Source organism: Spermophilus citellus (genome assembly GCF_964194105.1).
Source record: "Spermophilus citellus genome assembly, chromosome: 7".
NCBI classification, from domain to species: Eukaryota; Metazoa; Chordata; class Mammalia; order Rodentia; family Sciuridae; genus Spermophilus; species Spermophilus citellus.
The window spans coordinates 108,218,389-109,364,143 of NC_138188.1; the positions used below are offsets into that span (position 1 = coordinate 108,218,389).

The 1,145,755-nt window shown below is 42.3% G+C and overlaps 6 protein-coding genes and 2 pseudogenes across 20 annotated transcripts; 3 read left to right on the top strand and 5 right to left on the bottom strand.

The window, feature by feature from the left end:
- Positions 1–4,594: 4,594 nt before the first annotated feature.
- Positions 4,595–666,764, top strand: KALRN (kalirin RhoGEF kinase). 12 transcript variants are annotated; one of them, XM_081301753.1, is made up of 59 exons: positions 4,606–5,757; positions 195,531–195,605; positions 205,995–206,109; positions 230,917–231,109; positions 234,564–235,076; positions 258,092–258,214; positions 288,966–289,157; positions 292,958–293,089; positions 295,576–295,806; positions 311,473–311,595; positions 358,433–358,624; positions 365,500–365,708; positions 369,109–369,283; positions 379,196–379,391; positions 387,260–387,426; positions 394,640–394,759; positions 400,805–400,996; positions 404,422–404,571; positions 406,996–407,110; positions 410,485–410,600; positions 411,147–411,269; positions 418,623–418,805; positions 420,017–420,135; positions 425,444–425,510; positions 426,343–426,452; positions 439,119–439,188; positions 441,468–441,557; positions 446,265–446,357; positions 450,454–450,565; positions 452,296–452,486; positions 452,923–453,024; positions 454,314–454,456; positions 457,628–457,730; positions 524,096–524,342; positions 584,262–584,545; positions 585,465–585,569; positions 597,956–598,086; positions 601,709–601,775; positions 603,438–603,541; positions 603,726–603,795; positions 604,100–604,186; positions 604,974–605,066; positions 605,824–605,874; positions 606,697–606,774; positions 610,501–610,686; positions 611,049–611,220; positions 615,713–615,951; positions 617,944–618,200; positions 621,599–621,722; positions 622,876–622,935; positions 637,250–637,277; positions 638,062–638,233; positions 640,274–640,395; positions 641,188–641,319; positions 641,736–641,900; positions 643,780–643,858; positions 651,644–651,844; positions 658,928–659,066; positions 659,903–666,764. In XM_081301753.1, the coding sequence occupies exons 1-59, from the start codon at positions 5,685–5,687 to the stop codon at positions 660,446–660,448; spliced, it is 8,847 nt and encodes a 2,948-aa protein (XP_081157879.1). In that variant the 5' UTR covers positions 4,606–5,684; the 3' UTR covers positions 660,449–666,764. The 12 variants fall into 12 exon arrangements, with proteins under 12 accessions (XP_081157886.1, XP_081157887.1, XP_081157879.1 ...); XM_081301757.1 differs by lacking the exon at positions 622,876–622,935 and having other exon boundaries at positions 400,778–400,996; XM_081301759.1 differs by lacking the exons at positions 621,599–621,722; positions 622,876–622,935; positions 640,274–640,395; ... (4 more) ...; positions 658,928–659,066; positions 659,903–666,764 and having other exon boundaries at positions 4,611–5,757; positions 400,778–400,996; positions 638,062–638,171.
- Positions 654,803–655,474, bottom strand: LOC308653190 (ras-related protein Rab-1A-like; annotated as a pseudogene). Its single transcript has one exon. The product of its transcript is annotated as a ras-related protein Rab-1A-like (transcript).
- Positions 666,765–668,515: 1,751 nt separating the features above from the next.
- UMPS (uridine monophosphate synthetase) lies at positions 668,516–679,677 on the top strand. Its single transcript, XM_081301173.1, has 6 exons — positions 668,516–668,721; positions 671,288–671,441; positions 673,843–674,514; positions 675,880–676,055; positions 677,642–677,756; positions 679,304–679,677. The coding sequence occupies exons 1-6, from the start codon at positions 668,566–668,568 to the stop codon at positions 679,471–679,473; spliced, it is 1,443 nt and encodes a 480-aa protein (XP_081157299.1). The 5' UTR covers positions 668,516–668,565; the 3' UTR covers positions 679,474–679,677.
- Positions 679,678–701,909: 22,232 nt separating this feature from the next.
- Positions 701,910–816,531, bottom strand: ITGB5 (integrin subunit beta 5). 2 transcript variants are annotated; one of them, XM_081301261.1, is made up of 15 exons: positions 815,983–816,531; positions 803,229–803,314; positions 794,040–794,244; positions 784,903–785,152; positions 775,500–775,668; positions 754,833–754,994; positions 753,383–753,478; positions 751,469–751,558; positions 744,345–744,479; positions 734,405–734,834; positions 711,840–712,062; positions 707,703–707,803; positions 705,026–705,145; positions 703,341–703,478; positions 701,910–702,620 (listed from the first exon to the last, which is right to left on the bottom strand). In XM_081301261.1, the coding sequence occupies exons 1-15, from the start codon at positions 816,050–816,052 to the stop codon at positions 702,490–702,492; spliced, it is 2,406 nt and encodes an 801-aa protein (XP_081157387.1). In that variant the 5' UTR covers positions 816,053–816,531; the 3' UTR covers positions 701,910–702,489. The 2 variants fall into 2 exon arrangements, with proteins under 2 accessions (XP_081157387.1, XP_081157386.1); XM_081301260.1 differs by having other exon boundaries at positions 703,312–703,478; positions 815,983–816,530.
- A 16,477-nt stretch (positions 816,532–833,008) lies between these two features.
- MUC13 (mucin 13, cell surface associated) lies at positions 833,009–859,082 on the bottom strand (the record flags this gene model as incomplete). Its single annotated transcript, XM_081302257.1, has 11 exons — positions 833,009–833,210; positions 835,645–835,729; positions 837,621–837,658; positions 838,261–838,384; positions 838,710–838,829; positions 843,057–843,223; positions 846,001–846,056; positions 849,032–849,138; positions 850,341–850,463; positions 854,724–855,272; positions 859,031–859,082. The coding sequence occupies 11 exons, from the start codon at positions 859,080–859,082 to the stop codon at positions 833,009–833,011; spliced, it is 1,623 nt and encodes a 540-aa protein (XP_081158383.1).
- Positions 855,947–856,644, top strand: LOC308653779 (putative acidic leucine-rich nuclear phosphoprotein 32 family member C; annotated as a pseudogene). Its single transcript has one exon. The product of its transcript is annotated as a putative acidic leucine-rich nuclear phosphoprotein 32 family member C (transcript).
- Positions 859,083–889,870: 30,788 nt separating the features above from the next.
- HEG1 (heart development protein with EGF like domains 1) lies at positions 889,871–964,952 on the bottom strand. Its single transcript, XM_081302656.1, has 18 exons — positions 964,413–964,952; positions 942,645–942,926; positions 940,690–940,989; positions 934,155–934,493; positions 932,951–933,286; positions 931,255–931,509; positions 929,218–930,567; positions 926,657–926,773; positions 925,916–926,035; positions 922,154–922,257; positions 919,295–919,353; positions 918,882–919,042; positions 915,035–915,169; positions 909,452–909,494; positions 909,045–909,082; positions 900,440–900,527; positions 896,989–897,163; positions 889,871–894,970 (listed from the first exon to the last, which is right to left on the bottom strand). Exons 1-18 carry the CDS (start codon positions 964,735–964,737, stop codon positions 894,821–894,823), a joined length of 4,377 nt encoding a protein of 1,458 aa, XP_081158782.1. The 5' UTR covers positions 964,738–964,952; the 3' UTR covers positions 889,871–894,820.
- Positions 964,953–987,518: 22,566 nt separating this feature from the next.
- On the bottom strand, positions 987,519–1,131,087 carry SLC12A8 (solute carrier family 12 member 8). The gene is made up of 13 exons (XM_081302430.1): positions 1,131,002–1,131,087; positions 1,111,630–1,111,776; positions 1,106,361–1,106,552; positions 1,097,517–1,097,748; positions 1,042,954–1,043,067; positions 1,028,451–1,028,538; positions 1,026,778–1,026,865; positions 1,017,699–1,017,845; positions 1,010,208–1,010,853; positions 995,788–995,885; positions 995,174–995,291; positions 993,953–994,013; positions 987,519–987,924 (listed from the first exon to the last, which is right to left on the bottom strand). Exons 1-13 carry the CDS (start codon positions 1,131,050–1,131,052, stop codon positions 987,765–987,767), a joined length of 2,142 nt encoding a protein of 713 aa, XP_081158556.1. The 5' UTR covers positions 1,131,053–1,131,087; the 3' UTR covers positions 987,519–987,764.
- Positions 1,131,088–1,145,755: the final 14,668 nt, after the last annotated feature.

Here is a 1,145,755-nt window from a genome sequence, read left to right on the forward strand (position 1 = left end):
TAGATAGCCTTTATTAAATGCAAGTTTCTTCTATTCCTATTTTGCTATGTGTTTAGACCAGATATGGATGTTGGATTTTATCAAATGCTTTTCTTGCATCTATTTAGATGATCATATGTTTTTCCTTTTAAAATATGGTACATTTGTTTCCAAAGGCTGCTGCAACAAAGTACCAGAAAGTAGGTGGCTTAAAATTATAGAAATTTATTCTGCCCTAGTTCTGGAGGCTAGAAGTCTGAAAGGTGTCTGCAGGACCATGTGCTTTCTGAGACTCTGGGTAGAATCTTTCCTCATCTCTTCCTGGTTTCTTTCAGTCCTTAGCATTCTTTAGCTCACAGCTGTATCCTTCCCATCTCTGCCTCTACCATGATGGCTTTTTTCACTGTGTCTCTGTTTTCCATGAAACATTTTTCTTCTCTTAAGGACACTATTCATATTGGGTTAGGCTGTACTCTAATGACCTCATCCAAACTTGATTCTACCTGCAAAAGCCTTATTTACAATAAGGTGACATTCATGGTCATCAACAGTTAGATCTTTTTTGGGGGACCCAATGCGACCCATAATATATGGTAAGTTACGTTGATAGATTTTCAAAAATTTTAAATCAATCTTGTATCCTTAAATAAACCCCTCTGATAATGATGCAATATCCTTTTTAATGTGTTATTAGATTTGATTTGCTAAAATTTTATTAAGAATTTTATGTTATGTTCACAAGGAATAGCAATATGAAGTTTTGTTGTTGTTTTCTTCTTCAATAATATTTATTTCATTTTGACATCAGAAAAATGTTGGCCTTGTAGAAATAGTTGGGAAATATTCCCTCCTCTTCACTTTTCTGGAAGAGTTTTTGTGGAAACGGTATTATCCCTTCCTTAAATGTTTCATAGAATTTACCAGTAATGCCGTTTTTCTTTTCTTTTGGGGGGGTGGTTAAGTAAAAGCTTAATATCCTTAACAGATATATGGCTATTTATCTGTTTCTTTTTTCTTTATTAAATATATTTTTAGTTGTACATGGACATGATATCTTTATTTTTTATTTTTTAATGTGGTGCTGAGAATCGAACCCAGTGCCTCACACATGCTAGGCAAGTGCTCTACCACTGAGCCACAACCCAGCCCCTATCTGTTTCTTTTTTAGTAACTTTAGTAGTTTGTGTCTTTCAAGGAATTTTTCCATTTAATGTAAATGGTCAAATTTATTGGCATAATACTGTTCAAAATATTCCCTTATTATTTTTGTTTCTATTGACTCTGTGGTGATGTCACATCTCTCATTCCTGATGATAGCAATAGTTTTACTGGTAGTAATATTTTTCTTCTATATTTCCTAATCAGTCTGGCCAGAGGGTATTTTTTAAATTAATTAATTAATTTAAATTAGGTATACATGACAGTAAAATGCATTTTGATTCATTACACACAATTACAGCACAACTTTACATTTCTATGGTTGTTCATAATGTAGTGTCACACCATATATGTACCTAGGGTAATGATGTACATCTCATTCCACTTTCCTGCCCCCATGCACCCTCCCTATCTTCCTTCCCCTCTGCCCAAATTTCCTCCATTTTTCCCATGCCTCCCCACTCCCCATTATGGATCAGCATCCCCTTATCCGAGAGAATATTCGGCCTTTGGTTTTTTTGAGGATTGGCTTACTTCGCTTAGCATGATATTTTCCATCTGCATCCATTTATTTGCAAATGTCATAATTTTATTCTCTTTTAGTGCTGAGTAAATTCCTCATGTATATATACCACAGTTTCTTTATCCATTCATCTATTGAAGGGCATCTATGTTGATTCCACAATCTATTAGCTATTGTGAATTGAGCTGCTATAAACATTGATATGGCTATGTTACTATAGTATTATAATTTTAAGTCCTTTGGGTATACAACAAGGAGTAGGGTAACTGGGTCAAATGGTGGTTCCATTCTAAGTTTTCTAAGGAATCTCCATACTGCTTTCCAGATTGATTGCATCAATTCACAGTCCCACCAGCAATGTATGAGTGTGCCTTTTCCCCCACATTCTCGCCAACATTTATTGTTGTGGCCAGAGGTTTTTAATTCTACTGATCTTCTCAACCCACTTTTGTGTTTATTTTTCTCTTTTGTTTTCCATTTCATTGCTTTCTGCTGATATTTTTTATTTCTGTTCTTCTACTTTTGTTTTGTTGGCTCTCAAGGTAGAACAGAAGGTCGTTGCCTTGAGAACTTTCTTTTCAAAACAGGGATTTAGCACTATCAATTTTCTTCTATGTACTGTTTTAGCTGCATCCCACAGATTTTTTAATGATATTTTTTCATCTTTATTCACTTTAAACTTCCTTCAATTAAGAACTCAAAGAGTTCTTAATTGACCATGGACTATGTAGAAGTGTATTATTTAGTTCCCAAATGTTTGGGAAGTTTTCCAGATTTTTGTTTGTTTGTTATTGATTTCTACCAATAACTATTGAATAACATTAACAATTTCTATTGTTGCTAGAGAACATACTTTGTCTGATACTTTTTTTTATTTTTAAAAATATTTTTTAGTTGTAGATGAACACAATACCTTTATTTTATGTATTTATTTTTTTTATTTGGTGCTGAGAATTGAACCCAGTGCCTCACATGTATCAGGTAAAGAGTCTACCACTGAGTCTACCACAATCCCAGCTCTATATGATATTTTTGAAAACAGCTGAGGTGTAGTTTATATACCACTGAAGTATTTTAATCTTTCTAAATATACTGAGACTCGTTTTATGGCTTATTATATGATTTGCCTATGCACTTAAAAAAAATGTTTTGAGTGGAGTGTTCTATAAATGTCAGTTAGGGTAAATTAGTTGATAGCATTTTTCAAATCTTCCATATCCTTACTGATGATCTGTCTCCTTATGCTATCAATTACCAAGACAGATATTAAAATCTTTGACTATAATTATGAATTTGTCTATTTCTTCTTACGGCTCTATAAGTTTTGTTTCATCTATACTGAAGTCCTATTATTAGGTACAAAACTTTCAGAATTGTTATGTCCACTTGATGAATTGAAATGTCCCTCTTTATTGCTGCTAATATTCTTAAGCTGAAATCTTCTATCTGGTATTAATGTTACCATGAACATTTAACATTTTAATAGAAATTGCCAAATTTCTTCTTTAAGAAGTCTGTATCATATATATTATTCTCCCATTCTGGTCCACATCTTTTGAGATTTTGATAAGAACCCTACTCTAAACATGTAATATTTCCTGTGGGTTGAGATGAGTTAACACCTTGCAAGGCCTCTGTTTATCTCACAATGGCAAAAGTTAAGAGCAACTGGGTATGTGGACAGGCCAGGGGTTAGGCATGGGGTTAAAGGGGAAACAAGATTTAGAAAGGCAAATGAGCAGTGTTTCCATTGTCAGAGAAGGTAGAAGGCAGGGAGCATTTGGCTGCTGTAAGCCAGTTCAAGATATCAGGGTCAGATGAATTAGACTTCCTGGTAGTGAACTTGAGTCTGAGAGTCACTACTGGGGTCTGATAGATATAACCAAGGTTGCAGATAGGTCTGATAGATGTATCCAAGGTTAAAGACAAATACATTTTCCCCCCGAAATGAGTGGGGGAAAAAAAGATCATTTGTGATATTGAGTAAAGAAAATGATGAGTATGGGAAGCTGGAAAGTTTTCACTGAAAACTTGATTAATCTCAATTACTGCTAGGGTTACTTGGTGGATCTGGAAAGACTCTAGGTGCTTTTTCCCCAGTAGAGAGGTAGAACAAAATTAGGTTGCTAGAGCAAACATTCAGGAGATTCTGACTGATGGGTGGATGCTATCAACTTTAGACCAGCACTTGATTTTCCTTTTAGGTGTGTTTTAAACCATTAGATTGGGCCACCACCTCTCCATCTGCCTGGGTGAGGCAGCAGCAAATAGCCCTCAACACATCACATTAAGTTCTCAGGTCTAAAGACCCTCTGTTTTGTGGGCTTTACAGTCACTAGAACTATAAACAGACTACTGATTAATTATTGTTTAATTATTGCTTAAAAACCGATTGCCACAATACAATCACGGCATTAATTACCCCATACAGCATCTGCTTTCTTTTTTTGCAGTCATTCCTGTTCCTCCCCAGCCCCTCTCCCCACTTTAATTGAAATTCAGCTTGCTGTAACACCTCCTTTCTCAGGGCCAACTGCATCTCTTCATTCACACGCGGGAGAAGAACAAAACAGAGAAGGCCCCAGGGATTAGGGAGTTATGACAGCTGTCCAAGAGGAGCGCTGAGATACGGGCCAAGTACGGAGGCAGGACAGACAAATGAGAGATCCAAGAGAGTGACAGAGGACCAGAGAGATAGGCAGGGAGACATCACAAGAGGGGTAAACTGGACAAAGAGTCGCGGAGAGGGGCAGAACTGTTGAAAAGGGCGCTGAAGGGGGGCAGGAAAAGGAGAGAGAGAGAGAGAAAGGGAGAGAAGACGGGTGGGGGCGAGAGAGAGAGAGAGAGAGAGAGAGAGAGAGAGAGAGAGAGAGAGAGAGAGAGAGAAGGAAATAGGAGAGAGAAATAGGGAGAGAAATGGTGAGGACAATCCGAGAGACTCCGCAGGGCCCGGAGACAAGGGAGCTAGCTTATCAGGAAGAAGGGGGATGAAGTCCGGTCTCTAGGGACAGGTCAGTCCAGCTTGGGGACTGATCTGCAGATCTGAAAGAGGAGGGCGGGCAGCTTGGGGTTCCCTCACACACCTGGGAGTGGGGTGGGGCGCGGGAGGCGGCCTTGGTCCGGGGAGGAGCGCGGACAGTGCCCGCGGAGAGGCCAGGCGCGCAGCGCGGCCGCAGAGCCCACTGCGAGCCCGGTGAGCGCCCGGCGGCCCCGCCCCCTCCGTGGCCGCCTCCTCGGCCCGGGCTTTTCCTGCGGGGCTCAGGAAGCCGGCCTAGCGCGACCGCCAACAATAGCTCGGGGCTCGGGCTCGACTCCCGGAGGGCCGGCCGCGGGGAAGAGGGCGTCCGGCCGCCGGTCGCCAGCCGCCTACAGCGAGTCCCCGGACCCGGCGGGAGCTTCAGTGGAGCTCGGCGGTGCCCGGGTCATTGTTGGCCGGGACTGAGGGAGCGGGAGCCGGGGGAGGAGCTGGGAAGACGGCGGCGGCTGGAGCCAGAGGGGGAGCCAGAGAGCGAGCGAGAGAGCGGGGAGGGAGGCAGTGAGCGAGTGAGCGGGCGAGGGAGGGAGGGAGGAGGTAGGGAGACAGGGAGGGTGGGAGGGAGGAGGAAAAATAAAGAGGAGAGAGCCGAGCAGGGCTGAACAATAGAGACAGGCAGACGGGCGAGGAGGAGAGCCAGCTGCCGCTGCTGGGGGACCGCGGGCGCCCAGGCAGCCCGGACCCAGCCCCGGGCCCCGGCCCGGCCAGACAGCAGGCGGCCAGACAGCAGGCGGCCAGCGCCCCGGGGAAGGGGCACCATGGGGGAGCCGGCGGCAGGCGCCCCCAGCCCGCCGCGCGCCGCCGCCTGAGGGAGGCTCGGCGTCCCCTGCCCCAGCCCCGCCGCCCTAGCGCCCGCCCTCGAAGCCCCGCGACCGCCGGCTTTGCGGCCACGGCCGCTGCGCCCCGCGTCCTCCGCCCACCGGGCGCCGAGCCGCTCTTGGCCCCAGGTTTCGCCGGTCCCCGGTTGCCCGCTGACGCCCTCCTTCAGTCATGAACCCCCCGGAGGGGGCAGCGGAGGAAGGAGGAGCAGCCGACTCGGACGTGGACGCCTTTTTCCGGACAGGTAAGCCGGGGCAGGGCGCGGGGGCCGGGGGTGAGGGCTGTTGCCCTGGACGCGGCGTTTCGGACAAGTTTGGGGAAGGCAGGCTGTTGCTGGGGAGTGCATGTTGGGGAGCAGTCCCCCGCGGTCGTCGGGGCTGGAGTTGCGGAGATTCTTGTTGTTATGGCAGTGGTGGTTGCGTTTTGGGGAGGGCGTGGGGGCTGGGAGCTCGCGCCCCTCGGCGTTCACCCCAGTTGCGGGAGTCTGTGTTGGGGAGGCGGGAGGCGGTCCCCTCGGGCCGCCTTCTCCCGGAGCGCGGGGATGGGGCGATGTTGGATCACTTTGCAGCGCGCCGCTCCAGCTACCGGCGTCTCCGGCCCCTCCCTCGGCTCCCGCCTTCTCCGGTGCCTGTCAGCCCGGCTTCTGGCCGCCCTGGGCCGGCACCCCTCCTCCGGCCAGGGCCCTGGGCCCTGAGGTGCAAAGAGGGGCAGTGGGGATCTGGGGACGCGCAATCTGCAGACTGACAGGCAGGAGCCAGGCGGACCGGTGCGTGTGCGGAGCCAGTGTGTTGGACTTGAGAGGAAGACGGGGCAGGGAGGGCAGTGGGCACCTGGAATCTCCTCCTGGTCCCCCTCTTCTCCAGGTCTGGGAATGGATGAGCTTTTCATAAGAATCACTCGTTTCTGGAACTGTGAGTTAGCGTGCTTCTCATACACACCCACCAAATCTTTGCTTTCCTGTGATGTGTGGAACCCTGAGATACCTTTCCAGAATTTTGCTTCTCTGCCTCCTCCCATGCCTGAGGTCTATAGCTCCTTCTGTTCCTTGGCTTCACAGTCCCTTCCCTAGAACAGACTGACCACCCTCATCTCCCACCACCTGTGGCCGCTTTTCTCCAGTGGCCAAGGAGTTCCCCTCTCCCCTTTACCTGTGGCTTCCACTAGATTCTCCTGTGTAGTTCCCCATCTCCCCACATGTCTGGAACCATTTTGTCTGGAGTCTTTGACCCAAGGAGTCCAATAAGTTATGGGGGCCCCACACATCTGCCCTCCCTTTGGGAAAATTGGATTAGAGGACATGAACTGGTAGGGTCAGGGGTCAGTTTAGCTTTGGAGGCTGCACATCCATCTGTTTCCTAACACCATTGCCTTGCCCTGGAGGTCATCTCTAGGGAAGGGGGTGGGGTGCTTTGTTGGGGAGATTTGTGTTTTTGGAAGTTAACACTTAACTGACCCATATGTTCATCCTCTAGTTGGTCTGGAGAGGAAAGAACTGGAGGATAGGAGCTGAAACTAGGGCCTGGGAAACCAGAGGGAGCCACTGTCATCCTGTCCATCTCTCTGGGCTCATCCTGCCCTCCTTCCTTCCTCTCCCCCAGCCATGAGATTCCATGTTCTCTCCTCACCCCTTACACACACACACACACACACACACACACACACACACACAGCCCGCTACCCAAAATATGGGTTCAAAAGAGGTGTCTAGCCTGAGTTTTTAACCTGGAATCTGTGGAAAAGATTCTGGAGACTGACAACCAGAAATACCAGGAGGGCCTAGCTGATCCCCTTGGCCTCCCAGTTGGGGCAAAAGTCTGCATTTTCTTAGTTCTGGGAGGAATTTTTGAGATGTGAACCTTCATACCTTCTTTTTCTAGATTCTACTTTCATCTTTTGGGACCCACTCCGTCTTCCTCTTTCCTACCATCCCAGCACTAGGTCCTGTCCCTGTCCCCTGGAGCTTAATTTCTGGAGTCTTTGTTTATTTCTGACAAATGAATTCACACAATGTTAACATAATTAATGGCCTATAATGGTTTAATGTGTTATATTTCCCAAAGTCTTTCAAAATACAAAGTTTGACTTATGTTACTGGCTCAGATCACAGTAAATAGCAGACTGGGGTCAGTCTCCTGTGGGACTTCTACTAGAGATAACTTCCTATCTCCTTGGGCAGCCCTGTTGAGGGGCTGGAGTGTGGAGGGGATAGGTCTAAAGTGCTCTTAGAACAGAGGAATGTTAAATCCTCAATATATAAAGCTGGAAATGACTGATGACCAGTAACAAGTTGCAGAAGGAGGTAGGTCCAGGACTGCCACACACTCTGTGTGACCCTCTGTGCTCTGCTTTCTGATTCTCACTCCACTTCCAGTCTCTGGCTGAGGGTCTTGCTGGGAATTATTAGCCCTAGAAAAGCCATGTTTCTGAACTTTCTCCCTTCTGATTGCCCACCTCTGTGGAACATAGCACTATACCTGATAGTAGGTGGAATGGATTATAAACTTATTCAATTGAACAAATGAGAAACCATCAAACAAAATTTCAAAGTCTGTAACACAAGGGTTAACCCCCTTCTTTCTGGTGGAAAATTTTGCATACACAAGACTAGATTGGCAATTACTTTGTCAGAACCCTGGCACACTGTGGCTCTAATTAGGCATGTTTTAAACAATCCTATCATTTGTCATCCTCTTCTAATTATTTTGGTATTTTAATTTTCTTGACCAACTGATTAAGTTTGATATCTCAAATCTTATTTCTCTGTATGTGCAAAGACAGACAAATCCCCCACCCCTGGCTGCTATTGTTATAGATTGATAGCTTCAGGATCATCTTCCTGGAAATTCTTTGTTCTAAGCTTGAGAAGGTGGGTTATAACTTTTAAATTTAAATTTAATTTAAAATAGTTTATTGGTCATGATTATGGGGGGAGATATGAGAACTCAGAACTGGGAATAGAAACCAATCATCTAGGACTTTTTAAACTTGATTAGGAGCCTTCTGCTGCCCAATATGCTGTGGAATACAAAAGAAATATATCAAAGTGGTTTCTTCCCTAAAAGAGCTTTTAGATTACTGCTCAGAGATTAATTAATTGTTAAATGTTAGGGTGCTATAGGTTAAAAAGTTGATACAACTATAGAGGAGGTAGAATCTAGGGTGGCCTTTGAAGCGTGGGTGGGGAGTGTGCAAAGGCAAGGGTGTTGGAGTATTGAGGAACCTGGACTGATGGCTGACAGAGTGGAAGGTATAGATGTGGAATGGGAAACACTGTTGGATAAGTACCATATGGAATCTTGAAAGCCTAAGAGACATTCAGGGACAGTAGAGAGTCATTAGAGGACCTGGAGCAAAGATATATCATAGGGAGAGTGATGTTTGGAAAGGTTAATCTGGGGCAGTATTATTGATGAAGTAGAGAAGAAAAACAAAGATAGGGTCCAGGGAAATGCAAAATGATCCTGAGCTGAGAGGGAAGGGGCTTGGTCTGGGTTGGTGACTGAAAGGATGGGGAATCAGGGTTGACTCTGAAAGACATTTTTATAGGTGGAAATGTGGTGATTTATTGATAAACTAGTTATGCAGATAAGGAAGTAAAACCCACAAGGAAACTGAAGTAACTGGGTTGAGAGTCAGAGGATGGACAGGGTCTCAACTAACTGAGACCCAGTTGAGGACAGGAGCCAATTTTGCAGGGCAGATGATAATTTTTGCTTTGGACATGAAGAATTGGAGGCAGATATCCACGAGGCATTGTTTTGTCAGGAAATGGAAATGTGGGACTCAAGGCAGGAGCATGAGCAGGAGGCTAGGACTGGTGATGCTACTTTAGAAGGCCAAATGCAGCTGATGCTTCCTGAATGCATCAGCTCTCAGAGGGAGGGCATGGAAGAAGAAGGGAAAGGGCTAAAGTTAGATTTGGGGGAGAAGCTTTTATTTTGGAGGTGGCAGCAAAGGAGACTTGATCCTGGAGAACCCAGGGAGTCAGCATGGGCTCTGTTGTGATGACCAGGTGCACACAGGTTGAGCAAGAGGAGTGCTGGGGCATGATCAAAAGATGACCCTGCCAGCTCCCTATGGGGGGCACAGGGTTAAAAGAAGCACTTCCTTATAGAGTGGGTATTTAAGGTAGTGAACAAGAGTCTGTTACTTGTAGGTTTTATCAGTGAAGGGAGAAACAGAAGTGCGATAGCCAGAAAGGATATTAGTATCAAGGAAGTTTTTTTTTTAATTTATGTTTTTATTTATTTCTTTATTTTTTCAGGGTCAGAGCAGTTTTGGAAGTTCCAGGGAGAAAGCTTATAGAGGGGAAAATCTGAAGGTTCTAGAATGGTGGTTGAGTTGGACACCTGAGACCAGAGTAGGTTCCAAAGTAAGAGCTAGTGAGAACAAGAGAAACCTCTTTCTTTAAGATAAACAAAAGGTGGATGAATAAAGATTGATGTGAGAAGATCTACCTCTACCTTTCTATAGAGCTTTGGCCTTTGAATCCAGACATTTTCAACTGGAGTTTCTGCTGTTTCTTGGGCTTCTGCCAACTTTGAGCTTAGCTCTGCGTGTCTTTCCAACTCCTCAAATTATCTCTTCCTCTTGACTTCCTTGATTCTGTAAGTGGCATCTTCACTCTCCAAGTTATGATGTTTAAAACTTTAAAACTGTCTCTGAAGAATCTCTCTCCTCTAACAAACCCCTTGGATTATTTTACATAGTTAGCTCTTCCTCTCATCCACAGGACAACTGCCCCAGGGCAGATCTCATGGTGTCTCTAAGGCACACCTCCTTTCCTGGCCCTTCTTCTTATTCCTTGTCATTTGCTATTGTACCTTTAGGCAGATTACAGTTCCTAAAGCACTACTTTCATTATGTCACTACTTGGTTTATGAACCTACCATGACTCCCTAGTGCTTTTAGGTTCAAGTTCATACTTCACTGTTCAATCCTTCCCACTGTTCAAGGGCATCTTGACGAGTATCCTCCTTGGTTCATCCCCCTGTTACCACCATGTTCATAGCTTGAGCTCTACCTTGTTCTAGGAGCTTTCACAACCAGAGGGACCACTTCTCTAAAACACTTGCTGACTGTACTCATTTTCTCATTCTGTCAGTGATATTGTATTGTTCTTTAGTCCTTTCATATGTGTGGGGCTTATCTCCTCCACTGAAGTTAAAGGTCTTTAAAACATCATATGACTTATCAATCCTCCTTATAGAGATAAAGATGGCAAAATATAGCACTTATGAATCTAGATGAAAGTATATTTGTAGTCCTTAAACTTTTCCCTGAGGTAATAACCCCATCCCACCTCAACAGGGAAACTGAAACTATCATCATATCCAGGCCATAGAGAAGGGAGATTTTAGAATAACAACCTACATTTATACACATTTTTTTTTTGTGTGTGGGGTAAATATTATCACTCAAATCTGTGTATTGCCAGGCACCTAAAAAGGGCGGGGGCCCTTACCTCCTGAGGTCTCTTTTGCAGCAAGGAAAACATTTTGTTTTGACATTATGCCCAGTGCTCCAGAAGGTAGGCAAGAAGCTTAACTCAACACTTATTGTCCCTTCTTGGTTTTCTTTCACTGCCACCCATCATGAATTGGGCATTTGATCATGCCATTTTCCAGGAACTTCCGTGAAAGTATTGAGAGAACTCTGTGGTTCTGGAAGGGGATATTGTTAATATTTCCAATTTTATACTTATATAGGCTATTTCTTTTTTTTATTTTTTATTTTTTTATATAGGCTATTTCTACATTAATATATTTTAGAACATTTAGGGCCTGGGGCTGTGGCTCAGTGGTAGAGCGCTTGCCTCGCATGAGTGAGGCAGTGGGTTCGATCCTCTGCACCACATAAAAATAAATAAAATAAAGAACATAGCAGTGACATCCAGGACCACCTCTGTAAGATTTAGGAGGCTTTGGTTTATACTTGTACCATCAATGGTCAATAATTCTGTTGTTGGAACATTCTGTCTATTTGTATTTAATAATCCCTTAGGGATGAAAGAAGGTGTTAGGATGAACTGAATATAAAGAAAAAAAAATAGGTGGAAAGAAAGATAAAACTACCTGACTGTAAATACCCATATAACATTAGAATAGATGAGTCAGGTGTTAGTTGCCTATTGGAGAATAAACACTTCAAAGTTCCTTCTGGTTCTGGTACTTGACAATATACTTCTGGAGATAGGCAGTGGTTCTCAACCAGTGGCAATCCTGTCCCCACCCCACAGCACATTTGGCAATGTCTGGAGATATTTTTTGGTTGTCACAACTTGGAGGGGACAGTTTGCTGCAGGCATCTAATGGGTAGGGGTCAAGTGTGCTACTAAACATTTTATAATGTACAGGACAGGGAAGGATTCTCTTGTCAAAAAATGCCAATAGTGCTAAGGTTGAGAAACCCTGGCATAATTTTGGATCAGATAGGTGCAGTACTTACCAGCATAAGGTCTTGAGTAACTTACTCATCCTCAGTCTTCTGCAAAATGAAGCTTGTTTCAAAGGTTGAGAGGATTAAATAGAAAAAAGTGTGTGATGTGTCTAACAGTCTCTGATACACTGTAGGAGCAAAAGAAATCTTAGTTATATGTGTTGTTCCTGCTGTTTTAGTTATGCAGTGCACATGGTGGCACAGAGACTGGGGCATCTGCAGAGGGGTGTTGGGCAGGACTTTTGACGTGGGTAGGGGAGGTGCTACAGCAGCCTCATGATGGAGGCCAGGATCCACATGTGGACTCAGAAGGCTGGGATTTGGGCCTCAGCCCTCTTTCATTTATTTGATCATTTGTTCATCAGATTATTTATTGAGTGCCTACTACAGTCAGGTACTGTGCTGGGAATGTATAAAACTATTAAAGGAAAGAATATAGAATACAAATGAAAATGGATATAAATATACCCTGTCAGAGAGCACTTGAACTCAAGGAGTTGAAAGGGGAGAAAAAATCTGTAAAGGAGGCTGAAAAGATCAGGCAAGAACATAGGAGATGAAACTCTGTTCTGCTTATCTGAATGACTTGGGCAAGTGACTTTAAAATCTATATAAGATGAGGATAATAGTATCCCGCCTCCCTCCCCTTATAGAGGTATTGAGAGATTCAAATAAGATACCTTATGTGAAAGGTCTTTATAACTTGTACAATGCTATCCAAATATATGTAGATAGTTACTTCCCAAATGAGCATTCTATTACTCTAAGTACCTCTTCTGACAGGTAGTATCTTATTTAATCTGCCCTCCATAGGATCTTTCCACTGCAGAAAGAGAAGTTCTTCTCATTTTGGTTTCCCAAGGGGACTGAATAGGCCATCTTCTTAAAACAGGTTGGGGCATTTCTGTTTTCTCTTTCTCCACAGAAGAATAAAAATGCTAGTGCCCCTTCCCTGCAGCCCTAGGCCCAGGCCTTGGGCTACATGGCTCAATGCCATCTGGAAGAGCCTAGTAAGAATGGAGTTCCTGCTTCTTGCTTCCATTGAGCCTTAGGTGGGTACAAAGAATTAGTCCCTTCTTGCTCCTTCTCTGCCTGCCCGCAGTTCAGACTCCTCCTGCCACTTCTTTGTGTGTGAATGACTGGCAGCAAAATAACTAGGAAATGACTGACAGCCACAGAGCTGTTGGATCAATAGAGCTGCTTGAAATCGTGTCTGTTGGGGGAGTAAGGGAACAGAAAGAATCATCTGGGAGGACAGGAATTAATTTAGGGAGGTAAAGAAGAAACTGTTGGAGAATTAGCTTTGTCTCTTCCCCTACTACCCTGTGGCATTATTAGAACACTAGCTGGAGAACATATATACAGGGCTAAACGAGGAGAAGAGTGAAAAGTGCTGGATGAGCTGTGAACTTCAGGGAATGGCTATTTATCATTGAGCTGGGACTTGAAGGATGGATAGGCATTTGGATGGTAGGTCTTGGATGAACCTGGAGGGTGGATCTCAAAGTCAGCTGAGGGGTCTGCCTTGTGCTAAAGGAGGATGCTTCTTTCTTAATACCTGGGGTGGAGGCAAGGTGGACCTGAGTGAAAGTGTTTTCCCAGGTTGGAATGGTGTGTGAACATTTGTGGCTTTGTTGGGGGCAGCTGACCCAGACGATGCATGTGGAGGATCAATGGGAGCTGAGACTAAAAAGGGGATGACTGCTTGCTTCATATATCAAACATTTACTAGGCTCCTAGATCAAGAAGACTTTGAATGGAGGGCCAACGAGTTTGGTCTTTCTGCAGGTGTTTTGGGAGTCTATAAAGGTTTCTAAATGTGGCAGTGGCATGATCAGGAAGAATGTGGCAGCCCTGTGGAGGGTCCTTTGGAATGGGGGAGAGACCGCTGGCCAGGGACCGATTAGTAGACCACTGTGATAGGTTAGGAGGGTCTGAACTTCAAACACCATGGTAGCTATGGAGAGGCCAGGGTAGATATGAGGGACTTTGTGAAGGTTGAGTTTATAGGACCTGGCAACTTTGTTGTAGGGGTGTTGAGGAAGAGGTAGGAGTCCAATATTATTCCAAAGTTTAGAGCCTGAATTTGGGAGGATGGAGGTGTCCTTAGTCAAAATCAAGAGTTGGGATTAGGAAAAGCAGCTGTTGGGAGGCAGGAGGAGAGGGAGGATTTGTAGAATTTGCTTTGGGACATATTGCACTTCAGGTGTCAGTGACATAGCTAAGGGAGGTGTTGATTCAGTAGGCGGATAATGAAGGGAGTCTGGAACTTTGGAGGGAGACTAGAGCTGGAAATACAGATTTGGGAGATATCTTAAAGCAGTTGTGGCTGGTGCTATCAGAATAGATGAGATAATAAATGAAACGCTTATTCAGATTTAAGGGCAGAGGGCCAAGGCAGAACTGTAGATTTTTAAGTGAAGAACTGGAGAAGAACCGGGAGAGAGCAGTACTTGGAGAAAATCAGATGATCAACAGGGTCTGATGCTTCAGGGAGTTGAGGGAGATGTAACTGAGCAAACACCACTACTTCTAGAAACAGGGAGATCACTGGTAACCTTTGAAATTATAGTTTCAATCCTTTATGGGAGGTGGAATCCAAATTGCAGGGGGGAATGGAGAGTGAGTGGCTGGGGAGGAAGTGGTGGGAGTGCATATAGATGACTCTTTGGAAAGGTTTGGCTGTGAAGGGAAGGTTAAAAATAGTAAAGTAGTTGGAGATGGGGAACAAAATTGAAGGGAGTTTTTTTTTTTTTTTTTTTTTTTTTTAGGTAGGGAAGATATGTGAATACCTGAGGTGGGGAAGAAGGAGAAGGCAGGCACAAAAAGGAGAATTAGTGTTTAGGAAAGAGAGGAGCAATTGATTGAGGTGGATCTCAAGGTCAGCCAAGGGTTCATCTTTGGGCTGGCAGAGAATACTTCTTTCTTGGAAACTGGGAGAAAGGTGGACCTCAGTGAAGTAGTTAGCTGGCAAGGACCTTAGGGCATAATGTGCCTGACTGACAGCTCCAGCAGAGAGAGCCTCTTCGAGAGTCAGGGGTCAGTGCTTCCATGCTTGGAGGAAGGTAGTGCAAGCTGGAAATGGGTGGGCTACTTGGTGTGGACCTCTGGGCAGAGAAACTTGGAATCTAGGCAGGGGAATCCAAAGAAACCCTCTTAAGGTGGGACTGCTCTAGGCTGTAGTGTGTCTGCAGAATCACCTCCTACACAGGATGAGTCAGAAAGACAAGTGGGGGAGGTGGTAAGTGAGGAGAAGAGAGAGGAAAGCAGACTGGAGCAGGAAGGTCTGGGAAGCCTCCTTGGGAGGGTCATCCCTGGCCATTAAGGGATCTTCCAGGATGCTATCTGCTCTTGAATTCCAGAAATCAGAAGCTGAGTAGAGGTTATGGAAGAGCCTTTTGCCCATTCTTCTCTATGAGGAGGAACGCCTTACACACAAGGGAAGATGCCTGTTGTCCCTAAAGCACTTCTTCCATCCCTTGTCTCGGGGATAAACCCAAGAACTGTCATCAAGTGAAAAGCATCATTTCATCAAAGGCTCCTCAGGGGCCTCACACAGCCTTCCTGAGGGGTTGGGAGTAGGAATCTGGGGAGGACTGCTACCAAGGAGTGGACTGTGGGGCACTAGGCTTATCTTCCCTAGAGCAAAAGGAGGTGGGACTTTCCTTAGGTCCCAAATCATTGGATTTTAGAACAGAAACTTACCAGCTGTGTGACTTAGTGCAAGTTATAATCCCTCCAAGTTTAGTTTCTTATCTATAAAATGGGTAAAAAAATCCTTGCCTTTCAAGATTGCTTGATGCTTGTAAGCATACTTTGGTAGTTATATTCATATTATAAATAGTAATATATATGCATATATACATTACTAATAATTATGTTATGCATAATGACTACATTATGTATAATATAATTATTAGATTACTAATTTGATGAATCCATTTTTTTTTCAAATTATGACAATCAAGGTACTTCAGTAAGTCCTTCCTTTCCTCACTTCACAGTGTAGAAATAGGAGGGGGATGATTTTTAAACTTGGAGTTACAGTTGCTTTTAGGGCATGACAGGCAAGGACTAAGGATGTGGCTAAAATCTCCACCTTTTACACTCTTACCCTGTAGCTCAGGAACAATGGGCATCTTGCAGGGGTGGGGGTGCAGTATTGAGTTGGCAGCTGGACAGTGAGCCTAGAAGGGGGCCCAGGAAACTGACAGATGGTTAATTAGATATGACAAAAGGGGGCTGGGAGGAGGGGAGTGGGGTTCCCGAGGGATTCCTGTCTGTCTACTTACTGTCCCAGAAAGGAGGCTGTGGGGAAAGGGAGGAACAGCTCCATAAACAGTTGGGGGAAAAGATTGGCAGGAATGGATGTTGGGAGTGCGGCAGTGGAAGGAGCACTATTGGGAATAATGTCACAGCTTAAGTTAGGGGAAGGTGCAACATTTTCGGTCTTTTCTCTACACCCCAGTGCACTGGCACATAACAGGCTCAGATTCTTGGGTGGAAATAGATGTTTGACTGGATATTGGAATAGTATGATTTTCTAATTGTTCTTTTGGACCCCAATCATTGAGTTGTAATTGTGAAATATTATTCTTGATGGGAACTAGACAAAGAACTAATCAATTTTAGCCAAATACCAGATTGCAGTGAGTGGATTTCTTTATTCTTACACTCATTCATTCAACTGTAAAACACCAGCTGTGTACCTACTAAGTGCCAGCTGGGAATACGCAGAGAAGTCAGGAGGAACCTTCATACAAGAGGGGCAGCAGTCTCGTGGGGCTGCTTGGCATGTAAGCATGAGTGCAGTACAGTCTGATGAGTGCTGTAAAGAGAATTGTGCTCTGTATGGTGAGAGTGTAGAGGAAGGGAAAAAACCTCACCTGGATATGTGTGGGGAGAATTCTTTGAAGGCAGGATGTCTGAGCTGAAATGGATGAGAAAGTGGTACAAATAAAGACAGTATGGACTTCATTCAGGAAGTTTGGTAATAAAGTAAGTAGAAAAACAAAATGGTAATCAAAAGGACATTTTTTGGGGGGTACAGATATATTCTGTTTTTTTTTATTAATCATAAGTGTGTTCTGTTTGTAAAATTTCAGCAAGTTGTCAACTTGTATGTGCAATTTTATGTATGCATATTATATGTCAATAGAAAAATTTAAAAGGTTATCAGATCAGTTATGTTTATTACTTTTTTTCAGAGTGGGAAAATCTTTGAAAGAGTCATAGGAGGAGACAGTGGTAGAAACTGAAAGTGCCAGGAGGTGGTATGAATGTGGGTAAGGTATAAGGGTGAATATCAGCTTCCTCAACAGTCGGAAAGAGCAAAGAGCCTTTCTGTTGGGGTGGATGGTCATCTTTTCTTCTGTGAATATGGAAAAAGACCAGGTGATTTTCAGGTCAGATGCTAAAGCTCTAATTAAGCTGAACTCAGTCATTTTAGCGAGTGAGAGCCAAGGTCATCTGCAAGTCTGAGAGATGCTGAGAGCTGGCAAAGAGAGGAGCCAAACAGAACCATTTTCTGGTGAATGAGTGAAAATTGCATGAAAGGACAATTTGTCCAGTTGAGTTCTGAGTGGGCTAGTATGCCAGGTCCTATGTGGTGGCCTGCCCTGCAGGCTGTGGAGTGGGGATAAAAACAGTGGACTTCTGAGTTCTCGAGTGGTGACTTGGATGAGATGTCTGGGGTTGGGGATAGTTGTGTACACTAGCCTCTTCACAGATCCTACTGAACACCAGTAGCTCTGAGGCCTTTTTGGGGCCTTACCTTAGAAAATGTTCAAGTCTGTTTTTTTTCAGCTGTGCTTTATCTACCTTTTGCTTTGGACTTGTCTGTGTGCTTTTCAACACCCAGTTCAGTGCTTTGCGAGAATATTTGTTTAGTATTTGTTGGTCTGATTTTTAAAAAAGAGTTACTTATTGGTGTGTAGGCTATTTGGGAGTCTTATAATAACACAATATGCTAAGGAAATGAATCATTTTTGTGGACAGGCAATTCTACCTTGAAAAGACTTAAGAAATCAACAGTGATGTGAAATATAGCTATCTGTTCAGTCTGGAATAATCAGAAGGGACCCTATTATTACTTGCTTATAAGTATTTACATATTTCATAGGCACTGAAAGAATAAATAAAGGTACACTTTCTTTTTAGAAAAACTCAAATAGCAAAGTCCCAACATGCAAGTGGACCAACTAATCAATACTGAATGAGTGTCTGGGTATGCCTTGTATTATACCAGAAACTAAGAGAACTACTAAAAGTGAGTAGAACATGGTCCTTGTCTTAGAAGAGTTTATAGTCTTGGATTAGGGGGAAAAAAGCTAATTGGAGATCATTCAGAAAGGGAGTTTTGTTAATACATTGACTCATGTAATATGTATTTATTATCTATAAACTAAAAGTTTAATTTAAATAAGTAGTAAAGATTTCAATGAAAGAGATTCATTTTTAGGTACACCTGCATAGAATACTTAATTTTATATGTTGACTTATTTTTCAGTATGAAGCATTATTGTAATGCTGGCTCACTGTAGAGCATTTGGAAAATATGATGAAGTATGAATTATGATAGAAAAGCCATTGTAATCTCATCACCCAGAGAGAACCCCTGTTTGCTACCTTGAAATATTTCCATTTGGTTTTTATTTCCTATGTGTAGTCTCTCCTTTGATCCATTATTTTTAGTTATTGAATTAAGATAAAAAATAAATTGGGAGGGGACGACTTCTTTCATAAAGAAAGTCATTTTTTCCAATTAATTTAAATGTATAATACACTAGGTTACATATATCTCATTGAGCTAAGTAAGACATCCCTAAGCCAATTAACCTTTTTATAGAGATAGTTTAGGAAGACAAAAGATCTCTTGGTTGTTTGGCAGAGTAAAGGCACTGACACTTAATTGTCATAAAAAATATTTACATGAGCCCAAAGTACGGAGTATATGGCAAAGAATGAAAACTCTTTCTCTTTCTTCCTCTCTAATGTTTAGATAAATGCAACAGATACAGGTACCTGTTGCATATACAAGTCCATGATTATACAAATGCATGGCTTTCTTATTTTATTTAACAAAAAGAGGATTGTTCTATACCTCTTGCTCTGCAGCTTGCTTTTATCACTTTATAATTGTGGACATTTTTCCATGTCAGTACATGTAGCATTACCTCATTTGTTTCAAGAGTTGTGTTACATTCTGTTGTGGGGCTGTGCCACATTTTATTTAACTGTTCTCCTAAGGATAACCTAGATTTTCTGTGGACTGGTGTTTGTTCTGGAGCATTATTTGGTCCAGACCATGCTAAGAAGCGCCACGTAGTTTTTTGATCCTTTACAAAGAAGGACAACTGTGGGGGTCAGGATATTTCCATTGCTTTTATTCACAGGAAAGAGGGAGAACAGCTAGTCCCTGTTCTCTAAAGGATAACTTTCCGTGAAATATTTAAGAATGCTTTGTTAGTGACATTTAAATGAATGATAAGAAGCTTCTCTTTGCCTCTTTTACAGGGTGCCTGAAGTGAACTAGGAGCCAGATTTGCAGTCACAATTAGCTAAAAAAGCCACATTTGTTCTGTGGGCTCCAGTATAAGTTAATTCCAACATTGCAGTTATGTATAGAAGCACTTTAGGTTTGTGTGTGCACAAGCCATCGTCTGTGATTGCTTAGAAGAATCCAAGGATGTGATTCAGGAGACCTTGGTTTTCAAGTCTACCCACCACTAAATAGCTCTGTGACTTGACCAAGCCAGTTAATGTGTCGGGTTTTACAGATGGGGACTCCCTTTCCTCACCTGAAGAAAGAGGTCAGCATAGTTGCCCTGCCATCTCATAGGAATAGTGTGAGATAAAGTGAGGTGAAAGAAGGAAAATGTTGTGGAGAAAAATTGCTGACTAAATGAGAAGGGATGTTGTCAACTTCTCTTCCAGGGTCTCCTCTGGTTTTGAGTGTGGTTGAAAGCTGAGCTATGGGACTCAGATGGGAATGACAGCTCGCACTGTGCTTAAGGACTGTATGTTTTTTCATGTCTGGTAGGAAATTGGCAGCACTGGAGATGGAGTGAAAAGTTTCATGATATGTTCCATTTGCTTTTGTAAGAGTTGTGCATATAAGTGGAAAAGCAGCTCATCTAACTGCCCAGAATGGTCAAGGGTTTCTTTCTGCTAGGTGACAATATAGTTCAATTGCACATTTCATATTAACCAGATGTGCAAAGAAAACGTGGCTTTTAAATTTTTCTAAAGTGGAGCTAATTCATCTGTCTTTACCCAATTTTGTTAGCTTATGATATACTGTTTCTTTTCTTTTCTGGGTTATTCTCTTTGGGATGACTGTTTCTTTTAGGTAAATTACTCAAGTTGCTTAGATTTTTCTCTTGCTCCTTGCTTTTCCTATGGTTTGGGTGTGTAGAAGTGCTCATGTGCAGTTGTGTTGGTTGTGGTGGGGGCAGGAGAAGAAGGGTACCAGGAGCCAAGGTATGCTGGCTCCACTGCTTTGCTCTTTGCTTCAAGGGGCTGGTCTGGTCTGATCTCCATAGGGGTGTTTGTGAAGGTGTGGCAGAGGTGTTGTTTTTCAGAGTTGTGCTGATATCTAGCACTAAAATTCAAGTCGTTACTATTTGCCTATGGAGTCGAAGTCCCCTCACAGAGCAACCTCTTCTGCCCTGACTATAGGCCTTTCCTTGGTCACTGACAGAGTAATATCACCAGGGAGCAAAGAGGGACGTGCATGTGAAGTTTGTGGAGTGCTCCCTGTGAGAGGTCAGGAAGGCAGAACCCTTGCAACCAAATTACCTAGCTAGACACCTTGGCCAGTGCCCTGGTTTTATCTATTTGTGGGTTTCATCCCACACGGATTATGGTACTGGATGGGAAGAAGCCATTCTCCTAGAACATCCCTGCAATACTTCAGGGGTACCCTTAGGGTTCTCAGCTACTGTTACATCTATTGGGCTATTTCTAAAGTTGCCTGCCCCAAACCTTTGTTAGATCTTGAAGTGAGAGTGTAAACAGAAGGAGGCTGGGACCCTGCTGTCTGCTCTAGACTCAATTTTGCCCATGTTCCCCAGATGCTTGAGGGAGAGGGCTTTCCCCTCTTACCTTGTGGCAGGGATCTCCCCCATGTCAGAACCTCAGTAGTCTCCATCTCTGGTCTAAAATAAGCCAACTGGCCAGGTCCACCCAGCCTGAATTTTGATATGTTCACAGGAGCTTGAGAATTCAAGCTGTATACTAAAAAAATCCTATCTGAATATCAACAGTGGAACATTGACATTTTCTCTTTGCCTGCTGCTATAACTATCCTAAACTTTCCTGAGGCATATAGAGTAAGGGGGAGGTTAAATATATGTAAATTGGTGAAAAAGAGGAAAGTACATTATAGTTTTAAAAATATACCCTAGTTAAAACAATAATTTTGGGAAACAGGTTTAGAAATGATGCTTCTAAGACTGCCAGACTGCCTTCCTTGGGATTCTCACCGTTTACATGCATGTGTTTATGTGCATATAAAAATGCAAAGTCAAGGTGTTGTTTATTCTTTCAGCAAGCATTTAGGGAACACTTGGTACATAAAATGTGCTGTGGTGCAGAGGGGTGTATGGTACAGTCTCTGTACTCAGGGGCCTCCTGGTCTTAAGAGGAATGGAGTGCTGATGGATTCTACACTGAGCTGCACTGCAGAGACCTGCTTTCTGAGAAGCTGGCATTTTGGTCTGTTAACTATGACTAACATTGAAGGAAGGGGCCTTCACTGGGTCTGTTTTCCCCCTTACCTTGCTGGTATCTGCTTTCGGAGTCTTTTTCGCCTCCTCAAATGACTGGTTCCAGTCAGTTTTGCTGTTTTCAAATAAGGTTAACTCCTTTAACATCAGTGTAAATATGAACATATATTCTTTAGAAAGGATGTGGTAAATAACATCAATTTGATTAAGTAATGGATAGAAAAGGGAAGTCAGACTTAGGGCTGTTGCTCTGTTGCTTCTGTTGTAGAGCTATTTGTGCACTGTTGTTTTAACAAAAAATTTCTACTTTTTTCAACACAGGAAAGCTTCTGTGTTTATGTACTGTTCCAACTCTAGGGAACTGGGGTTCAAATCCCAGCTGTGAGTAGCGTTTCTAGTTTGGGAAGAATGGGAACTCTGTCCCCTGTGAAGATGGCAGAAACTGCAAGACTGGCAAACTAGGCCAGGCCACGCAAGTCTGGAGCAAAAATAAAGCCTCAGTGAGTGGTGGAGTCAGATGGTTGGGTTGAAGTGGAAGAGCAGCGGGCTGAGTGTCAGGAGAATGGCTCTGATATTGCTCAACTTGGGCAAGTCCCTCTTCCTCTGTGAGGCCAGGGTCAATGTTGAGCTAGATGGCTTGCGGTGCATCTCCCACCCACAGTGTTCCCAGCTAAATGGACAACATGGGGGAACAGGAAAGCCAAGCAGATAGGAACCAGGGGCAAGGTGGTCTCGGGAATTTCTGTCCTGATGCTCTGGAGACTTTTTACTCATTGGAGGCCTGTAGTTTCTGCATCTCAAGACTTTAGAAGTTCCCTGATACTGAAGTTCATAAATGACCCAGAATTTTTCCTTTGTGAAGAGAGGCACTGATCTCCCAGAGGGAATCATTCTGATGGTTGGCAAGTGGCCTCAAACTTTTGGCCCTTATAGTTTTTGGAAAGAAGGGCCACATTTATGGGATTTCTGGGACTGTATTAGAAAGCCTGTTCCTTTGGTTCCCACATCTGCAATTAGTGACACCCTGGTAATACTTTTTTCAGGGCCTGCCTCTCTGCCCACTCTTTCAAGGTATGAGGAGGACTAACTTACTGATCTTCCTTTTAGTCCCTGTCCTTGAAACTTTCTTCTTTTGAGTCAAGTAGAGAAGATGGTAAAAAGCAATCCCAAATCATCTTTTCCTAGGGCAGGGGCAAATCCAGCCCAACCCCATCCTCTGTAAAGGAGAGAAAGGGTAATCAAATTGCTGTCTTACTTTTACCTTTCTTCTACTTTTTCTCAACCTTCAGAAAACTCACATTTTGGTAGAGGGAGGCAAAAGAGATTTTTAAAGTACACTAAATCATTCCAGTTTACATGATAGGGCCACACTAATGGCTGACAGGGATATAATAGGGGAATGATGAAGATGATTTGGGTGGATGTGGTGGTGCTGTTAGAGCAGGGGGATACTTGAGTGGCATTTGGAAAATGGGCGCACTATCCAGAGTGACATGGTGAGAAGGGACTTTCCTAGTAGAGGGAGAATAATGGACAAAGAGAGAGAGAGAGTTGAGCAAAGATCCTGGAGGATTAGAGGATTGTAGAGTGAGAGGGACTGGAGATGCATGCATGATCTTGGGTTTTCATATTCCCAGGATTTGGATTTTATCTTGTGAAGAGTTAGGGGGTTAAAAAGTATTTTAGATATTAAAGGAGTAGAATAAAAATTGCAAGTTAGGCCAATTTAGGAGGTTTATAAGCTGAATCATGTTGAAAGGGGCAAAACTGGAGACAGGACTTCAAGTTAGGAAACTATTGAAACAGTTGAGGATACAAGAAATGTAATGGTAGGGGAGTCTACAGGACTTAATATTTAGTTGATGTGGGGGTTGAAGGAGAGATTGAAGTCTCAGATGACTGCCAATTTTTGGCTTAGGCTGTGGGAAAAGGGTGATGGGCTTTCACTAAGCCTGGCACCACAGGAATCACATAGGACACAGGAATATTTTTCAAGTCACTATAGCTTTCTATTGTAAAGGGATTTGACACTGCCCCTTTCTTCAAACTCTCTAAACATTTGGAATTTAAAACACAAAAACTCCCCACACATACAGAGTGACTGATGGTTGAGCAATTATATACTTAGACAACTTTTCCCATGAGAGTGGAAGTCCACATGCCTGTGTGCTTGCTTATATGTGCTGTGTGCATGCATGTGATGTTGTCATGCTTCGGGTGCAAATGTGTCTGCTCCGTTTATTGCACTGGGTTCTTGACACAGTATCATTTTTCAGCATTAAAATTCCCATCACCTCCCAGAAGCACTCCCTTTAGGATCCATTTCTGCTTGGCTCGGTGTACTCACACATTCCAGTGGGATTGATTTCTTGTGTCAAATTAATTTTTTCCCTTTCCAGGGAGTGTGTCTGCCATGTGCAAACTGGGGAAATCCCAAGGCCTTTTGCCAAATGCAAAGCTCAGATAGAGGGGTCATGTCAGGCTTGGGTCAAAAGTTGGCCTAGATAGCCCGTAGGGCCTGCATCTGGATACTTACGCTAACTTTCCCAGCATGCCTCATGACTGCTCCTAAGCAGCAGGAAAACTTGAGGCTAGGTCAAGATGGCTGTGTAGGAGAGGCGTGGATCTGGTCAGCATCAACTGCTGTAACACTTTTTCCTTTATGTCCATCTTCCTTTATTTAAAAGGCTATAGAAGTCTCGGGGAATAAATGGAGAATGTATTGAATGTCTATCTTTCCTAGATATTCAACTGCTGTGCAAACTTTACAGACCTCTGGGGTAGTTTTTCCTTTAGCCACAATCCTGAAGCTTCTGTGGAAGCTTTAATTTACCCTTAGAATGTATCTTTCATCCTTCCTCAGGAGATAGCACTAGACTCATGGTACCTAGGCAGCCAGCCTTACCACATTTGCCCAACTCCAAACAGCAGACCATGTACCTCAGACTGTCTTCCCCCAACTGGACTCACTGGTCAACTGCCCTGCAGATGATCTGCACTGTAGACCAGAAGTGTGGTCTAGATTAGACTGTGCACTGATGAACTAATTTGTATCTTGGCAGTAGAAGATTTGTGAGATATATGAAAACATCTTCCAGAGAATGGTTATGCATTCTTTTTCTATAATCTGGATTTCCAATTAGCATCTATTAACTTTAAGCTTAACTTTGTGGGTTGTATCAGTTGTTCCAACCAAACTTTCTCTAGGAGAATATCATCTGTAATCTAGCTGAATGTAACTCTTTAATTAGTACTGGAGGTTATGGCAAAAAGTTTATTCAGCTAACCATTAACCTTCAGGACCTTTGGAACTTAAGAAAGCTGGTGAATTCCTCATCCCAAATGGCAAAATGCCTTTTTTTTGCCTTAAGAATCTTATTTTTATTTTTTAATATATGATAGAACGTATTTTGACATATCATACATATATGGAGTATAACTTCTCATTAAACTTTCAAAGTGTGTGGTGTAACAGTTACATTTTTTTGGGAAAGGGTGTTTGGATTACGTTTGCCAAAAACTTTACACAGATTAATAGTCATAATGATTTTTAGCATTTCTCAATAGATTCTGATAATTCCCATAAAATCTGATTGTAGGGACTGGGGCTGTGGCTCAGTGGTAGAGTGCTTTCCTAGCATGTGTGAGGCTCTGGGTTCTATTCTCAGCACCACATATAAATAAATAAAATTAAGGTCCATTGATAACTAAAAAATATTTTTTAAAAGTCTGTTTTTCAGTCAGAATAACTGGGCGGCTAGCTGGGTGCAGGGTTCACAGAGGTTTGCTGCTAGCCAGAATATTTCCTCTTCCCAGCTTCTGATGTCACCAAACATGTCCCTCGAATCCCAAAAGAGGTCATCTAATTTCTTCTTTCTACCCTGGCCCAGTTTCTAAGCTCTTTTAACCATCTAATTCTATCTAGTTTTTTGAGGTATTTACTTGATTTGTTATGTATAGAGGTATTTCTCTGAGACATATTTTTAGACGTTCTTAATTACTCCACCTAGCATGTGTCTAGGCGTTGAATAAGCATGCTTGTGATTTTCTTTGTAGAGTTGTTGTTTCCCTGGGAGAAAGACCAAGGTAGCTCCCCAGATGAATTCTCTCTGACAGACCCATGGTGGAGCATGTGATCATGAGCTACTTTAGGTTTTCCTGATATCCCAGAGTCATAGAACTCTAGATTTGGCAGGATCTGACTGCACAAGTAGTACCATGGAATCTAGCCCTAAGTCTCTTTGCTAGAATAGAAAGGCAGTCTTTAAGATGTTGTCAAGCTTTCTGTTAGGTGTTTTTGTGTGTGTGTGGGGGGGGGGAGGACTTTTTCTGTTCTTTTGCATTTGTTTCTGTTCCCAGGTAAGTACCTTATTCATTCCTTCTAGGAGCTTCAATATGGAGGCTTTGTTCTCTGGGACTTTTCCATTTCTGGGCAATTGGATTCAATTTGATCTTCCCATATATCAGCTTGAATGGTGAGAGCCTTGTGAATTCCTGGGGAGCCTTTGTGCAGGTTAAGAACAAAGGAGACAATTTATCTCTTCAAGTATCAGGACTTTTAACCCTATGTTTTTCCTTCTCCCTTCAGGGTTGTTTTGACTTTTTGCCAGACCCTGCCTTGCAGGTCCTGTGTATGCTGTAGTTGGGATGCATTTTCCAGGCATTGCTCAGCTCTTGCAAGAAAATTTGGATGTGTTTATCTTTTTTGGGTGGAAAGGAGAATTCCAAGGAAAATGATTAGTGGAAGTCTGTCCCTCTTTGAATCCAAGTAGGGACCTTCTCAAGTCTTTGGCAGTGTACCCTATGATTTCAGTGTGGTTCAAAGGGGCATGCCCCCAGACCGGAGTGGGGATCCCTGGCTGGTGCTCTCAGCTGTGCACCGGCCCTTCTGTGATTTTGAGCAGGCCGTTATATCTCTCGGGCCTGAGATTTTTCATTATAGTACGAGATCCTGAAATGGATAATTGCTGAGGTTCTTTCAGTCTCTAAGTCATTTTGAAAGTCTATGGAACCTCCTCAAGAATGCACTTAGGGGAAAGCCCTCCTTTGCTTATCTCAATTCTGTGAAAATGCCAGTCTTAGAAAGATTGTCTTATGCCTGGGAATCTCTGTTCTCAGGTGTGACACACAAAATTCATAATCAACTGCCACCAACTGGTATCTGTCCCTAGCCATTAGAAACCTAGGAACAATCCCCAGTATTGCCAGTCTCTGGATGAGCTGTATAGAGTAAGTTCTGAGGTAGCTACACTATCCTTAGTTTATACTTTTACAGGACCCGCCAAATATTTATGGGCTTCCAAGGAAAATATAGTCAACAATTTTTGGGGTAGACACAATCTTTATATATAACAACTGCTCTTAAACAAGATTTGTTTCCTCTCCTGGTCTGTAAAGAGGATTTTTTGAAAGGAGAAAAGTTTTGTTTGAATTGTCTCAGAACCCCCAAGTTCTCTAAATTGGATGTTTGGCAAACTGTTTTCCCTAGAGTTATCCGTCTTGGCTGGCCCTGCCAGATCCTTTCCCTCCCTGTTAGAGGGAGTTTTAACTTCCATTGATTTATTTGGCTTGGTGAGGGGCTATTGGGAGCATGATCTGATCCTCAGACTACTGCTTTATCTGGATATTGTCTCCAGTATATATCCTGGTCTTTTTCTTCGAGTGGTCAACTCCCTACCCTCACACCATCTTCAGGTGTGAACACATTTTTCTGGAAGCTCTGTAGAGAGTGAGGAATTGGAATTAAGGAAACAGAAGCAAGATTAAAATGTCAAGAAGTTCTCAGAGTTTATAGAATGACTGAGTATCTGAACCAGAGGAGGAAGCTCAGGCCAGAGTATACCCCAAAGTCAGATTCAGGACAGCCAGGGTCAGGGATGGGGAAGGTAAAGACCAAGAAGACAAAATGGTGAAAGGTCAGTTGAGACAGGCAGTAAAACATACATTCAACAACCAGGGCATCTGCAGAGGTGAAGAAACAGAAGAGAGAGGAAACAGATGAGAGTCCCAGCCACAGCAGTCCTTTGTGACTGAGGAATCACCTTCTATCCCTGTCCTCTGTGTGTGCAGGTGCCAGCTCCCAAGCAGGAGGAGCCTGAGAAGGATCTGTGGAGTTGTGAGAGCACCTGGCTGGGCACAGTTCTTGATGCTGTCAGCTGCTGTCCTTGTGCTTCTCTCTGATCAAGTCATCTTGTGAGGCTCCATCAGTTCTAGAGCTCATGGGTCCTCTGTTCTCTCCCTTCAGTGAGCAAGTGTTTAAGTTTATTCCTTAAGTTTGGAGTTTCACTCTGAAGATTCAAACTATCTGGCTACATTAAGACTTTGGGTATCCAGGTTCCCCAAAGAACATTATCCTTTAGCCCAAGGGCTTTTATATGTGTAATTTCCCTCTTCAGTTCAAGATATACAGTTTATATGGGATCATCTTTCTCTTGGCTGATGCTACTTCTTTGAGTTTCTGAGTCCCTGGGCTGGATTAACTTATTTTGATGGGTGGACAGATGCTCTTTCTGGCCACAAAGAGGTTGTAAACCAAAGATGTCCATTTATCTTTTTGCTTTTATCCTTAACTAAGAGAGGCCCTTACTGTTTTCTGACCCAAACTCCCCCAGTTCCCTTTTTCTCCCCTTCACAAGCATAACAGTTTAGAAGTCACGTCTCTCCCTATGATGCCAAGAGAGCATCAGTCTTACCTGAAGCTTGGCTTAGCCCTGCAGCCTTCGTAGCTTTGTCCTGCGATTGGATTTTTCTGAGAATTTCTTATTAGCCTTGATTCAGCCGAATTAAATCTGTGAGCTTCCCTCTGGAATCTGTCTTGCATCCTTTACTCACAGACTTAACACCTCCTTCAACCTTTTTCAAATTGTACCATCCAACCTCCAGGCTGAAGATGAAAGCATCTAGATTTATTATTTATTTTTTCTTAAACATTCAAGTTAAAGTTTGCATTTTTAAGTGGCTTCTTTGAATATAATGTGAGGAACTTAACTCTGCAGTGATGGTTGTTTTGTATCTGGTTGGATCCAACTCTATTTCTACTGGATTTGTGCTTCCTTGAAATTCCCTCCATTGTCTTCTCTCAGAGGCTTTTATCATATAAAAGAAAGGGAGTGTGTAGTGCAGAGATTCCTTGGTTCTTGGTACCTTAACATCTTAGTTATTTTCTATGGCAGCTTTAGTTGAAAAAAAAAATGAGATTTGTTGATTACGTGGTTAGGTCTAAATAACTTTATGTACTCATAATGTAGTAGTCATTTGAAAATAATACACAAATAAATTGAAAAAAGTATTTTTTTTGTTTTTTGATAACTTATGTGTATTCATGGTGTACAACGTATGTTTTGAAATATATATACATGGGGGAATGGCTAAATTGAGCTAATGGACATATGCATTCACATATTTGTGGTGAGAACACTTAAAAGTTATCCTACTAGCAATTTTCAAGTGTACAAGACATTGTTATTAACTGTAGCCAACATGTTGTACAGTTTTTTTGAATTTATTCCTCCTGGCTAACTGAAAATTTGTATCCTTTGACCAACATCTCAATCTCATTTTTATTTCATTCTTAACTAGCCACAGTTTCTTACTAATGAGATGTATGTGCCTGTTGGGCACTGCACAACTTCTCAGATGTTGGGATCAGATTGGATATTTCTCCCTTCATTTCCTGTTCTACATTGATTTTTGTGCTGTGCTTGCTTTTTATTATAGCAACTTCCCCCAATCTAGTTTTGCAAAGATATGATGTCATTGAAAGGAATGAGGTACAATTTAATGTAGAAACTGAGGCCTATCTTGTGCTAGAAGCTCATGGGATGTCTGACATATGTCAAGTATCCATGTGTTTCCCTTAAAAATTTAAACATCCACTGTGACTGATCAAGCTAAGCTTGTGGTTGTGGAATCCCCTACTGTGGCTCATTGGCTGCACTTACATCTCTGGTAATATTTATAGCCATTTTATATTGAATGACCACCCTGTGTCAGGCATCATGTGAAGGGCTTTATCTACTTAGTTCTCACAATAACACCATTTTGTAGATAAAAAATAAAACAAGGGCTGGGGATGTGGCTCAAGCGGTAGCGTGCTTGCCTGGCATGTGTGCGGCCCGGGTTCGATCCTCAGCACCACATAATTCTCTCTCTCTCTCTCTCTCTCTCTCTCTCTCTCTCTCTCTCTCTCTCCTCTCTCACTCTCTCTTTAAAAAAAAATAAAACAAGACAAAAGAATGAAAACAACCCTGAGGTTAAATTAAATGAATTGCTCCAAACCCCATGGCGTGTAGGTCTGAGAGCCAGGTTTTGAAGGCTGGCAGTGTGGTGCAGAGCCACTTCTGAGTCAGGCTGCCATTCTCTTTCTGGGTGTCATCCAGCTTTTTTTTTTCATAAAATAGCACTAAGTGCCTCTTTATTTCCTAATTCCAAATAGAATCCTTTTTGTTTGGTTCTATAAGTATTTCCAGACAAGGACACTTATTTTGAATTTGAAATTTTACTTCAAAATAAAATAATTAATTTTCTGAATATGTTTTCAAGGACAGTATGTGGCTACATCTTTTTTAAAACTCAATTTCCATCATCCATCCATCCATCTCTCTCTCTCTCTCTCTCTCTCTCTCTCTCTCTCTCTCTCTCTTACTGAGGATTGAACTCAGGGACACTGGACCACAAAGTCACATCCCCAGCCCCCCCCCTTTTAAAAAAAATTTTATTTTGGAGATAGGGTCTCACTGAGTTTCTTTAGTGCCTTGCTTTTGCTGAGGCTGGCTGTGAACTCAGGATCCTCCTTCCTCAGCCTCTTGAGCCGCTGGGATCATAGGCATGAGCCAGCATGCTGGCTCCATCCCATTTTCAATATGGATGTGTTAGTATGAGTTAGGAACAGGCTTGAGGCTACCCGCTTATTCTGGGCGCTACCTCTGTTGTGATTAGTGAGCTGAGCCTAGAGGCCACCAGCCATGGAGTCTGCTCCAACACTGTGTGGCTGTGGACAGGAGGCACAGACCACTTTCTGCAGCACAGTACTCATTTTAGAGAAACAGGTCACTTGTATAGACCGTAGAAGAACAGTTACTTCACTTACTGGGACTTGGTACTCAAAGGGCAGACAGCAGCACCAGCATCACCTGGGAGCTTATTAGAAATGCAGAGTCTCAGTACCCGCCTTGCCTGAATCAAAGTTTGCATATTAAAAAGAGCCTCAGGCAATTCATTTGCACATAAAAAACTTTTAAGCCTCTTAGTGTCTGGTTGGCTGTGTTTACTTTCAGGGACAAAGGGCATTCTTGGCCCTTAGGTTAAATATTCTACCTTGTCTTGTGTGGTCTTCAGTAGGCAGCTAAACTCCTTTGGGTTTCAGTTTGTTTGTTTGTTTGTTTTCCTCCCTTCTGTCAAATGAAGAAGTTAGACCAGATAGTCTCTGTGGTCTCTCCCAGTTTTGTGGTTTTGGTGAAAATCTCTAAGCAATAGAGCTTTGTAACAGTTTATTACTTCTATTTATAGCCACCTTTGGGCATTTACACATTTTTAGCCTTGTGTGTTTTATCCTGTACCCAACTGCTAGAACCCAGTCTTACCCAGAAGGTGACTTGTGGGACTACCTCAAAATCACTTGGGAATGTTGTTAAAATGCAGATTCCTGGGGCCCAGCCCAGGCTTCCTGAATTAGACTCTCTGGGGGTAGGTCCTAGAAATCCACATCTTTAAACCTCTGCCTTGGAGTGTAGGAATTAACACTTTTCTGCTACTTTTTAAATGCAAAGATCTCTACTGCTTCTCTGGTTACTTTCTCTCCCCCCCCCCCCCCATCACATACTTTCTTGGTGCCTTAGCAAAATGGAGACACAATGGAAGCAAGGAATACATTGGGAAAGGAAGCCAATTTGGAAAATGGAACACTAAATTTGTGGTAACAGCCAGTGATTCAAATGTAGGTGTCTGGAAAACATTTGAGAATGTGGGACAGAAGCACACAGTAGAGAAAAGAGATGAGCTGTGTATTTGGGAGTGTCTGATTTAGAATTGGGACCAGTCACCTCATGGCATCCAGGCATGTGTAGAAAAAAGAATGAGTTACATTGAACTTAAGATGTTTCTGAATAAGGCAGCAGAGTCTCCCAGGACTGGGAGTGTGTGAGGAGTGTGGGGAGAGAGCAGAGAGGCCTTAAGCGTTCAACTTTGAAGACTGCTGAGAGTTGGAGGGTGGGAGGGAAAAGGAATGAGACATCCAGGAAAGCTTGGAAAGGTGAAGGGAGAGCCAGGACCTATCTTCTGGGAAGAGAAGAGCATGGAGGTGGCCAATAGTCAGTCTCTGGAAGGATTCAAGCACGAGGAATGAGGGCTAAGTGTTTTTAGTGGTGTCCTGTAGCCAGGTTCTATGTGACTTAAGAGGGCAATGGGAAAAGAGGGGGAGAATGGGGACCAGCCTGTGCCTGTGGTGAGAGTACTGTCAGGGGAACCACTGGGTCACTTTGAGAGGCCTGGCCTCTCATTGGGGAGTGGGTATTTGCCCTCTATTCCTCCACAGTGCTTACAAGGTAGTGCTGTGAAGTTACCAGCTTGGGAAGGAAGGGATGTGGGTGCCATGGGGGAAGATGATTGGTAAAGACACAAACATTCTTGGCCAGTTGGCAAACATTGGGAGCAGCAAGCTGGAGGCAAACAGATGTCAGTATTTAACAAGATGTTAGGACATTTTGGAAGCAAGAAAGCCCTCTCTCAGCCCACTTCCAGGAGGGATTGGTAATTTTCTTCTTCATTTGAACTTTGTCAGCTACTTAATGTAATTCAAACACACTGTAGCTATATTTGGCAGATGGTCAACTTCTCCAGGGAGCTTGGGCCATGGACACCATGAGGCCAATTCAACAAGCATTTCTCGAGGGTGTGCCATATGTGTGGCACTGCCTTTGGTTAGTGAAGATGGGAAGGGGCTGAGCCACTCCTTCAGTAGTCAGAATGTGAAGGGAGTGACGTACAAAACTCTAACAAGAGGCAGACTTATATTCTCTGTGTGCATTGTACAATTTTCTGGATGTGTGTTGTTTTCTGGTTAACTTGGTTATTAAATGAGCTACTCAAAGCAATTGGGTAACTTTCTTTTTCCAAAAAAAAAAAAAAAAGAAAAGAAAAAATATATACTGTACTGTGATTAGCAAGACAAAGAAGGTGATTTTGGAAGAAGTGCTAGAATTCAGTTGATTTTGAGTAACAGGCCCTGTGTTAAGGATTGAAGGTACAAAGATAAATAAGACATAGTTTTAGCCTCAGGGAGCTCAGAGTCTAGTGGGGAAGACAACCTTGGAAGCAGATAATTACAGCCCATGAGAATATATTCTGCAATTGGCCATCACTGAATGCTAAGGAAACATAAAAGTGGGGGCCTAAACACAGGAGGTGATTTTGATTAAGCTTTAAGAGTAAGGAGGAGTTTAAACTGCTGAGAGCCTTTTTTTTTTTTTTTTTTTTTTTAATTAGTAAATGAGATGGTGTGATTGCTCTCGGCAGCCCTCTAGAGGCAGGACATGTGGTTTTGGTGTTTAGGGGTATGTTAAGGACCTGCAACTCCCACATAGTAGGCAGGGCAGAGTTAGATGATGCTCCCTCCTCATTGCTTTTCTCTTTCATCAAAGAGATCTGAAACAGAAAGGAAGTCATCAGTAATGACAATGACTGGTCTCCTCTTCCCTCTCCACTTCACGCACTGCGCAGCCAGGAGCAGAGAGAATCTAAAGGTGTTTGAGAAGGTGCCCCATGATGACATCTGGCCAGTGTAGGAGCTGATTAGCTGGGCTATGAGGGAAAAACATGAAGGAAAAGAGTTCAAGGATTGTTATTTTCTTTTGGGTGCTAGAATCTCACAGGGGGCTCTCCTTGTCTGAAAATAACCCAGCTTTGCTTTTTCTTTTCCAACAGATATTACTTAAGCTATTTTTTTCAATGCAAAGACATGGAGCAAATTTTGACACTTTCTTCTCCTCTTGGTGAGCCTGCTCGCCCCAGGAAGCCCCCACACCTGTTCCTCTCTGTGGGAGATTCCCCACTTCCTGGAGTTGCTCCTCCTGGGTATGAGCAGTGCTGTGTCTTATGTATTTCACATGCAGCATGGTTGCAGTGGGGCCGGAGCTAAGTTGGAAAGGTGGGTCTTTTCCACTCAGGACAAACTGGTTTGCACTAGATATATAAAGAAGAAGTGGAGTGAGAGAGAAGATTCTTCATTTTCAAAGACTATTTAAGAAGAAAAAAGCACGGCAAGGAGAATGTCTCATAGTGATGATGGGGTTGGCTGCTGCTGTGGGTTTAGCAGTAGCATATAAATGAAAACAGGAACAATATAGAGGAGATCAGCCTGGCCTTGTGCCAGGAGGATATGCAAATTCATGAGGGTTCTATACTTGGGGGGAAGTTTGAGTAAAGGCTGGTTATGTTATTAAGGATTTATTGTTAATTTTATGAGGAGTGATAGTGATAATATGGCCAAAAGTATTGCCCTCATATGTAAGTGTTGCACATTGTAATCTTATAGGTGAAATGTCATTATATCTATAATTCACATCAAACTAATTCTGCAAAAATAATGAAGCAAATACAGCAATAAGATAGTAATTATTAAATCTGTTTTATGGGCCATGTGGGGACTACATTTTTTATTTACTATATGATTAAAACATTCCATAATAAAATATTTTTTTAAAAGTGTGCATGGAGCCACATTACCTGGGCCCAAATCCTGGCATGTAATTTTAACCTTTGTGTATCCTTTTGTATTATTTAAAATGGGTGGGATGATAAAAGGTCTTACTTCATAGGATTGTATGAATATTATATGACCCACAAGATGCTTAGATTGATGTCTGGTACATAAATGCTAAATAGCTATTTCATTATCATTGCTATTATTACTAAAAAAGAAACCATGTCCAGAAGTTGAAATGTCAAGCTTAGGCTGGGGCTGAGAGAGAACAGCACTTCTCTAGAAGCTGGACAGAGGCATCCGACTGGAGTTACCTTCCAATTTAGAGTGAGTTCAGGGAAACAGGGCTAGAGCTGAGCTTGATGGGGACCTAGGGTCCCAGGAAACTCCTGTCTTTGGGAGGGTGGCCTGTGTGTTTTCAGGGGAGGCTCATCTCCAAGAAGAGATTTTGAGTCACCAGCTTAGGTGGTAGAGCAGGATAGATGACAAGAAGGTTGTGTTGCTCATCTGCGCACAGAGCTGGAGTCTTGAAACCATTCAGAGCTTTTCTTTTGAATAGGAAATTTTGCAGTTAGGCACAGAGAAGGGTACAGAATAGAGAGACAACTCAGCTTCTGTCTGGAACTCCTGTAGCCCTGGAGAAAGTTCTAAGTGTGTCCAGTTGCATAGTAGAGATTTTAAGAGTGAATCAGTTGTTCACTGATGGGACGGGGAGAAAATGGACTCATTAGATGTATGGTAAAGGTCTCTGCAGAAAACAGATGGCCCTGCTATGTTGAGTACTCTGAGTAAGGGTTAGTAAAGGGGCTTCATAGAAAGGCGTGGGCAAGGCCTAGAAAAGTGAAAGTTAATTTCCCAGTAGGTAAAGGAGTGAGATTAAGGGAGTAGCTCCCAGAATTTGCAGAAAGAGTCTGTGTGGAACAGATACCTAAAGAGGAGTTGTAGCCATTAAACAGAGACATGAGGTGGGAGGGAAAGGGAGAGAAAAGGGAAATTACATGGAAATGGAAGGAGACCCTCATTGTTATACAGAATTACATATAAGAGGTTGTGAGGGGAATGGGAAAAAAACAAGGAGAGAAATGAATTACAGTAGATGGGGTAGAGAGAGAAGATGGGAGGGGAGGGGAGGGGGGATAGTAGAGGATAGGAAAGGTAGCAGAATACAACAGTTACTAATATGGCATTATGTAAAAATGTGGATGTGTAACTGATGTGATTCTGCAATCTGTATTTGGGGTAAAAATGGGAGTTCATAACCCACTTGAATCTAATGTATGAAATATGATATGTCAAGAGCTTTGTAATGTTTTGAACAACCAATAAAAAAAATATATAGTAAAAAAAAAAAAAAAAAGAGTTGTAGCTTTGGGTTGAGGGACACAGCCAGGCCATCAGGACCCATAAGGAGATTGTGGGGAGGTAAGGGACATCCCTGTCCCTGATTCACTCTTCTGGCTCCTTCTGATATCCTGCCAAAGTTTTCCAGTGAGTGAACCCAGCAGGGTCCTAGAAATAAAGGGAGCCTTGGTGTGGTCTCCACCAGCCAGCCTTCTGTCACAGGGCTGGCTGAAGAGGGTTGGAAGGGCAAATAGGAGATATCTGGTCTACCAGGAAAAAAGGAGGTCTTTCGGGGGAAAGGCGTTTTTTCCCTGATCTCCCTGTGTTCCTTCCCCAGCGTTGACAGAGGAGCCAGACCATCTCTGTCCTCCACATGAGCCTCAGTAGCTTTACACAAATACCACTTCCTAAGGATTCTGTATTAGCTGTGGTGTTCAGGCTAGAAGTAGACTTTAAATCCCCAACTGGGAGATCTGGAAGGAGCAAGAAGGGACATTAGAGATAATTTAGTCTATCTGACTCATTCCTTGAGATAAGAAAACCGAGTTCCCAAGAGGCCAAGTGATTAGTCCACTGCTTCTTAATGGCAGACACGGAAAGAGGACGCTCGTGTCCTGGCTCTGTGAAGTGATCTTTCCTTGAGGCCCTAATCCCACTCTGACCTCAGACATGAATTAGACCCTCCCCTTTCTCTCTGCATCCTTGACCTTGACTGTTCTTCCCTACCTCTTCCCATCTTGTCCTTGTTTTGATGGGAAATTATCTTGAAGCACTTGGGACATAACATTTTTACAAAAGGAAGAAAAAGATCTTGAGATATGGGAGAGTTAGAGAAGGTGAGAGTAGCTCTCTGTGAGGATGGTCTGAGGAAGGGACAGTGTGGCATTTCCCACCTGATGCATGAGGTCGTGATGTGACATGTGATGTCACCAGGCCTTGGCAGTGCCTGCATTGAGACTGGAGGCCAAGGGCATGAAGTCGGTTTTTGAACTCCTGCTTTGGTTTTGCAGGACATGGAAGAATGAGTAACAAGGACAAATGCGTGAAAAACTGTACCTAGTATTGACTGAATATCTTCCATATGTTTGATATAAGACTGAGCATTTTCTTTTTTGGGGGGGCAGTACCTAGGCTTGAATTCAGGAGCACTCAACCACTGAACCACATCCCCAGCCTTTTTTGTATTTTATTTAGAGACAGGGTCTCACTGAGTTGCTTAGCACCTTGCTTTTTTTTGCTGAGGCTGGCTTTGAGTTCACGATCCTCCTATCTCAGCCTCCTGAGCTGCTGGGATTACAGGTGTGCACCACCTGCCCAGCTTGAGCATTTTCATAAATATATTATTTAGTATTTAAAAATCAAATTTGTGGCCCCCATTTAAAAAATATCTTTATTTTTATTTATTTATTTTTATGTGGTGCTGGGGATCCAACCTAGGGCCTCCAGGCAAGCGCTCTACCGCTGAGCCACAACCCCAGCCCTGTGGCCCCCATTTTTAAGGTGGAGAAACAAAGTTAGAAACTAGGAAACTGCCCAAAGTCACACAGCTATTAAATGGCAGAGCTAGGATTTGAGCCACATAGAATATATGTCTATTTCCATAGCCCAAGTTCTTTCCACTGTACTACCTGGGGGAAATAAATTCATGGGAATCTAGTAATCATAGGAGGAAGATATACCATAATTAAAATGTCTGAGAGATTGGGGGTCTCCAGAACTGAGTCAGTGTGTGTGTGTCCATCTGTGTAGTCCACAGTCTGCTGACAGTGCTAGAGAGAAACACTGCTGATCTTTTCACTGGTAGCAGGGAATAGGGCTTGCCTGAGGAAAGCAGGCAGTTTGGATTGTTGGGTGTACAGGACGAAAATAGGAACTCAATCTAGAGGAAGACAAAATGAGAGAGTCCTTCATTGTGCAACAGGGAGCCATTGGGTGTTTTGAGTGGTGGAATGATATCGTAGGATTTCTTTAACAAAATTAATTTAGCAGTGTTTACAGTGGCTTGCAGAGTGAGTAGGGTACACCGCTGTATCGAGGTAGATACCATTTGTAGTTGAAACTCAAGAGGGTAGGGAGGTGAATTTTGCCTTGGGAATGGTTTGTGGGAAAGGTGACATTTGACTTAGGCCTAAAAGAATAAATTTCAGGAGCCAAGGTATCCCTGGAGGAGATACTGGAGAGCCTTTCTTGTCAGTCTACAATGCAAATGGGTTAGAATAGCAGACATGTATTTCATTACCACCATACTTTAAAAAGGAACACAGCAGCTTATTAAAAAAATATGCACTACAACAAGATAGACTAAGGAGGTGATAAAATAGGGAAAGAGGAAGAATTAAGGTAGGAGCTGAGATGAAGATTGGATTGAGGTTAGTGCCGTCAGAGGATTTGATCCCTATGTTCTGGGGACTTGCTCTCTAAGGCTTAGGGACAGAGACCACTATACAAAGTAGCATATATAGAGGAGGCAGTGGCAAGGCAGAGATCAGGCCCTTGGATAACAGCTGGACAAGCTTTTGTGAAGGGGTGAAGGCTGCTGTAGCAATGGCATAGTCAGAGCCTTAACTGTGCATGTGTTATGTGTGTGTATCAATAACATAATGACTTCTGAGAAAGTTAGAGTTTTTGAGGTCTCTGCTCTGAACACCAGCTTCTGTGGTCCTGGTAAGAGGCCCAGGAAGCATCCAGGTATGTGGTTCCCAGGTTGCTGGAGAACCTGCTAGAGCTCTCTCTTTCCTGGCTTGAGAACATGCCCTGCTCAGTCTAGATTCCAGGACGCTGCTCCTGCTGGAACCTGTGCTTGAATGATTTTCAGTCCCAGGCATAATTCATTCATATTCTATCCACTCTGTGAGGCTCCAGCATGTCCCATGGAAGAAGTCCTCCACAACCTCATCTGGTCCCACCTCTGAGCTCTTTGAACATGTTCCACAACTTGTCATCACAAACCTCCTTTCACTATTGCTGTTTCATGTGTTTCCTATGCAGTTAGATGGATGTTCAACTCTGAGAGGATGGTTGGGAATTTTTATCTGAGTCTTAATACCTATCCCAGTGTTTATGTCGTAGCAGTTAAAGAGATATAAGTTTGACCCTCCCTTTCTCTAGTACCTTGCCTCTTGTGTCCGTTTTAGTGGGTTTGTGTAGTGTAGGATAGTAAAGCACTCAATCAGTCAGGAGGTCTTGGTTTTGGATGAATCTACCATTGACTTGGATCTGTCTCTTCTCCTATCTTGATTTTCCCACCTAGAAAACAAGAGCTTGCACTGAGTTATTGCTGAGTTCTCTTTCACATATATAATTGTTAGCTTGAAATTGTCTTAGGGATATTTCCTGCCTTGTGTGGCCTTCTCCAGTTACCATTTTTTCCCCAATGTGCTGATGTCTGAAAATAGTTTCTATTCATATTCAAAACTCATGTTTAAGACTCAAGAAGACAGCATTTCCACATGAGAGGTGACTGGGAAGGGGAAGGAGGTAGCCTTGTGCCTGTTTGGACAGCATGGGGGGCATGATGTTTATGTCAGCTTGAGTATACTGGGGTGCTTGTTGATCTGACCAGCCAGGTGATACCTATGGGTGACTTCTCTATTTCTGTCACTCATTGTAGTTGCCAATTTTCTGGAAAGTCACCCAAAATAAAAGCAGCCATTGACTAAGCACTTTTTAAATGTCATCTCTAGCCAACAACTCTAAAAGTGGTGGTTACTCTCATTTATGGCTTAGAAAATCGACTCAGAGAAGGTAGGTGATTTTCCAGAAATTGTCAAAACCTAAGGCTGTCTGGCTCCAAAACTTGGGCTATTTTCATCAACATCACCTTGCAACTCAAACCTAGAAGAGAGCAGGATATATCCATGCCACAACCATGCAGGAAGGAAAAGGAGAATCTCCCAAACAAAAAGTGTCTCTTTAGCTAAAATTAACCCCAGGTACAAGTTCTTGAGCTGGAAGGATCCCAAAAAGTCCACTTTAACATATATTCCAAACTAAGGAATCTGAGACTTGAGGAATAAGAAATATTCCAGGCTCCAAGTTTATTTCTTCTAAGGACTAAATCTGAATGTTCTTCCATGGGCTAAGACATCAGGGAAGAGAAAGAGGATATTGGCTGGGATAAATGTCATAGAAGAGGAACTGTTCCTTTTTAAGTAGTGAATATCAATTTTCTAAATACAACCTGGAAGCATGTTCCTTCTGCAAGTCTTCCTAAAGACAGCAGCTCTGTGCACACTTCTTCCTGGACTTGTTCTATTCCGATCTGCTTCCTGAATCTGCTCTCTCTGCCTCTCTCTTTCTCTCTCCCTTTCTCCATCTAATACTTGCAAACTGGTCTCTTCCTGTTAATAATGTAAATGGCTGTGGCTTCATCTAGCAAATCAATCAATGCCATCGATGAGGTAGGTGCCCACTGCTAATGAATTCTCATTCTACTTACTAAAGAACCATGAAATAAAGTAGAAGATGAGGATTCTGGCCTGGGGGAATTTTGCTCACAGAAATTTCCTGGAGGTAACAATGAAGCCCCTTTTCTTGTCCCTGGACCTGGAAATAATAGAATTAAAAGTACTCCTGAGGGTTAAATTAGGTCTACCATACATCCCACATGGATGTGATCTGTAACTGTGGACCAGGAGATATTCTGCAAATACGTGGGAAGAGAAAAGAGTCCATTAATGTGACCTGGGAGTAATCTCAGGGAAGCTGTACTGAAATGTGGCTGTAATTTAGTAATGTGATACCTAATTAATTGTACTGAGTGCAGTCTAAGGAAAACCTGTGTGCAGAAGGTGCTGATCAGCTGAGGGCACTTCTGAAAGAAAAGATAAATAAGCAGAAACTGGTAGTGCCCATTCAGGCAGTGGTCACAGACCAGGGTCCTTTGGTTCTCTGGCAGGTCCCCTTTTTTGGGGGGTAGATACATCAATGGCCTGCTGCCACTGAGCCATGATTGTTGTGTGGACTTTCTTAGCCTTGATTACATGCTCACAAAAACAACTTTCTAATGATGGCTTGTCTTCCTCAGTACATCAGCCCACATTGTTCATGCTGACCTGAACACTCTAGGGCCTTGTGGCCGTCATATTTTGTTGTTTTTGTTTGGCATTCAATAAATGGAGCTTCCTGGCTTATACATTAGCCTTGTGAGCTTGGTTAATATGAGTCTTCATTCAGTGATGGGTCTTCTCTTAAGGTACTTACAGTCTAGTTCCAGAGAGTACACCCTTTATTTTGGCAAGTTAATCAAGGACAATGTCATTGGTAGAGACTCTTGAAAAAACAGTTAATGGCTCACTTCTGTATGAACTGCAGGCTAACTGCTTGTTTCCAGGCTAACTTTCCTCAAGAATGTGCATCAGTGAGGCTGACACATAGAAGGGACTTCACAATTTATAAAATGATACACAGACAAGTCCAAACAAATGCTGCACAAGGAGATAATAAAAGGATAGCTGAGAGCCAACAGGTTGTAGAACAGAGACAGCTAGCATAAGTTACCTTTTCTTTTCTTTTTTTTTTAAAGTTGACTTTTAAAATATGTATTTACATTGAGAAAACCAAGAAGAGATTAGATCTTCCATTTAGGAAGATGTAGTTAGTACTGGGTAATGTTTATTGAGTTCTTATTATGCACTAACTACTAGCCATGCTCTTTATAAGCATCTCCACAGTTGATCTCCAGAACTGCCCTTGGAAATAGATACACTTAATTATACCCCTTTGACAAATGAGAATACAGAGCTCTGAGTTCTGTCAGCTGATAGTTAGGAGAGCCAGTATTTGAGCCCATGTACCTAGGACATTATATTAGCATGTATTTGCGTTTGTAGGTGACACATAGAACTCTTTTGTATCTGCCTTCTCCAACAAAGCATTGACCTCAAGCCCAAAATGATGGAGTAAATTTCAAGGTCCTGTGATGCTATGGGATGACTGTGGAGAGAAAATGTGTTGCCCCTAGTTTTAAAGGAATGATAAGCAGAAAATGCTGGAAAAATGTTACATGGCCTCTTACCATGTGGCAGTTACCCATGTTAGAGACAGCAGAAGTAGAATAGGTAGATGGGATAGGCTATAGGGGAGTAGGGAAGGAGGCAAGGCAGGGAATGCCAAGCTTACTTATGTTTGTATTTTTATAGTCAACTCCTTGCTGTATGCCCCAAATAGAGATGCAATAACAAAAATTAACCTAAAGGAATGGGTAAATCCAATCATACTCTCTCGATTCTCTCTGGATTTATAAACCTAGAGTTCCATGAAATAAATGGGTATTGCAGGTGAAGGAAGAAGGGCTGCCTCATGGTGGGCCTGACTGGTCATGATTTAAACAAGGCTATGAACAATCTCCCTGATAGTCTAGTGAGAAGCATTTTCTGTGAGTGAAGTCTGGATCTGTTCCCATTTTTCAGGCTTATGTAGTTCTGGAGCCCTTAATACTAAGCTCCAGGGAATGGAGCCCAGCATTCATCTCATCTAAGAGCAGACAAAGAAACTATCATGAAGTGGATCCCATCAAACTGAAACTCTCATCGGCTCTCAGAACCTGAAAAGACCTTGCTATAATTTCTATAGATCAGTCTTTATTTTTCCTGCCCAGAGGAGTATAGATCCACAGAGTAGCTCATAGTTCACTCCCTCCTACAGACTGGAAGAATGTTACAAAAGACAGTTCTAGTGCTGATACCTCAATAATCCCACTTTTTTTCTCACTTCTTAATTTGGAAATGTGTCCATTTATTTATTTATTTTTATTTTACCTGGAGTTAAATAGTGTACAAATACTGCAGTTGGTTAATATAGCATTTAAGACTTTTAAAATGTATTCCTTCCCCTCCATTTTTTCTTTTTCTTCTTAAAAAGTCTCCTCTTTTTCCACCCTCACTGTTTATTCTTTCATTTTTTTTCTGGTCTCCAAGTCAGTTTCCTAAAAAAGTGTTTTTCTTATTTTACCATTATTCATTAATGTTTTTACAATAGTACCTTGCTAATAATTTCCTGGAAATTTATGTAAATTATAACCACAGATTCTATTTGACATTCATGTTGACTCTTTAAAAAATTCATGCTTTGCTTTTGTAAGACTCATATTGTCTCTTCTTCCAATTCATGCTTGCTTACATGCTTAGTAGACCTGTTCTTTATATCTATTCCACTTATTTTCCTGGTATGAAAATAAGAATTCTCCCTGATTCTTTCTTTATGAATGGAGCCTCTGTGGCACTCTGCCAGTGCTGGAGCACAAGTGACTTTGTAATCAGAGGTTACACATTTTGGGCAGCAGTTCTAGGATTTCACCCTTGAATTCCTTTAGCACTCCCAGGTGGATGCCATATGGTCCTGTTGATTTATTTACACCTCACTTGTTAGTCAGGTTCCCTTCACTGGCTGCAACCTCAGTGCTGACTTCTTTCCCGTTCATTGAGGAGGGCAAGTTGGGAAGGACCTTCATTCTCAAGGATATGTCTTATACCAGGAGCATCACCAACTGGTTCCATTAATTCCCCATCTCATCATTTCTCTTTGGTGGAACAAAATAACGTTCTGTGATTGACCTTGGCATTGGCATCCCTCAGTTATATTTTTGGCCTGATTAATTTCCTGGGCTGTTGTTCCATTTTAACATACCATTTCTTCTCCATGTTCTCTTTGAAATTTCTATCTAGTCACGCAGGGATGCTTTTCTCTTTCAGGGTCTGCTATTTTGGGCCTTGGCCTCACCCCTTCTATCCTGGAATTCTAATACTGTGTTTTAAAATAGCCTCCAGGTTTCTGTGGACTTTATAAACTTTTCAGTCTCCCCTTAACAATATCTCTCTTTCTCTCTGAAATTTGGCATTTGGGTTCAGGATATAGCTCTAGAGAGGACTTGCAGGCAGGAGCAGTATAAGCAGGGGTAGGAAGTGTTGTTTATTTTTACCAAGAGACCCTTTGGTGATTCAGAGGGAGAGATGAGTGTGCTGTCTGGGTCAGGGTGAGCTCTGTTCCTGAGCTCTGTTCCTCTGGCAGGATCTGTACCTAGCATTCCCAAGGCTGTCAGGCCTGTGAATGTGCTCCTCTCTCTGCAGTGTGGCCTATATGCAGGTTCCTCTTCTATCCCCCACCTCCCAGAGGATGAGGGAAGTGATTGACTTGAGTATCCTGGCTTGACATGCTTCCTGAGATGAGGCCAGAATCTCTGCAGGACAGATTGAGAAAGTGTAATGGCTGCAGTGGCACTTGGAGAATCTGATTTTTGACATGGGAGAATTTCCAAGGAGCCAATTAGGAGGATCAAGGGAAAGTAGAACCTCTTTGGAGATATTTAGAATATCTGTGTGAACAGGAAATGCAGACTAGGTAAAGCAAGGCAGTGGGAATTTGTGGGGATTCCTCCCGAAGCTTCTAGGTTAAATAAAGCTCCTGCTGGTCAGATCACTTTCTGCTCTAGCAGCAAGTGCCTGACCAGGGTTGTTAAGCTAATTGTTAAATTAGAGAGGCTGGGGATGTAAATTGCTTCATGATGGGGTTTCTCTGACTGTGTCCAAGGGTGATGTCATCTGGCCTTGCGCCTTCTTGGTGGGGTGGTGGGTAGCAGTGGGCAGGCCTGACATACGTGTTAATGAATTTTATCAGCTGCAGCAAGCCTCTCTTCCTCTGAGAAATCTGCATCTTCCCTTGTGGGGAATTCACTGCCACTCCTCTGTGCTTCTGTTTACTGTTCCTAATCCCTGAGACTTGCAATGATGGTATTTTAGATCATCTTTCCTAAGGTCTGTGAACTCCTGTATCTCCAGGGCAGACATTAGCACAATGATTGAAATATTCAGAGACAGATGAGTGGCTGTGTGTGTGTGTGTGTGTGTGTGTGTGTGTTTGTGGTGCTGGGGATTGAACCCAGGGCCTTGTGCATTCGAGGCAAGCACTCTACCAACTGAGCTATATCCCAGCCCCAAGTGGCAATTCTTAAGGAATAGTACCGGATGGTGGAAACTGACACACTCAAGGGTGGTGCCCCATCTGAGGTGGACAGCAGGTACTCAACTTCAGTTGATTGATGTCCTGTAGGAATGTGGTGGGCCCTGTGATATTTTTCTGTTCCCAGAGGGTCTTCAAATGTTTTTTCTTGTGAAATGGCCTTTTAGGTGTGGAAGCTTATTCAATTAAAAGTGGTCAAAGTCCACTTGCAGATGAATTTGGCCCATGTGCCTCCAGTTTGCAACTTCTGGCCCAAATTCCTTGTGTTACAGATGAGGAAACTGAGATCTAAAAGCATTCAGCCTTTGGTCCAAGGTTGTAGAGAGTCAGTGAAGGAGTCAGAATTCCCACCTTGGGCCTCTACCTCCTTGGCGCTGGCTTGGGACAGGCATTCTCTGTGCTAGGACAGGCCAGCCAGTGGAGAGTAGATCTGGATAGATGTAATTGTGTGATGATGGTCACATTTTTACACCTCTGCTTTTGTGTGTGGCTGGGGCTCAAATGCCTCCAATAGATGGGATACCTGATGGAGTTCCAGAGGCTTTTGTAGGGAGCAACAATGCTTAGGAGAACTAGGGGTTGGAGGAGTAGGTTTGGAGCTCCTGAGGACTTAAAGTTGCTACAATGGTCCTACACTTCAAAATCCCCATTCTTCCAGTCTTGGGATCATCCTTGACTGTCTGTACTCTTCCTCTGGAATTCCTCAGCTCTGAACCTTCTTCCAGTCCAGCTGCCACTCTCCCATTTTAAGAGTTTCATGATATGACATTGGGACAACTGCAGTGGACTTCAAGCCTAACTGTTCCTAGTCCCTTCTTCCCTTCACTGTCTTATTAATCTTCCCTTGGACCTTGGAAGCTTCCCACTCAAAGTGGCCCTACTGGACAAAGTAAAATTCCTTAACACGGCACCTAGGTCCTAAAGCACTGTAGCATTGCTTCTCTAGTCATCAGACTAGCCTGGCTGTGGATCCCAACTCTGCCACTTAGACACTATACACCTGGGGCATTTTTTTTGACATTTCTGAGCCTATTTACTTTTCTGTAATAGGAAAGTTTTACATATAATTGTTTCAAGAAATAAATGAGATCATGAATGTAAAGCACTAAGCCTGGCACATACCCACTACTCAATTAAGGGTATATAATTCAAGGACCTCTGAGCTCTGATCCCCTGTTATCTCCTACATAGGCTTAGCTCTAATTATTTGAACTATTTGGTAATCTGTGTCTTTACCCCCATTTTCCCATTCTTTAATATCCATTCATTTTGGTGTTACCGTGTGCACTTCATATCATAGATATTTGCATATTTGCTTTGACTTCCTTACTCAGTGTGCTCTTTGAAGGCAGAAACTGGATTTGATTCATCCTGTATCATACCAGGCATGAGAGACCCACATGAAATTTTGCAGAATTAACCTCAGTGGAATAGCTGCCTGGACTTGGGCTCCATTCTAATTTTAATTGATAATGTCTATATTTATAATAGTCTCATGGATATTTATTGGGTGTTACTATGTTTAGGGGAATCAATGGTAAAAATACCGGATACAGTTTAGGCCATCAAGGATCCTGCAGAATAATGGGGAAACAGGTTGTTAAATAGCCATTGAAATATGTGTGCTAAGGATGGTGACAGGGCAGGTATAAGGCTGTGACAGGGAGGTAGGTACAGGGTGCTACCAGGGCACATGGTAGAGGCATTGCAGTCCTAACATCCTGGGGGTTCCTGGAAGAAGAGGTATTTCACCTGGGATCAGAATGATGAATGGTACCTTGACTCAGGAACATAGTTACTGTGATGCATCTGCGTTACCTCTCAGCTTAAAGTCTTGTTTATTTGCATTCACTTGCAAGCTCTTATTGAAACACTTCCTGAGTACCAGGTTTTCTGAAGTGATCTGTCATCTGTTGAAGATTTCTAGGGACTGGGACAAGAGTTGTTGATTGTATTCAAATTTTAAGGAGCACCCAAGCCAACAGCTGTGGCTAGAGAAGGCAAATTTTTTCTTTTTTTTTTTTTAAATTTCTTTTGTAGTTGAAGATGGACAGAATGCCTTTATTTTATTTGTTTATTTTTATGTGGTGCTGAGGATCGAACCCAGTGCCTTACTCATGCTAGGCAAGCACTCTGCTGTTGAGCTACAGCCCCAGCCCAGCAGGTTTTTTCTTTAAGAGGCCAGTGGGAGAGTATTCTCGTCCACTTGGGAAAAGATAATCATGTACTTTCAAGCTGTCAGAGTGGGTCCTGTTCTCTGTGTGTTTGTTGCTTGCTTCTTCATTGGTTTCAGCTGTGTGGATGCAGGGCAGGAAAGCTGGGAGTGGGAAACAACTAGGGTGCTTCTCTGACCCTCCTGATGATGCTTCTCCCTGTGATGAGAAGAAAGATTGTAGTAGCAGATGTGACCTGCAGCTGCAGAAGAAGCAGAGGGGATTTTTGTATCAAGAGGAGATTCAGGGATCAAGAACTGTATGCAAGTCAAGAAACATGACACCAGAATGAGGAGGCTATGGAAGATAAGGGGTCTCTATAGACCCTGTACAAAAGGAATGTACAGAGGAAGGCTTGTGGGTTAGAAATCATTGTAATGGAATAGTGAGAAATATTTTGAGTTAAACTTACATGTTCCTTTGAAAGACTACTTTTGAACTTGTGTTCTATTTTTTTCTTTTCTTTTCTTTTTTTTTTTTAAACATTGGAAAACTGGGCTAATTTATTTTTGACCACACCTAGCGTTTAGGATCCAGAGTCCAAGGCATCTACTGCCATCTGGTGGCAAAGTATACTACCTTTGGGATTTAGAGTCCATGGGGGTATACATTGATTGAAAACTGATTTTGCAGCTGCATTATGGAATCATAAAATATTAGTTGTTAGAGATCTTAAAGATTCTATGGGTTTTCTTCAAATTAAATCAAGCACATATTTTTATATAGTTTCTCACTTGAATACCTCCAATGACAGAAAGCTCATGATCTTGCCCTTCAGTTGTCATTCATTCTTATTAATTGGAATGTTTTCTATTTTCATTTATTTTTTCATAGAAAAAATAATTTGTGTTTATTTTTCCTAGTGTTTATCTCTGGAAAATCCCATTATAAGTGTACTACCTCATCTACATAACAACCCTTCAAGTATTTGAAGGAACCTGTTTGTCTCCCTATAATCTTCTTGTCTTTAGGTTAAACCGTGGCAGTGCCTTCAGTCACTATTATGTCATGCTTTTCAGAATCCCCTCAGCTATTTATTTTATCTAGTCATGTTCTACTTTGTCAGTGTCCCTAATTTTGCTGCCAGGATTGGATCCAACACAGTGCTCCAGGCAGGATCAGTGTAATCGTCCCTGGAACTTGCAGGCTGTCCAAACACTGGACTGCTGCTGCACTCTGTGTAGCAATCTTTCCACCATGCTGACTCCTCTTAGCTTTGTGGTAACAGAAAGCTAAAGTATTTGTGCCCTCCCCTAAGTTTTTGAACTATTTTGTTTAAGCTAAAGCAAGACTTTACTAAAAGACAACAAAACAAAAACAAAACAAAAGGCACTCTCCAAAAAAACCCTTTAATTGCAGTTTAATACATTCTAAATCTCAGATGTATGTATGTTTGTTTGTTTCTTTTCTTTTTAATTTTTGTTCCAAGGTATTGAACCTAGGGGCACTTAACCACTTACTCACATCCCCAGCCCTTTATATATTTTATTTAGAGACAGGGTCTCACTGAGTTGCTTAGGGCCTTGCGAAGTTGCTGAGGTTGACTTTGAACTTACAAGCCTCCTGCCTCAGCCTCCCGAGCTGCTGGGATTATAGGTGTGTGCTATCATGCCCAGTTCAGCCAAGACTTTTTGAAACCTTTAACAATTTATTCTCTTTTGGAGGTAATTCCTGGTTTCAGTTATTTGGAATCTTTCCAGACCTTTTTATGTATTTGCACATATCTTTATTTGCAGAAGTTTGTAAATTTGTGTGTGTCTGAGGTTAACACATCATGCTTTATATATTTTACATAACTTTTTTGTAGCTTTTCTTCATGTGAAACCTGTCCTGGAAATCTTTTGCACTGTACATTCTCAGAATGAATATTCCAAAGTTTTCTTAGAAATTCTTCTAGCATTGATTGTTTTGTTTTTGTCATACCGGGGATTGAATCAACAGTTCTTTACCATTGAACTACATCCCAGCCCTTTTTATTTTTTCTTTTGACACTGGGTCTTACTAAGTTGCTGAGACTGGTCTCAAACTTACAATTTTCCTGCCTTAGCTCCTTAAGTTGCTGGGATTATGTGTGCCACCACATCTGGTCCTGTTTTTTTTTTTTTTTAAACAATTAAAAACAGTGCTGAATGAGCATTTGTGAACAAGCATGTCTCCTTGTGCCCTTGTACAAGTGTTTCTGTAGGGTAGATACAAAAGACAGGAATTACTAGATGAGGGATATATAGGTTTTTGTTTTAAAATGTAGATCTTGGGGGCTGGGGCTGGGGCTCAGTGATAGAGAGCTTGCCTTGCACTGATGAGGCACTGGGTTCAATCCTCAGAACCACATACAAATAAATAAAGATACCGTGTCCATCTACAACTAAAAAAAAATATTTAAAAAAATGTAGATCTTGGGCTGGGCCCAGTGGTGCATTGCCTGTAATGCCAGCAGCTTGGGAGGCTGAGGCAGGAGGATCATGAGTTCAAAGCCAGCCTCAGCAACTTAGCAAGGCCCTAAGCAACTCAGGGAGACTATCTCTGAATAAAATACAAAAAGGGTTGAGGGTGTGGGGATGTGGCTCAGTGGTTGAGTGCTCTTGAATACAATCCCTGGTACCAAAAAAAAAAAAATTAGGTTTTGGATATAAAGTTTGTCCTTATTAATTTGGAACTATTATTTGACTCTGCTGAGATACACCTACATCTTTATTTTGGTCATCTACATTAGTGTTAGGCCTGTTATATCATCTGCCCATATTATAAGCTTATCTTTGATCTCATTATTATTATTTTTTTAATTATTTTATTGTTGGTTGTTCAAAACATTACATAGTTCTTAATATACCATATTTCACAGATTGATTCAAGTGGGTTATGAACTCCCATTTTTACCCCGTATACAGATTGCTGTGTCACATCAGTTACATTTCCATTGATTTACAAATTGCCTTTCTGCTGTCTATCCCATTCTCCACTGTCCCCCCTCCCCTCCCCTCCCCTCCCCTCCCCTCCCCTCCCCTCCCCTTCTCTCTCTCCATCCCCTCTACTATAAATCGTTTCTTCCACTTATATAATTTTTCTCCTACTCCTCCTTTCCTCTTATATGTAGTTGTGTATAACCCTGATTGATCTCATTATTTAAAGAAATGATTTTTTAAAAGAATCCAGACGTAACAATTGAGGGAGAACCAAAGCTCCTGTGTTCTCCTCTAACAAGCCCTGAAGTTTATTCATGGCAGGTGACTGTGCTCTCATTCCTTTCATTTTTTACCCTCTTGTCTACAAGACTATGGTAGAGAACTTTCATCAAAGCTTAGCAGAAATTCAGACACATGTTCTGTGACATTTTCCTGTCCATTCTAGTGGGCTTGTCATGGAGGGAAATGAGGAGAGCACACATCACCCCAGGGCAAGTGTCATTTAAAATAGATTCCTGTAACACTTTAATGAGCAATGTGTTTGTGTACCTCTGTGCAAGAGTGCATTCAGTCTCAAAGATACCAGGGAGAAAATAAACTATTTATTCCCAGTTGCCCTTCTTACCTATGTGTTCCCAGTCCAGTTGGTCTCCAGGGAAACTGCATCTGACGGCTGAGACTTGGCTGCCTTAGTGACAAGCTCAAGGGTTATATTTCCAAGGTGAGCCTGGCTACTTTGTCCTGCGCTGACAATGGAGTACAGGGCTGTGTTCCACAGCATGCTTCCACAGGCCTGCGTCATGGATGTGTCTGTCCACACGCACCCATCCCCACGTGTTCTGTTAGGTACTCAAGGTAAAAGGATGTTCTCCCGGTCACAGGCCTTACTGATTTCCTCTACACTTTTTAAAAAGAATGAAAATGGCGCAGAGCCAGTTTCCAGCTTACTTTTATCTGTTATTGGAATTTGTTATGAGTCTTGCCATAGATGACCCTAGTGATAGTGGGACTTGAGTCCTAGAGTGGGAGGAAGAGGGTGGAGGCAGCATGACTCTCCCCAGATTTCCCTGCAGGACAGGTGTGCAGTCACAACACGGCAGCTGTGCTCTGGAGTGCCCTCACCCACTGGGGTTGGGGACACCATTGCCCTTCTGCACGTGGCCAGGCTTGGGTTTTTCATTGAGGAAAAGATCCTGTATTCCTTCACTGTTAGGGTAACCAGGATGGAAAACATAACCTCAAGTATCTATGATGTAATCTCCAAGGGAAAAGTTGCTTCAGCTTTTTTTACTCTAAGTAGAAATTCTGTTTTCTTTTTTTCTTTCAGTGAGCCTGGGCTATCAAAGGCTTCAGGCAAAGTTACAACCAAGTAGATCTTCTTCAAAATCCCACAGGCTGCTTTACTTAGGGATGGGGGAGTGGGGAGAGGGTGGTACCAGTTCTGCTTCAAAAGAGAAAAGTAGAAGAAACAACAGATATTCCTTTAACTCTTGGTGTTTCTTTTTTTCTTTTTCCTTATACTAATAAACAGCAAACTTAAAAAACGAAAAGTACTGCAGAAGGGGAGAAGTGACACAAAATGAGTTCACTGCTCCCCTTTTGCAATCTGCAATGTCACCTGACCCTGGGCAAGGCACTGAGAGGCACTTGGTGGATGGCAGCAGGAGTGAGGTGGGACATGGAGACACACAAAGGATGAAAGGATGATTTCTGTCCCTAGGAATTTAGAGTCTGGTGAAGACGCCTGAAGACAGCATGTGTGCAGTGAGCTGCCTAGTGCTTCTCTTGGGTGAGGTATACTTATACTTACTAAACTACCCTTATAAAGAAGAGTCTACCTTTTGTTTTTAATAGATGCAAAGAAGTCCCCAAGGGAGCCCAAGGGCTGGCTTCACATGCAGGGATGATAAACAGCATCGGAGCTTCTGCTGCTCGGTTCAGATTGAACAGATGCACCCTAGGCCAACCTGTGTGCTTCTCTGAGAGCTCTCTCTTCCTCCTGGTTGACCTCTTGCCTTGGGCAGCACTACCCATCTCCCCTTTTATCTTGAGTGACTATTAGAAGGCAGAAACTGTTCCAGAGGCTGTGAGCTCATGGAGAGCATTCTGGATGCCTGTTCCTGCATGTACTCTCAGAGTCTAGGGTGTAATGCAGAATAAGCATCTTGTAAATGCTTGTTGAATGAATGAAAGCTGCCCTTCACTTATTTTCCATTCATTCATTTGGTGCATATTTATTGAGTGATTCCTCTGTGCCAGGCATTATGGATGTAATAGTGATCAGGACCTGGTTGGGGAGACAGACAGAGAGAGAACTGGAATGAAACATGGTCCTGAGAAAGTATAGGTTTGGTGGGTGCATATGCAGGGCTACCTGGCCAGGGAAGGCTTCTTGAGACCTGGAGAGTTGGTACAGACATCTAGATGAAGGCAGTGTGGGGAACAGTGCTCCAAAGCCTCAGAAGAGCACATGCAGTGGTCCAAAGGAGGACATGGCTTAGTATAGAAAGTGAAGGCTGACCACATCTTCATACAATAACGATAACCATAAACATGTACATACTACCTGCTGTGAGCTAGGTATTATTCTAAGCCTTTTATATTTATTAACTTATTTAAGTACTATTATTATCCTTATCTTACAGAAAACAGAGGCACAAAGGCTAAGTAATTTGGCCAGTCATACATAGCTAGTAAGTGCTAGACTTGGCATGTGGAGGCAGTTGGCTTCAGAGTCTTGGTGGTGATAAAGGATTTAAGCATGCATGTGGGAACCCTGGCATGCTGTTGGATATGGCTAGTCCTGGTGGTAGCAGTCCATTTGGGGATTGTCTACTTAAGATTGCTAGAGCTTCTGATGAATCCGAATTATGGAGTCTGCCTTTGTCAGCAGACAATAAGACCTCTCCTTGCCTCCTTAGGGGATGGTTTTGTTTTATCCTATGAGAACAGACTGAGGGAGGAGTAACCCCCTCCTTCAGTTAAGAACAGACATGGAGCCAGGTGCCATGATGCATCCCTGTAATCCCAGCAGCTCGGGAGGCTGAGGCAGGAAGTTTGTAAGTTCAAAGCCAGCCTCAGCAATTTAGCGAGCCCCTGAGCAACTCAGTGAGACTCTGTCTCTAAATAAAATACAAAAAAAAGGGGGGGGGAGGGCTGGGGATGTGGCTCACTGGTTAAGTGATCCTGGGTTCAATCCCTGAACCGTGTGTGACCAAATCACATTCTCTACTATGGATTCTCATCCCTAAATGGGGAGGAGGAGGTGGAGAGTGGTTCAGAACTGCCACCCAGAAACTGGCCAGCCTCTCCCGGTGCTTGGCACTCTGTTGGGGGCTACAGGTTGTGAGAGAGGGGTGAGGAAGAAGAGTGGTTGATGGCCAGTGTGGGCCCTAGTGAATGGGCCTGAAATGAGGGAGAAGTATTAATTCTGCTTTCTCTTCACCTAGTTTGGAAATCGTAGTCCGACCTTCGGTCTTCAGGGGCCCTTACAGACCTGCTACAACCCCTTCCTGGGGAGGTCATGAGGTGGGTCTCTGCTTTCCAAATTCCCATCCTTCAGCAGTGCTCACCATGACCACTTCCTCGGGTTCCTGCGCCCAACACAGAAGAGCATCCCCAGCAGCCTCCTCACTGCCCCGCGCCGGGGAAGAGCACACGGGCTGCACATTGGTGTTCGGAAAAATTAATGCTTTCAAGATGAGCTCCACACTGCCTTAGCACGTCTGTCTCTTTCTCTCACCAGCTGAAAGAAAAGAAGCATTCTTAGACAATTACTCCCCAAGGGAGCCCAAGGACTGGCTTTGTTTATTGAGTGTTTTTAGTTACAACACGTGAAGTTCTGGGATTTTTTTTTGGTTTCAGATTTTTTTTCTTTCTGTTTTTGGTTATAGGGATAGGGAAGATGAGTGAATTCCTAATTAACAGGGCACTTGGAGATTTCAAGATTGTGAAAGGCATGTTCTTACGTGGGTACCGTTGTTGAGTCTTCAGGATGAGTAACTCAGTAAAATGTGGCAGATGGAACCCAGGCTCCGGGCTCACCTCAGGCCGGCATTGCACCCAGATGTTCATAGTCACTGTTTGCAGCTGTTTGGAACCATGACTCCACCTGTGCAGGACCCCTTCCCCTTCCTCAGGCTCCCCCCATCTTCACATTGTCCTCGGATAGGCTCACCACACAATGACACAGTTATGCTCAGCCTTCACCTTCCTTAACCTGGTGTCACCTCCCACCTCCTGCAGCGCCTCACACCTGAGCGTGACACTCTGAGTAGGGATGGCAGTAGTGACACTCTGAGTAGGGATGGCAGTTTTTAAAGTGAGTCAGAATACACTGCACAAAGGCAGGGCTGGCCGACTTGGAAGCGCCTGTGTTATGGCTCTTCCTGCTTTTACTTTGGCACATATCCCTAACAAATGGTTTCCCAGTCTAGCTTCAGAATTTTTAGCAGGAAGCTCTGGACAGCCACTGCCCCTTGGTTAAAACTCAAACTTGAGATGAAACAGTTGCTATCCTTGACAAAGTCCTGCGAGGTATCTACGTAGTCAATAAATGAATGGTCTGAGAAGCTTCGAGGCTCTCACTGAAGTCTCATTAAGTTCAGGGAAAGCCCACCTGGACTCTTGTGGCAAATCAGAGATGTGGGGCAAAGTGGAGGATGGGAAGCATTTCCCTGTGACAGGGATGGAGCTCCCTCTGAGGCCACTTGAACAGGTGGATGAGTCTGGGGTGGTGGCTCAGGCCTGTGGGCTTCCTGGAGACCATCTCACATTCCCGACCCAGGGAATTGGGAAGTGTAGAAGGAAACTGCTGTCCTGTCCCAGAGGGAGCAATCCAGTTTTCTGAAAAGATCTGAGATTTAGTCAGCCTGAATATTTAAAGGCTTTGAAAATTATCAAAGTAACAAAAGCTTATGGTTACAAATTACAACAACATGAAATTTTATAAAACACAATTCTCCAACGGCCTTCTTCCAGTCCTCGGGGATAACTACTATTAACAGCTTGATGCATAGCCTACCAGAACTCTTCCCAGGCACATGGAAGTACATACTCACTCTGTGTATATCCACAAAAAATTGGACAATTTCCAATTATTTTGAAAATTCTATTCTTCCACCCAACAATTGAGCCTGGACATCCTTTCTTATCCCTACATATCAAACTACTTGTCCTAGTTAGTGGTTTCCAAGTAGCATGTAGATAGTTAACAATTTATCTTACTAATTTCTCATTATTGGAAATTTAGGTTATGCTTTCCTTACACCCATCCATTTACCTGCCAATGTTTTTTGTTTGTTTTGCTGTCACAGAATACTCCACAGTGTGTGTAATCACAGATACTTCAGTAGGAGAGAGGCTAGAACTGCTGAACTGAAGACTATGAATTCTAGAAATGTTGATAGGTACCTCCAAATTGATTCCTAAAAATGATATATCAATTTATTTTCCTACCAAACTGTTCATTTGTTTTGAGAACTGGTCGCACTATGTTGCCCAGGCTGTCTTCGAACTCTTGGGCTCAAATGATCCTCCTTTCTCAGCCTGTCTGGTAATTAGGACTACAGGCACATGCCACCATGCCTAGTTTCTATTTGTTTTTGCCAATCTGATAGGTAGAATCTGGCAGCCTGCTACTGTTTTAATTTGCATTTCCCGGATCATTAGTAAAGGTCAGCCTCCTTTTACTTTTATTGATCCTTTGTATTTCCTTACCTGTGAATTGCGTGTTTATTTTCTTTGTTTATTTTTATGCAGGGTTAACTTTTTCTTAATGGATTGTAGTTCTTTGTAAATTAAGGGTATTAATTCTTTATATTATATATTATTGCAAATGTGGCAAATTTTTCTCCTAGATTGCCTTTTAACGTCATGTTTTTGAAATTTATTTATCCCTTTTTTTCTATGAGGACTGAAAATATTTGCAAATATAACACATCTGCAATGTTCAAAAATTAATACAACATAAAGATCTTTGTATGATCTTTAAGCCTGTCTTCCAAACCATCTTTTCCCATAGGTAATATTAGTAGTATGAATCCTTCCAGTGTTTCCTTTTTTTGCAAATATAAGCAAATCTGAAACTATACTTGTTTCACTTCTTATGAAAAGCAGGTCTAGCATCCCTAATACAAAAAGTTGAAACTCAAAGTCATGTACCAAAGGTTTTAGATTTTAGAGCATTTTGGATTTTGGGATTGGGGATGGTCAGCCAGTAAACTCTATGAAAATGTTCCAAAATCTTTTTTTAAATTCTAATTTGTTATATATGATAGCAGAATGCATTGCAATTCATATTATACATATAGAGCACAATTTTTCATCTCTCTGGTTGTACACAAAGTAGAGTCACACCATTCATGTTTTCATACATGTACTTAGGGTAATGATGTCCATCTCATTCCACTGTCTTCCTACTCCCATGTCCCTTCCCTCCCCCCGCTCCCCTTTGCTCTATCTAGAGTTCCTCTAATCCTCCCATGCTCCCCACCCCCAACCACAATATGAATCAGCATCCTTATATCAGAGAAAACATTTAGCATTTGTTTTTTTGGGATTGGCTAATTTCACTTAGCATTATATTCTCCAGTTCCATCCATTTACCTGCAAATGCTATGATTTTATTCTCTTTTAATGTGGAATAGTATTCCATTGTGTGTGTATATGTACCACAGAAAATGTTCCAAAAATCTTAAAAACTGAAATCTGAAAGACTTTTGGTTCCAACTATTTCAGGTAAGGAATACTCAACCTGTATACTGTTCTACATCTTTTATTTTTAACCCAACAATGCATCTTGAAGATCTTTTCATATCAATTCACAGAAGGCCTCACCTTCTCTTTTCGATGGTTGCATAGTATTTCATCATGTGGGAATAACACAGTTCACTGTGCTCCAAGACTTTGGTACTTTTGAATACTTTAAAAGAATATTGAAAACTGTATACCTTTATACATTAGGTTGACATTTAAATTTTTTTATGATGAGTTAAATGGTTGTAAATAATATATTTTCTAGCCTGTTGCATGTGGTATATAGACTTTAAATATATTTTCTTCATAATCTTGGAACTACAGATTTACATGAATTGAAAGACGCAAGTCTCATCAAAGCAAGCAGCCAAATCAGATGTATTCACTTCCTGTCAAAGAAAGTCTGACTTCTTTTTAAAATTCAAGTGAGCCTGTTAATTAGACACCCTCTGTGACAACCCTATCTTCAGAATTCTAATTCCAAGATTGGTAGACAGGTAGGTAAATAGACTAGCCATGCCTTTTGTCTTCTAGATGAAGTCAGGCACAATCCTTTTCAATACTTCTTGGTGATCTCATTCAGTCTTGGCTTTACCTGCTCTTCATGTACCACTCACTCCCTGTCCCACTTGTCTACTACACCATAAGAACCACCCCCAATCTTAGTGAGTTGGAGCAGCAATTTAGCATTTCTCATGGTTACGAGGATCGACGAGGCAGTTCTGGTGCCTGCGTGTTCACCAGGCAGCGGGATGGCTGGAGGCTCCAAAGTGGCTTCGTCCCCACACTGGCCGTTGGAGCCGAGTGGCTGCTGGGACTGGCTGGGAGTCTTGTTCAGCAAACAGCCACATGTTCCTTCTCTATGTACATTAGACCTCTCACAGAATGTCAGCAAGACCCCAAGAACTGTTTTATTAATTCTTGACTCCATTATTTTAAACTCCCTTCAAACATCTAGGCAGTACAGCCTAGAGATGAAAATTTAAGAAGTGTAAAATGATATACAGTGAAAAGCAATCCCCTCACTGCTATGGTCAAGCCCCCTAGTCTCCTTAGGTGATCTGTGTGTTCTTTTAGAGATTTTTAAACAATGCATACACAAGTCATTATTTCAAGCTCTCTGTCTGGTTGGGAAACCCTTTCTGCCCTAAGTCTATAAAATTCTTTCTTCTTGAAGTTTTGTAGTTTGTTTCTGATGGATATCTTTGATTAGGTGTTATTATATACGTGACAAGAGGCCAGGGTTGATGGACTTTGAGGGACACCAAATCATTGCTGTTTACTCCATCAGGAACTCTAGAGTTTCCTATCTCCTCAGTGCTGAGGGTTATCCACATGGCTCACAGGGACATAGTCAAAAGCATTTTCATAATGAATCTCTCCTGGAACTTTCCAATCCATCATAGGCAGGAGGAAGCCAGGCGAGTTGGGGCAGTCAAATATTTCTATTGTCTCTTGTGGAGAGTTGTAGAAATTAGAGGAAAAGTAAGATCTAAGGATCTACCCCCTTCTGAGGGGCAGAAAGAAAGGCCTGGGAGATATGGCATGGATTGCATGAGGGCCATTTGACCATCATCAGTAGCAAAGTGGACACTGTTTTTTTTTTTTTAATTGGTTTATCTGTCCAGATAAGTCCCATAAATTGGGAATTTCAGTCTGACCTGAGTTTGCTTACCACAGTAGGCGAACGCACTAGCCTTTATTAAAAACCCTCTATGTTTTAGGTATAGTGCTCTGAATTTCATGTATATTATTTTGTTGTTTCCTCACGAGGAGTATTCAGTTTTTGTAAGATTGGCCTTATCTTCATACAAAAGATGAAGAATCTAAGATTTAGGGAAGTGATTTGTGCCAAGTTATTTAGTTTGCTCAAAAAAGATTTGGAATTTGAACCTAGTTGGTCTGAGTCCAAAACCTGGGCCCTTTCTCAATACCTAGAAGGCTTGGAAATTAATAGCATAAGCATGATTATAAAAAGATTTATGGGATTTCTGTGAATCAATTATTGTTAGGAATCATAAGAAGAATTCATTTGCTGAGAAGTAATCATTCCAATCGATTCTTTTCTTTTTGAGAATAAGAACCAAGGAAAGAGAATTCAAATTGGCTACTGTGCAGCCAATCTCATCACCTAGGCTGCCGTGTGTATGTGGGGGGCATTCTTGAATCAGATATTCTAATTTAATAGTGGGTTGCCTTACAAAGATTACACATTTTTCAAAAAAGGAGAAAATCAAAGAAAATATAGAAAAAAGTTAGCTCTAAATATATGCTAAACAAAATTTAGCCTTTCTTTGATGATACAGCGGGTTCATTCTGATCCTGTTGAACTTCACCTTTGTTATTATCAACCCTCATCCTCACAGTGTGGTGACCCATTTTACTGGGCTGCAGTGCTGTGGGGGGCTGTTTGGCAAAGATTTTTTTTGGGGGGGACGGAGAAGGTCCTGGGATGAGAGAGCAAGAGGGAGAGAAGCTCCACAGGAAGGCTCCCCGTGGGCAGGGTGAGGCGTGAGGTTCTAGTTGTGGTGACTAGTAAGTTAAGATTTCCACAGGGTTGAGAGATGTGAGGAACATGTAAAAGAAACAAAACCTCTTGGTGATCATCTCTCTGACTTGAAGTGCCCTTAGGTCATGGAGTCACACTAACTCTGTGATGGTTGAAGAAGCTGCCTCAATGGGAGGAAATGGAGGAGCCATGGCTGGTTGGGAGGGAAGCCTAGGAGATGATGGTGAACTCGGGGTTACCGAGGCTTTGGGTAAGGTTGTGAAGTGGTCTCTCCAGCTGTTTCCTAGCTCTCCTTTTTCTTTGGAAGGGACTCTTTGTCCTTTAGGGTGCTTTGGGGAAGGTAGCCAACCAGGTGGTCATGTTCTGAGTAGGAAATGGGAGGTCAGGAGAGTGAGGTAGGGAGGGTGAAGGAAGCCTAGCTTCTGAGAATTGCCATCACCGGGATGGCCTGCTAGGGACATGCCTGTGAAGAACTGGGTTTGAAGAGAGAGAGTCATGGATTCTGCTCCTTGACCCTAAATATCTATTCCCACTACTGCCTCCCCAAGGCCTGGACTTCCATTTACCTTCAACTCATCTAGGGCTTTACCTTTTGCTAAAATGTAAATATTTCCCGAAGGCCTAGGTAGTAAGCCCTTAGAAGAGTGGAGGTGATCTTGCTGCTTTGCCTGGGGCTGAGTCTAGAGGGAACAGGGGCCCAGAATGGGTGAGCTTTATAAGGCGGAGAAGGAGGAGAAGGGTCTGGCTCTTGGGTGGGAGTGTTAGGGTGGGGGTCCTATGTGGTTGGAAATTCAGTGCAATTTGGGGGTTCTAGTGACTGCTGGAGGAACTAGTAATCCTCAGAGAGGGCTGAGGGGACCAGTAGTCCTGAGATTACTAGTTTTATATGTGGTTTAGATCTCAGTGAACTAGAAGGTCCTGTGAAGCCTCCCCCTGCCAAAGGAGAGTTAAGGATCTCAGCAGAGGTCCAAGGTGGGCAACACAAAAGCCACAGGAAAGCCTGAGAACACAGGCTAATTAGATTCTACCTTTCCCTCCTGCTGGCTGGCCTGATATTTGATGTGACATTTAGAGCCATTGTCCGGACGTGTGGTGGGACAGAGATAGAGTAGATGCTTTCTGGAGCCTTTGCACAGAGGAGGCTGGTTTCTGTCTCTTGCTGGGCAGTGTCTCAGGCCCACCTCTGCTTTCCACAAGAGCCCCATCTAATCCTTCACCCTCCCTACCTCACCCTCCTGACCTCCCGTTCCCTACTCAGAACATGACCACCTGGTAGTGCCCTTCCCTATTGGACTCCCGGTGTGTACGCAGGTGGGGTAGGCTCTAGAATTCAACCGAAATAGTTAAATGAAGTCAGTGCTGAGGGTAAGAGGAGAGCAGCGACAGAGGCAGGGAGATCACCATCTCAAAATCATCTGGGGAGCTTGTTAAAAATGCAGACCTTTGAGAGTGAGGCCTGGTTATCTGCATGGATAACCAACCCTCTAAGGTGATTGTGCTGCCCATTAAACTTTGAGAACCTTTGTGATAGAGAATGTGTGAGATTAGCTGGAAAAGGCCTCCCGGGAGAGGCGGACTTGAATTTCAGTGTCTAAGTGGTATTGTTTTAGGTACTGTCCTCAGGTGTGGACCTAAGGAGCTTATTCACCTGGGGACACTATGATGTCATAGGAGAGAATGGCAGGTGTCCATCCCATCCCCTGGGAGGTATCTCTGAGAACGTGTTGTCACTAGCTTCCCTTTGGCACTTGGTGCTAATCTCTGAGGGGACAGAAGTGCTGTGGGAGGTGGCTGAGGATGGTGTCTGCTGGAGGGTTTGGTTCATGTTGCAATTGAAGTGCAGCTTGCAGGGCAAAATGGCAGCCTGGGGGAGCCCATTTCCGCTGGTGGGGTGGGGGAAGAGCGCTATGTCTGTGGACAGTCTTCTCTCTGGTTTGCAGACACCTGAAACTGTGTGACCTCTAGTGTGGCCTTCACTTGTCAGATAGCTCCCTGTGTTCGTGGGGCTGGCCAGTCTCCTGAGGGAACGGTGGTCATTTTTGTCCTGGGAGAGGAGTGGGAAAGATTTGGGATGTGATGGATTCTCTCCTCCCTCAGTTCTGCCTTCTGCTCTGTGCACTTGTGCCGACTTTATCTGATCAGGAACACAGTGTTTTCCTGTTGGGGCGGGTGGAGAGAGGGAGAAAGAACGGTGCTAAGGGTAGGAGAAGGAGTGTGGAAGGGAGAGAAGCACGTCTCTGAGATGACACTGAGTATCCACCGAGGATCCAGATGGGCGCCTGCCCTCTGCAGTGGATGGGTGCTGCTGGCCTGCAGACATTGCCTGTCCCTGGAGAACATGTCTCTGCAGCTAGCTGGGTGGGCTGGAGGAACCATGCCAAATGGGAATGGCGGTGCTTGCTTTGACCATGGTGAAAAAAGGGGCCACTGTGGAAGCATTGTTTAAGACAAAGCGACAACAGAAATCTCCTAATAAGGCTCTGTCCTGGCCAATATCCTGTCCTTTCTAATTGCACTGCAGCTAAATGGCTACTCTGGCAGTCTCTCAGAACATTTTATTCAACTTCTGAGGGGCTGCATTGAAAGTAAGGCTTATGAGACTCTGTGGGAGTTGGGGAAATGAGCGGTGGTGGGCTGGGGAGCACCCAGGAGCCCAGCTGGATGGGTTGAAGCCAATCTTGAGTCAAGTTCTGGGCTGAATGGGTCCCCCCTGGACTGACCCAGTGGGCAGTGCTTATGTTCTTGGGTTCACTGTGTGCGGGGGAAGTGCTTGCACCCATATTGTTCTCTATCAGTCTTTATTCCCTTTCCCCCAGAAAATGTGGCTGTATGGAATGTTTTGCTCTTGACTGCTAGACGGAAGTGAACAGAGCCCGCTTCCTTCTCTAGGCCCAAACATGGAGTGTGGACTAGGAGCCTCAGCACCATTCAGATGCTCCGCACAGTGCCCCCCGGGGCACTGGCACTTCAGTCTCACAGTCAGGTGCTCTTCCCACAGCTGTCTAGGTCTCCTGACATGCTAGGAGCCTCTCATTTCAGATTTCTCTTGAGTTGTGTTTGGAAACATCTGTTTTGATGTTCTTATTTGGAGACATACTCTCTGGGCAGCCATGTGCTGGGGGCCAAAGGAAAAGATCAAAGTTTCTTGATTAGTAAGTGGCCACACTCAGACCCTCTACTCATCTGTGTGCCTGAGGCAGATCAGGATCTCCCTGGAGGGACCTCCAAAGGACTGCTGTTGGCAGACAGATCTGTCCCACTGTGAGGGCTTCCATCTCTCCATGAAAGATGGCCCAGGGCTGGGGATGTGGCTCAAGCGGTAGCGTGCTCGCCTCACATGCGTGCGGCCCGGGTTCGATCCTCAGCACCACATACCAACAAAAAGATGTTGTGTCCGCCGAGAACTAAAAAATAAATATTAAAAAAAAAAAAAAAAGAAAGATGGCCCAGCTTCCACAGGGAACTGAGCCCGGGGAACTTTCGTAGGGAGGGATAAAGACTGTACCTGGACACTATTTGACCTCATCCAAGTTGTTCAACCTCTCAGAACATGGGTTTTCTCTTCTGTAGACAGAGGAAAGTGATTCCCATCTAACAGAACTTGCAGAGCCATTAAGAGGCCCAAAGGAGATGATGGATGTGAAAGTACTCTGTGAACTAAAAAGTACTGGCCACACTGAGTGATGGATTCTTGTTATTCACAGAAGGGGAGACTGTGGGTCACTTCTTTCTGGAGAGAGGAGGGGGGCTTTGCATTCTTGTGTTAACTGCTCGCTGGAATCTTGTCCATTTAAGGTAATAGCAAAATAATACTAACAGAGTTGGAGAGGTAGCTTCTTGGGTGGTGGTGTCTCTGCTGTATCCCAAAACTGCCCTTTGTGAAGGAACCAGGAGGTGGCAATGGGGCTGAGTAGGGGCCAGTGGGTGGAGATTGTGGCTCTGCCCACTCTCTCCCTCTACCTCCTAACTCCTACTCGCAGACATGCCCTCTCTGCCTCACTTTGAGTTCTTTAGAAATCTGTAGCCTGCCTCATCTTGGAGTTCCCAGGAAGAGTGGATGCTGAGGGAGGCCTGCTCCTGCCAGCCATGATGGAGTCCAGGAGGCTGGAAGGCCAACCTCTGTGTTAGGATGTGAGAAGCCCTTGCTGGCATGGCTTAAGCTGAATGAAAGCTGCAATGATTGTGCACATGGATAGTTTTTAGGCTTGGAGAACAAGGTTGTCCCAGACCTGAGGCTCCCTCAGGTTTCATTTCTCTGAGCAGAACTTTTAGCTACCAGAGTCACAGCTTCACCATGTGTATGACCAGTCTGCTATAAGAGGGGTTCTGAGGAGGGCAAGGACAGGGCACTCGGCCATCCTTCTGCAGGCCTTGCCCAGTGCCCAGGGGCAGAGGCTCTCCCCAGTCCATACTTCTCCCCGCCGTTAAAACCAAACCGTATGGTTCCCAGACTCCCTTTCTTGTTCATTCATTCAGTAGCAACCACTTGAGCACTTGTGAAGTCCAGGTCACTATACTAAGAACTTTGGGGCACACAAAGATGAATAAAAGGCAGATGCTATCTTGATAGAATTTATGGTCAAGGAAGAAGAGACATGCCAAGGAGAAAGTGAAGTGAAATGATGAGGTGTGGAGGGGGGATCAGGGAAGGCTGCCGGTTCATGGCATCTGAGCTGGATATTGTAAAATTAGGAAGAGTTGGCCATTGTGAGAAGGAGGACTGGGGATGGAGTGCACTGACAGAAAGTGCAGGTACAGGCCCGGGAAGGGGAACCCAGGGTTAAGTGTGGGGAGCTGAAGTTCTGGCATGAGAGAAAGGGTGGGAAGGCCGGAGAACCTTCTTCTGCCACAGACTACCAGGTGCTCAGCCAGAAACGCTGTATTCCTCCTCAGAAGAGGAAGTTGGCGCTGGTAGTAAGTGGTAATCAGGATCAGAACCCATGGCTTTGGGGCCTCAGAGCCTAAGCTGTCTCTCCTCTCGTTGGATTCGTGAAGGGGTATAGGAAGAAAGGGTCTGCAGCCTTTTTCTGGGCATGGGGGACTCACAGTCTTGGGCAAGAAGTACCTCAGGAACCCAGAATGAGGCAGTTGGGCTCCCAGCCTGCGGACTGGCTCTGGAGTCTGGATGGCAAGTGTCTGGCTTCCCAAATTCTTGGTCCAGTTGGAAGAGTCAGTGGCCTCTGTGTGGGAGGCAGGGGAAGCCAGGATGGCGGGAGATACCAGAATGAAATTTAAGATTTGGCCTTGACTGTGGATTTTCATTCCCAAGACCACCTCAAACATCACTTCTTTGCAAAAGCCCTGCCTGACTCCCTCCCCCGCATCTCCGACCTCCCCTTGGGTCCATGCAGGCTCGGTCTGCACACGGCGTTGTTCTGCACTTGTTCCTTTGTTGCTGTGAAACAGGCTCCCGGCACAGTCAGCCTCTGTGTGGGAGGACTGGTGGCTGTCGTTGCAAGCAGGCAGTTGCTTAGAGCAGGCTGCGTGTGAGCCCAGCATCCAGCGATTCCGGCCTCCTCGAGTCGGTGGTGGTGGGATGAGGCTCTGCCCAGGGGACTGGCTGTGAAGGATGAGTTCAGGGTGGGATGACGGACCGCTTCTGGGACCAGTGGTATCTCTGGTATCTCCGCTTGCTCCGGCTGCTGGATCGAGGTATCCTGACTGTGTGTGCTCACGTGTGAGTGTGTGTGTGTGTGTGTGTGTGTGTGTGTGTGTGTGTGTGAGAGAGAGAGAGAGAGAGAGAGAGAGAGAGAGAGAGAGAGAGAGACTGAGACTAAGATATAGAGACACAGAGGAAGATTGCAGAGAAGGGGGTGGGAGCCGCTGCAAGTACCAAACCTGTGGAAAGTCAAGGAAGGCTGTGTTTGTGGGGACAGGTGTGACTCAGGGGGAAACTGGGGAGCACAGAGTCACTTGGGGAGCAGCTATATAATAGGATCACTTTTCCTGCTGGACTTCTCATTGGGTGCAGTACCTTAGTCAAAGACAAGTTAAACCCTGTCTCGTCAGGCCCTCCGTGGAGCCTCTGAGAAGCTGGGAAGGAAGAATGGCACCTGTGGCAGGAAGCTGGGAGCAAGCCAGTGTCCTCCTAAACCTCAGCTCTGCCACTGACCAGCTCTGTGACCTTGGGCTGATTTGTGTGACCTTTCTGAGTTTGTTTATCCATCTGTAAAATGGGCATGGCAGGATCTGCCTGCTGTGGTTGTTGTGGAGTTATTATTAGATTCATGCTTACAAAACGCATAGCATCATAGCTAGTATGCATAGTAGGTGCTCAGTAAATTCCATGTTCCTCAACAGCACGGAGCTATAGCGCCTGTCCCAAGGACAGCTGCCTGTGCTGGTTATCTGTAGAGAGACTGGTACAGAATTTGTGGTTAGTGAAAAGAAGAGAGTCAGCTTTATTCCTCAAGTTAATCTGACCTTAATGTATTTCACTGTTAATTATTAATGAGCTCAAAATCTGGCAATGTCACACAAATCCAGAATTCTATGGTAAGGAAAAGGCACTGTGAACTTTGTTTAGTAATTGATTTTAAAAAATGTTTAATGTTATTTTTAAGAGCTCTGGCTCCTTTAATAAGTTTTGGTAATAATGAGACTAAACCCCTGATGGAAAAGATGGCCTTGGGAAAGCCCCACTGCATACCCCAAGGAATGTTAATCTCCATCAAAGACAGTCTTAGGTGTGCCAGGAGGTCAATGCCAGGTGGAAGCAGAGAGCTTCCCAGAGAAGGAGAACCAGGCTCTTTATCGGGGAGAAATCAAAGATGGAGGAAACCAAACCAGCAAATGCAGAAAGCAGTCTTTCACTAGTATTGGGAAATAGACCCTAGAGAGCCCAGACCTGGGGTGAGGTGAGGATGTTAAGAAGAGAGCCACAAATTCATAGTGGTGGATATCATAGATCGAGGAAAGGGAAGAAGACTACCCCTTTATCTGTGTGACCTCTGGCAGGGAATTTAACCTCTCTGTGCCTCCTTTCCTTCGTTTGTAAGAACAAATGATGATGAGGACAGTAGTAGTACCAACCTAGAGGGGTTGCTGTAGGGGTCAAGTGAGAGGCTGTGAGTGAACCCTTGTCCCAGTGCCTGGCATGAGCAAAGTATCCTTTAAATGTTAGTGTCTATTATTATTATTTTTTTTAAATATTTTTTTTAGTTGTAGTTGGACACATATCTTTATTTATTTTTATGTGGTGCTGAGGATTGAATCCAGTGCCTCACAGGTGCACAGTGGGCGCTCTACCACTGAACCACAGCCCCAGCCCCGTTAGTGTCCATTATTAAGACTGTTAATTCTTACTCTCCTACAAACATCCTGGAAAAGAAAGGAACAGGTGGTTTGTGATAACCAGGAGCTGAGAAAGGTCCAACTAAGAATTGTTAGAGGCTTACAGACAATTTATATTGAAATGACCCAAACTAGAATATGATGCTAATTCTAAGAAGGAATGAGATGGTAATGTATAAGTTATAATCATAATTTATTTTCAATTTTTACAAAATGCTTGAATCTATGAATTGCAAACTTGGTTCAAGTTCTGGCTGGCTCTGTTACTCTCTAGGAGCCCTTGAGTAAGTGATCTACCCTTGATTCATTAGTCTAAAAAATGGGAATATTAATAATAGTTACATGATAGAATTGGGATGGGGGGAGTGTATCATGTTAGTCCATGTAAAAGTGTCCTGCCTAGTGCATTTATGGATTGGGAGATTAAACCATCTTCCTGCTTGCCAGAACTGTGTGTTTGGTCACCATGTGTGGCTATAATTTAATTTCAAGGTTTATGGTCTTTTATACAGTGTCTCTAGAGTTTTCCTTAATGTGAGGCTTTAGGCTAGCAGCTCCTGACTTCAGGGCCTCTGATTTCCAGTCTTGGGGGGTTGGGTGTTGATGTTCAGTTCTAGTTAATGGGTATTAAGGTATTGGACACATCCAAAGTGCCTACTCCCATTAAACTCAAACTGGATTTTTGGATATAGCAACGTTCGTAACTAAAGTGAGCTAACATTGAGAGTGGCATGCTTCACAGCCTGCGCCTGCTCGGGGGAAATGCTTGGTAAATACTTGTTGAACAAATGAACGCGTGAATGATGAGCCTGCCTTTTGGAGCAGTGAACAAATTTCTCTTGGATCTCTAGGGGAACAGAATTAGCTCCCTTCATCTGTTTTAGGATTTTACATCATGTTGCCCTCATCACTGTCGTGCTTACGTCATCTTGAAAGAAACAGACCTCAAGAAAGTGAGAAGGAAATAGAAGACAAGAAGAGGTGGGCAATGATGAGTTTAGCCCAGGAAATTGAAATAATCGACTGAGCTTTGTGCCAGCCTGAGTCATCCAGTTGGCTGCAAGGGGAGGATAAATGAATCTGAGACTTGACACACCTAGGAAAAGGGAGGAAACATTAGCGTACATCACGGAGCAGCAATAAACTTTACCAAAAAGTAACAGTGTGTGCCTGCTGATGGCAGACCCATCTTTCACTGCCCCATCATTGTTCAGTTAAGGGTAAGGATTTTAAAAAATAAAAGGTATTGTTCTCTAGGACTCTGCTAGGCTATAATGCAAGGATTTACATGATAATGAACTGCCAGCTTGCCCAAACATTGTATTTTGATGATTTATTCTCATTAATAACAGATGCTGTCTCTATCGTGTGTTTCACTGGGCGTTTGTCAACTCCACCGACTGTGGTCTCTGCTCACAGGCATTGACTAAGGAGATGCTTGCCATCATGGGGACTGTCCCTCAAAAGTAAAGAGCTCACACAGATAGGAAACAGAAGTAATGCTGCCTGTAGTTGTTGTTGAGCTTTGGTGTATCCATGGGGACCTGACAAGTAAGGTGGGGTTTGCATTCCTGTGTTTGTATAAAGTTTTTTTTTTGGTAGTGAAGGGAGAAGAGTGAAAGACTGATGCTCTTTATTCATAGAACCTCAGGCAGTGTTTCCCCGGAGCAGCAACACCCACCAGTGTAGCCCATGAGATGATTTGAGGTGATTTATAGATGTTGCTTGAGCTTCTCTTGCTGCTCATTGCCTGGTACAGTCTGGACAGTTTATTTTGCCCAGTGCCACCTTCTGCTGGGATGTCACCCTTGCCCTCACTCCATCCAGTGCAGGCTCTCTTGGGCTGGCCTGTTTCCTCAGCTCCTGCCGCTCAGACCTGTTCTTTCTGTCCCTGCTGTTCCTTTCAAGGCCTAGCCTCATGCTACCTGCTGCCTGCACCCCCATTCCCTGGGGTTCCTCTGTGATTCTCCAGGCTTCTACCCTTCACCGAGCCCACATCCTCTCCCCACCTTGCCCTCTGACTCTGAATGCCTTTTCCTTTCCAGAGCCACCATCTCTTCTTCTTTCATTGACAACTTTTTATGTCATTGTGCCATCACCCCCAGTCTCCATGAGTTTCTTTAAAAAAAAAAAAGTTAATTGAAAACAATACCAAAGAAATCAGAGTGCAAGAGGTATGTGGAAATGGTGCAAATGGTTATACAAGTACAAAAAATGACTGATGTTTGGAAAATCTAAATGATAAGTTGAATTTATAATGTAGGTTTTAGGCTGCTTATTTCTTCTTGATGCTTTGTCGGCATTCCAGTGGCTACCACAAAGTGCTTGGGACTCTGGACCAGAGAGCAATTGGTTCTCAACCCTGATGGACATTGGAATCATCTGGGAGCACATAGAAAGAACAACGTCCACATTCTCCTTTCCAGCCCTCTCCCTAGTCAGCTGAAAGAGAATTGCTGCAGAGAGGGCTGAACGCTGTTATCTTTGAAGAGCTCTGCAGGTGGTTCTGAGGTGGCCCAGGGCTGGGACTGCTCATTGCCATCCTTTAATATGATGCCAGAGAGTAAAGGCAGAAGACTCTGGGGCAAAATAACAAAACAATTGAGATAATCAGTCACTATGTGAGAAGAGTAAACACAGGAGTAAACACGGGAGTGCACTAAGGAACAACATGAAAAGAACATGGTCCTTTGGGTATAATTCATGCAACTTTCTTTAGAACAATAACCATTTTCTATCACTACTAACTAAGCCATGACTTTCCTTCATATTCTAGGGAAATGAATTTACCTGTGCCCCAGGAGGTTGTCTGGCCCCAACTTGTTTTGGGTTTGTAACTCTCAGTCCTGGCCACCTAGGATTTTGGACATAGGATGGTCATTTGTTATTATAGATGTCAAAACCCTTTCCTTACTTGCTTAGCATAGCTCATACTAGGTGATAGGTGGGCATTGCCCATGTTCTGCTAGAATCAGAGAAAGGAAAACCCCGTTCTATCTTCAGGAGACCTGGGAAGTAAGGAGAATACCTGCCTACAAGCCTGTGTGACATTGGGCCCTACAATGGCCGGGAATTTCCTTGGGTTTTCCACTAAGGTTCACCTCTCCCTTATTGACCATTCTCTGCTGTCTCAACCTTCGTATTTCCCAAACATTCAATGCAAGGACGGATTCTGCCCAGGTGCAGAGCAGGGTCAGAGGCAGCTGTACCACATGGCCTTGGTATCAGGGGTCCTGAACTTTGTGCTTGCCTCCTCCTTTGGTCTTATCCTTTCTGTGCTTGTGCCTCTTCCTGGCCCCTGATTCCTTTCACTGACAGGTGCCCTGTCTTTGGCTTGCTTGCTGCTCAGCTTTCTGTACAGCTCTGGCCCCTGACGAGGCCACCCATGGTATCTTTGCCTTGATCATCTGCTTGTGACTAGTCCTGAGCCTGCCATGGCTCTGGCTACTCACATCTGTATGGCTTGCTCTGTCCTTGTTAACTGTTGTTTATGTGCACCCAGAGTAATATGTAATATGTGGCTTCTTTGAGTTCATGGCCTGTTCCTTCTCCTGCAGTCAGTGGAAAAACTACACAGCATGCATATGCAAAGTAGATTGGGTGATTCTCTTGTGCTGGGATTTTTCTAATTAGAGGAGTTTAGGTATCACCTTCCTGCTTGAGCTGAATATTCACATAACACAGAAAGAAGTTACTTTAACTTAGCCTCTTAACTCACAAATACCTATTATGATTATTTAATTGGCTCTTGGCACAAGATCCCTTTCCTAAAGGGATCAGTCCTCTGTTTAACAAACAGTTTGAATATAGGACCACTTGAAATACCATCACAGAAAATTTCCCTGTTGTTCCACACCAGGGCCTCCCTAGCAATTTTCACATGTTCTTGTGCTTCTTCTTGACATGCTCAAAGCTTCCCCTTCTTACAGATAATCCATCTTCCTTTTCTTCCAAACTTCTGACCCCGCCATGTCCTCCCGTAAAAACCTCTTCTAGCTAATTACACCTGGTTCTGTTTGCAGATGTGAGCACTTAGGTGCAAGCCCGGTGTTTAGTGATTCCCTGTGTGCTTGTGTGGTGGGTAGTAATAAGGCGCACCTTGAGGCGTTGCCAGCACTGGAGGAGTTAATATGGTGCTCAGTATGTGTGCGCTTTTCCTCCTCAATTTCTGTAGCTATTAGGAAGCTTAGTTCCTTCTAGAGGGTCATTTCCCTTCATTGAGATTGGAGCTTCCCTGAGGGTGGCCCTCATTCTCATCATCTCTGTATTTTCACCTGGATATCCAGTTCAAGGTTGTATCCTAACAGGAATAACCGGCTAAGAGAATATCAGAACTCTCTAGGAAACAATTATTATCACATCATTCTTAAGTTATTAAAAAGAAAATGGTAATGTTTGATAATTCAAAATATCTTGCCCCCTTTGGTCCTCTGAGATAGGCCACCTTGGTACCCATTTCACAGATGGGAAACAGGCTTATAGAGGTTAAGTACTGTGCTAAAATCACACAGTTGCTGAAGGAAAAGCCAGGATTCAATACCCCAGACTTCCATCTAGGATGAATTGTCTCCTATACCTTCTGCATTACAGGTGGGAAGAGCCCCATCTATCTCTGTCTTCAGCTTGTGTGCTAAACTAGTCACGCAGCCAGCTCTGCTGCCAGTAGGTCGTAGAGTATATCACTGGGGTGCCTTGTCCGTGGTGTGAGATCACCAAACAAGATGTATCTAGGCCAAGTCCTGGGGGAAGGACACTGATAGCTGCTCTGTGAGGTCCTGGTGTGGGGTTTCCATCCAGTGGGTAGAGGTTACTGCAGTGTGAGAAGAGTAAAGTGGAGTTGTGTTTGCCTAGGTATGGCATGGCTTCCCAGGGCCTCTTCTTCTGTTAAGTCTTATCTAATGATTGTTGAAGGCCAAGAGCAGTGGGACAGCCGTGTCCCTAGATGGCCTTCTAGTCAGCTGAATTCCCAGGGTAAGTGATGTGTTTGTTTTCCACCTTGTGGATGGAGGTAGTTTGCCATCAAAGAAACTGTCAAAGCAAGAAATATTGTGTTGTCACTAGTAGTAGCAGGAGTGATGGATCTACTAAGAGCTCAGGCATTCCAGGGAGCATTTAGGGGTAGGAGGTAGGATTTCTGCACTCAGGGAGCTTACAATTCAACTCCTGAAAGGATCCTAAAGGATCAAGAGCTAGCAGGAACCTTTCTTGAGTCTTCTCTGGCCCCTCTATCTAATGATGACCTATAAGCAGAATCACTTTAGCTCTAACAGTTATGGCTCCATGTGGAAAATACATGCAATATATACAAAATGTCACAAGGAATTATTTCATGTTGAATTGATAAATGAGTGTCATAAATTCATAAGAGAGAGAGCTGAGTCTGAATTAAGGAAGAAACGCTCATTTAACACATATCTTCTGCAGACCTACTATGTGCTTTGTTCCATTTGGGGTTCTGGGAATACAGTATTGAAGAGGACAGTGCTCTTGTCTTAATGAAACTTTATAGTCTAGTGGGGGAAATGGATGATAACGCAATAAGTAGTACAATTCTGTTAAGGCTTATCTAATGATTGTTGAAGGCCAAGAGCAGTGGGATAGCTGTGTCCCTAGATGGCCTTCTAGTCAGCTGAATTTCCAGGGTAAGTGATGTGGTAGAATAAAAAGGAGAGAACTGAGTTAAGCCTTAGTGCTTAATTATGAGGCACAGAGCATGCTCAGGGAATGGCAACTGAACCGGACCACCTAGAGCATCTGAATGGGGAGAGTTGAGTTTGGAGAGAGAGAGGTTGGGACCATTTTTGGAAGAGTCTTGCTTGTGTCACATTACAAGGAAATGGTAGTAGTGCAGTAGCATTCCATTAAAAAAAATGTATTGGTTGAACAATGCTTAAGGTTTAGGCAGAAGACTAGGTGCTGGGAATGCAAAAAAGTATATTATGGGGTGCTCTTGTTTGAAGTAGAGACTCAGATGCATGAAAGAACTTTATAACAAATTTTGTAAGTGAATTAGTTAGGCCTGCATAAGAAGAGAGCATAACTCATTGCCTGAAGGAGCTGGAGAAGTATGTCTTTCCAGAATGTCTTGAAGTTCAGCACTGGCATGCAGGATGAATAATAGTTTGGTGAAGAAGGTGGGTGAGGCATTCTGGTCAGTAAAGCATGGGAAGAGGCTCAGAGAGGGTTGAAGAAGTGTGTAGCTGACAAAGAATGGGGGCAATTAAGTGTATGTGGAAGTTAAAGCACAAGAGAGGGAGAAATCTCAGGGAATTCCTGAGCACAAGAGTCTGGTGATGCCAGTAATGGTCTTGAAAGGTGAATCTGGAGGCACAAGAAGAACCACAGGAAAAGAAGACAGAAAATGAAGGGAGTATAGGCCTATGGAAGGGAAGGACAAGGAGGATGTGGGAGATAACATTGGAGAGAGTAACAGGAATTTCTTAGTCCCCATATTTAAGGATGATGAAGTCATCCATGCTTAGGTTTGGCTGGAGGGGTGGCAACGGTTATTCTAATGGAAGGTGTTGGCTAAGGGCTTTAGAACCTTGAGTTTTTAGATCACAAAAATGTTTGCGGAGAGTTGAGGTTGGAGAGAGAGGTTCCTTCATGTAGTTGCAGTATATCTTTGATTCTAGGGAGTGGTTAGGGTGGAAGATACATGATCTTGAGTCATCTGCCTAGTAGTGACAGTGATACTAGCTCAGGGAAAACAGTATAGAGAAAAATAAGAATAGTGTAGACTGTTTTGGGAAAGTGTTGACATAGGAACACAGGATCAGAGAGATGACGAGAGTATTTCTCAAGGGTCAGTAAAGAGCCAGGATCAAAAACTTAATGGGGATAGAGGACAATGGGCAGTTATGGATTCCCATGTGCAGGAGATGGGCCAGTGTTGAAGGGTTTTGTGACAGAAGGCATTGTGACTACTTACAGCATTGTTTCAGTGCCTCGATGAGGAGAAACCAGATTGCAGTGGTAGGAGGTGGTGAGGATGAGGCAGCAGCAAGCACATATTGTTTGCTTGAGAAATATGTCAGAAAATGTAAGGTAAAAATAGAATGGTGGTTGGTGGGACATGAGGGTCAGTGAGGGTTTTGTAAAGAAGGGAGGTCTGGATGCGTTTGAGGCTTGGGAGAGGGCCAGGGGCAGAAATTTGAAAATGATGAACAGAAATGGATTATTAATCTATTTAATAAATATTCATTGAGCACCAACAATAAATCTGGGCATTCCAGGCCCTATGCTGTTTGCTAGGGATACAGCATGAATAAGGCATGAAGTCTTCATGAAGTTTACAATCTAGAGAGGGAGGCAGACAATATACAAGTCAAGCAACAGTTGAATTTATAATTACAGCTTGTGGTAAGTGCTGTAAAGTGCAGCAGTGTCCTGGAGGAGGTAGGAATGGGTTGAATAAAGAGTGCAGATGGAAGTGGTAGACTGGAGGAGGGGGAACACTTCCTCTGTTGGGAGGAAAAAGAAGGAGTGCTTAGAAAATGATTTTCAAGTAGAAAACAGAAAAATGAGGAAATGCATCAGATGGCCTTGGTACTTTTTTTTTAAGAGAGAGAGAGAGAGAGAGAGAGAGAGAGAGAGAGAGAGAATTTTAATATTTATTTTTTAGTTTTCGGTGGATACAACATCTTTGTTTTTGTATATGGTGTTGAGGATCGAACCCAGGCCGCACGCATGCCAGGCGAGCGCGCTACCGCTTGAGCCACATCCCCAGCCCCATGCCTTGGTACTTTTAGCAAATAATCAGACAATGTCAAGATCTGAGACTGGAGAGGCAGGAGAGTTCAAGACACAGAGAAGGGACAAAGGGAGGATCACCTGGATAATTTTTTTTTTTTTTTTGCTTCTGAAGAACTAACCAAAGGTTTTGTACTTGCTAGCTCTACCACTGAGCTCCATCCCCAACCCTGGATCCTCTATCATGGAATACATCTCCAAGGGCTAGCTAGGATAGTACCATCAATATAACCAGGAGATGTGTCTCTTCTCTCTCCTCTTATACAAAGCCCTGTGCTGAGCCCTATGGGTGACCTTGAAGAGGAGGTGATCCCTGCACATGGAATGGGTAATGACTGACTAATCAAGTAATCAGCATGTACTCACTATTGGCTACACTGACCTTATAAGCATTTGGATCTTTAAGAATTTAGATCAAGCCAGGGAAAAGTATATATAGGATGAGATAAAATGCAGAGCAAATACTCTGGAGATTCAGAGGAAAGGTGTAATTAGAGAAAGCTAGGGATGATTAGGTAAAAAAGTGAAATTACTGGCTCATGATATGGTATTGACAAGGCAAATAAGAAGTGAAGAAGTTTGTATTTCTTATTCTCTTTACGTGCATAATTGTGTCCCCAGCAAAAAAAGAGATAGAGATGGAAAAGGCTTCTCATTTAAGAGATGAAGAAACTGAGTCCTGAAGAGGTGATTTCACTTGCCAAAGTCATATGGTTAGTTGTTGAATTAACTAGATGTTAGAACAAAATCTCTCAAAGCTGAGGCCTCATTTCATCATTTTTCTCTGTGGTTTCAACCCCACTTCTACCCATTTTAATATACCCAGTATCCTTGATGTAATCACTGAATGTGGAAGAAATGGCAGACTAGAGACTTCATGGGTTTGAAGGGTGTCTTGTTTAGATGCAACCTTTTAAGCCTCCAAGCAAAAACTCTAAGAAGCCCCAAAATAAGGATTGTATTTCTGTCTCCATCCTTCCTTATTACTGTGAAGCCAAGTGGAGTTGGAAGTGGCATCTCCTGGCTCTCCCCTGCTACTGCAGAATAATGCTTTGAGAGGCCCAGCCCAGGGCAAAGCAGAGGAGTGTCTTCCTTATAAACCCAGGTGGAAGATTTGGCATGGGGCTTTTAATCTACATTCATGCTAAATGAAATCTGTTAGATGGGATAATGAGCTCCATATTTTATAGACTATTTTAAGCCTATCTCAAAATAAAGTACAGGGCCAGGGGTGGAGAAAGGACGTAAGTCTTGGAGACAAAATGGCATGGCTTACTCACCAGTGTTTTCATTTTAATGATCCCAACCCCAGTACAAGTCCCTCAGTGACATTGTAATGGAAACCACATTTTTTTTTCTTCTGCTGGAAGTTTTAGGATGAACACAGCCAAATGCTTTGAGACATAATTAAGGTTACAAACTCTGTATTCCTGGTAATATACAGATCTTTCATCCAGGGGTGTCTCCAGCTAGAGATAGTGTGGCTGAAGCACAGCTGAAATCATACAGATAATTCTTTCTCCAGTCTCTTTTCTCCAGTCTGGCCCATCACAACTTCTTTTCTAGGTCTTTCCTCCCCTTCCTCTTCACTGCTGCCTCATCCACATAAATAAATAAGAATCCTGGTATTGACGCCTTCCCTGCCACAGGGAGAGAATCCCAGCTGGCTGCTGCTGTGACTGGAGGGGGCTGGACCAGGCTGGTGGAGGAGCACAGTATAGCAGGAAGGGCGGCCAAGGGAGTCAGCCAACGCATGTGGGATGCAGGAGGGGGCAGGCAAACCATGTCATCACTAGGTATAGAAGGAGGTGTGGAGGAGAATGTTCTGCACATGACAGTCTGGAAAAACCAGCTAATGGAAAGGTGTTGAGGACCTAAGAGAGTAAAGAGGCCCCTTCTCCTGAATTTGGACATGATGGGTTGAGAACTCTCTCAGGTTGGGTCTCCTGTGCCTTGGAAAACTTTCAGAATTGCAAAGATAGAAGTTAAGAAACCTGGCACGGTCAATCCACTTATATGGGCTTATTTTCCCTTTCTTAACCACATCATGAACACCTGGAATACATAAGCTAGTGAGAGGCCCTAGTACATGCAGGCACACTGTGTTTGGACAATTGCAGTTCATCTTATCCTGGTAGAAAAGCCTTTAGTTAGCACAAGGAATAAAGAAAGGGCTAGGATATTTCCCTCTGGCTACCTTGGTTCTATACTCTGCCTCTGGGGGTGGTGATTCTGGTATTGACCAGGATGAGACCCAGACTCTGCTTGACTCCATATAGATCACATCTCTGCTATGTTTCTCACTACCCACACACTCCACACTAATGGACAAATAATCATGTTAATAGTATCTTCTTCTGTATTACTTAGTACAATCTTTTTTTATAAAGATTTTTTTTAAAGATGGACACAATATCTTTTTTTTAATTTATATATAACAGCAGAATGCATTACAACTCTTATTACATATATAGAGCTCAATTTTTCATCTCTCTGGTTGTATACATAGTATACTTACACCAATTCAAAGATACAATATCTTTATTTTTTAATTTGTTTTTGATGTGGTGCTGAGGATCGAACCCAGTACCGCATAAGTGCAAGGCAATCGCTCTACTGCTGAGCTATAACCCCAGCCCTGACTTTGTACATTCTTATTAACCCAATTAGCAATGAAATACCACTCTGAGTCTCAGTTTCTTCATTCGGAGAATTAAGATTATATTCTAGGGGCTGGGGATGTGGCTCAAGCGGTAGCGCGCTCAACTGGCATGCGTGCGGCCCGGGTTCGATCCTCAGCACCACATACAAAGATGTTGTGTCCACCGAGAACTAAAAAATAAATATTAAAAATTCTCTCTCTCTCTCTCTCTCTCTCTCTCTCTCTCTCTCTCTCTCCTCTCTCGCTCTCTCTTAAAAAAAAAAAAAAGATTATATCTATCTGTGGTAGTCATTAGTGCCATTCAGAAAACTCTTCCAGCTCTCCACCTTCAGGGTAGTGTAACCTGGTAAGATTGCACTTCCATATACCTTTGGTTGTGTGACTTGCTTTGCCTAAAGAAATGTAAGCAGAAGTCAGGTGTTTTATTATCAAGTGGAAGCTTTAAAGCCAGGAGGTATTATTTTAATTAATTCTTCCACTGTGTTATCAAATGTAGAAGTTCTGATAAGATAAAGCCTTCATTAGCCTGGGACCCTAGATGGACAATGACATTCATTTCCTCTGTCGAGCCATGTAGAGCATGTAATATGAACACATAATAATCATCTTATCTATTAAGGTATTGAGATTTTGGAATGGTTTGTCTCTATAACTTACCCAGCCTGTCTTGAATGGTTTTTAAACTTTATAAAGCTTTGTGGGGAACGGAACAAAATTGGAATACAGAATTTTTACAGTTCATATCACATAGTAGGCACTCTATAAATGATAGCTATTTTATTCTATGAATATCATTTAGGATGCTGATGGCTGCAGATAACTGAACCCAAATTAAAATTTACTTAATAAATTTATTTCTCTTCTTCCTTTCCTTCTGCTTTTCCTTTCTTTTATTTTCTCTTAAGAATTTCAGAAGTTGGAAAGTTAAATTAGAATCTCAATTAGTTCATTAGATGTTACAGTTCATCAACTTTGGAAAATCTTTAGCCATTGTCTCTATTCTCTTTTCTCCCTTTGGTATGCCAGTCAATTAATTGTATGTTGAAATTTCTCACTGTGTCTTCTACATTTCTTGTGGTTATTTCTACATATTTAATAATTTTATCTATGATGCATTCTAGATAATTTCCTCTGATCTATCTTCCAGTTTGTTAATTCTCTATTTAGCTGAGTCTAAACTGCAATTAAGTAGATGAATTGTCTTCTTAATTTCAATTATTGTGTTTTTCAGTACTAGAATGACTTATAATTCCTTTCCAAATTACTTTTCTTAGAAAATTAAGTTTCATGAAAAACTCTCAAATTATCTGAAGTTTTTTGTGGTTCTCTCTTTATTTTTTTCCAGATTTATTGAAGTATAACTGACAAATAAAAATGGAATATATTTACCCTATACAGAATGTTTTAGCATATATATGTACATTGTCAAATAACTACCACAAATGTGAATCTGTTTCTGTAGTCTGCTGTTTCTGATGGTTCTTTCTCATGGTCTTCCCTCTACCCCTTGTGTGTTATATTTGATTGTGTCCTGGTCATTATTTTATTTATTTTTTGAGGTGGGGTTTTGCTGTGTTACACATACTGGATTTGAACTCCTAGGCTCAAATGATCTTCCTGCTTCAGCTTCACCTTGCCCAGTTCCTGGTTATTAGTTTTGAAAAAGATTTTATGGTAATAAAATCCCACATAATCCTCACTGTTTCTTGCAGATTGGCAAATGGTCTTACGGAAAGAAAAACTGTTTTGTGCTCTGGGCATACCACTTTGGATTCTCAACTTTCTTCAACATTTTAGCTTGGCAATTTTTGTTATTTTGTTAGCTCTCTAATGCTTTTAATAAGTTAGCTCCAGAATCCTAATTCCTTGAAGTCTAGAATAACAGCATTCTTCTGCAATGATTTTTATTTTCTTTTGACAGATCTTTGGGAATACTAGTTCCATCTAGTTCCACTTGGACCCAGTTGAATGCTTATGATTCTTGAACCCAGGTTATAGGCAACTGAGTTTCAAAATTTGCATGACAATTGTTTTATTTTTTTTGGCTACCTTTACCTTGAGGTTAAGGCTCTCCTCCCCTCCTGGGAGGAACAGGTTGGAATGGGTATTGTTTATGAGAGTCATTTTCTTGGATAAGGGCCTCTGATTTCTGCTCCCTTCATTCTTCTTTTTCTTCCTTCTTTCCTCCTCCTCCTATTCCTTTTCCTTCTCCCCCTTCTTTTCCTCTCACATACTGGGGATTGAACCCAGGGGTAGTCTACCACTGAGATATATCCTCAATCCTTTTTTTTTTTTTTTTTTAATAAGACAGGGTCTTTATAAATTGCTTAAGGCCTTGCTAAATTGCTGTGGTTGATCCTCCTGCCTCAATCTCTGGAATTACTGGGATTACATGTGTGTGGGCCACTGCACCTGGCTCCCTTCATTCTTTCTGATTGCCAAAAGCAGAGCTTAGTTTTGCTACTGTTTCTTGGTGATTGGCAAATTCTCACAAGGTAAAAGCTGCCCTGTGTTCTGGGCCTCTCTATATTCTCACTTCTCGTAAGTTTTAACCTAGTAGTTTTTAATTTTTATCTTATTTGTTCTTTAAAGCTTTTAAGAAGATTAAAAAAAAAACATTAAAAAACAAAGTTGTCCTCGGTGGGAAGGAAGATCCTGATCACCTTGCCTTCTATTATAAGGAATGCAGACTTCAGGACTACAGTTCATGCTCTCCTTCCTTCTACCATCCTTTTAGTCCAAGATGGCCACCATAACTCTGTGTTACAAACAGAAGTGACAACTGAAAGGGCCTGTTTCCTCAAGCCTGTGTTCACATAATTCTCTTCAAGAGCAAGTAAACCTTTCCCAGATGTCCTTCAGGAGATTTTTCTTTCATGGTTCAAAAGCCATAATTTTACCAGTAATTCCTAAGCAAGTTACTGGAAGGGGAAGTATTTTCCCAGATTAGTGTAATATAATCAGCATTTAACCCGTGAGGCTGGAAGTTAGTTCTCTTTGCTTCTCTTGAAGTGCATGGTTGCTTGATTTCTGAACAAAATGTAGGTTCTGTAAGCAGGGATGAAGGGGGAAAATGGCCACTGGGTAGGAACTAATTTTGTCTATCGTACCCTGTGCTCAGCTAGGGTTAAGGATTAGTAAGTGTAGTCATGGCTGTTGTCATGGTTGTAGTTGGGGACCTGGATACTCTGAATAATGCAAGAAAATATAGAGCCAAACCTAACAAAGGATTCAGAAATATAGGGAGTATGTTTCTTGAAAAAACACTTTGTTAAAAACTATGAAAATTTGGGATAGCCTGTAACAAATTCATTTAATCAAGAATATTAAAGAATAAAATTATACAGTAGAAAGAATGACTGTTGGAGATTTTTATTTATTAATGTTTTTTAGTTGTAGTTGGACACAATACCTTTATTTATTTATTTGTTTGTTTGTTTATTTATTTATTTATTTTTATGTGGTACTGAGGATCCAACCCAGGGCCTTGCACGAGCTAGGTGAATGTTCTACTGCTGAGCCACAACCCCAGCCTGACTATTGGAAATTTATTCACAAAACTTAATTACATTACAACTTACTTCTATAAATGCACAGTATATAAAAACAAAAGCATCTGGCCGAGCACAGTGGCTCATGCCTGTAATCCCAGTGGCTCGGGAGGCTGAGGCAGGAGTATCACGAGTTCAAAGTGAACCTCAGCAAAAGCGAGGTGCTATCTCTAAATAAAATACAAAATAGTGCTGGGTATGTGGCTCAGTGGTCAAGTGCCCCTGAGTTTATTTTCCAGCACTGCCTCACCCCGCCTGCTATCCGCAAATAAAAACCACAAAAAACCAAATGCATCTGATCCAGGCATATGACTATACTGGGAAAGCTGGGTCTTTCCAAGGGTTCCTAGCAGTTTTGGAAGGAAGATCATATTGAGGGTTAAGAATCCTCCTTGGAAACACGGACTTCACTTCCCCAGGAGAGCTGGAAAGCTGCCATTTCTTTAATATACCTACCCTTGCTACCTCAGAGCAGGGGGCATAGAAGGTGAGGCCTGAGGGTACCAAAGACAACCCTCCTAAGTGCTGGCTTACTTCCTTGCCTTCCAGAAATCAGATGGACTCCACATCCTCCCTTTGAGATAGAGCCTCAGCAAAATTTCTCCCCAGTCCCCAGCTGGCATCTCCATAGTATCAATGCGTGGAGAGGAGGTTTAATTCTGAACACTAACCTTTCACAGGTTTGAGATCCATTTCTCCTCCTTCTTGTTTCCATATATCCTTTTCCTGTGGACTTTATCTTAGAAGTTCCTCTTATTATTCTATCATTGCTATAGATTGCTAGCTCTTAGAAGTCTCTCAAAGAAAATGCCCAGAGTAGATGCCTCAAATAGGTCAATAATATGCATGAGTTGAAACTTGGTCATAGACACCTAAGTTCAGCTGGGTTTTGGAGAGGTGGGAACAAATTGGGTAAAAGTGAATTGAAAGTACCCCTATGTGTGGATTTTGTTCCTTTTTATCACCTCCATGCTAGTTCATCCTTCAATCTCACCAGTGAAAGCTATTCATTTTTTAAAAAATATTTATGTTTTAGTTGTAGTTGGACACAATACTTTTATTTTATTTATTTATATGTGGTGCTGAGGATTGAACCCAGTGCTTTGCACGTGCTAGGCAAGCACTCTGCCGCTGAGCCACAACCTCAGCGCCCCCCCATCAAAAGCTATTCATTTGAATAAGTAGTATCCTTTAAAAACCAAAGAAAAAATTAATAAAATTTGGAAGTGTCAATAAACCTAATGGATGGGTTTATTTCACACATTAACTTGCTTTTTAGGCAGTATGCTTAAGTGAGAGGAGGCTTTGAATCAAAATGGTCTGGGTGAGTTCACAGCTCTGTCACTCAGCCTCTCTAGACCCCAGATTCCTCTTGCTGAAAATATTGTATTTACCTCATAGCATTTGCATAAGGACTAGGTGATATGATGTGTGTTAAATTCTCAAAGTTAGCTACTCTTAACCTATGTTGCCTAAAGCCTAACTTTTGGATAAGAAGAGGGTGGTGGCATAGTCAAGAGGGGACCCGAGGTCTGGAAGCCTAGGAAGGCAGGTTGTGATGGGACAGGAGAGAGACAATGTGCACATGAGGCCTGGGCTATGAGAGAGGACTTTGGAGTTGGATTGGGGGGATAGAGTCAAAAACCAACTTCCATTTGCCTTGAAGTTTAGCCTCAAGCTCTGGGGAAAACTTCAGTCTCGGGCATCAGAGGTCAAGTGTAGCTTCAGTCTGTACGATGGCCACTGTGGGCCTTTAAACACGTCCTAGCCATTTCATCTGAGAGGCAAGCACCCACTGGTACCTGTTTGTCGATGAATTTGAATGGGAGGAAGGGGAACTGGGTTTTGGGGAGACCACATGCTCTCTTGCAATTCCCTGGGCTCCCATCTGTCACTGAGGAGAAGAGTACTGTGCCCAAGTTTAAGGAGCTTATTAAAATGGTGACTTTGTGTGACGTGTGGAGACAAATGATGCTGATTTTGTGAACAGAGTGGGGAAGATGGACTTAGCTTCCATCAGGGTTTGATCCTGTTGTAGAAGATTCCAGCAGCTCAGGATGTTTGGCACTTGGAGCGCTGGGGATTTGAGAACACTGGAGCCTGCATCCTGGATCAGATGCTGGGGTCCTTGCCAAGGACAGGCATCCTCCATCCACTGCAGGCAGCTAGAATAGAAGATAAAGGCAGGTGTGGCTGGCAGGGTGCTTCAAGAACAGAGAGGATCACCAGAGAGGTATGAGTGGCACTCCAGGACATAAAGGGGTGAGACTTTTCAGGGAGTGAGATAGCACACGTGAAAAAAAAATCCGATCAAAGCCACTGAAATTTGAATTTCTTCTTGACTCAGTTATGAGGACTTCTTGCTTATGAGTACTAGAAAACTTAAGTTACATAGGAAACTTCTTGGCCATGAGGTAGTATTCATTATTTGACAAAATCTATTGAATACCTATGCAGGCCCTGCTATGAACATGAACAAGACAGAGTCTGTCTTCATGGGGGTTACAGTGAAGGGAAAGGGCACTCAGTTAGAAAGTGCTGAGAGCAGAGAAGAGGAAGTTAAGTTTGGCTGTGGACTTGGCCTTAAAGGCCTTGAAGGATAGATAGAAGCTGTGCTTGAGGAGATCGAGGAAAGGGAGAGTTTGGAAAGAAGTCTTTATGTGGAGGACATGTCTGTTATGGAGTGTGTGTGTGTGTGTGTGTGTGAGAGAGAGAGAGAGAGAGAGAGAGGCGGGGGGCATTTGAAATAACGAGAGAGAAAGCTGGAAATATTGGTTGGGTAGGTTTTATGTACCATAATAAATGCTTAGAATTGTATTTAGCAGCCAATGGGCTGCCATTCGGAGATTTTGAGCAAGGGAAGTAAGTTGATCAATCCTTTCCTGCCTCTGACTGAGGTCACTTAGCAGCACGGGTATTAGGGCTATAGGCCATGATTGTTTCAACATGTTCTCTTCCTGTCCTTCTCACTGGAGCACTGGTAATTTTATTTTTACCCACATGTCTGTTTTGGGTGTGTGTCAGATTAGCAGCTCTGTGCCTCCAGTTGGAAGAGAGTGTCTGTTCAAAGTTCTGTATGGGTGGGGTCTTTCTGCCACTGTCTAAGCACTACTGCCCATCCTGGTATTGACCTTGGCTATAGAGGGAGCGTCCCTTGATTTAATTCTGTTTGCTTCCCTTACCTTTTTTAGCGCTGTCCTGGTTCTTCTGAATGACCAGGGTTCCTGCAGGGAGGTTGAGCAAGGGCAGCTTGTGGTTTGAGTGTTAGCTAGGGGTTGCAACTAATAAATAAATGGTCAGTTATCTTGGGAGTGTAGGTCTTACTTCAGCAAGACCTTTATTTTATCATAACTACCAGAAGTTTTATAAATTGAAATTGGTTTCCAGGAATAGACCTTGGTTCCAGGAACATTTCTCAGGATTGTCAACAAAGTTGGAGATGCCTCTTTCAAGATAAGATCTATTTGTCAGGATATGGTCTATAAAGAAGCAAATCCTGTGACTTAAAACTTCTGTATCCAAATGAAGGTTATGGTACAGACTGATCTTAAAATGACAGTGATGTTTTAGATGGTGTTGTTGACTTAGTTTGCCCAGATACTGTTTTCATGAAGCCAAAGCTGTGCCCCAGCTCTCCTCCTTATACTGGTCAGAAGATGTGGTCATGGTGAGAGACCACATCTTCTGCTGCAGCTGATAGTTTCTCAGTAGCATTTCCTTAGTCATACAAGAGCCTACAGATGTAGCATAGATAGTACAAAAATCTAGACCTCCTCTTGAAAAAGAACCTGGCCTGTCAAAAATGGTTGTGGATAATTTAGTTTATTAGCTCAAAGTTAAGGTGACTTATCCAAGTCATTCAGCTTACATAATGGTGTGTAAGACCAGGGTTCTAACCTAGCCATTCTTATTCTAAACCTCATATCATTTTACTCCACAGTCAGGGAACTGAGATGAGACCACCTGTACCCTAGATACCTGGAGGCAGCGCCAGAGGGACTGCTCAGTAACATCTTAGGGTTTCCTCTGGCCACCAAAGTATATTTGGCTATGACCTTAGGCCTTTTCTTGTTGGAAACAGAGTTACCTCTATTCCATTTTGAGTCCAAATTAACATCTGTTCATCGCCAAGTAGACCCCTGGAGACCTCTCTTACTCTATTTTCCGGCCCCCAATCCTCTGTTGAATTGGGTAAGGGACAGATGGAAGATCAAGTGGCAGATGGAAGATCAGATTTCAGACATTGCAGGCTTCCTTCGGATCTGCGCCAGCTCAGAGGGAGAGAAAGGGGAACTGGCTGGTGTGTGGACAAGTACATTCTGTTGACCTGCTGCCTTGTTCTGGGGGTCTTATACTAGAAATTTCTTCTATGGAGAAGAAAAACTGATAATTTTTCCTTGAGCATATGAGGGGGAAAGAATTAAAAAAAATATTTGAAATTTACATAACTAAAACATTTATCATTTGTCGTTTCTTGGGAGGGAAGAATGGGTGTGATTTGGAAGGTGCTTGGAAAGGGTTTCCGGCCCAGAACCATTCTGACTCTGTTGGTGCCTCAGCCTCTTGAACAGTTCATTCATTCCTCTTGATTAATATCACATAGGTGATTCTTTTATGAGTGCTAAAATAGTGCAGCCTTGTGTTAATTTAAGATTCTTCAGGAAGAAGTAGGGAACATTAAGCATGATGTGGGAGGAGTGGGAGGGAGTGGGGTAGGGGGTGTTTAGAGAGAATGGAGTGACTCAGACTTGGTGAGAGATATTCTGGGATGGCTTTCTGGAGGAGAGAAGTACTTAGCCTGATGTGGTAGCCAAGAGGGTTGTAGGTACTGTCTCTTCAGGAACTGTGGATTGAGGCATTCACCAAGTTACTGAACATTAGTCTTTAGTTTTCTCAGATAATGGAATTAGCTCTTAGTAATACAAGGTACAAAGCCATTATTAACTTATAAGCCTTTATAATTACTTTTCAGAAGCCCTTTTTACTTTAGGATAGTAAATCTTTCTCACAGTGCCAGGGATTTTAAAATTGTAGAAATGACATTTAATTATTGCAAAAGGTAAAATCCCTTCGGATTTCAAGCTTCTTGGGAAGCCACTCATTCTACCCACCCTACCTCCTCTCGGGGATCATCCAGGAAGCTTCCTTGAGGGCTAGCAACAGAGCAAAAGGCTTTCCTAAAGGCTGACTGCAGAATTTTCCAGGTCCTAGAAACATTCCGTCAGGGGAGGCAAGAGACACTTCCATCTATGCCAGGACCAGATTTTGGGAGGGCTGAATGGTGGAACTCTCAGTTGGGGACAGCACAGAGGGACCACAGATGGCAGATGGCTATGGCTGCCACTTGAAGGGGACTGATCTTGGGGCTGGTGGAATGAAGGGTGGCTTTTAGTATATTTTCTGTGAAGTAAACAAGGAATGCTTTTCTTAGGATCTAGAGAACCTTTAGCAACTGAGTGAGGATTGCACCATCTCTGTGGGAAAGAGAAATGTGAGCAGTTTACAAGTGCACCACACCTCCACAGAAACCCTCTACCCATGAGATGGGCCCTGGGTATTACTGGGACTCCTGTATATCTATGGCAGTATTGGCAAATGTTCACTTAGGCAAGATGTAAATGAGTCAGGGAGTGAGGTTTAAAATAAATAGTCATTGAGTTCTAATAAAAGTAAACAATTTTTTTTCTCATTTTTATAACTATGTCTTATTTGAATGTTTATTATCCGCCAGGTTTTTCCTAAACACTGGAAATATGTCTTCTTATTTAATTTTCACAGCAATGCTGGGAGGTAGTTATAATTCTTTATAAAGCATATCTATCATCTCATTTGATTTTTCCAACAATATAGATTTCCTCATTTTACAAGAGGGAAGTGGCTGATAAGTGACGGCCTTGAGACTCAATTTATAAACTAGTTGACATTGAAACTTGAGCTCAGAGCTCTTTATTCCCATTCCATTCTCCTTTTCACTGTGCTGTATTGAGTTCCCAGCTCTCTTCCTATCCCCCTCTTATTCTAGGGAGAGTTTCTCTGAGATTCTGTGTCTGGGTGTATTAGTCAGCTTTCTGTCACTTCAATGAAACACCTGAGGCAATATGTAAAAAAGAAAGGTTAAAGAGAAAAGTTTTATTTAGCTTACAGTTCTGGAGGTTCCAGTCCATTTTGGGGTGACCCCATTGCCTTGGGCATGCAGCAGTGTTTGGCAGAGCCGACTAATTGCATCACAAGTCAGGAAGCAATGAGAAAGGGAGAGGCTGGGCTCTCAAAATCTCCCCTTCAAGGGCAGCCTCTCAACAGGGACCTCCCACAAGGCCCTACCTCCTAAAGGTTCTATCACCTTTCAGCAATGCCACTCGGGGACTCTTTGTGCTAAAGAGGTATCTGAGCAGGTAAGATTTTTAAGAAATATTTATGGGGTTGAGAAATGCAGGGTGAGAGGCAACAGAGAGTGGAGACTGACTGACCCCAATGGCAAAGCACTGGGGGTGTGTTGAGGTGGTGCACAGATGTGGCCCCAGCTCCTCATTTAGAGAGAGCTGGAAGGAGAAACTCACACTTTGGAGAAGAATGAAGCCATTCCCAGTGTCTTTACATCTGTTGAGAGGACCCATGAAACAAGCAGTCACTGATGAATGGGCAGAAGTTTCCAGACCCAAGAAGATATTAAAATAAATATTTTATTGGAACAAATTATGCTGTGAATCATTAAGACAAACATAAATCTCATGAATAAGATTTCTCTTATTTCTCTGAATCTCGATGAAATATTTATTGAGGGAAATGAAGTGAGCTCACTGCTTTGCATGACTAAATGCCATTGCTGGCTTCCAAGAAAGACTTGTTTGGGATCTGTCCTGGATCACAAGGATGGGGAAGGAAGCAGCAATACTTCCAGGTTGACCCAACATGAGCTGGGATCAGAGCACTCAGATCTGGTAAGACTGAAGCAGAGTTTTGCATTGTGTCTGGGATAGAAAATGGGGTGTGTGTGTGTATTTTTTTTGTTGTTATTTAATGTTAAATTTGAAGGGCCTAGAGTACTTTCTGATTTGAGGAATGGGGAGGTTGGGCTTCAGGGTAAGTCTCCTGAATTTTCAAGTGGTAAACCCTGATGTATCCAAGAACTGTCTTGACTTGGGTTAATGCCTTTGTAGGTGAATACAAACACCCCAGTGCCACTCCTGAGATGCTGGTGGTGTGCCTTGCCAGTGCTAACAATGTGCTCATCAGTGGAATAGGTGGTAGGGCTCACAGATGCCCAAGGGCATTGGGAGAGCATCATCAGTCCGGATCTCACCTAGGGTTGTAAAGGATATAGTCTCATCTCCCCACAGAGAAGCTCCAGTTCACTGGCTTCCTTAGCTATGGTTCTGTTGTCAGAACAAAGCTGCCTGTTCCAGAAGATGTATTGCAAGTGGTTGAACCAAAAGACAGCATGTGTGAGTATGAGTGGCAGCAAGGCATCTGGGTGTGTGGCTTTCCTGGACTGGCTTTGGCTGTAGCTGTCTCCTTCATAGGATGGGTGACTCTGACTCCTGGGTTCAAGGTCTTGGGGCAGGCAGACCCTGTGTGGGTCACATGATGGATGTGTCCTTAGGTGGTCTTGTTGTCCAAAGTCAGGCTTGCTGCTCCAGTTTCATTCTGGCTTTCTTCTTGAGGGGCATAGGTGGCTTAATCAGCCCTCGGATTTGAAATATGACGGTGTTCCTTCCTCACACACATAGTGCTCTGGTAGGGATAAAGCCTAGTCACATGTTGGGGGATTGTCACTCAGGACTGAGTTGTTTTCCTTGGCCTTTAAACTTCCCATTTTCTAAATCTAGAGTGTGATTAACCATGTTAACATTTCTAGTAGTGTCACTGAGTCTGATCAAGTATGTACTGAGAATTAGCCACATGCCCAGTGCTGTGTTGTTCACTCTAGAAAATAAAGAAATCTAAACAGAGAAATCCTTGCCTTTGAAGAGACTGACAGTTCTTATGAAAAAATTAAATATGTATTTTTTTCTTTCCACATAGTTACTATTCATTTACTCAGTACCTTCTCTTAGCAGATTATAAATCAGAAATGCTTTACCCTTAAGCTGCTTTAAAAGTCATCTTCATAATAATTTTGAAAGGTGGAGAGAAACATGAATTCTGAAGAAAGACTATTGGTGAAAGACTGTATATGATGTGAGGGTATAAATACTACTTCTATTGGTAGATCAGAGGATGGAGCCACCAGATTGAGATTTTTTTAAAAAATATTTTTTAAATTGTTAATGGACCTTTAATTTTTATTTATTCATTTATAAACAGTGCTGAGAATTGAACCTAATGCCTCACACATGCTAGGCAAGCACTCTACCATTGAGCTACCACCCCAGCCCCAGATTGAGATTTTGACCATTATGTTGTTCAATCCTCAGAACCTAGCACAATGCCTGGTACACAGCAAATGCTCAGTGAATAAATGTTGAATGAATGAGTGAATGTATTTTTATAGGCTGAAGTGATCAGAAGAAATGAAACTCAAGTTAGATACTTAAAATATGATAGAATTTGAGTAACAGCTGGGAAAGCATACTGAGTTCTTCAGGGGAAATCAATGTGTCACCTCCACAGGACTCTGATGTTTATTTCTCTTTCATGTTTGTAAAATATTGCGCAAGTCAACCATGAGCATTCATCTATTTCTTACCTTCTTATCAGACCATTAGAGAAGGGCTGACTATAGGGCCGGTGGCAACTGGTTGTATGATGAAGTGCAAGAAATGGTGATTTATTTCTAGTTGAAGCATTTTTATAGTCCAGGGATGCCTTTGGAGCCCTTTTGAAAGAGGCTGTGGACTGGAATTCTCTGTAAAGCCATTAATTATTGAATATGCTTTGTTGTAAAACAAAGGAGCTGCTTATAGGTGTCAGCTGTTGAAGATGCAGAGCAGTTAGTATCAGTATAAGTGCTCTTAATCACAGGCAAGCCTGTTAGCAGACACTTAGGGAGAAAGACAGGACCCTGTCAGCACATTGTTGTAGGGAGGATGGGCAATTAGTGACTTCAGATGTCACAAAGCATCCTTCTCCCTTTGGTTCTTCTGGTGCTCCCTGTTGAGCAATCAGAGATTTTAGTTATGACTCTAAGAACAAGTCCCATTGAGAGAGAATTCTGAGTCCTTTGCTTCACAAACAGTAAGGTGAGTGGTGCCAGGAAGTTTGGCTATAACGATTGTTTGCAAGTTCTCAGGTGGTGGTGCTAAAGAGAAACAGGGAGTCCTATACAGTGGCACACACCTGTAATCCCAGCAGGTTAGGAGGCTGAGACAGGAGGATTGCTAGTTCAAAGCCAGCTTCAGCAAATTAGCAAGCAACTCACGCTCTGTTTCAAAGTAAAATATAAAAAGGGTGGGAATGTGACTTAGTGGTTAAGTGCCCTTGAGTTCAATATCTATCTATCTATCTATCTATCTATCTATCTATCTATCTATCTATCTATATCTCGTTTTAATGATGTGTGTGGGATCCTAACTTCGAGTATGTGGTAAAGCTTGCACTGTAGTTAAAAGGGGCATTCAGTGACATTTAAACCAAATATTGATGGGCTTCGGAGTAGGCACAATCCTAGTTCAGATACTGGATTGTAAAAAGAGACAAGGTCTCTACCAACAATAGCAAGAGGGTGCTTTATAGTTTCACAAATGCATTCACAGTTTTATTTCACTTGAAATCTGCAGTAGCCTTGTGAGATAGGTGGGACTCCTGCAGCCTACCTTGTACAACTCCAGACATGGGACAGGAGAGCAGATCAGGGCACCATTGCAGCAGAGTGGTGCCCGAGCTTCAATCAACACTGCAGGCTTCACTGGTTCATCCAGTCTCACTGCCCAGAAGGCAAGTTCCTCCATGACAGACGGGCATTTTTATAGATGAGGAAACTGAAGCTCAAATTCGTGAAGAGATTTGCCAAGGCTGTCCAGCTGGCAATGATCCTTGACTCAAGGACCTTAGATTGTGAGTCATCTGTTTCTGCCTTGTTATTTCATGTTGTCAGTTCTTAATCATAAAAGCAGACAGATATGCATGACATGACACAAAATGGCAATAACATGATGACAGAAATGTCTGAGGGAGGGGGAGACACAAGGTCAAATACAGTGTAGCGAGTAAACAGGAATTCAAGAAGCTAGTGACCCTGAACTTCATGAAAAGGGGAGGGAGCTGTGACATGGTGCTCAGAGGCTATGTGCAGCATTTCTGGAAGAGCTAGAAAACACTAGAGTTAGGCCCTCTCTTAATTATTCCTGGGCATGCAAGGGAGACCAGAGGGAGTCCAGAGGAAATACAAACACCTTGCTTTAACTTACAATGTAATCCTCCTTTCCTAGAAATGCTTTCAATACACCTTCCCATAGAAAGCAAATGACTTGGAGTAATTTCCTCCACTTCTAGCCCTTGATTCCCCTGAAATCAGGGGGAAAGCACAAGAGAAGAGAAGTCAAAATCCTGGATGACTCACAACTAGGCTGTCACCTTTTCTGGTTAATTAGGACTGGGGTGATCTGGTGCTTCCACTTTGAGCAGTCCTGGCCCTGTGAGATAGAGGTACCATCTTGGTTTGGGTCCTGACTCCCTAAGACAGGCATAAAGGAAAATGACATGGCAAAAATACCCCTCAAACTCACTAACATTCTCTTCTGACCCTAGGTTGCCCTTGACAGCATCTCTACTGTCTTCTTAATTTACCTTGATGTTCACTGCAGAGACATTGCATAAAAGAGGATCATGGCTTTAGGAATTCCTGGCTAAGACTTGTTAGACACTTCTATATTTTTGCCAGACCTCAAATTAATGATTCTGTTCTCTCTTAAAAAAATAAATTGTGAGTGAAAATTTTCTGAACTTGAAAAGACAGAAGTCAATCAGGAGGATTTTCCATCAAGGTTCTTTTATGTTTTCCTCAAAATTATATTAAGAAATAATGCAATATTACCCTCACCTATTTTCTCAGCCACTGTTAGTGAGGGGTATATCCAACCATTGAACTGTTGCAAAGTCTAAGCAAATATGTGAGACCCCTTCCTGCACCCTACCACTGCTTCATCTTAGGAGAGGCTGACAGTGGAGATTTGTCTCACCACATCCCTTGGCCATTTCTTTGCTTTGTGGTGATTTGCCACCTTTTTTTCAACCCAAGATGGTGGATAGGAATGATATCTAATTAGCCCTTCCTAATTTGGGACACAAAGCTAGATTCTCCTAAAAGAGGGAGCCCAAAGTTGCATGCTTGCAAGAATTTTCATGATATAACACAAGATATAAGGTATAAAGGCTACTCCCTTTCTATAACTTACGTAAATATTCTTGTGGAAATGGAATGGCTCAAGCCCTGCTGTACCATGTTCTCCAAGTGACAGTTTCATCAAGTCCATATGTTCATAGATGAAGGAATCATTGTCATGTGGCAAATGGCCAAGTAAGCCCCCAGCCCTCTTCTGCAGGATTGTCCAAGAGTGCTTGGCACATTCCAACCCTCAATTATTCCCATCGATTGTGAACAGATGGGCACAATACTCTTTAAGTCATAGTAAAGTGACTTGTATTTGGCCATTATCCAAGTAAAATGAAAGAAGGTGCTGTTCCCTTTCTGGCTCAACTACAATATAGGACTCATAATATAATGACCCCTGGTTAGGTAATGACAAGAGTCAAAGACTGCCGGGATGGGTTCTTTTATGGTGGCAGCTCAGAGACTACCATTTGCAACTTTCAAATTGGTTACAGATTTGTGGGCTAGACTAGCCTTGTTGTTGGCTTCTTTTAATTTCCAACTCTATGGCCTCTTCATATTACATCAACTTATTAAATGTTTGATAAAACATTTGAAATGTTTTTTTTTCCCCATTTCAGTTGAGCCTGGTTAGGATTATTTATCAATTTAGGAAGGCTTCAATTTAAGTAGATGGTTCTGAGAATAATATCTCTGGACCTTAAAGTTTCCCTGACATGGTACTAAGTGATTTTCTTATCCCCATCCCCTTAGTGAGTTTTTTGGGCCCTTCACTCCAATATGTATTCATGGTTCTAAATGTTACCGCCTTCTCAATGTGACCCCAAACTCTCCTCTTCTAGGCTATCTAGCTTAATTATCCAGCTTTGGTCACTGAGTTCTAGATTAGTTGAAACTTAGTTGTGGATGAGATCTTGGAGTCTATTTAATTTAACTTCCCACTTGAGGCATAATTTGCCTCTAGATGATATCTGAGTGATAGTAATTCATATTTTCGGTGATAGGTGCTTATAACCCCACGAGACAACTCATTTTATTGTTGGACAGATCTAATTATTAGTAAATTATTTTATGCAATTGAAATCTGTCTTTAATTTAGACGTGTTACTGTTAGTTCAACTCCCTAGAGTAATATAGAGCCATATAATTTCATTCCTGCTTGAAGTCTTTCAGATAATCGAGGGCAACAGTTATTATTATCCCTGTCTTTTGGGCAATGTGTTATACTTTTTGGTTGATCCTTATGTCTCCTTAATTTTTTTCTTCCTCTTTTGCTTCATTTACTTTATTACTCTCTTTCTACAGTTTAATAGGCTAACCCTCTGCCTTATTTTGTGTCCCTTAAGAAATTTATGTTTGGGCTGGGGATGTGGCTCAAGCGGTAGCGCGCTCGCCTGGCATGCGTGCGGCCCAGGTTCGATCCTCAGCACCACATACCAACAAAGATGTTGTGTCCGCCGAGAACTAAAAAATATATATTAAAAAAATTCTCTCTCTCTCTCTCTCTCTCTCTCTCTCACTCACTCTCTTTAAAAAAAGAGAAATTTATGTTTGATGTGTACATTGTTTTAAATTACTCAATTATTACTTGGTTCCCTCAGTTGATATTTATTAAGTGCTTTTGTGTGTGGCAGGTCTATGGTAGGTGCCAGGGAGACAGCAATGACCAAGATCAACATCCTGTCCTCAGGAAGCACTTCTTGTTGATGTGTCACGCTCTGACTTTTCTCAGAGTTATCTATTACACCTGTAGTCACACTAATCAGTGGAATCAGATCAGTTCACAAGCATAGAAAACCAGATGACTGGAATGTTAAGACATAGATGCTTTCAACTAATGTGTGCTTGTAACTAGTGGCTGTTTTTTTTTTGTCCCTCTCTCCATTTGTTATTTTAGGTATAATGAAAGATGTTTGTCCCTGAAAAAGATGGGTTTCCTATAAAGATCATTTAGATAAAAACTCTGAGGAAGACTCAGGTCTAAGGTGAAACTCCTGAACTGAGAAAGAAGTCTCAGCCCAATTCTATTGTACTAATAGGCAATTCAGTGGTGGCAGTTCCCCTTTTGCCCCATCTGGAGGGAAGTTATTCTCTCTGAGTTAATAATACAAGGACTCAAGAAAGCCACAATAAAAATGTAAACCAGGCCTCAAGAAGTAGGCGGTTCCTCAGGATGGGATAAGCCTACAGAGCCCTGAGAAAATTTGATTCAGGCTCCCTAAAAAAATCTGGAAAAGTGATCATGGTGGAGGGGAACATTGTAATCCAAGAAATTTCTTCATGTGGGCGGCTCTGGCATGGTACTGCAGTGTTTCCACGTGCCTCCTGCTTAGATGTTGCCTCTGCCCTCTTCAACTGGTCCTGGAGGATTCTGAGGTCTCGAGACAACTTATGGGTCTGAGTCTCATGTGCCTGTTCCCTGTCCCTTTCTCCTCTACTCCCCAGTGCCAGTTGTCCTGTTGACTTGGTTATATCCATGAACAGGGACAGAAACAGCTTTATAATCCAGAAAAACTATGGAGTTATTCTCAGTCATTTATATTTGACATTGAGAAAGCCAACCTACAAACTATGAGTTGTAAATTTGAGGACTATAGATGCTTATGAGCAGAACTGTGTGTAGCTCATTCACGTCAGGGTGCTTCTAAGAAAATCCCTAAAATTCATAGTTGTTGTACTCAGGCAGTTTTGTTTGAATGAGGGACTCACACCCTACCCAGGAGCACTAGCTGTCCATTTTAAATCCCCAACAGGCTTTCTCTTTTCTTGTGGCTGTTTCCTACCACTCTTAGTTTTCATTTTCAGGTTATGCAAATTCATTTTTGAACAAATAGATCCTCAAGAAGACAACTGCTGTCAAAAATCTTGTTGTTTCCTAACCAATAATATCCATTATTCTGAATTATTGATTATCCGTCATTTTGATGACCCACTGACTCTTTGCACTATTAGTGGCAGATGTCTGAAATGCCACCTGGATTTCAAAACCATTTCCCTCCAGCTTCTCTGTACCCTGTTAGAGTTCCAGCCTGACAGGCCTTGATGGGCAAAGCTGTGCATTGGTAATGTTCATTTCCCCCCCTAAGGCTTGTGAGGGCAGCTCATTCAGTGCTTCCAGAACCCAGGGTGTAGAACCTGAGCCAGTGAGGATTCTGGCACAAGGAGGAGAAATCCAGGGAGGGAGCCTCCAGCACTAGGAGGTGAGCGCTTAGGTGCCATCTGAAATTCTCATTCCTCCTCTCTCTTTCTCTGGCTTCTTGCCTGAGCTTCTTAAAGCTGAATGAAAATGCAGAGCCCAGGAGGAAATATATTCTCCTCTGGCCAGCCTGGGCAAAGGTCTTATTCCACACGAGGAAGGATTTGGGAAAGGAAGAGGAGGGGCGATAGAGTCAGGGGAGGTGACTTTGTGATGTCTAAGAAGGAAGGGGGACCTTGTAGCTCAGAGACTTGGGAACAAGCTTCATAGTGCTTGTATTTTTCCTGTTCCAGCCTGGCTGTTTTGGCAGGGACTTTTGCTCCTAATATTCTAAATTCTCCTGTGAGGGTTCTGTGGGTCAAAGGCCAGGCCTGGACTTGGCTTCTGAAGATACCGTTTCTCCCCTGGAAGTCCTCTTTGGAGAATTGTCCTGTTTCCTGCTGCTGGAGTGTCTAAACTCTTTTCTCAAAAACCAAATCCATTCTCCTCTCTGGCTTCTCTCTCACCTCTAAATTTGGCGTGGGAGTTTGGTTTCCACTGCACCTAGTAGATGATGGTATGACTGTTTCACAGACCACTACCTAAGAAGGGGGACTACTTCCAGGGGGACTAATTCCAGGGATGCCACCTACATTCTGCTGGCTAGTGGGATCTGCCTTCTGGGAACTGTTTTCAATCTGGTGGTGCAGGGTTGTTATTGTTGTTTTTGTTTTAATTTAAATTTTAAAAATTATCCTTAATGGTAACAAAACTTTCTTCTTTGAATGCTACTTTGATATTTGGAAATAGTCCACCTTCATTTGGGGAAGTCTGGGAGAAAGGGAACCAAATCTGGGCAAGCTGAATGATAGTGTTTTAGTAGAAAAACAAAACAACAAACAAATAAAAAGAAACAAAGTTTTGCCTATAAAGCAATGACATAGTTTGCTTTTTTTTTTTTTTTTTTAATGACAGTGAAGGCTGTTCTCAAGAGGAAACCAAACATGTTTTTAGTGTCTGCTGAGATATGCATAGAGCCCCAGCAGGCAACTACAAGGAAGCCTTCATTTCTGTCTTCAATTCAGCAGGCCACAGGGGCTGCCTCTCCTTCAGTGATACTGTGGGGGCTTCCCAAGGCCTTCTCTGTGATTGTTGACCTACTCCTATGCTTTACGGGGAGGGAGGAGGTAGATGAATTTGAGTTATTGCCAAGTCCCTTAATTTTCAGATATTTCGGGGAAAGGAGATTGAATAGTGAATAATTCTGCACCAGGGAGGGCTGCCCGAGGCTGGGAGATCTCACCCGGAGCCAGTGGACTTGCCTGGAACACAGGCAGAGTAGGAGACAGAGTAGGAGGGGCAGGGATAGGACAACATGTTCCTAGTGAAATTGCAGTGGTCTTTATCAAGTTGTTTTAAAGAGGTGCTCTTTGAAAGATTGAGGGTGTTTGAGGGCTGGAGCTTACACAGTGAGCTGTCCCTGAGGACAGTCTGGTTCCCAAGGTCCCAGCCTATTTTTCAGAACAGTGGCCCAGGACAGTAGGATTGTTAAGACAGCAGCTGAGAACTCTAGCCCCCAGCTGTGAACACCCAGGAGGTTTATTCTTGGTGGGAGAGGGGTCTTTGATGGACTGGATTAGTGGGCATTGTGAGTACATCAGCCTAGCTGCTCAGGTCAGAGTCAACAAGGGCAGAAGACTGGAAGGAAGGGAGCTGATGGAGACCAAGCTTCCGTTACACACCTGGCATTTCCATGCATCATCTTGTGAAATACTTGAGAGTCTTTTAAAAGGGATGTTAACACTTCCCATTTTTCAGATGAGAACAAGGAGGCAGAGCTGGTGAAGCACTGGCCTGAACTCCTCCCCATGGGAGAGGGACCTTCCTACCACGCTCAATCCTAAACATGGTGCCTTACAATGGTGTGCCCACTCCCAGAGGTTTGAATTAGTGGGATGGGCCTCACACTGGGATAATTTTCAAAGCTCCCCAGGTAATTTTAACATGCAGCCAAGGCAAACAACTTTTGTTGTGCTTAATAGCACAACAAAATAGATAGAAGCCAGGGTCCTGAGCTATCCTAGCTAAGTAGGGGAAAGGATCTGTGAGGTAGAGCAACTGTGAGAGTTTGGGCAGCTGGAAAGAATATGCTCAGGCAAGTGTTCTACCAACAAGAGTTATACTCAGCCTTAAACTGCTGTTTTAGATTGTGAGTTTTCTTCTTCTTCTTCTCTCTCTCTCTCTCTCTCTCTCTCTCTCTCTGTGTGTGTGTGTGTGTGTGTGTGTGTGTGTGTGTGTGTGTTCAGGTGCTAAATTGGTGGTCCTCAAACTTGAGCATGCATCAGAAACATTTGAAGTTTTGAGGGTTTCTGGCTTTACCCTCAAACTCTGATTTAGCAGATCTCTGGGGTGGGCATAAGAATTTTCACTTTTCATAAGTTCCCAGGTCTTCTGATGCTGCTGGTCTGGGGACCTCATTAAGATAACCTCTGATACCTTTAGAACAAGAATAGGCACTTAACAATTGCTGAGTTTCAACAAATTGCCAAGTTCATCTAGTGAGTGGAATCAGAATCTGAAATGTATCTAGCTTACTGGTAGCAAAGCTCCCTTCCCACCTTTGTCACAGATTAGTCCAGTTCAGGGAGCCTGGGAGGTGAAGTGGGTTATCTACCTAACTTCTGGGAGGAGCATAGAGTTTGTTGGTCTCTAGAGCCTCCTCATAAGGAGAGACAATACCTTTTCCTTCCAGCAAGCCTAGTGCATGTTACAGACCCAGAAATTCTGGGTAGACGTTCAAGGCAGCCAGGAGATTATAAAGTCCTACCCTAGGGCACAGACTAATGGTACAGGGTGTGACCCGGGGAAACATGGTCATGGATGTGCATATCCCAGAATGTGATACAAAGCTGGGGATCCAGCTTTTTGAAGTTACACCTTGTTTGTGCCCCACAGGAAATCCAGGAGAAGCTAGGGGTAGAAATGTAACTTAGTGACATCAGAGGTAGGAGCAAGGTCCTGAGCTATCCTAGCTAAGTAGGGGAAAGGGTCTGTGAGGTAGAGCAACTGTGAAAGTTTGGGCAGCTGGAAAGAATGCTCAGGGCAGGGCAGGAATGGTGTGCTTAGGGGAAGAGACAGAGGATGCTCTGCTGGCAAACACAGAGAGGATGTGGGGATATTGCCTCCCCCCCTAGAGGGATGTGCCTGAGCAACCAGATACTTGAGTCATTTTATTCATGGTTGAACAATGAATAATAATTAAAAAAAAACAACTAAAAGAGACATTTGTTTAAGTGTTCACTGTGTGCACAATACTGTTCTAGATGCTGTGGGGCTGCCAACAAATTGGTCAATGATAAAATGCAGAGTGAGGTAAGTGCTGAATGATATGTGCAGATAGCAGGTCTTCCAGAGTAGGACAAGAGTCCTTCTGGCTGTATGGTGGGGAAGGCTTCAGGAAGAGTGAGTCCACAGTCTACAGGAGGAGTATGAGATGTACAGGGAAGTGGGGTGGGCTCCCCACAAGGAAGAGCTCATGCTGGATATGATAGAGTATTTAGGGGAGGATGGTAAGGATGTGGAAGAGAAGGGGAAGTGAATATAAGATGCCCTGTCCTGGATTATTGTCCCATCCTAGTCCCAAGCTATGAGAGATGGGATGGCTGGGGACCGCCCTGAGGACACAGGCCTCCTGGCAATGGGGTTGCTGGTAATAACTTTATAAAAGAGTTTCTCCAAGGAGACCTCACAGGCAAATTACATGTTATTTTTACCCTTTCCAGAAATATTACAGGTTGGAAGAAGAGAAGGAAATCTTCTCCCTTTTACGGAAGACTAAGGTCTAGAGAAAGGAAGGGGCTGAAAATGATGATCTGGGGTTAGGTTGGATTCAGGGGGATGGCTGAGATGGCAGGGGTGAAGGGCATAGTCTTCCCTGAACAGCACAGAGAGTGGAGGCCTGATCCTCAGAGTCCTGTGTGCAGTTTGTCTTTTTGTGGGGCTGGGAGGAAGTATGGACAACCAGGGAGATCAAAACAGCCCTGGCCAGAGCCTAAGGCTCTTTCTGGACACTCCCACTGGCCCCAACAGGCTAGTATCTCAGTTTACAGGGCCTGTCCTGAGTGCCCTGTCCTGGCACTGTGGTTTCAGGCCACAATCAATGCCATTTCTGCCCTCTCACAGTCTTCCTGTGCTCCCACCCCCACCTCTAGGCTTGGTGGAAGCTAAACATTAATCAGAACTGCAAAATCCTCTCTCTCTGCTGGTTCACCTTGAAGACAGCAACTTTGCTGGTCTTTTCCACTCCCCCTGTCAAAACCATTCATGGCTCCTCAAGTGTGATGTCAGCCATATCTGACTTGAGGAGGGGAGGGTGTCTGAGCTTCCTGCTCTATCAGTGGAATCACCTATGAATATTTGTGCCAAGAAGAGCATTCTGTTGCCCTGGCAACTTTCTTGCATGGGTCCTGGTGCTCAGGATATCTGACATATCTCAGCATTTCACACTCAATGGACAGAGATAGAGAAGCAGATCAAAAGGTGAATCTCAATCAACAACTAGTATCAAGGCCAAAGATTAAAAGGATGAGTGGGGCCGGATATGAGATAGCTGCTGAGGTCTGAAAGGATTCCTTCAGGTTCTTTCCCTCTCCTGTTGCCTCTCCCTCCGACCTTCCTTTTGCATTCTCATCTCCCCCTTCTGTAAAGTTCCTGAGGCCTTTGACTCTTCTCTTGTGCCACTCAGCCACCAGCATGAACTGGCATATCTGTGTGGGCAGAATTTTTCTTCAGTGCTGATGGGAGGTGGTGGATCAAGGGAGGAAGAGTTGAGGTCTGAACCTGTGACTCCTAGTCTTGGCTTAGTTCCTCAGAGGGCATCCTGCTCACTGGGGAGAGCATGGCATTCACCTGCCTGGCACTTCTGTCAGGGAAAGGAAAGATGTCAACAAGAGGGAGCCCAGAGTTTGGGACTATGGTATTCTCTGATGTTGTTCATATATATGTCTGTCATGGACCCTCTAATGCAGATACAAGGTGACAAAAAGAGTCCCTTGCAAAGGCAGCTATAAGAGTGCAAGGAGGGGGAGTCTGGGGGATGCAGGAGGGCCTGTGGAAGGAGGTTGGGGCAGCTTTGTGGCCGAGAAGAGTGCTCCCTCTTCTCAGGTACCATCCATGATGCCCACTTCCTATCCCTTTTTCTTTGTGAGAACCATACTTCTTGGATATGAAAGAGCCGCTTAATGAGGAGGCAGAGGAACTCAGAGGTTGGCGATACTCCCTTTGAGTTGTTCTTTGGAGAAAACTTGCTGAGCGGGTGCGTGTGTCAGAGTCAGGGCTTATGCATGGAGTAAGTGAAGCTCCTTCAGAAACAGAACGAAGCACAGTGCCTTTTGTGGCTTCCTGTGGTGTGATCCTCTTGAGTCACACTGGGGCCAGCAATTGAATGCATTAGCTTTCTTTATTCCATCTGCAATTCATTATGCGTCTGCTCTTCTGAACCACGCCCCCTTGCTTGCTGAGGACCACAGGACAGTGGGCCCTTTCCCTTGTTAGGGACAAAAAGGAGAGAGGCAGAGCCTTAGAGCACAGTGAAGAGAAGGGCAAGAGGGGTCAGTGACATAGTAGGGAAGCCAGGGCACCTGGGGCTTCCCCCATATGGGGTTTTGAGGGAGTGAGGGCATTGGAGCCAAGGATGGGGGGTAAGGTCCAACACTGCAGTTTAGAGATTGAGAGATCATGGTCATCTTTGAAGGAAAATTTCCAGGAGACTGTGGAGGCAGGAGGAAAGTCTAGATAGTCAACCGGGTGGGTTTCTGCATCATCTGGAAGTACTTCCTGGTTTCTGACTCAGTCTCTCCTGGTGCATCTTGATCTCATTTATTTTGTCTCCAAGGGAGATAGGAACAGCTTTTCTGTGATACGTTGCAGTGCTCTCTGCAGATGTCCCCCTCTGCTCCAAGTTCCACATTGTTCCCCAAATGTCCCACATTTTCACACGGTCATTCCACATAGCAGGGTTATCTCTTCTGTGACCCCTTTTGTCTGGTGATCAGAGCTGATCCCTGGTGAAGCTGTGAAACTTGCTTTTCTAGGTTCCTTTGCCCCTCTGGTCTCTTAACTTCAGTAGCCTACCAAAACAGAGCCAGTGAAACTGGCCCCAAAATGCCCTCCACCTCTTTCTCTAGAGAATTAAAACACTTACTTTTGCATGCAGCTGATAAACTATTGTGTACTCTTGTACTCAGGATTGGTAACAGTTCCATAAGTAATTTCTCATAAAGTAATTTATAATTTAAAAGAAACATGTTAAACTAAAGAGGTAAATCTCTGATAGTATAATTATAGCTGCCACTAACAGACAAGGAGAGGTGATATTTGGGGGCCATGGGCAGCATTTACAGAAGCGTTCTTTTCTATTCTTGTCAGTCCTTAGATTGAAGAGTGAATTCAGTTAAAGATGCCCCAAACGCAGCTTCAGGGGAAACATGATCAACATTTAATAAATGGAAGGGGAAACGTCCTTATTTTTTGCACTACCCCAGAGAGTATAACTGGCCTTCTAAGCAGATGTTGATGGAGCAACTCTGTCAGTGAGAACTGAATAGTAATGGAAAATCCTTCTCTGGGTGGGGCAGGAGGTAAGTAACACTAACTGAGGCTGTCCCTTAGGCCTGCACTGACCAGATATTTAACCCTTATTTGTTATTGGGAAAGGTGGGTAGTTCGCTCATACTCACTCAGATTTCTGCCTAGGTCTTTCTGGCTCCAGAATCTTACCCCTGTCCTCTGTACCAAGATGCTGGTCAGGTCCCCTGTGATTTCTGTCCCTGGTGAAGGTGGATGACCTAGAGTGCAGAAGAACTGTTGTCTGGAGAGGGCAGGGGATGCAGATCTTCCAGGTTTAACTGTCTGAAAGCCCCACTCACTCTATTGATGGGAATAGTTCAGCGTTGTTTCTGGGATTCTGTTTCCATCTTCCTTGAGACTTCTTTCACAGGGACATATAGTTCCCAAGCTGTCCTACCTTCTCCAGGGGTTGGAAGAAAAGCAGAAGACAGGATGGTGACCCTGTCTTCCCTTCCTCCAGCTTTGGTTCTTGATCTTGAGCTTGTGATTCATGGTCATTTCATTAGAGGTCCTAGAGAACCTTAAAATAGAGCTAATATACCTCATGACTACCTTCTCCCCCATTTTCCCCCCTGGGCCTCTGCAGTTCTGAATGTGGCATCATCACCCTCTTGGTTTGAGGCTCGGGTTAATTTGGCCCTTCTCCAGCTCCCCAGGCACCTGGACTTGTCTGTTTTTGTCCTTATTGTACCCAGGAACCAGGCTGTCCTCACCATCCCTGGGGCATCCCCTAGTTCAGATTGTCCTTACCCTACACTTGCTTGTTGTTCCCTGAGTACTGCTGATTTCCTTTATTTCAACCCTTTTTAACCATCTCTCTCCTTGGCTCAACTCAGTCAGTGGATTTTCTTGACCTCTGGGTAAAGATCAGAGACCTCACCCATCAACCAGGGCTCTCTACTCCTGCCTAACCCAGCTTTCCTACACTGGTTCTCACCATCTCTTTGTTCTCCATAAGTTGTCTTACACAGGGCATATTTCTGCATTTTCTATTCTAGATGAGATTTTTCCTTCCCCAAGTGTCCTCACCTCTCTTTCTTCCTCCCTGCCTGTCCTCTACCCAAATCCTGTAAGCCCAGATCCAATTCCCTTCCTCTACAGAATCCCTTGTGGCCACTACATTCCAAAGCAACCATTTACCTATTTAAACTGTACCATGATTTATTTATTTTCATATATATTTTTTAGTTGTTGATAGACTTAATTTTAATAATTAATTTTCACATTTTATCTCCCTGGTTGCAAATTAGTTCAGGGCAAGGACTGTTTTGTTTACCTTTGTCTTTTCTGTAGTGTTCAGCACCATAAAGGGTGTGGGTTAGTGTTGGGGCCTGGTTCTCATTCCTTTTACTTATCACGTCCTCCTTTGGGTCACAGCCAGTCCTCACCCCAGGAACTTTCCCCTCTTTTGTTAGTCCTGGCTATCTAGCCCCCATCTGCTTACTCTAATCTCCTTATACTCCCTTTACCCTCCTAGTCTCTCCACCTCACAGAACCAGTGTAGGCCTGTGGAAAGTACAGTATCTGAGCCAGGTGGCATTGGGGTTTGAATTTTAGTCTTGCTATGTGACTTTGAGCAAGTTACTTAGCCTTCCTGAGGGTTGACTTTTTGAACTCTGAAAATTGAAAATTGGGAATCTATTTTTTATCACTAGGTAAAGATACAGCAAATATTAGTCTCATTACGTGTCCCACATCCTACCTTATTTTCAACCCTCCCTCTTTTTTTTTTAAAGAGAGAGTGAGAGAGGGGGTGAGAGAGAGAGAGAGAGAGAGAGAGAGAGAGAGAGAGAGAGAGAGAGAGAATGAGAATGAATGAATGAGAGAATTTTACTATTTATTTTTTAGTTTTCGGCAGACACAACATCTTTGTTTGTATGTGGTGCTGAGGATCGAACCCGGGCCGCACACATGCCAGGCGAGCGTGCTACCGCTTGAGCCACATCCCCAGCCTCTCAACCCTCCCTCTTCATGCATTTCTTCCACTTGATATTCAACTCTGTCCTCACTGAAAACTCACAGCAGGTGTAATGCCAAGGATATCACACGTGGGAACTGGAAGTTTTGCTTAGTGTAGTTCTCCCAATTTAGGCATCTGAGGTCCAAAAATGTGGAACAACTTGCTCTCGGCTTTCCAGAGAGGGCAGGTGCTTAGCCCTGTCTCACATGGAGACCTGGGTCTCAGGCAGGCATCTGTCAGTGCCCAGGCTTTCCCCTTCAGACCACCAACACATGCGCTCCTCCAAAGGGAAAGGGGACTGTCACCACTCCCTGGCATCCTGCATGATGCTGAATGAACATGGATGAGATGCTTAAGAGGTATTTGGTGGTCAGCTGTGTCTATGTGTGTGAGTCCTCCTCCCCTGGTGGACTGTTATGTCCAGTCTTTATGCTATTCTTTGTCCCTTTTTGGTATTCAGTACAGGTATGGTTATAATACCTGAAGGTTAATTTCAGACCCCAGAGCAAGGGTTTTTCAGCAGTTCCTGGGGCTGTTCCCACAATATTCTTGCTGCCTCTGGAGAGCATGATGCTGTGGAGCATCCATTTGTGAGGGCCCCGTGGGGTGAGGCCTGTGTGTGTAGCCTTGCTGCTGCTGTGCACCACTTTGCCTCCCACTCTGTCCTCCTCCGGGCTCCCCCATTTCCGTCTCCACCCCCGACCCACTCCCTGCACCATGCTGCTCTCCCTGCTCTGGCTAAGAATAAATCATCATGGTTGCATAGCAACGAATTTGGTTTCCTTTACTCCTCCTTCTTCTTGTCTTCCTCCCACAAAAATGCCTCAGCTCTAAATTTAAGGTAGTATGTCAGGAGGTTCCATTACCACACAGATGCTTCTGAACCCCACATTGTTCCCCCATAGCAGCTGGCTTTATAAGGACAAAAACAGAATCCTTTGTTTGCTTTTCTATCATCAGTGCCTAGTATAAGTCTCAGTACTAAACACATAGTAGGTATACAATGAAATGTCAATCAGATGATGAATGAATGAATGAGTCAATCATTTTCTTGGAATTCCTACAGTTGAGAGGTGCTTCTGGGAATGGGAAATGTTATTACAGACTCTGGGATGGTCTATAACTCATGTCTGTGGGCTGGTTGCCTCCCACCTCCCTTTCCCCAGCCACCTATGAAACTGATGTACCAAGAGTGAGAGAGAAATTTAAGAACACAGAAAAAGACAGACTGAATCTCAAAAAAGAGAAGCCCCAGGAGCCATTGGAATGCAGGAAATGCCCATGAGCCTTTGAAATACAAAACAAGCATTAGTGAGCAACCCAACCCATGTTCTTAGCCAGCACCCTTGACCCATGACCTTGCCTGCAAAAGGAACATGAAGGCAATGTGAAAGCCTGGAAAAACTGGCACGAAATTGTGTAACTGCCGATTCCACCTCTAGTTCAGCCTCTAGCTACTGTCCCTCAATTAACACTCCATGTGAAGGGGTTGTGGCCTCTTTCTCTGGAGATGGCCTGCATTCTCCCTTCAAAGTGTATTCCTTGCATTATTCCCAAAGTTTCTCATTCTTGAGATAGCCCACATTCTCCCTTGAGTCTATTTCTGCTTTCCTAAATAAACCTTGGTCTCTGTTAGGTGCATGCTATAATTATTTTCTGTCGTGAATGCCAAGGACACACCACTTGTCCTGAGTCGAGGTCCTTCTTGGACCTCTGGTGACAAAGGACACATCTTTTTTTATATCTCAAGGCCACATGGTTGTTGAGGGAACATGTTCTCTTCTTTCCGGGAAGCTGATGGTTCACGCAATCCACACAGTTTGTAGAGCTCCTTGGGAAGTTCCAATCTAACCTGGATTCACAATTGCTGCCTTGGAAAGATCATAGTCTAAAAGGATGGGCAGATTACTCCTTTGGTGGTAGGAGTATGAGGCTTATTTCCAGGGAAAGATGAACCTCTGAGCTTTGAAGTCAGAAGCCAGGTTTGAATCCCAGCTCTGCTGCCTATAAGCTATGTAACCCTGGATGGGTCCCTTAACTTAGCTCATGGGTTATAAGAATTTCAGGAGGAAAACTACAAGTAAAACCTTCCAGTCTGCCAGGAAATTAAGGTACCCAAATTATGTGTTTCCTTTTCCCCTTTAAGTGGGAAGATAGAAATATCCAGAAAATTCCTGTTAATGCTGGTGATGGGAGAGCATCAATATACAGGTAGACCAGGAAAACAAAATAAAGGTAAACCAAGAGAACTGTAGCAATTTTGATGTCTAAAACCTTCCAGTGAAGACTAAAAAAGCTCTAATGTACTTTTCAATAAGTAAGACCATGGCTTCCAATTTTTTTTGAAAGTAGGACATATATCCTAAAGAAATAAAAAAGCAATTTTCTATTATAGAACAGACTCATCTGAACAATTAGAAGCTATTAGATGGTCAGGAAGGAGAGACCTGAGAAGGGTCCGTTCTGGGAGTTCTTTCCCTGGACCTAATGTGTTTCCTTTTTTCTGGCTTATAAAAATAAGCATCGGAATTCACAACTGACTGTCCAGCTGCCTTGTGTTCATCTCCTTCCAAACATCCCAGCATAGCATCCCAAATGCACTCAGTATGTGCCTCAAGGAGTGGGAAGTCCAGGATGCTGAGGGAGAATGACAAGTTCAGCTGCTCCTAGGGGTCGTGGAAAAAGGCTGGAGAGGGGCAGGGCGCTGGGCAGCTAAAAATAGCAGCAGCCACCAAGGGAGCAGCCAAAGGTCAGAAGCCGTGGCAACCCCAAGCACATATTCCTGACAGCAAATAGGAGCTCAGCTAAGCCTTTCCAGCCCCTTGGGACCAAATAGTGGATACTGCCCAATCCTGTGTGTCACCTGTACCTGGCTGCACGGGGCAGCCGGCATCTCTCCTAGGCCTGAATGTCACCTTCTCCTCATGTCCACCCCTTCTTTGCCTTCTCTGTCCCTGTTTCCTTCAGCATTACCTACACAACATTCATTTACCAGACTTTTCACAAACCAGTATGTGGTGTGCTCAGGCCTCTGTCCTCTGGAAGTCTGCAGTTTGAGATAGCATCCTTGACTCATGGACTACCTGAAAACAACTGAAGAGCAACCATCAAATAAACACAAAATAGATGAGATAAAGTGTCTCCATCCTGTGTGAGTTGAGGCCTATGGGATTTGTGGGGCCCTCTGGTGTGTATTCAAGAAAGCCCAAGAATTTCTTGCCTGAGGAAGGTGAGGATGAGTTAAGTTAGTGCTTTCCTAGGGACCAGTGTTTTGGGAGAGAAGAAAACCCTCCTGTTATGGGCAAGAGGATGGAAGGGGGCTGCTTGCTGCTAGAGCTTAAGACAGGCTCTTGGGAGAGGATGCACAGCAGCTGGAGGTGAGAGGTCTGATTAGACAGGAGTGAAGACCATCTTGACATTTGCATAGGCTTCTTCCACCCATTTATCTACTCAATAGACATTTAAGGAACTCTGCTAAGTACCAGTATGGAGGAGAGGGTCTCTTAGATCAGTGGTTTCTCATCCTGGCTATACTTTGGAATTATCTATGAAACATGAAAAATATTGACACCTGAGCTTCACCCCAGACCGATTACATTAAAAAAAACTTCTGGATTTGAGGTACAGGCATGAGTATTTTTTTTAAAGTTCTCCAAGTAATTCTTTTGTTCATCCAGAGTAGACAACCACTTGTCTAAGTGATCCCTGCAACTCCTTTATTTGACAGTGCCACTTATTGCCTCATTCTGAACATAGCTGCCCTTACTTTCTGAGTGATGTGACCCAAGATGTGACTTATAGTCACTATGACGTAGCTGGCACTCTATGCCCACTTCACACAGGTGCTATTAAGCAGCTATCATGTGCCCAGCATTAGAAAGACAGAGATGAGACTAATAGTATCCTCAGGAAGTAAATTAATAAATAGAAGCACTCCATTTCCTTGAATGTGTATCTGGTGAGCCAGAAGCCAACTTTTCTGATGAATGGAACTTTCTGCAGTTTGTCCTTTATTTCCTATCAGTAGAAGGAAAACAATGACTATTATCTGGTATATTTCAGTTACATGGAGCAGTTAGTGAAAAAGACACAGAAGGAGAAGGGTCACAAACAAGGAGGGATGCTCAGGCAGATTTTTATAAATGCGAGATCAAGTTGTCTAAATCTTGAAAAGGTGAAAGTAAATAACATGCATGTTTAAATACTTAGATTATCAGCAAGGAATTAAGCCCCATGAAGCATCTGCTCCTGTGCTAGGCACAGTGAACATGATCCTGGAACTCAGCATGTAGTCTAGTGAAGAATTAAAATCAATAAGAAAAAAAAAGGCAACCTTAAGTACTTGGTTGTTAAGGTTTTACTGACTATCAGGTTGTTAGGAGCTTGGAGAAAGGAGGTACTGAGCATCGTTTTTACAGTGTGGTCCATTGTATGAATCTTCCAACTGTTTGTTGCCAGTCAGTAATGAGGAGGACAGAAATGGAAAGGATGCATTTAGAAATTTTACAACAATTTGCCAGAGTAATTTTAAGTCTGTTGCATCTAAAAATTTTAAAAATTAGAGTTTATATTTTATTTTAAAAATTGTACTTCTCTAGTAATGTATTTTTTTATTTTCCTGAAGTATTAGTCTATGAAAAATTTCAATTTAAAAAAAGCAGAAAAAAACTAGTTATTTGTTGCAGATTGTTTGAGAAGAATTGGACTAGAGTACCTAGAAATCAGAGATGTCCTGGCAGTCTGGAGAGAAGGTGGGAAAAGGAGAGACGATCTGTCTAATACTAGGCAGGGAGTAACAGTGTGTCCTGGAAACCTAGACCTTATTCATACACAAGGGTCGAAGGCCACAAACATTTTGGTGGATGCAGGAGCTCTCTCAGCATGCTTTATATAATTTTCTAATTTCATTCTTCTCTTACAGTATTGTAATAATAGTGCCTGTTGTCATCTGCATTTTGCAGGTGCTTAAAGAGGGCAAATTATATGCCCAGGCTATCACAGCTAGTGAGTAGTAGGCCTGCATTTTAGAAGCAGATGTGTTGGATTCTAGAGCTTGCTGGGGTTTTCTCTTCCTGCCATGCAGCCTCCCCAGGTAGTGGTGGGGTGGGGTGGGTAACAGGCAAAAGGCTCCACCTATCTGGACCTTCCAGAATTGGAATGAAGGATTCCTATTCATGGAGCTCCATGTTGTGCTTCCAGGAAGAAGTTTGCTCTGAGGTAGGGGCAGAGTTTGAGCTTTCAGTTTTCCCTTGCTTATTTCGAGCATTTGAACGGATAGACTCATCCTAGTTCAGGCCTTTCATTAGATGTTGAGCTGTCCTGTTAGAAATTCTCATCAGTAGCATCTCGTTCATCTATTTTATTTTATTTTTAATTTTGAAAGAATTACAGATTTGTAGAAAGTTCCAAAAAAAACTTGGTGGTGGTGTTGGTGGTGGTGGGTCCTGTATGCACTTCACCCAGCATCCCCTGCTGTCAACATCTAGCATAACTATAATATAGTGTCAATACTAAGAAATCGACACTGCAGATATAATGCAGACTCACCCATTTATTGTTGCTCCCATATTCTGGATATCACATTTTAAGAAGAGCATTAGTGACCTATGTGGAGGAGGAACAGGTGGTCAGGTTATATCTAGAAGTTCTAAGGGACTAGTGAGAGGGTCTTGTGTATAGACAGTCCTGTATTAGCACCTAAAGCAGCATGAGACACATAGTTGGTTATCAATAAGTGTTTGATTCAAAGCATAAAATATGTGTACAAACATAATGGCGGCCTTCCACGTTGCTGGGCATCAAGAGTGAAGACGGATGAGATTTATCTGTTTCCTAAAGCTCTAGGGCAGAGCTCAGGTTGGTGAATGGGGGAAGGACACAAGGGCAGCAGCCCAGCCAGGTGCATGGAAGAACCACTGAGTGTGTGTGTATGTGTGTGGGAGTTATCCCCTCTATCTGGAAGTGCATGGTCAGTAAATGGAAGTCTTTTCCAGTTTCTTATTTCTGAAATTCTAAGCACATGCAGCCATGGACAGAAATAGGACAAATGGGAAGATGGACCAGACTATGGTGTTTATAGAGTTCTAGGCAATAGCAGAACATTCTCATGGAAGAATACCTGTAGATCTCTGAGACTGCATTTACTTTTTAAAAAAGTGATAGAAACCAGATATAAAACCCCTTCTCTTAGCTTTTCTGTATAATCTGTGGAGTCTGTCCAGGGGAATACCTGGAGTTAACTGTAAAGTCAGACACTTGTCTTTTATTTCAGGCAGCTTTTGGCAACATTGGTCCTAGAGAACATTGTGGGTGTGGATTTTGACTATAGATGACACTTTTTGTTATATTAATCAATTATTTAAATTAAAGAGCTTATTGTAATTTCTATTTCAGGAAGTGAAACATGGATTGACTTAATCAGATTAATTCCAGTTGAAAAAGGAGGAAAAATAGGGAGAAGTTCTTAAATTAGGTCATCTGAGGTTATGGTGTATTCATATATGATTATCCTATACAGTATAAATTTAAATGATTTATGTTTCTCTTTCATTCTAGTTGGCAAGGAAGACACACACTGTTCATGTCATGTGTTTTAAAAAGCTCCCAAAAAGAATCCTCTCCCCTCCTTTTAATTTGGGGGATAGAGATAGGGCTAAAATTTAGTTCTTGCCTGCTATATGCCAGGAGCTTTATATATATTATTTTATTAATTTTCACATTGGTTCTGATGGGTAGGTATTATCATTGCTATTTTATGGCCAAGGAAATTGATGCTTGGAGCAGAGAAGTAACTTGTTCTGAGGCACATATCAAGGGAAACATAGAAAGGGTTCAGAGCCAGGTCTGCTGGATTGCAGTGCCTGTACTCATTGTGGCATTTAGTGTGGGCAACATGGTGAACCATCTCTAACAGAACCAAGCCTACTGTGTCCATGAGTGGCTTTCAGCACAGTATCTTCTGTGTCTCACGGTGTCCGTTTCCTGTCTGTAGGAAAGCCTGTTCTGATGGTTGGTGTTTCCACCTTGGCCACTGATGGCCTTTCTGTAGTCGTCAGGTTGGGGCATTCAAACCATTGCTACACTCAACAACTGATCATCCCCAATCCTGGCTCCTACAATACCCGCAACCCTCACCAAGTGCCTCCATGATGCATGATTCCAAAGGTGGACCACTGTCCTTGGACTATGGCACAGTTTCTAAGTGGTCTGCTGCCCAATGTCTAATAATAATAATAATAATAATAATAATAATAATAATAATAATGTCTATTTTTCTTTAAGTCTTAAGATTGTGTTCTCATTCTCAATCAGAGAAGCCAGGAGACCCTATGGCACAGAGGACAGAGTACTGGGCCCAATATATCTGTCCTTGTGTGACTTACTGGCTGTGTGGCTTTAAGGAGTCTTTTAATTGTCTGAGCCTCAGCTCTTTCATCACCAAAATAATAATAGTAACCTTCTCTATTACCCTTTTGGGCTTAGCATGAGACTCAGATGATATTAGTATCTAGGAAACTGTAAGCTATGAGGCATGGAAGAGAATGATCCCGCCCCTGGAAAAGCCTTCCGAGGGGCTGAAAGCCAGCACACACGTCAGGGTGGGGAAGCATCAGCTTTTTCTGGCCAGCCAGGTTCCTTTTCACTGGAAGCAGACGTGGTCTCGGTGTCCCCTCTTTCCTGAATAGCATGGCTGTGTTTCTTGGCTTGGATCGCTGAGATAATTGCTCCCAATTTTCCCTTTCCAGTGAGCACTCCGACATTGTGCCTCAACCACAGCCATTGGCTGAGGCCTTCCGCAGTTCCTGATTGGGGGACTGTGTTCTGCTCAGCCTAATTTCTTTGCTGGTTTTATAAATATTAAGGTTGTTAATCTTCATTACAGAGTGTTAGCCAAGAATAATGGTATTAAAAATTCATATGTTAACATGGGGAAAAAGAGTAAAAAACCAAGCAAAATTGAACAATTTTGATGTTCTAAAAGCTTCCAGTGAAAACTAAAAAGCCTCTAATGTGTGTGTTCATTAAAAAGACTATGGCTTCAAATTCTTTTCTGAAAGTGGGGTATATATTCTAAATGAATAAAAAGGTCAAAATTTTATTTTAGAGAAGAATATTCTGGGCAATTAGAAGCTATCAATTTTGATGTCATTTAAAAGGTTTGGATTTGCAAGGTGATTTTCCTTTTTTTATATTTTTTTTAGTTGTCAATGGACCTTTATTTATTTACTTATTTATATGCGGTGGTTTTCTTTTATTTTTCTTTATATATGATAGCGGAATGCATTACAATTCTTATTATACATATAGAGCACAATTTTTCATATCTCTGGCTGTATACACAGTATATTCACACCAATTCGTGAATTCATACCTGTACTTTGGATAATAATGATCATCACATTCCACCATCATTAATAACCCCATGCCCCCTCCCTTCCCTCTAACCCCTCTGCCCTATCTAGAGTTCCTCTATTCCTCCCACGCTCCTACTCCCTATCCCACTATGAATTAGCCTCTTATATCAAAGAAACATTTGGCACTTGTTTTTTTGGGATTGGCTGACTTCACTTAGCATTATCTTCTCTAACTCCTTCCATTTACCTGCAAATGCCATGATTTTATTCTCTTTTATTGCCGAGTAATATTCTATTGTGTATATATGCCACATTTTTTTAATCCATTCATCTATTTAAGGGCATTTAGGTTGGTTCCACAGTTTAGCTATTGTGAATTGTGCTGCTATAAACATTGATGTTAAATATATTTTTTTTAGTTGTCAATGGATCTTTATCTATCTGTCTATTTATTTATTTATATGTGATGCTGAGAATCAAACCCAGTGCCTCACGCGTGCTAGGCAAGTGCTCTACCAGCTCCGGTTTCCATTTTTTTTTTTTATGCCTTCACATAGACTTTGTTCTTTAAATTTGCTTTTGTGTGTATATTTTCTCATTACAAACTTTGTACTGAAGTGTATAACTTACATAAAGAAAGTATATAAATCCTAAGTGTACAGTTTGAGGAATTTTTACACACTAAACACACATGACAGCCAGTTCATAAATAAAGAAGGGAGACATTACCAGCACCCCAGGACATTGTTCCTTCCACTCACTTCTTTCTTAAGAAATGTAAGAATTCTGTAGTGACTTTGAACACCACAGGTGAGTTTGCCTGTTTTAAAACTTTATTCCGATGAAATGCTTGATTATATCCTGTTTTGTGTCTGTCTTCTTTTGTTCAACATTTTGTCTGTGAGATTAATCCATGTTATGTGTAGCAGTTGTGTGTAATTTTCATTGCTGTGTGATATTCTACTATATAAATATAACCCAACTTATTTATCCATTTTACTGTAAAGGTATCTTGTTGTGGGGCTCTTAGGAATAGAGTTGCTGTGGCCACTCTTGTATATGTTTAATAATGAACATATACTTAGTTTAATTGTATACTTAAGAGGAATTACAAATAAATGCTGCCAGTTACCAGTGGATACTGTCAAATATATTCCCAAGTGGTTGTAATGATTTACATCTTCACCAGCTGATAGGAGACTTCCTTTTGTTTCATGTCGTTGACAATACTTGGTATCATTTTTTTTCTTCATTTTAAATTTTGCTAGATGATAGCATCTGCTAGGTGACAATAGTGTCAAATTATGTTTGTTTGTTTTTTGCATTTCCCTGATAACTAATGAAGTTGATATGTTTATTGGTCGCTTGGATATTCTTTTTCATAATGTGAATCTGCACGTTTTTGTCTCCTTTTTGCTATTAAATTGTCTTGCTTTTCCTGGTTGAGTTGTAGGAATTCTTCACGAATTCTGGATGAGTCCTTTGTGGATTATATGGATTTTGAATATTGTTTCCCAGTCCTTTGCTTGCCTCTTTACACTCTTCTTGGCATATTTATATATTTGTGTAGAATAATGTTCTATTAATTTTTAATAATATCCTATTAATATTTTGTTTATTTATTCTTGGTACTGAGATTGAACTCAGTGTTGCTTAACCACTGAGCCACATTCCCTTTTTATTTTTTTATTTTGAGTTAGGGTCTCACTAAGTTGCTTACGGGCTCACTAAGTTGCTGAGGCTTGCCTTGAAATTGTGATCCTTCTACCTCAGCCTCCCAAGCTGCTAGGATTATAGGCATGCACCACCATGTCTGGCTATTAATTTTTTTAAATTAATTAACTAATTAATTTTACAGTAGAACGCATTTTGACATATAGTACACAAATGAAACACAACTTCTCATTCCTCTTGTTATACTAGTGTAATCATACATGTACATAGGGAAATAATATCTGTCTCTTTCTACTGTTGGATATTATTTTTAATGTTAATCAAATTTATCAATTTTTTCCTTTTATAGTTAGTGCTCTTTGTGTTCTGTTTAAGAAAACTTTGTTTACCCTGTAGTTTTTGTATTTGATAGCTTTATTGTTTACTTTTTACTTTAGATCAGTAATCCATTTTGAAGTGCTTTTTGTGTAAGGTGAGGGAGAAACTCTTTTTCTTCCTGTTTAGCCATCAGGTGACTGTATGTGTGGGTCTGTTTCCTGCATTAAAATTTGGAGATGCCACAGAGTAATTTCATATTACTTTGAGTTTGATTTACTAAATAAGTAGCTAGTCTCTTGAGATAGGCAGGGAGGACTAAGATAGGCCAGAGCAGGATCAGAGGTCCAGAAAGTTTCCAGATATGAAATCCATTGACCTATAGACTTCTCCAAGTAAAATGACTGTAATAGAATCATGATATGAACACATAGTTAATAAACCAGGCAGTTAATTGTCCTCTCTGTTAGAAGATGGATATATCATAAGAAGTGGAATTTAAAGGAATACAATACCTACTTTCAATTTAATACAACTTCTCACTAGAGCCAATTGAATATGGTTGTTACTTTGTCTAATGCAAACAGGCTTGGCTCATGCCCATTTCTTGGGGTTCATCACATCTGCCTGATAGGAGTACTTAGGAATTAGACACCCAGAGCATTTAATTTCTTGCTTATCATAACTACTCTGTGGAGGGATTTTTGTTGGTGTCCAGCTGCTTCTAGCAGCCTGAAATCTTTTAGGTTTTGGAGATTCTAAAGGAGGTAGGTCTAGGAGTGGCTAAGCTAGGGAGAGTTTCCTCAGATGAATGAGCACCCCTTTCCCAAGGGTCCCATCCAATTTAAACCATAGAAGACCTCAACTCTCTGGCAAAGCCCCGATCCATCAAGATAATATTCCTCTTCTCCATACTCAGGGTGGTAGATGGAGCATACTCCTCCCTCCTAGGAAACATGGATCTGGTCCAGGCACCATTTGGAGAGTTGCCCTCTACCATTGCTCCTCTCTCCTGGCCCTGACCTGAAAGTCTGAGCTGCCATCACTGGGAAACATCGTTCATCAAGCAAACCTCATTGGAGTAATAGCCTCTTTCTAAGTTTCCATTTGTTCAAAAAGTACACCTGAGTACCTTCTGTATACCAGTACTCAAGATCTTCCTCAAGGGAATTAGCTTACCTCTGACAGTGTCAAATGATAGTCTCTAGTTAAACTTGGGGACTGACAGAAACCTTACCAACGCTTGATCATCTGTCCTCAACTCTTGCCCATCCCTATTCTCTGTTATTTCAAGCATCTCGCCTGCCTTGTCTGTGCATCATGCCCCACTCCATATATCCATGTGACTTGAGATAGTCCATGTCCTGTTAACCACGGGGATGCCAACTCAGATGGCAGATTTTGCATATTAACCTACACAAACTGGGCACTGGTGGACACTCTGGTTACCCTACCTATGCTCTTCCACACCTTGAGATCTTCTCTGTTGCCTCAGGGTCTGCTGTCAAGCTTGGGACAGAGTGGTGCCCCTGTCAGTTCTGTCAGGAGGAAATCTTCCTCATATAATACCACCCACATATTGGGGTCCTGGGTTCTCCCTCCTGCTTAATGACAAAAACGTAACAGACACGAAGTTAGGGTTACCGTGTAATGTACTAACATTTGTCACATTTCATTTTAATCAGGAAAACGTCCTAGTCACTACAAGTCTTTGCCAGCCCAGAAGTTACATTACTTTGATCTTGTCCACTCATTTGTGTGGGAAGTTAAAGAACCTAAAATATTTCTGTTACTACTGCTACTGCTAAGTATATGTTGAACAGCTAGAGATTTTAGTTCAGGCTCTTTAGCTTCTATTCTTTTAAATACACATTTCTTTTTAAAAGACTACTATTTTGTTTGTTTTCATTTTTATTTAATTTTTAATTAATCGATGCACGTTTAAAAACCACTGTGTATAACAGATTCACAGACTTTCAGAGCACAGAGATATTAGATATCATTAGTCCAATCTTCTCATGACTAAATAATATTGTGAGATCTCTCTCCCTGGAGATATTTTTAAACATCTTTTACAATCACGGGAAGTCAGAGCTGGAAGAGAATGAAGGACTGTGCTGGGCCAGCAGTCTTTTTCTATGGACAGGAACCTGAGTCCCTGAGGAGAACTGTGACTGGGTCACACAGACGGTGCTGGGGTCAGGTCCTGGGTGTCCAGGCCCCCAGCCTGCCTAGACAAGGCTGCCTCTTACCTCCAGTTCTGCTTCATAGTTGTTACCTGGAGACAACCAGGAGTTTCTCATAGAATCTGTGAATGTGCTTGTCATGAAACATTAATGAGTGCCAGAATTTAGGGTAACATGGAAATAGTCAAAATGTCCTTTGGGCTAGAGCCATGAGTCCCAGTGGGAGTGGGCTGGGATAAGTAGTTATGTTAATAAAACCTTTCCACATTAGAAGTGTGAGTCAGATTCGATACATAAATACCATTAAGAAGTTACACACAGAGGGAGTTTAATTTTAGTCCAAATAGATCATCTGTTTGCACCCCCTTCTGAAATAGAGGCGGCAGAAGTTGTTATGTCTTTCAAATTACATTGATCACTACCGAGAGGAAAACATCCTGGAGGAGGTCATTTTCCTTGTGGACTGCTGTCCTGGATACTGTCTGTTTCTACAAAGCTTGAGTTTCCAGAGCAACCGGGAAAGAGTGGAGAGTGTGCCTTTCTCCTCTTTGCTTTAACCCATTCAGGAAATCTCACATCAGCTCTTCCCCCTGCACTGTGTAGCAGACCACGGGGGCTGTGGATCTGGGCTGGTGATGGTGCACAAAGTCCTTCTAAGGAGAAGGCGACATGGAAGTCAGTCATTCTTCAGTTTCTTGGGAGCTCCCTTTCTGCTCGGGCTCCCTTGTGGTAGGAGATGTACCTGGTGGAAACTGATCTGCCCCCTTTATGTGACCTCCACTCTTCTCATGGATGTTTGTGGAGAAGATGAGGGTATGTTATAGCCTCTCTTGGGCTTGTGTCTCATGACTGGAAGAAGCCAGATGGGAGCATTATAGGAGAGACAGCCCACCCCTCCCAGGAAGTGCCCCGTTTAACAGGGAGACAATAGCTAGTTGTCTGGTAGATGCTATATAAAGCAGAGCTGAGCAGAGGGTCTCTTCATTATCTCTGGGCTGCCAGCACCGGTCCTAAGCTACTATAGCTGTGGGAAGAAGCTGGATCTGAACCGAGAGGGTGATTCTGTTCTCCCTGGACAGGCCTTGTTCCCAGGAGGCATTTATGGGTTGATCTGCAAAGCACTCCTGAGCTCCTTTCTGGCTGTTGGGGGATTTTTATGCAAAGGGGATCTCCATTCCTGGAATTCTCTGAAAGCTCTGCCTGACACTCTGCAACTCATCATGTTAATGGGAAGGGAGGGCTTGGAGGCCAGCCAGTATGCCCCCACCCCAGCCATGTCAGGACAGCTGTATTGATTGCAGAGTCTGAGGAAGGTTATGGCAATGGATGGGGATTCACTTGGCTTTCACAAGGCCACAAGATAGTGGAGAAATAAAACTGGCCCTAGAGCCTGTCTTCTTAACTGGGCTCCCAGCCAAGGCTTCCCTGCCAACCCCCTTCCCCCCCTGCCTATCATGCACACACAACCAGATCTAGCTTCCCTGAACACCACTTAGTCTAACTTGCCAATTGCTTAGAAACCTTTAATGGGTTATCTTTGCCTGGACTGAAGGCCCTACAAGATCAGGTGTATATCTGCAAACAATTGCCTATACAACTTCAGCAAATTCCACTAGTCGGATGGGGCCTCCTCACAGAGCTCTGAATATCCCACACCTTTCCCCAGGTTTTCTCTTGTGTTGTTTCAACTTGTTTCCACTGGCTCAAATCTGGATGCTCCTTGAATACCTGGCTCATGCCACACTTCCCTGGCCACTGGCTTATGTAGCTCTTTTTTCTTCTGAGCTTCCTACCACTTTTAAACTCATTTAGCCACATTTTGCCTTCTCTGCTCCACTAGGTGTGCAATACCCCATTTCTCTGAAGCCCCTTGAGGGCAGGGACCTCTGTAACCTCCAGCCCAGTACTGAATGTGAGATGAGCATACACTACGGGGGGGAGGGGGAGAGATAGATTCTTGAAACAATGAAGTCTCTCTGGACAATGTAGCATTATTTCCCTCTTGACCTATGCTCAGGCACCCCTTTTAAAGTGAGATGCAGAGGTGTTTAATGGGGGGTGGAAGCAAAGCAGGTGTCTAGAAAGGTCTCCAGATGAATGTGTTCAAAAGCAGGATTGAAATGGATGAAGCAGGTGTTAGAGGCAAAACCACAAAAACCATGGAAAACAAGGAATTGAATTTGACATACCTTGGAGATGGAAGGTGAGTAAACTGGGCTTAATAAATGTTCCTTGAATGTTCATGTCTACCTGGGACCTCAGAATGGGACCTTGCTTGGGAATAGGGCCTTTGCAGATAATAGTTAATGAAATAAACCCATGCTAGATGAGTGTGGCCCCGAAATTCAGAGATTAGCATCTTTATAAGAGCAGAGAATGCACAGAGAAGAAGACAGAAGCATACCTGAGTGATGTAGCTTCAAGCCAAGGAAGGCCAAAGATTTCCAGGAAACACCAGAAGTCAGGAAAGGCAAAGAAAGAATCTTTCTTGTAGTCTTTAGAGAAGGCATGACCTTGTGGGCACCTTGATTTTGAACTTATATCCTGAATTGTGGAATAATAAATTTCTGTTGTTTTGAATCACACATTTTATGGTAACTTGTATGGCAGCCCTGGGAAACCAATGCAGTGGGGTTCACTGTATATATTAAAAATTCCAGGGAAACAAAATGCTTAGATGACTCTGTATCTCTGTTTTCAGTACTAGGACCAGCACTGAGTTTCTAATTGAAACTTTAGGCTTTCAGGGTAAGAAATTTAAACTTGTTATTCATGATGGAATTATGACAAGAACTACATAGGGGCAAATCCACTCTTGAAAGCACCCCGTCCCTTAGGTGGAGGTGATCTATCAAATACTTGGGGCATGACCTTAATGGAAAGCCATGGGCAGAGCCTTCACTACTATGTGCAGGAAGAAGAAATCACACTAGATGGGGTCTATTATGTGCTTACATTTTATGCAGAAGAAATCTGGTTAGAATAATCACCAGGTATAGAGGAAGTACATGCAGGAGGAGGGTAATGGGGTGTGCTATGGTGGTTTATGTGAAAAGGTGCATGGAATGTGGGTAGGGTGGAAGAGGGAGAGGAGAAGGGGAAATGGTAAATGTCCTAAGCTGGTTTTTGCAGTGAGAGCTATGTAAGAAAACTGCCTTCTTTTTCTGGGACACCAGAAAGCTCTGACTGTCTTTCAGCTAGAAGCCAAAAAGATCTGGGCATGGTGGTACATGCCTGTAATTTCATTTACTTGGAAGTCTGAGGTAGGAGGATCATAATTTGAGGCCAGCCTCAGCAATTTAGTAAGGCCCTAGACAACTTATTGAGACCCCCCACCTTAAAATAAAAAATACAGGCTTGGAATGTGATAAAGTACCCCTGAGTTCAATTCTTAGAACAACAACAATAACAACAACAAAAGCCCATAACATAGAGGGCAGAACAGGAAATAGCTTGTCCTTTATAGCCACTCTGAAAACTACTTTCTCTTCACAGTGTCAGAGGTGCCCAGGCATAGTGGATGCACAGTGGGAACCAAGCTGGTTCTGTCCACGGTCACCTGTTCTGTGCAAGTTCATCCTCTCTCTGGTTTTTGGTACTATTTCCCTTTTATGGAGGCTTTCAGGGTTGATGTGACTATTGTGAAAAACATTTTGTAAACCTCAAAATGCTATAAAATATTGTATGTTGTAGTTCTCTCCAGGACTGAACAGGAATCTAGATGGAGTTCTACCCTTGGGGCTTGGGGAGGCTCACACATTGTGAGACGTAATGCAGGTTTCAGGGTGGGAGGATAGAGGTATTCTGCAGATGGATGGGGGTGATGATTGCACAACAGAGTGAGTGCACTCAATGCCACCAACTTATATACTTAAAAGTAGCTAAAAAGGTAAGTTTTAATGTCTGTATCTTCCCACATTAAACAAACAAACAAACAAACAAACAAACAAACAACAAAACACTTCAAGCATTCTTCCCCCAGCTCCTGCAGAAAAGTAATACAAATACTGGATAAACTGTTATTCATGTAAATTTGACACTCCAGGTGTTACAGAACGGTTATTAACACTTTGTGGTGAATGCTCATGTTTGCAGTTATTGTGAGGAATCAGCCCTGTTTACTGGGACTCAACACAATACATTATTGTTATTGCTTTTGGATGTCTCTATAAATTCCCTCGAGAGGGGGTAAATTAGATCATAATAATTGAAATAGAAATGAACTGTAAACTATACTCAATAACATATGATCTGAAATGACTTTGCTAGTTCTACCTCTGTCCTCAAACTTATTCTCCATCCTCAGCACTACCCTTTCTTCTTTCTCTCTTCCCTTTCATTCTCAATTTGCTCTTTATCCCAGTAGGTTAGGGTAGAAATAGATTCTCATGGCACAGAGAAATATATGTCTCACATCATTATCCTAGGTACATGTATGATTGCATGAATGGTGCATCTCTACAACATGTAAAACCAGAGAATTGAAATGTGCTCCATTTATGTACAATGAATTGAAATATATTCTGCTGTCATGTACAACTAAGTAGAACAAATTAAAAAAAACAAAAATATAAAAAAAATAAAAGGAAATATACATCTCATGGTCCTTGTGCATGTCACCAAAAACATTCTGTGTCCACAGACCCTATCCTCTGGCCAAGATCTGCTCCCTAAAGTGAGAGCCATATGAAAACCTCCCAGATCATTTAATCCTCTGAGCCTGTGGGCATTCACATCAAAGGCTCATAGGATCACCTCCCAATTTTCTTCTTTCTCTAGCTTCAAGATGCTTTTGAAGATCAGAACCACAGGTATAAATTAACCAGGCACAGAAAGAGAAATCCTGCAGGATCCCATATGTGGAATCTGAAAAAATAGTCTCACAGATTTCATAGACTCCAAATAAAGTGTTTAAGGTTTGATGTTCAAAATTGGGACATGTATTGTGCCTCTTCCAAATCATCTGGAAATGATACAGTACACCTTTAATGTAGAATGGCCCATGGTGCCAGGTGATGTTGAGTCCCACCCAGAGCCAGGCACAGATCTTAAATGTGATGGCTGCTTGTGTTTCCATCAGGCTGCCAGGTTACTAAGAAGGGTTTGGGGGCAAGGAAAATTCAGCACCTTCTTTGTGGGCTGCTTCTTGTTGAATTTTGCTCCACAGGTTGGAGGACAAATTCCAGTCCTTTTAAGTAGACCTTAAAACTCTGGGTGGAGTGGGCACTCCTGGAGTCTGTGGAGATTATCAGACAAGAAGCTCATGGCCTTGAGTGGTCAGGAGAGTCAGGAGTAAGAGCCAGTGTGAAGGTGTGGGAGTCAGAAGGATCTTGGAACTCAGCTCCTTGTGGCCTTTCAACTTGAGATTCACAAAGAAAAAAAGCGATATCTCCTCACTGAAAGGTAAGAATTTAAATCTATCTGGACTCTGAATACTATATCTATTTTAGCTCCAATGCTACATTTACATCATATGTTTAAATTATATCTGAATTATCATGAATCCTTGCTCTGAGGCAAAGTTGAACACCAACTTTTAGTTCTGAGGTGAGGCCTTCAGAGTGGGAATAATGCTTAGTGCCCTCTGGATGGGGCTTATCATCAGATTTATCTACAATAGAAAAGACTGTCTAGAATGTAGAGGCACTAACTATAGTTTTTCCTTTTTCTCCTTAGCAAAATGGAACTTCCTTCATGCAAAGGGAAGCCCTCCTGACTAGGTTATTCGAGGGTGAAGAACAAACATGAGTTCCACATACCATCTAATGATACAGGCATATCTAAAGGAGACAAGACGACGGAATGCATCTTTCTGTGTGGGCAGTGCCTGCTGAGTGAAGGGAAGTTCTTGGCAAAGACGACACCAGTACCCGTGTGTAGCACTCTAAATACTCACTCCTTGAGACTGTTGTTTCTGAAGCTGCAGTATCCTCACAGGACCACAGAGGGAACAAATGCAAACTACCCACAGTTCACTTAGCTGTACTCACTACACTTTCTTCATTGATCACATGACACTGGAAGATGAAAATGATTAAGGAGGAAAAGAAAAAAAAGAGCATTCAATTCTGCAGCATGCTGATATGAGTGCCTAAAAATGTACCTTGGTCAGAAAGTTTCACTGAGCTGGGGCTCATACCCCAGGACTCGAAGATACTCTTGGCAAACCTCTTGTGAGGAGGTTTAACAGAAAATGGAAGCACCCATGAAGGGCAGGTAGTTGCCGCAGGACTTGCCAACAGATGGTTGGCCATTCATACAGTGTGAAGGAACCATGGCTTTTGTGATAATGATATTTGAGCCAGCTTTTGTTTTTTGTTTGTTTCCAGAAGTATTAAAAGTAGAATGGAACTACCATGTGTGGAGTATATAAAGTTTCACAGAGAGGAAGTGGGTAAAGTATTTGTTTTGAAAAATCACCTTGCAGTAATGTAAATACATCTCAAGAGAAAAATGTCCTCATCTAATGCTGCGTTAGGGCATGCATTTCTATAACCTAAATCTGTTGGTGACACAAAAATATATTTTTTGTTGAAATTCTCCTCTTTTATTTTTTGCAGTACTGAGGATTAAGCATGGTAGGCCAGTACTCTACCACTGAGCTATATCCCCAGTCCTTTCTAAATTTTCTTTTGAGGAAGGGGATCACTAAGTTGCCCACTGATCTCAAGTTTGTGATCCTCCCAAGTAGCTGGAATTACAGGTGTGAACCACCATGACCAGCTTTGGAGATTCTTTGTGGATATTTACAAGCTAGATACACTTCAGAAAAGAGCTATGAGAGCAAAATAGGTTCTAAAACACATAATAGTTTTTAGAATTGGATCTGCAATTCTAAAGAAGTAAGAAGAAACAATATAGAAGTAGAAAAAGAAATGAATAAATAATATAATAGAGTACTGAATTATACTTGGACCTTGACTCAGGAATTGAAAGAATAAATCTCATAGACATTGTAAGACTGTAGAAAAACTGGATAGGGTCAAGTAGTGTTGTTCTTTTGGGAAATTAAGACAAAACTAAAGTTATTCAAGAAAGAGGAATATCCGAGTATCTTAAAGGACTGCAAAATGTAGTTTCACAGCTTGGAAAGACAAGCCATGTCTGGGGACCCTTATCCCTATTCTAAACCATGGTTGAGTTCTGGGTGTACTCTGAGAAGAACCTGAAACACAATTTCTGGCTGGAAAATCCTGATGGTTGTCCTGATAAACTTGGTACCTCTAAAGTCAGAAGCAACCACCGCTGGCCTAGAGGGCCTTGAGCATATTGACCTCATATTTCTGATATACAGGCTTGTTCTGGGTCACCTTCTAAGCTCTCTTTTCCTCCCAAGCTTCCCTTTGTATAATCTTGCTTGTGGGTCATCTGATTTTTTGATGCCTGAGGATTTGCTTCTACCTTTCCATGACCAAGCATTGGCCAAATCACTGTTTCTGTTTACTCAGTTGCAGTTATCTACCCCCGCTGGGGACTGTCTTCAGCTTTTGTAGCTGACAGCCTGTTTAAATACAACCTATTCTGTGGTCATGCTGAGCCACAGGAAGCACTGTCTTTTGGATTTTGCAGAACTCACACACTTAAATGTACAGGGTCAGTTTTTATAGCTGTTGCTGCATCCACATTGGACAGTGACCTTGGCTGAGACATCTATTACCTCTGTTTCAGATAAATTTATCTGGTATTTAAAATCTCCATGTGCTTCCTCCAACTTGTCCAGAGCAAAGTAAAATCAAAGACTGCATCAAGTAATGGAGAAAAGCCACATTTTGGGCCTTTGCTGCTTTATGAATCTTGGATGGTTTCAAAGGTGGCAGTATAAATGCAGATGGCACTGCTCTGCATTTGCCTGGCATAGCTTTAAAATAAGCAGTGTGTTTCAAACCTTCATTGTTGGAATGGTATTTCCAAATACAGATCCCAAAAGTCCTCAGATGTTTGATTCTAGGATCAAGCTGGAGATTCTTCTGTGCAAATATCTCCTGTGGCATTGGAGTGGACCTTGGCTTCTGGGTTTTTTGCTTCCAACCCTTTCATTTCTGGATGCTGGTGTGAATCTACATCTTGAAATACATATCTTAATAAGAATTTCTGACCTGTAGAAAACTTGTCTTTTGTGGAACAAAAGAAATGTATGGAAATATCAAAGTATCAGAAGCAGCAGTCACTAGCGAGGTCATGAACGGAGGTCGGATAACCTGAAAAATAAAGTTCCATGTGCCAAAAGCTATACTGGATTTGTTTGGACTTTATCCTCCATTATTTTCCTCTTTTATATTGATCTTCTGAAATTAAGTGATCTTTCACTATCTGCATCATATTGTGAAAAATGCAAAGTCCAGAAATCGGACAGTGTTTCTTACTTGAGTAATAAACAGGAAGCAGCATGGTGTGAAGGAAGGAGCTTGGGTTCCTCCTCTGCCTTGGCTGCTGACCTAGTTTTTGTCATGGTATCTCTTTGCATTTCTCTCTTTATATCTGTAAAATGGGCTGGGGGACTTTCTGGGGCACCTTTCTGGCTCTAAAATTTAGCAACTCTGTATTGCTGATGGTTTCTTTTGTTTGGAGTTTCTAAATCTGTCACAACTGAGAGGCCAAAGTTTAGGAGGAATGGAAAGTTATAGCTCTATTTGTAATAATGTTTAAAACTTTTCAATGCAAATGCAGATAATTAATTTGTCATCATTTCCTGAACGTTTTATACTTTAAAATACTGTATTATAAAATGTAATCTCAAGAAAACCACATTTTTAAATTTTAAAATAAATGATTGCTCCTGCTTACTTGAAACCCTGCAGTGCCCCTGACCTTAAAGGGTGGTTGTCAACTCTGGTCATGCATTAGCATCACTTAGCTTTAATATACCAGTGCTTGTCCTCTCACCCTTAGAAGTTTTGATCTAACTGGCCTGGCATGGGTCCTGGGTACTAGTATTTTTTTAAGAACCAAAGTTGGGAATAAGTGATCTACAATATATGTTCAATTCCAAGGGCTGGTTTCTAAGGCCTGACTTTGTGTGACTCAGACCTACCCCCTCCAGACTGAGCTCATGTGATTTCCTCCCAAATGCCATTTCATACTTCCTCATCTTTGCATCTGCTGTTATGGCTTGGAATGCCATTGCTCCAAGAGGTCTTGTCTTTTCTGACCCCCTCTTCCTGTACTGCAGATTTCTTTATTAGTGTAGCTCCTATAATACTTCGTAATAGCCTGTTTTGCGCTCATTCTTCCTGTGCTGTAAATATTTTATCCATGATTGTAGCCATTTATATTCATAAACCTCTCACACATAACTTCTCCACACCCAAGCATCTTTCCTTTGCACCAAGAACAGCATTTGCACCTTTAACTGTGGCCTGTGTATACCTGCATGATCTGAACCTGCCCCTGGCTCAGGCCTTTCCTCTGCCACTTCCCACTTGTTCACCTCATTCCAGCCTCACCAGCCTCTGTCTCTAAAGCATGCCGTGCCTCTTCTCATCTCAGAGCCTTGGCACATCTGTCCTTCTGCCTCATTTGCTTCATTTACAATGTTAAGGCCCTGGTGCAAATGTCATCTTCCCACAGCAGCCTTTCCGAACCACCCTAAAGTAGCACATCTCCATGCCACCGCCATCCTTCACCCTGCTTTTATGTTCTTTATGGGACTTGGACTATCTGAAGGGATCTTGCTGTTTTGTGCACATGATTATCATAAGTCTCCCATTACTGGATTGTAGGTTTTATGAAGATAGGGACTTTGTCTGTCTAGTAGGGACTCAATAAATATTGAACGGATGAATGCTGTCTCCCCTGTAAGATAATGCTGTGCCCCGAGTAATGACTGGAAGAAGGTGCTCGATAAGAATTTGATGAATGAGTGGTTACCTATCACAGACTTGTCTCTTTAACAAATAGGATGACCAAAGAGCTCCAAATAACACTAATAAAAACTTGTGGTAAAAACTAATAAAAACATTTTCATTTTACTTATTAACCAGTTTTAAAAAGACAGAAAACAAATATATTTTTCTTTTTACAAGAAAAGTATGTCTCTTAATAATTTAAAAAATCTTCTCTTTTGGGACCCCACATTAATGGGGATTCCTTCTCTCCAGGGATCCATTTAGCAAATAGCAAAAGGAAAAAGATTCCTCTGGAAACCAATTTTGCATAGAGGCCTCAAGTTTAAACAGATAACACTGCTTTCAGCTAATATGAAAGAAAAACAAATGTTTATTTGAACATCTGAATTTGAAGGCTTTCTAAATAGGTGTCTGGACACATGAAGATGGAGGGTCTTCAAGGGCTTTAATGAACCTGGGCCCAGGGCTCCCTTAGCTCTGCCCTGCACTTTACCTCTGATCTGTGGCCCTTGTAAAATGGTTAAGGAGAAGACTAGTTAATGATGGTGGTGGTGATAATTCTAGTTTCTTCTTCCCAGTGTGACTTTTGCCCTGGGATAACTAGAGGTAAAGAACAACCGGGAAAGTTGTCAGAAACTTTGGGAATAAGAATGGAATGGCATTGGACTCTCTAGAGAGCTCTGTCAGGTGCTCACCTGAGGAGCAAGGTGTATGGCAAGCTTGTTTCTCATCTATGGAGGGAAGGGATTGAGCTAGATGCTCTTCAGTGACTTCTCTTTTTCCAACCCAATCAGTCTATAAGGGTTTGCAAGCATTTTGTCTCTAAAGTGGTCAAAATCCAAACTGTAGGCAAAAGTAATCCTGTTAGTGTTTTATAAGGCTTCTGGCATGTATACCAGTATACTCTGTAAAATTCCATGATTTTTTTGGTCTTCAGGACACCATGTAACAAACTGAGGTAGTAAACTACTCTTGCAGCAAAGTGTGGTTGATGCTGTGGAGCTTCATTGTCCCATGCAGTAACCACTAGCCACATGTGGCTATTAATGTTAAAATGAGCTAACATATAAATTTATCTGCTCAGTTGTGTTAGCTACGTTTCAAGTGATCAAAAGGCACACATCTGCTATCACACAGTTCCCAACAGGACAGAGAAAATATGTGCATTTCCAGCATTACAGAACATTCTATTGGATATTGCTTATTTAAAGGGCATCTTGGCCTTAAGTGAGAGAGATGTAGTTAGAGAGCTGCTATGGCTTCTTCCATCTTCAACAAAGCCTGAGTAATTCTGTGGCTTTGTATTGGGAAGATCACATTTCTGCTCTTTCTCTGCTAAAAGGTTTTTGGTCTCAGAGGTGCTGAGGCTGGTGGAGAGGGCAAAACTGTGGGAGTTTCTGTGCCTGAGGACATTGTCATTCACTCAAGAACTGCAGTGAGAATAAGAGATGATGGGATGACACTGGAAAGCCCTTAGTGATGTTGAAGGGTTACATGAGTATAAGGCATGGTGATTTTTAAGGGAGAAATCATTAGGCACAAAGGCAATGCTTGGCTCCTCCTTGACTTTCATTCCTTCAAGTCATTCAAACTGAAGTCGGATCTGAAGCAGGGCAGCTGATGCTCTGCTTTGTCCGTGCTCTGGGAACTAACCTGGGTTAAAAAGAATGTGGGAGAGGTTTAGGAAAGAGTAAGGAGCACTGGATTGTACTAGGAAGAGCTATGTTCACCTTGACCTTCAGAGAAAACACATGAGTATGGGTAATAGTGGTAAGACTCACAGGGAGGGCCTGGATGGATCAGAGGAACTTTGAAAACTAAAAGAAGCTCTCTAAGGAGAAACTCAGTGGCCTCACCAACTCCTGGGTAAAGACTGAGCTCAAAGGAAAGGAAAGGTGGCTCTGTCTACCCTCTCTGCATGTCTTCTGGCCAACTTTCCCTTGACTTCCTCTCATGCCCTTCATCTTGGTTTTTACTTGTCATGATAACCTAGTATATTAAATATTATAAAAAAGGCACAACCTTTGAAGAATGTGGTAACTATAGCTACATGCCTCTGGTTTGGATCAGATCTCAGTGAACCTTGATGAAAGAGAGCTCTAGAAATGATCTGGAAAGCATCTCTTCTGTCATCATTGTCACCCCTACCTTAAAACACATGACACTGTGCTGGGACTATAGGAAAAGTGGCAAAGGCACATACCACATCCTTGGATAGACACACACTCATGCATAGGAAAATATATTAGAATACATTCTAAGAAAGTGGAACACTAAATGTTCACTCTTGAGTGGAAAGGTATAGACTTGGAGACATGTGGACCTTGGTCTAAATCCTTTTTGTTGACTGTTTTCTTGGCCTTTGATAACCTCCATTTACCCCTATGTGACTTAGAAATAATAATAATGCCTTACCCTCAGGGATTTTCTAGGAATAAAATTGTAAACATGTATATGAAGGACCATGTGAAAGACTTTTACATATTGGCTCATTTAACAGATTTTTGTCTTCCTTTTATCAGGGGTTGGTGCTATGATATGGATGAAAGTAATGGAGCAGGTCTGGATAGTCCATGCTTAGACTCCGGGAACCATTGCATTTTACTAAGCATGCGGGCTCTATGGGATGTTGGAATGATAGGGAAGAAATGGGGTGGATTTGGCTTACTGGGTCAGGGATGTTTTCCATAAATGACCAGAGCCTATTTCTCTTCAATCCCGAGCTGAAATTTCGGCAGCTTTAGCTTCTCTCCAGCTGTGGGCTCTATGTGCATAGGGGTTCATACTTACGGGTAATCTACAATGAACAGTAAAGTGAAATCCCAGAGATTGACAGAGGGTCAGTGTAAGTACTCTTAGGAGGAGCGAAGGAGGATTCTGGGTCTCCTTGGCGCCTCATGTTCAGTGAAATATTTCAATCAATGGTATTGATTGATCTCTGATGGAGATTTAGTTCTGTTAGTTCAGTTTCCTGTTATACTTTCCAGAATACAAATGTATTTGTGTATGTGTGTGTGTGTGTGTGTGTGTGTGTGTGTGGAGAGAGAGAGAGAGAGAGAGAGAGAGAGAGAGAGAGAGAGAGACACCCCTGAAAGGAGTTTGATCAATGGTAGACAATAAAAGAGCAAATAGGGAAGTGACCGGAGACAATTCTCTGGGACTCTGAGTTGCCCAGATGTGGGAGTGGGAGGAAAGAAATTAGGATTAGAGAATCATATAAAAAGGTGTAGTGTTTACATACAATCCAGACCCATATTCCTGCTTATTTTATATCATCTCTGGATTATATTTAAAACTAATACAATGTAATTACTATGTAGATAGTTGTTATAATGTTTAGAGAATGATGACAAAAAAAAAATCTGTACATGTTCACTACAGATGCCGGGCTTTTGTTTTTGTTTTCTGAATATGTTCAATTTGTGCTTGGTTGAGTCTACTGCTGCAGACCCTGTGCATACAGTGAGCTGACTGTACTTGGGATGTATAATAAAAAACAAAAAGTGACACAGGGACCTAGTTCATCACTCTGGTCTCTAATCAACTGATTAGGCTTCAAGACTCTCCACAGAGCCTTAGCTCCTTCTTGGCATCTCACAAAACTTTCTCTGGTGGTTTCTTTTTGAGTGTCATGGAGCCACAGGGAAGGGTCTTCCACTTAGTTACTGCCAGAGACACAACTGGACCCCTTTTAGTTTTATAACAACTGCATAGTCGATACATGTAAATTTCCATTTTTTTTTTTTTTTTTTAGATTAGGAAACCAAGGCTCAGAGATGTGAAATGTCTTGCCCAGGGCCACACGACTGGTGAACACATAGCAGTGCTCCAATTAGGATCCCAGATCTGACTTTTTAGCACCAGATCATTTAGAGCCCATGTGTCAGGTTAGGAGTTTGGAATTCTTTTCAAAGGAACAGGGAGCTTTTGACTATGACCAACAAGCTTGATATATGAAAGAAGACATTTTCTTCTTGAGAACACACAGAGGATTTGTAGATCAATAAAAGCAGGCTCTAAACTGCTCCCATTTTTTTATGGGCCCTTGTGAAACACTTGGGTTTGGTTCTTCTTTATGCAGTCAAAACTGTTTCCTGTTTGGCTCCAGTCTTGAGGTTGGTTCTTTTTTTTGTGTGTTTTTTTTTTTTTTCCAGCCTGCAGAGTCTCAGGGCATGAGCAACAGCAGCTGCTTTGGTTGAGATATAATTTACAGTCTTCCTCAGTCCCCACATTCTTTATACTACCCTCAGAAATAATGGATTTGCCTATTGGGTTAATCTTCTGTAAGGTGAATTGGGAAACCACTTATTTCCACGTTGCCCCTTAATTCACATTTCTGCCCACCAGCCACATGCTGTGTGGTACCAGCCTCAATGGTATACCTCACATTTTGCCCTATGTTGCCACTGTTTGGGAACTTGGCTTATTGACAGCTATAATAGTGAGTTCATTGAGGACAAAGTCTTCAACTTACAGGTCTATGATTACTCTATGCCTGCCAGCCCAGTGGGGGGCTTATAGGATACACTGCATGAATATATTCAGAATGACAAGTGATTATCAGTAAGAACCTCCTAAAAGAAGTGCTTCCTAGGGGAGGATTAGGACCAAAAGAGAGTTCTCAGCTGGATAGGTGGGTGGGCATTGCTGAGAGGAGTAGGTGGGGAAGGATGGATAAGTCATCTCTTGCTGTGTAACAAAATCCCAAAGCTTGGTGACTTAAAACAGCTATTTATTTGCTTATAATTCTGAGTTGGCAATTTGGGTGGGGATCAGTTGGGTATGTCTTCTGCTGATCTCCCTGGGCCGGCTCATGCAGCTATGGACATTTGTCAGCTTGGCTGGGGCTGGATGCTCTAAGAAGGCTTTGCTTAAATGTCTAGTGGTTGGTATTGGCTGTAGCTGGGTGCCTCTCTCTGTTTGTTTCTTTGCGGGTCATCCTCTAGAAGACTGGACTGAGTTCCTTTACATGATGTCAGAAGGATTCCAAGAGGACAAGAGCAGAAGTGGCAAGACCTCTTAAGTTAAGCTTAGAGGTCACACTGTGTCTCTTGGGCTGTATTCCATTGGTCAGAGCAAGTCACAGGCCAGCCTAGACTAAGAGGGTAGAAAATAGACTCCCCATCTCAGTGGTCAGAGGTGAAGCCAATTGTGAAGGTGTGTGCACACCAAGACAGAAGGACTTGATGTGGCCATCTTTGTAAACCAGCACCCACATGAGGACTTCTGTTTCTGTTATCCTCCTGTAAGTGTCAACTACACGCTCCTTGAGAAATTCCTGCTTATGGAGATTAAATTAGGATTTGGAATCTTATTTTCTTTATACATAAAATCAGTATGCCTATTTTGCATGACTGATTTGGGGAGTCATCCTCAGCAATTTGTGTTAATAATAAATACCCTCCAAGGGTAGCATGAACTCAAAGCCCCTTATTTAGAGCTCTTGAAGCTTTTACCTTGGCAAGCTGGCCAAACAGATCATGAGTTTCCAATAGATCATGAGCTTTTGCAGATATTCCTGTCTTATTCTGTCAAGAATGGGGCAAGCAGGGGATGTTGGGATGGTCCTCCTTGCTTATCAGGGCTGTCTGCAGGGAGCAAGAGGAACAGTTAAGAAAAACAGCCGGATTAGAGCAGATTATGCTAAGTGAAGCCAGCCAATCCCTAAAAAACAAATGCCAAATGTCTTCTTTGATATAAGGAGAGTAACTAAGAACAGAGTAGGGAAGAAGAGCATGAGAAGAAGATTAACATTAAACAGGGATGAGAGGTGGGAGGGAAAGCGAGAGGGAAGGGAAATTGCATGGAAATGGAAGGAGACCCTCAGGGTTATACAAAATTACATACAAGAGGAAGTGAGGAGAAAGGGAAAAATAATACAAGGGGGAGAAATGAATTACAGTAGAGGGGGTAGAGAGAGAAGAGGGGAGGGGAGGGGAAGGGACGGGGGATAGTAGAGGATAGGAAAGGCAGCAGAATACAACAGACACTAGTATGGCAATATGTAAATCAATGGAAGTGTAACTGATGTGATTCTGCAATCTGTATATGGGGTAAAAATGGGAGTTCATAACCCACTTGAATCAAAATGTGAAATATGATATGTCAAGAACTATGTAATGTTTTGAACAACCAACAATAAAAAAAAAAAGTCTACTTGGAGCAGATGCTTGTGACCCCTGCCCTTTCAGTTGCACATATTGGTCCTACAGGCTGAGCCTGAGAGCATTACCCGGAGAGCTTGGGCATGGTGCTTCTTGAAACTATGTGTTGGAAACTATGTCAAGAGGGCAACAGCACAGGGCAGGTATGCTTCATTATGAGAAGGACAACGTTTGTAGAACCAGTTTAAGTGTAGCAATGGGGACAATGGCAAACATGCTATGGAGTCTCTTAGGTGAATGGTCACGCTTTCCATTTCTTTTTCTTTCTGGATCCTTTGGACAGTACATGAAGGGAGGGAAGCTTTAAAGGAGCTCCTGAACTTGGTGATAATGCGTGAGTACTGAAACCCTCAGCAACTAATTAAAATGAAAAGTTTTGCTGCCAGTTGTTCTAAGATTAAATGGGTCACATTTATGGCTGGATGCTTTTCTGTTTTTAATATTTGTAAAGTCTTCTAAAAAGTAAACCCATGCCTAGATTAATAAAAGAAAACTTTTATAATAAATTATTGAAAAAGCTTAAAAATTATAAATAATAGAGAAGATCTCATAGCCTAGAATTTCAAATTTTGTTTCTATACCTAGGGCAAAGAGAAGTGATAAAAGGGGAGGACACACACACAGATATGCTTATGAGTTACTTCACTGGTCAACTCCCAAAGGGGACCTTTATGAAATAGTGTACGGCATACCTCATACTTGATGGATGAGGAAGCTGCAGTATTTTTCATCAACACCTCTCTGTGATTGGTTGAAAGCTACTTCTGTGGAAGGTTACTCCCTGGTCCTTCTAGACTACTGTATGCATAGGTTAAGAACATGCCTGTGGAACTCGGGATGAAGCTCAGTGATATAACACTTGCCTAGCATGTCCAAGTCCCTAGGTTCAACCCCTAGCACTGCAAAACATGTCTATAACTACATAAAACCAGATATTGCAAGAACTTGCTGCAAGAATCATCAAGGTAAAATGAAAAGCTGAATACCTGCAGAGGAGATATAACTGGGGAACCAATAGCATCTGCTGAACATGAGATATATAGTTTCCCAGCCCAAGTTCTACTACACAGGTCTGAATGGGAGGTTGGACATTGGCTTATTTATAAATAAAGTGCTTCCATTTGTTTTTTTTTTTTTTTTAAAAAAAAAAACAGCCGGGAAGTCTATTCCAGATAACAAGAAATTCTGCTTGAGAGCTGGATGGAATAGCCAGAAATGACACACAGAGAGAAACTGGTCACTGTGATCAGGGTGGGATTTGGATGTAGAAGACCCAGGCTTTGAGCCTTCTACCTTGGAGGTCTTGGGCAAACCTTTTAACTTTTCTTTATTTATAGACTAAGGACAAGAATTTTGTTTTGTGAGTTTGTTGAGAAGAGGAGAAAATAATTTTGCCAGGAGCCTGGCAGAATTCCTGGAACATAGTAGATGCACAGTAAATGGTAACTTGTGGTTATTCTTAGCCCTCTTCATGCAACAAATCTGCTCCCTGTGTGCTGGGGGTATGCTATCTATAGGAAATGAGGGGGGTAAGACTATTTCATACTTCAAATGATCTACTCCCTGGGATAGGATAGCTATGTCTTCAAAAATTCATGTGTCATGTGAATTTTTTTATAAACTAAATCTTATTTAATCATTGACTGACCTGATTATTGATTTCAGTTAAAGTTCATTGGAAAGCAAATGTACTAGGAATGAGCAGAGCTGCCACGGTCAGCTTCCATTGTCATTCTAATCAGGAAAGTCGTCTTCAGATTAAGTAAATAACTTTAGGTCACCCACAACTAGTTAGGGACAGAGATGGGGAACCAGAATGTCTGATCCAGACTGGAAATCAAGGAAAAACATACAGCATGTAGACTAGAAGGACGCACATAACATTGCAGTCAATACACAGGTGATGGAGTGGGGTTGAGACATTAGGGCATATTATTTCCTATGTTTATTTTTCAAAATTTCTATGGTGAACATAGATAGCTTCTATAATGACTAAAATAAGCTTGATAAAGAAAAGGTGGATTTAAGAAGAAAGGTTGGGAGAACACAGCCTAAGCAATGACCTGGATCTAGATTATGGACCCGAGTGTCCTAGACTAGAAGGGAAGATAGTGGACAACAGACAGACCAGATTGGCTGTAAATGCAGACTCTCTCTTAGGCTTTGAGGATGGAGTTGCCTTGCAGAAGTGATGCTTAGGTTGATCTGAGGTTGTTTGGGGGGTGGGGGCTGGGTGTGGCTACACAGGGGATTGACAAACTGTGTTGATGTTTCCTCTACTTTCTTTGTCTTTTGCTTTGACCTCCTGGCCTAGTGTGGTGGGAGGAGGAATTAGGACGGAAGAGGCCAAGGTTTCCTGTCCTTTTGAATGGCCACGTGTCAGGGCCAACTAGAGAGACCAGTGCAAGGCCTCAAAAATTCCCAGCAGGGTAGGGATGAAGGTTCACTCCAGCAGGAAGAAAATACGTAAAGCTTCTTGTTACTGTGAAATGAAAAATGTTCCACTGTGTGTTATCACCAAGGAGTTCCTGAAATTCCTGTAGACTTCTGCAGCAGTAAAGTGGGAACTTTTCAAAGTACATTTGTCCATTTTATGCACAAAGCTTACTTGCTTGTTAGTCACTGTCAATCTCCCCTCAGGTCTGGCCCCTCCACCAGAAACTCCCAAGTCTGGCTCTCTTCTTGGAGCCAACTGGACCCCTCCTCCACCCCAGGATCAGGCCATTGGGCAAAGTGCCCAGAAGTCAGGAATTGCAGCTGTCTCCCTGGAGAAGGGTATAAGTGCAGGATTCCCCCTGGGCCCCCGTGCATGTGGCCTGGAGTGGAATCACTGCCAGGTCCCTTCACCCACAGAGCAGGCCTGACTGGGCCAGCCATGAGCAGAGCCTTTCCAGAAGACAGCCGTCTCACAGGAGGCTGAGAGTGGAGTGCCCTGGCGTGTGGGGGGTTTCCAGTTGGTATGCTCTGGGGACAGTTGCAGGTAGGAATGGAAGGTATTGCTGAGATCTGTTCCTTGAGCAGAGAGCTCAAATTCTTTGCCTTTGCTTCCCAATCACGTAAGGAAGAGATAGGGTAAGCCAAACCAGGACACACCCCTCCCCATGCCCTTGATCATGTGGAAATTCATGGTACCTCTTGTGAACGAAAGCCTGGAAGCTTCTTAGGCATTCTGTACCCTAAATCATCTTTGCTGGGTCCTGCCTGAGAAAGAGAGAGTCGTTAGAATTGTTGCTTGAGGAATAGATCAGCATCTTGCTGCCACCTTTCCTGCCTGTCCCTTACCAGGTGCATTAATAAGAAAGGTACAAACCCTATTATTCACACTGCAGGGTTAGTATGGAAAAGTGAATAATGGAACTTTGTACCAGCTTCCAAAGAGGGACAGGAATGATACATGGTTGGGAGGCAGAACTGGGCCTTTTCTCACAAGGGACCAGTATGTGTGGCCTTAGCCAAGGATAGATGGGTAGCTAGAGACTCACCCACAAGACTCTGGAGCCTGGAGGAATCTTGGCTTCCTCTGTCTTTCCTTCCTTTCTTAGTTTCAACTCTTATAGTCCCTGGCAGGGGAAGATGCTTGATTATGGCCCTGGTCCTATGCACTAGTCATCTTAAGAACTGAGAAAAAAAAGTAGTAGGATTTTAACTACAGAGAGGCTTCCTTTTATGCCTAGTGTGTCTGTTTGAGGGCTTTGTGTCATCCTTCCAAGAGAAGGGGGCACCTAGCAGGACTGATGGCCCATGGTCCTGGGCCACCTTGACTTCTAATATCATGAAAACTAATGAGGAGGGTGAGGCTATTTGTGGGCTGTGCAGCGCAGGCCCAGCCCAGCCTGCGTGTGTAGCCTGGGAGGCTTCAGCTCTGTGCTTCCCACATGCCCTGTGTTGTGCACGGAGGGGGATTTGGAAAAACAGCATACCAAGTTCTATGCCCATGAGGTGCTGGCAGAGCATGAGGAATGCAAGACACATGCACCTGGAGGTGCCAAGTGCCCAGTAGCGGAGAATGAGTACACCCTGTCCAGGTCTGCTCTCCAGGCCCACCACAGTGGGGCTGTCCTGCTCACAGCCTTTGGATCTCAGTCTCCATTCTCTGTCTGCTCTGTGACCCTATCTTGTTCAATAGGTCTAAAATTAAACTCAGCCTCTTCTCCCTAGGTTCACTGTCCCTCTTTCTCATGATGTGCAACCTCAGATTTCTTTTTTTTTTTAATTGGTTGTTCAAAACATTACATAGTTCTTGACATATCATATTTCACATTTTGATTCAAGTGGGTTATGAACTCCCATTTTTACCCCGTATACAGATTGCAGAATCACATCAGTTACACTTCCACTGATTTACATATTGACATACTCATGTCTGTTGTATTCTGCTGCCTTTCCTATCCTCTACTATCCCCCCTCCCCTCCCCTCCCCTCCCCTCTTCTCTCTCTACCCCCTCTACTGTAATTCATTTCTCCCCCTTGTATTATTTTTCCCTTTCTCCTCACTTCCTCTTGTATGTAATTTTGTATAACCCTGAGGGTCTCCTTCCATTTCCAAACAATTTCCCTTCTCTCTCCCTTTCCCTCCCACCTCTCATCCCTGTTTAATGTTAGTCATCTTCTCATGCTCTTCTTCCCTACTCTGTTCTTAGTTACTCGCCTTATATCAAAGAAGACATTTGGCATTTGTTTTTTAGGGATTGGCTGGCTTCACTTAGCATAATCTGCTCTAATGCCATCAATTTCCCTCCAAATTCTATAATTTTGTCATTTTTTAATGCGGAGTAATACTCCATTGTGTATAAATGCCACATTTTTTTATTCATTCGTCTATTGAAGGGCATCTAGATTGCTTCCACAGTCTTGCTATTGTGAATTGTGCTGCTATGAACATCGATGTAGCAGTGTCCCTGTAGCATGCTCTTTTTAGGTCTTTAGGGAATAGACCCAGAAGGGGAATAGCTGGGTCAAATGGTGGTTCCATTCTCAGCTTTCCAAGAAATCTTCATACTGCTTTCCAAATTGGCTGCACCAATTTGCAGTCCCACCAACAATGTACAAGTGTACCCTTTTCCCCACATCCTCGCCAGCACTTGTTGTTTGACTTCATAATGGCTGCCAATCTTACTGGAGTGAGATGGTATCTTAGGGTGGTTTTGATTTGCATTTCTCTGACTGCTAGAGATGGTGAGCATTTTTTCATGTACTTGTTGATTGATTGTATGTCCTCCTCTGAGAAGTGTCTGTTCAGGTCCTTGGCCCATTTGTTGATTGGGTTATTTGTTATCTTATTGTCTAATTTTTTGAGTTCTTTATATACTCTGGATATTAGGGCTCTATCTGAAGTGTGAGGAGTAAAGATTTGTTCCCATGATATAGGCTCCCTATTTACCTCTCTTATTGTTTCTTTTGCTGAGAAAAAACTTTTTAGTTTGAGCAAGTCCCATTTGTTGATTCTAGATATTAATTCTTGTGCTATGGGTGTCCTATTGAGGAATTTGGAGCCCGACCCCACAGTATGTAGGTCGTAGCCAACTTTTTCTTCTATCAGATGCCTTGTCTCTGATTTGATATCAAGCTCCTTGATCCATTTTGAGTTAACTTTTGTGCATGGCAAGAGAAAGGGATTCAGTTTCATTTTGTTGCATATGGATTTCCAGTTTTCCCAGCACCATTTGTTGAAGATGCTATCCTTCCTCCATTGCATGCTTTTAGCCCCTTTATCAAATATAAGAAAGTTGTAGTTTTGTGGGCAACCTCAGATTTCTTTGTGACTTTCCCTCTCTCATAGTTGCCTCATCTTAGTCTTTAGAGCCAATATCCCTTTATGCCTTTTTTCCTGTGTCCCTTCCTTCCACCCATCTCCATCTTCTTATCTCATGCATAGGCGCCCTCAAAATCCTCTTGACTAGCCTACCTGGTCCTATATTACTTCTTTATAGTTTTCCAGATCCATCTTCCTAAAACAGCAAATACCTTCAGCTGATCTCTAACCTCCTAGAGTGATGACTTAACCTGGGTCTTATCAGGGTCTCCAGGAGAAGACAGAGTGGAATGATTGAAGTCGCCAGGGAACTCATCCTGCAGAGTGCCTCCTCCCACCCCAGTAGTATTTCGTGATGTGATCATTTTCAAACTCGGTGACCTCCATGAGATTACCCACATTGTGATACATTTATGATAACTTGGAAAATCCTGGGTTCATTTCTCTCTGCCACCCAGCTGTGGCTGTGGCCCTTATCCTCACCCTCTGACTGTTATATTCTCAGGAATTTTGACTCTTTGGGATATTAACTGGAACCAGATACCCCCAAGAGGGTAAACCAGCTACTGGTACCAAAACTCAGGCATGTCCTGTCAAGCCAAAGGGAGCTGATCCAAACTGTAGAGAGAGGTGAGCATGAGAATCGAGGAGTCCTGGCCCCAGCCCAGGCTCAACCCTCCATGGCATCACCTTGTGCCAAGTCACTCTTCCAGCCCAGAGGCAAACCAAAGTTTGATTCTGTGATCTGTTTGTCTGGGTTGTTAAGTCCCCTATTTTCAAGAGAATTTGAGAAATTTCATATATCAGTTCTCTCCTTACCTCATGCCCAAAAGGCATCCTTGCGTCTTGGCTAAAAGGATTATGGAATGTAATCCGTGGGGATCATCTGATCCTACCACCTACCTGAAGGGTCTCCACATATTCATAAAGCAAAGGAGACAGGAGATTGATTTCCTGTCAGACTCCTGGGGCAGAGAGGCCCATTGGGTCCCCAGGGCTCAGAGCACTTAGTAAAGATCACCTGACTTCCCTGAGAAGAGGCAGAGGGCTTCCTGTCTTGTGAGAGGCAGATGGAAATGCCTGGGTGGACACCACTACTTGGGGCAGGTGTGCTAGTGGGCTTCCTTTGTTCTTTATCCCTTCCATTCCCTGGGACCTGGGAGTCTGCCCCCCCCCCGCCCCCCGCCAACGTGTAGGATGGAGACCTTTGTGCTTGTCCAGTCTAGGGAAAGGCCAGCCACTTCTCAAACACTCAGGGCAAGGCCATTGCTTGGTGATTATGGATTTGGGCAAAGACCCCTGTTGCCTCCTTGGGGCATTTTGAACATAAGCATATCCTTGATTATACCCATAGTCAGTAAAAACATCAGGGACAACGGCTAATCAGGAGCAATGTAGGGAGTTGAGGGTCCCCAATATGTCAGGAGCTTGGGAAGGGGTCCTGAGGCCACTGAGAAGAGGATGGTGAAGTGTTGGCTGAGGGAGGGTTTGAAGTATGTTGGAGGTAACTGTATTTTAGGGGTCAGTATCCTACAAGGTTCTAAATATCCTCTGAAGTTTTCTCAGTATCTTGGGGAGCAGCCCCCGGTAACTCCATGTATTGTGAAGTGATAGATGAGCTTTACCACAGCAAAGCAATCTAAGCCAGAGTTTCCTAATGTGGGGTCTGACCCCTTGCATCAGCACCATCTGGGGGGCTCTTTCAAAGGGCAAAGCTGGACTTACAGGTCCACACAGTGGCATCCAATGCTTATCTGATACGTGATGAGCATGTTTCCCAGCTCAAATGTGTTTTTCAGGTCCACAACATATTTCTTTATTAAAGGGGTGATGTTTGAACAACACTAAGCAAATGGTAAAAAGAAAATAATTTTTCCAGAGCAAACACTTTAAAGAAATGAATGCCCAAGACACATTGCTATATGTTCCTTGTTAAGCTATGGCTTCCTCTTCATTGTTTTCCCCTAACGACAATCACAGGTATAAACCGAGACCAGGACAATGCTGAGCCTGAGCCTGGGGAGGCTGCGGGGGTGGTGTGTGCCTGGTCACTCCTGGTTTCCTAGTTGTGGCACTCTTCTTCCAGGGCTATCCTGTGCCTCCCTTTTGGAAGGAGTGCCTTGGCTTTCTCTAACACTCTGAGCATTTCCAGACCAAGTGCCTCCAGCCCTCCAGCTCCTACCTTGAAGGCCACAGGGTTTTCCATGATGTGGGAAACAAAATCCCTCTGGGTCCCCAGAGTTTTTCCACCAGTTTACTCTCATGTTTTAGCATTTTCTTCCCTCAATTTCCATTAAGAAAAGAAAGGAGGGTATGAGTATACAGGGAACTGGCAAGAAGGTCCTTGCTGGCTCTTCAAAGAAACTCAAGTTGGAATTTTGGCTCCACTACTTACCATCTGTGTGACCTTCTGCAGGTCATAGGAAGGCCCTCAGAATCAGTCTCCTCCATAAGGGGTGATGACTTGTACAAGGACTCCCTGGAATAACTCTAGAAAACTCTAGCTCAGTGCCCAGTGCATAGTGGTTGCTCAGTAAATACCATGCCTACCCTCCCATGCTCTTGCTCTCTTCCCAGACAGCTTACTTTTTCTCCCTGGCACTCCTGTCTCTCACCTCACATCCTATAGTGAACAATACCATCCTCACTCTGTGTTTATGACTTCAACTCACCAGCATGTTATGTCTAAGCTCATTAATAAGTGAGGTGTCAGAGCTATGCTTGTGCTTTTCTAAAAATCTACATTTATGCATAATGGTTAAACATTCCCAGGCTAGACCAACAATAATTCACCACATATCATACATTTGCAATGAAGAAAAACAAAGAAGAGAACATTATTTTAATAGTAAGCATAGCAAAAACAAAGCAAAGAGGACTCCTATTTTATTTTTTTCTGGAAAGCTACTCATGATCAAAAGCAGATTAAATTATAAGATGTGGAGGTGGGCGGTGGAAGCATTAATAGAGTCTCTGATGTTGTTTTCTGGGTGCTTTAAGTGCTTTAGAGTTGCTGCTTTTGGTTCTTTATTAGCTCTAATTTACTTCAAAATGCATGGGGCTCCCTCTCTCCTGATGCAGGTGTAAATCCCTGGCACCAATCTCACAGTTATCAGCCATGATTAGGATTATTTTTGGCTCTAAAATGGAACAAAGAAGGGAGGAGAAAGTAGAAGAGAGGAAAATAAGATTTTTTTTTCCTGAGTTAGTTTGGAAAGAACTGGAAGTAAAGAAGAGAGGTAAACAGGCCAAGCGTGTATATGACATGCATATGACTGCTGTGGGAACGGTGGTTACAGGGGACAGTTGGAGGGGCAGGGAGCACAGCAGCTTCCCTCTGACAGGGAAGACAGAAGAAAGTACAAAAGAGAAACCAAAGCCAGTGGGAGAGGGAGTGCTCCTGAGCATTTTAGGGCAGGATACAGCAACCTTGTGGTAGGTCAGGATGAGGATCTTGCTCCAGTCTAAGTTTGGATATTTCCATATTGGCCTTTAGTATCCCTGGAGTGCCTTTATAGTGAGTGTCCTTTTTCAGTAGGCCAAAGCAATGTGATGAAAAGTATATGCAATATACAGTTATCCTAAGGGAATTAAATACAAATGTGAGATAAAAACTGATCCAGGTCAAAACAATAAGGCAGAAAATATTTGGGGACTGAGAGAGGACTTCTTGGGCAATGAATTAGTTATCTGTTGCTATAAAAAATAACTCCAAACTTTATGTCTTAAAGCAATAAACACTTATCTTGTAGTTTCTGTAGCTCAGGGGTTCAGATACATCTTCCTGGGTCCTCTGCTGTCAGGCTGCAATCAGGTATCATCCAGGGCCAGGGTCCCATGTGAAGACTTGATGGAAGTCAGATCCACTTTTAAATTTTAAATGTGGTGTTGGCAATCCACCAGGGGTTTTTGGACCAAGGGTCTGTCTTCCTTTCTATGAGGGCCTAACATGGCATCTTGTTCCATTAAAGTCATCTGGAGAGAAAGCTAGATGGAAGTCACAGGATTATGGAGTCTAATCACAGTAGTGGCACCTCATCACTTTTGCCATATTGTGTTGGTGAAGAAGTAAGTCACAAGGCCGGTGTATACTCAAGGAGGGATGACTGGGGTGGGGGCCATCTCAGTTTCCTTGCCACAGAGAGCATTAATATTGGACTCAGGTGTAGGGGGGAGCATGGGAGGAATAGATGGACTCTAGATAGGGCAAAGGGGAGGGAGGGGAAGGGAGGGGCAGGGGGGTAGGAAAGACGGTGGAATGAGATGGACATTATTACTCTAAGTACATGTATGAAGACACGAATGGTGTGAATATGCTTTGTGTACAACCAGAGACATGAAAAATTGTGCTCTATATGTGTAATACGAATTGAAATGCATTCTGCTGTCATATATAACAAATTAGAATAAATAAATAAATAAATAAATAAATAAATAAATAAATAAATAAGCCTGGACTCGGGGAGTGAGGGACCTAGTGGCCACTCTCTTGTGGCTTCACCTATGCCTCTTCAGCTGTCTCGCCATCGGCCTCCAGTCCTGAAAGATGTACTTTGCGCCTGGATTCCTTGTGCTGCTCATTGTTCTGACATAGCACCTCCGTAACTGATTTTTATACTGAATATGAAACATAAAAAGAAAAAGTAATGGGGAAGAGGAGCAAAAAGTTCAAAATAAGTATTTATATTTATACATAAAGGGTATTATGCACTTAATTGTATTCTCCCCAAATTCATATGTTGAAGTCCTCACACCTAGTACCTCAGAATGTGACTGTATTTAGAGATCAAACCTTTCAAGGGGTGATTAAGTAAAAATGAGGTCCTTAGAGTGGGCCATAATCTCATCTGACTGATGGCCTTATAAGGGGGTAGGACCAAAGAGATGCCATGGCTCATACTAGGCACAGAGGGAGAGCTATATCAGGAGGCAACAGGAGGGCAGATATCTGCAAGCCCAGGAGGGAGGCCTCAGGAAACCAACCTTATTTGCACCTTGATCTTGGACTTCTAGCCTTTAGAGCTATTAAAAAATAAACCTGGTCTGTGGTATTTTATTATAATAATCCAAGTAACTAGTACATGGAGTATCTTTGTTTTAAAATGTTTATTAGTTTTGGGGCTGGGGTTGTGGCTCAGTGAAAGAGCACTTGCTTAGCATGTATAAGGCACTGAGTTTGATTCTCAGCACTGCATATAAATAAAAAATTAAAGGTTTATTGACAATTAAAAAATATTTTTAAAAATGTTCATTAGTTTTTCATATGTTTAATATAATAAACACCTTTGTTCTAGGAACTGTGCTGGGGAGGGACTGACAGCTTAAAATATGGACCTGGATCTTACCATCTATAGGTCAAGAGGGACACAAATAAATTAGAATATAGTAGTAATAACACAATCACCCTAAGTATGTGCTGTGGGAAGAGAGGAAGGGCAATTATATATTGAGGAAATTGTGGAAATGACAGGCAAGCTGCTGCTTAGAGATGGGATGGGAGTTCTCAAGTGGAAAAGGAGGAGGAGGCTGGAAAAAGAGGCACGGAGGTTGGAAAGAGCAGTGTGAGCACTGGGACTCCAGAGACAGACGAATCTGGATTTTAATCCAGCTCCACAATTTAGCAGCTCTGTGACCTTGGGCGAATCAGCCTCTCTGTGCCTGAATGTCTTCATCTTTACAGTGAAGTTAATTACAGTACTGCCTCCTAAAGCTGTTGTAAGGATTGGATGGATTAATATGGGTGAAGAGCTTAGAAGAAAATAAGTACTATTTAATCTTTAGGTATTATAATTGCTTCTAAAATGCAAATCTTATAATGTCATTCCTGGGGGTTAAATTCCTCAGTGATTCTGTAATGATTCTGTGGGACAGATTCCAAACTCCTCAGCATAGGCTTGTTGGCTCTCCAAATTCTCCCTTTGTTCCAGCCCTGCAGAAAGACTGTATCCTCTCTTCTGCGCATTCATGAAGACACAGGTCAATTTTCTGCTCCACTCTGAAGCTTTTCCAGGGACCCTCCTACCATCACTTCTATAGCTATCTCATGTAGATATCAATCGCAGCATTTATGTTTATTTGTTTGCCCCCACAGAACAGAGACACAGCAAAGGCCAAACTATGTATTTCCCCCAAATTTTGTATCAGCATCTGATGCATATTAGCATCCAATAAGTGGTTGTTGAATGAAGAAATGAGCAAATAGTAATCTGTAGGTGGTAATAATAGTGTGCCTGAGACATGGACAGATATGGATGAGCCTGAAGGGAGGATTTTGAAGTGCAGGTCTATATGAATGTGCTAAAATGATGAGGAGGGGCTGAGTGTGGCTAGCATCCAATTTCATTTTCCTATTTATGGAATTTAAAAAAATGTTTCAAGAAGCTACCAAAATGTGACTTATGCTTAAGACCAACTTCATTTATGTGAACTTCATTTATTCTCTGACATCTCTGTATTTCTCTGAAAGTTCTAATTAAAGCTCCTTTATCGTGGGGCTTCTGTGCTGGACTCTAGTCACTGGGCTCCCTACAGACTGAGGGTATGCTCTCCTTAGCAGGACTGTCTGGTGCTGCCTCTTGGGTCCTATTCCTCTAGTCAGGGTCTCATCATGGGGTGCCTTTGACCCAGGCACAACTGGGGCATATCACTAGCACCCCTGTGCCTTATTTTAGGGAGCTGCAAGGTGGACCAGGGAGCAAGAGAAGAGGATCTGAGGAAGGCCAGGGCAACCCATTGGCCAAGTATTCATTCAGAGCACCTCTGTCACCCAGCACTCAAATAGTGGTAGTGCCCCTTCCCTTGTGCCTTTCTGGTCCCTTCACCTTTTCACTGTCGAAGCCACTGATGCACTTGTTGTGACCTGCTGTATAAGCAGGTTCAGTACAGTGGGCAGGTGCTGGGTGGTGCTGTTGCTGGGAGATGGAGGCAGACCTGTGGATCTGCCCTGAGCCATGGGAATTGTCTGTGAGGTGGGTTAGGAGTGGCAGAGGCAGAGTCTTACATCGTTAGAGTCACATTTAGGTAGTAATTTGAAATAAAGTCACCTGGCTTAAGGGCCAACTTATTTATTATGCCTCATCAGAGGAAAAAAAAAATGTGTTCAGTGGAGGATATTGATAAGAACCTGAGGGAAAGTTCCTAAAGAGGAGATGCAGGACTCCTTCAAGTATTAGCAATACTGTTGGAATAATGCTGCCTCTTATGGGGTTGTCCCGGAGGAGGACAGCACTCATAGGTATTTCATGGCACTCATCTCTTGAAAACAGTGGTTAGTACATGTTCTAGAGCCAGACTTCCTGGGTTGAGTTCTTGGTTCTTGTTATAGTATGAATGTGTCCTCTGAAAGCTGTGTCTTGGAAACTTAATCTCCAAATTTATATGGTATGTTGTATGGAGGTAGAACCATGGGAGGTAATTAGGGTTAGAAATGGTCATGGAGATGGGGCTCCCATGTTGGGAGGAAGGAAGGAAGACCTGAGCAAATGAGCTTGCTCTGCTGGCCGTGTAAGTCCCTTCTGTCATATTATGATGTAGCCCAAAGACCCGTACTAGATGCCAGCACCATGTTCTTGGACTTTCTAGCCTCCAGAACTATGAGTCAAATAAATCAGTTTTTTAAAACAAATTAGCCAGACTAGAAAATGGACTAGAACTGTTCTATTACTTCCCTTCTCTATTTCTCAGAGCTTCTGGTATTATATGGACGTGGGGTAAAAGCAATGGTAAATGTTGTAGGTTTGTAGTAAGAATTGAATGAATTACTATTTTAAAGATGATAGAAGCATGCTTAGCAAATGAATAACACACATTGTTTTAAAAGTCTTGTTAATGTGCATTTTGCCTTTTATGAGTTCAGGGGGAAAGACCTTGTTTTATACACCACTGAATCTGCGATGTCCATCCAGAACCTACTGCAAGTAGGTACCTAGATCTCTGCAAGAAGCATAGCAGCTAGAAGCTTAGCAGCTTCTGTGTTCATTAGGCTGTGGCTGAGGCTAATAAACTTATTCCTTTTTCCCTAAGAGTAAAATCTCTCTGAGTTCCCTTATAGAATCTCTCTGTCTAGCTCAATTCAACCCATATTTTGACCATGAAAGTAACACATTCCTCTGATGTAAGATATTTCCCTTGCCAGGCCTTACCAGTCCTTCAAGCGTGTTAGATTCCTCTTTAGTGGGTGTTTTGACAGCAGTGACTATACAGAGAGTAAGGGGACACTTACTCTCCCAGCAGGGGAGGGGCAGTACCATGGAATGATGCTGAGAGATGCTTTCAAGAAAGGGCTGGTGATTTATTTTAAGGATTGATCTTGATGACATGGCAGTATTGCCCAGATCTACCTTGGTGGAGTGGGAGCATCTTCCTGAAAAACAGCAATTAGGACCTACAGCATGTGTATTATGCTGTCTTTAAAGACAAACTCCCTGTTCCCAGTGGTGTGGACAGACTTGAGCTCCTCAACCCCGACCATGAGCAGACTCTCCTGGGGAAGAATTTTTGGAACTTCCAAAAATGAAACAAAGTACCAACAAGCAAGCAAGCAAACAAACAATAACAACAAACTCATGCCTGGGTCCCACTCCAGAGCAATTAATAAGACTCTCCAGGCTGTAGACTAAGTATCTTATTTTCACATGCAGTCAGGTTTGAGCTCACAAGGTTTAGAATAAATTTTAGTATAGCAGAAATCACCCCAGGGACTTTTTAAAAATGGAGATTGTGGGACCTCACCTCCAGAGATTCTGATTCAGTAGGTTGGGGGCAGAGGGTGGGAATTTGCATGTTTTAAAATTCTCCCCAGACAACTCAGATTCTGGATAGTGTTACTGGATTGGAGGATATGGACATCCCAGGCAGCAAGAAAATGATCATTAGGGGCTAAGGGTGGTGGAGGAGAAAAACTCTGCAGGGAAAAAGACATTTCTGAAAAGATTACCCTTCAGAGCAAAAGCTGCTGTAGTTAATATCATTATCCCCTCAGCATGGTTGGTTCTGACAGAAATTGGTGTCTAGCACTCAAGTTAGTCACTTAATTACATTTACCTTGGACTGTGCCAGCACAGGCAGTAGGTCTTGTAATCAAGAGAAGGAAGTACTTAGGACAGGCAGAATGAGAGAGGATGGAGCAGGCGCTTTGGAGGGGAGGAGTGTATTCTTTGTCGCCTGGTGTCAAGAACTGTGAAGTGTCAAGGTCTGAGATTTTACCCATGTGCAAACTAACAAGTTAGCCTGCCACAGTTTCATGGATGCTGTCAGAAGATATAAGACTCCTAGACCTGTGATAAAAGGCTTAACTACTCATGGTAAATGGCAGCATGGGTTTCAGCATATTGGTGTTCGTTTTTCTTACCCCCAAGTCCCACCAGGGCAATGCACAGGGGCCCTGGTGGAAGCTGTGCATACAGTGGCTTTTCATCAAAGCTGAGAACCCCAATCTTAGGAAACTCTAGTCTTTTAAAGAGACTGCAAAAACATCAGCCCAATCTTTGTCCCAGAGGGAGCATTACCTTTATTATACTTGTCAGAAAATAAATCTGCCCTCTGCCTCAGAGCGAAACAATATCTCTGTCTTCCAAGGCTGTTCACTACATGAATATCCTTTAAAAGATAATCTAGAACAAAAGGTGTCAGGGTCTTTGCTTATAAGTTGTGCAGAAATATAAGATACCATGGAGAATTGCTTCCCAACACCTACTTCTGAGGTCTTCTAGCAATGGAAGCTATTCTGGTCTTGTCATATATATATAATCACATGCTCCAGGTAATAACTGAACACACTGATTAACCTTGTTGTGGCATGGAGGGTGTTCTGAGACACTAATGAAGTTCACACAAAAGTGGAAGTTTTAAAATGTTATTGTGGTGATATCGTTGTGCCCTCCCAGTGTGCAATGAATTCTGGGGGTTTTAGAAAAGGGACATGGAGGCAGGAGGCTCCTTCCTGTCACCACCTAATTCTTATCACTTGTTATGGTTTGGATGTGATGTGTCCCCCTAAAGCTCATGTATGAGACAATGCAAGAAGGTGCAGAGGAGAAATGATTGGGTTATAAGAGCCTTAACCCAATCAGTGAATTAATCCTCTGACAGGATTAACTGAGTGCAACTGAAGGCTGGTAGGGTGTGGCTGGAGGATATGGGCATTGGGGGCCTGGCTTTGGGGTATGTGTTTTGTATCTAGTGAGTGGAGTCTCTCTCTCTGTGCTTCCTGATAAAGTGAGCTTATTCTTTCCTCCACACTCTTCTACCATGATGTTCTGCTTTACCTTAAGCTCTGAGGAATGGAACCAGCCTCCTATGGATTGAGACGTCTGAAATCATGAACCCTCAGATCAACTTTTCCTCCTTTACATTTGTTCTGTCAGGTCCTTTAGTCACAGCTCAAATAAAGCTCACTGATACAACAATGAAAATTCAGATAGCAAGATTGCGTTAAAAGCAACATGTAAGGAGGAATACATATTTTGCTGGTGGGGAGAAATCCCCACATATTTTAGTGACCAGAGGTGTCAATGGTTAGGGCAAGAATAGGAAAAACCCTTTGAGATATATAAAATAAATTTATAAATAGAGCTTTACAGTTTACCAGATACTTTCCCAGACTACTTTATTTTCTCTTTTTTAGTGCATAGGTACTGAGGAAATGTGGAACATGAGACTCATTAGCACCAGCTCACATCCCACTTACTCTAGGAAGCAACTTTTGAACAGGGTTGGAAGATGGCAAAGAACAGGGATGAAGATGAAAAGGGAAGGGAAGTGCAGAGGGCATGTGGATAGACAGCTGTGTGGAAGCCCAGAAGCTAAACCATGCAGGGACCTTCATGTAGTTGGCCTTCACTCTTCTCTGAACCATGGCAGGGCTTCTAACTTTCTCCCTCAAGGATCTGTGTGTCTGAGCACTGTCATTTCTCTTCAAGACCCTGTCTGCTCCCCTTCCCACTCTCACCAACCCTGCCATGCATCTGTGGGCAGGTTACTTGGAACACAGTCCAGCTTTAGGCTGAGTATTGACCAGATTAATTGAACACTGGCCAGGTGTTCCATTTATCTATTCCTGACCTTGAGACAGTGGTATAGCACACCATCATTTTAGTAGGCTCGTGATTTGGTGGGCCAAGAATTCAGGCAGAGTACAGGAGGGTTGGCTCATCTCTGCTCCATAATGCCTATGACCTCAGCTAGTTTGGCAGGGACCAGAGGGAGTAGGCTTCAACAGTTAAGGATGGCAGGGACACATGCACTGAACCATAGGTCTGGGGCTTCAGTTCTGTCTAAGGCTATAATAGAGACAGGAAAAAGAATCCCAAAGTGTTTTTCCTGTTCTTGCTCTAACCATTTGACCCCTCTGGTCACCAAAATATGTGGGGATTTCTCCCCATCAGCAACCAGTCAGTTCTGTTTTCCAGTGGATACCAACTGGACATTTTAAAATTCAACTCAATTCCAATGCTACCTGGAGATATGTTAGATACTGCAGGTTAAAGCCTCAGTCCCACAGGTGACCCCCCTCAAATACCAGTTGCAAACCCCAAATTATTTATAACCTATGTTTCTGACTGACTGGCTAAAATGTGGAGTTCCTATGATCTCCTCATTAGGCTCTATCAATTTGCTAGAGCAGCTCACAGAACTCAGAGAAGCACATGTACCCAGTTATTACAAAGGATTTTGCAAAGGACATATGTGAATAGCCAGATGGAAGAGACATAGAGAGTAAGGGATATGAAAAAGAGTGCAGGGCTTCTTGGGTTTTTATGTAGGTTCATTTTGTAGGCATGATTGATTAAATCATTGGCCATTGGTGATCAACTAAACTTTCCATCCCTCTTCCCACCCCAGAAAGTCCCAACCCACTAATTACGCCCTAGTCTTTCTGGTAATAAGGCCTTATTCTGAAGCTATCTTGTTAACCCCCTTCCCCAGCCACCCATCATCTCATTAGCATACAAAAGACACTATTATATTTTCAGGGATTCCATGAGTTTTAGGAGCTATATGTCAGAGAATGAGGACAAAAATAGTAAATATATATATTTCACAATATCACAAGCTGCATCCTTCCCTGGCACCCTCCCCATTGTATCTGCTGGGGCTGGAATGTTCAAGATGTGGTTTTCATGCCATGTCTGGTGCCTGGGCTGGAGCCCCCGGGCTGGCTGCCATTTTTCTGTATGTGGTCTCTCCACATGACTGGCTTGGGCTTCCTTGTAGCATGGTGATCTCAGTGCAGTCAGACTCCCCTACATGGTGGTTGAGTTTCCCCAATGTTAGTGGTTTAAGGGCCCTAGGTAAAGGCTGCAAGGCCTCAGAAGTCAAAGAATGTCCCTTCTGTTGCATTATATTGGTCAAGAAAATCATTAAGTTTAACCCAGATTCAAGGGAATAGGAATTAGACTTTGTTAATGGGAGAATTAGAGAACAATTCATGAACTGGTGTACTAAACCAGGCCTGAGCAGATGAAACTATGTGTTTAACAAGTGACCCTAAGGGACTCTTGTCATCCGGAAAGCTTGATAACTGCTTGCTGTTGCAGGCTGAATTGTGTCCCCCCCTTAAAATTCACACGTTGAAGCCCTAACCCCCATTACCTCAGGAGGTGATTATATTTGGAGACGGGGCTTTTTTTAGAGGTAATAAAGTTGAAATTAAGCAATTAGGGTAGGACCTAAAACAATATGACTGTTGTCTTTATAGGAAGAGAGAATTAGACACATAGACACTGCAACGAGCCAGGAGGAAAGATCATGCGAGGCACAACAGTAAGGTGGCCATCTCTAGGCCAAGGAGAAAACCTCAGAAGAAACCAAACTTTCTAGCATCTTCATCTCCAACTTCCAGATTCTAGAAAATATGAAGAAAAATATGGAACATTTCCTTTTTTTAACATTTATTTTTTAGTTGTAGCTCGACACAATACCTCCATTTTATTTTTATGTGGTGCCTAGGATCAAACCCAGGCCCTTGCATGTGCTATTCAAGTGCTCTACTACTGAGCCACAACCCCAGCCTCTGGGATATTTTTCATATGCTATATAGGAAGCTCCTATTGTATAAGTCCCCAGTCTGTGGCATTTTGTTTTGTCAGCCCTAGCAAACTAATACACAGTGTCAAAAATTGAACTGTTAAACTAGAAATTGTGTTTGCCTTAAATTGTATGTGTTTGAAGTATTCTCCGGAAACTTGCCAACATGTGTACTTTATTCTTTATCAACCTGACCTACAATCTATTTGATTATCCAACCTAATATTTACTCCTTCATACTGGCTATAGCTTGGTTTGCCTTCTGATCCATCCTCTCCTGCTGTCCAGTTTGGTGCTATTTTGTAGGGTGCCAGCCTCTGCAGACTTCATTTACCAGGCTTTAGGACCACTGGCTCCTGGCTGATGGCCATTAGAAAGCACTGGCAGGAGTTTGAAGGGTGGAAAGAAAGGAGAAGCTCCCCACCCTGTCTAATCCCCATATATTCTGGGTGAAGAAATGAGGCTTTGCTCTTCTGGTTCTAACTTCTATAGTATGGGCTTTGGCTTCTTGTAATCCCTGGGCCTCCAGCCTATCACCTGAGTAACCAGTTTCCTGTATTGAGTTTCCTATTTTTAATTCCTAGAGTAACTTCTGGTTGGATACCCTTGTTTAATATTTTCTCCTCATTTACATAACCACTTCACACCTTTCCATTCCTGAGCTCACTCCCACTAGCTCCTCTCTACAAATAGAATCCACTTTAACATTCATTCTGGAATTTCTTTAAAGTGTAATTTCTGGCATTTCCAAAAAGAAAGAAAACTAAATGAAAAAAATAAAAAGCAACAATCTTTTATAGTCCTATCTTCTAGTGATAACCTTTAACCTTGGGTATATTTCCTTTCAGTGTTTGTTTTTCTTTCTGTTTTCCAACTTCTCCAATATTTTTATGCCATTTTTATACAGTTGAGTTCACAAAATGTATCTATTTTTGCAACCTATCTCTTTTAGCTTGACATTTTATCATAAGCATCTTTCCCATTTCTTTAGAACTCTTTGTAAGCATCATTTTTAACTTGCAAAAGAGACCAAAAAGGTAGAATTAGGGAGGATTCTGATTTAGAAAATTCTGTACTCCAAAAAAGTGTGCCAACTAGGTTTTGCATCTGTGCCTTTCAAATTGGTTGCACAGCAGGCTTTCACTGAGGGCTTGCAGTAGCCTCGGCACAGAGGGAGAAGGGAGAGGATCTGAGAGCAGGTACTGACTAGAAAGCCAAGGGGACACACGTGAGGCAATTAGAGAGACACAGAAGATAAAAAGAAATCAATTGCTGGGTGGAGTACTCCAGATAATGAGCGTAATAAAAAAGCAGAGAGGGAGAGATCAATATGAGCTGGACTGGTCCTCCAGGCTCTTCCTGTGACATGATCAGAGTAAAGAGTGAACCATGGTCCTGGATGGGAGGGAAGAACTGCCAAGGGAAGGAGGGTGTAGGCTGTGGGCTCTGGATTCTGGCAGCCCTATTTGTCCTGGCTCTGACTTCTCTACTAGCTGTGTGATGACAGGCAAGTTATGTGCCTCCCTGGGCTTTCCTTTGCTCATGGTAATCATGGTACTATCTACTTTCTGGAAGAAAATATACTATTCAAAAAAGTTATAATCTTATTTCTTCCCACCAGGATTAAAACTTTCTCCCGGGGTAACCATGGAAGTGAATAATCTTCATGAAAGCACTTGCCATTTGTTGTTACTTGTAGTAAAATTCCATCTCCATGTATGGCTTGCTCTACAATAATGGGAAGTGAGTTGGATTTGCAGATGTATCTTCTGATGCATTTGAACCCAAAGGCACTGAGTCCCCTTTCAGTGTCATTTGTATGCCAGGTATTCCCAGCATTTTTTTTAGCCATGTGACTTCTCAGGTTTCAGTCTGGTCTTATTTCTGTTCTGGGAATAGAAGGGGTTGGGTGTGCTTACTGCAGCTCCATGGGAAAAAAGGTTTGTGTGTTGGAGAGATAATCGAGTATATTTGCTAAGACACATGTTTGAGCTGGTAGATTTGAATTTTAGGAAGAGAAGGTAGTGGTGGCAGGGAGGAGGGGTTGAGAGATTGAAAAGTATGAGAACATGTGTATGTAGTTGTTGAAAATATTGCAGACCAGTGCAGATGTTTGTGTCCCCAAATACTTTAGGAATCTGTTTGCAAAGTTGGTTTATTACTACAAGCAGAGACTCTAGGAGAAGAATTAGTAAGGAGGTAAAAACTTAGAAACCACATAAACACACACACAGGTGTGAAGTCACTTTTATTATAGCTTCACATTAATGAACTTCTCTCCTGGAGCTCTGCCAAGTGGGTGAGGGCTTGCCAGACCTCCCAGGGCCTCTTCCCTCCTCCCACAGATGAACTTACCTTTCTCAAGACATCCTATTGGATCTTCCCCTTGATAGGCAGCCTGTTCTAACCTGATAGGCTGCTCAACTTCCCCCTTGGAAGGATCAAAGGAGGAACACTTAGATATGGTTTGTCAGTGGTGGCAAGGGGTCCTGGGGAGCTGGTTCTGACTTTCTAAGAGATGTAATAAAGCATGTGGACATTTACAGCGCCTCCTCCTGAGGCTCCCCTCTTTGGCAGAATGGGAGAATTGAAGGAATCTTTCCCTTCTCCTCCCCATGGGCCAAATGGAGCCACTCATCCTGTCCAACCAGCCTTAAAGGGAAGTTCTTGAAATACAGAGCGTCACTGAATCACTACCCCCAGATGCATTATTCCTGGGCATAGAATTGACTTTTCAGAAGCCCAACTTTACCTCCACTGCACCTACCTTACGACTCCATTGTTCAGATAACAATGAAGAGCCCGGTTTAGCAGCTGAGTGTGGGGTGCTTTGTCCATGTTTCTACACAAAAGGATAACTGCTGAGGGCTGCAAAGACCTGCCTACCCCCCTAAATCTAATTTCAGACACACATCCAAGTCACCTGCACTCTAGCACACTCCTATGACTATTTTGGTTCTTGTCTAAACTGCTTTTTTGCCTCAGGAGCAGGAGGAGCTCCACAGAGCAGAGTGGGAGGAACCTTTTATCACCAGCTTTGTCCTCAGAGCTTGGGACTTTCCCCCCTACCTGTCCCCTCTGAATAATGGAAACATGTGGGAAGGGATTAGGATGTTTCCCATGGCTCTGCTAGTCTTTTTTATTTTATTTTATTTTATTTTATTTTTTTATTTACATATATCAGTGGAATGCATTACAATTCTTATTACACATATAGAGCACAATGTTTCGTATCTCTGGTTGTAGGCACAATATATTCACACCAATTTGTGTACTTTGGCTAATAATGATCATCACATTCCACCATCATTAATAATCCCATGCTCCCTCCCTTCCCCCTCCAACCCCTCTGCCCTATCTAGAGTTCGAGTTCATCTATTCCTCCCATGCTCCTGCTCCCTATCCCACTATGAATTATCCTCCTTATATTAAAGAAAACATTCAGCATTTGGTTTTTTGGGATTGGCTAATTTCACTTAGCATTATCTTCTCTAACTCCATCCATTTACCTGCAAATGCCATGATTTTATTCTCTTTTATTGCTGAGTAATATTCCATTGTGTATATATGCCACATTTTTTTATCCATTCATCTATTGAAGATCCAGGTTGGTTCCACAGTTTAGCTATTGTGAATTGTGCTGCTATAAACATTGAATGTGACTGTGTCCCTGTACTATGCTGTTTTTAAGTCCTTTGGGTATAGACCGAGAAGAGGGATAGCTGGGTCAAATGGTGGTTCCATTCCCAATTTTCCAAGAAATCTCCATACTGCTTTCCACATTGGCTGAACCAATTTTCAGTCCCACCAGCACTGTGTGAGTGTACCTTTTCCCCCATATCCTCACCAACACTTATTGTTGTTTGTCTTCATAATAGCTGCCATTCTGACTGGTGGCTCCCCTAGTCTTAACTGAAAACCCTGGAAATCACCCCTCAGTGATGTCTGCATGATGTACATGGCCTCCTCCTGGTTGGTCCCTGATTCACTCTCTTCCTGGCCCCCATGACGTTGTTTATCTCATTATGAGACAAACTGCAGGTAGAGTAGTTCTTAGGTAAAGGTTGTTTTAAAGACTGTTGGGAAATAGGGCTCCGAAAACAAGTGAAATGCTCTTTTCAAGAGGGGACTTGCTGCAGTTATTATTGATAATGCTGATAGTAATGGAGACTGCTGCTGCCATTTCCTGGATTGGGGAGCCTCAAATCTTGATTCAGGAATGGAAGAGAAGAGAGGAGGGCACAGTGGAGGTGGGGACAGCACTGATAGCTAGGAATTTTTTATAAGCTCACATCAAAGAAATTCCTCAGGAGCATATTCTCCTTAGGAAAAGAATTTTTTTTTTTTTTCCTGGCGTATTGAAGTTGGTCTTTCTTTTCTTCTTTTGTGAAGGCAGAAGTAGTTTCATATTCACCTTGGCTATTTATTTCTAAATCTTCATCTAGTTTTCTTCATAAATGGAATATATGCATAAATGAGGTATAAATATATTACATAAGCATATATACAACAAAAATAAAGCCTACTATACTTTGTTTCTTTTAAAGACCTAAACACTTTGTTTGTACACATCTTTCAGTACAATTACATTTCTAGAAATTATTTTCAATAATATTCTATTTTATGGATTCATCTCACAATGGCAACAATACTACTAGCTAATGTTTATGGAATGTTTTTTGCTGTACAGATACCTAGGAGCATACCAAGCCCTGTGCTAGCTGTCAATACTAGGAGGCAGGTGCTTGCATTGCACCCATTTCCAGGTGAGGGAATGGATGCTTAAAGAACTTCAGTAGTTTTCTATAGATCACACAATTCTTAAGGGATAGAACCAAGATTCAATCTAAGCATTCTGATTCCAGGCCCCACACCCCTAACAATGACATTGTTTGTGACGCACCCCCCATTTATTTAACTACACTCTCAGGATTAGACTTTACAATTACTTTTTGCACATATCCATGACTTCCTTAGCTAGATTTGCCTCACATTGTTCTGCTATCTTTGAAGAACATGGTATCCTGGAGACTTAGAACATGTTGAAAATTTTTGGTGTACTTGACATTAGAATATTTGGTTTCCTGAACATCCATGACATGGGGGAAGGTGCCTGCCTTCTCCAGGTCCTTTAATCAAAACCAGCCCTCTTACTCATCAAGCCCTTGCCTCTGGCCTCTGAAAGGAAACTCAGTGTGCTGGTTTATAAACAAACACCCAGAACCTGGTTTTCTTCCTCTCAGTTGATCCTAACCTGCTTTCATTCAATTTTGTTTCCTGGATTCCTGACTTTGTACTCACACCTTGACTTTGTCCCCAGCCAGACTTGACCCTCCCTGCTGTGGGACTTTTTCAATGCGGGCAGCATCTTTCCCATAGGTTCTCTCTTAGGTCACCTTCTGATCCAGACTAAGCATCTTCAGTTCATTCTAATGCCATTTCCAAGGACCCACTCCTTTCTCCAGTCCTTAAGCAGGAACCTGACAAGGAAGGATTTGTTCTTGGTCCCTACTCTAGCCCCTGAATGTCTGAATTTTTCAGAAACCTTCTTTACTATTTCCTTGCTATACAGTTTGTCTAGGAAAGTTCTTTCCATCTGCCAGAAACTCTCCTCATTATATCTTCAAGGACATTCCCCTCCGTGTTCTTTTACCCCCACTCCCTCTTGCTGTTCTCTCATGTTCTCACCAGATTGCCCCCTGTAGCTCTCTCCTGGTTCACACTTACTGAACAGGACATGGTTCCATGGATTCATTCTCTGCACCCAGGTTCAGCTCTGTAGGCACTGTATGATTTTTAAAAACGTTTCCTCATTTATACACACACAGAGGCCCAGACATATAACAATGAGGTGTTGCTTCTTCTTTTTTTAAGTTGGATTTCAGGCTCTCTGCCACCTGGAAGGGAAAGGGTAGGTTTTCAGTGGCAGAAGGAGCTTCCCTCCACCATGCAACCAGCGAAATGGTTTCATTAATGAGGTTCTTGGCATAAAAGTTAGTTGGCGGAGATCAAAATAAAACACACAGACTCAGTTACCTTATTTCTATTGCCAGGTCTGAGACGGCTCCCCTCTCTGGTTCCCTCCTCTAACTGCCCAGCAGGGCAGCAAGGATTACTCAGGGCTAGCAGGAGAGAGAGAGAGAACACGCCTGGGAGTAGCTTTTTATTGGGGAACAAGAGATTCAGGGGAGAATTCCATCCAATGAAGGTTGAGGGGGGACCGCATTCCAAGGTCAGGGTCAGTGATTGGGCCCCCGGGGTCAGTGGTCAGTCACACCCCCACACGGACAGGTTCTCTCATCAGGAAAGGGCCAGGAAAGTTCCAACACAGCCAGAACACCTCAGACCCTTAACGGGAGTTGCCCAATCACGTGTCAGAATGGCTTCCCACACTTCCCCTTGCTTACTCCTAAGGATGACCTGACCACAGGATGTCTTGAGAGTGTAGTGCTGGGGAGAGCAGGCAGAGACCGTAGATGAACCTGGGTTTGACTTTGCCCTCCAAAGAAACTCTCTATTTGTGTGGTTGTAGTCAAGTTCTTTAACTTCTTTATGTCTGATTTTCTTCATCTGAAATAGGGATAATATCCACTTAACAAGTTTATTGTGAAGATTAGATTTCCAGAGAGTGTATGTCAAGTTCTTTGGCTTTCCACAGCTTGCTTCACCGTAAGTGTTCAGTGTTTTTTCATTAAAGGGTTTGAGGTGGGAGAGATCAAGAGGCAATTTGTGTTCTCACTGTTCTAAATGCTTCCCTGGAATGAGGACAAGCTGAGAGTTGCCTGGCTGAGTTTCTGGGGGGTTCTGTCAGGGAGGGCAACAGCCCTGAAACAAAGTCATGATTTCCTCTGGACCAGTAGTTTCTATCCTGTCTCCTTGAGTGGGCTTTTGGGGAAGTCTATCCAGATACACAGAAATACTGTGGATGCATGTATATGTGCCACTTACTAGGCCAAAATCTGTGGTTTTCTTCAGAGTCTCAAAAGAGTCATTGACTCAAAAAAAAAAAAAAAAAAAAAGGAATTGCTTCTCTAGAGGCTTCTGTGGCTCTGCATCCTTTTTCTCCATCAACAGTGGCTATGATGGAGTGAGCAGGACTGAGGGATCCACAGTAGGGCCTCCAGAATGGGTCATGGGTCCTCACTAGATTCGTGAATTACTAGGAAGACAGACATCAAGATTGCATAGTGGGTCAGTGCTTTTAGAGAGTCAGGGGCAAGAAAGGGACAGGTGCCAGGGGTCAAGGTAGTGAAGGCATGGGGCAGAGCTAAGGAAGCTGAGGAAACACTGTAAAGGCCAAGGTCAGGGAGACTTTGAAGCTGAGACCAGACTGCCTGTGTGATCACTTCTGATTTCCTGAGTGGGGTGCTCAGGGTAGACCATTGACTCCTCTGTGCCTGCCTGTTCCGTGGACTCATTCTCAGCACCGAGATTCAGCTCTGTAGGCACTGTATGATTTTTGAAAACAATGCTGTATTTATACAAACCCTGAGAAACAGACATGTGACAGTGAGGTATTGCTTATTTCTTTAGCTAAGCTTTAGGCCTAAGGCTCCCAGGCTGGGCCATTTCCTATTTTCCTTATACTCTCCTTTCTTTGCACTAAGAATCCTGCCTGCCAGAATTCTTCTTGGCTGGGAGATCCAAAATCCAGGCTTCTGAAAACTGCATCTGATAAGGGCTCATTCATTCTAGACAGAGGCTTCCCTGTGGTCTCACATGGCAAAGGGGACAAGCAAGCTCTTTGGCATCTCTTTCTTAAGGGCACTAATCTCAGCCATGAGAGCTTCACCCTTATGACCCAGTTGCCTTCCAAAGACCCTGCCTTCAAATACTACCACATGAGAGGGTTAGAATTTCAGCATATGAATTTTTTTATTAATTCTTTTTAGATATACATGACAGTAGAATCAGCATATGAGTTTTGAGTGGACAAAAAAAAAATATATATATATATATATATATATATATAGTCTATAGCACCTGCCTTAGAGAATTGTGAAGAATACACGAGAGAATGAAGGAAAGTGACTCAGCATGTTAAATGGGAGGAGACATATCTGGAAGCCTCAGAAGCTTTTCTGCATTGGGATATGTTTTTTTCACTTCTCTTCACATTGAAAGAGCAGAAGATCAAGACCCACCCCACATTATCCCTCTTGGAAGGATGTAAAGATCTTTTTGGTTTTGGGTTTGTGGATATACTACAGATGGATATTGGAGGTTGATTGTACTTTTATCTATTCATTCCCTTAACATAGAGAGCAGAATACTTAAGCTTCTAGCTTCCTTTTCCCTTGGGAAAGACCACATGACATAATTCTGAGTATTGATATACAGGCAAAAGTAAGGAGAAGGTTTTTTCTTCCTGAATGAAGATAATGCCACCCAGAGAAAAGGCCGTGTGATCTTTACCATTCTTTCCTGGAATGGGACATGATACCAGGTGTTGCAGCCATCTTGTGACCATCTTTTTTTTTTTTTTTTTTTTTTTTAATTATTTTATTGTTGGTTGTTCAAAACATTACATAGTTCTTATTATACCATATTTCACAGATTGATTCAAGTGGGTTATGAACTCCCATTTTTACCCCGTATACAGATTGCTGTGTCACATCAGTTACATTTCCATTGATTTACAAATTGCTTTTCTAGTGACTGATGTATTCTGCTGTCTATCCCATTCTCCACTGTCCCCTCACCCCTCCCCTCCCCTCCCCTCCCCTACTCTCTCTCCATCCCCTCTACTATAAATCGTTTCTTCCACTTATATAATTTTTCTCCTACTCCTCCTTTCCTCTTATATGTAATTGTGTATAACCCTGAGGCTCACCTTCCAGTTCCATGCAATTTCCCTTAACTCTCACTTTCCCTCCCGCCTATCATCCCTGTTTAATGTTATTCTTCTTCTCCAGCTCTTCGTCTCTACCCTGTCCTTGGTTACTCCCCTTATATCAAAGAAGACATTTGACATTTGTTTTTTAAGGATTGGCTAGCTTCACTTAGCATAATCTGCTCTAATGCCATCCATTTCCCTCCAAATTCTATGATTTTGTCATTTCTTATTGCAGAGTAATACTCCATTGTGTATAAATGCCACATTTTTTTAATCCATTCATCTATTGAAGGGCTTCTAGGTTGGTTCCACAATCTTGCTATCGTGAATTGTGCTGCTATGAACATCGATGTAGCAGTGTCCCTGTAGCATGCTCTTGTTAGGTCTTTAGGGAATAGACCGAGGAGGGGAATAGCTGGGTCAAATGGTGGTTCCATTCCCAACTTTCCAAGAAATCTCCATACTGCTTTCCAAATTGGCTGCACCATTTTGCAGTCCCACCAACAATGAACAAGTGTACCCATTTCCCCGCATCCTCGCCAGCACTTGTTGTTGTTGGATTTCTTAATGGCTGCCAATCTTACTGGAGTGAGATGGTATCTTAGGGTGGTTTTGATTTGCATTTCTCTGACTGCTAGCGATGTTGAGCATTTTTTCATGTACTTGTTGATTGATTGTATGTCCTCCTCTGAGAAGTGTCTGTTCAGGTCCTTGGCCCATTTGTTGATTGGGTTATTTGTTATCTTGTTATCTAATTTTTTGAGTTCTTTGTATACTCTGGATATTAGGGCTCTATCTGAAGTGTGTGGGGTAAAGATTTGTTCCCAGGATGTAGGCTCCCTGTTTATCTCTCTTATTGTTTCTTTTGTTGAGAGAAAACTTCTTAGTTTGAGTAAGTCCCATTTGTTGATTCTGGTTGTTAACTCTTGCGCTATGGGTGTCCTATTAAGGAATTTAGGGCCTGACCCCACAGTATGTAGATCATAGCCGACTTTTTCTTCTATCAGACGCCGTGTCTCTGATTTAATATCGAGCTCCTTGATCCATTTTGAGTTAACTTTTGTGCATGGCGAGAGAAAGGGATTCAGTTTCATTTTGATGCAAATGGATTTCCAGTTTTCCCAGCACCATTTGTTGAAGATGCTATCCTTCCTCCATTGCATGCTTTTAGCCCCTTTATCAAATATAAGATAGTTGTAGTTTTGCGGATTGGTTACTGTGTCTTCTATTCTGTACCATTGGTCCACTCGCCTGTTTTGGTACCAGTACCATGCTGTTTTTGTTACTATTGCTCTGTAGTATAGTTTGAAGTCTGGTATCGCTATACCGCCTGATTCACACTTCCTGCTTAGCATTGTTTTTGCTATTCTGGGTCTTTTATTATTCCATATGAATTTCCTGATTGTTTTATCTATTTCTACCAGAAATGCTGTTGGGATTTTGATTGGGATAGCATTGAACTTATAGAGAACTTTTGGTAATATCGCCATTTTGATGATGTTAGTTCTGCCTATCCATGAGCAGGGTATATTTTTCCATCTTCTGAGGTCTTCTTCTATGTCTCTTTTTAGGGTTCTGTAGTTTTCATTGTATAGGTCTTTCACCTCTTTTGTTAGATTGATTCCCAGGTATTTTATTTTTTTGGGGGATATTGTGAATGGAGTAGTTGTCCTCATTTCTGTTTCAGAGGATTTGTCGCTGATATACAGGAATGCATTTGATTTATGCGTGTTGATTTTATATCCCGCCACTTTGCTGAATTCATTTATTAACTCTAATAGTTTCTTTGTAGACCCTTTTGGGTCTGTTAGGTATAGAATCATATCGTCTGCAAATAGTGATACTTTAAGTTCTTCTTTTCCTATTTTTATGCCTTTAATTTCTTTCGTCTGTCTAATTGCTCTGGCCAGTGTTTCGAGGACTATGTTGAACAGAAGTGGTGAGAGAGGGCATCCCTGTCTTGTACCAGATCTTAGAGGGAATGCCTTCAATTTTTCTCCATTCAGGATGATGCTGGCCTGTGGCTTATCATAGATTGCTTTAACAATGTTGAGGAATGATCCTGTTATCCCTAATTTTTCTAGAGTTTTGAACATAAAGGGATGCTGTACTTTGTCGAATGCCTTTTCTGCATCTATCGAGATGATCATATGGTTCTTATTTTTAAGTCTATTGATGTGATGAATAACATTTATTGATTTCCGTATATTGAACCAGCCTTGCATCCCAGGGATGAATCCTACTTGATCATGGTGTATAATTTTTTTGATATGTTTTTGAATCCGATTCGCCAGAATTTTATTGAGGATTTTTGCATCTAGGTTCATTAGAGATATTGGTCTGTAGTTTTCTTTCTTTGAAGTGTCTTTGTCTGGTTTAGGAATCAGGGTGATGTTGGCCTCGTAGAATGTATTTGGAAGTTCTCCCTCTTTTTCTATTTCCTGAAATAACTTGAAAAGTATTGGTGTTAGTTCCTCTTTAAAGGTTTTGTAAAATTCTGCTGTATACCCATCCGGTCCTGGGCTTTTCTTAGTTGGTAGTCTTTTGATGGTTTCTTCTATTTCCTCTATTGTTATTGGTCTGTTTAGGTTGTCTATATCTTCCTGACTCAATCTGGGCAGATCATATGACTTAAGAAATTTATCGATGCCTTCACTATCTTCTATTTTATTGGAGTATAAGGATTCAAAGTAATTTCTGATTATCTTCTGTATTTCTGAAGTGTCTGTTGTGATATTGCCTTTTTCATCCCGTATGCTAGTAATTTGGGTTCTCTCTCTTCTTCTCTTCGTTAGCATGGCTAAGGGTCTGTCAATTTTATTTATTTTTTCAAAGAACCAACTTTTGGTTTTGTCAATTTTTTCAATTGTTTCTTTTGTTTCAATTTCATTAATTTCAGCTCTGATTTTAATTATTTCTTGCCTTCTACTTCTTTTGCTGTTATTTTGCTCTTCTTTTTCTAGGATTTTGAGATGAAGTATGAGATCATTTATTTGTTGGTTTTTTCTTTTTTTAAGGAATGAACTCCAAGCAATGAATTTTCCTCTTAAAACTGCTTTCAATGTGTCCCATAGATTCCGATATGTTGTGTCAGTGTTTTCATTTATCTCTAAGAATTTTTTAATTTCCTCCTTGATGTCTTCTATGACCCATTGGTCATTCAGTAACCTATTGTTCATTCTCCACGTGGTGCATGATTTTTCCTTCCTTCTTTTATCGTTGATTTTCAGTTTCATTCCATTATGATCAGATAGGATGCATGGTATTATTTCTACTCCTTTATATTGTCTAAGAGTTGCCCTGTGACATAATATATGATCTATTTTTGTGAAGGATCCATGTGCTGCTGAGAAAAATGTGTAACTACTTGATGTTGGGTGGTATATTCTATATATGTCAATTAAGTCTAGGTTGTTAATTGTTTTGTTGAGATCTATAGTTTCCTTATTTAACTTTTGTTTGGAAGATCTGTCCAGTGGTGAGAGAGGTGTGTTGAAGTCTCCCATGATTATTGTATGGTGGTCTATTAGACTCTTGTACTTGAGAAGAGTTTGCTTGATGAACGTAGGTGCACCATTGTTTGGGGCATATATATTTATGATTGTTATATCTTGTTGGTGTATGGTTCCCTTGAGCAGTATGCAGTGTCCCTCTTTATCCTTTTTGATTAATTTTGGCTTGAAATCTATTTTGTTTGATATGAGTATGGACACTCCTGCTTGTTTCCGCAGTCCATATGAGTGGAATGATTTTTCCCAGCCTTTCACCTTCAGTCTATGTATATCTTTTCCTATCATATGCGTCTCCTGTAGGCAACATATTGTTGGATCTTGTTTTGTGATCCATTCGACTAGCCTGTGTCTCTTAATTGGTGAGTTTAAGCCATTAACATTTAGGGTTATTATTGAGATTAGGTTTTTTCCTCCAGTCATATTTGTTTATTTATGTTACTAAACCTGATTAGTTTTCCTCTTTGGTTACTTTCCCCCCTTTACTGTCCTACCTCCCACTGATGGTTTTCAATGTTATTTTCAGTTTCCTCTTCCTGTAATGTTTTGCCAAGGATTTTTTGAAGAGATGGTTTTCTAGCTGCGAATTCTTTTAACTTTTGTTTATCGTGAAAGGTTTTAATTTCATCTTCCATCCTGAAGCTTAATTTCGCCGGATACACGATTCTTGGTTGGAGCCCATTTTCTTTCAGTGTTTGAAATATGTTATTCCAGGATCTTCTAGCTTTCAGAGTCTGTGTTGAGAGATCAGCTGTTATCCTGATTGGTTTGCCCCTAAATGTAATCTGCTTTCTTTCTCTTGTAGCTTTTAAAATTCTCTCCTTATTCTGTATGTTGGGCATCTTCATTATAATGTGTCTAGGTGTGGATCTCTTATGATTTTGCACTTTTGGCGTCCTGTAGGCTTCTAGGATATGGGATTCTGTTTCATTCTTCAAGTCTGGGAAGTTTTCTCGTATTATTTCATTGAATAGATTGTTCATTCCTCTGGTTTGGAGCTCTGTGCCCTCCTGTATCCCAATGACTCTTAAGTTTGGCCTTTTAATGTTATCCCATATCTCTTGGATGTTCTGCTCATGGTTTCTTAGCAGTCTTGCTGAACTGTCTATGTTCTTCTCAAGTTGAAATACTTTGTCTTCATTGTCTGATGTTCTATCTTCTAAGTGATCTATTCTGCTGGTAGTATTGTCAATTGAGGTTTTAAGTTGGTTTATTGCTTCCTGCATTTCTAGGATTTCTATTTGTTTGTTCTTTATTACTTCTAACTCCCTGTGAAATTGATCTTTTACTTCCTGGATTTGTTTCTGTAGTTCCTTGTCAATGTGATCTTTCATTGTCTGATTTTGCTGTCTCATGTCTTCCTTGAGAGTCCAGATCATCTGAAGCATGTATATCCTGAACTCTTTATCTGACATTCCATCTGTTGCAGCTATTACCTCTTCTAGGGTTGAGTTGACCTGCATTGCTTGTGGTCCTTTCTTTCCTTGTCTTTTCATGTTGCTTGCGTTTCTTTCTGCTTCGTGAAACTGTTGTGTTTTTGAAATTTTTCCCCCTGTTTATTTTTGTTGCTCTTGTATATTTGGGATATCTCTCTTGTAGGGCGGGTAGTGGCTGTGAACCTCCTCTAATCAGGGTGATCTATATACTACGCTGGTTGGTCATAGGTCTGCCCGCCCTGTGGGCACGGGTGGCTGCTCTACTCTGCCCCCACTCCAATTGCGGTGACGTTCCTACCACGTCTTCGGATCGTTGGTCCTGATCCGGACGTGGGCAGCAGCTCTTCTCCACCCCTACTCCAATTGATGTGACGTGTCTACCACGCTGGTCGGCCTCCAAGCCTGATCCGCCGGTGGGTCTCAGATCTGCCCACCCTGCGGGCCTGGGCTGCAGTTCTGCTCAACCCCCACTCCCAGTGGGGGTACCTAACTGCCTCTCCAACGGGTCTCTGGGCTCCTTCCGGATGCTGGCGGCGGCTCTGTTCAACCCCCACTCCAACCAGTGTGACGTGACTGCCTCGATGCTACTCGTCCACTACACTGGCCGGCTGCCGAGCCTTTCCTGCCAGTGGGACGCAGGACTGCCTACCTTGCAGGGTCAGACGGAAGCTCTTCACGGCCTCTACTCCAAGTGGGTTGACTTGGCTACCCTGCCGTCGGGTCGCTGGTCCTGTTCCAGGCGTGGGCGGCTACTCTCCTTGGCCCCAGCTGCAGTTGGGGTGTCGCGATACCACACCGGCGGGACCCTTAGCCTGCTCTGGGCACAGGAGGCAGCTCCACTCTGCCCTCCAGGCCCCCGCAGCACCCAGCAGGACCCGGAACAAGAAGCAGTCCCTGTAGGATCCCCAACCGTGAGCCAGAGCCGCTTTGGGAGCCAGGAGCCGGTCTCTCAGATCCCCGCCACTTTCTGCTAGGAGCAGGCTCCTCAGGGCAACCGCCGCGGGTTCCCCAATCCCCGGCCAGTGCCGTCCCGGGAGCCCAAGCCTGGCTGCACCAGACTCTCCCTGCTAGGTGCCCAAGCCTGGCCGCACCAAACTCTCCCTGCTCGGTGTACGCTCCCCTGGGAGCAGAGTCTAAGACACACTTCCCGCGGGCTCTCCAGCTCCGGGTCAAAACTGTTCCAGGAGACAGAGTCCCGCTGCCCCTCGTCGCAAGTTTCACTTGTGGCTGGCCTCAGCTCGCGGTCCCCGCAGGCTCCGCGGCCCTGGGCTCAAGCAGCCACGAACCCAGCCTCTCCGATCCCTGCCACACTCTGCTCGGAGCAGGCTCCACAGAGGTACCCCAGCCTCAGGCCCAGGCGGCCCCCGCCCGGGCCTGGCAGCTCCAACCTCTCCCAGCTCAGTGTACGCTCAGACTGGGGCAGGGCCAAAGACACAGTCGCCGCGGGTTCCGTAGCCCCGGGCCAAGAAGGATCTCCCGCCCTGGGCCAAAGCAACCCGGGGAACTAGAATCTGGCTGCTCAAACCCCGGCGCCCGCCTTGCCAGGGGTGAGGCCTGAAGAGTATTCTCCTCAGAGTTTCCAATCCCGGGCCTGAGCGATCTGTCTGCGCGACTCAGGCAAATACCAGCCTGGAATCACCTGTTCTGTAGTTGAATGAGCTGAGATCGTAGAAAACAGGGATGATTGCGTCAGCTCTCCATGATGGCGGCTGCAGTTCTCCTGCGTGTTCCGACCGGTGTCGGGAAACGAACTGGACCGATTCTCTCCTGTATTTCAAAGCTGGAATTCAGCACTCAGCGCGGCTAGTGTGCCACTGGCAGGAGCCTGCAGAATCCGCTTCGCTGTAATCCCTCTCTGGTACCTCGCGGCTAATTAACTCGGGCGCGTCCCAGACTCCATCCACGGGGCGGTCCGCCGACCAAGTACTGCTTCGCTCCGTGAGGAGAAATCGCCCGCTACCAAGCCCCTGCAGCCGAATCCCGCGCGCTGGAATTTTGACCTCTAGATTCTGGAGCACTTCAATTTCACTGGGGATTCCCACCAAGGTAGCCTTCAGCCATTTCACCTCGTGTTTCTCCCACACAGTGGCGCAGCGTACTGGTGTGCTGGACTCCCTTGGCCGCCATCTTCCCCCTCCCTCTTGTGACCATCTTGATATAGGCCACATGCAAGGATGGTAGAATAAGATACCATTGAGGCCGCCCTGTAGTGTCAACTCCAGACTTTTTGTTGCTTATGACGAGTAAGCACCTTACTCCTCTAACCCGTTTTAGCAGACCTCTCTGGACTCTCAGCCAAATGTAATCCTAACTAATGCAGGATTCTGAAGTCTAGGAAGTCCCAGCTGAACTCAGGCTCAGAGGGTGCTGGAGACACTGTGGTATAGGCCATACCTTCCTAGTAGGAAGAACAATGGTTTTCCTTGATTCTATCTGGCTGAGCTCCTGGTCCCTCCAGTGTCTTGGCACTTCCTCTGGAGGCTTGAGCTCTGTGTGTGAGTGAGTGAGTGAGTGAGTGTGTGTGTGTGTATGTATGTGTATGTGTATGTATGTGTGTGTGTTTCTTTAATAGAGATCACTGTTTTTTCAGAACGTTTCCCTTCCTGAAGAATCCTTTGGAAAAACAGGGATTTAAAATGCTGTCCTCATCCAATCTAAAAGCATTTATACCTCTGGGTTACCCCAGTTCTGCTGGGGTTTGTACAGGTTAGTGGGTTTGCTCCCAAAGCTCCCGGTGGGAAGGGAGGTGCAATAGTCCTGGGAGCTCCCAATCTGCTGGAGGACACCAAACAAACAAATGGTAGATTTGGAGTGTTTGCTTTTTGACAGTGTTTAACTTCTAAGGATGTATAAATTAATTGGGTACAAATTAAATCGGCGAATGCAGCTAAGGGAGATGTTATAATGATGTGGCTCTCATCTTGGGGAAGAAGTGCCTTTTACCTGGGCCTGGTCCTTTTCTCTGGTTAGGCTGCCTGGTCCTTTTTTCTGGTTAGGCTTGGCCCTTGGAACTGTGATCAGAAGCTGCTGGAAATGAGGCCTATGCAGTTGGTGGCTAGGGCCAGCTGGTGCCTGGTGATGGGGCCAAGGGAGGCCAGGTGCTAGGGCGGAGTGGAAAGCGTTTCCTGTCACATCTCATCAGTCCCATCCCGGTCCCATCTCCTAGCTCCCTTCACTTGCAGGGAGAAACACAACAGCTTCAGGGCTAGCTCAGGTGGGAAGTCCCGTGTGTTAGACATGTTTTAGCTACACAAGTGATTTTGAAGTTTTTAATTAGAAGAAAGCCTCAGCATGAAGGTTGGAACTGCCCTCTCTGTGTGGACAAGTGGTGGCCGCTCCATTCTCATCCTTTAATGAGAGGATGGGTGGCCTAGTTTTCTCTGATCCCTCTGCTCTTCCTCCTCCTGGTCTCTTCTCACTCACATTTCCTACAGGCTACATTTTCACTTAGTCACCTTCCCATTCCCCCATTCACAAGCCTGCCTATGGCTCTTGTGAATTTATCTACCTCCCCTGGGGTTATTTCTCTCAACAGATACAACTAAGGCCTCTACTATACTTTTGCTTCATCACCTTTTCTTCAAGACATACCTATTTCTGTTTCTGGTAAAGAACATAGTGTTGTTCCCTTAATTCCCAGGAATCTTCCAACATCTCTGGAGCTCTATGTGGTCCTCTACGGCTGTCCTGCTGCTGTCTGGCTGGCCGCATCTCATTTCCAGCGTGTCGTGCCAGCTGGCAGGCTGGGCCAGCAGTCTTAGCTTTGCTTATTTCCTTTACTCCCTCACATGTCTTGGTGGTGGCTCAAGTTCCATTAATATTTTATTTGCTGCCCCCAGGAACCTTGGTTGCATTACTCTGGGGAAGTTTCCCATCCCCCTCTTCTTCACTGCAGAATCTGAGCCTGGAGAGATGTTTCATTTCCCAGAAACCTGGTGTCATTTGTCATCTGCCTCCAATTAGTTGAAGCTCAGTGCAGCAGTTTGGGGGTGCCAGCAACCTCCCTGACCAGGAAGGGAAAACTCCTGGGGACAGTGACAGGCTGGCTCATTATCCCTGAGCAGAGTGTCAGCCTTCTCATTAACCCATTCTCCTGGCTCTTCATTAGAGCTTTTGGCCAAGGCAGATTTTGTTTTATTGTGCCCATTTGGCAGGGCTAGAAATTAAGTCCAGGAAGCTCATTCAGGGTCATGTAAGGAGTTGAGGGCTAAACTGAGCTAAGGCTGGAAGCTTGCTTTCTGATCACTCATGCGATAATTAGCGTCTTTTGTCAGCTAGAGAGGACTGCTGGAGTCTGCTCCAGACTGCTGCTGGAGAAGGGAGTTTAAGGGACCCAGGAGCAGCTTCTATAGCTTCACATGCATTGGCTTGGATTGATGTTCCCAAAACAGAGTTAGAAAGTAAAAACAATAGTATTACTAACAGTGACCTCCCCTATGCTAGGAACTGTGATGGATGCTTTCCTTCTCCTAATAGCCTAGAAATTCAGGACTGAGTCTTTCTGTTTCATAGATGAGAAGTCTAAGGTGAAGAGAAGTTGAGTATCTTGCCCTGCAAACATAGTTAATAAGTGGCAATTAGTCATCATCTCTTATACTCAGGGTCCTGCTGCATCTAATTGAAACCTCTTCAAACTGAAATCCCCTGTAGATCCTGTGTCTTAAGAGTTTTTCTTTTCCCTGGCTATACTTGGGTCTGTTGGTCAAACCTACTTAGGTTTCTTCTTATGATCCTTTAATTGTCATAATTATTGTTTTGCTCTTATGCTTTTATGATTCTTTCAGTTTGGTTCTGGAAAATACACAATTTCTTAGATTTACTGAATCTAAATATAAATATAGACACAAGATTCTGTGTTTTAAAAAATCTTCACCTAATTTGATGATTGGGCAGAATTGGGAACAATAGCTCTGGGCCAGAGATTAAAATAATAATAATTTCTTTATTTTTCAGATGGGATTATTCTCCACATGTGGAATGTTTACTTAAAAAGAAAAAAGTAAATGCAGGCTGACTGCCTGTAACCACTCCATAAGCTTCTTTAACCATTTTGCCACATATCAGAGTGATGCATGCTCATCTAATTAAGATGTATTTTGATTCAAGAAGGTAAATCTTATGTGGTTGATCAAAGAAAAAATTCCAATCATTTATCTTTGACTTTGGAATGCACCATGTGATTTTTATCTCCTGCTTTGGATTATCTGCCACTGCATTAATGTGCTAACTGCAGTTAACATGTCCACTAAAAAAAAAAAGAAAAAAGAAATCCTGTTTTAGAATTTACCTCAGGTGACTTTGATGGTTCCCTCAATCCTTAGCTTAAACAAAGTCTCAAATAGCAGTTCTCCACTGCCCCATAATTTAACTGCCTCTCCACCTAAAACCAGTACTGTCCTTCCTAGTTATTTCTCATCAGCTTCTTGGGAGAATTCCATGAAGAATTATCAGAAGCTCAAGCCGTACTAGGGGAGACTACTAGGGGATACTTTTTTCTCATTCCTATGTGTCTTTGTTATGTTTACCTTTACTTTTGTAAGTTTTTATTCCCAAAATCTGCAATCCAGGGGCTTTTTCCTTCATATTCCTGCAATTTCATCAAAACTCTATTAGGACATAGTGTTGCCATACTAGTTTAGATTGGAAGGTGTAGTCAGTGATATGCTGATAATGTTCTCAAGAAGGGATAAAAGTCCTGATTGTCATGTTTGTAGCATTTGCTGATTTCCAATGGGTAAATATTCCTATAAACACAGATTTTAGGCTGGCAAAAAATACCTCAAAATGACAATTGTTCTCAGGAGCCAGAATAAGCAGCCTCCATCCAGCACACTACCAGGTTCAGTTAACTGTTTAAGGGAGCATTCCAAGCAGCTGTGGAGCTCCTGCTTAACAGTTATATGATCTTGGGCAAATCCTTTGACTTCTATGAGCTTCAGTTTCTACATTTGTGAAATGGAAATAATGATTTATCTTAAGAAAGAAAGTGAGAGATAATTGCTATTATACTGGCATAGGCTAAGCATGAAGCAATTGATTATTCCCCCTTCCATATGATGTAGACACAAAATAGAGGGCAGTGGAAGAGTTTGGACTTTTGGAACCATCTTTGGGAAACATCCAGTGATGGGTGGAGATGCAGCTGGAGCTAGGCTAGGCAAGCAATAAAGACTAGGATTAAGATTTGGGAGACAACAATAATAGTAATTTATGTTTGTGATTGCTCTCTGAAATTTACCTGTGCATGTCAAATGCATGGCAGTAGATTAACTCTTTGGGGGAGAAAAATGGAAAGCTTGGTTAACTACTAGTAGCTAGTATCTAAGCCTTTCCAAGTTTTCCCCTCTGCTGTTCTCATTGTCCTCTTTTTCTTTCAGTTCTTCAGTGTTTGCACCCAAATCATTGACAGACCCTTATTGCTTTTAATGAGATCATGTCTCTCTTTTATTGGATACATTAACGCTAGCATAAGATTTCAAAATGGAGATGAAAAGTAATTTCTTCAGAGTTGCCACCATTTTTCACACTGACATTTCACCAAAAATTATGTCAATATTGACAGCATTCTCTGCTTACTGATCAGCGTATTTTGACAGCTGTAATAATCTGCAAATATTAGAGATAACATAGTAGAATATTTCTTGCTCATGTCCTGGTTTCCATTCAGTGGCTGGGCTATTCCTAAGGGTCTTGGGGTTTTCGGCTGGAACCTTTGCTTCTAGTTATTAGAGGAAGAGAGAGAGAGAGAGAGAGAGAGAGAGAGAGAGAGAGAGAGAGAGAGGGGGAGAGGGAGGGAGGGAGGGAGGGAGGAAGGAAGGAAGGAAGGAAGAAAGAAAGAAAGAAAGAAAGAAAGAAAGAAAGAAAGAAAGAAAGAAAGAAAGAAAGAAAATATGAATGAGAATATGGAGTGATTTTAAGGGCCAGTCCTGGAAGTGGCATGTAACACTTTGTTCACATTTCATTGGTTAGAGCTGTCACATGGTTGCTCCTAACTGGAGGACAGGCTGAGAAATGGTAACAGAGTTGTATGCTTCAGAAGAGGGCATGGGCTTGTGAGCCTCTGGTCAGTCTCTCTGCATCAGCCTTACATGGACTGGTGGAAATAGCTGCCACCATGGATATAGGCCAGTCTAAGTCACCAGAGGAGATTTTTGTGCTTTTTCCTAGGGTTTTATGTTGAAAAGTACAATTTCATTCTCATGGTTAGACTGAGTTTCCTTCTAAGCCTTATTTATAGTTGTTGGGTTTACTGTGTTACATGAATTCCCAGAACTTTCCAGGACTGGAATGTTTTGCTTGGTGTACCAGCTGGTTTCAAATCAACACTTGAAATGGGTAAAGTATTTGCTGTTGTGTTTATAATTATTGATAGTCACTAGGATTGGAGTTACATAGAACTTTTCATTTTAATTTAAGTAATTGTTTGACTTTTTAAAGTCAATTTTAGTCACTTGGCTACATGAAGAAATCTGACTTCCTGTCCCACAACAAGATTGGCACTTGGGACTCTTGAAGAGATTGGCAGGATGTCTGCTGAGTTATTGGGCTGGAAAATACTAACAGAAGTGAAATTCATGGGACTCAGCAGAGCATCACAAAAGCAAGTTTCGTTCAGTCCAGCACCACCACCCAAAGTGAGAAGTTGTGGGGGTGGTGGTGTCACCAGAGTCCACAACTCAGGGTCATGTGAGTCTGTGGTTCTCCACTATTCAGGCATCACTCCATTCTGGAAGGCCCCTCCAGTGCAGGGGACACAGAGTCTAAGACATCTTTCCTTCTAATCCTTGCCAAGACAGGGTCATAGCAAGGGGTGTGCAAGGTCCTAAATAGTCAGGTGGGTTTCAGAGGGTGCTAACTGCAGGGCACAGAAGAAAACTGAGGCAGAAACCCAGTGATCTGGCTATCTGGGACTTCACAAAAACTCAGGACTGGGGCTTATCCCAGGCACAGCAGATGTTATATCTGAGACTGCACCAAACATAGCCAGGTCCCGGCCCTGGAAAGAGAAGCTCTAGATGTGCCTTGACTAGGGTGACTTGGCTACTTGATGAGACAGATCCATAGCTGAGAGGTTGTGTGTACAGGCTTTGGAATAGAATAGACCTGAATTTAAACCCTGACTTCATCCTTTCCTAGATCTGTGACTTTGGGTAAATTATTTGATTTCTCTAATCCTCAGTTTTTCATCTATTAAGTGTGGAAAATGGTATGTACCCCTGAGGGTAGGTGTGAGAATTAAACAACATAAGATACATAAAGCACTCTGGGAGCATGCACCTAGGCAGCAAGTTTTAATAAATGGTAGCAATCATCCACCACAAAGTCCCACAAAGGCAGGAAGAACAAAACCACAGCTAGGCAGGGCTTAGGAAGGCAGGAGCTGAAATCTAGGCTCTTGTGATGCTTGATTTACAAAGCTTGTGCTTCCTGAGGTCAGCTGTCCTCAGGGGAGCTGGTCCTTGGATGTGCCTGCTGACTTCCCCAGCTGAGCTTCCACAGACAGGTTGACTATGAGGCTGGGTACAGGCTTTCTCCACAGTTAGTGTCTTTAAGATGGAAAGTAGGGCTATTAAGTCAGCCTACATCCTGGCCATTCAGCTTCTTTGGCATTTTCCACTTCCTGGCTTGAGAGCCTGCCCTTTCTCTTGCAACATAATTATCACACATTGTCTTTTAACACGTATGTAAGTAGAAACACAAAGATTCCTAAAATGGTAGGAAGGGGCTTTTCCTGTACTGGCATTCAAACTAATGGCTGGAAGGTTGAACATAAATTGCCTTGACCTTGAGCTTCAAATGCTGTGAAGTCTGGAGGGCTGCCTATTCCTTGGAAAGAGGATGGCCTTCACTTTAAGACAAGCAGGATGAATTATGAAAAGAAAGGGATGTCTTCAAGAAACTCAATTTTACAGGCCTTATACAAAAAGTTAATGGAAGGGCAGAGAACTGGACCAAAGCCAAAAGGAGGCAAGCTTGTGAACAGTAATGAGAGTGGAGGGTTTTGGCTCTCTGCTGGGGGAGGATGGTGTATTATAAAGGGAGATGGAGAAGGCCAGGATGCAGGCCTGTTCTCCTGCTTCCATTGTCTCCAGTCACAAGAATGTACTTCAAATTGGAAAATGAAAATATAATATAAGATCCAGTGGCCAAGAAAGGTGAGGGGACAGTAAAAGCCCTAAATGACTATGAGTCATAGCCATGCTGGTCGTGGTGGCCTCCGCCTTTAATCCCACAGGCTGGGGAGGTTGAGGCAGGAGGATCTCGAGGTACCAAGCAACTCAGTGAGACTCTGTCTCTAAATGAAATACAAAATAGGGCTGGGAATGTGGTTCAGTGGTCAAGTGCCCCTGAGTTCAATCTCTGGTACCCTCCCCCCCAAAAAAAAGAGTCATAGCTATAATAACTCCCATGAAATGCCTACCCATTATGTGTCATGAAGTCGACATCTGTATTGTCTGTGAGGTTGGTGTTATTAGCTTCCTTTTACATGTGTGTTTACAAAACAGAAAGAGTAAGTGTACTAGCTTCTTCTTAGAGCTTTGGAAAATTAGAAGGTCATCTCTCCATCCATACTGCTCTGAGAGGACTCTGCAGCCCTGGCCTGAAGAGATTTGCTGTGTGGTCACTGAGAAACCATTAAGAATCATGGAGATGGGACTGGGGCTGGGTTCCGTGATAGAGCGCTTGCCTAGCATGCATGAGGGACTGGGTTTGATCTCCAGCACCACATAAAAAAAAAAAAAAAAACTAAACAAAATAAAGGTATTGTGTCTATCTAAAACTAAAACTAAAAAAAAAAAAAAAGAAGAAGAATCATAGATGGATGAAATTCTAGAACTTGGAAAGACAAGAATGGTGGATTTGGGAAACTGTAGTCTTGGAAACTTGATCTTATTAACTGGCAAAATTCTAGAATTCTAGAATCCTAGCTTTTGCATTAACTGGTTGTGTAACCTTGGGCAAATCACACAACCCCTCTGGGCTTCAATTTGTTTAATTTTGTTTTGTTTTGGCATAGGCGACTGAAGCGAGAGTTTATCACTGAGCTATATCCCCGGTCTTTTTTATTTTTTGAAACAGGATCTTGCTAAATTGCTGAGGCTGGTCTTGAACTTGTGATCCTCCTATAAAATATGTGCTTAAATCATATAATTTTAAAGTTTTTTTCTAATGTATTCATCCTAGTAAGTTCCTTTAACAAGTCCTGACAATTTGTATTTTAGTTCTATCTCCATCAGATAAATCATTTTCACCCTTTACCAAACGCCCCAGCCTTTCTTCAAAGGGCAGAGGCTTAAGAAGATGGAGTTTGGAGTAAAATAGTTGTAGGTTCAAATCTTACCTCTTATACATACAATCACATGACCTTAAACAAATTCTATAAACCTTTTGTACCTGTTTTCTTTTCTGTAAAAATGCTGATCTTTCACATACTTCCAATTATTTTGCAGCATTGTTTTAGGGTTACATAAACTAATATGTATAAGACACTTAGCTCAGTGCCTAGGATTTAGCAAGCACCCTTATTTTATTGATTCTAAGATGTTTTCCCCCCAATGCACACATTTTTCCATCTCTGAAATCAGGGTGCATCTTATAGTTTATGGTGTGTGGCAGTTTAATTGGCAGCAGTTTTTTTCTTTCTTAATGGCATGTAAACTAATGATGCATTTTACAACTCTTTGAATATGGTATTTCCCCAGCATGATTCTCACCCCTGAGGTTCTCACTTCTCCTCTGGGATGCCGCCTTCCCTAACTTCTTGCAGGCCATTATCTTTTCTACAGCAAAGCAGAATTAGGGGATGGAACAGCTGGGGAGGGGACAGTCTCAACCATCATTTTGTCTGGCTTGTTTATTTTACTGGTGTTGAAAATGCAGGCCAGAGAGTGAAAGAGAAATAAGAAAAAGCCCCAAAGGAAACTCAGGTCTTTGGATTCTGTGTCCAAAGCTCTTTTCTACATCAACAGCACTGTTAGCATGGAACAATCTTTTAGCTATGGCTCAGTTGTTCTGTAGATGCCTGGGCCCTAGTTGAAGGGTGGACACTTTCAAATCTACATCTGGATTTTGAGAGAAAGATTTAATCTTAGAGCACCAAAGCTGAAATGATAGATTGTTAACTATTCTTCCCATTTGCATGTAGAATCATAGAATTTTATAGTTGAGGGAAGATTTTTTTTCTTTGTACCAGGGATTGACCCTTTGGACACTTAACCACTGAGCCACATCCCCAGCCCTTTTTATATTTTATTTTGAGACAGGGTCTCACTAACTTCTTAGGGCCTCACCTCGCTAAGTTGCTAAGGCTGGTTTTGAACTTGTGATTCTCCTGCCTCAGCCTCCCAAGCTGCTGGGATTATAGGCATGTGCCACTGCAAACAGAAAGGGGGTGGGGGAGATTTTTTAATGTGGGAACTATAATGTTTTCCCTTTTATAATTATCTGAATTTGTAAGGCATGCTCTCTGGAGGCAGTATATTTCCTCCCAGTTCTTGTGCCTACAATTTCAGGAGCTGACAGCATGTGGATGATTGTGTCTTAAATTGTGAATGGTTTCTGCAATTTGGCTGCTCCCAGGTTTGTACAGCTGAGACCCGTGACAAATCAGTCACACAGTCCAGATGCCTCATTGATTCATTCATTCACTCCATCACTTGGCACTTACTGGACACCTGCCATCTACCAACCACAAGCACACACATAACCTCAGCTAATTCTCACAATAGCATTAGGAGGTTAGTTTACATGCATTTTACAGAAAGGAAAACTGATTAATAGTAATGCTAAGTTCCTTTTTATGAGTTGGACATTGATGAATGTTTCAGGTGAAGGATAGGGTAGTGCATTTCAAACCAAGAGAGAACTTTGTTGCAATAAGAAAAAAATGTTTAAAACAAGAGTTGCAATATGAATTATTCTATGCAATAAGATGTGAACAAATAAAAAATAGCATGACCTATAGAAAAGAAACAGAATGTTCAGTATGTACTTATTAGTGCTCAACATTAATTGTATCGGTACTCTTAACTGAGTCAATAGATTAAGGAAAAGTCCTTGTCTCATATATCATTAGAACTTCAGGTGTTGAAAATATCCAGTGGGTCTGCTCTTTTTCTGGCCTCTAAGTAGCTAATTTTTCTCCTTTTTAGTCTTGTTTTAATGAATGCTCCTTTATAATTAAAAATCTATCTTTATTGGAGGCTTTACAATACACACACACACACACACACACACACACACACACACACACACACTCTAAGCTAATTCCAGGTCATTTATATATTTTTCTTTTTATACAGGGTCTTGTAAATTGCTGAGTATTATCTTCAACTTGACCAGCCTCCTGAGTCACTGGGATCACAAACATACACCACTGTGCCTGGCTTATATTCAGAAATTTCTAAAACTCATTTTTTTTGCAAGGGGTGGGTACCAGGGACTGAACCTAGGGATGCTTAACCACTAAGCCACATCACCAACCCTTTTTTATATTTTATTTAGAGACAGGATCTCACTGAGTTGCTTAGATCCTTGCTAAGTTGCTGACTCTGGCTTTGAACTCACAATCCTCCTGCCTCAGCCACCCCAGCCACTGGGATTACAGGTGTGTGCCAATGCACCTGGCTTAAATTCAATTTTTTTATTGGAAGAAGTGTTCTTAATCAGGCTATTATGCAACCTTTTGAATGATCAAAACAAGTGCAAACCTGTTTGCAAAGGGTTTCTTCCTTGAGGGAAATGCTCACCAGTCTTTGAGGATGTCTTGCCTTTCTGCAATTTGAGCTGCAGACTTCAAAAGCCAATGTGCAGGTTGGCTCAGCTCAAGCATGGTAGCCTTATGTAAGACACTCAGCTTTTCATTGACCCTAGAGAGGGGCAGTATGAATAATCATATGTGCAAGTTTTCCATTTTTCTGTAGAAAACATTGAGTCTTTTAGCTTTGTGAAGAATTTTTTCCTGTGAGGGAACCTGAAGATTTCCCTTCTTGTCTAGGCTCCTCAGCCATCTAGCCCAGCCATTTCCCCAAGTAGCTGAGGCTCAAGGGTACTTGCATGAGCCTTGGCAGTCAGTGATCAACAGTTCTGATTCCCAATGGAAAGTTTGACCAGGTTTCAAAAATTAATGGTCAGACTTTTTGAAAAAAGATGTGAGGAGACAGAAAGTCACTTGTTTTCTTCCCTAGACCTGTGTGCATAAACCAAGGAAGGCCATGTCTTTGGCTCTCCTGGGAGGCAGATGTGTTTCGGACTCTGGGTCCTCACTGGCTGAGCCCTCATTGATTGTAACATGGGCTGTGCTTTCATTCATTCAGTTCTTGGTTGTGGGGAATGGAGTACATTCCAAGGGAAACCTTGACACTGACCCTGCCCTCAGGGAACTTAATCATCTGTAGTACATTTATCTATTTAACTCCATCCTGTCAATAGGACTTTCTACCATGATAGGCATGTTTCCTGTCTTAGCTGACCAATAATGATAACTATTAACCACATTTAGTGTAACTCATATGACTGAGGAAGGGAATTTTAAATTTAACTTGATTATTTAGAATTTCATTAGCCACACACAGCAAGTAGTGAAATAGATGGCAAAGCTGGAAGCTAGCATCAATCTATCCTGGCATCTTAATACACATGCATTGGTAGTGGGGTCCCTTCAAGCCATGTGGAGTGGAGCAGAGAATGCTTGACTGAGATGGGGGTGACAGACTCATCATGTGACTTTGAGTCTTTTACTGACTCTCAGTTTCCCTTTCTGTAAGTAAGAAACTAGAAACTTCATAAAGACTTCTACCTCCTGATACTTTAGATTTGAGTCTGCTTTGTTGCATCCCTGTTGGGGTCCCCATGGAATAGGGCATATTTCATCCGAGCCCAGTACACTGAGGGAAAAATGACTGTTGCCTATCTTCAATTCACTGAGCCTGCTGGCATGGGCTATTTGTAATACATTCAGAGTTCTTCTGGATGAAGGTAATGGGAGAGATGATAAGAAGAGGAGGTGTTTTTGTCTGGGAGGCTGGGAAGATGTGAAGGGTGGAGGCCCAGCTTCTTCCTGGATGGTGCTCCATCACTGGGTGTGGTTATTAGAGGTTTCAAGGATGCATTCAGTTTCAAGAGAGAAAGTGGCTGATGGAGATTGGACTCTACTGTGGCTGGCATTTTGTTTGGTTCTTCTGTGTGTTGTAGTGGGTATACTGAGTCAATTACATGCATAGGTATTCAGGAGGTAACTTTGGTTACTTTGACACAGACCTCTCCCCACTTTGGGAACCATGTTCCCTGGGTTCCCCAAATGAGAACAGGAACATAGTCACACAATCATCTGGCATTCTGCCCCATACATAACTGGCAGACTAGTGCCTGCTAAGAGTTTAGGGTTGTGGTCGGAATATTTATGTCCTATTACCTGAGACAGCAGGGATATGTAGGTAGGGGAAGGATGACCAGGACTTCTCTGGCTGAAATCATGGACACAGGGGTCTACCTTCCCTGAGGTGGTGTGAAGGGTGAGAGGGCTTTAGCTAGAGACTAAAAGCACAGGCATTCTTCAAGTTCAGCTGAGTATTCCACCCATAATTGCATTCACAAAAAGGCATAACTCATACCTTCCTTTTGTATAGGGCTTTGCAATTTGCAAACTGATTTCCCTAAGTTGATTTGAACCATAGCGAAGAAACTTTGAAATGTCCCTTTGAGGAAGTTTTAGGTGGAGAGGATGAGGAGGTTCCCCCAAGTTGCTAAGCTGATATGAATTGAACCCCAGTCTTCTGACTTCAAGTCTGGCATTCCTTCTGCCACCCCAAAAGACCCAGGAGCTCCATGAAGGTCATAGTCAAGAAGTGCTGGGAGAGGGCATGTCATCAAGAGTTGTGAGTCCTTATCATACAGTGGATGAGGACTCCAACAAACATCCAGCTAGAATATGGAGCACGGTAGGATGTTAGGCTGTGAAACTGGGGTTACACCCCACCAGTGTGCTATTGGGGAGAAGCTGATGGTTTCCCTCTTCTACGTCCATAGAACTGCCCACTTCCCTTGAGCCCACCCTGGGACAGGGGCAGGAGCAGTACTGGGAGGAGGCTGCCTGCCCTTCTATTCTGTAGGTAGTCTCTGTTAAGATTTGTTTCCTTTGCTGGGCAGAAATTTTTTAGTTTGGTGTAATCCCATATGTCTATTTTTGCTTCTGTTTTCTCTACTTTGGAGCATTTCCAGAAAAGAAAAGTGCTTTAACATAGATTTGAATCATGACTATTTCTTTTATTTTCTTTTATAACTATTTTATTTATTTAGATGTGGTGCTGAGGATTGAACCCAGGGCCTTGCACGTGCAAGGTGAGTGCTCTACCACTGAGCCATAACCCCAGCCTCATGGTGACTGTTCCTTGATGTGGTCTTCATCTACTTTTACAACATTATAATTTTAATATATTTTGACTGTAGAAAATTAGAAAATTATAGAAGAGTAGAAATAAGAAAATGAAGCATCTCCATAATCCCACAACATAGAAATGTATTATATATGTATGTTGGATCATACCAAATCAAAATTTTAAAAGTTCTAAATGCAGCTGAGTCTCAGCAGTTTTGTTTGATTCAACCTAACCTACATGGCACAGGTATTATTTTTACTTAACATATTGTATTTATCCATGAAATTAAAAAATCACTCAAGACAAAAATTTTAATTGCTGATTGTTATTCCATTTGTACCTATCTCAAGTTTATCTAACTATTGCCTTCTGTTGGATGTTTAGGCTATTTGCAGTTTAGGGCCACAATAAAACATGCTATGTGAAATCTCTTATCTTCAAATATTGTCCTCATTTTCCCTTAGCTCTTTAGGATAGACATGGGGTGGGGAGGGAGATTACCAAGTCATTTGTTATACATAGTACTATGATTGTGATTCACATTACCGAATTTCTTTGTGGAAAGATTGAAGCCATTTTACTTGTCTTTAACAGGCATGGGTAACTGAATCCTTGCCAGCATTGAGGATTATTACATTTTCGAAATCTTTGTAAATTTAATGGATTTTAAACAATCTCATGGTTTAGTTTACATTTCTTTGATTACTAGTTAACTACTTTTTCTAATGTTTATTAGTCATTTCCTTCTTTTTTAAAATGCGTATTTCTATTCTTTGTTCTTCCAATAGGAATAATATTAATAGTTTATCATATTTCTTATAAATGTTTCCCAGCTTGTCATCCCCCTCCCCCTTTTTATTGGTGCATTATAATTGTACATAATGGTGGGACTTTTGTTACATTTTCCACACATGAACACAATTAACAATTAACTTGCCCAATGTCATTCCTTACTATTCCCCCCAACACGGTTCTTTACTTCTGCTCTACTGATCTCCCTTCAATTTTCCTGAGATTCCCCCTACCACCCACCACCTTGCTTTTTCTTTTTCCTCTCTAGTTCCCTCATATGAGAGAAATCATACAACCCTTGACTTTTGAGTTTGGCTTATTTCACTTGACATAATCCTCTCAAGTGCCATCCCTTTTCCTACAGTATCATTTGCCCTTTTAATTTTGTTCATAATCTGAGATAGAGTTTAAAATTTTATATAGATAAAGCCCTAATATTTTCCTTTCTGTTTTCTAAAGCATTCTAAAGAATGCTTTCTCATTCAAAGATCAGTTAAATAGTCATTCATATTTTCTCTTAATTTTTTAATGTCATTTTTAAGATTTATTTTTCTTATCTAAGATTTATTTTGATGTGCTAAGAATTAACTTGCTTTTTTTCCAAATAGTTTTTCCAGTAGTGTTTATTGAATACTTTATCTTTCCCTTATTGCTTTATGTTCTTCCTTTATTGTACATTAGATTTTAAAATATGCCAAATACATATTATGGCTATGTTTCAGGCTCCATTCATTTGTATGCTAATTCTTGTGTCAGTTCCACCTTTTAATAATTGTAGTTTTAAAATATACTTTAATATCTAGTAGAGCAAGCTCAACCCATTATTCGTTTTTTATTTCAAAAAGATATGTAATTATTTTCATCTGTTTATTCTTCTAGATAACAGACTAGTTCAAAATCACTTTGGCACATAGTAGGTATTTAGATATTCACTTAACACATACCTGCTATTATTGATAGCTTTTAATCCAAAATTGTGTTGATTTTATTTTATTTGAGTTTTGTTCAGTGACTTGCATTCCTGGAACAAACAAGAGTTGCATACATGGTAAATCAGTTCTTTTAAAAAGGGGATCCTTAAAGTGGACAGCCAAGGAATTATAATGGGAAATTCCTTAAATAAAAAATTTTTGACTTGATTAAAAGAAAAAAAAAGAATAAAGAAGAAGATTTTGACATAAAAACATGAAAGAAACATTTACAAAATCAGTCATAATCCCACTTTCCAGAAACAGTTACTGTGTACATGTATATATGTGGTATGTATGTATGTATAAACAGAGTGTTTCAGATAATTTCATATATTCTATTCTTTTTTTAAGAGAGAGAGAGAGAGAGAGAGAGAGAGAGAGAGAGAGAGAGAGAATTTTATTATTTATTTTTTAGTTTTTGGCAGACACAACATCTTTATTTGTATGTGGTGCTAAGGATCGAACCCAGGCCGCATGCAAGCCAGGCGAGCATGCTACTGCTTGAGCCATATCTCCAGCCCTCATATATTCTATTCTTTTTTTTTTATTGTTGGTCGTTCAAAACATTACATAGTTCTTAATATATCATATTTCACAGTTTGATTCAAGTGGGTTATGAACTCCCATTTTTACCCCGTATACAGATTGCTGTATCATATCAGTTACACTTCCATTGATTTACATATTGCCATTCTAGGGACTGATGTATTCTGCTGCCTTTCCATTTCTCTACTATACCACTTCCCCTCCCATCCCCTCCCCTCCCCTTTTCTCTCTCTACCCCCTCTACTGTAAATCATTTCTTCCACTTGTATTATTTTTCTCTTACCCCTCCTTTCCTCTTATATGTAATTTTGTATAACCCTGAGGATCACCTTCCATTTCCACGCGATTTCCCTTCTTACTCCCTTTCCCTCCCACCTCTCATCCCTGTTTAATGTTAATCTTCTTCTCAAGCTCTTCGTCCCTACCCTGACCTTGGTTACTCCCCTTATATCAAAGCAGTCATTTGGCATTTGTTTTTTAAGGATTGGCTAGCTTCACTTAGCATAATCTGCTCTAATGCCATCCATTTCCCTCCAAATTCTATAATTTTGTCATTTTTTAAAGCAGAGTAATACTCCATTGTGTATAAATGCCACATTTTTTTTATCCATTCATCTATTGAAGGGCATCTAGGTTGGTTCCACAATCTTGCTATCGTGAATTGTGCTGCTATGAACATCGATGTAGCAGTGTCCCTGTAGCATGCTCTTATTAGGTCTTTAGGGAATAGACCGAGAAGGGGAATAGCTGCGTCAAATGGTGGTTCCATTCCCAGCTTTCCAAGAAATCTCCATACTGCTTTCCAAATTGGCTGCACCAATTTGCAGTCCCACCAACAATGAACAAGTGTACCCTTTTCCCCGCATCCTCTCCAGCACTTGTTGTTGTTGGACTTCATAATGGCTGCCAATCTTACTGGAGTGAGATGGTATCTTAGGGTTGTTTTGATTTGCATTTCTCTGACTGCTAGAGATGGTGAGCATTTTTTCATGTACTTATTGATTGATTGTATGTCCTCCTCTGAGAAGTGTCTGTTCAGGTCCTTGGCCCATTTGTTGATTGGGTTATTTGTTATCTTATTGTATAATTTTTTGAGTTCTTTGTATACTCTGGATATTAGGGCTCTATCTGAAGTGTGTGGAGTAAAGATTTGTTCCCAGGATGTAGGCTCCCTGTTTATCTCTCTTATTGTTTCTTTTGCTGAGAAAAAGCTTTTTAGTTTGAGTAAGTCCCATTTGTTGATTCTAGTTGTTAACTCTTGCGCTATGGGTGTCCTATTGAGGAATTTGGAGCTCGACCCCACAGTATGTAGATCATAGCCAACTTTTTCTTCTATCAGACGCAGAGTCTCTGATTTAATATCAAGCTCCTTGATCCATTTTGAGTTAACTTTTGTGCATGGCGAGAGAAAGGGATTCAGTTTCATTTTGATGCAAATGGATTTCCAGTTTTCCCAGCACCATTTGTTGAAGATGCTATCCTTCCTCCATTGCATGCTTTTAGCCCCTTTATCAAATATCAGATAGTTGTAGTTTTGTGGATTGGTTACTGTGTCCTCTATTCTGTACCATTGGTCCACCCGCCTGTTTAGGTACCAGTACCATGCTGTTTTTGTTACTATTGCTCTGTAGTATAGTTTGAAGTCTGGTATTGCTATACCGCCTGATTCACACTTCCTGCTTAGCATTGTTTTTGCTATTCTGGGTCTTTTATTATTCCATGTGAATTTCATGATTGTTTTATCTATTTCTACAAGAAATGCTGTTGGGATTTTGATTGGCATAGCATTGAACTTATAGAGAACTTTTGGTAATATCGCCATTTTGATGATGTTAGTTCTGCCTATCCATGAACAGGGTATATTTTTCCATCTTCTGAGGTCTTCTTCTATATCTCTCTTTAGGGTTCTGTAGTTTTCATTGTATAGGTCTTTCACCTCTTTTGTTAGGTTGATTCCCAAGTATTTTATTTTTTGGGGGGATATTGTGAATGGAGTAGTTGTCCTCATTTCCGTTTCAGAGGATTTGTCGCTGATATACAGGAATGCATTTGATTTATGCATGTTGATTTTATATCCTGCCACTTTGCTGAATTCATTTATTAGCTCTAATAGTTTCTTTGTAGGCCCTTTTGGGTCTGTTAGGTATAGAATCATATCATCTGCAAATAGTGATAATTTAAGTTCTTCTTTTCCAATTTTTATGCCTTTAATTTCTTTCGTCTGTCTAATTGCTCTGGCCAGTGTTTCGAGGACTATGTTGAACAGAAGTGGTGAGAGAGGGCATCCCTGTCTTGTACCAGATCTTAGAGGGAATGCCTTCAATTTTTCTCCATTCAGAATGATGCTGGCCTGTGGCTTATCATAGATTGCTTTTACAATGTTGAGGTATGATCCTGTTATCCCTAATTTTTCTAGAGTTTTGAACATAAAGGGATGCTGTACTTTGTCGAATGCTTTTCTGCATCTATCGAGATGATCATATGGTTCTTATTTTTAAGTCTATTGATGTGGTGAATAACATTTATTGATTTCCGTATATTGAACCATCCTTGCATCCCAGGGATGAATCCTACTTGATCATGGTGTATAATTCATTCATTCACATAATCAATACTTATTATGAAGCATCTACCCTGAGCAAGACTTCATGTTGAAGATATCAAGATGAACAGGGGAAAGATAAGGAACATTACATTTTCTTTTCATTAGCTGTGTATCTGTTACCTACAAATAGATTTTTCTCCCTTAATCACCAACCACAGTCAGTGAAAAAGGTATTCTTATCTCAAGTAGGAAACAGAGACCAGAGAGGCTAAGAAAGATGTCCAGTGACATATGGATAATAAGTTCTGGAGTGGGGAGTCAGACTTAGTTCATCCCGAATCCAACACCTGCGCTTGACTCAACACTGTGAACTGCCTCTTAGAATGTGCCTGTCTTGGGAGAGCTCACCATCCCCTGCAGAAGATGGCTTGTTGAGCAAGTAGTCAAATAGTGTCCACACATGCCCTACTGTGTCTGCTGACTAGGAACACACAAGGAACCCAGGGCCTTGCACATGCTAGGCAAATGCTCTATTGCTAAGCTACCTCCTCAGCCCAAATAACCCCTTTCCTATCCTTTTATGACTCAGGCTCCAGGGAATCTTATTCAAAAAGTTTACAGACCCTTCTACTGACTAACCCTGGCCAACCCAGGAGGAGTCCTGGGTCAAATTGTCATCTTTCTGTTACCAGGGTTATTTTTAATTTGAAAGGCTTTCATGAAAGTCAGTCCAGTTTTTCTGTCCCTCAGTAACTCCATAGTGAGGAAAAACCATCTCTGATAAAGCTTATCCTTAGGGTACAGGTTCCTGCACACAACCTCATTCACCTCCCCCATGGTTCTCAGCTGTTTGTTTTTTTTTTTTTTTTAATCCAAGCTAAGTACCTAAAATAATTTCATTGTTTTTTTTTTTTCCTCTGCCATTGAGCCCGGTCCTGGGTCCCAGCTGAACCAGGATGATCAGAATGTGGGCCATGAAGGAGGCAGGGCTGGTGATAGGATTTTGTAGTTAGAATCCAAGGCAAGTGACAAGGTCTTGTTTTGACTTTCTTTACATCAATGGTTATCCACAACCAAGGGAGCCATGCATGAATCCCTTTGAAAATCTTATGAAAACTAAATTTATACAGATTCTGTCTCAGAAAAATGGACACATATGACATATGGGCAATGATATCCGTCCAGTCTCCTGAGGTTCCTGGCCCTCCCCCACCACATATGTCATGAAGGCAGGGTTAGGAGGCCTGCCTCAGTTTATGAGGTGCTCCAGGAACATGTACCTTTGTTCCCTGGTGAGCAGAGGGGAGGGTTACCTAGGCTGATATCTCCTAGCTCCTCACTCTTTTCCATAATTGTGGAGAAAAATTAATGATATATTCAAGTCATGACTGGTTTCTTATTTAGCATTTGACACTGTTATGGTTTTTCCTAAGGAAAAGGCAGGTATCAGATGTCAAACTTTTTCCTGATCATGGCCTCGTGCCAGTTTATCTTAGATTCTGGTTATTCTAGCTCCATGGGGATGCTTTGGTGCTTATCGCTGGCAAACATTAACTCATGTATCTGTTACTCTGGGGAAGGTATAAGTCATGGGGAAAAATCCACTGTGTCTTGTCTGCTCTCCTCTGTTCCTTGAGACCCACCAGGTAGACCTCAGTACTCACCACTACCTTGTCCAATCCAGGACCTTGCTGATGATCCCATAATCCTTTGCATTTTCTTCTGTTACTGCTATTCACTTTTTAGGCATTTGGTTAATTATTATGTATTTGGAATTTTATGAATATCTCTTTTCCATATGTACTTGTATATTGTTTCTTACATAACATTGAAATTACATGTGGGGTATCTGTCCCCCAAACTAAAAGTCCCTTATAACCAGGAGCTCTATATTGTTTATTGTTGTACCCACAGTGATTAGACCTTTTCTTGGCTCATAGAGATTTTCAACAAATATTTTTTAAAACTAAATTTTTAAACTATTAAAAATTTGCTTAAAACTTTAGGAATTTTTCCATGGCTAACCCATCCACCTCAGATATGGTTAAGCAGTTTATATAGAAACACGTATTGGGGGATGGATATATATATCTCCATCCCCCAATGGTCTCATTTTCATGGGAGTTTAGTATTTGTGTGGGATGGAGTGTATGTGCACAGACCTTTCTTTGTTGGTTACTGCAATTATTTGAAAATGATATCAAACCAACTTTTTTATTCTCTCCAATAATCTCTCATTGCCTGTGTCCTTCAAGTGCTTCTTCTCATTTGTTTATTTCTCTATTAAATCTTAACACCTCTTTCTTCTCTGCCTTCTGCCTTCTCATTTGGTTCACATATCCCAGACAGCCTAGACAGCAGCCACTCTGAGTAGCAACCTTATGATAGTTCAGGACCAAGGACAGCAACATATATATATCTTCGAAGGGTGGGAGGGTACTTTAGTTTGCAAAGGCTTGTTCAGTAATATCATCCTTGAGTGTGTCCCTTCTCACCTACAAGCTGTACCAATAGTTCTGTAATACTGGCTATTACTTTGACCCTGATTGTTCATGTCTGGCTGATATGTGGCCAGCCTGTGCTTGGTATGTCCCTGTGGCACTGCTTTTACCCCTGCCCATTGTATTGAGACTGGGGCGGGGATGTACAATTGGGGAATGAGAAATAGTGGAGGTGGGAACAGGGAGAAGCTCAAGGCTGAGGGTTGGGACTGCTCTATGGAGTGCCCAAGAGCTTGAGCTGCACAGTCATTGTTGTGGGTTTTATTGCCACATACACCTGAATTGCAGGGCATGGGGAAGAGAGAGAGAGAAAAGAGATGTGTTGGAGAGGTGTTGGGCTTTTTCATATTTAGATGCCTTCCAGAGTTGCCTTCTAAAAAGGCAGAACCCAAAGCCCACTCTTTAAATCAGCAATTTCTTCTTTATGACCTGATTAAATCAAATACTATGGATATTCATGCTGGGAGGGAGAGGAACTGCAAGTGAGGATTCCAAGGATCAAAGTTCCACAGTATACACCTTCTGCCTATGAGCTCTTCTGTATCTCTCTCTAAATTATAATAGCAAATATATTGCTAATGTTCAGCTGGTGACCCACATGCATCACCGACAGGCTAATGTTTGAGGGCCCATCCGGGAGCAGTGGTCAATGGAACAAGAAAGACAATAAATCTACCACCAACACCAACATCTGTGAAGTATGAGCACTTTAAATAATCTGGTCAGTTAGAAAACAGTCATCAGTTTTTTTAAAAAAAAGTGGTGGTGGGTGGAGAGAAGCAATTCTGAAGTGGCCATTTTATTGTATCTGCACTGCACCCAAGGATGTCAACTTTTCTGGGAAGGAAGGGGAGGGAGAGTGAGTGAGTGAGTGAGCCTATGTGTATTGCAGTTGAGGTCTCAATTCAAGCTAATATTAAATCTTGTGAAGAATAAACAGAAATGGTTTGCACATTAGCTGGGCTTAGAGAGGTGTTACCCACATATTTAAAGTGCTAATTATTAGTGATCTGTAATAGAGCTAATTTAGCTATGGCAAGTATTACAAACTTCTGCTCTTCAAAAGTAGCCCATTAGCTAGGACTTCATATCTAACATTGACTTTAGAAAGTTAATATTGAAATTGGCTGTGATTAGAGTTCATGTGGAATCATGAGAGAGGAAGAAAGATGAAGATGGAAGTAGAAATAGGAACAGAGATAGCTCAGGAAGGGAAGAGGCACAGCAATTATTCAAACACCTTTGGGGTAGAAGACACCATTATACTGTAAATATGAAAGACAGTCTCTGGGTCATTCCTTAAGCACCAGCTATGTGGCAGGCACTGGAGAGACTAGGATAAGCATCCATTTCCTGCCTTCAAAGAGCTTAGAGTCTAGTGAAGGAGCCAGTTGTGGCTGTGAACAGTGGCACAACAGCAGGGAACATGCTGTGTGATACCCAGACAAGGCAACACCATCCCAACTCTGGGGGTGGTGAAGCCATTAAGGAAAGCACCTGGGAATGTTTACAGCTCACATCAGTGCAGGACAGAAAATGTTCCTTGCAAGGAGTGAAGTTCAAATGCATGTCACAGTTGAGATAAGGTAGACATTGCTCCTCTCTAGTGTCCCTCTGGTTACCATCTCAAGTCTCCCAGCTACTGCCTCATGCAACATGCTTAGAAAAGGTCACTTCTTAGCAACTGCCAAAAGGAGAACCATTGTTGTTGTTTTGTTTTGCTCCCCATTTGCATTGAAATTAGGTTAGCAGAGATTCCTGAATGTTCTTGACCTAGAAGTCCCTTGGCTAGGGAAGAGAACTTTATCATACCATCTCTTCTGCCTGCCTGATGTGCAGGGGGAGAGGGGACACCACTGAGCCTGCCTGACATTTGTGGGTAGCAGTGGTCAGGGACTCAGGAGTGGGCCTTGCTGCAGGTTCCCAGGTTGGGAAGAGGCATGTGGGTCTCTGCTGTATGCTGTGTTCTATTGCTGACATAAAGCTGCCCAGTAGCTTTCACTGCCAGATTTATTCCTTCCTCTCAGCATACACTTCCTGCCTTGGCGATAGTTGTTTTAAGGAGAGCTCCAAGGAACATATTTATAGTTGCAGCAGGAGTTTTCCAACAGTCAGTTTTCTCAATAGCTCATTAGCGTCTGTAAAGAGGCGACAAGAACTCTCACCTCTATTTTTGCAAGTCCATGAGCATAGGAACACACACAGCTCTTTATCTCTTGCTTTTATTCCTTTTTCTTATCATTTTCTACCATTCTTGCCATGTCTCTCTCCTCTTATATCAATTTAGGAAAGAGGGGAATAAAAGATGGAGGATGAGGGGAATAAAGATCTTTACCCACTAATAAGTTCCCTACAAACCCCAGTTACACATATGTCCCAAGAGTTTTGCTCATCTGTTTTCTACACAGAAGGACCCATGCCCTTAAGTCTCTTTCCTTTATGAAGTCCTATTTTGGGTCTTCATGGTCTTCTGGCCTGGCTGGCTCCCAGGAGGTAACTCAGACAAATATTCTTTCCTGCCACTCTTGAGATTTAGGGAGAAAATCAAAAGAGACAAAGTTCCAGTGCCCCTGCCCCCACATTCCACCACCAGCTTCAGGAGGAGTCATGAGTCTCAATTTCCCTGTCTCAAACATTGAGCAAAATATGAGCTGGAGATTGGGGTCAGAGGCTACTGGGCCAAGACCTGTTCTGAGCCACATCCTTCCTCTGGGGCCAGCCAGATTCCACCCAGCTCTGGCCCTTGCACAGCCCCAGATCTCTGTGTCCTCAGAATCATGTGCAGACACCTCTTGGCCACTGCTTCCCAGGAGCCAGATCACCTGCAGCCTCCTAGTCTCTTAGTCTGTTTTTCTGTTCAGCTGGTAAACTCCATCTGTGGCACTGTTTATTGGTCCCCTCCTTTCTACTTTGGCATGTGCTGCTTCCCTTCACCTCTTGGCTCTTTCCTTGTTCAAGAATTCATTCAAAGATACCTCCTCAGGGGAGCCTGCCTTGACAAATCACCTCTACCTCATCACACTCACCATCTTCTTGGTACTGGTGTGTGCTCAGTTTCAGTTCAATATTTTTGAGCTGCTTTTGTGTGACAGGCATTGTGATAGGTATGGGGGTATAACAATGAGTGTGAGAGGGTCCTCACCCCCAAGGCTTCAGGATCAGTTAATGTAGAGTGCAATGGAAAATGTAAATGCCATTCAGGAGTGATAAGATATGGCTAGGAACAGCTCAAGTTGATGGGGAAGTCAGGGAAACGTCATAGGGAAAATGGATTAGAGATTTAGGAGGTAGAATCAACAGAACCACATGAGTGAATTGATAAATGTGCTGAAGGAGGAAGGAGGCATCCTACATGCATCTCAGGTTTGTGTTTTGGCACCTTGGTGGATAACAGCACCAATTATCAAGTTACTGTGGAATCAGAATTTCCAGGTTGGGGACAAGGTGAGGTCTTTATCAGAATCTCAGAATCTTTTTTTTCTTCTTTAGAGAGAGAGAGAGAGAACTTTTTTAATATTTATTTTTCAGTTTTAGGTGGACACAACATCTTTATTTTATTTTTATTTGGTACTGAGGATCGAACTCAGCGCCCCGCGCATGCCAGGCGAGCACATTACAACTTGAGCCATATCCCCAGCCCCAGAATCTCAGAATCTTACTTCATCTTTTATTTAGAGTCTGGTAGCTTCCTGGTATCAGGGGGAAATAGGAACTGGAAACTCCTAGAGGGCAGAAATTGGGTCCCCTTCTCCGAGGGAGTGAATTTCATGAGATGAACACTGTGTGCTCATTAGATATAGAGCTCTTTGGATGAGGCTTCCCTCCTTTTTCTGGTTCTTATCCAGTATTGCTCAGTTTTGGAGAGTCTGCACCTGTAGATGGAAGAGAAGATGAGCTAAAGAGGCAAAAACTGGCTTCTCTGTCCTCCAGGGCCATCTAGAGATGGCGTTTTGTTCTCTTAATCATGATCAATGATGATTTTATAGTACTGAAAGTAGTTAGAGAAGGAAGAGCTTGAAGGGTATGAAGGAAGATTTGTTGTGAAATTAAAATATCTGCTGATGAAGTAAGTAGTGGCTTAAGGTGCCAGATCCTGAGCAACTTGGACAGACAATTTATAAACACTCTGGCTCACAAAAAACCCAGAGTGGTCTACTCTCAGTGTCCTGGAGCAGGTAAGTATTCATCTCCTAGATAGCCTTTCTATTCCAGTGCTGAATGTCAAGGATGTATTACAGGGCAAATACTGAATCTCTGGAATAGCCCTGGACAGTGGTGAGGGGTCTTCTGTAGCAGGGCAGAAGGGTTCTGAGCAGCATTATATCTGATTTTAAAGGCCCTGTTTATACCAGGATGAAGGAGGTTCCCCCCTACCCTCCCACCCCCTGCTTCTAAGATTACTCTCTGGAACAGAAAAGCATACTTTAGTACTCCAATATTTCCCCAAATGTAATGTGCACTTTGATTCACCAGGGTCCTTGTTAAGATGCAGGTTCTGACTCAGTAGGTCTAGGTTGGAACCTGAGATTCTGCGTTTTTTAACAAGGTCCTAGGTGTAGGCGGTGCTTATTACTTTGAGTAGCAAGCCTTTAGAACTTGCCTTTAGGAAGCCTTTCCTTTCAAAGTGGCACTGACTCACTGTTGTGCTGCAGTGCAGAGTTCTAAGAGCTCATTTGGCCAACCTCTGTTTGGGTCCAATTTTGACATCTTTTTGTTCTCAGGGTCTCATCTTGAGCAATTATGTGCTAGGCCTTATCTTAGGCTTTAGTGATACTAAGACAAAATAAGAGAGGAATCCTCTTCCCAGGGGAAATCAAAGCAGAGATAGATAGACAGGCAAATAGGACAACAAACGGTTATCAGAGGTAGAACGTCACCTTGGAGGAGACCCATGCTGGAGGATCCTGGGGAGGTGGCAGTGGTAATGAATGCAAGGGGGCTCGCACGCTGGATGCTCTAGGGATAGAGTGGGGAAAAAAAGAGGCAGAAACCTGAGTATTGGGAAATTTGTCATCTTGTTGGTGAAACAGAGCTTAGGTCCATGTGAAACAAAATTAAAAAACTTACACAGTCATTTCTAAATGACAAATGAAGGGGGTGTGACTGACAACTGAAAGGAAATAAAGAGCAACCTATGGTACCCTGGCAGCTTACACCTCCAAATCCCCACTCGGTAGTTTTTCTTTTCTTGTTGAAGTTAGGATGGCTCTCTGAGGGAGGCTAGCATGCAGAACAAGCCACTCTGCCACCCTGGGGGATTCACTGGGTTTTCCAGACCCACAAAACCACAGACAGGGTCCTTGCCACAAGGGCCAGTTCTGCCATTCCTACTTGGGACCACACATGGAGGCTGGGAGCCAGAATGAGGATGATTGGCAGTTTCTAGCATGGGAAATAGTGACAAGGAAAATGTGAGGAAGAATAGGCAGCAGCAGCAGCAACTTGAGCATAACACATTTTGGGCAAGAGAGCTGAAATGGGTCTTGGAGGAGACCCATGCTGGAGGATCCTGAGGAGGTGGCAGTGGTAATTTTTACTTCACTAATAGATGAAGAACATTTCAACTTTGCTAATTAACAGAACAGCAGGCTTGTAATTCTGACAGCAGCAGGACATGAATGGGGTGGGATTGGCACTGAATGCCAGCGAAGCATGCCTTTGTCCTTAAGAGGAAGCACAATGCCCATGACGGGTCAGGTCCACGAGGATAGCCACAGGTTTGTGTTGTTTTCCCTGATGGCAACTCCAAGAGGTAGCAAGGGGCCTACTATTTCAACTGGCTTTTCTTTTAAAGGAGGAAGCTATTGTACCATGGATCTAGTGCTTTTGGCTTAACAGTCCTATCAAATACACGTCGTTTCAGAAATCACAGTTGCAGTGGCCGCCTCACAAGTGTTCCATCACTCATCTCCCACGCTGGCCACTTGTACTACCTGAAAAATGGGATGACCTTCCCCGAGCATCCCAATCTCAAAACTGATTCCAGGAAAAGAATGGATTTGGAAAGCCAGGGAACAGTTGTTTTATCTTCCCACAGCATACTGAGTCTCATTAAGGAATTTGATCCCAATATTTTCTTTCAAAGCAGATTAATTTGATAATCTGTAGCTCTAAAAGGCCAGTAAGTATAAAGAAAAGATTTAGAAAGTCTTAGCATGTTAGGGCTGAGTGGTACCCTGGAGATCATTGACTCAGATCACCAGTGCTTAGTGTGACAGCTGATGCCACTGACCTTGTGTACGTCACTTGAGTAAGGGTTAACTTTCATTCAGTCATTTATTCTTCCATTAAATATTTATTGAACATTTACTATGAATCTATTGAGACATGTACCTGATGGTAAAAACACGTTGCTATTTTACTAGTCCTGTTTGAGTTAGCATTCAATGAACTTACCCTCTATTATATATTCTAACAGCCGGTTTCACAAGGGCCCTGGGGGATTGATACATAGGATCTTCAGCCAGTGCAAATAGGTTTTATATGCAAGGTCACCAATTTCTGAGCTGCTGGGCTAATTAGTTGAGCTCTACTTGGCTCTACCTAATACATGTATTATTGAAAAAAGTTATTTGTAATTCAATTTTGGGCAAATGAAAACTATTTAAATCACTAAGGGAAATTTTATTTAAAGAGACCTTGGAAAAAATCCTTTCATAATGTAAAAAATCTTGTTGTTGGAAATGACTGTTACCTAGTTATGCATTTTGTAAATCTAGACACTTTGGGTTTTCTTATGGTAGGCACACAACCAGGCAGATAGCCCGGTCTGAACTGTGTGGGGAGGACTCTGTGCTGGGAATGTTTGAATAGCTCAACCAAAAACACTGACATTACACAGAACCCGTGACCACACATGGACAAGCTGCACAGTGGCCCTTAGGTCCTGGATCCTGGATAGAGAAGGAAGAGATGGGGCATGAGGACTGAGGTATGAGGATGACAGTGGGAACTTAATCCGGGGTTGTTGCCAAAATTCTCAGGTGGGTTTCTTGGAAGAGTCAATGCTTAGACTGAGGGGTTGGTCTGTAACTCTCCTCTGTAGATTGTCAGATTTGGACCCCAAGGGAGATGCCCAGCAGACAGAGGTCCTAGAGAAGGGGATCTGTGGCCTCTGTCTATCACACAGAGCTGACGTAAAACTAACCGCTTGTCTCCTGGAGTCCACCTGTGTCGTGTTCCAACTGGTGATACACCATAGATTCCAGTCACGGCTCCAGCCCTTCTCTGTGAGAATCTTGTGGGGTGCTTAGGTTCTATAGGGGTCCAGTGGGCCAGCCTAGGTTTTGTATGTGTATGGAAGCTGGGTCCTTTCTTCCCACACATTTCAACCATGCCAGATTGTTCTTTGCCTCCTGAGGCCACTGTTTCTCCAGCAAATCATTATTTTCCATTTTTTTGAAACCCCAGGTCTCTGCATCCAGCCCCCTAACAGGAGCTTAGCCAGACCCTAGAAAGGACTTTCTAACCAGGAAGTGTGACCTAGAGAATGAGCTAAAGGGTGGGCGTTTCCTCCCCAGGAGCTTTTTGTATCATCACCTCCTATTTTGGACTGAACCCTTTGTGGGTGGGGAGGGGGTTGGAAGAGGAAGGGTACAGAAGGGTCATTGTCATCAGCTTTGCTTCCAGCTATAAGACTTTTGTGATTTACTTTTCCCATTTGTAAAATGAAACTAATGGTCATTGTGCCACTTAGAGTGAAAGCATAAGTAATTATTCAGGGCATTGTAATCTATCTTGATATCAGTAAACTAATCCAGCAGATATTTACTAAGCACTTACTGTGAACCAGGCACTGTGCTAGGCTCTAGAGGTATACAAATAGCTTTTTTTGTTGTTTTTTGATTTTGTTTTCTGTGCTGGGGATTGAAACCATGGGTGCTCTACACCCCCAGCCCTTTTTATTTTATTTTGAGAAGGGGTCTTACTAAGCTACTTGGACCCTTTGCTAAGTTGCTGAGGCTGGAGATCTTGAACTTGTGCTCTTCCTGCCTCAGCCTCCAGGGTCACTGGGATGACAAGCATGCACTACCTCACCCAACTCAAAATGCTTTTTCATCTTCAAGTTTTGCAACACCAGCAAGGCTTCCAGGGCTGACTCCAGGGCATGGGGCTTTTTAAGTGGGGTGGGAGGTGACTTGGACCGTCCCCCTCCTTGAGAAGGGCCAGGAGGGTTCGCCCCTGGTTACCCTGAGACCTGGCATCACAGGGAAGTGTCCTCTCTGTTGTGGACCCTTGCCCGCATTGGCCTGGGCTGCAGGGCTTTCTGGCAGATAATGGAATGGGAGGCTGAGGGTGGGATCCAGGGGCTCAACCGGCTGGCCTTTCACCCTACTCTCCCGTTTTTGTCATCCTACAGGGTCTTTTCGGAATGATGGTTTGAAAGCTTCTGATGTCCTTCCCATCCTAAAGGAAAAAGTGGCCTTCGTGTCTGGTGAGTATTTATCAACTTTCATTTGTAATGGACCTGGAGAAGTTCTGCAGGTACACGTGTTCAGACACTCACTTCTCTGTGTAGTACTAAGAGAGAAGACGGGAGTAGCCTGCCTAGAGCATCAGCTTCTTCCCTTCGAGAGAGGCAGATAAAGCAGGATCCTAGCTCCAGCTGGAGGTTATGGGGGACCACACACAGGCCCACACTCACCCTCATGCCTCTTCCTGCTTTACCCTGGCCAGAGCCTGGCCTGGCCTGGCCAGAGCTGCCCAGGATCTCTGAGAGAAGCTGCTGATGGAAGAGGCTTTGCTCATATTCATTTCTGAGTGGAACATGTTGAGGAGATTTTTTTAAAAAAATTCAGGTATAGTGGCATACACCTGTAATCCTGGCTACTTAGGAGGCTGAGGCCAGCCTCAGCAACTTGATGAAGTCCTAAGTGATTTAGAAAGACCCTGTCTTCAAAGTAAAAATAAAATGGAAAGGGCTGGGGATATAGCTCAGTGGTAGAGCACCCTTGGATTTAATCCCTAGTGTCGATAAATAAATAAGTAAGTAAGTAAGTAAGAAAGAAAGAAAAACTTTTTTGGCTTCTCCTTATCCTTCTTGGCAAAGGGAATTCTTGCATGTTTGTATTTAGGTGTTTTGTTCTGACTTCCAAATATTGATTCCTATCTTTTCTCCCCCACCCATCTTGTGCACCGGACCTTTTAACATATAATTCAGGGCTCAGCAATCTTCAGCCTGTAGGATAGCCACAGATTTTTGTAAATTAAGTTTTATTGGAACCCAGCCACATGGCATTTGTTTAGGTAGTATGTGTGTATTCCATTGGTGCTGTAACAGATTGCCACACGCTTGGCAGTTCCACTTTAGGCCAGCTGGATCAGAACCTCTGGCAGGGTCTGAGGTCTGGGCTGGGCTGATGGCAGTGTGAGCAGACAGGGATCCCATTTTGAGAAACACCCAAGTGTTAAGACTTGTGGGCTGAGCCTTTATTTCTGGGTTATTTTTGTTGTCTACATGGAGCAGCCCTGGAGTCAGAGTACATTCTCCCTGGCACAGAGGTTCAGTTCACAGGCATTGCTGGCCTGGCTGCTGGGCACAGCCAAAATGGAAAGGGGTGAGGAGGGGAAGTGAGGAAGGGGACAACAAGCACCAGTCATCTCCTATGTCATCAGGAAGGCAAGAGACCAATGAGTCAGAATTAGGTGTGGGAGGAGAAGCAGGCATGCAACAGGATTGCAGAATCCTTTGTAGGACACTAAGACATTCTGTATTCCTAGTAGAAGTATTATGGTGTTATTTTTTATGCCATTTTGCTGTTAGGATGACACTGACCAGGAAGCTGCATTTCCTATCAGTGTTAGTGTTGCATATCTTCTTAGGAAGTGAGTCCCCGTTACCAAACATGGGGAGGCGTAGGCTGAACAACCCCTTGGGAGGATCCTGAGCATGATTTCAGTGTGTGTGAGGCGTAAGTGAGACCACCCTACCCTGAACTTGGATTCAGAGTGCTTGCTGAGCATGTAGGAAGACTGCGTGGAAGTCCTGGAGACCCCTGGGCAGTGCCAAGCCCCTCATGCCTGCTGCTCCCCGCAGCCTGGGCTCAGGAGACATGGCTCATAACTCACCTTCTTCTGTTTTGTGGTCCTTAGTTAACCCGAGATCCTTCCTGTCCCCTGGGTATCCTGCTGATCCTCCCTTTTCTCTCATGGGAGGTCTTCCTTCCCTGGCAGTGCCTTCCTCACACCTTCTCCTGGTTTGAACTTCTCTTCTTCTGAAGTCCGATCCTCCTATAGGAAGCCTTCCTGGATTTAATGCATAGCTCTGATGCCATCCTGTTCTGCATCAGTTTGGAGCATATGAAGGCAGACATGGTACACTCTGACAAGGTGACCCTTGTTTGATTGTTCATGGCTCATTTTCTCCATGTGCTTTCAGTCAGGACCCTGAGGCAGGGCCAGGAAAGGAAGACCCAGCAAAAACCTTCCCAGGGAGTAGAGAATTGACTTTGTGGATCTCACAGAAGCAGCATGCCAGGAAAGTAGTCAGGGATGAGGCAGGTAGAAATGGCCCAGAGCTGGAGGAAGAGCTGGGGGTGCATAGCTCCTTTCCACGTGAGCCCAGCAGCCTAGTGAGCAGCCTGGGGTAGGCCTTGCTCAGCCATGCCTGTGTGCCAGGAGCTTTGGGACGTAGGGAACATTGCCCTTCTGTGCCTGGGACGGGTTCTGAAGGTGTCAGGCAGTTAATGACTGGCTACATCTAAAACATGAACAAAAATAACAACAACAAAAACCTATGCAACCTGAGGTTTCAGGAGACAAAACACAAAAATAAAATAAATAAACCCCAAATTAAACGATGCAGTATAACCATTGCATTTCTTTACGAAAAGGAAAGAACAAGGCAAGGAAGGTGGTGGGTAGAGAAACCACTGGTCGTGCTCACCCTCCCCTGCAAGCACCCCAGCTTTGGCCAGATGAAAGCAAAGTAGCTGCCATGGCAACAAACATCTGGAGTCAGTCAGGGCAGCCCAGCCTCTTCGGCACGTGGGTGTATGTGGGTCAGAGCTGTGGCTGTCCCTCAGTGAGCCTCTGTTGTTCCTACCCTGCCATGTGGGCCCCTCGTTCACAGCCCATGGGCTCCTTGGCCTCCTTGGCTTCCCTTCTGCTACTTTATGTCTCCCACTCACCATTGTCCCTTCCACCCCACCTGCTTTCTGGTGCAGGGCCCACCCTACCCTGGGATCTTTGTGCACATACATACCCTCCTTTGGCTACCTCCCAGGGTTCCTTTCTGCTTCCTCATCTCCCAACATGATTTTCTGTAGTTCCCAGGGAAACTCCATGCCACTGAACGTTATCTTTTGTACCCTGGACCCAAGTGTCTCAAAGTGTTTCCATAGAACAGTCCCAAACAATCATCCTCAAAAAAAAAAACAGAAAGAGGTTCTTGTCTTAAATAAAATTGGGAAATGCTGCATGTTAAAGCATCAGCATCACTTATCTCTGTTTTTCCTCTCTCCTTGAATAATGCAACCTGCCTCAGAAAAAAGAACAGTTCCACCCACTGGGGGCTGGACCCCTCCCCCTTACCCACTCTGAAGCCTTGAATGTATCCATTGCCCACCTCCCTTCCGGCATAATGATTCTCTTCCTCTGTGCTCGCTCATTTCTTCCTACAGTCTTGCAAGATCTTTTTTTTTAATTTTTTTTTTATTGGTTGTTCACAACATTACAAAGCTCTTGACATATCATATTTCATACATTAGATTGAGTGGGTTATGAACCCCCAATTTTACCCCAAATGCAGATTGCAGAATCACGTTGGTTACACATCCACAATTTTACATAATGCCCTATTAGTAATTGTTGTATTCTGCTACCTTTCCTATCCCCTACTATCCCCCCTCCCCTCCCCTCCCATCTTCTCTCTCTACCCCATCTACTGTAATTCATTTCTCTCCTTGTTTATTTTCCCATTCCCCTCACAACCTCTTATATGTAATTTTGTATAGCAATGAGGGTCTCCCTTCATTTCCATGCAATTTCCCTTTTCTCTCCCTTTCCCTCCTATCTCATGTCTCTGTTTAATGTTAATCTTTTCTTCCTACTCTTCCTCCCTGCTCTGTTCATAGTTGCTCTCATTATATCAAAGAAGACATTTGGTATTTGTTTTTTAGGGATTGGCTAGCTTCACTAAGCATAATCTGCTCTAGTGCCATCCATTTCCCTGCAAATTCTATGATTTTGTCATTTTTTATTGCTGCATAGTACTCCATTGTGTATAGATGCCACATTTTTTTTATCCATTCATCTATTGAAGAGCATCTGGGTTGGTTCCACAGTCTAGCTATTGTGAATTGTGCTGCTATGAACATCGATGTGGCAGTATCCCTGTAGCATGCTCTTTTAAGGTCTTCAGGGAATAGTCTGAGAAGGCCAATAGCTGGGTCAAATGGTGGTTCCATTCCCAGCTTTCCCAGGAATCTCCAAACTGCTTTCCAAATTGGCCGCACCAATTTGCAGTCCCACCAGCAATGTACAAGTGTACCCTTTTCTCCACATCCTCGCCAGCACTTGTTGTTGTTTGACTTCATAGTGGCTGCCAATCTTACTGGAGTGAGATGGTATCTTAGGGTGGTTTTGATTTGCATTTCTCTGACTGCTAGAGATGGTGAGCATTTTTTCATGTACTTGTTGATTGATTGTATGTCCTCCTCTGAGAAGTGTCTGTTCAGGTCCTTGGCCCATTTGTTGATTGGGTTATTTGTTATCTTATTGTATAATTTTTTGAGTTCTTTATATACTCTGGGTATTAGGGCTCTATCTGAAGTGTGAGGAGTAAAAATTTGTTCCCAGGATGTAGGCTCCCTATTTACCTCTCTTATTGTTTCTCTTGCTGAGAAAAAACTTTTAAGTTTAATTAAGTCCCATTTGTTGATTCTTGTTATTAACTCTTGTGCTATGGGTGTCCTATTAAGGAATTTGGAGCCCGACCCCACAATATGTAGATCGTAGCCAACTTTTTCTTCTATCAGATGCCTTGTCTCTGATTTGATATCAAGCTCCTTGATCCATTTTGAGTTAACTTTTGTGCATGGCGAGAGAAAGGGATTCAGTTTCATTTTGTTGCATATGGATTTCCAGTTTTCCCAGCACCATTTGTTGAAGATGCTATCCTTCCTCCATTGCATGCTTTTAGCCCCTTTATCAAATATAAGATAGTTGTAACTTTGTGGATTAGTCTCTGTGTCCTCTATTCTATACCATTGGTCCACTCGCCTGTTTTGGTACCAGTACCATGCTGTTTTTGTTACTATTGCTCTGTAATATAGTTTGAAACCTGGTATCGCTATACCGCCTGATTCACACTTCCTGCTTAGAATTGCTTTTGCTATTCTGGGTCTTTTATTTTTCCATATGAATTTCATAATTGCTTTATCTATTTCTACAAGAAATACCATTGGGATTTTGATTGGCATTGCAATAAACCTATAGAGAACTTTTGGTAATATTGCCATTTTGATAATGTTAGTTCTGCCTATCCATGGACAGGGTATATTTTTCCATCTTCTAAGATCTTCTTCTACTTCTCTCTTTAGGGTTCTGTAGTTTTCATTGTATAAATCTTTCACCTCTTTTGTTAGGTTGATTCCCAAGTATTTTATTTTTTTTGAGGATATTGTGAATGGAGTGTTTTTCCTCATTTCCGTTTCAGAAGTTTTGTCGCTGATATACAGAAATGCCTTTGATTTATGCGTGTTGATTTTATATCCTGCCACTTTGCTGAATTCATTTATTAGTTCTAGTAGTTTCTTTGTAGACCCTTTTGGGTCTGCTAGGTATAGAATCATGTCATCTGCAAATAGTGATAATTTAAGTTCTTCTTTTCCAATTTTTATGCCTTTAATTTCTTTCATCTGTCTAATTGCTCTGGCCAGTGTTTTGAGAACTATATTGAATAGAAGTGGTGATAGAGGGCATCCCTGTCTTGTTCCGGATTTTAGAGGGAATGCCTTTAACTTTTGTCCATTCAGAATGATGCTAGCCTGCGGCTTAGCATAGATAGCTTTTACAATGTCAAGGTAAGTTCCTGTTATCCCTAGTTTTTCTAATGTTTTGAACATAAAGGGATGCTGTACTTTGTCGAATGCTTTCTCTGCGTCTATTGAGATGATCATATGGTTCTTATCTTTAAGTCTATTGATGTGGTGAATAACATTTATTGATTTCCGTATATTGAACCATCCTTGCATCCCAGGGATGAATCCTACTTGATCATGGTGCACAATTTTTTTGATGTGCCTTTGTATCCGATTCGCCAGAATTTTATTGAGGATTTTTGCATCTAGGTTCATTAGAGATATTGGTCTGTAGTTTTCTTTCTTTGAGGTGTCTTTGTCTGGTTTCGGAATCAGGGTGATGTTGGCCTCATAGAATGAATTTGGAAGAGCTCCCTCTTTTTCTATTTCCTGAAATAACTTGAAAAGTATTGGTATTAATTATTCTTTAAAGGTTTTGTAAAACTCCGCTGTATACCCATCCGGTCCTGGGCTTTTCTTGGTTGGTAGTCTTTTGATGGCTTCTTCAATTTCATCCATTGATATTGGTCTGTTAAAATTGTGTGTATCCTCCTGACTCAGTCTGGGCAAATCATATGACTTAAGAAATTTATCGATGTCTTCACTATCTTCTATTTTATTGGAATATAGGTTTTCAAAATAATTTCTAATTGTCTTCTGTATTTCTGTAGCATCTGTTGTGATATTGCCTTTTTCATCCCGTATGTTAGTAATTTGAGTTCTCTCTCTTCTTCTCTTTGTTAGCATGGCTAAAGGTCTGTAGATCTTATTTATTTTTTCGAAGAACCAACTTTTAGTTTTGTTAATTTTTTCAATAGTTTCTTTTGTTTCAATTTCATTGACTTCTGCTCTGATTTTAATTATTTCTTGCCTTCTGCTACATTTGCTGTTGTTTTGCTCTTCCTTTTCTAGGGCTTTGAGATGAAGTGTGAGCTCATTTATTTGTAGGTTTTTTCTTTTTTTGAGGAATGACCACCAGGCGATGAATTTTCCTCTTAAAACTGCTTTCATTGTGTCCCATAGATTCCGATATGTTGTGTCTGTATTTTCATTTATCTCTAAGAATTTTTGATTTCCTTCTTTATGTCTTCTTTAACCCATTGATCATTCAGTAACATATTGTTCATTTTCCATGTGATGTAGGATTTTTCCTTCCTTCTTTTATCATTGATTTCCAGTTTCATTCCATTATGATCAGATAAAATGCATGGTATTATCTCCACCCCTTTATATTTACTGAGGGTTGCCCTATGGCATAATATATGGTCTATTTTTGAGAAGGATCCATCTGCTGCTGAGAAAAAAGTATATCCATTTGATGATGGTTGATATATTCTATATATGTCAGTTAAGTCTAGGTTATTGATTGTGATATTGAGTTCTATAGTTTCTTTATTCAACTTTTGTTTGGAGGATCTGTCCAATGGTGAGAGAGGTGTGTTGAAGTCACCCATAATTATTGTGTTGTGGTCTATTTGATTCTTGAACTTGAGGAGAATTTGTTTTATGAATGTCGCAGCACCATTATTTGGTGCATAAATATTGATAATTGTTATGTCTTGTTGGTGAATGGTTCCTTTTAACAGTATATAATGACCTTCTTTATCCCTTTTGATTAACTTAGTCTTGAAGTCGATTTTATTCGATATGAGGATGGCCACCCCTGCTTGCTTACGAGGACCGTGTGCGTGGTATATTTTTTCCCATCCTTTCACCTTCAGCCTGTGTATGTCTTTTCCAATCAGATGTGTCTCCTGGAGGCAGCATATTGTTGGATTTGTTTTTTTAATCCATGGTACCAGCCTATGTCGCTTTATTGGAGAGTTTAAGCCATTAACATTCAAAGTTACTATTGATATATGGTTTGTACTTCCATCCATGTTTGATTATTTATCCTTTTTTAAAAAAATTTAGTTTGTTTCTCCATGATTATCTTTCCCCTCGCCCTCTGTCTTTACTGAGGCACTTCCCACTGATGGTTTTGGTTATTGTTTTTCATTTCTTCCTCGTGTAGTGTTTTGCTCAAAATGCGTTGCAATGCTGGTTTTCTGGCTGCAAATTCTTTTAACTTTTGTTTATCATGAAAGATTTTTATTTCGTTGTCATACCTGAAGCTTAATTTTGCTGGATACAGAATTCTTGGTTGGCATCCATTGTCTTTCAGTGTTTGAAATACATTGTTCCATGACCTTCTTGCTTTCAGTGTCTGTGAAGAAAAATCTGTTGTTAACCTTATTGGTTTTCCCCTGAATGTAATCTGTCTCCTTTCTCTTGTAGCTTTTAATATTTTCTCTTTGTTCTGTGTATTGGATATCTTCATAACAATGTGTCTTGGCGTTGGTCTACTGTGATTTTGTGTGCTCGGTGTCCTATATGCATCTTCAATTTGTATATCTGTTTCCTTTTTTATTTCTGGAATTGCGAGATCTTTTCTGTTCTGGAAACTATAGGACTCAATCCCGCTGCTTCATCTTGACTCATTATCCACACTTCTGAAAGGTGGTGATTACATTTTCCCAGGCTTCCTTTCCTCACTCCCCCTCCCCTGTCATCCAGAACCTTTCCCAGCCCTGAGTTCTGAAACTCCTGTCTCTAAGGTTAGTGTAACATAAGCTTTACAGGAACAGATCAGCCAGCCCTCGAAACCACCTCGTCACTCTCTGCCAGTCAGAGCCTTGGCTCCCCATGTTCCCATATCTCTACTTACAAGGTGTCCATAGAAGGAAACCAATAGCTGTAGCAAAAACCCACCCAAGGTTAAAAAAGCTTAGAGCGATAAGGGGAAGGCTGAGGGGGTCAGATGCCCTCCCAGCTTTTAGGAACCCTTCCAATTAATCATTTTGCTTCCTTTTCTTTGTGTGAATGATAGTTGGGAGATAGGGACCATCCCCAAAGCAGATGAGATGAAGTTGTTCATCATTACAAAGAACCAGGGCTGGTAGTATAGAAGGCCTTGGAGCAAGAGGCCTGGAGCTCAACTCTGAGGTGCACCTGTATGGATCCACTCTGCTGGAGGGGAGGGCTTGGTCATGCTAAGTGACTTTGACCTCATTTGACCCTTTGCCCCCTGCAGCCTCTCATTTCCTCCTCAGAGCATCCTGGGTTATTTGCCAGTGTTATGGGTTGAATCTTGAATGTCTCCCCAAGCTCGTATGTTGAAGCCTTGGTCCCCAGTGCAGCAGTGTCCAGAGGTGGGGCTTTCAGAAGTGATTGGATCATAAGGACCAGACCATCAACAGTGGAACAATCCATTGGACGGATTAATAATTGGAATGGACTATTATGAGATAGTGGGTTCTATAGGCAGGTGGGACATGACTGGAAGAAGTAGATCACTTGAGAACATGTCCTTGGGACTGTATCTTGTCCCTAGCTCCTTCTATGCCCTGCTTGTTGGCTGCTGTGAACTGAGTAGCTTTCTCCCACCTTTCTGCCATAATGTTCTGTCTCACCTCAGGCCCAGAGTAGTGGAGTCAGCCAACCACGGACTAAAACCTCTGAAACTATCAATCATCCCAAAATAAACTTCCTCCTCTAAATTGTGTTGGATATTTTGGTCACAGAGACTAAGAGCTGACTAATACACCAAGCCTCCCTCCATTTGTGTTCCTGTGATCAGAGGAAAATGTTACTCCTGAGCTCACACCTAGAAGGGGCCTGGGCAGCTCTGCTTTCCTCCTAAGAGGTCCTTCTTCAGAGGCCTGAGTGTCAGGTTTCTTTCTAGCACTGATGTAGCATGTGAACCCCTCCCCTATCTTCCAATAGATAACTCTGGGTCCCCATTCTGGGGATGTCAGCGGTTGTCTGAGATTTGGGTTGAGGGGGTATCTCTGATCAGGATGCAGAAATGTCCTTTGTGTCATAGCCAGTGCCTCAAAGGAACGTAGTCACCATACTTCAGTTTCACCCATCTGACCCTCCTGAGAAACGTGGTTTGGGTTCCTAATCATGACATCCATTAATGAATAAATTTTTAAATCATACAATAAATAGTGAATAGAAAGTTTGAAAATATAGGAAAGAAAAAACAACCATCTAGAACTCTGTCCTAATGACTATAGTGATCATCATTTTTGTATACCTCTTCTAGCATTTCCCTCCCTTCATTTGATGTTTATAAAGCATTTAGAATCCGAGTTTGTACATATTGCACTGATTAAGACCTTGAGCATCTTTATTTCTGATAAGATTCATGTACTTCTCCAGCAGGAGTGACAGGTGGCACCTCAGGCAGGCAGGTGGGCAGAGGTGGCTTCTGAGTTGTGCAGAAAACTTTTAGTGTCTTTTCTATGAGTCTGAAAATCTCTCTGCGGTGCTTTCATGGATGGGTGCTTTCAATGGCCTCCTCTCCATGGTCATCAGTGCATTGAGAGCACTCCTGCCTTACAGAGGTCTGTAAAGAGAAGTGAAGGGAAGTGAAATTTCCAAAGAACAAAGCACTTTTACCCAGCTTGTTTTCTCAATAAGAACCATTATCATCCCCTTCTTATCTCACAAATACAGAGAGCTTTACTCTTCAAGCTGCTTCCTCATCAGTCCTTGCAACAACCCACAAAGTGCCCACTATTATTTTCATCTGCTTGTTTACAGATGAGGCAGCAGAGATGTCAAAAGACTTGACCAAAGTCACACACATTACCTGCATTCAGACACTCTTGTCTTAAACTGTGACTGATTTATCTGGGCCTCACCTTACCTTGCTGCCTGTGCTAGCATTCAGACAATGTTTTTGTTTTTTTTTCCCCCTCTGTGGCTGACTTTCCCGTTGCTTTTCTTAAATTCCCTCCTCTTTCTCCCTGCAGGGGGCCGTGATAAGCGAGGTGGACCCATCCTGACCTTCCCTGCTCGCAGCAATCATGACAGAATAAGACAGGAAGACCTGCGGAAACTTGTGACGTATTTGGCCAGTGTGCCAAGGTAAGGTGAAGGGCAGTGGCCTGCAGGGGAGCGGGGAGCTGGGCTGATGCCAGGAAGTTGGAAGGAGCCCCTGTTTCTTGCCAGGGCCCTTGGATACATTGGATTCTAACTTTTCCTGGAACATCGTTGCCCATTGTTCACCTCATTCCCATCTTTCCCATTGTTTCTGCTGGGATTCATGTGAATGAAATGGGAGCTGGCAGTGGGAACTGTGGGCAGTGTTGAGGGTCCCAGGCTAAGAGGATTGGTCCTTGCGCCTGCAACCCCAGACACTGTGGCCTGGGGCAGGGGGTGGGAAGCTGCTGTTTACTTTTGCGCAAAGTCCCTTTGGAACTTTGGTTGATTCCACTCTGGTTTGCATAATGGATTATTTTTAGAATCTCTGGCTTGTGAATATTTTTGTGGTGCTTAGAGTTTGGGGTAAGTAATGGTGGTGATGTTACTCAGCTAGAGGTGGTTCTTGGCTCAATGTAGGTTCTGCATTTTCAGTGTCTGTTGTTATTTCTCTCTTTTCTATTTCCTGCATTTTAATGGGGGGTAATATTGCCCCCCCGCTGGGTAAAAATTAGTTCTTGGGGGTAGCAAGTGAATCTTAATCTTGTCTGCCTGGAGCACAGATATACATACAGTACAGATATACAGAACATGTGTGATACAGTGATTTCACTGGGTGGAGAACCTAAGGGGAGCAAAAGTCTAAAAGGTTCCTTCATGGCAGAAGGTAATAAGGAAAGAAAGACTGAGAAAACACATTCTGGCCACAGAGGTGGGTGGCAACAGATATGCCAAGAACATGGCTTATGTCTTTAAAAAGGGAGGGAAGAGGCCTTTGAATAGTTACAGAATGTGAGAGCCAGAAGGGCCCAGAGGAGCAATCTGGGCAAATATGTATGCTGTTCTGTTTAGGGAACAGGCTGACTTGAGACTCATGGAAACAGAATCTGGAACAGAATTGTTCTAAGGACTGTGAAGTTAGGTAGGAAAGCTGAAGATCTTAGAGTGTCAGATAGCGTTTGCCACTCTTCTGCCCAGCATGACTTTGGAAGAGAAGGGGAAATATGAAATTAACAGGTAGATTAGGTGAGCTGCTCACAGGGGTCCGTGGCAGAGCTTGTCTGGAACTCAAGCCTCCTGACGCCAGTCCTTGTCCCCATTGTTGCCTTGGCCAGCAAGGGCTCTGCTCTCTGTCTCTTAGTGGGGCCAAGCCTGTTAGGTGTTTGTTGTGGCAAATAAGAGGTGGTGCTTTGGGCTTTCAGAACCTTCATCTTGTTTTGTGCATTTTATAGGAGAATGAGTAAATTATGCAGACAAGCTATATATTCAACTCTGCCTTTGTGAAGAGACTGTTTGTGAAGAGAATGTAGTTTTTGAATGTGCTGATTAAGTTCTTGAAGCAGGTGTCAAGTGAGGCAAGTACTACCTTTCAGAGAGCTACAGGGTCTGAGAAAAACAAAGGGATTGGTGGAGGGTTATGGGCAGGTGGTAAAGGGGATTTTAAGAGCAGTCATCAAATGCTGGAAGGACGTTGAATGGAATGGTGAGCCCTGAAAAGCTCTAAACAGAAGGCTGTGAACAAACAGATGCCAAAAGGTGTCTGTTTTTTTCTTTATGATATCTACTGGGAACCAGAAAAAAAAATATAAAGGGTCTTAAACTCCAGAGAAAGGGATTTGGTTATTTTCAAAGATGAACTTCTAAGATGAGTACATGAGGCAATGAACTAAGAATATAATAGAAAATAGAAGATTGTTTTGTAAGTCTTTATAGAGAAGAAATATTCCTATCTGTCTCAGAGGTAAGGAGATGGACTAAATAACCCATGATTGATCTATGTAATTTTGCAATTTAGCCATCTAGGGGCTAAGCAGTTTTTAAAAGCATGTTTCCCAGGTATGCTACTAACAGGCATGGAACCAGGCACTTTCTAAAGCAATTTACAAGAGTTTCGTGGGGACCTGGAATGGACTCTTTTAGAGTCAGAAGAAATTGGAATCCCAGGAAATGTGAAGCATACGTTTTTCTGCCTTGCATGTTCATTGCATACCTGCAGCTAAGACCGGCTCATCTTTTGTTTAGAATAAAAGAAGAAAGAGTTGGAAGAACATGTTCCTTCATTGTGAGTTATTAAGCAAAGATTGGGACAAAATGAATTGGAAGCAATTTAAAAGGTGAAGGGGAATGAAAACCAAGAGGGGCTGAGAGGAAGGTCATGAAAACAAAGGAGAAACAGTATATCACCACTGTTTTAGTCAGCTTTCTCTCTGCTTTGACCCAACCAGTACAACTGTAGAAAGGAGGAAAAGTTTATCTGAGGGCTCACAGTTTCAGAGGTCTTAGTCCACAGAAGGCTGGCTCCATTCCATGGGGCTTGAGGTGAGGCTGAACATCATGGCGGAAGAGTGTGGCAGAGGGAAGCAGCTCACATGGTGATCAAGAAGCAGAGAGACTCCACTTGCCAGATACAAATATATATGCCAACCCACACCCCAATTCCCACCCCCTCCAGCCACACCCTACCACTTCAGTTACTCCCTATCAGGAGACTAAATCACTGATTGGGTTAAGACTCTTACAACCCAATCATTTCTCCTCTGAACCTTCTTGCATGGTTTCACACATGAGCTTTTGGGAGACATCTCACATCCAAACCATAACAATAACTGAAGGGGCATTCTAATGCACGCGGGCTCTCTGCTTCTCAGAAAAGCTTCTTCCCTGGCATTGGCAGGGGAAGCAAGAATGCTGTTGTCACTGGGTGTGGTGGTGCACATCTGTAATCCCAGATACTTTGGAGGCTGAGTTCAAGGTCAGCCTGTGCACTTTAGTGAGACCTTGTCTCAAAATGAAAGTTTAAAAGGTCTAGGAATATAGCTCAGTTGTAGGGCCAATCTGAGTTCAATTCCCAGTCTGGAAAAGAAAGAGAGAAAACAGAGGGGTGAGGAAAGAGGTAGGGAGAGACATAGAGAGACAGAGACAGAGACAGAGAGGAAGAAGGAGGAGGGGGAGGAAAAGGAAGAAGAAAAAATGAGTGATCACCCTCAATAGGAAAAATTGATCTGTGATGCCTGCTGCCTCCCTCTGAGGACTTGTATTCACCAGATGTGTGAGTACCCAGTTGGCCGAAATCTACGAACAGTTAGGTCATGTCCACCAGTCACTTTCTGTTTCTGTTGGCCTCCAGTTCACAGACAACAACTCATGGAAAAAGAATCTGAAATAGAATTATTCTACAATAACTTTGGTGGGAAAACTGAAGACCTGAGAAGGTCGGATGGTGTTTGCAACTTTTCTGTCTAACCAGGGCTTTTGGAGAGAAGGGGAACTCTGAAAATGAACAGTTAGGTCAGGTGGATGATTTTGATAAGAAGAAATTATTTATTCTGGGTCATGGCCTGGGATGCTAAAAGGACAGGCTTCTTTTTAAAGGTGAAATATTTACTGTGGACTGGTGTAATCAAGTCTGTGGGTGACATTTGGTATTCATTTATTCATGTACTTATTTATTATTCATTTAACAAATATTCAGCACTTCTGTGTGTCAGGTAGATTGAGGCTTCATGGTAAGCAGGGAGAGACATTTTGAGGGAATTAGGGAAAACCTGGTTGTGTCCCTACACAGTGCCAAATCTGCAACAGCCCAGGGTAGCACAGGATGTGACTGCATTGGTAGCACAGGAGATGAGTCAGTCAGCAGAAGACCCACTGGTGAGGACAGTGTGTGATGAAAGAGGCTCTTGGGATCTAAGGAGCCAGATTGCATGATGACAAACTATTTTGATAATTTATAAATGAATAGGAAGAAGTAGCCCTGTTATCTGCTGTGCAGTAGCCCTGTTATCTGCTGTGCAGAGCAACCTTGTGTGGCCCGCCAAATTCAAGTCTGCTGTATTCAACTCGTTAGCCCCATAGACTATTTAGAGTACTGTCAGAAAAGAAGAGCGTTGAGGAACCCGCAAGAGTGTCTCCGCTGTGGAAGGAGTAAGGGAAGTTTGCTGCAGGCGTGAATATGGAAAAGTAAAGGAATTCCTGACTTCAGATGTCAAGAGAGGTGTCCTGAGAGGAGCGGGTTGGCATGGTCTCTGTTGCATCCATGAATAAAAGGAAAAGGTCCAGATTCAGAGGTGAAGAAAGAATCTGCCTCCAGAGAGCTGTGCATCAGCAGCACCACTGCCTCCAGTCCTGTCTCTGAAGAGTGGATGGCCCTGTTAGGGATGCCTTAGAAAGAAATCCTCCATTGGGTTGGAGCAGGGGATTAGGTACTTTCTAAGTCTCTTTCCTATCCTGGACTCTATGTTGCTGTGGCATTGGAAAAAGCATACATAATAAAATCCAGGACTTCAAATTAAAATATTTACCTCCACAGACACACCCCTTCTCAGGCTCCCTAATAACTTAGAGCTTGGGATTCTGTCTTCACATTCAGTCTTAAGAGAACTGCTTTCTTTCTTGGACTCTGAGTGGGAATTTGGGGGAATTACCTAGGATCAGGGATCATGCCGGGGTGTAACAGTTTGGATCAGTCCTGAGTTAGTTTTTTTTTTTTTAAATTTTTTATTTGTTTTAATTAGTTACACATGACAGTACAATGACCGACATATCATACATTTGAATCAGATGGGATATAATTTCTCATTTTTCTGAGTGTACAGGTTGCAGAATCATATTGGTCATGCAGTCACATATATATACACACAGTAATAATAATGTCTTTTTCATTCTACTATCCTTCCTATCTCCCCAACCCCTCCCCCCAACACTTGTCTCTACCTAATCTAAGGTAACACTATTTTTTTTCTCTCTCACATCTTCATACATGTATTTTGTATAACGTTAAGTTAGTTTTTCAGGGTCCATCTCGTCCTGAGATGTCTCCCTTTTGCCTTCCCTGTCTTTCTCCTGATGAGTTTGAGAATTCACATCCTCGTCCTTACCTTTTAGCATTTTTTTCTGAGGAATTACAGAATATTCGGGTAGGAAAAGACATTCAATTCTTCTAATTCAACTTCCCCTTCATTTACTCAATTCAACAAATATTTATTGAGTGTGTACTGTAAGCCAGATCCTGGATAGGGATCTTGACGAGTTCTCATGTTATCTTTCCTGATTGTCATCTGTCCTACACTTACCTAACTTTTTTTTTTTTTTTTTTTTTTTTTTTTTTGTCCTTCGGGCCTCCTATCTGCTTGTAGCTACTTGTATGTGAAAGGCAAAGGAAATACTGTGATACAATCAACTGATGAATATCCCTAGAAATTGAAAGACAGGCTAGCAAATCCATCCCAAGAGTAAACATGTGCCCAGGAATAGCTCTCAGTGTGGAATATTAGGAGTTGACCATATGCTCGAAATTGGAATCTCCCGGTACTACATCTAGTTAAGAAAGCCTGAGGTGTTTTTATTGCATTGAATCTCTCCCCTTCATCATCACTGTTATCCTGCTTTGTCACGATCATCTTTCTGCTGCTCCTAAGGACACCAATTGATGTATCTGCCACTTAACTCTGCTTTTTGCTGTGTTGCTGAGGTGCTGAGTGTTCTGTCAAGGAATGCTGGTGTCATATTGGTGAGTTAAGATGGCAAGAAATTAGGATGGGTTATTCTGTAATGCCAATCAAATCAAGGTGCCTTTATTTGCAGCTTATTATTTGATAACATTTGCTCTTGTTCTACTGATTCTAGCCAAAGATAATTTGGGCTTATAGCCAGAACTGTCTTTGTACTTTATCAAAAAAAATATATAGATAGATTAAGGAGAGAGCCAGAAAGACAGTTAAAAGAAGAGGAGGTTAAAAAACAAACAGACAAAAAAAAAAACACAAGGGTTTCCTCTCACAGTTTTCAGCATGAGAAAGCCTGAACCATCCAAACTGTCATCATCAAATGTGTCTCATTGTTAGGGCCTGTGGAGTTGTGCTGTTGGTACCCTGCCTTTTGTCCTGGGACCATCAATTAAAGGAGGGAATTGGGAGGAATCAAGGTATAGAAGGGCCAGAAAATAAGATCAGTGAGAACACTGAGGTCATGTTGTTATATTTGCATTTGCCTAAAACTTATACCTTTTAAAAAACATTTTAACCTCATTTGTTACCTCTGCTTGGACAGTTTCTATTTTCCATTACAGTTTCCACATTTTACACACGTTTCTCGGCAATACCAGTTAAGTGTCCCTATTGTTAGTTGTACGTAACACCAGCCCTGAGGAGCAAATAGTGTTCTACTACACAGCTAAGGAACATAAAATCACAATAGAAACTGCCAATGTTATTTATCACCTTCCTTAGAGTCACACTGATCTTTGCAGTAAAGGGAAGACAGGCATCTTAATATAGAGGAGTATGCTAGGCTTCAGGCCCAAGCTCCAGCACTGTGCATCAGGGAATGCATGGCCATGCAACCTGGGTAGTTTGAGAAGACTTTAACTGAGCATCAATTTATCATGATGTGGGCAGATACAGGGAAACTAGTAAGGCTGGAAACAGCATGGGGTCGGGGAATGAGGGGGAGATAAGAAACCTTCTAGGCCTGAGGGATCAGGGTGAGGATAAGATCCTCCAGTATGCAGGGAGAGGATTGCTGTGTGAGAGGCACAGGACGGGAGCTGTGGGCTTTGGTGGGAGATGCTGCTGGCTCATGGTGACTTCTGGGTCAGGGCAGGGGACTCAATGTCCTGACCTCACTGTCTGACTGTTCTCTAGCCTCCTGTCATTGTTTGTCACTGACTGCATAACAGGGGAGTTTGTGTTAGCCCCTCAGGGCCCCAGGGTAGTAGGGAGAGGTTGGAGGATAACTTCTGAGGTACAAAAGAAGATACTTGGCCCAGAGTGAGACCTTGGGCATATTACTTATTCTAAGTCCCATATTCTAATTTTTAATTTGGGAAAATAATGTCTGTCTCACAGAGCTGTTGTGAAGAAATCATCTAATAATCTCTCTTTTGTCCCCAGGCACTCTCTTGTATAAAGGAGCATAATAGTAGTAATAATAATAACAACAACAGCAGCAATTATACACGTCCGCAGAGCAATATTTTCTACATAGGAAGGAATAGATGTAATGTATATGAAAGTTACAAAGCATAATAATAAGTGCATGTGAGTTTGTCTCCAACTTGGGAGGCAGAGCATCACCCCCATCCTTGATGCTACCCAGGACTCTACCCTGTCAGCCTCTTCCTTAGAAATAATCACTATCCAGTTTTGTTTACCTTTCTCTTGCCTTTTTTTTTTGAGGGGGGGATACAGTTTGCCATTTATTTTCATAAACAATATATTATTTGGTTTTGCTTGTTTTTGAGTTTTATAAAAATTATATTGTACAATATATAATTTTCTATGACTAGATTTGTTGACATATTGTGATAGGCAATAACCATAGATGAATCTTCAAACATAATTTTTAATAAAAAAGCTTATCTTTTGACTTTAAGGGCTCACAACCAAATTATTAATAGAAGATTAATGTGGTACTAAAATGTCTCTTGAGAAGTTTCTCTTAGTTAACTCAAATGAGGAAAATTGATCATGATTACTTTTTTCAATACTTTGAATAGATGTTGTAATTGATATCGATATCAGAGAACAAGTGAAGTTCTTTTTAATCTATTAATGATTACTGTTCAGTAAGATAAAGGATGTCAAATCCTTACACAGTGCCAGGCACAATATTGGTTGGCTTCTCCTTCAGTGGTCTGAGGAGTTTGCATGCTGAAATGCAGGGTGGAGCCCAGTGCTGTGGGCTGCAGCTCACTGCGTATCCTGCATTATTGTTGACTGGGAATAGGGAGGCTTCCAAAGGGAGGCACTCTGAGCAGAGATTGGAAGTAGAAGGGATAGGAGCAGTGCAGGTAGAGGAAGCGTTCAGGAAAAGTCTGAGTGTGAATTAGGGGAGATTATAGAGGTTGCAAGTTAAGTTCCAAAAACCCAGGGTAACAGAAGTGTGGTATCTTTGGGTGACGTGGCAGAAAGTCAGGTAAGAATTCCATGGATCCAGTTAAGAAGATTTACTGATGGGGAATAAAGAATAGTTGAAGAGCTTTGCAGCAGGAGAATGACAAAATTGCATTTTGTAAAATTCATCTGGCAGCTGAGTGGAAGATGGGCTAGTGAAGGCTAGGAAATGGTTGCAATACTGTAGGTTAAAGATAGTAATAAGGCTAGTATTGTTGATCACTTACTAGACCAGTTTTATAGTGCCTGAGCTTTGGAATCTCCCAGGCTAGGATTGTTTTAGCTTTACTATACTAATATGGGCCCTCACAAGACCACACATTGGTGTTCAGAGCGGACATGATATCTAGAAAAGGCTAGAGTGTTTTGCCTTGGTGACTCTTCAGTTTTCGCTCTGGATGTATTTCAGCTCCTTGGCTGGTGGTGTAGTCAGCCCCCTGGCTTGGCTGGGCTGGATGCCTTACCTGGCTCCCTTCTGGGAAAGTCAGGCCCCTGTGGAGTTAGCCTCTGGGCAGCAATGTTGAAGGAGGTGAGCTTAGGTGAGCCTTTCAATTCTCTTTCAGCCTGCCTGAGCCTACCCCTCACCAGGAGCAGGCTGATTAGGAAGCTGAAGTGTCTGGTGTCACCTTGATTAGGTAAACTCCAAAATGTCAGGTGAAATAAGATCCTGTGTGCTCAGGCCTTTCTGAAGTTCATCCTAGGTAATCAGGATGATTTAAATTTAGCTGGGATTCACTTGGCTGCGATGTTGGAAATAAGACAGTTCCTTGAATGTAAATGCTGAGAGACAGCCTAGCACGGGGGTGGGGTGGGGGGGAATATGTTTTTCACTTGGTGGGCTCCAGATTTGGGTCTATTTCTCTCTTCCCCATTATATGATAATTTTCAACACATTTTCACTAGTCATTGGTTGGGTCTTATGTACCCTTCACTGGTATTTGGGATTGTGTATTTTTTCCAGGCATATATTACATACTGATGCTTCATGTTATGATGCTAGTTTTGTACAGAAATTGCCTTTATGATAGGCACTTCTGGCAGTTTAAGTATGCTGCCACCAAGTGGTGGAGTACTTGAGTTCAGCTGTCTAAGAAGAAAGGATGAGTTGTCAGAAGCTCCAAACAGTAATGTTCTGTCCTGACCTCATTAAATCTGCTGTTTTCTGGTTTTAATTTTAAAATTTTATTGAAACATTGAAATTTAAGTAACTGTAGGTGATGATTATTATTATTCAACTATAAAACATGTTTAATACAATCTTTCTCAGAAAATTGTAGTAAATGTTAAATAAAATAATGCTAATGACAGTGGTTAGCCTAGGTATGCAACAGTTTCCAGTCAAAAGTGGGAATTTTATGATTGTTATCAGAATAAGTTCCAGGCTGCTCACTGAAAAAAACGAACAAGGCTTGTGGTCAGAGAAAATGCCCGTTTATTGAGGCAGCTCTGCATATTTATAGAGCTGGGGGTGGTTTGACAATTATGACAGTTTAATGATTGAAGGGTTTGACAGTTGGCATGGGGTGCTTTCTGATTGGTGGGTAAGGATCATGTGAGCCAGCAGGGCTAGTCTGATTGGTGGGTAAGGATCATGTGAGCCAGCAGGGCTAGTCTGATTGGTGGTAAGGATCATGTGAGCCAGCAGGGCTCACCATTGGGCGGCTCTCTGGGGATAGGGAAGTTAGTCTTTGGAGCAGGGGCAACTCCCAATACTCACTGCTTGAAGGCCAATATTTGGGGCACAAGAGTTGGTAGGAAGGAATCAGGTTTATTCAAGGACTGACATATTGAGAGGATGGAGGGACTGTTGACTTCAAAGCTCCATCTTCAAACACTCAGGTTGCAAAGGGCTTTTATGGGGCGGAGAGGTACAAGAAGACAATGGACAGGAAAGTTGTGTGCTAGTAGGGTCTTCATCATCTAAGGTATGTGTAACTTCCCCTCACCTCCCAGCCAGAATATCACAATTGACCTTGACCTCCCTGAACATGTTACTTTTCTGTGAGTTAAGCCTCACACTAATTTACATATTTTGTGTCCATTGATACACTGAACTAAAGTCTAAGAAGGGGCATTACAAAGGTCATCAGGTTCTGTAAATCAAAAGTAGTAATATTATTTAGCAGTCAACAATTTCAGGCAAATGGAAAGAGGACATAATCTTTCCAAAAGGATCAGAGACAGGAGGTAAAAGTGACTCTGCAAAGGAACTTTCAAAGGGGCAGCCCAGTTACCTAATGATGCTATTTTTTTGGGGGGGGGTGGAGATGCTTAAATGTGGCATGTATATAATAATTCTTAGCTTTCTTTTATAAAATCAAATATTTTTCAATCTCAAAACAAAAACAAACAAAAAACTGGTTTGTCTTCAGTCTTGGGGGTATTGAAGTCATGGTGCCCCCCCCCCCCATGATTACCTCTCAGAACTCCCACTGCCTCCCGCAACATTTTCATCAGCCACAAACATTGAAGATAAAAGTCTCAATTTGTCCTTTCAAACCATTCCGTTCAAACATTGTTTTCTTTCTGTGAACATGAGAGATGAGAACATAAGGAAAATGCGGCTGCCCAGGGCTCTGCTGCAGAGTGTGAGTGACCAGCTCTCACAGCACACCCCCAACCCCAGCTTGCCACTGTCCTCACTGAATGTCTCCCCATGCCCACTCTACCCATCTCCTCTCTTCTGGAACTGCTTTAGAAGTTATCAATGAACACTGAAACAAGAACTCCTGAAATTCTTTCTTAAATGTCTAGCATTATAACCTAAGGAGAACAAATAACTTGAACAAAATTTGAAAAAGACTTTTGAATCTAGAAAACTCCTCATGTTGTGGGGAGGGTCTGTCCCTTGTGAGATAAGATTGTCCACAGGGCTTTCTCTCTGATAGGCAGTAAACCTTTCAAGGATAGGAATGGGGGCTCTTATTCCTTGCCTTTGAATTTGCAGATCACCACTTTGCTAGTGGGTGGAATTCAGCTAGGCTGGGAGCTCCCCAAGGAGAAAAGGCAGGGCTTCACCCCCAGATTCCTAAGGGCTAGTGCCAGTGAATCTTTTTCAGATGTGACGTCACTGAGGCCAGACTGAGGTCTCCTTCTGGATGTCCTCCTTCCTCTGTAAGGGGTTGTACACATAGCTCTGTGACAGAGAGGGAGCCTGAGCCCTCTGCTGAGGATGAAGTGTCCAGGACCTTGGGAGACAGCAGGCGTGGCTTCCCTCTCACCAAGGACGTGGATTCCTGTTTCTCAAGTATGAGCAAGTATGACCACCAATTCTGGAACCCAGACAAGAGTACTTTGTCAGCCACAGTGACTCAGCAAGGACAAATCTGTTTCTGGATAATTTACTGATGCAATCCAAGCCTGTGTCCGGATGGCCCTGGTCCTTCTTTCCATTTCTCTTAAGACTCCTGCTCTCCTGACCCCCACTTGTGCTAAGTCTCTTGAGGATCAGTCTTGGTTTTGAGAGCTTCTCAAAAATTCCAAAATTGGTACATTTTTCTCCCTCTTATCTCTCAGACTGTTCTGTCCCAGCTGGAATTTTATCTGTACCCATCACTAGTCACTAATTCACGTGCAGGTTTTGGCCTGGTGCCTGAAGCAAGGTCTGGGTGCTGTGACTTGCCCCACCCTGGTTCCCTGCACTGGAAGAGAATGTCCTTGATTGCCAGACAGTGGGCTGTTTTCTCTGCAGGAAATTCAGGCTTCCAACTCACTGACTGCAGAGAATCTCTGTGTTATGGGATGTGCAGGAGGGTAAGGCCATTCCTCACCCTCACCCACCTCTGACCATGATGGAGTACTCTATTAGGGCCATGGCAAATTGGCCCAGGTTTAATTCTGTGGACACACAGGACAGTTATTTAGTTCTCACACACACCAACCCAGAGGGGAATGGCCAAATGATCCTGTGGCTTTTTAGACTGTCCTTAAACTTGCAAACTCATGAGGGCGATAGTGTTATGCCAGATTCGTGGGACCCCAGTCGACCTCCAGGAGCCGAATCCGATGCAATCACACAAGAGTCTTTATTGCAAGCTCGAGCCTGGACTCACAACCAGTGGTCGTTCCGACACAGGGGTCCCAGGGATTGAGTCCCGGTCCTTTGCCAGTGAAATTTTGTAAGTTTTGGGGGGATACTCTATGCGTCACAACATCACACAGCAAATCATTCCATACTGCGGGAAAATCAAACATCAACTCTTAACATTGATTAGCACATTCAATGGCGGGAACAAGTTGGGTAGGGGTGATTGGTTAGAACAAGAGGGGGATTCCTTTGAACTGATTGGTTTAGGCCACGAGGAGTGTACGTGCTAAACTACATGGTTTCCCAACATGTTTTCAACCACCATAAACTACTGGGAAGTCATCTGGCATTCCAGGTATTTTCCCTGTCTCATGCTGATTGGTGGTTGCTAGGGGGGTTGCTATGGGTCCTCACCTAGCCTAACTGAGTCAAGGACACCTGCGCTGCAGATCTCTCCTGTTATTTGTAGACAAACAACTCAGCAGGGTGGGTATGTGCTTAGGAGTGCTCTGTGGGTTTTTCCAAGGACAAGGGTCACACCCCCTTCCTTAGACAGGCTTTGCTCTGAGGTAGAGGCTGGTTTCTCAAAACTGGAGTCACATCAGTTTCTCAATAGGGTACCAATTCTTACTTGGACTTAATCCAAGATCATTTATTAAAGGTAAAATCTGACCTGGAGGTAAAGGAAGGAGGTGGATTAGAATCCTGGAGTTTAAGGTAGTAAGGAGTTATAGAAGTTATGAGGCCAGCCCCTTCACTTTGAAAGAGCAGAGTCCTGTCCAGAGGAGTGTGGTGCTGTGTCCAGGGCCAACCAGCTAGTGGTGTTGCTGCAGCCTGGTACCAGTCCTGAGCTCTCTGCAACCTCTGACATGGACAGAGCCTATGAACCAGTAGGGTCCCCAGAGCAGCACATGGGGGTCAGGGCCTCCCTGGTGTCAAGGGCAAAGGAATTTTTCTATCAACACAGAGCTTTCAGATTCTCTAAGACAGCTATTCAGGGGAATAGCATTTTTTAAAATCCGATTTTGAGCAAAGACCCAGAGCCCACAATACCAGTCCTTCCTGTTCCATTTCAAGTTCTAAATATGCACCTCCTCACTGATCCCCTCACCCTCTTCTGCTTTCCTTGACATCTCTTGGTGTTCCCAGGGTCCCTCATCAGTTCTCTTGGCCAGAACAAATTTGGCTAGCTGTCAAACAGAAGGCAGACTGGTTACAGGATGAGGGTCACCTGCGCTGAACTGGTTTGTGAAGTCCAGTCAGTGGTCATGCCCTGGAAAGTGACTTTGCATTAGGTATGGTATGGCCAGCATTGGTGGAGATGTTTGTGCATGTGCCTGTGTACACTGCAAGCAGAGGGCTCGGGCTTTCAAGAGGGTGATGACTATTTAAGGAGAAACAGGAAGAAGGGAGCAGAGGAAGCCTGTGCAGGCTATCCTGAGGGCAACTTCCTGGAGGGTTCCACCTGCCTCCCAAGAAATCGGAGCCTAGCTGAAGGACCAGGAGGAGGGGGTGGATCTGCGAGAGGGCAGGGAGAGGTGGGGATGGGGCAAGAGGAGAGGCATTGGAGATGGATGCAGAGATCTGCTGCGTGATTTTAGGGCTTTGGACCTCACTTTATGACTACTTCTGGGAATGCTGGCTAGAACCATGTTCTCAGTTAACACTTCACCATGCCTTGGGGGGTGGGGAGAAATGGCTACATCCCTACTTTGTAACAGAGGGTTTTTGTTTGTTTTAACAGCCTCATTTGGGTAGCCAATTTTAAAGAGGTAGAAAACACCAACCTTTCTCATCTGGTCTCTGCTTAGGTTTTCCTGGGTATCTGACCAGGGCAACAGTTGGGTTTGCTTCTGGCAAACTCAAAGGTAGGAACTGGCCAGGGTTAGTTCCTAGACTTGGAAATGGGTAAACAAATGTCCAAGGTCTAGCTCTTTAATGGTACCTAACCATGGCTATATGTTAAAATCACCAGGGGGAACTTTAAACAACTATTGAGGCCAACCCCAGGCCTTCTAATCACAATCTCCCCACTTCACAGAGGAGGAATTGGGGTTTGGATAGAGGGGAAAACATTCCCTTGTACTGCCCCACCTCCCACTCTGGCCCTGACATCTCAAGTCAGAAGAGAGGAGGCAATAAAAAAAAATGGGTTGTTAAAAGAGTAGAAACTCCAAGGAGGCTGCTTCCAAGGTGTTCTTTTTACCACTTGTGATTATACCAGTTAGAAAGCTCAAAACAGGTGCTAATGTGTCCTTAACACTTTTCTTCAACACCTGCTGGTTTCTGGTTGCTTAAGAAAGTGGGTGTGGTCTGGTGGGGCAATCAGCAGAGAGCTGCCAACACCATTAGAACAGCAATGCAGAGCCCAAAGCAGGTTAAGGTGGATTGGGAGATCCTATAGAAGAGGTTCTCCATGCATTTGGGAAAGATGTAAGAATTCCAAAACAAATGGAGTCAGGGGAATCATTTTTTCCTCAGAATCATTTGTCCCCATCCTTTTTTATTATTTGTCCTGGGGATTGAACCCAGCAGCACTTAACCACTGAGCCACATCCCAACACTGTTTTATTGTATTTTATTTAGAGGCAGGGTCTTGCTAAATTGCTTTGGTTCTTGCTAATTTGCTGAGGCTGGCTTGAACTCATGATCCTCCTGCCTCAGCCTCCAGAGCCACTGGGATTACAGACATACTCCACCTGGCTCCAGGGACCATTCTTTCTCCTCAAATTCTGACCTGAGAATTCAGCTTATGAAAAGATTTAAAGAAGTACAGGTACAGTACAGCTAGGACAAAAATCAAAGTGATAAAAACACTTGTTTGAAGTTATTTATTTTTTCTTCTTTTCCTGGTCAGTGCTGGTTATGAACAGTCTCCTAGTGGTAAAGTCTGCCCAAGGGACTAGAGGTGTGGCTCAGTGATAGAGCACTTGCCCCACATGCAGGATACCCAGGACTGAAAAACTAAAATAAAACCCAGGAGCCATGGGTAAGACTTTTTTAGATCTCCCCCAATATTGTCCTGCACTGTTGGTCCAGCCTGTACCTGTAGGACTAGAACAACACAGTGGCATGGCCTATGCTGCCCTATTTAATGGGGAGTCCTTAACTTGCCTTGTCCCACCTCTCTGACACTTGGTCCTCAATGACCAGACTAGCCTTCTACTCCAGTGTTAAATTTGTCCCCATCACTGGACAATTTATTGAATAGGTCTGATTTGAAGATTCATTCTGCTCCATCCTAGTCTAAGGGGCCTTCCTGGGCTCCCACACTGGGCTTCTGACACCCCCAGCTCAACATTCTGCAAACCTCAGCTAGCACCAAGTGAAGTAGCCCCCAGCGGTGCACACTAAAGAGGTAAGCAGAAATCCTTGTCTGTTCAACTGATCTGCTGGAGCGGGACATGTCGTGGATCTTTGCTCCTATACCTACCATCGGGATCCATATTATATTTATTACAGCATCTGTTTCTAGTGAGAATCTGCTAGACATTCATAGAAATGGCAAATCTCAGGTTGCATCACAGGAGCTGGGACAAAAAGGGTCAGGCCATGTCTCTGCTGCCCGAGCCCAGTGGATACCATTAGGATGGTGCTCATTCCTGAAGTGGGGTGCTAGTACTCGCCCAGGATATACTGGGCTGCCAAGCCAGATTACTGGATGTCTGCTTCTTCAAGGAGGGTTTTTTTCCTATCAGTTCTAGAGTGTTCATTGCCTAATTAAAAGCCTGGAGAAAAGCAGTGGAAACTTGAATGTCTGGTCCAGATGTCCAAGACACCCAGCAAATGCTAAACAGGTTCCTTCCCTCCTCTGGACTTGCTGCCTTTGGCTGAAATGTGGGGTTGGGAGAGACTAGCAAGCATAAGCACTAAGGTTCCTCCAAGCTCAAATGTTCTCTGCCTTTGTGTGACAAGATGGCATGGTACTCTCACACCCAGATCCTGGAGTAAACAGACCTAGATTCGAATCTTGATTTTTCTTCTTTTATATGACTAAGAATGTTATCTAACCTCACTGAACCTCAGTTTTCTTAACTATAGGGTGGGATAACCATAACTCTACCTGTGAAGGATAAATAAGATATTGCATATAAAATGCTTACCATACATAAAGCCCCAGGTGCTCAGTACAAGTTAGCTTTTATCATTAACACATGAATATGTCCCGTTTTTTCATATAAAGAACTTCTCCAAGTTTCAGTGGTTTGGCTCTCAGTTGATATCTTTCTAACTTTAGGTTTTGAGGTCTTGGAGATTTAGAGCTCTGGTCCACCTGAAGCTGTTGGTCTCCTGCTTTCTGACTGAACATCACTATTTCTGCCTCCTCCCTAGCCAAGGAGTAGCCAGGACACTATCTGTCTTTCACTACAGGGCCTTTGCATAGGCTGTTGCTCTGCCTGAGGCTTCTGGTGTTCTCTTAGTTAGTTTCTTCACATAGTTTAGGTATCTGCTTAAATGTCAGCTTCTCGTGTAGCCTATCCTGACCACCTGACAAGTTCCTAAGATATCATAACTCACATTTATCTTTATCTAGCTACTATCTTGTGTCCATCTCTCTTTTCAGAATGTAACCTTCATGTTTGTCTTGCCCACATTTATATCCCCAGGGCCTAGTAGTGGGACAGCCCAAAAGTCAATGCTCAATAAATATTTGTTGGATGAATAAAGTAATAGATAATATGGTGCATTTGTATTATACCATATTATTTATTAAGTACCTTCACAACTAGGTTCTCCTTTGGAAACTACATAAACTCTCTGTAGGGATAGAGATTGAACAGCTAGAACCTGGCTGTAGTTTCTTCCCTGGTCAGGTAAACACAGGGTTATGGTGATGCATAGGCAGAGCCCTTAGCCCAGTGTAGGATGAGTGGGCAGAAGGGAATGAATTTTTAGGAGAGGACTTCTTGGAAGAAGAGGCTTTAGAATATAGTTAATATTATCTAGGCAAAGATGGGGTTCAGTGGGCAAGCACAAAGGTCTAAAGGCATGAGAGGGCAAAGTCCCTCTCAAAGTTTAGTTTAGCATGAATAATATGTTGCCTGTTTTAGATAGAGGAGTTCAGAGCAGATAGGGAAGATCAGAGATGAAGAAAAGTCAGACACTGGGAGTATCCAGGGTGGCTCACTAAAGTGGCTAGGATAGAATCCAGGGAGATAGTTTGAGCTTTGCTTGGCAGGGACCTGGGAAGGATTCCAGGGGCAGGGACTGGGAGGGGAACTAGAAGGAAGTGGCACTTGGCTCCCTGAAACCAGACTGTATCAAGGACGAAGCCCTGGCCTGGGGTTGTCACTAATGGGTTCTCAGCCTTCCTGTCCAAGACCCAGAGTTACCTGTGGCTTGAGGCACTGGTGCCCTAGTCACTACTCTCCCAGCTGATGCAATTGAGTCTTCGAGTGTGTGAAACAGGGCTGGGATAGTAATGGCAGCCAAGAGAGAAGTCAAATACCAAAACCAACAAGTTGTGGAAGTGTATGAGCAAGCAGGGACTGGGTTGCAGAATGGAGGGTTTAAGCCTCTTTCAAAGACACAAGAAAGCATGACAACTACAGCAGCTGCCTCTTATAATGCCACCTGGGGATTTGTTTCACTGGTGGGCTGCTAAACTGTGATCTCTGGCATGGGAGGCCACCACGAATAAAAAGGGTCAGTTGTCTCAGGCCTGTTCATTAGTTCCTCACCCTCTTACCCACTGAGGCCCTGCGCAGCTGGATTCATCCGACCTGGGGCCAGTCCCCACAGAGTTCACAGCAGCCCATTTGGTCAAGAGATGAATATAGGGGTAACATACATGGACAGAGCTAAGACACCCCTAGACACACCCAGGATTTGCCCAGAAGTTTGAGATGAAGCTGTCAGGCAGACATACTGAGCAGAAATAAGTGATTTCATGGCCATTTAGCAGTGGAGAGGGAACCCTGGGAATGCATCTTCATGCAGCATCTGATTGAGTCCAATAAGCCACAATGGGAGGGCATCTGCCACACCCTTAGGGGAAAGCCTCCCCTGACCAAGTGAGGAGGAGCTCAATCTATGCAAAAAGAACCACAGATATTGACTCCCAGGGCAGAAATCTCCCCAACCCCAGGCTTGCAATAAATGATTCCATTCTCCAGTAAATGAGAATATGAGGCTATGGAGGGAGAAACTCACATTTTCCACAGGCTCCTGGATAGTGTGCTTATTGGGTTCACCTTGCAAATGTTCTAACTTGTTTCATTGCTGTGCTGTCTGATATGATTGTACGTGACCCACTGTTTATCAATGTAAATCCTAGCATCTGATTTAAGCAAAACGAGGATTATTAATCTCTCACAAACACACCTAAGAGATGAAGTGTCTGAATGATGGGGGAGACTCCTGGGCCTCATCTCAAAACAATTTTCATCAGAATATTTGGAAGTTGTCCCCCAAATCAGCATTTTAAAATAAGCATCCTAGGTGATAATGAAAGTCACTAAAATTTGAGAAACATCCACATAAAGTGGTGAAAATGCTTTTTTTCAAGATAGTACATGCTTGCCGAGTGAAAGCAGTCCCAGTGACATTTAATGAACAAAAGTGTAAATGGTCTAGAATTGAGTACAAGAAACAGCTGATCAATCATCCGGTCATTCAAAATATACGTTTATGACTGCCGGGCTCCAGAGCCCTAGAGAGTCTATGAAACAGTTCACAAAGGGACTGTGATTTATCACTCAGGGTGAGAAGCTGACCAAGGGGGCCCAGAGGACCAAGCCCCAGCTGGGAAGCAGTGGGGCAGGGTGAGGGCGGGTGGAGGGAGCCATGGCTGCCCTCTGTCCCCCTCTCAGGGACAGGTGGGCAAGGGAAAGCCACTCACTTCTCTTTCTCCTTTGAGGCAGATGTGAAGTCCTGCTGCTCCACATGCCACTTTCCTGTGCTCCCATCCCCACCATGCGCAGTGCAAAATTCTGCCCCTGAAAATTTGGCTTATAGTTATCTTTTAAAAGGTCAATCACTTAAAGGGCAAAGGAGGGCCACCTGTTAGTTATGTTCCAGTATAAATTGGTTTCCTACAACTGCCCCATCTGAGGAGAGAGGCGGGCTGGGGATGAGAGCCCTGCAAGGCTCAGGTAGCCCTGGAGCACCTGGCAGACCACATGGCTTCTGGAGTCGGGGAAAGGGGGTCAGGGGCTGTCAGTGCACCAGAAGCAGTCTCTGCTGACTTTGATTTCTTTTTCATTGTCCCAGAGATCAACTAGCATGACTGCTTCTCTGCTTCAACATTAATTCCATCTCCGCTTCCCACTAAAACTGCCCTGACCCCCGGGACCGGGACCTCTCAGGTGCCAGGTGCAGTGGTTCTGCTCTCATTAATGACCTCCCTCTCCACTGTGGCTCCTCCCAGAAAAGCTCTCCTCCCTTGTTTCTTGGATTTCACTCCCACCCTAGTTCTCTCTAACCTCTGTGTTTTGTCCTCAGGCTCATCTCCTTTCTTCTCTCTTCTCTTAAACATTGATATTCCTGCCAGTTCTGTCCTTGACTGAGAAGATGGTTCTTTTCCTCTGCTTTATTTCTGTCAGGTGATCTTACCCACTTCTGGGCACATCAGCTTGCGCCTGTTCATGGATTTATTCATTTCTCAAATATCAGGCACTGTGCGACTCCAAAATCAGAATGTGCAGCCCAGGTTTCTCTTGTCATCTCTAGATCATATATCAAATTGCCTTCAGAATTTCACATATGTTCAAAATAGATCCTTTATATTAGTATTTATAACATACAATAAAAATAACTACCCTAGGCTGTGTGCATATGTGTTTTGGGGGGGCAGCAGATGATTTATTAAAGGCGTTCTTTCCAGGAGAAATTCGTAGAGAGTAAGAGAAGCAAAATGGGGAAGAAGATGGACCAAGCAAGGATGTGGCCTCAGAGAGTCTTGCTGTAGCTTCACTGGGGACCTGGGCAGACTCTGAGCATATATCACACTTCAGAGTCTCTCTGCCATGAGGAAGTGGGGCCAGACTTCATGACACCTGTGTAAGAGAGGCACTCTCAGCCCTGGGGTAGGGTGGGAACTGCCTGGCTCTCTGCTGAAGAAATAGTGCCATCAGCCAAAGGCAGGTTTCAGAGAGAGTGGCAGGTATAAGCTGACAGGTAATATGCAAGGAGCTAGAGAACGAAATAGTCAATAAAGGGACCCTGGGAGGGATATCAGCAGCAGCTAAGACTGATGTACCACAGACTGTGTGGCACCATTTGGGTGCTTTCCGTATATTAACAAACTTAACCTTAAAGGCAGCCCCTTAAGGCAGTTACAACTCTTATTCACATTTTACAGTGAGGGAATTGAGGCCCATAGAGATTAAAAGTAATGTGCATAAGGGATTTGCAACAAGTGAATGGTGGAGCTGGGTTCAGATGGAGGGAGTTTGGTTCTAGTATCCACACCCTGAACTGCTGCCTCTACCTCCTCAGTGGGTTGAGTCTTCCTACGCATCAGGCACCATATGGCACTGGGAATCCAGCAGTAAAATGAACACAAAAATCCCTGCCCTCACTGAGGTTACTTCCCGGTGAGGAAAGATGAACAACAAATGAATAAAATATATTATCCAGATGGTAATAAGTGCTAAGGAGATGATAAATTAGGGGAGGAGGGGGCAGGGAGTACCAAATGACGGTAACAGTTTTAGTCAGGGAGGACTTCACTAAGCAGTCATTTTAGCAAGAACTCAAAGGAGAAAGTTTCTCTGCTTCTATTCTCACCACGCTTTTGGGCTGATCCAATCAACTCTCCTGCTCAGCTGCAGGGTGTTCTTTCCATGGTACCTGATTGTGTCTCTTACCTGGTGGCACAACCTTTAGGGGTTCCTCATTGCCTTTAGGAAAATCCAGCACTCCCACCTTGGCATACAAGTGGGTCCTGATTTGAAGCCTGCTGCCCCTCTAAGCCTTTTCTCTTGCAAGACCTGATTTAACATTGTGGTGCTTGGAACAAGAGAACAAAAGGAAGCCCATATGCCTTTTCTCTGAATATTTAAAATTAATGTAACAAGCTAACAAACTATTAAATAAAACATGCTCTGTCCTTCTACCTTGAAAAATCTATCCTTGTAGCAACCTATGAGGCCATCTTCAATTTAGACTTGTTGGATTCCTCTGAGTCCCATGTCAAAGCGTAGCAGCACAGGGGGATCAGCTCCAGCTTGCACTCCATCTGCCTTCTTTGCCTACTCCCCAATATATCCTACATGGCAGGGCCTCATGCCTGCATGTGGACACTCCAGCTCACACATGTCTTTCTAGTTATGTACTTGCAAATAGCCCATTGCCGCCCCTTTGCCTAGGGGTACATCTACTGGTGGTGCTAGTTGCCCTTGGGGATTGGATCCTGGAAAGAGGTGCTCATGAACCCAGGAAGTAGGCTAAGGGCCCTGTGGGCTGAGAATTTTAGAATTTCAGGTTCTAAAAACCTGATTTAGAAGGGGAAATGGGGAAGATGTGTAGCATAGATCTCCATGGTCTCAGCAGGGTGTGTGCAGAGAAATGCCGGAGCCCCAAACATGGCTAGCACCAAGAGCAGCATGTGTCATTCTCTGCTTCTTATTCATGTGCCTGAACCAAAGTGAGATGCTTGAACTTTCTTCATCTTCTTTTGTTTCTTTGGTTTTGTGATTTTGCACTGATTGCAGAATGGAGGTCATTCCCCAGAACTTCCTTTGCCCTAGCTTCTTTCATCTCTTGTGAGCTCCCTCAACTAATCTCCTCATTGCTGACCCCCAGTGCCTGTCTCCAAACACTACAGCCACACGTAGTGTCTGTGTGGTGGGTATGGAGTGATAAAGGGACCTGAGCATGGGTTTAGGTCTTCTGTGCTTGGCCACTTCCTAGTCATATGACTTTAAGTGAATGTTGTGCTTCAGTTTCATTTTTCTCTAATGGAGATAATCATTCCTAACTTGTAAGGTTACTGTGAGGATTAACATATGGTGTCACCCACAGTCCCTGGCATAGAGTAAGCATGTAGTAAAGTTGTCTCCCCTCCCTCATCTATTTCTCTTTCCTGAAACCAGACACACCAAAAGCACCTGGGGAGATTAGGCTGTTTCCCCAGAAAGAAGCCAATTGGATTAGTTCTCAGCATTCAGTCTCTGGGCCTCTTTCTCCCTTGCCTGAGTTAGTGTGAACTTTCTGGAGAATATTAGTACCTCATTTCTACTTTCAGTTGTCAGAAATGATTAGTTAATAGTGTGTAACTTGCTACTAACAACCAGATTTAGATGTTGGGATAGTCAACTTCCAGGATTGGAAGTGACACTGAGTATCCATTTTTGGGGACATAGATTTCTCATCTCAGAACAATATGATAACAGATGGAGCCTGAGGAACAGGGCAATGAATAAGACCCTTTCTCTAAAGCTGGGCAGAGTCCACAGTCACCTTTCAGTCCACTCACCTGATGTGAGTGGGTGTGCAACAGATGTGAGTCAGGAGAAACTAAACTCACTGAGAAGAGCCACTAAACCTCTCCAGAAAAAATGGATAAATGAACCGATTCACAAAAGAAATAATTGTGGGCCGATAAACTATAGCTGGTAATCAAAGACAAATTTAAATGAAATGCAATGTTTTTTTCTTAGAAATAGACAAAAGATTTTAAAAATTCAGTGACAGTCTGGTTAGGATATAGTAAAGGGGTACTTTCAAACATTGCTGTTAGATGAAAGTTGATACATTTTCTTATAAATCAGTAATGATAATGACTGTGTAACAGTTTCAGAGAAGCTTTAGATATGAGAAAAAAGCTGTATGTTACAGTGTAAAGTAAACCACTATGTAGTCTGAATACTGTATTCACAAAAAAGATTGAGAGGACATAGGCCAGAGTATTATAAACTCCTACCACTAGCATCTCTTATGTAGGTTTTTTAATATTTTAGCTTTATGTAGTTATCAGATATTCCTGTTATAATGGGAGATAAATGCTGTAATTTAAGCAAAAGTCACATTGCTTCAGACAACAGGGCAGAGAACATTATGAATGGAAGACCTCGGCTGCTTATGGATTCACTGAGTGTCAGAGAAGGAGAAGAGGCAACTCCTTTCCTTTGGGATGCAGAATTTGGGGAGAAACAAAGTCTCAGCTTTCCTCTCCACCAGAGAGAATCCCAGCACCTGGGGCATTTCCTAACTGAGAGCTAGAGCGCGCGCGCGCGCGCGTGTGTGTGTGTGTGTGTGTGTGTGTGTGTGTGAGAGAGAGAGAGAGACCGACAGTTAAACGAGCTGCAACCTATCCATTTATTTTACAAAATCAAAACATAAACTCTATTCTATTATTATTACTGGTTGAGATTAACTAATGAAGGCTGAAAAGAAGTTTTTGTCCCCTTTTGTGGCTTAAATCCTCCAACTATAGTGTATCCCTAGTGGCTATTGACCACTGTTATGTGGTGGGCACATCTGAGGGACACACGTAAGAGACACAGCGGTTTAAACAAGCACCATCTAGGAAATGGGGAATTAGATGAAAGACCCCAAGGAAATACTACACTAGTACTTATGTGAAATGTGAATTCACCAAATTAAATAGGTATGTTAAGTAAACCAGAAATAAGAGAAGGAAAACTCCCTAACTACCAAAACATAGACTTTCTTCCCAAAGTGAGATATGATAGCTCTTTTGAGCTTCATTTTCTGCTTTCTGTTTTCAGGAGCTTTAGTCAGGGTTTAAGTATTTAAACTTTGCTACTGGATATGTTACAGAGCAACATCTTGACATACTTAGTCTGCTTCTGTCTTGGTTTTCAAGATGGTCCCTGTCACTTCAGCCGGCCTGAATTTTGAGAGTCACATCCCCATCCCAAATCCTAAAACTGCACATTTTCATGCCCAAGTCTTGCAGTAGGGGAACAAGAGACAAAGAAGCAGCTCAGCATCCACCCGTTCCTTCAGCCCCAACCTTGCTCTCTGAGTGGTTGTAATGACTCAGAAATCTGGTTTTGTAAAGTTGACATGTATTTTGAACCACAGGTAATACATCTTAAATAACAGTGATGGAAAATACATGTTATCAGTAGTTTGTGTGCTGTCCCTAATCAATTGGCGGAATCATCCTAGAGCCCTTTATTTAAAAGGATTCTGTGACCCAGTTTGTCTTCAGCAGTGAAGAGTAGTGATGTCTTCTACAGAGGTGGACACACCGGGAAGAAGAGCATTCCTGCTGAGGATGTTCCATCTCAGATTTAAGGGTCAGCAGTGTCTCTGTCTTTAGAGAATTTTAATGCAAATGGAGAAAATATGATTCATCCTAGGAAGGAAAAGGAGACAAATTAAAAGGGAAATAAAATTGAATATGAATACCAAAATGATAGACATCCCAACAAGGAAATGGACTCTAAGGAAGGCTATTATTTGCTAAGTGCAGGCAGAAGGCTGAATGTCAGGACCATTGGTCAGTGGGATTAGTTTAGAAAGGTTTTTGGAGGCAGTACATTTTGAGCTGGGTCAGAGACCCAGTATGAGGTTGGAAGGCTGTAAGAATGCAGGTTCCCAGGTGCTTTTTGTCTATGTGCTATTCATTCATTCATTCATTCATTCATTCATTTATTTTTGGTACTGAGGATTGAAACCAGGGATTCTTTACCACTGTGTTACATCCCCAATCCTTTTAATTTTTTATTGTGAGACAAGGTCTCACTAAGTTGCTGAGAGTCTAAGTTGCTGAGGCTGGTCTTAAACTTACCATCCTTCTGCCTCAGCCTCCTGAGTTGTTGAGATTACAGGCCTGCACTTCTGTGCCATGTCTACCTGAGGACTCAGGTAGTCTCAGGTGCCCAGAGTGACCATGCCTGACCTCTGACCTCCCCACAGTGAGGACGTGTGCAAACGTGGCTTCACCGTCATCATCGACATGCGGGGCTCCAAGTGGGACCTCATCAAGCCCCTCCTCAAAACGCTACAGGAAGCCTTTCCAGCTGAGATCCATGTGGCCCTCATCATCAAACCCGACAACTTCTGGCAGAAACAGAAGACCAACTTTGGCAGCTCCAAATTCATCTTTGAGGTAAGCCTGACTTCTTTTCTACCTACCCCCCTTTTCCCTCCGCTCTGCCACTCACTCTTTTCTCACTTCTCCTTTTCCAATTACCCTACAATATCCAAGATGTCAAGGGCTGAGAATTCAGTATTCCTTGGCCTCCTTGGCCTTATCAGATGGAGCCTGGCTGGGTAGGAACAAGAGGTTCAAGAGATGGTGCCAAGTGTACAGCATTATAGGACAATCCCATGGTGGTGGCATGACACTGGAATAAGAGCAGTGTTGCAATTTGTGTCAAAAGCTGTTACAAGTTTATGTTCGTTGATCTAGTAATTCTTCCTCTAGGAAAAGATTCTTTTTAAAAAATTTCTTACATACATGACAATAGTAAAAGGCTAAACAAAAAGGTGAAAAAGCTTATTAAAATTACAACCAAAAATTGTCTACAAAGACGTTCATCATAGTATTTTACATGAATGAATATGTACATACACACATATCTACATATATAATACATTACTATATGCATGCATATATAGTTTGTAGCCCAACTTAATTTTGGCAATATTAATACACAAATATTATGAAACCATTAAAATATTAATTAGAAGATATCACAAAATGTTCCAGGTTATAAAACACTATGGGCTGTGTAATTTGGAATTTGTTTTCTAACTATGGAGAATACTGAGATGTGTGAAAATATTTAGCAGTGGTCTATTCTAGGTAGCTGGATAATGGGTGATTTTTATTTTCTTCATTTTTTTTAAGGATTGTACATTACTTCTATAATCAGGGAAAACATTGTTACAAATTTTTAAGAATCTCTTGAGAATTATTAATAACAACACATCAGATTAAATCAAAGATTTAAACATCCTTGTTCCAGCCAAATTTGAGCTGTTCCCATTTAAAATGCTGGTTCTCATCTGTAAGGAGATGAAGTGTGTACATATGTGCACATGCAGGTTGTAAAGGCATCACTACTTTTACTCTTTCAGCCATTTCCCATTCCAGACTGTGGTCCCCAGAAGTGGGAGTACCTGTATGTGGGGTGGTGGCCCCAGTTGGCTGCAGTTTGAGCACAATATCCTGTCACTTGACTGAGGAAGTTCTCACTCTCTGTAAATAGAAAGAAGTTTGTCTGGGTATAAAAAACAGTTACTACCATAGTCTCCCAGCACCTTACTGAATGCTAGGAGTCCAGTAAGGAAATGCTTTTAATATTTTTGGGTTGTTTATACAGAGGTGCTAACAATAAGCTTATAAATTTATAAACTGAAGAGACTGAAAATAATTCTTTTCAGCTGGGTGCACTGGCACATGCCTGTAATCCCCATGGCTCCAGAGGCTGAGGCAGGTGGTTCGCAAATTCAAAGCCAGCCTCAGCAAAAGTGAGGCTCTAAGCAACTCAGTGAGACTCTAAATAAAATACAAAATAGGGCTGGAGATGTGGCTCACTGCTCGAGTGCCCCTGATTTCAATCCCCAGTACATGTCCCCCAACCCTGCAAAAGATTATTTTCAGGAAGTTTTGAAATTTTTGCTCAGTGTAGCTGCCCTACACCTCCCATCACCTATAACTTCTTCACCCTAAATTCAGCAAACTTGTCTCTGCCTCCTAAAGAAAAGATACAGGACAAGATAGCTCAGGAAAATAATAATTGTAAATGCTATCTTAGAAACAGCAAAAAATGAATTCCTACCACAGACTGAGGCAACAAGACATACAGGGATGAGAGTACAGCATTGTTCAACAGCAGATACTTAATGAATAACTGGTGAGTATAATCATGGGGATTTCCTGGGAGTGGTAAATTCAAAGGGAAAAGTCCTCTAGAATAGGGTTTCTCAAAGCTTAATGAACACAAATCCCCTAGGGATCTTGCTACTTCAAGACCAAGTAGGTTTGGAGCAGGCCCTGAGATTCTGCATTTCTGAAAAGCCCAAGTGATACCAGTGCTGCTGGTCCAAAGGCCATGCTTTGACTGGCCACTATCTAGAGTAGCAGGGTTTGTAATTCTGACTGCACATTAGAATCAAGAAGCTTTAAAAAAACTACCCTGCCCAAGCTCTAGTACAATTAAATAAGAATTTCTAGGGGTAAGTTGTTTGTTTCCTCAAACTCCTTCTCAGGGAATTATAATGAGCAGTCAGGTTTGAGAAGCACTATTCCAGAGAAGCCCTCCTTCCTATGGTAGCTCCTTCCTGTGTCTTAGGAGGTAGATAGAGGGAAAAGGAAGAAGAGAAAATGCTCAGAGAATAGCAAGACAGAGACAAACTACTTTCACAGGTTCAAGCCATGTTGAAGCCATCAGATCATCATGGTGAATGCCAATGGGCCTGGAGCAGATACTCCATACCTGTGAGTTTACACTGACACACTTAATCCCAACAGGTTCTATGGGGAAAGTAGTACAGGTTGAGTACCCCTTATCTGAAATGCTTGGGACCAGAAGAGCTTCAGATTCCAGAGTTTTTCAGATTTTGGAATATTTGCATAGACTTTACTGTTTGAGCCTCCTTAATCTGAAAATCTGAAATCCAGAATGCTCCAAAATCCATTTCAATTTTGGGTTTCGGATTAGGCTTCTCAACCTGATTTTTTCTCCATTAGAGAGGAGACTGAGGCTCTGGAGGCTTAAATAGCTTGCCTCATCACGTAGTTAGTAAGTATAGGGAACTCCAAACCCAGATATTTCTTTTATAGCCTCTTTGCCAGAGGGCAGCAAAGTCCAAAGCTTTATGGGAAGGAAAATATATTTACTGATGACTGGGTGGCTACCTGCACTGTGATTTGCTGGGGACACTCTGCTTCCTTGAAACAAACATTCTCCACTCTGTTCTCCAAAAGCTTATAGGAATCGCATAGAAAACTCAGTGCCTGGAACCTCTCCTCTATTGCCCAGCCCTCGTTTTGTTCACTGTGCCAGTCTGACAGGGAAAGCCTCAAAGCTGACCCCAGCCTGATGCAGGAAAGTGGACTATGAAATCTTTGCAATCCAAGTACCAAGTACTGACCCACATTGCTTAACCCAGCCATGATAATGCCCTGGCCGCACAGGCCTGGGTCTTACAGCTATAGAAAACTGACCCCCCACACATGGGGTCAATATTCCTCCAGCTTTTGCTTCTAGTATCTGAATCCCTGATATGGTAGACTCAGGGTGGAGAGGAGGGAAGAGGAAGAGACACAAAGGTAGGCTTTCTTTAGATGTGAATGTAGGCAGGTAGAAAGGCTTATTGAGGCAGTCTGCTGTCAGGTGAAACCACTGACCCTGGCTGATCCTGTGGCTCCTTAAGGGTGAGCCCCACAGTTTCCCACTTGCCTCTTCCTAGGCAGGCTCTGGTCATTGTTATGTGGACTTACCTAGTCCTTTCCCCTTGCCTTTCCCTCTTCCGCCTATTTCTGCCCTGGTCTTCCCTGTTCCCCACATCTTCCCACATCACTGAGACCCCCACTCTGTGTCTGCCTCTTCCAGACGAGCATGGTGTCTGTGGAGGGCCTCACAAAGCTGGTGGACCCCTCCCAGCTCACGGAGGAATTTGATGGCTCCTTGGACTACAACCACGAGGAGTGGATTGAGCTGCGGCTCTCCCTGGAGGAGTTCTTCAACAGCGCGGTCCACCTGCTCTCGCGCCTTGAAGACCTGCAGGAGATGCTTGCCCGGAAGGAGTTCCCCGTGGACGTGGAGGGCTCTCGGCGGCTCATTGACGAGCACACGCAGCTCAAGAAAAAGGTGCTGAAGGCCCCTGTGGAGGAGCTGGACCGGGAGGGGCAGCGGCTGCTGCAGTGCATCCGCTGCAGTGACGGCTTCTCAGGGCGCAACTGTATCCCCGGCAGTGCCGACTTCCAGAGCCTCGTGCCCAAGATCACCAGCCTCCTGGATAAGCTGCACTCCACCCGGCAGCACCTGCACCAGATGTGGCACGTGCGCAAGCTCAAGCTGGACCAGTGCTTCCAGCTACGACTCTTCGAGCAGGATGCAGAGAAGGTAGGAAGGGAGGCCAAGCCCAAGCTGTAGTGCACTGGGGCATAGCTGCTTAGGCAAATTGATGGAGGTTGCCGATCCACCTCTGATTAATGACGGGAGAAGTTTTGTTGAAAACCTTTTTTAAAATGTGCCTGTTAGTTTTAGCTGGTGTAAATTTATTTCTATGTTATATTTGGCCATTGATCACTGATTATTCGTAGGGCTTACCCTTGTATAGTACTTATTATGTGCCAGGTGCTGTTCTAAGCACTGTGTTAATTAATTCCTTTTAATCCTCTCAAAACTCCTAGAGGTAGGTTGATTAACATTATCCCATTTTACAGGTGAAGAAACTGAGAGGTTAATTCCCCAAGCTCTGAAGTGCAGTCTGGCTGCAGAGTCCATGCTCTTACCCACTGTTAGACACTGCCCCTCTGCATGCCTGCAGTTGATGTTGTTTTTGCTGCTCAGCAGGCTTGAACCAATACTAGCAGTGGCCACTGTAACATTAATTAGTGACTATTGTCCTGCAATGTACTTTGCTACTTACAAAGCACGTTCACATGTGGAGTCTTATTTAATCTCCACAATCCTTCATTCCCTATGAGGCAGGTGGTGCTGTCTTGGACACATAGGGAAGCTAACGTTCTTTGATCTTCTGCCTGCAATGGCAGACCTGATGTGCATCCAGTACCTGCTCAGCCCCCAGTTGCCAGCTTCTCTGTCCACACCTCTTCTTTCTGGAGCACTTTCTCAAGTAAGACACCATTTTCCTAACAGCGAATTTTCATTCCCTTATCAGGAAAAAATAAGATACGAGAAAGTGAAAAAGAAAATGGCATCTAGTGTGTCTTTGCTGAGGACACAAAAATACCTTCTCTTCAAGCTAAAGAGGAGAAAGAAGAGTTTCCTATTGAATACCCTTTAAGAAGAGTAAAACAGGCTCTCTTCTATCAGTTTTCTGGGTGTGACTTATAGTTATTGCACCATCCTGTTCTTAGGAATACCATGGCATCTCTCAGTAACTTATGAATTTTACAAACAGTATCTGATACGATGCTTTTGTGTCTTTTAAGAATCCATATTGAAAAATCTCTAGGTGTTTTATTTTATTTAGATTTTTAAAAGATTACATATTGATTTATTTCATTTACTTATTTCAGCAGTGCTAGGGATGGAACCCAGGGCCTTGTGCCCCAGCAGGTACTCAACCACTGAGCTACATCCCTAAACCCTCTATAGGTATTTTAAACTGATAAAATCAAGATATAAAACTTTCCATATAATTACAATCCTAACTTACATATAACAGGAAGAAATCTATGACAATGTTAATAGTCTTGAGATCCATAGAGCATGTTTATAGTTAATTTCTCTGTGTAAATTTTGTGCTTTCTAATCTTATAATTTATGAACACAAGAAAATCAATATATGTAGTTTTTAAAAGAACACAGATCCATTTCTATAATAGAACTTTTTAACTTCACTTGAACAAGTTTTTGGAAGAGACATGTAAAGGAGTTTCCCTGACCTTCCTCGGGACTCCTTGCCCAGTGGCCTGTCCTGCTTGGGAGGGGCAGCTTGGATCGTGGAATCTATGCACTTTACTGAGTGACAAGAAGACAGGTCAGGAGCCAGTTGCTGTGAAACCAGAAGCAGGTACTTGACACCTATGGCCAATGCTGCGGAGGTTTGAAATACTTCCTTTTTACTAGAGATCTGTTCTCCTTGGGGTAGGCAAGCTTTGCAGCTTCGCATTGGTGTCTGTTTCAGTGAGCCAGAGACAGGAGGGGAATAGAAGACTTTGGTTTATGTAGAAGTTCTGCTAGATTTGGGGTCCTTCAGAGTATCCCTGAATCTCAAGCACATTTGAAGCCTGCATGGGACAGAGATGATACCAGTCTCAGAAACAAAATAAGCAGCATCAGAAGTCCTTGGGTAGGGAGAGCTTCCCTTCCATTCGACTGAGCAGTCATTGTTCTCAGACATGTATCTTCTCAATTCATGCTCACAAGAATTGTGTAGTACATTATTTTTCCTATTTTACAGATGAAGAAATAGAAACTCAGATGGCATGGTTTTCCCAAACACACACTTCTGATTGGATAGCACCAGTAGTCTGTTTCCAAAGCCCACCCAGGCTCTTATCTAGTAACCCTACTGTCCCTCTGCTCCCAGAACCTGCCTCATGTTACCTGAATACCACTCTTAGCCCTTCAGTCTCCTGATCCATGCCTTGATGATTCTAGAGAAGAGTTCAAATCCCACCTTTAATGTTCACTCTTCAGCAGGGGTTCTGAACCTTTATCAGCCATGAACCTTTTTGTTCTGTTGAATCTTATGGATTCCTTCTCAGAATAATATTAGTGAAAATATGGAAAACAATTATTTAAAATGTAGTTATTAAAAATTTTAAAAATAACAGTGACATGTACTACTACTTAATTAACAGGCTAAATAATAAGATCTACTTGACATAGTGATAAGCCTAAGTCTATTTCAGGGGAGCCACCCTGATGTGATGTGGAAACGTGTGTGTTTCTATTGGTGTCAGGTGTGGTATGGCTAATACTATTGTGGGCTTATGCTGGAAGGGAATACTAGATAATTCAGCTAGAAGTTAATGAAAATAAATTTTTCCCCATCTAAGTACACAATTCCTGAATTCTGTCTGTGGACTCCAAGTTTAGAATCCTTGGTCTAGGGTGTGCTCATACCTTATAAAGAAGTGTGTGTGTGTGCACACATGCGCATGTGCAAGAGTGGGAGGGAGACAGAATATTAAAACCAAAACAGAGGGAGTGGGAAGGATGATGGGAAGAGGGCAGCCCGGGAATATTTTGACATTGAGTCAGTGGTGAAAATGCTGCTCAAGCTTGACCCAGCTGCCACAGAAAATGTGCTGGGTGTGGGGCTGGGGAGAAAAGCAATCCTTTTAAGTTGTTTCCAGATTAATTTAAAATATCTATGTAGAGCTAAGTGCCTCGGCCTTTGACTTATTTGGTGTTTTTGGAAAGGGGTCAGGCGGGTGATGGTTTGGAGTCAGGACTGAGTGCACATCCACATCTAAACAAGGGCTGAGGAAATAGTTACTGCGTGAGCTGCATCTCAGTCTCCTTTTGGTGGGAGGCATGCTGGCTGGTCAGTGAGGCCTCTAACTCCAGATCTGGGAAGCTCTTGGCAACCAGAGGAGTCTAGTGACTGCTCAGCTTCCATTTTTGTGATGGGGTTGGGGCAGAGTCTCTCCTCTGGCTCTGTGGGGTGACAGCTTGTCCCTAGGGCTGGTGCAATGGGCTGGTGCCAACTGAACTTGGGGCATAGAGCCACCTTGGGGCATAGAGCCACTTCTCACCACATTCCTAACCCCTGTGGCAACCCCCTGCATTTCCAATCTAGAGGAGGTGGAGAGGGAGCCATGTTCTCTCCCAATTGAACATCCAGGGAGAAGGGATTCTATCTTACAGATAAGTCACAAAGCATTCACTTAATAATGGTGAACAGCTTTATGAATTAAAAAAAGTCACTTGGAAAAAGATATGTACACCAGAGTTTCTGTTCCAGGGCAGGTTGTTATTTAATAAAGGGGGTGGACACAAATGCTCATTTAATTATTACATTTTAAAACAAATTTATTGACGTCTAGTTGATATAAGCTGCATATATTTAGGGCATACACATTGATGAGCTTGGACATGAACATACCCCTTGCCTCCAAAACCATCACCACTGTTAAGGTAACACCTACTCGTTTCTTTTTGCATGAAGCTCATTTATTTGTGCTGTACACCCTGCGCTGTCCTAGACATAGCCCCTGTGTTTGGGAGTCCCGAGAGAGGAAGGAACATCACAGCTCAGGAGTGACAGGGAAGCTTTAATGAGCAATCTGTGGGAGTGCTGGGTAATACAGAGATGATCCAAGTAACGCATGATGTTTTAAAATGAACCACTGCTGCCTCGACCCAGTACCCTCTAGTCTATAACTAATGCGCCTGCCCTCCACTGTGTTCACAGAACACAGGCTGGGTCACTCCTCATTAGCCTGGCACAGATGACAGTTCTGTGCACAGCCATGTCTCACAGCCACAGTGGACACCCACAGCTGCAGTGGACCCCTACAATGAAGGTATCATTCCTGCAATCAGCCCATTACCAAACAGAAGGGACAGGCCTCTTCCCCGGGAGTGTCCTCTGTGGTAAATGGGGAGTGCATCAGGTGGACTCACTCTAGATGTGTCTTCAGGAAGCGGCGGGGGGGGGGGGAGGAGACACACTGTGGAGGATCCTTCCTGGTATCCCCTTCTGGGTGCCTTGGGTGTCATCTTAGGATGGTAGAACTGGAGGGGACCTTGAAGTCAAAAGGTCTGCCTCCTACACACTGCAAAATCTCATCTCAGCTTTGTCATCTGATGACAGCCACTGTGACCTCACAATGTCCATCTACATGCTGATGCCAATGAGAAGCATCAGAAAATACTGACACTTCTGCACTGTTGGCCTTCTAATCCAAGTGCAAGGTCCCCTATTTTCCAGTCTGTAGGAAAGTAGCCAAGCTCAGAAGAGCCCCAGTGTATAACTAGACTGAACCGATGGGGAAACCCTTGTCCATTTGGTGTCTGAATAAAGGAGGCTATACTGATGTCCATCAGAAGGCTGCTTTTAGGCCAAAGCAAGGAGGATACTCCCATTTCCTACAGGAGAATCCCCTGCACAGCAGAGCTGCCCAGTAGAGTTTCCAATATTAGAATCAGGCTTACCATTGTTTATACAGCATGTTGATTTGTTTCTTGTATAAACACAGACTTGGGAAATGCCAAGACAAGATCTTCATCAGTATGTTTGAGAGAGTATTTTGGTGCCCACTTTCCCATGGTCCAGGTATCCAGCCCAAATGAAACCTCTTATTTGTTTTAGATGCTCAGAGGGGACTGTGGCTCTTGTGACTGCTGTGCCTCCTCTTCCTGCATCATCCATGAGGAAGTCTCCCTTAGAGAATCTAATATTTAAATGCTTCCCTGTATATTTCTTTTTGTACAGTAAGACTCTTTTCACATCCCTGGTGCCATGGCCATTGGAAATGGAGCTACCGTGACCAGGCTTACAATTGCTCCTGGAGTGACACTTATCAGTTAGTAGACCTTAGTTAGGCACATCTTTAGCGGCTAGTCTCCAATTATGTTACCAATAAAACAAAGATAAAGAATTTGGACTGACTCAGTGTTTTTAACTTCTGCTTCCACACTGAGCTCTTGTCACATGCCATATTCTTCCTTTGTGAAAATAGCTTTCATCAGGCAAAGTGGAGAGGCCAAGGTCATGATAATGGTAGTTGTAGTGTGGCAATGGAGGTGATGGTGATATACTTTTTTTTTCTTCTTAGTAGAACCCAGAGATACTGTACCACTGAGATACACTCTTAGCCTTTTTAATTTTTTTTTTTTTTTTGAGACAGGGCTTTGCTATGTTGCCCGGGCTGGCCTCAAACTTGCCATCCTCCTATCTCAGCCTCCTGAGTCACTAGGATTACAGGTGTGCACCATTGCATCCAGCCAAGAATATTAAGTTTTAAGGAAGCCTATCTGAATCTCCAGAGCAGTTTGATGAAGTCCCCCTACCTCATTTCCTGATTCCTCCTCCTTTAAGACTTGCTACACTAAATAAATATCTAAGCCCTTTTACAGCTCAACAATTGTACACTAATTTTTGCTTTCTATTCTCCCCCGCTATCTTCAGTATGGTCTTCTTAGGATTGTTTCCTTGGAAGATTGTGAAAAATAAGAAACTTTTCTCAGAAAATAAAACCATAATCTCTTAAGTACTTTTCTACTTAAAAACAAACAAGCAAACAAAACCAGGCTTGCTGCCCAGGGTTGTTAAGAGAATGAAACAGGGTAATGTAGGTGCAGTGCCCTGCACGATGCCAGGCCCTGCAGAACAGCTCCCTCCATGGTGGCTTCCCTTCCTTCTCCCTGCACTATTCCAGTCATGATTCACTCTTCAGTCACTGCTGCCTGCTGAGACCATGCAGAGTGTCACTGATGCTCTCTTCTAAATGAACTTGCTCCAAATAATTTTCAATTATCCCTAATGGAACACAATTAAGAATTGATTTTTAAGAGAAGTTGGAAATTATGATGTAGTTTCATGGGGGTCCCACAGGTCACCAGGCTGTGCACTGTCCCTGGGTAAAGCAGAGAAGAGCACATAGATCAAACCGGGGTCACACCTGATGGTCAGCATCGGAAGGTGGGGAGCCTCCACAGGGAAAGGACTCTGGAAAAACAATGTCCTTGATGTACCCACCGAGGAAAGTGATTCTTCCTAACATCTCAGGGGAGGTGATTGCACCTCTGCATTCACCTTCTACATCTGAGACACTTGTTACCTGCTTTGCATTACAGCTAATAGCTAAGAGCATATTTGTCTTTTTCTTTGCAAACCTCAGACCAGAAATTCTTCCTACAATCCATCATCTAAGGCATACATCTATGTGTTTTTATGTTCTTGGAAGTCTGTGCAAACAAAATAATGCTTTCATGTTAATTGCCAGAAAAATATGGTACAGGAGACCACTGGGTGAAGGGCTCAATGGCAGGGAGAAGGCCACTGTGCTAAGGGCTATATGTGCTTTTGTGTTTTTTGAGGTCTGTATGTCCTGCTAGCCACATTAGCATTTCAGGACATCCCCAGGATGTCCCTGTCATTGGGCAAAGTATCTACCTCTGTTTCCTGCTTTCTCCCTCCAAGGTATTAACAGTTCTGATCACTCCCCAGAGCCTGAAGCAGGGCTCAAAGTCTCATCCTGCCTGGGGTAACTGGAACCAGTGGGGCCAGTTGTAGAGAGATTCCATTGCCTCTCCTTTTGCACTGAACTCTGGCCCACTGTCTCTTTTCTTCCCCATACCTCCAACCCCCATGCCCATGAGCCAGCAGTAAGCACGATTCCACAGTCATTTGTCAAAGTGAAGTGCCTTTGTAGAAGTTACAATACATAATATGCTTGTGAATGTCAGCTTCCAAAATGTTCTCACACCCATGACCTTAAGAGGTTTTCTGGTCCAGCCCTTCCTTTTAACTTAGAGCAGAGACCCACCCGAAAGTTGCCAGTTAGTGGTTCATTATTTGGGTCTCTTATTTGCCTTATGTGGTAGGCCAGGGGGTTGGATATGAACATCATTTTGCAGATGGGAAGGACACCACGGCTGAGATTTGGTGAGGTTGAGGGCTAGAGAGGCAGTGTTAGAAAGTAGATCCTCTGAGGCTGGTGCTTATCCTCTCTCCCCAACATATACCATGCCTTTGCTGTGCAGAAAAAAAACAGCATCAAGTGCCAGCAACCTTGGAGGTGGCTAAAGCGTCTGGTGGTGTAACAGAGAATAGGGGACCCCTGACATATGTCCTTACCACTAATGTTTAGGGCCATAACCGGTCTGACCTCCAGAGGGGTATGCCAAGTCTCAGCATGATTCAGTTGCTTGAGCCTCTCCAGTTGGGAGGGAGGCTTCAAAGAGAGCTGAGACCTTCGGAAAGGCCAGAAGGGCAAGGTCTTTACTGGGCAGCTTGTAATTTCCTGCTTTTTTTTGGATAAAGGCTCTAGTGCCCTCTTGTTCCAGGCCTCCCGCCTCCTACAGAGGCCGAAACCACTGAACTGCTCCACCTCCTGTTGACTGAGCTCAGGGCAAGGAAATGTGTCTATACCCCGCCCCCCTGACACAGAACACAGTGTCCTGAATTATTTCCAGCCTGCTGGTCCTGGGAATCTCTACTTACTTTTTCTTATTTCCTCCCCTTGAACATTAGAAACATTAGATTCCAAAAATAATCCAAGTCACAATGTTCTGCAGGCTGTATGTGTGAATGTTTTTCCCCAAAGCTGTTTTTCTCCCTCTTACATCCTTTCTCCCTCTCCTTTTTTCCCTTGTCTGCAATTCAGTCCCATTTGGATCCTGAGATGAGCAGCCTGGTTGAGGAGTGTGGGTGTGGAGAACAGCATGGAGCAAGGGTTGGAAGGAATGCTCAGGTTGAGGAGGCGTGGCTCCTCCCATGATGCTCTCAGGAGGCTGGAGGGCACCTATACCCGAAGTACCGTGTGTGAAGAGTCTGCCTAGGTAGCCTCTACTTGTGAATGGAGCATGGAAAGGAAAATCTGATCAGAGATAAAATGTGTGTGTATGTGTGTGGTGGGGGTGGGGCACAGAGCAGGAACTGAGGAACATTGACTGACTCATTCATAAACAGTGTGTTGACTATACCACCAGATCCTCCTTTGCCAGCTGCTGGGGACCGTGTCCCTCTACACTTATTCCAGGCATTGGATGGGGGAATAGTATAGGGACAATGATGTAATTCTTGATACCTTGAAAGAAAGAGGTAGCTTAGAAATAGTAACCACTCCAGTGGTTGGAACATGGGTGGGTTAAGATATCAAAGTCTCTGTTACTTACTGGGCTGGGGTTAGGACTAGAAAAGGAGGTCAATGTGGATAGGAGAGAGAGCAGAAGGTGGTTCAAGGGAGAAGAAAAAAAAAAAGCATGTCAGCTCTTCAGCTCTGCTCCAGAAGGAGAAATAGAAAAATGTCTTAGGTAATCTTTTTGAAGAATGAAGCTCATTCCAGCACAATTCATAAAGTGAAACTGAGTCTCTATTTAGGTTTGGGAGCATCTTCAAAGTTTCTTTCCGGGCGTTTCTCTTTGAATAACCCAGTCTCCTTCCTTTTCTTCACCTTTACCCTACTCTCCTGCTTCCTTTCCCATTTGTGACCTTTCTGGTTCCTGCCTGTACTTACCCACCCTTTCTTAACATCTGTTTTCTCTGATCTTGTTGCTGGGCCTCCCTTTGCCTTCCTGCTCCTTCCTTAGCCTGAGCAAAGGAGGAGCTCTCTGTGTAGCTCAGGCCTCCCATGGAGGGCAAAGAGCACAGGCCAGAAAACCCAGCCAAGGCTTCTAGAAAAAACTCTGGCTTGGGAATCCGGGAGGCCTGGGTTTGAATCTTAGTTTGGTCACTTGCTAACTGAGTGAACATGGCCAGTTCATTCTCTCTGAGCACCAGTTTATCTGTGAGATGTAGATGTTAAATGTATAATGCATCTGGTATATCAGAACTCAGTAAGTTTTCATAGACAGATTTGAGTTTGCCCATGCATCTAGATAAGCAGAGTCCAGAGTAGGAAAAATGCAAATTGGAAGATGGCAAGAGCCAGTCCTTACCACAGTGGTTACTATTTCTTAAAAGAAAAAAAAAAAAGGAGGCTTTCTTGTGGGGATAGGGAAGGAAAGCAGGATGCCTCATTCCCAACAAGGATGCCAGAGTGGACAGTGGGCAGCATGTGGCAGCAGAACTTGGAAGTGAGGTAGGGACCAAGTGACTGAAGAAACCAGGATGGGATCTTGAAAAGGAACTTGTTAATGGATACTAGCCACAAGGTCTATTGCTGGCAGAGAGATGGAAGCGTGTGACTGCTAGCATCTTAGAACACTGTTGCTGAAGATGGGTCAATTGAATAAATGCTAGGCCCCATGCTAGGATGGGCAAATTGGAAGATGGGTAAGAGTTAGGCCTTACCACATGGAAGCAGAGGGCACCAGCAAACAAATCACCATTGCGAGGTAAACTCCCAAAGGTGTCCAGTGGCTGCTCTGGGAACAAGATGGGGAAATATTCAGCCAGAGTTGGGATTCAGGAGAAGAAAAGAGTGTGAGCAGAGGCACTGCTCTCCAGAGTGCAGGCTGTGTTCTGGTGAAGCTGGGGCTCAGGCTCCTGTGAGGAGCAGTGCAGGAGGGTAAGACCCATGCCTTGCTTGTTACCAGGAGCCAGAGTACAACAGAGGGCCTACAGTCTACCACACAGCCAGGGGACCACTAGGACAACTGGATTCTGATGAATGGTTAAGGCCCTGCCAGGAGCATCTGAGAATCCCAGCAGTTTTGAAGGTCCAGTTCTTTATCCAGGTCAGGGTTCCTTTAAAGCTCTCCTGACTAGCCTGCATGCTTCAGGGTCGAGGGGTTGAGGACACCACAGCTTTGTGAAGCAGCCTGTGCCACTGTCACACAGCCCCAGTTGTTAGAAGGGCCTCTTGCTATTAGGCCAGCAGCCCTCTTATGATTTGGGGATGATCCTCATGGGCCATCCCCATCTTCCCTAGATGAAGTCCTGTGAGTTCTTTCAGCCTGCTTTCACTGACTTGGGCTCTAGATTCTTCACTGTGGCCTTCCTGGGGACAGTTTTTAAAATATGATGGGTTGAGAAGGTCTGCTCCTCTCTTTGTCCTGCTTGTAGAGGTGAGGAAAAGAGATTGTGTGTGTAGGTATTGCTGCTTTTCATAGCTGAGTTCAGCCAGTCAGGAACCCCAATAGCCTCCTGAGAAGAGAATGATGAGTTCTCACTCAGAGTGCCACATGTGAGGGCTGTCTTCTCATACGTAAGCACAGGGAGGCATTTCCAGTACGAACATGTTATATGAACAGGTTTCTGATGCCCAGGTCAATGGTGTTCTCCATTCCTCAGGGAAAAGTGTAACTCGGGGGTACCTATTGTTCTAGTCCTATCCCTGGGTCCCATGGATCTTCTTTGGTCATTCCCAAGCTCAACCCAAACCTCATGGTCTTATCTTTGAAAGAGCCATAAAACTTGGGGTGAAATGCATAAAAGCATATTAATTCCATGCTGGAGATCTGCCTCTAGCTGGAATCCCAGAAGGCTTTAACACCACCTTGCCCTCGTTCTGTGTTCCCTGAGAAAACCTACTGTCTTTCTTCTTTGCTCAAACACTTAACCCCTCCTTAATAAGACTTTTCTTGAATAAGAAAGCTCCACTGTATGTGTGTGTGATATGGTAAGAAAAGACATTCCCTTACCTGGTACAGAGGAAACATAGGCATTTGGTGTCCTGCACAAAGATCAGGTGACTGGCTGGTCCCACCTCAGGATGACTGTCCTGTCCAAGATTCCCCTGAGAGCTGAGTTTGTCATGAGGTGTAAAGGGAAGGTACAAGCCAGAAGAACCTAGAATGGGGAGTGAATTCAGACTTGGGCATCCAGTTTCTGTCATTGAGGACGTCTTCTTTTGGTCTTTGCATCTATCTTCCCTGCTTAGTTATACCAACCCCTTCCACTGGGAATGCCTCTTCTACTGTTTCTGCCCAGTGACACCCTGCTCCAGCTGAAGGTCTGGTTTAGAGGCTACTCTCCCCACTCTTGCTCAACTCTAAGCATCTACTTGCAGCCCTTCCCAGCCCCCTCATGTTGGCCCTGTTCCATCCTCTGGTCTTCTAGCTATATTCTCAAAAGCCTGATTTTCCCAATTATATGGCAAATTCCTTGAGGTCAAGGCCAGTAACTTCCATAGCTCTGGGTTTCAGAAAGGCACACAGTCAACATCAAATAAATGGTGGTCCAAGGTACAATCTGCTGCCTGATAGAGCTCTTGAGCTTTCGTGCTGGCACAAGAGCGCCACCTAGTGATGAGTGTTTCAGGGGATGCTTCTTACGTCCTCACTGTTCAAAACTGTGGTTTAATCAAGTTTCTTCAAGTAGTGGAGGATTGCAGGCAGGGACCTGGTTCTTTTTAGTGAATCCAAGTGAGAGCAGGTCAGGTGACAGCAGGAGTGTAAAAGAGAACTGCATACCCTGGACATGCTCCAAAGGAAGGAAAATGGGACCAGGTGTCAGACTGAATGCATGGCCTTCATGGTTAGGACCATGGCAACAGGATAGGAGTGAAAACAAATCCCAAAAATGTTTTGGAAGAAGGATGGATAACCAAATGAACTTCAAAATGTAATTTCTTTTAAGGCACGGGAAGGTGAGAGAAGTGCTGATCCAGAGTATTTACCTTACTGTGTGTTACGGGCTTGTTGCACTCCTGCCTCACACTCGGGGATGACAGGCACTGTCTGAACACAGGAGTTCACTTTAGTCCTGTTAGTCAAAAGAGGAGTGAAAAAAGGTGTTAAAAGAGGAGTGATCTGGCTCAGCAAGTTCTTCAAGCTCTGCAGGGATGCTTTGCCAAAGAGGGGTCTGGAAGCCAGAAACATGACCAAGCATCTTCTTGTAGGCCCAGCTCCCTGCAGGGTGCCTCACCTGCCTGCACCCCATTGCTGAGGCTGCCTCTGGAGGAGGGGGCAGGGTGCATGGCCCTCTTCCTTCACCCTTCAGGGTCAAGCCCGCCTCACACATCTTCCTCTCCTCCCAGGGAGGGCAGCCTCCTCCTTAGCCCATGCAGTCTTGTTCCCAGATGTGCAAGTGATTGGCATAGCCGATTTTAGGATGCGTAGGAGGACTGGATGAGAACATCCAACAGACACTCCATTTTTACAGTAACAATAATTTATTAAGTGTATCCTGTATGCCAGTAATAACCATTAGTTCATCTAAACCAATGTGCCAAGGGCCAGGTCTCAGTGGATGCCTAAATTTACTTTGGGTACTATTTTCTCAGCATGGATTAAATAGGATTTGACCTCTTCAAGTCTACATTTTGGAAAGTGAATGAAATACTTTCCCTCACTCTGTTCCTGAAAATATTTTATCAGTATTTGTGGTTTAAATGGAAGGAATTTGGCCATTCAGAGCCAATACCCTGGGGCTGCCTGGGCTGACTCCTGGCTTGGTTGGTCCTGCTTCTGGTCGGCTTGACTTGTTGGCTCCTGGATAACTGTTTGTTCCCCACAGGAGTATGTACATATCTTGCCAGTGCTTCAGGAAATTCAGACCAACCAGGAAAACAGATTGGAAATCAAATGCAAAAAACAAACAAATAAAACCCCCATATTTAAAGCCTGAAAAATATTTATATTAATAATGGTCTTGGTGAGATTTTTTTTTTCATTGCCTCCCATAGCATGAGGAACAGGAGTGAGGAGAGAGGTCTTTTAAGGCTCAGCCTGTGCGTGTGCTTCTCCAGGCAGAGCTGGGCTGGCTCATCGTCAAGAACAGGGTGTGATTTTAGCACAAAGTTTTGCAGCCTGGATTTCTCTAATCAGAAAACAGCTACTTTCTGTGACTGCTGCTGTATCCTGTCTGAACCAGGGGAAGTGGGAAGGAGCTAGCAGGCATTCTAGGTCTGCTGTGCATCATGCTCATGCTCAGCACCTTTATGTATCACCATCCTCATCTTTGCCCCAGACACTGCAGGGTTGGAAACAGTATGGGGAGGGGAAAGGAGGCGGAGGGTGTGGAGGCAGAGTCAAGTCAGTCAGTGAGGAGTCTGTGCTAGTGATTTTGTTTTGTGATATCGGGCCTAGCTTAGACTCCTCTTTGCAATAAGGTGTGTTTGTGTCTGTCTGTGTCTGTCTTCCTACCTGTCTGTCTGCCTGTCTCTGTGTAGACACTCAGTTCAGGGCTAAACGCAAATCTAATCTTATCCTCCTAGTCAGTGGTTCCCTATTGCTACTGGATAAAGGCCAATTCTTTGCCTTGCAGCTTCAACCCTTTAAGACCTGGTTATTCCCTATCTCTTCTTGCTGTTGCTTTAAGCCCCCAGGCCTTTGCTCAAGGGATTTCCTTTCATTAAGTTGCCCTCTCTGGGACTGGCTTATTTTGCTTAGCATAATATTCCCCAGCTCTTTCTCTGGTATGTGGATGCTAATTCACAATACGCTGAGGGAGGGGGACTAGGGAGAAATAGTGGTGCTTTGGATTAGACAGAGGGGAATGAAAGGAGGGGGTAGGAGGGTAGGAAGAATACTAGAATTAATCAGACATTATTACCTTATGTACATATATGACTAACAACCAGTGTAACTACATCTTGTACAAACAGAAGAATGAGAAGTCATACTCATTATGTATGATGTCAAAATGCATTCTACTGTCATGTGTAACTAATTAGAACAAATTTAAAAAATTTAAAAAGATGCCCTCTCTATCTACTCCTTCACCTCTCTAAATCCTGTTGTCTTTCAAATGTTGTTCAGATGTTGCTACTTTCTGGAAGCCAGCCATGTTTTTTTCTACATTACCTCTACCAGATTAGACCAAAGGCTCTCTGCTGTCAGCCTACAGTATGCCTATACCTCATACAGCACTTTCTACATTTTGTTGAAATTAACAGAATAGTGAATGCATTTGTCTCCCTGCTAGATTGTGGCTTTAATTTTTCATTATCAGTTTTTAACCCAACATGTGGGGTTAAAACATGTGAGGGCCAAAGAAGTGAATAAAATACCATTCATGAGTACATGTCTATCTGGGTCAGGATGCTTTGGGATGCAAGAAACAGAAAACTGGACTGAAACTGCTTTAATATCAATACCATTTTGCAGTTGAGGTAGACATTCAGAGGCAGCTTGAGCTTCAAGATCGATGACTCAGTGCAGTGAGCCTGTTCTTATGAACCCATTCTCTTTCCAGCTCACTCTTTTGCCAAGAGCTTCATCCTGAGGCTGTTTCCACTCATGAGTGCCCATGGTGAAGAGCAACGGCTTCATTGTTTCACCTAGTGAGGAAGGTAGAGAGAGAAGGAGGGAGAAAAGGAAGGAGAGAGAGATGCATAGACACTGGCTTCTCTTTCCTAGAAACCCCAAGCAAATCTCTCCTCAGTTTTATTAGTTCATGCTGGCTAAGACCTACCCATCTCTGAACCAGCAAACAACAGAGGAGCAAAATTATGATGGGTTTGAACAAAAGACCTGCGGTGAAACGGACATTGGGATTCCAGGTAGCAGCAGCAGCCACATTGGAAAGTAAAGGATGTATTTCATAATTATTTGAGGAAAGAAATGAGAAGATAGTCTCTGGGGGATGGGATGAAGAGTGATAGGAGAAGGTGATAGTTTGGATAGAAGAGACACAGCAGCTTGGGATGTAGGTGGAACATCAGGAGCACATTCTTGTTGAGTCCATAGGCACCATATGTACACAGTGAATCCACAGATGACATGTGACTAGAAATAGTCTGAGATTTATGTGGTGTATATTTGGGAAACAATTTAATAACAGTTTAAAAGCATGGATTTTGGAGTCATGCAAACCTAGATTTCAGTTACCTTTACCAAGTGACCCTGACCAAGTTACTTGATTTCTCTGGATTTGTTTCTTCACCTAGAAAAAGATGGGGGTAATGGCATCTGTTACTTATTAGGACTATTACAGAATTGAGGTAACATGTGAAGAAAGCTTACCATGTATACCCTGGCACATATTTATTGTTGCTGGTTACCTGAGAAGTTATAGCTAGAGGGTATCCTAAAACGGGAAATTGTATGGGATGTAGGTTCAGATGGACACTAGATTCTAAATTTATTTTCATCACTTAGAAGCTGTATGAGAGTGGGCAATTTACTTCACCTGTTACTGTCATCCCTCAGCATCCATAGTGGATTGGTTTCAGGAACTCCTGAGGATACCTAAATCTGAGGAAGCTTAAATCCCTGTATAAAATGACAAAATATCTGCATATTTTCTACAAACACCCACCCAAATACTTTAAGTCATCTCTAGATTACTTATAATACATAAAACAATGTAAACACTATGTGAATACTTGTTACAAAATATTCTTTAGGGAATACAGACAAGGAAAAAAGTCTATACTTTTTGGTACAGGTACATTGTTATTTTTCCCCCCAAATATTTTTATTTCACAGTCCATGAATCTCTGAATTCAAAGCCTTGGATATGGAAGGCCAACTGTATATTGAATATTTACAAACTTGAATATTTACCCTATTTAAAATGAAATCAAATAGGGTAAATTAAAGAATGCCTTAGTGTGGCATTATTACAAGGGCTATGTGAGATAAACTATGGACATGCTGGTACAGGGTTAGGCACGTGAAGTAGAAGATACTATTGGTGTTGTACAAGTGTTGAGCCTGCTTGAACTTTCATACAGACAGGATCTGATGAACGAAGGGCAGAGGGCTAAGGTCTGGTCTTTAGACTGTCACTGGGAGGCTGTGAGGGACACAAAGGAAACTTTGGAAGCAAGTTCAGATCAGTCCTTACAGGATTGGAGGATTGGTGAACTATTAAGATTCGAGCGTTCCTATCATTTTTGTCATGCTGCAACTAGACATGAGGTGTCAAGGGAGGAGAGTTTGAACGTGTGAAAATACTGGTTCCTCTGAGAGAATTTGATATTGGGTGTAGACTGTGCAAGTGGGAGAGAAGCTCGTCATGTCTACAGCCAGATGGCCTGTCATGGACGATGACCTGACCTAGAGGGCCAACCAGGGTAGACTGTCAGAAAGGATTGTACCCCATTCTTACGTGAGATCACACTGCTGTAATCCAGAACACAGCAACTAGAAGGTGCCTGACTTTCATTGTGGATGTAGACTTAAGAAAGTATTAAAGCAGACCATATTGCAAGGGCTCAAGGAAGAAACTGATGGAGGAAAACCAAGGGCAGCAGGGGCAGAACACACTTCAGAAAGATGGAAGATGAAGGGCAGGAGAGACTGAATAAATCTTGAGCTCCATGGAAGGTATAGCATCAAGCTTAAGAGAATTGTCACTAGATCTAGACCTCCTGGGTTCAAGTCTCTATTCTGCCACTTGGCAGTGTGACTCTGGACAAGTTAATTAACCTCTCTCTGCCTCAGTTTTCTAATCTGTAAAATGGAGATGATATTGTAAGTTAATATTTAGGTGACTATTATGAGGATTAAGTAGTTACCATAAGTACTTAGAACAGTGACTGGCACGTAGTGCACATTTAATAAATATTAACTGGTATAATCATTATTTCTACTATTATTGCTAATGCTGTTATAGATAGAAACTGCAAATGAAAAAGGATGGAGGAAGGGAAGACAGGGAGAGATACAGTGCTGTTGTCTGTAACACCGACCAGTGAGTCTTAGTCATCTTAGTCTCAACTAAATGTTCAGGCTTATAAGATCATGAGGGCCACCTTTGGTGCTGACCTTCTGAGAATGGCATGAGATGGGATCCACAGCTTGCCAGCAGAGCTGTCCTTGCAGCAGACCAGCTTAGGTGCAAAGAATTATTGCAGCTTTAAAAATCTATGTCCATGAGAGCCAATATGTCTTATAATAACTCCATCGGCACAACTTCTAGGGTCCCTGCAAAGGACAGGGCAGTTCCAAAAGTCACCACACTCAGGAAAGCCCAAGGTATAGTATTCCCATCATGTATTTATTTTTCCTTTGTAATTCCTCTTACTCCTGATTGTCAAACTCTACTGGACTGTCTTTTACCATTTTACCATGATTTAATAATGTGTTGGCCCATACCATCTTTATCTGTTGTCAAGGAAACAGAACTTGGATGTTAACTGCAGGTCAGATTACCATGCAGAAGGGGATAGGGCTTTAGTAACCCTTTGCTCACAGTGGGACATCTGTCTGTGTAACAGAGAAATTAGGACTGTTCTAGATTATGAGCACTATGTGTTCTCATGGATGTTGAGATTTAAGAGATTTGGGTGTAGAAAGTGAAAGAAATATGCTATGAGGTTGACAGGCCAGAGACACAGATGGGTTCGTGAAATTGTTTGGCATCCTGGCTGATTACTGAGCATATATACAAAGATGGTGTCCCACAGGTAACCAGGCTGAGCTCCCTGGAGCAGACAAGATATATGACAAAAATCAGAACAGCTTCTTTTTATACAATATATAAAAGTATGTAGGCCGACATGCCAAAGACATAAAGGAAAACAGGCAGAGCCCAGAGCACCCTCTCTCCTTCAGTAGACATTTATCACACCTATGGCCTTTAGGCTCGTGTCCCAGCTGCCTCCCCTGCCTGTATTGCTGATGGCTTCAGAACCTGGGATCCCTGACAGCCTGCAAGACATGCAGGTACAGGAGGGACAACGTGTGAACACTCTGCAGTGAGGAATTCTTAGAACTTGGGAACTAGGTATACATTTTAAGTGAGTCCTAAAGCCTCACCTCCCCCCCATTTGGAAAAGTTCATTCCTAGGAGAGTGGATAGTTGAAAACCATGGTCCTGAACTATAACATACACATGAGATCTGTGCATTGCCCTGTTTGCACAAGGTCGACACACAGGATCAGTTGGAGTTTCTGTGAAAGCAGAATTGTGAAGTCAGGGAAATGTGCCTTCGGTTCTCACCTGCTTCTATTGTTAGGGCTTCTCTCCTTTTGTCTAGAGCCCCTCTGCCACCTCATTTAAGGTTCCATCTCTGGGTCATGCTCATAAAGATCCTATTGAGCTGTTTATCCAGGATACACTAATTCCAGGAGGGATTACAGGAAAAAAAAATTTATAACAGTTATCTCTTATGTGAAAAACTGTTAGGGGTCAAAGGGACTGAGTGTCTAATAGCAAAAAAAAAAAAAAAAAAAAAAGTGGGAGAGGGGAATTTGGGAGCAAGGCAGAAAGCAGTGAGGTCTTATAAGGCACAGATCTTTACTTGAGATCCTTGCTCTATGGTCATACCACCCAGGAACAGCAGGAAGGCACCAGAGTCCTTAGGCAGAACCCTGAGAGAGTGTTCAGGCCTCTGAATTTTGTGTGGGCAAAGACACCCACAGGGCCTCTGAGTGTGTGGTGGATGGGTACCTGTGGGCTGTGTCTGTGTAGCACTCTGTGGTCATCCTGGTGGTGCCTTTTTATGGGAGTGTTTATATAGAAGCTGCAGGTGTGATTCTCATTAGTCTCTGTGACTTTTTACAACTATTGTGACTGTGACTGCCACAACTTTAAATCCACACCTTTCATCTGTCCTGTGCTTTATATAAAAACATTTGGGTAATATGTGCAATAGAGTATACTCATTTATGGCTTTAAAAAAATCCATCATGAGGGCTGGGGTTGTGGCTCAGTGGTAGAGCGCTCGCCTTGCATGTGTAAGACCTTGGGTTCAATTCTCAGCATCACATAAAAATAAATAAGTGAAATAAAGGTGTTGTGTCCAACTACAACTAAAAAATAAATACTTAAAAAATCCATCATGTATGTAGTACTATACAAAGCATTTTCCTATTATCTTTTTTGACTCTCCCTTTTGCACTAAGGTTTAAATAGGGTAAATTGTTTCCCCCATTTTACAGATGAAGTTCAGATCAATGATAAAATTTGTCAACATTTATGCAGCAGCCTGTACTGATATGAATTTGTACTCTAGCATTCATAAGTTTTATTTCAGAATTGACTGGACACCTTGTTTCCCAGACATAACAAGGTTCACCTGCACAGATGGTGCTGGTGCCCTACAGGGTACAAGCTCTTATGGATGGGTCACAGCAGGGAATACTTTGGGCACCATCCCAGCTGATTCTCAGCTGTGCATATGTAGGCAAAGGAAGTCCACTGGCTATCTTTTGTCCTCTTAGTTCATCAAAGCTGAATATCAACATTTATAAAACCAATGTAATTTGTAATTAAAGAGAGTATAAAATACTAGCCATAGATACTAAGGTAGTTTAAAAGTTAAAAATGTAAATCAGATGCTACCATTAAAGTTAGCAAATAAAGATCTTTACTTAATATGTTTGCTCTATGAAAGAGTTTATGCTTCATTAAAAAAGAACAATAATGACCTTTTAGCTATCCCCATCTTTAAAAGAAAAAGGAAGAAAATGTTTGCTTATTTTCCTAATTTGCATTTAAATAGATTCCTTTAACATTCACTATTTATTAAAAAGCACGCTTGTATATATTTTTACTGAATTTAAGCCAGCATAAGAAAATTACTTAGCTTAGTTAAAAATAAAGCATAAAAAAATACCTCAAGTAGTTCACATATAACATCTGTCTTCTTAATGAGACAAAACTGTGTTAGTTTCAGACAAAAAGATTCAATTTCATTTTTTAGACATGAACTTTCCTCTTGAAGAAATTTTTTGGTTATATTTCAACATTTGTAGCATCTCAAAAAAGAGAAATATATCCAAAAAATTGAAAACACTATGAAGAATTATTTTAGATTTGTTTTTTCTTTCCAACTTTGGGTCAGCCTAGTTCAAGGTCTTCCAGTGAGCCAAATTCAAATAGATTAAACCATCAAGTATCCCAACTGGAGGGAGCTTAGAAAGGGTCCACTTCTCTGTACATTAGCAACCATAGAGCCTATGCCCAACTCTCCTGCTCATTCATTCATCCTTTCAGTAAGTATATGTTAAAAAAAAATGGAGCTGTTTGAATTGGCTGCCCTGGAATCCTGTAGCTCTTCCTGATGGGGTAGCAGCAGAGGCTGCAGTGACACAGATTGGTGAGTGGATGGCCCCAGGTGAGGAAGAAGGCTTTCCTTGACTGAAGCACAACAGTGCCTCCCCAGCCGCTTTTGGGAGGGTAACTGACTCTGACTCGTGGAGCCCAGTCAGAAGAGGTCTTTAACAGCCCCAAGAGCAGGAAGCCAGACAGTCCTAAGAGCCTGGCTCACAGACTCTGTGATTGTGGCACTGGGTAGAATGAATGAATCATAGGCTCTGGGCTTCTTGTCTCTGAACCTCTTTCTCTGTCTGTGAAGAGGGCATGATAATACCTGTGGGGGAGCTGTTTTGAGCATACATGTGAATGGACATTTTGAACTTAAAAGCACCCAACAAATGTCAGGGCAAAGACTAAGAAGGTGCTTTCTCTTGCTATAAAACGAAGCCAGTTTTCTCATTGACATTTTTCCCCCCCAAAATTGGAAATGTTGTAAGTTACAGCAAGAAACATACTTTCTGAACTAGGAGACTCAATAAAACTTTTTTATTTTGAATGAAAAAAAAACCCCACACATCTATAGGTTTCCCAACTAAACCTATTGTATGCCAGGGTACTCACTATCCCTTGCAAACCAGGAGCAGCCCAGAAATGAAGTGACTTGCCCATGCTGTCATGGGGAATTGGTGACACAGCCAGGCCTGGAATCGGTCTATTTCTCATCTCACTTGACTGCACACACACATACATGCACACATGTGTCTCTGTAGTCTGTTCCATTGAATGCAGAAATGTCAGTGACCCTTGTGGACAGTGGGTCTCCCAAGGATGGGAATTATATACAAGTAGGTAGCAAGTGTATATCCAGAGAAGTCTTATAGTTGTCCCTTAGGAAGCAGTCATCTTGAAGAAACCCTGATCCTGATATTGTATCACAGGCTATCAGTCCCCAAAGCAGGTCTTTTTCTCTCTGCTTGAATCGTGTGCCACTTTTTTAATAGTATTACCTCCTGAACATACAACTTTGTCAGAATGCCTGGCTACCAGTGAGCAAACTCGTGTGCTCCAAAGTAGAACATGGAACCAGGTGGGATGGGATGGGTGCAGACCTCTTTCTGTAAGGAGCTGATGCAGTGAGGTGTATGGTTTCCACTCCACTCTCTCCTGTCGTTGAGTTCATTTTGCATAGCCTTCCACCTCACTTGGCCTGTGTCCAGCCCTCCCTGCTCTGTAGTCCAGCAGGGACCTGGTGCCTAGCAATCTATTCATTCTGGTGCTAGCCCATAACTCAGCTGCTTATTTGCATATCTAAATAGTCATTTAACAGAAAATTCAGGGAAGGTCACTTCTGGGCCAGTGAGATATCCAAAAAAGGATATAGAGTGAGTGCTTTTCATCACAAGTTCCAAGGACTTCAGACATTTCAGATTTTCATTAACTTTATTGATTCTTTTGTCAGTAAGGAAAAGTGATGAGAAATTGTTTTTGAAATGGGGTCAGGAGGCAGGGTTTTAAAGATCAAAAACCACAAAAGGAACTCCCAATTTTACCCCAAATTCAGATTGCAGAATCACGTCGGTTACACATCCACAATTTTACATAATGCCCTATTAGAAATTGTTGTATTCTGCTACCTTTCCTATCCCCTACAATCCGCCCTCCCCTCCCCTTCCTTCATATCTTCTCTCTCTATCCCATCTACTGTAATTCATTTCTCTCCTTGTTTATTTTCCCATTCCCCTCACAACCTCTTATATGTAATTTTGTATAGCAATGAGGGTCTCCCTTCATTTCCATGCAATTTCTAATGTATGAAATATGTCAAGAGCTTTGTAATGTTGTGAACAACCAATAAAAAAAATAAAAATAAAAACTGAAAATATCAGTAGAAATAAAAAAAAAACACAAAAGGAGAATGCACTAAACTCCTGAGGCACCTGTCTTCCTTTCCCCCTTGTCCTTAATACTTAAAGAAAATATAAATCCCTGACCTAATGCCTGCGATGTAGCATGGCTGTGGCTTGTGGACAGTGAATGGTGTATGCAGCACAGGAATCGACCCAGCCTCTACTGGAGACCAGCCTGGAACAAATCTTCTGTCAGGAGAAAGTGAAGGATGATACTTTTATCCTCTCTTTATTGTCAGTGTAGATAGACAGAAGTGACCTGAGTAATTCAGGCGGGAGTAAAAGAGGGAGAAAAATCTCCAAATCATGCACATTCGCTTTCAGAAAGTGATGTTTTTATACCTAGGCATGAGTTGTTACAGCCCTGATGTCTCTCTCTGACCTCCAGACACATAAATATAACTGTTCACAGGACACATCTGCTGAAACTTTCATAAACCTTTCAAACCCAGCGCATCCAAAGTGGAACCCACTATCCCCCCCTCCTCCCCCACTCAGCTTTTTAATTCTTAACTTTAGGCAGCCACTCTGGCGGGACCGTTAGCTGCAAGGTGCAGGGGCCATGCTAGAACCTGGCAATGTGTGTGGTGGGACAGAGCAGCATGGAGTAGGGGTATGCCAGGCTGCCCCTGTTCCTTCCTATGAGGGCTTCTCTCTCCTATTAGTGTGGTAGGGAGTGGATTAGGCTTCCCAGTTTGTCCCTGTAGCGTCTGTCCATAAAGCAAGCATGGGGCTGCTTTGAGGCTTTCCAAAAGTTTTCTAAGGGCAGGAACTGCAGAGACTAAACAGTTTACTCCCTATCTCCCTAATTCCCTTACTCATTTTCTATTTTCCACTTTGGCTCTGAAGAAGACTCAGAGGTGGGTCTTTATGCTACAAGTGGGGGGTTTCCTGATCCACCTGATGGTGGCCTGCCCCAGTGCTATGAGTGATGTTTGGGTCTCACCAGCAAGAGGACTATTTCTTCCCTTTCAATAGCTTTGACCGTTTTGTCCTGTTGAACTCCTAACTTTTCTGATTACTCTACATCTTCTTTTCCCCTCTAGATGTTCGACTGGATAAGCCACAATAAGGAGTTGTTTCTCCAGAGCCACACGGAGATTGGAGTCAGCTACCAGCACGCCCTAGACCTCCAGACTCAGCACAATCACTTCGCCATGAACTCCATGGTGAGCTAGGGGGCTGTTCTCAGCCTGCCTTTGGGGTGCTGGGGCAGATCTGGATAAAGAAGGAGGAGCTTTGAATTGAGAGACTCTCCAGCAGTCCACTCGTGAGGATGGAGATGTGTGTAAGGCGTGTGGCCAGCCAGCTCTTCCTGGAGCAGAGTATAGAGCTGACATTACATTGTGAAAGGAATGTGCTTGAGGTCGTGGGAGGCATTAGCTCAGCATAAGACTGGAAGAAGGCGAGTCACCAGTTCCACTCTGCTGACTTCGCTGACATTTATTGGTCCCCAGCATGTGTAAGTTACTGAGCTGTGATGGCGAAAGGCTGTGGCACATAGGAAAGGGTTGAGTACGTTGGGGCTGTTTACAGTGGGAAGTTTGACTGCTGCCTTCAAATATTCCAAGACCGCTTTGGAGAGAAGAGAGTAGTGCATGGTGGTCTAGGAGGCAGGGACATCCAGGGCATGGCTGTTTGAGGAGGAGGCAGTGTGGGGCTCCTTGGGCCAGAGTGGAATGCAGTGAGAGTTAAGGAGCTTTCTGTGATGGGAAGTGTTTGATCCTCTGCAGAATTCAGAGAAGGCCATTGACTAGCTTGTGGCCATAGGGAACCTACCTCTTTGTACTTCAGCTCCTTATCTGTGAAATATAAACAGTAGTAGCTATCTTAGAAGGTTGTTTGAAGATTCAAGGAGTTAATTGTAAAGTAGTTAGGCTTGTGCCTGGCACATGATAAGTCACAGTAAATGCTGGTATTATGATGCTGATGAGGATGTAGGAGTCAGTCTGCATGACATATGTGAAGCCTCATAAACTTAATACTTCCAGGTACTGTTTTTTCCACATGGATGCCCCCACGGCTTTATTTTGAAATCCTGTCTGCTCTTAAAACCATTGTATTACAATGCCTGCAGCCTAAATGTTCATGGATGTACCCACCAACCTCCCCCTGCCATCTCTTCCATCTTGTTCTTTTGGTGCAAAAGAATAGCTCCATCATTCCCCATGTATCTGAAAATCCAAGACACCTTATCGTTGCATCACCAATGCGGATCAGGTGTTAAACACAAACCCAGAGGGTTGCAGAGGCCAAGAAGGAAGAAAACTCCATTTTCTACCAGGTTGATTTAAATATGCCCTGGACTTCACACACTGCTGAAGAAATAATTCTAGCCTTGTTTTCAGTGTCTAGTTGGAGAGAGAAAAATCCAGGCAATCATGATGTAGTTTGATATGTGCAATGATAAAATTATGCTGTTAATTAAGAAACTTAAAATCTCAGCAGTTGAAACCAACAGAGGTTGATTTCTTTCTTCTATCACACAACCATCACGAGCCAATGAGAGGTCTGCTCATCACAGTCACCCAGGGACAGGGCCTGATGGAGCAGCCCCCATTTCCGATGCTGCCATTTGCTTTGCCAGACAAAGCATGGAGCCAAGCATTGCAGGTTTTGAAATCTTCCTCTTAGAAGTGACACATCTGCTCACAATCCACTGGCTTTCATGCACATTTCATTGGCCAATGCCAATCACACCACCACATCTAACTCCAAGTGGCTAGGAAAATACAGTCCACTCCGTATTGGCAAAAGAGCTCAGTATAGTTATGAACAGCTCTAATGACAAGCATCGCCACAAAAAGTGTTAGGTAGAGATGAACATCATGGGATTTGCACAGAAAGATCACTCTGGCTGCGGAAAAGATTGAGACTAGACAGGGAAATTATAGATATTGTGTTATCCGTTTTGGCCACAGCAGTCTTGTGTCTTCATTTAAGTATAGAGACTCATTCCCTTCCAACTAGTTTCCTATAATTATTTCTCGTTTTTGGATCTCTTCAGTCACAGAGGAGAAAAACCATTGATCACAGGTGATTAAGAAAGTGAATTCAAAGCTAGTCAAATTTGATTATTTGTATGCCTTGTAGATTTCCCCTGATGAGTTTCACAAATTCTGTGCCAGAATCTTCACATCACCCAACTGCCTAAGGCAAACAAACTCATTTTAATAAGTAACAAAGCAAACATAGTTAGGGAGGTAAGTCTGCCCCCAAGCCCCTTGAAACAATGTACTACAGAGCTAAGTGGAAAGAGCCTTGGCTTCGAATTATCTGCTCTCTTCTGTTAGGATGGATAATTGAGTCAGTGGAACATTGGAAATATTTGCTTTGACAAATTTACTGTTACCACTTCCATTTTTAGGACAAAAATGAGGGAAGAAATTTGTCGGAAGGAAGTATCTTCTGGAACTAATGGCAAAAGATCTAATACTCAACAGCCAATTAGCACATTCTAGACAATCCTGGAGCTTCCCTCCATCATGAATGCTTGTTCTCCTCTCCAGCTGTAGGGCTAGTGAAGGGAAACCCCATGGTTGTTTGAGGAAATTGCCTGGGCACCTCTGTTTCATAAACATAGCTCAGTACCTTTGTTAACTGGGAAGTTTACGGGTTTGTGGTTAAAATGAACTTCCTACAAAGAGGGATGGCAGCATCCCAAACAGGTGAAAGGAGGGAATGACAATCTCCTTTTCCCTGGCCTGAGTGATGAATGTTGCTGCCAAGAAACATGAATGTGAGCAGCTACTGCTCAAGCCCAGTGACTACAGGAATCATCAGTTCTTTAGGGAAGGTTGGGGTGTCCATGGTTCTGCAAACTCATTGAGGCATTTCTGTCCCTGTTCTTGGAATTTATACACGCACATTTACATAAACCCACACGGCTGTACACATAAAGAGACATGTAGCATGCTTTGTTTCAGATGATTTCCTTTCTTGAATCTTGCTCTGTGGCTGAAATAGGTAAGTGATTTCTTATTTTGGGGGGCAGTCACACTCCCCTTTGACATCTAATGTTGAGGGTTCTCTCCTCAGATAAACATATACATGAACAAAATCATTTTAGAAGCTTTTAAGAAATACAAGGGAATAATAATAAGACCTACCAGTCAGTTTTCCCAATTTAATATCTCAACAACCTCATGACTTCTTTTTTTGCTTATTGGACAAATAATTAAGGGTCAGACAAATTAGAAGATTTTGTCCCATGGAGTGTTCATAGACAGGAAGATGTTATATATATAATCTCATAAATAAATGCATATTTACAAACCAGTAGTCTTATGTCAGAAGAGTAGGAAAGGTTGTGACAGAGGGTAAGAAAAAGGCTAATGCTGACCAGGGGGCAGGATTGGGTACCTTTTTCAGATGGCAATCAGCACTGAGGAATGCTCATTGTTCATTCATTGATACTGATGAACAATATGTGAATCAACTCTATTGTACCAAAGGACTTACAATTTAAATATATCCTGGGAATACCAATTTGTAAATTAAAATGATCAGCTTACAACTTACCTATTTTTTTAAATATTTAATTATAGATAGACACAATATCTTTATTTATTTTTATGTGGTGCTGAGGATCGAACCCAGTGCCTCACACGTGCAAGGCAGATGTTCTAACGCTGAGCTATAGCCCCAGCCTCTTACCTATTTTTTTTAAGTTTTGTTTTTCTGTGTTCAGTGTTTATAGACTGGTTAAAGATCCAACTCTACCTAAGATCATCACTACATGCATTATTCTGTTAGGGCTGCCGAACAAAATACCACAGTCTTAAACAACATAAATTTATTTTCTCACAGTTTTGGATTCTTGAAACCCAGGATCAAAGCATTGGCAGGTTTGGGTTTTCTAGAAGCCTCTCTCTGGCTTGCAGATGGTGGCCTTCTCACTACATCGCCTTTTCCCTGTGAGCTTGCACACCCCTAGTGTCTCTCTATGTGTCCTAATTGCCTCATGTTATAAGGATGCCAGTCAGATTGGATCAGGGACCACCCTAAAGGCTCCATTTTTACTCAATTACCTCTTGAAAGACTCTATTTCCAAGTGTAGTCACATTTTGAGGTACTGGAGATTAAAGGTTCAACATATGATTTGGGGTTGAGAGTACAGTTCAGCCCATAACACAGAGAAATAATTGTATGCCATTAAAATTATGGAAGAAAATCAGAAATTTTCCAAGTTTTATTTATGATTGAGTACAACAAAGCCCACCAACTCTTAATCTACTGATAGTGGATTAAGGCAGTGCTCTCAAAAATGCCCATAGGGATGATCTAGTGAAAGGCAAAGTGGGAGTGATACCCTGTTCTGTTAGGGCTGCCGAACAAAATACCTGTTCGGTATGTACATGAACAAATCTGGAAGAAACAAGTTAAAATTGGTTGATCTTTAGATTTTTGTCATAACGTGGGTTTTTTTTTTGTAGTTCCCATTGAGAAATCCTATTTTTTAATTAACAACAACAATAATAATTAATAATAATGATACCCACCTACTAAACCAGTAGAAAATATCCTCTAGCTTCCTTCAGTGCCTCGGATAGACAGGTTTCCTGAGCACTCTGGGGCCCTCATCTTTCTTAATTCTGTCTTCAGCTGTGGAAGTCTTTTTCCTAAATTTCTTCCCCTGAGTGTGAGCAGACTAAAGTAAGTCAGGTTTTAGTATGTATAGAATAGTTATGGAGCCATCCATGTTCAGGTTCTTCATAAGAAAGACAGGAGTATGTACAAACAGCACAGCCTTATTTACAATTTTAATTAGCTGGTTCTTTGGGAAAAAATAAATTGCTAATGGCTCCTGACTAGAGTTTTAAAATATGAAATGGTATTCATTTTCTGCTATTACAACTGTGAGGACTCACATTAGGGATGACAACGTGCAGCTGGGCAGTGGGGATCCTTTCTGCTGTGGCATGCTTGATAGCTGTTCTAATCCTATTAATTTGTTCACCAGAGGCATATATTGGCTCTCGATGATGTGCAAATCAGACCAATTCCAACAAAGACTATAATGTTCTCTCTTTGTTTTGAGGGAAGGTTACAAATGGCAGCACCAAGGAAAAGTCGAATATGGTACAAAAGAAAAAAGATTCTGAGACAGGCTGGTCCCCATTCTGAGAAATCCTTACCCTGGAGTCCCCTGTCACTGATTCCAGACAGCCCAAATCACGATTTTGCAGCACTTCCTATAATGATTGAATTCCTAGATTGTGGCAAAGCGCGCGCGCGCGCGCACACACACACACACACACACACACACACGCTATTATGATGTTTAAGTAGCTAGTTTTTGATCCTGCCATAATTGCAAAGCTACTAAGGTAGACAGAATCTGTGAAAAAGAGCAACAACAATAACATTATCATCAATCATCTCTGGGAGGCATTAGTTGTTTTCATACAACTTTTTTCCAAAGAATCATTTAGGGAGCTTGCTAAAAATGCTCATTTCTTTTTTGCTTCCATCCCAGTCCTGAAAAATCATAATCTCTGGGGTTGGGGCCCTTGGAGTCAGCATTTTTAACAAGTTTTCCAGGTAGTTTACGTGCACGTTTAAGTTGGAGAACCATTGTTCTGTGGAGATGTGTATGTATAAAATAATTATTCCGTAAAATAAAACATCTTGGGTTTTTAAAGACTTCCACTTCCAGCATGAGGAGCTCTGCAAATCTTCTCTCCATTGAAACTAGTGAAATTTATCTTAAAACAACTATTTAAAGTCTCTGGGAATGATCCCAAGTGCATACAGTAAATGAAGAAGCATTTATTCAGGAAAATCTACTAAAACTCAGTAAAACCTACTAAAACTCAGTAAATACTCTCTGGTATTTGAATCAGGACCCCCTCTCTCCCTCTACCTTCCCTTCTTGGTAGTATGAAAACTCCACTCCTAATGGCAGTGACCAAGAACAGAGTCCCTTTCCCTCCACCTCCTAGCTAAAGCTAAAGCACTACCTTCCCAGGCAGAGCATTTCTTATTCTGCCCCAATCTGCCTATTGCTGAGGCTGTTCAGGATGAGTGTGGCCTAAAGGTAGGTGCTCCCTTCTGCCCCCTCACTCAGGAAACAATAGCTATACCATGAGTGCAATGCTGTGAGAATATCAGGGCCCCATCACCCTTGCTGGGAAAGGCAATCCAAGAAAACCTGAGGCTACTCACCCAATTCCATTGAATTCAGCTCTTAAAGTGGGGGTATCACTCAGGAAAGCACACTACTGTCCCCAAACCCAGCTCTAGAGCCATGGCTGGAGATTCCTCCTGAGGGTGGAAACATACTATAAAACAGAGAGCTCCAAATCTTTCCCCAAAGGCTCTAACTTTATTTGCAATGAAGAGTGAAATTTAAGGCAGTGTTCTCAAAAATGCCCATAGGGATGATCTAGTGAAAGGCAACTGGGAAAAGATGGGTAGATTCATTTGAAATATAGGTTAAACTTTAGTCCTGTTAGTTTACCAGAGAGAGCTGGGTAAAGAGAAATAATGAGAAAGTTCTTTGTGCTGAAAGCAAGTGATCCTGAACAGTAATTCAAATCCACACTAATAGCACTGATAAAGGCAATTATATAACTATAAAAGACAGGGTAAAGTGCATATTTCCTTTTCTTCCTTCTCTAACTGATTTCAAAGCAATTATATATAATAGCATATGTAAAATATATTTCTGGGCCTGTAACATATGTAAATGTTATATATTTTCCAAGAAGGGCAAAAAGGAGGTAGGTGGGAAAAAAATCTATTTTGGGCCAAGGAAATATCTTCACATAGTGACTGGGGTCTCCAGGGACAAATGAAGATATCCAGAAATGATAAATAAGGAGGTTAATATAACAAAAACTACAAATGTATCCTAACTCTTAGCTTCAAGAGACATAAAATTATAAAAGAGGGATAATTATAATAATCTAATGTTGGTTTTGAAAAATTTATGGATGTAATATGTGTAACAAAAATACCACAATGTGGGGAAAGAGAATAAATCTCTCTGGGAGTAACATTCTTATGTCTCACTGGAGTTAAGTTAGTTTCCATCAAAAGCTGATTCTGGTGTGTATGTTAAGCCTTAGAGCAGGAACTAAGGATATAACTTTAAAAAAGTGAAAAAAGATCAGTTAGTAAAAATATTAAAATGGACATTAGAAAATATTCATTTAAGGCAAAAGTAAGGCATAATAGGAAGATAGAGGTATAGAAAAAGATATGTGACATTCAGAAAAAATAAAATGTCAGACACAAATTCAGATGTGTCAGTTATGGTGTTAAATGTGAAAGGAGTAAACAATTCAACCAAAGGTAGAGACTGTCAGAGAAGATTTATATAAAAAAAAAAACAATCTAGGGGCTGGGGGTTTGGCTCAGCGGTAGAGCACTTGCCTTGAGCATGCAAGGCCCTGGGTTCGATCCTCAGCACCACATAAAAATAAATAAATAAGGTTATTGTGTCAACTACAACTACCAAAAATAATTTTTAAAAAACCAATCTATCTGTGCTTTCTATAGGAAGCATGCTTTATTTATTTATTTTTATTGATTTTATTTTTTAAAATACATGACAGCGGAATGCATTACAATTCTTATTACACATATATACCACAGTTTTTCATATATCTTGATATAAAGTAGGTTGACACCCAATTCGTGTCTCCATACATGTACTTTGGATAATGATGTCTATCACATTCCACCATCCTTTCTAATCACCTGCCTTCTCCCTTTCCCTCCCTCCCCTCTTCCCTAACTAGAATTCATCTATTCCTCCCATGTTCCCCCTCTCTACCCCACTATGAGTCAGCCTCCTTATATCAAAGAAAACATTCAGCATTTGTTTTTTTGGGATCAGCTAACTTCACTTAGCATTATCTTCTCCAGTGCCATCCATTTACCTGCAAATGCCATGATTTTATTCTCTTTTATTGCTGAGTAAAATTCCATTGTGTATATATGCCACATTTTTTTTAAATCTAGGTTGGCTGCACAGTTTAGCTATTGTGAATTGTGCTGCTTTAAACATTGATGTGGCTGTGTCCCTGTAGTATGCTGTTTTTAAATCCTTTGGATATAGACCGAGGAAAGGGATTGCTGGGTCAAATGGTGGTTCCATTCCCAGTTTTCCAAGGAATCTCCATCCTGCTTTCCACAGTGGTTACACCAATTTCAGTCCCACCAGCCATGTATGAGTGTATCTTTTCCCCCACATCCTCGACAGCACTTACTGTTGGTTGTCTTCATAATAGCTGCCATTCTGACCGGAGTGAGCTGCCATTCTTAGAGTAGTTTTGATTTGCATTTCTCTGATTGCTAGAGTTGATGAGCATTTTTTCATATATTTGTTGATTGATAGTATATCCTCTTCTGAGAAGTGTCTGTTCAGGTCCTTGGCCCATTTGTTAATTGGGTTATTTGATTTTTCGGTGCTTATCTTTGTGAGTTCTTTATATACTCTAGAGATTAGTGCTCTATCTGATGTGTGAGGGGTAAAGATTTGTTTCCAGGATGTAGGCTCTCTGTTTACCTCACAGATTGTTTCTTTTGCTGAGAAAAACTTTTTAGTTTGATTCTATCCCATTTATTGATTCTTGGTTTTAATTCTTGCGCTTTAGGAGTCGCTCTTTCGTCACAGGAAGCATGCTTTAGATTCAAAGACACAAATTGAAAAGCCAAGGATAAAAAAACATCCAGTTATTATTTGGAGTAATTGCTTTTTGTCCTGATTCAAACACTTTGTGTGTCATAGGCTCAACATTGCAACGTACACATATTATTTTATATCATTGCTTTTGAATTCAGTTAATAAAGGAAAAAGAATGTTAATAGCAACCATGAGAAAGCTACATTAATAATAGGGTTTTAAGTGGACTTTTTAAAAAACCTAATTATAGCTAAAGACAGACTTTTTTTAATGATAAGTTCATTACTTGATCAGGAAGATATATCGGTGAGAGCATATGTGCACCTAACAACAGGTGCGCTTATACATGAAGCAAAAGTTGACAGAAGGGAGAAATAATTCAATAATAATAGTTGGAGACCTCAATGCCTTCTTTTTAATAATAGATAAAACAAATTAGCAGAAGATCAACCAGGAAATAGAAGACTCCAACAAAAAGACAGAAGTCTGTAAACCAAACTGACCTAACAGGTATCTATAGAACACTGTATCCAACAACAGACCCTGGGTTCTTCTCAAGAGCATGCAACATTGTTCAGGGTAGAACATATGGCTAGGCCATAAAGCAAACTTCAGTAACTAAGAAAAAAGAATAGAAAAAATATAAAGTATGTCATCTAACTATACAGAATAAAATTAGAAATTAGTAAAATGAATTCCAGAAATTAACAAATTTGTAGGATTTAAATTACATGCTTCTAAATATCCAGTGAATCAAAAGTGAAAAGAGAAAATTGGGAAATACTTTAAGATGCATAAAAATACTTTGAGATACTAAAACTCATGCAGCTAAAGCAGTGGTTAGAGAGAAAGTAAGAGCTGTAAATGTAAGGAAATAATGAAGATTAGGGTGGCAATTATTAATGAAGTAGAAGACAGAAAAGCAATAGAGAAATTCAGTGAAACCAGAGTTGGCTATTTGAATAGATCAACAAAATTAGCATATGTCTAATTATAATGACCAGGAAAGAAATGAGAGGACATTATTACCAACCATATAAAAATAAAAAGAATTATAAAGGGATACTACCAACAACTATAATCCAATAAATTAAATTACTTAGATAAAATGGACAAATTCCTAGAGAGATACAACTACTGAAACTGAGTCAAGAAGAGATAGATAATCTGAACAGACCTATAACAAGCAGAGATCAAATTAATAGGCAAAAAAACATAAAGGAAAGCCCAGTCCCAGACAGCTTCAACACTGAACTCTAACAAACACTTGAAGAATAAGTGCTAATTCTTCACAAGCTTTTACAAAAAATAAAAGAGGAGGGAATATTTTGCTGGTTAGTATTTATGAGGCCAGTATTACCCTGATACCAAAACCAGACAAAACTATTATAAAAGAAAACAACACATCATTCTCTCTTATGAATGTTGGAGGGAAAACTTACAGCAAAACTATCAAACCAAATCCAGTTATATATAGAAAAAAATCACTAATTGCAATCATTCCCAGATTGTGAACTTGGTTTAATGTCAGTAAAAGGAAGGAGGGGGAAAAACCCTACGTGGTTATCTCCAATAGACCCTGAAAAAGCATTTGACAAAATCCAATATCTTTTCATAATAAAAATAATCAACAAACTAGGAGTACAGGAGCACTTCTCAACCTGAGAAGGGACATCTCATGAAAAATTCACAGCCAGCATCATGCTTAATGGCAAACAGTTATGTACTTCCCTCTTAGGATCAGGAACAAGAAAGATACTCTTGTCACTTCTGCTCAATCTTGGAATAATAAGAAGAATTATAAAGGAATACTACCAACAACTGGACAAGGATGTTATTCAGCAAAAATAAATAAAAGGCATCCAGTTTGGAAAGAAGTAAACTGTGTCATTGTGGACATGATCTTGTAGACAGTGAAAATCTTAAAACATTGTGGAAACTACTAGAACTAGTTAGTAATTGAGTTCAAGGTTTGGGGATACAACATCAATATACAAAAGTCAATTGTATTTCTGTACACTTACAGTGAACAGCCTGAAATGACATTAAGAAAACCACTTTTCTTTTATCAAAAAAGAGCAAAATACCTGGGAACAAACTTGACAAAAGAAGTGTAGCACTTGTACTCTGAAAACTACAAAACATTATTGAAAGAAATTTAAGATATAATAGAAAAATTTATTATATTCATGAATTAGAAGACTTAATATTGTTAAGATGTCAATAGTGGTACTGGCATAAGATAGACTAATCAAAGGAGTAGAATTAAGGGCCCATAATAAACCCATGTGTCTCAGTCAACTGATTTTTGGTAAAGGTTCCAAAATCATTCAATGTAGAAGTAATATTCTTTTTGATGCATGGTATTAGGTCAACCTATGTAAAAGAATTAAGAATTACTTCACACTAAATTAAAAATAAATATATCAGACCTCATCAAAATTCAAAACTTTTGTGCATCACAATATACAATCAATAAAGTAGAAAGACTTGCCATGGAATGGGATAAAATACATAGAAATCATTAATCTGATAAGGTACTTGTATCTATAATATATAAACTCTCTCAGCTCAATAATAAAAAGACAACCCAATTTAAAAATGGACAAGTATCTAAATAGATAGTTCTTCAAAGAAGATACACAAATGGTCAATAAATATATTGAAAGATTCTTGACTTTATTGCTCATCAGGGAAATGTAAATCAAAACCACAATGAAGTATATTTTCATAACCACAAGGAGTGTTGTACTCAAAAACTCTGAAAATAACATGTGTCGGCAAGGACATAGAAATGCAGAACCCTCATATATGGCTGGCAGGAGTGTAAAATGGTGTGGTCATTTTGGAACACAGATTGGCAGTTTCTGGCAGTTTCTCAAATACTTGAACATAGAGTTGTTGATATGACATAGTGAGGCAACTCCTAAATATATACCCAAGAGACATGAAAACATGTCCACACAAGATGTCCATACATTATACACAAATGTTTATAGCAACATTATTCACAAGAGCCAAAATGTGGAAATAACCCAAACGTCCGTCAACTGACAAATGGCTAAACAAACATGTTATGTACATATAATGGAATATTTATTTGGCCATAAAAAGAAATGAAGTGCTGATTGATGCAAGCTATATCATGAATGAACCTTGCAAAACATTTTGCTAAGTGAAAGAAGCCAATCACCAAAAAACATACGAAATATTTGATTCTGAACCAGCAAACTTATAAAGATTAGTTGTTCCTTGTGGATGGATGAAGGATAGGAAGGTGGAAAGCTAAAGTGTACAGAGTTTCTTTTTGAGATGATGAAAATATTTTTCCAATTATACATAATGGTGAATACATTATACATAATGGTGAAATTCATTGTTGCATATTCATATATGCACACAGTATAACAATATAATTTGGTCATTATTGCTCCCCAGGATTTCCCTTTTCCTCCCCTCCTCCCTCTCCTGGTCCCTTACCTCTACTAGTCTCCCTTTCATTTCCATGAGCTACTCACAGACCTTTTTTAAAAATTATTTTTGTTGCTTCTACACATGAGGGACAACATATGACCTTTGATTTTTCTGAGTTTGGCTTATTTCACTTAATACAATGTTCTCAAGTTCCATTCATTTTCCTGCAAATGACAATTTCGTTCTTATTTATGGCTGAACAAAATTCAAGTGCATATTTACATACACTACATTTTCTTTAACATCTATTCATTGATGGACACCTAGGCTGGTTCCATAGTTTGATTGTTGTGAATTGTGCTGCTAAATACATGAGTATGTATGATCTTTATAGTATGATGACTTTAATTCTTTAGGATAAATATTGAGAATTGATATAGTGATATAGTTGAGTATGGTTCCATTCCTAGTTTTTGAGGAACCTCCATATTGATTTCCATAGTGTTGAACTAATTTACAATCCCACCATCAGTGTAAAAGTTTTCCTTTTCCTCCACATTCTCTCCAGCATTTATTATTGTTGGTATTCTTTTTTTTTTAATTTTAAAATTTTGTTTTAACTTAAGGATTAGATGACTGTATCTGGTTATACATGACAGTAGAATGCATTTATGCACTTTGATATATCATACATAGATAGGATATAATTTCATTTTTCTGGGTGTACATGTTGCAGAATCCTATTGGTCATGTAGTCACATATATACATACAATAATAATGTCTGTTTCATTCTACTTTCTTTCCTATCTCCACAACTCCTCCCCTCCCCTCCCATCACTTCCCTCTACCTAATCTAAGGTAACACTATTCTTCCCTAGTGCCCCCCACCACCGCCTTATTGTGAATTAGCATCCGCATGTTAGAGAAGAAAATGTGATACACACACACACACACATATACACACTCTCTCAATGGAATATTACTCAGATTTAAAGAAGAGTGAAATTATGGCATGTGCCAGTAAATGGTTGGAGTTGGAGAATATTGTTGGTATTCTTGATGACTGCCATTCTGATTGGTGTAAGATGAAATGTCAGTGTATTTTTGATTTGCATTTCCCTGATTCTAAAGATGTTGAATATTTTTTTCATAAATTTGTTAGCCATTTGTATTTCTTGTGAGAACTATCTAATTCATTTGTTCATTAATTAATTGAAATATTTTTTGGTAGTTTTTTGAGTTCTTTATATGTTCTGGATAGTAAGCCTCCATCAGTATGGTAGCAAGCAAAGTTTTTCCTCCCATTCCATAGCTACTTTCTTCACATTGTTGTTTCCTCTGCTGTGCAGAAGCTTTTTAACTTGATGCCATCCCATTTACTAATTCTTGGTATGATTTCCTGACCTTTAGAAGTCCAGTTGATGAAGTTGTTGACTGTGCCTATATGTTGAAATGTTGACCCTATATTTTTTCTTGAGTTGCATAGTTTCTGGTCCACTTCCTAGGTCTTTGATTCATTTTGAGTTGACTTCTATGCAGTTGAGAGATAAGGCTCTAGTCTAATTCTTTTACATATGGATAGCTAGTTTTCCCAGCACTATTTGTTTAAAAGGCTGTTTCTTTTTTTTCCTTCAACATATATTCGTGGCACCTTTGTAAGGATTAGATGACTGTATCTGGGTGAGTTTGTCTCTGTGTCTTCTATTCTCTCCCATTGGTCTATGTGTCTGTTTTTGTCACCACCATATAGGTTTTGTTACTATAGCTCAAAAGTATAGTTTGAAGTTGGATATTGTGATGCCTTCAGCATTATTTTTTCTTTGGGGGGGACCTGAAATTACTTTTGTTATTCTTGCTTTTTTAGTCTTCCAGGTGAATTTTAGGTACTGGTTTTTAGAGTTCTGTGAAGAATGTCATTGGTATTTTATGGGCACTGCACCTGCATCTGTATATTGCTTTTGGTAATATGGCAATTTTAGACAATATTCTGCATATCCATGAACTTGGGAGGCCCTTCTATCTTCTAATGTCTTCTTCAGTTTCTTTCTCAGTGTTCTATAGTTTTCATTATAGAGGTCTTTTGCCTCTCCTTGGTTAGATTTGTTCCTAGTTTTGTTCATTTGTGTTTTTTTAATTACACATGACAGTACAATGATCTTGACAGTTCATACATTTGAATCAAATGGGGTATAATTTCTCATTTTTCTGATTGTACAGGTTGTAGAATCACATTGGTCATACAGTCACCTATATACATACAGCAATAATAATGTCTATTTTATTTTGCTGCCCTTCCTGTCCCCCCCTTCCCCTCCCCTCCCATCACTTCTCTCTACCCAATATAATGTGACACACTTCTTTTTTTCTCCTCACAACATCATATATGTATTCTGTATAACGATGAGGGTCTCCTTCCATCTTCCATTCAATCCCCCTTCTCTCTCCTTTTCCCTCCCATCTCTTTTCCCTATTTAGTGGTAATCTTCTTCTCATGCTCTTCCTCCCTATCCCATTTTGAGTCACCCCCCTTATATCAGAGAAGACATTCAGCATTTGTTTTTTAGGAATTGGCTAACTTCATTTAGCATAATCTGCTCTAATACCATCCATTTCCCTGCAAATGCCATGATCTTGTTATTTTTTAGTGCTGAGTAATATTCCATTGTGTATATATGCCACATTTTTTTAATCCATTCATCTACTGAAGGGCATCTAGGTTGGTTACACAGTCTAGCTATTGTGAATTGTGCTGCTATAAACATTGATGTGGCTGTGTCCCTATAGTATGCTCTTTTTAGGTCTTTTGGGTATAGTCCGAGAAGGGGAATAGCTGGGTCAAATGGTGGTTCCATTCCCAGCTTTCCAAGGAATCTCCAAACTGCTTTCCAAATTGGCTGCACCAATTTGCAGTCCCACCAGCAATGTATGAGTGTAACTCCCCCCCCCCGCCCCCCCCATCCTCGCCAGCACTTATTGTTGTTTGACTTCATAATGGCTGCTATTCTTATTGGAGTGAGATGTTATCTTAGAGTAGTTTTAATTTGCATTTCTCTGATTGCTAGAGATGGTGAGCATTTTTTCATGTATTTGTTGATTGATTGTATATCCTTTTCTGAGAAGTGTCTGTTCAGGTCCTTGGCCCATTTGTTGATTGGGTTATTTATTTTTTTGTTGTTTAACTTTTTGAGTTCTTTGTATACTCTAGAGATTAGAGCTCCATCTGATGTGTGAGGGGTAAAAATTTGTTCCCAGGATGTAGGCTTTTTGAGATTATTATGAATAGGATTGTTTTTCTGATTTCCTTCTCAGCAGATTCATTATTGGTGTATAGGAAAGCTTTGGATTTTTGTATGTTAATTTTGTAATAGTTGCTGCTTTGGTGAATTTGTTTATTAGCTCTAGCAGTCTTTTGGTGGAGCTTTCTGGATCTCTAAGTAGAGGATCATATCATCTGCAGACAGTGATAATTTTAATCCTTACTTTCCTAATTTTATTCATTTATTTCCTTTACTTGCCTAATTTCAAGAGAAGGAATTCTACCTCTGGGTAGAGTTTCTAGTACTGTGTTAAATAGAAGTGGTGAGATCAGGTGTCCTTGCCTTGTTCTGGATTTTAAAGAAATGTTTTCAGTTGTTCCCCAATCAGTATGATGTTGGCTTTGTGTTTGTTGTATAAAATCTTTATGATATTGAAGTAAGTTTCTTTTATCCCTGGTTTCTTCAGTGTTTTTATCATTAATGGATGCTGAATTTTGTCAAAGGCTTTTCCTGCATTGATCAAGATGACTTATGTGATTTTTGTCATTAATTCTATTTATGTGATGAATTATATTTGTTGATTTGTGTATATTAAAACATCCTTGCATCTCTGGAATGAAACCAACTTGGTCATAATGTATAGTCTTCTTAATACATTGTTGGATGCAACTTTCTGGTATTTTATTAAGAATTTTTGCATTAAAGTTCATCTGGGATTTTCGCCTATAGTTTTCTTTTCCTTGGTGTGTCCTTATCTGGTTTGGGTATCTGGGTGGTACTAACTTTAAGGAATGAATTTGGAAGTGTTCCACTCTTTTTTGTTTCATGAAGTAATTTAAGGAGGATTGGTCTTAGTTCTTTTTCAAAGGTCTGATAGAATTCAGCTGAAAATTTATCTGGTTCTGGGGTTTTCTTTGTGGGAAGGCTTTTTATTACTATTTCTATCATATTGCTTCCTATTGGTCTGTTTAGGTTTTCTGAGACCTCTTGGTCCAGATTTAGCAGGTCATATGTGTCTAGAAATGTATCCATTTCTTCTCAGTTTTCCCAGAAGCTTATACTGCAGTATAAGCTAGTCCTCAGTGATCCCCTGGATTCCTCTGATGTCTGTCTCTAATTTTGTTAATTTGATTCTTCTCTCTTTCTTTCAGTTAGTTTGCCTAAGGATTTGTCAATCTTGTTCCTCTTTCCTAAGAACCAACTCTTCTTTCATTGATCCTTTATGGGTTTTCGAAATTCTTTATTTCGTTGATTTTTGGCTTTGATCTTAATTATTTCCTTCCCTAAGTGGTCCTTGAGATATATCATTGGGTTTTTTATTTGGGATCTTCCTATTTTTTTTTAATTGTAGTTGGACACAATACCTTTTTTTTTTCCATTTATTTTTATGTGTTGCTGAGAATCGAACCCAGTGCCTCACACGTGCTAGGTGATCACTCTACCGCTGAGCCACAACCCAAGCCCATCTACCTATATTTTCTTTCTTTCTTTCTTTCTTTCTTTCTTTCTTTCTTTCTTTCTTTCTTTCTTTCTTTCTGAGGCCAGGGATTGAACCCAGGGCCTTGTACATGGTAGGCAAGCACTCTACCAACTGAGCTATATCCCCAGCCCTCCTATATTTCTTACATTTCTTAACTCAGAGTTATAAACTTTGCTCTTAGAACTGCCTTTATGGTGTCCCATAGTTTCTGGGAAATTCCATCATTCTTCAATGAAAATGTTTTAAAATTGTGGTGTTGGTTGCACATACCTGTATTCTAAATACTACTATGCTAAAAACCATTGAGTTGTATTCTTTACTTGAGTTGATCATGTAAACATGAAAAGTTGTTAAAAGAATAAAGAAAGACAAATGGAGAATGAGCATTTTGTAAGTGGGTCCCCTTTAGACTGAAGATATAACTTTTTTAATGGCTAAGGAGAATGGCCATGGCAGAGTGTGGCCACCAACACTAAAGGCATTCACTCATTTGTATATTTGACAAAATTTCATTGTTTTTATTCTCAGTGCCCTTTGATGCACACTGAGAACACAGGACTCACAAGACACAAAGCTATTTTGGGGGGAACTTGCAATTTAACCACTCTCAAATTCATGTACCTAAGGCAAACAGAATTTGTTCCACTGGACTATAAACTCCTAAGGGTGGAGCTTTGCCCATTTCATTCACAGCAGTATCCCCAAGACCTATAAAAATTCCTGGCATCTAGTAGGTGTTTGATAAATACTTTTTGAATGAATAAGCATATTGAGATCACCACAAAATTTGGGCAGCACAGATGTAGAACTGGTCAGGTAGGACCTTTAATTTGAGGAGCTCATAAGACATAACTCGAGCAGAAGCCACATGCCCACCAGAAGAAGGTGAAGAAGAGCACTGGTTCATTAGGAATGGGTCTGAGAGATAGGGTGCTTATGAAGTCTATAAGAGACACACACTAGTGTCCATAAACTACTGGCCTACACAGTCTTTCAAGTTTCACCCTGAATATCCTTGTTTCTGAGATTCTGATCCTAAAGTTGGGTAATGCCACTACTAAGTGCTCTTTTCTGCCAAGAAAAAATGTGTCCAGTGGTTGCTGTTAACACTAGGGTCCCTAAGGCCAGCCTTCTAGGAAAATCTGTGATTTGCAAAGTACTGCACGCATCAGCCAGCCCTGTTCTTACAAATCAACTTGAACAGGATGTAGTGTTTGTATCTTCACAAACAACTTTGTGGATGGAATATCCCTTTTTTTCAACTCAGTTGGAGGATGAGATTTTATTTTTTCATCTGCTTAGGATCCTAATTTATGAATTTTGCTCTTGGTACCATCATCTACATTAAACTAGACCTGAGGACGAGGAAGAGAAGGAGGAGGAGGGAGGGCTCTTTGCTCAGCTCTAATGAGGCTGGCACATGTGTGTAAGAAAGCAGGCTTCCACTCTGGCTGCCCACTAGAGTCATGTGGGAGCTTTAAAAGAAATACCCCATCTGGGGCCTATTGCACTAGAATCCAGTTTAACTGTACTGTGGTGGGACCCAGGAAATCTGTACGAGGTTGAGAACCAGTTTGAGAGTCACTGGTCTAAGATGAAGAAAATAAGCCAAGTGAATTAGCCCTGGGATCAAACTATAAAGCTGATAATTAACCTGTGGAGTTGGAGGGTGAGGACCTCCCTTTGATGTCAGGAATATCCAGGGAGGGAGAGTGCTAGTCTATCTTTGCTCCCTACTCCTTGCTCCTCATCCAACCCTTCCAGATATTCCATTTGCCTTTACCTGCCAATCTCTAATCAGCCATGTTTGGGGATTGGATCCCGTTCAAATAGGAAACACAGGGAAGCTTCTGGCCTTAGGCAAAGGATTCTCAGTGCTGGCGCTTCCCTTACCTGCTGTCAGTCATCTGGCCTGGGTCCCCTCTGAAAATCTCACCCTCAGGGCTTGGCTGAAGACTCAGACTTCTGACTCATGGTTGGTACTGGCCAGGATCAGCCTTCTCTCTTGATTGTTTACTACCTCCTACCCTCAGATTTCCCTTCCCTTTTCCTTCATTCCTGGTTCTCTGCCCACATCCCTAGTACATCTTTCCTGGCTTCTATCCACTGCCCTCTGGAGCTGTCTATTAGCAGGTTTCTTGCCCCAGATTATTTGTGTGCCTTCCCTGTGTTTGCTTCGTGAGTCTCATAGCTCAGCTTACCCACACACAGGCTTACACATACTAATCTATAGGGATGCCTGCTCACTGCCAGGTCTGCAGCTGCCAAGGAGTTAATTTGTCTGAAATCCAGCCAGAATTGACACATGCCTCTTCTTTGAGGACTCCTGGAATTGAATGAAAGGCATGAAATGGTCCATAAAACCTAATGCAAGAGGAGATGATGCACATTAAAGGTCTTAAACTTAAAGCAGGGCACATATACAAAGTATGGATAGTATTAAGCATCAGTAATGTTGCAAATTCTATTCTAGGACATGAGTAGTAGCTGACCAGGAGCCCCAGATGAAGGACAGAGATTGATCATGGACATGCAGATGAGTTTGCAAATCAGGAAATTCAAGTTATGTAAGAGGTCAAGACAAGGTGGGCAAATACAAAGAGCAGAGGTCAGAGTTCATGACAGCCTGGAGTCTGGAAAGGAGGAAGAGCTAATGGATTTCCTTCAGCAAGTCCTGTCAGTTCTCCCCTAAAAATATATCTAAAATCTGGCCACTTGCCACTGCTTCTGTGGCTACCACCCTAGTCCAAAATGCTATCACCAGTATCTCCTCCCTGGTCTCCCTGCTTCCACATTTGCTCCTTTACCATCCATTCTCAACACAACAGCCCAAGGGATCCTGCCAAAAGGTAGAGTACATCACACCCTGTCACTCCTCTGCTAACGGTGCTTTAATATTTTCCCACCCTTTGCAGGATAATAGCTCAAATAATTTGCCATGGATTCCTGGGGACTACTTATTGTGGGCCCCAGTGACCTCTCTTATCCTCTAAAACTTACTCATCTACCCCAGTTACAGCTTCTGGCTGTTTCTTGATCCACCAAAGACATTCCTACTTCGTGGCCTTTGCCCTGCTGCGCCCTGTACCTGGAGCCTCTTCTCCAGGCGGCCACGTGGTTCCCTATCTCACTTCATTTAGGAACAAGTCACAGGTCCCCCTCAGAGAAGCCTTCCCTTGCTTCTTGATTTTATGTTGCCCTCCTCAGCTCCATCACACTCTACCCTTTTCCCACCTGTATTTTATACAGCACTGAAATAAATATATAGTAAATCTTTAGTAACTTGTCATCTGACTTGCCTACTAACACAGAAGCTCCATGAGCCTAGGAATTTTGTGTCTTGTCCCCTGTTTGTACCATGACTTGCATTGTTGACTGGATAGATGAATAAATACATAGCAGATTTAAGACTGAGGCAATAATGCTAGATGTTGATTAAAAGGGAAAAGATTTGCTTGAGCTTTCTTGTGGTTCTTGTGGATAAATACCTGTTCTCGAGAATGACTAGCCTCAGGTTTGAAGGTGGAGAGGAGGAGAAGTCCTCTTGCTGAACCTCTGTCCATGTCAGTGCTGAGGTATTAAATCAAGGGCTCATTGGGGAAGCTTCAGAGATGGAGACATTTTTCTTGATTTCTCTCTCCGGAGACCCTGTTTCTTTTGGGTACGATTTCTTAAATCTCTGGGAGAAATTTTAAAAAATATTTTTTAGTTGTCAATGGACTTTTTATTTATTTATATACAGTGCTGAGAATTGAACGCAGTGCCTCACACATGCCAGGCAAGTGCTCTACCACTGAGCCACCACCTCAGCCCCTCTGAGAGAAATTTCTCTTCCTCATCTCCCCTCTCCCTTGAAGAACATCCTCGGCTAGCCCAACAGCATTCACATTTAAGGCAAAGTAAAGCATTCTGTTGGGTAAGAGCATGGGCATTAGGTGCTAACTGTAGCTCCATATTTCCTTCCTCACTATGTGATCTTGGGCAAAGTAATGAAATTCCTCAGAACCCGATCACTTCATCTGAAAAGGAGGGATAAAGATGAAAAGTGGTCCTGCATTTTAAATACAAGATTTGGCACAATGTTATATTTGGCCAGTGTCTGCTGTTTATTTTTGTCAGGGTCTTGAGTGCTAGAAAAAGTCATTCTTATTTGGGGCATCTCCTCAGAGTTCCAAGCTACTGAATTTCGCAGACATTTATGTGCATATTTGCCACCTGGAACAGTCTTGTTAAAATGCAGATTTGATTCAGAAGGTAGGGGAGGGGCCTGGGATTCTGCATTGCTGCCCAGCTCACAGGTGATACTATGGCTGAAGACAGTTTGGGGTGGTCAGGACCTGTATAGGAAAGTGCTGGGGAATAAAATCCTGACAAATGCATTTTCCTGAAGTCTTTTATCTCCAGATTTCAACCTTAAAGGCAGCCTAAAATTAACCATCTCAACCCAGAGAGCTGTGTTGCTCCCTGTCACTTTCCCCACTGGTGTCCCTATGTTTAATTCCAGGTGTACCCACCCTTCTCTACCATTTCAATCTCGCAGTGACGCCTCACATAAAGACATCCATCCCTGCAAGGAGGCTCTACTCAGAGCTGAGGAAGGAGAGATAGGAGGGTGGTTTCTCTTTTCCTTAAACCTGCTCCTGGGTTTCTATGGCTCTTGAACATATGGCCAGGCGCTTGTTTTCATGGCTGCTTAATGGTTTGTGAAGCAATTGCTGGAGGAAACATCACTACTGCCAGCCAGGCCAGAGGGACAGAAGGACTCATGGGCCAATGTTATCTTTGCTGAGCACTGGACCTGTTCCTGCTCCTTTCCTCTCTCTGTCCAACAGTGACAGATGGCTTCCACATGGTTTGACCTACTGTTCATCCAGACTTGACCAGATAATCATCCATCAGCTGCCCTGTTTGCCACCTCCCCACCTACCCAAGAGGGCACTGTTGTTTGTGGGAAGCAGAAGTTGGAAGTTTCATTTCGAGCTCATCCCATCCCTGTTGTAGTATGGTTTCAAGCATGGACAGTTCTTACTCCAGATGTTACCATCCTAGTGCCCATATGTTTTGAGGTGGGATCAGCAGGTTTACATGGTAATGTTAAACTAATTAATCATAAGCTGATTCTTTAACAGCTTTAGGACCCAAAGTGGGCTTGGGACTAGCAAAGATGTAAGTAATACATATGGTATTATTCAGCTGGAGAAAGGTGAGCCTGAGCTTTCTCTGTCGCTTTGGCACAATCTCTTTATTCTTGCTGATATTGAATGTTACTCACAAAGCCTCTGGAAGTTATATGGGAAAACCTCAAATACTTCTCCTCAAAGCTCTTTTTTTTTTTTTTTTTTTTGAGTATGACAAAATTTACAAATAAGCTATAGGGCACTAGAAAAAAGTAACAATAAGCAGAGGGGTGAGCCAGAGTAGGGAGTAAGAGGCCTGGGTTCTGTTCCGTTGGCTTCTTTCTTTGTGGCTTTGAACACATCACTTGATTGATTTAACAAACAAGGTTTTTAAGTACCTGATAGGTGGATTTTAAAAATATATGGGTTAGAGAGCCCCGCTTTATCCAGGTTGCATATGAATGGAGGAGCTGAGCTCTGCCTCACAGACCTGGCCTGTGTTTACTCGCTTACGTGTTCATGCCTGGGAAGCTCTGTGGTCTCTGATGACAACTAAGAGGGAGCCTAGCAAGTTCCACCAAAGTCCAGGGAGGAATTTAAAACAGAGCTGTTTCGGCAATCTGCTAAGAGAAAAGCTGCCTTTGGGATAAGGGAAACCTAAAATGCCACTTCAGGGAAGAAAGTTGACTGGGGAGCAAGGAGGTGACCCTGACGACTGGCCTCAAGTAAGCCTAGGGGGGCCTCAGCACAAGGAGCACAATGTGCAATAACATCCTAAGCATTAGGGTGCTTCCCCTTTGGGGTGGCATAGTATACAGATGCTGCTCTTGATCCAAATTTAGAATTTCATTAAAACCCAAAGCACATTCTCTCAACTATCACCAGAGAAGAGAATTTTTCATCTTTTGAGAAAGAGCTTATTTTGAAGGTAACAAAAGATAAGTACAAGTTCAGTCTTATAAAATAAAGAAGATACTGCTGAAAAACATTTTTGGACCCCCTCCACCCCGCCCAATGGACCTGGTGCCACATCTTAGCTGCCCCAAGACCAGGATCTGCATGGTTATATCAATCTGTTAAAAATACCTAATGTCCTTCTCAGAGTATCTCAGTTTCTATGATGAATTTTGATTCGGTGTGCGTAAACAATGGCAGGATGTGGGGGATTTGGTGCCCAGCTTTTTAAAGTGACTACTTTTAAGAACATGTAACATAAAAGTAAAAATTGTGATATGTTGCTCTTTTAAAAATCTCAGATAATCCACCCTGTATACTTTTCTTGGCTTTATTCTAAATTCATGGGCATATAGGCAGCAGGCAGTAGTAGAATCGTGGGGTGACAGTGACCAGCAGCAAACTGCCCTCCTCTCCCTTCACACACTGCCAGGATGAGCTTTTATGACTCTCCTCCTGCAGACTTCCCTTAATATTGTTTACTATAACTAGAGTTTAATCTCAATAATAATGAGGAGGAAATAAAAGAGCTTCTGTAGGTTGAGAGAGAAAATAAAAAGGGAAGGAAGGAAGGAAGGAAGAGAAATATCTGGGTTCCCTTTTTCCCTGCTAACTGTAAAAATGACATTGTTACCTGAATTTGGCTTCCAAAAAACTTTAATTAGAGTGATTTGGCATTCCTTCCCTTATAAAAGCAGTATTTGTTTATTAAAACCTGCCTCTTTCTCACGATTTGTAAATTGTATTTCACTTAAAAAAATAAATAAAAACTTTACCAAAGTCAAGAGAGGTGGAGAAATGTAAATACAATGTTGATGGAGTATAACCTGGCCAAAAATATTAAAGATACATTATAATGGTTTTTAAAATAAAAATACTTTCAAACCCCTAGCATCGTTTATAATGTGGGGGGTGGGACAGAAATAACCTTTTTGCCTCTGTAAGAAAAATGAGGGCTGGTGATGTAGCTCAGCGGTAGATCGCTTGTCTAGCATGCACAAGGCCCTAGGTTAGGTCCCCAGCACCGCAGGGGGGAAAAAAGGAAGAATGAGTTGGATAAAAGTAGGAGTTTGAACATATCACATATGCACACATGATGTTTTAACCATTAACTGCAGTGGGGAGGGAGAATGAGTTGGATAAAAGTAGGAGTTTGTCCTATCACATATGCACACATGATGTTTTAACCATTAACTGCAGTGGGGAGGGAGAGTCCCATCTGTATAGTTTTAAGGATACATTTTCCTCTGATTATGAAAATCAAAAAAGAAAACACTTTTCTTTTTTTTAATTTTTATTTTAAATTTTTAGCTGTTGATAGACTTTTTTTTTTTTTTTTTTTTTTTTTGCATGTGGTGCTGAGAATTGAACTCAGTGCTAGGCAAGTGCACTACCACTGAGCCCGAGCCCCAGCCCCAATAAAATACTTTTCTATAAACAAGTGACTAGAAATGAGACCCTAAAGGAAAGTTTCCACCACCAAGCATAACTGGTACAATATAAGTGTTCCATAACTAATAACATTTAGGTGTGTGTCCCTAGTGTGCTTGTTTTTCTCAGCTGAGGCAAGACTCTTTATGTATTTTGGGTGTAGTATTTTGACTTAACATTCTATTTTTCATTTGACCTGAATTTGTTTGGCTGAGTACCTTTGGCCCTCAACTGTTAGTTTGCCTGGCCTTCCTCCCTTGGCTTTTGGATTTGGAGAGTCAAAGTCTTCAGGGCTTGTCAAGAGAATGGATCCCCTTTAGGGAAAGCGGCCCTGAGGTGGTGGTTGTGCCTCACCTCCTGTGGTGTCTAACAGATCACAACCTTCATTTTCATTGCATAGTAATGTTTAAAAAGCTGCAGCCCCACTAACTGGAACCCTGTGCTCAGGACTCATTCCTTGCAGAGAAGGAACAACTCTTTGATGACTTCTCTATGCCTTGAAACCACATTGTCCCTACAGCACAAAATGAAGGGCCTCACACTCAGCTCGGGGAATAGGTTTCTGCAACCTTTTGCAGTCTAGTGCCCTAGTATGAAGACAAGAAGTCCCCATTTGTGGGTGTTCTGGATGTAGTTAACACATGCTAAGGCAAGCAAGTGCCTCAAGAAGTCTACCCCAAGGGGGCATTGGGGCAGGAAAGATGGTAGAAGGAGATGGACATCATTACTCTAGGTATATGTATGACTGCACATATGGTGTGACACTTCATTGTGTACAACCAGAGAAATGAAAAGTTGTGCTGCATTTGTGTACAGTAAATCAAAATGCATTCTGCAAATAAACAAAATTTTTAAAAAAGAAATCTTTGATATAATGAGAGCAACTAAGAACAGAACAGGGAGGAAGAGCAGGAAGAGCAGGAAGAAAAGATTAACATTAAACAGAGACATGAGGTGGGAGGGAAAGGGAGAAAAAAAGGGAAATCACATGGAAATGGAGGGAGACCCTCATTGTTATACAAAATTACATATAAGAGGTTATGAGGGGAATGGGATAACAAACATGGAGGGAAATGAATTACAGTAGATGGGGTAGAGAGAGAAGATGGGAGGGGAGGGGAGGGGGATAGTAGAGGATAGGAAAGGTAGCAGAATACAACAGTCACTAATATGGCAGTATGTAAAAATGTGATGTGTAACCGATGTGATTCTGCAATCTGTATTTGGGGTAAAAATGGGAGTTCATAACCCACTTGATTCTAATGTATGAAATATGATTTGTCAAGAGCTTTGTAACGTTGTGAACAACCAATAAAAAAAAAAAAGAAATCTACACCAAAAGGCAAAGACCCCTGTTTTTCCAACTTAAGGTGTATGTATATATACATACATACATGATATTGAAAGAACATGACTCAAAACTCAAGTCATTGGTTGATTCAGAATTCTCTGATCCATCTGAGTTAAGGAAAACATTTTAGATAATTCAGGGCTCCAGCCCTTAACTCCTGGAGGACAGGTGTCTGCCAGCAGAGGGTACATGGTTAAGTAGGGCAGGAGCCTGCCAGGCAGCTAGGGCAGCTCTGACAACTGTAGGACTGTGTGGCAGATCCTGTAGAAAAGGCCTTGTCCCAGGAATAGTAGGGGACATTGTGACCTGCTCTCTGTGAAATACAATGGGACTTTGGATATAAAATCTGTTGGAATAGCTTTTCTTTTTGTTATACCTTTTACTGATACTTTGTACAAACTGGAGAGTTAATGCCAGTCCGTTGGTACTGGATGAAAAAAAAAAGGTATGACTTTCATTGCAGTAATGGTTATGTGCCGGGCAACTGACTGTGTGCTTTATATCATCTCATGTGACTCATAAAAAGACTTTCTGATTCAAAGTGGGGACCTGTGACCACATATATGTAAAGTTCATTCCTACTTTAGAGTAAAAGTGAATGAGATTCAAATAACACACACACACACACACACACACACACACACACACGGCAATTACCTCTTATAATTAGGCCCTAACATGCTTAAGATTGAAGATTGCCAAAATCGTAGCTTGTATCAAATAGTTGTCTCTAGAAGAACCAGTATCTCTTTCAGATTATACAACAGATGAAATCTCACAGAGAAAAATTGGCTGTTTTTAATGGATGGAAAGTTATCATTTTCTTGCAAGTAACATCATTTTTTTTTTTTTAGCCAGTTGGGGTAAGCCAGGAACCAGGTTCAAAGTGGGAGTCCTTTTGGCAGGATGAAAGCTATCATCAAGATTCTGCAAAGTTGATTGAGTTGATTGCAGCAGGAGGCAAGGCCTTAGGCGAAGGGATCCACCCTCCTGTTATCTCCAGTTAGTGACTTTGTCAATGAAACAAGAAAATGGGGAATATTTTAAGTAGCAAAAGTGGGGCACAGTAACAATACCTGGCGGTTTTTGAGTTAGCACAATTTTACTGGAATTTAGTTATTTTTCCTGCTTGTAATTAAAATGATGGATGAAAGGCTTTGAGGTAGGATTGGTGGATGATGTGGCAGATGATGCTACAGGTGCCTTGCATTCTGCAGGATAGATCATAGTTACAGATTGAGCCATGCCACACTTTGAATCATAATAAGAGCACTACATATGCATGAGGAATCTAAATTTAATAAAGCAGTTTTAAAGTCAGGACTTAAGAAGATGCTCATCAAAGCAGAATTATTAGATTACTTTTTTTTTTTTTTTTTTTGGCCAGAGAAGGTGATTAGTCTGAATAGCTTAGCTCAGGGGAAGGGCCTGAGGAGAGTGAGAGAGAAAGGGCAGCTAGTCCTTGATCACCTGGAGCCTGAGAGGGTCTGGCTCCAGCCTTGGTGTCCACACTTCAGGGCAATGAGCAGAGCCAGGATGAGATGCTGAGGCATGTGGACCTCTGGGTAGACAGAACTACTGCCCTTGCCTCCTGGGCACTGCTTACTCTGAGATCACTTAGTTAAACTACCTCCCCACTCCTTCCTCACCCCATTTTACAGGTGAGGAAACCAAGATACAGAGGAGTCAGCTACATCTTAAGTGAATGCCAGACCTAGAACCAGAGTTCATGTCTCTTGACTCCCGGCCCAGTGGCTTGATGCCCTTCACGGACGGGCAGCTCTGCTGATGGAAAGGCATTTGAGGCTGACTGGGAAGAATGAGAGCGCCAGGCTGATTGGAAAGGGTAGAGGGGCAGCTGGTAGAAGATGGAAAGGCCAAAAAGAGCCAAAATAACCATTCCTGCTGGCCATATCCCAAGGACAAACAACTCCCTGAAAAAGCAGCGACTCGCAAATGTTCTTTAACAGAGGCATAAACAGTCACTCAGAACTACTTGATGGACTGACCAAAGACCACGAAATGTCATTTATGCCTAGCAACTAAGCACCCCTATTTATTCACATGCTTTATCCATTTGTTGACCTTGCTCTTTCCTTTTAAGTAATTGGAGACCTTCCCTGCCATTCTTCCCTTCTCATTTAGTTTGAGACTGTCCTCATTCTGAGGGACAACTGCAGTTCAGAATCTATCTGCCATTCCTCTCTGGTTCTACAGTTAAAAAAAAAATACATGAAGAAGTTGATGAATTTGGACAGTGTGACACTCCCCAGGGTGTTGTGATATTCTATAAAGAAGCTATGGGGTGGGAGGGACAACGACCCAATAAATGCATGAGTCAACATTCTATCTATCCCTCTATTGTGAGGAATGCTACCTCTACTTCTTTTGTGAAACATAATTATTTGTTAGTTTTAGTAAGACATCTCTCTGCCCACTAGTAAGCAAACACGAAAGCATTTATTGCGCTGGTCTCCAGAATGAAGGGTAAACATGGTCTGTTTGCTTGTTGTTAGAGTTCATCTGCGACCACAGACTTAAGTTGAAGGGAACCTGGGAGAGTAGCCACCTCCCTATACCCTTGAGTGAGCACATATAAGCACAGAAAGCCCCTTCCCAACATCCCAGCTAGTGGCTTAGATCCCTTCCCTCAGAGTGCTCACAGTGACTTGCTTCCACCTCTGTGGAAGCTTTGATTTCATTTTGTTTTAAATTATTGTTATTTGAGGATTTATCTAAATCTCAGCTGTGAGCTCCTGAGGGCAAAGGGGTGGGTGGGCAGGAATCCTGTCTCAACTCTCTTTGATCTCCCACCACTCCCAACACAGAGCCTGGCCCACTCTCCATAAATATTTGAGTGAGTGACAAGCTGTTAACAGTCTTTGGAGGCAGCCACAGTGGGACATCTCTAAAGCTAGGAAGTTCACCTCCCTCTGTTCCCTGGGTAGGAGGAGAATGTAAACAGGTGGCAAGGATGCACCTGGGGACAGAGTAATGCTATGCTTTTATTGTTTTTAAATATATTTTTTAGTTGTATATGGACACAATGCTTTTACTTTTTATTTTTATGTGGTGCTGAGGATCCAACCTAGTGCTCACACATGCTAGGCAAGTGCTTTACCACTGAGCTACAACTCCAGCACCTCTTATTGCTTTTCTTGCATCCCATCTGGCCAAAGCTGTACATAAGTCCTTCCTCCCAGACAGGAAAACCGGACACCATAGACAGGTCTGGACAAATGTTGAGAGTTCAGGATTTTAACCCATTCAGGGAGGACAACTCTATTAGACTCAAAGCCCCACCTGTACCATTCAGCCAGTCCTGGAGGTCATTTGCAGATGAGCAGTAGGACCTAGTACATGTATACCCCAGATTCTCCTCATCCGGACAGGTTAGAAATATGTTCTATTGTTTCTCAAAAGGTCTCCAGAGGGAATGAACCCCATCTGCTCAGAGCACGAACCCAGCAAGCAATACATCTTTTATTCACTCCCCATACACAAGTCTTCTCTGTGACCTCCCAAGTCAACTATCTGCCCCAAATTCTTTTCTTAATTCAAGGTCTGCTTTGGGGAAAACACAAATTAAGACAATGATAGAAACAAGAAATTTGAGGGAAGGGGTTCAATGTTATTCCTCTAGAAGGTAAAACTATTAAAATCAGTACATGCTTTTTTTTTTCTCTTTCCCTCTTCTATTTCTAAGTACAGTGTTTTTTCTCTGTCAGTTCTATAAATAGAGTTTAATTTTCAGAAGAGTTTATGTTCTAACTCAGAAATAGGGCTGATAATGACTCCTAGTCTTTGAAGGGTAGTTATTTCACATAATGTCGGTCAGTAATATTCTAGCTCTGTTACAGAAACACGCTGTGTGTGTGGAAGGTCTCACACCAGACTAAAAACAGAGATGGCACACAGGGGTCATTAGACTTCAGGATGGATTTGTGTTTAAGTACCTCACTTAACCTCTTAAGCTTCCACAGAGAACTTTTAGATTAAGCGAGACCTTGTCAACCCGGCCCAGGTTTGGGATGGAGTGCTTGGAGGCTGGGGACAGCTGAGATGAATGGGGACCATGAGGGAAGTAGGAGAGGAAAATAAAGAACCTTCATTAAGCCTCCCCAGTATTAATGAACTATACCTGAGCTAATAGAGCCTAGAGAAAATGCTGTTGCTGAAGAATATTTATTATCATTTGAGAAGATTTATAACAAAGAGTGAAGGTGTGTGAATAACTTGCTTCCCTGGCCCTTCCTCAGGCAGACATGGTGTGATTCAGAGAAGCTCCCTGTGGATGCCACAATATTACTTGATTGTTTTGACACTTCAGACGATTAAATAGGAGGTAGCAGTTAAAAATAACCGGAATCGCTACTGTCTTATGTTTGTGGGGGGTTTGTCTTGTTCCTTCCTGGAGGGTTTTTTTGCTGGTCTGGTAGGAAACAATGCATATGTTCATGAATTTTTAATTGGCAAGTAAAGATGAGGATGAATGTAAACAAAACACAAGACAGAAGGAGACAAAGGGTCAAGAGAGTCCCTGTAAGTGCTCTTTGGAGTAACCACAGATGCCATCTGGGATCAGGTGGAGAAGTGTTCCCAAGTCAAGCAGTGATAAGGGGGTCCACAGACCTTATTTTTATCATGGAAAAATGTGGCTCCACATGCTGTATTTATGTACACCCTGACTGGTGGCCAGTGACTCAGCTCTTCTGGCAGAGGTAGTAGGGGGTGGGGTGGAGATGGAGGATGGGAGAGGCATCTTTGGTCTGTTACAGAAAGATGTAGAATCATCATGTCTCGTGTGCTGTCTTTGGTGAGCACCGCTGCCGTGTTGTAGGTGGTGGTAATGTCCTGGGTACATCTCTCTCCTGAGTAAGAGAGATGTCTTTGCCTCCTTCAGCTTAAACCCTAGTCTGAACCATTTATTTTCAAAGAGTGCTCTTGAATTGTGCCATCCCCCTAGAGTGACCTTTTCGATGTGAGGATCACATAAGATATTCCATGCATTAATGTGCATTAATAATTGGCACAAAATCTGTGCTGGTTCTCCAGAAGGAGAAGTCTCAGCTACTGTCGCCGCCATCTACCAAGATTTTATAGTATAGAGAATAACTTCCCTTGGACCCACAATGGTTACACCAGTATGGCTGATATCAGCCTCTCTTAAACTTTTTGTTTTGGGTAGCCTCCTCCTCCCAAAACATACCCACCCCACAAGTGCCCAGTGGATATCTTCTCAGCCTGCCCCACTAAACATCCACTCTCCTTTGCTTCCCAGAATGCCTATGTCAATATCAACCGCATCATGTCTGTGGCTTCCCGCCTCTCTGAGGCTGGCCATTATGCCTCCCAGCAAATCAAGCAGATCTCTACGCAGCTAGACCAGGAATGGAAGAGCTTCGCCGCTGCCTTGGACGAACGCAGCACCATCCTGGCTATGTCTGCTGTGTTCCATCAGAAGGCTGAACAGGTGAGGCCTAGAGACCTTTGGTGATGCTGGAAGTGGGAAGAGAACAGGAGTGGGGGATGGATGGCAAGTGGGGACACAAACGCCTCTGCAGAAATCCCCTACTGTCTTTTTGAAACACCCAAGACCCTGCTGAACAGCTGCAGCAGTAACTGGTGTTCTGCCTTTTCATAGCCTCCGTGTTTACAAAGAAACACTATTAGCTCTTGGTGGCCTTGCTTGACATACAAATAAGAGGGGGCCTGGTACAGTGGTGCACACCTGTAATCTCAACATCTCAGGAGGCTAAGGCAGGAGGATCTTGAGTTCAAAGTCAGCCTCAACAAAAACAAGGTGCTAAGCAACTCAGACTTTGTCTCTAAATAAAATCCAAAATAGGGCTGGGGATATGGTTGAGTTCCCCTAAATTTAATCCCAGCTACCCCCCAAAACAAAAACAAACAAAAATAAATAAAAAGGGACCCATATCCTGTTAGGAGGTAGCAGTTAAAAATAAGCCATAAAATAAGTAGTTTATGGTTGGGGGTGGTGGTGAGGGTGGGTGTTGACTGTCTACTTGGTATACATTCAGAGAGACCAAAAGGATGAAAGTCCAGTGATCACTGAGTTCTGTGAGCAGGGGGAAATTAATTTACATGAAGCATTTGTTATAGATAATAACAACATAATGGGTAGAAATAAATAGTTGCCATTTACTTATTAAGTGGCTGAGCATTGGCCAGTGAGTGACCTTACTAACCCATGTTAGTAAGGTTAGTAACAAAAAGGAGCACTAGAGCTCAGAGAGATTAAGTGACCTGCCTAAGAACCTGTGATATGTTGGAGCCTGGTTCAGGCCAGCTCATGGAAAGCCAGTTATTAAGTTTTCAGGAATTTTATGAGCTACTTAAAACTAAATTATATAAATTTATAATTATGTTTCATTAAAAGCAAAGGTAGTAAGGATTCAAAACTCATAACTTCCTGATTATTTTGCTGTGTTTAGTTATTATCTATGTTCTTGAAGTTATTTGTATCTTTTTTCCCCCTGGGGGGGGGGGGAATCCTAAACAACTGCATGCTGATGGTCATCTCTTCCCTCTGCACATTTAATGATATCACACTGGTAGTTTAAAATGATCATGGTAGGAGTTTTACACCACAGAAGCATCATATGCTGCAAAACAGGGCTTGATTTATGGTTTTGTTGATTGTCTAGGGTCTTAAGAAAATGAGGGAGAAATGTTTAAAAATATATACTTAGTTTAAAAATGTGCCCTTCTATAGTTGTTACATTGTACCACATAAAATCAAGGAGATGATATTCTTATCTTCAAAAATCATCATTTGATTCGGCAAAGAAGACACAAACATCAATGATGAACAAGTGAAATACAGACATAAGTCTTTAGGTGTTTTCACTTTTACTTTACTCTTTAATGTAAGTGAAAATATCACTCAGCATTATCAATGTCAGAACTCTACAAGTTTGCCACTGCAGCCATAGGTTGACTGGATTCAAGAAAGAGTTCAACTAAAACATCCTACAGGAAATCCATTGGCTACATGAAATTATAAATATATATGCTGGTTGTTAAATGTTTGCTCACATACTCCTGTTAAAAATCACACAATCTATGAGGTCACTGAGATTTCAGCTCAGGTGTGTCTAACATCAAAGCCTATGGTCTTAACCTGAGTTTGTTTCTTGGTATCACATTTGGGTAACTCACAGATCAAAGAGCCTGAGACACATGGTTATACCTTGAACTCTCCTTCTATTTTAACAGAGAAGGCAATATAGGATAATTGGAAAAGTCTAGACTTAGAGGCCAGACCTGTGCCTTCTAACCCTAGTCCACTATTCATTAACTCTTAGGTGAATCACCTCACCATTCTGAGCTTGTTTTCTCCTCTAATGTGGTGATCATGAGCCTCATAGGGCTGTTATAAGGATATGACAGTGCAGATGGAATATATAAGATACCTAGTGTGTACAAGATAGCAGACATTACTACCATGAGTATTCACTCTATACACTATCCTGGTATCTTTTAAATTTCTCTGCCTGTTTATTTCCACCTACAACCTTCCTATCACTGAAATAAATACTTGAGTCACACATCAAGCATAGCCCTACACTTTGAGAGCAATCTAGTCATACCTTTCCTTTTAAAGTAGTGATTGATAGTGACCACTCCATTTTTAGGACCTTGAGGATACTGAGGTATAATCTCCTATTCTTCAGCACTATCCCTTCACACTTTATTCAAGATTTATCTGGATTGGCAAGGAAGGCATTATTTCCCTCTGTCTCTGGCCTTCTCTCCTCAAGCTGACCATTGTCCGGAGCTAGGACTCCTGTTAGAATATTTCAAAGAAATCCCATGGACCTGGAAGAGCTGCTCCCCACACAGTTGATACAAGAATGTCAAGTTTCTTGTGAGTTCCTCTGTAAGGTGGTTATTGGAGGAGCAATAACTCAGCAAAGAAGCTTCTGAGATGTCAGCAAGTACCAGCAGTCTGATGCTGGATGGCACCTGGGCACTTTTCCAGAATTTCTGAGAAATGGCCTAATGGGTCCAAAGATATACAGGATGGAAAATCAACCTTAACAGCCAGGGGCTGAAGCTGACAGTGACACCAAGTCAAGCAGCTGAGTAGTTGCAGAAGAGAATGGAATGCCAGAGCTGAGAGGAAACGAAGGAGTTAAATTTTATTTGATATTTTCTGACTTGGATTGGTTTGGATCCGAAGCAATTTTATTTGTATCTATTTTTTAATGTGATTTCCTTGGGTATTATCAGTCCTTCAGGGAAATTCATAAACCATGCTTTTTTTTTTTTCAGCTGGGGAGGAAAAAAAAACTGATTCAAGACTATTTTTTCTTTGCGTTTATTTAGGCAGCTCTTTATTGTCCTCCTATGGGCTATTCTAGGCAATGAGATAAAAAGGTATTTAGGCAATTAATTTAAATGGAGCTGTGCACCCAGGCGCAGGGAATCACAGACAGAACCATTCCAGACTGTTGGGTGAAGAATTATTTGCATTTTAAAGGTGTATTTTTCCACCCAATAAATCTGAGTGATTTCAGATAGCTCATCCTTTTGTGCATGGAGACCCATCGTCTTCCACAGTTGTTAATTTTAATTTTTAAGTAATTTGATGTCTGTTAAGATATGTGTCTATATATCGCATCCCAGGAGCCATTGTCACTGTAGACACAGCACAGTCTGTTCCCCTACACTGTTCTTCCTGCTCCCACCTGCAGGAATCTGACCCAAGTGGGAGTCTGTTGAGTCTTAGTCTTCATCCCCTGTGGGGACAGTCTCTGCAGAGTGCCACAGGTTCCTGGTAGACCTGCAGGAGGTGTTCTCTGCTTCTCTTCACCACTCAGTGTGCACACAGAGCTTAAGTATGGAGGCCTATCATTACATTGCACGCAGTCCCTATTGGGTGCCTGTGGGTGTGCACAGAGCAAGAGGCTCCGGTGTATATGTGGGCTGTAGCGAGCGGTTCCCACACCTGTACCTTGCATTTGTTGTGTAACCTGGCAAGTCTTCAGATGACTTGTCTGGCCCCACAGTTGTATGATAAACCTCTCTGTGGAAACTACACTTCCCAAACAGCTACCTGGCTTGGCCTTCATCTTTCTAGGGGTTAGTGTTTGGCCAATTAAAGGAAAAAGCTGTGCCTGCTGTGATGGTCTCTGAAGACCAGTGGAAGTCCCTGTGCTCGTTCCCAGGGTGTCTAACCCTCTCTACATAACCCAGGCATCCCCATCCCAGTGTTCCCACTCTCACTCACCTGGCATCTCCTTTCAGTTCTTGTCAGGAGTAGACGCTTGGTGCAAGATGTGCAGTGAAGGCGGCCTGCCGTCTGAGATGCAGGACCTGGAGCTGGCAATCCACCACCACCAGTCCTTGTATGAGCAGGTGACCCAGGCCTACACGGAGGTGAGAACCAAGAGGGGAGCCAGGGGTTCTGGGTGTGCATGTATGCATATGAGTGTGTGGTAAGAGCCCTGCCTGTACATGGAATAGCCTGAGTTGGACTGAGAGGCAGGTTGTCTTCTTCCAGAGATACCTGTAGGGATCTTGGTCTGTGAACTATGGGTGTCCAGCCAGGAGCAGATACAGATGGGGCCCTTAGCAAGCACCACTCCATTGTGCACGCATCCTTTCTCTCTGTCTCTCAAGGCATGTACCCACACACCTACCTCACCCTGTGGGTAAAGACTTGGCTTTCTTCTCTGTGGGGAGGAATGTGAGGAACCAGGCTTGGCTACTGTGAATTTGCTTTCTGGTTTTACAGTTGGTGAATGAATATGTGCACACCAACCTTGCTGCCACTCCTTTTATGAAGAAGCTCCTCAAAAAACGAATTTTCTTATTACAAGATCCACAGAAAAACATGAGTAGAGTTAAGTGTGCAGGAGTGAGAAGCTGCCATGGATATGAGGACAAACTGAAAGTCCTCTCCACCAAAAAAAATCAAAGGCAGGGAGATAATTACAAAGTTTGGAGAAAAACTTTTTGACATTCTTTTAAAGTATAAAGGAAAGCTCTGTATGGGTACATCATGTGGATGTCCACAGGTAAGGAGGTTCACTCACTGGAGTGGATTCCAAGGAAGGGGCTTGAGGGATAGAAAGAGATGTGACTTGGGAAGCTGGGAGAGGAAGGGACAATGAATGCAGATCTGGCCCATGCATTTCCTCTGGGGCAGGAGTGAGAGGAGAGTTTGTCAGAATGCATTCCCAGACCGCATGTGTTAGTCTCACAAGTGGCAGTTAAAGATACAGATTTCTGGGTTTCATTCCAGACTGAAGCAGAATGTCAAGAAGTATGGCTTGGGACATAACATTTTAATAACTATTGTTTCAGGTGAGTTTGTTGCATATGTAAAAGAACACTAGCATTTTTGTCACAGTCAAAACTGAGTTTGTATCTCAGGTCCCCCATTTTGTAGCTATGTGACCTCAGGTAAGTCACATCCCACTCAGTTCTTCTGTGAAATGAAGGTGGGAACACCTGCCTCCTGGGATGCGGTCAAGGGTTGTAAACATGATGCATGTAAGGCATGTGGCCCAGTGCCTGACAGTGATCAGTACTAAACATGGCAACAGAGTTTTTCATTGTCTAAGACACAAAGGAGGGGACTTGTGAGCCAAATCAGATCTCAGAAGCTCGGATTCAAATGGTCCAAAACTTTCTTTTGACAATATAGTGCCTCTACCCAGGGGTCGAGAATCTCTAAATTTATTCCAGAATAAAGAATCTCTAAATTTATGAAATACAGAAGTAGAAAGCACAACTGAGATTAATAATATACTCACTGGTTCACACTGTGAGTTGTGGCTGTAATTATACAATGGAGCCTTTTCCAAGACTACCTCAGTGGTCGGGGTGGTGCCAGCCTCCTACAGATGTGGAGACTGAGGCAGAGGCCTGGAACTCAGGTTGACTTGGATTTCCAGGACTTGGCCCTCCGTCTCACATCTTCCTGTGAGAGAGAGGAAGAGGGAGAGGGAATGAATTTGCTCAGAATTCCCTGAAGAGGTCTGACCTGGGATTGGTCATAGGATACTTATTCACATCTCAGGAGGGCATTACCTCTGCATTATAAGCTACCTCCCCAGCAATAAGTGATGGCAGACAGGGGTGGGTGAGCTTGGGTGGGCAGTGGTGGTTTCCTCTCCCAATCATTCTACTCTAGTGCTCTCAATCACCCAGTCAGAGAGCGTTCTGTGGCCTCATGTGCAGGATACCAATTGCCTATGTGATCTTCAACCCCCAGCCAAGCCTGAAGAAAGGGAAAGAAAATGATGTAGGGTCATAGACTGCCCCTCCTTCCCATCCCAGGGGCGGATATGGAAGCCCACCTCCATATGTTATCTCATTTAATATCACAACTCTGTGAGGTACGTGCCAATTTCATTCTTCCTCTGCAAACAAGGAAACTGAGGCCCAGAGTCTCTGATCATACATCTGGAAGTTTAGAGGCACATAGAGGATGTTGAGGGAGGAAGAGCAGGAAAGGATTTTATGGTGGTGACATATTTGGCTTCATTTGTGAAACGAAGTTCTGCTGCCTGATGTTGTCTGTGAGTCATTCAAAATACTCATCCAGTGCCTGCTATGTGCCAGGCATTGTTCTAGACCTGGGGGTGGGGATGAACAAGGCAGAGTTCTTGCCCTTAGCAGCTAAAATTTATGAGGGTCTCATAGACAGCTGGCCGTGGCTCCAGGCAACTTTTTTCCCTAGGACCTTCCCTCTCCTGGGCCATGGGCTGGGCACCGTGGCAGCTGTTGCTGGTTAACATGTGTCTTGGTTTTGATGAGCCTGGAGATGACTGAGATTCTCAGGCTTAGCCAGGGACCCCTGAAGCAGACTTTCTTGCCTCTCTGGTTCCTTGACCTAAACTCTTTCCTTCCTGCAGGTCAGCCAGGATGGCAAAGCACTGCTGGATGTGTTGCAGCGTCCCCTGAGTCCTGGTAACTCTGAGTCCCTCACAGCCACAGCCAACTACTCCAAGGCGGTGCACCAGGTGCTGGATGTGGTGCACGAGGTGCTGCACCACCAGCGGCGGCTTGAGAGCATCTGGCAGCACCGCAAGGTGCGGCTTCACCAGCGGCTGCAGCTCTGCGTCTTCCAGCAGGACGTGCAGCAGGTAATAGGCTCTGCTCCCCTGCAGCCATCATCTGTCCCAAGAGACAGACTGAGCTCAAGTCCCTGACCTGTGGATCAGGCCCTATGGAAGCCCAGATTGATAGAGGGAAATGGCAATTCATCCTGCAGCTATATCCCCACATCTTGCAAAAGAAACAAAACAAAGAAAAAAAAAACCCACTGGATTTGTTAATTGCATGCTTTTTGCCTAAGTAGCTTGGAGACTGGACCTTCTTGCTGTATGATGTTGGAAAGGGAGGCTCAGTCTCAAGAGCAGCAATTCCTTGCAGCCATATACCATTTTTCTTTTGATGAGTTTGAACCTCACGCAGTTGGTGAGATTGCTAGACAGCTTGGGGGTTGCAGGATTATCTGAGCAATGGACCACATAAAGTGAGCTCACCTCTCCATCAAGTAGGGGCAAGATACAGGGACTTTCAGAAGATTATTGGCAAATGGATCTGTGAAACTAGGTTTAAAACATGGGTTATCATCTGCTGTCCATTCCATGATTAGAGGTTGCTTTAGGTTTTAACTGTTTTGCATCGTTACACCAGTCATGGCTTTCTCTTGACCACAAATAATGAAGAAATGGAATCTGGGTGCAGTGGCACACTCTTGTAATCCCAGCTGCTTGGGAGGCTAAGATGGGTGGATTGTAAGTTCAAGACCAGCCTGGGCAACTTAGCAAGACCCTGTCTCAAAATGAAAAATAGGAAGGTCTGGATTATAGCTCCATGGTAAAGCATCCCTGTGTTCAGTCCCCATTACTGCAAAAAAGAAAAGAAAAAAGAAGAAATGGAAGACAGCCTTGCCAAAAATGCTCTTTCAAAAGGAATAAGCTATTCTTTTCCCCTTGTGCTTTCTGTTTCTGTCTCCTTGAAGATCCCAGGAGGGGGCCCTGAGATCTGATATATGGGCCTGAGATGGGGATCAGTGTCACTTCCCTCTGAGTTTACAAGAGGTAGGCCAGGGGGCTTGGGCTCAAACTCCTGTTGCTAGATTTTCCTGTGGCTACCTTACAATTTCTGGATTATACAAATGGAATAATGATTCACTTTCCTTCTGTTCTTTCTTTCTGTGGTATTGACTGGGTCTAATGAACAAGTGAAGCAGAATAGGCATAGGAACCTGAGAACCCATTGTGTGTGTCTTCACAGCTGTTGCTGAGAAGGGCCCTGGTGCTGGAGCCCTGAGTAGACATGCATGGTTGGGGGTCATCCCTAACACTGGGACACCTTCTGGCGTGTGGGCGTCACTGTAAAGTCAGCCCCAGGAATAGAGGGGCCTCTAGGCTCACTTCCCTTTGTTGGGCTTCCCAAACTCCCTTGCAGCACCTTCTCCTGACTGGGACCATGATTGAGTCATCAGAGGGACACTTTATGAGGGAGGGCAGTGCTAATGTGCTGGCCCAGCTCTGAAACCCTGGTGGAGAGTGGAGCAGCAGTGTCCAGCTCCTGAAATATCAAGCCATCCAGATAAATATATCACCCCTGAACACAGGATAGCAGGAGGCCATCTGTGATTGAGACAGAGTGAGGTATCAATCTTTGCAGGCACAAAAGAGGGGGCATGGGATGAACTCTCCATGACTCTCCAAGATGACCAAGTTGTGGACTGTGGATGGACAGTCTCCTGGGCTTCTCTTCATCTTCCTTCTGTTCTTAGGTCTGTGACACTAGGCTGGCTCTGGAGAGGTGTAGAAGAAATACAAGGAGGGCAGATGCAGGGCCTCCCTAAGAACAGGGGACATGCCATGCTTCAATTCTTGGGGAATAGCTGTTATCAGACTTTCCTGTGGAAACTATGACATCTACACTAAAATGAAGAAAAAGCATAATAGCACTGCATGGGTGGCTACATCATACTCTAAAAAATGAGAGCCTTTCGATTTATATGTTGTGGGTGCCGCACAAAATCAGGCAGAAGATTAGAAGGTGGGCGTGTGGGGGCTTGGGCTTTCTTTCTATGAGAACTGAATTCCCAGGTTGGTTAATTTTGTTGTTCTTTTCAGGAGATGTGACTGTGCCTTCTGAGAGCATGACTTCATTTACTGTTGTCCCACTTGCTCACGTGTTCATTCACTCATCTGTGTTATCTGACGCTGGCACAGATGCAAAGAAATTGTGGGAGAATGAGGGTGGCTAAATCTGGTGATGGGTCTCAGTTGTGTACCTGACATCCAAACAGCCATTACTGCCCAACAGGTGTCAGAGCTGTGCTTCAGAAGGGAGCTGGACTCACACATTTGAAGGTGAAAGGGAGGGACTTGCTCTTTGGTCTCTTGACTCCTACCCATGCATGAGCCAGTCCTAGTTTTTAGGATCAGACTGGACAAATAATATTCCTGTCCCTTGTTTCCCCAAGGGTGTTGTGATTTTGTTAAACACTTTCACCTTTGTATTACATTTCACTATCTTCAATCCTTGAATGCTTCTCTTATCTCCTTGCAAGTAGAAACCAGGGCTTCTTCCTCTCTGTGTCCCTTACAGCTCTGAGCTGTCTCTTTCTGTTTGCTGAATTTATCAAACTATTATTAGAGCATTCCAGTCTGGGCCTTGTGAAGTGAATACCATTTATCCCTCATAATCCATCCAGTAGTAGCTTTGCTGGTGAATAGCTGGAGGCTGCCTACAAGAATTGTGATATGAAAATCGTGAGTTTTCAAGTGTTTCCATCCCGGGAAGAGGACATAGGGACACAGCCTCAGTGCTCATGAAGACAGGCACATTTGAAAATATAAAGAACAAGGCTACCAGAGGATACTGATGAGGACATAGGGCAATAGTGAGTTGATAATAATAGCTATAGGCAAATGTGTTAGAGGTCAGAGATAGATTGATGGACCTATACATGTATTCTGGACCTAAGGAATCTAAGCACATTTGGGATCCAGAGGTGTTTACTGAGTAGCTTTATGGGAATCTGGCATGTGGGCATCAGTGGCCAGGGCAAAGCAGAATTGTGGGATACAAGCACAGGCTCTTGAATCTGCCTGGGTGTAAATCCTATTCTCATGTGACTTGTCTTTGTGACCATGGGCAAATCCCTCCAGTTCATGGTGCTTCAGTTTCTTCACCTCTAAAACAGGACCACCACCAACAGTACCCATCTCATGAGACACAGATTGCAATACCAGAACAGTGCCTGCAAAGCAAGTAGTAAATCCTCTGTCTTTGAGTGGTCCTCGGGCGCCCCCTGGTGCTTGTGCTTTCGGGGGCACCTAGCCTGATTTTCCTTTTTCTACAATAGCAGCTGCTATGTTGGTGGTGGGTTGATTCCATTTCATTCAGAGACAAATCTCAGAGCTACAAAGGACTGAAAGAGCATCTAGAAACTGATACCCAGAGATATACAGTAGCTTGGCCATAATCACACAGCTAGTTAGAACACCTTCTGACACAGGTATTCTAGAGAAATGTGACTTCTGGGAGCATGGAAAAGCCACAGGAGGAAGGAGGTAGGGAGACGGAGGAAATGAATGAGAGAGGGAAAAACACACATCACCTAGGAAGGGGAGAGAATGAAGGAAAAGGAAAAGAGGCTTACGACAGAGGGCAATAAAACAGGTATAGCTGGGATGGGAGGAGAAAGAAAGGAAGAAGGTGAAGGGAAAGACAAGAAAGAGACTGGTACCCCATTGTGGGGAGCATACCAGCCTCTGCCTGCCTGACTTTTTGCCCAGTTACCACTTCTGGCTGTGGGAATATTTTTTCCCTCCAAGGATTCAAATTATAGTAAAGAAAAAAAAAGATAAAGGCCAGTGAAGAGGAGATTCTGTTTAAATATCTGCTGCCGGAGCTGGCCAGACACCTTTCCTTTGGGTCCCACCAGGTGTATTCTCAGCTTTCTCTTCCCTGCTGACCTGGGGAATGATGGAAATAAGTCTTTTTTTTTTTTTTTTGAAAAAGGAATGGAATTTTTTTAGATAAAAAAACATATAAATTTTTATTATAAAATGTGAGTTGCACTTGAAAGTCATCATGATGCTTACTGCTTATTTTCTTTTTTAAACTTTAAAAAATTAAATTTATCTTTAACTGACACATAAAAACAAAACTTTTTATGTTAATGAAGTTATGTGTGATATTTTGATACATGTATACCTTATGTAATTTAAAATTTGTTGTTTTTAGGTATACATGACAGTAGGGTGTATTCTGACATATTATACACACATAGGATTCAACCCATTATAACTTTGATCACATTCTTGTGGTTAAACATGGTGTGGAATTGCACTGATCTTATATTCACGTATGAACATAGGAAAGTTCGGTCCAAATCATTCTGGAAATAAGTCCTAAAGGTAAAATTTGGAGTCATTAAGCTAAAAGGGGCATGGATAGGGCATGCCTCCAAAACTATTGCTGGCAGAATAATTTTCAGTCCTATTTTGTTTCTCCAGCTTAGTAGAGGATAGTACTAATGTCTGTAGTGGCACTCCACGACAGCATCACTGGTCTCCCCCTTTTATTATTCTCCCCTCACTCCTCCACTTCCCATGTGTGTGAAAGGGCTAATTCAACTCCAGATAGACCTGACTTGTGAGGAGAAACAAGGACTAACTACATGCTTGCTCTTTTTGAGAGCTGCCAATTCCACTCCATTTTCCATTAGCCAGAGCGATGTTCTCAGAGTACCCCCTACAGGCTGTCTTACTCAGCCTCCCCCATTCTTCTTGTCTTTCCCATGGTTTTTACCCCTTTTTTTGCAAAATAAATTTGCAAATTGTTTTGGAACATACTATATGCAAGTACCTGTTTCAGGAGATTGAAGTGTCTACCTCAAGTGCAGACACACATACCTAAGGACTTTTAAATGGCATGTGGCTATCTGGGTTCAGGGCCAAAGTAGTAAAACAACAATGAGCTGGTGGAGTTGGAGCAGAGAGTTCCCTCTGGTGGGGCTGAGGTTTCACTAGTCCTTGGAGCACAGGTAGGGAAGCTGGGGGTGGTGTTCTTGAGGAGGGCCTGAAAGCAGGGAGCTAAGTTACAGGCAGGGGACAGAGGAGAAGTCTAACAGGATGCTGCCTCTTGGAAGTGATGGTGGGAGGTGAGTCTGAAGGGGCTAGGTGAATTCTTGGTGGTGTGAACATGCTATGACACATTGGAGGCTCCTGTGTCTTCCCTTAAAAATAGTGTCTTGCTTTTAAGCCATTCCACTCAGGTGGCAGAATTTATCAGAACCTAGTGACTTATTCTGAATCTATGAAAATTAATATTTTTACTGGATAATTTTTTTAAATGTTCTAATTAGTTATACATGACAGTAGAATGCATTTTGACATGTTGTACATAAATGGAGCATAATTTTTTTTTCCTCTGGCAGTACATGGTGCTGAGTCACAACAGTAGTGTAATAATGCATGTATATAGGGTAATAATGTCTGTCTTACTCTACCATCTTTCCCATCTCCACTACCCCACCCCTCTCCTCACTTCCCTCTGCACTCTCCAAAGTTCCTTCATTCTTCCCTACCCCATCCCACCCCCCCACTATGGATCAACATCTGCTTTTCAGAGAAAACATTTGGCCTTTGGTTTTTTGGGATTGGCTTATTTCCCTTAGCATGACATTCTCCAGCTCTATCCATTTACCTGCAAATGCCATAATTTCATTCTTCTTTAAGGATCAGTAATATTCCATTGTGTGTATGTAACACATTTTCTTTATCCATTCATCTGTTGAAGGGCATCTAGGTTGGTTCCATAGTTTAGCTATTGTGAATTCAGCTGCTATAAACATTGATGTGACTGCATCACTGTAGTATGCTGATTTTAAGTCCTTTGGGTGTAAACCAAGGCCTGGGATAGCTGGGTCAAACAGTGATTCCATTCCAAGTTTTCTGAGGAATTCCCATACTGCTTTCCACACTGGTTGCATCAATTTGCTGTCCCACCAGCAATATATGAGTGTGCCTTTTCCCCCACATCCTCATCAGCACTTGTTATTACTTGTATTCTTGATAATGGTATTCTGACTAGAGTGAGATGAAATGAAAATTAATTTTGAAGTCCATAGTTCCTCTACTGCAAATGGATAGGGCAGTACAAATCTCATCTGCTTCCATCAATTTTTCTGGAGCCTCATGTGAAAACTTAGAACTTTTCTTATGTCAATTCTTGCTTGCCAAAGAGTGTCTGAAAGGGATTTGAGAGTAATTTAAAAAAAAAAACTCCAAATAGTCTTTCACCAACTGTAGTGACTATAGCTCCTTAATCATTCTAAACTAAGTTGGTCATTGTGCAATCCAACTGACAGCTTTGGATAATACACAATGAGCACTGTGGGTTGCTCTTAGAATGATTAGTGGTTAAGAAAAAAAAAGTGACCAGAATAATAATGGGTGCAGAAACTTTCTCTTCCCATAAGAAGGAAGAATGAAAATATCTAAGAAACCAAGGCTCAGGGCCATCTTCTGTACCCAATCAGATCAGAGAATGCACACATGGGGGAACCATCTTCAAAGTTTGAAACATAATGGTTAATTGGGAGTTGGATTCAAACATCAGAGGGAAGACTGGTTCCAGGCCTGAGATTCCGTTACTTAGATTAAATGTGTCTATAAAATTCATGTTGTTCAAAGCTCAGGATTCCTCATGTGTGTAAATAAATGTGATCAAACATCTAATACCATCACTTGGTTTTTCTTATTTTATACATATGAGACAGGTAGCAGTCCCCCTGCCTTTTTTTTAAAATACTGGGGGTTGAACCCAGCAACTATTTACCACTGTGCTACAACCCCAGTCTTTTTTTATTTTTTATTTTGAAAGAGGGTTTTGCTAAGTTGCTGAGGGCCTAAGTTACTGGAGCTGGCCTTGTCCTTAAAGTCCTGCCTGAGCCTCCCAAATTGCTGGGATTACAGGTGTGTGCCACTGTGCACTGCTGGTTCCCATTTTTCTGATGAAGAAATTGAGGTTTAGGAAAGATTAAATAAACTTCCAGGGTCACACAGATAGTGGCAGGTCAGGGAGTCAAACCCAAGTCCACCTAACATCAAAGTCCATGCTTGTTAGCCTCCCAGGAACTGTGCTGGGTGATGGGAAAAGAGAATCACCCTGACCTTGAGAGATTTATAATTTTATGCTGGAATATCACTGATCAAAGGGCCCTGATAGATTAATTGGCCCCAAAGGATGAGATTTGCACAACAACCTACAGCTACTGACAGCCTGAGATTAATCCTCAGACTACCTGAGCTATAAGACAGTCAGACTCCAATACTCCTTTCCAGATGTCCCATCATTTAAAAATTACAGCTGTTTATCTGTAGCACAAATTACCCTAAAACAGTTACTACCCATTCTCATTTATTTTTCAGTTACAATCACATTAACTCAGCCTTGCCAATGCTGATCTTTGTGGCCTATATCTTGAAGGATATTCATTTGCTGTGGTAGTAATCAGAAACTTTAAAGTTCTCAGCTTCATTTTGTGGTGGTGGTTGTTTTTCTAATTAGTTATACACAATGGCAGAATTCATTTTGATTCATTGTACACAAACGGAGCACAACTTTTCATTTCTCTGGTTGTACACCATGTAGAGTCACACCGACCGTGCAATCATCAATGTACTTAAGATAATGATGTCCAACTTATTCTGCCATCTTTCAGCTTAGTTTTTTGATGGCAATCCTCTGATCATTTGGACAATTTCAAGTAGATAATAGATGCTTTTTTGTGGCAGAGTAAAAGCCCAGAAAGATGGCAGGGAGGAGGCTTAGAGGAATCTGGGAGGGAGGAAGAGATGGAAGCTCCTGCTCCACAGTTGGAGTGAGGTACATGTCCCCCCCCCCCTTTCCCTTTGGTGTCACCATCTTTGGACCATCTTCTATCCCTCTTCTCTAGGAGGAGGTAGAACTGAGAGCTCTGGGCTCTGCTCCTCTCTGTGTGCTCCCAGCCTTTACAGGTAGGGAGTGAGCTAGAGGCTCCTCACTGGCCTGCTCAGACCCTTCCTGTCTGAGGACTTCATGGACTACTAGTCCCTCTTCTCCTGATAACTCCAGAGCGCACCCTGCTGGCTGTGCCTTGCCCTACTTCATGCCTGCTTCATGCCCCTTTCCTACCCCAGCCTTCTTCCTTGGTATTCTTGTTGGTATTTACTTTGTTTTTCTTAATGCAAACACTATCCTGACAGAAAGTGTTTTTTCTATGGTGAACATCTACCAAGAAAGGACCTGAGCACCTCCTTCCAGCAGATACGGGAGGCTGGTGAGGCCTGGGACGCAGTGAGAGGAGGAAGTCGCCCCAGGAGTTACCGAGCCTCAGGTCTTCCTCTCCACAATAAATTTTTAACATCCTTAATGTCCTTAGTCATTTTTTAAATTTATTATGTTAATGCATGACTAATTGGTCACCATCCAGAATCGCCTCTTTCTGATAACCCCTGTGCTTATCATGTCCTTGACCTCAACCTGCTAATTCTGGAAATATGAATACAAGGCTAAAGGATAAACACAAAAAGCTATGGAAGGATTCTGAGCAGAGAAAAAAACATGATCAGGGTGAAGTATGAGGTAATCTGGGTTGGAGTAGAGAGAGACTAGGAGCCACAGTCATAGTGTGTCATAGAATAGGCATGGATCTGAGAGCATTTATTTAAAAATAGATAAAAACTGCTGTCCATTTTGTTATAGGAAATAGGAGGTGTCAAGTGTGAATATGGATTTGTATTTCTCTAGTGTGGTCCTTGGACTTCTGGCATTAAAGTCATCTAACAGAGTGGAGGTCTTGTCAAACCCACAGATCATGAGGCCCTATGCCACACATTCTGTTTCAGAATCTGAGGGTGAGTGGCATCTATATTTTAGAGCCCCAGATGAGATTCCAAAGTTCAGAACCTCTGATAAATGTTGCAAGCCTTAGTGATGAGAGGCATGCTATACCATAGACTGGCATCACGTCCCGAGGCTGAGGAGAGTCTCTCAGGGAGATACCGGTTACCCCAGCCTCAGTTTTGTTGAGAAAAGACAGGTGCAGGATGGCTGGGTATTTGCAGGGCCAGGGGTTGGGGGTGGCTGAGACTTAGGGTCCTCGGATTCTCAGCTGGCTTCTACCCAGCTTTGAGTCTGTCAGGAGAAAGGACTGCAACTCTCAGGGGAAGGAGAGTCTATATACCTGCTAATGAGTTTTAGCTCAGTTTTCTCAGAAAAGTGATGGCTTTTCCTGCCATAGTAAGACATTTATTTTGATCATACTTGTTCCAAAGAGGGAACAGAAAATGACTTACTGGTAATTGGGCATTCCAAGTGGCACTAGCATGTGCTCGAGTCAAAGCCCGACTGGATGTTGGGTGGCACTTACTGTTCCCTCTGGAACTAACGCTCAGTGTGCTGTGCAAGGAGACAGAAATAATGAATTGAGGGACTCTCCTGGGTGCTCTTACACATCGTGTGTACTTGAGCCTTTAACAACAAAATGTGTTACAGATGCCTGATGGCATATAAACACTCCTTCATTGGCCTCAGAATGTCGGCTTTCCAAACTAGTGGGGTGGGGAGCTGGGGCATCAGGAAATAGGGAAAAGGAGGAGTTTTTTTTTCATGTACATAAAGCATCAAATTCCTTGTTTTTCTTACTGTGGATCAAATTATGACAAATTTAATAGCATATTTTGAATAAGATGCTTTATCAGAGAAAGCCAAATGAGAGAATGAGAGGATTAGGATTCTGATTCCACATTTGTTCACAAAATGTCTTCATTTCCTTTCATGGATTTGACCTTTATTACACAGGAAGCTCCAAAATCAGATTTAAAATATATAGTTATCAATGAACCTTTTTAAATTTATTTGTTTATATGCAATGCTAAGAATCAAACCCAGTGCCTCACACATGCTAGGCAAGTGCTCTACCACTGAGCCACATCCGTAGCCTGCCCAAAATGAGATTTTTAAGTTTTCTTACTTATCCAGCAAACACTGTTTGAGAACACAGCAGTGAACCAAACAAAAGCCTCTCTATCCATATAGAACCTTACACTTGGAGGTAGAAATTAAACAACACCCAAAACAAATATGCATTTGCCCATCATCTCATGATAGCCAGTGATGTGTGAGTGGGGAACCAAATGAACACACAATGGGGATGGGTTTAAAAAGAGGGTCCAGGCCCATGGAGCAGGACCTACAAATCCCTCAAGACAAGAATGGTCTCCCATTAATTCAGTCACATTCATGGCCACTGTTCAGAGATGATCAATAATTCTCTTCTAAAAGATTTTTTCCCTTCTCCTTGACAACTAGAAAGAACTGTCTCCTGCCCTGAAAAATATTCCAACTTGATTGTATGCTGGTTGAAATAAACATAATTAGATGAGAAAGAAAGGGGGTGATTAAGAAATTATGGATAATGGTTTTTATATTGGCTCCCAAATTTGGTTTGAGATGTGAGTGTCTTTCTTAGAAAAGGCTTTCTGGGAAAGGACCAGTTTCTAGTTGGAGCAAGAGAAAAGAAGTAGAGCTTTACAGGTTGCCTGCTGTAATGTTGAGTCTTGGTTGACCTGTGCTATTATTCCCAGTCACTGGGCAAAATTAGTCATCTTCAGAATGGGGCAGCATAGCTTCTCCCAAGAGGAGTAGAGCAGGAGTCTCAGTCACACAGGCATATGACAATTTATAGTCATGAACATTCACTGTTTATTTCCCAAGTATGAGGTACAGGCAGGATGCTGCATAGTGGGTGATGGGAGGATTCAGTATGAAAATTCCATCTTCCTTTTGTTCCCCTGGAACTCCGTGCCAGGTGGGAAAGTGAGGGCCAGAGGGTGTGGAGGTGCACGAAGACACAGCTTTGAAGTAAGGGGTGCTGAGATAGAGTTGCAATGGAAATGGGAAGCAGGCTAATGTTCAGCCCAAAAACATATGCCAGAGGGATCCACCTGAGTTCAGTTCAGCTGAACATGTACAAAGCAACAACTCTTGTGCAGTGCTATGCCATGTCCTGGGATTATAAGGAGGTTGGAGTTCAGCATGAGAAGACAGGCCTGTGGGCCATAATCGTTTGAACAGAATTAAAATAAAGCAACAGCCACCCAGCCTGGATGGTTACTAAAGAATAGAGGATTTCCACAGGCAGGGATTCCGAGAAGGAGCTTAAAAGGTGACTAGGAGGCAGGCTGGGGAGTGGGTATAGGGAGAAAAGGGATATAGACATTCAAGGGAAGGGGACAGTGAGATGAGAACCAGCCTCTAAGGTGTTGAGGGGTGAGGCAGGAGCTCCCTGGAGATGGGGTGAAGAGTGAGTGGACTTCAGTGTCAGGTTAATGGGCTGCTCAAAAACTATGCCACAGTGAAAAGCCCCTTTAATAATGTATAGGTTGATTCCACTTAAGTTTGGGGTTGTGTTTTTAAAATGGATTTTTTTATTAGTAGTATCCAGCTAAATTAACAATATGTAATTTATTTTAAGCCTTAACATGTAAATTACTTCTCCACTATCACCACACTAAATTACCAAATCCTAGCATTCTTTCCCCAAACCTGTCTGCCCATAGTCACTGACTTTGGCCTTGTATGAGCTACCATCAACTCTAACCAGAATTTCTGTGGTCACCTCCTGTTTTCCTGTGTCTACTCTTGCTTCCCTCCAATTGATGTTCCATAAATCTTGCTAACATAGAACAAGATTTTTAAAATGCAGATCAGGTGATACCTCTCTTCTTGCAACTTTTTGGTGGTTCTCAGAATGAATACTTAAATCTCCTATTCAGCACAACAGGACTTTCTACAGCCTGGTTTCATCTTCTCTGGGTATATTTCTTACTTATTCCCTACCCAAGCCATGTTGGACTTTTTAATGTCTAACTTAATTTAAGTCCCACTCTCAGATCTCAACCAAACCTTACTTCTTCAGAGAGGTGTTTCTTGACCACCCCAGCTAGGATCCAATTGTTGGCATTTTACACCTTTGCAATTAATGAGGAGTTGTGTGATTTAGTGACCAGTACTTATTACCTCCATAGCCTGAGTTCCTGGAGGCTAGACCATGCTTGCCTATATACTACAGCACCCACTATTTCTTATCTGTTCAAAGTCATTGACAGATATGAATAACTATCATTCTGTACCAACATGACTATTACTGGTCATTGAGTATCTTAAATATAATCTTATATTTAAGAGAAAGGAGGAGTACCTAGATGGATGATCATACTGCAGAAGCAACTAGATTTTGGCTAGAAAGTCAATTTATTCTTCATCCAGTAGTGCTCAGATTCTGGGGCTTGGCTTGCATTAACTAGACTCACCAAAACTGGTAGATATCTAGAATTCTAATGCTGCGAATTAATTTTTGGTGTGTAATATAATTGTCAGGTATGCTAGTTTCTGCTCAGAGTCACATTTCTCTGCTGTGCAGAATCTACCTACAAAGCTGGGCTGTGTTTCCGTGGTTAGAGAACATGAAACCAGAGTCAAGAGAGTTTATGGTCTGAATGTGCGCATCGAGCAGTGAGAGCTCTATATGATCTGGCTGGAAACAAAACATTCAAAAATCAGTATTTTTAAAAAGACCTCAAATAATATGCTTATCCATCCTTGGGTACTTTCTCTGTCTTTATGTATTACTAAAGTAATTTTGTTCACTTCCTAAATCATTTGCTTTTTTATTTGTTAGGCTGGTTTTCAAGCAGCCCCTGAATCTTTATCCAGGTTGTACATATTTTCCCCACAGCTTCAGTTCTACCAGCAGAAGTTGCACTAAGAGGTGACAATAAAAGATCACAGAACCAAGTTATGTTTAAATGGAGGAAAAGCCTTTCAGGTATGAAATACATAGGATTTTAAGTGGTAAAGGCATAGCTAATTAAGTAAACTAAACGCCACTAACTAAAAATGAATTGATATTTTAAAGAAAGCCATGCCACTTAGAAAGGAAACAAATTACCTAAAAAACAAAAAGGTTTAAAAGTTGTGCACTCCAGGGAGTGCAAAAAGGAGCTGTGTATGCACTAGTAGATGAAACATATGCCTCTTCAATCAGTGTGCTGTAGAATAACCAATTTTCTTAAAACTAGAGATATAAAAATGAAATAAGATAAATTTATGAAAATATTGGGAGATAAGGTCATACTTATCTAAATTTAAAAAAATGTGATATGAAAAATCTGTTGTAAATTCCAAAAGCACTCATGAAAGGTTACAAGATAACTCTTTTATATATGAAAAAATATTTCTCAAACCTCAATTCATTATCAAAAGGGGCTAATAAAAGTTTAAATATGCATCAAAACTCTGTAACTTAACCTATGATACAATATCTGGGGAACTTTATGCCGAGAAATATTTATCATTGACCTTGTATGCCAAAGCTTTTAATTCCCTTTATGAGACAATATCATGAGATGTAATTGTGGCAGGCCAAGTAAAAATATACTCTCTTGACTTTTTTTTTTGGTTGAAATTTCACCACAAATAATTCTAAAGAAATGTAGGTTTTTCTAAGAAACACTCAAGATTTCCTTTCCATTCTGCTTACAGTGTGTGCAAAAGGTGAAATACCAGCATTATCACAATTACTTTTTACAGATGGGCATCTAGAATATTATTTTAAAAAATACATTGCCAGAATGTTATATAAAGTGTTTACAATATTCATACCTAATGTTTAGATAAACAGCCATTTTGGATAATAGTGGATAATTGTCTGACCTTTCATCTTTGTTACATGAATGCTTGTTAAACCTCATTTTTTACATTTACATAGATCTGTCTCTGAACTGCACTATGTTGGTATGGACTTTGGGATGATGACACTAAAGACTTTGAAGACCTCCGTACTTTGCACATTTCAGACATTGATTAGCCTAAATGCCAGAGTAAGCGAAGTCAAAGGCTGGATTCTGTAGAGCCTGAACTCCCATACCTGTAGGCCATGGAACGATTTGGTCCACCTCTGCTTGCCACAGGGCAGTCTGTGTAAGAAACAGGAATCAATGGAAGCATCCTTTTTAACAGACACAGTTCATCTAAATCACTTCCCAAAAAGTCCTTCTAAACTCTGAGAAGTCCATTACATCATTAATCAAATGTTTAGTTAATGGCCAGCAGGAGCAGAATGGGCTCGGTTGAGTGTTGGCAGAATCCTGGCAGGTGTGTCTATACTATAATTCTGCTTTACTGAGTGCCCAGCTCTTCAGAGACCAGAAATGAACTTCTTTCCTTCCCCCTGGGATGCACACATTTTTTGTGAAGCCATCTGTGATAATGCAAAGAGAGTGTTAAGACCTTTTTCCCTGCTGCATTTCAAGGCTTTACTCAGGGGTTTCTAAGTCCTCTCCCAAGTGCCCCTTGGGAAACGTATTTTCTCACTTTCTCATTATCCCCTCACTTGTCCTTTTACTGCCCCAGCCACGTCTGCTCCAACTTTTATATACATTAAGACTAGTATCCTTGGGCCAAATCACTAGACTTATAAATTTTTTATTTGTTATGTTTAGATATACATGATAGTAGAGTGTATTTTGACATATTATACATACATGGAGTATAATTTCCCATTCTTATGGTTGGACATGATGTGGAGTTACACTGGTCATGTATTCATATATGAACATAGGAAAGTTATGTCCTATTCATTCTACTATCTTTCCCATTCCCATCTCCCCTCCTTTCCCTTCATTCCCCTGTGTCTGATCCAATGAATTTATATTCTTTGCTCCCCCTCCCTTATTATATGTTAGCATCCACATATCAGTGAGAACATTTGGCCTTTGATTCTTTGGGATTGGCTTATTTTACTTGGCATGATAGTCTCCAGTTCCATCTATTTATTGGCAAATGCCATAATTTCATTCTTCTTTATGGCTGATTAATATTCCATTATGTGTATGTACCACATTTTCCTTATCCGTTCATCTGTTGTGGAGCACCTCGGTTGCATAGCTTGGCTATTGAAATCACTTGATTTTTAAGACTGGAAGAACATGGCGTCTCCAGTACTTACTATAAGAATCATAGATATTAAAGGCCTTAGAATACAAAGACCTTAACTTATTTGGTTGGTTGGTTGGAGCTGATTGGAAGAGAGGTAGAAAGAAGCCAGAGAAGGCTTCTGTGCTAGGGATCAGCAATCTTGAGCTGACTTCTATAGACTTTACTTCCAAGATTAGGGGCCCAGGGAGCGTGATGAAACAGAGTCTCCATGACTGGTCATCACTGCTATGAGCATTTTTGTGGTGGAATGAAAACAAGTTGTGAGGGTCAAGCCAGTGCCTAACCTGCCATTACCTAATTTCCTGCCAATTTGTCTGACTTTACATGGCCGGAGTAGAGGCAATGGAGGTTTAAACTGTGCCTGACGGTCTTTGTAGCTTATTTAAAGCATAGTTTAGCATGTGCAAGGCCCTGCGTTCACTCTTTAGACCAAAACCAAATAGAAAATAAAACAAATAAAATGATGGGTTAATTAAGGCTTAGAAAGCTGAAAGAATGAGGGAAGTCTATTCTGGAGATCAAGGAGTTGAATTTAGTTAAAGGTAGGACATTATATCACCAATGACTGCTGAAATCCCTTGTGTTCATAGTGGGCTAAACATTTCTACCAGACTGCTCTTGCTGAAGCTGAGGGATGGGGAATAGGTAGGACTGAAACAGTTGCACGTATTGTTATATTTATTTCCTTTTTCTGGGAATCATTGTTTCTGTTTTTCTTCTCTGGCCAGGTGTTGGACTGGATTGAAAACCATGGTGAGGCCTTTCTCAGCAAACACACTGGGGTTGGGAAGTCCCTGCATCGAGCTCGAGCCCTGCAGAAGAGACACGATGACTTTGAAGAAGTGGCTCAGGTGAGATGTTTGTGTGTGTGATGAGAGCATGTTGGTTTGATAGCCTGTGGCTACTAAGCCTGATGCAATGAGGACTTTGTGTTCTCGTAGCTCACTAGGTTAGTGGTAAAGAGACCCCCAAGTTTATGGTCTTCAAAGAAAATTTTCCTGCCAGCATCATCTAAAAATGCCTTGTCTACAAGATGGTGTTGGCAGGCAGGTAACATTATTAGAACCATCATCAATCTAGGGCTACTGCTGTTAACTGTCACTGCCAGTGAGTCTGAGCTAAAAGTCACCCTGGCTCTGCTTGCAAAGATGTGTACCTTCCAGGACTCTGAGGAAGAATTGCTGGCCACTGGGCAGAATGTGCCCAGACATTATGTCTTGGGATCACTTCACAAAATTTAGTCTGTAATTCATATAGCATTCAGTCTTTTATCTGAGCTGTGCAGGTGACCCCAAAAGAGCAGTTTTCTAACTTGTGCAAAGATATGGTATAAGAGGACCCAATCATTTGTCTAATGCTAGAATAACAAAACAGGTTTTCTTTTCAGAGTCTCCACCTCAGATATTTTATTGTAGATGTAAAGAATGCCTTTATTTTATTTATTTTTATGTGGTGCTAAGGATGGAATCCAGTGTCTCACACTTGCTAGGCAAGTGCTCTGCCACTGAGCTATAGCCCCCAGGCCTATCTTTACTCTTTATTTCTCTGTTGGGGGATTTCCAAATGGATCCTGAAAAATTTTCATCTTCAAGATGAAATATGCTGTCTGCTTGTTTTGTCAGGTGGGGTTAATTGTAGTAGAAAATAAAACTCTTTAAGTGTTGGGATAGCGAGGGCAGCTGTATGGGATTGAGGAGTGGGTGCTGCTGAAGCTAGGAGGTGACAAAGCTGTGTTTTGCCACATCATGGCTTTATCCAGGACTGGCTGTGATCCCACCAGGGGGTAGCCATCAGTGTGGGTGCCACTCTTTGTTGTGCAAAGTCCCAGCCCTTATCCAGGGAGGCTGCCAGTCCCAGACAGACGTACGCTGTGGGCTCAAAAAGAGAGGACCTATGAAGAAACAAAGGAGAACAGAGAAGCTGTGAAGAATTACTGCAACTCCAGGGGAGCTACGAGAATATGCTAAAAAGAGAGAGGCCCTACAGGAGCCAGAAACCCGTCTGCAATGACCTTAACTCGGGGGTTGTGGGTGTTTTGCCACCTGGGGAGATAGGCCCCATATGGAATCCTGTGCATTGTTGGTGGGAATGGAAAATGGTGCAGTCCCTGGAGAAAACAATATAAAGGTTCCTCAAAAATTAAAAGTAGAATTACCATAAGACCATCAATTACACTTGGTATATTCCCAAAAGGAATTAAATCAGGGGCTCATCCATGTTCACAGCTGCATTTTTAAAATTTGTTCTAATTAGTTATACATGACAGTAGGATATGTTTTGACACATTGTACATAAATGGAGTATAACTTCTCATTCTTCTGGTTTTATATGATGTGTATTATACTGGTTATGGAGTCATATATGCACATAGAGTAATAATGTCCAATTAATTCTATTATCCTTCCTACCTCCTTTCCCCCTCCCCTCCTTTTACTCCCCTCTGCCTAATCCCAAGTACCTCTATTCTTCCCTAGCCTCCCATCCCTTATTGTGAATTAGCATCCACATATCAGAAAAAACATTTGACCTTTGATTTTTGGGGATTGACTTATTTTGCCTAGCATAATATTCTCGAGTTCCACCCATTCACCTATAAATGCCATAATTTCATTCTTCTTTAAGACTCAGTAATATTCCATTGTGTATATATACCACATTGTCTTTATCCATTCATCTGTTGAAGATCATCTAGGTTGGTTCCATAGTTTGGCTATTGTGAATTGAGCTTCATAGCAGCATTTTACACAATAGCCAAAAGGTGGAAGCAATGCAAATGTCCAATGGTGGTTGTGGGTAAATAAAATGTGGCATATCCATACAACATAGTATCATTCAGCCTTAAAGTGTAAGGAAATTCTGATACACGGTGTAGTGTGGATGAACTTTGAGGACATTATGCTAAATGAAATAATCCAGTCACAAAAGGACAGACGTTGTATGATTCCACTTATATCTCAGGTTCCTATCTGCTGAGAGTTGGGCTTATGGTACTAGGGATAGTCTGTGGAGTAGAATCATCCCAGAGCTTGGGTGCTCCTGCCTCTGGGCTGCCTTGTGGTTTAACCTTTTCTTAAGAAGGATAACCCCAAGCCACCTGTACTCCTGACCTGGTAAAGGCCTTCCAGTTCTCTTGGCAATGCCAGTCTTGGGAAAAGAACTGTGAGGGGCCTGTCATTTCTGTGTGTTGTTAAAACCAAACAAGTCTGTGGCCACTCCAGTTTCCTTTTTCCTGACTCCTCCTCTACCTTCTCATTGACGTTTGATATTCCTTTCATAAGGGCCAATACCTTTCATTTTGTGGCAAAGATACATTAACTTAAAATCATACTAAAGAAATAAGGAAACAACGGACACATTTTTGAGAGGTATAGTTTCATTATACCAACCCTGAATGATAGTTCCAGCTTGTTTTATAGAAGACAACCCTGAGGCTCAGAAAGTTCTTCAATGTGGCTCCATCATTCAGCTTGTCCGTGGCTCTTCTGGGATTATCCGGGTCTGTTGGATCCCAGAGTCATCTTCTTACCCTTATGCTATGCTGTCCCATTTTATTGATGTGTTGGAACTGGGTATAAAATTCATTTCTGAAGGCTCTGTTTGCATGTGGGACGTGCAGGACAAAGAGCAAGAATGGCAAGAGCGGGGCTGCTGCTGTACCATCCTGTTTGACGTTCATTACAACCGTTCTGTTTATCCTGCTAACGAGTAGTCCATTGATATCATCCCACCTCCCCGCCTCTGGGTCCAGAATGCTTTTTGAGGGAGAAAAGAGTTTTAACTTTCAAGAATCCCATGCTTTTAGGAGGATTGTGTCTTCTGGAAGGGAAGACAGTGTGGACTGAAAAGGGAGAATGGAAGTGGGGTACTGAGGTCATCGCATTGCCCTGTGAATGGGCCAGCAGACGTAGAGCCTGTGATCCAGAAATTTATCAACCCTGTTTTGTTCTTTAATTTTCACTCTGGGGAGAGTGACCAAGAGTTGTTGGTCTACATGAGGAATCCATTGATGGCAGTTTGGTGTCGGTAGCAATCTGGCTGACACCTACTTGGTTCTGTATGACCTGATTACCATGTAGTGGGAATGGGACTGATCTGGCAGGAAAGGGCTCTTTTTTTTTCTTACTTGCTTCACATGCTCTCAGTTAGGTGAGGGTCATGGGATCAGTGGTGGAGGACCATGATAAAAAGCCAGAGTATGGAAACTCTTGTTTCTTCTTTAAGATTGCTGTTCCTGGAATGTGGCAAGGAAGGACACTGCACATGTGGAATAGGAGGCTGGAGGCTTGCTGTGAGCAGGACTTTAGACGGTTGCAATTCTGTCATCCTGAGGCTGATATTTAGAGGAGGTTCTAAGTACCCATTCTTAGTATTCAGGTTCAAATAAATGTCTTAAATCAGCGCAAGAAGAGAGCCACCACATCTGCTAGAGCTCCTACAAGTTTCCCCTTCTGCAGGGAAATCAAGCCACCAAGCAGAGGAAATCGTTGTCCCAGAGAAGAGATTGAGGGGCCATAAAGCCCCTGGACAAATGCATCTCCACTCTAAGATAATGGGGCTACCTGTGATTGGCCTCTCTGAGGTGAAGACGTTTAAGGTAGCTATTAAAATAGACATAAATGATAAACTGTGAAGAATTAACACAGAAATCCATTATCCATCATTCATCTCTACCTTAAAATGTTAATAGCTTTCGAATACATTTTAAACATATTCTTCAAATCGTTTGAAGATGCAGTATTCAGGAGTCCTCAGTTTGTCCTGCAGGTGGCACTCTTTGAATAGGCTACACAGGCTGCCTGTCATGAAAAAGGCGCCACAGTCCTGACAGCCTTGCTGGGGAGGCAACCAAGGTGCAGGTGCTACACATTCTGGGATGGGGATGCACCAGGGGATCTGTGTGCATGGAACTTTCTTGGCTGAGTTCCTGAGTTGTCCATGCTGACATGAGACCTGGGATTTAATGGACTCCCTTCTGGTTCTGGTAAACACTTGACTCAAGTTGCCTATAAACTCAACAATTTACTCAGGCCATAAAATAAAGTAGGTATTAAAAGGCACTAATAATTTTTTTTTTTGCATGGAACATTAAGTATCATTGGGAGTATAAACAAATATAAGATGGAGTTTCTGCCTAGAATAGCCTAGTTGTCAGGGGACAGATGTGTTCATGTCTGTCCAGGGGGTGGAATAGAATGTTGGTACTGTTATGTTGTCCTGAGATATTTACTATTACTTGGGAGGAAAGTACTCAAATGCCTGTGGTTGAGATAGCATCTGTGCCTACCCCGTTAGTGGTCTGCTTTATGGCCTCATTATCTGAAATGCCAGACTTTCTGCAAGCTAAGTTAGTCAAAAATTAGCAAGCATTTACATTCAAATATATATTACCTAGAGCCTCAAAGCACCAAATCACATTTAAGCAGCTAAGCATGTTAACTAACATTAGCATAACATTTCTGAAAGAATAGACAATTTAGAGGAAGATTTAAGGAAAATCAAAAGCATAGGCATGATTAAGTAACTCATTCAATAATCTCTGATTAATTGTTTTGCCATATGACCTTGGATTTTTTTTCCAAACTTCAATAGAGCACACTACAAATTATTCATTACATGTTTGGGTTAAAAATAAAATATGTAGAAATGGAAGGAAAGCATTTTAGTGGATCTGTCAGTGACCTTGACCACCAAAGATATTCAAGGTATAATCAGGAAACCTATGACAGTACTAAAGGGCAAATAGAGTAGGTAATGCATAGATAGGGAAAGCAAGTGCCCTCAGAGTTAGACAATAGCCTTCATCAATATCCATGTCCCACCAAGTCTCATTGTTGGGTACTGTGGAAAATTTTTAAAAAGAGGTATAGTTTCTATCTTGAAGAAATTCTAATCTAATGAGAAACACATATCTGATATATTTTAATCCTCAGAGTAGTTCCAAAATAAGAGATGAGAAATAACCTTCTCCCCTTTGGACTTTTTGAGGAGAATTGCTAGTGAAAGCTAGGAAAAATGATTATTTTATCTGGAGAGCCAGTAAACATAGCTGCCAGGATGAGGTGCAGTGAACTTTGGAGTAAGTTCCATCTTGTCTTCTTGCTGGACACGATGACCATTTATAGCAGTTGTAAATGCAAGCAGAAAGAAAAGTTGAGAGAGCTTAAATAGATGTTTTTTCACACTCCAGCTTCTTAGCAAGAATAAAAGGTTCTTAGGCAGATGAAAAAAAATACTGAGAAAGCCAGGAAAATGCAGAAAAGTTAATGTCATGCAGTGGGCAAGTAGAAGGATGTGAAACAGAGCATAGATGAAGGACAATCTTGCCCTTTGAATCTTGCATGACACGTCTCCCATTGAGGTGGATTCAGAACATCCCAAAGCCCCGGCACTGGGGAGAAGTTGTTGGTATGAGCTGATGGAGAAGGGTTTTGTGACCACTCTTAGGAAGAAGAAAGAAGTCCTTTGTGTGAGTGACTTCCACCAAAGGTTTAGAAGGTCAGTTTTTGTAGCTCTGATGTGGAAAATCGGGAGGGAGATGTTATGGAGAGCCCACCACAAACCTCTTATCAAGCCCACAAATTGTCCCCCTCCTTTGCTGCTTCCTTCTGGAAACAAATGACACATTCAGAAGACATTGGGACTGCATTCATAATGAGTTTAAAGTTCTGGTAACAACTGAAAGATTTGAAAGCACAGGTGGTGTTTTTATCTCTCATCTCATGTGATACATGACTATGGAAAAGAAGGAGGGCTTTGAGAAGCCAATGGCTGCCTATGTAAAGGATGTTTTAAAGTTTTTTTGTAGATACTGGGGGTATAGTTCAGTGGTAGAACATTTACCTAGTATGTGTGAAGCCCTGGGTTAGATCCCTAGTACTGCAATGTGTGTGTGAGTGTGTATACATGATACACATATGATATATTTGTACACACATTTGAACATAAATACATATATATATATATATATATATATATATATATATATATATATATATATCATATATATCTTTTTTTTTCTAGTCTGAGCCCTAAGACAGTTGCCCTTTATTTTTTATTTTTTTGTTAAAGTAAGTGTTTTATTTATTTTTTTATTATTTTTTTTCTTTTTTTTTATTGGTTGTTCACAACATTACAAAGCTACTGACATATCATATTTCATACATTAGATTGAAGTGGGTTATGAACCCCCAATTTTACCCCAAATGCAGATTGCAGAATCACGTCGGTTACACATCCACAATTTTACATAATGCCCTATTAGTAATTGTTGTATTCTGCTACCTTTCCTATCCCCTACTATCCCCCCTCCCCTCCCCTCCCATCTACTGTAATTCATTTCTCTCCTTGTTTATTTTCCCATTCCCCTCACAACCTCTTATATGTAATTTTGTATAGCAATGAGGGTCTCCCTTCATTTCCATGCAATTTCCCTTTTCTCTCCCTTTCCCTCCCATCTCATGTCTCTGTTTAATGTTAATCTTTTCTTCCTACTCTTCCTCCCTGCTCTGTTCATAGTTGCTCTCATTAAAAAGCCCTGCTTTAGTAGAAAGGGTGAGAATATGTCAGAAATTGCACAACTTTATGAAATCTACAAACGTGTGAGTAGAAAGCAATATGGAGAAATAAAAGAGGCAAAAGGAGCGCAGAAAGCAAGTCATCATGTTATTGGAGAGGGCAATAGTCTGTTCCATTAGGTGAAGGAAATAGAAAATGCTGTTCTGATGGGATTTCAATGTTGGCTTAGGGAAAACTATGGTGGTGGTGGGAGTCTTTGCATTTCCTGGCATCTCCTGAAAAATTTGTGATATTGTAAAAAATAATCAGTTAAGCTAATGAAATCAAAGGATTTTACATGGCAGAGAGTAAATCATTGTAGAAAAGCTAAAAAAAATATAGGTTGTGTCTGAATTCCCAAGAACCTCGGCCTTCAGATGCAAGGGGTTAGACTTCATTCTTTTTTTTTTTTTTTTTTTTTTTTTTTTTTTGGTGGTGTTGGGGTTCAAACTCAGGGATTTGTGCATGCAAGGCAAGTACTCTACCAACTGAGCTATATCCCCAGCCCTAGACTTTATTCTTACAGCAGATAAGACTGTTAAAGGCTTTTGAGAGAATATATAAATTAAAATGTAACCTTTATATTAGAAAATTAAGAATTTTTTATGTATTTTGGCTATTTAGATCACATATAGACTTTTGTCCCTAATTCAGGAAAATACATTTTCAGGATGATATTGACAGAATATACTGCCGTTGTGGGAAGGTTGCCGTGATTGTGAAGTTGAAGCAGCTATATATGTTCAGTTTTTTTTTTTTTTTTTTTTAGTTGTAGTTGGACACAATACCTTTATTTTTTTTTTTATTGGATGTTCACAACTTTACAAAGCTCATGACAAATCAAATTTCATAAATTAGAATCAGTTGGGTTATGAACTCCCATTTTTTCCCAAATACAGATTGCAGAATCACATCGGTTACACATCACATTTTTACATACTGCCATAATAGTGACTGTTGTATTCTGCTACTTTTCCTATCCTCTACTATCCCCCCTCCCCTCCCCTCCCATCTTCTCTCTCTACCCCATCTACTGTAATTCATTTCCCTCCATGTTTGTTATCCCATTCCCCTCATAAACTCTTAAATGTAATTTTGTATAACAATGAGGGTCTCCCTCCATTTCCATGTGATTTCCCTTTTTTCTCTCTCTTTCCCTCCCGCCTCATGTCTCTGTTTAATGCTAATCTTTTCTTCCTGCTCATCCTCCCTGTTCTGTTCTTAGTTGCTCTCATTATATCAAGGAAGACATTTGGTATTTGTTTTTTAGGCATTGGCTAGCTTCACTAAGCATAATCTGCTCTAGTGCCATCCATTTCCCTGCAAATTCCGTGATTTTGTCATTTTTTAGTGCTGCGTAATACTCCATGGTGTATAAATGCCACTTTTTTTTATCCATTCATCTATTGAAGGGCATCTGGGTTGATTCCACAGTCTAGCAATTGTGTATTGTGCTGCTATGAACATCGATGTGGCAGTATCCCTGTAGTGTGCTCTTTTAAGGTCTTCAGGAAATAGTCCGAGTAGGGCAATAGCTGGGTCAAATGGTGGTTCCATTCCCAGCTTTCCCAGGAATCTCCATACTGCTTTCCAAATTGGCCGCACCCGTTTGCAGTCCCACCAGCAGTGTACAAGAGTACCCTTTTCCCCACATCCTCGCCAACACTTGTTGTTGTTTGACTTCATCATGGCTGCCAATCTTACTGGGGTGAGGTGGTATCTTAGGGTGGTTTTGATTTGCATTTCCTTGACTGCTAGAGATGGTGAGCATTTTTTCATGTACTTGTTGATTGATTGTATGTCCTCCTCTGAGAAGTGTCTGTTCAGGTCCTTGGCCCATTTGTTAATTGGGTTATTTGTTTTCTTATTGTCTAATTTTTTGAGTTCTTTGTATACTCTGGATATTAGGGCTCTATCTGAAGTGTGAGGAGTAAAAATTTGTTCCCAGGATGTAGGCTCCCTATTTACCTCTCTTATTGTTTCTCTTGCTGAAAAAAAACTTTTCAGTTTAAGAAAGTCCCATTTGTTGATTCTTGTTACTAACTCTTGTGCTATGGGTGTCCTATTAAGGAATTTTGAGCCCGTCCCCACAATCTGTAGATCGGAGCCAACTTTTTCTTCTATCAAACGGAGAGTCTCTGATTTGATATCTAGCTCCTTTATCCACTTTGAGTTGACTTTTGTGCATGGCGAGAGGAGGGGATTCAGTTTCATTTTGTTGCATATGGATTTCCAGTTTTCCCAACACCATTTGTTGAAGATGCTATCCTTTCTCCATTGCATGTTTTTAGCTCCTTTATCAAATATAAGATAGTTGTAGCTTTGTGGTTTAGTCTCTGTGTCCTCTATTCTGTACCATTGGTCCACCCGCCTGTTCTGGTACCAGTACCATGCTGTTTTTATTACTATTGCTCTGTAATATAGTTTGAAATCTGGTATCGCTATACCACCTGATTCACACTTCCTGCTTAGAATTGTTTTTGCTATTCTGGGTCTTTTATTTTTCCATATGAATTTCATGATTGCTTTATCTATTTCTACAAGAAATGCCATTGGGATTTTGATTGGCATTGCATTGAACCTATAGAGAACTTTTGGTAATATCGCCATTTTGATGATGTTAGTTCTGCCTATCCATGAACAGGGTATATTTTTCCATCTTCTAAGCTCCTCTTCAATTTCTTTCTTTAGGGATCTGTAGTTTTCATTGTATAGGTCTTTCACCTCTTTTGTTAGGTTGATTCCCAAGTATTTTATTTTTTTTGAGGTTATTGTGAATGGAGTGTTTTTCCTCATTTCCGTTTCAGAAGTTTTGTCACTGATATACAGAAATGCCTTTGATTTATGTGTGTTGATTTTATATCCTGCCACTTTGCTGAATTCATTTATTAGTTCTAGTAGTTTTTTTGTAGACCGTTTTGGGTCTTCTAGGTATAGAATCATGTCATCCGCAAATAGTGATAATTTAAGCTCTTCTTTTCCTATTTTTATGCCTTTAATTTCTTTCGTCTGTCTAATTGCTCTGGCCAGTGTTTCGAGAACTATATTGAATAGAAGTGGTGATAGGGGGCATCCCTGTCTTGTTCCAGATTTTAGAGGGAATGCCTTCAATTTTTCTCCATTCAGAATGATGCTAGCCTGAGGCTTAGCATAGATAGCTTTTACAATGTCGAGGTAAGTTCCTGTTATCCCTATTTTTTCTAATGTTTTGAACATAAAGGGATGCTGTACTTTGTCAAATGCTTTTTCTGCGTCTATCGAGATAATCATATGGTTCTTATCTTTAAGCCTATTGATGTGGTGGATAACATTTATTGATTTCCGTATATTGAACCATCCTTGCATCCCAGGGATGAATCCTACTTGATCATGGTGCACAATTTTTTTGATATGTCTTTGTATCCGATTTGCCAGAATTTTATTGAGGATTTTTGCATCTAGGTTCATTAGAGATATTGGTCTGTAGTTTTCTTTCTTTGAGGTGTCTTTGTCTGGTTTCGGAATCAGGGTGATGTTGGCCTCATAGAATGAATTTGGAAGAGCTCCCTCTTTTTCTATTTCCTGAAATAACTTGAAAAGTATTGGTATTAATTCTTCTTTAAAGGTTTTGTAGAACTCCGCTGTATACCCATCCGGTCCTGGGCTTTTCTTGGTTGGAAGTTTTTTGATTGCTTCTTCTATTTCATCTATTGATATTGGTCTGTTTAAGTTGTGAGTTTCCTCCTGACTCAGTCTGGGCAAATCATATGACTTAAGGAATTTATCGATGTCTTCACTTTCTTCTATCTTATTGGAATATAGGTTTTCAAAATAATTTCTAATTGTTTTCTGTATTTCTGAAGCGTCTGTTGTAATATTGCCTTTTTCATCCCGTATGTTAGTGATTTGTGTTCTCTCTCTTCTTCTCTTCGTTAGTATGGCTAGGGGTCTGTCGATCTTATTTATTTTTTCAAAGAACCAACTTTTTGTTTTGTTAATTTTTTCAATAGTTTCTTTTGTTTCAATTTCATTGATTTCTGCTCTGATTTTGATTAGTTCTTGCCTTCTGCTACATTTGCTATTGTTTTGCTCTTCCTTTTCTAGGGCTTTAAGATGAAGTGTGAGCTCATTTATTTGTTGGTTTTTCCTTTTTTTGAGGAATGACCTCCAGGCAATGAATTTCCCTCTTAAAACTGCTTTCATTGTGTCCCATAGATTCCGATATGTTGTGTCTGTATTTTCATTTATCTCTAAGAATTTTTTGATTTCCTCCTTTATGTCTTCTGTAACCCATTGATCATTCAGTAACGTATTGTTCATTGTCCATGTGATGTAGGATTTTTCCTTCCTTCTTTTATCATTGATTTCCAGTTTCATTCCATTATGATCTGATAAAGTGCATGGTATTATCTCAACCCCTTTATATTTACCGAGGGTTGCCCTATGGCATAATATATGATCTATTTTTGAGAAGGTTCCATGTGCTGCTGAGAAAAAAGTATATCCACTTGATGATGGTTGATATATTCTATATATGTCAGTTAAGTCTAGGTTATTGATAGTGATATTGAGGTCAATAGTTTCTTTATTCAACTTTTGTTTGGAGGATCTGTCCAATGGTGAGAGAGGTGTGTTGAAGTCACCCATGATTATTGTGTTGTGGTCTATTTGATTCTTGAACTTGAGGAGAGTTTGTTTTATGAACGTCGCAGCACCATTATTTGGTGCATAAATATTGATAATTGTTATGTCTTGTTGGTGAATGGTTCCTTTTAACAGTATATAATGTCCTTCCTTATCCCTTTTGATTAGCTTAGTCTTGAAGTCGATTTTATTCGATATGAGAATGGCCACGCCTGCTTGCTTACGAGGACCGTGTGCTTGGTATATTTTTTCCCAACCTTTTACCTTGAGTCTGTGTATGTCTTTTCCAATCAGATGAGTCTCCTGGATGCAACATATTGTTGGATTTGTTTTTTTAATCCATGTTACCAGCCTATGTCGCTTTATTGGAGAGTTTAAGCCATTAACGTTTAGAGTTACTATTGATATATGGTTTGTACTACCTGCCATGTTTGATTATTTATCTTTTTTTTTCCCCCTAATTTAGTTTATTTCTCCATGGTTAGCTTTCCCCCCTTCCTCTGTCTTTACCGAGGCACTTCCCGCTGATGGTTTTGGTTATTGTTTTCCATTTCTTCCTCGTGTAGAGTTTTGCTCAAGACGCTTTGCAATGCTGGTTTTCTGGCTACAAATTCTTTTAGCTTTTGTTTATCATGAAAGATTTTTATTTCGTTGTCGTATCTGAAGCTTAATTTTGCTGGATACAGAATTCTTGGTTGGCATCCATTGTCTTTCAGTGTTTGAAATACGTTGTTCCAGGATCTTCTCGCTTTCAGCGTCTGTGATGAAAAATCCGTTGTCAGCCTTATTGGTTTACCCCTAAATGTAATCTGTCTCTTTTCTCTTGTAGCTTTTAATATTTTCTCCTTGTTCTGTATATTGGATAGCTTCATAACAATGTGTCTTGGCGTTGGTCTACTGTGATTTTGTGTGCTCGGTGTCCTGTATGCATCTACAATTTGTATATCTGTTTCCTTTTTTATTTCTGGAAAGTTTTCTGTAATTATCTCATTCAGCAGGTTATTCATTCCCTTGGCATGAATCTCTGTGCCTTCCTCTATCCCGATGACTCGTAAGTTTGGTTTTTTTAAGTTATCCAAAATCTCTTGGATGTTTTTCTCGTGATTTTTTACCAGCCTATCTGAGTTGGCTAGACTCTTTTCAAGTTGATATATTTTGTCTTCATTATCTGACGTTCTGGCTTCTACTTGCTTCACTCTGTTAGTGATACTCTCGATTGAGTTTTTAATTTGGTTTATCGTTTCCTTCATTTCTAGAATTATTGTTTGATTTTTTTTAATAATCTCTATCTCCTGATAAAGATGTTTAACTTCTTCTTTTATCTGTTTTTGTAATTCCTTTTCAATGTGATCTTTAAGGTTCCTTTCCATCTGTCTAAGGTGTTCCTTGAGTTCTTTATATGGCCATTTTTCTGATGACTCCAGGTCCTCCTGAATATTTAGGCTGTCCTGCATTGTTTGTACTCCTTTTCTTCCTTGCTTTTTTATGCTCATGATACTTCTTATTCTGTTTGACTGCTGAGTTACTGTTTACTCTTATAAATTTATTTGATGCTTGGGAGGAGAGGTATTAGAGGGGAAGGGAAGAAGTCACTAAAGAGAGTGAGTGTAGGCAGGTGGGGTTCAAGAGAGGGGGAATAAGAAAGTTGAAAAGAAATGAATAGACAAAAGAAAAAAGTGAGGAGAAAGAGAGAAAAAACGAAAAAATAAAAATTTAAAACAAACAAAAAAAATTATAATGGTATTAAAAAATGGAAATTAAAGTTTAAAAAAATAGTAATAATAATAGAATAAAAAGAATTAAAAAAAAAATGAAACCATTGATAAGAAAGTTAAAGAACAACAACAACGTCAACTACAAAAACTGAAAATAAAAAAAAACTAATAATAATCATTAAAAAAAAAATAATAATAATAAATGCAGTCATAGAGCTCGATTAACTTCTCTTCCAGTAGGTGGAGCTATGCCCACTGGGCCAGGCTTCTCCTCTTGATAGGTGGGAACCAATCACTGTGCCTCAGCTCTTCTTCCCATACTGTGTGAGTCTCCAGTCCTGAGTGCCTAGGTCTTTCTCTTGTGGTTCCTCAATCCAGGCCCCACTCGCCTGTGATGCTTACCACATTACTGGCTACACGCCGGGTCTGCTGCTCCTGGGAGCCCTGTTTTCAAGGATGCCTGGGCACACCCTTTCTGTTTTCCTCCCTCGGACCCTACGTTTGTAGGGCTTGGGGCTGAGGACCCCCAGCGAATTTGTTTGCCCTCAGGTAGCAACTCCCCTGGTAGCTGGTGCAAGGGACCTCTGTTGTCAGCCCTGGTGGGAGCGATAACCGCGCTCTTGGGTGCCACGCTTGTTCACGACCTTAGCAGCGCCGCCGTGGCCTCCGCTGCTCCTCGGCCTGGTGCCTAGCTCCCAGGGCCCAAGCGGCTGCCGCCACGGCTCTCCAACCCCCTCCTCCAGAGCACGGGTCTCCTCGCAGGGGGGTGCCCAACGACCCCAGAGCAGGCTCTGCCCCAAGGTGCAGCAGGGAACAGGCGACCGAGGCGCTTGAGGCCGTGGTCCAGCCTTCAGAGGACAGGGCTCGGCACGCAGCCCAGTTCCAGTCTCTAGATGTGGCTGCTGGACAGTGTAGATAGGGCCATCAAGGCAGCATGCCGAAAGCAAATGGCGGCTCCCGCGGAGTGGATTTTCGGCCCGAAATCCCAGCCCAGCCAACAATTTCAGTCCACTAACTCTCCCTGTATATACAATATTCAAAAAAAAAAAAAACAAAAAACAAAAAACAAAAAAAAAAAGGGCGGGGTGTACTGAGCTTTCTTTGCCTCAGGTACTTAAGATCCACTGCTGATTACCCATTCAGCTTCTCTGCAGGGGGCAAAGTGAAAGAGGAAGCATATGGGCGCAAAGCGGCTCTGAACAGGAAAGCGTCTGGGAGCCAAGCGTCTCTTTTTCAATCTTTTTGTTTTTTTTTCTGCTGCTTGGCCGGGTGGTCCACTACAGACTAATGGTGAAAGGAGCTCTAACAAGCTGTGCAAAGTCTCGATTAAAGCCGCTACTCTGAGCACCAGTTTCAGCAGTTCAGCAACCCCCGTACGCAGCCCAGTTCGCTATTTCATAAAGGCTTGGTTAGATTCCCTTCACGTCGCCTCCTGAGCTGGGTGGGGGGGGGGGCTGTTTGCCGTGCAGGTGGGGACCCTTATCGCCGCGCCGGGCCCGGCCGCCGGGGGCCGTTTGCAGAACCGGGCAGGCGCTGGCGGCCGTTTGGCGGCGGCTGGCAGGGAGACTGAACCTCTGCACCGCGTGGCCAAGATTCACTCATCTGGGACAAACTGTCACCTCTCATAAACTTACTGATTCCCGGCAGGTCTCCTTTCCACGGAATTTTGCTAGAGGTTCCTCCGTAGGTAGATTCTAGGTGTATTAATGGGTCTTTCTGATCGCGTTACTGTGGAGATCCTGAAAATACTCCTTCCTCCCCGGCCGCCATGTTGGGTCTCTACAATCTATGTTCAGTTTTGAGTAAATAATGTATTATGGAAGGGAGGGGTGGAAGGTTTGATAGTGGAAGGCTTCCTGTGGAAGAGAGAGGAATGAAAGCTATAGTGAAGCCAATTTGAGCTTAATTCAGCTCTTAACTTCTAACCCATGGGTTGCTTTTTTATGAGCTGTGCAAAACCAGAATAAAATGTGATGTAGTGTGCTTCTTGTCGCTGGAGGTTTTCCCAGAAGAGGCAACCTTTTTCTCTTAAGGATTGAACATTCTCAAGTCTTTTCCATCTTAAAAAATAAGTAAATAAAAGCCACCAAGATCACTTCCCCTAAACCCTACTTCCTGTGTATATCCTTCCCTTCATAGCTCTAGTTCTAAAAAAAAAAAAAAAAAAAGAATTTGTTTGCCATCTTTGTTTCCTAACCCCCTAAAGTCCCTTTGATCCCTGCCATTGGGCATATTCCCCTGTGACCCATTTGGGTTAATCCTACCAAGGTCTCCAATAAGCCAATTTGTTGATAAATCTAAGGAATATTTTACAGATCTTAATTGGCCTTTTTGAAGTATTGTCAACTCAGTCTGTTGTCAACACTGTCAACTTCAGTCTCTTTAAAAGTCTTTTCTCCTGCCAGACACGATGGTACACACCTGTAATCCAGCAACTTGGGAAGCTAAAGTAGGAGGATTACAAGTTTGCAGTAGCCTCAGCAACTTAGCGAGATCCTATCTAAAAAACGGGGGGTCAGGAAGGCTGAGGATGTGGCTCAGTGGTAAGCACCCCTGGTTTCGATCTCCAGTACCAAAAGCAAAAAGGATTTTATGACATGGTGCTTTCCTATTCTGGTGTTTTTCTGGCTGGCCCTGCTTTTTGTTTCCCCTTGTCCCCAGGATTATTCCTCAGACCTTTCCTTCTCACTTTGCATGCATTCTCTGGAATGCATTTTCCTGGCCTCAACTTCTACCCCTATTCCAATGGCTCCCAAATTCATGTCTCCTCCCTGACTCACCCCCCAGCTCCATATTCATATTCCATTCACCTTCTGGACACCACCACTTTAATTTGTCAGAGGGTTCTTCATATGTCCAAAATTCATTTTATCATCTCCCTTCTACCATTTCTGGTGTGCCCTTATTCCTGTATTACCCTCCCAGAAAGGCACTGACTACCCAGTTGCTCAAGCCACAAACCTGGGAATCTTTCTTGACTCCTTGGCTCTCACCTGCCACTGAGTCCATTGCAAAGACTTATTGTTTCTGCCCCTTTAAAAAGGCACTTTCTTCCATCCCTGTTGTAAAGCCTTAGATCTGAGCCCTTCTTGATTAGGGTGATAGCCTTCTGTTTTCCTTGACTTCTGTCATGGTCTTCTTAGGTCCATCCCCACACTGCCACAAGAGTGGTTTTCCTAAGATTCATATCACATTATACTATTCCATTGACTGTGGAACCCAGAGATGATTTCCTTTTGCAATAAAATTCAAACTCTTTATTTTACAAACCCATATACCTTTATGATCTGCTGGTTTGTCTGGTTTTGCCTTTCCCCCTGTGTTTTCTCTCTCTTGTACCCTGTACTCCTACTATCCTGCGGTTTCCTGAAATGCGTCATGCTCTCAAGTCTCATTGCTGTCTCCTGATTCCTCACCCTATCACCAACCAAGCCCTTTTCATCTTTGACTCTCAAGTATCCATGTCTTCTAGGAAATCTTGAGGGGCCTCCTTGCATTGGATTAGGATCCCCTTTCTTAGACACGCACTTGCTCTGGTCACATCCCTGATGTGATAGTTATCAGTGTCTTTATCAGATTTACACTAACCTCACTTCCTGGCTGGACTGTGACCTTCTTTGGGGTGTAGGAATTCTGTCTCATTGGTCTTTTTTATTCCAGTGATTAACATGGTGAGCCAACGTGCACTTGGCACTTGAAAAATGAGGGAAAGAGTGGTAGTAGGGTTGGGGTTGTAGCTCAGTGGTAGAGCACTTGCTTAGCATGTGTGAGGCACTGAGTTTGATTCTCAACATGTGTATAAATAAATAAAGGTCCATTGACAACTAAAAAATATTTAAAATGAAAGAGTGGTATAGGGGAGAGTCTTTTGTTGAGTGGGTGATTAAGCCAGATAATCTCTGAGTATGATAAATGGGAGAGAGGTGGATTAGATAAATTTTCATCAGATCACAAGTCCCTAAACCTTACAACCTAAGAACTGAGTACCAACCTGACAGAATGAATGAGTCTGCACTGACTTCTTTGGAAGCATCTTTTGAGTCAAATTTTGAGTGAGTTACTTAAACTCTTTCATATTTTTAGTTAAAAATTATTTCTTATGAGACTCTGTAGGAAACCACTTTTGATAAGAAGAAACTGCAGTTCTTACTATGTCCATTTCTCAGCCCCAGTAAGTTTTCACTTTTTTTTTGCCCCCAAGTAGGTTAGTTTACTATCACCCCGACCCATCACACCTGAATATCAGGGGAAGGTTTTACCCTATCACTCTGGTAGCTGAAATACGGGGACATCTTTGTTTGTTTGTTTGTTTTTGAGAAGAAAAAAAGCTCATTTTGATTATAGGTGAATAAGATTGGCCGTTTTTAGTTTCATTTTTTAATTGTTCTTTTTAGTTATACATGACTGTAGAATGTATTTTGACATATCATACATACATGGAGTATAACTTCCCATTCTTGTGGTTGTATATGATGTGGAATTATACTGGTCGTGTATTCATAAATGGACACAGGAAAGTTATATCCCATTAATTCTATTGTCTTTCCTATTCCCACCTTGCTCCCTTCCCTTCATCCCATTTTGTCTAATTCAGTGATTTTCTATTCTTCTCTTCCCCACCACTAATTGTGAGTTTGTATCTGCATATCAGAGAGAACATATGGCCTTTGGTTTTTTGGGGACTGGCTTATTTCACTTAGCATAATAGTCTTCATTTCCATCCATTTACCAGCAAATGCCATAATTTCATTCTTCTTTATGGCTCAATAATATTTCATTGTGTATATGTACCACATTCTTTTTATCCATTCATCTGTTGAAGGGTATCTGGGTGTATTTCATAGCTTAACTATTGTGCACTGTGCTGCTAAAAACATTGATGTGGCTGTGTCACTGTAGTATGCTGATTTTAAGTCTTTGGGGTATAAACCAAGGAGTGGGATAACAGAGTCAAATTGTGGTTCCATTGTAAGTTTTCTGAGGAATCTCCATACTGCTTTCCAGAGTGGTTACACCAACTTGCAGCCCCACCAGCAATGTATGCGTGTACCTTTTCCCCACATCCTTGCCAACATTTATTGTTACTTATATTCTTGATAAGTGCTACTCTGACTGGAGTGAGATGAAATCTCATTGTAGTTTTAATTTTCATTTCTCAGAGGAATCTTAAAAGCAACAATAAAACAAAAGGTAAATTAGAAGTATACTGTATCCTGATTTTGTATTCAGTATATTGATTTTAAGTGTAAGATACCTCATCTAGTCACAGCCTTCTTTTGATTCAATATACCATGTTCACTGTTACCACTTTTTTCTCCTCCCTGATAAACTAACCCTAATAACAATAGTAATTATGGTAAGCATAACACCTATTGAGTACTTTCTTTGTTCTCGATACTGTTCTATTTTTCTTATGTTAGCTCATTTAATCCTTACAACATACCATGAAGTGGGTATTTCTCACTTGCATTTATGACAAACAGGATAAATGACTAGTTCCAGTTGACAGAGGTAGTAAATGATGGAACTGGAATTCAAACCCTGGTAGTACGGCTTCAGAACTTCGGCTTTCAACCTCTTGCCATATGGTCTCTTGATGCAAAAGAAATTTGGTGACTCTGGGATCAGGGCTGGCAGGGACCTCATTTCACCCTAGGACCAGGGTCTAGTCTTCTCTCTGTGTTCAGGTCTGTTCATCCCTCAAACAGCTAACTGCACATTAGCACTGTGGCCACAGAACCAATGAGCGATACATTTCCCACTCTGTCTCTAAAATTTCCCTTGGATCTGGGGATTGCTTTTCTGATCCTCCATGCCATTTTTTTTTTAATTCAAAAACTTCATGTGACCCAAGGCCTCTGGGAATGCTATGCTTGCCCTTCATCTTTCTCTGCCTGTCTTCTGGCTTATCTGAAGTCATGTCCCAATGGTCGAAGACAGCTGGCTCTGCTCTCTGCTAGGGCTTGGCCTGTTTAACAGTTGACTTGGCTGGTGTCTGGCCTGGGTTTTCATTTCCATGTTCTACTACAAAATGGTGGACGTAACTTGGCCCAGTATTGGAAATTATATCATCCCTTTTCTTTTACCCTTTTCTAAGGCCAAAATCACTAACTAAACCTCCTAGTTTCAAAAGCATCCATTCCCTTTGATAGCTCCCTAAGAACAGAACTCCCTAAAACAGAACTCCCCCTCAGTTCTGTTTTTTTATTTGTTGGGCCACGTGGTATATCCATTGGACCACGTGGTATAATGAAGAGCATAGCATTTGAAGTCAATCTGTCTATTCCATTTAGGGCCTTGTTTCTTACTTATCATAATGGCTTAATTTCTCTGCACCTCGGTGTCCTCTCTGAAATGAAAGTTATATCTACCCTGAAGAGTGATGTGAGGCTTAGGAATAACATATGGAAAGTGACTAATAAATAATTCAGTTCATAAAAGGTCCGCTCAATAATGGTGGCCTGAATGGCAACAAGTGGTGACGATGGTCATGCTGGTGGCTGGTGATAGAACACATCTAAGCTTGAGTCTCTTCCAGGCAAAGTTATCAATATCATGCTGTCATCTTTCAAGAGTTAGCTTGGTGTGGTCTGCTTATCTATATTGGAGGGAGTAGGCCTGTCCTTTGTGATGTCCAGGTATCAATGGGACAGATCAGCTTCAGGTACTAAAAAAGCAGTGTCTAAGGGATATGCCTTATGGAAGAGGTGGTCACCTAATTTGACTAGTTAGAACCAAGGAAAGCCAATAGAGTAAAGGCGTAATCTGCCTAAGGGAAAAGGATACCCAGCAGCTGGCCCCTAGGAGCTGATGGTGGTCATAAATTAAGGTGAAAGATGGACAGTTTGCACTGGCAAGGCTCTTAACAGATAACAGGCCTCCCAAGCCCCTGGGCTGAGATTTAGAGGTGGGATTCTTGGAGAATCAGGTAAGGAAATGGCTGGCTCTTAGGAATAGGACAAAATTGTAGCTACCAAATACAGGCACCAGGACAGGGCTGACGTGTGGATGGTGGGCCAGTCTGTGGATTAGATATGTGATTCCATTTGATTCCTGAGACTGGGCTACCATGGGGCTCTACAAAAGGGTCAAGGAAAGAGAGAGAAGAGCCTATGAAGCCAGTGAGAGCAGACTGTCCTGTCTAGAGAATTCTCCGACTCCACTCCTCCTCAGACAGTGCCAAGTGTGTAACCACTCGATTCCACAATGTGACAGTGGATTGACCTTGCACATTGAGATTGACATACAGAGGGGAAGAATAGTTTCTCCTTTAGGAAGCACTCTTCCCAGCTAGAAAGCAACAGAGCTTTTGTTTAATAGCTTTTGACACCTTGTAGGTAGATGAGGCAATGAGTATAGGCAATGAATGTAAGGAACCAGTACCAAGAGCCCGAGTGAACAGAGAAGGCTGTTCCAGAGGACAGCTTTCTCCCCTGCCAGTATTGATTCTAAAAGCAAACCATTCGTTATGGCGTCCTCCTGTAATTAGTTTCAACACAAGTCAGTCAGCTGCTCAGATTCTTTTTCCTCATTGTTTTGGTGATGCTGCATCAGCAGGACAGCAGGATAGGCCTTGGGAACATGCTTGCTGGCATGGAAGCCAGCACTTGCCCAAGCTGAGACTAGGTGTGAGCCTTTGTAGACCCTGCACACAGCGGGGATGAATGCAAATCCCACAACAACGCTATTTTGCCTGTATAAAAAGACTTTGAAAAGGTTTTTTTTTTTTTTTTTTTTTTTTTTTTGGTCATGTTTTTAACCTGTGCTATAAATTCAGACATACAAGTGATAATAATTGTCATTTATTGAAAACATAACTTTATAAGGAAGATTTCATTTAATCCTTAAAACAACTCTGTGGAGTTAGTGTTAATATTTTACTTATTTTTCCAGATAAGGAATTGGGCCTAGAGAGGATTATTCCAGTTAAAGTAGCAAGAACCAAACCCCAGCAGGTTGACCCCAGAGCCCACACTTCCCACACACATTCATTCAGAGTAACTGAAAAAACTGGGCTTAGTCTATCCTTCTTTTGTTTTTTATTTTTTCCTAAAGGGAGTTTCTGTGTTATTTTTACTTGTCTTTTTAAAAATTTATAATTACAAAGCTACACATTTTCAATTTAGAAAATACAGACAAGCAAAAAGGAACAAAAATAATCTACCCACTCAGTTGTCTAACACTTGCTAATACTTGGTGTTTATTCTTCTAGATATTTTTCTATTTATGTGTATATGGGTACATTTGATAACTAGCTTTTCTTATTTAATGATTATTCATGGTAATATATGCCTACAAAGTTATTTTTCATTGCTGGTGAAGTCTTCTTTCTTTCCAAATTCCGGTAACTTAATAGGCTATTAAAACCATGTACAAGTGTAAGTCTATAAAGAGGAGCAAAATAAGCATTAAAAACAGGTCTAGGTTTGAGCCCACACGTTCAGAATCTTTTTCCAAGAGAGAAAGCAAACAGGATGACAAGTTCTGAATTTCCTCCAGTCCCTTCCAGGTCCTCATTGCAGGTGTGCATATGTTAGAAGGATGTGAGGACCTTCTGGGTCTGTAAACCTGGTGAGGGTGGGGAGTAGTGATATTGACAGCAGCAATGGTAGGGATTCAAAACAGTAACTTCTGTGGCCTCTTTCCTCTTCCTAGTCAATGTCATTCTCCTCCTCCCCCTCCCCCTCTTCTCTAATCCCCCCACCCACCCTGCCTATTCCTCCTGCCATTCATCCCCACCCACTCCTTCCTCCTCCTTCATGTCTGTCCCATCTTCCTCTGGGTGACCCTTTCCTAAAATAAGGGTTCTAGTCAGGTTCCAGGGTACAGCCCTTGGTGGTGGCCCAGTCATTCAGGTGGGTGGTGTTTTCCAGGACTCTGAGGGCTCCCTGAGACAATGCTGTGGCATTCCGGGCAGTGGGGATAAACCAGGAACATCTGGTCCGAAGGGTAAGAGCTTTTGACATCTTGTAGGTAGATGAGGCAATAAGTATAGGCAATGAGTGTAAGGAACCAGTACCAAGAGTCCTAGTGAAAGGGTTCAGGTGGTATGTTATGCAGACCAAAAAATGAACACACATCACCAACCAGAACAATCCACCAGGGAGATCTGTGTCCCTTTACTCTGCCAATGAGTATCTGGAGGCATTATCATGAACCAATTTTGTTTGGAATAAATTTTTAACAGGAAAAATACCCACTGCCAAGTTCTGACAGGAACAAATCTGTATTCTTCCACCTGAGAAGGAAGCCAGGTTTGGGGCAGAAGGAACTGAGTTCTTCAGGCCTCCTGCAGGCACCAGAATATCCAAGCCTCGTTAGGATCGGTGCCCATGTTTGTCTTGTAATACACAAGGTAGATGTTCAGCTAGGCCAAGGCACTGCCCTTTGGGTTTAAGTAGAGCATAGTACAGCTGTCCTTCTATAATGTAGGATCTAACAACATAAAATATTGGCAACCACATTTCTAATTACACAGCTCTGTGGCGTTTCACACTGCGGGCTCTTGTACAATATATCTGAGTCTCGATAATGCCAAAAATGAATTGAAATAGCTCCGGTGGACTTTGGTCCATCACATGCCTAGCAGTTGGAAATATCATCAAGGGAAGGAGGCAGTGAGAGAGTCTAAAAAGGGAATTCCAAACCCATGTGACAGATGTGTTCCATTTTCATTTTTCTTCTTCACAAGGCTTGGATTCTGCCTAAAACCATGAACTCTTTAGGGTCTCGGGGATTTTCAGGAGCAGCCTTATTTGCTTAAAAATGTAGCTAAAGAGGAGATATAGACTTAGGTCTACAAGTTTTACAAGTTTATGAGCCAGAAAGGCTCAAAGTTTTGGATTTGCTCTAAGAAATTGTATTTCATCATGGCTTCAGGCTGCCCAATGATGTGGCATCAGATGACCAGAATGTAGGATGATTTTGAAGACTTCCTTTACTCTCACTCTGTGCTTTACATAGGGCCCTTTGAACAGCTATTGCTAAAATCTCCCCCATGGAAAGAATAATAGTTATATGTTTTCCCTTACCTTCTACGCTGTGGGAGGAACAAGATTCAGTGGAATGGATACAGGGATTAGAACACCTGGGTGGCAGGCCCAGAGCTACTCCATCTATATGTACTGGTTACCTAGCCTTGCCAAGTTTCAGTTTCTATATCTAGAAAATGGGCATAATGTCTATTCATGAAGTAGGCATTGAGATAATGTAGTTAATAGCACTTAAAGTCTGGTGCACAGAGCAAATGTAAATTATCATCATTATTATTCAGAGGATATGATGACAGTGGCTGAACTCATATCTGGAACACACTCAGAATAGTAACTAAAGAGATAGAAGAGATTGATGATATTGCCCCAAACTGGGAGTTTCCCAAGAGAAGGAACATGCTGACCAGTCTCTCAGTTTTACTGAACTCTTGACGCCCTGGGCTTCTTTGCTATTCAAGAGCCAGATTCCCAGGCTAGCCAGATTAGCCAGGATTCTTTCCACATTCTAAAGCTAAATCTAAAGCTAATGATAATGAGAGAGGATCTCCCTTGTTCTGATGTTTATATAAGTTTAGGTTAGTGAGACTCCGGGGGCAAAAACAGTTGTGAATAGAGACAGCATGATGCTTTAAATTTAAAACCGTCCACTCATTTTATATGTCCTTTTCCTCAGAGCAAGTAGCCCTGCTCAAGGTGCCCAACTCAGCAACAAAAAGCATAGCCCAACCCGTGCCCAATGCTGCAAGCCCTGGGGAGCTATAGTGGCTCTTGCAGATTCCTTTTTGAGTCTGTGGACTTGTCCACTCCCTGCTAGATCCCACCTCCTTGCTAGATTGCTCTTATTCATTGTGTCACCATTTGCACAACCTCAATGTTTAATTTTCCTTATAAATTTCCTTGTGGTATTGAAGGTGGATTTGTATGGAATTTCTTATGGTTTCTGCCTTAGGTTGTCATGATTAAGAAGATTATGGGTACAGTCTGTGGCCATGGAAGATAGCTCATGGCCCGTGAAAGCTAGGAACATTCAAGAACTCCAGATAATGTGATGAGTGATGGGATGTGAGCCCAAATCCCATGACCCTTCCTGCCTCAGGGTTCAGTCTCCAGCTATTTGGATTGTTCCCTTTCCTAAAGGGCTTTATATGGTGAGACTTTGATCTCTTGCAGCTTCTCTGCTCTGAGGAAATGCTCCATCGGTTGAATCTCTTCACCTTGTGTCCTAAAGAAACAAAACAGGAAGAACATGTTGTTCTCTTTTAGAAAGTGGGGATCCTGAGGTCTTGGGGCCCAGGGTCTTGGGGCCCAGGGTCTTGGCCAACAGTGCATGGTTCTTCAGTCTAAGAGCAAATCTCTGAAACCAGCACTGTTTGAGTAGGGTGTTCAGGTGGCATTGTTCTGAGTGTAGACCTCCTTCCTCTCACCTCTCTTTTCTCTGCTTGTCTCACATCCCGCCCCCAGTCTTAAATCCAGACAGCATTGTCTGGGGCTTGTCCCCCTGAGAGGACCAGAGAGGACCAGAGCTGGTTCTTTGGCTCCCCAGCTGCTTCTCTGAAGACAGATGGGCTGCTTTTCCTGGAAAGGCATTAGTCACCTCTGCTGTGCTTCACGGCAAGCTTTGTGTCACCAGCCCCAGCTTGAAGGAGAAGCACCCTCTCCCCCATTACTGTATCTCTCCTAGTCTCTTACCAAGGCCCCTCAGGTCTTCCCACTTCCTCTTTACCTTTCTACACCAGTCCCTTGCTTGGCAGATTATTCCCTTTGGTTTTACATTTCAGACTTTAAAGTTGGCTAAAAATTTTTAAAAATAAAAAAGTTTTCTTTTGAAGCCCTCTCCAGGCTTCTCCATCTCACCCTGGTCCCTCCTTTACCTATCATGCCCTCACCATTATATCACCAGTTGTACTAGTGTCACACCTCATTTCTTTCATGTCCTTGGAGATTGAACTGTTCTACATAATTTAATTTTTTTTTAAAGAGAGAGTGAGAGAGAGAGAAAGAGAGAGAGAGAGAATTTTTAATATTTATTTATTTTTTTTAGTTCTCGGCAGACACAACATCTTTGTTGGTATGTGGTGCTGAGGATCGAACCCGGGCCACATGCATGCCAGGCGAGCGCGCTACCACTTGAGCCACATCCCCAGCCCCCATAATTTAATTTTATAAAGAACCAAGACTTAACCCTAAGGGTCTCCCTCTGAAACTTCAAGTTTCCTTTTTATTCATGGTAAATAAAACCCAGTTCTAAAATTCAGTTGTACTTTCCTTGCCTTATATACAGAACATTCTGGAAATAATTCATCCCTTTTTGGTGCCTTAGGTAAAAGTGTTTGTTAATTTCCGTGATGAGTAGGCTGCAGTTTTCCCTTCTCTAGAGCTGACCTTGTTTAGGGGATCCTGGTCAGGGATGGCAGCCCCTGGAGCAGAATGTGCTACTCCCCAGAGTCCCACAACCACATTTCCCATAGATGATGGTGATGTGAACAGCATGTCTGGTGAGGTGAACTGTGTGGGGGAAGGCTTTCAAAAGCCAGACTGAGATCCCCATTCCAGAGTGAATGAGCTTCTAGCTCTGAATCTCTCCGTGACCCCTTTCACACCATCTTTATTTTGCTAATTTTTATTTAAATGGCCATAACCATTTCAGTCCACATCAGCCTGCCAGTGTCATCCATGAAAACACCCACAGACTGGACTCTTGCCTGTCACTCTCATGCTATCTGCTCTGTGCCATGGTGATAAGACTTTTGATATTTGACTGATAATGATGGGGAAGGCTTTCAGCCAAAACTTACAGCCCTATTTCAGATAGAGGCTCTAGGTTAAGAGCCTGCCTCACTTTTAAAGAATTTTCAGTTTTGACAAGTCTCTTATTTCTGACTGCTAAGGAAAACACCCCAGGGTCATGAGTACATGCTGGTGGCATTATGCCCGGAGAGAATAATTTCTAGGATTTCATGGATGATTACTTTTAACTCAATCTTTTTTTATACATATGTCATAGCAAAATCATGTTTCTTCTAAGCTATGATGAGCAAAGTCATAAAGTCCAAAGTGGTGAAGGTGAAATGTTTGATTGGACCACAGAGAGATTTTGTATGCTTGTGATTGCATATTTCATTCTTGTTAGCCAGGCACTAGTGTCTTCAGTTTCCCCCAAACTTAGCAAACACTCATCTCTATGATAAATACATTTCTAATGACTTGAATTTCTAAGTACACTCACGTTTTTCCCCTGTCAGTGAACAAAAAATATATCAAATGTTTACCTTTCTCATTCAAAACTCTTATTCCTTATTTTTCAAAATGTGAAGAAATTCATGTCTATTGTAATAGCAGATAGAACATTGCAGAGACAATGTGAATAAAAAGGCTAATGATCCCTCCACTTCCACTCCCCATTCCAACTTTTCCAGATAATCAGTTGTCTTGCAAACCTTTCTTCTTAAAAATAGAAAAAAACAAATATGAAAATAAAAAATTTCCTGTTTATTTTAAAGAATGATTTCTAAAGAGTGCCCAACATATAATTTTTATGTTTAAATTATTTATTCCATTTTTAATAATAAAATTAATACATGTTCATCATAGAAGAGTTGAAAACTAAGGGAACAGTAGAAAAGAAAATCTGTAATATCACTCAGAAAATAACCACTATTAATATTTATCAACAGATTTCCATTGAACACAGAATAATACTAAGAATTTTTTTTGCTTGGGGTCAAACACTTGTGAATTCTTGTTCAACATCCACCATTTGCTACTGTGAGAGCTACTCAAGTTCATTTGCTTTTCTAAGCCTTAGTTTTCTTATCTATACTGTGCTATAATAGCATAATCTACCATATATCATAATTCTTATGTTTATCAAAAAATTGATGGCATTATTATCAACAGTGGCTTTTTTAATAAATAAAATTAGAACTCTATTTTGCCTTCTCCTGACTTCTGCATTTCGTGTTGCATCAGGAACGTGTCTTCAAGTCATTAAATATTCTTCAAAAATGTAATTGTAGCAACTATAGGATACTCTCGCATGCAGATGTACCACAGTGTAGTGAACTGTTCCCCTGTGGGTGAACATTTTGGCCATTTCCAGTTGTTACTGTTATCAACCACCATTACTATATTTAAACTACTAAGCAAAATGTTAAGTTCATCATAGTCTTCAGTTCTCCTGAGGTTTTCTGGTATTCTAGTCCTTCACCATTCATTCAAAGACTGGCCACCTTAAGGCAAAAGGTTAGATTTCTCTACCTCAGAATTTTAGCCCAGGCTTTGAGCTTTTCCCTTAGATGAATGATTTTAGTGGATGAATGGCTACAATTAGAGTCACTTGAGCTTAAAATTCAATAACTGCCAACACTCCCACGGCTCCCCAGCCATCCTGATTTAAATATCATGGAGTAGGACCCCAGCACTGTATTTATTTGCAAGATCCTTTCTCTGCCCCCGCCCCCAACCTGCACTACTACCTACTCCCCTGATTTGCTAAGGACCACTGGTGAGATGACTCCTTAAGGTGCCAACCATCTGAAGGATTATCAGAAAAACACTGTAAGCTGAGGGGGTTGTGTGGTCCCCTCAGTGGGGCTTCCTCTATGGCTTTATGGTCTAAAATAGTGGTTCTCAACTGGAAGGTGGCTTTGACCCCCATACCACCCTGGAACGTTTGAGAGCTTCTAGGGATATTTTTTGTTACCACATTTAGGGTATGCTTGCTATTGGCATCCTGTGGGTAGCACCAGGGGTGCTGCTGAACATCCTGTCATGCCCAGGATGGTCCCTACATTTGTTTCCCAGGGTTGCCATACCAAAGTACCACAGATTGATGGATTAAAACAACAGAAGTGTATTGTCTACAGTTTCAGAGGCTAGAAGCCAAGATCAAAATGTCGACAGGGTTCCTTCTGTGGACTAAGAGGGAGAATCTGTTCCATGCTCTTTCCTTATGCTGGTGTTTTGCTGCCAGCTTTGGTTTTCCTTGGCTTCTAGCTGCATCACTTCCATCTCAGTCTTCATGTCACTTGGCTTTTCGTTTCTTCACATGGCCATCTTTGTAAATGAATACCAGTCATGTTGCACTATGGGCTGTGCTATTTTTATTTGAGCTCAACTAATTACATCTGCATCCACATAAGTTTCAAATAAGATTAAATTTTTGGGTGTAGACAGTTAGGGCTTTGGGGTGGGACAGAATTCAACCCATTAAGACACCCTCAAAGAATTATCCACTCCCAAATGTGAACAGTGTTCCCGATGAGAAACTGTTACACATGATCTGTGGGTTAAACCCAGGGAAGTTAGCTAAGGTAAAAACAGGGGCAGGTAGCCCTATGGCCAGAATGTTTGTGTTGTCCCCAAATTCATATGTTGAAACCCAACCCTCAGTGTGATTATATTAGTAGGTGGGACTTTTGGGAGGTGAGCAGGTCCCACGAATGAGATTAGTGCTCCAGAGAACTAGCTAGTCCCTCCCATTGTATGAGGACACAGTGAGAAGGTGACATCTATCAACCTGAAAATGGGCCCTTACCAGACCCAAATCTGCTGGTGCCTTGATCTTAGATGTTTCAGCTTCCAGAACTATGAGCAATACATTTCTGTTATTTATAAGCCACCTAGTCTATTTTGTCAGAATAGCATGAGTGGACTGAGACTCGGAAGTGTGGAGTTCAGGAAGGTGGAAAATGGGCAGGGTCACCATCACTAGGAAGGTCAGAGGCTGTGGACTCTGTAAGATCTGGCCAACCCTGGACCCACAGGGGTATTTGTGACTATACAGGGGAACACTATACCAACTGGAGCAAGTGAAAGTGTGGGCCAAACCCTCTGCTTTGGTCACCTTATTATCTGACCCACCTCTCCTTGGGTCACATACAGCCTTTTCCTCTCTGCCCCTTAGGGATGGAGCAGGAGAGAAAAATAAATCCATAAGCCCCCTAGTTTTCAGCAATATTTTGAAGCCAACTGTTTCGTCTCTCCAAAGCCCTGCCTTCTCCCTCTCACACCCACTGCCTCCCACAGACAGCCAAACTTAGAATATGGAAAACAGGAAAAACAGCAACCCTGCGAAGTTACATCTTTCTAGAGAACATTGCTTTTGGTACATTTCCCCTCCTATCACTTCGATTGCCAAACCCTGCAGCAGGTGGCTCTATTCTGTTCCATGGGAATGCTCTCTCACCAACAGCTTGCTTCTCTGGCTTCAGGATTCCATGTTAGAATGGATTTCTACAGGGGTAGGGCCATGGGGCATTCTGTGAATCCATGTCTGAATATGTCTGCCTTCTTCACTTTTAAACTATTTTTGTCCTGATTAGAATAATATGCATAATATGCCAAAATATGTTCTACTGTTTTATATATATAAATAAATAAAATGAACAAATAAAAAAATCTTTGTCCCTTGTGGCTAGAAGTTCCCTTAATTATTTTCCCAGTTTGATAAGAGTGAGGGAAATGAGGAGCAGGGGAAGAGATCAGAGGAATGGAGAGTTTGTTATCAAATTCCAGAGTGGTGTGTCGCTTCCCAGCAGCAATGTGAATGCCAGCTGGCTACATCCAGTGGGAGGGTAAGATGCTTCCCTCTGGGGTCTTCCGAGCTTTATGACTCTGCATGGCATTCTCCAGCACTCAACCTTCTTTGTCCTCTATTGCTTCCTTTGGCAGTGCTGGGCCAACCTCTGACCTCTAGTTCCCTTTCTTTCTGTACCATCTTATTTGTGTTCTGGTCTTAATGCCAGCCTGGCTCTCCAGGATTTTTGCAGCCCAGCATCTGCTTTCCACAGCTCTCTCTCCATGCCCTGCAGGAGTTGGTGGAAGGGGTCAGGGAAAAGTCCTTACCTAATTTGTGTCAAAGTCCACTGAAGGTGTTCTTATTTTCAGAAGTCTGGGATGGACTTTTCTTACAGGCTAGATCTGGTATTTTCTGTCCAGTCATATACCTGCAATTGTAATTAGTGAAGATTAGATCTAACCTGTTTTGGCAACCTCTAGGATTGGCTATGACTTTTGGTCCAGAAGCAAAGTATTTCATTGTTATCATTACTATATCAAATAGATCACAGGGTAACAATTCATTCTCATCATCTTTTCTTTTGATCCCTGGCTGGAGGGTGACTAGCTATTTAGCTTCAAGTCTATAGCCAAGAGAAAAATACATTGACGTCTCTTTAAAGCATAATATGTAAATGAGGAGGGTTATTGAAGATTAGACAGAAAGAAAAGGAATCACTAAAAGAAAGAACAGGACTGAGGATGTGGCTCAGTGGTAGAGCACTTGCCTAGCAGCATGAAGCCCAGGGTTCAATCCCCAGCACTGCAAAAAGGGTGGTGGTAGTGTTGTATGGAGTAGGTAGAGAGCACCCCAGCAAAGAACAACAGCTGTTCTTTCCTCTAAACTTCTAGGCCTAAGTATGTTCTTTAAAAGATAAAAGAGTGCTATGGTTTGAATGTTTGTCCCCTCCAAAGTTCATGTTGAAATCTTAATACCATCGTAACAGTATTAGGAGTGTAACACTTATGAAGTGATTAAGCCAGGAGGGCTCCATCCTTGATTATGTGTGCCACTATAAAAGGACAAGGTTGGCCCCTTGTTGGTTCTTCCTCCTTCTGCCATGGGATAATGCAGCAAGAAGGCCCTCATCAAATACTAGTCCCTCAGTGTTAGACTTTCAGGCCTCTAGAACTGTAAGCCAGTCTATCTGTATTCATTATGAAATGCTCAGTCTCTGTTATCCTGTTCAAGCAGAAAAACAGACTAAAACAGATTATAGGAAAATAAAACTTTACTTTAAAAATTATAAGTATACCATTTATAAGAAAAGGTGCTAAAATATTAGAGATAGTGGAAACCATTCTCAGGCAAGTAGAGCTGTGTATGAGAACAGGCAGGATGATGATTGCACATGTACATGTGATAAAGTTGGTGTTTAGGTTCCCAGATATAATCTCAGCACGCAGAATATTTGTGTTAGGAGGTATCAGCATCTGCAGTAGTTATTTTTGGTATCAATCCCAATTATAACCGAAGATTTGTATGAACAGTCTCTAACTTAAAGAGCACCCGGCTAGAACTTGTCAATAGATAGGCCTTATTTGGACTTATAAGTTGTCCTAATGGAGACAACTATCATTTGTCCATTATTCAGAGCTTGTAGGAAGATGTCATCCTTGCAGCAGATGCGATGCAGTGGGTCTGTTCATCACTAGCACCAGCAGTGATTCCTCCTTTCCTTCCTACTGCTTCCCACCATAGATCACTATTATCAGAATCCACCCCTCCTTCCCCAGCAAGAGCCAGTGAATGGAGGAAAATTGTGTTGTTCAGGCTCCAAGATAAAAATATAAAAGCATTTTCATCTGTCATTCTTGTTGATTGCAGCCGATATGCTGTATCAGTGCTATATTTGAAGCATATTATATGTTTCACTGAATTTCTTTGATTTTTATCCTGGTAACCTGGTATCCCATTTACATGGCAAATATATTTCCAGTGTTAAAACTGGAAAATGTGGCTTATGAAGAAACTTTGGATTGTTGTTCACTCTTAAGCTGGGACTTCCTACATTCAGAGATAAGGGAAGCGTGTGTGTTTTGAAGCCTTACAGTTGACCAGCTGTTGGACTGCAGAGCATTTGGGTTGAGCTACTTGCTATAGGAAGGAGAGCATTGTGCCTGGTAGGTACACTGATGAGCAGTTGACATAGAGAAGTTGAGTAAATGGGGCTCTTTCCTGCAAAAAGAATGCAGTTCTCTCTGGAAGGCAGTGTGTACACATTGGAATTGTGTTTCAAAACAGAAACAAAGTAGGTAGTTGCAAGTGAACAATTGCAGTGTCATAATTGAAGGCATAAGAGTAAGCATAATAGAGAAGCAGATGAGGTGGAGGTTTTAAACTGCATTTTAGAGAAATATGTGTTCCCATGAAAAGTACTTAGAGGTTATAGTTAGACTTGGCTTACCATTTCTAGTTATATAACATGCTTCAGATAAGTTACTTGAATTCTCTGAGCATTGGTTTTCTTATTCGTAAAATGAAATAAGTAGTACCCATCTTATGATTGATCCTAAAACTTGGAGATAATGTGGATAAAGAACATAATTTAATTGTGTTACACCACAAAAAAATATTTTGTTTGATGTACATCTCTTTAAATTTGTCATGACCCAGAATATGGTTTATTTTGGTAAATGTTCTGTGAGTCCTTAGGGAGGATATGCATTCCACTGTTGTTGACTGGAGTGTTCTGTAAATGTCAACAGGGAGTGTTCAAATCTACATCCTTACTAATTTCCTATTTACTTATTGTATTAATTTTTGAGAGGGGGCATAAAAACCTGACTGTTATTGTGGATTTGTCTATATTTCCTTGCATATTTTATCAGTTTCTGCTTCACATATTTCAAACCTTTGTTCTAAGTCATATAAATGTTAGGATTATTATATCCTCTTGATAAAATTGACCCCTTGATCAATATAATATGTAATATTTATTTGCTCCCAAATCTACTATATCTGATATTAATATAGTCACCCAGTTTTCTGTCAGTTATCATGCTGTATCTTTTTCTGTCCTTTCATTTTAAAACCTACTTGTATCTTTACATTTAAAGTAAAGTGCATTCATCATAAATAACATTTAGTTGGGACTTGATTGTTTTTTCTTTCAGTACTAGGTATTGAACTCGGGATGTTCTATTACTGAGCTAAATCCCCAGCTCTTTTTTAATTTTTTCATTTTGAGACAGGGTCTTGCTAAGTTGCCCAGGCCTCAAACTTGAGATCCTCTTGATTCAGCTCCTGTAGCTGGAATTCCGGCTGTGTGCCACCATGCTCAGCAGGACTGGATTTGATAATCTCAGCTTTTTGTTCATTTTCACAATTTATATTTGACATGATTGCTGATGTATTTAGGTTTAAATCTCTTGTTTTTTTTTTTCTAATTGTTTCATCTGTTCTTTGTTGTCCTCCCTTCCTTCATTTTGATGTAATATATTTTTATGATTCCACTTTATCTCCTTTGTTGGCTCATTGTCTTACTCTTTCTTATTTTTAATGGTTGCTTTAAGGCTTATAGTATTTTAACTTATCACAGTGATCTACAAGTGATACCATTTTACACATATATGGGAACCTTATAGTCTACTACCATTTCTACCTTCCTGGACTTTGTGTTATTGTTGTCATGTATTATTCGTGTGCTCTACCCCCATACTACATTGTTATTGTTTTTGTTTAAATATCCCAATGATCTTTTAACGGGATTACATAATATGGGAAGGTCATATATTTCTCACTGTAGTTAGCCTTTCCAGTGCTTGTCATTCTTGTATATGGACCTGTATTACCATCTGGTAGCATTTTATTTCTTCCTGAAGGATTTCATTTAACATTTATTGGTCATATAAATCTACAAATAAATAATTTGCTTTATATACCTGAAAAAAACTTTATTTCTCCTTTGTTTTTGAAAAATATCTGTGCTTATCATAGACTTCTAGTTTGAGAGTTTTTCTTTCAGCACTTTAATGATGTTGTTCCTCTGTCTTTTTGCTTGCACTGTTTCTGGTATGAAGTTTATGGTCATCCTTAGTGAATATAGCATATCTATTCTCCTCTGATTGCTTTTAAGTTTTTCTTTTTCTTTTTTCTCTGCACTCAGTTTGATTTTTCGGTGTGTTGGTATAACTTTCTTCATGTTTCTTGTGTTGAGGGTTTGTTGAGTTTCTCAGATCTGTGGATTTATAATTTTTGTTAAATCTAGAAATTTTGGGTCATTATTTCTTCATGTTACCTTTTCCATTTCCATCTCCCTCCTCTACAGATTTCAGTTACATGGATATTAGCTGCTTAAAATTGTCTCGCAACTCCCTGAGGCTTGAGTTTTAAAAATTCTTTTTTTCTCTTAGCATTTCAGATTAAATAGTTTCTATTACCATGTTCTCAATCTCAGTGGTCTTCTTCTGCAGTGTCTAATCTGCTGTTAACATGAGCCAGTATAATTTTCATCTCTAGAAGTATAAGTTTTTAAATATCTTCTATTTCTTTACATTACTTTTTTGAAATATGAAATACATGTACAATGACCACTTAAAATCCTTATCTAGGGACTGGGGTTGTGGCTCATTGGTAGAGCACTCGCTTAGCATGTGTGAGGCACTGGGTTCAATCCTCAGCACCACATAAAAAAATAAACAAAGGTATTGTGTCCATCTACAACTAAAAAAGAAATTCTTTTTAAAAACTCCTTATCTACTATTTTTAATGTAAGTATCAATTCTGGATCATTTTTCTTTCTTTATTTTTCTTTTCGTCATAGGTTATATTTTCTTTGTATTTCTGGTGTATTATTATTATTATATACCAAACATTATGAATTTACCTTGTTATTTGCTGGATATTTGTTTATTTTTATAAATATTAAGCTTTCTGGGAACCAGTTAAGTGACTTGAGAAAAGTTTGATATTTTTAGGTCGTTTCTCTAAGACAAAGTAGTGCTCAGTCTAGGGTTATTATTTCTGCTGTTTAGGCAAGACTCTTCTGAGTACTCCACCCATATCCCATAGAGGTTTCTCAGGCTAACTAGTGGGCGTAGATACTATTTCTAGCCTTGTGTGCATGCCAGGTACTCTCATCTCTAATCCTTTCAGGTAGTTCTTTCTCTAGCATTAGGTAATTTCTTCACACACAGAAGGATCCTCTAAAGATCTGTCCCAGAGAGGTAAGGAAGGGAGATGACAGATTTTATTAATTAATGGTAGCATTGCAGTTAAATGTAAGGTTTTAGACATTGTCTTGATTGCTGTTGCTGCTCATTAATGTTAAGACCCAGAGACATCTCTGCCCTCCCAATGCCCATGCTTCTGTGTCTCTTTTCCCTGCAGTGCACATATTTCTTTTCTCCTTTCCCATGATTACCTGTTGGCTCCTGCCATGCTGCCTTGAAACATAATCATTATGGCAGCGGGGGTGGGAGGGTCCTCCTGGTCCTCCTGCAGTTCTACTCTCTGGCATACACTTCCTCTTTTGAATAATAAGAGTAATTTCTAGACCTTGTCCTTCCTCATCTCCAGAACACAGAGCCATGTTGCTAACTTCCTATCACCAAGGAAGCTGACTCTGGACTCCAGAGGTGTTTTTATTCACTGTCACTCCTACCACTTGCCTTTAAAAAGCCTCCCTCTGCCCTTCTGATCCATCCCAAGAGTCTGAAATGATATCTGTGTTGTTGGAATTCCTATATTTGTAGGAAAATTAACCTTCAATGTCTTGTTTCTTCCCTGGGTAGAAAAAAAATGGGTCAAGGCTAAAATAGGAGATTGTAAGTTAGTTTTTTAAAAAAATTATTTTATTGGTTCTTTTAGTTATATATGACAGTATAATGTATTTTGACATATCATACATACATGGAGTATAACTTTCCCATTTTTGTGGTTGTATATGTTGTGGAGCTACACTCGTGCATTCATATTTGAACACAGGAAAATTGTGTCCGATTCATTCTACTATCTTTGGCATTCCCATTCCCTCTCCATTTGCTCCATTCCCCCATTCAATCCAGTGAACCTGCACTCCTCCACCTCATCTCACCCCCACATGTCTGAGTCAGCATCTGCATATCAGAGAAAACATTCAGCCTTTGGTTTTGGGGAATTGACTTATTTTACTTAGCATGATAGCTTCCAGTTCCATCCATTTACTCGCAAATGGCATAATTTGATTCTTCTTTATGGCTCAGTAATATTACGTTGTATATATGTACAACAATTTCTTTGTGCATTCACCTGTTGAAGGACACCAAGGTTGGTTCCATAACTTAGCTATTGTGAATTGAACTGCTGTGAATATTGATGTGGCTGCATCATTATAGTATGCTGATTTTAGATTCTTTGGGTATATGCTGAGGAGTGGCATAACTAGGTCAAATGGTGGTTCCAATTCCAAGTTTTCTGAGGAATCTCCATACTATGTTCCAGAGAGGTTGCACCAATTTTCAGTCCCACCATCAATGTATGAGTGAATGTTTTCCCCCACGTCCTCATCAACATTTATTGTTACTTGTATTCTTGAAGTGCTATTCTGACTGGAGTGAGATGAAATCTCACTGTGTTAATTTGCATTTCTCTAATCACTAGTGATGTTGCACATTTTTTCATATATTTGTTGATAATTCATATTTCTTCTTTTGTGAAGTGTCTGATAATTCCTTTGTCCATTTATTGATTGGGTTATTTGTGGTTTTGGTGTTAAGTTTTTTGAGTTCTTTATATATCATGGAGATTAGTGCTCTGAGGTGCAGGTGGCAAAGGGTTTCTCCCATTCTGTAGGCTCTCTCTTCATGTTCTTGATTGTTTCATTTGCTGTGAAGAACCTTTTTAGTTTGATACCATCCCATTTATTGATTCTTGATTTTACTTCTTGTGCTTTAGGAATCTTGTTGAGGAATTTGGTTCCTAAGCTGACATGATGGAGACTTGGTCCTGCTTTTTCTTCTAGTAGGCACAGGTTCTCTGGTCTAATGCTTAGGTGCTTGATTCACTTTGACTTGAGTTTTGTGCAGGATGAGAGATAGGTATTCAATTTCATTCTGCTACATAGAGATTTCCAGTTTTCCCAGCACCATTTGTTGAAGAGGTTATCTTTTCTTCAATACATGTTTACAGCACCTTTGTCTAGAATAAAACAACTGAATTTAGGTGGATTTATCTCTGTGTCTTCTATTCTGTACCACTGGTTTTCATGTCTGTTTTGGTGCCCATACCATGCTGTTTTTGTTACTATAGCTCTGTAGTATAATTTAAGGTCTGTACTGTGATGTCTCCTACTTCGCTTTTCTTAATGAGGATTGCTTTGGCTATTCTGGGTCTCTTATTTTTCCAAATTAATTCCATGTTGCTTTTTCTAGTTCTATGAAGAATGATATTGGGATTTTAATAGGAATTGCATTGAATCTGTACAACATTTTTGGTAATATGGTAATTTTGACAATATTAATTCTGGCTGTCCAAGAACATGGGAGAGCTTTCCATCTTCTAAGGTCTTCTTCAATTCCTTTCTTTAGTTTTCTGTAGTTTCATTGTAGAGGTCTTTCACCTCTTTTGTTGGATTGATTCCCAGATATTTTATTTTCTTTGAGGCTATTGTGAATGGGATAGTTTTCTTAATTTCTCTTTCAGTTGATTCATAATGGATGTATAGGAACACAATTGTTTTATGGTGGCTAATTTTATATCCTGCTATGTTGCTGAATTCATTTATGAGTTCTAGAATTTTTCTGGTGGAGTTTTCTGGGTCTTCTAAATATAGAATCATGTTGTCAGCAAACAGGGATAGATTGAATTCTTATTTTCATATTTGTACCCCTTTAATTTCTTTCTTCTGTTTAATTGCTCTGGGTAGTTTCCAAGACTATGTTGAATAGAAGTGAAAGAGGTCATTTTAGAGGGAATGCTTTCAATTTTTCTCCATTTAGAATGATGTTGACCTTGGGTTTAGCATAGGTAGCTTTTACAATGTTGAGGTGTGTTCCTCCTATCCTAGTTTTTCTAGTTTTTGAAACTAATGGATGCTGTATTTTGTCAAATGCTTTCGCTGCATCTATTGAGATACTCATGTGATTCTTGTCTTTAAGTCTATTGATGTGATGAATTACATTCATTGATTTCTGAATGTTGAACCAACCTTGCATCTCTGGGATGAACCCCATTTGATCATAGTGCACTATCTTTTTAATATGTTTTTGTATGCAATGTACCAGTGTTTTATTAAGAAATTTTGCAACTTTGTTCATGGGGACATTGGTCTGAAGTTTTCTTTCCTTGATGTGTTTTTTTGTCTGATTTTGGTATTAGGGTAATACTAACTTCATAGAATGAGTTTGGAAGGGTTCCCTCCTCTTCTATTTCATGGAATAATTCGAGGAGGATTGGTATTAGTTCTTCTTTGAAGGTCTGGTAGAATTCAGCTGAGAATCCATCTGGTCCTGAGCTTTTCTTTCTTGGTAGGCTTTCAGTGGTGTCTTCAGTTTCATTGCTTGTCATTGATCTGTTTAAACTTTCTATGTCCTTCTGATTCAATTTGGGTAGGTTGTATGTCTCTAGAAATTTGTCAATGTTTTCAAGATTTTTTGTTTTATTAGAGTATAAATTTTCAAAATAGATTGTGATTATCCTCCGTATTTCAGTAGTGCCCATTATGACATTTCCTTTTTCATCACAAATTTTAGTCAATTGAGTTTTCTCTTTCGATGTTTTTAGCTTGGCTAAGGGTTTATAAATTTTATTGATCTTTTCAAAGAACCAAATTTTTCTTTGTTGATTTTTTTAGATTGTTTCTTTTTGTTTCAATTTCATTGATTTCAGCTCTGATTTTGATTATTTCCTGTCTTCTGCTTTTGGTGTTGATTTGTTCTTCTGTTTTCTGATAGTAGGTTATTTATTTGTTGACTTTCTGTTCTTTTAATGAATGAGCTCAAGGAAAATGAAATTTCCTCTTAGCACTGCCTTCATAGTGTCCCAGAGATTTTGATATATTGTATCATTATTCTCATTTACCTCTAAATATTTGTATTCCATCCCTGATTTCTTCTGCTATCAATGCATCATTTAATAGTGTATGATTTAGTCTCCAGGTGTTAGAGTAGCTTCTATTTCTTATTTTATCATTGATTTCTAATTTCATTCCTTTTTGATCTTATAGAATGCAAGGTTTTATCTATATTTTTTCATATTTGCTAAGAGTTGCTTTGTGGCCTAAGATATGGTATATTTTAGGGAAGGATCCATGTGCTGCTGAGAAGAAAGCTTATTCAGTCATTGATGGATGAAATATGCCATATATGTCTGTTAAGTTTAAATTATTACTGTTTTTTGGTTCAATAGCTTCTTTCTTTAGTTTTTGTTTGGAGGATCTATCTAGTGGTGACAGAGGTGTGTTAAAGTCACCCAATATTTTTGTGTTGTAGTCTATTTGCTTCTTGAAATTATGAAGGGTTTATTTGATGTACATAGATGCTCTGTGTTGTGGGGTATAAATATTTACGATTGTTAAGTCTTGTTGATACATCATTCCATTAAGTAGTATGAAATGTCCTTCTTTGTCCCTTCTGATTAACTTTGGCTTGAAGTCCACTTAATCTGAATATGAGGCTAGAAACTCCTGCTTGTTTATGAGATCCAAGTAAATGATATGTTTTTTCCTATTCTTTTATCTTCAGTCTGTGGATGTCTTTGCCTATAAGGCGAGTCTCTTGGGAACAGCACATTGTTTGCTCTTGTTTTTTAATCCAATCTGCCAGTCTGTGTCTTTGGATTGATTATCATTATCTTATCATTGAGATAATGATTTTTATTCCCTGTCATTTTTATTTATTTCTGTTTTTTAATTTGAATTTGTTTCCTCATTGAGTCACTGTTCCTTTAGTGTAGTTCCTTTAATTTTTGGTTCACTTTTATTTTCCATTTCTTATTCATAAAATACCTTATTGAGTATGTTTTGCAGTACAGGGTTTCTAGATGTGAATTCTTTCAACTTTTGTTTAACATGGAAGGTTTTTACTTCATCATCAGTGAAGCTTAATTTTGCTGGGTATAATATAATGGCTGGCACCCATTTTCTTTCAAGGCTTGGCATATATTTTTCTAAGACCTCCTAGCTTTTAGGGTATGGGTTAAGAGATCAGCTGAGATCTATATGGGTTTCCCTCTATTATTTTTCTCTGGCAGTCTTTAAAATTTTATCCTTATTCTGTAAAATTTTATCCTTATTCTGCATTTTCATAATAATATGCATTGGTGTGGGTTTGTTATAATTTTGTGTATTTGGGGTCCTATAAGCCTCCTGCATTTGGTTTTCCATTTTATTCTTTATATTTGGAAAATTTAATGATATTATTTTATTGAAAAGATTGTTTATTCCTTTAGTTTATATCTCCAAGCCTTCATCTATCCTGATAAATCTAAATTTTTTTTTAGGTTATCCCATTTCTCTTGGAAGTTCTGCTCATGATCTCTTAACACCTTTTCTCCATGGTTAACTTTGTTTTCAAGATTATATTTTTTTTGTCTTCATTGCTTGAAACTCTGCCTTCCAAGTGATTTAGTCTGTTGGAGATGCTTTCAATTGAATTTTTAATTTGGTTTATTGATTCCTTCATTTTGAGGATTTCTGCCTATTGTTTTTTTCCAGAAACTCTCTTTATTGAAGTGATCTTTCACTACCTATATTTTATCTCTGATTTCTCTCCTTATACCATCCTTTACTTCACATATCAGTTTAACTATGTACATTCTAAAATCCTTCTCTGACATTTCTTCCACTGTGGTATCAATTGATTCTTTTATTGGGGTACTTTGGTTTGTTTGGGGTGATTTGTACCCTTGCTTTTTCATGTTATTTGTGTGTCTACCCATCTAACAGTATGGATCTGAGGCAATAGAGTTTCTACCCTGTGGACTTAGAGTGACCATGAAGGTTTCCAGTACTTACAGTATTCACTTTTTAGAGGGTAAGAAATAACAACAACAACCAATGCAAACAATATACAGCATTAAACCAAATAGTTCTTACTATGACATCTACAATGTTAATTATAACAATTAACAGAAATAATATGATCAGTTATTGCCTCTAATAAAAAACAGCAAGTTTGCAAAAGAGTACAATTTCAAATGATGGACAGGAGAGAACAGAAGTGATATAGAATGTGATGGTTATGAGGGAGTAGGAGAGCAGATAGAAATAAAAAACTAAAGGAAGAGTGAAAGAGAAAACAATAGAGATTGGCTATTAGCAGAAGAAAGGAGAGAAAGAATCAGGGGAAACAAGTAAGAGGAAAAAATATATGTAAAATAAAAATTTTTTCAAAGTTAAAAATAAAAATAAAAGAATACAAAACTAAAATATATTAATCAAACATCCCAGTCCTCAAAAAACTTATCCATGAAAAATAACTGGCTTTAAAAATGCTAGAAATGAGAAAAAAATATGTATATGTATAAATGTCCATGTGTCATTGAAGTTGCAATTAAACAGAGGAAAGAAAAAAAAGGAGAAAAAAACTATGAAAAGTTAAATAATCCTTTCTGTTGGAGTTCAAAAGATTCTCAGCTTCTCCTCTTAGGTGTTTTAGGTGGGGTATTCTGGATTGTGAAGCTCCACCCTTCGGATTGCTGGTTGAAAGAGGTAATCTTTTTTTATGATTTTTTTTTATTTCTTAGATACCTCACAATAGAGGAAAGCATTACATTCATAATTTTTTTGCATTACAATTCTTAATTCAACTTTATACCACAATTTATCAAATCTCTGGTGTACAAATTCACATCTTCATACATGAAGTCTTATAGGCGGAATTCCTGGAGACAGGGTTGAGGCTTAAGTGGGTTCCAGACTCTGCTGAATGCCCCTTGGTCTGGAGATTTTAAATCGGTACACCTCCAGGGCCCAGTAATTGCTAGTCATGCTGGAAGACTGTACCCCAGTGATCTCCCTTGGGTTCCATTCCTGGAGGAGCCAATTCTTAGTCCCCTACATCACCTTCGGCCCCCACATTTCCTGGTCTTGGGTTCAGTCTCCAAACTCAATCTCTCCCATCCCTACCCTTCTGAATTCCCAGCCAGATGCATCTTGCCCAGCTGTTCCTGGAGGGGGACGCTAGAGCTAGTAGGTTTCCATGAGCAGTTGCCCACTGTGTAAACCTCTCTCCACATTTGATTTTCTCCTTGTCACTTAAGTACATTCTCTGTTATGCAGTATGTGTTTACTGGGCCTGTATTTGGGGCCAAACTTGGGTTTGCCAGGAATTAGCTCCCTCAGAAGCCAGCCCCTGCACTGAGGCTGCAAAAGGATTCCTTCCTTTTCCTTTGCATGCAACAGGGAGAGATGGTGGCTTCTTTCCTGCACAAGAATAATTTCCAATGCACCTTTCAATTTAGTCAGGCAATGACCTTGGTCTCTAAATGCTTTGTACCCAGACATGCCTCAGGCCTCCTAAAAAATGTGGGTTTTTAAAATTTCCATACCTTCCACTTTGCTCACGGAGGGGGACCACTCTGGCTGGTACTTCTTTCCTTATCAAGGCAGTGGCTGTACCATTGGGGAGTTCTTCCATATTTTTATTATATCCAACCTCCTGAATCCCCAATCTGCTTAGAATGTCCATTTTTAAATTCCAGTAAAGATCCCCTCCCCCCGTTATTTTTTGTTCTCTCACCTTGCTGAGAGGCTGCCTGTCTGCTTTCTTGGTTTCATGCCGTGGAACAGCCAGGAAAGTGACTTCCTCTATTCCATCATCTTGAAAAACCCTATAAGTTAGTTGTAAGGCATTTTCCTCCTTGACACTGGGATAGAGGAGCGGGGTTAAGAGGGAATAACAGGCACTACAGCCATCTGTGTGGCCAAATCTCTGACTTAGGAGCTCTGGCCACTGTAAGTCCTGTCTAAAAGCTCTAATAGTGGAGGGATCAAAATCTCAGCACTCATAACCCCTTTTTGGTATATCAGTTGGGACATATCAATAAGGGATCAAGTCCAAGGCATGGCTAAAAGGCTAGGAAAACAATAAATGCCCAGGAACAAAACTCAGAGTAAGGTCAACTCTAGCTCTGGGGCAACAGCCATTGTTGATTTGGTCAGAAGGTGAACAAGCATAGGTTTGTTGTGATCTTTGCCCCAACCTGGGAACAATGATAGGGATCACTATATATTTTTGATAACAAAAAGAGATAGGATAAACAAAATGGAATGATTAATGGAAAATGAATTCTAGCATGTAAGGTCTTATGCCAGGTAATTAATGAAGACAAAGGGTCAAATGTTAGGCATGGTGGTAATTGGTGTATCATTAATTTATTAATTTGTTTGCTAAATATTTCTGAAGCAATTGTTTGGTGCTAGACACTAAGGAAGAGATGAAAGACATTATCCATCCCTAAACAGATGAGAGAAGCAAACGTTTGCATTAGAATATGGCAGATGCTATGGAGGAGGGCAGTACAGGTCATTCTGGGAGACCAGAGGAGGGCACTTAAGCCAACCTTGGGAAAGAAGGTGGACATGAAGTTTCACTTCCTAAAGGAAATGATGTTCAGGCTGGATCTTAAAGGTAAATGAGAGTTGGTTAAGTAGGAAAATGAGGAGAAGGGCATCCCGAGCAGAAGGAAGTGTGTTCAGAGGTACACAGGCAGGCATCAGGGCACGCACTTCTACAAAAGCCAGCTGTTTATTTCCTAGGCTGTTTGTAGGGGTGATGGGAATCGAAGTTGAAGGGGAAATTAGATATCAGATGGAGAAGAGCCCTCAATGCCATGCTGAGGCATTTTACTCCAAGGATGTAGAAGCCACAGAACAGTTTAAGTAGGCATGAGATGTGCCTGGATCTAGATTTAGAAGTTCTTTCTGGTAGTAATGGGGAGAAGAGCTGGGCAAAGGTAGAGCAGGAGCCTGACTTTTAGTGCAGACTACCCTGTAGCCTTCCCATCTATCTGTATTGTCCTTTTTTCTCTATAAAATCTGTCATAAACTCTTCCCTGTCTTACTCAACTTGAGTTCTCTAATTTTAGTCAGGTTGACTCAACTTACCTGAACATAACATTTTCATTCCCACCTCTGATCTTGTTCATTCAATGAACGTTTTACAGCCATAGTACCCTGGCGTGGGAGAACCAGAGACAAATAAAACATAGAACCCTCCTTTAAGGAGCTTATAGACTATGAGGAAGACAGCATGGAGACCCATGATTCCCATGGCCTGGGATAGTGGCTGTGATGTGGAATGAATATAGAGCACCCTAGACACAAAGAGAAGAGAATCCTGTCTGTGAGAAACCTTCCTCCTCTTCCTCCTCCTGCTCACAAAATACTCCCCATCTTCAGGCCTCTGCCTGCACTCTGGCAGAGTATAATGGTTTGGAGCTTGAGCTTTATAGCCAGACAACAGGTTAATCCTAATTCTCCCATTTTATAGTTATGTGACTTTTACCAGAAATTCTTGTGCCTCAGTTTCTTCTCCTGTAAAATGGGTCTGATGGCTACACCAGTTTCTTGGGGTTATGGTGAGGATTAAAGGAAATAGTATGCATAAAAGGCTTGAAGATGGTTTGGGGCATGTGAAAAAATATTCAATAATTATTGACTATCAAAAAATGTTTTTAGTTTTTACTCATTTTCTGTCCAGCCCCAATGTCATGTGAAGAAACTTTAACCACTAATGATCCCTTACTATTTGCTTGCCCCTTTTGATGTGTTGTCATGTGCCTGAGGAATGATCTTCTTTTACGGCAGAATACAATTCATATACATCTGTACTCCTGAGATAAGTACGGCACTGGGTGTGAATTAAGATGGACAGCAACTCAGGGGATTTCTGGGATTTTTGCGTTAAAACTAGGAATGTCCTAGGCCCTTTATGCAGTAAGCACTTGGTTTTACTTTTTTTTTTAATGGTCCTAATTTTTTTAATTTTCTAAGCTTTGCCACAAATTTGTGTTTATTGTTTAGAAAATATTAAGTTGTGATCCCAAAAAGGGGATTCATGGGATTCCCTAGGACTTAAGGTAGAAGATTTGAGGGCTTTATGAAACACAATCTCTCTCATGGAATATAAAGGTCTATTTACTAGAAATTGTGTCCAATCCTATGAGAGCCTTTTGTAACTTGGCCCACTGCCCCCAAAGCCTCTCCTGTCTGTCACTGCCCATCTCACCCTGCGTTTCCCTCATAACTCTGAATCAGACTTCCTTAATTTGTTTTCCAGAATTGCCATTCTTTAACTCAGTGGGGTTTAACCCCACCCCCACCCTTCTCAGCTTCCTTCCACGTAGCAGCTCCAGTTAAACATGAATTTTCCAGTTGGGGCCATATGATTTTTCCTCCTTTCAGCTCTATCTCACCAGAACTGGGATAGCATTTACCCTGGGCAATTGCTTTCAGGAAGCATTCCTTAAGGATCCCCTGGGCCTCCCTGGGAATTCTTAAAAGCCAAGATGAATATTTGCTGACGGCCTCCCTAGCTTCATGATCCGTGTAAGAACAACCGAGAGTCTGGGTCATCAGCCTCCCAATGGCTCAACCCCAGCATATTAGTTCCCGACAGCTGCCATGTCAAAGCACCACACACTGCCTGACAACAGAAATTTGTCTTCTCATAGTTTTGGAGGGTAGAAGTCCAAGCTCAATGTATGAGCAGGATTGGTTCTTAAGAGCCTGAGAGAGAAATCTTCCTTTCTCTTCCACAATAAATGGCCTTCCTTGATTTATAGCTACAACCACTAATCTCTACCTTTGTCTTCACATAGTGTTCTCCCTACATGCCTCTGTCTTCATGTGATGCTCTTTTTCTCTCCATCTACCTCAAATGGGGATAGACTCAGGGCCTTACACATGCTAGGCAAGTGCTCTATCACTGAGTCACAGCCTAGCCCTTTTAATCTCATTTTGAGACAGGGTCTTGCTAAGTTGTCCAAGGTGACATGTTGTTTTGGTCTTAGGGTTTTTGTTTGTTTTTTTAAGTAAGGAAACTAGTCACATTGGATTAAGGGCCTATCTTTCTCTAGTATGGTTTGATTTTAATGTAACTAATTACATCTGAAATGATCCTATTTTCCAATAAGGCCACATTCTGAGATATTGAGGATCAGGAATTTAACATGGATTTTGGGGAAACACAATCCAGTCCTGAACGCCCAGATCTTCAGGGGAATCCTGTAAAATTCCATGAAGACATGGAAGTCTTACATGGTTTATGAGTATCATAAACCCATTTCCGTTCTCCACTCACTGTGTGTTTGAGACTGACAGTTTCTGCTTCCAGATCCACAGTAAACACCACTACAGAACACTATGCTGGCTTGAAAGACTTTCAGAAATATATGTACACCTGAATCATTGGGACAACATCCGGATATGCCGGGCCTTTTCTTAAAAAACTGCTGAGGAAAAGTGTATTCATGGCCTATAATGTAATAACTATTATAAAGTCAATGACTCCCATCCTGGTGAATAATAATTATAAGTTGGGTGCATTTTGAAATACTCTGGGGGTTGGAGGAGTTTGTGTGTGTGTGTGTGTGTGTGTGTGTGTGTATCTGTGGTGCAAGCATGCATATGAAGCAGTAGCTCTTGATAAACAAAATCACCAGATTCCCCCACTCCCACCCACCTCCCCAGCTTTCCTTCAAACAGCCTTAGCTGAGGCACAGGGAGTAGCCTGCTTCTGCTCTCCCCAGCTCAGGCTGCTTCCTTCTGTTAGTTCCTTAGAGTGGCTGACCCTTCCCTCCAGAGAGATAGCTCCCTTCCAAAAGATAAACACCCATAGTTACAGGGAACTAGGCGGGGAGGCAAAGCAAGTCTGCTAGTTAGTGTTTTTATGGTGTTCTCACATAGAAACACAGACCATCTCTGTGGATGCGCTATTTCTGACTCTGGAGATACAGCCTGAGATGTGAGGCAAATGATGGGGCTCAGGGAGAGGAGGGAGTAAGGAGCAGGAAGGATGTGGAGGTTCTCACAGGTCTCCCGGCTTCTCTGCAGGGACTTTGCACCTCTGAGAAATCCCAGAGGTGGCTGAGGCCCCTAGCTAGTGCCCACTGTGCGGAGCAGCCCCACACAAGCTGCTTGCCTGCTGCAGGGCCCCGTGCCAGCTCCGCGCACAGCGTCTTGGTGCCAGATCAGGGAGCTGTCAGCTCGGCGCCTCCGCTCTCTGCTCCCGCTCACTCAGGGAGCCCCTGGGTGGGCTGTAGGAAGGCGCGAAGCTTGTTTCCTGACTGCAAGTTGACTTTGCCTCACTGTTGTTGCTGGCAGAACACATACACCAATGCGGACAAGCTCCTAGAAGCTGCGGAGCAGTTGGCTCAGACAGGGGAATGTGACCCAGAGGAGATCTATAAGGCAGCTCGACACCTGGAGGTGCGCATCCAAGACTTCGTGCGCAGGGTGGAGCAGCGGAAGCTTCTCCTGGATATGTCCGTCTCCTTTCACACACACACCAAAGAGGTAAGGGGTATGGGGCTCTCGGCCCTGGCAGGGGTCAAGTGGTGTTCTTAGTAATAGGGACTGAGGTCTGACCAGGGTCCTGTTTGGGCTAGGAGTTATCAGCCTCCAACCTTGGTGATATTAACAATTTGTTTCTGATAACCTGCATTTAGGTTTTTACCAAATGGGGCAAAATTTCCTCTCATCATCTCTGGAGTGGGAGGGCAGTACAGGCATTAGTTTCGGGGGTCTGATGGAGCATTCAGTCTGCAGCTGGAGAAATTTGGAGATCCCTAGTAGAGAAATAGTCACTACAGGAAGAGATGAAAGGGGAACACAAGCATTCTGTCCACTCCACACCCATTTCTCTTGGTTGCTATTTCCTGTCATAAATCAGCCTCATAGGACTTTGACTAGGTATCTTTGCTACCAGCATGGAGCATACAAAGTTTACAAGTGTGTTCTATTTTATTGATTTTTAAAATTGGGAATTTAGTCTTCTTCTTGAAGTCTGCAGCAAGTAGGTATTAAAGTTGATGCTTACTTTGCTTGGATATGGAGTGATAGGCAATGAAGGAAGGGTGGCTGAGGGGTCCTCCATGTAGGCGGAGGCAAACAGGGCTTAAATCCCAGGCAGAATCATTCACCAAGTGGAAAAAGGAGAGGGAAGGGTGTGTTACATGAAGGGGGCGGAGGGCAGAAGAGCACCCTACAGAGGAGGAGGGTGGCAACCATGTGATTGCTTTTCATTTCTAACAGGGGACATTCTGAAATTGAGTAAGCATCCAGGAAGGAGGCCCATTTAGGCTCCTGCAATAACAACCTTGGCAGAGGAATTCATTTGGTGTATGCATGTTTGTCTTCCCTCAGGAATTCATTTTAATGGAGTATTAATTAAAGTTTGATTGCTGCTCAGGAAAAAAAAGTTAACCCTACTTAATTAAGTTGATTTTTGATATTGGGAATGCATTAAGAAGCCTGGTTGTTACTACTTCACAGGCTTTTCTGACACTTTGCGGGAACAAATGCGAATCATTGTGGTGACTATCAGAGAAAAACATGAAAGGATAATGTTTTCTAAACTGAGATTCCCCAGGCAGATGAAGGGCTGGCGAGCTCCCTGAAGCTGGCTCAGCTTCCTCTCCAGTGGAACCTACAGCCCCTCTGTGATGAGTGCCTGTAAAGCAAGGAGATTAGCTTTAATCCAGAGCTTCCTGCCTGGTTGTCTGCTTGCTTGTGGTTCACTTGAGTCTTAATAATGGTCTCAGAAACCAAAGGCATGTGGGTCCTCTTTTAATTACAAGCCGTGGATGAGCAAATGCAGCATGAATGAACAGGAGTCACGCTCCTCATGGGGGTGTGGGGTGCAGCTCCATGAAGAAGTGGTGGACAAGATCCATGTTTGTGGAAATACCACTCCCAAATGGTGACCCTAGCTTTCAGGATACCCATCTAGGTACATTCACCTTCTGTACATGGAACCTGAAAGTTGAGGTTCTAGTCCATATAATACTGCCAAAAAACATATAAGCTTGTGCAAGTCACTTTGACTCTGGCCCTGGGTTTCATTTATAAAATGATGCAGTCAGACTTGGTACCCTAGGGCCCTTTACAGTTCTAATATACCCAAGACTCCTTTCTTTTTCATTTCTTCTTCTTTATTTGATGTCGATAATTAATAATAATTATAATAAAGCATGAAGTAGTAGAGATGATTCACATAGCCTAAGATTTGACTAAGAACTCTACATATATTAGATGGCATTTCTTTTGGGGAGGATGGGGGTTGAGGGGAGGGTACCAGGGATTGAACTCGGGGTACTCGATCACTGAGCCGCATCCCCAGCCCTATTTCGTATTTTGTTTAGAGACAGAGTTTCACTGAGTTGCTTAGTGCCACACTTTTGTGGAGGCTAGCTTTGAACTCACAATCTTCCTGTCTCAGTCTCCTGAGCCACTGGGATTACAGGCATGCACCACCACACCAGATGGCATTTCCTTTTAATTGAGTACCTACTAATTGTCATACACATATGTCATCTCAGGTGATCTTTATGATAATTTTATGGTATAGATTTTATTAAACACACTTTCAAATGAGGAATTTTCAGAAAATAACTTGTCTAAGGTTACAGAGTTTCTCAGTAGTGGGACTGAGAATTTTATCTGTCTTCTTAAATACAAGGTTTGGATTTGGGGAGCATTTTGGATTTCAGGATTTTGGATTAGGGATGCTCAGCTTGCACATACTTGCACTCCTAACTGCTGGCTGTGCCCTTGTCCTTGTTTGTACTGTGTCTCCCCTCCTTTGCTCTTGCTTCTCCTTGCTCTTCTTTTCCATTTTTAGAGGAACTTAATAGGGAGGTAGATCTTGGCTAAGAAACATAAAATGTTGACAGGGCCCCTGGACAATGGGAAGCTAGTAGTCTCTCCTAAGAAAAAGAAAAGGAACGGGGAGAAGAAACGAGAGGAAGCCCCCATTCTACAACATCTTTCATCTATCCCAGTGCTTTGTCCTCAACTCTGAGGAGGATGAAAACAAATGAGATGGGGTCAGGAGTCTGAATCACCAAAAGAAGCCTTCCCTGGGCTCTGCACAGCAGGCAGAAGTGGATTATTAGTGGGCAGAAGTGGCCTCCTTCAGTGCTCTGATGAAAGAACTCCTGTGGTTTGATTTTCCATATTCTGTTTAATACCATTCAAGACTCACCACCTCTCAAACCTTGCTAAGCATGAGTCCTCTTTGATGCTGGGACCTTTAACTATGGACTCCTTCCTCTTGGCTCTAGGCAAACCTCTGGCTTTTCATTTAAGGCAGAATTAACAGACACGTGTACTGTTCTATAAATCTGTCAGGGAATTCTGAGTTGCTGCAGTTGTTTTCTCCTTCTCCAGTAAATAGAGCGAATGGAAGAAAAATCTGCTCAGCTTTGATAAAGTGGCATTGAATATTGCTGATAAACATTGTTATAGATCCTACCTGCCTAATTATGAATGGCTCTTTCCTTCTTTACTTCCTTCCCTCTTTTCTTTCTTCCTACAATAATTTGCTGGGTTCCTACAATAATTGCCTTAATGCCAATTTGTAATAGAATGTCATCATAGGACATGATTTTTTTGGAATGAAGACCCCCTTTATAGTACATTTCTGTGTGGGACCCAAACATTCATCTTCATAATGGCTTAACCTAGACTTCCTATGATTCCCCTGGCTGAAGTTCAAAATTTTACTTTTTCCCACTTTCCACATCAAAAGGTTGACTCTAATTAGGATCAGAGAGGAAACAGAAGGAAAATACGAAAATAATTTCATCTACAAATTAAAGACTCTGCTTTATCCTGTTGACTTTACTTTGTGAATTCTTTGTGACCTCAGGAGTATGAAAGGTTAAACCCATTGAGTCATTTTATTACAGTGCTATTAATAATCTTGAATGATTAGAGACCATCTAACTGTTCCTCATTGGATAGAACATATAGATGCACATCCTAGTGTGTATGTGTAGTGAAATATTACACAGTCATTATAAACCATATGGCCAGAGTCATTAATGACACAAGGAAGGGTTATAGCATACAGTATTTAAACCATATATCTAGTATGGTGGCAATGTTGATCACACACATAGAATAAAGATTTGAAGTAATAAACAAGAAGAATGAATTTTTAAGAATAACAAGTTTTTTCAATGTTATTTTCAAGATAATCAGGAAAAACCTAATAAATGATATTTTCCAAAATCATTTTTTTTCTTTGCAGTGCTGGGGATCCAACCCAAGGCCTTACACATGCTAAGTGAGTGCTCTGCTATTGAGCTGTACCCTCTAGCCCTTCCAAAACAAACTTTATATCCCTACTTAGAGAGAAGAACTACCTGATGCAGAGGGGAAACAAACAAGTGCTTGGGATCTTATGCAGCCAGAGCCTCAGCTATTAGCACAAATTGTGCTAAACTTTTTTTTTTTTTTTTGTGTGTGTGTGTGTGTGTGTGTGTACTTTTAAACCTGGGGCCAAGAGGGCAGCTGGCTTTTGCTGGTCTGGAGATCTAGGAAAGGTGTAGGGAAAAGCAATGACCTCAGTCCTCATTCTCTTTGTCCAGGGACAAGGAATTTGTAGCATGTGTCATCTGTTCTGCAGAGATTGCCCAAACAGAATTCTCTTTCTTGGCTGTGTTTCCATGGAAATGCTGCAGTCCCTGGGATTTCAAAATATCAGTTTTTAGATATTTTTGTAGTAAAAAGGTGAGAGTCAAAGGAAGGAATGTAGCCAAAGTAACCAACGTCAGCTCTTAATTAGTTTTATTGAATGCCCACTTCCATTTGTTTCTCACCCTGTGTCATTCTGCCACACCATCAACTATTCATAAGCACATGCATATACACGTACACACACAGGACCATGCACACACCCATAAACACCAGAAGCACTCCCATATACATATGTTCCTCCACCCACCCCAGAATCAGAACTAAATCAGTCTTCAAAAATGATGATGCCCTCAAGAACGAAATAACTTCATTCTCTATTTTAATTGCCAAACTGTTGTGGTATTTATTTAAAAAATAAAAGCTGGTGGTCAATGCCGAAGTAAAATGCTCTCTTCAAAATGAGAGTGGAAGTTTACCCTATGGGAATGACACTCCTTCCTGTACCCTTAAAGGCCAGTCAACTGTACCAGCTCATTGACTGCCAGAGTGTGAAAATGCCAATCAGCAGGAGAAGTGAAGAAGTAAATAACTTCTTCCCTCAACCATTCATCCATAAAACACACTATTTCTACAGAACTTCTAGTGTCTCCCTTGCTTATCTATTTCCTTCCTCCTGCTTTTTTATGTCTCCCTTTTCTTTGGCTGCCCAGCTATGCAGGATAGCATGGGGGGTGTGGACTGGCCCTTCAGGACCTCACTGGTTTCACCATTAGGCCTAACCTGAAGACATGAATTGGTATCAACATACTTTATATACAACCAGAGATATGAAAAATTGTGCTGTATATGTGTAATATGAATTGTAATGCTTTTTGCTGTCATTTATTTTTAAAAATTTATTTAAAAAAAAGAGAGATCACTAAAGGCTCCCTTAACTCCAAATTAGACTCATTCTTTTGCATGTAGTTCTTTGGGCCACAACTACATGTGTTCTGAGAGAAATAATACACAAAGCATGAACCACATCTACTTGCCAAGTAGGGAGAAGGACCCTGAAAAAATGGGTCACAGTACATATCCATTTTGATCAAAAAACAGGGTCTGGAAATGACTGGACTATGGGATTCTTTCTGGGGAGAGGCAGATGGATGGAGGAGGTACAGTTCTAACACGTTATACCCTAGATAAATGGAGGGTAAAGAGGGTTCCTCAAGGAGAGAAAAATAAAATAGATGACAGAAAGGAAAAAAACACATAAAGGTCACTACTGCCCTGATTTTACCTAATATGTTCTGGCAGTCACTGGCTTATAGAAAAGCTTGATGTAAAAACTTTTTTGTTAGATCTCATCATTGGTTATCTGATAATAAGCAAATGAGTAATGATATTTTCTTTGTTATCTGTACTTTTTTACAAAGCAATCTAGGTATGCTTATCAGGGCCCATGTAGAGGAGACCTGTAGACATTCAGATAGTAGGAAAATTACAGTTTAAGGAATGAAATATCATCCCTTACCCATGGTTTAGCAATACGAGTGTTTATTTCTGACTACATTATGGTGTTGTACTAAGTCTAAGAGGTGCTTATTCAAAATTATGAGCTTGTAATTTAAGTTTGCTCCTACCTGCCAGTGACTGTGTGCACATGGTCTCATGGGATTTCTAGTCTCTCTCTCTCTCTCTTTTGAAGCTTTCCAGGTTTTAAGTAGTACCTTAACTTGGTATCACAATTATCTACAAACTGCCGCTAAACTCTCTGAACTTTGGATGTCTTGGTGTCAAAGCCATATCTGCCATTTTTCACACCTTCTGACTTTCTACCAATTTTTTATCCACTGGCTTTTACGCGGGAAGGGCCCTGAGTTTATCTTTCTTGCAAGCCAGGTAAAAACTCTTGGTTTCAAAGTAGATGCTATGCTCATCTTCCACTCCCTTGTATATGGAAATAGTCAACATAATAGTCAAAATGGATCCCTGTTAAAAGCCACTGGAGACCTATTTTCAGTATGTGGAAAAGCTATCAATAAATGAGTTTTCGGTAATTCAGCTCAACCCTTCATCACATCCAGTGCTCATTCTGTTCAAAACACTAAGACTTTAGCTCTTTTAAACTCTTCTGATCAGTAATATCCTGGTTGCATTTCATCTTCTTGAATATCGTGTGGAAGTATCTTATACTTTTATTAAAATTAAGATAAACTGTATGGCATTCAGCTTTCTAAGCAACCATAGAAATCTTGAAAAGAACACAGTAGTTTAGCACAGATGATGCTACATTAATCTTGTTTTGATTCTTATTGAGCACCACCTTCTTTTTTGCATGATTTCTATGGATTAATGTCTAGTTGCATGGAAGAAGTATTCAGAACCCTTGCTTTTCTCCTTTCTGAAAGATAAAATAATATTTGTCCATTTGAGTCTTCTGTTTTTCTGAATCTCTAAAAGATAAGGGATCTCGTTGCTTTGAGAGACCTGCATGTTTCCATGAATCTCAGGGTGGTTCCTTTCCTTAAGGAGTGCCAGCACCAGTGGAGTAAACTTGGCAAAGATGGGTAATGAACATAAGTAAGGAATCATAAACCAACCCACAGCATGCACAAGCACCCATAGGTGTGCTGATGAGGGCAGTCAGACTTTGCACACACTGGCTGAGGGTAGGTGGGGTGATTCCAGTCCTGATTACTTGTCCTCGGATGGGCCTGACCTCTCCCATCTGTCCTGAGTGGAGTCTGCTGTCTCTCCCACAGTTGTGGACATGGATGGAAGACCTGCAAAAGGAGATGCTGGAAGATGTCTGTGCGGACTCTGTGGATGCGGTCCAGGAACTGATCAAGCAGTTCCAGCAGCAGCAGACCGCCACCCTGGATGCCACTCTAAATGTCATCAAGGAAGGCGAAGACCTTATCCAGCAGCTCAGGTCAGCGCCTCCCTCCCTGGGGGAGCCCACCGAGGCCAGGTCAGCATGGGCAATGCTTTCCAGTGGGAAATGCCTCGGGCTAGACGCGAGATAAGTCATGTCCCAGTCTTGACTCAACCGCAGTCCACTTTGTGGTCTTGTGTGAGTTTCAGTTTCTTCATGTGTAAGTTATAAAAATGCCTGCACCACACCCAACTCGAGTTCTTACTGAAACAGTAAATGGAAAAGCTCTAATGTTTTAAAGTATTATTGATCCCTCAAGATGGTATTTGGCAATTGATAAGGAACATAAATACAACAAAAATTCAACATAAATGAATATCTTCATTAAGAATTCTGATGTATTTGACCATGTGGAGAAATGGACATGTGGAATACAATGTTATTTGGCATCTGATCTTGGGCTGAATTCTGAACTCCTGGACCTATTGGTCACATTTGCTGTCATTTGGCTTTGGCTCCCTGAGGATGTAGAGAATGTGTGGTGATGGCCTACTTAGCTTGTTGTTACCACTTGTGACCCTTCCACTATCCCCTGCTACCTAGGAAATAAAACTCCTTTGTCAACTTAAACATACACAATCAAGAAGGGAAATCCTATCAAAAGTCGTATGTTTGTTTAGAATTGCCCACACTGTTGCCTCTTTTAAAAAAATACTTTTTTAGTTGTAGATGGACACAATAACTTTATTTTATTCATTTATTTTTATATGGTGCTGAGGATCAAACCTAGCACCTCACACATGCTAGATGAGTGCGCTACCACTGAGCTGCAACCCCAACCCTGTTGCCTCTTTTTTATTGGCATCATTATCTAGTTCCTGCTCCTGTCAAGGGCATTGACTCCTCAGATAAAGTGTCTCAAGGCCTTGGGCAAGCCCTTAGCTAACAGCCCCTTGCCCAGGTGCTGTGTAAATAGGATTTGATGGTGCTAATGATGCCTGCCCTTGGGGACTTGTTCCTATCCCAAAATCACTGAGTTCTGGGACCTTTGCCAGCTACAGACAGAAATAATCTCATCAACAAGTCCCAGACCAGCCTCGGTGCCTGAGGGAATTACTTCAGTTGGAGAGGGCTTTTCCCCCCATACCAGTTGTCCAATTAAATAAACAATGAGCAATTACCTTTAGAAGGCCCTGGCATGTTTTTCTGTTGAAAATTAATAATTTCTATTCTAAACATGCACATGAGATGTTCTGAATCCTTCTATTACATACTAACAAGACAGCCTCTTCCCCTTCTTCCCCCAATTCATCTTCATGAATATATAATGCATGACAGTTTTGTCTGCCTACCCAGGAAACTCCACTGTCATTTGCTTTTAATGAAAATTCCAAATAGTAAGCAGTCACTTAACCTCTCAGGGCCTCAGCTGCTTTGTCTGTGTAATTAAGGGGTTCACTCTAGGAGCTCTGTCAGCTCTAAAATTTTGTGATGGCTTTGTGTTATTTCTTCACATACATCCCACTCTCTGTGGGCATGTGCTTGTGGAGACACCACATGCTCTTCACAACTGCCAACCTTGCACAGTGCCTAAGGGCCAAGGCGGTCGGTGATGGTGAAAGCAGCAATGTGAGTGATGCCTATTCTGTAAGTTTTAAGTTCCATTGAGTTAGAACACCATAGGTGTGTGGCCAAAGGCACCAGTGACATTCACTCCTCCACTGGCCTAACTCTAGCCTGGGCTCCACTCCTAACCTCAAAACCAGTCAAAGAAGAAGAAGTAAATGGGGCTTGGTGGACATTGGCAGAATGCCTCACACACACCCGAGACAGGTCTTTTCTGGGTCTCCACTGTCCTTCTGATGACCTTCACTGAGTGCCTAAGGTGGTTTCACATCATAACCAAGATTCCTAGTGAGTATGACACTGACATAGGTGTAGTATAACATTGTAGACATCGTTCTCTTCTTCTGGAAGCTGAGTGATGGAGAAAGGCTGAGAGGATCAGTGAGAGAGAACAGTCAGATCATCCCAGCAGCCAAGCCCTCAACAAGTATATGATGAACAGTATCGCTACTTCTCTTGTGTTCTTCTTATGATTGGGGGTATCTGTATAATAGTGGGGTAGGAACTGTGCTATTTCATGCACAAATAGGCCAAGAAAAGGAGGTAGGATTTGGAAGGTCTCTAAATGATAGAAGGAAAGGTGCTTTACAAAATCTGTCTTCAGGAACAGATAGATGCCATTTCTTCTCAGATGAGTGTAGACTAAAAGGACCTAGCTTCCAGAATACCTGCTAATAACAGGAGTCAAAGCTAATGAATTACACTTGCCCTCTGACTTCTTCAGCTGTTTAAGAAACCAATGTGTCACAAGATAGTGAATGTAGCACTCTACTTCAAGTTTTAGGACCCTAGCTAACTCAGGACCCTATAGAATCTAAGCTTCTTAAACTCCATAGTTGTTCTCTGATGATTACCTCTTTGGAGGGATCACTACCACCTCATTCCTAAGAGCAAGTTGGTCTCTCTATCTTTTGGCTCCTTTCTCCCTACCTCTTCTGTACAGACTGCTAAGAGTGCATACCCCTCTCACACACCTGTGGGCATCTGCTCCTTTACACCCCAAATCAAAACTTATCCTCCCCAAGACCTTTGTTGGTTATCCCAGGCCCTGTAACCTAGCCTTGACACTTCACTGGGTCCTTTCAGGATTAATGCATACATCATGTTCCTGGTCACAGTCTCATGCAATGTCTTGTTTAGCAGCAAACTATGAAGTGAGTAGGGCAATGGTTATTAAGTCTGCTTTATAAGTAAGGCAGCTGCAGTTCAAGGAGGGATTTCCTAGGGCCACAAGCCCATATATGTCAGAGTGGGAGCCTAATCCAGGTTTGCAGATGCCAGATCCCATGTTTTCTTAACTATAGCTTGAAGCCTGTCTAAGAACACCAGCCCACAACTTCAGCATAGCATTGTAAAGTGGGTGAATAATTTTGGCAGCCATGATGTCATCTTATTTTAACAATCCTGTGAGGTAAAGATAGGAAGGTTTTTGTTTTTGTTTTTCATGTCTTTGTCTGTTCTTATGTAATATATATATATGTATGTATGTATATATATATATATATATATATATGCATGTGCATGTGTGTATTAAAGCTATATATTGTAGACTACACATATGTATGGAACCATTCCATTTCTCTAACATTTTATGCTCTGCAGCGCCCTTTCCCATACTTTATTTCATTTGCTCCCTTTCACAATTCCAAGAGCTAGTCTTTGAAATAGAGTTGTGAACCCAAATGATGATGATGTATCTCCCCTCCTAAGCAGATAGTGTCAGGCTCACAGTAGGAATTTGATAAATATCTGTTGTTTGAATGACTCACCAGATTCATATCTACCTTGCTCAGAGGAATCCTCCTCCTCCTCCTCTGTCTCTTTTAACATGCAAAATCTCTCTCTCCATTTTTCCCCTACTCTGCCACAGGGACTCGGCTGTGTCCAACAATAAGACGCCCCACAGTAGCTCCATCAGCCACATTGAGTCTGTCCTGCAGCAGCTGGATGATGCCCAGGTGCAGATGGAGGAGCTATTCCATGAGCGGAAAATAAAACTGGACATCTTCCTGCAGCTGCGCATCTTTGAGCAATATACCATTGAGGTAGGTGGAAGAGGGAGTATAAAGAGGCCGGCCAAGGACAGTGCTTCCTGGACAAGGTCACTGCCATCCACAGGGTAGTAGCCTAGGGAATTTGAGGGAATTATGTATCAAGATGCCTTTTTGGAAGTGAAGAAATTCATGTTCCATGTGATATATTTCTTTCAGTCCTTCTCATCCCCTCTGCCGAGCAGAATCTCTGTTTTATTTTTTGTCTGTGGATTACTTCATTAGGAAGTTTTTGCTTCTGATCATTGGACTCTTATTTTGTATTTTGCTTCCTGAAACATCATGGAGTCAGCTTTGGGTTCTTGAATTCGTCATTGAATTCCATAGCTTCACAAGTGGGTAGGTGTTAAAATTTGACAGCCTCTTCAGCTGATGAACATAGACCAGGCATTAGATGAAGTCACACTGCTGCCAAGAAGTCAGAGTGGCAGGAAGGAAGACCTCAAGCCTCAGTGTGATCTCTATGTATTAAGAAAGTAAGTCTGGCTTAAAGCCATTTGTTAGTTCGTTTCATAGATTCTCAGTTCACTTTTGGAAGGTTGTAATCATATGTTAGTATATTTATGTCACATTTTTGGTGCCAATTCATCCACTTTTTATTATTTTCTGCTTTGAAGTAGTAACTAAGATGGGCCAATAGAGTTCTGGGGTAGGAAGGGTATAAAATACACACACACACACACACACACACACACACACACACACACACAGTATCTTCTCTTTATTCCTGACTGGTATTGTAGGAAAGAAAACCAATTCTCATATACACCAAATATGGTTTTAGTTTCAGAAAGGGTCAGTTAGCTTCACTTCAACATGGACTACACCCTTGACATAAATTAAGGACAAAATAGAATGTATTTGCCTACAGTAATTCTAGTCAAATCCAATTTCCCTCCTGAAATATAATACAAAGCATATGCAGAAAATATTTGTTAAAAATGAGTGTAAATTAAATACTTAAAGTTAGATCTTAGTTGAATGTTGCTAGCGAGGAGCTTGATATTCAAATTGTAAGATTTGCATTCTTCAACCTTTCTATATATAAAAATTCTACTTCTCACCCAAAGTACTGGACAGCAACTTGAACAACTTAGTATGCAGTGGAACAAATGTTGGGAAGTAGTGCAAGTGCCTGATAAAATGAGAGAAATAAAAATAGTGATTAGATTGTGCATCTTCTGATGGAGGCTGTGACATCCCAAGTTTTGAAGGGGTCTTATTCCCCATCAGGGAGGAGACCCAAAGAGACCCAAAGCTTGGGGTAAATGTTGCATCTAGAAATGGAAATCCTGCCAGACTTATGGAAAAACTGCTTCCACTCAGATTGTCAGAAGTTATTTTTGAGGGTGATGAGATTATTTCAAATACCAGCTATGCTTCACTGTGGGGATGAAGAGCAAACTCCTAGAGAAGCTTCAGAGTGTGAAACCGAGGGTGGTTTCTGCAATAAGAGCCACGTCAGTGCTAACATAAACCAGGACAGCATTCATGTTTGAAAGACCTACAGCTGTGGTTCTGTTTCTAAGGGAAGGCATTTGATGGGCATACTCCAAATTCCTTCGGATTACTGAAAAACAGAGCACTCCTGATATCCTGACATCTGGAGACTCTAAGTGGGATACTCAATCATATCACCAATGGCTGAGATGAGCCAGTTAATTTAAAAATTAAGATAGCACATGAGTTGCTGCACCAATCTCCTTTCACTCAATAATAATATATATGGCTTCTGCATCATAACCTGGGGTGAGATCATAGACACGCCCACATAAAGCAAAACTTGTCCCATATTTGTTAAGCAGATGTTCAAAACCAAGAGTGTAGCTACATTCCTGACATACCTTCTTGAACTTCATGGATACCAGACAAAGTAACCCAGAGTAAAACATGATGTCCCATAAATATTTTTTCTATAGGTTCTGCCTCCCTCAATGAAGATATTTTATATGAACTAGTTATGATAGAGGAGACAGTATATCTAATGCTAATATTATTTTCTAGTGATTTTTTTATTTTTGATGCTTTTTTGCATTTCCAAATTTTCTACAATTAGAATGATAAGAAAGAAATAAAAAATGTTAGAATCAAGAATAACTAGTGGTCTCCAAACTTTTTTTTTGAGTGTGTGCCTGTCAGTAAAATATTTTTGAACTTGCAACCTCCTACCTATGCATATTTATTAGTTTATAAATTATGTAACTATTCTATCACTGGCTAATAATCTCAAAACTCAATATGCCCTTTGGGTGAAGTTTAGCTTTTTAATTAGGAGTTGTGATTGCAGATTTTCAAATAGTCTTCTGATAATTTCCAATTATGTCTTTACCTGGCTTCATGACAGATCTAATTAGATTGTCATTATTTCCTTACTCCATAATGTGACTGACAGAGAGTTCAAAGTTCTCTTTTGCTTTCTTGATTAGTAGTATCTTCAAACTGCAGTTTCTTTGCAGGAAATTTGTCAAGTCATGTGTCTTTTTGTAAAGGTTAGTTTAGTTTAAACTGGATAATAAATAAATCCATTTAATGGGAAATATGAAGAGAGCAAAAATTTGGAATATGCTGACATCAGTGAACATATGAACCACAGTCAGCCCCTCTGGATCAAGGCCTCTGCCCTCCCTAAGTCACCCTCACCTCCTATGCACAGCACAAACCATCTGCCCTGTGGTTCCAATCTACTACTGAAAGTCTAAGGAGACTTCATATATTTTTCATTGGTCTGATAAAACATGTATGTAAATAATATATATGCACAGAAATAGGTGTATGTGTATATAGAAAGAATTCTTCTCCCTGTTATCAATGGATAATCTTGTACCCCTGAGAGGGACAAACCCGTGTTGGAAAGTCCTCAGAATGATACCAAGAAAGATACTCTAAATAAGGAACTTTAAGAAAATATGGGTCATGTATATGGTCTTTTAAAAAAAAAAAAATTCTCACTCTATTATTACAAAGTTTGCTCAGTGCTCCTAAAAGTTTATCTGTGTAATTAATCTGAGTAAGAATTATAACAACCAACTCTAAATTATGAGGTTCACATTAGAATGAGTTGGGGCCAGGCAGAACCTGGGGAGAAATGGCACTCAAAGAGGAGACTTCTGCTTAAAGAAGAGAAAGCTGATTATAACTGGTGGGCTCTACTCTTTAGTTGATTGTGTGCAAGGGCCCTTAGCATTTTATATTAGAATGGGCTCATTCAGTCAGTCTTTTGTCTGTATAAAAATTCAACACACTAAACATTTAGTGAGCACCTGCTCTAACAGTAACTAAGCTGCACATTAAGTTTATGTTGCACCATTAGTGGACTAGTTGTTGAGAAGCATAGAAACAAAACCATCAGTCAGTGTGATGATTCTACTAGAGGAAGGCTCCCAATTTGATAGGAACACTGAACAGGAGATGCTTGGCCTGGTAAGGTTGCCCATGAAGGTTTCTCAATCACACCTGGAGAACAGGCAGAAGTTGTCACCTTCCTCTACCAGAATATCTCCGGAGCTCAGAAGCAGGGACTGGGAAGAGGAGGGAAGAAACAGAATTTCATTATGTGCTGAGCCAAATCTTCACCATTTTTACGCTTTGGACCTTGCTCTTTCTCTGGGGAAAAACAAACAACAAAAAAACAGAATAAATCTGTTCTCTATTTTATTAGGAAATCTCAGAAATATTTTTAAATGTTTATCATAGGTCTCTTTACCTTTAACTGAAAAATCATAAGATGTATGAGTTACTTCTGTAGTCCGCTCCAGCTCTTAGAGTTCAGTGACTATCGGCCCTCTCTGTGGTACATGTTGCCAGTTCATTCACTTCTTTCTGGATAGTGGCCAGTCTCTAGATTCTCTCATTGCCCCCTGCCGAGGGAATTCTCATTAGCCATGTGCAGCTGTGTACCCTTGTATGTGCCACTCAGGAATGTGCCTCTCCCGATGCACCCAGGTGAGAGGTGCCTTTTTAGTGCCTTCATGTCCTATCTTGTGTGACCTTATGCTGGTTGTTTTGTCAAGGTAAGTGCTTCCAATACACTGGCTGCTTTTTTTTTATTTTAATAATAGTTTTTTATTTCCCCCCCCCTCAAATTTTACCTTTTTTTCCCCTCTACAGTTCTTTAGCCTATGAAAATAGATTAAAATTTAGTTTATTTTCAATAAATAATAATCAAGGCTAAGGCTGTTTGAAATGTTGGCTAAGTCAGCAGGACCCTGTGATGCTTCACTGGAGATTCTCTCCGAGTGACATAACCATTATCCTGCATAGCCACTGTCAGCTGTGGGTCCCATCAGCTCATCCAGTGTCCTCACCTTTTCTTCCATAGACACAATATGAGACTCTACAGAGCTTTTCCCAAGCCCACCAACATAATAACATATCAAGAAAGAAACATCTTTTTGAGATCTTTACCAGTTCTTTTTAGTGATCACTGTAGCATTTTCTAAACGTATCTCAGATCTTTGGGAAGGAGATGCAGCCTAAATACAATGAGGTAAATCACATCCCTCACAAAGTATTTATTTAATAGTTTCTTCTAAATATTTTGTGAAACTGATTTCAGAATTTTTGGGAGGTCTCCTTCACTCTCCTTTTTTTTTTTTTTTTTTAACAAAACTCAAGGTTGTTCACACAACCTGAGTATTCTGACATCATCAATTTTCAGTAAATTATCAGAGATCCCTGATGGTGACTTTGGGGCAGAGTCTGGAACAGTGGACCTGAAGTATTGTTGAGGTCTGTTGAGGTATGCTTTTCCTTCCTGGGAAGGATGCAGTGGACGGGAGCAGGTGTAAGCTACAGCTTAGGGGAGAAAAGAACGTTCTGACACTCAAGTAAGGTGAGGTACTAGAATAAGTGATCACTCTGTGATGGAGGAACTCTTCAACAGATTGGAGATCTTTTGAAAGCCAAATAGTCTCAAAATTGATAAAATTTATAAAAAGCAAATAGATAAATAAAATCTTTCTCAGGATCCCCTTCAATTCATATATATGTACATATATAAACATAAATATACATATATAACTATATATATACACACACACATATATAACTTTATTTTATTTATTTTATGTGGTGCTGAGGATTGAACCCAGTGCCTCACATGTGATAGGCAAGCGCTCTACCACTGAGCCCCAACTCCAGCACCCCCTTCAACCCTTGTAGTTATAGGTTGACACATTGTCTTTATTTTATTTTTATGCAGTGCTGAGGATTGAACCCAGTGCCTCACACATGCTGGCAAGCGTTCTACCTCTGAGCCACAATCCCAGCCCTATCCCTTCAACCCTTTTAATCAACAAATTATGACTCTGTCAAAGACCTCAAATGGTGAGGAAGAAAAGAACATGCACGTGGCCATTAAAATTGTCCAGTTGTCCAAGTGATCCAACTGGTACAGGAACATTGGAACCCATCAATTACAACATTTTATAATGTGTTCTTATATTATTTTGCCAAGATGGAAAGGATTTCTTTTCTGCCAAGTCCCTTTTCTTTTACAGAAAATTATTGCAATATCTCCAAAGGTATTAAGCTATTTCGATGAAACTTTTAATTCTTCAGACAGATTAGATATGTTTCTGGACCAGAGAGAAATGCTATGATACCTTTAAAATAATCTGTTTTTAAAACTCTAGTACCTCATCATTTGATAAATGGCTTAACACAAAAGAATCTAACATTACACTGGTCATGTAGAGTAAACGACTATGGCAGTTTAGTTAATTTCAGTTTCACACTGGTGATTTGTATCAACACACAGACCCATTATGGGTAAAGAAGCTCTTTCCAATCAGTGAGACAGTCTCTTCAGCTACAACATGTCTTGCCCTATCAGCCAGAACTTATAAGCCAGTAGAGAATATTTAGCTTACATTTTCCTTATCTTAATGAAAATAATGGCATAAAACAGAAAAATACTCATTTTGTAATCAGCAACCCAGGCATTTCAGTAGAATCCCCTCACAATGAAATGCCACAGATCTTTCCTCTTCAATGTTATTGGAAAGAGAATTGGACCTTAATAAATGCAAAACATGTAGTGTTGCTCTTAAAACTGTTTCACTAACATTACTCATTTTATAACTACAGGCAAGCTACTTAAACTCTTTGTTTCCTTGTCTGAAAAATTAGGATGACAATATTTTCTAGTCCATAGGGTTGTTGTAAGGATTTAATGAATTAACACATGTAATGTTTCTGGCAAAGCCCCTGGCATTTAAGCAGCACTCAGTACTGTGTCAGTGTTGTTACTATTGTTATTCACAATACATTTTCATTTCATATACATTTACATACACATGAGTTTGATAATAGCAAATGTATTTTATATATAAGTAAATATATACATATGTGTGTATTTATGAGCATATGTACCTGCTTCTGGATTTTAAGCAACTAAACATCTTATGTGTCCCATTGTTCATCTCCTAATTCATTGCTGAGTCGTATCAGGAGAGTCCTGGGTATAGAGCAGGTGGTTTCTCTTGCCATCCAGAGAATCTGCTCATGCAGGGAGTAGTACATACTTCTCTACTTCAGCTTTAATCCCTCTGTTCACAACCCAATTCCAATTGCAGATGTGTCTCGAATTCATGACAAAGGCCCTTGGGGAACCAGAGAATTTGAGATAGGTAAGATTGCTTACCTTATACTAAGCAGTTTGGTAGAATCGATTTAAAAATTTACCAAACCCTTAAACAAAAATACCCCATTGATGGAAGACAGTGTGTTTCCTTGCAAGTATAAATTATGCCTGCCTGGAATTTATATAAGGGCTCAGGCATATAGTTGATTTATTGATCTGTTCAAAGAGCATATGTTTAAAAGGTGCATATGAAGTGAAGAAAATTGAGTTATCATGGGTCTTTTTAAAGAAAAGAAAACATGAAGAGTAAAACTGTTACTTCTCTGATGTGAGCATAAAAAAGAAGGCTGTCCCCTGGAAATCAATTCTTACGGAAGCCTTATTAATGTCACACCATGGTTAGGAGCATTGGACTAGTAGCTGATGCTCAGCTCTGCCACCAGCAGCTCTGAGACCATGAGGAAAGCTACCTGGCTGCTGTGTACTTCCATCTCCTTCTAGAGCTGCTCTGGGGATTAAAATAAAGTCAGTTAAATGGGTTAACCCACTATTCATCCCATAATAAATGCACAATTTAGAGAAAAATGACTTCTTCAATCATTTTGTCATCTTCATCATGATCATCATCAGCATCTAAAAATTATCAAAAAAAAAAAAAACTACATGATGAGATTTCCAACTTTGCAGGTGATAGTAAAGAACTAAGTCGATGAGAGCAGACCACAGGAAGTGGAAGAAAGGGGGAAGGTGAGTTCTGGTTCAGGCAGGTACAGATTAAAACACTTGAGGAAGAGAGGCTAAAGTTTTCTGTACACATAAATATGGGGGAGGACTCAGATAATAGGAGGAGCCAGTGGAGAGGACTCCCTGAGAACAGAGCCCAAGGTGACTGCTAAACCAACTCCCATGGATCAATTTTTGGCAGCAGAATACTAAATTTGGTGTGTCCAATCTTTTTAAAGTGAGACTTGTCATTTCCCACTGCCTGTTACCCTAATTTTTTTTTTTAGCTCCTCATCTGATTTCCCTTATTACTGTGTCTCTAGAGTAGACAACTGTTAGATTAAAAATATTGTTCAAACTATGTCTTCAAGAGGTCATCAGATCCTAACTTTCCAATTAATTCAGGAGAGTGAATAAGACAGAGGCCACTAGAGCCAAGGGAGGAACTGAGAAGGCCAGAGCTGAGATGGAGCTAATAGAGCAGAAGGAGAAAGCAAAATAGGTTAACTGAAAACTGAGTGCCCTCTGGGAACCTTGTATTTCATCTTTCATTCATTTGATACAGGTCCTTACTTCTTGCCTGAGCACATGCTCTCCAAATGGAGTTAGATCTCCAAATTCATTCCATTGGGTAGGTTTTGCTTTTAACAATCTTATCTCTGTATGAGCAAACTAACCCATGTCCCACGTTACGAGATAAACCAAAGGAAAAACATCTGAGTCTAAGGATGTGGTGAAACCTTCAGGCCAGAGGGTCTGTTTTGAAGGGTGGTCAAGACTTCAAGAGACTGGGAGGAAAGACAGGGTTATTGAACAGGAATGGAGGCTGGTGGATGCTGATCTAATGCTCAGGATCAGCAGTAAACTGGTTTGAATGGATCTTAACAGAGAGCATGAGATAAGGTTGGAAAGTTAGGGTTGCTCATTAGCAGTAAGGTAAGCTGCAGTTTTGAAACCGATTTTTTCCTTTAAAAAAAGATGCATTGTCACACTTATATAATCCCAATTATTCATAAGGCTGAGACAATAGGATCTTAAGTTTGAGGTCAGCCTCAGCAACTTAGAAAAATAAAAAAGGCTAGGGTATGTATAGCTCACTGGTAGAGCATTTGCCTAGCATGTAGCATGTGTGAGGCCCTGGGTTCAATCCCCAGTACCACAAAAAAAAAAAAAAGCCCCTTGTATCCCAGAAAGAAATTGAAGAAGACACCCCAATAAAAGAACACTCCTTAAGAAAAAAAATGTTCAAGAAAGAAAATAGTTTAAACTCCAGAAAACATTGAAAGCATACAAGTTAAACTCACTGAAGGCTCTGGCTATTGGCACTTGGAGAAATAGGGAAGTAGAGTCAGACACAGAGAGGGTGAAGAGTATATAGACCCCGGGGAAGCGACCTTAGGAGTCAGCCCTTTCTGTTGAAATTCAGCCCCTTGGAATTCTCACTCTTCAGGCTGCATAACAGAGTTGGCCCTTCAATTTAATGTAGTCAGCCGATGAGAGTGGAGGAGGTTAAGGAGAAGGGAGGAAAGAATATAGAAACACCAGATATAGAATGCTGGGCAGATTTCACATTCAGTTTAGATCATATTCCTAAGATACCAGACCTCTGAGCCTCACTTTCCTGACTTAAATACTTTCACCTTTCTCTGTTTCCCTCACCAGGACCTTTGACACTTTCCTCTTCATGAATTCCTGACCTTAGGACCCCTCTGGGATCTTCCTGCATCAAAAGGACCCTTTATTGAGTCAGTTTCATAGAAATTTGAAAGAAGAGGCAGGCTCTTCCTTTCATGGTTGTTGTCTTAGTTTTATTCTGATTTCCTACGGTTAATGGGCAAGGAATGGATTCCGAACCGTGATTTGGACAATTTTTTTATTTATTTTGGTTGTTTATTTCTGGATATTATTCTTTATGATTGAGGGAGAGAATCCTGCACAATGGAACACAGGAACCAGATCCGGACCTGGAGTTGGACATGTAGAGTTTTTAAAATAATGTTGTAGCCTTGACACATTTGTCAGATTTCTCTAGACCTCAGTTTATATTACTTAAAAATACTCACTACTTAGTTTCTGAGGACCTCTTCAATTATGAAATATTTTTATAGCAACAGTTGTTGTGGATGGTGGACAAAACCTCTTTGCAGTCAGGAGAAGAACTAAGCTACTTCATAAGCTTTGCCCCTTGCTAGCAAGGGAAACCTGTGACAATCACTATGTCTGTCTGAGCAAGGGTCAGCTGCTTCTTCTGTAAGATAGACTTGGAAATCTCCATGCTGCCTTGTCTCATTGTTTCATTGTGGCAATCAAATGAGATGAATATGCAAAAGCTTTATAAACCATATATTAGAACATAAGTGTTTTCCTGCTATTCCTTTGCTGTTGCGATAAACATTGAAACACACAGAGAACACTGGAAGGCATGTGCACACAGATGCATGGCAGTGTTGCTTAGATCAAAGAGATCATGATCAAAGAGATGGGAAGCAAAGACTATCTGAGGATTGCGTTAGATAGTAAGGCTTGGGATTGGTGAGCTTTAGCTTAGTAGCCTCTCAAGGATCTGGCAAGCCTGTACTGATCTTGGTGGTTCCTCACAGGTTACAGCAGAGCTGGATGCCTGGAATGAGGACTTGCTCCGGCAGATGAATGACTTCAACACGGAAGATCTGACCCTAGCAGAGCAGCGGCTACAGCGCCACACAGAAAGAAAGCTAGCCATGAACAATATGACCTTTGAAGTCATTCAGCAGGGCCAAGATCTGCACCAATATATCATGGAAGTCCAGGCTTCAGGTAGGCAGCCCCCCATTCTTCTGGCAGGAGAGATGATGGAAACAAGGATACCATTTGCCTCCAAGGACCACTCCCACACTCTCATTCATTTATTTCTACCAAGAATAGAAATTTTACCCCCATTTTAAAGAAAATGAAAGCAAAGCCATGAGAGCTAAAATAGCTTGTCCAAGATTGCTCAGTTAGGCTCTGGGAAAGATGGGAATAGAGCCCAGGTCTCCTGGTACTGCAAAAAGAATAGGCCAACTAATGGTGAGAATTAGTTTGGGTGTTTTTTTGTTTGTTTGTTTTTAATGGTGGTTTAGAAAAGTAAACCAAAAGCAGCCAGACATCCATGGAATTGTTCTTAAGTATATAGCTCCCCATCCCATCCTCAGCATACACTCTCCTCCTTTCCTCCACTCCCAGGCAGTCTTCTGTTCTCTCATGTTTCACAAGCCCTCAATTTTTTATCACTGGTCTGTAAGTGAGTATAAGCAGTACTGATAAAAATTTATTGCAAGATCATATAATTTTATTGCTTTTCAGAAAACATGGCTAAGTTACACAGATTTTACTCCTTTTCTTGCTCAAGATTTATTCAAAATGTATCCACCAAGTGCATGATCCCTTAATGTACTCCTGCCACTCTCCAGGATGGCCTTTTAGAACTGGGGAAAGTCATAGTGATTCCCCAAGAATAGCTGGTCCAGAAGAAAAGATGCTACTTATTCTGTTAGAGTGCTGGAACCCAGGTCTTCTTCACTTTAGTTAACTTTTCATTGCTATACCCAGATACCTGACAAGAACAACTAAGAAAAGGAAAGATTTATTTTGATTCATGGTTTCAGAGGAGTCTGTCCATGGCCAGTTCCATTGCCATGGGCAGGACATCATGGCCGAAGTGCATGACAGGAAAACTGCTCAGCTCATGGCAGCCAGGAAGCTGGGGGTGCTGGGAGCCAGGGAGAAGATAAACCGTTTCACAGAATGCCCCAAGTAACCTACTCCTTCCAACTAGATCCCACCTCTCAGTAGTCCATTTAGCTCCCAGCAAATTAATCCATCAAATGGATTAATCCAGCTGATGATGTCAGAGCCCTTTGACCCAATCATTGCCTGAAAACCCCACCTCATGAGACTTTGGGGGAAATTCCAGATCCAAAACATAACACTCCAGGTAGGTCATATGTATATTAAAATTTGAGAAGCAGTGTTCCGGCACATGAACTATGGCTTTTCACAGCCTTTTTAGGGAAGTGTGGTAGGGGGTGGATGGTGACCCCTTCTGTGTGATTGAGAATCGTACCTGGATTCAGGGTTTAGCCCACAGCAGGCCTTAATAATGGGGACCATGAGAGATGAAGACACAGTACTTAGGAGAGAGGCTGGCCAGAGCAACTGTGCAAGGATGCTCACTTTCACCACTCCGAAATGGACACTCCTGCCAGGTGCAGTCATGACCTTGGGCAAGCCAACTTCTGTCCCAGCATCCAAGTATCCATGGAAACAGAAAGCATGGATCTGGAAGTCTCTGGGGACTGCTTGTGACTGGGGGTTGGCTGTGCTTGGCGTCCACCTTAGCCATGAGGACTGAGTGGGTGAAAATACCCCCAGGCAGATGGGCTGCCCACCCCCACAGTATCCTGTTCTAGAAACAAGTTTTGTTAAAAAGATATTTGGTCAGCCTCTTCAGCCCTCTCCACTGAGACTGGCTGTTCTTCTACACCTACCTCAGCTAGCTGTTCAGTCTGGCAGAACCCATGAGGCTTCAAATGGAATGAACCCAGGCATTTCAGGGAAGCTTATTCCCTGTCCGTGACCTGGTCTTGCAGAAAAGTCATGTATCTCATCTCAGGGCTTGCAGCAAGGGAAGAAAGAGTCGTGCCAGAGCTGGGGGTGGAGATGGGTGAGGGGTGCACCCAGGGTGGGCCTTGCTTCTCTCTCATGGCTGAGGAATGCAAGACTTCAGAGACATAGGATTGTGGTTTGTCTAGTGCATTTATTTGGACTAAAGGTAAAATAACTGTCATTCTAAAAACATTACATCTAGCAAAATTAAGATTTACTGGTTTTTAGCCCCCTGCCCTAAATTAATGGTATATGATTTGAATGTTTTTAGTAGCAAAAGCCTTGGCATAAGTCAACATTAGTCTGAGGAATAATTTCTTCATTTGTCATGTTCTTTCCTCACTATAGCATTATCTATTTGCATCTCAAGTTGGGAGGCGGTAAGTTTGACTAGGAAGAAAACATGTTGTCTGAATTCAAGGTCCCATTCCATCACTAACAAGCAGTCTGATTTTGGAAGACCCTTCTCTTTCTCTTTAGACCTTAGTTTCTTCTTGTGTCTAGTGTTGCATGGGCCTTGATTCCTAAAGTCTCTTCCAGTTCTCACTTCCCATGATTCAATCCAACTACTTTCACTGGTTACTCTATAGATCTTCTCTCCAGTGAAATCTGGCTATATAACCATTACACTTGACCTCAGAAACAACAAATGCTGCTGGGCATGACTCCAGAGACTATGAAGCAGGAAGATCTCAAGTTCAAGGCTAGCCTCAGAAACTTAGTGAAACCCTGTCTCAAAATTTAAAACAATAAATAAAATGGATTGGGGGTAAAACTCAGTGGTAAAGTACCCTATGGTTCAAACTCCACTACCAAAAAAAAAAAAAAAAAGGAAGAAAAGAAAGAAAGATCAAGAGCTGTGTATCTTACGGATATATTTTTGTTGTTTAATCAAATCATAAAAGTTCTCTTTTTATGCACCACTTTTAAGTGAAAAATCTTTGGAGTCTGTTGCAATAATGCCTAGAATTTACTGTGCCTAAGTACTCAGGCACAGTATTTGAAAATAGTGTAAACATATCCCAAAAAATAATTACATTTGGGAGGATTTTGAGAGCACAGACACAAGAGGAAATCCTGGGTTGATATCCACTCCTCTTGCTACCTGGGTGTCCTTGACCATGTTACCCAATCCCCATAATGCCTCCCCTTCTTCTAAGGAAATAGTGGTCAAAGGAATATCTACCATACAGGGAGATTGCAGGAAGCACAGTGGGATCATCCACTAGCATGGAAAGGGTTCAGAAAAGCTTGACAACTCTCCTGTTTTATTCTTATATTCTAGCACACACTTCATTCTCTTGGGAAGTTTGTGTTCAAGCAGATTCTCCAAAAGCCTCTAACAGAAGGGTTGTCTTACACACAGCAAATTCTCAATAATGACGTTTGCTGAATTAATCAAGAATGAACACAATGTGGGCAGAACAGATGTAGGTTAAAATAATGGACCACAAATAATTTTATTTGTGTTGTAAAAGGAAAGAAAAGGAAGGGCATATGCTTTTTCAAAATGGAAGCTACTCTGGGGTTAACAGGAATGTGGACCTGCTGGAGCTAAGAGGAAGAGCGGAGAGCCTTGATGTAAAACAAGCCTTGATGCACATTTAGAGTCACCTGGGAACTTCTTAAAAATACCCATGACTGGGCCTCATTCCTCAGGGAGTCTTACTTAATTGGCCTGGAGTGGGCCCAGGTTTTTATTTTTTAAAAAACTTCCCAGGCGATTCTGGCCCAGGCCAGAATTGAGAAAACTGATCTAAAAACCTGATTAAAGGACGTTTTAAGTTCTGACCTGAGTGTTTCATAGAGGGAGTGATACAGTAAGAGAAGTGGAAGGAGAGGAGAAAAGAAAAAACAAAAGATATTCTCTGCCTGAGGCCGATACAAACATTTAAGAATATGAACAGTTGAAACATGCTATAGGTATGAGCAGCACAGCCAGGAATCCCCGAATCTGACCCTCCACCACAGCTACTCTCTCCTTGAGGAAACTGAAGTGGTCCCTCAACCTTGCAGCCAAGGAAAATAGAGCCATGTTTATTGTTATTTGCTGTGGCCTTGTACCCTAAATAAACATCAGTGCAGAGGGTTCCATAGCTGAGTGTAACCTAGGAGCATCTCTGGTCTCTGCATGGTGGCCACTGTGCCATCTTCACAATTGTAGCCGCATGTTGGAATCAGCCTGGGGGTCTTAACAATCACTGACAACTGAGTCTCACAGAGATTTTGCTGCTATGGGTCTGGGATGTGGCCAGGACTTGGTGATTTTTATAAGTTCTTCAAATGAATCTAATGTGAGCAGGGATTGAGAGCCCTAGTAATAGCTCTCAAACCATACTTTATAATGATGTGCATTAAGCAAATGCATAAATACCTGTCAGCAGATTTTATGCTTACATTTTACATAAGACATTCAACAGTGCCATAAGGAATCAACAAAAAGTATTTACATTAAAGGGAAAAGCGGAAAATGTATATTTTGAGCCAACTAAATAACTATATATAATCTCTCTCTCAGTCCTCACGACATTCCTAGTAAGTTGTTGTGGTTCCCATTAGATGGATAAGAAAACTGAGGCTCAGAAAAGGTAAGGAGCCCAGAATCTCACCATTAATTGGTTGCAAAATGTAGATTCAAACCTAAGAATTACCTTTCCTAAAGCTCTTAGGTACTGTCCCCCACAATATATGACCTCAGCTCTTCCTAAAGAGGCCTGTTTGTTCACTGACCAAGGATGTATTGGGTGACATGAGTTCAGCACCATGCTGGAGCCAGAAGAAATAGAGATGAATATAGCCAACACAGGCCTGGTCAGGGAGCCCTGTTCCTGTACAATATAAATAAGTTGGAAGTATTTTGATGAAGGGATGGGCACAGAACACTATGGGAGCACATCAGAAAGACATCGCAATACAATTCTTTTTTAAAAGACTGACAACCATTTTATTATAATTCATGACTTGATATAAAGAACACACATCTCTTCCTGAATTTCTGAGAGCCCCTTAAGGAAGATGGGTAGGTCTATGATTAGACTGAGAGCAGTGAAGTCAACATAAGCAAACTCTACTTGCTGTCAATTGGTGGATATTTACCAGTTGGTGTTTTAACTGGAACTCACACCAATATATTGGAGAGCAGTGGAAGAGAAGGATTTCTTTCTGTTCTAGGAGTGGGTTGAACAAGCCCTCGTGTTCCTCCTATTCACTCCACTCACAATGGTGTGTTCACAATGATGAATTCAGAGATGTAGTGGGCATCCCTTCATCTTTTGTATTTCTTGCATTCATCTCATGTAAAATAATACGGAGTGAAACAAATGAAATTGCGGGACCTGATTCTTGGGGTAGGCTTACCTGTTCTGGATGACGTCCTAAGCAGGTGCTGGCCTCCTTGGTGAGTTGTTAGGCTTCAAGTATCTATTCACATCAGTGTGGCAGGGGTCAGCTGTGAACTTCACACAGAAAGACACCTTGACTTAGCCCAGCATGCTAAACACTAGAGACACTGCAAAATGAAGATAAGCTAGAATAAATCCTCACTGTAACTGGACATGAAGAAAAGATGGATCTAAAATTACATTTCCAGAAAGTAAACATAGGGGCCAAGGGTCATTTTCCATGCTGAGCACTGCAGAGGTAGAAATCTCTCTGTTTCTTATATTTTTATTGAGAAGGAGATGATCTACCTCATCCTCCTGGTAATTGAAAATAGCAACCAGAGGGGGTTGGCTGCCAAAAGAACAAGCCTGTTCTTTTCTCTGTCTCCCACGGATATTTCGGGAGCCGGGACTTGGAATTATGAAACTGACAAAAAAAATAAATATGAAAAGATACTGAAATTATTACCATGTAACACCAGAAAATATTTTTTCCTACTCTCCCATATTGTCCTTATATAAAACACTATTTTTGCCTCTAGAAATGAATTTCCCTAAGTGTGCACAGACTTTTCTGGTACTCCCCCGACTGCAGGCTGCAGGTGTGTTGGTGGCAGCAGTGGTGAAGTTCTTATGGTGTGAGTCAGAGTGACAGGGATGTCTCCCAAAGGGGATTTTTTTTTAGGTCATTTGTTAAGATTGGTGGGTTCCTTTGAATTTGATCACCACGGATAATTTGAGGATATACCTGCTGGGTTTTTGAGTCTGAATCCCATTGTGGGTCAAGTCCCTATTTTTCTGCATCTCAGATAAAGTGTCAGCATTAGAACCACAACTGCTTTGGGCCATCATTTATAGGATAAGGAACCAGGGAAAGGATTTGGACAGAAGAGGTTACAGAGCCAAGTAGAGTCAGAGGTCAGAATAGGAAAATGATTGAGTTAGAATTTTCCCAAAGCTGAGGATCTGAACAAGTCTGAATCAAAAATAGGTAGACAATTAAAGAAAACAACGTAAATCACAACTTGCACCAAGTCAGAGACAGGAACCCAGAGGGAATGAATGGAAGAGGGCAGAAAGTTGGAAGTTTAAGGTGAGTGCCAGGAACTAGGGAAAGCTATGGAACTAGGAGCAGTAATCTGTATTTATTATGGGTACATGGATATACATTGATTGCATGTGTATAACATATGCACACAATATGTACATGTCATGTGCTTTACATGTATTATCTCATTTTATCATCCCAACAAATTTAAGAGGTAACTTATAAGGTAGGTAGGTAGATAAGTAGATCGATTTGCAAAGTTGTAGTTTACATGTGAAGAAAATGAAGCTTCTGAGAGGTTAGATGTCTTGCCCAAGATCCATATTTTAACCCTCAGGACTGGTTCAGAAGATGGTACATTTTCCATGTTGTCTCTGAGAATTAAAAAAAGGACTGTAGTTCAAATCACTAGCAACAAAAGTACTGGGATAACTAAGGCAGTCCCTTTACTTTGAGAGTTTGTATCCTAAAGCAGAAATCCATTTGAGAAAGGCTACTTCCGAACCGGTGGAGATAATGTATAAATAGAGGTGTTGGCAGGGTAAGGAGAACACGTGTGTATACATCTGCACTTGGGTGTTGGGAGAGGTATAGGGAAAGGGCAGACAGGAAGGTAGAGAAGGAATGGAACCACAGATTTTGGCTAGCAGATATCAATTCATGGACCCTATTACAGGCTGGTGGTTTAACAACACTGGACGCTTGTCAGTGACTGGGCTTACTAATTGTTTTGAATTAGTAGAATAATGAACAAACTTTCCTTGTGTGAAATGGATAAGCATTTAATATCCCTGTGATGTTGCTATGTATTTATAGTATGTGTTTGAGAGCCAGCGTGTATTTCTTTATATATATATATATATATATATATAAATATTTCTTTATATATATATATATATATATATATATATATATATATATTAGTTTTTTAGATGGACACAATATCTTTATTTTATTTTTATGTGGTGCTGAGGATCAAACCCATTGCCTCACACGTGCCAGGCAAGCGCGCTACCATTTCAGCCACATCCCAGCCCTGCGAACGTCTATTTCTAAGCCTTGCTTTTTTTTTTTTTAGAGGCAAAGAAGTTGGCTAATAAAATCATCACTCCCCAGCTACTCTCATCATAGTGTACTTCCAATCTAATGAGAAATTATATCTGACCTTAAAAGAGAATGTGCCCTTGGCAGAATTTCCTGAAACAGGGTCCATTTAGTTTAGTTTTATGTTTTCTGATTTGACCCAGAGGCTTGCTTGTGAATATTCTGGGTGTTGGGAAATCTCCTGTCAGGGGCTAGTGGGTGCTGTTGACTAGGGATGGATTTCCAGAGCGCCAATTCTCTAATTCCATTTGGTAGTAAAGAGCTGATCACTTACTGAAAAGTAACTCCAGGCAAAGGATCAGTTAACCCAAAAGAGCTGGCGTGGGCTGAGCATCCTAAATAAGGGCCACTTACAGGGATCTGTCTAGCTGAACAGAGGGATATGTAGAGGTTGGGAGGGTGCTGATAATGGCCACTTCCAAATCCAGTTTTCTTACGAATATTAAGGAAATGTTGTCTTCACAGTACTATGTGGTTTTTAAATATTTACATTTTTTTAAAATCAGGAATTGAGTTAATCTGTGAAAAAGACATTGATCTGGCAGCCCAGGTGCAAGAGCTGCTAGAGTTTCTCCATGAGAAGCAGCATGAATTGGAGCTCAACGCGGAACAGACCCACAAACGGCTAGAGCAGTGTCTCCAACTGCGGCACCTCCAGGCCGAGGTCAAACAGGTGAGCCTGGCCTGGTGCCCGCTCCTGTTGTGGGTGAGGCATGCAGAGCCACAGCCACAGGTGTAAACTCTGAGTATCCAAGCCTTAAAAAATAGATAAGGACTCATTAATTTCTGAAAGTTTGGCTGCTGTACCTAATAGACTCCATGGTAAAATGCCCCAAGCTATAGCACATTATAATCTAAGGAGAGCATTCCAGAGATTTCCCATGTTGTCCTCTGTCACTGAATCTATTCTGTTCCTGCCTATGCTTAATCCTGTCACAGAGTCTATAGGACTTAGAGTTATGTTGATAAATTTGAGGCACCTATATCCTTGTGACAGTACCTGACACATAGCTGATAGTTGTTAAGTAGTAGTCATTTCCATCATTATTTCCAATGTGTATGTGACTCTTAAAGGAACATTTTCTGGACATTTAAAAGTTGATTTTAAAAAAGATCAAAGAATTCTTCTCTGCATGAGGCCTTATACTAGGCATTTACTGGAGGACACATTCAGACCTCCAGGAATGTGTACCTAATGATAAGTGATACATTTGTGAATATTACTGTTAGTTATGCTTTCAGCTCATAGTTTTCAGAGGTTCAGTCCATGGCCAACTGACTCTTCTGTGGGCCCAAAGTGAGACAGACCATCAAACCAGTTCCAAATGCTTCTGAACCACATGGTCAAGTTAGTCACAGCAACAACCCCACTTCTCAATACCAATTTCAGGGTTAGTTAGCTTTTCATTGCCATGACAAAAATACTTGAGAACAACAACTTAGAGGAGGAAGAATTCACTCTGAACGCATGGTTTCAGAGCATTTAGTTTATGGCTGGCTGACTCCATTGCTCTGAGCCCCAGGTAAGACAGAACATCATGGTGGAAGGTCTTGGCAGAGGGAAGCTGCTCACCTTATGGTGGCCAGAAAACAGAGCAATTGCAAAAAAGGCCTCAGGAAAAATGAACCCCTTGTGGGGCATGCCCCAAGTAGCCCACCTCCTTTAGTCACGACCCCGCCCACCTACTGTTACCACCCAGTTAATCCATTCAAACTAGGATGGACTGATTAGGTTACCACTCTATAATCTAGTTATTTTACCTCTGAATATTCATGTATTAACCTAGGAGCTTTGGGGGAACACTTTATTTACTATAATTATTACTATTTATTTCATGAGCAGACTGTAATAAATAACAATGTAATAATCATGGCATAAGCATTAGCAAGGGATATCTTGAATACAGGTGACTGAGAAATAGTAATTCTTGTGAACATAATGAATTGGCATCTTTTAAAACAAAGATTGAAGTAAAAATACAATAATAGTTCCAATACTATGTACATTTTCCATCTCCATCAATCCTCACAACACTCTTTGAAGCAGATACTAGTCCTGTTTTAAGGATGAGGCTACTGAGGCTTAGAGAGGTCACCAGACTATGATCACAATGAGGAAAGAACACACCACTGCCCTCCACAGGTGCGGGAGGGCCTCCTGCAGGGCAGGACCTCATCACCTCAGTGGTTGCTGCTTTCTGCTTCCTATTCCTCTAAGCAACCCTGTCCCCCCTGCTTCCTCTAGGCCCAAGTTATCCTAATCAGAGAAATATTTTCCACCTTTAAACATTCTTATGTACAGTGTCTACAAGAGATTTTAGGTTTAAATGTATTAATGGAGTACAAGAGACAAAAGTGTCATATTTTATTTAACTATTTCTCACTCACCTGTATTCAAGATATCCCTTGCTAATGCTTATGCCATGATTATTACATTGTTATTTATTATACTGGGAAGAATCATCTTCATTCCTCTTTTCTTTCAATCAGTGCTCAGCCAGAGCCCAGCCACATGCCATGCTAAAGGTCTATATTCAGCACAGATGAAATCAAATCACTGAGCCCCATGCAAGACTGGATCACAGAGCTGCCATCCAGGTGTTTTCTGCCTAATTACAGTGGGATACACATAAGCCTCTAAATAGAAATGTTATTCATAAGGATATGTTAGAATTCCTAGCAGGCTCGGAGCAGTAATGAGTACACAAATTTTGAAACTTTTAGCATAAGTGATAGTACTTTCTTTTCATATGAGAGGTACTTTTCCCTTTATGATCTCATTTTAAAAAGAACAGTCCCATGAGGAAAATTGTGTTATGTTTTCTTTATAAATGAGGAAACTGAGGCACACAAAATTAGTGCTCTCCAGGGCTTACAGTAGTTTGCTGAAACCTGAGCCCAAGCTGCCTAAATGCAAGTCTCGCCTCTAGGGGGCCTCATACTCACACAGGAGCATTAGAGAGAAGTCCTCCAGCAGAACCCAGTCTAAGGTTTTCCTGGCCTGGCTGATACCATGTCTGAAAAGACAGGCAGACATGGTCTTGGCTGCATGGAAAGTGTGGCACCTAAAGCCAGCAGGGCTCCAACAGGTCATCAAACTCCCCTGCTCTCATGCCTGGGAATTTCTATCAGTAGCAGAAGACAGGATTGAGTAATCATCTGATAGGGGGAAAAAAAGTAGATAACAGGGTAGTCATTCCTATTTGACTTTAAAATGGAAGACAGTTTTGCTTTTATTCCTGGATTTTTAATTTTATTTATTTTTTTGCTCCAGCATTAATAGTAGAATCAATTCCATAATTATGTTTTTCTTAAGCTGATATTAAAATTGAAATGAATTTTCATTCTTTAAGTATACATCCTATATAAAGTGGGTTCTGGGATGATAGGTAGTTTGTCAAATGGGAAACTAGATTGTTTATATCTGAGTAATCCTGGGTTGACTAATATCTGCATTTATTCCCATTCATAATTTCATGCATTGGAGGACAAAAAGTTATTCTGTAGGGGTGGGAAGATGTTCTCTTCCCACCATGGCAAGAATGACACACATGGGGATTATAGTTCAAAACTATACAAGCTTGCTCAAGTCCAGCTCTGAAGAAACCTACAAAGGCCTTTGCAAAAGACAGTAGCCCTTTGATCACCAAGGAACTGCTACTTGGTTAAGCCACCATGCCTCATTAGACAGACCTGTTTTCCTTGTCAATGTAGGCTCTTTCTTTAGGCATTTGTCTGATCCAGTTTCAGAGAAGGCATTTGTGTTTGATGGAAATTGGTGGAGCAGGAAATATTGATTTGGAAACTGTTGACACTTGGAAAAAGTGAGTTAATTTAGATGTCAGTATTGATCAGTGAGGCCAAATTTAAACACTGGCTTGAGAGTTTCTCTTTTGAATATACTCTTATAGAGGAAAAAAGAAAAGAAAAGAAAAAAAGATACCTTAATTGAAATGCCATTAATTTAGTCAGAAAGGGAGATAAAATAATGTATTATGATACATCTCTATTGTTGGAGCTTTTAGATTAAAGGTTTAGATTTGACTGTGTAGCCATCATAATCAGAAATGTAGTTACACCAAAATTATATTAAATGAAGCTTTTACAAGTGAGAAAGGTGCAGAGACTGACTTAAGATTATCCAAAACAAATGAAATTGAGGAATGCAGCTGACTTTCTTTCTAAGAGCTACCTCTGGGGAAATGTTGAAGGAAAACCACTCCCCCAGTTACAGAATTTGGCCTAGGTCCCCAGGCCACCCATGTGCCCCTCAGATTACCCTCCAAACCCCACAGAATTCTCAGACTGCTTCCAGGAAAATTACCACTCCAGTAAAGATGACCTCACATCCATTAGATAATTCAAGACGATTGAAAAAAAAATGACCTAATGGGTATAAAACTAAATGAATTTCCAGATGTTGTTCTTGCAAAGCAGTGAATTTAGCAGAAAATAAGCTAAAATCAACTTATAAGATATCAGACTGCTTCCTCAGGTTAAATATTTGCCAAAATTTCCATATGATCAAGTATATATTCAAAACAAAGGGAAATAATATTAGCCTGACCTGTGGAGAATACTGTGTTCAGTTCTGGTGACTCTATGTAAAAGGTAGAAAGGTATTCAAGTAGATCCAAAAGATGGGCAACCAAAGGGACACGTACCATCCTTTTGTTTCAAAATGCAGATAAGTAAGAAGACACATAGCAAATGGATAGTCATAAATCCAGGAAGAATGAATGTGTACAATCTCAGAGATAGGAGTTTTTAGAAGTAAGGAATTCTAGAATTATGACAGGCTCCCTACTACCAAAAATTTCTAAGTATTTTTCCTATTTCAGAAGTAATTGTGCCTTGTGATGGGTCATCTATAATAGCAATCCTAAGAGTTGGTCGCCTTAAGTGCAACTTCATAACTTTATTGTAGGTATGACCTCAAGAACACAGTCATCGACATGCAGCTTCCTCAGCATGCATTATTACAAGGCCTTGTCTTCCCATCTTAAATTACATCATCAGGTGTGGACATCCACATCCAGTTACTCTAGTCCACTCTCCTTCTGATTTTATGGTTTGAAAATATTTGTATATTAGTGATTTAATTTCATCTTTACCTTTTGCTTAAGGCAAGAAAAGTGTTCACATTTTACAGATGAGAAAACTGTGCCTTATATTAAAACTTAGATATTTCTAATTTCACACTGTTCAAGATTAGTAGAAGCAATATTTTCTCATTTTGTTTCATATCTCTTTTACTTAGCACATATTTGGATGCCCACAGGATAATAACTAACAAATTTTATGAATCAGGAGGATAAAAGATCCCAATAATAGAAAATTACACCTACAAGAGTTGTCCATAATCAGAGTATAAAGGGTAATGATGACAACAACCTAAGAAACATCAGAATATGTCAATAAGCTCATTCAAACTATTGAATAAAGCTTACTATATCTAAAATTTTTCTCTTTTCATTGGGAAAAGTATAAATGAAGAATCACAGCACTACCAGACATCACTAACACCAACACCATCATCATTATCAAACTTTACATTTCCAGTACGTTACATCAACCCTGTAATACAAAAAGGGAAGGCACAACTATCCTTATTTTTCAGATAAGAAAACTGAGGTTCAGAGAGGTTAAGTGATTTTTCCAGGTAAGTAACAAAGTCAGGTATTCTGACTTCAAATTTATGCTTTTTCTAAACTATGCCAGTTCTACTTCTGGGGCTGACTCATTCATGGGGATCAATCTCACCATGGAATAAGCCATGGGTATAAACTACCATGTATTCTTATTTTCTTAAAATCAAATGTTTAGGGGCTGGGGTTGTGGCTCAGTGGTAGAGCACTTGCCTTGCATGTGTATGGCACTTGGTTTGATCCTGAGCACCACATAAAATAAATAAATGAAGGTATTATTGTGTTCATCTACAATTAAAATTTTTTTAAATCAAATGTTTAGAACTTCAAAATTATTTTATAAAGAGTATTTTATAAACAGTATTTGGGAAATAAAATGAACAATAGGATATGATATGATTTAATAAAAGAACTAGGGAAGAAACACATGATATTTCTAGGTGGAAAAGCTGGTAAATGGGTATTCCCACCACCATAGCTATCACTGATGTTTCCAGTTGGCTGAAACTAGAGAGGAGAAGAATTTTCCAGCAATACTCAGGAGGCCCAGAAGGAGCACTGATTTGTGTTGCACATAGAGAAAATGTTTTTCAGACACTCTTAAATAATCTCTAAACTAAGCAGAATACAGTGAAACATGGTACATAGAGACACAGTTCAAAATACATATTATGAACTCCATCTTCCAAAGAGAAGAGCATTTGGACATACAATCTATGAATGCAAACTTTCAGGCAGCTTTTCAAAATCATTAGCACCTCTAGCTAGCCAGCCACAGTCCACCAGTGACAACAGGAATTTCACACATACACTCTGAGCAGTTATTTCCTGCAACCAATTGCTTTACAGATTGGCATCTCATCCACAACCTGCCATACTGGCCATGAATTAACATCTCAATCCAAATAGCCCAGCTGCAGCAGGATTTGTGCCCCAATGTTATCCATGCACAATAAGGCATCTGTCATTGTCTGCTCAGGGATGAAATTTGAGAAAGCCCTTTGGGAGTTATGGAGCAGCAGACCAGCCTTGGTATTTTCCAGTTGTTTAACATGAGGAAGTTGAGGGAAGAAAAAAATTTGAAAGCAAATCTGAAACAGATCATGGTGTCTCTTCCTTTGGCATGAGGTAACAGATGGATGGTATTTACTGACTTTGAAATTTCCAGAGAAGTTTCATTTCCTCACCAAGCAAAAACCTCAGAGTCCCTAGAAAAGAAGATATTTAGCTATGTTCTGGTGACAGCACAACAGGTGTGTTTGCAGAGCCTAACTCTCCCAGGTGGACTATTTTACACAGACTCTGTTAAACTAGATAGTTTTGCTCATTTCACAAACTAGGACTATCTGCTAGATGTATCTTCACCCAGAAATTGTATTCAGCCCAGCCATAGCCTCTAAATAATTTAAGTCCATTATAATTTATTCTCCCTTTTTCTGATGATCAGTATATGACTTATTCATGCTATTTTACTTGTTTTCTCCTTCCTGCTTCCTTTGGGCTGTTTACCTAGCAAACCCCAACTCCATTTATTCCTGGCTATTTTGTAAGGTATAGGGAGGTTGGACTCACCGCTCAGGTGTGACTTGGGTCTTCTCCATTACTTTTAAAACATTACTACACCACACCCATGATAGGTAAGGTACTGTACTAGGCACCATGTGATATTAAAATATGACTAATAGATTGCCCCAGACTTCAGGGAGTTTACCTTCTAAGGGGGAAATGAAATTTAGGTTAAAATAACTGAAGAAGTCAGCTGTGGTGATTAACATATAGGTGGTACATACAAAGTAGTATGGTTGTGCTGAAAAAAAAAAAAAAGAGAGATTGCTCCTAATAGGAATGATGAGGCGTGGAAGATTTCAGGAAGTAGTTGCTGTTTGAACTGGGTCTTAAAAAAAGAATAGGATACCAACAGTTGGAATTTACTTATTTATACCATTCAATATTCCTGAAGGAACTTTAGACACACATACAACCAGATTAATGCTTAAATGAGTGAGGAAATTAGGTTAGTTAGTGGGTGGTAAAGGGAGGAAATAATATACAGACCTGGAAATGAAATTGGCACATAAAATAAACTCCTTATGTCACAAGGTGGTAGTGAGATTGGGGAGCTGACCATCTAAGACCCTTCCTGAACTCTGTCCTTTGAATGAAGTGCCTTTAGATAAGGCAACACTCTGGGGAAGCTGCAGAAAGCCATTCACCTCTGTCCTTATCCTGATTCCCTAGGTCCTGGGATGGATCCGCAATGGAGAGTCCATGCTCAACGCCAGCCTGGTCAATGCCAGCTCTTTGTCTGAAGCAGAACAGCTACAGCGGGAGCATGAGCAGTTCCAACTGGCCATCGAGGTAACAACCAAATCTGACTGCACTGCTTTCTGTCCCCCTCTCTGCTCTGTGCCTGGGGCAGCATGATTCCCTGAGGTCGGGTGTTCCTTCAGGTGTGGGAGTCTTTACTCTTTCAGGTTCAGGAAGCCTCCCTCCTACCCAGGTACTGATGGGAAAGTGAGTGCAGGGCTTCATGCCCCCAAGGAGGCCAGCATCAGAAGTCAAGTATGCACACTACAAATGAGAATCTTACTCATCAGGGCCTTCAGCCTTTCAGGGCCCTGGTACTTTGAGATATTTACACAGTATAGATTATGTGCCAGTTGAGAAATGTAAAGCTAAAAGTTAGAATTCACTTCCAATTGAAAATCCCTCAGACCTAATAAACAAGTGCATGAGTTTCTACTAAATTGGGATCATATTTTTTTATCGTATTTTTAACCATTTAGTTTATAGTTCAGAGTCTATCTTCTAACAAGGGCAACCAGCATTGGAGCAGATCACACCCGTCTGCCTTGCTAAAGTGGTTGTTCAATAATGCTGGTAGAAGTCATATTTAGGGAGTAAACTGCAACTAGAAGATGTTACCAACTGGGACCATTTTAAAATGAAAGCCTATTTTAAAATAAACTCCACTTATAATAATCTAATATAAATGTTGCCATGCTTTAAATAATACCTTTAATTGTCCTTTCTATTAGGACATCCTCCTTCCCAAAGAGACTTAAGCTGATTGCTTCACAGTGGTTTGAGGAAAGAATAGGAAATGGGACATGAGAATTGTATTAAAAATAAAATAAGTTCAGTACCAATGGGAATAGAGACAAAGAGTGAAAACTTCAAAGACACTCATTATTCTGTGGTTCATCATAGAAATTAGCCCACTTCTGAGTAAGAGCTACAAAGCTGTTATTTTCTAAAAAATTATTGTTAGTGGGTATTTTGCACAACAGTAATGGAAAAATAGTAAAAATTTAACTGTCTGTGCCTATACTATGCCTTTAATGCAGTAATCCAGCTGATTGATAAGCATTTTAAAACTAAATATTGATTGAATTCAACTATTTAATTTTCCAGAAATCATCTTGTTTGCATAAATAATAATAAGATGAATGACATGTTACTATAAGATACTTGATAATCTTCTTAGAAATGATTATTAGTCCTAAAAGTATGGTCTGGGATTTGAGATTTTAAAATAAACTATATGTTTTATGCACAATATGGGAAAATCACTTTCTAAGGAGGAATCAACCAGAGGAGAGAAGTTTTATTATCATCAGCTATTTCTATTGCAGTTTGCTGACACAACCAAATATGGTAGTGCTGGGACCTAGTCACTATAAAGGAAAGATCAGGATTGGGGTTATAATCAGGCACTCAGTGGTCAAGTTTCCACTAGGGCATAGGAAGCAGTGAGGGTTGGGCAATCAGACCAGAGGCATGAGAAGCTGTGAGGGAGGTTAGGCAGAGACAAAGCCACTCTTGGCCTCTTATTTTTCATGAATGAAAAGGTTTACATGCTTTGTCAGATGATTAAATTTCTAGTCCCTTAAAGAAGTGTTAAGCAGGAAAGACCAAGTTTCATGACACACCTGAGCATCTTAGTGAGCTGGCAAGAAAGAGCAGGTAGATGAGCCATGTGTGGTGGTGCATGCCTGTAATCCCAGGGACTCTGGAGCCTAGGAAGACTGCAAGTTCAAGGCCAACTTCAGCAACTTAGTGAGTTCCTGTCTCAAAATAAATAATTGTTTAAAATGCCTGAAGATGTAGGTCAGTGGCAGAGTACCCCCTGTGTTCAATCCCCAGAACTGGGAGGAAAAAATAAAAAGAAGAAGAAGTAGGTAAATGCTTTCACAGTGCTATTGAAATGACTGAATTCCACACAGCTGCATATGCAGTATGTATTAATTTCTTTCAGATGGCTGCAGTATCCTTGCAGCACAGAGGCTTGTCAGATGATTAAATTATGATTAATGCCTCCCAATCAGTCCTAGGTTTCTATATTGGTAAAACTTGATCAATTAGTCTTTAGAATTTATACTGAGATATAGCAACTCTAAGGTTGGTGTCTGTGGTCTCAAGAGGGCAGAGCAGAGCAGATAGGATTTCTGGAAGATCTTAGGAATGGGAGGTAGGCAGGGTCTTCAGTATGGCTAGAATAACAAGAACAGAACCAGAATTTCAGCATATGCTTCTTCTCCAGGGGGTCTATGTAATGTTCTGCATCAGGAGGAAAATATGCCAGAGAGGATGAAGGCAATTTTAAAGGAAGTCTAAGTCTGGTTTGGCTTACCCCATTTTGATAGTATTATTGGAAGCTTTTACAATGATTGCTAATAGCAAACAGGATTTGATTTAATAGACCCTAAGAAAGAACCTGGGGTTCTATAAGGGAAAATAAAATAGCTATTGGTAGGATGATCATATAATTTATTGTGTAAACTGAGACACTTTTCAAAGTGAAGAGAATTACTAAGTCAGAAGAACAGACATAGAGTAGAACCGTCCTTTATAAACCCGGATATCTGCTAACCCTAGTTTGGGCAAACTTCCTTGGGTTGAAGGTTTCAGTCTCTCCAGGGAAGATCAAAATTTTTCTCAGAAACCTTGGTTTCAGTAAATCTTCCCCAGAACCACTCAGAATGGACAGAAGTACTCAGCACCCAGGTGCAGTAAAGCTCTATCAAGCAAACCTGGATTATTATATGTTAATATCAATAGAGGCAGCTGATGTTTCTTCAGGAACTTCAAAATAAAAGCTCATTTTTAAAATCCATTTTTACTTGAAATCTTCTTATGTATTTTAAGTATAAACATTATGCCAGAAAAAAAGTAGCTAAAACTAGATAATAAGAACAATTGATTCAGTTCAATTTTCTTCTGCATACTCCTAAATATGAATGCCCTTGATAATCCTTGTCTTAAACATATAACACACAATGGGATTTGATAATAGGGAATAGAAATAAATGCAAAATAATGTTTTAAGCTTAGCGAAGCAAAGATTATGCCACATAGATAAGTTTATTATTTAGGAAATTAAAGGGGGAAAGGAGTTCTCAGGACTATTAAGTGATAATGAGTTTCAGAGTAAGGAAGAGAATTTATTTTATACCATAACTTATAGGAAAATCCAGCCTATACCTCCACTCTCAGAGAAAGGCATGATAACAGGTTTATGATGACAGTTACATGCTGGTTTAATGTATTGAGGAAAAGCCATATAATTACCATAATCACTAATGTTCATCTTGTGAACCCTTCTTCCAAATGAGAACTACTATAGTTACCATTATATTCCTAGAGATAAGATGATGTGGTATGATATAGTAGAAAGGACATAGGTTTGGGAGTAGATGAAACCTGAGTCTCACTCCTGGGTTCATCACTTCCTTGGTTGTGCATTTCTGGGCACTCTGCTTCTTAATCTCTGAGATGGGAGTAGTAATATCCACGTTGTAGTAGTGTTGGGAAAAGTAGAAAATATGCGTAAGCGTAATGCCCAGCACAGAGTGTGTACACTGGATAAATGACAGATGCTTAAATGATTTTCCAAACTGCCCTTGCTTTGAGAGTTTTACAGTCTAAGTAATGATCAAGGGTTAGATGAGTGACATAGGAGTAGGGTCATTTTTCTGTGAGTCTCAGATCATCTAAAAAGGCCTGGTTGAGGAGAGCAGACCTTAGGTGAGTCTCAAAGGAAAGCTAAGACACTGCCTTAGGAGGATACAGAGGGTATCCATCATGGCAGGAAAAAGGGAGGTAGCAAAGGGAGGTAAGAAAGCATGTGGTGTGTTTGCAGAGGGTTGCAGGGGAAGCAGTAGGTAATAATGTTATAGAAGTAGCTAGGGCCAAATCATAATGTACTTTTAATGACAAATACCAAGTTTTGACTTAATTTCATAGCAATGGAGGAACCATGGTAAGGCTTTTGATTTAAGAGAAGGGAATGATATTTAGCATAAAATGAGAGCTTTGGAGATGGAAAGAATGTTAGATGTCACTTATTACAAACACTTCCTATTAGAGAGAATTAAGCAAAACTGCCATATAACTGCAATAGCTTAGTGGTCAAAATAAATTTAGTATGCTTGCAGCCCTGAGTTCAATCCCCAGCACACCACCAACACACACACACACGCACGCACGCACGCACACACGTGAAGGATGGATTTGGTAGATTAGAAATAGAAAAATTAGAAAAGAAAACTACTTAGGTCACCCCCCTAGCAGTCTGTGTATGAAGTAGTAATGGCTGGACTGGGTGGGATGAGGGAGTGGGGCTCAGTAGTCATGAATAATATCAAGACTGCAATCCCAAGTGGCAGGGGAAAGTGGAGTATCAACAGAAGTGGTAGGTGAACAGGGAAAACTGTCCACAGAGAAGAGGAGTTCAGTTTCCACTGTGGAACTCGAGGAACTGAAAGCCCTTCCCACTCACTGACAAGGGCCCCTCTGTTCTCTAGGAAGATCATTTCCTTTGCTGAGAATGTGTCTTTGTAGCATACTGACATGGGACAGGCAGTTAGACCAACTGAATGAGTGCTGCTCACAAATTGAGGTATGTGCAGGTCATGATGAGGTAGTAGAAGCCCTGGGAATAGATCAGAGCTCTGCTGGAGTGAAGGAAAGGCAAGGACTGACCTTAGCACCTCTGCATCTAGGAGCAGGGAAAAGACAGTGCCAGTAAACCAGGCATAGAAAACCAGGGATTTGTAGTGGATCATTTCTACCTTTAGTGTTGATTCTCTACTTTCGTTCTCAGTTAGGAACCTGATGCCGACACAGGACAGAGGGACAGTGGAAAGGCCACAGCACCATGGGGTCTGGATTGCTAGAGGAGGTCATTCTAGGGAGCTACTGCAGATTCAGGAACGAGAAAAGGGAAGCCAGAAGGGGTCCATAGACTGTGGAAAAGGAGTGTATGGACTACAGTCTGCAGTGTGGGCGAAGGGCAAATGTGGGAACCCAGGGGAGCACAGGTGAGAATGAGGGAGGGCCTACCCAGACCCAAGCAGTGCTGAATGGATTCACTCTTGAGAACAGTCTCAGTCACTGTTCCTTTTCACTTCTGGCTAAGTTGAATCCTCCTAAAAGTACAAAAGCCAAATGAATACTATACCACTAGGCCAGAATAACCCCAGAGAGATAGGCAGCAGTGCTATTAGCTCTTTCAAGTCACTTGGGCTCTGAAATTCTCACATGGATCATCCACACCAGGACTCTGATTTTAGGAAAACTCCAATCCCATTTGGTTTCTCCCTGGCACCCAGTCCTCCAGCCTCATCCTACCTTGTATAGTTAGCATGAACTCAGAGAAGGCAAACTACATTTAGCCTGTTTCAAAAAGCATTAAGAAAAAATAAATATGTTAATATCCTAAAAGCAAATATAAAAAAAATGTGAAGATCACGGGTTGGGCTGAGTTATCTGTCATACTACTCTGCTTCTTTGGTGAAGTAACTAAGGGAAGATGTGAGAGGCTGCTCTCTAGCTTTATTAACCTGCCAAATTTATTCCTTTTACTATAATCCTTTTCAACTGGTTAATGTTTAAAATGGCTGTATCATAATCTGAAATTTATTTTACATGGAGTTTTTTGGGGTTAATATGCTATATTTACTTGATCTATAAAATGGGACTGCAGCAGAGGGAAAAACTTCTTTGAAAGCTTAATGATGAACCTTTTCATAATTAGATTTGAAAAGGAAATTTAATGTACCAGAGAACAGACTTACATGCAACCTGTTTCTCTACCACAGAATCAAAATGTCCTTGAAATCCAGGGTGATGCAATTAAAAAAGTAAGGTCTGGGATGGAAGTTAAGGTCTTGAGAGACCAGTTAATGAAAATGTATGATATCCTTTTAAAAATATGCTTTAAAACAATACTGTATTAATCTTCATGACAAAATGGATCAGTCATTTAAAGCACTTTAACTTTTCTGCATCTTTCCACTCACGCCTCACTCCACCCCCTCCCATACCACGCCTGGGTTGTTCCCACGGACCTCTCTCTCCTCCCCTTGTGCCCAGTCCCTCTTTCATGCCACTTCCTTGCAGAAGACGCACCAGAGTGCCCTGCAGGTACAGCAGAAAGCCGAGGCACTGCTCCAGGCTGGTCACTATGATGCGGACGCCATCCGGGAATGTGCAGAAAAGGTGGCCCTCCACTGGCAGCAGCTCATGCTGAAGATGGAAGATCGCTTAAAACTGGTCAACGCATCTGTGGCCTTTTACAAAACTTCTGAACAGGTGAGGGAAAGGTGGGAGGCGCGTGCGCTGAGGCTGACAGAGGGCTGCTTTCTGCTTCCCATTGTAACTCTGCAATTCAACTCCAACAAGGAGCCAGTCCTCTCAGCACAAACTTGGAGAATAAAAGAATGACGTGTGGAAACACCACAGTTGGCTTCCTTACCATCTTTTTCATTATGGCAGTGAACCATGTGATTTATTTCTCAAACTCATCATATCTGTACTGAGGTGTTAAAACAGAAATGAGGTGCATACTAAATGCTAGATTTGAGCAATGTATCAGTCAGCTTTTGCCACAGTAATGCCTTATAACCAACTGCCTTAAAACTCACTGGCATAAAACAAAAAGCATTTATTTTTTGCTTAAGTATCTGGGGTTCAACTAATCTTAGCTGAGCTTGGTAGAGCGAGGTTCCAAGCTGCAGTTTGCATCCAAGGATGCTCCTGTGTTTCTCACCCTCCTTGTCCAGCAGCTACTTGAGGCACATTTATAGTTAAAGACAGAAAGTGCAAGAGCCCAAAACCTACTGTGTAAAAGCATCTCAAGACTTTACTTCTGTCACATTCTCTAATGTCCCATTAGCCCAGACAATCACATGGCCAAGCCATCAGTGAGGTAACAATGCCTCCAATGAAATTCTGGAGAGGAAAATGAATGTTTACTGAACAATAATATAATCTACTGCAACTAGTCATTATGCACTGCTTGAAAAACATATGACCCTGCCATTCCTGGGGTTTCCAGCCTATTTGAGGAAACTCAGCTCTGTCCTTGGGGAACTGTGAGCCTAAGTGGTTAAGATAGTGCAGCAATGAGAGAAGTGGCAGGAGATGCGTACAGCAGGGCCCTGAAGATGCAGATATGTTACCATTACGTCAGTACATCAATATGGGCAAGGCCTAAGGATATTTTTTAAATGATTTGGGTGCTATACGGAAATTCTTTTCATGAAATAGAGGCTTAAAACAGGACTAATTTTATTCAGTGTAAAATAGTTTTCTCATTGAACTGCTCCCTAGAAGAAATAAATAAAAAATAAATTCCCCTGGGCTGGGGTTGTGGCTCAGCAGTAGAGTGCTCATCTAGCCTGTGCAAGGCCCTGGGTTCAATCCTCAGCATCACATAAAAATAAATAAATAAATAAATAAATAAATAAATAAATAAATGGTATTGTGTCCAACTACAACTAAAAAATAAATATTTTTATTTTTTTATTTTTTTTATTGGATGTTCACAACATTACAAAGCTCATGACAAATCATATTTCATAGATTAGAATCAATTGGGTTATGAACTCCCATTTTTACCCCAAATACAGATTGCAGAATCACATCTGCTACACATCACATTTTTACATACTGCCATATTAGTGACTGTTGTATTCTGCTACCTTTACTATTCCCCCTCTGGATGACTTATTGGGACCATGGAAAGTCTGCCTTGGAGCAAAGAAAACATGCCCATAAGAGCCTATACCAGTGTTTTGGTTCACACACTTCATGTTTCTTATGTTTTTTTCAGAGAGATTATGCTTTTGATGGCCACAGAAGTGACAGCAGCAGATTAAGATGATAGAACTTCCCCAGTTGATCTATAATCAACACAATCCAAATCAAATCCCAGCAAGCTTTTTTGTAGAAATTGACATACCAATTCTAGGATGTCCATGGAAATAAAATGCACATGAAAAGAATGCAAACTCAAAGAACCTGGAATAGCCAAAACAATCTCAAAAGGGAAGAACAAAATTTGGAGGCGTTACACTACGTGATTTAAAGATTTATTCTAAAATTGCAGTGATCAAGACAGAATAATATTGGTGTAAGAATAGACACAATGGAATAGAATGGAGGTTATAAAAGTTGACACATTTATATGGGTGTTTGATTTTTGTCAAAGCAATTCCATGAACAAAGGAAAGTCTTTTCAGCAATTGGCACTACCCAAATGAATGTCTATATGGGAAAAAATGAGACTTAATCCCGATCTAATGTACAAATTTTCATTTGAAATAGATCAAGATCATGAAGGGGACAGAGTACTATTTAAGAGTCAGAAAATCTGACCCTGAACTGACCTTGCTGAAGGTTACTTTATTTCTCTAGATTTGTTTCTTCACCTATGAAAGGATTTATACTTGATAATCATTTCACTTTTAACTTCCACATTGATTGGCTGTAAGTCCAATCTTATCATGGGACAGATCTCAAGTAGTCTTATTCTTAATGTCTTTGTATGTCTATAATCTGTTTTATCCCAAGACAAGAGTCTGCCTGTGCATATTTAAACATCTTTCTTGAAGACAAGTACTAGAGATGGGACTAGACAAGCAACCCAGGATTTAGGAACAAACCATCTCATGATATGAGAAACATGTCTGGCCATGAGGATGTTCTGTCTGAGACATCTTTCAGCTTAGTTTATAACTCAGTGAGCATCCTGTCTAATAATATAAATCCTTAATCAAAAGCGATGGCTTTCTCAGAGAAAGCCAAAGACAGTTTTAGCTGCTCCCCCAGTTGCTATATCCAAGCAAGTAGTCAAAGTCTATTGAAGGAAAGCAGGAATTGAAGTTTCGTCTTTCTGAATCCTCCCTTAGTCCATGATACCAGACCTCTTTGAATTTCCCACTGTAGGACCCAACCTAACTTTCTCTTCAAACCCCCTTCAAAATACTCTGTTCTCTCCTGAGGTCATGTATAAGGTCCCCCAGCATGGCTTCTCCACACTTTTAGAACTGAAAGTCTTAACAGTCTTTTAGGTTAACTCAAATTTATTTTCCCTGTGAAGAAAATGTACATTTTGCAATAGGGAGCCTTAAGATGTCATGCCTTATGACAGGACTTTGGGACATTTTTCCCAGGGGAAGAGAAAGAGGACTTTCATTTATGGCTCATAAATCACACAACAGTGGCAACTTCCTTCTTTACCTCTGCTCAAGGCTCCTTACTACAGGACAAGCGCAGATGGTTGGAAATTGAGCATCTTCTCAAAATTCCATTTCCTGTTCTGTAAATTCACAGTTATTGTGAAGTTATACCAATATTAAATATATAAAAACTTTGAAATGCCTCCAATATACTATCTTCCTTCCTTTTTTTCTACTTCATACTATTCCTTGGTAATGTCATCAACCCCCATAGCTACAGCCTTCTACTATCAACTCTAAGAAGACAATCCCCAAATCCATATCTCCAGTTGAAGATTGTCTCTCAAGCTCTAGACACAGGATTCTCACTGCCTTCTGGACTTCTCTTAAGACTCTTAGGTGCCCCAGACTCTTAAGACTCACCACATACTCTAAATTGACAGACTGAATTTTGAATGAAACGTGTCACTGTGTGGAATTCTGTGGGCTGAAGGTCCTCAAAGAACACTTCCTAACTGACTAATTTACTGAGTGTTTCTCTCCATGATTCATTAGGTATGCAGTGTTCTGGAGAGCTTAGAGCAAGAGTACCGAAGAGATGAGGACTGGTGTGGTGGAAGAGATAAACTGGGGCCAGCAGCAGAGATCGACCATGTTATCCCCCTCATCAGCAAACATTTGGAACAAAAGGAGGCTTTCCTTAAGGTCAGAGCACATTAACTCTCAGACTCCAGTCTGTTCTTTCAATATGTAGGTGCTCTCATGCACACATGTGCGCTCGCTCGCTCTCTCTCCTCTCTCTCTCTCTCTCTCTCTCTCTCTCTCTCTCTCTCTCTCTCTCTCTCTCTCTCTCTCTCACACACACACACACACACACACACACACACTTGTTTCATATGGGCCTCCTAGCCCGCCCCCTGCTTTTGCTAACTTCTTATCTACAGGGCAGAGAGGTTGTAGAGAAGATGTTGACTGGTCAGTTGCAAAGGTAGTAAGGTTATGCTTCAAGCATTCATTTCTCTCTCAGTACTTTTGGTATCATTGGGCAATTAGGATATAACATTACTACTGTTGCCATATTTCAATATCCTGATATCCTGTGAACATTGTTAACTGAGAAAAATATACTCAGTGGTTTGGTTTATAAAATTACTTTTTGATTAAAAGATAGAAAACACTTAAAATGTATAAAACACTATTAAAAATACTTTATAAATAGATGACAATCTATTTATGATCCTTTATAAAAGTTTAGGGTAAGAATTAAGCAAATAAATTTAGACACCATGTTTATTTATCAGTCTAGCAATTGTCAATTACCAATAAATGCCATGCTATTTATCCTCCTGTGTGAAGGTAGAATACCTTTCCTGGGCTTAGAGCCTGAGCCTCCCAGGGAGGAAGCACAGCCGTGCTGTGCACAGGCTTTCAATGGAGCAGGAAGATCTTTGATATTCTCTTAACCATCTGTATCCAGGCTAATCTAAAGTCTCTGTTCATTCCCAAATTTCTTGCTTTCATGTTCTACTTTCTCTCAGGTAAGCATAAGAGAATGTTTATACCCTCACAGACTGCCACTATTTTTATGCAATTCTATAATTAACTGCCTTTCTTTTATTAGGGATTTTCTCTATTTGACCACCTTTTGGAGTTATATTTTTTGTTCTTTTTAAAGATGGCCTTCTCCCATCTGTCTAGTATCTGAAGCTATACTGGTTAGAACCTTTAGTCATCAGGAATAGGAATTTTTCCATGCTGGGCTTAAGATAGTTTAAAAAATCTTCCCTATTATAAAACAAAATTTAAAACAAAACAATTTAAGTAGAGCATATCAAGGGTTTTAAATACAGAGATAAAGGTATTTACTCATAAAGTTAAACATTTCTTTTGAAGAAGAAAAAAACTTTTCTGGGCTGATATTTTTCATATGTTCCCAAAATTATAGAGAAAAACTCTCCATCGCTGTGGGAATTCTGTGCCCAACAGACAGAATGTCACACTCTGTTTTTACACATTAGTTGATACATTTCAGATTTTTTAGCTTTAGACCACCATCAAGCTATCAAACTTATGTGCCTGAGAGTTCATGGACCCACCAATAGACTTCTACCAAAGATCCCAGAAGCTTTTGTTGCTAATTTTTATATAATCAAAAAATTATATGGTTTTAGAATTATATTAATCATATGTTATAGAACAATTTTAATCATATAGTTTATAGGATCTGAGGCTAAGTATAAGAAGGTTTAAAACTTAACAATTTGGTCTAGAGATAATTTAATTCTGGAAACTTGTAGATTAAAGATTAGAATACTAGCCTGTTACTTTTATAAACAGGAGAGTTAAAACTTCTTTTCAGAGAAATCCAGAACTATATAAGCTTGAGAAACTAGAAATACTCTGTCAGTAGACCTAAATTCTAGATCTGCCTGTGCCCTTTCTGGGCTTCAGTCTTGTCTATCCGTATAACAAGGAGAATGTGACCTGTCCTCTCTGCCCCCACAACTGACTTGAGTCTTAAAGGCTCTTAAAGTCATAATGGTTCTTATTCTGTTACAGAGATCAGTGTTTTCCAATAATAGAAAGTTTATTGGTGATTTTAGGTAAGGGATGGATAGACATATGAATTTGAAAAATGCAGGTAACAATTTCCATTTAGATTTAGAATGTAGAGTTAATAAGCGTGTTTACAAAAAAAAAAAAAATCCCCAAGTCTGAATCAAACAAATGTTAAAGAGGGCTTATGTTGCCTGGACTTTCACCAGTGGTCATCATAAGATGTATTCTAGTGGAAAAGGAAAACCAGCCTGGGAGTGAATGTTAGTAATGCCAGATCAACCTACAGGTAGTCAAGGGATTTTATTGATTTCTGATTTTTATCTTAAATGGAAAGAGGACAGGCACAGATAAAAGGAAAGCTCAGAGCACAAGCCTATTAAATTGGAATTGGTCCATCCATGAACCAGAAGTGACCTCTAGAGCTGTGCTTCCACAGGACTCCTCCAGCATCCTCATGACTATCAAGCCCTCAAGCTTTCTAAAAAGTGGAAGGAGGGCACCCCTCTCTGGTGGCTAGAACACCAGACAGTTGCTGGGGACAGGAGCACCTCACACCTATGTCTCTCTCAGGCCTGCACCCTGGCACGGCGGAACGCTGAAGTATTTCTCAAGTACATCCACAGGAACAACGTCAGCATGCCCAGTGTTGCTAGCCACACTCGAGGACCTGAGCAGCAAGTGAAAGGTCAGTGAGAGGCCTACCAGGCCTCAAGTTACTTCACTAGCATGGACAAGAGGCCAGCCCTTCCCTACACTGTGCTGTGGACCTAGTCTTCATGCTATTTCAAATTTCCTGATTCTTAGAGAAGAAAAAAATCTGATGTGGGATGGTGTGGGCACTGGTGATTCATGGTCAGCTTCTTAATATGCATCAAGATTCTGAATGGAAAAATGAGGACAAATTTTCCCCAGACTTTTAAATAGTATCTTAAAGCTCGGGCTGTACTGCCTAGTAGAATTTTCTGAAATAATGGAAATGTACAATATGGTAGCCACTAGTCACATGTGCCTATTGAGCACTTGAGATATGGCTAATGCAACTGAGGAACTAATATTTTAATTTTATTTAATATTAATTAATTTAAATATAAATAGTCATATGTGACTTGTGCTGACACATTGAATAGCACAAGACTGGGTATCTTAACCCCTGGCAATGAGGCAAGAACTGGGAATCATAAAACCAAGATCTAACTGTAGAGTTGTCATTTATTGCCTAAACTTTAAAACTTTAGTTTTCTTATTTAAAGTGGGGAGAATGTCTAGGCTCTTGCTACTGAAAAATGTGGTCCCAGACTAACAGCATTGATATAACTGTATGAATCTCAGGCCCCAACCAAACCTACAGAGTCAGAACCTGCATTTTGGCACGACTTATCTCATCCACCACTGGTTTGTGTGCAAGTCAAATTTATATAACTACTATTCTAGATAATTTTAATATCTCTCTGAATTCTATAAAGTCCGTGATTATATGAAAAAAATTATATAACCTTTAAAAATTGCTTATTATCTGGTCATATTAAGCTCAAGTTATTATCTGTTACTACCTTAAATTATTACTCTAGCCATGCACAAATTAGCCTTTGAGTAGATGACAAGTTTAATACATGTCCACTTATAAAAGCAGACAAATACAACCCTGGATGGAGGTGGGTAGGGAATTCAAGCTGACTTGGAGTGAGGAGTGTGATAAGCTTGAAGACACCATGATCAGAATAGGGATGTGTGACCTGCTTTAGATAGGGCTTTCTGCCCTGCTCAGAGAGCTCAAGAGCTGGGAAGATCAAAAGCCATTGAAAAGAATTAAACTTAGGAACCAAAGTTCCCTACAGAGAGGAGGGACACACAGTTCCTTTTCCAGCTATGTTATTCTGTTTTTGATTGAGGGACCCTGTGGGTGGCTGACATCATGTCAACCTCTCCTTAAAGCACATTTCAGAGCATATGTTCTGACTTCCAAATGCAGATGGCAGCTTGGGTGAGGCCAGCTGCTGCTGAGAGCCCACACCCCCCACCTACACTTGTGTATGCAGATAAGGGCCAAGCACCCAGAGGGAGCCAGGATGCCTACATCATCTTGGGCCAAGGAAAGGTTGAAGCCATTATGAAAGCTCTCAAAAAGGGCGGGGGGGGGGGCGGGGGGGGGGATGAAACTTGAAACCCTTTAGGGGTTTTGCCTGACTTGGGTTGATTCTCTCAGCCATCACAGAGGGAGGCTGCAGTGAGCAGAGCCTGACTGGTGCACGTAAAGGCTAAAGGAGGCAGGTTCTCACTCTATCTTTCCCCCACTGGAAGCTCTCATGTGAGCAGGGACCTGGAATTCCTTCTGTATCTGTTTCCTTTTCACCTGCTGCCTGGACCCAAATCCATTGCTATATATTTTAGGTTTACCTATGGGAGCAAAGATTGCTGCATAACAACACCAAAATTCAGAGTTGCACAACTGTGAACATTTATTGTTCAAATAACTGGGATTAGCTAGGATGGCCATGCTTGGCAATACAACTAACTGTGCTTCAGGCCAGCTGGCGTGGCTCCTTAACTATCGGTAAGATTCTTGTCTGTTCATGCTGAGACGTGGGGTCGAAGGCCAGAAGTTACCCAGAAGTGATTTTAAGCAAGCACATTTTCAAGTTCCTGCTAGTGTCATATCTGTTAACAACCTATTTGCCAAAGTAAGTCACATACCCGAACCAGAGGTCAGTGAGGGAGTGAGGAAGTATATACTTCACCTCTCTGGCAAAGAACTAAGAAGCTAAGTGATGAAGGCATAGACAGCTGTAGGGAATGGAGAATGATTAGGACCTGTGAAAGGTCTCAGCTTATGGGAGCTATTCTTAAAGCCAAACCCTCCAAGGATATTAAAAGTAAACAAAATCAACAAAAACATTAAGTATAAACACCACAGCTTGGGTTGTACCACGTTGGTAAAGCACAGCAATGTGTGCTTTATAACATGGAGACCAGGGTGGCAAAGGGCACAGGGCTCTGAAGGCAAACACACTTGGACCAAATCTGAGCTCAACCCCTTCCTATCTTAGTGAATCTGAGCAAGTTACCTATCCTCTCTGAGCCTCAGTTTTCTTATTTGTAAAAGCACATTTATCATAGGGTATTGTAAAAACATGTGTCTGCCATATAATGAGTGATTATTAAATGTTAATTATTCATATTATTATTGTTGTTATGTATTTTTTAATATCTAATATAATTAGCAGGAATCAAGAGGCAGAAATGATACAAAATAAATTTGGTTGCTTCAAGCGTAGAACATACCATTTAAACCACTTAAGGAAATCAATCTTTGTAGCCAGTTACTGCTAAAAGGAGAAATAGGAAGGAAAAGGACTGACCCCTTGTGGTACTTCATGACTTGTACATATCCTCTTGTTTATCATCATTAGAGTTAAGAGCTTTCAGCTTTCTTATGATCAGACCCAAACAACATGGAAGCTTGTACCTAGAGACAGGACAATGTAGCTTCCCTATACCCTCTGTTTGGAAGCTTTATGACCTTGCCTCTACTGTTAAAGTGCTGTGGGTACAACTCCTATATAGTACAGAGAAGGTGGCCCATGATGTGAGCTGTTCATACCTCAACTCATCCCTCTCTGCACTATTCATCTCCTGCCCTTCTCCTAGTAACGCCTCAGGAATGCCCGGGCAACATCCATCCATGTTCATTAGGCTCCAGGGCCAACTGAGTTAGTTGCTCTTTTAGGGACTGCTTCCTCACAAGGTCTGTTACAACCAAGGACTAACTTTGGTATGAAGAGAATCACGGTCACTTGTAAATTGCTGATGGCATAGCCTTCATTCCCTAGTAGATGGATGGAACCCTCAATAACAGGCTTTTGCCCTAGTCTCCATGATCTTGTTCGCTTCTGGGGAATTCTGTGTTCCAAGATTTTTCTCCCTTGATTCTGATGCTGGATTAGTCAGTCCTATGGGGATGCTTGAAAGTCACAGTCACCTGGTGCCTGAGCAGTGGGACTGAGTTGGTTGGAGATTTGGTCAGCCGTTCCCATGACCAGTGCTCACTTCTTCTTCCCACAGCCATCTTGAGTGAGCTCTTACAGAGGGAGAATCGTGTTCTACACTTCTGGACCTTGAAGAAACGTCGGTTAGACCAGTGCCAGCAATATGTGGTATTTGAGCGCAGTGCTAAGCAGGTATGTCCAGAGCTTTCCCTGGTTTTGTCTCAGTTGTGAGGAGTATAGAGGCCCCAAAAACCAAAGCTTGGGACAGTCCAGAAAAGGGCACAGCCACAGGCAGAGTGAAGACAGGAGGTGGGAGTGAAGAGATGAAAGAGAACAGGTTGCATTTGTCAGTCATTCAAATTTAAACAAGCACTCTGTTCTGGGTTTGGCTCCAGCAGATGTGAAGGGATACCAAGGAACTCACCATGCTCCTTGCTCATGGATGACACTGGGCCTGGCTAGGAGAGTTCCCAATCTAATGCTTTAATGGTGGGATATTCCACATGAGGGGAGAACTTATTTATTAAAAATAAATAAATAAATAAATAAATAAATAAATAAATAAATAAATAAATAATAAAATAAAAATAAAAACACCTTCAGAGCTACATACCTATCACATCAACAGTCCTTGGGTCCAGCATGTTGGCTCAAACCAAGAACCTTCCTTGCAGTATAGCATGTTTTCCTTCCAATAGCTGCCTTCTGAGGGACTAGGTGGGTTGTTTCCCCCCACAGGCACTGGACTGGATCCAAGAAACGGGTGAATATTACCTCTCAACACATACCTCCACTGGAGAGACCACAGAGGAAACTCAGGAGCTGCTGAAAGAATATGGAGAATTCAGGGTGCCTGCCAAGGTAGGAAACATCCCAAACCCCTCCCCAAGTCCACCTAGCACCCCCCATTCTGGCCAGCTTCACATGATGGAAACAAGCCTAGCCTCTGGAAGCATGTTTAGGAAAGCATGTTTTCGCCTTTGAAATCTGAATATCAGAAGAACTGCAGCTGCTGGGTAGAGCAGCTGTAGGTGGGAAGTCAGTTGCTGTACACTGCTTCCAAAGTTTCTCTTTGGTCCATATTCTGGGATCCGTTAATATTCTTTCAGACCAAATAAGGTAAAAGTGTATATTCATGCTAAAATGTGCACACACCTGTGCGTATTTACACATATCCACATATTCTTAAAATTTGAATAGCTTGGGAAGTCTATCTTATGGGAAGGGCCAGTGACTGTGGGTGGGTTGTAAATTAAGTTTCATTATTTCCATCCGGACTCAAACCTGCTAATGAGTTGGGAGGGGAGAACAAGATATGCACATGTGCTCACATCCCTATACACACTGAGGGAGTACTATAATGGAGGGAAATATGATTTTTGTCTGCTTTCACAGCTAGCATTTGATCTGACAACACTTGGGTTTGAATAAAAATCTGATCTGTCCCAGCTCCCTATTTGTAGTGTCCCCATTTCTTACCAGGGCTCCTTGCCACATAGGACCCTTTCTTGGCATCAATTCCACACTTTGGCAGTTGCTCTTCCCAGGTGAGAGCTGCTTTGGGGGCGCCAAGGAGGAGAACCTATTAGTGCTCTAACCTACTTAGATCCCCTCTGTCACTACCGTACATGTTCTTCCAGTTTTGTGTAACAAACTAAGACCTTAGCCTCATTCCTGAGGCTAAGTGATTATTATGATGATAATTCAAAAGTGAATTATAAATCCTACACTATGAACATTCAATATTAGGGTGCTGTACCTTGCATTACTGTGGTTTTTGGGGTCATTTTGCCTAATGCAATGAACTGTGAGTTCAGATAACAGACTCATTTCAATATCGGCTAAAGCAAATAGCACAAAGGAGGTAGTAGATACACAGAACCTTGTTCAGATCCAAATGAAAATGGGAGTTAATAAAATGAGTAATGGGGTTTGGGTCTAACTTCTCCTCTCCAGATGGTACCAATAATGAACCATTAACAGGCTGAGTAGTATCAGCCCCATTGATGTTCCTACCTGCAGAGGAGGGACTGCAGCAGATAACCCGGAGCTTCTTTAGGATCAGAATCTGTCTGTAACCAATGTGAAAATGTGGAGAACTATCCAGTCAATTTAGTTCATCCTTTCTTTTCCACCTGCTTCATAACTTCCTCCTCTTTTCTATTTACTGTTACCACCCTAATGTGTCCCAGCTTCCTAAATGAGTTCTATACATGTGGCCTTTTCTGCCTTTTAATCTAGACTGTTCTTCGTATCTTGAAAAGGTCACTGGTCACATTACCACCCAGTTCAAGAACTTTAATGGTTTTCCAGTGCTTCCACCTAAAGCCCCATAGCTTCTACAACTATGCCCCTCCACCTCCCCAGTATTATCTTCAATTATTCCTTTACGCAAGTTTTGTGCTCCACCTGAATGAGTGTATTTCCTCACCCTTGGAGATATACATTATATACTTGTTTGCCTTCGTATATTTTTCATATCATTTCTCTACCTAGACTGTCCTCCCCTTCCTTCTAGTTTGTGCTTTGTAAAAGGAGAGCATCTTTCTGGTACTGTGCCATCTCCTCTGTGATCCTGCCTATGTGCCAGGGTGTGACCTGGCCCTTCCTACCCTATAGCCCTTGTCTATAAAACCTTTTGGCTCCTGACCTGGGCTGTCTGTTCTCCAATAGCCTGTGAAATGGTATCTCCTCTGTAAGCCAGCAAGCTCCTGAAGGACACTTTGTTCATGCTGTATTCCCCCCAGGTAACCTAAGCTATATCTTATAACATCGAAGAGAGGCCACAAACTTGCATGAATATAAGGGAAAAAGGAAGTCTGGGTCAATTTCAACACCATCTCCCAAACTGATCTTTAAAATGATTTTTCTACTTTGGCTCTATAGGTTCTGTCTTCCTCCCAGCTTAAATATCTCTATTTCTAAGGTATCATTTTTCCGTCTATCATGTTCCAGATCTCAGGGTTATTTGTATCAGTCTCTACAGGATAACAAATTCAGCTGATGAGCTTCTGAAAAAAAGGCAATAGCCCCCTGTCCCACCTCAGTCTAGTTTCCTTGGGGCAAACCTCTTTTCACTAGTCATCATTGGTTTTCATCTGTATAACCAATGAAATTAATTTAAAATGGAAACTGGATTGACTTTGAATCACAAGAGAGTTAATATGAACAGGGCAACAGTTTATATTGGGTTATTATATCGAATTTCAAAAAGAGATCAAGTAAAAGAAACACTGATTATTAAAAGGTACTTCTATATTAAACCCCAGAAATATAAGAATAAAAATGAGATAGAGTTTGGGTGAGTATAAAAGGAAAATGAAATTTCATAGGATGGTGTCATACCTAGACTATCCAATTGGAAGAATACAAAAGATATTTCCTATTGTGGGTTTCAAAACTCTAAGGGTTCACGGCACACAGTGATAGAAAAGGTTAATTATCTTGACATTTACAACTCTGTTTCTTCTAAAAGCAAAACTTGTTTTTAGATTCTCTTGTTTTTTTTAATCACATCTCATTGATTTTTTAGTGTACTCACAAAGTTGTACAACAATTGCTACTGTTTAGTTCCAGAACATTTTCATCATCCCAGAAAGAAAGCCCATACCAATTAACAGTCACTCCCCATTAACCCCTCTCCTTAGACAACTCCTAGTCTACTTTCTATCTCTATAGATTTGCCTGTTGTGTACATATCATGTAATGGAATCACATAATCAAAATACGTGATCATTTGTATCTAGCTTCTTTTCCTTAGCATATTGTTTTCAGGATTCATCCATGTTTTAGCACTTATTATTCGTTTTTATGACTTCCCTCATTTTTATGGCTGAATGATATTCCATTGTTTGAATACATCACATTATATTTACCATTCATCAGATGAATGTTTTCCTTATATCTAGTTTGGGGTTATTACAAATAATGTTGCCATGAACATTCATGTACAAGTTTTGCTGGGAACATAGGTTTTCAGTTCTCTTCTGTGTATACCGGGGTATGGAATGAATAGGTTCTATGGTGCCTCTATATTTAACTTTGAGAAACTGCCAAATTGTTTTCCAAGGTTGCCATTCTATTTTATACTCTCACCAGCAATGTCTGGGTTCCAATATCTCTACATGTTCACCAACACAAAGCTATTGTTTGTCTTTTTGATAGAGCCATTTTAGAGGGTGTAAAGTAGTACCCATTTTAGTTTTGTTGCTAGTAACCAATAATGTTGAGAAAACATATTTTAGACTGGTAGTTTTATCTCTGAAATGAAAGAAGACATGAGAGAAACTGGACTTAATTCTTTTTAACACAAGAGAATAAATCAGTAATAAAAGTGACTAGAGTCTTCGCTGAACTAAATTATGTCTTCTTGGAATTCAGCAAGCAAGGATAGGGAACACTGGAGAGTTTCAGACAGATATATATGTTAGACTGAGAAAAGTAGAATCTAAATATTTAGTTCAGATAAAAGATGGGCATGGTTCCGTTTCTGAGAGCCTTAGAGGGCTTTAGCTCATATGTGATGGGAAATCTGGAAGGGTTTAGCTTTTCATCTATAATGCCAGATGATCTCCTGTGGAATGAATATGAAGATCTATTTCAAGAAACCTGTTTACCTGCACAAAGAGATTATTACTAAGCCCATATCTACGAGAAATATACAAACAGTAAATATAAGGAATCCCAGTAATGAAAGGCAAATATGGAAGATTAGGATGAGATAATAGGACTAATATCAAGGAAATTAAACCTTAAAGACTTGTAAAATGTGCCCAAAACAAAAGAACTTTAAAAATGTTATTCAGAGTAAGGCTCACTAATTAGAGAGAAAGATGGTGAAGTATTAATTGGTCAAAGAAAATTTTAAAAAGGGAGGGAGAAAGGACAAATAGAAGTGCTAAACTTCTCTTTTAAAACCTTGGTCTTTCTCAGCAGATAACATAGAATTCAAAGTGGAAAGGGCAGAACATACATTAGGGGACAGTTCTGGATTTCCTGGTCAGATGAATTATAGTTCCCCATTTGTCCACAGATCTTGTTCATAATTCTGAACCTATTCTTTAACAACTGCTACAGTTCAACCTCACCAATCCATATAAAAGTTACTATCTTTGGTGGAAAGATTTGAGTTTCAAATTTGCTTGTTATGGGGGGAAGATAGTGTATGGTTGTGTGTAGGAAGAAAGAAGATATTATGTGGCTGGACCTCCCAGGACATCAGAAAAAGCTGAATCACAGCCCCATTGGAAGAACAAGAAATGTGCCATTGTCTCACCTCTGGAGATGACAACTAGGATGTCACCTCAGACCAAGACCAACTTGAGCAGCCACATTGTCTGGTCTTCTCCCTGGAGCAGAGGATCAGGGATTTCTGCAGTGTCCACCAATATGAGGATTCAGCTTCCCTTTTCCTCCCCCATCTCCCTTCTGCATTTCTACTCCTTCAACTCGCCACCCAAATCCTGTCTCTGCAATTCAAATCCCCAGAAAGATAACCTCAAATTGGTCCAGCATTCGCTACTTTTTTTATTTAGACAAAACTTTCAGGCTAGGACACCTCAGAAATTACTGGCCTCATACTGATGGGCCGCCTTCATGGGATAAGTTTTTGCCTCTTACCAGCTATACACAAGAATGTGGCAGGTCATGTGGTGCTACTGCAGTCACCATTGCCATCACTTCAGACTCTACTCTATGAGGTCATGGCCACAATGGTGTCTCAGTGGGCCAAAGCTGACAATTAATTCTTCCCACTGGAGACCCACAGCTCTTGCTGGTTCTAGCTCTACTGACCTCCACACCCAAGCTTTGCACCTTCATTCACCAGTTCCACCATTCAACATTTATGGCGTGCCTGCTCTTTTCTGGACACTGGAGATAGATAAACAAATATGATATAATACTCACCTTTTAGGAGTTCATCGTCTAGTGAGGGAGACCTAAATAACTCTCCATGACATATACTAAAATACAGGCACCTCTATGTGGTACTATGGGGACAAGGGGAAGGGCCTTGTGTCTTTTGGGGAGGAAAGGAGATGAAAGAGGGACATTACAATGAGTGGAAGGTGAGTAGAAGCCCTCACCACAGGGAGGGGCATGTGACATTCACCAGGTTGCAGTTTAGGGTCTTGGAGAACAGTGGAGATGGGCCACTACCTCAATAGCTGGGCCCTGGGTTAGAGCTTGTCCACACTGCTTAATTCACTATTTGCTCCCCAGGCTCCTAGAGTATCTGGAATATTCTTGGCCACAAGCCACTCTCCTGATTGATGTTTTGATGCTTCAGGATGCAGTTTCCCCTGACAGAGCTGCCTTGGTAGAGCTGCAGCCACCTACTGGCTGCAAAACCCCATCTCATGAGTGAAATCACCTTACCAAGAGCAGAGAATATGTGTGTTTAGAATTTTACATAAAACAGATTTCTTGATATAACAGCAAATGTTAAGCTCTGATTAAGTAAATAGCAAACAAAAAAAACCCCACTCTTTTCATGAAAAAAAAATACCTAAATGCAATAATATATTATAGAAGTCCTTAGGATACCAGATTTCTTTTCTTAATCAATTCCTGTTGCAATTACTCTTCACCTTTTATGGCTGAGGGCTGTTTCTCCTATCTTCACACCCACCTCCTCTCCTCCACGCCAAAGCACTTTCGCCCTTGACTTCCAGCCCACTGTCTTGAGATAGGAGCCGCTTGGTGTGTTAGAAGAGCCAGTGGAGAGCCAGCACCCCAGTCTCCCTGGCCACGTGGCAGACAGAGCACTCTGCTGGTCCTTCTAGGATTTCTTGGGAGAGTCAGTCTCCCATAGGAATGACTGTGAATGAGCCTGAAAAGGAGGGAGTAGGAGGGTTAGAAAGTGAATAGAGCCTTTTCTATTGCTACTCCAGTGACTTCTTGCCTCAGTTTCCCTCAAGTATCTATATTATAGCATGATCAAAATTTTGGACCCTATTTTCCTCCAACCCAAAAGACTTTTTTCTTCTAAGAATATAATTTAAACCCTCCTTTCTTTCCCTTAAAATTTTCAAGTTTCCCTGAAGATTGTAGTCTTTCAAAATTGAAACTTAAAAGACATGCAAATGTTTATATCTTAATAAGCCTTCTATTTCCATATCTTATCTAATTTGAACCTCACCTTCCCATGAGACCTCTGCCACCTTTCCATGCCACTCTACCTTTATTTTTCCCCAATTAAAAATCCTTGTGGTTTTTTACTTCTAATTTTGACATTCAATTACATGATGCTTTGAGTAATAGATTTAACTATTCTTTGTGAAAACCTTGTCCCCTCCAGTGATTATAGTCTGTTTGGTGGGGAATGAACATCTTTTTTTCTTCTTTTGTTTTCCCCCCAAGCCTGGCCCCATAGCTATCTGCATAAGGCTATAGACAGAGTAGACGCTGAACAAATTCTTACTAGAAATGAAATTAACCCAGTACATGTCAGAGTTTTACCTCATTAGCCCTCTAACAGATACTTTTTAAACCCTTTTTCTCCCTCCCTCTCTTTAATGGAAAATAAAGACAAGATCCTTATAGTAAAGGGGATAACATTTTCCCTTAGGTCTTGGGTTGGATTTCTTTGGCTCTTAGCATGTGCCAACTGACATGATATTTTACATCCTACCTCAGGCCTGTACAGGGAAAGGAGAGAACCAAGAACAAAGGAACAGAGACAAACAGGTGCTGTTGCTTACTAAGGATATGAATTTTGACCAGCCTTTAAAACGAAACCTCAGGTTTTTTCCCTCTGTAACTCAAAGAGATCCTTCCTCTACGTACTTTATAGGATGCTTTAAGAGTCACATGAATCTCAGATGCACTGATAACATACTCTATAGACCTGTAAAGCCCACTACCTTACATTGACGGTAATAATAATGGCTAGCATTTATAGCTTATTGGGTTCTTTCTATGGTTACTGTGAATGCCTACTATACTCTAGGCCCTGTTCTAAGCAGTCTGCATTATCAGCTTATTTAATGTTTGCAGCAACCCTTCGATGCAGGTATTATTATGATTCCCATTGTGTGAGTGCAAGAACCAAAGGGCACAGAGAGTTTAAGCAGCTTGCTCAACCTCTCCCAGCTAGTGAGTGACAGAGCCATCAGGCTGTGAGGAACCTATGGCTGCTGTGGAGAGAAGGGGACTTGGGGTGAAGGACACAAGAATAATGTAATCCAGTAACAAGACCATCTTTTGGGGCAGCAAACCAAGGAGAAGGTGAAGCTTCTGATTCAGTTGGCCGATAGCTTCGTGGAAAAGGGCCACATTCATGCCACGGAGATAAGGAAATGGGTGACCACCGTAGACAAGCACTACAGAGATTTCTCCTTGAGGATGGGGAAGTACCGGTACTCCCTGGAGAAAGCCCTAGGAGTCAACACAGAGGTGGGTAGAGGGTGTTGCCTACGCGGGCGTCCCCATTCTCCCCCTCAACACCACTCTTCTCATCATCACAGAGGTAAAGAGCATTTCCAGAGAGTCCTTCTGAGCCCTGGGACACTTGTCTTGTGTGTTTTTTGAGTGAAAGGGGAAGGATCTTGCTAATCCATTCACCTCTAGCCCTGTGGATAGTGTTCCATATAATGCAAAATTGGCTGGCCAAGAGCAGGACCCATTGCTATGGAGCAGAGTTTTTCTCTGTGTAGACTTAACTGTTGACTTGAGGACTAACCCCTTTATTTTGGCCTGATTGGTATCATCTCTTACTCAATTATGTTAATCAGCAAATTATTTGGGCCCCTAGTATGTATAATAGCACTCTTTCAAGAATAAGGGGTACAATTTGTACAAAGGCTGTTTGACATTTCAACTGAAAAATGGTACTATTTGCCATGAAGCAAAGGAAGACTGACTTTTAATATATTCTTTATAATAGGGGTCAGTACCCTATGAATTAAGAGATAAATACAGCCTAGCAGTTTAATCCTAGGATTTCTAATTCGTAAATCTTTAAATAGGCTCATGCTCTGAAGCAGAGCAGCCTAGAGAGGGAAATGGTCAAACCACTATGAGTTGAAGCAGTTAACATCTCCCCCAGGCTCTAATCTGAATTTCTTCTAGAGAGTTCCATCATGCATAAATACCAAATGATGGTTGAAATAAGTAGGGATGGGTAATTAGAAAGTTCAGTCATTGTTCAACCACTTAGCTTTTTATTTCCAAGGGAAATTGCTTGTTTAAATAAAAAATAGTTTGATTATTTTCCCTTGACAAATGAAACATGTTTTTTTGTCTTTATGTGTTTCTATTTCACATTATTTTGCTGGTGAAGAACCAATCTTGGACTAATTTATGACTCCGTATGTATGTTTAGATTTAATCAGGAACAAAGGCTTCTGGGACATAGATAAATAATGTCTATTGCTATGGATATTGATAGTAAACCTTTGAACTGAACATTTTATATCTTTTTTATTTGAAAAGAACAATTACCCTATGAAGAAGAGTGCTTGTGGGCAGGTGTTTGTAGGATTCCCCATCTTTTCATCCTCTCCATGATATCTTTCTGTTTTTCTGCTTTACTACCTCCCTGACCTCGGGTGAGTGATTTTTCTAAAGCTTCTCCAAGATGACCTCTGTGATCCTTCTGCATGTAGGATAACAAGGACCTGGAGCTGGACATTATCCCAGCGAGCCTGTCAGATCGTGAGGTCAAGCTACGGGATGCCAACCATGAAGTCAATGAAGAGAAGCGGAAGTCAGCCCGGAAGAAAGAGTAAGTGCGGTAGAGCTCCCACACAGCCACGGGCTCCTTGTCACTGGGCTTGGTTTTCACCGCCACCTGTCCCTTTTGGCAGCTAGTGTGTCCTTTTCCCCAGAGATGGGTGGACAAGCATGATGCTTCCATTGAGAATATGGGCTCCCTGGAGGCTTCTCGGTCTCTTCCAGCTGCCTGGTATCTGAGTCCGCTCCATGGATCAGGAATTTCCTAGGGTAACCTTCCTCCTCTTGGATCATCACATTTCCCTACGCAGTGTCAGAACTCAACAGTGACAAAACCAGATGTTTTTTTTTTTTCCTTCCCCTACAAATTTAGTTCTTTCTTCTAGTTTCCCAATTCTAGCCTCCCAGCCCTGAAACTGTGAAGGTAGTTTTGACTTATCCTTTCACTCCTTATGTTAATCCTTTCTTCAAAGTTGCTTTACATCTCTGCCCTTGTTTTTGCATCATCACAGTCTCTTGTTGGCTAGCCTCATCACCAGAAGTCTGAATTATCTGAAAAACTTGCCATGGTCTTCCCATGGCCAGCCCCTATCCCATTTCCCTGCACAGTGATGCCAGATGAGCTTACCAAGTGGTGATTTGTTGTTGCTAATTCCAGCGTTCTTCCAACCACCAACATCATCCAAACAGCCTTATACACATTTCTATCTACTTATCACTTCTCTCAGTAGCTATAATTATTCCCATTTTTCAAATAAGAAATCATACTTAGAAAAGCCAAGCAACTTTTCCCACACCAAACTATATAGAAGTAATCGAGACAGAATTTAAACCAGTTCTGACTCTTCACCATTCTGTATTCTGTGGTTTATTTCTATTATGTCCCCTACTAGCTTCAAATTTCAAATGGTTTTATGTTGTCCCTTAGATAATGGGAGACAACATACCCCAAGGTATGATCATCTGGACTCACCTAAGTCAGTCTTATTTCAAAATTCTTCCCAATTCAAATGACACACTTCAGTCATATCCTTTCATTGTCTCCTTTCAGGTCCACAAATAAGTTACATATTATTGTTCAGGCAGTATTCTTGGCCTAGAACCTTCGTATTTTTATTTCTTTTCCCTTTCCCATTGGTTTAGTTTTTGTTTTTTTTTTTCCCTGCATGGTTTTTAAATTCCGTTTTTTTTTGTTTGTTTGTTTTTGTTTTTTTGTGGTGGTGGTATTGAGTATACACTCAGAGACTCTTACCCTTGAGCTACAATCCCTGTCCTTTTTTTGTTTTGAGACAGGATCCTGCCAAGTTGTTGAGAAGATTACTTAGAATTTGTGATCATCCTGCCTTAGCCTCCCAAGTTTCTAGATTGCACCCAGCAATGCTATTGATTCTTTAAAATACAGTTCATGTCTTATGTATCTATTAATTCTTTATATACAACTTCTGTTGTCATTGGTTCATTCCTTTCTGAATTTCTACACCACTTTTCTATACTGATTTATCCTATTCTTATCTAATTGATTTCTGAACATTTCTTTAACTAGATTATAAATTCCTTGATGACAAGAAATATGTTATACTGTCTTCAGTGAACAACTAGATTAAAAGAGTATTGAAGATTAAAAAAAATGATCAAGAAAATCTTACAGGGTATCATTGGAGACAGAAACTGAAACCTTTGAGAAAGGGTAAAAACTTATCTAAAATAAGTACCACAGTACCAGCTTCCTCACTTGAAGCTAAGGGATACAAAACTGGCAAGAAGAAAGCAAGGCACACTTTTGGAGGCATTTAGTGCCAGGTGGCCCAGCCTATGACTTAGTCTAGGTATTCAGATTTCAGAATCTTTGCCTGGTGAGTAATAGGATTTTAAAAGGAAAGGAAGACATATCTAGATACTGGCCCAGTGAATGAATTGTGAAGGTCACATGTAAAGCTGCCAACTGTGTTTATTATCAGCTCAACAACAGCCTGGAGGAGCATCAGCAAGAAGACCCAGAGGATGCTGGCATTCAGACATTTTGGAAGAGTCCAAAGTTGCTGAGATTTTTATTAAGTGAACTCTGTTTTTTCAGAATATGAATGATACGGGGCCAGAATCAATTTAGAGAACTGGGACCCATTTAACATTAGCTTCTGGCTCTGTTCTCTACATATAATCAGCTCTCCATTCTTGTGAACATCTTTCTAAGATGTCCCATATCCTCTGATACAACTAACCATGGATCAGAACTATTCAGAAAAAAATTGTGCCTGTACTGAACATGTAGACTTTTTTCTTGTCATTATTCTGTAAACAGCACAGCATAACTATTTACTTAACATTTACATTGTCTTGGGTATTATGAGTAACCTAGAGATGATTTAGAGTATACAGGAGGAACTGCATAGATTACACAAATAGTATGGCATCTTATAGAAGGGACTTGGACACCTGCAGATTTTGGTATCCACGGGGGTTCTGGAAGCAATCTCCTGAGGATACTGAAGAGGGTCTGTATTCAAAGTAGGCAAAACACATTTTACTTTTTTAGTTGGTTGTGGGTAGCTGCTTACACACATTTCACATTAGTCAAGAATTATTGATTCTTGGATGATATGAAACAATGCTGTTAATCTTAGAAACCATTTCTTGATACTCTGCTTTCTTTATGGTGGGGTTACAGAGTCACACATATGCAGAGACCTCTGGAGGGATTTGTGAAGAATATTTTGACAGACTCTAGTTGGGTGATGCTGGAAAAAATAATAGTGCATCCTAAGATTAAGAAGCTCTGCCTATTTTATTGTATCAAAGTGAAATTGGACAACAGCTTCCTTGGAGCTGAAAAAGCCAAAGCTGCTCTGTAAAGCCAGAGATTGTTTCATTTGGGGAGTGTATATGGGGAAGGCTGCATGACAAAGGTGATTTAAACAACAGAAATGTGTTGTGTCAGACTTCTGAAGGCTGAGACTCTGGAACCAAGGTGTGGGCAGGGTTGGTTCCTTCTGAGGGCTCTGAGGGAGGGATCTGTTCCGTGCCTCTCCCCTCAGCTTATAGGTGACTGTTTTCATGTTCCACTGGTATTCATCCTGAATCTGTATGCCTGTATCCAAATTTCCCCTTTTCATAAAAGCATCAGCTGTACTGGATTGGGGAGCCCACCTACTCTAATACTTCAGTGACTCTATTTCCAAATAAGGTCAAAATGAGAGGTACTGAGGATCAAGACTTTATGTAAATTTTGGGAGATACAAGTCAATCCATAATGTGGAAGGAAATGAGGAGATTACACTGGGCCAAACCCTCCTCCTGAGTTCTTTGTAGGACAAAAAATAACCAGAGGAGCATAAAGGATGGGTGGATAATAAAACAGGGGTGGGGGTAGTGGAGATAAATTATGAAGAGAGACGAGTAGAACTATAGGAAGTACATGGGGAGAAGAAAAGCACAGAAACTCAAGGCAGTGAAAACAAACACAACTGCTCAAAGCCGATCAGCTAAAGTTCCTTCTGATCTCCCTTCTTTCCTGGTTTCATAGCTATCTATAGGTTTAATCACTGAATATTTACAAAGCACCTCCTGTGCACCAGGCGCTTTGCTTACATGATCTTCTTTAATCCTTGCTGCAATCCTGTGTGATCAGCTGTTTATAACTAAGAACCCGGGGCTTAGAAAAGCAAGTCCTAGTTCTAGTAAATGACAAAGTCACAATTTGGTTCCTGTTGGTCTAATTCCCAAACTAACTTTCTGCTCTTCCAATAGTGTAAGAATAGGAAGATAGTGATTAAGTTCTGAAAAAGGGACTTTTTTGCTTGCTGTGCTAGGGATTGAATCCAGGGTATCGTGTATACAAGGCAGGAGCTCTATCATTGAGCTATACCTCCGCCCAAAAGGGAATTTTTTTTATCAGTCCTTTAATTTTAATAGAAAGGGCACTACTAGAACAATGTATTACTTTAAGTAAAACTCTATCAAGATAAAGTTTCAGGAAAAGTTGCTACTTATTTGGTATTTCTTGTGAAGTTTCTAGAAGGGGACAATAGTTCTTAAAATCATCATGTGATGGAACACCTGGAATTAGGGGTTCTCATTATAAACTTTGCAAAAAACTGATATAGGAAATGTAAAAAAAAAAAAAATATATATATATATATATATATATATATATATATATATATATATAATTTATGCTAAATTACATATCATATGCCAGCTAGTAAGCATTATTTCTAATAAGGATTTGCTGAGTAAAAAAATAAAGTGAATATACTACACTGAAGGCCTGAATCATAAGTTTAATAATTGTCTAAGATCATTGTGTGACTTTGGGGCCTAACGAGGAAGGGAAATCCTCTCCTTAAAGATAAGTAACACAGACTTCTTTTTATGGTACCCAAAAGAGCAGTCACTTAACATTGTTAACTTAGGCTGAGCAAGCTCAGTTCTGTGTACACCAGTTTTTGATGCAAATAAATCCCACTGGAAATAATATCTACATATGTAATAGGATAGTCTAGGTCAGAGGTCAGCAAATTGTGGCTCATAGGTCAATCTGACTCACTGTCTATTTTATATACCCTGTAAGCTGAAAGTTATTTTACATATTTAAATGATTTAAAAGTTCCAAAGAAGAATACTGTTTGGGTATATGTGAAAATTAGATGAAATTAAAATTTTAGTGTCCATGAATAGTTTCATTAGAAAAGTTTTGTTAGAACACAGTCCACATATTTTGTTAACATATATCTGTGGCTCCTTTCATGTTGTATAGCAGCAATAATGTCAGAGATTAAATGGCCCACAATTGCTTATTTTCTGGCTCTTTACAAAAAAAAATTGCTAAACCCTGATCTTTGTGATATATCAGGCATCCATGCCTAGCTTTGAACTTCTGTTGAAGTTTTCTTTCAGCCTAAGCCTGGTTTCACTTATGGTACTGGGTACTGTTTTGGTATGAATCTCTAAACCCTGCTGAACAGAATTCATTCTGGGAGCTGTGAGAGAGATGAATAAACTGAGATTCAAGCAGTCTTTTTGGTGAGATTACATACGAACAGTCCCACATCTCGTGAATCGTGTGCACACATGCACGCACATGCACACACACACACACACACACACACACACAAGTGTGAGCATGTGCCTATGAACACAGAATCACAGTACTGGTGAACTAAAGGGAGAGAGACTATGGAACTGGCTGAGCACAAGTGGTGCTCCTATGGGTAAGAGTGACCCAGAGGAGAGGGAAGGAGTTTTTGGATAAAGTAGAAAAATAGGACACTCAAGAATGATAAATGTGGGTTAGAAAAGTGAAGTTTGAAGGAAGGGAGGCTTTATATCTATAACTGACTGAAAGCCCATTTGTTTCCTTCTAGATTCATTATGGCTGAACTACTCCAGACAGAGAAGGCTTATGTCAGGGACTTGCACGAGTGCTTGGAGGTAAGTCTTGCAGTAATCAGTTCACAGCTCTGTTAGAAAAATGACCTCCTGGGGCTGGGGATGTGGCTCAAGCGGTAGCTCGCTCACCTGGCATGCGTGCGGCCCGGGTTCGATCCTCAGCACCACATACCAACAAAGATGTTGTGTCCGCCAAAAACTAAAAAATAAATATTAAAAATTCTCTCTCTCTCTCTCTCTCTCTCTCTCTCTCTCTCTCTCTCTCTCTCTCTCTCTCTCTCTCCTCTCTCACTGTCTCTAAAAAAAAAAAAAAAAAAAAAATGACCTCCTTGCCACTGTCAAGTCCTCGAGAGTAGTTCAGTGCTCTTATTCTTCTCCCAAAGAGTAACAAATAAAAAAAATAAAAAAAAAAACGGGGGAAATTTTTGTCCCAGAGCCAACAGTAATTGCATGAGAGTTTGAAGTGCTTTTCAAAAGGAAGTCTACTTTTCTTAGACTAGAGCTAAACCCAGCACCCTCCCCGCCAAAAAAAAAAGTATGTAAGGCATTTCAATTCATAATAAAAAGAATGACACATTCAATGAACTTAAATTGAGTCTGAAAATTCACACCCCAAAACACATACACACATACTCTCACTCAAATCCACACACATTTATTTAATAAGTAACAAGCAAACTGAGTATGTGCTTGCTAAAGTTCAGGATAATGAAACATTCAGGTTTTATTTCTTTCTGTTTTACTTATGTAACACTTCACTTTTTGAACTCTACATGCATTCCCAGTCCATGTCTCCCCCCATACATTTGAGGGCCTCTTTGTCTGAAATTCTTGCAGTGTACTTGCCAATGATAAAACTGTTGCTGTCTTCCAGACCTACCTGTGGGAAATGACCAGCGGCGTGGAGGAAATCCCCCCTGGGATCCTTAATAAAGAGCACATCATCTTTGGCAACATCCAGGAGATCTACGATTTTCATAACAAGTAGGTTGTTGGTGGTGGTGGGGTGTTCAACGGAGCACTCCTGGGGCCACAAATACCAGACCACAAGCTTCCCAACAAATAGATCAAGGCCATTGACAAATCTTACTTGACACAGTCCTACCTGGTTTGTTCTCTAAAGCAGTTGCTGTCAGACTTCTTTCTCACTAACCTTTTCTTCTCAGTTGTCCAAACTTCCTAGAACAGAGTGAAGACAGGTGTCCAGTACTGCCCCTCCACAGTTATCCTCAGGGTCCTAGCAGGTAGCATTCTCATCTGCCCAATCAGAATGGTTATCATGCTTTGAAGGAACAAAAATAGCTTATCCTTTTACACCTGTGGGAATCCTCACATTAGAACTCACCTGAGGCTAATCGTCCAACAGCATGGCCTTTGGGTTTCAAATTTCACTGATGTTTTATTTCAACCTAAATATTTCCCCATCCACAATTATTCCATCATCCCTACCCCCAACCAAACAACAACAGAAATAATCAAAATACAAGTACAACACATTTCTTGACAATGTATAGGGCAAAGCATCAATCAACACTGTATGTTTTGTTGAAGAAAAAAAAACAACATACAGTGTAGAATCATGGAGACCTTAAGCCTCACAGCCCATTTTTCCGGCTCCCAGCTTGTTGTAAGAATCTTTCCCAGGGCATACTAATCATGTATGGTGTAAACAGAGGGTCAGCAGGAACATGAGTATGATTAGTTATACGACCAACCAATGGAAATAACTGTTTCCAGAATGCTAGTAGAGAAGATCTTAAAACACAGGAAGAATACGGACATGAAATCTTCTAGCTCTCAGGAGCCTGCTGTAGAGAAGGCTGAGTCAGGCTAGTTAGGGATTTACTGAGCTAAGGTCGATGCTGGAGAGAGAACTGCCAGCTCTAAGAGTTCCTGAGGAGGCTGTGTATACAGGTGGAGAGCTGTGTGGGGACAGGACTAGCAGCACCGTCCAGTGGAGATTTCTGTGGTGATGGACATGTTCCACATCTGTATTGTCCAACATGGTAGCCATTAGATATGAGTGGCTATTATAAGGAACTGAGTAATTTTATCTAATATTAATAAATTTAATTTTAAATGCCACAAGTGGAAAGTAATTACCATACTGGATATTCCAGTTCTAGAAAATGAAACCTCAGTATGGCTTTGTGCCAAGAATGACCAAGAGGCCAGTGAGAGTTGGGTGCTAAAGGATCCTGGGTTCTGAAAGTTCTAAATAAAGGTATGGAGTCACTCCCCTCATGATAAATGATCCCTGTTATGTCATCAAATGGCATCAGTTTAAAGAAACATAAATACATAGCTCCTGTGACATGCTAACCTTGTCAGATTATTAAAGCAGGAAGCTCTATATGGGGGTGGGGGGGAACCTTTTGACTTTCCAGAATACTTGATAAAAGTTCCCAGATTTTTTAAATCATAAACTTTAACACTTCCCATTTAGCTTGTCTGGAAATCTCCAGACACAGAAGTTTTCTGACCTCATTCCTATCATTAATGTGATCCCAATAACTTCATTCTTGATCATTGATCCCAAATTCCATCATCTGAGCCAAGCTCAGTATCACCCCATTTCCCCCAAAATATCTGAGAAGACATCAGACTGGCACATGGTAAGTCATGTTATTTTGTCTGACTGATGGTCTCTAGGATTTAATCAACAAGTCTTACTTTCCCCATGATCTTCCCAAATGGACCAGGTCTAGAAGTCTCAGGATCACAACATGCATTTCCTGTGAGCCCTGCTTTTGCCAAATCACTTTATTGGGGATGAAAATATTCATTTCAAAATTGAACAATTATAACAAAATATTTAGCACCACTATGCCTCTTATTCTAGTTTAATGATATTACTCTATTTATCCATGGTAAACAATTTTGTAGTTTTTTTATAGCTAAAAAATCTACCTACCAGTTACAAAATACAATGCTAAGAAATCCTTTAAAAATCAAACCATATAGAATATTGTATTCTGCAAAAGAAGTATCGGTAAAACTATCAACTACACAGCTACCAAGCCCGTGTTACCTATTTAAAATATTATGAAGGAAATGAAAACTATACTTGGAGCAACAAAAAGAAATGTCACAAAGATTAAGTTTTTGTCTTTTCATAGAAGACCTTCTCTATCAGCCATTTTCCCTCTGGACTATGTAGTTTGCAAGCCCACAACAATTTGGAAACAACCAGTACTGTAGAGAATCAAGAACTTGAGCAAATAGTTCAATGGTCAGCATAAAGTAAGATCAGCAGGAAAGACAACAAATAAATGGAAAAAAATAAAAGGCAATAAAACAACAACAACAACAAAAAACCCATAGTGGCCAGGGGTTGCTGAGTATTGCTGCAAAAGCATCCTTTATCTCATAAAGTCCAACACAACCAGTCTATTACAGTATGGCATAATAATAATAATTGATATTAGTAATAACCCTGAATCATTAGTATGTTCTGCATTTAAAGCAAGAAACTATAATGTATTTAGAAAGCTATCGACCAAAAGAAACTAATGTTTTAAATTATCCACAATTCAAGGGAACATCCAAGGATCTCACTCTGTATATTAATTTCCTTTGTTATCTGGGGATTTAGGATTTACTGTACTCCTAGTGTATGCTTTCTACTTAAGCCAGACAGATTTTGATTAATGGAGAACATATGACACTCTAAAATTGTTAATAAATAAAAGATAAAATGCCAGTTGGCCCAACTTAAAAAATCTAAGGGTTGTCAACTTCTTTAGAGACCATGTCTTTCACTGCATAACCCAATACCTGGCATGCAGTAAATGTTAGTATTTATTGGGTGGGTGGATGGATGGATGGATAAGCTAAAAATAAATTTACATTTTGCAGATTTATGACTAATACCATTCAAGTCATAATTCACTTTTTGCTTACGAAAGTCTCAGGACTAAGAAAAAAAGTAATACTCTAGATATTATTCCCCCCGCCCCATCACTACTAGAGCCTCCTAGACAAGCAATAGAAATTCTGGATGAAAAAGTATATAGGGAACTTTTTAATGGGAGGGCCATGCAATTGTCTTAACACCTATTTATTCTTTAGGAATACAGTACTTCTCTGAAGTAGTCACTTCTTAACGGGAGAAACATCAAACATCGAAGGAGTCTTTTTTAACTCCAATTGTTTGTATTGTTTCCAGAGTTGCAATTAAGTGTTATCAGAGAAACATACCCTTTCTCATTTCAGCTATGCAGCTCAGGTTATCTGCCTCTATTCCAGAGAGAATAGGGGAGAGAGGTGTGAGGGGGGACATTAGAAGATTGAGAGAGCAAGGATTGAGATTGATATCACCTGAATAACCTAATTAGCTGAGTCACTAGGAAATTAGCACCTAGACCAAGGACTATATGGTATATATGTAACATATCTCAGCTAGTTAGTATTAATCAATCTAAATCATGTCACTTGGAAAAATGGCATCCAAGTTTAGGTGTGTGAGTTATGGGTGTGTTTGAGTATGTATGATTTGTCTTAAGGACCTTTGACTTTATAGGTATTAAATGGAAAAATTGCCAAGCTTCAAAAAATCTGTAGAGAACAATTCGTTATGTAGAATTTAATATCTACAGGCAGTGGCTTTGCCTCTGCCCAGAGTGGAGTTCTACTTAGTTTTGTTCCCCACCCTCCCCATTTACACTACATCTCTTTTCTTTATGACTGAACATAAAGATCATGAAATGTGCCTGCCTACACAGACTTGCACCTGTTTCTATTGCATTTTGTAAGCCTTCCTGGAGCACTCAGCCAAAAAAGTGTACTCCCTAAATAGATCCCCAAAACCTAACCTATAACTTGTAATTATTTTTTTAAATCATTTATTTTCATCTTGCCTTGATTATTGAATATGCAGTTTTGGTTGAAACAGCTTTTTACTTTAAATACTAAGAACTTTTCATTAAATCTGAGCTTCTTCCTCTTTAGTTATTTGGTGACATGGTGGTACATGAGTCTGAACGATAATATTTTAATAAAATCTCTATTGTGAGGTCTCAGAGAGTCCTCTCAATCATCAAATACATAAATCAAGTCCATTTATGGATAAGAAGACTGAGACCCAGAGAAGAGGCTTGCTCAGGGTGTGACTCCTCCCTCCCCAGCTCATAAAGATCAAATTCTATGGGTTTGTTCTCACTTCTGAGCTCTCTCTCCTAACTACTCCTTAGAGCCTCACGGTGGCTGCTAAATGCAGCCAATTTGACTTGCAGCTAAACCAGCTTTTATGTGGATACTCAAATTTGAGGAATGTTTCCACCTATTTCTTCTATGTCAGTCAGGTCCCATGCACCTATAATAAACACCTGAAATAAACATGTTATCATTAAAGACTGGAAAGGAAGGTTAGGGGCCAATAATCAAGTCCAGATGCCCCTCCTGCATGCTCTTTCCCTCTGGACATGGCGGGAAGCTGTTAGGTTTAGCTTTTGCAATTAGTAACTACATTCCCAGCCTGGTGTTCTGGGCCTGAGGCTGAGGGAGCAGGACCAGAGCTGTGTGAGGCTGTGCTGGGCACTCTGGTGAAGCCAAGGTCAGCCAGGAGCATGAGTAGGGCACAGTAGGGATGAAAACCAGTTTGGAGAAGTGAGATGGGGGGGAGATACTCAGGTGAGCAGCTGAACCAGGAATGTGTTTTGATCATCTTCCTAAGGTTTCTTCTTTGGGCTAGACCTTTGGTACCGGTGATGAATCACATCCAGGCTCTGTCTGACCCCTGAGTTCTAAGAACAAGGTACCATTGATAAAGGAGGAGGTAGGGCAACCATGCAGTTGAAAGAAGTAAAGAAAATGGTCTCGGAGTAGAGAGAAAGGCCTCATAAAGGAGGGCATTCACCACTTAAATAATGGGTGGGATCTTTACAGACAGAGATGGCTTCCTTGGTGACAGGACAGTTGAACAAGAGCCCCCAGGGAGGAGAAAAGTGAAGTCTAGTAGGCAGGTGAGAGGGGGAGGCAGTTTTTGAGGGAGGCTCAACTCCACCCTGGTCTCATCTGCCAGTTAGCTTATGACTTGTCACTTAGTGTCTGTGAGGCTGAGGAGGAAAGGAGGTGAAGGGTGGATATGTTGTTAGTTAAAAATGGTGTGAGTGGGGGTGGGGGACACAAAGGAAAGGAAGAGGGCTGTCGAGATGGGAAAATGGGGTGAGATGCCTAGACAAATATAAGAGAGCACAGTGAAGCAGGTGTGTGTTCAGGGGGAATGAAGAGATAGAGAAGGATTGGAGGAGGGAAGAAGGGAGGAAAAGAGGAGGGAAGAAATAGTAGGGGGATGGGTTCCTGGGTAGGTTGATTTAGAAAGAGACACAAAACGGGCGTGGTGGCGCACACCTGTAATCCCAGAGGCTCAGGAGGCTGAGACAGGAGGATTGAGAGTTCAAAGCCAGCTTCAGCAACAGTGATGGGCTAAGCAACTCAGACCCTGTCTGTAAATAAAATACAAAATAGGGCTGTGGATGTGGCTTAGTGATCAAGTGCCCCTGAGTTCAATCCTCAGTACCAAAAAAAAAAAAAAAAAAGAGAGAGAGAGAGAGAGAGACAGGGAAGGAATGAAAGAAGGAAAGATGAGTATAGGTCCTAATGCAGTCAGGAGAATGAGAAAGGTGGGTTTTTTTCAAACACGTTTTATTATAACCAAAAAGAAAAGAAAAAGAAGGAAAAAGAATCATACATTACATCCTGACATACACATGCTTATATACCACATTTAATAAGGGAATTAAATTTTGCAAAAAAACTCCTTCACTGTGTGTGATGTACTGTGATATTTTCAGTTAAGTTAGGTTCTATTTATTCCTCCTCCTCCTCTTTTTAAATGCTGGTTGTCAACCATAAATTGATTTTGCTATCCCTTGAAACAGTATGTTGACCCACAGCCAAACAGCAATGTGCTGGCTCCACCAGGTGGTGAGAAAAGGCAGTGTAGCTCACAGCCCCAGGGCAGGGCCACCCTGGCTGGGAGAGCAGCTGCCTTTTCCACACACCTCACACCCATGCTTAAAATACACGTTTTCTATGCTTTTCCTCCACTCAAAAGCTCTCTGATATTAGTTTTATACATTTTTACATAAAAATCACAGAACTGCTAGAGATAAAATCTGGAAGAAATGTTTAAACATAATCTAGCTCCCTTGTTTTCTAGAACTGGAATTTACAAATAGTTGTGACCTGCCCAAACCAATTAGTGACACAGCCAAAGAATCCAGCTGGCATTTTATTAATATTCAGAAGTTGAGGAACGAGGAGATAGGAAACCTGTTATGATCTTCTTGGGCCCAATCCCACACTCTAAGGGATAACTCTAGGTCTTACACAACCCTTGAGAGCCCTATAAAACTATAGCTGTGGTCTTATTACTGTTGTTTATGTTTTCAGTAAGCTGTCAACCTTGGGCTGATAGTGGGGAATACCCAAAGGAAGGCAAAGTCTAAATTGGATGAGTCAAAGTAGTATGTTCAATTTGTATGGGTCAAAATAGTGTGAATTTTAGTTGTACACATGGACTTCTTAGTTGCTTAACAATAACTTAATGGATATGAATAACATTAAATGTGGGATTTAATTTGTTTATAACATTAAACTTGGTGTCCATATGTGTATATACAAATAAATTTGTATTCATCCGATCACTCAAATTAGATAAACAAGGGAACACTGACTAAACATGCTCATCAGGTAGCAGTGCAGCAAGTGAATGTGTGTCCTGAGGTTGGGGGCTACAGGGAAGGTGCCCAGCCTGAGCACACCTCTCCCCTCATTCCTGTCCCAGGCTGCTGGAGTTTCTGGCCTGAAATGAAGGGACAGAGCCAAGAAATTCCCATAGCCAGCCTAGCTGATCAAACTGCTCTACCCATTCTGTGAACAATCCAGCACCTCCCTCTGGGATCTTGACCCACCATTAGTTCTGCATCTACTCCAATATCTAACCAGAATCTACCCAATCCCTTATGATCCAGACTCTGAATCTGGCTAGTCATTAAAATGTTCTTTAGAATGATCTCTAGCTCCACTTGTATGAATGTAGTAACCCAGCCCTACTTTGATCTGGAAGCAGTGTCCTGGGCTTCCCATAAATAAATAAGCCTTACACACTTTAATAGTTGTGGTGGCTTACTAGTTGTGGTGGCATTGTTTAGATATTGACATTTTTAAAGTTTTATACATTTTTTTAAGTTTTATTCATTTCTCAGAGAACCCCAGACATTTTACCAAAAATTTAACCACTTTGCTCATTCTTCCACAAGTCATTACTTATCATTGAAATGGTGAGGGTCAAGGTGTTATTGCAGAACAACTGAGATGGGATGTTCCATCAACTGTGGGGAGTGTTGTGAGCTTTTATGCTTTAACTGAAACTTAGGTCTGTTGAAAGAAGTGGAATGATTTTAATCAGATGATAATCTGTTATCTTCAGAAGCTTGGAATTAAAAAGCCAGAGGGTTTAATATTCCACTTACCTACAACTATTACATTGAGATGATAGTGAATGTCTTACCCAGATTTCTAAACCCATATGCCCAGCACAAGCCGAATAGTTATTCTGATTCTTAGTCCCCCCACCCCACCCCCATCCCCCCACTCAATCATAAGGATTGATGCAGGATTTTCCAACTGGACTGGACTCTGGAATCTAGAGCAGTTGTCCCCATATATGATCTGTGACTGAATGCAATATAATTGTTCAGGAAGGTTTTCTAAACAATGGAGATACGTTGATACGAAGATACTCATATCCTAACCCCATAGGACAATGCACAGCCAGATGCACCGACCACTAAATAGGATTTTCTATCCTTTTGTCCCTTGAAACCATATCTGCTTTTCCTCCCCAAAGTGTGCTACCCCATGGTGGCATGCCAAAGTCTTAAAATCAGAGTGCTACACTTGCAAAGAAGCATTATATACTCTGTGTCCTTTCAAGATCTACACTGTACCTCATTATGTTATAAAATTTGGAAGTCCTAAAGAAATCAGCTTAACCCAGCATTTCCCAGACTTAAATAATAGTAGACCTTGGAATCCAACTTTTGCACAGCATCCAATCAAGACTTTCCTAGAATAGGTTTAGGTATAAAGATTCTTTGGGGGAGTGATGTCCTTCACATAGCAACATGGAAAATAGCCTTGATCATCAGAGACGGGTAATTGGGGCTGCGGTTAACCTGCTATAGAGGTTTCAATGGGGGACCTGATAGAGAAAGCCCCCTAGGTATAAGTATTTAAGAGTATAGTGTGAGATGTGTATGTTTACAAAAAAAATATGAGTTAAGATTGAGAAGCACTGATCTTGAAGAACTGTTTATTTCATGCCTACTGTGTGCCAGGCACTGGGTTGGGTTTCTTACCTTCTGTAGATTTAGTAAATCCTCATAACCCCACAGCATTGTTATTTAAAGATGAAGAAAACAAGACTTTGGAAGACTCCCTCCCAACTGTGACCAGTTGTGAACGCTAGTTCTTTAACTTGTGCTTTGGCAGTGACTACAACTAAGCCCCTCATTGCCTTTTCCTAATGCTGCAAGCCATAAAGATTCTTTTGGGGAGTGATGTCCTTCACAAACCAATTCTGGAAAACAGCCTTGATCACAAGAGACTTGTAATTGAGGCTGCACTGAACCTGAATGAACAAACTCTGAAGTAACCCTCACCTTCCACTAGCTTCTACATCCCCCACCCCACTGCCCATCTTTAACATTCCTAGAATTTACCTCCCTAGGCCAGATATGCATTCTTCCTGCTATTCTTTCAAAAAATTATTGTTCTTTGTTTATAAAGTAGAAAAGCATCATGCTTTGGTAATTATTTTTTGCACTTCACTATCCTGTGAAGATCCAAATTTAATGAAACTATTAAGTTTATCTCTTGTTTTCAAAAAAAGCCTTAATTTTCCCAAAAAGCATTAGTCATAGAAATCATATACCATGCATTTAACTCAGTTTATAGCATTTTCATCCCCTTAGAATTTTCAAAGCATCTTCCCATAGATTTTTGCTGCTTACACAAAAAGTCATAGTGCTGTTATAATTAAATTAGTCAGATTTATAATAAAATTGCTAGCACTTTCTTCATCTGGATCAGTATCACATCCATAGGTATAATTCCCACTGTTTATTTAAATTAACTTAAATGACTGGGTCAGTTGACCTTGGATCATGAATCAAGTATGAAATTCTAAGTCACCATGGGTGTCCCTGCAACTTCAGAAACAAAACATTTTATATTCTGCATGGGATGTCATGATGCAGGTTGCTTACCATTTCTTTGACCACCCCTAAAGAAAAAGGGCATACCCTTTTGGGAGTACCCTATAGGAGTCAGAGGACTGGGTCAAGAATAATAATTCAGTGGAAAAGTAGAGTTTTGCTACAAGCTGAGAGCAACATGCAAGGGGCCTGCAGAGTCTTCCCTTATCCTCTTCCTCTCATTCCAAGCTCTTTTTCTCCTAGGTCCTCCTTTCTCTAAAACCATTTTCTTCCACTAGTTCTTGCCCTAGAAGAGCTCATCATATTTTCTCCCACACTTGCCCAGTCATTCCAGCCCCCTCCCCAGGTGCTAATCAGCCCATAATGGCTCAGGGCTGGATTTCTATTCATGTATTCTCTGAGATTTATATTAAAAGCCAAAATGGGAAATAATCATGTAAAGAATATCTCAACTCCTTGTGAAACACTACTTCTGAAGAAATTGTGCATTATATTATTTAGTGTTTCTTGTGGAAAGGGACCATATACAAATATCTTTAGAATATATACATTCTATATATTCCATAGAATATATATATATTCTACATATAATTTTTTTGTGTATACACACACACACAAATATATATATTTGTGTGTGTGCATGAATGTTTCCCTTTGGGCTTTGAATTAAGTTTGATCCTCAGTTATAACATGCTATAGCACTTTTTCCTATTTTTTTAAGAATTCTTATTAAATAGATATTAAATGCGTCACCTGTAGTCCTTTTAAAAGTAGCAATAAGTATAGCATTTTATTGATTTTAAGCACTATGTATTTTTATTTCTGAAACCCATATTGCATTATAATTTCTTCTGTTCCGTGAGTCAATTCAGAATACTCTAAAATGTACACTTTTCAGGAAAAGGTGATTATCACCAAATAGGTACTGCTGGAAGCCCCCCAAATTTTCTTAATGATTTTTTCTTATTAGTCAAGCAATACTCATTACTTCACTATCATAAAAATCATAGAAAAAATTAAATTGCAGAGGGACAAATAAAAATGTCATCTGTGATCCCACCAACCATTATTAACAATTTTGCTTTCAAATAGACCTACCAGATATTTTTTAATTGCACATATTTTAAACTCCAAAAAAGCATTGTTTTGTGTCACAAAAGGAAGAACACAAGTTTTATGTATATATATGTATGTATAATTCATAACCACTTATAATGAATTATAAGAAACTACCAAAATGTGTGGACAGTAGGATCCAGGTAGAGTGAGTTAAAATAAAATTTATTTTTCCTATAATAGAGGTAAGTAGTGGAATAACATGGAACCATGTCATATCTTTTAATTTGATTTTTGAAGGTAGTGCATTCATGTGATTACAAAAGCAAAATTAAAGTGAAAAGTAGACATTGAGAAGTTTCACAGACACTATCTTCCACCCTGTTATTTTACCTGGTTCCCTGTGGCAAGGACTTTTATTATTTTCTTGGATTGGAAATAGAATATAATCTGCTTAGATAAAAAGTAATGTAGTATTATGTACATTCTTCTGCACCTTGCTTTTTCCATTTAGCTTGTCCTGAAGGTCTCCCATATGAAAACAGAAAGCTTTGTTATTTCTTGTACAGCTATATAGTATTTGGTTCTATGGAGATACCATAGTTTAAATATTTTGTTTTTCATACACTAGATTTGCCATTGTGAACAGTGTTACAATTAATGTATCTATGTCACACATGTAGAGATATAACTACAGGAAATTTTCTAAAATTAAAATCACACAGTTATGGGCTGGGGATATAGCTCAGTCAGTAGGGTGCTTTCTTTACATGCACAAGGCCCTGGGTTTGATCCCCAGTACCACGGGGGTGGGGGGAATTGCAGTCAAAAGATAAGTATGTTTGTGATTTTGATAGATTCTGTAAAATTGCTGTTTATAAAGTTTACAGAATTTTCTGTGTCTGTTGTTACCTTTCCCAAAGCCTTGTAATTACTTTTTATTTGAAAACTTTGTGTGTATTTAGTTTGTTTTTTGTTTTGTTGTTTTGTGTTTGGTATGAGGTATTGAACTTACTGTCTCTACCACTGAGCTACATGCCCAGTCCTTTTTATTTTTATTTTTTACTTTGAAACAGGATCCTGCCAAGTTGCCAAGGCTGGCCTCAAACTTTCCATCCTCCTGAGTCTTTAGGACTACAGTGACTCTGGAAGCCATGGTACCTGGCTACCTTGTGTGATTTTTTTTAATGGAAATTATATTTCAATAATGCTGACTTGTTAGAACTTAAATTCTCAGAGGCTAAACCAATTATTTAATACATAAATTTGAAGTTCGTATAATTCGTTCTTTATTGTTTCTTAACATTGAAAGGAGCCATGATGTAGCTATCCACATGGCAGATGATTCTGCAGTAATTCAGTTGAGCTTCAGAATATATTGTGACTTTTTCCCCATTAAATTTCCTTCTAATGATGTCTGTATTAAAAACATTAAGTTGAACTCATGTGTTTTTAGCACAAATTGGTTGTTGGTAGAAGAAGCAAGCCAAGAATTACAAGGCCCCTGAAGGATTGAACTTTTTTTTTTTTCACTTCATCTCTGGAGTTATGAATGATATTTCATTTTGTTATTTTTTTACATTTACATTTTTAAAAATATTTATAGCACATGGAAATAGTAGGAGACCTTCAATGATACATAAAATTATAAGAGGTTATGAGGGGCAAGGGGGAGGGAAAAAAAAGGGAGAGAATTGAACAACAGCAGGGGAGGTAGAGAGGGAAGATGGGAGGGGAGGGGAGGGGGGATAGTAGGGGATAGGAAAGGTAGCAGAATACAACAGTCACTAATATGGCATTATGTAAAAATGTGAATATGTAACAGATGTGATTCTGCAATCTGTATTTGGGGTGAAAATGGGAGTTCAAAACACAATTTGAGTCAAATGTATGAAAGATGATATATCATGAGCTATGTAATGCTTTAAATAATCAATTAAAAAAAAGAAAAAAAAAGAAAAGCATACAGAGATTACAATACTATATATATATATATATATATATATATATATATATATATTTATTTATAGTATATTCAGACTACTTGAGTAAAAAATGGAGGCAGAGTTGCTGACAAAATGAAAGATCCAACAGAAGTACAATATTTCATTTTTTATGTTCTACCCCAAGAAGTGTGAACCCCTCAGGGAAATAATATTATGTTAAGTAGCACTAATTCTTAGTAGCTCTAAACATATATTTTAATGAAATTAGTTCCAACATAAAAACTGCATCTCACTACATTATCACTTAGAGAGTCAAACATCCATGTGTAAATAATTGAGAGGTTACAGCTGTGTTGGCCTTGGTGTAACCCTCTAACAGGGTCCCCTGTACCAGTATCTCATGCAGCCTTTCTCTCCCCTTGCAGCATCTTCCTCAAAGAGCTGGAGAAATATGAGCAGCTGCCTGAGGACGTGGGACACTGCTTTGTCACCTGGGTAACCACCCAAACTCCCTCTCCCACTGTCTACATTTCCAGGAGTGCACATGGTACCACTGCTCCGTGCCTGACTGGAGGCATGGTGTCGCTGCCAGCCTCACACAGGACCAGGGGCTGCAGAGAGAGCATCGGGTCATCTGTGAGAAGCACCATCCCTGGGGAGCAGAACTGTCCTCGGGAAAGTCCTTAGACAGCAAGTCCAAGCACCATTTTAAGCTCTCTTTAACAATTTTCTAAAATTGAGAGATCGGGAGTGTGGAACAAGACCACCACCCCACAGCAGCTCAGCCCACTAGTTATTTTTTTCAAGATGCGGATCGGGGAACTAGAACTTTCAGAAGCTCCTTAACCACTGGTTACACTTCCTTCCTTAATAGAGGACAGGCTCCTGGGGTGTCCCTCCCAGTTTTGTCATACATGACAAATGTCTAGTTATCCTCTTTTTTGGTGCTATCATCATGGGCCAAGTCTGTGGCCTGAATTTACCAGGTTCTAAATATATAAACCAAAAAATTAATCTTCATTAACATCCCACTGCACATTTTTCTGTGCTCAGGCTCATGGATATGAGTGCAAAGAACTCCAGGGAAGCTCACTTAGGACAGTGGGTATGACTAACGTGAAACTTCTTCCCTAGGGTCAGGAGTTCTACTACATGATAATTACCTGTTTATAACTTGTACTCAAAATGAGCTAATTGCTTTTCAAAATGTCTTTGCAATTCAGAGAGTTCATGCTCTCAAAAGTTCTATGGAGTAGGCAGGCCTGTGATTATATTTTAGATTTTTAAAGTGAGATAGGAGGTTGACGAGCTCACTGGCATGAAATAAGTATTACAGCAGTGCCACAGCTCAAGACTGACTTCCAGACAACTTTCTTTTTATAAAATCTTAATGTTTGCTTCTGAGCATACTCTGATTCCTTTGGAAAGTCTCATACTGCCATCTTATTTTGTTCTAATATATGAGCCAATGCCTGGCTCATATTAATGCTGATAAATAATTTATGATCCCTTGCACAGCCAACACAGAGAAAAACAAGATTGATCATTAAGTAGAGGAAATTTGGGGCATCTTGTTTCATGCAATTTGTGGATTATCTTTACAATCAACCATAAGTATGATTTATCTTTATCTCTCAGGGATGCTGCTTTACCTCCTAGGTAGTATATAGGCCCTAAAATTGGTTTCAGAAAACCTTTGGTGATTGGATAAATTATACAGTTTCTGCCAAGAATTACTCCAAGGAGATTTTTCTTAAATCTCATAATCCTAGTATCTGAGTGCAGTGCAAGAATGAAGAGTAGAGAGTTGCTTATAATGTACTGTTGCTTTATAATGTACTGAACGGCAATGGTTCAGACCCATAACCCTCGAGTCAGATTGCTCGGGCTCTACCACTTTTTAACTATGGGAATTTAAAGTCACTTAATCAAGCTGTGGTACAGTTTTCTCATCGAATTAAATAATAGAACTCACTGCGTAGGGGTGGCCTGAGTTAATATACATAAAACATACAGAATAGTGAAGTCTGATGAAATGAGCACATATTTAGCCTGTTCTCTCCGGAGAGAATACCTCAAATGTCCAAGTACATGGTGTTTCACCATTGGGGAAAGTACTTGGTGGGCAAAATGCATATACCTTTCCAGTGGAAAGGGTGTATAACTAACCCAGAAGGTGCTGAGAGAAATAAGAAATGAATTTTCACCCTGCCATGAAGTGACAATCTGTTTAGGAATCATTGTTCAGACCTTGCCTCAAATGGTCACCATTATTGCCTCTGGGAAATTGGGAGTGATGGCTTGGTTTTGTTTTTAAACTACCCCCCACCAGTATAGACATTTGGGGTGCAAGCAGATCTACCTCTGAGATCACACCTCATTTGCATTCTTGAAAAGGGACAGAATTTGTCCTTTCTCTAGATGGGGAACAAAATTGTGGGTAATTCAAAAAAGGGTGATGATAATCTCTAAATAATTTCTGTCCAGTGTCAGAATACAATATGATACATGAGTCAGTTTTTCTACTTCTTTCTAGCACTAATATTAAACTAAGCTTATTTTCAGCAAGCTTTTTCTCCCTAACAGGAGGAGAAAAGCATTCCCAAGTTTGTTAAGGATCCTGGGCTGGAATGGGTGCAGAACATTTGCCATAGAAAATCCAGGCACCAGTATCTGAGGGTTTAACTGTACAGACCGCACCGGGACCTAAGCCACAGGAGACAGAAGGGAGAAACTGATGAATGCTTATCTATCATTGTCTTTGTTCTTTTCAGGCAGACAAATTTCAGATGTATGTTACCTACTGTAAAAACAAGCCTGATTCCAACCAGCTTATCTTGGAGCATGCCGGCACCTTCTTTGATGTAAGCTCTGGTTTCCCATTCTGTACCAACTGACAAGCAGGTGGAAATATTTCTCTGATCTGGGATATCATTAGTTAGCCATCCTCTGTTCTAATTGACACCTCCAAACCTTTACATGGAAAAGCATAGAGAAAAACAAAAACAAAATAGTGTTTGTCTTTTGTTTTATCCCATTCCATCTCAACTACTGTAACTTTGGACAAGGCAAATTTGGCTCTCTGCCTCAACACCATAACTAGCTAGGCAAAAGAGGAAGGCTTCTATGATGCAGCTATTGGTTAAAGTGTTTTACTTCTATTTCCATATGCACCCTTCTCAAATACAGTGGTTCTCAAAGTGTGGTCCTTGGGACAGTCTCATCAGCATCACCCAAGTCCTTATTAGAAATGCAGATTCTTGAATCCCACTCCAGATCTGTTGAGTCAGAAGCTTTGAGTGAGGCCTAATATTCTGAATTTTAAGGATCCATCATGTCCCTGTGTCTTTATTTCCCTTATGCCCGATCAAATTTGAGAATCATTTCTTAATGCACTTGTTTCAACTTTAGTTATACACATTGGAATTGCCTGGGGAACTTTGGAAAATATTGGTTCCTGAGCCCCCCACTTAAGATTCTGATATGGTTGGCCTGAATGTAGCCTAGGCTACAATGGGGATTATAAGGTTCTGGTGATAGAAATATGCAGCCAATGTTGAGCCCTTCTGCTATTGTGGAAGCCAAGATAAGAGGAAGGCTGATAGTCCTTGTCAGAGTCTTTGGCTTTGAATAAGAACACAGTCCTATTGGTGGATGATGGAGTACATCTGTTCAGTGCTGGTGTCCAAAGAGAATGACTTGTTGACTCCACAGTGAACAGAATCAAAGGGTGACTGCAAGATTCAAGAAATGAATTAGAAGGAAAGATGAAATTAGGGGAAAAAGGGAAGTTTAGTGAGAGACAGACTATGGCCATTCTGATAGTTATATCAGAAGTTATAGAAAATTGAAATTCAGAAATTTTAAAAGGCCATCAGTCTATATTTCTTCCTACTTGCTCTCATTTTTCCCATAAATATTAGGATGTCTATTATATGCAAGAAGTGTGCTAGGCCCCATGAAGAGTACAAAGACATTGAAAAATGGTTTTTGTACTCAGTTTTACAAAATAAGCCTTCTCTGGGCATCTTTCTAGGCTGACACTACTATAGCAGAATTGATTCCAAGAGTATGCTGTTGTTCAGTGAAGGAATGACACTTGATGGGAGAAGCTAGATGAGAAACAGACATGATTTTTTTAAAATGGAGACCTAATATGGAAATGGCCATTGATCTCCAAAATTAGAATTCCTAGAGTAAAACAGAAAAAGCCAAGAAAAGTCTTGTGCTCTGATCATGCCTCTGACACTCTGTGTCCTTATCTTTACTCACACTGTTTTTCTTGCCTAGGAAGCGTCAAGCCTCTTGCTCACATGCACGTGCATGTATGTGCTCCAGCTCACACATTCTCTCTCTCATACACACACAGTTACTCTAGAATTCTATCTTCCAAAGGCCAAAAGCTATTACCTGCACAAATCCTTCCTTCTCTACGCAGGTATTGTACTTTCTATCTCTGTTACAGCATTTTCACTGACTTGCCTTTTGACAAGCCAACAATGTGCCTTTCTGTTATATACCTTCTCTCCACTTGAGCCTCCTGAGGCCTGATGGTATGCTTCAGTCATATCTGTACACATCTGAATGCCTGATGCTATATTTCATTTACCTTAGTTCTGTGTTTCTTGAGTCCCTAGTCTCTCCGGTCAATTTTTAGACTTTGGCTCCTCTTCCCACTCCTCTTCCCAAACTGCCCCACCCCACCTCATTTCCAACCAATGGGAGCCATGCCATTAGTTGGGAAGGCCAGTGGAAGCCAGAAAACCATCAGTTCATCAAATTCGGCCTGGACATGAGGAGAGCAACAATAAAAAATCTTTCTGATTTTTCCCAAAGCTTTTCGTTCAGAAAGCATAGTTTTATAGTTTATTTCCACTTCGTTAGAAAGGTTTCTCTAAATTCTACACCTAGAAACCATTTGCTTTAGCTCTCATTCTATAAAAGTGACAAACCCTTTAAAAGGCCATTTCTTATCTATTATTATAAAGAGAACATAGAAAATTGAAGTCCTAGAAAGACCCGCACATTCACCTGATCCAGAATTTTGAACTTAAACATGAGAACAACATGGGTTCTCACAGGGTCTGGTGCCCTGTGTTCCTGAGCCTGTTTCAATTGACCTTGCAGATGGGGGCCACCTCTTTCTCTGCTCCACATACAGTCTTCCCAGAGAGGGAAGGGCATCAGCAGTACTGTGAGCACATTGCATGGGAACCATGTATTTAAATATCATTGTATTCCCCAAGGGGCACCGGGGCCCCCAGATAAGCCCACAGCTTCATTTGCCCAAAGAGATCAGCATCCTTTAACAAGTCCTCTGTCACCAGCACCTATAGGGAAGAGGCAAATGAGTAAAAATATCACTACCTTCTTGGGTCATTGGTGGAAAATGGAACAACTTAAGTTTTTAATCCTTTTCATTCCCCTTCCTCTATAACCCCATAGCAAATCCTTTATAATCTAGCTTTAAAATATTTCTTTTTATTTCTCCCAATGTTTGTTGTTGTTATTGTTGTTTTAAACTAAATGTAGCTTAGGGCAAGCCCACACATTGCACTTCTGGACTTTTTGAAGAATAATAACATTACTGTCATATAACTAACATACCATTCAAATCTCCCATTTAAAATATATAATTCAAAAGTTTTATTATGCTTATAGATGTGTGTGACCATCCCTGCAGTAAACTTTAGAGAATTTTAATCACCTCATAAAGTAAGTCTACACCTTGCAGCTATTACCAACACCCCACCATTCACCTGATCCCCTAGCCCTAAGCCTTCACTGATCTGTTTTCTTTCTTGTCTGGACAGATCATGTAATTGGAATCAGGTAGTTTGTACATGGGATCTTTTGTCACTCGCATCTTCCACTGAGGTTAATTTGTGTCATTGCATGCTTTAGTACCTCTTTCCTTTTTATGTCCAAAATAATATTCCATTGTATGTATGTGGATATTTTGGTTTTTGGTTCATCAGTTCATGGACATTTGAGTTGGCCATTCATAAACATATATTTTCATTTCTCTTGGGTATACACTTCAGAGCAGAACTGCTGAATCACCTGGTAACTTCTCATTTATATACCTGGGCATTTGCAGTAACCTTCTAGTTTGTCTCTGTGTCTCTATTTCCCCAATCTCCACCCCTATGTTGCTATTGGGTGCATATTATCCTTTTTGAGATATTGTTGTCATCAGAAGAAGAAATAGATCTATACTGTTTGCCATTGAAAAACTTACCATCAAATCCTCTTTCTTCTAATTCAAGTCCTCCAATGACCTAGCCTTGCTTATCTGTTTTTGTTGTTTGTTTATGCATCCTCTGTATCATTTAGGCATTATCTAAACACATAATGGTCATTTCAGCCTGAACGTTTTTTGTTTGATGTTTTCCCTTTAGAAAGTGTCATTCTTTCAACTTTCCTCTTAAACAACCTCTACCTATGGTCTAAGCCCCAGGTGAATCTTGGTCTCTACTACTACTAACCTCTGTGACCATTTGACGATTCCGGAGCCAGTGATTTCTCTTAGTTCTCTGGCTCTGACACATCCTCTGTGGTCCTTTGTTATTCTCTAGTTTATGTGTGTGGAGTAGTCTCAGCTGGACTGTAAGCTTTCTGAGAGCAGGGGGTAGTATATCCCCTTCTTTGACCTCCATATCTCTGACAGTTTGGGGAGTATAAGATCAATTGGAGGTAAGTTAGAGAATAGATAAGAGGGGAAACCAGAGGCACCCACAGCAGCTGGAAACCATGGCCTTGGCATAAGTGCTGAGGCTGGTGTCCATAGAAATGGAGAGGAAGGACTTGTCCTACAAAAAAAACAGAGGAGAAATTACTAAAAATGACTGTGCTTTCTAGCTTAGGAGACCTGAGAAAAGAGGGAAGTGCCATTGATCACAGTGCAAAAAGTATTAAGAAATAAAGTGATGATCCTAAGTTGGGATGTGGTAAATTTAAGGAGGAGGGGTGGGCCTAGTGCCGTGGCATCCTAGCAACTCAGAGGCTAAGGCAAGAGGATTGTAAGTTCGAGGCCAGCCTCAGCAACTTAGCAAGACCCTGTCTCAAAAAATAGATAGATAAATAAGGAGGAGGCATGATGAAAGAGATACATCCTTATGCTAATTTAAAATATTCTGAGGGCAGATAAAGAGTGAGAGTCACAAAGCTGGAATCGGAACCTCATTCTCTGTCTTCCTGTTACTCTCATTGTCCTTTATCCCATTATTGCCCCTCCCCATATATTCTCTTACATCCACAACTTCTCCCCTCTTTTCTCTTTCTGTCCTGACTGACCTCGTCATTTTTTTTCTACTTTTTATCTTTCTCTATTTCTGCTTGCTTTTTACTTCTGTCTCATGAACCCGCTTTTCTCTTTTCAGCAGTTCTCCTCTTTTCTATCTCTGCACCTTGATCTCTCTTTTTTCCCTTTCTTACCTCCATTCCTACCCAAGAATATTTTCTCATAACTGTCCACCTTTTCCCCTTTCCTCCTCTCTTCTTACCCTACCTCTTAGAACACGCGTACACTTGCTCCTCCGTCTCATTGTACCTTCTTCTCGTCCCTGTAGGAGATTCAGCAGCGTCACGGTCTGGCCAACTCCATCTCTTCCTACCTAATTAAGCCAGTCCAGAGGATCACCAAGTACCAACTGCTCCTGAAGGTACCTCCCTCCCCCTCTGTCACCTTCACTCACTTCTGACTGGGGTGAGGGAGTCTCAGCTTTGCGCCTGGAGCTGGGAAACTTCTACCTGAAGGCCTTCTTCCACCTAGAGCAGAGCTCCAAGGAGGAGGTCTTGTGGCATTGCCAGCTCCTGACTGCAGTTCCTATTCCTATCCCATGGAATTCCAGATTCTTGATTGAGGGGAGGAAGAGGAGAAAAGGAAGCAGGAATAAGTTCTGACTGGTTTTCACTTCCACCCACCCTTGTGCAACCTTTAAAAGTTGTCACCTCGGGCCCTGGCTGGCTCTGAGCAACTCTTCTATCCCTCCTTCCTGAGCAGCTTCCTCCTGCGGCCTCTGCTTTTGATGAGTATTAAGGACAGTTTATATGGGTAGTGGAGGCCAGGGTGGCACCTACCATTGCTTTAATCTGTGTTTGTCAAGATCATAAAGTTATTGAGGGAAAGTAGTCAGAGGGCACATATTAGACATATGGCATCTTGTACTGATAGGGTCCTTTAGGGTTTTCTCCAGAGCCAACCAAGAGAATTGGATTTCCTTTAAGAATCTTTTATTTTAAAGTCAAATAAACAAATTATATAAAATACTAAGTAATTTGACTTGAGTTTTTTCATATAAAGTATACAGTGATGCTCTGAAAATGTGGCATTTCCACAAAAACAGAAGTTGATCTTAGAGGCAGTTAGATATTATCATAAATCTGTAGTAATCCCTAACATGTAAGGATGGAGTTTTTCTCCTTTTGAGATTTTGTTGGTTTTTCCTGTAGTGCAAAGGATGAAGGTATAGTAAGAGACATGTTCAAAGATATATAATTTCAGAGAAAATCTGATTAAATGAAGCTCATTTCAATGCCTGTTGCATATCACACATTTTAGCTTCATTGAACCTGAAAAACAGTCTGGTTTCAAATCAGGCCTCTAGTCACGATGGGGATGTTCAGAAGCCTCTGCCTCAGTGGTAGAGCACCCCTATGTTCAATCCCCAGTACCAAAAAAAAAAAAAAGTATCTTTTTTACTTTTTTTGACTTTTCTCCCACAAGTACTTTAGTGCTTCAGGCTCCTCTTTACCTTTGACTCTGGTTTCTTACAGTAAATTCCCCTCAGCCTGCATTTCTGTGCATGATTAACCTCTCCTTCCCTACCCTGCTCAATGTATGACCCTTCTAAATTGTTTTTCTTGTCTAATAGACACTTAAAATTGATTTTTGTGTGTTTGTTTTTAATATATCTCAAATCCTTTGCAGGAATTGATAGAGTTGTTCTTAAATCAATTAAGACACAGTTCTAGGAGCTGGGCATGGTGGTGCACACCTATAATCCCAGCAACTCAGGAGCCTGAGGCAGGATGATTGAAAGTTCAAGGCCTGCCCTGGGCAATTAAATAAGCTCCTATCTCAAAAAACAAACAAAAAGTGCTGTTCTAAGAAAAATATAGCCTTTCTCTTCTCCTTTAAATCCCCTAGGTTTCTGAAGTTCCCTGGGTTGAATCATGCAATAAGGACAAGGGAGGGACATGGACATGGAATGTGCCACCCTGTGTATTGCTTTAGATATCTGGAAGAGTGGGCTGTAGGCCTTCATTCTGGAACTGAGAGTTTTGGGGAGAAGTACTGTGTGTGTAACTGAGAAGTGAACAAATATGTAACAGGGACTTTATTGTAGGAAGATTATAAAATTATTGGGAAAAAGAAAGATAAGGTTTGCCTCTTTAAAATGTGCTGGTGGCACGTTTGCCTGCTGATTCAAAGAAAAATAGTGTGCTAAACTTTGACTAGAAATAAATAATATGGGATTTATTTTCTCCTTTAAGTCAGTTTTATTGCAAATAAATTGATATCTAATTATCAGTATCTTCTGGGGATCACCAGTTTAGGTGTTGAATGAAAGTAAAAACTATATGTCAGTTGGGGTGGTCAATATTCTTCCTGTAAATCTGCAATAGCTGTCCGTTTGGAGTCTAAATTAAATGTGGAGGTTTCTCTCTACCATAAACTATAGCAAGGATCCAAAGAGAATTTATTGGCTCTGTTGGGCAGATTGTTAGACTTGCTAAATGGCTTTGGGGGATTAAACTAATTGGTATTTTCTGTTGTACATGAAGCGTATTTCTTGTTTCTCTCATATGTTCTGCCTTGGGCTTTCTTTTGATAATGTATGAGAAAAAGATTGGGAGGGTTAAAATTAGGAAAGGGGTAGAGACATGGGAAAACTTCAGGTTGGTGGAAGTAAGTACTTTCTGAACAATGACATTGTTCATGAACCAAGAAAGGGGCTGAGAACTTGTACTTCCCAAATATGTGTGCCTGGCAGTTCACCTCTCCCTGGATGCTCACAGCTCCCCCCCCCTTTCATATAGGAATATATCCAGAATAACACAAAGCACTGGATTTTTTGTGTCAGAGTCTCATTAATCAGATTTCTATCAAGTATAAAGATTTACTAATAATTTCAAGGCAAGGCAGAGATGAATCAGGGGAAAATTCAGGAGAGCCATTGTGGCCCCAAGGCCTTTCTTGCAGCATCAGAATGTTCTGTCGCCCAATTAACAGGCTGGGAGTCCAAATGATGTTTGCTGCATCATTTCCCTTGCCCTGGAGTCGTGAGTGCACTCACATTTTACTAAGATAGTTCCATAGTTTCTGTGACACTTTCCAGAAAGTATGCCCATAAAGCCACAGATTCCAGGTTTGTTTAGCATAGGAAGCCCTAGACAGGCCAAGATGTGTCCTGTTAAAAGCATTCCGTAGATAAGCATTCTTCTGCTGGCAAGTGTCATGAATATATTTGCCAGCCAGCCTGCCATTAACATACTTACAGGATTTGATCAAATGAACTTCTTTTCTTGCTCCAAGTGTATCCCCACCCAACCACCCAGCCCCTGGGCCCTCCAGGAGAACTATGGATTGCAGATCTTTCTCTCCCAATATCAAAATGAGCAAGAATAGTAAAAATGAAAAGCCATTCTTCTAGATGGGCAAATGATCTTCTGATTCCTAAGAGAGTTGGAGGTGATCTTACATCCATCATCCAGATGCTGTATGTGTTTTCTGGGGTTGGTGATGACTAAGACTCCAGTGAAAAGAGAGGGTATGTCCCCACTTCCCCCAGGAAGTAAGAGAAGGTCTGCTCTAGGAGGGCTCAGTGAGTAAAGGATGTGGAAAAGATGGCTGGTGTGGTGGATGGAGTGCTGGGCTTGGTCTCAGGAGACCTGTGTTCCAGCCCCTGCATGGCCTCCTCTGAGTTTCATAACCTAGGGGAAATCCTCCATTCCTCTTCATCACCGCTTCGTATTCTAACAATGAAAGGACTAGTCTAGAATCCCACCCACTGGCCCCAGATTGGGAGCTACTGATTTACATATTCTAAAAATACTTTGTAACTCTGAAAATGTTATCAGCCTATAATGTCTCTTACCTCAGGTTCTCCTAGTAGGATGGAAGTCAGCCTCAGTGCAGTAGCGTTTATGAATAGGATTGGGCGTGGTGGCACACAGCTGTAATTCCAGCTACTTGGGAAGGGGACATGGAAGGATCACAAGTTGGAGGCCATCTCAGCAGTGTTGTGTGACCCTCAGCAACCTAGCAAGACCCTGTCTCAAAATTTAAAAATAAATAAATAAGTTGTTAGAAATAGGGGTACAGAGATAGATGAGGGCCGCCTGGTGTGCAGCACTCCCTTTCTCTTCTCTTTCCTCTCTCAGTTCTCATTCTTGTGATCCCACAATACCATACCTCTTTTGTAGGCTTTGCTGTTACCCCCTTCCTTCTCCAGAAAGCAGTTCATTGATAGAGAGTGCCCTGGTTGCTGATTTTTTTTTTTCCAGTCATTTGAAAATTGGGTTGAGTTGACTTCATATAGACTAAATAGGGCTGAGGAAGCTCAGTCTGGAAACAAAATAATGTTTGAATTCTTTGGCAGTAATACCTCACCCCTCCCCACCCCACTTGCCTTATAACTCAGGTATAGCAAGAGAGCGAGGCTGGTGTATAATTTCCTTGATGAGCTGGATGGTGGGAGGGCTGGGAAGCTGAGGAAATGACCCTAATTTTGTCTGGATTTTTTTTTTCCTTAGGAACTTTTAACTTGCTGTGAAGAAGGGAAAGGGGAGCTCAAGGATGGCCTGGAGGTGATGCTCAGTGTCCCCAAGAAAGCTAATGATGCCATGCATGTCAGCATGCTGGAAGGTAGCTGTCTTCCCAGTCCTTCTGGGGATGCTTCCCCCATTCCTAAGACCAGGGAGCTGGCACTGTGGGAGGGAAGTGGCATAAAGTCAAGGCCAGATAAGCCTGGGAGAAAGAAGAAACAGCAAGACCTTAGTTGGTCATTGGTAGAACGGGAGAGAAGTGCCACAAACCAGTTTGGTTAACACCTGCCTCCAAGTTGGACCAGGCCTAAGCCACTTAAGGTATTTGGACACCTTATTCCCCATGAGATAGTCTAGGACAGGCCACCGTTTTTGCTATAAATGTGCTATAGCCCTGACCCATAGCACTCCTGTTAATCAGAATAAGGAGAAATTCTAATTATACACACACACACCATTATCTTTAGCATTATGCTCATCTTTTTAAATATATATATAAATATATATAACATAAATTTACCATTGTAACCATTTTTAATTGTGCAGTTCAGTGGCATTCAGTACATTCACATTCTTGTGCAACCAGCCTTTTGTCCTTCCATAGCAGGTTAAGACAGACTAGTCAGATAGCCCAGATATGACTTTTGTCAGCTGTAGCTATGTTCTTGGAATCCAGAATCCTTCCAGAGCAAGGCTCTAGTCACGTGGTCTTGACATTGTGAACAGATGGGCAGAGCAGCCACATGGAGGTGGGATTTGATAGATGCGTTAAGACTCCACATTCCAGTCTGGGCTGGCACACAGGTGCTAAAGGAAATAAGTATAGTCTGTTGCAAGTATATAAAGCACATTGACTGTTTTTCTCATCTAGCCTCCATTCCACCTTATGCTATCCCATTCCACCCCCACCCACCACCACCAAGAGTCTTGGTGTGGTCTCCTGGTCAACCAGTAGCACAGGAAGCGTTAATTCTTAGAGTGAAAGAATCTTGGTTATCATCTCCAGACTGAGCACTGATCATCTGACTTTATTGCTATTGTCACAATTTCTCCACCCCTTTCTTTTCTATGTGCACCTAACCCGCAATCCTGGGTATCTTCTTCCATAAGTTCCCTGCTCATCTAGCCTGCCCCCATCTGTATTCTAGATCCAGTTACTCCAAGTATGGTCTGCAGACCACCAGCAGTGGCTGGGAAGTGGTCAGAAGTGCAAATTCATGGACTTGCTCCGTAGCTGCTGAATCAGAATCTCTTGGGAGGAGAGGGATGGGCAAGTGATTCTTAATGCACACTAAAGTTTGAGAACCTTCATAAGGACTTACAGGGGTATAAATATAAACTGGTGAAAGCTGTGCACCACTCTGAGCAGGAACAATCAAAGGGAAGAGTCCTAGGAATGGAATTTAAGAAATAAGGCAGTGGCTAAGGCAGCGGAGACAAGACACTACATCAGGCAATGTGTGTCTTCAGCCCCACTCAGAGCTGTGAGTTAGGAAAGTTAGGTGATGTGGAAGGAAGAGCTATGGGATTTGCCCTTTGAGGGAGGTCTCAGGTCCCTCCCACATGAGGGTTCTGGGAGGGAAGGTCCCACAGGTCCCTTGCAGGAGTTTCCATTAACATAGCTTAAGTGTACTTGGGCACAGGGAATGGGTGGGTGGGGGAGATCTAATCACAATTCTATAAACTTGTCTATGTTGGTGTCCAAAAGGCAGAAGCCTGTGGGAGTCGAGGGCTAACAATTAGGGAAGCCTTTCTCCAAGAGAGAGTGGAACTCACCCTGCAACATGGTGGTAGAGAAACTCCACAGGGTGGACATGGGTGTTTTTTCAGGGTTCGACGAGAACTTGGATGTGCAGGGGGAGTTGATTCTCCAGGATGCCTTTCAAGTGTGGGACCCGAAGTCTCTGATCCGGAAGGGGCGGGAGCGGCACTTGTTCCTCTTTGAGATCTCCTTGGTTTTTAGCAAGGAGATCAAAGACTCTTCAGGACATACGAAATATGTTTACAAGAACAAGCTACTGGTAGGTGGGGCAGGTGGGGTAGGACAAGACCCCCTGCTTTCATAGAGCCCGTGGGCAGGAAGGGATCTGGACACACTCAGCTCATCTCTTCCCCGGCCTCCACACCAAACCCTCCTGGACAAATGCAAATGGCTCCTATTTGGAAAGCTCCCACCCTCACCTCCCACCTCTGCATTTTAGAGTTCACAGTTCTTCTTTCTGTTTGCTTTTAGCACCTCCCTCTTCACATCCCTTCCTGGTACCTGCTAATCAGGCACGTGCCTGTAGGTTCTTCATCCTGGGTAGATGAACAAAATATCCAGTCTGTTGAAGTTTGATTGACAGAAGCCCCTCCCTCGGTCCTCTCCTCTTTGTTGCCTTTCCCTTCCCGTCCCAGCCCTAAGTTTCCCCACTGCCCTCCCCTTCCCCGCCTCTCACAGGCATTTCCTGTCTACAGACCTCAGAGCTGGGTGTGACCGAGCATGTAGAGGGCGACCCCTGCAAATTCGCCTTGTGGTCTGGGCGCACCCCATCCTCAGACAATAAAACAGTGCTCAAAGTAAGTACAGCTTTCTGCTGGGCACAGTACCTATTGGGGTTGGAAAAGGGGTTAAGGGAGGGATGTGGGCATATGAATCTGAAAAGCTGGGACCTGGAAACCACTGGGCCTCTCTTGAGAATGGCAGCATCACATGGGTATTAAGAAGCAAATTCCATCATGAAGGTAGACCCAGAGTCAATATCAAAGACAATGTTCTCCTCAAATCCATAGAGGGAAGAGGGAAAGAGTAGCCTGCTGACTCCTCAACAAGGCCCGCTCAGCTATGTTCTGACCCTATGTCTCCTTCTGGTGGCAAGAACAACAGTTGGCCCTTTGACAAAAGGCACCATGATTTGCTCCATGTTCACCTAATGTATTTCCCTAAGCACCTTCCATGTGTAAGGTATTCTGCCCACTGCTACAAGGAACAAGGATGTAAAAGATACGAACCTTGTTCTCTAGGAACTTGAGCTCTAGGAGCTGTAGTTAACCCTTCTGACGTGGGTTCTCAACACGGTTGTCTCAGGTCTCCAGAGCATAGCCTGAGCCTTGAGCTGGTGCTTCTGGAAACAGTAGCCTGACTGAGCAGGGAATCATGTAGATGGAGCTTGCATTGGTCACTCGGTTGTCAGGGAGGTACCAGGGAGCAGATGGTCCAGCCCCAACAAAACCTTCACACTTGTTCACTCTGAATTGCCAGTATAGCTGCTACTTGTCATGAAGCAGAATTATCTAAAACAATAACAACAACAAAAAATCCAGGACATCAAATGGGACGTTCAGGGATGATAGCAATTGCTCCAGTGAACAGTTTAGCAGCCTAAAAACCCAAGACTGTCTTCCAGCCAGTGTAAGCTTGTGTAGCTGTGGTAGGTGTTGAACATCCTGGCCTATGTCCATGCTGGCTGATGAGAAATGCTGCCTTCAAATGCCATCCCTCCCAGTGCCCCCAGACTTCTCTAGGTTCTGGCAGCTCAAGTGTTAACCCCTGCCCAGCAGAGGCCTCCAGATACTGTACCAGTCCCAGGAAAGACATCAGGATTAGTCAATGCCCTATGGGTCTTGAGATATTTTGCAAATTCTCCTTGACTGAGTCTACATTGCATCTTGAAGTCATAGCTTTATTCTAGGAGTTTGAGAAATGCATCCCTGGGATTAAAGAGTCACAAGTATAAAGTGAGAAATAAACTCCCGAACTTTTGGTATCCTTGAAAATAACAGCTGAGGCCTATGGGAGGGGATTGAGATTGGTTTTCAGAGGGCAACAGGAGCTGGGGTTCTCAATCTTTCTCACTGTGGCACTCCAGGCTTCCAACATTGAAACCAAGCAGGAGTGGATCAAGAACATTCGAGAAGTGATACAAGAAAGGATCATTCACCTGAAAGGAGCTTTAAAGGAGCCAATTCAGCTCCCCAAAACACCAGCCAAACAGAGGAACAATAGTAAGAGGTAACCAGCATCTCTCCCTCCAGCACTGCCCACTCATGTGCTTCTAAGAGTGGGAGTGGGGGGACTCTGTGCTTTTGAAGGGGTGTTACACTGTATACTCTCTCTGGAAAGGCCCACAAGTTTCACCTAATGGAGAATTATCTCATCTTTAAGCATCCCATGAGCTCCTGTTAATGAAGTGCAGCAGGGCTTCATTGAGCATCTCCTATTTGATAAAGGCTCTACTTGGTGATGTGAGGAGAAAAAGGAAGTATCAGATGAGTCAGTTCCCTCAAGAACCATCTAACAATTATGTCTCACACTTAGTTAGACAAGAACAGGCACTATCCATAGGATGGTAAATACTGTAAGAATTCAAAGAAAGAAGAATTTAGATGGCCTTCTATGTGGAGTCTAGGGAAGTCTTTGGGAAGGAGATGGGCTGTGAGCAGGGGACTCTCTAAACTAGTTAGACAGTGGAAGAACTTTGTGCACTGTAAGAGGTGAAGTGGTATGGCCAGGTATCACTGTGGCTCTTACTGCTGTCCCCATGGAGTTCTAACCTTTATTCAGCTATGATAAGTAGTAACATCAAACAGAAGAGGACTTAGTTCTTGAATCTCTCTGGATCTTTTTGAATCTCAGTTTCCTCCAAACCAGTGGATGACTTCCTAAGCATTTCTTTCCCAAGTCTCCATGTGACACCTACACTTGAAAGAAAAGCATATGAAAACTTCATATACACTTTGAGAAAATATATAACAAAAGCAGAGTTTTGAGATGATCATTATTGGTGATAACAGGTTCTCTGTTCTTCCCCTGTGCACAAATAGAAGAGATCCAGGGGATTTAGTTGACTTTATGGTATCAACCAGGATAAGTAGGATGGGGAGCTGCTGCAGGGGCTATGAAGTGGGATCAGTACTCCTGGGGGAAGTGGTAGCCAAAAGAAGGGAATGATTAAAGTAGAGATGCCTTCAAGGGGCAGAAGCCTCAAGACCTATATGACCAGGATGAGGTCACCTGCTCAGTGCTGGAAAGGCCAGTTATGAATAATAATGGAGGAGGATTCATTTTTACTTCATGTACCCATGTCTAGAGTTCAAGTTATGGGTAAACTTAGTTTAGCACTAGAGACATCCTGATTCATGCAGCCCATACTTTAACAAAGAAGATAGAAAGGAAACTATTGTAAAGAACAGATTTCCTAGGACCATGGTGAGTGAGGAAACTCAGGTGAGGTTAGCTGAGGTTACTCTGTAAAATAACACACCCTTTTCTTAGTGTGGAAGAGTTGGAGTGTTTCTAGAATGTAGGAAGGGCATGTCTTAGAAATGTCCCCACCTTCTCTTTACCTTTTTTTTCTTTTCTCTTTTCCATGATGGGAGGGGAGGAAACCTTATAGACTCTGCAGAAGAGAGCCAGACAATCTGTGCTCCCCCTCACTTGGCTTCCTTGATATGGGGACAGAGTTTACGGAGGAGGGGATTGGCTTGGGGGATGCTACCCACACTTCTGGCTGGGGCCCATACCCTACAGAACTGGCTTCATCTGGACTAGACCAGAAGGGCCAGAACAGCAGGAAGCAGAAAGTACAGCCAGCTCTCAACAGTCTCAAAAGGTGGGGGCAGTGGCCCAGATAATCAAAAACAACAGATGATCTAAAAGTCCTTTATTTTTGGTTTTGAAATGCGTCACATAATTTCTTTTTACAGCAGATTTTCCTTCCTACGAATGTATGGCTTATGTTATTAAAAAAGTCGGCATTTCCCAAACCCACAAGTGATGGCAAGAGAGCAGTCAACTTAGAAATGATCTGCCAGGGAGAAACTGCTTTTTCTGATGAGTGGACACTGTACATGTACACATGCACACGTGCACACATGCACACAGGTGAACCCCTGCATACACACGCATATCCACATAAACTCAAGACACCACATTATAATTGTTTAGGCTCTGGAAGGTGGATTCATAATCGGTGGCATTTTGCACCTAGGCTGAAATTCTCAGGCATGGAATTCTCATCTCCCAGTACTCTCACTTTTCCATAAGCAGCATTGGGGTCTGACTTTCATAAAAGTGTCCATGGGAAAACTGGTTTTCTCTGCTAATTCCCGCAACCCCAGTCCAAATCTTCCAAGTTTTTCCTGACACAGACCATTCAGCCATTTCCAGGCATTCAGTCCCTCTGGTACCCCGCTCGGGGTTCAGTGCAGAATCAAGGCACAGTTCTAAAGCAGAGAGTTGCATAGTTTCATGGACATGGGGCATGAACACATCTAAACACCAGGAGTCTAGTCAAAAGACACTGAGAAGCACAGCTGGCCCAAAAGCTGCTGTAGAATCTGTAACTCTTATCCAATCTGAGAAAATGCTTTGGCCTTCTGTGTCGATTTAAGATTATCACAGATAGACCTGTAGTCCCACAGCTATTTGGCAGAAGGATCGCTTGAGCCTAGAGATTTGAGTCCACCTGGGCAGCAGAACAAGACCCTGTCTCAACAACAGAAAAATATTCATTTTTTTCTTACCTTTTTTTTTCTTCAATACTGGGGAGTGAGCCCAGGGCCTCACCTATGCTAGGCAAATGCCCTACCACTGAGCTATATCTCCAGCCCTTTTTTATTTTGAGAGAGGATCTCATTAAATTGCCCAGGCAAGTCCCAAACTTGTCCTCCTCCTATGTCAACCTCCAGAGTTGCTGGGATTATAGGCATGTGCCACTGCACCAGGCTTATTTCATAAACTAGTAATAAGCCAGCCATCAACCTAAATTAAAACACATAGAAAAACTATTTCAGTGTCCTATACTCTGAAGTTATTGAAAATGACCCTGTCCACTGGATGGAAGCCTAGGATACACATCTTCCTACTGCCTGCTTTAGATCCATACCCAGTTAAAAAAGAAAAACCACAACTTGCCCCTGTCCAGGATGGGCCAGAGGAGTTATGGGGAGAGATCAATTTGCATTCAGTTATCAGCATAGTGATGATATGTTTACTAAGTGCTAGAAGTGATGTTGTTAAAATCATATAGGGCTGCTCCCTTCAGCAGGATAATTGTAGACAGATCCCTGCTAGAAATGCTGAGGCACTGCTCTGCCACCTAGCTGGAAATCCTTGTGTGCTCTAAACCCACAGTTGTTTCCCCCCACCCCCACCCCTGTTTTCTTTCTCTTCTTCCTGCAGGGATGGAGTGGAGGATATTGACAGCCAGGGGGATGGGAGCAGCCAGCCAGACACCATCTCCATTGCCTCTAGGACCTCTCAGAACACAGTGGACAGTGACAAGGTAGGACAGAGTCCCAGTCTTCCGTCCCCTGAGACTTCTTGTTGGTTTAAGCACCCCTGGAAAGTTACCCTCAGAATTCCTCCCACTCAGGAGCCAGTTGTCCCTTTGTGTCAGCAAAGGGGACAGAACAGGACCAGACTCTTAAGCTGAGAGAGTCATACAGAAGTGGAAGGGTGAACAGTGGGAGAGGTGAGGTCAAGGAGTCTGGTGTCTCTGAGATGCCCTGCCTGGGCTGCTTGGGCTACTTTGCCTTACGGGAGGATGAACCTCAGAAGATCTGAGGTTGGGATAGTTTCCTGAGACCCCAGTGGCTGTGATCGGTTCATATTTATCATGATTTGAATGGGGCTTATCTCAAAATTAGATCAAAACCAATGGTTTGGGAAATGGCCTCATCGATGCTGCTTGATAGAGGCCTCTTATCCAAAAGGACTTATGGATAAATGATGCTTTCCTGTGACCAGGTTACCAGGGCTCAGTTCCTGAGGGGCAGGAGGATCAGGAAATGATGTATGAAGGATGGAGTTATCTAGTAAGAAAGCCTGGTCAGTTGCTCTTCCACACCTTGGAGCCAGCAAGAGTTAGGAGCTCTGAGAGGGAGGGAGCACAGGAAGAGAAACTAGAAAGACTCCATGTATTTACTCAGGTGCCTGCATGAATTTTCAGCAGAGGGAGAAAAGGGTCCATGTCCCAGCCTACTTGCATTTGCTTACCTCAGAGTCCAAAGAATGTGAGGTAACCTTTTGCTGCATATTTCGATTTTATTAATAAAATTATAGGTTTTCAAATCATATTTGGCCCTAGTTTATCCAGACCTAATATTTCAACCTGATCCTTCAACCTCAGGCAGCAGGCTGTTTCCTTGATTAATTTTAATTTCCTGAGTATGGGTATTTTTAAAAGATGATCTGCATTCATTAGGATTTTTCCTAATTTTTTCTTTTCGGGAAAAAAATAGCCACTGAGACTTTAACAGGGGAATTGTGTCCCAATTTTGGCACCCAACTACCCTAACCATCCTTTCTTAGACTAGTGTTCAAGGGCATTCAAGGTGATTCTGACCTCTGCCTTCAAGTTTTTAAGCCAATTTTAATATCAGAGTGGATGGAAAATTAAGTTTTTTACACTTGTAAAAACATGCAAAGAAAACTATTTCTGTACTTTCCTGTCTCCTCTAATTTATTGTCTAGCAATATGACTAGAATACATTATGAATAAAAGGTATTCTAGAATACCTTATGAATAAAAGTGTTCCTTTGGGAACAGTTAATGAATGGGTGGTAGGTCAAGGGCAGTATCACCCATGTTCAGACATAGGCTGTTGGTTTCCTGGTCCAGGGGCTTTATTCCTTCCAGCTGCTAATCCGTCTTCCCAGAAGCCCTGAGGTAGACACAGACCCCTGTTCTAGGGCCCTTTGTCATAAGAAGACCTTGCTCAGCTAATCTTTTTCCTTCTGGCCAGGTAAGTGAGGCTAGATTAAAAGACCTCCAACAGCAGGCATTTCGTTATTAATGAGGGATCTTAGTGCTTACCCTTTTCTTATAAGTAAGGAAACTGAGGCTCAGAGAAATGAAGTGGCTTACCTGAGAAAATTCTAGTGGTTAGTGAAAAAGCAGGAACTAGAACCCAGGCCTCCTGATTGACAGTCATGTTGTCCTTTCACTCTAGAAGTTAAAGTGTTAGTCTCTCAATGCTGAAGTTCTTCTAGCTGGTCAGTCTCTCTGCACATTCCTCACAAACTTCAGCCACTTGTGAAAGCACCTCACATGTGCGGAGTTCTGTGCTGGATACTGCAGAAAGATATGGACTGTTCGTTGAGTGTGAATCCCTTTTTGTCCAATTTTTTGTTTCCTGTCTGTGTCTATCCCAGGTCATTGGTCTCTGATGAGGGCAGGGGCTGTGTCTGTCTGTTTCACTGCAATAATCCTGACATACAGTGTACCTAGAGGCTCAGGAGACATTTGTGAAATGAATGAATAGAGGGCACACGGTGCCTGGTCTCATGGAAACTCAGGGTTGAAAGGTAGCTAAAACCAGTGGCCTGGCTGTAGCCAAACTTATAGACATTCTATTTTTAAATATACTTAGACGTTTCCTTAGCTACAAGAAGAAAGTTTTAGTAAGATGAATAACCTGACCTACTAGGGACATTAACCCTCAACTACCTTCTCTGACCTTAGGAGAGATAAGCAGAAGGTGGGAGATGATGAGAAATCTTATGTCCCATATACAAAACCTGAAGAATCACATAGAAATAGTCACTTTCAAAATAAAATAAAGAGTCTATTAGTGAGCAAGCACTATAACTTAAAATGTTCTCACTCTTTTAACCCAGAGCAGTGATAACTAGGCAGCCATGTGTCTCCTTGTGACCTGTTCTTCCTGTCATCAGTAAAATCATTTGTTGGCATCTTGAATTAATAGAATTTATAGATCATCAGGGTCAAATTCCCCTCTATCTGTACTAGAAGGCCATAAACCCCAGTTTCTAAGTGGGCAGATGAACGGTCTCTAGAGAAAAGAAAGATAACAAAGTAGACTGATTTGGGTAAGCTGACCTGTATTCAACAGAAGGGAAACAGGGTGACCGTGGGGAAGGGAGAAGACAGAGACACCTCATAGAAATCAGAATCATTTTAACAACAGATTTCTAAAAATGTGCCCCAGTCTTTCTTTTTTGATGCAGAGAAATGACAGCAATGTGGCACTGTTGGTCTGGTAGATGAGGAGATCATAACTATTAACAGCCTAATAACGACCCACCCGAGGAGCAGCAGGGCTACAAGGTACCCCTGAAATTGCTTCTCATGTGCTGTGGGGGAAGAGTTTGGACACACCTGGATTCAAATCACAACTCTGACACTTTCTGTGCAACATTGCATAGGTTACAGTGCCTTAGTTTCCCTGCTGTAAAACATGGGCAATAATTCTCTCTGAGTCATTGGGAAGATGGAATCTAATGCATTCCCTTGGTAATTGTAAGATGTTCAGTAAAGGCTGTTTTCTACCCTTCTAAGAGGGCAAAATTTTTTAGCAGATTGAGGATCTTTGCAAGTTCTTGAGCAGAGTTCTGATCTCTGGCTCATCATTATTAACATTTGTTAAAAGCTTCTTCTCTCTGTTACACTTAAAGTGGTATAGCTTCAATTTACCTGTCTGTAAATCAAAGAACTTTTCTCCCCTTTCCATTTATACCCTCTAGAATCTTAGGTGTAGACTTTTTGTTAGCATTGGCTCATGGGTTACATTTCATAATTTAATGGTTTAATATCTATTACTATCAGACACTGATTTAATGCTGAAAGTATACCACATTTGGCCAATGGCAGCCCCTAAGACTAAATATTTGAGATACTTGTGCCCTTTTTTTCCAGTAGGTTAAAAGTCCTCACATGTTCCTAGAAGTTCCTTGTATTAAGATATTTTTAAACCCTTCCATTTCATGGTTGCCTTCCTCTGGATTTCCTCCAATGCATTTTTGTATACAATGGGGTATCTAGAAGGGTATGTAACTCGTAAGTGATCTGATGATGTGAATGTAGCTCCTTGATTGAGGGCTGCTATTTTCAAAGTTCTCCCTAATGTGGTGCATCATGTTTAGTAGGTGTGTCTAATGTTGGCTCATGAAAAACCTCAGTGCCTTCTGCATAGACTGCCCTTAGTTTAGGCAGATGACTTAGTAACAAGAGTATAGGACTTTTGTGTCCCTTAGATTTTCTCTTGTCAAACCCCATCCCAGTATTCCAGCATTTTAAATACAATCTGTCCAGCACGTTAACTACATCTTCCAGCATTATTGAATAAACACAGTCTTCTATGGCTTCATCCAAGTTCTTGCTTTTGGGCAAGATTAAGGACACAAGACCAATATGCCCCTCTTCTTATTTCTCATTCAGGGTTTGGCATGGGGAAACCCTCTTGTCTGACTCTTCTTCAAAGTCTTGAGAGAAAGAAACTCTACTAATTTTCTCTATAGGAGAGAAGCTATACGCTGTAAATCCTCCCTTGATAAGGAAACAGTCTGTTATTCATAACTGTGCACTAAACCCTGACAAAGCCAGTAGGAGTGCCTCAGTACATAAATGGCATTAATAGCTTTCCCAGCATTGCTGTTGTACCATTTCTGATGAACCTGAATATTTAGGTTCTACTTAAGCCAGTCCTATGCAAAAGTATTATTTTTTAAGGAAATATTTTTGAAGGCATACTTTGTTGCATAGGAGTCTGAGCCCCCTATGTAACTCAAGGAATATGTTCCTACTACTCTGTGCAGGACATTCTACTAGAGTCTTTTGCCTATGTGTATATTATTGAATGATGGGGCTTTACAACCCCAGATTAAAGATATCTAGAATTATAGAATTCTAGTCAAGTAAGCCTGAGTAGTGAAGTGGCAGAAAGAAGAATCTTGTTGTTTAATGTGTTGCCTGCCAAGTAATTTCTAGCTAATGGTAGAAAAGTGGCCATATGCACGGTGATGTGCCCACTGCATATATTTAGGGTAAACATGATGGAAACATTCAATAAATGTTTATTGAATTAAACATTACAAACCCATTCTATTAGGAATACTCTTCATCCAAAAATCACTATGAGTTTCCAACATGTCCAGGCTGGCTGGAGAGAGAGAAATTGGAGTGAAGTTGAGTTGCAGGTACTATTCTCTGCAAAAATTGTAAGGGAAAGAACACTGCTGAAACATCCCAGGGCTAGTGTGCAATTTATATGAGGAACTTCAGTGTAAAGCCAATGTGACTTAAGATATAGTGTGGCCAATAATACCAATGTGCTAAAAGGAGCAGGGAATTTCCTGGAGAAGCCTGAAAATTTGAGGAGCTAACTCAACAGTTCTTAAACTCTGAATTATCAAATTAATGTACTGGGTCATGACCGAAATTTTGCTTTATTGATTGGGAAAGGAGGCTCAGTCAGTGATGGTAAGGGCCCAAATAAGGGAAAAGTCAGAAGATTCTTAACAGTGTCACTGCTACTTTGATAACAGACTGCTACATGATATCTATGTCAAGGGGTGAGGCAGCCTAGTGATAGGAGCCTTCTGAGAAGAGAAGTCCCATAGAGCCTCACCTGGTTCATCAGAAGTTGACAGTCCCTGCACCCCTATACTGGGAACACATAATAGGACACTAGATGCAAGGATGGGAGTCAGAGAAAGGTCCCTGTCCCTGTATTAATGTATTGGTGAGGATGTAGTCCCTATGTTGGTGCACTGGTGAGGGCCTACCTCCTGAATTGGTACATTGGTAAGGTCTTAGCTCCTCCTGTATTGGTGAATCAGTGAGGGTGTACCCTGGTGTTGGTGCATTAATGATGACATAGTCTCTGTGTTGATGCATTGGTGAAGCCCTAACTCCTATGCTTGTACAATGGTGAGTCACTATTGTATTGCTACATTTGTAAGTGTCTTGCTCCTCCTATGTTGGTGCATTGGTGAGGGCCTAGCTCCCATGTTGGTGCATTAATGAAGATGTAGCCCCTTGTTGGTGCAGGTCTAGCCCCTACTTTAGCATATTCCCACCTCTTCCTTCATGTACTTTGTTGAGGCCTGACTTACTCTGTGGTAGGTGCTACTCTTCCTGCTTGGAGTTCTGCAGTGAGTTAGACAAAGCTCTACCAGCCTGTAGCTTACATTGTTGTAGGTAGGAAAGGAAAGTATCAGAAAAAAAAAATGTTGCATTACTAGTCTCCTGCTAATTGCATTGGAGATAAAAAAAAAAAGCCTTCTTGGTTTTTTAAATTAAATATAAGAAATTATTTTCCCCAAGGGATTTCCCCCGCCCCCATGGATAGAGGACAGATCACTAAGGAAAAGTTGGAATCTCTTCATTTAAATGAATTCATAAATAGGAAAACATAGCCCCAGAGAACACAGATGGAGATACTCCAAGGAAGCATCTAAGTTCAATTCATTAAAAGCGGAGACTGCAACCAAGATTCCTGCACACATGATATATTGAAGTGTGCTAGGGAAGGGGCAGGGTCTAGGAGCAAAGGCAAATAAATATTCATGTGGTTTCAGCTGGGGGGCGGGGGCAGCCCAGTCTGATCCCTCCTGGGACCCAAGGGCAGGAATCACACAGACTTTGCCCTGCCTAAGGCAAGAGACCTGGACTTTCCTGTCAGCTGTGAGCTATGGGCCCCCAACAGGCACAAAGACCTGAGGTGTGGCTGCACTGGCAGGAAAGGGGAACTGGGTCGGGTGTCAAAACTGCTGCGGGGAGAAAGATGATATAGTAGAAAGGGAATGGATTTTGAGATCAGGTCTGGATTCAACCCCAACCAGTTGCAAAACCTTAAGAGGTCACTTCATCATTTTTGCCTGAGTCTCCTCATCTGTATGATGAAGGTATGATTTCTCCATCCTGGGGTTCTGGGGTTTCTCCCCTCCACACATTTCCAATACTAGGGATTGAAACCAGGCATGCTGTACCACCGAGCTACATCCTCAGCCTTTTTAATTTTGTTTTGAGACAGGATCTTGCTAAGTTGCCAAGGCTGACCTTGAACTTGGAATTTTCCCCCCTCAGCCTCCAGAGTAGCTGGGATTACATGAGTGCCCCACTGCATCCAGCACCTTCCCCAGGCTTTGAAGGAGTAGTTGAGATTCTGTCTAGATGAATATCTGGGACACAGGTCCTGTATGGGTCTCTGTCTGGGTAGTCACAAGGCACTTCTGTGCAAGACAATAGGTAGTGTGCTCCCTAGAGTTTTAAGGGGCCACAGGTTACTGTGTTTGCCACTGAAGAAAAAGCAAAACATCTGGAAATATGGAGACTCAGAAGCACTGGAACTAATAAAAATCTAGTTCATACTAAGCAATATTTTTCTCTTGTCAAATTCTTAAGAACCATCAAGATGACCAACCCAAATTAGATCTTTGCCATAGTGATGGTGTGTCTTATGCTGCTGTGCTCCCTACACAGTCCCACCACTTGCAGATGACCAGCACTTAAAGGCACTTGAGGGCCTCAAGGAATTCTGGGTCTTAAGGAAGGATCTGCAGCATTTCTGTTGCTCTACCTCTTAACTCAGTAGGCCTGCAGGCTCATAAACTATTTCTAGATAAGGAGAGATTATGGTGCCTCCCTTTAGGAACAAAGTACTCCCTAACCCTTAAATAAATACCTGGGAAGACTGTACAATTACACTTCCTGTTACCAGGGCTTAGAATGGACATATCTGAACAACATAATCTTAATTCTCTGCCACACCCCATACCTTATAGTATATTGTATTATAATTGCCATATAAATTTTAGGCAGAAGGATTCCAATTTTTCTCAACATCTTAGTAGTCACTCCAAAGTAAGAAAAATGCCATTTCAACAATTTAAGTCCAGTTTAGTTTTTTTTTTTCCTTTATTAATAATTCAAGTCCAGGACTGGATTTGAAAGTGATTTTTTTTTCCTAGTACAGTTTCTTTATTACCCTTATCAGCAATGGGCAGGTGGCTGGACGAGGGAAGGTGGCAGCAGTAGGCAACATAAGCAGAGGAACCCAGGGTCTTGGGGACACTTGAGGCCCCCCTCTCTGCTGCTCTGTTACTTCCCCAAGACACAACTCCATTCTTTCCAGAGTGAAGTTCAGCACAGCCTAAGTGCGAAGCTTTAGAGACCCATTGATGAAGTGTGAGGACTTGAGGTCATAGGTTCTCCTCTAAATCAAAAGCTTCTCACATCCATGACTGGCTTCCAGCTGTTGCACACCACTGATGGATATGAGCTACACTTGACTGAAAAATACAACTTAGGTCACAGGGCAGAACCTCTCATAATGGTGTTATTTTACTTAATATTCTCATTTATATTCTGTAGTTTGCAAACTTCCCTCAGGAAACCCTTCGGTAAAATTGCCAATCTTCTGAAAAAGCAAGTAAATTTCATAGAATACAGCAACCTTTGAGTAGTTTGACTGATACAGGCAGGCTGCAAACCTGGAAAGTGCCCTCATGCCACTCAGGGCACTTTGGCCTCCATAAAATTTCTTTGTTCCAGGTGGCGGCATTGCACAAGTACAAAAAGCAGAAATAGGGAAACTGGAAGCGGAGATTTACTAGTAGATTAGATGGATGTGTGGAAAAGCTTCAAGGGTGATGGGAGGCCAGATTCAATTCAGGGGGACTTTGGAACTTGGAATCATAGAATCTTAGGGAGGAAAGAAAGTGCAGAGATCATCTGGCCCTCCTCCTTCGGCCTTTTTAAAAAGAACAAAGTTACTTGCTCAGAATAACAAAACTAGTTAATGGCCTAAGACTCTAACCCAAGTCAGTCTCCAGTCTGTTAAATCAGATAGCTCAGCTTTCCCTTGTAGCAGAAAACAAACACTATCTTACCTGTTTCTCCAACTGCCCCTGCACCACCCCACCCAGCCCCAGGGAATGCACAGTAACCCAGAGTAAATTACTACGTGGTTCAATAGTCCAGTCCAGTGTCTCTGGGTCTGTCATGTGGCAAGTATCAGTACCTATCACAGACTCCTGGCTACCAGTACTAGCGACTCACGTCATGGCCTTGGTGGGAGTGTAATTCTGCCCCAAACAGAGTCTTCTGGTCTCCCAGGCAGATTCCTGTTGGGCTCCAGAGCTTGGCAGAGAGCACAGAGGGGATGCTGCAAGGCTGATCCCTGCCTGGGAGCTGTCTGGGAGGAGTGAGTTCCCAGTACCAGCTCAGCCCTGCTGCAACCCTGCAGCAGTTGAAATTCTATTTTATTGTTAAATTTTGGATGGAAGGACAAAGCAAATCTGAGAAAAAGCCAAGATGTTAAAGTGGATTAGCTGGCGACAATCCAGGGCAAACAAGACCCAAGTGAGTACTCCTTCAGCCCAACACATTCTGCTGGAGACAAGAGAGGTGGCATGGATGGAAGGAGGCAGAGGTGGAGAGTGAGGTTTCAACTTGCAGGGGTTGCTGTGAAATATTCTGTGCAGAATATTCTTGCATCTTATCTACCCTTTTCTCCTTTGGCATTATTTAGAGAAAAAAGTTATTTACGTACAGGACAAAATGACTAAATCAACCTTGTCAAAGTTAACAATAGGTGGAGCAGACTGGGAAATTATGTTCTTCAAAAGTTATGTTCCTAGAGGACTAGAAATGATGTTAGGAATATGGTACTGGAGGTAAGCTCTTCCAGCAGGAATGAACATTAGCTTTTCTTTTCTTTTCTTTTTTATTTTTTTTAAGAAATTTTGCTATGCAGCAACCTTTGGAGCCAAAGCAGCCTAGAATGGATGGGGCAGGCAGATAGTGGCTTTGAAGCTGTGTTTCTGTTGAAGCTGGAGCTCCCTTTCTGGGGATGTGCTGTGGCATAAAATGACACATGTTATCTGAGGCCATGATGTAGTGTACCAGGGAAAGCCTATTGGGCTGACAAGTGGAGAAATACTACCCTGATTCTTGACCTTGAGCTTTCATTGAAAATTCTTGCTTAGGTTTTATCTGCCTCGTCAGTTTAGTGTCAATTCTCTGTTTTCAAAGGCTTCTGCCAGCCTGTCTGCCATTACCAATGTGGTAGATGGCTAATGAGAGTAGGTGGATTTAAGGGTATGTGGCTTTAGAATGAGATGATGTGATCCTGTTGTGGAAAGCAGAACTTTGCCAAGAAAAACAAATTTGAATGTCCTCTATTGTGGCTTCCTACAAGAGACACAGTGAGGGCATAATTTTTGGCTCAGGACCTCTTCTAGGAGAAGTAAGCAGCGGGTGCCAGCTAAGAAGGGCAGTTGCTTCCGGTAGCTCTTTTTTTAAAATGAGAAAACTGTGGGAAGGAGATGCAGAACTAGGCGTATTAGGCCAATTACAGATGTTTACTCCTATTTTCAATCGATTTTCTCCAGCCCCACTGCCAGTCAGTCTTTTACCGCTCCTCCTGCCTGTTCCCTGTGGTTATGTTGGAGCAGTCATTTCTTTGAACCAGGACTGCTAGTTTTCCGTCCATTCGTAGGGGCTTCAAGTTGAGTCTTACAAATTCAGAATGTTCCTATACTGTTTTGTTTTTTAAATCATCTATTTGGTTTTATCTGAAATTGCTAATTGCAGACATATACATACTGACTAGAATTTCAGGAGCACAGTTCCTCCATTCTACCTGGCCCCTGTTGATAATGACCATGGGCTGCTTTGTGAAAACTCTCATCTACATTGCTTTCTTCCCTGCAAAGGATTTTATTTTTATTTTTTTTATTGATTATTTAAAGCATTACATAGCTCATGATATATCATCTTTCATACATTTGACTCAAATTGTGTTTTGAACTCCCATTTTCACCCCAAATACAGATTGCAGAATCACATCTGTTACATATTCACATTTTTACATAATGGCATATTAGTGACTGTTGTATTCTGCTACCTTTCCTATCCCCTACTATCCCCCCTCCCCTCCCCTCCCCTCCCATCTTCCCTCTCTACCTCCCCTGCTGTTGTTCAATTCTCTCCCTTTTTTTCCCTCCCCCTTGCCCCTCATAACCTCTTATAATTTTATGTATCATTGAAGGTCTCCTACCATTTCCGTATACTTTCCCTTCTCTCTCCGTTTCTCTCCCCCCATTCGTCTTTGTTTACTATAGTCTTTTCCTCATGCTCTTCCTTCCTGTTCTGTCCTGCAAAGGATTTTAAACCTTTTTGAACTTTGGGATGTACTGGGTGGGGAGGAGGTTCTGTATGCCTATATCCTGACTCCTGCAAGCTTTGTCCTTTTAGCTGCATGAGGGGCTTTGACAGTTTCACTCTGCTGGTGCTTACTCACAGATGGAGACCAGATTGACTTAGTGACTCAGTGTCACCTGGGGCTCAAGGGGGCAAGAGGTGTTTGGGGGGTGATGGAAATGTTCTGTACATGCTTCATGGCAAATATGAGCAATAGGCATTCTCAAAACCCATAGCATGAAGAGTGAATTTTAAGGCGTGCAGTGATTTGCTGCAGGAGACTGGGAGATGGGTGGGATGCTGAATGTGAAGATTCATCCAGTACAGGAGCCAGCTGCAATGGATGTGTGTGATCATGATAGTGAAATTCATTGTTTTCTTTTCCGTAATATTTTTATGTGTGTTTTTTATGTCACTTAATTCATCAACCATTTATTTGAACTCCTACTAACTGCCATGTACTATTCTAGACACAGAGGATGTGGCTGTGGGGGAAAAAATAAGCAAATCACCTTAGTTGCTTGCTTAGAGCTTTCTCTGCTGTGCTGATGTTAGCCCAGATATGCTCAATTTTGAGACATTGGGAATTCAAAAAAGGAGAAATAGGAAAGTTCTTCTAAAAACAAAACAACAGAATATTCAGGGATTCATAGTTTATCATAGGGAGATACTTAAAAATCATGCAATATAAAATCTGCAATGCATGTTATCCCATCTGACCTCCCCAACCCTCTTTACCTTTCTCCACCCACTGTAAGAACAGTTTGAATTTTTGATGTCTCTTTTCACACAGCCTGTTAAAAGGGAATCTTTATTGCATTATTGAAAAAATTATTGAAAACTCCTAAAAAGAAAGATTTTTAGGTTAGGTTCTCTAACATTTAAATTTAGGATAAACTGTGAACAGGAACATGGAGTCCAAACCACTAATTGTGTTATTTAGAGAACAAACTACTAGGAATTACCACTAACACATCAGCAAGGAGGAAACACTATCAATAGAAAATAATTGAATTAGTTGGACAACAGGACATTATTTCAGATATACTGGTACATTGGATTCATTTTTTATTCAACAAAATGTGAGTGTCCACTAATGACCAGATAGGTACTATTGAGATTCTAAATGTATAGAAACAATCTCTGTCCTTGTCTTCGGTTCCTATTGAAGTATCTTGTATGAGATAACAGAGTGGCTACCTTCGTGTCACATGTATTTATAAAATTAGACAGTTGTACTTAGTACTTTCTTTATGAAAGTTGCTGTGCTAGGCGGCAGAAAAGTTACAAAGATGAGTGTGTCAGACGAGATAGTACTTACCACACAAAACACTACATTTGGTATCAGAAGGATGCCTGCTTTGAAAGATGAATTGAGCCTGGGAACCAGGGAAGACTTGCACCAGAAGTGAAATTTGAAGTTGGCCTTGAAGTTTATTTTCCTTTCCACTCTTTTCCTTTGTATCAATTTTGGCCCCAAAATAATTATTCTAATCATGGACAGTGTGTAAAAGAGCAGTGCCATTGATATATGTTTATAAAAAGAAGTAATTTTAAAAAAAAGCGAATTGTTAGCTCTATATGAGAACTATTCAGAAATTCCTTCAGCATTATTACCAGAATCTTTCTTTGGTGGGGGATACTTGGAATTTAACCCAGAGCAGGCACTTTACCACTGAGCTATATCTCAAGCCCTTTTTATTTTTTGAGAAAAGCTGCTTAGGGCCTTGCTAAATTACTAAGGCTGACCTCAAACTCATATCCTCCTATTTCAGCCTTCCAAGTCTCTGGGATTACAGGCATGTGCCGCCACACCTGGTTATCCAAAACCTCATACTTTCTCATGCTTGTCTAATTAAACCTGTTTTCCTTAATTATATTAATTCAAGGTTTTCAAAAATGAATTTTGAATCAATAATACATATGCGCAGTACAAAATGTAGATATTCTTCTGAAGATAATCTTTAAAAATATAAAGGCTCACATACTCATTTATTTTTTAAAAAATTGGAAACAAGCAGTAGTATACAATAAGTACTCCTTTTTATTTTTTTCCTTGTAACAAATCCGTGCAGTCGTTTCATGGCAGGATTTGAAGCTGCTTCATTCTTTTTTTTTTATTGCTACATAATCCCCAACTGACAGTACACTTATTTAACTTATCTTCTACTCGTGAGTAGAAGGGATGTTTCTAATCTGTTGCTATTAATAAAAAGGCTGTGCTTAATATCCTTATACAGATATTGTTTATTTACACTGTGAGTGTATTAACAGGATAATAATTTCCCATAAATAGACTTACTTCAAATTTTTGAGTAATATGTCAAATAACTCTCTTCAGCTATGATATAAATTTATACCCCCCAGTGTATATGTACCAGTTTCCCCCAAAACTTGTAATTTAATCTGTCATCAATGTTTTTTAATTTTTTCAATCTGATGTCAGATCCTTTAAAAATAAGTCTTAATTTTTGCTCTTGTATGTCTTAATTAACTTCCAATATTACAACTGTATTATTTTCTATCATTTTTATTGGAATGTGCAATATCAAATCTGCACTGTTACCTAAATAAGAGTCATGGGCTGGTCTTATTAACATTTAGAAACTTATTTTTATGGATACAATATATTCCTAATTAGAAATAACTGATAGATTAAACCTTAAAATGTTTTCAAAATGTTCTGGCGGGCAGTGACACACACCTATAATCTCAGTGATTCAGGAGACTGGGGTAAGAGGATCACAAGTTTGAGGCTAGCCTCAACAACTTATAGAGATCCTATCTCAAAATTTAGGAAAAAAAAAAGTAAAAAGGACTGGATATGTAGCTCAGTGGTAAAGCACCCCTGGATTCAATCTTCAGTAACCCCCCCAAAAAAAAATGTTTTCACAATGTTGTATATGAACATACAAACAAAACTCCATAATTTAGTGGATAACAAACTATAATTACAAACTGTAAAGTAAGCATGCATATAACAACCATTCAGGCCATGAAATCATGTACTATCTGGAGTCCATAATCCCCCACGCCATCCCTGGTCACAGCCCAGAGTTCCCTAGAAGTAACGTTATAACATTCATAATGGCCTTACTTTATAATTTGTTTCCTAAATAAGTGTCCCTAAACAATATAGTTTCAATGTGGCTGTTTTTACTGACTAGACTGGCACCATGGTTATTCTATTGTGTCTTGCTTCTCTTTCTAAACAGTTGTTTTTATAGGATTCATCCATGCTGATGTGTAGGGCTGTTCATTTTCCTTATTGTATCTATTGTATGAAATAAAATATCAAGATGTATTAATCCATACTGTGCACAGAATGAGGCCATTGTGAAAATGTTGCAATGGATATTCTTGTGTGTGTGTGTGTGTGTGTGTGTGTGTGTGTGTGTGTCCCTGTGCATGTGTAGTTTCTCTGGGGTATAAAACTAGGAATGAAGTTGCTAGGTGACAGGATGTATAAGGATATCTTTAGCTTTCCTAGGTGGTGTCAATTATTTTTTTTAAAAGTACTGCTACCATATGTACACTCCTAACAGTATGGATACAATTTTCCATCTGCATCCTTACCAGTACTTGATATTGTTAGACTTCAAATTTTTGGTAAATCTGGTAGGTAAGTAATAATACCAGCTTCTGGTTTTAATTTGCATTTCTCTAATTACTAATTGAGTCAAACACCTTTTCATAGCCATATTGGGCCCTTGGGTTCTCTTTCATAATGTCCCTGCCCACATCTTTGACCTAAGTATCTAGTGGGTTGTTTGGTGCTTTTTTTTTTCATGCTTTTTTAATTCACTGCTAGAAGGCTGAAACATAGCTCAATGTCAGAGCACTTGCCTAGAATGTGTGAGACCCTGGGTTTGATCTGCAGCATCACAAAAAAATAAAAATTAAAAATAAAAAAAGATAACTAAATAAATAGAAATATAAAAATGCTATAATATAGTAAGGATTAATTCCCTTCTAAGCACTCATATCTTCAAGATATTAGCCCTTTATTTCCTATTCATGTAAATATCTGTTCTCACTGTGTGACTGGTCTTTTTATTGTCTGTTTTGCATCTTGATAAACATATAATTTTATTTTTGAAGGTAATACATTGGTAAGTTAGAGACTTATGTGATGTGACATATGAATGGTTTCTTATATTTAGTATTTTAAAATATAGTTTAGAAGAGTGAGCAACATGAAGACAATATATAATGCAGGTTTCTGTCAATTTCTAAGGATACCTCTGTTTTAATGAAAGAATAAGAACTAGCTGACTTTTTTTCATGGTATTGGAGATCAAACAAGGGCCTTGTGCATGCTAAGCAAGTGCTCTACCACTAAGCTATAACCCCAGTTCAAAAGTAGTTGATTTTAAAAAAAATGTATTTGTTACATTTTGCTCTGTTCATTATGTGACATATATTAGAGTTAAATTAATGAAATGTGATAGAAAAAAGATAACAAATACATTGGTTTTGTCACTTAGCTCTCTGACAAACAGATCCAAGACCTAGGAAGAAGGTCTTTACATAGTTTGCTAAACACCTGTACCCACAAGAAAACCTATCAAATCTTCATGCTATGCACAGTCCTTATAATCCTGATCCTCTAAGTTCCTCAGCCTTCGAGAGAATTAGAAGAGGAGAAAGTCACTTCTATGTAAGCACACTTATTGTCATGAAGGCTAAGCCATTGACAGTAAGAGGGATGCAGAAAAGTTATGAAAGCAAGAGCTGACAGAGGAATTAAAAATTCCAACACATCTCCTGCAGCTGTTTCTCCTTGGTACCTATCACCATTGCAAACTATGTAAGTATCTGTGTGTTATGTGCCTTCTCCACCAGACTTTAAGTCCAGAAACTTGTCTGCCTCACACCTGTTGCATCCCCAAATCTATCATAGTGCTGACTCGTAGAAGGTACTTGATAAATATTTGTTAAATTAATAAATGAAGAACAAGCAAACACAAGGTAATATGTTTGGCATTGTGGGCAAAAGAGATCTAGAAATGGAGACTGACTATAATTATGAAAATCAAAGCTCCTGGTTTGGGAAGATCAGAGATGGCTCAGCCTTGAACTTTACTAATTGGAGGTAGCATTGATGTTGGGAGTGGGAGGAAGATCATTCTAAATGGATCAAACCGCATAGGTGAGGCAGGGAGAAAGGAAAATATCAGATAAGTGTGAAGCCTGGAGTCTGTGTGGTTGTTTGTGGGTATGAATGATTGGTTAGGTCAGCTCATGGCAGATGTCAAGTGTCATCAGAGGAATTTAGACTTGACTCAGTAGCACCCAAGAAACACTAGGCTTGTTTTAGCATGATGGTCAAAGAGTTACTTCTACCATCCCCGTGACTCATCAGTGTACTTTTTTTCTCTCATTCTTTCTCTAGACTCAGAAGGAGTCCAGTCCACAACATTCTGAAGCTTACTTTGTACCTATCTGTGGTACTTGGTTCCTTATCTCTCCTCTTTCTCATACAGTCAGGCACCTCCTTTTCCTCTCCCATCTAACATGAAAGTGTTACCTCATGCTCCCAATGAGAACTGCACTTGAACTTAGGCTCTTGATTCTTATTTCTTTAGATCTTCCCCAGTTGTTTTTGTCACTTTGCTTTGAAAGTCCATGACAAAAATTCCAAGACTCTTTCTCTGAATTGACTTTACCCTGAGTGACACTTTCATTTTCATTCATTCTCCACATTTTTCTGCATACCTCCCACAAGCCACGCACTGTTCCAGGGTGAAGATGCAACAGTGAGACAAAACAGGTGGGTCCCAACCCTTAGGAACACTGCATTTTGTGAAGAACAAGAAAGCCAACAAACAAATGTAGGGCCAGAGTGCAACATAGTGAGCGCTGCTCTTACTATTACTGCTAGACACTTCAGATTTGGTGCCTTGGTTTTCCTCAGTCTCAGAAGCAGAAAATAGTTTCCTTTTCTTTCAAACCAGTAACTTGATATGACTTCTCTATTTGGGGCAGAAGCAACATCATTTTCCCAGATACCCAGATTTACACCTATGGATGCATTTTTGGCCTAGTCTCTAATAGCCAGTCTGTTGCCACATCCTGGGAGTGATTCCATGAGACTTTCTGTCAGACCACCCTGAGTAGACCTTCGTTAGCCTACCTTCTTTCTCTCTGGGGTTTTGCCGCTCCATTTTATCTTTTCTATTAACACCAAATTCATCTTCCTAGAACATTTTTTCCACTATCTCACAGGTCTGCTGAAAGCCTTCAGTGATACCCTTACTTAGGATAAAGTTCAGCCCCATCTCCAAAGATGTTTCTGTAATTTTCCCTCCTACATATGGTCTTTGAGGGAGCTTTATGTGTTGTGCACAGTTTAACATGCCTGCATTTGAGTGAACCATATGAAACTTTCCCTTTGTGGATCCAAAATGGTTGGATATGGGCAATTTATAAGTTTCAGCCTAACTTCACTTATCAATTAATTATGTCTGTCTCCCATGTTACATTGTGAGTTTCTTGGCAGGTGTGTCTTGGCATAATTGATGCCTGTATCTTTACTGTCTACCACAGAATCCAAAACACTAGTAAAAGATGGCAGTGGGTACCCCTGTTCCAGTTGCCCTCACTCCTACTGCTGCCACCTCCTGCACTACATATGACCTTGCCCACTCACATCCAGCCACCTTCACTGCCAACTGACTCATACCTCCTTTCTTTCTGGAAATGCTCATTACTTCTCCACATTAATCCACACCCCTACTACTACTGAGCCTCCTTTATCAATATTGCCCCTCCCTTCTCAGAAATCAAATATATCCTTTCATATTTGAGGCACATATATGTTTTACTTCATGTTTTCACATTCAGTAACACAAAGTCTCTCTTAATAATAAGTCAAGCCCTCTCTTTTCCTGGCCCTTGCCTTTCTCCCTGGGATCCAGTACCCTAATTCTAACTGTCTGGAGCGTGCTGCACTTGGACAACCAGTTGCATTCTGCCCAACGGAACTGAAACTAGCGCCAGCACCGTCATACACCATCCCCATGATCCACGTCCTCCCCTGTATGCCCTCACGTCTCTTCTTTGCTCTATACCCTTTTCCTTGAGTAACTTTCCATCAGTTACACATCCCTCAGCCACCTGCTTCATATTTTTATGTGATAGGTAGTGGTGCCAGGAGCTTCAAGAGGAGAAACATGTCTCCCAAACCACAGTAGCACTTTCTAGGACTTGGCATCTCCTGAGAATCCAGCCCCTTCTCTCTGGTCAGGCCTCCCCCTTGTCCCTTACTATCTGCAAATCCCTCCTTTTGTATATGTTTTCTGGCACATGTGTGATGATCTTCACTAAAAGATCATGAATTCTCAACTCATCATCTCCTTTATCTCCAAACTTATACTGCTTTACCATGTCTCCAAAATTATTTATCTATCCTGATCAGTTTCTAGCCTCAGGCAGGATGTGGCTGGAACACATCTTCACATTGGAATGATTGCTCGAGTCCCCTCAGTGCTTTGTGATACAGTAGCTTCTTCCAGTTCCCTGTTGTCTCCCATGGATGAGCTTTAGCTACCAAATTATGAGATCCATGAAGACAGGGTTCATATTTGGTACCTTGTGTTATCTGCAGCATAGAGATAGACTAAGGTACTTAACAGTAAGTGCTTACATAATGATTTTTTGAATGACATGTTTTATATGTGTATCTTCTACTTGATTATACTTATGGATTTATGTATGTCTTTAAATGTATTTCCCATGTAGTCTCTAACAAGTATTCATCAGTGTGGTTTGGAAGGAGGGTATTTTGATTTCCCCTGGCCACTAGGCCCATGACCTTATAAACTAACTAGTAGTGTGCTCCAAAAGTTCATGCCTATGGCTAGCACAAGTGAAGAGCTTACCTGATTTCTTGACTGGACTTGCTTTTCTACTTACGTGGTGATCTTTTTCTCTCATTATGAAAGACTAATCTTGCTGTTAAACATGAAAGGGGAATATATATGTGCACATACATGTGTATTTGTGCTTACATGTGAATACACACATATGTTTGTACATGTTTATATGCATATGTGTATATATGAAGGAAATAGTCTGAAATGTAAATTCTGATTATTTCTTGTCAGTGACTTTTTCTAATTCTCCAAAATAAGATATATTACTTTTATGAGAGGCTGGGGCTGTGACTCAGTGGTAAAGCACTTGCCTAGCATGTGTGAGGTTATGGGTTTATTTCTCAGCACAACATATTAATTAATTAATTAAAGGCATATTGACAACTAAAATTTTTTTTAAAAGATATATTACTTTTATGAACAATAACAACAACAAAAAACCCTAATAGATGCATTTCTTTAAAGGATAACAAAAGAGAAAATTATTAGATGGTTACTGATGTCTACTCTCTGCATGAACCAAGGTTTCCTTCCTGGGTAACAGGGTGATTCACTTCTCCTCAGATTGGAGAAAGTGACCAGAGATTTGGCTTGTAGGATGGGTCAAGGTTTTAAGCTGAGAAACTGTTTGGTGATGAAGGTCAGGAGCCTTGAGCTCTGGAAGAAAAGAGAAGGGAAATCCAGGAGATGGGGGCAGGGGTGGGGGCTGTGGCAGTGGGAGGGGCCCATAATGCTTCAGGATCTTTGTCTGAGCTCAGCTGTTTGGAGATGTATGGGAAAGGTGAGAGGACATCTGAAAAGCACTTTCAAGTTTATGAAGAGATATTATAAAAAGATATGCCATGGGATATCTGATTCTAGCCCCAGTTAGTCCAGAAAAGGAAGTTTGCAGAGTGACCTGGGTAGGGACATTGGAGCCTAGGTCAGGAGGCACAGTGGACCTTGGTAGGGAACTCAGTTACCACCCGCTAGGCAGTAGGGTTTCGAGTAGGAGGCAGCTCATTGTGAGGCCAAGACATCCCTCCCCACCCCTTCCTCCTCAACCACAGCCTAAGGACAGAGGGAATGCTTCTCAATAAAGAGGCTGTTTCTAACCTTTCAAATTTGGAACAAAAAAGTTACATGGAACAAATATTTTCAAGGATATCTCTCCCATGCTGCATAGGTCCAGAGATCTTCAGAGGGTTCCCTGAGCAGAGGGAGAAATAGAAAGGGAAAAACAGGGAGACTGAATATTACTGGCTGAGGCTGCTTTCTTGAGGGGTGTTGTGGAGGTGGGAGTGCCTGGCCTGTTGCTAGAGAGCAGCTTAATGGGGGGATGTCTCTCTGCACCCCTCTGAGGCCTTCCTACTTCTCACTGAGCTGCTCAGCCAGTCACTCCTTACCCTCCCCTTCCTCACAGGAAGCAGGATGAAGAGCCCTGGGCAGGGAGGACCGGGGGTGTCAGGGTAAGCAGCAGTCATGTCTAGATCCCGAAGGAGAACTTCAGGCAGAGCAGGATGCATGAAAGAACAAACATCCAGTCAAAACCATCAGTCCTTGGACGAGCTGATCTGAAAATGTTTCACAGTGTCGATGTCTTCTCTTTATGCTCCGTTCAATATTTCTGCTTCCGTGTATCTCATTTTTAATTCTGATCAAGGAGACATTCCCATCTGGGTTCTGGTTAGAGGTGGAGATGTTTGGAGATGTAGATATTAACTCTAAGCCAGTTAATATGGTATTTGCAGAGTTCTCTGTGTGTAATGGAGGAACATAGAGCATACAAAGTCCCCACCAAAGACAAACTCCCCTCCTCAGCTAAAGGGAGATATACAGTCCTTTTCCTGAATAGTCACTGGTGAAATTGGGCAGGCAGAGAGAACACACGGGCTTCCTGCAGGAGCCATCCAGAGCATGCTTGACAGCAGCTGCCTTTCTGACTGAACCCCTAACGTGAGGTTGACATTTTGAGTTTGCTCTTGATCCTCCCAACAATTCTTCAAGGTAGGTATCATTTTCCTCATTTTGCAGATGGCAGATTTTATGGGATATTATACCTCATAGAGGTGAATAACTTACCCAGGGTCACACAACCAGAAGATGCAGAGCTGGACTTGAGCCCTGGTGTTACTAAGGTCTTCTATGCTCACTGCCTTCCACCAGCGAAGCCCTATAAAGAACACCATTGTATCAATCAGGCAGAAACATACAGTGTAACATTTTTGGCCCAAATAGTATAAATTCTCTCATTTTCCCCACCTGAATGAAACATTCCTAAATTTAAAAACCAAGACCAGCCCATGTCCTGTGTATATGTATCAGTTGTTCACTGTCTTTTGTGCCTGGGGAGCAAGAGGAGTCAGGGATTTAGCGGAGGCTGCTTATCATTACTTAGCAACAGGAGTAGCAGTTCAGGCACATCCCTGCCTCAGTGGTTTTCTCTATGAGAATGAAATATTGGAAACAGTCAATCGAAGAGCCACTTAAAAGTCTGTTGCAAAGTAGCTGCCTCAAATTCTTTGTGGAACAAAAAAGAGTATAACTCTATCACATAATAAATATGTTCCTGATTTGTGACTAATTTTAACTTGCTGGACCTCTAATGGTGTCTCCCATACACCCGGTGACTGCAGACCATCTCTATACAGTTTAGGAAGTTCTATTATAAGAAGCTATTGATAGGACAGGGCCTACAATATGTTAAGTAAAAGTAGGGGGAAATGGGGGAGTCTCAAAAAAGCTCCCCCAAAAGAATGCTGAGGTCTGGTTAATAAAAGCCACTATCTTATAAAGTGGTCCTCCCTGATTCTTACCCCTTGTGAAAATGCCAAAGATGAGTGCTTCTGGGCAGCTTGTGCTGAGTTATATATGCAGAAACCAGATTTTCTGTGGGTGGAGTAGCTGGGACAAAGGTGTCTGCACCGAATTCCAACCCAGGTGACCATTAGAATTACCAAGAAAATATTTCAAAAAGCTGATCCCAGGCTTTATGCTGTCCTACAAAACAAAGCCAATATAGAGTGATTGAATGTGTGAATTCTAAACTGAGAGCTGTTTTCTAAATAAGAAAGATCATTGGAAAGTTTTTTTTAAAAAAATGTAATTGTCTCTTTTTCACATTTCTACTTAAACTTCTACAAGTTCTACCAGTTAAAGTTTTTCTACCAGTTCCTTGCCTTAAGCCAGATTTTTAAAGTCATCTCAATGAGGTTATGAATGGCTGTCATTTTTAAAGTTAAAAGCTATGCATTGGTATTAACTATTATTTTAAAGTACCAGCTTTGTAAATATATATGTGCTTTTTCAGGTTTTCAAGGAACAAATTTTCAGTTTACCTAAATGGGGGTATTTCTTGGGTGTTTCATACATCAACCATCATTAGATTGCATGTACACAGAGACAATCACAACTTGAGGTTTCAAAGGATATAAGAAATATTCTATAAAACCTAACGAATATGAATAATAAAGTGACCAAAATCACTTTGAGTTAGGTCCTAAGGCATCAGGAAGATCTTTATATGATGGATACTTTTAAAGACCTTTAGAATCAACCATTATACAGATGCACAAAGGTTTAGCAGATGGATTCTCCTTTAGAAGAGGTAACATACAGCAGAGGTTAAGGACAGTTTTAAAGTCAATCAAATCTCGATTCAGATCCCACTACCCTCCCAATGCACTTGCCATTTGTGTGATCCTGGGCAGGAACTCTCTAGGCCCCAGCCTGCAAAATGGTTGTAAAGCAGATGATGTGAAATGATACATGTATACACTCAGCACTTTGCCTGGCACATGGTAAGCACTCAGTAAATGTTCAACTACTGAGAAGACAAAAATATTTTTTTTAATTTTCTCTTTCAGAATTTTAATTACTATATGAAAAGCAGACTATCATTCAATATTTATAAAATTATTAAATTCTGACATTCACATAAATTCTACAGATATTACAGCACATTTATAAACTAACCTGGGAATGACAGCAAATTTTGGTATAAGAGATAGTGAATGCCACCTCCCATGTTCATGTTAGTGTGACATTTGCAAAGGAAAATATGGTTTAAAATTGTGAAGCCCTTTTCCCCCTAGTGTAAGTGACCTCAGTGGGCACACAAGTTCCTTGGCCATGAGTTACGTCACACATTTATGTGTACAGCTCCTGGCTTTCTTCAGAATCTCATCTCCCTTCTGAGCCCTAAGTTTCCCCTACCTTTCTCAAATCTCAGGGTAACTACAATTCCACTTGATGCTGAAGTGTTTTCTCTAACATAATGAACAGTTTTTGCCTGGATGGAGTTCTTACTGAGAGAATTTCAAATTGATTTTCTCATTTCTATATAGCAAATATGATAGCATTGAGCCCCAGTCAAATATGATAGAGCTGAGCCTTGGTCAAATATGATATCATACTCCAATTTATTCTGAACTTTTCTCTTGGCTAAGAGCCATTACTATTTAGAATATTTCTCTCCTCCAGTGGTACTAGAAGTTGACTTTCTTTGACGGGTCATTTTTGCAGAGAAACATTCATTCTGTAGAAGGCTCAGTAGAGATGGTGTAAACCACCCTGGAACATGGAAGTTATATCTCCAGCATAGTGTCCCCACTTGCTCACCTGCCCACTCAGTAATTCACTCCCTCATCCAGCTTGTAGTCTGCCAAAACTAACCACCTGTCATAGAAAAATTATAGATTGCCACATGTCATGGGCCCTAGCCACACTTGAAACCATGAATTATATGTCCATTACTGCTATATATATCTACTACATCTATGGGTCAACTTTTCTGTTTCTTTCCTCCAATTGAAAATTATACCAAGACTTGTTGGCAGGGCATAGGGCCCTAAGAGAGTTTAAACAAGAAAACCTAGTAAAAAGGGTATGAAAATAAACACTACTGATCACTACCTCTAGGGTTCTTCTTTAACATATTCCTATTTATACTATTCCTGGCTCTACTCCCACTTGTGTGTCTGGGATGTTGGAAAGCCACTGCAGGACTGGTCTACAGGGATCTAAGTGTTGAAAGCGTATAGATTTGAATTCTGACAAAGTTAGCAAAAGTAGCCAACCAGTGATCCTCAGCTGGATCCTGGGCCTGGTTGGCTTCTGAACATTCAGACCAAGGAATGACTTATATAGTGCTCTGCTTCCTCCATGTCCTCTTTGGAAAGAATGATTGGGTGTATCCAGCTTGCATTGTGTGCACTGAGTTACTAGAAATACACAGGTTTCATTGATGATTTAACTCTGTTTTCTATAAAGGGCTATGGGATCTCATGCAGATTTTTGCAAAGTTATATGCAAATCACAGAGCCCAGCCCTTTTCTTAACAGGATGGCAACCTTGTTCCTCGGTGGCACCTGGGACCTGGAGATCCTTTCTCCACTTACGTTTAGCGCGCAGCCTGGGACTTGTCCCTGCAGCTCACCGGGTTAGCCGTGGCGCCGTTGGGACCTCCCACCAAGAACTCCAATCACCCACCTCTCTTGAGACTGCTCTGGCAGGGCTGGTGTGGGGTGCAGCCTTTGCTCAGAGGGCAACAAGATCCAAGCAAAATCTGCCCACCTGGGCCATGGGGTCACCCTTCGGGCTTCCCTGCTTCTCTACTGGGTGCAATTTGAGGTTGCTGAGCTTCTCTCCAAATCCTAAAATGGTGGGGCAGTAGGGACCTGTGAGAGGCCCCATGGCCCAATGCCCTTCCCCAACTCCCACTCTGACCACCAGGTACCCCCAGGTCCTTGCTGCCCAAGGTCTGCAGCATGAATGGACAGGTTAACTAGAGGGACACACTTGTCTCTGGAGTTTTTCTCTAGGTGGAACTTTTCTATGAACAGTGGCTCCCAATTTGGTAAAACATCATTCTAATCTAGCTTGCCTCCCCCATGTCATGAGAACAAGGGAGGAAGCGGAGATGGTTTATGGGAGACAAGGCAGGGTTTAACTATAGCCTTTCCCAAACGTTGCCAGCAGCCACTTCCCCAACCAGATTGCTACTTGCTTCAACATCCCCAGATTTGGTCATGTTTTCTGGCTCCTCCGTCCCTCGCTCCCTTCTGAGGGCTCTAGGGCAGAGACCACCCTCCAGCCTTCATTTTCTTCAGGATACCTGTTTGGGGGGTGGGTGGGAAGTGTGAGAAGATGTAAATGAAACAAAATGGCCACATGTTAATAATCGTCAAAACTAGATGATGGGTTCATGATACCATTCTTCCCACTTTTGTATGTGTTTGCAATTTTTCATAATAAATTTTTTTTTAAAGTCTTCCATGACACTCAAGAGAGAGAACCCCAACCCCTAACAGAGTTTCACAGAAACCCCACACCAATCCAAGAGGCAGAGATGAGTTCATTTCATATATATACACTCATTTTATAACCTTTTTTTTAAGGCCCACTGCTTTATTTTCAATAGACTAAATCTTGTTTCTAAGAGGTCCTGAAGTTGGGCTCCCTTCCCAGGCTGGGTGATGGGGGAGGGCAGGGTAAAGGGTCCTTAAAAGTTTACACTTCATGTATCTCACAATCTTATTGTGAGGCTGTGACTTGTTCAGTGTTCTGAACTTTGCGAAGGATACGTGCTCTCAATGCAAAGTGTCATTCTCTGGAATTGCACCTGGCTCAGGAAAGGATTGTCTTTGTACTTGAATATAAATCCAATGGAGAACCTTAACACGGGCATTTGCATGACCGAGAATTGCTGCTGTCTTTTTTTTTCCCGTATGTCACTTTCTTGAATGTGTTCTAATAAAATGATTCTAAAGCAGGCTCTTGATATACAGTGATTTATAAAATACTTTCTGTTGAGTGCTGAGGCCTTTAATCTCTGCCAAGAATCTACCCCATCCCACTTTCCGGAAAGATCTGTCAAGCTGGGGACAGATGCATTGAGCATGTGTCTGGCATGATGGCGGCACCACTGCAATCGCAGTCACTAATAAGGATCATATCAACCACAGTGATTTTGTCTTCCAGTTGCCTAGCAACAGAATTTGTTTTCCAGAACAAAGATGATCATATGTAGATGAGTGTGGGGTGGGGGGCGGGGAAGCCAAGGGGATAGGGCAGGAACTGGAGTAGAATTCACTCTGCCAGGGAGGCAGAGAGGAAGCAAGGTTTGAGGAGAGTCAGGCAGCCAGAAAGAGAGGGCCAAGCTCAAATTTGTTCTGTGCAGTGATAGGTTTCAGCACCTTCAAATAATTATGAATTTTTGTTTTCAAAATTGGATCTTTTTGATATCAAGCCATTGCAAGTTTACAAATCTCATTAGCCAAACTGACATATTTCCAAAAGTAGATATTTTGAGAAGCACTTTGACCCCAATCCATATATCCCTTCAGCCAAGACCCACAAGGGAACTCCCATGAGCTAAGAAACTCAGGTCAATTCTTTGGTAAAGAAGGTGTTATTAGAAACCTTGTGGCCTGAAGATTTCATAAATGTAGGATGGAACGCGGAACCAGACATGGAGGCTTCTATTTCCTGAGCACCTTTCTCACGCCAGATGCTAGGAAGGCACTTGATAAACTCCTCCTATTTTTCACAACTGTCCAAAAAGGCAGGTGGTGTTGTCTTCATTTTCCAAATAAAGAGGCTGAGGAGAAGTAAATAACTTGAAGCTAGAATATAGCAGATCACATCTGTCATCCTCAAATTCATGCTTTTCCAAACCACCAGGCTGGTGGCCCAGGTGCCCAGGCTTGCCCTTGCACACCTCCCACCACTGTCCATATCAGTGAGCTATGCAGCTTCTCTGTGCCCTCAGGGTGCAGACCAGCCTCCTGCTCTTCCCTGTGTGAGTGAAGAGCTTTATCAGGCCGAGATCTTTGCAACGTACATCCCGGTACCTTGGACTTTGTTGTGAAGAGCACAGCCTGATGAGGCTGAAATCACCAGTTGGTTTCCATAGGGATTTGTTTGCTCAGCATGTATTCATCAAATGCTGGGAATTTTGAAGTAAATGAGCCAACAGACCCTGTTCTCATGGAGCTCACCAGTAAAGGAGACAGACATTAATCAAGTAACACACAAATTAATATATAATAACAATTGGAAGGGATCTTGAGATCTTTGAGATGAAGTTGAGATCCAGAGATACTGTTTGCTCAAGCAGTATGCCTAAGATCATATGGCTATAGGCTACCCCTTGACCCCAACCAATATATCAATCAATCAAGACACTATCCCTGCTTGTAGCAAAACCAAGAGAGTACATTTTGAAATGATAAACAGTACAGTAAACTAAATCCCCGAGGATGATACTGACCAAAGACTTGTTTGCAGACTTATCTCAGAGCCCAAAGCAGGAAAAGAGAGAAAGGCAAGGTTCCCCTGTTAAGTGACATTGCTTGTTAAGGAGGCATACAGGTGCTTTAGTGTTTTGGTCCAACCCCAGTATTTTCCCATCTTCCAGATCCAGCAGTTGCTCATTCTCATTAATTCAACAAATATATATTGAGTGCATACTCAATGCCAGGACACAGTTCTCAGAGCTAGGGACACAGCAGTGAACAAGACACAATGTCCTCAGGGAGCATATCTTCTCGCTTGAAGAAACAGACAATAAATAGAGTAAATAAGTAAATCACACAGCATATTAGAAGGGGATAAATGCTGCAAAGAAAAATAAGGAAGAAAGGTGGGGCATGTTAGAGTTCAGGATGCATTTTTAAGTAAAGGCAGTTAGGAGAAAGACCTGAGAAAATGATGTACCGAGTCATCTTTATATACACAACACATACACATAAAAATGCATACCTATATGTATTATGTATAATATGTGAATGAATCTATTATAAATATATTCCCTTTTATAAGTGTGACAGTGAATTTAACATGGTTTAACATGTCACTTTGAGACCAGCTCTAAATAGCCTGCTGTATAGTGTGATTTGAGAAGTCCCCAAGCCAACTCCTATGGCACGTCCCAGTGCCCAATTTCTACCTTTCATTTTTCTCCTCTGGGATACAGCGGTGGTTCCCTAAGGTGGATATACATCAGAATCAACTAGAGAGCTTGTCAAAACATATTGTTGGGCCTCACTCCAGAGTTTGCAATTCATCAGGACTGGGTTGGACACACAGATTTACATTTCTAACAAATTCACAGGTAATACTGAGTCTGCTGGTTCAGGGACCACACTTTGAGAAAGACTAAGTAATTATAACTAGAAAGTTCCTGTTAAAATGAAACTATCACCTGAGAAAGAATGTGCTCATTGATTGGGATGCATAGACATTATCCAAGTAGCTGTTCTCAAAAAGCAGAATCCTCAAGGAATGGAACAAATTTTTTAATAGAATAAGTTTCAAAAGCCACAGCCCAAGACTCCAAGTATTGAGGAGTTCAGGCCAGAAAAGGAAGTGCTGAGAGTGTGTCATTGCTCATCTGCCAACGCTTTGCATTTTTATAACTGAATACTTTCACAAGCCCTCTGCCTACTACCTCCCAACCAGTTAAACTATTAGGTAGACAGAACAGATGTCATGATTACATTTCACAGATAAGAGAGTTGAGATGCAAAGGGACTATGCGGCTCCCTTGGGCTATCAAGTATAAGAACCATAGTCTCCTCCCCCTAGTCCAGTGTTCTGCCTCCCTTAGCCCTCTTCATAACCAGCAACAGCATTGTCCTAGGGCATCAACCCTGGGTCATTAAGATCCAGAACATATAGTCATACTTTGCCTTTTGTTCTGTTCAGAACCCCACTTGCCACAAGTAAGGTATCCATGACCATGGGAAGTTTCAGCCTTGCATGAGTTTCCTCTGCCCAAAACACATTTTTCCTCTTCTCCTACCGGGTATTATACAGAGAAAATGCTAAAGCATTTTATTATTAACCCAAGCTAGAACTAATTATTATCAAAGCAAACCTGCTGGGGGAAAAGCACACATAATACTTTCCCAAGTCAAAGAGAAATGGCATTTTGATTACATGTACCATTACTTCCATTCCATTAGTAGAGATAATTGAAAGTTTTCTGTTTCACTGAAGGCACACAGCAAAATGAGAGTCAATTTTGTTAAATCTGATGGCTGATAAATCATATTCTCAGGTATTAAAATCTATCATTCTCTCCCCTTTTTCCTCCAAAAAGGAAGCAAAGGATAAAATCCCGGTACTTTGCCTTCTGGTCATTTTCTCCACTTTTGCACTGACAGGTGGTGAGAGAGTGGAGTGTCCCATTGAATCTCATATACGATAACCCTGTGGGTCAGGAGGAGATGTCTCTCTTTAACTTCCATATGGCCTTTGACCATCCAGGAGCCCAAGGTTTTAGAAGTTTAATTCCTAGAATTTCCCTCATCTGTCCCCCAGCTCACTGATATTCTTACATCTTCTTCCTCCCATATGGCCACTGGGACCACTCATTTATTCAGTAACCATTTATTAAGCACTTATTATATATCATACCCCATAAGAGCCACTAAACAGCCTATAAAAATGGGTTAGAGATGATCCTATCCTCAAAGAACAGAGCATATGATAGAGTCATTCTCTAAATCCCATAGAATAATCAACAGGTATATTCTAGATGAGGGTGATAGTCCCACAGGAGCTGCTTGCTACTTTCATTCTCTGTACTCACAGTATGCCCAACCGAGAATAATCGATGAGTTATTTCAGCTTTAATGTAGAGATACCAGTAGGAAAGAAAATATGCTGGGGGAGAGAAAGGTGGGGTGAGGAAGGAACACTAGCCTGGAGCTGTGGGCACCTGCAGAGAGTTGTGTCAGCAGCCCACGAGTGCGGTAAGCAGGGAACAGTCTAGGACTTACCATCTGCTGTAGCTATTCCACACAGGGCCTCGGAGAGTTGAATATATATGGGTCACAGGGCTTGGTGATTAGAAACTCCATATTGATGAAAGATCCAGTGTGAATGTGTGTTTGCTGGGCTTTAGCCTCCAAAATGTGCTGTGGAAACAAGCATTCCTTTTAAAAAATATTTCTTGCCAGCTGTGGCACAGGGACTGAGCGTGTTAGAAAACAGGTTGGGCTGGAGGAGAGTGCGTGAAATGCAGAGGAGTGAACTAGGGCAGGTGGTGCCAGCGTGTCCATGGGAGGGGTCTCAGACCATCATCCAAGAACAGGGGCAGATTTGTGTGTGCACGTGTGGTATGTGTACACAACTACATGTGCACAGGAGAGGCATCAAAAAGACTTACTGAAGAAGTAAGTCCTTTAGATCCATTCCAAATTCATAATCTAGTCAAGTTTAGAAAACTCAGTGTGCAGCCAGAAGTGAAGGGTAAGGTTATCATTCTGGTGAGCACTAACATCTCTTCCTTCTGTTGACATTGGGCCATCCAAATGTAGCTGCTTTCATGGTCTCAGAAGCTCAAGGGCCTGCCTGGCCTCTGACACTGCTCTTCTTTAGACTGGGCTTTATGACCAGTGGAATCTCAAGTCAGGGAGTTAGGGAAGATATGCAGCTGGTTCATGCATCTGTCGTTTAAAACCAGTCTCCACCAGTTCTGCAAACCTGTCCTACCTTGGGGGGAGTCTCTGCAGTGTGAGTGCTGTCTCCCAGCTCATTAGTGTCCATCAAAGATGCTCCAGTGGCATGCATGACAATCCAGCCATGCCCACTGTACATAATTGTGGTCATTAGAAGCCACAGATAGAATTCAGTGGGTCAGAAATAGCACTAAGAGGGGAGGGATTTTCTATGCCATCTGCCTTTCTGGGATGGTCAAATAAAGAGTGTTTCTCTATTTGTAAGGATGTCCAAGGATTCTGTTGCCTGTCAATGGTGACCTTTTAAGAGTCCTTGTATCTGAACATAATGTGGAGTTTTGGGTTCTTCTGGGTCCTTCTGGATGGTGGTTAGGGCATGCATCAGGGCAAAGGGATGTACCTGGGTGGGTGGAGATTGAAACAGTTGATATAGAATTAGAGTTTAGCTTTCATTAGTGTGGCACCCACTCTGAGTGTTGCGTACACATATGGCAGTCTACATGTTGCTCTGGTGTCTCATAGATTCATGAGGACTTGCGTGAGCAAGCATCTTGACCCTGAAAGGAGTAACCTGGTGATAAAACAGATTTATACAGTTGATTTTCTCCACTGCCAATTAGAAATGAGCAATTGAAATGGAAGGTTTTATCCTTCTCAGACTCTTCCTATGTTCTCCTTTGGTATTGAAGATCTTGACATATTGCTTTATTCTTTAGTATTTCTGGAACTGTCCAATCAACAAAATAGTTAGAGAGCTGTAGGTCATAAGCCTCAAAACCAGGCAGTCACAGATGGTCTAGGTACTGTGTGTCCACTTTGCAAGGCTACATGGGCAGGCTTGGTGATAAAATAGGTCATTATAGAGGGGGACCTTACAGCTTACAAGTGATTGGTTGGTGTTGCAGAAAAAAAGGGATGGCATCCCACTTTAATGATCTAGCAAGACTGCTTATGGGACTAGACAGACAGGTACATAGATCTAAGAGATGGCATCAAACCAGCATTTCTGGTGTCTGAGCAGTGAGTAGTTCAGAAATTAAAGTGAGACAGTTATCAGCCCAATGTATTGTACAATGGTGTTGCAAATGTGAACACTTTGGCCATCCCCACAGCCAGTTTTCTATCATGCCACAGACCTTATAAATCTAGGTAATTGATTTCTTCTGGATTAAATATTTAATAAAAGAATATACTGGGAGTGGTGGAGGGGGGAGTATGAAAGGCTGAGAGAGGAGAACACCAATATGACATTGGATACAGTCTCTTTGGTAAAAGACTCAAAGGAGGAGTGTCAAGGATTATGCTCAAAGTAGTATAATGACGGATTCTGGAGAGTCCCACAATTATTAAGAGACTATGGGAATGGCTAACATGAGGGGGTCATTTGTCCATAAAAAAAAGTTAATGAGTTTTGTTAATATTTAGTGATTCTCAAGAAGTACTGGGTATCTAATTTGTTCATTCATTTATTCATCCAACAAATAGTTATTAAATAGTACCTACCATATGCCAGGTATTATTCTAGTAGCAAAAACATCCCCTAAAAAAAAAAAAGATAAGAATCCCTTCCCTCATGATACTGACACTCTGGTGGGACTATGACTAGGCAAAATATGTAAAATGTCAGGTGGAGACACATATTGTAGATAAAAATACAGCTGAAAATTGAGGTAGGAAGTGTGGTGGAGAAGACAAGGGGTGGAGGGAAGACCCGAATTCTGGTGACTGACACAATCAGGGACCAGGGATAATGAAATTAGTCCAGATGGTCTCAAGGTGGATAGTTGGTAAGGAGGCTGCGGGTGTTGGAGGAGAGAAAGAGATGAGGGTTTTTCTAGAAGCACACACAAGGTTTTAGAAATCTCTCTTCATTATTATTCCCACACACACACAAAGCGTGAAGACTTAGGGAAAAACAGTTTTATCTAGGAGTGTTGGGGTGTAACTCAGTGTGGAGAACTTGCCTAGCATGCTCAAGGCCTGGATTTGATTTTCAGTACCACAAAAGAGAGATGGGGAATCTAGGAGCAGGCAAGAGCTCGGTGGTAAGATGGCCTCTCTCTAGCCTTCAGACTCCATTGGAGACAAGACAGTGCCCAAGAATGTGCCCTGGAAGTCAAGTGGGAACTTCAGACTGCTCTCCCAGCCTCCACCAGGTGAAAGGAACCTGGATTCCATCCAGAGTGTTGAGGACCTCACCTAAGGTGTGGCTTCCATCTCGTTTAAGTTCACATGAGATCATTGAAAATAAATCAAGTTTTGGTTCACATTCTCTATGAATATGGGAACCAAGAGTTCATGGAATATACCAGTCATATATCTCTAGAAGCTCAGAAGGGCACCACAGTGTGATAAAGTATTTGTTTTGTCCTTAGTAGGTTTAAAATATTCCTTTTGGTTATATCCCTTAACTCCCAGTAGACTGCAGGGCCCCTGCAGGCTAGCTTGATAAAAGTTTCAACCACAGCAGAAAACAGAGTTTCCAACGATGCCGGCTCAGAGACCCACCCCAGTCACCAGAACAGAGACAGAGAATGTCCTGTTTTGCTTTATCACAAAGAGGACAGGGTCCCAGGAGACCTGGTAAAGAGGTGCAGGAATTCATGCTAGAGTTGTGGGATCATAATTCATATAGAATCTGTTCCTTGGGCTCAAGTAATAGATATTCTCAATCTATATTAGAGTCCCTGACAGCAGGAAAATGGCTTACTCCTTCCCAGTTGTGGTATAAGTGTAGTTTTTCCACTTCTTCTACCCAAACCCCACTTAGAACTCATTATGTGCAACAGGCTTGGGAGTTAAGGAGAATCTGGCTTTTTCCTCCCAGATATATCAGTTTATGCCCATGAGACAAGATTTTGAGGTTGGAGCCAAATGACTCGGGGAGCTCAGGGTAGCAGAACGTACAGACTTGCTCCCATTCATGGTGTGATAGGTCCCATCTAGTACTAAGCCCTGAATCTAGCAAGACACATTGCAAGACTAAGACCAGAGAGTTTTCTGCCAGGAGGGGTATGACATTGGTTAGCCTCTCCAGTTAAGGGCTGCATGGGGCAAGTTCATCTCAGTTCAGGTCCGGTACCAGATTCAAGTTGTATAATGGCAACAAAAATCACATTCTTCTTGTGGCTGTGAGAAATTGAATGTGACATTTGGTTATTTTCTATTTTCATGTGCTCAGCAGGGATTTTTCTAACCATACCTAATATGCTACCTTTTTTTTTTTTTTAGTTTATCCTGATAAAAATTTAATTTTGAACATGACTCAGACCTCATCTGTGAAACACAAAAACTTTTAAACTTACATGCAGAGGTCAATCATTACTTGGTTGAAGAATGAGAGTAGTCTTATAGGATCCATGTCAAATTATGCCAGTAATCAGATTGATGATTGCTACCACTTAAGTTTTATGAGAGCAGTTTTGTCTCCTTTTTTCACTCTTATATCCCCAATGCCTATATTAGTGCTTGATACACAGTAAGTGCAATTGCATAGTATACATTGACTCTTTAGTGTGAATAAATACAGAGAGGTATATTCTCCATCTTTAGTCCAATCAGTAGGTAAGTGCCTCTGTTGCACCACTGAAGTGTAAGAAGGAGTTCTACAGAATAATGTCCTACCTTGCAAGAGCAAGTATTATGCTCCTTGAATTCCAGATAATATAAGAGTAGAAGACACATTTGATACATGATCTGATGTGTAAAGCTAAAATCTAGGATGAAGAGCCAGGACAGGTAAATAGGAAAGGCAATTGAAAACCTAGCAAAGACATTGTCATCAAAGGATCCATAATCAAAGGACCAAGCAGAGAGTGGATACCCAGGTGCACATTCAGGTGTGCAAAACTACAGTATGGTTGTGTCAGTGACAATTCAAAGAATTCTCTGAAGTTCCAGCTCCTTCTCTCAACACATTGTATTTCTATTACCCATCCATGAGTTTTAAAATATATTCTTGACTTCTGAGGTTCTATGGATTATTTCTAATTAAGAATAGAAAATGAGAAAATTTAAGAAATAAAAGCACCAGAGGCCAGGAGCAATGAACAGGAAAATCAACCCAACAGAGCACATGTCCCCCGCCCCCCCCAAAAAAAAAAACTAAACAACTGTTATGAGAAGTCACCTTTGAAAAATGTCTCTCATTTGGTTTGCTTCACTGAGTCGATTGCCAACCTAAGTTCCAAAGACATTGTTGATTGAAAATGCACTTATCCTCTCTGCTGTACCCCACCCCCATGCTCATGATTTTCATTAAATATTCCGGAAGCTGCAAGAGATGAAAAGATGAGAATTGATCCATCTATTGTGAGTCAGCCCAAGAGATGGTCAACAGTGGATTCTGATGCCAGTTCCCTGATAGAAAGTGAAGCTGGCCTTTAGTTTGATTTTATTGTGCTTCAGGACTGTCCCAAAAAGTACACCAAAAAATGTAAAATATATAATTAACTAGAAGAATTGTGTAGTCCATTGGGAGATAGAAAATATAAATACTCAGATGAATAAACTTACACTAGGTAGGATAAGAATAGCTATTGCATTAACCAGAGTGGTCTAAATACTAGAATGATCTCTCTTCCCTCTGTATCTCTATGCACCATCAAGGATGAGTCATTACACACAATGGCAATAATCTTCAGATTATTTTTTAAATGCTAATACTAATAATTATGGCAGTAGTAGTAACAGCAACAACAATAAAATCCACTAAGTCTTCCAAAATCACACCTTATACCTTAGTATATACCTTGTACCTTAGTATGGGTCCATTTCATCTCCCACCCTTTCTTAGCTGTATCGTTTCTTGTCATTCTTTCAATGTTTTTGGATCTCCACCAATACTCGTCCCCAAGACTCATCTAGAGAAGAGATTCAGAGCACATGTATCTGCCAGGATAAGCTAGGTTAGGCTGTGATAATAAACAACTCTAAAATTGTGGTGACTTAAAACAATAAGGACTTATTTCTTTTTTTTTCTTTAGATGTTGAAGGACCTTTATTTTTTTAATATTTATTTATTTTAATTCTCAGCGGGCAAACACAACATCTTTGTTTGTATGTGGTGCTGAGGTTCGAACCCGGGCCGCACACATGCCAGGCGAGTGTGCTACCACTTGAGCCACATCCCCAGCCCCTAAGGAGGACCTTTATTTTATTCATTTATTTATATGCGGTGCTAGGAATCGAACCCAGTGCCTCACACATGCTAGGCAAGTGCACTACCACTGAGCCCCAACCCCAACCCAGGACTTATTTCTTGCTAATGTCACATGTTCATAAAGTTTCACTCAGGGGCTCTGTTCATTGTAGACAATTGGGGACTTGGGCTGATGGACCAATTTTTAAAGTTGCCAATTGCCATCCCAGATAGAAAGAAGATTCTGAAGATTCTTACACTCACTCACAATTAAATGCTCCAGGTGACTTAACATCAGTGACTAGAACGGATCACATAGCCCTTTCAATCACAAGGAAACGGAAAAACTATGGAGTTATGTATTTAGAAGGTGCAGAGCTGGGAACATTGGGTAAACATCAGAATGACCACCTTAGCCCAAGTCATATTTGCAAATTGTGTACATTTGGCTCCAACTCAGTATTTACATTTTGGCTCTTAATTCAAACAGGAATTCAAATTTTGGCTCAGCTCAACAGATGTGTGTGCATGTGCACACACACATGTGTGCACATATGTGTGTGTGTGTGAATTTCAAACTTGTACATTGAAGTGACATTCACATTTAGTATTGTTTTCTCTTACCCCTACTGTTCCAATCTCTACTAACCATGAATATTAGGTCCTATATGTAGTGGTTCAGACTAATGTTATTGTCTGGTCAGATAAGAAAGTTTCTCATTCATCTTGCAACTTTTTCCATATTTAGGGAACAAATTTTTAGGGTATAATATTTTCTGTATCTCAGCTGAATTTATTATACTATCCATGTATTAATCTGCAGAGTTATTATTATTAGCCTAAGATTCTACACATTAGATGCTACACAGTAGGGATATGAACTTACTGAATCTCCTATAGCAAAGTTACTGACCTATGTTTCAAAGGATGTTTAACCTAAGTGTAAGGACATAACCAAATGCTATGCTGCTCCTGTTGTAATTCATGCTGTCAGATTACATGGCCTTGCTCTAGAAATAACAGGATTGCTCCATCATTGATGAGTTAATGGCATCACTGGGAAGCCAGGTCAAGTTCTAGTGGAAAGCACAAATTGTCTGCACATACAGAGTACTGAACACAAACAGATCTAGGCAGTGGTGTGCAAAAACACTGTGTTAGAATCAGGAATTTTGGTTTCAATCCCAATTCTGCCATTGAAAAACTATTTGAACTTTGAAAAATATTTTCACCAAATCATTTATTTTCTCAAAACCTATTTTCTCATCTGTAAAACTGGAAAGTTTTACAGGTTCTCTCTAAATTTCCTTTTTGTTTAAACATTATATTTTTCTGTTAATGACTTAGTTGTAACCTGTAGATCCATGGTTTTTACTGGGGAAAATTGATAAATACACATTCTAAGTAAGGTAAAATTGGAAAAAAAAATTATATATAAAGGATTACCTAACTTTATATATAATTATTATCTATACTAATGAAAGATATGTCAGTATTATAAAACTTTAATTTTTAAAAATTGTTTAGCTTTGAAATATAGGCAAAGAGGCTCTTAGAAATTAACTAAATATATGTTCCTTTTTTGCATTCATTTATTCATACATTCATTAAAGAGTGTATTGAGCATCTTCAATGTAATCAGCTGGATTAAATGAGCAGACAAGACAGGGGAGTCTAGGACATTGCAAGAACATTACTGAAGTAATAGGTCATAGCATTAAGATATATAAGAAGGGAGAGGATTGACAGATTTAGAGAAAGTAAAGGGCTCCCAGAACTAGAGATCCCTGTAGGGTTAAAGAAACGTCAAAATACAGATTGAGTGTCTCTTATTCAAAATGCTTGGAAACAGAAGTGTTACAGATTTGGGGAGTTGTTTTTTTTTTCTTTTCTTTCTTTCTTTCTTTCTTTCTTTCTTTTTCTTTTTCTTTTTTTTTTTTTTTTTGATGGTCGTGGAGATATTTACATAGACTTCACCAGTTAAGTGTCCTTAATTCTGAAATCTGAACTCCAAAGCTCTTTGAATATTATGTTGGTGCGGAAAACTTTTCAGATTTTGAAGCATTGAGTATTTCTAGAGATGCTCAACCTGTATGAGCACCTGAATAAGCCAACGGGAAGGAGACGAAGTTACAGTTGGGAGGGAAGATGTGAGGCTTCTCCTTCTGACCAGGACAGAGAAGCAAGGATCAGATTGACTTCCCTGCCCACAATATTTTTCTAAAATGGGCACAATATAAGAAACAATAATTGTTAAGACACTGGACATCAGATATCAGAGTGATACCATAGAGATAGTGAGCAAAATACATCAAAGCAAGCCCTACAAAAAGACCAGCATACTATTTTGAGTTTCCAGATTTCCAGAAGAGTATAGTTCCTATTCCCATTAGCAAGACAAAAAAAACAAAACAAAAATTCTCATATACGTGGGGCACCAGAGTACATAGAAATGTCTCACTTTAGCAGTAGAAAATAATAAACCCTGATGTGAACATGGCTCTAGTTCTGCCTACAAGACTTATAGGGTCAAATGATTTCAAGATAATTTAACTGTATCACAGGACAAAGTTCAAGTATGGTTACAAGAATACAAAAATATATAGTATCCACTAAGGTAAAATTCACAATGTCTAGCATCTAGTAAAAATTACAATGCATGCAAAGAAGCAGGAAAATATGACCTGTAATGAAGGGGAAAACTGATAAATTGAAACTGACCCAGAATTGACACAGATGTTAGAATTAGCAGGCATGAACATAAAAAGAGTTCCAGTGCTCCATACATTCAAAACGCTGAATAGAGATATGGAAGGTATTTTAAAAGGTCCATGTTGAAAACTACAATGCTTGAGATTAAAATTTTAAAAACTGCATGGAACTAAGGGTAAATTAAATGTTGCAAGAGAATAAGAGAAGTATACTTGAAGGATTAGTAGTAGAAACTATTAAAAATGAAATATACATATAGTCTCCACCTTAGAGACTGAGATGAAATAAGAATATTAATGTTCCAATATAAAATCTTTGTGACCTAGAATTCTCTGCCCTGCTGAACTCTAATTTAATAATGAGAGTAAAATACAGATATTTTCAGACATACCAGAACTAAGACATTTTAGTGCTCTAAATCCTTGCTTCAAAAAAAAAAAAATTGAACCCAGGAGAGAAGAAGTAGATGCAAGAAGATACAGTGAGTACAGGAAATGGTAGAATATTGTGGTAAATATAATGTAATATTGAGTACAGTGATAAGAAAGAAAAAAATAACTATTTAAAATAAAATAGAGAGTAAACAAACTGAGATCCTCATCTGATTTGTGAACAAGCTAAAAGTGGGAATTAACTTTGATTTTGTTAGAAAATATAAATGAATATGTTAGAAAATATGAGGATAGCCACTAGAAGAATAAAAAATAGAATGCATAATTTTAGTACTCACAGAGGGGAAATAAGAAGAATAAAGTAATCTTGATCAATCCAACAGAGGCAGAGGAGAAGCAAAGAGAACTTACTAATAGAAAATACAAACAAAAAATGACAGAAATAAGCCTAAGTATATAGGTAATCACAACAAATACAAGTATAGACAATACATTAATTAAAATACAAACACTTTTCAATGAGATATTTTAATCACAACTGAGGTATATACTGTATAGGAGAGATGGAAGTTTAAAGCAATATTATAGAAAACAAAATTTCACCAAGCAAATATTAACCACAAGAGAGCTGATACCAAAATTCCAATGTTGGATAAAATATAGTCATTTTAAGATCTCATTCTATAAATTTTTATTATGTGTGGTACATTTCTTATTCCAATAGAAATAATATAAAAATTGCTACCTAGAATTAGGGTATGCTATGCCAAAAAAAATTTTTAAAACAAGAAAAGAACAATAAGGAAAAAATATGCAGTGTTGACATGAATGAGCTAAGGTTCTGAAATGAGAGTGATAGAGACCAAAATAAATGATCAAGAGGCTCCCAGGGTTGGAACTTATGGAACTGGACCATGGGGCAGGTCAGAACCACAGCAGGATGGGAAAGGTGTTGAGCTTACGCTTAGTGTGCTGGTGAGTGTGCAAAGACTGAGCATTCCCTGAGGGTGGTTCCCAGGGCTGTATTCACACAGGTGGGTGAGGGATCACAGGCTACAGGATTGAAGTTCATCAAGGAAGAACACAGAGCAGCCGGGTTCTGGACAGAGGATTTTCTGGCAAGATAAAAATACACACAAGTAATGTTGGGTGCAATTGACTGCTGACTATGTGAACAGCCAAAGGAGAAGAATCCTCCAGAAGTTTTGCATTAGGGGAAACATGAAAATAAGTGTTTTCACCCAGTAAAGAAAAGCTAGCTATAGGAGAAGACTGATGGAAGTCAGGGCTTCTGTTTTTTGGATTAAAGCTGAGTTCATTGGACTAAGGGTGTGGTTCAGTGATAGGATGCATGCTTAGCACTTGCAAGACCCTGAGTTCAATATCCAGCACTCTAAAATAAATATGATTTTAGAAAGAAAGAAAGGAAAGAAGAAAAGAAAGAAAGAAAGAACAACTGAGTTGATTGATATTTATCACTACTTAATAGGTTTAGAGTTTCCAGACCAGCCCTGTAGAGGCTAATTATCCCCTATTGGCACTTTTCCTGCAATTTTTGTAGCTCCTGTCAGGGGACTATAGGGACTTTTAACAAGTGGAATAATGACAGCAAAAGTCTCTCCAGGAATTTAAATTAAAAATTTAAAAAATCAGTACATGATTATACAGCCAATTAGGTGGGTATGGGAATATTTCATATGAAGATTTTCTTAAATGCTATACATTTATAAACACTCTCATGAACATTAAAATCATAAACATTAAAATATATAAAACAAAGCAAATAATTTTAATTTTTTAAGTTGTTGTTGAACACTTGCCTTTATTTTTATATATATATTTTTTTAATGTGGTGCTGAGGATGGAACCCAGTGCCTCACACATGCTAGGAGAGTGCTCTATTGCTGAGCTACAACCCCAGCCCCAAAACAAAACAAATTTGAAAAAAAAAAAAAGATTGTGTTCACGAAATCTTCACAAAATCTTAGTCGTTATTGGTCACTCTCCACTGTCTCATATTTACTTCTTAGGCTGAGTAATAGCTTATTTCCAATATTTTCTTTTAGAGAATCTCTAGGATCTTTTTATACCAGGAGTACCTGAATTTTTTTTCAGAATGCTACAGTGTGTCCTGATGTGAAAACTTACCCAGTCTGTTTCACTCTGTCTGATCACCTGGGTTTTGGGTCAGCTATGTCTCAGGCACTGCTCCTGCCAAGCTTTCAATTCACTCCATGGCATTCCCCTCCCTTTTTCTTTTGTCAATGAGGTGCGATTCTTTGATCCAAGCTGCCTTTGAATTAGCTTTTCTGTTCTGATTGGAATTTTAAAAAATATTTTTAGTTGTACATGGGCACAATACCTTCTCTTCATTTATTCATTTCTATGCCCCACAAGGGGCGAGGTAAGTGCATTACCACTGAGTCACAACCCCAGCCCCTGATTAGAATTTTTTAAAATGGAATTTAAAAAGCATTTCCTGCCCTCTCCTATATACATTCATAAGATCTTATCATCTTTATTATTTAGGATTTAAAAGGCTTGGCTAATGTAAGAGCTAAGCCCCAAATGACACTAGCTTAAATGGAGAGAAATTTATTTTCCTCTCATCTAAAAGTTACCTGAAACTATGTAGTCTAGGACAGGTAAAGAGGATCCACAAAATCATCAGGTACCCAGGCTCTTTCTAGCTTATTCCTCTACCACTCCTGGGGTGTAGTAAAATTCTCATAGTTCAAGACAAGTGCTATTCCAGGGAACAGATTGGGCAAAAGGGAAGAAGTAGCATCATCCCCACATGAAGAAGAATAGTTGTTCCACTACATCCCATTGGCCAAAGCTTGATAATATGGCTACAATTACTGCAAGGGAACCTGGGAAATGTAGTCTTTTACTTGGCAGCAATTTGCCCCACCCCACCCCCCCAAAAATGAGTCTTTATTGCTAAGAAATAAAGGCAAGATGGACTTTGGGAGTAACCTGGAAGTCTTTGCCATACTATCTCTTGTTATCAGAAAAAGAACTAGTAATAATCCATTATATATTATATACTAATTATATACATATTTTATTTTAATTTCTTTCTCTATGATTTATACTCATTTTTTACGAAAGAGCATTCATGTATATAGCAAAGGTATCCTTGAGACTCAGAACTAATTCATTCTATATATCATAAAGGAAAGTTGACTTTTCTCCTCTTAACATTTAAAGTACATTTTAAAACAGATCAATTTTTTTAAAGAATTATGAGACATTTTTCTCAAAATTAATGATGGCACAATGAAAAGTCCAAAGCTGTAAGCCAATAAAATAAATTAAAAATATGCAATACCTATTTCCAAAAGGAAATTGAGAGAGTTTAATTAAAACACAAAGATATAAAATCTAAAAATTACACATAGGAGAGTCCAGATGAAGGAAGCAGGAGCTGTAGACATTTCAAACAAATTATGAAGCAAAGTACAGAACTTTCCATGCACTTAAGCAAGTTTCAATCACCAATTATTGAAAATCTATAAGAGAAAAAAATATTAAACCATGTAGGCTCTGCTATTAAGATACTTTCAATTCAATGAAAGACACAGGAACATAAACAAATATCATCCAAGGAAAAAGAGTTCTGTAGTGGAGCTGTAAATAGCATTTGGCTATCATGAAGCCAGAGGGAGAAATTGCTTGGACCTGCTGGTGGCTATGGTCTAGGCAGAGGCTGTTTCGAAGGGATCCATGCATGAGGATGCATTGGAGCTGAGAAAGTGGGAAAGGATTTCCAGAAGGTTCCAGAAGTGTGGTTTGGAAAGGGAAGGCAGAGCCTATTCCAGACCAAGAAAACATCATAAGAAAAGTCAAAGAGTTGGGGAGATGTTGAATGTTATGGGAATCAGCAAGTGCAGATGTGATTTGGAATGCAGGATCAGTCTGGGTAGCAGACGAGTTGTTTGAAAGATTGGCTCCTCCAGGCCTTCAAGCATATGCTCTGGGATGTGGACCTGCTTCCAGGTGGAGTAGGGACAGGAGAAGGTGAACATTTTAGGACTTCTGTTTCCTCAGAAAGGAGTGAGCAAGACTACTATTGATGAGGTGTTGTTGGTTTGTAAAGAAGGCAAACGGTTTAGAAGAGGATCATGTGACAAGGAATCAAACAGGAAGCAAAGGAGTCATGAGAAAACTTAAAGTCCCTGTGAAAGTGTTGGAAGTGAATTTGTCTTCACATTCTGTGACAGCAAGAGCAAAAAGGCAAGTGTGTTGGGTTAGGGTTTTTGCTTTTGACCAAAACAAGTATAATAATATGGAAAATGCACATGGGCTCTCTCTCCACTGCCTTCTTTCACCACAGGGTAGTAGGGGGTGATTTTGAGTGATCTTGATATAGGAAGCAAGGACAGTGACATTGAATAGCAGCAGTGTGTGTGTGTGTGTGTGTGTGTGTGTGTGTGTGTGTGTGTATGAGAGAGAGAGAGAGGGGTGGGGGATGGGGGATTGCAAGAGCAAGTTATGGGACGAGAGGAGAGCTGTTATCACATAGTTGAGTGGTTAACAGGAGATGATCTCTGGGTAGTAGTTGGGGTCTGAGGAAAAGGATATGCATGTGAATTATGGATAAATTGGCAAACATTTGGGATAAGGTCTCCCCTGCCCTCCCCCACCGCTTTTTTTTAACCTAGGGATTTAACCCAGGGGTACTCTACCACTGAGCTATATCCACAGACCTTCTATTTTATTTTTAGATAAGCTCTCACCAAGTTGCTGAGGCTGGCCCTGAACTTGCAATCCTCCTGCCTTAGCTTCCAAGTAGCCAGGATTACAGGCATGAACCACCATGCCCAGCTTATGTGGGATAAATTCTTAAAGCAATGCTGAATATTGCAGGGCACAGTAGCGCTAAAAGTAAAGAAGATACTTTTATGTAAAGAAACTTTTAGTAAGAGAAATTTGAGCAAGAATTAAGAGATGCTGTCTAATGGAACAGGAGAATTCCACCCCCCCTTCTTTCAAAAGGGCCTTATAAAATTAAAGATAAACATGAAGCTTTGGGTAAGATACCTTTCTAGATGATACCCTCTGTAGCAGAGCAAACTGTGGGGTCCCCAGAGGCCACAGAGCTCAGAGTAGCTGGAGCAGCCCATCTCCCCACTGACACTCCAAGTCCTCAGCATCTCCACTATGGGATTCTTCCAGGAGCAGGCTGTGGATCAGAACACCAAATTAGAGGTGAAGGATGCTTTTAGGTGTCTTTTTCCTGATTTTATAGATGAGGAAATAGTCCAGAAAGACCCAGTGGCTTGCCCAAGTTCACCATCCACTTAGGGACACAACCAGATGGCTTCCAAGACTCTTGACTCTTAGCCCAGTGCTACCCCCACTTTTCCTACTCTGCTGCCATTTAGGGACTGGTGGAGTCCCTTTAAAAGCACCACTAAGGTCTGTGTGGGTCCTGATGACTGGGCACGTCACTGCCAAAAAAGATGGGCCTGTGGGGGTGTGATCCTAGCCTGCCGGATAAAGAGGAGCCAGGGGAAGCAGTCAGATGGGGATTTTAGGAAATATTCTAAAATGGTTTTAGGAAAAAAAAAATCTACTTACCACTCTGTTTCAGTGATATTAAAATGCAGCGCAAACCTCTCTCTTGCATCAGGCTCTCTGTGCTTTCTGGGCACTGATAGATCTCTCCAAAATGCATTGATTCTCTGAGGTAAATAGACCACAGAGTTCCCAATCCTCCACCAACTAAGCAGTAGAAAAAGGCTGGAAGCTTTATAACATCAAATGATGTTTCATTAGGAATGATGAACCTACAATAATTACATGAATAACTTTCCCGCCATCTAACCATCGCTCTCCCTGAGACCCACCAGGGCCAGAGGCCCCAGCGGGCAGCAGGGCTGAGGCCCAAAGACAGGCTGGAGGGGAACACAGATACTTTCCCCAGCGTGCAGCAAGGTACTGCATAAGGAAGAGGATATGGCCAGGTTTGATTTTATACAAGACCTGCAAGAAAGAAGCTAGACAATCCAGGGTTTCCAGATACTTTTCAAAGGAAGGAAGGGAGAAAATAGCAAGAGTAAAAGTTGTATACATTTTTATACATTTGATCTTATTTTAAGGGTACATAAGATAAGAAATGAAAAAACTTCCTTTGATTTTTTAGTAACCTAGTTAGGCTCTTTTAGAAGAGTAAATACGTGGGTTGCTGTGTGCTTAGGTCTCCACATACAGTATTTAATGGAGCAATTCTGCTTTTAAAAAAATCTCTCCTAGAGCCAAACCATGTATCCTGAATTTTGGTTCATTTGTGATTTTTTAGACATTGTGATATATAGTTACCTTGTGTCTAGAGTGCATGGCTAGTGGAAGAACTAGTTTTGTGCATGGGTGTGTAAGACTAAATCACACATACAGAAAATTTTAGAACACAAATGGACCTTGAAGGTCTTTTAGTCCAGCCCTATTGTGGCTCAGAAATTGCTTGTCCAAGCTGAGAGCTGGGGATCCGATCCAGGGCCTTCACTTTAAGTCTGGAACTCTTGACCCAGTCTCTCTCTGCCCTGGTGCTATGAAGGTCAATTTTTTGCAGATCAGGGGCCACTCAGGGGATACCATTTAGCAAATTGCAGCCTTCCGTGAGGCTCTGGTTTATGTGTATCACAGATGACACTTTGGGGGTTCACAAGCTGGTCCCCTGTGTGCCAGTTAGACCCCTGCAGAGTTTAGGATTGATATGTGTTTTAAATGGCCTTTTGATTACCCTGGACTGTCACCCCTTTAGCACCATTTGGAGCAGTTTCTTAAAAACTGCAAAACAGTTGGTTAGTCCTTCATCACAGCCAATTCTTTGTGTATGGGGTCCGGGGGGGGGGGGCGGGGGGGGCGGAAAGTAGAGCAGCTTCCTTTTGGGTCTCAGCACTGTGAAACACAAGCAGCCTTTGGTGTCAGAAGTGGTTTTGTTGCTTCACTGTCAGAGTCCACAATGTCTTCTTGTGTCCGCACTTTGCCTTAGAAAACCCTATGAGCGTTGGAATTTCATAACTGCCCAGTTTGGTTTTTTGAAATTTTACATCAGCCATGCCAGCTTTAGTTAAATTCATTTAGTTGCCAGGGAAAGAGCTCTCCCAAGATAGCTCGAGTTAGGGGTGAAGATTACCAGGAATTGATGAGCAAGATGGAATCTCATAGAAATTGAGTGCTTGTAGCCACAGTAGGTCTGGCCCCCGGGGAGCATGGGTCCTAGGATCCTCCTAGACCCAAAATGCCTAGAGGACCCTTGCTTGGGGTTCCCCCACAAGCTTGCCTCTTCCTGCCCCCCACCGAGCCTCTGCACATTCTCCGTATACCTTTGCTTCTCATTGCCTCTGCTTATTCGGAGTTTCTGTCACCTCCGAACCTTGGATTGCCTAAGGCCCATGGGGGCCCCTCTGCCCTTTCTCCCTCACCCCACCCCTACAAAAACATTTACTCACTCTAAGTAAGTATGTCATTTTCTGGCTATTTTCTAGTTCACATTCTTGACAGATGGGAATTAATTGGCCCAGCCCATCTTTTTACCCCAGGCCATGTCATTTGTCACTGATGGACTTTAAGATAGCTTTCCATAGGCCAGATGCCCAATCTAGTCCAATCTCCTGCAGGTACAGGGACTAGACCTATGCATAGCGGGTATTGCTGCCCATGGCATGCCCCGTCAGCTGTATAAACAGGGCAGCTTCTCATAGGAGAGGGTTCAGATCTGTCAGACAGTGCCATTGGCCTGCTTAATAAAACATGTAGTCATTGTAAAATAAGCTGATTGATTAGCAGGTGAAAGTAATGAAAAGTAGAATTTAGCAACAAGAGTTTGTGATTCAGTCCTCAATTCCAGAAATTAGTAGCTGTGTGACTTTGAATGAGTTACCCAAATTCTCTAAGCCTCAGTTTCCTATATGAAAAATAGAAAATTGTGAAGACTAATGATACAAAGGATATAAATGAAAACATTTTGTCAACCATGAAGCATCCATAAAAGATTTTATCTCCTCTAAGCTCTTCTGAGCATAAACCTTTCCACTCAGGGGCTTTTTCTGCATCTTCTTCTAAGTTGAATGTGACCTCCCCCTTTGAAGCTTGCATTCTGCATATCAGTAATGACCCTTATTTACTGAATCTGCAGAAATAGTCCAGGAGAGCTGGGCACCCATGGTAATCCCAACTACTCAGGAGGCTGAGACAGGAGGATCACACATTTGAGGCCAGCCTAGACAATTTAGTGAGACCCTATCTCTAAAAAATAAAAAGAACCAGGGATGCAGTTCAGTGACAGAGTGCTTGCCTAGCATGTATGAGGTCCTGGGTTCAATCCTCAATACTGAGAAAGAAAGAGCCAAGGAGGTCAAGTTGTTTTACATACAGCTGCCCTAAACTGCTCTACGCTACTGCTCACTACTTCTCAATAGCATTTTGTTCAGAAAGCAGAGGGTTTTAGAACTGACGCTCCATACAGTCTTCTGACCCTGCCCCCTTCCAATTGCAGAGAAGGGCTAGAGAGGTTAATTGGCTTCCTCAATGTGAGCAATAGAACAGAACAGAAGTCACTCAGTTTATATTGCTGCCTAATAAGTTACCTCAAAATGTAAGGACTTAAAAACATACATTTTTTTTATCTAGTAGTTTCTGTGTGTCAGGAAGAGTGGCTCAGCCTGGCGGTTCTGGTAGGTTCTGGCACAGGGTTCTCCAGAGGCTGCAGTCAAGATATCCACTGGGGCTACTGTCCCTGTGGGGATGAGGTCTTCTCAGACAGCTGGTCCACATGCTGAGGGCAGGAGACCTGGCCTCCATGCCTTGTGGACCTCTCTCTAGGGCTGCTTAAGTGTCCTTATGACATGGCAGCTGTCTTCCCTCAGAGTGAGTGACCAAGAGGGCAAGGAGGAAGCCTGGACACCTTTATCTCCCACACTCAGGGGTGGCACATCAACACTGTCACCATATTCTCCTCACTAGAAGCGGCCACCAAGGGCAGCCTGTACTCAAGCAGAGGGGAGGGGAACCAAACTCCACCAACCATGGAAAGGGAAATAGCTAAGAACCTGTGGACATGTTTTTAAAACATCTCACCTTTAATATTCTATTTTCTCTGCCAATGAGTTTTCATAAGACATCAACTTTTTTTTTCAGTTGCTTGATGAAAGATAATTCAGAAGTAATTAGTAGAGAGGAAATTAATTTATGAGAATACCATCTCAGGAGAATGTTAATAAAAATCTCTGTTGTAAACAAAGAGTAAAAACCAGGAGAGAAAGGTATAGGGGGAGGAAGCCAAAGAGGGAAAAACAGACGCAGGGGTGAATTAAATTCTGACTTCTGTGGATGGAGTCTCCTGTCAACTCAGGAAACACTGAGTAAACAGATGCTGTGCAAGGTATGTCCACGGGGAGGCTGTGAAGGTGCAGACTCCAGGGACCCCAGATTGAGTTGCAGATCTATACATAGCCCCATTGGAAATCCTGAGGAAGTGTATGTTAAATACTGGAATAAAGTGCATTAGAAACACTGAGTCAAGAAACAGTCAATTCTGCAGTTGTGGGGTTTTGAAAAGTCTTGCAGAATATATGCGAACCACCCCCACCATCACACGCATGTGTGTGGTGCTGAATACCCAGCACCGCCAAGTCGGCCTGGCATGTGGTAAGCTCTCCATAGGTATCTGTTCAAGGAATAAATGAGATATTAGTCAGGTAGTAGTTGAGCTCAATTTTTAAAGGAGCAGAACAGCTTGACAGGTGGGGACTGGAAGAAGGGACCACTGGCCAAAGGCACTTGGTCACCCAGGGCCTGGCCATCTGTGTGACTGGGGCTGTAGATTGTAGGTTGCTTCAGTAGAAAATTAGATTAGAGAGGTAGGTCGTAGAGGACGTCATGGGATCCGATTGTCTCACACACAAAGCAGGTCCACTCAAGGGCTGAGGGCAGTAGTTAAATCTGGGCATGATCTCTGTGGCACTGTTTTGTATATTATCTAACATATGATTGATGCACATTGACTGATAATCTTATCTCTTTATGGAGCAGCTAGCTCTTTTTATTTTTCACCATCTCTTTCTTGGGTAGGAAGGGGAAGACTGTAAACACTGGGGTCTCATATGTCCTTCCTCCTTTGCTAGTGAGTCTGAGGTCAGAGAGGCCCTGGGAGATTCAATGGCATTGATGGCAGAGGTAATACAGTGGTTTTATGCTGAGGGACTGAATCATGAATTTCTTGCTGTACCTTTCCGGTGCCCTGATGTGTGAGGTGACTTTTCTTTTCTCAAACTACATGTGCTGAGATTTTTTTTTAAGTCCACCTCAGAGCTGGTAGCAGCAGCTGTGTGGAAGTGTGGGAACTCACACAGACAAGGGTATGTTCTGGAAGCACAGTGGGTAAGGACCTCTGCTTCCTGCCCTTTGCCAGAAGAAAAGCAGTTCCCAGCAGAGGCCAGGGCAGGAGGTTGGATTTCACCTGTTGCAGGGACTATCCCATCTCGATCATAGATGTGTCATTTGTTTCTGCTCAGCTGTCACCATGAAAGCAGGTGTGGGATTCTGGCTGAGACTGTGTGCCTCACATACCTTTCTTCCACCCCGGTAGAGCTACTTAGATGTCCTAGAGTCCAGAACACTGCAAACAATGGCAACTGTCTGAACTTGGAGATCTCTCAGCTCAGGCCCCACATACAGCCCCGCCCACATCTGAGCTGAGAAAGGTGATCCCTTATGGTTGAAAAAGCACAGACCACACACACAGGAGAGTTTTTGTCCTAAATAGTCTCTTTGTTCCATTTTCCTTTATTTTATTTTATTTTATTATTTTATTTTATTTATTTGTTCTAATTTGTAAAGAGTTCCATGTAAATGGAAAAAGCAACCATAAAATCTGGAGCGTGCAGGTTAACCTGGGAAAGGGGAGGTAGCCAAGCAGAGAGCATGCATCAGCTACTAATCCCATTTAAAATGAATGAAACTCATCCTGAGATAGTGAAGATTTAATGCCATGTTCCAAACAAGATAACCACTATTATTGTGCTTTTCATTGACAACTCTTTGTTATCTTGTCAAAGTGCGTAGCCACTGAAAGGCAGTGGTGATTTAAACAATGGCTTCACTTATAGAAATAGACTGAGACAGGGTTCAATATAGAAAGAAGAGTGATGGTGTGGAAGTTGTGGATGGGAGGGCATAAAATCAGAAGGCTCCTTCTCTGGAAATCTCCTACCTTGGTTGTAGGGGATGGTCCTAGAGTCAAAAGCTCCCAATCATAGATATAGCTGAAAGGAGGTAGGGGGCTGCCTAGGAAGGATCCCCTGTAGGTCTCAGAGCCCAAAGAAGCCTCTCCTACTGGCAGGAGGAAGAGGCTGGTAAGAGTGCAGTTGAGGAGGATCTTGACTATGAGAGGGAGCTGTGAAAATGTAGACATCCTTGCCCAAATACGCAGGACAAAGGTGTGGCTCGGGGCCGGCATCTGGGGATTGCATCTATCCTGATGGAATCCAGAGGTAGAGGGTTTCATACAGACCTGTGGAATGAAGGAATGCAGAACTTGAGGTCAGCCTTAAAGGAGAAAAATGACCTAAGTTATCTCTTCCTTTCAGAAACCAAAGACCTTCCAGAAGGGTGGTAGGAGCACTGGGAAGGGCTGTCTCTGATTGGAGCACAGTGCGGGAAGGTGGGGAGGGATTCTGAAGTCTCAATGCGGCCCTGTGGTGATTCAGTGGTACAGGTGCTGTCCCACTTGTAGGCCATTTCAGCTCAGTCAGGGCTCCTTTTTTTTCCTTTTCTTCTGATGTAATACTACACACATTCTGAGGTGGATGCCAGTGGCCATCTTCATAACTAAGAACTCATGCTTCTAGAGTGATCCCAGGGGCAGTTCCCAGGTTTTCTATAATTTCCCCAAGGGCCACCCATTTCTGTCTTTTCCTAAGGATATAAATCTCCTTTCCACCTAAATGTTGCCATCAGGAACATGCAGCTGGAGCTGGGTGCTCCCCAGGGCCGGAGGCTTCCATCCCCAGGTCCTCATTCACTTCCTTGAAATTCTGTCCAGGACATGCTTCAAGTTAAACTGGCCTTTCTAGCTCCTACACTCCTAAGTGGAGGAGCTAGAAAAATTATAACACAGGAAAAATTATAACACTTTAAAAAATGTTTCAAGCAGTTTTTCTCTACTTTCTCTGAAACTGTCTCTTACACTCTATCCATTTCTAGTATGATTGGTTTGCATTAAAGGAGAATAAAATTCCCCTCTGTCCCCAGTTCCTGGAGAATCTACATTGTCGATTTAGCACTTTGCCATGATTTTAAATCTTACAACTGGCCCACACATTCTAATTTGGACCTCTAGTTTAAATTTCTTTCGTAATATCTAGCCCCATCTCCTGCAACTTTGGGAGAAAAATTTGAAGGAAGACAAAACTGTCCAATCCTTCTGAACTCTCACTGCTCAGCACTACTGAATTATTCAGCAGAACATAGGGTCAGGATGGTGTAGAAGGGAGTTCCCCAACCAGGCATGGTGACACACACCTGTAATTCCAGGTATTGGAAAGCTGAGGTGGGAGGATTACAAGTTCAAGGCCAGCCTCAGAAACTTAGCAAGACCCTGTCTCAAATTAAAATATTATAAGAGGGCTGGGGATGTGGCTCAGTGGTAGAGCACCCCTGGGTTCAATTCCCAGTATTTTTCTCTCTCTCTCTCACACACACACACACACACACACACATACACACACACATGAAAGAAAAGGGAAAGAAGAAGAAACTATTCCATGTAGCCTCAATGACTCACTCACTCACCAAATAGTAACACCAGCAGCCATTCACATGTATCAAGTGTTCACGTGCATTATAACCTTTAATTGAAATAGCAACCCTATGAACTTGGTCCTTGTCCCAATATTTTGGACAAGGAGTCAAAGCCTAGTGAGAGACTGCATACTCTGATGTTTCCAAGGTAACATCAACAGCCAGTGGTAGGAGTTGGATTCAAACTCAGGGTTGCTGAGTTCAAAACCCAGGCTCTCCAGCACCAGGCTATCTTCAATGAGCTCCCAGCTTGCCCAGTTCTCTCAGCCACCCCTGCCTCATAACCACCAACTGAAACATGGTTTGTGGAATAGAAATATTGACATACATTTGATAGGAGGAAAAAACCTAAGAAGTCAAGAATTGTGTAGAGATACTAAGACCCCCTCATTTCTTAGGAAATGCTGTGGCATGGTACATGTGCTCACAGTCCTTTTGACTGACATAAGACTCAGAGCTCTAGAATGCCCCATTGCTGAAGGAAGCAGTGCCACAGAAGAGGACACACATGCACAAGTCATCTACTTTTTTTTTTTCAGTAGTGGGAATTGAATCCAGGGTCTCACATAGGCTTGGCAAATACTCTACATCCCCAGCTAAAATCTAAAATATGGGATTTGTCCTTCTCATACTTAATTGTTAAAATCTACAGGATGGACTGTAGATGTTCCAGGAGAGGGAAATCTCCTGTAGAGACCTCTGTCAAGAAATAGAGATGTGGGTACTTGACCTCAACAGGTATAAAAACTATTTGAATTGTAATGTCATCTATCCACAAGTTCAGAGGCCGAAATGATAGGACACATTTGGGACAGCATCCAGAGACCAGGCAGAGGAAAAATATGGACAAGTGTAGGAAGTTGAGTAGGGAGTATCCTGAAGAGCCTGGAATACCAGGATGAGGCTGGTAGGGCTTGAAGGGGCAGACGTGGCAGAGTTAATAAAATTCTGAAATGAGAGTGTTCTGATGAGGGTGGAGAGTGACAGAAAAGGAGACACCTTCAGAGAAACAGGTGGGAGATGGGGGCCTGGGTTAGCATGGGGGGCTGTCCAAAAGGCAAGGGAAAGATTTTAAATAATTTGGCAGTGCTGAGCAACAGATCCCATATAAGGGATAGAGAAATGAATCGCAAATGACAACATTTTGCCCTGGTTTCTGGTTTCTCATTTTCAAAATGAGGAAATCCTTTCAGGAAAACATATGAGCACCTATGATACACCACTTACTCTATGCAGCGGTGTGTCTTGTGTTCCCACATAGCCTTCAGGTCTCTGACCTGGACTGCATCAATCTCTATGGAGCCAGCTTGCTGTTAAGCAACTCACAATTCCTTAGATAAATCCTAGCCACTGCTTCCCTCTAGTGGCCAAACTGTGCCTTTGCACTTCTTGTCCCTAGAGAGCAGGTTTGAATAGAAAAGAAATTAAGATGGAGCTGAATCATAAACCACACAGGCAGTCAAGGAAGCAGTAGCAAATGGTGCCCAGAGGGCATGTCTTTACAGAGGTAACCAGGCAGGGCAGGGTCAGGAGAGAAGTAGTGATAAGAAAGCATGATGTCATGAGCCAGACATGGCACGGGGCAGCAATCAGTCCAGGGCAAAAGCAAAAGCAACCAACAGCAGCAGATAAAAGCAGAAAATCTCATCAGGACTTACCTAGTAAGTGGGTTAGGCGAACAAGTACAATCATGGGGCCATAGATAAAGGCCATCTTCACCAGAGGATAAGATCAAGGATAAAGGGAAATCCTAACACTAATTCAGGGAGGGCAAAAACTTGACACGGTTAAAGGGAGACACTGGGAGCCCTTGCATGTGTTGCTGTCTCTGCTAGTGGCTGCTGGGCACCTGTCTCCTTTCAACCACAGGACTGGAGATGGCCTGATGGGGATGAGGCTGAGCATATCTGCTGGCACAGGAAAGAGATGGGTGCTCCTGTTTCCCTCTGGCTCATAGCTAAGCAGGAGTAAAGATTTTATCACCTATCGCAGGCAAGAGAGAGCCCAGAAGCCGGTAACACAAACAGTTTTGAGGAGACAGGACAGCTGGATCCTCTGGCCCAGTGGGTGAGGCAAATCACTTTCTGAGAGATGCCATTCCTTCTCTCTGGGCCAGCACCTCCTGTTCTCACACTCAGCACACTTGCCAGATGCATGTTTCCCAAAAGACTGGAAGTGTGGGCAGGGTGGGACATCACCGTGTGGGCCTGCATGCCCTGTGCCCATGCCAGGGACATGGCTGGCTGTGAAGGAGGGAGTAGGCCCATGGATGAGGGAACTGGATTCTCAAGACTTGAAGACCTGTCTCTGCAGTTTGCCTTTGTATGATCCCCAGCAAATCACTCACCTCTTGGGGCCTCAGTTTCCTCATCTATAAAATTAGATAATGACAACCTTCTGGGATCCTGGAGGATCAAATAACATCTGTGAGAGTTAATAAACCATAAAGGGCTATACAAGTTAATGACTCTTACTCTGAAGTTGAGAAATCAACAGATGTCCACTATATTTTGTCCAGCCCAGGTGGCAGTAACTAGAGGTGTTTGCTTTCTGAAGCAAAGCCACTTAAAGTAGCTGCTCCTCCCGAGCATGACTTTGCAAAAGCCTTACTGAGACTGGTTCTTTCTCACGTCCTCAGTTGCACACCCCTGAACTGGCCTGTGCTTTCTTCCCAGCTCTGGTGCTGGTAGTACTCAGATTACCTAACAATTAGACTGACTGGGGTTTCCTGATCAGCCCTGAAGGCGCTTGGCCTCTTTCCAGGGATCTCTTTGCCAAGTTCCTATGTGGATTGTATACCTTGACCTCTACCCTGACTGCAGTGTGAATGTGTTGTCCACCCTGATTTGGCAGTCAGTTCCAAGAATTCTCTTCCTAGCCTGAGTCCATTCTGTTGTTTCTGTAGGAAGCCTGATGGAAGAAGAGAAGGAGGTCACATCCTTGGTCCTACAAAAGGAAATTGTAGCATAAATCACACCAAAACCTTTTAACCTAAGGATTAGGAATGTGATTGCTTTTAATTTTTTTTGTCCAGTCTGCCAATTCTTCTATATCATTGATAGCACTTTGGAAATGCATGTCTGTTCCTTGGACACAAGGTATTATGGCAGAAAAACATCTTCAGTCACGTGCCAAGTCAGGATGACTAGAGAAACACTAGTGATGCTTGAAGGGCACGTTACGTGTCTGGGTTTCCCTGTTAATTTGTGCAGTCCTCACAATGACTCTGTCTGGTAGGAATCAATACCATACCTATTTTACCGATAAGAAAATGAGCCAAAGAGAAGCTAATTAACTTGTTCAAGGTTACATAGATAGTAACAATGGAGACAGACTCAAACCTAAGCCATCTGGCTCCAGATCCAGTAACTCACAAAATAGAAAATGGTGACCCACATCTGAATAATTGAGGTTTGATAACATTTTGCACTTTGGAAAAATAATTGTCTCTGCTCTTTGGCCTGGTTCCCTCTGAAGCTAAACTATCCAGTGTTGTACAATCCACACAGTGGACAGTTCCAAGGAATGCCGGGAGGCCATTTAGAGGAGCCCGCAACATCTCATCTTTCTCTCTGTAACCTGAGGTTTTCCCAGCCACCTCTCTTCCCTCTTCTGCAGGTCAGCTGAGGTTTTCAGAGATATTCCCATGGGCTCTTTGTCTTCTTTCCTAAGTCCTGGGGAGTGCCTTCCTGCTCAGTCTTGGGAGAGCTCAAGGCAGGTGGGAGAGGCCTCCCTCTCAGCAGGACAGATACCTCTACCAGTGTTTCAGAGGCCCAAGTTCATTGGCCTGTCCTTGATCCTGCCTCATTCTCATATTCATTCTCTCTCTCTCTCTCTCTCTCTCTCTCTCTCTCTCCTGAATGAACACATGGAAGCATGTACTTTAGGTTTGTAGGTGACACGCAGCTAGAAGGAATCACCATTGTGATAGATGAGACAACAAGAACCCTGTGCCTTAGCTAGAAAATTTAATTGAACAATGATCAATAAAAGATTCTATGAGTTAAAAGCATCAGTAACCCAAGGACAGAAAGGAGAGGAGCTGGCTTGAGGAGCCCCTGTAAATGAGAGTGAGGTATTCAGTGGGGTTTTCAGTGCTCAGCAGAAGCTCACAGCGCTACTTGACTACACGTCTCCCAGGCCACTGTGAGAGAAGCATAGTGTTCAGACAGGGAAGTGAGTGCCTGCTGGGCCTGCTCTGGGCCATCCAGTTCCGTTCTAGGTGTCCCCATTAGGAGGATAGTAACATGTGTATCCAGAAAAATAGAGAAACATGATGGTGATAATGGAAATTGCTCCTTTGAGAGCCAATTCAAGGAATATTTTGGAAAAGGGAGAACTTAAGGAATTCATTTCTAGCATGCACATGTGTGAAGCTCTGGGGAAGAAGGAATGATCTCTCCTCCAGGACCCTTAGTGGAGGGCACACTAAGAACAGTGGATGGAAATTCCAAACACAGAAACATTCTTATTTTTTTTTTAATTTTATTTGGGGATAAGCTCTTTTTTTTTTTTTTTAGAGAGAGAGAGAGAGAGAGAATTTTTAATATTTATTTTTTTAGTTCTCAGCAGACACAACATCTTTGTTGGTATGTGGTGCTGAGGATCAAACCCAGGCCGCACGCATGCCAGGCGAGCGCGCTACCGCTTGAGCCACATCCCCAGCCCCTGAAACATTCTTAATATTACAGCTCTCCAGCAGGAAGGGACAGCTTCATAAAGCAGAGACTTAGATATTTTGGAAAGAGCCCTGTGTGGAGTAGGAAGGTAGGTTAGAAACTCACAAAGACCCAGGACAGCTTCTGGATTTCTGTTGTCTGTGATCTTTGCTGCTCTCCCAGCTTTGTGTCCTCTGCAGCTGTGTCCAGCAAGATCTGGAAAGCCCTCTGTCCACACAGTCACTGGTCCATACACCAGAGAGCACAGTGGTCTCCATGACAACATGGAACGTCACTCAGTCCATGCAGAAATACCATAGATGTTAGCATGGACGGTCTCTTAGCCTGATAGTCATTAACCTGGAAAGTTTGCAGAAAAGTGTTCTGAGCCTAGATTTTAAAAACCTGAGTCTGGTCCTTGCTGCATTACCAACTAGCTTAGGGTCCTTAGTTTTTCCACTAACAAGTTAAGAGTGTTGGATAATCTTCAATTTACTAAATTACTAATTCACTAATTTATTCAATAAATATTTATTACATACTGCCTTCCAAACACAGTCTTCCTTAGATAAGCCTGTTCCTCTTTGGAGTTTCATTTTTTTCATCTGTAAAGCCAAGGGGATTGGATTATGTGAACTTCTAGTAGGCCATGAATGCGCCATGAATCCAATACCATCATCTCAATCCACATTTCATTGTTTTGGCTAAAACGTTTTCATGCAAGGTTCAGATGAATGCTTTGCTAAAATCAAAAACTATTTTGGTGAGGCATTTCTTCAACCTATTAATTTCTATTTTTAAAATGAAAGGATCAATTTTAATTGGTATCTATCAAATATATATTGTATTAAGAGAACAAAGAGGGAAAATTGAGAAGATAACACATATTAGTCCTAATAGTTAATGCTTATTGAAAGCTTTTGAGGCTTTTGAGACTTTGAAGGTCTGAAAATTACTTTGATGTATTCTCACTCTCAACTGGTAATTTGTCTGAATATAGAACCCCAGGTGGGAAATAATTCTCACCAAGAATTTAGAAAGAATTGCTTCACTTCCTTTATGTCCTAATGTTGGTATTGAAGCCTGCAGTCATTGATTCTTGATTTATTGGTTTTTTTAAAAAATGATGTTTTCTCTCTCTCTCTCTCTCTCTCTCTCTCTCTCTCTCTCTCTCTCTCTCAGCTTTTAGAATGTTCTTTTTCTAAAAGTATGTGCTAATACCGTGCTTTAGAATGGGTCTTTTAAAATTCATTATACCATCCACTTAGAGCATCATATCCATTTAGCAATTCTTGCCCTTCAATTCTAGGAATTTTTCCTGACAAGTTATTCCTCTCCATTCTGTCTGTCAGGAACTTGTTAGATCGATTCTCTAATTTTCTTCTATTTTCTCTCTTATTTCCTCTCTTGGTGTTCTTGTTCTAGCTTCTGACCATTCTTTGACATTATCTATGAAATGTTCCATGTCAAGCTTAATATCCTTAATTTCTAAGAGCTTTTTCTCATTCTATCATTTTTCCCTCTCTGTAGCAGCGTGTTGTTTTTTCACGGGTGTAGTATCTTCTCTCAACTCTCTAAGGAGGGGATAGTACAGTATTGTTGAACTTTTACTGTCCTGCTTGCATTTGGCTTCCTCTGAGTTCCCGGACCTTCTCGCTGACCTATTTTGAACTGTTAGAAAGGCTTCTCTGAAAAGTCTGGTGCTCTGCAGCTGAAGGTTCTCCAGCTGTGTGAGGCATGAAGGCTGCCTGGCTCTTCCTCCTACGGGGGTGGGGGGGGGGGCTCATTGGCTGGAAGCCTCACTGCATGCCGTGTGACCAGGAGGGCACCGGAGGGTTGGGTGGGGAGCAACCTCCAAATGTCAGTATCTGAGTATCTGCACATCTTTTCCAAGAAGTAATTGCCAAATGTGCCTAAGGTATTTATATGTGGCTGCTGGTGTTCTGGGACCTGTGAGACAACGGGGTGGCAGCCATCTCCCCATTCCATATGTAGGCCTTCATTGAATTTCAGTGTTTCAGGACAGAGTGCACAGGATTGAGGAGGGGTCTTGGTGTCTTCTCAGACTCCCAATCCATCTTCTGATTTTATCCCCAAATAGAAACCCATCCTCAGTGTCACCTGCGCCTGTGGGAAGGCTGTGCAGAGCTCTCTGGCAGGAACCTGCATCTCGTCTTCTCCATTCTACCAGCTTAGATATGGCTCTTGCATCTACTTTCCATCATTTAAAACAAAAAGGTTTTGTTTGTTTTACTTCTCTTATCCACTGGAGGTAACACCCCTTTTGTCATTTCTGTCAGGTTTCGGGGTTAGTGAAGGTACAGCCCAATACTAAAAAGGCGAGATATTTTTTTGTTTTGAAAAGAACAAACTAACTGGTAGGAATGGGTGGGCTAGAGAGACCGCTCCACCATTGTAGCCAGACTGCTCCATTACATGTGAGGTAATAATTCATGGAACAGGTTCACGCGTGCACTCAGCAGGAATTTACTGATCATCTGCTGCATGTCAGGCATTGCTCTAGGCTCAGGAGATATAAGAACAAGATAGGGACTGTTCCTGATGTCTTGGATCTCACAGTCAGATGTGGGATATGAGCAACAAATGACAAATAAACCAGACAGCATGTTAATGATAAGTGCTCAAGAAAATTAAATAGGGCTGCGTGTTGGTGAATGAAGAAACCACTCCAGTCTGGAGTACTAAAACCATCCCTAAAGTCCTGTTGCCTCATCTTAGGAATGAGGAAATACAGGTATGGAAAAGGAAGGGATTGGCTCAGTGTCACATGTGGGGAACCTTGCACTTGACCAAAGCCTCCCAATTCCCATTCCCAATCCCCACTCCCAATCCCTCCCACTATTAATTACTGTGCAATTCAGGAGGCCATATGAGACCACAGTGCTCCTTAAAGCACCATGGGAAGCAACTAAACCAAATAGCTCCTCAGGTACAGTAAGAAGCAACCGCCCCAGCTCCAGTGAAGAAGGATAAAACACATTAGTAAGCTTTAGATTCAGTCTTCCAGCATGCAAAGTGAAGAGGTCCCAAAGCTCCACAGTATTCCTAAATTTGCTTCAAAGTTATAATCAACTGAAGATGAAACACAACACTAAACTCTTGCCAAGGGACCTAATTCCTGGAGAGTCCAGACATCTGACTTTCCCAATATTGCAGGGACATGGGTTTAGTAAGGGAGAGATTTTGCATTTACCACAATGAGGTCTCATCATCAATGTGGACTTTCCCAAATCTTCCATACTGTCCTAGGAAAAATTAGGAACTATCCATCCACTACCCCTTTAGACTCAGTCTTCCAGCATGCAAACTGAAGTATTATGTCCTCTTGGAATAGTTGCATTTTTTCCCACTATATTTGTCAATTCGTTTTTGAGGTTGTTATTGTTGATGTTATTGTTACTTTCATTATAAAATAACACTTAGGTTTAGAAACATTGGGCAGTACTAGAAATAAGAAAGCAAAGTGGGGCTGGGCACAGTGGCGCACTCCTGTAATTCCAGCCACTTGGAAGGCTGAGGCAGGAGGATCCCAAGTTCAAAGCCAGCCTTAGCAACTTAGTGAGACCCTATCTAAAAATAAAAGGGGCTGGGGATGTGGTCTGTGGTTAAGCACCCCTGGGTTCAATCCCTGGTACTGGGGAAAAAAAAAGAGAGAGAGAGAGAAAGAGAGGAAGGAAGGAAGGAAGGGAGGGAGGGAGGGAGGGAGGGGGGAGGGAGGGAGGAGGGAAATTACCCAGAATCTACTACCCAACAAAAACAGGGTTAACATTTTGATGAATTTCCTTCCTGTTTATTTTTAATAGGGTTGTTAAGTGTTGATGTTCTTCACAGAGTTATATACGCAATAATACATCCTGTCCTTTTTAACTTTCTATGTGATAGGCAGTTTTGAAGCTATTACAAAGCTGCATGAACATCTAGTGGCTACCTAATTCATCATTCAATTAGTGGATGTGTCATAATGACTAACCCTTCCCTTCTTGTTGGGTTTTTATATTTTAGTTTTAAGGGGCTTTCATGTTATTGTTGCAAAGTTTTCCCTCCTTAAAAAAATGCTATTATAAACATCTTCACATTTACAGACGTGTAAGGGCAGCCACATGTCACTCCGGTGCTGTGTCTCATTTTTGTGTACTTGGAAGGGAATCATGTAATATTCTGCTTTGAGGCATTTTGTGGAAGGGATGTTACCTAATTCAATGAAACCACCCTCTGAGGGTAGAAGCCAGACAGTAGCAGCAGGTGCAGGGAGTGGAGGGGAGGAGGACAGTCTTTCCACAGGAGCTGACAGGACTCCTCAGTGCCCTTGAAGCCATGCCAGGTAGACGTGCTCCAAGTTCATATTATGCTAGGGCCCCTCTGGCCTCCGGCGTGCCATAAATATATAGATGTTAGTTCGTGTGAACTCTGCCTTGCATCGGCTGCGATCTGTGGAGGAGTCAGGTGGAGGTAGTGAGCAGGCAGGCCGCCAGCCAGCAGAGGAGGCGGAGGCCTGATTTATCTGATGGGCAGCTTGAGCCTCCGCTCTGTCATATCAGATCCAAGCTCTTGGCAGAGCAGTGTCAGGAACGGATGTGCGTGGTTGTCAGCAGGCTCGGGTGGCAGATATTGTGGGCAGTTACCAGGCTCCTGGGAAAGAGGGGTTTCTTCACTTGGAAGCTCCCTGGCAAGTAATGTGAATGAGGAGTCACGAGCAGATCCTCATTTTTCATAAAAGCATCTTGGGTCCCCACCATTTCCTTGTCAATTTTAGCAAAGAAAAAAAAAACATGTCCTGGCTTGGGGGGGGCCTTTAAAAATGTCCAAGTCACCTCCCCTAGACAGCCTTAAGGCAAGTCCTCTAGTTGCCCTAGGATAAAAGAGATTATCAAAAAGGAAAGATGTGATTCATTTATTTAATAGTGTATATGTATATATACAGTTGTCCTAGTTTGCTCCCAGGCAGCATCAAAATCAATTTCTTTTTATTTCATCTCTACTCCTTTCTTCCCAAATTTAAATAATAATTAATACTTCCAGAACTTATTCAAATGAGCGTTTAGAGAACTAATGCTGCTAACGGCACTGTCCAGGGTGCTTTATAATTATCATCTTATTTAATATTCATAACAACCTCTGAAGTCAGTACTGATATTGTCCTCATTCTACAGATGAGGAAACTGAGATAAAGAGGTGAAGCTACTTGCCCTGGGCACACAGACGGTGAAGAGAACCAGAGTCCATGTCCCTAACCCCTAGGCTGGATGCTTACTTAGCTCTCCATCCATTCAACACTACCCTACTCCAGATTCTAAGACCAAACTTATTCTTATCCCCAGGGAAATGCTGGGATTTGAGCTGATATCACGGAATGTCAGCATGAAGTCAAGTGTGTGTTTCTAGTTCTTCTCTGACCTCATACAGCACTTCTAAAATGTTCTCTCATTCCCTACACTCTCTGAGTCCCTGTCTGGATCCCCTTCCTGGGAGTGACACAGACATTTTCTCTGCTCAGCTTTCTTTTTTCCCCACTTCTTTCTAGTGCTGGGGATAAAACCCAGGTCCTCATGATAACTAGGCAAGCTGTGATTCCAGCTATTCAGGAAGATCACAAGTTTGAGTTTGGCCCTGGACACTTAGTGAGATCTTCAGCAATTTAGTAAGACCCTGTCTCAAAAATAAAATAAAAGGGCTGGGGATGTAGCTCAGTGGTGGAGTGCTTGCTGAGTATATGTGAGGTCCTAGGCTCAATCTCTAACACCTAGGAGAAGGAGAAGGAGAAGGAGGAGAAGAAAATGTAGCATCCATAACAGATGGTAAAAGTATATACCACCTGAGGGCAGGGTATGAATGGGCTTCCTGGGGACCAGGGAGTCATAGCTCCCTTCATGAAGGAACAAAAAAAAAAAGGAAAAAGAAAAGAAAAAAGGCAACCCACTGGTGATCTTAAATTAGAAACTCACTAATTTAAGAGAAGAAATTTTACTTCGAGGTGGATAGAAAGGGTCTTCTCAGGAGCACTTCTTTTCTCTTGAGAATATTTGAAGGAAGATGAGAGTCTGAGTGCTGGCTTGTTTTTTTTTTTTTTTTTTTTTTTTGGATGAGTATAACAGCTCATTGAGGAGTGGGGACAGTATGCAAGTTGCCCATGTGTAAAATCTACCTGGGAAGATAGATTTTACACACGGTGAAATCTACAAGTCACAGAGGGAGGTCGCACCCCATGCAATATTTATGGGCAGACAACTACAGACAGCCAGAGGAAGAGCATGTAGCTAAAGCATGCAAAGAGGGGGTCAGACGCTCTTTGAAATGATGAACTCGATAAGGAAAAAATGGGTGGGGGAGGAAAGGAAAGACACATCAGGGAAGTGAGGAGGCTGTGTGTACTCTGGACTATGTGGATGTCCAAGGAATTGACAATTTAAAATAACTGTTGGTGTGTAAGTCAGGATGTGGGGAGAGGTAGAGCAGGTTGGGACCAGGGGGCCTTGCAGGCTAGTCTGAGAAGGGTTCTGCCCCAGGAGGGATTAAGTGATCAAAAGACAAACCCATCTGTGAAGCAAGGACTTCACAGCTCCTGTCTGTGCGCCAGTGGTTAATACATCAAGAGGGGAAAACCCGCCAGAGGTGAGCTGTGCATTGCATCAGGCCCTGTGGGTAACTTCGGAAGGAACGCTCTGCCAAGAAGAAAAGTCAGGAAACATAAAGGGGCCATCTCTCTGAATAGGAAATATTGGAACATGAACCAAACGTGAGGAACCTTCTGCGGGCCTAAAAGGGAGAATTAGAAAACAAATATGCCAAGAACTAGAGAATAAAAATCTAAGCACTTGCCAAGGAAAAGCCTTAAAGTAATGGTTAAGAGGCTGTGGGGAAGAGAAGAATTAGGACCAGAGGTGCCATTGGCACTGTTTTCAACAACATCAACATAAAATTGATTCAAACTCCTGGGACCAGAGACTGCTGGACACGAAGGGGAGCTTTCAGAATGTGCCGTCGCCATGGACTGGGGACTAAGGTGGCGAGGGGGAGGCCCGGGGGAGTGGACAGGCATTCACTAGTCCTTTTTAAACGCATGAAAGAAGCAAAGAAAATAACGTCCATAGGGTTGTGGAAAGGGCAACTTGCTGAAAGACACGGAAGACCAGGGCCATCAGGAAGAAAAAATGAAAATGAGCAATTCTAAGAAATGATGGCTGAGTGTGTGTGAGGAATTGGGTCTTATTGGTTAATGAGGGGTTTGCTCCGTGTAACTAACTTCCATTAGGTGTGAGTTCACAATGAAGGAGAAGACCTAAAACACAAAACACAGATAAATCACGTTTAAGGACTGCTAGTGAAAGTCTCATAAGTGTGCCAAGAGCATTTGACCTCCCTATTCTTGACCTCTACCCTGCTGGTCAGCCTCTTGAAACTTTCCCATAGGATTCCAGTCCTGGATTCCTGAGCAGGGCTTTTCAAGTGTGAGCCCAGGATCCCCTGGGCACCCTAAAGCCTCCTTGTTACTCTGGGCAGAAGATGAGGAGGGTCTGTTTCAGGGCCAGCCCAGCCTGACACCATCTCACCATTTCTCATACTCTGACCCTTGGCTGCCCCTCTGGAATTCCCTTTGCACCATGGGGTGGAGACCTGCCTTAGTAAATCTTTTTGACCAAGCCAAAAGGTGAAGTGAGCTGCACCAGGACATTTATCCTGTACTTTAACCATAATTATTTTCTTGGCTGGCTTTAAAGCTTGCACATGGTTAACTATCAGGTTTGTGCTCCAAAGAAATTGGCCACTGATCCTCTATCCACTCCCTCCTGCATCTTAGAGGTCTGGGCGATTTATAAGAGGTAAACACCACCATCTAGTGGTGCTTCTCTGCAGGTACTGGATCTTGAATTGTAGACACAAAGCCTCTCCTATTCCCTCCCCTACAAGTTCCATCCCTCTCCTCTCAGCCTGCCCATGGGGCTTGTTGCAACTTACTCTAGGGTTCATAGGCCTATGAACTCTAGGGTTCATATCATATCTAGATAATGCACTGGGCAGTTTGAAACCAGAGCCTCAGGTACCCTCTGCTCTGCTCAGCAATATGCTGAAAGGGCTATACCCATTCCTGGCTGCAACCAGGTTGCTCTGAAAGGCATGTGTATGCTGGTCAGGTATGCCCAGCCTCAGGAAAGAATGAGAACTACCTGGTATTGACACAGAGGAAAAGCTCTAAGAGGGTGTTGAAGCTCAGCAATAGAAACCCTTCAGGTAGCCCGGCACATGCTCATGTCTGTAATCCCAGCAGCTGGGGAGGCTGAAGCGGGAGAATCAAGAGTTCAAAGCTAGCCTCAGCAACTTGACAAGGCCCTAAGCAAATTAGCAAGACCCTGTCTCAAAATGAAAAATAAAAACAGCTGGGGATGTAGTTCAGTGGTTAAGCACCCCTAGGTTCAATCTCTGGTACCAAAAAAATAAAAATAAAAAAGAAACCCTTCAGGTTGGAAGGAACTTTCCTGGTCATCTAGGCCAGTGTTCTATAAGTACATTAGTAGGAGATGGAATCTATTTAGTGGGGTGTCATCAGCGACTGAGAAAAACAATGAAATAGACTATCAGGGTGAAACTTATGTTTCGGTGAAATGTTTGTTCACATGTGGTGTATACCATCAAAATAATATGATGTGTTTCTCAGAGAGGTTGCAATCCAGAGAGTTGAAGAGACATGCTGTAGGCCACACCAAGGACCAGGAGCTTAGGCCACTGCCTCCCACCCACTCCATCAAACACACCCCAAAATAAGGACGGACCTTGCTTAATGTTGTGTGGTTTAAGGAGCATGGGATTCATGGTCAAGTTTGGCAGGGTAACTGTGGGAAAACCATCTAGCCAGTGTTTCCCAATGTCCTGGAGAACCCCTTTCCAGAATCACAGCAAATGTTCTTATTAAAACTAGACCTCCCTGGGCCCTAACTCTGGCCTGTTGCATCATAATCTGAAGTTGGGGCTGACACAAGGGAGGAGTAGCTAGGAAATCTGCATTTTATAATTCCCAAGGCAATTTGTATATAACTCCCCTGATCTGGATATTTCTGAATTGATATCTACTGCCATGTGGGATGGCAATGATCACAATACCTGGTTGGGGCAGGGACTTTACTAACTGTAAAGCTCTCTACATATATGAGCTATTACCATCCCATAATAACCTGCACTGAAAGATGTCTTGGGGAAGACGGGACTAGGAGAGCCATGGTGCCGGACAGTGGGGGCTGTGCATTTATGTAATAGGACCAGAGAAGTTAAATGGAGTGAAGGAGCCAACAGCATGTTTTCCTCTTCTTCTGTGTCTTCCGGCTTCCACCTTCTGTCATACAGATTCCCTTCCTGATCCATCCTGGTGGCAGTACCATGCCTGCCCATGAGATGTGTTCAGCACAGACGTCCTGCTCTGTGGCTGGTGGGGCTGCATACTGCCAGCCGTCTCATGTGTATGCTGGTCAGGTATGCCCAGCCTCATTTTAACCTTTTCAGGCCCACTGTGACAATCAAGTCCCTTTAGTGGAAATTTCTCACAATCCCTGAATGCTGAGCTTTTGCTCATTGTGGGGCCGCTGATAAAGTCCCTGGAGATGATCTGGTGTGGACTTTCCCTTTGCACCACTGTTTAGGGATAAACCTTAGAGAATAAGAGGCCAGAAAACTGGGTCTCAGCCTCCTCATTCCTTCCCTTCCCGTCACTGTACTCTAAGTGCAGCAGCTCTTAGTACTTAAGACTCTAAGTACTTAGTACTCTAAGCAGGCGCCCTGTGCTTGGTTCTATGAGCTACATTGATAACCAAATGGGTTCTCAGGAGATGGAGGCCAGCGGGAAGGGGTGGTCACACCACCAAGGGAAAAGTGAGCAGTCTCAGTGCCTAGATAGTAGGGTTTGTTCCTGCCTTCAGGGTTGCTGCACCTGTTATTGGCGCTGTCCCAGGATCAGTGCACATGCAGGCCTAGGGAAGGCTGAGCCCAGTACCAGGGAAGGCATAGGTTCCTAAATGAGATCCGCCCCTCCTCTTCCCTGCCCCACAGTGACCAAGTTGATGGCCCATTCTCTTTTGGGCAACAGAAGCCCCTATTTTAGTCTAATGCCTCCAGTGAGGGGTGGGAATGGGGGATGTCACAGGGGTTAGAAGGAAGGGAACTCAACTCTTCTGTTATTCCCACTAGAATAGCGAGTGAGTTAGAAACCCATGCAGCACAGTTGCAATCTGAGGGGTGGCAGTGGGGACAGGAGAGGAGCATGGGGTGGACCCCTTGAAAAGAGGAAAGGGATATACAGGAAAGGGTTGGAAGCACAATTGGCTGGAAGTTTGGCAAAGGAGTCATGGAAAGAGCACTAAGGAAGCAAGAAAGACTTAGAATGAAGCCCTGGTTCCTGGCAGGCTCCAGACTGGCTACAGCTGGAACTTATGAATGACCGATGACACACTGCTAATCGCCTTTTCTCCCCCCCCCCCCGTTTTCTCTCCTGTTCCCAATTCTTTTTTTTTCTATCTTCTGCCTTTTCTCCACCCTGAATCCCATCTTTCCCCTTCTCATTCCTCCCATTCCTCCTTCCTCCGCTCTCGCCCACCTTCTCCCACATTTTCTCCTCCGTCCCCCACACCCTCACTTCTCACCTATCACCACCATCACTGAAGCTCTCTGGCGGGTGTGAGCTGACCGTGGTCCTCCAGGACTTCAGCGCAGGCCACAGCAGCGAGCTGACCATCCAGGTGGGACAGACGGTGGAGCTGTTGGAGCGGCCCAGCGAGCGGCCCGGCTGGTGTCTGGTCCGCACCACAGAACGGAGTCCCCCTCAGGAGGGCCTGGTCCCCAGCAGCGCCCTATGCATCTCCCATTCCCGAAGCAGCGTGGAGATGGACTGCTTCTTCCCATTGGTGAAAGGTAGGGAGAACGGAGGGGGAGGGTAGCACGGACCATGAAGAGCACTAGGGAACTGACCTGTCTTGTGAACTTACTTTGTGTGGGAGCTGGTAATGGAGGGAGTGGGTTGGGAGCTTGAAGAGAAAGAGCTACTGGTGGCTCTGTGACTTTGGGAAAGTTGTGTAACCTTCTGAATTCACCTTATCTTCAAGAGCAAGGTTGAAGTAGGTGGCCTCCACGATCTCTCCCAGCATTCCCACTGTATCACAAGGCATTTAGGAATGCCCTCTTCTACCTGACTTCCTCCCTCTCTCCACTAGATGGCAGTGGCAGGCTGCCCCGTTCTCCCTTCCAGCCTCCTTGGTGTTTTCCACCAGAATAAAATTGCAAACTAAAATAAAACCTCCTCCCTAATTCCCAACACACTCCTGAGACCCTCCCCTAGTTCAGCCACCATCTGCTTTCTCCCTGTCCTCTGGAGCCAAAGGAAGGGCTGTCAGGAAGTTGTCAGGAGTTTGTAATTGCAGATGCTTATCCTCAGTCCTTTGAAGTAGGCTGTTAGAGAATGTCTCATACCTGGGAAGAGGAAAATCAGGAAACTCAGGAATTCAGTTCCATTTGGAGTCCAGCCAGGAGAAAGTGGGACTCACAGAGGGCAGATTGTTGTGGGGGAGAAATGAAGTATTCAATAAATAACATGACACTGCCTGGCACTTAATGCACATTAGCTGACATAAGTTGTTATATCATTTGTCATAGATTATTTACCAGAATAACTACAAACTCCCGCAAGTTGAGAGACCCCATCTACAGACTCAAAACCAAGGACAAAGAGGCTGGGAAAGTCTAAGTTCCCATAGATCCCCAGGTGTGAGTTGTTTTCATTGAGAGTGCTTTGGAACTTCCTGACCTAGCCTACTCTCCCTATCCTGGGGCTAGGTATGATGTGCATCCCCTCCCCGCTGGCCCCACTACATGTAGGGACAGTAGCTGTGACCCAGAGATGGGTAGTGGAGGCATTTAGGGTAAGAAATCTGCAGAGATGAGGTCCTCTCTACTACTGGATAGGTTAAGAGGATGATTAACTAAATATGGGAGCTGAGGTTATGGGATGGAAATGAGAGGCAAGAAAGAAAGAAGAAAAGCAGGCTGACATAGAATTTTCCAGCTAGCTCAACCAGTCAGCAGGTCTTCCTAAAGGCACTACCAGTGCCTGTCTCCATGCTGTTGGCTCTTATTCTTTGCAAGTTGGTTCCTCTCTCCCCAAGCACAGACTGATTAGACTGGGTCTTCAGGGGCAACCTGTGAGCTCTCACTATCAATTTACCCATGTAGGCTCAGAATGAGGAGTGCCTTCCTCAGGGCCAAAATCTCTATTCTGCATGGAACATCCTTTGTGCCCTTAATAAGACCTTGTTTGAAAGTAGCTGAGACTCCATCAGCTGTTCCTGCTTATATTCCAGCTGGCTGCCTACGGACAAACTGGCCTTTTCTTCCCTGTGGTGACTGTCTCCATTGGACCCTCTATCTTTGAAGTGATGCAGAATGCAGGGTTCTTCTGGAGGTTGTGGGATTAGGGTTCTTCTGGGGTCGTGGAGGTCAGAATCAATTTCTTTCTCAATCCCTAGGAGGAATTGGTCCCCTCAGCCTCACAATGAGTGCCGAGTCAGCACTCCATGTCTGTCACACGGGCTGTGCAAAGCAGGGGACATCTGGGATATGCTGAGTGCTATGTGAGTGCTCAGGCCAGAAGTGGTGCACCAGGACCATAAAAATGTTAGCACCAGGGAGGGAACTTGGAGAAGCACTGGATGGGAGTCCTCACCCCTGACTGCATAATAGATTCACAGAGGAGCTTTCCAACTGTCACCCTAAGGCCACACCTAGAACAACTAGACTCAGAATCACCAGGGTGAGGACGGGGGTGGGGGAGGAGGCAGGTTTTCTTTGTTTTTGTTTTTGTTTTTAATGCTCTGTAGGTGAATCTAAGGTACACTATGGGTTTTGACCACTGCACTAGCTCAGTCTCTTCCAAGGAGACTTCGGGGCACAGGAAGGCAATAAGCCAAAGGAAGTATTGGTGCCAGAGCAGCAGCAGACCAGGACTTGACCTCCTCACCCACACTCAATGCCCACTCCACTCGCCGGGCTTCCCGGTAGCTACAGTAGGGCTGCAGGGTTCATTCTCTCCTGCACCTTCTCTGGGGCAGTGGTGGATTGTTTCCTCCTGGTACATCTGCAGCATGACTCACGATGGGGTTGGTGAGAAAGAGCAGTGCTAGGTGGCAAAGTTGGGGTGGGACCTGCCCTTCTTCCTATTACTTTCCTGCCAGCCTGACATCTCAGGGCTTCTCTGTGGAGTTGGGATCTAGCCATTCCTTTTCATGATCCCCTCTCACTTTCTCAGCAGCTAGTGGTGGTGGGCAGCGCCTCCCAAGCGACCAAAGACTTTGTAGAGGTTTTCAATTCCAGATGCCTCTTAGATCCACCTGCAGGAGATTTTTTAAAACACATCTCACCCCAGAACAACTCAGAGTCTGGGCATCAGTGTTTCTTAACATTCTTGTTGATTCTGATATTCTGTAAGGGTTGAGAACCACTGCTTTATGGGTTCAGCACCCCTACCTGTCAGACTTAAGAGCTACTTAAAGATGTGCAGGAAGGGTTAAGGCCTAATATTTAGATTATATAAAGAACTCCTGCAACTCAACAACAAAAAATACAAACAACTGGATTCTAAAATGAGCCAAGGACTTGAATAGACATTTCTCCAAAGAAGATATATAAATGGCTGATAAGCACATAAAAAGATGCTCAGTATCACTAGTCACTAGGGAAATGCAAATCAAAACCTCCCTGAGATATCACTTCACACCCATTAGGATGGCTGTTATTTACTTCACACAATACACACACACACACACACACACATACACTACACACACAGAGGGAGAGAGAGAGGGAGGGAGGGAGGGAGGGAATAACAAGTGTTGGAAAGGATATAGAGAAATTGAAACATTTGTGCATTGACAGTGAGGCTGTAAAATGGTATATCTGCCATGGAAAACAGTGTGAGGTCCTCAAAAAATCAAAAATAGAATTATTATATGGTCCAACAAACCTACTTCTGGGTATACATCCAAAAGATTTGAAAGTAGGCACACAAACTGATATCTATACACCCATTTTCATAGCAGCATTATTCATTATTCACAATAGCTGTAAGGCAGAAGCAACTGAAGCGTCCACGGACAAATGAATAGAGAAGCAAAGTATGGTGTATATTTACGACAGAATATTATTGAGCCTTAGAAAGGAAGGAATATTTGACACAGACTATGACACAGACAAACCTTGAGGATGTTGTGCTAAGTGAAATAAACCAGTCACAAAAAGACACAGAATACAAAGTATTGTTCCACTTATATAAGATACCTTGAATAGTCAACTTTACAGAGGTAGGAAGTAGAATGGTGGTTGCCAAGGGCTGGGAGGAGAGAATAGAGAGTTATTGTTTCATGGGTACAGAGTTTCAATTTTGCTAGATGAAAAATGATCTGGAGAGGGATGGTGTTAATGATTGCACAACAAAGTAAACGTACTTAACGCCACAGAACTGCACACTTAAAAATAGTAAAAAGAAAAAGAAAAAGTTGGTTCCAAATCCCTCTACCCCAGACTCCAAACACCAGTCTGGTTGAATAGGACATCCATGGGTCTTTTCTTTTCCTGTGCACTTTATTCCTGGCTTGGGCTGGGCATCTGGGAATTGTAAAGAAATGCCTCTTTGCTTAGTGAGAACCAGGTCAGAGCTTTCACGGTGAGCCCTAGAAGCAGTTGCTCCTTAACAGAGGAACAGTGGCATGACATCATGGGGTCATACTCAGGCTTGGGCTCTCCTGATGATTTCTGCTGTAATTGCCTCTCTGGCCAGAGGAAAGTTCACTCAGGCTGTAGAAGGCAGTTTAGAACAGTGGAGAAAGCTTGGGGGTGAAGAGCCGGTCTGTGATTATTCAACTTAGATTAAGTTTGTAGTCAATTTACCAAAAGATCTAGCATTTATTGAATCTTATTATGGACCGGATTCTGAGCTGATGCTTTAATACTAATAAATCAGTTGTCCTCATTATACAAACAAGGACATAGTCTTAGAGAGATTAGGTGACTCGCTCAAATCACGTAGCTTACATGTGGTGGGCCTAGATTTGAACGCAGTCTATCTATTCCCATTCTCACTTTTTGACATGTTCTATGTCCTCCCAAGTCTGAAGGCTTCCAGACAAGTCATTTAGTTTATCCTCCATCTCACAAGGTTCCCCTGCATTAACCAGTCTGGCTGGATGAGAATTTGAAGAACACTAACCCCATTACAAATACCACACACCACTGTCTCCCTCTCCCTCTCACCTCTGGCCCCCATGTGCTTCTCTCTTGGAGTAGGAGCAGCAATCAGAGACAGATCCTGTCCTGTGTGTGCTCAGCCCCATAATAAGATCCTGTTGTCCGTAGCTGAAACAAAACGACTCTGCACAGCACTCTGGATAGCAGCTGAGCTTGGTCCAGCTCTGATAAGAACCAGCCAAGCCCTGGAGCTGGTCCAGCCTGTCCAGCAGTTTCTGCAGGATGGGAGCTTCCTGCACATTATGCTCCCAGGAGCCCAAATGCCTGAAAGTTCAGGCCCCTTGCCTTTCTTGTCCCTCTGCTATCAAATCCAGGGAATAAAGCCTCCTCTGCCTCTCAGGAGAGCCCTCCAAAATCTTTTCTGTCACATACTTTTTAGTGTGATTCTGCGTAAGAAACAACAAATCTCAGGTTTTTAGTTGACTCCATGATGCCTGTGCGACACCATAAGAAGCTAAAAATCGAAGATTCCCCAAATAATTCCTTTCAGGTATGAATGAACTTGCTACAAACTATAGCTGGCTGGTCCAAAAATCCCTCTTTATTTGTGCAGGCTTGTGTCTGTAATTGAGCAGACGTAGCCACTTTGAACTCACTTCCTCACAGAAGCAAAATTATACATGGGAGTATGATAAATGAGGGTAAGAACAGGTTTCTACACTAGCCTACACACTCCTATCTCATAATAACATTGCTGAATTCTTGTATGTTTGTGATAAAAAATAGTGGTGAGGCATTTTGAAGAAATGTGTTTAAAGATACATGAAGACATGTTGGCAGACAGTCTAAAAGGAGCTCATAGTCATTCTTCAGAGTGACAGAAAGTTAGAATTGAAATTTTCTCTTTTTATAATGGAATATAAGTAGTTCTTGATTACATTTAATTTCAATTCAGATAATTTGGGCTTTGGGCTCTTAGACTCCTAGAATCAAAGAATAACTGAGGGCTGGGGTTTTGGCTCAATGGTAGAGCGCTTGCCTAGCAAGTGTGGAGCACTGGGTTCAATCCTCAGCACCACATAAAAATAAATAAATAAAATGAAGTTATATTTTTTAAAAAAGTACCTGAAAAATGTTTAGGTTCACACTTTCCCTTAGTACAGCTAATCCCTCCTATAGTGTCCCTGATAGAGAGCCAGCCAGCATGACTTGAGCACTCCCAGGGACCTGGAACAAATTATTACTAGAAGAAGCCCATTGAATTTTAGTGCATTTTTGATGCTAGAAAATTCCTCATAGTTTAGTACTCAAATTCCTCATAGTTTAGTACTGAGCAGGACATGTCCTGCTCATCCCTCCTATATTCTCCCCTCCCAGACCCCCAATTCACCGTCTCATCCTCCCTCCCCTTATAATCTTTTTTTAAATTTATTTTTTATTTGCAGTTGGACACAATACCTTTATTTATTTATTTTTATGTGGTGCTGAGGATCGAACCCAGGGCCTTGCACATGCTAGGGGAGCGTTCTACCACTGAGCTATAGCCCCAGCCCCGCTTCTAATCTTTATCTGTAACAAAGTAATATAATTTGCTCTTAAAATGTTAGATACTTCTTTTCCTGAGGTATAAGCACCTAGCAATTTCTCCATAAATCTTTTAATTAGTTTTTAGAACAGAACAAAGAACGTTAATTAAATTCAACACTCCCAACTTATTTAAAATGATTATTTGGCTGTGTGCATTTATAGTTCTTTTAAACTTCCTTGATTTAGAAATTTCCACAGTCTATCCTCACCCTTATGGGGATGGGACACCCCCAGTCTCTCACTCAGACTCCTAACCTGGTGTCCTCTCTGGGCACAAGGCTTAGAGGTGAATACCTTCTACTCAGAGACACTCTACGTACTGATTAGCTTTTTCTCATTATTCTTGACAGTCATTCATATTGTTATTTGTTCTAAAATAGCATTTTCATTCTTTCATCCATGTCTTCTTGAATTACCTCTTGGACCTCATCCCACTTCTAAAACTGTGTGGTTTGTTCTTTCCTCTATCACATCAGGTAAAATAACCATTGTTAATGTAAATTAGCCTAAGTATCCTGTATTTAATGCATTTAAGTATAGCATAAATATTTTAATTGTGAGGTCCAATGTATTAGGTTGAACCACATGAAATTTCCATTTTTATAATAAAAAAAATGGTTGACTATCAGCAATCTTAAATGTTTCAGTCTAATAGGATCCAATCAGCCTGCCTTTTCCTTGGAAGGGTACTCATAAATCTTGGTAGAAACAAAGGAGGATCTGGTCCTCAAGTGGTGAGACAGGCCAAGAAGAAGACAGGATGAGGAGTGAGAAACCACTTGTTTTGAGTGAAAAGTCACTTCATCTTCTTGGTCTTAGTTTCCACACCTATGCGAAGGGAAGCTGATAAAACGACCATCTCACAGAGTAACTTGGAGGTGCAAAGGTGGCAATGTTGAGTAAAGGTACTTTTTAAACTGTAAGGTTGGTCTTACTGGCATGTGTACAGCCTGGTATCTTTAGAATTAAAAAAATCAATAAAAGTGACATGAGGCTTTACCATGGTACATAGCAGGCCATGGAAAGAAGACTCTTAGAGTCTTGGGGTAGAGTACCTGAGTCTGGGTCCTGACTCCACCACTGACTACCTAGCTCATGACCTTGGGCAACATGCTTAAAAATCTATAAAATAGCTAAATAGTGCTGACCTCCCAGCCCACATGCCATGCTCGAGGCAGTCAGTTAATGCTCATTTCCTTGCCTGCCCTTGGTCCCAGTTTACCTGAATCTGAGTCTAGGCTGTCTCCAGCCTGAATCTTCTCCAGGGCTGAACAAGGGTCAAGGGTCTGTTTCTGGTTTCATGCATAAGGTTTTCAGAGACCCCAATATTGTCTCCAGTCTGCACTTTGTCTTCCCTCAGTTTCTTCTATTCCTGGTCTGTCTGCCCTGGACTCTTTCCCCAGTCGACCCATAGCAGGTCCATCTGGCTCCATGGTTTCCTGAGAACTGGTGTCTGTTTCCCTCTTCTAGCCCTTTTGCTTTCTATCCAGAGCTCTGAGATCATATCTGATAGATTTGAGCTAAAAATCCAAGTTTCCCCCCTGCTTGCCCCTCTGGCACTCTGACCTTCTTTGCTGGTTAATTCTGGTGATTGAAGGTAACATCCAGGCCATGCCCTCTTGGTGACGATCGACCTATGTGATGGAGGGCTTTGCTGAGACTGAGTGTCAGGGTGCACGTGATGGTGTCACTCTTCAATTCAAAGAAAAGTAGAACAGAGGAAATTTTGTGAAAACTGTCTTTCTTATGTCCATTTTAACTGACTTGCATCCACTTGCTTGTCTGTTGGGATAGGCCAAAAATGGCTTTATAATTATCGACCAAGGGGATGGGAACCCTCCCAGGATACGGTTTCAGGAAGAGGGAGACTCAAGTGCCTTCCAATTCACTTTTTTTTTCTTTTCTCTTTTTCTTTCTTTTTCTTTTTTCTTTTTTGTTTTTTTCTAATAAGGCAGCAAGGACAGTTATAAATTGTGCCCCAGGCCTACCTTGCTGTGTGTTCTGGGTGAGACATCCTGCCTGTGGCTACCATCCATCTAATATTACTTAGGACATTAAAAAGTTTGGAATCAAGGCCTCAGGGAGGAACATATGAGCCCAGGCCACATCCTCCTCTTCACACATCTCAACCAGGCTGCCTCCAAGCAGAAATGAGCAGCAGGAGGTCTCAGCCTGTCAAGAGAAAGAGCTGGTTTCTATGGCTCCTCCTGCAGAGATACTGTATTTTCCTCTTTGTAGTTGGCCTGCTGTGACTTAGTTTATGCTACGTGTCAATTTCAGCAGCTGTATGTACCTGCCTGCTGGTACCCACTGTAAATTTGGGAAATCTCCATGATGATGGTGTTTTGAATAGGATGATGTTTTGAATAGGATCCTTGTGAGCTGGGCATGGTGGCCCACGCCTGTAATCCCAGAGTCTCTGGAAGCTGAGGTAGGAGGATCATGAGTTTCAAGCCAGCTGCAGCAATTTAGCGAAGCCCTGAGCAACTTAGTGAGACCCTGTCTCTAAATAAAATATAAAAAGGGCTGGGGATGTGGCTCAGAGGTTAAATGCCCCTGGGTTTAATCCCTGGTACAAAAAAAAATAGGATCCTTGTTCCTTGAAGCCTCACCTGCCAATGGGTGGAGCTCAAAGCAGCAGTGAGCACAGTGGGATTTAGTCCCACAGCAGAAAACCCCTTATGATGGTACTTTCCCAGGGAAAGCTAGAGGTGGTCAGTACAGGTGAGGACATCCCAGACAGCAAAGTGTTCCTTTTCCCCTTGCTTAGAGCTAACTAAGCTGAAACTATCTTCCTCCTAAAGGAACACAGGAACCCAAGAATGATGTGAACTGACCTGGCTTTGGGAGAGAAAGAAGATGTGGCTGTGGTCTGGGTGGCCACCTTCTCTGCTCAGGAAAGTTCAGGGATGGGAGGGCCTCAGACCTTGAGGAGCAGCCCTTGTACACCCTGGCTTGAGGAGCTCTCAGCAATGAGATTCTGAGGCTTCTGAGCAGGACAGAGCAGTCAGGACCCTGCTCACTGCCTTCCTGTGTCACCTGCACTTTGAGAACAACTCCTAATTGAAGTCTGTGTAGGCTTAAAACTGCAACCTTAACCCAGACATGCAAACATGAGTGGGAAGTGTTTCCATTTACAACTACTGACATGTATAGGACCAGCCCTCTGCCCCCTAAGCACTCACTGGGCAGCCTGCCCCTTTCTTCGACTTGCTGTTGAGGCTGGCCTGCATTACCTCATGTTCCCATCTTGGTCCCCAGCCACAGCAAGAAACTCTGATTCTGATATTGTATCCACTTACCTTCCTTGCCACATGGCCCCATAGGCCACAGGAAGTTGGTGCCTGCCTTTGTACACAGGTAGGCAAAGAGGCCATTACATTGCTGACCCCCAGCACAGGGAGAAGGCCCAGGCCAAAGACCCTCCTTAGCTCACATCCTTCCAGTGTGTCTGGTCTCTACCTCACACAGACAAAAGTCCTTCCTGTGGCTTCTGAGTGCTTCAAAGGCCTGACCTAGAACCTGTTCTGACTCTACCCCTATGTGTTAATTCCTGAGGCTGCTGTAACAGACTTCTGTGAACCTAATCACTTCAAACAAAAGCATTTCCTGCAGTTCAGTGAATTACAATCCCAGAACAAGTTTTAACAAGCTAAACTCAAGGTGATGTCCTCTGCCACAGGCTCTAGGGCAGAAACCATTTCCTGCCCTTTCTAGCTTCTAGACGCTCCCAGCATTCCTTGGCTTGTGGTTCCTTCCCCCTTCTTCAAAGCCAACAGTGTTGCCTGTCCCTAGTAGTCGCATCTCCCTCAGACCTCAGCAGGGAAGTTCTCTGCTTTTAAGGGTGCCCCTGATTGCACTGTGCCCACATAGATAATCCTGAATATCCTCCCATCTTAAGGTCCTTCACTAAGTCACACCTGCAAAGTCCTTTCATGTAGAAGGTGTTGTATTGACAGGTTCTGAATATTAGGATGTAGACATCTCTTGGGGGCTCTTCTTCTGCCTACCTCATCCTAGCATCCTCCTGACCAGCCTGCCTAACCCCTGAAGAGTTCTTGTGTGAGAAACCAGGCTCAGTGTGTTCATTCCCAAGACCTGTTGAGGAAACTGGCCTAAGCCTTAGCAGGAGGGCCTGAGGATGGGGACAGGGAGTAATGTCTTGATGCTAGAAGTTCCGACTGAGGACATCTTTAAAATCCCATTTTCTGTGAAGTCTTTGAGGACAGATGAGCTAAGCATCTCTCATTTGTTTGGAAGGTTAAAAATTCAGAAATAGGAGAACAGCATCTTCCACTGGAAATTTTCAATAAACTGAACGGCAAAATTTGTTCCATTTAATGCACCATAACCTCTTCAATGGACCCAACGAAGCCACATGATGCTGTAATTGCTCCTTCTCCTGTGGGAGGGGAGGTGGCACTGACAGTTGGAATTAAAATGCCATCCCCTATGGTGGACACTGGACAACCGCAAGCCCACCTAAATTGAAACTCAGTCCAAGTGATAGACTGACACTTCTTACTGCTCTCCTTTGGGAACACTTTGACCTACTTATAAGTAAGTGTTTTTGGAAGTGGATAGAACCTGGAGGGGGTTGTTTTTAGCAACTCTAGCTGCAGCCATCTTTCACTTTGATAAATAGCTCTCTCCTCCTGAGCTCAGGCCAGCAGTGAGGCTCAGCATGGATCTCTAGAACATGTCCTTACTACTAGCAGCTCTATCTCCCTATCTCCCAGAAGAACATGAACATTGGCCATGCTAGGGAGACACTGGGTCCTCGGTATAATCCCACAATCTTCCCCAGTATTGCCTGGATGATCCCCCTACCTTGGGCCTGGTCCAAACTAGAAGACAATCAGCAATCCTTCCTTTCTGAACAAAAGGGGCTGTTTGATGGGATGAGCTGGGGCTTAACTCTCTTGAAGATAAGTGAGACAGCTAGAAAGAGGCAGGCAGGGGTCAGGTGCGCAGGTGCAGAGGAACACATTTATAGGCCTGTGGTTAAAATCATGTCAGATGGCCTAAATGATGGTTAACCAATGAGTCCAGGAGCTACCCACCAGATGGATGGTGGTACCCATGAGGCCAGCAATGGTGTAGTGGTTACTAAGCAGATATAATTAGAGATAACTATGCATAATGGTGACAATCAGGCTTTTTCTATGGACATTACTATTAAAAAATACATATCACCTGGGAATAGTTACCCATCTAGAAGTCCCACAATTTTGAAGAAAACATATATTTGGAGTCAAACTAAATGTAGTATCAACACATACATTGCACTTCCCCTATCTAAACTCAGGCTTCTGGTCACCAATGACTCTTTTCACATAAAGAAGATACCTTTACCTTATGTCAAGGACTTGTCTGTCTTCAGTTTCTTTTATCTGCCAAAAAAAAAAACCAAGCCAACTGCTTTTCTTAGAATTCACCCTGTTGTTCTTTGCTGCAGAGGTGCTGGATCAAGGATACCTCAATGTTGGGCCTGGCATTAGGCACTAGTGTGACTGCCTGTCCCCTACCCAGGTTAGCTACGAGCTTCAGTGACACTGGACCATGACCTCAGGCATCTGCCCCTTCCAGCAACAGACATATGCCCAACTTTTTTTCCTTCAGGCTTATTATCTTCAGATCTACAGGACAGAAGTTTTCTGGATCACGGCACTTCCACATTTTTTAGTGAGAGTCCAGGCCAGAGACATAAGGAATAGCAACTTTGCCCAAACTCAGGCCTAGGATTCACGTGAGAACCTTCTTTCTGTGCCAAGTACACTACAGACCTTTTACAGAATATCTCCCGAGATGTTCACAGGCTCAGTAGAGTCTGTGAGGGTGGTTCCTGGTGAATATGGACCACAGACCCTGCCTGCCCCATCTGTACTCCAATTCCTCACTCAACTGCTTCTTCCACTCATAGAGACTCTCTCCCCCACCACCCACTCTAGAGTTTGATTCAGATTCATATCTATAGTTTTTAAAAAAAACTGTTCAGGGAGTTTCAATGTCAAGTCAGATCTGAGAACTTCAAGCCTCAGGGCTCAAGGTCTCCCACTCTTCAGCAAGAGTCTCAGCTAAGTGGGTAGAGTTTAGGAAGCCCCTGAACACACACCTTTGTTTCTTCAACTCTCATGATTGGTCCCTCAAGCCCATGGCATCAAGTGATTCTCCCTCAGCCTCTCAAGTAGCTGGAACTATAGGTGCACGCCATGGTGCTTGCATTCTGCCTGTGTCATGCTGTTCAGCAGCTAAGTGCATGTTCCCTGTGTAGATTTCAGACCTCTGATCTGCTGGATTGTTGATACCACGATGGTATGTATTTTTTCAAATAACCCAGTCCTGCCTTTCATTTGTGGGTGTGGCTTACAATCATGCAATTCTAGTCAAGTATTAATCATTTACTCAACAAGTAATTGGTGTTTGAACATCTACTACCTGCAAGTCACTGAACTTATCTGTACAGGGACATTTATATGGGAAATACAAGTTGGATAACATGTTCCCCAGGTAAAGGCAAAGAACAACAGGGTGAATTCTAAGAAAAGCAGTTGGCTTGGTTTTTTTTTTTGGCAGATAAAAGAAACTGAAGACAGACAAGTCCTTGACATAAGGTAAAGGTATCTTCTTTATGTGAAAAGAGTCATTGGTGACCAGAAGCCTGAGTTTAGATAGGGGAAGTGCAATGTATGTGTTGATACTACATTTAGTTTGACTCCAAATATATGTTTTCTTCAAAATTGTGGGACTTCTAGATGGGTAACTATTCCCAGGTGATATGTATTTTTTAATAGTAATGTCCATAGAAAAAGCCTGATTGTCACCATTATGCATAGTTATCTCTAATTATATCTGCTTAGTAACCACTACACCATTGCTGGCCTCATGGGTACCACCATCCATCTGGTGGGTAGCTCCTGGACTCATTGGTTAACCATCATTTAGGCCATCTGACATGATTTTAACCACAGGCCTATAAATGTGTTCCTCTGCACCTGCGCACCTGACCCCTGCCTGCCTCTTTCTAGCTGTCTCACTTATCTTCAAGAGAGTTAAGCCCCAGCTCATCCCATCAAACAGCCCCTTTTGTTCAGAAAGGAAGGTGTTCATTGTTGTGGGAAATGGGAATGAGACCAAAAATGGACTTATAGGCAAGCAGAAAGCCCAATCCATGTAAATGGACAGGCTGCAGCCACCACTGGAGACAAACTCTGCCAAAAATAAGACTGTTTCCAAACAGCCACCTGTTTGGGGAATTAAGAACAATCTAAAGATATTGCTACAGCTCAGTGGCTTTTAGACTGAATTTTAGGAGTTGGTGGCTGAGTATTTGAAACCCCGAAATTGGGAGATATTCCATTGGGTTACACAAAAAGGCATGTACTCCCCCCCCACACCTATGGAAAGTCCAGGGATAGATAAACATTTGGGGAAAGGTACATCTAGTTATTCAGATTATATCACTAGAGATCTCTCTCATTTCTCTCTCTCATCAAGTACATTGGCATCATTCCCAGGCAGCTTCTCCAGCATGGCTTGGGTATAGCAAGATTGCCTCCACCTGCTTTAGGCTAATATTTCACCAACTTCAAAATGTTGTGGGAAGATATTGCTGCTTTCCCAGTAGCTCTTGCTAAGGTTCCTACTCTTTGCATGAACTTGGGTCATGTGCTAAATCTCATCCAATCCCCGTGATTGACAGGCAAGACCAGGTCTTAGGCTTTTCCTTGGAGTGTGGGGTGGGCAGGGGGAAGATGTCAGCCACACCCAAAAACATGGTCTGGGAGTGAAGAAGGATGGTTCTTCAAAGAAAATCAAGGTGCTATTACAAGAAAGAAGAAGGTCTAGGTGGCAAATAGGGGAAAATACACTCCATGGGGGGTTCTCAAAGTGTAGTCCCTGTAGCCAACAATGCCAGCATCCTCCCTGGGAACTTATGGGAATGCAGATTCTCAGGCCCCACTCAAACTTACTAAATCAGAAACTCTGGGTATGAAGCCCAGTAATCTGTATTTTAACTCACTCTCCAAGTGATTCTGATGCACACTCAAAAGCACAAACCTTTTGTAGAACAACTCCTGGAGATGTCCACAGGCCATGCCACACCAGTGGTTCTCCAATTGTATTACACATTAAAAACACCTGGGAAAACTTAAACTCACTGATCCCAGCTGAGAGTCGATTTGAATCTCAAGGTTTGTCGGGGAGGGAAGACTCAGGCACTAATGGTTTTCCAATTTCATTTCACCCTGGAATATCTTTGGGAGCCTGGACAAACACTAATGGTTAGAAATTTTTAAAGCTCTTTAACAATTCTCATTAGCACCAATATTTAAAAACCATCCTTCTGTGTTAGCTTTTCATCACTTTGACCAAAATACCTGATACAAACAGCTTGGAAGAGGAAAGGTTTATCAGAGACTTCAGTCTGTAGTTGCTCTGGGTCTGAGGTAAGGCAGAACACCATGGTGAAAGGTCATGACAAAGAAAAACTTCTCAGCTCCTGGCAGCCAGGGGAAGGATGGAGGGGGAGAGGGATGGAGAGGGAGAGGGATGGAGAGGGAGAAGGAAGAGGAGGAAGAGGAAGAAGAAGAAGGGAGGAAGGGGAGGGGAGAGGGAGTGGAGGAGAGAAGGGTGGGTTCAAGAACAAGATCTAGTCCCAAGGGCATACTCCTGCTTACCTACTTCCTCCAATCATGCCCCACCTACTCACAGTTTCCACCATCTCCCAATAAGTCCAGTCAGTTGACTATTCTCAGGCTGGAAGCTCTGGGCGACTATTTTCTTGAATCCCTCAACTTAAAATTTGCATACATATCTGATATTTAGTCATTTTTGTTTCATATTCTTGGTGAGTCTGTCCTAGGGGCTAACTTCAAAGAGACTGGAATTGTTTTTTTTTCAGTAATGCAGACCCAGTGCCTAGAATAGAACCCCTCACAGAGAAGGCACTCAATAAGTATTTGCTGAATTAAAGCAAAGGTCCACAGCCTGTGTCCATGGTGCCCAGTGGTGCTCAGGATTTCCTTCTGGGCACAGACATTGGCTGGTCTCATTCTGGGATGCCTGTGAGGATGGCAGTGGGATTCTTGGGTTAATGGTGTCTATGCTCAGCATGAATCTCCAGCGTAGCCAAAATGTGCTGACCATATCAACTGAAGAAGGGAGAAATTCCTAAAGCTCTTATGTCTTTATGTTGAGAGGAGGATAGATTCTTGGGTTATAAGGCCCAGTGTAAACATGCTGATGGATCCATTTTGCATATATAGGCCCACCCTAGAGCGTCCTGGCACTCTGATTTCTGAAGTAAAAGTGGGGTCTTCCTCAAATATCTCATTCAAACCAGTGTCTATAAGATGATACCATCAGTCTTTGTAAAAGGACTGTGACAGAAAAGTGATCTAGTGTCATCTGAACATAAAAGTCTGAAGGAAGACTTTTAAAAAGAACTGATTATTCATTCAGCGATTTTATTTGTTTATTTTTTTATTATAATAAATAGTAGAATTTAGGACCTCCTATGAACTAAGCAGGCATTCTACTACTGACCTACACTCCCAACGCCTAACCTAGCAATTTGTTTGGTTTGGTTTGGGACTGAGGATTGAACCCAGGGGCACTTAACCACTGAGCCATATCCCCACCCCTTTTTATTTTGTATTTTGAGACAGGGTCTCCCTAAGTTACTTAGGGCCTCACTAAATTGCTAAGGTTGGCTTTGAATTTGTAATCCTCCAGCCTCAGCGTCCCAAGTTACTAGGATTACCAGTTTGTACCACCATGCCTGGCTCACCCAGCAATTTTGAAGCATGTTAAATTCCTATCAGAATATTCTATGTTGAAATATCACATGGTATACCATAAACATGAATAATTTTATATTTCAACCTAAGAAATTAATTAAAAAATAAAACTAAAGAATGCTCCAAAGTGTCCATTCAAGATGAGATATTGACTGGGACCACAGCACCCATGCCGTAGATTACAAGCAAATAAGTTAACTTTTAAAAGGGCTGAGGTAACAGGATGCTTTTTTTCTGGACTTCCAAATCTGTGTATCTGTTGTCTTTAGTGACATGGAAAAGAGAACCAAACAATTGTACTTGTTGCCAGGGATCAGAACTGGAACCCAGGGCAACTCTGTGAGGATCAAGCATCCTTCAGCAATTCAAACTGGCAAGATGAAACTGACCAACAGCCAGGATGGTGTGGGAATCATGAATCTTGAACGCAGGCTGCCTAAGCAATTGGAATTTTCATTTTACTGTTTTTGCATGTGTTAGAAAACGCCCCAAAGGCATATTTCCAGCTTGATAATGAGATGATTTTGTAACTCTCTCTGGGACAAGCCATCAAAAAGGTAATAGGAGGAAAAGTAGAGGTATGATTTTGACTCCAGATTCTGCTGGACTATGGGGTGAAGCTTTTTGGAGTTTCTCTTTAGAGTTAAACCATGAAACCCTCATCATAAGGTCATTCATTCACTTTCCTCAAATATAGAAGAGAACCCTACTTTATAAGGGTTTTGTTATCAGGATAAGTGAATGACTGCATGGAGAATGTGGAACTGTGGAAACTGTTTGGTTTATGACACTTACCCTCAATGTTAGCTATTATCACTCACTGTCCTGCCACTATCATTTATCAAGCATCTACTGTGTCCTAACCATGTGGTGGATGCCTTAACACATAAATAGGTCCAAATCTAAACATGGTTCACACTGGGAAAGGAAGCCCCAAATGCTGGCAACTTCTAAAAGTTTTGACCTTTGCCAGTCTTTCATCCAGATGGGAATTGGGTGATCAAACTTTTAGTTTTTATTCCTCTCACAAGTTCCCTTTTTTTCTGATGAATAAGCCCTCTTTATGAGTGTTATATGCTTCCTGAAGACCCATTTCCTTAAAACTGGATACAAAGAAATGGGAGAGACTCTGAGTGAGACAATGACTCATGCAAAGGTCCAGATTGGCTTCAGAGGACTTATAGAAAGTAAGTTTGTGCCTCTGCTTGCACCACAAAAAAGACTTAAGAAGAAAAGCATAGAGATATAAGTAGAGGAACAAGAGCTTCCCAAGGCATGTTGTGGGGAGATGGTGAATGGAAGTCTTCTAGGATAAGTAAGATGTTTGGAGATTCTCTATAGGTGTTCATTCACCTGGAACTATTAAATGTCATCTGTGTAACAGTACTGCCATGGATATCTTTTAAAACGCTATTAGCAATCCTGTAACATAAGGATTTTTTCTATTTTTTTTTTAAATGAAGAACATAAAGATCAAAAAGTAAAGTGACTGGACTAAGGTCAAATAGCTAGTTGGTGGCAAAACTGAATTTTAAACTTTGGTTTTATGATGCCAAACTCAGAATGCTTTTGCACACCATCATTCTGGCTTGGAAGCCAATGAAGAAATGAGGCATTATCATTTGATATAATAATAATTATCATTATTATATGATAATAATGATAATTATCATTATTAGTTGAAAGCTTTAAAAAAAAGAAGAAGAAGAAAAAGAAAAGCTTTGGGTGAAGGTGTTTTTAATACATTGGAAGTGAGGAGCAGGAAAGAACTAATCTGTTAGGGAGAAAGGGCATTATTAAGCCAGCGCTGACTATGGTAGCCTTTGAGAGGAGGAGGCTGCACATGAGTACCTGTTTTGTGCCAGGGGCTCTGTGGGACCTGCTCCCAGCGCTTACTGGGCACTCACAGCCACAGGCAGCGTTGCATAAGGCTCCAGTAACCACTGTTGTCCTGGTCTCCAGCAAACAGCTGGACCTTGGAACTCCGCCCCCCTTAGGCCCTCCTCCCGCCGGCTGTTGCGGCCCCGCCCCTCTTCCCCAAGGTGGCTCTGACTCCCAGTAAGTCTGAGCCTTGGCCGGCGTGCGGGAGAGGACCGCAGGGCGGGAGCGCGGGAGCCGGCTCCCGAGCGCGGCGCTGAAGTTTCCCTCCGGCTGCGCTCTTACCCCTGGCTGGCGCCCGTGCGATGCGGGAACTCTGGAACCGCGCGACAGCATGAAGGGCGGCGACCGAGCTTATACCCGAGGTCCCTCTTTGGGGTGGCTCTTTTCTAAGTGCTGCTGTTGCTTCCCTTGCGGAGGTGAGTGGCTGTTGCCATAGGTGCCTCATTTTAGCCTGGCTAGTAGGACTGGGAGGGAGGGTGGGAGGGAGGAAGTGGAACCGTAGGGGGAGGCTGCTGGGGTCGGAGTATGGGGGTGGAGGACGCGGGGCGGCAAAGAAAGAGGGTTTGCTGTGAACCACGTACATTTCAGTTTCCCAGGCAAAACGCGCGCGCTCTTTTGGTGAGATTTTTGACTTGGATACGGAGCTGCAGTTTGGGGACGCAATTATTTCCCAGGGACTTTAGATGTCTGGGTGCCAATATTCTGGCGGGGGAGTGGGAGAATGGGGAGGGTACAGTAGAGGGATTCAGCTGCGAATGTCCCAGAAGTGGCAGAGGGACACTTCTCTGCTCATTTACATATGGGTCTCAGCTTCAAGACTAACATGACTCCTGGTTATAGGAATGTATTTGACACTTGTCTCTACACCAGGAACTATTTTTGCCAAGTGACAATTTTCTTATGGGACTGAAGCTTGGTTTTCTCTGCCTGGGCGTTCACAGGCCAGTGTGAATGTGTAGCACTGGGCCAGAGGTTGGCTCATTAATTAACTGAGAACTCTCTTTGTACCCAATTAGGACTGTGTTTAATTATTCTGCTAATTTTAATGTCTTTGAGGAGACTTGCAGGAAGCAACCAATTTCCCCAAAGCAGCCTGCAAATCAGGAGGATGAGAAGCATCTCAGAGAGGGGATTATAAATTGTGTAGCTTCTCCTAAAAAAGAAAGCAGAACTTTCCTGGACAGAGGGAACAGTTATCTCTAACACTGTTAGTGTCACTTTAACACTTCAGCTGGAAGAGTGGACAAGAAAGAATGTTTTTGTGCACTCTGAAGTGAGAACATAGCTTCTTACTTGACATTTGCCCCTTTCAAAAGTTTCACCTATGGGGCCTCTTCCCTCCATTCCCATTTACAGTGCCCCAGTTTCTAGCTTCCCATCTTCATCTGTGTAACATCCGAATGGAACTTGTGGTCGAGTTACTAGTAAATAATCTTCATCTAAGTGACCCTTCACCCTTCTCTATCTCTCTCTCACACACACACACACACACACACACACACACACACACACACACACAATGCATAGCCTTGACAAATTCTCCAGCCTGAGCAGATTTATGGTTACAAAAACTAATTAAATCTCTAGGACCTTTCCCTGGGTCATTAAAGTTCATAATCCCAGCATTAGAGTCTCTCCATCTCTGCATTAATTAGAACAGCCTGGAACTGTGTAGTATCCAGTTCTAAATGTCTGAATTCAGATGGAGAAGCGATCTGAGGGGGCAGGGACTAGCAAAGCCTAACCTTGGAAACCTAGGCTGGGAATCCAAGCAAGGGGGTGTAAAAGGGGGAGGGAGCAGGAAATGGCCAAAGGGAATCTGAGTGGGTGGGTTTTCTCCCAAGGCTGCGCTGCCTTAGAAGAGAAGGCTTTCCAGTAGAATTTCCTGGGAGTCCGTTTCCTGTCTGGGCGGAACTTGGGGACGGGGCAGCGCTTATCCTAAGCTCCTGCAGCTGTCCTTGGGTCCAGATGTGGTAGCTCTGGCTTCCTAGCAGGGTACTCCTCCCCGGGTCTGTCTGGCCAAGCTTTGTGAATTGCCTCAGCCCGTTGCTGGCAAACAGAAGAGGGGTGGGGGTGGGGCTGCCCCGCCTGGGGACCCAGCTGCACTCTCTGGCTAGCAGAGTGGGCATGCAAGCGGAGGTTAGTGGTGCCAGAGGTGCGGGAGGCCATTGACCCTCCGCTGAAGATCAGGGGAAGCAAAAGGTCCACAGCTTAAGAAAACAGTTTAAACCAGCTCAAAGGGGAAAAGAAGGGTAACAAGGTGGGTCCATCCTCGCCAACTCTAGCTTTACTCTCTATTCTTTCCTAGATCTAAAATGTGTCTGAAGATGGGCACACACCATTATCCCAGCTATTCGGGAAGCTGAGGCAGGAGGATCTCAAGTTCGAGGCCAACCTGAGCAACTTAGCAAGACCCTGCCTCTAAAAGGGCAGCATGCTGGGGACATGCAGAAACTGGGGATATAGCTCAGTGTATTACTGTATTCAATCCCCAATACCAAAAAATCTGAAGCATGTTGTGGGGCTCCTGCGGAGAGGGAGTATCTGAGACGCTCCCTCAGAGTAGGTTTGGCAGAAAAGAGAGATGGGAGTCTCCATTCGGCTGGAGGGCATAGATTGAGAAGCAGACTGAAAAGATAAGGCCTGTATTGAGTGCCAACGCATTGTCCAGAGCCCCAGAACTCTGGGAAAAGGCTGGCCCAACCCCAAGGTGGAAAAGGGCTCAGGGACAGTCTGAGGTTGGCTGGAGTGGAGGGTGTTCACAGCAGAGAACCATCTACCTCTTTTCAGTTAAACCAGTTTCTCTGGTCTTACAGACCTACTGCAATTGAAAGGCAGCCTCCCTACCCCTGTTTCAAATACAGGCAGCTGGTTACTTGGCCTCTTACCCCTGTTCCTAAGAGCAGGCTTTCTCCTACTGCTTCAGAAGCTTTACGCTGGAGCTGGAGCTAGTGGGTCAGAGCCCCCCTGTTGTGGTTCCCCAGTCCAGGGCTCTTGCCTAGCTTCCAGTCATTCAGGATGTAGAGGTGACCTCCATGTAAAACCTGAGGAGGACACAAGTGAAAGGAACCAAGAGGAAGAGGAAGTGGAATGTTCTGGTTCTTTTTGACTAAGAAGCTAAGTGAGCCATACTGGGATTCTCTGGAGAATTATAAGTGGTTGTAGTTGTTGTTACTGGGTTGAGTCAAGGATTTAGTAACAGTACCCATGTGGCCTTTAAATATCACATTTGAAGAAAATATGGATGAATGTAGTGTTAGACTTTCTTTCTCTCCCTCCCTCTCCCCCTCTCCCTCTCTCTCTTTCTCTCTCTCATACCAAAGATTGAACTCAGGGGCACTCAACCACTGAGCCACATCCCCAGCCCTATTTTGTATTTTATTTAGAGACAAGGTCTCCCTGAGTTGCTTAGCACCTCATTTTGCTGAAGCTGGCTTTGAACTCTCAATCTTCCTGCCTCAGCCTCCTGAACAGCTGGGATTACAGGCATGTGCCACCACTCTGGCTGGAGTTGTCTTTTGATTTGGAAAAGCAAACAGTGACTATCTTATGTTTTTCCTTTCCTTTTTTTTTTTTTTTTTTTTTTTTTGGTTCTATTGAGAATGGGTATGGTAAAGGGGATTGAGGAAAGATGGTCTTTCTTCCCTACCTCAAAAATGGTTCTGAAGAAGAGAAAAACTGGGGCTGGGGATGTGGCTCAAGCGGTAGCGCGCTCGCCTGGCATGCGTGCGGCCCGGGTTCGATCCTCAGCACCACATACCAACAAAGATGTTGTGTCCGCCGAGAACTAAAAAATAAATATTAAAAAAAATTCTCTCTCTCTCTCTCTCTCTCTCTCTCTCTCCCCCCTCTGTCTCCTCTCTCACTCTCTCTTAAAAAAAAAAAAAAAGAAGAGAAAAACTGAAAAACAGGAATACAGAAGAAATAGAGATAGATAAGAAAAAGAAGGCAAATACATTTATAACTGACTCTTTGAAAAGTGAAAAGCAACCAAAAGTGAGGTAATGGCATGCGTGTGTCTGAAAGGTGATAAATCATTGCTGTCACCCTCTGTGGGGAGTTGAGGATTGGTTTGGCTAGTGAGACTGTCCTTTGAGCCTGAAGAAGTGGGTCACTCCTGAAGACTTCTTTAGTTATCTTAAAGTTAAAACACACACACACACACACACACACACACACACAATCCTTGTTTCAGGGTGACAGAAAATTTCACTTAGAAGTTGCTAACTTAGGTGTCTTACTGGCATTTGTGACTTTTTAGATCATGGAGCCTAGAGGTTTTCCTGATCTTTATAGTTTGTAGCCAGTTTTAGAGCATTCAATTTTCTGGTCCACTTGTAATTAACTTTGGCTATGTGGACCAGAGTCCCTTCTTGAAAGCCTCTCATGATCATCCTCCTCCTCTGCCCCTCCACCACGGGCATGGGATTTGTTTATACTTATTTACTGCTGTATTGATGTCCTTGGATCCCAAGCCATGTGCCATTGTGTTTTTTACATTTGCACTGAGATAGTTCAGCAGTCTGAGCATCTCTGAGGTGAGGGCCGGGGGTGGGGGGGTGCTGGGATCACATGCCTGTGGTTCTTTCACAGCAAAGTTAGTTAAGGTCCTGCTTGACTCTGACACCAGAGAGTATAGATAAGATCACAGGGGTTCAGGGGGCATTTAAAGTCAACCTCAGGGGCTGGGGATGTGGCTCAAGCGGTAGCACGCTCGCCTGGCATGCGTGCGGCCGGGGTTCGATCCTCAGCACCACATACAAACAAAGATGTTGTGTCCGCCGAAAACTAAAAAATAAATATTAAAAAATTCTCTCTCTCTTTAACAAAAATAAATAATAAATAAAGTCAACCTCATCTTACAACTTTCTTCTTCTTCTTTTCTTCCCTTGTCCCACCAGAATCCCTAATCGGGAACCTTGTGACTTGATGTGAATGTCTTGTCCTTGGCCTTAAATTAATATGGTTCATTTTATAAACTGAATTTAATGTGTGAAATTGTGACACCAAGTTTCTTCAGAAAGGTGTTGGTAACCTTGATGAGCTACCCTTGTGACACTCTGTTGCTTTCCTTTAAAGGACAATAATCCTTGAGACCAGGATGCCTATCCTTTTATTTCTTCATCTTCTGAGAAGTACCTTTATTAATGGTGAGAATTCAGTTGGCCATTAGTATGTATTTGTTTTTCCATTGCGTCTCAGTTTTTCTTTTTCTCCTAGGGATATACTGTAATCGGGGGAGACATACCATATATTCATACTGTCTCCAACCCCGATCTCAACTCTGTTAACCATTGAGTAGTAACAGGATATCAGTTACTACCAGAATAATAGTACTAACTGCCTAGTGGAAATGGGAGGGTTTGATTTGGGCGGGGTGCAGTAGAGACTAGGAACTGAAGCCAAACAGCCCTCCTTTGGTACAGCTGAATATCCAAAAATCACTACTAATCCTGTGGGCATGTTGTCCCAGGTGTGGGTCCCACTTCAGAACAAAAAAGATAAAAAATAGGAGTCTGTTTTTCTTTTTACGAAAAAAGAATTTAAAAATAAAAAAGCAAGTGAACATCTTGGGGTTTTTTACACTTGAGCCCATTCATATGAATACTGTGGGCGGGACTGACTCCAGTGATGTTGGAATTCCATTTTGTGATGTTCTTTTTGAGAATCTCAATAGTGTGCTTTTCTGCCCTGAAAATATGACCTATCTTTTACAAATACTGCTTCTCTTTCAGTGAGTGAGTGGCTGCAGGCTCTGCCCTCTCCTTCTGCCCAAATCTCAGGCTGGCCACTCCTATACGGACACCCCAGAAAACACATGGGTCTGGAACCTGGGGGTAGGAGTGGATTCTCAAGCCGAAAATGCTGATGGGGATGTTAGAACTGGAAGGACCCTGAAGTCATTTCTTCTCATTATCTGTCCCCTTTTCTAAAGGAGGAAACTGAGACCCAGCTATTAGTAGTAGGTAGGAACCAGAACCCTTTTCCTGTGCTCCTTCCTTGACTCCATTATTCCCAGACATGTTGGCATCTCTAGACAGCCAGTCTGACCACACTGACAAGCAGATACGGTCCCCAAGCTGAAGCTTGGGTGTTGACTATGGAATTATTTGTTGTTCTTGGGGTGACTACACTGTCTGACTGGCCACTGGAATTGGACCTGACTGGTCTGCTTTAAGGGACTGTTCTGTGCCAAGATCATAGAAGATACAGTGGGTACCAGTGTAGTTTGTGCTTGTGGTTCTTAGTAAATACCTATTCATGTTTCTTCTTTGGTTCACTTTAATTCAAAAGGTCCCTTTTTCTCCTTTCTTTCTTATCCTTATAATTTTTTTTTTGACATAGCATCTGGCTATGCTGTCCAGGCTGACCTCCAACTCATAAGCTCAAGCTATCCTCCTGTCTCAGCCTCTGCCTCAACCTCCCACCTCAGCCTGCCTCCCAAGTAGCTGGGACCACAGGCGTAGACCACGTTACCTGGCTTGTCCCTGTTCTTGATGTGTGCCCTTTCAGGTGGAAATGAATCAATGAAATACATTCCTATCATTCCATCTTGGATTGTCCCTGGTTTTTATGTAACACACAATGTTTTAATGCACTTGACAGATGTTTATGTGCCGACTGCATACCAGCCCTGCACAAGGTCCCTGGGAGATGATGGGAATTGTTGGGCTGCTGTGAGGATTGGTTAAGGTGATGTCTTTAAAGGACTTAGCATAGCACCAGCCATGTCAAGTACTTTCTGAAAATGCTGTTATTAATTATGACAGGAATTCTACACATAGACCCCATCCCAAAGAGACTCCCAACTAAGTATTTGTGGGTCCTCTACATGGTGATACTGTAAATATAAGCTCCTAAATGACTTAAGGGTCTTTTCTCAAACCACTGTCAACACTGTCTCAGTATAGTAGCGTTGTCACTGTAGGGGAAGAAAGCTTGTCATCCCCCACCCCTTTTTAAAATTAAACCAATTTTTAAAAGTACATAACACTGGGAGTATCATAGTCACTCCATTTCATTAAAAAAAAAAAAAAAAAAAAAGCAGAAGCTGGCAAGAAGCCTAAGCATCCCCAAGTTGTCCTCTTGAGGGAGAATACAAGGTTTGAGAATTGGAGAATAGATACAGCATTTGTTTGTTTTCATGCTGAGGATCAAGGGCATTCTTAATTCTCCCCTCCCTCCATTAGTAACTTCACTCTGCCACCAAGCTGCACCTTAAACCAGTGCACCACTTGGGGTTCAGATCCTGAGAACCTACACTATATAAAAAGCCTGTTGCTTTTTTGCCTGCCCCTTGATTTTGGCTAGCAATCAACTTAGATTAGCCCACATTTGATGCACATTCTTCATATGTGAGGCCTTGCTGGTCCTTCTCAAACTGTTTTGCTGAAAAAAACTACAACCCATCCCCCGCATCAGTTGTTATTCCAACCCCTGAGGTTCTGGATATTTCACTAAGTTTGGCCAGTGTCTTCTGTACCACTCATAAACGAGGGACATGGGTGTCTTGGCTCCCTGCCTGGTCTATGCCGTGACTAATGGGGCACATCTTTTCATTTCTTGAGGTTGGCACAACCTCCTGTACTCTGCTTCCTGGAAGGAGGGTAACCCTGGTTACACCCGTGAGGCACTTAGGAAGCTGCCAGGTGACTTTTTGCCAGGTAAAGGAGCAAAGATCAGAATTCTAAACAGGTTCTTCCACATTCTGCTTGCCCTCATGGTGACCACAGTGAGGAAACTGTCAAATTGAGAGGAAGGGAACCTCCTCCTGCACTAGGCTGAAATAGTGCCTTGTCAAGCGTGGCTGTTTCCGGTGATCTGCTCTTCCCTGGGACTGGGTGGTGTTGGCATGCGCTTCTCTCACACCACTTGGTGTGGAGTAGGCTCTCAGGATGTTCTCAGTTTCTCTCCTCCCTCCATTAGAATTTTCATAGTGCCCCGGTGGATAAAGGGATGCTATCTCCCTATCCAAAGGAGAACCAAACCTCCATGTTGAAAACTCTTGCCTCTGCCTCAGATTTTGCATCCCAGTCTCACAGCTAGTTGGTATGTCTTCTCTCCTGTCTCTCCACTGACAGAATGCTGTAGAGCAGAAGTTCTCAAAGTGTGGTCACCCAGGACCATGGTGCACACTGGGGTGGTACTTAGCAACCTGTGATTTGGCAAGCCTTCCAGGTGACTGTGGCTCATGCTCAAGTGTAAGAACCACAGATTTAGTGTTACTGTCTTGGAAAGAAAAGAGACTTCCTCTCAGTTTTTTTCCCCCTTTAATAATGCTCAGGCCTTTCTCATTTTGATTTGCTCTTTTCTCAGTCCTCCCTCCCCCTCTCTCTCTCTCTCCCTCCTCTCTCTCTCTCTCTCTCTCTCTCTCTCTCTCTCTCTCTCTCTCTCTCTCTCTCCATTCTTTGCTTTTCTTCCCCTCCCTTCCCCCAACTCCAGCAAGAAAAAGCATTCTGTAACGGAAGGCCATTTGCTCCCTGGGGAATTCTTGTTTTGAGCAGTGTGGAGGCCTTACCCGTTCATTTTCACCAGCTGGGGGTGGGGTGGGAGTAGGAACCATCTATGTGAGGTTCCTTCCTTGAGCTTGCTGGTCAAGGGCCTAGCAAGGGGAGAATCATTGCATCTTCTCACTAAAGATTACATTGCTTTTAGTTCCTTTCCTTACTCTTAAAGCAAACTGTGCTGACCACAGGAAAAATATCAAAAGTTAGGCAAACAGGGACTGGGGTTGTGGCTCAGAGGTAGAGTGCTCACCTAGCATGCGTGAGGCACTGGGTTCAATTCTCAGCACCCCGCAAAAATAAAATAAAGATACTGTGTCCACCTATAACTAAAAATAATAAAGTAAAGTTAGGCAAACAAAAGATCATAATAACATAATCCTAACCACCTACAAACAACCACTGCTTAACCACTTACTATATCCTTTCAATGTAATTAGGTTTATCTACTGCTTTGGAAATAGGTTTCACTTAATCTCCTGAATATCTTGTAGATGTATTTCCAGGTTATTTTTGATGGCTGTCAAGCATTTCATTGCAGACAATGAAATGTGACAACTGTTGGTATAAGTTTAATGTAGTGGTTAAAAGTTTGGTGGGAAGGTATGAGGAAGAGTCTTGGATTAGGAAACAAATCTTTCCAGGATCAGAGTATAGAGACAGATGGACTCTTGTCCTGGGGTTTGGGTGTCTGCACTCACCTTCCTCACCTTTCCTCTCTGCAGGGGTGGGATTTACTGGGTGTAACCCTCTGCTTCCAGAGATCTGTCAGTGCTACAGGGTTTACCCCTCCCCTCTTCTTCTTGGTCATATGGTGCCTTCTAATTGTGTAGCTGATCTCACTGAGCAGCTTCTGGGATTTTTCTTTTCTTTGAGACATACCTTGGGAAATAGGTCATTAAATTATTATAACTGGGAAAGAAAGCCTTGATTAATTTTTTTCTGTCTAAAAATCATGCATCAATGGGAAAAACTTTTAAATACAGAGAAATGAAGATAAAATGTCATCATCTTGAGATAACACATATTAATATTTTGAACAGATCTTGCTGGTCTTTTTTTTCCATGTATGTGTGTGTGTGTGTGTGTTTTCGGAAATATTATATAATAGTGCTACAAAGTTTCTTCATTTGACATAGTGCACAACTTCCACATTGTTTTAATGGATGCATTCAGTGGTGCACTGGAGCAGCTCATCTTGGAGAGGGATTGTTAAATATTCAGTACTTTGAGAACAAATTATTCAACCACTGGTAGTTTAAGATTGGTCTTGATAGTAGTGTTCATACCATGAAAGTCACCAAACAGCTCTGCTTCCTGACTGTCATGTCCTGAGCTGCTTTCCTGCACCATATCCTTCTGCCATGATGTTCTCCCTCACCTCAGGCTCAGATCAATGGAGATGGTCCTCCATGGTCTGAGACCTCTGAAACTGCTAATTAGAAAGAAGTGTATTTAAATGTAGACATTACTCAGAATTCAACTGATTTATTATTTGGCTATAACAACTGATCAGTATCAATACTGATTTACAAAGAACCTTAATTACACATAAGGGTATGTAAGATGAAACAGAAGAAAAACCAATTAGAACAATCATCATCTGCATCATCATAATTATCATCTTCATCATCATCATCATCACAATGACATCTGTTTAACTTTTATAGATTGAAAAATGCTTTCATTTCCCCGCACCACTCTACCCTTCATAATCACCTTGAGAATAGGTAGAATTTGTATCATTTAATCCCCCTACAGTTGGAATTGCTGGAAAATAGTGAAAACAAATGTAACAAAATAAGAAGATATTTCTGTTGTCTCTATGTTGTATGACACTTCAAGAGATAAATAAAAAAGAAGGGCCCATTATGGAAGGAAAAAAGTAAACAAGATGTGATACTTGTTGAACCATAAGCTATGTTCTAAGATGATTAACCATCAGTTTCTAATGTTTGGTTAAGAAATAGCTCAAATAACATTAAAATAGATGGAAGAAATTAAAAAAAAAAGACAGTCACCCAACAATGCAAGTCAAAGCTCTCTGATCCAAAGAGCTGATTTATCAGCATGCTTTTAGATGCACAGATTATCATGTGTATATACAATTTGTTCTTATTTAGTCAATCTCTTTATTTGGGTTGTTTCCAATTTTTGCTATTATAAATAATATTGTCACTTGTATAGTTGGCTTGGCACATACACAATTTCTTCCTTAGGTTAAATTCCTAGAAATGGGGGTACTGAATCAGAGGACATTTAGAATTTGAAGACTCATTTGTCACCAGTCACCCCCAGTTTCACACCCTCTGAAAGAAAGGGTGCACTGTTTTTGTTTTAGGAGAATTTATGAGAAACATCCTCTGGGATAGGAATGTCATGTCTCTACAACAGTTTGCTTCTGTTTACATTTTCTGAATTAATTTAATTCTTTTTATATGAATAAATACCCTAGCTGAGAATATAAAAAACTGTGTAGTATAAAAATATCTATAGATTTGTTTTGTGGTTCTGGATTGTGAGGCAATATATCACGATTATTCAAAGCTTAGATTCAGAAGCCAGAATGAATGTGAATTTTAGCTCTGCTACTTATCTGTATGACCTCATGTAAGTTACAAAAACTCTGCATCTGTTTTCTCATCTGGAAAATAGAGATACTCATGCGGTCTATTCATGGGATTTTGCATATGAGTTGACATGTGTAAATATGAGTTGACATATGTAAATCACTGAGACCTGGCACATGGTGCTAGGAAAGTGTTGGATTATTGTTATTCATGAGTACCTAGAAGTCTCTGTGGACTGTGCCACTGTTACATTCAAATGCTTTCATTAGATTTGGTTTTTCTTTATTCTATTTTTTAGGTTCAATCTAAGGATTGAATAAAGAGCCTTTCACATGCTGAGCAGGTGCTCTACTGAGGAGCTACATCCCCACCACTTTTCATTTTTTAATTTTGAAATAAGAGTTTGCATAGTTGCCCAGACTGGCCTTGAACTTACCATCCTCCTGCTTCAGCTTCCCTGGTAGCTGGCATTACAGATGAGCACCACCATATGCAGCTGCCTTAGTTTCTTAATCATAAAAGAAATTAAGCTAAGCACTTTTTGTGTCATACCCAAATATTTGAGTACGGTATGGCAGGGAGAAAATTAAAGAAACTTCCATGCACCCAAAGATCTTACAGTCCAAATTGTGATCTGCGCCACAGTATGAAACAGTAGTAACAAACAAAAAATTAATTACTGAAGAGAGTGATCAATGCTATAGATTTCTACCTGTTTGCTGGCTAAAGTACTAATGAAAGCACAATGACCTGGGGTCATCCAAGAGGAGTTCCCAGGGGACATGCAAGTTTGCCCTGTACACTAAAGGACAGGAAGGGGTTTTTAAAGAGCTGAGGATTTCATGTGAGTAAAGCAATAGGGACATTCAGGGAACCACAGAGGAAGCTGGTAAGAGCTGCCTTCTAGATCTCTGCTGGCTAGTCCAGTAGCCCTGGCCACACATGGCTATTAAGGACTGAAAAGGATTTCAAAGACTTGGTACCAAAAAAAAAAAAAAAATGGAAAACATCTTAAATTTTATATTGTTTACATGTTGAAATGATTGTATTTTACAGGTACTGAGTTAAGTGCATATATAAAAAACTAACTTCAGCCTCTTATTTCTACTTTTAATGGTTATTAGGGAAATGATATCATGATATCTATAGTAAATTACTTGTGTCTTCATAGGGGAGATGTTATTTTGCCCTTTTGGTTGGGAGCATAGGGAGTGGATCAGGCTGATGGGGAGACCCAGATGTTTGGAAGGAATCTAGGAGAGTAGGGACCCAGTATCTTTCTCCAGTTCCTTGAACTATGCTTTAGCCATCTTTCCACATTTGATCTTTTAGAAATTTATTCCACAGTGGTCACTTGCATTTGGTGTTTACAGATGTCCAGAGGGATTCTGGGGACTTGTACCACTCTAGAGGCTCAAGTGCATCTGAGATTACAACTTGAATCCCAGAACCTAGAGCTGAGAGCTGGATCTAGCTGGTCCTGATGACATCAGGGTATGTCTCAAGCCTAGAAATCCACCAAGCCCAGAAGGCTTTCTTGATACCTCCCAAGGGGCTTCCTTGGACAGATGGAAGATCTTCCAGGACAAATGGAAGGTCAAGGCTGATTTGTAGCCAGGTCTGGACAGCCAGAGCCTTCCAGTCTAATCAGAGTCCCACGAAGCCGTCCCAGAGGCCCAGCAAGGTCTGTGGCTGCCAGAGTTCTCTTGGCTGAGGTCTCCTGACTCCTGATTATTGATGATTCCTCTAAGACTTGGGTTAAATCAGAAATCAAAATGGAACAAGGTGCTACCCTTATAAGCTTACAGTGTAGAGAGAGCTATAGTTTGAGCTAGTGCACATTGCCTCTCCCTCTCCCTCCTCTTCTCCTCTTCTCCTCTTCTCCTCTCCTCTCTCCTCCTCTCCTCCTCTCCTCCTCTCCTTCTCTCCTCTTCTCCTCTCCTCCTCTCCTCCTCTCCTCTCTCCTCCTCTCCTCCTCTCCTCCTCTCCTCTTCTCCTCTTCTCCTCTCTCTCATACACACTTTCTCAGTGTTCTCAAGGAGGGAAAAGAGGACACTCTGAGAATATCTGGTGGGGAGGGAGAAGAGATTAGATTTGGTTTGAGCAAGGATTCTGTCTAAGAAAGTGATATAAATATCAAGAGTCTTTCAAGAGTCTTATTGCTACTGCTCTTCTGGCTCCAGGTAGGTGTAGTTTGCATTTTGGACCAGGTTTAAAGAATCTTTCTGAAAAGTTTTGCTAAATATTATGGGAGAACATGAGTGTGTTATTCAGCTTTGCATCACTGACACCAAAATATGTGACAAGACTTAGAGGAAGAAAAGTTTATTTTGGCTCATATTTTCAGAGGTCTCAATCCATGGTCAGCCAACTCCATTGCTCTGGGCCTAAGGTAAGGCAGAACATCATGGCAGAAGGGCATGGTGAAGGGAAATTGCTCAGCATATGGCAGCCACAAGGCAGAGAAAGAGAGAGGGAGGAACAGGTACAGACCAAAGCCACACCTCCAGTAACCTACCTCCTCTAAGCACACCCCACCTGCCTACAATTACAATTTATAGTCCATTCAGCTATCAACGGGTTTATCTAGCAAATGGATTAATTCACTGAAGAGAACAGAACTCTTATCATTGCCTAAAAGCCCCACTTCTGAACCTTGCTGCGTTGAGGATCATGCTTTCAATGATGAGCTTTCTAGCAAATGCTCTAGATCCAAACCATAAGCAATGAGGGAAATCATGTAAAAAATGCATAAAGCCAGGTGGCTTTATGGAATTTACAGTTTTTAGCACCTTGCTTGCTGCTGGTTTGCTTCAGGAGCCCCTGTGGTATGTCTGTATTACCACCTACTCAGGAAGCTGAAGCAGAAGGATCGCTTGAGCCAGGAATTGGAGACCAGCCTGAGCAACATAATGAGGCCCCATCTCAAAACAAACAATAAAAACTCATGTAGCTTTCTTTGCCTACAAAAGTCTGAAGCTCCTCTACTCTGGCCACAAAGCATCATTGCTAGGACCCTTACTTCCTAAGTTAGAACCTAAGTCCCTGTAGAGCAATTATCATGTGACCAGAGCCCCTTCTTAGATATCTTGACGCTGTGATCTGAATGAATAGGACCAGAGTTCCGTTCACCATTATCCACCTGGCCCTTCCTACTTGGTCCTTATTCCTGTTTCGAGGTCTTGCCATCCATAAGCTATGGCCTTATGAGGTGACACACTAATCATGACCCCATGACAGGTGTCATCTGAGTCTGGGTGTCTGTCTCTGGGCAGTTTTCTAGACCTGCTTCTGTGATATGGGGGGAATTATACGCAATCTCCTCTATAATCTTGTCCAGTTCTCCCTCCACAAAGAGTTCTGAAAATTGAGAGAATCCTGTTGGTTCACTTGGGTTATACTTTGAAAGCAGAAGACCTCTGTAGCCTTGTAAAGTATGTATTAACCATTCTGGTGTTTAAGTTTCTGTTTCTTTGAGCTTTGCTTTAGAAAGTCCACCTTCTTCCCAATTGAACTTTCAGTCTAACCATCAAATAGTGTCCCACTTGAGAGTGTCAACACCCAGCTCTTCCAGAGGGACTCCAGATCTCCCCATACAGCCTGTGCCCTAGCTCATGCCCAGTGAGGTACTCAGGTCTAAATTTAACTATGACTCTTCTGCCAGCTATGCAAGCAGGGCTGCAAGGCCAGAGTCAGGGCTGAAGTTTTCAAGGTGTGTGTATATGTGTGTGTATGTGTGAATGTTGAAAGAGAAGGTGGGCAAGGCTTCCCTGGGGGAAAAAAGAGGAGATATTCAGGGTGGGGAGGAGGATAGTCATCCCAGAGGATGACTGTGGGAGTTTATCCTAGCTTGTCTGGATCCCTTGGAAAATGGCCACCAAGCTCTCCACCCTCTCAGATTCCTCCTACTGTACAGTATCAATGACATAACTCTACTGGATTTGTAATGACCATGGCTTCTTGCCAAGCCTTATGCCACAATTATGTGCTCACTTTTATGTCTTATTCCAAAGTCACTGATCCCAGGTTTATGAGATACAATCTGCCCACTGTGTTCTGTTGATTTCAGCCCCTGTGGGGCTGCTGGCTTGTATCTTTTTCTTTATCAATGGATACACAGCACAGAGACAGGACAGGGGCAGTGTCCAAAGTCCAGTTTGTGGAATGGCTTCACCAGGTACTAAAAACGAAAAATAAGCATTGAAAAAGATTGCATTGGTAAAGTTTAGCTCATTATGATTTAGTCACACTTCCAATTTCTATATATAGTCCTCACCCTATACCTTGAAATTCATGTATGTGGCATTTTTAGAGTGACATCAGATTATTACTCAGATGTAATAATCACTCTCTCTCTCTCTCTTTTTCCTGTTTGATCTCTAATAGACATTTTGGAAATAGTCTAGAGACAGGTTTGGAAAGGCTGCCTTGAATGTATGTGTCTATCCAAAATGTCCTTCTGGAAGTTGAAAGGAGAGGCCAACCCCAAAGCTTCTGGAGCCAGCCAGGGTTCTGGTTGGAAAATGTCCAAGTTAGTATGACAAATGGACTTGACAAAGAAGGGAATGTGGGCCAGTTGGCTCTATGATGCTTTTCTGTCATTTTTTAAATGTAAATTAGAGCTGTTTGCAAGCCGTTCTCTCTTTAGATTTCTAAGACAGAGCATGGATCAGAAAGGATCAGATGTTTTCCCACCCTGGCATTAGACTGCACTAAGCATGTGTGTTGGTTACTTAAAATCTTTATGTCAGTTTCTTCATCTGTGCACTTGGAAAAATTCAGGTATCCAACCCCGAGGGTAGTCGTAGAGATTCAAATGAAAATGTGTGTGTCATTCCGTATAGTTCCCGGCTCCCTGGCATATATGATGCACTCTATAAATTCTAGCTTGGGAGCAGTAACGTTCTTCCCGTGGTCAGACATACCTGTGTCTTATAGGCCGGAGTCTTAGATGAGCCATTAAGTAGCATGAGGTGAATTAGTGACTATTTCTCAAAGCTTTTGAGGAAAACAGACTTAAAACTCAGGCCTCATACTGCTGGGCTTTTGCCCAGTTTTTAAGCCTCTAGAATGTCCCTGTTCCAAACAAGTTGCTGATCTGGTAGATCCTAGGGCTGATTCAGGGTGATAGTTTTTATTAAGAAAGAGATGAAAGGCCTCCTCACTCCTCGAGGCCAGCATGTTGGGTTCTTAAAAGAGTTCTTCAGCAGGTCACTAGTGAGGGCCTTCATATGATCTATGGGTTTCGTGGGTGCCGTTACCCTGTATTTGTGTTCAAAGCTGAATATCTTGGATGTGTTCCTTTAATTACTACAATTATCTGCCATGTCTGGTAAGTATCTGACCTGCCAATTATGGCTTAGACATTTCTGTTCTGTCAGCAACTGATCACAGCTTCTCGTATTCCCTATCTGCATTTATCACTTTTACCTCCACTACCCACCCCCCAAAAAAAGAAAATTGACATTTTGGTTAAATGTACTATTAGTTAGACTTGTAGTTTACATTAGACTTTTTGCAATAATGAGATTCACGTGCAGGCCTTCAGTGGGAGGGAGAAAGTCTGAAGACCCCCAGATTGACTTTCCTTTTGGCTCTCTGCCCTGATTTGGGTCGTATCCCTGTGCTGGATTAATTCCCATGGTCCAGGGAGTGAGATATTCAGGTTACTGTAGGACTTGCCCTGGGCTTGGGGTCGAGATGAGACAGGGTTTCAACTCACAAAGCTGTAAAACCTGGGGTAATCTTAAGGAGCACGTGGCTGCTGGGGAAACAGCCAGCAGATGACCTCTAAGATAAATATCATCCTAAGACTGATGAGAAATTTCAGTTTAAGGACAACTGAAACCCCTCTGCCTCTTCTGTTGCAGTACTCAGAGGACAGCAGGAGCCCTTCTTCTAGATGGGGGAGAAAGATGTATTCAGGTCGTATGAAGAGGGGAGGTAGGCTGGGTCTTAAAGATCAGGAGGGATTTTTGTCAACTAAGAAGTTAGGCAAATGTAACAGCATGAGGAAGGACATAGAACCTTGGGCGAGTGTGCAGTGTGCCCAGGAATGATGAATGCATAACAATTTCTGATGTGCTTCGTCATGTCTGTGGGTCTTCAGCGTGGGAGATTCAGCCCACACATTTCACAGGTGAGAAGACTGAGGCCAAGAGAGGTTAAAGAGCCTGCAGTTGATAAGCTCCGTGCTGGCTGCTTCTCCCTCCCTTCCCCTGCTGCCTGTTTCATTCTAATTCTTGGATCAAGTTCTTTTGTGTTTTTCATTATTGCTCTGGTACACTTTTCTATTTTGTGTCCTTTTCATCATGAACTAGGTTAGCAGTTCCAGAAGCAGCTTCTTCTATGGGGTATTAATTTTATTTGCACATATAAACCCTGTGCCGCCAAAGCTCTTAACATAAGCATTGCCTGGCACACACACACACTTTCCTACCCTAAATAGCAGAGGCCTTGAAATGTTTGTCTACTTTTGCCAACATCTGACTGTGATTATCTTTAACCACAGTCACACTTGTTTGTCTCTTAAAATAGTATTGACTCTCTTGAGGAGGCGGCTTGAAGCCGTCACAGCCTCCCCAGAAACCTGCCTTCTCCAGGTAGCCTTGGCAGCAGCAACCGACTCATTAATGTCCCCACTCCCTCCTGTCCACACTCCTGAATTCTTCCTTCGGTGGACAGACTTCCCCTAGTGAGAGTGGTGAATTTTACTTCCTGGAGCCCCTCAGGCAGCTGAAGGTATCATCTCTCTCCCTGAGACATTTTAGCAGCCATCCTTCCTTCCAGCCCTGGCTCTGCCCATGGCCTTGGCCAACATGCCGGGGTCAAGTTCTCCCAGATGAGAGTGGCCTTTAGGCTGTGTCTGTTCTTTGGGATGTACCCACAGCATGGATACTCAAAGTATGCTCATTTGTGGGTCTGTTGGTTTCCTCTGCTTTAAAATAAACATTGCCTCCTTTTGACTTTGAACTCCCTGGGGGTAAAAGGAGGGAAACGAAGAAGGTGATTTTCCCTGCAGTTTCTCTTCAATAACACAGCATCTGAGCCAGGAACAAAGGCACCAGGTGGAGCCTGCTGGTCTTACTTGAGAAGGTTTTCCTCAGAGCCTTCACTACCATAAAGAACATAAACCTGTAGGTGCATTCTATGCCTTTAACCTGGATTCTGTCACAAAGAGATCCCTTTTCTGAAACAATTGGGGTGACATATAGGTGGCAGACTAAAATACCACAGAGTAAAAACCCTCATATTGGGCAGGATTGCCTCCTTTGTTTCAGGCTCATTCTGTAGTTGGAGCACTGTGTTTCCAGAGTGGGGAGTAGAGCTCCCTGACCCTTTGAGCCCCGGCAGGAGCCATTTTGGATACCACTGTTGGACTATATTTCTCTTCCCAAACCATAAAAGTCATTTCTGCATAACCTTGTGACATTAGATTTAAAAATTGAGGTGCTTTAATGGTAGAAAATAGATTTCGGAGGTGAAGGTTTCAGAAGAACTCCTGAAAGCCCTATAAATATTTTTATGATCCTTAAAATAAATTATCCCATTAAATAAAGAGAATGAGTACCGGGCAATTTTCATTATATTGGATTAGAAATATTTCAGACCTTTTCCTAACTCAAAATTTGAACCAGATACTTTAAAATATCGTGTGTGTGTGTGTGTGTGTGTGTGTGTGTGTGTGTGTAGAGAGAGAGAGAGAGATAATAGGTACATTAAAAGACTCATCCCCCTGTGGTTCTTGATCCAAATAGGACTCAAAACTATATAAGAGTGTAGATTTTGGATACCTCCAGACCTGTTTGAATACCAGCTCTGTCATTTACTGGCCTTGTGATCCACAATGGGGAACTAAACCTCTTAATGTCACAGTCTCAGTAAAATGGGAATAACCCTCGCACCCATGTACATGGAGTACTTAAATGTTAGACAAAAATGGCAGTGAAATGATTAGCCTGCCTGGCATGTTGTATGTTCTCGGGAAAGGTTAGCATATAAAGGTAGGTGTTCACAGCATTAATGGTTATTCAACACTGTGAATGTACTTAGTGGCACTGAATTGTACATTTAAAAGTGGGTAAGCCAGGCGCAGTGGCACATACCTAATCCCAGCAGCTCAGGAGGCTGAAGTAGGAAGATCTTGAGTTCAAAGCCAGCCTCAGAAATTCAACAAGACTCTGTCTCTAAATAAAATATAAAAAAGGACTGGTATGTGGCTCAGTGGTTAAACACCCCTGGGTTCAATCCCCAGTAAGTTCCCCCCCTTCCTAGCCCCCCCCCAAAGAAAAGATAAAAAAGAAATGAAAAGGAAATTTACCAAATGTGCTAAATGGAAGGATTCTGAGTGACTTTTAAAATTGGCTTATTTAAACTTTTTTGGTTTTCCAAAATTCTAGCAATGAGGATGACTTTTTGTTGTTGTTGTTTGTTTTTGGCAGTGCTGGGGATCATACCCAGAGAATTTATGTTAGGCAAGTGCTCTTTATCCATAGCCCAAAAATTATTTTTATAATTAGGAAAAATGAGAACAATAAAAGCCAAAAAGGACAAGAACATAAGGAACATAACCTGAAAACAGACCACGCACACTTCCCTGCCATCCCAGCGCTCCTCACCTCTCCACCTGCCCCGGTGTTGCTCGGGGGTGATGGCTGTGGGACATGAGTACAGCCTCTCCCTTCCCGAGTACAGACCCCTCCATCAGTCAGCTCTCTACCACTTCCATGGCCACTGTACTGGAGGAATTGGGTGAGACCCTGCAGGTGATTCCTTGTGGCTCTATCCCTCAGAGCCACAGTGACTAAAAGTGCCACATTGGTACCATGTCAGTTTCTCAGTTTCTTAGGTTTTTAGGTGTCATCTATTTGGAAAAGGTGACTGTGCACCAGGGGCCTTTTAAAGCCCCTGTGCTTAATCCGTGGCAGTGTGATTTGTTAGAACACTTAAAGGCAAAGTGGCAGTAGGATCTGCCTCCAGTGCCTCCCCTTCCTTTACCCAGGCGTGAGATTCCCTCTGCCCCAGACTCACACCACACAGTTGTCCTTGCCACAGCTTCTAGAACCTTTTCCCAGGGCTTTACTAGAAAACTTCTGGTTAACCACCAACTTTACTCTCCTATATTGTCTCAGATCCTTCCAGCTCCTTCACATTATCCCCATCATGAATGGACTAAAGGTTTGACATAACATATTCATGCATTCATTCAGCAAATAGTTGTCAAACCTAAATATACTGAACCAACACTTGTAGAAAGCACAAGTGCCAGACAGGGTAGCACACACCTACAATCCCAGCTACTTGGGAGGCTGAGGCAAGAGGATTGCAAGTCCAAAGCTAACCACAGCAACTTAGGAAGCCTGTCTCAATAATAAAAAATTTTAAAAGGCTGGGGATTAGAGATGTAGTTTAGTAGGTAGAGCATTGCCTACCTTGTGTGAGGCCCTGGGTTTAGTCTCCAGTGCAGCAAAAAAGAAGGACAAGAAGAAGATGAAGAAAAGAAAAACAAAGTTGAAATCACAGTGGTAGGAGTTTACGCACATGAGGAATTGTGCTTTGGAGTAGTTAGCATATTGACCTTGTTTGAGGCATTCCTAGGTCCTTAAATTTTGGCCTTAAGTGAGAGTTAGACTAAAGTGTCTCCGGTCTTAGAAGGAGGTCCTTATTAGTGATGCAGAGGAGCATAGGAACTAAAGAGCCAAAGATACACTCCTTACCTGTCTGACAAGCTCAGTGCCCGTGCAGGGCAGCACCTTCACCATGTTATGAAAATGCCCAGGCTGGGAGATATGCCACAGACTTCTTCATCCTTTCTCATAGTCTTGTCTCCTTAAAAATCCCATAAATGTCATTTATAAAATGTGAAAAGTTCCAGGCACAGTGGTTCATGCCTGTAATCCCAGTGACTCAGGAGGCTGAGGCAGGAGGATTGCAAGTTCTAGGCCAGGCTCATCAACTTAGCGAAATCCTGTCTCAAAATTAAACAGGCTTGAGGGTGTAGCTCAGTGGTAGAGCACACTGAGTTCAATCCCCAGCACCCCCACCCTACCAGAAAGGGAAGCTTAAAAGACATATATAAATATAAAATATATGACAGAGTTTCTTAAAGTTTCAACTTTATCATCTTTTCCTAACATTCAAGTAAGGTAAATTGTATCCCTGAATCATATTATACATAAAACTAAGTTCCAGATGGCTTTCAGGCAAATGTAGACACTAATAAAGGAAGTTAAAACAAATGACAGACTAGTAAAAATACTGGCAACCTACATGATAGGTAAAAGATTAATATCCAGAATACATAAAGCATTTTTATAAATCAATAAGAAAAAAGCCTATAACCCAACAGAAAAATGGCCAAAAGTTATAAAGAAGCAAGACTTTTTTTTTTAAAAAAAAAAAAAAGGGAATCAACTTTTGAAAAGGTAATAATCAAAAAATCATTATTATTACATTTAACATTAGAATATTAATATTATGATACTATATTGATTACTATTTACAAATAAAAACAATAAGATTATGTTTTCACACTTCTTAGTGATTGGCAAAAGTATTGTCAAGGCAGAGAGAAATAGACATTCATTTACTGATAGGATATAAACTGAAATAATCTTTCAAATAATAATCTGGAGGACTATTTGATAGAATCTATCAAAACTGAAAATGTGAGGGCTGGGATGTAGCTCAGTGGTAGAGGACTTGTCTAGCATGTATTAGGCACTGGGTTTAGTCCCTAGCACCATGAGAAAATATTGCAAATGTGTGTCTTTGGACCCATCAATACCACTTCTTGGACTGTACCCTAAAGAATTTCTCCCTCAGGGTGTTCCACTGAATTTCTGTAATAGCAAGCAAGAAGATGGGCAGTTCTCATCATTTTCAGTAGGGGAATGATTGTGGAATCAGTTCTCTGTGGAGTAGTATGCAGCCGTTTAAAACAAACAACAAAAAGAAAACACACACCTGGGAAGATCTCCCACTTGTTAAGTGAGAATAAATCCATACAGAACCATTCAGCTTTATAGCATGAAATACTTGGTGCAAGACCAAACCGAGTATCTCTTGAAATGCATGGAAAATGGCCAGAGAGGTATAGGCCAAATCATATGGTTACTTCTAGGTAGGAGAGTAGAATTGGAATGTGGGGAAATAACTGGAAAGAAGTTGGAAGCTATATTGCATGAAATCTTATGAGCATGGATTTGTGTGTGAGGTATTTTTAAAGCAATAGTATTTACTTATAGCAGGTAATTTAGAAAATATAGGGGAAAGTAAGGAAAGGATACTACCTATAGTCCTAGAGACTTTGACTTTACTTATTTTCCAGTCCAGTCTTTTTTTCTATATGTGTTTAGTTTAATTAACTGATTTTTTTTGGTGCTGGTGATTGAATCCAGGGCCTTGCATGTCCCAAGCATGTGCTCCACCCTCCCCACCATATGCATTTTTTGTCCAGTTTTTATACTCGATATTGTGTCTTGCTTTTTTTCATTAAATGTTATCTAAGCATTTTCCTACAGTTTTACAAATTTATAGTCTTTCATGCAACCTTTAAATATTTATTATAAATTTATACACTATAGGGCTCTGGAATAGGTGGTGGGTTTTTAAGGATCATGAAGAACTACCTGGGGACTAAGCCCTTGCCCTGCCTATCTAGTGGGGGTGGTGATAAATAGAGGGCAGCTGAGCCCAGGCCCAAGAACCCAGGACGCGCTGCTGAAAGTCAACAGAAACCATCCAGCGTGCCTCGTCTCTTCTTGCCTTCTCTCCTGTTGGCCAGCAGACCCTGTGTTTTTGCCTCTCTCCTGCTCAGGTTCCAACTCTGGCTTCTGGAAGCTGCCTTCTATGCAGCAGGTCTGCCTGAGATTTGGGGACCAAGGGTGGGATTTGAAATAGTGCTCCCCACTCAGAATAATAGCATCTCAAAATCTTCCCAGAATTCATATTTGAATCTTCTTTATCTCCAAGGCTTAAAGCAGAAAGGGCTGGTAGAGAGGATGTTGACCTGTTCTTCCTTTGGACAGATGTGTACCCCAGCAGACTGGGGCTTAGATCATACTGCATTCATCAGTGAGGCTGGGAACCACACCTGCGTTCTGGCTGGGGCCCAGTGCTCCTCATCTGTACCACACAGTCCTTTTAGTTGGGAGCTAGGGGTCCACCTGCCATGGAAGGCCCTCTGGGTCCCTGAGACTTATCTAGCAGGTCAGTGGCTAAAGAAGGGTCACCTGGGCTTGAGTTTTTCTTCATTAATTCCACAAATATTCTTTTTACACATACAAACACTTCATTTCTTTCACTTTTACTTATAATGACTATGTGTTATTTTTGAAGTCTTTCTATTCACCAAAGTATTTTTGTTGAGATCATAAAGTACTTTTCTAACTTTGACATAAGAAACAGGTGGAAAATGTTATGAATCAGATAAATCCCCTCTTCTGTGCGAGCCTGATGGTTCTGGGGTCTCCCATTTGAGTTCATGGCACTTCTGAGGGTGTCATTTAACCCAAGTACTTACACCTGTCAAACGTGCCTGCAAGTGTGTGTGTGTTTGCACTAGCCAGGATCTGCTTCTGCATCTGTGACTGAGGAGCAGCACGTTACTTACCACAGAGTAAAGGGCAGGGAGCTGCAGGGAGGAGCACCTTCTCCCTGAGCTGCTGTCCTTGGAGGGAAGGGAGGGAGGACCCATTCTGGCCTGCTCAGAGCAGGGCTGATGCAGAGGACAAGGGCTGGCTGTCCTGTAGGCCTGAGGCCCCCAGGGCAGCAACAGGCATTGCTGTATTGTAACACAATACTGTTTATTGTCCTTCAACATATCATCATCATCGCTGTTTATTGTCACATAACAACCTTCCACTATTGCCTTAAGTAAGTATTGTTATTTCAGATGTGGGTATAAACTCTCCCCATTTTCTAGATGAGGAAATTGAGGTTCAGCAAGGTTAAGGGGCAGGAGCTGGATCTCCAGTCCCACTTGGCTTCTGTATTCATCCATGCAACACATAAACAGACACCTTGGCTTTCTCTTTAGTCATTAAATATTTAGAATATAGCTACTGAACACTTTCTTTGAAATATTTTCCCCCAACATATGTTTGAGTGTTTTAGTTCTGTGTCAGATTCCTCTGGGTGCTGGGAGCATAGCATTGAACAAAAGCAGACAAAGGTCTCTGCCTTCATGGAGCTTATGTTTTAGTGTGGGGGGAGGAGAGAAATAAGAAGGAAATTTTATAGTGTTATTGTAAAATATAGTATATTAATAGAAAAATTTGAGGATTGGTAATGCCAACCAATCACAATTGCTATTGAAAAGACAGTTTGTGACACAAGAGGAGGTGCATGCCATGCTAAGCACCGAGGTTGGTGCAGGCAGAGAGCGGGAACTAGTGAACTAAATAAAGCCTTGAAGGAAGGAGGCAGGCTAAGCAGGTTTAGGACTGACTGGTTTGAATAATTTCAGAGTACACTGTGGTCATGGGAGCTGTCTCTGGTTTTCTCATACCTGACCCTGGAGGGATTAGGGCAGGTGGATCATGGCCAGAAAAGTAAGAGGCCCATAAAGGAGGTAGTTGGGGTTATGGGGTCTGGGTTGGTGGGTTTTATATGGAAGGCACAAACTATCTTTAGGAATTAGGTATCTGTGGGAGGGTCAATCTCTATAGATCAGCAAGGCTTGAGATATCAAGGTGAAGAATGGAGGACACTAGAAAATCAAAAGACATGGTTAATAGGTAGTGATCCATGCTACAGGGAAAGGGAATAGTGAGGTCAGTGTGCAGGGTGGGGTGCTGCAGTTTTAAATAGGGCAGTCAGGAAAGGCCGGACTGAAAAGGCAGCATTTTAATAGCTACTCAAAAGAAGAAAGGGGATGTGGGATCTGGGGAAGAACTTTCTAAGGAGGAATAGGATGGCCATACGTGTGTGAGCTGAGCAGAGAGAGTTTTGTCCAGAGACCACATTTGAGTACCCTGATTGCTTTGGTTCATTCATATGGAATATTTCTTCCCATGTCCAGTACTCTTCACTTGAGGAAAGGGTGCTTCTTGATGGGAAGGTAATTCTAATTCAGGAGAAATTTGTCCAGCCATACAACATGGAACAGTCAGAATTAAAGATTATCAAGTAAATCCTGTCTCATCACCTGTGGCCAGCCGAGTCTCCTTTTAAACCATTCTGGTGGCTTCCCAGCGTATTGGCATGCAGTGCCACCTCTCTATGGCCTACAAGGCTCTGGGTCTGGTCCCTGCATCCCTGTCCACTCCACCACCGTGCGGCTCCAGCTGCAGTTGACTTGAACATCCTACACTCATTTCTGCCTCAGGATCTCTGTGCAGTCTGTGCCCTCGGCAGAAAACCTCACCCCAGTCTTCATAGGGCTGGTTCCTTTCTGTCCTTCAGGTCACAGTTTAAATGCCGCTTCTCACAGAAACTGTCACCAGCTGCTCATTCAGAAGAAGTCATCCAGGCCCCCTGCAACCCCTTAGCCAGTTTAATTCTCTAAATACTGTTGAACACCACTGGAAAGTTTTCTAATTCATTTATTAGCTTATTACATGTCTCTTCCCTGACCCCCACCCCAACTAGACTGCCAGTATCCTAATGTCAGGACTTGGTCTCTCCCCTATGCTGGAGGAACACATGGGCAGCACCTGGAACATAGAAGGCACTCAATAGACATTGGTTGGATAGCTAATGATAACATAATATTTTCAAGCATAAAAGTTACATAAATTGAGCTTATGGGACCCAGCACTTAGGTAATGAAAGAACCATCAGGATAGGGCAGGGTCTAGGTGAGGCTTCTGGAAAGAAGACCTTCCCTTGGAAAGAGGCTAATTACGTCTTTCCTTTGCAGGGTTATCTGTGGTGCTGGGTGATGCTCCATCCAGTTATGCTGACCATGAAGCTGGGGGTTCTAGCTGTAGTCTAGCTATAGTAAGGCAGAGATGGACTTGCCACCCCTGGGCAGGCACAGTGAAGTAGCAAGCCTTTGGTCTAGATATGTGATATTCAGTAGCAGAGTGTTTGGTCCTTTTAAAAAATCTGAACATGAATAGCACACTTAAACACTCTTTGTTTTGCCACAATCTATACTTCTTCTGACTGTCTAGTATCCAGTTCTCATATTTAGCTTACATATTGATCCCTGTAGACATCTGAGCTTTGCCATTTGCATTAGGTTAGTAAGTGCTGGTTCTATAGCAACCCAGTGGGTATCTCAGAGGTTTTTCCTAATTGAAGAGAAGTTAATATTCCGCTAGTAAATCGTGGGACCTGGCTCTTGGCACCAGGGCAGGTGTTGGCTTGTCATGCCTGCCCCAAGGGGCAGTTAAAGACAGTTTCTCTCCCAATCAAATGAGCCACATGTTATAATTGGGAAATGACCTGTCTTGTGGCATCTTGCTAGTCTACCCTCTACTCAGCTTTCCTATTCCCAAGGCTTTATTATTTGCTAGAACAGTTAGGTAATCTAATTCAATATTTTCTAAACTAAAGGCCAACACTTGAGCCTCTGAGGTTCCCATTGATCTACTCTCATCACCTTCTGGCCATTTCTCCCACCTTTAACCCTGTTTTGACTTGTGAGACTGGAAATGCCTCACTATCTACCAGACGCTTAGAATCCTATTCTCATCCTTCAGCCTTCCCAGAGATCAAGCTCTCATGCTAATTACTCAGGAGTGATTCCCATGCTAAGGATGGGGATCTTTCTGTATTTATTAGTAACACACTGTAAGTAGTTAACAGAGCCAGCTAGTATATTGGACCTCCCACAAAAGCTCCAACACCATTTTCAGTGACAATTTCAAGATCCATAGAAGAGGCTCAGGGCTTGCCCATTTTCAATCAAAATGACTGCCTATATTCAGTATCTTTTGGTAAACTACAATTTTTTTTTGGGGGGGGTAGGAAAAGTGCGAAGGTTCAGATTCTCTTAGACTTAACCTAATATGAGACTCTGCAGTCTTAACCTGGCCCTGCTTCTCCCAAGTACCTCTGATCATTCTGAACAGCTTTCAGAATTCCCATTTAGAAATGTGTTTTATGTGGAAAGTTCGATGTGGTACATTCTGTATGCCTAGGAGGCTTAAGTCAACCATAGGTTGCATGTCAAAGCACAACTTATAAAATTATAACAAAATCTAGTTCTAGACTTGAGCATAGTAACCACTTTTATTATACATTGTTCCATCGGTTTTCAAGGGAATGGAAAATTATTATTTTCTCACATGTAACCAGGAAGTTATTTCATGAATGGAATTGAGTATTTTAAATAGGAATTGTGTTCAAACATTATTCATGCTTTGTCACATGTATGCCCAAGATTAGACGAGGCAAAATCGTACAAGAATTTTAACAGGGCTGGGGATGTGGCTCAAGCGGTAGCGCGCTCGCCTGGCATGCGTGCGGCCCGGGTTCGATCCTCAGCACCACATACCAACAAAGATGTTGTGTCCGCCGAGAACTAAAAAATAAATATTAAAAAAAAATTCTCTCTCTCTCTCTCCCTCTATCACTCATCTTTAAAAAAAAAAAAAAAATTTAACATACCAGGACTAAACAAGTGTGTCTTGGGAGTTGGTGGGTTAGGACATCATGCCAGTGACAGATATCATCTTAATGAGAGGATTAAAGTCAACTTCACTGGTGCAGAATCAAGTCACTCATGTATGCCTCCTGAACTGAGCATCATTATGGGGGCTGTTTTGACCCAGAACTCACACCCTAAATTTAATGATAAGGAAATGTCACGTAAACCCAAATTGAGGGACATTATACAAAAAGCTACCCTATCCTCATAAGTTGTGCAAGACATGAAAAACCTGATTTTTTCTTATAAAGAACATTATTGGATAATTTGCAACATTTAAATAGAGTACCTAATCTAAATTTCTGATTTTGCTCACAGTACTACAGTATATGAGAAAATGTTCTTGTTTTAAGAAAACACACTGAGTCAGGCATGGTGGCACATGCCTAATAATCCAAAGGACTTGAGAGGCTGAGGCAGGAGGATCGCAGGTTCAAGGCCAGCCTCAGCAATTTAGCAAGAGTAAGCAACTTAGGGAGACCCTGTCTCAAAATGAAAAACAAAAAGACCTGGGGATAAATATAGCTCAGTGGTAAAGTCCCCCTGGGTTCAATCCCCATTACCAAAAAAAAATAAAAAAGAAAGAAAGAAAGGGAGGAAGGAAGGAAAGAAAAAAAAGGAGGGAGGAAGGAGACAAAATACTCTAAAGTATTAAGAGATAAAGGTAAATCTTTTCTGTAACCTATTCTAAATTCAGTGAGAGCGGAGAAAAAGCAGGTAGCGAAATGTAAACATTTCGGGAATCTGTATAGGGATTCTTTGTATTACTCTTGAAGCTTTTGTCTGAATCTGAAATTATATTAAAGTAAAAAATTTTTAACAACTGATGCCAGGGGGATCAGGTGGGCCAGGCAGAGGGTTTCCTAGCCACACATCCACTTAGTGCTGAATCTGAATCTGTTCCTGGAAACTAGAACAGAGAGCAGCACAGGGCACTTTTGCATGAAGAGCACCGAGAAACGTGGAGACATTGCCCTGGGCTTCAGGCTGAGACTGAACTCAATCTTGCTCATTACTCTTTTCCAAGCCAGGGAGGGAAGGCCTAGAGGAAGACCCACTTGGCACAGGTACTTGGGAGAATCAGGGCCAGGTTAAGACTGCAGAGTCTCAGGTTAAGTCCAAGAGACCCTGAACCTTCACATTTTTCCCATTCCCCACAAAAAACGTAGTTTACCAAAAAAGGACACTGAAAATAGGCAGTGATTGACCTTCAGCCAGCTATTTCTTCCTCCAGATGGGCAGTTTCCTCTTCTTTCTTCGTTTCTCAGGTTCCCTAGGAGAATTTCCATTGCAACATTTTCAGTTAAGCAGCACTTAATTACAGACTTGAGCTTTCCAGAATCACCCTACTTAACTCTCCCTCATCCTCCATGGTGAAGTCTTGCAAGTTACCTTTGGTTAAGGTTACTACTGAAGGACACATTTTCAGTTGAATCCAGAGCAGGCTTTTCACTGGCTTCTGGGTGGACTTTGATGTGATAGCACATAAGCCTAAAATAACTGGACTGGACTGGAAGTTATCTCCTACTTTGGCCTTCATGACATGTTTTGAGTTTGACCAACAATGCTGCTGTTGGAACACTATCCCCAGAAGTCTGATTCACCTTTTGTATCCCACACTTGGATGGAATCATAGCCAAGCTCAATGCCAGCCACACTGATTTCTGTGCCATATTAATAGCAATTAAACTGTTCCAAACTGTATGTTCCTCTGGCATCAGCATCTGCATTAGCATATTAAAGATTCTGAGAACTCTTGCAGTAAAGAAGCAGTTGACTTTGTGGACCTCATTTTTAATTTAAAGGACAGCATCTAGAACATCTTAAGGAACGCAGGAAACACATGCCTATATTAATAGTCACATTGCTAAGTTTAAAAGATGAGTACTCACCAACACTGACTTTTCTTAGAGGTCTTTGGGCCAAAAAATACCAAGACTCCAATATTTATCTTTTTTTCTTTTTTGTTTGTCTTTAGCTATTCATCATTTAATGACCCAAAAATTTGTGCTAGAAAAAGATGGAGGTTACCTTTGTCCTCCAGGACTTTCCTTAGCAAGGAAAAATACATAAACAAGCATTTGTCAGTGCCCAGTGAATGGGCCAAAAGGTGCCATTGGAGGAAGAGTAGAACATGCTGGGCTTAGTGATTTAAGAAGCCCTAGGTAGACTTCAGACAAGCCGAGAGCTAGAGGGTTTCATGAGCAATGAGGGCCTCAGTGCGGTGGATACAGTGAACTGAACAGTTGTACGCAATTGGTGGGTTCAGATAGAAGAGTGGTTTTCAAACTTTAGTGTGCATCAAAGTCATTTGGTGGGCTTGACAAAACATAGAGTGCTGGGCCACCCCCAAGCTTCTGATCCAGTCAGTCTGGAATTTGCATTTTGACCAAGTTCCCAGGTAATACTAAAATTGTTGGTCCAGAGACCACAGTTCAAATATCCTGGGTTGCCAAAGAATGGAAGCTCCTAGGGCTGGAAGGAAGGGTGAGCTCAGGGGAGCTTAAAGGAGACGCTGCCTAGTAGGTTTTGAACAGTGACTCAAAGTGTGCAGTCACTTCGGTAGCGGAGATGCGTCAAATGGGTTAGAGAAGACTAGACACTGAGAGACCAGTCTTAGAGGCTGTTACGTAGTGAAAACTAGTGGACTGAGAGATCCGAACTAGAGCAGCGACAGATGGATTGGAAAGAGCATATCAGTGCAGAAATTTCTGTGAATGAAGAACCTTTGGTATAGGAGGAGAAGCTGAAATGAGCTTTGGTCATCCTGTGGGAGAGTTTTTGCTTGTGTAGAGTCGTTTGTGCTGTTTGTGATGAACTTGTATGTGTGCACTATCTGAGAAGAAAGGAGGGGCTGGGGATGTGGCTCATGTGGTAGCCTGGCATGCGTGCGGCCCGGGTTCGATCCTATTAAAAATTCTCTCTCTCCCTCTCTCTCTCACTCTCTCTCTTTAAAAAAAAAAAAAAAAAAAGAAGAAGAAGAAAGGAGGGCATGTCACCATGAGAGTCAGGGGGGTATGGTCCTTGAGGGACCCACTTCAGGGCTTGTTTCAAGGCCTAGCATACATCCTGGACTCTGGAGTGAACCTATTTGAGCAGGAAAATTTGGCTTACTTGTCAGGCAACCTTGGGAGGGTTGTGTGTGGAGAGCGAAAGCCAGAAGATGCTCACCCTGGCCTTGGAACTTGGTGGCAGCCATCTGCTGTAGTTAGATGACCCTCTTTATGTTCATGATGTCTTTACAGGAGAATGCAGATTTCAAGCAGCCCCAGGCCTTGCCCATCCCCTACTTCTTGTTACCTTGTACCTTGAAAGTAGTAACCATTGTTTGCTTTTGAATAAACTTTACTGTATGCATTTAAGGTACATGACATGACATACAAATGGTGGAAAGGTTACTGCAGTGAAGCAAATTAACATAATCTTTATCTCAGATCATTGTCCCTTATTTTAGGGACAATAGTAGGTTAAATCTACTCATGTAGTAGAAATTCCAAATACAACATGATTATGTTAACTATATTGTTAATTATGATCCTAATATTTTACATTAGATTCCTACATTTGTTCATCTTGCATATAGTACTTTCAAATCCTCTGACCTACATCTCCCATTTCTTAACCTCTCTAAAACCCTACCCCTGGAAACCACTGTTTTATTCTCTCTATATATATGTTCCTCCCATTTTTTTTTTTTTAGATTCCACATTTGAATGAGATCATACAGTAGTTTTCTTTCTGTGCCTGGCTTATTTCACTTAGCATAATGTCTTCTGATTTCCTTTATGTCTTGGCAAATGTTGGGGTCTTTTTAAGGCTAAATAATATTCCATTATATATTTCAATAATATTTATACATATATACATAATACATACATATACCAGTTTCTTTATCCACTTGTCAACAAACACTTAGATTGTTTTCATATCTTGGTTATGGTGAATAATGTTGCAAGAAACAAGGATACAGATATCTTTATAAGGTTGTAATTTCATTTCCTTTGGGAATATTCCCAAAAGAAAGATTTCTGAATCATGTGAGACTAATCGGCTCCCCACTGAACCAAGAGGGCCACTTGCTGAGTTATTTGGTAGTTCTACCCTCTCTTTATTTCCTTCTTTCCTTCCTTCTTTCCTTCCTTCTTTCCTTCCTTTCTTCTCTCCCTCCTTCCTTCCTTCCTTCCTTCCTTCCTTCCTTCCTTCCTTCCTTCCTGTATGTGCTGAGGATTGAACTCAGTGCCTCATACATACTAAGCTCTACCACTGAGCTACTCCCTAGCCCTGACAGTTCCCTTTTTCTTTTGGAACCTCCATACTGTTATCCATAATGGCTGCCTGTCTACATCCCCACCACAGTGTATGAAGGCTCCCTTTTCTGCACACCCTCACTAACATGTGTTATCTGTTGACTTTTTGATAATAGTCCTTCTATCAAAAGTGAGGTGATATCTCATAAAGAAACCATCTTTTACCATAAAAACTCTGTATTTGGGTTTTATACTAATGGGTGCGCCCTTTATGTGGTCTTAATTTGTGAAGTTTCACTGCATTCTTTTGGGGCTTGTGTTTTGAACAGTTCAGAAGTCTTTTGGAAAAGTTTTCTACTCCACAAATTGAAAGAAATGTGTGTCCCCTCCCCAGAGGCAGTGGCCAAGTCAAGGAGAATGAGAGGGTGTGAAGAGTGAAGTGATATTTAGAATATTCACCCTTGGGAGAGCCGCAGAGCTGTTTCCACTGACTCTTGCCTGAGCTGATAGGTCAAACTTCTGAACTACCACTGGTCCAACACAGAGAACTTACTAGCCCTTCACTTCTAAAGGCACCTAGATGGGGTGAATTGGTGGGGTGGCATATCACAGCGCCTGTGTTTTTCAGGTGTGCTCACTTGGGATGGGCAGGGTGGTGCCCTTGAGGATGCTCCTCTGCCTGTCTCAGGCTCAGGGTGATGATTACACAGGGGAAACTGGGACCAACTAGACCCAGAGGACAAACAGTTGGGAACTTTATCATTTTACCTTCTGCTTCCAGTGGCATACTGCTGGGAGCTGAAGCCTGGGATGGGAGTAGACAGTGGACAGCACTGAAGGAGCCAGCAGTAGCTGAGGGAGATCTAGACTGAATTAGATTTCAGAATTCATGAGACTTAATCTAAATGGAAGCCAAAGGTGCTAACTCTTCCCCTCTGTGGGGGTTGTTTTGTGAATCCAAAAACCTTTCTAGTAAGGATTAATGTTCCAAACGTCTTCAGGATTCTTGCCCTGTGCCGATGCCACCAGATTTGGAATCATCCCTGGGACTCGGATCTATGGTCATTTTGCCAGGACAGGAGCATTAGTATATAGGGAAAAGCAAGGGGCCAATAAACTGGGCCCAGTGATGTATGCATGTAATCCCCTCCTGCTGAGCCAGGAGGAAAGCAAGTCCAAGGCTAGCCTGGGCAACTTAGCGATACGCTGTCACAAAATAAAAAAAAAATAAAAAGATCTAGGGATATAGCTCAGGGGTAAAGCACCCCTGGATTAAATTCCCAGTCCTGGAAGAAAAGAAAAGTGGGGTGGTACCAATAAGTAGAAATAAACTAAGATATAGTCCAGTATCAGCTGCTTTTAAGGCTTGGAGTAGTCTTTGTTTTTAGGAAAATTGAGACATCAGTGTTCTAAGAACATAGAGATTTGAACGTACAAAATTTGTAAAAACACATAAAGCCTTAGTAAAGTGGTGGTTGGTAAAGAGATTCCTGAGCTAAATATAAGAGCTTTGGCATAATAAGCAGGAGGCAGGGTCTTGTACTGTGCATTGGAGATTGAGTATGACTAAGAAATGGGAGAAGGAATATCCTGAGCCATGATGTGTTTGCCAAATTTAGTCTAAAATTGTAAGAATACATTGCAAGGGCAGCAAGTTTCCTAGTGTTCAGAAAACTACATTTGTCCCTCATTTCCTCTTGCTGTCACCATAGCAGCTTTCTTCATTCTCCAGCACCAATTGCCCCCGCACCAAGATGGCCAGCCAGCTGGTTTGCTGGGAAGCCAGCCATGCCAGGAACTGGTGGTACATAGCCTTCGGACCTTGGCTGAATATACAAACAGGAGCTTGGCTTTCACAAGCAGACCCCTAGATGACCTGCCAGGCTCATTATCCTGCCATGCAGGACATATTAATTCTTATTGTGGGATTTGTACTGGCCATGCTTACAAACAAACATGGATTTATGTATTGGTTATCCAGAGATTTTTATTTTGGCCCTCCCTTCATATGTCCTTCTCTAGATGTATAATTTCCAGTATGAAAAATACTGGACAAATTATTTCTAGAAAGTCAAAGGAAAAATGAATTTTTTAATATGGAGTCTCTGCAGCAGATGTACTGATATTCACTGTCCTTATACAGCTCAATCCATGGATAGCAATAAGGATGAGTTTATTCCTGTTTTGAGCTTATTCCTAAATTGTTGGAGTCAAAGCAACACAAAAGAGCAGGAGATTAAAAGATCCTTCTGTGAACATCTAGTGGATGTTATTTCTTCTGATTTCAGACATTGAAGCCAAAGTTTCCAATATAATATTATGATGAAAACCAGAGGGACATTCATAGTCTTATTAACCATTTAGATAAAATAGGTATTATTGGGCTGGGGTTGTAGCTCAGTTGTAGAGCGCTTGCCTCACATGCATGAGACCCTGGGTTTGATCCCCAGCACCACATAAAAATAAACAAATAAAAATAAAGATATTGTTTCCATCTACAACTAAAAAAAATTTCTTAAAAAAAATAGGTATTGGGCTGGGGATGTGGCTCAAGCGGTAGCGCGCTCGCCTGGCATGCGTGCGGCCCGGGTTCGATCCTCAGCACCACATACCAACAAAGATGTTGTGTCTGCCGAGAACTAAAAAATAAATATTAAAAATTCTCTCTCTTTCTCTCTCTCTCTCTCTCTCTCTCTCTCTCCTCTCTCACTCTCTCTTTAAAGAAAAATAGGTATTGTCAATACAGAACAATTATACCACGTCTTTTTAATAATTGTATGACACATTATTTGAAAGACTCGAGGTATAATTGAATGTAATCATTGAACTCCAGAAGAATGGATTGAGAAGGAGTTTTCCAGTTTTGAGTTATGCCATTCAAGCCAGTATAGAAAATGGTATGTCAAGCCAGGCGTGGTGGCACCCACCCATTATCCCAGCTACTCAGGGGGCTGAGGTAGGTGTCAAGGTCAGCCTGGGCAGTGTAGTAAGACCCTATCTCAGAATAAAAATAAAAATTGCTGAGGATGTAGCTCAGTGATAGTGTACTTGCCTAGTACATTCAAGGCCCTGGGTTCCATCTTCAGCCCTGCACAAAAAAAGAAAATGGTAAACCAGCTTAATGAGTTATGCATCTCCGGATGCTCCCAATCTATTGAAGCCTTGGCTGCTATCTGCACAAATGCAAACTGCAATATTGGCATACACATTTGGCCTTTATCTTGTTTCCTGGCAGAGAACTCCTATAATCCTTGGAATCTCTGAAGTGATAGGTGACTTTTTGTATGCTAATGAATTGACTTTATGCCTGGGAGTCCCTCAATAGCTTCAGAATGGAGGTTAGTCACTTAAAGATCCAGGCAGGATTAGAGAGTTGGGACTTTCAGTCTCACCTCCACCTTTGGGGAAAAGAGAGGGAGATTAAAGGTTAAATTGTCCCATGATTTAATCAATTGTGCCTTTGTAATGAAGCTTCCATAAAAATTCCCAAAGATGACCAGGTTCAGAGAACTTCCTGATAGTCCATTGGGAACAGGTTCCTGGAGATCAGTGCACCAAGAAGAGGCATAGAAATTCCACACTCCTTCCCAACTGCCCTGTGCACTTCATCTGTATTCTTTGTAAAAACCTTTAATAAACTAATAATAGTGTTTCCCTGAGTTTTGTAAGCCACTCTAGATAATTAATCAAACCCAAGCAAATGAATCAGATCCAATTTATAGCCAGTCTGTCAGAAGCACAGGTAAAATAACTTGGATCTTGTGATTGGGGCCTGAAGGAGGAGGACATTACTGGAGACTGCGTCCTCAACCTGTCATCTCTGACTCCATCTGCAGGCAGATAGCACCAGAGTTGAATTAGGGAACCCCCAGCTGGTGTCTGCTGGAGAACGGATTGGATTACTTGCTTGGTTTGTGGGGAACAACCCCACACATCTGTCAAAAGTGAGAAAGTCTAATGAGAGGAACTGAATTTGTTTGTTGTACTCAGATATTCTCTGGGTCTCAACCTAGCCCTTTCCAGAGTCCTAGTCCTTGTCTTTGGAGATAAAAAAAAAAAAAAAACCCACAAAGCTGATAGAACTGTCTTCTCTTTCTGTCAAGGAGGTATGATCTTTCTTTAGCTTCAGCTCACTTTGAGGGGAATTGAAATGAGGCTACATTGGTATTTTATGATTAGAAAAATGGTAGACAATTGACTGTGAATGCAGCCATAGGACATTTGCCAGATTCTATGTTTACACTCCAGTGAATAGGCACAGTGTATTCTACTTTCAGAATAGTTTTGCAAACTGTACACTAGATCAATGAAAGCAGAATTTTTTTCAGGTATGACATGAAAATGGAGTCGGTATGAGTTGAAACTTTTAAACAGGAAATTCAATTTCTAAATGAGCTGTATTAGGTATAATAGATATCTAGTGTGTCCATTTATGCAGGTGTCTTCTCTTTTAGTTACTAATGAAGGGCTACCCAATAAAAGGGCAGTTTTGCCATAGACGGTGGGCCTGGTAGGATGTGTTCAGTGAGCAAGTTCTCTTGGGCTTCTGTCCAGTTTGCGTGTTCAGGTAAAGTGGACAGCATTTACTTACCTCCTGTGCTGCTTAGACACATGCTATTGTGATTAGACCTGAAATGAGGACACCCTGGCCCTATGGTGCAGGCTAATCACATTGACAGGTTATTCTAACTTCGGGGTGATATCTGAGACTCTCCTCTCCAACAGTTGTTCAGCTGCCTTATCCTATGTCCATCAGAAGCTCCAAGGAATTTGAGGGATACCCCACAGTGCAGGAGATGTGTCATCCCAGAGAATAACCTGCCCCACTTGAACTTCAAAATGGTGAGGGAGGGCTATTTGAGAGTTGTAAAATGATATTTACATTATGATAATTATGCAAAACACAACAATACTATATTTGCATGTAAAGAAAAGTCTAACAACATGGATATGAAAGATGCATGTCAACTTCAGAAGAGACTTGAAGGGCCACTGGAGAGTGGGATTATAGATGGGCACAATAAATAAGTAAAGCCTTCAACTTTGTCATCTTTTGCTTTTTAAAAATCTGAAGCAAATATGGCAGAAATGTTTACACTCATCCTATCTAGGTGATAAGTACATTGTTGTCATTTTTTTTTCTGTATTTAAAAAATATTTTCTAGTAAACTTAGTCTTAACAAATGATTTTAGGGACTGTCATAGAGCACTTGTATAGCATGCATAGACCCTGGGTTTGAGCCCCCAGTACCACATATATTCTCTCTCTCTCTCTCTCTCTCTCTCTCTCACACACACACACATCACACACACACACACACACACACACACACACACACACACACTAAATAAAAAGGGAACTTTTTCTATTAGCAATGCTACAGGGCATGTTGTTGTTGTTTTTTTTTTTTTAAAAAAAGATAAAAACAAATGATTTTATTTTTTAAATCTAGAAAACAAGTTGTGACTACCAGAACATCAAAGGATCTTTATTACTTGCAATATCTAGGGATATATTTGTCACACTTAAAACCAGTTATCAGTCTTAAATTCAGTTTCTAAGTCTTTGGCTAAAGACAGGACATTGATCCAGAACTCTGGATCAGAGGCCTGGATTTTGAGTCCTAGTTTTGTTACTAATTTGTAATAGTGACTTTCTCATATGTTAACCTTCATTTTCTCATCTGTACAATTAGATAAACTCAGGCTCTTTTCAACATTGAAATTTTATAATTTACATATAAATTCATATTTGAGACACTGAATAGACTAGCAATTGGGTGCTCCTTTTTATAATAATTGTAGAGGTTAAAGGAATATATAGAATGAACATAGATATAGAAATAAGATTAAATGGATATACAGTGGAATCAGTCTTGAGTTTCAATTTTGCCCCTGCTCCATGCTACAGTGGGCCTCAGTTTCTGAAACACTCTCCTTTCCAGTTTCCTAAGATGGGAATCATAATAATTAGTACCTACCTTGACTGGGGATGAATCAGTGAGAGAACAGTGTTATTGTAGTTGTTGCAAATTGGTCACCAAACTTTTCTATTGGGACGAACACTAAAACATTCTCAAAACAGCTAATGGCAGTCATCTTCCAAAAAATGACACAATCACAATATGCCAATCTTTCTCTGAAGAAGCAATTAACTAGGTAGATATTTCTGGTCTAAATGATGTCAAGTTCTTTCATAACTATGCATTTAAAGTGACTTGGAAATAGTCCTCTCTCAAGACAGGACACCAACAAGATGATGATTCATAAATTGCTTCCAACTCTTAGATTTCCTTTCTTAGACATTGTTGGATGGGCTCCAATTGTTTACCTAGAATAAACTTGAAATAAGAATATTGGGAATACTCTTAATTTTTAATTTTCTTCTGTTGTACTTTTGCCATTAGTTTATACAGAAAGTACAAAAGCAGAACCAGATGACAGCAGGGGAAGAGGAATAGTTATTCCAAATTTGAATTTGCAAATCTCAAAGACAGGCTGTGTGCCATGGAAGAGGAATCTTGGACTGTCTCCTGTCTTGCCTGGTTACACAAGGCACAGCTAACGTGGCTGGACCTCTAGTTCTGTTGTCACAATACGTTTCTGGTGTATCCCAGGGGCCTGGTGAATGATATGTGTCTGCTGCTTATCAGCAAAAGATAGCAGAGGCCCTGCTCCTACTACCAGTGCTCCTAGAGATGTTTATCACCCGGACCCTGAGGACAGGAGTTGACCCATACCAAACACTTCAAAAATAATGTCAACACACCCAAGACTACAGCCTGCAAGGAATTTTCTGAGATAAGATTACAACTTTGTCCTTAAATGGTTGCCAAACAAGTCAGTAGATCCCCAAATGTTCCCTGAGCAGAGCTACCCTGTAGGTTATCCTTCATACCAGAGAATTTTAGGAGCTCAGTTTTTGTGCTGCTAAATGCAAATGCTCAGCTATTATTTTCCAAAGTATGCACAAAGCTCTAGTAAGACCTAAGAAAGTTCCAGCAGAGTGGAGGACCGGAAGCCTGAACTTGGAGACCATAATGTCAACTCATGGAATAAGCTGGAGACTGATCTCCATTGACAAAAGCATTTGTTCATCTTATGTCAGGATTTCATTTCTTCTCTTTTGGCTTTGTCTAAGCCAGAGGGCCTTCAAGGCCAGATTAGAGCTCTAGTGTGGGGCTAGGGCAAAGTCATTATAGGAAAAGATGACTCAATCTTAGAGTAGGTTTGAAAGGCCACTGTAATCATTTGTTTGAACATTTAGTCATGTGTTCAGTTTAAACACCAGTATGCAAACTGGCACTGTCAGGCACCCATGGGGTGAGGTAGAGCTTGTCAGGCATTGTCCTGAGACCAGGCTCTGGACAGGCATTCTCTAGAGACTACATTGGTGAAGCCCACATGGAGACAACACACCTTTAATTTGTCATCCTAACATTAATGAAATCATTTGCTTTGGCATGTCCCACATTCCTTCCTTTGTATTCCATGTGCTCAGCCCTCATGTGGACTTCTGGATTCTAAACCCTTCTTTCTGGGGCCATGTTTTTTATATATATATATATATATATATATATATATATATATATATATATATATATATATATATATATATATATATTGTCCAGATTCATTTTAAAAATGAAAAAACACCTTTTTATCATGTTCTCTCACATAGAGTCTCACAATAGGGTTCAGACTCCTCCATTTTTTTATTGAATCCTCACAAGTCTTTCCATCCAGATTCTTCTTCTTCATTCATTTTTTTTCATGTAATTGCATCCATTACATCTTATTTTATCTACCATAGGCTGGATGACTTGCTTTTCAGTTTTCCTAGCTCTGTGCTTTTGTTTTGGCTATCCTATTCCCTTTGGGAATACGCCCAACCCCTGCCACCCACCTTCTGTATGGCTGCATCTCTTCCAGGAAACCTTTTCAGACTAATCCCACCCTTACTGATCTGACCTGCCTCTGAACTCTGTCCAGGCAGACCCTCGCGATTAATCACATACTGCTCACATACTGCCGAGTGAATTTATCTTTATTTTGCCTTCTCTGTCTTGCTTTTTCATTCTCCGCCCTCCCCCTCACTTTGCCTTTCTGTATTATCATGTGTGGACGAATGTGTGAAGCAGACAGGACATCTCTGAAAATAAAATCTATGTCATATATTTGTAGAACACACAATCTGATCCGTGCTCCCTAACATTGTTATTGGTTAGTAATTCTTGCTTAGCATCTGGATTTGCAAACTGATACTCTCATGATGCTGTGCAGCTTCTGGAAGCCTTAGGAACCCAGCTTTCTCACACTAATAGAACCAAGAACAGCATCCCTAAACAATAGGAAGACATTGGAAGTGGGCTTAAAGAGCTTCCTTTGGAATAAAACTTAAAACTATTCTATAAGCCAAAATAGGTGGAATCTAATGCTAATCGCCTCAGAGTTTAAGGGGTTTTTTAGATGTCAAGAACTGGGGGGAAATTAAATGAGGTTTAATTTAAAACTTCCTGTATGCTCACATCTGCCCAGTACCTTTTCTAGCCCCTCTGTCCCACCACAACAGTGTGGCTTTTTCTGGACTTGTTCTACCTCCACCCTCATCCTGCCCCCACAACAGGGAGGTTGGAGAACTGGGTGAGGCACCAGCTTTAAGGGCCCAGGAAACACTAACAGGCATTCACAGCTCTCCCTGTTCCTATAAGCTGATGTTCCTAGGCAAATTGACTGGTTTCTCCAAGTCTGAAGTTTCCTCTTCTGTAAAATGAGGATAATAGAACTTCCTCATAGAGTTGTCCTGAGAGGGAAATCAGATAGCCCATGTAAAAGGCTTAAACCATTGCAAGTACATTATCACACTGAAAATAGTCAGCCCATGGCATAACAGCTTATAAACAATATGCTGATTTTTCCCATTTAAAAAAGACAAAACAAAACAAAGTCTCTTCATCTCCAATCACTATCCCTTTAAAACAAAACAACTCCCCACTCTGACTCCTTCCTCTCCCATTCTCTGGCACTCTCTCTAATCAGGCTTGAGCCCCTCCACTCCATTACAGCTGGGGTTTTTTGCAAACTCACCAATGACTTCCGTGTTGTTAAGTTGAAGACGTAATGCTCAGGTCAGTGCTCTTGACCTGGCAAGTAGCATTTGACACAGCAGATTTCTCCCTCCTCCACAAAACACTCACTGGGTCCAGTCTCCAGGAACACCCCCTCCTCTGCCATGACTGCCTCCTTGTCCTTCCATCTCCCTACTTCTGGCCTGGCCCTCCAGCTTCTTTTTTATCCCTATGGGTGACCCTTGATGACGTCACCCAGCCTCATGGCTTCTAACGCCATTTCTACACCAGCATCCAGCTTGCCAGCACTTTCTCCCCGAATCTCCAGACTTGTATCAAGCTGCTGCTCAGCTTCTCCACTCACATCTGGTACGGGCTTTCAGAGATGTCTGAAACTGATCTCCTGTCTATCTACCCTCCCCAAAACCTGTTCCTTCCATAGTCTTCCCCATTTCAGGAACCTATCCTAATAGTTGTTCAGGGTAAAACCCAAAGTTAACCTGACTCCTCTTTTTTCATTTATCATGCAGTTTGTCAGAAAACTCTCTCTGCCATGTCAAAATATATCCAGAATCTAATCCCTTCTAAGAAGCACTTGTTCAGCCCTCCTAGCAGCTACCAACATCCTCCAGCTGGAATAGTATGGCAGCCTCAGCCCCCCTCCCTGTTTCCACTGTCCTCAACCTATAGACACTAGACTGACCTTTTAAAATGTAAGGCAGACCACATCACTCTGGCTAGTATTCTGATGGTTTTCTCTCCAGGTAAAAGCCAAATGCATAATGCTGGCCACCCAGCCCCTTTGGCTCAGTACCTGCTGCTTCTCTTAAGTCCTTCTTATGCTGTCCCCCTCGTTCACTCTGCTGAAGCCACCGCCAGCACACCCTAGGTCCTGCCTCGGGACCTCTGTACTGGCTCTTCTGCCTGCCTGCCTGGAAAGCCCTCTGCCAGATGGCCACATGTTCACCTTCACTACCCTTAGGTCTGCACTCTACAGTCAAGTCCCAAGACTTTCCCTGACCAACTGTTTTATTTTTCAACATAGCTCTTCTCATGCTTTACATTTTACTTATTTTATTGTTGTCTTGGTCCATTGTTCTAACCAGAATGTAAGCTCCATGGAGGCAGGAGTTTTTATCTGCACAACACCTGGATGGTGCTTCACATGTTAAAAATCAAATGTCAGCCATTATTGCTGGTCCTCGCCTGGAGTCCATGGCTGGCCTTGACCTTCTGTCTTGTGCCCTAGCTTCCTGAGGATGGAGCTGTCTTACCCCCAGATCAGCATCCTCCTTAACTGCCTCTGATGTGGCTCTGTCTGTCTGTTCTTCCTCCTCAGATGCATACTCTCATTCCTCCAGCGAAAATGGAGGCAAATCTGAATCCGTGGCCAACTTGCAGGCTCAGCCTTCCCTGAACTCCATCCACAGTTCCCCTGGTCCCAAGCGCTCCACCAACACCCTGAAGAAGTGGCTCACCAGTCCTGTGCGTCGACTCAACAGTGGGAAAGCAGATGGAAACATTAAAAAACAGAAGAAAGTACGCGATGGTCGGAAAAGCTTCGACCTGGGCTCTCCCAAGCCTGGGGATGAGACCACCCCTCAGGGAGACAGCGCTGACGAGGTACTTAGGGGTCCCCAGAGCCCTCCATCTGGAAGGTACCACTGACATGCCTCCTGCACGGTTCTGTAATCTAGCCAGTCTCCAAGAGCTTGTCATCGTGAGCCTCAGTGACGAGTTCGATCTGTGACCCATTCATCAGAGAATAACCAATACCGGGCATATCCAGCAGCCAGAAACCACTTTGCCATATTTAGAGTTAGGGGCCTGGCCTGAGGGTGGCAGTTGGTCACCTGCCTTTACTGAGGACTACTCCAAAACTATCCAGACCTATTCAGACTAACAGTGAAAGAATGGAGACCATTTCATTATGAAAATAGAAGACTGAGCTGTGCCCAGGTGTCTGGAGCAGTGCCATGTGTAAAGGGAATAAACAATTCCAGGTTGCTGCAGAGGGGAGAGCTATGATGGAGGTGCGGCCAGCCTGGTCGCCACTCAGCCAGGAGCTTTGATGGGGCAGCCAGTGAGGGAGGATAAGTACCAGCTCTCATCACTGCCGAGGTTGAGAAGATCTTTCCGATGTGTAGCCATACTTCTTGTTGTAATTTTATGCCCTCTGCCATTTCTTCCTCTGGAAGTGACATAGGGCCTGGTGACATTTCAATTCAGCTCTACTAGCCCTTCATAAATTTTTAAAAAGTTGAGCTCTCTTGGCTTTTCTTTCAGCGTTCTCTTTTTCTGACTAATCAGTGAGATAGATTGTGAAGCGTTCTGAGGGGTTTTTTTTTTGGGGGGGGTGTATTTACCCCTATTTGGTTCTCACTGTCCTTTGAGATAGGCAGGGGTATCTACGTTACAGAGAAAGAAACTGCAGCTGCAAAGAAAGGCCTGTGTGTCCAGAGGAACCCTCCTGGTGTCTTATGTTTTTGTATGTCAAGTCTGAACCCTTGGTATCTTAGCTAACGCTGTTCTTTTGTTCTAGAAGAGCAAGAAAGGTTGGGGTGAAGATGAGCCAGACGAAGAGTCACACACACCCCTCCCTCCGCCCATGAAGATCTTTGACAACGACCCCACACAGGACGAGATGGTAGGACCTCTGGCTTCTCGGTGGAAAAAGTAATGCTTTATGCCCTGGACTTCATTCCGTGTGTGTGTGTGTGATGAGAGAATGATGTTCTCTCTCTCTTGTTATCTCTTACTCCACGCGAATCCACAGTGATAGCGATTCTAGGTGTCCTCTGCCCCAATCCTGGAGGTCTGGCTTCATTCTGGACAGGGTAGGGGTGTATGTAGAGTTCTTAAAATGGATATCTGCCTGGAATCTCATTCTGTTGATATAAGTTAATGGCTCTGTCTTTGGAAACAGCAGCTCTTAAAAGGAACTGTTTGTCCCCAGAAGGAATCTGTGGTGGTTCTAGGTAGCAACTATGTTATTATGCTTGACCATATGATCTGTTTTAGTTGTCTTTTCTATACCCAACTCTAAAATAGAATCATGGTGACTTCCAGTCAAGTCCTGTGCTATTAACATTCTGCAGTCTCAGCAGACAGGTAGAAATACTGCTAAGGGAGGAGGGCAGTGTCAAAGGTAGGCAGGCCTAATGTGCTCGGTTGCCCAAGTTTTTTGTTTTGCAAAATTCCACAGCCTGTCCCCTGTGCCTCTGACCCCCTAGGGGTCACCTCAGTCATTCTGGAGCAGAGGCTCAGACTGGATGGTTGGAATTGACCCCATGGTACTAATCTGGGGCATTGGGCCACTTTCATTGTGCTATCTGTCCCTCTCTCTTTTATAGCCATACCATTAATCAGTGGGGTTTTCCTTGCCTTCTCTTGGTATGACCAGTACCTTGGACTCTGGAAGTGGTTTTGTGTTTGGTTGTCCTTTCCATTTGCTTTAGGAGCATCATTTGGTGGTGGTGGTGGTTGTGGTTACTTGCCTCACTGTCCCTCAGGCTTCCCCTGTGCCTTCTAGTTTCTCTGTGGGGCAGCCTCCTCCAAGGCGGTGGGCCCACCATGTGTGTGCAGGAAACAAGCCTTCATGATCCCACCTAGGATGAGATTCAAAGGAGGTCTGCAGAGGCTTCTGTGTTTCTAACATCCCAGCTCTTATATTAATTCTGTCTGCCTTGCATTTAATTATTAATACGCAACCATTATTTCAGGTCTTCCTCTGTGCTATGTTAAAAGGACAGTCTAGAAATAGGACAAAGACTAAGAGGTGATGACTGCCCCTGGGGCTTGCACATGAGAAGCACACACAGTTATGGCCCCTCCTGAAGTGATGTTGGTGGCTCTGCTCTCTGACTCTGGACTGTTGGGAAGAAAAGTAGTAGGAAGCATGGCATTCTGCCCATCCTGGATCCCCAGAGGCAGAGAAGCCTGCACTTCACCTTGAGATGGGAATGAGGACAAGCTTGCTGGTGTTCTCAGAGTTCTGCCCTTGTAAAATGTTCTGTAAACAGTGACATGTCTATGGGAGTGGGGTTCTCATGTCCCAGTATCTGCCATCCCACACAGCCCTCCACTCAGAGGAGCCAGCTTGCATAAGATAAGAGGTCACGCACCCTCGAATGTAGCTTGTTTGGGAGAAGTGGATATTGTGCTGTTTCTGGGTAATTTTTAACCAAGAGTGCGATGTACCCCAGATATTTGGGTGGCCCTTTTCTTAGCCAGAAATAGGACCAATGGCAACAGTCCCTTTTATTACATTAACTCTCCTCAGTCCTGCTTGTTTGACTTCTGTACACAATATTTGGAATTGAGATGAGCATCAGGACTTCTAGCAAATAGAGTTAGACTTATTAAAAACAATTTTTGCAGCAGTATAAAAGAAACTTTTAAAGTTCAACCATTGCACTATTGTGCAATCATCCTCCCTGTTTAACCATTGTTCACATGCATGCGTGTTTTACAATTACTATGGGCGTATGACGTGCTCCATGCTTTATCTGCTGCCATTTCCTAGAATCTTATTAATTTTACCTTCATGACTTTAACTTTAATACCTGGAGAATGTTTTACTTTTTTGATGTTCCATAATTTGCTTGACCAGTCCCTTCATGGGACATCCGAACAGGGTGTTTCCAATCCACTACTTGAAATAATACCTCTGCAGATCACCGTGTGTATATAGTATTTGTTCTTTTAATGTCAGTCCTTGGACTAAATTCCCAGGAGTAACATTAATAGATCAAAAATGATATCTTTGTTTTCCAAACCATGAGCATTTTCCTGCATCCCCAAGAGAGGAAAAAGAGATTGTTATAATTGTTCTTAATTGTGCTTATTTGATTCTTCCACATTTCAGAAGCAAAGACTGAAAAGGAACTCTTACATTAGAAAGGGAGTTTTCTGGTTTGAAATTCTTCCCCTGACTTAAGGGAGAAACTTGAAGTCAGGACAAGGCCAGGACAGTCAACTTTCTATGTCCACAGTGGTTATTCCCGTGCGTTGGCTGGGTACCACTGCCCTCCACTCTGACATACATGCAGGCTTGGCCATCTCTCCCCCAGCTCCTCCTCAGGTAGAGGAGAAAGGGAAAACCAAGCAAACAAACAAAAGCCATCATCCAGCGAGAGGTTATCCCCAGCCCACTGAGCAAATAGCCATACCAACAAGTCCTTACCCCTAGTGCAGGTGGAAGAGGGCCCCAGAGAGGCCCTTCAGTTGAGCCCCTCTTGGCTATAGCAGATGTCCCCACCTGCCCAGCATGTAACACACAGCTCCTGCAAAAGCCTCTGTTGCTTCTTGGTGCTCTAAGGAAGAGGCAGAGAAAGAGAGGGAGAAAATGTGGAAGGGGGTGTCTAGCTTCCAGGTCTCTAAAGTGCCCTGCCCCTAGCATTTTTCTAGGCACAGTAAATATCCATACCTAAGGCAGTAACACATTTGAGACTGGGTTGATTGCAGACCCTGGAAAGCAATGGGCAGCCATATAGTGGCTTAAGTCCTATTTGCCCTTGGAGCATTTGTCCCTGCCTCCTGCCATTAGTAGGTGTTGCCCTTGCCTATTGGCCCCCCTAGGAACTCAGTGACCCTTCCTCTCAACTCCTTTGGAGGCCTGCCTAAGGAGAGGCAGTCCCATCTATGCTTTGCTGCTGCCAAGACTTCCTGACCAGGGGTTGGGCAGGCCTGCTCCACCCCACTACTCTTAACCCCATTTCCCTCTGTCGCCTCTTCCCTCTAAACACAGAGCTTTCCTTTCCTTGCCTGCCTTGAGCTTTGGACTTTCTGTTTGGCTTTCTAATTGCTGTTCCTCATTCCTTGCTAATCTGCTTTTCCTTTTGCTGCCCAATGTCTTGCAGTCCTCCTCTTTGCTAGCAGCCCGGCAGGCTTCCTCAGAAGTACCTACTGCTGCAGACCTTGTCAGTGCAATAGAAAAGTTGGTCAAAAGCAAGCTGGTAAGTGGGGGTCCTGGAGGCAGTTCTGTGTGCGTCTCACCTCCATGCGGCTCCCAGGGCCTTGAATCTACTCCAAGTTCTCATTTTCACTTATCCTCATCCCTCCTGTAGAATTATTTCCAATGATGATGGTTTTTGAAAACCTGTGCTCCAAAATTGGCTTTATTTTGGAATGAGCATGGGAAATTAACAGGCCTTTATGGGGTTGTGATGTTAGCAAAAGGCATAAAGTATCCCATACAAATTAGCCTCACGGTAAGCCTGACCCGCTGGCCCCCAGGCAAGTGGCCTTTAGTCAGTGACTGAGGTGTCTGGATGCTCTGAAGCTCATGCACTGGACTGCTGAAACAGGTGGGTCTTTGAAAATACCAAATAATTTTATTTAGGGAGCTTCTAGCTTGCAAAGTCTTGCAAAATTAAGACTGCTGGTTCTAAAGGGGAATGGGCAAAAGTGTATAGATATCTTGCCACAAAAAATCAAGGGAATAGGATGCGGTGGCACATGCCTATAATCCCAGCAGCTCGGGAGGCTGAGGCAGGAGGATCATGAGTTCAAAGCCAGCCTCAGAAAAAGCAAGATGCCGAGCAACTCAATGAGACCCTGTCTCTAAATAAAATACAAAATAGGGCTGAGGATGTGGCTCAGTGGCCGAATGCCCCTAAGTTCAATCCACAGTATCCCTCTCCACCCCAGAAAAAAATCAAGGGACCTGGTGCCTCTCTCCATCATGGAAGGAAAAACTGAACATACGCACTGGCAGCTGGTCTAGCCTGTGACTATCCAGTGGACCCATCACGCCACCTGAAGGCAGGGTGGTCAGTCTGAGCTGGCTCGGGACTTTGGCAAAGTGCCAGTGAAAATTCATTTCTGGATGGTTCATTAGGACAGAGTTGCCCTCCACTCCCAGGCTTTGACGTCTAAGTATCACTGTAAGATGATAATTTGAAGCATTTTCCTTTCTTTCTCATCTGTGTCACCCATTTGGCTTTTCCTGCAATCTCATTAAGATAAATGCCTATGCTCCTACCAGGCTTCTGCTGGGAAGTCTTGTTAATCACCACTGTTTAGACCTTTCTCCACCAGGCCCAAGAATTAGGGGGAGACGGAGCATCCTCTCTAGAGCAAGCTGCCAATAATTTTGATTCCAATGACTTCCTTTTCAGATATGCCAGTTTTATAGTGTATAAATGAGGTTTAACACATATGATCTTATTCTTTTCCTACCAAATTTTCCTTTCAAATTAGAAAAAAAAATGGCTGGTGGTTTGAGTTACGAGCATCAGACTCTGCGCCTGCCCATTTTTCTGCTGTCTCTCCTTGTCCTCCCAGCGGGAGTCAAGGGCTTTCATGGTCACCACTGACTTTTCAAAGTCACACGTTTGGCTTTGCCCCCTTTGCATTTTTGTTCCTACCACTTCACTTCTCCAGAGTGTTCTGCCTCTTGTGTTTGCTTATCTAGTGCATAATGGACCTTCAAGGTCCCACTCAAACTCATCTCTCCACAAGGACTTCCCTGACCACTCCACGCCAAACATCCTCTCAAATCCAACTGCAGTTTCAAATGCCAGATGCTACTTGCGGCACCTCTTAGACAGCTCTGTTGTGCCATTTGTTAAAATACCATGATGTTTTCACTTGCAGTTTACCTCCCCAGCTAGATGATAAGTCGTTTAGGACATTCATATTTTTTCCTCCAGTTGTATACAGGAGTCTTTTATACTTAATGGGTTCTTCATGAATACTTGTTTCAAAAAAATCCAGGGGCTGGGGCTGTAGCTCAGTGGCAGAATGCTTGCCATGAGACACTGGGTTCAATCCTTAGCACTGCATAAAAAAAAAAAATAAATTCAATAAAGGCATCTACAATTACAAAGAAAATGTTTTTAAATCCAGATTTTTTTATATTTTAGGTTACCTTTCCCCTGCTATTGCTGACTTGTGCTATTGAGAGTCTCCTCAGTCCTCTAGTTTGTGTGATCAGTGAATCTGTTGTGCCTCTGAGCAGAGTTGTTGACAAGTCCCATAAGAACAGATTTCCCAAAGAAGAGGAAGAGTGGGATGGCATTGGAGATGATCAACCCTATAACCAGCTGTCAATCAATGTCTATTGAATGAATATTGTTACTGCAGTGAGTTTACCATAACAAAGGCTTTAACTTCCACCAATAACTTCTCCTTAAGGACCTCCAGTGAGCCCAGAATTACAGAGATTTCTTTGGCTTAACATATGAAACCAAGTGCATTTTAAGAAAGGAGTAATAAAGTAGTGGCTTTGTTTCTTAGAATCATGTCACCAAAATTTGATTCTTTTACCTTCCCTCCACTTTCTCTTTTTTCCCATCCCACTGTGGAACAGCAGTGGAGCAACAGAAAATTGAGACTATTCCAGCCATGTGTGAGAACACTAAGTTGCCTCTTCATCTCTAAGACTTCTGTTCCTATTCCTCATCAGTTCCTTGGCTTGGAAGGAAAAAAAAAAGTAGAGCTCATAAAAGTTTTGGAATATTTATTTGATCAAATAAAACAGTGTGAAAGCTGCCAAAATATCCAATGTTATCATAGACTTGGTTAATGAAAGTTCAATGTATAGGTCAAGAGAAGTAATAGTTCCATTGTGCTATTCATACCACACCTGTCCTGAGTGGTGTGTAATACATTGTATTCTAAATGCAGCATTCTAGAATGATCTTGAATAAACTGGAAGAGCCCAAGAGGAGGTAAACAGTACCATGTTGTCCATGTCAGGTTAAAGAGACAGAGACTCTGTTTGGGGAGAAGTTAGAAGCATGGCAGAGCCATCTTCCAATTACTGAAGCACTGCAGTGGGACTGAAGGGTTGGTCTGCCTGGGCTGCTCCAGAGGCAGGACCTAGGTGCGCAGGTGGGAGTTTTCTTAGGGTAGTGTAAAGAAGAACTATCAAAGTCCTTCTCAATGTGCAGAGTCCATTTTACAGAAGCATCAGTTAGCTTAAACCTTTATCCATAGTTGTTGTTGTTGTTGTTTTAATTTCCTTATCGGTTGCTCAAGCAGTGGCCCCAAATTCTGCACTTAGAATTCAGTTGCCCTATGTGTCCCCATGCACCAAAGCTGCTCCTGTTGCTTTATGGCCATGTAGTCATTGTTGCATCAAAGCTTCTGCCTCAGTGTGAGCGCTGATCTTCATTGCCCAGGAACCGCCAACAGAGCTAGCATACTAACATACTTTCTGGTTTATGTGTTAAGGTATTGTCTTTAACTTTGAGCCAGGAGTAAGCTCTCCCTCTGCTATCCACGTGTGATTTTTTTTTTTTTTTGGAGGGGGTACTGGGATTGAACCCAGGAGTACTTAACCACTGAGCTACATCCACAGTCCTTTTTAAACATTTTAAAATTTGAGACAGGGTCTCACTAAGTTGCTTAGGGCTTTGCTAAGTTGCTGAGGTTGGCTTTGAACTTGCAGTCCTCCTGCCTCAACTTCCCAAGTTGCTGGAATTATAGGTGTGTGTCACCACACCCAGTACCCCATGTGATTTTTAATAGTTTTTTTCTAGATCTGTGGACAGCTATTGCTGGTATAAAGTATGTAAGGAACCTGAAGACCCAGGTTTCCATTCTACTTCTGCTACCAGTAATATGGCCCTGGGAAAGTGTATTGGGCTCTCCTTTATCTCGCTTATCCATGATGAATCTGTTCACCTGAATCTAATCTCAAAAGAATAATTCTGATGGTTGAGTAGGTAGGAACGTGTTTTACAAACTGATAAGCAGGCACCTGCAAATGTTAATTCCTGGCCACTTCAACAGCCTTGTGAGGGCAAAGGGAACTGCATCATCCTCATCTCCCATTGCCCAGTGTGGTGCTGGAAAAGTGGAAACTTACATGGCTGCTAATAGATTGGCCATTGGGTAGATGTTGCAGGGTAGTTGTTTAGCAGTCTATAGGAATTGGTTTTATTCCTCAAGTGTAAGGAATGAGAGCTTCCTGGCCATGTGAGACTGTGTCTCTATACTGTGGTCCTGAAGCCCCAGGATTCTACCCTGCCTGGCACAGAAGATCACACTTCCAGAAAGGAAGCCCCTCTCTGAGCTCATCATCAGGTGGCATGCCAAAACAGGTCACTAGACTCCAGATGACCCTGCTGGATGCTTGCTTGCTAAGAGTCCTCTGCCTCTAGGAGCACTGAGCCAGTCGTGAGCTCTTCTTGAGTCCATCTGGTGGCCTAGCATCCTGACAGTGTGCCCTGTCTGCATCAGCAAGGCTTTCCACCCTTTGGTTCTCTTGCTGTGCTAGCATTTGCTTCCTTGGCCAGCCTCATGGGCCACAGAGGAACCTGGCAAGGACCAGGCTGTACTTGTGCATGTTACACGAATTGGCTTGTTTTATAAGTTGCCTTGGGAAAGTGAATTGGTCTACTTGGACTCTCCTTTATCTCACTTATCAGTGATGATTCTGTTCACCTGAACCTAATCTCAAGCAAGTAATGATGATTGAGTAGGCAGGAACATGCTTTATAAACTGATAAGCAGGCCCCTGAAAATGGGGTGGAGTTAGCAGAACTTCCTGGTCTAGATGGAAAAAAATAATGGCCCCATCATATCCACAGTGGAGGTATATGTTTTTAGGAACTGGATTCATTTGGAATTCCTCTGTGGAAGAAATTTCTGAGATGCTTGTCAGAATAGAAAAATGTAGAATTCCATCAAAAATAAAAAAAAAAATCAACCCCCAAATCACAAACCTAAAATGTCATTTGTCTGAAAAATCTACACCTCAGTTTTTCCACTATCAGTTGTTCCCATGCCCACCCCAAGTTTGCCTAGGAATGGCTTAAATCTAATGTTTATTGGCCAGAGAATATTATCCAAGTTTTAAAAAATATTTTATGTACATATTTGAGGTTACCACAAAATATTATGATATACACATAGATGGTTAAATGGTTACTATAGAAGAGAAATTAATACAACCATCATCCCACACATGATTTTTTCCCTGGAGATATGGCCAGTGGTTAAGTAGAGCAGCTGAAACTACTTATTTGACAAAAACCCTTAATATAATACAACTTTACTAACAATGGTCCTCAGATAGTGCATTAAATCTCCGGAACTAGCTTGTTACATCTTATATATCTGTTACTTTATATCCTTTGATCTATATAGTTCCTCTTTTTTCACTTGATCTCTCTCCTCCCACCCCAAGTAACCACTATTTTATTCTCTCTCTTTTTTTTTTTTTTTTTTTTTTTGTACCAGAGATTAAGCTCAGGGGCACTTAATCACTGGCCATATCTCCAGCCCTTTTTTGTATTTCATTTAGAGACAGAGTCTCACTGAGTTATTTAGGGCCTTGTTAAGTGGCTGCAGCTGACTTTGAACTCACAAGACACCCAGGTTACTATTTTATTCATCTCTATATATTGGACATTTTTTGAAAAGATTCCACATATAAGTGAGATCATGCAATATTTCTCTTTCTTTATATGTTTATTTCATTTAGCATGATCTTCACCCATGTTGTGGAAAATGGCAGAATTTCCTTTCTTTTTTAAATATCTATTTATTTATTTATTTATTTTTAGTTATAGGTGGACACAATTATCTTTATTTTATATTTATGTGGTGCAAAAAGATTGAACCAAGTACCTCACACATACTAGTTGAGTGTTCTACCTCTGAGCCACACACCCGCCCCAAAATTTCCTTTCTTAAGGCTGAAAAATATCACATACACACATACACCCTACCACAGTGTCTTTATCCATTCATTCACCAACAGACACTTAGGGTTTTTCCACATCTTAGCTACTGTGAATAGTACAGCACTGAACATAGAGGCACAAATATGTTTACAAGGTGCAGTTTCATAACCTTTGGGCATGCATATACCCAGTCCTGTCAATTGTGGGTCTTGTGACAGTTTTATTTTTAATTTTCTTTAGGAACCGCCATACTGTTTTTCATAATGGCTGCACCACTCTTCATTTTCATTCCCACCATTCCTTCCCCTTTCTCTTTGCCAGCACTTGCGCGTGCGCTCGCGCTCGCTCTCTCTCTCTCTCTCTCTCTCTCTCTCTCTCTCTCTCTCTCTCTCTCTCTTCACTCCTTAGCTCTTTCTTCTCTAGCACCTCCTCATGCCAGCACCCATAACACAGTCACTTACTGGTCCCTCCCCTCTCCTCTACCTGCCCTGGGCTTGCCGCTTCTGGGCTGCCCCACATGGTTCATTCACCCCATGACTTTTACTCTCTGGGCTGCTGCTGCCTGGAATGTCCTCCCATTTCATTTCTCAATGACTGTCCCTCTGTATCCACAGGTTCTACATCTGTGAATTCAACCAACTACAGATTGAAAATATTTAAGAAAAATTTGTGTCTGTACTAAACATGTCATTTTTCTAGTCTTTATTCTCTAAACAATACAGTATAGCAACTAATTATTAGCACTTACATTGTATTAGATATTAGAGATGATTTGAAGTATTCAGGAGGATGTGCATAGGTCATATTGCAAATCTTAAGTGGGGCAGAAGTTCTCATTGTGGCAGAAAACTGGCCTGTTTCCTCCAGGAGAAGCACTAATTGCAGGTCACCTTTACTTGCCCTTGATTGGAGCCTAGTATCCAACTCTAATACAGGCAACCAGGTCTTCAGAGGGAATCACTCTTGAATGACTGCCAGCATTATAGCTAACTCCATGATTTAAGGCAAATTACCCAGCATACCGATTAGCCAAGCCCTTTATTTCCCTCTTCCTGCTCTCACTGAATCTACCCTTTTAACTCTGTGCCTGAGAGTCCTGCCCCAGAGACAACTTGGGCTTCTTTGCTCACAGAACAATCAGGAGGACATGGAATGCATTTCATTCTGCAACACTTTGGACTCCTTAGATGTCCTTCATTCTCTAGATGGGCTGAGAGTGGCCCAACTCAAGCTGGATGTGCCGTGGGGGCATCTTGTAAGCAGAGCTGTAGGCCTGCTTCCTGGGCCTGGCAGTCTCCTTCCTGCCATCCAGCAGGCTAAAGAACAAAGACCACAAAAGGACAATGGGAAGAGGAGGAGAAAGTAAGAGGCACTAATAGGATCCGTCACCAGCTGGGTCCATCTGTCTAGAAGCCTGTCTCTGGTGATGGCACCAGGGGACATGTCACTGGAAAGCCTGCCTGTCCACTGGCTTGTCAAGCCTCGGCACCAGACACTCTAATTTCCTTAATAACAGGTTACAGACTCTGTATCTATAAATGTAGCTCAACCCTTCTCGACCTTTCTTTATTTTTAGCCAATACTGCTGCTCTGGATGTAACGGCTTCCGTAGCTGATTACTTTGTTCTGTAAATACCTTTATGTCAAGTAGAAAAAAATTCTCCCTGTACGGCTGGAAAACCCTGTGCTCTTAATTCTAATTTCTTGCCTTAGTGACAAATTCATGTTTGGCATATTGTGTTTATTTGGGAGGCCAGGGAAAAGTGGATATCTCTTTCAGTGTTGAGATTTTCAGATTCAAGTTTCCGTCCTTTGTCACATAGTGTCCATCAGGATCCTCATTCCTTTTATGTTTCTTTTCCTCAGACTTTCCTGCCTCTGTTTGGTCTATGTTGAAATACAGCAGCTAAACTGGGCATGGTGGCACATGTCTGTAATCCCAGCTACATGGGGGGCTGAGGCAGGAGGATAGCAAGTTTGAGGACAGCCTGGGTAACTTAATGAGACCCTGTCTCAAATTTTTTAAAAAGTGGTGAGGGTGCTGAGGATGTGGCTCAGTGGTAGAGTGCACCTGGGATCAATGCCTAGTGCCACACACACACATAAAACAGAAAAACAAACAAAACCCACAGTTACTGATAGATAATGTCAAGTGTAGATCATTTAAGACCAGGCTTAATCTGTTGTTCCTACTACCTTTTTGCATGACACTTTTTTGATTTTTGTGACTTTAACTTAGGGCCATTTTCAGAGACTACTAAGTGAAACCTCTCCGTTTAGCCACTGTGGCTGGGATAGACAGGTGCCTTGGGTGGTTTGGATTTGTCTCTCATGCTTGTTTTACATTTGCCCACCTTGACCTTGATCTCTCATATCACCGTTTTTCCATGTGGCTTCTGTCAGTTCACATAATCAAATAGTAGGTGTTGCTTGGGTCTTCCCAGGGCACTAGTGAAAATATTAGCTTAGACCCTCTTTGAGTGTTCTTACTGTTACTAGTGCCGTCCGTGTTACTACTCACCACTGCAGAGCATTTTTAACTTTTCAGAGAGGTTGACAACTGTTGTCTCTGTCTATTTCTCAGAAATCTGTAGAGAGAAGGTTTGATCTGAAAATTGACAAATTTGGAACCATTTTAGCTGTCCATATAATATTCTGAAATTAGAATTTTTGTTCCTCACCCTTAGTTCCTTCTAAAGTACTGTATTTTTTTTAGTTTTTTTATTTGTTCTATTTGTAGATTACATTTTGATGCATCATACATAAATAAAGTCTAACTTCTCATTTGTCTGGTTTGAAGGACTGTATTAAGCCATTTAACTTCTTTTTTTTCTGATTCTATAGCACTTGATTTAAAAGAAATGAGAAGAATTAGTAAATGAAAGGAAGTCTTTGGTAAATAACCTTAGCAGAGATGTTTTTTGAAAAGGTTAAATCTACAGATTATTTCTTGTCCTCTTCAAAAGATTTATAACTGATTTAACAAAACCCTGCTTTTTTGTTTTGAGGTCTATCCCTCCTACTCCCTTATCAATTTGCATTTGATGGCCTTACAACAGATTTTCTTTTCTAACTCCTTATTTGGTACAGAATTGCAATGATTAGCTTTCCCTCTGGAGCCCTTACACAGAGATAAGTTGCTTTGACAATGGGCAATTTCATTAGGCCTGGAAAGTTGGCCAAGGACATCCTGATTGCCTAAGAAGGCGACAGCTCAGATCTCCCTGCTGCAGGAGGGTGGAAGTCTCTGGTGTCCTAATGCTTCACTGTGAATCAGTGAGAACAGCCTTGGCTGTTACTTCTCAAGCTGGTTGTGGGCAGACTGGGGGACACAGGGTTTCCAAGTGACTTTCAGTGTACAGTTCTCTGAAGCTGTTTGTTCTTGTCTTTTTAGACTCTTGAAGGAGGCTCCTACCGGGGGAGCTTGAAAGACTCTACAGGCTGCCTAAATGAGGGGATGACCCCACCCACTCCTCCCAGAAACCTGGAAGAAGAACAGAAAGCCAAGGCCCTTCGAGGCAGGATGTAAGTAACTCCCCAGATCCCACTCTTGCAGGTGTGGCGGACCGTGGTGAAGGGCTGGGGGTATTTAGGGATTCCCCACGCTGTGCTTCAACTGATCTCAGAAAGAAGTGAAGGTGACTCAGATCTATCCTGTGTAACAGTGATGAACAGTGAGCTACTTTGGCACTGTCTTGAAGAAGTTTAGGCTGAAGTGTCTTCTATTAAGTAGCAGCTATTAATGACAAAGTATGGTTTTAACTAAGATCTGATAGAAATATTAAACATGCTGATAAAAGGGAAACTGTGGGACCATTAAGATGGGTATGTAGTACCAGAGAATCCCTAATCATGGCAGAAAATCTGGTGGAGGTCACCTGAGGCGATATGCCCCAGGTATAGGCAAGTGAGAGATTAGAAGAGGAAGCTGTAGTACTGCCAGGCAGGGCTCATCTCAACCCCTCCCCAAGGGCTTTAATTCTGCATCATTTAGTTCTACAAAAACTGCCTTTCCACTTTGAATGGCTAGTGGTAAAATACAGTTCACATTGCAGTCTGTTTCACAAAGATCCTTATGCAATGCAAGGTCCGGGTTATATGCCTCCTGTTATGTGAGATGATAAGGAAGATATGGATGCCAGTAATACAGAACCATAACTCCTCCCTTACTTTAGTTTTCTTGTTCAGAGTTTGGCTGAGCTGGAAGCCAGCTGCCAATAAGTCTTGAACATAGCTCAGTGTGAAATCGTGAGCAGCAGTGAGAGTAGGGTAGGCAGATGGGAAGGGTCCCTATCTGCTGTTAGTCTGCCCTTCTCCCTCAAATTAATCACTCCTTTTGCCAAGTCACTGCAAATTGATAAGGGAGTGGGAGGGATAGACCTCAAAGCAAAAAAGCACATTTTGTTAAATCAGTTATAAAAAAAAAAATAAATGGGGCTAAATCCTTCTGTTACTGGGAAATGTGTCCAGTGAACATTTAGGACTTTGTTTCCTAGGAAACAAAAATAGAAACATCATAACAAGAGCCTTGTGTCAAAGCAGGGCTGTCCCCTCACAGTGGGGAAGAACAAGAGGCATGCAAACTCTATAATTTCATACTTACTCCCACAACTTTATGGGTGCTTAGGAAGAACCCCAAGAAGTTGGTAAATGGAATCAAGATTGAGAAATGTCATTTCCACAGGGAAATTTCCTAGGACTTTTACAAAACTGGTTCTCCTTAGCTTACATCAGTCAAGCCAAAACAAGGCTTCTATCAGGGAAACAAAAGTTTTCATCAGGGAAGTGACCCACAAGGTGGCCAATGGTCCTTAGCAAAGACAAACACTAGTCTCACTCATGTTGACCAGGCCTATGAGAATTATGTCAGCCATTGTCCAAATATGATATTGTCTGATTTTGCTACCATGGACCACAAGAGTGTGTTGCCTTTTTACCCAGGAATCCATCTCTCCTCCCTCATCTCATTCTCACCAAAGCCCCTATTTCTCCACATCCTGAGCTATCCTGAAAATCTACCCTACAGTGTCTCATCCCTTTTACTATATATCATCCTTTTGATATATATGGGAGAAGTAGGACAAACAAAATAAATTAGGTGGTATGTCAGAAGCTGGAAAAAAGAAAAGAGCAGTATGAGGGAGATCAGGAATGAGGCCAGGCTGCGGTTTTAAGTGGTTCTGACATTTGCACAAAAACCAGAAGGAGGTAAGGAGTTAGCCATGAGGAAGAGTGTTCTGGGTAGAGGGAACAGCCAGTGCCAAGGCTCTACAGGATTTCCTGTGGAAGACCAGCCCTTCCCTACCACTGTGAAAGAGAGAGGGTTAGAAGTGGGCCCAACCTATAGCTGGAAGAATTTCACAGGGACCAAAGAACAACATTTGTTTGTAGCTTTTACTGATAAGAATTGAACATGGACAGTAATTTATTATTCATTCATTTGGCAATTAATCCTGTACTGCCTTAAGATGAATATAATTTAAATCTCTGAGGTAACTTTTCAGAATGTCTTTTAATGTGTCTTAATCTCCCCCAGATACTTCACCAGCCCCTTAAGGGAAAAAGGCAAGGCTCCCCAGCAGACCTGATGCAAGTCCCCTTCCCTAGAGGCTGACAAGCCTAGCCAGCCCCAATGTGTCAGCAAATGGCTGAAGATAAAAATATCACGTGGAGACAGAGCAGTAGACCTCATCTCCACAGGCCCCTCCCAGCCCCGAATTCCCACTCTCATTTTCCTGTGGTTTTCTTTAACCGCTGTCTTCCAAGCGGTACTTGGGTCATGCTAAAGATATATTTGAATGCTTTATATATTTGGCCTTGCCAGTTCCTTCCTGTGGCCTGAAACACTCGCTGGTCTGTGCTGGAGGGAACTGGTTGGAAGTGCTGAGCAGGCTGATAAAGAAGCATGTGTTCCTTTGCTTCCTTCTCTGGCCCCCCAAGGCCCCTAGACCCCGGGGATTTGGTGAGTCCTCAGTGTCACACAGAACAAGAGTTTCAGCTGAATTGCTTCCTGGGTTCAAAATGGTTACAACCCCGGCACTGGGGTCCTTGTTTGACATCTCAGAACTTTACCCCTTTTGCCACTTGAGCCAAAAATATACTTGTGTGGCTTCAGACAAAACCTTTTCAAATCAGATAGTAAAGAATCAGACTCCAGTAGACTCAGAGCAGCCCCTGCCCTGTGCACAGCCAAAAGCATTTTATGGATAGGTCTTCCTCTTTACTGTTGGACAGAAAAAGAGGAGTGTTTGGGGCTGAGGCTTCTGGGACTCCAGTGAGCCAGTCTCAGCCATTTGCCAGGCAGTGAGCTACATGAAGGAACTCAGTCTTTGGACTCTTCAACAACTGGGTTCAAATCCCATCTCTGTCCCTCACTTTGTAATCTTGGGCAAGTTACCTAATCTTTCCATTTGAGTATTTTCATTAAATAAAGTACACTTTACAATACCTACATTTTTACAAGAATGAGAAAACCCAGATGAAGTAACTGGCCTTATAGTAAATGCTCTAAGAAGTAAAATAATTAACAAGGAAGCCAAGAAAGTAAATGTCCTTGCCATTGTTCAATCCTGCGTCTTGGGACTGAGCGCTGCCTTCAAAGTTGTGAGTGAGGAATGTCTGCAGTCAGCCTTTCTGGCCTTGACTGGGGATTTTCCAAGCCAGTTACCATAGATACCCATGTGAATAATTGTAGCTTCTAGATTATAAAGTAAAAGTTTCTCTCCATATCTGCATTTCTGGGGCCTTAACAGCTTGTTATCAAACAAGTGTCTCTCTCCTCTCTTTAGGAAGAATGGAACTGAAACGAAGGAATAAGAGTCTCATATTGATCCTTTGGCCTCAAAGCTTTTGTAACTCAGTTTTGCCAAAGTAGTTGTAGTTCTTCCTGCCCTGTGTCTCTACAGTCATTCAGGGAGAAAGAGATATAGAAAGTAGAAAGAGGATTTCAAAGCAGTTGTTCATCATCCTTGTCTGACTTGTGTGCTGGCTAAGGGAAAGTCCTTGCTGGCCTCGTGCCCTCAGAGAGCAGCAGTGAGCAACTCTGGGGTGCTTTAAGGCGTTTAAGTAACTCTACTGTGACCTTAGTGTGAAGACTTCTTGCTTAACAATAAAGAGGAACCCTCATTATTCTTCATCTCCTGCTCAGGTTTGTCCTGAATGAGCTGGTACAGACAGAGAAAGACTATGTCAAGGACCTGGGGATTGTGGTGGAGGTGAGTATCTGGTGCAGAGTGAGTCTGGGCTCACCCAACTAGGAGCAGGTTGGACCCTACATGGGCAGGGGGTTAGCTTGATGGCTGCATGTATTTTACTCTCTCTGGGTATTTGCAGGAATGGGTATTAAAATGATAGCCAGGTGTGTAATCCTAGAGACTCAGGAGGCTGAGGCAGGAGGATCACAAGTTCAAGGCCAGCCTTGGCAATTTAGGGAAACCCTGTCTCAAAATAAAAACCCAAGGGGTGAGAATATAGCTCAGCGGTAAAGCACCTCTGGGTCCCCAGTAACACACACACACACACACACACACACACACACACAGATGATTTAAAGGGTATAATTCAAATGTAATATGCAGGCACTTTTTTCTTTTCTCCTTGAAACATTTATGATATTTAGAGAGAGGTAAGGGCACAAATATTATAGCATTTGGGGAGCTTCTTGATTAGAGTTGCATCCATTTCACCTTGTTTGGGGTGATCAAGTTATGATCTTAAGAGGCTATTGGATGTTTCCTCATGTGAACATATATTCTTCAGAATTCTGAGCACCCTGGGCACAAACCAGGTAATTTTGAGTGGAATCTTGGGACTTACACATTTCCTTAGAGTTCAAGGAGAATGTCATAGCTACTAAGGAGACAGACAAAGAAAAAGCCACCAATAAGCAAGAGTGACAGGTCCCCAGTTAGGAATCAAATTGGTAATAAATACAACAGCTCCAGCTCCATAGGGATTAACTTTTGAGGACTTAAGACACTTTTTTGGAGGACAAAGCCTAAGGAAGTAAATGGATAATTTAGATGGCTTAGAGCCCTTTTGTTTAGCATCTTAAAAAAAAAAGATAGGAATTCTAAAAATTGAATTCCTAATGTTTAAATTGCCTGCTGGTTCCTAACAGTTGCCCTTTAAGTCCTCATCCTGTGAACTCTGCTGATAGATGGCTCTGTATTTGCCAATCCTGAGCTTTGGATAAAGAGACTAACCAGGCATAGAGAGGACCTGAATTCTAATTTATGGAAAGTCACTCTCCCCCTTGGGAATCTGGAGATTGAGAAACTGAAATCCAGGAAATTCAGACATCAGTGGTATGATTAAAAGTAATGTAACATGGGTACCTTGGGGGTTTTTTTGTTTGTTTGTCTTTCTGATGGGGCCATGTGCTGCCTGAACAACCTCACAACCTGATTTTACAGCTGAAATGAGATGACATAGGACTGCTACAGAGCCTAAAGTGTTAACATTTTATGACTTATTTATAGGCCAGATGTATCTAGTTCTGAGTCTTTAAAAATATAATTAACTTGAGTTAGGAGATAGGGAAGGAGAGAGGATCGTTTTCTTCTTTGTTCGGCTTTCTTTTCTTTTTTTCTTTTTTTTTTTTTTTTGGCAGAGCTGGGGATGCAACCCAGGGCCTGGCGCATGCTAGGCATGTGCTGTACCACTAAGACATAGAAACACCCAGAAACTTCATAAAAGTTTTGATTCTCACTCTGCCCAAGGGCAGAGTCTTGGCTGAATAGGAAAAACTACAGCAGCATCACCCTCAGAGTCACACAAAGCGTGGGCTTCTCTGGGTGCTCCAGGTGGCCTTGACCCTTGACCTGCAGGTGCTTTCTCAGGAGCATCCTCTTGTAACTACTGCCTGTCCCCTGCAGGGCTTCATGAAGAGGATAGAAGAGAAGGGCGTTCCTGAGGATATGCGAGGGAAGGATAAAATCGTGTTTGGGAACATTCACCAGATTTATGACTGGCATAAGGAGTAAGTGTCCCAGCTGCCCTGAGGGTCAGGGCATCCTGGGAAATCCTGGACTCTGGAATCCTTTTCTTGCATCTGATGTAAAAGTCAGAGATTGAAGGGAATCTCCTGTCATTTATCTCCCATTGAGAGGTAATGAAGTTCCAAGCAGTGTGACTTCCTCCTTTTATACTCTTTCCCCTTTTAGTTTTTTCCTGGCTGAACTGGAAAAATGTATCCAAGAGCAAGACAGACTGGCCCAGCTCTTTATTAAACATGTGAGTGACACACTGGTCTCCTCCCCGTTCACTTTAAAATTCCTTCTTTCTTCCACTCTTCCTGGATTCACTTTTCTTCTTTCCCTCTCTGAGGTTGTTTTGTGGTTTTTTTTTCTTAAACCATCTTGGCCATGTGGAAGTGGGGTCTGGCCCACTACATTTCCTAACTGCCTCAGTGTTCCTCCAAGTGTGGGCCACCCCTGTTCCCACCTCCATGTGTAGAATAGCTCAGCACTCAGAGAGCGAGCACAAGACACAAGATACCTGACTGTCGCATTCCTCGTCTTTCCCTGTGTTTTGTCAGGAGCGGAAGCTGCATATCTACGTATGGTACTGCCAGAATAAGCCGCGCTCGGAGTACATCGTAGCTGAGTACGACGCCTACTTTGAGGTGAGCTGCTCAGGCTTTGCTGAACAGGAAGGGGAAACTCAGGCCAAGAGAGCCACATTCAGAAACACCAGCCATCCTCCACCCACAGGAGTCACTGTCTCAACAGAGCCATTAGCTGCTTACTTTAGTTCCCCTGAGCATCTTTGCTTGCAGGGAGCTGAGTTGGCCTCAGCTGTGGACTGCGGGAGGAGCTTCCATTAGCAGAATGATTCTGAAACAGAGACTGATTGGAAGCTCTGATCCTTCCCCAGTGACCCCAGAGCAAACTGTGCCCACATTCTTCTGCACGGCCCCCTGGGCTGCTTGTTGAGGCCTCTCCTTGGTTGAGGGGTTTGCAGTCACTTCATAGCCTTGGTTTCTGTTCCCAGAGGTTTAATCCTGGACAGATTGACTTTGCTGTTAGAGAGGCAGCACCTTCTCTCAGAGATCAGGGCTCAGCTATATGGGTCACTGTGTCCTTGGGGCAGCTCTTCTTGCCTGACTCTGCTATGGAGAGATGAGAGAACCTGTTTCAGCTTGTCTCCCAAGACTGACAAGAGGACCAGGTGTGACAGTGCTTGCCATGAAAGCACCGTAGCCAGGCAAGAAGGCTATGGTAGCCTGTGTGATGTTGTAGTGTTTTTAACAAACAAGCGGATGTATAGGCATTTCTACCTTTTTCCTCACTTGAAGATGCTTAAACTTTATTGGGAAACATGAGGATGGGTGATCCATGCCTCGGAACCCTGACCCAGAACACTCAGCTCTTGGATTCCTTTCTTTCTAACATAGCTCCCTTGTGTTTCAGGAGGTAAAGCAGGAGCTAAATCAACGGTTGACGCTTAGCGACTTCCTTATCAAGCCCATTCAGAGAATAACAAAATACCAGCTGCTCCTCAAGGTAAGAAGCTGGGAGCCCAGGCCAGGGCTGGAAGAGCATCTCCTTAGGCTACAGCCAGTGGCTCTGTCTCCTTCACACTGTCCTGAGGGACTGTGAACTGCGTGGGCAGGCATGGGCTTTGGAGGTGCAGACTTTTCTTTCCTCTGCTATATTACTCTGTAAGCTCTGCCCCCAGATAATTTGCATAGCTCTTGCTTCTGCCCTTAAAACTGATGGTTACTTGATTTTTTTTTTCCAGTTCACTTTTTTTCACTGACTTAATACCTTTCAAAACTAACAAATAATGACATAAATTCAGAGTGGAATATGAGTGCAAAAAGAAAGGAAGGGCAAAGCCCTAAAGACCTTAGATGAGTGAAACCTAAAACTTGATCATATTTTATTTTAAATAGTAGTTTGACTTGATTTTTTTCTCCTATGGAATTTGAGACTAACTGGAAAAGTCTGGACTTCCCTTCCTCTCATGCTGTCCTGTCATTATCCCCTTTACTTTCCTCCCTTCCTTCTTCCCTCCCCATCTCCCCTAGCTTTGAAATGTTGAATATCCTGGGGGGGGGGTCTTCTTTATGTCATTACATCTAGCATGACTCATAATTTCATTTCTCAGCTACTGCAGACCATTGTCACCTCTGCCTAGAAAGAAACTCCTTAGGATGTTATTGCATTTTTACAATAAGTTTTTTTTATAGCTCTCTGACTATTTTACTGACGAATTGTACCCCTCCCTGGACTCCTCCCTGCTTCCCCTCCTTGCTAGGACTTCCTGAGATACAGTGAGAAGGCTGGCTTGGAGTGTTCAGATATCGAGGTGAGTTTTCTGCTTGTAATGCTTTCTGTTCTTAGGGACTGCATTAGGCCCTGAAGGGAAAAGATTGTCTCAGGAAAACCAAGGGTCCAGGCCAACTCCTCTCACTCTTAGCAGCATGAAAAATGGCTAGTTAATGTGCAAAGTGTTGTTTTCTAGAATTCAAGAATTCTGTCCTGGGCCAGCCTAGCACTTAGCCTACTGCTGCTCTCTTTGTGGCTGCAAGAGATCTGTATTAGGGAAGGGTGGTTTTTGACACCTTTAACATCCTCCGGAGAGTGGGCAAAATTGCAAATCCAATATGTAACTTTATCCACAAATCCAAGTAGTATTTGACTCCAACATATAAATATTTCACTTTCAGTCCCCCACCTCCATTCCAAGGATTACTCTCTAGGTAAAGTCCTTTGTGTCACCATGGGGATTATTTTAAGCCAGAGAGGTTATAGCCTTTCTGGGAAGGCTATTTTAGGTCAAAACCTCAGTGTTTCCCAAGCCAGGCAAAGCTGTTACTTGGGCTATCAGGAAGCAACAGAAAGAAGAAAGAAAAGATGAGGAGGGAAAAGCAGGGAGATGGGATAAGAATGGACGAGGTAATGATGCCCCATCATGGGTGACTGACATGGAGCCCCTGCACAGATGACCAACAACCCCCATGTAAACAGAGCCCCATGGTCCTCTGAGAGTGGGCAGCAAGGACCACATGCTTTCCTAAAATAAAGGCACTAACAAGAGGCGAGGTCCCTGTCTTCTAGCCCTGAATTGCATGAGCTTCCTGTCTAAAGGCTGTTCTCTCTCCTGAGTGACCGGTGTTCTTTCCCGCAGAAAGCTGTGGAGTTAATGTGCCTTGTTCCCAAACGCTGCAATGACATGATGAATCTGGGACGCCTGCAGGGCTTTGAGGTGAGCCCTTGGAATGCTTCCAGCCCTCTCTCCTCTGGGTGGGAGTCCTGCCAAGTACTGAGGCCTCTTCCCTTTGAAGCCCCATGTCCTGCCGTCTCTGCCTAGGCCCCTGGTTCCCAGGCCTGGAAGATGCATCTATTTAGAAAGTCCAGTGATAGGGCAGAAATAGAGCTTTTGGCCAAACTGGAGTCAGAATTCCAATGAATTTAGAAAAACCCAAAGTTCTTTATAATTAAAGCTGGCAATGACCTCTTCCCTCTTCCTTCCTGACTGAGAATATGAGAGACAGCTGGATAGCAGGATATGTGATGGGCACAGATCCTAAGTGGGAAAATGAACAGTCTTTTTTTTTTTTTTTTAAGAGAGGGTGGTTTCTGTTAAACAGATCTATGTAGTGACTGAATTTTTAGATCAGTGAACATTTCTAATTCTAAAACCTCTCAGGACACATTTCTGAACTTTGAAGAGAAGAACCATGTCTTAAGGAACAAAGCCAGGTGTCCCAAGGATAACTGAACACACAGGTTTGCTAGGGCTGCCAAAAGAAAGTACCACAAATTGGGTTAATTAAACAATAAAAATTTATATCCACAGTTCTGGAGGCTGGAACTTATTCACCCAAACCTATATTTCAGGTTTGGGTGAATAAGTTGGGCCCATGACATTCTTGAGCCAAATTGTCTTGTCTTCCTTATCCTGTGTGTCCTTGTCTGGTTTCCATGTTTGTTTGTGATAGGGGATCAGTAACTGGCTGGAAGTTTGAAATCAGGGTGTAGTCAGAGATGTTTCCTTCGGAGCACCATTAGGGAAGAATCTGTTTCAGGCCCCTCTCCTTGGCTTGTTGAGGCTGATGTCATGCTCAGTGACATTCTCCCTGTATCTTCACATCCTGTCGATGTGTCTCTGTGTCCACATTTCTCTTTTTTATAAAGACATCTGTCATATTCTATTAAAACTCAGACTGATGACCTCACTTTAACTTGATTACCTCTATAAAGACACCATTTCCAGCCAGGTGTGGAGGGACACACTTGTAATCCCAGCGGCTCAGGAGCCTAAACAGGAAGATCACAAGTTCAAAGCCAGCCTCAGCAAAAGCGAGGTATAAGCAACTCAGTGAGACCCTGTCTCTAAATGAAATACAAAATAAGGCTGGGGTTGTGGCTCAGTGGTTGAGTGCCCCTGAGTTCAATCCCTGGTCCCCTCCCCCACAAAATAAGACCCCCATGTCCCTATAAGGTCATATTCAGAGGTCCTGGGGGCCAGAACTCCAAAATATGAATTGGGGGCAAAGGGAGACACAGTTCAGCCCTTAACAGTGAACATTTGAAGACAAATTGACTTTCCTAATTTATACTTCATAAATGACTATTAAAAATTGATGTCCAAATCTCATAAATTAAACATGTTTTGAATATTAATATGATAAAATTATAACCAACAGTTATTAACTGGTACCTAGAAGTTACTGATCCCCCTGGAAAAAGATGTGGGGTTTCTAATTCTGTTTCCCAGTAAATCCTGCTATCTATGATTTCATTATTCCTTTTTGAAGAAAATGGATTTTTTGAAGCTGAGATAATTAGTAAATGACCCCCCTCCCCAACCCCACTCCCCAGCTAAATCAGAATAGATAAAATGGTACAGGTAAACTAGTGGTGTAAGTTAATCAGGAGGTGCTATATTTCAGGTTTTGGTGAATAAGTTGGGCTCATGACATTCTTGAGCCAAATTGTCTTGTCTTCCTTATCCTGTGTGTCCTTATCTGGTTTCCATGTTTGTTTGTGATAGGAACTAGGTGGAGGGTCTCTAGCTGTCCATTTTCTTAGATTCCTGGCTCTCCAAGGCAGACCTGACCTGTTAGCTTAAGCAGAGTTACTCAGCAGAAATACACTCTTTGAGTGTGTGTGTGGCTTTTCTTTGGTCATACTGGAGGGACTTTTATACTTTCTCCCTTGGCATTATGCCAAGTGTGAGGCTATTCTGGATAAACCAAGTAATCCCTTTTGCTCTTGGATCTTGAAGCCCCTGTGTTTTCTGAACAAGAGTCTGACTGGCCTTTCTCAGGTCTCTGGAAGAATGGCATCTGATTGTGCCATCCAACCCAAGTGAGCCTTCAGGGTGCATGTGTGTGTGTCCATGTAAGCCCACACACAGGAGCATGCAGTTCTTTTCTCTTTGAAATCAAACAGCATTGACCTGTTTTCATCAAGCTGCAGAGAATCTGCTTTGCTTTCCTTCAGCTAATTGAGAAAGACAATGAATGTATGTCTCTTCCCTGAATCCATGGCTTGGGACTGGGTAGAAGCTGGAGCCCCCTCTTCTAATTCCCTCCCTCTCCAATCTCTGGCTTTCTCTTTAGCATTGGCTGCCTCTATCACACGATCAGGTTCTTGTGTAATATTAATAGAGCTTTTAGAGCTTTCCTGGCTAGCTGGTCACTGGCTTAATATTAACTTTGGACCAGGGTAGAGATAAGCCTGTTTGGCTGTCGACCTTGGCAGTGAGAAGCCAAGCAGAGGGCAGGCATTTCTCAGGCACACAAAAGAAAAAAATGACCCCTGTGCCAGGTCATGTTTGGAATAAGGCACCAAGTGCAGAAAATGGCCCACGTTTGCACTAAAGGGTAAAAGTCGTCACCTGAGAAAGAGCACAGTGCAGAAGAGGGCTTCTGACCTCTGTCTCAGATGCCAGGGTCTTTTTGTGCAGGCTTTCTGATAGCCTCTGTGCAACTTGCTGGGTTGGGCATATTCCCTTTGACAATGTCTTTGAAAATCACATTAGAAGCTAACAAGTCAAATATACTGTACCTCTTCAGCTATGTAGCTTGTGGCCTCTTAGCTGGAGACATTTGACAAAGAATCACAGGACCCAGAGAAATATCTCCCATCTGATGTAGAGCCTATATATATGGTAACCCAACTTCACCTTTTGACCTTAGCAGGACACTTAAACTTCAGATTCTCCCCATCCTAAACAATCGAGGAAGGAGAGAAGGTCCTGGCTAGTCAGATTACTTGAGGCCTGCCTGCCTCACACATCTTGGCCACAGGTTGGTTCCAAGTTCCCGGCTACAGAGTGCCCCAGGTGCTTGGCCCATGCCACAGGGGAGGCAGGCACTGTTGTCAGAGCTGCAAGGACAGAAAGGCCACTTCTAGTTCCAAGTGTTGCTTACCTTTTAGTCTCTTATTTTGGGGGGAGAGGGGGAGTACCAGGGATTGAACTCAGGGGCACTCACCCACTGAGCCACATCCCCAGCCCTATTTTGTATTTTATTTAGAGACAGGGTCTGACTGAGTTGCTTAGTACCTCACTTTTGCTGAGACTGGCTTCGAACTCATGATCTTCCTGCAATAGCCTCCCAAGCTGCTGAATTATGGCATGTGCCACTGCTCCAGGCTTATTCTCCTTTTTAATAAAAAACATGAAGGGCCAGGATAATTCCCATTCCTTTTTAGCTAATAGTTCTACCTTTCTCTGGCATTTCCTGGGAGCTATTTTTTAATGGTTCTGTTACCCTTTTGTCCTTTCCCTCATGGGCCCTGTATGAATAGGATAGTGGCCACAATCTGTCCCAGTGGGTGGGTCCCAACTCAGTGTCTTACTAGACTCCCAAGGCTTTTAGTGCCCGTCTGTTTTCCACGTTCCCAGAAGGGAACGTCATGTGGCCCAAAAGGGCTGTGTCCGCCTTGCTTCTCACTGGCTTCTGGCTTCTGTCTCCATCAGGGCACCCTGACCGCCCAGGGCAAGCTGCTGCAGCAGGACACATTCTATGTGATTGAGCTGGACGCCGGCATGCAGTCCCGGACCAAAGAGAGGCGTGTATTCCTCTTCGAGCAGATTGTCATCTTCAGCGAATTGCTCAGGAAGGGCTCCCTTACACCAGGCTACATGTTCAAAAAGAGCATCAAGGTGAGGGTCCAGCAGGCATGCAGAAAGGAAGAGCCAAGTTCTTGGAGCTGTGTCCCTCAGATGAGGCCCTGGAGTGGTGAGGACTCAGAGCCTCAAGGACCTCTCAGCCTAATAGCCTTCCAGCAAGTAGGCTGAAGGAAAAACAGTGATCACCCATGGGAAACAGTGACAGGCCCCCAGCTGGTCTCCAGCAAGATCCTGCATGTTCTTCCCCGCCCCCCAAGGCGAAAAACAGAGTATTTCCTATTAAGTCCAAAGCAAATTTTGGAAACTTCTCTGAGATAAAAGAACTTTGAGGTACAGTAATAGGTACCTGTTTTGTACAACTTCAAGAATGAAAAGGATCAACTTGTTTTTTCCAGATGAATTATTTGGTCCTGGAGGAAAACGTGGACAATGACCCCTGCAAATTCGCCCTCATGAACAGGGAGACTTCAGAAAGGGTCATTCTGCAAGCTGCCAACTCGGACATCCAGCAGGCCTGGGTGCAGGACATCAATCAAGTCTTAGAAACACAGCGAGACTTCTTAAATGGTATGTGCCACGCCTGCTTCCTGCAGGGCCTTTTCAGGGAACCCCACACCTCTTACCTTCCTTGGGTCTAAGCTCTTGGAGAGTTATGGGCTCAGAACACATTTTATATGGACTCCAACTGTTTACTTTTCAGAAACATTTTAGAATTCTTTTGAACCTGAATTCACAAATAGAGCAGATTGGGTATGAGAAAGAAGGCCCATCTTTCCAACAGAAGAGATCTTCTCTTCTAGGACATACCATGCATGCTTTTTGGCCACCACTACCAGCTGGTAATAATTTTAGAAAAATTCTGAGATGGGGACATCCTGTCTCATGGGGGCTGGCTGGCAGTGATGTGTGTTTTCACACTTGGTGGCTAATGACTGGTACTCTCTCAGGCTATTTTTTTTTCCTATTTTTAAATTTTTTGTGCTTTACCACTAAACTACACCCCCAACCCCTCACTAGGGTTTTGTAGAGATAACAGAATTTGACAGATCCATTCAAATCCCTTCTCTGTTCCCAACACAGCAAGGGCCCAGATAAGCCACCCTCCTAACTGACCTTGCCCCTGTCAATTGAGAAGTGATCACTACCTCTAAATTTCCAAAATACCCCCAACAAATTGATTATATAGAGAATATAGCTCTCTATGACCCTCCAGGAATCCCCTAACAAGTGGAATGAAGGAGAGTCCCTACCTTCTTCTGTTTCTTTATTTTTGCCCTGCTGGGATTTCTTCACATTGTGCTTGTCATGTGAAGGAAGTATACATTTTTACACTAGTGCTGATCTGCTGAATTGGTGAGCTCAGAAGTCTCTCAAACAGAAATGGAGCCTGAAGTTGAAGGCAAAATGGAACCAGTAGCAAAGTAAATCTGGACAGTCAGCAAATATATCTGTCTGGATATGTACACACACACACACACACACACACGTATGCACACAGGACCTCCTCCAGATGTATCACCTCTTCTTGACTGCCCTGAGACTTGACTCCACGGCCATATATATACTCACACTTGTATGCACACATTCAAACACACACAAGACCAGCCCTAAGTGTTCCATCCTTTCTTCCCAGTACAGTGCTGACAACTATATCACAAGCCTATGTGTTTATGTCTACACACACACACACACACTCACACACACATGCACACATATCCACAGGTCCACCTCTGCATATATCACTTGCCTGTACTCAGGCTGGCACTAGATGGTAGGTGTACTCATACATGTACATACACATGTACACTCATATATGGGCCAACCCTTGGGCCTGTCACCTCTGCTTGTCAGTACTAGATCTAGACTTTCAAATGATACAACATAGCATTTTCTGGATGTCTAGCATGGAACTGAATGCTGTGGAGAAAGATAAGAGATGACATCCTAGTTGAGGACTTGGGCAAGGCACGATGTATCTCTGGGCCTCAGTTGACTTGCTTTTTGAGAAGGAGAATTTGGGGCTAGGGTGGTGGCTCAGTGGTAGAGTGCTTGCCTAGCATGTGTGAGGCCCTGGATTGAATTCTCAGCATCACATATAAATAAACAAAATAAAAGTCCATTAATGACCAAAAAACATATATGTAAATAAAGAATAAAAAAGAAAAGGACAGTTTGGGGCTAGATCTACTCTACCCATGCTGGGATGAGCCATGGTGGGCCAGCAGTATTGGCTACAAGGAAGCATGGCCCACTGACCTGAAGTGTCAGTTTTCTCCATGGTAAAGGAGTAAACACAATGTTTTTATTTTTTTAAAAATAGAGATTATATAGCAGGATGACATGACTTTTTAAGAGAGAATATGCATATTTACAAAGAGTTTTTGGGGGGGCCATGCCCTCTGCCCTCCAGCTATACAAAAGGTTGGTAGAAAAATCTAGACTCTCTAGAGCTCTTTTCCATTCTAAAAAAATCTAAAATTTCCCCCTGAGGGATAGTAGTAAAAGTTGTATTTAGCTTAAAATTTCTGAATATACAATTTTGGATTAATGTAAAGACATGTAAATATACAAAATATATCCATTTAAATTGCATCCAACTAATTAGTAATCTCTGATTCTAAGCTGGAATGAGGATTTTAAGTTCAACAACTTAAGACCATAGAAAAATAAAGTAGGACAAAATGTGAAACCATAAATTGTTTAAGTGACAATAATCACTCTTATATATTGAGTCCTTATTGTACACCAGGCACTATATTAAGCAATTTTACCTGTTTTTTTTTTTACATTTTATCCTCACATCAACATGGAAAGACAAGTATTATCATCCTACTCTTTTTCAGGTGACAAAAGGGAGACTCAGAGAAGTTAAGAAACTTATCCAAAGTCACAAAACACTAGATGATAGAAAAAGTGAACCTAGAACTACAAGATTTCAAATTAGGCTCTTAACCACAAGATTGAAATGTAGTTGCTAGTGGAAGGACTTACATGTATCTATGAGCTCCTTAACAAGCAAAGCAAAGAAAGAAACAGACTGTGGCATAAGACACTGAACCTATCAGAGATACAGTTTTTCTGATCCTAAGATCTAAATGATGCAAACTGAGGCTGGTAAAAGAAGGTAGAGCTTTGGGGCTGGGGTTGTGGCTCAGTGGTAGAGCGCTTGCCTAGCATGTGTGAGGCACTGGGTTCGATTCCCAGCACCTCATACAAATAAATAAAATAAATGTCCATCAACAACTAAAAAATTTTAAAAAAAGAAGAAGAAGGGGGCTGGGGATGTGGCTCAAGCGGTAGTGCGCTCACCTGGCGTGCGTGCGGCCCGGGTTCGATCCTCAGCACCACATACAAACAAAGATGTTGTGTCCGCCAAGAACTAAGAATAAATAAATAAATATTAAAAATTCTCTCTCTCTCTCTCTCTCTCTCTCTCTCTGTCCCCCTCTCTCTCACTCTCTCTTTAAAAAAAAAAAAAAGAAGAAGGTGGTAGGGCTTCTATATAGCTAATTTAAGAAAGCATACTTCTTTTCGAATGCTTTAGCACAATCATTGCAGATAACCAGGTAGTAATACAATTTCACATGCTAGGTATTGAGTCATGGATTAGATTTGATTACTAACTAGATTATTGTTACCTAAACATTTAATGCCCATAGAAAATTCCCCAGGCACAAGTCTGAGCTCTGCAATCCTGTTACCTACTTGGGCACACTTGAGAGACAAGGCTGTGGTGATGGCCCAGGGCCAAGCTTTTATTTACAGAGACACACAGAAGCATCTCAACCCATCTTTCCCTCCTAAGACCTCAAATAGAAAAGAGTGTGGCCCTATGTTGAATCCTATGCAGACCTGTCACTGTGGAAATATCTTTATAACTGAAAGTTCTCAGGGTTCCTGTTGTTAACCCATTAGCTATCACACTGATTACTGACCAGAATAATGTCATCAGGCCAGTCCTTGAAGTCATCCAGCATTCTACCTGGATGGCATGTGCCTGGCTGTACCTCTTTAGTGATCAATCTTGGGAATTTGGTTATCTTAAACTCAATAAAACAAAGCTCATGTCTTTCTCTTAAAGTTAGCTTGTTCTCCTGTCTTCTGAGTTGCACTGACTACCATTTTCCCAGTCTCCAACCTGAGCCATCTTCCTTTTCTGCTTGCTGATCCCAGCTAGACCATCAGTCTCATCTCTGCTTTATATTCACACAACCCTGCTCTCGCTAGATCCTCTGGCCTCTTGCTGGTTACTGTCTCCTGGCTTCTAAATTAGACAGGAAGCCTTTTGTCTCTTCCTCTTCAACCCCTCTGCCAACTGCTGCAAGGTTGATGTTCATAAAATGTGTCTCCAGAGATAGAATCTGAATTTACAACTTTAAAGTTCATTTTTTTAAACATTTTTTAATCGTAGATGGACACAATACCTTTATTTTATTTATTTATATGTGGTACTGATGATCAAAACCAGGTCCTCACACATGCTAGGCAAGTGCTTTACCTGAGCCACAATCCAACCCCTTAAAGTTCATTTAATCCAGTCACTTTTCATGATCTGCAGAATTAAATCCAGCCTAAGAGTCCTGGCTTTCTAGATCATCCACTTCATCACCCTCAACCTCCCTTGCTTATCTGAATCTTCTTCTCCATGGAAACCTAAGGGCTTCAGCTCCTGGGACATCTGACTCCAGCCTGTTCCTTGAAGACCTCTCATTTGCTTCCTTCCTGCAGAATCTAAATATCAGAGGGACAGCCAGCCCTCTCCCAAAGCTCTTTATTCCCAATCCCCTATCCCCAGACAACACACACCTGGAAGCACGTCCCACAGAGCCTGCTCTCCTCCCCTCCCTTTGCACACTTGGCGCCTAGAATGTGCTGCCATTTTGTTTTTTATTTTCCTTATTTAGGAAGGTGCCCTGGTTCTCACAGTTCTATAAAAACAAAGGTCGTAACTTCCTCACATATCCACACTCTGTCTAGCACAAAGCCCAGTACCTGGTAAGCCTCCAGATCCTCATGGGATTCCCAAAGCTTAGGATGACCGGCTGCCCTTACCTTGCAGCACTACAGTCACCCATTGAGTATCAGCGGAAAGAAAGGAGCACAGCTGTGATGCGGTCCCAACCTGCTAGAGTTCCCCAAGCCAGCCCCAGGCCCTACTCCTCTGTCCCTATGGGCTCAGAGAAGCCCCCAAAGGGCTCCACCTACAACCCACCTCTGCCACCCCTGAAGATATCTACCTCCAATGGCAGTCCAGGGTTTGACTACCACCAGTCTGGGGACAAGTTCGAGGCCAGCAAGGTAAGTGCCAGCTCTTCACTCCTGCCTTCACCACCCTGCAAGCACAGCCTCAGAGGCCACTTTAGGAAACAGCATTTTTATGCTAATTATTTTAGCAGGAACACTCCACTTAATACAGTCTAGTCTCAATTATTTTCCTCTCTTCTCCTATAAATTGAGTTAGACCAGTTCCCTCTGACTCAGACATTCTGTGTTAAAGGGTTATTATCAGCTACAAAAACTTAATAGATACAAAGGATTATTGTGATGATAAGCTTGAAAATGATTGAATTTTACCAAATAGAGTAGTAGTGGTTATGCGTAATCTAAAAGCCACGACTCCAGTGTGTGCCATCTTCAGACAGCCCTATTTTTCCTCTTTCTTTTTTTTTTTATTTTTTTTAGTTACACTTGACAAAGAGTATATTTTGACATAGTATACATACACAGAGCATAACTTTTTATAACTAGAATCCCATTCTTGTGGTTGTACATGATGAGGAGTTTCACTGTGGCGTATTCATATATGAACATAGGAAAGTTATGTCCAATTCATTCTGTCTTTCCTCTTCCCATCCTCTCTCCCTTTCTTTCATTCCCCTTTGTCTAATCCACTGAACTTCTGTTCTTCCCTTCCCCCACCCCCACCCATCATGTGTTAGCATCCACATAGTAGAGAGCATATTTGGCCTTTAGTTTTCTGGAATTGAGGAGCCAGCCCTTTCTAATGATGGCCCATCTTGAGCACCTAGGGAAGCAAGTTCACAGTTCTTCACCACCCAGTGGCTGATGTGGCAAGCAGAAGCTGATCATGAATGTGTGAACGGGGAAGCCAGTCTCCACAATCCATGCTTCAGATATTACTTGAGGATAATTGTAGACCTAACCATAGAACTAGTCTACACAGCTGGTTTGACCCTTAAAAAAGTAGTAAGAACAAGAGAGAAATGGGGAAAGCTCTAGGTTAGGAATCAAGTGATCTGGTTTATATTCCACATTCTGAAACACACTTGCTTTAAAACCTCAGCAAGTTTGTTTGTCAGGCCTCGGTTTTCCCTAGAGCTCAATGAGTCTGTGAATAGGGCAGCCTACATTGATTACTTACATAGTATGAATGTGTTGTTTTATTTTTCCCAAAATTGTTAATTGATATTCCTCTTGTTAAAATTAATTCTTAATGTCCAAGTTCAATTTTGTTCATATTGACTGTACCAACCTATTTCATCATATCATCTGGAAATGACTTTGTCCCTTATAAAGATACAGCCCTTGTGAATCAATGGAAGTCAGCTTGGCATTTGGTCAACCATATTGAAGAGTTTCTGGTTCTCAGCATGCTGTAAGAGGCGGCAGGGCCTCCTGGAAAGGTACAGGTCTATCAAGAAACAGTGGCCCTAGTGGAGACTCAAGTGAAAAGGTGGAATAGGCAGCACCTTCCCTATTAATGAGGGCAGGAGGTGAGGCATTTTGTTCCCACAGGGAATTGGGCCAAGGTAGGTCATGGCATTGCCTTCAAATGGAGCAAAAGTGTATTCTTCACTCCTGTCTCAAGGAGGCTCAGAATGTAGAACAAGGTCAGTTGATGTTTTTTCAAAAGAAAAAAAAAATGTAGTAGCAAAGCATCTGTGTTCTTTCCACAGAGGAGGATGGTGACCCCTGACCTGAGCTTTGCTCTGACCATGCTATGCTCAGGTACTTATGTGTCCCTGGGCTAGTGCCAGGTTCTTCCTGCCATTAGCAAGAGAACACTATCAGGAAGGTTGCATACTAGGAAGGGGCTTTCAGGTTGAGGGTATTTTACACCTTTGCTTGGTCTAGGGCTAGCAGTATTTATACCTGTTCACCCTTTACTTTGCTATCCTATGAAATGTGAGAACATGTTTATGAGTATATTATTACTGAAGGAATGTTCTGCCTGCTGATGGCTTGGCCTTAGCCATGCAGTAGGGTGCAGAGCAAGCACATCTGAACCAGCCTCCTTGTGTTTATGTCCTTTTCATCCTTGGCTTTTAGCAGAATGACTTGGGTGGCTGCAACGGGACCTCATCTATGGCTGTGATCAAAGATTACTATGCACTGAAGGAGAATGAAATCTGTGTGAGCCAAGGTGAGGTGGTCCAGGTCCTCGCCGTCAACCAGCAGAACATGTGCCTGGTGTACCAGCCTGCCAGCGACCATTCCCCCGCAGCTGAGGGCTGGGTCCCTGGCAGCATCCTGGCGCCCCTCACCAAAGCCACAGCAGCAGCAGAAAATAGCGACGGGAGCATCAAGTAAGTGCCTAGTTGGCTTCCCCGGGAAAGGAGTATGTGGATTAAAAAAAAAAAAATTCAAAAACAAAAGAACACAAAGATGCAAACACACAGTAGGGAATTACTGCTGCTTATCCTCGACAGTGCCACTGGAACCAAGGGTTGAGTGCTGGCACCTCCCGCAGCGTGCAGCATCCAGGCCGGATTGTTCTGGTTTATCTGTTGGTGGTGGTTGTGGTTTTTCTTTGCTTTTTGTTTATAATTTTCTGTTTGTTTTTTTCCCTCTCCCCCCACCCACTCATTAAGACAAGAACCCTACTGAAACCCTAGGTGACAAAAGGCATGCCTTCCGTTGCTACATTTGACCCACCACGGGACTCACTGGACTGGACTTCTATTTATATTGTATGAAGTTACTGAGATATATATATTTTTTTTTTGATTGACACCAAAAAATGACCTTAGCACAAATGCCAGACCTGAGTAGGTCAGAGCCCGCTGCTTCTCCCAGAAGAGAGGGAACTTTTTGGTTGTCTGTGGCAATTCCTCTGTACAGATTGTAACTTTTTAAAAAATTTCCCCCCCTCCCCTGTCACTTTAATATATGTTCATGGTAATTTGTAAGATATTTCTTTTCCTTATTTTCATTGCGAAAACCCTTCCGAACACATTCCTGTATAAAATATTTTGCACTATTTAAAGAAACCCATATGGATGAAGTCAGGTTGTGCAATATGATGGAGAGTCACAATGTTCATCATTGTACCTGTAATGTAACTAATAATTTTAAATGTACTATTTTAAATATGTAAAATAAATTTTCACCATGAGCATGTTTTAATGAGGTTAAAAACTAGTTGACCCTTTTTCCCCCATCTCATTATTCTTGAACTCTTAAATGTGCAAATGATTCTCCTTTTTTTTTCTTTCCTTTTCTATATTTTAGGAGTTGGTTGAATGCATTGGCAGTTTTTTTTCTACATAAAAAGTGTCATTATCACTAAAGCTATGACCATAGCCTTTCCTTCTAAATAGCCCTTATTGGTTTTCTCTGACTTCTGAGATGAGATGCTGTCCAATGGGTTCCTAACAACTGGACAACTTTGAGGTGCTGACGTAAATGAATGGCTAGAGGAGAGACAGTGTTTGGCTTGCTTTTCATGCTTCATGGTCAGCCACAGAAGGGGCCCAAGGCACACCAGTGAGGTACCTGAGCCGTGGCACCAGCAAAACCATGCTGCTTTGGCCCTTCTGGGTCAGGGGATAGAAGCTACTGATTACCTTGGCCTTGCCAGGTAAATGCAGATCCAACTGGAAATCTGTAGTGGCCCCTAAAACAAACTGGGCCCAATCCATTTTATTCTAAAGATGCGTGATTTTGGAGCCTTTTAGGAAACTCTGGGAATAGAGACTCTTAAAGCACTGATGTCCTCATTAACCAACGACCTGGCAGAGCCAACTCTTAGTGACCTATGCCCTAGTTACCAGGCATTAAGCACTGCTTCCTCCTCCTCACTGGGTCTCTTGGTCACTCATTCACACTTCCCATTGGAGGGAAGGGAAGAGGAGGCTCAAGCTAAGGAAAGAGAACAAATTGAAATACACACTGGTCATTTTGGTCCTTACCAGCCTCTCTTGCGTGAGAATTGGTGGAGGTGGAGGAGAGAAACTGCCTAAAAATGGTGTTGGTATTTATCAGTGATGGTCACTCCCATGCTAGGACCACAGGGGTCAGAGCTGGTTGCAGTGCCTACTGGAAAAATGTCACAGGAACCCTGTGTCCACATCAGTCCCCAGGCTTGTGGCCAAGAGATGGAAGCTCCCCAGAACATGATGACGAGTGCTTCTGGGAAGAAAAATTGAAATTGAGCCTGTCCTGCCACTTACACTACTCTAAGTGTTCTGAATGCTATTTTTAACATTTGTCATTTCTTACCAAGCGTACTGAGGAGCCCAGAGGGTGATGATAAACAAGAACACTCTTCTAGGTGCACACACACATATACATACACACCATGCTGACAGCCCCAGCGGACCTTTTCAGCAAGGACCTCCCTGACTTGAGATATTCTTAGAAGGAGCCAGGGACATGGATTTGGGAGTAAAAGTTTGAGCTAAAAGTTTGCTCCATGCCTGTTCTCTCTGAGAGAAGAGCTGGAGCAAGGTACTAGAACACAGGCCATCTAGAGAGCCTGCCCAGCCAAGAGGTCCAGGCAAGCTCTGGCCTTCTAAAGGAACTCACTGTGCCAAAAGACCCAGGAACCTGACTGTGATTGCATTTTCCTCTTCAGGTTAATTGTTGAGCCTGTGTGTTAGGTGATGAATTATTTTTGGAACACCTCCCTTGGGACATCCTGGCATATAAGGAGTGTCAAGGAGATGCTCTGTGTTTGGGAGTACCTTCCTTCCCCCTAAATCTCACCTATCCCTCCCCCTTAATGAAGATTCTCTTCCCCATGTTTGACAAGGAGACACTGAAGGGATATCAAGCCTCACTTAACTGCAGACAATGATTGGAACTTCACCCAAACCCTGTGCCCACGTGCAAAATTGATGCTGCCTGCTCAGGGTCTCTGATGCTGTTTTTGCCTTGACTTTTGCTGTCTTTGCCTTTAAGTCTGATAGATGTGGAACTCTAGAGCTCTGTTCCAACCTTCCCTTTATAGAATCTCTGAAGAAGGAGCTCCCAAACTCCTGGTGGGAAAAAAAGAAGTTAGAAAGGCATGAAAAGACTCTGCCACTGTCACCTCCCTGGGAGCACATGTTGGGTCTTGTCTCAGCAGGGAAACTTGAGGACCTATATTCACAAACATTGAGTGATACAGAGAATAGTCCAAAACCCTTTGTCCTAAAGTACCCAGATACATGAGTCCTGCTCAACCACTTATTAAGTCAGCTGCCCCAGAAATCCTGTCTGTTCTACAGTATTTGGGAGTGACCATACCCAAACATAAATAATAAGATGGAAACCTCAAAATCATCCTTTTGGTTCATTATATCTAGGCCTGGGAAACTGTCAGTAGCTCATGCACAATAGAATACACTTCCTTTGACTTCCCTATTCCACTCCGACTCAATGCTTCCCATCCACCCTGCCCTCATGAGAAGAACTCAGTCCTAGAAGCCTCCATCAGATGATCTGCAAACCTCCCAGGGAACTTTAATGATCCAGTCCTCATGTTTTCTCCACATACTGTAATCACTCTTGTACATCCCTCAGGAAGGGTCAAAGTTCATCCTTGCTCACTTCCGGTGGGAGGTGAGATTAGCCACCAGCCACTACCTGGCGTGCAGGATTGGGGCCTTGGAAGCCAGGGCTGGACTGGAGCACCTCACCTGACTCAGTGGCGGTGAGCCCGCCCACCGCCTCACTCTGCCCCAACCTGCCGTTTTGACTGGTGCATTTTTTGGTACAACAGGAAGTCATGTTCATGGCATACTCTACGCATGAGAAAGCGGGCAGAAGTGGAGAACACGGGTAAAAATGAAGCCACAGGGCCTCGTAAACCCAAGGATATTCTGGGCAACAAAGTCTCTGTTAAAGTGAGTAAGGTATTCCAGAGCTGTGTCCCTCTCATCTACTCCCACCCCGCAGCATTCTCACAAGGCAATTGGGGTGGATGGGAATTTTTATTTTTTATTTATTTATTTTTTGGGGGCCCAGTGTCGGGACCAGAGGGGAAGTAGTTTAGCAGGATTTTGCATGCAAGATCAATTTATTTTTCATTTTTTATTTCTCCTGGCAACTTCAATTCAAGTAAGTACTTCTTTTGTTTTCTTTTATACTTTTCTTTTTATACTATGCAGATGTTTTAAAGCAAAATTATCTGCAGCATTATTCTCTTAGAAATGCAAGATGCTTCGTTCATATTAAATTTCTCAAAGCTGCCCATTCAGTATCCTAGGTTTGGGAATACATGCAGGTTAAAAGGATTAGGGATGCCCTCTAAACCCCTAACTCAGTGAAAGGCTGAAGTTGGGAGTTTAAGGGCCACTGTGTCCTTGGTATAGTTTTATTTCTTTTCCCCAGGGTTCAGACAACATCACCTTTTAGCATTTTACTTGCCTCCCCGAATGCACAGGTGTGGCAGAGAGGCACATTGGTAAAGCTCAAGTTATTGCTTTGTAATAATCCATCTATCACTTTGAAATCACAGGTCCTGAGTTTAGCTGACCCTTGTTTTCCCCAACAATATAATGTCCATTGTGTAAATTGAGCCCTCTGAAAAGACCTTCCTCTGGACAATGGAAATTCCACACTCATTGATTTTGTGAAAATGTGTCATTGTCTGCCTGGCAATTGGTTTGCCCCCTTAAGCAGAGTAACAGCAACTAATACCCATTCTAACATCCTTCTTGGGGAAAAGAAATTGTGTGCTTTCCTTGGCCCCCATCTGAGAAGTCCAGCCTCACAGGAGACAACAGTTGAAATTCCACAGCACTCATGCTTCATTCAGCCGCTTCCATTGCTCTTTCCTGTGAGATAAGCAGCTGTCCACAGTGCCAGCCTCCTCTCCCTTAAAAGAGCATGCTGCTGCCCTTGTGACTCATGCCCCCATCTTCAAAGCACTTGGTTGCTTCTCTGCCCAGTTTCCCATCGACCATGCTTCTCTGAAGTTCTCCTCTCTCCTAGCCAAAGCTACCTGCATTCTAACTATGTTCTCTTTCTTCCCCCTTCCTCATGCTGCCAACCAAGGAGACGAACAGTTCCGAGGAGTCAGAGTGTGATGATCTTGACCCTAATACTAGCATGGAGGTAGAAGCAGCTATGTTGTCCTATTTCCTACCATGATTGCCTTTTTTTGATTTTTGTTCTGTAACAGTGAGCTTGCTAAAGTGGCCAGCCATTCAAGGATAAATTGCGATGTTAGGGCACCTCCCGGTGTCCCCTCCCAACTAAAACAGCAACAACAGCAGCAACAAAATTCAGTTCTATTTTGGTAGAAAAACTCTATCTCATCTTTTTTTAAAATTACCTAAGTGTGTAGTTCTCTTGAATGCTTGTTTAATATTTTCTTCTTTGGCAGGTTTAGCATTGTGTTGAAAATATTCAACCTCGTTATTTGAATCAGAACTTTTTTTTATGGAAAAACAACACTGGAAATAGTGGCTTTGTTTCTCCTTTTTGTTCATTCCTACACCCTTGGACTTTTCCTTTTTCCCCTTTACCTTCTTCTTCTTGTCCTTCTTCTGCTGGAATTTATTCCTCCTTCAATGCTCCAGAAAAATCATGGGTTAAGTGTGGTTTTGCAGGTGATTTGGCTCCTGGTCACTACATGTAGCAAGTTGGTCACAAATGAGGTGTGATAAGAGCAACTGGGAGTCACACCTTTGCCCCATTCCAGGGGTCCATGGGCAGTGTCTATATCATCACATGAAGGAAAAGAAGCCCTGGGGATGGCCTTCCTCCCAGAGCGTGGGCAGAGGTCTCTCTGGAGATTGTGAGAGTGGAACACCACAGGCGGGACCTTTTCTGCTCTCCAGGTTTACAGGGCTGAGGGAGATGAGCCTGTGCTTCTGCCAACAGGAACATTCACTTCCGACTCCTTGTAGTCCGTGGGGTTATAGAAACAATGGCTCTTCCACAGTTTGCACTGAAATACAATCATCACAAATTCACAAACCACAGAGAATTAGATCGAGTGTTGAGCTGGCTTTCCTGTCACGTTGTCTTTCAGAGTAGATGGCAATGCTTTTTTCCAAAGCTATGTCCTCATTCCCAATACCAGATAAAAGTTCCAAGATTTCCTGTAAATGCAAAATAGGGAATGTTTTTCAAAAAGCTTTTCCTTTATATAGCCCTAAGCTTTTCACTTAACTGTATGAGATGTGATAGGACCTTAAATTATTATTCCTAAATTTAATTTAACCTAATCTCAAAGAAGTCTGCCATATTCTTGACAACCCCCACAAAACCTGAGAGAGCCCATAAGGCCTGAGATGGGTAAACCAGCTGTGGAAGAAGCCAACTGCGTGAAAACAGACCAGAGGCAAATGGTGGAAAATAGGATTTCTTCCAGAATAAAATAGTCCCCTGTGGATGTGAGCATTGCCACTGAGCTAAATCCAGCAGGTGTGGTCAATACAGCGCTCCACTGTGGGAGGAAGTGGGTATGGCCATTGTAGCCTAAATGTATTTTAGAGAATAAGGAAGCTGAGGGAAAATTCTGTTCCTACTTTCCTTGCATTTTATAGGATAGGCACCAGCATCTGTGGGTTAGGCAACTGTCAACTTGTAGATGCCAGTGGCACTTTATCTCCAGGCCAGATGTTTCTGGCATGTGTCAAAGATACCAGCTGCAAGCAGGGTGGGCTAGTGAGACGGAGGGGGAAAGCCAAATATCCATGTTCCAGAAGGCAGTTTGGGACCTTGTCCAGCTCTGGTGGCTTAGAGGGACAAACATGACTTTCCCACTCTCTGAAGGAAGAGATGGGTGCAGAGGGCTGTGCGACCAGGTGAGTAGCACCCACTGAAAAAGTTAACTCATGTAATCAGATGCTATGTTCTACATCTAGATGAGAAAAAATGCACAGGTGCACACATACATACCTTAGTGCTGCCTTGCCAATTGAACATGTTTTTAAGGTTTTTATTCATGGAGGCTGATGGCCCTTTTGAGAGCTGAGTGAGGTGGCTCCCTTGGAGGTGTTACTAGGTGCATAAACAAACACATTATGATGTACATGTGGAAAAGAGAAAAGCCAAAACTTGTGTTGATGCATGTCCAAAAAACGTTCTTCAAATACAATGGTCAAGGCACAAAGTTTCTTTTAGGCAGAAATTTCAGTTAACTCAAACCCTTAAGGGGCATGTGATCTGAAGCTGCAAACATCCTGGTTAATGATTCTGTAGTAGTCATGCTTGTAGCCCTGGCACATTCCATGTAGATCCTCCTAAGCTTCAGTGTGCTCTTCTGAATATGTTACCATCTTGAAATTAACTCTGGGCATATGAGCAGCCAGAGGAAAAGCCAGCATTGTGGCACTGCTAGTTTGGTATTTTCAGACACAAATAACAAATCGGATGTGGGAAATTAACCTGTTTTGTTTGTCATGACTTGAAAATTTCTGAAGGGATATGCAAGTGGAACTTTATGGCAACAAACATGGTAGATGAAAAAATGACCAAGGGGACATAGTAAAGACCAACTTGGAGTGCCACCTCTTGAAGTCTTCTTGCTGTTAAAGCGATCACTTAGTACCTCATTCCCAGAGCCAGGCTGGCCCCTGACCTCACCCTTGTCTTCTGAACATGACACTGCAATAGGTGTTGGCTCTGGGAGCAGGTCCTATGCTCTTGATGGGCTGAACTACAGCCTCCTCTGTTACTGGAACCCTGGCTGTCAACCTGGCACTGTGTACCCATGCGTTTGCTCAGCACCGGGTCTCCAGATGTTAAATCCTGCCCTGCTGACTGACTGCCCTTGACCTGGTTTCATCATGTTCCTTCCAGTCCCAGCTGTGTACAGACTCATCTCCTGCCTCCATGGGAATGATGTCACCAAAGCATTCTTTACTTTCTCTCAAATGGTGAACTGAAGGGTCCCCTTAAGGTGCAGTTTCCTGGGGATTTTGCTTACCCACTGGGTGCCTGCCACCCCAAGGCTGGCATATGTCTCTAACCACCCTAGTATTTGGAGGAGATAATAGGCATGTCCTTGAAAGCTAATTAAGAGAGAAATGAAGCATGCTGAGTCTTAGGAATCTGATTGACAAAAGACACCCTGTTATGGAAAGGGAGCAATTAGCTCTGCTCTTTTCCTCCTCTTCCTTCCCCTGCAGAGACAGCTTATGGATTCTCAAGCCCAGCCCCACTCACCAGCCATTGCAAGGTTGGCTCTAGGTCCATGTGGTTCCCTGGTGGCCTGGTCCCCTGTCCTTCTGTGACTATCCTTATCAAGAACAGATCTCGAAATGATGACCATCTGTCTCTAGAGCTTTTCCTTGCACAGATAAAACTTTGAGAGTGAGAGTAAAGGGGAGTATTATATATGAGAGAAATGTTTCTACATGGAAGAAGAGTCCAATCAGTGGGAATCAAACACTAGGACACCTGGGGAACAACTTAGTTCATTTTTTTTCTGGTACGGGTTGGACTGCTGATTTCCATTTCCTGAGTGAGGAACTACTAATCATCCTGCCAGCTTCTCGGGCCTGCCCCTGCCATCATGTCTGTGCTGACACTCAAGGCTGGAGCCAGTGCTTGCGTGTCCAGGTCGGCATCTGCCCTCACGCAGCCCTCGCCCGTCTCTAAGGAACCTGAATCCTTTCTGCACTGCACTGAGTTTCCCTTAGGACCCAGGCAAGACTGGTTGTTCCCACATCCATACACTATGGAAACATTTTCTGAGGACTGTCAATTCTTGCATTTTGACACCTAACTTCTCAACCCCAGCATTGCCACCTGGACACTGGGAAAGGCCAGGATCAACCTCCAGGCTTGGACCTTTGTCTTCAAGAATATAGAATCTCAGCCCAGCATTTACATCAAACCCAATTAAATACTTGCATATTTATTTTTTAAAATCTCAATTCTACTTTTAGAAGAGAAGCTCAGTCCATTAGAATAAGAAATTTTAAGGATTCCAAGAAGACTGCATGTCTGCCCCAGCCTTTCAGTAGTGCCAGCCTCATTCATGACACAGAACAAGTGCAGACATTTTTCCCCAGGGGCCCCATGCCAGCTGCCGGGTATTTAGCTCAGGAATTAAGAACAGATCTTGGAAAGGGCTCTGAAAGACAAGCAAAAGACAAACACTTGGAAGTTGAAGTTAATTTTGGAGGAAATTTCCAATCAGAGTAAGAAGCAGATTTTCAGAATCGACAGAACCTTTGACACTTCCAGTTAACTCCATCCTCTTCATTTATTTTTACTGTTGTAAATCATATACAATATAAAGTTGAGCATTTCAACCACTGATTAAGTGTATAGTCTGGTGGCATTAAGTGCCTTCACAATGTATGTCCATCCATTTCCAGAAGTTTTTTATCATCCCAAATGTACTGTGTGCCCACTAAACATTAGCTCCCTCCTGTCATCTGTCCCCCCAGCCCCTTCCATTAAAAAGGGGGGGGGGGACTGCGGCACAGGAAATTATAACTTTATGCTAGAAAACTAGAAGGTGGCCAGGTGTGCTGATGCACATCTGTAATCCCAGCATCTTAGGAGACCGAGGCAGGAGGATTGCAAGTTCAAGATCAGCTTCAGTAACTTAACCATATGCTTGTCTCATTAATAAAAATCCCCTGTACTTCAAATTTTAAAAAGAAAAAGAGAAAGAAAAAATAAAACTAGAAGGCGCCCTGAGGTAGCTTCTGGTTTTCCCTGGTCATTACTCTTCCCCTCTCTCCCTACCACACACCATCCTGTAGCAGCCTGGCACACCCCATCTCCAGGTGCTTTTAATCTAAAACAGATCCTGGCAGAGGAGAAGACCTCCCTTCTAGTGCCAATTTTTCTGTGAGAATATTTAATTGAATTTTCCAGCTCGACAAAGAAAAATATCATTTCTGCCCATCCTGGCTTTCCAAGGCTGAAGTAGAACTTAAATGAAAGTCACATAAAAACAGGATCATATGGAAAGGGAGTCAGAAAATTTGGATTCTGGCATGGATACTGCCAGCGGCGTGAGCTGTGGCCAGCAACTCTCCCTGAGCCTCAGGTTTCTCTGGGCAGCTACACAGGTCAAGCATACAGCATGTGCAGCTCTTTTGAACACTGACGATATAAAGTGTGGCACCAAAGGACTTTGCTCTGGAGCACAACGGCCTCAGAAAGCAAGGAGACTGTGACAGAATAGGAGCTAGAAGATTCAGTGCCTTGCATTTTCAGGGACTGTGGCAAGAATGACCTGGGCAGATTTTCTATGGAGACCCAACTGGAATTGGGTCTGGGGAGGGTATGAGTAGCCAGTGCTGACCCTTCTTTCCTTCACCAAATCCACAATTAGCAGTGCCCCATCTGTAAAGAGCCAATCTTTTGCTCCCACCTCAGCTGCTCTGGCCTCCTTGTCCCAGATTCAGAGCTTCAAAATAACCTGGCCAGACAGATTGAAGGAAATTTTTACACCCCTCATCAGGTGACCCACCTCCTGGCATTGCCAGACTGTTTCCACCAATGCCTGTTTCTGTATTTCATCTAAAGTATTTTTTTTTTAACAGAAAGAGCCCTTTGGAGGAAAAGCGAAGCATTGCATTCCTCTCATTTTGACAAAATATTTTCTTTGTAATGGATCTGATGGGTTTGGCTTGGAGACTGTCTTCCTGCCCAGCTTTGCTCTGACTCTCTGTGCAGACTGATTTATATGCTGCCGTGAGGGAGGGAGCCTAGCTGCACTGGCCTGTCCCTCGCCTGGAGAATCAGAAGACCATCCACTGCATGTCCCATCTGTTATGTTTTCTATTCCTTATATCTACCCTGTGAAATCAGTAGGGTGGCGTTTCCTACCTTCCTAGAGGAAACAGGTTCATGGGGTCAAGGTCACAAACCAGTTAAAGAGCAGGTCTTGCTCTTTAGCACATTGAGAGCCCCAGCCTGGCTTGCCATAGGAGGAAGCTGCACTCCAAGGCTCAGGCCCTCCCTCTTGCACGTCTACTTGTAGGAGGAGAATTTCTACCTCAACAACTTTTTGAATCCCTTGACTGTTGGGGTGATTACTGGGCCTCATCACACGCCCTTTTCCCAGTGACTCAGGAGCCCAGCCACAGCAGCTAAGAAAGGAAGTTCCGTTGCCTGCTGGCAATGTCTGAATTGGTTTCTCACGCCAGCACTCCCATTCAGCCTGCTTCAGGCATGCGTGTCCTGCGGACCTTCACCTAGTCTCAAGGCCTGGCCCCTGTCATTGATGTTATACACCACTTACAAGATGACAGGTACCATTGGCTCAGGAGAAGTTGCTGTTGGAACCTGCTATTGGAGAAGAGGTCACCATGCTCCATCCTCGCCCTTGTGCTTTGGTTTGGCCAGGTTGAAACCAGGAACAGATAAATCTCCAAATCAGAAGTCATACCTATGTGTTGAGAAATTTTTATTTTATATGTTTGCCCTGCTGGGTATTAAACCCAGGGCCTCCTCACGGTCCTAAGCATGCACTCTACCACTGAGCTACATCCCCAGCCCAGAAAGTGGTTGGTTTTTGGTTCGTTTGTTTTTCTTTTTTTCTTTCTTTCTTTTTCTTTTTTTTTTCTTTTCTTTTTTTTTTTTTTTTTTTTTTTGCCAAATCTTATCTAAAAATCCCTCTCTTCCTACTCTGCATAGATTCCCATGAAACAAGCAAACAGGGAATAGAGAGGTAGTCAGAAATGTTGGTTCTGCAGCTGAGTTAGTTCAGGACATTTGGTCTGAGTTTCTTTGGACCATTTTTGTTTCTTCAGCATCATCAGTATGTAGTTTGAACTCAGTTTTGTGACTGGGTATGAAGGATTTGGCAGAAATGGGGGTCAGGATATTTCTCTCCTGGAATCAGTTGATAACTGATTTTCTAGATGGAATTTCTCCCTCACACTTGGACATTGACTAGACTTAAGTTTTCCTCAGTTTATGTTACTCAGTGCTGGTTGATTTTTACCTGCAAAATTTCCTCTTACCTGGCAGCTATTCTGTTTTGAAGAAAAATCAAAATGATTGGATTTCTCTCCAGAAGGAAGAAACTAAGTTACTGATGGGCTACATTGTAGGTGGTTCTCATTTCCAGGCTCAGAGGAAGCCCTACCACCTATCGCCCTCTGCTGTTCAAATAAACCAGATTCCTGAGCAGTCCTCTCCCATGTGTGCCTGCTGCCTCCTCTTCAACTTAGCCCAGCATTTTCCGCTGCATCTCCCGGACAGACAGCATGCATTTTTTTTTTTAAACATGAACCACATCAGGTTCCCTCCACAGCCACTTCTCATTGTTCAGATTCCAGTTCACAACCCCTTCCTTGCTACCATTTTACATTGACTCTCCACCTGTTTCTAAGGAAGGAAAACATTCAATTTCAAGAAAAGTGTGAGGCTTATAATTAGCACTGCAGGTCCATATGCACACCAACAATGGTCACTAGACAGGTGGCTAGAGGTGGTTCATTAATTGACCTCAGTTAATTTGATTCAACAAATACTTGATCTTCTGCTAAGTGAAAGATACTGTGTTAAACACCGAGACTGATGGTACATAACATGTGAAGGGGTTACTGTCTTCCAAGTCTGCACAAATCTGATAGGGCAAGTATAATACAGGTAAGATGTTAGAATACCTGCAGCTCAGGAGCAGAACCCAAGAAATATGAAGAGACAGAAAGATCACTATTGGCTGGATCTTAAAGAATGACCAATAGGATTCCTGGGCAAGTCACATTCTCAGTTCAAGAAAATGGGAAGACATTTCAAGTTCATGGCAAGAAATTTTCTCAGCATTCCTCCCCCAAATTAGAATCTCACCACTTTAAATTTTCATTGATTTGACAAATATAGAATACTTATGTGCCAGAGTTTGTGCTAGGCTTGGAGGCAATAATATTGAACAAAACCATGATGGTCCCTGTCCTCACGGGCCTTGTAGTGTGTAGAGAGCCATAGACAACATAGGCAAGTTGGCCACTGTGGGAGAAGCGTGTCATGACCCTCTCTAGGTCATACTCTGATTTGCTTCAAGGTAGAAAGAGAAAAACGAGGAATCTTCTGTCATATAATCCAAAGTCAGAATTAGAAAACACATTAGTGACTAGACAGGGTGGTGTACATGACTTGCGAGTCTGAGGCAGGAAGATCACAAGTTCAAGGCCAACCTCAGCAATTTAGCAAGACCCTGTTTCAAAATTTTAAAAAGTATATATTTAGAAAAGGACTGGGGATGTAGCTCAGGGGTACCCCTGGATTCAATCCCCAGGACTGCCAAGGGGGGGGGGGGAATTAAGATGGATCTTGCCCAAGTTCTTTTGCCTTGCTGGGGAAGTTTAACAAGGAGAAATGGAAAGAGGTGGGATAGAGAGGGAGCAAAACTAAGCAGGTAAGCCTCTGACATCAATGACAAAGCTCCACAGGCTTTTCCCAAGCCTCTCCTGCTGCACTGAACTGCCATGAAAAGAGCCCTGGGCTCTTGGGTGCTCTCCGGTCTATCACCCTCTATCACCACTGAGGATCTTCAGCTTCACTTTCCTGACTCATCTGAGAAATGGGGAGAAATATCACTGACTCTGCACTTCATTCAGGGTTTTGGAGGCACAAACAAAGGCACTTGTGAGTAGTTTATGCCAACTATATAAGGCCACACAAATCAGTAATGTCATTACCATTATCAACAACACCCTGTACTGAGTTGGACTCGCCTCACCTGGGCCAGCCAAGAAGCGGAGGAACAAAGACTGATGGCTTCCACAAGACCCTTCCTGATGGAGACCCTGCAATTAAGCCTATCTCCCAGCACCCCCACTAATGTCTACACCCAAACTAGGGATATTTGCATCTTAAACTGTGTGTGTATTCAATACTATACATAACACAGTTGGAATTATGTGATGAGAAAAAGGAATAGGACAAATTCTTTAAGCTACAGTTTTTTTTAAGAGAGAGTGAGAGAGGAGAGAGAGAGAGAATTTTTAATATTTACTTTTTAGTTCTCGGCGGACACAACATCTTTGTTGGTATGTGGTGCTGAGGATCGAACCCGGGCCGCACGCATGCCAGGCGAGCGCGCTACCGCTTGAGCCACATCCCCAGCCCCCAGTTTTTGTTTTGTTTTGTTTGTTTGTTTTTGGTATTGTTTTGTTTTGGTATTGGAAATTGAACTGAGGGGTGCTCTACCACAGAGCTAGTCCTCTTTCGAGGGTCTCACTAAATTTCCCAAACTAGCTTTGAACTTGCACTCCTCCTGCCACAGTCTTCCAAGTCACTGGTGAGGTGTTTTTTGTTTGTTTGTTTTAAAGAAGTTAAAAACCTGCCAGTCCAAGTTTTTGAAGTCCTACTTAAAATTTTGTAAGGGTAGAGGTGTAGTTCAATGGTAGAGTGCTTGCCTCGCATACAGGAAGGCCCTGGGTTCCATCCTCAGTATCACCAAAAAAAAAAAAAAGAGAGAGAGAGAGAGAGAGAGAGAGAGAGAGAGAGAGAGAGAGGTAAGATATATTAACCTGCTACTTGTCCCTTTGTCACTTGTCTCCTCTGTGAGATTCCTGGCATAGACTCAATGGCTTGCTCCCTGTGGATCCCCATTCTGATGGGAAGTACAAATTTACTGGTTCTAAGTTGTTTCCACCCTAGAGTCCTATGATGAGCAGGGGTGGAATGGGAGAGTTTAGAGCTCCATGTTTGTTGAAGGCTGGTCATTAACAGCTGTTGGGCACTGCGTCAAATGCAGATGCCATTTAGTTTCATCTTCCCCAGTAGACAGTTGGCTATTGAGGATAAACATCTCCTTGCCTGCTACCACTACATAATTAAGGGTCAGCTCAGTAATTTTCTTTTTAACCAGGGATTGATCCCAGGGGTGCATAACCACTGAGCAACATCCCCAGCCCCACCCCCCCTTTTTAATTTTTAATACCTTTATTTTGTTTGTTTATTTTTATATGGTGCTGAGGACAGAACCCAGTGCCTCACATGTGCGAGGCAAGCACTCTACCGCTGAACCACAACCCCAGCCCCCACCCCCAATCCCTTTTTGTATTTTATTTAGACAGGGTCTTGCTGCTTAAGGCTTCACTAAGTTGCTGAGGCTGGCTTTGAACTTAGATCCTCCTGCCTCAGCCTCTAAACTGCTGGGATTATAGGCGTGTGCCACCATGCCCAGCAGCTCAGTAACTTTTCATCAAACAAATTGAGTCCTTATGTCAAACAACCCTTCCATGTTGGCATTATTTGCCCCAATTTACAGATAAGACTGAGGCCCATGATGCTTAAAATGTTGTCCAAGACAAGAAGTGTATGTGGCCTTGGGTCTGGACATTGTGCCCTGTCTGATCCCAGAGTCCATACTCTGCTGCACAGCAAGGGCTAAGAGCCTCCTCCCTGAGAGGTGACAGGTTGAATTTTTTTTTTAAATCATTTTCCAAAAAGTTTGCATTCCATCTGTGTTTAAAAACAGGCTCTAGTCAAATCTAATTAGTCATTTACCTAGAGGTAATTATTTTTATTTTATATCACTTTTGGTCCTCTTTTGAGATTTTATTTATAAACCAGTGCTAAATGCTTGGGAGAACTGAAGTGAAGTCAAAAGTTAACTTTCCATCCACCAACATGTATTAAATGCCTAATGTATGGCAGATTCTGAGTCCTGTCCTTGAGGAGCTTACAGTCTAATAGGGAAAACTTCACCTTTTTTCCTTTAAAAATTTTATGAAGTTGAAACATGTTGACTAGAGAATATTTGGAAAGTCCAGGTAAGAAAGGAAAGGCGAAAAGTCACCCAAAATTCAGATAATGTTTTATAAATCCTGGGAGCAGGGTCTGTGTCTTAGTATTTCTGTTTCCGCAAAACTGTCTTAGAGCAGAACAGTTAATATGAGTTCTGTGTGTGGGTATGTGTGTGTGTGTGTGTGTGTGTTTACACATAAACACTTATATACTTACATGTATAAATATATGTATATTCATACATATGTGTGTGTGTATAAATATGAATATTTGCAGTACTGGGGATTGAGCTCAGGGGCACTTTACCACTGAGCTACATATTGGTCCTTTTTTTAAATTTTGAAACAGGGTCTCACTAAGTTGCTAAAACTAGCCTCAAACTTGTGATCCTTCTGCATCAGCCTCCTGAGTAGCTGGAATTACAGGCATGTGCCCCGTGCCTGGCCAATCAATATTTTTTGAGTAGAAAGAAAGCTACCCTGAATCCCCCAACTGGAGATAACCACTGCTAACATTTAGAAAGTATTCTTAGGCTCAGCTAAGTATGGTGGCACACACTTATAAATCTGTTGCTCTGCAGGCTGAGGCAGGAGAATCACAAGCTCAGCAATTTTGTGAGATCCTATCTCAAAATAAAAGAGGCTGGGGATGTAGCTCAGTGGTAGAGTACCCTGTGTTCAATCCCCAGTACTGGGAATGGGGTGGGGGGAACCATTCTTAGCCTCCTTTTCTTTCACATCAAATGACTCACCTGGATATGATTGCCTAATCCAGGTTGATAAATATATGGTCTCTTTAGTGCCCCCTACAGGTGCTGCAAGTGCTGCTTACCATGTTTATTGATTGTTGACCCAACTGGTCAATTGGAGCAATCTTTTACATCCTTCCCCCTGCCATGGCCTAGAATCTTCACACAAAGAAGGGTCTCTTAGGTATGAAAAGAGCAGTAGCTTTTACCAAATGCCCCCAACATGCACCCCCCACCACAGCGCATGAAAGTTTCAGGAGCTGGAAGTTGATTTATCATAGATCAGTTATTTGGATAGAAGGGAACTCAAACCAGACTGTGGGTTGATTCATTTGAAAGTTCCTGAAGGATCGTTCAAAACTCCAGATGTCTAGGCCCCACTTGACACCAATTAAAACAGAATCTCTTGGCATGAGGCCCAGACATTGGTGTTTTTGTGCTTTTAAAGCTGTCCTGGTCAGGAATTGGGAACCATGGATTTAAAGGAAGGTTGGGCAGTGACCTTTTGAGACTAGCAGAGTGCACGAAGTGGCCAGCAAGGGCACACTTCAACCCCAGAACTTGGCATCACTAGGGTTTTCTGCAGCCCACTTCATGAAAAACTTGAGTGATATAAGTGGGAAGTTGGTTTGCAAAGGGAAACCCAAAGAAGTAAATAACATCTGTGTTCCAAAGGGCTTATGTAAGGAAAATACACAGAGAAACCATGGATGTACACATAAGTCAGGGACAGATGGAGGGAGATAAGTGTGAAGCCTCACTTGGGCTCTTCTGGAAGGCACATGAGTTTTGGAGGCTTCGTTATGAAGGAAAGAATTCTCCAAGGTAAACTGTAAGAGATAAGCTTCTTTATCTTAGCAAAAAAGAAAATGCTAAGAATAAAATTGATCTTGAGAGCCTACAGAGTGGGAGAAAATCTTTGCCACCTGAACCTCAGATACAGCATTAATCTCCAAGATATATTTAAAAACTCAAAAATCTTAATACCAAAAAAAAAACAAGCAAACAACAAATAACCCAATCAGTAAATGAGCAAAGGGACTGAACAGACATTTCACAGAAGAAGAAATATGAATGGTCAACAAATATATGAAAAGATGTTCATCATCTCTCTCTAGCAATTAGAGAAATATAAATTAAAACTCCACTGAGATTTAATCTCACTCCAGTCAGAATGGCAATTATCAAGAATACAAATAACAATAAATGTTGGCAAGAATGTGGGGGAAAAGGAACACTCATACATTACTGGTGGGACTACAAATTGGTACAACCACTAAGGAAAGCAGTATGGAGATTCCTCAGAAAACTTGAAACGGAGTCACCATTTGACCCAGTTATCCCACTCCTCGGAATATACTCAAAGGACTTAAAATCAGCATACTACAGTGACATGACCACATCAATGTTTATAGTAGCTCAATTCATAATAGCTAAGCTATGGAACCAATTCAGGTGCCCATGAATGGATAAAGAAAAATGTGGTATATGATATACAATGGAACATTACTCAGCCATAAAGAAGAATGAAATTGTGGCATTTGCCAGTAAATGCATGGAACTGGAGACTATCATATTAAGTGAAATAAGCTAATCCCCACAAAACCAAAAGCCAAATGTTCTCCCTAATATGTGGATGCTGACACACAATGGGGGTGAGGGAAAGAATAGAAGGTCACTTGCTTAGACTGAGGAGAAAGAAGGGAAGGGAGAGGGGATAGGAATAGGAAAGACAGTAGAATGAATCGGACATAACTTTCCTATGTTCATATATGAATACACTACCAGTGTAACTCCACGTCATGTACAACCCCAAGAATGGGAATTTATACTTCATATATGTATAATACATCAAAATACAATCTACTTCGATGTATAATTAAAAAGAACAAATAAAAATATTCTTAAAAAATAATCGATCTTTATTTGAACAGGTAAAGTACTTGTTGTTTGCCAAGCATTGTGCTGAGCACTTAATATACATGATTTCATTTAATCTTTGTGATAACATTGTACTAGGTACTATTTATCCTCACTTTAGAGTGGAGGAAGTGGAAGCTAGTCAGTGTTAAGTTATGATCATACAACCACATGAAATGAAACAGGCAACCCCAGCCTCGTGGACTCTAAAGTCAATGCTTCACCACGCCAGGCATTATGACCTGGACCTGTACTTGCATGATTAGAAGTAATACAAAAGATGGGGTTGGGGGGTCAAAGTCCCCATCCTCTCAAGAAGGGGTAACTTTCCAGAATGGCTAGTCAGCTAGAACATTCTCCCTTCTGTGGGAGATCAGGTTGCCCGAAGCAGGCAGCTTGGTGTATACAAGAGCTCTAGCAGTTTCTCCCCCTACGTGGGACTAGCAAGTCACTCAATGGGCCATTTGCTCACCCAGGCATCGCAAAGGATCAGAAGGGTTAGTTCAGTTGTTTTCAGGTTGCCCTCTGGAGGCCTGTGCTGCAAGAGGCTGTTCTGGGACAGGATGGGCAGACTGGGCCTCTCTTTTCCCCTTCAACCAGAGAAGATCTGCATTTAGCTGCTTGGAGGGAAGTTTTCCCCTGCTTGGAGGTTGGGAGGGGTGGAAGGAGGACCTTTTCAAGGAAATCACTTGAGTGAGTTCATTTCAGTGACCCAGGCAGCTTGACAGGTCTTAGGTACTCTGTTTTTGAAATTTTGCTGGAAGAATCGATACCTTGATTGCCTCAGCAAATACTGAAGGGAGGAAGGCCACTGAGGAGCAGGCAGCTAGCCAAATTCCAAGTGACAATAAACCTGCCTGGCCAACCCAATTACCAGGAGAGTAGCATAAGTGCCCTCATTGTTGAGGAGGGGTCTGTTACTGTGACAACAGTACATCGTAGCAAGGGACAGGCTAGGCTCCAGGCTGCATCTCCCTGAATGGTAACTTTCTTTTTAACTTTCTAGAGTAAAAAATCTCTTGTCCTCTCTCAGTAGTTTAGGATTCAAGCAATTTTCTATTTCTTTGTGTTTTTCAGATCTTAAATCCAAATTTCATCCAAGAAGGTGAGTTAAAAAGGGGTGGAGTTGAGAATGTGGGGATTAGCCAAATTAAGTATGGGACATTGAGCATAAGGTAGAGACACATGTACGTGATGGCACATGCCTGTGGCTGAGGCAAGAGGATTTCAAGCTGAAGGACAGCCTCAGTAACTTAGTGAGACCCTGTTTCAAAATAAAAAATAAAAAGGATTGGGGGATATAGCTTAGAGGCTAAACCCCTCTCCCAAATAAGGTATAGACTTTAAGCAATAGTGACATGATTCTGTATTCATGGAAAAATGTTTATGACAAATCATTAAGTGAATTGTCAACTTGCAATAAGAAATATGAAATAAATTTTGGTAAAAATGTGTTTATTGAAAGCCTGAAAGAATATATGACAGGGAGCTGGGGTTGTGTTGCAGTGGAGCGCTTGCCTAGCACATGTGGGGCACTGGGTTCAATTCTCAGCACAACATAAAAATAAAATAAAGGTATTATGTCCAATTACAATTAAAACAAAATATTTTTAAAAAGAATATATAACAAAATATTCACAGCTGTTATCTCTGGATTATGATATCATGGAGCTCCCCCACTTTTTGTTTTTATATATTTCCTACCTTTGTACAATAAGTATTTACTTAAAATACTCTTTAAAGGGACACAGGTGACCTAAAAGTGTTAGACTGCACATTATTTGAATTGGTACACAACATGAGTGGAGATGAGAGTACTACGTTTAAAAATGCCTGTTTTATTCTAAATTTGTTATGAATGATGTGAATGTATGTTGATTTGATCACAGTGGCCCCAGAGTTCCTTGTGCCCTTAGTGGATGTGACCTGCTTGCTTGGGGACACAGTGATGCTCCAATGCAAAGTCTGTGGGCGGCCGAAACCCACCATCACCTGGAAGGGTCCAGACCAGAACATCCTCGACACTGACAACAGCTCAGCCACATACACCGTCTCCTCCTGGTAAGTCGATGGCCCCAAACTTGACACTTTAGTGAAGCACCCAGAGGCTGAATCAAGGTGCAGCCTCTATTCTGGTTACTAGTCTTTCCCAGACAAGAGCTGCTGTGGAGTCTATTCTAGATCAAACACTTGGCCTTGATTAGGAGGGATTGAGTCAAAACCTGTGGGTTAGCTCAGCCCCACTGAATAGAGCACTCGGTGCTTCAAGTGTTCAGCCCGGCCCTGCTGCCCACACTGCCACCTGCCTCTCAGCCTGGGTCCCTGGGGCTGCGTTGCTCATGTTGCTTGGCACCATGTAGACACACCTGGGGCCAACCAGAACCATTTGGAAAGACGGTTCTGGACCCACATTAAACAAATGCAGAAGCAAAGTCACACTGCAGGTCAGGCATGCACCATACATTTAGAAAGCTTCTACATTCCCTGCCTTAGAGTCACCCTATTAGATGATCTGCCCTAAGGATTCTCCGGGTCAGAAGTGGTGAACACTCCTGACCAAGGGACAGACTAGGAATTAGGAATTATTAGGAATTAGGAATTATTAGGAATTAGGTTTTAGTATTAGGAATGTGGTCCTCAAATCTGGACATCCTGATGAGTTTTGTGCCTTCAGGATGCTTTGAAACAGTGATATAGTTAATTCCTTGCCTAAGAAAAATTTTATAAGAAGGGGAAAATATCGACACACAATGCACAATAGAAAATAAGCCACCAGCCTGCTTCTACACAAAAAGCCTGGTTTTTATCAGTCAAAACTTAGTCACTGCCAGGCTCTGTGGCGCATACCTATAATCCCAGTGGCTCAAGAGGCTGAGGCAGGAGGATTCTCGAGTTCAAAGCCAGCCTCAGCAACAGTGAGACCCTAAGCAAATCAGTAAGACCCTGTCTCTAAATAAAATACAAAACAGGGTTGGGGATGTGGCTCAGTGGTTGAGTGCCCCTGAGTTCAATCTGCAGTATCCCCACCCCGCAAAAAAAAAAAAAAAAAAAAAAAAAAAAAAAAAAAAAAACTTAGTTACTGCCTCCCAATCATTCTGCTGACATTTATTGCTGTTAGTTAGGAGCTTTGTTGTGTCCTCTTGATTACAGTGGACAAGAGAGAGCCCTAACGGCAAGCCCTAATAGCCTAACAATCACTAATGGAAGGAACACCTAGAATCAAGAAACTTTCATTCTTTGACTTCCTTTGTGCACATTTGAAATGGAAAAAGAACACTGTTCCTTAGTGTTCCCAGCAGACTCCCAGCAGGTCATAAAACTCCATGAGCTCAAGGAGCTTAGTGCCAGGCGGTGCTTGATGAGGATCATGAAGAACCCAGAATGTCCCAACCCAGGGGGAGGGAGTGGAACTGATGGGGCTTCTGATTTAACCCTTTCAAGTTTCTTCCCTTGGGGTGTTCCTGACCCCAAGGGGAGAAGGGTCATCTTTTAGGTGGAAAAAAATTACCTTTTTTAATTCACTTAGTTATTTTGAGAGTCCCACAGGTAGGATTTTAAATATTTGAACATTTTCATTATTTAGTCTTTCCATTTTCTCATACCATTCATTATTCATCTGTGAGATTGAAGTTATTTTTAGGACAAAGTTGCCAGTGGATATACTAATTATATTGCAGACAGGTACTTGGAAGGGACTTTGTGTATTTCTTTTTTTTTTTTTTTTCTGGTTCTCACTAAGTTCCTGAGCTAACTTTGAATTTGCCAGCCTCCTTCCCCAGCCTCCCAAGTTGCTGGGATTACAGGCATGCGCCACTGAGTCCAGCCAGACTTTATGTATATCAAGCCATGTTTTAATTTCTTCTTATTTCATTCCTTATTTTATCCCTCACAATAAATTTGGGAGAAGGGCCTGGCCATATAAGGAAATGAGGATAGAAACAAGGTGATCCTTCAAGGTGTGTAAAAAGGTCACAGAACAGGTCTAGACCTTGGGCCTTCAGACTCTCGGGACAGCATACCTTGTGCCAACCTTATGGATTTTAACCATCAGTCAACTGTCTCATTACTGGAGTCTGAAGGACATCCCTTTGGTGTCCCTAGTGATTCTGGGGAAATCACCCTGAAGATCTGCAATCTGATGCCGCAGGACAGTGGGATTTATACCTGCATAGCAACAAATGACCACGGTACTGCATCCACATCTGCCACAGTTAAGGTGCAAGGTACAGTCTTTTTCTTTTATATGTATATATGCTATTTTTTAAAAATATATTTTTAATTGTAGATGAACATAATACCTTTTTTTTTAAATGTGGTGCTGAGGATTGAACCCAATGCCTCATGCGTGCCAGGCAAGTGCTCTACCACTGAGCCACCACCCCAGCCCTAGATATGCTATTTTTAACATGTGTTTTAATTGTAGTAATGCACAACATAACACTTGCTGTCCTAACCATGTTCAGACAGTTCAGTGGTACGAAACACATTCACATCTTTGTGTGGCCCTCACTGCCATCTCCCCCCAAAACTCTTGTCAGCTTCCCAACCTGGAATTCCCTCCTCCCCATTAAACAGGAGCTCCATGTTCCTCCTTCCCCACAGCACTGGCCACCACCATTCTACTTTCTGTCCCTATGAATTTGTGTTAGTCAAACATTTTAAATGAACATGACAAGGACTCCTGAGACCTGAGATCCTGTGTGAAAATTCCAAAATAGAGTTCTAGCCAATGAGGAGAGAACAAGAGCATTTTTCTAAGAACTGTCTGTGCCCTACCATAGCCTCCTGTATAGTTCCAGAAAAAGCTTCACCCCCAGTGTGTGGCATTTTGCCTGAGAAAGACATCAGAAAACAGAGGGCGGCTCCCAGGTCTCCCTTGGGTCTGGAAACAGGTATGCTACTTGGTGGAGAAGGTCCCAGGAAACATTTGAGCCAGGTCACATTTCCTGGGTACACTCCATCTGGGTGTGAAATGCAAGCTCAGAAAGCAGCTCTGGATTCTGCTGTCTCCACAGGTGTTCCAGCAGCCCCCAACCGCCCCATTGCCCAGGAGAGGAGCTGCACCTCTGTGATTCTCCGCTGGCTGCCCCCGGCCAGCACTGGAAACTGCACCATTTCGGGTTACACTGTGGAGTACCGGGAGGAAGGTGTGCCACCCTGTTCTTCTTCTGTCTTGGCTCCCTCTCCCAAGGTCCTTCAGGGTTATGAACCTGAGCCGCCTCCTCTTTCAGAAACTCTGCTTGTTATGGATTTATAATATTTTCTTCCAGTCTAATTAAGCACTGACCCCATGTTCCTGTATAAAGTCAGTATTCTTTATGTCTTTTCCCTCTCACACATTTGAGAAGGAACAGAAATGACCATGAACATTTATTTAATATTAAGACACTGGACCCAAACCTGCCACCCATCTTAGTCCACAGGCTTTCAGAGCCTGGAGCAGTGTCCAGGACTGTCCCTTGGTTTGAATGTGTCCATTTTCCTTTCTTTGTTTGTTGAAAGTCTTTGAAACAATGTGACTTTGGCTTTGTCTCATTCTCTCTCCTTGGAAACTATGCACTAGGTTCCCAGGTCTGGCAGCAGTCAGTAGCTTCAACCTTGGACACTTATCTTGTCATTGAAGACCTCAGTCCTGGGTGTCCCTATCAGTTCAGAGTCAGTGCCAGCAACCCCTGGGGAATCAGTCTTCCCAGTGAACCCTCGGAGTTCGTGCGACTTCCAGAGTACGGTGAGTCCCACCAGGCCTACGACCCCTGTGTAGTGGAGGCCAGCACCCGGCCCACTCTCCTAGACACACTAGCTGCTCAGTGTCACATCAGCCCATCATGAGAGGGGTGACCCAGAGCTGCTTGGCAGCTTCAGACAGGTAACCATTTAGAAGATTGATGAAGTGTTTCCATGAGGCGTGACTGTAGGGATCTTGGAGCAGAGGTTAGCTGCTACCCCTGCTAACCCTGGGCCTGCCAGGCTCCCTGAAGGACCAGGTGTATTTCCAGGAACAGAAAGGGACAGGCTGGGGTCATGAGTCATAGGGGTGCTATCTGGTCTTCTTCTGAGAGAAGAACACCAAGCCTGCTATTCCCTGGATACTCTGCCAGGCTGAAGCACTTCTCATAGTGCCAGGGACAATCCCACATGCCAACTTAAAGTAAGAAAAAAAAAGCAACCTGGTTGAGGATTTCACTACCAAATGAATGTTTGATACCTGGCCCACCACACTCTACTGGAATTTCTTTATTCAACATGAATATATTTTTATTTTAGATTTATTTAGAAATTATCAAAGATATATACATATATATATATATATGTAGCCAAACATGAATTTTTAAAAATCTTTATTTATTTATTTATTTTTAGTTGTAGATGGATACAATATCTTTATTTTTATGTGGTGCTGAGGACCGAACCCAGTGCCTCACACATGCGAGGCGGGCACTCTACCACTGAGCTACAGCCCCAGCCCAAACATGAATATTTCATAATAATATTTATTTAGTTTACCCACCTTGGTCCCAGGGACATTTTAAAAGAAGAAACTTGCAACCTGAAGAAATCTCCAGAGTGAGATTTCAGGCAGTGCAGGGAGGTGATCTGTATGTGTTGGGACAGGAGAGAGTTGAGGGTGTCACTGTACTTAAAGGCAACAATAGGCCTGTGGCTCTTTGGGTTAAGGGAAGTCCAGAGTCCCTCAAGCATCTTGGGCTAGACTCTCCCCTGATGAATCTGGGAATCTGTCCGACAGCCCCACCTCAGCCTAGTCAGTTCTCTTCCAGCAACCTTGACTTGTTCCCAGGCACCTGGGACTTGCTGGGAAACCATGGCCTTGGATCTTGGTGTCCTCGGCATTCAATATGAATAAGCTACCTTCTGCCTTGGCCAGGTTGCCTGTGGGCAGCCTGAGGTAACTGCTGGGCTCATCTCCTCCCAAGCCACTAACTCAGCCTGGCTCACAGTGCCCAGTGCCTTTCATGTTTTGCTAATTTGGAGTCTTGGATCCCGGCAGACAAATACAGATGGGCATGCATGCACACAAGTGTGCACGAATAATTAGCAGGAAATTAGCACATTATATATGGTGAAGCTGCTCGAGTTGGCTCAGGCATGTTTGAGTTAAATCATTCAATATACTGCTAAGCTCATGAAGGCCTGAAGACAGTGGGGTGAGTCAGAGAAGTTTGTAGAAGGCCATGGACACACTCCTTTCCTTTTCTCCTTCCCTGACCTTGAAAGCTCCCCCACCCATTCTCTCTTCACATCCCCTTATAGTTCTGGCTCTCACTGACCTTTCCAGGCCTTCAAAGTGTTTTCCTCTCTCCATATTTATATTTTCCACTAAATTCCTATTTTAAAACATTCATAAGCTACATTTCTGATTGTCTGAGTTTTCCCCGTTGATTAAGTAGATGACAGAGGGAGTCTGTCATGTCGGTTTCCCCTGGGATATTTTCAAAATAACATTCCAGAGAATTGTAGCATTTTCCCACTGAGGTAGCCTCCATATTTAGTCATGAGAATTGCCTTGGAGTTATGCTGGAGCTCTTCTGCTGACCTTTTCTTTATTCTCATGTGACACCTCAATGTCACAAATGGATTCTCTCCCAAAGATGCGGCCGCAGATGGTGCCACCATTTCTTGGAAGGAAAATTTTGATTCCGCTTATACTGAGCTGAATGAGATTGGAAGGTAAGGACACAGATTTCTGTGAATACCCAGCAACACTATAGCAGAAGGAAGACTTGTTTTGTTGTTGTTGTCTCTTTTATAAATGCATTCTCTCTATAGTAAGAAAACAACTAGAATATTAATGCATATTTTCTACTATTCTTTTTCTTATTTAAATTAGATGCTTCCCTTATCAACTCTCGGCCTTTCCTCTTTTCTTTTTTTAAAGATATTAGATTTATCTCTGCAAATCAAAATATAATATAAACATGCATAAAATAAGCTTTTTTTCTTTTTCTTTCTTTCTTTTTGGTACCAGGGATTGAACCCAGGGGTACTCAACTACTAAGCCACATTCACAGCCCTTTTTATTATTTTTATTTTTTCTCATATTTTTATTCTAATTTGTTATATACGACATCAGAATGCATTAGAGTTCATATTACACATATACAGCACAATTTTTCATCTCTGGTTGTACACAGCCTTTCTTCTTTTCTAATGTAAGAACTTAAGCCTCCAATTTTTCTTTAAAGTACAATTCTAGAGATGTTCCAGGAGAAGAGATGTCTCTGAAGAAGGGTCGGAGGAGTTCCCAGAAAAATGGGAAAGTTGACTCAGGGCCAGCTGGGTTCTTGCATACATGACAGAAAAGAATTTCAGCAGGCCCCATTCAAAGGCATAGACAGAGGTTTATTTAGGAAGCAGATCATATTCAAGGGAGAATGTGGACAATCTTAAGAGAAAGAAAGACGCCTTTGGGGTAAAACAGGAAATAAGCATTCAAGGGAGAATGTGGGCTGCCTCCAGAGAGAGAAACAGCAACCTGTTGGTATGGGGTGTTAATATTTGGAGGGAGTGGGTGCTAGGGGCTGGGAAGAGGAGAGGGCAGGGTGGAGCCACACAATTTCACACCAGTGCATTTCCCTCATTTCACAAGGACTGGCCTAAGGGCTTGTCACCCAAGATTTACATCTGACTTTCTACTCAATGGCATTTCCTTTACAACTCAGTACATCTGTCTTTATCCTAGATCCCTATCTCAGTTACATTGCCTGAGTTTTGACAAGTGGCATTTTTCATTATCATTCAGTTTATCTATTTTTCCAACTATGATTTTTTTCTTGACACTCAATTATAATGGAAAAAATGTTTTAATATGTAGGAGATTTTTAAATGTCCAAGATTTTTTTAATTATCCTTTTTTCCTGATTTCTGATTATTTCATTGTGGTAAGAGAACTTAGTGTATATGATATTGATTCCTTGATTTTTGTTCAGACGTGCGCTATGTGTAGTACATGGTCAATTTTTGTAAAAAGTTTCATGTGTTCTTGAGAGGAATATATGACTAATTATTGAGTATAGATCTCTAAATATGTCCATGTGTCAAGCATATGAATTGTTCTCTGAGTGTTTCTAATCCAAATATACCTCCCCCTTTATACACTCTATATCCCTCTCTCTTTCCCTTTCTCATTTGTTCTCTTGGTTTTTTGGTTAAAGAACATTTAGTATATCCTCAAAAATAAAAAGGATAAAAATATAACTTTAAACAGAATAATGAAAATCTATCACCTGGTCTATAAAATAGTTGCTAGAAAGAAAAAAAAAAAGAAGTCCTCCTTGTGCATACATTGGTCTCAGATGGCCTGGCTGAGAGAATGTGAGTACATCTTACAAATCTCTACCAACCTCAGCTATATAAATAAAAGAGCACCAAGGAACAATGGAGCATTGGTCTCACCTCTACCTCTGATGTCACTCCCTGAAGCATGGACGGTACTAACTGGAGTGGTTGTGAGAGGCTGTGTTGTTTCTGATTCTTAGACCAAGTCACAGTGGAATTTGCACCCTTTCCTTATAGTATCTTTCATCAAAGACAAACTCTAGGTCTGCTTTCTTTGCTTCTTTGTGTAACCAAAAGAAGAAACAAGAGCCAAAGGAAATTTATATGCTGCTGCTGCTGCCTCTCTCCAAATACCTATAGTGTTCTGAATACAACGCAGATGTTGCCAAATCTAATCTGTGGAGCAGGTGAGGTAGTGTCTAAGTGGATATCCAATAAAGGAAATTTGGGCTCAAGGAGGATCAGCAACTTCCTCAGGGTCCCATGACTAGGAAGCACACGGAGCCAGTCGGCCACTGGGCTCCCTGTCTCTTGGCCTGTGCTTGTTTCACTAGCACATTTACAACACATGGTTCTCATCATAGCAATTATTGTTGTTGTTGTTGTTGTTTTTTTTTTTAAAAAAAAAAAAAGCTCTAGTCATTGAAATCTAGCTTGCTCTTCTATGTTGAAAATAGATCTGACCCCAGTAATGAGCAAATCACGCCCGCAGCTTGTTCTAACTGTAATTGGTTCCAGCACCTGGATGCCCTGGTTAATTCTTCCCTGAGACACATATTTGCTATTGATAGCCATAGGCTTAGGATTTTTTTAAAACCCAAAATGGATGTTTTGATATGTCTTAGAAGGAAGATCAATTTCCTGATCTGTTTAGTTTCTTTTAATCCCCAACAGCCTGAAACTTTTTCTCTCTTCTAAATATAGTCCTCATATTTTCAGAAGATCCTTTCAAAATGTACTAAACAGGATGGAAATAAGACATGGAGATTCTTACATGAGACACATGAAAGATATCTGTGCCAGGGCCATAGAAGTGAGCTGATTTTCTCATCACTTCTGACCCTAGAATTCTGGGCTAATATGACTGTCCTGTTAAAAAGAGCTCCCCAGTAATTAAATAGTATAAAAATCATGGTGAAAAAAAAATCACTTCTACAGCAAACCCATAGAAGGAAAGAGCACTTGAACATGTCATATTTAAGCAAAAATAAGCTACAGGGGTGCCCTTGCAGTTTGAGGAACCTGGTGGGCATCACAGGAATGCTGACCAGCTGCCTGCAGCAGTACTGGGCCTCCAGGTAAGGGTGGCAGGTTGAACACAGACATTCACGAATACTGAAATTCAGGAAAACAACAATACAAGAATCTTTTAAAGCAGACACATTAGATGAAGAGACAACAATAAAACATTAGAAGCAGAAAAACCGAAGAAAGAGTGACATGGGACCTACGAGAACTGAGAATGCTCAATCTGTGTCAGTTGCGGGGTCAAATGAGAGCCAGTATGACTTTCCAGCAGAATTCCCCAAGGCTCAGGCCTCAGCAGCACTGAGCATTTCTGGAAGTAGGTATAAAGAGAATGCTAATTCAAAAGGCTGCCTGAAGTCCCTGTCACTCAGGAGGGAGTGACAACAGATGCCTGTGTTAGCCTGCCATGCCTACCTGCAGGCCTTCTGGGATCCTGTCCAGGAAGGTGTAGGTCCTGGCTACAGCCTCTCCAGCTGCAGACACCTGCACCACCCAGGAATTTTTATATTCTAGGAGGGTAAGACAGAATATCTCTGTTTGGGGGACCACAGGCCCAGAAAAGACAGTGGAATCATACTAAAATTAGAGACACTGTGACAACATGCATGCTGCAGGCTGAGAACCCCGTTCATATCTGCAGGGCCTCCAGCAGTAGCTCACCAGGCCTCCCCACTCTGGGCAGAAGAGGGGAAGCTCTTTCAGTGGAGAATCTGCCCAGTCACAAAGTAAAGATTGAAGACACTGATCCTGGAGCCTTTTCCAATTTATAGTTTAGACAGATCACCCTATAGTAAAGGTCACCAGACTCCACCTACATGCTCAGAGCTTCCAAATGACTTATTGGTCCAGGACTTTTAAAAGGAGCCAACTCCCAATGCCAGCCAAGATGGAGTAAGCCCACTGTAGCCTTTATCTCCCATGGATGACAGCTGGAATCACTGGACACATTACAAAAGCCTTTACCCAAGAATTCTGGTAAAAGTAAACAGCAGGGAAACTACAGAGGGAACTAAAACTTAAAAACAGTGACAGTGGGAGTGAGTCAGTCTTGCTCTCTCCTTTTTTTTTTTTTTTTTTAAACCCAGGGGCACTTAACCACCAAGCCACATGCCCAGTCATTTTTTAAGTGGGTGGGTGGTACCAGGGCTTGAACTCAGGGACACTCGACCACAGAGTCACATCCCCAGCCCTACTTTGTATTTTATTTAGAGAGAGAGTCTCACTGAGTTGCTTAGCTCCTCACTTTTGCTGAGGCTGGCTTTGAATTCGTGATCCTACTGCCTCAGCCTCCCCAGCTGCTGGGATTACAGGCGTGTGTCATGCGTCACTGTGTCCGGCTCTCTTCTTTCTCCTTTCTCTCCCTACCTTTGACCATAAGGGCAGGCCAAATCAGAGAAGTGTGCAGCAGGCACAGAGAACAAAAGCACTAAGAAAAGCCCACATTCTGGCCAAAGCACAGGGAAAAGGGATCCTTTGAGCTGAAGGGGGCAGAGGAATGCCTGGTCTTTTCCCCTTCGCCCCAGGGCCGGCTGGTTGTGTGAAACTGTGTGATGATGCAGGAAGCTAAAACTCTGAGGGAGTCCCATCGCTCTGGCAGGATAACCACAAAAACAGGCCCCTGTGAGCCAAATGATGTAGGGGAAATACCACTGAGGAGAAAGAAGAGAGGAACCCGGTTATTCTGCATATGAAACAGCACAAATCCTGGGCTACAGCCAAGCCATGCCAGTACAGAGCACACCCAAAGAAGTACAGCAAGGTTTTGAGAACTAATAATAAAGACATAAACCACAGCTCATTACCCTGCAGTGATGAATTAGTCACAGGCTGATCTTTGAGTGGTGCCCATGAGGGACAGATCCAAATGGCATAGCAAATATTTTGAAAACTGAACTGACAGTAGAACTGCGTCCCACGGAAGGTGAGACGGAACCTGAAGTGTGGACCTACCCAAGTTCATTGCTGATTAAACTATACAAATAAACAAAAAGTCAGCATTCTCCAGAGGATTTTATAGGGCCCAGATTCTCACAGGATAATGCCATAAAAGTTCAAGATCTAATCTGAAATTACTCAACAAAATGAAAATCAGGAAAATCTGAAAAATTCTCAAGGGAAAATAATAACGAACAGATGCCAACTCTGAGAGGACCCAGCTATTGGAATGATCAGAGTTTAAAGCCACTGTTTTACCCATCTTCCATGAGATAAAGGTAAACACTCTTGAAATTGAATAATGCAAAGATAGGAGTCATTGGTAGAGAAGTGGAGATTATTTTAATGGAAGTTATATAAGTAAAAAAGTGCAATATCTGAAATTTTAAAATTCACTGAATGAGTTCCACAGCAGAAATGAGAGAGGAGAATCAATGAAACTGAAGAAAAATATAAATCATCCAACCTGAAGAACAGAGAGAAAAATATTTTTTAATATTAAACACAATTGCAAGGATCTATGGGGAAAATGCCCAAAGATCTAAAATTCATTTCATCAGAACCCCTGAGGGAAAGGAGAAGATAATTTGTGCAGGTAAAAGATTTTGAAGAAATAATAGCTGAAAATGTTTCAAATGTGGTAAAATATACAAATTTATAAAGAAGCTCAGTGAACCCTAAACAGGATAAACTCAAGGAAAAGCATGGCCAGACACATTATAATCAAACTGCTGAAAATCAATATAAAGAAAAATATTGAAAGCAGAAGAGAAAAAAATAACATAATAACATTTAGGGGAACAGTGACTTGAATAGATTCCTCATCAGAATCCATGGATGTTGGATGGTAGCAGAACCATATCTCCTAGTGCTGAAAGAAAAAACAGACAACCAAGAATTTTTAATCTAGGGCTGGGGATGTGGTTCAAGCGGTAGCGCATTCGCCTGGCATGTATGCGGCCCGGGTTCAATCCTCAGCACCACATACAAAGAAAGATGTTGTGTCCGCCGAAAACTAAATATATATATATATATAAATTCTCTCTCTCTCTCTTTAAAAAAAAAGAATTTTTAATCTAGCCAAAATATTCTTCAAAAGTGAAGATATAGTAAATGAGTCAACAGTTAAGAAATAGATAAAAGGAAACACTATATAGTGAAAGACTCCAAAATCTCTCGTTAATATCCTTAGATGCATAAGAGATGATACTGCATTGTGAATCAAGAACATAATACTACAAAAAATTTAGAGGACAATAATGAGGTCTTGAGAAAACTGTATTAGAAGGATAGGAAGGCAGAGTTGAGGAAATTTCCCCAAAATCAAAGCAAAAAAGAAAACAGATGGTGTTGTGAACAACCAATAAAAAGAAAAGAAAAGAAAAGAAAAAAGATGGGAAATAGAATAGGAAAAGAAGAGTTAGAGGACTAGTCCACAAGATTCAGGGTCTAAAAAACAGAAGTTCCAGGAAGGGAGAATGAAGAAAAAATATAACAGAGAAGGAATTATATCTTAAAAAATTGCAATATTCTCAGAATGAAAGGGTGTGAGTTTACTGATTAGTGAGTAGCCTGAGGGCCCAACCTGGTGGATGAAAATAGACCCACATCAAGGCACATCATTATGAAATTTCTCAACACAGAAAGTGAGAAGAGTCCACAAACTTCATATACAAAGGATTAGGAATCATCTTACTTTGAACATTAACAATTAACATGGTCAAATAACACAAGGAGTTAGAAGATAATATAATAATTCCTTAAAAATTGTGAATGAAAAATTTCATAGCCTAGAATTATACTCAGGTAAATTATTAATCAAGTGTAAAGGTAGAATAAGTACAAGTTTTCAGATATGTAACTCTCAAGTAATTTATTTCCCACATACTCGTCAGAAAGTATTGAAGAATACATGATATCTGGATTTTGCTTAAAATACTCCAGAAAAAAAAATGAAAGTAGGAAAAGGAATAGATGAAACAAGATTGGTAAAATATTGATGAGTCTTGAAATTGGAGTATAAAACATCTATTGTCTTTACTTTTGCATATGTTAGAAACTTTCCTTAATAAACATCAAATAAAATGAAAAATTTGCCTCTTTCAGAATGTTTTTAAAACATCATTGAATAAAATCCCTCCTCTTTAATGTTGTTACTGTTGTTATTATTGTGTTTTATAGAAATATATTCTGTTCAGAAAAAAACTGAATCTGTGGTTGTTGTTCAAAAATGACAGAAAAATATACTGACTCAAAAATGGTAGCAATTGGTCTTTTGTATCTCAAATAACCCTGAAATACTGAGGAAGGAAAATGGGGTTTCTGCATAATAATATAACTTAAAATAGAGGAAAGGATTCCTAACGCAGGTTGAATATTCCATATTCAAAATCCTTAGGACCAAGAGTGTTTTGAATTTAGGAATTATTTTTTTTAAAATGCTTTGCATGGTGACACATGACGATAATCCCAGTAACTAGGGAGGCAAGAGACAGAAGGATCACACATTTGAGGCCAACCTGGGCAACTTAGTGATACCTTGTCTCGAAATAAGTATAAAAGGGCTGGGGATGTAGCTCAGTGGTAGAGCACCCCTGGGTTCAATCCCCCCGAAAGAATGGCAAATAAATATTTGCATATCTATAATGAGATACCTTGGGGATTGAACCCAGTCTAAACATGAGGATCTTTTCTATTTCATGCACACCTTATCCGTATAGCCTGAAGGTAATTTTATGAAGTTATTTTTAGTGTACCTGCATTTGACTGTGACCCAATACGTGAAGCCAATTGTGGAATTTTCCAATTGATGTGTCAGTTAGCACTCAAAAGCTTTCAGATGGAACACTTTAGATTTCAGATTTTTTGGATTAGGGATGTTCAACCTGTAAGGTGTTATTGTCTGAGCGCTTCACACACAACTTAACACATAGATAAAATGACACCTAGTTGTTTCATGAATCTTGGAAAACTCTTTCTTCTTCTGTTTTCCAGAGGCCGTTTCTCTATAGTGAAAAAATGCATTCACAAAGCCACCCGCAAAGATGTCGCTGTGAAATTCGTGAGCAAAAAAATGAAGAAGAAGGAGCAGGCTGCCCACGAGGCTGCCCTGCTTCAGCATCTGCAGCACCCCCAGTACGTCACTCTCCATGACACCTATGAGTCCCCCACATCCTACATCCTGATTTTGGAACTGTAAGTATAGATGTTGTCTCTCTGGGTGGTCCCCATTTACTTGGGTTATTTATTGCTCACAATGAATGGAAAAGACAGTCATATTTTACACAGTGTTTTATAGTATGTAACATGCGCTCATTCCATTTTACATAAATGCTACTCACATTCTGGAGATTAGAAAATCAAGGATAAGGGCTGGGGTGTGGCTTAAGTGGTAGCGCACTCGCCTAGCACCACGTAAATGTAAAGTAAAGATGTTGTGTCCACCTAAAAAAAAAAAGAAAGAAATATTTTTAAAAAGAAAATCAAGGATAATAAAACTAGCTCTTTAAAACTATGAAGTGGAGAAACTGGACTTCAACACATATATGTCTCACTCAGTTTTCTTTTTTTCTGTTTTTAGTTTTATTTTTTTCCAGATCTTTTTATTGGTACTTTATAATCATACATAATAGTGGGATTCGTATTCATAGTCATACATGCACACAACATAACAATGTAATTTGGTCAATATCATTCCCCAGTATTTCCCATTTCCTTATCCTTCTCACTCCCCTGTTACTCTAATGATCTCCCTTCAGTTCTCCTGAGACCCCCATACCCCACACATTTCTTCTCTTGCTTCCATATGTGAGAGAAACATAGACCCTGGACTTTCTGAGTTTGGCTTACTTGTTCTAAATATAATCCTCTCAAGTTCCATCCATTTTCCTGCAAATGACTTAATTTCATTCTTCTTTATGACTGAATAAAACTCCATTGTGTATAGATACCATATTTTCTTTATCCATTCATCCACTGACAGATGCTTGGGCTGGTTCCATAATTTGGCTATTGTGACTTTTGCTGTTGTAAACGTGAGTGTGTGTGTATTGCTATAGTATGATGACTTTAATTCTTTAGGATTAACACCAAGGAGTGGTATAGCTGGATCATATGGTGGTTCCATTCCTAGTTTTTTTTTTTTTTTTGAGGAAACTTCATACTGATTTCCATAGTAGTTGTACTAATTTCCAATCCCACAAAAATTGTAAAAATGTTCCTTTTCCGTCCACATCCTCTCCAGCATTTATTATTGTTTGCATTCTTGATGGCTGCCATTCTAACTAGAGTGAGATGAACCTTCAGTGTAATTTTGATTTGCATTTTCCTAATTGCTAATGATATTGAATATTTTTTCATGTTTGTTGACCCTTTGTACTTCTTGTTTTGAGAAGTATCTCTTTAATTCATTTGCCCATTAATTATCATTTGTGGTGCTTAGTTTTTAAAGTTCTTTATGTATTCTGGATATTTATCCTCTTATTCTGTAGATTCTCTCTTCATATTGTTTTTTCCTTTGCTGTGCAGAAGTTTTTAATTTGATGCCATCCCATTTATTAACTCTTTTTTTAACAAAGTAAACTATGATTTTATCGTGAAATTCTCATATATGGAAAATTAAACTGAATATTTATTCTCTCCATTTCATTTTTACAATAATATTACCACTTATTTTTGTACCATGCATTTCAACTGCCTGTTTAGTGAAAAATAAAAAAATAAAAACTAGAATTTTTGGCTTGTTTTTAACTTAAATTTTCTCGTTAAAGACCCCACAATAAAATGTGTTCCTAACAGCCACATCCCAAGCCCCTTTGTGAAGAATGTTTTGGCTGCTTTACCCTAAAGAAACAATCCTTGACTTCTGTCATCTTAAAATGGTAGTGTCAGCCAAAGACTCATTTCCCACAGTATATATATTTTTTTTTAAAAAAGCCCTAGGACCTTGAAGGAACTATTTAACAAAATTTTCACACATGTAAAATTTCACTGAAAATAATTATATTTCTCTCATTTGTAATTCCCACCCGGCATGTATGTTTTCAGTTAATTTTTAGGGATATAATTTCTAAAATTAGGGGACTCAAGTTTCCTGCTTTCTACTTTAATGTTTAAACTCTCTAACATAAGTTATACAATTGTGAAGGACAAAATAGTTGTCATCTGACTCAGAGGATGGAAGAAACTTCAACACACATTATCTGATCATTTGCCAGTTAGGAAGGGTGTGCCACTCTTCACTGCTACCACAGATAAATTAAGGAACTCTTGATGAGTGGAGCCATTTCAAATGGTTTTAGAAAAGAATCAGAGATGATGGGCTAGACAGCATGAATTCTAAACTTGTTTTCCATACAATTTGAGCTTCTTGAACCACTAAAATTTATTAAATCCATACGCAGCACAGAAGCTGCCCTAGGTCATTTATCAGGTCTATTATCTAAAAGGCAAATAACTGGATGCTGCACTACAGGTAGGCCTAGATGCCCTGGTTGCACACAGAAATGGCTGTTTTCAGTAGAATGCAAGGCTCTATTTCCCTTTAACCATAAGAATTAAAACAATACTTATCACCATACAGTTTGATATTACTGCCAATAAGTATAATATTTATTAAACATATCTTCACTTATTTTGTTACATAGTGTGCAACAAATTGCAATAATCTGCATCCACAAATTATATGCAGAGTATGAAGAAACTATTCATCAGATAGTGTAATCTTTCCATTTATAACTTTACAAGGAAGAACTAGCAAATCAGAACTTAAATAGAACATCTCACTAAATTTTATGCATAGAAAGTGACAGACACTGATTGTGCTGTTTGATACAAAGTGGCTGAACTTCATCTTCAGAAGACTAAACCCAACATCTAAGCATGCTCATATAAACATCAAAACAAAATATATTTTAACCAACCACGGGAAACAGTCTCATATCAGGAAAGCAACAAAGATTACTCACATTATTTTATAAACCAGCACACAAAGGTTTAAAACAGTTCTGAAAATGAAGTTAGCTGTCTGAGTCCAGGGAACAACAACAACAACAACAACAAAAAACAAGTCCATATTGACCATTTACAATCTGACCTTTGTAGAGATGGTAAGAGTCTGTTGTGTGCAGCTACATACAGTACAATTCAGGCAATTTTGTTTTTTCACTTGGGTTCAGATTGCAAATTCATTGCTTTGAGAAAAGGATGGAGGTCAATTTTAGCAGCAACCTCCACCTGACTGCTTGACTGGGGTGCTCTGAATTTTTACATTGAACTTCTTTCTGCCACCAGCTGTTGCTCCAGGTCCCTGCTTTTAATCTCAGCTGCTATCATCATAAAAGACTGTGATACATTTGTTGTGTTCTTAGCACTGGTTTCTAAAAATGGAATTCCAAAGAAATTAGCAAATTCCTTTGCTTTTGTGTAGTCTACTAGTTTCTTTGTGGTCAGATCATATGGATTCCCTACCAACAACTTGTTGACATTTTCACTGGCATAACGATCTATTTCCTGCAGCCACTGTTTAACATTATTGAAGGACTCCTGATCTGTCACATCATACACAACCATGATGCCATGGGCTCCTCTGTAATAACTGGAGGTGATTGTTGGGCATCTTTCTTGGCCTGCTGTGTCCCATATTTGAAGCTTGATTGCTTTCCCATCTATAGTTCTTATTTTGAAATCCTCACCAATTGTGCTGATGTAGCTTTCTGTATATGTATCATCTGCAAACCTAAAAAGGAGACAAGACTTTCCAACCCCAGAGTCTCCAATCAGAAGTAACTTGAATTAATAATCATATTTGGGATTCATGCTGGACATGGTCACTGCAGCTGTCACTGCTACCACTCCCACCCGTACATCATCCCTCACTCCACTCCTTTAGAGCACAATCAGCAGCTGCCACTACCCAGCTATTGCTTCCACCCAAAGTCCCATTTATTAATTCTTGGTATAATTTCCTGAGATTTAGGACTTCTGTTAAGGAAGTTGCTGCCTGCGTCTGTATCTTGGAGTGTCAACCCTATGTTTTCTTCTAGAAGTTGCAAAGTTCTGGTCCAATTCCTAGATCTTTGATCCATTTGGAGTTGAATTTTGTGCAGGGTGAAAAATAGGGACTTTGTCTCATTCTTCTTCATATGGATGATCAGTTTTCTCAGCACCACTTGTTAAAAAGGCTGTCTTTTCTCCATGTGTGTTTTTAGTGCCATTGTCAAGAATCAGATGAATTTTATTTTATTTTTGAATGACACATGATAGTACCTATTTATGGGGTACAATATGATATGCAATACATGTATACATTGCATAACGATCAAATCAGGGTAATTATCATATCTGTCACCTTAAACATTTATCATTTCTTTGTGGTAAGAACACTCAAAATTCTTTCTGGCTCTTATCACCGTACTATGCAAAAAGAAACACCAGAACTTATTTTTCTAACTGAAATTTTGTATACATTTCTCATTCCAATTTTCATTTTCTTCTATTATGGGCTTTGGGGGTGAGCAGGAATTTAAGAAGAGCTTATTGACAGTGGGCCAACTGACAGGAATGAAATTGAAATGAAAGAGAGGAATTTGTACATCATTCAACTGCATTGGCATACCCAGTCTTCTACCCAAGGAATTCTTTTAGGATGGAACTTGACTGCCAAAAGATTTCATTCATTCCAGGTTTTCTAGAGAATAAAGGAGAAAAGGTATATAGTTCTTGTCTTCAAGAAATTATAAGTCTAATGATTAAGACCAAGAGACAAATGGATGATTTCAATATGGCATGGTAAATACCAGGAACTGTGCATTAGAGAAGGTTGCCATAGAAAAAGAAAGGTATGTGGTTGGACTTGAGGTTCAGAATAGATTTGTGGGGAGGCAGTGCCTGAGCTAAATTAACTGAATCTTGGTTGTGCTGTGACTGTGAGTCTCCCCTTTGCTATTAGAATTGCTGATAGAGCAGAACGTGGTGGCGCACACCTGTAATCCCAGCAGCTAGGGAGGTTGAGGCAGAAGGATCATGAGTTCAAAGTCAGCCTCAGCAATGGTGAGGAGCTAAGCAACTCAGTGAGATTCTGTTTCTAAATAAAATATAAAATAGGGCTGGGGATGTGGCTCAGTGGTTGAGTACCCCCAAGTTCACTCAACTATCAAGCCCCCGGTATGGAAAAAAAAAATTGCTGATAGAACTGCATGACCAGATTCTGAGATTCCGAGATTCCCTAGTCCAGGTTGGAGTATGGGCTGTTCATTATTCTACAGCTCTAAGGTTAAAGTCGGTGTCTGAAACTTCTGGTTGTGCCATGACTGGTTGTGCTTGGAGCAGTTCTACTGTAAGTTTCTCCGTAATAGCTCCCAGAAGTTCGGCGGGGTGCATTTAACAAGCCCACTGCTGCACTCTATTCTTCCCATTCCTTTTTTTTTTTTTTTTGCATATTGAGAATTCATGTATTTAATAACACAACAGAGTAATGCTACTAATATATAATTGTTTGAAAATTATATAAATTTCATTTTGTACATACTGATTACTGAACAAATGTTCCTTATCAGTTCTAGCCCAAGTGTTGATATGGAAATTTAGAATCCTTCCCTCCACTGGTTCTTTTCTTCTCAATACATGACTTCCAAGTTTATGAAGTTTGTGTATTCAAGCCAGAGAAAAAGGAAGAAACAAGGGAGACGCTCACCCTTGACCTTTACCTTGAATAAGAGTTGATAAATTTCCAATCAAAAACTAATCTTAGGTTAATATTTAAACATAAGCAGGGGTGTGTACTTACTTTCTAGTCACAACTCTGTACTATGGATATTCTTCCTGTTCTTACCCCACCCCCAATAGGATCAAAGGAAGACAAATGAGCCCTTCATCAGTCCTATGCACCGGTCAAGAAAATAGAGGGAACTAGAGGAGAGAACTGGAAACGGGGCCAGAGAAGTTTCAGTTGTGGTTGAAAGCAATTTGTGACACTGGATCAAGCTCCTCTGCCTGAGCATTTCCTTGGGATGTGGCCCTAAAAGCCCAGGCACATTAAAAACTTTGGTCACTTCTTATGATAAAAAGACACAGAGTACCTGAAAATAGAAAATAGATACAAGTGCTACCAATCATGCTTAAATGCCTCATTGTCTCACTTTATCCTTGCACAATCCTCATAATGAAATAGGCAGTATTATCTTCTGTGGTAACTATTATTCCTACTTTAAAAATGGCATTCTTCCAGGAAGCCAAAACCCAGAGAGTTTAAATGACACCAGGGGTCAGGGGGCAGATCAAGAATCCAGATCCAGGCATGGCATGCTGCACTGTTATGTCTTCAATGACAGTCTTTAAAGTTACACAGTTGCTGAAAGGCAAAGGATTCAAAAAGAGATAAAGAATGCCAAGAACAAGCTTAGCCTGTTTTCCATTTTCCCCAACTAAGAAATTGACAAATAGGGATAGGGATACAGCTCAGTTATAGGGATATAACTCTCAGTTGGTAGAGTACTTGCCTTGCATGCACAAGGACCTGGGTTCTAATCCCCAGAACCACACACAGACACACACACACACACACACACACACACACACACACACACACACAAAAACAAGAACTAAGAAATTGACAAATAAAAATGGTTTGTAAAACATATATGGCACTAGTGTAGGCACTAGTGTAGGACTCCAGTTAATCAGAATATTGCTGATGTCTTGGTTAAGGCTTTCTTTATTTTGCAATCTAACTTCTAAAAGGGATGTCCAATCTCTTTCCATGTGAACAATCTTAACACTCAATGAAACAGTATTTATTTTTTCTTTTTTTTTGTTTTGCAAAAGTATTTTTAATTGATTTTTTAAAAAATAAATGACAGTGGAATGCATTACAATTCTTATTACACATATACAAACACAATTTTTATGACAGTGGTAGAGCGCTTGCCTAGAATGTGTGAAGTACTGAGTTTGATTCTCAGCACCACATATAAATAAATAAATAAATAAATAAATAAATAAATAAATAAATATCCATTCACAACTAAACAATATTTTTTAAAAATATGAAACAGTATTTCTTAAACAACTGTTGCATTGATTGCTTCTCCAAAGCTCATCACGTTTGTAACTACATTTAGTTCTGAACACTACATTTACTCTGGACTCTAATACATGTATGTGTTGCAATATTGCTCTTTACTTACAAATAAAAGAGATCTTAGAGGCTTTGAGTTTTCTACATGTTATTTTTCTGTTTCTTCACAAATATTTCCTTTACCTTTTGCTCCCTACTTTCAGGATGGATGATGGCCGGCTCTTAGACTATCTTATGAATCATGATGAGCTGATGGAGGAAAAAGTAGCTTTCTACATTCGAGACATCATGGAGGCTCTGCAGTACCTTCACAACTGCCGGGTTGCACATTTGGACATAAAGGTAATAAGAAATAACAACCTTGACAAGTGAAACAGCCAAGTGCAACTTACCAGTCATTACCCTTGAGGAATGCAAATTTGAATTCATTTCATTTACTTAGATTAGGATCATTTGGCTATTAAACAGAAATGAGGTTTTCCCACAATTTAGTGCATTATTTATGAATGAATGAGAACACCCCAGAGGCTCAATGACATCTGAGGTGAGACAGGGGAAGAAGCTTTGACTTCCCAGGATAGCTTTATAGAAGGAAGTCCACAATGTACCCTTCTCTTTCATGCTGCCCCCCAAAAATCCTCTGGCTAGGCACGGTGGCATATGCCGTAATTCCAGCAGCTCAGGAGGCTGAGGCAGGAAGATCACAAGTTCAAAGCCAGCCTCAGCAACTTAGCGAGGCCTTAAGCAACTTAGTGAGACCCTGTCTCAAAAGACTGGGGATTTGGCTCAGTGTTTAAGTGCCCCTGGGTTCAACCCCTGGTTAAAAAAAAAAAAAAAAAAGAAAAAAGCCCTATTCTCCAAAAGAATAATTTCTTCCTTTTTTGATTCAATGCTGAAGCAAAGGGTAATTAAGAGGATATGATATTTGGGTTGGGACTGTAGTTCAGTAGCTCAGGAGGCTGAGGCAGGAGGATCCCAAGTTCAAAGCCAGCCTTAGCAACTTAGTGAGGCCCTAAGCAACTTAGCAAGTCCCAGTCTCAAAATAAAAAAATTAAAAATGGGCTGAGGATGTGGCTCGGTGCTTAAGCACCCCTGGGTTCAATTTTCTGTACCCCAAACAAACAAACAAAAAAACGCAGAGAACTCAACTTCCTTCTCCTCTCCCTGGATCCCTGCAGCCTGAAAACCTACTCATTGACCTACGGATTCCAGTGCCTCGGGTGAAGCTCATTGACTTGGAAGATGCTGTCCAGATCTCGGGCCATTTCCACATCCACCACCTGCTGGGGAACCCTGAGTTTGCTGCCCCAGAAGTGATCCAAGGCATCCCAGTCTCCCTGGGCACAGACATCTGGAGCATTGGGGTTCTGACATACGTCATGCTGAGTGGGGTCTCCCCCTTCTTAGATGAGAGCAAAGAGGAGACATGTATCAACGTATGCAGAGTAGACTTCAGCTTCCCCCACGAATACTTCTGTGGCGTGAGCAATGCTGCCAGAGATTTCATCAATGTGATCCTACAGGAGGACTTTCGGAGGCGACCCACAGCAGCCACTTGCCTGCAGCATCCCTGGCTGCAGCCCCACAATGGCAGCTACTCCAAGATCCCCCTGGACACCTCTCGCCTGGCATGCTTCATAGAACGCCGCAAGCACCAGAATGATGTGCGTCCTATTCCCAATGTCAAGAGCTACATCGTCAACCGGGTGAACCAAGGGACATAGCCATCTCCCAGCCCCAGAGGTTTCACATAGAAGTGCGGTGTGAACCAAAGCAAGACTGAACATGTCTGTACATAATTCTGTTTGTGATTTCACCCATGCAGTTCTCTGAATTGAGAGATGTCCTCTTAAATCTCATCAGTGGTTATTCAGGGTTTGAGCAGCAGTAAAAATCACCCTAAATCCAGGGACTTTCCAGAAGGTCATCCTGAAAAAAAAATAAAGATGCAAAGAGTTGCAGAAAGTATTAAAAGAAAGGGCAAGAAGAACAAGAATATTAGCAGCTATAAAATTTTAATTGTACATTCCAAAAATGAGTGGCTAAGTGGGCAAACCTTAAGCTCAGAAGGGTGAGTGTTATAGGTTTCTGACTTTGCTGAAAATTTACAAAAAAAAAATCTATTTAACAGAAATGTCATATATGTCAACTATTCTGGTTTAAATGACTTAGATATAGTTTCTTAATAGGATACATATACACATACAGTATAATAGATCCCATTCAGGTTTCAGAGTTTTATAATATAGAGTTATATATGAAATCAATCATAAGTAACTTTAAGTGCTCCAGTTAAGACAATAATTTATTTACCGAAGCATTACATTGTTTTGACTAAGCACAATTAGATGACAAGTTTTTTAGAGCATTTTATAAATCTTGTATAGAAATCTTTTACCAGAACCTGTGCATAAAGAGAAAGCAATGTTACCCTTTTGCAATCTGTGAATGAGAAGATTTTTTTCCTCTCAATCATGAGTTATTTGATTAAGATAGGTTCTGTATATGAAATGCTACCCCTGAATGTACTGGAGGCTCAGAGTTCACCTGGCAAGAAAGCCTGCTAGGAAACAAGCCCAAATCCAGTAAGAGTTGTGGGGTTATTTTTATGTCTACACCTGGCTTGAAATAGGTAAACTGATACCACAGGTTCATACAAAAGGGCAAACAGAAACCTTTCTACAGTCCAATAAACAAGGTACCAATACTTTCTGATTTCTTCTACAACTGTAGAAAACAGTCTTCAGAAAGTTGGCTTGTTTTATTTCTAACCCCTTTGGAAGCTAAGGGGTGCTTACCAAAAGGAGGCAGCCATACAAGCCTTTTAAAGGCCTTGTCCTAAGTCCTTTATGAAGCCATCAAGCAAAACCTGATACATCACCTGAACAGAGCGTTGAGTTTTAACTGAGATTGCAATACCTATCACCACCTAGCCACCAATATTTCTCTGGACTAAAAGGACTAATTGTATTTTGAGGCCAATGCTGCTTTCTGGTGTATATTCTCCATACAAGATTATTAACTGCCCTTTTCCCTTCTGATGGGAAAACAAACTTGGGCATTTCATGGTTTTTGCTTTTTTTTTTTGGGTGGGGGAGGGGATTGGTTTTTGTGTTTGTACATGATCCACTTCTTGTTTTCTGGAATGTATTTTGAAAATTGCTTTTATTCAGATAAAATTCTTAAAAAAAATGTAATTCAAGTGTTTGTTCAAATCAGGTTAAATGGCATTTCTTCTCTCCTACTAATGGGATTGAGAAAATTAAAATCATGCCGCACCGAAGTGTAAGCAAAGTATCCACAGAGGGTCAATACAACTACAAAGCTAATTAGGTGAAAAGGAAATGATGGAAACTAAGCCTGAACTTTAATCTATAAAGACACTTATTCCCACAGTGGAAACGTAGAATGAAAAATACTCATCGTTCTTTTCCATTGGTTTCAAAGTCAGCTTACTCATCCACTCTCCACCTCATACCATCCAAGATTATAGACTTAAAAATTAGTAGAAAGTACAAGCAATAAGGCTAGATAGCACTTAATATTTGGGGGATTAACCAAATATATGGAAACTGACTCCGACTGTCTTGTTTCCTAGTTTTCAAATGGCCCTGGGTCACCTAGCCTCACCCCTCCCAGCGCTCCAACCCTGCCCAGTCTCCAGTGAAGCTGTTCTGTATGTACACACATGATCCTATATGATACAATATTTTAAAGTTTAAAATATGTTTACTAAAAGCCACTTTAATAAATATCTCTTCATTATGGGATGTAGCACAACAGAGGGAAGCCTGGTCCATAGGGATTATCATGGGATAGATTGCAGGATCTGAGCATTCCAAATATCCATAAAATGTGGCTTGGCCAGTTCTTTCCACTGTGAATAACCTGAATAAACAGCTTCCTTCCGAGAGTCATTTAGAGTTGTTAGGACAAGCTGAGTTTCTGCTGGAGAGGGGAGGGTCTAGGGGGTGCTCACATGCAACAGGAGGGCAATATTGAAATCCTGTGGCAGAGCTGGGCAGGGTGGATAGTCAACAGAATGTTAGAGCCAAAGCGTTCATATTCACTTTTACATCTGAGATAAGATAATCCAGATACGGGCTGCATGAACACGTATTGGGAAAGACAGGAAAGGAGGGACATAGAAATGATAAGTAATGTGACTTTGTTAACTGGAGCCAAAGTACAATCATTAGAATAGAATGAACTTAACAGAGGCCCTAAGAGAAAGGGAGTATATTTTATATAGTTTGATAACTGAAGAAAACTGATGGAGAGGCTCCCTATCTGCAAAGCTCCTGGTCCCTTCCAACAGAGATAAAATAATGGTCTTGTTTCAAGAATTCTCTATAGCAAAATAAGACAACCTGAAAATAAGACAACCCAGAAGATGAGGCTGGGAAATATAGTTTAGGTTGCTCTGTGGGCAACCATAGCAGGGGAGAAGGATCAGGACCTCTCTCTTGTACCTGTTTTGGCAGAGAGATTTATCACTTGGTAGCAGAGAAGAGGGGAGAAAAGAGAAAATAGTCCACTTCTATAAACATGGTAGTGCTTAGTAGGAGTGAATGTTCAGCTGAAAAATGAGAAAAACAAATGTTGGTTAAAGTCACAGGTGTCTTGCTTGGCTTACATTCCTGCATAGGGTTTAGAGCTATTTTTGTTTTATGTTGTAGGGGTGGGATGCAGAATGAAGGAAAAGATCAGGGACAACCCATGGTCACTTGTAAGAAGTGTAATAATTTCCTACGTCTTTTACATTTGTTTCAAATTAAATAGATTTTTATCCACTTACAGCTGAATGTGGTAAAATTTTTAAGAAAAAAAATTGTAATGTTAGAGTTGTCCTTCAGGTCTCTCCCAGCCATAAACAATCTAAGGGGGAGTAAAGGAGGCAGAGGAGAAAGCTGGCTTCGCTGCTTTGTGGTCCACAAAGCTTTTATAAATAGTAGTGCCTTTCAGAGGGGAGGATGGGAGATGAAGAAGTTCATTGCATTTAGGTTTACTAATATTGCAGTATTTTTTCTTTATTTTAAAGTATGAAAACATCTGAATATAGGATGGGACCAGGAATTCTTGAGTTTCAACCTCAGCTATTCCAGATTCATCCTTTCTTACAGAAAGTCTTTTTTTTTTCTGCCCCAAATATACCCATTGGTAAAATGGGAGTTAGGGGGGAAGGAGGAAGAACATTAATCTCTTACAAATATTGAGAAAATAACTATAGTTGGGACGTCTATAAAATACTTTGATTTTTTTAAAGTGCTACACACTGCCAGTGCTAAGAGTTTTATTGATAGTAACTTTGAACATTCCAGGTTTTCAATATTCATGTCTTTAGATACCATTTACGAACTCGTGAGGTTAAATCTTATAAATTGCTTTTAATTGGAAGTACTAGGTGCTCTTTGTCTAAATGTGATTTGGTCTTACCTTATAGTTTTGATCATTTAAGAGCTTATCGACAGAAAAGGGTTAGGAGAGCTGATGAAGTCTTATGTCCACACAGTTTTATCCAATATTTCTTATGGCAGACATGAAGAATAAGATGCCCTTTAAAGCTACTGTTACCTTCTCTTCTCAAAGTTTATGCTCTGGAAAAATGGACAGAAAAGAACCCAAATAGTCACTTTCCTTACTGGGAGGGCAGAAGTGGAATAGAATATCTCCCTATAACAATTCATTTCTTCAAAGTCTCAAAAGAATACATCAGAAGCAGTGAATTAAATGTGCAGGTATAGAAATGAATTGGACTGTGGGTTCTTGGAGGAAATGCTTTGTATCTATTTTTTAGATGGTCAGAGTTTTTTTCAGGAGTAGCATATTTGTTGTTCCAAAGCCTCCATAATTTAGTTCCTGTGAGTTAGTCATTAATTTTTCTTGTCTGTGTAGAAGAGCATGGAAATTCAGTTTTATGAGAATACAAGGGAGCAAATATGATGTAAATGAAATGGTGGTTATTTCTGTGCATTAACTAAAAATTTGTCCCATGCATTTGATAGAGGAAGAAATATTTTGAACTGAAAGGGTCTCTTAGTAGGGCAAAAGTGCAAACTCACCACATCCTTATTCTGGGTAGCCCATGAATTGTACTGGATGAGTTTTGAGGGAATGTAGACCTTATTCCTTTCTCTTCTGGGTAGCATCCCTTTGGAGTCTGGGTTTGGCAATCACATCATATGAACTTTCAATGAATTTATTTGTAAAATTGCATCATGATATTTCTTTGCTATTTAAAATGTAGGGCTCTTTGGGAAAGAATGATTAGACCCAGGGTAGGCTGAGGGAAGACAGATCTCACACGTGCTCCATCAAGAAAAAGGAAGCTACTTGGTTAATATTTATTTTCTAAAAACAATAAGGCTCACAAATGTTTCATTAATTCTAGAGGGGTCTTAAAAAGGGCTGAAATTTGTAAATAGCACTAGATATTTTTCATTTGAAATATTACTTACATGGAAAATCTATACAGATATAGTAGAATATAGAAAATCATAAGGCCATGTTTTTAATGAAAAGAATTTCTTCCTCATTTTCATTATATATAGAAGTCAGAGGAGAGAAATAAAACACTCTAAGACTATGTTTCATCTTTAAGAGATGCTTATAGAAAATCTGAAGTTAATTCTCACAGGGTATTATGTTTTCCCATCAGCCTGTTTGAGAAATTCTAAAATGTTGTTGGATTTAGTTTTTATTAAAATGATGAAAACAACAATTTAGTCAGTTAACTTGTTTCAGATAGTAAGGTTAGCTGAGAACAGCAGGTGTGTTGGAAAAGTGCAAATAGCAATTCTTGAAATGTCAACTGTTTTAATTTAACCAAGTGAATTTGCTAGCCAGGGGATAACCAGCATAGGAGTTCCATCAGTACTTTTCATCAAGAACTGAAACCACATTTTGGAGTATTATGGAGACTGTTACCGTGACCTCAAAAACTATGGCTATGAATTTGAAATGAACAAAGTATACATCTTCTCTTACTAACTTAAGCCATATCTATCATCTCTGTTTTTGTTTTTGTTTTTGTTTTTTTTTTAACCCTGGTGCTTTTACTTCTGTTTCTGCCAAACTTCAGCCTATTCTATGGGGAAGGTGCATAAAACTCGTAGTAGGACAAATATGAAGACTCTTAATCATACTCTTGAGAATGAGATCCTATTCAGAGAACAGTGATTAAAATGCAAACTGTTGGAAAATATAGATATATGTACATCTGTACATGTATATAGTGTATTATATGTATGTATATGTTATTGCTCATATGCAGAAATCTATCCATTTGCAGACAGCCCAGGTGGGTCAGTTCTTCTATTGGAACACCATTTAGGGCCATTCAAAACCACGAGGGCTAATTCGTGGAGACAAATTCCACTCATGTAGGAATTCATTTGCTGTCTTTTGAAGTCCACAAAGCCAAAGTAACAAAGTGTGAAACAGTGGGACCATCATTCAGTCTATTCTGTTTCCCTGGAGTCAGATGTATCTTTATAGTTGAATTATTATTAGTGGGTTTGCAACTGCATTGGCACCTTTTGGTTTTGAGTGATCCCTTCCCCCCCAAATCTTTTGAGAATTTGCAGTGGGCTTCTCTGGCCATTCAGATAAAGGGCCTTATCCATAAGTGGACAGGTTTCCCCATAGGGATCATTACGCATATACATATAAGTACATACTTCCATCAGGCTTGTAACAATTAAGTTTAAATCACTCCACAGTATTGATAAATAGCTCTATATTTTCAAGGTGCAGAAGAATTCCACAGCCTTAATTATTTCAGTGTCTTGCTGGTCTGCCTTAAGTGTATCTTCTGGGTTTTTGGTTGTTTAATTATTTTTAAAATTTTCTGCAGTTGTTCATTTTGTATACACACAACGTCGTTTTGTAAAGGTAGGTTGTAAATATTTTATTTGTAAGTCAAAATCACTCATGTGTAATGTTGTAAAGTGATGACCTGCTGTCTTGTTATTATTACTACAGTAAATGTTATAAGTTATGGATGAAACTTCAGATGTACATCTCACATGTTATGCATTCCTATAAATATACTATACTAAAGATACTATTTCTGGTGGACTTTTTTTTACCTCCTAATTAAAACCTCTGTTCAAAGAAAAGTAATTTTTCTTTCCCTAAACATTTGAAAACCTTTGACAAGCTGAAAAATCACAGTATCATTGTTATTTTTTAAATACTTTTTTTAGTTGTAGATGGACACAATACCATTATTTATCTTTATGTGGTGCTGAGTATTGAATCCAGCATCTCACCTGCTATGTGAGCACTCTATCACTGAACCACAACGCCAGCCCTCACAGTATTATTATAGCACTTTTTGCCCAGCTTTTAGAAAGACGCTTTTATGTCCTAGAGAAGTATTCTAAGGCAATTGCTATCCAAAAATGCCCAAGAAGCCTCAGGTGTGCTGTCAAAGTCATTCTGATGTTTCCTGTTTTGCAAATTGGCAGGCCATTTAGGCTGTTATATCTCACACGTTTATGCATCCTGGAGTGGACTTCAGGAATCTGGGCGTAGACTTGCAGACATGATTGGTTTTGAAAGCCTGCAGGTGCCACCCAGGTGCAAATGAGGCCACGGTAATACTACACTGTTATCCTGCTAGAGTTTAAGAGATTGAAGTGTTTTGACAAGTCTTGTCAATAACAACAAAAATATTTTAACATTTGGCTTCTGTTTCATCAAAATTTTATTGCATTTATCTGTAATGAGAAATAACTATCCAAAGCATGGGCTTTTTATTTATTTTATTTTTTTGATACTGGGGATTGAACCTAGGGGTGCTTTGCCACCAAGCCACATCTCCAGCCCTTTTTTATTTTTTAATTTTGACACAGGGTCTCACTAAATTGCTTAGAGCATTCCTAAATTGCTGAGGCTATCCTCCAACGTTCAATCCTCCTGCTTCAGCCTCCCGAATCCCTGGGATTACAGGCTTGCACCAGCAGGCCAACAGCATGGGCTTTTCACAATCTCTTCAGAGCAAACAGACATAGAGAATATAGAAAGGAAACCAGAGTCCAATTAGTGAATCAGGATCACAGGTCCTATGGTTTCAAGGACGATTTTCCTTAATCTAGGAAAAGTGTTGCCTTCTACACCTAATGGAAGACTTCTCTACTTTAAAGGATTTGCTTGTAAACAAAATAATTGCTTGGGTTTTCAGATTGGCTAGCAACATTATCCTCTGATAACCCTAATACCGATCAACTCAATCTTCTTTTAACTCTCCTTCCTCCCTTCCTCATCTCGTGTGCTAACACTTTAGATAACTCTAACAAAAATAAACAGCGCCTCTTCCTCCAGTTCTCAGAGTGCTGCAGAGAAGGTAATGAACAATGATCTACCTGCTAAGGACTTTATATTCTTATATGCAAACTGCTATGGAACTCTCGAGTGCCATATGCTGTGACGTTAATAGGAGAAAATGATCCTCGTCTTCCAGAACTTCTACTCTACTTGAAGAAACACCGGGGGACGGGGAGAGTAGAGGCATGCTAGGCTAAACATGGAGATAATCAAAATAACTAGTCAAGGGGAAGCTGAGCTATAAAAAAAAAAGGACAGGATTCACAGAAACTTGTCTTGAGAAAGGCTGAACATTTAGAGTCAATCTAAATGTTCGGGGCTTTAAGCCCTGGCCACCCACTGACCCCCTGCACACGCACAGCCCAGCGTTAAACTCGCTGACTCCGTTCCAACCTTGCGCAGTGGGCCGGAAAGGGCGGCGGAAGAGGCGGGGTTTATCGGTGACGTCACCGGGGCGCCAGGGACTAAAAGCGCGCCTCAGCGTTTTGGAGCAAAGTGGAAGCGCTACAACATGGCGGCTCCTGGCACTGCTTTGGGGCCGTTGGTGACCGGTCTGTACGACGTGCAGGCTTTCAAGTTTGGGAACTTCGTGTTGAAGAGCGGAATTTCTTCCCCCGTCTACATAGATCTGCGGGGCATCGTATCTCGACCTCGTCTTCTGAATCAGGTGCCAGCCCGAAGGGGAAGGACTGCTCAGGGTAGCGGGAAATCGGACCAGGAAGTGAAGGGAGGGTGACACGAGTTGGGCTGTGGGTGAGAGCAAAAGAGCAGGCAAGTCCACCCTCTGTCGCCTGGGGGAGTAGACTTGAGAGGCACAGAGGTTGTTGGGCTTTTTAGGACCTTAGTAGCCTGTTCTTAGCCGACCACCTTTGACCCGTACTTTGCGGGAGTGGAAAAACGCACTTTGGGCTCAAGTCCGCTAATGAGTTCTGTGTATTTAGCCCCCAGAAAGTTAGATTTAAAGAAACAAAAAGACGAGTGGGCGGGAAATTGAGTAGTTGGAGACGTATTTGGAAGGGCTCTTGCTTAGAAGGGCAAATTCAATTTTGTATTGTGTGGCCAGAAATTAAGAAATTAAGCATCAGAAGGCTGGGTCTTTTAGTCAATATCAGGGTAAAGTTTGTACACGTTAGCTGTTTCTAGCACGGTGCTTCTCAGACTTTATATATATATGATTCAAATGGTGATTTGCCATCTGCCATTTAAATGGCATAAATGGCAGATGGCAAATCACCATTTGAATCACCTGGGAATTTTGTTAAAATTCAGGATTGGGCTCGGGAGCTCTGCGGTAATACCTTGAGGTTTTGTATTTGTAGCCGCTATCAGCTGAATCTGTAGACCATAATTTGAGGAGAAGGGTCTAAATATGCTATCCAAAAGAGTTGCTACTAACCACGTAGGGACATTGAGCTTTCTGAATTTTAAGACTGAAATAGTCACATGTGACCATTGGCTACCATATAAGTTCCATAAATTCTTTCCACGCACTTAAGGTTTATGTTCCTTGGGCATCCACTTTTGTAGTTATTGTAAAAAGAACGGAAGCACCAGTGGTGGTGGATGGACTGCTAATCATCCAGAATCTCAACATTCAGAATCATGATAAGATGCAGAATTTTGCTATAGTGTATCTCATCAGTAGAGAAAGTGAATTAGTAAGAATTTTCTAATGAAAATTTGGTTTATTTTAAAAAGTCATTGGTTGATGACAAAATTATTTTTTGATGCTACATCGTGGTGTGTATGTGTGTGTGAGGGAGAGAGACTTGGTAGTTGATTGAGGAGGAGTTCAAAACTTTGAGACTTGGCTGTATAACAAAAAAAATTTCTTTTCACAACTGCTTATTTATGTAAATACGGCTTTTCCGTAATTACGCTTCCTAAAAGCAAAATTTATGCTGACCTTGAACTTCCTAGTAATAAATAATGTTTAACTTCCATTTTGTGTGGACATTAGTGACCTTAAACTAATTGGAGGGGAAGGGTATCATTTATATAAGAAATGTGTTTCTAAAATGATGGTTTTATAATTCTATCAGCACTTGCCAGGTGCTTTAATTAACTGCCCGCATAATTAATGTAACTATTCTGTTAACTGTTAATGCCTCTAACACTTAGAGACTTTTGATCATGGTAAGTTTTTTAAATTTACAATTTTAAATTCCAATGTACATACCTTTCAGTTTACATACATTTAGAGAAATATGGTAGAAGAATCGGTAAAAGCTATTCAAACAGAAATATATTGGAATAAAATTCTGTGGACACAGTGGAGTGAGAATGTGAGTTTGAAAAATATATGTTTTCCAGCTTTCATAGTCTAGAGTTTTTGCTTTTTATTATTATTTTTGTTTGTTTGGTTTTGAGGTGGTGAGGATCAAAACCAGGTTGTTGAGCAGGCCTGTTGTAATGGAAATGGCAGATAGCAAATCACCGACAGCATTTGGATTCCAAGTATATTCATTAAAACAGTAATATAATAGTTTTAGGCTATATTAATATTTTTAATACTAGAAATTACATCCTTTGCACCTTAAAAGTATTCATAGATGTGAAAACATTTAGAAGTATAGGTGTAAAATATTTTAAAGACCTCTGGTCTGTGAAGGAACTGATTGCTTTTCTTTTCTAATGGATAACATTGGGTTGGGAGTATGCATTCCAACATTAAAATGTGATTATGTGAGAAAAGATCATAAAATATATTTTACACAGTAGGCTCTTTATATTTGTGAAACTTCGTATTTGAAGGCTTCCTTCAGAAAATACAACTGGCAAGTGGTAGGTTTCAGTACTCAAATCATAATGGATTACTAAAGGAAATTTGGAAATCTGGGGACCATCCTTATATTTGGTGTTCAACACCGTGACCTTCCCCAGTATACTCATGTTGCCCTCAAAGTGGAGCCCGAGTCCAGTAGGTTCATTCTGGTGTTCATGCTTGTATCCCAGGATTTAAGATTTTAGTAATGAGTCTAAATGAATGTTTTCCCTTCTGAGTTTATAACTTTAGAAAGCCTATTGTTTGTCTGGTTTTGAATGATCCATATGGACTTAGATATATGTATCCTAGGATTTAATAAAAAGGCATTTATTCTGTCTCTCTACCTACCCATTGGGTTTGACACTCACCTCCACTGGGTTATTTCTGTCTTTATGTTGTTACATGATTCACACACCATTTTAAATAGTAATGATAACAAGTAGTTTATGTGTTCATTTTCTTGCAGGTTGCAGATATTTTATTTCAAACTGCTCAAAATGCAGGAATCAGTTTTGACACTGTGTGTGGAGTACCTTATACAGCCTTGCCTCTGGCTACAGTTATCTGTTCAACCAATCAAATTCCGATGCTTATTAGAAGGAAAGAAGCAAAGGACTATGGTAAAATTAAAGTACCATAAGTATTAATATGTAACCTGTTTGAATTTTTTCTTGTGAAGAGTTGTGTTGAAAATATTCTTCAGAAGTTCTTTAAATTGTTATCACTTGTGGAATTAGAGTCAAGGGCTAAAGTGATTTGGATAATTGTTTTTTCATTGAAGTTTTTTTGTGTGTGCGCGCTTTATTAGGCAATGAAAAAACTGCTTTTTTGGGTATTCTATCCATGAAATCCCAACATTTATATTGACCCTTTCCTTTCAGAATGTTCTGAAAGGATATGCTTTTCCAGTATATTTGAGATATTTAAACTGCATGAGTAAGATTACTCTCACAAAGCTACATTAAGGGCTAGGGATGTGGCTCAAGCGGTAGCGCACTTCCCTTGCATGCGTGCGGCCAGGGTTCGATCCTCAGCACCACATACAAAGATGTTGTGTCCGCCGAAAACTAAAAAATAATATTAAAAATTTCTCTCTCTCTCCCTCCCTCCCCCTCCCTCCCTCCCTCCCTCCCTCTCTCTCTCTCTCTCTCTCATACACAAACAATGCATTTTTTAAAAAAAAAATTAGAAGTTTATTAAAGGACAGCAGAAAAGTCTTCTCCCGGAGGAAGAAGGGGACCCAAGAGGTGAAATCCGTGGAAGTGTGGTTGTCTCCCCTTTAAAAAAAAAAAAAAACTACATTAATACCCCATGGGGAGATTTTTTTGTGGGTCCATTGCAATAGGTTATCAGGTTTTTTTTAAATCTGAAAACTCAATCTAAGAATGTTGAAACTATTTAATGATATTAAGGAATTAATAGTTTATTTTGTTGCAGTGTTGGGGATTGAACCCAGAAGTGCTCTCCTACTGAGAGACCATTTTGAGATGGGGATTTATTAAATTGCCCAAGCAGGTGTCAAACTTGATTCTCCTGCCTCATCCTCCCAAGTAGCTGGGATTACAAATGTGTGCCACCAGGCCCAATAGGCTTTGTTATTGTTTTATGTTGATATAATAATGTTTTTTAAAGAGATGTTTTCTAGATCTATTCTGAAAAAATTTTTTATGATAAATCATTTGTCTGGAATTTGCTTCTAAAAGTTGAGGGGTAAGGAGTGAGGATATTGATGAAATAAGATTCATCTCTTTTTTTTTTTAGTTGTAGTGGGACACAATACTTTTATTTTTATGTGGTGCTGAGGATCGAACCTAGCGCCTCACATATGCTGAGCCGCAACTCTAGCCCCTAGATTCACCATGTTTTAAGGAGTGAATTTCTGTATTTGTGGGTGTTTTATTACTATGTATACTTTTGCTTGAAATTGCCATTATAAAAAATATTTAGTTGAATTTTTGCTACTTAAAGGCACAGTGGTAGTTCTGTTGATCAGTGCTAGGGCTTGAACCCAGGGCCTCATGCATGTTAGACAAGTGCTTTACCACTGAACTACATCCCCAGTCCTTAAATATCTTAAATGTTTCTAGGATGAACTCATTCATTTATTAACATACCTATAGTACTGTCTTGTATATTAGTCTAAGCTGATTTAGTTAAATCTGCCAATTCTGCAAGGGGAGGAAAGGAATTAAGAGAAAAGGGGAAAGGTTAAAGAGAGTATTTGTTGCAAAGCTTAAACTGGGCAAAATGCCTACCTGTTCTGTTTGTTTCAAAAGATAAAAATTGAGTCTATAATGTCCACAAGTCTGAGTTAAACATTATCTGAAAATAGTTTTGTCAGGACTTTGAGGGAGAAAATAATGCAATGTGACTAAATCTACTTTGGTAATGGATCTAAAGGGTTACAGAATATTTTCCTTCTGAATTTATGTTTTGAAAAAGCCTACTGGGTGTGGTGTCATGCCTATAATCCCAGTGACTCAGGAGGCTGAGGCAGGAGGATCCCAAAATTGAGACCATCCTGGACAACTTAGTGAGACCCTGTCTTGAAATAAAAAAGGGCTGGGGATATATCTCAGCAGTAAACTACCACTGGGTTCAATCCTCAGTACTGCAAGAGGGGATGGGGGGAAGCAATTATTTGACCAGTTTTGAGTCATGAACTTGTAAAAGTTTCAGTGGATAAAGAATGATTTCATTGATGATACTGGATTGTTGTTTCAGAACTGCTTAATTGAGGTGACCTTGCTTTAAGAAATCATATTTGAAAATTTGATCATAAAACAATAAGTTTTACGTTGCAAAATAATTTGCTAGTTTTATGTAAACATTCTGTAGCTGACAGTTTTGGGATACAGAGATACATTGAAGAGTCACCAGAAATAAGGTAACTGATGAGAAAATAAGATTTAGATCATCCTCTCCTTCATAAATACATACCAGATTTATACCATAAGACATCTTGAAATGACTGAAATATATCATTCTAAAATTGAGTCAACAGAATTTTTTCTTTTCTAGGTACTAAGCGTCTTGTAGAGGGAGCTATTAATCCAGGAGAAACCTGTCTAATCATCGAAGATGTTGTCACCAGTGGAGCTAGTGTTTTGGAAACAGTTGAGGTTCTTCAGAAGGAAGGTTTGAAGGTCACAGATGCTATAGTGCTGTTGGACCGTGAGCAGGGAGGCAGAGATAAGTTGCGGGAACACGGGATTCGTCTGCACTCAGTGTGTACATTGTCCGAAACGCTGGAGATTCTTGAGCAGCAGAAAAAAATTGATGCTGAGATGGTTGAGAGAGTGAAGAAATTCATTCAAGAGAATGTTTGTGTGTCAGCTTCTCATAATGGTTCCCTCTCTCCTATAAAAAATGCACCCAAAGAACTCAGCTTTGGTGTGCGTGCAGAGCTGCCCACAGTCCATCCGGTGGCATCAAAGCTTTTCAGGCTTATGCAAAAGAAGGAGACCAATCTGTGTCTGTCTGCTGATGTTTCAGAGGCTGGAGAACTGTTAGAGCTAGCAGATGCTTTAGGCCCCAGCATTTGCATGCTCAAGACTCATGTAGATATTTTGAGTGATTTCACTCTGGATGTGATGAAAGAGTTGACCACTCTGGCAGAACAACATGAGTTTTTAATATTTGAAGACCGGAAATTTGCAGATATAGGAAACACAGTAAAAAAGCAGTATGAAGGTAAGTGTATTATTCAGGAATCTGCAAGAGACAGAAATTCAGCTTAAACTGGCTACAGGAAAAAAGGAAAGGTATTGACTCACGTCACTGAAAGTCTAAACATAGAGCAGGCTGTCAAGTGTGGTTGGACCCAGGAGTTCAGGTGATGTCTTCTGTGAAATTGTTCTCTGCATCTCTCAGCTCTACTTTTTTTCTCTGTTGACTTCTTTCTCAGGTAAGCAAACTAACTGCCTGCTCTAAACCAATCACTCTGACCTAGAGTGTAGAATGCGTTCATTTTTTGGCTCCTGCAAATCTTAGGTGGTTAACATTATTTAAAGTCTTGCACTAAGGACCCTGCAGGAGTAATTCTAATGAAAATGAGATTGCTGATATCAAAAGAATGATGCAAGGGTTATAGACTGCGATTTTCTGCTGTCATTTTTGCCAAATATAAAAAACAAAGAGCAGTATGTCTCTTGGTATACATCTTTTTATTTTTTAATGTCGAAAAGGACTCAGTAGTGCATGTTTTGGTTGGAAAAAAATGCTTACGTTCTATTACCTATTCTGTGCACATAATCTGTTTTTACAAAGATGTGATCTGTATGTATCTAATGCTTTTTTCACTTAGCCTTATAACAGATACTTTGGTCACATTATTTAATACTCATAGGCATCTTGAAAGTGAGTTCTTTTTTTCTTAAACTAATGCATGGATATATATATATTATCCTAAACTATTCCTTTAGAATAGAACTGTGAAGGTCTTCACTTGGAGATGAGGTCCTACCTTTGTCACATTACTTAGTGTATTAGTTTATCTGACTGAAGAGTGTCACACCCTTCAGTTTTGCATGTAGTTTTTTAAAAACGGTTTTTAACTATCAGCTTTTAAAAGCTATGTGGTTGCCTATTGAAATTTGAATAGCTAAGGAGAACTAAGGGTCAATGATACAAGCATTAAAAGATAGTAAAGTTGCTGAGATTGCTCAGGGTGAAAATTTGTCATCTTAAAGAAAAATTTCAATGTCACTATCCTTGACCTCAGTAAATGCCTATCTTTACTGGAGTCCCTTTCTGAGTGCATGAGCTTTATTGGGATCCCAAGCTTCAGCCTGCAAAAGCCAAAATAAAAAATTGGCCTGCCAGTGTTCTTTATAAACCAAGTACAGAATTTTCAAGAATTTTTTTCTCTGATCTGTTGCTACTGGGTGGACAGATACATTTTTCACAAATGGAACCGTAAGACTACTGATATTCATTAAAATTCTTGACATTGGAACTCTTCATTAACATGTTAGTAGGAGTTTATTTCACATTGGCTGCTCAGTTGGGCAAAAGGTTAGAGGTTCTTGTTTGGCATATGTTTTTCCCTCTTCTTAGGTGGTGTTTTTAAAATAGCTTCCTGGGCAGATCTAGTAAATGCCCACGTGGTACCAGGCTCAGGAGTTGTAAAAGGCTTACAAGAAGTGGGCCTGCCTTTACATCGGGGATGCCTGCTCGTTGCAGAAATGAGCTCTGCGGGCTCCCTGGCCACTGGGAACTACACTAAAGCTGCGGTAAGTGTTTGGGTCCTGGGGTGAGAGATGGCCAGAGCTATTAAAACTGCATTCTATGGAGCAAAAAAAAATATCTTCATCTAGGATCTGTGGAACCCCTGCCTACCCTCAAATTCCACAATTGTTAGTGTCATAGTATTTTAACAACTGTTGGATAGAATTCCTTGAGAGTATATTATAGCATTCTATATATTGTGGTAGACACTTAAGGATACTTCAGATTGTACTCCAAATATTAAAACACCTTAGTCAAACATCTATCTAGTTGTTTTCATCTTACCGTGAGCTGCAGATGAAAAGAGCTTCTTAGTCTTCCAAGTCCCACATTTTCATGACAGAAGCACACAGGAATTGGTTTCCTTTTATTTATCCTTTGATATTGATTGGTACTGTGTAGGGAAAGCTAAGGAGACTATCTACATTGTTTCCTCCAGTATTGAAAGTTCTTATAACACTGTAAATGTTAATGCTCACCCACTCTCCACCCCATTCCAACCCCTGCAAGTCAACCAAGAGATGGATAATTACCCAGCTTTAAAGTTCCTCGGGGGCTGGGGCCATAGTTCATTGGTAGAACACTTTTCCAGCATGCACAGGGCCCTGGGTTTGATGGCTAGCACTGTAAAAGAAAGAAAAAGTTTCTCTTCACATTTTCATTTAGGTAAAATTTATAGATGGATAGACACTAGAATTGTGGGCAAATCATTTTTACGATATATTAAGGAATACTGCTTAAAATGTGCCATGGAAATTTACATTTTTCCATATTTCAAAGACTACATGGAGCTGTTAAGAATATATATGGACCTAGAGTTATGTTTTAAGCCCAACCATGAATGATCTAAAATTGATTTCCCAAGTAACAGGGTTCAGGAGTTAGTGCTAATACTGGTATCATGGGAGAGTGAATTTCTCTCAAGGACAAAACATCACTTGTTTGTTGTTGAACGTAGCTAGTGGCAAGAGTGGAACATTGTGAGTCTCAGAGAAGAATGATCAGAAAGCCACATTCTGTATATGTGAGGAAATAGCACAGAAAAGGGGAAGCCATTAAATAGCAGATGCTAGGAGGAGGAAAGCAGTGGAAGATTTCTTTAGCTCTTAAATGTAGCTGTTTTTAAATGATGAGAAGTATCTCAAATCCTTTTTGGAAGTAGGTGGTTCATTAAGCATTATTATAAATAAGTAGGGGTTTGGGAGTTATGGCTCCTTGGTAAAATGTTATGCATGGTCCTGTGCTCAATCCCCAGCACCAAAAAACCCAAACAACCGAGTAATTATGTAGCATCTTCATTTGAGATGCACATGGTATAGGATTTTTGATGTTTTCAAGTATGGTTCATTGGGGAAAGGGTTTGGAAAGGGTCACCTCAGGGACTTAATGAAGCAAATATATATCATAATCGTGGTTCACATATAAGATGACCTGTTTCAGATAGAATGAGTTTATGTGTGTATAACATGAAATGAGAAAAGGCATCTATTCTATGGCAAGTTTCAAACTAGTTAATATGGATTTGTCTACTTTCATAAAGTTTTATGTGATTAACTATTTTCTTGTAATATGGCTCTTACGATCCACTTAGGTTAGAATGGCTGAGGAGCATTGTGAATTTGTGATTGGTTTCATTTCTGGCTCCCGAGTAAGCATGAAACCAGAATTTCTTCATTTGACTCCAGGAGTTCAATTAGAAGCAGGAGGTAAGTTTGTTCACTGGTCATGGCCCTTCCAAAAAAGCTGTTTTACCCATATTATGTAAAATAAAACTGTTAAAAAGTTGCTAGAGAACTCTTCTTAGTCTAGAACAATAATGAATAGAGCAGTCTAATTTTAGGATAAAAATTTTAAAAGCTACTTGAAATACACCCAAAAAACTGATACATTAGGTTAGTAATGTGTCAGTTAATTTGGCTGGACTCATGCTTGCATGAGAATTTGGAGGGTATAGTATATATGTGCGGCTACTTACATCTCCATACCTGGAGTACTACATTCCTTTTACAACTTCGTAGTGTTTCTTGGTTACAGTTAGGATCTAACATGCTTGGAATACTCATAGGTCAGAAGCTCCGGAGAATGAGAGCTTGTTCTGAAGATTACATTTCCCCAAGCACTGTGCAGATATTGAAGGAATGGACAACATGCTGTGTAGACATATGAAAGAATTAGTGTTAAGATTTGTAAACCTTAGTTTTATTTTTAAACCCTGAATTATTAGGACCAGTAGATACCCATGGAGCTGTTTTAGATAGTTAATATAGCCATCTTATGAAAAAGGAGCTGCCTTTATTTAAAGAAAATATTATAGGTTAGGGAGAAAAGACTCATTAAATTAATAGATTAAAAGATCATTGGAGGTTTCCTATATGATCTTCATTTGTCATGGCATGGGCCTAGCACAATACAATGGCTTGGTTACGTAAGGCTTCAAAATAGTTGCTTTAGTATTTAACAATTCTTGATATTTCTTAAACTCTATATTTGTGCTGAACACTTGGGATCCTGGCCCTTCTGTTAACACATATTGGACAAGCTACTTCATTTTTTGGTCTTGTTTGGTAAAATGGGAATAACGGTACTAATATCAAAAGGTTGTGGAGAACCATCATAGAGATGACATAAAATGTTTGACATTGTGTCTTGGCATAGAGTAGGTACTGTTAGCTGCTAGATTGTGAGCTGCAGCAAGTCTTTGACTAGCTAGTACAGTCAGGACCTAAGCTTTTAGGGATATTTAAAGTACCATATGTCATTTATCAGAATGCTTCTATAACCAGCAGAATGTAATAAAGAACAAAGCAACGTTAAGGATGAGGGTCTGTGTAGTCTGTGAGCACTTGCTAGGATGGTAGGTGAAAGAGTCATGTACTTTGAGGTGGTCAGGTTAGGTGCCCTGGGGGACTTTGCCAGTAGTATAGCACAGTGATTCTGAGAGGACTAGTAAGGTCATCTTCTCCTGGGAGGCCAAGTCTTATTATAAGTTTTCTGTTGAACTTTTCTTGGCAACATAGGAGATTATATGCTTTGGACTTACATTGAAAAGGAGTTGGTGGGCATCTGTCTCCATTGTAGAGGTCTTTAGCCAATTCATTGAGTGTGTTCTCCTCCTGTATTACCCATTTGCTCTGCAAAAGGGAAATGGAAAAACATTTTTATTTCAAGTTGGTTAGATAACTGTTTCAAAGGAGTCATGGCAGGTTTCCTGGGTTTTGTATTATGTTAAATAGTAATTTTTGTTTTTCTACAGGGGATCATCTTGGCCAACAATACAACAGTCCACAAGAAGTTGTTGGCAAACGGGGTTCTGATGTCATCATTGTAGGCCGAGGCATACTTTCCGCAGCTAATCGCCTAGAAGCAGCTGAGATGTACAGAAAAGCTGCCTGGGAAGCTTACTTGAATAGGCTTGCTGTTTAAATGCCTCAGATACATTTATGTGAAAGTGCTGAAGATATGCGAGTTGCTGAAATTCACTGGCTTGAAATGATCAGCAGCCTTTCTACTGCTTGAATTTTCCATGGACCTATGGTGGGAGTGTTTGCTTTGCAGGGGCTTTAGGAAATACTGAATGACTTGTAATCGCTGCAGTGATATTATAATAAAGGCAAGCTTGAGAATGAGCTTATTAAGACTGGTGTTTGTTGGGCAACCACAAATGGGGAAGCCCCCTTCTCTAGCCAGGGCTGGATTGCTTTATTTCTCCTCAGTACCAGGGATTGAACCCAGGAGTGCTCTACCACAGAACTACATCTCCAGCTTCATATATATATATATATATGGGAATATCATGCTCCAAACATTTTTATGTGGTGCTGAGGATCAAAACCAGTGCCTCACACTTGCTAGGCAAGCACTACCACTGAGCTACAACCCCAGCCCAGCCCTGTTTATCTTGAGATAGGTCTAAATTTCTGATGCTGGTCTCAAACTTGCAATTCTCCTGTCTCGAGCACCTGAGTAGATGAAATTATAGGAATGTGGTACTGTGCCCAACTAGCATTTAAATATTAACTGTTCACTTAAAAGTGACAGTCCAGGTATCCAGATGACGCGGCTTCCTAAAACTGTTCTAAAGAGCTAGGCAGGGGAGATGTCTGGCTGAGCCTTTAATATCTGGCGGCTGTTTCAATAAATGGAGAGAGCTCATTTCTTCTAGCAACAGTTGTGGACCAGAGAATGGAAATTGGTAACAGCTTCCTCCTACCTTATTTGGATCACAAATGGGAAGGTGCTGCCTTATTTATTATTTTATTTATTTTTACCATACGATTTATTTTTATTTTTTTAGTCATACATGACAGCAGAATGCATTGACATATAATACATACATGGAATGTACATACATCAATCATTGTCTGTTCTGTTGCCCTTCCTATCCCCCCTACTCCTCCCCTCCTCTCTCATCCTTTCTATCTAATCTAATGTGACACACTTTTTTTTCTCATCTCCACATATATGTATTCTGTATAACAATGAGGTTCTCCTTCCATCTTCTGTGCAACTCCCCTTCTCCCTCTTTTTCCTCCCACCTCTCTTCCCTATTTAGTGGTAGTCTTCTCATGTTCTTCCTCCCTATCCCATTTTGAGTCACCCCCCCCCCTTATATCAGAGAAGACATTCGGCATTTGTTTTTTAGGGATTGGCTAACTTCACTTAGTAATCTGCTCTAATGCCATCCATTTGCCTGCAAATGCCATGATCTTGTTATTTTTTAGTGCTGAGTAATATTCCATTGTGTGTAAATGCCACGTTTTTTTAATCCATTCATCTATTGAAGGGTATCTAGGTTGGTTCCACATTCTAGCTATTGTGAATTGTGCTGCTATAAACATTGATGTGTCTGTGTCCCTGTAGTACGCCCCTTTTAGGTCTTTTGGGTATAGTCTGAGAAGGGGAATAGCTGGGTCAAATGGTGGTTCCATTCCCAGCTTTCCAAGGAATCTCCATACTGCTTTCCAAATTGGCTGCACCAATTTGCAGTTCCCTACCTTATTTATTTAAGACAGTATTATCAAGTCGTTTGGGGTTGGTTTGAGGATCCCACACAATCTTCCCAGATGTCATTAATAGAGGGAAAGTAGCCTTCACTATTATTGAGAGAATTCCTTAGGCCAGTTAGGATTAATTTGAGCAAAGGCGAAGCAGGGCATGGTAGCACAAACCTGAAATCCCAGTTATTTGGGAGACAGGAAAATGACAAGTTCAAGACCCTGTCCCAAAATAACGTAGCTCAGGGCTGGAGAGGTAGCTAAAAGATAGTGTTTTCCTAGTATGTGTAAGGCTCTGGGTTTAATCCCTAGTACTGCGAAAAAAATGATTCATAAATTAGGCAACTCCCAGAACCAGCAGCTATTCTGGGGAATGCCAACAATATGATATGACTAGTGTTTATAGAAAGATGGAATTAGAAATTAAGTTCTAAAGAAAAATAGAACTCCATTGCTACAGGTTGATCAGTCTGTTTACAACTCAATTGGTTACGGGACCTCCTGCAACCAACCAAAAGCTCAATTACTGCAATTAAACTCTATTTTATTTTGGGACCCAGTGCAAGTGTCCATCCAGGACCTCCCAGAAAATTTAACAGTTCTCCTCTTGTTTGGGGCCTCTCACTGAGTTACCTTTGGTGAAGGCGTTCCTGCACCTGCTGTCTGACAGTCACAGTGTGGGGGATGCTGCAACAGAGCCACACCATCTGGAAACCGGAACCATTAGGAATGTTAAATGTTTTGTTTATGATATGATATGGATAACAGGGCATACGTCAATCAATAATAAAAGTACGTATTGCCTGAGATTGCAGGAAAATTCCCAGAATGAGACTAAATTGAGACATGCCATGAGGTGCGTTTCAATGTCTCAGGATACAAACAATGGTGTTATTCCTCAAGCCTGAACAACAAGAAATATTTATCCCATGGTTAACAATTTACACTACCCCCCCCCCAACCCCATCCTAAAGCCACAACCTGTACAATAGCCGAGCTACAGAAAAACAATTGCTGTGCCAACAGTACAAGGACCACAATATGTAGCTTATGGTATCCCCCCAAGGACAAGAGGCTAATAAAAATACATTCCCCAACCAATAGACCCTCCTTTGCCTTACACAGAAACTTAAGATGAAAATGGAAAACACATAGTTAATATAAATGACAAATGGGTTGAGGTGTAAATCTTGTCCTTTAGTTAAAGATTACAAGACATAAGAATTGGTGTGATTTGACCAAGGATCAAGGAAGTTCTTTAAGAAGCAGTTGAATAGGTCATATGAAAAAAGGAAATTACCTTGGAAATTAAAATAGAATCATGTAAAATTAACATAATATATTTTAGAGGCACTTCAGAGTAGTAGACTTTTAAATAATAGAATTTCACTAAGTGTATTTTACTGGGATTTTAGAAGTAAGAAAGCTTACCATAAATCATAAGTATGCTTTAAAGTTAAAGGTTAATGAAATAATTACAGGTATGCTTTAAGTTAGAAGTGAATAATAGGTCAGGAGTCATGTAGTCTAGTTGAGTTGCTTAACACCTAGTGATTGAGGTGAAAACGTAAAAGCTTAATCATGATTGACTAAGGTTACAGAAAAATATTTTGAACAATGTATTCAATATCTTAGGTATGTACGTTAGAAAAGATTGTAACTCTTGAAAATTATGTAAATCAAAAAAGTTTCGGGCTTTGAAGCTATCCATTAACTACCTGAAAAAACACCTGTAAAAAAAGGTCCCTCCAGGGGCAGCAGAGATTTCTTCTGGAGGCTGCTCATAACTTGCAATCTGTCGTCCCACTCTTCTTCTTTCGCCGACGCCACTCCTCCTTGAGGACCCCTGGAATCCCACTCCACCACCCACCTCCCCACCCTGCCAGGGCTGGACTTCGGCACACTATCATCTTGGGTCTCTGATCTCTGTACCTCAACTGCACTTCTTTGAGTTATTCTAACAAAGAGAACATTTTAGTACTTGGCAGATGATAGCTACACATTGAACCAAACCAGCCAAAATCTAACAATCAAAAAATGAGCCAGTTGAGCCTGTCCATTAACAAAATAGCCTAGTAGTTAATTGTAATAGTCTCTCTGCAACACCCAAAGTATATATCTGTAATCTACTGAAGTATTAGCAACTGCAAACTCCTCCCTGTTCAGCTAGTAAATAATCTAGTACTCTATAATCAGGTTAAATAAACGGAGTAAGAACGATTGCTAGAAGGGCCTAGAAGTCTGGTTACAGCATAATCCCATCAAGTGAAAGAGGTAAACATGAAAATTAAGAGTAAGAGTCTCATGTTGAGTCTTGGGGTCAGCCATCCACATTTAAAGACATTATTTACTTTGGGGGGAACTTCCCTGCTTGGCTTTTCCTTAGTCTCCAACAGGTGTACAGTTCCAGGAGTCTGTAGGGACCCCCATAAACTAACAGACTCGGGTTAAGAATGGGGCTTGACTGCAGTATGGGCAGTAAGAAGAACCTGAAGTCCCATCCAAGCAGTCATTGATTTACTTCTAGACAAGTTGATCTTCAGGTTTCAGATTGTGAAAAGTCTTGTTAACAGTTAAAGAGAGCATCTTTTGCCTGGTGAAAATATTTTTTGCTGGGGCTGTGGCTCAGCAGTAGAGCACTTGCCTGGCGTGTGTGAGGCACTGGGTTAGATTCTCAGCACCGCATATAAATAAATAAAATAAAGGCCTATCAATCACTAAAAAATAAAAAACAAGAAACAAAAAGAAAATATGCTTTAGCTCAGTGCATTAAAGCCCTGCAGTATTTAGTCATGTCAGAATTTTGGAGAAAAGGACAGACTCTGCAGTAACTTTTGTCCATTAAAACTAGTACCATTGTCCAAAACAACCCAATTTCAATGTCAAAATGCTATCAATTTTTTTCCAGAATACTGAGCATGAGAGGAGTAATGGCAGAGTCCCTATTTTATAACACTATATTTTAACAGTTTAATAATTTACCCAGTGAAGTATTGTCACTGGAGATTGCCCCACAAGAAAAACATGTTTGTCAGTATACTTTTAACTACTTACTGTTGTAACATTGGCATTCCTAGTTGGAAAGCTTTATAATCAGGGAACATGAACTATTGCAAGAATGTACAGGTACTCCACCAAGTAGCAAAATATACCATCTGAAGTTTTGGTAGTCTTCTCAGGATTATGGGTTTGACAAACCAAATGTTGGCTGTAAGTCATTTAAGCAATTTTAGAACAAAAGACCTAATAAAATTTTAGATCTCATTAGGAACAGATGAGTCTGGGAATTCGACCCAGAGGTCCTGTGTCATATTCCCATCCCCACCAAAAAACAAAAAAAGTAAAGGCAGACCAATTCTGAGAAACCTTGTTTTAACTTAGGAAACCAAATTTAATTTTACATACTAACACAACTTCATTTGCCAAAAGCATCCCTTGTACTCCTCACATAAGGAATTCTAGTTTTTATTACCACGTTCCTAATAACCCTAATTTCTAGTGGCAACCAGCGAGTAAGCTGTTTTGAACTTTTATATCAGCATTTTGAAGAGCATCGTTTCATGATTTTTAGAAGTATTTCTTCATAAGACAGCATTTTTCATGTCTGTTAACAGACTCAAATACATCTTTTTCCCCCTGTACCACTTAAAAAAAAGATAGATGTCCCACTAGAATTTATTCACTAACAAATGTGAAACTGTGAAGACCAGCACTGGTGTAAGTAAAGAGAAATGGCTGACCCAGGAGTTCTGTCAACCCATTCACCTAGTTGTAGATCCCAACAGTAGCAGCAGATAATCCTTGTTTTCTTCATAGCACTTAGCTAACTTTCTGTAGCTAACTTTGGCTAACTTGGCTAACTTTCTGTATTTTCTCACTTGTGCTGTATGTGTGCATCTCTTTCTCCTAGGACACTCCATGCAGGAGGTAATTGCATCTACCTTGCTTGCCATTACATTCCTGGCCCTGGCAGAATGTGTCACACATATGATCAATGTTAAATGAACAATTACATGACTTTTCCAGTTAACCAAAGCACCACATCTTCTTCATGGAAGTGGGAACAACTATTTTCTTAGGACAGTTTCTAGTAACCTTCCCCAGTTAAATCTCTACTAGTCAGAAGCATGTATATGCTATCTTCAGATGCCTCCCCCAATGCAATATAAGATTAGAATGGTTAAGGAACAACTTTCAGCATTTTAATCTCAGAAATGATCCAGACATTCAGACATTTCATAAGTATCCATCACTGAGCTTTCCAAGACCTGAAGTTAAAGATCTAAAGATTGAGACTATGGCAAGTTCATTTACAATTTTTTTTAAAAATATCATCTTTATTTATTTATTTTTATGTGGTGCTGAGGATTGAACCCAGGGCCTTGCCCGTGCTAGGTGAACGCTCTACCGCTGAGCCACAATCCCAGACCTACAAATTTTCTTTTGTTTAATTTACTCATTAATTATGCTTGAATTGCTCATTAAACAAAGTCATTGAATTAGTTAAGAAAAGCCATCCTAAAATATACTGCTTGTGTATTGATCAATTTCAAGGTACCTGAAGAACAGCAAAATGCAAGGCTTTCTGCCCCCCACCCCAACCACCACCACCACTTTCCTTAAAGATGAGTCCTCTAAAGGGACTCAACCATTACCCATCCTCTGGAGACCAACTTCCAACAGGCCTGTAGAGCTCACTCCATCTGGACAGACCTTGTGACAATCCATCCTCTATCCTTCATCTTTCAAAAACTTTACTCTGAGGATACCTTCTCACTCCTGCCATTTTACTCATTTCAGCAAGGGGGCAAATTGAGGGACCCTTGCCTTTTCTTTCATCTAGAGCAGTACTTACACAGGTCTATCAGATTTCAGGCCTGAACACCACTGCCTGACCAGACAGAAGTAGAAGTTGAAAGTCCAATGGAGACAAAAGAGTCAAAGGTGAAATTTGTCACCCAGACCTAGGTCTTTGCTTCTAAACTGTAAAAGCTTCCAGTGACTTGGTCTCCCCTTCCATGTGCAAAGGGAAGCAGCCTTACAAATGGAGCTTCCTCCCACAGGTGGAAGTTTCCTTAAATGAGCACAGGGCTTAGTAACTGAAGATAGGCAGCTTTCCAAGCCATCGGGTCTTAACTAAATCACTGAATTCAGGGCAGGTGGCCCATTAGAGCAGACAGAGCCTCCTCTGTGCTGCCAAGATACTATTTGCAATTATTCTAAGGTAGATTGAGAAGCAGACTTCACTGACCTAACCATTCCTTTTTAAAACAACTCCAAGTCTTAGAAGCTTCTGTGTGCTGGTGAAAAAAATACATCCCACTTTTCTGTGGTTTTTGGCCTTTCCTTTTCTAAGGTACCCTACAAATTAAAGTTTTATCCAAACCCAAATTCCCCCACTGTGGTCACCATTATTCCAAGTTATTTAAACTTCACCCATTTCTAGAAATCAGGCTCTGGGAGTTCTTATACGTGAATTGGCTGGAGTTACAAATGAAGGAGTTTCTGATCCAGGACCCAGTTTAGTTTCTGCCTGTCCCAAGAAGCCACTACTCCAGGAGTCCCAGGCCAGAGGCCTAACATTGGGGATTCAAATCAGGTCAGGTCACTTGCTCCAAAAACCAAATAGAAGAGGAAGCAGTGAAAAACACGAAAGGAACTTTAAACAGTGAAGACCAGGAAGACAAAGGGACCGGTGTCCTTAGGCCTAACTTCAAGGGACTGACAGTGGCATGGATGTTTATAGAACAGGGATGGATCTGGGCATGGTGGCTCACACCTGTAATCTCAGCAACTTTGCAGGAGCCTGGGGCAGGAGGATCTCAAATTCGAGGCCACCCAGTTTTAGAAAATAAAAAGTGTCCCTGAGATCAATCTCCAGAAATCAAAACAAAGCACAAAGCAGGAGGACAGGGGGCAGGGAATAAGGCTAGAGGTGGGTGTTTGCCTCTCTGGAGGCTTTTCACAGCTGCCAAAGCAGGTGATCTTGGTCAGGGTTGGTCTGTTCAGCATTATCTCAGGACGGGTCAGGTGAACCTTGACACAAAGTTGATCTGGCCTGGGGACTAACTTTGACTTATCACCAGATGTTTCTCCATCAACCCTGTTGTTCCTGGAATCCAAGGTGACTCACATCAAAGGAGACAGAGTGGAGGCAGAGAGGCCAAATCTTGAATCCTGCATTTAGCCACCCATCCGACATTTGCAGACAAGATCTAGGTCCCTGTTACACCACCACAAACCCTCGGAAGGTCACATGTCCTTTCTTAGCACAAACTGACCTCACGGTTACACACACTCTCACAGTATAAACTACTATCAGCTGGCGTTAGTAGGTAGAGGTCTAAACTCCCTGCGTTAAGATGAGCTTGGGAGTCTCCATCAACTTTCCAGTGACCTTACCTACCTACGGGTAGTCAGTTCTTTTTTTGTCTGACTCAGACACCTGAGCCCTCTACAGGACCCAGTCCTGTTCCTACTGAACCCAGTCTAGACACTTAAGACTTCCCTTACTCTGGAGAGGCCCAAAGTCATGAAAAGAGGAATTTTCTAATAAAAATCTTGCAGGAATCTCAGGTATCTTCAAAGTTGCAATGACCAGAGACTGAAAAGACTTTGGAGCAATGTGCAGAGAGCAAGTGGCTCTCTTGCCTTATCCGGCATCCCAGTCATGGGAGCCTTGTTCCAGCGGATGCTAGCCTTGCTCAGCCTGGGTAGCTCTGGGGTGTGGCTTGAGAATTTGCATTTCTAAGATTTTCCCAGCTGGGCTTGACTTTGAGAAGAGTGCCCTAGTTAGTCACATTTTTATTTTTGTACTGAGATGGCCTTGGGGTCTTCCTCCCTCTCCTGAGAATCTGGTACTGAATTGTGCTGGCACTGTGACTGGAACTGTGGCTCACCCAGGGCCCCTGCCTGAACTAACTGGAAAGGAGCTCAAAGAATGATCTGGCTCTTCCTGCTTACCTCAAGTGTAAATTTCTGTATCTTGTACTCTCATGCAGTCTACTTGGACAGATTTGGGTGAGGCTTAGGCAACTGCATTTCCCTCCCTCTGGTACCAGGGATTGAGCCCAGACCTTGCACACTGCCAGGCAAGAAATCTACCTCTGAGTTGGTGTGGTAGCACGCGCCTGTAATCCCAGCAACTAGGGAGATTGAGTCAGGAATATCCCAAGTTCAAAGCCAGCTTCAGCAATTTTGTGAGGTCCTGAGCAACTTGGCAAGGCCCTGTCTCATAGGGCTGGGGATGTGACTCAGTGGTTAAGCACCCCTGGATTTATTCCCCAGTACCAGAGAGAAAGAGTGAGAGATAGAAAGAGAGAGAGGGAGAGAGAAAAATCTACCATTGAGCTACATCCCCAGCAGAGCATCTACATTTCTTTTCTTTTTTTTTAAATTGGTCAGAATCTGATTTATTTATTATTAACAACATTTGATATTTTAAACTTTTCAATTCCAGGATCGTATCTCAAAGGAGATACTTATTTAACTTTTTAAAATGAACTTTAAACTTGCAAGTAGAAGCAAACTGCGTTTCTCAGGGATTCCCCGGGCATTTTGCACTTCTTAAGGTGCTTCAGGCCTCTTTAAGCAAAAGTCTCAACAGTCTGGGCTCAGTAAACAGGAGCACGAGTTGATTGAGACAAAACCCTGGGCTGTCCAGCTCTTCCAAAACAGAAGTGTTTGGAAGCATTAGATACTTGAGACCTTTCTCAGGTGACAGAGCATGTAACTCTGGTCCTAGTAGGGAAAATAGAACAGTACCAACAAGGTTCCCAGAATAGCTGTTGGGCTAACAGGGTGGAGAACTTCACCCTTGGCCCTTCCATTACTCAACTACTCATGGCATTTTGTAGCACAGACGCCCACAGATTTTTAGTACTGAAGGAGGAAGCTACCTACACAATCTGGTCCTGATCCCCCTGTTTAGAAATGCAGAGCATACACCTGGGTCTGCTCAGTCCCAGCCAATAATGGCCAACACTGGCCTGGCGTCTCAGCCCAGTTGTTTCACCCTCACTCTTGCTAATAGGAGACAGCTGTGCAGGGAAAGCTGCAAAAAGTAGTGGCAGGGCCTGGACAAAGCCTTTCTGAGAAAAGGCCAGTGAAAACAGAATCTGTCAGATGCTAAAGTGGCGACTATATCCAAAATCTTTGGAAACTGAAATTGCAAGCCCCTTAGAGATCAGAGAATCCAATCATCCCATTTCATAGATGAAGAAATCGAGGCCCCTTACGAGATGATTTGCACAGGATGCCGAAGAGCTGATTCCAGACAGACAGGGAAATAAGAATCCACTTTCTTGATTCCAGTTTGGTATTTTTGTTCTTACTTGTTTGTTTTTTTTTTAACTCCTGCAAGAGTAGATATATTTCATTTCATTTTTAACCCCCTTTTTATGTTTGCATATAGATATTCTGCTACACATATGTTCTTTCCCCATTCAATCAAGAAGTATTTGTTGAACACAGGAAGTGAATGAGACATTTGTTGCCCGAGTAATTATAGAAGTCAGTCTTTAAACTTTCAAAAGTGTTTCCCTAGCTGGACACAGTGGCACAAACCTGTGACCCTAGTGACTCAGGGGAGTGAGGCAGGAGGATCATAAGTTTGAGGCCAGCCTTAGCAACTTATCAAGACCCTATCTCAAAAAATAAAAGGTCTGGGGATGTAGCTTAGTGATAAAATGCCCTGGGTTCGATCCCCAGTATCAAAAAGCATTAACAAAATAAAAACCAAACACTCTTTCCTTCCCATCAATCACAATTCAAGAAACAGGATTCAATAGACCAGTGAACTGAAGTGGCAGACTATCTTATTGTCCCCAATTCTGTCTCCCTCTCTGAATCCATATCCTTTGCCGCAGGACTCAGCAGTTCCTCTCCTTCCAGACCCAGAGTGTTCCACCCCACTTTGGCTATGTGACTCACTTTGACCTGTTGTGGGGAAGGATGAGGCAAGACACCAAAGACAGCAGGAACAGATTTATTTGGGTGCAGCCAGGTTCAGAAGGCAAAGCTTTCACTGTAATCAATCAATCCCCTGAACCCTGAATTGAGGCAGCTTCAGAACTCCATACCTGGTGTGTAGGGGGAGGGGCTCAGAAGTTTAGTCTGCAGATGTTCACACAAAAGCAGCTGGGCACTTAACCCTTCAAGGACAGAGCCTGAGAAAGGGAGAGATTCTTCTCCCCTTTCTTCCCTCCCCCTGCCAGCTGTAACAGTGGAGCCTAATTAGTAACATCTTTGAAATGTAAACATCTCTGTGAAGCTTGGCCCAAGGCCAAAGGCCTTGTTTAAAGGATCTTTCTTTCTTCCTTTCCACATATAGAGCACAATTTTTTATATCATGGTTGTACACAAAGTAGAGTCACACCATTCAGTCTTCATACATGTACTTAGGGTAATGATGTCCATCTCATTCCACCATCTTTCCTATCCCCATGCCCCTTCCCTCCCTTTCCCTCCCCTTTGCCCTATCTAGAGTTCATCTAATCCTCCCATGCCATCCCCCAACCACATTATGAATCAGCCCCCTTATATCAGTGAAAACATTTGGCATTTGTTTTTTTTTTTTGGGGGGGGGGGGATTGGCTTACTTCACCTAGCATAATAGTTTCCAACTCTATCCGTTTACCTGCAAATGCCATGATTTTATTCTCTTTTGATACTTAGTAATATTCCACTGTGTATATGTACCACATTTTCTTCATTCATCTGTTGAAGGGCATCTAGGCTGGTTCCACAGTTTAGCTATCGTGAATTGTGCTGCTATAAACATTGATGTCCCTGTTAATATGCTGTTTTAAGTCCTTTGGGTATAGACCAAGGAGTGGGATAGCTGGGTCAAATGGTGGTTTCATTTCCAGTTTTCCAAGGAAGCTCTATATTGCTTTCCATATTGGCTGCACCAATTTGCAGTTCCACCAGCAATGTATGAATGTGCCTTTCCCCACATCCTCACCTACATTTATTGTTGTTTATATTCTCGATAGCTGCCATTCTGACTGGAGTGAGATGAAATCTTAGAGTAGTTTCGATTTGCATTTCTTTAATAGCTAGAGAGGTTGAACATTTTTCATATATTTGTTGTTGATTGTATATTATCTTCCGAGAAGTGTCTGTTCAGTTTCTTGGCCCATTTATTGATTGGATTATTTGTTTTTTTGGTGTTAAGATTTTTGAGTTCTTTCTATATCCTAGAGATCAGTGCTCTATCTGATGTGCATGTAGTAAAAATTTTTCCCAAATTTTAGGCTCTCTGTTCACCTCACTGATTGTTTCTTTTGCTGAGAAGAAGCTTTTTTAGTTTGAATCCATCCCATTTATGGATTCTTGATTTTAATTCTTGCGCTATAGGGGTCTTATTAAGGAAGTTGGGGCCTGATCCAACTTTTTTGGACCTACTTTTTCTTCTAATAGGCACTGTGTCTCTGTTTAATTCCTAGGTCCTTCATAAAGGATCTGTCTCTCTTATCACACTTTACATTTGCAAACACACTTCCTCCTTAAAAACTTTTACAAACTATTTTATATATATATAGTTACTATACTAAATAGTACATAAATGTGTGTGAAAAACTAGTAAAGGGGTTCAGCACCTGAAGTGCTGATCTCTTTCAGGCCCATGGCCAAATTTCATTGTTGTAAAATACAGCAACAGGGGCTGGGGATGTGGCTCAAGTGGTAGCGCGCTCGCCTGGCATGCGTGCGGCCCGGGTTCGATCCTCAGCACCACATACCAACAAAGATGTTGTGTCCGCCGAGAACTAAAAAATAAATATTAAAAATTCTCTCACTCTCTCTTTTAAAAAAAAAATACAGCAACAGGAAATAGGAAGTTAACTACATTGAACTCTTTTGTAGGGATTCTTTTGCTGATGGTCTTTAGACCAATTATGGTGTGGTGGATTTCTGGAAAAAATTAAGATTTTCTGTGGAGGAGGGAGGTACCACTATAGACCAACAGCATGTGGGTGGAAGTCACAGGGTACCCGTTCTGAGTCCAAGCTCTTGTGTGTCTGCTCACTCCTCTTTGACTTCCATCACACCATGAGAAGAGCGTGCCCTGGTCAGCCCCAACTCCAGGGAAGGAGAGGAAGGTAGAGCAGGGCCTGCTGTGACCTCGCAGGCCTGCTGCCCAGGCAGATCTGTGGCTGTGAGCATGGTAATAAGTTCTGATCACTGCGTGCCACAGATTTGGGGTGGCTTGTTAGGCAGCAGCATCTTCTTAAATGCATTTAGCCATGTGCTGTAGCCTCCTGGTTACCAGGAAGCCAAAAACCGTTCACAAGTCAGTCAGCCTTCCTTCAGCCTTTGTTTCTGGCGGCTTCCAGTGATCTGTCAATGAAACAGCCATTTGGCTCTTGTGGGACTCCTGAGTCTCCATGGTGAACCCGGTGTCAATCACTGAAAATGACAGTGGAGGGGCTGGGGATGTGGCTCAAGTGGTAGCGTGCTCGCCTGGCATGCGTGGGGCCCAGGTTCGATCCTCAGCACCACATACAAACAAAGATGTTGTGTCTGCCGAAAACTAATAAATATTAAAATTCTCTCTCTCTTTAAAAAAAAGAAAAAGAAAATGATAGTGGATGACTCCACACACTCTTGACTGATTCCTTTGCCTTTAGCAGGTGAATATGCTACCGTGCCATCAGTGCCAGGAAGAAATTCCTTTTTGAAGGAATCAAATATTAAAAAAAAAAGCATGGAAAAATCAAGACTCACTGGTGTTCTTTATTTTATGATTCATGTTGTTTTTATTAAGTGCTGATTTTATTTTGGATTACAGGATGTGGGGGTGACATATTTTTCTTTTTTTAGAGCTCAGGGTTTTTAACATTTGTAATCTGGCCTTGTATGAATTAAGTAATTTTTTTTTTTTGGGTGGGGGGAGGCTCTTGTAATCCCTTTGTTTTCTTCATAACCTTTCCAAGTTCATACTTGGCCTTTGAGCCTCAGGAAAGGGAGGCCACAATAGAAATACAAAGAGAAACAAAATAGTTGAGTATGTTTTAATGTTGAAAGTTCAAGGTTTTGGAGAAAGTACTGGTTTGAAGAACACTTGCCTAGCCCTGTCTCCTGCAACCCAGCAGGGGAAATCTTTCTCTGCACTGAAGAGAGGAACAAGGGACAGAGGGAACCTAAGGGTCAGACTGTATGTGATCTTTGAACCCCATGGAGGGAGAGTGCAGTAAATGTGGGAATGACGGCAGAGGAGGCCCATGCCTAGCTTTTCTAAGAGGGGCCCAGGAAAGCAGTCAAGGTCCAGAGACCACTCCCCCACCCGACAAGTTGATAATCCTGAGAAATAGGCTGGATGTTTTAGTATCCTCCCTATTACATGTGTGTAAGGTTGGGGCAGGGCAGTGGGCGCAAAGGTTGTCTTTGTGTCTGAGGCAGAGCCTGAGGAGGCCTGAGCTTCCTGTGACTCTAGAGAGACATGACAGAGAAGTTGCATCTCCCAGTGTCCCAGAAAGGAGCATGGGAGTTAGCTGAGAAACATACCTCGAGGACCTGAGTCTCCTAACCCTCAAGCCAGGACTCTTCTGTGGAGAGTGGAATGGACTAGACAACAAGGTTCTGATGAGGACAGAGCATGTTAACCAGCGTCAGTGCGCAGGCTTCATGCCCCAGCTCCAATGTCCTCACCGGGCACCGTCTCCCTGCATTTAGCAGCCCACAAGGCAGGGTGTGAGGAGGATCCTGGTCTGTGATTGTGTTTAACAAGGCCTGCTCTCCCTGTTTACCTGTAACCTAGTAACATGTATCTGCCATCAGTTGCATAGATACTTGAAGTAGAGATGAGTTCAAACAAACAAACATAGAATTATATCTTCATAACCTGAATGAGTGGCCTAAAGTTTCATATTTGCCTCATAAAATTTGATCAGGAAAAACAGCTTTAGTAAGTCCCCCTTGTCCATGGTTTTGCAGTCAGCTGTGGTCTAAAGCTATTAAATGGAAAACTCCAGAAATAAACTCACAAGTTTTAATTGCATGCTGTTCTGAGAGGTATGGTGAAATCTCACACTGTACTGTGTGTCTTGCTTGAGATATGAATCAATCCTTTGTCCAGCATATCCACCCTGTATAGGCTACCCTTCTGGTAGTCACTAAGTAGTTGTCTTGGTTATCAGATGGACTGTTCTGGTATCCCAATGCTTGTGTCCAAGTAACACTTGCATAGTAAGCTAACCTTACATCACAATACCTACATCATTCACCTCACTTAACTTCATCACACAGGTATTGTTTCATCTCATATAATCATAAGAAAGGTGAATGCAGCACAAGAAGATATTTTCAGATATGTAACATAACTTTTATTATTTATTCTTAAAATTGTTCTATTTAATAATTCTAACTAATCTACTCTATCACTAATCTGTATTATTAATTTGTATATATTAATTATAAATTCAGCCTTATTTATAAAATAAATTCTATTATAGTTTTATATGTGCATGGAATTTGATATCTGCACTTTCACGCATCCACTGGAAGTTAGGGAGGTGTCTGTCCTAGTTAGTCTCCCTTTTCCCCTCTCTTTTCTTCCCTCACCCCCACCATCTTGCTGTACCCTCTGACTTCTACTCTTGGGCTATGGTATCACCTCTTTCTTCTGTTGTCTTTTCTCCTTTTAAATTTTTGATCCATCCAGCAAGGGACGTCTCCTGCTTAATCAAGCCTGCAGCCCTGGTGGTTTGAGCTGAAAAGGTGCTTCGGAGGGGGAGCCTGAGCCTCCCTGGCCTCCCTGTCTTCCCTGGTCCTGTGCCAGTTCGTTTGCCCACGTGGAGCTGCTCACTCGAGGTACCGCCCAGACGGCCCTTAGTTAGCTGTATGTTTTGTTCAGTGTATGCTTTTTTTTAAAAAAAAAATTATTTCTGATTTGTGTCAGGACATGAATTGCAGCCAGCACACGTGTGAGCCCCCCAGGCTAGCCGAACAGGCCCACCACCCTGTCTCCTCCACCTGTCTCCACCACCCTGTCTCCAGGCCAACCTGTCTCCTCTTCCATGGAGAAGACTCTTTGAAGTATTGGGGTTATGTTCCAGAAATCATGAAGTTCGTGTCAGTTATCTTCTTCAGGGTTTTTGTTTTGTTTTGGTACCTGCGATTGAACCCAGAGGCACTTAACCACTGAGCCACATCCCTAGCCCTTTTAAATTTTTTAAAGACAGGGTCTCCCTGAGTTGCTTAGGGCTTCACTAAGTTGCTGAGGCTGGCTTTGAACTCAGGATTGTCCTGCCTCAGCCTCCAGAGCCACTGGGATTACAGGCGTGCACCCTGTGCTCAGCCTTCTTCAGTTTTTAAAGTAGAAACATTCCTTGAACTGGACCTGGATTTTGGGTGGGACCAAGTTTAACTGGTGAGGCTTCTAGGATGATTTTGAAATCAACAAGATGATAATCCTGAGAAATAGGCTGGATGTTTTAGTATCCTCCCTATTACATGTGTGTAAGGTTTATTCTGATAAGGGGTATGCAGCACTCACCAGAACACCAAAGGAATCCATGACACAAAAAGTTGAAAGCCGCTACCTCAGAAGGAGGCCAAGGTTTGTGGTGTTGATGGTTATTCCCATATAGTTTGTACTTTGTTGTTTTGGTACCAGGGATTGAACTCAGTGGCACTAAACCACTGACCCATATCCCCAGCCCTTCTTATTTATTTATTTATTTTTTTAATTTTAAGATAGGGTCTCACTAAGTTGCTGAGGCTAGCTTGGAACCTGCGATCCTCCTGCCTCAGCCTCCTGAGCCGCTGGGATTATATGCATTCACCACTGAGCCCAGCTGTGTCTTGTTTTTTGCAACAAGAATTTGAAGCACCTTAAAATGAAGTTGTGCAGCAGGACATTTGTCAGAAGGATCAGAAAGTTACACAGAGAGGGGAATGCTGGGACAGCATGTGGGTCAGAATTTGGCCGAGAGGACAAAGAACACACGGTCCTTTCTCTGTAGTCCCCACCATATGAACAGTCTCTGGAACATCGAAAACAGCTCCCTAACAATCCAGACAGCAACAGGCCAGGGCACACGGGTCCCACTGTGTGACGATACGCAGCACCAGTCACAGGGCAGAGGGACTCTCTGGCATTAAACCCCACAAGACATGAATCTAAAGTGAAGGCCTTCTCATGTGACATGTCATCCAACCTATCTGGGGAGTGGCTCTGTCAGCCGGGCTGGCCAGGCAGTGACCTCTGTCCCTGCTCCCACCTGCCCCTCCCACAGCAGCAAGCCCAGCTCCCGGGAAGCACCTCAGGCCTGGCAGGACTGCTCCTCAGGCAGCTCAGCCTTCCCTCCTGTCCTTTTGCTCTAGTCCAAGTCCCCCGGAGGGCCTGGAGGGGCCCCAGAGAAAGGGGACAGGAAGCCAGGTGGGACTGACCTAGCTCAGCCCTGCAGCCTGCAGAGCCTCCTCAGAGGGACCAGAATGGCTCACTGCCAGGGTGACAGGCCACTCTGAGTGCTTACAACTGGCTGCAGGTGCCAGGTGGTGGACTGCTCGGGGCACATCTGTGTCATCTGCCTCTGTAGTATGGTGGCTGCCCCTCATAGGAGCCCAGCTTCCTCAGACCATGGCCAGCACTGCCCAGGGCTCCTCTTTCCTGCTCCCTCAGCCATCACAAAGTGCCACTGCAGCTGGCTCAGTTTCAGTCTGCTCAGGCTGCGCTCACCACTTACCATGCCCTGGTGACTTACAATGGGAATTCATTCCTTATAGTTCGGGAGGCTGGGTGTCCAAGATCAGGCGTCAGCACGTAGGATTTCTCCTGAGACCCGTTGCTGCAGACAGCCACCCCCTCACTGTGTCCTAGCAGGGTCTTTCCTCTGCATCCTTGGCGCCTCCTCCTCCCATAAGCACACCAGTTGTATAGGAATGGGGCGCCATCTTATGGCCTCATTTAACCTCAATTCCTTCTTTAAAGGTCCTACCTCAAGACACCATCACATCTGGGTTAAAGCTTCATGTATGAATTTGAGGGACAATTCAGTCCCTAACAGCAGCAGAGTGTACGAGGCTGTCCTCGGGAGCAGGTAAGAGCCACACGTGCTGGAAGTCTTCCAAGAACAGCTGCTCAGTTAAAAGTGCAGAGCACTCCGACAAAGAGAGGCCTGGCCTCCCTCTCTGTCACATCTGAAGTATGAACAAATTTCATGGTAACCTCCTTGAACTTTGATCCCATTGAAGCAAAATTTTAAAGTTCATTTCTTCTCCGGAAGAGGTGCTATTGGGTACTTTAGTTTGACGAAGTACTAGGCAACCAAGCAGAATGAAAATTCCCTGTCCTTTTCAAAAGAAAGACTGACAGAATAGTCCCAATTGGGCAAAAAATGACAAATTTGCATACGGAAAAAAGACTGAGGGGCTGGGGATGTGGCTCAAGCGGTAGCGCGCTCGCCTGGCATGCGTGCGGCCCGGGTTGGATCCTCAGCACCACATACCAACAAAGATGTTGTGTCCGCCGAGAACTAAAAAATAAATATTAAAAATTCTCTCCCTCTCTCTCTCTCTCTCTCTTAAAAAAAAAAAAAGACTGAGAAGCCATCTAAAAAAAGGTTGTTAGTCAGCTTTCTACTACTCTAACAAATACCCAAGATACTCAATAAGAGAGAAGGTTTATTTGGGATCACGGTTTTGGGATTACAGGTGTGCATCACCACACCTGGCAACTTTCTGAATTTTTCTAATAATAGAATTCTAGATGGAAAAATAGCAAACAGAAAAAAATCATAAAATAAAAATATTTCAGAATCACACCCCACCGGGGTAACTATAATTTCAATCTTTAGTATCCCCCAGTCTCATGTGTTAAAGTCTTGTTCTCCAGCTCGGCAATATTGGGAGGTAGTAGAACCTTTAAAAGTTGGAGCCTACTGAGCAGGGCATGACCGATTGGTCCATTGCTTTGGGCCTGCAGTGAGTCAGCACATCATGGCAGGAGTGTGTGGTGGGACAGCACTCGCCTCATGACTAGAAGGAAAGAGAGAGCAGAAGAGCTGGGGTCCTTCAGGATGCACCCCCCAGTGACTGGGAGTCCTCACAGTAGGCTCCAACTTTTAAAGTTGCCACTACCTCCCAATATTGCCGAGTTGGAGACCAAGACTTTAACACATGAAACTGGGGGATACTAAAGATTGAAATTATAGCTAAGTTCAAGAGTAGTTACCCCTGGGGGGTGTGATTCTGAAATATTTTTATTTTATGATTTTCTCTGTTTGCTATTTTTCCATCTAGAATTTTATCATTAGAAAAATTCAGTAAGTTGCCAGGTGTGGTAATACACACCTGTAATCTCAGTGCCTCGAGAGGCTGAGGCAGGAGGATCAGGTTCAAAGCCAGCCTCAGCAACTTAGCTATGCTGTAAGCAACCTAGTGAGACCCTATCTCAAAATAAAAAACAAAAAGGGCTGGGGATGTGGCTCAGTCCTCAAGTAGCCTTGGGTTCAATCCCTGGTAGCAAAAAAAAAAAAAAAAAAAAAAAAAAAAAGCAAGTTGTTCAAATCAATAAAATTACCATTTGGAAATATGTAGTAAATGCATGCTTTTTAATCTTTTCAGACACTAGAAAATGTTTTTTTTTCTGAGACTGCCAGGTGGTCCTTCAGGATCATGTGGCACAATGGCAGCTCCTTTTGCATTAGAAGGCTCCCTCCAATCTGTGCGTCTCCATAGTTCAGAAACAAATAGGAAGGGCAGCGTCAGTCCTCCGCTGGAGAGAGCCCTGCAGCTCACTGTGAGCTCCATCATCTTGTGTTATTATGGCAGGGAGACTGGCCAAATAATTGCTAAAGAAAGAAAATTGCCAAAGGTACTTTTTTTTTTTTTCTACTGGGGATTGGAACCCAGAATGCTTTACCATTGCACTATATCCCCAGACCTTTTTATTTTGAGACTATCTAAGTTGCTTAGGGCCTTGCTAAATTGCTGAGGCTGGCCTTGAACTTGTGATCGTCTTGCCTCAGCCTCCTAAATTGCTGAGATTACAGGTATGTGCCACTATACCAGGCCTAAAGTTACATTTTGATAAAAATCTCTAAAAATTATAAAACTACAGATCTGGGTTGTAAAATGAGTCATTTGGAATGGATGGTTTTTGCAATTAACTCTCTTTATAACCTTAAGAAATGAGGGCTGGGGATGTAGCTCAGTGGGAGAGCACTTGCCTGGCATGTGTGAAGCCCTAAATTCCATCCCTAGTACCACACACAGCACTCCCCTCTTCCCTCAAAATAAGTGAAATGTAATGGTACTGATTAGAATCTCAAAAGTCAGGGCTCCAAACAGAGAGCTTCCAGCAGGGGGCAGCAGGGCACTGTGGGTAGCAGGTCCCATCCACACATCTTTCCTGTGTTGGGATGAAACACCCAAAATTCCATATCAGGTAGAAACCAGGGGTCAGTTATCTGACCTTCTAATACAGAGGGAGCTGCCATAGGGTATGTGGCTCCAGAATGTTGTGCACACACGGAGCTGCCTATAGAAAATGGGACTTTGAACAAATTAATGTTTTATCTCCAGGAAATCCACAACTAAGTGGGAGATGCCCCAAAGCTGCTTAAAATAAGATCATCTATTTTGGGCTGGGGTTGTGGCTCAGTGGTAGAGAACTTGCCTAGTATGTGTGAGGCCCTAGGTTCTATCCTCAGCACCACATAAAAATAAATAAAAAATAATAAAGGTATTGTGTCCAACTACAACTAAAATTTTTTTAAAAGATCATCTTTTTCAATGTAGAAAGCCTCAAAGTTACCATTTTATCTATCTGTTGTATATTTTCATTACATTTATCTTTATCCTGAACAGCACTTAAGGCAGCTGCCTCAAGTTCTCAAGAGTAAGGAAAGTAAGAATATGTTCTTTTTGGAATCCCTAAATCGGATGCCATCAAATTATAAAGCTTCTACACAGCCAAGGGAATGATTAAGAGTGAAGAGAGAGCTGAAAATCTATGTCACCTACCCTTCCAACAGGGGATTAATATCCAGAGTATATGTAGAACTTGAGAAACTTAATGTCAACCCCCCCACCACAAATAACCCATCAATAAATGAGCAAAAGAATAGACATTTCTCAAAAGAAGAAATATAAGTGGCCAACAAATATATGAAAAATTATTCAACATCCTTAGCAATCACGGAAATGCATATCAAAACTACACTGATTTCATCTCCAGTTAGAATGACAATCATCAAGAATGTAAATAACAATAATTGCTGGTGAGGATATGGGAGAAAAGGTACATTCATAGACTGTTGGTGGGACTGCAAATTAGTATAGCTACTTTGGAAAACAGTGGTAGATTCCTCAAAAGATGAGGCATGAAATTACCATATGACCCAGCCATCCAGCTCGTTTGATTCCAAAGATCTAAAATCAGCATACTATAGTGATCTATGCGTCTCAGTGTCCACAGTAACACAATTCACAAGAGTCAAGTTATGGAACCAGCTTAGGTGTCCCTCAACAGATGAATAAAGACTAGAAATAAATAAAATATTTTAAAAAAGAAAGAAAATGTGGTATATAGATATATGATAGAGTTTTACTCAGCCATAAATAAGAAATGATGTCATTTGCTAGTAAATGAATGGAACATCGTGCTGAGTGAAATAAGCCAGACTCAGTCAAGGGTCAAATGTTTTCTTTCACATGTGGGAGAAGAAATGAAGAAGAAGATAAAGGAATTGAAAAGGGATCTCATGAAAATAGGAAGGAAACTAATAGGGGAAGAGGTTGGAGGAGGGAGGAGGGGAGGGCATAGGGAAGTCCTGGGGAATGAAATCTCCCAAACTATGCTCTGTCCATGTGCAAACATGATACAATGAATCTCACTTGTATAATTATAATGTAATAATTAAAACAATAATGGAAGGGAGATCAATCAGTAGAGTAGAGCAATCAGATGGGGGAGAGAGGAGGGAAGGGAAAGAAAAACTCTTGGGGAATGAGACTGATCAAATTATGTAATGTGCATGTGAATATGGCACAGTGAATTCCACTCTTATGCATAATTACGATGTACAATAAAAAAGGAATCTGTTCTTTTTGCTCCATGTAATCAGCCCCATTGGCTGACAGGCATTTGTCTTAGACTTGGTAAAATGAAGTCAGGGGAATTTAGTCCAAGATGGAGAACAGATGAATTAGGAATGAAGGCTTGATAGCCTTGAAGTGTTACAAACAGCAAAAATGATCAGTGAAGAGGTTTGTGGAGGGAAGAGCAGGCGTCAGAGGCTGCCACTCTGGATGGTCTTGAGCCAGGGGTCTTAGTGCCAGATTGTCACAGTTAGCCTGACACTTGGGCAAGACACCCGCCTTCTCTGGGAATCGGCTTCTTCTTCTGTAAGTAAGGATATAGGATCAGAAGACCTTTGGGTCCCGTCCATCTCTGACGTAGGAATCTGAGGGGCCTTTAGGACTCTACAGGAAACAAAAGTGGAAATGAGTTTTGTGTTTGGGTTCTGGGTGGAACATAGGAGTTGGGTGGGGGAAATGTCACTGAGGATGATATATAAGAGGTAGTTTTGGGAGGAAGGCATAGCTTGACCCTTTGTCATCTGTACCTTCTATTTCCAGTTTCAGCACCTTAGAACGGAACAGGACAGAACAGGGGAGGTGAGTTTCATGCCCGAGCGGTGGTTTTCATGTCTACAACTCTGAGCAAAACCTGGGAGGAGCCAAAGGCACCTGCTCAGAGCTCCCTTGAGCTACCCTGACTTTTCTGACCTCAGGGAGCCCTCTCTGAGGAGCCTGCTCTGGAGTATCAGTCTGGCTAGAGTCCCTGTCACTGGGGCAGCAGTCAAGACCATTCATTAAGGAACACACATGTCAGAGAGCATCAGGCGGACACCAGTGCATTTTGTTTGAATCTTTACTTTCAATTGCAGACAATCTTTTTCCATTTCATTACAAAAGTACTAAACAAACACGGACAGGAGAGGAAAACAGACGTTCGCAAACTATGTACCTTCAACAGGCACCTAACCATCCATCACCAACACCCATGTGCAGGGCGGAGGATTCCCAGCCCTCAGAACTACGCCATAAATGCATGATCTTTTTATTTCATATAAAAATGACCAACGGGAAAAAAATTCAGGCCACAGGTTGGCTTTGCACACTCTGGCCCTTCCCAGTAGCCTTCTCTCTGGCCAGCAAGGGAGGCAGAAGCAGCCCAGCATCTCAGGAGTTCATCAAGACAAGACACTGGACATGGCGGAGAAAGCCAGGAGCGCCAAGTCCTCTTGCTTTTCCAGGCTTGGAGGGGAGGTGGCCTTGCGTGGCTCTGGCCCAGCAGCCAGGTGGCATGGCCAGGTGCCCTCCTGGGCAGGTGGTGGGCTCCTTGCCCAGGCTGGCCGGAAGGGCTTCTCTGTGCTTGCCTATCTAGGGAGCCGTGATCATGTGAGCAGCTGTCCAGGCCTGGCAGTATTTTTTGTTAGTCCCTCTGCACCTCTCTGGGAGGGGGCCCTGTCAGTCCACGGTGCCGTTGTAGGATTTGTTGAACTTGTTGAAGGTGAAATCCACGGTGTGAGTGGAGATGGGCTTTCTGTAGAGGGGGTTTGAAGCCTGCAGGGTGTGATGGTAAGAGGACTTGTATTAGTTCTCCCACGTAAACCAACAGACTAGATGCCCTTCCCCTCATGGTCAGTCACCAGGAAGGGGGCAGGCAGAGCATGCAGCTGGGGGGCCACCATCTGTGCTCTAGGGCTGGCTCTGCTTCTGACTTGCTCTGTGTCCCTGGGAGAGTCTCTTGCCTTCTCTGAACTTTTACTCTTTGTCTCTGAAATGAGGCATCGGGTCAGAGAGTCTCTGAAAGCCCTTTCCAATTGTGACAGACACTCTCTCCTGGGATTCAGCGGGGGCTTCCCGTGTGCTCAGGCCTTCACAAACTTGCAGTCTGCCTGGGGAGACGAGGCTCCCTCAGAAGAATTTCCTAACAGACCACAGCAACTTGCTTGAGCTGCTCTTCCGTGTGCCCCCTGTCTCTGAGCTGTGTGGACTCTCTGCTTGAGCTGTGCCAGGTGCCCCTGCCCCACAGCACTCCCAGCCTGGGCCTGGGGCAGGACTCTGTGTAGAGGGGCCCTCTGTGCTACAGTCACGCACTGTCATTGTCTAGACTGGGCACAGCCCTGTGGGTGTCAATTCTTTATTTTTTTATGCTAAAGATGCCAGGGGACCACTCTTACTAACACACGGCTGAGCTCAGACCTGCCACCAGGCTGGAAGGCTCTTCTGCGCCCCCGTCCCCTCTGCTTACCATCTCATAGCGTGCCCTGGAGCGTTCACTTTGGAACTTGGCAAATTCTCTTCGGTCATGGATGGTGACAAGCAGCTTCCAGATGGCCAGGAGTGCAATCCCAATCAGGAGGATGCTGCCGACCACGGCCAGCAAAATGGTCATGGCGTTGGGGGCAGTCCCACACTCTGAAAAGAGACCAGGAACATGGGGGGTTGGCAAAGCCACCAACATCTTGTGCCCCTCCTGCCCCCAGCCTCAGGCACACCTGAGATGAAAGGTGTGCCTCCCCCAGAGCCTTCTCCTCTGCCTTCTCCTAGATCCCCTGGTGCCTCAGGGTGACTGACCAGATCCCCTGGTGTCAGTGTGACTGACATTGGTGGGGGGGCAGTTTTCCCCAATGTGCAGAGAGTGAAAGATCCAAAGAGGGGCAGTGACTGTTCCAGGGCCATGTGGCTAGTCAACAGCAAAGTCTCCATGAGAGCCCTGGTGCACAGCTGCATGTCCCCTAACAGACCACGCCCTCGCCTTGGCCCACCCAAGCTCTAGTACAGGACGCTAGACCATGGCTCAGTGTTCATGTCTGTGGTCTCAGGGACAGACTACAGAGAAAGGGGGCATGAACCATTTCCACAAGGGCTAGGCTGGCCAACATTTCTACACCCTTAGTGTGAAGGAGCCCCTTGGATCAAATATGCTTCTTTTCTTTTTCTTTTTTTTTTTGAGGGGGGGATGCGGGTGTGGGTACCAGGGATTGAACTCAGGGGCACTCAACCACCGAGCCACATTCTCTAAATAAAACACCCCTGTGTTTCATTTAGAGATAGGGTCTCACTGAGTTGCTTAGAGCCTCACTTTTACTAAGGTTGTCTTTGAACTTGCAATCCTCCTGCCTCAGCCTCCCGAGCCGTTGGGATCATGTGTGTTTATTTTCAACAATCACAGAGACAGTGCTTGAAAACAAAGCCTTGTTCTGACAGGCACATGTCCTGGATTGGGACTGCAGTTCCCTGGGTCTCTGGCCATGGAAAGCAGGCCAGATGATTTGGTTCAATTTGGAATAAGCGTTTACAATGCTGTGAATTGAAGAGAGCAAAACTTTTTCAGCTCCCTTCCCTCCAGAGAAGAATAAAAGTGGATAATCTAGAAATCCCAGTTACTTCAAGGCTTTGGTCCTTGGGCTCAACACGCAAGGCTGAGTTGTTGGTGTTCAAATGAAAGTTGGGCCCCTGCAGTGGCTCAGGACGCTGAGTGTGGTGGCCAGCAGCAATACTGCCCGCGGCACTCCAACTTCCCTCCTTGGCATCCACTGTGGGAAGCCTGAGCAGCTGGCCAGGGCAGTGTGCACACCCGGATGCTCCCCGACTCGAGCAAGGGCCCAGCCCTGATGGGCCAGACCTGGCACCTCCCACCCTCCCTGCAGAGCACAAGGGCTCCTTCCTTATTAGCTCTCTGCCTCTGCCGAGATGACATTCCCGAGGGGCATGTCCTGCCCTACTATGGCTCCTGTTGCCCCCACAACTCTGCCCCCATCCCAGGCCCCCAGCTGTGTGCCCATCTTTCTTCTAAGCCTTAGGAGTCGGGCAATGGTGGCCTTAGATCCTGATCTTCACAGTGAACTGTATCCCTGGTTTGGGAAGGATGGTGAGGGGGGCGGTGGGGAGGGAATGAGCCATAGCCCCAGAGCAGGGAACAGCATCAGACACCTGGACCCAGGGGCTGGGCTCCCACCTACCTGGCTCCCTCAGCACCGTCAGGTTGGTCTTCCCACTGGGCAGGTCTGCATAGCTGAACGTCATGATGCAGTCCTTGGCAGTTTTATAGAAGCAAAGCACAGCCTCCTGGTCATCTTTGACTAGAAGAAAAGCAAACAGCCTGTCTCTGGGCAGCCCAGAGCTGCTGGTGGTCAGGGCGGGGAGCGGGCACCTCAGAGAAGGAAGATGAGACAGAGGGCTGAGAGGGGTGGCGGGCTTTCCAATGAGTTCAGGTGCCTCACATTGGGATCACAGTCCCGGGGGTGAGTTTATTGCTCTGAGTTTATTGCGGTACGTGGATCACATCAGAGTCTTCAGCCCTCTAAAGTGTTTGCTGGGGATGAGGTGAAGAAAGGCAGCCTTGAATGGATGTGGGTGGGAATGGGTGAATGGAGTCGATGGAAATTAGGAGGATAAAGAAAAGAAAAAGCCACCCTGACCGCTTCCTCTCCAACCCCCAGTCCACTTGGGTTGAAAGCAGGCTACAGAGGCCAAGAGGCAGCTCTTCCCTGAGATGTAAAACCAAAGGTGAGGAGGATGTTTGAATGCAAGGCTGGTCTCCTGGGTGATGCCCATATCCAAAGATAAAGTGAGCCAGTGGTGGAGGTCGGGCCATTCCCTGGCCCTGGCCTGGATACCAGCGGGCCTCACTCCCCAGAGTTAAGCCCCTTCCTCCCTGTCCCATGCTGCCTTTGACCTGTGGGAAGGAGTCACCGTCCCTTGTCTAGGCATGGCATTCTGTGGCTTCCCTGGGGTTACAAGACTGATTTTATTTTCCCCCAGTACTGGGGATTGAACCCAAGGCTTCCTGAATGCTAGGCGAGAGCTCTGCCACTGAGCCACATCCCCGGGCCTTTGTAGTTTTTATTTTGAGGCAGGGTCTTGCTAAGTTGTCCAGCTGGCCTCTCCCTTGTGATCCTCCTGCCTCAGCTTCCTGAGTCCCTGGAATTACAGGCATGTGCTCTGGTGCCCAACTGCAAGACTGATCTTTAGGAGAGAAAGGAACTAGAGAAAAAGGGTGAGCAGGGAAACAAAGGAAAAGGAAATTGGGCAGCAATGACAGGTTGGCCTGAGCAGCAACCAAAGGTTATATGACATGAAATGCTTTTCCACTCTTGCCCTTTGAACCTAGTGGATCAAAGGAGTTTGAACACAGGAGCTGATACATGAGTGTGGTTATCAAACACAAAGGTCTGGACTTTTTTCTCAGCCCCTTCTCCAATGCCTGGGCTTCATGAGGGCAAATGTTTATTTTAAAAGCCTAGGAAAAGGGTAAATGATGAGCTGGAACATGAACTTTATCTGCTGATTCACCTCAGAGAGCTCGATTGTGAAGCAGCTGTGCATGGACCAAGAGAATCACTTCAATGGACGCTAGAAGGCCGCTTTTCTTCTTTGGCCACTTGTGCCTGGCTCTGGGGAACTGGCCCTGGGTCTGCAGGCAAAATGTGACATATACCAACCAGGCCCCAAGTGGCAAGTCAGAGGATGGGTAGGAAGATGGTATCTCAGGGACTATGGTGAGCTCCCTGCTGTCCCCTCAGGCATAACATAAGCACCTGGCATAAAGTAGGTGCTCAAGGAATATGTGTGGAATAAATACAAGACCTGACATTCTCTGAGGCCATCATTTAACCAAGCAGACAGTCAAAATCAGGGAGGTGGGTGAGCTGGGGTTGTGGCTCAGTGGTTGGGTTCAATCCTCAGCACCACATAAAAATAAATTAATTTTTATTTTTACAAAGGTATTGTGTCCAACTACAATTAAAAAAAATCAGGAAGGTGGGAACAAGGAAGTCTACAAGAGGTAAGCGAGGACTGAGACAGACAAGAGGCAGGGGCCGGGAGTTTGCAGAAGCTGGAGTCAAGGCAGAGGCAGGTCTACAGCAAGAGGTCTTTGGGGGCACATTCACTTTCCAGGTATGTAGTCTCTTTTCCCTCCTTCCATTTTAACCATTTAAAAATACAGAGTCAGTTTTAGTAAATCACCATGTTATGTAACCATTCCCATTAATGCCAGACCATTTCCATCATCCCCAAAAGAAATCTATACATATTAGCAGTCAATGCCAATTTCTCCCTCTCCACAGTCCCTGGCCATCCCCATCTCCACTCTGTCTCACAGGCTCTCTCTCTTTGGGACATTTCAAATAGAATTATGGAATGCTTTCTCCTGTTGGCATTGTTTCACTTAGTTAATGTTTTTGAGGCTCACCCACTTGTCACATCATCAGCTTTTCACTTCCTTTGATGACCAATGTGATTCCACAGCATGGACAGGACACATTTTGTTTGCCATTCAGGTGGTTTCAAGTTTTGACTCCTGTGGACTAATGCTGCTATGGGCATTTGTGTGCAGGTGTGTGTGTAGACCCAGTTCTCTTGGGTATAGACCTGGGATTCAAATTCTTGATCATGTAGGGAATCAAAGCTAAACTTTTGGGGAAGTCGTCAAGCTATTTCCCAATGCATCTGTACCATTTTACAGGCTTGGGGACTCAGCCCAGGGTCTCTATGCAGAACCAGAAGTCATGCCAAGGAAGCCTAGGCTGGACTTCCTAACTCGGGGTTAAGCCCACCCTTCTCTCCTCAGAGGAGGAAATCCCCAGGGGTCTACAGAGATCCCCAGCGGCACCCTGTCCCCACCTTGACACTCACCGATGGTGTCCACCCACGTGATCACCTCGTCCTTGCACAGGTGCTGGCAGGTCTGATTGTCAGGTTTCCCTGAGTGAAGCAGCAAGCACTCAACACAATCTCTTTGGAAAAAGAGGAAATAAATGTGGCTGTTAGATTCTGTGTGACAGTCCCACGTGCGTAACCACCCAGTTTCCGAAAACACAGGGCCTGAAGGCTTAGCTGGTCCCAATTTCAGAGTTCTAGTCTCAGGGACTCTCTGCTCTGCCTTCTTGCTTCTGTTAGTGGGCAGCCCCAGGGTCCGTGGAGGGACACAGGTCAGCTTACAGTTGTGTCTGGTCTGGGGAGTCACCGTGCCTATAATAGACCTTTGGAATTCTGACGACAGGAGCCAAATCCATCTGCATTCTACCCATGCTGAACACCTGGCTGAGGAGATGGCTTCAAGCAAGAGGTTTCTGGGGGATAAAACTAGTCCTGGCCCTCTGGAGGCTCCTCAAACTTCCATGGCCAGTGCTTGATGCCCCTGCTTTGTCCCCGTCATCCCCCGGGCAGGGCTCCGGCCCCTCCCACACACTGGACTCACCCAACCACACCACAAAAGCCACATCTCTGAGGCTGGGGCTTCCTGGGCAATTCTGGCACCCATGGAGGGCTGAGAACCACTGTCTCAGGGTCCTTCAGGCTCCAGTTCCTTCCCCCTCCCAGGTGGAGCCCTCCTGCCAGGATCCCTAGGGCCTTGCTGGACGTGTACCTGGTAACTGGTCTACGTTAGAGTCTACCCAGGCTACGGAGACCCCACGTGGTATAACAGGGGCCTCTTTAGAAGAAGGATGAGAAGCCAAAGAGAGGCCCTTTGAATTCCTCTCCTCCCACCCCAGATGCCAGCTGAATCAGACAGTGTGTGAAAGCGCTTAATGACAATGCCCCCAGGTGAGTGGTTGTCACCACACTTCACACAGTCAAAACCTGATTCAGACATTCTCCCCCCATCTGAGGTCACCTCAAGGAGACCAGACCTCTGAAGGTGCAGGCTGGGAAGCAGGCTTTGGCGGAGGAGTGTAACACTGGGGGGGGGGGGCTATCTCTGAGGGTGGGCTGGGGAGCCACACAGAGCACACATAGTTAGCAGGGAGCAGCTAACTCCAGGCAGGAGAAGGTCAGGCCAAACAACCCAGCTGAGGGGTCGCAGGTGGTCCTCAAGCCAGGTGGGAGCCCCCAGGAGAGTGCCTTTGGAAGCTGGGTTAGGGCTCAAATCTCTGTGTCCCTGTGACTGCTGTTGGCCCCAGAGTGAAGGGTGACCTCACAGCACCTCAGCTACACAGGGACAACTATCCTGCTCATCCCAAGACCTGTGGGGACCCGGGGAGCTACATGTCTGGAGATCCCTTTGGCAAACTGTGGAGAGATTGCACGTGGCCTTTATTATCTGCTCTCTTTTTTTTTAACATCTTATTTTACCTTCATTTACTTCTCTTTATTTTATTTTTATGTGGTGTTGAGGATCGAACCCAGTGCCTCATGCATGCTAGGCAAGCGCTCTACCATTGAGCCACCACCCCAGCCCCTATTATCTGCTCTTTAATTCCAGGGGATGGAGAAGCTTCTAGTGTGGGGGCTGCAAAGTGGGACATGAGAACAGGATGGGAGCTTGTGGGTCATTGCAGCAGGTCCCCTTGCAGGGGAGGCACATGAAGCCCAGATGGTATTTATGGCAGAGCGGGCCCCACACCCAGGCGTCCTGCCTCAGACACACCCCGCCCACTTCCTCGATATGATTAAGGAATGGGCAAAGAGTGGATCAGGGAGAGAAAGTGGCCAAGCCTTTCTAATGAGAGTAATGATATGCTTGAGCATTCAATCATCCTGGAATTGTTCACAAAAATCCCACTCTCCTAGGCCTCAGTGTGCAGAGGCATTCTGGAGCTGGGAACCTGAGCGTAAAGCCTGCATTTCTTCTGACAGTCCGAGCCCTAGACAGTAGGCAGCGGGGGCTTGGCTGGGGGCTGGGCAGGGTGGCTCCAGGGCTGTTCATTCAAGTTGGCCTGGCTGGCCCTTTGGCCAGCCTCCTGGATTAACCCACAGCAAACGGGATGGCTGCTTCCGGTCAGGCTGGGATCTATAGGGCCTCTCTGCCCTGCTGTCTTAAACTACAGCCCCAGGTGCCCTCCAGGAAGGACTCCCTAATTATCCAAGTGGACGTATCAGTTTAGCTCATGCTGCCCACACTGGCTGAAACTTGTGTTATGTATTAAAGTAAGTCTGGCCTTTTAAAAAAACAAGTTGCCGAGAGAGAGACTTTGCTCAGAGCCTGTTAATTGAAATCAGCTGGCGCCCAGGGTGAACTCACCCAAAGTGAAGGGTGTGTTTGGTTAGTTTTAGAAGGTGGGGACTGGTTGCCCTGAAACCACAGGAAAAAAAAAGAAAAGATGCAGGACATTCGAAGCCTGATGGCCCTCAGCAAAGCAGCAAGTAGAGAACTGGCCTGATATAAGTCACTGTCAAAAGAACTTTGTTTAAAAACAAAATTTTAAAGTTGCAACTAGGTTGTGAAAGAGAACGAGGATCAGTGTGGTCTAAAGACAAAGACAAAGGAACAGTAATGCGTCCTTACGGCGTCCTTGCTCTCCTTGCCCCTTTGGTGCTAATAAATCATCAAGTCTATGTCTTCTGGGTAATAAATACTTTCAACATTTAAAGCGATGGCTGTTTTCCCCTGAGGACTTTTAACAGACCCAAGCCAATCCTGTACTGCCCTGCGGCTCCGTAGGAAGGGAAGACTGAAGTTTGGGCTCCTTTTTATTAATATGTCCTGTGTGACGTCCTGGGTTGCCCCCACTCTGCGTAAACCTCATACGCCCCAAGGTCTGAGAGCAGCACTCCCGAGGTCTCTGCTAGTGGGAGTTGGAGGCGCATCCTTTGGGTACAACATGCTGTGATGGCTGTGACTCCAAGCTCACGTGGGGACAGCTATTTGGGCTCCAGTCCAGGACACCAATCTCCTTCCCAGTCTGTTTCTATCTGGATCTCTGTGTCTTCAGTTTCAGCAGGTCTCAAGAGGATCTGGCTTCCCTCTCTCCGACGCACCCAACCCCTCCAATTAAACAAAATAAGACCCTGCCTGTCCATCTTGCCTTTCCACCATTATCCGCACTTGGGCTTATCTGTGGCAAATATCCAGCCCGAGGCCCTGCCACCAGATCATTTCTAAACACAGACTGACCAGCAGCCACGCGGCCCCAGGGAGCATGAACTCTTCATGTCCGCCTGGGCCAGGCGTGTGGAAGGGAGTTCTGCCAGCAGAAAACCACCCAGTTGCGCTCCCCAGCCAGAGAAACACTGTCTGTGTTGTTGCTGCTGTCATCTGTCTGGGTCCCTGCTTCACCCACGCCCCACACACCCCGGCTTTTCAGCTGCTTCACCAGCAAGTTTCAAGAGCGAACGTCACTCTTGCTTTCCAGGGAGCACCACGGCTTGAGCTCTGTGACTCCCCGCCTCGAACTCTGGTAGGGTCAAGGCAGGGCCATGGGGAGGCCAGCGTGCCAGGCCGGGCCACTGAAGGCCCAGTCGTATCTAGAGAATTTCTACATTCGGCAGCAGCACAGAGCCCAGGGCCGGCGCTCCATTATCAGTATAAATGGAGCAGAAAATTCAAAAGCCATGGCGCTTGTTTCTGGCAAGCCTTATCTAGGTCGGGTGCCTTTCTATCCCATTTACCTTCTGATTATGTTTTGTTTCGAGCAGCAGTTCCCATACGGTGTTCGTGAAACCGTGTTGGGAGATGTTAATGGGGAGGATGGAATTCATCTGGGAAAAGATGCATACCGCATTTCCTTTGGAGAACACACAATAGCACACTCAGAGCTCTGAGAAGGCACTGCATTTAGTACCAACACCAGTTTAATTTCATTCAACTCTGTAATCTAGTAATTTTTAAACTTGCTTAGGAAGAGAATAGCAGTCTTGTTTGTGTGTGTGTGTGTGTGTGTGTGTATGTGTGTTTTCTTCTTCTTACAATATACCCATGGAATCAACATTTCAAAGCTATCATTTCAGTGACTATTAGAAAGAGTTTTGTGGGCAGTGGGGAGTGCAGCTGGCTGGCCCTGAGGGCAGCCTGGTTGGAAGACAGGCATGGGCTGAGCGCGGGGCTGTTACCTCTTGGTGCTGCAAGCGTCTGGGCAGGTTGGACACTTCTCACATGTCTCCCCAAAGGCTCCGGGCTCTGTGCACTGGCATTGCCCACAGATGCAGTTCCCACGGTTGCTACAGATCTGCCCATCCTTGGCCTGGCACGTGCTGATGTCTGTTGAGCAGTTACAATTGTCCCCAATGTAACCTGCATGGCACTTGCATTCTCCGCAGTGACACTCACCATGGCCTGAAAGAGCACATGAGACACATCAGGGCTACCCTTCTTTATGCAGGAATACATAATTTCCCAGTACCGGCCATGTGTCAGCCTAGGGATACCACAGAGAACAAGACTGCCCGTGGAGAGTGTCGGGAGAGAAAGCCAGAGAGGGCCTGGTGCTGACATGGAATAACATGCTGGGCCTGGCGGGGTCTGGGCTAGGGTTCCAAGTGGTCCAGAACTTGACCAAGTCATGCCACAGGATCAGATTCAGGAAAGCTTTCTGACTCAGTTGTTGTATGAGTCATGGTCCCCAAATATGTCTACACCTTAATCTCCAGAACCTGTGAATGTTACAAGGTGAAGTTTGGCAGATGAGATTACATCAAGGATTTTGAGATGAGGAATCCTCTGTTTTGTCTAGGCAGCCCTAAACTCAGTTGCAATGTTCTTATGAGAAAGAGCAAAGGAGGTCCAACTACAGAAGGTGGTGGCTGTGAGAGACCAGAAGCAAGATGCTCCGTGGCTGGCTTTGATGACCACAGAACAAAAGGCCATGAGCCAAGGAAGGCAAAGAATGCTGCTCTAGAAAGCCAGAAGAACAAGGAGTGCATTCTCCCTGAGCCTCGGGAGGGAGTGCAGCCCTGAAAACACCTTGAGACCAGCCCAGTGAAAATGACCGCAGACTTCTGACCCCCAGAACCACAAGCAAATCAGTCCGTGTTGCTTCAGGTCACTAAATGTTAATTTGTTACAGCCATGACCAAACTTCACAGTGGTCCTCCCTCAGCCCTAGATGCTGACACCTTGCTTTGGCCTTTGTGACCTGCAGCCCCCAAAGGAGGGAGGAGCAGAAGCTGAGAGCAGAGACAGCAGCACCAACCAGTGCCCTAAGTCCTCAGGTTAGGAACCATTTGCCAGGCTTTCAACTCCACTGGTTCTTACAATAACCGGATGAGGTAGGTTTTGTTCTTCTTATCCTCATTTGATGAGCCATGAGACAGAGGCAGAAAGACAAAGCAGCTTGTTGAAGGTGGTATAGCAGTGGCACTATAGCCCAAGGCTTCAACTCCAGGCTCTGTCGCCTCCTATGAGCAGGCCCTGGCCAAGAGGAGAGCCTACTGTGGCCCTGTCCTCCACCCACAGGGCGTTGGGCATTGCTTTGGAGTTCTAGGAGTCTAGGGCAGGGGCATGATGGCTCAGAAGACTGTGTGTGTGATGTGAGAGTGGATGACTGTGGCAGTGTGTGTGCTGGACAGAGAAAAACATGGACACTGTCATCCTCCCAGGAACCTCCCTGTGACCACTAGACAGTGTGAACTGAGTGTGACCGTAACCTAGGTCACGACCTGACCCCAGAGCCTCTTCACTGGCTACTTAACTTCCTGGCCCTGCTTCCCTGGCTCTGTGTGACCTGTAGCGTCTACGACCTGCAGGGGACAGGGAGACTGGAGAGGCCAGGCCTCCCAACCCTCCCACGCAGGACGGCCTCTCCACTCACCCAGGCAATTCTGAGCTTCAGCACATTTCACAGGCAGAGCTGCGGCATATGGCAAGGGCCCTGGGAGGGGAAGACGCGGGGCCTTTGTGAAGACGCCAGGCCAGGAGGAGGCTGAGGCATGCAGCTGGCATGGAATGTGGATGCCACAGGAGGGCATAGCGCCCTGCTGCTCCAGGGTTACAAATAGGGAGGGACAGCAAGTGGCACAAGGCCATGGACTTGAGCATGGGATTAAGGACTGCCCTGCCCTCACCACACCAGAGTGTGGCCAGCTCCCGTCTGGGGCCGGGGTAGCAGAAAGCCCCACAGGAAGTCTTCCCAGATGGAATGGATGCAATCTCTGCACAGCTCCCCTACGCTCTGGCCTCGGGACCACACTGCTCAGGAGCCTGGTTTAAATTAAAATGGTTCACTGTCTGGGGCAACCACCCCCCACTAACATTTCACTGTGGAAACTTCCAAATCTTCAGCAAAGGATCATGCAATGAACTTCCATACACCTAGACTCTCCCTCAGGCATGCATGTGTTGCTTATCACATATGTACCCATCCATCAACCTGTGTTTGAAAAATAATGCTTTTTCAAAGTGAGTTTTCATCCAGGGTCACTCCAGGGTAAGTTTTTCTGTGGCTCTGGCACTTTCCAACAGCTTGTGCAGTACCTCATCCCAGAAAGGAAAACTTGAAGAAGTAAGAGGCACACTCAGGGCCATATTTACAACCTTTTTTTTTTTTTCAACCTTGATTCTGGCAGCAATATAAATTTATGCAAATAGAATCTGACACAATACTCTCAAGTGTGGAGATGTGAAAGGGAGGCAGGGATCACTGTAGAAGGGTTTGGATTTGGGGTGCAGTAGTGAGGGAAGACCTGTTTCTCTGGGACGGGCTATCTGGATGAGAAGGACCGCTCACTGCAGAGGGACACACTCCTGTGACTCTGTACCTCTCCCGACCCCATGATGGTGGAGCAGCAAAGAAGCCCCACTGCTAGGGGCAAGTCTGATACCTCGTGGGTCTCCCAGTCCAACCAAGGTCAACGTGCTAAGTGGGCCCTAGCTCTAGGGTTCAAGACAAGAGGAGTTAGGAGTCAGGGGCAGGGTTGAGGGGAAGCTGGGGATTCATGGGAGGTCACCCCTGGAGATGAAAGCTTCCTCAACCTGAGCTCAGCGAGGATGGGGCAGGAGTGCAAGGGGGTGCAGAGAAGCTGTGGGGTAAACACAACATGAACAGCCCAGCCCCTTTGGTGGGGTCAGAAGATGGGAGCAGCTGAGGGCTGTACAAAAATCCTCATCCATGTGGCTTTCTGGCTTCTTGATGACTCTGAAGGAAAGTACCAGACCAGAAGAAGGTCTGAGGTCCATACGTGGGAACCCACTAAAGCCACAGAATTCTTGCCCGTTGTACTGACTCTTTGAACAACTCTAGTTTGGCATGTCATTACCTTTCTTTTTTTTCTTTTCTTTTTTTTTTTTTTTAAAGAAAGAGTGAGAGAGGAGAGAGAGAGAGAGAGAGAGAGAGAATTTTTTTTTTAATATTTATTTTTTAGTTCTCGGCGGACACAACATCTTTGTTGGTATGTGGTGCTGAGGATCGAACCCGGGCCGCACGCATGCCAGTCGAGCGCGCTACCGCTTGAGCCACATCCCCAGCCCATGTCATTGCCTTTCAAAGACACTTAGGGGCTGTGGCTGTGGCTCAGTGTTAGGGGGCTTGCCTAGTATGCTCAAAGCCCTGGGTTCCATCCCAAGCACTGAAAAAAATAAATAAAAAGGTTTAAAGCAGTCATGGCAAAGATGTGGCACATGCCACTGTGTCCTCCTTCACACTTGCGTCTGACATTGTCATCTCATAACGGGGTTCTTTTCCAGGGAGCCTGGGCTTAACCTCAGAATCTTCCTTAACACAGTAACACCCAGGAGTTAAGGAGCAGGTACACAAGACAACTACTTGCCTTTTGGCTTAGATCTTCTAAGTCTCGTTTAGAAAGTGTAACTCACACAGAGTGTCAAAAACTAGATCCTTTTATTCTGACCCATATGACTTGATTCCTGCAGTTGGACTTCCACCTATCCTTCCCTGCCTCTGCATGCTCAGAGATTTAACAGATCTTCTGGTAAAAGATCTTCTTGGTAGAAACACTGTTACTAAAATGACAAGGTCATTTGGTCCTGTCCCAAGGATCAATAACCTATCAATCACCAGCCATGGGGACTGACAATGCCCAGAGGACCTAAGTAAAGACTCTTCTTCAAAACAAAGCCAATTTCTAATGCTATCTGGGCAGTTAAATGAATTTAACAATGTTTGCTTAATATCAAACAGACATAAAAATATTTTCACCACACAGACGGGGATATTGAAGGCCACGCCAGAGCTCTGTGTAGGCTGTGAACCGCGCTACACGTGCAAGTTGTTATTAACACTACCTTTGTTAGAATGATGGATAGCTAAATGGACAGGAAGTTGTAAATGTGCCTATTTATACGGAATTTCAGCTCTGTGGAGTTCAGCAGCTTTCTATCAGCAAAACAGTGCTTGTGTGGGCAGCGGGCCAGGCCTCTTCGCCTCTTTTATAAAGTAGAATGCCGGCTATTCAGAAGAGGCCTGGGCCAGAGGAGGGGGAACCAGTGGCCTGGAAGCCAAAGGAGGCTGGAGAGGAAGCCCAACATTAATGCTCTGCAGAGGTCAAGGAGGGCAAATCCCGCAGCGGCTGCAGTTCTTGCCACATACTGGCGGGGGGCGGGGTGCCAGTGGAGGCTGAGGGCAGCGTCCAGCCTGCAGGGAGGTGAGCAGGTGGCTACTTCCACAGGCAGGCTGGCTGGCTGTGTTGGGCGGGAAGGCTTGGGGAAGGAGATGGAGGATTTTGCAGACAGGATAGATTGCAGCATTCTTCTGACAGAAGAGAAAGATTCAGGAGGAAGTTCTCGGGGGAAATGGAGGGGCTGAAGAGAGTAGCAGAGAGGAATGGAAGACTGTGCCAGAGAGAGATGCTGGGGCCCGGGTCTGATGGAGGCACTTAGGCTAACCGGTGATCAGCTCCCAACGAGCTGAGGGGTGTGGGCTGGAACCAAAGTTAAATCTTCTACCATTTGCTGTCCCCCTGGGCAAGTCCCTGCACCTCTCTAATGATCCATTCCCTCTCTTTGTGGCAATGTCATGAGAAATATCAGCACTGTTCAGCAAAGCTCCTGGCATCACCCCTGGCACATGGGCACCCAGGAAATGGGAGCTGGAATCCCTGTAACATCCCAGATCTGGACATGGGACTCAGAGACCCCTGTCCACAGGGAAAGGCACGGTGCCCACGCAGAGTAAGAAGGGCGCAGAGTAGGAAGTGCATGAGGCAGGTATGGGGGGTGACCAGGAGGTCAGTGACAGGGATAGTCGATCCTACAGTGGGATGGCACTGCCTCAAAGGCAGGGGAGGAAGTCAAGGGGGAAGGGAAACAAAGGGCTGAAGGCTGAAGGCGTTGCTGAGGAGTCCTCCCCACCATGCTCTCAGGGACAGTGGTGTGCATTTTTTTTTTTTTTTTTTTTTGGTACCAGGGATTGAACCCAGGGCTATTTAACCACTGAGCTACATCCCCAGTCCTTACATATTTTTTTAAATATTTTTTAAACTTTTTTTTTTTTTTTTAGTTTTCGGTGGACACAACATCTTTGTTGGTATGTGGTGCTGAGGATCGAACCCGGGCCGCACGCATGCCAGGCGAGCGCGCTACTGCTTGAGCCACATCCCCAGCCCCTTATATTTTATTTAGAGACACGGTCTCACTGGTGCTGGGGATTGAACCCAGGCCCTTGTGCATGCGAGGCAAGCACTTTACCAACTGAGCTATGTCTCCAGCCCCGCACCTCGCTTTTGCTGAGGCTGGCTTTGAACTTACCATCCTCCTACCTCAGCCTCCTGAGCTGCTGGGATACAGGCATGAGCCACAGCACCTGGTGCGGGTGTCTGAAGGAGCTGCTGGGTCAATCCCCAGAGCCTGAGTGGGGAGGGTAAAGACCCCCAGACCCCACTGAAGGAGCTCCCTGCTGTCCTTCCTCCACATGCGGCAGGAAGTCCCCAGTGGAATAAAACTTGGGACCAGTTGGGAAGGGAAGTAAGCCTGGCCCTCAGCCTGGGCCCTGAGGCAGGGTGCAAGTGGCTCTCACTCCCAACCCAGGAACGAAACCCCTGCTCTGCCTCAACCTCATGCTCGACTCCATGTCTGATGAGGCCCAAAGTGGCCGTGGTGACTGGTGAAGACCAGCTGGAGGGCAGAGGGCCTGGAGGAGGAGGGAGCCAGCTTGGACTGGGCAGAACTGAGCTGTTGGCATCGTCTTTTGTCCTTAACTCAGGAGCAAGGGTCACAACCAGGCAGACAATGGCCCGATGGCCCTCTAAACTGCTGGTTCAAAACACGTTCCCATCTAGCTGTGGAATGCACTGTGGTTTCCCAGCTTCCCTCAGGGTGGCCTCTCTCCCTGGGGAGTCCTTTCTGACTGGAAGGCCGAGGAGGAGAGGACAGCTCAGCCCCCAAGTCAGGAAGGGCCTGTCCTTTCTCTCCCCTCCTGGACCTGTCCCCTTCTCTCTCCTACGCCCATCGCAGATGTCTCTGCCACTCCCACTTCTTCTTCCTGGCAGTTTCTTCTCTCCCCTGGAGTCTCTAGGGAGGTCTCTCCCCCTCCATGTCCCCTCTCCCCATTTTCCCTCTTCTCAGAACAGGCGGGGGTGTCAACAGGAAGTGGTTAAAGAAATTGAAGGGGGGTGTGCTGGAGGCCTTGGCCCATTTGGGGTGATTTCCCTGTGTGCTCATGACAGGTCTCACATGTGTTCTAGACCTCTCTGGGTGAGACCTTGGGCGCGGCTTCTGGAACTCTCCAACAACTGTCATCATCAGAGGGACAGGAACCAGATCAGCAGCTCTGTGTGCTTCAGTCACAGTGTCTGTCACTCTGGGGCCCTGCAATGCCCAGAGCCAGAATCACAGCCTGGTCACTGTGCCTGAGGAAGGGAGAGTATAGCAGGCCCCAGCCACTGACATTATGTGAGGCTGCAGGCCACCCTGCAGGAGCACCTGAACTAGGGGCAGGCTGGGCTTTCTGTGGCCAGACAGATCCCCAGGCTTCCAGGGGAGACGGCCTCCGTCTGCTGCTTTGAACAGGAAGGGGAAATCCCTCCTGAGCTGCGCTATTCCTGGTTCTCCGTTGACAAGCAGGCTGCAGTTACATAACAGCCCCTCCCATGTCCTCACATGTCTTTGCCCGGCCTGTGTCACCCAGTCTTGTTCCTGTGAGAATGTGCCCATCCCACTATTCTACCTTTCCCTCCATGCACGGGCCTTGCTTCCAGAAAGATAAAAGATGATGGGTGGGGAGAGGAGGGGGGATAGTAGGGGATAGGAAAGGTAGCAGAATACAACAGTCACTAATATGCCATTAGGTAAAAATGTGAGTGTGTAACCGATGTGATTCTGCAATTTGTATTTGGGGTAAAAATGGGAGTTCATAACCCAATTGAGTCAAATGTATGAAAGATGATATATCATGAGCTCTGTAATGTTTTGAACAACCAATAAAAAAAAAAGAAAGAGACATCAGAAAAAAATGTTATTGATATTAAAAAGTTCTCTATTAAAAGTAAAAAACAAACAAACAAACAAACAAAACAGAAAGATAAAAGAACTGGGATTCCTGAAATGCTCAGGGCACAGGACAAGCTCCCAGGTTCCTCACAGGCCTGGGGTCAGCAGCTGCGGTTCCTCGGCAGCAACTAAATCAACCTTGGGGGAGGACAGGTGGCTCTGGTAGCTTTGTTCTTCTCGGCACGGGGTCCCTGAGCCAGTGAGCACAGTATCATCTGGCTAAAGGGAAGTAATGATAGAACTAGCCAGGTGAGGGCGGTTCCTCCTGAGGGAGAACCCTGCACACAGTGGCTTAAACAACCCGACTCGCCAGCCAAGAGCCTCCCTTGCTCAGCTTACTCCCTTCCTATCACTGCCCTGAGGCTCTGGGACTCAGACCAGAGTATTTTTTTTTTGGGGGGGGGTGGTACCGTGGATTAAACTCAGAGGCACTCAACCCCTGAACCACATCCCTAGCCCTTTTTTAGTATTTTATTTAGAGATGAAGTCTCTCTCTCTCTCTCTCTCTCTCTCTCTCTCTCCCTCTCTCTGTACCAGGGATTGAACTCAGGGGCACTTGGCCACTGAGCCACATCCCTAGCCCTATTTTTTATTTTATTTGGAGACAGAGTCTCACTGAGTTGCTCAGCGACTCATTTTTTTGCTGAGGCTGGCTTTGAACTCGCTATCCTCCCATCTCAACCTCCCAAGCCTCTGGGTTTACAGGCAGGAGCCACTGCACCTGGTCAGAGTGTTTTTAAAGGTAGCGCTGTGCGCTCTCACCCACCTGCTTGCTGCTCTGGGCAGCGGCCCAGTGTCCTCACTGGTCAATAGGGGTAGCACCTATCTTATAGGGTTGGGGAAATGCTTTGCAAATATGCAATAGAGAAATGTACAGTTTACTTTGCTGAGGGAACTTCTAATTCCATTAAACCATTAAAATCTCTTCCTAATAGTAAAACTTTATGGAACATTAAAAATATTTGGATCCTGAATGTCGCCAAGAGGCCTAGGTGCTGAAGGCTGGCTCCTAGGTGGCTCTATTGGAAGATGGTGGAGGCTTGAGGAGGTGGGGCCTAGCGGGAGGAAGGTAGGTCATGGGGTTGTGTCCCTGAAGAGGATATTAGGACCCCAGCCCCTCCTTTCCCTCTTTGCTTCCTGGCCCCATGAGGTGAGGAGCTCTGCTCTACCATGTGCTCACCTGTATGATATGCTGTCTCATCATAGGCCCCCAAACAACAGGACCAACTGACCATACACTGAAGTCCCTGAAATTGTGCCAAAATAAACCTTTCCTCCACTTAACTTAATTCTCAGGTATATTGTCATAGTAGCAAAAAGCTAAACAGTCAGGTGTTCCTCTAAACACTTGATACCAATGATCTCATTCCTCCTAATAACCCATGCAGCAGTTACATTACCTAATTTTTGCATATGTGGAAAATGAGACACAGAGAGACCCATTAAGCTATCCAAAATCACACAGCAGGTAGGTGATAGGGCTGGGATTCAAATGATATTTGTCTGACCCACTAGATTGTACCTTTTTTCCAGTCCAGCCCAGTCAGGATTAAGTGATAAAAATGTAAAACAACACAGACGATAGAGGCTTAAGGTGATGCAGGGTGCAGAACAGTAAAAAATGTGCAGCAGTCCTATCCATAAAAGTCTGGCTCTTTTCATCAGGGATCCCTATGTCACTCTTGGTCTCTCTTTTCTTCTTTTAGGACATGAGCTCTCCAGCTCCTCCACTGCCCACATATGGCTGCTACATATTACCTCTGGGAGTGGGGGGAGAGCTGGGGAGCTGGGATAGTCCTGGGTCAAGTGCAGATTTTGAGATGGGGGGTGGGGGGGGCTCTGGGAGAGGAGGATTAGCAGGAGTTCTGAGGTCAATCTGTGAGGAGGCCTAGAGTCAGCGGGCAGCCAGAGAGGATATCTGGATGTAAGTGAGAGAGAAACTGGAAAGTGCAAGAGGGGTCCTGCTGGGCTTGCTCTGTGGGTAGTATGTGGCTGGGTGGAGGGGGGCCACGAGCCTTGGGGTAAGGGGGTTCCAAGTGCCAGGAGCTCAGGTTTATCCGTCAGTCCCAATCCACTTGACAGTCAACTTCTGGCACTGGGCACTCCCTAGGTCCACTTCTCTGTGGCCTCTTCCACTGTGTTTTTTTTTCTAAAATGTGAGCTAACACTTTTGCTTAAAATCCTTCAGTGGTTCCTTATCACCTTAAATACAACTCTATCTATCTATCTATCTATCATCTATCTATCTACCTACCTATCTACATTTTGGTACCAGCGATTGAACCTAGGGGTACTTAACCACTGAGCCACATCTCCACTCCCGTTTTTTTTTTATATTTTATTTAGAGACAGGATCTCAATGAGTTGCTTAGGGGCTCACTGCTGGCTCGAGGCTGGCTTTGAACTCGTGATCCTCCTGTCTCAGCTTCCTGAGCTGCTGGCATTACAGATGACTGCCACTATGCCCAGCTGTAACTTCTGTATTTACACTCTGGGCACAATATACATGGATTATGGCAGCACCCAACCTACCTCTGAGTCTCTCCAACTCCCCTGTTTGTCCAAGTATCCCAGGTTCTGGACATTTCAAAGCCTTCACAGTTTCTAAAAGGTGCTGAGCAGATTTTTGTTTTGAAGCAATCACTTTGACTGGTAGCAGTGTGAATAAGACACAGGAGGGTGGGTGCAGAGATGGAGAAAGAAACAGAAAAGATTTAGTGGATAAGCCCTGGTGGTGCATGCAAGCAGGAGCTGAAGGGAAGGAGGGTGGGTATAATACCTGGGTTTCTAGCTTGCATGACCGGATGGAAGAGAGAGAAACGAAAAACCAGGAGAGAACCATGGCTAGGAAGAATAACATGAGCTCTGTCCGAGATGTACTGAGACAGGTGGCGTGGGGAGTTGCAGGTGCACAGAGGGAGCCAGGTGAAAGCGTGGACAGCAGCTGGAGGGGACTCCATAGAGACTGTGGTGAGAAGGTGTCGAGGAGCAGCCCTGACCCTGGGAAGCTGGCTGGAGGAGAGGGTCCTGCAAAGGAGACAATGAAGCTGTAGCTAAAAGCCAGAAGAGAACATTTCTAGAAGGAGGGTGCGGTCGGCAGAGTCGCCTGTAGCTCAAAAGTCAAAGTCAATAATGGGCCAAAAGTCACCTTTATCAAGACAAGGCCATCGGAACCTGGGAAGACCCTTTTTGGTGAATCCCAGGGCTCAATCTAAGTGAGACTGAGTTAAGGGCCAAGTGGCAAATGTCCAGGAGCATAGACAACTGCTTTGAAAAACCTGTTTGTGAATAAAGAGGAAAGAGAAGCCGTCTGTGAGTGACATGAGCTCAATGGAAGGGTTTTTCTTTTCTGTACTTCTCTTCTCTTTCTCAGTATTAAACAGACAGGAGCATGCTCAAAAGCTGACCAGAAGGCTTAGTAAAGAGGGAGGGTGTAAATGTAACCATTTATAGCTCTGCTAGCCCCACCTCGTGAGCCTACAAGCACATTCAAAATTAAAAAATATTTTATTTGTGTGTGCCTACACCAACCGTGGTGTCAGGCACATGGAAGATACTCAGAATATACTGCTCGAGGTTGGAGGTTGTGAACATTATCAGGAAAAATCTCAAACCCTGGAGGAAAAGATCCATGCCGGCAATTAGGAAAGGAACAGAAATGTCATTTGATTCCTATGGAACTTAAACATGATTCTTGAGATATTTCAAATTCTTCACAAATGTCCAAGAAACCCCAAGACTTCACAGCAACCCAAGGAAAAGAGGATTAAAGAGTCTCTTCTCTTTGGCAGGACGTGGTCATGGTCGGGCAGAAACCAAAGGCTTTGCACCCTCTGCTGTTCCAGAACACGTCCTGATTTCCCCAGCACAAGGCTCTTCAGAGATGTAAACAATGAAGCATCCTTGGTTCCAAGGCCAGCTGCGCCTCTGTCGTTGGCTTATTGTCAACCAAGCAGCCCAAACAGAGCTAACTGACGGTGCTGCCCAACAGCGACGCCCCCACGAGGACTTCCCCTGCCTCTCAGCAGCTGGACCACATGTTACCTTCTGTACCCCAGCAGCAAAATATGACCCCTACACAACAGTAAGTAATGCTGTTTAAGCCAAGCATTTCCAAAGCTCAACATTCCTCTCAGAGACACTGGCTAGAAAGCTAAGACTCCACTGTCAGAGGTGGAAGAGCCCCCTCAAGGGCAATTTTGCCTCCTAATCATGGCCCCCAGTTCCTCCATGCTGATGGGCACCTCTGACAGCTGCTGCATTCTGCCTGAGACAGGCAGGGGACAGGCCCAGCCCCATCAGTCACAGGCAGATTACGGCAATGGAGGGCAGGTGGAAAAATCCCATGTCCTTTAATGAACTCACCTTTCCAGTTTCAGAGAAGCCTGAGCCCTGCGGAGTGCAATGAACCACAGCCCTCCTCTAAGACCCTGAGAATGCTGACTTGCGGAAATCGAATGGCTGTTGCCAAAAGAAACAGGAACCCCAGGTCCAAGCCTTGGGTTTGGCTTAACCTGCCCAACATGTCCGGTGGGTACCTCTGGGGAAAGCCAACCACATCTGGAGAGCATGAACTTGCCACGCTCTGGGTCGCTGCCATAGGATGAGAGGGTTACTATTTTCAAACTGGAAAACTGTCGTATTGTTGTGGTTGGTGCATAGTTGCCAGATAGATCCCAGCCGGAGCTGGCCACCAAACCTGGTGCAACATTCCTCATGGGCAGAGTTGGTTCAGAGTGTCACATGCATGGGCCACATTGAGGCCTGGCTGCCAGGAGCCCAGCCAAGCCGTGAGATGGCAGCAGCCCCCAGGGCAGGGAGAGGAGACTTTTCTTGGGTGTTGGCAAGGAAAACGGTCCACGTGTTAGCCTGCTCCGCCACAGCCTCCCCATGTGGCAGGATCGGTAAGGGCACATTAGTGTCCTGTGGGGCAATGACTACTCGATGAGCTCATTTGCCACCAGAGCATTTTATAAATGAGACCAGGCTAACGAAGGTTCACCTAAGGAAAGTGGGCTCTGCACAATGAATAACAAGAGCCAGACGCCTGCTGAGCACATAGAGGAACATTCTGTGTCTTCATCAGACGACAGTCATAAAACTTAAGGACCTTGGCCGGTGTCCTGGCCCACGCAGGTCCTTCAGCATTTGTCTGCTGTGTCTGACATATCCTTACACAACTCGAAGAAACTCAGAGGAAAAGAGATTAAATGGTTCCTCAAACGTTGAAAAAGATAAAAACCAGTGAGGTAAGTTTTGGAAAACGTGGGCAAACACTCAGAGTGAGAGCTGAGCTGGGAATTCAGAGCTGTGGAAGGGTCTAGGCCAATCAAAATAAGTCAAACTGGGTGGAAATGGGCTATTTGTTTGCAAAGGCAATGCAAGTTTCTTCTGGTCTGAATCTATAATTAAGAATCACCTGTAGTCCCAGCAACTTGGGAGGCTGAGGCAGGAGGATCCCTTCAACCTGTGAGTTTAAGCCAGCATGGGCAACCTAGCAAGAGCCTGTCAGAAAGGAAAAGAGGGAGAGGGGAGGGGAAGGAAGAGGAGGAGAGGAGGAAAGAAAAGAAAAGTCAAGGGGAAAAAAAAAGAATCACAAAGGATCTTTAGTACAGGTTCTGGACTCAGTTTCCAAATGTAAGCAGTTGAAACAAGCAATACATAGTTGACCCACTGTGTGTGATTGGCACTGTTAGGAAAGGCAGGTGATGTAAAACAATCCTGTTTAGAGCTTGCTTGTGATGAATAAAGTTACCCTATTTGTTTCCAAGGAAACAATCTCAATATGGTAGCAAGTACATTAAAATCAATTCTTGTTGCACCATGACATACTAGCCTATTGTCAAAGGCCAACTTTGTGATGTCAAATAACACACCTTCCTGGAGAGCATATTTCTTTAGCATAGGAACATAGGGACCCACCAGAAGGACTTGGGGGGTTGAGGGAATGGGGTCAGAAATAAGGAAGGGTCAGAGCAATTCAGACTCAAGGGAGCATTGGGATCAGGACAGATCTCTAAGATCAGTATTCAGAGAGGCAGCGACACATGCACAAAGGACAGCAGGGTTCCCTCCCATTCTGCCCTGCCCTGCCAGAGGTGTCAGAGAATCCAAAATCAAGACAAAGCTGAGAGTGCCTGATGCACTCCTGAGATACAGAGCAAAGAGTCTTAAGAATAACTATTTCAGCCACCAGAGGTCTCTCATAGTTTTAAATTTTCTAACAAGTTATCCTATAATATCAAAAAGCGAAAGCCATCCAAACCTACGTGACTGAGGGGTTATCTCTGGCATTCTCGTGGCCTTCCTAGGGTTTTCCTTTGCTTTTTAAATTTCATTATGTCCTTCATAAGCCCGACTGCAGGGCCTTAAGGGTCAGGCCTGAAGCTTCAAGGCACACACGGAATCCTCATCAGTCTTCTATTTGCACACTTCTCTCTCTAAGTAGAGAAAAGAGGACACGGAAGAGAGACCCAGTGCTTAGATCATTCCCTTTTCAGAATCACTGAACTGTTGCTTAAGAAGTTTCTGAATGTTGGGCACCGTGGCCCATGCCTATAGTTCCAGCAATTTGGGAGATGAGGCAATAAAATTGTAAGTTTGTCATCAGACTCAGCAACTTAGTAAGAACATGTCTCAAAATTAAATTTAAAAAAATTAAAAACAGGAGGGGCTGTAGCTCAGTGGCAGAGCACTTGCTAGTAAGTGTGAGGCACTGGGTTCCATCCTCAGCACCACATAAATAAAATAAAGGCATGCTGTCGATCTACAACTATAAAAAAAATTAAAAAACAACAAAAAAGGGCTAAAAATGTAGCTCAGTGGTAAAGAACTGGCCTAGCATGCACAAGGCCCTGGGTTCTGTCCCCATTACTACACACCCAAACACACACACACACACACACACACACACACACACACACACACACGGTTTTGAAATAGGAGCTCAGCCATGAGAAAACACTGTTCCCACAGATAAGCTCAGAGCATGGGGCCAGGCTGGTTCTCTAAATGCTCACAATTTATCTTTCAAAATCTCAAGAGTCTGGATAGTGATGATGATCATATTTAAGGTGATTAGTATGCCTAGTCCTCAGCCCAAGAAAGTTTCTGAGAGGTGGAAAATTCCAGGGGCAACAAAAATTTAGAAATTAATTCAGGACTGCAACCATCTCCAACTTTGTCCCTGGTACACGATGTAACACTTGGCACATGAGGAATGCTGAATGAATTCTTGCAGAATGAGATGAATGTAGGACCTTCCTAAGACAAAATGACCCTGAGAGAGATCACTGCTGCTCCTGCATCGCTATAGATCAGATGCTATCAAGCCTGATTTTCTCCAAACACTTTCTCTGAGCACAAGCTGCAGGAGATTGACAGATTCCAGAGAGGTGTACCTGCTCCCCTGGTCCCTGGGACTAATTTAAAGGATGCATTGTTTCCTTCTAGAATCAAGCCCTAACATTTTGATGCCTTTTTGTCTTTCAAGTGAACTTGAGCAATGGCTAAAAATAGATGGAAGTCTTAGAGAAATCCTGAACTGAGATGCCCGTTGAGAACTTTCTGAAGGCAACCTGCTTTGATATCGCAGTTGTTTCTTCTTCTTCTCCTTCTCCTTTACTGGGGATTGAACCCAGGGTCTCTTAACCACTGAGCCACATCCCCAGCTCTATTTTGTATTTTATTTAGAGACAGGGTCTCACTGAGTTGCTCAGTGCCTCACCATTGCTGAGGCTGGCTTTGAACTCACGGTCCTCCTGCTTCAGCCTCCAGAGCTGCTGGGATTACAGGCGTGTACCACCACACCTGGCTGATGTCACAGTATCTGATGCTTATCTCCATGGAAGACAACGTCCCTCCAGGGTGGAAAGGCCAGAGATTAGGATGTACCTGAAGCCCTGGGTGGCAAGGTATCCTGCAAAGAGCTTTGCAGACACTGTTCTATGTGAGTCTCATAGAACCCTCTGGAGCAGGATTTCCCCTCATTTGACAGAGAAGAAAAATGGGTCTCAGAAAAGTTAAGTGAAGACCCCCCGGTCACAGAGGCAGAAAAGGGCAGAGCCAAGTTAGAACACAGGTTTGTCTCCCTCCAAAGCCATTTTCTTTCCATTATATAATGATGCCACCAAAGGCTCCTGCAGTATCCCTGTAGAGGGAACAAGGAGACATAACTCTGTGCTGGTTAACAATGGCTTCTGGCAGTGTTGCCTGGGTTAACAGTGTAATACCGAAGAACACACACTGGCCTCTACCACCCAGTGAATGGTGTCTGAGGAAGATCTTTACCAACTACAGGATTATCATTCCTTTTAATAACAGCGAAGAATCCTGTAACAAATTTTATTCTCAGAGCCACCATACTGAGTACTCCAAAATGGAACAGGATACTCTCGGCTCTCACTGTTGTGTGCATAATTAGGATTTGTAGAGGATAGTGCTCTGCAGTTCCTGAAACTCTGCCAGAGCGATTCCTTTGGGGCAGAGGGGTCCTCCTTCTCTGGAAGACATATTTGGCATTCTTTTTTTTTTTAATTATTATTAGCTATACATGACAGTAAAATGATCTTGACAGTTCATACATTTGAATCAAATGGGGTATAATTTCTCATTTTTCTGATTATACAGGTTGCAGAATCACATCGGTCATACAGTCACCTATATACATACAGCAATGACATATTTGGCATTCTTATATCTGCCAATAGCATCTGGTTAACAACCCAAGCAGAGATTAATAAATGTGAAAAAAAACCTGATATTTTTCTAGGTGCTCCTGCCTGAAGCACACAATGGTGACAATCCAATTAATAGAATCCTTTCTGGAAATTAAGTAGGTACCATCTTGGTTCATTCAAAAGGAATTTTTGAAGACCTCTGCATGGAAGCCACAAAATATGATCTTGTAACACGTCATTTATGAAATATGCAAGTTATAATGCAATGAATGACAGAAGGTATAGCAGTGACCAGAGCCCCAGGCTTATGATTTTGAGTGTGAAAATAACATTTCTAAAGAAAACTATAAATATGGTGCAAAGTCCCTTTTTATTTTTGGTCAACCACTGTTTATTGTCTACGGCATGCAAGCTCTGGGTTTTCAGCCCATGATTCAAGCATGGCCTCTGACCTTCCTGAGCTCTTGGTGAAGCCTAGGAGATAGAAGGTTAACAGATAATTACCAAACTCTGCAATGAGTGATGTGAGAGCCACATACAAGGACCTGTGAAGCGGTGGGGGCGGGGCGGGGGGGGGGTGGAGGGATGATGGGAGTCTCTCCAGATCAAGGTCATCCAGCATTTCCTGTTCCGGGCCTAATAAGTAGCTTGGGGTCAAACTTCACAAATGGAAGATAAGAATAAGAGGTCAGAAGCAGAAGAATAAGAGGTCAGATCACCTCATGCTCCAGGCTAAGAGTGTGGACTTGTAATCAACAGGTCCTGGGAGGGGCTTAAGCTGGTATGAGCATCAGATTTGCCTTGTAGAGAGGTGGCTCTGGGGGGAGGGGGAGGGACTGGGGTAGAGGGAAACACCCCTCAGGACATTCTTCACTTCAGTTCTCCTATGGGTTGAGACCCATACCCTGCTTCAGTGTCATGACTGACAAGGACTCAGGAAGATGAGACAGAGGGGGTGGCCCAGATCACCTCTGGGTTTCTGCCTCAGGTTATAGGTGTCAGGCTGGAGATAGAGATGGCAGAGAGGCAGGTTGTTGAAAGAGGGCTTCCACACTGGGCAAGCTGGGTTTGAAGTGTTGCTTACCGAATTAACTATTAACTCTTTCCTTGGATTTTAAAATGTTTCATATTTAAGCCTCCACTACTTCCTACTCTTACTTCCTTACTCGGTCTCCTGTTCTTACCCCACAGTCTGCCAAACTTGACTATCTGCCACATTCAGACAAAAATAACTGCCATGTCTGCCCCTTGCACATGGGTCCCTTCACCCCGCTCACCCTCGCCTCTGTCTTGGTAGAAAACTGTCTATAGACTCTTCTTGGAAGCCCTACTTATCCCTGTAAATTGAGAAGTACTTTTAAACGTATTTGGATGATGTTGCCATGGAAAGTGTTTCATTTGGTGAGAATCCAGAAGCCTTGAACTAGGTCTTACCCTCAGGAGCCCCTTTATCTGTAGAAGGTTGACAGAACGCTGTGAGCTGTCAGCCCACACCTGGAACCTGTGCTTGAATCTGTCTCTGACCTTTGAAGAATGATGCCACTAGTGTCACGCTCCATGTTCTCTCTCTCCTAAGAGAGAGCCGCAGATGACCCTTGACCTCTAATTTAAAGCTACATATGATGTAAGCTTATCTAGATGTACTTTTGGGGTCTCACAGTCAAGTGTCCTGCTCAGAATTCTACATCTTTCATTTAAATTTTCTATATGAAACCTGAAAGGTTAGGTTAACGATTAGCAAATTATACAGTGTGGTCATTTATACACCGAGACTGCAGAAGTCCCTGGGCTGAGGTGCACTGTTTGTATACAAACAACAAAGAACAGAGTTGAAGCAAGAATCTTTTATTACATTATGAACAACTAAACAGACCATGTCCTACTTCTCATATTCAAAGGGACTCTAAAGCATCAACACTTTTGCAAGACTCCAAAGAAACAGAAACCCTCACAATAGCCCATAAAGCTCCCCTCACACACAGAACTAGACTGTGGACAGAATCATTCTCTATGATACGCTGTTTCCAGAAACCAGTGGAGCCTCCAGGGACCCATCACACATGTGTTCCCACAGCGAGAGTCACAAAGCAACCACAGAGCTGTTCAATTGCTTCCAGATCTGCGTCTGATCTGCTTCACGACTCATTTTTATGACAGAAAACCTATTCCAAATCTGTTATCACTGTGTTTCGCCCGCAGTTCTGGCTCTCAGTAGGGTGCAAGGACTCTAAGCCTCTTGTAGAAGGCAAGCCAGAGGGATGGAAGGAGCTTCTCTGGGTGTCCCCAATGATTCTGCTGCTGCCTCAGCAGCTTTTACAAGCGTACCCCTCAGTTCCCCTCTGAAAACAAACCACAACCACAGGATCTTCTTCTAGGACAGGCGCCGGGGAGAGGGGTGAGAAGAACTGTGAAAGGATGCTGAGGTCAGCTGCGGTGGGCCTGAGTCAGCATCTGCAGCAGCAAAGTAGTGGTTGGGAAATAGGCTTTGCTCCCTCAAATGCCCCAAACGACCCAACAACCCAGGGCTCGAAACCAACTCGCACAGTTCTAATGGTGCAGGAGCCCCCGCTGACCACGATGCCCAACAAGTGGATGCCGGAGCTCCTCCGCCCCCACTCACAGAGGCCTCCAGAAGGGGAGCTGGAGGGTTTGAGACACAAGGAAGAGCCCGCCACAGCGTGTAGGGAGCCGTGGCAGGAATCTGTGTCATCGAGTCCTGCCTGGAGCTGGGCTCCGCTTTCAGTCCTTCTTAAATTAACAGCAATGATCTCATTCCAGAAACCATTTTCTCCAGGAGACTTGGATAGCGGTACATGTCAACTACCTGTGGCTTTTAAAGTAAGGGGGTAAAAAAAAGCTAGTTGGTTGTGCAATGGAAAGAAAGTCAAAATGTTCTAATAGATGATTTACCAAAGCAACTCAACTTCCAATGCTTCTCTAGATGTAATATTATCCAGAAAAAAAAGAAAGATATGAAATTATATGTATCCCCACCTCCCCAACTTAGGAAAAAGTTTGGAAGGAAGCTTTTTCTCTAAGATAGCCTGCACTGTCTCTTTCCCTTTGAGTGCATAATCTTTGCTCTCCTAAATAAATCTCTGCTTGTGCCTCAACAAAACAAAACAAAAAAAGGAAAAGAAAAAAAGTTTGGAAGGAAAGAAACTAACCTTGTAAAATATGAGTAATGAAATTATGGACGATTTAAAAAATTTATTTCTATTCTTCAGAATATTCTGGATCAAAGAATAACCCGTTAATTTCCTGGAAATGTTGTTCTCTTGATTAAACACACACTTTAAAAGGGTGCATGTGAAACAGAGAGAGTGAAAAAATGCCCTTGACTAATTTACCAGATGGTCCACATCAGTCCTGCTCACCAAGAAGGAGTTAGATGGCCCCATTTGATGGCACATCCATCAGTTTCCTTATATTTTGCAAGTTTTCTTTACTGAATACACATGGCTTTTCCAATAGGGATGGCAGTCGGGGGGCTCCATCTCAGCAATCCCAGGAAGTTAGAGTTGAAGCACCACTCACATGGGAGGCTCCGGGGTCCGGCAGCCCTCCAATTTCCCCACCCCATGACCTGCAAAAGCCTCCAGAGGTCACAGGATTGTACAAGTGAAGGTGAGAGAGTGGGCACCCAGGGGCTTTCAGACACAGGGTTTGGCAGAATTCTGAAATGTAAAATTAATTCAGAAGAACTCTAGATTACAGTGGTTGAACCAAAAACGTATGTGCTCACTCAACCTCAGAATATTTGTTTCCAAAATGATGAGTTTTCTCCACTGAGGGCCACTCACACCTCATCCACCCATTGCCCTGTACCTGCCCGGCTTTGTGTTCTATTCAGGTCTTTCATCCATGCCTTCTTCCATTCTCAAAGTACTGCAGAACCGAATGGAGTTGGTCCCATTTTAGACAGGGGAAAACAAAACATCTAGCACAATCTGTGTCTGAGGGTGATAAACTGGAAATGGAGTAGGCACAGGCAAATTTGCTCCAGGCGGCATGGATGTGAACAAACTTCTGGGGCGAAAACATTTAGGAGGGTTATTTCTGGCTCCTGAGGTGGATGGAGGGAGCACACAGGGATGTTTGATAATCATTGTTTAAAGATGAACACTGCTCCAAGTCCATTACCGACACAGCTGGGCTTCAAGGAGCTCTTACTGTGGCTGCTAAGTGGAATGGAAACTCCATCCCACCACCCTGGGCTTCCTTAGGCAAAGCCTAGGAATTCACCAGGCAGGGCTGGCACCACTGCACACTGGGCATCAGCTGCAGCTCCCCAGGGGCTGTGGCACTGACTCATGCAGGAGCCAGTGGTGGGTGAGCCCCTCTTTTGTGCCAGGCAACATGTGAGGTGCTTCATGTACCTTCTCCTCTTTTACAACAACTCTGCCCAAAGTCTCACCTCAGCATGTGGCATTAGGGGATTCAGGCAGAGGCCTGCTGCTCCTGAGCTCATGCTTTTCCTGCTAACCCAGACAGAACCGTCCAGCTCATACCAATCCATCATCACCAGGATGGAGAAAAAGTCGAACCAATCCCTGTTGCATATTTTACAGAATCCTAACTGGATCCACCCACTTTACTCTATGACATTCAAATGTCCTGTACTTTCCAGGGCAGTTCCAATTTGGAGCATTTTGCCACCACCACACCCTTGGGCGTACGCACACTTGTCTCCAGGAAGCCTCCCTAGCTCACCCACGTCTGTAGCCCTCGGCACTTGTTTCTTCCATGGGAGGATAGGTACTCCTCTCAGGGGACATGTTGTTTACAGGTTCCTGATTTGCTACACACACGCCTTACTTCATGCCTTCTTTTGCAGCTTAATCCCAAGTTCCTTTCAAGTCAACCCTTCCCAACTAGAAGGCTACTCTCAAGGAGGGAATCCAAGAAGCCACAGAATAAACAATCCATAGAGGAAACTATAGTCCTATCTAAAATTTTTCTGCTTTTTTGCAGATGGCATGGTGCTGAGTGGAAATGGCTCTGTTGAGATACAATTTTAAAGTATCTCATCAGAATGTAACTCCAGAATAGGAATTGCCAACTTGTAATTGAATGGGAATCAGTGAAAACCCCTGTGCTTAGATTAAAAAGAAAAAAAAAAGTGCTCAAACATCACACAATAAAAACTTAGCTTGGCTAGAGCCAGACACAGTGGTACATGCCTATAATCTCAGCTATTTGGGAAGCTGAGGCAGGAAAATTCCAAGTTCAAGGCCAACCTTGGAAAGTTAGCGAGACCCTGTCTCAAAATAAAAAGAACGGGGGATGTAGCTCAGAGGTAGAGCACTCCTGGGTTCCATCTCCAGTACTGAAATAAACAAATATAAACTTTTGGTTTCAAGTTAAAAACAAGCTCAAGGGTATAATGTGACTGTCGAATGGAAAAGAAAAGTGAATGTATTGTTAGGATGCAGGATGGCAGCAGGGTGTCCGCACCACAGGAAGTGAATGCTCTCACTGAGCCTTCATTATCCAGAGCGACAAGTCATGTGCTCCATTCTGTGAAGCCTGAACAAGTGACAGGGCCCTCAGAGAAAGGAGAGTCCAGCCTGGATAAGAGCCAACAGGGAGGCATAAAGCAGCTTTCAGACATCTGACAGGTCGCCATGTGGACAAGGGTCTAGAACGTGAATCAGCAGGTGGAAGTTACTGACAAACAAGTTTCTGTTTGATGCAAAGAAGGAGGTCTAACCCAGGCTTCTGACCTGAATAACAGCCGCCCCCAAGATGGCCTATCTAGTCCCTGGCACTTTACACGACTGTTACCTTACATGGTAAAGGGACTTTGCAGCCGTGATTCAGTTAAGAAACTTGAGAAGGGAGACTGTCCTGTTTATCCAGAGTCCAAGATGCCCACAAAGGTCTATAAAAGAAGGCAGGGGCATCAGAGGAAGAGATGTGACAACAGAAGCAGAGGTCACAGGTCAGAAGAAGATCTGAGGTGGCTGGCTTTGCAAATGGAGGAAGGAGCTACAAACAAGAATACAGGCAGCCTCTAGCAGCCATAAAAGAGGTTAAAAAAAAAATGGATTCTCCCCTAGACCTTCTAGGAGGAACGCAACCCTGAGGACACCTTGATTTTGGCCAAAGAAGATCCATTTCAGACTAAAAGAAAATAACTGTTTTAAGTCATTTGGTTTTATGGTGACTTGTTAGAGAAGCAATAAGAAATGAATACTATATCTAACAAGGGGAGGCCATAACCAGCCCAGGCCATAAACAGCCCTGTCCCAGGAGGTGATCAAGGGAAGTTGAACATCTCCACTGTCTTGCAGGCAAGTCCTGCTGAAGTGCAGCATGGGCTGGATGACCCACAGGCACAGCTCCGCCATGTGGCAGTGCCTTCTGCTTTGTATTCCATGCACAGGTCCCCACCCCTGTGCCTAGCGGTCGGCAAGGCTTGTCCACTGTCACCTCCCAGCTGTGGCCGTGACACTTCTCACAGCCACCCTGAGAGACAGGCAGGCTTTGGGAAGATATCCTAGCAGCCTCTGGGCCTGGGTGCGGCTCAGAGCAAAGCTCTAGCCAGGGACGCCTACCTGAGCAGAGGACGCCCTTGTTCCTGGCACAGGAGAAGTTGTCACACTCGCAGAAAGGCCCGTAGATCTTCCCGAACTCGCTCTCGAAGCAGGAGCACTGGTTGCAGCTGCACTCGCCGCGCCCGCTGCACAGCGGCTTGCCCTCTGCCTCCCGGCACAGGTTCTGGTACACGCTCTGGTTCTCCCCCTCCTGGCACTCGCACCTGGTGCCCAGGTAGCTGGGGTTGCACTCGCAGAGGCCGCAGATGTAGGTCCCGTTCCCGCTGCATCTGGCGCTGTCTGGCTCCAGCCCCACGCTGCAGCCGCAGGTGCAGTTGTAGGTGACCCTCACCTGCAGGCTGTCCCGGAACCCCACAGGCCGCAGGGTGAATGCGTGCTCCACGGGTCTGCTGGGGCAGCTCCGGGCCTCCACTGACACCTCAAAGGACGCCTGGGAAAAGGGAAGAGAGGGGACATTGTGGCCAAGGCAAGCCTGAGCCTCCCAACCACTCAGTGGTACGGAGGAGGCCCAGCCCGTCCCCCCACACAGGGAGAAGCTGCAGAGCCGCGGAGGAGGCCACAGGATGGGCAAGCCCCTGCACCTGCTGGCTCACACTTGACAGGCACTGCGCTTGGGTCTTTGGGTTCTTGAGCATTTATTATATGATCTTGGCTCACCACTTGGAGGAGAGGGACATCCAAGAAAGGCACAAGGGGTCACTGAGTTGACACAGTTCTTATTCTCCCTTTTCACTTCTATCCTACCCTCTTCCCACCTCCACTGCAGTACACCTCTGTCCTCCCCATTTCAAAAGCACCTCATCTAGCAAATATTTTGTGGGCACTGTCTATGCCAGGCCATGGTGCTGGATGCAGGAGGTCAATGGCACCTGCCTGTCCTTCTGAGGCAGGGGCTTATCCTCTGCTAGAGAAGGGATGGGCTGATGCCTGAGATCTCCACAGACCCACCGGAACCCTGCCCTCCACCCCATGCGTCAGTTCTCTGGGAGTGGTTCCCACAGCTGCCTCTTGCCCAGTCAGCCTACCGCCCTTAGGCCTTACAGAAGAGTCACTGTCTGATGAAACATGTCACAATGTGGATAGACTTTCTTTTTAAACAAAGCATGTAAGGGCCGGTTTGATGGTGCACACCTATAATCCCAGCTACTTAGAAGGTAGAGGTGGGAGGATTGCAAGTTTGAGGCCAGCCTGGGCAATTTAGCAAGACCCTGTATCAAAATTAAAAAAAAAAAAAAAAAAAAAAAAGGGCCAGGATGTAGCTCAGTGGTTCAGTACCACTGGGTTTAATTCCCAATACAGCCAAAAAAAAAAAAAAAAATCATGTAAGGAAGTGTTTCTAACTTGGGAGCTTCTCACAGGTTGCCTTGGAGTCAGGCAACAAGGTGGACCTAAGAGGGTGGCAGGGGGTGGGATGGCAGAGATGCCTGTCAGCTGCCCACCAGGCTGGAGGGGGAGGGAAGCAAGAAAGAGGCTCACTCTGATTCTTCTAGGAACTAGAGCCTGACTCCCCACATTCTGCCTCTCCCTGCACTGAGGGAAGGAGCCATGTGGAGATGGAATCACCCAGAAGGACCTCAGAGCAGTCACTGTAAATTCTATGGAAATCCAGACAGGGAGCTGGCATGGTGAAACACCAGGAGAAGTGCTTCTCCCGGGTGGAGCTCTCCCCGCTCCCCAATAGACAGGCCTGGCCCAGCCTGTCCTACCCCACAAACTGGCCCACTGTGTCTGGGCCTGGATGTCTTTGTTTTCCAAAAAATTTCTTAAATCATTCTGAAACTCAGGATGGGTTAGGAACCTCTGTTAGTATTGCTATTTTTTTATTCAAATTATTTATTCGTTTATTTTAAATATTTTTTAGTTGTTGATGGGCCTTTATTTTATGTATTTGTATGTGGTGCTGAGAATCGAACCTAGTACCTCATGCATGCTAGGCAAGTGCACCACCATTGAGTCACAACCCAGCCCCAGTATTGCTATTCTTTTTTTTTTTTTAAAAGAGAGAGAGAAAAAAAAATTTTTAATATTTATTTTTTAGTTTTCAGCAGACACAACCTCTTTATTTATATGTGGTGCTGAGGATCGAACCCGGGCCGCCCGCATGCCAGGCGAGCGCGCTACCACTTGAGTCACATCCCCAGCCCCATGCTATTCTTAATTCTATCATTTGGGTTGGAGTAAGGCTGATCTTAAAAAGTTACCAATTACTTTACTTTACTGGACACTCCTCAGGAAATAATGTTATTTTTTGAGAACACCGAAAATGCCTATTTCTAAATGTTTTACAGATCCTTATCACTCAGAGCTTTACCTCAAAAAGGTTTCTTCCCAGATTCTGTGACATTTAGGGACACCCAGGGTGGTGGGACTGAGCAGGATGGATCAGACTCTCTGGGTCCTGAAAAAAGTCCTACTTGTCAGCAAACCATGACCCAGAGCTCTCAGCAACAGACATCCCGAGTTCAGCACTGGTCAAGACACTGGTCAGCACTGGTAGGAGGTACTTTGGGGTAAGTGTGCTGAGAACAATGGCCAGGTACATCCCAGGGTCAGGGGACACTGGCATGACCAGCCAGCTGTACCCAGTATAGACTACCCTACCTCACTCTATGGAGTAGGGAGGTGGGGGACAAAGGGGAAAGACTGGCAAAAACAAGTTTAAGGTTCAGTTTCTCAGCCCTGAGGTCCAGAGAGGCACGTTCAAGGTGAGGAAACAAGATGGGGATCTGCTGGGCACCAAAATCTGTTGATGACACTAATGGTCAGCAGCAGCTGACCATGGGCACACAGCAAGTGGGGATGGGGCTCGCCTAGAATCAGCTGTGTGTTCTCCTTAGCACATCGCCTGCTAGAAGGAGGCACAGGGTGGAAGCCAGTGTCCAGATCTGGGCACAAAGGGAGTGCCAGCCTTCTTACCATAGTGACCCCAAAGTGGTGGCCAGAGGCTTCTCCAAACCTATCTGCCTTGGGTTGGGAATGATTTGAGCCTGTAGATGGGAAGGGGCTGGGGGCTTTGTTCGACCAGTATCATCCACGGAGCCATCAGGAATGCAGAGGGAAGGGCCAGGGATGTAGCTCTGTGGTAGAGCACTTGCCTAGCATGCACAAAGCCCTGTTTTCAACCCGAGTACCCCCCGCCCCTAAATAGTCAAAAATAAAGAGGAAAACAGCCTTCCAGGGGCCAATGTCTCCCTCTCTCTGAGACCCAGCGAGAAATCCAGAGAGAAAGTGATGTACTTGAAGCTGCCACATCCTAGAGCTACGACTTGCTTGTTAAATGAATAGCCTCTGCCCCACAAAGGCATCTGTAGGTCATAAGTAGAATAAGAGCCAAAGGCATTTAATTACTGAGAGACTGTGGGGAGTGTCCATCTGTGAGCACAACCTTCCCCCACGCAGATGGCCCCATGCCGAGGGATAAAGTAAGGAAAGAGAGAACCAAATCTCCCAAGTCTTGCCAGTGGCTTGTGTTTGTCCAGGATAAGTAGAGGTGTCAGGGGGCCTCTGAATCTGAGCTGGCACCCACTTTGACCAGGATGTGGAAACTCTCACACCACCTGCCTAGCTGGGCAGGCAAGGGACCTGTAGGTCCTGACGGCCCTCCTCAGCCAAAGCTGCTGCAAAGAAATGCTATCGGTGTGACCCCTCGCTGCGGGGCCTGCAGCTTGTTGCCTTATAACCAGAGGACACTCTGTCGGGCCTCAGCTCCTGCTGGACACAGGAATGCTATAAAAAATACTCGGGGAACAGCAAGTAAATCTGCTCGCTTACCCCTCCTTTCAGAGTCTGGTTTCCCTACTGAATTGGGAAAGACTCCAGAGAGGCTGGAATGCAGCTGGAACACGGCTTCTTTGCTGCTCTCCCCTGGCGACTGAGGACTCCAACTCAGTACTGATATTGAGGGCCCCATGTTCCTGGATACTTTCCGGTCTCCCACTCCAAGATTCCAGAGGAAGGTCACAGACGAGGTGGCCCTCCTGCCCAGACTGGTGATTTAATCTCATTGGGATGCTCCTGGTTCCCTGCAGGGCTGCTGGCCTGGTCTACCCTTTCAAAAGGGCTGCCCAGCCCCCACCCAAACCCACCAACCCTGGGGCTATGTGGATGCCAAGTCCACTCAGATCTCAAACAAAACAAAGAGCTGGGGTGGGCACAGGGTAAAGAGCCCAGAAGAGTGGAAAGGAGTGGGGATGGGGAGTGCTGTGGGAAGCCGGTGACAGGCGCTCACTGGGCCTCTTGTGCTGGGCGGTGGTGCTAGCCATACAGCCAGCCACTTGCATACTGATTTGCCAAGGACCTGCTAATGAGAACGACTTCCAGTGACTGGGTCCACTCAGCTTTGCTGGACCAGGGGAGGAAAAGTAGAGGAGCCCCTAAACCCTTACAAAGAGAACCTCGTTGAATTTAAACAAAACCTCAGAGTTTTATTTAAGGAGGATTCTTCTTTGAGGATATCCTTGTCCCTCACTTCCTGCCACCTCTCCTACTTCTTGTTGGACAAAAGTCTTAAGCCAGAGAACATAGGGTGATCACAGAACTGCTACCCCTGATTGGATGGGACCATCAGTCACTGCCTGAGCCTCCACCACTTCTGCAGGAAGCTGCAAATACGAAGAAATGAGATGCACATGAGCCAGCTGTCCCCCACTCCCCAAACAGGACACAAACGCATCCCCAGGCCAGACCTGAGATACCTGCTGAGAGTTGAACACTGTCTGCTTTTCCTAATCCCTCTTCTCCTAGTGAGTTCCAGATTCCTGTCTAGCCATCCCTATTCCTGGTGAGGTACTGGTCCTTAGCCTTCCTAACCTGTAGCATCTAAGAATGGAACCCACCTGACAAACAGTGGCCAGGCCTCTTAGCTTGGCACTTATGTCCTATCAGTGTGGCCTGGGAGCCACTCTCCCCTCAGTCCCCAAGCCCCTCCTTTTACCTCCATGGAAATCACCCTCAGCTGCAAAGGGCGACGCTCTTCACACCCAGCAGACTCGTCTTGCTGCCTGCACCTGCTTTGCCCACCAGTGGGAGCACACAGGAGCACCCACCCTCCCTTCCTATGCCTCCGTCCAGACAGCACCCTCTGTGATGCTGGGCCTTTCTTCCTTGGGGCTCCTGAAGCACCACACCCTATTTGTCATGGCCCTGGTCATGATACGGGGTTGATTCATCTGCATAGTGCCTCTGTGCACAGGAACCTGCGCCCCTGCTTGTGGGCCTCACCTTCACCTCCTGGGTGAGCACAGTATTTGGCACAACATTTAGTGAACACAAGTGGATTTCGCCATCCTGGACATGTTCTGAAATGTGTTTCCTTCAACAAATATCCACAGGGACATACCCACATACTCACTAGGTAGCACACCTGGTTGCTGAAGACCCACTGTAAACCCTGGAGAAAGATCAGCCAGAGAGGAGGGACATCTGCATTCTGGGAGGCTAAAAAAAATCACACTGATCCCAACTGGAAGTGCACCCTTACCTCATCTCCAGGATCAGAAAAATTGACAGACCCCTTCTCTTTCAGCCAAAAGGGGGCAGGCCCCCTGTCATTACAGGCTGGCCTCCTGGGCATGTGCCATGAAGTCCTGCTCAGAAGGTTGGGAGCTTAAATTTAGGCTCTGTTGTTGGGGGTCTTGACATTTCTAATAAATTTTAACATAAACTGTACAATTTCATTTCGTACCATGTCCCACACACTTTGTAGCCAGTTCTGCCCCCCACTGCCTCCAAGGCCCTTAGTGAGCTCAGCCCTCATGGTCTGTGGCCTGGTGTGGCCCTTGTGAGCAACATCATGTCCAGTTCAGACGAGCAGAGTGGCCACTGCTCTGTGCCAGCCTGTCTTCATCTACAGAAAACAAAACCCTGCAGCCCTTGCAGCAGAGCCAGGGGCCATGTGACCGTGGCCCTTGGACTGCACTACAACACTGGGACAGTGAGAAGACACAAAGACCCAGCAGGGAGGCTTGCCTCAGGGCTGCTGCTGTTTCCATAGGGCCACGGCTATTGGATCCCAAAGGCAGAATGCCAAAGGTGCCAGCGTGGGAAGGGGCACCCTGCTTCTTTATTATTGTTTCAAGTGTTCTCAAAATCATCCCAATCCCCAGAGGTTTTTTTCACTGTTATAAAAAAAATGGGATTTAAAATCTTTTTCTAATTTCTGGTCAGTGCCTATTTTTCTGAAGTATCCCAGCAAAAATCAAAAGCTGTCCACCCACTACAGTGTCCATGCCTAAGTGGCCTCTTGGAAGCTTTTACTTGCAAAGTGCATGAGGCCTGGGGGAAAGGCCTGGGCTGTAGCGCTGCACTGGGGTCAGTTTCTGATTTGAGTCCAGGTGTCTGCAGCTCACTGGCAGTGGGACTTCTGGCCAGTTTTCCAGGCCCCTCTTCAAGCCTGATTCTTGCACACTGAAGTGGAGAAGTAAAAGCTACCTTGCAAGCTGCTGTAAGAAGCAGGGAAGGCAGCAGCAAAGCCCACCCCACCTCCGCTACTGGGCGCCTGCCAGTTCCCATTACAGGGAGGCTGATACCACTCCCTTGGCAGGAGAGAGACTATGGTTAGTAACAGGATGTGGCCTGGAGAGGAAAGATGTTGGTTTGGGCCATGGGTCCAGCACTTCTTAGCTGGGTGAGCTTGGGCAGGCCACTCCCACCCCCAAATCTCAGGCTGCCCATCAGCAATGAGTGTGTACTTCGTTCCCCGCCCATGATGGATGGCTGTGGGAACTGACTGTGATGAGGGGCACAGAGGCGCTCAGGAAATCACTCTCTCCTTGAAGGCTCCCATCCATTATCATATTTCATTCTGATGCACATTATTTGAAACAGGTAAGAGCAGGATCATGGGTATTAAAAAGCTCAATGAAGGGGCTAGGCACTTCCCTACCATGTGAGAGGCACTGAGTTTGAACCTCAGCACCACATAAAAACAAATAAATAAAATAAAAATAATAATAATAAAAAAAGTCAAAAGGCTCAGTAAAGGTAGTGTAGGGTGCTGGTTACAGAACCAGAAAGCCCTGGTGATCACTTAAACTCTGTATGCCATGGTTTCCTCATCTGTCAACGTGGATAACAATGTTATCCAATGTCTTCCTCAGAGGGGAATCGGTGGTGAACAGGTGAACACAGAACTATTCATTGTCTAGTTTGTCTCTGGTCCTTCTTGGGACTTAATGTATTTCCCTTTTGGCTTCCATGGGGACCCCCAAATCTTAATGATTTCCCTATTTTTTGCTTAAAGCAGCATAAGTTGACTGCTTTAATGACTTCATAGTCATTATCAACACACACCAATTCCTTTGACCTCCCTGATTTCTAGTCAACTCATGAGAGTTTTGATTGTCACTTTTCTTTTTGAAAACACTTGGCCATTGATTTCCACATGCAGTCTGACCCAAGCAAAGAAAGGTGGCACCATTTCTCTGGGCTTTCAAAAATAATGCAATCCCAATTGGTATCCCCCACCCTGTGCCTCTTTTTGTTTATAAAGCAACACTAGTTATACACATTAAAGCCTTGAGCCACTACAACCTGCTAGACCTTTTAAAATTACTATCAACCATGTTCCCTTTAGCCTAAATGTGAACTAAATATATTAATCCTGAGGATTTCACTCCAGCTCAGTTTTGGGGGGCGGGTAAAATCTTATTTTTTTCCCACTTTATGAGATAAGCTGTTTTCTCCATCTCTGTGATCTTCCCACATTTGATAGGCAAGTTTCCCGTGAGTTAACTCATTAGTTAGCACAACAGACAAGAGACATCTGGAACCTCAGTCAAGTCCTCATAGAAAACACGTTCCTTCACTCTGCAACAAATCTGCCTGACTGTGCTGTCATCAACCGCATTATTTGTCCTACTCATAGGATGCCATTAGAAACATAGGGCCCTGTGTTGCATGTCCTTGCTTATAGATCCCAGGCCTCTCTCCTGTTGTAACTATTCCTTCAAGTAAAGGACTTGTTCTAATGTGTTCCACGTATCATTCTTTCGCTTTGATGACACGGTGTAGCAAACATTCCATACCCAGATCTGCAGTCATATGTTGTTTTTTTCTGGTCATTTCTGCCCTTTTCCACTTTCTGAACTGGATTTCTGTATATGTGTGTGCCGTGCTGGGGATTGCATCCAGGGCCTTGTGCATGTGAGGCAAGTGCTCTACCATTGAGCTACATTCCCAGTGATTTTTTAATTTTGAGACAGGATTTAGCTACGTTGCTGAGGCTGGCCTCAAAGTTGTGATCCTCCTGTCTTAGCCTCCCAAGTAGCTGAGATTACAGGTATGCACTACTGTAGCCAGCATAATCATCTCTTTAAACCCTACAACTTTAAGGCTTTAGTGTTTTTTTAAAATTCATTTTGATTGAGTAATCATTATAATTGATCAAAACAACATCAATACATTATAATGTTAACAATTATAAAAATAACAATTAAAATTTTAATGGAAGTGTCTCTTTAATGAGATCAGGTCTTTCCCCCAAAGAGTTGATAGGTACGTAAAATAACATTACTTATCGCTAAAGAAGGCAGGAATCACAATCAATTATATTTCTATTTTTGTACAGATATAAGCACAAAAAACTTATGTGCATAAATAGAAAGATGGAGACGGGAAGAGTTTTTGTTATGGTCATGGCTTCTTGTTCTACAAATGCCTTCCTCTTCTTCCTTTTTTCTTTTATTTTTCCCTATGAATTCCCTCTGAGTGAAATGCTATCATTTGTAATGACTTATCTGACATCTTGATTAGGCCTTCTTTCAAGTTTGTTAAAAAGCCAAAGACACTTGTAAATAACCTATCTTACACGATGATTTGTTTCCATTACCGAAGTAAAGAAAGAAAAGGATTTGTTCCCCAGTCATTAGAGATCTTGACTCTCTCAACTTCCATGTCATATTCCAAGTGTCCCTTTGTTTGGGTGCGTCTGTTGTGAGATGTGGAAGGGGTGAGAGGCTGGCCTGCGTGTTGTGAGTGGGCAAAGGACAATGTGAGAGGTGGCGGGGAAAGATCTTTGGTGGAAAGTGAGAAGACCCCAGAACACCACTGCTGGGATGTGAGCAGCCTTGCGGCCACACCCACGTCTCCTTGAGTCAGGGGAGAAGTCAGCTCACCCACGCTTTGGCCATCATTAGCGCTTACATGTGCCCTGAGGACAGAGTCATCCATTTTTAAAAAGTCCATATGCTTTTTCTAACTAGATTCTCTGAATTATGGAAGAGAGCTTTCCTTCACTCCCTTCCGACATTCTGAGCAACAGAGCAAGTCAGGAACGGATCTCCTGTTCTTCTCCCAGAAGCATGGACCTCCTGGTGGGCAGCCCTCCATCACCACTCTGCCACCTCAGCACCAACATTGGCACGTGTTCTCAGCACCCATAAAAGCTCTTCCTGGCTCCCACACTCAAGTCCTTGGTGTGGCATACAGCAGTCTGTCTTTACATACATCACTTACATGTATTATCTGGCAAGCCACCTGTTCCCCCTAGTACTGTAGAGTCAGCCATTCATCTCATCAAATCAGAATACGTGGGTGGCTTTTTTCAACTTCTACAGAAAGAAAAAGCATGGAGCAGATTATGTATCCAAGGCACAGAGTAAGCTCCAGGAGAGCAAGAATGGAGGCTGGGTCTCTCAGGGTCCACTGGATTGCATCCCTGTCGTGCTCAGAGGATAAAGGTTTAAAACTCCAGGGGCACAGTGTCGTCTTGAGGGAGGCTGAGGTGGCAGTGCACTGAGGGTGGTCTACCAAGCAGGGCTCCTTAAGCAGCCCGCCTGGGACTGAGCGTGAAATGCAGAGCAGACTTAGGAAACGCCCCAGGATCCTCAATTGGAAGACAGAACACAAACTCCCAGAGGACAACAGTAAGTACAAGTCATTAGAATCCCAAGACTAATGGCCAAGGCTAACAAGAGCTCATAAACCAGAGGTGAACACTTACCGTGTCCCCAATCTTCAGGTCTTCACATTTCCTCTGACCTGGGTAGGATACGCCATCTTGGCAGGTGGCAGTGAAGAAGAGATTGAGATCCTCAGGCTGATCCCAGACCGACAGCTCCACCTTAGACCGGATACTCTGAACAGAGGGAGACAGCAAAGCCCAAACCACTTAGTAAAGGCCACAGCTGAGGTGACGTTGGCGCTGGTTTTTGGATGCCACATGGCTTCCTCTAACCCAGGAGGCTTAAGCCAAGGAAAGAGCCAGCAGGCTTGGTCCCCTGCCCTCCCCCCTTTCTCTTCTCTCTACACCCACACACACCATCTAAGTGGAGCTAACTTGAGGTTTCCCTCAATGAGCTTGGACACATTAATAATGATCTACCTGCCAAATTATATTAGTATCTACTTCAAAAGGTTATATTTGGTCTCCTGCTTCCATCTCCAGAGTCACTTCTCATCCCCCTCCCCAGCTTCACAGGTACAGTTTCTAAAAATCCCAGCATGTGCTCTCTAGGATTTGGGCCTTTTCAGGACCAAGATAACAATTCCTCACTCCATCCAGCACCTTATCATCCTGCAAAACCAGTTCGGCAGGCACTTTCTCCAGGACCCACCCTATCATCCTTCACACTCAAGCTTGCCCCCACATCAGATGAGGCCCTTGTTCATGAGTCTGAAACTACATTATGAGAGACCCATCTTCTTTGTAGGTTAAGATGGTGCAGGAAACAAAAAGCAAGTCAAAATGATTTACTGGAACAGAAAAAATAAAAGACTGAACACACCAGGTATCAGAAAGCACGTGGAGCATCGGGGGCTCTCGTTCATCTGGTTGGAGTGTTAGTTGGGACAGCCCTTTAGAAACCATTAGGCAATATCTCCTAAAGGTCAGGCCATCCTCAGACCTAGCATTCACCAGAGGATTATCCCCAACAGAAGGGTTTACGTCACTAACAGACCTAGGCAGAAATGTTTATAGCAATACAGTTTATAATAGCTAAAACCTGGAAACTACGCAAAAGCCTAGAATAGTAGAATGGATTTTAAAACCTGCTGTGTTTTCACATGGTAGGGGGCCTTACAATAATGATAATGAACCAAATACAACTACATGCAAGGACAGTGACAAATCTCATGAATGTAACACTGCCTGAAAGAAGCCAAGACACAAAGGCTTACATGTTATATGGCTCTATTTACAGTCATAAAGACATTTTGGTTCACAACAGACCACATATACTAATGTGGTCCCATAAGATTATAAGAGCTGAAAAATTCTTTTTTTTTTTTTAAGAGAGAGAGAATTTTAATATTTATTTATTTATTTATTTTTAGTTTTCGGCGGACACAATATCTTTGTTTGTATGTGGTGCTGAGGATCAAACCCAGGCTGCACTCATGCCAGGTGAGCGCGCTACCGCTTGAGCCACATCCCCAGCCCTGAAAAATTCTTAATACACAGTATTTTTACCATACTTTTTCTATGCTTAGATATGTTTACATACACAAGTACTTCATTGTTTTACAACTGTCTACAGTATTCAGTACAATAATAGGTTGTTCAGGACTGTAGCCTACAGCAAGAGGCTGTATCACACGGCCTCGGTATGCAGTAGGCTCCATCATTTGCCTTATGTAAGTACACTCTATGATGACTTTTGCACAATGAAGAAGTTACCTAAGGTTGCGTTTCTCAGCATATGTCTTTGTCCCTGTTGTAAAACAGTGTACAATTTGCTGACCAAAAACAGGTAAAACTTATGGTTACCCTTGGCAGACAGAGAGGGACGTCCTGGTGTTGGAATTGTTCCTGTGTTTTTGACCCAGGTGCTGGATACTCAGTTTGTGAAAAGTTCATGTGATTTTCTATATGTCTGTTGGTTTTGAAAAACTGCCTTTGAAAATCTCTAAGGAAGATGTTACTCTGGAGACCAGGGGCCAATGGAGTAATTGGCTTGTATATAAGAGTCATATTTTATCAAACATTAAGAAAACAACCATCCTAACACTAAGCACTCTGAGCAGAGCAAGACATCATACTCTGAGAGACACATGGAACCAAGACCAGGCTCCCACGGTCCTTCCTTCTCAGGTGCACCCCCGGGAAGCACAGCTGTCGAACAGAACAGCAGGCAGAATTGCCTCTTGTGGGTTTTCTTTTCTCTTTCTTTTTTTGCTGAGCATATAGTGTTAAACTTGAATAAGTGAAATATTCAGTTTTCCAAACAAATTAACAGCTTGTTGAAAATACTCTGCAAAAAAAAAAAAAAAATTCTCTCTCTTTGCAGCCAATTGTTTAAGTGCTTCTACACTCTAAAAATATGATTTTTCTTAAATCTACTTCCTCTTGTAAGTGCCAGCTTTAGCTGGTCAAGGGTCACAAAGGCAATACTCAACTCGGCATTCTCTAGCTGAGCAGCTGTTTGCAGATCTGTCTTCCAACTGTACGTGAGTTGGACGCATACCTCTCTGAGACTCAGCACAAGCGCTTTTTGAATGATGGGATGGACGAAAGAATGAATGTTTTAATAGGGGCTAAATGACTTAGGCCAAGCAGATGAAAATTAAATTTATTTTTAAAGACAAATTAAATTTTTAAAATTTATTTATAATTGTTAATAAGTATGAGGATGAGATAAAACAGCATACCATAAAAGAGTTAGGTAGACCAGAGCTACACCAAAAATTGAAAACAGTCACTTGAAATATGAGGGCCCTGTGGTCCAGCAGCAGCAAAACGTTGGAAGGAAGCACTGGCATTTCCCCACCGAGATCTGCCAAAGCTGCCGCTGATCTGTTAATGGAGGACTTGGCAAGAGGAGAAAGAACACCAGGGATGGGGACTCCTACTCTGTGGTTCAGTAACTGCAGCAGGATGGAGATCCAGTCCTATCCTCTACTTAGGCCACGAGACCCTAAGCTTGTGCTCTGACCCGAATTCCTGCTCCCCACAGTGCTGGGGAGTCAGGAACTCTTGGGATGTTAGAGGTAGCAGAAACCATGGAGATGATTGAGTTCAAACCTCTCGTTGAAAGTAGCAAAAACCAAGGCCCAGGCTTAGCTGCTGGAGGCACGCAGGACCAGCAGCAGGCTCTCTCCATCCCCCCTGGTAGGCACCTGAACCCTCTCAGCAGAGACACACTTTTCTCTGTGGAACTGCTTCTCTGACTTTGGGAAGTGTGTACCCTGGTTGGAGGTATGGGTCGGTCTCCCCCAAATGGGTGAGTTTCTGGAGGGCAGGGCTGGGTTTGGTTCACTGCTACATTGCCATGGTGTAGCATGACGCCTGCCACCCATCAGGACATTAGGGTACATCTGTGGACGAAGGAAGGAAGGGCAAGACATAATAGAGAATCAAAGCTGCAGGAATCAGTTCTTACGCAGGAAGGCCTCTATACGTGGCTCACTGGAACTCAATAAATTCCTACCAGACTTCCCTCTGGACATGATTCCTTATTCCCCTTCCTAGGAAAAGGAGACAATGTCAAGAATGTCAGAAGTTTAAAGCCTATTCTGTAACGTACCCGGTCAGGTTAGGTCACATCTGTAATTGCTTTAAGTCAGGCCAGCTGTGCAGTGGGTGGAGCAGACTTTATGGCAACAACCAAAAGAGAAACATGTGCCCGGCTAGGGGAAAACACGCCACGGCTCTGATGTCACTCCACATGCAGCCCAAGTGGTTTCCAGCTCATTCTGTCCTCTCCCACTTTCAAGAGGCCCATGATTTCTGAGTCCTACCTCCCCCTTGTCCGTGGGGCATGCTGCTGGCATCTGTGAGTACAGACCCGGGGCCTGTGGCTGAGCCCTGAGAGAGAACCTCTCACCAGGACCTGCTCCAGGCCAAGTTCCAGGCTGCCAAACTCCCTCAGGAGGAGGTGGTAATTCCTCACACTGAAGAATTGGGGACAGCAAGAAAAAAACGTATAAACCCACGAGCTGACAGATGCACATTACAAAAACTGCATGCAACAGGCTGCTTCCACAAGACACCGCCTTATACCTTGCCTTGGCGCTTGGCTCCCTCCTCAGCGGGCCAAATACCACGGCCATCTCATCCGCTACATACGCTCCAACCCAAACCTCAGAGTGGCCCACAGAGCACTGGCCAGCCGTCCAGAGGAGGGAAGAGTCAACACCCCCGCCTAGTCATGTGTTGTGTTGACTCACACGAAATCCACCACAAATTGCTCCAATGGGAAGGTAACACCGGAAATGCAATAGTAAAGCAGAGCTGTGACCAGACCCTGGCCAGAGAGCAGCAGGCGAAGGGCTGTGGAGAGCCTCTCCTGCTGGCCAAAGTGCACCCCACACACGACAGCCAGGGTAGACTCGCATCCAGGGCAAGTGCCAGGAGCCTGGAGCCCAACCTGGGCCTCCCCACTGCCACCCGACAGCAGCAAGAGGATGGTACCTGAAGGAAAAACAAAGCTCCCTTCCTACTCTCAAGTCTCCTCACCATCCAACACCCGAGGGGTGGGAATCCCTCCACCCCCGACCCACACACCAGGCAATCCTCCATCTAGCCGTGTGGCCTGTAATTCAAATCGATTCAGTTCTGACACTGTCTACCTGGAGACAAGTGTCAGATGCCACAGGTGGGGGGCTCAGTTCTATAAGGACCCCCACACACTTCAGATGTCAGTTATAAGTGGTAGGTTGTGACTTAATCTCGGACCCACTGGCTATAAATCTGGGTTCTCATCCAAATTATGCTAGGTTCATGTATGAATATACCACAATGAATCCTGCATATATGTGTAATTATAATTCACTAGTTTAATAATAATAATAAAAATAAAAGGGAGATTAGTAGAACAGAACAAATGGACTCCTGAATAGGGAGGAGGAAGGAAGGGAAAGGGAAGCTACTAGGGAATGAGATTGACCAAATTATGTAATGTCCATGTGTGAATATAGCACAAGGAATCCCACTATTATGTATAATTAGATTGCACCAATATAAAATAAAATTAAAGAAATAAATTAGGGTTTCCATGATGTCTTCCTCAAGTTCAATTAATTTATTAGGATGGGCTTAAAGAATGCAGGGAAAAACCTAACTTATGTTTATAGGTATGTTAATAAAAGCTATAATAAAGGATATATGATCCAGTATGTCCATGCTTGTGTGTAATCTCCATACAAGCATGGACATCCAGATCCCCTCAGCCACAGGAAAATGCTGATGCACAGAGCTTTCCCTGTTTCTGGCAAACTCCACCCAGCTAGTTCTATGGAACTGTGTGTCATCATGCTCTCTTTATCAAAGCCACAGAGGCAGAGGGCCTGGGCCCTCACCAGGAAATACTCTGAGGGAGCCCAGGAGGTCTGTTGGCTGCTGGTGGGTCTGAACTTGAGCTGAGGATGGAAATGCCGGGAAGGATCTTCTCCCCAGAAGCCAGCAGGAAGGAGTCTTCTCAGTACCCCACTGAGCCCAGATGAGGCTGCTCCTTTGGTCATGATTCCTTTAGTTCAGTGTCCAGCGCTTGAGACCTGAGAAGCTTCCAGTGAGGAGAGATCCCAGGAAAGAGGTGACCTTGCAGGCCTGGGTCTTCCCTCACACTCCCTTCTCAAAGCCCTCTCAGTATGTGGTGTTTCAGCAGATCTGCGGTGCCCACATAAACAAGCAAAATTGTTCTCCCTCTTTCTGAAATGCAAACCAAATTACTCACTGCATAATCTGAAAACCACTAAAGTATAAGTCAATTTGGGAAACACTGTCTCACTGGGCTCTGGGCTCTGAGGTGGCCACTGGATCTTGTGAGGATTTAAATGTCAGAGGATGTTAGTATGTGGGGAACTTAGTAAGGGAGGAAGAGGACCCCAAATTATCGCAGGAGATGGGCTGACATGACCAGGAGGAAGGGAGGGCAAACTAGCCAGAAGTCCTCACACTGCCCAATCTGCTGTCATTAGGGCACTGGGTCTCAGAGAGACAAGGTGCCACGCTGGCTACACCCTGACTCTAAGGTCCCTCAGTGACTCCTGATTTAGCTGAGTAGCACTTCATAACTCAAAATAGGGCCACATCTGTAGGTGGACAAAGTCAACACTGGGAAAGGCAGGGTTCCAAATTACTCATTCATAAATCAGTTACTACAGGGAAAGCAAGATGATTCTTATCACAGATATGTAATGCCTTACCGAGAGGTTCCCAGGTTAGCCCACAAGTCTATTTTATGTAAATTTGGGACTAATAGTGTTACTTCATGATACTTTATTTCAACAGGCTGATGATTCTGAAATCTGATCTAGAAATTATCCCACCCCTGAGGGCATGGCGGGCACTGGATGCTGCAACCATATTGGGCCTAGCGGGGAGGGGATGGCCAAGGGAACATACTTCCCAGTACAAAAAATTGTGCTCCCCATTTCCTCAGGGAAGATGGGTCTGAGTCAAGTGTTTCTTGGATGTCGTGAACTGAGGGAAAGGAAGGTGGGGAAAAGAAAGATTTGGGAAGTGATTCCTTGAATGATTGGCTTGAGATATGGAAGTGACTCCTAAATCATGACCATGATCTCCTGCACTTACACTAGAGCCATGTGCCCAAGATGAGTTACAACAGCAGAATCTCATGTGCCATTCAGAATCCCTCCGAAAGGGCTCAACTGCAATCAAGTCTTCAGTGTGTGGGCAAAATGATATTGATTTTTTTCTTGTGTCCCCTTTGTCCCTGTTAGTCTGCAGTTCTCCGCTGAGTCCTACAAGGATAAGGAATTCCAACTGGCCTGCTTGCCGTGAGGCAAAGGTTGGAACACATGCCTCTCGCTTCTCACAGCCTGCAGCTGTGGCTAGCGGACGCCCTGCTGGCCTCACCCAGGGAATAAACGCTCTGCAAGACCATCTGGGCAACTGGATGGGTGGAGAGCACCAGCACACACCCACAAGAGGTATCAGAACTGGAGGTGACCCCAGGCTGTGGGCCTGAGTCTCACTGAGCCACTTGCTGGCTCACTGGGACCAGCTGAGGATGAGAGGGTGGAGACTGCAGAGGGAAGTAGAGTCAGAGCAGAGCTGAGTCCATGAGCATGACGCACTGCCCCCCTGAACCCACATCAGTCCCCAGGCCCTCAGTAGGAGTGAGCAGGATGGAGGAGGCAATGGGGGCCAAGGCAGAGACTTACATTGTATGCATTGATAATCAGCTGAATGATGTTCTTGGAATCTCCATGTAAAATCTCCACTGTGGTCCCAGGTATCAGGGCTGTAAAATTCTTGAAAAAGAAAGAAGGAAGTAAGTCCATTTTGCCTTCCGTTCCATCAGAGTGAACACTCCTCTACTGACTAGAACACTAAGGGCCCGGCACTCGTGGGCCACCCTCCTGCACCACACATGGGAGCAGCTACCACAAGGGAGGGTGAGAAGAACTGGTGCAAGGACTGACTTGCTGCAGTGGCTGAGGAATCCCAGCCCCTGGGGACCTGTGGGGAGAGGCTGACAAACCTGCTCTAAAGCACAAAGTCTTGGAGACCTTGCCCCTCTGGCCTGTTAGGGACATCCTCTGTCCATCCTCTGAGGAGGACATGTTTTTCTTGCCTCACTCCTCTGGTCTACACAGGTGGTCCCATGTTCAACTTCCAGGATATACTCTCTGTCCCCAGGAGTGCAAAGGGCTAGTTTCCCAAGGGTCTCAAGTACACTTTCTTTCCTCAATAGGGAGCTGAGGACCAATAGAATGCCCTCCGGAGGACCTCTGGATTCCTCCGAGTGTGGTCTTGGGACAAAGCAGGCAGCCCTGAAGGACTGGCTGCCCTCTTCCCTCAGTACTAACTCCTAAACACGGCTCTTGTAACAGGGATGGAGCAGCCACTGCCCTCAGCCTGCAAAGTCCCTTATATTTTTTTTATTTTTTTAGTTTTTATTGCATGTAACATACTCCCTGGCCTCATTCATGTTCCATATCAAACAGTTACTGATGATGGCAATCTGACAAATCCACTTTCCAAAAACAGAAAGTCCACATTTATGGCATTTTGCAGAGTCCCTATGAGCCACTTCCCTGAGCCAGGGGACTTGGTTCTGGGAAAGGATGGCTAAAGCTGAGTAGGATTTCTTTTCTCGTCTCATAAAACATCTGGAAGCCCACGACAGTACATACCTGTTAATCCCTCTAAAAATGTACTTTGTAAAACGCATCAGCCTGCCATTTTCCAAACAAACAAAACAGCAACAACAGACTGTCCTCCCTGTTTTCATTGTCTAGAACAGTCTCACACTAAAAGAAGCTCAAGAATTCCCAAAGACACCTGTGGCTTTTCACCAGGAATAGTCTTCATAAGAGTCATAGAAAGACAGGATCAGACAGGATTCTTTGTGGATATTTAGGGGATTCCTGGTGAAGTTTCCTAACCTCTCAGCAAAAAGGACATCAGAGGTGAGGGTGGGCTTCACCTTCAGCTCACAGAAGTTGTGTATCTCGGGTTTCAAGTTCAATGTGTGACCTGCCCATGGTGTCAGGAAAGAGTGCTCACAGGGGAGATGATGACGACGCATGACAGGACAGCCTGGGAACAGTCTTATTAGATGGAAAGGACCCTACAGATGGCTCTGTGCCATCAGGACATTGGCTGTTCTCTTGGGGAGCTCCTATCCCAGACGACCGCTGGTCTCCCACTCTCTGCTAAGGAGGCATAAGGAACGCTGGAGTAGTGATGCAGGCTGCTCACTTGAATATTTAAGTGCACATCTGCACTTATTTCCCTTCCCTATAGAGTATGCCCCTCCACGTTTCCATTTTATCAACAGAAAAGTGGGGATTCACGCCATTTTCAAGGATTTTCTCAGAATCAAACTGGATACCATAAGTTTAAATTCCTTGTAAAGATATTCATGGCTGTGTGAATGCTTGAGTTTTCTTCAATATTAAGATTTTTTCCACTGGATCAAGTCAGAGCTACACTGCACTCCTCCTTTGTCTCTCGCCACACAGAGCAGGGCTGGGAACAGGCCTTACCACTCTCCCACCCAGTTCTAACCTCCCTTAGAGTCAGTGAGGCCCCAGAACCAGTCCGCTCCCCACCCCCACCCCAAGGCATACCTTGTAGAGCATATAGTGGTTTTTCGTCACTGCAAAAATGAGGTTGATGTTGTTCTCTGCCAGCTTCTCTCCAAGCAAGGCAAGGGACGGATAGTCCTAGGGCCAGGGCAAATCAAGGCTGTGACACTTGGGATGAGCTGAGAGCCCAGCACCTGCTCCAACACACACTCAGCTGCTCCACATTTACCATGAAAAGGAAAGGTTTCCCTCAGGTGGCCCCTCAGAACCCTCAGTCCCCAGTGGCAGGTCCTGACTGAGGGACTGTGCAGAGGCACCCAAAGAACCCTGAGATACTTGCTAGACACCCCAGAATGGTTAAATGAGGACTGGGGCTTCTCCAGGCTGCTGTGTCTCCATCATCCAGCAAGATGCTAAGGCCCCAAGGAGAGCAACCACTGTGTTCTACCATCTGCCTTCAGCACTCTGCGCTTCCCTCTCTGCCCTAAGACCTTCCCTTGCCCTATTTTCCATTTCCTGTGCCCAACCACAGTCCCTGCTCATGGCTCCGAACAGTAGGAGGCTGCTGACCACTGGGCTAAAAGCTGGCCATGGGGTGGGATGCAGAGCCAGGAGGCAGGAGGAGGCTGAGAAGCAGTTAACAGGGTCCTCAAGGATTTTAAGGTCTGCTGAGGGGCATAGAGGTTGCCATCAGTTGAGGTCCTACAGTCTCGAGTCTTTTCTCCAGATTCCACCACTCCTGGATAATTTGAAAGGCTTCAACATGATCACTTCTTGAAACTGGAGAAAAATGGGCTTTTCTCGCAAAGAAAATTGGGAAGAACTCCTTCCTGGCCAGACACCAGAATGGATTTGGGAAAGAAGAAGGTACAGATTTCTGGAAAAGACCACATTGTATGTGTGGCAAGAGCTCGAGAGTTGTTGGGGCTGGGTAATGGGTATGCAGGGGTTTGCAGTGCTTGTCTATTATTATATGTATTTGAAGTTCTGTATAAATTCTCTTAAATTAAGTGGCTATTGTCACAGGCTATTGGGAGTGGAGGATTCCCGAGGCTCCTGGTCCAGCAGTCCACCTGCTGCCCCTCTGACACTGACAGGGAACTCACTGCCTCGGGGCCGTTTCTAGAAGCCAGGAATCCTCCCTGTAACTTCCATCCCAGTCGTGAGCTCTGTAGGAAACTATTCCTCACATTCCTAAAAGATCCCCTCTGCCCATGGTCTATCCCAACTCCCCCGGTTACCTTCTTCCTCTACCAAAAATCTCCCCACTTGGATACATAATGGCAGAAAGATGAACCTGCTACAGAAATCCCTGGGAAATGTCCCAAGTTAATGAGGAGTTCCAGAAACCCACTTGGAGAAGAGAGAAAAAAGGATGAGACCAAGAACCGACCAAAGGCCAGTGAGGACTGAGGGCCAGAGAAAGGATCAGAAGCGGGGTGAACAGTTAAACCCCGGGAAGGGTCCCCCTCGGAGCCTGTCTGCCCCTCACCATCTGGTTGGACGCAGTGTACTCGTTGGCCTCGTTCAGATGACACTGGCCATCATGTGGCTGCACCAGGCCCCCCAGTTTTCCATCCAGTGCGATGTGGGGCACGTCATCCGTTGTGAACACCAGTAAGTGCAGGGCGTCCTTTCGCCAGCCGATCTTCTCCTGCAGGACAGAAAGTGGAAGGTCAAGAGTCCTCCTGCCCAAGCCTTCCCTGGGGCATCTGTGGGACACTGGCCCATGTCCAGGGCTTGTAGTCTAATCGCAGGCATGCCCTGGCCATGTGCCCCTATGGCTCACTCTTTAAGCCTCTGGTAATAGGTTCTGCAGAGGCTTAACAGACCTACAGCCTGGGCCCAGGAAACCTAGATGCACAGACAAATCTCTAAGCCTTCGCCCACACAAGCTCCTGTGCCTGGACCCCACCCCACCCCAGGTCATCACATTCATCCAGCTCCTTTCAATGACATCTCCTTCCTATCTGCCCCTCTTTCACCTCACCTATTATTCCTTCCCCAGATCCACTCCAGCCACCCCATCACATGCTCTGGCTGGGTTTGTCTGAGATAATAGTTAAATAATGGTTAAATAAACATCTCAGTCCTCCAGTTAGACATGAGTCACTCAGGACGAGAGTTCAAATGAACAAGAGACGGGGAGACAGGTCTGATGTTTGAGGAGTTGGTAAGAACTGCCGTCTATTCTGGTAGATGTAAACCATTCCAATTATTAACAGAACCATTTCCTGTCTCAAGTCAGTCAGATCAGCTCTTTTCCTCCTTCCTGCTTCACTAAATGGAATTTATCCAATCTTTTTTTTTTTTTTTTTTTGGTACTGAGGATTGAACTCAGGGATGCTTTACCACTTAGTCACATCCCCTACATTTTTATTTATTTGTTTGTTTGGAGACAGGGTCTTGTTGTATTGCCAAGGATGGCCTCAAACTTGTGATCCTCCTGCCTCAGCCTCCCAAACTGCTGGGATTATAGTCATGCACCATCATGCCTGGGAATTTACCCAGTCTTTGGGCTGTACCCTTGCTAAATGCAATCTGTGTGGCAAGGGAAGGACTCTATTTTTCACATCTGTCACTGTGGCCCCAATGTGGCACATAAACACTCCCAGTCATTATGATCAGAAGAAGCTAGACTCTGACACAGAGCAACAAACAAGTGGTATATATGGCCACTTCTTACTAAGAGTGAAAAGGCATCCCAAGATGTGTTGGCAACGGGGTGAATGGATGCGGGACTTCAGCACTGCCCAGAGTCAGCTACCTGCGCACCTCTAACACTGAAATAAGAGACTGGGTCACAGATGGAACAAGTGGAATACTATTGCTCTTACCCTGCAGATGAGGAGCCAAGGGCATCAACCTCTCTCACTCGTTTCAAAAGTGATACGGAAAAAGCTTGATGACTATGATACTGTCTTGCTCCAGAAGCAGCTTGGCCTTGGAGAAATACATCACCAAATGTCAGGGAACACAAGGGAGAGAAGGGGTTGGACAAGAAGCCAGTGAGGACTGGGAGCCGGGGACCACTGTGAACAATGACCTCCCTCTTTTGGGGAGTCGGTTTCCTAGGCACTCAGCATCCACCCAGTATACAGCCACTCATCTCCTGCTGTATGCCAGGCCCCACAGAACATCCTGGGTACAGAAAAGCTTGCTCCAGGTCTCAGAAAGTTGAAAGCCTCAACACACCATGATGAACATGTCAACGAGGGCAAATGCAAGGTGGATGGAAGCTGGGGAGGGCAGGAGGACTTCCAAGGGAAGCAGAACTTAATGAAGAGGACATTTTGAGGAAGCTGAAGGAAGAAATAAGGAGGGAGAAGGTCGAAGAGGGGTGGGCATTTTAGGGACTAGCAAAATACAGAAGAGAAAGAAGCACAGCAAGGAGGTGGGACCCAGAGGTAAGCCTTGACAAGTAGAAGTTGGGATGTGGCTCCTTTTGACAGCACTGGCAGGGGTCACAGTGAGGTTCCTGGGTTGCTGCCAGTGTTCTGTTGCTTGACCTGGTATTTTCATTTTGAGAATATTTCTCAAGATGTACTCTTATATATATAGTTTATTGAGTGTATATTTATAAAGAGTTACAAACTTCAAAAGAAATAAAACAATGTATCACAAGCCACTGAGTATGGAAGTGAGGGGACAAAAGGCTTGGGAGAGAAAGCATAATGAGAGAGCTTTTGGACAGGCGGGGCAGCCCATGCCTGTAATATCAGGGACTCAGGGGGCTGAGGCAGGAGGATTGCAAATTTGAGGGCAGCCTCAGCAACTAGTGAGGACCCTGTCTCAAAATCGAAAATAAAAAGGTCTGAAGACTTAGCTCAGTGGTAAAGCACCGCCGAGTTCAATCCCTAGTTAAAAAAGAAAAGAAAGAGAGAGAGAGAGAGAGAGAGAGAGAGAGAGAGATATCGAGCGCACTTGGCAGGAAAATGTTGATTTATTAGCCACAAATCATGTACTAAAAACAGTGTAAGATAGTAGAAGATCAACCTTCAATTTGACAAAATGTATTAAGAACCTTACAGAAAATTGAGACCTAAATAAATGGACAGAGGTATCAGTTTCACGATCGAGGAGTTAATCGTGTTCAGATGTCATTTTTCCACAAAGGGACTCACAGACCTGACATGTGCAAATAAAAGGAAAATTACTTTGAAAGTGACACATAAAGAACATTTCAGAATGGCCTTGGGAGGCCAAGAAAGGGGCAGCACTGTGCAGGATTCTACCTGCTGCCTAGGAATCCACCCTTAGACTCAGTGGCATCTGGACTGGCCCGAATGACCTAATGACTAGACAGCTACATTGTGCCCAGAGGCTCAAAATGCATATCAAGAGGTTGAATTCTTTTTTTTTTTTTTTTTTAAGAGAGAGTGAGAGAGGAAAGAGAGAGAGAGAGAGAGAGAGAGAGAGAGAGAGAGAGAGAGAGAGAGAGAGAGAGAGAGAATTTTTTAATATTTATTTTTTAGTTCTCGGCGGACACAACATCTTTTTTTGTATGTGGTGCTGAGGATCGAACCCGGGCCGCACGCATGCCAGGCGAGCGCGCTACCGCTTGAGCCACATCCCCAGCCCCAAGAGGTTGAATTCTTATTTTATTAACACTTCCATCCTGTTCATGATTCTTTTCTTCATTTTCCAACCTCATGTAGCCCCTGTTCCTCTCAACATTCAAGAGCTCGTATTAGCTCCCATTTATTCTAGCTTCCAGAGAACACTGATTCAGAACTATCTGAACCTGTGTCTCCCAAATGGCAATTTTGGGTACCAGGGATTGAAATCAAGGACACTCACCACTGAGCCACATCCCCAGCCCTTTTTATTTTTTTATTTTCAGAGAGGGTTTCACTAGGGTTGCTTACAGCCTCACTAAGTTGCTGAGGCCTAGCTTCAAACCTGCAATCCTCCTGCCTCAGCCTCCTAAACTACTGGGATGACAGGCATGTACCACCACGTCCAGGCCAAATGGCAATTTTTAAGAACCCAAATAAAGTCCTTTTTACTTTTACAGTTATCTGAGTTTGGACTGATCCACACACAATCACAATCAAAAACCCAGAAAGCCTTTTTGAGAAAATGACAAGCTAACTCTAAAATTTACATGGAATTGTAAATAATGGAGACAAGCCAAACAATTTTGAAAAAGAACAAAAAAAAAAAGGAGGAGTATCATCTAAGGTCAAGACTGATTACAGAATTACAGCAATCAAGACAGTGTGCTACAGACAAAATGCTACGCTCCCTAATCTTGTACTGCCTCAGTGACCCAGCTGAATTTCTAACCCACCCAATCTTGTTCATCTTTGAGGAAGGTTGCCTGTAGGCCAGAAGTTCCAGAGCCAGCGAGGTGGACAAAACTGTTTGGATCTATGACCACCAGACAACCTCTAACTGCATAATAATCTATCTTCTTAATAAATGACCCCCACCCAACGCCATGACAGTTAACAATTGCCAGGCAGATAATCAGAAAGAACCTGAAAAGGAGCAGAAAGAGGTGGTGCCTGAATTCCAGAGTAATTTCCAACCTATTCCCAGAAAATACATGAAATATTCCTCCCTTTATTAGCCCTTCCATCCCCTCATTTCCTTCCTTTTCCATCCATAAATTCCCAACCTGAAATGAGCTGAGAAGTTGATTTGCAGGTTTATTCCCCACTTCTCCTGTTCTTGACCAGAAATAAACCATCTTTCACTGTTCAGTTGTGCTCAGTCCTGTTATTGGTTCCATGATCTCAAGAGGGAAAAAAGACCCAGTTTGGGGCCAAAAAATCGGTAACAAAATGTATGGATACAGGGTGGGGAATGGGAAAATAAATAAGGAGGGAGATGGATTACAGTAGATGGGGTAGAGAGAGTAAAAGGGAGGGGAGGGGAGCGGGGATAGTGGGGGATAGGAAAGGGAGCAGAGTACAACAATTACCAATAGGGCATTATGTAAAATTGTGGATGTGTAACCGATGTGACTCTGCAATCTGCATTTGGGGTAAAATTGGGAGTTCATAACCCACTTCAGTCTAATGTATGAAGTATGATATGTCAAGTGCTTTGTAACGTTGTGAACAACCAATTAAAAAAAAAATGTATGGATACAGAGATCAGATACAGACCCACACATGTTTACTTTGTCAGGATACTGGACTCATTAGACATTCATATGCAAAAAACAAAAACAAAAAAACAATGAAATTCAACCCACACAGTTCATGTACAAAAATTAACTCAAAGTTGGTCATAGACCTAAATGTAGCTTAAAGCTATAAACTTTAAAACCCTTGTGACTTTGGTATGGGCAAAGATTTCTTGGAATAGACAAACTATGGGATAAAAAAATTGATGAATTAGACTTCATCAAAACTAAAAACTTCTCTTCTTTGAAAGACATAGTTAAGAAAATGAAACGACAAGGCACAGACTGGGAGAAAATATTTATAAAAGGGGCTAGGTTGTGGCTCAGTGGTAGAGTGCTCCCCTAGCAAGTGCGAGGCCCTGGGTTCAATCCTCAGCACCACATAAAAATTAAAAAATAAAGATATTGTGTCCAACTAAAAAATGAATATTTTAAAAAAGTGTTAAAAAAAGAAAATATTTATAAAAGGTTAAAAACTAATAAAGGGTTTGTATCCAGAATATATAAAGAACACTCCCAAGTCAATAAGAAAACAAACTATATTTAAAAAGTGGTCAAAAAATTTGTATAGCTACATCACCAAAGAAGAAACATGATTAGAAATAATGTTGTTAAGGCTGGCCTGGAACTTGGGATCCTGCACCTCAGCTTCCCAAGTCGCTGGGGTTACAGGTGTGTGCCACCACCACTCATCTTAAAAAGGATGTGTCTTTTGACTCAGTGATGCAACTTCAGGAGAATCTATCCACTAAAAGCTGTATGAAATTACACCCCAAAATATTTTTATTAATAGTAAGAAAAAGGCAAACTCATGAATATCCTTTTTTTAGGAAAAGGTAAGAAAATTAAGATATCCCCTGCATAGCTGTTAGAAATTATGTATAACAAAGTGAAAACAAAAACTCAGCACTACAATTGTATTGTGATTACAAACTACTGTGAAAGAAGCATAACTCTCTATTTAAAAGGGAGAGAGAGAGAAACAAACTACAGCATAGTATCGTAGGGGTTGAGATTATGCATAATCTCTTTTATCTTTTTTCCATTATTTTCTGAACTGATTTAAATAAACAAGCACTACTTTTGCAAGACTGGGCTTTAATTGCTGGTTTTGTCACTGAAGTTTTTCCGTCTCCATTTCTTCTACGCCAGAATCCTGATGGTCTTTTGGGAACATACACCATGGGAACAGCAAGAGGACCGAACAATGTGGAATGCCTCATGATGAGCACTGGAATTTTGCTGCTGCCCCTGACTACCTGTGTTACTTTGACCCACTTATTTAACACCTCAAAAGCTTTTCTTGTCAGTAAAACAGGAATAATAATAATACTTAACACAGACCGAGCATGCCCTGATTCCATTTATTCTTCACTACAACCTTGGTGAAGTAAGTCATAGATTGCCATCTTGTAGATGAGGAAACTGCTGCTCAGAGAGATGAAGTAATCCACCTACTGAACTAGCAAAGGCCAGAAAAGCCAGACTGAAACAGCAGGCATCTTATCCTCAGAGCTAACCTAGCTAGAGCCAATCATATAGGGAGAGGAGGTCATGTGTGTGCACAATAAATCAGACAATCATACAAGAGCCTGGCACATGGCAAGCTTGCAACTAATGACTGCTGCATCCAAAATAAATGTTTGTTGAATGGAAGGCGGCATCTGAAATGGAAGCAGTTCCACAAGTGTAGAGTGGCACAGCTTAATCATAGTAATTCTGTTTTCTCTGAAGTGGGCTCTTGTTCTGTGAATGGTGTCAATAGCCGTGGTCCAGAGGCCGGGCTGCAGGAATGCGTCAGGACACTCAGCCGCCCAGGCATGCAGGTCTCACATGTGGTGACCGCACAGGGTATTTACATTGAAAATACTTTTCCTACCGTAGGCTTGGCTGGTACAGCCCTCTGTTTACAAGACTTAAGTTCTGTATTGTACATTCAGGGCATGGAACAATAGCGAGAAAGAGGATTTTTTTTTTTTTAAGGGAAATCACTGAACTATAAAATGGAACATGACAGGGAGGTCAGACTCCACAAACCTTAGAACAGATGAGTCTGGGTTCAACTCTCTGCCTTGCTCCAAGGGGGACACTGAGTCAGCTCCCACCCACTCTCATTTGTGAAATGAAGCTAAACTTGTCTTGCAAGGCTGGTCGCTAGGTTTTTAGAAATAGTGTATTAAAAAGTACTTAGCACATGAAAGTAACTATAAAGGGAATCTATAATTATCACTTTAGGACCAGTAATAACTTTTACATCTCTTTTTTTACTACTTGATGTGTGAATCTACACCATTGTTACAGGGAATACTAATTACTGCATAGCAAACAGTTTAAAAGCCCTGCATTAATTAAAAACCACAATGAGATTCATATTGCATGCCTATTTAAATCACTAAAATTAAAAAGGCTGAAGGCACCAAAAGTGATGAAGATGTAGCAACTGGAACCCACCCTGCTGGTAGGAACGTAAAATGACACATGAATTTTGGAAAATGGTTGGGCAGTTTCTTGGAAAGTTAAACACTTAACCAGATGCAGTGGTACACGCCTGGAATCCTAGCAATTCTGGAAGCTGAAGAAAGAGTCACAAGTTTGAGGCCAGCCTCAGCAACTCAGTGACACCCTGTCTCAAAATAAAAATGGTGCCAGGCGCAGTGGTACACACCTGTAATCCCAGCAGTGTGGGAAGCTGAGGCAGGAGGATCAAGAGTTCAAAGCCAGCCTCAGCAACAGCGAGGCACTAAGCAATTCAGTGAGACCCTATCTTCAAATAAAATATAAAATAGGGCTGGGGATGTGGCTCAGTGGTTGAATGCCCCCGAATTACATCCCTGACACTAAATATATAAGTAAATAAATAAAAATGGGGATATTGATCAGTGATAGAGTACCCCTGGGTTCAATCCCCAGTACTGCCCCCCCCCCAAAAAAAAAAGAAAAGAAAGAAAAAGGTTAAACACCTATCATATGACCCAGTCATCCTCTTTCGGGTATTGGTCCAAGAGAAATGAAAGCACACTTCCATACTAAGACATGATCACAAACATTTATAACAGCTCTCTCATAACAGGAAAAACTAGAAACAGCCCATGAGTTCATCAACAGGGAAAGCAGGTAAGTAAACTTCTGAATATCTAGGCAATTCAGAAACTAAAAGAACGAATGGATAAACTCAAGAGCACAAAGAGTCTCAAAATAAATGTGTGGGTTGAAAAGAGCCAGGCCAAAACAAGGGAGTATATATTACAACCTAATGTATAATGAAACCAAATTCATGGTTGCCTGGGGTGGAAGGGAAGGGAGAAATGACAAAGGGGCACAATTAACACTTTTGCAGTGAAGGATATGTTCATTATCTTGGTTGTGGTGTGGTTTCTTGAGAGTGTTTGTATGTGTCAAAATCTGTCAAACTGTACACTTTTGATATATCATTGTGTAGATCAATCGTACTTTAATGATTTTTTTATTTTAAAGAAGTCTTGATTTGCTCAACACATCATTTTTTTTAAAGACAGAGAGAGAGGAGAGAGGATTTTAATATTTATTTTTTAGTTCTCGGGGGACACAACATCTTTGTTTGTATGTGGTGCTGAGGATCGAACCCAGGCCACACTCATGCCAGGCGAGCGCGCTACCACTTGAGCTACATCCCCAGCCCCTCAAAACATCATTTAATACAATAAAAGTACCTGCACATACTGATGGTCGGGAATGTTCTGGGAACACTGCATATGAATAATCTTTAACTGGGCAGCAGTTGTGGGCTGGGGCTCAAGGAACTGGCAAATCTAGGTTCAGCCTTATCACTGCCTCGTCTTGTCTTTTGACCTTGGGCAAGTTTCTTAATCTTTGCCAGTCCCAAATTTTAAATTATAAGAAGGAGCTAATAACAGTATCGATAAGATATAGCTGTTGAGAGAATTAGACAAGATGATACACCAGGAACACCCAGCCCAACACCTGGAATATAGTCAACAGCCAGTAATTAGACTCTCTGTCATCAGTATTTCCACCAGGCTGAAAAGTCTGACTCATGTCTATAATTCAGAAGCACACCATCTCATCCTTGGATTGTAGCGAGAGAGGTGGTGTTTAGCTCCTTTGCTTATTCTCATTTCCTAGGTTTTTATGTTGAATACATTCTCTTTCTCTCTCTCTTATTTATATATATATATATATAAACTTTTAAATGAAAAAGAACTGTTTACTTAGCTAAACTCTTCTCCGCATCTTTGAGTAAAAACTACATCTAAACAAAACTGATTTCACTGAGATGACCGAGGTTGAAAATGTCAGGGTGGGCGGGACGGAAATGCGCTGGCCTAAGGAGCAAGAAATCCAGTGTCTGGCCAAGACAGAGATTCGCTCAAGTTTGATTTTGCTGGTCAAATCTGAATCTGATTCAACACCAGGTCTGTTTCAGCCTTCAAATCTGCAGTCTCACACTCATTCACAGGGTGACCTGGACCTTTGCATCACCCAGAGAAACAGAAAAAAGGACCCCTACACACCTGTTCCTAGTATCTCCCAGTGTCGGGAACCCCACCCCACTGGGATATCTTTCTGCTAGGACCCTGCTCTCCATCCTCAACTACTCACTGTCCCAAAGGAAGGCAGGCTCCTCCCTCCCTGAGGAAACACAGCCCCACAAATCCCACCCTCTTTGGAGAATGTTCCATCAGTCAGTCTCTCGGGGATTCCTTATCATGTGTCTAAAAATATGCTCAAGGCCCAGTTGCCATAACCCTTGCCTTGACCCTGCTACTCCACCAGGCTCTCGACCCTCATCTCCTCTTTAAAGCTAGCAGACGGATTGCCTCTATTTCCCTCCACCCCTTGGTTTCTTTTAATTTGACCTCTCTCTCAGTCATAAAAAAAAAAAAAAAAAAGTGGAAACAGGAACCAAGAGGGAAGACCAGCCTTTCCCAGCTTTTGAAAAGTAAATAAAATCTGGCTTCTCCCAAGAGTAAAGACAGACTTTCTGGCTTGTTCACCTACAACAGCTGGCCCCACAGAGAGCCTGGTGCCCTGGGGAGAGTCATATGGTTAGAGAGTAGTTTGAGAAAATGAGGCTCCAGCCTGTGGGGCAATTTGGCTTCTTGGAGTTGAAAGGAATCATACTCAGTGGCTGCAAGGTCTGGCAAAAGAGGAAGGTCCCTCAAAGGACCAAGAACAGGATTCTAAAACCCTCCCTCTGTCCCACCTCCATAGTCTGTCCCTGGATCCCTTCAGAAGTCCCCCTACCCCAATGGTAAGGAAGCTCCACAGGAAGCCACAGGAGCCAGGGAAAGATTTTCTAAATGCCAGCTCCAAGCAAGCTGTGCTTGACAAACAAAGTGAGTACAGTAGAGTTCATGGTCACAGTGGCCAAATACAAATGCAGTTCAGAGGGTGCACTGTTCAGAAGACAGGATCAAGGGGCTACTGCAGGACAAAAGCATGAGAGGTTAACCAGGGAGAAAATAGAGCAAATAAGAAGCACCTGAGGTCTGGAAGGAATCCCAGCTGTTCAAGACCTACCTCTATCAGCTGCGGGGATCTTTCCTCCAGCACCCACCACCTGGGTACAGAGCACACATACACACACACACACACACACACACACTCACCACAACATCCAACAGCCTTGCTCTGCTGCTGAGAGCAATCCTTGCCAGGAAAATCTTCCTTCCTTGGACTCCAAGCTGCTTACTTGTAGCAACCCTCCTGCACCCCCTGGTCCAGCCAGAAGGGTCTATTCCCACTTAAATCATGACAGCCAGGGTCAGTTAACAAGCTTCTTCTCACAGTGTCTCCTCAGAGTGAGATAAGAATTTAGGGATACAGAGAATACTGAGTTTCAAAAGAGAAGTGTTGGAATGCCCAGTAAATAAATCATGAGCATCCTGGACTGTGACCTTGTGCCTGTCTCCACGACCATAAGGCACCTGGAGGAACCACTCCTTTAGGGAGTATGTGAATTAAAGAATTTGGTGACCAAGAAATGACCCTAGCTTCATGGTAAACAGTACAACGTACATCTTTGAAGAGATTTAAGATGCTAATGAGACAGGCAATGTAAGAAGTAGCATGATCAGAACATGAGGATACATCCCAGCGCAACCCCATCCCCTTCCACCCCTAGTTTGGCCCCAGCTATGGCCCTTCTCTAAATGTTAAAACCCCAAACCAGTCAGGCAGCTTGCCCTGAGATCATCTGTACTCCTGTACTCAAGTGTAAGTTCCACTTGATAATAAATTCCTTGCTCTGCTATTCACACCTGACTAGTCCATAAATCCTCTTCTATGAGGTGGTCAAGAACCGGGAAGGTTTTGAGTAGAGGTCTCCTCTGCTCCTGGAGACCTACTCGTATACCCGGGCGGTGACAAGAGGACAGGGTTCCAAGCCAGGTGCCATCCACTCACCCACCTCTGCTCTTTCGCTATCAACACCTGTATTAAACAGTCCCTGGAGTCCTGAATGTGGTGTGGCCTGCAGAAGAAAGCAGGGCTGCAACAGTGGCCAGCAGAGCTCTAACTGGGCCCTGAGCACATGGCCAATGTCTGGGCAACTGAATTTTCCAGGCTCACAGTAAGTCTGTGGGTCCCCAGAACCATTCTGTAATAATTTATTTGCACACAAGAAGCATACAGAGCATGACAAGAGAGAGAGAGGAACACTCGAGGATGCTCCTTGGAGAGTCAGGGAGGCCTGGGAATCTTAGAAAGCCATGGCCACTCTGCGGTCAGAAAACATAGGTGGGTGCCTGCAGGCACGTGGGTGGCTCTCTGATCTGGCTCACTATGCAGATAACACTCACAAATCCTCTCTATAAAACTGTGCAAATACAGGGGCACCCTAGTATAAAGATGCCATCACAACCAAGTCTCAGTGATGACACAAACATCAGCTTGAACTCTTCTTTTTCTTTCTTATTTGTTGACAGACCTTTATTTTATTCAATTATTTATATGCGGTGCTGACAATCAAACCCAGTCCCTCACACATGCCAGGCAAATGCTCTACCACTGAGCCACCACCCCAGCCCTACCAACATTAGCTTTAAATGACCAGGTTTTTGATCTCAAAGTCAAGCCACTAAAATTAGCAATGACCCAAATGAAGGGGGTCTTCAGGCCACATGTCAACATAGCCCACAGCCTCATTGTCACTGATGAGTCACCAGGCACATGCTCTCCCTTTGCTGATAAAGAGCCACCATGTGAACAGCAGTCTCTCACCGCGAGCTAGGGGAGCCTGAGGGAGCAGAGCCAGTGATTCTGAGGTGCTCTCAGAACTGGGAAAGGCAGACATAAGAGCTCCCGTTGTACAGACAGGGAAGCCAAGGGCAAGACAAGATGCTCACTGGAAGGTCCAGGCTCCATCAGCATGCTGACCTTGGGACCATACTGGTGATCACCCTGGCAATACTCAGGACTGTGAGTCAGGCCACAACTGCATCTGATAAGCAGGAAAGTCACAGCTAAGAGAGAAGCAGGACACAGACAGTGATTCCCAAGGACCGTTTCTGCCCCGTTCCACAGTCAGCAAATGAGGTCAGGCAGGTCACTGTGATGGTTCCTTGAGCTAGGACTTGGCTCTCTTTGGAAGTTCACGCCTCCCACTCCTCTGCTCCTGTGTGACTTCAAAAGATGGCAGATTGAGTACACCAGCATGAAGGTCCAGTTTCTTTCTGTAGCTATGGCTCTGCCACTTCTAACTATAAGAAATTTGAGAAGCTACTCATCTTCCTCATCAAAAGAGAATGATACTCCCACCTTTAAGGAGACAGAATAAGCTGGCAGAGTGTTTCTGCACAGAGCCTGGTCCTCAAAAGTGCTCAGCCAATGAGAATCAATCACATCATTAGCATCTGAGCCTCACAGGACACAGAGAGACCAGAGTGAGCTCCTGAGGGAAAGAAATACCGTGATTCAATCACAGGGTCCTAGGAGCCTATCCTTCCACAGAGCCTGCACCCTGCTAAATCTCAGATCTTGCTCATCACCCATCTTTCTACTGGAATGAAGTTTATGGAGGCTGGAGCTGTGGTTACTGCCACTGCGCATCCACCACAGCACCTCACAGGGGTCTCATGCCCAGTAAGTACTCAACACATTTTCAAACACAACAGTAAGATTCGCTGTCCATCAACCTTTCAGGCAAGCACTGGGGACAGGTTTCAGAGAGGAGAGAGGAAAGAAAGGGAGCTGAGCTGGCCAGCCAGTGGGCAGATCCCACAGCAGATCTGAGCTTGGGGACCAAGGATTCTTAATTCCAAAGTGGCATATGAAGAAAAACAAGGTTAGACTCTCTGTGATTGGTTTCCAGAACCATGCTGACATTCAAGCCTGTTTCTATTGCTTTATAACAATAAACATCAGTAGTTTTTCTCATCAGTAGTTTGTTTTTCCTGCTTCCACATACTTTGCAATGAAATATCTTTTTTTTTTTTAAAATCTGTTCTGTGGTTAAACTTAATGTAGCCAAAAGTGTAATATTTCTTTCCTTAGGGAAAGAAATCTTGGCCTGTGACTCAGGGGATAAACATCTACTTCAAGCCCAAACCTAACAATGTGCAGCAGGACATTTTTATGTGGGCTCTGTGGCAAGGTCCACTCTGAGCCGAAGACAACTTCAGAATACATAAGGTTGAGTCATGCATGCATTTTCCACTTTGTTGGATAAAATATTAATAGGCAAATATCAATTATCACTGACAGTTAAATATTGGTCATTTCATATAGGTCAACATAATATTGACAAACAGGTTGTTTTATTTACTTTTTAGTGAATCTGCAAATTCAAATCAAATCCCTGAGCCCCATAAGGACTTTTTCTCATTTTCTGTAGTTTCTTCCATGATCCAGGCCATAGTTTGGGACAAGAAACAGTATTTCAGGTTCCACTTCAAAGGACATATATAAAGCACGGTGGAGCCACAGAGGCAGCATGATATGATGGCAGGGTGGACAGTGTGGGTCACAAGGACCTGGGAGCACCTGAACTTCAGAAACACAAAGGCACCTATACACACAAAGCATTTGTTGGATCACAGATGTTTAATTATGTGCAAAGCAGTGAGCTTGGTGCTGCATGAGAGAAGAGATACTGTCCCTGCCTTCAGGGACTTTACTTTCTCCAAGAGTAGGCACACATCATTCAAGTCATGCTCAAGTAAAAATAAAATGATAACTGGGATAGGAGTGACCAAGGACCTGGCAATGGGGGATCCTGACTAGTCAGGATGATCAATCAGGGAGGTTTCCCCGACAGATAGACAATTATGCTGATGTCTGCAAGATAAGTAGGCCTAGGTTAGACCTGAAGAGAAAAGCAGGTTTGGGGGAAGAAGGGAGAGATAAAAATGTGAGCACAGGGAATTTCCAGGGCAGGGAAAAATGATACCATAATGGTGGATACACGTGGTTTTACATATGCTAAAAAAACATCAAATGTACCACACCAAGATTGAACTGTAATACAAACTCTGGACTTTGGTTGATGATGATGTATTAAAGCTGGTTCATTGATTGGAATGAATGTATCACACGGACACGGGACGTTGATAGTGCAAGAGGCCATATGCTCTGAAGGATAAAGTCTACTGCTGGGCAAGGTGGTGCACGTCTATAATCCCAGTGGCTCAGGAGGCTGAGGCAGGAGGATCATAAGTTCAAAGCCAGCCTCAGCAACTTAGGAAGGCTCTAAACAACTTAGTGTCTCAGAATAAAAATATTAAAAAATGTCTGGGGTTGTGGCTCAGTGGTTAAGCCCAACTGGGCTCAATCCCTGGTATAAGTAAATAAATAAATAAATAAAGTCTACTAATAAGAAAAGAAAGAAAGCAGGACTACAGGAGGGGTCTTACAAGCATAGGAACAGCATGTGCAAAGGGCCTAGCAGGAGTCAAGAGTAGGTGACGCCAGGTCATGTGGCTGGGACCAAGCACCCTGGGTGGAGGCTGGAGGGGGAGCAGCGCCAGAGAGCTGAACCCTAAATCCCTGCCTCTTAGCCAAATGCACATTCCAAGCAGGAAGAAGCCCCTGACTTGAAATGAAAAACTGACATTCTCCCCAGTTTGGAGATGTAGCCTGAGTCATCAAGAGACCTTGCAGCCTCTCCCGGGCTGAGTCTTCCCCGCCTCGGTTAGGGAAGGGGCCACCGCAGGTACACTCCTAAGGCGGAGGGGAGGGAAGGTGTGTGGCTGGTGACACCAGAGGGTGAGAGGAGATGGGAACTCTCCACTTGCCCTATCGACAATCCTAACTCAGCCAGATCCCACGCCCCCTGGGACAACAGACAGCTGTCAGCAGGAGGGTGAAGCCCACAACACAGTCAGCCACGGTGTCACGGACGACTTGAGATGTCACCCCAGAGAGCAAACCAGTGATTCAAAGCCTGTGTGAAAGCACGGAAGGCCCAAGGGAGCCGGCACCACCAGACAAGGACAGGCGAGGCCCAGGCGCTGCACACCTGTTCCAGGGTCCTTAAGGTAAACCCACGCTTCACTGGAGTGTCCCCAAGACACTTCAGCGAGGAAGAGTAAGCAGGATGGTGCTGGATGAGCCCCCAGAAACTTGCTGCAGAAGCAGCTCCTACGTGCTGAGACAACACAGAGCGCGTGGAGAAGCCCCTCCAGGGCCTGCCCAGGCCTGGTGAGTGATGGGTGGGGTGCGGGGGTGCCTTCCCCAAGGAAGGGAAGGCAATTTGCTACATTTCTCAATCCATGCTTGGAAAAATGACCAAAGTCTACGGTCTAAAAGAAATCAGGCGAAAACCCAGAAAGCCAAAGGCTGAATGTTTTCTCTGATAAGTAGATGCTGATCCATAATGGGAGGAGGGCCTAGGGAAGAACGGAGGAACTTTGGATTTTGCAGAGGGGAGTGAGGGGAGGGGAGGGGTTTGGAGGATGGGAAGGACGGGGAACCAGACGAACATTATTACCCTGTATCCATGTATGATTACACTACTGCTGTGACTCTGCACCACGTACAGCCAGAGGAACGAGAAGTTATGCTCCATTTGTGTAGAGTGTGTCAAAAAGCACTCTATTGTCATGTATAACTAATCAGAACAAATTTAAAAATAAATGGAAAAAAAAAAAGAAATCAGGCAACGAGTCAAAAGAGACCAAGTCAATTCCTGGAACTGGCAGGGGGAAGGGTGCAAAGAGGACACCCCTCACAGCTGTGCCTGACTGTGGGGCTAGGAAATTTCCCACCCCTTCCAGATATCTGTAGCAACTGATTCAGGGTCTGAGGTTCAGACCTGAACCAGGAAAAGAAAAGCCTGAGCAAAAAGGGCACTAGGCTGTGACCAGGTCCTTTGTGAAAAGTGGCACTCACCAGCACAGCTGGAAGGCACTCTGGAGCTCCTCCCCTCTTACCCTCCTGTATTTCCCAGAGGAGCCCAGAGCCAGCCAGGGAGCAGCAGAAGAGGGAGATGCCAGGGCAGAATGACAGGGCTCTGCATTGCACTATTGATAAAATGGCAGCAGCTCCTGAGGATACAGGCACTTCCTATTTGGGGAGAATAGGAATAGTTCCAGTCTGAACCACCCACCACACTTCTACCTGTGCAATTCAGAAACAAACAAATTAGAGAAAACTTTCAGAAGGCCCAGTCACTGGGTAATGGAAAGGCCCAGGCTTTAGACTCAACCCACCTGGTCCAAGTCCTGATCCTACTCCTCACTAAAAATAAGTGTAATTCCTGTGATACTCTGTTTCCTCACCTGTAAAATGAGAACACCACCACCAATATACCATAGGACTCTTAGAAGAACCAAAATTAAGCAGGGACCAGTGGCACACATCTGTAATCCCAGTAACTTGGGAGGCTGAGGCAGGAGGCTCATGAGTTCAAAGCCAGCCTCAGCAACTTAGCAAGGCCCTGTCTCAAAATAAAAAAGGGCTGGAGATGTGATTCAGTGATTAAGTACCCCTGGGTTCAATCCCTGGTACCACAAAAAAAAAATCAAGATCAAGGCTGGGGCTGTAGCTCCATGGTACAGCACTTGCCTAGCATGCATGAGACCCTGCACCCAATTCCCAGCACCATACGAAAAGTAAAGAAAGGTCTACAAAAATTATCTGGCATATGAGTGACAATCAAGCAAGGGGAGCAGTCACTTCTGTTTCTCAAAGCCCACAGATTCTGTATTCTTGTGGAAAGTCTGTCAGTGTGAAGAGGTCCCACCTCTGGGGCTGTGGTCTCCACTTTAGATTAGAATGCCTTCACTAGCAAATAAAGGGCTCAATATACATCAGGAACAATTTATTATTCACACAAAGCATCTTTAAAAATTTACCTCTCAATGCAAAACTAGAGAATCAGGATTAAAACAGAAAGTCCGTCTAAAGGATACAGAGGCTAAATGCCAGGGCAGTAGAAGCTGAGGCACACAAGGAAATGCACTGGGCCACAGAGACCTTATTTTCTGGCTGACAGGAGACAGCAGCCCATAGAATCCCATGCAACAGCAGGCACCCAGCCAAGCCCAAATGCACAGGCAACTTCTTTAACCTGAAAGCCATGAAAGCAGCCAAGTGGGGACTGGCAACCTGGAACCAGAAACTCTTTGGCAGCAGCTCCTGAGGATACAGGCACTTCCTATTTGGGGAGAACAGGAATACTTCCAGCCTGAACCACCCACCACACTTTTCTACCTGTGTAATTCAGAAATAAACAAATTAGAGAAAACTTCTAGAAAGACCTGGGAGAGCAATAAGACTAGTATCAGGAGAAACCGTTCTGTATTTAAACAAGTACAAACAGGTTCAATCATAGGCTTCAAAGTGAAGACAAGAAAGAAATTAAGAGCAGTGCATCTCCCATTCCAACCCAGCTGGTAATGGATGCAGTTAAACTGCCTCTCGCAGCAACTTGACCTGCTGGGGAAAAACAAAGCAACTTCAAACGACCACTCACAGAACAGGGTCCTTATCCTGAATAGAATCCTAAATAGAAATAGGAATTTCCTCCTTTTTGCAAAGAACAGATTTTCAAGTAATATGCAGCAGGTCACACAGGTGGGATTTAAAATCAGTCATGTGGGCTGGGGATATAGCTCAGTTGGTAGAGTGCTTGCCTCGCAAGCACAAAGGCCCTGGGTTCAATCCTCACCACCACCAAAACATAAATTCAAAAAAATAAAAATAAAATCAGTCACGTAAACATTCTATAACCTTGTCCCACAAGTTGATAACCAACAGTCCATCCCAGAGAAACCAGGGTGAGAAGGAAACCAGAGGAGGAGCTTCCCGTGGCAGTGAGATAAAGCCTGTTATTGGCTCCATCTCCAAGGGCATAAAGTCAGGGGAAGCAGAGCATGCCCCGCTTGGAGCCCGGGGGACTGTCCAAGCAACTCCAGCCCTTAGGAGGCACCCAGTCAAGTGTAAGAGATTCCAGGCCTCCACCCTCTGTTACACACAGTTTGCAGGATTAAGTGGAAAGGCTTTCAATCTGGGCAAATGGAAAGAGCCAGAAAACTCAGTAAACAAAGCAAAGAATGCTTAGGACTTCAGAATGATATCTGAGATTTATTTCAAACAATAGGAGATAGGGAGGTTGTGAACACATATGAAACAAATTGGCTAAGGATGCATAGATTGTTCTCCCTACTTTTATGTTTTGAGATGTTCCATAATTTTAAAAAAAAAACATACATATTCATTGTGGAAACTTAGATAAATACAAAATTAAAAATTGCCAAGAACAAATAAAAACCACACATAATTCAACCACTTGAGACAATTGCTATTATACATTTTGGTCTATTTCCAATATTTTTCATATATTTCTCTTTGTTTTGTCTGCCAAACAGGATCATGCTGTCCATTCTGTTTTATAACTTGCTTTCCACCCCCGCCTTAGTTTGTCTTAGGTATTACTCAGTCATTAAATATTTTTAATATTATGATTATTACATAATCTTTTACCAAAAGGGAGACCATAGTCTATTTCCAATTTTTTTGCCACAATAAGCAAGGGTGCAGTAAACTATGGAAAATGGTATTTATTATAAATAGGTGACTTCAAATGAGAGAGAAATGGCTTGATGCGTGCCTAAATATAAACTGGCAGCACAAAGGAAAAGCAAAGGTGAAGACAGAAGCTGGTGGCTGCCACACTGCACAATTCTAAGCAATTATTAACTTTCCCTGTACTCCCTGTTGCCCAGGCCACGTGAAAACTGCAGGAGGTATAAGGCTGTTAACATGCTCATAAAGTACCTCCCAGTCAACAATAATTCACCAGGTTCGGACAACCTGCTAGAATCCTCTCTCATACTGACTATTGCAAGGGCTAGAATATTCCATTCATCTGGGATGGCACAGGAAAATTCTGCTGGCCCAAGGTGTACCCAATGGCTTTTCAAAGACCACTGTGGATCCAGCACTCGATGACACTGTTAATCTAGCAAAATTAATGGACATGGCTTATGCCTGTTATTGGGTTCATCCCCTATTCACCAAACCTTAGACAATTTCTTCCCCTGAAAAAAGAAAGTCCACACAATTCTCAAGATGGGGAGATGAGGAAGATCTATGTTTTCCCTGTTCCATTTGTTTCCTGCCAAGAAGTAGAATTTGGCTGAATGTCTGTGAAGACAAGGCCTCGTACAATCAATATCTGAATGCCTGTTAAAAAGTGGGAGATTGGGGCAGAAGGATTGCAAGTTCAAAGCCAGTCTCAGCAACTTAGTAAGGTCCTACGTATATTAGCAAGACCCTGTCTCTAACTAAAATGTAAAAAGTGGCTGGGGATGTGGCTCAGTGGTCAAGCACCCCTGGGTTCAATTCCTGGTACAGAAAACAAACATCAACTACGAAACTATTTTGTGATACGTTTTAAAGATTCAGAGCTGAACATATTCTAGTTGTGTTCCATCTGGCTTTCAGACTGCCAAAACACACCAGGGACTTCTGAACCAAACCATGTGTTTCTGGCCAGCAGCCATCCTGGATGGGAAGCCACTGCCACCGTCCGCTCCAGGAGGACTGCAGGGTGTGCTGCTTTCTTTCCCTTTTTTCCTTCCCCTTTTCAATCTCTATCATTTAGGGTTTATTATTTCAAAAAGGACAACTGTGGCTCTTTTCTCGTCCTTGTCAAGGACCGAGTGGAGAGAAAAAACGAGCATGTCACCCTGAACATGGTCTCTGAGCTCAGACATTTGGAAGTGGGCGACCAGGTGCTGATCAGTAAGTGAATGGCAGCTGCCACATGCAGCCTCTCTAAACTGGGTTCCCTTCCCAAACAGAAGAGTCCCCAACACCCACTATTGATGAACTTGCCTGGACTTGCAAGAAAGCATTACCAATTCCACATACTCTATGATGATCACTACAGAAAAATGCTCAGTGTGTGCACAAAATATCAAGGCATGTGCTGTGGTCATGAGCTCAAGAGACTTCTTTTTATCGTTTGTTGTTTTGGGGCTGTTTTGACAGTAGAAACTTATTTTAGGAATAAATTATTACCATTTATCTATTTTTCTGAGATTGAAACCGCTCAAAACATGAGTTCATTTCTGACCTATGTCCTCAACCTGGATTCACACATCATAGAGAAGCAGGAGAAACACAAATAAAGAGAAATGCAACCAGAGATGTTATACAATTCTCATTTTGGGCTGGATTCTCCAACAGGGCAGTCTTTAAGGTCTACCAAAATTGGGCCAGATAGCTCTATGAGCTTCTCTGTATAAGGGTTGTCATTTACTTTTTCCCTGGTAATAAGCAAAAAAAAAAAGCCAAATTCATAAACACAGAACAGCTATCTCCTGGCAAAGACAGTATCCCATTACATATGGCCACACCCTGACAGACACATACAGCCCAATCCGTCCCCAGCTCCAGCTGGCTTGACTGCTATAGATTTTCCCAAGGTGCCACAGAGCTCAGCCTCTGGTGAAAGAGTAGACAGGACCCACATGCCGGTGTGACTCACACTCTGCCACCTCCTGCAAGAAGTGCCATCACCAACTCTCTCTACCTTGTCTTCTTTGCACCAGGAAGGGACCAGAAAAGAGAAGTTACCTTGCAGACAGCTGCCTGGAGGACTGCATCAAAGCCTCCCTCCGGGGCATCTCGGTTGCGGGACACCCTCTGCTTCCGAACTTCCTCATTGAAGCTGTCGACTCTGTCAGTGAGAGGCAGCAGATGGCGGAACCCAAAGGAGGGGACGCAGTTTGGAAATAACTTGTAACTAGAGAGAAAGAAGAGAAGAGTCACTTTCCCAACATCACCACTAAATCTTAACCAAGTGTTCTGTGCCTTGGGAGACATCAGTAAATATTTATTCTGCACCTACCACATGCCCTGGGACAGGCATTGTGGAAAGAACAAAGATAAATTATACAAGCCCTACTCTCCAGACATCCAGCCCTAACCACAGGCAAGACAGCCTAAACCACACAAGTGAATGGTACGGACCAATGACTCAAAGGAGGTGGAGATTTTGCAGTCTTCCGTGGACAGAGGAGAACTTAGCATGGGCCTGGAAAGATGACCAGCAGCGTGGGCAAGGCAGACCACGTCCACCAAGGGCAACATAAGCAGAGTTCCTCTAGGAAACCAGGTTCTCATATCCACTGTGTTGCGGCTGTGTGACAAAAGGTGCCATCATCTCTATGACAACCCACTCAGTGACCACCTGGGTGTGCTGGTACAAACAAATGCTAAATGGAACAGGCATGAAAACATTCTATTTTTTTTTATTCATTTATAAACACTTCTCTGACAAACTAGCAGCTCTCCTAGATGCTGCAGAAATCACTAGGAAATTAAGCATCTTCAAAGGGGAAACTATATCTGGAAACTTGGAAGGGAGAAGAACTGCATGTCAACAGCGGGTTAATTTCAGGCTTTTCTCCTGAAATATTGGGCAATGTCCTCTTTAGTCTGCTGTGGAAACCTCAAGTAGCCCCATTCCTGGAGGAAGTTAGCTTTCAATGGCAGTCTAGGAGCTTCAATTTGATATAGCTAATGCAATAGGAAGAGAAGCCTGATTTTACAAATGGGTTCACCACATAAAGGGGAAGAAGGGAGAATGTGGCATCCAAAGAGAGGCACATGTGCAAAAGTCCTGTGGCAGAAAGGGCACAGAGGAAGGCTGGTGGCGCTACAAGTAGAGAGTAAGGGGTAAGGCACCCTGGCCCAGAAACACAGGGTCTGTGGACACATTAAAGGAAGTCTCAGTCTCTCTCTCTCTCTCTCTCTTTCTCTCTCTCTCTCTCTCTCTCTGAAAAAAAGATGAAAAATAAGCTCTAACAGAAAGGTCTGGGGGAAGGCTTTGGATTCGATCTAAGCCGTGCGCATGGGAAGGGAAACGGGCTTAGCGGCTGCCAGGCGGACTCTGACTTCGCTGCTGCCAAGGCAACCTCAGCAGGGCGGGTCTGGGCAGGTTCTCTCCTCTACAAAGAGGCAGCTGTTGGCTCTCTAAGTCCTCTTCAGGGAGACAGTCCCTGCTCCAACTGCCACCGTCACACCACCTTGGCGCAGAGCCCTCGCAGCAAGCCAGCTCTGGCAGGACAGAATCAACCCTCCTCCCTGGACCACGGTTCTCCTGCGCAGGCAGCAGCCAGGCCTCCCACCTGCCCTCCCTGGGTTCTCTTCCCTTCTCCCTCCCCAAATCTTCAAGAACACCTTGTGCTTAACAGGTCACGCTCTTTTTGACCCCATGCCTCAGGCCACCAGGACTCTTCATGACCTCTTCATTTTGTCAAAGGAGAGTCATGGAGATGACATTCCCTCTTAGAGAAGGTCCCAGGTGACCAATGGACAGGCTCAGAAGGAAGCCATGCATCCACAGTCTCACCGCTGTCTCTCTTCCTCCAAGTCCCTACTCCCCACTACGTGGTTCTAGCCCATGACTTAGGATCTCAGGCATGTGTCCATTGTCACAGTTTGTGGGAAGAAAAGAGAAAAACGGAATAACTGCAGTCAAATGAGAAAAATCAGGAAAACTGTGAGCCGTGCAGCTAGAGTTCAGCATTTTTTACATCTTCCCTGTCACTCCTGCAACCAGCAATGAGCAGAAACATTTTTTACTGTGTAGAATCACAGTTCAGTAATTAGGAACTAGGAAATATGTTTGCCAGAGAGAAGCCTGCATTGCAGAATATGTCTATAACCAAATCAGAGACACTTCTGAGGGGAAAGCAGCTTTGCCACACAGACCCTGGGAATATTTTCATTGTCACTGAAATAGGATGTCACCTGTGACTAGTTATCTGTTGTAACCTCTGGAATTGTGGTCTGAGTGGCCTGGAGATCTGTCTGTTTTGGGGTCTCCTGCTAGGAGACTATCTCACTGCCACTGTGTCTGTGCTATAGGATACCAGTTTAGGGTTATTTATAGGGAGTTACAAAATTAAAGGTTATTAATGAGGCCAGGCTCAGTGATACACACCTATAATCCTAGTGACTTGGGAGGCTAAGGGAGGAAGATCACAAGTTCAAGGCAAGTCTCAGAAACTCAGTGAGACCCTGTCTCAAAACAAAAAGGGCTGGGGATGTAGCTTAGTAGTAGAGCAATCCTAAGTTCAATCTTTAGTAACCCCCTCTCCCCCACAAAAAGGGGAAGGATGTATGTGTATATAAATAGCAAATCCAATTTGAAGACACTAGATCTAGGTAAAGCCAGAAAACAATATAATGTTTAGGACCAGAGTGTGGATTGATCTGATGTGGAAAGGATTGCCTATTACTCTAGACGTAGAGAATTTCTGGATAAAATACAGTTTTTAAAAATTTAAATAGATAGATAGCCAAAACTAGAAGCTTAGAATGTAAATCCCAGGCGTCAGAAATGAAGAAGGAACCATTCCACAGATGAATGGACTAAAGAGCATCAGGAAATGTGCGGGAAGGAGCTGGGATGTGTCAGGGCAGAACAGAGGCCCTGCAGGCTTGGAGTAGGCCTCTACCGAGCTGGTGACAAGCCCAGGCCTGCAGAGGCCAAACCCTGACACAGGGCTCTCTGCAAAGATAGAGCCAAGTGCCACGAGAGCTGCCACACACTAAACAAGCACAGGACATCTCCAGCCACCAGCCTGGGAAAGAGACAAGGAAGCTCACCTCCCACTCTAAGCCAGGACAAGAAGAACCCCAGGTCTGAGCAATCAGAATCCATGACTTTTAGGGCAAAGGAAGCCCCAGCTGAGAAATTAACAGGAAAACTAGTTCCACAGTGAATGCTGAAGGTTCCTGGCAGCAGCAAACCTCAAGCTGCTCTGTAGGGGGCCACACTCCAGGGCATGTGGTCCCCATGGAAAACAGCCTCCAAGATGAACTAAGGAAACAGAAACTCCAAGAGAAACAAACCATCAGGAAGGAATGTCAGCAAATCCAATGCACTGAAGGACCATAGTTCAAGAAATGGGGAGAACAAAATGATCTGAAATTCTTTACAAGAATATTTAAGATATTTAAAAAGAGGAAGAAATAGAAGCCAAAGGTTAGAAAAACAAAACAAAAAAATTAAATAGAAAAAAAAATAGAAGGCTTTAAGAAAAATTGTATAAAAAGGGCTGAGGCTGTGGCTCAGTAGTAGAGTGCTTGCCTGGTATGTTTGAGGCCCTGGGTTCAATCCTTGTACTGCCAAAAGAAAAAAAAAAAAAAATAGGAGCATCTGAAAAAGAACCAAATAAAAATTATAGTAGTTAAAAATATATATAGTCACTGATGTTCAAAAATGAAATTTTAGTGGGACTGGAGCTGTGGCTCAGTGGTAGAATGCTTGCCTAGGTTCAATTCTCAGCACCACATAAAAGTATAAAATAAAGATATTGTGTCATCTACAACTAAAAATATTTTTAAAAAACGAAATTTTGGTGTCTGGATTAAGCTGAAACTGAAGAACAAAAGTAAACTAGAAGAAATTTCCTATTGTGTAACTAAAAGAGAGGGAAGAGTAGAATTATGGGAGAAAAATTAAGAAACGTGAAATTTAGAGTGAGAAGCCTGCCACCTAACAGTGTCCAGATGAAAACAGAAAGAACATGAGAGAGGAAGCAGTCAGAGAAATAGGGTCAGAAATTTCAAGAATAAAGATGTGTGCTCAAATCGGGAGCGATGGTGCATGCCTATAATCCCTGCAGCTCGGGAGGCTGAGACAGGAGGATGGCAAGTTCAAACCCAACCTCAGCAAAAGCGAGGCACTGAGCAACTCAGTGATTCCCTGTCTCTAAATAAAATACAAAGTAGAGCTGAGGATGTGGCTCAGTGGTCAGTGCCCCTGAGTTCAATCCCCGGTACCAAAAAAAAAAAAGATGTGCTCTCAGAAGAAAAAAGCAGACCAAGCTACAAGTGGTGTAGATAAAAGCAAATCTAACTGGACACATGGGAGTGTATATCACTACAGAAGAAATTAAAAGTCACTAGAGAGAAACACAATGACTAGAAAAACAGCCATATCAGACTCGAAGAGGCCAGAAGAAGTGGGTATACCTTCAAGGTGTGATTTCTTGGGAGAAATACACAACGGGTAAGAAAAAATATAAATAATGAAGGATGAAATGTATTGGCTCACTTGCAAATGCTTCCATATGAGATGTATTTCAACAGCCTAAAAATAGAAAGAAGTGTTCAGAATTGGAAAGAACAAATCCTGTGTCAGGGAGCATCAAGTGACTCTTCCCAGTGAAACTGTTCCTATTATTCAAAATAGCAACTGGACAGTACTCCACTATGACACTTAAGTTACTCTGTGCCCTTTTTATTCCCATGGCAGCCCTTCTTACTCCAGATTTGGCATTTCTGGTACATTCTACAATGGGAAGGGATGAGTTCAGGATTTGGATCCCTTGGCAGAAACACCTGGAGCAGAGGAAGGAGGGACACACCTCAGGAACCCCCGAGTGTATGGCTTTCCTTCCTGAGATCCCCTGCACAGGTATCAAATCCCCTGACTTACCCAGCTGCCCCAAACTTCCTGGGGGCTGCCAATGCTGCCCCTACCACCCCAGGGGAGAAAATCCTAACTGAAGGTGCTGCTGGAGATTGGGGATAACCGTGCTTCTCCTCTCCCCATTAGCTGGAGGAAATGGATGGTCAGAGAAGGATGCCAAGCAAAGGTCTCCCTAGCTCAAGCACGGAATGCAAACAGCACCAAGACGAGAGCATGGGTGTGGACTGCGGCACAGACCCAACGTTCCCAGACCTCCTCGTTTTCCAAGAAAATCCAGCAATCCTAGTTATTCTTGGCCATATCTTGTGTTTTAAATGTTGGTAACTATCAATTGGTATAGAATAGAAGACACAGAGACAAACCCACACATCAAGGTCACCTGATCCTTGATGAAGGTGCCAAAAACATAATTAGAGAAAAGATAAACTCTTGAACAAATGGTATGGGGAAAACTGGTTATATCATAGGTAGAAGGATGAAACTAGACCCTTATCTCTCACCCTGCACAAAAATCAACTCACAATGAATTAAAGACCTAGGAATTAGATGAGAAACTATGCAACTCCTAGAAGAAAACTTAGGGTCAACACTCCAGCCTATAGGCACAGGCAACGATTTTCTTAATGGGACCACTAAACCTCAGGAAGTAATGCCAAGAGTTAATAAATGGGATGGAGTCAAATTAAAAAGCTTTTACACAGCAAAGGAAACAATTAGGAATGTGAAGAGAGAACATACAGAATGGCATATCTTTGCTAGCTACTCTTCTGACAGAGGATTGATATTCAGAATATATAAAGAACTCAAAAAAACTTACCACCAAAAAAGATCAAATAACCCAATTAATAAGTGGGCAAATGAATTAAATAGACACTTCTCAAAAGAAGAACTACAAATAGTCAACAAATATATGAAAAAATGTTCAACATCATTAGCAATTAGGGAAATGTAAATCAAAACGACACTGAGATTTTATCTCTCACCAGTCAAAATGGAAGCCGTCAAGAATACAAATAATAATAAATGCTGGAGAGGATGTGGAGAAAAAGGAACACTTCTACAATGTAAGTGAGACTGTAAATTAGTATGACTATGGAAAACAGTATGAGGTTCCTCAAAAAACTTGGCATAGGACCACTGTAAGACCCAGCTATACCACTCCTCAGAATTTATCCTAAAGAATTAAAATCATCATACTATAGAGATATATGCAATGTCCGTGTTTATAGAAGCACAATTCACCACTGACAAACTATGGAACCAGCCACCTAAGTGTCCATCAACAGATGAATAGATAAAGAAAATGTGGTATGAATACATGATGGGAGTTTTATTTATCCATAAAGAAAAATGAAATCATGTCATTTGCAGAAAAATGGATAGAACTAGAGACTATTATGTTAAGTGAAACTCAGAAGGTCAAGGGTCATATGTTTTCTCTCATTGGGAAACTAGAGAGGAAAATGGGAAAGAAAGGGGGGAAGTTCAGGGATCTCATGAAAATCAAAGCGAGATCAATAGAGGAAAGTGACCCTGAGGTGGGTGACCGGGAAGGAGATAAGTGTTGGGAAGTGATATTGGCCAAATTACATTGTTATATTGTGTGCATATACAAATATGTAACAAAAAAATCCCATCATATGTACAACTATGATGCACCCATTTAAAAAAATGTGGAAAGGGGGGGGGGAAGTAAAGGCTAGCTGAAAAAGAAAAAAAAATTCTGGTAACTTATTTGCAGTGCTGTTAAAACTGAAAAGCAAACAAAAGCCACATACAGACTGGATCAGGCACAGGGACAGCCAGATTACCTGCCCTGGTTTGTGCTATTCTCCCTAAGCAGTGGCAAGGATATTTGAAGAAGCAGGATGCTGCACAGCCTGGATCTGGGGAGGGAAATCTCAGCCCAGTGACGCCCCACCCTCCTACTACTCAGCTCAGAGGACAGAGATTTCTGTCACAGAGAACTGATGCTTCCTTCGAAACTCCCATTTTTCACTGGATTTCCTGTCTTACAAGCAGCTTTTCAGTGTGCCTTGTACTCATAGCCGGTCAAGAATCTCACTGTCTGCGACTGGTTCTGCCTTGGAGGGCTTAGAGAGCGAGCTCTGAATAAGCAATGCGGAAAGCCTGGAGTATTCAAATGATGAGTGCCCATGGCCAGTCCTTGATCCTCTGCCAGCTTCTAATCCAGCATCTCAGTTAGTGAGACACACCCTGTCTGGAGATGGGGCATAGGCAGGGCAGGGAAGGAAAGGAGCAGATGGGATCACGGGTTCAAATGATTTGAAAAAAAGTTTTGGGTATGATGCTGCTCACTGCTCCTGGTAAGCAGGAAATCTCCAACAGGACATTTGGCACGGGGACTGGCTGATAAGGGCCTTGGAGACGGCACCTAAGAATGCCAGTGGCCCCTATGGCCTAGAGGAAGCAAAACCAATAAATGATGACACCTAGCGCTCTTTGTGAAGGAACTTAAGAGTCTATTTGGGGCTGGGGATGTGGCTCAAGCGATAGCGCGCTCGCCTGGCATGCGTGCGGCCCGGGTTCGATCCTCAGCACCACATACCAACAAAGATGTTGTGTTCGCCGAGAACTAAAAAATAAATATTAAAAACTCTCTCTCTCTCTCTCTCTCCCTCTCTCTCCTTTAAAAAAAAAAAAGAGTCTATTTGTCCTTAAAACTTTTTATTATCTCATTGTTTTTCCACCATTATGTCACTTCTCAACCCCTGGAGAAGATCTGAAGAGGCTTCTAGGAGAGTAAACAACAGGACCAGGAAGTATTCGCTGGAGCACAGGCCACCAGCACATTGTCACCTCACCCAACCACCCAACCCAACTCAGACCTGGGAGCTGTTGAGCTGCCAAAGATGACCTGGAGGGAAAGGCAGCCCAGGGGCTTAAAAACCGCTCTCTTCCCCTGGGTGGCTGCAGGAGACCAAGAATTGAAAGTGACGTCACAAGATGGAAGGAGGCTAGATCCCTGAGTCACGGCTTGAAGGAGAGCTGCCAAGGAAAACAGCTCAGTACTCATTAGAATTTGTTCAAGTAAGAAAAAGCTGGATTGTGGGGAGGCATGGAGATCTGGGGGTTGCTTGTTACTGCAGCTCAGGTAGCCCCTAAGTTTAGTGTTGGGTGACTTTGAAAGTCTCTGGGTTGTAGGGTGACATGCATGGGGAAAACAGGCTTTATGTTAATGAGAATGCAGAGTCTGAAAGTAGTCTGTCTGGATTCACACCCCAGGTCAGCTCCTTACTACCTGTGCACTCTTAAATTATTTGCTTTCTTAAGCCTCACTTTTCCCATCTTTAAAATCTGGCTTACATCTACCTTAGAAGCCTGAAAAGGCTGTTTTGATACAAATGAAAGAATCCATCTGAAGTGTTTAGTATGGTGCCTGACACTAACTGAGAACCTAGCTATTCCTTAGCTAGTGACTACTTTGGGACCTTATAATCCAAAACATCACTGAAGTTGAAAATGTAGAGATGAGGCAAGAAAAAGGTGTTATCTACCACTTGTATGAAGTCACATTGCATAATGTTGTATTTAAAGGGATACTTGAAAGACTAGAAAAGAAAGAAACCAACCTAACAGAGGTTTTGTCAGGGGCACTGAAGACTGTGATTCCCCAACACACACCTACACATGAAAACCCCATGCAGAGACCAACCTTGAGGCCCATTTTCTCTTATTCTTCGGCATGCAGCTGAACAAGCATCCCATCCTTACTAGAATTCAGTTGTGTCTAATAGAATGTGGGAACAGGAGTGGGAAGGGCACTTCAGACCAGGCTCATCTAATCCCGCTATGCCTGATCCTCCAGGTAGGATGTCCTGGAATCCATACACAGAAGATGGAAGGACACAGGGCCCCCGAGTCACTGATCAGGAGACCCTATTGGGCTTAGATAACCAAGAAACAAACTCTTAGAAAGTTTGAGCTATTGTACACTTTTGAATTTTATTTTCAGCATTAACATTCAGAAATTTCTGTTCTCTAATAATTCATCAAATATTCTTTAATTCAGGTATTGAGTTACATTAAAAAAAAGTTCATACCTTTAAAACATAAGGTTTTTATTCAGCTTTGTCAAGGTAAGTTAGAGTTACTTACATAAATAATAGGGACAATTCTGAATTCATTTATTCAAATATCTTTATTTTATTTTTTTAATGTGGTGCTGAGGATTGAAACCAGGGCCTCACACATTCTAGGTGAATGCTCTACCACTGAGCCAAAACCCCAGCCCTCAACCTGGGTCCTTGACTCCCTGAGAATATTTTCTAAATTCTATTAATGTAAGAAAATGGTGCTGAGTGAGGCAGGCTAGAAAATTAATGAGTTGTGAACCTTGTAACAGTTCACTTCTTCATATGTAGGGCAAGGACACAACTTGGTCATCATTAATTGGATGAAATGCCTAAGCCTAGTCAATGCTCCTAAACATCCTTCCTTGGGGGTAAGTTTTCTTCTACTCCATCCCCCTCCTCCCCAGTACCTGACAGTAGAGCAGCGGCCACTCACCCAATGCATGGATTGGTCTGGTATCTCGGTGCCGTGTAGGAGAAAGGAGAGATGTCCTTGTCAACAAAAGACCCAAAGCCCAACCGGAAGTTGCTGGTGAGCTTTCTCATCTCCTCAGCGAGCTTGGTGCCCAGGCTTCGGATGTTGTCCAAATCATCCTTCATGGACAGGGAGAGGTCCATCAGGTAGTACAAGTCCACAGGATAGTCCTCCACCTGGCGAACCTGCAGCTGGAAGGTGGTCTGGTCACCTGTGCCAACAGAGAGGCCACACACCTTAGAGGCCACCCTACTTGCTGGGGGCTTTCAAAGCTGCTCCACCTCTTGCTTTTTTTTTTTTTTTTTTTTTTTTTTTTTTAGTGATGGTGTACCTCCCAGAAGAAAGATTTTTCTTAGAAGTAAAATGCTTGCAGGGAATATGGTGCCTCAGGTAAAGACCCTGATTCTCTTCCCCAAACGCCTGAACCAGCAGCGTCTCTCATGAAGCTCTTCAACAGCCAGACTCCCTAGTGGTATTCTATTTTCTCAGCCAAAGACCCTTAGATAACTGGCAGACAGTGAGCCAGACGATTCCATGGACACAAACAGGGTGGAGAGGAGCCCACCAACCACGATCCCCTCCAGAGAAGGAGCCAGCCCAGATGGGAAGGAGGTGTCAGAAAACAGGGAAGGAATTAACAAGAGGAGTGGACACGAGTGAGAACCAGGTGGGGAAGATAGAGACACACAAGTCACGGAGGGCGGGCAACAAAGACAGCTACTTAAAATACCCCAAAGGGCAAAAGTATCTGGGCCTGTGCCACGTCACCAGTCTCTATTTCCCCAGCCATTCACCAGACAAGAGTGCTCAGTTCTTCCACATATTTGACATTTGGGGACATCACAGACCCAACTCATTATCCGAAATCACATATATAATTACAGAAAGATGGATTCCAAATTTCAGTTTCATTAAAAAGAAGAAGAAACAAAAAGAGAAGAAAATAAAAGAATAACTACCAAAAACAACAGAAAGGAAAAAAAAAAGACACCACTAGATTTGTTGACCAGTTATAAGAAAGAGAAAATGATTTTTGGCTCTATGATAAGAGAGCTCACAGAAAAGGGGAATTAATTCACAGAAAAAGATCAAGGAGAAGAGCCAATGTCTGAGTGTGTCCTTTGCTACCTCACTGTCCAGGATTTAGAGACAGACCCAAGTCAGGGTAATTATCAGAAGACCAAAGATAATGATCCTTATATCATTTCATAATCTCCTAAAGCATACCACTTAGAACCAACTTCAAGATTCAATTCATACCAGGTAACTCAACCTGCTTTGGGCTTATTAGCCTTTCAGGAACACTAAGACATGCTCTGTTTATCCCAAAGCCGAACTGTCCATGCACAATTCAAATTTGGGTATATTCTTCACATGCACCAGCCAAGGTAGCCTTGCTTGTGCCCACAGAGTCTACATAGATTAACTGCAGCCACATCCAAAGAAGCCAATCTTTCACCTCTAGCTGATAGCCAACAAGCCAAAGCCTCCCTGCACCTGCAGGACCGAAACCCCATCCAATATGCTACCTCTCCTCCCACCGCATACAAGGCATGTTTCATGAGCTAAACCAGGAAGAATCCAGTGATCAAAAGATTTCAGTTCAAGTTTCACTTCTGTCCCTCGACTAGAGGTACAATCTGAGCCTTGATTTCCTTAAATATGAAGTAGAAATAACAACCACAAAGCTCACGGCACTGACTGAGGCTGTGAGGCAGTGATGTGGGAGAGAAAAGTCCTATAGCAACAAAGCTTTCCATAAATGAAGAATGATTATTATAATTACTATTTGCAGCCAAAATGGCAGCTCCACGCCTGCTTCCTGATATGTTTTTTCCATGCACTGTTATAGCTACCTCAGGACTGATGTAGTCTGCATTGCCTGTTGGTATGAGTCTATTTTTAAAAAAGCATCCGTCTGACTCAAACAGAAGAAATGTTTGAGATTTCTTCCAGAATGAATTCCGGACTGCTGCAGTATGTCTCTGGCTCCCATCAGGCAGACAGAGCAGGTCCCTGCATGGGGGCTCTTGGATGCCACCCCACAGAGGGAATGAAGAGGGAGGAACTGGGGGAAGGGACACCCTCATTAGCCTTTGCCTGGGCAGATGAACCCCAAGTGGACAGAGCCTGCAATCAGATCCCCTCCATCCAATTCCATCTCCTCTTGGCAGGCTCTCCCACATTTTCATTCACTTGTCTACCTTCTCCCCAACTTTTTTTCTTCTTTTTTTAAATCTAGAACCTACTTCTACCTTTTTGCAGATTATGAATAATTAAGACAGGTGATTTAAGACCAGTAAATGGGGAATTATCTTAGATTCAAGGAGGCACCCATAGACATCACCCTAGGAGTGTCACTAGGCTTGGAAACAACAAACCTGGGTTCCATCCAAACCTGGTCATCAAGGATCTGGGGACCTCAGTTCCTTCTAACGTGCCACTCCACTTCCGCTTAGTGAAGCGGGGAGGATATGAACTATCCTGGGGATTCAAAGGGACAATGTATATAAATACCACACAAATGCTCCTACACAAGGAAATCTTTGACCTCAATTTCCCAAAAGGTCAATTACTGAAACAATTTCCTATGGGAATGAAAAAGAGAGAGAATTCTGCCAGAAACTGAGTTTGAATGGCTACAGCCAATGGGCCTATAAATTTAACTCCAATTTTTCCAGACATAAAGGCAAAGACAGAAACAAGATGTGATATTTATAGGTTCCAAACTCTGCTAAGAAGATTATCTATTAGTGAGAAATTTCTTGGCATTAAATTCTAAGATAAATTGATCACTAAGAAAACACACACAAACACACACCCCTTCTCAAAGAGGGGCTATAAATATTAAAAAGGATCATTTCTCCTGGTTTTCTAAAAAGAAAGAGATGTAAGAAAGAGGGAATGCCATTCATATTTGGAATGAAGTTTTATCGCCACCTCTACTATGCTTGATCTTAAATACCACAAATACCTGAATAGGCTTTGGTAACGATGGAATGTTCTGCCAAGAGATTTTGGAGGGATGGACGTTCCTGCTCATACTCTTGGCTTGGGTGTCAAGCTTCTATCGCACCAAAGTCCCAGCAGGAGAGGCCTTCAGCCAAAGGCGAGTCTGTCACCAGTGGTGAAGGGCACTCTCTGCTGGGAGGTCTGGGGCACATTTCCCACCCAGAACCACACAGGCTTAGACACAGTCTGCCCTTCCGCCTCTCCTCCTTCATGCTTCTCCCCAGCACTGCGTGAGGTTAAAGTGGCTCCCTCCACATACCCAGCAGGGGGAGAAGTGCTTCTCACCTTCCCTGGCAGTACCCGACTCTGGTGACACCACCCCGAGGCCACATGCCCAGATCTGTCATCCCTTACTGTCCCTCTCCTCATAGGATCCCTTCAGGCTTAGACCCCTTCTCTTTCAGGTTGTTCCATATACCCCTTTCCTGGGGACCAGTGGCGGGATCAGAGAGACAGGTAAAGAAAACTCCAAAGAAAAGCTGGTCTCCAGGCACCTGTGAGGATGAAAGTGCTCTTCCAAGTGGCCCCTCACGGCCTTCTGGGTTTTCCTGCTCCCAAAGCACCCAGCTCCAGCTATATTCTGCACAGAATTCCTTTCACGTCTCCATTCCTAAGTACAGGCTCTCCTGCTGCAATCAAGTATCAGCTAGTAATCCACCCCAAACAAGTCTTTTAACACTTTCTTCTTTCAGCTCTTCCTTCAATAGAAAGTGAGACATTTGATTTTTCCTTAGGAATATGTCTCCGTTGACAAACATTTCTAGAGAGTGAATTAAGAATTCCAGCAAGAACTTTTAAGATTCATTGTTCTTCATGTGTGAAGACAAAATGGTATCTCAGCAAAGATTCTTGCCATCCCCAAATAAATGTGAGTGGCTTTAGATTGCCTAGAATTACCCTTCTATGCTAGAAACTGAAACAGGGAAACATAAAATCACCTACATGGAAACAGGATTACAGATGAACACAGAATTAGGGCCCTAGTGCACACCTTATGCCTATGGCTCTTCTGTTCATTATAGCAAAAGGTAAATAAATTGTATCCAGACCTAGATCCAAAGAATTATCTCCCTGGTCTAGAACAAGGCTGCTGGGATGCACAGTATCCCACTTGCTACCTCAAAATCCTGACTCCTGATAGATGGAATCTTGGAACAAGTCATGGTGGCCTCCACAGCGCCCGGCTCCAAGCAGAGGCTCTGTAGTTCCAATTTCCTTAGAATAGCCCCTTGTCCACCCACCATCAAAAGTCCTTCACCCTTTTAAGTATGTACAATGTTAGTCCAGGGGCAATATCTATGTCAGTAACTGGCCCCTTCAAAATGGAACTCAAGGGCTGGGGTGTAGCTCAGGGGTGGATCACTTGCCTGGCACGTGTGGGGCATGGGGTTTGATCCCTACCAACACAAAACAGAACAGAACCTGGAAGGAGAGGGGAGAAAAACCCATAAATAAGGGCTGGCAGGAAAACAGCCACCACCACCTGCAGCTTAGTTGACACGATTGTACCAATAGCAATTCCCTGGTTTTGATAACATACTCCTGTTAGGTCAAATGTTATCACTGGGGACAAATAAGAAGGAGACATGGGAAATACAATTATTGTTTTTGCAACTTCTTGTGAGTCTAAAATTATTTAAAAATAAAAAGTTTAAAATGCACACATACAAAAGCTAATGCTCAAAGTCGTAATTTAAGAGCCTAAAGGGTTGAGATGAATAATGACTTTAAAAAATCCATTTCCAACTATCCTAGAGTTTCAAAACCACCTCTAGCTTTTGACCATCCAAATAAGATTTACTTTAAAGTTTATGTCTTCTTAAGAGTTTTATGTCCTTTGTTAGGGATTTTTTACAAAGTTCTTATCCTGACATATTATTTCTAGTAATGAAATAAAATGGAAAACATGATCCTGTGTTTATACAAAATCCTGCTTGAAGTTTGGCAGTTCTTCAAAAAAATTTAAACATAGGATTACCATATGATCCAGCAATTCCATTCCTAGCTATATACCCAAGATAACTGAAAACATATGTCCCCATAAAAACCTATACTTGAATGTACATAACTGCCCAAAATGGAAACAGCCTAAAATGTTCTTCAGCTAAAAATGTGGTATTAACTACATGTACACAATGGAATATTATTTGACCATAAAAAGGGATAATGTATATTCTACAACATGAATAAATGGCTACTTGCTATATGACTAAAAGGAAATACCTAGCATAGGCAAAAATCAGAGAGATGGAAAGTGGATTAGTGGTCACGTGGGACTGGATGAGGAGGGGAGAGGGTAGGATAAGGAGTAACTATTAATTGGTACTGGGTGTATTACTGGGGTAATGAAAATGTTCTGGAATTAGACAGTGGTGATGGTTATGCAACCTTGCAACTAAGAATCACTGAACTGCACACTTTAGAATTGTGATTGTTTGATATATGAATATTAATTCAATTAAAAAAATTTAAATGTGTTGTTTAAAAAAAGAAATTTTTATTTTTCTTTCTCATTTTCTCCTTTATTTATCCCAGAACTAAAGCTTGGCCTTCATGAAGCATCTTTCATGTCATGCTGAGACCTGTCTTGTACAGCTGGCAAAGGGTTTCACATTTCACTCAAAAAATACTTATGAGGGGCAGAGCAGAGAGCAGGGGAAAAGACAGGACAACATTTTCAAAAGTATAGAGAAAAACCAATCCCTACCTATCTGAAGAATCCCTCAGACTCGGGGGAATGTTCCTGAGATCAGTATGCACTTGGCAAACAGAAAATTTTGCTAACTGCAACATATCATTCCCATTTTCCCTAATAAATGGGGTTTACTTTACTCTTCTTTATAAATATTAAGGTTATATCTTCAAAAACTAAGAGACACTATTGGTTTCCAGTATTTCTATATTTAGAACACATTCACAATGGTTCTAGAACTTTAGGGATTCATCTTTTTGTCGGATCTCTCCCTGATCTTCCTCTGTACAGACTGAAACATTCTCTTGGTTTGGTGTGTCTTCCTGGGGCAGCCAACCCCCTCTGTCACCTCACACCCTCAGCCCTGGGCCCTCCAGGGATAACCTTCTACAAGACTGACCTTCACACAGCACCTGCATTTTGTATAAACACAGGATCATGTTTTCCTTTTCATTTCCAACACTGGAAACAATATCAGAATGCTAAGCAAGAGAAGTGACTATACCCAGTAAGACTGATTTCTTTTTTCTTTAGTTGAGCATACATTGGCAAATGGCATAAACTTGCTATTGCTCAAATAGCTTCTCTGACTCCTCCATGGGGCTGTTTTCAAAGCCAGCTGGTCAGTTGAGCCAGTCTCTCTCCTTACAGTTGCACTTTAATTTTAATTTTTAAAATGGGAATCATTAAAACTGTAGCATCTTTGGCTTTGTGTGGCATCCAACTCTTTCCTTAACTAAATCTACCCTAAGAAATAAGGATTTGCTGCCACTGAGGGTATTTCTTGGAGAGAACCCCACAGGTTCTGAGAGCTATTCTAGACGCCAAGCTTCAAAAGCACAAGTTAGAAGCCACCCAGGATGTTGACGCTGAAACTACAAATCCTTTAGGAAGTATGACTTTTGGTCCTTATCTTCAAAGATTATTGAATGAAAATAGCACAAGATTACAAATACATTCTAACTATAGGTATACAAAAATATGAACACAGGTAAATAAAGACAGAGGGTATAGTAAAAGTACAAATAATAATGTGTTAAAATGGATGATTTTTCTAGAATTTCTTTTAAATTACTGTTATACTATTATTCTGATGAAAAGAAAGATACAGCATTCACATTCGTGGATATCCATTCCTATACTACACCATGTTCTAATATCCCAATAGTCCACAGCAAGCCCTACAGCCCCTGCTCAGTTAGAACCCTCCACCCTGAGCCTGTGTGCATGTGAGTTCTTTTCCCCAGGGTACATCACTCCACATTGGGACTCAGCTGACTCTGCTCTCACCCACTCAGTGCTGTGAGGACTCCTTCCTCTCCTCTTTCATCCTAGTATCCCACCACACAAACAGCTGAGTGCCACTTACAGCGAGAAGATTTTCAAAACTCCCAACTTCAGTTAATCCTACCCCTGATCTCTAGGCAGGCAATCCCGTAGTTTGGGCATCCCTGTTCAAACCTACATCTAGCCCTTTGGTCATTATCCTTTGAAAATAATATTTTAACTTTTTAAGTTCCTTTAAGACAAAAAAGTCTCATTTAAGCCTCTGAACATGCCAGTCGGGGTCTAGACAAAGACCCTGAAATGCTGAGGGGAGGAACAACCTGCTGTTATGGTTTGGATGTGAGGTGTCCCCCAAAAGCTCACGTGTGAGACAATGCAAGAAGGTTCAGAGGAGAAACGATTGGGTTGTGAGAGTTAACCCAATCAGTGAATTAATCCCCTGATAGGGATTCACTGAGTGGTAACTGAAGGGGTAGAGTATGGCCTGTATGAAGTGTGAATGGGAGCATGACTTTGGGGTGTATATTTGTATCTGGCAAGTGGAGACCTCTCTGCTTCCTGATCACCACGTGAGCCACTTCCCTCTCACACACTCTTCTGCCATGATGTTCAGCCTCACCTGGAGCCCCAGAAAATAGAGCCAGCTGTCTATGGACTGAGACCTCTAAAACCATAAGCCTTTATATAAACCTTTCCTCCTCTACGGATGTTCGGAGGGTTGGACATTCCTGCTCATACTCCTGGCTTGGCTGCCAAGCTTCTAGCTCACCAAAGACCCAGCAGGAGAGGCCTTCAGCCAAAGGCGAGTCTGTCACCAATGGTGAAGTGTACTGTCTTTCAGTCACAGCAGTGAAAAAGCTGACTAAAACACCTGCCCAGGGCCTGTGAGCTAGGGATAGAGCCAGAGCTGGAGCCCAGGACAGCTAAACAGATCCATCCCACTGTTCCAAGCTGCCCTGAAGCCTAAAACTTCACCTAGAAATAGTTATTGCCAGTGGTTTTCTAGACAACAGGATAGATGAAATGTCCAAAAGCAAGGGAATTTGGAAAAATTCTGCCCCTGTCCAACAACGTGACACTTTCCAGTTTAGCCACATGAACATCTACCCTTTCACACCACAAGGGTTCTAAAATGCAGAACGTGAAATGAGGGCAGAGGCGAAGTAGAAATAACCACGGGCTTGTAGTCACAAAGGCCTGGCACTGAATCAGATTGGCCATTTCCTGAGAGACCTCAGCAGCTTACTTCCTCATGGGCACAATGGCAGGTCAAGTATTTAGCACATGGTGGCTATGCCAAAACTGTTAGTTTCCTTCTATGACCATCGACTGTAGGGCTCGCAGGGGATCTGGGGTCCTAGAACAAAATATCGCTCAAAATTTGTCCTTTTAGAATGCCACTGACTCAAGTGGAATTTGCTGACAGGAGAAAGTAGCACTTTTTTCCTAGAAGTAGCACTTTCCCTGAGCAACCTACCCGAACTAGGGAGTAAATCCACCAGCCCCAGAAAAAAACAATAGCACTATTCACAAGAGCCTGAAGGTGGAAACAGCCCCAATGTCCATTCACAGATGAACGGATAAACAAAATGTGGACTATCCACACAATGGAATGTCATTCAGTCTTCAAGAGGAAGGAAATTCTGCCACATGCCATGACATGGATGAACCCTGAAAACACACTGGGTAACAGCAAAGGACAAACACGTGGTTCCACCTATAGGAGGGACCTAACACAGTCGAATCCACAGAGACAGAAAGGAGATACAGGTTAGCCCTTGGGAAGGAGGAGCTACTGTCTGATGGGTACACGATTTCTGTTAGGGATGATGAAAAGTTCTGGAAATAAACAGTGGTGATGTCCCCATATGGTGAACTGAACTATACACTTAAAAATGGTTAAGATGGTAGATCTTATGTTATATATTCCACCACATTTTTTTTTTAAATAGGAAAGATATCCCATTCATCCAAAAGGGCCTTGTTCTCTGCTTCCTGGGGTCTAAGCCTCACCTCCCTCTTCCTCATTTCCCCACGTCAACATGTCCCACGTCTCCTGTGGGCTTTCCTCAGCCCTGGCATCCAGCCCGTCCTGAGGGCAACTCACCAGGCCGGAGGCTCACAGCAATCTCCTGTGGCGCCATCTGAATGACATCAGAGCCTGCAGCACTGGAGCCCTCGCTGCTGAGAGGCAGGTTCCGCAGGACACGGGCGCTGCTGGCCGGGCTCTCGATCTCACCTCCGCAGCCATTTCGGATGAGATTTGCCCTCAAGTCACACCGGGAGGTGACTGACCTTGGGCTGCCAAAGTCCTAGGTGGGGAAATAGAGGCAAATATAGGAGGTGGTCAGGGCAAATCTCCAGAACATCTTGGGGCCTGCTGGCCTTCAGCCTTCTACATTCCATTTTCATTGTCTGAAAATGGAGACAATAGTAATCTTGTGTGTGTGTGTGTCTGTGTGTGTGTGTGTGTGTCTGTGTGTACACCAGGGATGGAACCCAGGAGCACTTAACCACTGAGCCACATCCCCAGTCCCTTTTATTTTTTATTTTGAGACAGGGTCTTGCCAAGTTGTTTAGGGCCTTGCTCCAACTGAGGTGTTGGATATGAAAGCATTTTGTCAACTCCAAATGCATAATAAAAATGGTTTCATTGTTATTTTAATGATTAAAATGTTCCTGTCGACCTGATTAGCAAGGAAAAGAAACTGAACCCGTCACAGGGTATATAGATAAAATTCTTTTTAAAAGATACACAGAGTGAGGGATTGATTCCAGGACCCATTCACAGATACCAAAATCTATGGATGCTCAACTTCCTTATGTAAAATGGCGTAGTGTTTGCATATAATCTATGTATGTTCTACCATTACTTTCTAAAGTCACTCCTAGATGATTTATGACACCTAATATAATGTAAATGCTACATAAATAGTTGTTATACTGTAATACTGTACTGTTTAGGGGATAGTGACAAGAAGATAATTCTGGATGTGTTTAGTACAGATGCAACCTTAAAAAAATAGCATTTTCCACTTGCAAAGAAAAAAAAAAAGACACACAGATGGAGGAGAAGTCCTTGCTCAGGTATTCACAAGTGAACTTTTGCTGGGCCCACACCTGTAATCCTAGTTACCCAGGATGCTGAGACAGGAAGATGCCAAATTCAAGGCCAGCCTGGCCAAATTAGCAAGACTTTGTCTCAAAATAAAAAATAAAAAAGGGCTGAGGCTGTAGCAAAGTGGTAGGGCACTTGTTTAGCGTGCAGGAGGCCCTGGTTTCAACCCCCAAGGTCTCAATAGAAAAAGAAAAGTGAATATTTGAGCTTCTCACACCTCAACTTTGTGGGCACTGGATATTACACAGCCATTCTCCAGAACAACAGAGCAGTGTGCAGGGAATGAAGACCCAGCAGTCTAATCCTAGAAGTTTATCATAAGAAAATAATGGGAATAAGGGGGAAGGTCTATAAGAAGACGTATATTGCAGTATCATTTATAATACCATGAACTTATAAACCTGGAAACTTAAATTGCCTAAACCTAAGAAAAATATGGCCCTTCAATAGTCATGACAAATAATTGTGAAGATCCAGCAGAAATTTCAAAATGTTGACAATAAGGGGGGGGGGGACAGAAAACAGAATTGAATCTGCAGTAGAATTTGAAAGAAAAATGTTAAATGAGATGTTACTTCAGAGGGACCAACATATTTTTGTTTTTATCTTTATCATTGTTGGTATAACAAAGATCTTTTATGTCCTTAAGTTAGATTTGGGAGAAAGCGGTACCTCGGAATGAATTGGGGCAACAGAAGTCTGAGGCATTCATTTTAAAATGAAATAATACACTTTGTTATAAAATCTGGCACCTGTAAGTGTGGATCATTTTCAGGGAAAGGGTTTTTTAATGACAAAGCAAGCCTAGGTTCCTCTCCGAACAAGGCCTGTCACTGATGGATATAAAAAATACATCTGCTCCTCCAACTGGCGGGAGGCCAGCTCTATGTCCCACAACCTGGGATCGGCTGGAGGAGCTAGGACACTGATCTCTTTCCCTCCCTCTGTAACACTTTGTCACAAAGCCTCAGATGAGTCAGTGTCCCTAGACGGCTGTGTGAGAAGCCAGACTGCTGGCAGAAGCACAGAAATCAGAGGGTCACACCCTTCACCAAGGTCTGGCTCCCCAGGACTAATCAATTTCCTCATTTGCAAAATTCAAGAACAAAAAGTCAATAAGGTTTGCAGTATTTTAAATAAGTAGAACCAGATGTATTGTCCTGGGCCTGCATGGTAGCTTTTGTTTCTTTGTTTTCTGGATTCTTAAAATAATTGAATGATTTTTCATAGGGGTATTGATCCCCTGGGGATCTGGCCTGTCAACAACCTCAGGGAATACACTCATACAGTGTGGCTCCACATTTTGTGGAACAAAGGTGGGGGGGTGGAATTATTATTCTGGGCCTGTATTTCAAACCTAGGGTTTCCAAACTGGGTTCCAGGTAGTCAAGCTTGGCTCTAAAGCAGCAGTTCTAATGAAGCAATGAGGAAAACACAGGGATTGGGGGAAGAGAGTGAACTTTTTAAAGACCCACAAGGATTGGTCTGCTGTTCTGAGCTGTCTGAAGCAGAGATCTAATTATGTGCCCAGAGTTTGAAGGGCTCAGGGCTCACCTGCCCAGAGCTTACTCAGAGAATTTCTGAACTTCCTGCTGGCTCCTCCAGCTCTAAAAAGCTGCAGTGCTTGGCCCCATTCTGATTATCAAGGTGCACCTGTGTTGATCAGTCTTGGACCCTACCACCAGCTCAGCCATGAAAGCAACTTTGTCTCCACCCCCCCACCCCCCCAATGATGGGAACCCAACACCTCCTGTTGATCTGGACCAGCTTACACTCTGGAATAGACTTAGTCTATTGGTCTTGAGCCGGATAGGTCACAGAGCCAACCTGCTTCACCAACAGCCTCAGCCATTCACTTGGGTTGGTCATCCTGACCATCCCTGACTGCCTGGGTACTTGAACTAGTGGCAAACCTCATCTGAGCTTCCCAGACATCCTGCTCAACTAGATTGTTGATAGACACTGCCAGTCCATGACAAAGGAGTTGAACAGGGCTATCTTCTGGCCAGGGAAAATGTACTTGCCAGGATCATCAAGAAACTAAAGTCTAGATGGCACCTGTCAGACTGAACAACTCTGAGGCACCCAGATTGTGCCAATTGCAACCTTAGTAGGGCTTCTTTATTCTCTAGGTTGTTAGCAACAAAGCCCTCTTCAGTTCCAGCACCCCTGGATTCCCTGTTCCCTGCACAAACAGCAACCATCATGAACTCCTGCACTGTCACCTGCGTTGCCATTGTAAGAGCCATCATTGATCACATTAAAAGCTGCAACTTGCAGGGTGACTTTGGGAGTGCCAATCAAGTCAGCAATGTGACAGTATAAGGGAGTATCATGCATCTCCATCATCAATGTGTCAACCTCCTCCCCTTTCACAATGTCAGTGGCTTGCTGCTTGGGGCAGGCCCAGGGGTTTTATTGATGTGCTTAACCGGTTGTTTCTGAGACACCTTTACCTATATACCAACTCTTGTCATCTTCCCTAAGCTCTAGGGTCTAAAAACTATCAACTGAGGAAGTACTGGTCATAGTAAGTCTGAAGAAATGTGGAGACAAAGGCAGTTACCTGAAGAGTAGGATTCCAAAGAGTGTGACATCTTTCTGGCTTAGTCTGAAAATAGCCATGACTAATTTCTAGCTATAGGTTCTTGTTGCCCAAGAAAGGGACAGATTACCGCAGATCCCAGCAAGGAGTGTTAACCCCATGGCAAAGAACTTCTCCTTTCTCCCCGATGTCCTTTCTAGATATTTTAATTCCAGACAGATGAATATTTAAAGAGAAGAAACCAAAACCACAGAGACCAGGGGAAGATCTTTCTGACGGGTGTGACCTTTTAGGTGCACAAACAATATGAATCAAGAAAATATCTCAGGGCCCCTAATTATGAGCACTAAGCTCAGTGAATGTAGCTGCCTCAAATTATAAACCCCTGGGGAAAAGAAAAAATCATGATTAAGAATAATCCTCCTCACATGACACCCAAATGTTTAATGTCCTAAGCGCTTCTGATCCCAGAGACCCGACACCCAGACCTCTGCAGGGAACTAAACACAGCACATTCCAAGGGGAGAGGCTCTTAAATGCATCACCTGGTACCACTTTTACTTGTGAGGAACCAGAGGTTCACATACCTAGATTCACCAGAGAAGTTTGGGTTCGTCTGGCCCTGGCTTCCTGGGCCCGAGTTTGGTGCTTTGCAGCACCTGCTTCCAACTCAGCCAAGGCCACGTGAAATTCTGCAGCAGGAAACTGACCAGGCCCTCGGATTCCTGCCTCTAAATTTAATATTTATTTGCTGCCCCAACTGCAGAGATCTTCCTGCCACCTATCACACTGGAAGAATAAACATCCCCTTGATACAGAGAAACAGATACAGAGGGGCAGATACAGAAACAGATACTCCTAGGAAAGGGGAAGGGAAACTTCTCTCAACATGGAAAAGGAGACAAGTGAAGAGATGAGAAACTGCAGGCCCTGGAAGAAAACAAACCTAGCCTCATGCTGGGCTTCTAACCGGTCACCCACACTGGTATTTGAACTTGCTTGTAAGTTGCCATTCCGGGCTCTACTCCTCCATGGCCTGGAATGTGGAGAACATAATGCCATCCCTATTTGTTGTAACATGGTAACTCCTGACTCCCTGGACATTCTGTTCATGGAAATCTCTTTCCCTGCAGTCAAGGCCAGAGCTCAGGAGCATTAAGGCATCCGGCACCAAGGCCAGTACATTCAAGTTCTCCTATCTGTGCCAGGCCAGTGACTGTGCTATTTGAATACCACCCTGCCCACTGCTGCCAAAGCTAAAAAAACTCTAGCAAGATGTGGGTCTTTGGGAGAGAACAAATTTCCATGTGATCCTGAAACAAGTGAAGAGATGAGAAACTGCAGGTCGTGGAAGAAAACAAACCTAGGCAGGGAAAGGAGACTGCTGGGCCCAATCCCTGGGATGAGGAGGGAAGAAACAAACCGACAGACAGGCAGAGGGCCTAGGTGGAGAAGTGGGCACAGGCAGGGAACCTGCTGCGGTGGCCATCCTCCCTGGATGGGCCGTCTGACCAGCCAAGGCTGCAGCCCTGCTTGGCAGAGCCCTCATGGATTTGAGGGAAGAGTAACTGATGAGAAACCGAAATTTGTGTTGTGTGCCAGCAACACACTGCTATGCATGCTGCCTGCCTGGGGGACAGAGATCCCTTTGCCAGCTTTCAATCGGCTCATTTAATTCATTGAACAAATACTTATAAGGCACCTATAATGGGCCAAGATTATCCATTCATTTGGTCTGAGCACAAAAAGATGTTCTCTTAAAGAATCTTTTCTTTTTTTTTTTTTTAATTGTGAGCTGGAATGAACGCTGACTCCATTTCTTCCTTAGCTCAAACGTAAATCCACTCAAAGTGTCTCTTGTCCATTTCCTGCCAACATCACTGCCCCAGAAGACCCAGCTTGCTGACCCGCCTCTCATCTCTCTCCCTCCTCACTTGTGCCTCCAATTCCATGGAGTCCTTCATTCTTTCTTCTCCATCTCTGCCTTCAAGGGCAAGGACCCCAGCCCAGCCCAGGCCTCACCAGTCTCCTCCACGCCTGACCTGCTTCCACCCACCCAAACGCCCCAGGCCTCACCGCTCTTCCCACAGGCGGTGGCCGTACCTTCTGGGTTTCACAGCAGCCTGGTGCCACCCAGGGCCACATCAGTTCAGAGTCTCACTTTCATCCTCACAACTTCCGCACATACCCCAGCCCTGAGTGCGAGCTTTCCTGCTTTTGCCCCCTGCCTCCCTCCCCAGCCCTGCCTCCGGTCCTCCCTGGGAACACTCACCCCTCAGCCTGACCTTGGGAGGGCTACCCTGGCCTGCCGCCTGTGGCCCAGGCTGCTCGTCTCCTGAACTTGTTCTCCTGCAGGTCTCCTGCGGGCACTGTGGTGAGGTGTAGTGAGGGGGCTGAGTCGTGATGAAAAGGTGAGTGGGAAGAAGGTGGGCTGCCCTGGGCCTCGCCAGGAAGCACCCACACACTCTCCTCCATACATGCTCCTTGGTATAGTGGCTGGGTTGTGGAACCTGCCATCTTGGGGGAGAAGCAAATTTTTCACTAAAAAAGCAACAGATCAGGCTGAGGCTGGGGATCAGTGGTAGAGCACTTGCCTAGCATGTGTGAGACACTGGGTTCAAGTCTCAGTACCATATATAAATAAGGTCCATTGACAAGTTAAAAAAAATAATGAAATAAAATACAAGTTTATCTAAAAAAAAAAAAAGCAGTGGATCAAGGAGGTAATAAACTTCTGGAGTTTGTCGTGTGTTCTATGCTGAGCAGAACAAACAGCAGCGTTAAGTGTTCAAGCTGGCCAAAAAAAATGTGGGGCCAAGATGGGCAAGAATAAGACTGGGATAGGATGAGGGGCAGGGCCAGTGTGGACAGGTGAAGACAGACAGCAGTCCACCTGGTCTCAGGGCCTAGAGACCCCGGTCATGAAGGTGGAAGGTAAGTGTGAAGCCCCAGCAAACCACAGTTAGGAAACAAAGGCAAGAGGGCCAGGGTGAGCAGGACCACTCAGGGGAATGCAGCAGAGAGAACCAGCAGGAAGTGCTGTGTAGGGGGCGGTAAGGAAGGACACAGGCTGACTCCAATACAGCACCTGTGGGAGAGTATGGTTCAGAGGAGGTGGAATTAGGGTATGATGGGTGTGAAGTGTAGAGGCAAGGAGTCCCCTGGGTGAATCTCAAGTAAAAATTAGGAGGCTATTATGGGATCTGCAGTGGGCAGAAACCCACAGGGAATGTGCTATGGATTCATGAAGAGAGGAGGGAGGTGACATCACAAGAATGCACTGGCCAAGAGACCTGGCCCTCCCTGGCTGTCCACTAGGTACCAGCCCTCAATGTCCTCTCGCATCCTGTGCACTTGGCAGAGACCTTATTCCTCAGACAATGTCCCAGGATGTGGTTAAGAAGGCACTGGCTGTACTTATTCCTTCTCGCTAAGGAACAGGATGATAGAAACCATCCCAAACGCTCTGAATAGATCCAGCTCCCTGAAACACACTCATGCCCTGGCGAAAGTTCACCCCAGTGAAGATGGGAAGCTGCATTCCAGGGCAGGTCACAGGAAGGTCTTCAGCCAAGAATGAGACCCCACGTAAGCAGAGGAGGAGCTGGTGGGCTAGATAGGGAACCCCTGTGTGGGCTGGGCCAACAGTATGCTCCTCAGGAGAACCTCATTCACTGTCAACATCAGGAGGTCAGACTTGTGGAAGTACTAGCACAAGAAAGGAAGAAACTTAAGTAAACAATGGACTCTGGGTGCTCACATCTCACCAGGAAATAAGCATGGGTGACAGCAGCAGTTTGCTGGATAACTTATTCAGGAGACGCAGGGAACTGAGCAGTCCCACCCAAAAGCCCTCCCATGCACTGACCTCACCACATACTCCGTGTAATGCTGGAGGCTAGGAAACATCATCTTCATTTTATACATCAAAGTATTAAGAGGAAATCAGGGGCTGGGGCAGTACTCAGTGGTAGAGCGCTTGCCTTCACGTGTGAGGCATTGGGTTCGAGCCTCAGAACCATATAAAAAATACATTGATAAAGATATTGTGTGTTCATCTACAATTTTAAACAAATTTTAAAGAGAGAGAAAATCATGGCAAAGCTGAGATTTAAATTTTGCTTTCTAACTCCATGTTTAACAGTTTTTTTTTTAAATCAAATATGAATTTCTTCCAGATTCTTGGCTGAATACTGGGTATGCCAAGGTGAATAAAACCATCTAATTTTGCAAAAAGAGGATGATTTAGTTGAGAACACGTATAAAAACAAATTAACCCAGTAAGGAGTTATAAGTATAAGGAATACAGAATATGGGGAGACAGAGTGTCACAGCCTGTAAAAAATAAACAGCCATCCAGTGAAATCCTTCAACTAATATTTATTGAGCAACTTCTGTGTGCTGGGCACTATGCTGAGTGCTGAAGACAAAGCAATGATGTTGCTTCTTCTCTTTTGAGATAAAACTCTTGCTGTAACATTCCAGTAAAGCTGGGGGTTTCATTCTCATGTAAAAGGAATGGATGGATGGATGCAATAGACAGATGCACAGATGGATGGACAGGTGTGTATAAAGGGAAGTCATGAGAGTTTTCTGAGTAGATGGGTTTGAACTGGAAAGAGTTGGTGAAGAGAAGGTGGAAAGCTGGTAGACTGTGAAGGGAGAAGGAGCAGATGGGAAGTCATGAGGGGTGCATCAGCGGGGCTCTGAGGGTCTTCAAGTAGCTCCCTCTGGTGAAAAAGCAGGAGTGAAGGTGGGCAAGGGATGACAGCAGGCAGAAAGGCAGAGGCCTTGGGACTTGGATCCGTCCTGTAGGTCAGAGGGAACCAAAAAGGGTTTAAAGAAAGTTTGTTACAAAGACACTATACGAGCAAATATGATTCAGGGTTTATACATGGAGGAGATTCCTCTCTCAAAGTAACTTGTCTAGTATTCTTGCTCCCCAGTAGAAAAGGTTGTAGAGAGTCTAGAGGGTAAGACGCAGAACCTTCTAGAGGAAAGGGCCTGGGCCCAGAAGTACAAGTAGGAAAATTCAAACCCCAGCTTTGATACACCTGTGTGGCCTTTGACAAATCAATTTACTCAGACTGTCAATAAAATGGGTGTGTTTTCATCCACATGACGGAGCTGTTGTGGGGGTTAAAGACACTATAGATATGATGAGTGGCATCTAGCAGGGGTCCACACATGACGGGTTTGGCAGTTCTTAGTCAAAGGTCAGAAAGCCATAAGGAAGACCCATTTGCTTCCCACACAAAAGGGAAGAAAAGCCTTGTTTCCCCAAAACAAGATTAATATTCAACACCATCAAGAGGCCCAATTTAAGACTTTAACTCAGATTTGTTATCATTCTGGATGGAAGCAGAAGAGGCAGCTCGTAGGATCTGCACATGCTCGTGAGAGTGTGTGTGTGTGTGTGTGTGTGTGTGTGTGTGTGTGGTGCTGGGGATGGAACCCAGGGCCTATGCAAGCGAGGCAAGCACCCTACCAACTGAGCTACATCCCCAGCCCTGTACATGCTTTTTATGTACACTGGATCTGTGTGCTGTGCTGTGGTGTTGTCCCCTTCCTGTCCCCTCCCCCATAACACTCCTTCCCCCCTCCCCTCTGTCCCCCACCAGCCCCCCACATACCTCTTTGGAGCACCAGGCACATTTTGGGTGGATTAGCAGACATTCTTCACACGAGGTGGCACTTCCACTGGTGCAAATGTTGAGCCCTTCAAAGCAAGATAAAGATGCACCAATTAGTTCCTGACTTTGAATCTGAGTGATGAGACCTTTGAATGGCTTGGGGTGTGTGTGGGCAGTGGGGAGGGTTGCTTCCTTCTTTAACAGCAGGTCTGAGGCTGAAGGGTGCCCCACTGCAGATTGCAAGTTAAGGCTTATTTACTGAGGCCAAACATGGAGTTTTTGAAGCATCTACCCAGCATGCACATTTGTGTTAGCAACCCCCTTCTCTTCTGCTGGGCCCCCTTGGATCCCATCTCTTTTCTCCATAACTCAGCAAACCCTCCCTCATTGAGGGAGAAGAGGACCCCCTTACACTTAGTCTGTCCAATAAAGGCAAAAATAGTATAAGTAAGAAAAAAGAATGGATTGGCTTCATTCAGGCATAAAAAAGAAAATCCTAAATTAGATACTATCTAGTCAAACTCTACAGTATATTGTCAGGGCACAGGGGTGCATGCCTCTAATCCCAGCTGTTCTGGAGGCTGAGGCAGGAGGATTGGGAGTTTAAAACCAGTCTCGGCAATTTAGTGAGGCCCTAAGCAATTTAGCAAGACCCTGTCTCAAAATGTAAACATTGTCGGGGATGTGGCTCAGTGGTTAAGTGCCCCTGGGTTCTAATCTCTAGTACCAAAAAGCAAAAAACAAACAAACAAACAAAAAACTATGGTACACTAAAAGAAGCTGGCAAGCCTCTTAAAAAGAAATGCAAGTTAAGACAAAGGAAATTCATTGACTGAAAGTCAATGACTTTGAGTCATTTTCTCTTTGACAAGGTCAAAACATATCATTGACTGGTGGTAATGAAAAAGCTTTTGATAAAATTTAAAACTCATCCTGATAACATTTTTTTTTAATCAGGAAATAAGATTATAAGGAAACTGTTTTACCATGGTAAAGGTTACTTAATTCAAACCTAGGCAAGTCTTTTTCCTCTTACCCCACTAACTGGGAAGGGGTCTCCAGAACCAGCCTCAACTGTGAGGACAAGAGTAAGTCCACGGCCCTTTCTACTGCTGACACCCCTCCAATCACCCACCACCAGCAACACAACTCTCCTGGGTGAGATTCACCATCTCTGTCTTTTTCTTCCTTTCTGAACCATTATTTCTACACATTACTTTTGACCAAGAGCAAAGCTTGCTGGTCATTCATTCATATTCCCTGAATGAGACTAGTTCTATTTGGTCTTCTTGGCACTATTTGGTCTCTCCTGGTCATTGCTTCTGCAAAAAGAAAAGGAGAGAAGCACACTGGATGGATGGAAAGGAAAGAAACCCAGGGCCACCACCCTAGGAAGAGGGTTCAGATGGTAAGGGGGGAAAAGTTAAAAATTAGAGAAAGTAGAGAAGAAAATATAGGAAAGTAGAAGATGGTTACCTAGTTCCACTAGACACCATGAAAATGTTTTGTAAGATAATCAGTATTATTTCTAAGCACTAACAATGACCTGGAAAAGAAATCAAGAAAGCAATTCCATTTACGATAGCATCAAAAACCACAACAAACAAAATACTTAGAAATAAATTTAAGTATTGAGGTGAAAGCTCTATACACTGAAAGCTACAAAAACTGATGAAAGAAATTGAAGAAGACCCTCTGAAATAGAAAGATATCCTGTGCTCACAGTTTATAAAAATTAATATTGTTAAAATGTCCATGCCACCAAAAACCATCTACAGATTGTTCAATGCAATTGAACAATCATGAACAATTCAACGCAATCCCTACCAAAATTCCAATAGTATTTTTCACACAAATAGTAAAAAAAAAATCTAAAATTCACATTAAACCACAAAAGACCTCAAATAGCCAAAGCAAAGCAATCAAACAAAAAGAATAAAGCTGGATGAGTCACATTATTTGATTTCAAAATACACTTACTATAAAGCCATTATCAGCTACTTGGGAAGCTGAGGCAGGAGGATCATGAACTCAGGGCCACTCTGAAACAGGATGAGACTCCATCTCAAAAAAGAAAAAAATAATGATAATAATAATAAAAAGCTGCCAGGAACAATGGCACACGCCTGTAATCCCAACAACTTGGAGGCTGAGGCAGGAGGATCGAGAGTTCAAAGAGAGCTAAAGCAAGGCCCTAAGCAACTTAGTGAGACCCGGTCTCAAATTTTTTAAAAATAAGAATAAAAAGGGCTGGGGATGTGGCTCAGTGGTTACACATCCCTGGCTCAATCCCCAAAACTGTAGTAATCAAAGCATCATGGTACTGGCATAAAACAGACATAGACCAATGGAATAGAATAGAGAGCCCAGAAAAAAATCCATGCACTTATGGCAAGCTGATCTTCAATAACAGTGCCAAGAAAACACAGAGAAGAAAGGCTGGTCTCCTCAATAAATGGTGTCGGAACAACTGGATAGTCACATGCATAAAAATGAAATTAGACCTTGTCTCACCCCATGTGCAAAAATCAACTCGAGATCGATTAAAGAGTTAAGAAGAGCTAAAACTATAAAGCTGCCAGAAGAAAACACAGGAGGAAAGTTTCACAACATTGGTTTCAGCAGTGATTTTTTTTTTTTTTTGGGGGGGGGATGCTATTTCAAAACAGACCACAAGACCAAATATTGACAAATTGACAGAAAATAAGATTGTAGAGGAACTGTTTTATCACTGGTAAAGGTTACTTAATTCAAACCTAGGCAGGTCTTCTTCCTTCCACCCCTCTAACTGGGAAGGGGTCTCCAGAGCCAAGCTCAACTGTGAGGGTAAGATTATATCAATCTGAAAAGCTCGTGCACAGTGAAGGAAATGCTCAACTGAATGAAGAGACAACAAACGGTATGGGGGAGAATATTTGCAAACCATAAATCTGAGAATGAATTAATATCCCAAATACGCAGGGAACTCCAACAAGTCAATGGTAAAAAAACAAATAGCCTAATTAAAAAATGGGCAAAGGATCTCAACAGATATTTCTCAAAAAGCATACAAATGGCCAAAAGGTGCATAAAATGTTCCACATTACTAATCATCAGGGAAATTCAAATTAAAACCATAATAAGCTATCACTTCATACCTGTTAGAATGACTATTATCAAAATCAAAAGATAAAAGGCATCATAGAGGATCCAGAGAAAGGGTTGTCCTTGTACATTGTTAATGAGAAAACAGAAAGCAAGAGTTCAAAGAGAGCTTTAGTAACTTAGCAAGACCCTAAGCAACTTAGTGAGATCCGATCTTGGGCTGGGGATGTGGCTCAAGCGGTAGCGCGCTCGCCTGGCATGAGTGCGGCCCGGGTTCGATCCTCAGCACCACATACAAACAAAGATGTTGTGTCCACCGAAAACTAAAAAATAAATATTAAAAAGATTCTCTCTCTCTCTTTAAAAACAAAATTCTCTCTCTCTCTTTAAAAAAACAAATATATATATACCTATACTCCATGTTCACCATAGCACTAGTCACTACAGCCAAGATACAGAATCAACCTAAGTGTCCATAGGCGAATGAATGGATAAAGAAAATGTGGTCTATACATATAATAGAATGTTATTAAGCTTTTTAAAATGAAGGAAATCCTTAAATGGATGAATCTGGAGGACATTATACTAAGTGAAATAAGCCAGTCACAGAACGACAAACACTGTGTGATCTCACTGATACCTAAAACAGTGAAATCTAGAACCATGGAAATCATAGAAGCACAGAGTAGAGTAGAAAGGCAGTTTTTAGTTACCAGGGACTAGTGGGGGTGGGGAATGGGGAGATGTTGGTCAAAAGGTACAAAATCTTAAATGGTGTGAATAAGTTCTGGAGGTCAGTTAGTTGTACAGCATGGTGACATCGGGTAATATATTAAATACTTAAAAATTGCTAAGACAGTATAGTTTCAACATTCTTACCACACACACACACACACACACACACACAAAAATAACTGAGGTGATAAACATTTTCATTAGTTTAATTGTGGCAACAACTTTATAAGGTATACCTATATCAAAATATCACATTGTAATCCCAATGACTCAGGAGGCTGAGGCAGGAGGATGGTCAGTTTGAGGTCAGCCTCAGCAACTTAGTGAGACCCTCAGCAACTTAGCAAGACCCTGTCTCAAAACAAAAAATAAAAAGGGCTGAGGATGCAGCTCAGTGGTTAAGCACCCTTTGGTTCAATCCCTGATTGAAACAATAAGTATAACAAACAATTAATAAAACACACTGCGTATTGTAAATATATATTATCTATTACTATATATTTGTCAAGTATACCTCCATAAAATGAGAAAAATAAAGATTTATATGAAAAAATATAAAATAAATATATATAAAATGAGAAAAAAATTAAGAATATATAATTTTAAAACAAAATGTTAAACAGTAAAAGAGAAGAAGTATCAAAACAGAGGGGTAGAAAAGGCCTCTGGAAACTCTAACCTTTCCCCAGTTTGCTAATTTCAACTTTCTGCTTCTCCTTTGTCACCAGAAGTAAGACCCAAAGGAATCATAAACGGCAAAGGAACCCACTGGGCAGGATAGGGGCCGGTGAGATGCGCTGGGAAACTGCACTGGTGTCATCCTAAGGGGCATTGGAAGGAACACTAGTTGGGAGAAGAACAGCAGCTGAGACAGGAGGAGGAATAGACAGAGCCTGCGATGCTGGAAAGGAAAGAGGGAGGATTTGTGAACCAAAGAGGGTGTGAACAGCGGTTTCCGCCAGCCAGGGACCTGACCCTAAACCCGGGGCCCCTCGTCTGCCTCACACCCAGAGAACCAGGGGCTCCAGAGCAGGCATCTCTCAGACACCTTCTCACTACCAGGCCTGCAGCCAGAGTTCCTGGGTGCCACTGGGACCTATGGCCCTGCATGACCTTCTTTAGCAGGAAGAGTCCTCCCAAGTCCAGACAGGCCAAGAAGGTCTCAGAGCACAGTCCACTAGGAAGCTGGGCCTGCTGCCTGCCCTCACCCACTCCTCCTTTCTTGTTTTAAAATAAAACCACTCCATGATTTCCAAACAGGCACATAAGCCTTCAAAAATGAGAGCCTGAGGGCCGGGGTTGTGGCTCAGTGGTGGAGAACTTGCCTAGCATGTGTGAGGCACTGGGTTCGATCCCTGGCACCACATAAAAATGAATAAAATAAATGTATTATGTCCGTCCACTACTAAAAAATGTTAAAAAAAAAAAAAAAAACGAGAGTCTGAGCTGGAAAAGAGTTTCAAAATGCTGGTTCCATTTTTGGGTCAAATCCCCTTTCCTGTCAGAGGGAAGAAAAACTCACATCTAGTAAAAATGTTACTTTCCTTCTCCTTTCTTCAACCTCATCAGATACAAACTCAGGCCCTTTTGACATATTTTAACTATGAAATCACTGCAATAAAATAATAGAATTACAGCTGAGTGCAGTGGTACACACCTATAATCCCAATGACTAGGGAGGCTGAGGCGGGAGGATGGCAAGTTCAAGGTCAGCCTCAGCAACTTAGTGAGGCCCTGTCTCAAAAGTTAAAAGGACTGGGGATGTAGCTCAGTGGTAAAGTGCCCCTGGGTTCAATCCCCAGTACCAAAATAAATAAATGAATCAATAATGGATTGCAGAACCTTGAAGCTAGAACAGTTTTAGATGAGCTAGTTAAGTGGCCTCATTTTACAGATGAAAACATGAAAAAAGCTGAGTAATGCCTTGAAACAAGGAGCCCTGGGTCTGAAGAGGTCACAAATGGAAAGTGCCCAAATGGGATGCCTGCCAGGTAATCCCTACACCATCCTCCACCCAGGGCTGCCTTGGTCACTGAGTTCCAGGGCTCCTGGAGGATATCGCTAACAGCCCTTTGGTCAGAAAGGAATATGAGGGCAGAGGCCTAGTTTAGGACTTTGCTTAAAACCACATAAATTCACAAACAATCCTCCCTAACTACCAGAGCCTCCTCTGGGAACTTGGGCTGGGGATCCAGGGCTTAGAGTGGTAAGAGCTCTTCAGGTCTAATCAATCCAGACCAGACAGGTCTCTAATCTTCTGGTCTACCAGCCTCAAAGACCTGGGACACATACGGAAAGGGCTCAATGGATGTGACAGACACTGGTATGAAACATATTGAAAAACTAAAAAACTTAAGTGATAGTGCATTATTAATTATTTATATTATTATTCTATATTCACATACAATAATAAAGAAGTTTTACAGCCCTCAAAACAATCGCCCTATTGCTATTGGGACTGATTCAAATTCAAGACACCCGCACCAAGTACATCCTAAATGCTGAGCACTGGACTGGAGGAGGCTGGAGATTCACAAATACACAGCCCCAGGCTCTGCTTCCCAGAGCTCACCATGTGCCAGTTACCAGGTACCAGACAGGAGCTCCAGGACCACAGGCTGTGCTGATGTGTGTCCTAGGGCCAAAGTTACTCCCTTTGGCATCTCTCCTCTCTCCACCTATAAATATTTCAGAGACTTTGGATTTGGCTAGATGAGTCACTCGGTGCCAATAAGCGGTTTGAAAAGGAAGCAATGAATAAAAAGCTGAGCAGCTGGAGTTCACAAATGTCAGAGTGTTGTGTCTAGGTCATGGAGATAGGCGCTAGTAGCCCAGATGGCAGCCACATCTTTCCTTGGTTGCTGTTTTGCACCGTGGCTATTCCCAGCTCAGTTTCAATTCCCTGTGGCCCTCTGGCTTTGAGGATCTGAAGTCTGGGGTTTACTGTAAACTATAATCTAAAAATATGCTCTACTTCCGAAACTCATTGACTTGCCCCTTTCTTTCATCAATCATATCCAGGCAGCCACCATGTCCGGCTGATCATTCCTTCAAGATGTACGGAATGTTTCTCCTAATCCAACCCTTCCTGCCTGCCCTCTCCAGTGCCAACAGCTCAAGCCAGCCCTCTGGTCTAATTTCCTGCAGTAGCCTCCCGCCTGGCCTCCCTCCACTCAGCCTCTCCCACTTCTGTCCCACCCCACATGTCCAAGGTCAGAAAACTACACTCAAGCATACATCGGAGTTGCCTGATCCAAAACACTTAATGGGATAAAAAGTGAGTACTGAAGTGGATGTCAACCTGGAATGTCAACCCTTTGCCTTGAAGGTGGCAAACCACTGAAGTGCTTGTCCCCATGCCTGAGCTATGCCACATACATCTGTCACACAATAGACAAAAGATTTCCAGTGTAGAATCTAACAACTAAATAACCAATGTCCAAAGATATTACCATGCTACAAGTATGCCCTAGGAAGTTTCCACCTCAATCAGTTCCCATCTGAGACTGCCTTTCTGAATATCAGACTCCTGCCAGCCAACCAGAAATATTGGCTTTACAAATATGATTTCTATCTTTAAAACAGCAATTCGTGTACTGTATGATATTCAATACAGTATAGTAAGTATTCTATTGTATGGATTCTATATATAAATGAGAATGGGCATGGCATGTAAGACAAAGCTTACTCCAATATATTGCCAAATTAAAAATAAAAAGCAAGATGTAGAACAGTATGTTTACTGTTACTTTTGAATGAAAACAGATAAGAGATATTTGTAACGTGTGCATAGAAATACTTACAAAAGGAACCTAACAGAGAACGCCTGTGCAGGGAACGCAATCATCAGGGGACTATCCTGAGCTAATGGACAACAAGGAGGAAGAGAGGCTTCTCACTGTATCCTAGTTATACTTTTAAGAAGTATGTATGTTATGTATTCAAAAATTAATTGAAAAAGAGGCCATTGATTACCTCTATGGTCTTCCTCTAGAAACCAATAACTCCATCTAATCATGAGAAAAAAAAATAACATCAGCTGAACCCTAATAGGACACAGTCCTCAAAATAACTGACCAATACTTGTCAAAATTGTCAAGGTTAGCTGGGAATGTAGCTTAGTGGTAGAGGACTTGCCTACCATGCATGAGGCCCTGGCTTCAATCCCCAGCACCAAAAATAGATAGAAAAAAGAAGGAAAAGAGAGAGCATAAAATAAAAACCTGTCAAGGCCACTGAAAACAAGGAAAGACTGAGAAACTGTCATAGTCAGGAGAAACCCAAGGAGACATGACAACCCCACATGGTATACTAAATAGGATCCTACAACAGAAAAAAAAAAGTAAAAACTAAGGAAATCTGAATAAAAGTGGACTTAGGTTAATGAGAGTATTATCAATGTAGTTCATAACTGCAACAAACACATCACGCTGATGGAGGACGCTAATGGCAACTCTGTGATATTCTCAGGTTTCCTATAAATCTGAAACCATTCTAAATTTTTAGGATTTTTTTTATAAAGCCATTGAAACCACAGATGTGGAGTGTGTGGGGAATTGATAGAGTGCTCAGCACTGATGACCTTGGGCAAGTCACATAGCCCTCCCTCAGCTTGCTCATAGGCAGGCAGATAAACAGGCACATTAGACAGCAGAAGTGCTAAGAGGAAGACAGAGGAAGGAAAGGAGATAGGAAGCATGAGGCTGACGTAGGAAGTGGCAGCTTTGGTTGGTAATGGCTGGGGATACCAAGTGATTGAGCAGGAAACACTTGAGAAGAGGTTTTGGGGATGGAGGAAGTAGAAGGGCCTGCCCTGGGGACCTGGCTGGCTGCTAGAAGATCAGAGGCGGCACAGGCTGCTGGAGTGAAGTGCCTGAGGGGAGAGTAGTGAAGGGTCACGGCAGAAGGGTAAGCATTCCCATGTGAGGACTTCCCAAAGCCACCAGAAAGTTTTAAGCACAGCAACACGATCTGACTAAAGTTTCAACAGGATCATTCTGAGAGCTGAGAGTACCTAGGGTCAAGTGCATGAGTCCATCCCAACTCTACAAGAGACCACCTCTAAACAATTCAGCTGAGGTCAGGAGGGGATCCTGCAAGGAGAGGGCAGCATATCTAGGCACCCCCAAAGCACCAGCCACAGGGGATGAGTCAACCTGTCCTGGCACGGACTCTTCACCCCATGGCCCTGCAAGCAAGAAGCCTCACCAACAAATGGATGCTTATAAATAAAGGGGTCTGAAAGCCCACTAATCCCATTCCAACTGGAAGGAAGGAAAACAAAGCATGGCCATCAGCTTTCCAAAGCCTCCAGCCTGGCCAAATGAAAATACCTGTGGAAAGGCCCCATCCCAGAAACCCAGCTCCACACGCCCTGTGAAAGGGACCCTATTATTTAAGCACAGTGAAATTGTCCCACATTACTGATATCTTAAAACTTCTCAGAATATTTCCATAATCAGGCTGAAAAAGAAAAAGTTGTTAGCAGGGCAGGCGGGTACAAAGGGCCTTTTGCCAAACTACTTAGATATTTTAATTCTCTGTTGCCTCAGTAGCTAAATAAGCATGGAGAACAAGCAAGAGAGGAATACTAATTAGAGCTAATTAGGCCCTGCCCTCTTCTGCCTCAATCCCCTTTATAAAAAGCACCCCCCATGACTCAAGGATGAGGAAGTTAAAATGCAAACCCATAGGGTAAACAGCAGTCTACAAACCAAGCCCACTGTTTGCATATTTCATTGACTGTCCTGCCATTGCCAAGCCTGGGCCTGGTTACCTGAAGAGAGCAGCAAATCCAGCCAAATTCCAATAGCCCATCACAGACCAGCACTAGGCCTGGAATGGGTGAGGGCAGAAGGGAGGGGCACTGCCAGTGTGAGTCTGCTAAATAAAATGAGGTGCTCTCTTACAATTCAGAGCATTTTAATTTTCAGGGCATTCAGTAAAAGAAACATTTGATGGCTTAAAAATATAAACTATGATAGCAAACGTGACTACAGTCATACGGCAGGACCAAGAGCACAGTCCTTCCTCTTAGAGAGCAAGGGTGGCATGGAAAAGCCAATGAGATCTTTCCCTGGTTTTGTGAGAGGACCACTTCTTAGGGTTCCATCTGGAGACTCTTGTGGCCATGGATAAGCAAAGATACTCCTGGTGGGGAGGGGGCCATTGTTGTCAGTCTGAAGGAATACTTGTTTAAAATGAGCCCTTTAACCCTGCTTAGTGGCATGGATCTATAATCCCAGCTACTCCCCAGGCTAAGGCAGGAGGATCACAAGTTCAAGACCAGCTCTGGCAATTTAGTAAGGTCCTGTCTCAAAATTTAAAAAATAAAATAAAATAAAAAGGGCTGGGATGGAAACCAGTGGTAGAGCACTCCTATGTTCAGTCTCCAGTACCACAAACAAACTAACAAAAAAATGAGCCTAAGGTCAGTTTCCTGCTGGATTTGTTCACTGGTCTAGGGACACCCAGGCAGGCAGGGCCCTGCAGGTCACCTCCTCCTTTCTCTGGGTGACTTTTTTGTTCAAATCAAACTCCTGGTAGCAAGACAGAGGAGAAAGTACCTGCAGTGCTTAAAAGAAAAGAAAAAAGGAAGGAAGACCAAAATAGAAAGCTTGAAGTTGGCTCGGTAACATTGGGAAATGGAGAAATCACATGGGTGAACCAGTCCATCTAACCTTTTGGGGTCCCAGGGCACTAAGAGAGAGGTGGCCAGTGTTCTGCTTGCTCTGTGCTGTTCTGCTGATCCCTGGGAGCTGACAACTCTAACAGGAAATGGCAGAAGGCCTGTGGTTATAGAGATGGGCAATGGAAAAAAAGGAACCCTGAAGGCATTGGAAATAAACCATCAAGCTCGATGCTTTTTCCTTATGATGAGGTCATGTAGGATCAAGGGCACTAGACCAAAAGCCATGGTCCCTGGTCCACTGCTCTCAAACGAAGGCAGGTGCAAAGTAGCAAGTGGCTTTGCCCTCTTGGGACCCTCTGCAAAATGAAGATCCTTGTGAGGATGCACATGAACTTTAAAATGGGGAATCACAATGCAAGTGGAAAATAATGCTTTTAAAAAAATTCTTTGCAACTGGAAATATTTGAGTTTTATAAGAATCACAGAATGTCAGCCTGGACCGGAACTTGGATCTCCTTTAGCAGTTCCTGAACTTTTTAATTTTACAGAACACCAAGATTGAAAAACAAAAGGAAAAAAAAGCAGAAAAGGAGGAAATTAATAAGGGTTGCTGGTTATTTTGTTTGCCAAAAAATTAAAAACTACCATCACTAAAATGTATTAAAGAAAAATTTCTACCAATAGATAAAGGGGCACAATTTAGGGCTGGGGTTGTGGCTCAGTGGTAGAACGCTCCCCTAGCATGGGTGAGGCACTGGGTTCGATCCTCAGCACCTCATAAAAGTCAATAAATAAAAATAAAGGCATTATGTCCACTTACAACTACAAAAAAAAATTTAAAAAGGGGGTCACAATTTCAAATTAAAGAAAAGTCATCATGAAGCAAAGGACAGTTGACAAAGCTCGTGTGTGCCACATCTTCCTCCTCTCTCCATTTCTCTAGGGTCCCATGAAAACACCAGGGATAGGTCCTGGTTGTCAGATAGGTTTTGTACTCCAGTGATCTACTCCAAGCTATGGATTGAGTATTTTCCCACAAAAGAAACCTTGCTACAGTATGAAGTTTGAATTAGGGACTGGACAAAGTTTTTGTTTGTTCAGACCCCTCCTCCACTCTCACACTGAAACCTCCACTGCCTTCATGTAAATGAGACACCGTAGGGGAAAACAGTCCTAACCTCGGGCAGCCAGGCAACCACTTGGCTCACAAGAGCAGACCAAGTTTCTGGGGCTTGAAAGTGAATGGAGCACACCGACACGCAATTACGTGCTCTGAGAAGGGAGAAAGTGTGCAGCCTGCTCTGGGTTTGTTTGTTGATTTGGAGTAGGAGGAGGAGGAGATAGGCTAGCTCATCTGTCTGGCAGCCCACAGCGCCAAACAGAGCATCCTTCCACTAGGAGCCTCCTAAATGCCACTCCCAACTCCGAAAACTTAAAAGTAGCTTAAGAGTCGTCACACAGCCTCCAGCCAGCCCAGGGCAGTGTCCGGAAAAGGCTACTTCAACAGTCCCTGATCCAGAATCCTCCATAGTTAGGGCCGTGTGATCCTCGAAGTGTTTGTGAGTTGCGGGATAAAATCAAGCAGAAGGAATCAGATCGGGAAGTTCCGGTGGGGCAGTGGCTCGGGATGCCAGTCTCCCCTCGGGTTGCCAGTCTCCCCTCGGGTTTGCAGTGACTTAGGGAGCTCAGGGGCATTACATCTTTATAGGAAGGCAGTTGGCCTAGGCGCAGTGAAACTTTGGGATTCGCTATTGGGTTCTGTGCACCCGCTGTTCCAGGAGACCAGTCCTCCAGAGTCAGCAGGGCGCCACGCTTTGGCTCTAGGGAAGACCCTACGTCTCGCGCCTCCCGCTGCCCTTCACCTCCCCGGGACCAGGGCACCGGCTGCATTGCTCTGCGCCTCCCCGCCCGCCCCCGATCGGCCACAAGGGCCGCTTTGTGCCCACGAGTGGAGCGCCCTGGTCCCAAAGCAGAGCTGGCGGCGGCCCTCCCGCGCCCTGGGCGCGGGCGCTCGCGGGCTCGCTCGGTCAGCAGACGGGCCAGGCTGTTTACACAGGAAGGGAAGGCTCCTCCTCGGCCAGGGAAGGGACAGGAGATCGAGACGGCCGGCAGGGCTGCAGGCACCGGATGACGCACGCATTTCAGAAGCGCCCGCGGGACTGTCCCGCGGCGGCTGGCCCACCTGAGAGTGCCCCGAGGGCACCCTCCACTGGGGCAACGCCCCCGCAGCGGCCCCTCGGAAACGCCGGCTGGCTCTGTGTGCGCTACAAAGTTTCTTTCCACTCAGTTGGAGGCGCGGCTTACCTGGGAGCGGCGGCACGAGCGCGCAAAGCCCGAGGAGGCAGGCGTACAGGGGCGCCGGGGCCCGCGGCATGGTGGGGCGCCCGGCCTCAGCGGCGGCGCGGGTGACAAACTCCGCAGGGTCGCGTGGCGGGGGCCGGGGCGCGGGGGCCTAAGGCCGGGGGCCGCAGCCTCATGCCCCGCTCGCAGTTCGGACTCAAGGCGCCCGCAGCCGAGCGAGAGGAAGGGGCGGCTGCGCTGGCCCGCGCCCGGTCGCCACCATCCCTCCCGCAGCGCTCGCAACCGAGTCTCCCGGTCGCCGCTGTCCTAGATGGCAGGCCGGGACGCCCGGGTATTGCGGTTCGGGACAGCCCTTGTGGGCTGCTCTAGGCAGGGGAGGGACTGGCTCCGCGCGGCGTCCGCGACTTGGGCTCCCGGACGCGCCCCGCGCTGAGGCTCCCCCGCGCGCCGGCACACTCTGCACTTCGCCTCCGCCCCTTCCCTTCCTCCCTCCGGCCCGCCAGGCTCCACTTTCCTCCCCTCCTTTCTCCTCCCCTTTTCTCCCTGCCAGGCCCCCGCCCGACAGCCACACGGTCAGCTTACGGCCAGGCGGGGCGAGGCGGGGCGAGCTCCGGGCTGGACCAGCTCCGCCCAGCTCGGGGACCGACCCAGGACGTAAAGGCCCTCGGGCGCCCAGGTGGAAATCCCTTCCGGCGCACTTGAAGAGTCGGGGTTCGGGGCTACTGGGTAGAGGGGCTCGCTCCGGCGCTTTAGCCAGGGAAGGGGGGTGGGTATGCACATTCCATTAGGCGAGCGGCGATTACTTGGGCCAAAGGAGGCTTTAGACTTAAAGAAGGAGAGCAGGTATGGCGCGAACCTGCCTTATCCGTCTCACCCTCCCAAAGCTGCACCTCCAACCCCGGCCTCGCCCCAGGTGGCCGTGCCTGCAGCAGCAAAGTTAAGCTCTGGATGGGGGGGGGGGAACACGTGGGGCATGGAGGCACAGATGAAGGACTCCATTCAATTATTTACACTTTGCCCCTTTCGAGGATTTGAGACTAGCCAATATGCCGCTAATCAGTTTTCGTTACCAATACACTGGCGGTTTCAGTGACCAAACTGATAAACTCAAAAGGGATGCCTTATCCTTTACATCTGCACCGGATCAGAAATTGCCAATAAGGGGCGCCGTGGGGGACTTCTCAGGAAGCTCATGCAAAGGATCCAGTGGATTTATCAGGATCATGAGGAATAGGTCGAGACTGGAATTGTTTATATCAAGAGAAGAAGTGAATTTATATAGAAGGAAGTAATAATAAGACACCTAGCACGGACCCTGCTAACCAAGCACTGTGATAAATGCTATACTGTATTAACTCGTTAAACCCCTGGTGTTACCCAGATAAAGAAACAGGCACACAGGGGCAAACATCCCCGAGGAAGTGACAGCTGGAATTCCTTGTCCAAAAGTTCTGATGGCTAGACTAAAAGCAGAAGCAGTAAGGAATAAAGAGCAAGGGGGTCTCACCTTTGCAGGTCAGGAAATAGCCGGAACCAGCTGGAGAGGCATGTACAAAAGTGTCCTAACTGCCCAGCATGAGAAGCTTGGATCTTTATTTGAGCCCACCCTCACCTCCCAGACTAGCAAGGTGGTGTCCATTGCTGGAGTAAATAAAGGTATTTTTGTAGTGTGGTGTGTGGAGACAAAGATGAAACAGACCATAGCAGGCAGCCCCAGTTTCACTGAAGGCCAGCGTTTCATTCTTAAATCTCATACAAATATCATCCAGGGCTATTACATCCACTCTGAGGTAAAAGTCAAATTTATCCTCTTTTTCGAGAAAATTGATGTTACAGAAGCTACCCCCAGTTTATCTTGAGCTTACCTGCCCCTCAGAGCAGTGGCCTTGAGACTACTCACCCCAGTTTGAGAAGCAATGATTATAAGTAATGAGAAGTTAGTGAAAGAGTTTGAACTGGGAGACATCATGTGCCAAATGATTTAAAAATATTCGACTGGCAGGAATGTGTGGGGTGGATTAGATGGAAGGGGAGTCTGGTCCTGGAAATTGTGTAAACACTGCATTAATAAGTGCAGTAATAACTTGCATATGCCAAGCATTGTTTAAGTTTAGGCCCTGTGCTGTCAGATCTTCTGGGCACTTCTCTACCCCAGATTGGGTGTTTCCTAACTGTTGAAATATCTCACTTTATCCCACATCCAACACAGACCACCATTTATCTTAATTACACCTGGAAGGTACTGTGATCCAACTTGTCCCTGCTGTCATTCTCACCTGCCCCCTCCCTGCCTCACCTGGTGCTTCCCAACCTGCCTAGACCTGACATAAGCCACTGAATCCTGAGTGATCCACACTCCATTATCTGAAAACAGGTATGGAGGTACCTTTTCTAATTCTGAGCTTCTGCTTTCTGTGCCTTTTTTCCTAAGAACCCCTCATTCTTTTAAATAAGCCTGAGAGCGGAGATGCCCTTCAGTACTTTATGTCCTCCCTCTCTGCAAGTTGACCTGTACTGATGACTCCCCTTCAGGCAGGGGACAGGCAATACTTCCCATATCCACCGAAACACTATTCTTTGTGGTTGCCTCAGGCACATTCCATGTCTGATCACTGCTGAGCTGCTGAGCTCAAGGGAGGCTGCTGGTTGGATCAGTTTGATTCTTAGGGTTGGAACAAGGAACATGCAGAGAAAATTTATGCTTCTTATTGTTAGTTTTTAAATATGATTAATTTCTCTAGAATTAGCATATGATACAACTACTCCAGTTCTTAGTGTGTATCCAAAAGAATTGAAGGCAGATTATGTGTACACCCATTTTTGTAGCAGCATTATTCAACAATAGCCAAAAGGGAGAGATGACCCAAGAGTGTCCATGAATGGATGAATGGCTAAACAAAATGTATACAACGGACTAGTATTCAGTCTTAAAAAGGAATGAAATTCTGACACATGCTACAACATGGATAAACCTTGAAAACATGCTAAGTATAATAAACTCAACCCAAAGGCACAAACATTATATGATTCTGCATATATACAATATCCAATATAGGCAAATTGATAGAGACAGAAAGTACAACAGAAGAGAGGATGGAGTAACAGAGTTTCAATTGGGATCATGGAAAAGTTCTGAAAATGGATGGTGGTGATGGCTGCACAATGTGGAGACTGGACTTAGTAACACCAAGTGGTAAGCTTAAGGTCTGGGGTTACAGTTCAGCAGAGCACTTGCCAGCATGTGTAAGATCCTGAGTTTGGTCTTTAGTACCTCAAAAACAAATAAGTGGGGCACTTGAAATAGTTAAAATGGTAAATTGTATAATATGCATTTATATATATATATATTTTTTTTAAAGAGAGAGTGAGAGAGAGAGAGAGAGAGAGAGAGAGAGAGAGAGAATTTTTTTTTTAATATTTATTTTTTAGTTCTCCGCGGACACAACATCTTTGTTGGTATGTGGTGCTGAGGATCGAACCTGGACCGCACGCATGCCAGGCGAGCGTGCTACCGCTTGAGCCACATCCCCAGCCCCATTTTTATATATTTTTATATCATATTTTTTTCATCATTTAAAAAAAACTTATGGCTGAGATGTAGCTCAGTAGTAGGACACTTACCTAGCATGCTCAAGGCCCTGGATCCCCCAAAACACAATAACAAAACAACACTTAAAACATCAGTTTAGGGGTTGGGGCTGTGGCTCAGCGGTGGAATGCTTACCTAGTACGTGTGAGGCGCTGGGTTCAATCTTCAGCACCACATAAAATTAAATAAATAAAATAAAGGTATTGTGTCCAATTAAAACTAAAAAAAAATTTTTAAATATCAGATTAGTTAAAACTTTCCTACTTAATTATTGAGTTTTGTATCTTTTCTATAGTGAGTTGTCATAATGAGCAATTAGTTTATATAGCCCAGGTTAAATATTCTGATGCACTGTTGGATGTGGTGTTACATACCAGTGACTCAGGAGGCTGAGGCAAGAGGATAATAAGTTCAATGTCAGCCAGGGCAGCTTAGCAAGACCCTGTCTCAAAATAAAATTTATAAAAGGTCTGGGGAGATGGGTATGGTGGTGCATGCCTACAATCCCAAGGTCTTAGAGGCTGAAGCAGGAGGATTGAAAGTTCAAGACTAGCCTCAGCATTTAGAAAGACCCTAAATAACTTAGTGAAACCCTATCTAAATATATATATATATATATATATATATATATATATATATATAAAGAGAGAGAGAGAGAGAGAGAATTTTAATATTTATTTATTTTTTTTAGTTTTTGGTGGACACAACATCTTTGTTTGTATGTGGTGCTGAGGATCGAACCCTAGCCGCACGTATGCCAGATGGGCACGCTACTGCTTGAGCCACATCCCCAGCCCTATATATATTTTTAAAAAATGCTGGGGATGTCACTCTGTGGTTAAGCACCCTTGGGTTCAAACACCAGTAACCCCTCTTCCTGAAAAAAAGGTCTGGGGATGTCGTTCAGTGGTAGAGTACTTGCCTGGCTTCCACAAGACCCTGGGCCCAATCCCCAGTATTTAAAAAAAAAAAAAAAAAAAGATTCTGACATATATCTTCAGTTTAATATGTAAGAGAAAAAGTTGAAAGAGATAGAAATAATAATGCACAGTATTCACCCTAGTCTAGGTAATATTCTTAACTTACTCTTTTACTAGTCACACCTGAGTTTTGTATAAGAAATGAACAGTATCAGTGTCATTGTTGATGGACATGTTTGGGTTTTCTCTCCTTTTTGGCTACTGTGAATAATTCGGCTATGAGCGTAAGTGTCTTCAGTTCTTTTGAGTTTATACCTAAAATGAATAAATGACAAAATCTTTAGCAGGGATTATTAGGTTTAGAGCTGGGGATGCAGCTTAGTTAGTGGTAGAGTGCTTGCCCAGCGCTGAAAAAAAAAAAAGTGTCTATGTGAGTGTGTATATAGCATGTATACATAGAAAATATACTTAAAATATATGACAAATTATTAGCCTATGAAATATGGATACAATTTAATGTTGAGGTTAACTTTTTATTAGAAAAAAATACCAGATTATATTCTTTTTATAGGAAAATGTTCTGACAGTTTTTCTCTTCTCATGCACTATTGTCTATTTGTTAGGACAGTAATCCCCAGGACTGCTGAGGACAGTCCTAAAAGTGACCCCAGAAGCCTGCAGCACATGCCTGTAATCCCAGCTACTGGGGAGACTAAGGCAGGAGGATCTCAAGTTTGAGATCAGGCTGGGCAACCTAATGAAACCCTGTCTTGAAATAAAATTATTTTTTAAAAGGGGTGGGGGTGCTGGGGTGTGGCTCTTGCCCAGGCTGTGCAAGTTCCTTGGTTCAATCCTCAGTAGGGCAACAAAAGGAAGGGGAGGGGTGGGGAGGGGTGGGGAGGGGAGGGGAGGGGAAGAAGGAAGGAAGGGAGGGAGGGAGGAAGGGAGGGAGGGAGGGAGGAAGGAAGGAAGGAAGGAAGGAAGGAAGGAAGGAAGGAAGGAAGGAAGGAAGGAAGACAATGACATCCAGATAATAGATGAACACTGGAGATGGCAGATGACAAGCCCCATGAACACACCAGGCTTCCTGTCAGTGAAAATAGCTTATTATGTGAACTGGCATAGAGAAGATCCTCAGTGATCTTTGTTTATTTTTAGGTTACACTTGCACACTGTGGTTATGCTAAGTGTGACAGTGGAATTTCACATTAAGAGATGGAATGCCAAGTGTGTATTGATAGAACATTTCATCCCTTGGGCAAGGTGTTTCTGTTTGTTGCTTTTAATGCACAAACGTAGCTGTTAATTACAGAACTGTCATATTTCTCTGATTCTATTAAGCACACACTGGCATTTTTAATTTATTTATGGAGTAGCTAACACACTCTTGGTAACTAAGCCATGTGTTTTCAATCTCTTCCATTTAATTAGCGAATCTGAAAATGCTCATTACTTATATCTTTCTGAGAGCAATTTGTCAAAGGTTAAGATTGGAGAATATTTTTAAGATTATGTATTCCAGAGGAAATGTATGTTTTTCAGCTCTTATGAACTGAAATATTTAAAAACAATTATGGTAAAGGTTAGGATATTTTTATTTATTTATTTTCTTTTTAGGAAACATTTCTTTGAAATCATCAGCAGGACTCAGGCTCAGAGGAAGTCTCTGCTGGAGTCTTTTTTTAAATGCCCCCTTTCCACTCCAGCAAAGCAATCACACTCTATCTTTTCCTAGAAGTTACTCCGTAGCAGGGTGGAGATTCTTTTCCAGTTATTTCAGTAAAAAATACAGTGAATGAAAACAGCTAAGTGTGTGTGTGTGCGCGCGCACACACGTTTAAGTCAATCATGTTTAGAGACTTAAAGGTCAGGATTAAAGGAGTAATCAAGAGATAGAGAAGGGACACAGAACAGGTATAGTCCATGTAGCTGTGGCTGGGAGAGAAATGCCACAGAGCTGGAGTGAGAGGACAGAGGCCCTGAGCTCAGAGCAGAGACAGATATCTGAAGACCACAAGGAAGCCATTTGGAGAGAATGCTCTTGGAGGCTGAGCCAGCATTCCCCCTCTTTCCCTTGGCCACCTCAGAACCACTTTCTTTTTAATTCTCCTTTCCACCCCTACTCCACACTCTCTTCCCTGCACCTCACCTCTCTCCAGTGCCTTGGGGTAACAGTGGTATGACAGTGGCCCTTAAGACAGTGCTCGGGTAGCTGTTCAGAAGCCTTTTAAATGGCAGGACAAGCTTCTGCCCCTTACCCTTCTTGAGGGAGCATGTTTGAGGGTGGGGTAGAAGATGGAGGCTGAGCAGCTGTTCCAGAACCAGGTCTGCAGGAAGCTAAGAGTCACCTGCCAGCCTGGGACCCAACTTGGGCCTGTTTACATGGCTGCTGTTCCTTTTGTAAAATATGGCCCCTCGTATTCCACTACTAGTGGAAGAGCACCAGGAATCTCCCCCCAGGATCAGAATTGAGTTCCAGTCCTCAGCGTCATCAATTAGCTCTCAGGCCCTCAGTTTGCTCGTCTAGAGAGCAAAGGCTTTGGTCCCTGCCAGAGCTGCCTCTGTAATTACTACTGGTAAAGTCAAATGTGTTCAGCGCTTGGCAGCAGGTTCTGATGTACATAACCTGATCTACCAAGTAAAAATTGTTCTTCAAAAAACCACTGCCCTTAAATAGAGGGTGCGAGTCCTGTTTGAACATGCTCTCTCTGTGGGAAGACTGTTTTGTGGGTACACTCTGAAAATATCACCTTTCTTCTTTAAACGATGTCCCGAGGGCTTCCATCAGCTCCCATGCTAACCCACCTCTATTATTTAATCATCAATCACAGCAAATTCTTTAGTCCATGAAAACCAAGATCCTTTGATAGTTTTTCTTCTCCCAGCTTTAGTGGAGATCTGGTCCCTATCCCCCTCAAGATTTCAGAGGCCCTATAGTAAAGCATGATGCCTGCCGTGCTTACCAGAGCTGCTTCTTGGGTTCAGCTACACGTTCAGACTCACAATTCTCCCAGAGACCACACTCGGCCCTAGATAACTCAAAAAAACATAGGAGGAGTCACCACTGACCCATAGGACAATGTCAAGAGCTCATCTCTACACAATGTATATATGTATTAAAACATCACATGGCACCCCACAGATGTGTACAATATTTGTGTGTCAATTAAAAAATAAGCAGTTAAATAAGAAGTTCATCTCATGGGAGTATTGCTATCAGTCAAGCATTAGTAGTCAGCTCAGGTGTTAGGCAGGTATAGACTCCCTCCCATCCTCCAATTTAGTGGCCAATGTCTTCTACAGTACTTCCATGGGTATAGATTCCAGGAACCTCACAAAGGACAAACACTACTGAAAGAGTCACCACACTCAGAGAGGACCAAAAGATGGTGCCCCACCAGGTATTTATAGTTCCCACAACTCAGCACCATAAAGCATGCCTTATTCTCCCCATTTGCACACAGGTGATGATAAACAATAGTGCCAAGAATTCCTGTCTCCCTGGTGCTTTCTACTGTTTTACAGTGGCCTCATTTTGAGTGAAATTTCTGATCTTTAGTATGACTATGACAGAGTTTTAACACAATTTGAGTGTATTTAAAAGAAATATAAAATCCTAATGTGCTCTAAAGTATAACAATGTTTCTCATATAATGATAATTGGTCTTTTCTGTAATTATTTCAGAACATATGTACAGGCTAAATTAGCAAGTAGAGTTGGGCATTGGAGGGGCATGATTATATTTGCAGGTAACTAGGAAGCCTGAGGCAGGAGGATTGCAAGTTCAAGGCCAGCCTGGGAGACTCAGAAAGATTCTGTCTCAAAAAAAAAAAAAAAATGGTAAAAAGGGCTGGGGATGTGGTTCAGTGGTAGAATACTTGCCTAGCATATGCAAGGCCTTAGGTTCCATCCCCAGTACTGCAAAAAATTAGCAAATACATCTGAAAATACCTCACATATACCAGACATTCAATAAATGTTCGTTGAATCTGCCTTTTGTTTCCTAAATTGGGAGGTGGATCCAGATGATTTGTAGCTTTGAGCACTACTCTTCTACACAGGGTCACAGCAGGCCTTTAGCTCTGTGGGGCTCCAAGTTTTAAGGGTCTCCTTGCAGAGTTCATTCCTAAACCACAATTCAATCTTCACTGACAGCAAACACAGTGCCTTTCAACCCTAGATCAATAAGCAACAATGTAGTAAGCTACGGGATTCTGGATCAAATTAGGCCATCCAAATCACTGTCTTCCAGATGCAGCTGGAGGACAGAGGCACGCAGCTGTAACTGGAGCCTGCAGGACCTCTCCTTCCAGAGACCACACGGGCACCAGAGAGTTCCTCTACACCAGAGACAGGGCTTGAGGAAACGCTTTGCTAAATATAGTTGTTCCGATGATCAGGCAGAGCACACACCTGCAACAACTGAAGATCAGTAGACCAGGAATCAGAGGAGGGAGCAACTCCCGAGGCCCTTCATAGCCTGGCCCCCTCCCAGGCTCACAGACACATTCTCACCTTTGCACCTCCTGTTCCTTCTCCATGGAAGGTCCCACCCCTCACCCTGTATTTTATTTTATTTTTTGCACTGTGATTGACCCAGAAGTTCTACCACTGAACTTTTAAATTTTTATTTGGAGATAGGGCCTCCAAATTGTGGAGGCTGGCCTTGAATTTGTGATTCTCCTTCCTCAGCCTCTCTAGTCACTGGGATTGCAGCAAGCACCACTGTGCCTGGTCCTTACTCATCGTTAGATGAGTGAACTACCACCAACAGAATGCTTTCTTCCTTGCTCTTCAAGGACTTGGCCCTTATCTCTTGAGGCTTTTATGGAGTGAGCAAATCTCTGATGTAATTCTCAACCCTTGACAGTGGTCACTTAAAGAAGTGTTCATTTATTCTGCAAATATTGGGATGAATATTTATGCCAGATACCACTCCAGGGTGAGAGTACACAGTGATGTGTGTGCCGAATCTCCAAGGATGAGAAAACTGGGTAAGGGAAGGGGAGGGAGAGGAACAGAGTCCAAGCATCTGTTCATGCCTCCCCCCCCCCCCCCGTGTGTTGGGTCATAGTCCTGAGACCAAGTCTTAGGCAGAGTGATGTGGGGGTACATGAGGTGCATTCATTCCAGACGAGAGACACAAAAACCTCTTTTACAAGGTCGTTCATGCTCTTTAACTTTCTCCTGGGCGGATGCAGATAGGTGGAGACCTTGGAGCGGCATCACTGGAAGGAACTGAATTATCACTTTGGTTGGGGTGGAGAAGGAATTATCAGAAAAACATATGAGCAGAAATAGATACTGCTTGATTATAATATTCAGGTGGGGGCCATTGTCCAAAGGTCTTTTGTATTTACACTTCAAGGATCTTTTTTTTTTAATTGAGACCTAGGATAATATCAGAAATTTAAAATATCCTTGGAAAACAACAAATGTTATATGATGGAATAAATATTATGCACCGTTTGGAGCATATTGTACCAGTTAATTATCTTTAGTAAGAAAATGGTGAAGACTCTTACTTTGGGCTACGGAGAGATACTTTCTATAGCTCTGTTTCTGTAGATTTGCTTCCATATTCTAAGACATTCTTTCCTCTAGGATGTCATATCATTGAAACAGGGCCACCGTTCTTACATTTGATAAATATTGTCGAGGACTTTTTCCATAGAGGAGAAATTAGACAGAGGGTCCTCCTTCAGGACGCTCAGATCAGCAAGGGGCTGGCTGATAAAAGCAATCAAAGGATGGGCCGGGTATTCATGCCAGTCCACTGGAGGTTGAAGTTTTTGGCTTGGACCCAGTAGGGAGAGCTTTTTGTCTCCACCAAAAGAAAAGAAACTTCGAGGATTCCTCCCATCGCCACGTGGAGGCAGGACACCACAGCTGGTAGGAAACTAGAGAGCCTGAGAGAAGCTGGAGTCCCCAGACAAAGAGGGAAACCATACCTGGGCTAATAAATAACATGCAACAGGCATGTTACAGGCAATTTTAGATGAATAACTTTAATGGGGAGACTACTTTGCAAAATTTGAACAGCATGGATTTTTCACTTTGGGAACTACAGGCCCATTAACATGTGAATTCCAGAAGGATAAGGACCATGTTCTATCTATTGCTCTATTTCAGCCACCAAGGCCTAAGAAATAGAGGAATAAATAGTCATGTATTTGAAACTAAGAAACTCTTAGTTTCAAATACATGACTATTATCCTTGTTGACCACTGGCATATCCTTTCTCTTAATAAATTTGGCATTAAGTGACACAGAGGTGGACAATAGAGTCAGACTGCCTGAGCTCAAAACCTGGCTGAGCCATTTGCTGCCAACTATGTGATTTTGGACAAGGTACTTGTCTCTATTCACTTAACTAGTGAACAGGGATAAAAATAGTACCTACTGCATATTTATCATGAGAATGAATTAAAGGCACTAAGATACCTGAGGCACTAAGAATTGTTCCTGGCATATAGTGAGCAATCCAGAGTATGCTGTTATTGTTGCTGGTTTTCAAGCTCTCGCTCTCTTCTGGAAGCAGCAGAGTATCTCCTGACTGGTCCACATGTCATTATTGTGCTGCTCAGAAAATGTTTCCACGCCTGCAGGAATGATGAGGCCTTTAATGGTTTACCCCCAAGCTCCTGCCTTTGAAATCAAAGAGCACATTTCCCAGCCCTGAGGGTGAAGAGCAGACCCCCTCTAGTGCTTCAGGCTCTCTCCAGCCTCTTTCCCTAACCTTACTTTTTGCACTGTAGGTTGTTGTCAATTGACAACAAATCAGAATTCTCGGATAATGCTCAGGGGGACATCCCAGGGACCTTGCTCATCTGAGCAAAGCCTTTGTTTTGTTCTGTTTTAGCTTAACTAAAGAAATTTTCAGTGAAAATTGATTTAGGTCCCTTTTTTATTTTGTAAAGTTAGTACCAAATAAAAATTTGATTAACTGAACAATTGTACCAAGTTTTCCGCAGCACCCATATGACATTATTTAATACTTAACAGTTATAGAGGCTGGGGGTGTAGCTCAGTAGTAGAGCTCCTGCATAGCATGTCTGGGTCCCTGGGTTTAATCCCCAGCACCATGAATAAGTAAACAAATACTTACATTTATGAGACTAATAAAAGTTACTTCTGATGATCCAGTAAAAATGATGCAAATATGTCAACAAGATTAAACAGAAGAGAGAATGGGGTTATGTTTCCCTGGAAAAAGAGTGAGAATGAAGAGACAAAAAAAAAATCAAGAAGAAAATTATTTAGATTGGTACAATAAAAGCCATTACAAACAAGCCCTTTAAAAGAACAGCTGCACTGGAAGTTGTCTCTTCTGCAAGCCATAGGAGACAGCGCCACCTACTGGCCTTAGAATTTGCCCAGCAGCTAGGAGAGGCCAGAGGTCGTTGGTCAGAGGCAAAGCTGTCCAAAAGACTTACCTCTCCAGTGGTTTTGGTGTTGATGCCACCTGGATGTCTAATCACCTTCACAAGGAGGCTTAGAGATCACCAAGACTTCTTATACATAACAGACTTGATGTCTAACTGTCAAGGGGAGGCATGGACAGTGATGTGAGCTGGGCTTGACCCTGAAGAGCCAAACCGCTATCTAACACAGTGGTTCTCCAGTTCCCCCGCACATTAGAACCCCTGGGAGTTTAAGTAAGCCCCATTCTCAGACCCACCAAACCCTTGGAATACTTGGGGGTGGGACCCAGGCATTAGTGATTGAGAGACCTCCCCAGGTGATTTCAGTGTGCTTTGAACCTGGCTGCTCTCAGGTTAGCAGCCCGTTCCCAGCCGGCTTCCCCACAACCAACCTCAGAAAACCTTCAGCCTAATGCAGAGTTCCAGCAGAAGGACGTGGAGGTGTGCCTGTCCTCTCCTAGATCTGTCTTAGGACTGTCTCAAGAGGACACCTCTTCCAAGGTTGAAGTCCCTACATGATAGTTCACCAATATACACACTTAAAAAAACACAGCTTTATTAAGGTATAATCAACCAACTGTAGATTATATATCTATAATATATAAGTATATACATTATATATTATACATCATATATATAATATATAAATGTATAGTCTGACAAGTTCGGACATCGGTAAACATGTGAACCATAGCCACAATCAAACTAATGAATATTTTCTTCAAGATTGAGCTGGAGCCATGCACAGTGACATGTGCCTATAATCCCAGCAACTCGGAAGGCTGAGACCAGAGGATGGCAAGCTCAAGGCTGGCCTCAGCAACTTAGCAAGGCCCTATGCCACTTAGTGAGACCCTGTCTGAAAATAAAAAATAAAAAGTGCTGGGGATGTGGCTCAGTAGTAAAGGACCCTTGGATTCAATCCCCAATACCAAAACAAACAAACCGAAGAGTGAGCTGGAAGTGTCCTGTCCCATCCATGCTCCTGTTGCATGGTTAACACTCCTTCTGTGCCAGGCATTGTGCCAGTTGAGTGGTAAACAGCCTGACTGAACATAACCTCCCCTGGGGGAACTGACTACAAGATGACACAGTGGGACCCAAGAGGAGGGGGAGAGGGAAGGGTGAGGAAAAGCTGGCCAGAGGAGATGGAAGGTATTTGTCTGGTGCTATGGTTTAATGTTTGGTTCCCCCCCTTGTGGTATAAACCTGATAGAAGTCAACTTGAAAGGAGAAAAGTTGTATTTGGCTCGGAGTTTCAGAGGTTCCTGTCCATGGTCACATGGCCCTGTTGCTGGGGGCTCTTGGCAGCACCACATATTATAGCAGGAGCATGTAGTAAAACAAACTGCTCACTTCAGGAGCCAGGCAGCAGTGAGAGGAGGGGTCAGGGTCCCAATATCCCCTTCAAGGGCAATGGTCTAATTTCCTGTAACTTTCCTTGTAAAGTTCCACCAACTCACAATACTGCCCTGGGCTGGTGACCGAACCTTTAACACAGGGACCTTCGGGTGATATTTCCAATCCAAACTACAGCACCCCATTCATGTATCCAATCCTAATGCCCAATATGATGGCATTAGAAAGTGGGACCTTTGGGGTGATTAAGTCTTGAGGATGGAGCCTCCTAAGTGGGAATCATGTCCTTACAAGAGAGGCCTGAGAGACCCCTTGCCCCAGTGGGTGAGGTCACCATGAGAAGATGGCCATCCATGAAAGAAGCAGGTCCTCACCAGACACCAGATCTGCTGGCACCTGGATGTGGGACTTCCAGCCCACATTAAAAAAATTTAATTTAAAATTTAAAAAGAAATGTTTAACCATTTGAAAGCTGCCCAGTCTTTGATAGTTTATTATGCCTAAACAGAAGATCTCAGGCAGCTGAAGAAAAGCAGAGCTCCAGGAGGAGGGAAATCATGAGCAAAGCAGTGGAGGTAAGCAGGACAGGTGTGTTTAAGAAACAGCAGGTGGGCAGAGGGCTAGCACTTGTGGGGACAGCTGGTGAGCAATATCAGTGGTCCAGAGCCACATGCCCTGGGGTCTGGCTGATGCTATGAGCTGCGGCTGTCAGTGGAGGATTCCAGAGGCCCTGGGCGAGGGAGCACCCTGACTTGGTCTGCATCTTAGGCAGTTCACTCTGGAAGTCCTCCAAGGTTGTAGGACAACCAAGAAATCTTTGCAAAGGTACCAGCAAGCAGAAATAAATACATTTTAGGCCATATTATATATATATATAAGAATCAAAAGCAACCAGGAATGAAAATCCCACACTCCAGAAGAGTTTCCCTTCCTCCAAACCACCTACCAAAGTTGAGGCCTTATTCTAATTATATCCACTGATGCCACGTGCTCACTCGTAAATCACTCCCTGTGATTTGGGCCACCCTCTGGAATGGGGAGCAGGATCGGACCCACTCAAAACACACAGCTGCTTTGCCAAGGTGGAGGAGTAGGTTACATGGGGTGGCATCCAAAAATGTCTAAAACTTAGTAAATATCATGTTGGGTAATTCAACAGCCCAATGGGGATAGCAGATGTCAACCACTCCAGTTTGTCATGTGTCATGTTTGCTATTTAAAATGAGACTCGCCTTGTGTATCACAAAAGCCCCAAATAAGGGAAAGGACACCATTTACCAAAGATATTTATTGTGTTACCTTTCATAATTAACAGTCAAGAACAAATAATAATAAAAAATAAAAACATTTTGCAAGGGGACTAGACATCAGACCTACACAGAGCTCTTCCAACATTAAAAAGCCTGCTGAACATGCTTGCCCTTATTCTTGGTGGCCACAGCTAAGCATCTGTCACCAGGACAGGCTGTGGCCCCTGTCCCCAGGGTGCCCCAAGCTGGCATCGCATGGTGGATATTTCTAGCCTAAGCCTTCTAATTAACATCAAAAGCTTCCTGGATTCACAAACTGATAAAGCTGCAGGATGTGTCTTTCCTGTCTTGTTGGAGTGAGACAAGATTCTCAGCTCCTGGCAGTTCAAGGGTGACCAGGAGGGATAGAAGCACTGTCCCCAATCTCACCTGTCAGAGGGTGAACCTTAAAGGATGGCAGGTTTTCCCCTCCCCTGGGAACGCCACAGCTGAGGAGTCAGAGCCTCCCAGGAAGAGGGAGGGGGGTCACGCCTCTGTGGACTCAAGAGCAACATTCTCCCAGGAATGAGTAATGGCAGGAGCTTTCCTCTAGATGGGAAATGGTTCTTGTTGCCCCACCGCAAATAAAACAAAACAACAAAAACCTCAGATCATTGTCTTATCGAGTTGTACTGATTGGAGAAAATCATCTTACAAGTGCTAACAGCTGTTCTAGGTGCATTTAGTTTAATGTCACACTTCTCAGCGAGCGGTGTTCCAGCTTCAGGGAGGCAGTGGGTGTCAGGAGAGGGAGGCTGGACCTGCAGCAGGCCTCACTTCTTTATGTCTTTCCAAACACTCAAGGTAATGGCATGAATGTTGGGCCAAGGGCCATGGGAGGTTCCAAATTTTTATCATTCTAGACAGAAAAAGAATGAAATAAAACTCTAAGAAAAGAAACATCCAATAAAAGCATACAAGAAAAATTAGATTCATAAATTATTTACATGATTTGAGATCGTCAGCCTTTCTCCTATTCTTTGTGTTTGTTTGTTGTTGTTGTTTTCAAGTTTTGTTTTATTTTGTTGTTGTTTTTGCAGTGCCGGGGGTGGGACCAGGTGCTCTACCACTGAGCCACATCCCCAGCCCTCACTTTGTTCTTTTAGTCACTTCTTCCCTTGCCCTGCTTCCATTTCCTATCTTTCCTGGTCCCTTTCTTCTCTTAATCATTGCCTCTTCTTGCATCTCAGTCCCCTTGTCACTCTTTAGCCCAGAGTCTCCTCTCCCAGGTTTCCCTCTTTTTAACATTTCATTCACGCTAAGTGGTACCACCTATGATTATCCAATGCAAATCTCATGAGTACAGCTATTCTTCTTGAAAATCCTCCAAAGGGAAATAAGATACCATCTGCCTCACTGGCCTTATCTCTTTCAAAACAAGTTGAGTTGCCAGGGGTGGTGATGTAAGCCTGTAATCCAAGTGACTGGGAGGCTGAGGCAGGAGGATCAAAAATTCAAGGCCAGCCTCAGCAACTTAGGGAGACCCTGTCTCAAAATCAAAAATAAAAAGGGCTGGAATGTAGCTCAGGGGTAAGGTACCCTTGGACTCAAACCCCAGTACCAAAAGAAGAAGGAGGAGGAAGGAAGGAAGGAAGGAAGGAAGGAAGGAAGGAAGGAAGGAAGGAAGGAAGGAAGGAAGGAAGGAAGGAGGAAGAGGAAGAGGAGAAGGAGGAAGAAAGGAGGAAGGAGAAGGAGAAGAAAAAGAAGAAAGAAGGAAGAGAGGAAGGAAGGGAAAGAGGAAGGGAGGGAGGGAGGGAGGGAGGGAGGGAGGGAGGGAGGGAGGGAGGAAGGGAGGGAAGGAGGAAGAGAAAGAAAAAAAGGACTGAGTTGCCTCAAGGTCAGTGGGAGGAGACTGGCAAGGATGGAGCAGAACTACCCTTATAGCCAACAGCCCTTTTCTAGGCCTGACCCAGGACCTAGGTGCTTCACAGCTGGGAGTTGGCTTCACAACCACTGGAATCGGAGCCATTGAAGTTGATAATTTAAAGGGGCCTTAAGGACATCTAAATTAAGTGGTTCTTTTTACATATGAGGAAATAGAAGGCCTAAGAAGTTAAGTGTGGGTGGAAGGCTCAGAGACAAGCCAGTGGTGGCTATTTACAAGAGCAGGGGGCTTCCTCCTCCATCTTTCTCTTTTGATTAAAAATGAAAACAAAATAAAAGCCCACGGAGCAGCCAGCCATCATTTGAGCAGGTTGCAGCCCTGGATTGAGGGGCCCTTATTCTGCCCTGGGGTGTTTCATTCTTTTTTTTTTTTTAGTATTTTTTTTTAGTTGTAGATGAACACAATATCTTCACTTTTATTTATTTATTTTTATGTGGTGCTGGGGATCGAACCCAGGGCCTCATGCATGAGTGGCAAGCACTCTGCCACTGAGCCACAACCCCAGCCCCTAGGGTATCTCAATCTGCAAAGCCAAAAGCCAAGCAGAAGGCCCTGGACTCACCTAGTAATCGGGGCGAGGCTCTCTTCTCTGGTTTGCGTAGGGGTTTTGCGACTGGAGGTCTTTGGAAGCCGTGGTTCTGACTTTGGGGAAGATGTTTCCATTAGCTCCGAGGTTGCTGAAGCCTGTCGACTGCATTCTCAGATTTTGAAAGTCATTGTCAAGCAAGTTCTCTTCCTCAATATCACTCTTTTTGTTCTTTGACCTGTAATTAATAACAGGAATTAGGATCTAACAATGGCAGACAGTTCCTCAAAGTAAATATTGATGTTCTTTCTTTAAAAATGTTCTTTAAATTTTGAAATGATTTTAAATTTACACCATAAGTTATAAAAAGATATATGTTACAGAATTCTCATGTACCCATCACCTAGATTTCCCAATTGTTAAGCCTTCTGAATCCATGAAGAATAGGTTGCAGACCTGATGTCCCATCACTTGTAATAAATATTTTATTATTTCATTCAATGTAGATCCCCTACATTTAAGGACAGTCCCCTCATAAGTTCCAGGGCATGAATATCAGCTGACCCAATGTTACCATCTAATTTCACTAGCTTTCTTTAAATTTTGTCAAGAATTTCAGGTGGTTTTTTTTTTTTTTTTTTTTTGGACACTGGAGATTGAACCCTGGGGCACTTAGCCACTAAGCCACATCCCCAGCCTCTTTTTTATTTTTTATTTTGAGACTCACTAAGTTGCTTAGGACCTTGCTAAGTTGCTGAAGCTGGCTTTGAACTTGCCATCCTCTTGCCTTAGCCTCTTGAGCTGCTGGCATGACAAGTGTGTGCCACCACACTGAGCAGAATATCAATAGTCTTAAACATACTTTTCAATTATTTATGGAAATCATATCCAAGTAGATCCAACATCTACAGAAACACCTTGGCGAATAAGATGAGTTCAAGGGGTCAAGGTCTTGAATTGAGAAATAGGGTCTGCTGTGATCTGCTGTGGACCCCCCAAGGTTCTCAAGTATAGGTATTGAAAGTCAAGAGTAAGCATGTGCCATGAGGGAGGCATTGTCCCCAGATAACTCTGATGGTGACCCCTCTTTCCTTCCTGGTCCCCAGGCCTGGTCTTGCTTCTGCAGTACCCTGGACAGTGGGAGTGGACAGTGCAGACGTGGTCTGTGATGCTCACAGTGTACTTCCAGGTGTCAGTCACCTAAGCCTCGGTCACACTGGGAATGTCCCTCAGCCTGTGATCCTGATGGCCAGCACAGCCCATAGCAGGGCCCCTGCCCTTCAACACTCTCTTGTGTAAAGTGGCTGAGGAAAGGGCTTCCCTTCTCTACAAACGAGCAATGAAATTAAAAGCTGTGTTTCATTGTCAACAATCATGACTTTGTAGCTGGGTTAAGCAAGCGTGGCTCTGTGGCAGGAAGGAGGACTGAGCTTTGTGGCTCTCACGGGGCCACAAGCTTCCATAGCAACTCTTTTTTTTTTCTTCTTTTCTATTTTTCCCCCAGTACTGGGGATTGAGCCCAGAGACACTTTACCACTGAGTTACATCACCAGCCCTTTTTAATTAAATTTTTTTTTAAATTTCGAGATAGGGTCTTGCCAAGCCGCTGAGGCTGTCCTCAAACTTGTGATCCTCCTGCCTCAGCTTCCTGAATCACTGGGGTCCAAGACAATCAATCAATCCTCCTAAGAATAACCTTGCTCCAGACCCAGAAATGTTCTGTCTCTCTCTCTCTCTGGAGAAGGGAATATTGGAGACCAGGGGAATGAATGCTCACACAGCAAGTTCTCAGCTTTCATTCCTTATTACTGAGTCTCTGGGAAGAGATAACATCAAAATGGAATACAAGGAAAAAGAAGAAATAAAGTATTTTAGGAACCTAAAATCCATTGATCCTCTCCAATTATAGTGGGAAAACACCTATTTTCCAAAATATAAGGTATGAGCTAAATGTTAGAAAAAAAGTAGCTTTTCTCTCTTTTTTTTTTTTTTAACAAAGTGGATCCCACTTGGCACATGTAAAAATGCAAAAGAGATAATAGCAATCTCTCTCTGCTGATAGGAGAAACTTCCACATACCTAAATATTTGTTGGAAAAATGAATGGACCCTACTCCACCTTCCTAAGGCACCAAGCTGAGAAACAGCCACACAGATACGGGTTTCTTCCTCATTAAACCCAGCGGGTTCTATGGGGGCTCATTTTAGACCATTTGTAGCAAGGTCCTGGGCATTGGAGTGACTTGGTAAAAATTGTATTTGACAGCATCAGTGGAGTTAAAAAACTGTCCACAGAATTCTTAATGACAGGAAAATGACTGCTATGTCCTCTGATGAAAAATAAACCTTAACAGAAATTTTTAAAAACACAAAGAATGCAACACTATGCATATAATATCTTTTACAGAACATCTGGAAGGATATATACTGAAATGTGAGTTGCCTTAGGATGGTGGGTTCTGTGAGTGACTTTTTTACTCTGCTCTTTTCCACGTTTCTGTTTTTACGGTTTTCTTTCATGATCATGTATACTTACACAATCAGAAGAAAACTAAGGAAAGAAAAAATAAAGCGGCATCAGAGAGGCCTCCCCTCATATGTCCCCTCCCCTGCCCAGGAGAGGCCGGTGTGTTTAGAAACCAGAGTGTCCACAGGAAAGGGGAAATTCCATACCTTGTGGAGAAGACCAATGAAATCAATAAGGCGAGAATGAGGACGGCAGCGATGGTGCCCACAATAGTGAGGATCAGCTGAAACTCTGAAAGGAGGAAGAACAGAGTAGGGACAGGCTTCAATCAACCACTCCCAGTGTCTACTGCACAGGTCCGTGTGCTCCCAGGACTCTTGGTTATGAGGATGATCACACTCTGGTTTCTGACCCCTCTAGTGCCAGGGTGGGTAGATGGCTCATCTCCTTTAGCAGCCCTCCTCTAACCCACTAACCATGTCTTCAGGACTCAACCAGAACAGGCATCCTTGCCAGACTCAAGAGCATAAATACAAAGGAGGCTGATAGCGACGGGGTCTTCCGGGGCTTTGTGGGAAGTAGGATCTCAGCCTTTCTTCCCTACCTTGCTTCCTTTGCCTGCCCTCCAGCCCTCCCCTTACTCATAAGCTAGGGATTCCAGTTTGGAGTTAAATTTGTCATACTGGATGCACCAGATAATATCTTGACAGCATCATTTGAGGAAAGAGTCTGGAGTAGTGCCATGGATACTGAAGTGTGGCTATGGGGTGACCTGAGTGCAGCCTACATACCAGATTCCAAACACTTAGCATGAAAAGAAAGTTAATACTAATATTCCTATCTGATAACATTTTGAGATGATAAATGGAATTTTATTGGGTTAAATAGAATATGTCAGTAAAATCAAATTCACCTGTTTCTTCTTACTTTTAAACTTTTGCTTGAAACTTTTAAAATTTATAATGAAATTTGTGACTCACATTATCTTTCTTTTTTGTCTTTGTGGTACAAGGGATGAAACCCGGGAGTGCTCTCCCACTGAGCTACATCCCCAGCCCTTTTTATTTTTGATTCTGAGTCAGGGTCTTGCTAAGTTGCTGAGGCTGTCCCCAAACTTGTGTTCTTCCTGCCTCAGCCTCCCGAGTCACTGGGTTACAGGTGTGCGCCGAGTGCCCAGCTTCACATTCTCTCTCTATTGGACAGTACTGTCACTGTATCTTCCTGCCACATCACTGCCACAAATCCACCTGAAACTTGGGCCCACAGGGCCATAAACCACAAAATCAGGAAGAGACCAGAAAGGTCATTTGGTCCAAATGCCTCATTTGATAGATAGATGTGGAAATTGAAAGCCTAGAAGGAAGAAATGACAGCAAGTCTGTCTTTGCAACGAAGTACAGTGGAAACCGAGAGCATCTCTCCGCACTATTTCTGTGGCTGGTGGTGAGCTGATGGGCATATTTCCTGCACCTTGACCATTGAGCTTCGGTTCATTATGTACATTTTAAAATTTCAAGTTAGTATTGTCCCAATGTGTTGGCAGTAAAGCATAGGAGGAAATGAAGCAATCGAATTTTTCTTAACACAACCCACACCAGTAAATAATTCTGAGATGAAACTATTTGAACATTTAAATGTCTGGTGCCCAGGTCTGCTCTCCTATAGGCAGCAGTTTTGATATACATTTTTATCCATTCTAGTAGCAAAAACTTCATATTTCAGCTCATGTAGGAATCAATATAATGACTTAGGATGCCCTTCTCCGGGTTGGAGTAAGTTCAGAGGTACCAGCCCAACCCTTGGTCTGAGTATTATTATTATTATTATTATTATCTTAGTTCTATTATTTTTAACAGCAGAGATGCTGCTGTCCATAAGGGTGAACATGGGATGCATAACCCAGAAGACAAACTGCAAGCAGATTTTTCTCTTTGAAGGAAGCGGAGACTTTGGAGAACTGGACAGCCTCTCAAATATGATGTTTATATGTGTGTGTGTTTTCATTGTAGATGGACACAATATCTTCATTTTATTTATTTATTTATATGTGGTGCTGAGACTCTAACCCAGTGCCTCACACATGCAAGGCAAGTGCTCTACCACTGAGCCACAACCCCAGCCCCTTAATGTTTATTTCTTGGGTGTGTAATAACTTATTTATAATAGCAAGACTCATACTCACGGTCTTTGCAGTCCACACCACCATAGCCAAATGGACACCTGGAATAGAGTGAGAAACAGGAAGCCATGTTCAAGAGCCCATGTGGGGAGCACGCTGGAGTTCCCACCCACATCTCCATTTCTTCCTTTCATTCTGCATTCCTTTGCTCCTTCTCCTTCTCTCATCTTTCTCCCACTCCCTTTATTCCAGGAGAGCACCATCCACGGGGCTCTGGAAGGATGAGAGGCATACAATTCTGGGTGGTCTCACTGGCTTGTGTTCTTCCTGCCTCATCTGAACTCCAGGCAGACTCAGCAATTCAGTTAAAGTTGAACCTAAAAGTTATGGCGTCACCTTGCAAGGGGTGACACCACAGGGTGCTGCCACCTGTTTGCTCCCCTGTGAGCAAGGGCATGTCATTTATATTCAGTTTCAGGTCCCTCATCTGAAAATAGGTAACTGATAAGCTTCTGATAGTTGTTATGTGATTGGTACTCCCTAGTGTGGTTCCTGGCACCAGGAAATGTCAGCAGCAGCTTCATACCTCCTACCCTACACCAGCTCCCCAACTTCCTGAGTCTAAGCCCATATATGTTGCAAGATCTATCCTCTCTGCCTAGCTCCAGCTATGGCAAAGTAAAAATGGAGAGATTTCTCTTACGCTTGACAGACGTCATTAGCATCTCTCTCGAAGTCTGGCAGGCACACGCATTGAAGCTCTTTGTTCTCCTTCTTTATGCATTGCTTATTAAACTCCACACTGCAGTTTGCAGAACACTCAAGAGCTTCAAAACAGAGGGATTTATAGGTAATTTTCAGAAACAATCTCTTTAACCCCAATGTACATGTGACAACACAGATTTTTTTTTTTCACATTGCTTTTTCTAAGTAAAAGGAAGTACCCCTTGGCTCCACACATGACAAGCTGCCCACGTGCTGCTTCACCCATTCCCCCACCCTGGCCATAGGTCTAAAGCCCAAATTCACATTACTCAGTCACTGGAATGCACACGGACATTCAAGCAGTAACATTTGTACTTTGCAAACGCAAAAGGTGGTGGGAACATGAGCATTGTGAAGAACATTTAGAAGTGGGTGGGGAACACTTACGAAGACAATAAGGGGACAGCATGTTGGGTCTCTGCAGCCCAGGTTTGCATTCACATTGTAAACTATTGCTGCAATCTTGATCCTTCTTCACACAACCATAAAATTCACATGAATCTATAGCTGAGAGAGGCCAAACAATTAAAAAATATATTCAGCAAGATAGTAGATAATTTGTTTTTTTTTGAGAGAGAGAGAGAGAGAGAGAGAGAGAGAGAGAGAGGGAATTTTTAATACTCATTTTTTAGTTTTCGGCGGACACACATCTTTGTTGGTATGTGGTGCTGGGGATCGAACCCGGGCCGCACGCATGCCAGGCGAGCACGCTACCGCTTGAGCCACATCCCCAGCCTGACAGTAGATAATTTGTGAAAACACTCCCTCCCCCCATCGTTGTTGTATTTTTCTTTTAATACATTTTGGGATTTAACAAATGAAAATCTGGGATTCTGAAACCTGGCCCCCCCATCCTCTCTTCATTATTCAGTTTAAGTTAATTCCATCCAAGCAATAAAGCTCAAGTTCAAAATCTCTTCTGCACCTTTCTCTGTGCTAGGTTCCCCCAGAGCCGCTGAAGCCATCTATTAGGCTCCATCTTTATAGAGTCCCAGAGTCAAGCAACACACAATTCAGCTCTAGGCTTTGTGGTTCAGACTTCAAAGGCAAGAAGAATTTAGTGGCTCAAATAGCTCAAGATAACAACACAGGGAAGGAGGAAATTGAATAAGTCTTTAAAGATAGGAAGATTTGAACAACCAGGGAGAGGCAAAGTCTGTTTAAATGGAGTAAACAGGCATGAAAGGGAGCCCAGATTTCTTGTCAGGGGGCAGCGAGCTGTGCTTGTGGTAAGGAGAGGGAGTTTGGAGAGGTGGAAGAAAACCCAGAACGGATGTCTTTGATGTTTATTGGTTGCAGGTTCTCTATTCAATATTTGATTTGGGGTGAGTCCAAGTTCCCTCCATCTATAAGGGGGATAATAATACTTGTTCCCCCTGATTATGAGGAGAATGGAGTGAGCTAGTGTAGATGACAGTACCCTTGCCAGGTTCTTCAACAAATCTCATTGTCTTGTTCATTCATAGGTATAGCAGAGTTTGGATGTCAGGTTAAAGACACCCAATTTGATTCTATAAGCCAAAGAATTCTTTGGTAGATTTTAAGCAGGAGCCTGGCATGAGAAAGCAATCCTTTAAGAATGTTAGCATAGCTGGGGGTGGGGGTGCACACCTGTAATTCTAGCAGCTTGGGAGGCTGAAGCAGGAGGATTGTGAGTTAAAGTCAGCCTCAGCAACTTAGCCTAAGCAACTCAGTGAGACCCTGACTCTAAATAATAAAAAGGGCTGTGGATGTGGCTCTGTGGTTAAGTGCCCCTGGATTCAATCCCCAGTACCAAAAAAAAAAAAAAAAAAAAAAAAAAAATGTAGGGCATTGCATAACACATCATGCCCAGCACTGAAGGCCAGAGGTGGGTGGGCAGGAAGAGTAGTCTTGAAGTGGACTGGCAAGCTTTAGGGATAAAAAGATGAATTTGAGAATGGATTTGGAGGAGAGAATAAATGCAGGTAGAAAAGTGATGTGATTGCTCTCTGAACATCTCAAACTGTAACTGACCTTCCTTCCTCAACTGCAACTTGAAAATAACTCCAGTTAAAATCTAGAGAATGAGAATCTACACCTTTGGGCACAGAAGAGACGATCTACTTTTGCCACCGAGTCTGGACAGCAGGAAAAGTTGTCTTCGTCTTAAGAGTTACGAGGCTCTCACTTCCACATGGCTGGCTGGTTTGTTCTCGAAGCTACCTCGAGATGACACCATTTGGCATTTTGTCAGTGTGTCTAGGAGGGAATGCCTGGTTTCAGAGTGGAAGGAAGTATTGAGAGGGGTTGTCTAAATAGCAACTTTCCGGGCTAGAGCCAAATGGTTTCAAGTATGTCAGGACTGGTAGCCAACACAATCACTCTGCAAAGCCCAAACAAGAGAACTGCATGGCGACCCCAACATTATCTTGAGGAGCGCACAAGTGTTTTTAGCTGGCAACCACCCTGAGTGGTCAGTATGCATGCTGAAGGGGACCCTCAACTTCTTCACACTTGTTGCAAGTCTCATCTCGTCAAAAGCAGAGTGTGCTAAAGGATCTGATTGCTACTCTTAGCCAAAATCCTAACCCCTACAAAATGATTGGCAGGTAGAAGAGATGGGCCTCTTAGGAGATAAGGACCAAGAGATGGTCAGAGAGAGATGCAAGGGAACAGACAGATGCATACTGTAGACTTGGAGAGACAGTAAATATTGAAACATTCAGAAAGAAAAAAGTGCTAATTCCATGGCATGCAATTCTGGAAGAAGAAAATAGTTCAAGAAGGTGAAAAGCTTTGAAAATGTAAATTCTCAGTGTGCAAGCTACAAAAAGATGCTGTAGAAACTCTGGGGCTTGCAGGAAGGAGATAATGTAAAAACTAGTGTTATTTTCACAGGAAGCTCTCAAATGAGAAAAAACAAAGTACAGAAAGAGGGTCCCATCACCAAAGATGAAATATTTAAAAATGTGTCAGAGAAAGTTGAGCCTCAGATGACCTCAGGCTTGCCACAAACATAATCCAAAATAAAGCAACAACAAAAACTCCAATGACAAAGTAACAAGGGTTAAAAGGTTTCCCTTTTAGTGAGCAAATAAGTAGAGGGGTGGGTGTGTCTATGGGAGGGGTAAGTGGCTTTTGGGAAAGCCAGGGCTGACTCATGTATTGTTGACAGAAGACATGAAAAAGACAGAATAGCTCCATGACTGTTTTTCTCCAGTCTCTTTTGCAAGGAAATTATATTTATTTTATTATTTTTTGATTTTTTCACCGCAATACCTTTATTCTAGTTATTTATTTTATGTGGTGCTGAGGATTGAACCCAGGGCCTCACACGTGCTAGGCAAGTACTCTACCACTGAACTACAGCCCCAGTCCCAGAAATTATATTTAGCTGGAAAAGAATTGAATGGGTGTTGTTAAAAGGCAATCTGACCCCAAGAAGGAGGTACAGAAAAAGAGCCCCCATATTTTCCAATCAGTTATAAGAATTTTATCACAGAGCATTTATAACTCCAAGCCCTGGGACATTGTGAGAATCATTGTAAAAATCTTGAGGAAAGAGAAAAAGTGTTAGAAAATTATAAGTGAGCAGGATTTGTATTTGCAGAAACAGAAATGAGTTTTACAAACAAACAAGGTCAGGGAGGTTACAATCACTAAAAAAAAGTAAAAGAGTAGGGAAATGAATGTTGGAAAAAAAAGACGAGTCTGAAGGAGGCAGGAAGGGGGTTGGGAGAATGGTGGGTGGGGGCTCAGGAAGAAGGGGACTAGAAGAAGAGAAGGATATTGGTGTCAAAGGCTACAAGGAAATTAAATTCACTGTGGCTCAACCAAGGCCTCTGGCCACAGGCCTAAACAGCACTTGTATCTCCACGGGGGCTGGCCCTAACGGTCACTTCCAAGGAGAGGAGTTTCCGATGGCTGCAGGGGTGGGTTGACTGCCTTTCTGACTCTGTGCCCTTCCATAGGGCCCTTCCATGCTGGATTTGGTCATGTGAATTGCTCTGGTCATTAGGACAGTTGTAAATGCAATGTAAGCAGAGACTGGAGAAACACATGTGCACTGAACTATACCCTCTTGCTGCATTAATCCCTGTAGACTAGCCTGCTGGAGGAGGAGAGACCATGTGGAGCAGAGAGGAACCACCCACAGAGCCATCTGAGATCAGCCAGTCTCCAACTGATCCAGCAGCTAAAGGCAGATGCTTAAGCAAGTCTAGCAGAGATCCGTCAAGCCTGGCCTAGGCCAGCAGAACTTTCCAGTGGAGCCCATATCAAGTTCTGACCCACAGAATTATGGAGTTGCAAGAAATAAATGGAGGTATTTTAGGCCAGCCACTAGGTTTTGAAACGGTTGGTGACATGGCAAGTGGGAGTTGTTACAGCTACCCATGCATCAACCTAAGGGGGAAACAGTACAGGTGAAGTTTTCATAACATTTAGAAAACTATAACTTGGCTCAAGCCTTCTTATTCTTTCTCTTCTCATCTTTCCCTGTCCAGAGATGATGTGTCTGGTCATTTATACTTTCCAAGGGAAGAACAAATTTATTGGTCAGTTGATGACTTGGAGATGGTTAGGAAACTGGAGAAGGTAAGTGAGAAGAAGGGAAAGGGAGAAAGAATGGACTAATTAAAAGGAAATTTGGAGACACCTGATGATTTACTTCTATAGTTCTTACCCCCTCCTCACATTTACTGTAATGTAAAGGTTTACCAAAGTGTAAGTAGAACTCTAGGTAAAATTCGAGGGAAATTATTTAATACTTACGATTATAGCTTTGTGTAAAATTGCTTTTCTTGACTGCCTTCTCAATCTCATCATTTACATCTTTTTCAGTTAGAGTTGTACTCTCTTTTAAAATGTTTATTACTGAAGCATCAACAAGCTTCATATCAGCACGCATTTCAGATCTTCCTGACAGAGAAGGGCGTAAGCTAAAAATGAAACAAATCTGTCAACTTGATGAATTGAACTGAAGGGTCAACAAACAGGTCTTCTAACTTCCTAGAGGCACAGATCTCCCAGCCCTAGTCCTGACGCACTGTCCAGTCTCCACAGTGGGTCCTCAATATGGAGGCCCAGAGCCACATACCAGAAGACAGCAGATTTGCAGCCTGGAGGTCTGTATGTGTTCAGAGGAAGCCCATGGAAAGAATTATGTCCTCTTGGAGTACACTTAGGAAAATTGTTGATATTCGTTTTTGACAAAATAATGGTCAACCATTTTTAGGATTTAGGAGCCTGGAGCTAACTACAAGTAGAACAAGTAACATCTGAAATAGTAAATTGTCATTTTCGGTAGAACAAGACTACGTCTCTTAAAAGCTAGGTGCAGTGACACACGCCTGTAATCCGGGTACACAGGAACCTGAGACAGAAGGATCACAAGTTCAAAGTCAGCCTGGGCAACTTAGCAAAGCCCTGAGCAATTTAGTAAGACCCAAACTTGCCCCTATCTTTGGTGGCCCAAGGCCAGTCATAATTTCTCTGAGCCTGAGTTTTCTCTTCTATTCCAAGAGAGATTTGAAGGAGAGAAATTCTGAGTATCCTACTAAGACTAATGTTTGTAGAGTAGTAGAGAGTTTGAGCTGGAGTTTAAGAAATGTCTTCATCGGCAAGACCTATGAAGGCCTGAGCAATGGCTCTGGCCCCCTCCATGACCCTGGAATAACAGGGAAAGGTTTGCCTCTTATTGCTCATGGTTCCCTTCTAGTAACTCCTGAAGAATAAAAGGAATGCCACAATTTGGGGGACTCCCCCGCCCCCAGATGATCTTATGGGACCCAGTCTCCATGACACTGCAAGGTCCCATTTTTTTGAAAAGGAAACAGACCAGTGTTGAAATCAACTATGTGCAAGGAATCTTCCCAATGTTATCTCATTGACTCCTCACCAGGTGCTGGGAGGAGATAACAAAGGTTAAAACACCTGAGCTGTCATCCATTGAAGAAGTGCTAAGGTCAGGATCAAAGCCCAGGTTTTGCTGATTCAGCTGCCCCTCACCATTCTTGTTTCCAACCAGTCATCCTCTACAGGAAACGGCTGTCATCCATTAAACCAAGCCTAAAATCCTGGAACAGTTTGTAGTCCTCCAGCTTCAGAACCCTGTGTTTGGGCCCAACCTTTCTGCTCTCTGCCAGCTTCTGACCATGCAAACTCTGTACCTCTGCCTGCCAGTCAGACTTCCCCCCAGGCAAGACCCAGCTCAGAATCTACCACCTTTAGGAAGGCTTCTCTGATTTTTTTTTTTTTTTTGGTACCAGGGATTGAACCCAGGGGCTCTCAATCACTGAGCCACATCCCCAGCCCTTGTTTGTATTTTATTTAGAGACAGGGTCTCACTGAGTTGCTTAGCACCTTGCCTTTGCTGAGGCTGGCTTTGAACCAGTGATCCTCCCGCCTCAGCCTCCAGAGCCACTGAGATTACAAACATGTGCCACCGCACCCGGGTCTCTGAAACTTTTAACGCATATACATACCCTCAGTATCTTTGGGGGAATTGCTTCCAGGACCCTTGGAAGGAGTCGCCTGGTGGACACTCAAATCTGAAAGTGCTCAAGTCCCTTATATAAAATGGCCTAGTATTTGGATATAAGCTACAGATATCCTCTCATATTCCTTAAATTATCTCTAGATTATTTATAATACCAAATGCAAAGTAAATGCTATGGAAATCACTATTATTCTACATTGTTTATGGAATGATGACAAAGTCAGTGCATGTTCAGTACAGATGCAATTTTTTTTTCAAATATTTTTTATCTCCAGATGACTCCTCAAATGTATAATCCACAGATACAGAAGCCCAGCTGTCTATATGTATACTGTATCTTATTCCACAAAGGATTTGACATAACTCACAGAATAAACACAATAAAAAAAAAAACTTCAAACATAAATATTACACTGTGCTTCCTTTTCTGCACAACTTCATTCATCTCAGAGCATTCTGTCCTTGGCCTGACTACTTGCATATTAATATGCATTAAAGAACACAGATAGAATTGTTAAATTCCTGAGAATCCTCTGCCTTTTCATGTCTCAAAATAGCACTGAGTATTTGTCATTATATATCGCAGTGCACAAATAAGTGCTGTTCTTAGAGCAGGAAGAGCTCACTATGGGCCCTTCAGAAGTCAGGTGTGTGATCTGAGTGTTCTCGTCCCCCTCACAACCCCATATGAGAGAGGAGATGACCATGAGCCACTTCTCCTTCCTCGGCATCCTGGAAAGCACATCCCAGGGACTGACTCAGTATGGTTTGCAGCTGAGGGGATCAGACCAAACAAACTGGTGCCGATGATGCCTGGGACCACGTGCTCCAGTTGCTAAGTAGCCATGAGCATCCTCCTTCTCCAGGCCATACCCTGCCTGTCCTGGCCAGAGTCAAAGGCAAGGCGAGGGCTGGGGCTGGGGCTCAGTGGCAGAGCACTCGCCTAGCATGTGTGAGGCACTGGGTTTGATCCTTAGCACGACATACAAAAATAAATAAAATAAAGGCATGCTGTCCATCTACAACTACAAAAAAAAAAAAAAAAAAAACAAAAACAAAAAAAAAAAAACAACTCAGGAGCAATGCACAAAGTCCCCTTCTTGACTTCGACTTGCCACCAGAGGGCCTTAGTGTCACATGAGGAACTCAAGAGAAGACCAAAAGTGAGGCAAACACACACTGCCTCCAAAGCACCCCTTTGGTCCATAGCAAACTTACCTCACTTGAAGAATCACAGTCTGTCCATAATCAGAATGGCCAAATACATTTTGAAACTGTGGCAGAGAACAGATTTAAAAACAAGTTGAAAAAAAATTAAATATATATGGTTTATCACAACAAATTATTTATTCTTTGCTTGCTAACAGTAATCTTTGCTATGAAGTAGCAAGAGTCTAACATAACTCAGAGTTACCCAGGAAAAAGATGGAAACCTAAAACACTTAGCCAAATCAATTATCTTACTCTTAAAAATAAGGTGACTGGTTGGGGTTGTAGCTCAGTAGTAAAGTGATTGCCTAGCATGTGTGTGGCCCTGGGTTTGATCCCCAGAACTGAAAAAAAAAAAGGTGACTTATTTTGACTTAAGTTTTGTGTATTCGTAGTTTTATCTATATATGTGCTTCATGCATTTATCAATTTATCCAAGGAACATATATTTGCCTCCCTTGCCCAAGGCATTATGCTAGGGGACATTATGCTAGGGCTCTCTCAGTCTTGTGATCAGGTAGAGGAGCATGCTGTGGAGTTGAGAAAGGCAAGTGCCATAGAGATACCTGGTTTTGTAAGCCTGTCATTCCAAAGAAATCTCTTAATTCCAAAGAAACGCTTGAGAAATTAGTATCTAATATGAAAGAAAATGTGTTTCCTCTTCTTTTTTTCCTTCGATGTCATTCTCTGAGGAAGCATCTCCTAACCTGTGGCTGCCAGGTTGGGCAAGAAGACAGGAGCTGTCCACACAGGCCTGCTGGCACCACAGTCAGCAAGTGAGGAGAAGCAGAGGCAGTCCTGTGGGCAGGCAGCTCTGGGTTCAAGTCTCGACCTCCTCCACTAATCAAATGGATGACCTTCAGTCAGTAACTCACCTTTCCTGATCTTCAGTTACCACATCTGTAAAATGGGCATAATAGTACTATCTCCCCTGCAGGGCTGTTTTCAGAATTAGGATCATTGCCTGTAGAATGCAAAAATAGCCCCCCCCCCACTGAGAAACCCCAAACCCCTCTGCAGACTGCCCAGTTGGTCTGTTTTGTACCCTAACAGGTAAAAAATCATGGCCTGATCTGGAACTGTCCCATAAGTCTATTAAGACAGCCCTGAAGAAATTAGGTTGTCTCAGTTTTCCTAACTCTGCTCCAGGGGTTTCGAGGGAGTTCTGGTATATCCCTTTGGATTAAAGATCCCTTTGAAACTATGAGAATGCTCCATCTCTTTACTAGTTCCTCCAGGAATATCCAGCCCAGGCTGAGCTCAAGTCTGTAAACTGACTTGGAAGACCAGGGGACAAGCCCTGTAAAGTGGAGAAGGCACTCAGACCCAAAGCAAAATCTGGTGAACGTGGTGGCCACAGCAGTAGTGCTCAGTAAAGCCACTCAAGGCAATCTGGAGGTTCCCTGGTAGTAGGACCATGATGCTGTTGTCACCTATAATATATGAATAGCACCTAAGCTGGCAAATTTGGATGCCGATCCAAGATAACAGGGCAAGTCACTGCAAGATGGCCCATCATGCAGAGGTGGATGGAAAGGGGCAGGAGCAAAATTGTGACAGCAAGGCCATGGGTTTTAGCATTGCTAGGTACTGGCTGTGCAGCCAGGAACACTAGCTCTTGCCGCACAACCTGTGGAATCGTTTCAATAATAATTTTTTGTACTTTATCAGTTCTAAAATAATACCAAATCCTTTTGTATTGATATAATTTCAAGTGGAAAGATATTATCATAGAACAAGAATTTAGTCTTTTAAAAGTATTTTTCTACTGACCAGGTTGTGGTGGTACCTGCCGGTCATTCCAGAGACTAGGGAGGCTGAGGCAGGAGAATCACAAATTTGAGGCCAGCCTCAGTAATCATCATCATCATCATCATCCTGCCTCAAAATAAAACATTTTTGTTTTGTTTTGGGCTGGGGATGTAACTCAATGGTAAAATGCCCTGAGTTTCAATCCCCAATAACAAAACAAAACAAAACAAAACAAAATTAAAGTTTTTTTTTTCTTTTTCCCCAACTAGAGACCTAAGAAATACTTAAGGCTGGTTTTATTCCCTTTAAAATTAAACTTTGAGAAATATTGGTGGGATGTTGCCTGCAAGTTCTTCCTGGCCTAACACATGATTCCAGAATAGAGATACCCGCTCTCTCCATGCCCACACCCTACACATAAGAATCTAACTGAGGGCTGGGGATGTGGCTCAAGCGGTAGTGCGCTCGCCTGGCATGCGTGAGGCCCGGGTTCGATCCTCAGCACCGCATACAAACAAAGATGTTGTGTCCACCGAGAACTAAAAAATAAATATTAAAAATTCTCTCTCTCTCTCATTAAAAAAAAAGAATCTAACTGAAAAGAAACTGATTCATTTCAATATTTTTGACAATGGAAAGAAAATATAACACTTATAAATTCAGATGTAATCCCTCCTATAGTTTTTTTAAAAGCCAGACTAGTACAGAAATACATGCAAATTTGAATGTGAAAAGCCAAAAAAAAAAAAATCTTTAATTTTTTTTCTCTCCATGATGTGGAAATTTTATTTTATTTTTTTCAGTGCTAGACATTGAACCTAGGGTCTCATATATGCTAAGCAGGTATTACTGAGCTACAATCCCAGTCCAAAATGATTATTTCTTTATGCATTTTTAAATTATTTATAGTACTGGATATTAAACCCAAGGCCTTTCCCATGCTAGGAAAGTGCTCTACCACTAAGATATATCCCAACCCACTCTGAAATAATTTATTTTAAGACACCACTATATTTCCTGTCCATTTAAAACTATGGCAGGAGCAGGCTTCCCTAGACCCTCTGCCTTGCTAGCTGCTCCCCCTCTAGGTACAAGCCCAGCAGGGAGGTCCCAGGGCCTCAGGAAGGGGATCTGAGCAAGAGGGCAGTGGTAGAAGCTGCCCACCAACCAGGAGGGGTATGTTTCACTATTTAACAACTGACACAACTGTCCCAGTGTGTCCCACACTCTGTAGCTCAGCGTGAGAACAAAGAACACTCTACAGAAAGGACTTACAGAAAATACTTACGAAGCTAATTATGTCATCATGAAAGTGTTCATAGGCTACAGAATTCTTATTGTCCAACCCAGTTGTATCTTGGACTTGTACTGTAATCTCTCCAGGGAATGTCTTTCCTGAAAATCAAGCAGAATCTTTCTGTACTATTTAACACAAAGAGAGTCATTTCCAATTTGTTATAAAACATTGATTATTATTTTTTAATTGTTAACATTACATGATGACACTACAGGAAGACTATAAGTATTTTTTAAAAATTACTCATCATACCCCCTAACCTAGCTTGGCCATTTTCATCTGGTATATTTCTTCCCCCCTCCACCCCTCAAGGTTTACATGGTTATAATACCAAGTTTATAACATACCTCACTTTTACTCATTATTACATCAACAAGTTTTTCAAATCATTTCCTCATCTTCATAACTACCATTTTTAAAGTCTACATAACATTCTATAAAGTATATGTCCCCTTTGCTGATGTGGTCATTTGTGGTGGTGGTTATTGGACTTGGCACTTTTCATTGTGTAAAGGGCAGGGGGATGGTTGCAATGGACATCTTTTTGCATAAGCCTTTTCTGGAGTCATTTACTTAGAGCAGATTCCCAGAAATAAAATTCTTAGTGCTATAAATATGGATTTTGTTTGGCTTTTGGCATATCCCTAACTCCTGTGGGCAATACAATGCATTCATTTCCTATATAATATTTCTCATTTATTAAACAGAAAAAAAAACGTGTATTTCAGACAGACAGGCCTTGAGCCGCAGAGCAACCAGGTCATCTAACCAGAAACATATGAAGGTAAGAGTATGTTGTTGTATCCTCAAAAGTTAATTTCCAGAGCTAGAAGGCTGTTACACTCTAATAGGGGGCTTTGCTATCAAGAAACAAGCAGATCCTGTGCCAGAAAACTGAGTCATAGTCACAGACCAGACTTCCAAGCCATGTCACCTTCTTCTGCTGTCCCCTTGTTGTAACAGGGCTTTGTTACAACACTTCATAGTTGTGTGGTCTTTCAGTAGTTTTCCAGGGGCTTCAACAGTTATCACTTCATTTTGTTGCCACAAAAGTTTCCCTCCAACAGCAGATGGCACCCCTGACCCTTAGGCCTACCTCGCAAATCTGACCTGGTCCCTCTCCTCTCCTATTGAGTCACCCAGGACAAAGGAGACCCTTTCCCTATTTGTCTGGCCTTGGTTGCCTCCAATTCTCTTCTGCCTCTCATATTCTGGAGCCTCTGTTTGCCATGGTTTTGAGTTTTCTATTCCACTTTAGGCAGGAGATGGAGCCCTGCCCTGGCACATCCTGGCCACTCACCTTTCAGACATGAGGAAGTGCTGTAGTAATACCCTTCCACACACAGGCAGAATGTGTTGTTATGCAGGTTAACGCAGGCAGCACCACCTCCACAGGGTCTTACTTGGCAAGGATCGCTGGAAACTTAGATGGAAGAAAGACATTAGAAGTCCACAGAAATTACAGCAAATAACATTTAGAAACACAGTTGTCAATCCTCATGCCTCCCTCCTGGGTGGTCTCCATTCCCGGGCTATGTGACTCCACAGCATACTCTTAAGAAGCTAGAAACCAATGCAGCTTTCTGTCTCTGGGGAGTTTGGTGCTGAAATTTGGGCCAAGAGCTTATCGATGGCAAAGATTACAAGTTGGTGGACAAAGGCCTGCTTGAGGAAGAAAGAGAAATGGATAGAGCCTTCTAATTCCCAGGAGTTAGGAATCTTTAGATTTCCAGGACCCTCTAAAACCTCAGTACCTAGTTCTCTAATGCTAAGTCAGACCCCCCCACCCAAAAAAAAAAAAAAAAAACCATTTGGATAAAGGATCATTTTTTTTTTTTTTTTTTTAGGATGGCGTGAATGATTGCTTTGTAGGGAGGGAACACTCAAGAAGCTCCAAAAAGGAACTAGATGTCCTAGTCTGGCTACCATGCCTGGTGTACATATCCATGAGGAAAGGAATGAGATAGTAAAGGAGGAAACGTGGATGAACCCAGGGGACATTCTAAGGGAGGTGGTGAGGGGACACTCCAGCCTCTGGCTTTCTGAGTGGATGCCTTGAAAAATGGTGAGAATAATATTGCAATGGCTTCTGTGCCAGTGGACAAGTCTCCTGGGCCAGGCAGGGTACAGTGTCTTCCTTCTTTCCAAAGAATTGATGAGATCTGAGGAGGGAATTTCAGTGAGTGGCCAAATGTTGATCTTGGTTGGCCAGCTTCTTCACTTCCATCAGGAAGAATTCTGAATTTTGATATCAGGATAGCTTAAGTGTTTGATACCCTTTAGCGACAGCTTGAGATTCTTAAAAACCTATGGTAGATAGGCTAGTTGGTTTTTAAAAAAGCTATACACAAGTTATGTGTATATATGTATAATATGTTATGTGTAACATACTTTCTTTTGTGATTAAAAAGGGGACACAAACACACAAATATATATGCTTTGTATTTGCATAGATTATTTCTGGAGGAAGACACAAGAAATTGGCCACTGAGGGCTTAGAGGTTTAGGATAGAAGGGAGATTTTATTTTTATTGCACATATTTTGCCCTGTTTGAGCTGCTTTTTTGATAATCATGATCCTAATTTACTTTATTTAAAAAAAAAAGACAGCTGGGCACAGTGGTATAGGCCTGTAATCCCAGCAATTCAGGAGGCTGAGGCAAGAGGATCACAATTTGAAGGCCAGCCTAGGACTGGGGATGGTAGAGCACTCCTAGGTTCAATCCCCAGTACCAATAAATAAATAAATAAAATTTAAAAATTAAATGGCTTCCCAGTGTAGCTCAATGGTAGAACACTTGCCTAGCATGCCTGGGACCCTGGGGTTTGATCCTTCAGATGGCAAAAAGTAAATAAATAATTAAATAATGAATCAAACAACTCTTGGTGGAGTTCTCACCAAGAACAAGAACTCTCATTCTTTGTCAAAGGAAGTGTAAAATGTCAGCTACTTTGGAAGACAATTTGGCAGTTTCTAAACATGCTCAACATATGATCGAACAATCATGCTCCTTGGTATTTACCTAAAGGAGTTAGAAACATGCTCACACAAAACCCTGCACACAGATGTTGACAGAAGCTTTTGATTCATGATTACCAAAACTTGGAAGCAACTGAGATGTCCTGTAGTAGGTAAAGGGATTAAACTGTGGTGCATCCAGGCACCAGATCACTATTCAGCACTAAAAAGAAATAAGCTATTGAGCCATGAAAAGACAGAGAATGTGCATGTTACCAAGTGAAAGAGAGTACAGAGGACTTTCAGGGCAGTGAAACTACTCTATATGATACTCTAATGATGGACAGCTGTCATTAAACATTTATCCAGACCCATAAATGCACTAATGTAAACTATGATCTTTCTTAATGATGTGTCAATGTAGGGCCACTATTGTAACCAATGCACCCCTTTGGTGGGCAATGTTGATAACACACATTCGTAGGGACAGGGGGTATGTGGGAGACCTACATGCCTTCCTCTCAATTTTGCTTTGAATCTAAAATTGCTCCGAAAATAAAATCTAATTTTTTTAAAGGGAGAAGAAAAAATATAGGCTATATGGGACAAAAGGAGGCACATTCATTACCCCATAAACAAGAGTAATCATCACCCCTGTAATAAAGCATGAACCAGAATTGGGTGTGGGGGCGCATGTCTATAATCCTGGTGCCTTGGGAGGCTGAGGCAGGAAGATCAAAAGTTCAAAGCCAGCCTCAGCAACTTAGTGAGGCCCTAAGCAACTTAGCAAGACCCTGTCTCTAAATAAATCATTAAAAAAAGAAAGGGGGTGAGGGCTGGAATGTGGCTCAGCAGTTAAGCAACCCTGGGTTCAATCCCTGATACACAAAAAAAAAAAAAAAAAAAAAAAGCATGAACCAGTATTCTAAGTAAAGTAAATGGCTTAAAAAAAAAAAAGAGCCTCAGACAAATTTCAAGGAGAATTTGGAAAGTCCTAAGGAAGAAATTGAGTGCAGTTCCTTTCTGGAGATACCAGACAAGTCATTCTTGGTGTGCTCTCTCTGCAACAATGAAGGACAGGCTTGTTAGCTTGTTCTGTAGTCAGGAATTGATTAAGTCACAGGATGTTACAGCTGGAAGGGATTTTGGTGACAATTTAGTTCGGTCACACCTTATTACAAATGAATACCAAGAAAGACATGATTTGCCCCATATGCCACACTTTGTGGTGGGCCAGGACACAGAAAACTGCCTTCATCTGAGAGGATGTTTGGGGAAGCAGAACAGCTCAGAGATGCTCCCTTTCCTGATTCTACTAGAGCTGATGGTGTAGCTGTGAGCCACCTGCAGACTTTAGAATGACCCCTCCAAGTGTAAGAAATCTGAGAATAGTCTAGATATAGGATCTGGACTTTCTTTGCTTAATCACCCATTTCTTAGCTTTACCAACAAATACTGGGAAAGCCATCAGAAATATGTGTAGAGAAAGAGGCACCTGCCTCTAATACCAGCAACTTGGGAGGCTAAGGCAAGAGGATTACAAGTTCAAGGTCAGCCTGGGCCATTTGGTGAGAACCTGCTGAAAAAAGGAGGGGGGTGGTGAAGAGGACAAAGAGGAAGGGAGAGGAGAAAAAGATGCTTAGGAAGACACCAGCTTGATCTTTGACCTTGGACAAGTCACTGGTCCTCAGATTCACTATCTGAGGAGGACATGGTTTATCAAGACTCTTCAAGTTCTAAAGTAAGAGGATTCTTCTAGATCAGGGGTTGGCAAACTATGGTTCATGAACTATATCTGACCAATGCTCTGGTTTTACAAGCACAGTGTTATTGGAAAATAGCTAAGCTCATTCATTTATGTGTTGATATGTCTGATTTCATGTTAAAAAGTGTAGCAGTTGCAACAGAGACTACATAGGCCACAAAGCCTGAAATAGTTTCTATTTGGCCTTTGCTGCTTAAGTTTCTGGCACCTGTTCTAGACCAAGCTTAGGGAAATGAGACAGGTGATTTGTTTCAATAGCTTCAGGTTAAAGTCGGTTGTCATTTTTCAGTATCCCCCAAAACATGTTGTTTGGATAATTGTCTGGTCATGCCTAGGACTGTCTGAGCATTGCTGTTTTTTTTTTTATTGATTATTTAAAGCATTACATAGCTCATGATATATCATCTTTCATACATTTGACTCAAATTGTGTTTTGAGCATTGCTGTTTTTTGGTTTCTCATTCTTCAGGTTTAAATTCTGTGGCTTGGTTCAGTTTCCAAATTGTGATTAACGAGGACCTGAAGTCAGGGTAGCACTGACTTGGTCCTTAGGTAGACAATATGGCTGGAAGCCAGTGCTTATTTGAACCTGGGCTTCTCAGAGAAGCCTGAAATTGTGTCCAAAAATTTCCCAGAGTATCTTTCACAAAGATCAAGTTCATAAAAAATATTCTACATCTGGCAAATAGCTTGAGGTAGGATGAGCAGGAAGAAAAGAACAGAATGGAACTGAGGCAATGTATTAGGGTCTCTGCCTACTAGCTCTTGTGACTCAGGTTTTAAGTGCATGGTTCATATGCAAAGAAACTCAATGTCTTTATGCCTATTTCCCTTCCCCACCAGCACACACTTAACTACCATGCTCCACAACTGTTATGTGCCCTCAGAGAGGAGTCACTGAGGGGGCACTCTTACCAAGGTTTGGGAGTGCTGGTCTCTGATGAAGAAAGGGTACCTACCGCTGGAATTCACTTGTGGTGTAGGGGTAGAACCAGTGTTGGGGGGTGCTTCTGTCGTGTTGTTGGAGGGCCCTTCTGTCGTGTTGTTGGAGGGCTCTTCTGTCGTGTTGTTGGAGGGAGCTTCTGTCGTGTTGTTGGAGGGCGCTTGGGTCGTGTTGTTGGAGGGCCCTTCTGTCGTGTTGTTAGAGGGCGCTTCTGTCGTGTTGTTGGAGGGCGCTTCTGTCGTGTTGTTGGAGGGCTCTTCTGTCGTGTTGTTGGAGGGCTCTTCTGTCGTGTTGTTGGAGGGCGCTTGGGTCGTGTTGGAGGGCGCTTCTGTCGTGTTGTTGGAGGGCTCTTCTGTCGTGTTGTTGGAGGGCTCTTCTGTCGTGTTGTTGGAGGGCTCTTCTGTCGTGTTGTTGGAGGGCTCTTCTGTCGTGTTGTTGGAGGGCTCTTCTGTCGTGTTGTTGGAGGGCTCTTCTGTCGTGTTGTTGGAGGGCTCTTCTGTCGTGTTGTTGGAGGGCTCTTCTGTCGTGTTGTTGGAGGGCTCTTCTGTCGTGTTGTTGGAGGGCTCTTCTGTCGTGTTGCTGGAAGGCGTGTTGGTGGAAGGCGCTTGGGTTGTGGAGGAAGAATTGTTTGCTATAGATGTGAATAAAGAGACAAAGGTGCCAAGTCTCAGAAGTCAGCACGTTAAATAAATAAGGGCACTTACTATTACTTAGTACTAATTAGTACTCAACTCTCTTTTCTGGAAAAACTAATAAAGATGAGTATATTGAAAATAGAAACACACGGGCTGGGGATGTGGCTCAAGTGGTAGTGTGCTCGCCAGCTATTCGTGAGGCACTGGGTTCGATCCTCAGCACCACATAAAGATAAATAAGTGAAATAAAGATATTGTATTCAACTACAACTAAAAATAAATATTTTTATTAAAAAAAAAGAAAATGGAAACACAGGACTAATTCTAAAGAGAAAATAAAGTTAAACAGTCAAAACTGGAAATGTTATTGAAAATATAACAAAGATTTAATGTTTATTAAAATGAGAAGTATCCAAGAAGCAACATCATTTAAGCCTATAACTGCAAAGCTATCAACCTGGGTTTAATATTTTTGACAATTCTCGTTGAAGATAATTGAAGATGTCACAAGGTGGCGCTGTTACAACCCCCTCTGACGGCCCTATTCTGCACGCTCTGTTCTGGCCGCGGAAAGTTAAGTTTGAAGAGAGGGGATGAGGGGAACATGGACTTGAAGAGGAGGATCCAGCTGGAGCTGAATAAACCTGTTCGAGAACTTGTCTTGGACAATTGAAAATCAAATGATGGAAAAATTGAGGGCTTAACTGCTGAATTTGTGAACTTGGAGTTCCTCAGTTGAATAAATGTAGGCTTGATTTCAGTTTCAAATCTCCCCAAGCTACCTAAATTGAAAAAAGCTTGAGCTCAGTGACAACAGAATCTATGGAGGTCTGGATATGTTAGCAGAAAAACTTGCAAATGTCACACATCTAAACTGAAGTGGAAATAAACTGAAAGACATCAGCACCTTGGAACCTTTGAAACAGTTGGATTGTCTGAAGAGCCTGGATCTGTTGAACTGTGAAGCCGCTCATCTTCACAGAGAGTGTGTTCAGGCTCCTGCCCCAGCTGACCTACCTGGACCGATATGATGGAGAAGACTCCCCCCACTCACATGCCGAGGTGGATGGTGTGGATGAAGAAGAGGAGGATGAAGAAGGAGAAGATGAGGATGATGAGGAGGAAGAGTTTGATGAAGAAGATGAAGATGTAGAAGGGGAAGACAATTAAAATGAAGTCAGCAGGGAGGAAGAAGAATTTGGGCATGATGGAGAAGTAGATGAAGATGAAGAAGAGGAGGAAGAAAGCAGGAAAGGTGAAAAGAGGAAGAGAGAAACAGATGATGAAGGAGAAGATGATTAAGACCCCAGATAAACTGCAAAAACAGAACTGTTCAGTATTGGTTGGACTGCTCATGGATTTGATAGCTGTTTTAAAAAAAAGGTAGCTGTGATACAAACCCCAGGACACCCACCCACCCAAAGAGCCAAAGAATAGTTCCTGTGACATTCCACCTTCCTCCTTTCAGTCCCTCTTGGTAATCCATCACCAAGCTTGGGGACTTTGCCCCAACAAAATTGTAAGCATTGTTAGGTTTTTTTGTGTAAGACTCTTGCTGTAGCATGGATAGCTGTGATTGGTGAGTCAACCATCCGTGGCTACCAGTTACACCGAGATTGTAACAGCATTTTTACTTTCTGTACAACAAAAAAGCTTTGTAAATAAAATCTTAACATCTTGGAAAAGAAAAGAAAAAGTATGCCCTGATCTGGCTCTTCCTAGAGAACATTTCACAACCACCACCATCCAGGGAACATCCGCTTCTCTATTCTAAGCTCACTGAAGTTCACAATAAAATGCCTTTCTTACAAATCTAAATCCTTCAATATTTTATTTTTATTTTTTAGTTGTAGTTGGACATAATACCTTTATTTTGTTTATGTGGCGCTGAGGATCAAACCCAGGGCCTTGCATGTGCGAGGTGAGTACTCTACCACTGAGCTCACAACTCCAGCCCCTAAATCCTTCAATATTAAGAAATGTTGGTTCCCAAAGTTACTAATCAGATGCTGTGAAATAAAGCAGCCCTTATCGCTCGAAGAAAGCAAAAACAACCTGGAAAGTTTTGCCTGTAAAGGGACTTTGAATAGTCTCTGCGCATCTCTTCATCTTTACAGAACATTCTTATGAAGGGGTTACTGCGGGAAAAGTCTATGCAAGGAACTGGGGCTGGGGAGAATGGGAAAGTACAAGAGTACACTTCCTGCCCTTGGTTGTTAGGACTCTGAGATGGAACTCATGTTTTAAATAATAATTCCTTCCACATCTGCCAAATCCTTAATATTTCCTAGAAAAAGAAGCTTTTGCCCCTTTTCCTCCCCACAAGAAACAAACCGTCGTAGTCACCAAAACTATCAATAGTAGTCTTCTGGGTTTGAATTGCTAGAATGGGGACAGATAGATAGAAGGGCAGGTCAGATGTTCACTTTTTATTTCATACACATCTGTATTGTCTGAATTTGTTACATGGGTCTGCATTACTTGCATAACTTAAAAAAAAGAAAAGCAAAAACAAAAACAAAGTTTAAAAACTGGATATGAGGGCAGGCATAGCAGAAAGCATCCGGTGAGCTTACTATGTGCCCTGCAGGTCACATACCTTTCTCATTTACCTGCCCCAGTCACTCTTCAGGACAGGAAGATCTCCTCTATTACTCCATAGGGAGGATCTGAGGCTCAGGCACCCCAGAGCTCATTAGCAGCTCATGGTGTTTGGATAACTGCCCTCACTCTGGAGCATGCGATCCGCTGAGCTCTGAGCCCTTCCCCAGGGCTCTGTGAGCCAAGAAAAGTCTTTTCCATGTTTCCCCCACCCCACCCTACCCTTCTCCAGAAGGGACCTTGAGAATGAGTAACTCCTGATTCTCTGATCTCTAGCCATTTCTCCAACCCTTGCAGCCAAATTTCCCATCCTATCCACCCATCCTTCTTATATTTTACATAGTATGTCAAGCCTCCTTTAGCAGTGGCTCATGAAACTCATATAGACCTCACCAGTTCTTACTGGGCCTGAAGGTTTGGTTATGACAGCTGTCTCCAGGGTTGACAGGAAGATCTGGTGAGGCCTGCCCCTCCTCTGAGAATAGTTTTCCCCACCTTCCTCCTATTAGCAGGGGGAACATCTTAGAAAATCAAATCCTGACATTGCCACTCCAGTTCTCTAAAGCAGATTCAATTTCTTTTCACCTTTCTGACGTACCAATACGACATCTCTTTCTGCAAGCAAACTCAAGCTGTTAAACCCTGACCTCTCAGACACACAGGTGGCCTTCCCTGCCACTGGCCCCCAGGGAGCCCTTCCAAACTCAGAAGAGAAGCACCTGTCTGCAGTCCAATCAATATTGCAATTGCTCCTTGTGGTTTAGTACACACAAAGACCTTGGTGAAAGGAGGGCTTTATCCTGTGGCTGTCCCTCTTATATTCAGAGGACAGATCCAGAATGCTACGGCAGACCACTAGGCCCCAAGAAGACGACCGAGTCATTCTTATTTAGTCTCAGACAAATCTCTGATCCTCAAAGTCCTAGTTCATAGACGGTTTGCTGCAGCTCTCTTTGTCTTGCCCCTTGTAGACTAAAATGCCTGCATCTTTGAGCTGAGTCAGACAGGAAAACCTACTGGATTCTATCCCATGATGACAAACATGTTGGAAGAATTAAAATAAAACAAACAAACAAACATTTCTTACCCAAGCTGATGAAAAGGAGAGCGAGAAGAGCCAGAGATGTGGAGGCTTTCATTTTAGCTGCTTTTGCCTGGTAATCCAAGGAGGAAATGATTCCTCTCCCGAACTACCTTGGGTTTTAACTCTCTTTCAGGTGCAAAGTCCAGTCATTAACTGACGTCAGAGGCTATTGGCCATCAGGATTCGGTCATATATCACAGGGCTCTTCCCAGCTTTTGAGATACACTGGGGGAACCTGGCCTCATGGATTACTTTTCTAAGTCAGAGTCCAAAATAAGTCAGGATATTTCAAAATCTATTTCAAAGTTGTTAAAAGGTCCATGGTAAGTGAATTTGCTTAAATTCTTTATATTCCCAAATATCCCTACACTACCACCTTTTTTGGATTGAATCCAGGGCCACTCAGCCACTGAGCCACATCCTCAGTCCTTTTTATATTTTATTTTGAGATAGGGTCTCGCAAAATTGTTTAGGGACTCACTAAATTGCTGAGGCTATCCTCAAACCTGCCATCCTCCTGCCGCAGCCTCCTGTGTCACTGGGATTACAGGTGTGTGCCATTGCACCGGGCAAGGACACCATTCTTTAAACATTCAATAACATAGTCACTCCCATTGTGTTCCCAAAAAAATCCTCTTTTCTCCAGGGGTAGTCCTGAGAATCTCTGAGAAACTTCTCCAAAATGTCACTTGGCTTTTGTTCCCTTTCACTGTGGACCAATGGCACTATGCCTCTCTAATGATCAGTTTTTAGCAACTTTATAATTACATCTCCAAGCTTCCATGGCTCTCCATGTTGTTTATCTGCCTGGACACAGACCCCAAACCCATGTTCCCAAATGCTGTTCACATCAAATTGCAGCGTTTAATCTCATTTTACTGAAGGCTTGTGGGTGACAGCCAAGGAAGGGGAAATACAGTGCCATCAAGGAGGAGAACTGGGACAGATGGTTTGACCTCCCTGCTCCTGTGGTGAGGTTTCGTGGCCATGCACCCCACCTCTGGTTCCCTCACCCGTCCCCTTCTTCCTCAGCCCCTGGCCTCTTACTGTGTTTCAGGAACCAGCTTTTTCACTTGCCTTAGAGTCTTTTAAATCCAGTGCTCTGTCCTTAAGAGGCCCCAACACTCCCAATGCCCAGCCCCAGCCAGAGCCAGAGGAACAGAAACTGAAAACACCTTGTGGATTCCAGTTTGAGTTTTAACTCTGACTTTAGATTTTAAAAATTAGATTATTGCCCAACAGGTTAGCTCCTTATTGTCCGAAAAGTCTCCATTCAAAAATAGGATTGGGTGGCCGGGGTTGTGGCTCAGGGTAGAGCACTTGCCTAACACATGTAAAGCACTGAGTTCGATCCTCAGTACCACATTTAAAAATAAATAAAATTATTGGGTCCATTTATAACCAAAAATATTTGCTTAAAAATTGGATTGGATTTTGTTCTCCTCTGGCTGAGAGGTCCCTTTAAATATTTTTGATCTTTTAAGGCCCATGATGTGGCATCAAGCATTCTCAACCTGAGTGACTTCTGGCACCAGGATTTAAACTGATGCCTGTATTGGTGTTACTGGGGTGCTCTACCACTGAACCCCACGGATGCTACCTCTCCAGCCTTTATTTATTTATTTATTTAAAAAATTTTATTCTGAAACAGGGTCTCACTAAGTTACCCAGGCTATCCTTGAACTTTAAATCCTCCTTCCTTAGCCTCCCAAATAGCTGGGATTATAGGTGTGTGCCACACCAAAGGCCTGTTTTTTTTAATTATTATTATTATTATTTATTTTCTTTATAAACTAACTTATTGAGATATCATTTATTACCATAGACTACCTGGTTAGAGTGTACAGTACAATGGGTTTTGTTGGGTTGATATACACAGAAGTGAAACTACCTCACAACCAAGATGCATTCCCATCACATCTGAAGGTGTCTTCTTGCCCCTTTGCAGTCTATCCCTTTCCCAACCCCATCCCCAGGCAACTACTGATTAGTTTGTTTTTTCTAGAATTTTATATAAATAGATTCATACAGTTGTTCTGGGTTTGGTTTGGTTTGATTTTGTTAGTCTGGCTTCTTTTTCTCAATGTAATCATTTTGAGATTCATCCATGCGGTAGTTTCTTATTTCTGAATAGTATTCCATTGTATGGAATGTACTATAGTTTATTTATCAATTCCTCTATTGATGGACATTTGGGTAGTTTCAAGTTTTCTACATTGATCAATAAAGGGGTTATGAGTGTTCGTGTATAAGATTTTATGTGTGCATATGCTTTCATTTCTCTTGGGTAAATATTTTGAGTGGAATGGCTGCATCATATTATAGGTTTGTGTTTAACTTTTTAATCAACTGTCAACTGTTTTCCTATTTTGTTGTACCCTTTACATTTTCATCAGCAATATATGAGATTTCCAGTTGTTTCTAATCCTTGCCAACACTTTGTGTCGTTAGTCTTTATAATATCAGCCACTCTACGTGTTTGTACTGGCATCTCACTCTGGTTTTAATTTCTATCTCCTGATGGCAAAGGATTTGAGCATCTTTTCACATGCTTAGGAGACTCTCAACTCTCTTCTTTTGTTCCGTATGTGTTCCAATGGTTTGCCCATTTTTAAATTGAATTGATTCTTTTGGTTTTGAGTTGTAAGAGTTCCCTATATAAGAGTTGCAAATATTTCTCCTTTCTATGATTTTTACATGGAATTTTCAACCTACTACTTTTACTTTATAAAAGTTTAACCAGGAACCTAGGAAAACTGAATGTAGACTAATGTCACATAATTAGCATAGGATCTCAAATGGAGGTCTCAATCCTATTTCCTAATCCAGGAAGAGCCTATTGCAATTTTCCTGTCTTCAGTTTAGATATCAGGGGAGACATGCTCACTGTACTCTATGACCAGCTTCTGCGAATGTCACCATATTACATCAATGCTAAAGTCTACCATGGCTGGGCATAGGACAATATGACCAGGAAGGAATGGAGGACTCCAAAGCATCTGGATCCCTGACTCTTTCCTGGCCTTACCTGGAAAAGTATGAGCAACAAGACTGTCAAGCAGTCCTGAAAGTATGAACCAGCAACCAGTCTTTCTTATGTCACCTCCTAACTCAACCCACACCAGACTTCAACATTCCAGAATCAGAGGTGAGTTCAGAGCTTCTCCTAGGGGCAATACGTCTTCCCCATTGCTGGTGCTTCCTGGTGGAGGGAGCTCAGCCTGGCCACGATCCTGCTTCTTGATGTGTCTTCATGCATTTTAGCCTACACGAGGAGTAGAGAGTTGTTTCAGAACAATAAACTCACCTTAGATCTTGAATATTCCTGTGGTTCATGCCCGGGAAGACAAGATTCAGAATTTAAAACTCCTAAGCCACATTCTTCAAAATAAACTCCTTAATAATATACTGAAACGATAGGTTACCTCATATTCCTTGTCTTCTCACATGATTCAAAACCTGCACAGGAAAAAGAGGTGATATTTATTAGCACAACTCAGCTACAATATTCATCTATAAGTTAAGAGTATAGATTCCGTTTTTCTATAGATACTTTGCATAATTGCTTGTTCACCAGAGAACTATTCTTCACGGGTATTTTATTGATGATTCTATCAGCTATGAAAAGGAATCGGACATATCCATTAATCTAAATCAGTGCCTAATTGTATAGATATAAAGTATTTGTTTTATCTTTTTTTTTTGTAATAAAGAGAGCTATAGCAGAGCCATTTAGGATTGGAGTTTGGGGATTCTAGGAAGGCTGAATAGAGATGTCCAGCCCTCGCCTCATCCTCCGTAATGAAGAATCAAAGCAACAGGTGGATAGAGGCATTTTGAGGTAAGCGACTATGAGAGAATGCTAGAACTCAGCAAGGGAGAGACTGGAAACTTATTGGATTGGAACTGGATCTGTCAAGAGCCCCTCTTTAGCTTCTATGGTTCCGCAACACCACAGTACCTTGATAAGGTTCTAGAGGATTATGGCCCACCTAAAATAACCATGCCCATAGAATTGTTCTTTTTCTATAGAATCAAGTGCTGTAATACATTTTAAGCCCTTATCTGATTCTAATTTAGCCCCTTGGTAGAGGTATATGTATAGTCTTGCCACTTTCACAATTACCAATTGTCAATATCTGATTTAGATAATAAATGAAGCAATATTCTCAATTTAAATGTTTAATCAATGATGCTTTGATTAAAACCATTCCCAATCCTGGCATTCCCATCTACTGAGATTAACTTTGCAGCTCTTGATTACCCTGCATGAATAAAGTTCAGGTGGCTGGTCAGTTGACACCCGATGCTCCAGGCATCTCCACACCAGATGAAGCCGTGAGCTGGACGGTGACATCTCTACTCTCCTGGCGCTTCCGTGAGCTGATGGATAATAGGGGTCAGCAGAAACAAACAATGAAATAAAATTATTTTGGAGAGTGATAAATGCTATAAGGGAAATAAAACACAATAATGGGACAGTGACTTGTGGGGTTGGAGATGCTACTTTAAATAGGATGGCCAGCAGAACTTTCTTGCAGGAGCTGATATCTGAACTAGGCCTGATATGGAAAAGAAGGTTCTATCAGGGGAAGGGCATTCCAGGCAGAGGAAGGGTGAGGGCAAAGGCCCCGAGGCTGAAACATATCTGGCGAGTTTAAGGAGCACCCTAATTTAGAAGGAGATTGGGAGGAGGTGATGTCAGAGAGGCAGATGGGAGCCGTATCCCAGGGTCTTCCAGGCAGCTGTCAGGAGTGTGGGTTTCATCCTGAGTGCAGTAACAGGAAGTCATGGGAACATTAGGCAGGAGAATGGTGGCAGAGGTCTTCCTTAGTCACCTTATCTAAAAGAGCTGCCCTACCCACCCACTCTCCCCAGCCCCAGTGAGTTTCCTCCGTAAGCTTCATCACAGTGTGACATTACTTTGTCTTTTTGTTGGTTTAGTTGTTGGTTGTCCCTGCCCTGTTCACTTCCTGATCTCAGTACCCAGGACAGCTGGCAGATAGAAAGTGCTCAGCAAATATTTATGGAATAAAAGAATGAGTGGGTGAATGCCCTCTGATTTGTTCTGGGTGCAGGGAGCAGCCAATGAAAAGCAAACAAGACATAGTCCTGAGTCTTCATGCTGACAGTGCTTTTGACCATTTGTTTTCCAAATGTGGTTGTCATGATCAGATGATTCAAAAAAGGTGAGGAAAATACTCAGCTTTTCACTCATTTTAAAGACATGCAAATACGAAAACAATAATGAGATAATATTTTTAAACTCTTAAAATGTGTACATTAAGCCAGATGTGGGCGCACACCTGCTATCCCAGCAGCTTGGGAGGCTGAGGCAGGAGGATCGAAAGTGTAAAGCCAGCCTCAGCAACTTAGTGAGGACCTAAGCAACTTAGCAAGACTCTGTCTCTAAATAAAACATAAAAGGGCTGGGGATGTGGCTCAGTGATTAAACACCTCTGGGTTCCATCCCTGGTACCAATACATATACATATAAATATTCAACTCTAGCAAAGGTATAAATAATATGATTACAATTGCTATATGGCTTCAAGAGCAATTTGGCAAGAGTTATTAAGAGGTATAAAAACACTCTTATGAAATTCACTTCTTGAACGACTTTATCATAAGGAAATAATTTCAAACAAAGAGAAAATTGTATGTACAATATGTTTGGGGCAGTGTTACACTTAATATTAAAAAAATTGCCAACAAGTTTATTCAACAACAGAGAATTACATCTGATGACTGTCCTCAGTGGGAGATAAAACCACATCACATGAGTTAGGATGCTGAACATGACGGACAGCAACAGGGCAAGTGCTGATTCTTCTAGGATAGCACGTGAAAAAAATAGAACCCATAGTATGTGTTCTCTAATTAAGTAAAAAAGTGCCTCTATAAAGATAAATGCTAGAAGGAAACAGAAAAATGAATATGGCTTAATTTGTGGGTTGGCAGGATGAGCTGAGCTCTTCTGTGTTGACTTCTTTTTTCATTCTAGCATGCGTGCACACACACACACACACAATGTAAAGAATTAATGGAAGTTCAAATACCAATGTATGGCTTTTGTTTTTGCATTACTGGGGATTAAACCCAGGGATTAAACCCAAGTTTCTTCACTACTAAGCTATATTCCGAGCCCTTTTCTAAATTATTATTTTGCTAAATTCAAGGCTGGCCTCAAAACTTGTGATCCTCCTGTCTGGAGTTGCTGGGTTTATAGGAATACACCACTGCACACCATCAGTGTATGGACTTTCAATCACTGGACATATATTCCTAACCTCTTTGGTCTTCAAAAGGAGCAGGTATTAACATTTGAAGTCTTGGCTTGTAAAATTTCACAATCATTTATCTGCCCATGCCATTGAGTTTAGTCAGCACTATAAGGAAAATTTTATGTCATGAGAAATTTTTATGTGCTTTTTAATTGCTTTCTATTATCCATCTTCTGGAATTACACTCTCAGAGAAGTTCTATAAAGGGATTTTCCCCAGGAAGTAGTTTTCACTACTTTACTCACAATTACCACCTGGGATTATGAGAAGCTGGAGGTCAGAAACTTTCTTCTGGAGGGCCACGGTTTTACTTCAGATCTCCTCATCAAGGAATTGACACAGTCCCCAAAGATGCTACCACTGAGCCTGGGCTTTTTGGTTTTTGGAAGGAATTAGAAACAAAAGATAAGCCATTACAAACCTGTAATCCCAGTGACATGGGAGGTTGAGGGAGAGGGTCATAAATTCAAGGTCAGCCTCTGCAACTTAGGGAGAGCCTGTCTCAAAATAACAATAAAAAAAGAACTGGCGATATAGCTCAGTGGTCTAGTGTCCCTGGCTTCAGTCCTCGGTACCATGGCAGGGGCGGGGGACGCAACAGATAGATAGGAGAAGATTGGCATCTGTCTGGGGTTTGCAGTTGCACTGGTTAGTATAAAAAAACACAAACAACTGTATTTAACAACAGTGGATTACATCTGGTGATGGTCCTCAGTGGGAGATAACCTACTCCAGTCCAGTTATTCCTAAAATGACAGCCAAGGCAACCAGGGCAGTGGTTCTCCAGATGTGTTCTCCAGACTAGCAGCACCAGCATGACTTGGGAACTGGTCCAGACCCAGACCTACAGAGATCAGCTGTCTGTGTTTTACCAAAGCTCCAGGCTACTCTGATGTGCAGGTTTGAAACCACCACACTGGAGGCACACAGAATGGTTTGAAATGTCCCTGGACACAGCATTGGGTAACATCACTCAGAGAGGAAAGTTAGGTCTTTCCAAATGTATTTCAGAAATTCTGTTTACAGGGGGAGAAAAATCTCATTGATATTAGTGTATCTTTAACTCTTTTTCAATACTGGCTTATTTCCTTTCATGAAGGAAAAGATCAGGCCTCAGGCACAAAGCCTTTGACAATCAAAGATAGTCACCTTGAATCAACATTTTATTTTATTTATTTTTGTTTGTTTGTTTATTTTTTGGTACCATGGATTGAATCCAGGGGTGCTTAGCCACTTAGCCACATCCTCGGCCTTTTTAATTTTTTTTTTTATTTTGAGACAGAATCTTGCAAAGTTGCTTAGGGCCTTGCTAAGTTGCTGAGGGTGGCCTTGAACTTATTATCTTCCAGCCTCAGCTTCCTAGGCTGCTTGGCATATGCCATTGGGCCTGGCTGGTGTATTTATTTTATGATTACTTTCTATCTATAGTCAAGGAAACTAATTCTTGTTCTATTTGTGGTGGTGATGTCATTTATTTGAAAAAAATAAATTCACTTAGATTTTAAAAAACAAAGTCAATATCAAGAAAAATATTATGCAAGAAAGAGACGATGTAGGGTTTGTCAGGAATCCCGAGGGTAGTACACAATTGCCTGGGAGACACTGTGATAGGACACTTGGAATAGCAGAGAAAAGGACCTTCAAAAGTATAGGAGCCGGAAAGCAAACAGTAACGCTGTTAGCTATAGACAAGAACAAAGTTTCAACCCCATGAAAAATGCCACATCACACCAGTCAACAAGAAATCTAAATGAAGCTAGAGCTGGAACTGAACTCTGACCTGTTTCCTGATCAACTTTAATACATAAGAGCCCATTCTGGAAAGTCTCTCCCTCCCCACAGCCATCTGTCTTGGGAGAACAAAATGACGTTGGAATAGACATTCAGAGTTTGAACTCAACGGGCAACTGTGCCACTAATCATAAACCAGACCTTCTTTTTTTATTGTTATTCCAAGTCACCTATGAAAGTTCTCTTTCAGAAAAAAAAATCCTTTATTTGACTTTCTCAGGAAACTTTTTATTTTATAGGTGATTCAAAATAATACATTAACAGGTACTCATAAGCGATTCCTTAAGAGTTAAGTTGCCTTAGCACTAAGAGATACAGTGATACAGAGGGTTATTAACTGGCAAAAATGGAGACATTGACTGAGCCTGTTATTCCCAGATGGTTGTGGAAATAGGACTTATACAGAGTGGTAGGGAGGGCATTTACATAGCTTTCAGGGGAGGGATATGGGTAATATGAATCATAGACCTTTAATGTTTATATCCCTTGACCCAGCAATTCCACTGTAGTAATTTATCCTATGGAAATAGACAAAAATATGCTCAAAGACATATGTACAAATATGTCATTATTATTTTTCCTAGGAAAAAAAAACTACACAAAGGACTATAAAGGGGCTTGGTTAATACAAATTGGGTGAATTCATGACAGAAATATTATGCAATCATTAAAATTCAGCTTGGACAGTCTGGAGATTCCTCAGAAAACTTGGAATGAAACCATCATTTGACCCAGTTATCCCACTGCTGGGTATATACCCAAAGGACTTAAAATCAGCAAACTATAGAGATGTAGCCACATCAATGTTTATAGCAGGCCAATTCACAATAGCTAAACTATGGAACCAAACAAGGTGCCCTTCAACAGATGAATGGATAAAGAAAACTTGGTACATATACACAATGGACTATTACTCAGCCATAAAGAAGAAAGAAATAATGGCATTTGCCAGTAAATGGATGGAACTGGAGACTATCATGCTAAGTGAAATAAAGCCAATCCCCAAAAAACAAAGGCCGAATGTCCTCTCTGATATGTGGATGCTGACTCACAATAGAGGGGGAGAGGGAGGAGTGGCGTTTCACCAGATTGGACAGGGAGTAATGGGGAGAAAGTAGGGGAGATGGGAATGGGAAAGACAGTAGAATGAATCAGACATAACTTCCCTATGATCATATATGAATACACCACCATGAAACTCCACATGATGTACAACCACAAGAATGGGAAGTTATACTCCATGTATGTATGACATGTCAAAGTACACTCTACTGTCATGTATAACTAAAAGGAACAAATTTTAAAAAATTGGCTTAGAATCAATAATAATGAAAATTTCAATAATATTGTATTTTATTGTTTCAATGAATAATAAAACATTCTACATAGTGAGTTACTGTACTTGGAACCCAGTAGACAATATTGGGTTTATTTATTTTGGAGCTGGGAATCACACCCAGAGACTTGAGTACTCTATCACTCACATACATCCCTGGCCCCTGTGCTGAATTTAGACTTCTTCCTTCCTTCACCAGATATTTAAACATCTAGGAGTGACTGACACAGTTTAGGCTCTGAGGATATAGCAACCAACTAAATACATATTAACTCCCACACTAACTCGGTAAAGTGACACACTGAGGGATGGTGATGGTGTGTACAGCAGGAAAACTGGCTTCCCTGTAATCTCCATAAGTACCACACCCAGCAGAGGTGGGCACATTAGGCATTCAATAAAGAGCCCACGATTGACTGACATTCTTTGGGAGCAAATATCCTAATTTCAGTACCACCCTGGTCAGCTGCCGTGCAGGTCAGGACCAGAAACCACCCTGCTCTCTGACCCCCTGCCCTGAAACTGGGCCTGACTGTTTAGTGAGATTCTTTTCCTTCATGGTCACTCTTCACAAGGGGTTCTGGTTCCTCCCTGGCAACTTAGCCTCAGCCAAGCATTGGTTGCATTGGCTTTAGTGCCATTTGCAAACTTCAAGTCCCCTTCCTTCTCCAGAAAGCTCCTTTACAGTCTCTGGAAACCAGAGGAAGGAGAATGAGAGGTGGGAGGTAGGGCTGGGACGGTACTGTCTACAGAACTCCTCTCCAGAAGAGATCATGTTCTAGCTCCTGCTGAGTCCAGATGCCTTGTAATAATCTGCCCTGTAAATATTTGAAGTTCCCTTGAACTCCCAATAATCAGTTCCCCATCTTCCAACAGTGTCTTCTTAGAGGGTGGTAAAATGTTTGGGCTTGTGAACCGAGAAACTAATTGCCCATGGAGCAGAGTCTTAAGGATTTTTCTCTTCCTGAGGAAAATTTAGATTTTCAGTAGAAATACTTATGCTCTTGCAGAACTGTGCTCCCAGGGTGGTGTCTTGGACTGTTATGGCTTGCATGTGAGGTGTTCCCCAAAAGCTCCTGTGCTAATGCAGAGATCTTCAGAGCTAAAATGCTTGGAGTGTGAGAGTTGTGACCGACTCAGTCCCTCCTAGTTTGAATGGACTTAACTGGATGAAAACTGTAGGTAGTCGGGGTATGAATGGAGGAGGTGGGTCATGGAGACATGCTTTGGAAGGGATTTTTTTCCCCTGCAGCCCCTTCCCCTTTCTTTCCTTTCTGGTTATCATAAGTAGAGCAGCTTCCTTCTGCCGCGATGTTCTGCCTCACCTTGGGCCCAGAGCAATGAAGTCAGGCCCCTGAATCTCTGAAAACAGGCTAAAATAAACATTTCCTCCTTTACGTTGTTCTTGTCAGCATTTTGGTCATAGCAAGGAAAACTTCACTAACACATGGACCAAGAATGGAGTAGTAGGAAGGGTAGTTTTTCCTACCACACTATGCCAGAGAACTAAAAGTGAGCTGGACGCTACTTCATAGTCACTAGATTAGATATCAATGAAAAAGTCATCATCATCTGTTGGTGAGAATGAGGAGAAATTAGAACTCTAATACATTGCTAGTGAGCGGTCAAATGATATGGCCAACGTGGAAAACAGAAATATGATATTTCCCCCAAAAGTTAGATATAGAGTTACTCTTAACTCAGCAATTCCATTTTTAGGTCTACACACAAGAGAAATGAAACTATGTCCAAACAAAAATTGATCCATGAATGTTTATAGCAGCATTACTCTTAAGAGCTAAAAGGTAGAATAACCCAATATCCAACAATTGATGAATGAATAAACAAAATATTATATATTCATACAATGAAATATTACTTGGTACAAAAAGCGAGTACTTCTACAATGTACATCATGGACAAACCTTGAAAATATTAGCTAAATGAAAGAAGCTAGACACAAAACACTCTATTTGTTTGATGCTATTTATATTAAATGTCCAGAATAGGCAAATCTATAGGGACAAAAATTAGGTTAGCAGTTGCCTAGTGCTTGGGGAATGGGAGGACTGGGGTACGATGGCCAAGAAGTATGGGTTTCTCATCAGGTTGATGGAAATGAGCTGAAATTGACTGTAATGATGAAGTTATATGGTATGTGAATTACATCTCAATAAAGCTTGAAGAAGGAGAGGAAGAGGAAAACAAGAAGGATGACGAGGAGAAAGAGAATGAGGAAAGGATTTTAAAAAGTGAATAGATAGAAACCCTTCCAGAGAAATTTTTGGGAGGACTGTCTTAAAGGAAATTTCTGCTCAGAGGATGCTTTCCTCTGCTGTATGTAACTTTTTGCAATTATCACATGTTATGGTTTGCATGTAAGTGCTGTTTTACCTTGTTATTATAAGTTGAATTAAGAAACATGATCAAACTTTAGCAAAATATAATTTTTTAAATTTATTTTTTAGTTTTCGGCGGACACAACATCTTTATTTGTATGTGGTGCTGAGGATCGAACCCAGAGCTGCTCGCATGCCAGGCGAGCACGCTACCACTTGAGCCACATCCCCAGCCCACAAAATATAATTTAAGAAGCCATTTGGTCCTCAGTAATACTGGTTGAGATAAGTCCTCACTCAGAATTTAGTTTTAACCCTGTGCCCAATGATATTTCCCCAAAAAGTTAGATATAGAGTTACTCTTAACTCAGCAATTCCATTTTTAGGTCTACACACAAGAGAAATGAAACTATGTCCAAACAAAAATTGATACATGAATTTTTATAGCAGCATTTACCAAACGGGTATATAGTAGGGTAAGTAAGGATCTTCAGCTTCTATACCTGACAAAAATTCAAAAGCTCAGAGAACCAATTTACTAATTCAATAACACAATATATATTCAAATATATTCTTTTTTAGTATATTTTTAGGTATACATGGTCAAAATGTCTTTAATTTGTTTTTTCTTTATTTTTGTGTGGTGCTGATGATACAACCCAGTGCCTCACATGTGCAAAGCAAGTGTTCTGCCACTGAGCCACAAGCCCAGCCCTCAAATATATTCTACAAAATATCTGCTCATTGGACAGAGAGTGTAGCTTAGTGGTAAAGCTTTTGCATGGATTAGATCCATGTTAAGACCTGGATTCAATCTCCAGCACCACAAACAAAACAAAACTTGCTCATGAATAATACAATGGATAAACATATGCTTTAAATATCTCACATTTTCATAGTTTTGTAAATGAGTCCAACTATAGATTTTTCTGTTCTGACATATTTCTACAACCATCAACTGTAACACATCTTAGAGGACTGTATCTTAGTTAATACTGAAACAGTGTTTTCTCAACTTTTTTGAAAACATTTTTTCTAAAAAACAAAACAAAACAAAAAACCCTACTTTATTAGGTTTAATTCATAGGCTGTGAAACTCACCTTTTTTATTTATTTTTTCTTGCGGAGCTGGGGATTAAATCCAGGGTCTTGCACATGCTAGGTGAAAACTCAAAATAAAACCATATTTTAATTTGAGGCAGGGTCTTACTTATTGCTCAGGATGGCCTCAAACTTGTGATCCTCCTGCTTTATCCTCCCTGGGTACAGGCACATGCCACTATACCCAGCAAAATTTACCCATTTAAAGCATATTATTCCATCTTGAAAATATGCTTTCCTATAGTTTTTCCACAGAGACTAGTCATAAAGGCAAATTCTCTAGTCACTTCAAACTTGTCATTGATTCGTCAAATGACACTTGAGTATGTTGTGACATTGGTAACAACTGTTAGCACATTAAGGAAAACCACTGAAAATTATTTTCCTTGTTTTAAAATTAACTATTGATACTGTTCCCAATGTTCTCAACTCTCTAGTGATTATTCTTGCCAAAATAGTCTTAAGCAAGTTTTGAATAGTCTCGAAAAAAATCTTTTCCCTCTAGGCCCATCATTTTTTTGGATGCCACAATCCAACATAATTCAATCAACCCATACTTACATGGCTTTTTTTTTCTTTTTCTTTTTTTTTTTGGCACGGTGAGCAAATGAGCCACTCAGAAACTTGCTTTGGTTGTAGCCTCACTCAAAATTTAATCTTATGAAGAAATTCTGGTGTAATGAGATATTCCACTTTAAATTTTCTATTTTTTTCCTGCAGGTTGCTTTCCATGAGTTGTGAATATTGTATATGTGCTTAGTTTAGTAATGTGGACATAATCTACTATTTTAGCCACCTATACTCACAATGCTTTGCCATCTAATTTCATATGATGATTCATTCTCCACACTCCATGATAATCCATACTGTCACTTGAAAGCATAATATTTGAAGTCTATTTTCCTCTTCTTGTTTTGGCATGGTGGGTATGTATTGATAATCTTAAAAGAGAAAAGAAAATGTCATGGTATGGCCATATACACGGTGCTTGAGAAATTGTTGAGTTATAACCACATCACTGTGATGTGTAGTGTGCCAAGTGAAGTGACTTGAATATCACAGGTAATCTCTATGGGTTAGATTGGGTTAGATTCAGCTCAGTTGTTTTATCATAGCCCCGAAGCAACTAACTGTAGGCAATATGCAAACAAATGAGTATGGCTGTGGCCCAATAAAACTTCCTTTGTGGATACGATACTGACATCTGCATTCTTTGTCATTTTCACATTTTACAAAATATGATCCTTTAAAATTTTTCCAGCTATTTAAAATGTAACAATCACTCTTAGTTTGTGGGTCCTAGGAAAGCAGACAGCTGCTGAATCTAACCCAAGGGACGTGGTTGCCAACCCCTAATCTTGAGGGCAATCAGCTCAATGGGGAGAAGTTCTCCCTGACCAGAGCTCACCCCTGCTAAAAGCATTGTGAAGATTTATAGAAGAATGGGTGCTCACACTGAACCTCCTAGAATGAACACAAAACTCGACCTCCAAGTCAAATTACAAACTACCGTCTTCCAGAGCTCTTTCAGCGTGACAAGACATCCAGTGTCCTTTACCTCAACTCAGAGAAGTCAGTTCTGCAGGCAAGTTTTGTTTTGTTTTGTTTTTTGTTTTTTGTTTTTTTTTTTTTTTAGAGAGAGAACTTTTACTATTTGCGGACACAACATCTTTGTATGTGGTGCTGAGGATCGAACCCGAGCTGCACGCATGCCAGGCAAGCGCGCTACCACTTGAGCCACATCCCCAGCCCAGCAGGCAAGTTTTTATAGACTAAAAAATTGGATCATAGAGAAGTTAAGTAACAAGAAGAAATGTGGCAGGTGTGGGATTGTCCCCCGGGTTCAAAGTCTGTGCTGTCTTTACTATACGACCCTGTGTCGATTTCATCCAGACACTTGTCTATGTCGGCCCCATGGCTCTGCCCATGTTCTCCAACCAGTCCTTCTCGCAGGATCACCAGTGACTTCTCACTTCACTATGGAGTTCTGCCTTGTCAGGCAACATAGCTGGGCTTGTTGGCCTGCCTTCTCCCGTGCACTTCTGTGTCTCACATGCTTTTATGACACATAATTTTGATGATAAGAGATGCTCTGGAAAGTCTAATAAACTGGATGTTAGACCCTGGACTCTTACTATAATCCTTCTGTGAAACAGCTGATTAAACTCTTATTGGAATTCAAAACATCCTCCAAATGTTCATGTGGTGAAGGTGTGGCTTCCAGTGCAGCAAGGCGAAGAGGTGGGGATTTTGAAGTGGTTGGATCATGAGGGCTGTGCTCCATGGATGGGTTCCTACTTGAATGGACTATTGGGGGGTAGTGGAAAATGTGGGAGGTGGGTCTAGTTGGAGGAAGTGAAACAATGCGGGTGTGCCTCTCATGTATGTCTCATCTCTGGTCCTTTCTCTCTCTTTGCTTTCTGGTCACCATGAGGTAAACATCTTTGCTCTACCACACCCTTCTGCCATCTTGTTCTTCCTAACCACAGGCCCACAGCAATAGAAATAGCCAACCATGGACCGAAACTGGACTGAAACCTATGAAACCATAAATCAAAATAAATATTTTCTCCCTTAAGTTATTTTTCTCAGGTATCTTGTCACAGTGGTGAAATGGTGACTAACATAATAACCATGCAAAATGTCCCCGATTTTCTGACATTCAGTTTCCTTGTCTATAAAATAGGAGTGGGGGTTTCCTGAACTCCTTCCCTGATTCCTTGATATATTTTATTACCCATATGTTGCCACATCTTTTTATCAGCAAGAGTTATGAGAAATTCTTACCGCTTATTGGGCCAGAGAGGCATGGATTATGAACTTTGTTTTAAGGTTCCTGACACAATAGTCTATTAATAGACATGGCACCCCTGAAATACCAACTCCTGGCATGTTCACAAGGACACCTGAGAATAAATTAACCAAACAAAGAGGTTAACTTGATCTTCGGCCACATACACAGACAGAATAGAGAATAGGGCATTATGGAACAAGGAAGAGCTGAAATGAAAGCCTGTTTCACAAATATTTAAATATCTACCCTGTGTTCACAGAAGGGAGTGGGGGTTGATAACAGAACAAATAGGTAAATAAGACTGAAGTCTCTACTCTAGAGGAGTCTCCTTTTTTTTTTTTTTTTTTGGTTCTGGGACTTGAGCCCAGGGCCTCGTGCATGTGAGGCAAGAACTCTACCAACTGAGCTATATCCCCGGCCCAAGGAGTTCCCTACTCTTAATAGTCAGGGAGCTCATAATTTAAATTTAGAAATAATAAAAATTTGGGAATCAATAACATTGAAGTCAGTACGCCTTTTTCCCTAACTATCACTGTAGAGAAGTAGGTCCAGGAAATGAACTTTATTGTGATGCCTATCAATCAGGGGACAGGGAGCCTTTGGGGACATTAATGATCTCAAGTCCCATTTTACTGAAGGTTAACCTCACAGTTCTTTGGATCCAGGCATGGTATTGCACAGCAAGAGAGCAAGAAGAAAGTACTTCTTTCATTTTAATTCCCAACTTGTTTCATAGTTTAAGAGATGTCAGGAATATGATCCAAAATAAATAAATGGCACTATGTGAAACCCAATACACAGTTCCGTTGCTTTGTTTCCCGTGTGAACTGCAAAATGTTTTACAGTTAGCAAATACTTAGATAGCATTTGTCATGCAAAATAGCATTGTGGTTAATAGATATTGACTCATTGAATTCTCAAGATAACTTTAAGAGGTGAATTCTATTATTATACATCTAAGGAAACTGAGGCCCTGTCTAGTGTCACAGGGCTAGCAAGGGGGGTGTGCACACAGAAAGGGCACAGATAGCCTACATCACCTGCCTCTCCCACTAACTCAGCAGCCTCTGTCCTCCCCATCATGGCTGCAAGCTTAGCTGGGGAGAAGTTACGGAGGTGAGCTTTTCCTTCTTCTCACAGACGAGCAGGAAGTCCTTTCTCCTTATGTTTTCAAAGTTACTTTGGGATATTGGTTGTAGCTGCTTGAGACCTCACCCTGGGACTAGCAGAATCTGCATCCCCTGCTACAGGTTCTCAGCACCTGAAGCCCACCCTGCCTTCAGAAGGCAGAACTGACCCTCCTCTCCAACCTTGTCGCCCCCTTCTCTCCTGATTAACTTAGCTCACATCTGTTCCTGAGTAACCCTGACCTACTCTAGGTCCTCCACTCCTTCCTCTCAGCTCCTTGTCCTTCCAGGAGGACTCTCTTCCAAGCAAGGGGAAATACTTGGTTGGAAGTTCCCCCAGTTGGAGTTATGGAGATATGAAGGGGCTTCCTCAGGATAAAAGAGCACCCAGTTCCTAGAATATTTACTCAGATGAGAAGGAATTTAAGTATTTTTTAAGATGTTGAAATAGATGTTAGCTTATAGCCTCTCTTTTCTGCAGGGTGCTGGCCTTTGACTTGGTTAAAGTCAATAAAGTCCATAAATTAGAGGCACCTACACCAGTCTTGCATTAAGAAGACAGAAATGAAAAGAAGCAGGCACAAATCAGAGTCCATTTTTCTGGCTTTCAGGGGGAGGGAACCTGAGATGTAAGCATCCTTACATGGGGTCAGTGATGGGGGCTGTGGGGCCCTGTGCTGGGTGGCTGTGGTGGCAGGGTTGTCTCCACCGGAGTACTCCACTGGCTGAGTTGGCTGTTGTTCCTATCTGGGGATCTTCCAAGGCTCTCCCAGAGATTCTGTGAGCCACTTGAACAAAACCAATTGGATGTTCACTTCGGCAACTAAGAACACCTACTAGAAAAGGAGATTATTACAGTTAGGATTTAAGGCTCTGTTCACACCCCTTACACACACACCCCAAGAAAGCAATAATAATAGTCCCAAGCATCAAAAATGCCTATGCCAGGAACTGTGCTAGAAGATTGATCTATCTATCTATCTATCTATCTATCTATCTATTTATCATCTATGAAAAATAAGTGGAAGGATATCTCATTCTTCTCATACCTCCTGCTTCTGTGGCTCATATCATTTTTTATTTTTTCAGGTTTTATAACATGTATTCTATTTCCACATATTTATTTTTTGGTAATGGGGATGGAACCCAGGGCCTCACACGTGCTAAGCATGTGCTCTTACCACTGAGATATATGCCCAGCCCCTATTAAAAATCTTAATTCTTTTTTTTTTTTTTTTACTATTAGGTCTATGTCTAAACAGACTTAATATTTGTCCCTCGTGGCTTTTCCATTCCCAAATTCTGTGTTGTGATTCTTCTCTGAGTTGGCAGCACCTTACCATGAAGCCGGGATCCTTGGGTGCTGACCCCCAAGAACTTGCTTGCATATTTAAATGAATAACCTCCTGGCCCTTGTTTCATTGCCCTCTGGCTTTGCATGTTGCTATGAAGAAGTCTAAGGGCAGACTTGTTCTGCATTTTTAACCACTGAGCCACATCCCAGCCCTTTTTCATATTTTCTTTATGGTCTCACTAAGTTGCTTAGGGCCTCGCTAAATTGCTGAGGTTGGCTTGGAAATTACAATCCTCTTGCTTCAGCCTCCCAAGCCACTGGAATTGCAGGCATACGCCACCATGCCCAGCTAGAACTCTCCTCGTTTTAAAAGTAGCAAAAAGTAATACCTAAGATCCAAGGGCAGCTATGGCTTCCCAATGTCCTGTCCTACTAAGTAGCTCATCTGAGCCCAGAATTTGCATGTGAATCTGTCTTTGAAGCCTGCATCCTTCTGTCCCACCTCATGAGGGTATTATTTCTGTCCACCCAGGAGGAATACAACCAGGGACATTAGGAAACTGGGGAAAGTAACTCAATTTCCTTGGGCCTCAATTTCCTCTTTTGTTGATATGGCAGGCTAGACCAAGTCAGTGGTTCATAGATTTAAAAGTTTTTTTTTCTGTTGTTGTTGTTTATTTTATTTTTTTTATAGAGCTGGAGATCAAACCCAGGGCCTTGCACATGCAAGACAAATGCTGTACCACTGAACTACAACCCCTGGGTCCCTAAAGGTTAAAAGCACAAAACTAGTGATATATCAAAAAAAAAAAAAAAAAAAGGTTGTGTGTGGAGGAGCTGACATATGAGCTGCTGCCTAAGCACAGGTATGGAGAAGTTCCTTCTTCTATTACTATTATTTCATAAAATAGACAGTATTTATACCCTCCCCAGGATATTATCTCATAATAATGAAGTAGCATTTAAACTGAGTAAATGTTGTTTTTTGAAAAACTCCCCACTTACTTCATGTATTTGTCCTCAGTTTTAATAACTGTCCTCAGATAACTCCCTTCTGATTCAGCACCCCTAGCACTCAGGACATCAAGATATATATATATATATATATATATATATATATATATCTGTACTGGGGATTGAATCCAGGGGTGTTTTACAATTGCGCCATATCACCTTTTTATTTTTTATCTTAACACAGGGACTCACTAAATTGCTAAGTCTGGCCTCGAAATTGTGATCCTCTTGCTTCAGTCTCTGAGACAGGATTTATAAATTCTGTCTAGAGGTCTAGATGACCTCTCTCAAAAAGTCTTTCAAGGCTCATATTCTGTGATACTGTGTGAGTAAAGGTGAGAGCTGCTCTCATTTTCCCAGGTTAAGATGATTGGGACCCTATCCTTTGGTTTTTAGAAAGGAGTTACCCAAAAGTGAGGGATATTATATTCCCCTTGGGTGTGGGATGTGGAGAGACAGAAAGATGTACTTCATTCCTTGATTAAACTAGTTATCACTGGGCTAAATATAGACTGAGTTCTATGTGTAGCATGAAATTATGGTATAGTATCCAGAACAACTGTTTTATCGATGATGATAGTGTTACAGTGATAATACCTTACAATGGGATTTGCACAACTATGAAGTTAGTAGGAGGGTGGGGCAGAAAAATCAATAATTTTTTCTACTTACCACAAACAATTTCTTCAAGCACTTCTGCCACAGAGCCTGGTTCACATTTATTCCACATGTTCTTCATCCATTTGCCCAGAACCTTAGCTTCATCCTGCCATTTACATCTACACTGAAGACATCATAATTTAACCCCTTGACATACCTCTGAATTAGACATTTCATTTATTCTATGTTATAAAGGAGAAACTAATTATTAAATGGGATTGGTTATGAAATCTTTCAAGGTATCATGGCAAATAAGCTGTAGAGGTGTTTCAAACCTAGGTCCTTCTTATTCAAAAGCTCAACCATACCACAAAGCTTCAGATAACAGGTGTGGTAAATATTAGCCATGCAAAATATATTTTTTATTTGAATTCTTAAAAAAAATTAAAACAGTTGAAGAATTTTAGCAACCTCAAATGTCCCACAGCACTTAACAAGGAATCAAACAGTTCTCATGAACTGCACTAACTAACCAGTGCTACTTTTAGTTATCAGGGTGGACCCAGTAATGCTGCAAAACAAGGAACTCAAAATTTCAGTGCCTTCACCACAAGTTTATTTTTCACTCATGCCCAACCCTGACCAATGAAGGGCTCCATTTTTCTTAGGCAGTTAGGGTCCCAGGCTAATAGCCGCTCCATTCCAACATGTATTTCCAACATGAATCCAAACATGATTGTTGAAGCTAGAAAGTGAACATCAGATCCTGGCTCCTAGAGTGCCTTCCAGAAGTGACACATTTCTTCAGTCAAAGCCAAGTCTCATGGACACACTTTAAAGAAATGGGGAAGTGCATCCTCCCGTATGCCTGGAAGGAAGAATGGTGCAAAGATTTGATGAACAGCAGAAACCACCTTCCCCACTTCCAAGTAATCATCCCTCTGTTTTCTGTCCTTGTGGTTTTATTTTTTTCCAGAATGTAAGATAAATGGAGTCATACAGTCTGCGGCCCATGTCCAGCTTTTTTTCACTTAGCAACCCTTTTGAGATTCACCCCTGTGGTTGCCTGTTCCAGTCGTAGTTTATTGCATAGCTGTTCTATAATTCTGCAGGGAAAGGGTTGTCTAGTCTACTTCTTTGTTTTTTTTTTCCTTTGTGGGGATTGAATCCAGTGGTGGTGCTATGCCAGAGCTACATCCCTAGTCCTTTTTAGTTTTTGAGAGAAGATCTCACTAAATTGTCCAATCTGGCTCCTAACTTGCAATCCTCCTGCCTGAGCAGGCATGAGGAGTTGCTGGAATCATAGGTGTGCACCACCAGGCCTGACTGTCTAGTGTATTTTTAAAGTATTTTCTTCCCAAATGCCTGCTTGAGCTTTGTTACAAGAAATCTTTGCTAAAGATTCCACTTCAGTTACATGTCCTTGCTATATATTTATTCAACAGCAACTAATTATCAGCCTCCTCAGCCTTGGGTTACTAGAGGCGCTGGATTTTTTTATTTTTTCAGACATTCATCCACCCACTTACCTATTCTTTGTTTTAGTGAATGTCTAAGAGGTGCATGCCAGGCTCCGAGTATAAGATGTTTTAAAAGGACAGTGTTGATTCCTGTCCACACCCAGTTATGATTCTGAGCACATTCATTCCTTCATGTTTTCGGGAGCAGGTTAAGGAATAAAGAGGGAGATGGCAAGAACCTTTAACAGTAAATCCAAGGTGTCCAGGGGCTATTGCTAATGAATCAGCATTATAATAACAAATGGATTGATTTTTTAATTGTTTCCTTTTTCTAGAGACAGGAGGCCCTATTGAAGAACCAATATGCATTCTTTCTTTAAAGTTTATAAAGTGTTTACAAAGAACTTTCCCTTTTAATTTTCCCAACTCTGCTAGGCAATAACTAATATCCCCACTTTACTGACCAGGACACTCAGGCTCAGAAGGCTGGAAAGACTAGTAGGCCTGACTTCATAATTTGGGGAAAACATCAGAGAATGTCTTGTACCAACTGACTGTGCTGAAGGATTTTTTTTAAGGTTAAAAAAAATCAACATAAATATTTGTTTCTGGTCTCTCTCTTACTTTCTTTGTTGTTGTTATTGTTATTGTTATTGTTATAGATAGACACAATAGCTTTATTTTATTTGTTTATTTTTATGTGGTGCCAGGGATTGAACCCAGTACCTCACACATGCTAGGCAAGCAGTGAGGTACTGGGTTCAATCCCCAGCACCACACAAAAATAAACAAATAAAATTAAGGCACCACAAGCTACCACAGAGCTACAACCCCAGCCCTTCTCTCTTACTTTCTGATCTGAAGTTTCTGCTCAGTGTCAGAGGCTGCATGATGTCATGATCCAATTCTTCAAATCAAAAGCTTCCATGGCCATTTCAATGTCTGATACAGGAGGACTCTGATTGAGATGTTCTCTGTATCATATACCTTATCTTTTTTGGTTTTTATTTTTTGGTAGCAGGGATTGAACCCAGGGCCACTCTACCATTGGGCTATATCCCCAGACCTTTTTATTTTTTGAGACTAGGTCTTGATAAATTGCCCAGGCTGACCTTGAACTTATGACCCTCTTGCCTCAGCCTCCAAAATTGCAAACATTAAAGGTATATGCCACCAAGCCCAGCACCTTTCCTTTTTTTCTTACTTCCCAACCAACTGGCAAATGGATCACAATGCATTGCTGAAGTCCTCCCTTTTTTTTTGAATCAGGGATTGAACCCAGGGGCTCTTAACCACTGAGCCACATCCTCAGCAACTTTTTTTTTTTTTTTTAATGTTTTGAGACAGAGTCTCGCTTCATTGCTTAGGGCCTCGCTAAATTGCTGAGACTGGCTTTGAACGTGAGATTCTCTTGCTTCAGCCTCCTGAGCCTCTGGGATTATAGGCACGCACCGCCACACCTGGTGCTGAAGTTCTTTGAGTCTAAAAATACTTTGGGCATCTTTACTTGCTGGCAAACCAAATTCTGAGGTGGAGGCTCAGTTAGGCCAGAGGCACAAAGAGGAGAGGGCTTGGGTCTACTGTGTATAGCAGAAGGGCTTCCCATTTTAGGTTCAAAACAATGACCAGGTGCAATATTATTCACAATAACCAAGATACGAAAATTACCTAAGTGTCCACTTACAGATGAATAAGGAAATTGTGCTCTACACATAAACAATGAATATTATTTGGCACTAAAAAAGGAGATACTGTCATTTGAGACAACAGGGAACTTGGAGGACATTATGTGAAGTAAAATAAGCCAGAGACAGAAAGATAAATATTGTATGACTTCATTTATATGTATTAGTGTGTACTATATGTATGTACTCATTTCTAGTACAAAATATAAGAGGCTAGATACCAATAAAGAAGCTTATTTAGCTTAGTTCTAAAAGCTCAAGGGTGCAGAGACAGCAGTTCTAGGGAGGACCCCGTTGGCTGTACATGTCATGGCAGCATCCAGTATGAAGAAGAGATCACATTGCAAAACAGGATTGACAGGGAAAAGCTGGGAGACTGAGGTCCCCCAGTCCCTTCCAAGGGTACATTCCCAACCAACCCAGGAAACTTCCACTAGTCCCTACCTATTACAGGTTCCACCACCTCCTAATATGGCCACACTGAGGACCAAGTCAATGCATGAATCTTTGAAGGATGAACTACATTGAAACCATACCTATGTGGAATCTAAAAAAAAAAAAAAAGAAAAGAAAAAGTAAGTCAAGTACATAGAAATAGAGAATAGAATGTTAGGAGAAGAAGTCAATGGAGAGTAGATTAAAGGGTACAAACTTTCAATTGTGTAGGAAGAGTAAATCTAGAGATCTAGTGTACAGCACAGTGCTACAGTGAATAATATTACATTGTATACTGAGAGATTGTTGAAAAGTAGACTTTAGATGCTCTTTTACATACACAAAACTGTGGGACATGACAGATATGCTAACTTGTTTGACTATAGTAACCATTTTACTTGTATATCAAAACATCATGCTGTACGCCTTATATATAAATTAAAAAATAATTATCAGTGGAGAGAAGGTCTGGATGACATGATGCTCACAGTGTCTGGCTGAGCTGGGCAGAAATGAGAAGGGGTCAGCACTGGCTTCCTATTAAGATCTCACTTAGCTGGAGGCCATGAACTAGCGGGCTAAGAAAGCTGAGAGGAGCTGGTCAGAATAGGAGGAGGTTAGATTCCACTGCTGCCAGCCTGAGGTCGCCTGGAGGTCTTCTTTCCAGGTGCTTTTGCCACAGAAGAAACCGCTGCCCTGGATGCAACTGAAGCTGACACTGCTGCTGACCCCCAGAGATCACCTGGTGACACTGCCCCACAACTGCAATTGTAGCTGCTACTGCAACCGCTGCTACTGATGACTCACTGCTTGCTGCTAACCACCACCACCAACGTTGCTACCACAGCATAGAGGATTGCATGGGGGGAGTCTCCAGGTTTGGTTGCACATGGCTGCGCCCATTTTGGGACACCAGCCAGGGAATGGGTCCTGGGTGCCAGCAGGTTTACCACCACAAAAGCCTCTGACTGGGGACTCCAGCTGGGACCTGCAGGTCCAGTGTGGGGGGTGCCTGCAGGTCTTCCTGCTGAGGCTGTTGGTAGCACTTGTCTTGCTGCTGCATCTCAGGGTTGCACTCTGCATGAGTGTTTCCCTGGTGGTCTATCTGCAAGTAGGAGCAGCATTGAGATCTTGGGACTGCAGCGTGGCTGATCCTCAGATATCTGAAGCCTAGATTAGTGGGATAGAGACTGACTGGGTTTGAGAGACAGTTCTACTTTCCAGCAAAATTTATTTTATTTTATTTTTTGATTCACTAATCTCTCTACTATATTTGGAACAGGATGTTTTTTATGCATCAGTGTGTGGAGGACAATGATATGTGAATGGTGTTTTGCATTTTTGTTGTATTCTTATGTCTTATTTTTTCTATTTGTTCATATTCTTCCTCTGTCTTATCTATTTTCTTTCCAACTTTTCTCCAACCAACAGCCAATCTCTGCCGGCTCCTCTTCCACTCTTCCTGCGAATTTTTTACTTCTAGCTCCTCTCTTCCTCCCTCTCTAATATTGCATACTATACCTCTGTTATTTCATCCACCATTTGAAATTGTAAATCATTTTAACAAATGTTCTGTTTATACTATAGATAGTTACTGAACTCATCATTTTGAGTTAATGCAAGGAAGTAGTAGATGTCTTAGTGGGAGCTACTAGATTTAAGGTTATATATAGTATATGCTGGGTGCTGTTGATATTGGTCTTACCAGTAAAGGTGAAGTACTGGAAACCTTCAGGGACACTGTAGGTCTATAGGGTAGAATTTATCTTGCCTTAGATCCATACTTAGGTGGGAAAACACTTGAACAACATGAAAAAGCAAGGGAATAAAGAGCCTCAAACAAGATGCTTCAACAACAGAAGCCACTGATAACACAGAAGAAGAAATATCCAAGAAGGAGTTCAGATTGTATATACTTAAACTGATATGTGAAGTAAAGGATAGTATAAGGAGTGAAATCAAAGAAAATATACAGGAAGTGAAAGACTACTTCAATAAAGAGAGATTGTGGAAAAAAAAACAAGCAGAAACCCTTGAAATGAAGGAATCAGTAAACCAAGTTATAAATTCAATAGAAAGCATCACCAACAGACTAGACCACTTGGAAGACAGAACCTCAGACAATGAAGACAAAATATATAATCTTGAAAGTAGAGTTGAACATGTGGAGAAGATGGTAAGAAACCATGAACAGAACACCCAAGAATTATGGGATAACATGAAAAGACCAAATTTAAGAGTTGTCAGAATAGATGAAGGAGCAGAGATACAAACCAAAGGAATGCACAATCTTTTCAATGATATAATAGCAGAAAATTTCCCAAACCTAAAAAATGGAATGGAAAATCAAATATAAGAGGCTTACAGGACCCCAAATGTACAAGACTCACACCAAGACACATTTTAATGAGAATCACTAACACAGAGATTAAAGATAAAATCTTAAAGATTGTGAGAGGAAAAATCAAATTACATATAGGGGAAAACCAATTTGGATCTCAAATGATTTCTCAACCTAGACTCTCAAAGCTAGGATATCCTGGAATAATATATTTAAAGCTCTGAAATAAAATGGATGTCAACCAAGAATTTTATATCCAGCAAAAATAAATTTCAGATTTGGAGGTGAAATTAAAACATTCCATGATAAACAAAAATTAAAAGAATTCACAACTAGAAATCCTACACTACAGAGCATCTCAACAGAATATTCCATGAGGAGGAAGTGAAAAAAAAATGAAAACCAGCAAAGGGAGGACTATACTACTGGGACATTCAACTAAAAGAGAAACTAAGACAAATCAAAAACCAGAAATAAATAAAAATGACAGGGAATACTAGTCATATCTCAATAATAACTTTGAATGTTAACGACCTAAACTCATCAATCAAAAGACATAGACTGGCAGATTGGATTAAAAAGCAGGACCAAACAATATGCTGTCTTCAAGAGACTCACCTCATGAGCAAAGACATCTACAGGCTGAAGGTGAAAGGAAGGGGAAAAAATGTATCACTCATATGGATTGCATAAACAAGCAGGAGTTTCCATTCTTATTTCAGAGAAAGTAGACTTTAAACTAAAGTTAATCAGAAGACACAAAAAAGGACATTTCATACTTCTTAAGGGAAGTATATATAAGCAAGACATAACAATTATAAATATTTATGCCCCAAGCAATGGAGCATCTATGTACATCAAACAAACCCTTCTCAATTTCAAGAATCAAATAGGCCACAATACAATAATACTGGGTGACTTTAACACACCTCTCTCACTACTAGACAGAACTTCCAAGCCAAAACTTAATAAGGAAACTATAGAATAAATAATACAATCAATAATTTAGACTTAACAGCCATATATAGAATATTCCATCCATCAATGAACAAATATACTTTCTTCTCAGTAGCACATGACTCCTTCTCTAAAATATACCATATCTTATGCCACAAAGCAACTCTTAGTAAAAAAAAAATAAAAAGAGATAACACCCTGCATTCTATCAGACCACAATGGAATGAAATTAGAAATCAATGATAAAATAAAAAATAGAAGCTACTCCAAACAAATAGAGACTGAATAATACACTATTAAATAATGAGTGGATGGTAGAAGAAATCAAGGATGAAATAAAAATTCTTAGAGATAAATGAGAACACTGAAACAACATATCAAAAATCTCTGGGACACTATGAAGGCAGTACTAAGAGGAAAGTTTATTGCATCGCATTTATTAAAAGAATAAAAAGTCAACAAATAAATGACCTAATACTACATCTCAAAGCCCTAGAAAAAGAAGAACAAATCAATCAAAAGCAGAAGCAAGAAATAATTAAAATCAGAGCTGAAATCAATGAAATTGAAATAAAAGAAACAATTGAAAAAATTGACAAAACAAAGTCAGGTTTTTAAAAAAATAAATAAAACAGATAAACCCCTGGCCATGCTAACAAAGAGAAAACTCAAATTAATAAAATACAAGGTGAAGAAGGAAATATCACAATGGACACAACTGAAATACAGAAGATAATTAGAAACTATTTTGAAAATTTATACTCTAATAAAATAGAAAATATTTGAAGATATCAACAAATTTCCAGAGACAAATGATCTACCCAAACTGAATGAGGAAGTCATACATGATTTAAACAGATCAATTTCCAGCAATGAAATATAAAACACCATCAAAAGCCTACCAACCAAGAAAAGCCCAGGACCAGATGGATTCTCAGCTGAGTTCTACAAGACTTTCAAAGAAGAATTAATACCAATACTCCTCAAAGTATTCCATGAAGTAGAAAAGGAAGGAACCCTTCCAAACTAATTCTATGAGGCTAATATCACCCTGTTACCAAAACCAGATAAAGACACCTCAAGGAAAGAAAACTTCAGACCAATATCCCTGATGAATGTAGAGGCAAAAATCCTCAATAAAATCCTGGCAAATCACATACAAAAACAATTAAAAGATAGCATACCACGATCAAGTGGGATTCATCCCAGGGATGCAGGGCTGGTTCAATATACGGAAATCAATAAATGTAATTCAACATTAAACATTAAAAACAAGAATCATATGATCATCTCAATAGATGCAGAAAAAGTATTTCACCAATACAGCACACCTTCATGTTCAAAACACTAGAGAAACTAGGGATAGTAAGAGCATACCTCAACATTGTAAAAGCTATATATGCTAAACCCAAGGCCAATATCATTCTAAATGAAGAAAAATTGCAAGCATTCCTGCTAAAAACTGGAACAAGACAAGGATGTCCTCTTTCATCACTTCTATTCAATATCATCCTTGAAACAGAACAATTAGACAAAAGAAAGAAATTAAAGGGATACAAATAGGTAAAGAAGAACTCAAACTATCACTATTTTCTGGTGATATGATTCTATATCTGACAGAAGACCCAAAAAATTCCACTGAAAACTTCTAGAACTAATAAATGAATTCAGCAAAGTAGCAGGATATAAAACCAACACCGATAAATCAAACGCATTCCTATACATCAGTGATGAATCCACTGAAAGAGAAATTAGGAAAACTACTCCATTCACAAGAGCCTCAAAAAAATAAAATACCTTGGAATCAATCTAACAAAAGAGGTGAAAGACCTCTACAATGAAAATTACAGAACACTAAAGAAAGAAATTGAAAACCTCAGAAGATGGAAAGATCTCCCATGCTCCTGGATAGACAGAATTAATATTGTCAAAATGACCATACTACCAGAAGCGTTATATAGATTTAATGCAATTCCTATTAAAATCCCAATAACATTCTCTATAGAAATAGAAAAAGTAGTCATGAAATTTATTTAGAAAAATAAGAGACCCAGAATAGCTAAAGCAATTTTTAGCAAGAAAAGTGAAGCAAGAGGCATTAGAATACCAGACCTTAAACTATACTACAGAGATATAGTAACAAAATGGTATATTATTGGCATCAAAATAGACTTGTAGACCAATGGTACAGAATAGAGGACACAGAGACAAACACACATAAATACGGTTATCTCATACTAGACAAGAGTGCCAAAAACATTCACTGGTGTAAAGACAGCCTATTCAACAAATGGTGCTCGAAAAACTGGAAATCTGTATGTAGCAAAATGAAATTAAATATCTGTCCCTTATCCCACACAAAACTCAACTCAAAGTGGATCAACACTTAGGCACTAGAACAGAGACCCTGCGCCTAATAGAAGAAAAAATAGGCCCAAATCTTCACAACATGGGCCTAGGATCTGACTTCCTTAATAAGATTCTTAAAGCGGAAGAAGTAAAATCAAGAATTAATAAAGGGGATGGGTTCAAATTAAAAAGCTTCTTCTCAGCAAAGGAAACAATAACGTGAGGAAAGAGCCTACAGATTGGGAGAAAATCTTTACTACATGCACCTCTGATAAAGCATTAATCTCTAGGATATATAAAGAACTCAAAAAATTCAACACCAAAAAACCAAATAACCCAATCAATAAATGGGCTAAGGAACTGAACAGACACTTCACAGAAGACGACATACAATTGATCAACAAAATATGAAAAAGTGTTCAACATCTCTAGCAATTAGAGAAATACAAATCAAAACTACTCTAAGGTTTCATCTCACTCCTGTCAGAATGGCAATCATTAAGAATACAGGCAACAGTAAATGTTGGCAAGGATGTAGGGAAAAAGGCACACTTATACATTGCTGGTGGGACTGCAAATTGGTGCAACCACTACAGAAAGCAGTATGGCAATTCCTCAGAAAACTGGGAATGGAACCACCAACTGACCCAGCAATCCCACTCCTCGGTTTATACCCAAAGGACTTAAAATCAGCATACTACAGTGATGCAGCCACATCAATATTTATAGCAGCTCAATTCACAATAGCTGGACTATGAAACCAACCAACCCAGGTGTCCCTCAATAGATAAATGGATAAAGAAAACATGTTATATATACTGAATGGAATATTACTCAGCTTTATAGAAGAGTAAAATTATGGCATTTGCCAGTAAATGGTTAGAATTGGAGAATATCATGCTAGCGAAATAAGCCAATCTCGCAAAACCAAAGGCTGAATATTTTCTCTAATATGCAGATTCTAATTTACAATAAGGTGGGGGGGGCACTAGGGAAGAATAGTGTTATCTTAGATTAGGTAGAGGGAAGTGATGGGAGGGGAGGGAGGGAATGTGGGGATAGGAAAGATAGTAAAATGAAACAAACATTATTACTGTATGTATATATGTGACTACATGACGAATATGAATCTGCAACATGTACACTCAGAAAAATTAGAAATTATATCCCACTATGTATGATATATCAAAGTGGATAAATGCAATGTATAACTAATTAAAACAAATAAAAAATTTTTAAAAAAGAATAGGAGACGGTTGCCAGTCAGCACCATTCAGGAATGTTTGATGGGCCACTTCTCTAATATAATCTGCCAAAAAGTCACTTCCATGGATCAAGCTACTACTTGGCCTCTCCTAGTGCCAAGGTTTTTGAGGTTTTTGCCATAAAGCAGGTGAAAAGTTCAATTGTCCCTGTCATGTGAGACATCCAAGGAAACGATTGAACATATAGCTAACCAGGCAGCCATATTCCTTGGCCACTGTATGTGTAAGGTCCATGGCCCACTGTCTTAAAGTTCCATAAATCCTGTCCATCAGAGCACAGATATACTTTTCCTTCTCCTCCAAGATGTGAGGAGTTGGCATGGAGTGGTAGAAAGAGGCATTCAGGAGGAAATTCCCAATGTCTGAATTGGTTACTTATGTCCTCCAATTCAGAGAGGAATGTAAAACAAAAGCAGGTGTTATATCCAAGTTAAGCCTTTTATCATTTAGAGTCATCTGTCCTTCCATCTGTCTGTCCGTCCGTCCATCCATCCATCCATCCATCATCAACAGTGTCCCACCTTCTGGGCACTGAGGGTAGGAAAATGACCCACTGCCTACATTTGCTGTGCAGGAGTTCACTGTACACTTGTATTGTTTAAGCAAATGCCCTCATAAAAAATAACTTGTGATCCAGTTAGTTTACTTATTATTAAGATAAAACCACAAAATGAGAACGATATCATTTTATTGCATCATTTTACTGACTAGAACGCCAGACTTATAATGGATACAAGTAGAAAAATAACCAAATTCTTACAAATAATACTTTGCTACTACAGTACTGAATAATTAGTGAAGGCTGCAATTATAATACAACTTTAAATAACATTCTCATAATGGATTTAGCACAATCAACCAGGGGCTAAGTTTAAAGGTTTACAAACACAAATCCAGGACAATATGAAAACTCAAAAAATTCATATTTCCACTACATGCTCCATTTAACCATAATTCCAGCAACACAAACATTTAAAAAACTCACAGCAACTCTTCATAAAACAATCTTTTTTTTTTTTTTTTTTTTTTTTTTTTTTTTTTTTTTTTTTAGAACAAGTCTAGGTAATACAGAAAGGTAAGTGAGTTGGATCAGTTTCCCAGACAAACTGGTTACGTCCCATCCCTGTCCTATCCCACCCTTTCCACCCAGGGACTTTGCACTGAAGTACACTAATATCATTTAAAAATTATAAAAACAGAATCTAATAGCAAACTCCTTTGAAATGTTGTCTTGAAAATGCCCATGGGACAGATCTAGTCTAGGATCTGTCTCTTTTTAGAACTAAATAGTCTCCTTTGGTTTCACAGGCTTTTCTGTGAGCTAAAATTTACATCAGATAGGGAGTATAAGATTACTAAGATACTTTAGAAGAACAAATTAATTGTCATTTAATGTTACTACCATTTTTTACTAGTTTCTTCTTTGGGGTTTTAAGAAAAAGAACACCTACTCAAAGGTGAACTCTATAAAACCCTATTTGTTTCCAAAAATGCACACAAGAATCTTAGAATGATGCTTCATCAAGAAGAAATGAAATGAAATGCCCCTTCCTACCTCCACAAAAGCTTTCAGATAGAAAAAATGATCTCTGATATTAAGAGCAGTTTTAATAAGATACAAAATATTGAAATACTAATTTTGCTTTCTTCTTCTCTCCAAAGAAGTGCTCAGGTCTTCTAGTCCCAAAGTCAAAGTTTATTTTAGAACTATGGATCAAAGTCTAATTTTGGGTTCACTATACAGACCTACTTCTTCAGGCAAAGTCAATGAGTTGAAGTGCACCTGAGCACTTTACCAGTGGGCAAAGTAGCTTAACGAAGCATATGAAGCCTTGTGTGAGGAAGGGGGCACCCTAAACATGACTTCTCTACAACTTTCACATCTGAATAGCTATTATCTTTCACAGACATTTTTGGGTAGCAATCCAGCCCCTTATTGCAAAGATGCTGCCCTCTCCTATGGGCCAACTTCCAAGAGTTACCTCTTCCAAAACTCAATAGTCACATCTTACTTTTTGATCTTCTTAACTACTATCATCCAGCTTGACTGCACCATCCAGTCAGCAATTCTGGCTCTAAATAACTTATCTGCTTCTGAAAATTACCTTTCCCTTAAAGGAGCAAGGTTTATCAGCATTTAAACTATGTTCCCAATGCTGATGATGATTCACAAAAATATTCTCCCAATATTTGGGAGCCATGGTCTTACTATGGGAACAAGACAGCCCTCCAAAGGAAGTGTATGTCTGGCCGTGCTTGTCAAAAACCTATCCAGATCATCACCTTAACTTCCTTCTGCCAAAGACACATACCAATATGCTTCTTGCCAAGCATAAGCCAGCCACTATTTTCTTAATGAGACCACAAGCACCCAAGATATATATATACACACACCAACCTGAAAGGACATCTTCAAAAGGATATTCAACACTTTTTTGCACTTTATGTCATTAGTTAGGATACTGTTTAATATTAAGCTTCTCTAAAAATAATTTATTTTTAAGTCCAATCTCTCTTGTCCTCATTGACATTTAAAGTACACTGCATGGTGAGATGCCTGCCAGGAAGGTGAGGCAGGGAGACCTAGTGGAAAGAACAACAGGGTGAGTCAGGCTGACTAGGACTTGAATTCTGCCTCTACAGAATTGTCCTCTCTGAAGGTTTCTATATCCAGGAAATAAATGCTCTCACGGTCAACTAACAAGGATGCCGTGAAGCCAAGTACCCTGTATGGAGCCTGGTCATGGCAGGAACATGAAAGATGTTATTTATCCTCCTAAAGAAATAGTTCATGGAGCAAACAGGGGAAAAAATGGAAATAGGACTTTTAGGAGCCTAAACAAAACCCAGAGTGGATACTGGGAAGCCAGGAAGTCAACCCCTCCCTAAGTCATGCTCTGTCATATTCCAGGACACACAGGTTCCACCTGGCCTGCCTCTTCCCTACAGAAGCATTTTGAGGGCAGTCAGTGTCACTTTTCCCTTCCTCCCACTTTCCCTTAGCTGTGGGGTTACAATGCAGAACCATGACATTGTTGTGCACATGAATAGTGCATCCCAGGTGTGAGGGCTGATGCTAAGCTCTTGCTCCCTGATTGAGATCCCCCATGTCAGGTGTACACACACCCAGACCTGTTCTGTCCATGGGCGGCTAACACCATACCAGTTATTTTCTCTTGGCACAAGAGAGGTATTAATCTCAACAGGAGTAGACCCAGTCCCTGGCTTCCTCATCCAGGGTGTTGTTAGCACTGAACAACACGCATGCTCCTTTTCATGCTTTCTTAAATCTCAGGATGCTTTCTACATCCCATACCTCCTGGAAATTGTAGAGATGGTGTGAACTCAACCTTGTTTGGTGCTTTTTTTCACAGTTAACAACAACAACAACAACAACAAAACACCCTTAATCAATGAAACACTCAACACTTGACAAAAGCCACGAAGAGGCAAACAACTTTTGGAACTCAAAGGACACACTTTTCTGGACTTTGGGATTCTTCCCAAAAATGCTCTTCAAACACTTCATTTTGTGGGACTTAAGGCTTCTGACCCTGAGATAGGAGATGATTTGCCAGCTGTGAGATCAGCTCAAGGCAGCAGAAATACATGTCAGGAAAGAGCTTCTATGGTGGCTCCTCCCATAGCTGTGGGGCCTAGGGAATAACAGGGATGCTGCATAAGAGGTGGAGCAAGTCCACCTCACAAGGGATCCAAGTCTGTTGGCTCAGGTGAGCTGAGTGCAGGAGCTTGGAGCTCTCCAGTTGGATAGGAGGCAGTGAGGCACAAAAGGCCATTTGGTTCCACAGAGATACAAGACCCAAAGTTTCAAGACGGTGATACTTTGAAATTTTAAGTTAACATCCATTGATAACAGAATTATTTTTATATTTATAGGTGCAATTTAACCGTTAAAATTCATTGCCCCTTTCAAGTGTTCCTGCTATAGCAGGTGATGGTGAGTTGCAGAGACCAAGGGACATAGGACTCCACACTTAGGGAGAGAACTGAATGTGCTTTGAAGAAATTAGAGAGCCCTGAAGAAACAACCATGCCTAGGGCAGAATTGTCCCAACAGTTGTACCATTTCCAGAAATGCGTGCCATTTAACTCCCAGCTTCAGGGTGAGAACAATTCTTTTACCTCAGTGTTCCCATCACTTCATCCAAAATCAGGTGTTCCATAAGCAGATAAATGAGACACTGAGTGCTGAATATGCCTCCTTTGCAGGACCCATATCACAGGCACGATAAATAAGACATGTAGAATCTCCTTCCCAAAAGCAAACTCTCAGATCACTAACCTGCCAGGATGTAGTTCTCCAATGCTGCTTTGAACTACAACTGTGTTTCCAGGGGATACTGCACAGTCACATAAAGAGGTACAAATGATTGGATTTGAGAAAATAAGTTAGTTCTTCAATGAATAAATAGCTCTGAGTGGCTGAGGTTTATAGTGAGTTTGTGGATAAGGATATGGATATAAAGATTAGCAGATTAGCACACTTATCTGAGGCTCCATCCTCGGTTCCTATTCTTCCCACAGGAATCCCCATGGCTTCCCAAAGCACTGGCGATCTAGGAAACCAACATGCCTATTCAGCTCCTTCCTCTAACCACATTCTGCTGCAGGGACAGCACACTGCTTTTCCTTTACTGGTGAAATAACAGCTAAGACCCTACCAGCATTCAACTCTCCATTTCCATCCCATCCTTTGTAGCCTCTGGTCTCCACAATGGTGATCAGAGTCCCAGACCTCATGAAAAGTCCTCAGGGATGGAAAGTACCCCACTGCCTGTAGGGTAAACTCCCAATTCTGCCTGCTGGGCCTCATTAGGGGCCAGTGGATGTCTCCAACTAAAACCAAGTATAAATTGTTTTGCCCTGATGCAGACTTGCTTGACAAGGTGAGATTTAACTGCCAAAGTTGAATGGACATCTTAAATAAATGTGCCACCTTGCCTTGAAATACAAATGGAAGTTGTGTGTTGTGCCTCACAAATGTCAATTCCTGATTTTGGGAGGCTGACTTAGAAACCATAGTATACAACAACATGGAAATCTTAAAATACTGTACATTCAACTTTAGCATCTTCAAACCTTAGTGGTATGTTTATCCCTAGCTATTGTTTAGCACGTAGGCACGGAGCAGGAAAACATACAGCTAGCATCTAGCTACAAATTAATCACCAAATTGGGGCCTATGGAAGTGTCTCAGGAAAGGAAACCTTCTTTCCTGAACCATCTTGAAACAAATCCAGGAAACCTCCCTGCCCAATTTACTAAAGTGCAAACTAAGGGAAAATTGGGTCCTCACAATGATACCTAGCTATGGTTAATGATTGCCCCTACTGCCAGTGCTATGTTGTAGTCACTCAGAAACTCTCTTGGTACTGGCCCATGTTCATGTTCACAGTAACAACAAAGGTGCTGAACAAGCAGTCTGCAGTTCCACATCCATCTGTCCCCTTCCATTGTGGTCATGCCCCTTGTGCCTGTCTCTTTTCTGCTTGCCACTTAAGCATGGCTCTGATAAGTCCTGAGAGCAGCCAGAGTATCCTCTGAGCCACAGAAGTCCTGGGAAACTAGTTCAGAGTGATGGGCCCCTTTCTTTCATGGACTCAAAAGTAGTCTCTTCTCCTGCTTTCATCACTAATGAAAGATGGGTTATACTGTCCAGGGAAAATGCAAGAATGCCGTGATCCAGGCAATCCAGTGTAGGCAGGGTACAGTCCATTTCGTTCAAGTTCAGGATTTCTCACACTTGTAGGCTGGTTGCAAAGAGAAAAGAAGAAAACTCAATTAGTGATTCTTGGGTTTAAATTTAAGTGCAAAAAAAGCATTCTACATTTTCATAAACTTAAGGTGGAGGTAGCTATAAATAGCAGAGCAAGGTCTGATCTATAGGTAGGGACCATCACAGATCTCTATGGAACAGGGGATACATTATATTTGCCCCTATTTAAAAAGGGGATTAAAAATATTAAGGACATCCAGTGAATTTATATCAATAAAGTAAAAGACCTGGGTTTATCCTGTATGAAGTGAGTATACTGATTCTTAATTTTTTGAAGTATCTTTCTCTGTGGAATATAAGCAGCTCAAGTCCTCCCTGGCATTTAGCAGAAGGCTACTATCCCTGTCACTTCACAAAGAGCAACTGACACAAATTTTGCAAGGTCCTATGACCACATCCAGGATGGAGTAAGGACCCCCAAACCAGTAGGCCAACAGCAATTTTCAAGTGTCTCTGACCAAACACTAGTTTCATGGGTCATGAACTACCTACCTGATCTGCACAAAAGCTCCATGGGAATAACAGAGGCTACTTCGAGGAGACCTTCATTGAAGCACCACAGGTAAATGCTTTCTCAGCAGAAATAAAGCACTGGATACTGCACATTATAAACTCAAATCCCATAAGAGCCCAATGTGGGAATCACCCAGACCACCCCTGAGCCTACCAAGGAACAGCTCATCTACTCAGGTGACAGTTCCATGCTATAAAGCCCAAGCTCTGTTTCTATACACTGTTCAGCCTACTGTTTTGAAGTGAAAATGAGGCTCATTTAAGTGCTTAACTAAATCTATTGAAGACAACTCTTCAGCCAATTCCATGGAAACATGCAGTGAAGTTGGGTCCTACCACATGGAGGCCTACTTGTTGCCAGTTGTCACATGATGCTGGGGCTCAGGAGTCCCTACAAAGGATGTGGGTTCATGCCTGGGTAAAATGCTTGTATAGTTATGGCTACAGTTAAGAAAGGAAAAGGGCTTTTCTGTCAGAGGAAAAACAGAGCTCTATATAGAAAGCAATGGAAACATTTTAACTAGAGCTATGTTGGAGATATTTATCTTTCTTTTTACTTCCATTTTATTTCTTCTTGTTCTTTCTCTAGGTTCAAAATTTTCAAAGAACCAGTTGAAACCAACAACTTCTTAGCATGAACAAACCTGCCCCTCCCATCCAAAGTCTGATCCTCATGGTCAATTCCTATAGCAACCAGAGGGATTGTGGTTCCTGTAACAGGACTGTCTAAAGCCATTAAGTCTCCACAGGGCAAGGTTTCATGTTTATTGCTATACCTCAAACTAATGAGAAGTCACCTGACATGTTTAGTTTTCAGTTCAGATAGCCCAGTTTGTATTTGCTTTATGTTTGACCTAGTGTAACATGAAATGAACTGGCAGTATAGAGGAATAAGACCTGGGTTAAATTCAATGTAGGACAGGAGAAGCAGGAGCTCAAGGTATTGTCCTGTCTTCTCAAATTAAATATCCAGGGATGGACAGAGCAAATTATTTAATACTTCCTGAGTTTTATAATCTTCTAAACCTCTGAAAAGTGCTTGTTGGGGATGATGTTGAAATGTTTTCTTCATGCCTTTTTCCAACCCCAGATTTTAAATACCTAATTACACAAAGCAAGCTAAAGGTTGGCAGATAAGAAATAAAAATAAAAGGCTCAAGGGTTTACTATCATAAAATTTTTTCTCTAGCTTTTAGTTTTCATTCCTACAACTCAAAGGGAATTTCATGGGTTACTGCTTACAATCCCATAAAGTAATGTGCTACATGGAAATAGCCTTATCCCAACACCAAAATTAATAAGTATCATGCAAAAAGATCATAATTAAACTGAGTGTTAAAATATGCAAATAAGAGGCTCATTCCATCATTCTCTTGAACCTTTAACTAGCTATAATGCTTTTACTACAGCAAAACAGAATTTAACTTCTCAGAGGAGACTGGAGCCCTGAGGCTGCTCTTGGGCATGGGGAATACACACCGAGTAATACACATCTGTCATCTGGAGGAGGTTTTTGGTGCTTCCATTCTCATGCATTTCAATAGCTTCTCGGCCCCATTCTTGTGATCGAGGGTTTTTAGGGTACTCAGCATATGGGGACATTTGGAAATCCCCACTTTTGAAGATAAGTTTGCTTATATCATTTTTATTCTTTCTGTGGGATGAAAATATTTGGAAAGTTCCATGACTAAGTTCTGTAAAGAAATTATATATGTAAAAACACCAATTATTTTCCAACAAAAATTAGACTATGGGATACCATTGTGTTTCTGTGTAGCTACTCACTGAGGAATATTATTATGGTTATTATTTTTAGTGTTTGCCCAGAGTAAGTAAAAGTGCAATTAGGTACCGAAAAAGATGCAGAAAGTTTTCTATACCAAAGGACTAGATTAGCAGGGGCAGAGAGGACAAAGACAGCTACATTGGAGCTGTTAGACTCCCCTAGGGGACAGAGGTCACTGTATCTTGGGGGTTTCCAGGGAAACAAGGATCAAAAGTTTACAGAACGGTGGAGTCAGAAGGAAGTTCAATGTCTCTCAACTGGCCTATGCACCAGAATTTACATGGAAGTGTCTAAGTCTCACCCAGCTTTACTGAACCAGGAACTGTAGGGAAAGGACAACTCTGGCTTACTGAGGAGACCTGACTTGTCTTTTGGGTTACCTTTTGCTACTAGAAAAGCTGGGACTGGAATTCAGTCTGGTCTCTCACCTCTCCAGCCAGTGTTCTTTCTACTACATGAAGCTACTTCACAAATTACGTTAAAAAAAAAAAAAAAAAAGGATTGTTTGTTTGTATAAAAAAAAAAAGTCCATAGTTTCTTCCATACTCTGATTTCAGGGGGTCAGAGGAATCCCATAGTGATGTTTCACTAAATAAAAATTATTGGAATATGAATTCTTCACTTAGCTAATGGACCTAGGACCAGAAAATTTTAAATTATATTTCCCTTGGGTAAGATAATCTGAAGTTTCTTCCTTCTCACTCATCTGTAAGTAAATTTTCTGGGGGAAGTTACAAAATAACTCAGGGTCATAAAACCAAATGTCCAGTATGTGGTTTAGGTATTGGTCTTTCATGCAAGTTCAGACCTGCTACTGCTCTTGTAGGTGTGGAATCTGGTCTTAAACAATGACTGACTTGTTCGTAATTATCTTCCCTCCTCAGCAATGAACGTCACAGTCTCTGTTCCAAAATGGCTACACCACATGGTATTGAACACATCACAGATATGAGGAATACATTGCTTTGAGCTCTGAGATTTTGACCCTCTAGGTAACTGCTTCTAGTTTCATGTCCAGGAGTTTATTTCCACTCATATGGATTATCATTTTTTGCAGGGAGAAGTACCAGGAATTGAACTCAGGGGCACTCAACCACTGAGCCACATCAACCAGCCCTAGTTTATATTTTATTTAGAGACAGGGTTTCACTGAGTTGCTTAGTGCCTTGCTTTTGCTGAGGCTGGCTTTGAACTTGCAATCCTCCTGCCTCAGCCTCCCAAGTCTCTGGGATTACAGGTGTGTGCCACCATGCCCCCTCATATGTATCATCTTTGATGGCATTTTTGTAAAAGATAGGCAAAGACCTGCATTCCTGAATGGGCAGTTATGCAAATTGTTCTCCATGTTCTTACTAGAAATAAAGAATATCTTAAAATTAACTTCAATGTTGATGGTAGAAAAGACTGCCCTTTTGGTAGGTTCTCTCCATCTGTTATATATAGATAGTTGTTGCCATTTATTAGGATATAAATCAAAGGTCATAATTTTCCTTTATCTCAACCGATAGGGGGATCAATGCCACCCTTCCTCAACAGAAACCAAATCCTATTGGCTTCCAGGAAGCCTACAGATAATTTTACTGCTCAACTCACACTGCAGTTACAACTTCTCCATTGCTAAAATATTTCAGGTAACTGCTTTGGTTCTTCTTTCTTTTTTTCTCTGTCTATATATGCATAGCTTTACTGAGCTATAATTCACACACCATATGATTCATATAACAGTTTTTAGCATATTCAGAATCATGCAACCATCATCATAATAATTTAGGACAGTTTCATCACTACAAAAAGAAACCTCATATTCCTGAGCAATCACTCCCCAATTGTCTTTCTCTCATTGCCCCATTACCACCCCTAGCCCTAGCCCTCAGCAACCACTAATCTGTTCTCTACTAGATTTTCCTATTTTAGACCACTCACATAAATGGAATGACATACTAGGTGAACTGTTGCAACTGGCTTATTTCACTTAGCATAATATCTTCAAGGTTCATCCACATATCAGTATGTCATTCCTTTTTAATAGCTGAATAATATTCTACTCTGTGGCTACATCACATTTCATTTATCCATTTGTTAGTGGATAGACATTGGGGATGGTTTAATCTTTTGGCTATTATGAATAATGTTGCTATGAACATCCTTGTACAAGTTTTTGTGTGGCTACAGATTTTCATTTTTTCTTGGGTATAATACCTAAGGCTAGAAGTGCTATAATTAGTTTTACATTTTACATTCCCACCACATGTAAGAGTTCTAATTTTTCCACATCCTCATCAATACTCATTATTTTAAACAGTCATTCTACTGGGTGAAAAGTGGTATCTCATGGTGGGTTTTGTTTGTTTCATTTTTTGTACCGGGGATTGAACCTAGGGGCACTCAACCACTGAGCCACATCCCCAGTCCTTTTTATATTTTATTTAGAGACAGGGTCTTGCTAAGTTGCTTAGGGCCTCACTGTTGCTGAGGCAGGCTTTGAACTTGTGATTCTCATGACACAGCCAAACCACTGGTATTACAGGTGTGTGCCACCATACCCAGCTGGATTTTCTTTTTTAATAAAAAATAAATAAATAAAGTACCATTTATTCCCTTTATTTTCCCTAGGCACCAACTATTATGAATTTCCCCTTTTCCTTCTTTTTAATGGTTCAGTTATACACTATGATTTAAACCACCTCAAATATTCTTTTTTTAGCCTTTTATTTTAAAATTTTTTTTAGTTTTATTGATTTTATTTTTTTAAAATACACAATAGTGGAATGCATTACAATTCTTATTACACATATAGAGTACAATTTTTCATATCTTTGTATATAGAGTATATTCATGCCAATTCACGCCTCTATACATGTACTTTGTTTTTTTTGCATTACAATTCTTATTACACATATATACCACAATTTTTCATATCTCTGTTTATATATAAAGTATGTTGACACCCAATTCGAGTCTTCATAAATGTACTTTGGATAATGATGTCCATCACATTCCACTGCCCTTGCTAATCCCCCGCCCCCTCCCATTCCCTCCTACCCTCAAGTATTCTTTAAAAGAGTAAAACCTGATCCTTGCAAAGAATCTGACCCTTCCACACAAGCAAAGAAACAGATTAGAATTTGAACTCTCATCACTTACCTGCAGCAGGTAACAATCAGTGCAATGCCTAGGATAAGAAGAAGCCCACCTCCTGCTGCTGCAATCACCACAGTGATAAGCTGATAGGCTACATATGTCAAACAAACAAACAAGGGGATTGGTAGGAGGTATAGTGAATATTGAAGAACAGTCTCCCCTCCCACAGCCACCAACCTTCCTCCGCTGGAGACCTTCTAATTCTTGGTCTCTGGCAAGAGATCCTTAATGGCTATCCCTTCCTTTTCTCTGTATTACAAGAGTTTCCCCTTCTAGCCACTCCTAGAATGGTAGGTCCTAAATTGTACCTGCAGACCAGCCCCTTATGACATTTTCACTAATTCATGGCCAAAAGTGAAAAATAAAAGTCAGTGAGTTCTTCACACACTTGTTTCATTTCAATAACTGTTCTATAATATTTTATACTTCTAATTTTTTTCTCAAGATTGTGTCTTTCACCATGTATAAAATATGCCTTGGGAAATGGTATTGTTTTTAAAGTTATGGAGAATCTTAGTTGTTTACTACTTTTGATATTAATTGTTGTTTAATTTTTTTGAGAGTAGACATAAAAATGCATGAGTCAGTTTTAGGATCTTGATAAAATAAAAAGAGGCAAGTTAAACTCTCAAATTTATCAAAAACATTATTGGGCAGTTAAGTCTGGGGTCTGGGAATCAACGCATAAACCACACTAGGAAATAAGTAGATGCCTCAATAAATACATATTGAATTTAATTACCAGAAATTAACAGTGATATAAGCAAGCACGTATCATATGTAGTAAATACTACTAAAAGTTTTCATTAATCAGGTTTTATACCTGTATATTTCTGGTGAAATTATTTTTAATAAATTCTATTAAATATTCAGGTTGATTTTTTGTTGTGGAAATAGAATTCAAATTGTGTTCTCAGGTTGTAAGACACAGGATGAAGGCCAACAACCACATTTTCTGCACAGAATTAAGATTGGCATCATGCTTTCTAGGCATTCAGGTAAAGTCAAAGTGTCAGACATGGGGCTAATGCTCTAGTCCCCTTTTTGGCTAAGTCTCCTTCTCCCTAAGCACTGGTTGAAAATAAGGGCAGTAGAGAGCAAACAGTGTAAAAGACATTAGGCAACCTTTCCCAATCCTTTTATTTAAATAAATAGCATAGAAACCGGATTTTTATGGAAAGCTCTCATGACTGAGTTACATAGGGAATAGCCAAACATAGAATAAGCTCATTCTCTCCTCACCTCCTGACATGTATTCAGAAGTTTCTCTTTTAACAGAAGTGAAGATAAAGGAGAAATCTCTTGAATGTATCTACTCTTCTTCATTTCCACCAACAATGTCCTAAGCTAACGTCATCTGTTGTTTAAACAATGGCAACTGCTTCCCAACTCAGCTTCTTGCTCCCAGTCTTATCTGCTCATTATAAAAAGCAAGTCTAATCGTGCCATTTCTCTGCTTTAAAAAACTTCTGTGGCTCCCTCCATTCCTAGACAGAGACCAAATTCTAGTTCTTGCTTATTCCTCCTCACCAAATTAAGTTTTCTTACTTCCAGCAAAACAAGCAAGCATCCATTTTAGAAGTGCCTTTGCAGGTGGTTGCAGGTTGTAGCAGGTTCTTCTTTGAAACAAACAATTTTTTTAAAAAAAAAGAGACATGGACTATGTAGACAAGTGCTTCTCAAACTATGAGCCAGTTTTTGTTCATTTGCTTGTGTTTGGGGATATATTTTAAAAACATAGAACAAAAATAAAGGTTCAAAATTCACTTTCTTTTCTTTCCCCACAGGCACAATAATCATGAATTTCCTTTCTGTCCTTTTTTTTTTTAATATTTTTAGTTGTAGATGGACACAATACCTTTATTTTGTTTATTTAGTTTTATGTGGTGCTGGGGACTGAACCCAGAGCCTCACCCATGTCAGGAAAGTGCTCTACCATTGAGCTATAACCCTAGCCCTCCTTTTTGTCCTTTTTAAAGGAGTTGACTGTGGACTGATACCTTTGTAAAATACAATAAAACTATTGGATGCCACAACCATATCAAATTAATATAAACACTTCTAAATACCTTTGTTCAATTTTTGTGTTATCTGTTCCCATTACAGACTGCACTTAGAGTAGCACTGGTATAGACTATGCTTTTCAAACTTTCATGTCCATCTGAATCACCCAGAAGCCTTGTGAAATAGATTTCTGGTGCCTACCCTAAGAGGTTTGATTCAGTAGGTCTGTGCAAGGGCTCATAAGCTGTATTTCTTAGGGAGTTCCAAGGAATGGTGATGCTGCTGACTTGCAGACCAGACTGGGTTGCACTGGTATACAATAGAGAGGAGAGGAAACAACACTGGGCTGAAAGCCAGCAGATCTCCTTGCACAAGAGCATAGAGAAAGAGCCTAGGAGATAATGCATCAAAATGTCCAGGGAAGTCAGTACTGTTAATACCTATGGCTTAACTTTTATTTTCTTATTTTTGTTTCTCTGTATTTCCCAAATTTTATTTAGATTTTATACACACACACACGGGCATGCACTTCTCCAAATACAGAAATTGTGTTAAGTATACATATTGCAAAAAGGGCATATTTCATGTTTTTTGGGGAAGCTATGTTACTGGAAACTTATGTGTATGAACAGTATCACCCACTTCATCTTTTTTTGATCCTTCCTAACTTGATCTTTTGAGCTTATGCACTGACTTTAAATTTATTATGATATAGAATAAGATGGGGTTTGAATCAAGGCCAAGTGTAATATTTACCAGCTTTGCAAGTGTTCTGAATGTTTATTGAGGTGGGAAAGAAGTAGTGAATGTCATTGTAGGCTTGTCTGGCCTATTCCTTCTTATCTGAAAAGATTCTCCAGAATGAAGAATTTGGAATTCTCAGTCCTACTTCAGAGCCATTTGTTGACATTTTAATATTTCACCCGCAGTGGCTCTATTTTTCCCTTCACCTTCACAGCTTCACGTTGTTTTAGTCATTGTTAGCACTTTTCATCAAACCAATACACTCTGGGCCTCTACCTTTCCTGTAAGTTCTATTTGTCTTTACATATGTACTTATTTAGAAGGAACCTACTAGTCTGTCTGCTTAGGCAAACTCCTGAGAACTGTTTACCCTCCTCCATCTACAGTGATGGGAAACATATTTGTACATGTATCAACATCTCCTGGTCATAGCTGATTAGGAATAAACACATGATTCAAACTGGATCAATTAGTTCCTTCCCAGAAAAAAAAGAGAGTCTTCTTTTTCAAAATGACTGAGCAGTGACACACACTCAAGAACCATTTGGCAATGTGACTTTCCATCACATTGTGTGGGAAGGAAAGAAAGCCGGACACACACATAGCAAACATCAGAGGGGAGATACGAAGATGGAATCACATTAGCTTGTGCTCTGAATAGAAGGCCCTGACTTCCACTGCTAGAGTCCTCACGGTTCCATGATTCCTGCCACTCTTAATGCTAGAATCCAGAATCCTTCCAATAAACTCTCTATTTAAACTAAAACTAGCTAGGCTTATTTACTCCAGAAGAACTTTAGCCAACTAATACACCATCCTTTTAAACTTTTTAGGTAGTCATATTAATTTTACTTTAAAATTAAATTGGTTCTTTGTGTTTTCCCCTTACCACGTTCATTAGGGATGCATGGTTAGATTTTTGCCTTTTAAATATTTGCTTCCTTCTTCCATCTCTATTTGCAGTATTCTCCTTCCCTCCTTTTTTTCTTTTTTTGCACCTTTTAAAATTTGCCTTCTTCAAGTCTACAGGCTGCATGTGAACATACCCAGTGCCCACTGCTCTTCATTATGACAATTTCCCATGTGATTCTTTCACTTTGTTCCAGTTTCTCTCCCTTCCCTCTCACAGAACAGTGCCTGCTAGTGGGAAGATCAGACACAGAGCAGCAATCCTCTTGCCTCAAACCCTGATTCCCTTCTATTCTGACATGAAAGGAGTCCAGTCCAAACTGAGTAAAATGACTACTTTCAGTTGAACAAAACTTTTAGCTGACTTCTGGATAATTAATGATCTCTCCTTCCTCCTAAGCAGTTCATGGCCATCTTCCTGGACATTTCTTTGGAGTAATTTCTGCCAACACACAGCATTTCCACTGGTCTAAGTCTTTTTTACAGTCCCATGCAACCACAGGGTATACACAATTAAAAGGTACTTTTTACACCTGCCATTCAACTGTGGGTTGGGGTGGGAAGACAGTGTGGAATATCTTTAAGCAGAATGTTCTGGTTTTACTGTAAGAGGACTATAAATAGGGAAGACAGGCTCTAAATCCTCTCTGGCCATGCTGGGGGACTGAGGGGAGGAGGGAGTCACTTCTGAAAAGATCCAGAATCCTTCAAAGGAAAGGATGACCTCCAAAAGGACATGGGGTGAATATGAAAGGACAGACAAAAATATCTGTGGCCTGAAAAAAGTATTCTGGGAAAATTATGTGGGTTTTATAATCATAAAGTAATAACCATAAAACAGAAATGATTTGGAGGATGAGAACATAAAAGAGATTCTTAAAAGGTAATTAGAAGAGAATGGTTAAGTAAATTATAGTATAAAATAGTATAAAACTTTCAAACGTGACATTATAAAATTATGGAAATGAAAACATTCCACAGTTTACTAGGTTTAAAAACAGGTATATTCAGTGAGATTTAATTCCTTTAAAAGAACACATACATACATATCTCTGGAAACATGGACAATACCAGTGTTTCTCAAACTTCAACATGTATGTAATTCTACATACTAACCAAATCTCTGAGTCTGATAAAATCCAGCTTCTGATTCAGTAGGTCTGGAGTCAGAAGGCCTGAAATTCTATTTTTCCAATAAGCTCATGGATAATATTGATGCTGCCAGTCCCATGGACCACACTTAGGAGCAAGGACAAATACTATGTAATGTGTAATGAGATTGTTTACCTTAGTTTTCTTTTTTCATTACCTTAAACCTAAACCTATTTTTCTAATTCATTTGGGTTAAAAAAAAGGGAGGGGGAAATTAATGGTATATATTGTATTATGCTGTGAAAAATTAATTTATTTTAAAAACAGATAAAAGGTGAAGCAAACAAGTATCAAGGGAGATATTAAAAGTATGAGGAGGGGCTTAGGGTTGTGGTACAGAGGTAAAGCAATTGCCTCACACATATGAGGCACTGGGTTGGATCTTCAGCACCACATACAAATAAATAAAATAAAGGTATTGTATCCATCTACAACTAAAAAATGCCAAAAAAAAGAAAAGAAAGGAAAAAGTATGAGGAGGAACCAACATAAAATTCAAACAATAGAGAAAAAAGTGAGGAGAAAGGGTCATATCTAATAATAAATCTGTAAAAAAAAATTCTGGTCAAATGGACAAAAGTGTAAGAAGACAGAATTATTGGAATCTGACCTGTAAACAGAGATAAATTTCTCATGACCAGAAAATAAAAAGGGGAGCAGTGATAAAACAGGTACAGACCTGGGCTGCTCATGTGTGGGTGGCCCTGTCCTGACCATCCAGTTGGCCTGCATGTCCTCAGGAACTAAAGACTTGAGAGAAGGGCTTGTTTTGCCCTTTTGAAGAATACTCTCTTCAGAAAGGAGGAGCAAGGAATGAAATGTGGGTACAACTAGAAAGTGAACGGAAACTTTTAGCAAGGCAGGACTATGCCTAAGCCCAGAAAATGCTGCAGTTGGATAACTGCCAAGAATGTAGGGGTGAGGGAATCTCAAGATCATATGCATGGCTGGGAAAACTGCCTCCCTATCTCACTGGATTTGAGTACAGCACGTGCCCCAAGAGGTTTGCACAGAGAAAAAGCATTTCTATGTCAGTGAAAAACCTAGCCTGAGTACCAGGAGGTACTCCAGGGAGGTACCTACTGTCTTTGGTGGCACATAGTAGAAGTAATAGAGATAGGCGGTAAGAGTTCTGTTATCTGACACCAAAGAGTGATGAGTTACAGACTCCAAAGGTGTTATCATCATACCATGGGGATGAAAACTAGGTGTTCTCAATTCCTTAACCAACACCAGGGCTGGGCCTAGACCTCAGATAAGGAGGCAGGTGGCAAGTGTCTCTTTAGTATATGTGCAGCTGAAGCAAGTGCAGCAAGTGCCTCTTTATATATTATTATAAGTAATAATAGTTATCAGCCACTTAAATTGTTTTGCAACACTAATGGTAATATATCAAAATCATAAAATGATATTCATACATCATGTTTTAATGATAAATTGTCAGTGCCAGTTACTGAAGGTGGCTGGGAGCCAACAATTCAGATGGTTGTCTGCCCTCTGCTGGACATAATGACAGAGACTTGGATAAATGCAGAGCAAAAAGAAGTCTCAGGGATCGGAAAGAAACTCTGGTTACTTCCAGGACCCATAAACATAATGGGGATGACCCTTTTCCTGACGAAAGAACTTACAGAACATTCAATGAATGCAGGGGCATCTCCATACATATAGTAGTTAATGATCTCTAGGGGTGGGGAAAGCAGCAATACCACTTAATACACTAGAAAGTAAACACAGGCAATACTGCATCCCAGGAACACCTTTTAAAGCACAGATATTCTCTTTATGCTTTAAAAAAGAGAAATACTTGGACCCCAGGTGAGACATTAGCTTATCTAGAAGGTGATTTTCATTTATTTTATTTTTCTGGTGCTGGGAATCAAAACTAAGGCCTTAGCATGTTCTCTACCACTGAGCCATAACCTCAGCCCCCAAAATGATTTTTAGAAAGAATACCTATTATTACCAGACTGTTTTCATAGTCATACCCTTATAATTTAAAGCACTGACACAAGAATCTTGACTACTTTCTAATTTTTTAAAGATCTAAAAAATGATAACATTTCTTGCCTTACTACACTGAGTATTCTAAACATCATTTGCTGTAGGGATGACTCGGGTGTGTCATAATGACCTTCTGGTGTTATGCACCTCAGCATCCTTAGTCACCACTAAAGAGCATGGGGTTATTCACACTGCACCCAGCAGCCTCGGGTTGCTACTTCTGTTGAACTGAACATTAATTCTGTGAGTTCCTCTCTCTGTCTATTCCTATGACTCTAAATATATTTGTTTCTAGAAGGGATGCCTCAGTCCTTCTCGCAGCTTTCCTATTGTAAATTCTTGCTAGTTGCAGTCAGGATAAATCAAATGACCAAAGTCATCAGTAATCCTAAATGCAGTTCTAAGTCTCTAGACTGACTGAGCTACAAAGACTCCACACTGGAATCAAAGAGAGTTTATGTCAGTTTTGTACCCAATATTGAATCTGTTTTATTTTATTTCTATTCTTTACTTATATTCAAATTTTAATTATAAAATTTGCTAACAGAAAAGCTTTATAAATAAAGAAAATGCCATTGAGGACATAAAAGATAAAGTATAACATTAGGAAATGGAAACTGAGTACACAATAAATAAAATTATGTCCACTATTAGACATATGTCTACTATTAAACAAGAAAACTTAGAATAATATGCCATTTGAACTTTTATCTATAGAATGAGGGATAAAGCTACATAAAATGAAATCTTGATTGTTATTATTCTTGGTATATCTATCCTATATCTCAGAATTTCTTTACTGATTCTGAAGATAATTTAAATTTGTAATGTCTTGATACCTATAAGAAAATGTCAGTGAATGTGATTTTAAATGACTCATAAAAGAGCTGAATTAGGGCTGGGGTTCTAACTCAGAGTCAGAGTGCTTGCCTAGCACGTGTGAGGCACTGGGATCAATCCTTAGCACTACATAAAAATAAACAAATAAAGGAATGCTGTCTATACACAACTATCAAAAAATTAAAAAAAAAAAAGAACTGAATTAGGTGTGCAGTGCACCATGCTCCCAGTCCCTACCAGCATTCTCACTGCTCTGTGTTCCATTTTCTACTTCAAGATGCAGGCTTCAGCTTAAAGCAGATGACTCCCAAGGTAGCACTGACCCCCAGATGGCACTATACTGGAAGTCTCCAAACCACTCCCATGTTCTCCTCTGTCCATTCTCTCCTCCTTTCTGCAGCCCAAGGTACTCTTCTCAATCAAGCTGCTTTCCTGTCCCAAGACTCTTGCCAGATTACCAGTTACTGATTAGAGTCTAACTCTTCAGCCTGGTGATCAAACCCCAACAATTCTTTCTGCATTTCTGTATATATACTATAGCAATATCCACTTAAAAACTGTCCCCAGAATACCTTAAGGCCTATGGTTGCCTCTGTCAAGAATGTCCTTCTTCCCTCATATCTGCCATTCTTTCCAATCCTCCCTGCAATTCCATCCCCTCTAAGAAACACTCTGGGGGTCCTTGCATTCTCTTCTAGGCATGGTCTCTGCCTCCCGCCTCATGCCTGATTTATCACACTAACACTCCCATAGTTGGGGCTATTTAAGAATATTTATCTTCCCTCTCTGTCTTCAGCCCTTAGTGAGCACCAGGCAAGTCTTTCCCCATTCCATGCAGCACAGGTCCTAAGAAGATAATGGGTTTAAACTGAGGAAAACGGGACAAGACTGATACCCTATACACTGATACTAGTCCAGGATTGCCAAGTGCAATTCTCCACTTTTATATACTTACGGTTTCCACAGTTGAGACCCCCGAGGCCAAACGGGCAACTGGAAGTTCAAGAGAGAAAAAAAGAACAAGAATCAGTTTCAAATCTAAAAAGAAATAATGGAGGTAATTTACTAAAGTAATTTCTTAGGTTGTTTTGGGGTTTTTGTTTTTGCAATACTGTAGGGGACCTATGACCTCCCAAAGTACTCTATCACCTATTTTTTAAAATTCAAGAGTCTTGCTAAGTTGCCCAGACTGTCCTTCAAATTGCAATATTTCTGCCTCAGCTTCCTTAGTAGCTGGGATCACAGGTGTGTGTCACCATTATTAGTTAGAGTAGTTCTTTATTAGGATAGACTTTGTTTTAGAATAGTTTTTATAATAAGATTTGTAACAATTTCATCAGAAAAAAAGAACATGGACCCTACCTCATACAGGTTTCATTTTCAAGTCTATATCCATCCTCACATGCTGAAAGAGAAAAGGAAACCATGAATGTATTTATTTATCTCCCTTCCCCATCTTGAAGTCCACAAGCATATTCCAGAACCAGAGTCTGAAAATAGCTTTAAATTTTTATTTATTTATTTATTGCAGTTGCAGATGGACAGCATGCCTTTATTTTATTTGCTTAATTTTGTATGTGGTGCTAAGGATTGAATCCCGTGCCTCACCCACACTAGGCAAGTGCTCTGCCACTGAGTCTCAGCACCCAGCCCTTGCTTTACATTTTCTATAACCTGACCTAAACACTGCTGCCAGTTCACCTCTTGACATAATCAAGAAACTTTTGCTAATCTCTTTGTGGCTCTGTTTCCCATTTAATAGAAAGAAAATTATAAATAGTTACCTTATAGTTTCATGGACAAGGTACCAAGTGTTTCAGCATAGGCCTGGCACACAGTAATCACTATGTAAATGTTTATAGTTGTAATTATTATCCCCAAAATGCAATTTTTTAAGGAAGTTCTATATACATACAGATAAGGACTGTCTCTGGTGGAATTATCATTCCATATGCTCAAAGACAAATGTTTCACCTTCTTTGATGTAAATCAAATCTTCAACCAGATATTGCCTTATTAGCCCTCTTCCATAAGGAGATAGAAGCAGTGGATTACACTCTCTGGGTCACAGTTGTAATGGGCATCCAGGTTTTCATGAGAGTCTGCGAAGGGGATTCTGTTCATATCTAGATGTGTCCTAACTGGTACCCAAGAACATAACTTTGAACCCTCTGGCAATGCTACTTCCGGAACATGCTTTACTGAAAGGATAGAAGCCCAGTTCAGTTATTCCCTTGGATCAGTGGTTCCCAAATTTATATCATCACAGAATACTTTCAACATTACAATAACTCAACAGAACACCACAAGCTACAATGCATGCTTGAATGAAAGCAGACAATGAAAAATGGCCTCATAGACAAATTCCTTGAAACAAAGAATGATAAAAATTTAATTCATGATTAATGTACAATAGACACTGCATAAAAATGCACAGATAAAAAGGTACAGAGCTGCCAGTCGCCATCCCTGAACAGATAGCAGACATGCACTAATGGTGAGTTGTGAATGCAGCAGTGTGTGTGGCTGACAGTGAGATGAAGGAGGGAGGAGAACGTCCTGCAGGCTAGGTCTAAAGGTCTTTCACAGATTCCCTAGTATCCTCTATTCTAGAATTGTGCCTGATAGTGTTAACTGTGTAATATGTTTAATATTCTTTCTTCTTATACATTTACAATGTTAGAAGCTAAATCTATTTTACTGTTATAAACTATCTTTGAACATATTACTGGAGTTTCATGGAACACATTCTGGAAAACAGTGTTCTAAATTAATCTGTAACTTAAGATTGCAGATCACTAAAGAGCTGTGAACCTGGATTACACTGTTTGGGCCCCACAGAATCACTTTTCCTGAGATACTTACTCTCGTATTGAGGGACATATACATATGCACGCATGTGTGCATGTGCACACACACACACATACATATGTATTTAAATAAGAAACCGCTATAGGAAAGTCATATAGCATTTACTACAGGATGATGCAGACCATGTTGCCACAATACCACTCAGTAACCTCTTGCTGCGGATGCCCAGAGAAATTTCTCTCTGGCCCTACTGCCTAGAAAGATGGATATTTTCCCAGTTGTTCTCTGAATGACTGAGTTTTATTTTATGGATCCTAATTATTTTCTAAGTCATGTTCCTATTTTTACTTTAGTATTCAGGAAGCTCAGAACTTAAATGAGAGGCTTATTTTAGCAAACTTACAGGGCCTTATGGTTTATCTTTCTGCATATTCACTTTCCTTCTAGCCTCAACAAAGTATTTAATTTTCCCTTCAACCTAATTTATCTTTTTTAAGTATTTTAAAATTTTGTTTCATTATATGATTTTCCATTAAGTGTTTCAACTCCTTTATGCAACAAGGTAGAGTATAATCATCTTACAATCTGTTAAACCTTTGAGTTTTCTGCTGCCTTTACTAGAGTGGGGCCTTCTCTTTGGAACAAGCAAGTACTCTTGCACATCCCAGACTGACACAGAAAGCATCGTGCCCTAATGATCCTCTTCTCAATGCATCAATCTGCATCATGTTACATCAGAGATGTGAAAGTGAGGGAACCACCCAAGTGTGACCTATGGCTCACACTACAGGGCAGCTACACAAGGACTGCTCACTTCTTCTACTTCAGCAGTCTGTTGTATTCTGAACACCACTTCCTGGAAACGTTTTCACATCAAACCTACCTACCCAATCCTTGTCTGCTGGGTGGGAACTTTCTACTCTTTGGCTGTCATCCAGTCATGTATAAGGTCCATCTGTTGTCCTGACTGAGAGTTAATGGGTTAGGCTATCTTCATTTAGCTTCAGAAGTAGCCTAATTCCCTGAAGTAATGACATTTCTCCATTTCAAAAGGAGTCATTCAGTCATTCATCAAAGACTGAGTGCTATGCTACTGTGTGCTTGGTATGCTAGGGTCTTAGGGGAAACCTTGTCAGTAAGGCACTCCCATGTTCCTTAGGACTCAGTTTCTCATTGCATACACCCCAGAGGGACTCACAACAGAGCACTAAGATGAAAAGAATGTGATTAGAACTTGCATATGTGCTCAACTGGGCTTTTCCTATTGCTATGGCAAACAAGCAAATTCAAGCATTATGGACTTAAATAAATGGTGGGGTCTTAATAACTCTTTTGTTCCCTTGTTAGAACCTAAGTCAGGATGTTCCACTCTTTTCCTACCATGTTTGCTACCCTGTTGTCCATGTGCTTACTCAACAGACATTTGTTGAACCCTCCCACATACTAGGCCCTATTCTAGAATATGGTTCTGGTTTTCAAGGAACTTGTAATCTGGTCAGATGCAAATGGTTCCTTAGAATTTCCCATGCATGATGAAAGGAAGCTAAGAAACCTATAGGAGGGATATCTATTTTTTTATATACCTTTATTTTATTTATTTATTTTTATGTGGTGCTGAGGATCGAGTCCAGAGCCTCTCGCATGTGCTAGACAAGTGCTCTATTGCTGAGCCCCAGCCCTAGCCCCGGGTCATCTATTTTTAATTTTATATTTATTTTTAATTTTATATGTAGCTTTGAAAGACTAGTAAAGATGTTTTATGTGAGACATTAAGAAGTGTGCATGGTGCTTGGGATGTGGCTCAAGTGGTAGTGCGCTCGCCTGGCACGCGTAAGGCACTGGGTTTGATCCTCAGCACCACATAAAAATAAAATAAAGATATTGTGTCCACCTAAAACTAAAAAATAAACATAAAAAAAGAAGTGTGCATGTGTACATGTGCATACAACAGAGAACAATACAGAAACTTACTAATATACAGCCCGAATCTCAGTGATTAGAAAAAACATACACATACCCCTACCCTCCACTTACACAGACGACTGACCAGATCTGAGGCATCCGAAAGAGTTATCATTTAAAATATGCCTGTGCTCCGGCACTGATGGCCAGAAGATGTCACTGCTAATCTATCAGAACCTAGCTGACAGGAAGTTCTAATCCAAGAAGTTCTAGATTCATTCACCAGAGGCCTCATGGCCACAGGTACTGCTGAGAAGAGGCTTCACAGGGCCTTGGCAAGAGTCCAAAAGTTATTCAAGATTTCCTTATGTTGCTTCTCAGGTCATCACTTGGTAAACATAAGGTTGTTGGTGCCTGTACCATGACATTTGGTAAATCTCTAACAGCTCTGCTATTGCTAATGCTAGCCTGTGACACAATTATAAAATTGCTGACTTGGAAGCAAAGAAATATGGCTCAGGACAGCCAAAAGCAAGGGTAGCAGGCAAGATTGTTCTTGAAGCACCACTCACAGGGGCTATCTCCCCTACATGCCAAAGCTGCTGCCCACCTTGTATCCCTTCCTGCCATCTGCATACCCCAGCACACATGGACTTTAAGCTGGGCTTAACTCCCAATTTTTAAAAGGGGCAAGGCACATTCGCATTAAGCCAGATAAGAGGGAATTACAAAGCATTATCTCTTTGTAGCTAAGCAGCAGTCTGGCACAACACTGAGAAAGGTTGTGTCCCAGTCATGCGTCAAGACTGCTGTGTAACTCAGAGATGTGGCCTTCCTGTTCAAAACCTATCACAGGTCCTACCTGGAGAACTGACGATGTATACTTCGGAACTCTATCAAAACACAACAAGGACAGAGAGTCTGGAGCTCAGGAGGAGAGTACAGCCCCGAAATATATTTTCATATTCTTCTGATGGAACAAGTCCTCTAACAGGAAGTCCTGACAGAAATAAGGGGCATTTCACCTTGCCCCAGTATGTGATTTTTACTCAGATACCAATATATCTGTTACCATCAAGGTGCTGACTGAACAGGAAATCTGTGCCATCCACATTCTAATGGGAGGCAATACTTAGAACTACATGAAAAACTATCTTTCATACTGGCAGTTTTTCTAATGATCACAAATTAATATCAGTCTTTTATGTCAGGGTATACAGTGCTCTGGACATGAATTTATTTTATTTTAAAGTAATATTCTTAGATTATAGTCATTGAGCAGTTTTTATTCTAAACTGAATAAATTTAATCCTCACCTAAAAGGTTAGTAGAATTAGACTTTTGCTCTCAAACACTTCATGAAAACTTTAAAACTATAACTCATTAATTCAACAACAAGGGGCTGGGGTTGTGGCTCAGCGGTAGAATGCTCACCTAGTACATGCAAGGCCCTGGGTTTGATCCTCAGCACCACATAAAAATAAATAAAATAAAGGTATTGTGTCCAATTACAACTAAAAAATATTTTTTAAAAATTTAACAACAACTTGGGTAAAATACAAGAGGGAATGCTGATAGCTAAAAAATACCTCTATATACACTGCCTTCTTTAATTCCTAGAATATGTAAAGAAGCACCATTACACACATTTCATGGGAGAGGAAACTGAGGCTCAGAAAAATGAAGTGACTTATCCAAGATGAAACTCGAACAGTGAGGCCAAGTAGGGTGCTAACTCAGGTCTTTTGGGCCTTAGTTGAGTACACTGTCTACTGAGCCACAAATGTCCCTAAAAGACACAGACCTGACTCCATGCTTGTATTTCCACTTTAAGAGATCAGCAGGCAACTGATAAAAATTAGAACAATAATTTTTCTAACTACCTCTAAGTAGGAAAAAAATTTTTTAAGGCATTGCTATCACAGGCATTCCATTCTCTTTTCTTTTCTTTTGAATCAATTGACCAGACCAACATGCACCAGTGGGAAACAATGCTATTATTCCAAGGAGATAAAGTATTCAATCCAGCTATGAGCAAAATAACAAAAAACAGTCACCACCACCCCCCCCCACCCCCCCACCCCGTTAAGAGGAGTCACATCCAGAGCAGAGGGAAAGGGAAGGAAGGAGAAAGGGAGGGGGAGGGGGAGAGGGGAAGAGAGAGAGCGCTCCTATACTGGGCAGAGAAAAGCATCTTCTTGTCCCCAGAAACACCAGCAAACCTGTTGCTACCTCGGCAGGAGTGATCCATCTTGTTGAACTGAAAATAGCCTGACTTGCACTGGCATAGTGCAACACCATCCAGATCAGTACAGATGGAGGTCTCTTTGTCACATTCTGGACTCTTCCGTTTGCACAAGCTGCCCGCTAGAATGAGAAAAACAAGACAGTGAAACAAAACAAAACTTCAAACTGTAAGATGCATGAACTTGCTATTCACAGAATCTGAGAATTTCCCAAAGAGTCTCTATAGAGTAACATTCCTCTAGATGTTCACTCTGCAATGCCTTCTGCAGTTCCTTCCCTGTATCAGTCCCAGACCTATTTACTAAATGGTCACAAGTGTTCCCCACTGAGAACACCCACACTGAAAAACCAAACTGGAAAGAAATAGGGTGCTTCCCCTCTTCTGTCACCTATTGCAAATGTGATTCCACTGTGGTGTCCTTCATACTAAAAGACAGAGTGGGACAGTGGGAGGATTAGAATAAACCCAGAAATGTGACCATGCTCTTAGGTAGCTTAGAGACTTGGACCAAAAACAACTAGTGCTGGTCAGACCTGCCTCAAGTGTATCTCAGTTCTGTTTATCTGTATGACCTAGAAGGCCCCAGCACATTCCTCATGATAGAGTAGCTTGCTGCCCTGAAAGTAAATTAACCAACAGAGACCTACAAAGAGAGGCACAAACAAAACTCAGCTTGCCCAGGGCTAGAGCAGTTATGTTTGTCTGGCTGTTCCCTTCACTACAGCAATGGTTTCTTGGGCCTTATTCACTTCTGGGGTCTTTGGATCCTTGTGCAGAGAATGCTAGGTACATATATGCCAAAGGTGCCATCATTCCATTAGTCTCTTTGCTGAAAGAAGCAGGGGCAGGCAAGGAAGGAGCCCATCTTTCAGGCTGTTTCCATATTTATTCTAGGGCCTTATTCATTTCATGGATGACAAAGAATCATTTTATTACTATCAAAAGGCATTCACTATTGATTGGTCCATGGTCTTCTATGAGGCTGTATATAGCAGACACAATAAGGGTGCATTTTACCATCTAAGATAAGCCCAACAAAAAGGTCATGTGTAAATGGGGGTACAGAAGCAGTAAGACAAAAATATGAAACCAATTGGATAGTGAATAGTAACTTATCTATACCCATGTACAGGGCCAGGTAAGATAGATATGTGCTTTTGCTGTTGTTGGGAGGCAAGAGCAAGGTCAAATGGGAAGAGAGCTGCAATGGGAAGGACAATGTGTATAATATGCTGTGAGGAGTGTCTGCCAATTTTCCAGGTATATTCTCCCCTCCTCTACCTTAAAGAAGATCCCAACTTATTCAGAAACCAGATACCAGTTGTTAATTATAGCAAAACTGCCCCTTGGCCAGGCAGGTTCTAGAGATGGGAGTTGACACTAGGGCTCAAAAACCCACACAGGACATCCAGCATCTACCCATTTTGTAAATCTTAGGGCACACCCTAGATGCAGTGAGGTAAGTTTCAGACACAACTTTAGTTCTCATTGCTGAGTTTCCTGTCTTTATCAGTGGAAGTTGGCATGCTAAATCAGAACTCTGTTTGTAATGTGATGGAATTTCCTTTGTTTATTGTAAAATTTTTGCATTTAATGGAAAAAATTTTAAATGGAAAATCTCATCAGGCAAAGACTGCAAAACTGGTACCAATGAGGTACTAAACTTCAACAATCCACTACCTGAATTCTTTGGATACTTTGCCAATCCAATAGCCTTAATAAAAAGAAATATCTCCAGGTTAGACAGTTTTGTCCAGGCTGTAGTAGCCTTGTCTAGTAGCTAGCATGAATTGCCTGGCCTGATCAGATATTTTCTGGGAACCAATGTCATGCTTTCCTTCCATCCTGTCCACTGATCCAGTGCTGAAGCCATCATTCCCTGCACAGAAGCAGATTCATATGAAAGAGGGAAAGCAGTCTGCCTCTGCAATGGAGACTGCTTTCCTAAAAATTCTCAAAGATTCTATTATAAATCCATCCAACAGAACCACAAATAGTCTCATTTTCATTGAAAGCCTGGTGATGTGATTTTTCTTAATTCACAATTCCCATGGTCTTTCCTGGGTATAACATCCGCTAAACAGACAATGGACACTTAAAGTAAATCTACGACTGAGACATTTCATGGGGGATTTCCAAAGTCTCTAAATCTCTGGAGATCATGAGAACTGCATTTCTCTGAAAGGCAGGGAAATAGACATTTTGTGAATCAAAGGGTGAAAACCCTCTTTTCCAATGGGAATGTCCAGAATACACAGTGCTGCCCACATGCTGGAAACATCCAGATGTCAGAATCACACAGCTCCTGGTAGTCAAGTTCACCTCTCCTGCACTTTCCTGTTAGCAAGTGACCAAGTTGGGTTTGTTGGCAAAATCTGGAGAAGTCCTTGGAGGAAAAAAACAGGGAAGTGATCCCATTTCCAGACAATATGCATAACTGTCTTTGTTCTCAAATGGTGGGAAAGGAGAAATACAGAATGAGTGCCTCAGCAAGGAAGCAAGGACGACAGGCACCCTCCCATAAGCCATATCTAAGCAGTCTACAGAATGGGGGTCAGAGAGAAGGTGGGCTGCTGTGAACTCTTAGAAATTCAAATATCTGGCCACCTGATTTGCAAGACACAATGCATTTACTGGTGAAAAAATAATAACATGGTACAATGCTGACCACACATATAAGTTTCTCCATAAATATTTAGTGAAATGAAAGGGACTACCTCATTGGGAAGGAAAAATTGGTACCCTTGAATCTTTAGCAAGAGAAGCAAAAAAGAAAAACCAAAGTCCCAAATTTCCAGCACTAAATAATGGGGCATAAACTTTTCAACTAACTCCGTAGTTGGTAGTCCCTTTGACTCCAAAAAGTTTAGTCCTTTCCCCTACCCCAAATTAATAACTAACTAGCCCTTAAATAGGCCAACCTCCAGTGTTTATCCCAGAACAAAAGGATAACTATTCAGCTCCCAAGCTCCACAATACAGAGGCCTACATGGGAAAGCAGTTACAAAACCCTGACCCATTGGGAGTGTCCCAGATTGACCAGCAGATAGAGTGCCAAAATTTGATACCTTCAATTTATGTCCAACATCTGGATACCAGATGGGGAGATTTTGACTAGATTCTACATCCTTTGCCAGACTAAGCTGTGTGGTAAAATGAGCTAACCAGAGTCCACTTTGATCACTTATGATGTGCCAAGTGGGACTAGTCCCCTTGGCGAAGAAGCACTTTTTATTCCACACAGATTTCCCAACCCAGAGGTAAAACTCCCCCTTCAAGACCCAAATTTGCCTTCTGAACTTGTCTCTAAACTCTTTCTTCATTTGCCTTACCCTATATGCACTGCAGAAGCTTCTCATAAAACAGACAAAGCAAGAACAAGAAAAGGAAAACTCTCATCATTATTGGTACCATGGGGAGCATTTGGCCCTACATCCTACCAGTCTTGTTATATGTTTATAATTTATTAAAAAAAAAAACCCACACACCCATAGGTAATAATGCACATCCTTTTTTACTTTATAGTTATCATTATGAAGGTTTTGGGGTCACTGACAAGCACATATACTTCATGTGTGAGTTTCCTGTCTCCTCAGGGAACAAAAAGAGCTTTTCTTTGTAACATCAGTTTCTATGTTCCTTCTCCTCACACCCTAATACTGTACAGAAGAAATAGAAGGGGCCACATGCCAAAGACAGGTGCCCTCAAGGCTGTGTGCCCACAGGCTGTGTGCGAGTGTGCGCCTATTCGGGATTTGAACCCAGAATACCTTCAGGTCTGTGCCTGACTACATGGGCAGAGTCCTCTTAGAGGACCTCTACTTCTCTTACCTCTAAAGATCCGCCTCTGAGATCCCAAGAGCTGGCAAACCTCAGCAGAGGACCTGCAGGAGTTGACACATTTCTGGATCCCGTCAGCCAAGTCAAACAGCGTCACATTGGAAGTCAGGGAAAAGGTGGTTTGCAATGAGATCACCACTGCACTGGATTCCCTGTGGGCACAGTTTTTGAGTCTTTAATTGACCCAAAATGACCTAAAATTATATGTGGGCCCCAGGGCTTTTGGAAAGTAGGTATCATAGCCATTTTCCAGTGAGGGAACAGGAGAACATAAAGTCCCATTTGTCTTGGGTCACCCAGGGGCTTGGTCAAAATAGAGTCAAGTTTTGTTGCCATCACCCATCTTATAACAGCCTCCCTTTTCCACAGACTAGATCATAAGCAAATATAATTCAGTTTCTTACCTAGATGCATGAACTGTGGATCGGATATAACCAGGTAACGTTGAAAAACACACATTTAACTGCAAAGAAGAACAGTTTGTCATTAACTGTTATTTAGACAAAAGCTTTGGACCAAGAACCAATTTCCTATTTTCAGGATAAAATAGGCATTTTCCAGCCATCAAGTGATCAGCAGGCAGCTTTACACAGAAATGGTGTCCTTTATTTGTTCCCCTCTTAAATGCTTTTCTGTTGTTCCCCAAATACAAAGGGAGAGAGGCAAATAGTAAATCAGTAGGGAAATCTTGGCAGGAAATGATGTTCAGAACAGCACCCTTGGATGCAAAACATCTTCAAAGGAGCAGATTTCTTCTAACACCCAAGGTTTCAAAAAACTTAGAGGCAACTGTTTATTTGGACTCTGCATAGTGAACAGGCTCCTTTCAGCTTCCCCAGGTCTGATGGGTCTCCTAATATACAATGAGTTGATCTAACTCAAAGATAGGTCTTCTTCAAAAAGGCTCTCCATGGAAATTACATTATGTGGGTCAAGAGCTCTTTTGCTGAGAGCAAATTAAGAGCCACTCTCCCTGTGTTTGCCTTGTGCCCTCAGAGCACAGAAAATATCTCTACACCATAAAGTATCAGTATCGTGTATATTTCCTTGCTGCCCTCTATATTAGGGGCTATAGATTCCTTTTATGGAGCAGAGGGTCTCAATATCTTGCTCTATGTGTAGCCATCAGTCTTCAAGCCAGTGTCTCAGAGCCATCTCACTGGTTAGATGATGGACTCAAGGGGCTGGGGTTGTGGCTCAGTGGTAGAGCACTTGCCTAGCATGCGTGAGGCACTGGGTTCAATCCCCAACACCACATAAAAATAAACAAATAAAATAAAGGTATTGCGTCCATCTACAAGTAAAAAAAAAAAATTTTAAAAAAAGAAGATGGAGTCAAGTTTGGAGTATTATCAAATGACTTTTGGCTTTGCTTGACATTTCTTTATATGGTCTTATAGCAATGATTTGTTATTTCTGTTTTATTATTAATTTTTCTCCCAGGTATTATTTGACAGAATGGCACCTTAGCAAAGACCAAACAAGTGGCTTCCCCAGCTGCTATTTAATTCTTCACTGTTTCTTGGGGACAGGTGTGTCACATCACTAATAAATTACACTATAATGCTGGGCAGATAAGTCATTGAGTTCTGTGTAATGTAAAGAACCACACTCCTACACAGGGTTCTAAACCCCTGTACTGCCTTAGAAGGAAATATCTACCTATAGCACAATCAGGAGGCAGCAGTGATGGAGTGACAAGGTATAGGGTTAGCAGACATAAAATCAGGCTGTGTAGCAAAGGCCATGCCTTTGCAAGATAATTTCTAAGCCCTTGGACTGTACTGTCTACTATAAATGTCTCTGGAGAGTGATACTGGCTAAATAGTATTGTTATATTGTGCGCAAGTATAAATATGTGACAACAAATCCCACTATTATGGACAACTATAATGTATCAACTTAAAAAGGAAGAAAAAATATAAAAATGTTTTTGTTTACCTGGGGGTCCTTGGGCCATATCAAGGAATGTAACACTATGATATATGATGAGGGCTTTAGGTGACATGGTATTAGCTAAGCCTCTAGAGGTGCCAGAGACTGAGGTCAGCCCAAATAAAGGCTTCAGATACCTAGGCTCAGGTGAGCTTCCTGATTGACAATATACTGCCCATGACTCCATAGGGACAGGACAACTAGAAATAGCATCTGGAGCCCTCATGGACTCTGCCCCATGACTGTTTTTAATCTGCAATCCTTCACTGCAATCTTTACCACAACAGTGAGGATAATAGCTTCTAGTAAATTACTGAAATTAAAGGTGGTCTTAGGGATTCCTGAACTTGCAATTGCTCTCAGTAGTGAGATTAGCTCATGAACTGTTCCCCAAATTTATACCTATTCTGTGTGAACTCAGGCAATGTCATTAACTTCCAGAGCCTCCCAGTTTTCTATCTTCAAAGGTTTTGACAATACCTCTAAAAAGAATAAAATATCTGGCATATTTTATCTACTCCTGTTATGGAGTAGATGCTCAATAGATAAGATATGGAATTGGAATCTTATTTTACACAAATAAAATCCACAGTCCTATAGATACATAATTCTTAGCTAATATACTATCTCTCACCCATGGAGAACAAGTACAAATGAAACTAGATATCAATTAATTTCTAACCTATTATAATGGCAAATTTCAATTTTCTGAACAGCAGATCTTTGACTTGTGTAGGAGTTGAAAACTAAACATATTGTGAGTTTCATTTTCATCTCTTCTTTCTTCTTCATTTTTTCCTTATAAAAAGCAGGCAAAGAGGGAAAGAAGCAGAATCAAAGATCCCTAAATATCTATATAGTGAATTTTCAAGCCTTAGATAACCAGGATTAATAGGTCTTTGGCATTCCCTTGAGTAGAAAAAGTGTCATTATCCAAAAACTCTCAAACATAGGAGGAAAGTCATACCATATGTAAATAGCAGATAAGGCACAAGGATTTTCTGGGTTTTTGCTCTTCACCAACAGCCCTCTGGTGCATGTCACTTCTGTCTATGACTAATTTTGCACATGGAAAAAAAAAACACTATGGCAGATAAGGACTGCACATGAAGATGCATTTTAAAAAACACTTCTACCAGGCATCACTAGTTCTCAACACCTCTTTTCTGTTTCTAAGAGGCTTTCTGCTTTACCATGAAGTTTCCCTTCCCAATATAAAAGAAGAGGCCCGGGAGAAATACAGGTGACTCCAGGAGTCCCCAATTCTCAATGAAATATGTTGGAGGAAACAAAGGATTCACAATGAATAGTCCTTTCAAGAAACTTACTGTTTTGGTGATCTCATTTTCAACTTCATGTAGGTCTGAATGTTTTTCCATGGTAGTATTAAGAAATGTTTTCTTTAATTTAAACTCTGTCACGAAGGTTCTAACTGCAAATGAAAATGTTACCTATTAGACCACATAACAGATCAATCTATGTAAGGCCTTGTGTTTGTAAATCTCTAAGGTAACCACCTTTATACCATCCTCACCCCAGGACAATCTGTGTGCATTTCTTTCTCTGTCAGGATGGAAACTACCCTTGCCTCTAGTTCCTCTCTAGCAAAGTGAACATCTACTGGGCTGAGCTGAAGGCTTAGACCAAGTAAACCTTTAAGTGGGTGACTGTAAGGAGCCTTTTACACATGTACACAAGTGCTGCTGAGAGAAGGAACCTTCTTAATATTCCTCTGATGGCTTCTCACATAATATATGCTCAATAAAGCTGTGACCAAGAAAAATAAGCTGGTCTAAACAACATAATCATAGAAGGGAGGGAAAGAAGTATGGTACTAGACCCTAAAATTGTTCTTCAAGCCTCATAAGATGAGATCAAGGAAAGTTCTTGTTCTCCAAGCTCTTTAACCAATTTAACTTCAATTGACTTCAAGGGGGTACTTTGGTTTCTTCTCATTAAAGCCACTCTCATCCAACCCCCATTCTTCTTGTTCAGAGGAAATGTCTGTCTTATCATTGATAAAAGAGGTTTCCAGAAGTCAGGTAACTTCCAAAGAAAGATCATCCAGCTCCCAAGGGCCAAAATTAGCATCATATTCATGTGTGTTCATCTTCATAGTTCTTCTTTCCCCACTATATCCTCTGCACCCTCAGGCATCTGATATTCTAAGGACAACCAAGAAGCTATAGAGCAGGGGGCCAAATATTTGTAGTAGGCATGTATTCCAGGAGGCTTGCTGGACTCCATGATTATATAACAAAAACTATGTTACAGACACTGTTGGGTTCAGAAATGAAAAGAGTAGCCCCATTTTCAAGGCCCATTTCACTCATAACATAACATTAGTTAACACCAATTTGTGCTGATTGGGCCTGAGGGGAATGAGACTTACAAATGGGCAGACAACCAAAAATTAGTACAAGTTTCTTTATATCTGGTTCTTATCTTCCAATTCATTAAATTCTTATCTTTCCCTCTGGAAAGGAAAAAATAATAATAATAACCCAAAACAGAGAAGCCCATGAAGCTGCTCTTTCATGGAAAACTTGCATGGTGAATTAAGAGAAAAACCCACAAATGAGCCAGGGAAAACATTTAACATCTTATACTTAACTGTCTAAAGCCCTTAATCCTTATTTAACATCTTTTTGCTTGTTCTACAGTTCAGTGAAGCCAGCTGCTTAGGACTCTTTCTGAGCAGCAGGGAGCTCTTTGAAAACATTCTTGGCCAAATGAAAGCATTTCACCATGCTCTAATTTGCATGTTTCTCTGATGTTTATGAACAATGAAGCTAAATGACTTGAAAAAGGGGAAAGATGATTGTTAACTCAATAGAACTGCTCTCCTCCTGATCTGTGCTACCTGTGGGACTCTGTATACAGGCTTCCAGAACAATCTTTCTACTCCTTCATCTTTATCTCTCACCTCTCACCCAGACTTTCCGTTCAGAAATACATATAGCTAAATGTTAGGTACTAGAAGTTTTCTGAATTATGACAATCAATGTGGCCCCTGCTTTCAGTGTAAATAAGAAGATGAATCAAATCCTATTTCTTTCCCGGGATTTTTCTAAAAGACATTTACACGTCATACCTATAGTTTTATCATTTAACTTTAAGACAAATTTTTCTTCAAATTTAAATTTAACTTTTTCAGAGGAAATATCTGTTTTATCATTGATAAAAGAGGTTTCCAGAAGTCAGGTAACTTCCAAAGAAATATCATCCAGCTCCTAAGGGCCAAAATTAGCATCATATTCATGTGTGTCCATCTTTAAAATTCTTCTTTCCCCTCTATATCCTCTGCACCCTCAGGATATATATTATCTAATTATTATTTTGGAAAGATCCATAAGTATTGCTTTGTAATCAGAGTGCTCTGTTTTCATAGCTTTCAATCTGGTCTAACAGTTTGAAGACTAATGTTAAATAATATTTCCCATCAGGACAATTCTTTTAAAGCTTGCACAAATATATTCTTTTATTTGACTTTCACAATACCCTCAGTGGGAAGCAGAGCAGATTACAATCTGATTTTACAGGGTCATGTGCTATAGGTGGTGGCCCTATAAGTACCAGGAATTTGATTCCTGGACAAGTGTACTTCTCACAATGCTTTAAACTAAAATCATTTTCATCTTCTTTGTTCTTAAAATGAAAACTCTTGGCTAATTTCTTATATGGTGTGGCAAAATGGAACAAGTTACCCAAATGCAAATAAATTATTAGAATAAAACTAATGTCTATATTTCTAGATTCTTCTTTGTTTTTAAAAATATTTTTTATTGTTGATGAACCTTTATTTTATTTATTTGTATGTGGTGCTGAGAATCAAACCCAGTGCCTCACACATGCTAGGCAAGTGCTCTTCCACTGAGCCACAACCCCAGCCCTAGATTCTTCTTCTTAAAACAATGCTTAACTGTTATATTTCAAACATCTTTCAAAATTCTACTTTTGTTCTAATAGAATACCAACTTTCTTTAAAAGTTCCTTCTGCCTATAGGTAATAGAAATCCATGAAGATAATATTTTCAAAAGAAACAGATATTTACTCTCTCAAAAACATTTACTGAGCACTTTTTGTGTTTTAAGTATCACACTTCACAATTTAAGATGATTAAAAAATGAGTCATTTTACCTGTCAGTTTCCTTATCCAGCTTAGAAACTCTAGTGTTCATTCTAATTTCTTCAGCAAGTTAGGTATTAAACTCAGCATCCTAATAAGGGTTATACCTTGCATGCAAGAAAGTTCTTACAATCAATACATTGTTGTGTAATAGAAAGTACTGTGGGCTGGAAACCAAGTATCTCATCAACTGATTACATAAGCTTGGCCACTTAGCACCTTGTCAGGGCCTTTGTTTTCATTTGGTTTGTTTTTTTGCTTTTTAACCTGTAAAATGGAGATTGTATTAATATCAACCAGCTTCATGAATCTATCAAACTAGGGATCAAAATATGATAAATAGTGTGATACAGTTACAGTAGCAGCTTTGTCAAAAACATATCTATCTGTAGATAAGAACATGAAGATCAATTTTTAAAATAAAAAAACATATGTAAATGTGGTAGGACAATCAGGATTTTATTCTTTTCTTCCTCTAAAATGTTTTTGTTTTTTTGGTTAAAGAGAGAGAGAGGGAGAGAGGGAGAGAGAGGGAGAGAGAGAGGGAAAGAGAGGGAGAGAGAGAGGGAGAGAGAGAGAGAGAGAGAGAGAGCGCGAGAGAGAGAGAGAGAGAGAGAGAGAGAGAGAAATTTTTAAATATTTATTTTTTAGTTTTCGGTGGACACAACATCTTTGTTTGTATGTGGTGCTGAGGATCCAACCCGGGCCGCATGCATGCCAGGCGAGCACGCTACAGCTTGAGCCACATCCCCAGCCCAATCAGAATATTTTTTAAATTTTTTTCCCCCTAACTGCAGGGTAGAATGGTAAAGCAAATAACAATAGGCAATGTCTTCCATTTCATTTTACATTCCTTTTTATCATGGAGAAATATTAATTTTGATTAGGAAGAAAAATAGTAAATGATGTTTTATAAAATATATCGTGAGACAGAATAAATTCTAAGATAAAATCTCTTACCCAAATTACATATTCCTTTTTCCAACTGGTACCCAACTGGGCATTTGCAGGTAAAAGATCCCTGAGTATTATTACACATGGCCAGAGGTGGGCAGGGATTTGACAGGCATTCATTCACATCTGCAAAGGAGGGGGGGGAAAGACCATATTGAGTCTGTGACAGACAGCAAAATCATACCCCAGTACGGTAAATACTTACTAAGGACCACTGCACTTATTAGATACAATGGGGCCCCAAAGATGAGTAGGAAACCTCCCTGTTCTCAAGGGGCTGACCACCTATTGAAGGCAGAAGCAGTCAATAAACAACTAATTATAAATACAAGATATGATCTGAAGTACAGAGAAAGTAACAAATTTTGATGGAGGAAAGAATTAAGACTATTTCAAATAACATCCAGATTAAGACTGGAAGAATTTTTAATAAACAAATTTGAGTAGGATAATTTTATATTGAGGCAGCAGTACTGTGAATGCCAGAGGCAGGAAAATGCAGGTGTCTTTAGGGAGCAATAGGTGGTCTAGTGTGGCAGGAACGTGGGGAGAACCAAATCAGGAAGTTTGTCAGCACTACACTATGGTACTTCATGTTACTCTGCAGATAACACACAAACATGCTAACTCTCAAGTAAGCAGGGTATTAATTAAAAGATCTTATTCTTCTACATTTTGGATGAAAAAGGCATTTATTGAATAACCAAATGTGATACTGCAGATACTGGATATTATTTTTTCTCTTACCCACACTGCAGTTATCCCCTTGCCAGGAAGATGAACACACACATCGATAGCCATTGCTGGTGAGGTCCACAATGCATTTGCCATCATGAAGACAAGGGTTCACGGCACAGCTGTTGACTAAAAACCCATCCAAGAATAACACAGTTAATCACAATGGCAATGCAAAGACAACCCTAGGTAAATATTTAATTCTCTCAGCTAATATTTGATCCTTGCTTATTTCTATTTACTTGCCCTGAAAAGACATACTACAAAAATAGAATGAGGTCCCAAGAGATGTAGAAGATTGGCAGTAGGACTGGGTACTGGTAATAGTTTGTGTCCATACATAAGACAATTGGATTCCTGAATTCAAGAACTGATTCAAATCAAATGTTGCTTATTCAGTCACTCAGTTCAGGACTGACGATCGTATTACTTTTGTGATACTTAGAAAATTCTACTTGAATCAATGCCAATTTAAAAAACACATTAATTGAATCAAAGTGTGAAATATGATATATCAAGAACTATGTAATGTTTTGAACAACCAATAAAAAAAATAAATAAATAAAACACACATTAAGAGGGGGGAAAGAATCTCTGATCGGGCTGGGGATGTGGCTCAAGCAGTAGCGCACTTGCCTGGCATGCGTGCGGCCTGGGTTCGATCCTCAGCACCACATACAAACAAAGATGTTGTGTCCGCCAAATACTAAAAAATAAATATTAAAAATTCTCTCTCTCTCTCTCTCTCCCCCCCCCTCTCTCACTCTTTCTTAGAAAAAAAAAAAGAATCTCTGATCAATTCATCCTCCCTGATGAAAGATTTACTCTGTGTGTATGGGTGCCTTGCCTTTTCTCCTGGACATAGCAACCTTTATCCCAAAATCTCCAAATATAACTGGAACTCCACATATTGTACATCATTCAGAAAATAATCAGAGTTGAGCATTACAATGACCTCTCTCTTTAAATAAAGCAAAAAATGGGCCTCAGCTGAATTCATGGAGGCCCTTATGACACACAGACTTATATCCCCCAAAGGCAATGACCATAACTCTGTTTTGCTCTATATAACTGGAAGTGTCACAATCCAGTTATGTAACATCTGCTTCATAAAGGTTTTGACATAAACCTAGAAAAGTTGAAACCTACAATGTAACTGTGTCATCTGCAAGGAGGAAATTAGTGGGAGAATGCAAAAAAGAGGGCAGAAGTCAAGAGTTCGTCAAAAGAAAATGAACAGGCTAAACCTAAAGATGATATTCTTAATCTTACTCTTCAGTGTAAAATCATCTATTCAAGTAGTGTACCTGTATAACCAATACCCATGAACACAATGATACAGAAAAAAAATTCTTAACAGCCAGTGAGAATGTCCCTAAGACCTGTCTACAGTAATTACAATGGCCATAATTTACTTTAAGGAGCCTTGTGAATTATGGTACATTTAGTATTGAAATACACATTTGGCCTTTGGAAATAAAGACAATGTGTCCTAAAGCAAGGCCAAAAAAGCCATCTCTCATCTTCCAGAGGTACCCAAATTACACAGGGAACACCATAAGCTGGTAGTGAGGGTAGTTTACGACCTCCACCCTAGGGTTGATTGTGACTGATAGCAGGAGACACCCCTGTCTGATATAGGCTGACCACCTATATCACTATATCATTCATTCCATGCTCCAGTTAATACAAAGCATTTCCTTTCTTTTCTTTTTCCTTAAAGAATTAGTCTCCATCTTGTGCCTTCCTCCACAGCAGTTTTCTCTTTGTGGATCTACACATACCAAAACTACAATTCTGAACATGATATCCAACAATATGTATCATCCTACTTCCTTCTACTTTCCCTTAAGTGACAAAGAATCATTTGGATGACTTTATCTTTTTCTGTACCATCAACTTCAACGTGACTTAAAGATAACCATACATACAATGTAAAAAATCCCTGATGATGCAGTCACTGTGGGGAAAAAAGTTCATCATCTTTTTTATTTATATGTCCCTCTACTGCTGTTTATCAACTAGCAAAATAATCTTAGAGAGACAAAGTAGCATGAGTTTTTCTGGCCCAAGAAAAGCCCTCTGACCCTTAGATGCCTCCTGGTGATTGGAGAGCCAGATGACTGACTCAGAAGCTTTGGGCCCTGATCTGGGTGCTTGCACCTGACTCACTCCCTGTTTCACACAGGCTACCTAAAGCTTCTTCAGTTTCTCTACTATCCAAATCTACACCTTGCCTGGTTCTAATCCAAGAAGTTAAGGGCATGCTTGAAAAACTATTGCAATTAATTACAGGGCATTAAAAGCTTCAACTGCACTATACTGATGTCACACACAACCAATATGTCCTCTTCTCTTCAGGAAGTATCACCTAACTTGGGGAAAATAAGAAAATGAGAGTCCACCATGACCTTATTTTATGCTTTGTTTTCAACAGGAAGTATTGGTCACAAAACTGAGATTATTTCAAATACTAGCCATTTCTACACATTCACTTAAATCCTGAGCCTCATGCAGTTTACAGTGTTGCACAGGGTCTAGCAGTTGATGTGTGTTTGAAAGATGCATTGTACCTGATGTTGGAGGTGACAATGCCATTGGGGACTGTGTGCTACTCTGAGTAGCAAAGTTGGTAGGTTTAGGAGTTAACACTTCAGCTGTAGAAACATCTGTGGTTTGGGAAGGAGGAGAAGTTCTGAGGAAATGTGAAGGTGAGCTGTACTCTTCTGTGATACCAAGCCTTGTGGTCAATTCTTTTGTTGATGTTGGTACACTGGTCAGAGAGATTAAGTGGGTGGTAACATCGATATGCACATGGTTCTTTTCTGTGGTAATGACACCTTCTGTTGAGATTTGTGGCACCAGAATTTCAGGATTGGTTGGGAAGAGCTGTTTTCCAGCTGTAGTGTGTCCAGATATGGGGTCAGTAATCAGAACTTCTGTACTTGACAAGGTGCTGGGATTGGTCACAGAAGAGTGAGAGGTCTTCAGAGTGGTAGCTGTCAAAGTTGGAGACATTTGGGTTAAGCTGGTGCTCATGGCTGGAAGGGCTGGCTTAGTGAAGGACTCAGTTAAGGCTGGGGGCAAAGGGTCCCCTGAAGGAGCACTCACTATTACAACTTTGGTGTATACTGTGGGCAGAGACACCAGGCTTGGTGACTTTGCTTCTGTAATGATTTTCTTTTGTTGTGGGATGGTCTGATTCTTGGGATCTGCTGTGTTACTACTATGGAGAATTATCATGGATGATGCCATTGTTGATGTCTGAACTGAAGTCTTAGGCATCTCTCTTGCCCTGGGCAGGACTGGGGTAGATGAATGTAGTAAGTCTGTTTGTGAGACAGAAAGTGGGGCAGGAGAAGAAGCTGTTAAGGACACTGGTAAAGGTGATGGTGAGGAAGACACAGGTGTAGATGTCTCAGAGGTAGACTTCAGCTGATGAGCAGAGGCCTTGGTTGATGGTAAACTTGATGAGAATAACTGGTGGGATTGTGACACTGAAGGCAGAGGCAAATGGGGGCCCAAAGCAGAAGATGAGTCACCAACAGACCCAGTCCTGGCATCCACAAAAACTGAAGTTTTTGGTATATTAATGGTAGAGGTGTAGGATGGAAGGCTGGATGTATGCAGAGCCAGTGACTCAGTGGACGGCTGGACATATTCCCCATCATAGGATGAGATGTTTCTTCTTTCAGATCGAGGATGAGAAGAGGAAGAATAGTCTGAATATGGAGAATCTGAGATCTTAATATAAGAGGTTGAGCTTTCACTGATGTCCGAGGATGAACCATTATCTGTAATGGACAGTAATGCCCGTTCTCCTTTGGTGAAAGTAGATGAAACATAGGTGTGGTCTGTGTGGTCACTAGAAGTCCTTTGTTCAGTATCTGTGCCACTCACTTGACCATAGCTAAGTCCAGTAACTGCAAAGGGAAAAGCCAAAGTTAGGTCAAGTTAACAAACAAGCAATCTCTGAAACATGCACCAAAATCCAGATTTTTCAGTATCCTTGAACTCAAGTGAGTAAAATACTTTCCTTGGAGAGGGGGTTTTCAGTGGTGAACACACTGAATGGCAACATGAGAAGGCTGTAACAGTCACTGTCTGCCAGGTAGATTTACCTCCTGTGAAGGCCATGGTGGCAGCAATGAACATGGTAATATAAGAGAAATGGCAGGGGCCTAAAAATAGGGAACAGTTCCAAATTCCTTCCACATGCCTTTTCTTTGATAAAAGCAAATTTGTATGTGAAAAGCTCTCAAGATCCCAAATAGAATCATTGTTACGCTTAAACGGAAAAAGGAAAACCCTCCCAACTTTCCATTCTGTATAATGAGATATTTCTTTCCCAGGAGACTGATCTTAGCCACAAAGTGACTGGTCTTTTATTTTAAGCCTCCCAGCAGACGTCACCCCATATGCCTCATCAGTATGTGAGGGGATGAGGGGTGTCTTCCTGAGGTGGGAGAACCCAAAAAGTCCTATTTACATAAAGAGCTTCTAGTAGGATATTCTCTGGGTTGCCAGCCAACTTAATCATCCTAGAACTGAGTAAAGTGCCAGGTGGGCTGAGGGGCTGTGGAGAGAATCCTTGCTGGGGAAGACACCACCTCCAAGTGTAGGCTCAGAGGCGGGCGACCTTGAGAGCAGGCCCGCCCGCTCTGTCGCGTTCCCGCGTTGTGTGGCGCCCGCAGAACTCCCCACTTCCGCAGAGGTGGCGCCGGCAGGGGCGAAGCTGAGTGACCGCAGAGTTCGCTCCCCACTTCCGGTGAGAGCAGCCCAGGTGTGCCCGCTGTGGGAGTGAGCCCCGGAACTGCTCCCCTCTGCAGCGGAACTGTAGGCCCGCGCCACACTCTGTTCCCGGGCTGAAAGTAAAAAGGTAACACACAGAACAGGAGACAATACCTGTCAATCATACATCTGATAAGGGACTAGTATCCAGAATATGCAAAGACTTCTTACACTCTAGAGTAAGACAAGCCAGTTTCAAAATGCGCAAAATATCTGAATAGACATTTTCAAGGAAGATAAAACAAATGGCCAACAAGCATGTGAAAAGATATTTGACATCATCAGTCGGCTGGGAAATGCAGAAGAAAACTAATGAAATACCCTTCAAACTGATAACATGGATATAATCAAAAAAGATGGATAATAACAAGTGTTGGTGAAGATATGGAGACACTGGGACTCTTGTACATTGCTGGGAGGAATATAAAATGGTGTACTACTTTGGAAAATAGCTTGGCAATCCCTCAGAAGCTTAAAAATGGCATTGCTTTAAAAATGTGGCAGTTCCAAAAGGGCACATGTCCACACAAAGCTTGTACTTGGAATGTTGACAGCAGCATTATTCATAAAAGCTAAAAGGTAGGGGCTGTAGCTGTAGCTCAGTGGCAGAGCACTTGCCTAGCATGTGTGAGGCACCACATAAAAGTAAACAAAGGCATGCTGTCCATCTACAACTAAAAAAATAAAAAAGCTAAAAGGTGGGAACGATATACCAATTGATGAAAAGATAAAATACAGTGTATCCCTATAGTATAGAATATTGTCATAAAAAGAAATGAAATACTAATATATGCTGGAATATGGATGAATCTTGAAAACATTGCATTACATTAAGTGAAAAACAAAGATTATATAAGATTCCATTTACAGGAAATGTCTAAAACAGGCAAATCCACAGAGACAGAAAGAAAATTAAGTGGTTGCCAGGAACTGGAAGGAGGGTAAAATGGGAAGTGACTGCTGATAAGTATGGAGTTTTTTTTTTTGTTTTTTTTTTTTTTGGGGGGGGGAGGTGATATAAATGTTCTGGAATTAGATAGTAGTGGTGATTGCACAGTTTTTGTAAATATACTAAAAATCAATTGTACACTTTAAACAGGCACACTGTATGGAATGTGAATTATATCTCAAATCTATTTTTAAAAAGAGGAGGGGAGAGAGTATTTTTCAATGAATGCTATGAATGTCCTGGAGTGAACAACAATTCATGAGAAGGTGATATTTTCACCTTTCAGAAGCTCTATGATTGAGGCAGGTATGGGGATACAGGGTGGGCAACAAAGAAAAGGAGTACATAGACAGAGAGACCTTGAGTTGTATGTGAATAATATGGAATATGATAGGATATACATGTACATCTGTCAATCAGCTATAAGAATGGCCTGAGAGTAATGATACTAGAGGGGCCTCAGGAGCTATTTCCTTAATAGATGACTTAATATGCCACAGTCAGTCATAAGCATTGTTAAGTCTCTCACCTTCCATGTGGTACCACCCTGTGAAATGAAAACTTACTTGAATTTTCTCCATGTAGCGTTGAAGAACCTAGGCTTTCTGAGGAAGATATAAACGAAGACTCTGAGTAACTTCTCTCATCTGACACTGTGGTACCTCTTCTGGACTGTTGAGCAGAATCTGAAGCTTGGGTCGAAACTGAAGAGTTCAAAACTTCAGGATGTAAAGCAGAGCTTCCTGTCACATCTGCAAATGTCTTGCTGTTGGTCAAGGACCAGTGTGCTGTGCTCTCTTCGTGTCTACTGGAGGGAACTGACCTAGACACAGTCTCAGTCTGAAGCCTGAAACTTCCATTTTTCACTTGAGAGCTGCTGGCAAGCTGATGTCCTCTAAAGGCTGTGAGATAGTATATAAACAAAAATTCCATTATATGGGTATGAAAAAGATCCTCCAACAACTAAGAAGTGAGTCTTCTTTAAGATATCCTTTTCCACAGAAATCTTGTTTAATATTTATTGTATGTGACAAACATTATCATATTCTAAATCATTATTTTCAAACTCTTGGTGTCGACAAGATAGCAATACCAAAAAATAAAAGTTTTTTGAACAGGGGACTTTTAAACAGCATGTGCAAATAGCAAAGTAATTTATACTTGAGTATTTTATTCTCTGTCCCTTGAAAAGTAGTTTGAGGAAATGAGTACGGCATTATATCCAACAAATATGATGTGCATAAATATAGCACATACAGCACTTTTCTAAAACAGTTGTAATATTAATAAAGATTATCCTAATCCTGAAGTAGTTTTAAAAAAATCAACTATAGGGAGTAAACCAAACCAAGAACTTGAGAACTATATTTATTCTGTACATTTATTTGTAAAGATCTGATCATAAAAGCACTGAAGCTAGTTGTAAGGATTAGGTCAGCTCTCACTTTGAAGACAATGCTGTAGGGTTAAAAACAAGATAGAATCAAGTGACAGCCCTAAGGCTCCGGTCTCAACTCTGCTGAGTGAGACAATGCATGCATTACTTAAACCTCCTCTTCACCTATAAAAAAAAGCAGGAGGGGTGGCACCTGTCCAACTAACTTCACAATGTTTTCATAAGAATGAAAATCAAAATGCAATAATGTGATATACTAATGAAGGAGCTGGTGTCATCAAAGAGTACATAATTTTTCAGAGGCTACAAATGTTCTTAAAGAGATCTGCTATTTAGAAATATCCTTACAGATCAAGTAAAGATAGAATACTTACTTGTGGAATCATTTTGCCAATGTAAAGATGTAACACCAAATTCATTTTCTGTAGATGGCTCATTGAATTCTCCATCTCCTGGATTCTTGGTTACTCTACTCTTACTTCTTGATTCTACTGTAGAGGGTGAGGAAGGGACTGAAACTGAAGTTGTGGCAATTTTGGAGTCCTTAGGGAAACTCTCTGTCTTGTTTATAGGTTCCAGACTGACAGTCAAAGACCTGAGAATCCTTGAGACACTGTCAGTGAATGTGGTGGCAACATGTGTACTCTTTGTCTGGTTGACCAGTGGACTTTGGAGAGTAGTAGAGTTGTTCAGTTCCTTTATATTCCCAGAAGCTAAAACAGAAGAAAATATGTTTCAAAACTACTCAAGGACTCAAGAAAATCTGGCACTATCTAAGTAAAAAATAATGTTTATTATATTTTTGAATATAAATCTAAACACTATTGGACCTGATGTAGATACAGACAATTGTGTATGTTTACACACATGTACAACTAAAACATACACCTTCACCCCCTCCTCACTAGTTCTGATTCTCATGTAGCTTAGTGGAGAAGCAGTGATGTTCCTCATGCAGCACAATGCAAAGCTTTCTGTGCAAGCTAAAAGGAAGATAAGAGAATCATAACAGATACATTATTTGCTTTTTTGGTTTTTATAGAAGAAGATAAAATTAGTACTACTGAATTTCATAATATTGCTTAAACAGGACAGGCTATTGTGTTAAGGCTTTCATCTTGTTTTATTTTATTTACGTATCTTTTTATTCAAGTATTATTATAAATTAAAATCCAATTAAAAAATGAATAAAAGTCACATGGTGCCAAGCCTAGCCCCCTGGTCACCACTGAAGAGGCCTCAGGTTCTGCAGAATACAGCTAGGACACTACTGCTCTAGGACAGTAATTCCCATCCTTTTCATTGTCAAGGGCTCTTTATTCTTCCCTAACCCAGAGCCACCATAAATTTTGTTTTGAAATAACTATCCACCAAAATGGATTCATTAAGTAACAGAAGGTCTCAACATCAGGAGATACTCATTATTACCCCATGAATTTAACTTAATTTCACCCGAAATCAGACGGCCTTCATTATTATAATTATTTAGTCTCATTAAACATTGGAGACCAGTTCTTAACCCAACATGCTACTCCAGTAGGTCCCCTAGGAGATCAAGAACTGCAGATGAGGAATGGTTTTTCTGATCCATGGATGGAGGTCACTGGATAATTGTCAAGAACCTCAAGAATTGAATTACATGCCATTGGTCAAAATGTACAGTCTGCTCCACATTATAGGTTGCTTGGCTTGCTAGTGGCTCCCTCTCACAGAGAATTTTTCAAAGGATATCTTGAGAACTGACCTCCAGAATGGTATATTAATACCCTAATCCAAAAGGCTAGGGATGTAGCTCAGTGGCATTGTGCTTGCCTAGTATGCATGAGGCCCTGAGTTCTATTCCCAGCACCACAACAATAACAACAACAAAATACTCATTCCTAATTTCAAGAAAGCCCATGAGCAGGAAGAAACATGGCAGGGAAGAAAACAGACTCCTTTTTTCTTTTAAATCATTTTAAGCTAAAAACAACAAAAAGTACTTTATACATAAACATACTCTATACCTATATAACAAAAGGCTTTGAGCTATTAATTATGATCCAGAAAGGGGGGAAAGGAAGTTGTCATTATAAACAGTTTCTTAAAGATCAGACTTACGTGCAGTTGTGACCAAAAGCACAAATAAAATTTTAAATATAGTTATAGAGAAAGAACATAGGAAGCAAAAGGTTCTTCTTATCCTCATACAAAACCATAAACCTAGCTAAACCTAGAACACAGCATGCAGCTCTGGTTACTGGCCTTAATAAAGTCAAAATGAAGATGCAGGTTATCCATAAAACTAGGAATTGAAACAAAGGAATAGAAAGATCCAAACAGAAAAGTGTAGGCATGGCCTACCCCAAACTAACCCTACTTGAAAACAAAAAGCACTTTAGTATGAAAAATGAAAAGCATAATAAATACTGGCCCAAAATAATTATCTCCAAGGAATTACTTCCAAAACACTTTTATTCCTAGTAAATTGCCTTATTTCTTCCATTTGATGTTTCCATCAAAACAGGTATTAATTTTGGTGGTTTCATCAAATAAATGGCCACAGAAATATAATCACTAACGTCACAGATACTGAGTCACAAAAGGAAAATGGCTGTTCTCCCTGACTATGGGCTCTGTAGCACATTGCTTCTTCATCATATCATTCTTACAAAAAGTTATCATTAATTGACGAGTTATGATGTGTCAAGAATTGTACTAAGTATTTATATACTAGTCACATTTAATGCTCACAGTAAAGCAATGAAATTTGTCTGAAAATTGTAGAGTTAGTGCCTCTTAATAAAGAAGAGGAAATATGGGGTCAAATTAGTCTACAATTGCTAATTATGTTACTAAATGAGCACCAGCTAAATAACCTAAGAGAAAATTTACCACACTTCTAGTCAACAGGCCAGTATTATTAATTTTTTAATAATTTCCCTTCCTTGCTTGCTTCTGCCTCTAAAGCACCCATTCAAAAATGGGAATACCAATGAATCAGACATAATTTTCCTATGTTCATACATGAATACATGACCAGTGAAACTCTACATCATGTACGACCATAAGAATGGGATCCTAATTAGAATAAGTTATGCTCCATGTGTGTAAACTATGTCAAAACACACTCTACTGTCACGTATATCTAAAAAGAACATATTAAAAAAAGAAACATTTTTTTTAAAAAATGGGAAGACCAGGGATGTGGATGTAGGTCAGTGGTAGAATGCTTACCTAACATTTGCAAGATTCAGGGTTTGATTCTCATTACCACAAAAACAAAACAACTAAAATGGGAAGACCATTCATTCACCAGGAGCAGACACAAGCAAAGTTACTAGTCTTTATAATAGAAGGTGAAAAGAATGCCTGGTAAAGGTATATGGGTCACTCTCCAGTCACCGCACAATCACAAGTATGCATCAAAATGTTCAACCTTACCTTGACTGCTATCTAGAACTTGGCAATAGTATAGATGAAGCAGCTGATATTTGAGAAGGATAGGCTAAATCTAAAATCATCTAAGTTATTTATACTTTCTCCCTTTACAAAGTGAAATCACCACAATGCAATTTACCTGGACCACATCAGCTCAGCTACCCACAGAAATACTTTCATAAGTTGAGATCCATTATAATACTTTCCACTCCTATTGAGAATCTATATAAAATATCACCTTTTAAAGAACATTAGCACAATTTCCACAAAACGGCAATTGAAGGCATTTTCCATTATGATTCTCAACATTCCTTGTAAATATTCCTCTTAGAATTACAACCCCCCAAACACTTATGCCTATGGATTAAATTGTATGCATACTTTATCTGACAACAATCGCATGCCCCACCCAGCTTCCTTTTGTGCCCTGGTTTCCAGGAAGCTCAGACTAAATTTAGTCCTCAATTGTAGCCATTCTCACACAGTTCAACATACACATATTTCTTCCTGCCTTCCAAAGAAATTTTTCCCCTTTGTTGCTTTGTATACTTTTCCTCCAATGATCAAACAGTACATGATCGATATGGAAAATACAGAAAAGTATAAAGCAGCACAAAAAATAATTTTAAATGGTTTCTGATCTGTTTTTTTAAAGTCTGATTCTGCTGCCTGCTTTAGTGATGTACAGTTTATTTCCAGAAGCAGATAAATCCTGGCTATCCCAGCCTGGGAAAAGGCTAGGCTACACATGTTTCTGGGTGGATCAGTAGGAGTGAAGGGAGACAAAGGCCGAGTGTGTGTGGACTCTCAGATGGTGAAACTAGAAAGGATCTTTCAGATCATCTGGTCTGATGTTTTCAATGAGGAACCCCATCCTCCCTGTGCCAGGCTCCTAGCTCGCCATCTTCATGTTCATCTTGTGAAGAGTGTCACTAATCTGACTAGTCTAAGTGCCAGGTTTTTCTATGGGTCACATTTACCAGACGATGGAATGGACATTTACCAGAGGATGCAGTGGACAAGTGCCAAAAGGCTCAAGCCTTGGGCTGGGGTTGTGACTCAGTGGTGGAATGCTTGCCTTGCACATGTGAGGCATTGGGTTCGATCCTCAACACCGTATAAAAATAAACAAATAAAATAAAAATATTGTGTCCATCTATAACTTAAAAAAAAATCCTAAAAAAGGCTCAAGTCTCTACTGCACCCCTTCACTTCTGTTATTCTACAGAGCTAGCCCAGCTAGGCCAGGCCAATTCCAGGTCTGCTTTGGCAGGTCCTGATGACTCTCCCAAGTACTTACATCAACTTTATCATGGGAAGGTAAAGGGAGAATAAAAGCTCAATATTTCCCCCCAGGGTAGGTAAGAGGTATATAGAGCTCTGTTTGGTGGATTGACAGGTGCCAACCCAGCTTTAAAAATAAAGTAGAACTTGGGCTGGGGTTGTGGCTCAGTGGTAGAGCACTTGCCTTGCATGTGTGAGGCCCTGGGTTCAATTCTCAGCACCGCATTAAATAAACAAATAAACAAATAAATAAAGGTGTGTGTCCATCTACAACTAAAAATATAAAAAATTTAAAAAATAAAGCAGAACTTTGTTTCTCCTTGGATTTCAGATTCTGTTCCATGTGTCTTCTTCCCAAAAGCCCTCTCCATTATCTAAGAGGGTGGTCTGACTTTACCTAGAGCAGAATACCTAATTCACCAAGGAAAAGAAATTCTCAGTAGAAGGCTCGAATATGAAAGATGTGATAGAAATCTCCTAATATTAGAATGCTAAGGTTCTAAAAGGACAATTGCTCAAAGAATTTGAGGGCAATATTTTTTTTAAGTGTTGAAAAATATAGGTAAGTAGACAGTTGTATCCAGTAAAGTTAGAAACATGGGCTGATTTTCAAATAAACCACATACTGGGTTAAATTTAAATTATAAATATTAAATGACCCTGACTAAAATCAAAGTGGAGCTTCCTAGGAAATGCTTCCTTTCCACTGTTTGGTAAAGTTGGTTATAAATCACTGAACCACAGAACTTTGAATCTGCAAAGAATCATAGCTTTTATCCAATCCAACCAATGTTTATGAATAATCTTAAAAAGCAAACTCCTAAAATATGAATCATAAATTATATCCAAACCCCAGTCAGCAGGAAACTGTCTACAAAGTAAATGGAAGAGGAACTGGCTGCTTTAAATAGGCATTACAAAAAGGACCTCTGGGTTCAGTTTTTGCTTTGATGACATAAGCCCAAAACTTCTAGTCTTACAAAGCACTCTAAAAATCTCTGACACAAGAATTTTAAAACAGCATTTTCCGAAGCAACCTAACCTCAATTTCCCAAGAAGGTTCCTGACTCTCTCCGTTCTGCTCCCTATTGCCTGAGTATGAAAACAAGCAGTAGACACCGACCCCAACTAACACCTGAGAAGAGAGGAAAGGGCATTTTCCAGCATTCTCATGGCAGCATGTGCCCTGTGAGGGTATTTGGGCACATATTAATACCTATTTCTTTTCAATTGTACCTTGTTTTTGGTCTGCAGGGACCCTAGGAGAAGTAATAGAAGTAGCATGTGTTCCCAAGAGGACTACAGTCTCTGAGTGGGTAGGCTTTGGATGACCTGGTATGACAAGGTGTATAGCACAAAGGTCCAGAAGGTGTAGAAAGGCTCATGGAAATGGAATTCTTGAGCTGAGACTCAACTGATGAGTAGGAAGTGGAATGGCAGAGAGGAGTACTCCACAGCTGTAGTGACTAATATCATGCCCTGCAAACACCTGCAATGCATTTTTTCCCCAAAATGAAGCCTAGAAAAAACATATACCCATGTTTTCTTTGACAACTAAAGAAATGTTTTTGCAATCTTGAAGAAATAAAACTAATTCCTAATCAGATGGTATGGTGCTCACCATTTCTTACAAGCACCCTGGCATGTATTGTTGTGTAAGAATACACACTAGTAACACTTAAGCCTTTGTTTTTTGTTTGTGTGGGGGGGGGCGGGGGAGTGTGTGTGTGTAGGGGAGAGGGATGGAGGAAGCATGGGTTGGTGGAGAGAAGGCCCATCATACCCACCAGACTAACTATTATTTTTTTCTTGTATAGTTAAAGAAAACATATTTTAAACATACTGAAATAAGCTCTGTAGATTATACTTCTACCCCAAATACTTAGCATTAAAGGAATTTTTTTTAAAGAGAGAGAGAGAGAATTTTAATATTTATTTTTTAATTATTGGCGGACAAAACATCTTTGTATGTGGTGCTGAGGATCGAACCCAGGCCGCACGTATGCCAGGCGAGCGCACTACCGCTTGAGCCATATCCCCAGCCCTAAAGGAATGTTTTTTAAATTTTTCTTGTTTTTGCTTGCTTGTTTGTTTTTGGTTTTTGCTTATTTCCCCCTTAGCTCCTGTTTAGGTATTTAGCTAGCTAGTTATACACATTTACTTGTGGCTATTTTGAATGACTGGAGAGGTGAGCTGGGAACTCACCTGAGGAATGGTCTGAGGAAGGAGGGTAAGCAGTTGTCTTGGAGGAATGCAGTACGGAGAGCTCTGATCCTAAGGAATTTCTTTTCCTCGACAGCATAGTGGGTTCTCCTGGCTCCAAAGCAGCAAAGGAAGACCAGCTTGAATCTGAAGTGCCAGCCATTTGAGTGTGTACAGATGCTTCTTCTGGCATCCCCGTCCCCTTCTCCAGGGAGACCTGGGGTGTTCCACTCTCTGTTTGAGAAGGGGCTGTTCTTCCTTCTGACCCTGAACTGCTGGATGGAAGCTGAAGCCGTTCCAAGCCTGAAAGCAGAGGGCAACAATTAAAATTCTACCAGCAGACTTTCAAATATCTTCATAATCTTTTAATGGGCTCAACTCTGAGTTCTACAAAATATATAGATGTGAAGAAATCAAGAACAATTTTTCATTCTATGGAAAATGAATTCCTGAAAGGGAGGCCACAAAACAAGACAGAGAGTTTACATTTTTGGATAAAATTACAAGTAAAGGGATAGATTGAAGCTAAGTAACAGATGATATGGACCTATGAGACCAGTGTCAGATCATCATTATTCATCACCCACATCCCACAAAGTTGGTCCCAGAATTGGCTTGAATTCAACATAAACAAGAGTTCCCAATATTTGGATGACCAACAAAACCAGGCAGTTTTATGTGTAGTTTCTAAGCTCTGTAGCCACCATTCATGCATGGGACACAAAATCCCTTCATATGTTTTTCTTTTAAAAACCGAATGTCCACAGTCAGACCTCTTGTCACTAGGTCATGAAACCACAGAGTGACCTTTGCTGGCTTTATCCTCTATTTTCAGAACCTCACTAACTACCAACTTCCTTTTGCTGAGTCTTCACCAAGCCCTGTCTCTTCATCTCTGTGGCCACAAGGTCAACACCTGGATTTGTGTCTACTTGGGTGGTTCCCCCCACTCTAGATTCCCCCTACCCTCTCACGTCCATACCAGACATCTTGTACCTGGCTGCCAGATGAATCTTCATCAAATCTGCTTTACCAGTATCACTCCATTGTGCAAAACTCTTCAGTGACTTCTCACCACACCAAGTATAAACTGTCTGGTTTGCAAAGTCCTCCATGATTGTCCCTGCCCCATTCACACAACGGTCCCACTGGCTGATCATGCTTCCCACAGGGAGGGTGCTGGTCCTACCGCCCCACAAAGAGGCCACCCCTGTCTTTGTCTCTTCTGTACCTTCAATCACATTGAGCATTCCACTCCTTAGTCAACCTTCTCACCTCACTCAGCTACATAGGCTCAAATTCTAGCTTTGAACCCCGTCAATTGTTTGACCTCCAAACATTGGGCTAATAACTTCTCTGAGTTTGTTTCTAAATTCCTAAAATAGGAATAACCTGCTTTCATAAGGACTTAAAATAGTTATGTTGGTATCTAGTAGTACCTAAACATTGCTATTCTGACTTCTCTTCCTCAATTAAGTCTGATGCGTGAAGCCCTAGCCCCCTTTGAAAGCCTTTCCCAAAAATAGCAAACCTCCAAGCTATGCTGACTGGACCAAGAACAGATATTTGAACCACATGAACACAAACAAAACCACACCAACACAACAAACATAAACAAGTACAGTCTTCCCTGGCCACACATCCCACTAGATCTGTGCCCCTGAGATTGGTATTGTGTGGCAGAATCTATGGAGGAGGGACATGGTTTGAATTCAGGCTGACTGGAATGTAGATACCACAGAATGGGCCAGATTACTTAGCAAATCTGCACCCTCCTCTGGTCTATGTTACAAGCAAGCCACAGGCCAGGGGCTTAAGTCACAGGTCTGATCCACTCCAGCCCAGGACCCCTGGATGGGCATAGTTGCTCAAGATGAGGAAGAAGGCAGTAGCAGAAATTGTTATTTTCCAGCACTGGACATACATAAATGAAATGAGCATCCTCAGTACAAACTCACTTAAGGTGCTGCCCTGGGATGTAAGAGTTGTTGCAATTTCAGGTGAAATTTGAGTGAAGTTTGTTCTACTTGAAGACTCGTTTCCTCCTTCAGCAGTTGCCGTTTCAACTAGGAAAGTACGATTTTCTGGAGCCTCTGAAAATGCATGGCTCATTCCAGAGGTCTGAACCATCATGCCCTCTTTGGAGTCCACTGTTGAAAAGTCCGCTTGATTCTGATAAAAGATGGTATTTTCTATATGGGGTTCAGTCTTACTTTCTGGCCAGTGGTTACTCTCAGCAGCTGCAACAATAAGAAAATGCATCAGTGAGAACTTGCTTGTTTCTGAAAAGAAAAGTGAACCTTCAGAAAAGAGAGCATGTATAGACCATTTGAGGTTATTGCTGACGACATGGCTCCTTGAAAATCTCATTTTTATTTTCCACATTTAGGAATATTTCTCTTTCTGCTTAAGATGGAGGACAGCTGGGGACTGTTGAAAAATCTCTGCAAGGATGAATGAAGTCACTTCCATCTCTGAGTGAGGCAGCAATGTCAAACCATCTGACAAGCAGAGGCTGCAGGCAGGCAGAACTAGTTTGTATCTAAATATCATGTGGTGCATGTACAAATACACAAAAAATAAGAAAGTTACCTTTTAGTTTAGTGCTGCCCAAAGATAAAGAGAACAACAAACACAATCCACATAAGTAACTTTAATATAGCCACACTTTAAAAATAATGAAAGTGAAATTAATTTTAATATTTGTATTTAATTCAACATATCCAAAATACTATCATTTCAACATGTAATTGATATAAGAACTATCAAGATATTATATATTTTTAAGCATTAAAACTAAAATTCATTGAGTTTTTTACTAGACACATTGAGCTCTTGATAACCACATGGCTGACTAGTAGCTACCCTATTAAACAGTGCAGTTCCAGATCAACATTACCAGAAGCAGTGGCTCACTTATTTGGGATCGGGTGAATGGTGATTACAAAAACTTCCAGAAGAGATTCTGACAAGTTTCCTAAGGGAATTCTTTCCTTCCCAAATCCCTTATGAATTACTGGTTTTATGCCTCCTATTCTGTTTTCTGGAGGTGATAATTAGCAGAGGCTTCCTGGAGCGGGAGGGAAGTTGCTCAGGCAGCTGGGCTCCTTTGGGGCCCAGCCCCAGACAGGCAAGGCCCATACTTGGCTAAAAATGGGATTTAGAGTGGTATTTCCAGGGACAGCCACCAAGTCCATAAATTGAACTTGGGCAGTGGACAGCAGTGACCCATATATCCTCCCTTTGAGGAGTTCCTATCTGAACTACAAAGGCAAGCTGGCTTCTCCAGAGGAGGTGAAATGGTTTAAGGAAGCTTTCTCTATCCTCTTGGTTAATTGGGAGCAGTGGAAAAATTATCCTCAAAGGAAGCCAGGAAAAAGTGATTGTGGGGAGGCAGAAGGGACTCAGATTCATGCCCAAAGCTGGCAAGCCACAAGCAAAGGAAAGGAAATGAACTTAGCTTTAGTATAGACTTAAAACAAATGTGAGACACCGCCACTGGGGGGTATGGCTGGCCTTAGAGGAAGCAGCTATGTCCCCTTCAGAGAACAAAAGTAAAAGTCCTAGACCCCGGTCAGCTCAAGGAATTCCACTTCAGTTTCCAAGAAGAAAAGAATAGCCACACACAGACAGGACATGGCTCACAATAAACCATGCTCTCTCTGCAGGAGGAGACTAAGGATGTAAGAAAGAGGCTGGGGGTGTGGCTCAGTGGTAGAACACTTGCCTATCACGGAAGAAGCACTGGATTTGATTCCCACCATTACATGTACATTTTTTTTTTTAATGTAAGAAAGAAAAAACATACACTATAAACAAAACTAAAAGGCAGACCATATTCCTGCAGTATCCTCAATAATCCTGCCACTATCAACAACTAAGATGCTAAATAAAATAGTTTTTATAAATATGTCTAAATGTATTGCTGAGTTGGTAAGTTAAGAATCAACTCTTCTGAGATCCCAAATGAACCAAAATTAGGAAACCAGAGAGAAGAATGAAGACTGAAATTGGTACCTGTTCAACATTTGTGACCCTGAACTTTTGTTCTGATGGCTTCAGGGATGCAGGAGGTGAGAGACTCACTCTCTAGGAGGGAATCTAAAAGAAAACCACTGTGAGAGCTGGGACTCCAAACAACTATCCCTGGGGTGTAGGGCAAATAGAAACAAACCTGCCATGAAGTAGGGACAAAAAGGAAACCTGGCCCTTTATCCTGGTTGTAGGCGAAAGAAAAACTTCATCTCTTCAAGAATTTGTAACCATAAAGCTAGCCCTCATGTGGGTGTGCAGCACAAATTTATATTACCTGTGTAGTCTGAACCTAGAGTTGAGGATGTACTTAAAAGTGGTCTTAAACCTTGTGAATATACTGAAAACGACTGAACTATACTCTAAAAAATAAGAATTTATAGTATGTAAATTATATCTCAAATGTGCCTACCTGGCTACATTCATACTATAATTAATGGAGAGGTAGGGAGTGATCCTGATAATGCCTCCAAGTACCTGGCAGAAACAAATGTTAATATTCTCTAGAAAGCATATTTTCTAACCAATTTCTACCAATAAAATCTTTTTTAAAAAAATATTTTTTAGTTATAGATGGACATAATACCTTCATTTTATTTATTTACTTTTATGTGGAGCTGAGAATCGAACCCAGGGCCTCACATGTGCCAGGCATGCACTCTGCTGCTGAGCTACAGCCCCAGCCCACTACCAATAAAATCCAGTGAATAAGAGATTGCATCAAAAATCATAAAATATACAAGAAAATAAGGCATCCATGAGCAGAAGTCAGCAAAGTAGGCAAGCAAAGACTTCTAATTCAGAATAAAGAAAAAGATGCCATAAATAATGCCAAGGATATTTGAAATAAGCCTTAATTAAAATTCTAGAAATGAATAATATAATTGAAATTAAACTCAACAATAGATTAGATATAGCTGAAGAAAGAATTAGAAGGTAGATAATGCCAAGAATGAGATAAAAAGAAAATATGAACAAAAGGTTAATAGACGAGGAAGGAAGAGTGAGAAAGTCCAACATGGGTCTACCTTGAGGTCTAGGAGAAGAGAAGGAAAGCCGAAGTGGAAATATTCAAAAAGACAGTAGCTGAAAGCATAAATCCTGAAATCACACACACACAACACAGCCAGCAACCAAAAGAAAAATATGGAAGATTATCTATAGAAGATAGCAATTAGGCTTACAGATGATTTTTCAACTGCAATAATGGAAAACCAAAAGATAGTAGATAAATATTTTCAATGTGCTAAGAAAGAAAAGAAACTAGAATTATATACTCAGAGAAACTACCTTTCCAAAAATATCTTGAAATTATCAAGTAAGAAAATGTCCAGTCAAAACTGAGTTTATCAACTACACTCACTAAAGGAAATTATAGAGGACTGATTTCAAATAGAAGAAAAACAATTGTAGATGACAGATATCAGATACAAGAAGACATAATGAACAAAGAAAACATGGAATTCATGAAAAATTATAATTTCTCATTAGTGGAATTAATAAAACAAAATGAAACAAATCCTGGATAACAAGAGTCTGTAGGAGGTCTGTGCTGTAGAAGGATAATTTTGAGCTGTGTGAAAATGCATTTAAATTACTCAAACTGATCCTAAAGGATAGAAGCTCTTCTAAACTGATAGAGCCTGGAATGACATGAAACATCCATTGAAAGAAATCAATTAATATTGCCCAAAACAATACAAAAAAATCAATAAATAAGCATGTTACTTAGTGATATGGAGAAAACTACTAAAAGAAGCAATTAAAAAGGCTGAAATTGGTTGATTATGGAGAGCAGAAAATTATGATGGTGGAGTGATCAGGGCTTTTATAATAGCCTTATAAAATCTGTTTGATCTTTAAACTATATGTAAGTTTGATAAAAATAAAAACTAAAAAATTTTAAAGTTGAACAGCATAAATGTCTGTAGTGCCAGCTGAAAGGTTAACTTTGAAATCCCTAAAGTGTACATCTCATAGACAAAGAACATGAAGGTACAATTCACAAAGGGAAATAAAGAAAGACATGAAAGTAGTGTTTAAAAGCAAGGAAGTACAACCCCAAATGAGACAAGATCCTTTTGAAGTTTTATTTATTTCTGCCTATCAAATTGATAAAAAGTTAAAAATAGTATCTAACGTCATTGCAGGTTCAGAAAATGAACAGTTTCATACAATGTTAATAATAATGAAATTGACAGTCTTTCTGATGATAAATTTTGCAATCTATTTCAAAAATCTTAAAAATAGGCATATATTTTGATCCAGGTTTCCATTTCTGGAAATAAATTCTAAGGAAATAGTTAAGGAAGTTCAAAAAGTGTTAGGTACAAGAAAGTTTATCAGTCTTTTTTATAATAATGAAAATTGAAAGCAACCTAAATTTCTGCAATAGTGAGTCAGTTAACTTAAGTATGAGACAAAAAATTGTAAAGGACTGACCAAAATGCCATTGATACAATTTTAGTTATGTATTATGTTTACCCCAAATTGTTAAGTGTCTGCATAAATTACAAAACAGTACATACCATTTGATCTCATTTTATTAAATATCTATCTAATTTAAATTGTGTTTCCTGAGCTGGGCATGGTGGCTCACACTTATAATCCCAGCAACTTGGAAGGCTGAGGCAGGAGAGTTGCAGGTTTGAAGCCAGTCTGGGCAACATAGTGAGACCTTGTCTCAATTTAAATTTTTAAAAAGAGGGAAGTGCTAGGGATTTGGCTCACTGATAGAGGGCCTGCATGAAGCCTTGTGTTCAATTCCCAGCACCACCACCACCAAAGGGGGTAAAAAATGGCTGTATCTTGGTAAAATGACTCCAAGTCTGGAGACCTAGAGAAGTCACTTTGAAATGGGCTTTCGCTGGTTTCCAGACTTCCCCCTAAGTATGATGAAGTTTATATACCTTAAAGATGGCTCGTGAAACATGAAAATAATGTTGTGTGTAGGTTGGGACTCCAGTGACATTCTGAAGTATAAACATGTGAGTGGTTTTTAACTGTACAGCAGAAAGACTGATGAGTTTACTTGTGCCTGGGCCTCTTGGCCCTTTGATGCCTGACTACTGCCAGTACCAGCTGTGGCCATTACTGGTGGCCTTATCAAAGAGAGCTGGCCAATGACCATCTCCCTATCTCTAAGCAGTTAGAGACAAGATACACCCTTTGTCAGTGGCACCACTGCTGGGGTCCACTAACCTCAGAGACCTGCTAGCTCATGATTCTACCTCTACCCTTTTCTTAGTGGGTACCACAGCTGCCTGGATTGGTGAAAAACTGTTAAGTTTGGTGGGATCTACGCCTTTCTTTCCTCAGGAACAAAAGAGGCAAAATTTAAACGTTGCTTCTTTTTACCCATACCTTGTGAATCAGTGTTTTCCATGTGAAGGAAATCAACCTGCTTTCAGCTTTGGGTTCTGGATACAGAAATTCGGTTGAAGAGTCAGTGGATAATGCACAGACTGTGATGAAAGACCACCTGGGTTCTATTTCTAGCTCCACCACTTACATGTCCTATGACCTTAGGTGAGAAACAGAATTGTTTGTGCCTTGGCCTCTTATTTGAAAGAGGTGGATAATAACATTACCTATTTCACTAGCCTGTTATGAAGATAATAGAGTATATTTGTGTAAGAGCTTACAACAATCCCTGATACAGTGAGCACTACATACGTTATAGCTACTGAATCGATTTTGGGTTATCAGCCTTCAACACATAGTTGCAGGATGACTGTGGCTGGAGCTGCTAATCAGTCATGGCTCTGTATCCCCATCTTTCTCCAGGCAGCTGGTCAGAGATGATACCAGAGCTGAAACCCCCAATACTGCCCACAGTCCCTCTTGAAAGTTGGGAGTCTACTTTGATTAAAGGACTGAGGCTGGCCGAGTGGCTGCTCACATCTTAAGAAAAACTGGGTGAATTTGGGAGCACAGGGTAAGGCCAAAACTACCTCCAACATAATAAGCCCCTGGTGTCACCAGCTGTGGGTTCCAAGGGAATAGTAAACCATAGCCCCCTGGATGCTCCTCTATTTCTTTTATTGCCTATAAATTCTACCTGAGAAAGGGGATTAACACATCGTGCAGGCTGGGGCAGGCAGCACCCCAGCCCACCCCCATTGCCACTTGAGTTCCTGCTCCTTTGAGCATCCAAGCACTTTTACACTGTTCCATGTATCTCAGGAGGAATGATGGGTAAATGCTAAAATATTTAGTAAAGTCTAAGGACTAATCCTTTCCAAGCCCTGAGTCATTTTGGTTCTACTGTGGATGAGTTTTGCTGTGGCATGGCTCCTATTCAGCATCTGGGTAAACCCTGAGTAGGACAGTAATTTGGAGTAAACTGGAGAGGACTCTACAGGGACCTATCCTAGGCATGGAAAGGGATCAGGAAGACTGCTCTTGCCCTGGGTGGAAAAGAGAGACGGCCCTAGAGACACAAGAAAGGAGGGATGCCTCAAGCTGCAGAGTCTGGGCCAGCTACAGGGTAACAGGAAGAGGCTGTGTCCTATGAGACACTCTTGGAGAATCCTTTGATGCAGGTAGCATCCTGGAGACTCAAAGGAGGATGGCACTGCTCACCTCACCCAGGCCAGCTCCCCAGGTGGTCAGAGCTGATAATTCAAGTCACAGACCACCGCAATTGAGCCACAGCAACCAACTGCACACTGGAGCTGGGATGCTGGAAATACCATCTTTCCTTCTGCACCAAGGCCATAACTTTCCCTTGTACCATGAATGGAGGTTAAATTAACAAGTTTCGTTGCTTTGCCTGGCTTTTTTCCCCTCAAGTTGACAACTTCCACTTCTGTAGTGTCTTAATGTTCCCAAACATCTGTTTGTGAACCAGCATCATCAGGGATGCTAGCATAGCCGGGAATAGGATTTCCTAATTAGCAGCTGCTACAGTCAACTCCGCCGCCACCCCCCAGTGATTGGGGGATTTTCAGCTTGCATTGTTTCTGAGCAGTGCAGGGGGAGTGTACAGGGAGTGTGCCCTGTCATCTGAAGAGGCAATTTCCTCCCAGAGGGCCTACCCTGCCCCCACCCCTCACCATCAAGCGCTGCAGAGGGACAGATGTCAAGTGCTGCCAGCTACACGCTTGTGTTTCTGAGGCACAGAGTTGAAGAACAAGCCCTTTATTTTCATGTCCCTCCATTTGAATTCAGATTTCACTAATATCTATTCAGTGCTTACCAAATGTTTCCATATGCATTATCTCATTTAATGCTTATGACAGCCCTGTCAAGTGGATATTATTATCCTTATACAGCACATGGGGAAACTGAGGGCCAGAAAGATTGACTGTTCCAGGTCACATTCCAGGTCACACACTCATGAGCAGCAGAGACACGATCTGAACTTCAGTCTTGCCCCGACCCACTCCAGCTTATTCATGAGGCTTCAAGGCACCGGCCAGTAGAGCCAAAGCAAAGAAAGTCCCACTGGCCTGCAAACTTCAGCCTTCAACACAACTACACTAACCTTGCTTCTCTCTCAGAGGAATGAAATGGTGCCTATCACATGGGCTTTGGAATCAGGCAGACTTGGTTTGGCAACAGCTGCACATTATTAGCTGGAAGACTGAGCAAGAGGATTTCTAAATGAGCTTTTCAGAGGTGATTTTTATACATACTGAAAAGAATGATAATAAAGGGAGAGCAGAGCCAGAATGGAGAACAAGTTTGATGGAAACAAGAAAAGTCTTTGTCAACCAAACTGTGAAGGTTGGGGTGATGTTACAACTTCAAAGTGAAAATGTCCCGTAGACAGTTAAAGATAAAGAGCAAGAGACGGCATATGACAGGAAAGTCGAGGATCAAGGGCTGACTGAAGGGAAAATTTGAATCTGGAGGAAGAGGCAGAGCCAGTGACAGGGATACAAATAACAAGGAGAGAACAGGATGAAGTTAAAAGTAGAGGCCAGGGCTGGGGTTGTGGGTCAGTGGTAGAGTGCTCGCCTAGCACACGTGAGGCACTAGGGTCGATCCTCAGCCCCCCATAAAAATGAAATAAAGATATTGTGTCCACCTACAACTAAAAAATAAATATATATTTAAAAAAGTAGAGGCCAGCAAAGAGGAAGCCAATGAATGCTGAAGGGCAGCAGTGGACTCCATGGACAACACACCTACAGAAAGGCCGTGGAGAAGCCAGGGAAAGTTCCTAGGCCTTTCCAGTGTGTCGCTAGGTCAATGAAAGGTGAAGGTCACAGTGCTTGGGTGAAGGTTCATGAGGAGAGGTTCTGGGACAGTACAGTACTCATCCCTAGTCATGGAATTCCCCATTCCTGCCTCCCCTTGGAGATGTCCTGGGATCCTGAACTTGGAAAACCCCTCTTAGAACTGTGGGGTTGGTGCCCTGTTCCTACACTGTTGTGTATTCCAGCAACAGACGGTCAAACCTATGAAAATGAGTTTCTCTGTAATTTTTTAAGATTTTTCTGAAATTCAGTTGCCCACCCAGGGAGGGGGAAAAGTCTTTAAAAGGTGGAGAGAGAATTTTAGCCCCCTCTATTTGGTTCCTTTGAATATGACATGTGGTGCAGACTGAAGAGAAATGGAACGTTGTTCACAGAGACTTCCCAGAGAGTGAAATTATGCTTCTATTCTCAGAGATCCAATTAATAATCCCACACATTTTCCAATCTGCAAAGCACTTTTTACAGGATAATTTAGGAGGCCTAAATATCCTTTTAGATCCTGACAGTCTAAGTGGCAGTCTTGAGGGTAATTCTTGTCCTCTTTTATGGAAGAAAAGACTGAGGCTTTAGCATTTAAGTCACCTACCCAGGTTAACCCAGAAAATAGGTGACAGAGCAGACTGGAGCCAAGCTCTTTAATTCCAGTTTCCTCACTTAACCACACTCAGATGAAAACCAGTGAGGGCCAAGTAGAGAGAAGCACAGCCAGTTCTTACTAAACTAATTCACAGCATGAGTCAAGCTTCACTAGCTAGCACCCATGCTGCTTTGCACCATTCATTCTGGTCAAAGTTGACTGGGCTGTCTTTAATGCCTCTATGCCCCTCAAAGGTGACCACCACCTCAGGACCATAGCATCCAACTATTCTGACCCTCAGATGACAGGACTAAGGCAAAGAAGAGGAGTAATAGTTTCAAATCTGCAACACCGTGAGTGACATTTATGAATTTAAAAAATATTTGCTTTCACACCCATTAGAATGGCTACTAACAAAAAGGAAAATAGGAAGGGTTGGTGGGGATGTGGAGATATTGAAATCCTTATACATTGCTGGTGGAAATGTAAAATGGTACAGTACCCATGGAAAACAGTACAACAGTCCCTCAGAAACTTAGTTACCATTTGATCCAGCAATTTCACTTCTGAGCATATATCCAAAATAACTGAAAGCAGAGACCCAAATAGATACTTGTACACTCATGTTATCAACAATATTATTCTTAATAGCCAAAAGAAGAAAGCAACCCAAGTATCCATCAGTAGACGAATGGATCAACAAAATGTGGTATATACATACAATGGTATATGAAATGAAAATAAATGAAATTCTAATACAGCAACATGAGGAAACCCTGAAAACCTAAGTTAAATAAGCTAGACACAAAAGGACAAATATTGTATGATTCCACTTATATAAAGTTCCTATAATAGGAAGTTCATAGGGAGATAAAGTAGAACAGAGATTACCAGGGGTGAGAGCAGGGAGGTATGGGGATTTACTATTTAAACAGTTTCTAGGGGCTAGGGTTGTGGCTCAGTGGTAGAGCGCTCACCTAGTACTTTTCGAGGCCCTGGGTTCGATCCTCAGCACCACATAAAAATAAATGAATAAAATAAAGATATTGTGTCCAACTACAACAAAAGAATAAATATTATAAAAAAATAGTTTCTATTGGGATAATGAAGAATTTCTGGGAATGAATAATTGGTGATTTTTTTTTTTAATACAGTGCTAAGGATCGAACCCAGTGCCTCAAACATGCAAGGCAGGCACTCTACCACTGAGCTACAGCCCCAGCCCTGGTGATGATTTTAACAATACTGTTACTGTACTCAGAGCCATGGAATTTTATACACTTAGGAATAGTTAAAATGGTAAATTTTCCATTTGTATATTTTGCCACAATAAAAATATACTGAGCACCAATCACAGGCAAGACACTGTGAGGGTTTCAAGGACAAATAAGATATGAACCTGCCTCAAAGAGCTTTTGCTTTCAAGGGAGATAAACCATAAATACTTAGAATGCCTCTGGGGTATGAGAAGTGGCCCAGAGAGGCAGAGTTTGCAAGGTATAAGAAACCCATCCTCCCTTCTGGGCTGCCGGGCCTCTGGTCCAGACAGTGGGGGTCCTTCCCCAATAGGGTCCTCACAGCCTTCCCCCAGGATCTCTCCAAATGAGGGAATTTCAGGCTGGATGGCCAGGGGTGAGATATTCTGAGGCAGTCAGGAATCTCAGGCGTTTCTGGGGAAGGTGACTGTAATCTCTCCAGAAAGGTGGCAGCCTACTCTAAGCTGTGTTTTGAAATGGTGCTGTGGATGTAATGATTTGGGGTGGAAGACTTTTAGGAGCCAAATGAGTTTGTGAGAACAAAAGACTGAGCCCTCAATCTGGACTGTCCAAGGCTCTTGGGGAGTTTCGTTTCCTTCCTTGTTCTTACCCTAAAAGGAGCAGCCCTAAGAAAAATCATACACATTGCAAAGTGTTTGGACTTGAGGTCCAATGATCAAATTTTTAAATAGCTTCCCCTGCAACAGTCTCTAGAGATGAGTAGTGCAAGGTTTACAAGGCACCCCACCCTCCCCTCCTGTGAGGAAGTCACTTTTGTTCAGCAGAGCATCCTCTCCTCCTGGGGAGAAACAGATCTGCAGGACTGAGCTGAATGAGACCCAGGACAGGCTAGCCTGGAGCCCTGAGCCTGGGCTCAACCTTCCAGAAACAGAACCAGCCTGATGTGGCTTTAGGAGGGGGGCATTCGGGAGGGCTGCACTAGGAAGGGCTGCAGCCTACACGGGCAGGAGGGAGAGATGAAGGTCTCTCATGTGACCTCAAGATTTTTGCTTTAAAAATAATTCCATAGGGTTTTTTTGTTTGTTTTAAAGGCCTTGAGAAAAGACACAGGGTTGAAGGCCAGGAGATTTCCATTCAGTTAAACAAGAGAATACAAAATCTTTTGGCAATGGGGTGGTCACCTTATTTCTAGGGGCATCTATCTTACTGCCTCCTTTCTTTCCCTCTGGTCCTTTGAAAAATAAACACCTAACAGAGTGGCTGGAGGAGGTTCCTCAACAAAGGGGCTGCTTCAAGAAAGAAGCTGAAGCCACAGCCCCTGCCCCGCCTGGCTAGGCAGGCCCCAGGGTGCAGGCCTCCCAGCCTGCGTCTCACTGTAAAGCTCAATCACACCCAGAGAGGAAGCCAGTGGCGGGGCTCCACCAAAGGAGACCTGCCAGGTTAGCGAAACAATAAAAAGGCAAGGAAAAACATCCTGGTTCCGAGGAGGAAGAGGGGGAGAGAAGTGCGCTGAGGAGGGGCAGGAAGAATCAGCCTGTTTGGGGCGTGTGTGCGATGGAACCGCCTGAGCCCAGTCCAGGGCTTTAAACATTTACATAGCGCTGGCGGCTGACTTTTATACGTTCTGCAGTTAATTTATTCTTCAGACCTCTGTGAAGTGGCTCAGGACTCAAAGGAAATCACAGAAAAGTTATTGTCTGGAACATTTTACGACTTTGTGAAAAATGGACACAGCGGAAAGATGTCTCAACACAAAGGACTCAGAAGCCTGGACTGCAGAAGGGAGGGAAGCTTGGGCACTGGCTCTCCCTTGGGTGGGGCCCACCATGGGGACTTCCAGGGATCCAGCCACAGGGAGTGAATGAGTACAATCTAGTTAAAGAGAGAAATGAAAAGTTTGCTAATATGCTTTTAAAATTAAGATCAGGAAACCTAACACTCCTATTCAAATATAACCAACATGTGGACAAATCAGTTGTACACCATAGCCAGTTAAGAAAAAGGGAAAATAAAGGGAGAAGAATGGAAGCGAGCTGAAAAGAGAAACAAAGCAGAAAGCAGAAAAAAAAAAGATATGCCAAAGCAGGATAACAACAGTAATATAATAAATAATAGTAATAGTATTTTAGATATAGATATATAAAAAATAATCTATACAGCATTTACTCCATGCCAGGCCCTGAGCATTTCAGGGGGATGTCTCAGTTCAATCCCATGACAACCCTATGAGGTCGTCTCATTATCCCTGCTTTTCTGATAAAGAAACAGGTGAGGTTAAGTAATTTGCCCAAGGTCAAACAGGTCATATTAAAACTGGACCCACTCCAAAAAAAATCCAATTTTAAGAAAATATAGAAATAGAAAAAAAAAAGAGTGAAAGAAAAAAGCCAAGGCAGAGAGCATCAGAGAAATAGTCACCTGTGCTAAAAGTGAAAGCCAGAAAGGACAGTGCCATTTCTCCAGGTGGGCTACAAAGGCGCCTTGTGAAGGATACTGGAATCCAAACAGGGATTTCATGGCACAGATGGAGGTGTTGCATCTTGAGACCCTGCGTAGCCCACTATCTAATGGGGTTCAGTGTTCTGGTGGGTTTTGGAGAAATGGGAGTTAGGACAGGAGAAAGGAAGGAAGGGAACAGTCAACGGCGACTACTGTACATGTAAGAAAAGGCAAGAGACAAAGAGGATTGAGATTTGAGCAGTGGATTGGAAATGAACGGGCCCACGAACAAGCAAAGGGAAGGCAGGTTTGCGGAGTAAAGGGAGTGAGTTTGCATCCATAACTGTAATCTGACAGTTTAAAGCGACACACCATAAACACGTGTGCCTGGCAGGTGGCTGAGGCGCACAGATGGATTGCTGAAGGGAAGATAGAAATTCTGGAAATCACCCACTCAGAAAAAACAGGTGAAGCTGCCCTGCATCTTCCTTCCACACCTTTGTCCTGCCATCCTTCCAGCCTAGAATGTCCTGTTCCCTGCCCCTTGGCCTTCTGGTAAAATCTGATTGATTGCTCATGACCTGCTCAGGCACCAGCACCTCCAAGAAGCCTTCCCTGGAGAAAACGCTTTTCCTCTGGAGTCATTTCATCTTGTTTCACAATTCTGGCTTATGTGATCACATTCCTAAGTGTCTTGTAAAAGAGACCATGGCTCATTAGAATGCCCCCCAAAATGTCCACTGAACCGAGGTGAAGTAGAAGGCTAAGGGTAGAACTGTAGACAATATCTCACTCGGAGGGAGAGAAGAGATGGAAAGGAGTCAGTCCTGGCAAAGAGAAGGAGGTGAGACAGGTGAGAGGGCAAAGAGAAGGAGGACGGAAAAGTCCTCTGAGATTTTCTAGAAATGTCCTCCTTTTCTCCACGTCTTCTCCAGCTTTCTACTCGTCCTTCATGTCCACCTTCTCTCCGAAGCCCCTCTTCACTTCGAGTAATCATAAGGCCTGATGGGTTCCCAGGGAGCATTAATGATTAACACAGCATGGACATGTTTACAAAGCATGTCCACGTGGATTAACTCATTTCGTCCTTACAACACTGTGAAGCCAACAGGACTGGTTCTATTATCTCAATTTTCCAGATACAGAAGCAGATATGGAGATGAAAGGACTTGCCCAAGGTCATAGTCTGTTTGCTGTATTCTGACTAAAATCCTTTGCAATGCCTATAAGGGCTTCTCCTCAAAAGAAGCAGGACAGACATTATTATCCCATTTTTAGCATAAGGAAATTAAGGCCTAGTGACATTAGATAGCTTCCCATGCTACATAGCTTCAAAGGGGTTAAGACCAAAGACCTCTGACCCACATCAGGGCTCTTAAGATTCCATTGGCATCTCTCTTTCCTAACTCTGTCGGTGGCTACTGATAGCAGCACTCCATTACACCAGGCATGACTATACTATAAATAATTCCTAACAAACCACAAGAATTCACCTACTCAAGTGAGTGTGATTCTCATCAAAGAGGTCCCATTATGACCAATAATGCTGTTACTCCAATAATGCTGTTATTGCTCAAACCACTTTCTAAAATTTGCTTTCATTAGCCTACAGAATATTCTCTTGTATTTCCTAAATAATGATAAATTTATTTGGGATGCATATAAAAACTCAAAGTCCAATCTGATGAATGATGCAGGAAATGAAGACAAGTGATCCTTCCAAGCTCTTGACTCCTTCAAACACTTTTGAAATGCTATCAATAACCCCCAACAGTTCTGATCCGAGGGAAAATACCCATCAACCAGAGGTCCAAGTCTGATTGATTTTCAAAGGCTTATTATTTTGTAGTCTCTCCTGCAGTCTGACTGCTTTAGTCCTAAGGATGGAACTGGCATGGCCACCTGAAGAGCTTTCTCTTGGCTACTTCTTCATCCATCTTCCTCTTTGGTCTTCACCTTCCAATTTATCAGACAATGAGGAGAAACTTGTCAACTTATCATGTCTACCTCTTGACCTCCAGCAGTTGAGATCCTCACACAGAGAGATACAGGCTTCTGTTACTCAGGGTCTCCAGCAAGATTAGCCCTTCTCTCATGTCCCCCCCAACAATTCCAGGAGTTGGGTACACAGACTCTTGTGTGCCTACCATGTCATCTGAACTGTAAGTTTTCTTCAAAAACGTCTTTATAACGGGAAAGACAGCCTAGTACCATGTAGCTCCACTACCCCAGAGCTAAAATACAAAGCAAAAGGAGTATGTCCATTTTTAACAGCCTCTGTAGACTTAGCAGATGGTCTTCTAGCTCCTTAAGGGATCTTACTACCAGAGCCTCCGGAGCATTTACAAGAAAATCTGACCTCCTTACCACACTTCTCATGGCCCTTTGTGACCCAGCCACTGTGACCTGCCTTCCTCCTAATCCCATGACAAGGCAAGATCAGTTCCTGCCTTAGAGCATCTACTCTTACTGTTCCCTCTGCCTCAGGCTCTTTCTGCTGTAGGCAGGGGGACACTTTGTGCCAAATCTCCAAAACAGAGTGAGTTTGAAATGCACACAAATGTGGGTAGCAAGTAGGGAGATGAACAAGAAGAGCCAGAGAGGTATAGGGACAGACACTACGGGACCTTGAATTCCAACAAGCCGGGGGTGGGGGTGGGGGTGGATTTTATTCCAAGTACAATGCAAAGCTCTTGGAGGGTTTTAAGCTGGAGAATGAGGTGACCTGAATTACATTTTAAGAAGATCACTCTGGCTTCTGTGAGCATTGATTAGAGAGAGAGCAAGAGTGGGTGAGGGAGAACAGAAAAAGAGCTGTAAAGATGAAGAGGACAGATTCACAATGTATTTTAGTAACCGAATCAACCAGAATTGCCCCCTCCCCTAAAACAAAGCAAGAATGTAGGAAAGGTGAGGAATGGTGTAGTGTGGGAGGGGTGACTTCTAGGTGTCTGGTATAAGTTAGCAGGTGGACGGTGTTGACCATTCCTGACAAGAGAAGAGTTGAGCACCAACAATAGGTTTAGGGAGTGAGAATCAAGGATTCTGATTCTGATTTCCTTTTTCACTTTACTGTCAAAATTTACCACAGGGAGGACCACATCTGCTTACCATACTCCTGGCAGGTTGCTTTCTACCCTCATGACAGTCCTCACTAAACAGCTCAGGATCAAATCCAATGGCTGTTCTCAGGCCTCATCCTCCCAGATCTCCCTGTTCCCTCTAACTTGGACAGACAGCACCTGGAGGTGTGGCCAAATTTAAGCCAAAACACGTGAACTCATTTTTGACCTGGCTGTCACTGCAACTCCATGCAGAGCCAGCACCTGGGCTGCGTCCTCCTCTTTCCCACTGCCCTTGGTCTACGCGGGGTGTTCTTCACCTAGCCAGGGCCAGGTTCCTCTGCCCAGTGGCTTCACCAAATGCCCTCCAGGCTGAATCTGGCCCTGGCTTCTCCCAAGTTCAGTTCTATATTCTCAAGCGTTCACAGAATTCTTCCACTGAAACCTGCAACAGTCTTGACAGTGAGGGAAAGTCTAAAACAAGTAGGCTCCTTAATGGCAAGGCAGTTTCTCCCCCACCACTGTGGCCTTCCACCCTAGGTCTGCCTGTCTTACTCTTTGAATGGCACTCACATCTCCCCCTTTCAATTTCCACCCCACCCCAACCCCCCACCCCCAATTCCAGTCCATGCCATGTTTTCAGTCTTTTCTTTCCACACACTGCCCACCAGCATTCCACCTGCTGTGCAATAGATATTGGGCTGGTGCAAGGGCAGACCTGTCTGTGGTTCATCTATGAGTCCCCAGCACCAAGCACAAATGAACAATGAACAGGCAACTACAGTGCTCCCCCCTCCAAGGCCATTAGGGGTTCCTCACTGTGGGTGTGATGAAACAAACACCTTAAGCAGGCCTCTAAAACCTTCTATAATTGGCCCTAGTCCCCTTTTCAGGGGTCTCTGGAGCCCAGTTCAGCAACCCAAGTCCTTTCCTTGAGCTTTCTTGGTTATTTATCACCTCCAGTTAAAAAGTCTCAACGTTTTCAACATTTGGGATTCTGCTGATGCCAGTAACCTCCTTCACCTCTCTGTATATCTACATTTTTCAACTTTCCAAAGCTAAATCAACTCCTTCTTTCTCCATGAGGTCTCCCCGGACTCTCCAGTCCCCTGCAGTCTCCACCTCTACCTGCTGCTGCAGCTCTCTCTAGCCACATCATTCCTGTGGTCTGTATGATCTTCTTGTGGTATTTCTTCAGTTACAAATCATTAATGCATCATTACTTCACTTTTTACAACTTTGATGTTCTTGCTTCAAAAAAAGTTTCCCTGGGGGCAAGTTAGATGTGCCTCCTTATTATCTGGCACAGCTCCTCACACATAGTAAGTTCTCAGTAAATATTTCCTGATTTACAAATCAGTCAAACAGGACACAGATGGAGACATCTGCCACATTCCAATAAAAGAAAGAGGGAAAGAGAAGATAGAAACATCTTTGTTTCTGCCTATGCTGGAGGAAATAGCGAGTGGGCAGACAAGAGCATAGACATTAAAATGGCCTTTAACCAGGGCACCATTTAACCTCTCCCCCCTGTAAATGGCATTCATAATGACTAGCAACAGGCTCAACATATCAGCCACTGCTCCAGCTTCACAGGAGAGTACCCACCAAGAAAGTCAACAATTCAACTTAGTTTGGTTGATAATTAATGGAGTGACTTCTGACACCAATAATCTATGGATTAGCAGAGAAGTAGGGTATAAATCATAATCTCTATGTAAAATACACTTTTATAAAATATAAAGACTTGAGGTGTTGACACAGTGGTGGACATCTATAATCCCAGCAACTTGGGAGGCTGAGGCAAGAGGATCAAAAGTTCAAGGCCCACCTGGGCAACTTAGTGAGACTTTGCTTCAAAATTAAAAGGGCTGGGATATTTCTCAGTAGTAAAGCATCCCTGGTTCAATCTTCAGTACATTAAAAAAAAAGATTTTAAGTCTTTTCTTGACAATTAAAGACAATTTTTTTTTTAATTTCTCCTCTACAGATTGTCCCCATTACCACTGACGTCCCTTCCCAATCATGGTCCCTAATCTCTAATCTCTAACAAATGGCAAGAGCAAGGACCAAGGAAAGGAGGAAGAAGACTGATGAGCTGGAAAAATCTTAGATCTAAAACTGTCATCCCATATTAGAGATGAGAAAAACTGAGATTTCACATATTGTGGAAAGAGCCAATGGGTTTGGCCAAAATCAGTTTCAATACTGCCTCCTCCATTTTCTGTGTGACCTAAGGTTGCCAGGCTTCATTTTCTATGACTATAAAAGGGAAATAACCGCCCTCGCAGAATTGTTTTAAAGGTGAAATGGGATAAGAAATGGAAAAGCATCTAACTACACATAGGTGCTCAAAGGCTAAGGATTTGAAAGAGGGATCAAATTAGTCTCCTTCCCTGTTGTCCCCCTAGGATTCTGCAAAGAAAGAGACATTTATTATAGCTGCAACCTCTGTTCACACAGAAAGGACACTGGGGACAGGGAAGCTGCTGAAGTCAGAAAGTAGCTAACAAACAGCATCTGCCATCTGTTCTTTGCTTTCTTTCTGAGCATCTCTGGACAAGGACAAGTTAGCTCCAGGACACTCTCTCTGCCAGCTGGGCAGGGCCACTGGAAAGCAGAGGGATCACCAGGAGGGCAGAGGCTCCTGCCCTGGCTCTTCAGGACTAGAAGGCAGTAACTACCCAGCTGGCATTGAGCACCATCCTGTCTCTCTCTGGCCACACCAGTCAGCTCCTGGGCAGAAAATATCAGCTCTGCATATGCACACATGCTGAGGAAGCAATAAACAGGTACTTGCAAGGTTAAAAGGATGTGGCTTTTAAGTACACATGCCCCATGGATAGCCCTTTCCCCACAACCTCCCTTCTATTTAGGCCACCTTCCATCAAAGCAAGCAGGCAAGCAGGCTTCCCAGGGTCACCTCCCCCACCCCAGCCAGGAGAGGGCTGCATTCCTGGAGGAAAGCCACTCTCCCTTCCCTTCCTGAAGGGCTGCCTCTTGCCCAACCCAGGACTTGACTGCACCTTGTAATGGTTCTCCAGGCAGCCAAGCTCAATGACGAAGTTGGCCCACAAAGTTAGAGCAATTCAGGCGACAGCTATTTAACAGCTCATAAGGGGCTGGGCTCAGAATACTTCCTTTACTCTAGGGAACCGCATTTTTCTAAGATTATTATTCCTTGGGCTGGCTGCTCAGCTACTCAGCATCCTTTCCCATTTGGGTGGGAAAGTACGTTGCTTCTGCATAGATTTTCATTATGACTTCAGCCTTTCCGCCCCCACCCATCTGCAGATCTCACAATTATAAAACATGGCCTATGGATCTAAAAACCAGGGCATATGAACCTAGTACCCAGCTTAGAACTCTCGCTCTGAAGCCCTGAGTAGCAGGAAACCATGCAGAAAAAGGAAACCTCTAGGTCTCAGCCTCCTCCTCTCACCACTGGCTGAAATACCAGCAGTAAATGGCAACTGAACAACCAGCAGGGTGACAGGTGGGTGCAAAAGCTTAACAATGGCTACACAAACAGGGGGAGGCTCTCCAGGGACTTACAGTCCAATACAGGAAACCCAACCATATATGGAATATAGTTACTCAACAGAGAAACCTTGAACTCTGCCAGGAGGAGGAGAAGGGCTAGAAAGGAAGGAAAGAAAGACCTGGTCCCTTCTGCTGACAAGGGTGTATTTAGAAGCCAGAGCTTCAAGGCTATAAGAGCCAGGCACTGACCACCAGCACCTCCCCAGTGTGAAGGGGCTACAGACAGTTTTCCTAACAACCACATTATTTGTAAGACTCAAGACTAATTACCAGCAGGAGTACTCACCTCCCCAAATACAGAAACATGGAGATAGAGCCTGGGTGACCCTCTACCAAAGGTGCAGGAGAGGGCAGGCAGATATCAGCACAGGACACAGTGAATGCTACAGGACCTCTGGAAGCTCTTTCAGCCTTGAGACTTTGCTGCCTTGTGGAATAAGTGGCAGAACCTAATGATGCATGGTGGCCAAGCAAAACAAGCCAGACAACTCCTCAGAGGTTATTAGAAAACGTGGACTCACTGAATTTACCTAATGCTGGTTTTCTTTGTTGTTTCTTCGTTCTCCCTAAGTGACAATGTTTGAGCCACTACCAGAAAATAAGCATAGGACATTCCTAGATCTTCACCCATATTGGTGGCTTCTAGCAATTTTCAACAGGTAATCAAAATCATCTCTTTTAATTGCACCTTCTAACATCCCACACAAAATCAGGCCTTAAACCAGCAGAAGGGCAAGCACTCCTTGGGTGATTTTGTGGGGACACCAGGAAACCTTAGGTAAGAAGATTTAGGCTATTCCTACTCCTCCTGAATTGCTTTCTGGAACTCTTTCATACCTGAAGCCTCCGTGAAATAGTTCAAACCTCCCCAAATTATTCAAACAAGGAAAGTCACAGAGCCACAGCCATAAGGAAAGTTCAGATCACTTGGGGCCCTGATTCTTACTTTATTTCCCCCCTAACCCAGTTGCCTCCACAGTCCCTCCCTCAGTAACACCCACCTCACTATGACCTGTGGAGATTCTCAATCTTAGAAGAAAGGAGACTCCTGTGCCAACCTCCTCTAGCCAGGGCCCCACAAGTCAGCATCCCTCCCAGCTATTCCCTAATGAGATTGGCCTCTCAGCTAAGAAGGCCTATATACAGCCAGAGACACCTGCTTCCATTCCTGAGTATCCCCTCTGAAATGTCCTCAACTCCTTACACTCCACTGTCTATCTAGAAAACCTCTCAAAATACCATACAGTGTTCCTCAGTTACTTTTCTACTACGACAAAACTAGAAATTTTTCTCTTTCATGTTCTTGATTCCCCCCTCCAAACCTAACAAAACAAAGTTATTAGTAATCTGAAGTCAGAGTCGCTCCAGGATGGGTCTCCTGAAGGTCTTCTGAAGGTCTACCAATCTCAGGCCAGTGACAAATTCACAAAGACAAGGCAGTTTGCAATGAGAGAACTGTCAAATATGGAGTTGAGGTTTTATGGGGGGGCAAAAAAATATTTTTCATATTTAACTCTATCAAACATCCCTTGGATGAAGCAAGCTATTTCACTTACTAGAAAGTTGTGAGATATGAGAAAAGTAACTGAACTGAAATTCAGGCAGATGAAATCTTCTCAGCCTTCACCTAAACTCCAAATGAATGGTCCAGTATAGCAACAATCTAGCCTGTCCCTGCTTGTACGACCTTCCTCACTCACAGGAAGGCAAAGGCTACCACCACCACGTTGCTGACTTTTGTTCAAAGCACTTTCCATTATTTTTACTTTCATTTTGTCACATCATCACCAGGAGGTTAGGAGAAACCTGGGTCATTTCTTCCATTTCAAAGACAGAGATACTAAGACCAGAAAAGAGGCCATCCTAAAGGTCATAATGGCATTATGGTTAGAATTCCACCCAGTCCTGGGTATTTTTCTTCCAAATCAGAAAAAGAAGATAGACACAAGAGCAACCAGAAGAAATCTGTTCCCTCTCTCTGACTAGAACAGGCAGCGGCTGTGTATAGAGCACTAGCTCCTTGAGAAAGAAAAGGAGAGGGAAAAAGTCAGCGTTTGCCTTACAGGGGTTCAAGTTTGTGGACCCTTCACCAAGTTCCTCTCTTTCAGAGTTCAGTCAATAGATCACTTGGTTTCAAACTACATTCTTTGCCCTTTACAAAAGCCTTAGTGTCAGAACCCTTTAAAAATCCATTGTTTATGCTGGAAAGTCAGGATCTGTACCTGCAGAGACCAGTTCTGCATCTACTGAGAAAAAGAACAGAATTGAGGGAAAACGGCCTGAAGTTAATCACCCGCGCGGTGGGAGAGGCAATTTGGGGGTTTTGTTGTTGTTTTTGTTGTTCGGTTTTTTGTTTTTTTTGTTTGTTTGTTTGTTTTTGTTTTTTAACGGTGGGTGAGAAGCATTTGGGGTACCCATGGGAGAGAGAAGTTTTCTTCCAAGCTGGGGAGAGAATGGTCACACCTCCCAGTCCAGCCACCGGGGAAGCTTTCTTCCCTCCCAGCCGAGTCTCATGAGTCCCACACGCGCCGGGCAAGCGGAGCCCCGGGCCAGGGTCGAGCGGCGCGGAGGGGCCTAGGGTTAGGGATGCGGCCCCGGGGCGCCCCCCAAACCAAGGCGGCTCGGCGCTGGTTCCCCAGCTCTCACTCACCCGCTCTCCCGACTCCGGGGGCCCAGCCGGAGCGTCTCCGCCGTGTCGCGGCGCCCGGCGCGGGGGCAATGTGGCTGGGGCCGAGGGGCGCGGGCTCGCGGCGCTTCTGGGGCGGCGGCGGAGGCGGCGGCGGCTGCAACTCGCGCTCCGGGCCGCGGTCAGGGAGCCGCGCCGGCCCCACGCTGGACAGGAGCGCTGGGCGGGCAGGAGAGGGAGGCTGGCCCCGTGTCCTGGGGGCCGCCGGCGGCGGCAGCAGCAGCAGCAGGAGCGGCAGCAACAGCAGCAAGAGCGGTGGCGGCCACCGCGAGGCGCGCGGCGAGGCCATGGTGGCGACGCCCGCCCGCGCTCACATGCCCGGCGCGCGGGGAGGGCGCGGGGCGGCGCGGGTGCGAGGGAAGCGGACGGCCGCTGCTGCTCCGGGCTGGGGAAGTGAGCCGAGTGAGGCTGTGAGCGCGCTCCCCGCCTCAAAAGTTGTGGGAGCCACGGGAGGGCGGCCGGGGGCCGGGCGGGCGCGGCGGAGGCGGCCCGCGGCGCCGCTACATGCTAATTAGCCCGGGCGGGTCGCGGGGCGGGCGGCTCCTCCTCGGTTGACATCACCGGCCCCGCGCAGCGGGCCCGGGAGCGGAGGGAGGGCAGGAAGGGGGCGGGGGCCGGCCCCCGAGAACCACCCGGGCTGGGACAGCGTGATGAGGTCAACAGAGCCCCTGTGCAACTTTGATCACACACACACACGCTCTAGAGCATCGCTTTGCATTTTGGAGAAAAATTAGAAAAACCGAGCCTTCTGAATCAGGAACCACTTTGCCAAGTCCTTAAACGCACAATAAATCTGCGAAAAGCAGGTCCTGGTAATATGATTGGCACTAACTAGTTAATATACCGAGTGCTTCTATAGGAAAGAGAAGTAGAGCTTGGCCCCTGCGTCCCATTCAGCCCTGTCACTGCTCTTACTAATTTTGAAGTACCCCTACCCCCATCACCACCACTGCCCCTTCAGGTCCCCAGCACTGATGCTAAACTTGCTTTTGCCAAGCCTAACACCTGGCACTCTGACCCAGGCGGGAATCCTAATATTCCCCTGTGCCATCACAAACCTGGATTCCGTTCCATCTGCCTTTGGCTCACACCAGAATTCTGCAGAGATGTCACCACCAGGACACCCAAACAGGCTGCAGGGAAAAGAAAACTGTGAATTCAGGCTCAGCTAGGGCAAACTCATCATCAGTGAAAGAATTGCGGATTGCAAATTAAACAAAATGTTGTGCATCAGTGAATTTTAAATGAAAACTTCAGGAGGTAGGTTCAAAGATTTAGTGTGAACAAATTCTCTTGGTAAATAAAGTTTCATGTACATCCATATCCATAACCTTTCTCCTCCCAGTAAATAAACAAAATGTCTAAATTTTAGGGCTGCAAGACTTTTCATTTATAAGGAAGAAGGAGGGGCTCACAAAGAAGGGGAAATAACTCACTAAGATTTTGAAGTGAGACCCAAAGATTAAGTGATTTATTTGCAAATAACTGTATATCATTAATTCTTATCAGAATTTGCAATTCAGACAATATCTCACTGCTCTTTGGTTATTTTGTTGGGTATCTTGGGATCTCCTGTCTGTCTACCAGATGCTCATGAAAACCTGAGTAGGGACTGTCATACTTCTCCCCATTTCCCTGTTCCTTTTTGCTTCTCTATCGCCAGATTTCTATGATCAACCTCCAGGGGAATGAGCAAATTGTGGTGTGCAGGGTGGCTGCAGATTCACCTAGGCCCACTTTCTGGTGACTCAGTACAAATGAGTCACTTGGCAGAAAGCATTAAAGATGCTGTGTATAAACAAGTTCACCTTAAATGAGAAAGTAACGAGTAAATATTTGGTTTTATTGTTTTATTTCTGAAGAACCACATAACAAACCCAACTTTCTAAGTCTCATGTAGAGTTCCTGGGTCTCTCCAAGTTACAATTACCCCCCCAATATGTATCATGGTTTGCTTTCTTGGCCTCAGCTCAACTTCTCTGGACACTGTTCCCATATTAACAGGCAGGACTGCACAGGTGCCTAGACCCAATCAGACAGATCCTAACAGGCCAAGACACTGTGTTTGGAGGTTATGATCACTGCCACTCCCTTCCTTTTTCAGAGAACACTTCATGTAGCACTAGTCACCCTCCTAGGCAGAGGTTTAAGGGTTTAATGGCCCTTCCAGGCTTCTTGTGTGGATTCAGGGATCCCACTTGAGATCCTGTCTTTCCTACCATGGCCCAAGTACAAACATGCACCCACCACCTGCCCCTCCTCTTTCGGCATAGGTTTATGTCTGTCTAATCTTCTTTCTAACTTCTAAGTCAAATGACCAAGTTCAGGGTAATTGCCAGCTGGGTAGTGCTTAACCAGTGGATTAGTAGGGAGAGAGGAAGAACCTGGGATGACTGATGAACAGTGTAGATAGGTTCAGCACTTTTCATCTCTTCCTAGGACAGAACAAAAGAAATCAGCAAGAGAGTTGGAGGCAGTATAGAACCTGGGACAGGGTTGACTTGGTTTAAGAACCCTTGCTTCTTTCTCCAACTTAACCACTGTTTGTGTTCTGGACCTCGGTTTCTTCATCACAGAGTGTCCTAGATGATATTTTACAATTCATTAAAGCTCTTCTGGGGGCTGGGGTTGTGGCTCAGCGGTAGAGGGCTCACCCTGTGAGGTCCTGGGTTCAATCCTCAGCACCACATAAAAATAAATAAATAAAATAAAGGTATTATGTCCAATTACCACTAAAAAAGTATTTTTTAAAGCTCTTCTGGCATAGGAGTAAGAAGGTATGAAGCAGGCATCTAGGGACATTTGTTATGTTTCCATTCTAGGGAAGTGAAAATCCAGACAATGTTCCTGATCATCTCAGATGGTTTAAAAGAGGTTCTCTCTGGAGCTAGGATAAAAATCAGATGACTTTTCATGTCTATTCTAGCCTTGGGAGCCTATTACTCTAAGATGGAACAGGTAGGGAACAGCTCAGACCAAACTCCAAGGCAAAGGAGTTAGGAGCCAGCATTCCTAACCTTTCCAGAGGTAAAAGTGAGATTACTCCAAAGTGGATGACAATGAAATCAGCAGAAACCCAGTGTCTCTGCCACCCAAGACTGTGTGGAATTAGACCTTTTTCAGGGATTTTCCCATTTGTACTTGTTTTAGTTAATAAGATTAGATTTGGACCAGGCTGCAGTAACAAATAGCTCCCCAAATATAGCAGCTTAACACCATGATGCTTTATTCTGGTTCAATTAGCCTTAGACACCGATGCTCAGGTCAGTGAGGCAGATCCTTACCACACAGTCTTCTAGGAATGTATAATATGGTGATTCTGCCACTTTCTAATGTTCAGCTTCCAAAGTTGCTGTGGGAATTGGCATTCCAATCAGCTAGAAATGAAAAGAACATGAAGATGTAACAGGGGAGGCTTTGATGGGCCAGGCCTAGGAGTTGTATGCTTCATTTCCACTTAACATTTCAGTGGAGAAACATGGTCATATGGTTAGCCAAACTGCAAAGGAGGCTGGGAAATGTAGCCCAGTTATATAGGCAAAGAAAGGGAGAAAGAATTTGGACAGAGAGCTAGTGATCTCTATCCTACCCCCTGATGCCAGTAGGGGATAGGAGGGAAGGAAGAACAAGGGAGATTAATTTCTCTGGCCTTGGTTTCCTTTTTTTGTACAACAAGGGTATTAAATCAGATAATCTCTCAGGGCCTATCTACTTTAATATTCTATGGTTTGAAGAGGCAACAGAATGTCCTCCTGCTCTAAAGTCAATAAGCAGAGCAGGTTCCTGCTGCAGCACACCCACAGCTTGAGGAGCCCTCCTCTGCCCATTCATCTGATTGGGTGGACCCAATGGAGAGGACTTTGGGTTTTCTCCAAGTTCTCTTCCTAAGCTGTTCTCAATCCTTGGCCAAGTCAAGTGACCTCTATTGACCTCAGTGTCCCCAACTTTCCAGTGGGGAGAAAAATCATTACCCTTCACCACCTTCCCAGGGTTGGTCTGAGGATATGATGAGCTCACTGCCCAGAAGGCACCAGGAGCTTTTCTGACTAAAGTGCTCTGCCTGCTGCTCTTACCGCAGCCAGAGCCTTTTTTAATGCCACATTCTGAACAGGCCCCAAAGTGTGCCCAGTTCCTCAAGATGATGCCTCTGCAGGATGTGTGGCAGTGTGGGGTAGCACTGCCATAGTAGTCACTGCATGTCAGAATATCTCAGGGACACTTAGGACTCTGGTGATGAGGGGTCCCAGAGACCTGGCACATCAGTCAACAGACACCTGGACCTAGTTTCTCCTGGAGTAGGCGATCTGGGCTTGGGCATCACTGTCTCCTCCATGGAGTCTGGCCAGCTCCTCAGCAATGTGCTCATCACCCTGTTATACACTGGGTCTGTTCATTCAGTTTCTCAATTTCTTGTCCTCTCCCACTCCCAATCTATGAGCTGCTTTCTGTGAAGTTCTGTGCCTTATTTGTCTTTATATTCCCAGAACCAAACACAGTACCTTTTTTCTTTTTGTCCACATTTTTTAAATTGGTGCATTATTGTTGCATATAATGGTGGGATCTGTTGTTACATATTCATACATGCACACAATATAATTTGGCCAGTATCATTCCCCAGTGTTTCTCCTTCACTCCCCCTCTTCAATCCCCTTAGTCCCTTTCCTCTATTTTCACAGTACCATTTTTCTTTTATTTAGTGAGTCAACAGTATTTCCTATGTGACTACTCTGTACCTGGTACTGTGCTGGTTTTGGGGATAATCTCTGATCTCATAAAGCTTAAAGTTTTGGAGGAGGCAGAAGTCATCAAAAGAGCATCAATGTAAACTCATCCCTTATGGAAGGGCAAACATGAGATTAAGCCACTGTCTGAAAGCTGTGTAGGCCATTAGCTAGGCCAAAGAGGGTGGGGAGAGTGTGTACAAAGGCTTGGAAGCAGGAGGAATTGGGATAAGGGTAAAGGACCGGAAGAAAGCCAATGTGGATAGAAGATAGAGGGTGAAGAAGAGCAGGGAAAAGGTGGCACTGAGACTTTGCTGGCAACCTGACCAGGCAGACCCATGCAGCCCAGCTTAAGAGATTAAGAAAGTCACTGAAAGGTTTCAAGTGAAGGATATGGGGTAGCAGGTGGTGGGGAGTAAAGAGAAAGAGGTGAGGAGTGATATGATATGTAACTGGAAATCACTGTTGTCACTGTGATAAGAGGCGTGATTCAGAAAGAAGCAAAAACTGAAGCTTGAACTCTTAAGAGTCCAAGGATGGAATGATGATTCTTGGATAAGGGGGATAGCAGTGAGTTTAGTGGAGCCTATAGATTTGAGAGATTGCAAGAGGTAAAAGCCACAAGATATGTCAATGGATATGGAAGATGGAGAGAGAAGGGCCAAGATTTCCTGCTTTTCTGGCTTGCATGATTGGATGGATGTTGGTACCATTCACAAGGAGAGGGAGCAATAGGTGAGAATGAGGTCCTTAAGATCAAAATCATTGACTTGATTTTGGACTTGTGTCTGGGGTGACCTTGAGACATCCAAGTGGCAAAGTCAAGTATGCATTTGAGTCTGCAGACTTGGAGCTGAGAGGAGAGGTCCAAGTTGACATCTAGATCCAAGAGGATGAGATCACCTGCGGAGAAAGAGTACTATAGTCAGCAAAGGGGCTGAAAATGAGTCCTGGAGCATCTGACATGACATGGCTGAGAGGGAGGAGGCCATGCCAGAAAGGAGACTGGAAAGGAGCTCTGGAGAGTCAGGGGGAGATTGCATCACCACAGCAAAGGGAAGGAGGGTGCGGTCAACAGTGTGTAACACTGCAGAAGGTCAAGTGAGGTGAAGACTGAAAATATCCATTGAATTGGCAACATTAGTGACCAGTGGCCTTAACAGAGAAGTTTCTCTTTGTAGAGTGATTGGAGAAGCCACATGGGGAGTGTGAGGAAGAGCAAGATGGGAAGAAAGAGAGCTGGCAGGAGAACTTTTTGAGGATTTGAAGGGTCAGAAAGCCTTAAGACAATAACTGGGGTGGGGGGAGTTGGGGAGCTCTTCTTGGTTTTAGTGGAGAATGTGGACATGGAAAGGGTCTACCTGGGAGGGAGAAAGCCAGGGGTCTAAGAGAATGAGAAGATGGTGACATGGTAAACTCTCTGAGGGACAGGAGTAATAGAATCCATGGCCCATGTGGGAGAATGGAAAGAGGAGAGCAGCACACAGCGAAGGGTCTGGATTTCTATCCAAAAACTTCACCATTTTTTGTAAAGCAGAAGATGAAGCTGTTTTCTGGGCATGAAGGGACTGAAGGGCAGGGACCTAGGGATTTGCAATTTTGAAAACCACTATCGTGTTAGTTTCCCAGGGCTGCCATAATAAGGTACTACAAACTTGGCAGCTACAAAAGAAATTTGTCCTCTCACAGTTCTGGAGGCCAGAATTCTGAAATCTATGAGCCAACAGGGTGACGTTCTCTCTGAAGGCTCTTTCTTGTTTCCTCCTGTATTCTTGGGGTGATCAAAAATCTTTAGTGTTCTTGGCTGTGTAATCTTTGCCTCATCATCACGTGGCCAAATTCCCTCTGGGTGTGCATCTTCATGAGGCCTTCTCTTAAGGACCCAGGCATGGATTCAGGGCCCACTGTAGGCCATTATGATCTCAATTTAATTATATCTGTAAAGACTCTATTTTCAAATAAGATCATATTCATAGATACCAGAGATTAGAACTTACACATATCTTTGGGGGTGATATAATTCTACTCACTAAAACAGAGAAATTTGGAAGTAGTTGTACAGACATGTCCTAGAATGCCCAGCTCTATCATGGGCCCACCAAGACTGGTGAAAAGGACCAGGAGAGGAGAGTGTCTGATGGCCTCAGCTTTGCTCTCCTGCTGACCATCCACTGCAACTGGGGCACCTCAGCTCTCTCCCCCTGCAGGAGGCTTCCCCTCCCCCACCAGGAGGAACACTTCTGGCCTCCCAGGTCTCCTCTCCTTTCCCAGCTCAGTCTCCATCGCTGCCTCCCATTCCATGCTCTTTCTGTCTAGAGACACGTGAAAAACCCCTACAGATGAGCAGCTGTGACAGAATCCCAGCCCCCATGAACATGCACATCTTTGCTATTTTGCTCAGAGCTCCAGGAAGTAGAGGGCTTTGGAATTTTGAGCAAATAACTAAACTAATAAACCCATCTCCCTATTTTTAACCCTTCTGGGAGAAGCCTTATTGTCCCCTTTCAGGAATGTCAGGAATGGTCTCTTGTATAGGGAGAGTTGGGCTGCTTGCTGGGGCCCAGGCCTAGGGAGCCCTTCCTTGCTGTTTCTCTGCCCACTAGTGCTGGGCTCTGGGTCTGTTGCCCTGCAGGGCCAAGGTGAGAATGTAAACAACACAATCCTCTGGAAACTGCTGGGACCTCCTCCAGGGAGGAAGGGTTGCTCATGGCTTGGCCAGGCTCCCAAGCCTCATGTACAGAAACCCTGAGCTCCAACTCACACAGCTTGGGGTGGGTCCTCAAATGACCTTCCCTTTCTTGCCTGCCCATCAGAGAGGACCATTCCATTCCAAACAACATTCCTCCGATAAAATCGGTTACACACTGTAAACGTCAAGGAGCTGGGAACATTGTCCGGTGCAACAGGATTTTGATAAAGCAGTCTTATTTTGCAAAACCTTTCAGTGTGAAACATCCTCCCTGGAGCAGTCAGGGAAATTCCTGGGATGCCATGACCCTGGGCAAAGTGGCCAGGCAGGGAAGGGTCAGAAAGCCAAGTAGGGTTCCCATGGTGGGCAGAAGGACTCGAGTGTGCAGCCATCTTTTCATCTAATCAATCAGTCAACAAATAAATAGTAGTTGAGTTAAGGCCAGGCCTTGACTCGGTCACTAGGAATTAGACCTTAAAGGTCCTCTACTTTTAAAAAAGCAGTGACACCCCTCACACACACACACCCACATACACACCCCACACCCCACAACCCCACTGTGCCCCACCCAACCCAGGTTAACACTCAGAGCTTACCCTCCCTCTAACCCAGACCTGTCCCCATCCCCCTTGCCACCCCTCTCCGCCCCACTTGCTTTATAAGCCTGGAGGTTGGCATCTTCCCCACATCCCTCTGGGCCTCCATTCTAGTGAGTTTTCAGTGTCACATTCTGTTTGCAGGTGCCTTGTCTGTGGACCCCTTTTAATACCTCACCTCTGCTTTTATCCATGTTGCACTCTGTGTCACTGATTGCCTTCTCCTGTCCCCTTTTCTTCTCCATTTACACCTTCCTTCCAACCAACTCATCTCTGGCTTTTTTTCTCCTTACCTTTTCTGGTTCTTCTCCTTAACTGACTGTTGACACAGAACTAAATTCATTTTTCCCACTTTTGTTTGTGGAATATACTTTCACAGTCTCTGGTTTTAATTCTTAAAATCGTTTGAAGGTTTGTGCTTTTCTCTATTGTCTGAATTTCTTACTAGAGCATGCGTGACTACTTAAAACTCTGTTAGAATCTGATGTCCTTGGAAAATAGTGTGTGTGTATGTGTGAGCCATAAACGTGCCCACGTGCAGAGCCCATGAATTTCACTCCCTGGACACGCCTGTGGCCACATCTCAGACTAAACGATGCTCCACATCCCTACCCACAACTGTCCCTGCCATACTTCTTTCAGTATAGATTTGTAGTTTTTGAAAAAAAATACCTGGTTTTGCATTTTATATAACAGGATGCTATAATACAGACTCCCTTGTATCTTCCTTTTGTGGTTCAGCCTTCTGACAGTGAGTGAGCTCACTCCCACTGGTGTGTGGAGTTATACATACCCCATTCATCCTTTTTGCTAGATAGTAGCCATTGTGGGGCCAGCCTGCAAATTAGTTTCCTTCTCTGATTAAGGGGCCTGGGGGTAGTTTCCATTCCCAGTGATTCCAAACTATGTAGCTATTCACTATGTCTTTTGATGGTGTGCTTAATGTTATAATCCAGAAAGTTAAAAAAGAAAATTATTTCCATTTGGAAAGATGGAGTTAGCCAAGTGGGACGTTCCAAACAGGTCTTTGTCCTGGCTTCTCTATTCTGCAGGCCTACAACTTTAGGCCAATCAGTTAACCTCAGTGAGCCTTGGTTTTCTCATCTACTAAATATGAACAGTCATGCCTGCCACTGTAGTGATTATTACTCACAGGGGACCTATGACGATCTAACGAGATGATGGATATGAGAAAAACTTGGGGGGGGGGAAGTGCTCAAAAAAGATAAAGTATTGTTATTTATCTTAGTTTTTTAAAAAAAGCAAAATTGTGAAGCTCTTTATGTTTTATAATTTAGGACCTGTGACTTCTCATTAGACAAACATTCTTGCCAACCCTTGACCCAATGTGGACAACAAGAGAGAATCCTAAAATATCCCATCTCCAAAGGTCTACATTTCACATGAGCAAGTGGGAACATGTCGCTGGTAGCATCTTTTACCCCTTCCAAGTGGCCCTTGGCTCATACTGGGGCTCCTGGTCTAGATGAGCAACAGAAAACCCTACTGACTAAGCAGTAAGGGAGCCTAGGGGAGGCCCAGGCCCTTGAGAGGAGGGATGTGTCCACAGAAGGCATGCAGAAAGCCAGGACTGGACTCATCTTCAGATACCAGCCCAGTGCCCCATTTCCACCTTCCACTGTCACCTTCACAAGGAAGGGATCTAACCCGAGGGTGGGACTGGAAATGGAGCTAAGTGTCTGACTACCATCAGAGCAAGGCTAAGACTCTTCCCTCTCTGCAGCATGGAGTCATTTGTTGGCTTAGGGAAGTTCCTGCTGTTCACACACTAGTGAAGACAGGCTGGGTACCCGCCACAAGCTCCCATCCAACCAAAACAGACCTGTACTCTGAGGCCTGTACCATGAAGAGTTTTGGTTCCCCAGAACTTGCCAGGGTGGTTCCTATAAAGGAAGACCTTAAGCAACCAGCCCATAAATCCTTCATGAGCTCCTCGGCAATGGCAGTCCTGTGCCCTGTGCTCTGGGATGCAAAGCTGCAGGGTCCCTTTCCCCAGACACACTTTGTTGGTGGGAGGGAAGTGTGGACAGAAGGATATAAAGCCATTCAGGAAGGATCTGCAGCAAGAGGGCTCCAAGGATGAGCCACGTGTACTGGAATGTTTTCACAGAGGGCTCTTGAGAGGCCTCCCAAGAAAATGCAGGAATGAGTGAGAACCTTGAAAACCAGATCTAAGACCAATGATTCTCAGCCCTGGCTTAACAGTAGAATTGCTGGAGTCTTTATAAAATGCCAAAGTCTGTAACCTGTCTGTGGAGCCTGAGCATCAATATTCTTTGAAAGTTCCACAGATAGTTCTAATGTGCAGCTATGGTTAAAATTAGCACCTTTACTTAATGCAAAAGGAAATAGAGACACCATGTAACTTTCAGCAATGCAGGGACATGATCAAAGGAGTTCCTCAGGAAACATTTATTGAGCACCTACTCTGTACCAACAGGCACAGTGCCAGGTTGTTATACAAAGATGAGGAAGATATATATATTCTACTCTTGATGAGCCAAAAGATTAGGAGAAAGGATACAGCCATAAATATGTGCAATATATTTTACATATGTATAAACCAAGTGCTTCAAAACAATTCAGACTTGCTGGAAAGCTTTTTTTGGAGAGGTAACTTTAGAACTGTTTCCCAGAGGATGTTTAGGAGTTTCCCAGCAAAGAAAACAGAGAACATTCTAAGTGGAAGAAAGTCTTATAGAGGTGCTGAGACCTACAGGGACACAGTGTGTTCAGCATAACACAGGGAGAGCTGGGAGAGGAGGTTGGAAAGAATGGCAAGGCGAACACAAGAGCCTAATGGGCTGGGTGCAGTGGCACACACCTGTAATCCCAACGGCTCAGGAGACTGAGGTGGGAGGATCGAGAGTTCAAAGCCAGTTTCAGCAATTTAGTGAGGCCCTAAGCAACTCAGTGAGACCATGTCTCTAAATAAAATATAAAAAGGACTGGAGATGTGGCTCAGTGGTTAAGTGCCCCTGGGTTCAATCCCCAGTACCAAAAGAAAGAAAGAATATGAGGCAGATGGGCCCAAAAAGAAAAAAGAGGGAAGTAAAGAGACCAGTAAGAGCTATTTGGATGGGAGATGATGAAGGCCTGGACAAGAAACAGCAGTGGGAATGAGGAAGGGAGCAACTCAAGAAATGTTTCCAAACTAGGCAATGGAATTTGGTGGGAGAACTGGCAATAGTGATGGGGAGGGCAGTCACAACCTGAGACAGCAAGATAACAGGAAAGCATGGTATTAGCAAAGGTGGGGGTGCTGGGAAGGTTCTTTAAATCCCATGAAATGCCAAGACATCCAGGTGGGGATGTATCCAAGATCTAGCTGGAGGGCAGAAGTTGGATAGAGGGAGGTAAGAGTGAAAGTCTAAGGAGAGAAAGTGAAATGTTCAGGTACAATCCTCTCCCAGGCACTTGGCGAGGGAAGGAAGACAACTGGCACGGCGTCCACAAGACCAGGCACAGGTGTGTATGTGCCAGGACTGACTTGTGATGTGGGTGGCGACAGAAGGAAGAAGGGGACTCAGGGGTATCTGAAGAGCTGGGTCCATGAAGAGCAAAGGCATGGCATGTGACCAAGCAAAAGCCAGTCTTTAGAAAGGACCAGCATTTCTGAATGATGATGTCTGAGAAAACTCATTCCCAGGACCCTGTATCCTTTTGGAAGAGCACTGATCAAAATCTTCTCAGGAAACTTCTTCTATACATGGTGAGATGGAAATATTTTAGGATTTGTGGGCCATATGCGCTTTGTCACAGCAACTACTGAACTTGGCCATTGTATTTTGAGGACAGCCACGGATAATACATAAATGAATGGGCGAGTCATGTTCCACTTAAACTGCATTTTCAGAAACAGGCAGTGGCTAAAATAGTTAATTCTATGTTATTTGAATTTCACATCAATTAAAGCAAAAATAGGCTGTGTGCTTGATCTGGCTTATAAGGCTGTAGTTGCCAATACCTGCTCTAGAGAGCTGGGAAGGAGGAGAAGCTGGGAACTTAGAGAAGATAAGGTCTGGGCTGGCTTCCATAGGGACCTTGAACAGTAATCTGTTCATAAAAATGATCTGAGTTCAAATCCAGCTCTAGATATATGACCTTGAGGAAACTTGAGTTGGTCCCCCACACCCTCAGGTTCTGACAGATTTAGTCAACTGCAGAACAAAAATATTTTAAAAATGTGTACTGAACATGTACAGACTATTTTTCTTGTCATGTTTCCTCCCCAAACAATATGGTATAGCTATTGATGTAACATCTACATTGTATTAGGTATCGTAAGCAATCTATAGATGATTTAAATTATACAGGAGGATGTATATTATATATAAATGCTACACCATTTTATATAAGGGATTCACACAGCCTCAGATTGTGGTATCCTTGGTGTGGGAGGAGAATCAATATTGGAATCAATACCTTGCAGATAATGAGGAATGTCTGTTTTTAACTTTCCTGAGCCTCAGTCTCCTCGCCTATAAAATGTGAGAAATAGGGACTAGAGATTTAGCTTGGTAGTAGAGCATTTGCCTAGCATGTTCAAGGTTCCGAGTTTCACACCCCCCCCCGACACACACACACACACACATACACACACACACACACACACATACATGTGTGTGCACGCACACAGAAATAATAATACCTACTTCATCGAGTTGTTAATTTTTAAGGACTGACTGAATTGCAGGATCCTAGCTATAGATAGGAGCCAAGACCAGGGAGCCCAGGCAGGATGTGGAATCCTGGCTGCCCAAGAGGTAGAACTGGAAGGAAAGGAGGAGTTGTAGGCTGGGGTAGGAGGTAAGTGGAAGGTTACTACCCATCAATGGTAAAGAGTACCCACCCAGGTCTACAGATAAATAGACCCCACAGGTGCACAGACACAATCGCTGGCACACATGCACACGAAGGTGGTGGGGCCCAACTCCACTGTTCTTAATGGGAGAAGGGTCTGAAGTGCTTTGTCTCTGGCTCACTGAAGAGGACAATGAGGAAGTGCCTTGCTGCAGTGATGTCTGTGGGTTCCCAGCATGCACCAGCATGCCTCACCAGCAGGTAGCAGTTTTCTTCTCAGGAAACTTCTCAGGCTCTGGACTGGAACTGCTGCTTCTCATCACAGCCCGGAGCAGATGGAGACTGGCAGTCTCAGACTCAGGGCAGCCCAATGCCTTTCTACCTGTGTTTCTCATACTTCAGAGAATCACCTAGGGAAAGGGGGTATGTAAAAATGTATATCCTTATGTCCCAGCCCAGAAAAATCTGATTTAGAAGGTCTTGGAAGGACATCAGAATCTGCATTTTAGCAAATATCCCAGGTGATTTTTTTTTCATCAGTAAGCTGAGGACCACACTTTAAGAAATAAGGCTTTAGCCAGTTGTGGTACATCATACTTATAATCCCAGTGACTTGGGAGGCTGAGGCATGAGGATCACAAGTTCAAAGCTAGCCTCAGCAAATTAATAAGGCCCTATCTCAAAATACAAAATGCAAAGGTCTGGGGATGTAGCTGAGTACTAAAGCACCACTGAGTTCAATCCCCAGTCTCCCCCCAAAAAGAAAAGAAACAAGGCTTTAATCCACCTCTGAATACAGCTATATATGATGGAGCAATAGCAAGAGACCCCCAAATTCCTTCCTGAAATGGCAGCCACAGAGCAGGGTCTGTCCCTAGCACTTCTGTTTCCTCCTCATTGCTTGTGAGGAAAAGACAACCTGAGTTGAGCATCTTAGGGTAACTTAAAGAGACATGCTATTTTCTAAAGTACTGGGTTTACCCAGAAAAGTAAAACATCAATCCTGAGAAAAGTTGGTCCAATGTTCTCCAATCCATCAGAAAATCTTATGAATAAGTACTCAGAATATTATGGTAGCACCACCTAAGTGCAGCCAATTCTAAGCACAGTTTCCTCTCTTCCTGGCCATCCCAGTGGTCTGTGCCCAATTCCTCCTTGTTCATCTTAGAACACTCTGCTTCCAGCACCTACAAACTGAGCCTCAGGCTACAAAGCAAGCAATTTATGTCATCTAGTGTCACAGTTTCTGAATCATGTGAAACAATTTTGCACACATAGACATTCAATCAATATTTACTGAGTGAATGACCAAATCCATGACAGGTTAGATGGGTTGACAGGGCATTTCAAGAATACTTAAAAATATATATCGAGATAATGTCTTACTGGAAACACACCCCTATTACTGAAGACCTCTTTTTTTTTAAAGAGAGAGATTTTTTAATATTTATTTTTTAGTTTTCAGCGGATACAACATCTTTGTTTGTATGTGGTGCTGAGGATCGAACCCGGGCCGCCCGCATGCCAGGCGAGCGCGCTACTGCTTGAGCCACATCCCCAGCCCATACTGAAGACCTTTTGATTGGGCAAAAAAGGCCCACATGAACCATGAATAAATCACATCATATGAACCAAAATTACAAAGTCACTCACTACACAGACACAACTTACTAAAAAGCTTATCGAAATAAATGTTGTTCCTTCAAAATCAGCACCTAAGGAGACCTCACACAATTTCCCAATGACACTACCAATTCTTGGAAGGGTGTTGTGTTGGGATCCCTGCCCTGGAATTTGCCTTAGGAGTCAGTGTCCTTTATGGTTGCTAATTTTCCATCAAAAGATGATAATTTTGCCTGATTGATCCCCTTGCTCCCAGATTTGGTTTCAAATGCTTTCTGGTGTTTCCAGAAGTCAAATGAACTCTCAAGGGATAAAAAGTTGCCATTCATTAGAATATAGAGAGGCTCTGAAGAGAGTTCTGGAAATGGAATTCCAAGCAACACTGTTGGTCCAGCATGTGATTTACCACAGACAGAGCTCTCATGGCACAATCCACTTGGGGCAGATCAGGAGACTCTCATTTGCCTTCAACAAGGAACCTAATTCATCTATTCTTGTCCCATAGCACAATGGCAGGATGGGCCGGATGCCCACCAAACCAGTTCTTCCTCTTCCTGAGTGTCCAGCAGGCCTATCTTTCCCATCCTGTCTTTCAGTCAGAATATGTGTCTAGCTCTAATCAACTGAATGCAGGAGGAGGTGACATGAGCTCTTTCAGTCCTGGTCCTAGGACCTCCCTGGGACCTTCTAGGTGTTCTTATCTCTTCTCACCTGCCAGCCAGATGCTGAAAATTCCAGAGGATGACTCTGAAGGCAGAGAAGGTGCTCTAGTTACTATACTGAAGGAGCCTAGGTCCCTGAAAGGCAGTGTAGAGCAGAGATCTTCACTCCCTTCTGACTTGTATCAAATTGTAATATGGGCTAGAAATAAATTTAGAGTGTCAAGCTGTTGAGCTTTGGGGATTCTTGTTATAGCAGCAAGCCCACCTTGGCGGACATAGACCCACATGGTTAGACAGAGTTGCCACGTGAGAAACAGTTCAATTAGAAATTGACCCTGCCCCTGGAGCATCTGCCCTTATGACTTTCAGTTTGGGGCTTATATTTGAAACCAGTGTTGTTTTCTCCATCATCAGCTTCTTAATACATATGGTATATGTCACATCTCACGGATCAGCATTCACCAAGCCCTCCTGCCAGTTGCTGGGGGATGACTGCTAATCCTTTGAAATGCCACCTGCTCTCAGGGTTTCCCAAAGTGAATCTGATATATACCACATGGCCCACATTTTGAGTCAGGCTCCACATTTGGTGAGTCCAGGTTTTGAAATATGCTGCTTTCTTTACAAAAAACAAGCAGAAAAGTACACACACACACACACACACACACACACACACCACATTTTAGTAAAATAAAACAGAAAGGCTAGCTATTATTTTAGATGCCATTTGTAGAACCACTCTGCCTCTTTTAGAAGGTGGCTGTGGCCCCCATTCATTGAGGTGAATGAATGGGAGTGGGGACCCACCATCCTCCACTCAGCCCAGGGCATTAGAGCTAGGGAACGGGGAGAGGATGCCAGCCTTGATGCTGTGGGATGGGCTGCATTCCCAGGAACACAGTCAGCTGGGGACCCCTGATGCTCGTGGGTCTTTCTTGCCATCTGCTCTTTTACCTGAATAGGACCTTCTCCCTAAAAAGAGTATCTCATCAAGGGCTGGGGGCTTAAGCCTCAAAAAGACAAACTGGCATCCATTTCTGCTTATGAGCCTTCCTGAAGGAGTCCAGGTACACCTCCAAGATGCAGGGTGCTGAGCAATGCTTAGCGAGTAGATATCTGCAATTCCCCTGCCCACAGAGTTGCACAAACAGTGTAGAAAAGCTGCAGCACGGGCAACCGCCCAGCTGATCCTCGCTTCCTGGGTATCCCCAAGGAAGGAAGGCACAATAAAGACAGGGTGAGGGGACCAAGGCATAGGAGTGTGTTGTTGGCTCTAGAGTAGGCCTTGGTTCAAAAGAACTGAAGAGTGGGGTTGATGTTTTAGTATTTAGGAAACATTCCCCAGGCTCTGGGAGGGCAGGGCAGGGAGAAGGCTGAGCCAAACAGTGCTATAGGGAAGCGGCCAGATGAATTTTATAGGCCAAGGGCCTGCCTTGCGGGGAGGGCAGGGGCAAGCTGGCTCTGATTTGGACATGTCGCAGATCTCCTGCTGTTGGCTAGAGAAGGTGTCCTGCTACGTATGTGGCTCACAAGATGTATCATGGCCTCCTGGAGCAGCAGGACTCTGCTCTGCTCTGAAATGTGCCAAGAACCGCAGCAGATTTCCTATTCTGTTTTTGTGATTTCCTCTTTCTGTGTTGCCCACAGAGGCATGGAATAAACAGGGGTGGCTCTTAAAACACTGCCCGCTGCCCCTTCTTTATTTTCTTTTAAAAAAGTTGTCTTATTTTACTTAGTACTCACAGCTCCATGCGCTGGCAGGTAGGGATTATAATTCTCATTTTACAGAGAGGAAAATCAAGGCTCAGAAAGGTTAAGAAAGCTGCCCAACTGGGCGTGGTAGCGCACGCCTGTAATCCCAGCAGCTCAGGAGGTACAAGCAGGAGGATGGCAAGTTCAAAGCCAGCCTCAGCAATTTAGCAAGACACTAAGAAACTCAGTGAGACCCTGACTCTAAATAAAATACAAAAAAGGGCTGAGGATGTGGCTCAGTGGTTGAGCACCCCTTAGTTTTTCAATCCCCAGTACAAAAATAAAAGAAAGAAAGAAAGAAACCTGCCCCAGGTCACAGAGCTAGTAAGTGGAAGAGCTATTTTCTTCCCAGAATGCCATGAATTTGCAACATTAACCTTCTTCTCAAGTAAGGCCACTTAAAAGCAAGATGTAGGAAAAAGGGTTGATAGGCTGAGGGCAAACCTGCGCTCTCTGGTATGGCTCCTTCTGCCTCCTTTGTCTTTGTTGGATTAATTCCCTTGGTTCCACATCTTCTAACCAAGCTGGTTCTGAACCCACTTCTTCCAGGAAGACTTCCTCACCTGTCTCCTGGGCACTTGTGAGTTCATCTTGCAGAGTGTGGCTTGGCTGTGTGCTGAATGCTCTGATCTTATGCTCCCACCATTTCTTGTGTGCAGCTCCACAGTCTCCCACCAGCTCAGCCCCCAAGGCCGGTGTGGCAGGCAGAATAGTCCTCCCTCAAAGGTGGCTGGGTCTTCATCTTCAGAACCTATAAATATGCAACTGATATGGCAAAGAGACTGTTCAGACGTGATTAAGGATTTTGAGATGGGGAGATTGCGTTGAATTACCAGTTGGGCCCAATCTAACCACAAGGGCCCCTAAAAGCAGCAGAAGAAGACAGGTGAGTAGGAGGAGGAGCTATGATGGAGGAGCAGAGGTGGTACTGAATGTGATTGCTGGCTTTGAAGATGGACAGGCCATGACCAACAAATACAGGTGGGCTCTAGAAGCTGGAAAAATCAAGGAGATGGATCCTCTCCTAGAGCCTCCAGAAGGTACACAGCCCTGCGGATGCCTTGATTTTGACTCAGTAAGAAACATTTTGGACTTTTGGCCTCCGAACTATAAGAGTATATATGTATTGTTTTAAGGCACTGGATTTCTGATAATTTGTTACAGCGGCAATAGAAAAGTAATATTTTAGGACTGTATGCTCTATTCCTGTCCTTCCTAGCTCCATATCCCTGCCCACTTCCCACTGCCACAAGCTACTGGTACCATTGGTGCTCAGCAGACAGTGGGGTTCTGAGAACTTCAAATGACTGGCCCCTGACCCTCCAGAGGTTTGGGCTGCCCCTTAGCCTCTCCCACTACTGTATTATCTCAACAGTGGAAAGCTCCCTGCTGGCCCACTTTCCACCCTCCCCATGTAGCAAGGAGGAGCAGAAACAGCCATGCATGTATCTGGAAAAGTTCACCGGAAGCTGGACTTTTCCAGAGCTTAGATCATGAAGATTTTTTTTTTTTAATGGAGGAAGCCAATCTGGCCAGAATTTAAGCCAAATTTATAGGTGGACAGGGTCCTGAGTTGAAAGGTAATGCATGTGTGGTCATCACATGATCTTTGTCCATCTGTTACTAGGTGACAAGGCAGGCTGGTCATTCTCTCTTGGTTCCAGCTCCTTATCTAAGGGATTTAGGGGAAGTGGATTCTTAGATTCAAGAGGAAGAATGTTAGACACTAGAGTCTTATTTCAACCTGTTGACCCCAGTTGCCTTCTATACTAAAGCTCTTCATAAGTTTTCCTGTTATTAATACATAAACTGGAACCTTCTTTCCCATCCTTAAATACACTCCCTCAATCAGAAATCTGGACAGAAGTAAGAATAATGAAATCTTGAACCTTAAACTCCACACTGACTTAATAACAGTTTGTGCAGGATGCACCAAATTGTATAGGTTAGAGAACTTGTTAGCGTGATTCCCAGAGACATTTGAGAAAATGACCCCTGTTCTGATTCCCAGTTTTGAGTGCAAGGTGGGGATTTGGGCTTTGCTCACCCTGAAAGACTGAGGGTGGGGATTAGGGAATACATTTATACCTAAGTGGCCTGTGATCACATTTTTACATAATAAAACTCTGAGACTGATGAGAATGTACCTGGTTCAGGTGAGGTGGTTTCAGGTACCTACTCATGAAGTTATGTATACAGTTGTTCCAGACATGAATAGATTGATTGGTGAACCGACAGATGGATGGATGAATTAATAGGTCAATGTGTGAGTGAAGGAGGAGTAAATGGGTGGATCAATGGGTGAGCAAGCAGGTAGGTAGATGGATCACTGATGGATCACTCAATAGATGACTTGGCTGGAAGGGAGACATTTATAGTCCCAGAAGAAGATCTGATACAATCCTCTCTTATTCAAATATTATTACCCACAGTAGTAGACTTCTTGGTGAAACTCTATTTTTAGTACTGGGGATTGAACCCAGAAGAAATTTGCCACTGAGCAAATTTCACTTATATTTTATTTGGAGACAGGGTCTTTCTAAGTTGCCCAAGCTGGTTCTTAAACTTGCCATCTTCCTGCCTCAGCCACTCAGGTTCACCCAGCTTCTTGGTGAAACTTTGAGGCCAGGAGTCTGCCCCTCTGCCTCTTAGAAAACAATGCTGGTCTCACTGGCCTATAGACTGTGTTGACATTTTCTTTTTAGGCATCCTTTAGATGTATAAACTCTATCTGCATGACCCAGTGACATGAATGCTTTGTTTTTCTGATGACCTGAACTTACTATTGACCTTTGTGAATACCAAGTCCTGTCTGCCCCACTTGTCTCTGGGGCTGAAGCTACTTGTTCCATCTCAGCTGCCATCTTGGCGGCTCATTCTGAGTGACTTCTAGCCAGTTTCTGCTTGCTGCAGAATGACTAGGCACTCTCATGTGTACCAATCCCAAGTGCAATCCCAACGCCCTCAGGGATAAGCTTTGATTATGGAAAACAGGACCAGTAAATTGTGACCCCTTCCTAACTCTGGAAGAGGTCTTGAGACAGGAGTTCCTATAGTCTCTCAGAAGGGTCTTCAAGAGTAAGCACATGATCCTACATTGCATCATTCCCTACCTTGATTCTCTTTTCAGTCACTCTTGCTTCCCTAGATGCACTCTGCAACAAAGTGGTAGCTCATAAACATCTGTCTTCTGAGGCACTCAGGCCAGGATCAGATTAATATTACTATTTACACAATCCAGTTTGGATTAAGCATAAGATGTTTGGACCTCATTAGAGGTTTAGCCTGTTGATCATCTGCCCTATACACAACGAGGCTGTGAGCTATTCATTTTGGTATCCTCAACACTGAGTATCAGGTTTGAATTTTTTACCACATCCCCATTCTTCTCTTATTGTTTTTCATAAAATTAACCATGTTGGACAGGTGCTCTTCATGGATACTTAAATCTTTTGCTGTGTGTTCAGCTTTGATAGCACCTTTTTCAAATTCTTCTGGTGTTCAAACTCAGTAGCATCTTTTTCAGAAGGGTGAATTTTTAAGTTGGTGGTGCAGCATTCAAAAAGGCAAAGAGAAGATTCAGTAGTGTCTTCTGTGGTACACTGAAAATGGTCCCCAAAGATACCCAATGTAGAGTTCCCTGGACTCTGTGAATGTTTTCTCATTTGGCAAAGATGTGATTAACTTAAAGGTCTTGAGATGAGGACTGGCCTGGATTCTTTGATAGTTCTTAATACCATCACACGCATCCTTATAAGACAGAGGCGAGGCAGATTTCATAGACACAGAGAAGTCAATGCAACCATGGAGCAGAAAGACATTTGAAGATGTTAGCAGTGAAGATTGGAGTGATGTGGCCACAAATTCAGGAATGCTAGCATCAACCACAGAAGCTGGAAGGGCCACAGAACAAATCTCCCCAGACCCTCTAGAGGCAACTCAGCCTTGCTCAATATATGATTTCAGCTCAGTGAGACTGATTTCAAGGAAAGAAGACCAGGAGATAAATTCTGACCCCTTCCTATCTGGAAGCAGGTCTCAGGACAGGTGTTCCTACAATCTCTTCTGAGTCCTTAAGAATAAGCATTCAGATACATTCCCCAGCAAAATGGTAGCTTTTAAAAGTCCTTGCTGGGGAACTCAGGCCAAGACCTGATTCACATTACTATTTACACAGTCTAGTTTGATTTTAGACATCTGTCCTCTAGAGCTGTAAGAGAACACATTTCTGTTGCTTGTAGGCTACCTCATCTGTGTAATCAAAGTCTGCTTTCTTTAAATTGTTTCTAATTGTGATCAGGAATCTGACATTTTACCAAAGACATATTTTGTGAACAGAAACATAAACAAAAGCCTATCTTTCAGAAAGAAGGTTAAGATCTAGCTGGCCCCTCACCATGATCCTTCTAACCCTCACTACTCTAAGCCCTTCCATCCAACACATCAGTGTGTTTCTTTTCCTTTTTTCCCTTCATAGGTTTTTATTGGTGCGTTATAATTATACATAATGTGAGATTCATTGTTATATATTCATACATGCATAGGACATAACAATATAATTTGGTCAATGTCATTCTCCAGTATTTCTCCTTTTCCTCTTCTCCTCCCCCTCGCCCCCCCATCCCTTTCTTCTACTCTACTGATCTCACCTCTATTTTCATGAGATTTCTGCCCTACACACACACACACACACACACACACACACCCCTCTTTTTCTTCTCTAGCTTCCACATATAAGAAATCCACAATCCTTGACATTCTTAGTTTGACTTATTTGGCTTCACATAATGGTCTCTAATTCCACCCATTTTCCTGCAAATGACATAATTTTATTTTTCTTTATGGGTGATAAAATATATGTGTTCTCTTACAGCTTTAGAGGACAGATGTCTAAAATCAAACTAGACTGTGTAAATTTTCTTCATCCATTCATCCACTGATGGACACCTAGGCTGGTTCCGTAACTTGGCTATTGTCAACTGTGCTGCTATAAACATGGGTATGCATGTATCACTACAGTATACTGATTTTAATTCTTTAGGATGAATATCAAGGAATGATATAGCTGGGTAATATGGTTGGTCCACTCCTAATCTTTTGAGAAACCTCCATAATGAATGTCAGTGTTTTCCAAAATGTGGTCCAAAGACTGCCCACATTGAATCACCTACAGTACTTTGTTAAAGATGTAAAGCCCATGAAACCACCCCAAATGATAAAAGGCCTAAGGTGAGGTACAGGCATCTGTTGCCTGAACAAGCAAACCAGGTGATGCTTAGCACACCAATTTTTTGAGAAGCTCCAATATCAAAGAACCAGAAGTGAGCCAACAGTTCTTCCCTCCGTGGCTCAGTGTTGAAACCACTGATCCTGGGCCAGGTCCAAACTTATCAGGGGAAGCCACTGCTGGGCTCCCAGAGCTAGATGCTTGTGATGAATGCCAGGCTGAGCTTTTAAAGCATCCATGAGTCCTGTCCCCTCTGCCATTCATTCCACAAAGACAATTGCATAGGCACTCAGGGAGTCAGGGACTATAAATATTTTTGAGAACAGGAGTTGACATTAGGCAACTCATAGAAATTTAATTTTTAACTAAAAAGACCTTCATCAAACAATAATAGCTTATAAATACTCTGTGATTCTACTTTTGGGAATGTATCCTACAGATTGCTTTATGATGGTATATATGTAGAGGATTATTCACTGCAGAACTCACTGTAACAGCAAAAGATCAGGCAGAGTGAAAATGCCCATCACTGTGGAGTTGGTGAAATAAATTATGGAAACATCCACACAATGAAAAATAATGAGGAAACTGTAAGTATTGATATGGAAATGTCTCCGAGTTAGATTGTTAAGGGAAAAAAAAAGCAAGGTACAGAACATGTGTATAATAAGATACCTTGTGTACAGAAAGGGAATGATAAAAATCCACATTCCTATTTGCTTGAATATTTATAAAGAATTGCGGAAATGTGTATGAGAACTGCAGTTATCTCAGTGCCAGGGGATGGGAACTGAGCAGACAGGAAACAATGATGGGAGGACACCTTTCGCTCTCTATATGATTATACTTTGGGATTCAGAACCATGTGAGTGTATTAAGTATTAAAAAAATTAATACAATAAATTAAAAATATGCATTTATTGTGGCCCTTGGAACAAAAAATCTGGTTTTGTTCTCCACACTTGATCATCTTGCTATCACCTGAAAGTCCTGGTGTCCCAGTAGAGCTCTCCAGGTTGGGTGCCACACAGTGGAGGGCACTGCCATTCCTACTGTTCCTGTGGGTTAGGCTGGTGCTCCAGACCAGAATGCAATCCAAAGTAGCAGCGGGAGGTCAGGCAGGCCTTGGGTCTCCTATCGGGGAGAAGCAGCTCCACGAATTTCTCTTTGGGTCCACTGAGCCCAGCGAAGCTCTAGGAGAGGAAGGGTCCCAGCGCGGCTCCTAGTACAGAGGCATCAGCTGTTCCTGACTCATGAGGGAGGAGTGGTGGTAGCGATCTCGAGTGGCAAAGTCTGTGTTCTCCTGGGTGAGCTGAGTCATCTCCATGTCAACCCTAGCCAGGGACGGTGCCAAAATGATCTGCTCCTGGGACCGCAAGCTCCTTCAGTGAGAGACACAGAGGACAGTAAGGAGGATGGAGAAGCAGAGAGGGAGTAGCAGAGACAACTCTACTCTGGACAGTTGTATTTGTAAACTGAAGCAGGAGGATTGCAAGTTCAAAACCAGCCTCCAGCTGGGCACAGTGGCACACGCCTGTAATCCCAGCAGCTTGGGAGGCTGAGACAGGAGAATCGTGAGTTCAAAGCCAGCCTCAGCAATAGCGAGGCACTAAGCAACTCAGTGAGACCCTGTCTCTAAATAAAAACACACACAAACACATACACACACACAAAATAGGGCTGATGATGTAGCTCAGTGGCCAAGTGCCTTTGAGTTCAGTCCCCAGTATATACCCCCGCAAAAAGAGATTATATATATATATATATATATATATATATATATATATATATATATATTAAACTGTCTCAGCAACTTAGAGAGGTTCTGAGCAACTCAGAAATACCCTGTCTCTAAATAAAATATAAAAAAGGGCTGGCTCACAATAGGCACTGGGGGAGGTAGCAGGGGAAGTTCACTGATTGGACCAGAGAGAGAAGTGGGAAGGGAGGGGAGGATGGGAACAGGAAAGACAGTAGAATAAATCAGATATAACTTTCCCATGTTCATATATGAATACACAATCAGTGTAACTCCACATGGCATACAACCACAAAAATGGGAAGTTATACTCCCTGTACGTGTGTTATGTCAAAATACATTCTACTGTCATGCATAACTAAAAAGAACAAACATAAAATTAAAAAAGGTCAACTCAAAGTGGATCAAAGACTTAGAAATTAAACCAGAGACCCTGCATCTATCTAATAGAAGAAAAAGTAGGCACTAATCTTCACCATGTCAAATTAGGCCCCAACTTCCTTAATAAGATTCCTGTAGTGCAATAATTAAAATCAAGAATCAATAAATGGAATGAACTCAAACTAAAAAGTTTCTTCTCAGCAAAAGAAACAATCTGTGAGGTGAACAGAGAGCCTACATCTTAGGAGCAAATTTTTATCCCTCACACATCAGATAGAGCACTAATCTCTAGGGTATATAAAGAACTCAAAATGCTAAACACCAAAAAAAACAAATAACCCAATCAATAAATGAGCCAAGGACCTCAACAGACAGACACTTCTCAGAAGATGATGTTCAATCAATCAACAAATATATGGAAAAATGTTCATTTTCACTAGCAATTAGAGAAATGCAAATCAAAACTAAGATATCATCTCACTCCAGTCAGAATGCAGCTATTATGCATACAAACAACAATAAGTATTGCCAAGGATGAGGGGAAAAAGGTACACTCATACACTGCTGGTGGACTGCAAATTGATGCAACAGCCAATAGGAAAGCAGTATGGAGATTCCTTGGAAAACCTGAAATGGAACCACCATTTGACCCAGCTATCCCTCTCCTCAGTCTACACCCAAAGAACTTAAAAACAGCAGAGTAGAGGGACACAGCCACAATTCACAATAGCTAAACTGTGTAACTAACCTAGATGTCCTTCAGTAGATGAATGGATTTAAAAATGTGGCATATATACACAATGGAATATGACTCAGCAATAGAAGAGAATAAAATCATGGCATTTGCAGGTAAATGGATGGAGTTAGAGAAGATAATGTTAAGTGAAGTTAGCCAATCCCCCCCAAAAATGCCGAATGTTTTCTCTGATATAAGGAGGCTGTTTCATAGTGGGGTAGAGAGGGGGAGCATGGGAGGAATAGATGAACTCTGGATAGGGCAGAGGGGTGGGAGGAGAAGGGAGGGGGCAAGGGGTTAGAAATGATGTTGGAATGTGATGGGCATCATTATCTAAAGTACAGGCATGAAGACACGAATTGATGTGAATATTCTTTGTATACAACCAGAAAAAAAAAATAAGTGGATGATGAGTTGGAGCCCAGAAAGGTCATGTGATAAGACAGTGGCTAATACAAAGAGACTTCCTGGTACTTAAATAGAACTGGGAGTTGGGGACAGACTGTATGCTTGCATTTCTCTCACTAGCTATCTCTGTGTACAGTGGGTTAGATTCAGCAAAACAATTCAAGCTGTTATGTTAAAATCATCATGTAATTTGGATTTTGTTGATACTGAAGTTTTGTCCATATTTAATTTTTATAAGCTTGGTTTTTCTACCTAACTATAATCTGCAAATATTAAATAAATTGAGTCAGTAATGGGAAAAAAAGTAAAATAAAATTTGAAAAGTGGGGGACTGGGGATGTGACTTAATGGTTAAGTACCTCCTGGGTTCAATCTTTGGTACAATAAATAAATAAATAAATAAATAAATAAATAAATAAATAAGTCGTGCTAATGTTTAGCATGTATTTAAATGTTCAAAACACAATTGTGCTTTTTTTGTTTGTGTAATTGTAGTGCTAGGGATCAAACCCAGGGCCTTGTGCATGCTAGCCAAGTGCTCTCTCTGAGCTACACCCCAGCCCAAAGTATTGATAGCTATGTGTTCAATAGTGAACTCAAAGTATGAGAAATAGTGTAATAGCATAAAATCTGAAGGGAGACCACCCATAAAGAGAGTTTTCCCCTTACAAATAGTGTTGTGTTGGGTCTCTATAGCTTTTCTTTTGCCCCCTCTTTTTTTTTAAAATCAAATGAAATAATGGAATGGATAATTGAGAAGAATGTGAAGAAATACCTTCTCTTTGATTTACTGGATAGAAAGTTGAATGAGGAATGATTTCCAGAGAGCTAAGGTTTACATAGCTAACAGCTAAGAGGTAAACTACAGAAGCTTTTGACACCAAGTGCCCTCCAAACAAAAAGCAAGTCCCAATATAGATTCCATTGTCACTACAGTCTCTGCATTCAGTTACAGTTGGAATAAACCGGTAAAGAAAAAGGTTAGAGATACCCAAGGAAAGTGCTAGAAACAGAAGGAAATTAAGGAAAGCCCAGACTGGCAGCCAGCGCAGCTGCAGAAGGCAGATCTGGTCACAATTCCCTCCCTAATCAATTCAGTGGCCACAGGAAGCCTCTTTATGTCAACACACCTCCATTTTCTTACCTTTCCAGGTTGTTTGCAGTTCCTACAGATCTTAAATCTTCACTGAGAACCAGCTACTTTACTATTGGTAAGGTTCAATTGTTTAAATCAGGAATATATTTGAAAGTTGTAAAAAGATAGAAATCTAGTGTCATCAATCTATGGAACTTAAGCAATAACTTCAACTGACTCTGTAAAATGTCCAGCTCTAAGAAGATCAGATCACATGACTACAGCATTATTTGTAGAGAACATATTTGAATAACATAGACTGAGAGCTCCTGAAAGCTGGATTAACATTTACAAAGGTTGAATCTTCAAAAAGTAAGATCAGTGGGGCTGGGGTTGTGGCTCAGCGGTAGAGCACTCAACTTAGCTATGCGAGGTTTTGGGTTCGATCCTCAGCACCACATAAAAATAAATAAAATAAAAGGTGCTATGTCTACCTACACTTAAAAAATATTAAAAAAAAATAAGATTAGGAAGTGACAAAATGCCACACCAGTCAATCAACAGAAGTGGTTTTGCTGGTGCAACTTTTTTTTTTTTTTTTTTTTGGCTAACACTCTTTTAATCTTTTCTTTCTTTTTCTTTTTTTAATAGGTGAAGCCATTGTACTCTTTTGAGTCCACGGAAATAATATACAATACTTTGCTCTTTAGAATGGCTTAAGTATCCCCATCTGGACAGTTGCTAAGGCTTCAGGAAAGAGAGCTTTTCTGGAGGCCAGGCTAACTTCACCTAGTAATGGGAGCTGTAGGTGTAACAAAGACATTACACCCAAATCCTTCTACTCAAACATTATTTTTCTTCTTTGACTTTGAAGGACATTTGGGGATATAATGGGGAGGCCTCAAAACCACAAAACAGAAAACTCAGCTACCAATTTCTATTTTAAAATAAGTCACCATTTCTTGGTCCTTTCCCCTCCTGAATAACCACAATATATGGCCCAGCATCCTCCATGAGTCCAACAGCTCTGACGCTGACTTAGCTGAGGCTCACAGCCCACTTCACTAGCCCTGGACCAAGACGGCTATGAATCCCGAGAACTGTCCTTTTCTAGATCAATCTCTTTCTAATACATCATTCTTCCTACACAGGACTACAGTGACCTTCAAGGTAAAATCCCAAGAATTTGGGGTACCACCAACAAGTGGTGACCTCCCACAGCCATCCTTAGGCTTTAAAACTGGAAATGACCTAAAATATTCTTGTAAATCAGACCACATAAAAATGTCATCACCCACATACCAACCACAGCTCAAGAACGTGTAGGCCGCTTCCACACAGAATCCATTTCCACTTCTACTCTACTTGTCCTCAGGATCAGGTTGCAGAGATCAGTATGGGGATGCATGAGCTGAGTCACCCAGCCTTGTGCCTCAGACTGGATGAGAGGAAGACAGGCCACCCACCCTTCCTGGAGCCCCACACAGGACATAGACACCCATGCAGATGACGGGGCATCTCCTCAACACACTCCACCCTCTGTTCCTCCCTCAGTGTGTGACTCCCTCCCTGCTGGTTTCTAAAGTGCTGCTCCTTTTTCTTCATCCAAGCTCTAGCATCAAGGTTTCATTTCCTCTGCCAACGTGAACAGATCGGTAGTGCTGGCCAAGAGCTGTCCTGGGAGGGATTCTGGGAAATGAGGAGTGATGGTCTAATGGGTATGGGTGTCAGTTTATGAAGATAAAAAAATTCTGGAGTTGGGTTGTGATGGTGGTTACATGACAACGTGAGTGAATTTGACACCATTGAATGGTACATTTAAAAATGGTTAAGAAGGTAAAGTCTTCCTTATGTGTATTTTACCACAATAAAAACAGGAAGCTGGGAAATTCTAAAGTTACACATCATTGGGCATGGAAGGTGGGAATCCTGGCAAATGCAAACCATATATCAAGAGCTTTCAAAAACAAACAAACTAACCCACGCCAGGTGTGGTGGCACAAACCTATAATCCCAGCAGCTCAGGAGACTGAGGCAGGAAGATTGTGAGTTCAAAGCGATCCCCAGTAATTTAGCAAGGCCTTAAGCAACTTAGTGAGACTCTGACTCAAAATAAAACTAAAAAGGGCTGTGGATGTGGCTCAGTGGTTAAGCACTCTAGGCTCAATCCCTGGTACCAAAACCCAAACCAAACCAAACAAACAAACCAAAAAAACCACAAAATGAAACCTAGTAAACACTTGGTTAGGTGGGTTCTGCCTAGATTTTCCCAGTCTGCAGCTTTGGCCCCTCACTGATATTGAAAGAGGATGGAACAGTGGGATGATTCCCCAGAATCTTGAGGTTTTAAAAGGTGAGGAAGTATCTGCACTACAGAGTGGAGGGGAAGGAGAAAGATTAGGGCCAAGGGACAGTGCACTCTCAACCTTGTGCATGTTAGACAGCATTCTGACACTGATCTACACTGATCAGGGCCATGTGGAACCTTACCTTCTCTCTGAAGCCTTCTCATGTGTCTCAGGAAAGTTGATTCCCTTCCCTGGGTATCTCTATCTGAATGTGGAGGTCCTACAGCAATTCTCCAGGATCCCTACTTTATTTCTGAGGTTGGTTTCTGCACTGTCACCAACACAGTGACATGAGCTATCTCTGACTGGAGAGAGAGAGGAACAGGAGTTCTACTTTCACATTTCCTTTGGCTTTAATCTTCTGTATGCTTAGGTGCTGATGCTAATGTCCTAAACCATGAACTCACTGAGAGTAGCTCTCCTGACTTGCCATCCCAGCAATCAGAATCTAGACAACCCTCCTGTGCATAATGACTGAGGATAAGAAGGGAAGAGGACATCAACTTGGGGAAGCTTCTGATGAGCTGAAGCTGGGGACTGGTGTGGTGCAGGGCAGTGAGGAGAAAGGTGAGCCTCCTAGAGGCTCTCAGGGATCAGGTTTCCACATTGCAGTTCAGTCCAGCCAGGAATGGGATCATTTAGCACTTCCAAGGACCCAGGGACACTCATCCATCCTGGTACCAGTCCCAAAATTGGCACAGACCTGTAGGAGGGCATCAGAAGAGATCGTATCCATCGGAAAAAACTGAAGTTGGAGGCTAATCCTGCAGGGAAGATAGACATATAAATATTTATGAAGCTTCTACATAGGCATCTAGAGTTGCATTTTAATCAGGTGAATGTGCACCTCAACACACACACACACACACACACACACACACACACACACACCATAAGCACAGTTTTCCCCTCTTTGTTGTAATACTGCCTGAGGCAGCCTATTAAGGACTTTGTACCGATACATAGCTTCCAAAATTTTTTTTCTAAATTATACTTCTGTCTTAGGAGTTCAATATTTTGTATAATGCTTTTAATATTATCCATACTATTAATTTTTAATAATATTTTTAGATTCACTCCAACATGTGTTGAATGCATGCTATGGAATCTCCCCACTAGACCACACACTCCTTGAGAGTAGGGAACATGTTTCTGTCATCCTTGCAACACTCAGAGGATCTGGCCCTTGGGAAGTTTTCAGCAGGCATTAAGCGAATCACACAGCTCAACATGTAAAAATGTTAGAACTGAGGCAGGAAGTGAGACTGCTATTGATACTGGCCAAATAATTCTGATATTAAATACACTGATTTGAATAGGAGTTCTTGATTCTTTCTTTTTACTACTAGAACTTTATACCTCTATACTTGTACGTTGTAGTTGAGTTCATTCCCCAAAAACTCATACATACATGGAAATCAATTTCAGTTCATCATCCCCCCTTTTTTCTTCCCATTCACCACATCCCCCATTCTCCTTCCTCTACTAGACTTCCTTTTGCTTGTCTATTTATTTCTATATGGTTATCAATCTTTTTTAAAAACCCATCCTTTCTTTGGTGTAGGTTTACAAAAAAATATCTCACATAATAACTTTTATATAACTTTGGAAAAACAAATAAACCATAATTTTAGAAAAATTTTTTTAAATTATATATAGATACATAGTGGGAAATTGATTAATTAGATCATGTTCATTATAGGAGCAGGAAGTTAGCATTATTTTAAGAGGCTTACATTAGAATCTTGGTTAATGTCAACAGTATGCAGTTGATAATATGTTTACTCTGTATCATTTAGGGTTCTTAAGATTAAAGGAAGCATAAATTTTATATTTATGATAAAATCAGAAATAGCAAAGAGAAGATTCCTAATATACTTAGCAAGTCAGTACATATTGTCAGAAGTCAGAAAGTAAAAATTACCAAGGTGAAGCCCTGGACTGGAGTGGCCAATGTAGAGGTACACGATGGCAGCCACACCAACGTTAGCCAGGGTATAGACCCACTGGATCACAAACACGATGAGAAGGGACCCAACTGCCTACAGGAACAGTTGGAAGACAAGTTACCTAACGGTTTTCCATATGGTAAGCAAGTCACAGGTCTTGAGAAACATTAGTCTCTCTCATTAACTGATCACTACCAAAGTCTGAACAACTGAAGTTCACTCATAATTCAAGAAACCTCACTTAAGTACATATTTGGGATAACAAATACCTCTGAAATTATTTAATCAAAATTATTCACGAACAGGTATCCTATCCTAGTTCCTTGTCCCATTCCTCCTCACAAGCAACATGTTTGTATGAACCCAGTGTAACCCAAAGGTTATCAGGTATAATTATTTAGTAAGTAAATAATTGATTAAATAAGTGATCCATTAAATGTAAATCTTGCCAAATGTAGTCTCATCTAAATTTCAATACAGAAAGCAATTAAATCACTTTGCTCCTAATTAGCCCTTTTCCTCCTCAAATCGCACATCCTCCTCCTGAATTATTTTTCAAGATAACTGAGATCAAGATGAAGTTACTCACCCCTAACAGGGAGACCCAGGGGTTGCACATGCGGGTGTAGAAAGTAGTTGGTCTCCTCTGGATTTCTTGTTCCTGAAGTCTGGGCTTCAGGGAGAAGTCTAATAAATAAATTAGCCAAATCCTTGATTACAAATTTGCTACCCAACATTTTTATACTCTGCTGTATTTATATATAAGCAAATATGCCTAAGTTCCTCTACCCCAATGTTATAACTCAGCCTGAAGACAACTCCTATCACTTGCTCTTGGAAAAGGGAATAAGAAAGGGTTAGTGGCCTCCTATCCACCAAGGATCTGATAGGAAAGGGAAGGGAGGGGCGGAGTAGAAATGGAAGCTTCCCTGAAACCCACTGCACATCCATTTAGATTTGCCATCTGGGGAAATGGAAGTTCACATCTCCCCTGGTATTCTTAGCCCTTAGATGTGACCACCTGCACAGATGGGTTGGGTTGGCTTTTGTCTACTGCAGGAGTGTTTTTGCTATCTGCTGACTCTGAAGGTAAGCTCAGGTCAGCCTAATCTCAGGTTTAGACCAGAAGATAAGAAGGAGAAAGAGGAAGGGAGAATGGCTCCTTTGATTCCCTCTTCTGGTGGTTGAGGGGACTGAGGGGGAAAAGGGTCTGGTCATAAATACATGTATGGTCCCACTTCATCCTCCAAGGAGTTCAGGCACATTGGGGTTTCTCAAAAACATGCCATGTATTATATGGTTCTGTCTTCCTCATATACCTGGTTCCAGAAATGACCAATTTAATCACGAAAATGCATATAGATTGTTTAGCAAGATGGTCTAACTACCGTGAATGCTGCAATGGTGATTTCAAACAAATGGTATGTTGGATTAACTTTGCTCTATGTTTATACTGTGAGAAATAGAAAGTCCAGTGGTCCATTTTCAGAATATAGTCTTTAGTCTTAATTGGGATAGAAGAGTCAATTGTAGCCATTTTAACTACAGCCCTTCCCTGTGCCCACCCCAATTTTCAAATTAGCCAATTGCATAGATTGTAGCCCTGAGCTCCTCCTATCAGAGCAAGGGGAAGTGCTGTGTTAGGGATAAAAACAGGCAGACTTCCTGCCCAAGTGTGTTTGTTTGCCAGGTTTTGTTTAGTAGCACACCCTCCTGCAGAAGTAAAGTTGGCCTTGCTGAGCTACTTCTGAGTATGTGTTTGATTCCTTGTGGCCCCCGGGTATTTCTAACAATACTCATTTCAACACTAAACCTTCATAGTTTGTTGCTCAGGAAATATGGTTGTCAGCTCCCTAACTCTCCATTCTCCAGTCCCATTTCCTGACACAGCAAAAATGCCTTGAGTATGCCATCTCTTCTGACCAGCCCCTCCCCACTGTGTATCCTGACCCTGTCTCAAGTAGCAGTCTTCTTCTGCATCTCAGCTGCTTCTGAGGGGTTGGCCCTAGGAATCCAGCTGTGATGCATTTCGCATGGATTCCCTAACTCTCAACATGCCTAACTCCTATTCATCCCTCAGATCTCAGCTCAATATCACTTCCTCCCAGAAATTGGTCCCCACCACAGAAATCTAAATTTGTTCCTTCATACCATTAATATTTCCTTATGATCCATTTTCTTTCCTTCATAGAACTCACCATTATTTGTAGTTGTATGTTTATTTATATACTTCTAGGTCCATTGGATTACAGGGTCCATGTCTGTCTTAAGTGCAGGCCTTGGTACGGAGCTGGCATTCATTAAGTATTCCTATTACAAATCTTCCTTCCTCTCTGGTTACTTCCACTTTCTGACCTAGCCCCCTGAAGCACATTCCTTCAGATTATTTCACTCCCTGCCCTTTATCATTGCTGATCTTTCCCAACTTCCTGTTTACTCCCCCTTCTCTTGGTCCAGGTTTCAGCCCCTGACTCAGCATCTTTCTGTCTCTACTGTGATGGATGACAAACCAGGCCTGGATGGAAGGAACACTGCCAAGAAAACTAGTGCCTGGGAAAGGGAGAGTTCCCCTGGCCTTTAGTCAGTCCTTCTTCAGGAAACCTAATCAACCCCATAGACCACTACCTTTTGGATTGTAAGTAACTACATCTAGGAATCTCCTCCCCTTTAAAGTGTAAATGCCCCTGTTGAGGCTCCTGGCTCAAGCTCTCTGGAGGCTTTGTGAGAGGAGCCAGTTTCCCCCTTATTGCACTGTAGCAGTGGTTCCTGCTAGAACCCCATGCGCACAGCCTTCTATGGTGTACACTAGAAATGTTCTGGCACCAGAGAGCCTATAAATGCTGTGAGAAACTGGAGATGAGGGCTCGGAATTTGGAGTTTGGTCTCCTCTCGGCCCACCAGTGTAAAATAAAGTTTGAGTTCTTCCACACTTTGAGTGCTATTTGCCACTTCTTGACTGTCTGATTCCTGCAATGCTACAACATAATCATTCTTGGTGACTTCATGGTGCTTTCTACATAAACAACTTACTTAATGCCCTGTTTTCTGAGTTCCTTCAAGTCCTCCTCTAACAATCTTTTTAAAGTTTTTATCTTGGCAGGAATCAAATCCAGGGTCTCATACCCACTAGGCAATCTCATACCACATCCACAATCCCCCAATCCTTCACGTGTCTCAACTATACTATCAACTATCAACTAACTATCAACTCCCCTGAGTCACACTTGAGGCTCATCATCACCAGTAACTTTACATTTCTTATACGCAATTTTTGGTTTGTTGTACAGTTTTCCTTGAAACACAATTCTTCTGAACAGATTTACTATATCAGGGCAATTATACAATTTTATATATCTTGTTTATTCTTGAAATATCACTCTTCAGAAAGAATGTACCAGAAGGACTTCCAGTTATGGCAGTGTGAAGAGGCCAGTAAATTTTCTTCCCCCCAAATAAGTACAAAATGAAACAAAGTAGTCAAGCACAACCACTTCAGGGCTCTAGAAACTTACCAAATGAAGACATCAAACTGAAAAGCATTTATTTGTCAAAAATCGCTGAAACTAAGGGTAAGAACAGTGAGAGTCTCTGACCTTCCTGCCCAAGCGGCTCCCTTTCCTGTCCCAGTTCTTACCAGTATGGAGCTGGTCAGACACCAGCAGTTTTGCTGCCAAAGGGAATAAATAACTTGGATCAGGGGTGGGGGAAAGCTACCCTTGTAAGTTGAATATTATAAGTACAGTAGAAAAATGGACAGGGAAAGTCCTTAGATTTGCAAGCCTGAGGGTACAGACCCAGCTAGGATGATCAATAGACCAGCCAGAAATGTAATGGAGAGAGCCTGGAGGTGAGAAAGCCATGAAGGGTCTAAATAACTTCCCATATTTTCCTGAATGACAGGAAAACAACGTCCATGACTGGGAAGACCTGAGAGAGCCTGGCAAAAAGTAAAAGCCAGGGGAGACAAGAACTGGCTGAAACTTCGTGCTTCCTAGCCCACACACAGATAGACTAGCAGAGAGTAGAAGCTTTATGAATTATACAGACACAGGGACAACCTCCTAAGAAGCTCGTTAAAATGAGAATAAAAAAACTGACTATAGACATCAGCAGCCACATACCACAGGGAGATGGATTCCACAGTTCAAATCCAGGCAATTTACAAAAACACACGAATGAAACCGAAATATAAAAACTCAGAAATAAACATCAGAATCAAGAACTGCTGCAATTTACCCACACTGTCCAGTTTTCAACCAAAGATTACAAGACACGTGATGAAACAGGAAACTGTGACCCATTCTCAAGACCAAAAATAAAAAATTAAAATTAAAAAAAAGAAAAACATGATATGCTGACTGTGCATTAGGCCTACATGTTATATTTGGCACACAAAGACCTCAAAGCAGTCATTTTTAAATATGTTCAAAGAATTAAAGAAAAATACAATGTCAATGATCCAAGGCAAATATGATGACAATGACTTTTAAAATAGGGAATATCAATACACAAATGTAAACTATTAAAAAGAACCAGAGGAAAAGTAAAGAGTTAAAAACCACAATATCAGAGATGAAAAATTTACCAAATGGACTCCTCAGCTGATTTGAGAAGGATCAGCAAACTTGAAAATAGAGCAATAGGAATGATCCAAAGTGAAGAACAGAGGGAAAAGTTGGAAGGAAAAGGAACAGAGCCTCAGAGACCTACAGGACAATGTGTACTAACAAATGTACAATGGGGCCCCGTGGGGCAGCAGAGAAAGAAAGGGCAGAAAAAATATCTGAAGAAACAGTGGTCAAAATTTCCCAAATTGAAGAGAAACTTTAATCAATAGTTCTAGGAGGAGCATATCAGTTTTTTCCAGCAAAGTGTACATATACCTGATTTCCACAGACCTACCATTTTTAATCTAAATTTTGGTAACTTAATATATATGCAATGACATCATAAAAGTGATTTGCGTTCATTTCATCAATGAACACATGGCCTAATTCATAAGAAAACACAGCAAGTGTCATAAACTTTGTATAGAAGTTAAGAGAACAGGTTTAAAGCCAGATAAATCTGGGTTCACCTTCTGTCTTGAACAAGTGCCCAACTTCTCAAAGTGTTTTATTATCTGTAAAAATCTAACAATAATGCCCAACTCTGAGTTTAGGAATGAAATAATCCTTATCAAGGGCTTACTTGGTAGTAAGACAGATAGGACATACTTGGTAAAGGATGGCTATTTTTAGTTCCTAACAATATTTAGTTTGTTCAATGAACATGAATGAATCTGGGGACTGATTTTTTTTTCCAAATGTAAACGTGTATTCATCTCTCCTGACCTCTTTTTAGAATCTGGATTTTTATTTTCCTGTGCTTTTTAAAGAAAATGCTTTGGAAGTTGTGCTTTTATCAGTTGTGATTGTCAGAATAATCGTTTCCTTCTGTGACACTGTGTTGTTTAAATGTTTTTTATTTCTATTTAATCAGATCCATTTTGTCTTTGATGATGTCCACAATAGTCAGAAATATCTCTCTTGCGCAGCTGTTATAAATAAGCAAGCCATGCATATATAAGGTACAGTCCAAGCTATTTTTTAATCCATTTGCTCTCACGAATGATTTATTCAACTGTGATTTGATGACATCTGGGTTGTCAAAGATTAGGTTCTTATAACAGTTTAACTCTTTTTTAAAAATATATTTTTTAAGTTATAGCTGGACACAATACCTTTATTTTATTTATTTTTATGTGGTGCTAAGGATCAAACCCAGTGCCTCACATGTGCTAGACGAGCGCTCTACCACTGAGTCACAACCCCAGCCCCAGTTTAACTCTTCCTAGTCTACTTTACTGATTGACAGTTTGGTTATTTAGCTGTATCTGTTTAGTTGCCCATCAGCTTCATGGAACTTTACTGAGTGCTACCTTGTGTGCTGTGTGAAAATACTGGGATGAAGACAGATGTGCAAAGACATGGTTTGTGATCAAGGAAAGCTCAAGTCTAGTGGCAAAGACATACAATAAAACTAATATTTATTGTCCTTAAGATACACAGATAATAGGCTTGCAGACAAATGTATAAATAAACGTGATGTAAATGTAATGTGAAAATAGTTGATACTACTAGCAGGAATCAAATGTTGCACAGTGGAGGAAATCAGAGAACATTTCTCAGAAGAGGTGAAAGTCTTAAAAAAGTTTAAAGTCAGACTTTTCCAAATGGAGAAACAAAGAAGAGCTAAAGCAATTTGAACAGGATATGCAAAAGCAGGAAGCACAGAATGTGATGTGTTTAGGGCACTAGTTTGGGTGCAGCTGAAACTTACAGTGCATGGGTTGTCATGATAAAAGCAGCCAGGAAGTTAGGGCAGGGCAGGATGTGAGAAATCATGCAAATCACAAAGGATCTGGGATTTTAGTGTAGATATTAGATTCCAGCAAAGTTTTTTTGTTGTTGTTTTGTACCAGGGATTGAATCCAGGGGTGCTTAACCATTGGGCTATATTGCCTGCCTTTTTTTTAATTTTTAATTTTTAGACAGGGTCTCACTGAGTTGCTTAGGGGCTTGCTAAATTGCTGAGGCTGGCTTTGAATCTGAGATCCTCCTGCCTCAGCCTCCCAAGCCACTGGGATTACAGGCATGCACCACTATTCCCAGCAAAAGATTTTAGGAAAGAGTAAAAGATCACTTAATGGGCAGTGTAGAAGAGGAATGGGATGTGGGGGAAGAGCCCAGAGGCAGGAGACAAATTTTGAGATTTAGCAAAAGACCAGGTGTGAGATGATGAGGGAAAAGGCAGCAAAGAGAGAGGCAGAGGGAATGGTCAGCAAGAGCACAAATACCAAAACCTGGGCAGCTGGGTAGTGACCATTTCATTCATTAAGTGTTGTAAACTGACAACATGTCTCTCCTGAAAAGCCACTGAGGAGACAGAAAAGGCATAAAATAGGCATAAACTCACATACAAAGGGAAAGAGAGAGGAAAGAGAAGGCTTGGAAGATGGAAAGGTGACAGTGGTGACAGTCTGAGCAGAGCAGAGGAGCATGAGCCCCAGGCCCTATGGAGGGTGCTTACAGGGAGCCACCCACTCCCTGTAAGCACCCAGCAAAGTTCAGGACCAGGAAGCACTGTGTCCCTTAAGTGGCCAGGTGCAGAGAGCAGGTGGCCAGTCTCCATCTGTTGTATTCTAAGATCCTCCCCTCTGCCCCTGCAACCAAGCAACAATCCGTTCTCCTGCCGAACCCCCTGCCCCAGGGGGCTTTCCTCTGAAGAAACCCAGCCAGAGTGCCAGGCTTGGTGCAGCAGGCATAGCAAAGAATGGGGAATGAATGTCCATCTCCTAAACAACAGAATCTCCCTCTCCGTTATCTCATTCTGCCCCCAGAATGTAAGCAGCCATTGGTGTGTCCCCCAGGGAAGAGATGAAAGGACTCTGGAGAAACAAAAGAGCCCCAAAGAAAAACCTCTAGATATTCACATCTGGGTTCGTCCAATGAAGAGGCCAGGGACTCCTATTATTCTACAGTGAGGTGCTCCAACCAACAAGCCCTGCCATGAAGAGAGCTTTTGAGTATGCTCATCCATCCCTTACTAACCATAGGGACATGCGTTTCAGGATCCCCACAGATACTGAAATCTACAGATGTTCAAGTCCCATATATAAATGGTAGAGTATTTGCAAATAACCTACATACATCCTCCCATATATTAAATCCTATCTAGATTACTTATAATACCTAATACAATGTAAATGCTATGTAAATTCTTGTTCAGCTATATTGCTAAAGGAATAATAAGGAAAAAAAAAAGAATTTGCATGTTTTTCACAGACACAACCACCACAGGCCTAACTATATAGTACACGGAAGCAACTATGAGAACTTTTTTTGTCAACTAATTTCCATCCACAGTTGATTGAACTGGGCAGATGTGGATCCCATAGTACAGAGGGCTACTTGCACTCTACCTGTAAGTCTGAAAAGAAATCAAAAGATCAACAGATTTTAATAAAGCCTCCAAAATGATAGAGAGAAAGAAGAAAACCAAAGAGAAAAGAATCTAGAGAAAAAAGGAACAATGACAGGAACAGAAAGAGACTTTAAAAGGGGGGAGCTAAGCAATAACATCAGAGATAAGAGAAGTCCTTGCGCTCACAAAACAAGAATGGGTGATGTTCAAATTAGGGGGAAAAGATTTAAACAATAAAACAAATTAAAACAAGATAATTGTGGCATAGATTATATGTTGCTACCCTGTTTCCCCTTCTTTCTTAAGGAAAAACCAAAACTCAAAAATATACAATTTTATATGAAGTAGCAGGATGACCAGGTAAAAAGACACTCCCCAGCCTCCCTTGAGCTCATTACCATCATTTGACTCAATGCCAACCACTGAATCCCAAGAGCCTGGGACAGGACTTGTAAGGAAGGCTTCCCCAGATGCCTCTGCTTGCAGGTTTGCTCCTTTGTGCATCTTCCTTTCCTTTTAACTATTGCTTGGAATATGAAGGTAATGCCAAGCCTCCAATAGTCACATTGTGGATCATGGAATAATGTGCTAAGAATAGTAAAGAAAAAAGACAGACGAGTCACTTAGGACCATGAAGTGGCCCTGGCAGCCCTGAACTGCCCACCTCTGGCTCCTTTTGTATGAGCTAGATGAAGCCACTATTATTCTGAGATTTTGTTATTTGTGATCAAACATAATTGTGCCAGATACAACCACCAACATTAATCATTGGAAGAGTTGGGAGATAAACTCAGGGACTATTCCAGGAAGAACAAAATGACCGATAAATGAACAAGGGGAGAGAGCAAAGGAAAGAAAATTAGAGAACCACTTCAGATAATTCAAAATAGGGATAATAGAGTGGGGGCAGCAGAGAATAATCAAGGGAGAACCATGCAAAAGCCCAAATCTGGTGAATGAGCAGGAACAATAACAGAACAACAACAAAAAAATCATGAGAAGTGCCAGATGCTGCTGAGACTGCACAGCCAGGCCAGGCTGTGCTGTGGTACCCTGGGATGGGGTAACAATGAGGCAATTGACGCACATATGACCTATATAACCCTCACACTGTGGAGGGGAAAAAAAGTATAGGTGACTAAATACAAAAGAAAGCTGGACAAGGTACTGCCTAAAAAACAAGCTAGCAAAAAAGAAAAAAATATAAATAGCATCAACATGATGGATGATGAGAGGAGAGAGGCCCCCAAAGATATAAAGGTCTTGTTCTTAGGGAACCAGAGGTATTAAGAAATCAAAGAAGTGCCTTTTGAACAAATGATGATGATGTGCCGTGAACTGAGTTGTGTGGTCTTGTCAACCCTCTACACCTGAGGTCAACACCAAACCCCAGGACTGAAGGACACGAGGAGCTCTAGAATGGAAGGACTTACTAAGTGGCCAGTATAATGGTTGTGAAATGAAAAGATCCTAAAAACTTGCAGAGAGGGAAAAGCAGGGTCAGGCATCATGCAAAGGCTCTAAGGTTAAGAGATCAGTGTGGCAAATTTCTCAACAGTGAAAAGAAAGTTCACTGAAAGTGGACAGACAATAAAAACAGGCCCTCCACAACTTGTGGGGGAAATTGCTTTCAATTTCAGAGTTTTATGCTCATCCAAACTGTACATAAAGTGTGAAGCCAGAAAATTTTAGACCTATAAGGACTCAAAAGAATGTATTTTTCATTCATCCTTTCTTAGGAAGATACTGGAGTATGTATCTCAGCAGCCGGATGCCATGGCCAAGCCTATGGCTAAGCAGGAAGATTGCAAGTTCAAAGCCAGCCTAGGCCACTTAGCAAGGCCCTGCCTCAAAAAGAAGGAGGAGGAGGAGGAGGAGGAGGAGGAGGAGGAGGAGGAGGAGGAGGAGGAGATCATCTCAGCCAGACCTACCCCTTTGGCTAATTTAATCACTATGGGATTTAACAAGTAAATATTGGGCCCTGTTGGGAGAAACGTAAAATGGTTCAGCCACTGTGGAAAACAATGTAGCAGTTCAAAAAAAAAAGAAGTTAGAAAGTAGTATTATACTGTGATTCAGCAATTGCACTTCTGGTTATATACAGAAAAATATTGACAGCAGTGTGTCAGAGAGATATTTATACACCAATGTTCATAGCAGCATTATTCATAAGAGCCAAAGAGTAGAAGCAACCATCTGATGAATAGAGAAGCAGGATGTGGTATATTCATACAATGGGATATTTTTGAGCCTTAAAAAAGAAAGTGATTCTAACACATGCTACAACAGGGGTGAACCTTGGGGACATTATACTAGATGAAACAGACCAGTACAAAGACACATGCTGTATGATTCTACTTATATGAGAATAGAGTGGTCAAAAGCATAGAGACAGTAGGATGGTGGAGGCCAAGGGCTGGAGGGTGGGAGAAGGGGAATCATTGTTTAATGGATCCAGAAGTTTCAGTTTTATAAGAGTTACCAGATAGATATGGTGATGATTGTACAACATCATAAATATATTTAATAACACTAAATTGTACTCTAAATTAGTAAATTATACGTTGAGTATATTTGACTACAATTTTAAAAAAAGGATAATGAACCTCTGACAATAGCTAGGCCAGGTGTGATGGAACATGCCTCTGTTCCCAGCAACTCGGGAGCCTGAGGCAGGAGGACTGCAATTTGAGGCCTGCCTTGAAACTTGGTGAGACCCTTGGCCACTTAACGAGGCCCTGTCTCACAATAAAAAAATAAAAAGGGCTGGGGATGTAGCTCAGTGGTAAAGTGGCCCTGGGTTCAATCCCCAGTACCAAAAACTTAAAAAGAGAATAGTTGGAAAGACCAGGGAGTCAGGTCAGGGCTATGTAACCAAGGAAACTCAAAATCATATGTTACAGCCTACCGGGGGCACCACTGCTGCAAGCACCACTGACCTGGAAGTCCTGGACACTGGAGCCAGTAATGTACTTGTCCTGCAGCTACCCTCATGCTTCTAGAAAGTTCCTTAGAGTTCTCCATTTCTTCAAGTTTCCAGTTCCCAATTCTAAGTCTAGGGAGGACTCATCTGATTAGCAGAGCCTTGGTTTTGTGCCTAAACTCTGGCTGCAGGAGAAACCAGAGAATTGAGTATCTGATATTTTCAGTTCTGAGTGTGAAAGGCTTGCTTTGCTTTCCACCCGAGGTTCATAACACTGGAAATTCCTCCAACTCAGGTCCAATTCTGGGCAGAACAACAACAAAAGACAAAAGTCCACCACAATATTGGACCCAAGAAATTTTTGTTCCCTGGATCTGATACATGGGTGTGGTAAAGAGAAGACTTCTAGGACAACAGTTTGGTAGCAGGCCTCAAGAACAAACAGACTAGAGTGCACCAGGAAAGTGGGAGCCACAGAACAGAAGGGAACAAAAGAAATGGACATGGTAGACTTCTGAAGAATGGGAGCATTGAGAGGCACTTGAAGGGATAGAAAGAACCTATCTCAACATCATAAAGGCTGTATATGAAAAACGCAAAGCCAACCTCATAGTAAATGGGGAAAACTGGAAGCATTTCCTTTAAAATCTGGAACAAGACAAGGATGTCCACTTTCACTACTCCTATTTAATATAGTGCTAGAAATTCTAGCCAGAGCAATTAGGCAAGAGAAGGAAATAAAAGAGATAACAATAAGAAAGGAAGAAGTCAAACTATCACTGTTTGCGGATAATATGATCTTCTACCTAGAAGATTCAAAAAACTTCACCAAAAGATTAAAGAGCTAATAAATTTGGCAATAGCAGTTTACAAAATCAACATAGAAAAAATTTAATAGCTTTTGTATATGTCAACAATGAATCTGCTGAGAAAGAAATCAGAAAAACGGTTTAATTCACAATAGACTAAAAACAAACAGAACAAACAAACAAACAAACCTAGGAATAAGTCTAACTAAGGAGGTGAAAGACTCTACAATGAAAACTATAGAACACGGAAGGAAAAATTTGAAGAAGACCTCAGAAGATGAAAAAAGATCTCCTGTGTTTATGGATACACAGAATTAATATTTTAAAATGGCCCTGATACCAAAGTAATATACACATTCAATGCAATCTCCATTAAAATATCAATGACATTCTTCAGAGAACTAGAAAAAATAGTCCTCAAATTCATTTAGTTGAATAAAATATCCAGAATAACCAAAGCAATTCTAAGCCAAAAAAGAAATGCTGGAGGCATCATAATACCTCACTTTAAATTACACTACAGAGCTATAGTAACAAAAACTGGATAGTATTGACATAAAAACAGACACATAGATCAATTAAACAGAATAGAACACACAGAGACAAACCTACACAGATACAGTCATCTGATCCTTGACAAAGGTGCCAAAAACATAATTAGAGAAAAGATAGACTTTTTAAATAAATGGTGCTGGGAAAACTGGCTCTCCAAACATTGAAGAATGAGACTAGACCCTTATCTCTCACCCTGCACAAAAATCAACTGGATCAAAGACCTAGGAGTCAGATGAGAAACTATGCAACTCCTAGAAGAAAACATAGGGTCAACACTCCAGCATACAGGCACAGGCAACAACTTTCTCAATAGGACCCCTAAAGCTCAGGAAGTCATGCCAAGAGTTCAAAAATGGGATGGCATCAAATTGAAAAACTTTTTCACACAGTGGAAACAAAGAGAGAGCCTACAGAATGGGAGAAAATCTTTGCTAGCTACTCATCTCACAGATGATTGATGTCTAGAATACATAAAGAACTCAAAAAGCTGAACACCAAAAAATCAAATGACCCAATTATTAAATGGGAAAATGAATTAAATAGACACTTCTCAAAAGAAGAAATACAAATACATGAAAAAGTGTTCAATATCATTAGCAATTAGGGAAATGCAAATCAAAACTACTCTGAGATTTCATCTTACACATGTCAGGATAGCAGCCATCAAGAATACAATTAATGCAGCTGGGGCTGTAGCTAAATGGTAGAACACTCACCTAGCAGATGTGAGGCCCTGGGTTCAATCCTCAGCACCACATAAAAATAAATAAATAAATAAATAAATAAATAAATAAATAAATAAAGGCACCTAAAAGATAATTTAAAAAAAAAATAATAATACAATTAATAGGGGTTGTGGCTGTGGCTCGGTGGTACAGCGCTTGCGCTGCATGGGTGAAGCATTTAGAGCATTTAGAGAATCTACAAGAGCCTTTAGAGAACAATGATGACAGGAAACCAAAATTTAAAAAGACAGATAATTAAAAACCCCAGGAAACAGAAAAAGTTGCATAAAAAAGGAAACGTGATCACAGTACAATATATGGCTCAGAATTAAGCAATTCTTAAGGTTAACATAGCAATACAAATGTATTATTCAGGAATAGGAAAGTTAACAGAAGAGGCTACTTTTTGTTTGAGTCCCAAGTTTTTTGGTCTGGAAGTGGGGTTTTACCCTAGTGAAGGGCAAAAGGGATGGTATGCAAGAGTGGGAACTACTATTTTTCATTACATCAATTTGTTAGTTTGTTTGTTTATTTTTGGTACTAGGGATTGAACCCAGGGACATTTTGCCACTGAGTTTATTACTCAGTTATATCACCATCCTTTTTATTTTTTTAAATTTTGAGACAGGGTCTCACTAAGTTGTTGAGGCTGGCTTCAAATTTGTAATCCTCCTGCCTCAACCCCCTGCCCTAATAGCTAGGATTATGGGCATGCATCACCATGCCTGGATGATTATATTAATTTTAATATGATTTTACTTATTAATTTGATAAAAGTAAAATAACTTAAAAATTTTTAATAATATTCCTACCATGAAAACCTTCTCATCAATTTAGAGGAAATCAGGTTTATGGAAGAAGACAACGTGTTTTTAGACATATCCTTCTGTCTTTTGCCTCCTCCTCCTTGCTCACACTTGTCTAAACATATCTCAAGAGATGGTATACTACAGAAGGAAGAACATAAGCTTCAAACACTGGGAGTGACATTCAGTGTACGAAAAATCAGCTCTGAGACTTTTCTGTGAACTCACTAGGACTTATGGTCTTCATTTGTAAAACAGAAAATGCTGATATCTATAATATTACATGAAATGATAGGAGTGTGTTCCTCAGTTTTCTATCACTGTAACAAATACTTGAGAAAATCCACTTATAAAGAGAAAATGTTTATTCAGCTCACAGTTTTGGAGGTTCCAATCCATGACTGGTTGGCCCAGTTGCTTTGGGCCTGTGGAGGGTAGCACATTATAGCAAGAGCACATGCTACAGTTAAACGCATGTATACTAGCCAGGGAGCAAAAGAGAACAAAGAGAGGGGACGGGTCCTACAATCACCTTCAAGAGCAAGCCTCCAGTAACCTAAAGACCTCCCATTAGCCCATCCTCACTTAAAGGTTCCAACAGTGCCTTGCTGGGGATCAAGCCTTTAACACATGGCCTTTAGAGGATATTCCAGATCCAAACCATTGCAAGATGTAAAGCACCTAGATTATGAAGGTTCTCCAACATTATGAGTTATCTCTTACCCATGTCCTCTAAGCTTCTTGAGAATCTCCCTTGGTGTCTCAGTGCTGATAGGTCTGAGACAGCAAAGAAAAACTGTGTTCCTTTATCTGCCTTCTCCCCATCCTGTCATGCCTGGTTTGAAAGATTCATCTTTCAAAGACTCACACTGGGTCCTCGCCAGGGTATTGACTCCAACACATTTCCACTTCTCTTGAAAGGAGAAATTGTTTTCACTCACATTGGCATTATATCTCAGCTGATTTTTGAGTGAAAAGAAATTGCTATTCAATTACTAGCCCTGGCTTCCAGCTCTTTACAAACAGGAGTGGATATAAATTTTTGTTTGAAACTAACCTACACTATCTGAATTATAGGTAATTCAGCTGGTACCTGAATATAACATTCTAAAATAAAATATCAAACAAATCCACCAAGAGTTATAAAAACTGTGAAAGCTGGGTAGGCAAGGCAATCAGTGGTCACTCTCAAATAGGAGGTCCCAGTGTGATTCCAAAGCACTCACCTTCTCCACTCACCCTAGGCTGGTTGCTTGGCTCAGGGACAAATTGTTGCCCATGTATTTCCCCAGGCAGAATCCCTTCACTCCTGGAAGTCAGCTTGTTCTGGTAGAACTCTTGGTACTCCCCGGAGACAGCAAGCAACCCGTCAGAGCCCTCAGTAGGGAAGGAAGTCGGGGACTTGAGGTTCAGGAGGAAGCTATCTTGTAGGTTCTTCTTGATGTCCTTCTTGCATTTCCTCTTCTGACTCTCTGGGATCCTATCACTGCCTCCGGGCCTAGGCTGGCAACTCTCCAGCCTCCTGGTTAGCTGGAGGAGCTGATCCATGTCCTTGGTGAATTGTAGTAGAGTGCCCTCAAAGAGGCTTTGGCCAGAGCCCTCAGAGCCATAGCTGGGAGCCTTCTCTAAGAGCAGGTGCTCAGAACAGGGGAGAGCTTCTGAGGTCTCCCTAAGCACAGGCTCAGGCACCTGAGGAAGGCTGCAGGGACCCATAGACAGGGAGAAGTAAGAGTAGTCCACTGCAATGTACGTCAGCATGAAGTTGATGGTGACGATGGGTGCCAGAACATTTACCTGACCCACAAGGACAAAAGCCATGGTCACCAAGCTGGTCAGGCAGATGGCTGCTACAGGTGTCCTATTTGGCCCTTTCTGCAGAAACAAAAATAACATTCAGGACTATGAAATTTCAGATAGAAAGTTTCAATCACTTCAGAATTTATGAAAGAAACCAAAATCATAATGGCTCAGTTACTTCTCTCCATGTGACTGTTCATCTATGAACCTGGGATAATAATATCCAACTCATGGTGTGTTTCAGTCAGCTTTCATGTTGCTGTGACCAAAATACCTGACAATAACAACTCAGAGGAGGAGAAGTTTATTTTGGCTCACAGTAACAGAGGTCTCAGTCCACGCACAGTTGACTCCATTGCTCTCGGCCCAAGGTGAAGCAGGACATCGTGGGAGAAGGGTGTGGCAGGGGGAAGCTGTACAACTCATGGTGGCAAGGAAGCAGAGAGAGTGGGAGAGGGGGACAGGCCCCCTGCACTGCTAGCAGTCTGGAAGGTGGGGGCAGGCCTGTAAGCTGTCTCCAGATCTGGCTTATGAGTCTCCCTCATATGTTCCTCCAGCCCAGAGGCCACGTTTGAGGATGGCAGGTTACCATCTGCCAGTGTCTGAGGATCAGAGCCCCTGCTGACCTAAACTCCTTGCCCAGACCTTTAGAGTACAATTCTAAATTAATTAATTAAAAAAGTAATAAAGATATACTTTTCCTGTGTTTGAGAATTAAATTTGGGGGTATATTTGTTGTAGCTGTTTTCAGGCTCTATTAGTAAACCTACCAAAAATAAAGTAAATTCTCAGGAACTTAAAGAACTTTAAAAGGAGGGTCTTGGATAAGCTGAAGAAAATGCTAGTGTTCCAGGCCAGGACCTTGATAAGAGTGGATTCTGAATTGATTAAATAGGCCAACATGAACTTCTATTCACCAAAAGATATTTAAAAAAAGAAAGAAAAAAGAAAAGACAAGCCACAGAATGGAAAATATATTTGTAATGCGTATAACTGACAAAAGGTATCTAGAACATAGAAAGATAGTTGGAAAAAAACAGCCCAGTAAACAAAGAAACAAGTAAAAGATTTGAACAAGTACCTTACAAAAGAATGCACGTTAAACATAGGAAACACTGCTGGGCAAGGTGGTGTACACCCATAATCCCCACTACTGCTGGCAGAGGGCTGAGGCAGAAGGACTGCAAATTGGAAGCTAACCTAGACAATGTAGTGGGACTGTCTCAAAAAAAAATAATGAAAGGGCTGGGGATGTAATTCAGTGGCAGAGCACTCCTGGATTTAATCCCCAGTGCTATAAAGAGAGAGGGAGAGAGAAATCAAGCCCAACCTCACTAGTAATTAGAGAAATATAAATTAAAACCACAGTGAGATACCATGTAGATACCACCAGATTGGCAAAAATGTAAAAGTGTCATGATATCAAGTTCTGGCAAAACTACAGAATAATGGGAACTCTTATCCACTGCTGATAAGGGTGTAAATTAGTATAACTACTTCAAAAAAAAAAAAAGAGAGGTGGTATCTAGTAAGTAAATATATGCAACTTTGCAATTCCACTAATGGAATACGATTTGGAGGAAGTCTACAAAGAGGCTTCATGGCACTATCCATAATACCCCCAAATAACAACCAAGCTGCTGCTACAAGCAAACTGAGGATGACTCTCATGATCATAATAGTGAGTGAGGAAACAGCATGCCACAAAAGAATACACACACACACACACACACACACACACACACACAGATTTTCTCTCTCTCTCTCTCTCTCTCTCTCTCTCTCTCTCTCTCTCTCTCTCTTTCTCTCTCTCTCTCCATTTACAGACTGATCATCCCGAATGCAAAAATTCTACGTCTCTGAAATTTTTTGAGTGCTGTTATGATACTACAAGTGCAAAATTCCATACCATGAAATTTCATCTTGTGCATAAAATTATAACTGCCTCCAGGCTATGTGCACAGATATATATGAAACATAAATGAATTTTGTGTCTACAGGCCCACCCAAAAGCTATCTCATTACATATATGCCAATATTCCAAAGTCCAGAAAAAAACCTGAAACACTTCTGGACCAAAGCATTTAAGATAAGGGATGCTCAACCTGTATTTAAAGTTCAAAAACAGGCAAATTTGTGTTTAGAGATGCATACACAGGAAACAAGTCAGGGGTTGCAAACTATGACCCCTAGGCCAAATTTAGCCCTGCCTATTGATGTATGTTATGAGCTAAGAAAGGTTTTACAGTTTTAAACAGTTGGGAGGAAAAAGTCAAAAGAAGAATAACATTGTGTGATATGTGAGAATTACATGAAATTCAAATTTGGGTCCATAAATAAAGTTTTAGGTATTATCTCTGTGGCTACTTTTGAGCTCCAACAGCACAGCTGATCAGTGGTGACTACTACCACATGTCCTGCAGCACCTCAAGTGCTGCAGAAAAAGTTTGCTGATCCCCAATAAAAACCCTAAAGAAAGCAAGGAAATTATTATCAACATTGGCCACAGCAATGAGAGGGAAGGGCTGTGACCAGGGAGGAATAGGGCTGGCAGGGTTCCTGGGTGGAGGCTACAGGGTGTTCACTTCATAGTTGTTCTTGAAACAGTTTATACTGAGTTTATGCTCTTTTTGTGGATGTTGAATATAGCTCCAAAAATGTAAATTGCTACTCTTCCTCCATTAAAAAAGAAAATAAGCTAATATGATTTAATCCTATATAAAAAAGCTTTTTCGAGGGGCTGGAGGTGTGGCTTAGTGGTACAGCTCTTGCTTAGCATGCACAAGGGCCTTGGTTTGAACCTCAGCTCTGCTAAAAATTAAAAAAAAAAAGTTAAAAGAAGGAGAACTAGGAGAAACATTTGTAATACATAGCACAGTTACTCTTCCTAACAAAGAAAGACCCCCTAACAATTAAGAAGAAAATGACCAATTAAACACAGAAAAAAATACAAATAGCTTTTAAACAGAGGAAAGGATATTCAACTTCGCTCAGATTAAAGGAATGCAAACATCAGTCTCCTAATGTACCATTTCTCACTATACAATTGGCAAAAATGCACATTTAGCAATGAGCTATGGGAAGAATCCTTGTTAAACTGTGTTTCTTGCCCAAGGCAAGAGCGCAAATGGGGTTCTATACACCCAAAGTCTAAATATTTACAACTCTGAGCCTCACTAACAACCTGTTAAACTAAATATGTTCTAATGTCCTTCCTAAGCAAACATGAGGAGGAAGGTCAGGTTCAAGTTCAGAATTTTTGCATTACTCAGACTTCCTCACTGAAAGATGGCCATGTGTTGCACCAGCTCAGAGCCCACCAGCTTCTATTCTCAGACCATACCAGGGGAGCCTCACATGTATATGTGGACCCTCTGCCCACACCTTGGGTCCTAGAAAAGAAGAGGCCCTTGAGGATCCTGGAAATTGGTAGGGGGCCATGTGGGCAAGGAATTCTAAGATCACCACATCTGGACATGGTCTATAGCAGGGACATGGGATCCAGGTGGGCAGGTTCCTTTGGCCTTACAAAGAAGCAGAGTCTATAAAAGTCTTATAAAGCAGGATCTTTTGGCCTGAGTCTAAGAGCGGTACTGGCTCTCACCCACTGCTGGTGGAAGTACAAAATGAACTGTGCATGGTGACACATGGCTCTAATCCCAGTGACTTGGGAGGCTGAGGCAGGAGAATCACAAGTTTGAGGACAGTCTCAGCAATTTAGAGAGACCCTGTCTTAAAATTTTTTTTAATTAATTAATTAAAAAGGCTAGAGGGGCTGGGATGTGGCTCAAGTGGTAGCGCACTCACCTGCATGCGTGAGGCACTGGGTTCGATTCTCAGCACCACATTAAAAAAATTGTGTCCACTTAAAACTAAAAAATAAATATTAAATATATATGTGTGTGTGTGTGTGTGTGTGTGTGTGTGTGTGTGTGGGCGCGCGCGCGCATAAAAAGGCTAGAGATATATCTTAGTGGTAGAGCTTCCCTGGGTTCAATCTCCAGAACTGAAACAAACAAACAAAAAATGCAAAATGATAAATATCCCATGGTAGGTTTGTTGGCAAGATCTATGAAAATTAAAAATGCATTTACCCTTTGACCCAGCAATCCTACTTATGAAAATGTAACCACATATGCAAAACCACACACAGACACACACACACACACACACGCACACACACAAGAATTATTCATTGCAACACTGTTTACTGGAAGCCACTCAAGTATCAATCTATAGGGAACTGATTAAACTATGGCATATCCTCATGATGGAAAAAGAACAAAAAAGTTCTCTCTCTCTCTGTATTTTTTAAAAAAAGATTCCTAGGTACATAAAGTGAAAAAAAATAAGCAAGGTACAGAACAATGCACAAAGAACACTATCTTTTGGAAAAGAAAAAAAAATCACTAAAAAACTAAGAAAAGAAGTTGGGCACGGTGGTGCAGGCCTATAATACCAGCAACTTGGGAGGTTGAGGCAGAAGGGTCCAAGTTGATAAACCAGTCTCAACAACTTAGTGAGGCTTTATGCAACTTAAGGAGACCCTGTCTCAAAATATAAAAGGGCTGGGGATGTGACTTAGTGGTTAGGCACTCCTGAGTTGGATCCCTGCTGCCTCTCCTCCCTTGAAAAATACAAACAATAATAAATGCTGGAGAGGATGTGGAGAAAAAAGAACACTGTTGGTGAGATTGTAAATTAGTACAACCTCTATGGAAATCAGTATGGAGGTTCCTCAAAAAACTAGGCTATACCACTCCTTGGAATTGATCCTAAAGAATTAAAATCATGATACTATAGTAATATATGTATACCCACGTTTATAGCAGACAATTCACAATAGCCAAATTATGGAACCAGCCTGGGTATCCATCAATGGATGATGAATGGATAAGGAAAATGTGGTATACATACACAGTAGTTTTATTCAGCCATAAAGAAAATGAAATTGTGTCATTTGCAAGAAGATGGATAGAACTAGAGACGAGTATGTTACGTGAAATAAGCCAAACTCAGAAGGTCAAGGGTCATGTACTTTCATATGTGGAAGCTAGAAAGGAAAAAGGAAATGAAAGGGGTAGGGAGGATCCCATGAAAATCAAAAGGAGATCATTAGAATAGAGGAAAGGAACCAAGGGGTGTGAGGCAGGAAAGGAAGGGGGAAGTGCTGGGGAGTCAAATTAGATTGTTGCTTTGCATGCATGTATGATTATGTAATACCAAATCCCATCATTAGGTGCAACAGCTATGGAAAGCAGTATGGAGATATCTCAGAAGATGTGGAATGGATCCACCACTGACCCAGCTATCCCACTCCTCGGTTTATATCCAAAGGACATAAAATCAGCATACTACGGTGACGCAGCCACATTAATGTTTATAGCAGCTCAATGCACAATAGCTAAACTATGGATACCCTTCAACAGATGAATGGATAAAGAAAATGTGGTACATACACACAATGAATATCACTCAGCCTTAAAGAAAAATGAAATCATAGCATTTGCAGGTAAATGGATGGAACTAGAGAATATCATGCTAAGTGAAATAAGCAAATCTCAAAAAACCAAAAGCCGAATTTTTCTCTGATAAGAGGATGCTGATCCATAGTGGGGCAGGGGGATTGGGAAGAATGAAGGAACTTTGGTTTGTATAGAGGGGAGTTAGGGGAGGGGTGGGGCTGTGGGTATGGGAAGGACACTGTTGGTGAGATTGTAAATTAGTACAACCTCTATGGAAATCAGTATGGAGGTTCCTCAAAAAACTAGGCATGTGGGTATGTAGAATGAGCAGACATTATCCCCCTGTATACATGTATGCTTATACTACTGGAGTGCCAGTGTACCATGTACAGCCAGAGGAATGACAAGTGGGCTCCATTTGTATATAATATGTCAGAAAGCAGCCTACTTTAAAATAAATAAAACAAATCCCATCATTATGAACAACTATAATATACCAATAAAAAGTGTAGAAAGAGAAAATTTTTTAAAAAACTAAGAAAAGCAGTGACTACAGGATGAGGCTATGGGAAAGAGAAAGACTCATGATAGGAGCAAAAATTCTTAATGTATACTTTCTGCTTTTAGTTTTAAACCCTGTGTTTATTTCACCTCATAAAAAAATGAAGTGGAAGAAAAATAAAATAAAAGTCATATCACTATCACACATGGAATGTAGTAGAGACGACAGTCACCCATCCTCCCGGCCATGCCAAAAAGAAGCAGATGAAGGTCAAGGAGGTAATTACAGCTGATTTTCATGTGCCCTCCCAACACGGAGGCTGGGAATCAGGAGAAGCTGGGGGTATCCCCCCAAGACAAAAAACAAGCTAAAACTTGTAGATCATGGGGATTCTCCATGTCTATTTTTTGTCATTCCCCTAGGTTTAGGAACATCTCTTTTGATCATCCCAGCCACGACTCAACCAAACTACTCTGTGTCAGTCAAGGTTTGGGTCATGGTGGTTAAGACAGCCCAGAATCCAGAGGTGTGGGAAATCATCAATCAGCAACCCCCAGGACAACATGAGCGTCAAGGGGGAGTTAAACCTTCAAGGACCAGCTCCCCTCATGACCAGCTCCCCTTTTATGCTAAACACGGAGGATTCAGGATTCGTTTTTATTAAATGAGAGGGCAATTCTCTTCCCTGCTGCTAGGGCCCAAGCTACTATGATGAGTTAGTTAGCTATGTTGGAGTTAAGGAGCCATGTGGCGGTGACATTTAAGATGTTTCATCTAATTGGTTCCAGCCTAAGCCAGCCAGAGGACAGAACTGAGAGAAATGACCTCTGCACTCTCACTTGTCCTACCCTAAAGAACTTAACCAGAGGCTGTAATCAGAAAAACTTAAGCAATTTATGAGTCAACATTGGGTTAACAGAAAAATCCGTTTCTCAATAAAAAGGGTCACTCACCCCTTGTCCCAGACAGGCAAGTGCAGGAATCACTTTCTCCTGGGCAATGCACTGCAGGATCCGGGGAGCTCCATAGAGTCCTCCCATACAGGAGGCCAGGGACGAGATGTATAAGCCCAGAAGGAATAGGAAGCCCACTAGGGACACCTGTGTGAGAAAGCAGTTTCGTCATTGCTATAGATATAGAAATTTTGGATATTGAAATTTCGCAAAGGTCCATGTGTTGAAGGTGCAGTGTTAGAGTCTATAAACAAGTCAGGATGGCGCCTGGCAAATGTTAGAGTCTGTAAACAAGTCTGGATGGCGCCTGGCATTTTGCCAGAGGGAGTGGTTTGAGAAGTAACGTCAGCGAGCCATTAAGTGTGGAGATTCCTTATTGGTTGACTGCTGTATCTAGTTTATGTTAATTAGATAAGCTGTGGAATGTATAAATACCCCTCCTGTCCTACAATAATTGGCTCCTACTCCTGCTGTATCAATGTACACAAGTTGCTCGTCACCCCCCCCCCACCCCCCGTTATTTTGCTGCAGTGGGACTTGAGAGCTTGGTGCTGATAACGCCAAGGTCACGGGTTCGTTCCCCGTACGGGCCACCATCTGCCACAGTCCGGCTACAGCAAAATAACGGGGGGGGGGGGGGTGACGAGCAACTTGTGTACATTGATACAGCAGGAGTAGGAGCCAATTATTGTAGGACAGGAGGGGTATTTATACATTCCACACAGCTTATCTAATTAACATAAACTAGATACAGCAGTCAACCAATAAGGAATCTCCACACTTAATGGCTCGCTGGCGTTACTTCTCAAACCACTCCCTCTGGCAAAATGCCAGGCGCCATCCAGACTTGTTTACAGACTCTAACATTTGCCAGGCGCCATCCTGACTTGTTTACAGACTCTAACAGTGCAGGACACCAGGGTGGCCCTTTGGGAAGGTAGAGGGACCTTTAAGAGTGGGACCTAGTGGAAAGTCCTTTGGTCATGGGGGCTTACCCTCAAAGGGGATTGTGAAACCCCAGGCCCCTCCTCTCTCTCTTTTGCTTCTTAGCTGCAAGCAGTTTTGTTCCACCATATACTCCCTGTCCTTGCCATCTGGCATCCCTACCAGAGACTCAAAGCAATGGATGGATCCACCAGATGGTGGACTAGAACCTCTAAAACCATATGCCAAAATAAACCTTTTCTTTTTAAAAGAATTGTCTCAGATATTTTGTTACAGTAAATGAAAGCTGACTCATATAATCATTCACTGCCAGACCCTGTTTCCCCTGGCACTCGCCCACCCACACTCACCTAATTATACACCATAGATTCAGCCTTTGAGTTAAAATTTCCTTTCCTAGCCCCACTCTACCTCATTCCACTATCTCAAGTGAGTCTACCGTCACATCTTATAGGGACGACACAGTGGCTCTCAAATTGAACAGGAGTCACACTTATCCACAGGGCTCATCAAAACACAGATTTCTGTTCCCACCCTTAGAGTTTCTCAGTAGGTGTGAAGTGAGCTTGAAAATATGAATTTCCAACAGGTTCCTAGGTGATACTGATGTTGATGGACTGGGAATCACATTTTGGAGAAGTGCTGGCCACTACAATGCCAGTTGGCCTCCTGCCTCTAAAGATTTTCTTTCTAAATCATCCCCTAGCCCTCTACCAGAGTTACCTCTCTAACCTCAAATCTGATCCTAATGACCCTGCTGCAAACATATCAATGGCTTGATACACAGGCCCTGCACTGTCTGTGCCCTCTCCATCCCTTCCCTGCACATAGAATCATTGGTCAGCATGATTTCTCCATCTGCTAGAACCCTCTTTCCGCATCCCTTAGTCTATCCAGTCTGTCTATTGAACTCCTAATTGGACACCAAAACTCAGAACAACCTCCCCCCGCCAAGAGGCCATCCCCAAATCCCTTCACAACAGTGGTTGTTCCTCAGTGCCCCATGGCACCTCAACATAATGATAGTGTCCATCATTGTCTTCACCAACCTGCAGGCTTCCTTTAGGTAGGGCTTCTGTCTTGTTCACCCTTGTGTTCGTGGTGCCCAACACAGATACACAAATAAATGATGAATGAATGATACCCATGACCAATATGGCCCAAAGGCACCAACAGATAGAACAGGAAGAGGGCAGAGCTGTTCTCCTTGGCGTCAACTTGCAAAAGATCAGTGCTGCCCACCCTGCAGCTGTGTCCCACACTATCCTGAACCTCTAACCCTCCTGAGCTGGATTCCTTCATACCTACAGGGAGCCTCTCAGTTTTCTTGATTATTTGTGATACCCTCTCCATCCTACCTCACTGTAGGCACAGTGGTCAGACTTGTGTGTTCAAGTGCCTCTTTGTCAACTGTTACGGATAGGTTAGAGACAATTTTCAGCTTTGTTACTTAGACCCCTCTTGATGAAGGATCTCGATGACCTACTTTTTTACTTCCTTGCTTCTGCAGTGCACCAGATCTGTGTTGTCAAATGACACTGCACATAAGCCCTTGGCTAGACTTATTTCCTGGCTCATAAATGATCACTAGAGTAATTTGACTGATGAATTCATCAGTCAGGATTTTTGATTGGAAAAAAGAACTGTAAAAAAAATGAATTTATTTGTAGGGCACTGGAGGTTCATAGAATCATCAGGAGGCCAAAAGATCAGCCTTGGAGAAAGGCTGAACCCAAGCTTGAAGGCACTCCAGTTCCTCCAACTCCTCACCAGGAAGAGTTTGGCCAGCATGCTACCAGCACCCCTGCCACCCTGCAGATGACCTCTCACCAAGTCTTTATCTTTCTCTCATTGGTACACTTGGAGCATCCAATGCCCAGCCTTGGTCATTTTCCCTATCAGGGCTGTCAAGGGACAGGCAAGAGAAGATCTTGTTCTTTGGGCTTTTGAATGGGGTCTCACACCCTTCAAGACCATGCATAGGTAGAATAACTCCCAAATGGTCATGGAAGTCAGAGGCTTACCAGACACAACTAAAGTCCACTACAGAGCAACATCCTGTCTTTAATTCAGTTGGATTGCCTGTCCCTAAATGTATTAAGTCATTCTTATCCCCAGTGAACCTCACCTCTCTTATTCAATGTCATGGGTTTCTTGGGTTTTTCTCCCTCTCGTTCATTTACCATTTTATTATTACATGAAATTGATGTCATCTGATGTTTCCCATCACTTTGTGTGCTCTGATGGCATTTTGTTATTTTTTCCCCCTGCAGGATAGGTAATGAGACTCACGGTTTGCCTTGCCAGTGCACCAGGAGCTCCTTAAGGGTAGAAATGAATCGTGTATCTTTTCCCCCTCTGTTCAGCACCTATCACAGAGTCTGGCAAACAGGGCTCAGCAGCTGAATTAATGAGGCACATGACTTATGTGATCTGTGCCCTTGATACCTTACAAAACTGTTAGATAAACTGGTCCTGTGATTAATCCTCCATCCCCTCTGAGATGTGATCATTCATCTGTGACCTTTGTTTCTGTCTTCTCTACCAAATGCATCCTATGTTGACTGGTTAAAAAAAAAAGACTCTATGATGAAATTCTATCAAAAGCATTTTGAAAATTTAACTCAGTATTTCTCCACTCTGGCTTTACATAAGAATCACCCCAGAGGTTCTGATTTAATTAGTATTGAATGGGACATAGTTTGTTGATTTTTAAAAAGCCTTTGAGGTGATTCTGATGTGCAGCCAGTGTGAAGGACCTCTGGGCACAGTACATCATATCTATTGCTTTTGCCTTTATAGACTTTTTCCAGAGAGGCAGGCAGGGTATCTCCTTGAATAAATTTGACTGTTTCTTACCTGAAAGGCTCTACAGTTCTCTCTGGTATCCATGGGGATTAGTTACATAACTCCTAGGATACCAAAAATTCATGGATGGGCTGGGGTTGGAGCTCAGTGGTAGAGCGCTTGCCTAGCACATGTGAGGCACTGGGTTCAATCCTCAGCCCCACATAAAAAATAAATAAATAAAATAAAGGTCTTTTGTCCATCTACAACTTTAAAAATATCCATGGATTCTCCAGTGTCTTATATAAAATGGCAGGGTATTTCCATAAACCTACACACATTCTCCCACCTACTTTAATAAAATGTGAAAGATTCATATGATCCAATACACTGCCTAAATGCAGTGTAAGTGCTAGGTTAGATGTTATTCTATATTGTTTAGAGAAATATCTGTCCATCTTTAGGACAGATGCAATGCTTTTTCTGAATATTTTTTGATCCAGGTTAGTTGAATACATGGGCGTGGGACCTGGGAACATAGAGGGCTGAATACAAATTTATGTTATTTATGTTATTTATTTATTTATTTATTTTCATTTAAAGCCTGTAAATATACAGGGGATATAGCTCAGTTGGTATAGTGTTTGCCTCACATGCACAAAGCCCTGGGTTCAATCCCCAGCACCACCAAAAAAAAGAAAAAAAAAAAAAGCCTGTCCTCTTACTTCGAATGGGAATGAGACTCCCCAGTCGGCATCCTTCTATGTTGGGTTGACCTCAGAAACTCTCTGAGTCTCCAACTCTGCGAGTGCGTGACACTGGTGACTTCATCTTTGGCTAGTCATCCAGAGACACACCCTGGGATTCCTCCAGAACCCTTGGGGATGGGGACAGATGGGGGAGTGTCCAAATATAATGAGTTTTTTATGTTCAGTGTGTCAATTGTGTTTAGAATGGCCTGTTCACTGATCACTTTTAGATATAAAACTATTATTCAGTCTCTTTCCTGAAAAATACGTGAAATATTAGTCCACACGCACATAGAGAAATTATTTTTTAAAAATCCATTCTATCTCTCTCCCACCAGAATCCAATTCTGCTATTCTGTCATCCATCCATTTAGGAAGAATTTTATGAGGATGGTTATATTCCTGGCATGGTTTTAGGTACAGGACCAGCATTAGAGCTACAGTAGTAAGTCATGTGGCTTTGCTCTCAGCCCTTGCTGAACTTAATCATTTTCTCTTCATATTGTATTGAAAATTTGCTAAAAACGCTAGTAGAGGTGGAAGTGAAAATTTATTTGAGTAGATGTGTGTCAATAGTTTTTTTTTTTTTAATGATGTTCTTGTGTCATGTGCCTGTTTGCATTGTCAGAAAAAGCTATCTTTTCAAAATAGTATACAGGTGTGAACTACCCTAAATTCTTTGTTCAGTTAACTACTCATGAAAATAAATAATTATATCTTTCTGCTGTTGGTTTTTTATTTCAGGTCCCATTCTGAGTTTCAGCCACTGAGGGATTCTACCAACTCACTGCTGCTCCCTTCTCTTGGTTTAAAGTCATTTGCAAGGCACTTGTTCTGCTTCATCTAGTCCCTGGGCCCCTTGATGTTGCTGAGGGTGAGTGACATCCTGAAACCCTTACAAGCCCAAATGCATTAATAAGGCAATGTCTTAATAGCCCCTGGGTTTTCTCCCATATCATGTTCCCACGGAGTCATGAGTTTTCTAATTGTCTCCTTACTCCACAGATTAACCCAACGCTGCAACTTTCAGTCAAGTTTTATCTCTCACTTGGGAGCCATTTTTCCATTAAGAGGCAAAGTCCGCTTCACTTCCTGAGAGGCAGCACTGTGTCCATGATGAGAACAGAGGACAGTCAGGCTGGGCTGGTGGCGGGTACTGAGCAGAGGACTCAGACCACTCACCGTCCACCAGCTCTGTCCAAGCCCCACCTTCCCATGCACAGCTTGGGCTTTCAAGGTCCCTCTTGAGCCTGTGAAGCCATGACTGCCAAATCCAGAATGGTTAGAATTCACTGGGGGATTCCAATTTCTACAAAGATACTTTGGGGGTATTATTCCTACTTAGTTTGCTCTTATTCTGCTAGTTAGCATGTCCGAGGGTTCCTAAGATACTTAGGCTTTTTAATTTGTAATAAACATCCATTTCCTGGACTATATTTAGGTTTATTTGGAAACATTGATCATTTAATTCTAAAACTGTTCTTTATAAAATTTCTTTCTCTATCACTGAATAATATTGGTATTGATTATTTTAGCTTTTTCTATTCAATTAAACATGGTGAATTTATTGAGGAGAGAGAGGAAGTCTCCCTCAAATATCTCTATCTGTAAAGATATCCCCAAAAGGAGTGTGGAGAGGAGTTAAAGTTCATAAGAAAGCATGACGTTACTGAGACTTGACACCCAGGAGCAGGGAAAGAGTTCCTCTGGGGTGGAGATGAATAGTAAAAAGACTTGGAGAAATTGGGTTTCTTTGGGGTGGGAAGCCAAATAATTAAAATAGATCCCAGCTGGGTGTGGTGGTGCATGCCTGTAATCCCAGCGGCTCTGGAGGCTGAGGCAGGAGAATCACGAGTTTAGAGCCAGCCTCAACAATTTAGTGAGGTCTGAGAAACTCAGTGAGATACTGTCTCTAAATAAAACATGAAAAGGGCTTGGTGGTTAAGTGCCCCTGGGTTCAATCGCTGGTATTAAAAAAAAAAAAAAAAAAGGAAGGAAGGAAGGAAGGAAGGAAGGAAGGAAGGAAGGAAGGAAGGGAGGGGTTGGAGGAGAGATCTGAAAAGTTTCAAGAAACCCAGAAAGGATCAGATTATATGGCCAGCTGCAGATCAGTGGAAAGGAATCCAGGCAGCCTGCAGCCATTGAATAGAGTTGTTCTGGCAAAAAACACCCAAGAGAAAGAGACAGACATGCATGGAAGAGATTCACGTGAACCAGCACCAGAGGCAGTGTGTTGAGGCTGGCAGGTGTCCATGACTGAAGGTGATACGGCACCAGACAGATGCAGTCTTCCTTCTTCAGGGCTCAGGAAAACTCAGGGATGCTGGCTCAGAACCTAGGCCATAGCTAAATGTGAACCTGAGCCAAGCAGTTATTAAAACTGCATCAGGGCACTGCGTTGTGTCTAGTAAAGCAACTGCCCCTGCACCTCCCAACCTCTGCAGGTTTCACACTCTCATCTACAGGCTCTGCCCTCCAGGGACTGTTAGTAAAGTCATCTGTGGCCCAGCTTCCTGTCGGAGTGTAGGACCTGCCACTGCAGAGCCAACAAGGGACACCGGAGAGCAGGAAAGGAGAAATGTAATGTTCTATTACTGTTCACTTTCTTGCTGCACCAATCCCTGTTCATGACTGAGAAGCAAGAATAGTCACTTTTTTTCATCACAGTTTTTACAGTCACCTATTCCAGGAAATGGTCTTTCTTCCTCTCCAGGACTTAAATCTCCACTGTCCACCTCAGCTTATGCTTAATAGATACAGTCCCATGGATTATGGCAGGGCCCGGTGTAGCAGGTACTGCCAACCAGCTAAGGGCTGCCCATCTGTCTCACCCATTGCGACAGGTGACATTCCAAAGAAAGTTCCCTCAGTTCGAGTGTCTATTATAGAGTGTGGATTTCTGCCCACAAAGGCTCTAACGTGCTCTCTCTGGGATGCTCTTGTTCTATTCCTCGCGTGGCCTTCCTTGGATAGGAAGCTGCCCACCCTCACACATACATTCTAGCTTTCCCTGCAAAGATGAGGAAGGAATCTCAAACCAGGTGAAAATTCATCTCTTTCTATCCAGATCTGAGTCACTAATAGTTGAAGGGAGCTCTGTGAAGGAATCCACTAGAAAGCAACAAGCTTTAGAAGCCGGCAGGGCTAGCCAGCCACTGTCAAGTTGCAGATAAACAGCAAGCAGTCTCCCTGGTCAAACAATCCCTCCCCTTCAGCTGCTCCCTTCAATTCCTTAATGCAGGTCATGCTTTTCATTTTACCACTGGAGAAAAGGCCTTTGGACGTGAAACTCTAGATGGAAGGTGCATCAGATAAACATAATTGACATAGATTCTTTCCCTCAGAGCAAACCTTGTATGCAGGGGGCCTGAGGCCTTGGGTGCTACAAGGTGGGTATCAGCTCTTCCTCTGCCTGAACTGCTTCCCCTTTCAAAACCTGCTTTCATACTAAGGTCAAGATCCCTGAAAACAAATATCACCTTTACTTCAATGTCTACCTGCTCTAAAAAGAAACCTGTGTTAAGGTGGAAACTAAGCCCAAGTGCAATTCTAAAAAGTCAGTTCAGAGTCTCCTGGCCCTCTGTGAAGATCAGCTGCTTTGCAAAGCTTCACACCAAGAAAGGAAGGTACTCTCTTCTCAAACATAAGTGGCAACCCCTCAAGAGTTAACCACGAGAAAAACTCCCTGACTACACTTCTGGGAAAATGATGGGAATCTCAGGATCCATAGATCCTCCAGGAACTTGAGGAGAGGTAGGAATTTCAGGGGAATTTTCAGGAATATGTCTGGAAATCTTATTCTCGTGGGTTTTAATGATGCCACATAAATGTCCTTGATGTCACATGAGCATCAGCATGCAAACAAGGCTATGGAACACAAGGAATTTGCTAATCTTCTCCTGGCAGAGTGTGTGCCCCAGAAACAAAGACATTGCAGCCAAATCAACCCAGACTTTCTGAGATTCTGGGGAAAGTCTGAAGGATGAGGGTCCTGCCCTGCTTCCCTGTCATGCCCTCCTCGCACTGGGCTCCTCATCTCCTCCGCCTCCCTTCTGTCCCTGTCCTTCAGCACCCACCTTGCTGCTTGTGAGAAGCTTTCTATTCATGATGGAAGGTGAAACTCTTAGCAAAAAAGAGCTCAGTGCAGCTTGCTGAGCTGGGGATTTGGAGCAATCAGATTCTTCTATTTCTGTCCTGATTTTCTTTCTTTTTTAATGTTTTTGTAGTTGTAAATGACAGAATGCCTTTATTTTACTTGTTTATTTTTATGTGGTGCTGAGGATCGAACCCAGTGCCTCATGCATACAAGGCCAGCGCTCTGCTGCTGAGCTACAGCCCCAGCCCTCTGTCTTGATTTTCAACATGAGGAAATGTCTCCGTTATCTAGCCACGTGCATTTGTGTGCCTCTCTGGGTACTAAGATCTGATTTGTGAGATCTATGAGTAGAACCTGCACCTTCTCCATCATTTCTGACTCCCCAAAACTTCAGCCCTGGAGTCAAGTCTACATGAATTCCCAAGATAGAATCGCAACGATTTGTTGATGGGAACAAATAAATGACCCAAAAGCCCAAGGCCTTTGGGTAGGACTCACCCACCTTTTCAGCTATCAGGAAGTTATAGCGAAGGGCCTCTCGGGTGCAGATGGCGCCCAGCAGGAAGGTGAAGACGATGTACAGAAACCACCTGTGAAACCCGAGAGCAGAGGGGAGCTGCCATCCGACCTGCCCAGCTCCATCCCAACACCACCCCCACCCCTCACCCCTGCCAAACTGCTCAACCTTTGCTTCCTATGGGAACCTGTCTTGAAATGAAAGAGAAAGGGCAGTCACGAAGTTGGCCTGGTGGGGCCTTTTTGTGCTGTTTCTTCTCTAGCACATTTCTTACCAAAAAAAAAAAAAAAAAAAAAAAAAAAAGGTGTCAATGTTTTGTTTCTTTCTTACATTAAAGAAGAAAAACAAAAAGGATGTTGAGGATGTAGAGGTGGGAGGCCCAGCTGGCCTCTAGGCTGCCTGAATGCAGGTCAGGGTTGACCCAGGGCCCCACACCCCATCCTCCTGGGCAGAGGACACTGAGGTCTGCTGGTCTCTGGCCACAAATAACAGGCTGGAAAGCCAAGTGTGAAAATGCAGAACGTAGCCTGGCCCTGCCCCAAGATACCCTGGAACCCTGAATAGGTCACACGGTCCCTGAGGGCTCCCTACCCATCTGGGCACTGAGAGGACAGGCCAAAGGTTCCTCCTGGGCCTCCTGGTTGTGACCAAAACCAAGACAGAGTTCTCATGTAGTATTCTATTTCCTTTCTCCCCATCATCAACTTTCTCCCTAGTGTCATGATTATCTTCCCAATGTTGTTGCCTTATTTTGCTTTATGGCCTGATACCCTGTGCCTGGCTGGAAGCAACAGTGCTACGGCAATAAGCTAAGAGCAGATTTGGTGTTTCTGAAATAGATACATAAATATTATTTAAGTATCATAGTTAAAGTAATAAAAGTGTTCTCAAGTCATGATCATGTCTATGATCTCATTGTTTGTTTGTTTGTTTGTTTTTACATCTCCCCAGTGAAGCTTCCTTCTTGGTCCTGAGAGAAAAAGGAGATTCTGGAAGATCAGAAACAGACTCAAGGTCACCCAGCCTGCTAATGTGGGTAGCACAATGAAAACTAAAACTCCAGAAGCCTGACAACCGAGCTGGTCTCTGAGCTTCTACTAGGTGGCTTTCAATATGGTATCTTCTCCTCAGTTCATAAGGCACAAATTTATCATTATCCTTGTCTTATAGAAAAGGAAATGGAAGCTCAGAGAGCTAAGTGAATTGTCCAAAGTCATATAGCAAATTGGCCACAGAAAACTAGGATACAAGCCCTAATCTGTCTGATTGTGAAGCTCTTCATGTGTATGTTCCTGCCAATGGTCTGAAAATTCAATGGTTTTAAAAAAAAAAAACCCCAAGTTCAAAATGAGGGTGAGGAAGGGGCAGGGGCAAGGGCGAGAGGCTGAGGAAAAAGGAATGAAAGGCTTTGGCCTGTGCTCTGCATTAATGACCCCCCTCCTCCCAGCATTCCCAGGCGGGTTGGATGTGCAAGGGCAGTGTCTGAGCCCACCAGACGTGAATTTTCCAGCCCAGCGAGTATTAAAAGGAGGATCGGCATATGAAATAGATTGGTCACAGTTGGGGCACTCCCAGAACAAAAGGGGCAATCCCCCCTTTTGCCTGAGGTTTTCTCTCCCACTCTCCAGTTTAGACTGATTGCCAGGAGGGAAACTTACGAGATGCCAACAGCTGCTAGGGAGCCCAGGGGGACACTGGCAGCCGGATCCCTGAGGTCGCCTCCCATGTTGAAGCCGGCCATGACTCCTAAAAGACACCCAGACACGGGTGGGCCCCCTGGTGATGCAGTGCACTCCACGAATCACCTTCCCCAGGGCTGCCCTTCCTCTCCTCCAGGGCCCTGTGCTGGAGTCTCCCCCACATCAAGCCTTCCCTATTTGTGCAGCTTCACAAATAGGCCTCTTCTCAATCTCCCCGGGCAACTGGGGAGGCATCTGCATGGCCGTGAAAGAGATCTTTGTGGTTGAGTGACACTCAGGAGGAAATCTCCTCCAGCTACAAAGGCACCTCATTGCCCAGTACAAAGGATTGAGGGTGAGGGAGGTGTCTTGCAAGTCACACAAAGGTCCCTGTACTGCAAGCTGAGCCCTGCCTTTCCAGCTGGGACAAGGCCCTGGAGTGGCTCAGCAGCAGCAAAAGGCCTGGCAGACCTCTGTCTGGCAGATTTCCTTGCCTCAGATGCCTACTGATTACACTAGGGACTCAAGCATCCTTGGTGTCAGATACCTCTAATAGTCAGGACCAGAGACCATGTTCAAAGCTCCTGAGCTACCAGAGGGCTCTAAGCAAACTCCAAAAACCAATCCTGATGCTGCCAACATGGTACCATCTTTTCCTTATCACCTATAGACCCCAAGAACACTGATGAAATTGAATTGATCCATCACGGTGAAAGACCAACAGCTGAGTCGGCAATCAAGGATGTTGTCTCTTCACCTGTGTGAAAACAACAAAATGGTGTGTTCTGAACATGGGATGAGGGCCCAGGCAATAAACACTTGGAAACTCAATGAAGTGGGCCAGGAAACCTCACAGGGGTGGAGGGTGCACCTCCAGTGTGGCCTAAAAAGAGGGGTTGAATGGGCTTAGTGGTCAATATGGATCCCACACTGTCATTCTGGATTTATGAACACTTCCAACCTGACAGCGCCTGTGATAAGTGTTTTACATGTATTTTTCTCTTCTGTAATCCTCAAAACAATAACTTCAGAAAGGTCAAGAATTATTTCCTCATTTTATAGAAAAGTCCTCTAATGGGGTCATTAAAAAAGACTAGGTCACGTTTACTAAGTGGCAAGAGTAGGATTCGGTCACCATATAACTCTGAAAATTAAGCTTTCACTTGCTTCTGCTGAAATGCTTCATGGAATCCAAGTGAAGCAGAGTGAAGTCAAAGCTTGGGGTAGAAAGTTACAGTGGGGCTATGTCAAAGAGAACCCTATATGTTGGACCAAGGCTGGGGCCTGCATATACTTTGACCCAGGATCAGTACCACTAGGATTTTATCCAAAGTAAATTAGTCGAGGATATGAGTAAAGCTTTAGTACAAAATTTATAAACACATGTTTGGAGTGAAGATTAGAAACAACCTAACATCTAAAAATAAAAGGTTGCCTAAATAAATGTCTCAACAAATACCAGGTCTGGAATATTGTCAGGGATATGCTGTGACATGCAAAGATATTTAAAGCTATTGTTTAGTTTTAAGAGGCATGTTAGAGAGAAAGCATATGTTAGGGTCCCATTGTTGTGAAGGAACAGAGAGAAGCATAGAAGGAGCTAGAATGTGTTTCTCAATGTCAAAAATGTTATTTCTGGGTGATGGAAGAAGAGATTTTTTTATTGGATTGTTTATATTTTTTCTTAAATTTCTACAGTGATCTTTTTGAAATGTGTGGAAAAGGATGCTTTAAAGCTTCATTTGTCTAAAATGGCCTGGTAGGTGCATTTTCTTTCCATTCATTCCCCTCCCGCAAGATCCTATTAAAAGAGTAGTGAAGGGGGACAAGGAATAAATGTCCATATGCAAAGAGAATGGCATCCATGCAGATGAAAGGCCTCCATAAATTTCTTGGACACAGAAGATGGCAGAGTGAAAGGGACGGAAAAGAGTGCCTGGCAAGGCTTCTCTTGGGGCTCTCAATACACTGCCTGAAGACCACCAGGGCTGCCAGGTAGATGTCGCATCCTAGACGGGGCCTGCTCAGGAATCTGTCCTCCCCACCCCAGCAGGGAAACAGACCTAAACACCCTGTGGCAGGGGAATCCGTGCCAGCCACCAACGATGGCCAGATGTGTGATGAAAACCAGCAACCAATAAACAAATACCTGCAAAAATAGGGAAGAAACAACTTAAATCAGGATACGGAGAGAATTTTGAAGAAAACACTGATTAGTAACTCCAGATACATCCCAGAAAATATTCTACCTATAAAATAAGATGCAATGAGGAAGCTGGGCATGGTGGGGCACATCTGTAATCCCAGCAACTCAGGAGCCTGAGGCAGGAGGATCACAGGTTTAAAGCCAAGAAATTTTGTAAGGCCCTAAGCAACTTAGCAAGGCCCTGCCCTAAAACAAAAAATAAAAAAGGCTGGGGATGTAGCTCAGTGGCTAAGCACCCCTGGGTTCAATCCCCAGTGCTTCCCCCCCCACAAAAAAAAAAAAAGCTATGAAAAAAAAATCCCACTAGAAAAAAACATTTAGAAATTAAAAATATTAAAAATGTAATAAATATGAAGGATAAAATTAAGTAAATATCCAAACACTTAGAATATAAAGATGAAAAAGGTAGAAAATTTGAGTGAATTCAGAGAGAAAATCTTACAGTCACAATAGCCAACTAATATGAGATTCAGAAAACAAATGCAAATAACCAGGTAGGTGACAGAAGTAAATGTCCCTAAACCAAAGAAGACACAAGTCTTCAGACTGAAATATCCCACTGAGCACCCTGAACAAAGAACTAAATTTAAAAAAAAATCACACCTATATGTTATCACTGTGCAATTTCAGGAGAAATCCTAAAGGCTGCCAAATGTAACAACTGAACACTCACACAGTGTTATGGCTTGGATCTTAAGAATTAAAGGCGTGGTCTCCAGTTGATGTCACTATTTGGGAGAACCCTTTACCATGTGGAGCTTGGTGAGAGGAAGTGAGGTCACTGGGGGTGTGCCCTTGAAGACCACGCCTCTCATTTCCTAGCTGCCATAAAGTAAGCAGCTTTGCCTCACCACACACCACCTGCCATGATGTGCTACCCACCACAGGACCACAGTGCCAGGACCAAGTGACCATGGACCAAAACCTCTGAAGCCATGAGCCAAATAAATCTTTCCTCCTTTTGTTTCTCTCAGGTGTCTTCCTACCACGACTGAAGGCTCTCTGACACACATAAAATCCAACCCTGTACTGGCATCGGACTTCTCCTCTGCAACACTGAATGCTGGAAAACACAGGAGCACCAACTTAAGAATTTTGAGGGAAAATTTTTTTTTGAATTTTGAATTTTGGCCAGATTACCAAATAAGTGAAAGTTAAGCATATAAGAGTCCAGAAACTTTATCTCCCCCATATCTTTTCTGAAGAAGCTACAGAAGTGCATACTCAAGCAAAATGAAGACAGAACCATGAGAGGAGAAAACACGACATTCAGAAATAGTGGTGATAACTCAGTGCTGAAGTGAAATCCCAGAATGACAGCTGGACAGCAGAAAAAGAAGCAGGGGTTGGAGCAAAATGATGGACACCCCGGGAGGGAGGCTTCCGGATAGGAAATGTATTCAACAAAAAAGGCCATTTGATTAACACACTGAATGATTTTAAGGGATACACTGACTACTTGTTTTAGCAACAAGAAAAAAGAAAACTTATTAAAACTCCAGGAAGCCAGGTGCTGGAGTGCATGCCAAAACCCCAGTGATTTCAGAGGCTGAGGCAGAAGGATCACAAGTTTGAGGACAGCCTTGGAAAGTTAGTGAGACCCTGTCTAAAAATAAAGGTGGGAGATAGGGATATAGTTCAGTAATAGGGCACTCTTGGGTCCAATCTCCAGTACCTAAAAAAAAAATTAAAAAAAAAATAAAGAAATTGTAAGAAAAGTGAACAAGAAAGTTAAGTCAAGGTCTAAATATAAAGCAAACTAGAACATGAGATGATCCTAACTCATAAAAATGCTAACAAACATTAACCCGTTTGGCCATGATATTAGCTACATTCTCCCTAAATGGCACAAGGACCACATGGAAATCACAGGGAGGAATGGAATTCTACCTCATTACTTTTTTGTTGTTGTTGTTTTTTGGAGGTAGGGGTTACAGGGGATTAAACCCAGGGGCACTTAATCACTGAGCCACATCCCCAGCCCTTTTTTATATTTCATTTAAAGACAGGGTCTCACTGAGTTGCTTAGGGCCTCACAAATTGCTGAGGCTGGCTTTGAACTTGCGATCCTCTTGCCTCAGCCTCCAGAGCCACTGGGATCACAGGTGTGTGCCACCACACCCTGCTTTCTCCACTACTTGGCTCCTCAATGAACAGGGTCATAAAGCACATGTTAATTGGTTTTAACTTCAGAAATTGACCTATAGACAGCACAGAGGACATGACTATAGTTATAAAGCAGAATTTGAATATTATCTACCTTGACTATGTACAAATGAGGGTATAGTTAACTGATATTAGGAAGTGAAAAGAAGCAAATGAAGTAGAAGGAAGAAAAAACAAACCTAAAATCTTCCAGAGAGTAAAGTGAGGGAAAATAACGCCCCATGATCTTCTCTCAGAAAGATTTAATGACTGTAGTGTCACAAACTGAAATTAATCCAATAAGAAAACCTGAAAGTGCTTCAAGCAACGCCTTGGACTAGCCATTAAATTTGTGAGGTAGACAAGGAAAACGCTAACGAACATTTATATACCTGTTACAATGAATTTAAACTGAACTCTGTACTTATGATGCATCTTGTCATCACGAATTTGAGTTTCTAAGTGTTTACTAAGGAGAGCAAAGACATTTCCAATATTTCATAGTTCCAAAGACTTAACTTACAACCTTAAGACAAAATGGTTAATAGGCAGAGGGTGGGAAGTGGGTGTATAACTGTGTGTGTTTGCTTAAAGTTGTAAATAAGATTTTTCACAATTTTGGACCACTTACTTGCGAACAATCAAACTTGTTGTTTTCCTGATATTGCTCTAAAAGCTCAAATATGAAAAGATGATGCAGATTCCCTTAAAATGAGGACAGTAACTAAAGCATCCCTTAAATATAAAAAATATTGTACAAATAAGATAAAATGACTATTATCAGTCTTAAAATACCACACAGAATCTCTCCTTCCCAACAATAAGGAGTAGAGGAATGAAGCCTAGAATTAATAAAATAATAGAGATCTAAATATGTTATTTAAAGTTATCAGGGTAACCAACAACATAACTAAGAACAAAGATGTAACTGTCAAAAATTGGGGAGTGGATGGGGAGCATGTAAGTAAGCTAAACTCCACACCTTCCTAGCACGGATCAATGTACAATGTCTGTTTTGACTAATCAGGTGACAGGTATAACTGTATTGTTCTGTGATATACAATTAACTCTTTTTAAATTTTTTTAAATATTTATTTTTAGTTGTAGTTAGACATAATATATTTATTTTATTTATTTATATGTGGTACTGAGGATCGAACCCAGGGCCTCAAATGTGCTAGGCAAGCACTCTACAACTGAGCCACAATCCCAGCCAACAATTAACTCTTAAAGTACTGAAAATTATTAAAAGTGGTTACCTCTCAACCTAGGTGCCCTGCAACAGATGAACAGATAAAGAAATTGTGGTATATTTACACAATGGAATATTACCCAGCCTTAAAGAAGAATGAAATTATGCCGTTTGCCGGTAAATGGATGAATTTGGAGGAAAATAAGTCAATCCCAAAGAACCAAAGGCCAAATGTTTTCTCTGATATGCAGATGCTAATTCACAATGAGGGGGTGGTGAAGAATAGAGGTACTTTGGATTAGACAGAAGGGAGTGATGGGAAGGGAGGGAATATGGGTGTATGAATGATAGTAGAATCAATTGGACATTATTACCTATGTACACATATAATTACATGACCAATGTAACTCTACATCATGTACAACCAGAAGAATAAGTCATACCCCACTTACGTATGATGTGTCAAAATGCATTCTACTCTCATGTATAACTAATTAGAACAAATTTTTAAATTAAAAAAAATTTAAAATTAAAGCAAACAAACAAAAATGGGTTGCCCTTATGGATGGATATTTCAGGTGTAAGAGGAAGGTATGAGGCCTGGAGTTGTAGCTAAGTGGTAAAGCAGTTGCCTAGCAAGCATGAGGCACTGGGCTCAATCCTCTGTACCACATAAAAAAATAAATAAATAAAGGCATTGTGTCCGTCTACAACTAAAAAAAAAGAGAGACAGATATAAGAATACTGTCTTGTACTATAGCTCCTATACTGAGATATATATTAATAGATCAGTAGATGGATACACACACACATAGAGGGAGAGAATTTTTGGATCCAAAAACAAGGAATGCTATGCCCAGGACCTGCCCTAGTCTCACCAGAGCTCTGGGGCCAGGTCCTATTGCCTATGCTCTGCTCAAGGCTAGGAGCCCCACACTTTGCTGCCAAATAAATCTCATATCCAGGGTTTCCTAAGCTTTAGCTCCATCCACTAACACCACCCCTTCCTGGACCTCCCAAATTCTGACCCCCTGCAAGGGACCCATAGCACCAGGTTGACTGGGTGCTGTGTCTCCCCCGGCAGGCCACATTGCCTCCCACCCCTGCCAGGGCCTTATCCTGCTCCCCCAGACCCTGGAAAATGTCTATCCATTGATCCAGCTTTGTGTGATTACATACCACTCTTTATTTCTTGCCATTTTAGTACATCCTGTAGTTTTTCATGTTCTTTTGATATTTTCTTGTTTGTTTGTGATACTAGGCATTGAACCCAGGGGCACTATACAACAGAGCTATGTCCCCAGCCATGACATGTCATTTTGTACACTTTCCTTCAGATCATTTGTGAAAGTTAATTCATGAAGATCATGAGGAAGAAAAAAAAAAGATGTGTGTGTGTGTGTGTGTGTGTGTGTGTGTGTGTGTGTGTGTGTATATATATATATATATATATATATAAAGTTCTTCTTTAGATACTAGAAAGTGAACCCAGGGGCTGATGCTGACACAGGTCAGGGTGGAGGTCAGGCACCCTGCTCTCTGGAGGACCAGATGTGAAAGTGTGAGGCAAGTGCTCTGCTTCTGACATCACAGCCCTTTTTATTTTTTATTTTGAGAAAGGATCTTGCTACATCACCCAGGCTGGCCTTGAACTTACGGTCCTCCTGCCTCAGCCTCCCTCGTAGCTGATGATTATAGGAGTGCACCACCTGGCCGGGTTATATATATACACTTCTACTAAGGAAAGTGACTGATTCACCCTAATTGCTTCCTGCTTCTAAACAGGCTCTGTATTCATAACAAACGCCCTTTCCTCCTCCCCCACATCCTTCCCACAGGCCCTCCGGGCTGGCCCATGTAGAATACTAGCTGGAATCCTGGGCAGTGGGAGGAGAAAGGACTGACACCTACACAGGAATGAGCCAACCCAAATAGGACCACAAAGTGACCGTTGAGACAAAGCAGAGAAGCCAGAAAGTAGATAATGAGAATCACAGACAAAGAGGCCCAAAGACAAGGAGATGGAGGCAGCTCAGACTCCAGAAGGGAAGCTTTCTGGGTGTGTCCTGGGGGGCCAAGGAGGGTGACTGTGTCTCTGCTGGCAAAGTGCACAGTGGTAGGGGGGCTTGCACCTGGCGGCTGTCACTTCCAGAATTCTACCCTTGTACTACTCCACAATTCTTGAGCAGATGTTCTCTAATTCCAGTGAATTATAAATGTCTTGCCAGCTAGATCTAGAAAAATTATTTTGATTTAGTGTGTGTTTGCCTATCCTTGCTAAGTGTTTCAGAGATGCTTTGCTTTCTTTCAGCTTCCGGTGCAATTTTAAAATATCATCAATGACGTTAGAACTAGATTTAGACGTGGTACGTAGAACAAAACAGATACTCGAGCATTAGTGTCCAGATGCCTTACAAAGATTTTATTTTTTAAAAGTTTCCCAACTGCTAGGTCTGGTGGTGCTGTAATTCCAGCAACTCAGGAGGCTGAGGCAGGAGGATTGCAAGTTTGAAGCCAGCCTCAGCAACTTAGTTAAACCCTGTCAAAATAAAATTTAAAAAAGATTGGGAAGGGGCTGGGGTTATGGCTTAGTGGTACAGTGCCTGCCTAGCACATGCGTGGCCCTGGGTTCGATCTTCAGCACCACATAAAAATAAATAAATTAAATAAAGGTATTAAAAAGTTAATAAAAAAAAGGACTAGGGAAGTTGCTCAGTGGTAGACTGCTTGCCTTGCATGAATGAGTTCCTGAGTTCAAGTAACAATAATCATTATTATAGGTATTTAGAATAAATAAATTTAGAATAAATAAATAAATAAAATTATAAGTTAATTCTATAAATAAAATTACAAAAACAAGCATTATGATAATTATGAAGCTTCCTTCCTTTCTCCTGCTCCTGCTTACAAATCCATCAGAATGAAGTGAAGCTTGCCCCATCCTCAGGTTGTCCTTTCTTGGTCTATTTCTTTTTTTTTTTTAATTAATTAATTTATTTTTATTTTTTTTTAAAGAGAGAGTGAGAGAGAAGAGAGAGAGAGAGAGAGATAATTTTTTTAATATTTATTTTTTAGTTCTCGGCGGACACAACATCTTTGTTTGTATGTGGTGCTGAGGATCGAACCCGGGCCGCACGCATGCCAGGCGAGCGCGCTACCGCTTGAGCCACATCCCCAGCCCCATCTTAAACCAGGGATCCCCATTCTGGTTCAACAGGTTCTCGTCCTCTTGCCGACAAGACATACAACTTGTGAGGAGACCCAGGGGATGGCTTGGGAAGACAGGAGTAGGGGACTAGGTGGGGTCAGCACTATGGCCTGGAGGGTGGAGGGGAGTGACCTCTGGGCACCTGACCCAGAGCAAGGGGCCATGGGGCTGAGGGTGCTGCAGACAGCAATCTGAGATACCCAGCAGAGCTCCCCAGGGTGTGTATGTGAGCAGGAGGGGAGCCAGGCTTAAAAGGTCAAAGGGCATCACAGAAATCACAGGAATCTTGACAAGGAAAGGTGGCTAGGGACACTCTGGCAAAAGCTGTTGGTTTCTCATCACATTTTTGTTGTTGTTGTTGTTGGGTGTGGTCAACCACAGACCCATGTGCTTGCTGCCTGTGGCCAAAGAGGTTCTGATCCCTTCCAGTAAGAGTTTGGGATTTGGGGACAAGGGTTATGTGACTTCACCCAACTGGTATTTTTCTCAGTGAATTTCCATTTCCTAGTTCCTCCATGGACCAGGTCCTGGTTCCCTGGAGTGGCTGCAGTTGTAAGGGTGTGTTTGTGAAAATCCTGTAAGGAAAGATGTTTGTTTTCCAGTGAAAGTTTGGTGGTGTAGCTTGGAGAAGGAAAGTGCTTTGAGAAACAAAGCAAAGGCAGTCCAGGCCAAAGTCCCACCCCTACCCCTGAAGCCACTACAGAGTGTGGTAGAGCCCAGCGCAGTGTGGACAAGAGGTTGTTCTGCATCAACCCAGAGTGGCCACCAGCACCTAATCTTCAGCTGCTCTTTGCAAGTCGCCTGCCTTTGGGATAAAATGTCTGAAGTAACTTAAGTCATATGTCCTGGGGTGGCGGGGGCAGAAGTGTCTGTTCTTCAAAACCTCTCTCCCCTCTCCACTGCCTGGAGGTTCTCTTGTTCCAGAAGAGGATGGCGTTGGAGGGAGCCCCAGCCATGACTCACTCACAGCTAATCCTAGGCGAATCTATCACCATGGAAACTGCCAATCATCCATGCTTTTCATAGCTCAACCAAACATCTGCCAGGGGGAAACAAGTGGTACAAATCATCCATCCTGCTTACCATGTTTACATGGGGGGTCCTGGTAAACAGAGAGAACCAGGGGAGGGCAACCCCCACAGCAGACAATGGCCCAACTCCACTCACTAATTAGCTGGTGACCTCTCTCAAGTCCTCCTAAGCCGCTCTGTGCCCCTCCTTCCCCAGCTGGTAAAGGGAAGGATCAGTGATTCTCAACCTGGTTGGGCTGACAGGGAACGGGAGGGCAGGAAAACCCATCCCTGAAGAGGAGCGAGCTGAAGAAGACTGTGTAGTGACAGCCTATTCAGTATTATAATATTTGGAATATTACAAAATAAAACTTTCATAACTTAAACCACACACAAAAAAATGAATCTTGACTCATATTCTTAGGTAGCGATTATTCTCAAAGGAAGATAAATGCACCCATCCCTGGGGTAGAACCTTCGGTGTCTGTGAGGTTTCTAATAATGATTATCAATAAGGAATATGGGTTGGGGGTGTGTTGGAGCACGGCTGTAATCCCAGCAACAGGGGAGGCTGAGGCAGGAGGATCACAAGTTCAAAGCCAGCCTCAGTAGCAAGGTCCTAAGCAACTTAGCAAGACTCTGTCTCAAAATATAAAATAGAAAGGGCTGGGGATGTGGCTCAATAATTAAACACCCCTGGGTTCAATCCCCAGTACAAAAAAAAAAAAAAAGAAGAAGAAGAAGAGGAGGAGGAGTATGGACTTAAAAGGCAATAAATTGAAGAGGCTGGAGTTGTGGTTCAGTGGTAGACAGCTTCTTGCCTAGCATACATGAGGCCCTGGGTTTTATCCCTGGTACCACAAAAAAAAAAAAAAAAAAAAAAAAAAAGCAAATTGAGAGTTGCTGAACTAGCTGATCTCTCCAACTCTGGTTTGCTGGGAGCATCCTCAAACCTTAGGCCACTGCTAATTCCTGTCTGAAAGAAGTGTTGGAAAGGAGGTTCTACACCCCAGCCCGCAACTCATATCAGGCATCCTCTCTTTTTAACAGGACTAGGGGCCCTCAGAGGCAAAGGAGGATATGCAAACGATGGGAAAATCAGGGCTCTCCTGGGGTGCCCAAGGACACCCTGAGATGACTGCCTCTGGAGCATGGCCAGCCAAGAAGTCCCACAGTCCCAGTCCCAGGTGTAACTGTTAACCTGTATCTTGACCCAGCCTTCACCTGGCAGGGACTCCCTGCCAGACCCCAGGGAACTTCAATTAGAGTGTGGAAGGGGAGGGGTTGGAAGGGGGCTAGAATGTGTCAGATGTGAAATTTTCTTATTCCTTCTCTTTTCTCCCTTTCCTCTTCTGTCCATTGAAGAGGAAACTGACCTAGATTCGATGACCTTGGGGAAGATGTGCAGCAGAGAAGAATCAGAATTCATCTGCATACTGTTTTGACTTGACTCCATAGCCTGGGCCCTCAGATTTTAAAAGATTGAAGAAGTTGAAAAGAACCAGGCAAATGGCTGGGACAGCGTGGTGGACAAGAACAGGAATTACCACATGGTATATTGTCAAAACAAAATGTTTTGACTCAGTCAAAACAAAAATTCAGGATCCCTTGATTAAAAAAAAAAAATTAGCAATTGCAAAGCCTTAAACACTTTTCTGCATGGGGCCCAGTGCGACTGCATCAATCAATTCCCATGTAGCTGTCCCTGGGCAGAGGTGTCCCTGGACAAGGAAAGAAAAGCCTAGAGGTTCTGGAGAAATGGGGACTTTGTTCCCATTCCCTGGCAGCACTGGGGGAGATTTAGCAAGACCTCAGAAAGGACAGTCTGGGAAATACCTAGACCACAGGGCCCCCATGGTCAGCAGATTTCTGGTTCCCAAAAGTGGTGCAGAGGCAGCATCAACCTGAAGGCCTTGCACACAGGACAACAGGAGGGCCTGGCTCTGTACACAGATTGGGAAGAGCCAGAGATCCCAATATCCCTTGGTACAGTGTAGGACCCCAAGACCCTGGAATGGATGCAAACAGGGCAAGGCCAGGAGAAGGTGTCATGAAGGACTGACATTAGTTTTAAGTCTTCCTGGCAGGATGAAGGTTTACAGTCACTCTATCCAGCAAATGTGGGTTTGTGCACCAGGACCTGTCACTACTGAGCCTTAGTTTCAGGCTCATTTCCATGAACAAGGAATGTCAAGCAATGATCCAAGTGAGAGATGAAGCTTGGACCAGACTGGTCAGATGGCAGAGAGGAAGAAAAGAGAAAATCCATGGTATTTAGGAGGTAAAATTGACAGTATTGGAGAATACTGGGAGAAAGAGGGAGGAATCACCAAGAACTCCCCTTACTCTCATGAGCAATCGGCTGCACAGAAACACCATTCACTTAGACCAGGAGTACAGGTAAAGAGTCACTTGGAGGCAGGTGGGATGAGTTTGGTTCTGAACCTGTTGGGTCCAAGATAGCCAAAAGAAGATGTCACATATAATAAATAATGAGTAAATAATGGGAACCTGAATAAATAATGAGAACTGTCACATGTAGTAAACAATGAATAAATAATAGGAACCTTCAAGGACAAGTCTAGGCTAGAGTTGTGAATGTGGGAGTCATCAGCTCTGGGGCTGATCACTGAATAATGGGCAGGGATGAGATTCCAAGGAAAACAGTAGAGAAAGAAAAGAATGAATCTCAGTAGCATTTAATGAGCAGGCAGAAGAGGATGAACTCAGGCAGTAAAGAGTCGGAAACACAAGGCAAGAGAAAGAAACAGGAAGTGGATTACTTCTCAGGAGTCAAATAAAGCAAGAAATCAAGAATGTCCACTGAAGATTCTAACAGGGAAGTCAGTGGTGGGAAAAGACCCATCTCTTCGGAGAGACAGACCTGGAATTCCAAAAGGAGAGAGTGAGGGAGTAGAGGAGAGGCTAGGAAAAGGGAGGCAGGCCGTGAAAAGGAGAGAAAAGGGCTTTGGAAAAGTGAAATTTAGGAAAGGTGAATAAAGTCATTTTTTTTCATTTTAACATCTTTATTGAGGTATAATTAACATGCAATAAACCGCATATGTGATTTTGTTTTGTTTGTTTTTGTGGTACTAGGGATTGAACCTAGGGGTGCTCTACCAATTAACTACATTCCCAACCTTTTTTTTTTTTTTTTGAGATAGAGCCTTGCTAAGTTGCCCTGACTGGATTAGAACTTGTGAACCTCCTGCCTCAGCCTCCTAAGTGGCTGGGATTACAAGTGTGCACCACGGTGCTTGGGTACATGTTTTAAGTTTAACAATTTGAAAAGTTTTGTTTAACTGTTAATCTATTGATGAATATTCCCATTTGGGGAGACCTGTGAAACCATCATCTAATCAGAAATGCATTTTTCATCCCCTGAAATTTCTTTCTGCCCCTTAATAATCCTTCCCTCTTGCTCCCTAAATCTCATTCCCAGGTACCTACTGATCAGCTTGCTGTTACTAAAGCTTGCATTTTCTAGAATTTGATTATCTAATTTTATCTTTTTAGGTATTTTTTGAGGGGTCTGACTTCTTTCACTTATCATAATGGTTTTGAACTCATGTATTTGTTGTGTACGTAAATAATTCATTTGTTTTTATTGTTGAATAGTTTCCTGCTATATGGCTGTACTGAGATTTAACTGTTCATCTGTTGATGAATATTCAAGCTGCTCTCATTTGGGGACTATTACAAATTGAACTGCTTTGAACTTTCACAGACAAGTCTTCATATGAACACATGCTTTGTCCGTCCTCTGCAGTACATAAGCAGGGGTGACATGCTGGGTGTGTGTCTACTTGTTAAGAAGCTATCACTGTTTTCCAAAGTGGTAGCACCATTTGTATCCCATGAGTAGTGGATGAGGGTTCCAGTGTCTCCACATTTTTGACATGCATACTGCCTTTTTCATCGTAGACATTCTAGTAGCTTCTTCTTTCTCTACTCCTATCCTATTTGGGGAGAGGGTAATGAGCAGGGATATGGCACCCCTAGGAAGGTAGAGGGAGACAGGGCGGAAGACAAGGAGAAAGCAGCAGCCACACTCCAGCTCACAACACTAGCTAAATAGGGAATGACATGCTCCTCTGAGTCTGTGCCTTAGGGACAAGCCCAGTTCCTGAACATATCTCCTGTGGGTCACCTATCAATGTGTTTGTTTACTGCCTTCCAGGCCAGGGACGCAAGCACAAGGCAAGCCATCTCCAGGGACCTTCGTATTAGAATGCTGCTCCATGGCTACTGAAGAGCAGGAAAGTGGGAATCGGTCCAAGTGAAGAGATTCATTCACTGCCTGCGGGACCTTACACACCCAGGCCCCCTGGAAGAATCTGCAATGGGAAAAGAGGGGGTGGGAAGAGCTTCTAAACCAAGTATGCACTCCTTGTAGGTATGAGGAGGGGAGCCTGTCATGCTGGGGAATCCATCCTGCTTAGCCCTAAGACAAATAGAGGCTCTCTGTTAATTTGGCCAAGAGTTATCAATATATGAGTATAAGGGCTAAGGAGGATAAAATCATGCTGAGGCCTTCAGGAATTATGAGCAAGTAAATGAATTGTTATACTAATAGATTCTTAGTCAAAGCCAATGTCATCTCTAAAGTCAGATATACATCTTAAGAGCATGTGCAGGCAGGACAGTTCTGACTCTGAATTTTGGGAATCAAGAAAATACACTCCTAATGTGTGAGTGAAAAAGAATCCAAATGGTAATACCTGTAGCTGCTGGGAAGAACACCCCAAACACAGTGAAAAAGGTCTCCCCAGGACTGTAATCTGGCAGAGTGTTGTTCTGTAGTAGTTCTGGTGAGTATCCAACAAAGCCATGCTCTGAAATAACACAAAGGAACACAAAATGAGCCGCGTGACAAGACCCAGATACTCCTTGGTTACAGTAGTATTTTATATAAAGGTTAAATATTAAGTAGGGTTTTGTGTGTGAAAGAGAGAGGAGAGGAAGAGATGGGGGAGAAGGTCTGATAGTTCCATCTCCCTTCCTGTCACAGGGTTGGCTTTTGTGTACTTATATCTATAGATACACGGGGTGAAATGACATCCTAAGTCAGAACAGTGGTTACCTCTAGGGAGGAGGAATTTTCATCTCTTGCTTCATAGACTTCGGGATAACTGGAGTATCTTTCTTTTAAGTATTTTTTAGTTGTCGATAAACCTTTATTTATTTTATTTATTTATATGTGGTGCTGAGAATCGAACCCAGTGCCTCACACATGCTAGGCAAGTGCTCTACCACTGAGTCACAACCGGAGCCCATAGCTGGAGTCACTTTCAATGAATATATATTTATGAGTTTGCTTTTCATTAAAAAAAAAAATCACTTGATGTTTACAAGTTACCTCCCTGCTCATAAAGTTCCCGTGGGTCATTATGAGCTACACAAAGTCCACACTCCTTAAGATGAATATCAAAGTTCTCAATCATCTGGCAACAGCCCACCATATCCTCTCCATCCTCAGCCTTTTCAGTTCCCCAACAATCTATCTTCCCAGGGGCACTACTGGTACCATCCTATGCCTCTGCTCAGGCCACGTCCCCTGCCTTCCAGACCCTTCTCTGTGAACATCACTATTGTGTTCGTTCTTCAAGTGCAGCTCAGGCATTACTTTATGGCCTTGCCCTGATCAGAATGGATTCTCCCCCTCACCTGCTCTTAGCACTAAGACTATAGGTGAAAAATCCAGTCTTTGCATCCCCTTCCCCCCAGAGCCCGGTGCACAGTAGATAGGCTGCCAACAGGCAGCACATAAAAAAGAACTTTTCACTCTGAGCTCTCAGCTATGGGCCCAGCTCACGACCAAGCTTTCTGTTAGACTTGCTCAGAGACTACTTTATAGCAGGAACATCTCAAATATGAATTCTTTAAAGTGTTTTAAATATGTTTGCCCAGTGACCTTAACAAAGTTTTTCAAGTGACTTCAATCCTATGGGTGCTTTGCCTCTTTGTCAAAGGAGGTCACTTTGAACAGCTTCTGTGAATGTGCTAGCAGGCTTTGGAATTTCAAGCTACAAGTCAAGTGATCTTGGCTCAGGAACACCCAGGATATTCAGCTCTGCCTTTGAATCTCGTCTCTGAGAATGAAACGGTTTGTTCCTATTGACTGATGCCCAGGGAAGGCAATTTCTGCTCCTTTTCCCTCAGCCCCTACAATCACAGAGGATGGGTATTTGGCCACCTGACAGCCCTGGTCACAGAACCCCCTATGAACCTGATCCTCCACCCACTCAGAGCTTGGCCAGACCTGAGCTTCCCATCATGAGATCTCCCGCGACTCTGACCAGTCCAATGAGGTCGCCTGTGCTTCCCCCAGTTTCCAAGAGTCATAACTTCATTGGAAAAATATTTTTCAAAAAAATAATAAAATGAAAGCTCAGTGAAGCACAAGGGACTCAAGGGAGCCCAGTCAGGACTTAAAATCATTGTCAATTGCTTTCTTTTGCCTGAATACAGGATTTGCTCTGACATATTAAATCTCAAGCTCTGCACAACGTTTCTGAATGATTTGGCATCTTCGCAGCTGGCCTGCCCCTCATTAACAAAACGCAATAAGAGCTAAGTTAACTTTAGCTTATCCGCTGGCTGACCCCACTGACTAGTCTTTCTGAGGAGAAAACCAGCCCAGCCTGTCCTGGGATTCAGCTCGGTCCCAGCGCATCTGAGCAGAGCCTGTGCAGCTGGGCAGGCCGGCCGGCCTGCAGCACATAAACACTGCACCAGGCGCCACTCACCTCTGCCGTCCCATAGGGGCCCTGATGCAGGGGAATAACTGATCACAGGCCTGAGGGCTTTCCTCTGCTCCGCCTGAAGGTTCAGAGGGATTTCAGACCCAGGTGTTTCTACTCCAACAAGATCCACAGGCTGAGAAAATGAGTTGGGGAGAAGGCCTGCCTCAGTTGCCCTCTCCTGCAGGGTCAACCAGGAATGCAGCTCTGACATACTCACAAGTACACACTCACACTGACACACTCACAAACATACACTGACACACACTCAGAAGGACACACTCACACACACGCGTACTGACACCGAAAAGCACGCACACTCTTACTGGCCCAGCCTCTCTGAACTGGATCCAGGTCTAGTCTTGCTGCTTACTTGGAAAATAATCTTAACTTGGAAAAGAAATCTGTGGACAAGGATCTGTGTCAGTGTTTTATTTATGATAATGTAAAATTGGGGGAGGGTCTAAATGTCTAACTATGGAAGACTGAGGTATTTTAGATATTTATAAAGAGATTTTAGTACCGAAGAGAACTATCTATGTTAAAAGAAAACTGTATACCAGTTATGGTATAAATACAAAAAAAAAGTTTTAATTTATACATGTAAGAAAAGTCTCGAAGGAAACATGCTTAAATACTGTGATTATACAAATAATTGAGGGAAATTCTTTTTTTTCATATTTTATTTCTACAAAATTTCCACATTTTTAAAATGATTACTTTAATTATCAAAAATAATCTTTTAGGAAAACAAACAAAAGAATCATTAAAAGTTGTTTCACAACTGAGAGTCTGCTGTCTCCAGGGAACCATTCGATATACAACTAGCTTTCTTTTTTCCCCCTTCCTTTCAATTTGTACTCTTCCTGCTTCCCAAAATAATTTGAGTGATTTATGAGAAAAACATAAGCAATAGCCAGGCACAGTGATGCCCAGGGGGTCAGGAGGCTGAGGCAGGAGGAGCATGAGTTCAAAGTCAGCCCCAGCAACTTAGTGAAGCCCTAAGCAACTCTGTGAGAACTTGTCTCAAAAAATAAAAGGGGCTGAGGATTGAGCACCTCTGGGTTCAATCCTCGGTGCCAAAAAGAAAAAGAAAAACATAAGCAAGAAAGGACAAATAAAATTAAAAAGAAAGAAGAAAAGGAACGCACCCACAGTTATACCTCCATGACAGTGTGAGGCCTCTGAATAAGGATTTGAGACCAGAATTTGGGGTTTGTAAGTGTTTTGACTAAGCGCCCCAGGGCAAGGCATTAGACCTGATGGTCCATCTCTCCCATGGATGAGAAGGAGCCCCTGCGGCTGGCCTCCTTTCCTCTGCCCTCATCTTCCCAGGTCTTTAGGATTTTCACCCAGCCCCATCACTACTCCACCTCAAGACCCCCAGTCCTGAGCTAAGCCCCATGGAGGCTTGCCCTACTGATCCCCATCCCACCTGCTGGGCCCAAGTCTCTCTCCCATACCCCAAGCCTGGTGGTCCCACCAGACCTGGAGCTCAGGCAGAGCATGTGCCCAGGTAGGGCACTGTTGCTGTTACTGGCTGGTAGTGGCCAGCGGAGGGATGGTGTGAGGGCGAGGTTCACCCCCAGGGCCAGGGTGTAGGACTGAGGCACACCACACTTGCCATGCCCTCCCACAAGAGCTCTGAATGTCTGACATGCTGACATCCAGACCAAAGTTCCTAATTATTTTCCTCATGGCCCCCTTTGAGAGTCTGAAAGCTGTGGCCCCTGTCTCCATCTACACTACCTTTGGCATACAGTCTGGAGAGGCCTAGATTCCTGAAGCTTCTGGGTTCATCCCTGCTACTCCAGGGCCTCTCCTTCTACCTGGGACTGTCCTGACAGGCCCTGTTCACATCTACAACTTCCCAAGCCCTGCCTGCCGATGAGCCCCACCTCAGAGTAGACAGCAACCCAGGAGTGATGTAGCCAGTAATGTTTCATACTATAGTCCCTGCCAGGCAATGAGGAGAGTCTTGAGCACAGAGATTGTACAGGTGACCCCAAGGACATCACAGGGCAATCTTGCTTTTGAAAATAATGCTGCCCAGCCATTTATGGAACACTTCCTGTTGGCCAGTCACTAGGCACTAAGTACTGACATCATCATCTCAATCTTCACAACTGCGCTGCAAGATTGAAAAGGTCAGAAAACCAAGGCTCAGGAAGGGGAAGACTCCTACAAGGGTACGGAGTCAGACCTGCCTGTACGTCACCCACTGCCTCTCCCTGGTCTGAGGACCAGGTATTTCTCTCCAGGAGATGAACCCTAGGCCCTGGCACTCATCTCCCTCAGGGAGAGATGAATGTCAGACAGGTTCTCATTCAGCCCCTGGAAATGCCCCCAAAGCTCAGGGCCTCTTCCTCTGCGCCATCTGGGGAGGGTAGGCAGAGCCCTATCCTGTAGAACACCACAAGCTCAGGAGTGGGTGATGGCTGGGGCTTGTGCAGCTGAAAGGAGGCACAGCCTCCCCTGGACTCCAGGTCTGTCTGCATTTAAAGCTTTCCACCACCATACAGTCTGTAATTTATTGCAGAATGGTTTCCCTGGGGGATTCTAAAACTTGTTCTTTTCTTTTCTTTTTTTTTTTTTTTCAGTACTAGGGATTGAATTCAGAGACTCATACATGATAGGCAAGCACTCTTACCACCAAGTTCCACCCCCAGCTCCTTTTTAAAAATATAGTTTTGAGACAGAGTCTCATTAAATACCCCAGACTGACCTCAAACTTGCCACTCTTCTGTCTCAGCCTCCTGAGCAGCTGGGATTACAGGCACATGCCACTGCACCCAACCAAAGCTTGTTTCTTGACCTCAAAGTATCTCTGCCTCAGTGGACCTTTACGTTCCTCTGCTAGAGAAACCAGGTCACTGGGCTGGGGTCCTGTCAGCGGACATCCTCCAGCTCTGAAAGGCCTGGGATGCCCAGAACCTGCAGCTGCTGCATGTGAATGTATCTGGGCTTGACCTGAACATCTGCTTCTGTATCCACAGAATAAAAATACCCTGGTCCCATTTGAGCTGTGTACTTTTAGGCAGAACAAAAACAGAACAGGCAGAGAGAGAGAAAATCACCACAACACCCAGGCAGGAACAGGCAGAGGGAAAGCCTGGCAGGTCTGCACCCAGGGAGGTTTGACCTCTGCCTCCTAGAATTCCCGTCACTTCAGCTTCTTATGATGCTGTCAGTGGGCTGCAGTTCTTGGGGGTCACCCTTGGCTCCCAGGAGCACCCCACTCCGGGCAAAAGAGATCAGCTCTGGTCACAACTGGTGACAAAGAGTAGCTCTGGCAGGGCTAAGTGGGGTCCCAAGGCCTCCAAAGATCAGAGACCTGGCCACCCTGCTAAAGTGGCTACTGGGAAACTCCCTGCAGCACCTGTGATCTGCACACCACATCCCCTCCCCACTGTGGAGGCGGAGAAGCTGCTGAAATTAGTAGAGGCAGTGAGAAAGTCCACCCCCATTGTGGGTGTGGGGTTGCTACTATTGACTAACTTAGAAAGCAAGATTTCTAAAAATGATGCTGGCACTGTGGGCTGCGGCTGAGGGCAGGGGCTTCCGGCAGCGCTGGCTTTCTTCTGGGCTCAGCTCCCCCCACGGCCCCCATGACCACTGACCAGACAGCCCTTTCCTGGGAACAGACAATGGGAGAGGCTGGTCCAACCAGGAATAGAAAGAGTGGAGGAAGGGCCGGGAGAGAGGAAGGGAGGGAGGGGGCCTGGCCCAGACTGAAGTGAGGGTGGGGCCTGGGAGATCACAGGAAGAGCAACTATGCAAGGAAAAGGAAAGGAGAGGCCGAGGTTCTGGGAAGGGACACAGGCACCAAAACAACGCCTTAGGGGAGGGGAGCCAGGGCGCTGTCAGGGCAAGGGAAGGCCACAGAGCAAGCTCGCTGCAGATCCTCAAAGGAGCAGGAAGTACAGTACAGCGTGGGCTCCTGGAACAGAGACAGGGCCTTCCACAGTGGCCAGGCACTGGGCCTCACGTGGACTCCTCCTGAGGCCCCCTTCGTGGTAGAGCTGGGCTGGAATCCGGGAGGGCCTGCCAGCATCTTTTACTACCTGGACCACTCTGAGATGCTGCAGCATAGGAACAGAGATCTGCAGCAAATCTGAAATAGCCTGACAGAGCAGGACCAGGGAGGACTGGGAGAGAGAGCCATGTAAGCCACCTCCAAGAGTTCTGCCCAAGCAGCTGACACTTACTCAGATACTGCCCAACCTTAGAAGACGAAGATGAACAGAGAGGGGCAAGTGAACCTGCATACCCCGTCTGCCTAGACTCGCAGGTGGAGTTTTTCCAATGGGCTTTGGCGTTGGTTCCTGGAGGTGCAAAGGGTGAAGTAGTCTGAGGTAATCAGGAAGGAGCCCAGCAGAAAGAGAGTCCGTGGATTTGGGAGAAGTCCCAGTTATGCTTCTCCTCTCTGGGTATGGGGCACAGTGACCTCTACTTAGCATAAGATCCCTGAGAAGAAGGCAAGAACCAGGGCAAGACCAGAAGTTAGGACCCTTGGGTTGGGGCCCTGGTCTTACCACAGACTTATAGTAGGTGCCCTTTCCTCTTGGGACTCTGCATTCCTAAGGAGCTCCCAGGTGGTGCCACACTCATACTCTCAGTGGCAGGGTGGTAGATGTTTTTAGATTCCTCCTCCTCCTCCTCCTCCTCCTCCTCCTCCTCCTCCTCTTCTTCTTCCTCCTCTTCTTCTTCCTCCTCTTCTTCTTCCTCCTCTTCCTCTTCCTCCTCCTCCTCTTCCTCCTCCTCCTCTTCCTCCTCCTCCTCTTCCTCCTCCTCCTCTTCCTCCTCCTCCTCCTCCTCCTCCTCCTCCTCCTCCTCCTCCTCCTCCTCCTCCTCCTCCTCCTCCTCCTCTTCTTCTTCTTCTTCTTCTTCTTCTTCTTCTTCTTGCAGTACTAGGGATTGAACCCAGGGGCATTCTACCACTGAGCTTTACCTCCAGCCCTTAGTATTCTTTTTAATTTTGATAGAGGGTCTCCCTAAATTGCTCAGGCTGGTCTCAAATTTGCAATCGTCCTGCCTTAGTCTCTCAAATCGCTGGGATTATAGGCATGTGCCCCAGTGACCAACTAGAATCCTTCTATTTCTGAGAGCTGCCTAATCAGATGCCCATTCTTAAGACTCAGGACACATCATTCAAAAGCACAAACAATTTCCAATGGCAGATGTAAAAACCCAAACCAGATTCCAGACCATGTCTGCCTCCCCTCCTCTCATTCTGTTAATATAATGCCTGTTTCAGAACCATGAAACAAGCTCACAATCACGTTTTCATATATTAATGAAAAAAACAATTAGAGTCACTGCCATCAGGCCTTACATATTTTCATTTTCTGCTGTTTTAGAAGACCAAAGTCTATGGAGTCTTCCATTAGTGCAGATAATGAGAGATTAAAGAGAGGGGAGGGAGCGAAGGCACCAATGGTCTAGTTTGTTGGGCCATTTTAACAACTGAGAAAACTGGAGCGCAGAGTTGGCAGTCAGTTGTTCAAAAGGCATGGGGAAGTCAAAAGTGGAAGAATGACCCCAATTTAGAGTCCAGCGTGGAGTACAGATAGTACGAAATCCAATTTGCAGGACTCTCCCCTTGAACTGGGTTATAATAATCCTGGTACAACTATAAATGTTTGATAAAAGTGTTTTGAGATGGAGCTGAATCTGGTTGTATTGATTTAGACTGTACTGATCGTGGCCTGGAGAGAAGGAAGATGAAATCATGACAGGTTTGGAAGAAGCCCCCAAAGAGTCCTGGGCAGCTGGAGTTTCTACCAGACTACAGTCTCCTCTCTGACTTCAGCCCTGGTGACTCTGGTCTTCCAAACAGAGGGTGGGGAGAGGATGTGAGCAGGGTTTCCAGGCCTGAACCCCCACCCAAAGAGAAAATACGCAGAGGGCTGGACCCTCCAGCAGTGGCCAGCAGGGAAATGTGAAGTGGGGCCAGGCTGCCCAGAGGTCCTGGAAGTTCCACCCAGACCGCCCAGGGAGGAGCAGCCTGGAGCCTCGCCTGGCTCTGGGGAAGGCCTCCACCCTGTGGGAGGGTAGGCTGTCAGGAAACAGCTAGAAAAGCCCCCAGTGCTGGACAGCCAGGGTAGGTGGATGTCAGGATAGCCCCTCTGGCTAGGGAGAAAAGCGGCTGTCCAGCAAAAGAAAGGGCTCCTGCCAACCCCTCCACCCCAGGAGGGCAGCTCTGGGGTTCTTTCTGAGCAGAGGACTTCTTGGTTGTGGAGAGGAAGGTAAGCCATTGCCTCATGGAGAATGGCTTCTAAGACCCCATCAATAATTTCCTCTGCTAACATGGGCTCTATTTTAAACGCTTGATGAACCTCTCTTACCATGTCCTTGAGATCAGTAAGTTGAGATGAGGAGAGAGTTCTGCCTAGAAAGGTCTACCATAGAAAGAAGTGACTTGGGAAAAAAGCCTGACTTGGGTGGGCACCCAGGGTTCACCCTGGCCCCAGGAAACGAGTGGCATCTTGGAGTGAGGATAATGATGGTCACTTAGGCTGAAAAAGATTATGCCAGATATTGTCCTGAAAGCTGTCCCCAGAATCAACACATACAAACCCCAAATCCCTACAAAACAGCTGCTTTTTTTTTTTTTTTCAGGTAAAGAAACTGAGGCATGAGAGGTGACAAGGATTGGAACCTTGTGCGATCACTGCTGGTTTGGTGCTTGCCCAGGGATACAAGGAGTCTTGGGGGCAGGTGGCAGGAGCTTTGAAGCGATGGTGGTGGGGGGTGTGCACAGGGGACTAGAGAGGCCTCACCTTGCTCAGGACCAGAGGCCCCCACAGGCCTCCTCTGTACAACTCTCAGCTCAAAGGAGCCCTGAGAAAGGGAAATCTGGCCTTCTTATCTCCTAGGGGAAAGGAATGCACTCTCCCGCCAGGATAAGGGGGCTGTTTTGACAGGAAGTCTCCACCCTGACTGTGGGTTCCTCCCAGCCACCACTTATTCCTTCTGGCTGTCCCTGCCTCTGGCATCCCACTTCCCATGTTTAAGCAAAACTCCTGACCCTGACACCCCCCAAATAATCCTAACCCAACTTGTCTCCCCCTCCCAAATTGGCTGCCCTTGCACCACTCCACACTAGCCAGGAGTTCTGACCTGGGAGCCCACTCCCCTGCCCCATCCTTGCCTGGCAGACAGCTGAGGAAGGGGCAGATGGAGGAGGCAGCATCAACACCCTCCTGCAAAGCACCCTCCTGCCAAGCACCCTTCTGGCAAGCACCCAGCTGAAAATACTCAAATACCCCACTCCCACCACTCAGTTCTACAGCCATGAGAAGCTCTCCCTCCAAACCAAGTTCTACCCAAGTGTGCTCAGGAGTTGAGGTGGAAAGCAGAAGCCGTCTTGGAATCCCATGGCCTGGGGCTTGAGGTGTAGCTCATTGGTAGAGTAATAGCATGCACAGGGCCGGCATTCCATCCCCAGCAACACACACACACACATACACACACGTGCAGAAGAGCTATAGCTAAAGATCCAGTGCCATAGAGCCCTAGAATGTTAGCCTCAAATTCATTGTACAGATGGGAAGGTTGAGGCCCAAGAAAGGAGACCCCTACACCACAAAATTAGCAGTTGGTCATGCAAGTGCAGAACTCAGTGAGCACAAGCCCACATCCAACATGTTCTGGGAGTCCCCACAGACCTTCAGATGCCACTCATCTCTGTTGTAACTGCCTGGCAACTGGCCTGTTTTTCTACCAGACTACGAGCCACATGAGTGCAGGGACTTTGCTGTCTATTTCCTGGGGTGTCTCCAGTGCCTAGCCCCAAGGGATTTGCAAAAATAAAACATTTTTACTAATAAACAATGAGAAACTCATGTCCATCAATAATGAAGGAATATGCAGAAATGTGCCTCATTTAGACAATGAAATATGATTCAGCCATAAAAAGGAATGACTCTCTGACATATGCTACAACACAGATGAACTTTGAAAATATTATGCTAACTAAAGAGACAGATGTGAAACGACAAATATTGTATGATTTTGATTATATGAACGTTCTGAAAGACAAATTCACAGGACAGAAAGTAGAAGAGAGGTTGCAGGGCAGGGAGAGGAATGAGGAGTTATTGCTTAATACAGAGTTTCTGTAAGAGAAAGCTTTTGGAAGCCTGTGATGGTAATGGTTACACAATAGTGTGGATGTGATCAGTCCCACTGAATTGTACAGTTAGGTTAAAATGGCAAACTAGATGTTGCAGTTTTGATTACAATTAATAAATAAACAAGCTATTTATTTCTTTGAATAATGCTCCCTCGGGGGCCCCATCCTGCAGCCTGGCTCCTCCTTGCTTCATAGATGTGGAAAGAGGGAATGGAGGGCACTTCCTAGCCAAGGCCCTTGGGAAAGTGAAGGGCAGAACCACAGCCTCCAGATGCTTCTCTCCACCACAGACTGGGGCTTGCTCCTGCTCCGTGGGAGCAGCTGGAGCTACTCCAGCTCTAGGCAGGACTGTGAGCCACTTGACCGGAGGCTGCTCAGGGCAGATTAGAACAGAGAGCATGTGTGCTCAGAAGTTTAAGCAAAAGGCAAGGAAGACTCCCTTTGCTAATGTCCTTTTTTAAAATTTTTTTATTTTTCTTTTTAGTTATACGTGACAGTAGAATCTATTTTGACATATCATACAGACATAAGTATAACTTCCCATTCTTGGAGTTGTACATGCTGTGGAGTTACACTGGTCATGTATTCATATTTGAACATAGGAAAGTCATGTCTGATTCATTCTATTGTCTTTCCTATTCCATCCCCGCTCCCTTTCCTTCATTCCCATTTGGCTAATCCAGTGAACACCTATTCTTCCCTCCCCTTGCCCTCACACCCCGATTGTGTGTTAGCATCTGCATATCAGAGAGAATATTCTTTGGCTTTTATTCCCATGTGGTTTTATTTAGGGGTGAAGGTGAGAGGATTTGCAGGAAAGTAGTCAAGAAGCACAGATTTGGGTGTCTCTCTCTAAACCATGCCCAACTCCCACAAAAAATGTCAGCCAAGTCACCCAGTCCCTCTTGGAGTACATGTTCCCACTTTAAAAACATTCATGGCTATTAGAACCTGAGGCCTGAGAGCAGCATTTGTCGGGGGGTTCCAGTAAGTGGGACCTGGCCTTGAAGGAGCATGCCTTTAACCTGGGCTGCCCTGGGCCAGTACTGGCCTTATTGGCTCTGATTTCACCATGCACAGCCTTCTGATTCTCAAAGGAGGAAACCAGAGATACACCTGCCTGTGCCCTGTTATTCTTTTGCAAGCCTCCCTGTGGCTTTGCTGCAGGTGCTCAAGGGAGTGAGGAGAGGTCTCCCATCAGATGAGAACTCTCAAGGTCAGAGACAAGTTCCCTCCTCCTCCTGGATTTCTGGATCTCCTCCTCATCCCAAAATGAGTGCCATCGCTGGGGTGCTCCAAGGGCAAGGAGACCATAAATCCTGGTGGGACCGTTCCAGCTCACACCAGTTGTCCTGGAGTACTTGTTAAAATAGCAGGAAGTGTTGTGATGACCCTGCCCTGGAGAGCATCAGGAGGGGAACACGGAGGGAGAAGGAAGGAGGATGCGCCTTTCCCTGGCTTGGAAACTTCCTTATAATGCAAAGTCTGGTCCTGGGACCAGCAGCATCAGCAACACCTGAAAGCTTGCTAGATATGCAGAATCTCAGCTCTCTCCTCTCCCTCCTTTCCCCACCTGCAGAATTGGAATTTTCATTTTAACAACATCCCAGATCTTGAAGCTTGAAACATCTTTTTTTTTTTCTTTTGTACTAAGGATTAAACTCAGAGGCACTTAATCATTGAGCCACATTCCCAGCCCTTTTTTGTATCTTATTAGAGACAGGGTCTTGCTGAGTTGCTTAGGGCCTTGCTAAGTTGCTGAGGATGGCTTTGAACTTGTCATACTCCTGCCTTACCTCTGAGCTGCTGGGATTATAGGCATGTACCACTGCACCCGGCTTGAAACACCATCTGAAAAGTATAAACCAGGGGCCTCCAGAGACCTATCTTTCAGGATAAACAATGCTAACAACAACAATAATTATTTATTAAGCACTTACTTTGTGCCAGCCATGAACTTTTTTTTCTTTTACGACCTTTTTTTTTCTTTTAGTTTAAAGCTTTGACAACATGGCAAGGTAGGCATTATTACTTGCTTTTTAGAAAAGAGGAAAGCAGGAAGAGAGGTTGATTAAGTACAGACAAAAAAAGTTGTCGCGAAGCTGGAATTTGATCCCAAGGGTCTGACTCCAAAGCCATGACTCTGACAACCATAGTAAATATGATGCAATCTTTCAAAGTAGACCAGCAGTTACAGCCACTTGCCAACTCTCTGTGGCCCACAAGTTTACCCATAGATGCACACCCCAGGGAGGTGTTCCAGAGGCTGCCCTGTTGCCTAGCACTGGCCTGGCTGTGGGTACGTGGGCACTGTTATTAGGCTAACCCTGAGGCAATGCCTCAGTGTCTTCAGAATGCATCTCTGAAGATGAGTCTATGTGTTGCAGTCTGCAGAGAGCATGAAGGTCCACAACTAGAGTGACATATAAGTTGGATGATGAGCAGGCCTGGGGAACCCCTTCTGCCACAAGCTCAGGCATCACTAGTACTGGCCTCATCTGGGTCCTAGATTGAGGATACAGGGGGGGGAAAGTAAGCTGGTCCTTGTTACTTTATTCACCTTTCAAATGTATGACTTGGACATCATCTGCTGCCAACCCTCAGGAGGCAGCACTCTCTCACCAGCTCCACCTGTGACAAACCCCACGCCCCAACTGGCCAGCATCCCCAGGCTCTGTGCTACAGAGCTGGCCTCAGCTGGGGTCTCTGCCCCACCCACTCATGGCCTGGGGTTGCGCCGTGGTTCTCAGGGTGTACAGCTGGCTGCCCTCATTCCCCACTCAAATGTGAGTGATGTGAGGGCACATCTCCCCTGGCCCTGTGCCCCACAAGACCCACCAAGTATCCCAATTCGGTAGGTGTCCCCAAAATGCCTGAAAGTGCCACCATTTGCCCTTCCGTGGTCACCCAGGGAGCTCTCTGCAAACTCTCAGACCTAGAGGACACCTTCCAGGTGCAAAGAGAGGAACATAAGCTCAGTTGGCTGAGTAGCTGGTGGGGAGGACTGGCAGGATATGGCAGACCATCCCTCAGGGTGTCACCCTCACCTCCCAGGAACTCCCAGCTGCTCAGGGCTTAGCGATGTGAAACAGCCCTCCCAAGCCAGTGACTTCATTCACCAAGCATCCATCCCTGGAGCACTGGCCAGGGAGCCAATCTCCTCCTGCCCACAGAGCTGGAGCAGATGCAGGGACAGAAACTGGGCAGCTCTCACTTCCTCTGCAGCCTCCTCAGCCTGTGGTTCCTATCTCTGGTCTCCAGAGCCAAATCCAGCAAATGAAAATAATCCAATGGAGACGGCCTAGTTGTGGGGTAGATGTGGAGACTCGGGGTCAGGAGTCTAAGATTCTGTAGGCCATTCTTTCTTCATCAAAATCAAACTCAGGACAAGAGGGAGGCTGGAGGCACACCCACTCCTGGCTGCTTCCCCAGGCAGGGATGAGTGGAGACCCCTGCCTGCAGAAAACCTTCTAACAGGGGCCAGATCCAAAAAGCCAGGAAATTCAGGACACTTAAAATATTTCCTCCCTCGACCAGAAAAAAATTAAATGTTCGACTCATCTAATCAAAAAAAAAAAAAAAAAACAGCAACATAAAATATTATTCCATAGGCAGAAAAGATAGAAGTCATGCTTTTTTTCCTGACTCAATAAGGGGGAAGTGGATGGTGGATGGTGAGGAAGATTACAAGATGGTGAGATAGGAACAAAGAAGAAAAAGATGAAAAGACCAGAAATAGAGAGCCATAAAGCAGGAGAGAGAGAGGCAGAAAAGACAGGTTCGTTTTTTGAGGAATGCAGGAGATCACCAGATCACGGTTTGTCCTTCCCTCAGAAGTTCAGGAATCCTTACCCAGACCTGAGCCTTTGTTTACGATTCTTTACTGCTCTAATCTTTAAAAATTCCTCTCTTCGAATCCTTAATCTTTCCCCTTTCATGGTCAAGGATGGCTTTGAAAATCTGGCAATAGTTCTGGAGCTTCTCCTAGAAAAATACACTTATCCAAGTAAAATCTTGAATGCAATTTCTGGGGCTTATCGATTAAATTACTTACTCTAGAAGCTTCTCTCTGATTGGGAGACCCACAACAGCCAAAGCAAAAATACCCCAATTGCCAGATTAAACTAAGGGTGGGAATCATATGTGTACTCAAGCTTAGTAACAACATTTGCTTCATTGATAGAATTTTGGGGCACAAGTACCTATCCCTAGCTACACCCCCACCAGATGGGGAAGCTGCCGCTCAGACAGGCTATTTCCCCAAGGTCATGGAATGAGCCAGAACTAAAATCCCAGTTTTGGTATTTCTTCCCTGACACTGACTGAGCAGATTTGATTGTGCTGTAGGAATTCAGAACAGCAGAGTTCTGAGGGACCGAAGTCTCTGGAGCAGAGAAAATAAAAAGTGACTTTCCTTTTGTTTCATGCAGAAATTTGAAAGAAAAAAAAAACATAGAAATGTATATTGAGTTTGTTTATTTTAGGCCATAACTAAAGCCCCTTTGTTGCTTGAGGAACTTAAGAATGTTCTGTGTAGAAGGAGTCATACCATGATCACAAGAGGCATGTGTAGGTTTAAAATAGTGTTCATTCAGGCAGCAATTACAGATTTACAGTTCAAGTTTATTATTTTATTTACTTTTGAATGTTTTTCAGTTTCTTGATATTGGGATCATAAAGTATCATACCTGAAGAAGTGTAGCATTAGTCAGGTATGGTGGCACAGACCTGTAATCCCAGCCACTTGGGAGGCTGAGGCTGAAGTATCAAAAGTTTGAGAACAGTCTGAGCAACTTAGACTCTGTCTCAAAATAAAATTTAAAAAGGACTGGGAATGTAGCTTGGAGGTGGAATGCTTGCCTCCCATATGTGAGACCCTGAGTTTGATCTCCAGTACCACCAAAAAAAAATAAGAAAGAAAGAAAAGAAACTTAACAGTTGGGTTTCTGCCAGTCTAATGAGAGCCAGAAAGAGGAGGAGAAATCTCATTGAAATAATAAAACCAAGAAACTTGTTCTCTACAATATCCAGTGAGTGTTCATTTTCTGAAAAGCAGCTAGAGAGGAAGGGGGGGGGAAGGGGGGAACCTTCCTAAAACTTAGGAAAAAAAAATAGCAGCATTTGACTTGTTTATTTATTTATTTAGCAGTACTGAGGAATTGAACTCAAGGGCACTCTGAGCGCCTAACCCTTTTTGTTTTTGTTTTTTTTGAGAGAAGATCTCACCAAGTTGCTAAGACTAACCTTAAGTTTGCAAAACTCCTGCCTCAGCCTCCTGATTACCTGGGATTACAGATGCCTGGCAGACATTATTTCTAATCCTTACAAAATGCCCTGGAAGGTAAGTTTCCCATTAGACAAAAGAGCCCACTCAGTTTCAGTGACTTGATCACATGGAACAAGGAGCATGTGTTTCCACAGGGCTGATCACAAAGCACATGTGACTGTCACTGGTCTTCCTACTCAGCCTACCATTTCATGAGGGCCAGGACTATGGCCATCTTACTGCCCACGGCATCCTGGAGCCTACTCCGGGCACCCCAAGGCCAAGGCTTCAGTGACTACATCTTAGTGGGTGGATGGAAAGAAAGGCAGGAACAGGTGCCTGTGTGGTCACACTCCCTGCGCAGCTGCCACTCCATGTCGGGGACCACTGCACTCAGACCCTTGGAGTTGGGCTCCATTCTCTGCAGCGCTTATCACACCTACACAGGCCACACAGATTGTCTTCTAGAACTGCGTCCATCCGCCTCAACGATCCTCATCCACCCTGGTTCATTTCCCAGTCAGTCACTCAGCGAAGTGTAACCAGGCCAGCCTCGTGCCAGGTGCTTTCTAAGACGCCAGATACAAAGGCAATAAGGGGTGAGTCCTGTGCTTGAGGCATGGCGACCCAGAAAGCAGTGACCTTGGTGCTTGGTCAGCTCTGTGTGCCTCACCATCCCAGGCTGTGGAGTCTCTTAGCTGCCTACCCAGCCCTTTAACTGCCACATGTTACTTTCTACTGTCCCCTGTGCTCTCTTTGGTTATGTTCAGAGATTCCGAAAGATGGCCCAATTGAGGTACTCTCTCCTCAAGAGGATGTCCTAGCGTTTTTCACTTGGAGCACGTCTCCCGTGTTGGGAAGCACAAGTTCGAGGAGTGAAGCAGGGGTGTCATACGAAGCTCTGCCCCGAGCTGTGCAATGGACACAGGAGCTAGAAGAGGGCTCCTGTCTCACAAGTGAGGGCTCCTGTCTCACAGGTGAAGTCCCCCGACATCACCCGTGGAGCTGGTGCAGAACCACCTCTCACGATGCAGAACACTGTGTCTACAGGACCCCTTTCCTATACCACTTAGGAACTTCTCAAAAGTGTGTTTTAAATGCCACTTGCCACCTGCCCTGCTTGTTTTGTAATTCAGCCAATAAATTGCACTGGGGCTGTCATAGTTAGCAACAATGTGAGCTTGATGGAAAGATGGACAGAGACCCCAAGGTCAGACAGGGTTCAAATTCTGGAACCCTGGCCAGAGCAATGGCACACACCTGTAATCCCAGAGGCTCGGGAGGCTGAGGCAAGAGGATCGTGAGTTCAAAGCCAGTCTCAGCCACTTAGGGAGACCCTAAGAAACTAAGTAAGACTCTGTCTCAAAATAAATAAATAATAAAGAAAGAACTGGGGATGTGGTTCAGTGGTTAAGCACCCCTGGGTTAGATCCCAATCCCTGGTACCAAAAAAATAAAATAAAATTCTGGCAGCCTGATTTATTAGCTATGTGATCTTGGGCAAGGTAGCCTCTCTGGACTCTTTTTCTAATCTTTAACATAGGAACAATAACTGCATAGGGACCCTATGGGTATTGTAAGGATAAAATGAGATGTATGATACTTAGCACAGGGCCTGGCACATTGAGAATGCCAATAAATATTAGCTATTGTTACCTTCTTTGGTCTTTATACCACCTTCAAATCTTTAATTTAAGACATGTATAGCAATGTGACTTGACCCACAACTTTTTTCTCCTCCTAATTATTCCACTTTACTTTCTTTTCTACTTACAAGCAGAAATATGCAGTATTTAGAGTTTCAAAAAGTAACATATTTTATCTGGGCCATTGGTAAAGAATGTCTGACAAGGGCACTGTGAGATTCTAACCTAGCAGCAGACCTGGACATCTGACATAAACACCTGATAGCCTCTTTCAAGTAAGTTTGAAAATAGTAAGAGCAGGGTAACAGTTCATGAACCACTTTTCTAAATCATTATGCTTATGTTTACTCCTGGGGGTGGAAGGAGAAAAAACTTCATATGTTTTCAGAAAAATAACACAAATTCTCAGAGAAGCAGGAGAAATTTCCCTTCATATCCCTAGACTCAGTATTCAGGGTGAAAGAGACTGTTGTCTGGGCGGAAGACTTGTGAGCCAGACATTACTTTCACATGCAAATGATGGCCACATCAGGGATGATGCAGGCCCCAGGCCAGGCAGAGACCCCAGCTGTCCAGTCCCATTCTTACAATGCAGACACGTGTGGCGGAGCTCCAGTCCCAAGATTAGGAACCCCCTGCCCAGCAATGGGAAAGGATGTGTGTGATAAAGATTAAAAACACAAAGCAGGCTGGAAACTGTGCAAATGAATTTCACTCAAAGAAGGCATTAGTCCTGGATCACAGACGGGGCTGGCTGGGATTTAACAGAGAAAGTGAAACGTTCAAGTTCATGTGCCAGATACTGTGCCAGGTGCTTTCTTCACAGCATCTCAGGTGGCCAGGCCATCAGTGCCTGCGACCACACAGGGGTTGACATGTGTGTCTACCCACAGAGACAGTAGTACTAGAAAAATAAAGATTTACAAGAGTATCTTTGAATCTTTTAATATCATTATTTTGGATCATAAACTAACGAGAAAAATCAAATTAAGGATCTTACTGGTGAAAATAAATTTTGTTTGCTAGTGTTTAAGGAGTGTATATGTTCCTGATGGTGGTGGTGGACAGTAGTCAGGATGGGAGGAAGACTGATAAGGGAGGAAATAGAAAAATCAAAAAGGTGTTTAAAAACAAATTAATAGCAGAGCACTGCCTGTAATCCCAGAGGCTCGGGAGGCTGAGGCAGGAGGATCACAAGTTCAAAGCCAGCCTCAGCAACTTAGCAAGTTCCTAAAGCAACTTAGTGAGACCCTGTCTCTAAATAAAATTTAAAAGAGGGGTGGGGATGTGGCTCAGTGATTAAGTGCCCCTGGGTTCAATCCCTGGTACAATCAATCAATCAATCAATCAATAAAACAAATTAAGAGAACAAGATCACAAAAATGGTTCCCAAATTGCATCTGGTCTCCTTCTCCCTCCCATCCCCCATTACATCAGTCCAGGCTCTGTCTTCTCTTCCCTGTGAATGACCTCTCTGCTTTGGTCCTTATGCATTTCTACCCACACTAACCCCAGGCAGGGTTTCTCAGAGAAAATCTCATTCAACCATTTCCTTACTTAAAAGAAAAAATTACTGACCTTTTGCTCAGCTTTTATGATTTATGCATTGATGGTTCTTTTGTTTATTTGTTGATTTTCTAACTACAAAGACTAAGAAAATCCTCAGGATAAGATATGTCATCAAGCCTCTGTTCATATCACAGGCCATCTGGGACTTCTGAATGTTGCCACATCAGTTTTCTGGGGTGTTTTGTTTGTTTTGGGGGGAGGTACTGGGGACTACACTTAGGGGCACTCAAACACTGAGCCACATACCCAGCCCTCATTGAGTTGCTTAGCACCTTGCTGTTGCTGAGGCTAACTTTGAACTGGAGATCCTCCTGTCTCAGCCTCCCCAGCCACCATGGCATGCACCACCATGCTCAGCTTACATCAGTTTTAACTTTAAGAATACTATATATTACAGAGCTCAATTATGTTTAAAAATTTTTTTAAAGGGATGGAGGCCGGGTGTGGTTGGGCACTTCCTGACATACACAAGGCTCTGGGTTCTATTTCCAGAACTGAAATTTTTTTTTATTAAAAAAACATGAAAAGGGCTGGGGACATGGATTAGTGGTAGAGCACCCTGGGTTTCCCCTGGGTGTAATCTCTAGGATGAAAAAAAAAGGCTATAATAAAATAGCCTTTCTAAATTCATATTTTAAAATTCAACATGTGTGATAGAGGTTGTAACTCAGTAGTAGATCCCTTGCCTAACGATGCATGAGTCCCTGGGTTTGATACCCAGCACTGAAAAAAAAATTTTAAATGTATATTATTCTAGGTAAAAAATAATGAAAATAATAATTTAGATAAACTATCTAATCACAAATATGAATAAAAATATTCAAGCCAAAAATACTGGAAGGAAATATGCTAATTATCTTCTAATTTTCTCTGAATGATAGTACTCTGAATGACTTTTTTTTTTTTTTGTTTTTTTTTTTTTTTTGCTTTCCTTTATTTTTCAGACTTTCTGGGATAAGCATGTATTGTTTTTGGAAAAAGCAAACTTTGCTTCATTCCTCAAGTTGACTAACTCCGCCTGGCCACAGGCTGAACCCAGCCCTGTCTGTACTGTTGGATGCAATCAGAGACCTTTGACACCTGTCATGCTTACAATGAATTTTGAGGACGCGGGCTGTGAGAATCTGTTTCTACCCCAAGATCTCCTCATGCCCTATGACCTTCTTCCCTAGACACAGTCTCTGGACCAGAGATGGAGCCTGAGCCTAAGGTGACCACACAGAAGCTGATCCCAGGAGAGCCCACTGTCCAAGAGGTTTCCCATCAGACCCAGTCCAACCAGGTCTCTCTCTGGAAGAGAATGATGGCAAGACCCTTAAGGGAGGCAGCAGGGGGCAGCAAGTGCCAGCTGTGGATGTGATCTGATGGCAACAAGCTAACCTTCCATCCTCACCAGGGCCTGTGCTTCAAGCCCTAGGGGCTACACAACTGCTGGTTTCCACAGCTCCCCTCATCTCCTCACGTGAAACCACCACTGCAGCAGGACCGAAAGAGCTTCACTTCCTTACAGTCCTCTCTCATTCCCACCCCATCCCAGAAGGCTAAGCTGCACACACTTTTCTGCGCTTCCTAAAATTTTCCATGTACTTTCTCCACCTGAGTCTTCACACACAATTCATTTCCTTGGTATGGTCCTTCCCCAGTCCACCAACAGGTGATCTGTGGGACCTCCAAGATGCACACTGTCTTTAAAGACCTCTCTGACATCCTAAGGTCAAGGTCCATCCACTCTCCTCCACCAAAAATATGCATATTCTCCTTATAACATTTAACCAGAGTATGATGACTATTTTGGATAAGGGAGAGACTGTGCCTTATTCTTGCATCTTAAATGTCCAGTAGTCTGAATATAGCAATATTCAAGGAAGTCTTTGGTTAATTGATTAGAGTGGAAGAGAGAGGAAGTGAAGGTGGTGTGGAAACAACACAGACAAAGGGACCAAGGAAGGACAAGGTAGAAATGTAAGAGTCGGGAAAAGGATGTTGGTAAGGCAGAACCTTAAAAGGCAGCAAGAAAAATCTTTTCAGGAATAAATGCATTTTCCTAAGTAGACCATTTCTCTGTTTATATTCAGTCCTAGTGAGCCCTGGTGCTCAATGGGCTATTCTAATTTTTTTTTTAGAAATGCTTCTAATATTATAGAAGTCTCATTGGACAACTTATGATTTTTTTCTTTGATACTATTCCCCTGTATTTCAAGCATTGAATCAGTGTTTTTCCCAGAGCAACACCTGAAACTTGTTTCTGTATGCCTGCAAACACTCCAAATAGGGAAGGAAAGTTCTTACAATAATTCTCAGAAGGGGGCTGGGGATGTGGCTCAAGCGGTAGCGCGCTCGCCTGGCATGCGTGCGGCCCGGATTCGATCCTCAGCACCACATACAAACAAAGATGTTGTGTCCGCCGAAAACTAAAAAATAAATATTAAAAAATTCTCTCTCACTCTCTCTTTAAAAAAAAAATTCTCAGAAGGTTTTTCCATACTAATTCACAGTTTCTGACTGCTGAGATTAAACACCAACCCATGAAGTTGTATCCAATGATAATAACAAAGACTCCCAAATATTTTTTTATGACATATACAGAAATCATACTGCAGCAATCCACCAAGAGAAAAACACCTTCTTTTCCTACAATATCCCCCAAAAAAAACTTCTAAAAAAGTTCAGAGACCTTCTGTTGACAAAGTATGTTATGTGTTTTTACAAATAGTCCCCAGAATCAGAAATATAATCCACATAGTGATGGCAGCCCTGAATACAGGGCTTTTAACTTTTCCAGAGCAAAAAAGACAATGATCCCTCATAGAAAGATATATTAATCTTCTTTAGAGGTAGAAAGGTGCCACTTTTTGTGTATGTGGTTCGGGGGATTGAACCCAGGGCTCGTGCATGCTAGGTAACCAGAACTCTACCACTGCGCTACACTCTCAGCATTTTAAAATTTTTTTCTTTGAGACACGGTCTTGCTAAGTTGCCCAGACTGGATTTAAACTTGTGATCCCTCTGCCTCAGTCTCTCAGGTAGCTGGGATTTTAGGTATGTATCACCATGCCTGGTAAGAAATGCTACTTTCTGAGGGGAAAAGGTAAATGAAATTTTCTAATTTACAAAAAAATTAAACATAGTTTGTCATCTAAAAATAGTAATCGCAGATTGCTGTGTTGAGATGAAAGACTGAATACCTGTACCTGACTTTGTTCCCTCTCCAAATCCCACTAACACACAGCAAAGAGTATTTATTTTCATTTTATAAATAACATAGTTTTATACAAATGTAAAGCTGTGCACCTTCCAAGCTATTACTCCAACACAGGCATTTGTTCAACTAGACAAAACATTTTTAAAATATTTTGAAGATGTACAAATACATTGAGAACCTAACTCCAACAAAGTTTGACTCCTACGACAGAATTTGCAGATGACTATAATTTATATTATAGATGGGCTCAGTTTACAGTTACATATATTGCCTTGTTTTAAGAAATATCATTAATACTGGATGGATGTTTGACTTTGGATTTTCTTGGTGTGTTAGTTGTCTCTTTTTGTTGTTGTTGTGTTGTTTGTACCAGGATTGAACCCAGGGTTGCTTAACCACTGAGCCACAATCCCCAGCCCTTTTTATTTTTTGAGACAGGGTCTCACTAAGTTGCTTAAAGCCTTGCCAAATTGCTGAGGTTGGCTTTGTACTTGTGATTTTTCTGCCTCAGCTGTGCCAGTCGCTGGCATTACAGGTGTGCGCCACCATGACGGGCAGTTGTCTCTTATTCTGCATCAATGGAACATCTTCAGTGTTATCTTTGCCATCCTGCAGCCACATGGTGGCCCTGCACTTCCAGGAGCCACATCAAAGCAGGACTTCCAGGCATGGCCTCTCCACTACCAGGCATGGCACCAAGGTACAGTCCTCGCCTGGCTTCGCTTCCCTGATACACCCAGAAAAGAGGTTTTCAAAAGGATTTAAATCCACAAGATTGTGGAAAACAAAAGAGTTACAACAGACTGGAAGCCATAAAGTAAATGATTTCATGGTGCTGACATCAGACCCAAGAAAACTGAATGTCAAGTCAGTAAAGGAAAAAAAACAAGACTGTGATTCACCCCACATAACTCTCTAAGGCCTCAGGAACTGGCAATGCCTAGTGTCTCTGGAAGTCGGGTCTGAGAGACAGTGTGTTTAAACAAGGAAGTCCAGGGTGGAAAGTCTCCAAGAAATTAATGGTGCTACCAGGCACCTGAGGCAAACTGACTCAGCCAAAGCAGAGACTTCCCCAGCCCTCATCCCCTATGCAGCTCCCACAGCAAGGGCCACCAGACTCTCACCCTCCAGGTAGAGTGGAAGATTCCTCTCAGGAGAAAGTGAAACAACTTGAGAAGTATTTAAAAGCTATAGGGGCCAGGGTATAAGGGGTATAGGTACAGCACTGCTTAGCATGCCTGAGGCCCTGGGTTCAAGCCTCAACAACACACACACACACATACACATACACACACACAAACACAAACACGTCTCAACATTTGCACTTAAGAGCAGGTCCCCAACTATTTGTTCACTGAGGTCCTCTAGCTTGTTACAGTAGGGGGCTCCAAGGAGATCCCCAGGAGCAGAAAAGACCTTTCTCAGATTTTGACCTCCCTACATCAAGAATTAAAGGATACATGAGTAGCACAGCAGGAGACTTATTATAAAGCAGAAAGTACACACTCCAGAATGGGAGTGCAGGGATCTTGGAGTCAGCCCATTTTCATCTGGGCTTTTAACATTTCTGCAGGGACAATAGCTGGGGGCTGAACTAGAGATGGAGTAAGGGTAGGGTTATGGAATTTCTCCCCAGTTTTCCTTGTGCTTGCGCATTGCCCTCACAAGTTCTGATCATGCTGCTTCCTGCACTGCATGTCTCATTAGCATCTGAAGTCTCTGCTTAGGAGGACACCTCTAAATATTACTAAGAGGTGAGAGTTATTTCTCAGCCACCAAAGTCTCTATGCACACACTCTCTAAAGGAGCAGCTCTTCCACGTACCCGGTGGTTATCTTGCAGTTCTGTTGCTTTTGTTGTTGCAAGGGCTCAGGCTGGGCTGCTCACAAGTTGTTTGTTCTACTTATGGACATTACTTCCCAGAGACTCGCTGTTCTCTCTGAATCCCTAAATTCCTATCTCACCCTCACAGAGCTCGAAACTGATGAGATCCAGCTGTGCTCAGTCCTTCCAATCAGCTACCTAGCCTTCCTCCTAATTTTGAGCAGAAATCTAGGATCTGAAAAATTCCTCTCAAACAATAAAGAAAAGGCAACTTAGAGGAAGCAGAAACTATGCAGAAATCAGAAAAACTTTTAAATATGTACATTAATAAATCCTTTGAGAGAGAAAAGAAGATTTTGTCTATGAAGGGGCATGTTACTAAACTAATAAAAAAGAAATTTTCAGGAAACTAAAAAGAAGCCTTAATTACTAAAAATATGATTGCTAAAATGAGGAAATTGATAGAAGTAGAATATCAAATTCAGGAAATCTCTCATATAGGTAAGATAATTTTAAAAATAATTTTTAAAATTATTTTAAAATAATTTGAAAGGACCAGTCTCAGGTACCCAATATCCAAATAAACAGAAGTGCTGGAAAGAGAGAACAAAAATGGAAAAAATAATCATCATTGAAATAATTCAAGAAAATTTCCCAGAACTGAAGGCTAAGAGTTCCTAGACCAGAAAGGGTTCATGAATGCCCAGCATAATATCAACAGACTGTCATTTTAGATAGGATTTTGAAATTTCAGAAAACTAGGAGACTCCTAAAGCAAAAGAAGTAAAATCAATCAATAAATGGGGTGAAATCAAACTAAAAAGTTTCTTCACAGCAAAGGAAACAATCAATAACATGAAGAGAGAGCCTATAGAATGGTAAAAAGTCTCTACCACATGCATCTCAGATAGAGCATGAATCTCCAGGGTATATAAAGAATTCAAAAAACTTAACAACAACAACAAAAACCCAATCAATAAATGGGGAAAGGAACTGAACAGGCACTTCACAGAAGAAGAAATACAATCAATTAACAAAAATATGTAAAAATGTTCAACATCTCTAGCAATTAGAGAAATGCAAATCAAAACTACACTTGAGATTCCATCTCACTCCAGTCAGAATGGCAATCATCAAGAATACAAGCAACAATAAATGTTGGCAAGGATGTGGGAGAAACAGTACACTCATACATTGCTGGTGGGAATGCAAATTGGTGCAACCACTAGGGAAAGCAGTATGAAGATTCCTAAGAAAACTTTGGAATGGAACCACCTTTTGACCCCATCATCCCACTTCTAGGTTTATATCCAAAGGACTTAGAATCATCATACTACAGTGACGCAGCCATATCAATTATAGCAGCTCAATTCAGAATAGCTAAACTATGGAACCAACCTAGGTGCCCCTCAACAGATGAATGGATAAACAAACTGTGGACTATATACACAATGGAATATTACTCAACCTTAAAGCAGAATGAAATTATGGCATTTGCCGGTAAATGGATGGAACTGGAAAATATTATGCTATGTGAAATAAGCCAATCCCAAAGAACCAAAGGCCAAATGTTTCCTCTGATATGCAGATGCTAATTTACAAGAAGAGGGTGGGGAAGAACAGAGGTATTTTGAACAAGGGAGGAGGGGGGAGGAGTGATAGTAGAATGAATTGGACATTATTACCTTATGTGCATGTATGATTACATGACCTGTATAACTCTACATCATGTACTACCAGAGGAATGAGAAGTTATACTCCATTTATGTATAAGATGTCAAAATGTATTCTACTATCATGTATAACTAATTAGAACAAATAAAATAAGATGTTTTTTAAAAAGAATAATAAAAAAATTTTCATACTAGCTTATATATATAAAGTTATATATAAAGGATCATGAATCAGAATGGCTTTGGACTTCTCAACAGCCATATTAGAAGCAAGGAGACAAGTAATCAAAAATCTAAATCCGGTGTGGTGACACACACCTGTAATCCCAGCATTTTGGGAGGCTGAGGCAGGAGGATTATAAATTCAAAGCCAACCTCAACGACTTAGTGAGGCCCTAAGCAACTTAGTGAGACCCTGTTTCTAAATAAAATATTTAAAAGGGCTTTATTATATTTTTTTAGAGAGAGAAGAGAGAGAAGAGAGAGAGAGAGAGAGAGAGAGAGAATTTTTTAATACTTATTTTTTAGTTCTCGGCGGACACAACATCTTTGTTGGTATGTGGTGCTGAGGATTGAACCCGGGCCGCACGCATGCCAGGCGAGCGCGCTACCGCTTGAGCCACATCCCCAGCCCCGCTTTATTATATTTTTTAAAAATATTGTTTAATTGTCAATGGACCTTTATTTTATTTATTTATATGCAGTGCTGAGAATTGAATCCAGTGCCTCACACCTGCAAGGCAAGTGCTCTACCACTGAGCCACAGCTCCAGCCCCTAAAAGGGCTTTATTTTTACATAAAAAAATAAAAGTGGTTCTGTGGTTAAGCGCCCCTGGATTCAATCCTTGGTACCAAAAAAAATAATAATAATTAAAAAAAAATAATTTTCAACGTAGAATTTGATGTCCAGCCAAACTATCAGTTAATTGTGAAGATAGATTAAAGATTTTCATATCTTTATTCAGTCATAGGATTCAAAAACAGGGAAATCCAAGAGAGAGAGAAAGGGGCAGGAGAATGGGGAGATCCCGGGATGACTGTGGTGAAGACAAATACAAGGTTACTACCTAGACTGGAGCAGTGTGACTAAGCCCTTGCTGAGAGCTTTCATCACCAGGATCCCTGTAACCACTGCACCCAGTTTTTAACCTGAGGTCAGAACACTCAGGCAACTCTGTCTGGGATTCTGATCTGTTCTCAGTTTATCTTGATAGGAGCTGATGAAACTGCTGCTCCCCCTTCTCACCTTGCTTCACCTCAGGAAGTGTTGCACTCTGATCCACTTCCTGTGGGCCAGAGCTTAGAGGCAGAAATGCAGAGCAGCTCGCTCCCCTAACACATCCTCTCCACACCTATGGAACCTACACTTTCTACAGCCCTTCCTGCTATGCTCACCCTGCACAGATGGACTCATATGGGTCCTCAACAATTCAGAGTTGGTGAGGCTACAAGGAAAGGCAGGTTCAAAAACAACTAAAAGTCACACAGTGACTGCTTCTGGTGGAGAAGCAATTGGGAAGGAACCACAGTGCTGGTCATGTTCTATGTCATTTTCAACCAGTACACGTTTTATACACGCTCCTATGTTGAAGATATGTTGTGTGATAAAATAGCATAGATTAATTCTAAATTTTAGAAGGACTAATGTTTTCCTCCAGGTTTAGGGATGAATCTCATCCTAACTTCTCTTTCTGCGAAAGTGCTGTACTTTAGAGAGAAAAACCTTCATGGAGTAATATATCCATTCTATAAGACTTGAGAATACCATCAGTAAAGACTTTGTGAATCTCTGAATTTTTGCAATTTTAAACATAAATGGTGTTATGATTTGAATATGAGGTGTCCCCCCAAAGCTCCCATGTTCATGCAAGAATGTTCAAAGGTGAAACAAGTAGATTGTGAGAGATATAGTCCAGCCTACTCTGAATGGACTAACTGTAGGCAGCTGGGGTATAGCTAGAGGAGGTGGGTCACTGGGAGCTGCCCTAGAAGGATTCATCTTCCCTTGGCCCCTGCCCCCGCCCGCCCCTGCTTCCTGGCTGCCACAAGGCGAGCAGTACTGTTTTGCTACGTCTTTCCGCCATGATATTCTACCTCACCCTGGGCCCAGAGCAACGGAATCAGCCCACCATGGACTAAACCTCTGACACTGTGAGCCAAAAATAACCTTTTCCTTCTCTAAGTTGTTCTTGTTGGGTATTTTGTTCACAGAGATGAAAAGCTGACTAACACAAATTATATCATTTCATATAAACTGACATCCAGTCTAAAGATTAAAATAAGTCAAGTCCAGAAGTTCCAAATCTCTGGCTTTAGGCACCGTGTAGGGCCATCAGATCCTCAAGAGATTATAAAATCAAGAGCTGAGGCTACTTGATTCTCATCTCTACCATGACTTACCTCTCACCATCTCAGTTTCCCCATTTGTAAGATGGGAATAATCATAGTATGTACTTCTCTTTGTAAGAATTAAATGAATGAATACATGGAAATAAGAAAAACAACGCTTGGCCTATAGTACAGATTAGCTGTGGGGCTGGGGTTGTGGCTCAGTAATAGAGCACTTGCCTAGCATGTGTGAGGCCCTGGGTTCGATTCTCAGTAATGCATAAAAGTAAATAAAATAAAGGTCCATTGACAACTAAAAAAAAATTTAAAAAAAGAAAAGATTAGCTGTTATTATTATCACTATTACAGATAAGCAATTGCCTGACCATACAATGAAGATATCTTTCTACAAAAAATTCTTTCTATCCAAAATTCCATGAGCATGGGGTCTTGCTGTGCTCAATCCTCCTGTGGCTGCCTGGTGTCTACAGTTTTTATGATCTTTCAACCAGCCACTAACTGCAGAGTGTGGAGAAGCAGGTGGTGTTTGTTACTACTTATCTTAGTCTTTTCACACTCGGGATTAAGATATGGATCCCTGAAAGGTGCCAACTTAGCTTTGCTTCTGCCACTCATCAGCACCCCCCCTCACAGGAAGTAGACTCTGAGGTGTGTGACAGCTCACTGTAAACACAAGCGGAACTCAGGGCTGCATGGTGGCACAGGGCAAAGGGCACTGGATAATGGGTCGGGAGAACTGGGTTCCAACAGTGGCTCTGTGTGACCTCCCTGTGCTCCCACATAGAATCAGGCACATCATCCAGATTCCCAGACTCTTGGACTCGTAAGTGCGTATTGGTTCCCCCTTAAATCACATATCATTAATGCAGGGGAAGGGAGGTCAGCCGCAGGGCAGCAAGTCTCCTGAAAACACAACTAATCATCCAAATCTGACTTCAGGGCTAGCGTGGGCCTGCTCAGGTTTCCCATCCCCTTGTCTAGGCAGAGCCCACAACAATGTTATCACTTTTTAAAACATATGCCTAAACTCATTCCTATTCCAGACAATTGGCAGGTGCCCAGTTAATAGATTATTCCACCAGACAGTTGAATGCGTTGGCCATTGATCAAAAATGAGATCACCGTAATCCTATGTGCTAAAACTGGAAAAGCCTGATGAGAAACAATTGTCTATTTTTTTTAATGAATAGAAATCTATATTCCCATACCATATCCCTCAATTTGCCTTGCCTGGTGCCTGATTCAGGACTTTGTTCAAGGTCACTTGGTTTTGTTCTTTGGCCCCATATGCTAGGAGTGTGACAGTCCATGTGGGTTTCACATCAGCAAATCCCCAACCAGATTCCAGCTGATCTGCAGGAATTTCTGACCAACATCACAGATCCCTGGTCTTTCTCTCAAACCTGCATAGTTGGAAGGAGCAGGTCAGGAAGGTCCTTGTTCCAGCTATCTGGATTCTCATTTAATTTAATTTACTCACTCACATACATTCAGGGGATACAAGTAACAGAAAGCTCAGGTACTGAGAGAAAAGGAAGGTTCTAGGGTATGCAGAGCTGTTGTTAGCAGAGGCTGTGGCATCTTTCCAGCACACAGGCATTCACAGGCAAAATTCACCCCTGACCTGCGTTAGGTAAGACACCTACAGATTTTACCAGTGACTCATCCACGCTCTTTCATCAAGTCTTTGATGCCTCCCCAAATATCTCCACTCCTTCCAAAAGGATAAGAGAAAGAAAGAAATCCCAGGAGGAAAACTTTTCAAAGCTGCAGTTTCTTCTCAGCTACAACCCTTCCTTCCTTCCTTCTTCCCAAGAAGGTCTGACTGAACTTGCAATTGGACCCCACCCTGGGCCAGGCCCTCCACGCAGGCATTGTGCGATCCGCTGCCAGCTGCCACATGTGCAGACAGAATACCTGAGAACCGCTGCCAAAACAGGAAGGTTGGCGCCTCTCTGGAGGGAGGCCTGGGGAGCATCCGTTGCCCAGTGACTGCAGATAAGAGGCCAAGGGGCTAGGACACCACACCTCTGCTGGGGCTCCAGAGCTCTTCCCTGGTACTTTCTTCATCCTATGGGATTCATTTTTTTATGCACTCACTCAACAAATGCAGAAGGCACCTACTGTTGTGCTGGTATTGGGAGGACAGAGAGATGACAGATATATCTCTGTCCTCTAGGGCACTCATGTAGCTGTGACAGGCCACTCAAGGGACAATTGTGATACCTCAGACTCCTCTGAAGCCCAGAGGAACCACCTCTCTCCCATCCCAGTGGTGAACCCTGCAGCTTGTCATCACAAACAAAGTAAATGGGGGTATAAGCAAGGGGGACAGGTAGAGGGTCATCCCCATCTCCCCAGTTTCCCTCAGCACCAGCAAGCCTCCCCAGATTCACATCTGGTTTCTGGTCTCAAGAACTTGTCTTGGGGCTGGGGTTGTAGCTCAGTGTGGAGCATTTGCCTAGCACATGTGGGGCACTGGACTCGATCCTCAGCATAAAGAGGAGTAAATAAAATAAAGGTATTGTGTCCATCTACAACTCAAAAAAAAAGGAAGGAAGGAAGGAAGGGAGGGAGGAAGGGAGAGAATGAGGAAAGAAGGAAGGGAGGGAGGAAGGGAAGGAGGGAGGAAGGAAGGAAGGAAGGAAAGAAGGAAGGGGTACAGATGAACTTGTCTTATTGCAGCCATTGGCAGGCTGGCCATAGTAATTGGAGTATGTTGAACCCCAATTTAGTGGATAAAGACACCCACAGATTTTATCAATGGAAGGCAAAACCTTCCATGCTGCCCGCCTCTGGATCCTCCAAAAGCCTGCCCGTTACCAGTGTCTATAACACAACAAGCCTTCAGCAAGATGATAAGTAACTTTCATACTTAATAGTACAATTTTTGCTTTACAAAGAGGAATTAGGACAGTAACAGGAAAGTTGGGACAGAAACCCCCACACAGTAGCTATCTCCAAGGATCCAGCCACAGATAGGGGCTGAAGGAAAGAGATCAGAGGAGGAAACCAGGAAATGAGAAAGGCGAAAAGGAGTCCCGGAGGCTGGAGAGGAAGGGGGAAGGAATAAAAGACTGGAGCAGCATACAGCAGGGCTAGAGATGCCACTTGTTCCCGTCTAAAGTATTCTCCAGCTTCTTCGAGGATTTGCTCCTCTCTGCTGTTCCAAGAAGGGGCTGGACACTGTGGCCTCTGCTGTCTCCCCCCTCCAAGGCTTTGCTCCTGATCTCTGAGGCAGGGAGAGCAGCCCTGCTCAGCCCCTGCACAGTCATTTGCGAGGGTCACTGTGTTGGTGTGAAAGTCTTTACTGCACACACCACTGGCCCCACAGCCCAGGAGTTAAATGTAAAGGCCAGGACACCACAGACTTCTCACACACAGGAGCTCACGTTTCCCCCTAGGACCTCCGAGGGCAGAGGAAGGGCTGAGCAAGCTTCCCCAAGGACAAGGCTCTCCAGCCCTCAGGTCAGAAAACAGTCAGAATCACAACTCCACACAGAGGCCATCGTAGGCACTGCAGGGCCCTTCCAGGCAGGCCTGGCCACGGCCTGGGAAGCCCTTCCTGGCAAAGCCGGAAGGCTGCCCTCCCTCCACAGGGGGCAAGGAGCTGGCCTGGATGATGATGGGACCCAGCCATTGTGGTAACTCAGCAGGCTCCTCTCAGGAGGAGAGCAGAGCGCCAGGGAGGTAAGACAGGGCTGAACTAGAGGCCTGGCATGACCATCTTTCACTTAGTAGGTCATTCCTTGAACAAACATTTACCAAGTCTCTCCAGATGCCAGGCTCTGTGCTTTCCAAAGGACCCAAGCCTTGTGCTCTGCACAAATTCCAGGGGAGCTGGTGTTCACTGTACCTGCGCGGAAGAGCCACCCGAGGAGCTTCCACAGCCTGCTCTAGGGGGAGGAATCTTAATCTTTAGCTACCCACTGTGTGTGTTTATTTTCATCAGAGAGTTTATTCTGTTTTTGTTTTTAAAATACAGAACAGTGCAAAATGCCTCTTCCTGGGAACTAAATTCCATCTTCCTAAATATGTCTGTTTCCCCCATCAGAATCAGCACTTTCCCCAACAATTCCAGTCCTCTGGTTGCTTTACCTACTTCCATACTGCCTACAACTGTATCCCCAGCCCCAGCCACACCTCAAGCTCATATCACTAGCCTATCGGTCACCTCCATGTGGCCTTGCTGAAACTCTAAGGCGGACCTGGCCATCTCCCCTACACACACTCCTGCCGCCATGTTTCCCCCACCCCCATCCACTGCCTGAGGCCCCAGCCAGCCAGCCCCAGAGTCAGTGCTGTCTCTTGCCCTGCTCCACCCCACACCCACAGGTCTCATCTCTTGCCACCCGCCCTCCTTTCCCAGCGCCAGAGGCTTCCCAGGATTATCTCAACAGCCTCCTTCCTGCCTCTGCTCTTGGTCCCTATCCCACATCATTTTCCACACTGAGGCCAGAGAAATCTAAAATCCAAAACTGACGCCCACTTCCCACTGTCCTGAGAGAAAGCTCAAGGCCCTCAGTTCAGTGGACCGGGCCTTCCCTGAACTGGCTCTGGGGCCTTTCTATCTGCCTCTCACCACCAGCCCTCCCTGTTCCCCCTGCACAGCTGGCCCTCCTGCTGCATAAGCAGCCCTCCCTGTAGGCCAAGCTTTCTTCTTCTCCTCTGGTTAAACTCTGACTCCCTAAACACTCAGCTCAGAGAGAATCTCTAGAAAGACTTTCCTGACTCTCCAGCTATGGTAGGAGTCCCAGGGATACCCAGGTCCCTGTGCAAATCTGTCACAGCACTCCCCACTACCAGTAACATGTCTGGGTTTCCCAAGACAGCGAGAGCAGTTATCTAATGTATGAAATATGATATGTCAAGAGCTTTGTAATGTTGTGAACAACCAATAAAAAAATAAATAAATAAAAAATAAGTAATGGATAAATGTATAAGTAATGAAATACAATTTTAAAGGAAAAATTTTTATATTTGAAAAATAAATAAATAAAATAAAATAAAATGAATGAAAGACCACAGTGTGTGGTATCGTGGATACATCCCCAAGTCATGTTGGGTGAGAAAAGTAATTTTCAGAATCATTCATTCACCATTCAGTATTTTATCAAACGAATCCATGCAGTAAATGTATGTGAATTCTTTAACTGCTAAACAAAAGTAGTGATTGCTTGGGGCCATCTGCATGTGGAAGAAAAATGAAACACACGGTGGTGGGGAGGGGGCGGGTGTGCATGAGCCTCACTGTCAGTGGTTGCCTGGGGGAAAGGAGGGGTGGGTAAAAGTAGGGCTGAAATAGTATCTGTGATGTTTTATTTAGTTTCATTTTTTAATACAGCTCTCAAGCAAAACTGGCAAATATCTATTAAATTTGGATGGTAAATAATGGCTATTTGTTATATTATTTTCAACATACTTGAAATATTTTATCAGTACATTTTTAAAAATTTTAACAAGAAATCTGAGTGGCAAATGTTCTCATTAATGTCCCAGGGGCTTGGGCAGGCTCCTGCAGCTGCTGACCCCAACAGGTCTGCATGGGCATAGCTGCCACTCTGAGATGGGCAGAAATACAATATAAAGAAGTAAATCTGATGTACGTGTGTGTGTGTGTGTATACCGTGTGTGCTGGTGGGGATTAAGCCCAGAGTCTCATGCATGGCAGGCCAATGTTCTGCCACTGAGCTACCTTCCCAGCCTTTTTAATTTTTTGTTTTATGAAAAGGTCTCACTAAGTTTCCCAGGCTGGCCTTGAACTTGTGATCCTCCTGCCTTCTTAGTAGCTGGGACTGCAGGCCTGCACCACTGTGCTGGGTGCTCACTGTGCACGTAGGTGGACAGGAGAGTAAGTAAAGGGAGGAGGGAGAAACAGAGGGTGTAAAGTTCCTTGTTTTTAATTCAAGATGGTGCTCAGATACCCAAGCAGAGATCCAATAGGAGCTGGTCACATGGGAGCTGAGTTTGAGAAAGCTGAAGAAGCAGGTGGACCGGGGCAGTAGTGGTTGAGAAAGGTCCCCTCAGATGAGAGAGAGCAAAGGGGAATGTGGGGAGCCATTCTGACACGTGATTGGGTGACTCCCGTTAAGGGCCTGAGGCGCTCTGGCTGTGTCGGAGCTATCCCGACCCTTTCCTGATGAGAGAGCCCATCCGTGTGGGGGTGTGCGTGACCACTGACCCCGGGGACCCAATCACTGACCCTGACCTTGGAGTGCAGCCCCCCCTCAGCCTTCATTGGATGGAATTCTCCCCTGAATCTCTTGTTCCCCAAATAAAAGGCTACTCCCCGGCGTGTTCGCTCTCTCTCTCTCCTGCTAGCCCAGAGTAATCCTCGTCACTGGCAGCGCCAGGACAGTCCGCGATTTTTACCGGGACAGAGACAGGGATCACAGACAGTTTTCTTAGGACCTTCAGAGACAGTTGAATTAGATCCTGAAACGGGACCAACACAAATCCCTACTGGGATTTTCGGGCCGCTTCCTGAGAATACTGTAGGTTTAATTTTGGGGCGTGATAATTTGAAGGGAGCCATTGAAGTAATACCTGGTATGATAGATTCAGAATTTAAGGGGCAATTATATGTTACTGTAAGGTCCAATTATGCCCTAAGACTCACCCCAAAGGATATTTTTGCTCAATTAATATTATTGCCTTGTGTCTCAGAAAGGCACCTGCCGGTAGATTCAGTTTCTAAACCGCCAGACAGAGTATACTGGTCACAGTTAGTACGGCAAGAACGCCCTTTATTAAAACTTAAAATTAATAATAAAAATTTCCTAGGCATCATAGACACAGGAGCTGATAGCTCAGTATTGTCCAGCCGGTTTTGGCCCAGGACATGGCCCTTACATACAGCATCAGCTAACCTAGAAGGAATAGGACAGATTTCACAGCCTGCTCAAAGTGCCAACTATCTCCGTTGGGAAGATTCTGATGGGAACAGTGGAGTATTTAAACCTTATGTGTTAGAGTCTTTACCAGCTAATCTATGGGGAAGAGATATATTAGCCAAAATGGGACTGTTACTAGTTACTTCAAATTCTATAAGATCAATTGAAGAAGTTAATCAGAGGTATTCTCCTAGAGATGATAGGGAGACCCTTCAGGAAGAATATCTGTTTTCAAGCCAGTCTCCACGAAATACTCCAGGCCAGAATTTTTACTAGGGGCCCTGAGTACTTCCCCGATCCTTAAGACAGCTGAAAAAATCACGTGGCTCACAGAAGAGCCTATTTGGATTTCTCAGTGGCCCATCTCAGGGGAAAAGCTTAAAATAATTCATAGATTAGTTGAGGAACAACTTCAGGCTGGTCATATTGAACCAACACTTAGCCCTTGGAATACACCTATTTTTATTATTAAGAAAAAGTCAGGAAATTGGAGATTACTACAGGATTTAAGGGCAATAAACCAGGCAATTCAGCCTATGGGATCATTACAGCCAGGACTTCCCTCCCCCACAGCCATTCCTTTAGATTATAGCTTAATGGTAATAGATTTAAAAGACTGTTTTTTCTCTATAAGGTTACATCCTAAAGATTGTGAAAAATTTGCTTTCACTGTCCCAACAATTAATTTTAAGGAACCTGTTAAAAGATACTGCTGGAAGGTGCTTCCTCAGGGAATGCGTAATAGCCCTACACTGTGCCAAAAATATGTTGACCAGGCAATAGATCCCATTAGAAATAGCTTCCCTGATGCATATATTATTCATTTTATGGATGATATACTATTGGCTCATATTAATCCAGAAGTACTTTCAGAAATTTTTACTCAGTTAGAGACCTCACTTACAACAATGGGTTTATGTATAGCTCCTCAAAAAATTCAAAAGGTATCTCCTTTTCAATATCTAGGTCAGATAATTCAGGGACGTACAATCCGTCCTCAAAATCTTCAGATAAGAGTTAAGGAGTTACGTACCCTGAATGATTTTCAAAAACTATTAGGAGATATTAACTGGCTAAGACCATCTTTAAAGCTAACTACTTCTGAGTTAAGTCCTTTATTTCAGATATTACAAGGAAATCCTTCTCCAACCTCTCCACGTCAACTAACTTTAGAAGCTAAGGCAGCCTTAAGGAAAGTGGAAATTGCAATTAAAAATGCACAGCTTACTAGAATAGATCCTAAAGAGATAATATATTTATTAATATTTCCAACTGAACATACCCCAACAGGAGCCATATGGCAAAGATTAGGAGTTATTGAATGGATTTATTTATCCCATTCCCCTCAAAAAACATTAATTCCTTTTCATGATTCTATAGCTCAATTAGTTATTAAGGGTAGAACTAGGATTTTACAATTAATTGGATCTGAGCCTGATATCATAATTATTCCATTTTCTGTTCAACAGACTAATTGGCTTTTTCAAACTTCTAGTTCATGGCAGATAGCTTTTGCAGATTTCCCTGGCCAAATAGATAGCCATTATCCTCGTGATAAGATTGTACAATTTGCATCATTAACATCACTTATTTTTCCAAAGATTGTACGTTCTCATCCAATAGAGGGAGCTTTATCGGTGTTCACGGATGGTTCCAACTCTGGTAAGGCAGGTTTCTTCAGCCGTGTTCACACAGAGGTAATACAAACTTCTTATACTTCTGCCCAAAGGGCAGAGCTCCAAGCTCTGATTTGTGCCTTAGATTATTTTTCAAATGAGCCTATTAATATCTATTCTGACAGCTTATATGCAGTCGGAGTTACCAAAAATATTGAAATCTCAGTTATTGGCTTTACTTCATCACAGGAGTTATTTGAATTATTTCATAATTTACAAAAGACAGTGCTAATGCGAAAGTACCCATGTTTCATTGGACACATCCGTGCGCATACTATCCTTCCCGGACCTTTGGTTGCAGGTAATAATAAAATTGATAAATTAGTAGCTTTTTGTCAACAGATGTCTTCATATGACTGTGCACTAGCTTCCCATTCCTTACATCATCAAAATGCTTCTAGCTTACGTAAAAAATTCAGTATTACCAAAGAACAAGCTCGTCAGATTGTAAGCCAATGCCCTAAGTGTGTTATTCACACTCCATCTCTGCCATCAGGGGTAAATCCCCGTGGATTAAAACCAAATCAGATATGGCAAATGGATGTAACTCATATTCCTCAATTTGGTAAACAATGTTATGTGCATGTCATAGTGGACACTTATTCTAGATTTATTTTTGCCACAGCACGTACTAAGGAAAATACTCAACATGTAATTTCTCGTTGCTTAGCAGCTTTTTCCGTTTTAGGGTGCCCTATGCAGATTAAAACAGATAATGCTCCAGCTTATGTAAGCTCTTCTTTTCAACAATTTTGCCAAGAGTTTCAAATTAATCATAAAACAGAAATTCCTTATAACCCCCAAGGTCAAGCCATTGTAGAATGAGCTCATTTATCTATTAAGCTTCAATTACAAAAATTGAAAAGGGGGAATAAGATAGTGACTCCCCAAAATAGCCTTAATCATGCCTTATTTGTTTTAAATTTTTTAAACTGTGACACAGAAGGTCACACTGCTGCTGAGAGACAAATGTCTCCCTCGGTGACAGGCCCCTTAGGCAGAGTTCTGTGGAAAGATTTACAGACTGGTCAATGGAAGGGGCCAGATCCGGTAATATCATGGGGCCGAGGGCATGCTTGTATTTTTCCAGAAGGTGCTTTCCGTCCTATTTGGGTGCCTGAACGTGCTATCAGACATGGAGGAGATAGAACCCAGACTCAAGCGACTGAGGATCGACCCGGAGGAGCCACAACCCAGAAGGAGGAGATATCGGAAAAAGATGAAGAAAAACCAGATTGAACCAGCCGAGAAGCTGATTTCATGGAAAGATGTGAAGAAACTGACAACCCAGGCTTCCCAAATACTTCGATGCCTAGGAAAGAACAGGACCCCAGTCTTGATGGTAGCAACAGTAATTGCCCTACTGGGCTGTCAGGTAAAAGGGAATCAAGTAGACACTTATTGGACATATTTCCCAGATCCACCCCTGGTACACCCAGCTGTGTGGACTGGAGAATCTATTCCAGTATTTACTAATGACTCATTCATGATGGGAGGATTTACAGATACTCATATAACTCCCAATCATGTGACTAGATTTAATTATTCTGGCTACAGTGCCCAATTACCTTTATGTTGGTCACATGATAAACATGCTGGCTGTCTGAAAGTATCATTTGAAGAAAAGACAGCGATTGGTAAACCTAGACTGACAAATATTTCTATTTATGGGGACTTAAAACCTAATACTAGATCAGTAATTAAGATGGGACTTTCCCATAACAAGCCAGTCATTTCTGCAAAACCTCCACGGATACCCCACTGTCCAAATAGTTCTACAATTGAAATTGGCACCTTTCCTAAATGGATAGATTGTGTAAATACCTTTCCTGTACAACATAAGGTGTCTAAAGCTAGTGGGTATATTTTAGACTGGTCTCCAAAAATTGATAAGAGACAATTACTAAAAAATTCTGCTATGACACCTGCAGGATTTGTTAGTAATATTTTGACTTACAGTGAAGGAGGTGTTCAAAAAGATATTTGGCGTTTAATTGCTGCCTCAGAGTATTTACATTTTTCAGACAAACCTTTACCAAAATTTGTCAGCAAGAACTGTAAAGAGGGATCTTGCTATGGCCTAAGAGCCTGTGTCCAATCTCCTTATGTTTTAATTATTGGAAATGTAAAAGTTAAATGGATAGATGACAGATATTTTGTTACTTGTAATAAGTGCAACCTAACTAATTGTATTTCTAGGTATAATGGAGGAAAAGGAGTGCTGATACTTCATCAGCCCTCTTTTGTTTTATTACCTGCTAATATTTCAGAGTCATGGTATGCTGATGCTGGTTTACAAGTTTTGCAGCAAATTCATGCCCAGCTAACAAGACCTAAACGTGCTATTGGAGTCATAATTGTTGGTGTCTTAGCACTGGTCTCATTTATTGCCTCAACTGTCTCTGCATCTCTGACATTGTCTCAGAATATTCAGCATGCAAAATTTCTTAATAATTTAGCTCAAAATACTTCCAAGGCTCTGCGTAATCAAGTAAATATTGATGAAAGGATTGAGACTAAGTTAAACGCCTTAGAGGCGACTGTTATAAACATTGGTAATGAACTTTCAGCCTTAAAATTTAAGGAAAGGCTTAAATGCCATGCTAATTATAAGTATGTATGTGTTACAGCTGCCAAGTACAATGCTTCTCTCTGGGATTGGGAGAAAATTAAAAACCATTTATTAGGTATTTGGCAAAATAGTAATAATAGCTTGGATATTCTGGAACTTCATCACCATATCCAAGACATTCAAAATAATAGAGCTGATTTTTCAGATCCTTCTTCCTTGGCTAACCAAATATTGAAGGAGTTAAATGGATTCAACCCTGGAAATATTCTTAAGCACTCCGCTTGGTACATTATTGGATTATTCTCTTTGCTGTTAATTCTCATTTGTATTGTAACTATAGGATGGCGAGTCTTCCAATCAAGAATCCGGGGACTCCAGAGAGTGAACCGCCGCCTCATTGTTAAGAATAGAAAGGGGGAATATGTGGGGAGCCATTCTGACACGTGATTGGGTGACTCCCGTTAAGGGCCTGAGGCGCTCTGGCTGTGTCGGAGCTATCCCGACCCTTTCCTGATGAGAGAGCCCATCCGTGTGGGGGTGTGCGTGACCACTGACCCCGGAGACCCAATCACTGACCCTGACCTTGGAGTGCAGCCCCCCCTCAGCCTTCATTGGATGGAATTCTCCCCTGAATCTCTTGTCCCCCAAATAAAAGGCTACTCCCCGGCGTGTTCGCTCTCTCTCTCTCCTGCTAGCCCAGAGTAATCCTCGCTGCCCTGCTGGGCGGCTAGAGGCGGGAATCAGGGAGGTGAGCCGTCTTGGACCTAGCAATATAAAATAAGGTACTGTCTGTGTGTTTTATTTTGATCTCTTCTAACTAACTTAATGCCAGAACCTCATTAATGAAACCACTGCGCAGGCCGCGTGGTAGAGGGGAACACAGGGATATCAGAGGACTGAGCCCTGTGCTCTCCCTGCCCACATGAGAGGACAGGACCACCAAGAAGGGAAATAAGAAATGGGAAGAGAATTTCAAATCAGCATGGGTGGTCAATGGTGCAGAAGAGGCGAAGAATCAGAAATGAGCACAAGTCCTGGATTTGGAGATCAAGAATCCCAGGAGCCTCAGATAGAGAAATTTCAGCAGCAAGGGGAGGCAGGCATGCTTGCTTACCCCCTTTACAGTTCCCAGCGCTGACACTGACCTGCATGAGCCAAGCGCAAGCAGAAGCACTTCCCACCTGCTGGATGCAGCATTAGATGAACTTGGCCCTGCTGAGCTCTGTCCCACTAACCCTCCTCATAGCAAGTGACAGAGCCACAGCAGAACAATGTGCTGGGTGGACGTGCAGAGAAGGACACCACAGAGAGAGGCTAGGCAGCTGCCTTCCTAGATAACCAAAAAAGTAAGCTCAGAGACGCACGATTTCATTTTCAAATGCAGAACACAGAATTAAAATGGGCCACATGTCACTTTATTTTCTAAAATGTATTTTCTCTATATTTGCCTGACTTTTATGGCAATAAGATCGTTTTGGCATAACACTCATCTTATATAAATGAAAATATGAGCCAAAAAATGGCATTTTAGGAGCATTAAGCCCAACAAATGCGTCTTGTTTAAACTGTCAAGCTCTTGAGCTTTTTATAGTAACGAAGGTCTGCATCTTCACAGAGTCTTGTGCCGTGGCGCTTATTTTGAAAAAGACAAGACAGGAGGTGGAGAAAGGAAAAGGGGCCCATACTGCCAGTCTGCGGGGAAAGGAGTTGGGAGGAGAAGAAATAGTGGTGATGAGGAAGACCCGCAGTCATGAGACCTGGAGATGAAACGAGAGGCGAGACACTAAGAGGACAGCATAGAGAGAGAGAGCTTGAGATGGAAGGACGCAGTGGAGGAGAAGATGCGGCCGATGACAAACACTGGACTAAATAAAAGTCTACAGCCTCACTATGAGGCCTCCAGCCTCTCCTCCTACCTTTCCCTGTGCCCAGAACTGTGGCAGCCACCCACATCCCCAGAAGGAGATTAGAGAATTCCTCTTTGGAAAACATGAACTGCACCAGAAGTAAGACCTACAGAAACTGACTGTATTAGTCTATTTTCTTTTACTATAATAAAATACCCAAGGCTGGGTACTTATAAAGAAAAGAGGTTTATTTAGATTATGGTTTCAAGGGCTGAAAATACAAAATTGGGTGGCCTCATCAGCCCGGCTTCTGGTAAGGGCCACCTTTGTTGGACACAACATAGCAGAAAAATGGAAAGGGAACTGGCTGCATATAGAAAGGGCCAAGTGCATGAGCTGGTTGGTTAGTTGGATGAATGAAAGGATTTATTTGATTATTCATTCATCCATTTATATGCTGCTGGGCATTGAACACAGGGCCTCCCTAGGCAAGTATTCTACCACTGATCTTACTTTAAACAATCCACTGTCATGACAGCTAAATCCTTTTGGAGGACTAAGCCCCCTGTGACCTAACTACTCTTCACTAAGTTCCACCTCGAACATGTTCCACCACCTTTCAATATCACTATACTGGGCACTAAACTTCCAGCATGGGGACCTTTGAGGGACAATCACATCAACGCCACAGTGCTGACCCCTGGGAGTCTTCCCAGCAAACAGCCCAGTGTGCAAGGATCACCCACTTGCCAACTGCCCTGCAAGCAGGGTGTGCATACGGCTCCCCATCTGCTTTTAGTGCCTCATTATTAAAAAAGAATCAACAACCAAGGACTGTCCCACATCTGAAGAAAGTTGGCAGCAATTAACAGGAAGAATAAAAGAACAGAAGAATCTGGACGGGGACAGGGGGACAAGAGATTCACATAAAACCCTTGTATTTTATAGTCTAAAGGAGTCAGAAAGAAATATTATATCCATGAAACAAGAACAGGATGTGATTTTTAAAATAACCATCAGAGAACAAGGATCTCTTAGCAATTAATGATATACAAAAAATGAAGTAGAAAGGTAGAAAGCAAAGTCGAGAAAAACTCCCATAAAGTAAGGAGGAGGGAAAATATATAAGCTACACAAAAGAGAAGATTTTTAAAAAATAATAATAATAAAAGAAGGTTCAAACCAAGAGTTCCAACATGTAACTATGGTAGCAGTCCCCTCTTATCCACAGGGGACTGTTCAAGGACCCCTGTGGACACCCGAAACTGCAGATACTGGTGAACCCTTTGGATATTATGTTTTTCAATACACACATGTTATGGTTTGGATATGAGTGTCCCCCCAAAAGCTACTGTGTTATTGCAGGAGATGAAATGATTGGATTGTGAGAGTATAACCTATCAGTCACCCTAGTTTGAATGGACTCACTAGGTGGTAACTGTGTGCAGGTAAGGGGTGACTGGAGGAGATCACTGGGGGTGTGCCCTGGAAGGCATACTCCCTTTTGCTCCCCATCCCCCTGTCTTTCCTGAGTATCATGAAGTAAGCAGTGCTTCTCTTCCATGCCCTTCTGCCATATGTTCTGCCTCATCTTGGGCCCAGAGCCATGCATGGAGTTGGCCAACCATGGAATGACCCTCTGAAATCTTGAGTCGAAATAAACCTTAGTTCCTCTAAGTTGTTCTTGTTGAGTATTTTAGTCACAATAATAAAAATCTGACTAATACAACATATCTATGATAAAGTTTAATTTATGAATTGCAAAATGAGATATTAACAAAAAAAATCATAAAATCGAACAATTATGAATTGCTTATGAAACATCGTTTATGAACACTTTAAAAAATCATAAAATTGAACATTATGAATTGCTTATGAAACATCATTTATGAACACTTATGAGCTGGAATTATTTCTGGAATTTTACATTTTTCCACCCAAACCGTGGAAAGCAAAACTGGTTATGAAGGGACTAGTAGGGGCTGGGGCTGTAGTTCAGGGGTAGAGCGCTCACCTAGCACACATGAGGCCCTGGGTTCAATCCTCAGCACCACATAAAAATAAATAAATAAAATAAAGGTATGGTGTCCAACTACAACTAAAAAAAAAATTAAAAAGGGACTACTACAGTCAGAATTCAAGGGGAAAAAAGTAGAAAAACAACACGAAGGGGAAGAAATTATCCAAGAAATAACCAAAAGTCCCAGATTGAAAGTGCCCAGGGCAATGAATCAAATTTTTGACATGAAATTTTAGAATATTGTGGGTAAAGGGAATACCAGGACTACTTGGAGGAAAAGAAACAGGTTACCTGTCAAGAACAGAAATCAGAATAACACCTCTCTGCCTACGGTAGAAATACTGCTTTTCTACCTGTCAATTAAATTGAAGGTAGAAAAGCAGTATTTCTACGGTAGGCAGAGAGGATGATCTGCGATCCAGAGAACAGGGAGTAACCCCCGGGAGCAGTGAGGGTGAAGACCCAGACTCTGAGATCATCCGTCCATGAAAAGCAATGCTGAGGAGAGACTCTCCCACAAGGAGACCCTAACAGAGGGATCACTGCGGAAAATGCCTGTAAATCTTTGAAAGCTCTATGGAACATCTTTTAAAACGGTAATAAAATTCTAGAAAATAAAGCAAGTAAAAAACAATGGAATGTAGTGGTTTAAGTGATGACCCCTAAAAAATGTCCACCCCTAGGAAACTACAAATGAGACCATATTTGGAAAAAGGGTCTGCAGTTTGCAGATGAATTTAGGGACCTTTAGATGAGATTAGCCTGGATTACCTAAATCAGACCTGTTTCCAGTGACCAGTTGTCCTTACACAGCACACACAGGTGGGAGGAGAAGGTCACGTGGAGCAGAGGCTGAGGAAGGAGTACCAGGAGTACCTCTAGGGCCTTCCAGGGAGACTGGCCCTGCCTGACACCTTAGATTTCAGACTCCAGCTCCAGAACTGTGAGAGAATAAATTTCTGCTGTTTTAAGCTCCTACGGTTGTGGTAGTTGTTGGGGCAGCCTTAGGAAACTATTACATGAAGTGTTCAATTGCTTTCTCTCTCTCTCTCTCTCTCTTTTTTCTTACTATTTTTCTGTCTTTCTTTCTTTTTTCTTTCATTTTCTTTTTTCTTTTTCTTTTTTTCTTTTTTTTTTTTTTGTGGTTCTGGGGATCAAACCCAGAGCCTTGTGCATATGAGGCAAGCCCTGTACCAACTGAGCTACATCCCCAGCCCCTGAAGTATTTAATTTCAAGAAAATATACAAGAAAACAAGCAATCAGAGTACCCAATTTGGCTCAAAAATGAATACTTTTATGTACATATATTACTTTCATTACCTACTAAGTCAATTTTAAAAGGACATGTTAGGGAAAAAAATTCAACATATATAACAAACATCATCTGTCACTAATGAAAACTAAACAAATATTTGTTTTGTGTGGATTAATGGTTAAGGTAGAAGAGCTTCTGTAAATCATTAAAGAATAAGATAACCTGATGGAAAAATAGGGAAAGAGTATAGACAATTCAAAGAAAAAGAAGCATAAGTGGCAATAAAAATATGAAAAATTATCCTTATTAATGATTGAAGAAAAACAAATTTAAAAGATCACCTTCCCCCCCCCACCTATCACAAGACAGAAATCTAAAAGATTAAACCTACCTAATAGTTTCCAAGATATGGGGAATCAATAACTCTTTATGTACTATTAAAGTTCAAAATGAAACAACCTTATTGAAAAGCCATTTGGCAGAATCTAACAAAATTGAAAATGTGCTTGACCTTTGTTCTGTGAATTCTATTTATAAGACTTAATCCTGCAAAAATAAGCTCCAACTTTGGTACAGCATGTTCACATCAACATTTGAAGCGACCACACTAGAAAAATATAAATAACTACCAATGAATGAGCCTTTAATTATATAGAATTTTAAATTTGTAAAGTGGAACACCTTGCAGGTGTTGAAAAAGGATGAGTATCCTAAACATACTGACATTGATATCCATGATATGGAATGGAACTCGGGGAGTGGGCAGTAGCAAAACAATGTGGAATTTAATTTCATTTTTATAAAGAACTGTGCTGTATGTGTTTATGTGCATGCACACCTGCGTATGTGTTCATACATGTGTAGAAAACAGACTACAAAGACATGTGTTCATCTAACGCCTGCCGGAGTGTAAGAGTAGGAGAATGGAATGAGAGGAGGAAACTTTTACTCTTCAACTTTATCCATTTCAGAATTTTTTTTTTTTTTTTTTTTTTTGGTACTGGGGATTGAACTCAAGGGCACTAAAACCACTGCGTCACATCCCCAGCCCTATTTTGTGTTTTATTTAGAGACAGGGTCTCACTGAGTTGCTTAGCACCTCGCTATTGTTGAGGCTGGCTTTGAACTCAGGATCCTCCTGCCTCAGCCTCCCCACCTGCTGGGATTATAGGCATGAGCCATTGGGCCCAGCCATTTTAGGATTTTTTTGGTTTTTATAAAACAAGAAAACATTCATTCCCTTTAAACTACACATGCAGAGGAAAATGTAGTGTTCGTGTATTAAAAGACAATTTTGTTCTGATTTTAAAATTTATCACCTTGGCTTTAAAGTGTGCCTGCAAATTCATTGAAACCTACCCATTCAAAAGGTGGAAACTAATTCTCCTCCCTTCAAAGGAGACTCAGGGACTCACTCTAACACATAGGTCATGGGGGCAGTGCCACTAAGTGGCTTCTGAGGCTAGATCATAAAAAGGAGCTTTCGGCTGTGCTTTCTCTCTGTTTACTCTGGGGGAAGCCAGTCAGCCCTTCTCTTGAGGACACTTAAGCAGCTCTCCAGAAGGACCACATAGAAAGGCACTGAGGTCTCCCATCAGCCACCAACCACCACCTGCCAGCAAGACCTCCAGCCCCAGCTGCACCCTCAAATGACCGAAGCCTGGCTGACACTCAGCCACCAGCTAAGTCACACCCACATTCCTGGATCACAGGGAAGGCCAGAGATAAATAAATGTTTACTGATGTTTTATGCCACTAAATTTTCAAAAAAATTGTTTGATAGCAATAGATTATACACACACCAAACACCCCTCTGGAGAAAAGTGGGGGGAAAAAAAGAACAGCAGAAGGTAACTTCCATCTTTTACCATACTTTCTACATTTTTTTTTAAATTCAATATTTGTTTTTAGTTGTAGCTGAACAAAATTAATTAATTAATTAATTAATTTATTTATTTTTATGTGGTGCTGAGGATCAAACACAGTGCCCAACACTGCCAGGCGAGTGCTCTACCACTGAGCCACAACCCCAGCCCCTACTTTCTACATTTTTACATTATATATTTCAGGATTTTTTTGTTGTTGTTTTTGTTGACATTTTAAGAAAGAAAAAGAAATAAAGTTCAGCTTAATTGTATTTAGATTTTTTTTTTCTGATTTAAAAAGCAACACTAGGGGCTGGGCTTGTGGCTCAGTGGTAGAGCGCTTGCCTAGCACATGTGAGGCACTGGGTTCAATCATCAGAACCACATAAAAAGGAAAAGTAAACTAATAAAATAAAGTTTAAAAAAAAGAGCAACACTTGTGGAAAAAAAAAGAAGACGGAGTTGGAGGACAGGTACAAGCCAGCTGTAGGACATAGTATAAGGCTGTGATAATTCCAGTGGTATAGAATAGAGAAAGAATGCACATACATCAGTGGGACATAACAAAGCCAGACACAGACCCACATAAATACAGCGGACTGACCTTTTACCTAAGAGCAAAGGCAATTCAATGGAGACAGAATAGTTTTTTCAGCCTATGGTACTTGAACAACCAGATATTCACATGCAAATAATCTAGATATACCTTTCACAAAAAAATATCACTCAAAGTTGATCATAGACTTAAATGTAAAACATAAAACTTCTACACATCAACAACAAATTGCTGAGAAAGAAATCATCAAAGCAATTCTATTCACAATGGCTACAAAAATAAAATAAAATACCTAAGAATAAATTAACCAAGGAAGTGAAAGACTACAACGAAAACCACAAAACACTGATGAAAGAAACTAAAGAGGACACAAAAAGGTAAAGAATTCCCATCTTCATGGAGTGAAACATTATTATAAACACACAACACAAAACAATCTACAGATTTAATGCAATCTCCATCAAAAAACCAATTATATTCTTCACAGACTAGAAAATACAATCCTAAAATTCACATAGAAGCCATGTGTGATGGTGCACACCTATAATCCCAGAAACTCAGGAGGTTGAGGCAAGAGGATCACAAATTCAAGGCCAGCCTCAGCAACTTATTTTGAGACCCTGTCTCAAAAATAAAAAACGTCTGGGGTATAGCTCAGTGTGAGAGCATCCTGGGTTAAATTCCTAGTACCTCATGTACATGGAAAACAATTCATTTCGAAACACAAAGACCCCAAAATAGGCAAAGGAATCTTAAGCAAAAAGAAAAAAACTGTAGGTACCATACTATCTAACCTCAAAACATGCTAAAAAGCTATAGTAATCAAACTACATGGAACTGAATGCCATATAAAACAGACACATAAAACAATGGAACAGAATAAACATTCAGAAAAAAATCCACACATCTTCAGCCAACTGATTCTTAACAAGGGCACCAAAAATATCTGTTAGACATGAAGACCAATGGTACAGAATAGAGAACATGGACAAACCCATAAAAACAGTTTTCTCATACTAGACAAAAGTGCCATAAACATACATGGGAGAAAAGATAGCCTCTTCAACAAATAGTGTTGGGAAAATTGGAAATCCATATGTAGCAAAATGAAATTAAACCCCTATCTCTCACCCTGCAGAAAACCCAACTCAAAGTAGATCAAGGACGTAGACATTAGACCAGAGACTATGCTCCTACTAAAAGAAAAAGTAGACCCTAATCTCCACTAGTTGGTTTAGGGACTGACTTCCTTAACAAGACTCCTAAAGTAAAAGAAGTAAAATCAAGAATCAATAAATGGGATGGATCCAAACTAAGAAGCTCTTCACAGCAAAGGAAACAATCTAGAATGGGAATAGAGAGCCTACAGAATGGGAGAAAATCTTTACAACCTGAACCTCATATAGAGCATTAATCTCCAAGATATATAAAGAATTCAAAAACCTTAACACCAAAAAACCAAATAACTCAATCATAAATGGGCTAAGGAACTGAACAGGCACTTCACAGAAGAAATTGTGTGTTTGATCAATAAATATAAGAAGGGCTGGGGCTGTAGCTCAGTGGCAGAGCGCTTGTCTGAATGTCTGAGGCACTGGGTTCTATCCTTAGCACTGGATATAAAGTAAATTAATAAACAAAGAGGTTGTGTGTCCATCTACAATTAAAAAATATTTTTCAAAAATAAATAAATATAAGAAAAAATTTTTAACATATCTAGCAATTAGAGAAATGCAAATCAAAACTACACTGAGATGCCATATCTCTCCAATCAGAATTGCAATTATCAAGAACGCAAGTAACAATAAATGTTAGCAAGGAAGTGAGGAGAAAGGCACATTCATACATTGCTGGTGAGAATGCAAATTGGTGTAACCACTCTGGAGGACAGTATGGAGATTCCTCAGGAAACTTGGAATGGAACCACCATTTGACCTAGTTATCCCAATCCTCGATATATATATATATCTCCAAGGACTTAAAATCAGCATACTAGGGCTGGGGTTGTGGTTCAGTGGTAGAGCGCTCACCTAGCTTACATGAGGCACTGGGTTTGATCCTCAACACCACATAAAGTAAAATAAAGACATTCTGTCCTCCTATAACTAAAAAAATGAAATATTTTTTTAAAAATCAGCATACTGTAGTGATACAGACACATCAATGTTTATAGAAGCTCAGTTCAGAATAGCTAAGCTGTGGAACCAACATAGGTGCCCTTCAATGGATGAATGGATAAAGAAAATGTAGATTATATAAACATCGGAATATTACTTAGCTAAAAAGAAAAATGAAATTTATGGCATTTGCCAGTAAATGGATGGAACTGGAGACTATCATTCTAAGTGAAATAAGCCAATCCCCCCTCAAAACCAAAGGCTGGATGTTCTGATATGTGGATGCTAACACACAATAAGGGGGATTAGGGGAGAATAGAAGGGCATTGGATTAGTCAAGGGGGAATGAAGGGAGATGGAAAGAGGAAAAAACGGTAGAATGAATTGGACATAACCTTCCTATGTTCACACATGAATACTCTGCAAGTGAAACTCCACATCGTGTACAACCACACAAATGGGAAGTTATACTCCACGTATTACGATATGTCAAAATACACTCTACTGTCATGTATATCTAAAAAAAACAACAACCACAAACATCTGTTAGAGAAAATAACAGCCTCTTCAATAAATAGTGCTGGGATATCTGATTCCACATGCAGAAGACTAAAACTTGAGTGCTACCTCTCACCCTGTGCAGGAAGCAACTCGAAATGGAATGAAGACCTAAACGTAAAAGCAGAGACACTGAAACTAACAGGAAAACATAGGGGAACACTTTAAGACATTGGTGTAGGCGATAATCTTCTGCTTAGGACCCCCCAAAAAAAAACAGGAAACAAAAGCAAAAATTGACAAATGATATTGCATCAACTAAAAAGCATCTGCACAGCAAAGGAAATGATATATCAACAGAGCAAAGAGACAACCTGCAGAAAGGGAGGGAATATTTGCCAACTATTCATCTGGCAGAGGGTTAATATCAAGAATACATAAAGAACTCAGAAAAAAAAAATAACAAACCCTCAAGCAATCCTGCTTAAAAATGGACAAACGGGGCTGTGAGTGTAGCTCAGTGGTGGGCACTTGCCTAGCATTGCCCTGGGTTCAATCCCCAACACTGCAGGGAAGAAAGAAATGGGCTATGATCTGAATAGACATTTCTAAAAAGAAGAACTATAAATTGCCAACAGATATATGAAAAAATGCTCAATGTCATTAGCCATCAAGGAAATGAAAATTTAAACTACAAGGAGATACCATCTCACCCCACTTAGGATGGCTATTACAAAAATAACACATCCTGGCAAGGATATGGAGAAAGAGGAATTCTTAGCTACTGTTGGTGGGAATGCAAATCAGTACAGCCATTATACAGAACAGTATTGAGGTTCCTCAATAAACTAAGAACAAATCTGATACATGATGCAGCTATCCCACTTCTGGGTGTACAGCCAAAGGAAGTGAAATCAGCATACCAAAGAGACACCCGAATCATCATGTTTTATTGTGGTACTATTCACAATAGCTAAGGTATGAATCAGCCTAGTACCCACAGATGAATGGGAGCAACAGATGAATAGATAAAGAAATACACACACAAACAAACACACACACACACACACACACACAATGGAGTATTTTTCAGCCACAAAGAAGAGTTAAATCCTGTCAGCTGCAGCAAAATGGCTGTAACTGGAGTATATTATATTAAGTGAAATAAGCCAGACACAGAAGAATAAGTTCTCCCTCTTACCTCTCTTTCATATGTGGAAAAAGAAAGAGAGAGAGAGAGAGAGAGAGAGAGAGAGAGAGAGAGAGAGAGAAAGAAAGAGAGAGAGAAAGAAAGAAAGAGAGAGAGAAAGAAAGAAAGAGAGAGAGAAAAGAAAAGAAAGTCAACCTAGCTGGGGGCAGTGGTGCATATCTGTAATCCCAGTTATTTGGGAGACTGAGACAGGAGGATCGTAAATTCAAGGCCAGCCAGGACAATTAGTAAGACCCTGTCTCAAAATAAAAAATAAGAAGGGCTAGGGATATAGTTCAGTGGTAGAGCACCCCTGGATTCAATCCTCAGTACTGAAAAAAAATAAAACTGAAATAGAATAGTGATTACTAGAGATTGGGAAAGGTATAAGGGAGATAGGTAGAAAAGAGAGGCGGTATTGATTAGTGCATGCTATGTGAATGTATGAAACTATACACTGGACTCCATTAACATGTACAATTAATATGCATTAATAAGAAAAATATTTTTTTAAAAAACAAAACTTCTAGAAGAGAACACAGGAGAAAAATTTAGTGACACCCAATTCATGATCCACTAAAGAAAAAATGAATATGCTAAGCTTCATTACACTTAAAAACTTCTGCTCTACCAAAGACATAGTTAAGGGAATGAAAAGACAAACCACAGACTGGAAAAAAATATTTATAAAACACATATCTGTCAAAGGGCTTATATCCAAAATATGCAAAGAACCCTTAAAACTCAACAGGAAGAAAACAAACAATCCAAGTTTTAAAAGGGCACAGTATCTGTACAGATAGTTCAACAAAGATGAAAGATGATACACAGATGGAAAATATAAGCATATGAAAATATGATCAATATCAGATGTCATCAAGGAACTGCAAATTAAAGTGATGAGATACCACCACACACCTATCAGAACAGCCCAAATCCAGAACACTGACTGACATGCCAACTGCCAATCAGGACAGGAGCCGCAGAAACTCATTCAAAATGCAAACTTTTAACGGCCACTTTGGGACATAGTTTGGTAGTTTCTTTCAAAAAGAAACACAGTCTTACCCTGTGATTTGACCATCATGCTCCTTGGGATTTATCCAAGTGAGTTGAAACAAATATCGTCACAAAAACCTGAACTATCTTGTTCAAATTGCCAAAAAAACTGGAAGTAATCAATGTCCTTCAACAGGTGAATGGAGAGATAAATTGGGTCCATTCAGAAACTGAATAGTATTCAGAGGTAAAAAGAAATGAGCTATCAAGCCACAAAAGGACATGGAGGAATCCTAGGTGCATATTAGTAAGTGAAAGAAGCCAATTTGGAAAAGCTACATATTGTCTGATTCCAAGTATATGACATTCTGGAAAAGGCTGAAACTATGGAGGCAATAAAAAGATGAGTGGTGGCCGGGAGTGTGCAGTGGGGTGGGATTAACAGGTGGAGCACAGGAGGTTTGCACACTCCTCTCTGTGATGCTGTTATGGTGGGCACACAGCACTGCACCCTTCTAAAACCCATAGAATATGCAACACCAAGCGTGAACCCTAAACTACGGACGTTAATAATCATGTGTCAGAATTGGTTCATCAACTGTTAACAAATGTACCCCACACTAATGCAAATGTTAACAGGGAAAGCTGTGGTGGGGGAGGGAGGGAGGAAGCAGGTGGGAATCTTTGTACTATCTGTTCAATTCTCCATTGACTGAAACCTGCTCTACGAACATCTATTAATTAATAAATTAACTATTATTAGTTAATTAATATCTACTATTAATAAATTAACATCTATTAATTTTTTAAAAATATTTTATTAGTTGTTGATGATCCTTTATTTATTTTTACGTGGTGCTGAGACTCAAACTAGTGCCTCACACATGCTAGGCAAGTGCTCTACCACTGAGCCACAACCCCAGCCCATAACATCTATTAAATTTTTTTAAAACAAGTAACACTGGTCAATTGAAGGAAAAGAAATATAGCCACATGTAATCTCAATAGATGACAATCATCATTAACACTTAGGCATAGTTCCTTCCAATCTTTTTTCAAATCTCTATGTATATGTCTTTTTTTTTTTTAATAGCTGAAACCATTCTGCTAAACCCATTCTGAAGGTCTGGTTTCAGTTTGAATTTTTAACCGCAAAGAAAACAGCCCTTATAAAACATCAGAGATACCAAAAACAGATTCTAGAGGGGCCAGTTGCTATGGGAATAATTGAAAATAAATTCCAGTTCACACTACACCCTGCTAATGTACTGACCAGAAGGAAGGAGAAATATTTGGAGTAACTTAGAAAAGTAGCCAAGAAAACTTCTAATCAAAAAGAAGGAAAACACATTAATCTAGTAGGATTTCAGGCCAGCGGGATTGCCCTGCAATTTAACTGTGCTCTTTCAGCCACTGTATTTATGGAGGGGAAAGCACCCAGGAATTGGGGACTACAGTGGGCACTTTCTCCCCTAAACTGACAGGTTGGCAGCCAAAGGCCAGTAAGTCTCCCTCAGTATGGAGGCCAACTCTGTAAGATGGTGCGAGGTCCAGCCGGGCGGGGGTCACCCTTTCCCTCCAATGGAGATGTTCCAAACAGCAGTGTGTGGATACCTGTGGCCCTTAGCATGGCAGTGGGCCCTGGGGACTCCTTCTGTACAAGAGCTGACCCTTAGGTGCTGGATCAAGGGACAGTCTAGAGATTCTGAGGAAGGGCCCAGGATGCCAGAAGGTAGTGACATTCAAGGAATTTAGGGGAGCTACAATTTTCCAACAGAACAACTGCAGCATATGAAGAAGTGATGAAGCCAGACAGCATATGCGAACTGAATTCTAACCTTTCCAACACTGTGAGAAAAGACAAGACTGTTTCGGACACACACCAGGCGCAGCCTAGAAGGGGAAAAGCAGAGTTGCTATCATGGAGTGTGAAAACAGGCTTGCTTCCCACCTCAGGAATCAGCTCAGCAGTGGTGACAAAGAAATCTAGTTTCAAACCCCAGCTCTGCCATGCATTTCCACCAATAGCATCTTTGAGCCTTGGTTTCCTCATCTGCAAAATGAGTATAGCTGTTCTTAAGACGTTCTGATAAGAATTCAACAAGATAAGCCACATAAAGTGCCAAGTACAATGCAAGTGTCGTCCAATGCAGCCCCTATCGCCACCTATACAGGTCATGGTCTATGCTGTGTGCGTGTGTGTGTGTGTGTGTGTGTGTGTGAAACACAGCAAGGGGCTTCATCCTTCTTTCCCCATCCATAGTCCAGATAGTCCAGTTAGGCTGCTTGGTCATACTGTTATATAAAGACAGGGTCCCTGCAGTGGAAAACATCAAGCAGTGACCTTTTTTTCCAGTGTTCTAGGAATAGCTCCACAATCTGGAGAGAAGCAAAGTTGGCCTTAATGTCAAACCAGAGCAAATCAGAAAGCTACAGAGTTATGACACTCTGGGTAAGAGCTGGTCACTCAAGGCCTAAAGCTTTAGGATTGAGTGGCCAAGCATCCTCAAGGCTGAGGAAAATCCAGGGTTAGATTAAATAGTGACAGACTGCTTAAACAGATGTGATATCATCTCCAAAGAGGGGAAAACTATACCTGGTTGGTTGTTTTCTTTAAGCTTATTAGTTAATGGATGCATACTTTTATTTGGAAAAAAAATAATTTAGTACATAAAACTATAACTAATCAAGCACATATCTGTCCCTGTCCCACAGAAATAGTTAGTATTTGTCCTCCATTCACAGTGCTAAAGATGGAACCTAGAGCCTCACACACTCTAAGCAAGCAAAATCCTTTAAAAAAAATCCAGATGTGATGGAGCACACCTGTAATCCCAGCAGCTCAGGAGGCTGAGACAGGAGGATCTCGAGTTCAAAGCCAGCCTCAGCAACTTCACAAGCCCCTAAGCAACTCAGCGAGACTCTGTCTCTAAATAAAATACAAAAGGGGGGGGGGGCGCTAGGGATGTGGCTCAGTAGTTAAGCACCTCTGGATTCAATCCCCAGTCAAAAAAAAAAAAAATCAATGACAGAAAAAATTAAGGTCTGTTTATCTTCCCCTACATGCATATTTATTTCTTGCCCAGTCTTCCAATCACTGTTATCAATTTAATCTCTGTGTATTTCTGCTCTCTTTTAATCTAAATTTTCTGAGTTTTGTTTTAAGAAGAAAAGGAAACAGAAAAAGCATGAAGTGAAAACGTGTGTGTGAAGAGACTTCGTGAAGTCACACCAAGACGTACCAACTCACTTGATCAGGAACGGCCCACACTAAATTGTAGGTACGACCCATGGCGGGAGGGTCATCTCCAAATTCACATCTATCAACATTCACAAAGCAGTGCAGATCCCCAGGGTAGGCCACATACTGAACCCTGAAGGGCTTACCTGGGTCCAGGTGGGTGAAAGAGCCCACCACAAAGTCCAGCGTGGACACGGCCAGCAGGAACAGCAGCAGCAGCTGGAATCGAATGATCCATTTGACGCCCGCTAGGTTGATCCCCAGCAAGGCCAGAAGCACGGCAACTGAAATTCCTCGCACAGCCCAGATGTTCCGGAGGCCCAGCAAATCCGAGACGGACTCAGCAAAGCCAGTGATGTACATGGCACCTGCAACACACTGCCCGGCCGTTCCAGACAGGAAGAGCCAGCAAGACAGAGAAGCATCAGGAGCCTTGGGCAGGACCACCTGCCCCGAGCACCCTGCTTGTCCCAACAAACACTTGCACCAGCCCAGGCTCAGCAGTGAGGAACCAGCACCATTACCCTGCTCTTTTCACCTGGGAATCTGCCCCAGGCCCCATTTCTGCTCAACTATGTCTTGAGCGAGGGGAGAATGAGCACTGAGCCCAAGCTGAGAGCCGACAGCCAGAGGTGACGAAGATGAAAAGAGTATGAGAGGAAGGCGGGGACCTGGGGGGTGCTGGGTCGAAAAGGCCTTCCGATGTCTCTGTCTGCACTATTCAAGAACTAAATCTAGAACAAGAGCAAGCAGGGGGTCCCATCTTCAGAGCCACAGAAGGGCACTGTGGCCAATTTCTTTGTAGGTTAATATTATTTCTGAAATTATCTAAAACTTGGAAATAGAGGAAAAAAGTAGACGGCACATCTTTTCAAGGTCATATGTTACAAAAGCTGCCCAAGGACATCTAGGCAAATGTACTCTGTTCAATTCATTATTTGCTATTAATATCTCAGACTTAGTAAAGTTACATGTTAACTTACAGATTTTTTTTTCTAGTAAAAATACAAGTAACTTTTATCCAGGGAAACAGATAGCCCGAAAGATTAAGAGTTTGTTGTCCCGTAAGACATCAACTAACTTTATATCTAACCCAGCAACCTTGTCTTTGTATGTATTTGGTAAATTGCTCAGAACTCTGTAGGTTGATCTCCATCCGTCTAACATCCACACCTAGCTTCTCGCTGCTCTTTAACATCCTATTGGCTCCTCCACTGATTGATGAATTCAATAAAAGCTTTGGCACAAGCTCATTTTATATTTGCCATGATTTTATATCTGAGCCATAATTTTACTTTGGGAGGGATATTTGAAAGATAAATCAATAGTTGAAAATAACACCCACCTCACTTTACCTAATCCTCAGCCTCAGCTTCCCTTTGCTCCTCAGGTTTGTCCCTTCTCTGGCCCACAAGGACAGCTGTCACTCTCATCCCTGTTGCCCTGTTCTTGCCAATCCCCCAGGGAACAAACCCTGTTAGGGCCTCATTGGAGATATTCCTTTTCCATTAAGTCTTTTCTCATCTCCATCTTCTGAATAAACATTCAGCTCACTGCCAGTTTCATACATTTCGTTATCTGCATCCACCTCCCACATATATCACGTATAGAAGTGATTTATAGTGATATTCAGTGAACCACTACCAGGAATGCAAACATTTTTTTAAAACAAACATAAAAAAATTTAGCTGATTTACACCTCTTCAAATACCCTGATTTGCTAAGTATACCACAAACATCCAAGAAATATTTTGTGATAACTTGATTGTATAAAAAGTATAAAATATTTTGTGATAACTTGATTGTATAAAAATTGCTATGGGAAGCAATCACTTCTAAGCTGTAGCCCTTTCATGCAAAGGCCAGAAGATAACACAAGTTCTGTATTTGAGGGGAGTTCCCACACACAGCCCCATTCTTCACTGAGATCGGCACACAACATTTTTCTCAATGTTCTCCAAAATGCACACACTTAGCTTAAACGGTCATTCCAGCCCTCCCAGTATCCCATAATGATAGGAATTTCTGTCCACATTAGAAATGTGGAGGAAATATAATTATCTCTAAGAGAGAGAGAGAGAGAGAAGGAGAGAGAGAGAGAGACTGACTTGTGTTTTCCTATATTTACTTCAGAACTCAAACTGTCTCTTGACTTAACCCCAAGAGTGTGGTGGTGCTAATTATACTATGGGATCAGTATTTGGCCAGGGCAACAGGACTCCTCATGGTCAGATTTATCTGAATTTAAAAAAAAAGAGAGAGAGAAGAATGGAGTAATAAAGATTATTTATATGGGCTTCAACTTCCCAGGTGTCCCATGTCACCCACATGCAGAAGATGATGCCAGAACTTGAATGTGACCATTTGCATCTGGAGCCTCCAAGAAATTATTAAATTATTATATATATATATATATATATATATATATATATATTTTTTTTTTCCTAGCAGCTGAACAGTACTTGCTTACATGAGGAGAGCCAAGCTGTACGCACCACTTCTGTTTCCAGTAACTCCAGGAGAGCCCCTCTTTTGGGTTTGCATCTATATGTCTTTTAACTCAAGTTGCCACAACAGGGGAAAAAATTCTCTGGGATGCTTGAAAGACCTCTTTGTTGGTTAGGAGCACAGACTGTGAAGCCAGGTAAGGCCAAACCCTGTGTGACTTGGGAAAGTGTCTCATTTTCTCACCTGTGAAACACAGATAATAGCAGTACTGACTTCAGAAGGTTATTGGGATGATTAAATGCCCTTGACCAATATCTGACTCATAGTTGAAGTTATAGAAATAATGATTATTGGCATTATCATTCTGATTTTATTATTAGCTACCAAAGAAGAAGAAACAGGAACTAGCTGCAAATACCATAAAACACTTTGCTAATGCTAAATAGTTGATGGTAAAGCCACTGGGAAGTTGCAATATAAGTCATAAATAAGGATTCTTGAAGTCAAAGAGATTGACTTTAAGGAAAAGCAGTAATAGTCCAAAATCATATCATCCTCTCAAAATTTAAGAGTTTGGGAAAGGACAAAGGGTGTTTATAGAGATTTCATATTTGGTCAGGGATGAGATAGTAAACAACATTTTATCTGGGAGGAATATAAAAAGTAAAAGAAATAAGAAATAGGAAAAAGAAAAATATGTTTAATTATGGCTTCTAAGGGTTGTCCGCTACCACAAGAACTAAAAACATAATAAAATGCCAAATCAATTAGGGCGAAAATGCAATGCAAATAAATTTGACCCCTGTTGGCAAAGCCAGAAGTAGTGAAAAATAAAATTTAAAATTATCTATACAGCAATGAACAGGAGAATTCTAAAAACCCAAGAGACTCAACCAAACTTGCCTCTAGAGGAGGAAAAAAAAAAGAAAAAAAGATTTTAGTCCTAAATGTTTTTATTAGTTAAAAGAGAAAGAAAAATAAAGGAACAAAGTATTAACTGAAAAGTCACAAGAATGTGAACATAAATAAATGAGAGCGTAAAAGGAAGTATTTAATATAAAGAAATATAAAATTGAAGAAAAAAAGATAAATGACACAAAAATCAAAATATAACCCTTTAAGAAAAATCAATAAAATGGATAACCCCTGGTAACCTCATTAAAAAGAAAAGAGAGAATGCAAAAACATAGACTATTAGGAATGAAAAAGGAATAAAACTACTGTGAGCACTGAAGGACCTGGCTAGAAGAAAACTTCATGGATCATCTGAGCCTTTTGTTCAGGAACGGGATAAGGCCCACAGGAATGGACCCGCTCTCCTGGTGGAAAATGAGCCCCTGACCAAAGGGGGAATTGGGGCTTATATTGGCTATACTCAGATCGAGTCAGTTTGGGCACTCAGGAATTGGGGTCTTTGTGCTGGGGGTCAATGGCCAGCACCTGGAGAGGATTTATCTTGGAAGAGATTAGTGTCTCCTAGAGACTATCATTCTAGGTTTGATGAAACACTTTCTCCCCGCCAGTGCCAGCATCTGCAAAGGATTTATCCTGAGAGAGACGAAAGCTATCCATGTATGGTTTTCTTTTTCACTCCCTTTTCCCAGGCCACATTATCTTAGGGTTTTTCATTTTCCATATCTAACAATGACTAATACAGAAAAATGAAATGGAGAACAAAAATGTGCCATAAATTAGGTATGCTAATATTATTCAATATTCAGTAAGTACTGTGCTCATAAAGTGAAAACACTGACCTAGGGGAATATCTGTGACTTCAGGTTAAGTGAGACCCCCATGATGTGGAATAGAGTATGAACTTTGTTTATAAAAATAAGCAAGTCCTTCAAAACCCCACAGGTGTGTGACTAGAGTGGTGGAAGACAATATAAGCTGTGGACACTGGCTACCTTGGGTGGGGACAGCTCACTTTGTTACATTATGGCTGATGCACTAACTGACTACAATGAAGATCATTTTGCCCTTTTATAACAATTTATAAAGGGAAAAATTAAAATAAACATACTGAGAGTACCATTATATTTATGCAAAACTACATTGGGGTATGTTGTAGCCCTGTGTTCAAGGAAGCAGCCCAGGATCAAGGCCTTCATCACACCTGGCTCACAACAGCCATCTCAAGACTGGTCTGAGCTTGGCATAAGGCATGGACAATCAGTGATTGCCCCTTCCCCACAGCAAGGCAACTACCTTAAGGTCTACCTTCCAACCTATACCACTCTTTTTTGGAAAGCATTCCTGGCGATTTGTGTAAATATCTCCAGCAGTTGTTTTTAGTTTTTAATTTTCTGGCAATACCAGGAGTTGAACCCAGGGGCATTTTACCCTGGAGCCACATCCTAGGCCTTTTGATTTTTTATTTTGAGAAGGGTCTCACTAAGTTGCTTAAGGCCTTGCTAAATCACTGAAGTTAGCCTGAAACCTGTGAACTTTCTTCCTCAATCTCCCAAATCACTGGGATTACAGGTATGCACCACTGTACCAAGCATCCAGTATTTATTATATTTTTAAAGCATTTTCATTTCCTCCTGAAGTTTATAATTATAGGTGTTCCTTTTTCTTTTCCATTTTCTAAGAGAAATTTCTCTAACTCCCTGCCATAAGACACAGGGGGTGTCAGTGACCATTTTAAAGAGACAATGTGGACTATACCTCCATTCCAAGGTATTTGTTTTAGAAGAACTGCACATGCACAGTCATAGGCATCTCCCCTACACCTTCAGGGACCCAGTTAGAGGACTAGAGCTGCCCCTCCACCCACCTTCTTCTGACACAAATCCCTGATTTTGGTTGAAGCTGGTAACAGTTTTGCACATGTGCTAATCCCATGAGGAAAACTCCAGGCCTCTGTCAAGTCTATAAAAGATTTCCAGTTCCCCACTGTTTTTGTAGAGAGCACAGTAGCCATTATAAATGCTTACAGACAGGTCAGTATGCTGAAGACAGACATTCTGGTGTCTAGTTAAGAAGCCTTCAGACTGATATGGGTGGGAGAGTGGGGCAGGGAGTGAGGAGGGTCTCTAACCATCTTCCCCTCTTAGCCAAGGGAGTCTGGTCCCACAGGGAAGCAAGTGAGGGAAGAAGGGCTTGGGATCATTATGGTTCAGATATGAAGTGTTTCCCAAAGACTTGTGGTAAAGGCTTGGTCCACAAAGCACCAACGTTGAGAAATGGGGCTCTGGGGAAGGGATTGGGAGGTGAGAGCTCTGACTAATCTATTGATGAATTCTTAGCTGCTAGCATCATGGGGAGGTGGGGAAAACTGTAGGAGGTGGGGCCTTCTTGCAGAAGCAGCTCACTGAGGGCAGGCCCCAATGGTGTCTATCTTGTCCCCAACCTCTCCTATCCTCTGTCCGTCTGCTTCCCAGCTGCAGTGAGGTGAGCAGCTTTATTCTACCACATCTTCCACTGTGATGTGCTACCTTCCCACAGGTCCAGACACAGGAGCCAGCCAGCCAGGGATTGAACCCTCTGAAACCAAAATAAGTCTGTCCTCTTTTAAGTTGTTTATATTGATTATTTTGTTAGAGTGAGAAAAAGCTGACTAAAACAGGGAGAACAAAGGACGTCCACAAAATTTTTGCAAACTTTTAAAATCATTATTCTCGTGTTTGCATCTCTTAAGTTTTGATGCTGTAGGACAGGGGCTGGCAAACTGGCTCACTGGCCAAATCCTGATTGCTGCCTGTTTTGAGATAGAGAGCAATGTCTTTTTTTTTTTTTTTTTTTTTTTTTGGTACTAGGGATTGAACCCAGAGGCACTTAGCTATCATACTTCATCCCTAGCCCTTTTTATTTTTTATTTTGACACGATATCTTTATTTTATTTATTTATTTTTATGCAGTGTTGAGGATCGAACCCAGGGTCTCACACGTGCTAGGCAAGCGCTCTACCACTGAGCCACAACTCCAGCCCCGATTTTTAATTTTGAGATAGGGTCTCAGGTAAGTTGCTGAGGCTGCCTAGAACTTGAGATCCTCCTGCCTAAATCTCCTGAGTTTCTGGGATTACAGGCACATGCCACACTCCAGACTTCTATGGCTGTTTTTGCACTATAATGACAGAGTTAACTGCTTGTGACAGAAACATGCAAAGCCAAAATATTTATTATTAAGTCCTTTATAGAAGTTTGCCAACCCCTTCAGGAACAATCTGCCCTAGTAATCATTCAAAACCAGACGATCTGCCCTAGTAATCTTTCAAAATTAAAAAATGCATGTATGCGCTGGGATGAGGACATGAGAGGGTTAATACAAACCAGGAACAGGGAATCTCAGAAACCCCAACCATACCTAGAACAAAGAGCTCAGGTGAGTAACCTAACTTGACACCCAAGAAACCAAAAGAGAAGAGCAAACTAAACTCAAAGAAAGCAGAGGGAAGGAAATAATAAAGACAAGAGCATAAATAAATGAAATAGAGACCACAATAACAAAGAAAATCAACAAAATCAAAAATTGGTTCTTTGCAGACAAATCTTTACCTAGATTGATCTAGAAAAAAGTGAGAAGATCCAAATCACTAAAATTAGGAATGAAAGACGGATACAAAGATAGAGAGGATTATAAAGGACTCTGTAAAAAATATGTCAATACGATAACCTAGATGAAACAGAAACATCCTTAAAAAGATGCAAGCTTACGAAGCTGGCTCCAAAAGGAACAGAAACGCGGAACATGCCCACGTAAGTAGAGACTGAATTAGAATCAAAACTTTCTACAAAGAAAATGCCATAGTCTCACTGCTGAATTCCACCAAACATTTAAAGAATTAACATCAAACACTTCCAAAAAAACTAGAAGAGAAGGGAACACCTCCCAACGCACTCTGTGAGGCCAGCAGTAGCCTCACACCAAAACCAGACAAAGACGTCACACCCCAAAAAACTACAGGCCATCAGACCTCATGAATATGCACAAAAAGTCCTCAACATACTAGAAAACAAATCCAGTAACACATACAGGATTAAACAGAAACCACACCCTGCTCAGAGACTGCAGCCTGGGGTAGCTTCAGACAAAGCAGAGGAGTGACAAAGATACTGATCAGAGGCACTTGGAGATATCTGACCAAGGCCCAAGTGGAAAGAAGGCAGAACAGCAGAGATGCTGACACGGAGGCTTCTCAGGCGTGGCCACCAGGGCTGAGAAAACATCTTTCTCATATTTCCTTCCAAATCAGCCCACCGAAGGGAGACTAGGTAAACCAGCTTCTTCTCTTTATCCTGGGTGTTCAGAGCTGGCACCTGCTTCTAGGAGCTGGCTTGTCGCCTGCCCAGGGAGTAGGGAGAGCAAGGACTTCTGTGTCCACCCTGCAGCCCTTTTGGCTCCACAATAGCAGAGCTAGGCACAAATCCTCAGGGGAATAAAGTATACCAGCCACTCATTATTCACCTCGAAGACAATAGTTTGAACATCTTTGACCCAAAAGGCATGGAATCAGAAATGTTACAGATTTCAGAATTTTTCTGATTTTGGTATATGTGCATAGACCTCGTGGGTTGAGCATCCTAATGTGAAAATCTGAAATCAGAAACGTTTCAAAATATGAAACTTTTGAGCACCATTCAATATAAGGTTCAAAAAATTTAGATTTTGGAGCATTTTAGATTTTTTATTTTCAGATTAAGGATGGTTGACCTATACTATTCTTAAAGAACTTTCTCTGATAAAAGCACATGCTCTTTAACAGTCAGTGACAATCCATCTGCCTTCCCTGCACCTAGACACACACACACACACACACACACACACACTCTCTACTTCGTGCTGTTAGAGAATCAGATGTATTTTTGATACCTGTGCTGCATAAAAATAAAAGAAACAAAACCAATGTCTTCCTTGAGGAGACTCTTGGACTCTTCTTTATACAAATTCTTTAAGCTGTTTTTAAAACCACCCTTTGGGGGGTACCGTAGAATCTTTTTCAATCTAAGAAATGCTTACAAAGAACTGCTTCTTAGTGTCTGTAGTTTGTTTTCTCAGCATTAAGTCACCGCCCTGTGTTTTAGCTAAATAAGCCTTAGAACTGCTCCCTGCTGGCTGGTTTTCCATGTGCTTTCATCCATCCCTATGAGGTGGCCTCATCGTCGCTATTCTCCTTCTCAGACACAGGGTCCACACAAGGGCTTTCAGCCTCCCTGTTAAGGTCACCTGAGTCATCTAATGTGTGTGAGAGCTCCAGCTCAGTTGACAAGGGCCTCCTTCCAAGAAAGTCCCTTGGCACAGGCAAAATGCCTTCTCTTCAGCACAAAAATGCCCTGGTCCCAGGCCACATGGCTGCCACCTGGGCTCCAGCTGCTATGGTGCACACCCTTCCTAGCCAGGCAGCAAGAATGGTGCTGGGCCAAGCCCCTTGTCAAATCAGGAATCCATGAGGCAGGAATGGTGGGAGCAGGAGCTCTGGACTAAGGGGTCAGGGATCTGGACCAGAGCCATGTAGAAAGAGGAAGGGGAGAGAAGATGGTGAGAAGAGAAGAAGCAGAGAGCAGTGGGGGGTGGTCGTCCGCTGTTGGCAGTCTCACCTGTCCAAACACATAGAGCAGCCCGATGGTGCCTCCCATCTGCCCACCGAGGACAGAGGAGATCATGGAGTAGACGCCGCCACTGCCCACGCCAACCTGCTCCCCAACGCCGATGCCAGACAGCACAGTAACAAGGGCCACGAGGATGACAAAGGACACCAGAAGCATGCCCGTGAGCACACCTGTGTTTCCCTGTAGAACAGCAAGGATCAAGATCAGGATGAGGAGCAGAGGCCCTGCCAGAGAGGTCCCCAGTGGGAGCACTAACCACTTCCCCTCACCCTGGGACTTAGAATGGGGGTGGGGGTGCCCCAAGTAGGGCAACCGGAAACGGTTGAAAGACACCACCAGACCTAAGGCCCTTGAGAAGTTCTAGATGAACAGAAGTTCCTTGCTTTAAATCCTCCAATGACTTCCCATCACCTATGTAGTAAAATTGAAGCACTCAGTCTAGTCATGAGGCACCTTCTAATCTGTTACTCTGTGCCCTACCATGCAGGGACATGCTTTGTCCCTGCCACCCGCTTACCTACATGACTGGAATGCCTTTACTGTTCATTCTATGCGTTTGCCAGGTTAAAGCCAATGCATCCTTAAAAACTCCGTGTTTAGGCTTTCCTCCCCCAGGAGCCATCCCTATAATGCTTCGGGGCTCCTCCAGGATCCAGGGTTTAGTACTTATTGCAATACTTGCCATACTTGCCAGGGGTTTTCCTCCCTGGCAAAATTCCTTTCTACTTACAACATCGCCACATAGTAGACCTAGGAGAAGAAAGCCCTCTGCCTGCTACTCTTTCACAGGCCACTGGGGAAGGAAGTTCTGGGGACATACTGTTCATCTAGCTTTGGAACTACCTGCAAGCAAGACCTGGCTGATTAGAAGAGTGCAGGGGACATGGGCAGGCACCAGAAGGAATCGCTGCAGTAAACTTTCCCATTCATTTGTGCTTTCTCTTGCATGAGTTTTTCACATGTTTTTTAGCTTGAAGTACTGTGGGGTTTTATTATTATTATTATTGTTGTTGTTGTTGTTGACTACCTCAAATTTCCTATGGGAATAAGCAGAATAGAAAAAAAAATGTGGGACTGGGGATGTAGCTCAGTGGTAAAGTATCTGCCTAGCATGCCTGAAGAACTGGATTCTATGCCCAGAATTAAAAGAAAAGACTGAAAAAGAAAAGACAGGTAAATCTGAGATGTTAAGTGTTGCATCAGGGTGCAATAAGATAGCTGTAGCCTTTGAAAAAGGGATGAGCCTCTGACCATCTGACCTAGCGTGGAACTGAGGAGCAAGGAGAGGGTCTCCTAGGGGACACTCAGGTCAAGAAAGGAATGTGCATCTGCAGAGGTAGGGCTCTGAATGCAAACTGCATATTGAGCACAAGTAGACAGGGTGTCTCCTCAACTGTGGCTACTGGGACTTCACCTCTGCTCAATTTGCTCTTTTGTAAAATTGAGATAATATTTGCCTCAGGGTTGACAGGAAATAACAAATCTTAGGGGGATTAAATACACATAGTGTACTTAGAATGCCATCCAGGATATAAGAGCTTGATAAACTTTATTTGCTATATTCTTATTTTGCTATAAATCTTATGTCACTATTATTACTATTGTTCATTATTGTTATGCAGTTTATACATATTCTACCCACTCACTCTCCTTCTCCTTAGTGGCTAGACTGGAGCATGAGGATATCTGTGGCTCCCTCTGGGAACAAGACATCAACAGTTGTGTGGGCATGTGTACAAAAACCCAGCCACAGCCACACAGTTCACATCGCTGTTGGGATTTCTAGGGTTGGCAGTGTTAAATGATTCCAGAGGTGAGACAGGGGCAAAAGAAGAACTGACAGGAGCCAATCATAATGCCTACTTGCCCACACCAATGCCCCAGCACCAGCTGCCCCCAGGCAGATGGCCTTAAACTATATGTGAGTATGACATCTCAACATGCTGGGGACTAATTTTGCTGATTTTATACTTATAAGGAAATTATATAGGACCATGTTCATACCTATAAATTGTCTGCATGTAAAAATAAAATATCCAATAACATATTTAAATTTTCATACTAGAATGACCACTTTACCATTTTTCAGATTATAAGTATGCCTCCAAATTATTCCATACAGTTAAAATCTTCCATTTAAAAACTAATAATTTTGGCATGATCTCTACCATTTTCATTTTATGCCATTCCCTAGAAGCTCTATATTTAGAGTTCTATATTATTTTTGGCATTTCATGTTTGCCTTTGTTTTCATGATCAAATATGATTTTTCAGGTAAAACTAATGTCAGAGCTGAAAACTACAGATCATTTTAAGACAAAAGGATGTATTTGTGTGGTAGACAAACTTAAAGATAGCCCCAGTGATCCCTGTCCCTTGGTATTTCTGCCCTTGTATAATACCCAGCCTTTTGGGTATAGGCTGCACCAAATGACTCACTCTTTTAAAGTATGCAAATATTTTGTCAGTCACTCAAAATGATCACATTAGTTGTAATTTATTTCATAGTTTTTGAAGTGCAAATTTAAACATGCACATACTTCTATTTTAGGCTATTTGTTTTATCCATGTAGTGACTTGCTTTTAATAATTAGAATACAGAAGTGACAGAATCTGTGATTAGGATAGTAAAAAGACTATGGCTTCTGTCTCATGCTCTTGCTCTCTCCTCCTCTCTTAGATTGCTCATCCTGTAGAAGTCTGCTGCCTTTTCATGAGGCAACCCTATGCAGACATCCACATGATGAGGACCAAGGCCTGGGTCAATAACCACTTCCCGGCACCCCAGCTGAGGCTTCAGAGGAGACTGCAGCCTGACCAACAGCTTGACCAAAGCCCTCAAGCAAGAGGCACCCAGCTAAAATTGTACCTGGATCCCCAAATCACAGAAACTGTAAGAGAAGACATATTTATTGCTTTAGTATTAGGGTAATTTGATATGCAATAATAATAACTAATGCAACTTATACCTTCACTTTGGGGATGGAACTAATAGTTCTTGACAGCCCTTAAAAAAAAAGGGGGGTGGTGGAGCTAAAGGACTAAGAGTCTGTTCTCCATCCACCTTCCCATAACTATCCCTACAGGAACAGAGCTCAGGAATCCCAGGCTGACACTGATCAGGCCTCCTCTGCCTTAGAGGTCAGATTGATGGGCCTTGGTTGGACATAGGATGGAGAGTTACTAAGCAGTGAGGTAACCACCACAGGAAGAAGAAAAACGAAGTCAGGTCCCAAAAGCCTCAGCCTGCCTGCCAAGATGAACAGTCTGGGCTTGTGGCTATGTTTTTGTTAAGTCTGGGGGCCCCCATAAGTTTAGAGGGCTTATGAGAGGCATAAATTCTTAGCATAAACACTAATTTATTGACACCAATCTAAGCTTCCTATGCATTAAAAATAAAAATTTTCAGACTCACCCAGGTACAGTAAAGGCTGAACCCTGAGGTAAGGACTGGGATGTGACTGAACAAGAGCTTAGGAAAATTTGGCCTTATCCAGGCCTCTTGATGGGGAAATCCAAGAACTCTACACATCCCACCACCATGGAGCTGTAATCCCCTGGAATATGCCCATGGAATGGTTAATTTTATGTGTCCACTGTGGTGACCAGTGGTTTAGTCAGACACTAATCTAAATATTGCTGTAAAGGTATTTTAAAGTTGTGATTAAAATAATCAGTTGTCATAAAGTAAAGAGGTTATCCTCCATAATGTGGGTAGGCCTCTTCGGATCAGTAGAAGGCCCTATGAGCAAAGACTAAGGTTTCCCAAAGAAGGGATTCTGCCTCTAAGCTGCAATGTAGAAATTCTGCATGAGCTTTCCACCTTCAAACTCAAGACTTACCTGATAATATATACCTTGTATGTGTGTACCTCCTCTGGCATTGGCTCTGTTACTTTAGGAATATTCTATACCTTCAACAGCCCTCTCTTCCACCTGTCTGGTCCAACTCACCTCCAAGGCCTTCCAAACTGCACCTCCCTCCAGGAAGCTTTCCTGGACACTTCGTGAACACAGCATCCTCAGCCTGTTCCACCCCTGAGGTGTTTCCCGCTGCTCTGATGACATGACTCTGCCCACTATGGGAAGGAGGAGGTGTTGGGTTTTGCAATTCCATTGGCACTAGTAGTGCTAGCACACAACAGGTATTCACCTTTTCTTCTGGGCCTATTTGGTATACTGAAGTCCCACCATGGGAGAAGGCACAATATGAAGGGCTGAGGACCCTGCTCAGGGTGCACACCTGTATGGAAGAATGCTTTTGCATAAAACAAAGGAAAGGTCTTTTGTTCTCTGTGCAGAGAAAGACAAATTAACCCCGTAGGACCTTGTGCAGGGCAATCTATCCCCCAGAGGTAAGGAACCTACACCTCTGACTAAGCGCCCCCATGCATGGTCACACACAGAGTCAGGGAGAGTGGGGGAAGGCAACCATGTGGATGAGGAGCTGGTGCATTAGCAAGACACAGGAAAGATAAGAAGGCCAGAGAGGGTCACAAGCTGGAAGCAAAACTGCCACACATCTGATCTCTCTGCTCATCTCTAGTCCCACCCATGATGACCCCTGACTCTTCAGGTAATCAAATCCATGGGGAAGCTTCTATTGGAACCTGTGAGTCCCGGGCTCACAGACTCTCATTTAAAGAGCAATGCCATGTGGGGCACAGTGGCACACATCTGTGATTCCAGCAATTCAGAAGGCTCAGGCAGAAGGATCGTAAGTTCAACGCCAGCCTCACAACTTAGTGAGGCCCTAAACAACTTAGCAAGATCCTGTCTCAAAATAAAAAAAAATAAGATAAAATATAAAGGGCTGGGGATTTAGCCCAGTGGTTAAGCACCCCCAGGTTCAATTCCCAGAACCAAAAAATAAATAAACAATGCCAAGGAGCTGGGGATGTTGCTCATTGATGGAGCGCTAGCCTCACACTTATAAGGCCTTGGGTTCGATTCCCCAGCACCACAGAAAAAGAAAAAAGATTTTTAAAAAAGCAATGCCAATTAATACTTACAACTACTAATAAAATAGAACAATTATAACAATAAAATTGTAAATCAGGCATACAACCACTAATAAAAATAGAACAATCATAACAATAAAAAGCCATGCCAGCTCGCCACTTACTTGTGTCCTATTTCATGTTTCAGGAGCACCTGTGCTTCAGGAAACTAATGCCTGCACTAAAGGATGCCAATCAGGACAGCTTTCCAGATTGTGGACCCACAAGAGGCACCAGGGCCACCAGCTCATCACTTACCACCAGCCAGCCGGTCCTCAAGAACAGAACAACCCCAAAAATGTTGATCATGCAGGACGTGAACACACCATCCCAGGTCCCAAACAGCACTGGCTCCCACATGAACAGCTGGATCTTCCACCAGGGCTGGGGCTGGGCCAGGGCCCCCTGCCAAGAGAGCACACTGATGTCAGCTGAGCCACCACCAGGAGGGCCAGGGAAGGCAGAAGAAGGAGGAATGGACCAGTAAAAGGCAGGAATCCTCCTGGGCAACCATGTGTTTTCAAAAGTGTGCACACACTCTCACAAACACACACTCTGAGGGGTTTTGTGTTTTTTTGTTTTTGTTGGGGGGAGGCATTGGGGGTTGAACCCAGGGACACTTTGCCACTGAGCTACACTCCTGAGTCTTTTTATTTTGAGATGGTCTCGCTAAGTTGCTGAGGCTGGCCTAGAGCTTTCGATCCTCCTGCCTCAGCCTCCCAAGTTGCTGGGATGAAAAGCATGCACCACCACACAGTTTTGAGGATTGAGTCCACAACAAGGTCACTATTCGCTACAAACACCAGGGACTGCTGTACCTGTGTGTAGCAGAGACTAGCTGTTCCACAAACCTGACTTCCTTTCCTTTTGGCCACCCAGGTAGACTACATTTTCCAGCCTTTCTGCAGGTGTGGCCATGTGACATGCAGGTGGGAAAAACACCCTGGGCCCCAGCTCAGGCAGTGGTCACCGTTCTGGGCAGCATCTCTTTGCTTTTCAGTCCAAGGTCCTAGGGCTGAAGGCAGCTCCCAGGGGTTACTAATCTTCAGATAACCTTTCAGTTTTGCTTCTTCAGCCTTTCCAACCCCCCACCCCCATAATCAATCTTGGGTATCAGATTCCCTGTTTAATACCTACAATAGTTTCCATTTTCCTGACTGAACACTGACCAGGTGACCCCTATGTCTTCTTCCCTTACAAGACCCTAGGATTTTAAACCATTGTTTGGCAGCTGTTCAAGCATGAGAGGTCAGTAATTGGTTCAACAGATTCTCTGCTGGTTTTTCCAAATCAAAAAATAACCAAGGCATTTATAAACACTCAAATAGAAACCCTTTACTGATAAAATTAAAAGCTTGTGGAAATACTAAAATGATCTTAAGCAAAAGCAATAGCGACTCTTACTGTAAACTGTTCCTGCATAGATGTGTCTTCCATTAACCTCAAACTATGCAGCAAGGATTAATGATTCTCCTTGAGTGGGTTAGGGTGGATGGGGAGGAGGAGGTGCCCAACTAAGAGCCCCTGTGCAGTGATTCCATCACTGGTGAGTGTGTATTATCTGCAAAAGCATAAAATACAAGAGTGCAAGAAAAAAATCTAAGATACAGGGGCACAGCTCTTCAATGGCTAAGAACAGGAGATGCAGGTATCACCTAGGGCCAAGACTGGGGCAACTACTCTTCCTCCTCTCCTGCCACACACTCACAGGCAAGGAAGGGCCTCAAATAAGCAGTGGTCACTAGATGCTGGGAAGGAAGGGGGAGGGGAAAGGGAGATTGGGTAATGGGAAGCAACACAGAGACAAGAGGAATTAGTCCTAATGCTCCACAGCACCAAAGGGTGACTATAGTTGACAACGACTTATTATATATTTCAAAATAACTAGAAGAAATGAGTTCAAAGGTTCCCGGCAAAAAGAAATGATAAATGTTTGAGGTGACAGAGATGCTAACTACCCTGATAGGATCATTACACATTGTAGACATGTATTGAATTCTCGTACTGTAGCCCATGCATATGTACAAATTTTATGGGTCATTTTTTCTAATTTAAAAAGATACATTAGGAGAATTTTCTGCCCTCAATTTAAGTCTTTCAGGTTTCAAACATTAACAGGAAAGAAGGAGGCAAAAAACAAAGGAAGGAAGGATGGAAAGAAAGAGGCTCAAGAAATAATTGGAGACATCAATTAAGCCACATGGGACAGATGGTTTGGGGACTCCTTGGTTTCCCTATCAGTCCTGACCGCTGAGTTCTCAGCTCCCTCAAATGAAATGCAAGATAAGTAAAGCAGAGACCCAGAGGACCGTTCCCCAGACTGTCCTGAAATGACATGCTACTTCCTAGGCATCCACATAAAAGCGCCAGCTCCGATGTCACCACTTGTGCAATGCCATTCAACCTTGTGCTATTGCCCAGAGTTGCTTCAGGAGGGTACGGTCTCCACCGTTCAACCACTACCTGGCACGGTGACTACCAGCTCAGATGGGCTGAGGGACAGGGCCACGGTGTGCAGAGAAGGCAGTATATCAGTTCTCATGCCTACCACACACTTTGTGATTCTCCTGGGACCCACCTCCTTCCTCTGGGGAAGGGGAAGGAATCCCCTCTCATGTCCCAACAAAGCCCATGGCCCAGTCATTTCCACTGCCTCAAGAGGAATGGCTGGGATGAAGGATGAGGATAGTTAGGCCGGTTCTGGGCTAGCCTGCTGAGCAGAACAGAGATCTGGTCCCAAATGTTAGTAGCTACCTTTCGAAATTAGTTGTCCACAGTTTTGAGTCCTGGTCATCGATTCCAAACTGAGGAGAATCTCATTTGATGTTCTGTAGACACACAGGCTGGGGAAAGGGAGGGAGCTAAAGGATGCTTGCTATGCCTAATGTGGGGTACACCGGGAAGAAGAGATGCAGACTGAGAAGGATGAAGAAAGTCAAGAGAATAGGTCCTGCAGAAAGGGCACCATAAGTCATTCTCAGGGGCCAGACTCCTCTCTCCCCTGAGGACCCTCAGCCTGGAGGGAAGGCTTGACAGGTTACAGGGGTACTGCTACTGGGAGCCTGGCCCCAGGCAACCACTCCTTGGACTGCTCACTGCTAGAGTTCTCCTTCCCAAGCCCCCAGGACAAGAAGTTCTCAGCACCCAGGACCTGCACTCAACACAGGGAAGCCATGGCTACCTGGTGGATGTTTTTAGTTCCAAGAGAGTATCTTTCTCCTGTGAATAGAGAACTTCCACATACTTGAGCAGAGACTAAAAGGCTGGGAAAAACACTAGGTAGGAATGCACCCAGCAAGTTGAGCTGAATAAGAGACAGAAAAGTCCTGCCAGAGGCAATGATATGGGCTCATGCCTGGGAGCCTTTTAACACACCTGAAATGTGAAATGACACCTTTCCTCTCTTCTGGCAACTGAAGGGGAAAAAAAATTAAAAACTCACCTTCTTCCCATCTAGGTCAGGAGTAGGTCAAAGCAAGATAGGACTTGCCCTTTTCTCCCCAGGAATACCTGCAAAGACTGGCTCTACCCGGATTATGCTGCAAACAAATGAACCAACAGCTTGCTTTCTGAAACTTAATTATTTAATTATTAATTAGACACCAGAGAATAGGCTCGAGCTGCTGCTGAACTGTGACCCAGCGGGCAGACTGGAAGATTTATTCCTTTCCTCTGGCTCTGAACAGGCAACATGTGCCAGACCACAGTGACCAAGAAAGATTTGGACAGGAGACCAGCCCAGCCATGGGCTCAACCTGCATAAAATGCTCTGACACACCTGAACTAGAGGGTTTCTGTAGGGTTTGGGGGGAAGATAATTGCGAAAGCTTTGTGTAAGGTTGAAACCCCACAGATGATCCTAAATGTGGATGAGGTATTTCTTCAGGGAAGTTGGAAGGCAGACAAAGAAAAGAGTTCTTATGGACTGTGCGGTTTCTCTTTTCCCCAGCTGACTGTTCTCATGGTGAAGGTAGAATTCTTGCTCTCAGGCTCAGATCTCAAAGCTGCCTCACTAGCCCTGCCCTGCCCAAGCACTGGCGGAGCCAGCCCTCTGTACTGCAGCAGGAGTTCTTGACTGTTTTAGAAATCCAGTAGACGGCCACCCCCACTCAAGGGGGACATGGAACTAGCTCTGCAGGATGCAACTGGATGTCACCTAAACCTTATTGCCTTGGATTAGGACCATGCTATGTCCTGGCCAGTTCTGAATTAGTGATTCCTAGAGAGGTGAGGTCTTCCTGGCAGTGTCGCTCTCCTCTGCCACAGAAGCAGCTGGAAGCCAGTGTCCAGGTCCAGCAGGTCCTGCATGTTTGGCCCGAGTACTCTCCATGACTGTGTATCCTCAGAAGTGTCCATGGCTGCAGCTTTCTTGAGGGCACAAACCAGTAACACGGTGGGGCAGCCTCAGAGGGGGAAGACCCTTAGAGGCTGTGAAGACATTGATGCTGATGCAGAAACCCTGCATTCTGCCACTCAGGACCAAGAGCAGCTCCTTCACCAAGAGCATCCATTTCTGCCCTGGAACACAGAGTGTGCAGACACGTGCTCTGGACACCTGATGCCAGCCCCCAGATGACAGAAGCCTGCTATGGCAAGGCTATGGCCACCTGAACAAGAGCTTCCCCTACCCTTTCCCATCTCCTTGGCAAAAGGGGAGAGCCTTTCCTACAGGGCTCAGATTGCTGCTAGGGAGTCCACCTGGATTCCACCTGGATTTAATTCAAAGAGGAGCAACAGGGACCCTAATGCCCTCTCCACAACAGTAAAACAGTTAAAAACCAACTGCAGGCCTGAGGCGGTAGCTCAGTGGTAGAGCACTTGCTTAGCATGTATGAAGCAGTAAGTCATAGATAAATTTAAAAAACTGCGCACTGGGATTGTGGCTCAGTGGTAGAGCGCTTGCCTAGCAAGGGTGAGGCCTTGGGTTCGATCCTCAGTACCACATAAAGATAAATAAATAAAGGTATTGTGTCCATCTATGACTAAAAAATATCTTAAAATTTTTTAAAACTACAAAAGTTTTATTCTCCAATAGATCATCCAATATTATATCCATTTAAAGAATGTTTATGTAATGAGTATATCCTTTCCTATAGTTTAGAGTTTTGGAACCATGTTAATATTTTACAGACTCAAAATCAAATCTATGAGAATTAGAGGTAAAAACTAAAACAGAATGCAAAGAGAAGGAAATCAGTGTAACTGTCTTAACATTACCACACTTCAGGTGGAAAAAAAATGAGATTATAGGCATGGGCCACTGTGACCAGCTTGGCGTGTTTTTTTCTTTAGGGGTATACATTATTAATTCTGAATCTGCTTTCTGTCAGTTAGAAGTCTGTGCAAATACTTCAATATATTAACTGGAAGTCAATTTTCTCACTATTAGAGAAGAGGTTCCAACTAAGGAAAAAGGAAGAATAGTAAAATGAACCCTGTGGGGATGAGCTGGAATTAGAAGTATCAGTTTGAATTTGTAGTTTTTAATACATACATATATATGCATATATATTCATGTGTGCATACATATACATGTTGCATACATATATTTAGAGAGAGATACATATACATATGTATATTTATATTTATCTTCCTTTTCTCTCTCCAGAAAAGGAAGTAGCAATGAACATACCTAGTACTCAGATCATGATGATTTCTAGATATAATTCCTTACTTAAAGAAACCAGGCGGGGTTCTTTGAAGAAGTCACTGACTCAAGGCTCAGGCAGAAAAAGTATAATATGTATCTATAAGAACTTGTACCCTAAAGTAAGGAAGTGCTAAAAAAAAATGGCAAAGATATGTCAAAAGTCTATAGGAGCCAGCCTGAAAGGTCTCCCATTGGCCAAATGCTGGATTATCAAAGCAAATAATAATAGCAATAAAATATTCATAGAGTAGAATAAGAATCTGAATCCATGCAAATACAAATAAATGAGTAAATTGAAATGGGAAACAGAAAAGAAAACTTTTTCTTACTGCAGAAAACCAACTAGTGCATGTGGAAGGGATTACAGCGATAGAAAATTACCATTTGCGGCCATCACAGTGATATCAGATTGGCCAAGAATCATCAATGGATGCTAAAGCTTGTGGGTAAAAGATCAGTGAGGAACAGGATATTTCCACAGTCTCAGATGAGCACCAACAAATGATTTATTAATTATAAAAGGAAGATTAAAATAATTTTAGATTGAATTAACCTAGTGGGCACCACCTTATAGAAGTAACCAAAGTTAACATCACCATGATGGGACAAATGGAAATCATGTACCTCCTGGTAGATAGGATGCCTTGAGAAGAACCCAACATCGCTTCTCTAGTATTCCTGCCAAAATACAATGCCTTAATCAAGTCATGAAGGATCATGTTCCAAGCTGATGAACATTCTACAAAATAACTGGTTTATGTTCAACAAAAAATGCCAAGGTCATGAAAGACAAAAAAAAAAAAAAAAAGCCAGGAAAGTGTTCCATGTTCCTCCCATCTCCTATAGTATTCTCCTCTAGGAACTGTTCTTTAGTGTCTCCTGTTAAAGAGACAAAAGAGATACAACAACTAAATGCAATGTGTGATCCTGGACTGAATTCTGCACCAGGGGAAGGCAAGGAGGAAGTAATAGGATATTAGTGGCACAACTGGCAAATTTTGCATGTGGAACTATTGATAATAGGATCGTCATGGTTGGTCAGAGAAATTCTTATTGTTAAGCACACATGGAAGCATTTATGGATAAAGAAACATGCGTGTCTGCAAATTACTTCCAAATGATTTAGGAGAAAATGAGAGAGAAAGAGATCAAGAGTAAGAGAGAGAGAGAGAGAGAGAGAGAGAGAGAGAGAGAGAGAGAGAGAGAGACCTAAGAAAACAAAAAGGCAAAATGTTAAACAAGTGGTCAAAGAGTTAAGAATACATATAGACTTTTTTTTTTGTTATGACACTATTGCAAGTTCACTATGAATGTGAAATTTTATCAAAATGAAATTTAAAAATAAATAGGTGGTATAACTTTATCAATGATTTAACACCATCAAACTCAACAATGAAGAATGTTTTTAAGATGGTAAATTTTATGTTGTATATAATTTACCACAATAAAATATTGGATAATGTTATAGTTTGAATGTGAGGTGTCCCCCAAAAGCTTATGTATGTTGTGAAGTAACCTGTGAACGGGTAAGTATGTTGTGAAACAATGCAAGAAGGTTAAGAAGAGAAATTATTGGGCTAAAAGAACCTTAATGCAATCAGTGAATTAATCATCAGATGGGATTAATTGAGTGGTAATGAAAGGCGGGTGGGATATGTCTGCAGGAGGTGTGGTTTGGGGGGCTTGGCTTTGGGGGTATATATTTATATCTGGCAAGTGGAGTCTCTCTCTCTCTCTCTGCTTCCTGATCGTCATGTGAGCAGCTTCCCTGTGCCACACTCTTCCACCATGATGTTCAGCCTCACCCAGAGCCCCAAGGAATGGAGCCAGACTTCTGTGGACTGAGACCTCTGAAATTCCCTTACAATTGTTCTAGTCAGGTCCTTTAGTCACAGCAGTAAAAAAGCTGACTAAAACGAATATAAATAATAATTTCAATAAAAGCTCTTTTATAAAAGGATCTCAATACTTATTTAAAAAAGAAAAAACAAACAAAACGCCTTGTTTGCTCTTGTACCCCTAGTTGCCCAATATGGATTGGATACAGTGGTACCTCATCCGGTTCACTATCCATGGTTTCAGTTACCTGTGGTCAACCTCGGCCTGAAAATATTAATATTTGCCTTGACTCTTTCAAGAAAGAGACCACATTTACATAACTTTTATCAGAGTACATTTTTATAATTGTTCTATTTTATTATTAGTTATTGCTAATTTCGTACTTGCCTAATTTGTAAGTCACAGGTAAGTATGTACAGGGAAAAGCAATGTATACAGGATTTAGCATTATGAGTGGTTTCAGGCATTCACTAGGGGTCTTGGGATGTATCTCCTATGGACAAAGATGGACTGTACTCATTAAATTATTTCCTATGGACAAAGATGGACTGTACTCATTAAATGTGAGTTAGCTGAATCAATGAGTGAAATGTGCTTTAGAAAGTAACATCAAGCATCTCTTTTAAGATGGCAAAGTAAGCACTTTCCTACCTTCTAAATTACCATGGAAATGACAGAAAAGATGTGGGTTTTCTTAAAGTTTGAAACTCTAATTATAACTAGAAGTGGGGGGGGGGGAACAAGTGCTACCAAACTTTTGGAAAGATTCCTGCTGATGGGATTGGAGGGGCAGAGAAAAAGCAAAGGATAGAGCAGAGTTAAGGAAGTGCTGTCTTCCATGGCTCCTGAGAAGCCCCATTTCAGAGCTAGCTTGTCCCAGAGCTGGGGCCCTAGATGTGGACCCCAGGAAATCACAGGTGAAATGCTGTCTTGAGGGCTTCATCACATACATGAAGTAATATATGTAACAGCATAAAATATGGAAAGTTGGTAAGTGAGCCAATATGGCTGCCAAGTTCCTACATTTTACATGAAGTGGCAAAATAATGACTCTAAATAAACTGAAATGCTTTAAATATATATTAAGTTTCTGCAACAGCCATTCTCAAACGTTTTGTCTCTGGCCCCCTTTACATTTAAAAATTATTGAAGACCCCAAAAAACTTTTGCTTATGTGAATTATTCCTATCAATGCTTAGCACATTAAGAACTTAAAATGGGATACTGATTAATTAATTTTAATAGAACAATAATAAACCCGTTTCTTGTTAAGATAAAGGACATTTTCACAAAAGAATAGCTATTTTCCAAAATGAAACCATTTTTCTTTGTGCAAAGAAAGACCATGTTATAAATCTTGCAAATCTTCTTAGATTCTGTCCTGATAGAAGACAGCTGGATTCTCATAGCTACTTCTGCATTCAATCTGCTGCAAAATGTTGTGTTTGAAGAACATGAAAAAAAAAATCCTGACTTCCCACAGTTCTAAAGTTAGAAAAGGAAGAAGCCACTTACTACCTCTGATCCATGTATGAAAAAAATTAGTCACCCAAATGATAAGAGAATCACCAGAAAAAGGTGACATAAGATATAAGAAATAGCAGTAGCAGCATATGAACCAGAATTAAAGAAAACTTTAAGGAAATCAAGACTTTCAAGCAGAAATGCCTGAATGACTTAAGATTATGTTTTCTTCTCCATGATTCCAATACTATCACTTGGTTATGCAGTTACACACACACACACACACACACACACACACATTTTACTATTTTAAATACTGTTTATTGTTCTAAAACTTTAGAAACAACTAAAATAAATATGAAAATGTGCACTACAATTACAGAAACCATACACAAATGCCATAACCTTGACAATGATAATAATCCAACTAACAAAAAACTAGAAATTAAAGAGAAATGGAAGGAAGACTTTGTGTGCCAATGTCTTATTTTTCATATCAGAAAACAGTGTATTGATAACTTTATCAAAAAGTTGAGGTATATTGATATTATTTAAAGTAATATTAATAACCAATAGAGAAACTGAAAACCAGAAACCACCTGCAGGGACAGCCTCTGGAGAATGGCAGAGAGGGAGGAGGGGAAAAAGCTTTTTACTGTCTATCACTCTTGTCTTGTTTAAATGCTTTTCCCTTGCACATAGGTAGTACCTCTGTGACAAAAATATATAAACTTATTTTTATTTAAAGAAAAAAGTTTCCACATCATTAGAAATATTTTTAAAACAGAACAGGTTCTTTAGCTGACTAAATGATAGTTATCCCGTTTATAGTTGTATTCAGTGGATGGATTCACCAAAGATGTTTGTGATCTAAATCACATTTTAAACACAGAGAATGGGATATTAAAATATGCTAAAGGCTTTTGTAAAATTAGTGACTGCCTCCAAATTTGTGTATCTTTAAAAAAGAATCATAACTTGTTTTTGCTTTGTGTTGTTCTGATAACTGCCTAAATTTAAAAAATGACTCAGAATGAGCCAAGGCTGTTTTCTTTTAAGTTAAATTCTGTGAATTCTGAGTTTCATGTTAGAGCAAGGACACAACTATTTCTGGCTTACTGAGGGTTGCAAGGCCACTGTGGCTTCATGCTATTCATAAGTACCGATAGCCTGTAGCCAGTAACAGCGACCACAGATGCGACCTACAAGCCCTGCGGATTAGGAAAAGAACAAGTCAGAATTTCTACACAGATGAATGGTTTTTAACTCCACTATCTTTTTCTTTCTTTCTGCTTGTGGGGAAGAAAACATTCTTATACCAAAATAAAAATAAACAAAGGAAATGTATGTAGGACCTGACCTGGTCTGGGTGTTGAATGTCTCCCAAAGTAATTTTTTTTTCTATATCTGGCCCATAGATGAAATAAATGTATCTAAGACAGTAAGAAGTTTTGAAATCACTTAGGTCATCCATTTAAAGGTTTGGTTCCCAGGTGGTGGCATTAGAGATGCTGTGGACCTTTAAGTGGTGGGGCCTAGTGTGGAAGGTCTTTTGGTCACTGGGGGCATGCTCAGAGGGGATTATACATCCCTGGTATGTGTGGGTGTATGTGGGTATGTGTCCCCTTGCCTTCTCTCTCTGCTTCCTGGCTCAAGATGTGATTGCTCGCTGTGCCACATGCTCCCTCCAATGCCATCTGCCACCCTTAGCAGAACTAAGTTGATGCAGGCACCATGCCTTTGAACCTCCCAAACTGTGAGCTAAAGAAACCTTTCCTCTTTACAAGTTAACTGCCTCAGGTATTTTGTTGTGCTGGTAACATGAAGCTGGCTAATACAGGACCTTGCTCCTGAGAAGTGGTAAAAGCACTATCCTATTAGAAATGTATCAAAGTCTAAATGGGTGCTCCCTTGAAAGACTTTTCACATCAAGCTGTCTCACCTCTATAAGTACCACACCTTTCAATTAAGGCATTAAAAACTTAGGGGGAAAATTAATTTTAAGAATTAGATTAGGGCTGGGGATGTGGCTCAAGCAGTAGCGCGCTCGCCTGGCATGCGTGCGGCCCGGGTTCGATCCTCAGCACCACGTACAAACAAAGATGTTGTGTCCGCCAATAACTAAAAAATAAATATTGAAAAATAAATAAATAAAAAATAAAAATATTAAAAAAAAGAATTAGATTAAATTATACTTGATAATTGTTAGAAAGCAAAGAGATACTGATTTGAATTTTATTGAGGTATGCATATTTCTTTAAGTCTAACTACAATTAATTGATATTTTTCCATGACTATAGAACTATCTAGTATTTAACTATTATCCTGAAGAAATATATTTTGGTGAGAGAGGGTACAAAATGAAGCTAAAACTCAAATACCCACCCCTATAGGAAGCCCCCATAGTCTAAACACCACCGACTGGCACCATACACAAATTACAAGAATAATACTTCAGCCTCCTTAACATAGCATCTAGGATACTTCTTGTAAACCCCGATCTATTAAATGATGGCAGAGACAGTAATTTTTTTTTCTATATCTGGCCATAGATGAAATAAATGTATCTAAGACAGTAAAAAGTTTTGAAGTCACTTAGGTCATCCATTTACAATTAAGCAGACTGAATTACCCATGTTTTATTTATTTATTTTTTTAATTTCCATATCTTATAATGCTATGGCAACTTAAAAATTGTGTTGGCTTAGAAGAGACTGACCCTCCCAGGACTAGCCAATTCTTAGAAATAGCAAAGGGCTTGGCAAGAACATGCCTTTCATACACAAGCCAACCAGTTCTGAGTCTACAGCTCCAACCACCACCTTGTCTAACTCTTATACACCAAGGCACTATCTTACCTGACCTAAGTCATCCAGGGCTGGGTACCAGGCAACTAGAGACCACTCCTATAGTCCATAGTCCATCGGAATTATTCAAAATGGCCAATTCTAAACTGTTTTCTCTACCTTGCCTTTCCTGCAGAAATCCCGATAAAGGCTTTGACCTGGATTCTTCCTTCACTCCTGTCTTTGATCATCTGACCAACCCTGGAGCTTCCCCTGTGGCCCTGCAAAGTGAGGCTTATTCTGTTCTCTTGGGAAATATAAGAAATTACAATATTCTTTTCATGATATTGATCTGTATTATCGTTCAGTAACCTCCACAAATTAAAATCTTGCAGATACAAATGAGACACAGAACACACCTATTTCACTTCAGTGAAAAACACTTTCATCCCAGTTTTTAGGTAGGACCCCTTTACCCAGCAAATGTCTCCACTTTATTTTCTATAAACATGCAGCATTTTTGGCCCACTTGTCATTTGGGGGCAAAGATGCTGAAATAGTCTTAAAAAATATGCCTAGTAAAAAATGGGACTCTAAAATGGAAAAAGGAAAGGCAGTGGAGAAAGAAAAGGGAAGGGTATAGTGTCCACGTGAAATGCCTCAGATGCATCTTGGTCCTGAGATTCTGTCATTTTTTTTCTCCCACCAATTCCAGGATCATATGCTTTTTTTCTTCTGCTACCTTTAAACATCAATTTTGTCCATTTTCTTTTCAATTTTTCTAGTTTCCCAAGATTTTTTATTATATAATATTAGGTTGGACTATAAGAAATTGCCAATGTTGATACTTTTTAATGAATATTTGATATTTTTAATTTGCAGAATTAAGGGATATTTTCAGAAAATGAGCATCTGCTAAGTTATTTATATGGGGTTTTGTCCATTTTCCAGAGATGGATTTTATGTTGACACTAATAGTTTAGATCCTTCACTTGCACTGGATGCCTTCCAGAGATTATATCTAATTTTGTATTTGTAATTTGTATCCTTTTTACTAAAAAGAGTCCTAAAAATGGTATAAGCTTCTTGTTCTCCAAAAACCAAGAAGGTAAGGGGGTTCATGGTTCTGAGAATCTAAGTAAGACAAGAGCCTTATTTTCCCATCCAATCATCTGGGCCCAGGTTTCCTTATATGTAAAAGGAGGGGCTAGTAAAACTATCTTGTCTAAAGTTCCCTTTTCCTTTCACCTCAGTTGCATTCATTTCTGTACATATTAATAAAGTAATATGCCATTGCATAACATGGGATGCCCATGCTTACTTTACACATTTGTGTATAGAGTTTGTTTTTGCTTTTGTTTTGTGGCACTGGGGTGGACCTCAGGGTCTTCCATATACTATGCATAGTATGGCTTTTTTAAGATGTTAAAACACTCTTTTAAAAATGCCTAGTACCTAACTCATCAATCAAAAGACACAGACTGGCTGACTGAATTAAAAAAACAAGACCCAACAATACACTGTCTCCAAGAAATTCATCATAAGCAAAGACAACCACAGACTGAAAGTGAAAAGATGGGAAAAAACATATCACTCACGTGGATCTCATAAACAAGCAGGTATTTCTATCCTCATATCAGATAAAGTAGACTTCAAGTCACAGTTAATAAGAAGGGACAAAGAAGGACATTTCATATTACTTAAGGGAATTATACATCAATAAGATGTAACAATTGTAAATATTTATGCCCCTAACAATGGAGCATCTATGTACATCAAACACACCCTTCTCCATTTCAAGAATCAAATAGGTCACAGCTCAATAACACGGGGTAACTTTAACATGCCTCTGTCACCACTGGATAGTTCCTCTAAACAAAAACTAAATAAAGCTACTTAAGTAAAAATATAATTGATAATTTAGACTTAACAGACATATATGGAATATTTCATCCATCTATGACTGAATATACTTTCTTCTCAATAGCACACAGATTCTTCTCTAATATAGACCATGTTATGTAAGCTATCACATATGTTGGCATACAATTGTAATATTACCTTAGTATATTTTTAGCATCTGTAGGGTTATTTTGATAGCTCCATTTCCACTGATGTTAATTTTTGTGCTCTTGCTTTTTCTTGGTTAGACTTGTTTATGTTTTATTAAATTTTAGCTATAGTCTTTCTTCTCTATTTCATATATTTCTGCTCCTACTCTCATTTTTTCCTTCCTACTACTTCATTTGAAAATAATTTGTTATTCTAGCTTCTTTCTGAGACAAGTACTTTAAGTTATAAATGTTCATCTGAGTAGTGTTCCATCCCAGAGATCCTGCCATTTTAAGCTTTTATTTCACTTAGTTCAAAAGCACTTTTTATTTACTTTTCTTATGCTTTCTTCCTTGACCTCTGAGATATTTATAAGTGTGCCATTTAATTTTGAAATAGTTGACATGTGGAGGTGGGGTTCTATATATTTTAAGGTGATTGATTTCTAATGTACTAAATCATGCAGGAAACAGTCTGCATAATTTCAAATTTTAGATGGGAGGGGAGGGGAGGGGAGGGGTGATAGTAGGGGTTAGGAAAGGTAGCAGAATACAACAGACACTAATATGGCATTATGTAAAAATGTGAATATGTAACAGATGTGATTCTGCAATCTATATTTGGGGTGAAAATGGGAGTTCAAAACACAATTTGAGTCTAATGTATGAAAGATGATATATCATGAGCTATGTAATGCTTTAAATAATCAATAAAAAATTAAAAAAAAAAGTAATGAAAATGCTTTTTATATTGATTGTATTGGTTATATACATGTCAAAACTTATCGAAGTGCATACTTCAAATATGTGCATGTTATTGTACTTCAATTTTACCTTAAAGCTATGGGGAAAAAAATGCCTAGTAAAAATACAAGTCAGTTCTGAAGTGTACACTGGCTAAAGAGGATTCTGAAATAAGAGCAAAGCTTTTGAGATGGCAAAACCTAGACCAATGCTCAAAATTATAACCTAAAGACTGGATCAACCCAGAGCTGTATGTGGGGTCAGTAGCCTAGGCTCCAGCCCAACTGTCACTCCTTGCATGTGTCTTTGCACAAGTCATTCAATATCTCTGGCTTGTTTCCTAACACACTAAACAAGGAGACTAGGCTAGAGGATCTCTGAGTACCTCTCTACCTCTTGGCCTACCAAAACTTGGCCAGACTCTGTTACTATGCCACGCTAATTTAGGTATGAAAATTTGAGAAGGAAAAGAGAGAGACCAAAGGAGGAAAGGACAGAGAAGAGAAAGAGCAGGACATCAGACAGTGCTGGGAGACAAGGGACAGGTGGATCATCCCCTGGGACTCACGCAGGCCTCAGACACAGGGAAGCACCTCCTCCCATGCTGGCCATTCCATGCTGGCCAATGATGTCATTCTGGATTTGAAACTTCTGCCTTAAGCCTTCTGCCTGACTTTGTTGTGCTGAGTCATGTGTTTATTTGCCAGTGGATCCTTCTGATGATTATACACTACTCTTTGGATTCTACTCCCCACTTTAATTTTATTATTGGTCGACATTTACTGAATGCTATGAACCAATCACTATACTAAATATTTGCAGGAATTATCTCCTTGATTCTTTTTCATTTAAATGTAGCCATTTTATAGGTGAGGAAATGGAGGCTTAATGAGTTAAGTAACTGGTCCAAGGTCACAAAGTGTTAAAGCCAATACTCGAACCCAGGTGGCACATGTACCCTTGACCACCACATCATCAACCCCTAGATCGATCTACTGCCTTTCTGTAAGGGGTGCACTTATGACTGACCAATATACATATACACAGCTACCCTATCTGATCCTAAAATGATTAAAGCCAAACCAACAAATCATACATCTACTTCTCTACCTAACTCACAACCTATGAGCAACCTTCTAGTCACAATGACCAAGAGAAATACAGGTCAAGATCAAGAGTTTGTCTTGACACCACTAGCCTGTCTTCTCACTGGGCATGCCTACTTAACCCCATGTTCCGCAGGCCACAAAGCTCTTAGCAGAATTTCTGACCCTGCCAATACTGGAGTAAGGGTTTAAAAAGGTTCACAGGAAAGTTCTTGAGGGCCAGCCAATCCCAGAGTTCAGATCCAAATGCACTAGCCACCCAGCCTATTCCCTGTTCCCCGACAAAGGCCCTTGATTTACCATCTGGGTGGCCTTGCTTATACAACTGGAACAGGTGTCATTTGGCAGAAAAGATAAAAAATTGTGCCTGGGCATCAAACATGCCTGCTTTCAAAGTGCTTTAGTCCTTCATCTATCAAACAAAACTAATCATGTCTCCTCCAGAATAATATTGTGAAGATTAATTAAGGTATACTGCCACATCGATGTTCATAGCAGCACAATTCACAATATCTAGACTGTGGAACCAACCCAGATGCCCTTCAATAGATGAATGGATAAAAAAATGTGGCATCTATACACAATGGAGTACTATGCAGCAATAAAAAATGACAAAATCATAGAATTTGCAGGGAAATGGATGGCACTAGAGCAGATTATGCTTAGTGAAGCTAGCCAATCCCTAAAAAACAAATACCAAATGTCTTCTTTGATAAAATGAGAGCAACTATGAACAGAGCAGGGAGGAAGAGTAAGAAGAAAAGAGTAACATTAAACAGAGACATGAGATGGGAGGGAAAGGGAGAGAAAAGGGAAATTGCATGGAAATGAAGGGAGACCCTCATTGCTATACAAAATTACATATAAGAGGTTGTGAGGGGAATGGGAAAATAAACAAGGAGAGAAATGAATTACAGTAGATGGGGTAGAGAGAGAAGATGGGAGGGGAGGGGAGGGGGGATAGTAGGGGATAGGAAAGGTAGCAGAATACAACAATTACTAATAGGGCATTATGTAAAATTGTGGATGTGTAACCGACGTGATTCTGCAATCTGCATTTGGGGTAAAATTGGGGGTTCATAACCCACTTCAATCTAATGTATGAAATATGATATGTCAAGAGCTTTGTAATGTTGTGAACAACCAATAAAAAAAAAAGGTAATGCATATTAAGTGTTCTGACCACAAAAGGTACCCAGTAACTGGCAGCAATTATCATTTCCTTCCTTACCCTCTGGGATGTGTTTCCCAAATCTGCCATGTGTTCCATTTCCTTAATGCAAATGGCAGCTTCTCTAACTCCTAGCTGGAAGAGTCCAGCTCAGTAGGTCCAGCACTGATGAGCATCTTCTCTGCACTGAGCACTATGGCAGGGATTGGGATGTGACATGAATAAGATGTGTCCCTGGGGCTGGGGCTGGGGCTGTAGCTCAGTAGTACAGTGCTTGCTTAGCAAGTATGAAGCACTGGGTTCAATCCTAAGCACCACATTAAAAAAAAAAAAAAAAAAAAAAAAGATATGTTCCTGATCTTGTGGAGTTCATAGGCTTGAGGAAGATAAGAAAGAAACAGCTCATTTCCATGCCACACAGGCAGTGACACAGGATCCCACAGGAACAGGACAGATTAGTCAGATCATGGAGGGCCTTGGGGGTCAAGACAAGGAGTCTGAGCTATATTCTAAAGGCAATGAGAAGCCACTGAAGGGGTCTAACCAGAGGAGACAAATGCACAGACTGAGACTTCAGGAAAGAGTCACTTAGTAGCAATGTGGAGAAAGAAAGAGGGTATGAATAATCCAGAGAAGATGTGGTATCCTAGACAATGCAGGAGAGAGAAAAAGGAATAGGTTCCAATGTGTCTAGACAGTATAGGTCAAAAGTCTTGACTCTGGGCATTAAACACTGTTCAACCTCTCAGTGTTTAGATATTGAGGAAGAAGGAGCTGATACAAGCCTTAGTGTCCATCACATTTTAAAAGACAACATTCTGGGCTGGGGTTGTGGCTCAGCGGTAGAGCGCTCACCTAGCATGTGACCCTGGGTTTGATCCTCAGCACCACATAAAAATAAATAAAATAAAGGTATTGTGTCCAACTACAACTAAAAAAAATAAATATTTTTTTTAAAAAAGACAACATTGTGATAGGGCATGTAAAACAACTGAAATTGCACTGTTAATCAATGGACATTCATTGTCACTTAAATGCCAGGCATTGCCTCAGATACTGGGAGGGTTCTAATGACAACCCAGTCAAGTGAGAAGTATCAGCAAAGCCCAGGGAAGATACAAGCACTGGGGAATGGTGTGATTTGCCTGAAAGTGAGGACATAGAGTGGAAGATACCGGAAACCTACCAGGGTAAGACCACACAGGGTTTAAGCTAAAGACTGAACTCATGGGAAACCACTGAAGGTCTCCAACAGGGGAAAGGATGAGAGAACAGATTCTTCTCACAGAGAAAAACCCAGAATGTCTTCTTTGATTCTCTTTTTGGAATTCCTGGGCCTCACATTTTCCATTTGGGATTCTTTTTCATTCTTAACAAAGTGCCAACTAAAAGTAGTATAAATAAATTTATAATCATAAGACTCACATACAGTTTTACATATCCAAAGAAAACACAGGGGAAGTATATGAGAGACCAGTCAAACTAAAGAAATATAAAATCCTTAACAAATCAAACTGAGAGTCCTCAAGCACACCAAGAGCATAGTCCTGGGCCTTTCACCTGGAGTGAACAGCTCTGGGCAAGGGTAATGAAGTATCATTGAGAAACAAGCCCAAATTACCACTCATTTCTAAGCAGCTTGAATATTTCTGGGCTAGAGGCAAGTTGCTAAGAGCTGGGAGTGCAGGAACATGCCCTAGACCCAGGGGAAGGCAGCAGTAGTTTTTACTGAGCTCATATTGCCTGCCAACCACATGCTATATTTTTTTCACATCTGCCTATGAATAGAGGGTTACCATCCTCCCACCAAGCCTGAGTCCCACCTTCCTCACCATACCCTGCCCTTTGGCTCAGGGTGCATCTGGATCTGCTCTCTTACTGTTGTGTGAGGACTTGGTTAGTTCTTTCCCCTCTTAGGGGGCTTATTCCCCCTGTCAGAATGCTGAAAAGTCCTCTTGCCCCTTTCCACAAAGCATGAGAGAAATCCAAGAGACAATGAAAACTTTAAGTTGAGTGACTGTGGATGGCAGAGATCCTGGGTGTAAGTAGTTGCCTAATAAACACCTAAGTTTTTCATTTCTTTCTCCTTCCACGAATCCCCCAGTGCCAGGGCATTCCTTAAAAAAATCAACTATTGCCAGGTGTAATGGCATATGCCTGGGTAACTCCAGTGACTCAGGAGGCTGAGACAGGAGGATCTCGAGTTCAAAGCCAGCCTCAGCAACAGTGAGGCACTAAGTAACTCAGTGAGATCCTGTCTCTAATCCTGTCTACAAAAAGGGCTGGGGATGTGGCTTAGTGGTTGAGTGCCCCTGAGTTCAATCCTCGGTACCAAAAGAAAAAAGAAGTCAACTATTTCTGGGAAGAGCCACTTCAACTGCATATCTACATGTGGAATATTTACTATAAATAATAATCAACAGAAAAAAGACGAAGGGAAAAAAATCCAGTAGACATTAGACAATCCAGAAATCCATTTGACTTCAGTACATATGAGGTTTTCTTATAATGAGAACATTACAAGGAATTCATATTTTCTGAGGTTCTCACTTTGTTCATGGAAGTCTCCCAAGATGGGGGGCAGGGATGCAAGATTCAAAATCCATTACAAATAATACCAAAGAAGATTTTCTGCACATAGACAGTGAAGAGTTGTCTATGAGGTTTTCTCAATTAAACTGAATGACAAAATGAATTTCTGAGACAACTGCTTTTAATTTCTGAGACACTGTCATGTTCCCATTCCGTTGGCTGGCTGGTGACCCCTGGCTCACAGGCCTCTGGCAGCTCCATCACCAGCCACATACCTACTAACCTACCTGTTGGGCTGCCTCATGGAAGAGTTCCTGCACTGTAGATATCTGGGCCATTCTTCTGGAAATGAGATCCTGGTGCTTTAGGTGGGGAGATCCCTGTGGAAAGTAAACACCATCAACAATCATGCTAGCTCCTCCTTCCCTGCCTCCTTATTGTCCATCTGTCCTCCATACAGGGCAAGGCCCTGAGTGCAGAAAAGACTTATTGTAGCTCTGGAGATTCCTTCCAATGGCCTCTTTGCTACCCACATAGATCCTCCCCATGCTCCAGAGCCCACCTATGCTCAAACGCTGTTATTCTAAAGCCACAGTGCCCCAGCTTGCTTTCTTTTCTGAGCTCCTTCAATATGTGGGGGTCAGAGCTGGCTGCTCAGCCCTTGAGGACCCAGTTTACACTCCTCCCCATCCTCCTGGGTATGTATGTGCCTTAGGAGCCCTTTGTCCAGGGCAAGGGTACCATGAGATCCCTTGAACTGGAGCATGTGGTAAGTGCTTGTGGACTGGCCCAAGATCAGCCTGGGGGAGGAAAGATTTGGAGATTATCTTGGGAGATTGAAGTAGGACAAGAATGGGGTAGGGAATGAAGCCAACATCCAGGAAAAGATTTCTGAGCATCCTTGTAAGAGCATAGTACTCATCCACCAGAAGAGTCTTCCCTTGGCATCAGGCCTGGCTTTCCTTGGGGTAGGGACCTTATCCCCTCATGGTATTTTGGAGGAAAAGAGAGGGTGAGAGAAGGAGCTCTCTGTACTATGGGAAGAGTATGACCAATGATAGTCGCCATGGATAGTGAGGGAGGGAATGGGTACAGAGGGATATTCAGATGCAAAGAGCTGGGGGCAGTGTTTGCCCAGAGAAACTCTGGGGGAGATCTAAGGGACTTGGTGGCCTGAGGTCTGCCCAAAGCAGGAAGATGGATAGGGTGCTCAGTCAGCTCCATGCCACATAGACCCTACTGCCTGGGTGCTCTCACGTCCAGCAGCCTAGGGGCAAGGACACCGTCCAACGCCCACCCTTCCCCATCCCAGCTGCTTCGCTGAGCACAGCCCTGACCCGCCTCAGACCGCCCTGGGGTGCGACCCTCACCCCAGGCTCTCAGGATCGCTGAGGCAGGACTGGGCACCCACCCTGCGTCTGAGGGACCGGGCTGGCAGTGGGAGGAGAGCGTCTCCCTGGGCCGGGGGACCTAGGGGACCCCACGCCTGGACTCTTGCTGAGGATCAGGGCTCCTCCTGGGAAGAGGCGCTGTCCTCGAGACCACCTTCTCAGTCCCCCCACTGGTCCCACCGATCTCACCTGTTCCCGGGTCGCGAGCTCCCGGCGCTTTGCCCGCCCCAGCCCCGCCCCGTCGCCACGTGGCTGACGGGGTTTTGGCCACTCGGGTCCCAGCTGTCGGGCTGGTGAAGTGGTTCCCTCCCAGTTTCGGGCACTCAACCACCCAGCACCCCTGACTCTCGGTCTAGGTGGAGGGAGGGAGCTACAGAGACTTCCCTCTCCTCCCCCTGGAGTCAGCGGCACAGCTCCCCCTGGCAGGGCTTTCGCGGACCTGGGAGGAGGAGACAGGAACCTTTACCTGGCGGCCGCGGGGTGGGGTGCGGAAGGTGCGCCAGGCTACAGACTGCACCTGAGCTGCCACTAGTGCAGTGCACCCAGCTGATGCCCCTCCCTGGGACTAGGGGACTGAGTTGTCACTGGAGTCTCAGGGAGTGCTGGGGACCACCACAAGCGTGTGCGGGAGACCGCAGCAGGGGAAGCCCACGCTGCAGAGGCAGAAGCTTCTGGACAAGAGACTGAGACCCTGCGCACCAGGGGTCCCAACCTCGCAGGGAGTGGAACTTCTTTGCTAGGAAATTGCCTGGGGGCATGCTGAGGTGTGGGGAAATTCCCCTCATCACCTACTGCAAGACCCAGAAACACCTTAACTTGGGGTGAAATAAGGTTTCCTAGGCCTCAGATTGCAGAAGAAAACAAATTAGCATACAGAGAGATTAAATTATCTCCATTTCCAATCTGGTATATTTCCTAAACCTTGAATAACTTGCTAGGCTTCCTTGTAGGCTTCTGAGAAACAGGAGGGCAGCTGGGAGCACTTCCCACACCCACATAGGCCTTTGTGTGAAATCCCTAAAAATAGAGGTTGTTCTTTTAAAAACAAAAGGGAAGGCAAAGCCACAGGAACATTGACAGAGCCTCAACCTCTCTTTTCTGCTTCAGCAAAGAGGTTGCATGTGTGGAGGTATATTACATAAAAGTTACCATTTTCTTCCATTTTTTTTCATTTTCTTCCATTTTTAAGGGTACAATTCAATGACAATCACATTCACAATTTTGTGCAACTATCATCTATTTCCAGAAACTTTCATCTTCTCAAATAGAAACTCCATACTCATTAAGCAATAACATACCATTTCCTCTAACTCCCACCTAAGGTGGCCTCTAATTTTCTGCCTCTTTTTATTTGCCTATTTTAGGTATTTCACATAAGTGGAATCATGCTGCATTTGTCCTTCTGTGTCTGGCTTACTGCATTGCATAATATCCTCAAGGTTCATTTCCAGTAAAGAAGTTTTTAATAACCCAAGAGGAAAAAAAACCAGAATAAATTAGAATACTCATCTGTGATCAAAGAATGGATGGGCAGACAGGATAACATACTTGGAGAATCTACTATATATCCATATATTTATCTGTATGGCCAGTAGACTCACCTTTCTTACTTTTGGCTTATACATGACACTTTTTTGTTTGTTTTGTTTTTTGTTTTTGTTTTGTTTTGCCTGAAGCTGGTTTTTTATTTGCTGTCACCTTCTGAAAAGCCTCCAAGCATCAGAGGAAATTTTAAGAATCCACATTCAATTCTATATTAGCTTGTATTAAAAGAGTAGAAAAAGGGCTAGGGATGTAGCTCAGTGGTGAAGCTACATCCCCATAAGCCCTGGTGAAAAAAAAAATTGAAAAGGAAAACCACCCCTCTTCATAATCACCTACTTCCTACCACTTTTCATTTTCTAAATAAACGAGTTCCCTTCAAAGCTTACAAGCAACTTCTTAACATCAGAACAAATGTGTTTGTTCCTTTCCCCTGGTGTTAAAGCTAAGTAGAGAAATCTACTCCTGCCAGGCGCCACCTACACCCACCTGTAAACTCTGAAACTCAGGAGGCTGAGGCAGGAGGATGACAAGTTCAAGATAAGCCTAGGTAACCTAGGGAGACCTTGTCTCAAAATAAAAAAATAAAAAGCTGAGCAGTAGAGCAACCCTGTTTCAATCCTTAGCACTGCAAACAAAACAAAATAATAAAACCTACTCATTTGCAAAGCAAGAAGCATATCCTGCTTAATGTTGATTTCCCTTATAACAATGACACTAACTTAAAAGAAATACTCTTGTGTTGAAAAACAGTATCTTGCATGTCCTTACAAGAGAACATTTCCATTTTTAAGATACTACCCTAGGGCTGGGGTTGTGGCTCAACGGTAGAGCACTCACCTAGCAGGTGCGAGGCCCTGGGTTTGATCCTCAGCACCACATAAAAATAAATAAAATAAAGGTATTGTGTCCAACTACAACTAAAAAATAAATATTAAAAAAGACACTACCCTACATGAACTAATAGAAGGATGTTCATTACATCATTAATTTTTAAGAGTTGAAAAAAATAAGAACAATTAAAAATCCATCAATAGAAGACTGAATAAGTACATATGGTATAATCATATAAGGACAGCCAGCATTAAGAGAATTAGGTAATTTTATTTGTACTAACATAAAATTGTTCATGATAGGGCTGGGGACATAGCTCAGTTGGTAGAGTGTTTGCCTCACACACCACACAAGGCCCTGGGTTCAATCCCCAGCACCACTAAAAAAATATCATGATTTAACATTGAATAAAAATAGCAAGCTACAGAATCATGTATGTGGTGCATCATTTATGTACTTATATATGTATATAGTTTGCATTGAATATGCTAGCAGTTTTTATATCCAGGGAACGGGATTAAGAGAGTAAAGTAGGAGAGGAAACCATTCTTGTATAAAAATTCTGGGCTTCTATTGAATTTTTTTCCTACAATGAGCATGTTACTTTGGAATCTGGGCAAAAATAAGTAGACAATGTAGAGAAAACTGTATTTTTCAAAGTAGGCTGTACTAATATATCTAGCCCATATGCTTTTCTTACAATATGAGGTTAAGATTCCTTCCAAAGGAGACAGGTCCATGTTCACGCTTATTGAGCCTGAGTGAACCTTTTAAAGTACCTCAACTGATAGTAGAAATGGGAATTCATAAGCTGTCTCAAGGGCAATAGGCTTCCTCACTATTGAGCACTTACTCTTCTATTTAGCCACCATGTTGTAAGGAAGCCCAGGCCACATAAAAAGGCCAGATGTGGGTATTCCAATCAATAGCCAGTATAACCCATCAGATTTATGAGAGAAATATTCTTCAGATGAATCCAGCCCCCAGCTAAGGTCCTAGACATTGTAGATCAAGGACAAGCTATGCTTACTGAACTCTGCCTGAATTCCTGACCCACACAAGCTATGGGAGAATAAATTATTATGGTTGCTTTAAGCCACTAAGTTTTTGGGTAATTTGTTATGCAGCAATAGAGAATGTAGAATACATCTGACCAAGGTAAAAATGTTTTGTCTTCTTTTAAAATATTCGTATTCGTTTCACTGCTTGAATTCACTGGTATTGCAGCCCCGTTATATAAAATAAAATAATAATTGTTATTAAACTTACTTTTTTTCCTATTCAGTAACAACCCAAGCTCAAGTTGAAGGACACAACAGTGAGGCTGTTGTGTGGGTCTTACCCAGCTCAACTGCAGACAGATCCTCCTTCTTCTTCCTTCCGGTGGTTGGTACTGAGAATTGCCTTCTTAGAAGAATGAAGAATGGTGAAGAAATCATGTCTTAAAGTTGACTTCATTTTTTAGAAAGTGAACTCTGGGGAGGTACCAGAGGTTGGAGAGAGTCAAGCAGTATAGAAATGTGAAAGCAGGTTGGAAGCGTTAAATCATGATGTAGGTATGTATGTACACAAAAATATGTCTTTGCAGCCTAATCCTCAGAACCAGAGTCCCAGTGCCACAAGATGGGGATCAGGTGTGCACTTTACAATACCTGGATATACTTCAAAATCACCTATAGGTGGTTTTAGAAACCCACCCTCAGAGATTCCAATTTCTGTTTTAATTGGTCTGGGGTGAGGCTTAGGCCAAGATTGGGATTTCTAGCCCAATAGTTTTTTCCCTTTCTAAAATATCTGAGAGATGGAAAGCACCTGTTAAGCTGTGGGGTCTTATTCTAGTTACAATTTTTAATGGCAAGAAGGAGTGTAAAATCTGTCCCTGAGAGTGCACAGGTAGTTTACCACATGATAAATATTTATTGGTCATTGTGCCGTATCTCCAAGGGGTACACCTACCTATTTAAAAATTACAGCAATCTGCACACACTCAGAAAGCTTAGCTGGCCCTGAAGGTGGAGCCAGTATTTGAACCTTGGTCTAGTTCCAGTACCAAGTTCTCCTCTACACAATGCAGCTTCTTTACTCCTAGGAAGGAATAAAACTGAAAAAGGTTATCCTCCTTCCTGGAGTTTGAAGTGTGCTTCAAGAACCCCAGACCTGGTAGGGACCTGGTAGGGAAGTCTGTCGGAAGGGCTGATGTGAATTCCTGGCAGCTGGAGTGATGCAAACCTGCAGCACAAGCCCCTTGCAAGGCTGAGGGCTCCTGAGTCCCAGAAAAGTAGAGTTGGGACTCTAGGGAGAGCAGAGTGCTGCTCTGGCTCCTCTGGGTAGGGCTGAGTAGAGGAGGGGCCACCACTATCCTGCCAAGGGTGTCCCCAGCTCCTGTAGAGCAGGTTTTTCCTCCAGGATCTAAGCTGTTTATTGACTCTTAGCATTTGTCCTGTGACAAGAGAAAGCCATTCACCCTGTATCAGCCACCTGGTACCTGTCACAGGCCAAGACCTGGTGGGAGCATGAGAAAACATTTGATGCAGGGTGAAAGCCTAAGAAGCAGAATGCAGTTTGCTTTGTGAGGATAGTGGCAGCCTTACTGGACTGTGACAGCAGTATAATTAGCATTCACTGTTTACTTAAATATTGTGTACAGGAGCCACCGTGACAGAGCTTCAAAAGTGTAGGTGTGAGTAGTCAGGTCTGAATTTGAGTCTTGGTTCTCTTTCACTGTGTGACCTTGCCCAAGTTCTTTAATGTGTTCAAAGCTCAGTTTCCTTATTTGTCACATGGAGTTAATGATAAGACCTGCCAGGCCTGCCTGGCAGAGTTGTTATATGGACATTCTAGAATTTTGCCGGGGATTGAAATCGAGATCAGTTGTTGTTTTCAGAGCCCATTAGACTTCCTCCCATTCTGAAAATCACTTGACCAGTTTTCTGGGCTGCCTGCTGTTACCCACACAGTCTCTAAAACTGCTTCTTCTATGGGATTCTATAAGCCCTCTTGCACACTTGTATTGCCTGGGCCGTCTGTCAGCTTCACATCCACCCGAGCATTGTGGCCAACATGGAAAACACAATGGGGAGCGAGAGTGTTCTGGATTGGCAGGGAAGACAGGTATCGATCAAATTCTTGCACTGATAAGCACAGCATCACAGACAGATATCTATGAAAGGGAAACTATGTGGGCTGGTTGGAGACTCCAGTGATTGAAATTACCTAATCAGGAAAACCAGGGTATGCTTTTCTGAGGAAGTGACGTTAGAGCTGAAATCAAAGGATGGGTGGGTGGATGAGGTTTTAGTAGAGGGTAGAGAGAAAACAATGCATTTGTGGGGAAGGGGAATATCTTGAAGTACCAAGAGCTGAAAGCAGTCGGCCTGGTCCTCCCATGAGTTGACAATCTGATTGATCAGATCATAAAATATTTATTGAACCAAATCCAGCAGTGAGCAAGGCCATTTTTTATTCATTGGCCACACATGTGAACTTGTTCATTTATTTTCCTTCTTTCTTCCTTTGTTCCTATGCAACTGGGGTGGGAAAAGGACTGAGGTCCACTGGTTCATTGCTGGAGTCCTAGCCATTCTATTCTTTAGTCTAATCTTACCTATTGAGATGCTCTGGTCAACCACAGGGTGCCAAGGGCAAGAAATGGCTCTAGAAGTCTTCAGTCCTGGTCACATCCTCTGCTTCTTTCTATGCTAGGATTTGGGAACTCATTTCCCACTAACCTTGGATTCTTGGGTGTCTCTTTTAGGAATTTTGGTTAGAAGCCTGTGGTACCTGTGGTTGAGGGCAGAATTCCAGCATCTCCACCAGATCCTGGCAGCATCCTGTCACTGAAAATCCACCATCATTTCTAATACCTTCAAACAGCACTCATAGTGCTTCCCAGGCCCTGTAACATTGTTCATTCACTTATTCACACATGCTTGTGTGTAAGGAAATGCGTTTAAAAAGTTTTACAAACTAATACAGGGTTCCCACAATCTTCTCCTGATGAACAATTAGTTCCGAATTTCCCCAAAACATTAATGCTAAAACAAAACAAAACAAAAAAAAAAAAAGAAGCCCTTAGGTAAACCTAACTTGCACAAGAGGCAGGGCATCACATTCCATCAGTCAGTCATTTATTTGGTATAGACCTGCAACACACATATATTGTTGTTCAGGAAGATGAAACCAGGAACAGGCAAAGAAGGGACAGAAATAGAAAATAAATGTAAGATTAAAAAAAAAAGTAAAAGAGAAGACCCACCACCTCTACAAGGATAGGCTATGCCTTCCTTGTGGAGGTAAAGCTGGCTACCATATTCTAACTTCATTGTCTGTAATGTTATTTTTGCCTTACGGGCCCGCAGATTCCTGTTCACGAGTGACTAATAGCTTGGGAGTGAGCAGCTGGGGATTTCTATTACTTCAATATATTGCATTACTCTTATAGGATATTTCTGCCTTGTTTCTAATGGGCTGTGATATACCTCAATGTTAAATATTCTTCAGAATGTTTCATACCTTCCAGGTTTTTGATAATGGAATATTTGTTTGTGGGGGACAGAACTGGGGATTGAATCCAGGGCCTCACATATGCTAGGCAAGTGCTCTACCACTGAGCTATATTCACTGGCCTTTATATTTTTGAGACAGGGTCTAAGTTACCCAGGTTGGCCTAGAACTTGCAATCCCCCTGCTTCAGCTTCCTGAGTAGCTGGAATTATAATCATGCACCAACACTCAGCCTTTTTTTTTTTTCTTCTTCTTCCTTTTTCTTTGAATTGTTTGAATCTGTGTCCCTGGGGGCATGTACTTGATAAATACTCTATACTCCATTTGCCAGCAAATGCAAATTATTCTTTCTTTTACAGAATTCCTATTACTTCCACATCACTACTTATTTTCTGCTGGTTAATTAAATCCAGACACATTGACTTTGTCCTATCTTCAGTCTTTTGAATGATAATACAGGTTGAATATTTGTTATCTGAAATGCTTGGGGTTCCAAGTATTTCAATTTTTTAAAAATATTCATAAATGCAATAAGGTATGTTGGGAATGGGACTCAACTCTAAATATGAAATTCATTTCATATATACCTCATACACATAGTCTGAAGTTAACTTTATACATTTTTAGTGTATCTGTCTATTGTCAGGAACCCTCACATGAGATCACGTGGAATTTTCCAGTTGTGGCAACATGTTAGCACTCAAAAAGTTTCTCATTTTGGAGCATTTTGGGTTTTGGATTACAAAAGGTCAGTTTAATATTTTCTGTAAGTCAGAAATGTATTACTTGCTGTGCTTTATATTAAATGAGGCTTCCAACACTTGTCCAACTCTGCTCTTTTGCCTTAAACTCTAAACTAGAAAATGTTTACTGCTTTACAAGTTGTTAACTTTAAGACATTCACAGCAACCTGGATAGGTTTATCATCCTCCTTTCCAGATGGAAAATATTGAGGTTCAGAAAGGGCAAGTGGCTTGAAAAGGGTTACAGAGATGCTCAAGGCAGATCTTCAATTTGAAAGTCCTCTGCTCACTTCAATGCTCCTTATTTGTCCCTGTAGGCTGTAGATTACAATCCCCAGCCCTCCCACAATAATTTTTAACGAGAGATAGCTCATGTTAAGCTGTCCCACGCCGCACTGGCCTTGCTGCCTGGGAGTTGGTTTCCTAAATGTTTTTTGCACACATATCACTAGACTCTGCATATTCTTCTCACCCTATGCTGAGTGCACAACTGCTCTCAAACCACGAGGGGTCCTCTTCCAGGGATGGTGTCTAGAGGCACTCAGAATGGTTTAGTGTTTGACATACTGTCAGGCTTTCCTACAATACAGCCTCTAACAAAACCAGGCTGTCTCAAACCCCTGGTAATAGAATTGTTTACCTTTGAAATTTGGGGAAGCACCAAAATCTGTATGTGGTGTGTGCCCAGAGAGACTTCGAGGGGTTCGTGCTGTGAGACCTAAAGTTCTCATGAGATTGTTTAAAACCAAAAAACATGTCAGCAGGGCCTATGATGGTTCGGTGTGTGCTAAATGTGTCCTACCGGATCAAGCGTGCTTTCCTTATGGAGGAACATAAAATAGTTGTTTTAAGTATTGAAGGCACAAGCACAGAGTCCAAAAGCTAAATTAAAAAAAAAAAAAAAATGAAAAAGTCAAAAGGCAAACAAATCAAATCAAACCAACCAAACCAGCCCAACCAAAACCCCAAAACATGAGGGCTCAATAAGATTCACACAACTGTCCTCACCCAGTCACCTTCTGTGAGGTCTAAATTTTATTTCCAATGCTGTGTCCTCTTCCTGCCATTTTATCTTGTGTTCTAGAAGGATAAAAATGCTAGAGCACAAGTTGCACTGCCAAGTTGCATATGCAGTGGTGCTATAACTCCATAAACAAAGGAAAGCTTCCCTATTGGAGTACTGCACATTAGTATTGACTTAAGGGACTTAAAAATATCGACTGTGCTAGTATGACTAATTAGGCTTTGGTGATTAATTTCCGTACTTTCAGGAAAGCATCCTTTAGCACCAACCTCAACACCCCAGGGGAGTACAATGATCCTCTCTTTTTTTCCTCAGGCTTGAGAATCCCTATTGAGCACTAATTTCCCACTCCTGTGATAGGTGTTTCTTTGGAAACAAATCTATTTCATTTCCATAGACTAACGCTTGAATCTACTTCACCAACTTGGTATTTTAAGTAGGAGGTAATTTTTGACAACATTCCCTATTTCCATTGTATTGGCCTGCTTCTATTTTCCATCTTCTGGAACCACCTTTTTAAAATTGTATTTCCTAGTAAACTATCCTGAAATACAAAACTGTATCTACCCATTTGTTGAGGAATGAGATGTATTCAGCACAGCACGCAACACATCTTCACCATGAATGTTTGCTTTAATAATCTCAAGTACAATACTGCAACCTGTAACTGATAGCACTACCAATGCCTTCCATAGGCTCACAAATGCCTGTAGCCTCAACCATCTATTATTTCCATCTAGTACAATGCCTACTACTAAGTAGGTGATCAATGCTGAATAAACGCAGGGTCAAAGTTCTATGCCCCAGCAAGTAGGGATTCAAACCAATAGAAAACTCCATGATATTACGGGTAATGCACTTCTCTGGCTTCCTTTCCCACCGTGACAGGAGTATCATAGTTTTAGAAGCTTATTAAGAACTGTAGTAGTTAGAGAAAATAAAGGTCACAAGTTTAAAACTTTACCTGCATAAATGGGTAAATATGCAAAGGTTCAAATGTTCTCTATTTTACAATTCAAGACCATTTTTAAATTTGAGTTTTCTGTTTGAAAAATGTCATTCTTATTTACAATATTACATTTCTCATCCCAGCTTTTACACATCTGCATGAGTGTACGGGTAAAAGGTTTTATTCTAAATGTCCTTTTCATTTGAAAAACTAAACTTATGAGAAAGTTTAACTTTTAGTTCACTTAAAAAATTCACCTCCATTCTTTATTCATCATACAGATGTAACTTATTCTAATATTTTATATGATTCACCAAAGAGGGAAAGAACAGATATAACTCTGAAAAAAAAATTAAAACTCTATCCAAATATATAATTAGAAAAATGTTCATATTCTTTTTGTGTGGTAACTTGTCAAGTAAGACTCAATGACAACACATTAATTCAAGTGACTTCAATTTTATTTTATTTTTCGTATAATCTTCAGGTGGGAGAAGTGTCATGTAGAGTATTCTTCCCACCCCTCACCCCACCAATTTGAATCATTCAAGAACTGGGATCTAAGAAATGCATTAGTAGACTATCAGTGGTATTACTATGTACAATTGGTTACAGCACCATGCTAATAAGCCAGGGTCATAGGACTCTCTCTGCAAGGGCCAATTAATTTACCTTTGTCCTATGGACCCAGGCTGCATTCCTCACTGCTGACAGCTTTCTTACAATGCATCCCACTGTCATGAGATAAGGTACTGGCAAAAGTGGTAGATAAATGAAAACAAATTATCTACACTAATCAAAGGGGAAAAAAATCCCATGTATGCTACTGATGGTGATTAACAGAATCTTATCTGTAAAGAAAAAAACAAAACATATGCTGTTTGCTCTACATTAAACATTTCAAGTCTAAAATATTCAATGACAGTAACATTTGACTCTTGCACTTGACAACTAATAAATAAAACATTCCACAAAAAGCTACAGTAAAGACCCTGATAATTGTTATCCAATCTGTTAACTGTTAATTCCACACAGACATCCTTTTTTAATATTAACTATGTACCATGGTTTTTGCATATTTACCACTAGTTATTTGGTTCAAAAAACTGTGAAAAATCAGCTAGAAAATTAGACATAAAACTGTATTCTATATTTTATTTTTCAAACAGCCAGTGTCCACATTTAAAATGCAGAATTTGAAATGTAAGTCTAATAATTCAATTTAAAATAAAGCAAAACAACTTACTTTAGTATCACAATACATAAAATATTATAAACTCCTTAAGTGGCAAGACTAACTATATGACAACAGTGTCAAAAGCTGTGAAACTCATTAAACCTCTTAATGAGTAAGTCAGTTTAAAGAACATTTCTACGTTCCATGACTACACATGAAACAAGCTTTCACTGTATTATAAAGACTCATCAAATCATGGCAATCATATGGGGTCAACCAAGACTTTTTTTTTTTTTTAACAATGATGATAAAAATGTATTTAAACATAAAATCCTCCCAATTGTTTAAAAACAATTAAATATGGAGGACAAAATATATTTTAAAATATACTGACTTACTAAATATCAATCATCAGGCTGCTGACTACTGATGTAAAAGTTTGTATTTAAAAATATCACAAATATCTTATTTAACAGTGAAAATTTCCATGTGGTAAGTTTCATCGCAAAGCGATTTTCACCTGAGTAGATTTGGAAATTTAGTGCTCATATTTTGCGGGGAGGGTAAGGAAAGAGCCACATTTTATCTGATCTGAGTTTGCAGTTGATTCCTCCACACTGATTTCCTAGGGGGCTGAAGAAACAATCTGCTGTGACTTTCCCAAGTCATACCATGCCCCCCCTCCCTCTTAAATTTGCTGTGGCATTTCATGAATTCTCAATATCCATCAAATATTTCCACTTAGTTACCCATTCAAGCTTGGCAACTAGATCCATTCAGTTCTACACAACAGCGTCTATATTATGTACATGTTTAATTATCAATAGGAAATAGAAAATAAAATTTTACAGTGATTAAGAAAAGGGTCAGAAAATTGGATAGGAAAAATAATACTGTATAATCAGAATAGCCTATTATCCTACCAATTTCAATGACAGGGTTTTTCTTTTATTAGCTGATATACAAAGAAGGCGTAGGGAATCCCAGGAAAATAACACTATGTATCAGAAAATTCAAATGCTCCACCATCAGGATTTCCATCACACATTTAATTTCTTCTGTACAATTTTTATAAACTTGTTTTCTTTTCAAAATCACCAGATTTCCAGATTAAATTCAGCACTACACAGTATGCCCTTGAAGTAAAATGAGGTTACCTGCTTTATTTGGATACCAAGTTCCCTTCCAGACAGCATTAAAATAAAGACAAGTAAGACTACACAGATAAAATCCAGTATAATTCAAATCCAACAATGAAAAATTTCCCCCATATTGTTGCAAAATTCTTTCTACTGAAATGCTTTGCTACAATAATAAAAAGCATACATTACATATAAAAGATACCAGTGTACTAAAAAGTGACAGAAGTGGACTAGCAAATCCTTCAAAGCACATTATATAAATGACTAGCATTTAAAAACATTTCTCCTATAAAATGTAGGTCATATACATTTATAAATTGGCGGTTTTATTTCTAAAGCAGTGATGTGTGTGTTCAAATAGTTAGCTGTTCTGTACAGTATTATATTGACTCACTTCAAACTACAATAAGTTTGTCTTTCTTTGTATTGAAGTTGAATAAAGTCATCTGATTAGCTGAGAAATCAAGCTTGAAAAATAAGTATCTAAAAATCAAAGTAGAAAGTTTAGAATTATTGAAATGTAGCTATGAAATATGAAGAGAACTATCTATTTCACAATGGAGCTGAAGTCACCTCAAAACTTACGGGCTTGAATCTATATCAGAAACAAATATTAAAATCCAAAGCAAATCACAAAGTTAGGTAGCAGTACAGAAGCAGGGAAAAACAACAACAAGGACAACAACAACACATCCCTTCCTTCAGTGTGATGGGCACTAAGTTTTGCGGTCTTCCTCCATCTTGCAGAAGAGTGGTAAGGCCATTCAATGCTTAGTGAAAGTGAGTACAGATGAAGCCAGATTTAGCCTGTCTCCTCTGCAACTTCAATTATGCTGTGTAAACAGTGTTACGTTCCAAAAGGAGGAACAATGGAATTTGCTTATAAAAACTGATTAAAGATAATCATCATTAAATGAAATAAGGATAATAATAACTCTTGAAATGTTTTTAGAACTTTCCTGATGCTACTTGTAAAGTTAGCACTGCTATGTATTATTGCTTACATACAGTACAACATCATATGCCTTCTAACATAAAGCAGTACTGTGATTTGTTTGTACATATTTACAGATTCTTAAAAACAAGCTGTAAAAACATTACATACTTTCAGACAATACAAATTAGCACATTGGTACTCACTTCAAAACAAATGGAATGCATAACATTAATAAACATCATAAAGGAAGACTCACATGAAAGTCCTTGATTGTCAAGACACATTTATATATAAACTCTAACTGTGCAGAATTAAAGATTCAATCATAGGTACATCCTTACTTGATGAACCGTATTTACAGCATGGTATTGCATAAAAAAATAAAATAATGTTTACAGGGTTTTACTTTTTTATCCATTTTGGATTAAAGAAAGCAACAAACATAACAAGAAATGTTTGTCTGCTTTAGTTTGTTTCCTACCAAAGTTTAAGTGAAAAAAAGGAAACATACGGTTTTTATTTGCAGAATATAGCAAAACAACTGGAAAATTATTTCCCTGAAATAAAGCAATTTGAAACGGAAAAGATTTAAATTAAAATTGCAGACTCAAAAATTTCTCATTGATTATAATAGTGCTTCTTCAAGTAAATACATACTGTGAAAAAATGAGTTCTAGTTTAAAATGTTCTAAGATACGCAGTACTACAATAATGCCTACTTTTAAAGTTTCCCGGCTTTTATTTATTTATTCATTCATTTACTTATTTATTTATTTATTTTAAACAGCCCTTTAAATAC

Excerpts from the sequence above, each read along its gene's own strand:
- ITGB5 (XM_081301261.1), bottom strand. The coding sequence starts at position 816,052 with ATGCCGCGGGCCCCGGCGCCCCTGTACGCCTGCCTCCTCGGGCTTTGC. Across the intron at positions 785,153-794,039 it reads TGCTGTGAGCCTCCGGCCTG|GTGACCAGACCACCTTCCAG; the intron begins GTGAGTTGCCCT and ends CTGTTGGCACAG. Across the intron at positions 705,146-707,702 it reads CACGTGGGTGGACACCATCG|TCAAAGATGACCAGGAGGCT; the intron begins GTGAGTGTCAAG and ends CTTTTCTTCTAG.
- UMPS (XM_081301173.1), top strand. The coding sequence starts at position 668,566 with ATGGCGGCTCCTGGCACTGCTTTGGGGCCGTTGGTGACCGGTCTGTAC. Across the intron at positions 668,722-671,287 it reads GACCTCGTCTTCTGAATCAG|GTTGCAGATATTTTATTTCA; the intron begins GTGCCAGCCCGA and ends ATTTTCTTGCAG. Across the intron at positions 677,757-679,303 it reads AGTTCAATTAGAAGCAGGAG|GGGATCATCTTGGCCAACAA; the intron begins GTAAGTTTGTTC and ends GTTTTTCTACAG.
- KALRN (XM_081301753.1), top strand. The coding sequence starts at position 5,685 with ATGAACCCCCCGGAGGGGGCAGCGGAGGAAGGAGGAGCAGCCGACTCG. Across the intron at positions 379,392-387,259 it reads CATGGAAGTCCAGGCTTCAG|GAATTGAGTTAATCTGTGAA; the intron begins GTAGGCAGCCCC and ends TTTTAAAATCAG. Across the intron at positions 420,136-425,443 it reads AAGTCAGCCCGGAAGAAAGA|ATTCATTATGGCTGAACTAC; the intron begins GTAAGTGCGGTA and ends GTTTCCTTCTAG.
- HEG1 (XM_081302656.1), bottom strand. The coding sequence starts at position 964,737 with ATGGCCTCGCCGCGCGCCTCGCGGTGGCCGCCACCGCTCTTGCTGCTG. Across the intron at positions 930,568-931,254 it reads CTCTGAGCCTACACTTGGAG|TTACTGGACTTAGCTATGGT; the intron begins GTGGTGTCTTCC and ends TTCCCTTTGCAG. Across the intron at positions 909,083-909,451 it reads GAAAATGAAACCTGTATGAG|TTGCCCGTTTGGCCTCGGGG; the intron begins GTAGGGTCCATG and ends TTGAACTTCCAG.
- SLC12A8 (XM_081302430.1), bottom strand. The coding sequence starts at position 1,131,052 with ATGGCCCAGATATCTACAGTGCAGGAACTCTTCCATGAGGCAGCCCAA. Across the intron at positions 1,097,749-1,106,360 it reads TGCTCTATGTGTTTGGACAG|TGTGTTGCAGGTGCCATGTA; the intron begins GTGAGACTGCCA and ends ACGGCCGGGCAG. Across the intron at positions 1,017,846-1,026,777 it reads ACTTCCTGATAGCTGAAAAG|GTGTCCCTAGTGGGCTTCCT; the intron begins GTGGGTGAGTCC and ends TTTCTCACACAG.